The sequence below is a fragment of the Symphalangus syndactylus genome, chromosome 11 (assembly GCF_028878055.3).
Source record: "Symphalangus syndactylus isolate Jambi chromosome 11, NHGRI_mSymSyn1-v2.1_pri, whole genome shotgun sequence".
In the NCBI taxonomy this organism is placed as follows: domain Eukaryota; kingdom Metazoa; phylum Chordata; class Mammalia; order Primates; family Hylobatidae; genus Symphalangus; species Symphalangus syndactylus.
Window position 1 is genome coordinate 77,666,538 of NC_072433.2, and position 1,153,433 is coordinate 78,819,970.

A 1,153,433-nucleotide genomic window follows, 5' to 3' on the forward strand; every position below is an offset into this window, starting at 1 on the left:
GTCTGGCTGGGTATCTAACGCTTGGCTCAGACTTCTCTTCTTGAGTACAGGGCTCTACAATGTTCCGTAGGCATTAAATACTGCTTTCAAAAAGTATGATGCAGCTTAGTTTTTGTTCCTCATAACTTGGAGTTCTTGTGGAGTTATCCAGAGAATTTTTTTTATTCTTTAAAGTCCAATACTTTTATTTGTTTGTATCTTAATATTGATTCTGGATTGATTTTCTTAGGTATATGATATGTCTTTTCAAGAGATTCAAGTCTTATGTGATTTTAGGGATGTTCCTTTGAATTATGATTTAAAATATTTGTTCTGTTACTTTATTTTGTTTTTCTTCCTCAAGAACTTAAATTATATGTTTCTGGATCTCCTTTGTCCATTTTTCTGTCTAGTCTTTTTTTTTTATTTTTTACTTTTTTCCCATTTTCTTTCTCATGTCATTATTGTGTTTTTATATCTGGTGTCACTTGTGCTTTTTGTAATTTAATCTGCATTTCTGAAATAATTTTATCTTTTTGTTTCATTTCTTTCCTGAATTCTGTCAATTCTCAGTTTCACGTTCCTACTCTCTGGCCATCTCTTCTTTGAGTTCCTTTATTTCTATTCCATGATTTTTATAACTGTGCATATATATATATATAGCTTTTCTTTATAATATAAAAATGTTTGTGATTTTCTTCTAATCTTAGCAGTGTTTTTCTGGGGAGTTTTCTCCTGTTGCTGAGCTCTGATTTTTCTTGTGTTTTTACAACATCTTCATTTGAATTCAGCATTTTTACTTTTTCGTTCATAGCTGAATGAGTTTTTCCTGGCTCACCTATTATCAAAAGAACCTGGTAAATGGGAGAAAAGAGGTAAGTGTTGTGTTTTAGTTCACTTGTGCTGCTATTATAGAATACTTGAAACTTGGAAATTTATAAAGAATAGAAATTTGTTTCTCACAGTTTTGACACTTGCAAGTCCACAATCAAGGTGCTAAAAGGTTTAGTTGTCTGGCGAGGGCTACTTCCTGCTTCCAGAATAGTGCCTCAATGCTGCATCCTCCAAAGAGAAGGAAGGATGTGTTTTCACGTGGCAGAAAACAGAAGGTTAAAAGGGAGCAAACTCTCTCCATCAAGCCCTTTTAAAAGGGCACCTGATCCCATTCATGAGGATGAAATCCTCATGATTCAATCACCTCGCAAAGGCCACACTTCCCAATACTGTTGCATTGGGAATTAAGTTTCACACAAATTTTCAAGAGGACAAAAATATTCAAACCATAACAGGTTGCCTTCTCAGTTTCTTAGCTCAAGAAATCTGCCTTAGATAGCTGAGCTGTTTTTACTCAAACATTTCTGACACCATATGTGTGGGGATTTTTTCTCACACCAAACAATTCTCTCACTCTCTGGACACCAACTAGATGTCCTATAATTCAATTCAATTGTGACACTACCACGAGTTAGCACAGACCACGCAGGTGAAGGGCTCAGTCCCATAAGACTACCCCCACTTCAGATGCCAGTCACAAGTTCTGGGTTGCCACCTGTACATATGACCAAATGACTATAAATTCAGGGTATCCATGACCCTATCCATGACCCCTCCCTCAGGTTCAATAACTTGCTAGAATGGCTCACAGAACTCAGAAAAACACTTTACAAGTTTATTATAAAGGATAAGGCTCAGAAACAGCCAATTGAAAGGGATGCATAGGACAAGGTATGCATGGGTTGGGGAGTCCATAGACTTTCCTTGCCTTGCCCTCTCTGGATTATCCATTATCCCAGCACTTCAGTGTGTTCGCTAACCCAGAAGCTCTCCAAACCCTGTCACTGGGGAAGGGGGTGGTTATGATGATTTCATTATGTAGCCATAGTGATCAAATCATTGGCCATTGATACTTAGCTCAACCTCCATCTTCTCTCTCCTCCCCAGAGGTCAGGAGTTGAGGTTGAAAGTTGTGACCCTCTAATCATGCCTTGGTCTTTCTGGTTACTACCCTCCATAATGATATCTAGGGGTCCCCAGCCACCAATCATCTCATTAGCAAACAAAGACACTCTTATCACTTTTGGGATTACAGAGGTTTTAGGAGCTAGGTGCTAGGAACTAGGACAAAGACGAAATATATATCTCCTACTGTATTGCTCTGTAACCAGTATTTTCTTTAATATCGTCTCTCAATACCACCCTATTCTCTACACTGTCTACAATCGTTCACATTGCTTCTCTGAGCACTAATGCTCTCCCCTCCTTGTTCTTGGTTCTACCCACAGCAGTTCTCACAGAGGGCCCCTTCCTTTGGTGGGGTAAAAATTTGCTGGCATTGTTTGTGTTCTGCCTCTGCTAGAAAATCTCACTCCCAGTTCTTTCCTACAACACCTGCCATCATCCATCATCCAACACTGTTTGTCAACCCCTTGCTTTCTTCTTGTTTCAAATGTTCTTCCCCTAACTTATATTTTATTCAGTTTGTGGATTTTTCTTGGTCTTCTAGTTTTTTTTGAAGGCTGTGGAGAGTTGTATTGTTGTTGCTGTTGTCTCTATTGTAATCCAGAATTCCTCTAGTTCTAATTTCAAGTTATTATTTCTGTTTTCTTATCTTGTATTACCCAGGAGACTTCGGAATAGTTTCATAAAACTAAGAGCTAGATCTCTGGTAGATAGTAGAAAACTAAGGGAAGCATCTATGCCCATGCATGGGATCAAATAGAAGGTATGGAAGAACCCTTAGCAGGCTGAGGGAGATCAGCCATCTGAGACCAGAGAAAGCATTATGAGTAGAAGGAGACTAGACTCAGAAAGTTTATCTGCAGTGTGGAAACAGACAGCTGAAAACAATACAAGATGTGTTATTTATAAAACTAGTAGGCACACTCAGGCACTCACGTGAATTCTGGTGGAAGAGAATAATAACAGCAACGACAACTAACACAGAGCACCTCTATGTGCCAGGCACTGGTGTAAGTGCTTTACGTACATCCATTCATTTGTCTGTCACAACAACACTATATGATAGTTACAGTTCTTATCCCTATTTAACAGATAAGGAAACTGAGGCATAGAGCATGTGAGTAATTTACTAAAGGTGAATAGCAAGTGAACAACAGAGCTGGAATTCAAATCCAAACAATCTGCTTCAGATTCCATGCTCTTAACTAGTAAGTTATTTGTATTCACCAAATTTTTTGAAAGAGGTAAGTCATCTTTAGAAAAGCTGACTTTTAAGGTATTCTCAGTATAAGACTCTATGTTCTTTAGTCTCTTTGAATGCATGCTCAAAACCACCATAATTTGAGCAACAGTGTTAATCTGACCTCATGTGTGCCATAAGCCAATAGGTCAGGGAAATTCTGCTTTGCACATATATATTAAGAATAAGTACTGCTTTGGTACTTTAGAAATCAGTGGGTGAAAAATTCTAATCTGGAATATAGTCATTTAAGTAAGAAAATATATGGTTTACTTCAAGATGGAAGCGATTTCATGTGATCCACATTTTAAATAGAAAACCTAATATTTTAATTTTAAAATCAAATTAATATAAAAAATAAAGTGTCTACAAACTAAAAGTCATACCTGTCCTGCTTATAAAAATGGCAACTTTTATTTGTGTTCTACATAAGGTATAAAATCTTGCTTCCTTGAAAATGGCCGCATATTGAAAAATGAGATTTTTTTTTTTTTTTTGAGACGGAGTCTCACTCTGTTGCCCAGGCTGGAGTGCAGTGGTGCGATCTCAGCTCACTGCAACCTCCACCTCCCAGGATCAAGCGATTCTTCCGCTTCAGCCTCCCAAGTAGCTGGGACTACAGGCGTGCACCACCACGCCCAGCTAATTTTTATAATTTTAGTAGAGATGGGGTTTCACCATATTGGCCAGGATGGTCTCAAACTCCTGACCTTGTGATCCACCCACCTCGGCCTCCCAAAGTGCTGGGATTACAGGTGTGAGCCACCGCGCCTGGCCAAAAAAATGAGAATTTTTAAAACAACCACCAGTATGTAACAACTACCATTGAATAATCAGTGTCACAATCACTGGAGATACAGACATTGCACAGAGAACTTATGTTCCTTTTTCTTAAATTTTTAAAAACTGTTATTTTAGGTTCAGGCATACAAACGTAGGTTTGTTATATAGGTAAATTGCGTGTCATGGGGGGTTGGTGTATAGATTATTTCATTACCCAGATAATAAGCATAGTACCTGATAGGTAGTTTTTTTATCCTTTGCCTCCTCCCACCCTCTGCCCTCAAAGGAGCCCAGTGTTTGTTGTTCCCTTCTTTGTGTCCTCGTGTACTCAATGTTTAGCTCCTACCTATATGTGAGAATATGCAGTATTTGGTTTTCTGTTCCTGCATTAGTTTACTTAGGAAAATGGCCTCCAGCTCCATCCATGTTGCTATAAAGGACATGAACTTATTATTTTTTATGGCTGCATAGTATTCCATGGTGTGTTTGTACTACATTTTCCTTCTTCAGTCTACCATTGACAGGTATTTAGGTTGATTCTATGTCTTTGCTATTGTGAATAGCACTGCAATGAACATACATATGCATAAGTCCTTACGGTAGAACTATATATATATATATATATATATATATATATATATATATATATACATATATATATATTTGTTATATACCCAATAATGAGATTGCTGGGTTGAATGATACTTCCATTTTAAATTCTTTGAAGAATCACAACACTGCTTTCCACGATGGCTGAACTAGTTTGCACCCCCACCAGCAGTGCATAAATATTTCCTTTTCTACCCAACCTCACTAGCATCTATTACTTTGACTTTTTAGTAACAGCCATTCTGACTGGTATGAGATGGTGTCTCATTGTGGTTTTGATTTGCATTTCTCTAATGATCAGTGGTGTTGAGCTTTTTTCCATATGTCTTCTTTTGAGAAGTGTCTGTTCATGTTCTTTGCCCAGTTTTTAATGGGGTTGTTTGTATTTCGCTTGTTAATTTGTTTAAGTTCCTTATAGAGTCTAGATATTAGACCTTTGTCAGATGCATTGTTTGCAATAATTTTCTCCAATTCTGTAGATTGTCTGTTTACTTTGTTGATAGTTTCTATTGCTGTGCAGAAGCTCTTTAGTTTAATTAGGTCATACTCGTCAATTTTTGTTTTTGTTCCTATTACTTTTGGCATCTTAATCATGAAATATTTGCCAGGGCCTCTGTCCAGAATGGCATTCCCTAAGTTATCTTCCAGGGCTTTTACAGTTTTAGGTTTTACTTTTAAGTCTTTAATCCATCTTGAGTTTATTTTTGTATGTGATGTGAGGAAGGGTCCTGCTTCAATCTTCTAAATATAGCTAGCCAGTTATCTCATTGACATTTATTGAATGGTAAGTCTTTTGCCTTTTGCTTATTTTTGTTGACTTTAAGATCAGATGGTTGTAGATGTGCAGCTATTTTCACTCTGTTCTATTCCATTGATCTATATGTCTGTTTCTGCAGTACCATGCTGCTTTGGTTACTGTAGCCTTGTCGTATAGTTTGAAGTCAGGTAATGTGATACTTCCAGCTTTGTTTCTTGCTTTGTCTTGTTTTTGTTTGTGTTGTTGTTGTTGTTTTAGCTTAGGCTTGCCTTGTCTGTTAGAGCTCTTGTTTTTCATTCCATAAGAATTTTAAAATAATTTGTTTAATTCTGCAAAAAATACCATTGGTAGTTTTGTAGGAATAGCATTCAATCTGTAAATTTCTTTGGGCAGTATAGCCATTTTAACACTATTGATTCTTCCTATCCCTGCTCATGGAATGTTGTTCCATTTGTGTGTGTTATCTCTGATTTCTTTGAGCAGTGTTTTGTAATTCTTATTGTAGAGATCTTTCACTTCCCTGGTTAGCTGTGTGCCTAGGTTTTTATTCTTTTTCTGGCTATTGTGAATGGGATTGCATTCTTAATTTGGATCTCAGCTTGGGCATTGTTGGTGTATAGACATGCTAGTGATTTTCATACATTGATTTTGTATTCTTTAACTTTGTTGAAGTTGTTTATCAGATCTGGGAGCTTTTGGGCAGAGACTACAGGATTTTCTAGGTATGGAACCATATTGTCTGCAAATGGAAATAGTTTGACATCTTCACTTCCTATTTGAATGATTTTTATTTCTTTCACTAGCCTGATTGCTCTGGCTAGGACTTCTAGTACTGTGTTTAATCAAAGTGGTGAGAGTTGGCATCATTGTCTTATCCTGGTTTTCAAGGGGAATGCTTCCAGCTTTTGCCCACTCAGTATGATGTTGGCTATGGGTTTCTCACGGACAACTCATTATTTTGAGGTATGTTCGTTCAGTGCTTAGTTTGTTAAGGGTTTTTAACATGAAAGGATGTTGAATTTTATCAAAGTATTTTTTGCATTTATTGAGATGATCATGTGGTTTCTGATTTCAGTTCTGTTTATGTGGAGAATCACATTTTTTGATTTGCATATGTTGAAACAACCTTGCATCCCAGGGATCACGTCTACTTGATTGTAGTGAATTAGCTTTTTGATGTGCTGCTGGATTTGGTTTGCTAGTATTTTGTTGATAATTTTTGCATCTATGTTCATCAAGGATATTTTTACATCTATGCTTATTAAGGATATTGGTTTGAAGTTTTCTTTCTTTGTTGTGTCTCTGCCAGATTTTGGTATCAGAATGATCCTGGCCTCATAGAGTGAGTTAGGGGGGAGTCTCTCCTTCTCAATTTTTTGGAATAGTTTCAGCAGGAATTGTACCAGCTGTTCTTTGTACATCTGGCAGAATTCAGCTGTGAATCCCTCTGGTCCTTGGCTTTTTTTGATTGGTAGGCTATTTATTATTGATTCAATTTCAGAGCTCATTATTAGTCTGTTCAAGGATTTGATTTTTTTTTCTACTCAATATTGAGAGGTCATATGTTTCCAGAAATTTATTCATTTTTTCTAGATTTTCTAGCTTGTGTGCATAGAGGTATTCATAGTAGTCTCTGAGGGTTTTTTGTATTTCTGTGGGATCTCTGGTAATGTCCTTTTTGTCATTTCTGATTGTGTTTACTTGGATCTTCTTTTTTCAAAATTAGTCTAACTAGTGGTCTATTTCATTTATTCTTTCAAAGAATCTACTCCTGGATTTGATGATCTTTTGCATGGTTTTTGGTTTCTCAGTTCCCTTCAGTTCAGCTTTGATTGTGATTATTTCTTGTCTTCTGCTAGCCTTGGAGTTGGTTTGCTCTTGTTTCTTTAGTTCTTCTACAAGTAATATTAGGTTGTTAATTTGAGATATGTCTGACTTTTTGATGTGGGCATTTGGCACTATAAACTTCCCTCTTAACAGTGCTTTAGCTGTATCCCAGAGTTTCTTGTATGTTGTATCTTTGTTCTCATTAGTTTTGAAGAATTTCTTGATTTCTGCCTAATTTCATTGATAACTCAAAGTAAACTCATTGTTTACTCATGTAAGAGCAGGTTGTTTAATTTTCATGTAATTGTATAGTTTTGAGTGATTTAATTAATATTGATTTCTATTTGTATTGCCCTGTGGTCAGGGAGTATGGTTGATATGATTTCAGTTTTGTTGTTTTTTTTAATTTGCTAAGGATTGTTTTGTGTCCAATTTTGCAGTTGATTTTAGAATATGTGCCATATGGTGATGAGAAGAATGTATATTCTGTTGTTTGGGGAATGGAAAGTAATGTAGATGTCTATTAGTACAAGTGTTGAGTTCAGGTCTTGAATATCTTCTGCCTCAATTTTCTGCCTCGATCTGTCTAATACTGTAAGTGGCATGTTTAAGTCTCCCACTATGATGTGGAAATTTAAGTCTCTTCATAGGTCCTAAGAATTTGCTTTATAAATCTGGGTGTTCCTATGTAGGGTGCATATATATTTAGGATATTTCGTTTTTTTGTTGAATTACACCTTTTACCATTATGGAATGCCCTTCTTGTCTTTTTTTAATCTTTGTTGATTTAAAGTCTGTTTTATTTGAAATTAGAATAGCAACCCCTGCTTTTTTCTGTTTCCCCTTTGCTTTCTAGTTTTTTTCCTCCATCCCTTTACTTTGGGCTTTTAAGGGTCATTGTATATGAGATGGGTCTTGTAGAGATAGCATACCATTGGATCTTGCTTTTTATCCGGCTTGCCACTCTGTGCCTTTTAATGGGAGCATTTAGCCCAATTGCATTCAAAGTAGATATTGATATGTGTGGATTTGATCCTGTCATTGTGTTGTTAGCTGGTTATCATGCAGACTTGTTTATGTGGTTGCTTTACAGTATCAATGGTCTGTTTACTTAAGGTGTTTTTTTTTGTTTGTTTTTTTTAGGGGCTGGTAACAGTCTTTCCTTTCCATATTTACCACTCCTTTCAGGACTTCTTGAAGCAAGGTATGATGTAATGAATTCCCTCAGCATTTGTTTGTCTGAAAAGGACCTTATATTTCCTTCACTTATGACTCTTAGTTTGGCTGCACATGAAATTCTTGGTTGAATATTCCTTTTGTTAGGAATGCTGAATATAGGCCCCCATTATCTTCTGGCTTGTTGGGTTTCTGCTGAAAGATCTGCCGTTAGGCTGATGGGGTTCCCTTTGTATGGGGTTCCCTTTGTAGGTGACCTGTTCCTTCTATCTAGCTGACTTTAACAATTTTTTCTTTCATTTGACTTTGAGGAATCTGATAATTATGTGTCTTGGGGATGGCATTTTGTGTAGTATCTTGCAGGGGTTCTCTGCATTTCCTGAATTTGAATGTTGGCCTCTCTAGTGAGGCTGGGAAAGTTTTCATGATAATATCCTGAAATATGTTTTCCAGGTGGCTTGCTCTCTACCCACCTCTTCCAGGGATAACAATGATTTGTAGATTTGGTATCCTTTCAAAATTGCATAATTCTCAGAGGTTTTGTTCATTCTTTTTTATTCTTTTTTCTTTCTTTTTCTCTGGCTGAGTTAGTTCAGAGAACCAGTCTCCAAGCTCCAAGATTCTTTCCTTACCTTGGTCTATTCTGCTGTTAATAGTTGCAATTCCATTATAAAATTCTTGTAGTATCCTTGTCAACTCTGTCAGATCAATTTGGTCCTTTCTTATAATGGCCATTTCATCTATCAGCTCCTGATTCATTTTATTGTAATCCTTGGATTCCTTGAATTGGGTTTCAACTTTCTCGTGAATCTCAATAATCTTCGTTCCTATCCATATTCTGAATTCTGTTTCTGTCATTTCTGCCATTTCAGCCTGGTTAAGAACCCTTGCTGAGGAACTAGTACAGTCATTTGGAGGAAAGAAAACACTCTGTCTTTTTGAGTTGCCACAGTTCTTGTGCTGGTTCTTTCTCATCTGTGTAAGCTGATGTTCATTCACTGTAGTATAATTTGAGTACAGTCAGCTGACTTCTTTTCTGGATGTTTTCAGAGGGCTGAGGCTTTGTGCAAGATCTTTATTTGTAGCTGAGTTCTTGTCCTTGGTGTCACAGGGGATGTATATTAGCAAAGTATTTTTGGTGTTGACGTTTGGGCTGTGATCCAGCAGATGGTGCTTAAGCATAATGGCCAGTAGATAGACTCTTGCTCAGCCACATGACTCCTCTGTATTTCTTCTCAGTTGCAACCATGCTCCCTCTTAGTGCTCTGAAAGTGTGGGCTCCTCTCCCACTGGAGTGCTGGCTGTGGATCTCTGGTTGGCACTCCCGGGCTGCATACCACAGCTGTGATGCAAACTCAGGCTTTATGTCCCCTCCCCATCTTGGAGCAGCAAGGGATATGACCTTGACAGTCACTGTGACTGAGGGCCTTTCACTTGTCTCTTGAGATTCACCCCAGAGAAATGCAGAGCTCCTGTCAGTCAGCGCATTTGGCCCAGGGTGGGGCAGCTATGTTGTGGGCCCCAGTCAGGTGGCCCTGCCTGGCAAGGAGCAAGGATGGCAAGGGGCTTATCAGGGAGACAAACTGGCCTCTTATCCTTAGGGTGGCCGTGGCTTGCCGAAAGTGTGGCTAAAGTACTAGGGTCTTTGCCCCTTTCCCAGTCCAAGGGTAGTACCACTGCAGTGGCAATGGCAGAGGGGCTTTCAGTTGCTTCTGGGAGCTCCACCTCAGAGAAACACAGAGCTGCTGCTACTGAGGATGTTCAGCCAGAGGATGGGTTTGCTGCCCTGCTGGCTCAAGCTGTGGGTCCCTCTTGGTGAAGAATGGGAAGGTAAGGACTCACAGAGAGGAGAGACAGGGTTCCTCTATGTATGGTAACTGTGCTGTCCTGGCAATGAGAGTAAAGCCCTCAAGCTGTTTGTTTCTTCTCCAATCCTTAGGCAACAGGGGCAGAACCACTGCCATGGCAGTGGAAGAGGAGTTCTTGGTTGCCTCGAAGAGCCCCTCCCCAGGGAAACACAGAACTACTAACAGTGGGAATGCTCAGCCAGGGTTGGGATGGCTACCCAGCAGTCCTAAGCTGGGGGTCCTGTTCGGTGAAGAGTCAGGGATGGAGGCTTACAGGGAAGAGACACTGGGCTCCTCTCCATGTAATGGATGTGGTGTGCTGGAGGTTCCAGCATAGTGACAAGGCTCTCTGTTCCTTCCCCAGCCCCAGGGCAGTAATAAAAGTACTACTGCAGCTACAATTGCAAAGGGGTTGTGGCATGCCTCTGTGATTTCCTTCTCAGAGAAATCAGAGCGGTCATTGACTGAAGTGTTCAGCAGGGAGTAGGGTGATTGTGTTGAGGTCCCAGGTGGAGAGGGACTGCCCAGTGAAGAGTAGCAGAGGTGGGGACCCATATGGAAAACAGTCTGGCCACTTTTTCATAAAGCACCTGCACTGTGATTGGGGTTCGCATTGGTCTGCAACTGCTATGCTACCTTCCAAGCATAGAGGAGCAACGGCTGTGGGCAGCAAAAATAGCAGCCTCCCTGCTTCCTCTGGGAGCTCCATCCCAGGGAACTGCAGAGCTTAAGAGCTCAGGCAGGGGGTGGGTGGAGTCCTTCCTCTATCGGGTCCCCTTATCCAGAGAGCAGTAGCAGAAGTGATGACCCACGTGAAAAACAGTCTGGCCACTTTTCTGAAAGGCAGCTGCACCATGCTTGGGGTCCGAGATAGTTCCTAGTCACTGCGCATCCTCCTAAGCCTGCGAGCAACTGGAGTGACGACTGCAGAGCAGTAGAAATGACAGCCTGCCTCTCCCTCTGGGAGCTCCACCCCAGGGAACTGCAGAGCTGCAGTGTCCAAGAATGAAGGCAGAGCTGCAGTGGCCTCGCTAGCATCCCAGGCCAGTAGGCCTTTCCCCGTAATTCTTCTTTTAGAGATCTTTCACCTCCTTGGTTAAATATAGTTTATTTTTTGTGTGTGGCTATTGTAAATGAGATTGCTTCTTGACTTGGTTCTCAGCTAGATTGTTATTCGTGAACAGAAACATTACTGATTTCTGTATGATAATTTGTTTTCTGGAACTTTCCTAAATTCATTTTTAAAATCTAAGAGTTGTTAGTGAAGTCTTCAGGGTTTTCGAGATATAAGATCATATAATCAGCAAATAGGGATAATTTGAGTTCTTTTCCAATTTGGATGCCTTTTTTTTTTCTTTTGCCTGATTGCTCTGGTAAGGACTTTCAGTACTATAAGAGTGGTAAAACTGGGCATCCTTGTCATGTTCCAGTTCTTAGATGGAATGCTTTCAACTTTTCCCCATTAAGTATGATGTTGGCCGTGGGATTTTCATAGATGGCCTTTATTATGTTGAGGTAGGTTCTTTCTATGCCTAGTTTGTTGAGGAGTTTTATCATGAAAGTTGCTGAATTTTACGGAAGGTTCTTTCTACATCTAATGACATGATCATAGGATTTTTGTACTTAATTCTGTCTATGTAATAGTAATATATCACATTTATTGACTTGCATATATTGAACCATCCTTGCATCCCTGGGATAAATCCCAACTGGTCATGGTTTATTATCTTTTTGCTGTGTTGTTGGATTTGATTTGCTAGTATTATGTTGAGGATTTTTGCATCTGTGTTCATCAGGATATTGGTCTGTAGTGCTCTTTTTTTGTCGTGTCTTTGTCTGGTTTTGGTATCATAATGATATGGGCCTCATGGAATGAGTTAAGAATTCTCACCTCTTTGATGTTTGGAATAGTTTCAGGAAGATTGGTATTAGTTCTTTATATCTTTCTTCTTTGTATCCACAATTCAGCTGTGAATCCATCTGGTCATGGGCTTTTTCTTCTTGGAAGTTTCTTTTATTACTGATTTAAAACTATTACTCATTATTGTCCCACTCTGGAGTTCTATTTCTTCCTAGTTCAGTCTCAAGAAATTGTGTGTTCCCAGAAATTTATTCACTTCCTCTAAGTTTTCTAGTTTGTGAAAGTATAGTTTTTCAAAACAGACTCTGATGATCTTTTGTATTTCTGTGTTATCAGTTATAATGTCTCCTTTTTCATCTCTGATTATGTTTATGTTTCATCTCTGATTATGTCCTCCACAGGAAGAAGGAACACCATCAGTACTGCTAGCTTTGGCTGGGAAGAAACTTACTCTGGATTCTGGCTGTTCCCAGTTCTCACTTCTGGTACTTCTGGAGAAGCCAAGGGGCAAAAGGGAGCAAGAATAATAGTTGAGGAAGAAAAGGGAAAGAAATGAGCCAAGCCACAAGGAAAGGCTCTTCCCACAAATCCATCTCTCTTTGGAAAGTCTTAGGTTAAATCCTTGAAAGTGCCTGCATATTTATCCCATCTCTCCACTTTTTCTTCTCTGATCTTGCTCAACTGGGCTCCTTCTGTTTGTTGACAACTCAGGATTTTAAAGTTAGTACTACCACCAGGCATTCCTGCTAATGGAAGAAGTCCAAATTCTATTTGGCCACGAATACAATTACACCCACAGAAGTGTATTTTTGCTCCCAGCTTCAGTCTTCTTTTTGCCAGGTAGATAATTTATACAGAGCTAGAAAAAGATTGTTTGGGGGCAAATGACACAATACATTTGCCACAGATAGACACAGCCTCCTATGTGAAACCAAGACAATGAGCAGTTCACTTAACTTTTCAACTCCCATTTCAGCATCCTTTTTAATTTAAATGGAGTTGATATTTCTTTACCACCTACTAGCACCAGAAGGGTGTCATAAGGACACTTTTAAAATGCTTTCAACTACTCGGATGAAAGATACTTTATGAATATTATGTGATGCTGTCACTGAATCTTCATTCTCACTAGCCTATTTATGTGTCTTTCTTTTTTATTTTCCACAAACATAATCATGCAGTATACCCATTGTCTGCATATTTGGCAAATTTGCTAGCTAGGCATTCGTGTTCTCCTTCAGGTGTTTCATCCATATTTATTGATATTCATCAAATAAGCAGGGATAGTAATGTAGCCTGTTTGCTTTTTTTTTATTTTCTGCTACTTTAGTTGAAGACAAATTAAATTGTCTCTCAGATGTTATCAGCAGCTGTCAAAAAGCATCCGTTACTCAAAGATCTATTTTGTATTCAGAAAGCACAAAATCATATAACGCAGTCACTCCAGCAGCACCCTCAGTAGCTATCTAGAGCTGTTTATTGAGGGCCAACTATGTGTCAGTCATCAAATTTTTGATTGTATCTAGGGGACTTCCACAAATGTGTAACCACCATGTGACATATATGATTTCAAAGACTCCCAGCAATAGCCCCTTCCCCTTAATGTACTTTCCAAAACAGATTCCCTCTAATAACGTGAGAGGGCACATCACTGGTGCCCGAGGCTTTGAGTAGAGGCTTTGCAAGTAACATGAGCCCTAAACACTGCCATGTGAGGAGTGACTTAGGTTGGGGGGGGCGGTAAGAGTATGAAATAATAAGCATAAGAAATGCATTTGATGGAGATTACACAGACTGTCACTAGGTATGTAAGACTTCTGCCTGATAGGAAATAAAGTGCAAAAAAGCAAATACTGTATTTTAAAAAATATTTCAAGTCATTCAATTTTTTATTTTATTTTTTTTTGAAATGGAGTCTGGCTCTGTCACCCAGACTGGTATGCAGTGGCACAATCTCGGCTCACCGCAAGCTCTGCCTCCCAAGTTCAAGCGATTCTCCTGCCTCAGCCTCCTGAGTAACTGGGATTATAGGCATGCGCCACCATGCCAGGGTAATTTTTATATTTTTAGTAGAGATGGGGTTTCACCATGTTGGCCAGGCTGGTCTCTAACTCCTGACCTCAAGTGATCCACCCTCCTCGGTCTCCCTGAGTGCTGGGATTACAGGTGTGAGCCACTGTGCCCAGCCAAGTCATTCAATTTCTACAAATTTACAATTACTACCTTGGGAGAGCACCTAATCCGGCAAACATCTATTCTTTAGAAATTGATCACTGTGTGTGTTTAACATGGCAGGGTTTTTGTTGTTATTGTTCAACTCTCTTTTTCTTTTTTTTTGTTTTTCAGATTTATTGTTCTTTTTTTAAAAAAAATGAAGTAAAATATTTTACTAGAAAACAAACACACACACACATACACACACACACATGGAAACAAACCAAAAGTTTGAGTTCCTAAGCCTGGTTGTTCTACTTGAGATTCATATATCCTCTATATATTTTAATTTCCTAATCTGTGAAATGCTTGTAATATTACCAGCCCTTCCTCGTCACAGGGTTACTCCATTATATGAAATAATGTATACAAAAACACTTAGAAAAATATGTCGCTATGCAAATATTTGGTAGAAATTATTATTTTCTAGTATTTAAGCTACTAATTTTATTTCCTGTTCTGGCCATCAAAGGTTGCCCTGAAGAAACTTAGAAAAAAAAAACCTTTTGCATTTGCTTATGCAGTTGCACTCTGCCACTTCCATAGGGGAATGTGTTTATCTTTGTCCAGCCTCTGGCAAGCACATCACTCCACCCTGTGTAGCCAGAGGGAAAGAATAGTGCTGAATAAAAAATAAGGGTCAATCATCCAATTGACATTCGCTTTTTCTGGTTCAGTCATCTATTTGTCATGATGAGAAGCCACAAAACTATACTTGCATATGAAGTACAAGAAGAAATATAGACAAATAAATTAAAAAGAAAAACATGAGCAATCATCACCTATTTTTCCTTTGAGGGAATATTCCTCAGTCCGTGTTTCAAGAATAAGGTATTTTTATTAAGAATGCTTTTCGTCATTGCCCCAATATGTAACCTTTTAATGATGTAACCTGCATCTCTATAAATTATACAGCATGTGTCAGAATCAAATGCTCTTAAAATATTATCAAAAGTTGCTAAATATATTTTGCACATTCCTTCCTAACTCTATGTTACATGATAATTGATACACAGCCCACAAAACATCTAAAAATACTTTTACAGTGAAATAAATGCCTGTAATTTCTTTCTACTCTATGGTAAATGTGGACCACAGAAACCAATGTAGAAATTCATAAGTATAATTCAGGAAGTAAAGGGAAGGAAAAATAAGACAGCAGTCTCCACAACTCAACTCATCTCTCTTTATTTAGTAATTCACACATAGTTCAAAGAATTAGAACCCATTAGAATTATGCCCTTTTTTCCCCAATGATATGAAAGAGTTTTTTGGTTTCTTTATTTTCTGACTCAGGAGATGGCTTTCCATTTGAATTTAACAAATATGAAGAAACGGCAAACAACTTGGCTTCACACTGTTACTTACCACCCCCCTTCCAAAACCATTTTTCCTTTCTCCTTCCCAACAGAGTGATGATTTCCTTAGGTATCTATGCCTTTTCCCCACAATTCAGGGGAGGATATTCCGACCTCTTGCCCTCTCTAAGTGTTATCTCTCCATTGAGCAAACAAAACGTTGTGTAAGTCTTCAAACTGTTTTTGGGCCAGGGTAGGAAGTGACCTAAGTCATGCCAATCTGACTGAAAGGAACAATCTAATTTCATACTTAAGGTATAGGATCTCACTCTCTCCTGTTGGATGAGAATATGATCACACTTAGACATGGAAAATAAAAAAATCAAACTCATAGAAGTTGAGAGTAGAATGAATGATAGGCATCAGTGGCTGGGGGATGTGGGTGGATGGGGAAAGGGAAGATATTAATCAAAGGGTGCAAAGTTTTAGCTATACAGGAGGAATAAGCCTTAGTAATCTATTGCATGGAATGTAACATACTTAATAATAATGAACTATATACTTCAAAATTGCCTAAGCATTATATTTTAAATGTCCTCACCAGAAAAGTTTGATAAATATGTGAGGTGATGGATATGTTATTAGCTTAATTTAATCATTCTAGAATGTAAGCATATATCAAAACATCATCTTATACATCATAAATGTATGTAATTATTATTTGTCAATCAAAAAGAAAATACAATTTTTCCAAAAAGAAAGAAAAATATAAGAAATAAAAAGAAATCATATAGTCCTAATGGCCCTAATGATAACTCAAGGGGAAGCAGGCATAGGATGAAGCTGATGCTGAATACGGCAGAGCATAGAGGCAGAAAGAACCTCGGGCTTTAAAGACTTAGCCCCAGCTATTGTATGACAAGAAGACTGCCTTACTCCTGGCAATTATGTGAAGTGACTTTCATAATTGTTTCATCAATTTAGATTGTGTTGTCATTGTTACTTGCAGCCAATACCATCCTGACTTATCAATCATGTTCCTTACAATTTTTCTTTTATTTTCTACAGTTTAATAATGAATAGGCCTGTTCAGTAGATACAAGTAAGCTCATAGATGTAGGTTTGCTTTATTGTATTGTATACAAATGATTAGTCCATCAGTGTGTCCAAGTTGCTGTTACTAAGGGGACGTCAGCAATGAGAAAGCTTCATGCATCTCAGGGTATCAGTTTTAGTACTTCTTTCATGAAGAAGAAAAAACCCAGACAGTTTAAGAGTGTGCATGCTGTTTCATCTTCCTGGAAGAATCTTTGCACTCTTCTTCTTTACCTGATCTGGCTGACTCCTATTCACCCTTCATGGTTAAATTTCACTGTCCCTTCTCCTGAGAAGCTCTTTTTGATCTATGAAGATGACTAAACTAGATGCCCTTCCTGTGTGTTCCCACAGCACTTTCATTTTATCTCAATCCGAGCTCGTTAGCATATGGTAATTACTTTTCTGTTTGTATTCCCCACTAGCCTGTAAGTTCCCTTGGGGCTGGGATGGTTTCTATTTTGCTGTTATATCTATAGTCTTTAGCATAATACCTGTTCCTCATAGGTTCTCAATAAATATTTACAGAATGAACACAGGCACAGAATGCTTTGAATAAAGTAAGACAGAATTGCAGCAAAAAATAGCCATTACTTTTAGAAAATTTAATAGAAAATATTTTGGAAAAAGCAAAATTTCCAAAAAAAAAGACTATTTGGCATAAACTTACACACTGCAAATATTTTAATAAAGATCCTATGCAAGAAAAAGATATGCTAGAAAAGATGCTGCAAGATTTTTTAAATCCAGTAAACTATGAAAGAAAAAATAATTCAGGCTTATAGCAGAGAAATTACCCTTTGTCACACTCTGAGTATTATCACCAGTTTATAATGAGAAATAACTGAAGATCGAGACCAGAACTCATTCTGTGTCCTTTATAGTTGTTCTAAAACACGCTTCAGTCATTCTCAACACTTTTGTGGTGTTCATGAATCCCCAGATTTTGGAATCCTTTAGAGTTGTTTCATATGGGACAATCCTGCTTGACGACTTTACAGTCAAGATTCTGTTACCTGGAAATGACTATTTATATTATGTACGTGATTTTAATAATTATCTTTTTACATTTCCATCACAAGTAGCATTATTCTGGATGCATACCAATATAGAAGCCAATTACTACTTAAATTGAAAGCGGAGACTACCAAAATTATTTTATTACACCATAATTTTTGGTATCAGATAGTAAGTACAAAAACTCAAGCATCACTAGAACTTGGAAATCTCCTCAAAGCATGTTTCTAATATAAGACTTTATTAAAAATAGAACTTGCTTTATGCCATTAGAAAATGTCAAAATTTTAATAATATAAATTGTAACAGAAGGCTTTCACTTTGCCTAATTAGAACAAAGAAAGTTTTGTTTTGTTTTCAAAGTAATATTTTTATTCATGAACACCAACACCCCAAAGAGGCCATAAAGGTTGTGAAGAGCAGATTTTAAGAGAATAAAGCAGAGTCATACTACATCTCCAGAGTATTTGCATTTTGTTTTTATTTGATGCCTATTTTCATGTATTTCTAGTTTTCTGGTGATAAGATTTTTCCAATTTTATTTCTGTTGAAAGATAATGATTTCAGTTGTATACCTCAAGATGACACCCACAGAAGTTTTTAAAGCCCAGTAAAGGTACTCCTAGAAAGGAATCCCCATGTATAATTTATTAAAAGCAAACAAGCAACCCAACCAAGTTAATTGAATTTCTTTTGCAACTTTACATTCCTATCTATAAAGTTTTGTTGGAAATCTCTTGTGATTATGACTCTGCTCCTTAGGTAAAGGGTTGAGGAAGTGACAGTTAAAGATTTTCATCTTGCATCCTAGTATCTAGGGCCTTAGCTTATGCCAATAGAAAGAAAGAGCAAGAGAGATCTAAAAAGGAGAGATGACAGAGTTAATGAACAGGGGTAGCCTAGTAAAGTCCTAGACCTCTGATCCTCTCATAACTATCATGAAAAGTCTTGGTTCACCTTTATTGGCCATGTACCCACTGAAATCTGAGCTCCCTTAATTGTCATAGTCTATTCTGTTATTGTGTGGTTGGTTGATTGACTAACTGGTTGATTTTGATCGATGGCAACGGAGTAGTTCCCTTATTTTTTATGCCATTATATGGGCTACCATGCTGCCAGTTTGTTGCTTTACCAGTATTTACTCTGAAATAGTATTTTTCTATGCCACCTTAATGCTTCCTCCCATATAGATTATATTTGCCTTGCAGTCTCTTGCTCTAGCTTTCTGTCTCTCCTTTATTCTCCATAAGTAAGTCACATTGGAAGAAAATTGCTAAGCATATTAAACATGAAATGATATACCCTACAGTTATATGTAACCTATTTTAGAAGAGAGGTATGGATAGGAAAGAAATCCAAAGGCAGCCACTAGATTGTACCTACATAACAGAATAAAAAGAAGAGACTTGGGAGGCTGAGGCAGGAGAATGGCATGAATTCGGGAGGCGGAGCTTGCAGTGAGCCAAGATCGCGCCACTGCACTCCATCCTGAGCGACAGAGTGAGACTCCATCTCAGAAAAAAAAAAAACAAAAACTTAAGATTATCAAGTCTTATCCAGTCTTGAGACCGGATTATCAACTCTTATCTAGTCTTGAGAAAAAGACTAGATAAGGTTCCACGAATGATGGCATTTGGGGCCTAAATGTCCATGAAACTATATTTAATGGTGCACCACATAGATCAAAAAGTTCATGTAAGGGGAAAAAACAGAAAGATTAAAAACCTGACCTCTGAAACGGAGAAAGGTAAAAGCTGGTTACAATCCAGATATTAAATGGGAGGAAAGTAGCATTAAGAAGCATGAAATGGAAGTAGATGGTAATTGGGACCAAAAGAGAAGAATTTATCTTAGAAAAGAACAATGTTGTCATCAAATGTGGAAAGAACAATAAAGGAAAAAATTAAGTGGATTGGAAGTGCAAATTATAAGAATAATTGAATGGGATTTTGAATATTTAGATACACACACATATATGAAGTGTCTGTTTAACAAACTGAACACAGAACAACGGAGAAGAAGTTCACTTCAGAGCCCCTTTACCGAGTGGAAGTCAGTCTTAGGTTCACACCTCCATGTGCTTGCTAAGACATTAATGTCAAAACCTAATATTGATATTAAATAAGTCACTAAATCTTTGCTAAATTCTGTAATATGTAACTAGAAATAATGATCTAAAGATGTGTGGGTAATGTGAATACTCATAATAGTATGCTGTGAGTACTACCATAAGCACTTTTTCCTTTTACAATATTTCAATATCCAGCAGTGTATAATTACATAATGTCAACCTGTTATGTTTGAAAATAATACCCCCACACGGGTTGGCTTATATCACAAGATTTTTGAATATGAATATGGTTATAAGAATTCCCCTTTTGATTATACCTATGTTGAAATAGTTTGTTGCTATAGGTTGTGGTAGTAATACTTCAAATTTTATAGCCTTTCATCCAAGGATTTGGGGAGATGTTGCTAAAAATAGGAGAGCTAAAATTCAGTAACTAGAAAGCCTAATGTTGTTCTTTCTCTACTTCTTGTGAAACATTTTAAAGGTAAGGATTTGAGGGGTTTTTTATTATTTCTCAAATTCTTCTTCGCCATCACAGAGAAAAATTATGCTAATATAAATGTAGAGGCAATTACAAGATGCATACAATTGCATAATGAACCAGGTTATATATAATTGTAGAAAAATTTATATCTAGAGCAAAGAAAAAACAGCAAAGATTGCTCTGAACTCTAATGAAAACATGTTATATTTAAAAACATGACACAAATGAGCTTTTTGAATTGCCTTCTCAGAATATAGCTGGACTCATGTTTGCAAAACAGCAGGCTATGTATGGAGTACTAGGGTAACTCACGTCTTAGAAGTGAATCTACAACTAATTCACAAACATAATCCACTAAGCTCATCTATGACGCACAAAGGCAGCCTATCTGCAATACAAAGGGTAGACCAAGGAGGAGGAAGCCTTTAAAACCAGCAGAGGAAGAATATGATCTAATCCGTGAAGTAGGAAAGCTATTGTACAAATGTTGGTCAATATATTGATTTGTAATGAAAATTATAACTCTAGAGTAGTACAGGTCTTATTTTAAGAAAGAAAATATTTATCATATTTCATGTCAACTTCTGTGCATCTCAGTTTGGAATTGATAATATGTTTTCGTCTCTCCTCAGTTGTCAACCTAAAACATCTCATGTAATTCCATATGTTGATGGCTTTCTTTTAGTTGTGTTTTGTTTTGGTTTAATAATACATTTGAGTGGTAGAAAACTCAGAGAACCTCAGAATTCAAAACCTCAATTTTGAATTTATGTTTCCAATTCCATTACTTAGCTCTCTAAGTAGCTCTCAAAATAGCTCTCTAAATACTCCATAAGTATTTAGAGAGACCCAAATGTGGACCAAGCATTGGAGTAAGGGTTGGGGCAAGAGCCGTGAGTTGGACAGGTGCAGTCCCGGCCTTCATGGACCTGACAGTGGGGAGATGAAAGCAGACTCCAAGAAAACAAGTGCTGTGAGTTTCGTGAAAAGAAATGCTGGAGCCGTGAAAGCATTGCATAGGGTAGCTGGGGAAAGGGCAATGTAAAATAAACCCTGAGGGATGAGTAGGAGGTAAGGATCAGCTGGCAAAGAGGGGAGACTGAGAGAGGGACTAGCATACTTAAGGGTCCTGAACCAAGAAATAACATGTAGATTCAAGCTAGGCCAGGAGCGCTTCTACTAAGGGAGGAGACCATCCCTCATATTGTCTTATGCCCAATTTCTGCCACCCAAGAAAGAAGAAGTAAAAACTAAAAGCAGAAATGAAATCCACCAGCAGACAGCCCGGCGCCATACCCTGGGCCTGGTATTTAAAGATCGACCCCTGACCTAATCGGTTATGTTATCTATAGATTACAGACATTGTATAGAAAAGCACTGTGAAAATCCCTGCCCTGTTCTGTTCTGTTCTAATTACTGGTGCATGCAGCCCCCAGTCACTTAGCCCCTGCTTGCTCAATCGATCACGACCCTCTCACACAGAACCCCTTAGAGTTGTGAGCCCTTAAAAGGGACAGGAATTGCTCACTCAAGGAGCTCGGTTGTTGGAGACGTGAGTCTTGCCGAAGCTCCCGGGCAAATAAAGCCCTTCCTTCTCTAACTCAGTGTCTGACAGGTTTTCTCTGCAGCTTGTCCTGCTACACTACTACCCGGTCAGCACCGAGGGCAGTAGCTGTGTCAATTGCTTGGGTTCATTGACACATCATCATAGTGCCTAGCATGCAGTTGTCACCCAATAAATATTTGTTGGATGAATGTGGCTGAAGGATAGATAACTAGAAGAGTAGAACAAAATGATTCTACAGAGGTAAGCAAGGAACCAAACATGCAAAGCCTAGTAGGCATGTTAAGATGTTGAAGTTTATCTTAAAAACAATGGGAAATTATGGAAGGTTCTATGTAGGGCATTAGCATATACAGAAAGACTGTTTTTTCTATTATTGCATTTCATCAAATCTAAGATGCCATTGATTATAAAATGTACCGTTATTTTATATGTGATTAATTTAAAGCAAACACTGTTAATTAAACCAGGATACAAAATAAATTGTAAGACATATTCCAATTTTAGAAAAGTTAAAGTGGAAAATAAAAAATGCGTGTTAAAGTTGACAAAATGTAATGTATGTGGAAAGAAAATGAATTAAAAGTGAGAAAACATGGGTACAAAGTGACTAGTTAGGAGGGTATTGTTATGGCTGCCTCAGTTGCTCAATCTGTTGCAGAAGTTCAATACTGGACCAAAGCAGAGACAGCTGGGATGGAGAAAAATGGACAGAAATGAGAGATATTCAGCCAGAATCTGTAACTGGTGTGTATTATAGTGAAAAAGTCAGAGGTATTGGGTGGATGCTGGTACTGTTTATTGAGTTGGAAACGTTAGTGTGGAAGCTCTGAAGAGAAGTCTGACTAGAGATATAAATTTGTGATTTCTCAGCATACAGATGGTGAATGAGGTCATGAAAGCAAAAGAGATTTATTTCTCCCCTAGGGCAGCAGTTTTTTAACTGGGGCAATGACTCCAGCTGCATTGCAGAAGTCGCATTGGAGATGGCAATGATGGGAGACAATTAAACAAATCAAAAGGTTCTTGAAGTAGTACAAGAGAGGAAAATGAGTGCCTGACAAAGGCATCAGAAGCAGGAATAGAAAGAGGGTTCAGACTCCAGAGATATTGTAGAGGGGAAAGTTCAGGACTTAGTGACTAAGTTGGCTGTGGAGGCTGTGGGACCAAAATAATTTACAGGTTCCTGGGTAGATCATGCTGCCATTAACCATAATAGAGGTGAAAAAAAAGAAAGAGCAGCAAAAATAAAAGATTTGCAGGCAGGACAGTGAGCTCAGTTTTAGGCTCTTTAATCGCTATCACCTATGGTGCATGCAGATGAAGATGTCCACTGGGCAGGCAGAGCACTGACAGAAAAAAACAAACAAACTCTATACTATGCTACAGCAGAAGCTTGTTCATTCTATAGGCAGCAGGAGAGAAGTTCTGCCCTTATTCGCCTTGTTCAAGGAGAAGAGGTAGCATCTTATTGCCTGACAGCTCAGGCTCTACAGTTAGAAGGACTCGAATTTTAGTCTTGATTCTACTGGTTACTGGCTGGAAGACTGTGGGGTAGACACTTAACATCTTTGAGCTTTGGTTTCTTTATCAGTAAATTGAGAAAAAAATATTTAGCTACTGAAGTTAATTTACAAATTAAAGAAGATATAAAAATTCCCAGAACAGTGCTGGGCATGTGAAAATGACTTGATAAATGATAGCTATTTTTATTATCTGTTTTGGTGTGCCCATCAACTCTGGGACAACTCCTTCCAGCATTTATAATTGTATTCATTTGTTTAATTCTTTCATCAACTATTTATTGAATCCTGCTGTATGGGAGGGACTGGTGACCATTTGCTTGCACCATACCTCTCCATGTCTTATTCAATCATCTGAGTGGACTAGCTGCTATTTTAGTGTTTGATGTCTCACCCAGCAGGCTAGGCTAAAATATCAAGTCCTCACACACACCAGCAGAGGGTCTTATGAGATTTTTTCCTCACAGACCAAATGAAAGGCCATGAGGAAGACACACAAGCAAGGGAAAACAAACCCAGGCCTGAACCAAGAACATACATTTCTGCAGATCTTATGGATTTAAAAGAGAAAAGTAATTTCTACATCAGAAAGAGACAATTCCTCCAAATGATTTAAATCTCTTTTTCTGCAACCCTTAGGGAAAAATTACATCATTAATTTGTGATTCTCTTTTTCTAACATTTGTAATTTTAATCATATTTGTAGCTTCTTCCTTCAGAGATTTATTCCTGTTTGCTCCTCTTTTTTTTATCATTAAAAGGCTTTGAAACAGAGTCATTTTGAACCTATTCTTGCTTACGCTCTTATTTTTCTCCACTTGGCTTTAACACCAGTTTTTAAATTCTTACCCAGAGTTACCTGTTGGAAAGTGCCCTTATTGTAGAAGAGGTCACCATGATTTATAATACATCTATATATGTATTCTTTTGTGGTTTCTAGATTTCCCTTTGTTAACTTTCTTAGAAAATTCCTCAATATGCCTCTTTCTGCTAATTGATCACTTAATTACCTAGGATTTCACTACTCTACTTTGAAATGGCTTCTTTTTATTTAGTTAGTTTTTACCTTCTTCTGGTCTGTGTATACCAGTAAGATATCAGAGAGAATGTCCTAAATGTCACTCTTCTATTTTACAAGACTCCCGACAGACAGCCACCTGTTATCTCTTCACTCATGGCTGACCATGAGCAGACATGGGGATCTTTCATCAGTTCCTTCACTAAAGAACACACACTATAAAATTAAAACAAAAACATACATTTTCTATATCTAAGGGAACAATTTTTTTTATATTTAAGTTCTAAGATACATGTGCGGAACGTGCAGGTTTGTTACATAGGTATTCATGTACCATGGTGGTTCAGTGCACCCATCAACCTGTCATCTAGGTTTTAAGCCCTGCATGCATTAGGTATTTATCCTAATGCTCTCCTTCCCCTAGCCCTCCACCCCCCAACAGGCCCCAGAGTGTGAATGTCTGCTCCCTGTGTCCATGCGTTCTCATTGTTCAACTCTCAATTATGAGTGAGAACATGTGGTGTTTGGTTTTCTGGAGAACAATATTTTTTAAGAATATTTTTATGTGATGCCAGCTTGGCATTTTTTATTTACTTTAAGAACTTGTAACCTAGCTGGGAATACAGAACTTCATGGAACATTCAGGGATCACCACAGAAAAAAAATGAAGTGCAAGTTTATAGGAAAACTAGATAGAGCAAACTGAATACACAAATCACTCAGTAAGGATTCAGAACAAGGGAGTGTTTCTGATCTGATAGGGTGAGAGTTTCTAGGGAGCAGAAATTTGAAAAATAAGTGAAAAACTCTGCTGGACATTTAACAAAAGAAAATCATTTTTATTCCTTTAAAACAGACAATAATGCACAGGTTTCAGATCACCAAGAAACCTAAAAGACCAATGAAATAATTTGACTGAGGCCTAAGTTATTCTCAATCCAAACAATATTACACATCTGATGCTTCTACATTGGTTTCAGCTCTCTGATTATCTGGATACTTGTCCTATAAATGTTTAGCAGATATAAACCACTGTACCTCTTGAAAGTAGACAAGAGGTGGGGGAGGTCAAAGAAAGGTTTTGCCTGAAGTTGATGACACTTTCAAAGGGGGAACACATGTTTCTTTAAAACTCTCATGGGGCAAAGATGTTTGGAAGTGAAGACAGCCTATCATAACTCCATTTCCTCATGTGAAACTTTCCCATAAGCAAAGACTTCTGCATTCTTTAATAGAAATATGAAAGCATATAGCCAGGCACAGTGGTGTGTGCCTGTAATCCCAGCTACTAAGGAGGCTGAAGCAAGAAGACTGTTTGAGTCCAGGAGTTCAAGATCAGCCTGGGCAACATAATGAGACTCTCATCTCAAAAAAAAAGAAGAAATATGAAAATACAAGCCAAACAATTTTTATTTGGATATTTCTTACAGAAATTTTCCAAACATTGTATGTTCCATTTGTTGAAAAATGTATAAATTATCTTTTGAAAAAGTTCTTACTATTGTCACACAAATCTAAATTGTTTCTCATAAGAAAGAGTAAATTATTAATTCATGGTGAGTATCTGGGGAAAATTTTATCATGGATCTCCAGAAATAGGGTCAAAGATATGCTGAGAGGAAGCAAAAGGGAATTCCGGAACAGCCCAAAAGAAACAGGATAAGAAACTTTCTGTAAATTTTCGAACTTTAGCAAAGAATATGTCAAACCTCAAGCAAGGAACTTTATTCTCTGTAAAGTAAAGGAGAGGTAATCTATTGGGAAACGTAATTATGACATAGAGAAAGGCCTCAACTAGGGAATAATTTCTCCAGAGTTTGGTTTTAGTAATTTCAAGTACAAGACAAAAATCTACAATGAAAAACATATGAGTAAAATTACAATAGGTTTTCAAAAATGTATAATTCATTATACTGTGATAAGTATATAAGAATTTATACAACTAAATCAAGAAAGTAACGGCATGGTGTAAAAACACCTAAATTCATAAATCACTTGGTTTTGAAAATATTGAATTTTTTCATACTTGGAAATTGCAGTTTAAAAAAAGTCATTTCAAAATGAGGGTTTTAATGCCAGACAGTCTGATTTTTAATTCTAACTCTGTCATTTACTATGTTACTTCAGCATTTTCCTTATCTGTAATACCTGCTGTGGAAATTTTTTGTGATGTACATAAAGCACCTAAAACTTCCTGTTAAGTATGGTGAATTGAACACACCTGTTCTCTGCTTCTTCCCCTAAAATTCTAGATTTTTTTAAAAAGAAAAGGAAAAAAAATTAAATGTAAATCCACAAGGACATCAAAAATTGGAGAGAATATAGAATACAAAAGATGACAATGATTTTAAAATCTGAAAAGCAAATGGATAAAGGGTAATTGATATAACATATCAGAGAAAGCAGAAACCTAAGTCTACAATCTAGTTGTGCCACAGAACCTGGAAAGTTTCAAAAACTGACAACAGAAGTATTCCTGAAGAATGGGGTTAGAGTGGGACTGCGAACAAAATTTTAGACAGATCTCCCTCCTTCTTCTGTGCTGAAGACTGAGGTTTACTCTCTGCAGAGAATGAACCAGGAGACCTCTGCATTCAGGAACAGAAGATACAACTGAATGTATGGGCAAGGTACCCAGTTGAACACAGGTGCACAAAGTGGAAGTCTACATTCTAAATAGCCTTTCTCCCAACTCCATCCACTACTTATCTCTCAAAACAATGGTAGCCAAACTTAAGCCTCTAAGGCATAAGATTGAAAGATTCTTCTCTTAATAAACTGAATAAACTGGCTAAAGAGAAGAGACATAGAAATTGAAATCAGGGGAAAAAAACTGTTAACAAATTAAGGGATCCATCCAGGAGGTGCTGTGTCAAAATGTCAGGAATTGCAGAAAAATAAAACAAAAAATAAAAATAAAAAATTGAGAGACACAATCATTAAAAAACTAATACAAGAAGAATTTTCAAATCCCAAAAGTCACAGGTCTCCAAACTGGAAAGATCTGTTGAATTTCTCATATAATAAGTGAGAAAGGGCCTACACCAAAATACACTACCGTGAAAAGTTAGTATGCTGTCTATAAATATAAAGAAAAAATATTAAAACTTTCCAGAGAAAGGAGAAACAAAAACATCATATATGAAGTAACAATTAAGGTCCACTTCCATTATGTATCTTTCCACCTAAACCTGCCACCTAAAACAATTATAAAAGCTGGGTGAAAACAGCTATTTTAAGGCATTGGAAATAACTAAGGCAGCCAGGACTTGGAGAGCCAGGATCACAGGGAAAAGGAAAATACATTGAAAATACATTGAGGAGAGCCCCATATTCACCAGTGCTTTTCTCCTCAAGGCATTTGCTGATTTTCACATCTTCTAACTGCCTACCAGAGGAAAAAAACCCTTTCTGAAAAAGATAAAATCATCCAGAGCTTCTATAATTTTTAACTTACAATGTCCAGCATTAAGTCAAAAATTATCAGACATGCCAGGATGACAAAAAATAACTAAAAACAAAAAAATAAAAAATATAATCCCACCCGCCATGGATAGATAGTCCAGATATTAGAGGTATCAATACACATTTTAAATAGCTATAATAATATATCCAAGGGAAAAAAATGACAAGATGAAGAATTTTATCAGAACTGAAATCTATATTTAAAAGACATCAAATGAAAATTCCAGAACTGAAAAATAAAGTAACTGAGATTAAAAAATCAATAGGTGGGTGTAACAATAGATTAGACTAGCAAGAGAGAAAGGATAATGAATTGGAAAACAGCTCTTTAGAAACAAATAATTCGAACTGAAACATAAGCAGAATAAAAGAACATAAAAGCCAGAAAAAAGCATGAGCATGAAATGGAGCATATTAGAAAGGTCCAACAGGAACTAAGTGGAAATCTCAGCATGACAGCTGTGTGGCAAGCATAAAGAGAAACCAATCTGGATTAGAGCAGGAGACAGAGGGCTCTAGAAGGGATTTCTACACTGTCAGAATTCCAGTTCTATTCAAGAATTGGGATGGATTAATGATACCTATGTAGAAAAGTAAAAAGCAAAAGAAGAGGAATTTTTTAATTTTAGAGAAAGCATACTATAACCAGAAATGAAATACAGTGTATGGTTCATTATTTATACATAATAGTTATATAGTCATAACAATGTAAATAAATATTGATTTAAATAAAAATAATTATATAATTTTTGGAAGCATGAGTAAGGGGCTAAATATCTATATGTTAAAGAGATAAGGATATAAGAGAACTTAACCATATCTTCTATAGCAGGACGTACAAGAAACAATATTTAAGACTGTCAAATGAAGAAATAGCAATATAAGCTTCTATTTAGGTGTATGAAAGCAAACATTAAAATAAGCAGCTACAAATAATTTTAAATAGTAGCCATTGGAGAAAATAAGAGAGAAATAAAACAAGAGCTAGCTTTTTATGAGTCTTGAAGCATTATTTGATTTGTTAAGCATGTGTAAGTATAAATTTTGTAAGAAAAATTTACCTTAAGAATAAAAAGTAAAGAAAGTCTCTAAGAAAATGACTGATACACAGTAGGTTTTCTACAAATGTATCTTATATAAATTATATGATTTCAAGGAATGTGGTGAAAGGTAGGTGATTGATATTTGTTGGCCCAGGAGCTTTCTGAAGGAAGAAAGCATTGCCTTGTACATTCCCTGAGTGTGTCTTCCGCCTCCATTTGCTGGAGTCTCTCTGACAATTATTCAGCAGAGCAGTGCCTCCATAGTACAGAGTGGGCAGCTGCATACATAAGGCTTGTGATGACTAATATTGAGTGTCAACTTGATTGGATTGAAGGATGCAAAGTATTGTTCCTGGGTGTGTCTGTAAGGGTGTTGCCAAAGGAGATTAACATTTGAGTCAGTGGACTGGGACAGACAGACCCACCCTCAACCTAGGGGGGCACTGTCTAATCAGCTGCCAGGGCAGTTAGAATAAAGCAGGCAGAAGAAAATGGAAGAGAAGACTTGCTGAGTCTCCCAGCCTTCATCTTTCTCCTGTGCTGGATGCTTCTTGCCTTCGAACATCAGACTCCAAGTTCTTCAGCTTTGGACCCTTGGACTTAATACCAGTGGTTTGCCAGGGGCTCTTGGGCTATTGGCCACAGACCAAAGGCTGCACTGTCGGCTTCCCTACTTTTGAGGTTTGGGATTTGGACTGATCCACCACTGGCTTCCTTGCTCCTCAACTTGCAGACAGCCTATCATAGGACTTCACCTTATGATCATGTGAATCAATTCTCTTTAATAAACTCCCTTTCATATATACATGTATCCTATTAGTTCTGTCCCTCTAGAAAACCCTAACTGATACAAGACTGTTTGACAACTCTAAAATATTACTTGCCTATAAGTAATATACCCCCGATGACCTGCCATAGGCCTTATGAGCTTCTTCCAAGCTCATACTCTGGCTACTGGTCAAATAATGAGGTCTGTTGGCTTTATTTAGCTGATAACTAAATCCTAGAGAAATCTCAATCCTTGGCTGATTATGCTGAGTGATCCAGGATTATGGGGGCAGGCAAGAAACCCTCCGCAGCAAAAAGCTGAAATCATTTATCAAAAAAAAAAAAAAAATTCTAGCTGAGCACAGTGGCTCACACCTATAATCCCAACATTTTGGGAGACCAAGGCAGAAGGATTACTTAAGCCCAGGGGTTTGAGACCAGCCTGGGCAACATGGTGAAATCCCATCCCTACAAAAAATAAACAAATTAGCCAGGCATGGTGGCATGCACCTGTAGTCCCAGCTACTCAAGGGACTGTGGTGGGAGAATCACTTGAGCTCAAGAGGTCAAGGCTGCAGTAAGCCATGTTCATACCACCGCACTCTAGCTTGGGCAACAGAGTAAGACTCTGTCTCAAGAAAAAAGATCCCATAACACTCATATTTCACCTCCAAGTAACAATTAAGTTTCCCTAGGTGATCATATATCTTAGTAATGACATTTGTAGTGTGATTATTTCTAGTTTTAAATAGCATAGCAAATCGAATATGTACCTGAAGGAACAAAGCTAGTATATAATAGTGGTTGGGTGTTTGTTCTTAGGATGGATGGATAGATGGGTGAATTTATATTAGAATGAATAATGATTCAGATGACAAAATATAACATACTATAGCAGATAACAACTTAATCATAAATATATAGGGTCTGAAAACATGATAGCGAGGTAATATTTCATGTACTTCTTCCTCCACAATTTTGGGTCTTGTTAGGTCCAAATAGATATTACCGTTGGAAGGGATATTAGGAAATCATTCAGTTCTCTTTAACAGATGAGGAAAGAAAACTGTTACTGAACCAAACTTGGATCCACTCATCTGGCACAATAAAGCCAAATACCAACACCAAGGTTTGCAGGAAGAGAAAGAAGGACATTTATTGCAGGGCACTAAGTAAGAAGAACAGGTAGCTAACACTTAAGAACCAACTTCCCCAATGGCTTACAAGCAAGTGTTTTTAAAGACAGGGGTACATTTCAGGAAAACAAGTAACAGGCAAATTCATAAATCAATATGTGGAGGTTATACATTGACTTGTTCTGCAAAGGGAGGATATCTTGAAGCAGGGGCTAACAGGTCCGAGGTGGATTTAGAGATTCTCTGATTTGCAACTGGCTGAGGGAACAAGCCTTTGTCTAAAACCTTGGGGTCAGCAGAAAGGTATGTTAAGGCTTGGTGTTAACATATATTTGTTAAGATAAGGAAACCTATTAATCATCAAGTGATGCTATGCCAGAGTCAAGTCATGAGAGCAAGTCACAACAGACTGGGTCAGTGTGACCAGTCTAGCAAGATTGGTCGCCTGCAGGTGTGACTCTCTCCAGGCCCCTTGGGAAGAAATTTAAAACAGCCTGAGTTCAGTCTTCAGTTTCTTTTTGCCTGAGGTCTACCTGACAGTGGTCAGCATTCTCCATCAATGGGGATCCTGGTTTCTGAAAAACAAATCAAGAAAGTATGTTAATATGTTATCTTTTAGTTTCTATAGGGAACCAAACACCTTATGACCCTGACTTGCTTGGATGACTATTGTTTAAGTTATTATTATCTTCTTACTTGTCAGATTATTCATTTACTCCCCAGGGCTAGCTAGATGCCTGGAATTTCCCTTGAAGGGACTCAGAATTTTTCCTTTATTTCTATGCTTGGGTGGTTGCAGCAGGCCCCTAAGATTGGTCCCTTTTCCATCTCCAAAGCTTTAAGAATTCAAGGTAGGGGCAAATTCTGGGAAGACAATGGTGGCAGTTGGGTAGTATTGAATTTTCCCAAAGTTCAACATACAAACAAAAGACAATTATAATAGTAAAGCAAAAACACCCACAAATCAATGTCTAAAACAAGATAGGCAAAAGAGGCATCCCATTGAGCCCCCAGATCCAGAGGCAGAGAAAATGTCAACAGTTACAAGGCATGTGTGGGGTCAGCATTTGTGTGAAAAGAGGTGGAGGAGTGCCTGACAGACCTGAGGACAGCAAAACCTTCAAAGCATCAGAAAGTGTCACCAGCTAAAACAAGGCTTCTTCCTAATAAAAATAAAAATGCTGTTTTAGAGGTATGTGTTGACTTAATTGACATCACAAAAGATTGATGAGATATTCTTATGCCTAATCTGAAGATTAGGCCACAGAAAATTTAAATATCATTAAGTAACCAGGTAATAACTGTCTATTAGTTGTCAGTATTTTAAAATGTGATGAGAAAATAAATAGAAACCCAAAAGACATTGCTTGTGTGTATGTAACATTATCTGTACCAATTTATCAATATTTTAACATAATCTTTCTTTTAAACAATTAGTTTCATATTTTTTCTTGGCAGTAAAGCAAATGATTCCAGAAAATCACTATATTTTAACTTTGAAATTGTTTGGAACTGTAAAACTGACCTTTCAAAATACTAATCTTTCGGCTAAGTGCTAAAGTATCCTTTTAGCATCAGGAACACTTTCTGTCATCTTGGGGATATTGAAACTGCTGTTTTCCCCTCAAAATGTATGAGAAGACCCTCTAGTATACATTGATATGGTGCCCCAAGGATATCTCTATTTATAATGTGAAGTATCTCAGGAACAAATCTGTTTTCAGGCTGTAGTGCTCCAAGGCAGAACAGTGTGGTCTGTCCCAGGTGAGTTTCTTAGGTGGCCCCCTAAAATGCAAATTGAGCTGCCCTCAAGGCACTCTATAAATTTATTATAAAAATCTAAAATAAAAAACACAAAATAACAAAAAAAGTTTGCCTTACTAAAATTAAAACTATTCCCCTCACTCAATGTAACTTTAAAATAGAGTAGAGCAACAGTTACCATAAGAAACAATGGAAAGCACTCCAGCACTCCACAAAACACCTTCTTATATACAACTGACTAAATTCAACGTTCTGATTCAAGGAGATGACATGGTTACAGTGCCTTATGTGCTTTACAATGATTACATTGCTTTGTGCTTGGACAATATGCATTAAAAATTTTTATAGTTAATTGTGTCCAAACTTGTTTTAATAACCTTCTTATCAATTACTTTCCTGTCTCCAGACACATTGCTTGGCAATAATGCTGAGTAAATAGTTAAATAAAAACCTTAAACTACCTTTTAAATTCTAGTTATTTAACACGTCAGTTCTGATCATGATAGAGTAACAGGGAGACATCCTCCTTAAACAATGAGAAACTTTATAAAAATATTGGAAAGAATCATTTGCCCTAGCTTACTACCTGAAGATAGTTTCCCATCCTTAGCAAAAGGAAGCCCTGTGGTCTCATGAGTAGAAGAGACAGAGGTTGAAATTTAGGGAGGCTGAGACAGCTAGAATTTGTGATCAAAATACCAGAGAGGAGAGAGATACAAAGAAATTTCCAGAGATCTGTGGAGGATTCTCCTCAAATCTTTGGCTGACTGCTGATCTATACATGCAAGAGAAGAAAGTAACTCTGGCCACATAAGGAAGCCGCAGAAACCATTAGGCCAATCAATTCCCACAGTTCCTACAGGGCTGGAAGTAGTCCGTGTTCCTACCAGCCAGAGTGGAAAGACCACATAATTCACAAAGCATTAGGAAGGGTCTTCATGGGCTTGCTGCTTAGTAGTGAGGCCAAATTAGCCCTAGACTAAATCCTGCTCTGGATCTACCTAGCAACGTTTTAAAGCAAGCTTTGAAAGAATCTAACTGATTCCTAAGAACTTAACTGCATTCCAGGACAATATTCAACAGTATTTAAAGGAATACCAAGACTTCTGGCACCCAAAACCAAAAACACAACGTCCAGTATCCAATTATTAATTAGCAGACACAAGAAGCTGCATGCACAACAGAGATGATGGAATTAGTGACCATGAATGTAAAGAGGGGACAAATGGAAGAAATTTTTTTAAATGAAACTTTTTTGACATGAAAAATTTAGTAGCTGAGATTTAAAATATGCCTGATATGTCTTAGCAGCAGATTGAGAACCGCAGAGGAAAAAAAGAAAAATCAATGAATTTGAAGAAACAATAAAAACTATCCAAAGCAAGCACAGAGGCAAAAATAGAGACAGAAAAAAAGTATCGGTGACCTCTGGGACACTGTCAAGTTGTCTAATACATGAAGGAAAACTGAGAGAAGGGAGGAGAGAAAAAATGTTTGAAGATTGATGGCTAAAAATTTTCCAAATTCAATAAATTCTTGTTACTTTTTAACTTTATAGTATCTCGGAGGACAGTCCACTTTCCAATGATTGAGAAGCCTAAGACTTGGTTTGGGCAGGGAAAAAACCAAAAATTCAAAGCTGTTACTGAGAAATTCCATGTGACATCTTAACTATTTTACTAAAAAAAGAGAAAGAAAAAGAAAAGAAATAACAGCCCTAAGAAGTGAATTAAGGCTGAAATGTCATGTGGTATTTTAACCTTAATTCTGAATTTCCTTGTTCTAATCAATCTAAATCAGGCCCTAATGATATTTAAATGTAGCTACTTACAATTCCCATAATAGGCAAACAAAAGGGAGGTTAAAATAATTCTATTATTTCACAATGATGAAACAGACTGAATATTTCAATTATTCTACTTATTATAGTACACATAGAACAATGTTCTGTAATCTGCTTCGATATATATAGGCTCTTTAACCACACCACAGTGGGACTAATACAGTCACTTTGGTTGAGCTGCACTCGCTGATTCAATGTTGAAATAAAGTACTTCACAGATTAGCTTAGTCTGCAGCACTTAAAGGTCAGGATTTATTGTAATGTAAATCACAAAGCAATTTTATCTTGACAGAGATTACATACTGTTACAATATTTCTCGCTGAATCTAGTGATGCGTTTGCTTTTTCTTTGCAACTGCTGTGCAAATTGGACCGTAGCCCAGAAAAGAAAAAGAGATGGCAGGCTGCTTTGGCTTTTTAGAAACAACTTAATTCTCTTCATTTTTCAAAGTTCCATAAGAAAAAATAACTCTGAAAATACACATAAAATCATACATAAATACTTGTAAACCTTTATAAACTCTGAGCTCCAGTGCACACGGATATCTGTAAATGACCATCCCTCAAATATTTTGATGTGTTTTAGGAAAGGATATAATTGCTAATGACTCACTTCTGATCATTCATACCAAGTAGCTTGATACATTATTTAAATTACCTCCCCTTTTTAGCAAACAAAAACAATAAGAAGTGCTCATGTTTTTATTGACAGATACCACAAACAAAAATAAAATTGAGTGTAAACAAAGCAAGGTGATGATTAGAATGTCCACTGCTGTCATTGTCTCTATAACCAAATATGGAGAGGTGGAATAGCAAAACCTTCCCGATTTTTCTGTTTCTTCAGAGATTGCACTTAAAGTAGAAGGGATTAGGGTTAGAAATTGAGAAGAACTTTTTGATTACCACAGAATTAAATGAACTACTCAAAGAGTTTGAGAAGTCTTTATTTCTGAAATTCTCAAGACAAGGGCAGCTCATTCTCTGTTCTGGTCGTGTCTCTCAAAGAATCATGCATGCATAAAATGTCCCCACAAAGAATCAACTGGCATATGTACACAATTCTGCCCATTTTTGTCAATTCTTCATATATAGTTTACATTAATAATATACAGAAATGATGGTGAGTCCCAGGACCTACCAGGAAATGTATCCGAGGCTAATCTCAAACTGCAATTATTTCATTTCTATTTCTCTAATTTGGTCCAACCCTGGCAAAGTACTTTTCCTTGAATGAAAGTCATAGGTTATTGTGTGGTTTATTCAAATATTAAGTAGCATGTTCTTTCATTCTGGCTGTGTCTTATAAAGCAGGGCTTCCCACATAACAGTCATTCCAGGTCAACCTTTATACAGCTATAATCCATTTATAGTGTGATTTGCTCAATTTTTTTGTTTGTTTTTTGTTTTGCTTTGTTTTTGCTTTGAAAGAGACAAGGTTACCCAGAAAGGAGTGTATTGGCAGAATTATAGCTGACTGCAGCCTCTGATTCCTGGGTTCAGGTAGTCCTCCTGCCTTAGCCTCCCAAGTAAGTGGGACTATAGGTGTGCACCACCACACCTGGGTTTTGTTGTTGTTTTGCTTGTTTGTTTTTATTTATTTATTTTTTTTGGGAAGGCAGGGCCTTGCTGTGTTGCCTAGGCTAGTCTCAAACTCCTGGGCTAAAGCGATCATCCCGCCTCGGCCTCCAGGATTACAGGGGTGAGTCACTGTGCCTGGCCTGCTTAATTGTTTTCTTTAAATCAATTCAAAATTTTACCTAGGTGAATTTATTTTAAAACAAAAATTTTCACTTTCAAAATTATAGACTTGACATGATAGATTAAAAAAATTAATGTTTGCTGTCTACCACTTTAAGTGGTTTCATGTACCACCAGTTGTCCACATTATCACATTTTGGGAAATGCAAGCTATATACCGTTTTGAAAATAGGAAGTATGTATTACAGATTCCAGTGGTATGTGGAAAATAAATGATATTCATAGAATGAAAGCTTCTTAATAAATTGAATTTACTCTTACAATGCAAACATCCCTATCCACAATACCATGTACAATTAGGCACATGCACTTCCCATCCAAAGGTTTCCTGTATATGTCGGATGAGCATACATCCTGGTTTACCTAGGAATTGGTATTTATGGGAGGTTTAATGACAGTGTTCCTACAGCTATTACAGGACACAACTAGGACTCACATTCAGGTCTCTGCTCCACATCAAGTGATCTTTTCTAGGGAATTGGGAGAAGTAAGGGTATTGGAAGGAAAAAGATGGGTTTGGGAGGGAGAATTATTCTGAGAATGAGCCCATTCCCTTTCACTATGTAGATCTGGAGAGATTAAGGCAGGCAACGGCATATTTGCAATGTTCCACATTCCCATTTTATAAGAACCCCTTTTCCATTAAAACTATGTTATAAATACTGATTAGATTTCTGGGATTACAATCAACAGACCTTGTGTTTTAAATGGACTCTTTCATTCTGTCCTAAAAATCTAACCAGACTCTTAATTACTAATTAAGTTTTGTAACTCAGTTTTCACTATTGATGCCGAAAATAAAAGAATGAGGTGGAGGAATAGGAGGCACCCCCGTTTGGCCTTGGAGACATGAAGAGAAGGGGAGGACACATAACAAAATAGACAGCCTGCCTTTTCTGCACTACCCTCCTTTCCTTTTGCGCCACTGTGAGTGTTATGCCAAGCACGTCTATCCTCCCAGCTCTCATGGGGGAGGGCCAAAAGCTTTACATTACACCACTGGTTTACACCCTGAGAAACGTCTCGTGAGCTGCAAAATACACTTTGAAGCAACTTTCTAAAAGGCACATCTATATTTACCAATGTGTTCCACATGATTAAACTGTGAAATTTGTCTCCAGTTTGGCAATACCTTAGAGAGATGTTGTGAGGTTTCGAAAGAAAATGCCTGTGAAGTGCTGTAAGTTCCATAGGAGGAAAGCACTCTACATCAAAGGTGCTGTTACACTCCTTGATGCTATATTGGTGCAACAGCAAGTAAAATAGCGTAAGCCATGATGTCACAATGTTGTCATGCAACATCATCCACAGTGAGAGCAAGAAAAACCTGTTTTTAAAATGCCTCTTTCCCCCCTCCTCTTCAGCTTGTTAAAGCATATGGTATCCAAAACTAGTTCACAGTGAACTTCATTTCTGCCACTGCTGTAAATGAAGTTTCTTCTCAGGCAGATGTCAGTGCTAAAAGTTTGGTGCTCATAAATACCAAATTTACATAAAATCTATATAGCTTTTTTCAAAAGTCTTTCTTGGTTGATGTAGGCTGATTGGCTGGGATACACAGTTCACTTACTTATTCCTGTAACCATAATACATTTCTAGATTCACTAATTGGAAAAACAATGATTTCGACTGAACCACAGAAATGACATTCCTCTAGGCCTCTCTGGTTGTAAATGCCATGTGTCATATTGAAAGAAAGAGACAAATTTAGAAAGTTAACTGAGATATTCTTGGACTGTTAATTTAGGCCTATGGTTTCAAACTATAGGTTATCATTTATGCAAAATGCATCGTTTGTTGGTGGAATAAGGAATGAATCTTATAGGTATTTTACTCCCTGCAAACACCATCAAACTAACCTGTTGATAAAGCAAATCTGAGTCACTGTGCTTGCCACAGTAACAGAGGCCACCACCTTGACAAGAACCTTTATGGTATCTCAGAAGAGGAAAGAGCAAACATAGGGTATTTATGAGATTTGGGGCATCTGGTTTAAGGTGGGTGTCTTGCTGTGGGATGTGGTGGCTTGATTATGATGGGTCAAGTTTGTGATGTTTTAGTATTAGTAGACATAGAGAGAGGAGGGTTTTGAAAAAAGGGTTTTAATGCAGCCCTTGATTAGTAAACAGCTGTTTAATGCTGCTTTAATTTTAGTAGTTTAATATATGTTTAAATGGACTTCCAGGAACTTTTTGAAATGAATGATAAAGTTATCAGCAACTTTATCTCCCTGGGCAAAACTTTTCTGAAATAATAAAATCAAGCTTATAAAGATAGTGAAACAATAATACCACATTAATGAAGCAACATAATAGTAAAATCAAGTTAATGTAAATTTTAAGCTGTGTAAGTATAGACAGCTTTGGATCTCAACACATATACTACCAGTGTTCTTCAAATTCGACTGAAAAATCTCAGCTACAGAAAGCAGCTCCTTTTCTCTGAAAAAGATTCATTTTCGGCCACTGAAGCAGACAGTCTACCTCTAAGATATCCCGCCTTCTTTTTTTATTGTGATTGCTGACTACCTTTCTTAAGATCACTGTCAATTATTGGCCTAAGCATCATTCCACTTTTCTACTTGATTTAGCATATTTCTGTGTATACAATGTAGTTTAATGCTTTGAGGACAAACCTTGAGTTCCTTGGAAACACTGAATTGTCAGTCTCACAATAACAATTTTAATCATAACACTACTCAGCTTAAAACTTTTTAGTAAGCCTTTTTGACTTCTGGATGAAGTTTAAGTTTCTATACATGCTTCTTGGGTCATATTTCCTTCTGCTTCTCTCTCACTTCACCACATCTATGAGTGCATACATGAATGTTATACACCAATTACACTAAACTCTTACTAAACTCTTGACAGTTCCAGAATGTATTTGTCTCTCTCTTCCTTCACTTGAGGGTCTTGTACATGCAGAGTTGTGTGTATCTGGAAAGCTCACCAATTACTCCTTTCTTCTTTTTTCCACTGGTTAATTCTATTAAAAATCCTCTCAGAAAAAAAAAAAAAATTGCTTCCCCCAGGACGCCCCTTGCAAATAGGAGGAAACACTTCCCTTTTGTGCTTCCTTAATACTTTATACTTATTTCCATCAGCCTACTCCCTCTCAAATAATAAGGTACTTTTTACATTGTGTTATAATTCTCCAGTTATTTGCTTCCTTATCCTATCTGTTAGTAAGCTTCTTGAAGGCAAGCATATTGTATGGGAAATAGAGAGCCCTCGAATATATATTTTGAATAGTCAGTGAGTAAATTAATAGATAAAACCTTAAGATTGTGATAAAAAATAATAAAACTTGACAGAATCTCAAAGAAATTATCTGACGGATCCTAAAAAGTAAAGAATTCTCAAAGTATTTGTCTAAAAACAATAAAATTTAGAAGAATTAAACTTAAAATCTGCACAAATAATATTAGTAATATTTTAAAAGTGTGAGAATGCATTCTGCTGGTGAAGCTGTGGGGAGGTAGGCACTTTCAGACACTACTGATACAACCCTTTTGGAGAAATATTTGACAATACCTAACAAAACTAGATATGCACTTACCTACATGCACTTACCTTTTAAGCCAACAATTCAACTTTTAGGAAGTTACCCTTAAGATACACTTGCCACAAAAGAGAAACATATATGCAAAAGATTATTCATTGCAAAATTATTTATGATTTCAAAATATTGAAAGCACAGTAACCAAATCAGCGTGGTACTGGTAAAGAAACAGACACATAGACTGATGGAACAGATTAGAGAACCTAGAATTAAAGCCACACACCTACAACCATCTGATCTTCAACAAAGTCAACAATAACAAGCAACGGGGAAAGGATTCCCTATTCAATAAAATAATGATTGGATAACTGGCTAGCCATATGCAAAAGATTGAAACTGGAACCCTACCTTTCACCATATACAAAAATCAACTCAAGATGGATTCAAGACTTAAATGTAAGACCTAAAACTATAAAAACTCTAGAAGAAAACCTAGAAAATACCATTCTGGTCATTGGCTGTGGCAAATAATTTATGACTAAGCCCCAAAACCAATTGCAACAAAACCAAAAATTGACAAAAAGGGTCCTAATTAAACTAAAGAGCTTCTGCACAGCAAAAGAAGCTAGCAACAGAGTAAACAGACAACCTAAAGAATGGGAAAAAATATTTGCAAACTGTACATCCAACAAAGGTCCAATATCCAAAATCTATAAGGAATTTAAACAATTCAACAAGCAAAGAACAAACAACCTCATTAAAAAATGGGCAAAGGACCAGAACAGACGCATCTCAAAGAAGACATACTGAGAACCCAAAAGCAAATGCAACAAAAACAAAAATAAATAAATGGAACCTAATTAAACGAAAAAGCTTCTTCACAGCAAAAAAATCAGCAGAGTGAACAGCCAACCCACAGAATGGAAGGAAATATTTGCAAACTATGTATTCAACAATGGACTCATATCCAGGACCTGCAAGGAACTCAAACACATCAGCAAGAAAAAAAAATCTCATCAAAAAATTGGAAAATGGCATGAATATACGTTTCTCAAAATAAGATATACAAATGGCCAAGGAGCATGAAAAGATGCTCAACATCACTAATCATCAGGGAAATGCAAATTAAAGCCACAATGAGATACCACCTTATTCCTGCAAGAGTAGCCATAATTAAAAAGTCAAAAAACAATAGATGTTGGCATGGATGTGGTGAAAAGGAAACACTTTTACACTGCTGGTGGGAATGTAAACTAGTACAACCTCTATGGAAAACAGTATGGAGATTTCTTAAAGAACTAAAAGTAGATTTATCATTTGATCCAACAATCTCACTACTGGGTATCTACTCAAAGGGAAAGAAGTCATTATATGAAAAAGACACATGCACATGCATGTTTATAGAAGCACAATTCACAATTGCAAATATATAGAACCAGACTAAGTGCCCATCGACCAATGATAGATAAAGAAAATGTGGCGGGCATATATATATGGAGTATGACTCAGCCACAAAAAGGAGCAAAATAATGTCTTTTGCAGAAACTTGGATGGAGCGGGAGGCCATTCTAAGTGAACTAACTGAAGAATTGAAAACCAAAAACCATATGTTCTCACTTATAAGTGGGAGCTAAGCTATGAGAATGCAAAGACATACAGAGTGATATAATGGACTTTGAAGACTCAGGGAGGAGTGAGTGGGAAGGGTGAGGGATAAAGACTACATATGGGGTACAGTGTATACTGCTCAGGTGATGGGTGCACTGGAATCTCATAATTCACCACTATACAATTTATCCATGTAACCAAAAACCATCTGTACTCCAAAAACTAATTATTAAAATTCTTTTAAAAGACATAAATGTGGCCAACAAATATATGAAAAAATGCTCAACATCACAATTCATTAGAGAAATGCAAATCAAAACCACAATGAGATACCATCTCACGCCAGTCAGAATGGTTATTACTAAAAAGTCAGCCAGGTGCAGTGGCTCATATCTGTAATTCCAGCACTTTTGGAGACAGAGGCAGGTGGGTCGCTTGAGCAAAGGAGCTAGAGAACAACCTGTGCAACGTGGGAAGACTCTGACTCTACAGAAAAATACAAAAATTAGCTCGGCATGGTGGGTCAGGCCTGTAGTTCCAGCTACTCAGGAGACTGAGATGAGAGGATCATTTGAGCCTATGAGGTGAAGGCTGCAGTGGGTCATGATCACACCACTGCTCTCCAGCCTGGACAAAAGAGTGAGATCCTGTCTAAAAAATAAAAGAAAAAAAAGTAAAAAAACAAAAACAAAGCAAAATAAAAAAAAGTGTTGGCGAGGTTCTGGAGAAAAGGGAACACATACACTGCTGATGGGAATGTAAATTAATTCAGCTACTGTGAAAAGCAGTTTGGAGATTTCTCAAGGAACTTAAAACAGAACTACCATTTAACCAAGCATTCCCACTACTGGGTATATACCCAAAGAAAAATAAATCATTCTACCAAAAAGACACATACACTTTCATGTTCATCACAGCTGTGTTCATAAGAGCAAAGACATGGAATCAACCTAGATGCTCATCAGCAGTGTACTGGATAAAGAAAACGTGGTACATATATACCATGAAATACTATGCAGCCTTAAAAAAGAACAAAATCATGTCCTTTGCAGCAACATGGATGCAGCTGACAGCCATTATTCTAAGTGAACATGTCCTTCTTCTCATGGTGGCAGGAGGGAGAAGAATGAGAGTTGAACAAAGAGTCCTTATAAAACCGTCAGATCTCATGAGAACTTACTCACTATCACAAGAATAGCCTGGGGTAAACTGCCCCCATGATTCAATTACAACCCACTGGGTGTCTCCCATGACATGTTAGGACTATGGAAACTACAATTCAAGATGAGATTTGGGTGGGGACGCAGCCAAACCATATCAGTAGGATTCAGAATTAGATCCTGGACTAGAAAAAGAACATTAATGGGATAATCTGAGAGATTTTAATAAGGCCTGTAAATTAATTACTAGTATTTTGTTAATGTTAATTTTCTGATTTTGATTATTATACTATGATATTATGTAAGATTTCAGGAGTTTAGGAAGTGAGTATGAGTGAAAATGATTTGTGTGTACTCTTCAAACTTTTTATTAAAATTTAAAATTTAAATATGTACAAACCAGTTTGATACCCTAGTAAAAAAAATCTATTTTAATGAGACTACTCAATATATCTGGAATATTCTATAAACCTTAGCCTTTCATGATTTGTTTTTCAATTGCTAAGGCAAAATTTCTAAATCCCAAGGAAAATAGTTTTCCTTTCTATGATTTTCTAATATAATACCGACAATAATTACACTCTACATTTTGTAGTGCTTTAAAATTTCTAAATAATAATTACTTGTATATGAGATTATTGTGTTGCTTCCATAGATAATGTTTGGACTACCTAAGATATTGTATATGATATTTTATGTTAACCAAAATATCTTGTACACATTAAGTGCTTAATTAATTACTATTATTATTATGATTAATATTATCCTCTTCGCCTTTTGTTGTAAATCACAACTTTATAAGGTTTGTAGTACACCTATTATTTTATCCTTGGAGATTAGAAAAAAGAGTCAGGTAGGTTATAACAGGGGATCCAGCTTTGAAGCCAGATATTCTGATTTAGACTGGATGTCTGATCTCCCCATGACATCTGCAAGGCAATGACCAAGCCTTATATTTCACTTCTATAAATCTTCCTCAGAGTCTAACACATAGCCAAGGCTCAACCAAGACTGCCTTTTGAAGAGACACAATTTAAATGTGGATTAACTTCTTAGAAAGAAAAAAATATTAAACCAAGAATAGAATAGAGTTTCCCTGATTTCAATGGTTACACACCCCTTATATGTGTGACCAGCATCAGAGTAATTTAAAAGAAAAATGTTGTTGTAAAATATTATTACTAGGTTATAAAGGAGTAGGATATATTAATCAATTAACCAAAAAGTTTATTTTCTCTAAGTAGTAGCTTGTGACATAGGGTGGGAATAGCAAGTTTGAGTGAGAAAGCATAGCAAGGGTGTATAAATCAAAATGTCTTGGAGATAATTTTCAGATCATTTTCTTTTTTTTTTTTTTTTTTGAGAAGGAATCTCACTCTGACGCCCAGGCTGGAGTGCAGTGGCGCAATCTCAGCTCACTGCAAGATCCGCCTCCCAGGTTCACAGCATTCTCCCGCCTTAGCCTCCCGAGTAGCTGGGACCACAGGTGCCCGCCACCATGCCCGGCAAATTTTTTTGTTTGTTCGTTTGTTTGTTTTTTTGTATTTTTAGTAGAGACGGGGTTTCACTATTCACAGGATGGTCTCGATCTCCTGACCTTGTGATCTGCCTGCCTCGGCCTCCCAAAGTGCTGGGATTACAGGCTGAGTCACCGTGCCTGGCCAATTTTCAGATCATTTTCAAATGCATTCTCCTAGGACCTGCCACAATCTGTAAGGGGCTGGACTCTACCTTGTAAGGATGTCTACTTTAAAAAATCTCCAGTTTATTCTATGAGATTATTTTCTTTCGTTTGTTTTTGTATTCCCTTTTCTTTCACTGTTTCTTTTATTTAATTTAAAATAATTATACAAAATCTGCATCTATTTTAACATGTCAAACAAGAAAGTACCTTTTCTTAAGTTGATAATCCCCTTTCTCTCTCATCCTCCCACAAATCCCAACCCCTTGTTTGAAGTAATGTTAATATTTTAGACTTCTCTCATATTTCTTTGATCTTATATAGGTAATGTTGACATATAGTTCATACAAGCACACATATACAAATCTCACAAAACCTAAGTGAAGAAAACAAGATGAGAAATATGCAAAATAAAATAAATTACTAGTGGCAAGGTAGAACACAAAAAATTAACAGGCATATTCAAATTAAGTGACTAAAAAATTAATTAATTTAACTTTTACTTGGCTTTTGATTTTACTTTGCCTGGGTAAGCATATTCAGCTTCCTCACCCTTTTCTGAAGGGTGTTTAGTATCAAAGCATACACATTATTTTATATTATGTGCTCTAATACCGTAAGTGGAATAAAAGGAATTATTTCATCTGCTTCATTATTTAAGTCCTTTTTCTCTTTACCTAGTATGACCATTACAAATAAAGATTAAATACTGCATACTTCAATGTTATTCTCAGGAATAATTTCCAACATTAAGAAGGAAGGTACAGTTTTCTGTTTTATGACCTTGTAATAGAGATTGGTAAATAACTAGAGACAGCATTCCTTTGCCCTCCACGGGTTGCCCTGGAAACAGGAGGGAGGAATATGTAATTCTGGGCTCCAGTATCAGCTTCAGATGAATTCCTTTATTTCACACAAAGGTTGACCATTCTTTAGAGAGTCGCATTAGCAGATATTCCTGCTAATGGTGGTGTGACAATTACTCAGGTGCTACCTGGAGCAGCTCTTCTAAAGTTGCTTTGCATATTATTTAAATCCCCTGTTTTTATTTAACTTTCCATTTATTTATCATCTCCCCAGCCAGTGAATCAAAGTTACCTGAGGAAAAAGATCATATCTTATTACTCTCTTCTTTGCACCTTTGGAAGCATGTGCCACAGCACTTGCTTACAGAAGGAGATATGGTTTGAGTAAGAAGTACTCTTTACCTTGCAAATTTAATACATGTTCCCTTACAAAGGAAGATAAATCAATATTACATGCTAAAAATAGAAAGGACAACCAATTAATCAGAAAAACACCTCTTTGATTCAAACTGCCTATTAAAAAAATGTAAACGCAAATGGGAATTTGAAAATGATAAATACCTTTAGTCAAATTAATCTACACAAACTGAAATTAGTTGAAAATGTTATAAGAAAAAAAGTAAACAGGACTGTAAGCATTTATTTGTTTCATCCTTACAATTACCTTATAATATAGGCATTATTATCCCCATTTAAGAAATGAGAAAATGGTGAGGTTCAGAGAACTTACTAAATTGGCTGAGACATTTAGCTAATAAGTGGCAGAAATGGAATTCGCATTCGGGTTGATCTCAAAGCTAGTGATCTTTCTACTATACCACAAAAAGAAACACCCCTAATAAAATCTGAAAATAATAAAATCAAAGTATTTGAATGAAGTTTTAATTATATTAGAACTAAAACCCACATGAAGGCACACTCGCATAAAAAAAAAACCATAGATAGGCAAAACCAACACGAATTGCACTGTACTAAAAGTAAGGATGCCTGAGTTCTAGACTATATTGTTCACTCTATACTGTTTCACTCTTAGCATAATGCCTGGCTCATAAAAAAACAGTCATTAAATATTCATTCTCACTCACTGTATGACTAAAATGTACAAATAGAATCTTTAAAATAGAACCAATCAACCAAACATATTACAATAAAGCTTTAATTAATCAAAACAATTAGAAGATTATTTGTTTTAATATAATTTTTGGTTAACTAGTCATGAATGAGTAAGTCCTTTTTGTAGATTCAAGGTTGCCACTGGAAATCTTTCAAACTCTGTTTTACTATATAGAGCAAACTTTATTGTATACAGGAATCAATTAATGCACTTGCTACAAGACAAACTCTTAGACTCCACTTCAAGAAATTTCACTCAAATCTAGTATGTATGCCTAGGGTAGAACTCTGGAGTGATTCCAATTCAGGAGAGCCAAAGATGAAGACAAAGCTTTGAGAAGCATTAAGTAAAGAACTTACTATACTGTATTCCAACTATCTGAAGCATATACATTCTACTGTGTCAGCCTCCTTCTCTTAGAATGAATATTCCATCTCATTCAGAGATGGGTCATATCAGCCATATGTTGTTCTGTGACATGGTCACATGAGCCACTATTAATTGGATCAGGTAATTGTGCCCAAGCTTCTCTTTTCAGGAAATCAGATTCTCTTTTCAGGAAAGTGTTTTTAGAATTAAGTAATTCTAGTTTCTCTCTTATGGTGGTAAAAACTGAGGACATGAATGCAAATGCTTATAGATGTGACTATGGGATACTGTGGATGTTCTCTTCAACTTTTTCAGTAAAGTAGGATGAAAAGTCTTTAGCTGAGAAAAAAATGGAAAGTGTTAGAAGTATGATATGAGAAGAAGTGTGAAATAATCATTCATTTGTTCTCCCACTTCCTGGACTAAGGATATATAGCATGGTTACTAGGCAGCATTAGGGTTGCACTTGAGGTTTGTGATCATGAGTTAAAATGAAACCCATTAGTAAGACTGTGTGTTTTTTACTAACCACATTCAGCTTCAAGCGTGCAGGCATGGAACAAGTGGAAGGCTGGATTTAACTAGGAATGTGGCTTTGGCTTAGCAATGACAATGAATCAAGAAAGCCAAAATGGTATCAAGGGTATGTGCAAGGGAGAATTATAATTGATTTAAGCTAAGTAAGGAAGGGAGAGAGGATATGAAGATGTTGAGAAGTGAAATGGTGAAAGATCAATGGATTAAAGTTCCTAATGGGGTTAAAGAATTATAATTATTGGAGTCCAGGTACCAGAGGGAGAAAGATGGAAATATAGCATGTGGTGATCAGAGAGTGGGATGCATGAAATTGAAATTATGAGGCAGTTATAGTAATTAGTCAGGATCTAAGTTACGACTATAGGAATCAATGATTAAGGTAAGTTGGAAGGCAAAATCACTGAAGGAGACAAATTCAAAGAACTGAAATATCAAAATGTTGGAAAAGTGTGATTGACATTACCAAGAATTAAGATCAGAAATAGCATTGATGAACGGGGAAAGGTGATGTGAATTATATGTAATAAAGAACTTGGCTGGATTTTGTCCCGTTTCTAGAAGGTAGTCCTTTAAATTTCCCAAGTGATAAGAGTGTCTTTGTTATTCACGATGGGCTCTGATAGTTTATGCTAATGAGGTGACTTTGGTGGGCTTCTAGATAGTTTGTGCCAGTGAAATGACTCAGGATACAGCTGGCTACTCCAGAAAGATGAACCATGTGATTAGAGGGTTGGGGATTTGAGCCATGTGATATCACCTTGATGAGGGAGAGGATGAGCCCTGGAGACTGAGTTCAATGTTGGCCAGTGATTCAATCAGTCATGCCTACATAATATAAACTCAATAAACACTCTGAACAATGAAGCTTTGGCAAGCTTCCCTGGATGGTAACAGTCTGTGTATTGCTACACATCAATAGCAGGAGGGTGCCAGGAGGGTGATGTATTCTGACTCCATGAGGAGAAGACACCAGAAGATTTATGTCTGGGAGCCTCTTAGACCTATACATTGCTTCTTTTGGCTAATTCTGATTTGTATCCTTTTGCTACAATAAAACTATAAACATAAGGAAAAAAACAAAACTGAGGCCATATAAATTCTGGAACTTTGGAATAACTATTAATATATTGTATTAATCCATTTTCACACTGCTAATAAAGACATACCCTAGACTGGGCAATTTACAAAAGAAAGAGGTTTGATGGATTTACAGTTCCATGTGGCTGGAGGGGCCTCACAATCATGGGAGAAGGTGAAAGGCATATCTTACATGGCAGCAGAGAAGAGAGAGAGCTTGTGCAGGGAAACCCCCATTTTTAAAACCATCAGAGCTTATGAGACTCACTCACTCTCATGAAGAGCACAGGAAAGACCCACCCCATAATTCAATCACCTCCCACTAGGTTTCTCCCAAGACACATGGGAATTGTGGGAGTTACAATTCAAGATGAGATTTGGGTGGGGACACAGTCAAATCATATTATACATGGGAAAAAAATCAATCTGCAGAGAAAAAAAGTAAATCAGACATACCAAGGAAAGTGTGTCCAGTCTTAGAAAGTTGCTTCATAATTATCCTTTTTATAAGAGCATGACATTCCTTAGTGATAGATGCTTTACAAACTAATAAAGAATAGTCTTTGCAGTTTGTGACAATTTACCTGAAATACAATAGGATAGTAGGTAAACCATGAGTCACAGAATCATACTTGGAAACTTCTAATTTAACATAAATGAATTAATTCATTCAATAAAAATAAGTAAAGAAGTAATACACTAAGCATTCTCCATTCTCCAAGGTCAATGTTTCAAAGATCCTCAATGACCCTGTTTGTAGATGGCTTTTGTGACTGTGGCACCAAAGCATTCAGACTGTTCTCCACATCTCTATTGGTAGCTCTGAGTATAGAAGTTGCTGAAACAACTTCTATTGTCTTGTGAACTGCATGTGACAATAAGGCCCACAGAGAATGCTAATGTTAAAACTTAGACACTTGCTGCTGTAGAAGGGGTGGATATTGAAAGTATAAACCATTTGATGTCTGAGATTTTAAAGATTAGCATCTCTTCTTAACTCACCACTGTATGATAACCATTTGCATTAAAAAATAAATCAAACTATTCACCTGAAAGACCAACTATTCAGTGAATGATTTGTGAATGCAAGTCTGCAGTTATGATATCTAAAAATCATAATTTTTGCTTTTTTAACTTTTTGCTTTTTAATTTTTTGCTTTTTTTGATCCAACAAAATTAGACTACAATGTGATGATAAACAACCTCTAAAACATAGCACTTTAACACAACCAATTTAATTATCTCCATGCTAAATATTAAAGGTGAATTACAGGAGATTTCAATCCTAAGTCACTAAGAAATCAAGGCTATGAAAGCTCCATTTTAACACATAGATTCATGATGATCACAGCAAGGGAACTTAATAGACTACACACAGACTCTTCACACTCACTCCCACCTTTGGTTGACACACAGCACTTCTGCTCACATTTTATTAGCCAAAACATGTGACATAGTCCACCTAACTTCAGAGGAGGTGGGAGTTAAACCCTTCTGCATTCCTGGAAGAAGAATGGCATACTTGTGAATACATAATGACATGTTTTGCATTTGCGCACCTGACAATTCACATTTCTCAGTGAGAAGTAGGAAAATGCTCCTACTTTCTCTCTCTCTAGTCTTTCTCACCTAAGACTCAATTCTAGCCCAAACATATCCTGCACCTAAAACACTCTGAGCTAGATTCTTATGATATGGAAGAATCCAGTAAGGTATTCTGGCATAGGAACTCGCAACCTGTCAGAAATCAGGGGAAGACAATTTGTGTAGGCAAGGGAAATAGTGAGCCCTTGCTTTTCACAAATATCTTCTACTGCCAAAGTCTACCCATTTTACATTTTTAGACTAAAAGCACCATAAAAACATTTTTAATTTAAAAAAGCATTGTGTTCTCAGAAATTTCAGAAAAGGCAGAAAAGCAACAAGACAAAAATATTTCAGATTTCACTATCTAGAGATATCCATTTCTTATTACAGAGAGTTTCCAAATACAGTTGACCCTTGAACAGTGCAGGGGGTTTGGAGTACCTATCTCCCATGCAGTTGGAAAATTCATGTATAACTTTTGACTCCCTGTATTAGGCCCTTCTTGCATTGCTATAAAGAAATAGTTGAGACTAGGTAATTTATAAAGAAAAGAAGTTTAATTGGCTCACAGATCTGCAGGCTTTGCCGGAAGCATGATGCTGGCATCTGATCAGCTTCTGGTGAAGTCTCAGGGAGCCTTCAATTCATGGCAGAAGGTGAAGCAGGAGCAGGTATTTCACATGATAAAAGCAGGAGCAAGGGGTGGGGAGAGGTCACTTTTAAATGACCAGATCTAGCAAGAACTCACTATCATGAAGACAGCACCAAGCCATGAGAGATCGATCCTCCCCCATGATCTAAACACCTCCCACTAGGTGCCACCTCCAGCAGTGGGGAATTAAAATTCAACATGAGATTTTTGCAGGGAAAAATATCCAAACTATATCGCTCCCCAAAATCTTAACTACTGATAGCCTAATGTTGACTGGAAGCCTTCCCAATAACTTACACTCAATTGACACATGTTTTATATGTTATATGTATCATATACTGTATTCTTATGATAAAGTAAGCTAGATAAAGGAAAAAGTTATAAAGAAAATCATAAGGAAGAGAAAAATATTTACTATTCATTAAATGGAAGTGGATTGTCATCTTCACATACAGTTCACTGAGGAGGAGGAGGAGAAAGAGAAAGGTTGGTCTTACAGTCTCAGGGGTGGTAGAGGCAGAAGAGGTGGAGAAGGTGGAAGAAGAAGCAGGAGAGGCAGGCACATTTGGTATAAATGTATAGAAACACATTATAATTTCTGTCTGATGTTTTTGCTTTTTCATTTCTTTAAAAATGTTTTTATATAGTACCAATCTTTCTTCCACCATTTGCTTTAGTTTCAATGTCTATATCATTGAAGAATTCATGTCACTAAAGAAGTTAAAAGCAGTCTTGAATCATTAGTGACCTTCTGCCAAAACAAGTATCAATTTGTTTTCTGGCACTGCTTCTTCCACGTCTTCTGTCTCATCATCCGGCACTGGTTTGGAAGCACTTATCTTCATCAAATCATCTCCTGTTAATTCCTCTGATGTGGTGTCTATTAGCTCTTGAATTTCTCCAAGATCCCTATCTTAAAACCCTTCATTCTTCACCTATTTTGCCGTATCCATGATCTCTGTCATGATTTCCTTGATGGACTCTGTCATAAGTCTTGTGAAGTCATGCACAACATCTGCACACGTTTTTCTCCAGCAGGAACTTATTGTTTCAGGCTTGATGGTTTTCACAGCTTTTTCTATAGCAACAATGGCATCTTCAGTGGTGTAATCCTTCCAGACTTTCATAATGTCCTCTTTATCAGTGTTCTTTCCCAAAGCCTTGAAAATGGTTTCCACAGAATATTGCATATAATGAGCCTTACAGGTCCTTACGGCCCCCAATTTAGAGCCTGAATTAAAGACATTGTGTTTGGAGGAAAGTAGACCACTTTAGCACAGTTGATGTTGAACTCATGGGGTTCTGGGTGGCCAGGGGCATTGTCCAATATCAAAAGAACTTTAAAAGGCAGTCCCTTACTGTCAAGGTACTTCATGACTTTAGGAGCAAAGCATTGATAGAATCAGTCCTAAAAATGGAGTTCTTGTTGTTCAGGACTTCTTGTTCTACAACCAAAAGATTTGCAGCTGTTTCTTAACTTTCTCTTCAAGGCTTGGAAGTTAGCAGCATTATAACTAAGGGCAGTCCTCATCTTAAACCCAACTGCATTTACACAAGAGTAGAGTTAGTCTATCTCTCCCTGCCTTACATTTCGGTACTTGTTTCTCTTCCTTACTAATAGAGGTTGTTTATGTATTTTTCCCCTAAAATAAGGCACTTTTGTCTGTATTAAAAACTTATTCAGGCAGATAAACTTTCTCCTCAATGATTTTCTTAATGCACCTGGGAATTTGTATGCTGCCTCTTGGTCAGCAGAAGCTACGTCTCCTCTCATCTTGACATTTTTTAAGCCAAACCTCTTTCTAAATTATCAAACCATCCATTGCTGGCTTTGAATTCTGCAGTTATAGATTCTTCACTTGCCTTTTGCTTTCTGTTGTCATATAATGACCTTGCTTTCTCTCAAATCGTATTAGAGTCTATAGATGTGCCTTTCTTATAGCAATCCTGTAACCGTACAAAAGTTGCATTTTCAATACTATATAAAAAGGTATTTCACAATAAGTGAAAGGTTTTCGAATTTGCTAGCCTAGCTGTAATAACAGCTTCATGAATTTCCTTTTCTTTTATGATAGTGGTGCTTATGCTGGACTCATTTATCTTGAGATGGTACACAACTGCAGCTGCAGACCTGTCTATGGTACATTTTAAGCAATTCACCTTTCTCTTGTAATATCATGACTTTTCTTGGCTTCTTGGGAGCACTTGCAGCATCACTAGTGGTATTTCATATGGGTCCTGTGATGTTATCCAAGGTTTACAGTATTGCAGAAAACATGATGGAAAATACACAAGGATCACAGAGATCACTTTTTACTTCAATAAGCAACTTACTGGAGAGAGGTACTGCTCACGTGGAGATTATTGGTGTCACATAGCATTTTAAGCAGACACTTGCAACACTTCAGCTCACCACAACACCAAAGGATGGGGGTTAAAATATTATTAATAGTAGTACAGTATTATTACAGTTCATGTATGCAGTTATGATTTAATATTGCATCTTTATGTTTGTTTACATTTCTTTCAACTGTGAATGGCACCACATACACTCTGTGTGCATAAGTTCTGATACATTTTAACTTTCTGTAATAGATTTGTGTGTATTTTTTGGTCATAAATAATAAAATAGACTAGTGTTTACATGTATTTTATGCATTCATGGCATACCTTACTTTTTCTAATTTTTTTATATTTCTAGGTCATGTGGTTGGTCTAGGAGTTTTTTTAAACTGTCGCAAATCTCCAAAACATTTTCCAGTATATTTACTTTAAAATTCCTCATATAAGTGGACCTACAAAGTTCAAATCTACATTTTTCAAAAGTAAACTGTGCATGGAAAAATGTCTAGGCATTTGATACATGCCATTCTATTGTGCATTTAAGATTACAGTTTTTCTGGCAGAGCATGGTGGCTCATGCCTGTAATACCTGCACTTTGGGAGGCCAAGGAGAGTGGATCACCAGAGGTCTGGAGTTTGAGACCAACCTGGCCAATATGATAAAACCCCGTCTCTACTAAAACTACAAAAAATTAGCCGGGTGTGGTGGTGGGCAACCGTAATCTCAGCTACTCAGGAGGCCTGAGGCAGGAGAATCACTTGAACCCAGGAGGTGGAGGTTGCAGTGAACTGAGATCACACGACTGCACTCCAGCCTGGGCAACAGGAGCAAAACTCCATTTCAAAAAAAAAAAAAAAAAGAGATTATAGTTCTTCTTCATTATGCAAAAAAACCATAATGATACAATGGGAATTTGTGTATATCAATCTTTACATGTATTTCTAAGATTAAATTAATAAAAAATAATAAGTAAAAAAGTATGGATTTTTTTCTTTTTTTGAGACAGTCTTCCTGTGTTGCCCAGGCTGGAGTGCAGTGGCATGATCTTGGCTCACTGCGACCTCTGCCTCCCAGTTTCAAGTGATTCTCATGTCTCAGCCTCCCAAATAGCTGGGATTACAAGCATATGCCACCACTCCCAACTAATTTTTTTTTTTTTTTTCTTGTAGCAATGAGCTTTTGCTATGTTGGCCAGACTGGTCTCAAACACCTGGCCTCAAGTGATCAGCCCACCTCAGCCTCCCAAAGTGCTGGATTACAGGTGTAAGCTACCACGCCCAGCCAAGTATGGACATTTTTAAAGTTCTTAATGGATATTGCTCACTTGCAAAATCTATGAGTTTAGGAACTTTATCTTATTTGCCTCTGGGTCAGTAAAACCAGAAAAGTGATGAACATATCGTAGACACTCACTGAGAATGTATTAAATTAACGAATTAATACATCGCCCAACGACTTTCCAAAATAAATAGCACTTTCAAATACAATCATTCCCACAGGAAGTTAAGTGTATCGCTTGTCGCCATCTTGGTCTGATTCATTATTTAGCTAATTTATTTCTTCCTAATACTCACTAAAGGAATTGCTATATTTAATAGGAAACATTTGCTGGGAGGTAGCTGATGGGAGAACACAAACTTTCTTTTCCCCGCAATTCCCCAAAAGCTTTTCTTGGGACTTTAAGATTCAACAATTTATTTGATAATCTTGCAGTAAGAAAAAGAAATACATTGAATAGGCTAGAAATAATTGTAGTTTCCTAAAGCCTGGGTAGGGAATAGATGCTTATAGATAAGCATCATAAGCATCTATTATCTTTTATTTTAAGTAGTATAAGTAACTGTGTGTGTGCCCATGCATAGGAGTGTGTGCATGCCTGCTAGTGGCTACAATAACATCAACTACATTTTGTTGCAGATTAAATACTGCTCATATGCCTCAAATTAATCCACATCCGAAGTGCATATGTAGCTTCCCATTTCTACACAGGACCATAATCCCAGAACAGCCTTTGACAAATCCTTCAGCTTTCCTGGCTCACTTTTCTGTAATAATACGACAAAGTATACATGTAGTAGTTTGATACAGAGCTTCTGTATCTCAGTTCCTAAATTAAGGCCTTTCACAGAACTTTTAATAATACAGCCCCACGCTCCTGGAATTATAGGCAAAGTTAAAAATCATTCCTCCTTTGCCTTTCAACAAATTTCAGTTCTCTCCTCTATGTGCATGTAAATTCTATTAATGCTAATGGAGGTGATGTGCATGCATACAGAGTGGAGTATATTTCTAAATCACACTTTATCTTTAGCTACATAACTCTGGCACCTGTTCAAATGATACATGTGCCTCAAATACACACTGTATGTCTGTTGTTTCCGGTCTGAGTATTAAAATTTATTCATGTATTTTTAGTAGCTATTACAACATTTTGACCAACAAATTTTGTTATTATTGTTATACATGTGTTGAGTTTTAACTGGGTGCTAGATGCGACCATAAACATTCCTTATTTATTATAATGCAATTAGAATGTAAATTTGATTCCTGACCGGGTTATATTTATTTTTTAAAATGGAAATTTTCTGTTGTTTTCCACCTGGTTAAACATATGTAGTAAAAAGAAAACATAATGCTAACAAAATAAATATAAGTAACCTGGTAGCTTGTTTCCGTACTGAATCATGGTTATCTTTATATAATTAAAAAAAATTTTAATGTATGCATTTTTAAAAACCCAGTTGAATGAGGTCATATTTGGTTTATTTATACTAAAAAATATTTTATTAACTGTATTAATTTTTAGAGAAAAAGTGGTTAGCTATACAATTTTACATTATTTTTACATATTTGATGTCTCTGGACACATGTAAATCTAGCATTAGCCACTTCTCAAGAGGGCCTCCTGCACCTCCACCTTCACATTCTTTCTTTCCTTTCCCACCTTCCCACAATGTTCCCCCAAAAGTTGAAAAAGGTAGATAATACTGACATATGTACACTATAGCAAGGCCAGAAGTTGTATACTTTGAGATGAAAAAAAAGGTGATATTTTTTCTAACTGATCTCTTATTCTGGAGCCCCATACCAATAGATACAGAAACTTGCCAATTAAATGCATTCAGTCTCTTTGCACTTAAAAATGTAAATATTCAGTCAATGCAAAGTTCAAAGTCCCTCCCAGGACTATTTTCACTTTCCTTTCCCCTTTCCCATTCCTGAGAGAGTGGGGCAGGGTGTAAGCTTTGAATCCTCAGGCAGTGGCAGTAGAGACGCTCCCATGTGGTGCAGCAGATTTTGTGAATTCGTTTGAATGTAACCCAGAGAGCCCCTGGCCTCTGCCACAGCCTCCAGGCATAAAATCCACCTTCTGCAGAAACTTTGAATTATACAGAACCTGAACCCTAGGCCAGACCCATTCACCTATCCCCATCCTTCAGCCATCTTATCCCTTACACAGTGGCATGATTGGATGTAGTTTCATTCCAATTTCTGGACTTCTCTGAAAGACTTGCAACTTCCCAGGCTATGTCTCAAGAAGCTAGGACTAAGGATCCCATCACTAGAAATTCAGCTGTTTCTATCCCCCTCAATCCCTCCCTACAATGCTCCTCCCCAGGCTTAAACCTTAAGTAGGGAGCCAGGCAGGACACTCATCTCTGACCCCTCCACTTCTCTCTCTTCTCCCAGTAAAATAATTTTCTACTTTCCCTTCCTATCTCACCAGAACTGTCTCTAAAAACTTCTATTTATTCTTCCCTATTCCGTGGCATTTGCCCTTCTCCTCCACATTCTCTACTGACATAATCCTGACTTTGTTCAAGTATGGATCAGAGGTGTGTTTAGGGGAGCCTGAGCCCCTCCTCAATTTCAGAGAGAAAAATATAATTTGGATTAAGCCAAGCATGGCAATTTAAATTCTCTGGCTAGTTGGTTTAGGAATGGCATGTGATATAATTATGGCCACTGAGATAGGAGGAGAAACGTGCTGGGGGCTTCTAGCAAAGTGTTCCTTTTGTTCCAGGAAGGGGTCCTGATTCAGACACCAAGAGAGGGTTCTTGGATCTCGAGCAAGAAGGAAATTTGAGGCAAGTCCATTGAGTAAAGCTAAAGCAAATTTATTAAGAAAGTAAAAGAATAAAAGAATGGCTACTCCATAGGCAGAGCAGCCCCGAGGGCTGCTGGCTGCCCCAATTTTTTTTTTTTTTTTTTTTTGGTGAGACAGAGTCTCACCCTATAGCCCAGGCTGAAGTGCAGTGGAGTGATCTTAGCTCTTCCTGTGCCTCAGCCTCCTGAGTACCTGGGATTACAGGCACACACCACCATGCCTAGCTAACTTTTGTATTTTTGGTAGAGACAGGGTTTCACCATGTTGGCCAGGCTGGTCTTGAACTCCTGACCCCAGGTGATTCTCCCGCCTCGGTCTCCCAAACTTCTGTGGTTACAGGATTGCCCGTTTTTATGATTATTTCTTGATTATATGCTAAACAAGTTGTGGATTATTCATGCCTCCCCTTTTTAGACCATATAGGGTAACTTCCTGATATTGCCATGGCATTTGTAAACTCTCAAGGGGGTGGTGGGAGTGTAGCAGTGAGGACAACCAGAGGTCACTTTCATTGCCATCTTGGTTTTGCTGGGTTTTGGCTGCCTTCTTTACTGCCACCTGTTTTATCAGCAAGATCTTTATGACCTGAATCTTGTGCCGACCTCCTATCTCATCCCATGACTTAGAATGTCTAACCTACTGGGAATGCAGCCCAGCAGTCCCTATTCTAGATGGATTCACTCTGGTTCAAATGCATCTGACACTTTCTTAAAGAGAGACATGAAGACAAATGACCTCTTCTCCCATGCGGCCTTTGAATATTGTTTATGAGGACCATGGCCTGCAACTGCTGCAGTCATCTTGCAGCTATGAGGAGAGTAGCCAGCACCCTAAGGATGGCAGCCGAGACTTCAGAAAAACACCTGGTCCTTAATAATGTCATTGAGTCACTGAGCTAGACATCCTACCTAGAACCACCCACCTCAAGGTTTCTTTTCACATGAGATAATATTTACTTATGGGTAAACACTTCTAGTTGGCTTTCTGTGGCTTGCAGCCAAAAGTACACTAACTTCCCTGAGGTAAAAATGTTGAGAGGGCCACAGGGAGATAAAACGGAGGTCAGATAAAGGAAAATATATTGAAATATAATATAAAAATACTACTTCCATAGCAAATGTAAAATATTTCTTGTCAAATGATGTGAGAGAGGTGTGGAATTACATCACAGTTTTTTTCAGAGGTGGCTTGGCTACAAGAGTTACTGGTGAATCCAGCTTCCTGTCGATGAACAACGAGTCCCAAGGAGCTACCAGGATATTAATAAGCTAGACTAAATGTAGCCTGCATTTATAGAAAGTGCCTAATGTGCCATTAGTCCCCTATTGATGGCATCCTCTATAGAGCCCCCAAATGTCCACGGTGCTTGAGAGTCTCACCTGAAACCTCACTATCCAGATGAAAGAGACAAGAAATAATTCTTATTTATCAGACACTACCTTTTTGGTTTGTTTGTGTGTTTATCAACATTATAAATATACATAGTTTAGGCCAGGCACAGTAGCTCATGCCTGTAATCCCAGCACTTGGGGAGGCAGATGTGTGCGGATCACTTGAGCCCAAGAGTTTAAAACCAGCCCGGGCAACAAAGTAAGACCCTGTTTCTACAAATAATCGAAAAATTAGCCGGGCATAGTGGGGCGCACATGTGGTCCCAGCTACTCAGGAGGCTGAGGCGGGAGAATCATTTGAGCCCAGGAATTCAAGGTTGCAGTGAGCTGTCTTTGTGCTACTGCATTTTGGCCTGAGTGACAGAATGAGACCCTGTCTCAAAATAAATAAGTAAACAAACATAGTTTAAGGAGTCAACAAGTTTGATAAACTTTTATTTAAACAACAACAACAACAATCTCTTTCCCCGCCCTTATATTCTGTTGCCCAGAAGCAACTTGTGTTTCAGTTTTTTAAATTTAATCTTTTGGTATTCATTTCCAAATCTTTCCAGAATTTAATAATCTTTCCAGAATTCAAGAGCTGCCATAACAAAATAACATAGACTGGGTGGCTTAAACAATAGAAGTTTATTTTCTCACGGTTCTGGAAGCTGGAAGTCCAAGATCTACATGTTCGCAGGTTTGGTTTCTCCTGCAGCCTCTCCCATTGGCTTGGAGATGGTTCCCTCACTGTGTCCTCATATGGTCTTTTCTTTGTGGTCAGGCATCTGTGGTGCCTCCCTCTGTACTCATTGCAATTCAGGACTAATCTCCTTTTCTTACAAGGATACCAGTCAGATTGGATTAAGGCCCATCTTAACAGACCAGCCTTTGAATATGCGCTGTTTCTGGAGAAAGGATGTAACCTCAGGCAAGGTAGCACCTTTTAGTCACTCAGCTGTGATTCCTCCACTACAGTCTTTAACTTTTATTTTAAAAGTTTTCTTCATGGCCAGGCACGGTTGCTCATGCCTGTAATCCTAATACTTTGGAAGGCCAAGGCAGGGGGATCATTTCAGCCCAGGAGTTTGAGACCAGCCTGGCCAACATGGTGAAACCTCGTCTCTATTAAAAATACAAATATTAGCCAGCCATGGTGGTGCATGCCTGTAATCCCAGCTACTAGGGAGGCTGAGGCACAAGAATTGCTTGAACCCAGGAGGTGGAGGTTGCAGTGAGCTAAGATCACTCCACTGCACTCCAGCCTGGGCAGCAAAGCAAGACTCCATCTCAAAAAGAAAAATTTAAAATAAAGCTTTCCTCACTTACTTGGTGAGTTTTAACTTTTTGTGAAGTACTAAAAAGTTATCTGAAAGCTCTGAGTGCAACCTGGAGCCTGTCAACTGTGATCTATACTATAGGGGTTCTGGCTGGTCATTTCATTGGTTCTTCAGTTGTCTTTTCTCTTGACTGCTCAGATTTCCCAAAGAAGCATCTTTTGCCTAGACTGTATTGTGGACACTCTGAGAGCTAAGTGGAGAAAGAAAGATTAGAGAGAGGGGTCTGAATATTCAATATGCAAATGTTCAATTAATCCCTTTTTTCAGCAAGTGTTGCTCCCCCGACCTCCCCAATACCCCACCCTACCACCACTACTCTTCTTGATACATGTCAATCCAGAGAGGTTTTGTTTTATCTGGTTTGGAGACTAACCCCATCAAGTTGGGTAAAGGAAGTTGCCCACCTGTACAATTGGGGATTTATTTAATGGCCTGTAAAGGAAACTTTCAACCAATTTTCCTATTTTTAGCCCCATTTTCAATCTCATTTTCAGAGGTACCTGGAAATGCCAATTCCTGAACCTTCTGGATATTCTGCAGTGTAAAAGTTCTCAGCTTTTCCCACGTCAGCAACAAAGAATCTGGCTTTCTAAGTTTGCTGAGTCAATATTATTCATTCATCTGCCTTCTAGCTTCCAAAATTTTTGCTATTTCTTTCTCCTCCCTTCTTTTCGTCCTTGTGGGTATATACCTTTTTAAAAATATCCCTTTACTGTCATCTTAGGGAGTAAAAGTATATGTGTCTACTTAAACTCGACTTACACATTTTCTTTTTCCCTCTCTCTCATTCTCTCTCACACACACTTTTTAAAATATAGGTATTCTATCAAAAGAAAATAAGTGTCTTTCCCACCCCTGTCTGTCAGCCACCAGTTGCCTCTTTGCCTCCAATCCCGAGCAGGTAATCACTTTTATTAGTTCTCTATGTGTTCTTCACGAGTTTCCTTATGTATATAAAATGAAATATAAATATATATTCTTATTCCTCCCTTTTTACACAAATAGATTACTATAAGACTGTTCTGCATTTTGCCATTTTCATCTAATATTGCTTGAAGCTCTTTGCATATCAGTATAGACCTCTTGCTCATTCTTTTTAACAGCTGTATAGTATTCCAATTATTCAGCCTCCCATCAAGGGACATTTGATTTGTTTCCAATTTTTGCGATAAAATCCTGTAATGAATAGTCTTAAACATAAACAATTTTGCATGTGTACAAGTATATCCATAGGCTAAATTCCAAGAGATCTGTTAGATCATGTGGTATAGGTATTCGTAATGTTACCAATTGCCCTCTGTGGGAGTTGTACAAATTTGTAATGCCAGCAGTGGAAGCATTCTGGTTTATTTCCCCTCCTCCTTGCATTTAACAGAGTATATTACAAAAATAATTGAACAAGTAAAAGTGGTACCTCAGTGTACTTTAATTTTGCATTTCATTAATATGAGTGATTTCATATGTCTAATATAAATTTTTATTTCATTACGATTGAACTTTATTCAGTTCTTCATAATGTAGAGTTAATAATTTTATTTGGAGAAAAAAAGTAGTGTGTGTGTTTATGTATGTGTGTATGTGTGTGTACATGTAACCAAAAGTTCAAAGGCATCATTACAACCTTGCTTGGCCAAATGTATAATTGCAGTATATATATTTAAAAATCTCTTGCTACATCTAAAGTATTGTATTATGTATGTTGGTGTTTATTCAGGACAAGGAAAATTATCCAAATAAGTTATCTAGAACAAGGAATTTATCATGCAGAAGAACATGTCTGGGATAGAAGGCCCATTAACACTCAAATTATGAGTTCACTAATCTGGTCTAGGTTGAGGAAGTACGTCAAGAACAATAGCTTGCTCATATCTGAGATGTGTTAAAATTAACTGTGTGTTTAATAATATTGGGCTTAGAATCATATGGTAGAAAACATTACATTAACCGAGTAATGTAATCATTGTCAGCGTCAATTTTATGATCTGAAAAATGGACATGGTAATATCTGTCCCACAGTGTTGGTAAACTTTCTTCACCACTGACACCCATTAATATAAATCACTTCTAATCAATGAACTCAGAAAGGAGGTAGTCATATGAGTCAGATAAAAACATCTAGAATTTAGAAAATTATACAGCTCTCAGAAAGAGAATACTTGAACCATAAAAAATAAGGAGTATTAAGATATATATGACTATAAATAAGTAAAATAGCAATTGATGCTAAGAAAGCATGCATAATCTCAAAGCACAAAATAGAACGTCTCACAACTAGAAGTGAGGCAAAAGGATAGATTTACTAACTTAGTGATTATAGAACTTACCTTTTTTGTAATTATAAATAGTATAGCATGAAAATGTTTCATAAAAACTGTAAGCCTTTAAATCCCAGACAAAAGCCAGTGGACTAGGGAATAAGACATACTGAATTAGCAAAATTTAGAAAGATATGTTTTCATGAAAAAGAGTTTTCTCTGCTTTCTGTAGGTAATCTTGTAGATATATTAAACAGAAATTCTTCTCGAATAAAGACTGAATTTATATTTTCACTTAATAGTTTATTCTGCTATTAAAAAGCTTAACTAACAAATCAAGAAAACCTCATATTTTTATATTTTAATTACTAGATATAATGTAAAAATAAAATTATACCATGAGAAATACCATTATGTGGAATATAAAAAGCACTTTTTTTCAAACAGGTGTATACACTTAAAAAAATAAAACTATAATATCATGTAACTGTTGTGTAAAACAAATGTTCTTCCTCAGATTCATTTTTTTTGTTGCAGCAATAGGTCCCCCTGGTGGAGATTGAAAATATATTTTGTCCTATTTTTCTCTTTCCAAGTCACTATCTTAATTTGAGTAATTAAGTGCCATTCTTCCTTGAAGAAATGAATAAAGAAGTTTAGAAGGCCTGTGGATTGACTGTCATCCCTTCTGCAGGTGAATTTGTACCTAGTAACATTCATAATTGCAGGAATCAAACCCTTCTGCCCAAAAAGAACATTCCCCAAAACACAAAGTCTTAGTTGATAGAGACTAACAAAATTAAATATGCAAAGTAATGAAGCTTTTAAAAATCACATTCATAGATTATAAGAATCTAGTTAATGATTCCTCTTATTGGTCTATATATATATTCATGTATACAAGACAAATGGCTCCTTAGCTGGGAAAGAACAATCGTTGTTCATTGAAGACTCACAAGACAATTACCATATGGAAATACCAAGAGATACACCCTTCGTTGTTGGGTTACATGAGATGATACCTTAACAAGTGATATATAATGGAAGGAAAAAGTGTGTCAACTTCTATGCACGAATAAAACAGGAGTTCTTGAAGTGAAACCAGAACCACGTGTTCCCATTCGGTTCCACCAGTGAATGCCTACTCAGAAGCATAATCAACTTGGAACAATATGGAACCCAAATTTCATTCCATACTCTCTTGAAAATGAAAGTTCCAGCAGTGTCAGCCTGGGGCAAAAACTGAAATTTAGATTATACTATCTTTGTGTAACTCTTTCCCACACTGTAGAGGTCTCGGAGATCCCAGAACACCCAAGATCCGATTATAGAGCTGCAAATCACTTGAACCTATAGGTCAATAACCACTCCATAAGTCCTTTCTCTGGCCTCAGTGTCCCCACTGCCGCTCACCACAGGGATGTGACTCCCATACGTTTCCCCTACATTAGCCCTAAATCTCTGGCTTCCCTGAGGCTTAAGAACAACTAAGCAGTTATTGATATGGATGGTGTATTCCTCAACACTGAATTCATCAGAATCTTGAGCAATGTTCTTAGATGGTCAAACACTACAGCAATCTTAATCTCTTTAATTTCATGTTTCTTGATTTTTTTTCAGTAAGTAAGTAGTATATGGAGTATGTCATTGAACCAATAAAGAGTATGTGAACTAATTTACACTTCAGAAAACCGCTACATCCACACTGTAAGCTGTATTCTAAATCAAGCTCTCCTTTACCTCTAGGCCCTCATGCACCTTTTATTTCATCCTGGGTTCCTAGAACAAATTTCTCGATTATATAGGAGCAATTTGACTGATCTGTAGACTAACAATATTAAAGTATAGCAGATGTCTAGCGTTTTCCCTCCCCTATAGTGCTGGGAGGGGCTCCTTTGGGTTCTCATCCCTACTTAAACCAAACATGCTGCTCGTTAACTCAGCACTTCTCTAATCTCGTGGGAGACAAGGGGGAGAAGGTGAGAGCAAAAGTGGTAAATGGCAGCAATTACTTGATTGGGAAATGAGCCTTGTCCAGGTCTCTGCTATGTTTAATATGGTTAATCTGAACACTCCTCCATCTGACCCCAAATAACTGAAGTTGACTGCATTTGTCTCTTCTTATTTCTATATAGTTTATGTTCTACTATTTCTAATTTAATAATCTTACTGAATTTGTGTTGGAGAAGTGTGCTACAATCCTTTTTTGGAAAAAAAAAGATGTTATATAAAGTATAAATAAAATAGAAACTAAGAACTCTTTTAAAAAGATTTGCCTTTTCTATCTTTTTCACAAGAATTAACTCTTTAGACCCTAATAGCTGCTAGCAATCAAGTTTAGCTTTTTGAAAATAATTTTTAAAAACTTTGACTTTAATATAACTTAGGTAGAAATATAAACCATGATTTTTAAGCTGATTTCAACCAAATGTTAATAGCATATATTTTATCCATGCTCCCTAAGAATATATTTCCTCCAAATGGACTGAACACTGCCTTGCTCACCTGTTTATGAATACCCCAAAGAAACTAATCTGAGTTTAGAATTTACCCCCAAGCAGTATCCTAGCTACCTAGGTTTGGGTACAACCAACAGCTCCTTAGAGGTCCTCAAGACCCCAGAACTTCCAGGATCAGATTGTAGAACTATAGGCACTTGGGCCCATAGGCCAATAATTCAAACTACCGAAAAAGCGTAACTATAACAATTAATTTTAACATAACTTTGCAATTCACAAAACATTTTCACAAACATGATGTCATTTAGTTTCTCCCCAAACAACATGAAATAAAGTAGACTGTTAATTTTCTAGTTTTTAAAAATCTTTCCCAGTTTTGTTTTTTTGTATCTTTGCTACAGTAGTGAAATCAACCAATTAGATATAAACAAAGTTTTCTTTCACAAGGAAAATTCTTAGAATCCAAATCTTGCTTCTCCCTCTTTGAAAGAGTTATTTTGTTTTTATTGCCAGTGTTGAAAAACATCCCACTATCCCTTGGACTTAGATTAGCAACAATTATCTCCCAGCAAGACTGGTATAGAAAGTCTCCTAGAAAGCTCAGTTTTGGCTAGCTACTCAGATTTAATGGAACATTTTAGATCTTAATAGAAAAAGGAAAATGTAATCTTGCTTAAAGCATGGTTATATCTACCTGTTTGGTAGGAACCTTAAATGTATAAACTTTCAAAACAATCAAAATGTATATTTTTTTCAAAATAATAAGCCAACCCCAAACCTTTAACCTGCTGTTAAATTTAAGGAGGTCCTAAATGGTAGGAAATATAATTTGAAAATATTTTTGTCACTTAACATTTAGTTTATGTATATTGAGTGGTCTTTAAAAAGCTATGTATCAGAAATAGGCTTTCATCAATAAGTCTCTAGAATTTATGCTCTACAACAGTACACGTTTCCGTGCTGTCAAACGTACATGGACTTTTGGAAGACCCTGGGGATAGGCAGTCTAAGTAACAACATACAGTGAAAATGATCGCCCTTTTCAGAGAGCACAGTGGTGTGTTAGGCAAATGTTACAAACATATTAAAATCAGAAATGTTGGACTCCAGGGATTCTATTAAGTATCTCTTATTTATTTTATTATAGAATAAAGAAAACCTATTTTAAAATATCCTTAATTAAGTATAAAATGGAGGTAACCCTGCTGATGTTTGATTCTATAAAATGTCAGTAATATTCCTAAAATCATCATATAATGAAAATACATTTTACATAGTCTCAGAATAGCACAAGACATATGGGTTTCCAAAGTTCTCATGAAAGAGATAATTTGGATTTCTGTAGACAATTAGATAAAATTATTAATAAAAACACCTAGTATTTAGAGTTTACCTCACAAAGGTAACTTTTAATATACAATCATAAAGCTCAGATAAACCAGAACCTGGTTTTATTTTAGATTTTATTTGGCAATTTTTCATAGCATCTAGGATGAAGTTTTCAATGAATGGTTTAACTACATTATATTCTGAATTCAGAATCAGGAAAGGTAAACAAATTACCTATTCCAACTGAAAATCTATTCCAAGATCTCCAAGATGCAATTAAGCTCTCATCCAGTTGGCTGCCATATTTCATTCTGAGATTTCCTGCTTACAAGCCAAATTCTGCACAATTCTAATATTAAAGTGACCTTACTGACCACCCCTCCCCTCCAACCAATGCACCTCAACTGAGACCTACAAGAACTTTGCTTTAAGACTACCAGCTTGAGGTCCATAAACCTTGCTCCCTCCTCCTCTTTGGCTTAATGCCTAAGACCACCCACACAACCTTCTATCAACCACACTTCTAAATCTAAAGTTCCTTTCATTTTAAACAGTCCCTAAAATAAAATCTTCTCCACAAAAATTAAGTGGAAAAATGTTTCCCTAAATTCTACCCTCAAAATGAAAACCTTTTACAAGTCTTCACTACTCAATAATGTGTACTTTCTCAATAAGTATTTGCTTAACACTATTTTTAATGTATTTCTTTTCCAAACTGATCTACTCTTTCAATGTGTTGTCTCCATGACTATATAGTTATCTAAGATTATAAGCTTCCAGAGGTCTGACACAAAACACTAACTTACGTGGAATAGCACATAATATAATGCCATGCTAACTTAAACAAACGTTTCATGAATGTTTTTCAGCTGAGCTTCTGAAGCTCAAATTCTCTTTCATGTTTTGTGGTTTTAAAGGTCCGACGTATTACATCTTGAGGGAGTACGTAAAAGTCATTGTTAAGAAGATAGCATCAGTTATGAGTGGGCTCTAGAGTAAAACAGCTTGGGATCATATTCCAATTCAGTTACAACCTGTTACCTTCAACATGTTATTTAAACCCTCCAAATGTTTATAAAAGACAATCCTACAGTATCTACCCCAAAAGGTTATTAAGATTAAAATATGTAACTTCTCTAAAATAACAGTGGTTACCATTCCCAGAGATCAAACTTATGATTTGCCTAGGACAGTTCTGATTTACATCTGTTATCCTAGTGTAAATAATAGCTCCCCCTCTACCCTCTAGCTCCTTCCTTCTCAAAAGTAACCTGGTTCAGATAATAAAATACATAATCAGCTGTGCTAGTTATTGAACTACTTTTTTTCCCCACAACTCCAAACCACTATTCTACACTCAAACTGTGTAATACTAGGGCTGGGACTGTGAAAACTACATTTCTCCTTTGCCACCTGAATTTTTGTTAGGCTCCACTAATAGCAGGACTAGAAGATGAAGACATAAAGGCAAGAGAGGGAAATAATCTTGCTGTTTCTGTTTGCTTGTTATTCCTGCCAGCATTCCCAGAGCAACAGCTCTTCATTCCAGTAGTGACACTTGGTTTGTCTCCAGCTTTTTCTCAGTATTCCCCATACCAGCCTCATCATTCCCTATCTATACTACCACCATTTACCAGTGGCCCCTCCCCAAATGTCTGAGTCCCTGCTCTGCTGAAGCTCTCCCCAAAGTGTCTAGTAACCACAACCTCTAGCTCGGTCCCCCAGGCCTAGGGGTGGTAGCTGCCACCTGAAGTTATGTGTCCTTTCTGCTTTTGTTTTGGTTCTCCATTGTAACCTATTCCTTATATTACACTGTTAAAATTGTAATACGTTACATATTGTGGTTTTTTAAATTATTTTTTCTTTTTCACATTGGTCATCAGAACATTGTAAACAATCTTTAAAAAACACATCACTATTAAATCCCTAAGAGATTTTACTTCCAGTGACTAGCATCAAAGCTCACCAGGAAACCAGAGTAACAATGCACTAAGCAAGTTTAGTAGGTAACATAACTTTCTCATATCATGAAATGCCACTGCATAGTAAGTAGGATTATAAGGATAAATATGATGAATATCTTACCTCCCTCTTTTTACAAAAAAAAATTACTCTTTTCTTCATATAGCCACCTCCACTAACCAGTATTTTTTCCTTTCCACTCTACAGTTACTGATTATGAATACTAGAAGAAACAACAATAATTCATATCCTACTGTAAGGCAAGTCTTCCACAAACATGAAGAGCCCAGATGAGCACTCTTCTCTAACCCACAGTAAGAGAAGAAACAAAGGTGTTAGTATCCCAGGAAGAAACTATGTATATTAAGAAAAAAGACGGCCAGGCAGGGTGGCTCACACCTGTAATCCCAGCACTTTGGGAGGCCGAGGCGGGCAGATCACCTGAGGTCAAGAGTTCAAGACCAGCCTGGCCCACATGGTGAAACCCCACCTCTACTAAAAATACAAAAATTAGCTGGGCATGGTGGCAGGCGCCTGTAATCCCAGCTACCCGGGAGGCTGAGGCAGGAGAATCGTTTGAACCCAGGAGGCAGAGGTTGCAATAAGCCGAGATCATGCCACGGCACTCCAACCTGGGTGACAGAATAAGACTCTGACCCCAAAGAAAGAAAAAAGACAATATATCCGTAAAGTGGCAAAAAAAATAGCTTCACTGTTCCAGTAAAGTCATAGAAGATTCACAAAACTAGATTTACTTTTACTGTTTTATTTTTCACTTTCCTGGAAATCAATATATTTCATGATCAAGACAGAGGCAACTCATCAGTAAGTGTGATAAAAATTTTTTAATTTCAAGGTCTGTTGCCTTGAATATTATGACCGTGACCATTGAATTTGTATACAAAAGTAAGTTTTACTCTAGTTAATTTGCTGATATAGTTTGTATATCTGTCCCCACCCAAATATCATGTTGAATTGTAATCCCCAGTACTGGAGGTGAGGTCTGGTGGGAGGTGATTAGATGTTCTCACAATAGTGAGTTCTCATGAGATCTGGTGGTTTAAAAGTACTTGGCATTTCTCTCACTTGCTCACTCTGGTTTTCACCATGTGATGTGACTGCTCCTCCTTTGCCTTCTACCATGACTGTAAGCTTCCTGAGGCCTCCCCAGAAGCAGATGCTAGCACCATGCTTCCTGTAAAGCCTGCAGAACCATAAGCCAATTAAACTTCTTTTCTTTATAAAATATGCAGTCTTGGGTATTTCTTCATAGCACTACAAGAATGACCTAATATATACTTGTTTCCTAGATAACTGTTTGAAATGTCACTACTGCTATAGTATTCCCTACTGATTTTGTGTTAAATTTCTAGTGGACAACCCTTAATGTAATACTCTTAAAAGGCTCACAACATTTAAAGTGCCTCATGTGACACTATACTTTAAACTTAAAAATGTAAAACAAGAATTCTAAAGAAAGATTGCTGAAATAGACAACTTAATTCCGTTCCTGGGAGAGCCCATAACACCAAGTACTAGATTGTGAGTGAAGGATCCATATAGGTACTATTTTTTTCTATGATCCATCTCCATAACCACTTGTTTCCCCCTAACATACACTTCTACAAGGCAGAAGAGCCCACCAATACTTGGAAACTCTGTCTCTACTATTTCCTGGTGAATCACAGACTATTCCTTCATATAGGTAAAACATAGACTTAAATTATTTCTGTGGCTTACAGTTTTCTACTTTCATCACTGTTACATGTAATTGAGTGATAATTATCTTAACAAATCAAAATTCCAAAATTTAAATCTCTCAGTCAAGAAGTTAGAAAATTCAAATTGTATTCATTCAATTTGTTTAAGAAGGAAATATTCAGAAGAAAATTAATTTTCATACTTACATTGATACCAAAAGAGTTAAGAAACATAATACACAAGGATAAATGGGTCTATCTGCACAATACTTATTCCCTCTAAACTCAAAGACAGGACTCTTAAAAAAGGAATTAGGCTTATATTGAGTCAGCTTGTATTAAAACATAGAATGTCAAAATTGATGAAATGTTAGGTAATGGAAAAATGTGCCACTCTATTGCTATTTGTATTTCAATTTTTGTTTCAGAAACTAGTAAAATTATAAAGGGAAGATTTAAGAAATCCACTCTTGAGGGTTAACAGATACTAGGAATAAAAACAAATTTACCAAACTTTAAAATTCTAATAAAATAAGTATTTTATTAACGAAAGTCTGGAAAACGTGTGCACCAAAATAAAAGCGATTATTAATGTTAAATTAAAAAACCTTCAAAGAACACATATCACATATTCAATTTTTAAAAACTTTATATAAAAGCTCTATTATAAATACAAAGCTAAACTATCTGAGTACTAACAACACAGTTCATACAAAGAAACTTAACAGTAGTAAAATACAAATACACAAGATGCTTATTTTTGGTCCTTTAGGATAAAAGAACTAAGCTGGTTTTTTTCACATGGCTCCAGGCACAAAAATAGAATATAAGATGGTAACTGCAACATTCTTAGTGTTTATCCTTGTAATTCTTTAAATGTCACCAGTCATAATAGCAATGAACTCCTCTTGGTTTACTGTGGTAAGAAAGAAAATGAAATAGTCAGAAATATAAACATTTTATTTTTTCAGAGTCCACGACTACCATTTTACACTAAGTATTTAAATAATTTTACATTATGCAAAATTATTACATTAAGACATGGCTTTTTGCTTTTACTTCTTTGTTACGAAGTGGAACATGCTTATTAAATGTAACTTCTTGAATGCAAAAATACATATAATGTGATAAACATTATAAATTAGTATTCTATAATATTAACTGGGGAAAAGATAATGTTACCAAAAAAGTCAATCACAGTCATATTTGTACATACTTGCTAAAACATTTTAAATGCTTGACATTTCAAAGTTCTTTAAACAACCCTCTTTATCATCTTTATTCTACTAGTTCATTTAGCAAATCCTTCCTTTACAAGTAAGCTTGAACATATCATGCATGTAAATTAGATTTCTAAAGAATGAAAATATAATAAAATTATAAAAAGAAGTTAAATTATTATTTTTTGAACTTTTATATACTTAAAAGCCTATGTTAAAGAATAATTAAAACCAGGTCACCATACCTCAAAAGTATCAATAAAAATGGCAATTTGAAAAGATTACAGATGTAATCTTAATCACCAAGGTAATCCAGTAACTATATAGATGTAAATACAGAAAATAATCATGGATAAGGACTAATTTTTAGTTTGCCAAAATTATAAATATAGTAAGAATCTCCAATTTATAAAACATAATGTTTAAGACAGCAATCTAGAAATAATAAATCAGATAATCTTACAGAATATAATTTTGAAAACCCAATACATGCACACATATCAATTAAGAAAAATGTTCAGAAGATACTTCCGGTAAGTATTTAGCATTTAGCCCTAGGACTTAATACATACCTAAACAATGCACAAGTTATGAATGATAATTTTGATAATGCCAAAAGAAAACTACACTGAGACTTAAGACCTGGTCTCTAGTCATAGCTCTGCACAGAACAGCTCTGCATCTCATTTCCTTCATCTGAAAACACTGAACTATGAGATGATGTTTTAGATTGTTTAACTCTTATTTACCATAGAAGGTATTATATGAAAATACTCCATTGAATCAAACATTTTTAAGTGGCTAGTGAATGCCAACACCACAATAAGTGTTGTGTAATATATCAAAACAGACACCAGGCTTCCTATTCTGGAATACGTTAAAACTGAAATGAGAAAGATATTATATGATATCATAAAATTATTGTTAACTTTCTTAAGTGTAACATTGGTATCATAGCTTTATGAAAGATATATCTTTTTTCTTAGTAGATGGATATGCTAAAATATTAAAGGATCAAGTTTTTTTTTGTTTTATTATTAAAATTTAATTAATTAATTAATTAATTTAGAGACCGGGTTATGAGGCTGGCTTATTTTTGTATTTTTGGTAGAGATTAGGTTTCACCATGTTGCCAAGGCTGGTCTTGAACTCCTGGGCTCAAGCAATCCACCTGCCTCAGCCTCCCAAAGTGCTGGGATTACAGGCATGGGACATGGTGCCTGGCCTAAAAAACTGAGTTCTTGATATATGAAATTTATTTTCAAATGATTGAGAAAAAAATATACACACCACAGGTAAAGCAAATGCAGTAAAGTACTAATTACTGAATCTAGGCAGAAGGTACAATGGTGTTCATTGTACTAGTCTGACAATTTTTCTCTATGTTTGAGAATATTCATAATGAATAGTTAGAAAAAATTAACCAATTAAAAAATGTTGAGGAGATAAAACATGGTCATAGGGAATGAAAAGAATATACACTGCACTGGTTCTAGAAACCACATAGAAAACCGGTTTTGATAACTATGTTAGTCAGTTTTTATACTTGAAACAGAACAAATGTTTTATAACACAAAATACTATTTATTATTAAAACAAAGACCAAATCAGTGTTGAAAAAATATCCTTCACAATGGTAAAAATTATTACTAATAAGAAAAATTTAGGTAAAGGTAAATCATTACTTGGGCTCTAAAACAAAAATACAGAATTTGGAAAGGAAGTAGAAAGAGAGCTGGGGTGGGAGAATACCATCAGAAATACAGTCAAAGAATAGTGTATGCCTCACAGAAATAAGCTACAAGTTAGGAAAAATGCATCCTCCAGAAGCTGACAGGGAACTATGAATCCATGCAATAAGTATTTAACATCTACAAAATACTATGACAGACATGGTAAGAACATAATACAAAATCTATAATACTCCAAACTACTTTCAAGAATCTTACAAATTGATGTAGTGATCTTTAACCTTTGCAGTTAAAAAGCCATGTCTGAATATCTTAGGAAAGCTATGATCCCTCTCTCTTTCCAATAAATACAGCTCAAATATATAAAATTATTAATCAGTTTAGCCACTGTGCACCTGCACTGAAGAACTCCCGACTTAGACTGAGGCATCTAGACCAAATAGGAAGCAAGAGTATGTTCTTAAGAACTCTATTAAGAGAAAAAACATAAAACAGCCTTAGAATGATTTGATTACAAATCATTTTAACAGTGTAATACAGCCATGATTAAAATATTCAAAATCCAAAAAGTACTTGTTACTTAAAGATCCAGAACTTTTTCTTGATCTGTAAAATTTCAATATTCAAACTGCAAATTTTAAGTTTCATATAGAAGTTTGAAAACCACAAAACGCTTAATTTTTATATTGTTTATACATAAAAACTTTAAACTATAATAGCATTTCAAAAGTATTTAAAATACAGTAAGCCTTCTGTAACCACAGGTTCCTCACATCTGCAGATTCAACCAACTGCAGATGAAAAATATTTGGGAAAATAATACAATAAAAAATAATACAAATAAAGTGTAACAACAATTTACATAGCATTTACATTGTATTAGGTATTATAAGTAATCTAGAGATGATTTAAGGTATACAGGAGGATATGTGAAAGTTATATGAAAATACATGCCATTTTATACAAGGGACTTGAGCACCATAGATTTTGGCATCCTTAAGCAACTTGGAACCAATCCCCTGTGCTTATCAAGGGACAACTGAATTCCATGATTCATACCTAAAAACACACTACTTAAACCCAAGAAAGTAAAAATTAGAAAGTGGCTCAGGAAATTAAACTAGCTACTTTACTTTAATTGTCTTGTAGGCAATTAAAAGACAATCTTCTACACCTCTGTACACTTGATTTTATAACCTTCTCTATTAACAATATCTTATATCAAGTTCCTATATCTAGTAAATCTACCACAATGCCTAGCTTAAAATAAGCTTTGGTAAAACATTTATTGAATCAAGAAAATATGACACTTTGTTTCCTTTTATATTGCCTTCTTTAACAAAATTTTTCATACATCAACCATTTCATAGAGCAAATCTTATTACAAGTTGCTAACAATAAGAATTTTAGAGAACTAAGTAGATTAAGTACCTTAGAGACCATCTGGCTTTGAAGGGGAAAAGCAAATCTTAGAACTGGAAGTTCCAACCGAGTATGTTGCTAATACACTGCTTCCTATAATAGCATGTAATTTTTAAAACTCCATAAACATAGAAGTCTAGTTAATATTTTACTTGATAGCCCAAGAGGCAATACAATATTGTTTTAAAGCACATTCTTTGCCATTATGGAGATTTGATTTTGAGTTCTGGCTCTACCATGTACAGTATTAGCTTTGTGATAACCTGGGGCAGATTATTAATCTCTCAAAGCTTTAGCTTCCTCATCTCTATATACACATCTATTATACACATGTATAGGTATAATATTATATCTACTTTACAAGTTATTATGGAAATTAAGTGACATAATTCATGCTAATATCCAATATAGTAACTGCTAAATAAATGTTAACAACCATCATCATTATTTAAAAGATTATCCATTCTGGCTTTTCAAAACATTCCTTTCATTTTTTCCAAAAGATGTGCCGTGTTTTATTTTACATATGCTGTTGAGGGGGCGGGGGGAAGTGACTCTTTCTGTATCATTACCACAGCTTTATGTCTATCTTGTAGTACATCTTATTTACCTTTAACTTCACATTCACCATGTTTATTATTCTATATATCCAATATTTTTAAAATTTCATTGCTCTTAGATACTGAAAAGCATGAAAAAGTCACAAAGAGAGAAGAACACTAAATTCCACAAAAAAGACAGCAAGGTCTAATCTTTAGCAGTTTAACATACAAATAAAGTAGTTTTTATCTCAACAAAACTTAGTTTCCAGCCAAAAGTTTCCATATTAAGTGTATGAAAGTATCAAAACAATTTGTTTCTCTAAATGCTATAGGCCTTCAATGGAAGTCTCATGATTCATACAGAGAGCGTTACGGGAAGCTTTTGGGAAAAAGATGGTGTTTAATATTTACCTGAGAGAATGAATCACATTTCAGCAGACAGAAATTAACAACTAGAGCATTCTAAGATTAAGAAACAGCATGATGAAACAAATAGCATAAAAATGTGTTTTCAGGATAGAGTATGTTGACAAAATGTGTACATACAGGAGGTGAGGGTTAAAGAAGAAAAGTGAAAGGATACACTGGGAAGTAAAATTAGTTACTCAAGGTGGGACAGATCATAGAAGGCTTTGAACTTTACTCTGTAGGCACTGAAGAATTGTTTCAAGTATCTAAACATGTAAATGGCATTATCAAATGTATATTTTAGGAAAAGAATGAGACCAAGAGACTGAAGAAGAGATTAGAGACTTTTATATGCCTAAAGGGCAATTAGGAAACTACAAGAGACTGCAAAGTGAAAGCAGGAACCACATCTGCCTTATTCACTGTGTAGCACCAGTCAACACACAGGACACTGCACCCAGGAGGCAGCCAAGTTAAGAATAAATGAGGCCATTATAACATTCCTAACTAGAAATTAGGGCCTGAACTAGGACAGCCACAATGGACAAAGATAAAAACAGATTCAAAACATCTGAAGGGGAAAATCAATAGAACTTAGAACTTAGCATGTAGATTGAGGGAGAAGCCATTAAAGACTGAAATTCTATTGAAAGGCTGAAATTTTGGTGGTTTCACCTTCAGAGAAAAGCGAAGGACCTTCTTGAGGTATAATTGGTTTTAGAGATCTGCTTCATTCTAAATTGAATATGTGAATTATTTAGACAGAAGGCCCATTACAAGAAGCGGTTAAGTTTACAAAAAAGTCCTGCAAGTCATTTGGTTTTAGAAAAATGTATTCCATGTGTAGCATCAGGAAAACTTGGAAAATATGTTTCACTTAAAACTTACTTTCTCCATCACCATCTTTGTCAAATTCTTCTATCATAGCTCGAAGTTCTTCATCACTCATGTTTTCACCCAATTCTCTAGCAACACGTCGCAAATTCCTCAAGCTTATTTTACCTGAATCATCATCATCAAATAGTTTAAATGCCTTGAGTATTTCTTCATGGGGATCTCTTTCCAATATCCAGTCTGTCACTACAGTTTAAAAACATATATATTTTAATAAACCTGCATAATCACAAAGGCATTCATTTGTGAAATCAACTAAATATTAGATGAGAATTAAAGCTGGGACTGTCAACTTTTAGTTTGACAATAAAATGTCAAATGAGATCCCCAAACCCCGAGATAAACCTGAAATTAGAAAAATCAAATCCATATTTTAAATGTTAACCTTTTTTATTATGAGCAACTTGTCTTATTATAAAAGTAAGCAAAACGATATCACACAGAGGCAAAATAAAAAGGACTACATTTATACCATATTTATTTAAGATCTACTATTATCAAGAATTGTACTAGGCTCCACTGACATCAAGCACACAATGAGTGTGTCATCTACTTGTGGAGAGACATACCAACAAAATAATTGGAGCTAACTAAATAAAAGCTGCTTGCTGACTAAACGTCATACTAACACTGATTCTTCCTCAAATTTAATCCAACTTCAAAACAAGAAAAACTGCGAAAGACAAAAAGTACTGCCATCGCAGACACAGGCACAGTCTCAGACAGCAGATGAAAATTCCACTAATACCTTCGTGATTAGAAGAACCTCTTGGTTTTCCAAAATTTAGAAAGTAGTAAATAGGATCAAATCTGACTATAGCAGGAAAGCCCACCCAAAAAAGACCTCTAGAAAGAAGGTCTCCTTAAAGCTTACCCATTTTGTTTGCATCAATCACTCTCAGACAACTAACTAAAAATAAATACAGTTTCAAACCTCAATGGTAATTGTGTATTTTAATACACTAAATATAATCATAAGTAGTAACACAGTAATAAGCTTAAGTATTTTCAATTTTACCAGTCTTTAATCAATAGCCACAATAAAAATTAAAATAAAAATCTATGGCATAAAAATTGTTGTTACTAAATAAAATTCTAACAATATCTAAATAAATATCTCTGAAGTAATTATATACAGTATCTGCCACTACAAGAAAAGGTATTTATGGCCTTTACTATGCTATTAAAAATAACTCGGTCCTGTTGAAGGTTACAGAATTGTTAAAAAAAAAAAAAAAAAAAAAAAGCAACTGCTTATAGATGGAAAATACTGGAATGTTTAAGGAATCCAGAATGAAAAAAATACAATCGACGTCTCCAACAAGTTGTTTTGCTGCTGCTTCACCCGTATTTGGTTCAATAATCACCTATTCAAATGACTATTGTATCATCTACACATATTTTCAATAGTTTCCTTTTATCCATTAATTTTATCCAAAAAGGCTTCCAAGTAACTAATTGAAGTATATTACTGTAAGTATGCAAATCATCAAAGCTCATAAATATTCAGTCAAAAAGGAGCTGGCATATCTACAGCCATAACACCAAAATAAAATACCACACTTAACTCTATGGCACATACTCAACTTATTTTGAATTTAGTCCCAACAAAAAAGCAGGACAAGGAAAAAAAGTGTTAAGAAATTTTCTTCACCAATTAAATAATTTACATGACAGGTGAACCAAAAAAGCAGCTTGCTGAAAGTATTAATGTACTTAAAGAAGCAACAGGGTGATTGGGGAACAGATGGGGCTCCAAGATGTATAAATTCTTATCCCACTGGTACTTTAATTGTGTTAGTTATTTCAGAGCTATGTGTCTATATATTCTTTTATCAATATTCTTCCAAAAAAGGCAGCTTTTCTTGGGAATTATAAATGCTCATCATTTTGGACAGCAAAAACATTACCTAATATATAACTTTATAATGACTCTCCTCCATGCCTTCAGGTTCTATTCTTGTTCCACAAAGTAGAATTTAATTATAAGAAATATATTTTCAATGAAAATATTAGTAAACTGATATAGAGGCAGTTAAGTTGGGTTTCATTTATTTCACAAAACTCCAAATTTCTGTCCATGTAACTGTATTTTCAAATGATTTAATTACACATACTATCAGAAATGTACTCCATCAAAATACTTTCTTAGACCCTTAATGTGTAAAAATCACTTAAGAACACGGCAAATCCAAAAACATCACATCAAAAGTAAATTAAAAATTATTACAGGTAACGCTAGAAATATAGCTTTAACTGTATTTCTCAATGTCTTTTGGAAATTTCTATCCAAACATACCAGTTAGACATGTTGGACTCCAAACTCATTCCATTACCACCATGGTAACTGCAGCTGCCTCCCCTACCCCCACCAAAAGATAACAGCAACATTTACAGCTAGATTCCACATTTGAAAAGCATAAATCATTCTCAGTCCCACAAACTTAATCAGGTGCTATAGTATTGAGAATACTGCTTTTTTTCTAATTTATTTATTGTTTTGAAACAAGGTCTCGCTCTGTTGCCCAGACTGGAGTGCAATGGTGTGATCCCAGCTTACTGCAGCCTCAACTCCTGGGCTCAAGTAATCTTCCCACCTCAACCTCCAAAGCAGCTGGGACTACAGGCATGTGCCATCACGTCTGGCTAATTTTTTTTAAATTTTTTGTAGAGACAGGATCTCACTTTGTTGCCCCAGCTGGTCTCAAATTCCTGTGAGCAAGCAATCCTCCCGCCTTGACCTCCCAAAGTGCTGGGATTACAGGCATGAGCCACCAAGCCCAGCCTCATTTTTATTCTTAAATGTATTTTCTTTTCACCCTCGCCATCCTCAGCAAAAAAAATAGTATTTTCTGTCCACAGTCTCTCTTCTTTCCAACTCATCATCAATAATACTCTCAACAGTTTTCCTTCTCAAACGTATCATATCCCCTTCCTTTAAAAATTGTGAATGATCACTGCTGACTAGAATTCAAAATCTTTATGTTTTGCAAGACTTTACCAATCTGGCCCAATCCTACATTTCCAGTCATTTCCCTATCATCTAGCCCAGAACACTACCTAGTTTCCCAAACATGCTATACTTCTAGTACCATTCTTTGTTGTTGCTGCTTTCTAAGCCTAGAATGCTTTTTCTCTACTCTTCCTGGCAATCTTGGAATGAAATCCTACTCACATTTCCAAAGGCCTAAATTTAAAATCTCCTCTGCAAAGTCTTCAATTCCTCTAGATCAGGGATTAACAAATCTTTCCTGTAAAAGGCCAATAGTAAATATTTTAGGCTTTGTAGAGGGCCATAAAGTCTCTAACTACTCACTCTGCCATAGTAGCACACAAGCTGCATAAAAGAAGGGGTGTGGTGGTGTACAAGCAGCAGCTGAATTTGGTCCAAAGGCTATAGTTGCTGACTTCTGTCCTAGACAAAATTACAATTTACCACATAGTACTATAGCCTGTTGTCACCTATATTTACATTGTAAATTCCCTGAAAGAAGAACCTCTTAGTAACTTTTAATTAAGTCTTCTTCCCAACCCCAGTACAGTACCTAATACCAAAAAATTCAGTGTTAAATAAGCAAAATGAAGACAATAATACAGTATTATAATCTCAATCAACAATAATAAGTAGTACATGTCAAAAATAGTTTACAAATGTTTGACTTATGTTGGTCTTAAAGACAGTAATTCCTAAAACATCTATGTTACTCACTAGCCTCAGGCTGTCTTGACTCTAAACTTACGTTAAATATATTTTAAAGCTTTTTTCCAGTACTAGGAAGAGTCTATAATAGTTAACTGCCGAACTTCATCCAGATATATCTGTGGAACAGTGTCCTTGGGTAGTTCATAAAACTAGGACTCAAATGTTATGATTTAGAATCACTTGTCCCAAAGTATAAAACATATTAATCTGTGGTCAGTGATTAGTTAAAAATAATCAACAAAAGGGGAATACATAGTTCTTGACTGATTCCCAAACAGTAATATATTTTTATTTGACACCTGGTACTCTCCATAGGTAGCCTTAAGATAGCTAAGATACATGTTGACCCTGTCAAAAGGTTAATCTTTGAGTGTCAAAGCTGAAGTTTAGCCACATCTATTTATTCTAGAAGGAACCCAGTATTTCTGCTCTGTTAATAACATAGAACAGATGGGGTGTCAGGAAAAAGTGGAGGTGGCATGGGATTCTGGTCCCAACTGCCAATAAAAATCACAATTTTTATATTGTGTTCATTTAAGATGAAATAACGTATTTTGTAAAATTATTAGTGATGATATAGTGCTTACAATAGCCTTTATGAAAAAAGTCAATAAAAAATATACACAAAGTCATTTTATGTCCCAGTGATGCATATATGATTATTTCGAGCCCCTGAAACAAAGACAATTTTTTAAAGCAATAATAATAGCAAATGCTTAGTAGCACTTACAACATGCCAGGCCCTTTTCTAGGTACTTTACATATCATTAACTTAATCCTTGGAAGAATCTCATGAGAGAGTACAATGATCCCCACTTTATAGTTGAAAATGAGGCACAGGGTATTAAAAAGACCAAGCTCCAGAGCTATAAAGTGGCAAAACCAAGGTATGAACCAACGGAATCTGGTTCCAAGTGCTAAACCACTATACTGTACTAAACTACCTGGATTATAGCTCCTTCCTAATAGTATCTTTTCCACTATACACTAACACCTTGTTTCTACAAATAAACAATCTAAGGTAAAACTAGGAATACTACGATCATAAACTTCAGGAGAGTGTCCATTCTGGGAGAACAAAAGTGGCTCTCTCCCTTTCCTCAAATAATTAATTCTACAAATTAGAGGAAAAAAGGAAAATGTCCCCAACGGACAAGTTGCCTCTCTAAACAGTCATATATTAGTTCATAAGTTGAGGATCTTCTGTGCTGTGTTTTTTTTCTCTTAGGTTTATCATTTATTTTCCATCTCAAATGCTTTTGACTTGAGCTTTTGGATTTAAAAAACTGAGTAATGACATGAATCTAAATTTTCTCTGCGTCTACCAATTGCCATTTCTTTTTGCTTCCCCTATTGCTTCTTGATGAATATTTAAAATAAGGGGTTTGTGTATACAACAGAATTTGTTTCCAAATTTTTTAAATACTTATATGATGTGCTTATATCGTGACCCATTGGTTTAGAGAAAAAAAACAGAAATAAACCTGAATATTTACATATTTTGTAGATAATATTCTAGACAATACATTTAAGTTATAATAGCAACGTCCTTGCCTTCCAGACTCTTCTATTTTGAAAAAGCCTGGTCTATATATGCTATAAATAATTCACTAAAATCAACTATACAAAAATTTAGCCATATTAATCCTATGACACATTATCTTCAGTTGGTGGTACAAGGATGTTTTCTCCTGCTTCCAGTATGCCCACTGCCTCCTTTACTACTACCCTCTAAACAGATGACTTTATCCACTGAGATCAAGGTCATCCAGAGGATGTAGCCTCTCATAAACTTTGTCAGCCTGAAGTCATGCATTTCATTTACAGCCAAAGATACCAACTACTACCAGTTCCCTCTTCTCCCACTTAGCCAACAAAAATCACATACCAGAAAGGTCTTGGGAAACATTTTCCAAACAGCAGGATATCAAATTTTCTGTTTTATTAAGCAAAAATAATTTTTTGATCACCCTTCAAGTTTTATCACATAATATAAATACAAAAAACTTGGAAAAGCATCTTTCTATAAAAAGCTACACAACAGTTCCTTGGTTAGAATCTTCACAACAAAACAAAAGACAAAACTATAAATCTCAGAGCAAAGCCATATTTTTTCTTTGGAAAAAAAAAAAAAAAACTGAGTAAGAGTCACATTATACACCAGTGTTCTATAAGAAAATTCCATAACCTAGAGAATTTAAAATTTAAAAAGTGATATTAATCAGACAATTTCCTAACAGCTGCTGATTACAAAGACTATTAAAATACACACCAACTTCATTAAAATCTTCAAAGGTGATTTTCCCTGTGGCTTCTCTGTCATAATCTTTAAGAATCTTCAGTACATCAGCTTTTTTTACATCAAACCCCAAGGCTCTCATTGCCACCTTTTGGATTAAAAAGGAAAAGCAAATTATAAAGCACTCTTTACAAAAGAATTTCTAATTATTAAGTTTTTACATCCTAAGAGATGACAACACTTTAATAAAATATAACTTTTTTGCATGTTTTACCTCTTTAGAATAGCAGTGATAGTGTAATTATTCTTCACTACTGAAATTAAGTATGTATAAGTTTTTTCATTTATAAATTGCATTTTTTTATATGACAAAGTAACCAAAAAGTGTTTACAGATTTTACTATATAAAATGCACTAACTTATTGCACAGATAATTTGATTGTTATTTGTTCTGAAGGGATTAACAATCAAAATGAGAAAAAGGCATGGCATAAATATTAAACAGTTATATGATAGAAGAGATAAAACATTAAAATAAGAATTATCATCAGTCTCTCCATGATTAGTTATCAGGTAAACGACAGGGCTAAGGACCCTGAGTTTAGAGAAAAAAGAGATTTTGTTACTAGTAATAAGGAAGGAGACATATTACTGACTAGAGAAGTCTTATTTGGAAAGATTCAAACTGTTCCTTGAAGGATAGATGAAGAGGAGGAGTAGGGCATTTGGGAAGGATGACTGGTATTAAAAAAAACACTGAAACGAACAATAGGTTCGAAGGACAATGAACAGAGCGGTTTACCTCACCTGAACTTTTCTAATTCAGGTGAGGTAAACTGCTCACCTGAATTAGGAGGTGAATTCCACCTGAATTAGAAGAGTTCAGGAGGAAGAAAGCAGTTAGCAAATGAAAAAAGTAGTTGGTGGCAAAAGTGTAGAGAACATTCAGTAGAAAGCAAAGGAATCTGAACTTTAAGTAGTATACAATGAGGAGTTATGGTTTATGAGCAATGAACAATTTATGAGCAATGGTGAAAGAATTTTTAAACTATCTAAATTCAGTGGTAGTGTACAAGGTGAACTAGTAAGAAATCATTTAGGAAGCTCCAGGTATGAAATAAGGTCCCAAACCAAGAGAGTCAATGGTTACAAATGGAACAGACATTGTAAAGGAAGAATTGATCAAATCTGGGTAACCAAAAAAAAAAAAAAAAAAAAACAGCGGCAAAAGAGAGCTAAAGAGGACTGCAAGATTGAGAAAGCTAGACTTACAGGCCTATTAACTGCTTTTATACATTCTATCCTGTCACTGCATAGTTCCTATCCCTACATGGAATCCTAATGCTTAAAAATCCCTTACAAAATTACAAAAATTAAAACTACCAAATAAACACTTACATTCACCTATCCATTAAAGCTATTAAAAATCTCAAAATACTATCTTTCCCACTGTGCTGAAAGTAAGTCCCATTCTACCCTAAACCCAAATCTCTCCTTATACCCTGACAAATAATAATTTACACATCTCTCCCTACACTTTGACATTCTAGGTCTTAAAGTTGACATTTTTACCTATTAGCATGTGTCAACATCAAACAGCACTGAAGTTGTTTGCACCAGAGAAAGTGGATTGAGACTATGTTACTAACAAATCCAAATTATAAGATTAAAAGACAACATTCCCACAGTCTGAAAACAGTATGGGTCACCAAGAAACAAAAACAAAAACAAAAACAAAAAAACAGTGAAAAGAATATGGTAAGAATAAATTCCAGTTTGAAATCCTTTAATCATGTCAGCGAAAAATAAGCACCTTCCCTAGGAATGTATTTTTACATTTAAAATACTATTCGTTTTCTCATGTGAAAAAGATTTTCTAAAAACTATGTTAGTTCTGTTCAGTTTTATTATAGCACCTAACTATGAATGCTTAAAATGCCTTCATAGTTCCAAAACCAGTTTAGTTAAAATAATTATTTAGAAATGTAATGTAAAGCAACTGTTAAAATGCAAATTATTTTAACACAGAAACAAATATTTTAAAGTATACCATTACCTTTAATTCATGATAATCTATTGCTTCATCTTTGTCTGTATCAAATAGTTCAAAAGCATCTTTAATTTCTTGTTTTTGTTCCTCAGACAGTTCTCTTCTTTTTTTCCTCTTTTTGTCCACTACAAGCTCACTTCTATGAAATGGAAAGAAAAAGCCCTTAGTCCACTTTAATTCTCTTTACTAACAGAAATTAGCCAATAATTATTTTCTAAATTTCAAAAAAGAAAGTACTTTGGAGAAAGATAGGGAAACTTTCCCTTTATGAGTCAATGCCCTGTTTATTCCATAGTCTAAATTGCTATAAATCTGAACTTCGCAAAACTAAAGAGTGTTACAGATTATTAAAAGAAATGAGGACCAAACTTTTCCTTTTCCCAGCTTTTTATTTATTCCCATTAATGTTACTGTGGAAGAAACAAGAACTGTGAATAAGCAACACTTACTTTTATGTCTGAAACTCCAACCAACTCCAACCAAAAAAACAAAAACACGTTATCCTACAAGAATGTTAAATAAAAATCTCCAAATGAAACCAAAATTCATAACTGACAATCACTATATATCGGTTTACTTTTGATAGTTCTGATAATTATGTTCATAAAATTACAAAAAAAAACAAGTGAATTAACTTATACAGTATTTTAGCACTGTTGGTTCAAAATGTTTTTAGATTACACGTTTTTAACAGTTTGGCAATTTATGTGTCATTTCCTCCATTGATATTAAATAATCGAAAATATTAATGAGTCTAAACATATGACAAATATTAGATGCCAATATACAATGTTTGTGCTTCATTCTATATAAAAATGTGATGAGTCTTGTCTCACTTAACATGTAAACCGGAGGTTAAACTTCTCATAAACTCTGGAAACGCTTAAAGAAAAAAAGCAAAAATTATTTTAAAGCCAGAAATGTTTTCCTTAAGAGCTGCCCATCTAAATGTGCTCCAAATTTTCAAATGGAGCCGCAACACTGGAATAAGTTTTGAAACACAATCCGATAACACATTAACATGTCAAAACCAGTTGACTGTATTTAAAACACCTATCTAGTTGCATTTGAAAGTCGTTTTGGTCTCTGAAAGCTACAAAAAAAAGCTAGGAAGTGACCAGTAGGTGCAGTATGACAAAGCTGAGGAAGATCTTCCTTTCATGAGACCTGACTTGACACAAACTTGGGTATTCCTGGGGTCAGTCTTTTCCTTCCTGAGACTTTCAGAGGCCAAGTCCAGAACCGACCCACCCCTGACCCCATCCAAGGGTACCATGATTATCCCTTAGCAGAACATGGAATATTTTTGGAGTGTCTTAAGTGTATGGATAGTTTTACGGTACAACGTCTACACAGGGGGAGAGGGCAACACAGGGTTAGAGGTTAGAACTGAAAGATAAACAATGCAAGAAATTTAGGAAATCCAAGAGACAGACTGCCAATTAAAGTCACTAAAATGGGTCTCCAATTACACCGTAAAGCAGGGCCCTGGGAGAAGAGGAAAGAGTTTTTTCGTTATTTCCAAAATTTATAGGTGGGTGATTGCATTAGCAGCGGAGCAGCCGAGGTGGGGCCCTGGATAGGCACACGAATTGACTGAAGGGATGTCCGCGGCCTGATCTCTCAGAGAAACAAGATAGAAGCCTCGCGATATTTCATTCCCTCCTCGCTCGCAACTAAGCCCATCCTTTTGGCAGTCCAAAGCCCTACGCGCTGACAGAAATAACCTCCTTAGCAGAAATGCACTGGTCTCGTTCCCTGCAGGGCATCAGAGCCCAGAGGGTGAATGATCCGGGCAGGCTGCCCTAGGCTCCTTTCCCGCGTCCCAAACTGCATCCCCTACCTCGCCTCGGCCCCAAACGTCCTCCCTTCCACACACACCCTCCCTGGGTCCCGCTCCGGGGTGTGGAGAGCACTGCCGCTTCCTTATTACCGACCTCAGAGCTAAACTCATTATCTCTTCGCACAGAGACGTTCCTCTCAAGAACGATTTTAACCCCCTACCCAAGGCAGCAAGACTCCCACAGCCGTTCAACAGACACGAACGACCTCAGCGGCCTCAGGGAACTCCCACAACATAGACACTTTTGAGCTGGATTGGTTGAAATGTCGCTATAGTTCTGCCTATTAGGGCGGAAGCTTTACCAATTCTATTTTCATTGGGTAAGTTTTACGTCAATCAAGGAAAAAAAAAATTTTTTTTTCTGTGTCCCCCGTCCCTACGCCCCTCCCCCAATCTAGGGCCGCTCTCGCCCTTCGGATTGGCCCGATGCGTTTTTCCCCGAATCCTTTGCGGGTCCGGCCTCCTATACCTGTATGGCTGTTTGGCTGGTGGGTGCTCTGTTTCTCTCTGGTAAAGCCGTGCGGTCTGTGGGCCGCCATTCGGAAACTGGATGGACAGCTTCGGCGGTGGGAAGGGAAGGGACACGCTGCAGGCCACCCTCCGGCTAGAAGGAGGGAGTACCTGAGGAACAAGGTCTGCGAAACTTGCCTCTGCTCTGTTCTAAAACTTTGAATGGCCTCAGTACCTGGGGAATGTGTTTAAAATGCAGACTTAAGTGTCTTTCTCCATTCAAATTTCAGTAGGTATGAATCTGCGTTTTTACTCCTCACAAGCCTTCCAAGTGATTCTGAGGCAGGTGCTCTGACTATACTTGGATTATCACAGGGTTAGTTAGATTATCAGGCTATTTATGGTTTAGCTGTATCTAAACCGCCTTTCCCTCTTTTTCCTCCTTAGAACTGTTTGAAACGGATTTGTTCGCTTCTGTCTCTTATTTTACAGTGCTGTAAGCTGTTAATACACGAGACTGCCTTCACTACCAAACCAAGTCTCCTAAAGCTCACTTGAATGTCTACTTACTCGTCTCTCTTGCTAAGTTCAATTTCTTGAAGGCCATGATTATATCTATTTAACGCTTTTCCTTGTACCTAATAAAATGTCTGGTGCATAGGTGCTCGGTAAATTGAGTGGAATCTTTTGAAAATCCACAGAATACTGAGCTAAACAGCAAATCTCATAAACGTGAATAAAATAGCCTGAGGATGGGAGTTGAAGGCGGAGAATATATAAACATTATATGTTTAAGGGATGTGTATAAAATTTTAGAGAAGGGAGAGAACACAAGATAGCCTTCTTAAAGGAGGTGGCATAAACGTTAGACCTAGAAGGATGGGCTAAATTTGCACAAGGAAAGATAGTACGATAGAACAAGCTAAAAATTAGCTAAGGGATAGCACCCGTAAAAAACAAAAGTGGAACTTCTATTTTGTTCGTATTTTAAATTTTAAAGTACCTTTATAAATTACCTTTGAGTCTAAAAGGAAAGAGAAATTGTAATTACTAGAACATAATGATATTGAAAAAAACTATATGTTAAAATTTTAAGATACAGACCAAGCTATGGGAGAACATTATTTTAAATAAGAAAGAATAAAAATAGGCCAAGCATTTATTTGAAGATGTTGGAAACGAAGAACAAATTGTATAATTGAAATTAGGAAGAGGAAATTAGTACAGATAAAGTTTGAATACAATGTTTTAAAAGGAAATTGGTCAAATTGATGAAGTACTCATAATCTAGTATAAAGCTGTTTTTTGGCAATACCAGTGAAATTCAAAGACTTACAGGAAGAAAAGGAATAGTGCCACTAGTATGGTTGGTAATTTAATAAAAGAGAGGTTTAAAAATTATTAAGATATTTTATACAATTTTATACCGCCAATAAATATTAATAGAAAATGAAATAGTCACTTTTCAAGGAAAACATAACTCAAAAAAGGTGGAAAACTGAATTAAGTCAGTAACTACAGACAGGACTGGAAAAAAGATGCCAAAGTTCTGTACTCGCAGATAAAAAGCCTCCAGCCCATTCAGATTTATGGTTAAAAATCATAAGCGCTAAATCTTGTGCTTTAAACTCGTCATAGAAAATGATGGAGAGCTTCTTAGCTTAATTTTTGAAGCTGCCGTAATCTTTCACATCCTAAAAGAACATTTAAAGTCACTCGATGTAAGCTCAGTGATGATGAAGGCTATGCATGTTTCTCACCATTGTATCCCCAGTGCCTGACTCATGTTTGATGTTCATTTGTGAATTTGAGTGCAAAATTCCTAGATATTAGCAAAATCAGTTTAATACTGTCTTAAAGGAACATTTCTCTATAACTAAATTGAGTTTTTTTTGTTAAGTGCAAAGATAATTCAAAATATAAATCTGTGTTAAATAATTATAGTGTTAGGTTAAGGAAATCATCTCAGTGTCAAAAAGGCACTGAATAATAGGCAACACCTTTTCTACTAAGATATAAAGTGGGTTTAGAAAATACTTTTTTAAATATGATCGGCAGAATACTTAAACACCAGTGTTTCTCAAACCTCGTTCCTGAAACACTAGGATTTTGTGAGTTGCTTTTGGTCTCAGAGTGAGTTTTATAAGCAAATAATTTGGGCAAACAGATTTTAAAAGGTTTTCAATAGGGTATCCTTTTAAGAGAGTGACAGGGAATTTACACGCATCACTTTTATTATATTTAATTAGTGAGAACTAGTGACAACCACTTCTTGCTTCATGGGAGATTGAGACAAGAAATCTCTAGATGGAAAACTGCTCTGCGGAAACTTGGAGCCTAATCATCTTTTACTAAAGATAAGACAGGTGATTACACTAATTGTATTTTAAACCTAAATTTGATGCAGTCAGAATTCTCATATTTTTCTTGAATTGAACAAAAGTATTCCAAAGACCAGCTCAACAACAATTGAATAAAAATAATTTACTAAACTGTGAAAAAGAATAATAACACAAAAATTGCTGTATGGGACACTAAAATGTATTTGGTACAATGGTAATCAGACCAGAAATTCCAGAGTCAGCCAAATGTAAATAAAAATGTCTGCTTTGAAAAGGTGGTGACATGAATATTTGTTTAGTATGCCTCCTAAAGCGTTAATAAATCAAGAGTTCCTCTATAACCCAGCTGGAATACAGTGGCATAGCTCACTGTAACCTCAAACTCCTGGGCTCAAAGGATCCTCCTGCCTCAGCCTCCTGAAAAGTTAGGACTACAGAAGCATGCCACCATGCTCAGCTAATTTTTTAAAAATTTTACACTGTGTTGCTGTGTTGCCCAGGCTAGTCTAGAACTCCTGGTCTCAAGTGACCCTCCAGCCTCAGGCTCTCAGAGTGTTGAGATTACAGGAATTAGCTCCCATGCCTAGCCAAAAAATTAATTTCTAAAGCTGAAGTGACCTGGAGAGGGACCATCAGCAGACTAGGTATTTCAAAAATTATTGGAAAGATCAAAAGAAATATGGAAACTTGTTGACAAATGAAACAGATCACTGAAGTGGCATCCTATAATTTTCTGGAGGTGACTAATGTTTCACAGAGAGTTGATCTGCCTAGCAAAGTCCCAGAGAGACTCCAGGAATAGAGTTCCCTTGTACAGTAGAAGGTGGAAATGAGAAGGGGGCTAAAAACAAAATGTCAATTTAAAAGCTCTTTAGGAAACCACTGTACTTCAGTTCCTCCAGATTCCTCTCCACAGTGTTTTGTCTCTTTACATCTATCTAGAACTCCACTCTTTTTTTTTCTTCCGTTTTTTAGAGACGGGGGTTCTTTCCGTTGCCCCGGCTGGAGTGCAATGACATGGCCATAGATCATAGCTGACTGCAACCTCACTCAACTTCCTGGGCTCAAGCAACCTCCCACCTTGCGCCTTGGCCTCCTGAAGTGCTCGGATTACAAACGTGAGCTACAGCACGTGGCCTGAGTCTTTAAAATGAATGAAGAATGAAAAACCATCAGAGATAGGAAAATCAACAGCATGCAAGATAAAACTAAAAACTATTTCAGGAAGACTGAGTCAGCTAAGGAACCAAAATAAAATAATAAGAATAATAATAAGCTTCCTACGAAGTACTCAAGAAAATATTAGAGAACAGAATACTCTGAAAAAGGAGCATTGGAGAATAAGAAAAGACTGTTGAAAATAAACATATGAATGTAAAAATTAAAATGGCAAGATGATTTAATGAAAAAATATCACAGAACCTGCAGTATTCAAACAAAAACATGGAGAATTTTGAAAAAAAATATGGAGGACTAATTCATTATTTGACTAATAAGAATTTCTGAAAGAACAAGAGGAGGAGGAGGAGAAAAATATCAGACACTGAAAAGATATTTCAAGGAACTGAAGATAAATACAGGTCTCCAAATTGATAGAACACATTTAGTACTGAGCAAAATAATAATAAAAGAACCACACCTAGACACACAAAGAAGACATTTCAGAGCATCAAAAATAAAAAGGCCTAAAAGCTTCCACACACAAGAATCTGACCTTTTATAAAGGAATAAAAATTGAGCTAGTATCAAATTTCTCATCAGAAACTTTAGATACCAAAAGATAATACCTTCAAAATTGTAAGTGAAAATTATTTTGAACTTAGAATTCTATTTCCTGTCAGAACAAAAATCAAGTGTGAGTACATAATAAAGATTTCAGAAAGTTCAATTATCATATACTCTTTCTGAAATATGTACTCCAGAAAAGTAAGAATGAAATCCAAAAATAAGATAGATGTAAAATACAAGAGTGTGGCAGATAGAATGACCCATCAAAGATGTTCATGTCCTAATTCTTGAAATTTGTTAATGTTACATTGCATGGAAAAAGGAACTTTGTAAGTGTAATTAAGGTTATTAACCTTAAAATAGGGAGTTTATCCTGGATTATCCAGTGGGCTCAGTCTAATCATGTGAGTCCTAAAAATTGGAGAACTTCTTCCACTTAGAGGCAGAAAACATGAAGCAGGAGAGGTTAGAGAGATTTAAAGTATAAGAACTCTGGCTGAGCATGGTAACTCATGCCTGTAATCCCATCACCTGGAGAGGCTGAGGCAGGTGGATCACCTGAGGTCAGGAGTTTGAAACCAGCCTGGCCAACACGAAACCCTGTCTCTACTAAAAATCCAAAAATTAGCCAGGCATGGTGGCACATGCCTGTAGTCCCACCTACTCAGGAGGCTGAGGCGGGAGAATTGCTTGAACCTGGGAGACGGAGGTTGCAGTGAGCCAAGATCACACCATTGCACTCCAGCATGGGCAACAGAGTGAGACTCTGGCTCCAATAAATAAGTAGGTAAATAAATAAACAAAGTATAAGAACTCAATCCACAATTATAGGCTTTGAAATGAAATGAGATCATGAGTCAAAAGAATGAAGGCTGCTTCTAAAAGTTGAGATGACCCCCAGCCAAAAGCCAGCAAGAAATTGAGGACCTCAATTCTACAAAAGTATGGAACTGAATTCTGTCAACAACCTGAATAAGCTGGAAGTAGATTCACCCCCCCAAAGCCTCCTGAAGGAAGCTCAGCCCTGTTGACACCTTGGTAGACCCTAAGCGGAAGACTAAGTTGAGCCACACTGTACCTAGACTTCTGACTTACAGAACTGCAACATAATGAGTGGGTGTTGATTTTAGCCACTAAATGTGTAGTAATTTGTTATGATAGCAATAAAAAATGTATACACCTCATAAGAGGTGAAAGAGAAAAGAGGGAGATACAAGAGGCTTAGAAAGCAACTGGTCTAAAATAAATTGATAGACAACTAGGGGAATGTTTTCAAGAAAAAATTGAATGAGTTCCAAGCAGTAGATAGAAATGGATAAAGAGAACATGAACATAGTGACATGATGAAGAAAGTATTTATTATTTAAAGGAAAAAAAGGTAATTAGAAAGTCTTTGAAAAAAACTAAAATTTAATTGGAAAATTATGGCTTAAAAATGATGTAAACTAAAATAATCCATTATCAAGTTGCAGTGAATGTTATGAAGTACCACCTAGCATTCTCTTTTCAGAACCAAGGAACTTATATCCCCAGTTACCATGAGTTTTGACTGCTAAAAACTCATAATTTAGTTCCCCCCAGGAAATTGCCCTCCACCAAAGGTATGTGCCTTGCAAAAGATTACACAGCTTCCCTGGGGACAGAACACATCCAAAGACTGGTTAGTGTGGAAGAAAAAAGGTTGGGCTCCTTGCCTCGATTCAAGGGAACTCTGAAGTTCTTCTTCAACTTCACAGTTCCCCATCTAGTTGGCTGAGGCTTCTGTTTTGACTGCACCACGGTTTAACTTCTCCCTATGCCCAATTCTGCTTCAGTCAGCTCTTTGTTTCTGAGAGGCTGGAAATCTCTATCTCCTAATCTGTTTCCTAGAGAACTCACCTTAAGACAGACTGTAAGAACAAGACAAATATATTAGATCACCACAAATACAGTTAGACAGCTTAGCCTTAGAAACACAAATTTTAAAAGTGAAGTAAAAAACGTATGTTTAAAGAAAATGAACTTATTAGAAAAGAAAGATGAAATATTTGAAAGACCACAGATGTTTAAAGCAGCTTTATCATGGCCCAAACTGGGAAGCAACCAAGATGTCTTCAGTGGATTACAGGATAAACTGTGGTACATCCAGGCAATAGACTATTATTCACCTCTAGAAAGAAAAAAAAATGAGCCGGGCATGGTGGCTCACACCTGTAATCTCAGCGTTTTGGAAAGCCTAGGCAAGAGGATCACTTGAGGCCCGGAGTTCTAGACCAGCCTGAGCAACATAGCGAAACCCATCCCACCGCCCCCCTCCATATCTACCAAAGAAATAAAATTGTTTTGGGTTTTTTTTTTTTTTTTTTTTTTGAGACGGAGTCTCGCTCTGTCACCCAGGCACCCAGGCTGGAGTGCAGCGGCGCGATCTCGGCTCACTGCAAGCTCCGCCTCCCAGGTTCACGCCATTCTCCTGCCTCAGCCTCTCCGAGTAGCTGGGACTACAGGCGCCCGCCACCACGCCCAGCTAATTTTTTGTATTTTTAGTAGAGACGGGGTTTCACCGTGGTTTCGATCTCCTGACCTCGTGATCCACCCTCCTCGGCCTCCCAAAGTGCTGGGATTACAAGCGTGAGCCACCGTGCCCGGCCCGGGGGTTTTTTTTGGTTTGTTTTGTTTTGGCTTTTTTTGAGATGGAGTCTCACTCTGTCACCCATGTTGGAGTGCAATAGTGAGATCTTGGCTCACTGCAACCTCTGCCTCCCAGGCTCAAATGACTCTGGTGCCTCAGCCTCTCATGTAGCTGAGAGTACAGACATATGCCACCATACCCGGCTAGTTTTTGTATTTTTAGGAGAGATGGGGTTTCACCACGTTGCCCAGGCTGGTCTGGAACTCCTGACCTCAAGTGATCCGCCCGTCTCTGCCTGTCAAAGTTCTGGGATTACAGGTATGAGCCACCATACCCAGCCCCCAAAAATGTTTTAAATAGGCACGATGGCACACACCTGTGGTCCTAGCTGCTTGAGAAGCTAAGGCAGGAGTATTGCTTGAGCCCAGGAGGTCAGGGTTACAGTGAAGTACTGTGCTACTGCACTCTAGCCTGGGTGACAGAGTGAGACTGTCTCAAAAAAATAAAAAGAACCTGGTAAAAAGAAAAAACCTATCAAGCCATGAAAAGACATGAAGGAAACTTACATGCCTATTACTAAGTAAAAGAAGGCAAATCTGAAAGGCTACATACTGTATGATTCCAACGATGTGACATTTTGGAAAAGGCAAAAACTACGGAGGCAGCAAAAAGATCAGTGGCTGTCAGGGATCAGATAGAGGAGGCATGAACAGGCAGAGCACAGACGATGTTTAGGGCAGTGAACACTATTCTATATGATCCTATAATAATGGACAGATTTAATGATATATTTGTTAATACCCATGGAGTGTACAACACCAAAAGTGAATCTTAATGTGAGCTCTTTACTTCAGATGATAATAATGCATCAATGTGTCACCAGCAGGTCTTTGTTCTTAGAGTTCCCAAGATGATGGTGGGCCGCTCCCAAGATAGTGGCAAGCCTTTTGCTCTCTGACCTAAAGCATACCCGGGGCTCTGTGAGGGTGATGACATGGGCTGGCGCTTGCCCAAGCACCCTCAGTCCTGCTGCTGGATCATCTGGTTAGTGGCTTCTGACTCAGAGGACCTTCAACCCCTCGGGTAGTGGGCCTTCCAGTGATTCCTTCAACATAAGGGGCATGGACACGGGGATGGCTTATTTCTATTCGGACAATCTTTTTTAAAGTGTCCTTGTAGACTGCACTGGAAGCAAGACCTATTAGGCATTCGATTTGCCCAGCCTTTCCCTTTTCCAGAGCCTCCAAGGTCTGCTTGCCTGAGGGCCATAACTAAAGTGTGGCCTTTTTTTTATCCCGCTTGTCCCATTCTGCTGGCTCCTCCTGATCTCTATTATAAAAAACCGAGGTTGCCAACTTCAATAGGGTTTCTAAGTTTGCTTCATGCCTAAGGCAAACTTTTGAATTTTTTTTCTAATGTCTGCAGCTGACTGAGTGATAAACTTATCCTTTAAGATTAGTTGGCCTTCAATAGAGTCAGGTGCCAGAGAGGTATGCTTCCTCAATGCCTCCCTTAGTCTCTCCAGAAAGGCAGTAGGATTTTCTTCCTTTCCCTGTGTTATAGTGGACATCATTGAATAATTTATAGGCTTCTTCCTAGTTTTCCTTAGTCCTTCTAGCACGCAAGTTAGCAAATGTCTGCCACACCAATCTCCATGTTCTGATTCTGTGTCCCAGTGAGTGTCTACACTGGAAACTGCCTGCTGGCCTGTGGGGAATTGTTCTCTTTCCTCTGTTGTCATCCTATCATTGACCTGACTGAGATACCAGAGATCCCAAATTCTTGGGCTGCAGTTATGGCGGCACTTATCTCATTTGGGGTTAGTTTCTGATCTAGCAGTAATGTAATAGCTCTCCATGTCAGATCAAACGATTGTCCTAACCCTTGTAAAACATCAATATAGCCATCAGGGTTACCTGAGAATTTACCTAGGTCTATTTTAATTTGCTTCAAGTCTGAGAGGGAAAAAGCTACATGCACTCTGAGTGGGCCGAATTCCACAAAATACATCTTAGGGGAGTTTTTGCCTTGGGGGGAACGTTTCCCATCTGAAAAAAGAATGTAAGGATGCCAGCACCCCTAGTCATTTTCCATTGAGCATTAGTCCTAGGGCGTCCTCTATGGTCCTAATGCTTATTCCTTTCCAGGGTGCGTCACCACCCATGGACCTCTGCTTATCAGATTAGTTACGCTCACTGATATAGCAGTCCTGCACTTGTTTTCCCACCTTTCTTGACCACAAAGAAAGGGGTCCGGGCTGCTGGATTCTAGTGGTCCTTTACCAGTGTGCCCAACATTGCCTTTGAGCTCAGGGGTGAGTTCTAGAGCTGGGCTGGGTTCCTGAGTATTTTATAACGACCCAGTTGCCCCATCAAGATGCATTCCCATAAACAACAGTTCTTATGCAAATTCTTTTCAGAGAGGGTGTAGGTAACCTTTTGAGTCAGGATTGAGATAGAGTTTTTTTTTTGAAGGTGATAACCGTTTTTTCCAAAGTGAACTTCCTTTATGTCTGTAGACTACACTGTCTAAGGCCACAAGATTAGAAGTTAGGATAATACAGGTTACACTGTTAACTTTTAGCAAACTTTACTTTTGTTGAAAACCTTGTAAGTTTGGGATTTCAATTGTCCTTTGCTATTAATAAAACCTTGCTTAGTCTAAATTAACTTAGAATTGGTATAGATGGGTTTTTTGATTCTGCAAGTACTTTAAGGCTTAGCTGAGTGCAAACAGCTTGCACGTTTGAACAGACTAATTATTAGGCAATTTTCCTAACTGCTTTGACAAGAGTTACCCTGTCAATTACTGAATACCCATTGTGTTTTTTCCCTCAATCACCCAGGAAGAACCATCTATTGTCCTGTCCTGAAGGGAGTTCCTTCTTGGTCTGGTTGGACCTGTGTATGCTAATTAAGATTTAAATCCCCTGTTAGGAAATCTGCTGGGTTAAGGGAATTTTCAGTGGTTAATGTTAAATCATATTTTTCTAACAGAATAGCCCTATACTTTAAGTACTTTAAGATTTTTTAGCTAGTAAGCTACCTTTTTCCCTTTTTTTTTTTTTTTTTTTTTTGACTTAGGATACTTCTGAACTGGTGAGGTGTGCTCACAATGAGGTTTCCTCTAAAAGTTATTTTTCTACTTTCTTCTGCTAGCAAAGCAGTTGCCGCTACAGATTGGATGCATTTGGGCCATCCACAGGTTACTGGGTTAAGGATTTTTGATAGGAAGGCTACGGGTTGTGAGTAGCCTCAGTGCTTTCAGGCTGTGCCCTTGTTTGCCCTAACAAGAAGGTGGTATTGGAGTGTTATAGGGTCACGGAGAAGACCTTCAATTATCAATTATAGGTTTTAAATTTACCTTGGCTTTTAAAGGAACAGGATGCACTTTTTTCTTTACTACTTCTATCTCTCTCTTTCTCTCTCTCTCTCTCTCTGCCTTCTCTCTCTCTCTTTCCCCTCTTCTCTTTCTCTTTCTCTCTCTCTGCCTTCTCTCTTGGTAGATAGATTTTGGGAACACAGTGGAAAGATGTTCACTTGTTGCCCCCATTTGCCACTGTAGGAATATGCGTACCTCCCTGGCCAGGCGCAGTGGCTGACGCCTATAATCCCAGCACTTTGGGAGGCCGAGGCGGGTGGATCACAAAATCAAGAGATTGAGATCATCCTGGCTGACACAGTGAAACCCCGTCTCTACTAAAAAAATACAAAAAATTAGCTGGATGTGGTGGCAGTTGCCTGTAGTCCCAGCTACTCAGGAGGATGAGGCAGGAGAATGGCGTGAACCCAGGAGGCGGAGCTTGTAGTGAGCCAAGATCACTCCACTGCACTCCAGCCTGGGTGACAGAGCGAGACTCCATCTCAAAAAAAAAAAAAAGAATTAAAAAAAGGAATATGCACCTCCCTTTAATTTACCCAATTTGCTTTCATCCTGTTTATTATGTTGTTGTAGACCCAGTTCCAGTTGTTAAAGTACTGGGTCATCAGTTCTAAGGCCCTGGCCAAAGAGCCAAAGCTTGGAGATTGTATTGCAGTGGGGGTAAGCTGGGTAGAAACTGGGGGTGGAGAGCATCTTACACAATGGGAGAGCAATCCACTTAGCCATTTACAAACTTGGGGCCTTGGCAAGGGTGGTGGGAAATGGGTCCCACATAACTGCCCATATCAAGAGCTGTATACCTAGGGGCAAGACTCCTTGGGTTCATAGCCTAGGTGCCTAAGGACACAGCATAGAGCTTCCTTAGATCCCTTTGGAGATACAACTTGCTCTAATACTTGGGAGAGGAAGTGAAAGTCTGAAGCATTAGTACCTAGGAGGCAGGGATTGGAGGAAGTAGATTCAGAGGTAAGGAGAATTTTGGGGCTACACTTTCAAGAAAGTGGTGGTTGGGACCCAGGAGGTATGGGTCAGAAGGAGAAGTAGGGGCACGCACACACATGGGCGACTGTGGAGTAGAGACTTCTGGCTGCACCATCATCTCGACTGGCCAATGCTGGGAGTTCGGGACGACAGCTTTCTGCCTCCAGTCAGCTTTCAGCTTCCCCAGGAAAACTGTGAAAGCGGAAGCTGGTTCCAGGCAGACCAATGCTGCCAACCCAGAAGGGTTGGGGGTAGTTAGAAACCCTTCTCCCAGAAAGCCTCACACTTGAGTCTTAAGTGCGGTGGCAATGCTAATTGTTTTTAACCAGCCAATGCATGCCCGGTATTTTCCTCCAATTCTAAGGAAGGATAGGACAGAATAGCAAGCGAAAGTGATCCAATATTACCACTTTGGAGAATCCCTGTGTGGACCACCAAATGTTACCAGTGGGTCTTTGTTCTTAGAACCCCCAAGATGGTGGCGGGCCGCTCCTAAGATGGCAGTAAGCCTTTTGCTCTGTGACCTGGGGTTCTTGGCCTCACGGATTCCAAGGAATGGAACCTTGGGCCATGCAGTGAGTGTTACAGCTCTATTAGAAGCCGTGAGTCACAGAAGAGAACCATGGAACCCAGTGACTAGTGTTCGGCTCAGTTAGGATGAACCCGGGCACTTAGCCCTACAGGAACAATGGCTAGTCTTTAGCCCAATCGGGAGTGGCAATAGGTGCCTCGCTGGATCAGAAGCTCAGTGGACACCCTGCCAGATCCGGAGGGGTGGAAATCAGTGGCGGATCTGTAATGATGGCGATCAGCAGTGGTGGACGATGAGCAAAAACTAAGCTCAAGCCAGAACAAACACGGACCAGAAGAGTGTGCAGTTGCAAGATTTAATAGAGTGAAAACAGAGCTCCCATACAACGGGAGGGCACCCAAAGGGGGTTGCCACTGCTGGCTTGAACGCCTGGGTTTTTATTCTGATCATTATCCCTCCCCCTGTGCTCTCAGGTGATAGATGATTGATTATTTTTTTACCTCCTGCTTTTAGCCTAATTGGCATTTTAGTGAGCTGAGTTACAAGCCCTGTGTTTAAAGGTAGGTGCAGTCACTTCCCCAGCTAGGCTTAGGAATTCTTAGTCAGCCTAGGAAATCCAGCTAGTCCTGTCTCTCAAATGTAGATTCATCAGTTGTCATAAGTATACCTCTCTCATGCAAGATGTTAATAGTAGGGGAGAGGTTGCACAAGTATAGAGGCAGAGGATACATGTGAGCTCTGAAATTTCTGCTCAATTTTGCTGTGAACCTAAAATTGCTCTAAAAAATAGTCTATTTTCTTAAAAAGATGAGACTGTTGGAGTACTTAAAATGGATTACCTCTGGGAAATGGGAAATGAGACAGTGATTACCTATTCCAACTGAGACCAATTGCCCAATTGCTTTTTAGATCTGTAAAACAACAGTTGGATTTCTTGGTTAAACTCACCATTTCTCATATTTCACATCTTCATCCTGTTATTATGTTTCACTCTTACTTTGCTGGAGTGTATCTTCAGGAACTCAGAAATGGTATATGACAGGCAAATTTTCTAAATTCTTTATTTTGTCCCCACAACTGCTTTCACAGTTGAAATAGAAAATGGAAAAGAATGGGATGGGTGACTTTTACCTTTATGAAATATATTTATAAACCACCTCCATGAAGTACTTTGATAAAAATGCAGAATAGAAGGAAAAATTCATCTGGACAAAATGTATTCTACAGTCCATTGGGAAAATAAAGTTAGATCCACATTTCAGATTTTGTATCAAAATACAATCAAGACAAGTTGAAAGTTTAACTATAAAAAAAGTTAAAAGAACATATACTTAGTTTAATAATCTTAGAATTCAGAAAGACTTCCTCAGCATAATTACCAACATTAGAACCCATAAAATAATGATAGATCTGAGTACACAAATGTACTTTTTTTTTTTTGAGACAGAATCTTGCCTTGTCACCCAGGCTGGAGTCCAGCGGTGCAATCTCAGTTCACTGCAACCTCTGCCTCCCGGGTCCAAGCGATTCTCCTGCCTCAGCCTTCCAAGTAGCTGGGAGTACAAGCCCGTGCCACCAATCCTGGCTAATTTTTGTATTTTTAGTAGAGACGGGGTTTCACCGTGTTGGTCAGGCTGGTCTCGAACTCCGGCCTCAGGTGATCCACCTGCCTTGGCCTCCCAAAGTTCTGGGACTATAGGCATGAGCCACCATACCTGGCTCAAGTGCACATTTTTTTATAAATAAAATATCTTTTTATAAATAAAATACACACCAAGCTATTTAACCAGTGGTTAACTCTGAGAGAACAATGGCAGCTGGAGAAAGGGATCAGGAAAGATCTTCAGTGGAAAGCACCAAAACAACAAAACAGAAAATAATAAATTGGGCTTCACCAACAAACCAGAAAATAAATAAATTGGGCCTCACCAAAGCTAAAAACTTTTGGGCGTCAGAAGATGCTATGAAGACAGTGAAAAAGAAACTCACGTGGGAGAATGGGAGAAAATATTTGCAAATCATATATCTGAAAAAGGACTGATATTCTGAATGTATAAAAATCCTATAACTGAACAACAGAAAAACAAATTCAAAAATAGGCAAAGGACTCAAATAGACAATTTTCCAAGAAGACATAGGAATGAATAATATGAACATAAGATATTCAACATCACTAATCACTAGGGAAATGTAAATAAAAATCATGATGAGATATCACTTCATATCCAACATCTGAAAATAGTAGATATTGGCAAGGATGTGAAGAAATTGGAATCCTATGCATTGCAGGTGGGAATGTAAAATGGTAGAGGTGCTGTGGAAAACAGTATGGCAGCTCCTCAAAAAATACGTGTGATTCATGTGATTCAACAATTCCACTTCTGGGTACATACCCAAAAGAAATGAAAATAGAGACTAGAACAGATAGCTGTTTACCCGTATTTGTAGCAGCATTATTCATAATAGCCAAAAGATAGAAACAACCCAAATGTCCATTGGATAAATCAAATACAGTCTGTAAATATAGTGGAATATTATTCAGCCTTAAAAAGTAATGAAATCCTGATACATACTACAACATGTGTGAACTCTGAAAACATCGTTAAATGAAATAAGCCAGATACAAAAGGACAAATATGATTCTGCTTAATTGAGGTACCCAGAATAGGGAAATTCATAGAGATAGAAAGTAGAATGGTGATTATCAGGGATTGGAAGAAGGGGAAAATGGAGAGTTATTGTTTAATGGGCATAGAGTCTCAGTTTGAGATTATGAAAATATAGGAGACAGAGGAACCATTTAAAAAAGATTTTTTTTAAGGTGCACTGTGAGGAAACAATCAGATGAATCCAGAAAGTAAAACATTCCTTAGGAACTGGCCATTCTCTTCAATAAGCCAGTGCAAGAAAAAAGGCAGCAAATTAGATTGAAAAAGATTGAAAGGATATTACAACCAGATAAAATATCTTGTCCCAGATTAGATACTGCTCTGGACAAAGCTGCTGTAAAAGGCATCCTGGAGACAATTGAGGAAATTTGAATATGAATTAGGAATTTGGGGATATAAAGAAAATATTATTAATTTTTTTAAGGCATTATAAGAATACTTTGCCCATGTATGAAAAATGTTCTCTTTTTTTTAAGAAACACAAACTGTGTTTGGAGGTGAAATGTTCAAAATCTCTATAATTTACTTTAAAATAATCTACAAAAATACTTTAAAATTGGGATACAATGATAAATAATGTTATGTCATCTAATTCCTAATTCATATTCAAATTTCCTCAATTGTCTCCATCATACCTTTTACAGTAGTTTTGTCCAAACCAATATCTAATCTGGGACAAGACATTTTATCTAGCTGTAATATCCTTTAAGTCTCTTTTTGAGTTGGTGCAAAAGTAATTGTGGTTTTTGCCATTATAAAGAAACTAAGGAGAATTAGATAGGAGGTGACCAGGGATTGAGTACTATAGATTTGCAATCTCTGAGAAAGTGACATTTGAGCTGAGATATTAAGTGATTGCCAGCTATGTCAGTTCAGGTCCTCCAAGGTCTAGATGACAAGACAGGCTTCGTTTTAAAGTAGATCAGAAAACACCTGTGAAGGATAAAAGTGAGGTAAGCAAGAGAAGGCAGGAGAGTCTTTAAACCAAAATGCAGTTCTGGCACCTGGGAAAGGAGAGCAGGAAAGAAAGAGGATTGGATAGGAAGAGTTGCAGAGTGCAGCACAGTTGTGAGAAAATCTCAGGCCAATGGGAGCCCCAAAGTAGCAACTGCCTATCAGAGGAGTCCTGCCTTGGGCAAGAATGGCCCAGCTCTAGTGTCCCCACTGACCATCCCACTGATACTGCGCAGTCGTTGGCTGGATGCAGTTAGCCTCAGTATGAATGCTGATGTGGATCACAAGTCACGGCCACTAGAGGGTGCTAAGTCTGCTCCTCACAGCAGGTTCTCTTGAAGGGAAATCTGAGTGGCACACCTTCATAGCTGTCCTTCCAGCCTTGCAAAGATCTGGAGGGAGAGTCTATCAAGAGAAGGAAATGGCAAAGGCAAAGTCCCTAAAATATAGGAAAATTGTTGGTATATTTGAGGAAAAGAGAAAACAGTAAGTTTGCAGCATAATGAGAGTGGCAAACTGGCACAAGAAGTCAGATTGATAAGCAGAGACCTCATCATATGGAGCCGAAAAGACTATGATGAGGGGGTAAATTTTATTCCAAGTGTAATGGAAATCCATCAACCAGTTATTTTAAGCAATGACTTATTATGATCTGATCTAGGTTTTAGATTCAAACTTCCTAAAACATTAATCTGTATTTATAGCATCCATTTCTTCATATTTCATTTTCTCCCAACCCACAGCAAGTTTGATTTTCATCCTCACCTCTCTATTGAAAATGCTTTTACTAGGTTACCAAAAGCTTGTTAATTGCTAAGTTCAATTGCTTCTTTCTAATTCCCATCCTAGTTGTCTCCTGGGTCACATCTACACATTAGCCACTCACTCCTTAAAATTTCTCTCATGGCTGCTTTTCACTACTCCTTTCTAATTGCCTTCTATGGCTTTTTGGAATCCATTCCCTAAATTTTTTTATTCACAATTATATCTTTAATACTTTCATGTTATCCCAAGGCATCCTCACCTGCCAAATTTCACCTGCATGCTGATGACTCCAAAATTTCTAACTTTTTTTTTTTTTTTTTACCTCTAGCCCTCTATTCGCACTCTTCAAACCTAGATTTTCATATGTGAATCATTCATTTCCACCTCAGGGCATAATATACCAAAACAAAAATCATTACCTTCCTTAAAAATGCTTCTTATGGCCTGGTGCGGTGGCGCACGTCTATAATCACAGAATTTTGGGAGGCTAAGATGGGTGGATTGCTTGAGCTCAGGAGTGTGAGACCAGCCTGGGCAACAGGGCAAACAAAACCTTGGCTCTACAAAAAAATACAAAAATTAACCGGGCATGGTGGCACAGGCCTGTAGTCCCAGCTACTCGGGAGGCTGAGGTGGGTGAATCACTTGAGCCTGGGAGGTGGAGCTTGCAATGAGCTATGATCATGCCACTGCCCTCCAGCCTAGATGACAGAGTGAGAATTTGTATCAAAAAGAAAGAAAATTCTTCTTATATGTTCCCTTTCTTGGATAATGACATCACCAGTCACGCAGTTCACATAACTTCTTGGAATAACATTTACCTCCTCACTTATGGTCAAAGTATAATTTTCAAAATTTAAAGATATGACTGTCATATAATTATAGAATGAATAGATCTCAAATGTCTGTCTCTTTAATGAGAAAACAAGCATGATGGTAAAGCTGGCTTATAGAAAAATTAGGGAAACTGAGTATACACAGCAAGTCACAAAAGATATGTTTAAAGTTATAAGCTGAAATAAGTTTGCTAAATTACAATACCATATAAGTTAATGTTCTATAGGTCAAAATAAACTATAGCCTTTGGAGTTATGTTCTCTGCTAGATAAAAATGATTTGCATCTCTATAGGACAAAAATCTACAAGTTAACTTTTTACACAGTATTAGTTCTAATAAATGGCATATAAATCAAACAAAGGTATATCTCCTGGAGAATAAAATAATCATTGGGTAGATCTATTAAGCAATGCTCCAGTATGACACGCAGTCATTCTTTGGCCTTATTTCCAAGTTCTGGATATTTTTTTCTCATACTTTCTGTTGATCTTAAATCGCCATTATGTGGTGATGGAGCTATATTTTAAAGACAAATCTGCCTGACTTCAATGCCTATGTCTTTCCCCACAAAGAATGTGAGTTGCTGGCTAATTCAAATCCATGCATAAGATGAGATGTAAGGACTGAGAAGAGGCCTCTACTTTTCAAAATCGTAGGACACAGTGATTAAAAGAGTATGGCATTAGACAAAGAAAAATACATCAATAGATAGACCTGCTTATACAGTCCATATGATCTACTACAAAGGCACCAATACAATTCAGTGGGAAAAAAGAAGACCTTTACAATAAATGGTGCTGCAGCAACCAGATATAACACACACAAAAAGACATGAACCTTGATTCCTGCCTTGTACCATACACAGAAATTTACTTGAGATTAATCATATACCTATATGTAAAAGAAAAAGCTATAAAGATTCTGAAAGAAAGTATAGGGGAATATCTTTATGACTTTGGGACAGGCAAAATTTCTTAAACAGAACTTAAATAGCCCCAATCATGAAATTAAAACTTGAAAAATTAGACATTACCAAAACTAAACATTTCTGCTCATCAAAGACACCAGTAGAAAAAATGAAAAGGCAAGTCACAGACTGGGAGGAAAAATTTGCAATACACATACCTGACACAGCATTACAAATCAATTATAAAAAGACTAAACATCCAATAAGAATAATGGATAAAAGATTTCAACGGCACTTCACAAATGTGGCTATCTCAATAAACACATGAAAAAGTATTTAACATAATTAGTTAAATACAAGTTAAAACCACAATAAATGATGTCATGCAGGCACCAAAAGGCTAAAATCAAATTTAAAAAATTTTAGGTCAGGAGCAGGTTGCTCATGCCTGTAATTCCAGCACTTCAGGAGGCCAAGGCAGGTGGATCATTTAAGGTCAAGAGTTCAAAACCAGGCTGGGCAACATGGTGAAACCCCAACTCTACTAAAAATAAAATTTGCCGGGCGTGGTGGTGGGTGCCTGTAATCCCATCTACTCGGGAGGCTGAGGCAGGAGAATCGCTTGAGCCGGGGAGGCAAAGGTTGCAGTGAGTTGAGATGGCGCCACTGCGCTCCAGCCTAGGTGACAGAGCGAGACTCCGTCTCAAAAAAAAAAAAAAATTTAAAGACTAACGATATCAAATGGTGGCAAGAATGTGGATCAGCTCTCAAAATTGCTAGTATGAGTACAAAATGATACAACCACTTTGTAAAATTGTCTGTCTTTCTGTACTAATGTTAAACATTCACTTACCTTATGACACAGCAATTTCAGTTGTAGGTATTTACCCAAGAGAAGTGCATGTCCCCGCAAAAACTTTCACAAGACTGATCATTGCAGCTTTATTCACAATAACCCCAAACCGAAACAATTCAAATGTCCACTAACAGGCAAAAGAACAAACAAGTTGTGATATATTCCTACAATGGAATAGTATCAGTGATAAAGGAAAAAAATAAAAATAGAATACTTCTAGTGTAGTCTACAACAAGGTTGCCCCTCATGCATATTGTTTTGAGTGAAGTAAGTCAGATATAAAAGATATATAAAAGACTACACACAATGAATATGCAGTATAGGATTCCATTTATACAAAGTTCAACAACAAGCAAAAGTAAACAATGTTTATAGAAATCAGAGTAGGGGTTACCTCTGGACAGGCAGGGATGGAGGTAGTAGTGATAATATGTTCTGAAAAGAAACAGTGGAGTTTTATGGGGTGTTGGAAATGTTTTGTGTCTTGATCTGCATGGTGGTTACCTGGGTGTATACATGTAAAAATAATCTAACTGTTCATTTAAGATGAGTGCACTTCAGCAAAGGAAAATGTCAACAGAGTGAACAAACAACCTACAGAATGGGAGAAAAATTTTGCAACTATGCATTTGACAAAAGTCTAATATCAAGCATCTATAAGGAACTTAAATTTACAAGAAAAACCCCATTGAAAGTGGGGAAAGGACATAAACAGACAATTTTCAAAAGATGACATACATGCGGCCAACAAGCATATGGAAAAAAAGCTCAACATCACTAATCATTAGAGAAATGCAAATCAAAACAACAATGAGGTACCATATCTCACCAGTCAGAATGGCTACTATTAAAAAGTCAAAAACCAGCAGATGCTGGTGAGGTTGCAGAGAAAAAGGAATGCTTATACACTGTTAGTAGGAGTGTAAATTAGTTCAACCATTGTGGAAAGCAGTGTGGCAATTCCTCAAAGACCTAAAAACAAATAATATATGACCCAGCAATCCCAAGGAATATAAATCATACTATTATGAAGACACATGCACACATATGTCCGTTGCAGCACTATTCACAATACCAAAGACATAGAATCAACCCAAATGCCCATCAATGGTAGACCAGATAAAGAAAATGTGGTACACATACCCCATGAAATACTATACTATATACCCCATGAAATACTATATACCTCATGAAATACTATGCAGCTAAGAAAGAATGAGATCATGTCCTTTGCAGGGACATGAATGGAGCTGGAGGCCATTATCCTTTGCGAACTGACAGGAACTGAAAACCAAATACCACATGTACTCACTTATAAGTAGGAGCTACATGATGAAACACATGGACACATAGAGGGGAACAACACTGAGGCCTGTCAGAGGGTGGAGGTTAGAGGGGGGAGACGATTGGAAAAAATGGCTAATGGTACTAGGCTTAATACCTGGGTGATGAAATAATCTATACAACAAACTTCCATTACATAAGTTTACCTATATAATAAACCTGTACATATACCCCTTAACTTAAAAGTTAGATAAAAATAAATAAATAAGGTTTAGCACACTTTATGCATTTTACTAGATATGTTATCCATCAAAAAGTCTTAGTTTTTCATGGGGCCTTGCATTGCAAGTTTTGTAGAACCAGGGAAAATAGTCTAGATTATAAAGGATCAATGAATAATGATGTAATGAAAATTAACTTCAGTTTCAAGAAGTTTGACTTGAAGAGAAGGAGAAAATTAAGGAAGTAATAAAAGACATCAACAAGTCAAATAAAAATGTTTTTAAGATTCCTTTAGAATTGGGAATGACTATGAAGGAGAAGCCAGTGGAGAAGTATAAGTTGACGATGGGAGCGGAGAGAAGAGAAAGTTAATATCTTTGAGTCAGAAATGGAAGAGTTACCTAACAAATGAGAAGGAAGCTATCTACCTCATCAACTAGAGCAAAGGAAGAGAGTAGGTGAAGAAACATAGAGACTATGCATCTGATAAAGGTCTAATATCCAGCATCTATAAGGAACTTAAATTTGCAAGAAAAAGACAACCCCATTAAAAAGTGGGCAAAGGACATGAACAGAAGCTTTTCAAAAGAAGACACCTTTCAAAAGAAGACATAGTTTAGGGACTTTTACTGTACCTGGCCTCAACCTTCTTACTAAAATTGGAAGTAAGAACATCTACTAAAATTCAGGAGGCATAGGGAAAAGAGGACTGGAGGTAGAGAGCTTGATGAAGTCAAGTAGCTATGTCATTATCTGTGAAATCCCAGGCAAGTTACTTTGCTTTTTGAGTTTCCTGACTCATATGATGGAAATTACATTCACCTCACAGAGTTGCTATGAAGATATAATGAGCTAATGTCTACAAAGTGTCCATATAAGGCAAACAGTGAATATTAGTTCCCCTTTTAAAGGAGCAGAGATGATGAAAATTACCCTTCCTGAACAGTTTGGTGAAAACAACGAATAACCTGGAGTCAGCCTAAAAAAAGACCCAACAGAGAAGGATACAGAATCTAGTGCAAAGCACTTCCCTAACATTTGTGAGGGACAGTGCAAATGAAGGCCAAAATACCTTATGTTTAAATATTTAAAACTTATAAATCAAGCTAGCAAAGTATTCAATAAAAGATGGTCTGTCCTCCTCCTTTCATAAATATAGCTTAGAAATGACTTGAAGTCCAGTTTTGAAGTTAGAATCTCCAGATTCCTTGGGGTTTCACACTGAGTCTTGGTGATGTGAGAAGAGCCAGAACAACTCTGCCTTCTTCTGCCTCTGTCCCACACTGAAAGGGGTCTCCAGTGTATGTGTGAGGGTACTCCAGCCTGCGAATCCCAGCTCTGTTCTCACCATTGGCACCCTTGGATCATTCTTGGGCTTAGGGTTATACACTCCTATGGCATGGTCTTTGCCTTTCAAAAGCCCTAGCAGCAAGCTCAGAGCCATTTGGGCAGAAAATTCTGAGGGTCCGAGTACTTGGAGCTTTCTCTGGAAGGGAGCACTGTGGGCTTTGCGTGGGCATATCTCATTAGGTCCTGGAGGCGCCTCACCTCATAGTGGAGGGTTGCAGCTGAAGAAGGGCCAGATTGGTTCCAAAGCATGGGCCCCTGAGCAGGGGCTTCTCATGCCCAGAGTGAAGGGCTATGTAGCTAGTCATGTTTAAGTCTAAGAGTACTCATACTTCACGTCCCAACAGTAAATGCAGGGAAACTCCAGTACTACTGACTAGAAAGAGCAAAAGACTCAAGACCAGAATATGCTAAAAACTAGAATGAAGATGAAGTACAACCTATAAATCTTTATTAAGAAGCTCTTTTCTACTTAAAAAGTAAGCAATGTAGCCTTCTGAGTTATTTTGACGAATTGAAAACTTCCCTATAAAGCATTGTGTAAAACTGAAAATGGTATCTTAATCTCAGATATACTCTGCAAATCAGGATACTTTATAGCTAGCAGTGACCTGAAAATGCTTTGTGAGCCTTGGCTGGAGATAAAGAAATTTTCTACCCTCTATTCTTTGTCTGGCTTTACATTTCTTAAAATCAAGCAAGTTGTATTTATATATGCATATTTGTAGATTCATAGGATGTCTGTGAACTCAAATGGTGTTCTTATTACAACAATCAGAAACAAAAAATTTTGCATTTTTTGACAAATTCTCATTAGTAAAGAGGCACTAAACATGCTAGTGAATACAACGTAGAGGAGAATATTAATCAGGTTATTTTTAGCTGCCACCTACATACACCATCAAGGCAACATCAAGAGCAGGAGGGAAATAATGATTCTTTTAGTTTAATAAACCATGATGTTTCTGAAAATTTCCTCTTTCCTTTCCAAATCAGGGCATCTAATTATATAAATTATTACTGTGGCAACAGATTAAATACAAGGAGAAAGAGAAAGAGTTGGGGGAAGAATGAAGGAAGGAAGGGAGGGTGAAGGAGAGAAAGAGAAGGTGGGAGGGAGGGAAAACTAGGCTATGAAACAAACAAGAAATAATCATTAAAAGAAGAAAAAAAGTATTTTTACTAAGAGTAGAATGTGGGAACTGGTAACCAGAAGAAAATGGAAACACTGAAAAAATGTATTTAGGGTTCAAACCAGTCAATATCAGAATAAAGTAAAGGTAAACTTTGTGAATGTTGATAAAAGATGCCACAAATCACAGTAGTAGCTTGCAAAAGATAGGATGAGGAAATACATACATATATTTTGAAACTATGTAATAAACCCTGCAGGTAAGATTCAATAGAATATAAGATACTGTGTAAATAAGAAGATACAAAGATTACATATTTTTTATAACATATACATTATATATTGTTACACATAATATGTGTTTATATTACAACTGTTTGAAAAGACAGCTCACATAAAAAGATCTACAAATCCTTTTTGAACATAGAGCTCAAACAACATCTCTAAAAATAAGATGAAACAAACTACTATGAGATAAAAATGTTTACCCAATGAATTTGCAAAGACCTAGGTTTGGTAATACAAGTTTACTATGGAAAGTGTAGCAGGACAAAACTTTCTTAAATATTGTAGATGGTTAAATCATTTGGGGCAACTTTTTTAGAAAGCCTTGGAAACAGTATGTATCAAAATGTAAAATGCACATACTCTTTGAACTAGCATTTATACTTCTCAGAAATTATCCTTTAGATATACCTGTACTTGTACAGAGAGTATGTAAAAAGCTATTCATGTAGATCATAAGAGGAAAAGATTGGAAAAAGACTTTAATGTTCATTAATATAAGGCAGGTTAAATATATTCATTTACATTCATATTGTCCAATTATTATGCACCTGGTAAAAGGAATAAGGTAAATCTGTAGGCACTAATATGCAATATGTTTGAAATATATCATTAAGTGAAATTAAAAAAGTGAAGTGTATATAAATAATAACATACTATCATTTGAGTTAGAAAACAGTAATAAAAAGGGGTTGGGGCCACTTCATATTGTCCATGCTTTTCAGCCAAAGATCCCCAGAAGTACTTACAGTTAAACAAGTTGGGTTTAATATTTTGTGCCACAAGGGAGAAAGCAGGGAATTTGTGTGATATTTCAGCGAAAATGTGTAAAAAGAACTTAATAAGGATTTGGCTTTGGTTTGGGTTTATGGAAGTAAGGGCAATTTCGTGATTGAATATCTTAAATTTTATCTACAGGGAGGAAAGACTATAGGAGGACGAAGCTATAATTGGGTAAAGTTCAAATCTCCCCACTTGGCCTTCACTGGTATGAGTGAGGTTGGGGCCATAGTTTTGGTGCTTGGCAGCAGTAAGTTTGTTATTCTTCTACAAAGTTTTCTGTCTTGCTAGACTGCCTTTATCTTGGTCCTTTGACTCGAGGGAGCAGACTTTTGCTGGGACATTTTTTTGTCTGTGCCCATTGGCATTTCCAGGTTGCCAGCTTTGCAGTTACCATCTGTGACATGTAAAGGGAAAACAAAGAGTAAGGAACTCACTGTCATGTCATTCTTCAGATCCTGAAGTTCTCACCTCTTTTGCCTTCTCTTTACTAATCAGAATCTTCATATGTTTGTTTTATATGTTATGCCCAGGGTTTTTTGTTGTACCGGGAAAAGTATATCTATTGCATCTTCCTGGAAATGGAAGTCCTCCTGAATATACTTTTGTTTGGTTTGAATTTTTTGTCATAAGCATGAATGCCATAGATTATTACATGCTTTTCTAGGACTGATAATTGTTCAATCTTAATGAAGAGAATAATGGGATAAAGTTGGGTAAGTAAAGCTGCTTAGTTCAGGTGATCAGGAAAGGCCCCTCTACAATACTTGAGCTGAGATCAGAATCTAGGCTTGTGAAGAACTGAAGAGCAGAGGAAGGGTAAAAGCAAAAGTCCTGAAGTAAGAACAAGCAAAGCATAATCCAGGACAGAGTGCTAGTGTCAGTGAAATGCTGGAGCTAACTTGTGTCAGCTCAGAAGAGCCAATTGTTAAAACTTCAGGAATTTTGTGAAAAGGTACACAATTATTATTAAAAATTAAATTATATAAACTTATAATTAAATATTTGAAACTCAAAAGCAATAAATAATCAAAAATTTACCATTTTTGAATTATTTTACATTTTCCTATTATCTATGTTTTTGAAATTATTTATACCTAATACACACACACATTGTGGAAATACTATATAATACTATAATACCACACTGCTCTGCATCTTCAGTGACCTTATATTGATGTATTTAAGTTAGTGAGAGTATTTACACCTCAGATACTGGCAAATGCTACAAATCAGGGCTTAATTTGTGGTTTTTCCAACTGTCTAGATTTAAGAACATGATGAAGAAAATGTTAATAATACAGATTAAACTTAAAAGTATGTCAAGTTAGTAACCATTACATTATGCATAGCATGAATAAATAAGGAAATAGCCTTCCAGTATTTAAAAACTATCATTTGATTCAGCCAAGAAGTCACTCAGATCATCGATAAAGGCGTTAAGTTTCAACATATGTCTTCATTGTTTTACTTTTATCTTACTTATGGAGGAAGGAGAAAGAGGGGAGCAGGAAAGAATAAAGCAAAAATTTATAGACATTATCACTGCTTGCCTTATTTATTGTATCTGTGTCAGATGGCCACCTGTAACTGTAAGGGAGTCTGTGAAACATGCATTTTGAACATTGCTGCCTCTAAATAATGATTCTGTTAATAAGGAAGGAGAAGAAAGTAGTTGGCTAGAAAAGTAGACAAGGCAGATGGGACAAGAATGGAAGCACAGAAACCAGTAGAGGCTATTGTAGTGGCCCAGAATACAGAAGATGTAGGCCTATACTAAGGTGGGGGTCATAGGAAGGGAGAAGACTGGACAGATTCGAAGTAGTATTTGGAGACTGAATGAATAAAACAAGATTGGAGGAGGCTGGGGAAGGAAGAATGAATAACTTTCTTAGGTTTGGGGTGTAGAGCAACTAGGTGGATGGTGGTGCCATTTACAGAGATGAGAAAGACTGGAAGGAAAGTATGGGTGCAGAAATGAGGAATGAATTTGAACTTAGAGACAGCAATTTTCAGATGCCTTTTAAAAATCTATATGGGGCTGGACACCGTGGCTCACGCCTGTAATCCTAGCACTTTGGGAGGCCAAGGTGGGTGAATCACCTGAGGTCAGGAGTTTGAGAGCACCTGGCCAATATGGCAAAACCCCATCTCTCCTAAAAATACAAAAATTAGCAGGCATGGTGGTGGGTGCCTATAATCCCAGCTACTCAGGAGGCTGAAGCAGGAGAATCACTTGAACCCTGGGAGAGGAGGCTGCACTGAGCCGAGATAGCGCCACTTCACTCCAGCCTGGGCGAAAGTGTGAAACTCCGTCTTAAAAATAAGTAAATAAATATGTGGAACTGTTAAGTAGGAAGTTAATTTATAAGAACCTAGACCTTCAGAGAAAAGTGAAATCTAGGAATACATCTGAATCATCAATATTTAAATGATATTTAAAGTAATGTAACTAGATAAAATCAACTAGAAAAAGTGTGTATGTGATATATATGTGTATATATATGTGTATATATATGTCTATATATATATTATATATATAGTTCAAAACCAAAGCTAGCATATTGTAAGAGGTATGACCAATGTAGTGGAAAGAAAACCAGGAGAAAAAAAGAAAATATATATATGATGTATATACACACACACATACAGAGAGAGAAAGAGAGAGAGAGAGTTCAAGACCAAAGCTAGCATTTTGTTAAGTGGTATGACCAATGTAGTAGGAAAAAAAAAAAACAAAAAACAGGAGAAAACCAGTCATGCTGAAAACCATATAGGAGAAACTGGTCAACTCAGCTGGGCTTGGCAAAATTGGTAACCTCAACAAAAGCACATTTTGTGAAATGTTGGTATTGGCAGCCAGAATGGATTAATTAATAGTCACAGCATTTCTATTATCAACCAAGACTTACGCAGAACGTATTCTAAAATTTTTTTTCTAATTATGAAAACTCTAAGGTGGAAACCATTTTAAACTCACAAGTTTACTCTGGCAATTGGAGACCGAATTCCTTCCTTTAAACTGACTCTATTATGAGTCTATCCCTTGCTGATTGCCCCTTTCCCCATTTATTATTTGTAGCAAAGGTTGCATACTTATGGCCTGATGGCCAGATTGTGCCCACATATTTTGTTCAAGCTGTATCGTATTGGCTTATGCAGAATTTTTAAATTTTTAAATCTTGGAAAGAAAAGAACCCTCATCTTTGTAGGATACATATTACCAGTCGATCTCTCCTGCTTGCCCTCTACTTCCCCATCATCATTAATCTTTCCACAGCATAATTTTCTTTCTCACACATTCCTTAAAAAGCTGTGTAACTATTGAAGTATTTACAAGTGAGATGATGTGATGTCTTTAACAGGCTTCAAAATAATCCAGTGTCAGGGGGAATTGGTTAGTGAAGGTGTAGATGAAACCAAATCAGCCATGCATTGAAAATTGTCGAGGGGCCAGGCATGGTGGCTCACGCCTGTAATCCCAGCACTTTGGGAGGCCGAGGCGGGTGGATCACCTGAGGTCAGGAGTTCAAGAACAGCCTGACCGACATGGTGAAACCCCGTCTGTACTAAAAATACAAAAATTAGCTGGGTGTGGTGGCAGACACTTGTAGTCCCACCTACTGCGGAGGCCGAAGCAGGAGAATTGCTTGAACCCTGGAGGTGGAGGTTGCAGTGAGCCAAGATAAAGCCATTGCACTCCAGCCTGGGCAACAAGAGTGAAACTCTGTCTCAAAAAGAAAAGAAAATTGTTGAGGATGGGTCAGTATGCAAGGGTTGATTATACTATTCTCTTTACATTGTATGTGATTGAAAATTTCCAGCATAAAACCGTTTTTTAAATGGGGGAGGGGAAGAACTTGAGTAGTCTTTACTATCAAGAAATTTATACTCAACTTGAGAAGGCACATTACTCAAGAAGTTAAAACTCGGAGGCTGAGGGGAGAAGAGTGTGCGCTGGCAGAAGGAGAGATGGCACAAAGGTGTTTAAAGGTATGCCATGTTGATACAGAAAGCCAGATCACAGTATGGTTGCAGCAGAGCAGGAACAAACATTCGTGGAGTACTTTGTGTTAACTTCTATGTACTGTGTTTTACAGCATTTTTCTCATTTACTGTTTACATACATCCTATGAGGTTGATATCATAGGCAAGAAAGCTCTGATACTCAAACAAGTTAAATTATCTGCCTTGAGTCACAAAGCTCGTGTAGGATACCTTTTGGGAAAGCAATCTCACTGGAAAAGCCAGACTGCAATTTGCTGAGGAAAACTTGTGGACCAGAGACCAGGGGTCACCTACAAGCTAAATAAAATGTATGGAAAGTATGCTTAAAATATTTCATTTTGTTGCTAACATTTAAAGATCAGGAACAAAGACTTTAGATTTCCAACTTTTCTTTAAGAACTGAGAATCTATCCACATGGGTGCTGTAGCCCCTCACAGCCAAGGCACTGCTGCCCCCTTTAGGTGGGACTTATGCTCTCCTTTCTGTGGCAGTTCCTCCACTCATTATTGCAAATGTACTGCTTCACTTTGTGCATTATGGCCTACATAGGTATTTGAATTCATTTATATACTAATTACATTCATCCTGGAGTGTTATGACATGCTGGCATGGGTCTGATCAGTGAGAGAGAAAGGAGTACAGTCTTAGAAACTCAATGTGATTTGACCACCACATGTTGAGAACTACACTCCAAACCACTTCTCTGTCAATTAATCGTGTACTCTGTGCCTACTATAATGTCTCTTGCAGAGTTTTCTTGTGCTATAAATGCTAAGTGCCATATAAGTGGTGTGATAATAAATGCTTAGGGTTTCAGAGAGGGCACAATTATTTCTGCAATCATTAAGACAAAAAATTATAAAAGTTGAATTGAAATTTTATAAAAGACAAACCATTACATATGGAAGGAAAATCAAAGGAAAAAGCATAAACTTTGGAAGGTACAAATATGTGCAGAGCGTGGAAAGTGGACCACTGTACTTGAAGCTGAGGTTCCTTCATCCAGGCAACTGTAACTCAGGACTTGATAGAACCACAGAAATGTTTAAACTAGAAAAGAACTTACAGACCATCCATGCTTGAAATTATTCTTTCAGATGACAACCAAGATCTTTTCTTACAATTTTTTATAGAGGCGGGGTCTTTCTATGTTGCCCAGGCTAGTCTTGAACCCCTGGCCTTAAGAGATCCTCCTGCCTCGGCCTCTTTAAGTGTTCATATTGTAGGCATAAACCACTCTGCCCAGGCACGATCTTTAGAAGTTAGGTGATTTGCTTAATGTCACATCGCTAGTTCATGAAGGAATTGAGATTAGATCTTCCGCTTTCCATTGTTCTCCTCTGTACTTCCCTTCAACATGAATTATTTACATTATAGACAAGGAAAGAAAAGTCTGAGCTGCTGCTGGGTTCTGGACACATTTATTTTTCTTGACCTTAAGTAGCAGTTGCCCTTTTCCTTTCATCATTCAATTTCACTTGAAATTCTTAACCAGGAGCTGAACCAAGAAAGTACTGCAGGCAAATCTGACAAGTAGAAAAAAGAATTAAGAATGGTTGATGCATCATACCACTTTTTTCCATTATGTGACTACATTTGACCTTCAAAAATGACCTGGCCAGCTTCTAAATTCTATATTACTACCAGGCTCAGAAAAGGGGAAGAAACTACACAGTGAATTTTTAACCAACTAAAGTGGGCATGAGGAAAGGGAAGATGTGCTGGCAGGCAAGTCTCAGGCTCAGCATTTATAATAAGAAGAATTGAAATCTGGAAAGAGTAGTCAGTTTCAGTGCTGCCTAAAAGGCACTGAAACAGGCTTCCTCTGGCTTTCACTCCACAGCTAGTGATGCCTAGTTTTCATCTTGGAATTCAGAACTGGCAATATAGCCTAGTGTTAAGATCACAGCCTTTGGATTTGAATCCAGGTTTTAGCATTTATCAGCTAATGATAGGGATAATTGATTTAACCTCTCCAAGCATAAGTTTACACACATATAAAATGGTGACAGGAATAGTTCTTACCATCCTCATTGGGTTGTAATGAGGATCGAGTACCTTAATTTAGGTTTCCCCCAAAGCACAATCTGAGATGAAAATTTCAGTGCAAGTAGTTTATTTGGGAGGTGAGAGTGTGATGATGTGAGACAAGGAGAAAAGCCAATAATGGCTGAGTTAACAAGCACATACCCACTGTGTGAAGAGGCCAAATCCTACCAGGGATTCTTCATCACAGGGCTAAGAAGCTGGGAAGGGTGGTTATCCTTAACTTCCCTTTCCTCGCTCATTGAGAATTTCTCCTGGCCAACCATCCCAGACACTTCTGGCCTCCCCTGAGCACAGGTCAGGTATAGTCCAGAACACAGAGAAAGCCCTCTCACAGAAAATCCTTGGCTGGAAGTAGAAAGCTTTGTTTTTACAGGAACTGTCCACTAAGGCTGCAGGTGACTCCTAGATGGGGCCAAGGGGATATGGATAGGGCATTGACAGCACCTTCTAGATAATGTATTTATCATAGTAATGCCTGGAACATAGTAAGCACTCAACAAATGATACAGCTACTTAAAGTACAAAGTGCTTGGCACAAAGATGGCAAAGGGAATGTCTTCCCAATTAAAAAGAGGAAACACTATCACTAAGGAGATGAGTAGAATCTGCACTGTACTTTACCCTCAACTTCCACACCCAGACGTAAGATTTAGTGCCTGATGTATGGTACATTTTCTCATCATTCACTGCCATTGCCTGATTCCCACCTTTTTTCATCTAGAAAGCTCCTAGTTTTCATTAAGGAATTCAAATTGGTATCATCTTCTACAAAAAACTATCCCTGATATTTCCCCTTCCCTCTTGATCTGGATAGGTGATCAAATGGCCATCTTTGTATATCTTTTTTTTTTTTTTTTGAGACAGTGTCTCACTCTGTCACTCGGGCTAGAGTTTAGTGACACCATCATGGCTCACTGCAACCTCTACCTCCCAGGCTCAAGTGATCCCTCTGCCTCAGCTACCAGAATAGCTGGGACTACAGGCATGCAACACCACACTCGGCTAATTTTTGTATTTTTTTGTATAGATGGAGTTTCATCATGTTGACCACGCTGGTCTCGAACTCCTGGGCTCAAGTGATCCTCCCACCTCTGCCTTGCAAAGTGCTGGGATTACAGGTGTGAGCCACCATGCCCAGCCTGTATATCTCAAAACCTACCACTTGTATTATCAGTATTGGCTTACTTTGTGTCTTACTAATTAGACTATCATTCTTCATAATTGGATACCAAGAGTCTGCATTCATAAAAAGTATGCAAAGTGATTTTTATCCACACTGAAGTCTAAAAACAGTTTTTTACGTTAAGTGCTTCCTAAAGGGAAAGACCTTTTCTCCTTGTAATTCCAGTGCCTAACATAGCTGCTAGCATGTACCTGATGCTCAATAAATAACACTTGAATTAATAAATGAAATTGCTTGTCTGGAATATTTCCACTCTTTCACAGAGATTTTATCAGGTTGCCACATGTGGTAATAAGAATTATTAAAGAATGCTTCCCTGCACAGATGGTATTGTAATTTGGGCATCTCGTTGTTGATCTGCCAGTCTTCCAGCTAAGTGGTTATTAAATAAGACCTGTTGTTCTACTTTTTCTTTTCTTTTTTTTTTTTAATTTTTTTTTTTCCCAAATGACTTTCCTAGGATGTTCCTGAGCGTTTCTAACATCCATGGTCAGACATTTGGGAATTGCCGTGTTTTTTTTTTTGTTTTGTTTTGTTTTGTTTTTAATTTATTATACTTCAGGTTTTAGGGTACATGTGCACAATGTGCAGGTTTGTTACATATGTATCCATGTGACATGTTGATTTCCTGCACCCATTAACTCATCATTTAACATTAGGTATATCTCCTAATGCTGTCCCTCCCCCCTCCCCCCACCCCACAACAGTCCCCAGAATGTGATGTTCCCCTTCCTGTGTCCATGAGTTCTCATTGTTCAATTCCCACCTATGAGTGAGAACATGCGGTGTTTGGTTTTTTGTCCTCGCGATAGTTTACTGAGAATGATGTTTTCCAGTTTCATCCATGTCCCTACAAAGGACACGAACTCATCATTTTTTATGGCTGCATAGTATTCCATGGTGTATATGTGCCACATTTTCTTAATCCAGTCTATCGTTGTTGGACATTTGGGTTGGTTCCAAGTCTTTGCTATTGTAAATAGTGCCGCAATAAACATACGTGTGCATGTGTCTTTATAGCAGCATGATTTATAGTCCTTTGGGTATATACCCAGTAATGGGATGGCTGGGTCAAATGGTATTTCTAGTTCTAGATCCCTGAGGAATCGCCACACTGACTTCCACAATGGTTGAACTAGTTCACAGTCCCACCAACAGTGTAAAAGTGTTCCTATTTCTCCACATCCTCTCCAGCACCTGTTGTTTCCTGATTTTTTAATGATGGCCATTCTAACTGGTGTGAGATGGTATCTCACTGTGGTTTTGATTTGCATTTCTCTGATGGCCAGTGATGATGAGCATTTCTTCATGTGTTTTTTGGCTGCATAAATGTCTTCTTTTGAGAAGTGTCTGTTCATGTCCTTTGCCCACTTTTTGATGGGGTTGTTTGTTTTTTTCTTGTAAATTTGTTGGAGTTCATTGTAGATTCTGGATATTAGCCCTTTGTCAGATGAGTAGGTTGCAAAAATTTTCTCCCATTCTGTAGGTTGCCTGTTCACTCTGATGGTAGTTTCTTTTGCTGTGCAGAAGCTCTTTAGTTTAATGAGATCCTATTTGTCAATTTTGGCTTTTGTTGCCATTGCTTTTGGTGTTTTAGACATGAAGTCCTTGCCCACGCCTATGTCCTGAATGGTATTGCCTAGGTTTTCTTGTAGGATTTTAATGGTTTTAGGTCTAACATTTAAGTCTTTAATCCATCTTGAATTAATTTTTGTATAAGGTGTAAGGAAGGGATCCAGTTTCAGCTTTCTACATATGGCTAGCCAGTTTTCCCAGCACCATTTATTAAATAGGGAATCCTTTCCCCATTTCTTGTTTTTGTCAGGTTTGTCAAAGATCAGATAGTTGTAGATATGTGGCATTATTTTTGAGGGCTCTGTTCTGTTCCATTGATCTATATCTCTGTTGTAGTACCAGTACCATGCTGTTTTGGTTACTGTAGCCTTGTAGTATAGTTTGAAGTCAGGTAGCGTGATGCCTCCAGCTTTGTTCTTTTGGCTTAGGATTGACTTGGCGATGCGGGCTCTTTTTTGGTTCCATATGAACTTTAAAGTAGTTTTTTCCAATTCTGTGAAGAAAGTCATTGGTAGCTTGATGGGGATGGCATTGAATCTATAAAATACTTTGGGCAGTATGGCCATTTTCACGATATTGATTCTTCCAACCCATGAGCATGGAATGTTCTTCCATTTGTTTGTATCCTCTTTTATTTCATTGAGCAGTGGTTTGTAGTTCTCCTTGAAGAGGTCCTTCACATCCCTTGTAAGTTGGATTCCTAGGTATTTTATTCTCTTTGAAGCAATTGTGAATGGGAGTTCACTCATGATTTGGCTCTCTGTTTGTCTGTGATTGGTGTACAAGAATGCTTGTGATTTTTGTACATTGATTTTGTATCCTGAGACTTTGCCGAAGTTGCTAATCAGCTTAAGGAGATTTTGGGCTGAGACAATGGGATTTTCTAGATATACAATCATGTCATCTGCAAACAGGGACAGTTTGACTTCCTCTTTTCCTAATTGAATACCCTTTATTTCCTTCTCCTGCCTGATTGCTCTGGCCAGAACTTCCAGCACTATGTTGAATAGGAGCAGTGAGAGAGGGCATCCCTGTCTTGTGCCAGTTTTCAGAGGGAATGCTTCCAGTTTTTGCCCATTCAGTATGATATTGGCTGTGGGTTTGTCGTAGATAGCTCTTATTATTTTGAGATACGTCCCATCAATACCTAATTTATTGAAAGTTTTTAGCATGAAGCGTTGTTGAATTTTGTCAAAGGCCTTTTCTGCATCTATTGAGATAATCATGTGGTTTTTGTCTTTGGTTCTGTTTATATGCTGGATTACATTTATTGATTTGCGTATGTTGAACCAGCCTTGCATCCCAGGGATGAAGCCCACTTGATCATGGTGTATAAGCTTTTTGATGTGCTGCTGGATTTGGTTTGCCAGTATTTTATTGAGGATTTTTGCATCAATGTTCATCAAGGATATTGATCTAAAATTCTCTTTTTTGGTTGTGTCTCTGCCTGGCTTTGGTATCAGGACGATGCTGGCTTCATAAAATGTGTTAGGGAGGATTCCCTCTTTTTCTATCGATTGGAATAGTTTCAGAAGGAATGGTACCAGTTCCTTCTTGTACCTCTGGTAGAATTCAGCTGTGAATCCATCAGGTCCTGGACTCTTTTTGGTTGGTAAGCTATTGATTATTGCCACAATTTCAGAACCTGTTATTGGTCTATTCAGAGATTCCACTTCTTCCTGATTTAGTCTTAGGAGGGTGTATTTGTCGAGGAATTTATCCATTTCTTCTAGATATTCTAGTTTATTTGCATAGAGGTGTTTGTAGTATTCTCTGATGGTAGATTGTATTTCTGTGGGATCGGTGGTGATATCCCCTTTTTCATTTTTTATTGCATCTATTTGATTCTTCTCTCTTTTCTTCTTTATTAGTCTTGCTAGCGGTCTATCAATTTTGTTGATCTCAAAAAACCAGCTCCTGGATTCATTAATTTTTTGAAGGGTTTTTTGTGTCTCTTTCCTTCAGTTCTGCTCTGATTTTAGTTATTTCTAGCCTTCTACTAGCTTTTGAATGTGTTTTCTCTTGCTTTTCTAGTTCTTTTAATTGTGATGTTAGGGTGTCAATTTTGGATCTTTCCTGCTTTCTCTTGTGGGCATTTAGTGCTATAAATTTCCCTCTAGACACTGCTTTGAACGTGTCCCAGAGATTCTGGTATGTTGTGTCTTTGTTCTCGTTGGTTTCAAAGAACATCTTTATTTCTGCCTTCATTTCATTATGTGCCCAATAGTCATTCAGGAGCAGGTTGTTCAGTTTCCATGTAGTTGAGTGGTTTTGAGTGAGTTTTTTTAATCCTGAGTTCTAGTTTGATTGCACTGTGGTCTGAGAGACAGTTTGTTATAATTTCTGTTCTTTTACATTTGCTGAGGAGAGCTTTACTTCCAACTATGTGGTCAATTTTGGAATAGGTGTGGTGTGGTGCTGAAAAAAATGTATATTCTGTTGATTTGGGGTGGAGAGTTCTGTAGATGTCTATTAGGTCCACTTTGTTTAGAGCTGAGTTCAATTCCTGGATATCCTTGTTAACTTTCTGTCTCGATGATCTGTCTAATGTTGACAGTGGGGTGTTAAAATCCCACATTATTATTGTGTGGGAGTTTAAGTCCCTTTGTAGGTCCCTCAGGACTTGCTTTATGAATCTGGGTGCTCCTGTGTTGGGTGCATATATATTTAGGGTAGTTAGCTCTTCTTGTTGAATTGATCCCTTTACCATTATGTAATGGCCTTCTTTGTCTCTTTTGATCTTTGTTGGTTTAAAGTCTATTTTATCAGAGACTAGGATTGCAACCCCTGCCTTTTTTTGTTTTCCATTTGCTTGATAGATCTTCCTCCATCCCTTTATTTTGAGTCTATGTGTGTCTCTGCACGTGAGATGGGTTTCCTGAATACAGCAAACTGATGGGTCCTGACTCCTTATCCAGTTTGCCAGTCTGTGTCTTTTAATTGGAGCATTTAGCCCATTTACATTTAACGTTAATATTGTTATGTGTGAATCTGATCCTGTGATTATGATGTTAGTTGGTTATTTTGCTCATTAGTTGATGCAGTTTCTTCCTAGCCTCGATGGTCTTTACAATTTGGCATGTTTTTGCAGTGGCTGGTACCGGTTGTTCCTTTCCATGTTTAGTGCTTCCTTCAGGAGCTCTTTTAGGGCAGGCCTGGTGGTGACAAAATCACTCAGCATTTGCTTGTCTGTAAAGTATTTTATTTCTCCTTCACTTATGAAGCTTAGTTTGGCTGGATATGAAATTCTGGGTTGAAAATTCTTTTCTTTAAGAATGTTGAATATCGGCCCCCACTCTCTTCTGGCTTGTAGAGTTTCTGCCGAGAGATCAGCTGTTAGTCTGATGGGCTTCCCTTTGTGGGTAACCCGACCTTTCTCTCTGGCTGCCCTTAACATTTTTTCCTTCATTTCAACTTTGGTGAATCTGACAATTATGTGTCTTGGAGTTGCTCTTCTCGAGGAGTATCTTTGTGGCGTTCTCTGTATTTCCTGAATCTGAATGCTGGCCTGCCTTGCTAGATTGGGGAAGTTCTCCTGGATAATATCTTGCAGAGTGTTTTCCAACTTGGTTCCATTCTCCTCGTCATTTTCAGGTACACCAATCAGACGTAGGTTTGGTCATTTCACGTAGTCCCAAATTTCTTGGAGGCTTTGTTCATTTCTTTTTATTCTTTTTTCTCTGGACTTCCCTTCTCGCTTCATTTCATTCATTTCATCTTCCATCAGCGATACCCTTTCTTCCAGTTGATCGCATCTGCTACGGAGGCTTCTGCAATCTTCACGTAGTTCTCGAAACTTGGCTTTCAGCTCCATCAGCTCCTTTAAGCCCTTCTCTCCATTGGTTATTCTAGTTATCCATTCTTCTAATTTTTTTTCAAAGTTTTTAACTTCTTTGCTATTGTTTTGAATTTCCTCCCGTAGCTCAGAGTAGTTTGATCGTCTGAAGCCTTCTTCTCTCAACTCGTCAAAGTCATCCTCCATCCAGCTTTGTTCCGTTGCTGGTGAGGAACTGCGTTCCTTTGGAGGAGGAGAGGTGCTCTGCTTTTTAGAGTTTCCAGTTTTTCTGCTCTGTTTTTTCCCCATCTTTGTGGTTTTATCTACTTTTTGTCTTTGATGATGGTGATGTACAGATGGGTTTTTGGTGTGGATGTCCTTTCTGTTTGTTAGTTTTCCTTCTACCAGACAGGACCCTCAGCTGCAGGTCTGTTGGAGCTTACTAGAGGTCCACTCCAGACCCTGTTTGGCTGGGTGTCAGCAGTGGTGGCTGCAGAACAGCGGATTTTCGTGAGACCACAAATTCAGCTGTCTGATAGTTCCTCTGGAAGTTTTGTCTCAGAGGAGTACCCAGCCCAGTGAGGTGTCAGCCTTTCCCTACTGGGGGGGTGCCTCCCAGTTAGGCTGCTCAGGGGTGAGGGACCCACTTTAGGAGGCAGTCTGTCCGTTCTCAGATCTCCAGCAGTGTGCTGGGAGAACCACTACTCTCTTCAAAGCTGTCAGTCAGACAGGGACGTTTAAGTCTCTGGAGATTCCTGCTGACTTTTTGTTTGTCTGTGCCCTGCCCCCAGAGGTGGAGCCTACAGAGGCAGGCAGGCCTCCTTGAGCTGTGGTGGGCTCCACCCAGTTCGAGCTTCCTGGCTGCTTTGTTTACCTAAGCAAGCCTGGGCAATGGCGGGCGCCCCTCCCCCAGCCTCGCTGCCGCCTTGCAGCTTGATCTCAGACTGCTGTGCTAGCAATCAGCGAGACTCCGTGGGCATAGGACCCTCCGAGCCAGGTGTGGGAGGCAATCTCCTAGTGTGCCGTTTTCCAGGCCCGTTGGGAAAGCGCAGTATGAGGGTGGGACTGACCCAATTTTCCAGGTGCCGTCTGTTACCCCTTTCTTTGACTAGGAAAGGGAACTGCCTGACCCCTTGCACCTCCCGAGTGAGGCAGTGCCTCGCCCTGCTTTGGCTCGCGCACAGTGCGCTTCACCGACTGTCCTGCACCCACTGTTTGGCACTCCCTAGTGAGATGAAACAGGTACCTCAAGCAGAAATGCAGAAATCACCAGTCTTCTGTGTCGCTCGGGCTGGGAGCTGGAGACCGGAGCTGTTCCTATTCGGCCATCTTGGCTCCGACGGCCGGGAATTGCCTGTTCTACTTTTTCACCTTGATTGCCGTAAAATCTTTTTAAAGTATTTAATCTTATTGGTTTTGGTAATGAAGTCTCGAAGAGTGGTTCTTAAACTCAGACACATCAGAATGACCTGGAGAGCTTGCTAAAAATAGAGATGTTTGAACCCCATTCCCAAAGATTCAAATTCATTATTTGAGTGGGAAGGAGCAACGCTCTGTATTTTTAATGATATTTTGAAGAAGAAAGTATCCCCTGTAATAAACAGAACTACAGATTGTATAATTTAGAGAAAAGGATGGCATTTTTACAAACAGATACACCCTTATGACTTATTTCCTCTAGACAAATACCATGACCTGTTTCAAGAGAGGTTATCAGCACACTTTACAAATAGCTCTTGAAGTTTGGCAGTGTTACAATATTTTGCCTTGATTGGCTTGCCTAGTAACTTAACGTACCTAAAGAAAAATCCACTGTCTTTTCTTTTTCTTTCCTCTTGTGAATATAAAGGTAGATTGCATATTTAACCAAGAAATTGGGAGTGTGGTCATCCAACTTTGACTTGTGTGAGCTCACATGTTGCATGTTGCCTTCTTACTACATGACAAAATCAAATCTTACTCCAGACCTCGAGTCTGTTCTTACTTTCCAGAACAGGCTCTGTAGTTACCTGAACCCTGACAACAATGGAGGGGGCTGCAGGGTGAAGACAAGTATACACCTTCCTTGCTCTACCATGAACTATCCAGGGTGTCATGGCAGTCTCTGGCCCAGACTGTTTTCAGAATAAAGGGTTTTATTATTTTACACAGGAATCATAAAGTGAGCCTCTTTGTTCCTCTGTTTAGTTCATCTCCCCTTTAAACTTGTATATCTACTCTAGAAGACTACTAGAAAATCTAGATTACTCTAGAAAAGACTTGGCATCTTGTTTGTCTTATGCTGGATATATTCCACCATGGTACTCTCTAGACCAAGGATGAGAATTAAGCTCTATTCTGTTTAATTCAATTTAAGGTATTATAGTCTCTAAAGTGAAAAAAATTGCTTTAAAAGTGGTATCAGAATACTCAGGAATTGAAAAAAAAATAGTTTCCTCTTGACAATACTTGAGCTAATGGCGATCTGAAATGTCCAAGGAGAACCTGGGAAAATCTTTTTCATGGTCAGATGGAGTCCAAACATCTATGGGAGCTCTTGTCTCTCATGCCGTTATTAGAAATAAAATCGTTCTATAGAATAGAGAGATTCTGTTTTACTTAGGACTACAAAAACTTACACCCATGCAGAAAGTAAATGATACTTGTGAATTTTCTGAGTTTACCTGTAAATAAAATGTTTCTGGACTTCCAGATGTAATTTTTATAAGTATAAATGTCAAAGGTTTTTGGATTGGATAGTGTTATAGAAATACATTTTAAATTTTATAATAAAAGTCAAAGATAAATTAATATTTAATAAAATATACTTTTGTAGCCAATTTTGCTATAATAGTGTATTTAACAAAAGCAAGGGACTGTATGTAGTTTTAGACTATACTTTAGAAAACATTGCTATATAACTGTATATGACATATGCCTATTTATTTTATAAAGTTCCTTTTAAAATTTTGTTAGAACTATTAATTTCACCATTAATTTAATTTTATTATTTGGCTTTGGCTGTTTAATATCTGGCAATTTCTTCAGTGTAACATCATCTTTCATTAATATTTTCTTCAATTATGAGGTTTTTGTGTGTTTTAATTCAAATCCTACTTAATAGAGAATATAACTTGAAAAGAAAGAGATAAGTGCCCAAGTCTGAATCCTTAATTTGAAAAAGTGTATTAAGAATTGCTTTCTACAAACAAATGTTTTTATATTCAGGGCCACACAAAAATATTCATGTGAAACTTCATGGGAAAAACTTGCTTTACTGAATTTCTTGAATTAAACCACTAGATGGCAATAGCTTTGTTTCTTTGTGAATGAACTAGACAAATGGCTCTTAAAGAAAACATTTGTTTTGTTAAAAGCGCTTAGCTACCAAATTGCGATTCCTCAATTCTTAAAAAAGAAAAGGAGAATGGTGTGATCCTGGGACGCGGAGGTTGCAGTGAGCCAAGATCGCAGCCACTGCACTCCAGCCTGGGCGACGGAGCAAGACGCCGTCTCAAAAAAAAAAAAAAAAAAAAAGAAAGTCACTGGGTCACTGAGGTGGAAAAAGAATGGCTTCACTTTGGAGCCCGCAAACTTCCAAGATTTTAGGCCTGTAAAGATACTTCATACAGGAAGACACAGGTGAACCAGGGCTCATGAATCTGTCTTCATTTCTTTCCACTAATTTTTTTCCTTTCTCATCAAATTTCACCTTCTCTAAAACTTATTTTTGCTTTTTGTGGATGAAAAAACACAGCCAAGGGTAGAAGGAAGGTTTTCAGAGCAGATAACACTTCTGATGGATTTCCTCTACCACAGAAGGTGTTACACACTGCATGGAAAAACTATAGTCACTGTACCCAAAATGCATTTTCTACCTCAGAATTACTACCAAGTTTTTATGGTTCCCATACCATGTGATATATTATATCCAGCTAGATTTACTCATTTTACTTATCTGCTTTCATCTGCAAAGCATTTGAGTTTGCAAACTTTGACCTTTTTACAGTTCGCAAGATGTACTTTGTTCTCTTATTTCCAAATCTAGTCTCTGGAGAAAGTGGGACGCATTTCCGGATTTGAGAATATTAAGTGGCACCACATCCCATTTAGAATAGTGAGCCAAGTCAGAGATAATTTATTCAACCTCCCAAACAGGCAACTATGTGTCTTCCCTTGCCCTCACAAAAATCTGCCTAAGGAAGTTTTCTAGAAGTCCTCTTCCATTTAAAGTCAGTTGAAGGGGAAAGTTCTGAGAAGTAAGAGTGTAATTGGAGAAGTGGCAAGAATTGAGCAGCAGTAACGGGCAGGCAAACAGTGAGAATATATAGGCTATAGATAGAATTTAGCTATGAGCCAATTTGGAACCACCACAAACGGAGGGTCCTTTGGGAGTTGGGAATTCTCATGACTTAGGAAAAACTTGAGTATTAAAGAGTATCAATTATCAATTTTATCATTTGTTTACTGACACTCAAAAAAATTAGTATCAGTTTCATCATTTGTTATTCTCATCCTCCACTCCAATGCTGTCAGTGCTGAGCTCACTTAAGGGAACCAATAAATATTTGCTAATTGGGTTCTCATTCTTATAGTAGGTCAAGGATTAATATAACAACTTTAATTTTCTGTCAACCGTTTTATAACTCAGACATTGTACGTGTGTGTATGTGTGTGTGTGTCTTAATTTCTTAAAATCAGTGGAGAAGTAAAGGTGTGATTGAATTATTATTATTTTTTTTTTTTTTGAGACGGAGTCTCGCTCTGTCGCCCAGGCTGGAGTGCAGTGGCGCAATCTCGGCTCACTGCAAGCTCCGCCTCCCGGGTTCACGCCATTCTCCTGCCTCAGCCTCTCCGAGTAGCTGGGACTACAGGCGCCCGCCACCACGCCCAGCTAATTTTTTTGTATTTTTAGTAGAGACGGGGTTTCACTGTGGTCTCGATCTCCTGACCTCGTGATCCGCCCGCCTCGGCCTCCCAAAGTGCTGGGATTACAAGCGTGAGCCACCGCGCCCGGCCAAGTGTGATTGAATTATTAATGGTAAAATTCCAGAATGGAACTGGGAATATATTATCACCACAGTCTGCTTTACTCCTTTACTCCCTAAGAATTTCACAAAACTTTGGATAATAGAAAGTATACTTTAACTGGTCACAGTTTCTGTAAAGATGTTTACTAAAGTCTTTCCCACTGTCACTGTCTACTAGGCCACTTGGAGAACCCTGACCTAAACTGAACCAGTCAGATTCTTTTTCTTGAGATGCTGAACATGGATATTGAGCCAACGAGTCAGACAATGCTAAGTACTTGAACTGAAAGTTCAGGGCAAGACCTGACAAAGGACAGCAAATCAAAGCCAAGTACAAGATAATTTGTGAGGGCAAAGAGATGCCCAGAAGTACAGAGAGAATCAGGGCCATGCCACTCGGAGAGAGATGAAAGGAAGTATTGGGGTTTTAACACTTTTTTTTTTCATTTTCCGGGTGGACCAACTATATTTTATTTCTTCAGATGCTTTTGAAGTGACCAGTTTTGTCCTCTTGATAAACTTGTCCTTTATTGGTGCTGATTTGTGTATATTTGCTACTTACAATGACACAATGGATAATCCCTGTCTACTAGCTGCAGCACGGCCAGATGCAGGAAACTCTTCTTTGGCAGAATGGAGAGACCTCATTTTTGTGACCTGAGTACATGCTGTGGTCTCTATGGTGATTTTTACAGCTGCTTCTCAGTGCTTTTCACCATCATGATGCTGAAGGTTAAATTAAAATGTTGCTAAAAAAAAAAAGATGAAGTGGAACCTTAGGGTCAAGTTGAGTTTTCCTTGGCATTTCTGATGTAATTCTCTCCACATCATATATTTTCATTAAAAATATCAAAGTTGTGGTGGCTCCTAGGCCTACATTTAAAGGTTACAGGCTGGGCACAGTGGCTCATGCCTGTAATCCCGGCACTTTGGGAGGCTGAGACAGGCGGATCACCTGAGGTCAGAAGTTTGAGGCCAGCCTGGCCAACATGTTGAAACCCTATCTCTACTAAAAATACAAAAATTAGCTGGGCATGGTGGCAGGTGCCTGTAATCCCAGCTACTCGGGAGGCTGAGGCAGGAGAATTGCTTGAACCCGGGAGGTGGAGGTTGCAGTGAGCTGAGATCATGTCATTGCACTCTAACCTAGGCAGCAAGACCAAAACTTTGTCTCAAAAAAAAAAAAGTTGTAAGTTTTGCATTTTTAGCTATAAGAAATAGTATCATTTTAATATTTAAAAACTATCTCACTTTATTGTCTATTTAATGGTCAGATTTTTTTAAAGCTTCAAATAAGATAACTAGCTCAATGGAAACAATTTACCTCAATATAAATGTGTTTTTCTTTGATTCTTTCATCAATGATTCAGTTACCTTTTTTTCTTTTCACCATTTTGTATTTATTATAAATAAATAAGAATTTAAATTAATTATAGAAGATGCATATATAAGTATAAAATATAGTTTTTATTTTTAAAAAATCATCTTTTTTCCCACAATCTTCTACTGGCAAGTAGCTTTATAATCATATCTAATTATATCAACTACATGAACAATTATGTTACAGATCATTAAATTTCATTATATTTTGCTATGAACTTAGAGTACAACAATAAGAACAAATAGACTCCTCAACTTCTCTACCTCTAATAACAAGTTTCCTTTCACATTAGTTTTTATCATCAGTAAATGAATATATAAATGTTAAAGTATACTGAGCTGAGGAATATCTGTTAAAACTGGTATTTGAGAGAAATTATTCAAATTGTAGTATTCAGGATTAGAGAGATAGAGAGGATTCAGAGAGAGAGAGAGAAAGGATATGAAGCATAGTAGGAGGTTTCTATAGTAATCCATGTGTGAGATGATAGAATCCTGAAATAGACTGAAGGTAGAGTGATGCAAAGTAACAGACAAGCTTGACAGACGTCGGAAAGATGATAACATTTTTAATAGGAAAGAGACAGGATAACTGAGCATTCGGCTCTGGATACCTATGAGAAAAGTGGGGAAATCAAGAAAGCTATACTATAGACTGAATGTCTGAGTCCCCTCCAAAATTCTTTTGTTGAAATCTAACCTCCAGTGTGATGGTATTTGAAGATGAGGCCTTTGCATAGTGATTAGGTAATGAGGGTGGAGCCCTCATGGGTGGGATTAGTGATTTTCTACAAGGGACACCAGAGAGCTCTTTTTCTCTCTTCATCATGTGAGGTTACGGTGAGAAGATGGCAGTCTATAAACTAGGAAATAAGCTTTCATCAGACACCAAATCTGTTGGCACCTTGACTGAATTTTCCTACCACATGATTTCATTGTTGGTTCGCCCTCCTCTCCCCTCCTCTCCCCTCCTCTCCCCTCCCCTTCCTTCTTTCTTCAAATGCTCTTGAAATGACCAGGTTTTTTTTTTCTTTCTCACTCTGTTGCCCAGGCTGGAGTGCAGTGGTGCCATCTTGGCTCACTGCAACCTCCACCTCCTGGCTCAAGCAATCCTCCCATGTCAGCCTCCCAAGTAGTTGGGAGTACAGGCGTGCACCACCACACCGGCTAATTTTTTTTTTTTTTTTTTTTGTAGAGATGAGTTTTCACCATGTTGCCCAGGCTAGTCTCAAACTCCTGAGCTCAGGTGATCTGCCGGTTTCAGCCTCCCAAAATGCTGGGATTACAGGTGTGAGCCACCATGCCCAGCCTCATTGATGATTTCTACCAAACATTTAAAGAAGAATTAATACCAGTCCTTCTCAAATTCTTCCAAAAAGTTGAAAAGGAAGAAACTGGAAGAGGAGGGACCAAAATTTTCAGCCAGAGCAATTAGGCAAGAAAAAGAAGGCATCCAAATAGGAAAGGAAAAAGTAAAATTGTCTCTCTTTGCAGATGACACAATCTTATATATAGAAAACTCAAAAGACTCCACTGAAAAACTGAACTAATAAACAAATTCTGTAAAGTTGCAGGATACAAAATCAACGTACAAAAATTAGTTGCATTGCTATACACTAACAATGAACTATCAAAAAAAAGACATTAAGAAAACGATCCCATGTACAATAGCATTAAAAATAAAATACTTAGGATTAAATTTAACCAAGGAGATGAAAAATCTGTAAATTTAAAACTATAAAATATTAATGAAAGAAATTGAAGAAGACATCAATAAATAAAAAGATATTCAGCCTTCATAGACTGGAAAAATCAACATTTTAAAAATGTCCATACTACCCAAAGTAATATACAGATTCAGTGCAATCTCTATAAAAATTCCAATGGTACTTTTCACAGAAATAGAAAAAATAATCCCAAAATTCATATGGAACCACAAAAAAACCCTGAGTTGCTAAAGCAATCCTGAGCAAGAACACAACTTCCTGATTTCAGATTATATTAGAAAGCTCTAGCAAACAAAACAGTATCACACTGGCATTAAAACAGATTCACAGACCACTGGCACAAAATAAACCCATGCATATATGGCAACTAATATTTGAACAGGCTTCAAAAATACATTATGGGAAAAAAGATAATCTCTTCAGCAAATGGTCTTGAGAAAACTGGGTATCTACATGCAGAATATTAAATTAGATTCTAATTTTTTTTTCTTTTTTGAGATGGAGTCTCGCTCTGTCACCCAGGCTGGAGTGCAGTGGCATGATCTTGGCTCACTGCAACCTCCACCTCACAGGTCCAAGCAATTCTACTGTCTCTGGCTCCCAAGAAGCTGGGATTACAGGCACCCACCACCATATACGGCTAATTTTTTGTATTTGTAGTAGAGATCGGGTTTCACCATATTGGTCAGGCTGGTACAGACGGGGGTTTCACTGTGTTAGCCAGGATGGTCTCCATCTCCTGACCTCGTGATCCGCCCACCTCAGCCTCCCAAAGTTGTGGGATTACAGGTGTGAGCCACTGCGCCTGGCCACTATCTTTTTTATATGCTCAATTTTCTATGCATTTATCACTATTTCCTCATCCAAATATTCTCCAGGTATGTAAATCTCTTTTTAATATGGTTAAATAAATATATTAAGTAGTATTCTAATAGTTTCATCATCTTGAAGAAGTTTCTCCTAGAGCCATTTGATCTGCTCCAGTACAACTGGGTTGGTTTCTAGATTCCTGTGGTTTGAGAAGCTCTTTCAACATTATATTGGCAATGCCTTTGTCTTGCTTTTGTGTTGAAACCATGTGCCTTAAATCATATTTCTTCACATTTTAAAGTTTACTCTGTTGTTTCAGTAGAAGGCATTCCAGTATATAAAAAAGTTTTTGTTCTACCCTCACATTTGACTAATAGTTTGGCTGGGTATATAATTCAAAGTTGAAAAGCATTTGCCTCAAAACTTTTTTTTTTTTTTTTTTTTTGAGAGGGAGTCTCATTCTGTTGCCCAGGCTGGAGTGCAGTGGTGCAATCTCGGCTCACTGCAAGCTCCACCTCTCGGGTTCATACCATTCTCCTGCCTCAGCCTCCCGAGTAGCTGGGACTACAGGTGCCTGCCACCATGCCTGGCTAATTTTTTGTATTTTTTTTTTAGTAGAGACCAGGTTTCACCATGTTAGCCAGGATGGTCTAGATCTCCTGACCTCACGATCCACCCATCTTGGCCTCCCAGAGTGCTGGGATTACAGGTGTGAGCCATCACACCTGGCCTCAAATTTTTAATAAATAATTCCTCCATTGTCTTCTAGCATCCAGGGTAACTTTTGAGGACTCTAAAGTCATTCTAATTCTTTATCTTTTAAATAAAGTCTAACTCTACCCCCATTCCTGGCCCCCCCCCAAAAAACTGGAAGCTTGTTGAGTGTTTTCTCTGTATCTAGTATTCTTAAATTTCATGGCTTGTATCTTGGTGTGTATCCATCTTCATTTTGTAGGCAGTCCTTTCAGTCTAGAAATTCATATTTTGTACTCTCATAAATGCTTCTGAATCATTTCATTGATAATTTTTTCCCCTTTGTTTTCTCTTTTCTTACTTTTTAGGAAACTTACTATTTGAATTTTGGGCCTCCTGGACTGATACTCTGATTTATTTATCATCTCCATCCTGTTTTCCATTCCTTGGTTTACTTTCTAGAAAGTTTTTTTCAACCATATTGTCCAAAATATCTATAAAGTTTCTACTATCATCTTTTTTTAAGAGTTATGTTTTCTTCTTGTTGCTTATTTATACACCATTCTGTTCTTTTATGGATGCCAAGTTTTGTCTTACCTTTGAGGAGATTAATAATATATTTATTAAAGTATTCCTTTCTTTAAAAATTTAAATCTATACAAAAGTAGAATAGTATAATGAGCCCACATGGATCTATCATTCAGCTTCAACAATTATCAACTCACAATTTTGTTTTTTCTATACTCCCAATGCTTTCCCAACTCCCCTCCCACTTTGAATAGTTCTGAAGTAAAATCACAGACCAGACATTACATTATTGTTTTTGGTATGGTTGTCTAAAAATGCATACTGTATATTTTTATATAACCACAATATCTTTATCTTGCCTTAAAAATTAACAAGAATTCCTTTTAATCTTCATCAAAATAATACTCTATTAAAACATCAAATACTAATAACAATGGCAAGAATCAAAAACCAGCAATTCTTTGCCTTATTCCTGCCTACCCATAAATCTTACTTTCCAGAGGAAACTAGTTTAGAGTCCTTAAGACATTTCTTCACATTTTAAGATATTTACTTATCTTGCAATTTATGGTTTATGTTTTTAAAGGTTATGTGTTGATATCCTGTTGTAATAGATGTAAATTTAGCACTAATGTGACAACGCTGCCTACTATCTTCCCCAGAGTTACATAAAAATTTCTGGCTATATCAGTGTTTGATATATGCTTTTTTGCCATTTACATTTTTCAAAATTTATTATTATTGAAAATTTCAATTATATGTAAGAGAATGTAATGTAGTAAATCCCATGTGTCTATCATCCAGTTTAATATTTACAACTGCATAGCTAGTTTTTTTCATCTTTGTTACATCTTTTTTTTTTTTTTTTTTCCTGAAACAAGGACTCACTCTGGAGTGAGTGCTGGATTGCAGTGGCACAATCACAGCTCACTGCAGCCTCGACCTCTAGCCTACTAAGTAGCTAGGACCACGGGTATGTGTCATTATGCCCAGCTAATTTTTTTTTTTTTTGTAGAAATGAGGTCTTGCTATGTTGCCCAGGCTGGTGTTGAACTCCTGGGCTCAAACTATCCTCCAGCCTTGGCCTCCCAAATTGCTGGGATTACAGGCATGAGCCACGGAGCCAGCCTGTTATACCCATATTTTGTAGCAAATCTCAGAAAGATATCCTTCCATTTGTAAACAATTTAATATGTATCTCCAAAATGACATTTTTCAAAACTGTAATGGTTTAACCATGACTAAAAAAAACACACAAAAAAAATACATTTGTAATAGTCTCTAATGATCAAGTCAGCATTTGCATTTCTCCACGTTTTATTTTTTCTTTTTCCTCTGCCTCCTCCTCTTCTTCTTTTGTTGTTACACTGGTTTGTTTGAATCAGGATCTAAATACTATCCAAACCTGCAAATTTTGCATTCCATTTAAATGTTTTTTAAGCCTTTAAAACTACATAGGTTCCTTTTTCCTCTGTCCTTTTTGTCCTCTAGTTTATTTGTTGAAGAAACCATTATGTTTATCTTATAGTTTTCCACATTATGGACTTTGCTGATTACATTTTGATGATGCCATTTAACATGTTACCCTATGCTTTATGTTTTCTATAAACTGGCATTTAAGTGTCTAGACAATCTAGGTATTAACCTTTTGTGGCATAAGCTGAAAATAATCTTTTCCAGTTTGTTACTTATATTTTTGCTTTGTTTATGGTCTTTTTGTCATGCAAAATTAAAAAAATTTTTTAATGTATGCAAGTGTATCAATTTCTTATTTTATTGCTAGTATTTGGAATAAGATCAGAAAAATTTTTCATGTCCACAAGTTATACAGGAATTTCTTTCTGTTTTTTTTCTGAAACATATATGGTTTTATTATTTTACATTTAAATCTCTTGAGAAGAATGACTCTGATTTTATCTTTTTCCATTTCACTGCTATCCCAAGAGCACGTACTGAAAAATTTATGTTTTCCTTTGCTAATTTAAAGTACTACCTTTATTGTACACTAATCGATATAATAATTGTATCCATTTATAAATTTTTACATTTTGTTTGATCAGTTCTGTTCATGTGACAATACCATAATGTTTTAATTTTACAGAATTTGTAATATGATAAGACAGGACCCCTTATATTTATTCTTCCTTAGCATGGTTTTTCTGGCTATTTTGTTTGTTTGGTGTTTGTTTTTTTGAGACAGAGTTTCGCTCTAGTTGCCCAGGCTGGAGTGCAATGGCGCAATCTCAGCTCACCGCAACCTCCGCCTCACGGGTTCAAGTGATGCTCCTGTCGCAGCCTCCTGAGTAGCTGGGACTACAGGCGCACCCTGCCACGCCCAGCTAATTTTTGTATTTTTAGTAGAGACAGGGTTTCGCCATGTTGCTCAGGCTGGTCTCGAACTCCCGACCTCAGGTGCTCCACCTGCCTTGGCCTCCAAAAGTGCTGGGATTACAAGTGTGAGCCACCATGCCAGGCCTGTTTTTGTTTTGTTTTATTGAGACAGAGTCTCACTCTGTCGTCCAGGCTGGAGTGCAGTGGCGCCATTTTGGCTCACTGCAAACCTCCGCCTCCTGGGGTCAAGTGATTCTTTTGTCTTAGCCTCTCAAGTAGTTGGCATTACAGGCGCATGCCCCCACGCCCCGCTAATTTTTGTATTTTTGGTAGAGACTGGGTTTCATCATGTTGGCCAGGCTGGTCTCGAACTCCTGATCTCAAGTGATCCACTGGCCTTGGCCTCCCAAAGTGCTGGGATTACAGGCGTGAGCCACTGCACCCGGCCATTTTTCTGGCTATTTTTGCTTGTTTGTTTTTCCTAATGATCTTTATCATTGACTTGTTAAGGTCTCGAAAAAAAAAAAAGCAATTTATGGTATCATATTAAATTTATAAAGTGACTTGAAAGATTGGTATCTTTATAATACAGAATCATCCTTGTCTAAAACTATGAAGAGGACAAAATTTTGCCCTACTTACAAGCTAACTAGTAAGCCTACCATAGTTTATGGATGCTAGTAGAAAACATGAAATGTCTGGGTCGGAGACAAAGGATTTCATTACAGCAGTTAGTAGCTAGGGTATTAGAATGTTCTCGCACTGGTTTCCTGAATTCCAGTTGCCACAAGGTGATGTGAAGAGGGCAAGGTGACACTGGCACATGTAGGGAGTTGCTAAAAAGGAAAATCTATACATATAAGCTTAGGAAACCCAGTGTTTTTATACTGGATATTAAGAAAATACACCCTTTGCTCTTGAGGGAGACACCATCTCTATTTTTGAAAACTATTCACTATACAGCCATCTTTGAAAATATGAATTTTTTTCCATTCTTATTTTAGAGACAGGGTCTCACTATGTTGCCCAGACTAGCCTTGAATTCCTGGGCTAAAGGGATCCTCCTCCCCTCTACCACCTAAGTAGCTGGGACTTCAAGTGCTTTACCACCATGCCTAGCTAAAAAAGTGATTAAAACACTTTTTTTAGGCTGGGCGCAGTGGCTTATGCCTATAATCCCAGCACTTTGGGAGGCCAAGGCAGGCAGGGGTTTGGGAGGCCAAGCCTGAGCTCAGGGGTTTGAGACCATCCTGGGCAACATGGTGAAATCCTGTCTCTACTAAAATACAAAAAATTAGCCGATTGTGGTGGTATGTACCTGTAGTCCCAGCTACTCGGGAGGCTGAGGCACGAGAATTGCTTGAGCCCCGGAGGTGGAGGTTGCAGTGAGCCAAGATCACACCACTGTACTCCAGCTTGGGCGAAAGAGTGAGACTCCATCTAAAAAAAATTTTTTTTTTGAGATAGGGTCTCATTCTGTCACCCAAGCTGGAGTGCAGTGGTGTAATCACAGCTCACTGAAGCCTCAACCTCCCCCACCCTAGATGATTCTCCCGCCTCAGCCTCCCAAGTAGCTGGCACTGCAGGCATGTGCCACCACACCCAGCTAATTTTTTTGTAGAGATGGGGTTTCGCCATGTGCCCCAGGTTGGTCTCAAACTTCTGAGCTCAAGCAATCCACCCACCTTGGCCTCCCAAAGTGCTAGGATTACAGGCGTGAGCCACAATGCCCAGCCATAAAAAAACTGATTTTTGACTAGGGTATAAAGACAATAATGAGAAAGAACACTTTCAAACAAATGGAGATTGGACAACTGGATATCCTCTTGCAAAAGAAGGAAGTCAAACCCCCTACCTCGTATCATATACAAAAAATAACCCAAAATGGATCAAAAAACTAAATGTAATGGCTGGAACCATAAAACTTGCAAAAGAAAACATAGGCATGAATCTTCATGACTTTGGATTAGACAACACTTTTAGCTATGTTATCAAAAGCACAAGTAGCCCCCCAAAATCTAGATAAATTTGACTTTATCCAAATTAAAAACTTCTTTTTTTTTTTTTTTTTTTTTGAGATGGAGTCTCGTTCTGTCGCCCAGGCTGGAGTGCAGTGGCGTAATCTCGGCTCACTGCAAGCTCCGCCTCCCGGGTTCACGCCATTCTCCTGCCTCAGCCTCTCCGAGTAGCTGGGACTACAGGCGTCCGCCACCACGCCCGGCTAATTTTTTTTTTTTGTATTTTTAGTAGAGACGGGGTTTCACCGTGGTCTCAATCTCCTGACCTCATGATCCGCCCGCCTCGGCCTCCCAAAGTGCTGGGATTACAAGCATGAGCCACCGTGCCCGGCCCAAATTAAAAACTTCTGTGTTTCAAAGGACACTACCAAGAAAGTGAAAAGATAATCTGTACAATGAGAGAAAATATTTTAAATCCATATATTTGTAAAGGTCTAATATGCAGAATATGCAAGAATCTCTTAAATGCAACCAAAGACAATCCTATTAAAATTAAAATGGGCAAAAGATTTGACTAGTTGTTCCTTCAAAGGGAATATACAAATGGCCAATGAGCATATAAAAATGCTCGACATTTTTAGCCAATAGGAAAAGGCAAATCAAAACTACAATCAAAATCTCATGCTCAGTAAGATGGTGTCTGAATATATTTTTGCTGTTGTAACATAGTACCTAAGACTAGGTGATTTATAATGCACAGAAAGTTATTCACTAACAGTTCTGGAGGCTAAGAGTCCAAGGTCAAGGGGCTAGCATTTGACAAGGGTCTTCTTGCTGCATCACCTTATGGTGGAAGGTGGAAGGGCAAGACAGAGCAGAGAGGGGTGAACCCTACCTTTTATATAGGCACCAATCCTCCCCATAAGAGTTAAGCTCTCATTGCCTGATCACTTCCTAAAGGTCCCACATGTTTTTTGTTTGTTTGTTTGTTTGTTTGTTTGAGACTTCTTATTCTCTTGTTGCCCAAGTTGGAGTGCAATGGCACCATCCAGTTCAAGCAATTCTCTTGCCTCAGCCTCCCAGGTAGCTGGGACTACAGGGGCACGCCACAACGCCCAGCTAATTTTTGTATTTTTAGTAGAGACAGGGTTTCACCATGTTGCCCAGGCTGGTCTCAAACTCCTGATCTCAGGTGATCTGCCTACCTCAGCCTCCCTAAGTGCTGGGATTACAGGTGCGAGACACCTCGCCTGGACAAGTCCTACCTCTTAATACTGTTACCATGGCAATTAAATTTCAACATGAGTTTTAGAGTGGACAAATATTCACATCATAGCAGATAGTATAATAAAAAAGATGCAAAATAATGAGTGCTGGTGAGGATATGGAGAAATTGTAACCATCATGCATTGCTGGTGGGGAATATAAAATGGGACAGCCACTTTGCAAGAGTTCAGCAATTCTTCAAAAAATGAAGTTAGAGCTACCATATGACTCAACAGCTCCACTTCCAGGTATAGAACTAAGAGAATTGAAAATATATCAGTACAAAAAAATTATTCTTGAATATTCATAACAACATTATTCATAAGAGTCAAAAAGTAGAAACAACTGAAATGTCCATTAATTGATGAATGGATATTCAAAATGTGGTATATTACACAAGGAAATATTCATCAACAAAAAGAACTACTGATACATGCTGCAACATGGATGAATCTTGAAAACATTATGCTAAGTAAAAGAATCTAAACTCAAAAGACCATATGTTATATAATTCCCTTTATCTGGAATTCCCAGCATAGGCAAATCCCTAGAGACAAAAAGTAGGCGTGGTTTCCAGGAACTGAGGGTAAAGGAGAATTGGTAGCGATTACTAATAGGTACAGGGTTTCTTTGGGGGCAATAAAAATGTTCTGGAATCAGGTAATGGTGTTGGTTGCACACATCTGTGAATATACTGAAAACCACTAAATTGTACACTTTAATGGATGAATTTAATGGTGTGAGAATTATGCTTTTATAATTTTTAAAAATTTAACATATGGAACAAAAGTAGTCAGTGCTTATGTTTGCAAGATGCACAGGAATGTGAGAGACCCCACAGAGAATTCTCAATATTCCTATCCAAATATTAATACATAGTATTTGTTGTTTTTCTTAACATAGTTTTCTGTAAATAATGTTGAACATTTTTTATTTGTGCCTAGGTAGCTGAAAAATTATTATAAGTATATACTGTATTATATATTATAAATAATATTTTTGGGCCAGGCACGATGGCTCACACCTGTAATCCCAGCATTTTGGGAGGCCGAGGCAGGCAGATCGAGAGGTCAAGAGATCGAGACCATCCTGGCCATCATGGTGAAACCCTGTCTCTACTAAAAATACAAAAATTAGCCAGCCCTGGTGGCACACGCCTGTAGTCCCACCTACTCAGGAGGCTGAGAATCACTTAAATCCGGGAGGCGGAGGTTGCAGTGAGCCGAGATGGCACCACTGCACTCCAGCCTGGCGACAGAGCGAGATTCCATCTCAAAAACAAAAAATACAAACATAAATAAATAATATTTCTGAACTCATTGTATGTATAAATGAACTCTCAATTTTTAATGTTAATTTGATATCCTGTTACTTTATTCTCATAATGCTTTTAGTGTTTGTTTTCCACTTATTTACATTTTTTTTCCATAGGATATTTGCTTTTGGCATAGATACTTAAACTTATCAGTAGAAGACTTTAGAGTTTCTGTGGTAGGAGTGGGCAAGAAAGGGAGTCTCAACTGTGAGCTGCCTTACAGGGTTATCTCACTGGGCCCTTTCCTTGGGGACTCCAGATTCAATATCATGAAGTTCTTTCCCTTGAGTCAAATTTCTGCAAAAAGACTCTTTCAACCTTCTGCTGGGAGGGTGTGATCCTACCTACATGACCACCATGCCTGGCTTTTTGTTGTATATTAACCTTTGCCAAATTTCTCTTTTTTCAATATAGGGCCCGAGTCTTAATATTAAGTTTAGTCTCCTCAGAATAAGAATCCACTGTTTTACCCTTCTAACTAAAAATCCTCTAGCCTGGAGCAGATCTCAGTTTTGTGGGCTCTGAAGCATATGGAATTTGAGGGCTTTGAGAGAATGAATACAAAAATAACTTACTTTTGCAAATTAAAAAAAAAAAAAAAAGACTTACCAGGCATAGTGGCTCACGTCTATAATCCCAGCAATTTGGGAGGCCAAGGCAGACAGATTGCTTTAGCTCAGGATTTCGAGACCAGCCTGGGCAATATAGTGAAACCCCATCTCTACTAAAAATACAACAACTAGCTGGGTGTGGTGGTGCATGCCTGTAGTCCCAGCTACTTGGGAGGCTGCAGTGGGAGTATCACCTAAGTCCCGGAGGCTGAGGCTGCAGTGAGCTGTGATCGATCCACTGCACTACAGCCTGGGTGACAGATTGAGACCGTTTAAAAAAAAAAAGACCATTTTAGCACATATCTCAGGCTCCCCCTGGGTTCTTGGAAGGGGCTCATCCAAGTGCAGTGGCCTGAAACTATAGCACACTTTACTTCATGGCAAATCTATATTCAGGGACTAATCAATAGTCCCTGAAGTTGGGGAAGAAAATTGCTTAATGGTGTAAAGGAGGAATTTGGTGGTCTAAATCACAAAGTTTGTTTTTTTTGTTTTTTTTTTTTGAGACGGAGTCTTTCTCTGTCCCCAAGGCTGGAGTGCAGTGGCGCGATCTCGGCTCACCGCAACCTCCACCTCCTGGATTCACGCCATTCTCCTGCCTCAGCCTCCCGAGTAGCTGGGACTACAGGCGACCGCCAACACGCCCAGCTAATTTTTTGTATTTTTAGTAGAGACGGGGTTTCACCGTGTTAGCCAGGATGGTCTCGATCTCGTGACCTCGTGATTCGCCTGCCTCGGCCTCCCAAAGTGCTGGGATTACAGGCTTGAGCCACCGCGCCCAGCCACAAACAAAATTTGAATCAAGACCTTTAACTTCCCTCTCAGAGTCACCTAGTAATATCAGTTTCTAAGCTTTTTATGGGGTTTTGTGCTATAATAAGATCAATTCTTGGCTTTCGTCATCCCTGGCCTAGTTTTCAGCTTTCTATTAAGAGTTTTAGAAAAGAGCAGAGGGTAGTGTGTATATTCAAACTGCCCTTCTTAAGGCAAAATCTGATGGTGCCAAATTGTACTTCAAAATTGCCCCCCAAATGGTGCAGCACTTTATACTTCTGGCAGCACAGCATGAAACAGCCACTTCCTCTTAACCAGTACTCCGTATTTTAAAATTTACCAATCTGGTTAAACTATCTCATTATTTTAATTTGCATTTCCCTGATTACTAGTGAGGTTCCGTGTTACATGTCTATTGGCCCTTTGTTTTTCCTCTTCTATGAGTAACCTATTCATACAATTTACCCCCCACGCTTTTCTTTTTTTCGAGATGGAATCTCACTCTATTGCTCAGGCTGGAAGTACAGTGGCGTGATCTCGGTTCACTGCAACCTCTGCCTCCCAGGTTCAAGCGGTTCTCCTGCCTCAGCCTCCCAAGAAGCTGGAACTACTGGCATGCACCACCAGGCCTGGCTAACTTTTGTATTTTTAGTAGAAATGGGGTATCACCATGTTGGTCAGGCTGGTCTTGAACTCCTGACCTCATGATCCGCCTGCCTCGGCCTCCCAAAGTGCTGGGATTATAGGCATGAGCCACTGTGCCCGGCCCAATTTACCCATTTTTTATAGTATGTAGTGAAGGGGATCAGAAAATGCTACCCCAAAATATGCCATTTTGGTATACTGAATTTTTGAACTGAAAGTAACGGAGAAAATGCAGATGGCCCCTTACTACCCAAAAGCAGGGCATAACATTTCCCATGAGAGAGGTACCCTTCTCCACCATACCATAAAGAGAACATTCTTCTCACTGGAGATGAAGAGTTATGCCAAAATAAATCTGCATAAACAAACCTCCTAAAGTAATCCTTATCTTCCATTGGTTTCTCCCATATGTTTTCTGTTCACTTTCCCACAATTTACCACCCTTAGCCAAAACTCCCCTTTCCTTTGTCTTGTCACACCTCCGCAATTTGTCATTTTTTGTTAAAATGGTATATAAGTGCTCAGGCCAATCTGCTTCTATGGGTCTTCATGAAGGCCTGTGTGTATACCTAAAAATATTAACATTAAATAAAATTTGTATGCATATGCTTTTCTCCTGTTAATCTGTCTTTTGTCAGTTTAATTCACAGCCCCAGCTATAGAACTTAAGAGGGTAGAAGAAACGTCTTTCCTCCGTTACAGTAGTTATCTTTTTCTTACTGATTTGTAGGCACTTTATATTTGCTAAATTGTTTTATGTTATACAAATTGTGATTTTTTAATCTCTTTTTAACTTTAGTTCATCTAAATTCTAAGACATTTAAAATTTTGATGTAATTTTGCTTTTTGTGTCTATATAAGGCAGATCTTCCCCATTCCAAGGTGTTAAATATGATTTTCTTTTAATACGTGTGGTTCTGATTTTCACATTTAGGTCTTTAACCCATTTGGAATTTACTTTTATAATGGCAGGGGCCATTTTTCCCACATCAACAATTGTAACATTTATTGAATAGTCTTATCTTTTACCCATTGATTTGAATTGTCATATTTCTTAATTACAAAAGGCTTATATGAGTATTTTTCTGTTTCTGGGTTCTCTATTCTTTCTCAAAAATTTTGTATCTTATTGACCATGAGCTTCTCAAAACTGCACTTTATACAGGAAATATCCTTGCAAGAAATTAAATAGAAACTTGCTAGTGTTATAAAAATGTCAATTATAGATTGAAATAAAATGACTACTTTAATATTTATTACACAAATGCTTAGTTACACTTATCTGAAAATTATAATAGGACAATTGGTGCATGTCACATTCATATTACTATCCACATACGAACAAATACATTTAGTCAACTATATCAGGATAACACACAAGGTTTTTGTTTGTTTTAGGCTTCTCAGTTGAAAGAAAACATCAAGTAAGGAAAATGAATTTCCAATGATTAAGTATTAACAATATAAATAATAAAAATTACTTCCAAATGTCTTACATTTTGACAACTTTGAATTACACTTACACACTAATATTTCCAAAAATCATAAGTTACAAGGGTCACTGTCAGGGTGAAAATATATTTTGAGAAGCTTTTTAAAGATATGTTATTGTTATGCTTTAACATCATTTGATTTATTCTTGGCACACATGGCATCTTGGAAAGTAAAAATACACCTTGCCAATTTTCTGCTATTGTGCAGATACAAGAGAAAGAGAAGTGTGGGGCAGACAGACCTGTGTTCAGTTACCAGCTTTGTCCAAAATTGTGTTGAGGCTGGTCAATTATCTTTTGGTGCTGGGAGTAAGATTAAATTAAATAATGCATATTTTAAATGTACAGCATGGGCACTCAATAAATGATATACTTTACCCAGTTTATTCACATTGAAGTAATAGCAAAATATCACAGTTCTATGTTGTGGTACAATTTGAAAAACTGAAAAAATTGGGAAATTAAAAAATAATAATGTGTTTTGAAAAATTGCACTTTTTATAAATAAATCCTTCAGCAGGTTTAAATATTTCCTAATAAAACTTAGTGCCTACTATACCCTGATTTTTTAAAAAAAGGCCTAAAATATGATAAAAATGGTCAGTGGTTAAGGACTTTTGGTTTTCCTTTGTGCTACTGATATAAAAATAATGGCTTTATTTAAGGCTTGGTAAGTGATTATTTGTAGTTGCCCTGAACCAAATCATTATTCTCAATGTTGCACTCAGTTGAAAGAGACCTACTGCCTTGAATGACCATCACAGAGAAATGCCCATGATATTCTATTAATATAATTGAACCAATCATACCCTCCTTTTTGATTGAAGTAAAGGTTCATTTGGTGGCATGTGGCAGTTCAGCTTGTCTCCCATTAAGAATGACTCATATACACAATCACAAATCAATTTTTCTCATGCTAAATATGTGGTGTTTGGAATATACTGGGTTCCTGAAAATTAAATTTACATTTTCACAAGGAATAGACTATTCTAGACTAGCAATGCTTATATCCCTATTCTTGGATTGTTTTGTTCCCAACTCTGACCATCTAACAAGTTCATCCTTCCAAATTTGACTCAAAAACCCCTCCTCCAGTAAACTTTGCCTCACCAAAGTTCACACCCCTCCATTTATGTCCCTTACATGCATGTATAATGTACATTAACTTGCATACACTATTATTTATATTTTGTGTGCTTTCAACTTTTAGTTATAATGTTGTCTTTGACTTTTTTTAGCCTCCACAGTGTTTAGCGTTGTGCTACACATGTATATATGTGACTGTGTGTGTTTGCATGTGGGGTTGTGTTTGTGTATGTATATGTTTATGTGTGTGTGAGTTGAATGAATAAAAAACTAAAGAACCTGGGCATCTGTAGGGTAGAAAAGTTTCGTAATTTTTCAGAAACCAAAATTGCTGGATCTTCCTAACATTAAAAAATCTGATTTCCAAAGCGATTTCAGTTTGGTTTTAGATATGTCAATAATAAAAAGGCAGTCAGAAAAAACTGTTTAAAACCCTTTATGAAATATTCTAAAAGGCCTTTTAACAAATTATTATTAACAGCACCAAACTAAAACTTTTTACTAAATAGTGGTATAATCTTTTATACGACTTTACGAACATAGACTTCTCTATTCAAGACAAAGAATACTGAACAGGAATAGGTGTTGTGAATCAGGATACAAAAGGCAATTCACTGTAAGTCAATAGCTAATGCACATTTTGCAATTAATTTAAAAATCCCTCTGTAGTACATATGTATGTTAAGTAAAAGAATAGCTGCAGATCTTCATAGTTGTTTTAATACTGTAAAACATAACACAATACTGAAGTCGCTATTTAACAGGAAAAATTTTGTTTATAATAGCTGTTAATATTAAAATAGGATATAATAATAAAAAATTATTCTCAATGTGTATATTTTCAAATTTGCCTGACAGTGTCCTTTTAAGAAATCTGACAATTTGTAGTTAGATAACAGACATTTGCATTTCACTTTCATAATTGAAAATATTACTTACACAATAACAACAATATATAGTAGCTTTTTACTGAAGCACTCTGAAATTTATATTTAAAGCTTTGCAATAAAGAAAAATTCACTGTACTTTTCATAAGTTATATTACATAACATGTCATGTATGCTATAATTATACAAAGAATAAATACATGAAATGAAGCATAAAAAAATCAGGACCACAACAATGGAATGTTTTAGTTGTCATTCTCAATGTTACTTTATATGTCTGCATTAAGTTCTAATGTATTTTAAACCCAAGAACCTTTATCTTTAAATAATACACTAAAAATATCAAGTTTAAAGTATAAACATAATACTCTACATGCCTTTTTTCCTAGGTCATCAAGGAAATAAAACAAGACAAACAGAGGCAAGGGCAGTTCTTTCTCTTGCCACAAAATCTCTCTTTCCTTCCCCATAAACCTTTATGTCACTTCTAGAGCATATATTACAAGATGACAGCTTTGGCAAAGTATAAGCTTATTTAAGTGGCTTCTTTCTTGGAAGAAAGAAAACAATTTAAACTAACAATTTTCTTTTTGGCTTATTCATTCTCAATCTTTCTCTGATATGTAATAGTGGTATAAAAGCACTTCATGAAATGCTCACTATTAATCAGTTAAATAGCAAAGAATGAATTAATGTATATAATTAATCAAAATATATTATCGGTATAGATACTAGGGTGAGGTCCTAGAATTTGTTACACGTAGAGCTAAACTTGCAAGAGATCGCATGGCAAAAGTAGAAACTTTGTGACATATCCCGGCTTTTGAAATATAGTTAGAAGCCAATCGAAAAAGCCTTTCAGCACCAAAGGTATTGAAGTGCCCAGGAAGCACCTTCTCTACCAGACCTCTGTCCACTAATTCTATTAAACGTTCACAGGTTCCAACATAGTCACTTATCCTGCTGTATGGGAGCCAGTCAATCAGTGATCCATCATACACGACGTCTCCACTGAAGAGAATTTTTCGGTCTTTGTCATGTAAGCAAATACTGCCCCTGGAGTGACCTGGCATGTGCATAACAGTGAGCTGTCTGTCACCAAGGTTGATCACATCCCCTACAAATGGAAACAGAGTTTACAGATAAACATGTTGTATACTTGACTTAGCATTTAAAGCATAGAAGAGCATTATATGCTTCCAAAGAAATTGGGAAGGATAACACTTTATTTCATAAATACTGTATTTCTTAATGATGATTTAAAAATAAGCTGCCTATAGTTCATTCCTATTGTTTGCTAGACCAGTGTTTGTCAAAGCAAGTAATGTGGAACACTACTTCTACAGGCTATCATGATACATAAATGAAAAGGAGGCAGTTCTGCGGTCAAATAATTTGAGGAACTCTCACTTTAAAGAAAATTAAGCAGCTTTCTTTTCAGAAAGACTTCTTTGACCTTTTATTATATGAATGTATACTGTGGACATACACAAAGTAGATATAGTTGTACAATTTTTCAAACTTATTTGATCATGAAACTTTTACTTTTCAGAACATCTATGGTACCAGTATCCTGTTGACACAATTAATGAATGTTGCTCTAGGGAATTTTATTGTATTTTGCCTCTTGTTGTATCACCCTGTCAGAATTAGGGCTTGAGAAATTGATATAAATGATGATGCTCTAATATGTGAGTAATGATCTCCTTAATCTCCGACCCAGGTACCTCAAGTCTTCTGTCAGAATACATTAAACTCTGGCAGGCTAACTTGCAAATAGGGTAAAATTTCAGACTTCAGTTACTGACAGCAGAGAGGAAATGGAGCTACATGAGTGGAAAATTGCTCTGTTTCACTGGAATTAAATTAGTATAAACTTGAAGTAAATCATGGTAAATTAAAAGATTCATAATGTAATCTCTAGTGCAAGCACATACACAGGAAAACATTTAAAAATATATAGCTAAAAAATCAATAAAGGAATCAAAATGGTGTAATAATCAGGATTTGGTAAACATAAAAAGGCAGAGATCGTCAGACTGGATTAAAAATCAAGATATATGCAGCCTACAAGAAAGAAACTATAAGGCCAAAGACACAAATAGGTTGAAAAGCTTAACCATATTAAATATTACTGTTAAGAGAACTAGGGCAGCTAATATTAATATATTATTAATATAAGACAAAATTGATTTTTACATGAAGAATATTACTAAAAAGAAGTAATTTTACGAGAATGTACATTAAATCAATACATTGATAACTATTATAAATGTACATGCACCTAAAACATCACCAAAAACACAGGAAGCAAAAACAAACAAATAAACAATAAACAATTCAACAATTATACTTGGAGAGTTCAATATTCTTCGCTGTGTAATTCATAAAATAAGTAAATAGAAAATCAATAAGGATATTGAAGACCTGAATAACGCTATCAACCAACTGGACCTGACAAAAATAAAACACTTTACTCCAAAATAGCAAAGAACACATTCTTTTCAACTGTAGTTGAAATATTCAACAGGCTATAAAGCTAGGCCATAAAGCAAGAATCAATAAATGTAAAAGGAATAAAATCATACAAAGTATGTTCTCTGACTACAACATAATTAAATTAGAAATAACAAAATGAACAGAAAATTGATTATATGTAGTCTTTTTGTTTGTTTTTTCTGAGACAGAGTTTTGCTCTCTCGCCCCGGCTGGAGTGCAGTGGCGCAATCTTGGCTTGCTGCAACCTCTGCCTTCCAGGTTCAAACAATTCTTGTGCCTCAGCCGGCTGAGTAGCTGGAATTACACCCCCCTGGCTAATTTTTATATTTTTAGTAGAGACGGGGTTTCGCCATGTTGGCCAGGCTGGTTGCCATGTTGCCAAGGCTGGCCTCAAGCGATCCTCCCTCCCTGGCTTCTCAAAGTGCATGAGCTACTGTGCCCAACCTTATTATGTGTTTTTAATAGACAAAAAATAACAAATTAGGAAGAACAAAAATAAATATGGGCAATATTCAAATATATGTAAAGCAAACAGCAAACTTCTACAATGTTTATGGATCAAAGAATAAATCAAAGGGAAATATAAATAAATAAATAAAATATTTTGAATGAATTAAAACAAAATCAAAACATATCAAAATGTATAGAATACAGCTGAAGCAGTACTTAGAAGAAAATTTATTGCTTTAAATGCTTATTTTATAAAGGATTAAATGTTTAAAATCAATAATCAAATTACTATCCTAAGAAGTTAGGAAAAGAAGAACAAATCAAACACAAAGTAAGTGTTAATAGAAATAATAAAGGGCAGAGCAAAAATAAATGAATACAAATACCAACAGAAAAAAACAGATGAAACCAACAGTTGTTTATTTGAAAACTACAACAAAATTGATACACCTTTCGCTAGACAAATCAAGAAAAAATTAGAGAAGATACAACTTGCTAAAATAGGAATGAAAGAAGGAATACCACTACAGACCCTGAAGAAATTAAAAGGAGAATAAGGGAATATTATGAACAATTTTAAGCCAACAAATTTGATAACTTATTTGAAATGAACATATTCTTAAAAGGAGACAAATTATCAAAAGTGATCCAAGAAGAAATGAAGTCTCAATAAATGTATATCAAGCAAAGAAATTGATTAACAACTTAAAGTCTCCCCACAGAGAAAAGTCTGGGCTCAAAGAAGGCTTCATTGATCCATTCTGTCAATCATTTTAAAACGGGACAATTTCAACCCTATATATAATTTCAACCCATATAGAGACTTTCAGAATATAGAATGAGAAATCTAACTCAGTTATTACCCTCATAAAAGCCAGACAAAGACAATATATTAAAATAACAACCACATCAGGCCTGGTGCAGTGGCTCACTCCTGTAATCCCAGCACTTTGGCAACATGTGGGGCAATTGCTTGAGGCCAGGAGTTCGAGACCAGCCTCAGCAAAATAGTGAGACCTCCGTTTCTATAAAAATTAAAAATAAATAATAATAAAAAAAGTCAGGCAGGGTGTTTTGTGCCTGTAGTCCCAGTTACTCAGGAAGCTGAGGTGGAAGGATTGCTTGAGCCCAGAAATTTGAGGCTGCAGAGATCTATGATGGCGCCATTGCATTCTAGCCTGAACAACAAAGGGAGACTCTTTCAAACAAAACAAAAAAAAAGCCTACACACAAATATACCTAATGAATGCAATCTTAAAATTATTGACAAAATATTGGCAAATCAAATCCAGCAACTTATAAATAGGAAAACGACCAAGTGGAGTTTATCCCAGAAATATTGTTTGGTTTAACTTTAAATTAACGTAATATACTGTATTAATAAAGGAGAAGGCCATATGATTATCTCAATAGATACATTAAAAGCATATGACAAAATCCAATTCTCATTCATGATAAAAACTTCCACCAAACTAGGAATAGTTGGGGAAGGTCCTGAACTTGATAAAAGTCACTTATGAACATCTATAGGTAATACCTCTTTGAATAGAAAGTCTCCTAAGATAACAAGGCAAGGATGTCTGCTCTTACCATTTCTATTAAACATTATACTGAAGATCCTAGACAGTGTAATAAGCCAAGAAAAAGAGAGTGAGGTCACACAGATTAGAAAAGAAAATCTGTCTTTATTTAGACATAATCTTACATACAGAAAATCCTAAGTAGGAAAAAGCTAGAGAACTAAAAAGTTTAGCAATGTCACAGGATACAAGATCAACATACAAAGATAAACTATATATCTATATGCTTCAAATAACTATCAAAAATGAATTTTAAAACATTTGACTCAAAATAGCATCAAAAAGAATAAAATACTTGGGAAAAAATTTGACGAAAGATGTTTTGTAATATATGAACACTATATAATGAAAACTACAAAAACACTGGTCAAGAGAAATAAAAGAAGACCTAAATAAAAGGAGAGATAGGCTATGCTTACTGACTGTCTCAATATCACTAAGGCTCAATATTGCTATGATAGTAATGTAACCCAATTTTTCCAATAGCTACACTGCCTAATAAAACTTTCTGCAATGATTGAAATGTTAGTTCTCAATACTGTTCAATATGGTGTGGCTACTGGTGCTTGAAATAAAGCTATACAATTAAGTAATTAAAATTTTAATTCTAACCAATCTTAATTATTTTTTTAAAGAGATGGAATCTCTGTCACTCAGGCTGAAGTGCAGTGGCCTGCTTATAGCTCACTGTAACCCCTGAACTCCTGGGCTCAAGGGATCCTTCCAAGTAGCTGGGACTACAGGTATATGACACCAGCCCTGCTAACTTAAAAACTTTTTTTAGAGACAGGATCTTGCTTTGTTGCCTAGGCCTTAAATGATCCTCCAGCCTCAACCTCCTAAGTAGTTGGGATTACAGGTGAGCCACTGTATCTGGTAATCTTAATTTAAATTTGATAGCCATACATGGCTAGTGGCTACTGCAATTGCCAGTAAAAATTCAACATAATCTCAATCAAAATCTTGACCTTTTTTCGAAGAAACTGAAAATCTGACTCTAAATTTCACGTGGAAATGCAAATGACCTAGAATAGCCAATACAGTTATGAAAAAGAGGAACACAGTAAGAAGATGTATACTATTTCAAGAGTTAAAATAAAACATCGCTTCTCAGTCTTTTGGCTAAGATCAAGTATACAGTAAAGCTACAGTAATCAAGATATTGTGTTATTGACTAAATAGACATCATCGATATAAGAGAACAGAGAGTCTGAAAGTAGACACAATGTTGTCAATAGATATTTGACAGAGGTCAAACAAGACAATTCAATGGATAAAATGACAGTCTTTTTGACAAATTGGACTGGGATACTTTGTATATCCATTTGCAGACAAATAAGAATCAAGAATCTCTCAATCCTTACTTCACAATATTCACAGAAATTAACTGAAAATAAGTCATAAACCTAAATATGGGAGCTTCTAGAGAAAGATTAGGGGAACATTTTTGTGACCTTAGGCTAGACATAGCGCTCTTAAATATGACACAACAATCATAAAACATGAGACAAAAATTGTTAACTGGACTTCAAGTTATAAACTTTCTTGCTTAAAAAGACACCTTAAGAAAATGAAAAGGCAGGCCACACATTGGGAGAAGGTATTTGCAAAACGTATATCTGATAAAATCTTGTATTCAGAATGTATAGACAGCTTGCATAACTCAATAATAAAAAAGCTGAATTTTTAAAAAAGAGAAAAGATTTTAATATACCATTTAATAAAGCAGATATCTGATTAGCAAATAAGTACCAAAAAGATGCTCAACATCATTAGTTTTTAGTGAATGCAAATTAAATCACAATCAAGTACCACTACACACCCACTAGAATGGCTAAATTGAAAAGGATTGACAAAACCAAGTGTTGAAAAAGATGTGAGCTGGGCGCACTGGCTCATGCCTGTAATCCCAGTAGTTTGGAAGGCTGAAGCGGGCGGATCACTTGAGGTCAGGAGTTCGAGATCACCCTGGCCAAGATGGTGAGACCCCACCTCTACCAAAAACACAAAATTCGCAGGGGGTGGTGGTGCATGCCTGTAATTCCAGCTACTCAGGAGGCTGAGGCAGGAGAATTGCTTGAACTTGGGAGGCAGAGGTTGCAGTGAGATTGCACCACTGCACTTCAGCCTGGGCAACAGAGTGAGACTCCATCTCAAAAAATAAAAAATAAAAAAATGTAGCTGTTGGGTAGAATGTTCTGTAAATATCTATTAAGTCCATTTGTTCTAGGGTATAGTTTAAGTCCATTGTTTCTTTGTTGACTTTCCATCTTGATGACCTGTCTAGTGCTGTCAGTGGAGTATTAAAGGCCCCCAGTATTATTGTGTTACCATCTATCTCATTTCTTATGTCTAGTAGAAATTGTTTTATACATTTGGGAGCTCCAGTGTTAGGTGCATATATATTTAGAATTGTGATATTTTCCTGTTGGACTAGTCCTTTTATCATTATATAATGTTCCTCTTTGTCTTCTTTAACTGCTGTTGCTTTACAGTTTGTTTTGTGTGATATAAGCCTGTTTACCTTTGGCGTCCATATGCATGGAAAATCTTTCTCTACCCTTTTACCTTAAGTTCATGTGAGTCTTTATGTGTTAGGTGAGTTTCCTGAAGACAGCAGAAACTTGGTTGGTGAATTCTTATCCATTCTGCCATTCTGTATCTTTTAAGTGAGCATTTAGGCTATTTACATTCAATGTTAGTATTGAGATGTGACGTACTATCCTATTCATCACACTATTTGTTGCCTTAATACCTTGTTTTTTTGGGGGGTTTTTGTTTGTTTGTTTTTTACATTGTTATATGTTATATAGGTACTGTGAGGTTTATGTTTTAAGGAAGATTCTATTTTGTTATATTTCAAAGTTTTGTTTCATGATTTAGAGCTCCTTTTATCAGTTCTTGCAGTGCTGGCTCGGTAGCAGTGAATTCTCTCAGCATTTGTTTGTCTAGAAAAGACTGTATCTTTCTTTCATTTATGAAGTGTAGTTTCACTGGATACAAAATTATTGGCTAACAATTGTTTTGCTTAAAAAGGCTAAAAATAGGACCCCAATCCCTTCTAGCTTGTAGAGTTTCTGCTGTTTGATAGGTTTTCCTTTATAGGTTACATGATGCTTTTTTCTCACAGCTCTTAAGATTCTTTCCTTTCATCTTGACTTTAGATAACATAATGACTACGTGCCTAGGTGAAGATCTTTTTGTGATTAATTTCTCAGTTGTTCTTTGAGCTTCTTGTATTTGGATGTCTAGATCTCTAGCAAGGCTGTTAAGTTTTCCTCGATTATTCCTTCAAATAAGTTTTCCAAACTTTTAGATTTCTCTTCTTCCTTGGGAACACCAATTATTCTTAGACTTGGACATTTAACATAGCCCCGGACTTCTTGGAGGCCTTGTTCATTTTTTTTTAATTCCTTTTTCTTTGTCTTTGATGGATTGGGTTAATTCAAAAGCCACGTCTTTGAGCTCTGAGGTTCTTTATTCTGCTTGTTTGATTCTATTGCTGAGACTTTCCAGTGCATTTTGAATTTCTCTAAATGTGTCCTTGATTTCCACATGTTGTGACTGTTTTTTATTTATGCTATCTATTTCACTGAAGAATATACCTTTCATATCTTGTATCATGTTTTTGATTTCTCACATTCTATTCATCAGCACATGGAACATTCTCCAAGATAGACCATATGATAGGCCACAAAACAAGACTCAGTAAATTTAAGAAAATTGAAATTATATCAAGTATTCTCTCAGACCACAATGGAATAAAATTGGAAATCAACTCCAAAAGAAACCCTCAAAACCATGCAAATACATAGAAATTAAATAACCTGCTCTTGAATGATCATTGGGTCAACAATGAAATCAAGATGGAAATTTAAAAATTCTTTGAACTGAACACTAATAGTGACACACAACCTATCAAAACCTCTGGAATACAGCAAAAGCAGTGCTAAGAGGAAAGTTCATAGCATTAAATGCCTACATCAAAAAGTCTAAAAGAGCATAAATAGGCAATCTAAGGTCACACCTCATGGAACTGGAGAATATAAGAACAATCCAAACACAAACCCAGGAGAAAAAAAAGAAATAACTAAGATCAGAGCAGAACTAAATGAAATTGAAATTAAAAAAATACAAAAGATAAATGAAACAGAAAGCTGGTTCTTTGAAAAGAGAAATAAAATTGACAGACCATTAGTGAGATTCACCAAGAAAATAAGAATATCCAAATAAGCTCGATTAGAAATGAAACAGGAGATATTACAACTGATACCACAGAGACACAAAAAATTATTCAAGGTTAATATGAACACTTTTACGTGTATAAACTAGAAAACCTAGAGGAGATGGATAAATTCCTGGAAATATACAACCCTCCTAGATTAAACCAGGAAGATACAGAATCTCTGAACAGACCAGTAACAAGCAGCAAGATTGAAATGGTAATTTAAAAAAAAAGCTGCCAACAAAAAAACTCCAGTACCAAATAGATTCACAGTTGAATTCTATTAGACATTCAAAGAAGAACTGGTACCAATCCTGTTCCAAAAGAAAGAGAAAAAGGGAATCCTCCCTAAATCATTCTACAAAGCCACCATCACCCTAATACCAAAACCAGGGAAGGACATAACAAAAAAAGAAAACTACAGACCAATATCCCTGATGAACATAGATGCAAAAATCCTCAACAAAATACTAGCAAACTGAATCCCAACAGCATATCAAAAAGATAAACCACCATGATCAAGTGGGCTTCATACCAGGGATGCAGGGATGGTTTAGATATGCAAGTCAGTAAATGTGATACATCACCTAAATAGGACTAAAAACAAAAATCACATGGTGATCTCAATAGATGCAGAAAAAAGTATTTGACAAAATCCAGCATCCCTTTATGATTAAAACCCTCAGCAAAATCGGCATAGAAGGGACATACCTTAAGGTAATAAAAGCTACCTATGACAAACCCACAGTCAACATTATACTGAACGGGGAAAAGTTGAAAGCATTTCCCTGGAGAACTGGAACAAGACAAGGATCTCCACTTTCCCACTTCTATTCAACATAGTACTGGAAGTCCTAGCCAGAAGCATCAGACAAGAGAAAGAAATAAAGGGCATCAAATCGGTAAAGAGGAAGTCAAACTGTAACTGTTTGCTGATGATATGATCACACACCTAGGAAGCTCTAAAGTCTCATTCAAAAAGCTCATAGAACTGGTAAATGAATTCAGCAGTTTCAGGATACAAAATTAATGTATACAAATCAGTAGCTCTGCTATACACCAACAGTGACCAAGCTGAGAATCAAATCAAGAACTCAACCTCTTTCACAATAGTTGTAAAAAACAAAAAGACAATACTTAGGAGTATACCTAACCAAAGACATGAAAGACCTCTACAAGGAAAACTACACAACACTGCTGAAAGAAATCATAGATGACACAAACAAATGTAAACACATTCTATGCTCATGGATGGGTAGAATTAATGTTGTGAAAATGACCATACTGCCAAAAGCAATCTACAAATTCAATGTAATTCCACCAAAATACCACCATCAGAGAGCTAGAAAAAACAATCCTAAAATTCATATAAAACCAAAAAAGAGCCTGCCTAGCCAAAGCAAGACTAAGCAAAAGGAACAAATCTGGAGACATCACATTACCTGACTTCAAATTATACTATAAGGCCATAGTCACCAAAACAGCATGGTACCGGTATAAAAATAGGCACATAGACTAACGGAACAGAATAGAGAACCCAAAAATAAAGCCAAATACTTACAGCCAACTGACCTTTGACAAAGCAAACAAAAACATAAAGTGAGAAAAGGGCACCCTATTCAACAAATCGTGCTGGGATAATTGGTAAGCCACATGTAGAAGAATAAAACTGGATCCTCATCTCTCATCCTATACAAAAATCATCTCAAGATGGATCAAAGACTTAAATCTAAGACCTGAAACCATAAAGATTCTAGATGACAACATCGGAAAAACTCTTCTAGACATTGTCTCCCATCTTCCATTTGGCTTCTTTTGGATATTCATCCACATTGTTGCATCTATTAATAATTCATTCCTTTCTATTTCTGATAAATGTTCCATTGTATGAATATAGCATTTTATTTATCTCTTCACCTGTTAAAGGAAATTTAAATCTTTCCAGTTTGGAACTGCTATGAGTAATACTGCCATGAACATTTGCATACAAGTCTTTGTGTGGATGCATGTTTTCATTTCCCTTAGTAGACACCTAGGAACAGAATTCCTGGGTCATATGGTAAATGTATGTTAATTTTCTAAGAAAGTGCCAAACTGGTTATATATATATATATCGATTGTATTTATAGAAAATTTTCAGAAAATCTAAACTATAGCGACACAAAACAGATCAGTGAGCAGTGAGGCCAGGGGTGGCAGCAGGTGACTGAAAAAAAAAGCAGGAAGAAACTTTCAGGGGTAACAGAAGTGTTCTTGAACTAAATTGTGGTTATAGTTGCATGCATGAATACATTTCCTAAAATTCATCAAACCACTTAAAATGGGTATATTCATAGTGTGTAAATATACCTTAATAAAGCTGTTAAAAAAGATGTAATAAGTGGAAACAATCCAAATGTACATCAGTGGATAAATGGGTATTAAAATATGGTACATATTCATAAAATGAAATATTATTTGGTAATAAAAATAAATGAAGTACTGATTCACACTTCAACATGGATAAACCTTGAAATCATAATGCTAAGTGAAGGCAGTTGTGAAGGTCCACACATTGTAATTTTTCCATTTAAATGAAATGTCCAGAATAGATAAATCTGGGGTGAGGATAGGGGGCTGGGGATGTTGAGGGGGATGATGGCTAAAAGATATGGGGGCTATTTGTTTCGGAGGCAAGAAAAATATTCTCAAATTGACCGTAATGGATGTACAACCGAATATATCAAAAGCCACTGAATTATAATGTTAAATGGGTGAATTTTATGGTATATGAATTGTATCTAATTCATAAAAAGCTATTAAAAGGGATAGAATAGAACTGAATGCAAAAAAATCAATAATTTTAAAGATAAGCATAATGCTTCAAATAAATTTTCTGAATATGCTGGTACTTCTGGCTTTTGCTTTATAAGCCCAGGGATTCACATTATTTCTTTTCTGAATTTAGGAGTAAATAAATTCCTTGTTATTTGAGTATCATTAGTACTTAAAAAAATAAGATGATTTAAAACTGGGACTAAATTTTTTGCGGGGGGGTAGAAAGGACTAAAATTTTATAGTACATAGTGGGAAATGGAAAACAGTTTAGAATTTCATTTTTAAAAATTACTAAATTTAATCTCATCAGTAGAGTCTTTTTGGTAGTTTGCTAATCTACCTTGGCCACAGTTCCCAGTGAGATTAAATGTAATAATATTATGCCCTATAAAGTGCTATTTTCTTCTCATACAGAAGGTCTTTTGGGCAAAAGTCAACAGCCCTAACAATTTTCCTAAAGGCCTCTCTTAATACTTTGAATTCCCACTTATTTGCTTTTGAAGTGCCATTTGTGTCATTATCTGTATCATTTCTCCCTTCTTCCGTTGTGAACTGATCTGTCTCTACAATTCTACTGTTCAAAGCATGATCTGAGGACCAGTAGCAGCAGTAGCAGCTTTCCAGGTGTTTTTCATGCACGCAATAGTTTGAAAAACAAATCTAATCCAGACTTCTAGAATTTGCCTGTGATAATGGTATATTGGGTAGCTAGTCAGGCATTAGCAGGGCAGGAGAGGGCTCTCCGCAACCCCACACAGACATCAGGAATGTCAGGTGATGGTCAGGTGGTTGCTGAAACTATCTCTCTAAAATAAGAATCGGCTGCAGCTCATGCCAGGGTAAAGCAGTCTCCCAACAGACAGAAACACCTGAAACTGGTGATCAGCAGCTTCCCAGTAAGATTTTAAGAGGTGGGTGAGTGGGCTCAAGCATATGCATTAAGAGGCAAAATGGTGGCGTTTAACTGGTATGTGACCTTCCAGGGACATTCAACTGGTAAGCGAAGAACGCCTCAAGTGAATATGCATAAAACTCCAGTAAACACATTGTGCACGCTCACCTCCCAAGCACTGGCAGGCCGCTGCGCATGCAGAAAGCTGACCCCAAGGGAAGAATTAGGGGAGAAGGGATGCAAGACCCCAGAAGTATGAGAACATATAAAACCCCAAAGCAAAAGGTCAAACTGCGCACTCGATCTCTCAAATGCCCGCCTGGCCTTCTTCCAAGTGTACTTTACTTCCTTTCATTACTGCTCTAAAGCTTTTTAATAAGCCTTTGCTCCTGCTCTAAAACTTGCCTCGGTCTCTCCTTCTGCCTTCTGCCCCTCAGTCGAATTCTTTCTTCTGAGGAGGCAAGAAGTGAGATTGCTGCAGACCCGTATGGATTCACTGCTGTTAACAATAAGAATCACCTGTAACACATGTTAAACACACAAGTTTCTAGACCCACTCCAAAGTTTCTTAATTAATCTTTTGGGGAAGAGTCTGAAATCCGTATGCTCAACAACCAACCAAGGTGATTTTGGGAAAGCAACTTTGGGAAGCAGGGAACTATACTAGTAGTTTTCAAACTTTAGTGTGCATCAGAATTCCCTGTAGTGCTTGTTAAAACACAGACTGCTGGGCCCCACCCCCAATTACTGCACTGATGGATCTGCACTGATAGACTAGTGCCCAAGAATCTACATTTCTAACAAGTTCCCAGGCAATACTAAGGCTGTTAGTGCAGGACCATGCTTTGAGAACTACTGCTCAGGCAGCACTGCCTCTTCAGTTACGACAACATGTGAAGCAGGATGAAGTAAAATACTGCATAGCCATAATTGCACTATATGATGCTATGCAATGTAATTCTATAAAATAATATCATCTCTCTCAAATTATGGTATGCAGAACCTCTGCATCAGAATTACCTGGGGACTGTTAAAAATAAGGATTCCTTTGCCACACACAAGTCCTACAGCATCCAAACTTAGGTGTTAAAGCCCAGAACTTGCTATTTTTAACAAGCTCCTGCATACCAAAGATCTAGAACCACTATCATTATGCCTAAATGACTTTTCTTTTTTTTTTTTTTTTTTTTGAGACGGAGTCTCACTCTGTCTCCCAGGCTTGCAGTGCAGTGGCGCAATCTCTGCTCACTTCAAGCTCCGCCTCCCGGGTTCACGCCATTCTCCTGCCTCAGCCTCCCGAGTAGCTGGGACTACAGGCACCTGCCACCACGCCCGGCTAATTTATTGTATTTTTAGTTGAGACGGGGTTTCACCGTGTTAGCCAGGATGGTCTCGATCTCCTGACCTCCTGATTCGCCCACCTCGGCCTCCCAAAGTGCTGGGATTACAGGCGTGTGCCACTGCGCCCGGCTGCCTAAATGACTTCTCTAATGGATGATGCCAAGCACTGTATAACCATAGGGCTAAATTCTCTGAAAGAATTTTTGTCCTGATGGTACTCCCAGCACACAAGAACAAGAAGCCAGCTGCATCTGTCCTGGGTAGCTGACATCTATGTCAGGGCAGAGACTCGTTTGCTGCTTCATCTGCCCATTTTGTCTTGTCTGAATCCCAGTAGTGACATTAAGCTGGTTTCGGACACTCCCAGAGTTCTTCACATTCCAGTCATAAGGGACCAGAATTCCTTCATAGGATAATTAGTCCAGATTTAAGGTGCCTCTAGTAATTACAAACCACTGCCACTTCCTGTATGATTGGCAGGTAAGGCAAGGAAATTATTGCTAAGTTGATTTACTAATAGAGCTACTGGAGACCAACTGTTTAATAAACATAGAGAAAGGTTAAATGTAAGAGAAAATTGAACCTAAAAGGAAGCCACAGAGAATTACCAATTCAGGGACAGAATCTTATTGATCTTTGGTTATATCAAGGTGATACTAAAATATTTAGCAATAGATAAAATGTAAGTACCCACCCATCAAAATGGATACCAACTGTAAGCAACTAATAAGGCCATGGTTGCTGAATATCATTAGTTCTGCCATTATCCTGTGGCTTTAAACATGCTTTCAATATGCTGATAATGCTCACATATAGAGTTTCATGAGCACCTCTCTTACAAGAACCAGAAATGCCTATGAAGTGTATCATAAACACACAAGCACACACATACACAAAATCCAACTTCATCCTGATTTAATTGTCCAGATTCCAGTCATTCTAGACTTCTCTTACGCCCTTTTCCAACTTGGCATCCTCTATCTTTTAAAATTTCAGTTTATACACAAAAATACATATGTGCATATTTCAAATAAAATATTTCAGAGAGGCTTAAAATGTAAGAAAAAATTTCTTTGCCCCATTTTTGCTCTATCTCCAATCTTGCTTCCATGATGCAACCACTTTTAACAATCTCAGCTATTTCTTCTGGTAGTTACCTTTACCAGATATAGTTATCTCTAAATAACGGTTATATTCCATTTCCATATTTACCAGTTGGGTATACTCTGGTATCATTCATGTATTATCTCTTGGTTTTAACATTTTATGTTAGCCATTGACTTCCACTGTGAAATAGGATTTTTAGTTCTCTTTACTCCCCACTCTCCACATACCATCACATCTCCCTGAAAATGAATTATGATTCAACTGCTCCAATCTGGACCCTGTAAGCCTGGGGTACTATCATTATTAGAGTGTCATCTGTTGCATCTTCCTGATGCTTTCTGTTGAATTAGATTTCCTGTTTACTATATTACTTCTTTCTTGGTTCACTCCCTTATTTTGAAGGGGCATATCCTAGTAGCTTTCTAAGTAACAGTATGTGGGAAATAATTTGAGAACTTAATAGTGGGATATCAAATTCTAGATTGGAAATCATTTTCATTTTCATTCAAATTGGAAGGCAAGATTTCTTCTTTGTTAGCTCCAAAACCATTCTATTCTGAGTACACAACTCTTTTGTTTACATTTCTTAAAGCCTGTAAAATCTTCTTTGATCTCAGTGTTCTGAAATTTTACAGTAACATGCTTTAGTTTGGATGTGTTTTCATCTATTGTCCTGTGAATTCTGTGGGCCCTTTCAATCTGGAAAATTTATATCCTTTAATTGCGTGATTTATTACTGGATTACCTCTACCTCTACTATTTCTTTTTCTTTTTTTTTCTTTTTTTTTTTTGAGACAGAGTCTAGCTCTGTTGCCCAGGCTGGAGTACAATGGCATGACCTTGGCTCACTGCAAACTCTGCCTCCCGGGTTCAAGCGATTCTCCTGTCTCAGCCTCCCAAGTAGCTGGGATTACAGGCATGCACCACCACACCCAGCTAATTTTTGTATTTTTAGTAGAGACGGGGTTTCACTATGTTGGCCAGGCTGGTCTTGAACTCCTGACCTCAGGTGATCCGCCCTCCTCGGCCTTTCAAATTGTTAGGATTACAGACATGAGCCACTGTGCCCAGCCACCCTGCTATTTCTTTTCTTTCACCTTCTCTGTCCTATCTCTGCATCCATTATTCTAAGGCTGGATTTTCCAAACTGGTCCTCCTACTTATTTTAGTCTTTTTCTCTCCTAGTTTCCATTTTCCCTTACTGCTCTTTAATAAGTTTTTCAACTTTATCTTCCAGACCTACTGCAATGTAATTTCTGATGTTTTAAATTCCAAGAGCTCTTTTTTTTTGGTGAATATTGTACTGCTATTTATTTTTAAAGCATCCTTATTGACTCTTGGATATCTTGAATGCAATAGCTTGTCTTATCCCCCTGATGATATTGATAGTTCCCCACTCTCAAATTGCTTTATGCTGTTTGTTTTAATAGTTGATCTCATGTTAGAGAATTTTCTCAGATGTTTTTATAATGCTTGGTTGCCTATTTAAGAGTTGGGGGGCATGAGTAAAAAATGGCTATTGTCAAAAAGACAGAAAATAACAGATGCTGACAAGGATGTGGAGAAAGGGGAATGCTTGTACCGTTAGTGGGGATGTAAATTAGTACATCAACTATGGAAAACAGTATGGAGGTTCCTCAACAAACTGAAAATAGAACTACCATATGACCCAGCAATCCCACTGCTGGGTATATACATCCAAAAGAAAGGAAATCAGAATACTAAAGAGATAACTGCATTCCCATGTTTATTGCAGCAATATTCACAACAGCCAAGATGTGGAATCAACCTAAGTGTCCATCAACAGATGAATGGATAAAGACAATGTGGGACAATATACACAGTGCAATTATTCACTCATAAAGAATAATGAAATCCTGTCATTTGCAGCAACATGGATGGAACTGGAGGGCATTATGTTAAGTGAAATAAGCCAGGCACAAAATAACAAATATCTCATGTTTATACTCATATATGGGAGGTAGTACTAGTATGGTGGTTACCAGAGGCTGGAAAGGGTGGGTGGGGGAAGGGAATGAAGAGATTGGTTAACAGGTACAAAAATACAGTTAGATAAAAGAAATAAGTTCCAGTGTTTGATAGACTAGAGTTAACAAGGATTTATTGTATGTTTCAAAATAGCTAGAAGATTTGGAATGTTTCTAACACAAAGAAATGATAAATGTTTGAGGTAATGGATATTCTAAATAACCTGATTTGATCATTACATTGTATGCATTTATCAAAATATCACACGTACCCCATAAGTAATTACAACTATTAGGTATCAGTTAAAAAAAAGAAGAGGGGACAAGAAGGCTGCTTGCAGCACATGCATGGGGCCTGGTGACCAAGGCTTCACAGCAGAGAAAGAGGCCACCGTTTCTTAGGTATTCCTCTACATTGGTATCTTAGTCTTTCCTCTAGGAGGCAGATTCCCTAGATAACATTTTTCTAATTTCCTACCTGGATGGGGAAAGGCCTGGCTCTCATCCTTCTAGAAAACTAGTAGGACACACACACACACACACACACACACACTTTCTCCTGTTTTCCATACTGAGCCCTTAAGCTCAATAGTAATTTGGCATCCTTCGATCAAGAAACTCCTTTGTTTTACTATCCCCAGAGAATAAACTAATTGGATGGGAGAGGAGGGGCATTCACTAGAGTTTTAAGAGCTTTTAAAAGGTTTTCAAGAAATTCTACTTACTCTTCCCTTTGCCACCACTGAGGTTCTGCCTATTGCTAATTCCTGTTTTTTTAAGGCTTCGGCAGTGCAAACTGAATTGGCTCTTAATTTCCCTTTGCTGGCATAGTATAAAACTGTTAACTTAGTCACCACATCTACTTTCTAGCAACTGAAACAGTGCCCCCACCAATGGGGATTTAAATTTAAATAACGGTTTTTTCACAGTACATTAATGGTGCTTCGGAAGAGAGCCAAATTAGATGTGTCTGTTCAATCCACCACCTTCCTACAACCTGTTTTAGCCTCTGCAAATGACTTAAGTCCGCCTGAAGCCTCTCCTCTGAGATAATATCTTGGTGACACTGGGCATATGGCTTAAACAGGCATGTAATAGGGATCACAATGCCAGAACTTTGTATCACTTGACTATAGTGAAAAATGGGCAAAATGATGTATGCCCACTCAAGAGGTATGTACTATGTCAATTTAAGGTCTGCTGATATCTTAGAGGAAGATAATCATTTCACTATTAGTAGGGCAAGTTGCTTTTTCATCCAGAGTAATGCACTGGATGATATAGCTATTCTCTCCTTGTCTCTCATTTACAAGTTAGCTTTTGGGTTAGAGATACAGTGCACAGATTTATGGTTCTCCATGACAAGTGATCATCAATTCATTAAAGGAAATGTAATGATTTCAGCTCCTTGCATTCTACCAAAGCAATGAAGACTTTATGCTGTTCATGTGTGTAACTGTACACAAATTTTTAAAACAAATATTTTATGTATCCTCCCAGGCATCTGGATTATGCTAACAGCAAGTCAGCAGGCCACATCATTCAGAATATACGGGAAATTAATATTCTTGAGAAGAGAGGAAATAATTAGACACTACTTGAGAGGGTGGGGCATCCAGCTCCTAATGAAAAACTTTTGATGACACGGATAACACAGTACTATCACCTTCAAAGTGTTTGGTAAACATTAAGCTTTCTTTTCACCCTTTTAAAGGCTTAAAGCACCACACAAGTAGTTTGCAGGCCTCTTTCAGCTCCAAAAATGTTGAGATTCTACCATCAACTGGAAACCTGGGTTCTAGTCCCAGCTCTTTCCGCGATGGGCTATGTGACCTCACACATGATACTCAGGCCTGCATGGGTTCTTTCTTCATCTATAAAACAACCCCTATCATTCTTTCACCTTTGATTTCCCATTGCTGACATAGAATCAAAAGTAAATTTCAAAAGTAATTTATTCTTTTCAACAATTTAAGTATATTTTAATACTAATGTAAACATTTTTGGTCCGGGTGTCAGAATTTAGTCTGAATACCTACCAACTGCATGGAAATCTTACCTCTAAAAGTACCCATTTTTATCAAGAAATACAGTAATTAGGTGTAACTTTAATGTAAATTAAAATTTAGGTGTGACTTTAATGTAAATTAAAATTTAATGTACATGTACTTTCATCTCATATTGTCAGATAATGTAAGACTCCTATCTAAATCAGTTTTTTTAAAAAATTCACATTTAAAACTTTAATGAAGACTTTTGTTGGGTGGGGGTGAGGTACAGAATCTTGCAAATTTTTTTTAGCACCGATAAGCTGTACAATATTGCAATTTTTAAAATATCTCAAATGAGGAAGATGTCATCTGTGAGATAAACTGATTTTTGTAAAATATTTCATTATTTGCCATATTGTTTGGTCATAAAGTGAGCTTCATTATACTGCAGCAACTGAATTTTTCTACCATATAGAGGCACGTTTTAATAAACCAAATTGGTAATTAAAATGGTCTCACGCTAAAGGAAAGAAGAGGCCTTTCACATTCTACTCAAAATTGTCATCATATATTTATGAGGCAGGATTTATGTATGTTCTGCATGCCTTGATCTATTGTGCCTAGATTCATATCCTAGCTTTTATCATCATCTGGCTCAGGCAAGCCATTTAACTGGGGGGTCAGTGGCCTCACTTTAAATGTGTTGTCAAGATAAAATGAAATCAAAAGTATTTTAAAAAGAAAATAAAAAACTAATAAACCAAATATTGCTGATGTGGCGAATTAGCTCAATTATTTAAGTCCCTGCGTAGGGAGAATGGGCTGAGGCCCTAATCTATTTATTTTCATTCCATGAATTTCTCTCTGAATTCCATACTTGTCTTTCACAGAGCCAAAGAGGACCATGGCTACCTATGCATTAGTCCACATAATTTACCTCTACCGAAAATTACTTCCTTATTGATCTTTCTCAGGCTTTGCTTTCAACCGGACCAAATATCTGTTATAAAGTAAGACTCAGACATATTCTACGTTTATGATTACTATTAAGCTTTTGCAATCGTGAGGCAACATCAAGAACAGAAACCAATCTGAAAGGTTTCCAATCGCATTAGCGGATTGGAATCACTGGTATGATGACTCTCTAAGGCTACAGGTGGGAACTGCCCATACCCGGTGGTGACCAAGCTGATGAAGTCTGCAATTCTCAAAAGCACAGATCATGACATGCACTCTCCGTGAGGCGTCATTCCTTAAAAGTCTGCTCACTACGAAAGCTCCTGGAAATGTCGGGCAGGTGCTTAGGGAAAGAATGAGAAATCCCTAGTCAGTCACAAGTCTCTGTAGTGTTACTACTACAGCCGACGCACGAAACTGGCTAGGGAGAGGGTGGTGTCGGCTCAAAGGAGTACTCAGAATCTCTACACGGTGCCAGAGCTGGTCTCTGGCAGGGAAGGATGTGATGGCCTTGGCTCTGGTCAAGTGGGTTTTTACTCAGGGAAGGGTGAAAGAGAAGTGGTTCTGCGAGGTACCAAAATAATCCCCTTTATGGCCACGCAAGTCTGCAACATGCGGCACTCGGACAGTGTCTTCCCAATACCCTCCCTTAACGAGAGCGCGCGCCCGCGGGGGCCCATTACCATCCTGCAGGATGAGGGTGGGCTGCACCGCCTGTACCCGGAACTGTCTGGCCCTCCAGCCCGGGCTTGGCGCCCGCACCACCTCGCTATCGGAGAGCCAGGTCACGGTCTCAAAGTTGTCCCCGCGAGCCAGCGCCTCGGCCTCGGCGTGGTGCACGGCCACCCGGTCGAACTGGTAGAGGCCGCCGGAGTGGTCGAAGTGCACGTGGGTGGCCACGGCAAGCAGCGGCCGGCGCGCCGCGTCCTCTTTGGCCCCTCGGTCCTGCAAGAGGCCGGAGGAGTACAGGTACTCCGGAAGGCTGCGCAGCCCCAGGCCTGTATCGATCACCACGTCCTGCTCGGAGCCGCGCACCAGCCAGATGTTGGCACGGTTGCCCGACTCGTAGAAACGTTCTTGAATCCAGAAGATACCATCGCCTAGAGACTTGTGGGCGTACCACTCGAGCGCCGACATGCTGGGCAGGGGTGCAGCCAGGCGGGGTGAGTGTGGGCGTGCGAATCTCTCACAGGCTGTCCAGACACCGGGCGCTGCGGCTGTGTGAAACGGTCTGCCTGCAGCCAGGGAGGAGGCGCAGAGCGAGGCGGGGGCGGGGAATGCGGGGGTCGGAATAGGAGGAGGAAGGACGCAGACCGACGCTGCCTGTAGCGTGCGCTCCCGCACCCTTCCGCCAGGTCGGCAGCAAGCAAAGGCTGCGCCACCAACACGGGGGCGCAGGAGCTACCGCAGCCTCGGCAGCCGCACCACGAGAGAGCTTTAACGCAGGGGCCACTGCAGCAGAATGGAGACTCAGGTGGCGACCCTTCCGCCACCCCGGGAGTGTGACAGCAGAGGCCGGGAGTGTGACAGCAGAGGCCGGGAGTGAGGTTGGGAAGCGCTAGGACCGCCCACCCACTGGCTCTCCGGGGCGCGCACTCCCAGTTAGCGCGGAAAGTGTGGGGCCTAGCGGGTTGTGCGGCGACTACGGCGCCTGCCAAGGGCAAAAAAACCTCTTTGCCGAGGGGGTGGGGCCTGCCTAGGGAGTGGGCGGGGCTAGTTGGTAGGGCTCGCGCCGCGGTCCTGGGGCCGCGTGGAGGGCGGTGCGCGCTTCTCCCGAGGTGGAACTGGCGGCAGTCAGGCGCCGGCGTTCTCTGCCATCACCCTTTCCTTGCCGGCCGGCACTTCGGCTGCAGAGTTTTGCCCACGCTTCGAGACTTAGGGAGCAGGTAACCGAGGAAGCAATCGAAGACTTGGGAGGGGTGGTGAGGGTGGAGGGGAGTTTAAGGGGCACGTGGAAAAGGTGAGGGGAAGTCAGGGGTAGAGAGTCATTAAAGCGCCTCAGGGTTGAGGGGCGTTTGGAGATAGCTTGGTACCTCCCCTCCTTGTCCTGCTCCCTTCAGAATTTTTTAAGTCGAATTTCCAGATCTTACCTAGTCTCCACTCCTAGGTCTGTTTGCAGTGAGTTAGAAGGGTATTTATGCTCTTACTGATAGTAGGTTATTTTCAAAATCCAGTGACTATGATTTTTTAGGCAGTAGTCATTGCCGCAGATTGCACAGCTGAGGACCGACTGACTATTCAGTATCTGTTTTCGTAACTGTTGGCACTTTATATCGTAGGGAAGGGAGTTGTTAATATGGTTTGTCTTTTCTTATAAAAAATAAAATTCTATATCCCCTTTCTATTTATTTATTTATTTATTTATTTATTTTGGTTTGTCTGCCCTTGGAAGAGAGTAAATTGAGTTGGTAGAAAGGCTCAAATAAAGAAAAGGAGCACCTGGTGAGGACGGGAAAAGTGAATAATGACTGGGTGTGGCCCCGCCAGCCACGTAAATCATCCGCTCTGTTAACATCAGGTCACTGTCTCCACTCCCCACTTCCCAGCTATTGAAGCATCTATTTAGGTTTTTTGTTTGTTTGTTTGTTTGTTTGTTTTTTGAGACAGAGTCTCTGTTGCCCAGGCTGGAGTGCAGTGGCACGGTCTCGTCTCACTGCATCCTCCGCCTCCTAGGTTCAAGCGATTCTCCTGCCTCAGCCTCCGGAGGAGCTGAGGTTACAGGCGCCCGCCACTGCACCCGGCTAATTTTGTATTTTTAGTAGAAACGGGGTTTCACCATGTTGGCCAGGCTGGTCTTGAACTCCTGACCTCAAGTGATCCGCCTGCCTCGGCCTCCCAAAGTGCTGGGATTACAGGCGTGAGCCACTACACCCGGCCGGAAGCATCTATTTAGGCTTCCGAAATTCCCTTGAGAACTAACTAACCTCCTAACTTAGCCAGGAAAAATGATAAAGAGACTCATTATCATTACAGCATTACAAAAGAATTATGAAAACCTTTACTGTGACAACTACTAATAAGCCTTCATGGAAGGAGAGGCATACGCTCCTTTCCTACCCTCCTAAAGTCTTTGGTGGGCATGCAGCTTTTCTAAATACTTTGCTAATCTTCATAGAGATTATTCGGTTACTCAGCTGGGGGCTATCCTTATGCACAAGTCGCTGAGCTAGGTAATTCATGAACAGAGTTGTGTAAAAAGGTCATAATCTGGATTCTCAGGAGTTTGAGGGAAGATAATGTCTGTGCACAATTACTTGCAAGATAAAGCGTTACAGGGTACGTACCACAGAGGAAGTAAAAACCAGATTCAGTAAGAATACAGATGGAAGGGATTCGTGAGGAGTGGCTTTTGAGCTGGCCTTAAAAGACTACTTTTAGGGCATTCTCAGCAGAGTAATATAGGGCCCTCTGTAGTCTGGGTACTTTTTCTCTAGGCAGAAGCAAGCCACTAGTGGTGAAATGGAGTGATATCTCTACCAGGCCATGAGCTCAACAATAATTTACCCATAATCATTGGCCTTTTGCCAGGCTTTGGTTAGTAATGGGGACATAAAAAGGAGAATAAGTTTCCAAGGAGACCTTCATACTTCCAGGTTCCTCTGCCTGCATCCCACATCTCACTGGATATCCTTTTTTAATTCTCTGCATGGCTCTTTGCCTTTTGTCAGGCTTATGCTCAGATATCACCGAATAAGAGACGACTTCTTCAGCCACCCTTTCCACAATAGCATCCATGTTTCCTGTCTTTATTTGTCTTCTTACCACCTCCTGATATTTCCTATAAAATATATTTTGTCAGTTTCTTACCCTCGACTGTGAGCTTCATGAGAGGAGAAATTTTGTTTTGCTCACTACTGTATTCCCAATTCATAGAAGACGGCCTGATGATGAGGGTGCTTAATAAATACTTGATTGGATTGAAGAGCCTCTCTGGGAGACAGATAAGAGCTGACAGTTACAACATGATTGTAAAAAGCGCTTAAAAGCAGAGTAGTACTTGGGAAACACAGAGAAGGGAGAGGCCTACCTCCATGTAGGGTGGAAGAAATTATCATGGAGAAAGTGTCATTTGCATGGCATCTGAAAAGAACCTGGGGCTTAGGTGGATGTGGCAGGAAGGGCACTCCAGGCATTCAATGGTTGACTTGGCCACAGCGTGGGGTGCATGTGATGAGAGGCAGAAAGACTCCAAAGCTCTGTTAAGGAGAGTCGCATGTCAAGATTTGTATTCCAGAAAGATACCCTAGACTGCAGAGTGGATTGAAAGGGAGAGTCCGGCCACAGGAAGTTTATTTGTTCTGTTTTAGAGGTCCAGGTGAGACATGAGAGGGTCTGAAATGAAGCAGAGGTGGAAGAAATGGAACATGGGAGAGAGAACAGAGCTGGTAAACCTCTATTAGATGAAGGGTTGGAAGTAGACAGGTCAGTTATCAGATACAATCAGCTATCCTGATTGTAGCAATTTAGGGGTCAGTCATCAGGAATAGTACTGTGACTTGACTTTCACTGCCTCCTCTAGCTTCTATGTCTGCTTCTATCTGTTTGTGCATTTATTCATGGAGCTGACGTTGTTACTGGTGGAGGGTGTCCAGGTTCTTGGCGTCTTGAACAAAGAATTGGACAAAACACACAAAGCAAAGAAAGAATGAAGCAACAAAAGCAGATACTTATTGAAAATGAAAGTACACTCCAGTGAGGGAGTAGGTGGAGCATATGGGCTCAAGGGTCCCCTTACAGAATTTGTGGGGGTTTAAATACCCTCTAGGGGTTTCCATTTAGTTACTTGGTGTACACCCTATGTAAATGAAGAGGATGAAGTAAAGTTACAAAGTCATTTACTTGGCATATGCCCTATGGAGAGGATATTTCCTGTCATAGTCGAAGTATGAATCGGCCTTTTGTTCCCTGCCTCCAGACCCTATTTTCCTGCCTCAGTGTGGACAAGGAACTGTGTAAGACGTGGAGGACAAGACATTTCAGTTACATCATAACTCATAAAATGTTAGAACTAGGAGGAATTTCAGAGATTAGCTCAGCATCTGCTAGGAGGTTGTTTTTGTAGTTGATTAAAATTGACTTTTTTATTTCAGCTCTTGGATGCTTAAACTACACCCATTTTCAAACCTCTCAGAACAATTCTGAATAGGAATTTGCAGGAGACATCCTGAAATGGAAGGGGCAATGCTACTCATTTTACATTTTTAATTGAGTCTGTTTTGCAGTTATTCACTTCATTGAATAAAGACCTCCCAGGGATTAAAAAAGTCTTCTAACCAGCCTAGACCTATGCTTCCTGAAGTGTAATGCAAATGAAAGAACAGTAGAAAGGTTTTCTGAGGCCTTAAAGCAGTCCTGCTTTTGTTAGGAATTAGCTTTGCATCTTTAGGTAATCAAGTAACCGCTTAGGGTGTCACTTTCCTCTTCTGTAAAATGGGAGGTTTAATCTGCAGTGGTTCTTTTTTTTTTTTTTTGAGAGGGAGCCTCGCTCTGTCGCCCAGGCTGGAGTGCAGCGGCGCAAGCAACCTCCATCTCCCGGGTTCAAGTGATTCTCCTGCCTCAGCCTCCCGAGTAGCTGGGACTACAGGCGCGTGCCACCATGTCCAGCTAAGCCTGTAGTCCCAGGACTTTGGGAGGCCAAGGAGGGCAGATCACGAGGTCAAGAGATCAAGACCATCCTGGCCAACATGGTGAAACCCCGTCTCTACTAAAAATGCAGTGGTTCTTAATTTGGGTTGCACACTGTAATCTCCTGGGATGCTTTAAAAAGTCCTGATGCTTAAATGGTACCTCCGGAGCTTCTGATTTTATTGTTCTGGGGTGAATCCTGGGTTTTCTTTTCTTTAAAACCTCTCCCAGTGATTCCAATGTGCAGCCAGGTCTCACTCAAAGAAAGGAGGAAAAAGCCTTAATAATGGACTAACTGAATTGTCCTTCTGTGGGTAGATTTGCTCATCAAATCACAGTGCACAAATAGGGTAAGCTTGACATTAATTGTGGAGCTGTTGCTATATAGGAAGCACTATGCTAGACAGTAGGGAGGATAAAATCTCTACTTAACACAGTTAGAACCAACAAACAGCCAGGCGCGGTGGCTCATGGCTGTAATCCCAGCACTTTGGGAGGCTGAGGCAGGCACATCACCTAAGGTCAGGAGTTCAAGACCAGCCTTGCCAACATGGTGAAACCCCATCTTCACTAAAAATACAAAAATTAGCCGGGCTTGGTGGCAGGCACCAGTAATCCCAGCTACTCTGGAGGCTGAGGCAGGAGAATTGCTTGAACCCGGGAGGCGGAGGTTGCAGTGAGCCGAGGTCGCACCAATGCACTCCAGCCTAGGCAACAGAGCAAGACTCCATCTCGGGAAAAAACAAACAACAAATGAAAAACATAGGTGAAACTCCTCCCCTTTGGAAAAGATCAATTTCCCAAAAGTGGTATTCTCTCTATTTCTTTGGAAATTGACAAGTTTGGCAACATATATCACCTGAAATTTTTTTTTAAATCTATGTGTTTTAACAGGAGGATCTTTCCAAGAGCAATGTGGGATGAAGTGACTGTTGTGGTTGCTGAGGGACTTAAACTGGCTTTTTTGGTGAAAAGGGATGTAGCAAGTCAGGGAGGCAGAGGGAGTAAGTTGCAGTGGAAAGACTGGTATTCAAGACATGATTATAGACTAGTGAGTCAGGAGAATAGGGTGCAACCGTCTTAAAAGGGCTCTGAGTAAATAGGGAGTTTGGATTTAATTCAGTTAGCCAAGAGGGAAGATGAGGAGAGTAGCAGAATCAAAACTGTGCTTTAGGATGAGTAATGTGGATCCATAAATTAAACAGGAAGAACAATGGATACCACAAAGTTTGCAGTTAATCAGAAGTGTGGTGAAAAAGGACTGAGCTGGATTATGGTAGAGAAATTGCAAAGAAAGTGACATTTAGAAGTAAGATGATTGATCAGTGCTCTCTAGCTCCTAGCACAGTGCCTGGAAGGCTCAATATTGGTTGAATGGATGACTCAGTGAAATTGGGCCATATGAAGTAGAGAAAGATTTGGAGCATGAGGAAATATAGAAAGCACTAAAACTCCTTTATTCTAGAGTTTGGTGTATTGAAAAAGGAATGAGGCAGTGGTTAACTCAACCACAGTCTCACTCGTAGCTGTTTCTTTCATGATATGTTTACCAGGATCCAGGGACTCTCTCTGAGCTCTGCAGGAGAAGAAAATGAATTTATCAGCTCCTCTGTGTACAGGGGAATGGATTCATGAAAACTAACTTAAAGAGATGGGTTTGTAGGCTGGAATGCCACATAATTATTAAATGTATCAAAAGCTAGGAAGTTTTTCTGGCAAGGGTGGTACATTTGCTAATGATAGCAATTCATACACCCAAAGATTGCTTGATAAAAATGGAAATTTAGGCCGGGCGCGGTGGCTCACGCTTGTAATCCCAGCACTTTGGGAGGCCGAGGCGGGCGGATCACGAGGTCAGGAGATCGAGACCACGGTGAAACCCCGTCTCTACTAAAAATACAAAAAAAAAATTGGCCGGGCGCGGTGGCGGGCGCCTGTAGTCCCAGCTACTCGGAGAGGCTGAGGCAGGAGAATGGCGTGAACCCGGGAGGCGGAGCTTGCAGTGAGCCGAGATCGCGCCACTGCACTCTAGCCTGGGCGACAGAGCGAGACTCCGTCTCAAAAAAAAAAAAAAAAAAAAAAAAAAAAAAAAAAAAAAAAAAAGAAATTTAGAGTCAATAGAGTTTGTTATTTTTCAAGAGCTATTCCATGAAGCAGTGCTAGCTGGTATCCTCTTTTTTTAGGGTGAGTTTTCCAAACTTTTCCAGGGCCCACCTCCAAAGATTCTGGTCTAGTAGGTTTGAGGGCTTAAAGAAAGCCTAGGACTCTGTGTTTAGCAGGTCCTCCAGTTAATTCTCATGATGAGGAAAGTCTGGCAAACTTTACCTGGAATTGTTTTTAATCTTTAAGTAGTGGCAAATCCTGGACTGGAGTGCAGCCCAGTGGTTTTGAGTAGGCCTAGTGGGCTCTTGCAATTGTTTCTTAGAGTGAAAGGTGTGACCCCTTCTGTTCAGCAGTTTTGATACTTGGGAGATATGCTTTCTCTAGGCTCAGCATATGTCTTAGTGACTCAGCAATTGAAACAAGTCCATTTGGATATTTTCCTGCTTTTTAATGTAGAGAGATGTAATAAGCTTGGCTATTAAAATAAATATAGTTCCTGTATGAACTTTATTTCAAGGTAACTAAAGAATACATAAGAGAAATTTATCCCTGGTGGAATTCCAATTAATGAAACAGAAAGAATGATAAAATTTGTATACCACCATTTTGCAATTCATAATGGAAAAATTGATCTAGATTGTGATCAGTCAGTGACTGCTAAAATCATTAGGTGAAAACTGATGGATACTTTATACTTAATGAAATAGACCAACACCTGAACCCATGACCAGCTGATCAATACCACGAGGGAGACTTTATGTTCATCTTGATGTAACACAGAAGGAATGAGAGAACATCCCTTTTCAGTATTCTTGAGAAAAAAAAAAAATCAAACCCAAATCTAAGCCTCTAGTTTACCTGTTTATTGGAAATACACCCAGGGAATAGAGGAATATGTTAAATCACATCTCAGGTATAAATCAGTCAAATCCAGAGTATGGGAAATTGTATAGCTTTGCTACTTTCAAAGTATGGTTTACAAACCAGTTGATGTCTCCTGAGACCTTGATAAAAATGCAGATTCTCAGTTTCTGTCTGCAGCCAACTGATTCAAAATCTGCATTTTAACAAGATTCCTAGGTAATTCTCTTGTACCTAAAGTTTAAGAAGCATTGTATAGGGCACTGACCTAGTTTCTTAGACAAATAGAAAAAAAAAATGGGAAAACCATTACAGTTTAAAAGAAAGTTAGGCCGGGCGCGGTGGCTCACGCTTGTAATCCCAGCACTTTGGGAGGCCGAGGCCGGCAGATCACGAGGTCAGGAGATCGAGACCACGGTGAAACCCCGTCTCTACTAAAAATACAAAAAAAATTAGCCGGGCGTGGTGGCGGGCGCCTGTAGTCCCAGCTACTCGGAGAGGCTGAGGCAGGAGAATGGCGTGAACCCGGGAGGCGGAGCTTGCAGTGAGCCGAGATTGCGCCACTGCACTCCAGCCTGGGCGACAGACCGAGACTCCGTCTCAAAAAAAAAAAAAAAAAAAAGAGTTAAATGTCATGTATTTTTTATGTCTTGATTTGAACAAATTAACTGTAAAAACATTTATGTGATAACTGAGAAATATGAATGTTCTATATAAGATGATGGTATAGAGTTATTGTTAAAATTGTAGATGCAATGTTATTGTGATTTTTTTTAATAGCCCTTAACTCTCAGAGAAGATACATACTGAAGAGTTTAAAATAATCTGAAGCAGTGGGAGTAGAAAAGTATAGTTAAAGTACAATAGTCATATACTGATAATTTTGAAGCTGAGTAGTGAGTATATGGGGATTTAATATACTGACTTTTGTGTATGTAAGTATAGTAAATGTAAGTATTAGTAAACAAAAAAAGGCATAGAGTTGTAGTTTAAAATGACAACATTAAAGATGAAAAATCAACTTTTAGTGTTCAAGAAGTTATGAAGGAAAACTCAAATATGGAGGCCTGCAAGGATAAATTTACGAAATGAATAATGTAAAACTATGAAACCCAAAGGGAGGGATTGAAACCAACTTTGCAAAAGTCATAACTGAGAAAATTATGACAGTGAAAGGTATCAGACCTAATTGATCCCATCTTGCTTCTAACCTCTGAACTGTCCTTGTTCACTTTTGGGCGTGAAACCACCTTTGCAAAATTATGACTGAGACAGTGAAAGAGATCCAACCTAACTGTGACTCCATCTTGCTTCTAACCTTTAAGCTGTCCTTGTTCATTCCTGGGCATAGGCTGAACTAACTTTGGGAGGAACTTAGTTTATGATCTAAAACAAAGACATAACAGACTTTCCCAAAACAAACCTCCTCCTTGCCTGGGGACTAGACTGCCATTGTCGGACTAAGAATTATTCACAAGATTAGAAATTATAGTTTAGGAGTCATGCAGCTGGAGGCTACAAGATTCTGACCCTCTCCAAACCGCTCCAAAGATCAGTGCTTGAGATATTTTGCAGACCCTGCACTTGATGGATCAGGGGGCACTAGCCAGATCGATTAACTGACTCTTCTATCTTGTGGCCCCCACCCAGGAACTGACTCAGCAGAAGAGAACAGCTTTGACTTCCTATGATTTCATCCCCGAGCCAACCAATCTGCACTTCCAATTCACTAGCCCCCTACCCACCAAATTAACCTTAGAATCTCTGATCTCTGGCTGGGCGCAGTGGCTCACAACTATAATCCCAGCACTTTGGGAGGCCAAGGAGGGTGGATCACCTGAAGTCGGGAGTTCAAGACCAGCCTGACCAACATGGAGAAACCCCGTCTCTACTAAAAATACAATATTAGGCATGGTGGCACACGCTTGTAGTCTCAACTACTCGGGAGGCTGAGGCAGGAGAATTGCTTGAACCCGGGAGGCGGAGGTTGCAGTGAGCGGAGACCATGCCATTGCACTCCAGCCTGGGCAACAAGAGCGAAACTCCGTCTCAAAAAAAAAAAAAAAAAATCTCTGATTTCCAAGTTTTCAGGGAAACTGATTTAAGGAATAATAAAACTCCAGTCTCCCGCACAGCCAGCTCTGTGTGAATTACTCTTTCTATATTGCAGTTCCCCTGTCTTGATAAATCAGCTCTGTCCAGACAGCAGGCAGGGTGAACCCCTTGGACAGTTACAAAATCATATCTGAAAATGTTCTCAGTATCATAGCCATTATGTCAAATCAAATGCCATGCATTCTGCTTGAGTAATTCACAGAAAACAGGAAACGATGTTTCATTACAGAAAGATGTTGAATATATGATTTGCTTCCGGGGCCTTAAATATAGAAGGACATTAAAATTGGCCATCATTGGCAGAGTGTCATTGGCTGGGCACGGTGGCTCATGGCTATAATCCTAGCACTTTGGAAGGCCGAGGCGGGCAGATCACTTGAGGTCAGGAGTTTGAGACCAACCTGGCCAACGTGGTGAAACCCTATCTCTACTAAAAAAATAAGCCGGGCATGGTGGTGCGTGCCTATAATCCCAGCTACTTAGGAGGCTGAGACAGGAGAATCGCTTAAGTGAGGGAGGGAGGTTGTAGTGAAAAAAATAAATAAATAAAATATTTAAAAAATTAAATTGGCTGTCTAAAAGTGCAATGCCTTGTTACTGCTATTCCTTGCAAATGAATTAAAACTTTTATTCGCCACATCCTGTGTTACTTAGATTTACAGCAGTTACAGTTATCTCAACTTTAAGGCAAATATTTTTCAGTTGCTAAGGCTAATTTGTATAATTTTAAACCTCAAAGATGAGATCTATGAAGTCCTTGATTCTACATGTGTATTTTAACTTAACTACTCCTTAGTAGCTAAGACTTCCACCAACACAGTTCTACCAATACTCTTAACATTTGCTGTGTATTAGAATCACCTGGGAAGCTTCTAAAACTGACTCTTGCCCAATCCTCACCCCAAGAGATCTGGATTGATTGGTTCAGTTCAGTGATTCACAGAACTTAGTATACATAAGAATTATCTGGAAGGCTTCTTAAAACACCAATGCTGGGCCCACCCACAGTTTTTTTTCTTTAGTTCTGTGGTGGAACTCACAGTTTGCATTTCTACCAAGTTCTGAGTGATGCTGCTGCAGACAGCACTCTTTGAGAACCATTGCTCTAGTTTCTTAAGCTACCCAAGTCATTCTAATGGCAGCCAGGGTTGAGAACTGAGAGCCGCTTGCTTTGTAATGTTGGCCCTGTGATAAAGTAAGCTGGGAGTTTTCAGCCTTTTGGTCCAAAGTACTGCGTATATTCAAATTGTAGACAGTAAAATTGATATAAAGAGGTAGCACCTTGTTGGTTTTAGGTAGTGTTCCTTCACCATTAATGTGGCAGACTAAGAAGGGTAACATTAATGACCAGGCAAGAAACCCTGGTGAAGAGTAGAGCAGCTGTGTGAAGTACGGTGGCTTGCATAATTTTGCAAGGAGGGCAAGTGAGTAGATTCAGAAATGAGACTGAGCTGATGGGGCCAAAACCAATGCCACTCCTCTGACTTCCTCCAAGTGGTCTAGAGGACATATCATTTCTCTCTTGGGTTCACAGGGTTAAGTGAGGCTCAGTATTATCAGCAGGGAAAGAGATGTAAAGAATGTGTATTATAGTCATCACTACAGTTGAATGCAGACTTCTATTGAAAGAACTCTATCGTGGGGATCCCTGTTTATACATTGCCAGCTCAGTTCTCATAGTATAATCAGAGGATTCAAAAGTTCAATACAACTTGCATATGTGATATCACTCCTGTCTCCAAAATTGAAGAGTACAGGTTTATCATAACTTCAATGATTTTAGCTGTTTTCCTCTGAATTTTTTTTTCTTGGACAGGCCTCTTTTGAGTCTCATTGATCCCATTCCCATTTCTAGAAGGAAGACATTAGACTAGATCTCAGGGATTCTTCCAAACACTCACATGCTAAGATAAATCATTTAAAGTCTTAAAGTATGTATGACTAATGATAGTTTTTATGTTGACATGAAAAAGAAAGATTTCTTCTCCTCGTCAGCCTGGTCTTGTCTTGTGTCCACTTTTTATGTACATTACATCTGAGATCCTACTGCCAAACCACAGAAGGGTGGGTGAATTGCGTGGACTGGATGTGGGGCAGTAGTGGGTGAGGGAGTTGAAGCCATCATTATCTTACCTGCCAAAGGTGTGTGAGTGTGAGAAATTCAGCAGTCAGTTGTCATATGTTTATTTCTCTACATGTTTTGCTTTCCAAAAGTATTTTAAATCAACTATGCTACTTAAGGGGTGCAGTTTTATATTTTGCTTTAAAGTGTTGATTTCTTTTTTATATGTGATCCAGTAAATCTTAAATCATTAATAGTGCCTTTCAGAATTTGCCCACTCATCTGGTATAACTGGTTCTGATGGCTGGGAATAAAGGAAGAGGACGTGCTGCTTATACCTTTAATATTGAGGCTGTTGGATTTAGCAAAGGTGAAAAGTTACCTGATGTAGTGTTGAAACCACCCCCACTATTTCCTGTAAGTATATGAACAGTTGAATTCTCATAGTGTGTTTTTTCATTTTTCAGAGAATATTAAAATTCTATATAGGACTTGATATATGATTATAGTATCTTCAAGTATAAGAAAGTAGAGTGTGTTTCACTTACCTTTAAATATTTTCATAATCTGCTTTCTTAAAATATAGAAAACAAAACTGTATACATCTTTCCATGGATATATTTAGTACTATGTGAACCAGTAAAGAATTAGTTTTCAGTTCTTACAACTTGTATTGGTGTTATTGATGAATTCCAATATGAAAATAATAGTTTTAAAAGTCATTAGATTTTATAATGGTTCTCAGTTCGCACCCTATCACACCTTCACTTAATGATTTTCTTGTATCTATAGAATTTAAATTTGCTCCTTAGTATACCACTTGACTTTTTCCCCCACTGAACTTTTTTTGCTTATTTTAGGGTTGTTTTAAAATTTAGTGAGTATGCTGCAAGCTTAATTTCCATAATATATAATGTTTTCGCTTTATGTTTAGTTTAGAATGTATCCAGGGATCTAGATGTCTCACACAAGGAGTCTCTGCTTTTTACTCTTGGTATTTTACCTTTTTGATATTCAGCGCAGCATAAAAACAAAGACAAATGTCTCAGGTATTGGCATAATGTCACTTTACAGTGATTTTCAAAGCAAGCTCTTTTCCATGTGTGGGGAGATTACTTCTAAACACTGGGGATGTTAGTACATAGTATTTCTTTATACTTCGAATAAAATTAAAATTCCTTACTACTGGGTAAAAGGCTCTGCCCGATCTCTCCATTCTGATGTCTCTCTGACCCTTTTTCTACCACTGTCCTTCTCATTCCTCAGCTACGCAGGCCTCCTTGTGTCCTCAGGCCTTTGGTCCTGCTGGTTCCCTGCTGGAACCATCTTTGCATAGATGGCTCCCTGATTTTATCCCAATCTCTACTCAAATGTGACCTCCCCAAGAGGCCAAGCGTGCTCACCCTGTGTAGATTCCACCTCCACCCTCCATGCACTGTCAATCATTTTTCATTTACCCACCTGCATTTATATGTCATTTGTCACTATGTGAAATTGCATGTCACCTCATTTGTTTACTAATTTGTTGTGTGTTTCTCTCCTAGAATGTAAGTTCCCTGTGGGCAGGGACTTTGACTTGTTTATCATGGTATCATCTATAGTCTAACCATGTTGAGTACTCAATAAGTGTTGCAGCATGAATGTATACATTCCTAATCAAATTTTGAAAATGTACCTTATCTTTATCCTCTGAAACCAGAAATGTCTTTACTAGAGATCCACTTGTTAATGAATATATTTGTGTAAATATATACACACATAGAAACACATATTTTTGTATATTTATATGTGTGTGTATAATTTTTAAAACTTGAAATGCAACTTCAAACTCCATCTTGCCATTTATTCATTATACGGGCTTACAAATTGTTCATTTCTCAATTTCTTCACTGTGAAAGGAGAAATATTGGTAGTCCTTTCAATGAGATAATGGATGTTGGATATTGAGTATATCGTAGTCATAGTAACCACTTACTAAATGATAGCTGCTGCTTTTTTTTTCATTTATTTTTTTCCAATAACACCACCACTGGCTGAGGTTAATAAGAACCTAAAGCAGCTTCTCTCATTTGGGTACCTTAGTTTTTCTTTATTTTTGTCTTTTTTTTTGGTAATTTTTTTTTTTTTTTTTTTTTTTGTGAGACGGACTCTCGCTCTGTCACCCAGGCTGGAGTACAGTGGTGTGATCTTGGCTCACTGCAAGCTCCGCCTCCCAGGTTCATGCCATTCTCCTGCCTCAGCCTCCCGAGTAGCTGGGAATACAGGTGCCCGCCACCACGCCTGGCTAATTTTTTGTATTTTTAGTGGAGACAGGGTTTCACTGTGTTAGCCAGGATGGTCTCGATCTCCTGACCTCGTGATCCACCTGCCTCAGCCTCCCAAAGTGCTGGGATTACAGGCGTGAGCCACCATGCATGTCCTGGTACCTTAATTTTTAAAGTAGATAATCACATAGGTCAACAGACTGTATGGCAAAATGATTATTGGTGTAGTTTTCAGGGCCAAAAGGAAAATTATGCATCTTTATTACCTCTAATATAAGAGCAAAGTAGGAAATGGGTTAACAAGTTACATAGACTACAGAAGTTCATCTTTTAAGTTGATTGTAAAACTTAGTGCCTGTAAAACATAGTATTTCAATAAAACTGCTGTTTTCTATAATACAGATAAAAGGGATATTAAAATACATAATTGATTTGAAAAAACCTTTCTCTCTTAATTTAAACAGGATACAGATTATAAACCAGTGCCACTGAAAACAGGAGAAGGTGAAGAATATATGCTGGCTTTGAAACAGGAGTTGAGAGAAACAATGAAAAGAATGCCTTATTTTATTGAAACACCTGAAGAAAGACAAGGTACTGTATTGGAGTCTTTGATTATGTGGCTTAATGTATACAGATGAAACAGTGTTTAAGCACAAGATATGTAATCATTTAATGTTGATTGATTCAATTCAATCAAAAATTACCAGCTACTTTGAAAAAGCATATTTATGTTGCTTTAACAGAAAAAAATACTTTAAACTTTTTGATATTTTATTTTTAGAAATATCTTTCATAATAATTTTATATGTTCAGTGAAAATTATGAAAAACAGGAAAATTTTAAAAAGTAAAAATTACCCATGCTTATGTCTAGAGAACCACTGTTAATATTTTAGTATATATTCCAGATTTTTTCTTATGCATGTATATTCTCTTTACAAAATTAGATTCACATTACTTTGTATCTTCCTTCTTTCACTCAGTAGCATATTAGCATTTTCACATATCCTTATTATTCTTGGAAAACATGACTTTTAATGACTGGTAGTTTACTCTGTGGATTTAATATTATTAACTATAACTAATTTCCTGCTTTTGAAAGATTATTTCCAGTTTTTTGCTTGTATATATAATGCCATGATTATTATCATTATACATAAACCTTTGTCTCTGATTATTTAATATTTAGGTTAAAAAAATTTTTAAGACTTAATTTTGTTTGGTTTATCATTTAGGTATTTGATATGATGTAAAATATGTATTCACTGGTGCTGCTTAGGGAAGAAAGGAAACATTATAGTTGGAGAGGGCTCAACAGTCTCAGACTAGAAGTGGGAAGTGGTTTTCTAGGAAAGGAAACCATTCCTGAGTAGCTATTTAGCACAGCAGTACTATATTGATTTTTTGCTTTCTGCCCTTGATTGTTGAGATTAGAGAGACTGATATCATCTCTGAGTTCTCAAAACAACATCAATAAAACATGAGAAATTCATAGTGTCATCTCATTCCATTAGTATTAAAAATACATTCCATTTTTCCTCTCTCTCTAGAATAGTTTGAATTGGCTGAGTCAAAAAAGGAAGCCTTATGTAATGATCTTAGCATGTGCTTATAATTATAGGAAGCATTTTAGACAAATTCATTTAATTCTCAAAACATAGCTGCTTTAAGTTATATAATGGTTTGATAAGAGATATTTTATCTCAAAAATACTTAATTTTTTTTTTTTTTTGAAATAGAATGGAGTCTCACTCTTGTCACCCAGGCTGGAGTATAGTGGTGCAATCTTGACTCACTGCAACCTCCGCTTCCTGGGTTCAAGTGATTCTCACATCTCAGCCTCCTGAGTAGCTGGAATTACAGACGTGCAGCACCATGCCCAGCTAATTTTTGTATTTTTAGTAGAGATGTTTCACCATGTTGGCCAGGCTGGTCTTGAACTCCTGACCTCAAGTGGTCCGCCCACCTCAGCCACCCAAAGTGCTGGGATTACAGACAGACGTGAGCCACCATGCCTGGCCAAATACTGAAATTTTTAACTTTTATGATTATGTTGCATGCTTTCATCTGTTTGAGTTCTAAAATAAAACTTTTCATTTTAAAGATTTTAAAAAGTAAGACCAAATGAACTAATCAGTATTCATTCTTATTAAAAAAAATAGTAATGCAGGGTATACTTCAGCACTTTTAAAATTGATCTTTTCTCTATGGCACAGAGGCACTTAGGTGAATGTGGTTGTTATTAAAGCACATGTCTAATTTAAAAGTACATCAAATCAGACCGGGCATGGTGGCTTACTCTTGTAATCCTAGCCCATTGGGAGGCTGAGACAGGCAGATCACCTGAGGTCAGGAGTTCGAAATCAGCCTGGCCAACATGGGGAAACCCTGTCTCTATTAAAAATAAAAAATTAGCCAGGCATGGTGGTACGTTCCTGTAATCCCAGCTACTCAGGAAGCTGAAGCAGGAGAACTGCTTGATCCCGAAAGGTGGAGGTTGCAGTGAGCAGAGATTATGTCACTGCACTGCAGCCTGGGCGACAGAGTGAGACTCTGTCTCAAAAAAAAGAAAGTATGTCAAATAATTAAAGCATTTATGTGAGTGTTTTAGTCAGGGATATTAAAAACATAATTTTGTTGTTGGTCTATGGGAGTGGTTGGCTAGTACTTGGATTAAAGGGCACTTTATCTTTGATAACTATGCAATAAAGTATTTAAAAAATAAGGGTTTTTTTTTTTTTTTTTGCTTTTATTTCTTTCAGGGGAAAACTCTTGTATAGAAATTTCCTAATTGATACAAGTACATTCTCCCTGAGATCTTCATGTTTACTTCTGTCTTTTTTTTTTTTATTGTTTTATATTTTATTTTAGAGGTGAGGTCTCTCTCTGTAACCCAGGCTGGAGTGCAGTGGCACGATCATAGCTCACTGCAGCTTCCAGACTCCTGGGCTCAAGTGATCCTCCCACCTCAGCCTCTTGAGTAGCTGGGACTACAGGCACATACCACCATGCCCGGCTAATTTTTTATTTTTATTTTTTTTTGTAGAGACGTGAGTCTCGCTTTTTTGCTCACACTGGTCTCAAATTCCCGGCTTCAAGTGATCCTCCCATCTCGGCCTTCCAAAGTGCTGGAATTACAGGCATGAGCCACCGCACCCAGCTTACCTCTGTTTCCTGATATAGTGTGTTTAAAAAACACACTCGTGTTAAAAATAAAGGTTTGTCTATAAAATATATACATTTATATGTGCCTATATAGGTTTATATGTGTATATATGTGCATACATAAATTTATGTAATATCCATGCTATGAGTGAAAAAGAATTGGCCAGACTGAAGAGAACGACCCTACTGTCAGAGAGAATCATATTCCGGATAGAGATGTTACATGACTGTACCTTCGCCAGGTGCATCACTTACCACCTGTGTGCTTTAGGAAAGAGAGACTTAAGGGCTACTGTAAAGAACTAAATCACTAGACACTAGGACAGACAAATAGGGTGGGAGATCTCAAGACTTCCTGATAGTCAAGTGGCTGGTGGCTCAGGGCATTGAGATCAGTCCTCAAGAACTGATGGCATGGAATGAACATATTTCATGTTGCGATGTCTTCAAAGTTTGTTTTTAATGTTTTCAGGTAGGATTATAGAAACAATTAGTATTTTCTTTGCATTGAAATTTGTTATTTATATAATAAAGGAAAAACACCAATGAATATTATTTTAGTGAATTTTAGCTCTAAGAGATCGTCTAGTCTAGTGGTTCACAGCTCAGGTTTCTGAACCACAGGGTCCTCTGAAGTAGAAATATGATTCTGACAGTGGTGATAGTGTCATAAGTCATTTTCAGAACCTCAAAGCTTAATGGAAATTATACATTTACTTAAATATGTCCACAGGTCTGTTACTGAATAAATGGAATTTGGCTTACTAATTCTTGCTATACCATCAGTGTCCATGAGACCCAATATAAATTTTTGATGTTTTTTTTTTTTTTTGGAGCAGTTCTTATTGTTTGTATGATTGATATTCATAACTTTTATTCTTGCATAGAGGTTTTCTAAAGAAGAAATAGACATTTACTTAAAAAGGAAAACTCGTTTTATCTTAGAATACCGTATCAGCCTATTGGACCCTTTTATATATCTAAAATAATTATGGAATCTGAGTGATCTTATTTTTTCTCTATCTTGAAATACCTTGTTACTTCATCATCATAGATATTATCACTATTCATCAGACATTCCCCACTATGCTGAAAAAAAGAATAAATATAAAAAATGGGAGAATGATGAAATGGACTGTGCAATTCAAATAAATTATCACTATTATGTCATCATATAGTTTTCCTGTGGCATTGTCTAAAGCATTACATCTGTTTTTTAAGAGGATATAAAGTCTTCAGAGACCCTTATATTTTTAGTTGCTCTGTTTTAATTTTCATTTAATACGATTGAAAATTTCAAAAATTTTTAATTTTTTGCTCATGTCTAAAATTGACAGAAAAACATGTTCCACAATTCTTAGACAAATCAGAAGACAAATGCAAAGAGATAGATAGCTCTCTGGATGCTCATGATGATGATGAAATTGATTGTATAAGCAAAATCTCAGACTGTGAGTCTTCAGATGACAGTGTCTTCAATTAATTTTCTCAAATTCAAGAGTCAATGAGTAAACACTGTATCTCCAAGAATTAAAAGGGAATTATGGTGGCCTTCTACAGTCAATCTTTGAAAAAGAACTCATCATGTAATACTTTGTAACAAAAACCTGGAACATCCTGTTTGCTAAAATGAGATGATCATTTTTGTTTTGTTTTATGATATTTGTGCACCAAGATTAATTTGATGTGTTTTGTAACTGACAAATGCTGAACGTAAAGGCAAAGACAATAATGATCGAAAGGAAATTGATTATATAGACATGAAATTGTTTTCTGGATTGATTGTGTTAACTGGTGATTATAAATTTAATAATGAAAGTATTTTGCAAGTATAGAGCAAAGATGGCTGGGCCATCCTCTCTTCAATAGAAGTATGAGACATCAGCCGGGCGCGGTGGCTCACCCCGTAATCCCAGCACTTTGGGAGTCTGAGGCGGGTGGATCACGAGGTCAGGAGATCGAGACCATCCTGGCTAACATGGTGAAGCCCCGTCTCTACTAAAAATACAAAAACTTAGCTGGGCGTGGTGGAGGGCCCCTGTAGTCCCAGCTACTTGGGAGGCTAAGGCAGGAGAATGGAGTCAACCTGGGAGTGAGCGGAGATTTTGCCACTGCACTCCAGCCTGGGCGAGACTCCATCTCAAAAAAAAAAAAAGAAGAAGTATGAGACATCAAAGTTTTTTAAAGTATTGCATTTTGGATATGTAAGTACAAGAAGAAGAATTGGAAGTAGTGATAAGCTAGATTCTACTAGAAATGCATTTATAATCTGAAATTATTTAGATGATACACATATGAGAAAAAGAACCAGAGGAAATTATAAGTTAGAACCTATTAAAGATGTCTTTGGAATCTGGGATCAGGACGTATAGAAGGCATGTATTCTAGGTTTGTGTGTGGCAGCCGATGCACAGAAAACTGCATTCAAATGACTGCCCATTTTGGTTAAATTTACCTTCAAAATCAGTAAAACATGTAATATAAATTTGGATTTGCTATACTTAATTGCTTAGTAAAATCTCCAGGAGCTTTATTTATTTATTTTTATTTGAGACAGGATCTTGTTCTGTCACCCAGGCTGGAATGCAGTGGCGTAATCTCAGCTCATTGCAGCCTCCACCTCCCAGGCTCAAGTGATCCTCCCACCGTAGCCTCCCAAGTAGCTGGAACCATTGGCATGAGCTACCATGCCCGGCTAATTTTTGTATTTTTTGTAGAGATGGGATTTCACCACGTTGCTCAGGCTGGTCTCGAACTCCTGGCCTCAAGGGATCCAGCTGCCTTGGCCTCCCAAAGTGCTGGGATTACATCCTGAGCCACTGTGTTGGGCCTAGTTTTATTGAGTTTTAAGTAACAGCTTTACTGAGACATAATCCACTATGTAAAATTTACTTTTTAAAGTGTACAATTCAGTGACTTTTAATATAGCCACAGAGTTGTGCAACCAACACCACTATTTAATGTTTTTGTTTTGTTTTGTTTTGTTTGTTTTGTTTTGTTTTTTTGAGACAGAGTCTTGCTCTGTTACCCAGGCTGGAATGTAGTAGCATGATCTCGGTTCACTGCAACCTCCACCTCCTGGATTCAAGTGATTCTCTTGCCTCAGCCTCCCGAGTAGCTGGGATTACAGGCACGTGCCACCACACATGGCTAATTTTTTTGTGTTTTTAGTATAGATGGGGTTTCACCATGTTGGCCCGGCTGGTCTTGAACTCCTGACCTATTAGTAATCTACCCACCCCGGCCTCTCAAAGTGCTGGGATTACAGGTGTGTGCCACTGTGCCCAGCCACTATCTAATTTTTTAGATGCTTTTCATCATCCAGAAAAGACATTCTGTACCCTTTAGTAGTCATTCCCTACTCTCCCTCCTTCCAACCCATGGCACCAGAAATCTGCTTTCTGTCTCTAGAGATTCCGTGTCATATAAATGGAATGATGTAATATGTGTCTTTGGCTTCTTTCACTTGCCATAATGTTTTCAAGGTTCATTCATGGCTTAGTACATATGAGTGCTTCATTCCTTTTTATGGCTGAATAATATTCCACTGTATGGATATATGCCACATTTTGTTTATCCACTCATTACTTGATGGGCATTTGGGTCAGTTCACTTTTGGGATTACATGAGTTATCTTGCCATGAACATTCATGTACATGTTTTGTGTGAAGATATGTTTTCATTTATATTGGGTATATACATAGGATCATATGGTAACTCTATATTTCACATTTTGAGGAACTGCCAAACAGTTTTCTAAAGTGGCTGCACCATTTTACATTCCCATCAATAATGTATGAGAGTTCCAATTTTTCCATATCCTTGCCAACATTTCTTATTGTTTTTTGATTCTAGCCATCCTAGTGGTTGTAACACAGTATCTCATTGTGGTTTTGATTTGAATTTCCGTAATGATTAGTGATGTTGGACATCTTTTCATGCTTTTTGTCCATTTTTGTATCTTCTTTAGAGAAATGTCTATTCAAATCCTTTACCCCTTTTTAATTGGGTTCCAATAATTGGTTTTCAATATCTATTCTTTTATCTATTATCTTTTTTATTCTCTGTATTTCATTATTTGAAATTAACTTAAAAATATTTTAAAATATAAAAAATGGTCTACTGTACCCAGAGGAAAAAGGGTAAAAACTGTTTTTCTGGTATACTGAGGGTTAAAATTATTTAAAATATGGAAACTGTTTTGGAGAAAATTCTTAAAAAGAAGTCATTGTGTTACAAATTCTAGGAATCTCTCATTTGTGCTGACTTCGTTTTATAGATGAAAAACTTGGCAAGATTAGTTAAAACATTTTACCTGAAGTCAAACAGCTAAAATACCTAGAAAAACCTGATCTCTTGGTCTCTGATCTACTGCTTATTTTAGTTATCTTCTCTAATACGTGGTTGTATTATTTGGAAGCATATCCTTGACATAGAAGAAAAATCAGTACATATTTCGTCCTTGATTTTTATCCATTCATCTTTAGTATTACCTTCCCTTTTTCATGCCTAACTCCTGAACTACTTTTTATGATGAACATGGCTTCAAGCTTTTGTGTGATAATGTTGCTTTCCAACTTGTGCTGCTGGAAAAGAGTTTGTGCCCTCCTTAAGGGTGTTTCTTGTGATAAGATGGACTAGTCTGAATCAAGAGCCGCAGTTGTGGCTTTACTGGTTTTGGCAAGCTCAGAGGGTTCCTGCAGAGTTTTCAGCAATTGGCATGTAGGGCTTGCTGCTTGCTCATTTATGCCTCAGATCAGTAACCCCTCACCAAGTCCAACCTTGCCTACCCCTGCCCTTTTTCCCATTCTCTTATGTACAAAGGTAGGAAACTCCCTGTATGTGAAATTAAAAATGTTGTCTGTTGTTTTCAATAATCTTAAAGGAATGGCTTAAGTTCAGGGTTACTGTTGATTTTCCTAATGAGTTCTTTATTCTTTTTTCCCCTAGATATTGAAAGGTATAGTAAAAGATACATGAAGGTATACAAGGAAGAGTGGATACCAGGTAACTACAAAACACACAATATGAAAGCAGTTTTTAAAGGCTGTCTCTCTCACCTCATATTTTTTTTTTAGGATAAGTTTTCTATTTTTACCATAGGAAAACTGAGTCTTGTTCTTTTATTGTGATTAATTGGCAATATAAATCTGTTAGAAACTAAGGTGAAAAGATTTTTATGCTAAAACAAGGAAGAGTTGAAGTGCTTTTGTGGAAGTTCTTAAAATATATATATATGTATATTTTATTTTATTTATTTTTTTGAGACGGAGTCTCGCTCCACCTCCAGAGTTCATGCCATTCTCCTGCCTCAGTCTCCCGAGTAGCTGGGACTACAGGTGCCCACCACCATGCCCAGCTAATTTTTTGTATTTTTAGTAGAGACAGAGTTTCACCGTGTTTGCCAGGATGGTCTTGATCTCCTCACCTCGTGATCTGCCCGCCTCGGCCTCCCAAAGTGCTGGGATTACAGGCGTGAGCCAACCCCCCCCACCCCCGCCCTTAAAATATTTTTTTTATAAAAATAGGACAGACCAAACAAACCCTTTGAATTCCAGTTTAATTAGCCACAATCACAATTTTAATTTGTAGTACCAGAAAGCACAAGTACTCTGCTCCTGAGCAATTTTAGAGCATTTGAAGAGAAAGCAAAAATCTCGTTTTAAAGATATTTTAAGCCAAGCTCATGGATCTTCCTTTCTTTTAAGCAGACATAGACTAGTTTTAGCTGTTAGGTTTCTTCAGAAGAACTATATCTAAAAAGAAGCTTTACCTTGGATATGGACAAGTTAGAAGGGGCCATAAAGGAGATCTCGTCCCACTCATTCATTTTGCAAATAAAAACAGTTGTCATAGAAATAAAGTGACCTGTCAGGCCATGTAGCCAATACTGTTAGAACCCAGGTCTTCTCATTTTAATTCACATTCTTTTTATGTCTCTGTCCTTGGCCTTTTATGGAAACTCCCCTTATATAAAAACATAGATGGCATTAACAGCATTATCACTTTCACAGATTATATACTATGTTTTCAGTGTTGGTAAGGTTGGGGCACCCTGGAAACAACTTAGATCTCTCATTTCTTCCGTTTCATTAGTATTCATCTCTCAAATGATTCTCTACATATACTGTCATGATCTAAAATGAATAGTTTATAAAAACTAAAATATATTCAAAGCAAAATTTATTTTTCAGGTAAAATGACTTGAGATTTAAATGCTTTGTAAAAACGCTCCAAAATTTCTTTAAAAGCAGGCAATATTTTTAAATCAACTTTTATGTTGCTTCCATTTTCTGTTTAACTCTATGCTTAAAAATTAAAAGAAAGTGACACATTAGAGGAATTATTTAGCTAATACAAGCAAAATTATTTATTGGAGGAAATTTATTTTTGACAGCTATTTATATTTTTAATTTTAAAGTTTTCAGATATTACAATTGTTTATTTCATTCTGCATGTGTTGGGATTGTGGTAACACACTTTTGAAAAAAAAATTTTGTTGCATAAGAAATATATCAACTACAGAATATATCAACTACAGAAAACTTATGAAATATAAAGTAGTCAAATAAATAAATATAAATAATATTTAAGAAAACCTGTCATAATTCCAACACCCACAAATAATTACCATGAGATTTCCTTCCCCAAAAATTTTATAGCACTATTTCAGAGCTATTGTAATAAACTTTTCTTTATAAGAGAAAATATATCATTGTCTGTAATATTTGGATTTGGTTTTTATATGTTTCAAGCTAAATTTATAAAGTCAGATACTAAGGCACTTTATTGTCACTTTCTGGACAACTGTTGTGTCCTTCAGATAATTATGTTCAATGCCACTAATTCCTAGAGGAAACTGCAATTTTTTTTTTATTTTATGTACAGATTGGAGAAGACTTCCAAGAGAGATGATGCCAAGAAATAAATGTAAAAAAGGTACATTGACTAATATAATAGTAATTCAGGTAGGAAACGGTTATTTCTTACATTCTGTTAATATGGACTTGTCAACCCAAAGTGATACTCACTGTTCTTAATGCTTTTCTTATTTTGAGCCAGACAAGGGGGCTCATGCCTGTAATCTCAGCATTTTGGGAGGCTGAGGTGGGAGGATCACTTGAGCCCAGGAGTTTGAGACCAGCCTGGGCAACACAGTGAGAACTTGTCTCTACCAAAAGTTAAAACAAGTATTAGCCAAGTGTGGTGGTGTGCACCTGTAGTCCCAGCTACTTGGGAGTCTAAGGTGGGAGAATCACTTGAGCTGAAGAGGCAGAGGCTGCAGTTAGTCTAAACTGCACCACTGCACTTAAGCCTGGAAGACAGAGCAAGACCCTGACACCCTGTCTGAGACCCTGACTCTCTCTCTCCATCTCTCTGTCCCCCCATGTATGTGTGTGTGTATATATATATGCATTATAACTATTTTGCTAAAGCTTGTTTTTTGTTGTTTGTCTTTTGGGTGTTTTTTTTCTCAGTTGTTGCCTTTTCTTTGTGTATGTCTTATTTTTTAATTTTTAAATTTTTTATCTTTTTTTAAATTTCAGTGTTTATTTTAGATACAGGGGTACATGTGCAGGTTTGTTACGTTAGTATGTTGCACTCAGGTAGTGAGTGTACTACCTAATAGGTAGTTTGTTAACCCACTCCATCCTGTCCTCCCCTCTCGACTTTAGTAGTTCACTGTGTCTGTTGTTCCCATGTTTATGTCCATGTGTGCTCAGTATTTAGCGCCCACTTATAAGTGAGAACATGCAGTATTTGGTTTTCTGTTCCTGCATTTATTCACTTAGGATTTTCCTGTAGTTATGGAATTGTGGAGATGCTAAGAAAGACTTTTGAATTGTTGTAGACCTTTTCATTTGCGTAACTGCAGATTTTTTATTATACTGGCTACATTATAAATTATTAACTAAAGCATTTTAAAATCAGGAAACCAATAAAATACAGCTTTATGTTGTATAGAAGAATGCCAAAGTGAATGTTTACAGTTTGTTTTTCTTTAGTAATTTCATTCAGTAAATAGTTATCTATTATTGCCAGACATTGTGCTGACAGGAATAAAACTGAGCAAAGTGGTAATAATCCTTGTCCTCACGGAGCTTGTAGTCAAATGGGGTAAAATCACTAAAGAAAAACACACTGTCCTCATTGGGAAGGGTTCTTTGAGGACATGGAATTGGAGTTGAGATTGAAGGATGAGTAGGAGTTTACTGAGACATAGTTGTGGGAGAGGAAGTAAGGAAATACTAGGTTTGTGAGAGAAAATCAGAAGTTCAGTTCAAAGGTGTTACTTATGGTTCCTTTGAAATATACAAATATAAATGTTAAATATATTGTTGGAGACAGGGGAGTGAACCTCAAAATGGAGATAGTAGTCATTATCAGAGATATGATCATTGAGACCAAGAGAAAGGATGAGATGGTCTAGGGCAGAATTAGATAATTAGAATAAAGGAGAGCCTAACCCTGAGCTTACAGGAATGCCAACATTTAATGGGCTGGTAGAGGAGATTGAATGGCAAAGAAGGGAACTGGAAAGAGAGAGGGAGGAGGAGAACCAGGAGAGCAGAGTTACACCAGGTAGTCTGGTATTTCGGAAGGTGGTCAACAATGTTAAAAGATGTTAGACATTGCTGCTAAGAGGTCAAATAGGACGAAGACTGGAAAATGTTCACTCATTTTTGATATGCTGGTTATTGGTGAACTCAGTGAGAGCTTTTTGAAAGATTCGCAGAGGTAGAATCCAGATTGGAATGGCTTAACCGGTAAATGGAGCTTAGGAAATGGAGACAGCTAGCACAGATGAGTCTTAGAATTTTGCTATGAAGAATGAAGAGTGAAAAAGGAAGGTAGCCAGAGAGGTTAAGAACAGTGGGGTTGTCAATTAAGAGAAGAGAAGAGAAGGAATTCCCATTCCCCTTTTTAACACCTTGATTGAGATATAATTGACATACAATACAATGCAATATTTGAAGTACATGCACAATTTACATTTTTTGCACATGTGTATTTACGGCAGAGTATATTTTATTTTAAATATACAGTATATAATCATATTTAGCTTGCATAAAGAATATTTTGAAATACGACAATTTATCTTCTGTCTTTTATACCGTTGGTTTTTATTGGGCAAATATATTATTTTCATAATAAAATACATGTGCATGAATGATACTGGTCATGTCCTAGAGGATCACACATCTGTAGTTGACTTTAAAGCTGAGAAGAATGTGTTCATTTTGGAAGAGTTAATGTTTTCAAATATGTCATCCCTGGGATTTTATACCCACATTAATCAGTAAAAGCTCCCAATGTATCAGGATTTCCATTTGTTAATAAACGAAGAAACAATGAAACTTTGCTTCTCATTTTGCTCTAGTATTTTTTATTACATATTGTGTAATTTTTTTGTCTTGTTTCTGATAAGCTTGTACTCTCCTTTTTGTTAAGATGTCCTCCATTGATTTACATGCAAGTAAACAGTAACAGTAGAGTCAAAGGCTGAAAACAGTTGTTTCTTGAAGAACCAGCTACTGCCATGTGTTAAAGGAAACTATTCAAATATATGCAGATACTTGGCCAAAGATGGAAAAAAAAATAAGTTTACTTACCTGGCCATATTCTCTAGTATCCCTTTAACAAAGGTTTATGTTATGAAATTAAATAATTTGATAAAAAGTTCTTGGAAAAAGACTTCATGATGTAAGTAGAATACATTCTTAGCTAATGTTTTTTGGCATTAATATTATAATATTTATAGAGATCTTGTTCATATGTGATGCTATATTTTATGCGTTACAGTTCATATTAAACAGTCTTTGCCCTCAAGGGGGTTAGAGAAAGTTACCCATCATTAAATCTAACTATTACTTTTGTTTGAGAAACCTCACTAATACATATGTTTGGGAGCTCTGAGCTCAGTAATTCCCCTAGGGGCAATTCAGTATAACACAGTAAGTTGTAATTCCATCAGTTATGGGTCATCTGCCACAATCTAAAAATTTTCTTTTGTAGGTTAAATGTTAATCTTTAACAGAATTACATCTTTCTGAGCCACATTTTCCTCTTACAAAGTAATTTCTAAGTGTTTAGCTTTATTTTGGAAAAGAGCTGTAACACTCTCTGACCACAATGGGACAATTTTGTAGCCTATCATATTGCTTTGGTACTGACTGGCAGAATTTATATGTGAAATACTTCTCTAGACCCTGCACTTTCAGAATAGCCTCAAAATGCAATGTTTTTGATAGGAGTAAAAAAAAAAAAATTATGTAGCCCAAAGCCATTACAACATTTTATTTCACTTACATGCTTTTGAGTTTTCAGATTCATATGATGAGTGTATTCAGTTTAATTATTTTAATCTTTATTCCAAAGATACTTCTGTGTTGCACTGTCATCTCTTTCACCATTGGTAAATGAAGTACATACAGAATTTACATTTTTTGCACATATATATTTAAGGCAGAAGTATTTTTATTTTATTTTAAAGATACAGTATATAATCATATTTAGCTTGAATGCAGAATTTTGAGATATGGCAGTTTATCTTCTGTCTTTTATACCATTGGTTTTTACTGGGCAAATATATTATTTTGGTAATAAAATACATGTGCATGAATGATACTGGTCATGTCCTAGATGATCACAAATCTGTAGTTGACTTTAAAGCTGAAAGGAATATTTATCCTGCACTTCCTTTTTATTTTACACACCTGGTAAGATTCCTCTGGTTAAAATGAAGTACACTTACCTGTGAAGGAGAAGCCAGTGCAGGTGGATTTGTGGGAGCCTTTCACTATACTTTTGGTACTTCTCTATCTGAGGCAACATTTTAGCTGTTTTGGCCCTAATGATATTAATTGCCAATACCAGTGTTCAGAACTAGTAAAAAATATAGTTAACTTCAGTCTTAAAAAAAAATCCTAAGTGATTATCATTTATTTCTCATCATTGGAAAATTGGTGAGGTATGATTTGTTTATTCTTTGAGAAAATTAATTTACTCTGAAAACTATGTGACTGCCTAGGATGCAGTAGCACAATGCTGGACAGCATACACAAAGACAAGGAAATATAATACACAGATGCAGTTGCAGAAAAATGTGTTAACTGGTAGTTTTACTTCAGCAGGCTCAAAACCCAAAAAGGCAAAAGACGCAGGCAAAGGCACATCACTCACTCGTACTGCAGACGTGTTGAAAAAAATTGAGGTAAGGTTTTCTTCTTCTTATACAAGTCAACTGAAAAAATGTAAAAGATCCTACCTCGTTTTGCTCTGTTTCAACCTTTCAGCATTCTCTTACTTTTTAATAATGTAAATTTGGCAGAAGCAAGCCCAGCGTATAAGGTAACTGGGAAGGTTTGAACTTTGCAGGCTGAGAGATGTGGAGGGACTGTCCTGTCTTTCGTTACCACTCACCTGGCCACTTACCTCACCTTCTGTCACCTCTTTCTTTTTCACTGTATCCCCCTTTCTGCTTATATTTGAATCATGCAGGCGGAGAGAAACGTGAACAAGTTTTAAAAAGAGTTACATATGTAATTCTTTTAAAAACTTCTCATTTTTCCTCCTATTGGTTAATATGTACAGTTTTAATGCTTTTTTTTTTGGTCTTATGTTAAGTATTGAAGACTCTATTGAAGGAAAAATGTATTTTATAGAACTTATTTTTATAGCTTTCTTTATCTAAATATTTCAAAAATAAAAAAAGTAAGATTCAGAAGGTTAAAGCACTGAAAATTTTAAAAATTTAAATATTTCAAAAATAAAAAATGTAAGATTCAGAAGGTTAAAACACTGAAAATTTTCCCTCCTATTCCTGTCCCTAGTCATCCAGTTCCCTTCCTATAGACAACCAATGTTACTAGTTTCTTATATGTCTTTTTCCAGAAGTGTTTCATACATAGCAAATACGAGTTTTTTTTTCTTTTTAAAGACAGAGGTAACATATTACATTCTGCATTTTCATTTTACCACTTAACAAAATACCTTGGATATGGTTCCATATCAATCTGTGTAGAGTTACCTCATCCTTTTTTTGGGGGGGGGGACGGGGGTGCTGCACTATAAAAATGAACTGTAATTTATTTAATTAATGTCCTACATAATTGGACATACGGACATTATGTTTCATCTAGTGTTTTGCTGTTATTAACAATGCTGCAATGAATTCATGTGAAGTATGTCATTTCACATACTTAGATTTCTAGAAGTATTTGTTTGGTCAGTACTTACGTGCGCTGTATGAAATGGATAGCTGTTGTTACATTGCTCTGTATGGAGGTTATACCAATTTACTACCATTATCAGTGCATGCATTGTCTTGCCTTGATGATGATGATGATGACGACAGTAACAGCTAACACATTATTGAAACTTACTCTGTGCCTTCTTCCTTGATGAGCTCTTTACATATGTTATGTCCATAAGAGTTCATAACAACAAGGAGAGGCGGGTATTATTCCTTCTTTACAGATGTGGAAGTCAAGGCTTTAAAATTTTTACTTCCCTGGCCAAGTTGGCACAGCTACTTGGTAGTGGAAACTCATATTTTTATTTTATTATTTGACCAGTACTTGAGTTAGAGACAACATGTCTGAAAAATAAAGCCAGAGTACTGATGAAGGAGCAGTGATAACTGTCAGGTTTAACTATGGTGGAATGATGGGAATGCAGTTCCAGCCAGTTTGTATTGATTGAACTCAGGTTCCAGCTATTCTAAAAGCTTCCTGGAGAAAACTTGCTAAGATGACATGTGCTGTAAGGAAGATTGATCTGGACCTCTGGGTGTGGTTTCTCCTGGTAACAAATTGTATTTCTATTCTGTCTACATTTAAACACCTTTTTCAGGACACACTCTGGAAAAACTGGAAATTTAAATCTAGAAATACCAATGAGTTTAGTAGAGCAAAAGTTATTCCCAGATGACTCTCTTATTGCTGGTTTTTTCAGCAAAAGCAGTTCCAAGTTTCTTTATAATAGAACATTCGTGGATGGAGAGGGAGTGACATACATTCAAATCTCATGATTAATGTGTGAATAATTAGTGGTAAACTAATATCTGAGGTTTCTTATTTCTGCATAACAGGAGGCTCTGTATGGTGGCTGTAAGGCTGTATAATATTTAAATCAGAAGAACTGCTCTCTGTCCATAATTGAACAGTTTTCAATGTCTTTATATTATTCATTTTATTCTTAAATCTGTAAAGTAGTAAGGTTAGATGGTTAAATCTCAACAGGAGAGAAAATGGAGACTAGTAAGTAGAAGAGCTAAAACTAGTAGCTTAAATGCAAAAGGAATGAAGCAATGAGACTATGTGGCTTTGAGATCAGTTTTTATTAAAAAGTTGCATAAATCTGCTATTTTTAACCTATTTTATGAGTCTGATTTAGATCTATGTGGTGGAAATAAAGATGAGGATTTTTTTTGAAGATATTTCAGGTAGCAATAATAGAAATATAGACTTCCTAGTTCTTATGTGGCACTGAATGAATACTGTATTTAAAAAGTACTTTTGGCCAGGCGCCGTGGCTCACGCCTGTAATCCCAGCACTTTGGGAGGCCAAGGCAGGTGGATCACGAGGTCAGGAGATCGAGACCATCCAGGCTAACATGGTGAAACCCCATCTCTACTAAAAATTCAAACAAAATTAGCCAGGCGTGGTAGCGGGCACCTGTAGTCCCAGCTACTCAGGAGGCTGAGGCAGGAGAATGATGTGAACCCGGGAGGTGGATCTTGCAGTGAGCTGAGATCGTGCCACTGTCCTCGATCCTGGGTGACAGAGCAAGACTCCATCTCAAAAAAAAAAAAAAAAAAACTACTTTTACATAACTGGTTTAAATAACTGTGTTCTTAATTATAAAATAATAGCATGATTTTTTTAGATATAGTGTGTACCCTGCACAGAGCTAAATAAATATGGCACTACATAAATATGGCACTACAATTTCCTATTAACTACACAAACTTATTGGTTGCAGGTCTTTTTACTGTGATCTGATTAAAATATTTAAAAAATTATAATATTAACAGCATCATATATGTGTGTGTATATCTTATTATAGATGCTACAAAATATCCGTAAGCACGCTTTTCTTTACTTGCACTTTTACAAAGGGATTGCCAGTTGGAAAAATTGCACACATTATATTGTACTAATAACTCATATAAGACAACACATGAGTCACTATCAAGATAAATCATCTTATGTCTATTACCTTGGTCTCATTGGTTCTGCCTGAGTGGGTTAAGCAGACAAGAAAGGTGGAGTTTGAATTTTGATTAGAAATTGAGCCTATCTAATGTAGTCTCTCTATTGTCTTTGATTTCCTTAAATTCAAATTTGAATTTGATTAGAAGGATTTTTAAAGATAAGCATTTAAGAACCAGTAAAGGAATAGCTAAGTTGTAGTTACTCCAGATATAAAATCTGTTTTCTCTCTATATGTAATCTACAAAGCAAATACCTTATAATAGAGATGGAGTGTTTGCAGATTCATGAATTAGTATTCCAATTTCTGTTTAAGAATAATCACATTTTAGCTGAGGTGACTTATGCCTTAATTATGAGTATTAATATGTGAAATTATTGACTCCTGGAAAACTTGTGAAATTCTATCATGTGCAAATTGAGCATAGTACAATTTATTGAACAGATAGTGACAGTAATGAAAATAGGTCACTTTTTATTAAATGAAAAAAATGTTGGTAGTCATAATAGAAATACAAAGATGTAATTTTAAAGTTAATTTTGTGTACTATTCCCTGATGGTTCCACTTGTGGATAAGTGGGACTCTCATGGAGTCAAAGCTTTCCTAACTCTGCATCTCTCTTTTGTCTTCTCTTTTAGAATTTCTAATAATTGCTAGTATTGACTGTGATTTGAGTTTTAATTTCTGTCTTCTCAATCTGCCAGATATATTAAGAAACAAGAATTCCTGGCAACAGGAAGTAAATAATGAGAGAGAAAAAAGATAAAGACACAGATAAAATGCAACTAAGATAATCTAACCCAGGATGACTTGCTATTATAATAATAGTATTAAATGGTCTCATGTATAAAGTGATACATACACATTTTGAGAGAATACTATTACCTTATTTTTTCTCCTTTTATGTTAGAAGGAAAACGAAATAACATTCTAAAAGTTCTCCATAACCTAAGTCACCTCAAATATTTTAGAAGGAGGTAGGATAGACCACCAGGTACTGTGGCTCACGCCTGTAATCCCAGCACTTTGGGAGGCTAAGGTGGGCAGATTTCTTGAGACCAGGAGTTCGAGACCAGCATGGCCAACATGGAGAAACCCTGTCTCTAATAAAAAATTAGCCGGGCGTGGTGGTGTGCACCTGTAGTCCCAGCTACTCAGGAAGCTGAGGCAGGAGAATCACTTGAACCCAGGAGGAAGAGGTTGCTGTGAGCCGAGATCGTGCCACTGCACTCCAGCCTGGGTGACAGAATGAGACTTTCTCTCAAAAAAAAGAGAAGGTAGGAGAGAAATTATAAAAGTAAAGCATTGTGCATTAGAGCTGAAACCCAATTATTAGTAACAAAATCAAAGAAAATGCTGGTTTAACGGTGAGACAGTAAATTCCTTCTTTCTTGAGTTGACTCATAGTTTCCTAGGTGGTGGCCAGGAGGTGGTGGTAAGATGGGAGTAGAATAAGGTGATAGATAACTATTCCCTTAAGGCTAAGCAGGGAAGTCAGCAGTCTAGTGGTTTCCATACAAATTAATGAAACTCACTTATACCAGGAATTGGAAAAAAGAGGTGATGGTGAAAAATCAGATGAGGAAAATGAAGAGAAAGAAGGAAGCAAAGAGAAAAGTAAAGAAGGTGATGATGACGATGACGATGATGCTGCAGAACAGGAGGAATATGATGAAGAAGAGCAAGAAGAGGTAATGATTCATTTGGGGATGCTAGCAAAATTAATAAGGTTTATCTAATAAGGAATCAGATATATAGTATGTATTAAAATCAATAAACAGAAACCAAGATGATGGGAACCGGAAGCGTATTGTTATCAATGGCATCGATTCCTTGCTGTCGAGAGAACTATTATAGCATTGAAATTATAATGATGTCAAATTGAATATAGGAGATAAAAATGATTGGCAACTTTGTAAGTATAAATCTGCAAGTTAAGGAGATTGATCAGATTAGTGCAGTTAAGATTTAACAACATAAAAATTTAAGTCAGCAATTCAGGTAATGGAGGACTTAACCACATAGGTCTAGAGGAGAATCCCTGCAGTGTGTTTCAAATTCCAAAATGCATGTGGACACTGTCAGAGAAGATTGATCATTTAACCTCAGGTATCTGGCTGAGTCAGGACTCTGTGTTTTCGATTTGGGATGTCTGACTTTTAGAATGAAATGTACATAGTACATTTCAGAATTAGCTGGAGTCAATCAGGTGTTTTTAGCAGGGTAACTTTGCAGACCACAGCCTCTTCGGGACTTTGTAGACACCTCAGACAGTAACCCTAGGAGGAGAGTTTCTTCTCCATTCTGGTGACCTTTGTCTTCATTCCATTTCAGCCTCTTATACCACATTCCTAAATTTTGCTTCTCCGGAAACTGTTCCAACTATGAAATCTATACTATATTTATTTTGCATTAAATTTGGTATTCTTTTGAAATTTATATTGATATAAACAGAGAAGTTTGGATACATTTTTTTATCTGTTTCTAAGTGGCTAGCCAGCTGCTAACCTCATTTCTTAAATAATTTGCTTTCCTCATTGATTTTGAAATTCTTCCTGTGTCAGCTATTAGATTCCCATTTCTACTTCTGTTCTCTGTTCCATTGATCTATTTTGAACCAACACTAAGCTGTTCCAAGTAGTAGAAGCTTTGGATCATTTGTTAATGTTCGTAGGGTATGTCTTCCTTGCTACTCTTTTTTTTTTTTTTTTTTTTCAGTTTTCCTGAATATTCTGTCTATTCTTTCAGATAAATTTTAAGTCTAAACATTTAAAAATTAAATATGTCACATTTGTGGTAGATCACATTTGTCTCCAGCCTTCTTTTCAGATCATTCATGTTTTTATTTCCATTGCTCTCTGACATGATTGAGACTGTCAGTACTTCTGATCATCTCTTTCCCCTTTATTTGTTCTCTGTTTTAATTTTCTTTTCTAAGAAACTTAGACCCTTGCTCACCCTTCATCTTCTTTTTTGCCATTATTCTTGTCTCTTGTCCTCCTAGTGCACACTCTAGACCAAAGCCAACTTTGATCATTTCCATTCTCTACCTCTTTCCCTTTCAAATCTGACCTATTGAGCATTTCTTGGGAAGAACAGAAATTGATGCCCTTCAAAAAACACGAGCCCCATTTTGCTGGCTAACATGTTTTCTGTTTCTAAGTCAGTTCTCTACAGCAATTACTTAAGATCAACTTCTTTCTTCTTATACTACCTTTTCTTTCACTCTTATCAGGTGATAGTACCTCCATACAGGAAATGAAGTCATCAAGAGGAAACTCTATTAATTTCATGTCCTCTGCATTCAAACTCAGTGTCTTCCTTCCTCCTCTTTTTTTCTTTGATCAAGGGAGGAAATCCTCTTTATCCCATTTGGGGCTAACAGTCCTATCCTTTTTTGGAACCGTAGTCCTCCGGTCATTTCCCTTTCCATATTTTTAACCTCTTTTTCTGCCTGTCTCTTCCATTCATGAATTAAAACATGTTCATTTCCCATTGTAAAATATGTTGTCCACATTCTCCCTCATGCCATCTCTTGAAAAGCTTCTTTAGCTGTCATCACCCCTCCCCCTCCCCCACCATTAGCTCTTTTCAATCTTTGTTTCACCTCTATCCTATTCAAATTACTGCTTTTGACAAATAGAAGTAGCTTAAAGAAAGAAATTATTGCTACCACGCTCACCATAGACAAATTTTAGCCTTTATGTCACTTAACTTTTCTGCAGCATTTAACACTTCCGACAGCTCTATTATTAAAATATTATTTCCTGGCCAAGCGCAGTGGCTTACTCTGTAATCCCAGCACTTTGGGAGGCCAAGGTGGGTGGATCACAAGGTCAGGAGTTCGAGACCAGCCTGGCCAACATGATGAAACCCTGTCTGTACTAGAAATAGAAAAATTAGCCAGTCGTGGTGGCAGGTGCCTGTAATCCCAACTACTTGGGAGGCTGAGGCAGGAGAATCACTTGAACCCGGAAGGCAGAGGTTGCAGTGAGCCGAGATCGTGCCACTGCACTCCAGCCTGGGCAACAGATATATATTTATATTTATATATATATATAAAATATATATATATATAAAAATATAAATATATATAAATAAACATTTTTATTTATATATATTTATAATTTCCTTTATTTAAATTCAACAATTTATAGCAATTATATGCATCTTCTATATGTCAGGCATTGTGCTAATTGCCAAGTCATAGACAAACATGGTTGCTTCCCTTAATTTTCGTTACATAATGCTTCTCGTTTTTCTCCTATTTCTGGTACATTTTTGGGGTCTCTTGAGTTCTTTCTAGTCTTTAAATGTCAGTATTCTTCAGGGTTCTTCCCTCGGGCTTCTTTTTCTTGCCATAATCTCTCTGATTGCATCCCTCCTCATAGTTACCCTGTATAAATGTGTAACTCTTCAGTTCTTTTTCATTCAACCTATAGTAAGTGTACACTAAGTATATCCTTGGAATTGTACTAGGCAATGGGAATATGAAGATAAGATACAGTTCTTCTCTCAGGGAAATTACTAGAGAGACAAAAAAGGTAACAGTTAATATATAGTGAATAATGCTGTGATATGGTAGTACCAGATGCTATAGCAGCACATAAGAGATGCTATGGGCACACCAAAGTCTATTTTAGGTATATCAAAGATGATATTTTAAAGAAGACAATTTAGGTGATCTGAAGAGCTAATCAGATCAAGATAGGAACATGGAATGGAGTGGACACTTGCAGGGAGAAAAAAGAGCATGGAGAGAGGCTTGCAGGTGATGAGAGTGTAGCATCTTAATTTAACTGACCAGATAAATCGGTATGGCTGGACTAGAGGGTGTTAAGTGCGCTTATGTTGAGAGATGAAGCTGGAGAGATGAGCAGGTCATTAAGGACTCTGAATGTCAAGCTGAGAAATTTGACTTTATCCTGAGTACGTGGGGAGCATTGAGGGGTTTTAAACAGTGGAATGGTATAATCATGTTTATATTTTAGAAAGCTCAGTTGCTTTGAATGGAAGAGCCAAGTTTGGGTCATATTTGAAAGCTTGTTGCTGTAAACCAGTGGTTTTCAATACTCTTGAAGGGATATTTGGTAGGGTCTGGAGATATATTTGATTGTCACACTGCCATGGCGGTAGTAGGGTGGTGGTGCTATAGGTTCTAGTTTGTATGGTCAGAACTCTAGACAAGACTGGCATTTGCAATGCTCTGTTGACAATGTCTGCTTGCATAAATGTGTGTTCTGCATGTATGGCTGAGTGAGGGATGGAAAGGAGATCTTCATTAATACCTTTCTACATTTAAAATTATTATTCTCTGCTCTTTTTTAGCAATTATTAATTAAAATTTGTGGTAAATTTATCCAATGTATTGAGGATTTGATGCGCATTTTCTTTTGAAGAATGAAATGAGGCAAATTATCTATGTAACACCTATTAATAAAATCAAGAAAGTAAAGACTTTTCTTCTTCAATCTTTTGAATGTTATAATTGAAGAAAAACACAAGGGCTCAAATGAGAGCCTAGAACCATTTAAGCCACCAGTAGTTTCACTACTGAAACTACTTTATAGGTTTCACTACTTCATACCTGTATCAAGATTATTAACATTGGGGCTGGGCGTGGTGGCTCACGCCTGTAATCCCAGCACTTTGGGAGGCCGAGGCTGGCGGATCACAAGGTCAGGAGATCAAGACCATCCTGGCTAACACGGTGAAACCCCGTCTCTACTAAAAATACAAAAAATTAGCTGGGCGTGGTGGCGGACGCCTGTAGTCCCAGCTCCTCGCGAGGCTGAGGCAGGAGAATGGCGTGAACCGGGGAGGCAGAGCTTGCAGTGAGCCAAGATCGCACCACTGCACTCCAACCTGGGTGACAGAGTGAGACTGCGTCTCAAAGAAAAAAAAAAGATTACTAACGTCACACAATTACCAAATTTGAATCACTTAAACAGAACTTGGAGGAGGTACTCATGTCTAAAACACAAGTGACATATGCTTGATTTGGAATACTAGAGTATCCCTTCCTTATTCATCTCCACTTTATGTACAAATCGGCTTACTTTTATTTCTACACAAGTGTTCTTGCCAAAGGTCTCCTTTACAATGAGACCTCATTTGAACTCTCAACCATGCCACCCTCTCCTGGTACACAGGCCCCAAGCTTCACTCAGGTGTCTAAATATTGCCAAATTTTTTTGGCACCAGAAAAGCCAGGCCAACTTTCCAGAGATGGGAATGGTCTTAGCTGAATGCAGAAACTTACAGTATCTAGGGAAGAAAGTATCTAGGGAAGAAAGTATCTAGGGAAGAAAAAGTAATGAGATAACTGTCTAAAGAATGCCTGTACAGTGAATAATGCATGTTACCTTTCTTGCATTATGTGAATATATTAAAAATCCCACTATCTAGATTAAAAAAAAAAAAACTTTGGAAAAAAATTAGTAAAATTTGAGAATAGTCTGTATTTCTTACTATAGATAGTAGAGATGTGGACGTTAATTTCTTATTATAGCAGATCTCAATCATGTGCAAAAATGTAGTGACTAGTAAAAGAAACACCCATGGTCTTATCACTCAGCTTTAACAATGGTCAATTCATAGCTAATCTTTCAACCACTCATTCATCTACCCAATCCCTCCCTGTCCACCCATCCCATTCCCCGTGCCCCATGTGCCTTGGATTCCAAAGAAAATCCTAGGCATTGTATCATTTCATCCACAAGTATTTCAGTATGGATTCAAAAATAAGTGCTCTTTAACAACATCACTGTATCATTATAACATCCCATACAATGAAATATAATTCCTTAATTTCATCAAATATCTGGCCAGTATTGAATTTTCTTGGTTGTGTCAAAAAGTTTTTTTGTTTGTTTCAAACAGAATCCAACTACAATCCATACATTGCAACTGATTAATAACTCTTAGGTTTAATTTATATCCAAAGTGGATTTTTGATTGTAAGATACTGGAGGCCCAGAAAAATAAATAAGAAAGTAAGATTTTGAATTTTTGATAGAAAGCACAGATATTTTCTGAGTTATTTGCGTGGATGATAGTCTTATTCAGCCACAAGAAAAAAGAAACTAAGAAGCCTTAGATAGAATATAATATAGGCATCTTTTGGATTTGGTTTGGTATCATGAGGCCTTTTTTTTTTTTTTAATATGAAGTAAAAGTCTCTCTGGCTTATGCTCAGTTATGTTTTATGACTAAAAATCTCAGTACTGGTGTGGTCTAATGGATGTTAATGTAAACTGGCTTTTTTTCTTGAGTGTCTGTGCATTTTTTGGGTAAGTGTTTAGTGGTTTAGCTAACTAAACTATGTATCATCCCAGTAAGCTGTAATGTGTTAGTAGCTATATTATCCTATTGAGATGGTATGGGCAGCCCTTCATGTTCTCTTAGCTAGTTGGTGCCTGACAAGAGTGGAAGGTGGTGGTCTTAAGGAAGAAAGCGGCACAGGTAAACACAAGTGAAAACTGTTGTGTTTTTGAAGCAGATAAAAAAGCAGAGACTTTTAAGCCTGGAATATTTTCTTACTACTCATTCATTTTAACGTTTACAAAGGAATATATCATTTCACTTAGGAAAATGACTACATTAATTCATACTTTGAAGATGGAGATGATTTTGGCGCAGACAGTGATGACAACATGGATGAAGCAACCTATTAGGCATGAAATTTTTCAAAAAATATTTTTATGATGCAGCTTCTGAACATTTGGACAGACTTGATTTGTATTTTCTGGTAAGGAATAAGTATTTATTTTTGTTTCTGTTTTTTGTTTGTTTGTTTTGGACAAATATTTGTTACCAAAATATTCAAAACCACTTTGAGTTTACATACCAGTTACCTTACAGATTATTCCCTGACACTCTGACATTCCTTCTAAACACCTCTGCCATCTCTCTTATGTACTCTCATGGGTTTTTTTTTGTATGATTTGAAAATGAATGTGCCTAAAGAATTTTTGCTCTCTTAATCTATGTATACATACTTGAACAAATCGTTCTTGCTTAACTGCTGATCTTTTTGTAAAACTATTGCTAGTCATAATGGATTTCTATAACCTGAAAGTTGATATAATACAGCACATGGAGCACTTTAAAAACAAAGAAACTTGAAAATAATTTTATTTTTTACCTTTACATGGTGTGTTCTAGACTACTGCATTATGACTACATAAACCTACCTGAGCTCTTACAAGTACAGAATTGTGAGACAGAGGTTTTGTGATGGAAAACATACACATAGGGAAAAATACCAACCTGAGCAATATAAGTTTCACAGCTCACATCTTAGCCAGTACAAAGAAACTTTCACATGGGGTGAATATTATAAATACTTGAATTTGAGACTAACTTAATACTGTATGATATATGAATTAATCATCCCACTGTAATAACTGACATCTTCAAATAGTTGGGCTTATGAAAAATTTGACTAAGACATTTTATTTTATACTTTATGTGAATGTGAAATAAGTTCTGGTCATATAAATATGTAGAATGCATGTGTGTGAACTCTATGAAGTGAAGTGTGGTGGCCTTTTATGTTTCAGAGTACTCAAGCTGTACAATTGATTTATATAAAAATGCAAAATGAACTCAGGTCATTTTGAAATTAAGATTAATTTTTTTGTTGTTTAACTTTAAAGCTAGCTCCCCTAACTTTATATATTTTTTGGGAAAAAATACCTAAAAATCTCAGCCTACAAAGACTCTCACAAATGCCAAAGATTTTCAAGGAAATTCATATATATTTCAAAAATGATTTATCAATGTTATCTACCAAAAGAAATAATTTTATTTTTCCCCTTTGGGAAGATATTATCCTCTAATGTGAGAATCAGATCCCTAGATTCTATTTCTACCTGTACTATTAAACTCAACCTTGAACCTGAGCTTGGTTGTTTCTGTGCCTTAGTTTCTCCACTAATAAACAATTTCCTATGAAAATTGTTTAAACAACAACCAAAATTTGCCACATGTACTCATTCTCTTGCCTTAAAGATCACTTAATTTACATTTGGCTCTCACCCTCTAAAAATTTGTAATTTGGAGAATAACTGAAAGCACAATTTTAAGAAACATGTTTTCCTCACAAAATATAATCTGATTTTCCTTTCTTGTATTCATGCAGAAAATTGGAGAAAATGTGTATTGTCTTGTGCCATTTTGCAATATCAATTTCTCAGGAAAAAGATCACTTTCAATGGCAATACTTTCTTAAATAATTCAAGATGGGTGTGAGGACCTATCTTAATAGTTTAGTGCTGTGTTAACCATTTGTGAATTACTTCTTGTTTAAAGGAAGTTGTCAAAAAATTTTAAGATTCTAAATGGAATACATGAATAAAGTAAGCCTTAGAATAGAAACCTCACAAAAAGTCATTTGCAGTTGATAATTAACATAGGTGTTTTATTCTCTCAACTCCCTAGTACCAGAGCCAAATACCATTTAGTTTTCAGAAATCTTATCAATATTGTTGTTTACCTACTTATTATAAATCTGCAGATAGCCACTTGAACCAGGCAGATACACTGAAGATAAAGGTTATTTCTTTTTTTAGCTTTGAATTTGTCATAACCATTTTAGTCTTGCAGATAGCAGGGCAGCCCCTTGGGGCAAGGATTTACTCTGGGAGGTACCGTTAAGAGCCTTCTTTCCCCCTTTGAAAGATCCTTTTACAATGTTAAAGTATACTAGTTGTGAGAACAAGCAGGATTTGCAGGTTGCTTTACCAGCATGAATCTCATTTTTCTGGCTTAAAATCTGAGACTGTAAAATTATTCCATAGGAAAGTGAATGTTATTTTGCAGAATTAGCCTCTTACATAAAAGTATTTGTTGAAGTGTCTTTAAAATTGCTATCATGAGCAAAACTGTTTTGTTGCTGTAATGCTTTTTCTGTATTTATTTACACATTAAATTCTTACAAAACAAAATGTGTTCCTTTGCTTTATAGTAAGATGTTTTATTTTGAACTTATTTAAATGTTTATTTGGTAGAGAAAACTAATTTGTTAATACAGATCTTACCTAGTAACTGTCTATTAAGCAGGGATGCTTGTTCCAAATATTCTTGAATAAACAATCACCACAAACAACAAAACTCTGGTTAATGATTACTCAAAAAAGTTGTGAGATGGGCATGCTGGTCTGTGCCTATAGTCCCAGCTACTCGGGAGGCTGAGGTGGGAGGATTGTTTGAGCTCAGGAGGTCGAGGCTTCAGTGAGCCAAGATGGCAACACATACACACACACACACACACACACACACACACACACACACACACACACACAGAGTTATGATAACAAACTTGAGATTTGGCAGACAATATAATTTAGTGTGATCATTCGTGCTTGGGCTGACTTAATAGTGGATACCAGAGAATGTTAAGACATTCAGAAGATTCTTGTTAAACTTTTCACTTCACTACCTTCAAATGTACAGTGTTGACGGTTTTGCCTTTACATGGTTAAAATCTCAAGCCCATGTGGTGGCATGTGCCTGTAGTCCCAGCTACTCGGGAGGCTCACATGGGAGGATCAGTTGGCCCCAGGAGTTCGAGGCTGCAGTGAACCATCATGCCATTGCACTCCAGCCTGGGCAACAGAGCAAGAGCCTGTCTCCAAAAATTTTTTTAAAAAACCTCTGTAGTAAACAAACATTTCCATTTTATTAAAAAAATTAACACAATTTTAAGATCAAGATGCATTTGAAAATGGAAAAACAGGGTTTATACACATTCCTCCATTAAATAAATAAAAGCTCCAAAGAACTTTCTCAATTTTTCTGCTAATAATCTTTTAAACAGTATTCTTGAGGTTGTTTTATAATGAATTAAAATTACATATAAATAGAGCAGGTTATAATCTATAGATAATGACTCATCTACAACTTCATAGCAATTCCTGGACCATGCCTTACCAGATCTTACCCTGAGGAAAATCCCCCAAAGAACATTCATCTAAAATGTTTTATCTATGTCTTACAAATAATCCAGGGTATTCTGCTTCACTGTAGCAAATAAGAAATCTGAATTGTTAAACCTTTGGCAATTTGCTCTATCTTACACAATATCTCTATATTAGATAGTTTGAAAGTAGAGAAGAAAAACTTTGCTTTATTCAATTAAATTCACTGGCTTCCATTTTAGATTGAATAATAGAAACTTTATTACATGTTGCAGATCTTTCAAAATATGAAAAATAAGGGGCAAAAAATTTTAAAAACCGGTTTACAGACGTACATGCTAACATAATGTTCTACAGTTACATTTGTATAAAATACATTATACAAAAGATCTATAGATTTTGCATACATAAAAATTAAAGCATTCAGATATTTCTATGATCTAACAGTGCAATATGCACATACGTGGAAGAAAATACTGATTACCTGAGCAACATTTTTGTAATGCAAATTAAAAATGAATCCCATCAGTGCACCATTTAAATACAGACTTTAAAAAAACTCCACCTTTACCCTGCAACACTGACTAGATCCTTGCTTCATGACACTTCTAAAACTAAGCGTATCCTTCATATTTCCAACTAGGTAATTTTAGAAGTAGATACTTTAAAAAAGAACTAATTACTACGTAGTGGTTCATTTAAATAACTCTTCAGGACACTGAACCAAGCAGGTAGAGTCCAGAAAAAGAAAAGCTGTAAATAACAAGTCCTTTGGAGAAGAAAATTTAACGTGAGTCTTCTAATTTTTAATGTGGCCAGCAGTGTGTAACCATTTTTAACATATCTTTTGAAAATAGGAACCCCATAACTTCCTAGGAGTGGGATAGCAAAGAAATTTTATTTTAATCCAGACTTCATAAAACTATCAGCTTTTTCTTTACTTGCTAACTCCAAAATTTTGAGCGAACCAAATGCAATGATTCTGCTGTTACTTTTACATTGCATACAAGTGCATGCGTGCATGCATGCAGACACACACACAGACACACATGTAAAGCAGCAAATTCAAATAAGGGTGTCAACACAATTAAAATCCACAATGTTAATAACTGTGCTTGTTCATTAGTTATACAAGGTAATTTGCATTTGATATAAACTTATATTAGTACTTTTTAGAAACTAAAATTATTCCAAATGTATTAAATGCTTAGAAAATTCATTTCTTTCCTAAACAGATTAGAACTGTAATTCAATATGTAACCTTTATATAGAATTATATGTAACTCAAATTGTATTCAATTAATTCAAATATATAATTTAAATATAGAAAAAAGAAAACTACCTGATGTGTTATAAGGATGTATATTTCCTTCAAAAAAGGATACTCTGCAAGACAAATGATTTTTAATCAACAAATACGCCGCACACCTTATTCCTTTAAAAATAAGTTACATATTTTGGAAATCGAACCCATAACAATTTCAAAGTACAACTAGCAAAAAAAGTAAGGAATCACTGTGATTTCATCAATTTGATGTAAACAAAGTTCTTCAAAGGACACCTGGCCTGTTTACTCTAAAATAATCTGCATTTTCTTCCTTAAAACCTCATTTTTCAGCAGGCTTAATGAATACAATGTAAACTGACCAGTTAACACTGAGCATAAATTATATCACACTCTTCTTTTCAAGAATGTCCAAGGCACATTAAAACTATATTTTAAATGTTTAATTTACCAAGAGAATCAATTTGCAACTTCCCTATTAAACACTTTTTGGTAATTGTCTAAGGTCCTCTAATATTTGCAAGGGCTTTAATGTTTGACTTCTTTGTCCTGTCTTTTCCTGATGGTCTTCTCCTGAAAGTACATAAAACTGCATTTGCCATAAATATTTACTTATTCTGAGTGAAATTTGAAATATATAAAATGACTTATCAAAAGCCTGAAACATCAACAATTAGGAAATAATGCCCAGAAAATGAGGTGGTATTATATATCTCAAGTATATATTCTATACAAAACAGGCAATCCAGACTCCACCAAATCTCATTTCTATTGAAGAATCATTCTGGTTACATTTTTAAAACACATACTTTTAAAGATTAAATGATGGAATCAGTATGCAAATGCTTCTTACTTAGCCAGACTGTAACCGACTCAACAGATCTTAAAAAGAGGCACTATCACCCCATTTCAAGCAATGTATACACCTTTGGCCTTTGTTTCCCAATTTGATGCTATATATATAGTTCAGGAAAAAAGTCTAAATTGGGTATTTTCTCTTTGAAAAACAGAGGTTAAGGGATTACTAAATAATTTGTCTGTTACCGCTAATATAAAAGACCTCTACTCCTTTTTGCTTAATGAACCATTTTCTTCAACAGACCTCAGAGGCAGTTTTGACCCAATTATTTGTGCTTGATGGTGAAAATGGAGACAAATTTATATAGCCTATGTAACGAATCTGATTGGACCATCTGAAATAATGCTTAATTTTAATTCTGAAACTGGGATTTACTTACATAAAGCAGTAAGGCATTAAACATAATTAAGGCATGTTACTATATGTAACAGCAATGATTTATCAGAGTATGTAAGGAATTATTTCCTGAATAATGGTAATATGCACGTTTAACATATTTTTCATCATCAAAACTACGAAAGTGCTTTCAAATATCAGAGGCAAATATAATCATTTCAAAAACAGATGCACAGAGGTGAGGTTAAAGGGTCTGTCCTAAAGAAAGCACTCGACAAAAATTACTGTCAGGTCTTCACCTATTCCAGTGTTCTACCAACTTCCCAACCATAATACATTATTTTGGGGTCTTGAAAATATTTTAATCTATTTATTGGCTTCTGTTGTAGGAATTATAAATCACTTTCCCCTTTCTCTTTGTACGTATGCTTTCATAGCACATGTGCTAAATGTATTTTTTAAAAGTTTCGAAGGGGTGTGTTACGTATGCTACCATGAATAATTTTAGAATCAAACTTTCTTGCAACTATTTTGGGGGTTCATAGTAGTAAATTTTTTTCAGCTGCAGACATCTGATGCTATCATTCTGCATCATAAATTTAACATTAAACTTTTTAAAAATTACTTAAATAAAATTTAAACATACATCTTAAGAAAAATGATACATCTTCCAAGTTAAGCACTTCCTAAACACACATTTAAATTAATTTCTGCTTGAAACATTCACACACCAGATTTATGGATCAACTGCTCTCAACATCAACAACTAGTTGCTCGAAAAATTTTCAAAGTGTGAAACCCTTTTGTTAAAAACAAAAGCATCCTCAATCTCTCTAAATTCTGCCTTTGAAGCTATTATTGGATATAACTGATTCACCCCATTCCAGATGCACATGTGACCACTAACATTTGATTATGAGCTAATTGCTATGTTTCATGTTGAGCAGCAGGTGACTGAGAATCTTGACTATACAGTTTATGATCATCTTGTTGGCTGAAATGTATTCCTTTAGTTGGCACAATTCCATTTTCCATTTCTCTCTGCTGTGATGGGGGTGTGATTTTTGAATGTAAATGTGAAGAGTCCACTGTTGAATGATGACTAACATCCACCTTAGCTAAAATTTCATAATACAACAAATAAAACACTGGTGTTATTATACCTACTATCAACATTATCACTACAGCTGTCCACCACCCTATTCCCCAGTCTGCTCCATAATAGGGATCTTTACGTTGAGTGTTTTTGTTATCAGGTTCAAAACGTATTTGTTGTGCTGTTAAGGCCGATACTACCTCATTGAGGTTCTCTCTCTTATTGTCTGTACACTTTACTATTTGTTCTATGTCTCGGTCTACTTCTTTTAAAAAGCTACCAGCTGAGTCACTGTAAGCAAGGGAATCATTAGCTGGCAAAATTTCCTGTTGTTCGGAAGAGTATTGAACAGATGAGTGACGTGAAGTCTGTCTTCCTTTTGGAGGACAAAGTGTTTCGGTCAAGGAACTGAACTTTTTTACTGGAATTTTGATAGACCTAAGGGCAAAAAAGTCTTGATCACTGATGAGATTGTTAACTCTCTTGATATCTGCTACCTGTAAAAAAAAAAAAAAAAAAAAAAAAAAGAAAGAAAGCAACATACAACTGAATTCCAAATCAGAATAAAGGTAGCAATAGTCATTCATCCTAGTTACTTTTGGAGGAAAAAAAAAAGTTGAACTTAATTATTAGTAGTATTAAGTTGCACCCAGAGAAATTTTAATTTTATTTGTAGATGAGAATTCCACACCACTTTAGATCTACCAATCTCAGGAGATCACCAACTACTTTTTACTATCACCCATATAATGTTAGTAACAATAATTAATGCTATTGAAGTAGATTCTAGAATCCTTTGCTGTTTCCCTTTGTGCATCATGCATAAATACCACAGTCTTTCTGCTTGTAAACAATTTGTGAAGGAAGGATTATGGGTAGTTATGTTCTTTATTCCAATTTGGAAACTGGAATATAGACAAATGTTACCCAACTAAAACTACCATATTTTATCAAAACTAAGATGCCATAACTCTAAGATGCAGCATTATTATATGTATATCTAGGGGAAAAAATAAAACTTCACCAAAAATTGAAGATGCCACCATTCCAAAAAATGATGCTAAAATGTGCGGAAAAGTATATATTCCTTAAAATTTAAAAAATTAGTAATTTATCCCCCTTACTTCTGAAGCCATTTCCCTCCCAAACTTCTCAGTGTAAATGTATTATTCAACTACTTTCAAGATTAATCACTTTTATAAGCTTTTTCTCTATATATTATATATTCCTCAACCTGTTTGTATTATCCCATCCACTGTGAGATAACCTGTCTGTATATCCTATTCCACTGTGTTGGGGGAAGAGGGGAGTGTCTGGCAGATTACCAATTGGTATGCCAGGCTCTCCCACCATCTATTAGTCCCATTCATTTCCATCAATACTTTAAAACCTAATCATGTATCACCTGATTGATGTCAGAGAGATACAGTGGGTCTAGTATGAAGCTTAGATTTCTGGTTTGGTCAACTTGATGGATGATGGCATTCATTGAGAAATGGAACACTGTGGAGGGTAAGAAGAGGATGAATGCAGATTTTAGACATGCTAACTTGGAGCTGCTTGAGATACACAAGTGGAAGATGTTCAGGACAGAGTTGTAGATATATGTCTGAAACTAAAGAATGATCTTGGCTAGAGACACAGATTTGTAGACTATCAGCAAAAATATAATTGAAGTCGGCCAGGCGTGGTGGCTCATGCCTGTAATCCTAGCACTTTGGGAGGCCGAGGCAGGTAGATCACCTGAGGTCAGGAGTTCGAGACCAGCCTGGCCAACATGGTGAAACCCCATCTCTACTAAAAATACAAAAATTAGCCAGGCATGGTGGTGCATGCCTGTAGTCCCAGCTACTTGGGAGGCTATGGCAGCAGAATTACTGGAACGCAGGAGGTGGTGGTTGCAGTGAGCAGAGATTGTGCCACTGCACTCCAGCCTGGGCAACAGAACGAGACTCCATCTCAAAAAAAAAAAAAAAGTAATTGAAGTCAAAGAGGTCAAAGAGTAGATAGATTCACTAGAAAAAGCCTGAGAGAAAAAAGCAACAAGAAGATCCCTGAAGAACTCCAACATTTAATGGGTATGCTGAGTAACAGAAATCCACAAGGGAAATTAAGAATGGCCAGGAAGGGAATATACGATAGTGGTTAAAAGCATGGATAACTGGGTTTGAAGCATGGCTTTGACACTTTCTAGCTGTATGACCTGGGGCAAGTTGTTTAACCTCTTTGCCATTAAGGTTCCACACCTGCAATATGGCAGTAATAATACTACCTACATTATAGGGTTGAGGTGAACATTAATGATTTAAATGTTGTAGGACACTCAGAACAGTGATATACAATATGTCATATAAAAGTTAGCTATTATTAAATGTGAACAGTAGGAAAACCAGAAACCTGAAAAGTCAAGGTGGTCAAGCAGAGAGGGTCTTTAGGAGGGAGTAGTGAACAGAATCAACTGTAGATTCGTGATCAAGTACAATGAATACTAAAAGAGGTCAAGCTGGAAAAATTATCTTGCAGTGTATGTGTGGGGGGATTAGAAGGAACGGGTTGAACAATAACTAAAAGATGAAACAGTAAAGATAAAGGGTGTTGGCCAGGCGCGGTGGCTCACGCTTGTAATCCCAGCACTTTGGGAGGCCGAGGCGGGCGGATCACGAGGTCAGGAGATCGAGACCACGGTGAAACCCCGTCTCTACTAAAAATACAAAAAAAAAATTAGCCGGGCGTGGTGGCGGGCGCCTGTAGTCCCAGCTACTCGGAGGCTGAGACAGGAGAATGGTGTGAACCTGGGAGGCGGAGCTTGCAGTGAGCCGAGATTGCGCCACTGCACTCCAGCCTGGGCGACAGAGCGAGACTCCGTCTCAAAAAATAAATAAAAATAAATAAATAAAAAAGATAAAGGGTGCTTTATCATCTTACTACCTTCACACTGTTTTGTCTTATAGCAAATGAAGATTCACTGAAAAATCCCAAAGTCTGACCCCATTCTCTTTAAATGCTCTTTTGCTTGGTATTGTGTACTCTTACTAACAACTACTTAATACTCTTTTTGAATTAGGGTTCCAAAGTTTAGTATCTACCTAAGTTATCTCCCTGAATATCCCTATAATGATTTCTATGCTATGCCAGACTCCTTAGTTGCATTCAAGATTCCAGCCTTGGACTTTTTATTCTTCTCATCACAGTTGTATAACTGACAGATTTTTAATAATTCTTAAGATTATTTCTAAGTGGAATATACTACTACTTACTGTATTTTTTAAATGATAAATCCTTTTATAATGATAAATCTTTTTATAATTTTTTTGTTGCTTATGCTCTCATCAAAAAGGAGCCCTGCTTATCTTAACTAATTCCATTCATCACCTTTCCCACTATAGTGGCTGATACGTCCCCACCCAAATCTCATGTCATCTTGTAATCTCCAGTGTTGGAGGTGGGGCCTGGGGGAGGTGATTGGATCATGGAGGTAGATTTCCCCCTTGATACTGTCCTGAGTTCTTGTGAGATCTGATTGTTTAAAAGTGTGTGGAACCTCCTCCCTCACTTGCTCTTCCTCCTGTTTGAGCCATGTGAAAATGCCTGCTCTGGCTTTGCCTTCCGCCGTGAGTAAAAGCTCTCTGAGGCCTCCCCAGAAGCAGATGCTGCCTGCTTTATGTACAACCTGCAGAACCATGAGCCAATTAAATCTCTTTTCTTATAAACTACGCAGTCTCAGGTATTTCTTTATAGCAATGTGAACACAGACTAATACAGTGGCCAATGCCATCTCTCCATTTAAGTACTTTTCATCATTCTCATTTCACATAAGCATTCAGCTGATATATCCTGTGATTTCCCCCAATACATTAACACTTCTTCTCTATCCTTATCACAAATATTTTAGTCTAAGTCCTGATCATCTTTATTATTCCAGTAATCTCTTTATTGGATCCCCTTCAATTCATCAGCAGGCCCCTTTGCTATTCTGTATCACTCCCGTTAGAACCCTACAATAATTGTATTCTCTTACTATACAGATCAAACTTTTCCACTCTGTATCACTCCTGTTAAAACCTTACAATATGTGTTCTCTTACTGTATGGATCAAACTTTTCCACAGTGTCTCAAAGCATTTCATCCGAAATAGTTTGTGCCACTCATTTCTGAAATACTTATGAAAATTCCCTTTGTTGTTTACCACATTTCCTCCTTGAAACCTTCTTCACATCACTGTTGAATGCCTGAAACATCTTTGCACCTCATTGGAAATATGACCTATTTTTAACTATTCAGATGGTATGTTAAATTTCCCTAAGAGAATTTTCTAGGTTCATTAAAAGAAAGCTAATATCTTATAAAACTACTGAATGACAAACTCTCTTCTCGGATCTGTACCTTGATGTTTTTAGCCTTGTCTCTCATTTTTTTTTTTTGAGACGGAGTCTCACTCTGTCGCCCAGGCTGGAGTGCAGTGGCGCAATCTCGGCTCACTGCAAGCTCTGCCTCCCAGGTTCACGCCATTCTCCTGCCTCAGCCTCTCCGAGTAGCTGGGACTACAGGCGCCCACCACCACGCCCGGCTAATTTTTTGTATTTTTAGTAGAGACGGGGTTTCACCGTGGTCTCGATCTGCTGACCTTGTGATCCGCCCGCCTCGGCCTCCCAAAGTGCTGGGATTACAAGCGTGAGCCACCGCGCCCGGCCTTTGTCTCTCATTTTGAAGTCTATTCCACCATCTACCTTCTATGACATATTCTGTAATTTATTTATCAATGGTCTTATTTATCTACAAAACATTTACTCACGTGTTTATTTGTATTTAGAAATAAACTTAGATATTTTCTGATTTAATAATGGCAAGAATTGATGTTGTCATACATGAGCAAGGTAGGAGGAAAAAACTACCCAGCTCTTATACCACATCAAAAAATTCATTTTAATAAAATATTTTATTAAATTTTAAAATCAAAATTTGAAATATGTTTTGATGAATTGTGAATTGTAATAAGAAATGGGAATTATTGCAATAGTTGCAAATGTAGAAGAAAACAACCTCATGACCATAATTTTTTTAGAATATAAATATATATAAATACATTTACATAATATAAGCTTATAGATGTGTGTTCTTATTGCAGAGAAGTATTACAGGTAGCCAATAAAAGGTTTTTCAAGTATAAAAATACTTTACATCATGAAAAATTTGGGGGTAAGATGAAAATATTAATGAGAAAAAGGAATGATAAAATCTCATGCTATTAAAAAAAGAGCTCTCATATACACACTTTCCACTTTTTTAAAAATACAAATTTCAGGTAGCAAATCCTGGTGGAACTTAGAATTCTGTGGATGCATTTAAAGAGCACTCTAATTTTTAAATGTTTTATTTTTAAATGTTAATACAACATTCTGAAAATTATACCCTTTGTAACTATGTTAACTCATGTAACTCATGAGTTACTCAAGTTACATGTAACTATGTTAACTCATGAGGAAGAATTTAGGAAATTCACTTCAAAATGTGCAAGGAGGTACATAATACATGTATTTCAAAATTCTATTGGGAGTATGAGAACAAAAAGTTTGAAAACAAATGTTCTAACCAGTTTCCATATCAATGTGGATATAAAAATATCCTGCTAAGGCCTCAAGATGGACATAATGGCACAGACAGAAAATGGGTCCAAATACAGTATAGTATCTATTAAAATTAAAAATACACCTTTCCTCTTATCTGGCAATCCCACTTTTGGGATCTACCCCACAGAAATAAAGTCACCGCCATTTAAAGATACAGTTGTGATGATATTCGCCACACAAGGTAAAACACCAAGAAAATCCTGAGTATCAATTAATAGGGCAATGGCTTAAAAATACTGGAACATTAATACTACAGACATTATACAACCATTTAAAGTAATCAGTTAGATCTATAAGGCTTTGAGGGATGGTTATGAGAGTGTCCATGATACACTAAAGAATGAAAAGTGCAAGTTGCAGAGTAAAATGCATAATCAAAGATTGCTAACTCCCCAAATACGTATATATAAATAAATACTTATGAGCACAAAAAAAGGTATAGCATTCCTACATGCCAAAGTGTTAACACTGGTTATCTCAAGAAATTTGGGGCAGGGAAAAGCTTTTCCTTACACATTTCCGCATTTTCTTACCATTTGAATAAGAAGATAACATAGTTGAGTGTTTTTCAAGACTGAAATTCGTGGATTTGGAAATATACAGAAATTCAAGTATTTGTTAAAATTTTAAAAAGTAAACACCTACAAATGTGACACAGATTACTTCTTTTCTTTCTTTTTTTTTTTTTTGGAGATTCGCTCCATCCCCCAGGCTGGAGTGCAGTGGCGCGATCTCAGCTCCTGCAAGTTCCACCTCCTGGGTTCACGCCATTCTCCTGCCTCAGCCTCCCGAGTAGCTGGGACTACAGGCACCCCCCAACACGCCTGGCTAATTTTTTTGTATTTTTAGTAGAGACGGGGTTTCACTGTGTTAGCCAGGATGGTCTCCATCTCCTGACCTTGTGATCCACCCGCCTTGGCCTCCCAAAGTGCTGGGATTACAGGCGTGAGCCACCACGCCCAGCCCATGTGACACAGATTTCTATGCAAAAAAGAATTAAGAGCAAAAAATGGAGAAAGGAATAAACAAGGTAAAAAAGGACATGGAATTTATTTCAGTGTGGGTAAACAAATAATTTATTCTGGATTGCATTATGTAATATTAAAACTTACCGTACAACAGTACTGAAGGGCTATTGCATTTAATGTATCTCCTTCTTGTATATCTTTTGTTAATACTATAATGTCGTCAAGTCTATCTCTTGATGTACTTCTTCGGACTTTCTCTTTTCCTCTGGATCGAAGCTCATACACTTCAGCATCCTCCTCCAGCATATCACTGTCTGAACAATTTGCAAATGCATGTACTTGACCACTTGACTGAACTCCTGGAAGAGGAAAACTACGATTCTGATGCCTCCCTGCCATAATGTTAAAATCTAGAGGAAAAAAAAAAGCAGAGAAAATTTTGGAATGTAGCTGATCCAACTGACTGATTTGCATGCATCGTACATTCAGGACACAATCTTTTTGTTTTAATGGTTTTAGTTATTTAAACATTTAGGTTTAAGTTCGTTTTTTTGTTTTGTTTTGTTTTTTTGAGATGGAGTCTCACTCTGTCACCCAGGCTGGAGTGCAGTAGTGGGATCTCAGCTCACTGCAACCTTTGCCTCCCAGGTTTAAGTGATTCTCCTGTTTCAGTCTCCTGAGTAGCTGGGATTACAGGTGCCCACCACCACACCCAGCTAATTTTTTTATTTTTAGTAGAGACAGGGTTTCACTGTGTTGGCCAGGCTGGTCTCGAACTCTTGACCTCAGGTGATCCGCCCACCTCAGCCTCCCAAAGTGCTAGGATTACAGGTGTGAGCCACCACACCTGGCCTAGGTTCAGGTTTTACAACTGTTAAAGTACAACGAACATATTTGTCAGTGGAGATAAAGGTATGGGGAGAAGAGGTAATCTCTATTAGATCATATATCACTAAACACGTGGAGTAATTACACATTAACAAAGGCAAATTGCTATAATTTTTTTGGTAAAAATATAAAATTAAATACCATAAAATATTACATTAAATATAAAATCATAAATTCCCCTTATTCTGAGTATGTGAAGAAAATCAGAGAAATAATTGTGTTATGTCTTAAAAACTTGTGACTAATTTATAGCTCTGATGGAATCAAAGCATGTTTTATATACACATAATACTTTTATGAATGCAAAACTTTGCAGCTTGTTCTGCATTTTAAGTTCATTCAGGATTGGAGTATCTTTCGTATTACTTCCTCCTGGACTTTGGTATTTATATTTAGTGCAGATATGCCTGCTATATAGGGTATGATTTTGCTTCCCTGGAAGCAGGAATTTTTCTTCCTGGAAGCTTTTAAGCCAACTTAGAGTCCTCATCAAATTCAATTTATGGTCCATAAAGACTGTGAACAGATTTTAGGTCACTGTGTTCATTTATACTTTAGAAAAAGCATTGTAAGACTGACTGGGAGCTGACCTAAGTTAAAAACATGCATCAATGAATACTTTTTGTTTACTTGCATACTCACTCTCAACTCACCATCATCAAGTTGATCTACTCGCATTAATTAGGAACACAAGAACCTAAAAAACTAATTCCACATTCACAGTTTTGGCTTCGTGTTAATTATTCACATAAGAACGGGCAGACTGCTTTCCGTTCTTGTTGGGAAAGATGGAGGGAAGCAGTAAGAAGCACTCTGGAGATAAAATACTTTGCACTTAAGGTGGTTCAGACATGAAGAGCGGGAGTAAATTAAGCATCACACCAAAATTTCTGATTTGCATAACAAATTGTGGTGCCATTCTCTGAGACATGGAAGAGGAGCTGGGGGAGTAGGTGCATGGCTATGATTATGAATTCCTCTAAGATAGTAAAAAGGAATGGCAAATAGACAAATGGGCTATATAGTCAAATTCAGAGGAAAGGTCTAGATTAGAAATGAAATGTCATGACTAATCTGCACACAGATGAAAATGAATCTGTGAGTACATATATTACCTAGAGAGTATAGAAAAAGAAAAGAGGGCCCAAGACTGAGCCTTGAAGAAGTCCAACATTCAGTATCTTGGTGAAAGGAAATCAGCCTGAAAATATGGATAAGGAGCGTCCAGAAGAGGGAGAAACCATGGAAGTGTTATGCCATGGAAGCCAAAGCAAAATAACATCTCAAAGACTCACTATTTTTTGAATACTATGGATGAGTACCAAGTGAAACAGAAAAAAACAAAACAAAACAAAAAAAAACAACAGAAAAGACCAACTCCAAAAATCTGAGTATATAAAACGGATGACAATAAATTACAAAGGTTGAGGATCCCTAACCCAAAATTCCAAATCTTAAACACTCTGAAATTTGAAATATTTTGAGTGCTGACATGAAGCCACAAATGGAAAATCCACACCTGACACCTGACATTTCAGATTTCAGATTAGGAATGCTAAACCTGTACAAGTATTCTGGTGATGTGCTTAGGTACCCTGAACACATTATTTTTTCACTGTATTTATGGTATGTCTTTTTTTTTTTTTTTTTTACTGTTAAGCGCTTATGTGTGAATAAGTGTAAGAAAATGATTGCTTATTAGTAGCATATAAATTCAGAGTTAGGAATGACGGTGATGCCAAACAACCACAAATTTTCCATAAGGGTGGCTGAGATAGTGACACTTTTGCCTGCTGATGGTTCCAGGTACAAGAACTTTTGTGCACAAATTATATAAAATTACCTTCTGGCTATGTGTATAAGTTGAATATGAAACACAAATTTCATGTTCAGACGGGTCCCATCCCCAATGTATCTTATTATGTATATGCAAACATTCCAAAATCCAAAGAAATCTGAAACACTTCCGGTCTCAAGCATTTCAGGTAAGGACTACCCAACCTGTACTTTTTAGGCGTATACTTATCATAAAATGCTTTAAAACTATTTAATATAGTTGAATCCCACCCTTGAAAACCACTTTCTGACCTTGCTCTAATGGCAATATTATAATGCTTTAAAAGCTCAAGAGTTCCTATTCAGATAACACAGACAACTAATAGCTATATGTTAAGTAGATTATTTCAACTGTTCTCTGAAGTGCTACATTATTACCAACAACTAGGATTCCAAACTTGACAGCTATGAAACTAAAGAAAACTATCACATTTTATATCTCAAAAGCAGTTTTGAAGTCATGACCACATCTTTTCCTCCAAGGATAATAGTTTTATTTACACTCATTTAACCAAGTCTTTTTTTAATCTTGTCTTTAATCTAGGAAATGTCTTTGAATCCTGTAGATTCCAGGCAAATTGTATACATATGTATATTTTTCGGGGAATAATTTTTATTGCTTCATATTCTCAAAAGGCATCCACGATCAAAAAAGTTAAGACTTAATATACAGCAATTTACACGTGGCTATACCGACCTACTTATGCTGCCCCGTTAGACACTTTCACCCTAATAATTTGTTCTTAGAACTTCAAAATTGGCTGAGTAGTACAGCTAACTGAAAATCACTAAGCAATGCCCCAGCCATTTTAGATATTTGTTTCTATCAATCTCTCTCCACGATATATTTCTAAATATAATTTAAAGTTCAGAACTTCACCTGTCTCACTCTCTCTCCACTCCCCTTTATAATGAAATGCAGGCAGCTGACTATCGTGTTACCAAACTGGGTATTCTGAATGATGAAGAACCGGCTGTGTCTCCAACCGAAGTGAATAGACTGACCCCGGCAATCACGCCAGTCTACTACTCAGAGATTGGAAAGTACATAGTATTTAAGTCATCTGGCTCAATTCTATTCACCTCTCTTAATTCTCTCAGTGCAGGAAAAAGGCACGAATTCCCTTTCAGAAACCTGGAACAAGCCTGCGTGCTACATAGACTACGAGGGGCCACAAAACAGTGTTAAAGCATTCATCAGCTCAGTCTGTAACTGAAAATGGTTTCCCAAACACCTTCGTACCGTAGAACGGCTGCTGCTGGGTGTTTCGCCTTGACCTTCTTTAACTAAGCAAGGAGCAGTAAGAGGGTCACAGGGCACAAGTTAAAGCTGCAAACGGACAGAATCAAAGGCACCTTATCCGCTGCCAGGGCCAATTTTGTTTTTTAAAACTTAATTACTTCCCCTCTGTATTCCACACGTCAAGTTTTTCTTTCCTTGCTATCGTCAGCGAGGATTATGTCTCAGATTCTTCTGTCACAGCATGACATTTGAACGATGTGACACAATGCCGTCAGCTAATACATAAAGTTGTGGGAGAAATGCTGTGTTTGGGTGGGAAATTAGCTGTCCCGGTAATCCAGCAGGTAGGCGTCCTTCCTCTGAACCTCAGTTTCCCCGACAGTGTGACAAAAGGGCCTGGCACGGCTGGTCTGGAAGTTCTTCCCTGTCTCGGGGGTGTCCGCCACACGGTCCGAGCCCGGCCTGCAGCCCCCACCACACCTGTGGCCGAGGGCTCAGCACCTCCCGTGAGGACGCTGCTGGGGCTCAACCCCGCCCTCCTGGACCGGGCCACCCTCACCTCCTGCCACCATCTTTACCTGTCCCCGTTAGCAGGGAGCACTCTGCGAGGAGATGGCCAAAAGCTTCACCGCCGCCGCTGTCCCGGGTAAGTTCATGGCCGAGCCTCTGCTTTGGGATGACCCAGTCCGCCTCTGCCGCCAACGTCTCCGCCTTCCGGGCCGTACGCCGCCGCCACGTCCGCAAACCTGAGGTGCGTCATCGCGTCAAGTGGGCGGAGGTGGGAAGGGGCGGGGGAGGACGCGGAGGGCAGCCTAGAACGGGGGAGTCCAACCACCGGTCCACGCCCGGCACGCAGGCGCAGGGACTCCGCCGAGTCCCGGGGGCGGGTCCAATCCCCAGCCCCGCCCTTGACTCGTCTCCTTCCCTCCGTCTCACTCCCCGCGGAAAGGATGTGGTGGCCAAGTTAGCGGACCGAACCCGCGACCCCCAGGGACCTACTGGCTGCGTCTTTGTCCAGCGTCCACACTGCGCTGGCAGAGACTGTCGGGGGCACCCTGAGGACGAGGCGTGGCTCAGGATGTGTCGGGGAGCTGTCTTGCATTTTTTTCTTGCTGTGCATGTCGAATTTTCTTTAGGGTGGGGAAGGACACCTCAAAAGCACTGTTGACATCACGGTTTCAGAAAATTGCACCATGCTTGTTACCCTTTTCATGCTGAAGACTCCAGACTGCTTCAGAAGAGGCAAAATTCTGGAGAGAAACCCTTGGGGGACCCAGGACGAGGGTTGGAGGGGGTTGCACCCTTTGTGTTTTTAGGTGAGGAAAGTGAGCCACCTAGAGTCAGGCACCAGGAAATGTTTTCCCTGGCTCGAGGAGTCAAGGGAGTCAACAAATTGTAATCTAACTTATTTTGGTTTGAAAATTAACTGAGTCATTGGTAGTCACCATTGGACTCTATGAAATATTATCTTGTTAAATAACAAACTCATGACTTCATACATGATTTTTATCACAAATGTATTAAATGAGTATAATGTGTTTGAATTTATGTATTACGTTGGCAAAAAACCCGCAATTACTTTTGCACCAACCTAATAAATGAATGTAAAGGATTTTAATGAATCTGATGTCTCTCAGTGTTGACATTAGAGACGTTGCACTCAGACGACCATGCTAACTGTTAGGACAATATCCATTTTAGGCACAAATAGCTGGGGTGCAGGGTGCAGAGCAGTGCTTTTCAGAATGTCTGAATATTTATACATTACAAAGCCTTTGAAGCTTGGTTTTAAATTGTTTTTCAAAGGGCATGTTTTTGGTTTTCTGGTAAGTGCCTCTGCAAAGGTTAGGAGTTTTGCATTGCAATAGTTTTCTTTTATTAGCAGGGATAGGCACTGTGCTCCCCAGCGCCACAAAAAGAACTGCAGAAGAAGAAGACTTTTTAAAAAAGTTTCTCTGAGTTGTTCTGTGTGGTGTTGCCCTCATGACACCCCTGTCTGTAACCATTTATCACTGAGACATTTTCTCATCAGCAGACAAAGGATATATTCCCTACTTGATATGTAGGACTTCGGCTGCTTAGCCCTCATGAATGTTAATGGGAATACAACTTTCTTTCTGTCTATAGGTTACTTTTCTTATTTTAATGTCAATAGACAGCGGAATTAATGTGAGAGCCAAAGTGATAGATTTCAAGCACTTCTATAGGACCGATACCTGTATCCTTCATATAAATAACTTTCTCAAAGATATCTGCATGCTCTTGAATAGTTATTTGTATTTAACAAGGATGCAAATATTAAACTTTTTATAAAATGCAAGGATAGGATTATATTTTATTATTAGAATATACAAAAGAAGCGGTTAGAGTGAATTTTGGCCAAGTTCCAAAAAGTCGGCCAGTAGGAACAAGCATTTTGTCTTTGAGAGAAAGGATGTCCCCAGTGCTCAGCAGAGCCAAAAGGATTTTTAGTGTTTCAAGATCTCATCTGACACAGTTTCTGTTAAAACGCTATAGATGAAAGAATATGTCATTTCTAGGAAAATGTGTTTTAGTCACTAACGTTTAGTTTTTGTGAGTTGCCCTAGAGTAGAAGTTGCACTGAAGTGAGAGTGTAAATTGATGCAACCTGTTAGGCAATATCTATCAAAATTAGAAATGCAATTGACTGAACTATTACATTGCTAAGTAATTACCTTAGATTTACTTACAGATACATATGTGCAAGATTTAACAGATATGTTCAGGAATGTTTGCACAGTAATAGCCAAAATCTGAAAACATTTTAAATGTTTATCAGTAGTTGACTGATACTTCTGTTACATTAAAACAATATAATGTTATACTTGGGTTCAAAAGAGTGAAGTTATTCTGGCATTTGCTGATTTATTCATTCATTTACCTAAGAAGTTTTTGTTGAAGAAAAAACAGTGCTTAAAAAGACAAATTCCCCTTACTTAGGGAGCTTGAATGACTGAAGCATATAGAAAGATCTTTAAAATGTATTTTAGTCTATTTTAGGAAGAAAAAAATAGGAGGTGTGATATTATTTCTATGGAATAAAATTTTAAATAAGCATCCCTCATCCTACCCCCTGTACCCCACCGACACACATATACACATACACATACACATTCACACACATATATATGCAGAGAGATGCGCTTAATTTTTCTATCTGGAAAGTCACTCAAGGAATTTTAACAGTGGCTGAAAAGGACTAGACATGGCAGGGGAGTAGGCAGGAAATTTTGCCTTTTCCTCTTAGAACTTTCTATATAGACTGAATTTTTATTACTACATGCTTTTATTATTATATTAAGAATTAACATTTTATTTTTAAGTAACTGGGCTTGTTTATTCTGGAGCTAACCTATAGTTAACCATCCATCTCTTAGTCACTCCTGAGTCTGTTTGTACTTTGTATTCAAGTGGCAAATGTCTGGAGAAAAGAACCAGAACAATTCTCTTATAAATCAAAAAATGAAAGGGTAACAAAACATTGAATTCTTTTTACATGCGATATATAACCAAATCTGTAGTATGATCTTAAGGACAGGGTAGTAAAAGGAAAGTTAATCAAGTTTTAACTCATATAAATTGATTATTCTACAAAATAACAGATTAGATTTTAAACTGAAAAATACTCCAAAGAAAAATAAGTACTTTTCAAAATAACGAATCAAAGAAATGAGCTTCTGTATGTTTTTTACTAACAGATTGCTCATTGATCAGTATATATCATTGCCAAACACACTATTCGGCATGGAAAGGAAGGAAGCCTCCATGACCCTTGCTATATACCCCATCAAGTAAGTCAAGGAGAAGTCAGATGGAGCCAAATGGGATAGGACTCTGTCGGCCATTGCAAGGACTTGGGCTTTCACCCCGAGCAAGATGGGAAACCATTGGAGGGTTCTGAGCAGAGAAGGTCATCATCTACCTTTTAAAAGGATCCCATAGGAAAGTAAGGGCGGCAGCAAGGAGATCAGTTAGGAGGAAATTGTGGTAATTCAGGCAAGAGGGAAGATGTCTCAAATTAGGGAAAAACATCAAATGTCATATTGATGTGGATTAAAAATACTTGATTTAAGAATATTTTTCAAAGCCCCCGAATCTATGAGGATGCTCAATTTTAGTTTTAAAGATATTTTTCACCCGTTCCTTCTTGCGTACTTTGATTAGTGACTCTGTACTAGGGCCTCTTTTCCACATTAATTCTAAATAAGCCAGATTTACCACTGTAGCAGTTGTTGGATCTAAGTTTCCATTCTGCCCTCTCACCATGTTTTCTTTTATTTACAGTTAAGATTGAGCTGAATTTTTTCCCCTTCTTCCAATCCTTAATCCTATCTGGCTTCTAAATCCCTTCAGAATTATTTGAAGCAAAGAATGCCTGCTGATTTCAAAGAACATTTTACACTTGGACTTACTTGATGGGGTATATAGCAAGGGTCGTGGAGGCTTTCTTCCTTTCCATGCAGAATAGTGTGTTTGGGAATGATATATACTGATCAATGAGCAATCTGTTAGTAAGAAACATACAGAAGCTCATTTCTTTGATTCGTTATTTTGAAAAGTACTTATTTTTCTTTGGAGTATTTTTCAGTTTACAATCTAATCTGTTATTTTGTAGAATAATCAATTCATATGAGTTGAAACTTGATTAACTTTCCTTTTACTACCCTGTCCTTAAGATCATACTACAGATTTGGTTATATATCGCATAACAATGTAAATGAATATCTGTTTTATAATGATTTCTAATTCGATTGTTTCAATCATTTCATTGAAAGATAAATATTACTACACCAATCTTCTAAGGAAAATTTCTTGTGTGTTATTCCTGGCTTTGTATAAGATAATGTTTATAGGCATTGTATTTAATGCTGATGCAACAGAAGGCATTATATTTAAAAAGAATGGCTTTACTGTATACAAATATTAGGATTGCTTGTAAGGCAAAGCCATAAAAGCATTGCATAATCTATTCTAGCAAAACAGATATGCTAGCCCTTTGACTTTATTTGGTTTTAGCAACTGAACAGGATAGAGTTTCGAAATGAATATGGCGAAAATAGGCAAAAGGATTTATAGTAAATTTTTTCCTCCTGCTCTGTGTTACCTCCCATGAGCCTTGTTCACCTTTTTCTCAATATCTGCCATTACTCATTAAAATTCTGGTTTCATAAAAACTACAAGTAGAGACTGCTGTTGCTGGTTGTATGTGTGTAATGAGAGCATTCAAATGCATTGCTAAAGGACTGGAAAACACCAAAAAGGATTATGATAAGAATGGTAACAACAACCACTTTCAACATGTATAAAGTTAAGGCAGTCTGTGCAAAACTGACATTTTGATAACTATACAAGCTGTTCTCAAAGTATGATCTCAGAACCCCTGCCAATCCCCAAGACTCCTTAGTAGGGCCCTCGAGTATTTTCACAATAATTCTTAGAAGTTATTTGCCTTGTTCACTGGGTTATCACTTGCACTCGAGTTATTCCTGCACAGCCACAGGAGATGAGCCCACAGGGAGCCAAATGGGATAGGACTTTGTTAGCCATTGCAGGGACTTGGGCTTTCACTGTGAGCAAGACAGCAAACAACTGGAGGGTTCTGAGCAGAGCCGGTCATCATTTACCTTTTAACAGGATTTCATAGGAAGGTTAGGGCAGCAGCAGATCAGTTAAGAGGCAATTGCAGGCGGCGCAGTGGCTCACGCCTGTAATCCCAGCACTTTGGGAGGCCGAGGTGGGCGGATCACGAGGCCAGGAGATTTAGACCATCCTGGCTAACACGGTGAAACTCCGTCTCTACTAAAAAAAAAATGCAAAAAAAAAAATTAGTTGGGCATGGTGGCGGGTGCCTGTAGTCCCAGCTACTCAGGAGGCTGAGGCAGGAGAATGGCGTGAACCCCGGAGGCCGAGATTGCAGTGAGCCAAGATCGTGCTACTGCACTCCAGCCTGGGCGACAGAGCGAGACTCTGTCTCAAAAAAAAAAAAAAAAAAAAAGGCAATTGCAGCAACTCAGGCAAAAGGGAGGTTGACTCAAATACCACTTTAAAAATGTTCCTTGATTAAGCAATAAATATATATTTATTGTATTAAATCTCAGTCCTGGAGGCAGGATGCAGTGGCTCACACCTGTAATCTCAGCACTTTGGGAAGCTGAGGTGGGTGGATCACCTGAGGTCAGGAGTTCAAGACCAGCCTGGCTAACCTGGCAAAACCCTGTCTTTTCTAAAAATACAAAAATTAGCTGGGCTTGGCGACATACGCCTGTAGTCCCAGCTACTTGGGTGGCTGAGGCAGAAGAATCACTAGAACCCTGGAGGCGGAATTTGCAGTGAGCCAAGATCATGTCACTCCACTTCAGCCTCGGCGACAGAGTGAGAGTCTGTCTCAAAATAAATCTCAGTCCTTGAATATATGGCTTTTATTATTCTTTCTGATGAAATGGGAAATGCACATGAAGTTCCGCTGTATGTCAAAGTAATACGGTTGTCTAAGAAAAAAAAATCTGGTGGCCTTGTTTGAGTTGGGAACTGAGCAAACGGTTTTTATCAAAGGACACTATTTTTAATAGAAAGAATGACTGACAGAAAAACTATGGTTGGCTGGCACAGTGGCTCATGCCTGTAATTTCAGCACTTTAGGAGGCTGAGGTGAGAGGATCAATTGAGCCCAGGAATTTGAGACCAGCCTGAGCAACACAGGAGACTCTCATCTCTACAAAAATAAAAAATTTAAAAAATTAGCTGGTCGTGGTGGCGCATGCCTGTGGTCCCAGCTACTCGGTAGGCTAAGGCAGGAGGATTGCTTCAAGCTGGGAAGTTGATGCTGCAGTGAGCTGTGATCATGCCACTGGATCCCGGCCTGGGTGCCAGACCCTGTCTCAAAAACAACAACAAACCAAATATGATCAATAAGACTTGGATATTTGATGGACATTTTCTTGAAAATGAGCAAAGTAAGCCAGTTACTTCCAGAAAAAAAAAAGACAGTAGTTGCTACCATTGATAAAACTCAAGTTCTCAAGCAGAAATTAGAATTTTAGAAAACGTTTATTGCCTCTATGACGGTTGGCAGCTTCCCAAAACTAAAAGGATTTTGTGACGAGATTAGTGGTGATATTAATAATGTAATTTTTCAAATATCGTATATATTGAAATTTGTCAAGACTTGGAACATCTGCATGACTCAAGGAACAATATTTTCCAAATAAGTAATGTAAGATGCTAAAAAATCATGTGCAGATAAAAGATCCATTTAAAGTGTAAGGCCAAAGATTTTAATGTGACTGATTTGAAGAAAAAAAAAAACTTGCTGCTATGGTTTTATAAACCAAAAATTGACAGAGGCAAATCTAATTGAATAGAAGTTTATTTTGCCAAAATTGAGGATGTGCCTAGGAAAAAGAAACACAAGTTACAGTAAGATCTCTTACTTGTGCTTTTTCCAAAGAGGGTTTTGGAAACATCAATATTTAAAGTGAAAGTAACAAGCAGAAGGGAAAGCAAAAAAAGGAGGATGGATAGGCAGCAAGGGAAGTGGTTGCATTGTTGTAACCACTCTGATTAGCACTCGGCGAATCTATGTTTTACATACAAAAAGAAGGTGGTAGATGAAAAGTCAATTATGTATTCTTCTTGTGCTCTGTAAGTTTACATTTTACACAAGATTAAGTAAGCATGTGAAATGACAGCTCTCTGTTTGGACAAAAAAGGAAGGCAAGTTTTATGTCACTCAGTTCCCAAGCTTAACTTTCCCTTGGTCATAGCGAGTTTGGGTCCTGAAATTCATTTTTTCCTTCACAACTTCAAATGCTACATTGCAATTTACCTTTAAGAAGCTATCACTGAGTCTTGGTATAGTATCGAAGAAAAATATTCACAATTTTCTGAAAAACTATTAAAATACTTTTCCCTATTCTAACTATGTATCTGTATGAGGCCAGATTTTTTTCATCTACTTCAGCCAGAACCACATATAGCAACAGACTGAATTCAGAGCAAATACAAGAATTTACTGGTCATTATAGCTAATAAGTGACTTCAGTAAAGTTGCAAGATCTAAGATACACACACCCACACAAAATCACTAGTATTTCTGTACACTAACAATGAACAATCTGAAAAAGAATCTAAGATTGTAATAGCATCAAAAAATACTTAAGAGTACACTCTTATCAAGAGATGTAAGATTTGTACACTGAAAACTACAAAATAATGCTGTGGGAAAATAAAGAATATCTAAAGAAACGGAAAAACCTGATGTGTTGATGGATTGGAAGAATTAATATCAATAAGATGACCATGCTTCCTACAAATATCTACAATTTCAATGTAATTCCTATCAAAATCCTACTGGCCATTTTTGTAGAATTGAAAAACTGATCCTAAAACTCATATCAAATGGCAAAGATCCTGAATAGTCAAAATACTCTTGAGAAAGAAGTACAAATTTGGAGGATACACAATTTTAAATTTCAAAACCTACTACAAAACTACAATAATCAACAGTGTGATTCTGGCATAAGGATGTTCCATGGTGGCAGGTCTATGCAAGACTACCCTTAAAAGTCTGAGGAAGCTGAAAGGCCAAAGAAAGAAAAAAAGGTATCCAGTTTTTCAGAAATAAACATTTATTAAGGATTTATGAAGAGAATCAAGTCTGTGTCTCGGGTGGTGGTGAGACAAGGTGGTGGATACCAGCACCTTCACTCCTCAGGGATAATATACCATAGGGAAGGAATGTATAGGACAACTACAGAGAAAGGCAAGAATACCATAGTAATCTCTTGAAGCACAGGATTTATGGTCAAGGTTGTTTGGACCTAAGGACGGGATTTATGGTAAGTACATGCTGTTACACAGGAGCAGTAGATAAGATGAAAATACTAGAGGCATTCCTGGAACTGGGGTCAATCAGAAGTCAACATGGCAGATTAGCATCCAAGATGAAGTTGCTTTAGGCTTTACAGATATACATATAGATTAATATTGTAGAACTGAAAGTTCAAAAATAAAACTATGCATCTATGGTCAACTGCTCTTTGACAAAGATGCCAAGACCATTCTATAGAGAAAGAATAATCTCTTCAACAAATGATGATGGGACGCCTGGATATCCACACACAAAAGAACCATGTTGGACTCCTACCTCATAACATATACAAAAATTAACTCAACCTGGAAAAAGACCTAAAAATTAGAGCCAAAACTATAAAACTTTTAGAGGAAGACATAGACACAAACAGTCATAATCTTCGATTTGGCAATAGCTTTTTAAGTATGACACAAAAGAATAAACAACAAAAAGAAAAATAGATGAACTGGACTCCATCAATACTAAAAACTTTTGGAAATCAAAAACACTACCAAGAGAGTGAAAAGACACCCTATGAAATGGGAGAAAATATTTGTAAATATATATCTTGTCTGGTATTCAGAAATACAAAGAACTCTTACAACTCAACAACAAAAAGACAAATGACTCAATTAAAAAATGGGCCAGGCTAGGTGCGGTGGCTCACGCCTGTAATCCCAGCATTTGGGAGGCCAAGGAGGGTCGATCATGAGGTCAGGAGATCAAGATCATCCTGGCTAACACAGTGAAACCCCGTCTCTACTGAACATACAAAAAAATTAGCCAGGCATGGTGGCACACGCCTGTAGTCCCAGCTACTCGGGAGGCTGAGGCAGGAGAATTGCTTGAACCCAGGAGGCGGAGGTTGCAGTGAGCCAAGACCGCACTACTGCAATCCAGCCTGGGTGACAGAGCAAGACTTGGTCTCAACAACAAAAAAAAAAAAAAAAAGAAAAAAAAGAAAAAAGAAAAATGGGCCTAGAATTGAACAGGTATTTTTACAAAGAAGATATACAAATGACCAAAAAGCATTTGAAAAGATGCTTATTGTTTAGTCATTAGGAAAATGCAAATCAAAACCACAATGAGAAGCCACTTTGTATTCACTAGGCTGGCCACAATTTTTTTAAATGGAAAATGAATATTTGTAAGAATGTAGAGATTGGAACTCTCATACATTATTGGTGGGAATATAAAATGGTGCAGTTGCTGTGGAAAACAGTTTGGCAATTCTTCAAAAAGTGAAAAATAAAATTACCACATAGCAATTCTACTCCTAGGTATATGCTCAAGAGAATTGAAAACAGGTGTTCAAACAAAAACTTGTACATAAAGTTCATTACAGCACTGTTCATAATAGCCAAAAGGTAGAAACAAATCAAATGTTCATCAACAGATGAATGGGTAACAAAATGTGGTAAACACATACAATTTGAATATTAGCCATAAAACAGAATGAAGTACTGCTATATGATACAACATGGATGAACCTTGAAAATATTATGCTAAGTGAAAGAAGTGAGACATAAAAGGTCACATACATTGCATGATTCCATTTATACTGTAAAATCTAGAATAGGCAGATCCATAGAGACAGAAAGCAGATTAGTTGTTGCCAGGGTATAAGGAGGGAGGAATAGGAAGTGACTGCTTAATGGTTACAGGTTTTCCTATTGAGATGCTACAAATGTTCTGGAACTAGATAGTGATCTTAGTTGCACAATATTGTGAATGTACTAAATGCCACCAGATTTTACACTTTAAAATGATACATTTTATGTTATGTGTATTTTACCAAAATTTTTTAAAAAAGAATCCAGCTATCTTCTATTAAGTCAGACACTAAAGGGATTTTTAAATGATAAATAATGCCACTGATCTCACTAAATATTTTTGTTTTTGAAAATATATTTTTCATAAAATATGTTATTTCAATTAACATGAAATCAGTTTATTTTTAATTGAATTAATGAATAGATACATAGAAGTTGTGACTAAAAAGTTTGAGACCTACTAAGTTGTTGTTTAAGGTGTAGCCTCAAAGGTATCTAAGCCAAGTTACTGCATGGGTTTTAATGTTCAAAAGATTTTCTAATATAAGTCAATTGTGAATCAAAATGTTACAGATTAAAGCACAACTAGAAAAGATATTCTCTGATCATATTAGCTACCAAAGTGTAAGCTAGAAGGTTAGAAACTATATTTGTTGGAGGCATGCTCCGAAGAAAAGAGTGGGGAAGTTGAGGAAGGGCAAAGTTGGAGATGGAAAGCAGCAGAATAGGTTCCATCTCTACAGCTGGAATGAAGGTTGCCAGGATGATATGGTTTGGCTTTGTGTCCCCACCCAAATCTCACCTTGAATTGTAATCCCCAGGTAATGAGGAAGGGACCTGGTGTGAGGTGATTGGATCATGCAGGCAGTTTCCCCAGTCTTTTCTCATGATAGTGAGTGAGTTCTCACAAGATCTGATGGTTTTATAAGGGGGCTCTTCTCCCTTTGCTCTGTCTTCTTCTCTCATCTGCTGCCATGTAAAATGTGCCTGCTTCCCCTTCCGCCATGATTGTAAGTTTTCTGAGGCTTCTCCAGCCATGTGGAACTGTGAGTCAAGTAAGCTTTTTTTCTTTATAAATTACTCAGTCTCCAATATGTCTTTATAGCAGTGTGAAAGTATAACAATAGACAGGGACAGAATAGTTACAGGGACCAGTCAGGATGAAGGAAAAAAAGTTATAGGAGCACAGGCTGTGTCAGCCACTGAAGTCATGGAATTGGGGTGGACACTGGGAATGGCGAGTGGTGGGTAAAGAGGGTGTTGGCCTAGGAAATTCATGATTCATTGCATTAATTCAATTTGACGTTCATGTAATAGGTTTAAATGTATTTTTTCTCTGTTTTCTAGCTGTCTGTGCTAATAACACAGAGCTTACGCTTACTGATTATTGTGTCAGGTATTGTTCTAAGATTTATTATGTGGATGGCACTATTCTTTTTATTTTTAATACAATTTTTGAGGAAATATTTGAGAATAAGCTGCAGATATCATGACACTTCACCCTTAAATACTACAGCATATGTCTCCTAAGAACAAGGACATTCTTCTACATAATCACAACACAATTGTAACTGAAAAAACATAAAATTGATACGATATTATTCTCTTATATTCAGTTCATATTTAAATATCCAAGATTACCCTGATTGTGTCCTTTATCTGGTTTTCCTTTTTTTTTTTTTGAGACAGAGTCTCACTGTGTCACCCAGGCTGGAGTGCAGTGGCGCCATCTCCACTCACTGCAAGCTCCGCGTCCAGGGTTCACGCCATTCTCCTGCCTCAGCCTCCCAAGCAGCTGGGACCACAGGCGCCCGACACCATGCCTGGCTAATTTTTTGTATTTTTAGTAGAGACGGGGTTTCACTGTGTTAGCCAGGATGGTCTCAATCTCCTGACCTCGTGATCTGCCCAGCTTGGCCTCCCAAAGTGCTAGGATTATAGGCGTGAGCCACTGCGCCCAGCCCTTTATCTGGTTTTCTTTTTGTGTTTATTTGTTTTGTAAACCAGAGGTATCTGATAGAAGTCTCAATCAATTTAGAAGTGTATTTTGCCAAGGTTAAGGACATGCCCATGACACAGCCTCAGGAGGTCCTGAGAACATGTGCCCAGGATGGTTGGGTTACAGTTTGATTTTATAGATTTTAGAGGGACAGAAGTTACAAGCAGACATGAATCAACACATGTAAGGTGTACATTGGTTTGGTCTGGAAAGATGGGACAACTTGAAGTGGGGCAGGGGCTTCCAGGTCATAGGTGGATTCAAAGATTTTCTGATTGGCAATTTGTTGAGTTATTGTCGAAAGACCTAGAATCAATAAAAAGAAATATCTGGGTTACAATAAGGGGACATGGAGATCAAGGTTTTTGTTATTCAAATGAGGCCTCCAGGTAGCAGGCTTAAGAGGGAATAGATGGTAAATGTTTTTTACCAGACCTTCAAAGATGCCAGACTCAGTAAATCTCTCTTACATCAGGAAAGTACCTGGAAAGGGAATGGGATTCTCTACAGAATGTAAATTTACCCCACAAGTGACAGCTTTTCAAGGCCATTTACAAGTATGTCAAAGAAATATATTTGGGGGTAAAATACTTTGATTTCTTTCAGGGCCTGGGATCTGTCATTTTGCAATGTATCTTATTGCTGCAAAGAGTGAGTTTGGTCAGTCTGAAGATCACTGTTTTAATGTTAATGCTGGTCAGAAGTGTCTGAATTCCAAAGGGAGAAGGGTATAATGAGGCATGTCCAACCCTCCCTTCCCATAATGACCTGAACTAGTTTTTTAGGTTTACTTTGGAATGCCCTTCACCAAGGGAAGGGTGGTCCATTCCATCAGTTGAGGGGGCTTAGATTTTTGTTTTTGGCTTATAGTTAATTTTAAAATGAGGTCCATGATTTAATCGAGGATTATGCAGTGCATTTAGTTGTCATGCTCCTTTCGCTTCTTTTAATCCAGAAGTGTTTTCCAGCTTCTCTTCCCCCATCTCAATTTTTTGGTCTGACATGATGATGATATTTTTTAAAAATCTAAGCTGTAGTTGTTTTGTAGACTACACCTCAATTTAGATTTGTTTCATTGTTTCCTTATGATTAAATTCAGATCAAATGGTTTTTCGGGTGAACCCTACATTGGTGATGTTGGATACTTCTCAGGGCATCATATCACAAGGCACATAATGTCAGTTTGCCTCATGATTGGAGACTGAGCACTGTTTTATGTACTTTGTACATTTAATTTTTAAAACAAATTTATGCCGTAGCTATTGCTTTTCTTTATTATAGATTTCAGTACTTTATACATAAGGACACTGAGAAATTAAGTATCTTATCTGAGGTCCCAGAACAGTGTTCTGAACTCAGATAGTTGTTCCAGATTCTGCAAGATTAGCTAATAATTACATTGTGAAGAAAGAGACAACTGATTCTGTGATTCTTAGCTCATCACCTACCTCCAGGGTATATAAGTGGAGGCCAGAATATTGATCTTTAAGCCTTTAGTAAGAATCCTCTTAGAGAGAGTTGTCATTGTGCTGCGCAATCCACCTTTGCCACCCCTAGGTAAAAATGGTAGACAATCAGAGGATCACTTGGAGAACTTGATGTGGAGTTTGAGGGACAGGGTGACTGTTACTTGACTCATCTTGAGAAAGTCCAACAGTGAGTTTGACCCTGTCCTACAGGCAGAATAATTGTGAGAGATAGGTGTGGTGTTCTGAGGGCCGGCTGTGGGTAGGACAAATGTGTCTAAATTTCTTAAGGCACCTCATTCACAAGACCCATCAGAAGGAATGAATGAACCCCTGTGGAAAGCATCAGTGATGGACTGCCAGCAGTTAGAGACTGGGGGGTTAATTGTAAATGGCTTGCCGAGGAAGACCTAGCCCATGTTGGGGTCCCCACAGATGACAGCTCCAAAGAACTCATTAAGAAAGTACATTTTTTTATATCCCTTATGCCTTTCCCTGCTTTCCAACCCTGGAAGAGCCATAAAAGAACATAGCAAAAGGGGTTAAGTAGTACAGTTGGGAGGAATTGAAAAAAAGGATAAGCATGCTCTCTTTTCCCACTATAGGCTTTATAACCTAGGTCAGGCAACAGTCTAACTCTAAAAACTTACTGAGAGGTTCAGCTTTGCTTTGTGCTATCTGAGAAATAAGGCTACTTGTTAATTGAAAATGAATGTGACACCTGGGATCTACTCAAGGTTTCATCTTGGAACAGAAAGGAACGAATAACAATGCAAGGTGAGAAAGTGGTCAGAAGGAACATAATTTAGTTAATACAATAAATTGGCTACTGAAATATTGAACCGCTTTCTAGCATTTCTACATTGGGTTAGTCTTATACTGAACTCCGGGAAAGAACTGTTTTCTTGGTAACTGCCAGACTGTCTCTGACCTTTGACTCTAATTTAGGAAGAGTTATTAAAGTTCTTCTCTTGAGAAATTGTCCAGAGTTTTGTGCTGTGTTGCTTTTATGTGAACTGCAAATAGAACACTTCCAATTGTTGGGTGTAGTAGATTATCACTGGGAACGTGAATTTTTTTCAGTAATGCCACCGAAATTCTGCCCCTATAGTGGGAGCCAACTGCAGTTGTCCTGAGCATAGCTAAACATTTGTTTGCATATTGATTCTGCTCTAGCTGCTAAGCTCTGGAGTATGGATGACGCCTGTCTGCTCTCCATCTCCCATCCCTAGTGCTATATTTTTAAACTCACTTGTACAGGCAGCACCCAGTGGCCAAGTTCTTTTTCTTTTTCAACTCAGTCCCATTCTGCTCCTCTTCTTTACCCTTTCTTCTTCTTTCCTTCAACGCTGTTCCTAAAATAAGCCAACTTCTAATCTTTGAACTTTACCTTCATTTCCAGCACTAGATTTTCTCTCTAAACACCTAGAGGTGTTTCTGATCAGAGCTGGGATGAGCATCCACAGATAGGCTTTGCTCTTGCCCTCTAGTTCCATTAATATAAAGCTTCAATCAACCCCACTCCCACAGCTCCTAGTCCTCCCTCTCAGATCTTCCAATCCCCTCAATAAGCCAAAAATGCCTACTTCTGGGCCCCTCAAGGTACCAAAGGGAGAAAGGCTGTCACTTTGCTTACATCAGCATTTTGTAGAAGGGTATAAAAGCAGAGTTGATCCACTTCTTCAAATGGGGAAGAGCATCCTCCTTTTACCATCATCACAAATAGAGAAACGTTTCTCTTAAAGTGCCCCATGACAGCTGAGAATAGACTCAGACTGAGTAATGAGGCATTTTGGTATATGCAACTTAGAAAAAATTCTTAAAGGTAGAAAAAAGAAACATTAATTGATTCATGTGTTTATGGAATTCCATATAAGGTGGCTAAAAAAGCTAAATAACTTAAATAAATAAAATAAAATTAAGTAAATGTATTTTGTTCCATTGAGTGATGATGACAAAGAACAAAACAGGCTGCTGTTTTAAAATAGGAAGAAAATTATATATTAGGTTGAACCACGTGAAATTGCTCTTATTCAATAATTTTGGTAATATTGACCATTTTAACATAAGAAAATATCAATTTCATGTGGTTCAGCCTAATATTGATGTTTTAAAGACATTTCTGATAGTATTTCTTTGCTGTAAATACTTTTCTACTTAAATGATATATGTTAGTCAATTTTTCTTTTGTATTATTTTTAATTACTTCATACTGCCAGTAGAGAGCGTTGGCTGCGTGGTGATATCAATTAAAATTTAAGAATAAAAAAAGGCATATATGCATCTGGTTATGATTTGCCTTTCTTGCTCTCCAGTTGCATAATTCAACTTGATGCTGCATAATTCTCTTTCCTTTTATTCGATTCCATGTGGTGGCAGAACTACTACCAAAAGATGGATACTTTCAGTACCTTTCATATCAAAGCTGCAGCTTTCACATTCTGTCCTATTGATACTGCATTTTGGCAGTGGATAAAGGGACACAGTTAAAGTCTCTGCTCATAATTGGTTTTATTTGGGAAAGATTTTCTTTGAACTAGTGGCCACTCGTGCTTTTATAATTATCAGAAATTAACTAGCTCAGCATTTCTTGTAAGAAATATTCACAATTCACTTCCTTGCTTTTGGAAGAAAAGAAAAGAAAGAAAAGGAAAGAACTAAGGAGTATTAGAGAACTCCATTTTGTTTGGGAATATTCCATGTGAGATTGCTCTAATGCAATGCTAAAACTGTGTTTTTCTTCATGGTACTCTTTGAAACACAATCTTAACCTTTTTTCAGAACCCTACAAAAAAAAAAAAGAAAACTTAAAAAGAATTTTCATTTTCTGAAAAGTGAGACAATTTCAGTGTAAGTTTTCTGATATGACCTGACATTTACAAGTCACGAAGTATTAAAGCTTTGTAGAGTATGTATATGCATTTCAATATGATTTGAAAGGTAGAGCACCCCTAACTTCAAGTCTAAAACTGTTGGCAGAGATGTCTGTGTCAAGTGGAGCACGCACCCACACATAAGATGTAAACTTTGCAAGGCCTTGCACAATCCCCAGACACACCATAACCCTCTTTTCCCACTGGGCTTGATTTTCCCACCCATGAGGGAATAGATGGGAGCTTTGTTTGCCGTGTCTTTGTTTGCTTGCAGCCACTGGTAAAATAAACATTACTTCAGACTGAAGAAGTCCTTGGTTGAGCTTGGGGGCTCTGGGAGAACTTTTCCTGTATCCCAACATGGATGACTTCATCAGGTTATCTGGTGTAGACTCGCCCCACTCAGGATAACTGGATTGCAGCATCCTGTGCATATCCATGTAGGACTGGATGTTTAGTGAGAGACTCCCCACCCACGGGAAGGGATCCGAAAGAGGACTATTGAAGAGAAACTTGCCTTCTTTCACTTTAGCCTGACTCTATCTATCAATGAAGCTTCAAAGGCACTTCAGGGTCTTGTCAGGCAGCATTATAGTCTTAAAAATTTCTCATAATTTCATCTTTGGTCAGTACTGATGAGCTCTGCACTGGACATAACCCACTGATAGCTGAAAATGTACACAGTGAATGCCTGAATCGAGAAATCAGTCTCATTTTGTGACCCAATCTACTAGAAACTTATGTGATTATAAAAAAGTATTTGAAGAAATCTCAGTATTTTGCAATAGAAAGGGTCAGTTTTATAATTTTAAATTTGTTGAATGGTGAAGGCATTAATGCATGGAAGTGATTATCAATAAATAGAAAGATTTAGTAGATAACATGCTTCTTGTTACTTCTGTTTCAAGATACGTTATATACAGAAGTGGAATGTAATATGTTTTATATCAAAGATTTAAAGATTTTGTATCAAAAGATTTATACTGTCCCCTCATCTCCATCCCCCCTCTCACGTACCTCCCAGGAAATTAACTGAAATCGTCGTTGGATAAGTTTACTATGGCCCACAGAATATTTCTGGAAAATGTTAAATTCTTTTTTACTGTAGTCTCTGGAATGTAAATGCAAGCTTATTATAAGATAATTATGCAAGGAGTGGAAATCTTATATTCTACCCTTATAAGTAAAGTGTAGACAGAAATAATAATCTTGGCTCAACTGGAACTCGAAGTTAGGAATGAAGGATTTGTTTGCCTTGTCTCCTCCCAAACCTCAAGTAATAAATCTCAAAAGCTTCAATATTGATTCAACAAAATGAACGGCTGAGTCATTTCAGAAGGACTCTGACAAGTGGACAAACGCTGCCATGGCGACATTTTGATATGCAGCGTGCTTACTGAGCCTGGCTGGCTTCCTCCCCCTGCCATTAAAGCAAAACGACAAACCACGGGAAGTGCCACACACAGCGTGCCTAAACCAGAGGCAACTGGGGGTGAAAAACAGATTTAATTAGCTCTTCTCAAAAAGTTAAAAACTTGATATATATTTATGTTTGATTTATGGAGGAATACCTTTTAAAATATGAGAAAAACTGCTCTGAGACATGCTTCTTGCTAAGAAATAGAAACTATTACTGATTTAAAAAAGTCTCAGACAGCATTCTCTGTAAATGTTTTGTAAACATAGTTTTGAGGATAAAATATTTTTAGCTTGGAAAGATAGATTTAAAATATTTCCCATAGGACATAAATTCTACTCAATTCATCTTTTACTAAATAATGTAATAAAGTATTACATATGGCTAGTAAAAAAATAAAATACAATATGTGTCATCACATACTATTACTGCTGCATATAGTTAGGTTTGTAAGGAAATAAATATCAGAAAGTAATATGTATACTTGGATATTACTTTATCTTAACATTCATTTGATGGAGCTACTTAGGAATTACATATGTGTTATTTTCTTTATTAGTATAAAGTATATCAAGATATATTAAAAGCAGGTGCAATTCACATCAATGAAACGATGTTATTTTAAAACTTTTAGTGGGAAATTGCTGTTACATATGTGATTATGAATTTGTTAACTTTATGTATAATTAACACTGTAGTTTTTTCAATACTGAATTGGTTAACTGAGAAGAGAAACTGTCTCAATTGCATCTAAAATACAAATAGAGTAGGCAATAACTGTTTTGTTTTATTTTGCTGTTTTTCTGTTTGTCAGTTATTAAAATCTCACTATGTAGCAGACTTCATTATCTCATTCAATCCACACACAAGCCTGAGCAGTGAGTCCTAGGAGACTCTCTCTTTTGCAGATAAGGAAACTAAAATGTGAAAGGTTAATAAATTTATCTAAGTTCACTCCACCTGTCTACACTATATGATCTCTTGACATCAATCTGGACCTAATCATATTAAATGTCTTTATTTTTGCTATTCTATGGCTTTAGAAATAGAAATCATACTAGTGACTGATATCACAAAGTCTCAGACATCATGTTCTATAAATAGACTTCTTGAAAAAACCATTTTTAACTTAGGAGGTAAAGATTTAAAATATTTGCAGTAAAACATGAAGATCATACTTAATTTATCATTTGTATTTTACTTATTAATTTTAGAACATTTCATGAGAGTATAAAAATTTAGAAAAGAGAGAGATAAACAAGTACAAAAAAAAGTGAAGTATTAATTTCACATGAAGAAGCAAAGAGAAAAGGCTTTTTTGTTGGGTTTGTTTGTTATCACGTTTGTGGTTTAAAATTCTAAAATGCCACCTCAACTTCTGTTGTCTGTGAGGATCTGGGTTGACTGCTGGTTTATCAAACATCTCAGTCTTAAAGAGAAACTACTTTTTGTGTACTTCATCTATATAGGGAAGAAATCATTTACAGAGAAGTTTGTGTCACATCACATTAAAGATTTCAAAATAGTCACAATAAATTACGATAAATTTGTCACCACTAGATAACCCACACATAGTCTAGATAAGATCCAAAGGCCTTGGCAAGACAGGAAAATGTGGAGACCAGACTCCTAGACACACTTCAGATTCTTCCCTCTGGGTCACTCCATGAAGCTTTCTGAGAAGCAGCTTTCAGTGGGCCTACCTTGTCCAAATAGAACCAACCAAGGCTTGAGATGCTGCTCACATCTTAACTCCTTTCTGGGAAAGTGTGGCATCATGTCTCGCTGGAGCTATTTTTGAGCTCTTGAACTCTTTCTGCTGTTCTGCTTTATACCTTCCAGAAGGACTTACTCCTCTCAATTTTCCAAAATCTTCCCCAGTTTTTCTTTTCTTTCTTTTTTTTTGGTGGTGGTTGAGGGGTGGGGAGGAGATGGGATCTTGCTCTGTTGCCCAGGCTGGAGGGCAATGGTGCTGTCATGACTCACTTCAACCTTTGCCTCCTGAGCTCAAGTGATCCTCCTATCTCAGCCACCCAAGCAGCTGGCACTACAGGCCAGCACCACCACACTCTGCTAATTTTTTTTTTTTTTTGAGATGGAGTCTCGCTCTGTCACCCAGGCTGGAGTGCAGTGGTGCAATCTCGGCTCACTGCAAGCTCCACCTCCCGGGTTCACGCCATTCTCCTGCCTCAGCCTCCCGAGTAGCTGGGACTACAGGCGCCCGCCACTACGCCCAGCTAATTTTTTGTATTTTTAGTAGAGACGGGGTTTCACTGTGTTAGCCAGAATGGTCTCAATCTCCTGACCTCATGATCTGCCTGCCTAGGCCTCCCAAAGTGCTGGGATTACAGGCGTGAGCCACCGTGCCCGGCCGCTAATTTAATTTTTTTTAGAAATAAGGTCTCACTGTATTGCCCAGGCTGGTCTCAAACTATGGGGCTCAAGTGATCCTCCTGCCTCAGCTTTGCAGTGTGTTGGGATTACAGGCATGAGCTACCATGCCCGGACTTTCACCAGCTTTTCAATCTCTTCATAAAGTACATGTTTTCTTATGCAGTCCTCATTGGAGAGACAACTCCAGGAGCACCAGTCACATAGATTTCCATGTAAATGGTAATTACGTGAACAAGAGTTGCACAACTCCTGCACCCATGAAGGGACTGACATGGACAGGCATGGCCCTACGCCATAAGGATGTCAAACCCCAAGGAAACTCAGTCCCTTTCCATTAGCTGCCAAACTGGAATTCATATGACTTTGATGTTAGACCCACAGTAAGGCTTTAATACCTCTTTAAAACAGCACTTCCAAAGTGTATTTTGAATGTTAATTGGAATAAGATTGAAAAAAAGGTTTATCTCTTGCTATTTCATAAATAAATTTATGAAATAGCAAGTTAAACAAATTTAAACTGATTTTATGACAGTACTCATCTTTTAATATTTTATTAAATTATTATTTTAATGATTTTCTAAGAATGTTTCCCACATTTGTGGTTTGAGGCTTTTGCCCTTTGCAAAACTGGGGAACAGAAATTTATAGTAACTTTTTTTTTTTGAAGTGGAGTCTCGCTCTGTTGCCCAGGATGGAGTGCAGTGGCAAAATCTCAACTCACTGCAACCTGTGCCTCCAAAGTTCCAGCAATTCTCCTGCCTCAGCCTCCCGAATAGCTGGGACTACAGGGGCGTGCTACCACACCTGCCTAATTTTTGTCTTTTTAATAGAGACAACGTTTTGCCATGTTGGCCAAACTGTTCTTGAACTCTTGACTTCAGGTGATCTGCCTGCCTCCGCCTCCCAAAGTGCTGGGATTACAGGTGTGAGCCACGGCATCCCACCCCATAGTAACATTTTTAGAAATAGTGAAACAATTGGTTTACTGAGGAATTTTAATTCAGTGGGGTTCAAACATTAATCAGCATTGTGATTTCCAGTATCTTCTGTAGGTGTCCTACGTCAAATCATTCTTTCTCATTGGGTAGCAGATCCCTTGGGCAGATTTCACAACTGCAATGTAATTTAAAGCACCAATCTCAAACCATATTTAAAGCTTTCTCCTCCAAGAGACCAATTTGAAGAGAGAGAGAGAGAGAGAGAAAGAGAGACTGTGTATGGTGATTCTGGTTTTAGGAAGCCCCTTTTCTACCTGTTCCTTTTCAAAGCCTAACTCTTCTGGATACTGAGGGAAAATAGGAAAAGGACAAACATCCTTTTATTTAACCTGCTTATATAAACAGTGCCTTTCTTTAGGGTTGTGGTTGCTTCTCTTGATAACAGACTAGCTCCTGTCTGTGTGACCAGCACACTAAATTTCCCACAAGCACACAGGTAAGTTCAGTTGGCTTCTGCGAGCCTAACCCATAATATGGTTGCTTGAAGTGTGTTCTTCCTTAACTACCTCCTTCAGCTATTGCCCAGAAGTACACAGTCTCTTATTCCTGGGATCTTCCCACTGCATAGGCTGTTCTCTTGTCAGGTGTTGGCAAGATTTTGCTCATGAGCAGCTTACATAGTATCACAATTCATGGGAGATCTATACATCTTTGTACAAAGGTATGAGTGAGGCTTCTCCCTTGCCGTCCTTCTCTGGGTCCTACCGTCTTTCTTTCTTAAATTCTCTTGCCTCTTAGTGGTAGGCTTAGGGCAGATCAATAAGTTATTGACATCCAATGAGAGAATGAGTTGCTGTTTCTCACTCTCTAATACAGTCTCCAATCTCTACCACAAATTTTCCGGACAAGAGAGAAAAGCCAGAACCTCCCCACTAGGCTAACTACTTAGGACTGCCTCTTTCCTTTTTCCCTTCTCCTTGGGGTGACAATGGAGGTGAGAAGTGACAGCGTTCTGGCAGCCCTCACAGCCCTTGCTCACTCTGGGCACCTCCTCGGCCTTGGCGCCCACTCTGGCCACGCTTGAGGAGCCCTTCAGCCCACCACTGCACTGTGGGAGCCCCTTTCTGGGCTGGCCAAGGCCGGAGCCGGCTCCCTCAGCTTACAGGGAGGTTTGGAGGGAGAAGCGTGGGTGGGTACCGAGGCTGCTCAAAGCACATGCGGACCAGTGCAAGTTCCGGGTGGGCGTGGGCTCCGTGGGCCCGACTTGGAGCAGCTGGCTGGCCCACAAGCCCTGGGCAGTGAGGGGCTTAGCACCTGGGCCATTGGCGCTGAGCTCGATTTCTCACCAGGCCTTAGCTGCCTCCCCGTGGGGCAGAGCTCGGGACCTGCAACCCGCCATGCCTCAGTCTCCCCCCACCGCCGTGGGCTCCTGTGCAGCCTGAGCCTCCCAGAGGAGCGCCGCCTCCTGCTCCACGGCGCCTGGTCCCATCGACCGCCCAAGGGCTGAGGAGTGCGGGTGCACGGCGTGGGACTGGCGGGCAGCTCCACCTGTGGCCCTGGTGGGAGATCCACTGGGTGAGGCCAGCTGGGCTCCTGAGTCTAGTGGGGACTTGGAGAACCTTTGTGTCTAGCTAAGGGATTGTGAGTGCACCAATCAGCACTCTGTGTCTAACTCAAGGTTTGTGAACACAGCAATCAGCACCCTGTGTCTAGCTCCAGGTTTGTGGATGCACCAGTTGGCACTCTGTATCTAGCTAATCTGGCGGGGACTTGGAGAATCTTTATGTCTAGCTAAGGGATTGTGAATACACCAGTCAGCACTCTGTATGTAGCTCAAGGTTTGTAAACACACCAATCAGCACCTATGTCTAGCTTGGGGAGGGGGGTGGGGGAGGGTGGGGGGATGGGGGAGGGGGGTTGTGGATGCACCAATCGGCACTCTGTATCCAGCTAATCTGGTGGGGACTTGTCTAGCTAACAGATTGTGAATGCACCAATCGGCACTCTGTATCTAGCTCAGGGTTTGTAAATACACCAGTGGACACTCTGTATCTAGCTAATCTAGTGGGGAGGTGGAGAACTTTTGTGTCTAGCTCAGGGATTGTAAATGCACCAATCAGCACCCTGTCAACATGGACCAATCGGCTCTCTGTAAAATGGACCAATCAGCAGGATGTGGGTGGGGCCAGATAAGAGAATAAAAGCAGGCTGCGAAGCCAGGAGTGGCAACCCGTGTGGGTCCCCTTCCCCACAGTGGAAGCTTTGTTCTTTTGCTCTTTGCAATAAATCTTGTTGCTGCTTGCTCTTTGGGTCCACACTGACTTTATGAGCTGTAACACTCACCATGAAGTTCTGAAGTTTCACTCCCAAAGCCAGTGAGACCACGAACCCACCAGGAGGAACGGAACAACTCCAGATACGCCACCTTAAGAGCTGTAATACTCACTGCCAAGGTCTGCAGCTTCACTCCTGAGCCAGCGAGACCACCAACCCACCAGAAGGAAGAAACTCTGAACACATCCGAACATCAGAGGGAACAAACTCCGGACACGCCACCTTTAAGAACTGCCCTGTCTCTACTAAAAAGACAAAAAAAAAAAATTAGCCGGGCGTGATGGCGGGCGCCTGTAGTCCCAGCTACTCGGAGAGGCTGAGGCAGGAGAATGGCGTGAACCCGGGAGGCGGAGCTTGCAGTGAGCCGAGATTGCGCCACTGCAGTCCAGCCTGGGCGACGGAGCGAGACTCCCTCTAAAAAAAAAAAAAAAAAAGAACCGTAACACTCACCGCGAGGGTCCACGGCTTCATTCTTGAAGTCAGTGAGACCAAGAACCCACCAATTCCGGACACAGAGGCAGGTAATTGTCCTATATTCAATCCTTTCACCTCTAAGAAAGCTCTGGAAGTAGATTCTGTTCCCAATGGTTGGCAGATTTCTTTAGAAGTCATGTACTTGTTTCTTTGGTCCCAGCTTGTACCTAATCAGTTCCAGGGGAGCAGAAGATGGCTCATTTAATGCATTGGTTTATAATATCATACAATGTTCATAGCAGTTGGACACGAAGTACCAGTGGGTGCAGATGCTGAGCATACTTGCTGGAATTTTTTTAGAGGTTGAGAATGAGACATTTGGCGTAAATCTGGTAAGAGTCAGAATTTTAGATCAGATCAAGCAAGAAGTTAACCAGAATCTGGACGTATAGCAGGTTTGAGAGTCAGAATCTTGACGTATAGCAGGTTATTGATCAGAAACTAGGCAGAGAAAGAAGAAACAGAAGATTACAAAAATGAGGACCTAGAACAGAACAGTGCAGATTTTTTTTTTTTTTTTTTTTTTTTTTTGCAAAGAATCAGAGATAGAATATATTTAACATGTAACACACAGAGGAACCTTGTGGGACAAGCCAGCAAATTCTGCTACAGAAAGCTTCTTGTGGCCTGGGACCATGTCCTTATTCACCTTTGCATCTCTGAGGCATTATGCAATATTGGCACTTAGTAAATGTTTGTCGAATGAGTTAGTCAATTTAGGACAGACACCAGTATCAAAAAAGGATTTGATAATTAAGTAATTTTTGCTTCTGCATAGAGTAGGCATTGGTACACTATGACCCTTATGCCCTTTCTGACTACCACTTTTGTAGATGTTTTATTAGCACACAGCCAGGCTCATATGTTTACCTATTGTTTTTGGATCCATTCACACTACAATGAATGACAAGGCTGAGTAGTTGCCACAGAGACTATGTGGCCTATGAAACTGAACTGAAATACTTATTATCTGGCTCTTTATATTAAAGGTTTCCTGATGGCTAAGCATAGAGGTTTAAAACTGTTTTTACTTGTTTCCTGCTAACCCAGGTCCTACAGGTAGAGGTGACTAGGAGCACCTGGCTGTTCTGTCAGAAGGATAACAGTAAGTCCAGGAGCTGAAACAGAGTGGGTGTGAGAGTTCTCTCTGAGCCAAGAGGGAAGTCATCTTGATTCAAACAAGTAATCTCTTCCCTCCTTTCTTTGAACCATCTTTCCTTGTCTATCTCTGATAGAACTGTTCACATTGTACTTTGAATTTGTGTCTTCTTTCTTCTACTTGAAGTAGACTAGATGAAGGCAGAGATCATATTTTGCTCATGTTCATATTCTGAGTGTCTAATGATGCTTCTGAATAAATAGGTACTCATTTAAAATATGCATTGCAGCTAGCTGGATTATGATACTATTGGAAGAAGAGGAAAAGCAAGGTCTGGCAGCTTAGAGGCAGTAGGTTATTAAGTATTATTAAGCAAGAGATCAATTAAATGACAATCAGTTTGGAGCAGAGTGTCTGAGTAAGTGGCAGTACCAACACATAGCTCTGTGTGAAAGACTGTTTAGGAACTTCCTCAGACTTTCGGAGGTTTTTTATTTCCAAAAGGCCCAAGAATATTCATCTTTTTCTGACACTGGAGCAGATTCTCAGGCTGAAAGTAGTCTTAGTTGTTAAATGGATTCTCTGATCCCTTTGGGACAGGAAATTCTTTCCTTTGACTCACAAATTCTGAATCAGGTTCTGACAGTGGGGCCTGCTTCTCGCTTATTTGCCCAATCATATTACTCATTCAAAGAATGTTAAGAGCCTATTTATGTGCCTGACTCTTTGAGATAACTTGGATTTAAGTTCTGTTTGTTTTTTCATTATTGCTATAGTTTGGACATTTGACCCCTGCAAACCTCATGTTGAAGTCCAATCCCCAGTGTTGGAGGTGGGGCCTAATGGGAGGTATTTGGATCCACCAGGAGGTGGATCCTTCATGAATAGCTTGGTGCTGTCCATGAGTGAATTCTTGCTCTATTAGTTGCCGAGATAACTGGTTGTTAAAAAGAACCTGGTACTTCCCGGTTCTCTCTCTGGCTTCCTCTCTTGTTATATGAGTTCTGCACTTGCCAACTCTGCTTTACCTTCCACCATGAGTGGAAGCACCTGAAGCCCTCACCAGAAGCAGATTCTGGTATGATGCTTCTTGTACAGCCTGCAGAACTGTGAGCCAAATAAGCCTCTTTTCTTTATTAATTATCCAGCCTCAGGTATTCCTTTAAAGCAATGCAAAAATGGATGAAGACAATTATAGAGTTCTAAAATGATAAACACTAAAATCTATGGAGAATGTTACTATATATTAGTGTGCAAATACAGTGGGGGTGGGGGACTGTTGAGGTGACTGGGTGCCTTATTTTATCTTTAGATTCTAGGTGGGTCTGAACTTAAGAGTGGGGAGAGAAAGAGGAGTTCAAGTCCGTGGCTCCTGACAATCCCTACTTTTTCTTTTCCTATCTGGGACCTAGGGCCCAAACAGAAAAAGCCTTTGAGAGGCAGATTTGGGTACTCTCGAAGTATTACCCTACTTTTACTTTTGGGGGGTAAGAGGGAGTAGATATTGCCTAAGCTCGATTTTGCTGCTTTGGTGAAATTCCTTTACGCATGCCTAAACTTAGATATGTGAAACCTAGGATATGAAAAATACCATTTTCAAGGGAATAAAAAGATCTTTTCAGAAGATTTATAAGGTTTACTTAGTATGCAAGACTAATTAAATTGGAATAGGAAGGAAAATTGTATGACATCAGTACTTATTGGGTTTAAGGAAACCAGTTTGTCTTTACTGTGTGAAATTTGGAGCTATTGGGTTGATTTTGATGAAGATTACTCTAGGAGAAAAGCTTACATTCTACCAATGTTGCTTTTAGGCAGAATTGGGAATTGGGCTTTGTCTTTAGAACCTTCAGCGTTCCTTTCAACACCCTTATCTCTCAGTGGCACCTGACAGCTCCCACCTCCAGGTGCCTAGTAATGCTTTTCCTTTCTTTCTTTCTTTTTAAATCAAAGCCTTTGAAGAACAAAGGATCTCTAAGTTGTAATGATGGATGAGGTTTAAAGTATCTCTGATTCAGGCATATTTGTACTTTACATGGGATCAAGTCTTATGTTTTGTAAGGTTGGATTGTGAAATATAAAGAAATGAAAAATGGGCTCTGGGAAACTTTTTAATATGACAGGCTTTCAGGTCCTTCCTTCCTTCCTTCCTTCCTTCCTTCCTTCCTTCCTTCCTTCCTTCCTTCCCTTTCCTTCCTTCCTTCCCTCCCTCCTTCCTTACCTCTTCCCTCCCTCCCTTCCTCCTTTCCTTCCTTCCTTCATGTACTGAGTTTCTACTATATCCCAGAGACTATTCTAGCTACTGAGTACAGAGCAGCAAATGAGGGAGACATGCAAGCTACCCCCATGGAGCTTTCATTTTTATGTGGAGACAAAAACACCTAAATATCTTAATAAGTAAATGGGATATTTATTAGGGATAAATTATAGAAATTAAATAGAAGAGGGTAGTGGCTGAGAGTGGTGGTGAAAGTTATCAGGGCAGGTGCTTCCAAGGAAGAGATAGTTGAGCTACCCCTCAAATGAGGTCTATGATAGAAAGAGCCAGCCATATGAAGCTTTGCAGAAGCAGTGTGCCTGGCAGAGGAAAAAGCTTGTGCAAAGCCTTGGAGGCAGGAATGATTTTGCTGTGTTTGAGACAAAGAAAGAAGTGTCAGTGTGATAGGAATACAGTGAAATGGAGGGAAAGTGGTACTAGATGAGGCTGGAGAAGAAAAGAGAAATAGAATTATGTGAGGTCTCTTGGTCCAGGTTAAGAAGTTTGGATTTAAGTTCAATGAGCATTTGTTTAATAATTTCAGCATTTGAGAGCATCTACACTACTTTGTCAAGTATTTGTACCACAATTACCAACTATGTTGTTTCTCGTGGTTTTATTCTTCAAAGCAAAGCTTTTTGGAGAAACCTTCAGCATTCCATACACTCTCTTCTTCCTAGATATTTCTAGCACTTGAGTGGCTTGTTTTTTGCATGGCATATTCTGCTTTTTGGTTGATTAACTTTCACCCCAGGAAGAGTGCAAATTAATAAACTTAGGGTGGTTTTAGAGATCACTGTTTTTCCCACAGTGCCTTACAGAGTCTTCTGCTTCCTAAACACTTAGTAATAATTGTTAATTACCTAGTTCCCTGAGGTAGATTGGGTGAGGGTGTAAATTTTCATTTACTCATCACAGTGCCTAGGATAATGTCATACACAAAGTAAATATGCAAGCTGAGTTAAGTCCAGTTGTGGGGACTGTGTTTAATCATGGGACTTGGTGAAACAAAAATTAAGATGGAATATTTGGTTCGTAGACGTTGACTTTGCCAGGGTCTTAATCAATATTTAGCCACAAATAAAGCCTTTACAAATGCTAATAAAACAACACTGTGGGTTGAATATACATTTTAGTAAGACGTTTTAAATAATGAGGAAGAAAACATTTTTCTGTTACTGTTTTCTGTTTTACATGTGACTACATGGATAATTGATTCACAGTTTTCACTTTAAGTTGCTTTGAAGTTACAGTTCATATATGGCAGGATTTAGTAAGCATGTCTGTCTGTGTCTACTCTGTTAATATGCTCGTGGATTTAAAGCTTCCAGAACCAGGTCCGACCTTTGTTGTTGAGCCTCACAGGAAAGCTGTTCAATCTCCTGCATCACCTAGGTTGCTATTCTCCCCACCATTTGCAGCGCCTTGATATGTCATTTGCATTCCCACACGGTTTCTGTATAAGAATCATTTAGCCTGAACAAACTTGCCGTTTGATACCCAGCTGTTTGTTGAGGATTGCAGCTTTCAGAGGAGGTGCCTCAGCAACAGCTCATAATAACGCTGAATTAGTGCCCCTGGACGGCAGTATGTAACACAAAGTATCTAGTTATTCCTATTCCAATTAGGAAGGGTACTTGTGTGAGCTGCATTTAAAATGAGGAGGCTGAGAACTCATTTTTTTTTTTTTTCTATAAAAAGCGGTGAGTTGCTGTGGGAGTGCTAATCTTTCTCTTTGCTCCCAGTTTGAAACTTCCGTGATTCTAATAATGCTGCATTTGCTTTAAAAATCTCTGGTGCAGGCGCGGATGTGCACATGGCTGATGGTATGGTCTGACACTGGGCCTTTACTTTTGTGTACTGGGAAAGATAAGCAACATTTGCTGAGGGTTTACCACGTGCCAGGTGTACTGTAAAGAGTTGCACTTCACACACAGTCTCATTCATCTACTCCTAACGGCCTTATGAGTTAGTAATTAATAATCCTATTTTATAAATGAGGAGACAGACAATTTATCCCAGATGTTGACCTCAATCCTTGCCTTGTAAGTTCAGTTAAGGGTAGATCCTTCCTTTCTAATATTTCATCAATTTATGCTCAAATTCTTATGGGGTAAACTTAGGGAGTGATTCGGTTAACACGAAAAGAAACATTCTCTTAGGAACGGAAAAAGACCCAGTAAATGGGTTTTCTTCCCTGAAAGAAAACTAGGAATTGCTTACAGTGGAGTACCCAGGGCAGTGTGCACCGCTGTCCATGGTGAGTTCCTTGTGCCTAAAGGGGCGACTAGAAAGTTTAGCCAAAGGAGACGATTAGAAAGCGCTGACCGCGCACTTAGACTGGGACGCGCAGGCAGAAGCAAGACTCGCGCGCTCCTAAGCCCAGGCAGGTCAGCTTAGCCGCGTTGCTGCTGGAAGAGTCCATTAGGGATGGCCAAGGCAGGGTGTTCCCGACGCCGGAGCGCGGACCTGGCTGCCCGCTGCGCAGAGCAGTGTGCGCTGCCGGGGGCGGCCACCCCCGCTCCGCTGGTCAGGTGAGCGCTGCCCCGGGAGCCGTGGGTCCTATTGGAGCAGAGGGAGGAGGCAAGGGAGGGGGAGAAAGGGGAGGAGGATGGAGCCCTCCTCCTGATCGGGTAGTGGGAGTAAGAATCAGCAGCCTGGGCAAGGAGTACGGACGGGAGTCAGAGGCAGAGCGAGGGTGTGTGGGGGTCGGCGGTGACCGCCGGGAGCGCGCGGATGTCGGTGTTCCTGGGGTCAGGTAGGCTATGGCTGAGGGGTGGTGCTGCGAGCATCGCTGTGCCCCAGAGGAGCGCCTCAGCATCAGCACCTGTTGCTGCAGGTGGGCGGCGAGGGCGGCGCGGAGGGCGGGCCACAGCCGGGCGCAGGGAGGCTGGGCGCACACCCGGCGCCGCGGCCTCGGGTAATGGGGCATAGCTGCCTGCGTCGGTTCTGTCCAAGGCTGCGGCTTTGCAGGGAGCGTTAGGTTCCTGCACCCCCTACCCGCCCCTTCCAAAGATGTCTGATCTCAAAGAAGGTGAGAAGTGAATGAGCAGAGTGAAGAGTTTCCTTTCTTCTTTTTCTGCCTGTTTGAAACCGGAACCCTAGCTTTGATTTTTAAAAAGTCTAGCTGAAAAATAACCGACCAAGAACAGCGCGCCATAGGTAATAACTGATAATGGTAAGGGTGAGATAAACTGAAGGAGACTTGTTTGTGTTCCAAAATAACCACTGCGTCGAAGAATTTCAGTGAAATATATTGATTTTAGGGAGCTCGGGATTAACGTGGAGCTGTATAATAATATGTATATGTATATATATTTAAAAACTTATAAATTTTTAATTTTAAAAACTATCTCAAAATTGATTTTTTTCTTAAAACCAAGAAATTATAGCAGTGTTCGTCAGGGGAAAATTGATTTTAAGGTGTGTTAACTTATCCTATGTAACTTGTTTTAAACCAACTTTTCCCACTTCATAAAATCCACAGCCTTTAAAATGTGTGTAATATATTTATTAGTATGCTGCACACTCTTTTAGAAACTGATATCAAATTTTAAAGATGCATAATTACTGAGAATTAGGATGAAAGTCAAAAATATACCTTAACTAATACAGCATGATTAGAAATTCTTACTGAAGTTATGATTACTTTAAATTACTGAAGTGTTTTTTCTCCCTTTGTGTGTCATTTATCAAAATAATTAGATCAAACAACAACAACAACAACAACAAAAAACCCCAAAAGATCATAAGGAAGAGAAAAAATGATATCTTAGGCGGGATACAAATGAGCACCAATAATTTATTCTGGGTTAATTTCATAGAGTAAGTGGCAAACTATTCCGCCTATATAATTTGAGAAAAATGTAGCTTACAGGGAGATGTCAAATATACTCTGAACTGTGTTATAATAAAATATATTAAATATATGTGATTAGGTATAATTTTCTGGCTCTGCCATTAACACACAATGACTTTGGACTTTCACTCATCCTTCCGGGCATTAGTTTCTTCATTTATAAAATAAAGTAATTGGACTAGGTGATTGCAAAGGTTTATTTCAGCTAAAAATATTATATCTCTCAAATTATTACTTTTAGAAGAAGTAACCAAGATACACACACTTTAAAAATGTACAGCTGAAGTACGACTGAATCCTATCTCCATTTTCTCATTTCCGTGATGAATAAATATAGCAGTCACTCCTTAATGAATGCCTGCTATGTAGTGAATTCTTAGAAACCCTTTACATAGGTTATCTTATTTAACACAATACCACCATAAACTGAATGGTAGTATATCCCAAATTATAGATAATGATACTGAAGAATGAAAAGTTTAAGCTCCTTGCCCAGAGTTCCAGTTTATAAGAGCTGGGTCAAATATTTTTTCCAAATGCTCTTAGGACCTATACTACACTGAATGTGATGATTGAAAGCTAAAATTGCCTATAAACTGAAGTAATCTTGGACTAAAGTAAGAGTCCATAATGGGGCAAAGGTAAATTATGTAACACTGAGTCTTGATACCATTAAATATATAAGTGCTGTATCAGTCTCCATTTATTGTATCTTAATAAGTTACATATTTATGCTGTATATTTATTAATTGAATGCCAGTTGTATTCTCAGAAAGTGATAATATGAGATATATTTGTAACACAAATGGTTTTAGGGTAATAAATATAACTGCTAGAAAAAATGTGAGAGGGTAGAAGCTAGTATTAAGCAAATGCTAGTATTAAGTATGTCAGATCTCTTTCTACTTGAAGGTACTCATGCTTGAGACAAAAATGCTTACACCCAAGGGGAAAGGGTGTTCAGAGCAGAATTAGCTGTGACTAAACTCTTTTGTTCATATCCCATGATGAATCATAATAGTATGTCACATTTATTGAATATACATTGTATGCCAGGAATTCTCTTAAGCCCTTTATTAGTGTAATTTTATATTGGAACATGACTTAAATTGTATTCTCCTGATTTGCACATGAAGAAACTGAGGCAGAGAGATCTATGCCCTGGGAGGACCCACAAAGAAAATACTTTTTATCTTAGATTAAATGTGTGATCGTTCATTGTTCTGAAATTCTTAGGCTGTGAACATAACATGAAATCTTGAAGCACTGGAAAGAGACTTGGAGCCAAACTAAACCAACCTCTTTATTTTATATTTGAGGTAACAGACCTAGAACAGTTAAGAGACGCACTTAAGGCCACATATTTTCATCACCTATACATTCTCGTAAACTATTAGGTAAGGAGTATCCTAATGGGTAAACTTGGTCATTAATTGTTTGATTTATTGTCACTCAAACAAATGCCACCTCATGCCGTTTCTTATATTGCTGCCCTACTTTTATTTAAAATTTCAAGGTTGCCCTAATTAGGATGCAAAATCCTTGAAAACAGTGACTGTATTATATATTTCTCTTATATAGTATCTATAGGGTTTAGCATAATGGTTAATGTATTGAATAAGTTGCTTTGTTGCCTATTTGCCTTTGAAAAGTCATTATTTTATACACCAGGTCTAAAATCTATACAGTGGAAGCACAATGCCATCACCATTTTCGCTTCATGTAGAGGGCAGCTAGACAATTTACGATGCTTACAAAGTGTAATGAGCTTCTTAGATAATTGTTTAATTTGGTTATAAAATGCAGTGTGTTACCATGGAGAGATTTGGATGTGTATTTCCCTGATTTTGGGGGGACAAATCACATAGCTAAGTATCACACACAGTTCAATTTACCTCCCCACCACTCTGTTCTTTTGATTTGGAAATAACTTTTTTTCTGAATGCAAAGTCATGCAGGAAATTCAGACAGTAAAGAAATAATGAAAAAATCACCAGAACCTCCCCAGTCTAAAGGTTTTGGTGAACATCCAGCCAGAGAGGTCTTTCTTCTCTTAACTGCTGTCGAATCAGGGTGAGAGCTGAATTATTTACTGAAACCATTTGCGGTAAAGTTCTATTTAGTCTTAGTATTCCATTACTCCTGGACAGTTCAGACTTTATGTAAATAAAGATATTTGTTGAGCAATGAAGATAAATATACTACTAATAAACTAGAGTCTACTCCATGTAGAATGGAGTGGTACAGAAAGTTGATTTCCTCACGTTGTATGCCTGATTTTTTCCTTTCACAAGGTGGGTTTGGGAGCACAGGGAGCATCTTTGGCATGCATGGAGGGTTCTCCAATATGCCATGATCTTAGGCCACACATGAAGCCACAGCACCCCAGCTCTGTTGCCCTGAGTGAGGTGTGGCAGAGGAGGAGAAGGGTGGAACTGAGACACAAGCGGCTGTGGTAATACAAAGGCTATGTTTTCCGATTCTACTGTGACACACTATACACTTAAAAATGTACCAGACCAAGTCCCTCCCCCAGCTGCTGGGCAGGTGGTCATGGGGCCCTTTTCTGGTGCAGTCAGGCATAAGTCTGGCTTTACCTCAAAGCGAGGGCAAGATGCTGATAGGGCATTTCTCATTCATTTATTCAGGATTCTGAAAACCTAGAATGGACCCTCTTTTATATTAAAGGGAAACATTGGCTGCTGGAATCATTGTCCATAAATGAGTCTTGAAGTAATACTCACAAAATTATGAAGTATAAAGAAAAGTTGCGGCATCTCTTTGAGAGAGACGAAAGCTCTTTCTGTATGCATTCGGATGTAATTACATTGAAAATATTTGTTTTGAAGATTATGTTTTCTGGTTACTTTAATTTCATAAATCTATTTGTTATTCAAAACTTCTTTCCCTAGGCATATTTTCTTGGTTTATACTATACATTTGAGCATAGAGATTTTTCATGCTTCACTTTATTAGGGGCTTAACGTGGCCTTAATCCAACCATCTGTTGGCATCTTGGCACATCAGCACGTCTGAGGTGCTGGTAGGGGCCAAATAAATTTCCCACATTTTAAAGGTTAGGGAAAGAGCTATCTTTATGAATAGATTTCAAATGATTCTCAGCAAGACAATGGTATAGAAGTGGAGTAAAAATGCATTTCATTCTCAGAAGCGCAAGGTCCCCTGTCTGTCTTCAGTTTTGCTGAAAGGCAATTAGCATTTCAACTAGCCAATTTGGTTACATGCAACGAAGTACTTGGGTTTATAATTTGCTGCTCTGTCTGAGGCTGTTGAGTGCTAGGTCTTATGTAATCCTTTCCAAGTAGCCTTCTCTCCAGCATAGTTATTGTTGCTGGTCTTAAATAACTAATCAACAGAGAGTTTTCCTTGCCTTCAACTGTAGGGTGCCATAGGGCAAGGAAAATGAAATACCAAGCAAATAAGGGGATGACTGTAATTATAAATAGTCATTATTGAAATGTGGCACAGGTTGAAAGACATAGAATAGCTTCAAATAAAATGCAACTCCAAAAAGTCATTGTGTGCACCGTTAATGGTTTCTCATGCAGTATGCACAATAACCATAGGGCATACATACTGGGATTAATTCAGTTAACATGACTCAAAATTAACAAAGAAGGTGCAATTCCTTTATGCCAGAAAGAATTTTGTCAGGAGTAAGTTTAAAAGAGAAAAGATTCTTAAGTGTTACAACAAATGAATAAGTGCTCTGAGGCATATTGTGGAAATAAAGGTTTTGTACTGTGTGCTAATTGAAAATAAGATTTTTGTCAGCTTCTATAGTCTTGAATTTTGACAATTAGATAGTATTAGTATACTTCATGTATACACTCATATTCCTCTGAAGGAGCCACTGTATGGTATGGTAATCCTTTTGTTAGGATAATTAGGATGATATTGTCCTGTAATCCATGTCATGGACCAGCAGTTCGGTGTAGCTCATCTTTTAGTGCAACACTGTTTTTGCATAGCTGTACTTGTGTAATTATTTGGAAGTAAAATAATACATTTTTCATTCTTCAAGTAATGTTTAACTGAAAGAAGGCATACTAGAAAGAAGTGTTTTAGATATAAGTCTTACAAGTGATCAGTATAATTTTGAGAACATATGTGAAAGAATTGATTTTCATCTATATTTCCAATCTGCAATTATAAAGCTTTTGTTACAGTTATAGTTAGAATCATTAGTTTTATTTAAGAAAATTCAACAGTGTTGATGAGCAGGAATGAAACGAAGAGAGCTTACTGCTTCTCTGGCAGACTAGTAAGCTGAGGTTGGAGAGTGTTCTGGAAAAAGTGGGACTTGATTGGGACTTTGAAAAATGGTGGAGGAGAGGGAGTGGAAAAAGGTAGAGAGGACTGGGACTAGCTTAGATTAAAGGTGCAGAAGCATGAATAATACAAGTGTCTTGTCCCAGACACATACTAGATTAACCTGACTGGAAATGTTAAAGAGAAAGAGATAGCTGGAAGTGCAGAGAAGGTTTGATTGTTTTTTAAATTGACAGATAATTCACATATGAAAAAAAAATCACCTTTCAAAGTATACATTTCCGTGGCATTTAATATATTTAAAAAGTTGTGGCTGGGCGTGGTGGCTCACTTCTGTAATCCCAACACTTTGAAAGGCCAAGGTGGGCAGGTCGCCTGAGGTCAGGAGTTTGAGACCAGCCTGGCCAACATGGTGAAACCCTGTCTATACTAAAAATACAAAAAAATTAGCTGGGCATAGTGGCAGGCGCCTGTAGTGCCAACTACTTGGGAGGCTGAGTCAAGAGAATCATTTGAACGCGGGAGACAGAAGTTGCAGTGAGCTGAGATTGCGCCACTGCACTCCAGCCTGGGCAACAAGAGCAAAACTCCATCTCAAAAAAAAAGTTGTGCAACCATCACCACTGTCTATTCCAGAACATTTTCATCACTCCAAAAGAAGCTCTGTACCCATTAGCTTTTGCTCTCTATCCCACCTTTCTCCACCACCTTCCAATTCCTGGAAACCAGTAATCTATTTTCTGTCTCTGTAGATGTGCCTATTCTGGGCATTTTGTATAAATGGAATCATACAATATGTGGCCTTTTGTGTCTATTTTCACTTAGCATGATGTTTTAAAGATTCATCCATGTTGTAGCATGTAGCAATACTTCAATCCTTTTATAAATACCAAATAATATTCCAGAGTATGGATATGCCACCTTTCATTTATGCATTTATAAACAGATGGGTGTTTGCACTGGTTTTACTTTTTGACTATTATAAATAATGCTGCTTTAAGCATTTGTATACAAGTTTTTTTGTGCTGACATAAGTTTTTTGTTCTCGTGGATGCACATTTAGGAGTGGAATTGCTGGGTCATATTGTCACCCTGTGCTTCATTTTTTGAAGAATTTCCAACTGTTTTCTAAAGTGTGTTTACCATTTTATATGCCCACCAGCAATGTATGAGAGTTTCAATTTCTGTCTTTTTTATGTTAACCATCCTATTAGGTGTGAAGTGGTATCTCATTCGGGTTTTGATTTGTATTTCCTTGATGACTAATGATGTTGAGAACCTTTTCATATGCGTGTTGGTCATTTGTGTATCTTCTTTGGAGAAATTTCTATTCAGGTTTTTTGTCCATTTTTAAAATAGGATTTTTTTTGTTTTTGTTTTTTATTGAGTTACGAGTTCTTCGCATGCTCTAGATACTAATCCCTTATCAGAGATATCATTTGCAATTTTTTTTTCATTGTGTGGGTTGTCTTTTTACTTTCTTGATGGTGTCCTGTGAAGCAAAATGTCTTTGATTTTATTGAATTAATTTATTTAACTTTTCTTTAGTTGCTTATACTTTTGGTGTCACAGCTAAACAACTGTTGCCTGATACAAGGTCACAGGCAAGATTTATATCCATGTTTTCATCTAAGAGTTTTATAGTTTAAGCTTTTACATTTAGGTTTTTATTCCATTTTGTGTTAATTTTTAATATGATATAAGCTTCCTTCATTTGCACATAGATATCCAAGTATCCAGGTTCCATTTGCTGAATAAATCATTCTTCATTGAATTGGCTTGGCTCCACTGTCAAAAATTAATTGACTAAAAATGTATGGTTTTATTTCTGTACTCAACTCTATTTCATTGATCTAGTTGTCTTTCTGCCAGTACCTCACAGTCTTGATTATTTTACATATTTTGTTAAATTTCTTCCTAAGCATTTTATTGTTTTATTAATTATGTTGTAAATGCAATTATTTTCTTAGTTTTATTTTTGAATTCTTCATTACTAATGTATAGAAATAGCAATTGATTCTTGTATATTGATTTTGTATCCTGTAATCTTGCTGAACTCTTCTATTTTTTTATGTGTGGAGTTTTTAGGATTTCTATATCCAATATCATGTCATCTGTAGATAGAGATAGTTTAATTTATCTTTTCCAAGGATACATTTTATTATTTTTTTCTTGCCTAATTGTCCTGCCTAGAACTTCCAGTAAAGTGCTGAATAGAAATGATAAGAGCTGAGATCCTTGTCTTGTCCTGTGATCTTAGAGAGAAAACTTTTGGTCTTTCAGCATTAAGTATGATGTGGATACCCATTATAGATACTCTTTGTCAGATTGGAGAATTATCCCTTTATTCCTAATTAGTATAATAAAAAGATGTTGATTTTTTCAAGTGCTTTTTTTTGTGTCTTTTGAGATGATCATGTGATTCCCTCTGCTTTTTTTCTATTAATTTGGTACATTGCATTAACTGGTTCTTGATGGTGAACCAATGTAGCATTCCTGGATAGATCTAATTTGGTTATATAGTGTATAATTTGTTTTATATGTTACTGGATTTGGTTTGCTAGTATTTTATTAAGAGTTTTTGTGTCAATATTTATAAGGGATATTTGTCTTAGTTTTTTTCTTAGTTCTTTTTTTCTATAATGTCTTTGTCTGGTTTTGGTATCTGGGTAATATTGGCCTCATAAAATGGTTTGGGAAGTCTTGTTCTTTATATATATTTTTTTAAGTTTGTGAAGGGTTGATGTTAATTATTCCTTAAACATTTGGTAGAATTCACCAGTGAAACCATCTGGTCCTGGACTTTTCTTCATGGTAAGTTTTGCAATTACTAATTCAATCTATTTAATTGTTGTGAGCATATTCAGATTTTTAATTTCTTTTTAAGTCAATTTTGGATGTTTGTATCTTCCTAGGGATTTGTTTACTTCTAGGTTACCTAGTTTGTTGGCATATAATTGTTCATGGTCATGCTTTATATACTCAGTTTTATTTCTGTAAAGTTGGTAGCAATGACCCCTTTTGAATTTCTCATTTTAGTAATTCAAATCTTCTTCCCTTTTTTCTTAGTCTAGCCAAAGTTTTGTCAGTTTTGTTACCTTCTTTTTTTTTTTTTTTTTGACAGAATCTTGCTCTGTTACCCAGGCGGGAGTGCAGTGGTGCGATCTTGTCTCACTACAACCTCTGCCTCCTGGGTTCAAGCGATTCTCCTGCCTCAGTCTCCTGAGTAGCTGGGATTACAGGCACCTGCCACCATGCCCAGCTAATTTTTGTAATTTTAGTAGAGACAGAGTTTCACCATGTTGGCCAGCTGGTCTCAAACTCCTGACCTCAAGTAATCCACCCACCTCAGCCTCCCAAAGTATTGGTATTACAGGCGTGAGCCACCATGCCTAGTCCCTTTTATTATCTTTTCAAAGAACCAACTTTTACTTTTGTTGATTTTCTCTGTTGTATTTCTATTCTATATTTTATTTATTCCCACTCAAATATTTTTTCTTTGTTTCCTTCTGCTTGATTTGGGTTTAGTTTGTCTGTTTTTTTTCTACTTTCTTAAGGTGGCAGTTTAGGTTCTTTATTTGAGATCTTTCCTTTTTTTAAATATATGCATTTATGCCTGTAAATTCTCTTCCAAGCATTGCTTTAGGCGCATCTCATAAGTTTTGGTATGTTCTGATTTTATTTTCATTAATCTCAAATTATTTTCTAATTTACATTGTGCTTTCTTTTTTGATCCTTTGGTCATTTAGGAGTGTGCTGTTTAATTTCAACATGTTTGTACATTTTGCACTTTTTTCTGTTATTAATTTCTAATCTCATTCTCTTATGTGGAGAATATACTTTGTATGATTAAAGTTCTTTAAATTTATTGAGACTTGGTTTAGGACCTTACATATTATCTGTTCTGGAGACTGCTTCATGTGTACTTGATAAGATATGTATTCTGCTGTTGTGGGGTGAAGTGTTCTATAGATGTGTATTAGGTCTGGTTAGTTTACAGTATTTTTTTTGTTTTTTGAGATGGAGTCTTGCTCTGTTGCCCAGGCTGGAGTGCAGTGGCGCAATCTCGGCTCGCTGCAAGCTCCGCCTCCCGGGATCACGCCATTCTCCTGCCTCAGCCTCTCCGAGTAGCTGGGACTACAGGCGCCTGCCACCACGCCCGGCTAATTTTTTTTGTATTTTTAGTAGAGACGGGGTTTCGCCATGGTCTCGATCTCCTGACCTCGTGATCCACCCACCTCGGCCTCCCAAAGTGCTGGGATTACAAGCGTGAGCCACTGTGCCCGGCCAGTTTACAGTATTTTTTAACTCTTCCCTTTTCTTGTTAATCTTTTATTTAGTCATTATATTCAGTATTGAACGTGGGGTACTAAAGTCACTAACTATAATTGTTAAATTGTCTGTTTTTCCCCTCAATTTTGTCAGTTTTTAATTCATGTGTTTTGGGATTGGCTTTTTATGTGCCTGTAGGTTTACAATTGTTACATCTTTCTGATAAGTTGAGCCCTTTATCATTATAAAATATCCTTCTTTGTCTGTAGCAACATTTTCTGTCCTAATATCTATTTTTTCCAATATTTGTGTCTTAGTCCATTTTCTGAATACCAGAGATTGGGTAATTTATAAACGATAGAAGTTTATTTGACTCACAGTTTCGGAGGCTGGAAAGTCCAAGAACTTGGCTCTGGTATCTGGCAAGGGCATTTGTGCTATGTTATTCCAGGATGGAAAGTTAGAGGGCAAAGAAGCATGTGAGACAGAGAGGGGAAATTAGACCAAACTTATCCTTTTATCAGGAGGCCACACCTGTGATGACTAACCCACCCCCTAATAGCAGTATTGTTCCATTCATGAGGGCAAAGCCTTCATAATGTAATCACCTCTTAAAGGTCCTACCTCTCAACACCTGTTAGTTACAATGGCAATTAAATTTCAATATGAGTTTTGGAGAGGTCATTCAAACCATAGTAATGAATATAGTCACTTCAGCTTTCTTTTGGTTTCTGTTTGCATGATATATATATATATATATACATATATATATTCATTCTTAGTTTCAACCTATTTGTGGCTTTGAGTTTAAAGTGCATCACTTATAAAGAGCATATAGCTGGGTCATTTTTTCCAATTCATTCTAATGACTTCTGCCTTTTAATTGGAATATTTAATCCAGTAATATTTAATGTAATTACTGATAAGGTAGAATTGATGTCTACCATTTTGCTATTTGTGCTTTGCGTTTGTGTCCCTTTTCATCCCCTGTTCCTCTTTTACTGCCTTCTTTTATTTTACATAGATATTTTCTAGTGTATCATTTTAATTTTGTGGTTGTTTCTTTTATTATATTCTTTTTATTAATTTTATTATTGGTTACCCTGGGGATTACATTTAATATTCTAACCTATAATAATCTAGCTCAGATTAATAACTTAATTTCAATAGCATGCAATAATTTTGCTCCTATATAGTTTCATTTCTGCCCCTGCTTTGTGCTGTTATTGTGGTACAAATTACATTTTTATACAGTATATACTCTTCAGCACAGATCTATTATTATTGCTTTATGTAGTTGTCTTTTCAATCAGAGAGGCTAAAAGTAGTTATAATAAAAGTACATTTATGCCATCTTTTATATTTATCTGTCATGTGACCTTTTCTGGCACTTTACATTTTTTTTTTTTTTGTGGATTCAAGTTACTCTCTAGTGTTCTTTCATTTCACCCTGAAAGACTCCTTTTAGTATTTCTGGAAACGAAAGTTGCTAACCACATAGTCTCTCACTTTTTGTTTATCCAGGAAAGTCTTAATTTCTTCTTAATTTTGGAATGACAATTTTGTTGTATATAGTGTTCTTGGTTTATTGTCTTTCAGCACTTTGAATACATCACTGCCTTCTAGCCTCCTAGGCTAGAGGAGAAATCAGATATTAATCAGGATATCACTTTTATGTGATAATTTTCTTCTTCCTTCCTCTTTCATGATTCTCTCTTTGTCTTTTGCTTTGGCAGTTTTGTATATGTCTACATGTGGATCTCTTTGTGTTTATTTTACTTAGAGTTTACTGAGCTTCTTAGATATGTAGATTAATGTTTTTAAATCAAATTTTGGAAGCCTTCAGCCATTATTTCTTCAGCCATATTTCTTTAACTACTTTCTGTTGTTAGTCTTTTTCTTCTGGGACTTCCACTAGGCCTATGTTGGCATATTTGGTGGAGTCCTATAGGACTCTGAGGGTCTGTTCATCTTTCTTCCTTATTTTGTCTTTTTGTTCCTCAGCCTGGGTAATTTCAGTTATCTTCATGTTCACTGATTCACTCTTCTGGCTGCTTAAATCAGCTGTTGAGCCCCTCTAATGAATTTCTCAATGTAGTTATTTTACTGCTCAACTCCAGATTTCTATTTTTTTTTAACTAGCTTTTTGATATAATTCATTTGATGAGAAATCATTTTTGTACAGACATGATTTCCCTTAGTTTTTTTTTTTTTTTTTTTTTTTTGAGACGGAGTCTCGCTCTGTCGCCCAGGCTGGAGTGAAGTGGTGCAATCTCGGCTCACTGCAAGCTCCGCCTCCCGGGTTCACGCCATTCTCCTGCCTCAGCCTCTCCGAGTAGCTGGAACTACAGGCGCCTGCCACTACGCCCAGCTAATTTTTTTGTATTTTTAATAGAGACGGGGTTTCACCATGGTCTCGATCTCCTGACCTCGTGATCCACCCGCCTCGGCCTCCCAAAGTGCTGGGATTACAAGCGCGAGCCACCGCGCCCGGCCTAGTTCTTTGAATATATTTAAAACAGTTGATACAAAGTCTTTGTCTAGTAAGTCTAACATCTGGTATGTTCTCCAGGCACAGTATTTATCAATTACTTTTTTCCTGTGTATTGCTCATATTTTCTTGTTTCTTTCCATGCTTGGTATTTTTCTTTTTTAAGAAACTGTATGGCTTTGAAGTTCAGATTCTCCCTCTTCCTAGGGTTTGTTGTGTCACTGCTTTTATTGTTGTTTGTTTAGTGAATTTTCTGAAGTCTTTTTAAAGTATGTACTCTTTGTTATGTGTGGCCATTGCAGTCTCTGCTTGGTTAGCTTAGTGGTCAGCTAATGAACGGACAGAGATTTTCTTAAATCCTGGGAAACAGTAAGTCTCCCAGTTTTTGCTTGGGAGCTCCATGTGCATGTTGAAGAATACCTTTAGCATTCAGCCAGAAAATTTTCAACTCTGCCTAACCTTTACTTCCTCTTTGCACACAGCCTCAAAGCCAGCCACAGGTGAGAATGTAGGGCTTTTACATGTTTTTCATGAACATATGCACAGCCTTATATTTGTGTGTCATCTTCTAGGTTCTAGGAATATGTCAGAAAATTTTAAATTTGCAATAAACGTCTCATTGCCCAGTCTTTCCTTTTAAGCTTTTAGTTAGCTTATTGTTTTTCCCAGCTGTTATCTATTACCTCTGGCAGCTATTATGTTACTTAATTGTCTATAAACATTTTTGACAAGTGCCTGTAAGGAAAAGCCTTTCAAATACTGGGCAAACTTTGAGTCGGGTCAAATAAAGATACTGTGGTGAGCGAAGTCTTCAAGAAACCACTAGATAGATCAAACAATGCATGTTATAGCGTGTATTTATATTTCTTCATTTTTATTGCCAAATAATATTCCATAGTATGAAGGTATCACATTTTACTTATTTATTCATCCATTAATGGCTATTTGGGTTGTTTCCACTTTTTGGCTATTATGAATAATGCTGCTATTAATATTTCTGTACAAGCTTTTGTGTGAACACGTGCTTCAATTCTTTGGGGTGTATACCTAGGAGAGGAATTGCTGGGTCATATAGGAACTCTATGTTTAACCTTTTGAGGAGCTGCTAGACTGTTTTCCAAAGCAGCTGCATCACTTTATATTCCCACTAGCAGTGTGTGAGGATTCTGGCTTGTCCATGTCCTCACCAACACCTATTATTATCTGTCTTTTTGACTCTAGCCATCCTAGTAGGTGTGAAGGGGTATCTCATGATGACTTTGATTTGCGTTTCCATGATGATTAATAGTACTGAGTATCTCTTCATGTGCCTGTTGGCTAGCTGTATATCTTTTTTGGAGAAATGTCTGTTCAGATCCTTTGTCCATTTTTTAAATAGAATTACTTGTCTTTTTATTTATTTGTATATATTTTTTGATACAGAGTTTTGCTCTTTTTGCTGTGCTAAGTGAACAAAGCCAGATGCAAAAAGTCACATATTATATGATTCCATTTATGTGAAATTCCCAGACTAGGCAACCCTCTAGAGACAGAAGATCCATTATTTGCTGTCTAGGTCTGGGAGTGGGGCAGGGTCAGGGGAAGATGAGAGAGCGTTCATTGGCACCAGTAGGTTTTTTTGACTTGGCATGAGCAGTGGTGATGAAAAGGTTCTACAATTGATTTTGATGATGGTTGTGCAACTTTCCAAATATATTAGAAACCATTGTACACTTTGAATAGATGAATTGTATGGTGTGTAAATAATATCTCATTAAATTTATCAAAAAAGTAAAAAAAAAAAAAACAGACAATGACAACTCCGTGAATTGGGCTTTGATGGCTTTCCTACCCCATTCTTTTCCCTTCGGTGGCTGCCAGGATGCTGGTTTTAACTGTGATTGCAGGCTGTTAGTTTTTAAGGTGACTTTGAAGGCTGGGAGAGTTGTGTGGAAATAGGTCAAGTTTAAATGTAATAAAGTTCACTGATTTCCTGGAGATACAGCTGTATTTCTTTAGTAAATGCTTCTTGGAATCCGGCAAGCCCTTGGTTAATTTCCAAAGTTCTGCAAGCATTGATTCTGACAATTTTTGCTAGTGTTCTCATTATTTTTATGGAGCAGAGGATTTTAGGAGGTCCTTACCCTGACATTTGCACTGGTTTGGATTTTCAGAACAAGCATTAGGGCTTCCTCCTACCTCTTATTAGACATTATGGAATCACTGTCAGTTTTTGAACTACAGACTGATAAAAATAGTCTTTTGAAGACTATTCTCTTGGTAATGTAGAGAAGGCTGATTGGAATGGGTAGAAGAGAGCAAATTCATAAAGGCAATAACAATGGATGTATGTTAATAAGCTCTTGTTTTGGGTAGCAGCAAAACAATGTTAAATGAAGGATAAAGGAGGCATTTAAAGAGGGTGTCAGAAGTACCTGGTGACCTTTTGCATGACTTCTGTATTTAAGCAGGTTTGATGTCAATGAAATAAAGTAAAATAAAATAAAATAAAATAAAAAAGTTCTTCTGAACAATATGTCATCCATCCAGTCATCCATTCATTCAGCAAATACATGTGAATGAACTGGGACAAAAGCAGAAACAAAGACCAATGGAACAAAACAGAAAACAGAATAGAAATAAAACTGCATACCTACAACCATCTGATCTTTGACAAGGCCAATATAAACAAGCAATGGGGAAAAGACTGTCTATTCAATAAATGCTGTTGGTATAAATGTGCACACATGCTCACACGCACACATGCGCACACACACTTGAATTAACAATATCTAACAAATTATGCTTTGATGGATGTAGAGAAAAAAGAGTGAATAATTTTCAAAGGAAAAAAGTTGAGACCATAGGCTATGTGTTTTGGGACTAGCCTTGGAAAAGGGAAGGATCTCCTGTACTGTGAGAGAGGAGAAAATAAAGTAATTGGGGGAAATTGGAATTAGAATGGACTGGATAGGAGGAAGGATACGTCAGAGAATGTATTCATGCCCTTCCTCACCTACCAGGAAGGGTGGATAAAACAGACAAGTGGCATTTAAAAGGAATTTGTTCCCATTCTTCTATATATTTTGTTAAACTCAGGATCAAGTTATGGGGCAAATGCATCACAGATGGCTTGAAGGTTTCCCTTAGATCTCTCCGTGTATGGATCTACTAATTAAGTAAGGAATTTAAGGCCACCAGATTGTGAGGAAACACAATAAAGTAATGCTTTCCAATTCACAGTTTTTCCCCTCAGCACTGGGATGTAGGTTTTCCTAAGAAAGGAAGTATGGTATTGGCCAGCATAATGATTGAGCTCTCCAGGGTATTGCTAAAATCAGAAATGTGATTGAATATTACCTGATTCCCACTGAATCCATTCCCTGATGGCTTCTGTCTTTTTGGTGGAGACTTATCTAAATTACAGTCATGCATTGCTTAATGATGAGGATATCTTCTGAGAAATGTGTTGTTAGGTGATTTTGTCATTATGCAAACATCATAGAGTGTACCTACACAAACCTAGATGGTATAACCAACCACACAGCTAGGCTATATGTATATCCTATGGCTCCTAGGCTAAAAACCTGTACAGCATGCTACTGTATTGAATACTGTAGGTAATTATAACACCAAGGTAAGAATTTGTGTATCTACACATACCTAAACCTAGAAAAGGTGTAGTAAAAATACAATATTATAACCTTATGGACCACCATCATATACCTGGTCCATCGCTGACTGAAACATCATTATGCAATCTATGACTGTATGTTGGATGAACTGCCAAAATGAGAAATAAATTATTGTTTTCTTCTGAGACAAATTATTGAAGTTTTAAAATGTTTTTTTTTAATGAGGGAAATTTAATAAATCACTTGATTGAGAACTGGGCATTAAGTAAAAATTAAGTCCCATTTACCAAAGCATAATTTGTCAGATATTGTTAATTCATGTGTGTGTGCATGTGTGCATGTGAGCATGTGTGCATGTTTATACCAACACCGTTTATTGAATAGAGAGTCTTTTCCCCATTGCTTGTTTTTGTTGGCCTTGTCAAAGATCAGATGGTTGTAGGTACGCAGGTTTATTTCTATTCTGTTTTCTATTTTGTTCCATTGGTCTTTGTTTCTGCTTTTGTACCAGTAACGAGCTGTTTTGGTTACTGTGGCTTTGTAATATAGTTTGACATCTGGTAGTGTGATGCCTCCAGCATTGCTCTTTATGCTTGGGATTGCTTTGGCTATTCAGGCTTTTTTTTGTTTCCATGTTAATTTCAGAATAGTTTTTTTTTTTTAATTCTGTGAAGAATGATATTGGTAGTTTGATAGGAATAGCATTGAATCTGTAAATTGCTTTGGTCAGTATGGACATTTTTATGATATTGTTTCTTTCAATCCATGAGCATGGAATATTTTTTCATTTGTGTCATCTGATTTCTTTCAGTAATGTTTTGTAGTTCCCCTTATAGAGATCTTTTTTTTTTTTTTTTTTTGAGACAGAATCTCGCTCTTTTGCCCAGGCCGGGGTGCAGTGGCGCTATCTCAGCTCACTGCAAGCTCTGCCTCCCAGGTTCACGCCATTTTCCTGCCTCAGCCTCCCGAGTAGCTGGGACTACAGGCGCCCACCACCGCACCCGGCTAATTTTTTGTATTTTTTTTAGTAGAGACGGGGTTTCACCGTGTTAGCCAGGATGGTCTCTATCTCCTGACCTCGTGATCCACCCGCCTCGGCCTCCCAAAGTGCTGGGATTACAGGTGTGAGCCACCGTGCCCGGCCTGCTTATAGAGATCTTTCACCTCCTTGGTTAGCTGTATTCTTAGGTATTTCATTTTCTTTGTGGCTGTTATAGGTGGGATTCTGTTCTTGATTTAACTTGCAGCCTGAAGTTTGTGTATAGAAATGCTGCTGATTTTTGTACATTGATTTTATATCCTGAAAGTTTACTAGAATTGTTTATCAATTCTAGGAGCCTTTTCATGGAGTCTTTAGGATTTTCTAGGTATAGAATCATATCAGGTTGATGCCAGCTTCATAGAGTGAGTTAGGGAGAAGCCCATTCTCCTAGATTTTTGGGAATAGTTTCAGCAGGATTGGTATCAGTTCCTTGTACGTCTGGTAGAGTTCAGCTGTGAATCTATCTGGTCCAGGATATGTTTTGGTTGGTAGGTTCCTTATCACTAATTTAATTTCAGAAGTTAATATTGGTCTGTTCAGGGTTTCAAGCGCTTCCTGATTCGATCTTGGGAGATTTTGTGCTTGCAGGTATGTATCCTTTTCCTCTAGGTTTTCTAATTTGAGTGCATAGAGTTGTTCATAGTAGGCTCTGAGGATTTTTTATATTTCTCTGGAATCAGTTGTAGTATAACATGTCGTTTCAGATTGTGCTCATTTGGATTTTGTCTTTCTGTTCCTTTGTTAATCTAGCCAGGGGTTTATCAATTTTATTTATTTTTTTTCAAAAATCCAATTTTTGGTTTCATTAATCTTTTGTATGAATTTTGCATCTCGATTTTGTTAAGTTCTTTAATTTTAGTTATCTCTTTTCTATGGGTAGCTTTGGGATTGGTTTGTTCTTTTTCCTAGTTTTTTTAGGTGCAAAGTTATATTGTTGATCTGAGACCTTTCTAACTTTTTCTTAATTTTAAAAAAGACATTTTGTTTTATTTTATTTTGTTTTATTTTATTTTATTTTATTTTGTGTTATGTTATTTTATTCTTTGAGAGAGAGTCTCACTCTGTCACCCAGGCTGGAGTGCAGTGGCATGATCGCAGCTCACTGCAACCTTTGCCTCCCGGGTTCAAGCAGTTCTCGTGACTCAGCCTCCTGAGTAGCTGGGATTACAGGTGTGTGCACCACACTCAGCTAATTTTTGTATTTTTAGTAAAGATAGGGTTTCACTATGTTGGCCAGGCTGGTAAAAAGGGACATTTTAATACAAAGGAAGTAGTCAAAGAATTCTGATCTCAGATTGCAGGATGGCCCTTTTCAAACAGAGGCAGCTCACCATTTACCTTGCCTTCATTTTCCAGGGGTTTCTCCTCCCATGAATGGACAGTGAAAGCTTCATCCTAGACCAATTCTGTCTCCACGATGGCTTTGGGGACCTGCCTTGCACCAGGGTTTTGTCTACGGGCCTAGCAACTTTGACCATGAAAGGCAGACTCCCTCTAACTGGAGGCTGACAAGTGGAAACTGTTCGGATTATTCCCACAGGCCTTACATGGGGGCGGGTCATCTTGGTGAATTCTCAGGCATGATCCAAATCTGCCTCCTAGGCACAGAACACCATTCTCCAGGGTCCCAGTGCTGCCTGGACTCCAGGAAGCCAGTCTCTGCTGCTCCTGGTGTGCCCCTAGGGGTGGCCGAGGTTAGTAAGGCCTCCCCTCACTGGAGCAGAAGACAAAGTGATTCATCTTGATCCTTGTGAAATGATTGCACAACCCCAAGAGCCTGAGACTCATCAAAGAATATCCCTCTTTATTTCCTGTTCATTACATTGTCATGCATGATTCAGACAAGACATCCCGGCACTGCTTCCAGTCCTCTGCTTAAGGGTGGGATTCTATTATTATTATTATTATTATTATACTTTAAGTTCTAGGGTACATGTGCACAATGTGCAGGTTTGTTACATAGGTATACATGTGCCATGTTGGTTTGCTGCACCCATCAACCCATCATTTACATTAGGTGTTTCTCCTAATGCTATCCCTCCCCCAGCCCCCCACCCCACGACAAGCCCTGGTGTGTGATGTTCCCTGCCGTGTGTCCAGGTGTTCTCATTGTTCAGTTCCCACCTATAAGTGAAAACATGTGGTGTTTGGTTTTCTGTCCTTGTGATAGTTTGCTGAGAATGATGGTTTCCAGCTTCATCCATGTCCCTGCAAAGGACATGAACTCATCCTTTTTTATGGCTGCATACTATTCCATGGTGTATATATGCCACATTTTCTTAATCCAAGAAACATTTGGGTTGGTTCCAAGTTTTTGCTATTGTGAATAGTGCCACAATAAAAATACGTGTGCTTATAGTAGCATGATTTATAATCCTTTGGGTATATACCCAGTAATGGGATCACTGGGTCAAATGGTATTTCTAGTTCTAGATGCTTGAGGAATCGCCACACTGTCTTCCACAATGGTTGAATTAATTTACACTCCCACTGACCAACAGTCTGAAAGCGTTCCTATTTCTCCACATCCTCTCCAGCATCTGTTGTTTCCTGACTTTTTAATGATTGCCATTCTGACTGGCATGAGATGGTATCTCATTGTGGTTTTGATTTGCATTTCTCTGATGACCAGTGATGATGAGCATTTTTTCATGTGTCTATTGGCTGCATCAGTGTCTTCTTTTGAAAAGTGTCTATTCATATCCTTTTGCCCACTTTTTGATGGGGTTGTTTGTTTTTTTCTTGTGAATTTGTTTAAGTTCTTTGTAGATTCTGGATATTAGCCATTTGTCAGATGGATAGATTGCAAAAATTTTCTCTCATTCTGTAGGTTGCCTATTCATGCTGATGGTAGTTTCTTTTGCTGTACAGAAGCTCTTTAGTTTAATTAGATCCCATTTGTCAATTTTGGCTTCTGTTGCCATTGCTTTTGGTGTTTTAGTCATGAAGCCCTTGCCCATGCCTATGTCCTGAATGGTATTGCCTAAGTTTTCTTCTAGGGTTTTTATGGTTTTAGGTCTAACATTTAAGTCTTTAATCCATCTTGAATAATTTTTGTATAAGGTGCAAGGAAGGGATCTATTTTTCAGCTTTCTAAATATGGCTAGCCAGTTTTCCCAGCACCATTTATTAGATAAAGAATCCTTTCCCCATTTCTTGTTTTTGTCAAGTTTGTCAAATATCAGATGTTTGTAGATGTGTGGTGTTATTTCTGAGGCCTCTGTTCTGTTCCATTGATCTATATATCTGTTTTGGTACCAGTACCATGCTGTTTTGGTTATTGTAGCCTTGTAGTATAGTTTGAAGTCAGGTAGCGTGTTGCCTCCAGCTTTGTTGCTTTTGCTTAGGATTGTCTTGGCAATGCGGGCTTTTTTGGTTCCATATGAACTTCAAAGTAGTTTTTTCCAATTCTGTGAAGAAAGTCAGTGGTAGCATGATGGGGATAGCATTGAATCTATAAATCACTTTGGGCAGTATGGCCATTTTCATGTTATTGATTCTTCCTATCCATGAACATGTGTCCTCTTATTTTGTTGAGCAGTCATTTGTAGTTCTCCTTGAAGAGATCCTTCATATCCTTTGTAAGTTGGATTCCTAGGTATTTTATTCTCTTTGTAGTAATTGTGAATGGGAATTCACTCATTATTTGGCTCTCTATTATTGATGTATAGGAATGCTTGTGATTTTTGCACATTGATTTTGTATCCTGAGACTTTGCTGAAGTTGCTTATAAGTTTAAGGAAATTTTGGGCTGAGATGATGGGGTTTTCTAAATATACAATCATGTCATCTGCAAACAGAGACAATTTGACTTCCTCTTTTCCTAATTGAATACCTTTTATTTCTTTATCTTGCCTGATTGCCCTGGCCAGAACTTCCAACACTGTTGAATAGGAGTGGTGAGAGGGGCATCCTTGTCTTGTGCTGGTTTTCAAAGGGAATGCTTCCAGTTTTTGCCCATTCAGTATGATATTGGCTGTGGGTTTGTCATAAATAGCTCTTATTATTTTGAGATATGTCCCATCAATACCTAGTTTATTGAGAGTTTTTAGCATGAAGTGCTGTTGAATATTGTTGGCCTTTTCTGCATCTGTTGAGATAATCATGTGGTTTTTGTCTTGGTTCTGTTTATGTGATGGATTACGTTTATTGATTTGTGTATATTGAACCAGCCTTGCATCCCAGGGAAGAAGCCGACTTGATCGTGGTGGATAAGATTTTTCATGTGCTGCTGGATTCCGTTTGCCAGTATTTTATTGAGGATTTTTGCATCGGTGTTCATCAGGGATATTGGTCTGAAATTCTCTTTTTTGGTTATGTCTCGGCCAGGCTTTGTTATCAGGATGATGCTGGCCTCATAAAATGAGTTAGGGAGAATTCCCTCTTCTTCTGTTGATTGGAATAGTTGCAGAAGGAATGGTACCAGTTCCTCTTTGTACTTCTGGTAGAATTCGGCTGTGAATCCATCTGGTCCTGGACTTTTTTTTGGTTGGTAGGCTATTAATTATTGCCTCAGTTTCAGAGCCTGTTATTGGCCTATTCAGAGATTCAACTTCTTCCTGGTGTAGTCTTGGGAGAGTGTATGTGTCCAGGAATTTATCCATTTCTTCTAGATTTTCTAGTTTATTTGCATAGAAGTGTTTATAGTATTCTCTGATGGTAGTTTGTATTTCTGTGGGCTTGGTAGTGATATCCCCTTTATCATTTTTTATTGTGTCTATTTGATTCTTCTCTCTTTTCTTCTTTATTGGTCTTGCTAGTGGTCTACCTATTCTGTTGATCTTTTCAAAAAACCAGCTCCTGGATTCATTTTTTTGAAGGGTGTTTTGTGTCTCTGTCTCCTTCAGTTCTGCTCTGATCTTAGTTATTTCTTGCCTTCTGCTAGCTTTTGAATGTGTTTGCTCTTGCTTCCCTAGTTGTTTTGTGATGTTACGGTGTCGATTTTAGATCTTTCCTGCTTTCTCTTCTGGGCATTTAGTGCTATAAATTTCCCTCTACACACTGCTTTACATATGTCCCAGAGATTCTGGTACGTTGTGTCTTTGTTCTCATTGGTTTAAAAGAACATCTTTATTTCTGCCTTCATTTCGTTATTTACCCAGTAGTCATTCAGGAGCAGGTTGTTCAGTTTCCTTGTAGTTGTGTGGTTTTGAGTGAGTTTCTTAATCCTGAGTTCTAATTTGATTGCACTGTGGTCTGAGAGACAGTTTGTTGTGATTTCTGTTCTTTTACATTTGCTGAGGAGTGCTTTGGTTCCAATTATGTGGTCAATTTTAGAATAAGTGTGATGTGGTGCCGAGAAGAATGTATATTCTGTTGATTTGGGGTGGAGAGTTCTGTAGATGTCTATTAGGTCCACTTGGTGCAGAGCTGAGTGCATGTCCTGGATATCCTTGTTAATCTTCTGTCTGGTTGATCTGTCTAATGTTGACAGTGGAGTGTTAAAGTCTTCTATTACTATTGTGTGGGAGTCTAAGTCTCTTTGTAGGTCTCTAAGGACTTGCTTTATGAATCCGGGTGCTCCTGTATTGGGTGCAGATATATTTAGTATAGTTAGCTCTTCTTGTTGAATTGATCCCTTTACCGTTATGTAATGGCCTTCTTTGTCTCTTTTGCTCTTTCTTTGTTGGTTTAAAGTCTGTTTTATCAGAGACTAGGATTGCAACCCCCGCTTTTTTTTTTTTTTTGCTTTCCATTTGCTTGGTAGATCTTCCTCCATCCCTTTATTTTGAGCCTATGTGCATCTTTGCACGTGAGATGGGTCTCCTGAAAAGAGCACGCCAATGAGTCTTGACTCTATTCAATTTACTAGTCTGTGTCTTTAAATTGGGGCATTTAACCCATTTACATTTGAGGTTAATATTGTTATGTGTGAATTTGATCCTGTCATTATGATGTTAGCTAGTTATTTTGCCCATTAATTGATGCAGTTTCTTCACAGCATTGATGGCCTTTACAATTTGGCATGTTTTTGCAGTGGCTGGTACCGATTGTTCCTTTCCATGTTTAGTGGTTCCTTCAGGAGCTCTTGTAAGGCAGGCCTGGTGGTGACAAAATCTCTCAGCATTTGCTTGTCTGTAAAGGATTTTATTTCTCCTTCACATATGAAGCTTAGTTTGGCTGGATATGAGATTCTGGGTTGAAAATTCATTTCTTTAAGAATGTTGAATATTGGCTCCCACTCTCTTCTGGCTTGTAGGGTTTCTGCCGAGAGATCTGCTATTAGTCTGATGGACTTCCCTTTGTGGATAACCCAACCTTTCTCTCTGGCTGCCCTTAACATTTTTTCCTTCATTTCATCCTTGGTGAATCTGACAGTTATGTGTCTTGGGGTTGCTCTTCTGGAGGAGTATCTTTGTGGTGTTCTCTGTGTTTCCTGTTGGGGAAGTTCTCCTGGATAATATCCTGAAGAGTGTTTTCCAACTTGGTTCCATTCTCCTTGTCACTTTCAGGCACACCAGTCAAACGTAGATTTGGTCTTTTCACATAGTCCCATATTTTTTGGAGGCTTTGTTTGTTTTATTTTACTCTTTTTTCTCTAACCTTGCCTTCTCGCTTTATTTCATTAATTTGATCTTCAATCACTGATATCCTTTCTTCCTGTTGATCGAATTGGCTATTGAAGCTTGTGCATGCATCACGAAGTTCTTGTGCCATGTTTTTCAGCTCCATCAGGTCATTTAGGGTCTCCTCTACACTGTTTATTCTAGTTAGCCGTTCGTCTAACCTTTTTTCAAGGTTTTTTAGCTTCCTTGAGATGGGTTAAAACATGCTCCTTTAGCTCGGAGAAGTTTGTTATTACCGAGCTTCTGAAGCCTACTTCTGTCACCTCGTCAAAGTCATTCTCCATCCAGCTTTGTTCCGTTGCTGGTGAGGAGCTGTGATCCTTTGGAGGAGAAGAGGTGCTCTGGTTTTTAGAATTTTCAGCTTTTCTGCTCTGGTTTCTCCCCATCTTTGTGGTTTTATCTACCTTTGTGGTCTTATCTACCTTTGTGGTCTTTGATGTTGGTGACCTACAGATGGGGTTTTGGTGTGGATGTCCTTTTTGTTGATGTAGATGCTATTCCTTTCTGTTTGTGAGTTTTCCTTCTAACAGTCAGGTCCCTCATTTGCAGGTCAGTTGGAGTTTGCAGGAGGTCCACTCCAGACCCTGTTTGCCTGGGCATCACCAGTGAAATATTGCTGTCTGAGCCTTCCTCTGGAAGCTTCGTCCCAGAGGGGCACCCGCCTGTATGAGGTGTCTGTCGGCACCCACTGGGAGGTGTCTCCCAGTTAGGCCACACGGGGCTCTGGCACCCACTTAAGGAGATAGTTTGTCCATTCTCAGAGCTCAAATGCCGTGCTGGGTGAACCACTGCTCTCTTCAGAGCTGTCAGACAGGGCTCTAATTTCTTGATAAAGGTGTTTTAAGGCTATTAACTTTCTTCTTAACACTGCTTTGGCTGTATCCCAGAGATTTTGGTAAGTTGTGTCTCTACTCTCATTGGTTTCAAATAATTTTTACATTTCTACTTTAATTTCAGTGTTCACCCAGGAGTTATTTAGGAGTAAGTTGTTTAATTTCCATGTATTGTGTAATTTGGAGCGATTTTGTTGGTATTGCTTTTCATTTTTATTGCACTGTGGTCCAAGAGTGTACTTGGTATATGATTTCAGTTGTTTTTTATTTATTGAGGCTTGCTTTATGACCAAGCATGTGTTTTTTTTTTTTTTTTTTTTTTTTTTTTTTTTTTGGAATGTGTTCTGTGTGCAGATGAGAAGAATGTATATTCTGTGGTTGTTGGGTGGAGTGTTCTGTAGATGTATATTAGGTCTAATTGCTCGAGTGTTAAGCCTAATTCCAGAGTTTCTTTGTTAATTTTTTGCCTCATTGATCTAACACTGTCAGTGGAATGTTGAAATCTCCCACTATTTTTGTATGGTTGTCTAAAGTCTTTTCTTAGGCCAAGAAGAGATTGTTTTATAAATCTGGGTGCTCCAGAGTTGGGTGTGTATATATTTAGGATAGCCAAAGCTTCTTGTCAGATTGTACCCTTTGTCATTATGTAATGCCTTTCATTGTCCTTCTTAACTTTCATTGGTTTAAAGTCTGTTTTATTTGATAGAAGAATAGTGACTCCTGGTCTTTTTAATTTTCTGTTGTTGATAAATCTTACTCCACTCTTTTACTTTGAGAATTTTTTTTTAGAGATGGGATCTCACTCTGTCACCCAGGCTGGAGTATAGTGGTATCATCATCGCTCACTGCAGCCTTGAGCTCCTGGATTCAAGAGATTCTCCTGCCTCATTCTCCCAAGTAGCTGGGACTATCGATGTGCACCACTATGCCCAGCTAATTAAAAAAACATTATTTTAAGATATAGGATCTTTCTGTGTTGCCCAGGCTTGTCTCAAACTTGTCTTCAAGTGATCCTCCTGCTTCAGCTTCCCAAGTGGCTGAGATCACAGGCTCAACCCTCCATGCCTGGCTTAGTTTAAAATGAATTCACTTTGTATCTTAAATTTTCTAATATAAATAAATGTACAATCATAAATACATCTGTAATAGTTATTTTCATTGGGTAGTGTTACATTGAAAACATCACTATAATAAATATATTTCTAAAACTTATCTAGGATTTTTAATTTTTCTACCAAAAGTATAAATAATTGGAAACAATCTTTGAGTATTATTGTAAAGCAATTTGATCATTGTGTGGCAGTTTTATATAGTATTTAAGTAGTAAAGTCAGGAAACTTTGGAAATTGTTCATGCTTTCAGATGACTAGAATGCCCTAGCTTTTATAAGTCAGTAGCATACCTAGTAGTTGAGACCTTAGTACAATATATGATTAATAGACTTTCCTGAAGCTTTTTAGCTTCCAAGAGACTTTACTTCATCTCATTTTTTATTTCTCAGTAATATTCATCAGTGATATATATTAGGAATTGGTCATTAATTCATTCATTTTTTACTGAAGCACCCTAACGTGAGTTTGAAAAAAACATTGAGCTGGCAATTTCTGCTTTCACATTTTATTACAGCCTCAAAACTTGTTTTATAACGATTTTTAGTGATATTTTAACATCCTTATGATTTCGTGGCGCCATACATTTGGAAATTCCATTCCTACTCTTCTAGCTACCAAAAAGCTTTCCCTCCCTCCCCTGGCACACTTCTTTCAGCACAGGAGATGAATGTAACCATAGAATTAGGGCCCCATACTTGCATTTTTTCATTACTTTTGTTCTATTGAGGTATCATGATAGCCACAAAAAACATCTAGGCCTACAACTAATTACCTTGCAAATGGTAAATCACTGTGGGTTTGAAATTGTATATAGTATGACCATTCTTATTACATAGTTAATCACTAGGTGTAAGGGCTTTTCTATTCATTAATGTTGGAAATAACATACTGTGCTGCCCATAAGAGACTGAGTTTGATTATAGAGAGAAGAGAGTAAAATGTGCACTTTTCATTTGATGGTATTTTTAATACGATAGGTGCTATAGATATAGTGACTTTGAAAATGATCTTTCCTATGTGACTATTAGTAAGATTTCTTTTTTTTTTTTTTTTGAGATGGAGTCTCACTCTGTCACCCAGGCTAGAGTGCAGTGGCGCAATCTCGGCTCACTGCAAGCTCCGCCTCCTGGGTTTGCGCCATTCTCCTGCCTCAGCCTCCGAAGTAGCTGGGACTACAGGCACCCGCCACCACGCCCGGCTAATTTTTTGTATTTTTAGTAGAGATGGGGTTTCACCGTGTCAGCCAGGATGGTCTCGATCTCCTGACCTCGTGATCCGCCCACCTCGGCCTCCCAAAGTGCTGGGACTACAAGCGTGAGCCACTGCGCCCGGCCGACTATTAGTAGGATTTCTTTGTTAATAGAAAATGTAGAATTTTGTTAAGAGTGTAAGATCTGGACTTTGATGGCTTGGGTTTATATCCTGGCCATTTCCAAAGTATATTTTGGCAAATATATTTAATCCCTCTGTAACTCAGGTTCCTCATTTCACAATGGGCATAATAATAGTACCTATATTATACAGTATTTTAGCTGGTTATCAGGAGGATTAACTGAGTTTCATGTAAAGCAGTTAAAACATCATGTAGCGCTTGGTAAAGTTAGCTGCTATTAGCTAATACTGTGACACATACAATTCAAATTATTAATGATTTGGGTGCCTAAATGAAACTTTTTTTTCTTAGCTCCTTTTTCTTCTTCTAGAATCCCAAAAAATGTTTAAATTTACCTCGAAGCTGCTAGAGCTCAAGCTTCAGCCCCTAAGCATTTTGTTTTTAATTTTTACTTTTCTGCTTGAAGCGGAGTCCCAAATTATATGTATGTGCTTTAGACGTAACCAACTTCTCTAAACATTAATGACTTAAAATAACCACTTATTTTGCTCATGAATCTGTAATTTGGGTAGAGCTTGGTGGGGACCGCTTGTCTCTGCTATATACAGGGTTCCTGGGGCAGCTCACCTGGGCCTGGAGTATCCTTTTCCAAGATGTCTCACTCAAGTTGGCTGGCAAATTGATGCTGGCTCTTAGTTCTCCATGTGAGCCACTCTGTGGGGTGACCTTAGCTTCCTCACAGCATCATGACTAGGTGTCCTGAGCAGTCATTGAGCAAGCGGTGCAAGAGACCAGAAGTGGATGCTGCCAGTTTTTAAAGACTTGGATCTGAAAGCCAGCCTGTCTTTGCTAGAAGTAAATACAGTATTAAGTTCTACTATATTTTATTGTTCAAGTGGCCATAGAACCTACGTTTAAGAAGAGGGGATAAACACCCACCTTTTAATGGAGAAGTGTCAAAAAATTTTGGTTCCATATTATAAAACCACCACACTGCATTTGCTATTAATTAAAATAATAACAAGCAAGGTAGCTATTGTGGACTACTTTGTTGAAGTGTACCCATTTGACAGATGATGTGGTTTCTGGGTTACTTTAAAAAAGGAAAAAGCCACTTTGACCTCCTGCTGATGATATATTCATACTTTTTTTTACACTGGAATTTCAACTGAAGCACCAACAAATATATCAGATGTCAAAATGAGTTGTGAGAAATTATCCAAACACAAAATTTCAAAGAATATAACAAAACCAATTATATAACTTTTGAATTCTCTCACTTACATTGAGTATATAAAAAATTCAAGGGTAAAATCTGAGAGAGAATTTTCTGAGGAGAATTTATATTGGGAGAACTGTGGGGGTGCTGTGAGCATCCCCTGTCCCTCTGCCTCTCATGTGTATCTGTGCGTCATCCTAAGTGTGGTGAGAAGGGCTTCAACAAAACCCCTTGGAGAGTATGATTTTTTGCTTCAAGACAACGACAAAAGTCCTGATCAATTTCTGAGGGAGCTAAGGAGGCCTGGGGTTGTAGGACGGAGGGCGGAGTCTGGATAAACTGTATCACCTCCCACAGCAGGGCAAATGGAAGTGAGCCCCAGGGCTGGCGGTGAAACCTGTGGTAAAGATGTTAGCCTGAGGTCATTTTAAAGGGACCCTGCCCAGAGGGCAGCCTGTCAGGGGAAGGGGAGCCCAGGGGTACATTGCTGTGGGCATATTGTCAGAAGCCATATTGTCAGAAGCTGAAGTTGAAGGAGATCTAGATTAGTCAGCTGAAAGAAGCAATCCCTGCATATTAGGATTGAAGTTGATGGGCCCTGCAGTGAGACCTCTGCAAAGACTTAAAATTCCACTAGAATGATTCAGCCAAGGACATAGAGAACGAAGCCATCTTAAGCCAGTCCAGTCAAGTAAGAACCTTTCTAACCTCTTCTCAGTTCTGACCTTATTCAACCCTCACCTTGCTCTGTCCTTAGTGGGGATGGGAAACCAATTGGCCAGCTGAGGGAGGAAGAAAACTATCGACAAGCAAAAAGAAAAGATGGACAATAACTCTTTCTCCAGCTGTAAGCCACCAGCTTGCAGCAGTCCCTAGTTGGGGCAGAAGAGTTAATGTTAAATTTAAGTTAGAGCTTTGATTATTATGTGGAGTGTGCCATTAAATATTTTTATTATAAAAGCTTTCCAACATGCACAAAAGTAGAATAGTAAAATAAGCCCATTTTTACCCCCGACTCAGAATTAGCAATTATCAAGATTTTGCCATACTTGTTTCTTGTATGTCTACATAATATAGAGTACAGCTATAAAATGTATGGATATTTTCCTACATAACTACAGTGCTTTTATCCTACCTAACAAAACTAACAATAATTCCATAGTATTGTTCAGTAATAAGTCCACCTTCAAATTTCCTTGATTGTCTTGAAAATGTCTTTTTATAGTTAATTTCTTCTAATTAGAATATAATTAAGTTGTAGATAGTCTATCTGACAGTAGTCTTCTTGGCATCTCCTACCCACCAACCAATAGTGATTTGTAGAAGTAATGTGGCAATTTGTCCCATAGAGTGTCCAAGTTCTGAATTTGTTCTCTTTTTTGGATTACTTCACATATTTCTTTAGTCCCCATTTTTCCTGTAAACTGGAAGTTAGCTCTAAAGCCCCAATTAGATTTAGGTTCTGCTTTTTGGGCAAGAATGCTACATTGGTATGGTGCTGTGAATTTCATATTACATCACATCAGGAGGCATACCGTGTCTGGCTCTATCACTTTAGTGACATTGGGATTCAGCAGTGGGTTCAGGTGGTGACAGCTCAATCCTTTCATTGTTAAGTTTCCCATTATATTTTTATCTAATTGTTTCATCCACGCATGCTGGCTTCCTTGATTAATTATTTTACTAGGAGTTACAAATAGGTGCTTTTCTAACTCTGTCATTCTTACCTCATTAGCTGGAATTTTTCTGTAAGGAAAAACTTTTTCCTTAACAACTTGGCTATTTGGTTACCTGGAAAAGGAGTTTACCTAGGATAGACAGGATAAATGTTTAATTCTTTCCCTTTAAATGTTAATTTCAAAGTAAGTAGTTTGTGCCCTAGTTACCTTCGGTGGTGGCCATTGAACTGACTTTCTTTCCATCTTTCTTTTCATCCCTATGGACATATGGATTTATATATTCCACATGTTTCAAACAATCACATTCATTGTCACTTTAGATACTCAAAAATTTTAATCTTTAGCCAATGGGAACACTTTCATGTTTCTCTTGTGACGTGACCTCATTACTCTTACATAGTTTCCTTGCTCAAGATGTTCAGGTTTATTTTGCATATTTCTTTCCCCAGATACCAGTCATTCCTCTAAAAAGTGCTGCTTCCTTGTAGTGGGGAATGATGGTTAGAGGCAAAAGTCTGGGCCCTTATGATCCTTATTGTTATTGAGCTGTCATTACTTGGAAGTCTTTTTAGTGGACAGAGCCAGGAAATATGTATTTTTTACAAAGAAAAAAAGTCATGATGTGATACTGATATTTCCAGTTTAAGTTTAACCTTACAGAAACTTTACATGATTTCTTTGATTTTATTATCATTTCTCTTTTCTCTCTCTCTCTCTCTTTTTTTTTTTTTTAATGGAGTCTTGCCCTGTCATCCAGGCTGGAGTGCAGTGGTGCAATCTTCGCTCACTGCAACCTTTGCCTCCCAGGTTCAAGCTATTCCTCCTGCCTCAGCTTCCTGAGAAGCTGGTACTACAGACGCGTGCCACCATGTCTAGCTAATTTTTTGTATTTTTAGTAGAGATGAGGTTTCACCATGTTGGCCAGGCTGGACTTAAAACTCCTGACCTCAAGTGATCTTCCTGCCTCAGCCTTCCAAAGTGCTGGGATTACAGGCATGAGCCACTGTGCCCAGCGTGTTTTCTTTTAAGTAATTATTATTTGCTCTATCCTACAAAATGTATAGTTTCAAAATATATATCTACAGTATATAAAATATGGTTTCAAAATGTGTATTCTACAGCATAGAAATTTAATTTCACGTAATTATACTGATACTACCACTGAGAATATTTAATGAAATATAAGCTTTCTTTACAGCTGTATTTGTCCTTAGAATTTATTCTACTAGGTATAGACAGTGAAAATACTGTATTCTATAGCCACTAGAAAAATTTATGTCTGTGCTATTATCACTACTTTATATTCAGTTGCTTTACTTCAGTTATTTGCCAGTATATATGCATTTACTTATAAAAGAAACGTTGGTGACTTAAAACCTAGTAGAAATGATTATCTATAGAGGGAGGAAAAGAATGGGTAAATGGAAGTGAGCATTCTTTGAATATACTTTCTTATATAGGTTTAACTTTGGATTCATATAAATGTGTTATATATTTAGAAAATAAAAATGAGATTAAAAAATCTTCACCTGGAGATGCCAAATAGTCTGATGGAGATAATGAGTTTGGGATTTAGGGGAGAAGTTAGGCTGGAGATGTAAATTTGGGAGACGGTGTTTTAAATTACAGGTGAGTGAATGAGACCAGAGTGAGTCTGAATGTGGATGAAGCAGTCTGAGCCTGAGAAGTGATACGTCCCATCACGTAGAGGTCAGAAGGAAGGCAAGGGTTCAGCAAAGGAGGCAGAGGGGCTTCTAGTGAGGTGAGAAGGAAAACCAGAGGAGTGTGATGTCAGGAAGCCACATGAAAATGTGACTCAAGAAGGAAGAACTGACCATGTGCCCTTCCAGTCACTTTTTGTATTGCTATCCTTTCATATGTTCTAAACCACAAATGAATATCTAAAGAGTCATAAGAGGTAGCTGAAGTTAGGGAAGCGGGGGATATTCAGAGTGGGAGGGGACAACTCTGATAATGGGAAAGTGAGTCCAAGTGAGAAGTTGAAGTAAACCAATTCATTGAAAACTTTAACTCGGAGCCTAACTACCTGCTTATAACCACAGAATTCTCAACTGATTTTGCAACTTAGATGGAAATCAGGAATTAAAAGAGCATCAAACTAAAATTTTAAGTCAGAATAATAAGAAGCTAAAAAACATTGTCTTTCAAGAAACACAAAGAGAAAAATAAAGATATCTTCCATTTTTTTAAAGCTAATTGATTAGCCTAAACTTTATGACTGAAGGAAAAGACAATTATCATGATAGAAAGTGAGGGCGGAGTGGTTGGTATAACTTCAAAATGTTCTGCATGCTGGACACATTGATCAAAGGCAAAATAATAACAGAAGGAAGTCTGAGGAGTCATTACATTATTACAAAAAGACTCTCCATATTTCAATTTATGACACCAGAGTTCCTAAGGCGAAGTCAAGAGATGAAAGATACCATAGTTGATGCACTCAATGAATTCTGTTAATGGCTTCCTTTTCACTTGTGAATTTTCTTCAAAGGTAAGTTTTAGGTACAAAGGATTTCACAGAAGGATGTGAAATACATGTATGTGGAGGGAAACTGGCTTCTCTCCTCAAGCAGTGTATTATGGCTGAGAAAGAAAGTGGGGAATGGAAGAAAAGTGGGGAATGGTAAAAATACAATAGATGATCTGTTATTTGTTTCAATGTCTATATGCTTGTGTTGATTAAGTGATATTTTTGCCTTTTTTATTTTATAAAAACATTTGACATGTATGAAACATGTTAAGAAGTTCCCTGTTTGCTTATGGGTGGAGAACACATTCATCTAATTCTAACTATAAGGTCGTAATTAAGCCCTGGGTGTTTATACCCACAATTCAAGTGCTAGATTGTGGGTGTTAAATGATCTTAGTTTTAAGGTTTCGGTTCAGAGTTCTAATTTCTGGAATTTTGCTTTTCAAAAACAGCATCAGAAATGACCAAAAGTAAAATATATTAAATGTAGAGACTATGGAAAACATAGAAAAGCACAAAGAAACACCAAAATTACTGAAAAACTCTGTACCTAAAGGTTGACCACTGTTCTTCCAGTGCTTTTCTATGGATATACTCACTTATATACATAAATATATTTATAAATTTCTTCTATTTTAATGTAAAATATTCCATTTTAGATTAACATGCTTCATCATAAAACTCATTTAAAATATACCTTGATATTTTATGATATGACTTCCCTTATTATTTTAAATAGTTATAAGAATTAAAATGACACATTTTGTTGTATTTCATTTGAGGAATTAATGTGTGTTCAAACAGCAGGATCAGAAACAGAGATGTTTTGTTATCTATTGCTATGTAAGAAGCCATGTCCAAACTTAGTGGCTTAAATTAATTTATGATGATTTCTCACAGGTCTAGGGTTTGAAGGACTTAGCTGGGCTCTTCTTCCTTGGGGTGCATCATAGAGTTGCAGCCCGATAATGGCTGAGGCTGATATCATCTAACTGCTTAATCATTCATGTATCTGATGTCTGAGTTGTGATGTCATATCTGGACATGACATGTATGGATGGCTGGAGGCTAACTAGATATGTCTCTTTCCATATAGCCATTCCATGTGGCTAGCTTAGGCTTCCTGAAAGCATGGCAGTCTTAGGTAGTCAGATCCCTTATACTGTGGTGCCTTCTTCTGGGGCAGGCATTCCAAGAGGACTGGGCAGAAACTTCAAAACAACTCAATGACGTAGCTTCAGAAGACCAAGAATGTCACATTTCTACTGCATTCTTTTGGTTAAGCAAGTCACCAAAGCCCAGATTCAAGGGGAGAGGACTTAGACTCCGTTCTCAAAGTGAGGAGTACTAAAGAATTTGCAGCTACCTGTAATCTATTAAAAGTGGCCCCATCCAATTTGAAAGTATAATAATGCACTGTTATTTTAATGTTCTGTAACAACAGACGTATCAGTCATGTCATATATCATTTAGTTACTATTACTGGAAAAATGGCACTTGTGTGTTTTTTTAAATAAAAATGCTGTAATAGTATTTTTGTATTGTATTTATCCTACTTGTGACCCTTGAACACTTCCTCATGTCTGTAGTTTTCATAATTTTTTTAATTTTTAATTTTTGTGGTTACATAGTAGATGTATAATTTATGGGTTACATGAGATTTTTTGATTCAGACTTGTAATGCATAATAATCACATCAGGGTAAATGGGGTATCATCACCTCAAGCATTTATCCTTTGTCATAAAATATTTTTAATGAGGCTGAGCATGATGGCTCATGCCTGTAATCCCAGCATTTTGGGAGGCCAAGGTGGGTGGATCACTTGAGGCCAGGAGTTTGAGACTAGCCTGAGCAACATGGCGAAATCCCGTCCTTACTAAAAATACAAAAAATTAGCCAGGCCTGGTTACAAGCCATACTTGTAATCCCAGCTACTTGGGAGGCTGAGGCATGAGAATTGCTTGAATCCGGGAGGCGGAGGTTGCAGTGAGCTGAGATCACACCACTGCACCCCAGCCTGGGCAACACAGCAAGATTCTGTCTCAAAAAATATACATATATTCATATTTTTCTGATATATCACTTCGGAAATTATGTAAATATTATCTACTGGCTAGATAAAATAGTTACTATAATAATGACAAAATAATTGTTCACTTTAAATTGTAGGGGGTTAAGCAAACCAGTATACGGTATAAGCAGCTAAAATAACCAATTTACATGGTTTTGTTCATGTAAATTGGGTGAATTAATAAGAATTAATAAGAATAACACAAGTTATTGAATGGTTAACATAACTTAGGCATTGTGCTAAGTATATTACATACATTACTTCAGTGAATCCTCACAACTGCTTTTGAGGTGGATGATTTAATTTCACATTTTCAGATGAGAAAACAGGTTTAGAGACACAACTGAGATTTAGAGATGCTAAGCCACTTGCCAAACTAACACAGATAATAAAGAGTGATTCAGGATGTAACTTAGGTGATGTGAACTCAAAACAAATGTTTGGACTATGGAAAACAGTGTGGAGATACCTTAAAAGTAGATCTGCCATTTGATCCAGCAGTCCCACTCCTGGGTATCACCAGAGGAAAAGAAGTTATTATATGAAAAAGATACTTGCACATGCGTGTTTATAGCGGCACAATTCGCAATTGCAAAAATATGGAACTTACCCAAATGCCCATCAATCAACGAGTGGATAAAGAAAATGTGGTATATATGTTCCATGGAGGACTACTCAGCCATAAAAAGGAATGACATAATGGCATTTGCAGCAACCTGGATGGAATTGGAGACCGTTATTCTAAGAGAAGTAACTCAGGAATGGAAAACCAAACATTGTATGTTCTTGTTCATAAGTGGGAGCTAAGCTATGAGCACGAAAAGGCATAAGAATGATAAATGGATTTTGGGGACTCAGGGGAAAGGGTGGTAGGAGAGCGAGGGATAAAAGATTACACGTTGGTTTTAATTAGATCCCATTTGTCTATTTTGGCTTTTGTTGCCATTTGTTGCTTTTGGTGTTTTAGTCATGAAGTCTTTGCCCATGCCTGTGTCCTGAATAGTATTGTCTAGGTTTTCTTCTAGGAAAGAGCTTCTGTACAGGAAAAGAAACTACCATCAGCATGAATAGGCAACCTACAGAATGAGAGAAAATTTTTGCCATCTACCCATCTGACAAATGGCTAATATCCAGAATCTACAAAGAATTTAAACAAATTCACGGGAAAAAACCCCATCAAAAAGTGGTCAAAAGGATATGAACAGACACTTTTCAAAAGAAGACACTGATGCAGCCAACAGACACATGAAAAAGTGCTCATCATCACTGGTCATCAGAGAAATGCAAATCAAAACCACAATGAGATACCATCTCATGCCAGTTAGAATGGTGATCATTAAAAAGTCAGGAAACAACAGATGCTGGAGAGGATGTGGAGAAATAGGAACGGTTTTACAAGTTTGGTGGGAGTGTAAATTAGTTCAACCATTGTGGAAGACTGTGTGGTGATTCCTCAAGGATCTAGAACTAGAAATACCATTTGACCCAGCAATCCTGTTACTTGGTATATACCCAAAGGATTATAAAAAATCATGCTACTATAAAGACACATGCACACGTATGTTTATTGCGGCACTATTCACAATAGCAAAAACTTGGAACCAACCCAAATGTCCATCAATGATAGACTGGATTAAGAAATTGTGGCTGGGCGCAGTGGCTCACGCTTGTAATCCCAGCACTTTGGGAGGCTGAGGCAGGTGGATCACGAGGTCAGGAGATTGAGACCACAGTGAAACCCCGTCTCTACTAGAAATACAAAAAAATTAGCCGGGCGTGGTGGCAGGCGCCTGTAGTCCCAGCTACTCGGAGAGGCTGAGGCAGGAGAATGGCGTGAACCCGGGAGGTGGAGCTTGCAGTGAGCCGAGATTGCGCCACTGCACTCCAGCCTGGGCGACAGAGTGAGACTCCGTCTCAAAAAAAAAAAAAAAAAGAAAAAGAAATTGTGGCACATATATGCCACGGAATACTATGCAGCCATAAAAAAGGAAGAGTTCATGTCCTTTGCAGGGACATGGATGAAACTGGAAACCATCATTCTCAGCAAACTATCACAACGACAGAAAACCAAACAGTGCATGTTCTCACTCATAGGTGGGAATCGAACAATGAGAACACATGGACACAGGGCGGGGAACATCACACACCAGGGCCTGTCGTGGGGTGGGGGCTGGGGAAGGGGTAGCACTGGGAGAAATACCTAATGTAAACGACGAGTTGATGGGTGCAGCAGACCAACATGGCACATGTATACCTATGTAACAAACCTGCGCATTGTGCACACGTACCCTAGAACTTAAAGTATAATAATAATTTTTTAAAAAGAGTACACATTGGGTACAGTGTACACTGCTTGGGTGAGGGGTGTATCAAAATCTTAGAAATCCCACCAAAGAACTTACTCGTGTAATCAAATACCACCTGTTCTCCCGAAACCCGTTGAAATAAAAAAAAATGTAGTATTCAAAGAAAAAAATATTTTATCATTAACTATGATCTTGGTAGGAGTTTTTTTTGGTATACTCTTTTTATCAAATTAGCAAATTCTCTTGTATTCCAAGCATGCTAAGAATTTTGTGTTTTTTACGTAACTTTATTGATATGTAATTAAAATAAACTTCATATGTTTAAATTGTACAATTTGATCCACTACTACAGACGTATACATCTGCGAAAACATTACTACAATAAAAATAATGAACATTTTTATAATCCACCACTCAAACAAACACAAGTGTTTGTGAGTCTGTGTAATATGATTTCTTCTTGAAATAAAAAAGTATAGATTGGTAATTTGGAATATGATTAGGTTTAGGGTAGAAGAGGATGCAAAGGTAAATAAAATATGACACACTTTGATATGGTGTGGCTGTGTCCCCACCCAAATCTCATCTTGAATTGTAGATCTCATAATCCCCACATGTCATGGGAAGGACCAGGTGGGAGGTAATTGAATCATGGGAGCCGTTACCTCCATGCTGTTCTCATGATAGTGAGTGAGTTCTTGTGAGTTCTGATAGTTTTATAAGGGGCTCTTCCCCCTTTGCTCAGCACTTCTCTCTCCTGGGACGTGTTTGGTTCTTCTTCTGCCATAATTGTAAGTTTCCTGAGGCCTCCCCAGCCATTCAGAACTGTGTTGTCAATTAAACATCTTTCCTTTATAAATTACTCAGTCTCTGGCAGTTCTTTATAGCAGTGTAAGAACAGACTAAACACACTTCTTAAAACAAAAACAAAGAGTAATGGGTGGTCTATGTAGTTATAAGACAAAGAATAATATTACAGGTGATTTATAAGAGAGATATGATCAACTCGTCTTCACTATGCGGACACAGGACAGAGGCAGAGGGTAATTGGGAGGTGTTAACACTTAGTTTTGGCTTGATACATGTTTGAGGGACTGGTAGGACATTTGTTTGGAGATATGTAGAAGTCAGTTGAAAGTGTGAGCAAGATTGGGGATTTATTTCTTTAACAAGAATTATTGCCACTATAATCAAAATAGTTTGCCAGAAACTTCGGGGTAGCTCAGTGGAAATGTCTTGATAGCTGACAATATGAGTGTTGTTCTGCAGGATGTAAATATCAATGGGGAAAGTTGTTCTGTGGCCTTTATAGATGTTGGAAATATTGAATAAAAGTTGCATTCTTTTAGGCCTACTTAGGGTTTGTTATAGACTTTAGTAAGTATTTTGAATATTTAAGGTTAGGTAGTATCTGCACAAATGTATTTCCTAAATGTATTTCTAACAGAATTCTTTCATCTGATCAAAATGTGGGCATAGCATTGCATAGACCACACTGGGGAATATTGGTTGGAACTTAAATGAAAGGATAAGAGTTGCACTGGGAGACTTTTACAGGGAATAGGCAAAGCTGAGATTGCTCAGAGGACAGGGTTAAATCTGATATTGAAGGGAAGGAGGGAGTTGAAGTGGAAGCTTGAAGAGGAAACCAGGCTGAGAATGGGAAGTTGTTTGTAGGTAAGAAGAGTGCATTCGTGGGATGAGGAGCAAAGGAGAGAGAGAAGGAAGGAGAGAGAAGAGAAGAGAGGAAGAAGAGGAAGATAAATTAATAGAGGTAAAATCTTAAACATGAAAGAATGAGGTCAGAAGCATAGATGGTGGGTTGTCCTTAGAGAAGGGTATGCGTGTTCCATTTTTGGAGACAATCTATAGAGATAGAGATGGATAATTTTGAGGGAAGGGAAATAAAATCTTTTAAATGTTTGAACTATTACAAAAGTTTAAGGGTGGACAGTAAATATTGATGGGGAATCTGATGCAATAATGAAAGCAAGTAAGAATAAACATTCTTATTTTAAATGTATGAAGATATACTATTCATTTTTCAGTAACTATTCATGCGGTAGTGTGGAGGGCATAGTTGGGAGGCAAGAATAGATTTAAAAAGGATTTACTTTTTCTTAGGAAAAAACTCACTCAAGATGGAATCCTATTTAAATGCCTTGATTTTCGTCATGTTTACTGTGGTATACCCATGCCTTCAATTATGCCTGGCAGATAGTAGAGACTCAGTGAGTACTTTTTGAATGCCATTGAAAGATGAATGAATGTTAGACACAGCCACAGCACATCAATAGTGCCCACATGCCACACATGGCTTTCCTTTAAGCTCTTTCAAACTTGTGTCCATGAACAAAAAGACTAAGCTCTTGAAAAGACTTGGCAGTAAGCCCTGTAGCCAGAGAGAGCTGCTTAGGGACCCTGTGGGCTAAAGATAGCACTAAAGAAGTGGCATAGGCAGTGGAGCGCTTCTGCTCTGAAGAATTGTGCTGACCCGTGCCAGGAGTTGGGGCTAGTGAGGCACAAGGGACACAGCCTGAAGTAGCAGGCCTGGACAGGTGGAGGAAGACTTTCTTAAGACAGGGCATCAGGTACCAGAGCTCAGAGGCAGCTGAAGTACTGTAGCCTGGGAGACACCAGATCTCCTTTAGGAATGCATTAGCCACTGGAATTCTTAGAGCATACAAGTAGGGGAGCTCCAAGAGGTAAAAATGGATTTCCTGCCAGCGTGATGCATGGCATCTTGAGTAGGATTTAATTTAATTTGGAAAATAATGGAGTGCTGACACATTTGCACCATGGGTGCTGTGGACTAGTTCATACTTGTTACATGCTAGGGATACCAAGGAATTAATAATCTTTGTTACATCACAGTTATAAGACAATTTTAATCAAATCTATCAATCTAACCCTATTATCCCTCCAATCCCAGCAGAGTACTGAAACACAGTTTGGGCTGCATTTAAAACAAAAAACCCCACCAAATCCTTTAAGAGCGAGAAAAGAAGAGAAACATTTAATTTTGGAATATGTGTAGGTAGTAGCGCATGGCCATAAAAAACCCCCAAAGAGTAGAGGCTTAAGGTAAGAAAAGAAATGGTTAGAGTAAATGCATTGAGAAAAACACAGGTGTACTTACAAAATATGTTCATGAAAGCCAGAAAAAGTAAAGCCAATATAGTATTAGGCATTCACTTCTCTACAAAGATGAATTTAAATCAAAACTAATGAATACCTTATTTAAAATTTTAAATAAAAAATTTTACAAAATGTTTTATACAGCTCTGACCCATCTAAATGATCAGTCATTGATAAACTCTTAGGCATTCCCTAAACTGGAAAATTTTCATCCCTTGACATGGAATTTTTAAATGTTCTGATAGATGTTATTAACATTTTTATCACTAAATACATCAGTCTGAAATGAGTTTACCCTGGAGTTAGTGTCACTTCTAGAGGGTACTTAACAATCTTCAATGGATTTAGCAAAGAGTATTTTCACATTTGGTTTTTACCTGATTGATAAATGCTTTTGTAATCTTATCAAGCATTATAGAAAGTCATTAAAAATTGATCTTAGGCTTTATCATCTTTTTTTTATTTATAAACTTCTGTGTAACTGAGAAGCCAGAGAAGCCCAATCTCAGAGATTTTTCCTTAGAGATATAAACATAACGACAAAACATCGTAGCATACTGAGATGACATGAAATCTCACAAGTTCAATGTGTATGAGACAGATGGAGAAATAATACTGTAAAGTCATTGGCTTCAAACCTCCTGGGATGGAAATGTTTGTAATCCAGGCTTAGGTTTTACAAGTTTCAAATTGGTGGAGGATTGTAGAAGTTGGGGGAATAATAGAGCATGTTCAGGTACTTTGGTTGCAAATTAAGGCTCTTATTTTAATATAATTTTGTACAGTCCTCGAGGCCCTGTGGAAAATTGTTAATTGAAGGGATTGAATGTCTAAAAAATATTAAATATCTTGTTTTAGTTCGGTAAATGGCTCCTGGTAGTGACAATAGATAATATGACATGCAAATACCTTGCAAATGGGAAAGAGGTAGTACTTAGCTGGACCATAAGTGATCTTCCAGAGCTCTGCCTAATTCATTTGAGCATCACATATATATTTGTTATTATTATACTTTAAGTTCTAGGGTACATGTGCACAACGTGTAGGTTTGTTACATAGGTATACATATGCCATGTTGGTTTGCTGCACCCATTAACTCGTCATTTACATTAGGTATTTCTCCTAATGCTATCCTTACCCCTTCCCCCTACCTCACAACAGGCCTTGGGGTGTGATATTCCCCACCCTGTGTCCAGTTGTTCTCATTGTTCAGTTCCTACCTATGAGTGAGAACATGCAGTGTTTAGTTTTCTGTCGTTGTGATAGTTTGCTGAGAATGATAGTTTCCAGCTTCATCCATGTCCCTGCAAAGGACATGAATTCATCATTTTTTATGGCTGCATACTATTCCATGGTGTATATGTGCCACATTTTCTTAATCCAGTCTCTCATTGATGGACCTTTGGGTTGGTTCCAAGTTTTTGCTATTGTGAATAGTGTCGCAATAAAGATACATGTGCATGTGTCTTTATAGTGGCATGATTTATAATCCTTTGGGTATATACCCAGTAATGAGATGGCTGGGTCAAATGGTATTTCTAGTTCTAGATCCTTGAGGAATTGCCACATATTTAGCCAGAATAATAAAATGTTTATTTTTCTTCATATCATTGGTAAATTCACACAATTCCATTTTGTGTCAAAAGTAATAAATGAAAGTGAGAACCAGAAAACAGCACATTGTGAACAAAATTAAATAAAGACCTACTTCTTTTTAAAAACAAAAATCATGAGAAAGTTGTCAGACAAATCCCAACGGAGGGATATGCTACAGAATACCTGACCACATTCCTCAAAAGCGCCAACGTCATCAAAAATAAGAAAACTCTGAGGAAATGTCACAGCCAAAAGGAGCCTAAGGAAACATTGCAACCCAATGTAATGTGGTGTCCTGGATGTGATCCTGGAACAGAAAAAGAACATTAGCTAAAAACGAAGAAAACTGGAATAAAGTGTTGACTTTAATTAGTCAAATTGTATCATGCTTTATATTTCTGTTGTGTTATAGAAATGATTAATAGACATTAAAAAAATCAAGATATAAAGTCATAGTGGTGGCTCAGCAGAAGCTGGGTGGTTAAAAGATTTGTGGTGTTTAAGCCTGAAGAAAGACTGGGCACATGCAAAGTGGTGTGGCAGTGGTTTCCATTTCAAAACACTTTCAGGGCCTCTTGATCTAACTTTTGGTTTCTATCATTTCTTTTTCCTTTTTTTTTTTTTTAAACCTGGAGGAACCACAAATTATTACAGATGAAATACAAACTTTTTTTTCTAACCATGAAAAGTACTGTTCTCCTTCTCTGAGATCATACATGTAGCTGGGAGGGGAGGCATCTGCAAAGTTCCCAGACCTCTACCTGTGCTTCCCATGCCAGTTGCAGTGTGTAGAGGTGGCGGATACTGTGGTTCAAATTTTAGGGGTCATCCAGAACATCAGAAGCCCCAACATTTTGTTCTTTCACATACAGTGTTGTAATTCATTTATCTTCTGACCTTGAAGTCCATGATGAGTTTTCATTGTTCTTTTAAACTTTCCTAAATTCTCAGTGTTTCCGTCTACTTCAAACATTCCTTCACTCTAATGTTGCTACTGTGGAGGGTAGGCAGGAGCTTGTGGATGTATGGGTGGTGCTCATATAAGACAGTCCAGGATGCCCAATGCTGTTTCCTTTGGTCTCTTGACAATGTGGAGATTGAAGGTCTAGAGCCTAGAAACTGGCACTTCATGGTGCACAGAGATGGATTCCCTCCTCTGGGCCTCACGACTGCCTCAGTGCTGTAGCTGTTCATTTTGCTTCCCTTTAACAATTGAGGAAACTCAAGGCCATGTGAAGGGAAGTGACTTGTCTAAACTTCCACAGCTGGGAAGATGGCAGAGACTAGATTGGAGCCCAAAGCTGAGTGGAATCAATGCTTGCCTCGTGCTTTGGAGGTGACTCGGGGTCCAACACCCCAGGAGGCACTTGCAGTGTCCAGCTAAAGGCTTCATGGCATCTGTGGTAGGATGTCCATGGAGGCACTGCCAGGAATTCTTCCCATTGTCCTATAAAATCAAAGTCCTGGGTCACTGCATGGAGGCATTCCACAAGGTGGTGAGCGTGCATGTGTGTGTAGGCACATACACACACATGCACGCTCACCACCTTGTGAACTGGTTTTCCACCTCTGAATGACATGGAGATAAGAAATTTCTTACTTTCCTCTTTGACCCTAGTCTGAGGAGACATTAGGAGGGTATAGGAGAGCAAATTCTCTGTCTGACTGGTAGCTACTGCTTAGCTCCAGGCAAGGGATGCCATGGAGAAATGTGGACCCAGATTTGCCAATTCTGGTAATTTTTCAAAATAATCTAGAAATCCATTTTTTAAATGTGAAATTTACAAATTTTAAATCTTGGCAAAAATGATCTTTTAGTATTGTTTTGTAAACACAGTTTGGACTAAAAAACACATATCTCTAGGCATCTGGGTTTATAACATTAAATTCCCTCTTTTGCTTTCTTTCTTACTGGCAGTGAGTGCAAATAATTCATTTAGAAAGCATAAAAGCACCTAGATTCTTCAATAAAAGCAGACTGTCTTCAACGAAGAGAAAGAAACTCACAGAAAGTATCTAAAGAAACAATTTTAAAAAATTAGATAATACTACTGAATTTCAGGAGAAAAAATATTTTTGTTTGACTAGAGCTAATTAAAGCTGTTTTCAGTGAGCTCTTAATTTCAAGAAAACTGCTTTTCATGACTTTTTAAGATCTATGTAGGATTACAAAATTATGTTTGTTTGAGAAGAGTTACAGGGGGCAAAAATCTATCCTTAGATCCTGAAGACTTCGTCATAATTTGAGAAATTGTTGCTGTTGATTATTTTTGTAGATGGAGGGGTGCCATCTAATGGTGGTTTAAGAAATCTTGGTTAAACGTGTGATCCTTATTTTTTAAAGGACCTAAAAGACAAGAGGTATCTTACTATTTGACAGAGATACTGTCACATACTCAGATTTATAACCTATATGAGCAAACTTTGACTTATTTTATTGCTTCTAAATTGGCCTCAAAGGATTTAGATTAGTGAGATTTTCATTTTGTGCTTTGCAAATGTGGGAGAGAGAAAGCACAATTGAAACCCATAATCTTCTAGACCTCCACAGAGCTCTGGAATTAAAGCTTCTCTACACTGTTCTTCCTGTTTCCATGGTGGGCATATGTAGTCCAAATATAAACAGCTCGAATGGCTTTTGTGATCTGTTTCTTGATGACTCATGCAAACGGGAGTACATGAGCTCATGGAAAATGTCAAGCTTAAATATTCTAGAAAGAAGATAGAAATCAGAAGTTCAGTTACATGAGTTAAAAGACTTTATGTAACCCCAGCACTCTGGGAGGTCGAGGCGGGCAGATCATGAGGTCAAGAGATCGAGACCATCCTGGCCAACATGGTGAAACCTCTCTACTAAAAATAGAAAAATTAGCTGGGCGTGGTGGCATGTGCCTGTAGTCCCAGCTACTCAGGAGGCTGAGGCAGGAGAATTGCTTGAACCCGGGAGGCGGAGGTTGCAGTGAGCCAAGATCGTGCCACTGCACTCCACCCTGGTGATAGAGAGAGACTATGTCTCAAAAATAAATAAATAAATAGATAAATATAAAACAACTTTATGTATTAGATCAAATATTTACTTGCCGTGTTTCTGTTATATAAAATGTTACTTTTCCTGGAAGTATTTATCTATACTGCATTATTGTTCATGGAAAAGGCCATTGTGGAATCAGTCTTATGTATGTACCATGGCAATTTGTGATATCATGGTTACTTTTCTGGAAATAATTATTGTGTTTAGGTAAATTTTTTGAAAGTTTACAAGCGTAACTCTCACACAAATATAAAATGAACGTGTCAAGATTTTATTCAACCCATTAGTTAGTGAGGAAACTAATAGAGTGTTAATACTGGTGCAAAAAGCATTTTTGGAACAAAGTATTTACAAGAAAATTAATAAAGAAATGTTAAGGTAAGGTTTCTGGGTGAGATGTAAAACTGGTTAACATCCTACCGGGAAATAAAGCTGTAACCTATGGATTATATGTTTCACTGTACAAAAATTACTTGCACTTTTCAGCCAAGTAAAAGGATGATGGAAAAAAAAAAAAAGAAAAGAACTTGCACTTTTATAGGACAAATTTTTCCAAATTTACGTGTGGCTTCACTAAGTCTGAGATCTTTTATCAATGGTAAACAATTGTTGATTTAACTAAGTGTGTTTTATTGAGTGGGTCTGTGCCTTGTATGATCATTAAAAGCATAGTCCACACACTACTTTTTGGCTTGTATTCAAGTTTGGGATACCTTTTTTTAAAAAAAAATCAGACGTGAGCCTCATGTCTGTGTCTATGCCATTGTCAGAGTAAAATAACTGTGTTTGAATCTGACAAAACTAAATAAGGCAAGGGAGGATGAAGAGAGCCTCTTGCTTTCTTTTTCTATGCCATGCTTTTCCTACCTTCTCATTACTCTAAGAAGGTGGGTTAATCTATTTCTTTACTTGTTTTTTCATTAAATAAGCATGTCTTGAGGGTCATTGTATACCAGTGACTGTACTAGGTGGTGGACAGGTAAAGCTGTTCAAGATGGGCAAGGTCATTGTCCTGCAGGTGTTTTTGTTCTAAGGAGAGAAACACAATAAATGCAAATTGCGACAACTGCAAAGAAGGAAACAAAAGGGCATTGTTTAAAAGAGGAATATTAGGCTTCCAGGTAGACATTCATGTTGGGAATTTATTTATTGTCTCAGCTACACACCATAATTATTATAGAACTCATCAATAAAATGGCAGTTTCCATTGACTTTCACTACACCTATCCATTCATTCTCCAGGGAAGGGTAGACACAATTACGGTAACTTGCACTTTCCTAGACCACATGTTGTCAAACGTACATCAATCAAAAGTGGTTGCCCTCTACACCTGGGGGGCAGCAGACATGCTGGTATCCCCCTTTATATCATCCTGGATTTCCTTTGATGCTTTGGTGTGTTTGACTCTTGATTGCTGATCCTATATTTTCTTCTTTCTTAGTTTACTTGGTTTATTCCCTTGTTTAGATGGAGAACGCCCTACAGTAACATCTTGAGAAAGGGTATGTAGAGACAAAAGTTTTAGGTCTTGTGTATTAGGAATTATCATGATTATCCTTCCACTTAACTAATAGTTTCATTGGGTATAGAATTTTAACTATTAACTTCAGATAGTTACCTTTAATATAGCACTTTACAGAAAAGGGTTTTCAAACAATTAGATAAATCTGCAAGGACAAAAGGAAGGCGAGAGGAAACAATTGCAACTCAGTTTTGGAGCCAGAAGGCAGATGGGTGGGTAGTGATTCTCTTAGCAGACCCAAGAAAGCTTAGCAGTAAGGTAGGAGGCTGAGAAATAGCCAAATTTATACAGAATAGCCACTAAAGGCACAGGAAATAATAGTATCAGGTACCTTTACAAATTTGGTGGTGAGTGAGCAACTAGATGAGGAGAAAACTGCTCCAGGAGATCCATAAAATCATCATCCCTTCCATCCTGTGCTGCTACTGACCCCCTGCTTACCCCTTCAAATCTGGTGTTCGTTCTCCAGGAAAGGTAAAACAGGATCTCTTCAATGATGATGTGAACCGTGTTTGTGGGTTAGGATTCCTAAATAAAACAGGGGATTAAGTGACCATATGATGACCAAATTCAGAGACTCCAGTTTTTTACCCCCTTCTACTGGGTCACAGATGTCTTGGTAATTATATCTGTACCCTTTAGATGGGAGAATGGAAGATTCTTCTTTGGGGAAACTGATCAGTGTAAGAGTAAAGTTTTTTTCTGTGGATACTAAAATTGGGACTTTCTAATAAGTGGTTCACTCGTTCACCTAAAGTTGACAAGCCACATCCTTCTACACATGCTCAGAACTTTCAAGTATTATTTTGGTCTCTTATCCTTGATCATATGAAGATATGAAGATCCATATATTCAGAGCATCCAGTCATCAGTTTAGTCTCATAATTTTAAGTATATACAGATGATGAAGAATTACCAGATATAGAAGGTAGATTCCAGAATAAAGAACAAATTATTTTTGTTAATTTAGAAGTAATAAAGAATACAAAGAGGGAAGATTTTTTTTAAATCAGCATTTTCTAAGATATTTTACAAAATCATTGGATTAATGGAAAAATAACAGGATACTGTTAAATCCTTAGAGAAAAAGATAGCAGAAATTTAAAAATAGTAGGGTAATTGAAATTTAATGGTGAATTAAATTCTTGGAAAGCAGAGCAAAAATCAAAGAATTGGTAAATAAGATGTAAGGAATAAGTTATAAGGAAATGAGAAAACTATCCTCAGAATATCTTTGTGAAATAATAGGAGTTCTAGGAGAGAGATCAGTGAAAATGGAGTGGGGGCAGAAATCCCTGTGAAATAATAAAGGAAACTTTGTCCGTCTGAAGGATATGAGTGGCACATTGAAGGGAATTTACGGAGTGTTCAGCCAAATGGACGAGAATAAACTAATTCCAAGATACATCATTCTGAAGTTTCAGAACGTTTTGCAATGAGAAGAACCTTCCAAAGGGAGGACAACACAAACAATCAGAACGGGTCACAAACACTTCAGAATCAAAACAATTTTAGATTTTTTAGTAGCAACACTAGTAGTTTGAAAACAATGGACTGAGGCTTTCAAAATTCTGAAAGAAAATTATTTTTACCTACAATTCTATACTTAGTTAAATCTTTAGTTAAGTGGAAGGATAATATTGTGATAATTCCTAACATACAAGACCTAAAACATTTATCTTTACATATGCTTTCTCAGGATGTGACTGGAGGGTGTTCTCCGTCAAAACAAGGAAATAAACCAAATAAACTAAGGAAGAAGAAAACATGGGATTAACAAACAGAGGATGAAACACAGGAAAGGATTCAAAGAGATTCCAGGATGATAGAAACAAGGCTCCCAGGATGACTGTTGCCCATCATGTGTAGAGGGCAACCACTTTTGATTGATGTAGGTTTGACAATATGTGGTCTAGGAAAGTGCAAGTTACCATAATTGTGTCAACTATTCCCCAAGAGTGAATTGATGGGTCTAGTGAAAGTCAATGGAAACTGGCATTTTATTGATGAGATATGCAATGATGATGGTATGTATCTGAGACAATAAACATATTCCCAATACAAATGTCTACATGGAAGCCTGGTGTTCCTTTGTTAACTAACATCTTGGAAAGGTGTGCTGATTTCTATAGTCTGCCTTCTGTAGGAATACTTATATGTCTGTATATATATATACACATATAAACAATCTCTTGAGAGATATAAATGAAGTTGATAACTGGGATTGACTGTGGGTAGGAGCAGCATATGGCTGGTGGAGGGTACTGTGAGGGAGGCTTATTTTTTACTGTTTATCTTTTTGTTCCTTTTAAATATTATGCCACGTGCACATATAAGTTATTTAAAGATGACTAAAATAAAATATATTTCTTATAAATTAAAAATAAATAAAAATAAATAAAGACAACTAACTACAGTCTGAGTAAGAGACTATTCGTTCTATTTATTACTTTAAAAATGTTTAGCAGTTACTCTATTTGTAACATTAGATTACTTTGCTTTTGAGAGTTGTAAATTTAAATTCTGTTTTGGTTTGGGAGAGGGCAAAGATCATTTTTTTTTGGTGGTACTTGCCAAATACAAATAAGACAGATTAAGAATTCTTAGAAGCTGAATAATTGATGATAGGAATGATGAAGCTTCTCTTGTTCCACAGGAGTAATTCTATAGTTTTAGAATGCCCCTTAGTAGATGTAATAGAATTCAAGTAATTCTAAACTTGAAAACCTTGTTCCTTTAGGATCATATTTTCAGTATTAATTACCTGGTGGTCACACTGTGGGAAGATGCTTGCTATGGCATTGACAAGGCAAAAGATGACGCTAATAAGGTCAATGCGTTCATTCAATTCTGCACTAGTAATGTTTGTCTTTTTAGGCCCTTGTCCCATCACTCATAGATACTGTACAGTTGTTTATTCTGAAATATAAAGAGATAGAGTTAACTTTCAAATTGAGGGAAGGTTTTTTTAATCGAAGTTGATTAATGAAAAATTAATTGAATTATGATTTTCTTTCATTGTCTTCTATTGGGTCCTAATTCTCATTTATTTATTTTACTCTCTTCCTTATTCTACTCCGTTTCTACATAGTTATTGAGACATAGAAAAAAAGACTCTTTGACTCTTTCCTTTTCATCAGAATATGCTATACCTATTACATTTCCTAAGGTGCCCATCATTTATTTGAGACAAGATGGGAAGAAGGTACTGTCCTAGATAAACAGGATGTAGAATTTATTGCTTATAATGACACACTGATGAATTTTATAATATTTGATGCTCTTATGGGCTAAGTAATCCAGGTAAAAAATAAAGTAGGGAAAATAGGAGTAGGTTTTTAAACAGGAACAGTGAAGCATCCTGGGAAACAGCAATAGGAATAAATTAATGTCAGACTAATGTAAAGAAGCAAGATATTGGGGTTCCTTGGTGACAGTCAGCAGGGGCTTAGCTTTTCCAGGACACTGAGTCAATATGGTACACTCTTGTCCTGCTGTTTTCTATTCTGAAGACATCCTTAGTTTGTCTAAGTGTCTTATTAGTCATTACCAGTTTTGAGGTGGAGGGGAAAATATTAGACTGTGAGTACAGATGGCGGTAATAATTGCATGGGAACAGAAGATAGCTAGCGTGGTGTCCTTTCATGAATCCTTAGAGAAGAATAATACTGTTGAATGTTAGAGTGGGACAGAGGGGATTTTCCACTTTGTTTATCCTAATATGAGTTTGCAGTATCACAAACTGGAGATTGGCGGATAAATATTGATGTTGAAAGTGACGGAAAACCCAACCCAAGCCAGCTAGAGCACAAAATGTAGTTCATTGTCTCAGTAACTGAAAACTCTAGGATAAAGCTGGATTCAAGAGATGAAGCTTGATTATCAAAATGTGGCTCCTTTCACCTCCTTGGCTCTGTGGCTGTGTTTGTTTCATTTCCAGACTGTGGGAGAACTTGCCCCAATTATCACAATCCCAAATACAGTGGTAGAGGGAATTTCCATTCTTATGCTTAAGTGAAAGTCTCCTAATTGTGTGTTTGGTCTTCTTGGCTTTGATTGACCTGATCTGAATGGCCAACCCTATGACTCTGTTTAAGCCAAGGAACATATTTTAAGTATCTTTGTGTCCTCGATGATTGATGATCACAGGGTGTTGCATGATGTACAGGTACACAATATACAAATGTTATGTTAAACTGTAAGCTGCTTTTCTGAAAACAACCATTTTACGTTGTAAGAGCTGGTCTAATATAGTCCAGATTTTAATTCTGAAATTTTTTTGGAGCAAAATTAGGTGACTTGTTGGTGAGACTGAATATGATTACTAGAATTCAAGAATTTGAGACTTTCTGCCTGTGTGCTATCAGGACTCTATCAGAACCTCACAGTAAAATTCAGGAAATAAGAAGCAAGAAATTAAATTACGTATCATCTTAGCATGCTAAGAGATCTATTAAGAGATAAGGAATATATTGGAAGAAAGAGTTTTAATTTCTTTTGAATCATACAAAACAAAAGTGAGAGGTGGGAGGAGAACACGGATGATAGCTGGAAATGAGAGGATTTGAATATTTGAATATCATCCCATTAGAGAAGAGGAATGATGTCAGTGATGCTAAAATTATTCTTTCACAATTGCAACAGAATACAAATTATGCACATCATGATCTTAAAACATATGTTTGAAATTCATTTTATAGAGAAGTTTAAAAATAAGTGGTCTGATGGGGCATGAAAAAATTTTGTTAAATCTAGTAAGAGAAAAAAATGACCTAAAATAGATTTAAGACTTATGTGCTGTGTCAATTACTAATGCCTTGTCTTCTGAGTTTAATTTAAGAAAAGGGAATTCCAAAGACTAGACTTTTAGTGTGATAGAGGAAAGTGTACCTAGCTACTCTAAAAAATAAACTATTCAGCATTTGTGTAATTATGCCTGTCTTCTAATGGGAACTTCATTTTCAAAGCTTTTTTTAATCTTTAAATTCTATTGAATGCCAACTTTGCCCGAACAACTTTTCATACAGTGTGAAAAGATGAAAGCAAAGGAGATGCAATTATCAATGATGTCACAGAATTTGAGGCATTTCCAATCATGCCTGTGTGCTCATTTTGCATAATCTCAAAACTCACTGATGTGGACCAATTTAAAATGAATTTACTGACTTAAACACAGGATCTTGGAGCTCTAATTGCCTGGGAAACTGTAAGAATGCAGCATTTGAGCTCATTGGTCCTGACATAAAAAGATGCTGTTAAATATTTAAAGTAGTCAAGAGAGCTGTAGTGTCATTTAAATAAATGTAATGTTTATTAGAATAATAAAGTGAAACTTTCAGGAGATTCATAATTATGCAGTCTTATGGGAGTTTTGGTTATTGTGCATGAGCTTGAAATATCTGAATGCTTGGAAACGTAGCATAAATGATCTATCATATTATTCAAGGTGGTGATGTGTGATTTGTTGAAATAAAATGTAAATGGCAGTATAGTGTTGTTATTGGGTAGAGAGTTTAGAGTTAGCCTCCAAAGCCTACATAGCCACTTAACTGAATAATATTGCATATGTTGACTAACCCATCTCTGCTTTAGTTTTCTCAGCTATAAAATGGACTAATGCTATTCTCACCTTCTTCATAGAGATATTGTAAGGATTAAATGTGTTGATGTATATAAAGTACCTTAAAACAGTGCTATATAAGCATTTGCTGTTATGATCACCCTGTAAAAGTCATTACAGTTTTTCTTCAGAATGCACAAAATCTTAAAATGCAATATCAGAATATGAAAAAACATATGAGGAAGTTCGCACATATAGCATTGGAAAGTTCAGTAGCTAACTCGTAACTACAAATGTGGCCTTTTGTATCTTCACTCCAAGACACACTTCTAACACGATTCCTCACACTCTAGGACAGTAATTCTCAAAGTGAATTATACCAAGGATCAGTTGCATCAGAATTAATAGGGCTACTTGTTAAATGCATATTCCTGGCCTCACTCTAGACTTACTGGATGAGAATTTTTGAGAGTGAGAATTAGCATTTTAACAAATGCCTGAGGTGATCCTTATGCAGGACAGATTTTGAGAACTGTTCTTACTTGTTGGTGATTCCCTCTACTCATGCTGTAATGTCACTTTCACTCTGTCTCACATTGCACTTCAGATGTCTTATTTCTCTCAGTTCATGGTTCTATCACATCTCCTGTTCAAGGACTTCAGATTTTTCTTTCAAAATCACAGTAGACTGTAGTTGATCTTTTTCTTTCACATCCAAAGCCTAGGTTACTACCTTCTCCCTCTTCCATTTTGTGCTCTCTTCATTGTACCTTGTTCATTTCTTTCCCACTATTTGTCCTAAGTGGGGTGTGAAGTCATTTTGGCTTTAGAATTCCATAAAAGACCTTCAGTTGGCTTTGATTTAGCTCAGAACCGCTCCCCCTTTCCTGTCTCACACATGCTTTGCTTTTGCCCTTCCATTTCTCTCATCTTTTTCGTTTCCTTGCTATCCATGAACATTCCTAGGTTAGAAGACAGGGAAGAGTTTGCAGCTGGTCAAGGAAAACTCTTCTTCAGATTTCATTGGTCTTCTGGCAGGTTTGCCTGGAGAGAAGGGACAGGTACAAAAGAAGACCCAATCCTTCAGCATCTCTGTCCCTGTTAGCTTATATCCCTTTCCTGGACTCCATTTGAACTCGGCATCCCTGTCTGGATTTTGCAGTCAGAAGTGTGTGAGACATCATTGAGCAGTCTCAGACTGCGTTGTCTGTGTATACTTAACGGAGAACATTGCATTTAAATCCTAAAATATATCAGGAACTCATATATTTTGGTGTGTCTAAGTATAAAGCCATGTGTAGCCAAGTGGAAACACCACATACAAGAAAATTGTATTACTTCTTGGCCAAGGTAAAGATTAATAGGAAGCATTTTGGCTCATAGAGTATGTAATGCAGCTCTCCTTTAAAACACGTGAACTTTTTATGTTCGTGTGACTGATCACATAGATCTATTGGAATCTTAATGATCCCTGAGGGAAATTGTTCACGTTTTTAGAGGTACATTTACATTACAAAACAGCAGCACTTTCAGGAGACCACTGCACTGTTGTGCTTTTGAAAGCACTTGAATCCCAGAGTGCTGAAAGTAGGAACAATATTGATGACTCATAAACACGTATCGTAGTAAAAAAAAGAAAGTAGATGTCATGGAAAAAAAGGAAATATACACTTTGGCAAATTTGCTTATTTTAAAGCAACGTGGACATTTTCTTAGATGTGGTCTTAGTATTTTAGCTAGTAAAATGAAAGAAATTTAAGTCCTGGAAATTTATCCCTTCTTTGAAAGGATTAGAATTTCTTTGCAATAACTAAGAATTTAAAAAATTCTCAAAGAAGACAAGTTTAAGGAAAAAGTAGACACAAACCAAGAAATCAACTTATTGCTAAAAATTTGGCTTCGACTGTTTCAGCTTTGGCTGGTATTTCATAGTTTTGTTTGTGTAAATATGGGCTTTAATTAAATTTCCATGTTGCTGCTTAGGTTTTTCTTAAAGTGTGGATGTCAATAAATTTTTTACATGAACTAAATTTAATAAGTAAGTTTAACTTACAACTATTATCTTGGTATAGAAGCTAAAAAGCAAAAAGTGTTTCTGAATAGTAGAAAGAGAACCATAAGAATAGAATCGTGTTTTTTTAACTTCTGTCATCACATATTTGAGTTTGATGGCTTAATAGTTGATGTATTTATGTCTTAGTTGTTTGCTAACTGTTCATACTGTGTTTATATCTATAGACAATACAATCTAATGAAAATAGATTAGATATATTTTGTGAATAATACTTTTTTCTTTTTATTTTAGGGATGCCCTCTTCATCTTTATTAATAAATCTTCTTTCAGCTTTACTCATCCTATTTGTGTTTGGAGAAACAGAAATAAGATTTACTGGACAAACTGAATTTGTTGTTAATGAAACAAGTACAACAGTTATTCGTCTTATCATTGAAAGGATAGGAGAGCCAGCAAATGTTACTGCAATTGTATCGGTAAGAAATTATTATAGCTCTATTTTTACTGAAATGCATATGACATTTCTTAGTTTTAATGGCAAGGATTTTTTTTTCTGTTTGAGATTTTGAGCAGTTTCATTATGATAAGTGATAGATGATTTGCAGATAACGCTATTCCATTTTTATCTCTTACAGGTTTATAGAGTGCTCCAACATAACCATATACATTTAACAGTACTATTTTTAAAGACATAGACTCATCATTTTGTAGTGCTCATATATTTATTTTAGAACAAGAACTTTTCATTTTGGGTAATTTGGATTGTAGCTATGTGTGCTCAGATATACTATCTATTGTAAGGTGGTGTAGAGAAAACGTATGGAATATTTAAAAGTAGAAAAACGACAATAGTAAAAAAAAAACTTTAGTTATGTCCAAGAGCTCTTTTAGTGGGAAAAATTAAGTATATTAATTTAAGTAAATATTGGGTAGAATTTGTTAAACTATTGATCTATCTTGCACACAGTTTAGTTACTGGGTGGATTGTGTGTGCATGAGTACGCGTCTATTTTCAACCAGAAAGTTATGTCATGTGACCACTAAGAGTATTGCTGTATTTGAGTCTCAAAGTACTTAGACTTTTTGTTTGCAAAAATAAAATCTTAAGAAATAGGCTTAATTATCACATTATGAAATATTATAAAAAGAGATGAAGAAAAACGACCTATGAATGAATCCAATGCTATAATTTTAGTTATTTGTGACATATATCTATATATAGAAATTATTTTTAGAGTACACATTATATTAGATAATCTTTTTCATAAAATTTTGATTGAATCCTAACAATTTTTCAGGTTCCTTTATCATTTTCACAACTTTTCTTGATGGTGTTGTAATTACTTCCTGATCATTCTTCCTTTCATTGTGGTTGCTTCTAATTTTTACTGTTACGAATGTTATTCTGGTGAAACTGTTTACATATATTTTGATTTTTACCTATTTTGAATTGTTAAGTGATTTTCATAGGCTGAATTACTGTGCTTTTCTGTTTGTTTCAGTGGTTCTTGATAATTGTTTCTTAACGCTTGTGTCATTTTCTATAGTAAGGTATATTTTCCAACACCCTTCACAACTTACTTGGATTTCTCAAGTATTTAAAACTTAATTTATTGTTATGTATGAGAACAAGAAATCACTAAAATTTCCCTATACATGATTTTTACTGGTACTAAATCAAATATTTTTTCTAGTAGCTTAATTACTCATTTTTAGCTCTTTCGTGAAAGAGATCTCATTTTGATCTGCACAAGCTCATGCAGAATCTTACTAATAATACTGAGAATCTTACTAGTAATGCTGATTTCACAGAATAAGATCCTAAAAAGTTAAGGAAAAGTTTATGATGACTAAAACATTTGAAATGCTAAAATAATTAGATCTTTATTGGAGATGTGGGAGAATATAAGTACAACTTTAGGTTGAGTTTGGGAAAGAGCAGTTTCTTTGAAGCTGATAGGGAAATAATTGATTTTCCTGACACATTTTTTGGCAGGCCACATACATCCCTTTTTTTCCTTCTCTCTTTTTTGTTGATATATAATAGTTTTACATATTTTGGGGGTATATATGTGATATTTTAATATTTGTATACAATGTGTAATGATCAAATTAGGGGAATTGGGACATCCCTTACTTCAAACATTAATCTTTTCTTTGTGTTGGAAGCATTATAATTCCTCTCTTCTAGCTATTTTGATATATACAATAAATTAATGTTAACTATAATTTTCCTACTGTACTATTGAATACTAGAACCCATTCCTTCTGTTTTTGTACTCCTTAACCAGCTTCCCTTCATTAACCTCTTCCCTTCTCAGCCTTTGGTAACCACCATTCTACTCTCTACCTCCATCAGGTCCACATTTTTTAGCTGGGTAGGAACATGTGGATGAGAACATGAGATATCTCTTTCAGCACCTGGCTTATTTCACTTAACATAATGACCTCCTGTTACATCCATGTTTCTGCAGTTAAAAGGATTTCATTCTTTTTGATGGCTGAATAATATTCTGTTGTGTAGCTGTGCATATATGCAACATTTTTTGAGAATTTTAGCTATAATTTGTCTTGTTAGGTTTGCTGTTGTCTACTCAAGATCAATCAAGAGCAGAGAAAAAAATTACATCATTGCTTTCCTATATAATTCTTTTTCTGTGTAATATTTGTTTTCGTTTCACAGCATGAACAAATGATTTTGTTTAGAATCATTTCTTTTTTCTTTTTCTTTCTTTCTTTTTTTTTTTGTGGCAGAGTCTTGCACTGTCGTCCAGGCTGGAGTGCAGTGGTGTGATCTCGGCTCACCGCAACCTCCACCTCCCCAGTTCGAGTGATTCTTCTGCCTCAGCCTCCCGAGTAGCTGGGACTACAGACACACACCACCATGCCCAGCTAATTTTTGTATTTTTATTAGAGACAAGGTTTCACCATATTGGCCAGGCTGGTTTCGAACTCCTGACCTCGTGATCCGCTTGCCTCGGCCTCCCAAAGTGCTGGGATTACAGTAGTGAGCCACTGTGCCTGGCCTGGAATCATTTGTTGATTTCTGAAGATAAGTTTTTTCAGTTGTTAAATATTTATGATTTTTGTTTTTGTACACCCTGTCTATAAACATGTCACTTGATTTATGCTTTTTCTCTTGATTACTGTAATTAACATCAGTTTTACTTGTCCTAATACTGTGTTAAATAAGAATGATCTATATTTTATTTTTGATAGCTGTATGGAGAGGACGCTGGTGACTTTTTTGACACATATGCTGCAGCTTTTATACCTGCTGGAGAAACAAACAGAACTGTGTACATAGCAGTATGTGATGATGACTTACCAGAGCCTGATGAAACTTTTATTTTTCACTTAACATTACAGGTAAGTCTATGTTTCGTCCTTATAAAAATTATAAGGAGGACTTATAAAACTTATAAAAATCTTTTAGTGCTTAACAATCTATCTATCTAGAGATGAGCCAATTCAGATAACTGGTGGTGGTATTCATAGAATCCAGAACTGACAACCTCTTCAGCGCTTCCACAATCTGGTTGTTCCTTGATCTTGTTCAGAAACTCTGCAGCTAGTTTTTGGATCCATTCAGCTTACTCCGGAATTGCCATGGCAGTTACTCCAGAAAACTTTGCCTTCCCTTTGGCCCTTTTTTCTTTTATTCCTCCCCTACTACCAAATGTGCAAAGAATGACTGTGACTTCTGAGTTCAAAGGACAAGGATACAAAAAGCGGGCATGGAAGTGGGAGGTCCCTGTGACTTAAATTCAGAGTACTGCTGGGGAAAAAACCTGAATAGCCTTAGGTTTAATTGAACTTTATGGCTTGGTTTATTAGGTTGAGGCAATGACTCGCTAACACCATTCTGGTTGTTTTTTCTAAAGAGCATTAAGAATTTTTTTTTGAATAATTGTGTCACTACCATTAAAATGTTTGTGAAAATGACACTTGAAGCAGTTACGTTTTGCTCTTTTAAGTCATTCTTTAAAAAATACACTTTTTGCTGTTGTTGAATATCAGTACAAATGTTACAGAAAACTCTTCATTTTATAAACATAGTTTTAATGTTTTATCTTCAGTTTGGTTCTGTGATTCATAGAATAACTAATTCTAAAGTTCCAGTACCTTCAATAGCATAGGAAAAATTACATTGAATAGAATTTTGTACTGTGTACTTAATTCTGTTATATTAGTGATAACATAGTAATTATAACTAATTTATAATATAGTATTACTAGCCAGTGATTATTTATAATTATACTATCATATATTATTAAGAGTCAGTGACTACTGGTTTTCAAAACTTTTTTGAAAATTTTTCATTTGGAACTTCTTAACCATATTGATGTAATTGGAATGTTTACTTAATCTGTGCATTAAGATTACATATGTATGTTTATTATATTCTGAATAACTACTTGACAAATTCTACAAAAGTAAATATTTAACTTATTATTTTATTTTTAATTCATTATTTTATTTTTGGGATTTTATTTTAGAAACCTTCAGCAAATGTGAAGCTCGGATGGCCAAGGACTGTTACTGTGACAATATTATCAAATGACAACGCATTTGGAATTATTTCATTTAATATGGTATGGACATAATTTGATGATACTTGTGGTTGCTAGATAATAGTTTATTAAATTTTAAAAATTAGTTTTCATTATGTTAGCTAGTATCATGCTGTGTTTTGATATTTAAATAGAATTTGCTGTAACTTTGTCCCTGTTTCACATTCTGTAGACCATTCATTTGTTCTACCTAAGATGTTTGTGAATTGAGGAAGCTTGTATGACCGTGGTCATCTTTTGTCCTAATCTCTTTCTGCTGATTGTTCCACCTGACTCCTTTGTTACCTCTTCTGTCTTTAACTCAGATATACCACCCATTGCTTTTTCCTGATTTCTCCAAATGTCACCTAAAGAAAGTTGTTTGTTTGTCAGACTCTTCTGAAAGTTTGGAGTTAATAGGAGATGAGAAAGCATGTTGAAAGAATACTTTTCTTTTTTTAAAATTATTATTATTATACTTTAAGTTTTAGGGTACATGTGCACAACGTGCAGGTTTGTTACATATGTATACATGTGCCATGTTGGTGTGCTGCACCCATTAACTCGTCATTTAGCATTAGGTATACCTCCTAATGCTATCCCTCCCCGCTCCCCTCACCCCGCAACAGACCCTGGTGTGTGATGTTCCCCTTCCTGTGTCCATGTGTTCTCACTGTTGAATTCCCACCTATGAGTGAGAACATGCGGTGTTTGGTTTTTTGTCCTTGTGATAGTTTGCTGAGAATGATGGTTTCCAGCTTCATCCGTGTCCATACAAAGGACATGAGCTCATCATTTTTTATGGCTGCATAGTATTCCATGGTGTATATGTGCCACATTTTCTTAATCCAGTCTATCATTGTGGGACATTTGGGTTGGTTCCAAGGCTTTGCTATTGTGAATAGTGCCACAATAAACATACATGTGCATGTGTCTTTATAGCAGCATGATTTATAATCCTTTGGGTATATACCCAGTAATGGGATGGCTGGGTCAAATGGTATTTCTAGTTCTAGATCCCTGAGGAATCGCCACACTGACTTCCACAATGGTTGAACTAGTTTACAGTCCCACCAACAGTGTAAAAGTGTTCCTATTTCTCCACATCCTCTCCAACACCTGTTGTTTCCTGACTTGTTAATGATGGCCATTCTAACTGGTGTGAGATGGTATCTCATTGTGGTTTTGATTTGCATTTCTCTGATGGCCAGTGATGACGAGCATTTTTTCATGTGTTTTTTGGCTGCATAAATGTCTTCTTTTGGGCAGTGTCTGTTCATATCCTTCGCCCACTTTTTGATGGGGTTGTTTGTTTTTTTCTTGTAAATTTGTTGGAGTTCATTGTAGATTCTGGATATTAGCCCTTTGTCAGATGAGTAGGTTGCAAAAATTTTCTCCCATTCTGTAGGGTGCCTGTTCACTCTGATAGTAGTTTCTTTTGCTGTGCAGAAGCTCTTTAGTTTAATGAGATCCCATTTGTCAATTTTGGCTTTTGTTGCCATTGCTTTTGGTGTTTTAGACATGAAGTACTTGCCCATGCCTATGTCCTGAATGGTATTGCCTAGGTTTTCTTCTAGGGTTTTTATGGTTTTAAGTCTAACATGTAAGTCTTTAATCCATCTTGAATTAATTTTTGAATAAGGTGTAAGGAAGGGATCCAGTTTCAGCTTTCTACATATGGCTAGCCAGTTACTTTAAAAAAACTTACTATGAAGTTAAATTGAATAGCAGGTATTACATCTCTTCAAAATTCTGTAGTCATCCCAACTCTTAGGTTTTCCCATTAATTAATATTTTCTGAAGATTGAAACTTCATTTCATTTCGCTCACCTTTGCTCAATAGTGTATTTTCTGTTCCTTAACTGAATTCCTGTGGCTCTGGCCAATCCTATGATCAGAGAGTTTTATCTTTAGAAACAAATACACAAAATAGGGCCCTTCTTGAGATAAATTGTTTCCAGCTCTTAAAACCAAGTTTATCTCCAATACAACTGAATCTGGTCACTAAATTTTAAACTCCAGTAACATTCCTGACTTGGTGTCTCTTTGAATCACATTACTAATTATAATTAATAAAACACATTGCAATACTTCCTAGCTTTTCATTTATTTTTAGATTGCTACTACAATTGGTTGTATTGTATGTCATTTTCTTGGTACCTTAACTTATCTTTGAAAGAAGTGGGCTATAGGTAAATATGATCTTCATAGTGCAGTATCTTTGTTAAAACGGGTATTTGGCCAACCTCAGTTTAGTAGAAATTCAGTAACCTCCATTATACTGTCATTTACAGACATTAAGTTAATTAATCAACCATCTCTTTTATTTGAATGATAAAGAATTGTTAATGATGAAGCAGGCTCCCTTAATTGCTTACTTTCTCTCCATATGGCTTTCCTGCTACACTTACTCCCTGTGTATCACCTCTGACCTCATACTGATTTCTTTAAAGGTTTCTGTTGTCGTTGTTGTTATTGACATTATAAATCTTAGCCTCTGGGAATGAATCCTAGTTTCTGGCATGGGTCCCAGGTCCCTGACTGGTGGGGGTCTCAGTGCTGCCAGACAGCCTCTGACATCCTTAAAATTAAACTAAATAACCATTGAGCTCACGGTTGTGCTCAATAGGCTGGCTTTGGTTTCCAGCCCTGAGGATGATTATGTTGGTAGTGAAGATGACATTGATGATGATGATAATAATAGCAACATTTACTGAGCCCTCAGTATATGTCAGGTACTAGGATAAGCAATTGATGTGAACTATCGTGTTGAAACCTCATCACAACCCTTCAAGACGGACATTCCTCACCCCAGTTAGGATGGGGCTACTGAGTTTTGCTGTCACCCTGAGAGCTGGCAACTGCTTCTGTAGCCTGTGTGTACTTGGCTGTGTCCGTGTTCCTCCTCTCCTACCCTGAGTTTCCACCAGCCGAACCAGCATATTTCTTCTGAAGTCCTTGCTTTCACCTCCTGCAGAGATCCTGTCCTGAAAGTTATTAGCAGTGTCTGCTTTTCACTGACAAACTGGCTGATGTGGAGAGAGTGGTTGTGGACAAGGCCAAGTGGTGGTCCCAGTGACCTGCTGCCTTGGTCTGGAGGCTTAATTCATGTTTGTGACTGGGCCCCTGTGAGCATTTGAGTTTGTCACCTTTCATCTAAAAACCCTTTAAATTCCTCAGCAGAACAGCTAGTTGATGGTAGAACCAGGACGAGAAACCACATCTTTTGCCTGACTAGTTTTTATTGTTCCCTTTACACTATTCTTTTTAACTTTTTCAGCATTTTAAAGCTATAGTTCATTGATGCTAGGAAATATCACATTCTTATCATACAGTGTGGATTGATTTGTCTGTGGAAATTGAGCGATTCTGAGGTAATAGTTTTTACCACCTCATACCTCTGATTGCTCAGCTCCTGATCATCTGTGCTTGCTCTCCTCAATAGCTTCCCTCAATCGCGGTGAGTGAGCCCAAGGGCAGAAATGAGTCTGTGCCTCTTACTCTCATCAGGGAAAAGGGAACCTATGGAATGGTCATGGTGACTTTTGAGGTAAGTTTACTCTGAAGTCATTTTATTTTATTTATTTTTATTTATTTATTTATTTTTTTGAGACAGAGTCTTGCTCTGTTGCCCAAGCTGGAGTGCAGTGGTGCGATCTCAGCTCAATGCAACCTCTGCCTCCCAGGTTCCAGTGATTCTCCTGCCTCAGAGTCCCGAGTAGCTGGGATTACAGGCACATGCCACCATGCCTGGCTAATTTTTGTATTTTTAGTAGAGACAGATTGTCACCATGTTGGCCAGGCTGGTCTTGAACTCCTGGCCTCAGGTGATCCGCCCGCCTTGGCCTCCCAAAGTGTTGGGGTTACAGGCGTGAGCCACCGCACCCGGCCCTGAAATCACTTTAAATGAGAACACTGGAGTTCATACCAGATGGCTGCAATTTTGAAAATCAAAGTTCCTTGTATAATAAACATGACACAATACAATTAAAATAAAGATGAATACTTTTCTGATCTGATACATTTCATGATTAATATAAAAATGTTTTCCTTGCTGCTTGTGTATACAATGCTTACATGAAATACAAGTAACATTTTAGATATGTGGGAAAAATAAATCATAGGATAGAATAATGTTAATTCTATAAAATTCATAGAACTTCTATGATAAATGTTTTCAACAGTAGGAAATTTTAAAATACCCATGGATTACTCAGGTTTACATAAAATTATGTAATATGTTGTCTTTCTCTATTTTGTTTTATTTTATTTTTTTTGAGACAGGATCTTACTCTGATGCCCAGGCTGGAGTACAGTGGCACAGTCATGGCTCACTGCAGCCTCAGCCTCCTGGGCTCATGCAGTCCTCCTGCATCAGCCTTCTGAATAGCTGGGAGTACAGGTGCATCACCACGCCAGTTTTAATGTTTTTTGTAGAGATGAAGTCGCATTATGTTGCCCAGGCTGGTTTTGAACTCCTGAGCACAAATGATCCTCCCTCTTCAGCCTCCCAAAGAGCTGGGATTATAGTCATTAGCCACCATGCCTTCCCCCTGCCCCCCATTTTTTTTCAATACACCAGATGGATGGTGTTTGTAGCCATTGCACTCCACCATGGGAATCCATAAATGTTACAGGATGTGGCATGAATATGATAAGCTGTAGGTGAGGTGTATTTTTCAGGGGCTAGCTCTAATCATTTTATTTGATTGCTTACTGACCATGTGCCAATCATTGTGTCACCACATTGCTGTTCTATGAGATACACATTTAAATCTTCAACTAATTTTTGTGTTTTTTAGGATCCATAACATGATCATATACTATTTTCAAACATTAAGAGTGTTAGCAATTTCAGATACCAGTTTATTTCCTAATTATTAATTGTAATATCAATAAAATAGAAACTTGTAATTATTTAACACAATTCTATGGAAGCATAGAAGAGTTCTGTTCATGCTTGTGGGTGTCCACACCATATGGTAGTTATGTTAACTACACAGAACATAGAATAGCGGAAGACAATAATGCATGAAAAACACAGTAAATGCTAACTAAATATGCAGTAGTCTTGCAAGTTCTACACTGGAAGTGTTACACAATTTTTCAGGTACTTAGGATTGTGCATTTAGACAATAAATTTTTGAAAATTTTTCTGATAAATATTGGAAAAATTAGAAAATAATTGGCTGTAGAAAGGATAAATCATCCAGATTAGAGTGTTTTCAACTTATCTATGGATGTCTAAAGTTATTTTATCAGGTTTGTAGCCTGTTTTTTGTTTAAATAATTATAAGTAACATTTTTGGAGTGCTTAATATTGCCATATACTGTTGTAAGTGCTTTATATTGATTATTACTGCATACATATAGCACCCCTCCCTGGCACTTGATCTCTCTCATGCTATTCTTAATTTTTTCTCTATGATACTTAGTATCATCTAACGCATACCCATTCATTTATTTATCATTTATTCCCTTCCTTTAAATGTCAGGTCTATATGGAGGGGAATTTGCTGTGTTCACTGCTAAATCTTTAGTACCTAAAAAAGATGCGGCATGGAGTACTCAACAAATGCTTTTTTAAATGAATGATTTTATTTATTCTTCACATCTTCACATCCAGCTTGTGAAGTGGAAAATACTGGTATTACTTGAGGGAATTTACTAATCTTGAATACCCTTTCTTCCAAGAAGAAATATTTATAGAGTTTTTTTTCCCCTCAGGTTTAACATAATGGTTGAGAAAAAACAGCTCGTAGAAACCACGTAGTTTAATGCAATTATAGTCATTATCTATAATTACATTATAGGACCTATTAATTTGAAGGGCAGAATGATGTATGGGTTAGTGTAATTCTTGCAGAACATCTTTAAACTTCAGATTTTTGTCAGCTGATATCACAATGATGCTTTCTCAATCTTGTGAAGTATTTTGCATTTATTGATGGCATTTTGTGTTTCTTTGCAGGTAGAGGGTGGCCCAAATCCCCCTGATGAAGATTTGAGTCCAGTTAAAGGAAATATCACCTTTCTCCCTGGCAGAGCAACAGTAATTTATAACTTGACAGTACTCGATGATGAGGTTGGCTAATGTTACATACCCAAATGGGACAAGGATTCTGTGTTGCAGGACACAGTCCTATATAAACTTAGTGTATTGTGGCCAGTCATACCTCAGCTATAAATAACTGACTGTTTTGGAATACATCTTATTATTATTTATCTTACTTAATTCACATTAAATTGCACATCTAAAAGCTGATGAATCTGAATATAACTGGCAACCATACATCATACAAATATTTAAGCATTTTGTATACCTTGGTAATCAATTTTTGTTAGTGCTTTCAATTTTGAGCGAGAACAGTACTAACCTAGAATAAATATTTTACCATAAAAGCAAAGAAAAAATCTACTGCAGTTGGTATTCTTTTGTTTGGATTTTTTTTTTTTTTTTTTTTTTTTGAGACGGAGTCTCGCTTTTTCACCCAGACTGGAGTGCAGTGGCTCAATCTCAGCTCACTGCAAGCTCCGCCTGCCAGGTTCACGCCATTCTCCTGCCTCAGCCTCTCCGAGTAGCTGGGACTACAGGCCCCTGCCACCATGCCCGGCTAATTTTTTTGTATTTTTAGTAGAGACGGGGTTTCACCGTGGTCTCGATCTCCTGACCTCGTGATCCGCCTGCCTCGGCCTCCCAAAGTGCTGGGATTACAGGCGTGAGCCACCGCGCCTAGCTTGTTTGGATATTTTTAATGTTCACATTTATGGGAAGCTTTTTATTATTTTTATATTTCACATTGAAACTAGCAAGGATAGCAATACATGATAGAGCTAGCTTAATTGCTAAGAAAAGTATGAATCAACAATAATGTGCAAGGATGTCCCCCACATGAGCTAAACAAGAGAAAACATGGCTTTTTGTAAAAGAAACTAAGTTTTGCCAGAAAAGAAAACAAAAAGAGAATAGCTGGGAATTTGTAACCCTCCCTCTACCCTCCTACAAAAATTCTGAAACTAAATCACAAGAAAACTCAAGAGAAGGGAAAAAATGTATTAGAGTATTAGAAGACATTATTAGAAAAGAATTTTTCTCTTGAAAAAAATGAAATATTTGGAAGCATTGATATCTCCAGTTCCTCTGGTTCTGGAAGCAAGCAAAAAAAAACTTTTTGTTTTAAGATCTCCGAGCATTGAACGGGCTATAATTTGGGGAGATGATTAATTACACTTTTTGATTGTAAATTTGGAAGATCAATCGAATCATAACATTTTATTTTTAAGATAAATAGCTTTGCTATTTATATTGCTGGTGATGGAGGTAAAAGCATGCATTTTTTTCACTTTTATTTCTAAAATAGAGTTTATGGTGAATGAAAAGCTCACACAGCACAGTGGAGATTAACCCCAAGATTTCTCTGCAGCAGCATAAATAAAAAGGAGAAAGAAAAAAATGAAAAGCAAAAATTGCACTTTAACAGTGTCAACATTTTTCCTAGTAGTGACTCTTACAGATTTTTCTCCAGGGAGGCATGATATGTATCTTGAAAAGCATATATTGGTGTCACATGTTTAACTCCTGAATTAACAACGATTTGGAGAAAAGCAAGAATAATTCACAAGGGAAACTAACAATTTTTATGTAATGTTTAACGTACTTTCCAGATTCTTAGGTATTATTAGACTTTCAGTACTACTTCTAAGCATATCAAACTGATAAAACTGATAGAAATATATGATAGTTTTTTACCGTTTAATCTTTGGAGTTATCTAAGGACCAATTAAGGTTGAAAGACATTATACCTGGACTTCATTATTTGTACTATTGCTTCCTTACGTTTTATTTTCCTGTCTAAAATACATTATTTACCTGTGGAAAATATTTTATTAATTGGAGACTAAACAAGCCTATTTGGTCCCTCAGTTAAAGAATTTTTATTTCTATGTAATTGTATTGAAACATGATGACTTGTTACACTTTAGTTTCTTTGCAGGTGTTTTGGCTGTTGATGTTTTGCCTCTGTTTGTATTCCTTTAACAGGTACCAGAAAATGATGAAATATTTTTAATTCAACTGAAAAGTGTAGAAGGAGGAGCTGAGATTAACACCTCTAAGAATTCCATTGAGATCATCATTAAGAAAAATGATAGTCCCGTGAGATTCCTTCAGAGTATTTATTTGGTTCCTGAGGAAGACCACATACTCATAATTCCAGTAGTTCGTGGAAAGGATAACAATGGAAATCTGATTGGAGCTGATGAATATGAGGTTTCAATCAGTTATGCTGTCACAACTGGGAATTCCACAGCACATGCCCAGCAAAATCTGGACTTCATTGATCTTCAGCCAAACACAACTGTTGCTTTTCCACCTTTTATTCATGAATCTCACTTGAAATTTCAAATAGTTGATGACACCATACCAGAGATTGCTGAATCGTTCTACGTTATGTTGCTAAAAGATACCTTACAGGGAGATGCTGTGCTAATAAGCCCTTCTGTTGTACAAGTCACCATTAAGCCAAATGATAAACCTTACGGAGTCCTTTCATTCAGCAGTGTTTTGTTTGAAAGGACAGTTATAATTGATGAAGATAGAATATCAAGGTATGATTTATTTTAAATATATTGCTACCATTATTTTATTATATTATTCCAGATTTAAGTTTTGTGGTGTTGGACACAACAGTGAACTGTTAGAATATGTGTCATTTTTTCCCACAAAGTTTCATGACAAACTCAAAAAAGACACACACACACACACACACACACACACACACAAAAGAATATGTGTCATTTTTTCTACCATGGCTTCACTGTTTTCTTTTTTATTTGGAGTGTGATTTAATTATGCAAATGATTCATAGTATAGTAGCTCCCTAGGACACATTCACAGATCTACACCTTCATATTAAAAATACTTTTTTCCACCAGGCATGGTGACTCACACCTGTAATCCCAGCACTTTGGCGGGCTTAGGGGGAGGATTGTCTGAGGCCAGGTGTTCGAGACCAGCCTGGACAACAAAGTGAGACCCCCCGTCCACAAAATAAAATAAAATAAAATAAAATAAAATAAAATAAGATAAAATAAAATAAAAAGATTAGCTGAGTGTGGTGGTGTCCACCTGAAGTCCCAGATACTTGGGAGGCTGATGCAGGAGGATTGCCTGAGTCCATGAAGTTGAAGTTGTAGTGAGCTCTGATCACGCCACTGCACTTCGGCTTGGGCAACGGAGTGTGACCCAGTCTCAAACAAAAATAACAAATCAGTTTTTTTTTGTTATATAAATTCTGTTTTTATCAGTGTCTAATGGACAACTTGACATTGGGAAAGCTTATCTAAGGGAAATAAAGTGTACTATGTGACAATATGTATTTATTTTAACACATTTAAGATTTGAAGAAATCACAGTGGTTAGAAATGGAGGAACCCATGGGAATGTCTCTGTGAATTGGGTGTTGACACGGAACAGCAGTGATCCCTCACCAGTAACAGCAGATATCAGACCAAGCTCTGGAGTTCTCCATTTTGCACAAGGGCAGATGTTGGCAACAATTCCTCTTACTGTGGTTGATGATGATCTTCCAGAAGAGGCAGAAGCTTATCTACTTCAAATTCTGCCTCATACAATACGAGGAGGTGCAGAAGTGAGCGAGCCAGCGGAGGTATAACCCTTGTTATGCTTTATGCCTGTTAATATTTCTGTGCTGTAGAAGAACCAAAGAATTTGATCATACACATCAACTTTATGTTTCGTTTGAAGGGACAGGAAAAACACTGGCTTTGGAAATGATAGTTTTCTTACTCAGTATTCCTTCTGAAAATATTTTACCCTCTAAAAAATTCCACGAACTGTGACTTAGGAACATTTCCAAATCTGTTTTTGGTTCATTTTTTGCTCTATTATGTACAAGAAGTCATCATTTTTAGACATAAAATAGTAATAAATATTAAAATTAGAATAACATGGAAAATACAGAGTTTGTTAATCTCAGATGTGAGAATTCTGTACTTTAATATTTTATTCCTTTATCTGCAGCTTTTGTTCTACATTCAGGATAGTGATGATGTCTATGGCCTAATAACATTTTTTCCTATGGAAAACCAGAAGATTGAAAGCAGCCCAGGTGAACGATACTTATCCTTGAGTTTTACAAGACTAGGAGGGACTGAAGGAGATGTGAGGCTGCTGTATTCTGTACTTTACATTCCTGCTGGAGCTGTGGATCCCTTGCAAGCAAAAGAAGGCATCTTAAATATATCGAGGAGAAATGACCTCATTTTTCCAGAGCAAAAAACTCAAGTCACTACAAAATTACCAATAAGAAATGATGCATTCCTTCAAAATGGAGCTCACTTTCTAGTACAGGTACTTTTATGATTAAAATAATCGTAATTTTGGTTAACCTTCAAGTGTACTAATCCGTGTGAAAGAATTAACTAAACATTATTTTGACCTTGTTATTTCGCTGTCATTTATATTTTGTCACTAAAAGTTATTTAGGTAGTCGGAAGAGAGATTATGCCTGCTCCTAAGGTATATAAGTATAAATAAGACAAGAATTTTTACCAAAGTTAATATTTTAATTAGGTGACATTAAAAGTACACCAGACGTGAAATGCCAGTCATGTAAGTCAGACTGTCATGGATAACATAGTAGAGTAACTTACAAACTATTACAGGGGAGGGTGAGAGAAAGAGAGGCTAACCATGCTTTGAATTGATTTGGGAAAATATGACATAGGAATAGGATTTGTAGGATAAGTATGTTTTCATAATGAATGTTGCAAGGAAAATATTTCAGAAACACAGCAATATGAGAATTTTTTTTTCTTTTTTTTTTGAGACAGGGTCTCACTCTGTCACCCAGGCTAGAGTGCAGTGGCTCAATCTCAGTTCACTGCATCCTCCACATCCCAGGTTCAAGTGATTCTCCTGCCTCAGCCTCCCGAGTAGCTGGGAGCCTGCCACCATGCCTGGCTAATTTTTGTATTTTTAGTAGAGCAGGGGTTTTGTCATTTTGGCCAGGCTGGTCTTAAACTCCTGACCTCAGATGATCCATGCGCCTGGGCCTCCTAAAGTGCTGTGATTACAGCTGTAAGCCACCACGCCTGGCCCAAGAAAAATTTTATAAATACTTTTAATATACTCAAAAATCAATTTCTTTGTCTAGGTAGACTCTCTGGGCCTTCAGCTGTTTAGTAAAGCCCCCATAACGTATCCTTCCATTTTATACATTTCATTTCTTCTGTTAACCAAAATATTATTTTTATGGCCAAAGTGTAAAATATCTGCACTCATTTATGATACTGTTGTTTTCCATGTGTTGATTGCTTGATACTTAAAATTCAAAATCAATAAAGGGTGCTTATTAAATTATGTAAGTCAAATACAGAATCAGGTAGTGTGGATGGACTGACAAGGAAAGAGCTAAAATCTTAGGTTGCCATACATTTTGCCAACTGAAGTATATAGCAAATGAAATATTCTATTTCACTAATTTCTTTGAATCATGCTACATTTAAATATGTTTCATATTTTGCCTTGATTTTGTTTTATAATGGATTTATTATTCCTTTCTCTGGAGTTTCTGATTGTCCCTTTTCCATATGTTATCTTCACTACGTTATTGAGATCTTGCTGCTGTCTTCCTGTGCGTGTTGAATGTTGAGTTTAGCTAAACTAACTGCTTTCTATGCTTGTTTCACATCTGTTGTCTGGGATTTTTTTACTGAACTGAATTTTTTTGATCTGTTGCCTTTCTCTTTTGGGATTATGCTATAGTTTTGTTGTAGTATATCTACCCTCAAACACATGTGCTGAAAGTATATATGTAAGGTAAACTTTTTGAGTCTTTGAGCACCTGAAATGTGAAATTTTATACTCATATTGATAGTTTGGCTTGGTAGAAATTTCTAGATTAAAATAATTCCTTCTTCAGAACTTGAAAGGTATTGTTGTTAAGCTTCCAGAGTTGCAGATGAGAAATTTGAAGGGAAGGAAATGATTTATCTTTTAGATAACTCGATCTTTGTCTCTGAAAGCTTTTTACAGCTGTTCCTTGGTGTTCTGAATTTTTTGGTAGCGTGACCATTTTCATTCTGAAGACTCCCGCCTTTTTTTTAAGCTGAGCCTCCAGGCATACTTTTGCTGTTAGTGCATTTTTCGAGAACTCTTGTCCAAGGGGCTTAGTGGGTGACCTGTTACGGGGATGTAGGATTTGTCAGTATGTAGGCGACACCTTTTTGTAATATACCTACACAGAGGGAGGCATTTGCTGTCTTCCCCAGAGCCCTACTCTAATGGCAGTAGATCCTGATCTTCATCTTTATTATTATTAATTTGTGTTTTCTTGCATCTCCTCTAAGTGGGAAAATTTTCATGTGATGCGTGCTTCTGCCTTTGAGGATAACTCACTCTCTGGCGGACCCTTGGATTTTTCTTGGAGTGGAAAGATAGGGAACACGGTTCTATTCACAATTGTGTCTGGTTTGTCCTGTGGCTTGTGGATGCCAGGGAGTCTGGATCTGTGAAGTGAAATACTGCAAATGGCCACGCACATGACTTGGGCGCTTGTGAGCATTAAGTTAAAATAACTAGAATGCTGCCACCAGAACACATTTAGAGCTATATTTAGAAATTAAAAACAAAAACAAACAAAACCTCTGACTTTATACAAAAACATGACATAATTTCTTTGCTTTTAAAAATTGATTTTATTAATATGGAAATGCATATTGATTTTACCAGTTCACACTTAGAGTAGCATTTCTCAAGTTTCAAGACTGTGTGGGATACAATTTGTTGAGTTTCAGAATTTAATGGAATTTTTTTGACATTAGCACTTGTTTGTCTTCTCTGCTGTCAGTGTCCTCAGGTTTCAGGGTTTCAGAACATTCTCATAAGTATATGTTTAAGGGCTTTTTTTGGGATTTTTTGGTCTTACTCCAAAAAATCTGTTTGTCTCCAGTCTTGCATAATCTACAACTCATGCAAGAACCAGATTATTAAAACAAGTGGAATGAGGCAGAGATTTTACACAGTTGCTTTTGCTGTCATGGAAGCCTGGGCATTCTGGCTTATGTGAAGTAGTCGCAGTGATGTGACAGAAGTTTGAGAATTGACGATGCAGAAATGTTGTTTTGGAGTTGCAGAGAATGTTTTTGTTATCATTTTAGCTTTCTAATTTCTTTTCTCATAATGCCTCAAAACTAGTTTTTACTGTGGGTAAAGACAGTAAAAACTATGCTAATACGTAAAAAAATCTGTACCAATATCAGTATCCTCTATGTTAAACTTTTAATCTTTTGAAAAGGTCCAATATTTCTATCCAAGTAGCTGCAGAGAATTCTTGTATAAATACATCCTTATTAGGAACTTTGTACAAGTCAGATATTATCCTAACTACTCTGCTTCAGCATTCTATATAAACATGACAGAATTAATTTTTGATGACACTTGAAAACTGAGAAAAAAGTTGAAGAAGGATGTAATTAATATCTGATTTTTGGTGATCCTGGGTTAGAAAGTTGCACCACTAATTTCAGACTCAATTCTTTATGTATCTATTTAGTTAAAAAACAAAGGTCTTACAGTGCAGTTAATTTAACACTTGCTTAGGGTGAACAAGGCATTATTAGTCACTGACACAAGTCATTGAGGTTCAAAACAGCTGTAGGTTCTGGAAGGCTGGTTGGAATAAGAGGGTTGTGTAGTTTGCATAGTACAAAATGGATGAGCAACTCAAGAATAGGAAGCCTCAGCCTCTGCATGCAAAGTTGAATGAAACTAAAGAAAGGAGAATTCTTTAGTCGCTCCTCATTCTTTAGTAACCCTCTCAGCTAAATACATTAGTCTGAGATGCAGCTTTTGGCAAGCATGGGGTTACTAATGTGCTGTCCCAGTGGCAAACTATCTGAAAGTAAAGAACGATTCTTTATGAATGAATAGAGCAGTTTGATTTAGCAGATGGAACCCAGACAAAAAAAGGCTTATAGGCCAGGAAATAAGCCCTGTACAATTAACATTTTCTTTTCCATCAGTTCATTTCATAACTGTCTACATTTTCTTTCTATTTGTCAAAAATACTATATCTAGTATTAATTCTATAACTTTTTTGATAAGTGTAGGGAAATATGACTCACATATTTCTTTCTTTTTAGAAAGTTTTGAGTAAAAATATATTGTTTTTTTCTTGATGCTTAACACAGTATTCTCAGTTTAGCTCTTTTTGAATATACAGCAATGACAATGTTCATTCCCGAACATGTGCTTGGTCATACATGACCAGTGTATTTTAGAAATATCTTTGCCTTATAACAATGCACACCCTTATATTTATATACCATTCAAATATATGTATTTTATTTAGCTTTGTGCTATTTTGTAAGATAAATAAATATATGTGTGTATATATATATATTCCTTTTCTCTAGAAAGAATGACAGTTATGTGACTTTAATTATTTATCTTTACATTTTATCTACATTGTAAAGTAAATGCAGTATACTAAAGATCACGTTTTATTTTATGTGGCTTCAGCTATATGTCAATACTTGACAAAATTGATCAATCTAATTTTTTTCTTTTTTCAAATGAATATTTACCAAAACCAAAATTATTCATGTCTTTCTCCTGTATATGATTTTTTAAAGCAAAATGTGTGACATTTAAAAAAGACATTTACTTTTACTCATTAAAATGTACTATCCATCGCAAAGTAGGAGAGAAATCAGTACCAGTCCTGTCCACGTGTGGAAAATCAATTTAAATCACAGGTCTACTGGTGGTTCATTAGTGTCATCATTTCAATATTATAAAGCCTAACAGAGGGCTTTAAAGAGTGGGAGAGACATGTTTTATTAAGTTAAAAGTTGCATTTTATTTTAATATTTAAAATTCCTATGGTTTTTGCAGTCCTGTAATGATTACCTATTCCTGCACTCCTGAAGTGAGCACTGTGTGCAGTGAGAAGTTAGGTTTTGAAAAGTTATATTTAAGACGTTGAATGTTTGTGATTTATCAGAATTCTTATAGAGCTCAGATTGTGTAGAAGGGAGGAATTAACAAATATTTATTGTGAAGCTGCTGCAATTTCAAGTCTATGTCAAGCCTACGTCATGTATTGGGAAAATGCTGAAAAGGACACAGACCCACAAGACTTCTACAGACCTGTTGGGAAGTAAAAATCTGGAATGCATCAAATGATGATAAACCAGCAATGTGTAAAATGTGTAACTACAGAGACACTGTATTTATACATTGCAGTTCTTTAAATGTAAAGATGCGTGAAGTTATAAATGGAGTTCTGAGTGGTCTTCTGATACTGGATTTTGTCTGGAGGAGAAGGGAAATGGGGGATGATTGGAAGTGTGGGTCAGTGGAAGACAGGAAGGAGATGTGGATGACTCTCTGATATTTGGCTTTAAGGTCAAGGTAGTTGGATGTAGGTGGCAAGGAGGAAAAGCAGGTGGTGGCACTGGTGATGATACTAGTGAAGGGGCATGCAACAGGGATGGTGGTTTCTGTTTTGGATATTGTATATGTAAGGTGTTTGTGTGACATTTATATGATGTCTGGTGGCAGTTGGTTATAATGATTTGGAATTAGAGGGAGAGATGCAGAGATTATTAAAGAGCGGGCATAAAATTATAAGATAAAGCTCCAGAGGCCAGGGAAGGAGATTGAAAAGGGATGGTGAATGAGGGAGGAGGAGAATAACATTGCCAAGTTATTGGTGACATCTACCTATGCATGCTTTGTTGCCCCATGCTGTTAAGCTTTTTTAAAAAAAATTATATTCTATCAATTCTTATTACTTTTTGTGTGTTTGTTTATTATAGTTGGAAACTGTGGAGTTGGTGAACATAATTCCTCCAATCCCACCCATAAGCCCTAGATTTGGGGAAATCTGCAATATTTCTTTACTGGTTACTCCAGCCATTGCAAATGGAGAAATTGGCTTTCTTAGCAATCTTCCAATTATTTTGCATGAACCAGAAGATTTTGCTGCTGAAGTGGTAAGTAGGCTCTTTCTTACTGATGGGGGCTAATGAGTATGAAGTAATGTACAGACACTGTTTTTAAAATAGGATTAGCATATAGGGTTAACAGATCTTAAAAAGCTTCACCATGTACAAGAAGCCTTCAGTGTGTCATATGAAATAGGTAACTGATGAGTATGTGATTTTTCCATCATTGTTTACAGTATTAGATAGAATGAAATTGGAATTAGTTGCTCACAGTGAGTGTAGGATATTTGATGTGACAGCTTTCAGATAGTTCTATGACATTAGACACTACAGTGGTAGCCAAACATAAACTTTTTTTTTTTTTTTGAGAGAGGATTATTTTACTCTGTCGCCCAGGCTGGAGTGCAGTGGCGTGACCTCAGCTCAGTGCAACCTCTGCCCCGGGCTCAATAGATCCTCCCACCTCAGCCTCATGAGTAGCTGGGGCTACAGGTGTGTGCCACCACTCCTGGCTATTTTTTCTTTGTATTTTTAGTAAAGATGGGGTTTTGTCATGTTGCCCAGTGTGGTCCCCAACTCCTGAGCTCAAGTAGTCCACCTCCCTCGGCCTCCCAAAGTGATGGGATTACAGGCATGAGGCATTGTGCCTGGCCTATAAACCTTTTTTTCTTAATGGCCAAGACGTGGTACCACAGGTGTGCTTGACCTACTTCATTTCTGAGCATTCCATATGCTTGGGTTGGAGTGAGGTGGCCAGCTTGGGCCTTATGCTTGATGATGGAGATGATAGTGGTAAAGTTGTGGAATGTTAAATCTTAAGAATTTTTTACTTTATATGTACAATATATGTAAATTTTTGCATATAGACATACAAAAAATTCACATGCACAGTACCCCGTCCCTACCCTTGCCCCCACCCTCACATGCCGTGGTTGAATTTTTCTCTTAGGGATGGCTCTTCCTTCAGCCTTACCATTTCCTGAGTCATAGTTTGTCCCTGAGACCTTCTCCAAGTCCCCCACACTTAAATTTGATTTAAACCGAGTTGAGGTTTAGATCAGAAAGAAGGAGAGTTGTTTTTGTTATCAAAGCCTTATGTTAAAATATGGTGACCTCAATTTTCATTGTATATTAGCTTCTATAAATGGACAGAGAAGTTTCATTTTTCAAGATGGTTTTGATTTTTCATATTTTTCTGAATACACTCTGTTCTTCTAAAAACGGAAAAGCATTTAGTTTGCTCTTAAAGAGTGGATTGCTTTTATCTTAGATAGCTGTAAATTTACCATTTCATATTTTTCCCTTAAGAAAAATTAGCTTTTAGGAAGTTTTGGGCTCCTTAGACCTGCATTCTTCCCTTCTTGGGAAACAGCAGAAAAACTAGGAGTTTTCCTTTGTTTGTTCCAGATACAGCCTGGATGATGCCCACTCCCTCAAGGTGATTCAGGGCCCCAGCCCTCTGTTATAAGAATCTTTGCTCACTAGTCTCAGGTTATGACCATTGTTAGCTGAAGTAGCAGAATGATTAATGGAGAAAATGTCTTGTTTTTTTTCCAAGATGAGCTTAAAGGGCCAAGAAAAAGTAAAACAGGATAATCCTCTTTTAGGAGCATAAAAAGAGTAGCGTAATCTAGCATTATATTCCTTTATATTCTTCCTTTGAAAAAATTTCATCATGATATGCAGTGATCCTTTTATTATATATTTTTTAAAGTATACTGCCCTTGAGTGAAACCTCCAAATATAATTTGTTTCAGAATTATTATAATAGCTTCCATTTATTTAGCTTATACTGTAGAGAGGCACTGTCCTAGATACTTTACTTAAACAGTTCCTCATCCTCACCACAAACTTGCCAAATAGGAAATCATTAGCTTTATTTCACATGAGAAAATTAGGATCAGAGAGGTTAAGTAACTTGCTTAAGGTAACCCAGAGTCATGATAAAAATATCTGATTTTATTTCTATGGCATTTATCATATTGGTTAGACATTTTTTTTTAAATTTTACCCCCATCACTTAGGATGTATTTTATATGACATAATTTTCCAGTTTTAATCACTGGAGTTTATTTTTCAGTTTATATTGTGATAGTAAGTTCATTTTATTTTCAGAGAACCTCTAATGGAAATTTATTCTTTAGCAAGATTGCTGTATGTTTTTCACAATTCTTTGGGTTTTAAAATATTTGTCTTTTATTAAGACAAACCCAGATTAGACACATTTTTGGATGAGGGTAGTTTTGTATGTACATTTGATTAGCAAAAATTAATAAAAATACATCTAAAGTTATTTCTATGCTTAAAGGATTGTTTGGTTGTGTTTTAATGCATTTAATAGTTCATTTCTCTATATAGAATACATATGTTCACACAGTAATATATGTACAAACTAATAGAAATACTAAAGCTTATATAATTTCTGAACACATATTTTAGAAGAAATTGTTCTGTTCTTTTCTTTTTATAAGGTATACATTCCCTTACATCGGGATGGAACTGATGGCCAGGCTACTGTCTACTGGAGTTTGAAGCCCTCTGGCTTTAATTCAAAAGCAGTGACCCCGGATGATATAGGTCCCTTTAATGGCTCTGTTTTGTTTTTATCTGGGCAAAGTGACACAACAATCAACATTACTATCAAAGGTGATGACATACCGGAAATGAATGAAACTGTAACACTTTCTCTAGACAGGTAATAACCCATTTAGGTAATGTTTAGTATCATTTATGTTTGAGTTCTCTTCAATAACTTTGATTTTTTTTTACTCTTTTTTTCTATATAAAGTAAAAAAAAAATCAAGTAAATAGTGTTATACTGGCCTTCAGACTTTTCTGTTATTTGTTGATGGCTTCTGATTAGACTCTGAGTATAATTACATCTGTCAGTGAATTTTTACCGTGCTTTTCATTGTGAAGAAGCACTACAGAGAGAATTTATGGAGGGTATCAGATAAATATGAAACATAGCTAATATGTTGTTATATTAAAAAAAAATAGGCACCAGCAAATCTAAAACGTTAGGTTAAGCGAACAGTTCTGCTGGCTTTATGTTCAACAGAAGAGAGGACTAGAGCTTGTGAGTAAAAAGAAGACATTAATCTTCATGTAATAAAATTCTCTTTTTTACATGGAACTTAAACATTAATTGTGTGATTATTTTCTAAAGAATCAAAAACTGCACAAAATTAAGAGATACCTTTTCAGTAATAAATAAGAATCGACTTAGTGTTTCTCAGTGGGTAATTTAGATTAAGAAAATTTCACAATCTCTCAAAAGAGTTTTTTTTTTCAGTAGTTCAGAAAATCCTTTCTAAATATATAAAATACTGTGTTTAATGATTTAATAATTCTAAAAAATCAGAATCAGTCTTATCCCTAACACAAGTCTCTTTATATGAAAGTTGATTCATATTAGAGAAGGTTACTGTGACTTGAGGGCTTTGTGCAATTCATATTTAGAAACAATGAAATTCAGAGATAAATTCAAGGGACATTTTGTGTTACATTATTCAGGACTAAAGTAGTAAAAGTTATTTTATATAGTCCCTGGATCTCTCTATAACAGTGTCTTATAGATTTTTCTTTGTAAGTGTTTTGTCTAAACACATTTTAAAAAATCTGATGAGTAACTGATTTTTATTTTTATGTGAAAGAAAAGTATAGAATGTAGGCAACAAATTATTGAATGTCCACTGTTCCTTTTGCTGTCTTTCAAAACCACATTGTCTTTACTTCCTTTCTTACATAAAGAGTAAAACAAAACAACCAAAATATCAAGCAAACAAAAAAACCAAAAAGCAAAAAACAATTTACAACACACACACACAGAGTCTAGATGACTTATGGTTTTAATATATGTTTCAGACTCAATCTTAAGAAAAGGTATTTCATACAATGAAAAAATCAGTAAAATGTAATGAAATGTAAATTGGAAATTATTTTTTTCATTTTTGTTTTTTTCCTTAAGTAAGTTGTAAGCAATCAGTGGACAATCTTGAAAACACCTAAAGAAACAGAAACAGTGATGATAAACCAATGCTGTAGGAATCCATAGAAACTTTGTTAGCTTAGCTGACAGTTTCTACTCTCAACTAAATGTTTGAAGAGTGATTTAGACTATCCATCTGCAAATTGATAGTGACTATTCTTTATATTCTTTCAAACTATTCATTTTTAAATCTTATGTAAACATTTGAAATTAAGTATAATTTTTAAGGGTTTATTTTGTTCTTCTCTTTCCATCTCCTATGGGTAAAAATAGTACATAAGGAAGTACAAATCATGAGGTAGAAAATTTCAGAAATTATTGGTTCTTTTCAGATAGAGGAAATTAGTTCAAATATATATTAAAATATTGTAATTTGATTAGTAATTGGTGCATACTTGTATTATCTCATTTGTGTGTGAACAAGAATGAGCAAATTACATTTGAGTGTTCAGAGACATTTAGTTAAATAAAATCTAGATATCGTATTATCAAAAACTCCCTCTTAATTTTGCAAATTTTTAACAAAACTTGAGTGAAAGAATAAATGAATGATAGCAAGCATGATTACAATAAATCACAGCACAATATTGCAATAAAAATAGTTAACAGTTTATTGTGATAACAGTTTATAATTTCCTCTCAATGTCAAATCCAAGTTCAAATTCTCTATATTTCAACTCAATATAGACAAAAGTTGCTGTGGTACTAAAAAACTTGTGGTGCTTTCAAATACCATGCTGGTTAAAAACATTCTATTTAGTTTTCCTCAAATCACAAACAATGTCATTATGCCAGTTTATTTCAGAAAAATTTTGGTGTATGTGGTATATAACCCTATATTTATAAATGGTGCATTTGACTTTAAAAATGAAGCTCTAGGGCTCTACATTTGACATGTGCTTTCAAGGCTGTTTGAAATTGAAATACACTGCGGATTTGGAAAAGTGTTTTGGTTTCCTGATACAAAGTTGTATTTAAGTAATATTTGGCAGATTTAAAAGGTACAATGATATGGCTTCTTCAGTATATTCCTGTGCAAATGATATAGGTATAGATTTCTCTAGTTACACAGTTTTGTTTTTTCTAACTCAAGGAACAACTGGCTTTAGATCTGAGACTAGAGGTTTTTATTTTTTTAAAAATCTAATTAAAGCTACTAAGTAATTATAAGCAGGGCTGAATGAAATTTGTTCAGCTGCTGTGGTTTGTGAGCCTGTACAGTGCTTGGCAGGCACAAGCGCCTTGGAGGAGGCCTGGAAAGGAATGTCTTGAATGGGTCTTGACAAGCTTGCTGGCCATGGGGTCATCTTCCATAAGTGGGAAATGCCGAACCTCTTGCTAGCATTTGTCAATGGCAAAGAATCCAGGGTGCAGAGTTCCCATAAAACGAACATTACTAGCTCTTGGGAAAAAAGGAAGCCTTTCTTTTGCTTTATTTTTCCCCTGCCATTCTAAGTTTCTCGCAGTATTAGTGAGATTTTAGCAAATGGTGCCCTGCCTCCTTTTTCCCCTTCCCACGCTTCTTTCTGTGTTGACAGGGTAGAAACTGAAAGGTTTGTCGTGTATTTTGGGTAAGTGTACAAAATAATACCTTGTTTTTGGTGATTCAGTATTTTGTTTTGCAAGTGATTATTTTTAGACAAGGCTGCTGTTCTGCATGATTACAGGTCTTGGGAAATTTTGCTTGTCCACCTGGCCGTGCATGCTTTGTGTGCAGTTTCATTTTCTAATGATAAGGGGAGCTTACACAAAGTTGTTTTTATTTATTTTTGGTCCTAAGAGTTTTGCACTGTGAATGCATTTAAAATATTTTGAAATTTGAGAATTAGTGTAATGACATTTAGAAGAACTTAAAATTTTTAACTTTCCTCTTAGGTCCACATAACCTCAAGAACAATTACTGTGCTGTACTTCTGAAATTTTTAACCAACATCTTTTATGAATCTTGTAGCTTGTTTAACAGAGAATTAGCAATCAATTTTCTGAACAGTTCCATTGGTTTTCTGAGTGCATCTAAGCAATTTCTTGCTTATATCTCAGAGCCGTATACAGAACTTTTCAGAATTTGCATTTCACATAAGGGTAGCATATTTTAAGAAAGTTTAAAAATAAATTTGTTTAATGTTCAGAGTGAATTTTTATATTTTGCATTCTGACCCAGTTTTTTCTTTCCTAGCTTATGTGGATATAAGAAATTTTAATTAATGAAGATATTGATATAAATGATGGACAAATTTGCTATGAAAATTATAAGACTGTTTTAACAGTATAAAATAACTCTCCTATTATTTAGACTCTTCTGTGGCCACTAGCATGCTAGGTATTATCAGACTTCTAAAAACTAGGGAAGGATGTCAATTCAGATTCTCTGTTAAATAGGAAGTGAGCTTTTTTTCTACATATTTCTATATACGAATTGTGGTTTCATTGTGATTTGAAGTCTGAGCATGAGTGTATTTTTGGTTCAATAGGACGTGACATTTGGCAAGGTTTAGAGCAGCTTGCGGGATTGATAATCCTTAAGAGCCTGCTGGCTTTTAAACTCTCAGATCATTGCAGTCCAAGTCCCTTTGATCGTTCTAATTATGCTCTGAACGTTAAAACCAGAAATTTAAAAAACATATTGTTTTACTATGTTCTTTTGGAGATACATAGGAACTGGTATAACATGTCACGCATCTCAGATCTATTCTATTCTTTTTTTTCTTATATTCCCTACATTTTCTTTTATACTAAAAGAAAAAAAAGCGCAGGTTTAAAATTAAGGAGAATAGAAGGCATTTGAAACCACAACATATTCCTAAAATGTAATCACAATTGTGTTTATTTTTTATCAGCGTGGCTTGCTTTAGTCCATTTAGTTATCCAGCTATTATATGCTCTATTCAGTTAGCATAATCTTATGTAATGAGTTTTAAAAATAAATTCAAGTGTATGTAAAATTGACAATTTTGTTTTAAGCTATCTTCTAACTACATGTTACAAATTAAATTTTTCTAAAACTGGAATCAAATCTGCAAATTTTGATGCTTTATATAAATAAAATATATTGATGACATTTGGTTACAGTATTCTTGGTGTACATATGTAGTGTTTGGTTTTTGTCAAATAAAAAAAGATGTAATGAATTCAGAAATAGAAGTTCTTTCATAACTGTTATGAGTAAAACTGTTTTGATCTTAAATGATTTCAACACACGTGAATTCACTTAAGGTCTAATTCCTCATAGCCTTCCTTTTCATTGTCTGGAAGAGCTGTAAATATTGCCTTAAAAGCCTGCAAAATTCAGAAGTAAAACTGGAAGTAGCAGGTGCCATTTTTCCCTCTGACTTCTCTAGGGTTAACGTGGAAAACCAAGTGCTGAAATCTGGATATACTAGCCGTGACCTAATTATTTTGGAAAATGATGACCCTGGGGGAGTTTTTGAATTTTCTCCTGCTTCCAGAGGACCCTATGTTATAAAAGTAAGTATGAAAAAAAACTTCCATTTATTCTGTGCTCACAACTTTAGAAGAGTGATCTCAAAGGGTTTCAACTTTTGTGGATTTGTTTTTAAAGGAAGGAGAATCTGTAGAGCTCCACATCATCCGATCGAGGGGGTCCCTTGTTAAGCAGTTTCTACACTACCGAGTAGAGCCAAGAGATAGCAATGAATTCTATGGAAACACAGGAGTACTAGAATTTAAACCTGGAGAAAGGGAGATACTGATCACCTTGCTAGCAAGATTGGATGGGATACCAGAGGTATGGGATTTTATATTTTCTTTGTGTTTCTTTGTAAGATTGATAGTATTTGGTATATTATGAATATAAATATTTTGAATATTGGCAAAGAGACAGGAAAGAGGTGGGCAAGAAAAGATTGAGAAGTGCATAGATTTGGAAAATTTTTAACAAAAGGTTAAAAAATGAAGACTCATTCATATTAGAATGGTGTATTTTTGCCCCACATAACGGAATAACAAACAATCTTAGACTTTCAGTGTGTGATCAGTTTTCATCTCCTTTTAGCTTTATTCATGTTAGGGCTTCCTTTAGGTAATATGTATTGACTGAACTTTTAATGATGTGGTTTTAAACTGAAGAAATTTTGCTACAGAATTACTTTGTTCAAAAAAAGAAATTTGAGTTTTATATTAATGGAACCAGGTATAGTTCTATTATGCTTACTCACCAATACATGTGTAACTCTTTAATTTTATTTTATTCACTTTTGTAAGTTTAAATGACTAGATCATCAGAGATAACATCCACTTTTCTTACCATTTTAGAGTAGTATCATTGTTTCTCTTTTTCTCTTTTTGGACAATGTATATGTATTTCTGGTGTCTCTCTTAATTGATAGGAGAATGTTAATTTTTAAAGAAATAATACCACCTCTTTTGTCCTTTCAGTGAGTTATATGCTTCTGAAACTTTGAGTATATTAATATTCTTGAACATTTATGTTTTTTAATTTGTTGTGAAAATGTCAACTTTATAATTTCCATACTTTGACACATTCATTTTAGTTGGATGAACACTACTGGGTGGTCCTCAGCAGCCACGGAGAACGGGAAAGCAAGTTGGGAAGTGCCACCATTGTCAATATAACGATTCTGAAAAATGATGATCCTCATGGCATTATAGAGTTTGTTTCTGATGGTCTAATTGTGATGATAAATGAAAGCAAAGGAGATGCTATCTATAGTGGTAATTTATTCTGTGTCTTATATTGTATTTCTGTTTACTGAAGAAGAAATATATATTTTTTAGTTATTTCTTTAGTAACTAGTTATTTCTAGTTGCTCACCCTTTCTTAGAAATTACACGTAGTGCAGAAGTTTTTTTAGAATCATATTTAGGACCATGATTTTTATTTCTTACATAGTATTGTGATGATACTGATGACTTCAGTTATGTTTTGATACCATTTAAACATATGCAGTGCAACTCAAACACTCAAGAATGAGTCCATCCAAATAGCGAGAACCTTAAAACTAAGAACTACTGCTACGGAACTATTGAGGTGACAGGAAATGATAAATAGTTTATTTTTAGAGCAGTGTCTGTCTGGGTAAGGAAATCACACTTGAGCATGCAGCTTCCTGTAACTGCTTTTAGCAGATATCCTTACAGGACTTTATGATAGGTGTGCCTAATTCATCATCATTCTGTGTCCCATGCTGACTGACTTCTAAAATCCCAAACTAGAAAAGATTGAGTCCATTTATTTTATTAATTATATACCTACAGAGGGAGGAGCAGGCTAATATATTTTTATATGTACCTTAAAAGCTGTGCTAAGCAAATAGTTGGCAGTTATTAAAAAGAGGTGTTGTTTTTATTTTTGTTTATTTAACCAATTTCTTTAGTCATCATTTTAAAAGTTTTGTATGTTTTCATATATATTATGTATGTTTCCATTTCACAGCTGTTTATGATGTAGTAAGAAATCGAGGCAACTTTGGTGATGTTAGTGTATCATGGGTGGTTAGTCCAGACTTTACACAAGATGTATTTCCTGTACAAGGGACTGTTGTCTTTGGAGATCAGGAATTTTCAAAAAATATCACTATTTACTCCCTTCCAGATGAGGTAAATATTGCATATAACTTTCTGCCTTACTTGTTGTAGTTGATCAATAATTATTTTTTATTAAATAATTAAACATCTGGTAATATGTTTTGTGATAAAGGTTTGTGATAAAGAACTCAGATGTGATAGTGTCTGACTGTAAACCAAAAGAGCAGTATTATGTTTTGGTTCCCCTGAAGACATGTTGAACTCTAGAACTGAGAGTGGTCAGTGACACTGCTCATGTATCCAGTATCAGGGATTCCTAGTTGGAGAAGTGAAGCCCTCGGCTTGTATTTAGTCCCTTTGAAGGCAAGGTCATCTGTCAAGTGTACTGTGGTGCAGTCTCAGCACCAGGACACGGGGTCGCATGAGTCATGGACCAAACGTGGCATTTCTTCTTACAGATAGTAAAGAGAAAGATCTTAGTAACAACAGGAAGTGAACCTTTCCTAGGAGAGTGACACTTAGAACAGCTATGGAGGCCATTCCTCTTTCCCTCAGACCCATTCCTCAAGAGACAAAATTTGAACACCTTTCTGTTTTAGGGGGAGGGGAGCACCAGTTCACAGAGATGCTGTGAAAAAGAAACTGTCCACCTGGGGATCCATTTAGGCTAAGAAATGTGGGGAATCAAATCTTGTTAGGACATGGAGTGAGGCCTTTATGACCCATGGAGGTGAAACTTCAGTAAGATTTGTAAGAGGCCTTTGTGAGCTGGCTGAGCTTTAGTTACTATGACAAACTCTGCTCTAAATGTTCAAAAAGTTATTTTTATGTTTCATCTTAAAAAATCAACATGTTTCCCATTTTCCTGCAGAAATAATATGACCTCTGTGGTATATCTGTTTTTAGCTTATATAGGGCAAAATATCTATATTTCCATTAAATTTCATAGTTAGTCTAAATGAAGTGGCTGTTTGTATGAATGCACATGAAACTAATTTTTTGGGGGGTCTGAGTCTTACCTGAATATGTTAGGGGAAGTTCTGCCTCCGAAAAGGAAATGAATAATAGTAGTGTTAATGGTGCTTTTTTTTAAAAAAAACTGAATAATTTAAAATATATAATGTAATTTATATGTATAAGTCACCTGACTTAAAACATGTAACATTTTCCAAAGATTCCAGAAGAAATGGAAGAATTTACCGTTATCCTACTGAATGCCACTGGAGGAGCTAAAGTGGGAAATAGAACAACTGCGACTCTGAGGGTTAGAAGAAATGATGATCCCATTTATTTTGCAGGTGGTATTGCTATCTTATTTGAATGAGTTTACGTATTTCTTAAACAGTATATATAAATGTATATATGCATATATACATTTATATACATATATATTTAGCAATTTTTTTCATTGAACATTTTCAATAAAGCACAATTGATGCTTGTTTAAAGATTTTGTAATTCATTCGAGGATTGTTATTTAATTGTTCGAAGTTTTAACTAATACTTCAAAAATTTTTTGAAGCAAAAAGAAAATAAGTACTTTTTTGTTATCTTCCCCGTTTCAAATTTCTAGGTATTTTTTCTTTCTTTTGTGCAGAAAAGAACACTTCTCCATGTGATTTCTTCAAATACACAGTCTAGCTGGTTCAGGGCTAGATTATGTATTAGAAGGACTTAAGTATTGTGCCTAATGGATGGCCATATACTATAATAACTAATTTTAAGGGAAATATTAATTAAAATTTCTTAGTTTTGCCACTTTAATGCTTTCTTTAGAACTGTCTTTGGCCACCTGAGGCATCTTTCGGTTTTGTTTATGAAATGGTTGATGTGTAACTCTTTCTTGAATCCCTGTTGTCAGCTATATATGGGTTAATTTACCTAATGCAGGAATTGCAGGAATCTTGTAAGCCTTTGGCATTTTATTGATTTGTATTCTTTCTTTCTTCTTTTTTTTTTTTTTTTTTTAATTTGAGATGGAGTATTGCCCTGTCACCAGGCTGGAGTGCAGCAGCGTGATCTCGGCTCACTGCACCCTCCGCCTTCTGGGTTCAAGTGATTCTCCTGCCTCAGCCTCCTGAGTAGCTGGGACTGCAGGCGCACACCACCACGCCCAGCTAATTTTTGTATTTTTAGTAGAGACGGGTTTTCACCATGTTGGCCAGGATGGTCTTGATCTCTTGACCTCGTGATCTGCCCGCCTTGGCCTCCCAAAGTCTGGGCTTACAGGCGTGAGCCACTGCGCCCAGCCTGATTTGTATTCTTAACCTTCAGTTAATGTGTACTTAATGAATTAGCCTTATGTTCAACCTTCTGGTAACTGCTGTGACAAATATAAAACATAAGATCTCTGGGCCTGTTCTCAAGGAAGTTACATCCTCAATTTGGAAATGAGGTTTATGAAATAGTAGGCAGAAGATTTGAAATAGCATGCAATTTGCTGACAAATTCGATGTTGAAGATAATGGATTTTGTAGGATTAAGGCAAGAGGACGGCCATTGACTTGAAATAATCAGAGGGCAGTCATGTCAGAGTTGGGAACAGAGCTAATTATTTTGGCAAAGACACAGCAGAAGGCTTCTGTCTTGGACGGCAGGGAGAAGCACAATGTGATCTGAAAATATGTGATGGAATCAGAAAAGCTCATGTGTTCTTTCTTTGTGGATATTTCAGAACCTCGTGTAGTGAGGGTTCAGGAAGGTGAGACTGCCAACTTTACAGTTCTCAGAAATGGATCTGTTGATGTGACTTGCATGGTCCAGTATGCTACCAAGGATGGGGAGGCTACTGCAAGAGAGAGAGATTTCATTCCTGTTGAAAAAAAAACCCTGATTTTTGAGGTTGGAAGTAGAGAGCAGAGCATATCCATATTTGTTAATGAAGATGGTGTCCCAGAAACAGATGAGCCCTTTTATATAATCCTCTTTAATTCAACAGGTAAGTAAATTATACTTTTTTTAATGGCAGATCTGCCTCAGTGCTTTAATAAGATGAAATTAAGCACTACAGTCCAATAATGAGGACAAGTAGGGCCTAACTACATTTGTACTGTTCAAGAGTAAAATTATTTCATTGCTTTCTTGAGAAATGGGGTGAAGAATATATGTGTTGAACCTTTATGTACTTGGTATACTTTATGACATCCTTTCTAACCTTTTCTTTACAATATGGCACAAATAGAAAATTCTGATGTGTAAGTAAGTGAATTCTTACAGATAAAAGTAACAGGACTTGGGAATACGGCTTCCCTAGGTATTGCTTAGTCACCCAGCGACTTAAGTGATAGGTATCCTGTAGCATTTTCCTTGGAGCAGGGTGCTGGCACACTTGGTTGGGAAGCTTAATTCTGTAGGCAGCTAACCTCAACTGTTTGATAATTCTCTGGAGCCATGACCAAAATGAATGACAATCTGTAAGGGAAAAAGATGTGTTCGTCCTTCTTCTCCATACTATAAATGAAACAGGATGTTTTAACCCCACTCTTTGGGATTTGAGAATGTTTTGGCTCTACCTTCTGTAAATTGGAAAGGCCTATGGCTTCTCTTGATATTTATTTTATTCTTTTAACAGTACAAGGAGTTTGTTTTTTTCCTTGTTTTTTTCCTTGAACCTTTTGAGAGTAAGCTAAAGACATGATGTCCTGTCACCCTAAATACATTAGTGTGTTTTCTCCCATAGAGATGCCCTCATGAGCTCTAACGTTTGCATCGGGTCGCCATGATGCCCTGCCACCCCCAGTGGAATGCCAACATTGTGTTCCACCTTGTGCCTTTTGGACTGAAAGACTGAGGAAGAGAAAGAGATCTCTTAATTATTGTTTTAGCTGTGTCTTTCATTCTCCCTATCTCTTTGACTTTCTTCATTGCTCTCTCTCTTTCTATTCCCCTTCCTCTTTTTCTCCTTTTGTCTTTCTCTGCCTCTCATTTTTCACATAGCTTAACAAAGAAGTTAAAACTAAAAACTATTATCCTGTGAGGAAAATTTGAATTTGTAGAATAAACCCACAGGGGCAATTTCACAATTGCAAAAAACATCGTCAGATCTTACATAGACTAAAAACATTTGGTGAATCCATTCATTGTTCTAAAATTTAAATGAAAGGAGTTGCTACAGATAAAAATAATTTTAGTGAAGTAAAAGTGGAAAACGAAGTTTTACTTTGAAATACAGAAAAGCGATGAAGGAATGATAGTATTATTATTATTATTACTTTTTATGGAGTCTCACTCTATCACCAGGCTGGAGTGCAGTGGTGCAATCTTGGCTCACTGCAACCTCCGCCTCCCAGGTTCAAGTGATTCTCCTGCCTCAGCCTCCCGAGTAGCTGGGACTACAGGTGCGCACCACCATGCCCAGCTAATTTTTATATTTTTAGTAGAGACGGGTTTTCACCATGTTAGCCAGGATGGTCTTGATCTCTTGACCTTGTGATCCACCGGCCTCAGCTTCCCAAAGTGCTGGGATTACAGGCGTGAAAAATATTATCTTAATAGAATTTATTTACTCTAGAAATAAGTTCTTGATGACATTTATTAACTTAGTGTGATTCTGGTAAACATTTTTGTCTCAAAAATATCACTGTGGTTAAACTGTCATTAGGAAAAAAACGCCAATATGGTTAAATAGTGAATGAATCAAAACATCCTGAACCTTTTGTAAGGAGTAGGGGAATTGACATTTTTTTTTCTTTTTTGAGATGAAGGCCGCTCTGTTGCCCAGGCTGGAGTGCAGTGGTGTGATCTTAGCTCACTGCAACCTCTGCCTCCTAGGTTCAAGCGATTCTCCTGCCTCAGCCTCTTGAGTAGCTGGAACTACAGGCTGGCACCACCACACCCAGCTAATGTTTGTATTTTTGGTAGAGACGGGGTTTCGTTGTGTTGGCCAGGCTGGTCTAGAACTCCTGACCTCAAGCAATTCGCCCGCCTGGGCCCCCCAGGGTGCTGGGATTACAGGCTGAGCCACCGTGCCTGGCCAGAAATTGACGCTTGAAAAAGAGGTTTAGTTAGTTTATTTTGTGAAATATGTCATTGGGAAAATATATTTATTAACATTTGATTTTGAGAGAAAGAGAGAGAGAGAGGGAGAACTCAAGGTGTGATTGGGTTACTGGCCTGAGGTATGTGTGCTGCCTCATACTGCTGCTGCAATTGTCTTTAATATTTTTCCAGAAATGATGACATTTGAGAATCCAATTACTTTAGTTAAGAAGGCTCAGATGACAAAAATCTCTAGAGCTTCTGATTTTTTAATACATCCTTTCTTAGCTCTTTCCTCCTTTTCAGTGTCAAAACATCAAGGACTTGTGGGACGCATGATGGGACGCTGTAGAGGCAGCATCTCTGTCATGACCTAGTGCTGGCAGTGGCTGTTTATCCTGATACTAATCATTTAGAACGTATGCTCTGATATTGGATCAAAGGATATGGCCATCCTTCAAGCCCTTTTTAAATATTGCTAGTTCATCTTGCAGAGAAACAGAATGAATTTTCAGCACCACTGGGACATGTTTCAGTACAAATGCGCATGATAATAGAACCCTGCCAAAATTAGGTTTTATTATTTTTATTTATTTTTGTTAGATTTTATTATATGCTCTTTATTGTCAGCATTTTCTACACAATGATTTGCTATTTTTATGTCTTTTTTCCGTTGAATTATCAGGTGAAGTTGAGTACAGTTGTATATTTGTATAATTTTTATTGATGACCTGATTTGCTATATATAATTTGTTTCTATAATTTTAGCTGTAGGTGTTGTATACATCTATTTTTGAAAGTGTTAGTTGCATCAGTTCAGCAATAAATAAAGTCTGTGCACCAGTTACTGAGCATCTATTTTTCTAAGGCATGTAATTGAATAAGAATCATTTGTCCAAGAAGCTTATAGTAAAATTATGTGTATGTCTGTATGTGTATGTGCGTGTGTGTGTCCCAATATAATATGATCATTGTTATGATAGATTGACAAAGAGCAAAGTGCCATGGGAGCACACTGGAGAGGCACTTAGCTTAACCTGGGGATTCAAGGAAGAATTCCTGGAAGAGTTGTTGCTTGAGCTGGGTTCTCAGCAATAATAAGTTAGGTGAGTGAAGATGGGAAGGACTTTTGCTCCCCTGTGCAACAGCTGGAGTAAAGATGAAGAGATAGGCACCTCAGGGAAGTGATGAGAAGAGACCTAATGTGTAGGCAGTAACAGTGCCAATATACTGTGCAAAGAACTGGAGTAGAAAGGAATCAAGCCCAAACCATGGAGATTACTTTGTTCTATGTACAACCAGATCAAACTTTGCTGCCTGAAGGCAGAGATACAAAGGGAAACGCTCAAGCCAGTGATTCCAGTGAACACAGACAGTAGTATTTTTATGTTATCGGGTAATCCTTTGTTATTTTTATGAAATAAAAGAATCCACCTAAGAAATTTGAAAATAGAAGAAATTATGTTTTTAATTTCTAATTAAGCTATTGAAGGTATATTCCTTTTGTGAAGAAAAGTGTTTTTCAATAAAATAGTTCATTTGTAACTAAAAAAATGGGAACTATTTCATCTTGAAATTATGTAGGCATCTCTCTCTCTCTCTTTGTATGTTTGTACATATGTGTGTATACATAAACATCTTTGGAAATATGGAGCAGTATTTTGCATTTATTGTATGACCTTCAGTGACGAAATTCTTGCTGAAATTTTCAACTTAATTGTAAACTTTCTTAATTTAAAAATATAAATTTCACAGCAAGTTAGCTACTTCTTTGTTATTTTGTCTTTTCCACTTTTAATTTAGGTGATACAGTAGTATATCAATATGGAGTAGCTACAGTAATAATTGAAGCTAATGATGACCCAAACGGCATTTTTTCTCTGGAGCCCATAGACAAAGCAGTGGAAGAAGGAAAGACTAATGCATTTTGGTAAGCATATGTAGATAAGGCAAGTTTAAAATTGGATTAAATAAAACCATTAAGTGTGTGAAATTCTGAAATATTCCTTCAAAATTTAAAAATTGGTTAAGAATTGAGTAATTTCAAAGTTGGCAGTGTGAATGAGTAGTAAACTTTGTTTATGCTGTTGCCAGTTATCTTAAAAAAAAACAAACTTTTAGCTAATAAGCAGAAATTATTCTCCCCACCCTCCTCATTCAAACTTCAATCCTTTGTGAGACTGAGAAACTTGAATTATTCAAGATCTTCAGGAACTCTTCTCTCAGATGATATGTGACTACCCCCACCCTGTACTTTGCTTTTGGAAAACTTTTTCCAGCTGTCATTTAGTATTTTTTGATGGAGCTTAGAATTTATCTTTCAGTTTGGATTTTGAAGACAAGACTTTTATGACTGTTTCTCTTTATTAAAGTTCTACCTTATTCTTATCTTCCCATGAAATTCTTCATAGTTTGCCTCGTAGAACCAGCTGGTTTGTTTCTTTAAAGATGATAGTAAAAATATGTTTCCTTAATAACACAGGAAGCTCTCATTAGAGTAAGATTCACTACTTATAAATTTTCTTTAATTTATTTTGTAGGATTTTGAGGCACCGAGGATACTTTGGTAGTGTTTCTGTATCTTGGCAACTCTTTCAGAATGATTCTGCTTTGCAGCCTGTGCAGGAGTTCTATGAAACTTCAGGAACTGTTAACTTCATGGATGGAGAAGAAGCAAAACCAATCATTCTCCATGCTTTTCCAGATAAAATTCCTGAATTCAATGAATTTTATTTTCTAAAACTTGTAAACATTTCAGGTACTGTGTTTTTCCATGTCTTATTTTATTTCCATGTCTTATTTATACTAAATTTTATATTTTATACTTAGATAATTAGAGCCATATACAAAATACAATTGGTGAAGTATTTGTGTCGCGACTATCTGATTTTAAATGTTAAAATACCCTTCTTGATTCAAGTGTTATTCTTAACATTCACTTTTTTGATATCTTAGTTTGGTTCAGTTTTAGGGATGGAGGCCTACATCCATCCTAAAACTTGCAAATAGACTTTCTCCACACCAAGTACAGTGTCTCCAACAAGACATTAGTGGAAGGTAGGAGGTAAGGATTCATGGTGGCTTAAAACTTGGTCTTTGTGTCATAATGTAAGCAATCAATTTTCGCATCACTTTTGGTTTTAAAAAGCACAGAATTAAACCTTTCTAATTCATATACTCTTTTTAGGCTTGACTGATAATCAATAAAATTATGCTAAACCAATATTATTTCATATCCTGCCCCTAAAATGTGGTGAAAGCCACATGGTGACACTACTGTTCATTGATAATGAGTAAATTATTTAACCAGAAGTTTGTCTGCTAAACAAATTCTTTTTTCTTCACATTATACTAGAAAGTACCTGAAATTCTAGTTTCTCACTCATAAATTTTCTTGTTACAGGTGGATCCCCAGGTCCTGGGGGCCAGCTAGCAGAAACCAACCTCCAGGTGACAGTAATGATTCCATTCAATGATGATCCCTTTGGAGTTTTCATCTTGGATCCAGAGTGTTTAGAGAGAGAAGTGGCAGAGGATGTCCTGTCTGAAGATGATATGTCTTATATTACCAACTTTACCATTTTGAGGCAGCAGGGTGTATTTGGTGATGTACGACTGGGCTGGGAAATACTGTCCAGTGAGTTCCCTGCTGGTTTGCCACCAATGATAGATTTTTTACTGGTTGGAATTTTCCCCACCACTGTGCATTTACAACAGCACATGCGGCGTCACCACAGTGGAACGGATGCTTTGTACTTCACCGGACTAGAGGGTGCATTTGGGACTGTTAATCCAAAATACCATCCCTCCAGGAATAATACAGTTGCCAACTTTACATTCTCAGCTTGGGTAATGCCCAATGCCAATACGAATGGATTCATTATAGCGAAGGATGACGGTAATGGAAGCATCTACTACGGGGTAAAAATACAAACAAACGAATCCCATGTGACACTTTCCCTTCATTATAAAACCTTGGGTTCCAATGCTACATACATTGCCAAGACAACAGTCATGAAATATTTAGAAGAAAGTGTTTGGCTTCATCTACTAATTATCCTGGAGGATGGTATAATCGAATTCTACCTGGATGGAAATGCAATGCCCAGGGGAATCAAGAGTCTGAAAGGAGAAGCCATTACTGACGGTGAGGGTCATCATCACAACTAGGACACTGAAATTTGCAGTTTCTAAAATTTTTCATTAAAATTTAGATTTTTAAAAAAATGCTAACATGTATTTGAAAACTCTACTTATGCATTGGTTTAATTTCTTTAATCAAAACTATGTGCCTACCAAGATAATGAGAAATTCTATCCTGAGTGTTACAGAAATGAATCAGAGAGCTTTGCCCTTGAAGAACCTGGAATAGACACTAGCAGAGAGATGTGTGATATATCACGATGATACCTTGTAGGAAGACAGAAAAAAAATATGAAAGAGGAATGTTTGTCCTTCTGTGGGTAGTAGGAGAGATGGGGAGTGATATTCCTGCAGAGGAATGAACAAAGGAATAGAAATGTGAAACAGCATGTTGTACCTGGGGAACTGCTGCTAGTTCAGTACTGCTGGAGGTAGAGGGTGGTGGGCGTGAGGTTGAAAAGAAAGCAGGAGAGAAGAATCACAGTGAAAAGTGATTATAGGGTTTATACTATCAGCAGGTAACTTGGTGAATTCTGTGGAGTGCTTTGAAGAGATATTATTTGTTGTCTTTCAACTAGATCATATGCTGATTCCTCAAGAAGCACATTTGTGTGTGTGCGCGCACAAATACTGGTTATATGCATTATAGTCACCATTCCCTCTTAGCCCCTCCATCTTATGATTTTATTCTTTTTTATATTTAGTGAAAGATAGAGTAGAGCTTATATGGCTATAGCTTAATAGAGTATTTTCCTCTAAACCTCTTACATTAGTTATTTGGTTGTATTTTTTTTTTCCCAGAGGGGGAAAAAAAGATAGGCAAAGGAAAATGCACGTATCTACCAATTTCAATCCCATGGATTTTGCTTACAAGCACTTTGTGGTATTATCCACAAAGTGTGAATACCTACAAGTATCTGTTAGCCTTGATTCTTTTGGTGATGGTAGTGGTGGTGGAATGAGAATGGAAACGACTGGGGGAAGTGGGAGCTGGTGTTTTTTCCTCTGGCTTACTGCAAAGGAACTTGTTATTTTTGTAATTTGTAACTTGGAAAGATAATTTTTAAACTACATATAAAGTTATTGAACTGTAGTGCCCTTTATATTATAAAAATATAAAAGTATGCATATTGTAAGTGTACAGATAAGTGAAATTTTTAAAACTTAAATTCATCAGTTTCAGCACTCATGTGATCAGCCCCCAGACCAAGAAACAGAGCATTCCAGAAGCCCCCTTTGACTCTTCTCCAGTTGCTAACTCACCACCCTGCCTACTGACTATTGGCATTTTTAAGAGCTTAAGATTCACTTTTCCTATTTTTAAATTTATATGAATAGAACTGAACAATATGTACACTTGAGTGTCCAGCTTCTTTTGCTCAGTATTGTTTGTGAAGTTCATCCATATTTTTGCTTGTTGTAGATATTTCATGCTCATTACCGTGTAGAATTATCTTATGTAACTGTAACACTATTTATTTATTAGTGCTACTTTTAATTTCTGTTTTGGTTGTTTTCAGTTCTGCCTATTACATATAGTACTTCTATGGATACTCTTATACATGTTTTTTGATGAACATACGCCTGCCATATGCATTTCTGTAGAGCACATTCCTGGGGATGGAATTGCTGAATGACAGTGTGTGCAAATATTCGGTTTTAGTAGATAATGCCTATCCGTTTTCCAAAACAGTTGGACCTAATTATACTCTCACCTCTAGTGTATGAGAGTTCCACTTCATTAATGCTTAGCTTCTTCCATCTTTACTTTTGGTTTGTAGTGGTATCTCACAGTATCATAAAGGTGTATTTTTAAAAAAATTATGCTGTGTTCAATATAGAAAAATTGTAAAGTGCACATATACAACAAAAATAGAAATCATTTACAATAAAAATCATTTACAATCATTACAAGAATCACTTACAGTCAGAGATAGCCACTATAAACATTAAGCATACTGTTAACATGTTCGTGTACACACACTGTGTACATATTTCACAATTTTTCTTCTTTATTGTCAAAATGATACATGTATATTGTATGAAATTTGAAAAGCATAGAATAGTATTAAGATGCAGAGTGAAAGTTACCATATTCCCTCCGTGAACCACTGTAACATATTGGCATTTTTATAACTTTTATTTTGAATGATTTAGCATTGTAACTTAAGTAGTTAACACTACAAGTAGAGAAATAATGATCATGTTTGTTCCAGAGAATTAGTCATAGAAGCAAAGTGCTTAGAATACTCAAATTTGTATAGTGTTTTACATTTATAAGGCATTTTCCATACATTACCTAATTTGTACTTCATAATAATTCAACATATTAAATAGAGGTCAGAATCAGTAAAATAAATTCGCTAGCATCACACAGGCAAGTAATAGAGGAACCAAGACATGAAAATAAACCGTTAACTCCTAGGTCAGTATTCCTTTTAATATATCATAGAGACAAAACTAAAGGAGATGTGATCATTTCTATATCCTTGACTCCAGATAGTATCCTAACAGTGAGAACCATGACGTGGTTTTGTGAGAATCAGGGGAACTTATATCATTACAGTTGCCAGATAATTAAATAGGAGAGACAACATCATAGGACTTCCCATTGAATCTGGAGCTCCAGTGAAAAGGTGTTTCTGGTTTGCTGGGCAGGAAGGTGGTCTCTGTATTCGGTATGGGAGCAGTCATGACAGTAACATGCCAGATACGTGTGACTACCCTGAAAGACATCTGGGTGGAGATTTGTGAAACAGCCTCCGTTGAGGTTATTGACAAGAAATATTGCTTGTACTTTTTTTCCCACAATCTCTGCCAATATCTCATCTTGCCTAAAGATCTTACATAAATATCTTAGTTGAGTTATTAGAGTACGAACAAATAAAGAAAGGAGAACTAGTGAAAGCATGAAAAGCGTTGTTATTGAGATATAGTGACACAGTTGGGCTGCATGTTATTATTATTTTAAAAAGTCCCCAAGACTTACGTATAATGTTTCTGAGAAGAAATATTTCTATTTCTACATCTATTCTATTAGTTGTTTGGATAGAGAAATGTATTTGGCCTGTAGAAATACTTTTTATGAATTCTCACAACTTTAACTCAATGAGTGTCTAACATATCAAGCCTTGAAGTTCTTAAATAATAGTATAGTACTGAAGTTTAAAAATTGTGATGAGGCTAGGTGCAGTGGCCCATGCCTGTAATTGCACCTCAAGTGATCCTCCCATCTAAGCACTTTGGGAGGATCGCTTGAGGCCAGGAGTTTGAGACCAGCCTGGGCAACATAGCAAGACCCTGTCTCTACAAAAAAAAAAAAAAAAAAAAAAAAAAAAAAGCCAGGCGTGGCAGTGGACTCCTGTAGTGATGTCCTTGCTATTTGTTAGTCTCAGGTGGTTGGAGTGCTTGAACCCAGGAGTTTGAGGTCGCAGTGAGCTATTAACATGCCATTGCACTCTAGCCTGGGTAAAAGAGCAAGATCTTGTCTCTAAAGTAAATAAATAAATAAATAACTTAATTAATTAAAAATTATGATGAAATTGAATAAGTCCATTTTTAAATGTGCAAGAGTAAATTTTAAAATATCATAGAATAAATTTCTATCCAAATACATACATGCTCATACATACATGTATACGTGTGTATGTATGTGTGTGTATGTGTATGTTCAGATACTTTTTTTTCTAGAAATGTTGACTGATAGAAGTTACTTTCAAGGATATCATCTAATTTGAAGATAGTTACCAATTCTTTTAGTACAAAATATCATAAATCCTAGTGATTATGGATTCCTTTTTTAAAATCATAATAGAAGATAATATCCAATTCATTGTATACTAGTTATGCAAAAGTTTTATTTATCCAAAAATATCTTTCAGTAAAATTGTCTTACTTTCTGAATCACACTTATAATTTAGGACAAGACACTTGAAGGTATTGTAGCATTTAAACTTGTCTCTAATTTCAGGTCCTGGGATACTGAGAATTGGAGCAGGGATAGATGGCAATGACAGATTTACAGGTCTGATGCAGGATGTGAGGTCCTATGAGCGGAAACTGACGCTTGAAGAAATTTATGAACTTCATGCCATGCCCGCAAAAAGTGATTTACACCCCATTTCTGGATATCTGGAGTTCAGACAGGGAGAAACTAACAAATCATTCATTATTTCTGCAAGAAATGACAATGACGAGGAAGGAGAAGAATTATTCATTCTTAAACTAGTTTCTGTATATGGAGGAGCTCGTATTTCAGAAGAAAATACTACTGCAAGATTAACAATACAAAAAAGTGACAATGCAAATGGCTTGTTTGGTTTCACAGGAGCTTGTATACCAGAGGTAAGTAGTGAGCTTGGAGAATTTTGGAGTTAAAAAATTCATTGTAGGTGGATTTGTTTGGGACTCGGCTTTCTTTCATTTGATAAGATTGTTTGAGCATCTACTCCAAGTCCAGAAGTATGCTAGGGCCAGTGATTGCAAATATAAATTACAAAATTCTTACTCTTATGAGTTCACCCTTTGGATCAACTTAATGAGCTGATAGAAGTAATAACAAGTTACCAAATGAAATTTTAGCAAATCGCCTGAAAGTTAATGCTCTTCAAAGAACGTGTGTCTATACTCTACCTATTTATTTTTGGCTATTGTTTTGGATGTCATTAAAGTGAATGAAATAATATATATTGAAGGCTTGTATGAATAATTGTATTTGCAACTTTATTAAAATATGATTTTTTGAGGTTTTATTTTTGTACATGTGAAACATACTTGAGTAGTTAGCTATAACTTTCTTCCATGTTGGGTGTAAATACCTTTCTTATCAACCTTCTTGGCCAGATTAATTCATTAGGCTGTCTTACTGTCCTTATCAGTTCTTTCCATGTTTTCAAAGATTCATAATCATCTTGGTTTCCTGTTCAGTAATGTGAGAACTCATGAAACTACTTCCCAGGTGTTCTGTGTGACAGCAACAGCTTGGTGACCATGAAAGGATGCCAAGGAACAAGAGTCTTTCCTTTTTGCGAGTTGATTCTAGTTGGTTTAGGAGGATGTATAAATAAATTGAAATGATTTTTAAAAAATGGATGAGTAGAGTTTGAAAAAATATCTAGGTTATAGGCTCATTCTAGCTTAAACTGGGATGCCTGCCTCTGTGGAGTGTCTTTCTTGCCACTTTAGCCCTTTGGTTTGCTGACAGTCATAAGAGATCTTCAAATAGTATGGTCCTTTTTTTACATCAGAAATAGCATATCCTAGACTAGCAATAACAAATGTCATACAAATCTACAACTTGAAAAAGAAAGATGTTTACATATAGTGGATAATACCTTTAAATAGGTATTCAGCTATCAAAGAACTTTTACATATTACATTTTATGCACCTTTCTGATAATCCATAATATAGGTGCATTAACCAGTGTGATAGTGATATTAACCAGTGTGATTATCTTGTATAATATGTGTCAACATTTTGAAGATCTGTATAACTCAGTAACTAGTATTTTTCAAGTAATCAATGCATGTTTTTGCAAATCATGCCTGGGTAAAAGACTGTTCTGAAGTACAAGGTAGACCAGTGGATTTTAAAGTACTAGAGTATGTTTCCAGGTTGCAACTAAATGCTAAGAAACTGCCACTTGTCAAATTTTGGATTTTGGTATAATATCAAGGAAAAATACCCATAATTATCTGAAAAGACTAGTAAAATCCTCTTCCTTTTTCTGTTACACACATGTATATATAAGGCTGGATTTTCTTTATACACTTATTTACCAAAGTAAAAGGTAGAAACAGGCTGGGCGCAGTGGCTCACGCCTTTAATCCCAGCACTTCGGGATGCTCAGGCAGGCGGATCTCGAGGTGAGGAAATCGAGACCATCCTGGCTAACATGGTGAAACCCCATCTCTACTAAAAATACAACAAATTAGCCGGGTGTGATGGTGGGCACCTGTAGTCCCAGCTACTCGTGAAGCTGAGGCAGGAGAATGGTGTAAACCTGGGAGGCGGAGCTTGCAGTGAGCCGAGATGGTGCCACTGCACTCCAGCGTGGGCAACACAGCGAGACTCTATCTCAGAGGAAAAAAAAAAAAAGAAAAAGATAGAAACAGACAAATTGATTGCAAGAGGAGCTAGGAGAATCCAGCTGTCTTCTATTAAGCCAGACATTAAGGAGACTTTAAAAAATATAAAACAATGCCCCCTTATCACTAATTTATTTTTGAGAACTGTAGTTATTTCTCATAAGATATGTTGTTTATGTTAGCATGTAATGGGTTTATTATTGCTGTCTTAAAATGAGTTATCAATCAATATTTAAATTTTTAATTTTTCATTTGTAATATGGAAAATATCAGCAGATTTTAATGATATCAACAAAACACTCTCTGGGGTTCTCAATAGTTTTGATGTGTACAGGGGTCCTGAAACTAAAACATTTGAGAACTGCAAGTTTAGTCTGTGCTTGTAATTATCTTCCGAGTTTAAATTTTATGATCACTTGCTTCATTTTTAGAAATAAAGACTACAGCCACTTCCATAGATTCTTCTCCAATATGTTGTTGCAATGACATTGACAATTTAACTTTAAAAAAATTCCCTCAAAATTTCTGAAATGCAAGAGACCCTATAAAGACTCTGGGCTGGGCACGGTGGCTCACGCCTATAATTCCAGCACTTTGGGAGGCTGAGGTGGGAGGATCTGTTGAGCCTAGGAGTTTGAGAATGGCCTAGGCAATATAGTGAGACCCTCATGTCTATTTTAAATTGAAATAAAAATTAAAAAAATTTAAAATAGACCTTCTGAGTTATGTTATGCTTTTACCTTTTTCATAGATTAATATGACATAAAGTAATATTAAGGTTAAAATGATAGCATAATAACATCTTAAACAGATAATGAAAATATGTAGACTCTGACATAGCCTGCTATTTGGCACATTGAAAGAGAAGGTAATTATTCTGTGATTTGTTTTCTATCAACCAGGTACACTATGTCCTGGCAAAGAGCAGGTGCTTAATAAACTATAATTGAAAGAATGAATAAAACCTGTGAAGCAGTTTAGGGTCCTGGTGAGGCATGCCAGATAGTGCTTTGGATTCCAAGTGGGGTCTGTATTGAACAGAAGATGGATTTTGTTAGATCTATAGCCTAGTAACCACATTCTCATGTTTCTTCCCCTTATTTTGTTATTCTGTGTACTTCCTATGTTATTTTCTCTCTACCATATTTTAGCACTGTTTTTAAGTGTCCTGCCAAATTGTGTACCACATAATTATAAATTAATGAAGTTGCTTTCATAGTGATTCATAGAACTTGCTAGTCTTATTATTTTATTTTTTATAACTAATACTTGCATTATATTTTATATTTATAAACTATGGCTTAAGAATCAATTAAAGACAATTTGGGAAGATCTTCGTGAAAATAAGAATATCATTTCAACTTGGACTGTATTTGTTTTCAAGTGCCTACCATATGCTATGTGAATAGATTCCTTTGGATATAAGTGATATTGGTATAATCCGATATCACCAATCATCACCCATGCATGAAACAAAATTAAAAATTAATTGGATTTGTAGTTTTAATTTTCTATTGCAATAGAGAAGGCCAATTCATGGTTCAGAATACTGCATTATTTTTTCTAAGAAAATAGGTTTCAAAAACTCGTCTTACTATTTCTGTTTATTATTACTGTTCTGATGATCTGAATACTTGGCAAATTCCTGACTTAAAAGAGGAGACGGTAGTGAGTATTATTGTTTCTAGTGAGAAACTGTTTGGGGATGGTTTGATGATTATTATGGATGTTAGGCCCCTTCATATACTGGCCTAAATGTCTGTTTGTATCGTAATTCTAAACTCAATTAGATGAATATTTTAATATTAGAAAAAAGGTTTAGATATTTATTTTCTATGTCTTATGCGTTTCTGTATTAATAATTACATACCAGAGTCCAGTATTTCTGAAAGTGTTGCCCTTGGATGACCTTGTCAGAAATATCTAATGCTTATTACTGGACATTATTCCTCACTCAGGACCCCATTCCTGGATCACAATCTCTGGCTGGTGGAGAGGGGAAGTTTAAGCTGAATTAGAAAACTTTTTAAATGAAAGTTTTCTTATATAGAGTATACACAAAAATAGAGAAGATAAAGGAATGAGTCACAGTGTACTAGCTTCAATAATTATCAGCCTTTTGGCAATATTGTTTAATCATTTTTGGTTAAAGTACTTTTTTTTTTTTTTTTTTTTTTTTTTGAGACGGAGTCACGCTCTGTCGCCCACCCAGGCTGGAGTGCAGTGACACGATCATGGCTCACTGCAAGCCCCACCTCCCAGGTTCATGCCATTCTCCACCTCCCAGGTTCATGCCATTCTTCTGCCTCAGCCTCCCGAGTAGCTGGGACTACAGGCACCCACCACCACTCCCGGCTAATTTTTTGTATTTTTAGTAGAGACGAGGTTTCACTGTGTTAGCCAGGATGGTCTCGATCTCCTGACCTCATGATCCGCCTGCCTCAGCCTCCCAGAGTGCTGGGATTACAGGCGTAAGCCACCGTGCCTAGCCGGTTAAAGTACTTTTTAAAGCAAACCTCAGGCATTATGTTATTTCTCTGTAAATTCAGAAGTATTAAAGGTGGATTTGCACTGAGAGTCCTGGTAGTTTTTTTTAATGGACTCTTGACATTCTAAAGCTCCTTTATAACTTAAAAAGTTTACTTTATTGAACAAAATATTTATTAAATTTTCTATAAAATGTTGATATATAGCATATAACTGTACATTCTTTTTTTTTTCTGAAAATGAGGCTTCTACTTTATTTTTTTTTTGTTTAGTATTTTATTTCTACCTTTTTTTTATTATACTTTAGGTTTTAGGGTACATGTGCACAATGTGCAGGTTTGTTACATATGTATCCATGTGCCATGTTGATTTCCTGCGCCCATTAACTTGTCATTTAGCATTAGGTATATCTCCTAATGCTGTCCCTCCCCCCTCCCCCAACCCCACAACAGTCCCCGGAGTGTGATGTTCCCCTTCCTGTGTCCATGAGTTCTCATTGTTCAATTCCCACCTATGAGTGAGAACATGCGGTGTTTGGTTTTTTGTCCTTGCGATAGTTTACTGAGAATGATGTTTTCCAGTTTCATCCATGTCCCTACAAAGGACACGAACTCATCATTTTTTAAGGCTGCATAGTATTCCATGGTGTATATGTGCCACATTTTCTTAATCCAGTCTATCGTTGTTGGACATTTGGGTTGGTTCCAAGTCTTTGCTATTGTGAATAGTGCCGCAGTAAACATACGTGTGCATGTGTCTTTATAGCAGCATGATTTATAGTCCTTTGGGTGTATACCCAGTAATGGGATGGCTGGGTCAAATGGTATTTCTAGTTGTAGATCCCTGAGGAATCGCCACACTGACTTCCACAATAGTTGAACTAGTTTACAGTCCCACCAACAGTGTAAAAGTGTTCCTATTTCTCCACATCCTCTCCAGCACCTGTTGTTTCCTGATTTTTTAATGATGGCCATTCTTTTATTAGATATGAATAGTGATTTTTTTAAACTGAAAATATTCGGGAAGCTATAGGTTTTGATGAAGGTCTTAATAAATAAAAATATAGTTAGGTAACTTTTCCCTGTGACTTTTGCAAACAAAATCCTCATCTTAGTCCTAAATGCTATGTGGTAATGCTTACTGACTTGATAAAAATTTAAGTTTGTAAAAGAAACCATCATACATTTCTTAGTATCTCTTTGGATCTATTTAACTCATGCCTCTTGCTGAAAAGGGAAAATATTTTCTATTTGCATATTAAGATTAATGGTTTATTAATTTAACTCATGAGATGTTATGATCCCCATTTTCAGAAGACACTGCGAATGCTTGGTAAGTGGTAGAATGAGGAAGCTCAGGACTGCTTGGCCTTAAAGCCATACTCTTTCCACCACACATTTGCTCATGTATCATTCTGCTAGCATGAAAATCCTGATGTAGATCCCTAAGTGGAAATTAAATCTGATGTTGTATTGACACCTGGGTCTCAAGCTGCATCCTCCTCTTCTGTCCAACGTCTTAAGGTTGGAGTGCCCCACCTTCAGGACAGTCAGTTCTGCCATGACATGATGGATGGATTCTTAAAAATCATCACACTATGCCAGATGCATAATGAGAAACACAGAACTTACGGAAAAGATGGGGTTAGGAAAACACTGCTCAAGAACTTGGTCGTTGACACGTAAAAAAAATAGAGACCTGATAAAAATGTTGTACATATTAAATATTTAATACTTATAAACCACAATACATATGGCATATTATCTTTAAAAAACTTTAAGTTTACTTGTAGAAGTGGGCGTCAGAAGGATTGCAGCTTGTGTGTTATTGTGAAATGATAGAATAAGCATTATCTAAAATTGGAGGAAAATTATAACACTAGATGTGGTTAAGTGTGCCTAGTAACACAGGTGTTGAACTGAGTAGCTGTTAGTTGTTTGAGGTATGTGGCTTGTTTCACATGGGTACAATTTTCTGTGTTCACCAAGTTTCTTGTGGATGAAATAGCACTTATAAGCAAATGCAAGTTGAGGCTGTATTCAAATTGTTCCCCAATATATTATCAATTGCATTGGAACAATTTCATTATTTCAAAATAAGGGTTATAGCAGAATTAAATGTACTTGGTCCTCTTCTCCTCTCCATCTACACTCCCCCTGTTGTCGCAACTGGTTTTCAAATACCATTCGTATAATTATATATTTATCCACCAATTTTATATGGCTTTAAATATCATTTACATATTGATAACTTCCAAATTTATGATGTCAATCTCATCTTTTCTCTAAAATTCCAGACTCATTTCTTTAGTTACAACTTGATGCATTTCTAGGATATTTATTTCATAGACACTTCAAACTAGACATATTTTAAGCCCTTTGATTCTTACCCAAAACCTGTGACTGACTGATACAGGAGGAAAGTCAAGCCTGCTTCACAGATGCCTGGGCTTCATATGTTGCTACTTGCTGTAAGTGGGCTGATGCCTCTCTAGTGCCCTAATCAGAGGTGTTTCTGAAGGTCAGAGGGCAGAGCTGTAAACTGTCCACTTAGCCATTTATCTTTTGTGGATGGAGAAATGGCCTGAAGTATGAAGCTACTACATTCAACCCTGAGCAGTGCTCATGGTGTAGTTGATTGGTCAGGGGCTTGGAAGAATCAGGACTAGAGACAAAGATGTTTGGAGAGGAGTCATGTGAATAGATTGCCAGGGGTCAACACGAGTATGAGGGGGTGTTTCCCAAAAGGTTCTCAACAACCGTGAAATCAGAGTGAGGCTCCGTTGCATATCGGCCAGATTCTCCTTTGTCACCACAGTGCCATTAACAGCGTGATGGCAGGGATGGAGGTTATGCATAGGTTTGACAGCATGAGCTCCCTCTTACCAAGACTAATGCTGATGTAGCACCTGGTGGTTGCTGAATGTCCAAACAGCAAGCAGCAGAGACCAAAGCTAAGTACTTCTCAATAAACCATTTACTGGTACGTTGATCCCAACCAGACTTTATCACTCCAAAGGAAACAGCAATTCATTCTTATTGGAATTAATACTTTGGCTAATGTATTTACTTTAGCCTCCTAATACAAGCACCATCATCTGAAGGCATAAAGAATGCCAGCTTTAACCACATGGAGACCTGCATCACACGGCCTCAAAGGGACTAGTATGAAGGTGTAGCAATGGGTACGTAGCGATAAGACTGATTCACTGGCCTCACCATATACCACGTCACCTGAAGTAGCTGGCCTTATACAATTGAATGGCCTGTTGAAGACAGGCACGGTGCTGGCTTAAGGACAGCTTCTTAGAAGGTTGAAGTATTGTCCTCCAGGATGCAGTATGTGCATTCAATGGCTGGTATCTGTTTATGTGTCCCCAATAACTAGAATACAGAGGCTCAGGAAGCAGGAGGTAGAAGTGAGACTGACCCCTGTCTCTGCTACTTTTAGTGACCTACTGCCTGAATTTGTTTCCCACTTTAGACTCCACTGGATTAGAAGTTCTGGTTCTGGCAGTGGGGCTGGGGGAAGATTGTGCCTGCTAGGAGACAATTGAGGGCACCACTGACCTATCACCTGGTTGTTTTGGGCCTCTCATGCCCATGGACCAGCAGGCAAATGAAAGAGTTAGAATGTTGCCCCAGGTGTACTTGATCCTCTTTACAACGAGAACACCCAGGTTGCTGCTGCTCAGTGAAACTCAGAGGATTTGCTGGAACATCTCTTGGTGACTCCACACTCACTGATAACTTTCGACTATTGTCGGTTTGTAGACAAATCCCAAATCTGTCCTCTCCAAAATGTCAGCACCAAAATGACTCTATCTTATGCTGATCAGTGATGCTTATGGTTCATATGAAAAATACAGAATGGCATTCTATATATTAAAACTTGTATTTTTATCTGTATTCATTTTTGGTTCTTTTTTCTCCAAACTATATATTTGCTAACATAAAAATAAAATTGAATTGAGAGACTGAGGATTTGACAGTAGGAAGGCCTTACTCTAAATGATATTCCAACTGCTTCCACCATAGAGTTTTTAAGTATTATCTTAAAGTGTTTAGATAAAAAATTTTCCACTTGAAAAAAATGCCTCTAGGTTTATATGATAAAAACACCAACAAATATATTAAGCATGGCATAAGATACCCTCTTTGATCTGACTGTTGTTCCCACACTAGGCATCTCTCAAGGCTCTCCCCATTTGGCACTTCATGCCCCCCCCGCCAAAATGATACCACCAAATATACTATATTGCTTCTTATGTCTGTACCTAGAAAGTTCTCTCTGATGTCATGTTCCACCCTCTATCCCTAACTCCCACCCCATTCGATCTGTCTGTGTTGAGCCCATTATAAAATTGCAAGTTTGTCTTTCTCTTTGGAATTATACTTATCCAGAGAAGGGACTATGCATTAATAACTATTTTGCAACCATAGCATATGGCACAGTGGTTGAAACACAGGAGGTATCAATGAATGAATTACTTGTGCAGTTAAGACATTATAATTCTTTTTGCTTTATTTATCTGTATAAAGGAATGGGAGAAAATGAATGATTGTAAATATTTCTTAGCAGTCAAAGTTTATCTGGGGGAATGCAGAGGCCTCGTTAGTCCCTTTTAGAGAGGTAGAAAGTTGTAGAATTAAGTTTATGGTAAAAGGATTTCATGAAAGCATTGTAATTTTGTCATTGATTTGAATTGCTATGCACCTGTTAATAATTTACATTCAATTTCAGATTGCAGAGGAGGGATCAACCATTTCTTGTGTGGTTGAGAGAACCAGAGGAGCTCTGGATTATGTGCATGTTTTTTACACCATTTCACAGATTGAAACTGATGGCATTAATTACCTTGTTGATGACTTTGCTAATGCCAGTGGAACTATTACATTCCTTCCTTGGCAGAGATCAGAGGTAAACCCTACCTTTTTTGTTCCTTTGAAAGCCTCCTGGAAAGCTTTTCCTGAAGTGTTCCTTCTGTAATTTCTTTGCAGCTTTTGTTTGAAGTGTCGCTTCCCATTATTATTTACAACTGTAACTGATACATTAGAATTTGCTTCAAACATGTCTGCTGTAAAACCTTTACCAGGTAGAGTTAGTTTCTTCATCACTTTATTTTGTACAGAACTTTATCATGACATTTTCGCATTGGATTTTAAGTGATTTCCTATGGATATGTCTCCTATGATAGATCGGGACTGGGGCCATGTCTAACCTCAGCATACTGCGTATGTCAAAACATGTTTGTTTAATTAATAAGAAAGGAGAAATTGTTTTTTCACTTTAAATTTTGAACTAAATTTTGTAGAGCATAGCTCAGTTGTTCCTATTCCTTTTGTAACTTTTTTTGGATTAATTGCTTGTGCTGGACTCCTAAGGCCCATTATGAATCTACTTTCTAAAATACTGTTCCTGAGCATGTCAGGCTCTCCTTAGGCAGACACTAGCCACAGGTACATTGCCCTTGCTTCTTATCCTATCACATCTCATCATAGAACATGCAGTTTCTTAACTGGGAAGTCTCTACCTGATGTTGGTAATACCACGGTCTTTGGTACAAAAAATATGTGATATTATATTGATAAGTCAACATATCATATATGATGTAATACTGATGCATGTATAGGCTACTGTCAGAAAATGCTACTGCTCAGCACCTGCCTTCATCTGTTGGGACTGCTATAACAACATACCTTAGACTGGGTAACTTATAAACAACAGAAAGTTATTGCTCACAGTTTTGGAGGCTGGGAAGTCTGAGAGCAGGGTGCCTGTAGATTGTGTGTCTGGTGAGGGCTTACTGTGCTTCAAAGATATGGTGCCTTCTCAATATGCCCTCCTCACGGTGGAAGGGGCAAACAAGCTCCCTCAACACTAATTCCATTCATGAGGGCTCTATCCTCAAGCCCTCATTACCTCCCGAAAACCCCATCTTTTAATACCACCACTCTGGGGATTAGATTTTAACATAGGAATTTGGGGGACAGGAGGACAAGACATTCAGACTATAGCAGCATCCATTATTTTTAAGGAATTAATCTATTCAGACTTCTCTTTCTCTTTATATGTCTGTATACACACATATGCGCACACACACATACAATGTTTTAATGTTTTAATGTATGCAGAAATAAGTCTTAAGTGGTAACTTCATTTAAATATAATTTAGTTGCCTTTTGAATTTTCTTCTGGTAAGTAATTTCTAAATGCCTCATTGCTTAGTGCCTCTGGATATTTATATTTATAGGTCCTGAATATATATGTTCTTGATGATGATATTCCTGAACTTAATGAATATTTCCGTGTGACATTGGTTTCTGCAATTCCTGGAGATGGGAAGCTAGGCTCAACTCCTACCAGTGGTGCAAGCATAGATCCTGAAAAGGAAACGACTGATATCACCATCAAAGCTAGTGATCATCCATATGGTAACCTGCTCCTTTTGCAAGAAAAATCCTCTCTTCTCTGGGTGTACTTAGTTTTGTTAAGAAATGGCACATGGATACATATGTAACAAACCTGCACATTGTGCACATGTACCCTAAAACCTAAAGTATAATAATAAAAAAAAGAACTTCTTAAGGCACTTTTTGCAAATAATGGAAGTAGAATGCCTTCAGACCTCCTAATTTGTAAACTCTTTAACTTGTATGCTACTGTTCTGAGAGACATTGTTTATGAGAGAAAATATGAAGATCAGTTTCCAAACTTCAATAATATATTTTGAAAAGTTTTTGCAGGATTATTTAAAATGGAACAAAGTATTTCTGTTCATAGTTATCAAATTTCTTTAATTTAATAATTATCCTATGGTGATTTGTTAACACCTAAGTAATTGAAATACTTTGTAATTTACATTTTATTAAGCTTCAAGAAGTGAAGCTGTCACTCTATATTAATTTCTTTTTGTCTTATGCTTAATAATGACAATTGTCTCAATTGGGGAACTATCACAGATGTCTGTCCTAGTGTTTTCTGTATTGAAAAATAATATTTCTTCTATGGGAATGAATCAAGAACATCTGTTAAAAGGGTTGGGTAGAAATCTTGAGAGGCTCTTCACCTTTAGTTTTCATAGTTAGGTTTTGTTTGTTTGTTGATTTGTTTGTTTTTAAGTGTTGCAACTCCTTTAAAGTGCCATTTAACCTGTTCTACTATATGTTCTAGAATGATTTCTGGAGATTCTAAAAAAAATGAGTAAAAGTTAGAGAATATATATTTTAAAATTGTCTCAGTATTCCTGCTATTGATGCTGCTGTGGGAAGAAAAGCTTTCCTTGAGTAAAGACATGGAAAATTAACAATTTAACTTTCATTATTCTGAAAGCTTATAAACATATTCTGTGTCAAAAGCATGTTAGTTAAATCTTTGCTAAAATATTTTCTAAATAAAGGCCCTCAGAATTTTGGCCTGGTGATCAAAATAATTGTGTAAGATCACTTTAATTGAATAAGAAATTCTTGCACAGTTCGTTGGGAGAATGCCCTGGCCCCTTTGTCTCCACTAGGCTTGCTGCAGTTCTCCACAGGGCTGCCTCCTCAGCCTGAGGATGCAATGACCCTGCCTGCAAGCAGCGTTCCACATATCACTGTGGAGGAGGAAGATGGAGAGATCAGGTTATTGGTCATCCGTGCACAGGGACTTCTGGGAAGAGTGACTGCGGAATTTAGAACAGTGTCCTTGACAGCATTCAGTCCTGAGGATTACCAGGTAATTCACGCAGTCCTTTTGAAGTTGTATTTGCCCTTGTAAAACAGACATAATCCTTCTCTGGAAGGGATATACACTGTACCTGGAACATAGTGACCACGCCTGTAATCCTAGTGCTTTGGGAGGCCGAGGTGAGAGAATTGCTTGAGGCCAAGAGTTGTTGACCAGTGTGGACAATGTAGCAAGTCACTTTCTCTACAATAAAAGAAAAAAAAAATTAGCTGGGTGTGGTGGTGCACACCTGTCATCCCAGCTACTCTGGAGGCTGAGGTAGGAGGATTGCTTGAGCCTACGAGTTCAAGGCTATAGTGAGCTATGATCCCACCACTGCACTCCAGAGGTGGTGACATTGTGAGACTCTGTCTCTAAAATAAAAAAAGAAAAAAAGAAAAATAAAAAAAAAGAAAAGAAAAGAAAGAAAGAAAAAAGAAATAATCTACTTTATCTAATTAACTGGAGAATATTTACTTAGAATTTACATTGAACACTATTCATACACACTGAAGTGTTTTCAATTTTGTATTTTCCTTGTCTTCTTAGTATTTATAATAATTTGAGATATAACAAACATTCTGATTTTACAAATTCGTATACAGAATGATTGTAATCTATTCGTATACAGAATGATTGTAACCTAATGGATCAATCTTTTATATTTCAGAATATTGCTGGCACATTAGAATTTCAACCAGGAGAAAGATATAAATACATTTCCATAAACATCACTGATAATTCTATTCCTGAACTGGAAAAATCTTTTAAAGTTGAGTTGTTAAACTTGGAAGGAGGAGGTAAGGCTGGTGATTCAAAAATATTAAATATTTGCTTGTCTACTCATGCTGATGAAAGTAGATTCCTTTAGGGAAGTATGTTCCTTTGAATTAATCTTACTTAAATAAATGAATAAATTATTAGTTTTTGAAGAGAGAAGCCTGAAAGTTAATAATTGCTTAAGATATATGATAATATATACCATAATATATGTGGTAATGTAATCTATATCAATCATTTTAGATTGATAATCCCTTTCTTGGTAAAAAGAAAATTTTCCTCTTTACATAAACTTTTAGAATTAGTTTCATAAATTAATATTCAACTCATAGTTTCACACTGATATGCTTTTGCTATGAGGTTTGGTTAATTCTGAATAATATCTCTGTTTATTATATGGACAGCCTGTTTTTGCTATTTTTCCCACTTATTATTACCCACTGATATTTTTCTAGAAGAGATGTGCTTTTAAAATGAAAAGTATAAGTGTACTAAGTCACCAAATTACAGTTTTCATTCATGGTAGGTTCCCCTAAGGTCACCTCTCTCTTTTCCGTTTTTTGCTGTGGCTCTGCTAGATCTATCTGCAGATATAACGCTGTAAAATCTGGTCCTTTTGGATGATCTATAATGAGCTGATTATTAATAAAAGAAGTCAACAATACCTTAACTTCAATTCTGCTATTCAGAGAGCTCTGATTATCAAGGGTTATTGGAGTCAAACTTATTTCATGACAAAACTCATCTGTGCTAAGTGAGGCTATTGATAATATGTATCCCAGTTAGATGGAATACTTTGCAAAAGTGTTAATGTGTTTATCAGGTGCTACTGGGAGTGTTATGGAATACATACGATATGCATTGTTAATTACCTTTATAAGTATAAGAAATTGAGAGATGATATGGTGTTTAGCAGGACAGTCCCTTTCATTACAAAACCTGGTATCATTACCTCATTATTATTATTTATTATTTCGATGAAGAAAGCAATAGTACATAAGCCATCCAAAGGAAAAATTGGTAGGACTGAGATATGAAAATTGTCTTTATGTATAAAGTAGGTATTTTGGGTAAATATGCAAAAATTTTTCTTTCCTGTGTTCCCAAATCTCGAGTGAGAGCAAGGAGACCAAGCCAGTGTTTGGGAGCAGGGAAATGGTTAAACAGTGCTGAGCTTGGTTGAATGCATAAAACAGTAGAAATGTGCTGTCTAGTAGGTGGCATATAAAAATACCAGCTTTTCTTGTCTTCCAGAGACAAGTCCTTGCATCTCCAAATCACTATTTGCATTACTAAAAAGGTTACTATAAAATATTTGAAAAGTTGCCCTTTGTATCACTTAAAGCTAAAAATCCTTATGTAATAGAAAGAGAAAATGTTAGTGACCATTAGCTAATACTGATTAATAATTGTACATGAAATGTTATTCAGATGATAATACTTGTGATCGTATGACCACTTATAGTGATACTTGTTATATTATTGAGAAACTTCTCCCCATATCTCTAGAATATGCATTGTTATATATTAATTGGACTTGAATACTCACTAGAAAACCAACCTTGCAGTTTCATAGGAAGCAATAGTGGCCGAGAATCTGATTTATCCCTCAGTGAGTTGGGATTGGAGGAAAAGGAATTTATACAATGACCTCTACTCCTGGACTCATATGTAGGGACTGTCTAACGTGTCAAGTAGCTTATAGAGCTTAATTCTTTGGAGAGCCAAGGACTTATTTCATGCTTTTTGACTATAAAACTGATGAAACTGATGATTCTACATGAGGTAGCCACAACCTGAATAGATGTCGTATGCTAGCCAAAGTATATATGGTGTTGAACTTCTTTTTTGTGACTTCTGGATAATGTGGGAGCAAAGCCATGTACCAGATATTTGCTGCAAATCCATTTTGCCTTTTGGATCTGTATGATGATTTCAGGTTCCAGGTGCCATACATTCTCATGTCTGGTATATCCCCGTCCTATTGACAGGCAAAAACACAGGGCAAAAAGAGAAGAGAGGGCAGATCTTACACTAGCATGTCAATCAAGGATATTGGTAGAAGCATATGTGTATGGATGTGGCTTTGCTATTTTTACTCTCCTTTTTTTCTATTGCTATCATCACTGCCCTTCCTATCTTCTTTGTTTGCAAACATTTGGTAAAATAATGGTTGGGGTACAAGATGTATTAGAGGGGAAGGTATAACCACTTTCTCTTTATTATTGCCAAAGTACTTTATATTTTATATTTTGATGATATTATTTATTTTCCATTATTTTATTTGATCTTTACAACTCTTAGTCCATTTCTTGCTGCTATAACAGAATACCACAGACTGGGCAATTTATAAGCAATAGAAGTTTACGTGGCTCATGGTTCTCGAGGCTGGAAAGTCCAAGATTGGGGGGCTGCATCTTTTAGGGCATTCTAGATACATCATAACATAGTGGAAGGCTCCACATGGTCAGAGAATGCATATGAGAGGGCAAGAGAGGGCTGAACTTGCTTTTACAAGAAACCCATTCTTGCAATAGTGAACCCACTCCCAGGATAACAACATTAATTTATTCATGAGGGCAGAGGTGTCATGACCTGATCACCCCTTAAAGGTCCCAATTCTCAACACGGTTGCATTTGCGATTAAATTTCCAACATGTGAACTTTGGGAAATACATTCAAACCATAGCCAACAACATTTCTATAATAAAAGATAGCACCTTTCATAGGTGAGGAAACTGAGATACCAAGAAGTTTAGTGACTTGCTGAAATTTTTACAGCTGGCATCTTTCACAACCAGGAAAGCAGAATTTTTAGGTGGCTTGTCTAGGACTCTTTCCACAATGCCAGTGGCTAGAGGATGATCAAGTTTGAGAATAGTAAATAAATGTGGTGGGGATTTGAATGTGTGGATGGAAGGAAAGGTTAGATGCATTTCTCAATATTGAACTGGTTGTTGTGAATGGTAAGGTGATTATCACAGGCATATTAGGCCTAAGTGTATGATTATATAATCAGATAAATACATTTTAAATATCTAAGATATTAGAAAATAATTTATGTTGTTGTAAAAAAGTGAAAATTTAAAAATAATAGTAGATTGGCGAAATGGGAAGTAATAATTACAATCTATATTGAGTATTTCATGAAACTGTGAATGAAATTTTGATAATTTGATAGCTTGACTGGTGCTATAATTTTACTATTTAAAATGATCCATTTCTTATGGAAGAATGCATGTTATTGGGTGAATATTACTGCATTTTCCTCTTTGCTTGATATGTTTTAAGATCTCTCAATTTTCTCATTATGTCAATGTGTGTTGTGTGGGTTGTGTCTCTGTGTCTCCTTGTGAAGTAGCTGAACTCTTTAGGGTTGATGGAAGTGGTAGTGGTGATGGGGACATGGAATTCTTCCTTCCAACTATTCACAAACGTGGTAAGCAGTTTTTCTAAGGTCCTTTACTATTATACGTTTTTATTTTAACTTCTCATTTTAGAGACAATACTAACCACTTATTAACACCTATTATGTGTAGGTCCTTTACATATTTTATCTCATTAACTGTCACAGAAACTTTATGAAGGATGATTTCCTTCATGTTGTAGTCACCCAGCTAGAAAGGGATCAAGTCAGAATCACATCCCTGTCTGCTTCCAAAACCCAGACTCTCCTTCCTATATGAACCTAGTGTAGTTTCCTGATGCTAATTGTGATAGAAATTTCACTTGAATGTCATTTATAAAAATGATTTTTTGGAAACGTTTTACATAGCTTCGAATACCTAAAAAGAGGTCAATAGAAAATTTATATTTTCATTTTAAATACATCACACTTACTCTCCGTACCAAAAGAACTATGAATCCTTATATGTAAAATGTAATCAGAACAAATGGGGAGTAATCCCAGCACTTTGGGAGTCTGAGGCGGGCTGATCACCTCAGCTCAGGAGTTCGAGACCAGCCTGACCAACATAGTAAAACCCCATTTCTACTAAAGATACAAAAATTAGCCAGGCGTGGTGGCATGTGCCTGTAATACTAGCTATTCAGGAGGCTGAGGCAAGAGCCCAGGAGGCTCTTGAACCCAGGAGGCGGAGGTCGAGTGAACCAAGATTGCGTCACTGCACTCCAGACTGCGTGACTGAGCAAGACTCTGTCTCAAAGGAGAAAAAAAAAAAAGAAAGAAACAAATGGGAAAAATAAATAAGGAAGAAAATAAATGGAAGGATAGTTGGCAATTAATGAAGGTGATATTGAAAAGAGGATGCCTTTTGAAGTAGATTTATATACAAACATGATTCAGCTTTTTACCTCAAATATTTTTTTATATATGAAAAGCATACTTAGAATATTTTTTTCTTGAAGAAGAGCGTTTTCTAATCCTCAAATCCTTCTTTTTTCACAATGTCAGATTTTATATTTTAGTGTTGGAACTCATGATTTCACCGCCTTCATTCCTAACTTCCATCAATGCCTAATGCAACCTCTGTAGTTAATTACTCTATTACTTTTAGAATTGTTCATTTTCTTGTCTGCAGACATTAATGCAACATAAAATTTGAACATACTTTTTAGGAAAAACTTAAATGCTGCTTTAGATCATGGCATCTTTTTAGCTACAGAATGGGACTATTTAGGATCAGGAGAGATAGATTTATAGTATCATCACATGATGAAAAAATAGGCCTAGAATTCATGCACATTGGAAACCAAGAATCTGTTCAGCCAGAATGACTAAAATCATAGGGAAACTACTTATTATTTCATGAAGGTAAGAGTCATTTTGGCTCAAGTTCTTTTGAGGTCAGAAAGGTCGTGGGAGACCTTCCTCATATACTCTGTGTGGAAGAATGTTCTCTTTCATAGAGAAGAAAAAGAAAAACAAGTTTTCCTTATTCATCTCCAAGTGCTTACGCAGCACTTGTACATCACGTTGGTGCCAAAGTAGAGAAAGGTCATAAAAGCATGAATATGTTTGGCACCCATTTGTGTCTGCCTTCCTTTCTAAAACAAATTAGAATGTACTCAATGAATGGAAGGACTCTTTTCAAAAAGTTGTTCCTTGGCTTTTCCTTTGGTCTGTAAATTACTGATTAACATTTTTTTTTTTCTATTTGTTGGAACTTGTTCATGCAGCCAGTCTAGGAGTGGCTTCCCAAATTCTAGTGACAATTGCAGCCTCTGACCACGCTCATGGCGTATTTGAGTTTAGCCCTGAGTCACTCTTTGTCAGTGGAACTGAACCAGAAGATGGGTATAGCACTGTTATATTAAATGTGAGTACCTTTTCTTCCTTCATTCCTAGACACTTTCTGTTGTTTTAAAAACTCTACTGTGCTATGAAAGTGTGTTGTATGCTTTCCTTTTTTTGTGTAGGCCGAGGGGAATGAGCCTATTGGCACAGACAATACAAACTGGTGATCGAACAGTCATTTGGCATTTATTTTTGTCTTTAGTATTGCACATGGAGTCATTGTTTAATTCTGAGGATCCTTGACCCTTTAAGGAATATAATGGAGCTGCACTACAAGTATTTATCTTACATAGATTTTTGTGTTTGTTCAGATAGGCTGTGGTAACAAACATCTCTAAAATATCAGTGGCTGGTACAACAAAGAATTGCCTTCCTCCTTTCCTTCTTCCCTCCCTCCCTTCCTTCCTTCCTTCCTTTCTTTTTTCGAGATGGAGTTTCGCTCTTTTTGCCCAGTAGAGTGCAATGGCGTGATCTCAGCTCACCACAACCTCCGCCTCCTGGGTTCAAGCGATTCTCCTGCCTCAGCCTCCCAAGTAGCTGGGATTACAGGCATGCACCACCACCTCTGGCTAATTTTGTGTTTTTAGTAGAGACAGGGTTTCTCCACGTTGGTCAGGCTGGTCTCAAACTCCCAACCTCAGGTGATCCACCTGCCCTGGCCTCTCAAAGTGCTGGAAAAGATTTGTTTTTCATTCATAGTATGTATATGTCCAACTTAAGTTAGCAAGGGGCTCTGATTTTTAGTCACTTTAGGCACCAAGGCTATATCTCAGCAGGTGCTTTTATCTTCTTGGTGGAGGGAAATGTGGATGTGAAGAACGGCATACCAGCTCTTTTAGCTTCTTTCTGGAAGTGATTTACGTCATTTCTACTTAACTTCCTTGGTCAAAGCAGGTCTCCCAGCTGTGCCTAATGTCAGTGGGTGAAGTGCAATCCTATCCTGTCTCTGCCATAAGGAAAGAAAATCTAAAACATGGGTGAACTAGCAATAATAATAACTCTATATGATGTGTGTGTGTGTTTGTGTGCCTACTCTGCTTTGTTCCAGTAGAAATTAAGAAGGATTCATTGTTCAGTGACTCACAGGAGCTAGCTACTTGCTCAGCTTCCATACGAATAATGAAGAAATATCACTCAAACATATCCTTCTGTACTATTATGGCAGATTTTCAATAAACTGTTGTGCGATAAATTCAACAACCTTAGAAAGGATAACTAATGACTCAGGAAAGATAAAAAAAGCATTAAGGGAAACGATCAACTTTTATAAAATTACTGTCTCTAAATTTTATTTTGATGTAACCATCATATTTCAAGAATAAATAAAAATTACTCTTAGTTGGGATTTACTCGGAGAAATTTTTAAGCTTTTCATTCTTAACATATTATTGACAAAAGCATATCTTCCTTCTTAAATGTGTTTTCTTATACTTTGGGTCAAATATGTTTTTTGATGAGTTTGTTTACATAATATATTGAAGATAAAAGTAAATGTGATTTGTTTTAAAATGAGTTTTACAGCTCACTTTTCAGAAAAACACCATTTATACATTCCTTGCAATGAAATATATACCATTTTTGTAGTGATTGTGAAAACTTTTCTGAGTGTACCTGAATGTAATACATTGTTAATCACATTTGATTTATTGGGATAAAATAAAAGATACACAAAAGACAGTTATAATATAAATAGGAGCCACGTTTTTTTCATCAATTTATAGTTTCATGCAACAATCACCTTTGAAATTTTTATTATTTCAATTGTTTTTTATTTATTTTTTTTAAGAGATAGAGTCTTGCTGTGTTGCCCAGGCTGGAGTGCAGTGGCACCATCATAGCTGACTGCAGCCTTGAAGTCCTGGGCTCCAGGGACCCTTCTGTCTCAGTCTCCTGAATAACTGGGACTACAGGCATGTGCCACTGCACTCGGTATAGTCACCTTTTAAATATCCTCTATTTGTAGGACTCTCTGTGGGCCTTCAAAGATGGATAGTATATGACCCCTGCCTGCAGCAGTCTTGTAGTCTGGAGAATAACTTATATAAAATAAAATTGTGCTGCTATCATTAATGTATTTATAAGCCTCTAAGTAACTGGCTTTAATCTCTCTTTTAATAGATCTTAATATTAAATATTTTGTAGGTTATAAGACATCATGGAACTCTGTCTCCAGTGACTTTGCATTGGAACATAGACTCTGATCCTGATGGTGATCTCGCCTTCACCTCTGGCAACATCACATTTGAGATTGGGCAGACGAGCGCCAATATCACTGTGGAGATATTGCCTGATGAAGACCCAGAACTGGATAAGGCATTCTCTGTGTCAATCCTCAGTATTTCCAGTGGTTCTTTGGGAGCTCATACTAATGCCACATTAACAGTTTTGGCTAGTGATGATCCATATGGGGTATTCATTTTTTCTGAGAAAAACAGACCTGTTAAAGTTGAGGAAGCAACCCAGAACATCACATTATCAATAATAAGGTTGAAAGGCCTCATGGGAAAAGTCCTTGTCTCATATGCAACACTAGATGATATGGAAAAACCACCTTATTTTCCACCTAATTTAGCGAGAGCAACTCAAGGAAGAGACTATATACCAGCTTCTGGATTTGCTCTTTTTGGAGCTAATCAGAGTGAGGCAACAATAGCTATTTCAATTTTGGATGATGATGAGCCAGAAAGGTCCGAATCCGTCTTTATCGAACTACTGAACTCTACTTTAATAGCGAAAGTACAGAGTCGTTCAAGTAAGTATCCCTTAGTGTGTTATTATTATTATTAGCTATCAGAATCCTGAAACAATCAGTTTTAAATTTTATTTAATATAGAATTCTATAAAAAATAGTAAACTCTAACTTTGAAAGTGTCCTCTTACAACAGTTTACCTGTAAGGTAACTGGAAGCCAGACACATTTTTTTCTTAGAAATTATGTTTTAAAAGTCAGTAGAAAGTAAGATGAGAACTTTAAAATTATCTAGCACACACTATTATAACAGGGTTGACATAGTCTTGAGGCTGACTCTGATTTCTGGATGAGTGGATTCGTCCACTGGGGTTGCTGTAACAAACTGCCATAAACTGGGTGGCTTAGAAACAACAGAAATTTTTCCTTATAGTTCTGGAGGCTGGGAAGTGCCATGATTAAGATGCCAGCAGATTCAGTGTCTGGTGAGGGTCTGCTTCCTGGGTCTTGTGGAGGGTTGAGGGGTCTCTGTCTCTCTCAGGCCTCTTTTACATGGGCACTAACCCCATTTACAAGGGTCTCACCTCCTTAACCTAATCACCTTCAAAGGCTCCACCTCTTACTACTATCACCACAGAGATTAGAATTTAAATGTATGAATTTTGAGGCGGGAGGACACAAACCTTCAGACCATAGTAACAAAGTAGTTCAGTGACAGCATTAATTAAGAATGGGCAGTGCAGAACAGGTTTGTCAGGGAAGAAGGTGAAGTGGTTAAAGAGGCAGTAATTTAGAGTATGATGATTTGTAGCTGGTCTTTGAGGTCAAGGAACAAAATTAGTTTCCTACTCAATCTTGTAACTGAAGTGCTGTTTTGTTTTAATGGCACAGTGAACTAATTAGAAGAGGATCATTCTGTAGATTTCATCATTATCTGTTGTAATATTATGTAAAGTGATGATTAATTATACTCTAATGATTTTTTCCTTTTTGATAACTTTTCAACACATATTAGAATATTTCTGTAGGTAACTGTTCTTTTGTTATAAATTCTATAATAAAAATTTCTCTAGAATGTAAGATACAGTAGAGCAGGGACATTCTGTTTAGTTTATTTTTGAATCCTGAATGTCTAGATTAATGCTGGTGCATATTAAACAATACGTATTCTTAAATATAAATAGTAGGGCCGGGCGCGGTGGCTCACACCTGTAATCCTAGCTAGCACTTTGGGAGGCCGAGACAGGCAGATTGCCTGAGCTCAGGAGTTCAAGACCAGCCTGGGCAACATGGTGAAACCCCTTCTCTACTAAAATACAAAATAAATTAGCCGGGCATGGCAGTGTGTGCCTGTAGTCCCAGCTACTTGGGAGGCTGAGGCAGGAGAATAGCTTGAACTCAGGAAGCGGAGGTTGCGGTGAGCAAAGATGGTGCCACTGCACTCCAGCACTGCAGCCTGGGTGATAGAGTGAGACTCCATCTCTATAAATAAATAAATGAATAAAATAAATGGTAGAGGGAAAACCCCAAATGAGAATCCTATTTGGCTGATGGAATCTTGCTGAGGTTTCTTGATGACTCTTGGCCAGTTCTTAGAATTTTGATAGCTTTCTCTGTTCTATTTGGATCTTCTGTCTTTCAGTTCCAAATTCTCCACGTCTTGGGCCTAAGGTAGAAACTGTTGCACAACTAATTATCATTGCCAATGATGATGCATTTGGAACTCTTCAGCTCTCAGCACCAATTGTCCGAGTGGCAGAAAATCATGTTGGACCCATTATCAATGTGACTAGAACAGGAGGAGCATTTGCAGATGTCTCTGTGAAGTTTAAAGCTGTGCCAATAACTGCAATAGCTGGTAAGAAAAGACAACTAAAAAGCAGTACATACAGAGGTACATACACACAGAGGGACATGTATCCTTGATTAACAAAGCCTCTCGAAGTTGCAATTAGGATAATCAACTAGAAAGCTAGAAATACTCTTGTATCTTTTTCAAGGGACAAATCTAGAGTTTTTTTTTTTTTTTTTTTTTTGAGATGGAGTCTCGCTTGATTTTACAATTTTGTTTTGTTTTGTTTTGTTTTGAGATGGAGTCTTGCTCTGTCGCCCAGGCTGGAGTGCAGTGGTGTGATCTTGGCTCACTGCAACATCCGCCTCCCAGGTTCAAGCGATTCTCCTGCCTCAGCCTCCCGGGTAGCTGGGACTACAGGTGTGCGCCACCATGCCCAGCTAATTTTTGTATTTTTAGTAGAGATGGAGTTTTACCATGTTGGCCAGGATGGTCTTGATCTCTTGACCTCATGATCCGCCTACCTCGGCCTCCCAAAGTGCTGGTAGAGTTTTTATATATTTATGACACTGAACTTGTAGACTTTGCAAAAAGTTTTGGCCAAATTATCTATGAATTTAAAAGCTATGATGACCAAAATATGCACAAATCAATGAAAAGTAAACTGAGGAAAACACTGGTTTTCTCTGAGTGTACTCCTATTTTTGAAAGGAATTCACTTGTAAATGACTACTGAGGAATGCAGGGAAAATGGGCAGCTACATGCTTTCAGTGTTTGGCAACAGCTTTGTCTCTGGATCCCTTTATCTTACTTGCTTATTTATTTGTGAAGAGCAAGGAAGAGGCAATAGTTAGTATTAACTATTTTATATATAAGAAAATGACTTCTTTGCCAGATGTGTGTATAAGAAGACTGCCTACTTTGATAGTGCCGTCCCAGCATCCAGAGGGAGATTTGTCTGAGAACTATTCAATTAGAACCTTTCTAGCTTGCTTTCAGAGGAACAGGAATGTGAATGGATGGGACACTGTGCTTGATTTAAGAAAATAAATCATCTGGACATAATACTTGCTTGAAAAGACAATAAACCAGGCCCATCTAATACCTAACGGGTGTAGGCTGGGGTAGCTCTTAGGAATACCTGGCTGCCTGTAGAAGGCCTCACACACTGACAGATGGTGGGGATTGGTCAGTGTTCTAAGAAATTGTCCTCAGTCTTCACACGAAGGGCCCCTCCTTTCCCCACCCACCTTTTTTTAATTTTAATTTTAATTTTTTTCTCCTGCCATCCTGAGCAGTACTCAGTAGCGGCTTTCAATCTATGCAAGAAAGTCTTTTCATATCCAGCTGTATCATTGTTGATGCTAGCGTTTCCATATCTGTGCAATGGTATAATTTATCTCTCCAGTGACGTTACAATTCTAGGTCTGTTCTTTCTTCTAAAAGTACATATTTTTTTCTTGTAGTTAAGGGGGGCTATGTTGTAAGTAATTATTCTCTATTTATATAAATAGACCAAATATATGTATACATCTTTCTGAAAGTGAAGGAATGAACTTGAACACCCCTAGGAAGTCTTTTTCATTATTTTGTGACATTATCAAACCCATTTTGCTACTGAGAGGCATAAAGGTCTTCTTGCTTAGAATGAATGTAGTCAGTATCCTCAAAAAAGTATTTCCAAGTAGATCCATAAAGTTTGATACCTAATAGTTTTTCCCTAGTATATGGAATGTTTTGATCATATTTTAGAAGTCTTAGCATTTTACTTTTGGTCTTTTCAGGTGAAGATTATAGTATAGCTTCATCAGATGTGGTCTTGCTAGAAGGGGAAACCAGTAAAGCCGTGCCAATATATATCATTAATGATATCTATCCTGAACTGGAAGAATCTTTTCTTGTGCAACTGCTGAATGAAACAACAGGAGGAGCCAGACTAGGGGCTTTAACAGAGGCAGTCATTATTATTGAGGCCTCTGATGACCCCTATGGATTATTTGGTATGAAGACTAATTTGTGTCTCTCTTTGACTTGTCTGTATGTATAGATCATAGATAATGATCTTTTCTTTACTTTTAGAGACTCAGGATTGATCTGATCATGTTTTCTTTCTTAACCTGCTGTTACTGACATATAGGACATCTGTACACAGTCATTGACAGTGGTTAGTGATTGTTTAAAAAAGAAATTAAATCAGTCTCTTAGCATAGATGGAGAAGTCACAGACTATTGGCCTTAGGGTGTGACCTGGCTCCTATATGTGTTTTGTGAGTCTTAGGCATTTCTTTAGAAAAATAATTTAATTTATAGAAATTTACACCAAAATTTGGATTTCTGGGCTTTCTTGATAAATAGGAAATGTGGCAATATCAAGTTCCTTTTCCTGCATAACATCAGTCATGGGAACCAAATAGCAACTGCCCCTCTGGAGCAGGCTTGCACTGTGCAATCAGCTTCTGTGCTCACTGGACCTGTCACTCATGTCTGGTATAGACTTGAGCCCTATGGGCTTTGTGGTTTCTACTTCTATCACAGTGAAAAATAATTTGGAAATTTTGGCAGGGCAGACCAATTTGTTTCACAGCGTGTTACTCTGGTTTTTGTGGGTTATAGCTACTTAGATTGCTTAGGGGGAAAGAGAATCCACTGTAGGATGGTGCTTGGTTAACTGTTATCTCTGTTTCACTTTGTATTTGAAATGAACTCTGCTCTGTCTACCCTTCAGGTTTTCAGATTACTAAACTTATTGTAGAGGAACCTGAGTTTAACTCAGTGAAGGTAAACCTGCCAATAATTCGAAATTCTGGGACACTCGGCAATGTTACTGTTCAGTGGGTTGCCACCATTAATGGACAGCTTGCTACTGGCGACCTGCGAGTTGTCTCAGGTAATGTGACCTTTGCCCCTGGGGAAACCATTCAAACCTTGTTGTTAGAGGTCCTGGCTGACGACGTTCCGGAGATTGAAGAGGTGAGAGGACTGGCTAGTATAGAATGACACTGTAAATCATACCTTATCTATAGTGACTAGAACAGATGGCCGTTGTGACATTTTGGAGAGGATGTCAAATAAATTATTCCTGCAAGAATGTTCAAACTATGCTAGTGTGAAAGTGATCCTTACAGTTGACAAAAGCAGGAATATTCTAGAAATAGATTGCATACATATGCCAGTTTACTACTATAAGACTTTTTTGTACAATTACATTGCATTATTCAACATTTTGGTTAAAAGGTTAAATAACATATGTATATGTATACATATATATGTCATAATTTATAATACATTTGTTCTGTATAAACTCTTTTTTCTTTTTTTTTTCTTTTTTTTTTTTTGAGATGGAGTTTTGCACTTGTCACCCAGGCTGGAGGGCAGTGGCACGATCTCGGCTCACTGCAACCTATACTTCCCAGGTTTAAGGGATTCTCCTGCCTCAGCCTTCTGAGTAGCTGGGATTACAGGCGCACGCCACCATGGTTGGCTAATTTTTGTATTTTTAGTAGAGACGGAGTTTCACCGTGTTGGCTAGGCTGGTCTCGAATTCCTGACCTCAGGTGATCCACCTGCCTCAGCCTCCCAAAGTGCTGGGATTACAAGCATGAGCCAATGTGCCCGGCTTGTTCTGTATAAACTCTTAACTTATATTTATACTCCCTTTTGGCTTGGGTGTGAGCCAGTCAATCTTAAGTATTATTGTGGTTTTTCATTCATTCATTCATCCATCCACTTATTCTTCAACCATTTTTGAGAATTTACTATATGAAAAATACCATGTGAGATACATCTTCCTGATATTTCCTTTTCCTGATGAAGCAGCAAGGTAGCAAATATAAGTACAGTATCAGTGGAAAAGTTAATCACTAACATACATTGGCTGAAGATAATTTTACTGTATGAAATTCAAGTATTATTAACATTTAGATCTCATTACTTTTGATAGCATTTATTCTTTAATAGTATAAAATTTTATAGAAGTTCATAAAATTTATTTTGAATGCTAATTGTGCCATTTTTCACTTCTAAAATATTCATTAGCACATAAAAAACACTTCTGTTTTTTTCTCTCTAAATTTAGGTGGCATTACAGTATGTTTTTGTTTTAAATTTTGTCGAATAATTTTATTTAAGATAATGGGAGAAATAAACATAGTATATTAACTCTCCATTAAAATGTATATTTCAGATTTTTTTTAAAAAGGTATAGGACGTAAAAGTCCTATTGTTGAAATGGTAAACATAAACAGGGATATTAAAATTGAGTCACATGATTATATAACAATATTAAGGAGTTTAAACAGCCTGTATGTCTTATATATAACTAGGTTCTATTATTAAATGTTGATGGTGGGTTATTCTGTTACATGCTGGGTTTGTAAGTGTAATTGGGGGAGTTTCTTTTAGTCCATTTATATTTCATTCCATTTTGTTCTTGTACTTGTATGTATATGTTTGATTTTTTTCCCTTGAATCATTTTTATTCTAATTTCAGAACTGTGATGCTGTATTTTTAGGTTATCCAAGTGCAACTAACTGATGCCTCTGGTGGAGGTACTGTTGGGTTAGATCGAATTGCAAATATTATTATTCCTGCCAATGATAATCCTTATGGTACAGTAGCCTTTGCTCAGACGGTTTATCGTGTTCAAGAGCCTCTGGAAAGAAGTTCCTGTGCTAATATAACTGTCAGGCGAAGGTATATGAGATAGCTACTTGCATCTGTGGGAGTGATGAGAGTTGTGGGGTGGTGGGGAAGGATACCTTGCACAGTTAAATCATTTAGGTTTTGTGGTTTTTTCTATGCCATAAATTATTTTATAGGTTATTTTAATTTGTTAATTGAATTATGCTTATTAGTATAAAGGGCCTTTCATTTATCATACCTATTGTTAGTGAAATGGGTAATAAATTTTACATCACTGGGCTCTCTAACCACAGAAATGCATTGCTCTAATCTGTAATTTGTTACAATTAGTACTTAAATATAACTGGCTTTTAAATTAAAGAACATTTGTATGATGTATGAAGGAGTTGATTTCCAGGTCTGTTTTTTCTTGCTTTTTTTTTCTTTTTTTGTGAGGCAGCATTGGGCTCACTGAGCTCCTTCAGAAATAGAAAACAGGATCTTGGGAACTTGTGACAAGTACAGTCATCCCTCTGGTATCCACAGGGGATTGATTGCAGGGTCCTTGGATATAACAAAATCCTTGGATGCTCCTCTTTAATATAAAGTGGTGTAAAATATAAAATTTGCATATAACCTATGCACAGCCATCCGTATACTTTAAATCATCTCTAGATTACTTATAATACCTAATACAATGTAAATGCTATGTAAATAGTTGCTATACTGGACTGGTTTTTAAAGTTTGTATTTAAAAAATTTTTTTTTTCTGAATATTTTTGATCTGCGGTCTTGAATCCACAGATGTAGGACCTGTGGATAGGGAGGGCTGACTGTTACTACATTTCCTCAAAATGTAGTCAAGTTTGTTATCATTGTTACTTTGTTTCAGTTAAGTATAGCAATAAAAATTAACTTAGTAATTTTGTTTTGAAACCCTGAATTTGCATACCTTGGAAAATATTTTCATAGCTTGGTTAAAAATAAATATTGTTTGATTGAAAATTAGCAAGGTTTCCTCACAGGAGAAGACAAAATGTTGGGAGACAAGTGTAATTAAGAAACAGGATTGTGTTTGTACTACGACTTTAAACTTTTTTTAAAAAATTAAAAACCACAATCAGCATTCCTCTTCTGTATGTGTAATTACTTTGAGCGCTTAACCTATCTTTTAATTGTCACTCCACATTTTAGCGGAGGGAACTTTGGTCGGCTGTTGTTGTTCTACAGTACTTCTGACATTGATGTAGTGGCTCTGGCAATGGAGGAAGGTCAAGATTTACTGTCCTACTATGAATCACCAATTCAAGGAGTGCCTGACCCACTTTGGAGAACTTGGGTGAATGTCTCTGCCGTGGGGGAGCCCCAATATACCTGTGCCACTTTGTGCCTTAAGGAACAAGCTTGCTCAGCGTTTTCATTTTTCAGTGCTTCTGAGGGTCCCCAGTGTTTCTGGATGACATCATGGATCAGCCCAGCTGTCAACAATTCAGACTTCTGGACCTACAGGAAAAACATGACCAGGGTAGCATCTCTTTTTAGTGGTCAGGCTGTGGCTGGGAGTGACTATGAGCCTGTGACAAGGCAATGGGCCATAATGCAGGAAGGTGATGAATTTGCAAATCTCACAGTGTCTGTTCTTCCTGATGATTTCCCGGAGATGGATGAGAGTTTTCTAATTTCTCTCCTTGAAGTTCACCTCATGAACATTTCAGCCAGTTTGAAAAATCAGCCAACCATAGGACAGCCAAATACTTCTACAGTTGTCATAGCACTAAATGGTGATGCCTTTGGAGTGTTTGTGATCTACAGTATTAGTCCCAATACTTCCGAAGATGGCTTATTTGTTGAAGTTCAGGAGCAGCCCCAAACCTTGGTGGAGCTGATGATACACAGGACAGGGGGCAGCTTAGGTCAAGTGGCAGTCGAATGGCATGTTGTTGGTGGAACAGCTACTGAAGGTTTAGATTTTATAGGTGCTGGAGAGATTCTGACCTTTGCTGAAGGTGAGCAATGGTTCTAAATGAATTTCAGTTGCCCCTGGTAAAGTCATCATAGTGCATTTTTATGATAAAATTTATAAGAATTCTTACTGGGTACATTCTTGCTAATATATAAAAATGTAGTTTGGCTTTAGAAAAAATAGAAGGTAATTGGCTTGTTAATGTTTGACATGACATACATAGACTGACATGACTGTACATACATATCTTTTTAGTTTAAAAAATAGATTTTCCGGGAATGTGTGAATTTCATCCCTTTATGTTTGATAGTAGTGTCTTTAACAAAGCACAGAGGAAACTATAAGGCAAGTTCTAATTTTGTAAGGGAAATTTTAATAATGAACCATGTACCTACAACCATACATGTTGGTAAGAAGCAGTGGTAGCTAGGAAAATGAGTATTAATTGATAAACATTTTCATATGCACTAGACAAATCAGGAAATATCATCAGAGAAAATTATTTGTAAGTAAAAGTAGCATAAACTTTGGTGACTGCATTTATATTACATTAATCCTAGTGATCAATTTATAGTACTGTTCCTACACTTGCGATCACTTGTAAATTTTCATAAACAATATACTGATATTTTACATGATCAGCTAATTAGAATTAGGATCAGATTGGTTCTTTTTCAGGACTGGTTGACTCCTGTGCTATTTAAAATTGGGAAAGTTAGTATGTTTAAAATAGTTTTCTTTGGGTGTGGGAAATGTATCTTTACAGAGATTATTGATTACATCCTCATTTGGGCAATTATATATTCCACAAAATTTTTTAAAACATAGTGCTTTTCTGGTTGAAAAAGTAATGTATACTCTAAAAACCTCAGAATATACAACAAAATGCAGGAAAGAAACTTTATTCATAATTCTATATTTTAGAACAATCCATTATATTTGTTGTTTAACTTTTTAAGGCATATACTTTTTTTTGGAAACTAATTAGAGGTCATGGTACATATGTAATATGCTTTTTGAAACATATAATACTCATTATGTTTTAGAGTAAATTTTAAAAATTGTATAAAATATTTTAATTATGGTTATTTTCTAGTCAGTGATTTGAGGATTTAGTGGGATATGATATGCTTGACAGAAGATAGGAACAGGTTAGTAATTGGTAACTTTTCTATTTCAAAAGGAATAACGAAAATGTAACAAGGAGGGAGTGGAAATGAAAATATAAAGTTAGATTTTTCCAGTGGTTTTGTTAACTACAAAGAAAGTTATATATAAAGAAATAGCATTATATAAATTACTATTACCATGAATTATAACCTTAGCATCACACAAAATGGACTGTTTTATAGCTCTTGCTAACTTAGATTCTTAGATAATGCAGACTCTCTTAAAGCAATCTTGACACTGCTGTATTGATGAAAATGCAGCAGGGTCACAAAAGAGAGAACATGCATTTAATCTCCTTTCTCCTTTTCCCTGCCTTTTCTTTTCCCACTCTTTCATTCTCTCTCCAGAAAGTGGGGAGAAAATAGAATAGGGGACACCTTAGGCTGAACGGCAGAAAGTATTGGATTTAGGGACATTCTGTGGTGCCCTATCTACTAGATCAAATTGCAAAGTAGATTGCTTGGACTTTTGTTGCTGTCACTTGTCCCTTTGAGTTCCTCTTTTGTTTTCTTCCTTCATTGCACTACTTCCTGGAGACTGGTACTTGATGCTGTCATCTCATCTCATCAGTTACTCAAAGATGCATCTCATTTAGACTGGTTCTTTTGCTCAGAATTTGACATCCCTTTTTAGTTCCTCGTTTTGACCACCATTCCCTAAGTGTTCCTGGTTTTTCAGGAAGGTATTGTGTTGATATCTGATTAAAATTATCACAGTAATGCCAGAATGAGAATGAGACTCCACTTTCCTAAAGGGAGTTGTTTCTAAACAGGATACCTTTGAAGCTCTTTTCCTAGCTAGGTCACTGTTCTTGGCTAATAACCAGGAAGTAAAGCCATGATTCTTTGAAACAATTCTACCTTTTAACTTTCCCATAATTCAAAATGTCCTTCTCCACAATCTGTCTTCATTAATGAAATCTTACCGTGTTTGATATGTGAAAAGATATATATATATATAATTAAAATTTGCTTATGTTGCCCATGATATGGAACTGTTGTAATTCACTCATATTTTTACTTAACTTTTAAAAATAGAAATTATTTTGGGCCTTTCTGAGTTCTCTGTGTTGGTAATTTTGTTACTTTGGTTTTTATTCCATTGATGTTTTTATAGGTGAAACCAAAAAGACAGTTATTTTAACCATCTTGGATGACTCTGAACCAGAGGATGATGAAAGTATCATAGTTAGTTTGGTGTACACTGAAGGTGGAAGTAGAATTTTGCCAAGCTCCGACACTGTTAGAGTGAACATTTTGGCCAATGACAATGTGGCAGGAATTGTTAGCTTTCAGACAGCTTCCAGATCTGTTATAGGTCATGAAGGTGGGTTCCTTTTTTTGTTAAGCATATTCATTTTCTTTTCTATGGATGTCGTCTTTTGTCTAGTGCTTTAAAACTTCTGATATTTTTTCCCTTTCATTATTTTGTTGAACTGTGTGTATGTTAATCTGCATAGAACTTCTTTGGGAGAAGGCTTTATAATGAACTGTTTAGCCAGATTTAGGAGCCTTGCAAACCAATACTATGTTCTAGCTTGCCATTCTCTACTGGTATGATTTTAAGGAAGTTAAACCTGAAATGCTTAGTTTTACCATTTGTTAAATGATTCAAAATATTACTTAATAGGTTTCTTTGTGAGGATTAAGTGAGCTAATAAAGGTAAAGTGCTTAGCGTAGTTCCTGGCAAGTATAGTGTATGCCCAAGGGTAGCTGTTGTTATCAAACAGTGAAACATTGGCAACCGGTTAAAAACAAGTAATAGTTTGTCATCAGTGAATATTTTAGCCTGGATTTTATATTGTGTTTGTATATTTTATGAACAAATTGCCAAACCTTATAAAATGTCTTTTTTTCCTTAAAAAACAGTAATTTTCTTGAATTCTTAGTTAATATTTTACATCATATGTAGGGTTTTGCATAAAGGGGCTAATTTTTGTGTGTTTAAAACAGAACGGTGTTTTTGTCTTCGAGTAAGCCTGTTTTGGGCTAAATAGGTATTGATAGCCTGTGTTTCATTACATAGTTTATCTGGAATTAAAAAAATAATTTTACCTTGAATAGTTAATAAATGAAAAGGATATAGATTATGTACTTGGACATCTATTTAATAGATGAGAAAACAAATTGAGACATAGAGAGATTAAAAGACTTGACAGTGTCAGATGGTTAGTGGCTGTGCCAGAAACAGAATGTATTTTACTGTATTACCTTTTCCCTTACTGTACTTCCAACTTGCAAGTTTATTTATCCATGCAAATATTCGAGCCATTTTCAGTACTCTACTTTTATTGATGGTTTGGAATTGCATGTTGTCATAGCAGTAATGAGTAAAAGTGACTAATTCCATAAATCTAACCTAAAGACAGATCATCAACTATCAAAAAGTTATTTGTAACATAATACAGAGTTACTGCAGGAATAGTTAATAATAGTGACAACAGTAACACTTATGGAGTGTTTTCTGTGTGGCAGAAACTGCACCTTCATTATTTCACTTAAGTTTAACAGCAGTCCTATGAAATAGGTATAATCGTATACACCAGATTTTCATACAAGGAAACTGAATTTGAGAGAGACTAAATAGCAACAATTATTCAGTGGTAGTGCTTATGCCCAGCTGTGTCAAATCCAAAGCCCATGCTATATAGGGCACCTAGTGAGGAGAGACTTTGTTTTGCTTGAACTCGCGTCTGCTGCAGAACCTGGCAATGCAGGGACTTTTGGTAAATATTTGAAGTTATTTGAGTTGGAAGCATAATGAATTTGAGCAGCAGTGCCTGTGTGAGGGAAGGAAATTAGTGAGAGAACCTGACTCTGTCTCAGGTTAAAGGTGGACATTGGTTAAAGATGATAGCTGAAATCTGGAAAATGAATATGATGATTTTTGTGGACAGAGGGAAAAAAAGCAAATTATCGGAATGGAACCATGCAGAACATCAGACTAAGGTGCTGGGAAAGAAAAATTACCCAAGAGGAGAGAGAAGCCTTTGCTGGAGAGGCAGGGAGAAACCAGGGAGAGAGTGTGTTTTCAATCAGTTACTAACTAACATGGTCAAAAAGGGGAGTTAGATATCGAATGGGCCAAATAAAACAGTAGCAATGGTAGATGAATTTTAAAGGAGGATTGGGGATAGGAAGCAAATATCTAAGGATGACAAACGTAGAGGTCTTCAGGGGGTCCTCCTCAGTGTGGCTTTCAGGAGGCCGCCTGTTCAGTGTTTGCTTCTGGTCTGTGACAAGAGGACTGGAAACTCTTGTAACAATTTCACTTTGCTGTGATCTCCAAAAGCAGTATCTATGGGCTGGTATTTTGTATGTTTTTTTTTCGTTTGTGTTAGTTTTTTGCTATTTAACTTATCTAGTCATTTATTTTATTCTGTTTTGTAAGAGGGTCAGCCTCTGATGGATTAAGGCAAACAAAACAAAACAAAACACAAAGCCCTGTCCTTCACAGCAGGAAGTTTTGAGAAGCACTGCTTATTGGCTGTGACAGCAAGGAGAGGAGAAACATTGGATAAAACAGATGACAGGGGAGCATTTGGGATTTGTTTTGTTTTGTTGAAGAAATATGGGGAAGAAAAAGAGAATCAAAGTGTTAGTGGTATGGAAGGTACAAACAAGAGCTGAGATCAGGAAAGGATAGATGAGATTTAAGGAGGGACTTAGAGCTAGACTAGGCATGCGCTTTTCAGCAGTATGATGAAATCTCTTTTCTAAGGAATACAAAACAATTTGGATGTCTAGGATCAATTTAATTAATTTTAACTGCAGGGCCACTAATGTTGTGAAAGTGCATCCTATGAGCCTGGATGGTGGTGCTAGTGATGAGTTGGAGGGCTCTGAAGACACTGAGGCCCTCCTGCTGGGTACCACAACGTCTTGGAGAAACTGCAGACATGAACACCTGCAGTCTCTTTGGCCCAGATGAACTTCACCTGAAAACAATATTGTGGCCTCGTCAGTTTCCAACAGCTAATTATCTGCAGGAGAGGCAGAGAGGAAAGATTAGTAATTAAAATAATTAAAATAAATGGTCCAAAGGTGTTATTGGTTAAAAATCTGTTTTAGCATATCAATCTAAAACACCAAATTGCTTTTATTGCTGGCATGAGTGCTCCCTAGATTTTTTACATTTTCTACATAAAGGTTGGAGTCAATTTCTATTTTTTGCTTACTTTTTTCTCTTCATTCCTAAGCCTTTTCCTAGATTATAAATTATTTTTTCAAAAACATATTAAGCCACAATAGTTCAGTATTTTGTGTATGCTTTATATTACCATGAAAATTGCACAGAGAAATGTGTATCATGATGAGTTTATGAAAGTGAATTAATGAAAACATCATGGTGATTCTTCAGAGATAACCGCTAAACAAATGGGGTAAAAATAATTGTGCCATGTGAGCTTTTAACAGTGTTAACATTGCTTTTGGCCTAGTGTTGGAGTTTCATTTGTGTGATTAGATTTACAGTGTGGACTATGCTGAACTTCTGGCTCTAGAATGCATTTTTGATTCATGGGAGGAATTGCCATAGTCTCTAACAATGCATTGAATTCTGTAGAATCCTATTTCTACATTTTGTCCTAATGCAGCTGGAGAGCTGCCCAGTGGTAAATATTACTTTCTTTCCAATGTAATGGACAGAATTTAGAAACATGGGACAATGGATTTTACTGTGGTTGCACACTGGGTATAAATGTGCTCTTTATAAATCTGTGCTAGGTGTTTCTCTCAGTCACCCAACTGAGCAGCATCATAATCATTATGTCATGTTCGATGGATTTTAAATTTTTTCTTCTCTTAGGGACAGCGTGAATCTTTTTTACACAAAGATTTGAACAAGAAATGTGATTCTTTAAAGAAATATATAGAACTGCTCTACTGGAAACACTCAACTTTTTCTTAACTGTTCTTATTGACAATCTGTGCTTCACATTATTCATATTCCTATAATTGTTTTATCCCATTTTCTTTTTTATTATAGAGGGCAGTTTGGATAGTGTACGTATGTCATGTATACACGAATCTATTAAAATATATTTTCTGTATTTTGGTTTTCCATTAGTTTTATGTACATTGTAGTTGGTGTTTATCTTTGTAAAAAGAATTCTGGTCTTGAAAATAAGTGTCTAAAACACTTAGGTTTATTAAAATGCATTCTTCATTCATATTCTTTATCTGCATTAGGTTAGTCCTAGACACCATATAATAGATCTGCTTTAGAGTTGAAATATGTCACTAACTTTTGGTAAACTCTGGATTTCGTATCAAGATGATCGTCCGGTTATGTAGTCAGACACTTTGTTAGGTAAAGGTTCTTCTGCCTTTCATCTTGGGAAAAAACTAGAAGGCTATTGAGTATCTAGTAAAGTCTTTATCATCTAAAAATAACATACTCTCAAGACTTTTCTTCTGTCTTTTCCCTTAAATTTGGAAGGCTAAGCACTTATTTTTAAGTTTTTCATTTTCCTGTGACTGTTTGACTTTTCATCCTGGCAGAAGGTATCTTTCTGATATGTCCAGTCATTTTTTCTAGGAGGCATTTTAAATGGACCTGGCTCTTGGGAGTCTGCAATAAAGAGACAGAATACATACCTCCCTTTTGATTATTGCTTAGAAAAAATTTCACACTATTCTTGCTGTTGACATGATACATTTTCACTAGGCTTACAAGATTATATGTTTAAGAAATACTTCATTTATCTTTTATTTATGTGCTTCTCTATGTGCGTGTGTGTGCGCATGTGTTTGTGTATATGTGTGTTTGTGTGTATCATACTTCAAATTATATTTTTGCAGTATTTTCTTGCAAGTTACTTTCATAGTAACTTTTTAAATTTTCAGAGGGGATATTGATGAAGTAGTATTAGACTTTGAGTGTTTTTACATGTATTAAGTTTGTCTGAATATTTTACTTTCTTTTCTCCTAAGCATTTTATTTTTACTTTTACCTAAAAATGATGTATTTATTCCCAAATCTCTATGTCTAAACTTGCAACTGCAATTTTATTATTGTGATTATAGATTACCCTTCAACATGGAAATTTTTTGACCTGCATTTTGTTTTCTTGCCATTTGTGTTCTCTTTGCACTTTAGTACTTCATTAAACTTCCATAATTTTCTTTCTGAACCATTAACAAATTTTGTGATTTGAAAAGTTTGAAAACCACGACTCTTTTTGAAAGAGTCACCAGACAACACTCTAGGTGAAATAGCTTAATAACTTCACGGATTTTCCTATGCTTTTTAGTAATAAATTTTTGTTTTTCAATATTCCAAACTTGCTCTATTAGAAATTCTATATATTGTACAATAGAGAGACACCAGAGTTTCATAGTAGTGTCTATATTTTGTTCACAAGTTTTACAAATACAAAATTTTTAAATGGTATGCTAGCAACGGCTGACTATACGTAGTCTTTCATTTTCATCCCAATCTTTGGACAATCCGATCTAGAAATTCCTGTGCTTTTAAAAGATAAATCTAAGACATAGTCTACTAATGTAATGGTAACTAAATTTTTTTTGTATTGACACACTTAAAATGTGTTTTAAGAAGTGAGCTTGCAGTGAGCGGAGATCGCAACACTGCACTCCAGCCTGGGTGACAGAGCGAGACTCCGTGTCAAAAAAAAAAAAAAAAAAAAAGAATTCTTTCTAATGCTTTTGTTTATATTATCCACTCTCCCTAAAATATTCATTTTGTTAAAATTGTGTTTAAATTTAGTATGAAAAATTATTTTGTGTTTTTAAATTGAAATTAAGATAGTCTCTAAATTAATTAATTCATAGTATTTTAAGAAATCTTCCTATAAGAAATATTTGTTGTCTTCAGAAATAAAAAATGTGGCAGTTTAAAAAATACTGGAAAACGGTGTTTAAATTTTATTGCTTTATTTCTACTTTTTAAAAAATGTTTGAAGATATTACTTATATACACAAAAGTTACTTGGATAGCTAACTGAACTAAAGCTAACTAAAAGTGACATTTTTAGTGAATGTTTGTGGTTTTTAACTATATGTCTATGCTATACAATTTGATTAAGGATGTTGTCTTCTAAATCTTTTTAAACATCATTCTATCTTTGCATAATAATAATTTTTTAGTGATACAGTTCATTGGTATTTCTTAGCTGTGTTCATCATCATATAAAGCTAGTGAATTGAGCATACTTTCAACAAGTCATATGGCCATTAGCACGCTCCCTAACAGCTTACTTTATGCTTTTAGCAATTTGAAAGACATGTTACGATTTTCTTCACTTTTGTAAAGTATTATATGGAGATAAAAGCCAGGAATAGAAGAGATCTAAAATGTCTCCATCATCCAGGAAGGATAACTGTAACTTTGGCAAAGTTACAGATGTTGATGTACAGATTTGACATCTTTCCTTTGTATTTCTTTTTATAAAACAAAATCATTGATGGTATATGTAAGTTACAACTAAAGAAATGTGATTTTCAGGTATTTGCAAGCATTTTTATGCATGCATTGTGTAAAATCACATTGCATATTAGTGTAAGGATTTGTGCCCTTTTGAAAAGTGAAGGAAGAATTTACTTGTGTTACTATCATGAGGACTTTATTATTTTCTTTACAGAACACTTATGTTCTGGTGCATGTTTTGGAGTGTATAAAAGTTTGTGTTTCCCATTTTAGCATGTGCTTTTGTAACTTTTACATATTGAATTTCCTGAAGTTCTACTAAATTGAAGTATTCAGAAGTGGGATAATAAACAATAAGCATGTATAAAGCTTCTAGAAAATTCAAAACAAAACAGCTTTGTAATGTTCTTGGGAAAGGTGCTGTAATAGTTGCATGCTTGGGATTTGGGTTTTGTTGAGTTCAAATGTGAAGTTTATTTTCCATTAAGCATTTATCAATTTACACATTTTACTTGCAGGAGAAATTTTACAATTCCATGTGATAAGAACTTTCCCTGGTCGAGGAAATGTTACTGTTAACTGGAAAATTATTGGGCAAAATCTAGAACTCAATTTTGCTAACTTTAGTGGACAACTCTTCTTTCCTGAGGTAATACTGCAAAGAAAAGTCGATCACAAATATCTAGAAAGAATGGTATATTTTGAGGAAAATGGGATAGAAAAGCAGCACTATTGTAGTTATTATCTTTCTCTCTTCTCCAGACCTACTTCGTATGAATTCTTTGATGATGTATTTAATTGTTTTTATCTTCCTTCCCGTTGCCTCAATATTAAGCCAAGCCAATATTACCCTCTGCCTTGAGTAGTACATTGGACTTTTAATGACTAGTGTCCCTGCAGCACTTGTATTCTTTTCTCTGCTCCAGTTTTTTCTATTCACCATTGTTGTAGAAACCTCCCCAACTTTGTGCTTTGAGATTTCCAATAGTGCTACATTGCTCAGTGAATAAGATTTACGTTCATTAGCTCAGCATTCAAGATCTTCCACAATTAGCCCCTGTCTGCTTGGAGATTAGGTTCCCATGAGTCAGTGGTTTTTATTTATTTATTTTTAAGCCACAGAACTTTTGTTTCAATGAAAATATGTTTGCCTACCCAATTTATAAGGTGAATAAAAATAAAGCAGGAGATAGTTCATATTCAATAACGACAGATGGATTGATTTCTTTCTGTATGACATAGGGGTCATTGAATACAACATTGTTTGTGCATTTGTTGGATGACAACATTCCTGAGGAGAAAGAAGTATACCAAGTCATTCTGTATGATGTCAGGACACAAGGTAATTCAGAATTTAATTTTAATTTTTTTGGTATATTCTTTTTGTAAAAGAAAGAAAATTGTTGTTATCTCTGTATTCAACAATTAGATGCATACCAATTTTTAAAATGTTACTTTATTATGTGTCCCCTAGAAATGTTAGATCTAAAAAACATTAGCACCATATGGGAATACTTATCTTTATAGACTAGGGAAAAAAACCCTGAAACGTTTTGCTAAATGGTTACTTACAGAACAAAATTCATTTCCGAAGGTAGAATTTTTTTGAAATTAATTTGAGACTTACAAGCCAATTTGAATTTTGGACCAATTATATGGATAAATCAAATTTAGTCTTTTTTTTTTTGCGACAGGGTCTCACTCTGTTGCCAGGCTGGAGTGCAGTGGCACAATCTCAGTTCACTGCAGCCTCCGCCTCCCAGGTTCAAGCGATTCTCCTGCCTCAGTCTTCCGAGTAGCTGGGACTACAGGCGTGCATCACCACACCCAGCTAATTTTTGTATTTTAGTAGAGACGGGGTTTCACCATGTTGGCCAGGATGATCTCAATCTCTTGATCTTGTGATCCGCCTGCCTCGCCCTCCCAAAGTGCTGGGATTACAGGCGTGAGCCACCACACCTGGCCCAAATTGAGTCATTTTTAAGCAAATTATCTGGGTACTTTCCTCAGTTTCTATTCAATTTCTACAATTCTGATAACCAGTAATAATGACAGTAATATGTGAAGTGAAGAAATTCATGATCTTCCACCTGAAAGAAAAATGGAATGTGGCTTTTGTTAACCTGAAGATTTGTTAGAGAATAGAACACTTTTGATTACCTTAATGTTTCAGAGACTGAGGTTATGTTTCCAGTGATTAAAAGCTAATGCCAAATCACTGTTAGATTCCTCCCTGACATTTTTAGGAGTTCCACCAGCTGGAATCGCCCTGCTTGATCCTCAAGGATATGCAGCTGTCCTCACAGTAGAAGCCAGTGATGAACCACATGGAGTTTTAAATTTTGCTCTTTCATCAAGATTTGTGTTACTACAAGAGGCTAACATAACTATTCAGCTTTTCATCAACAGAGAATTTGGATCTCTAGGTTTGTGTTACTCTAGAATGAATGGGGTTTCCAGGCAAGTGCTTACTAATATTCTACTTGTGTGGATGAAAGCCATTGCTAAAATCAGGGACAGGAGAAAATATTTCTTCATTCAGGACAGAACTTTATAACTCTTTATTTTTTGAAAAGATTAAAGGAATTATCTATTTTCACAGAAATGCTAATGTAATTAATATAACATTTCAGCAGCATACAGTAATTTAGGCTGTCTGTGGGTCTACTAATCTACGCTGGGCTTGGCCATGGGTGGCTCTATTCCATATGTCTGTCACTCTTCTCCGGGAACCAATGGTAGCACGAAAAACCAAGTGAAAATGTGTCCGGAATTAGTGGGTTCTTGGTCTCCCTGACTTCAAGAATGAAGCCGCGGACCCTTGCGGTGAGTGTTACAGTTCTTAAAGGTGGCGTGTCCGGAGTTTGTTCCTTCTGATGTTCAGATGTGTTCGGAGTTTCTTCCTTCTGGTGGGTTCGTGGTCTCGCTGGCTCAGGAGTGAAGCTGCAGACCTTCACAGTGAGTGTTACAGCTCTTAAGGAGGCGCGTCTGGAGTTGTTCGTTCCTCCCGGTGGGCTTGTGGTCTCGCTGGCTTCAGGAGTGAAGCTGCAGACCTTCACAGTGAGTGTTACAGTTCATAAAGGCAGTGTGGACCCAAAGAGTGAGCAGTAGCAAGATTTATTGCAAAGAGCGAAAGAACAAAGCTGCCACAGTGTGGAAGGGGACCCGAGCGGGTTGCCATTGCTGGCTCGGGCAGCCTGCTTTTATTCTCTTATCTGGCCCACGTCCTGCTGATTGGTAGAGCCGAGTGGTCTGTTTTGACAGGGCGCTGATGTGCGTTTACCATTCCTGAGCTAGATATAAAAGTTCTCCACATCCCCATCAGATCAGTTAGATACAGAGTATCGACACAAACGTTCTCCAAGGCCCCACCAGAGCAGCTAGATACAGAGTGTCGATTGGTGCATTCACAAACCCTGAGCTAGACACAGGGTGCTGATTGGTGTATTTACAATCCCTGAGCTAGACATAAAGGTTCCCCACATCTCCACCAGACTCAGGAGCTCAGCTGGCTTCACCCAGTGGATCCCGCACGGGGGCTGCAGGTGGAGCTGCCTGCCCGTCCCGTGCTGTGCGCTCGCACTCCTCAGCCCTTGGATGATCGATGGGACTGGGGGCCGTGGAGCAGGGGGTGGTGCTCGTCTGGGAGGCTCGGGCCGCCCAGGAGCCCATGGAGGGTGTGGGAGGCTCAGGCATGGCAGGCTGCAGGTCCCGAGCCCTGCCCCGCGGGAAGGCAGCTAAGGTCCGGTGAGAAATCGAGCGCAGTGCCCATGGGTCAGCACTGCTGGGGGACCCAGTACACCCTCCGCAGCCGCTGGCCTGGGTGCTAAGCCCCTCATTGTCCTGGGCCAGCAGGGCCGGTGGGCTGCTCCGAGTGGGGGGGCCCGCCAAGCCCACGCCCACCCGGAACTCCAGCCGGCCCTCAAGCCCCGCGCACAGCCCGGGTTCCCGTTCGCGCCTCTCCCTCCACACCTCCCTGCAAGCTGAGGGAGCCGGCTCCCGCCTAGGCCAGCCCAGAAAGGAGCTCCCACAGTGCAGCGGTGGGCTGAAGGGCTCCTCAAGTGCCACCAAAGTGGGAGCCCAGGCAGAGGAGGCACCGAGAGCGAGCGACGGCTGTGAGGACTGCCAGCATGCTGTCACCTCTCAAAAATGTGTAAGGCCCTCTGAGGTCTAGGGTTAGAACCAGCACATCATCATTTTTATCTTGTTCTATTGGCCAAAACAAGTCACATATCCAAATTTAAAGTCTAGAGGCGGGGAAATACGCTTTTCCCACAATGAGACACCCATGATCCGTCACATGGTAAAGATTATGGATATAGGAAGGGGTGAGGAATTGGGACCAATAATACTAGTTACTGAAGGTGCTTTTAGGAAAGGCAAAAAACTCACAATGGGATATTATTGTAAACATTTAGATAATTATAAACATTTTTGCAACCTATTCAATTAGGAGCTATCAATGTCACATATACCACGGTTCCTGGAATCCTGAGTCTGAAGAACCAAACAGTAGGAAACCTAGCAGAGCCAGAAGTTGATTTTGTCCCTGTCATTGGCTTTCTGATTTTAGAAGAAGGGAAAACAGCGGCAGCCATCAACATTACCATTCTTGAGGTAAAACTCTTATATATTTTTCCTTATTATTGTATTGAACCCGAAGTAACTACATAGAAGGTAGAAATTGATGGAAGAGTCTATAACATATAAGAAGTAACATTTAGTAAGACACTTCTAGTAACTTTGCATTTTAAGACATCAAGTTTCATGAAAACTAAGTTTACCTGAGTTTTTTCTATTAGTAAAAAAAAAAAAAAAAAAAAATTACTCTGAATTTAATATCAGGTTTGGACACTCTACAATTATAATACCAGAAACTTGGTGAATTCTTTTCTGCTTGTTCCCCCTGCTGGTACCTTTAAATCATCTTATTTCTTTTCTTGATTTTGTTGTTGTTTGTTTTTTTAATCTGTTCTTGTTTAGATAGACAGGCCTGCTGTTACGTATTTTATTATAGACATGTCTGTGATAAAGAATTTTCTTAGGGCAGTCTCTTTTGAGATGCCATAGACCTAAGAGGTTTCAGGGAGTATTTTGATTACTCCAAAGGATTCTTTGGACCAGAAAATCCATGTATGTCAGAATCTTTGTTGGTAGTAGGACCGGTTAAATTAGAGATAGGGAGAAACTCACTAGAGGCAGATGGCACAAAATACGATTATGGTTACGTTAAGCTTAACATAATCATTAGTGATTGAAATTACATTTTAAAGAATTTTTCATATTGTGGAATCTCATGTTGTTTTGGGACTCGGTTACCTAAATACATTTCCAAGAGGTTTATAAAAATGGTACTCATGGAGGGAGTAGGAGATGGTGTGTAGGACAGGGGAAGGGAAAGAGGGAGAAAGCATGAATATTGCAGTTGAAAAAATATTTTTCAATTACTATGTATTTTGGGAGTTCTATTTTAAAATGTATTTTATTATCTTGGAGGCTTGTACTTTTACAAAATTATAAGTGGTGTAAACCATCTACCAACTGAAGTCAGTAACTTATTTTGTTGATTACTGTGGCACTGTGACCTAATATAACAGTATAAAAATTCGAAAGCTGTAAAATTAAAGGTAATATTATGTCAGTATATGGGATATAACACGAGATTTGATAAAGCTTTCAAGTAAGTTATCTTTCAAATGTATACTCTATTAATAAAAATATAAATAAATGGATTGATTATTCCTTAGATATGTTAGTTTTTAAAGCAGAGAATATACAGTTACCCTTATTTTCTCTGAGGAGTCTAGATTTTTTTGAACATGGGGTTTTTGGTTCCACCTTTATTTCATCTTAGATCTCTGCAACCTTTTCTGCTCGCTAAGTAGCACTAGATTAAGAGACTGCAGGCCTATGCATGTAGGAGCAAGCTGCCCTGGGGAGTGGTAGGGAGGAGGTATTGCATGGGGGGTGGGGGACAGTAAGAGTAGGCACAGCAGTCCTTCTATGTCACTGACCTTGTAACTCATGTTGGTCCGTCTATTACATAAGACAATCTAGAGACCATGATTTTCACTTATATTTTCACATGGAAACATGACTCCATTAAATAAAGTGAGGAGAAAAGCATATGTTAGTGAGTGTGTACTGACATTATATATGCATAAATGTACACACACATTGTGTTTCTTTGTAAATATTGATGGCTGGCTGATCACTCTTGACATGGATTTTGCTAATCCTTATGTTTTTGGTACCTGCCTTATTTTCATTGCTATTACGTGGACTGGTGATTAATAATAATAGCTATTAATTTTAAAGCATTTTCTCTAGGCCACTCTACACGTATGATTTGTAATCATTATTACAATCTCCCGCCCAAAGGAGCTATTATTGCCCCATTATAGAGATAGTAGAATTGGAGTCCTAAAATTTAAGTAACTTACTTAAAATTATAGAATTTGGTACTAGGCCTCCTTGAACTGCAGAGTCTTTTTTTTTTCATGGTATTCTATTCCTCCTTCTACACACTGGATATTAAGGTGATTTAAAATGTTTTGTTCATATTATGTTTAAAATAATTAGGCTTATATATTTATATAATTGGTTTACATGTTATATAAATCTAGATTAAAAATGTTAAAATATTTAAGTGATTTCATGTGGGTCAACCTAATTACTTCCTGTACAACCAAGTATAAGTTTAATACTTTTATGTTTATTTTTTCTAATTTACATCTCTCTACTTTATGGTTGCATTATTTTTTCTATTCTTTTTTTTTTTTAGTTTTTTTTAATTATTATACTTTAGGTTTTGGGGTACATGTGCACAATGTGCAGGTTTGTTACATATGTATCCATGTGCCATGTTGATTTCCTGCACCCATTAACTCGTCATTTAGCATTAGGTGTATCTCCTAATGCTGTCCCTCCCTCCTCCCCCAACCCCCCAACAGTCCCTGGAGTGTGATGTTCCCCTTCCTGTGTCCATGAGTTCTCATTGTTCAATTCCCACCTGTGAGTGAGAACATGTGGTGTTTGGTTTTTTGTCCTTGTGATAGTTTACTGAGAATGATGTTTTCCAGTTTCATCCATGTCCCTACAAAGGACATGAACTCATCATTTTTTGTGGCTGCATAGTATTCCATGGTGTATATGTGCCACATTTTCTTAATCCAGTCTATCGTTGTTGGACATTTGGGTTGGTTCCAACTCTTTGCTATTGTGAATAGTGCCGCAATAAACATACGTGTGCGTGTGTCTTTATAGCAGCATGATTTATAGTCCTTTGGCTATATACCCAGTAATGGGATGGCTGGGTCAAATGGTATTTCTAGTTCTAGATCCCTGAGGAATCGCCACACTGACTTCCACAATGGTTGAACTAGTTTACAGTCCCACCAACAGTGTAAAAGTGTTCCTATTTCTCCACATCCTCTCCAGCACTTGTTGTTTCCTGCTTTTTTAGTGATGGCATTCTAACTGGTGTGAGATGGTATCTTACTGTGGTTTTGATTTGCATTTCTCTGATGGCCAGTGATGATGAGCATTTCTTCATGTGTTTTTTGGCTGCATAAATGTCTTCTTTTGAGAAGTGTCTGTTTATGTCCTTTGCCCACTTTTTGATGGGGTTGTTTGTTGTTTTCTTGTAATTTGTTTGAGTTCATTGTAGATTCTGGATATTAGCCCTTTGTCAGATGAGTAGGTTGCAAAAATTTTCTCCCATTCTGTAGGTTGCCTGTTCACCCTGATGGTAGTTTCTTTTGCTGTGCAGAAGCTCTTTAGTTTAATTAGATCCCATTTGTCAATTTTGGCTTTTGTTGCCATTGCTTTTGGTGTTTTTTAGACATGAAGTCCTTGCCCACGCCTATGTCCTGAATGGTATTGCCTAGGTTTTCTTGTAGGATTTTAATGGTTTTAGGTCTAACATTTAAGTCTTTAATCCATCTTGAATTAATTTTTGTATAAGGTGTAAGGAAGGGATCCAGTTTCAGCTCTCCACATATGGCTAGCCAGTTTTCCCAGCACCATTTATTAAATAGGGAATCCTTTCCCCATTTCTTGTTTTTGTCAGGTTTGTCAAAGATCAGATAGTTGTAGATATGTGGCATCATTTCTGAGGGCTCTGTTCTGTTCCATTGATCTATGTCTCTGTTGTGGTACCAGTACCATGCTGTTTTGGTTACTGTAGCCTTGTAGTATAGTTGGAAGTCAGGTAGCGTGATGCCTCCAGCTTTGTTCTTTTGGCTTAGGATTGACTTGGCGATGCGGGCTCTTTTTTGGTTCCATATGAACTTTAAAGTAGTTTTTTCCAATTCTGTGAAGAAAGTCATTGGTAGCTTGATGGGGATGGCATTGAATCTATAAATTACCTCGGGCGGTATGGCCATTTTCACGATATTGATTCTTCCAACCCATGAGCATGGAATGTTCTTCCATTTGTTTGTATCCCCTTTTATTTCACTGAGCAGTGGTTTGTAGTTCTCCTTGAAGGGGTCCTTCACATCTCTTGTAAGTTGGATTCCTAGGTATTTTATTCTCTTTGAAGCAATTGTGAATGGGAGTTCACTCATGATTTGGCTCTCTGTTTGTCTGTGATTGGTGTACAAGAATGCTTGTGATTTTTGTACATTGATTTTGTATCCTGAGACTTTGCTGAAGTTGCTAATCAGCTTAAGGAGATTTTGGGCTGAGACAATGGGGTTTTCTAGATATACAATCATGTCATCTGCAAACAGGGACAATTTGACTTCCTCTTTTCCTAATTGAATACCCTTTATTTCCTTCTCCTGCCTGATTGCTCTGGCCAGAACTTCCAGCACTATGTTGAATAGGAGCAGTGAGAGAGGGCATCCCTGTCTTGTGCCAGTTTTCGGAGGGAATGCTTCCAGTTTTTGCCCATTCAGTATGATATTGGCTGTGGGTTTGTCGTAGATAGCTCTTATTATTTTGAGATACGTCCCATCAATACCTAATTTGTTGAGAGTTTTTAGCATGAAGAGTTGTTGAATTTTGTCAAAGGCCTTTTCTGCATCTATTGAGATAATCATGTGGTTTTTGTCTTTGGTTCTGTTTATATGCTGGATTACATTTATTGATTTGCATATGTTGAACCAGCCTTGCATCCCAGGGATGAAGCCCACTTGATTATGGTGGATAAGCTTTTTGATGTGCTGCTGGATTCGTTTTGCCAGTATTTTATTGAGGATTTTTGCATCAATGTTCATCAAGGATATTGGTCTGAAATTCTCTTTTTTGGTTATGTCTCTGCCAGGCTTTGGTATCAGGACGATGCTGGCTTCATAAAATGTGTTAGGGAGGATTCCCTCTTTTTCTATCGATTGGAATAGTTTCAGAAGGAATGGTACCAGTTCCTCCTTGTACCTCTGGTAGAATTCGGCTGTGAATCCATCAGGTCCTGGACTCTTTTTGGTTGGTAAGCTATTGATTATTGCCACAATTTCAGAACCTGTTATTGGTCTATTCAGAGATTCAGCTTCTTCCTGGTTTAGTCTTGGAAGGGTGTATTTGTCAAGGAATTTATCCATTTCTTCTAGATTTTCTAGTTTATTTGCATAGAGGTGTTTGTAGTATTCTCTGATGGTAGATTGTATTTCTGTGGGATCGGTGGTGATATCCCCTTTTTCATTTTGTATTGCATCTATTTGAGTCTTCTCTCTTTTCTTCTTTATTAGTCTTGCTAGCGGTCTATCAGTTTTGTTGATCTTTTCAAAAAACCAGCTCCTGGATTCATTAATTTTTTGAAGGGTTTTTTGTGTCTCTATTTCCTTCAGTTCTGCTCTGATTTTAGTTATTTCTAGCCTTCTGCTAGCTTTTGAATGTGTTTGCTCTTGCTTTTCTAGTTCTTTTAATTGCGATGTTAGGGTGTCAATTTTGGATCTTTCCTGCTTTCTCTTGTGGGCATTTAGTGCTATAAATTTCCCTCTACACACTGCTTTGAACGTGTCCCAGAGATTCTGGTATGTTGTGTCTTTGTTCTCGTTGGTTTCAAAGAACATCTTTATTTCTGCCTTCATTTCATTATGTACCCAATAGTCATTCAGGAGCAGGTTGTTCAGTTTCCATGTAGTTGAGCGGTTTTGAGTGAGTTTCTTCATCCTGAGTTCTAGTTTGATTGCACTGTGGTCTGAGAGACAGTTTGTTATAATTTCTGTTCTTTTACATTTGCTGAGGAGAGCTTTACTTCCAACTGTGTGGTCAATTTTGGAATAGGTGTGGTGTGGTGCTGAAAAAAATGTATATTCTGTTGATTTGGGGTGGAGAGTTCTGTAGATGTCTATTAGGTCCACTTTGTGTAGAGCTGAGTTCAATTCCTGGATATCCTTGTTAACTTTCTGTCTCTTTGATCTGTCTAATGTTGACAATGGGGTATTAAAATCTCCCATTATTATTGTGTGGGAGTTTAAGTCCCTTTGTAGGTCACTCAGGACTTGCTTTATGAATCTGGGTGCTCCTGTGTTGGTGCATATATATTTAGGATAGTTAGCTCTTCTTGTTGAATTGATCCCTTTACCATTATGAATGGCCTTCTTTGTCTCTTTTGATCTTTGTTGGTTTAAAGTCTATTTTATCAGAGACTAGGATTGCAACCCCTGCCTTTTTTTGTTTTCCATTTGCTTGATAGATCTTCCTCCATCCCTTTATTTTGAGTCTATGTGTGTCTGCACGTGAGATCGGTTTCCTTAATACAGCACACTGATGGGTCCTGACTCCTTATCCAGTTTGCCAGTCTGTGTCTTTTAATTGGAGCAGTTAGCCCATTTACATTTAACGTTAATATTGTTATGTGTGAATCTGATCCTGTCATTATGATGTTAGTTGGTTATTTTGCTCGTTAGCTGATGCAGTTTCTTCCTAGCCTCGATGGTCTTTACAATTTGGCATGTTTTTGCAGTGGCTGGTACTGGTTGTTCCTTTCCATATTTAGTGCTTCCTTCAGGAGCTCTTTTAGGGCAGGCCTGGTGGTGACAAAATCACTCAGCATTTGCTTGTCTGTAAAGTATTTTATTTCTCCTTCACTTATGAAGCTTAGTTTGGCTGGATATGAAATTCTGGGTTGAAAATTCTTTAAGAATGTTGAATATCGGCCCCCACTCTCTTCTGGCTTGTAGAGTTTCTGCCGAGAGATCAGCTGTTAGTCTGATGGGCTTCCCTTTGTGGGTAACCTGACCTTTCTCTCTGGCTGCCCTTAACATTTTTTCCTTCATTTCAACTTTGGTGAATGTGACAATTATGTGTCTTGGAGTTGCTCTTCTCGAGGAGTATCTTTGTGGCGTTCTCTGTATTTCCTGAATCTGAATGTTGGCCTGCCTTGCTAGATTGGGGAAGTTCTCCTGGATAATATCTTGCAGAGTGTTTTCCAACTTGGTTCCATTCTCCCCGTCATTTTCAGGTACACCAATCAGACGTAGGTTTGGTCTTTTCACATAGTCCCAAATTTCTTGGAGGCTTTGTTCATTTCTTTTTATTCTTTTTTCTCTAAACTTCCCTTCTCGCTTCATTTCATTCATTTCATCTTCCATCAGCGATACCCTTTCTTCCAGTTGATCGCATCTGCTACGGAGGCTTCTGCAATCTTCGCGTAGTTCTCGAAACTTGGCTTTCGGCTCCATCAGCTCCTTTAAGCCCTTCTCTCCATTGGTTATTCTAGTTATCCATTCTTCTAATTTTTTTTCAAAGTTTTTAACTTCTTTGCTATTGTTTTGAATTTCCTCCCGTAGCTCAGAGTAGTTTGATCGTCTGAAGCCTTCTTCTCTCAACTCGTCAAAGTCATCCTCCATCCAGCTTTGTTCCGTTGCTGGTGAGGAACTGCGTTCCTTTGGAGGAGGAGAGGTGCTCTGCTTTTTAGAGTTTCCAGTTTTTCTGCTCTGTTTTTTCCCCATCTTTGTGGTTTTATCTACTTTTTGTCTTTGATGATGGTGATGTACAGATGGGATTTTGGTGTGGATGTCCTTTCTGTTTGTTAGTTTTCCTTCTACCAGACAGGACCCTCAGCTGCAGGTCTGTTGGAGTTTACTAGAGGTCCACTCCAGACCCTGTTTGGCTGGGTGTCAGCAGTGATGGCTGCAGAACAGCGGATTTTCGTGAGACCACGAATTCTGCTGTCTGATAGTTGCTCTGGAAGTTTTGTCTCAGAGGAGTACCCGGCCAAGTGAGGTGTCAGTCTGTCCCTACTGGGGGAGTGCCTCCCAGTTAGGCTGCTCAGGGGTGAGGGACCCACTTTAGGAGGCAGTCTGTCCGTTCTCAGATCTCCAGCGGCATGCTGGGAGAACCACTACTCTCTTCAAAGCTGTCAGTCAGACAGGGACATTTAAGTCTGTGGAGGTTTCTGCTGAATTTTTGTTTGTCTGTGCCCTGCCCCCAGAGGTGGAGCCTACAGAGGCAGGCAGGCCTCCTTGAGCTGTGGTGGGCTCCACCCAGTTCGAGCTTCCTGGCTGCTTTGTTTACCTAAGCAAGCCTGGGCAATGGCGGGCGCCCCTCCCCCAGCCTCGCTGCGGCCTTGCAGCTTGATCTCAGACTGCTGTGCTAGCAATCAGCGAGACTCCATGGGCATAGGACCCTCCGAGCCAGGTGCGGGACACAATCTCCTGGTGTGCCATTTTCCAGGCCTGTTGGAAAAGCGCAGTATTAGGGTGGGACTGACCCGATATTCCAGGTGCCATCTGTTACCCCTTTCTTTGACTAGGAAAGGGAACTCCCTGACTCCTTGCGCTTCCCGAGTGAGGCAATGCCTCGCCCTGCTTCGGCTCGCACACAGTGCGCTTTACCAACTGTCCTGCACCCACTGTTTGGCACTCCCTAGTGAGATGAAACCGGTACCTCAAGCAGAAATGCAGAAATCACCCGTCTTCTGTGTCGCTCAGGCTGGGAGCTGGAGACCGGAGCTGTTCCTATTCGGCCATCTTGGCTCCACCTATGGTTGCATTTTTGTATCTTCTGTATACTAATTATACAGTTTAATTTAAAAACAGTTTCTGAGGGTTAATTACTTTGAGAGTATTACTAAAGGAATGTAATGAGTGTAATTTTTTCAGGATGATATACCAGAGCTGGAAGAATATTTCCTGGTGAATTTAACTTACGTTGAACTTACCATGGCTGCTTCAACTTCATTTCCTCCCAGACTAGGTATGTGGAGTTTCTTGTTTGTTTCTTTTTACTCACTTCAGATGAAATGAAGAAACTTCGTTTTTGAATCAGAAGTGATCATTGTGCTGTTTTGTTAATCTTGGCTATGTGTTAAAATATGATGGGCTTTTATATTTATTTTTGATACTCTCATATATTTCAATTTTTACAATGAACAATGTAAAGACATTAAAAATTATTGTGTGATGTTCTTTAAATTTTACAACTATTTTATAAACAAATTTGTAATCCTCAAAATAGCTCTTTGGAAGGTATTTTCCTTTCATTTTCTTTTAAAATTAGCTGTTTTCAGTAGATCTCCAAACTCTCAGATGTTTTTATTTTCTTTCAGGTTAAGCAGTGCTGATGTTTGCTTCTTTGTTGCTTTGTTGTGTTCTCTGCTTCTTTTTTGACCTTTTATCTTTTTCTTTTCATGCTTTTAGAAAAGACTCAGTTAATTCATTACAGACTGAAAGGTAAAACCTGAACCTTGGTACAAACTTATCTAGATTCCTTTGAAAAGATGTATTCCTATGTTTAAACACAAACTCCTCTTTCAGTGTGGACATTTACTACTGGGAAATTTTGTCGGAAGCCTGTAGGTGTGATGGCCCAATAGAGGGTGGTGCTGAGTTGATTAGAAGGGGTGCTGGACAGGGGAAAGTTAATTTGGATTAAAGGAAGAGAAGCATGGCCAGGAGCAGTGGCCTGGGAAACAGGCATTCCTCATTCATTTCTGAAGCTCACTGTGATAACTTTGAAAATATTGAAAGGAAATAATCAGTTTCTAACCTATTGTTTGAATAGTTTGAGTTCTTTTGCTAAAGAAATAGATGATTCCAATGAGTAGGCTGTTTACATCAAGTATTATTACAAGATATTCACACTAAGACAACTAACAAAACAATTCATATTTCTTTCATCCTCTTACTGAGATAATTTGAATAGTTAACTTCTCTTGAGTGGTTTCTAATGCTCCTATTTCAAGTGCTTTGTACCTTAGTAATGTCATTACTTACATTTTCTCATTTTACAGATGAGGTAGCTTAGGCTAAGAGAAGCTGTGTAATATGCCCCAAATCACACAGCTAGAGAGTGGTAGAGCTGACTTCAGTGGTGTGGTCTGATTTTAGAATCTCTGCTTTTTAGCCTCTTGTCTGATGGACGCAAACCCTGATTTTATATGCTTTCCTGGACAGTGTTGTTCTTTTCACTCTGCAGAGAATTACACTCTCCCTACCCTTTCCCCATCCAGGCAGCTACCATAAGTGTCCTAGACTAAGGTAGCACCTCTGAAATTTAAAAGGTAAAGAACAAAGTATTAAAAACAAAAATCAAAACCAAACCAAAAAACCAATTGGGAGCAGGATTAGTTAATATTTTAAGACTAGTCCAGGAGCAGGGTTAGTAATATTTTAAGACTGAAACCGAAAAGCCAACCAGGAGCAGAGTTAGTTAATGTTTTAAGGTATTGGTAACATACTAAGTTTGGTGGATAGAATAAAAATAAAAAGGGAAGATAAGTTTACTTTGATATTAATCTCTCTTGACTTCACCAGACTTTTTCCCCATCTTTCCCATGTGTCTCTACTTCTGTTTGTATCCATGTCTCTCTGTGTCTCTTTTGCACACCTCTCTTTTCTCTGTACCTTTCCTTGCACTTCTCTTTTCATTTATTTTTCATTTTTTTCCTCTTTCTACTCTTTCTAACTGTCCCTATTTTCCTTTCCTCCTGAAATAGTGATATTGTAGAATAGAGATGCCAAATATGTTTTAACTAATTAAAATAATAGAAACAAAATAGTAATCTCAGTTGTTTATTATTTTATACTGTTCTCAGTTGATTAAATTTCTATAAATCAGTGGCTCTTGTTAGCCAGAAGTATCCTTATTCAGATGTGATAAGCGTTGTCTCTTTATTTTCTTAAACATCTTTTGAGTAATGTTGATAATACCTGTATATTATGAATTATATAATTTCAAAGGTACTGTCTTTAAGTCCTATATCAAAAATATCTTTAATCATTTATATGTATTTTAAGATATGCTTCTATGTTTTTTTAGATTCAGAAGGTTTGACTGCACAAGTTATTATCGATGCCAATGATGGGGCCCGAGGTGTAATTGAATGGCAACAAAGCAGGTAAGGCCAAGGCTGTGTGGGAGCCCTCTTCTGGGTTTCATATTATTTACTATCTACCAAATAAAATTTTAGAAGGGAAAAATTGATTTTTTTTGGTCTTTGTTTTTTTTACTATATTATAGGTTTGAAGTAAATGAAACCCATGGAAGTTTAACATTGGTAGCCCAGAGGAGCAGAGAACCTCTTGGCCATGTTTCCTTATTTGTGTATGCTCAGAATTTGGAAGCACAAGTGGGGCTGGATTATATCTTCACCCCAATGGTGGGTTTCAAAATCTATCACAGATGACTTTTACAAATTATTTTATAATCATTATTCCTTGAGAATTACAGTGATTTAGTTCCCATATAAATTATTCTTAAAAACCATTGTATATTTCACAGTAAATTAGGACAGAAGATTTCCACATGGTAAAATAGTTCCTTTAACTATTTTAGTAAATATAAATTGAATTTTCATTACTATTCTAAATATTATTCTGTATGTATTAACTATTTCATTACAGTATTTGATACTAGAGAATACAAGCTGCAATATTAAAGAATTTATATCATTAGATAATCTTCCCAGAATGTTTCTTACACTTCTCGAAAATTTTAACTCTTTCATTTCTTTGTTTTTGCTCACTGAAACACGTTTAGTGGTTTTAAAATACTTTTACTTGGTCTCTTCATGCCTTTTATTTCTTAGCCAAATGTTTACTTTCTTCTCTTTCCCTTTAATTTTTTTGGAGACAGAGTCTCGCTCTGTCACTCAGGTTGGAGTGCAGTGGTGCGATCTCGGCTCACTGCAACCTCCACCTCCCAGGTTCAAGCAATTCTCCTGCCTCAGCCTCCCGAGTAGGTGGGATTACAGGTGGCCACCACCATGCCTGGCTAATTTTTTTTTGTATTTTTGGTGTATTTTATATTTTTAGTGTATTTCACCATGTTGGCCAGAGTGGTCTCAAACTCCTGGCCTCAAGTGATCAGCCTGCCTCGGCCTCACATAGTGCTGGGATTACAGGCGTGAGCCACTGCGCCCAGCCCCCTCATAATTTTTACTTTTTAAACTTAATATTGCCAATTTAAATAAAAAGATATAAACCAAAATATAAGGAAACAAAATTCAATGTAAAATAGCTTGTTCTTTACATTCACAACTATGTTGTATTTCTTTCCAAACATTCTATAGAAACTCACAGTGTATATAAATATAATACGTTCTGCTTTTACCTTTTTGACCAGATTCTTTATTTTGCTGATGGAGAAAGGTATAAAAATGTCAATATCATGATTCTTGATGATGACATTCCAGAAGGAGATGAAAAATTTCAGCTGATTTTAACAAATCCTTCTCCTGGACTAGAGCTAGGGAAAAATACAACAGGTAATTAATAATTTCTTATAAACAGCTTCCTCTCCTTCATGCTGGGTTCCTTAATATGGGGGAAGATGTAAAGGAATTAGAAAGTCTTGGTGGTTTTCTGTGCTTACAATGAGAATGATTTTAAGTTAGAGCATTTCAGAATTCCTGTGTCTGTGTAACAGTGCCTCTCGCTTGTGTATGTTGGTGTATATATGCATGTATGTAAAAGACAAAGTAGGTTGATACTACAGATAATATTATTTCCTCAGTTATTGTAGGATTATTTAATTTGTAGATGTCTTTCCTTTGGAATTTGAATTTTGTTCTGGTTTCCTACTCAGCAATAGAAGGAATTACAAAGTTAGTTCCTTTAGTGTCATCTACTCTGTAGTATTTTCGCATAGTGTTGAGGTATACTGATACTTCAGACAGATTATGGGAGCCATAATTCTTTGGTTGGAACAGTTTGATATTGTTGCTAAGAGTCATCCTACTCCATTGCTTGATAGGCATTTTGCTGACTGTTTAGAGAAGGTAAGAAAGAGACAAAGGAGAAAACTCGGGAACATACAGAACTTGAGGGTTGGAAGGGCTCTTAAAAAGTCACTTCCGTTCCTTCTGATGATAGACAAGCCAAATGAATTTCAAGGATTGAATGCTGACTGACCCTTCAAACTCCTGTTTTAGTCAGTGGCTGAGCTGGTTTTTTTTTTAAAAAAATTTTAGTTTGATGAATATTTGCATTCCTAAATTGTTGGCCTTTATGGAGAAATTTGATTTGTAGTTGAAAATATACAAGAATTCTGAGTAACCTGAGGATTGGTTTTTACTTTTCTTGCTGTTTTGATAAAATACATTGATATTTCTAAGTCCCCAGAAGCCTTTTTTTTTTTTTTTTTTTTTTGAGGCTGTGGCTGTTGTTTCAAGTTCAAAGAGTATATGTTTGAGATCAAATCATTTTCTTGTAGAACATAGTGGGTTGGTAAAGGGTTGTATGAATGGATACCATGTGTTGGTTGAGAATAGTCTATGTACAAATAACAGAAAACCCAATGCAAATGGATTTAAACACATACAATTTATTGGTTTATTTAACCTGAGGGTACAGCAACATATGGCTTTAGATGAGGCAGGAGCAGGACTTAATGCTGCCAGAGATCCTGAGGTTTTCTGTCTCTTTTCTTTGCCTTTTGGAATATTGGCTTCATTGCAAGGCTAACGTTATTCATTGTCATAAGATGGTGATCAGGACCATTCTTCTGCATTTCATATAACAGGAAAGAGAGAGTATTCAAATTCATGCATTCCTATAAGGTCCTCATAAAAATCTGATTGAAATTACATAGGTTACATGCCCACCTCCATAAGTAGGAGAAAGGAATGTATTATTGGACTCTCTCAAGGTTACTTTATATTTGTAATTTTCTATTTTTAAAGATTAAAAAATTCCTCAGAGCAATAACAGAGCTTTGACAGTGAGTCATTTCTTAAACCATGCCCCATTGATTGACCTTGAGACTGTTTCCAAACCCTTATAAAGTTTCAGTAAATATCCTTTTACATAAATCTCTGTATATGTGGATAATTAAGATTATCTGTTGAGTACAGTGCATGTTGAGTGAAAGGACTCATCCACTGCCTTCTGTGTTAGTTACGTTTCAATGTGTACATATACGATAGTTTCTCTATATCCTTACCAGCAATTTCTTTAGTCTTTAAATTTTTATATGCCATTTCTAATGACTGGAAAATATGTGGTTGTATTATACATTATCGTGCATTTTTTTCTTTCATTTTCCTGTTTGTTAGTGAGCTTGACACTGGTTTTTGTTTTTTTTTTTTACTTTGTGATCCTGTTTTTCATATCCCTTATGTACTTTCCTGTGGTTTTTGCTTTACTGGTTTGTAGGAATAGTTATATATTTTGAATTCAACCCTTCGCCTCTTAAATATATTGCAGATATTTCTCCCAGTCTGTCATTTATCTTTTATTATAATGTCTGTTATTATAAAATTTTTTTAAATTTAAAATATCAAATATTTTCTGATATGCTTTTAAATCCTACTTACTTAGGTCTTTTCACCCAAATGCTATAAAATATTTTACTATATTTTTCTACTATTTTCATTGTTTTGATTTATAGTTACATTATTGCACATATAAGGAATTTATTCATTGGTGGTGTGTGAGGCAAGGATACAACTTCATTTTTCTTCTAAAATGTAGAAAATAATACCCTAATATCGTACAGAGAAATATCCATTAGCCATTAATTTTCAACATGAAATATCTACCCTTCTTTTTTTCCTTTTATCTATCCATCTACCTATCATTTTCCTGGACTCTGTTTTGTTCTATTTGCCTATTTATGTGTTAATAGCATACTGTTTTATTTATCATAGCCTTGAAGTACATTTTGATAGTTTTTCAGGCCAAATATTTTTCTTTTTTTTTCTCTAAATTATCTCACCTATTCCTTAAAAAGTCTCTTTCATATGAACATTAGATTTAAGCTGAGATCTATAAAACAAACAAACAATTTTGACTGGAGTTGAATTAAAATTATGGATTAATTTGGATGGATTTGACATCACTATAATATTGAGTTTTCTGATTTAGAAATATAAAATGCCTCTCCAGGAATTTAGATCTTTTATACCATTGCCTGCCCTTGTGTTCGCTCAAAACCAAACTATAAGACAAGGATTTGGACAAGGATTTAGTTTATTTGAGAGGTGATCTCTGGAGGCCTGATGAGAAATGAGGAGGTGAGAGAGAGGAAAGCTGATAGATGATGTCCTAATGAGCAGTACTGCTGTGGGCAACTGACAGTCCTGCTGGTGTTCCTCTTAGACACTGGATTGAATGAAGCTTAGGACTGTCCCATGACAAGGAAAGAAATCTGGGCTGTTCATTCACCAGCTCCTATTTCTGATCATTTGAGAGTTGCTCTTGGGTGTTAAATTTGCAACAGTTCTGACCTTACTCCTGCATGGGCTGATGCTGTCTTCAGGTAGAAAGAGACCACTGGGCAAATAGGAACTGCTGCAGGTGACTTTAGAGTGGCTGAAAGGGAGGTGCTGACAGTGTCTGCCACAGTTATACATTAAAATTTTGTGATTTTCTTCATATAGGTTTTATAGTTTTTACATTAGGCTAATTTCTTTTTTTTTTTTTTTTTTTTGAGACAGAGTCTCGCTGTGTCACCTGGGCACCCAGGCTGGAGTGCAGTGGTGCGATCTCGGCTCACTGCAAGCTCCGCCTCCCGGGTTCACTCCATTCTCCTGCCTCAGCCTCTCCGAGTAGCTGGGACTACAGGCGCCCACCACCACACCCGGCTAATTTTTTGTATTTTTTTAGTAGAGACGGGGTTTCACCGTGGTCTCGATCTCCTGACCTCGTGATCCACCCGCCTCGGCCTCCCAAAGTGCTGGGATTACAAGCGTGAGCCACCGTGCCTGGCCTACATTAGGCTAATTTCTAAGTATTGTTGCTATTGTGAATAAGGTCTACTTTTCTTTTTTTTTTTTAAATAGCTGATCTTTAGAGATATTATAATAGTCTTTAAGAATGTATGATCTGAAGCAGACTTCTTGACTTTGTGCACCAGGTCTGCCACTTCCCAGCTTGTAAACTTCTTCAAATTACCTGAATGTGCTTCAATCATAGGTTCTGTAAAATGAGACTAATAATATAATCAATATCATAGGGTTATTGTGAGAATTAAAAGAGTTAATGTAGCTTAAGCAATTAGTAAGTTCTTAATAGTATTAGTTGTAATTGTTATTAATATAAGTGACAGTAAAAAATAGAACACTCTTGATTTGTGAAGGTTACTCAGCTTGCTGTGTTCTTACTATAGTTCTAATATTTTCTCTTACATTTTCTTCATAGACAATCATGTCATCTAGAAAATAGTGACAGTTGTGACTCTTTCCACTACTTTTACAGGTGTTATCTGGCTGATAGCCTTGGGACACTGTTAAATAGTAGCAATTATGACAGACATTATCATTTTGTTTCTGTGTCTAGTGGGAATGCTGCTAATGTTTCAATATTTGATATTTGTTGTTGACTTCTGAGAGATATTGCTTCATCAGGTTATCCCAAGATTACTGAGTATTTTTCTGTCATGAGTGAATATGTTATTTTATTAAATGCTTTAAAAAATTCTGTCATTTTTAAGATCATCTTAAGACAATCACCTTAGGTAAAGAGTTGGCCTAGTTTTCAATTAGACATCCACACTTTTTTCAGCATTTATAACCTCTTCTATTTTCATTTGTTGCTTTAATATTTTTATTTTGGCAGCCTTAATTATTGTCCTTGCTAATGATGATGGCCCTGGAGTTCTATCATTTAACAACAGTGAGCACTTTTTCCTAAGAGAGCCAACAGCTCTCTACGTCCAGGAGAGTGTTGCAGTATTGTACATTGTTCGGGAACCTGCACAAGGATTGTTTGGAACAGTGACAGTTCAGTTCATTGTGACAGAAGTGAATTCCTCAAATGAATCTAAAGATCTGACTCCTTCCAAAGGCTATATTGTTTTAGAAGAAGGTGTTCGATTCAAGGTACAGTAAGAAGCTTTAATGAGAATGGAAGTTTATCTTTAATATTTACAAAATAAATTTCTCTTAGGTGTGCACTTAAGTCCTAGAATGAAAAAAACAATACTTCCAGCTTAGGTGTTAGGTAAAGACATGATTCATTTACTATGTGACAAGTGCTATAGTTCTATTTACTCTGTATAAAGTGCAACTGGAAAAATTTACTATTAATAGGGTAAAAGAATATGCAAATAATAAAGAAAATATATCTATGGCTATTTTAAATTTTCAGCACATTTAAATTGCATATGTCACTTTATATTGTATATAAACCATATAAAAGAAAACCCAAACCAATTTTTGTAAATGTTAAGTCCCAGCCAATCATTTCCCTTTGCCACATTTTTGTTGAACAAAATGTAACTGTTTACTTCAGACTGCTTGTTTGACAACAACAATAGTTTATTGGAGAAAAAAATGCTGGATTTGGGATAAATATGATCTATACTCACAGTTTACCTTCCCAAATCTCTTTTTCTGTATATTAACAATTTTCTGTTCCTGCTACTAAACTTTATTTTTTAAAACAGTTTAAGTTTAAAATGCAGCACACCAACATGGCACATGTACACATATGTAACAAATCTGCATGGTGTGCACATGTACCCTAGAACTTAAAGTATAATAATAAAAAAAACAAGCAATTTGCAAGATTATGTTGCAAATGTGATTCTTTTTTTTTTTTTTTTTTTTTGAGGCAGAGTCTCACCCTGTCATCCAGGCTGGAGTTCAGTGGCACAATCTAGGTTTACTGCAAACTCCACCTCCCAGGTTCAAGTGATTCTGGAGTGCAGTGGCGTGATCTCAGCTCACTGCAAGCTCTGCCTCCCAGGTTCACGCCATTCTCCTGCCTTGGCCTCCCGAGTGGCTACAGGCGCCCACCACTACAGGTGCCCGCCACCATGTCTGGCTAATTTTTTGTATTTTTAGTAGAGACGGGGTTTCACCATGTTAGCCAGGATGGTCTCGATCTCCTGACCTCGCGATCTGCCCGCCTCAGCCTCCCGAGGTGCTGGGATTACAGGCATGAGCCACTGTGCCCAGCTATGCCCAGCTAATTTTTTGTATTTTTAGTAAAAATGGGGTTTCACCATATTGGCCAGTCTGGTCCCAAACTCCTGGTGCCAAGTGATCCACCTGCCTCAACCTCTCAAAGTGTTGAGATTAAAGGCATGAACCACTGCGCCGGGCCTGTGATTATTTTGACTTATTTTTTATTGTGGAAAAATATGTGTAATATAAGATTTACCATTTTCACCATTTTTAGTGAACATTTCAGTGGCATTAATTATATTCACAGCAATGTACAACCATCACCACCATCTATTTCCAAAATTTTTCATCATTCCAAGGACAAACTCTGTGCCCATTAAGTAGTAACTCCCTATTCCTCCTCCCCCTAGTAATCTCCAATCTACTTTCTGTCTCTATGAATTTGCCTATTCTAGATATTTCGCATATGTGAAATTATACAGTATTTACCCTTTTGTGTCTGACTTGCTTCACTCAGCAAAATGTTTTCAAGGTTCATCTGTGTTGTTACAGGTATCAGAACTTCATTCCCTTTTTACAGCTAGATTATATTTTATTGTATGTATATACCGTAATTTTTAAATCCAGCCATCTGTTGTGTTGTTTCCACCTTTTGACTCTTGTGAATAAAGCTACTATTATTGTGAAAATAAAATAAAATAAAATAGCTGATTATGTTAGCTTTAGGCATTTTTCAAGCCAGCTATATAAAATATAATAAATCTAAAATAATAGATTTAAAGCTATTTTGTCTAAAACATCCATCTAATAATTATTTTCCTAAATGATCATTTTATGTAACTTCAGCACATTTGCAAATGCATATTCATATTCATGGTTTTTTTTCACATTTTGGAAATTTAAAACCTTAAGATTTGTGCAAGATCACTTACATTTAAATCTTGAAATATATATATATAAATTCAAATTTGAAATATTTTATTAATTTTCTATTGCTTTATTCATGTTTTTTCATCTTTTAAAATTTTTCTTAAATTTATTTTTTATTTTTTTTTACTGTGACTTTTTTCATAAAAGACTCCTTTTTCACAGTATGGCTATATACTTTTCTTTTTATTAGGCAAATTAAATGTTAGAGCAAATTGGATTAAATAAATTTTTTAACCGACATAACTGCTTTTATTCGAAAAAGTTTTTATTTTGAGGTGTAAATAGTAAAATACACAAATCTTAAGTATATGGCTTAGTGACTGTAAAGATATATACATACACACATGTAAGTACCACTCAGATTAAAATACTTAACATTAAGGCCGGGCGTAGTGGCACACGCCTGTAATCTTCAGTGGGGGTAGGCGGGCGGATCACTTGAGGTCAGGAGTTCGAGACCAGCCTGGCCAACATAGTGAAACCCTATCTCTACTAAAAATACAAAAACTAGCTGGGTGTAGTGGTGTGTACCTGTAATGGTACTCAGGAGGCTGAGGCAGGAGAATAACTTGAACTTGGGTGGTGGAGGTTGCAGTGAACAGAGTGCCACTGCATTCCAGCCTGGGTGACAGCGCAAGACTCTGTCTCATAAATAAATAAATAAATAAATAAATGTATTTAACATTATCATCAGCCAGAAGATTCCCCCTGTCTCTTCCCCTTTCCAGAGGAAACTACTTTCTGATTTCTATCACTGAAGACTGATTTTGCTGGTTCTTGAGCTTCATATAAATAGAATCATACAGTGTGTACTCTTTTGTGTCTGGCTTCTTTCACTCAATATAATGTTTAGGTCTGTGTGGTTGCATGCATCAGTAGTTGGACTTTTTTTTTAATCACTGAGTAGCATTTTATAAAATAGACCACTAGTGGTTTGTCTGTTCTCCCACTGATGAACATTCGGGATGTTTCTAATTTGTGTCTGCTATGACTACAACTGTTTTTTCACCAGTGAACCCTAGATTAGAATGAGATTAATCAAGTTATGTAGCCAGAGCAGGGCAAAAAGTTCACAAAAATGAAGACATAGATGTAATTTTTAATCAATGTTATTTTAAAATGCACTAAATATTTTTTGGACACTTCAGTGCAATATATCACAAAGTTGGAAATCCTAAAAGTAGTAACCTGAAACAGGTGTAACCATCACATTATAGGAATCGTATTAAATCAAAGTGAGATGATATTTTTCAAAACATGCTATTTTGTTGTCAGAAATGTTTAGTAGATTTCGCTATATGTGTGTTACAAAAAATACTGTATTCTAGTAACCTTATCTTTTGATTTTGTTTTCAGGCCCTACAAATATCTGCCATATTAGACACGGAACCAGAAATGGATGAGTATTTTGTTTGCACCTTGTTTAATCCAACAGGAGGTGCTAGACTAGGGGCGCATGTTCAAACCCTGATAACAGTTTTGCAAAACCAGGCCCCTTTGGGGCTATTCAGTATCTCTGCAGTTGAAAATAGGTATAGTTTATTCATAAGGAAATTATCACTTCTGAAGCTATAAGTAGGGAATATTTTTTGACATAAGAAAATGCAGAGGGAAATTGATGTCTGATTATTTTAAAAGGGATTTTTAAAATGTACTCTAGAAAAGATAGGTCTAGAGAGACCAGTTACTCTCCTAGCTGGGAGTATCAAAAACCTAAACTCACCCTGTTTTTAGAATGGTGTTATTAGAATTCTTATTTTCTCAGAGTTCACACTTGCAGGTAAAGGTCTGTACTATTTTGTGTTTTAAAAATAATAAAAAGCAAGAAATAATATAAAGCAGACTTAACTGCTCAAACCAAGTGAATGACTCTTCAAACATATATTAACATGATTGTGGTTTTAAAATTTCTCCTAGAGGCTGACAAATATTTATTTTTTATATCACAAAAATATTTTAGTATATCTAGTTTCATTAATATATTAATTTCCTGACTCATTTTTTCCTATAAAGTGTTTTTGATACATGTGTGAAGAAACATAAGAATGACAATTTTATTTCTTTTTCAGAATATATAGTGTGAAGTTACTGAAGTAACTGATTTTCAGTATTTTCTTACCATCTCATCTTGGATTGTGTAAATTTAAAAGTGTATTAAGTATATGCTAGCAATATGATATATATTTTAAATATGTAGAATGTATATTTTTTCTGCTTCCCACAATCCATGTATTTCTTTCAGAGCCACCTCCATAGACATCGAAGAAGCCAATAGGACCGTGTATTTAAATGTATCTCGAACTAATGGCATTGATTTGGCTGTGAGTGTGCAGTGGGAGACAGTATCTGAAACAGCCTTTGGCATGAGTATGTTTCATTTCTTATGAGAACAAAATTCTGTAATGAAGAAATATTGCATGTATAAGATTTATATTTTTTCCTTTGAATTGTATGTTACTGATCATTTGAAAATGGAAAACAGATAATCTAATTCTTTAATTGCATCTATAAATATGTGTTGAGGCTGGGCACGGTGGCTCACACCTGTAATCCCAGGACTTTGGAAGGCCGAGGCGGGCGGATCACAAGGTCGGGAGATAGAGACCATCCTGGCTAACACGGTGAAACCCCATCTTTACTAAAAATACAAAAAATTAGCCGAGCGTACTGGCGGGCGCCTGTAGTCCCAGCTACTCGGGAGGCTAAGACAGGAGAATGGCGTGAACCTGGGAGGCGGAGCTTGCAGTAAGCTGAGATCGTGCCACTGCACTCCAGCCTGGGCAACAGAGCAAGACTCGCTCTAAAAAATAAAATAAAATAAAAAAATAAAATAAAATAAAATATAAAAAAATAAAAGTATTTAGTGCCTATGCCAGGCATGGCACTGAACTCGTGGATCTTAGAATTTAGGGGGTGGGGGTGACAGAAATGAATCAAGTAAGTAAAAATCAATGTATACTTTAAACTTTAATAAGTGCTTCAAAGGAGAAGTTCTAAGTGTTGAAAGAATATAGGGGAATGCTTTCAAGGGTTATTGATCTTTGAACTAAAACTGAATGATGAGTAGAGATTGATTATGCAAAGGACTGGGTTGGAAGAACATGGAGGTGAGAGTGAGAAGCTCTGAAAGCAGAAAACCGAGGCGTAAAAAGCACACATAAGCGAAGAACTTGAGTGGATAGTAGGTACAGAAATGAGGAGGAATATTGAGCTTGGATAGCTGGACAAGACCATATCATTCAAGAACTTAAGGAATATTTTATAGTTGCCAGTCTTTACAGTAGTGTTAATGGAAAGCCTTCAAGTGGTTTAGGAATGGAGGAGAGTTACCATATGTAATGTGGTATGGTATAATCATATTTGGATTTTGAAGATATTATTCACAGTGCCATGTAAATAATGGGCTGACATAGACACAGAAAAGAAGTGAAGATACAGGGAGGCAAGATGATGGTAGCTTAGACTAGGTGTTGAATATGAGGGTGAGGGAGAGGGATGTACCAAAGATGACTCAGGCTTCTAGCTTGTGCAGTTGGATGGGAGAAGGGGTTCATACTATTCACTAAGATGGAATTCCAAAAAAAGGATAGATGTATTTTAGTAAGGGGAGTAAAATAAATGTGGTTTAACACATTTTGAATTTGAGTTACTTTTGAGAATAAATTTCTCTAGACTCAAAAGAAGGTCTCTGCTGGGCCAGGCATGGTGGCTCATGCCTGTAATCCCAGTACTTTGGGAGGCCGAGATGGGCAGATCATCTGGGGTCGGGAGTTCGAGACCAGCCTGACCCAAACGGAGAAACCCCATCTCTACTAAAAATACAAAAAAAATTAGCCAGGCTTGGTGGCGCACACCTGTAATCCCAGCTGGGAAGGCTGAGGCAGGAGAATCACTTGAACCTGGGAGATGGAGGATGCTGTGAGCCGAGATCACGCCATTGCACTCCAGCCTGGGCAACAAGTGCAAAAACTCCGTCTCAAAAAAAAAAAAAAAAAAAAAAAAAAAAAAAAAAAATCTCTGCTGGAGAGATAAACATGGGAACTTTAGCTATATATATATATATATATATATGTTGTATTTGAAGTCATGGAAATTGATGTAATAATCTGGAAAGAAAGGCTGAAGATGGAGAAGGGAAGAGGACACTATAGACTGAACTATAAGAAGGTTCAAGTTGAATGGCTGAGGATATGGGATGATGACCTAGCAAAGGAGACTTAGAGGATCTTGTAAGAAACTCAGGAGAAAACAGGATGGCAGATACCAGCAGAAGAGTGCTTTAAAATGGAGGAAAAAGTGAACGGTGTCAACCCCTGGTGAGAAGTCCAGTAAAATGAGAACCTGAAAAATAACTATTATAGTTGGCAACATAGAAGGCATTAATGACCATAGAAGGGGCTGTTTGTATACAAAGATGGGGACTGAATACCATTTTGAATAGAGGTGAAAGAAGAGAGACCTCAAATATATGCAAGCATTTCAAGAAGTTTGGCAGGGAAGATAGGACCTGGAGAAGGTAGTAGTGGTGTGGTGTAGGATTCAGAAGGTTTTTTGCATGTTTAGTTTGGAGAGACCCAAGCATGTGTAGGTTGGATGGAAAAGGTAGCGAAATGTTAAATATTTAGAAGAAAAAGGAGATAATTAATAGTGGTATGGTTGTCTAGAAGACAAGTTGAGATGGGATCCAAAAAAGAAAGATTCTAGTTTCTAATTTAGATTTCTCGATTACTGCTTGGACTTTGCATGTGTGTTTTGGAAGTACTCATGAGAGCACATGTTGGAGATTCTTAATCGTTAGCAGTCATTGCTTATTCTTCATTTGTGGTCATCTTGAATTATTGTAGAGAAGGATTTGTCCATATGTCAGGACCATTTGGGACTCTAAATGAAAAATCTGCAGTATATCTTTAAAAGGGAGCAACATAAAAATTTAAAATGCTAGATTTTTAGGAAAGGAAATTGCTATTGGATATTACATGTAAGGCATTGACAAATTCTCTTGAATTGGTAATCTAAAAAGATCAATCATTTATAGGGAGCCCGGGTTTCAACCTTGATAGTTGTTCTTACTGCATCATGTTCACACCATTAACCAAAATTTAAAAAGAACTTAATGTTTTGGAGGGAAGCAGCCATGTTAAGAGATTATGCATTTTTTTTTTTTAATTTTTACTCTTCATTAGTTAGGGGATTTTTATTTTTGTCCTTTTTTTTTTTTTTTTTTGTAGTACAGAATTTTAAAACATGTACCAGTCGTAGCAGTTTGATAAAACCTTGACAGCCATTTGAAATATGTGAGTCTGCTTGGCATTCTTAAAATATATAAAATGTAAAGTGAAAAATAAGATGGGCATAATTTCAAATTAATAGCGTACATTTTTTAAACCAAATGCTTATCGTGTTTCTATAAAGGGTATTTATTATTGTAAAATTTCTCCGTTATATTTTCATCAGCTTTACAGAAGTTGATAAAAATCATGTTCTGTATATTTCCCTTTAAAATATACATTTAGTATTTATTTAGTTAGTTTTTGAGCCAGGGTCTGGCCATGTCACCCAAGCTGGAGTACAGTGGCACTATCTCGGCTCACTACAACCTCCGCCTTCCGGGTTCAAGCAATTCTCGTGCCTCAGCCATCCGAGTAGCTGGTATTACAGGGGCGTGCCACCACACCCAACTGATCTTTGTATTTTTAGTAGAGAATGGTTTTACCATGTTGGCCAGGCTGGTCTCAAACTCCTGACCTCAAGTGATCCACCTACCTTGGCCTCCCAAAATTCTGGGATTACAGGCGTGAGCCACCATGGCCAGCCACATTTAGTATTTGTTTCTAAATACACCTTGGAAAAGTATGTGTAGGTATAAAGCAGAGCATTAACAAATTTTCTTGTTTTTTAAATAATAATTTTTAAAAAATTATTATTTGCAGTACGAATTCATTATTTGTAGTTATTTTAAAGTTTTCTCACTTGTGGCTTTTCACACTCATACACACACACGTCATGAAAGGATTTTCATTTGTAGTCACAAACGCACTTGTCTCATTATTTAAACAATAAATTAGAACAGATAAGTTTTTGAAGGAATAATAAACTAGTAAACCATGATTTGTGTTTTTCAGGGGGAATGGATGTTGTGTTTTCCATATTTCAAAGTTTTTTGGATGAATCAGCTTCTGGCTGGTGTTTCTTTACTTTGGAAAATTTAATATATGGTATAATGTTAAGAAAATCATCTGTTACTGTTTACCGATGGCAGGGGATTTTTATTCCAGTTGAGGTAAACATCAGTATTTTTTTTATAGTACAAAAATAAAATGTACAGATAAATTTTAGATGTATCATGAATTACTGTATTCTTATTCCTCATTTTCTAGGATTTAAATATAGAAAATCCTAAAACTTGTGAGGCCTTTAATATTGGTTTTTCTCCCTACTTTGTGATTACTCATGAAGAAAGAAATGAAGAAAAGCCTTCTCTTAACAGTGTGTTTACATTCACATCTGGATTTAAATTATTCCTGGTAAAAAAATTTTCACTTTTAAATAGACTACTTTCTTTAAAAGAAATTAAGATTTGTAAGATTGTTCAAATTGGAAGATAATGTACGTTTTATGTTAATGTGAAAAAGGACTTTTTGTGAGTTGATATACATTTTGGCAAAGTATCTTAGTCCGGGGTTATTTTTGTCTTTTTAAAATGACAGTTATGCGTAGCTTGGTATTAAAATTTTTTAAGTCTTGCACTTCAGATAGTAACTCATGCTATTAGTGTGTTCACTGGCTTTCTTAGTTCAAGTCTTCTTCAAGTTTTCATTCCCACTCTGTCCTTGCAGGTACAAACTATCATTATTCTGGAAAGTTCTCAAGTAAGATATTTCACTTCAGACAGCCAAGATTATTTAATCATTGCAAGTCAGAGAGATGATTCCGAATTAACTCAGGTTTGATTCTTTTAAAATGAAGTGGGTTTTTTTTTGCTTTTCTTTTTAACATTATAATTGAAATTTACCAAAGGTGTGGTCTGCTGGTTTAGTATAAAAGAAAACCATAGTTTGATTGTGGTAAAGTAGAATGTAAAGACTGGTTAGTTAAAAGTTAATTTTTAAACACCAGAGTCATAAAATATTATATTATCTTCAAGAGCCAAGGATAACGTAATAATAAATATGAACATTTAATTAGAATTTAATTGAATCACAAAACATTGTGGAGAATAATCACACAGCCAGACAGAGAGTATCACTGAAAATTCATGATTAGCATTGCCACACGGGCATTCAGTATCACCTCAGAAACCCCACATTTCTTTAGTAAACTAGATCTTGTAATTCTAGTAATGCTTATTTGATAACTTTTGTCACTCCATAAACTTCCATACATGCTTCACATTTCCATTTTCAGCTAATTCTCTTGTTGAAATGAAAGCTACCAAAAGGGATATTATTCATTTTCCCAACACCAAATTCAAAAACCCACTTGAAATCCAATCTTATTCCTTATTCCTGCTACAACAGAGAAAGTGTCCCTTCTAAAAAGCCAGGCCTCTCACATAGGTGCCCATCTTGTCCTCATAACGTTTAGCTATTCCCTCCATCTCTGGCGTCTATTTCTCCCTGTTTGGTTACTACAATCAGAATAAATGTTCTAGCTTCACCCAGCTTAAAAAGAAATTCCTCCCCTGATCTCATTCCCTTCTAGTTTTCGTTTCATTTCCTTTCCCCCCTCTATATTAAGACATCCTGACAGAATTATCTACTTGTTTTGTCTTTACTTCCCCGTGCTCACTGATGACAACTGCATTGCCAGATCCAGTGGGTGTTTTTCTGCGTAATCATTATGCATTCCACCAGCATGTGACAGTCACCTCATCCTCAAATATAAATCTTATCTTGCTTTCTAAGACACTACACAAATTTTCCTTTTCCCTTTTTCTCTCTCTCTGTGTGTGTGTGTGTGTGTATGTGATCCTTCTCAGTCCCCACTGCCAGTTCCTCTTCCCTTTCGTAAACTTAGATGTCTTGGAGTTTTCCAGAAAGATTCACTTACAGTTCAAATTTCTTTTTCCTTTTCTTCATTCACTTGGATACTTTTATCAATCCTATGGTTTTAAATATCAGCAATAGGCTAGTGTATTTTAGATTATATCTGTAGCCTTTCCTCTGTATTCCAGGCCTGCATACCTAACTGCCTATTGACATGTTCACTTAAATATATTTTTGGTACATAATATTTAACATATCCCAAACTGAACCTTTGGTTTTCACTATGAAACTTGTTACTTCAGTGCTAGCTTTCATCTCAGGAAATAGCAGCCCCACGAACTCAGTTGCTTAGGACAGAATCCTGGGATATTTCTTCCTTGATTACTCCTTTTTTTAGGCGGGAGATGGGGTCTGGCTCTGTGGCCCAGGCTCGAGTGCAGTGCCGTTATCACAGGTCACTATAGCCTTGACCTCCTGGGCTCTGGTGATCCTCCTACCTTAGCCTCCCGGGTGGCTGGGTCAACAGGCGTGTGTCACCACACCTGGCTGATTTTTTGTATTTTGTAGAGATTGGGTTTCACCATGTTTCTCAAGCTGGTCTTGAACTTACTCCTTTTTATTCTTTCACATCGAGTTTATCATTAAGTATTTTTGATTACATGTGTCAGTAAGTGAAGACATTTCATCTCTACTCCTCCCTACTCCAAGTCCCCATTATTTCTCTTCCACACCATTATAGTGTCCTCCTAGCTGTTCTCTGAACTTCCTTGACCTCCTCAGATCCATTCTCCATTGAGTAACTGGAGGCATTTCTTGAAAATATTAATTGACTAATGTTATTTCTGATTTTAAAACCACTTAATGATTTACAATTATACTTAGAATAAATTTGAAATTATTTAATATGGGCTTAACATAGGATAACTATATTTCCTCATTTGCCTTGGAAAGTACTGGATTATGCCTGTTGTTCTGGTATTGTTATTAATATTGCCCCTTTCACTCTTTGAAGGATCCCTGTTTAGGTGATAAATTATATGGTCACCCTAATGGAAGTTACTCCATGATGATCTTACCTCTCCAGCCTTAACTCTCATCATTCTCCCAGCACTATCAGATTCCGTCCAGTCTTTATTCAGATAATGACAAACTTTTTCTGTCTTAAGAACTTTGTCATGCTGTTCCTTCTAACTTGATTTCCCAAATACCTTCGTAATTCTCTATCAGACCATCCTAATTGTCATCTTCAGTACTTGACTCATTTTATACTCATACATTGACTTAATTATTGATATGTTTCTTGTTTACCTTTTCCTAATAGTTAATAAGATCCATAAAGGGAAAGGCCACTGTATCCATAGTTCCTAGCATAATGTCTGTGGCTCAAAAGTTCCTAATTGTTGACTGAATAAGTATAATTTTCTGTGACACTGACCAGCTTGCCTTCAGGTGGGGTCTGAATTTTAATTTTACATTTATGAACACTTACCCTGAAACCTTGTGTGCATTGACTGCCACCATGGGGACAAAAAGGATTTAGGTGTTTCTCTGTATTCTATTGCTTGAGCAATTGATAATAATATTGCAGCATTAGAATGTTTCTTATTCAGTTCTAAATTTTCATATGTAGTTTATTTCCTGGTTTTAGCTTTCCCTTTCCTTGCTGTCACCAACCCTTACCCAGATGTACATTTGATACTGATTTCTTTTCAAATAACTTCGCTTTCATTCACTCTGTGTGTGTGTGTATGTGTACTTATGTGCATAGACATATATGTGCACACTCACAGATTAGATAAGGGAGAGAGCAGCGAGGGAGCATCAGTTTTAGTATTTTCTTATTTACAAAAGTATCTTTTTAACCAGATAAAAGGATCCAAGAGAGTAAACATATGGTATTGATTACATTCTCGCAAGTGCTAAATTCCTAGTCATAAAGGGTTTTGTATTTCAACATTTCCTTCAGGTCTTCAGGTGGAATGGAGGAAACTTCGTGTTGCATCAAAAACTCCCTGTCCGAGGTGTGCTGACGGTGGCCTTGTTCAACAAGGGAGGCTCTGTGTTCTTAGCCATTTCCCAGGCTAATGCCAGGCTAAACTCCCTTTTATTCAGATGGTCTGGCAGTGGGTTTATTAACTTTCAAGAGGTGCCTGTCAGTGGGACAACAGAAGTTGAGGCTTTGTCTTCAGCCAATGATATTTACTTAATGTTTGCCAAAAATGTCTTTCTAGGTGAGAAGATAAAGTATTTGTAGTATATATATAGTTATTCAAATCATCTAGCATTCATATGGTATATTTTATATGAAAATGCTTTTGCAATAATTTTTTACTAATCCATAGAATATTTCTTGATAGATAAGTATTAATTGTCAGCTGTAAATGGATTTTTGAGAAATATTTAAGCATTATACCCCTAATCTTGTGTTCTGACTACTACCTGAAAGTTATATGAAAACAAAATTGGAAGTAGGTAGGTAAAGTTGAAAGATACATGAATATTTTATACCCAGGATACAAACAAGTAACTTTTTATATGTATTTACTTGATGTGCCATGAATAATTTATAGTATTAATAAATAATGTTCAGAACTTTTTATAAGACTCTTTCAGAATATTCTTGGAAGGAAAATTTGCTTTTTGCTGCTGAGTAGAACTTTCATGGGTAAAATTGCAACATTCCTAAAAAAAAAATATAAAAAAAAAATTGTCCTTGTTCTTTCTTTAACATTATATCATGGTTAATGACTAATAATGTATTCACGTCATGCAGTAAATGCAAAAAGACTTTTGAAGTACTTCCTATTAACTTGTATTTTTATTAGACTAAATGGATTCTGAGGAAATTTGTTTCTTGATATTTTTATTGTAGTTTTATTATGTAATTTTGTCATTTTTTCTGTAACTTTTGCATTAAGATTTGACTTTTATTTCATTATTGTAGGAGATCAGAATTCAATTGATATTTTCATCTGGGAGATGGGACAGTCTTCCTTCAGGTATTTTCAGTCCCTAGATTTTGCTGCTGTTAACAGAATCCACTCCTTCACACCAGCCTCAGGAATAGGTAAGGACTTTTCAACTGCTCACCAATTCTAAAGGTAGTATGGAAAGCCAGAATGATTTTAATCTCATTGATTTAGATTTAGTGTCACATTGCCAGACACTGGGTATTTTTTTTTGGAGACAGGGACTCGCTCTGTCGCCCAGGCTGGAGTGCAGTGGGGCAATCTCCGCTCACTGCAAGCTCCGCCTCCCAGGTTCTGCCATTTTCCTGCCTCAGCCTCCCAAGTAGCTGGGACTACAGGCGTCCGCCACCACGTCTGGCTAAGTTTTTTGTATTTTTAGTAGAGACGGGGTTTCACCGTGTTAGCCAGGATGGTTTTGATCTCCTGACTTGTGATCCGCCCACCTCGGCCTCCCAAAGTGCTGGGATTATAGGCATGAGCCACCACCCCCAGCCGACTCTGGATATTTTAATAGGAATGTAACATCAAGATCTTTACAATACTCCTTCCAGAAATCCTAGAATTTTTTGAAATTCTTTTGAATTGCAGTTTTCCTTTTGCAGATTAATACTTTCAGAATGGACATTGGCTTGAGAATAATCAGAATAACTAAAATATAGAGGAAAACATTAGTGAAGAATAAAAATAATATATTTCTTTTGTCTAGAGAAACATGAAGAGTGACATTAAATATATATTTTTAAAATATGAAAGTATGTATATGGCAATAGCAAGTATTTGCATTTAAGAATTTTTTTTAAGTTGGAGAATGACTATGAGAATTCTTCCATCTTCATTAATTCTCCCAGCCTCCTCCACAGTCTGAAATCCTTTCTTGGTCTTCTGTACTTTAATCTACACGTCAGAAACATAAGCAATATTTTTAATCACTGTGGTTTCAGAAACAAAGTCGATTGGAGAGAACCCAAGGTATTATTGCTGTCTGCAGGTTGTAGGATTATTTTAGGGTTGGCAAGGAATCCCTTGGGTGGGCCAGTGATGATAAGGAGATGAAGCTGAGGCCAGCTGGCATGGTGAGCTTATCAAGCTGGCTCATGTGGTGGGTGTTCATAGCGTAGGGAGGAGACACAGACAGTGGGTCATCATGTCTCCTGTCGAGGTGTCTAGAGAATTTGTGAGCCAAGCCTGAGTGGCTCCACAGGTGACTCTGGATGAATCACAGTCCTGCTTTTAAATTGAGATATGGCAATTCTGTATGAATTAAATGGCACACAGTTATTAATTTGATATTATATGTAAGTCAATGCTACAATGCTATGAAGAATTCCTCTACTTAAAAGCCTTAATGTATGGTTGGAGAAGCAAGAAAAAATATTAAGATACTAATTCAAGGTATAGGACTGTATTAGTCCATTCTCACACTGCTTTAGAAAACTATCTGAAACTGGGTATTTTATGAAGAAAAAAGATTTAATTGACTCACAGTTCCACAGGCTGTATAGAAAGCATGCTTTGTGAGGCCTCAGGAAGCTTACAATCAAGGGTGAAGGGTAAGCAAGCACCTTCTTTACATGGTGGAGGGAAAAAGAGAGAGTGAAGGGGGAAGTGCTTCACACTTTTAAACAACTAGATCTTGGGAGAACTCCCCTACTATTACAAGAACAGCAAGCGGGAAATCCGCCTCTGTGATCCAGTCACCTCCCACCAGGTCCCTCCCCCAACACTGAAAATTATAATTTGACATGAGATTTGGGTTGGAACACAGAGCCAAACCATTTCAATGACCAATACCATTTGCTCTGTGAGGGGTAGAATTGGAGTAATTAAGAGAGACAAGAGAGAGCTTGAGCTATGTCTGCGTGGATTAGCAGGACACACTTTGGGCAGAGGGAAAGGTATGAGCAAAGGAAAAAGGCAGAAGTGTTTATAGCATTGAGGGCACCGTTGGTAGATGAAAGTGCCAGGGACAGAGGATTTGACCAGAACGTTGTGGTGCTGAGATTGGAGATACAACCCTGGAATCTAGAGAAGACGGCCTGGAATGGCAGGCACATGGTGTGCCTGTGCCTGAAATCATCCAGCAGTTTTCACACATTTTGGTCTTAGAATCTATTCATATTTATTGTGTAAGAGATTAAAACTGAGAAATTTTAAAGTCATTTATTTTAAAATGACAGCAATATACTCATTATGTGTAAATATAACGTTATTTTTAAAAAACACTTTCTAAAACGAACACTTTTATGAGAAGAGTGGCATTGGTTTTATTTTAATTTTTGAATATCTCTTTAATGTCTGGTTTAATACATGGTATATAGATTCTACTTTTTATTTATGTATTTAATTGATTTTTTAAAGAGACAGCATTTTGCTCATTTGTCAGGCTATAATGTAGTGATGCAATCATAGCTTACTGCAGCCTTGAACACATGAGTTCAAGCCATACTCCTGCCTCAGCCTCCTGAATAGCTTGGACTACAGGCATGCTCCATCATGCCCACATAATTAAAAATTTTTTTTTTGTAAAAGTGGAGTTTCTTTGTGTTTCCCAGGCTGGTCTTGAGCTCCAGGCTTCAAGAGATCCTCCCGCCTCAAAGTGCTGGGATTACAGTCATGAGACACTGTGCCCAACTGATTCTCTTAATTAATTAACTTTTTTTCCATCTTTATTAAGGCTTGATTGACAAATAAACATTGTATATATTTAAGATATACAATGTGATATTTTGATATACATATAATGATATGTATTTCCTCAGTTGAGCTAATTAACCCATCCATTACCTCACATATTTACCTCTTTTTGATGAAAACACTTAAAATCTAGTCTCTTAGCAATTTCAAGTATACAATACATTATTGTTAACTAGAGTTATTATGCTGTGGATTAGGTCCACAGAAATTACCCATCTTATAACTGAAAGTTGGTACTCTTTAATCAAAATCCCCCATTTCTCTCACACCCTGGCCCCTGGCAAGCACAATTCTACAATTTGCTTTTCTTTTTTTTTTTTTTTTTTTTTTTTAAAGAGTTCTTTTTTTTTTTTTTTTTTTATTATACTTTAGGGTTTTAGGGTACATGTGCACAATGTGCAGTTTTGTTACATATGTATCCATGTGCCAGGTTGATTTCCTGCACCCATTAACTCGTCATTTAGCATTAGGTGTATCTCCTAATGCTGTCCCTCCCCCCTGCCCCCACCCCACAACAGTCCCCGGAGTGTGATGTTCCCCTTCCTGTGTCCATGAGTTCTCATTGTTCAATTCCCACCTATGAGTGAGAACATGCGGTGTTTGGTTTTTTGTCCTTGCGATAGTTTACTGAGAATGATGTTTTCCAGTTTCATCCATGTCCCTACAAAGGACACGAACTCATCATTTTTTATGGCTGCATAGTATTCCATGGTGTATATGTGCCACATTTTCTTAATCCAGTCTATCGTTGTTGGACATTTGGGTTGGTTCCAACTCTTTGCTATTGTGAATAGTGCCGCAATAAACATACGTGTGCATGTGTCTTTATAGCAGCATGATTTATAGTCCTTTGGGTATATACCCAGTAATGGGATGGCTGGGTCAAATGGTATTTCTAGTTCGAGATCCCTGAGGAATCGCCACACTGACTTCCACAATGGTTGAACTAGTTTACAGTCCCACCAACAGTGTAAAAGTGTTCCTATTTCTCCACATCCTCTCCAGCACCTGTTGTTTCCTGATTTTTTAATGATGGCCATTCTAACTGGTGTGAGATGGTATCTCACTGTGGTTTTGATTTGCATTTCTCTGATGGCCAGTGATGAGGAGCATTTCTTCATGTGTTTTTTGGCTGCATAAATGTCTTCTTTTGAGAAGTGTCTGTTCATGTCCTCTGCCCACTTTTTGATGGGGTTGTTTGTTTTTTTCTTGTAAATTTGTTTGAGTTCATTGTAGATTCTGGATATTAGCCCTTTGTCAGATGAGTAGGTTGCAAAAATTTTCTCCCATTGTGTAGGTTGCCTGTTCACTCTGATGATAGTTTCTTTTGCTGTGCAGAAGCTCTTTAGTTTAATGAGATCCCATTTGTCGATTTTGGCTTTTGTTGCCATTGCTTTTGGTGTTTTAGACATGAAGTCCTTGCCCACGCCTATGACCTGAATGGTATTGCCTAGGTTTTCTTGCAGGATTTTAATGGTTTTAGGTCTAACATATAAGTCTTTAATCCATCTTGAATTAATTTTTGTATAAGTGTAAGGAAGGGATCCAGTTTCAGCTTTCTACATATGGCTAGCCAGTTTTCCCAGCACCATTTATTAAATAGGGAATCCTTTCCCCATTTCTTGTTTTTGTCAGGTTTGTCAAAGATCAGATAGTTGTAGCTATGCGGCATCATTTCTGAGGGCTCTGTTCTGTTCCATTGATCTATGTCTCTGTTGTGGTACCAGTACCATGCTGTTTTGGTTACTGTAGCCTTGTAGTATAGTTTAAAGTCAGGTAGCGTGATGCCTCCAGCTTTGTTCTTTTGGCTTAGGATTGACTTGGCGATGCGGGCTCTTTTTTGGTTCCATATGAACTTTAAAGTAGTTTTTTCCAATTCTGTGAAGAAAGTCATTGGTAGCTTGATGGGGATGGCATTGAATCTATAAATTACCTTGGGCAGTATGGCCATTTTCACGATATTGATTCTTCCAACCCATGAGCATGGAATGTTATTCCATTTGTTTGTATCCTCTTTTATTTCATTGAGCAGTGGTTTGTAGTTCTCCTTGCAAGGGATGTGAAGGACCTCTTCAAGGAGAACTACAATTTGCTTTTCTGAGTTTGACTTTTTCAGATTCCACATATAAGTGAGATCAGGCAGTACTTGTCTGAGTCTGGGTTCTCATGTCTGCATCTGAATTCTGTCTACTGCAATATTATCAGTCATTTAGCCTCTGCTAAGTTCTATACACTCATGAAAGAATGAGAGTGAAGTAGAAAAACAGCATTATTATGAAAACAACATTATTTTCATATTATTATGCAAATAGTTTTGACCTCTGAAACCCTCTAAAAGGGTTTCAATGTCTCTTAGATCCCTGGATCACACTCAGCAGGAGTGAGATAGAGAAATCCTTGAAGGCTTTTCCATGGCAAATGATGATCAAAGGCATGTTTTACAACTCCTCATAGCTTTGGTGTATAGAATATGCTGGATGAAGTAACTTGCAACTGCCTGGGCAAGAGTTGAAGAGGACCTTTAGCTGGGGTGAGAAATTAGGAGTAAAGATTCTTGTGAGAAAGAGAAATTAAAAATGAAAATCCTTGTGGGAAAGAGAAGTTAGAAATGAAGACTCAACAGCACTTGATGTCTGTTCACATGTGAGGAGCAAAAGTTATTATACCTTGGCAATTGGGAGGAGAATGGTTTTAAATTAGGAAAAGGCACAGAAAATGTCCGTAGTGGGAAATGTGATGAACTTGTTTATAGGTGTCTTTAGTTTGAGATAATGTAGAAGCATGTGTAGGTGGTTAGTAGAGATGTGGAACTAGAATCAGGAAGAAATTGGAGTTAAAGGTTTGGCTTTTGGAGACATCCATGCGTGGGGATAGTTGAACTCACAAATGTTAAAATGTACAAAGTAAATTATATTGATTGGGAAGACTAGAAGATTTAGCACAAATACAGGAGTCAGTATTTGGAATTTTTCCCTTAGGTGCCCGACTACTGCTTTCTTTATCAGGCATTTAACATTTAGGCAGTGTTACCTTAAGTCACCTCAACTACTGATCAGGAATCACAGGTTATTTATGTCTAACTTTTAAATTAGTACTATTTTTAATTTACAAGTTGTAATTATATTACACATATTGAGTGTAGTATGATGTTTTGATAAATGTATACAACGTGGAATATTAAATCAAGCTATTAACATATCCATCACTTACTTAACATTTTTGTGATGATACAGTTGAAATGTACTCTTAGTTATTTTGAAATATACTATACATTATTACTGATTATAGTCACCCTGGTGTGCAGATCTGAAAAATTCCTTCTGTCTAGCCAAAATTTTGTACCTTTTGACCGCCAACTTCCCATTCTCTTGCTTTTCCCCGCCCTGGTGACTATTGTTGTACTCCTTGCTATGAATTCAACTTTTAAAAGATTCCACAACTAGTGAGATCATGCAGTATTTGTCTTTCTGTGCCTAGCTTATTTACTTGGCATAATGTCTTCCAGATCCATCCGTGTTGTCCCAAATGACAGAATTTTATTCTTTTTTTGAAGTGGAATAGTATTCCATCACATATATATACCACATTTTCTTTATCCATTCATCTGTTGACAGATATATAGGTTGAGTTCGCATTTTGGGTATCGTGAATAGTGCTGTAATGAACATGGGAGTGCAGATATCCCTTTGACATACTGATTTCAATTTCTTTTGACATATTCCTAGACAGAAGTGGGTATTGCTGGATCATTCTGTTCATTGTTGGGGGAGCCTCCATACCATTTTCCACGGCATCTTACTAGTTTACATTTCTACCAACAGTGCGTCTGCAAGGATTTCCTTTTCTCCTCTTCTTCAACACTTATTTTTTTATAAGATGTATTTTAATAGGTGTGAGGTGATAGCTTATTTTGGTTTTAATTTTTACTTTCCTAATGATTAGTGATCAACATTTTTTTCATGAACCTGTTAGCCATATATAAGATAGCTTTTAAGAAGTGTCTTTTCAGGTCCTTAGCCTATTTTTTTTTTTTTTTTTTTTTTTGAGACAGAGTCTTGCTCTGTCGCCCAGGCTAGAGTGCAGTGGTGCAATCTTGGCTCACTGCAACCTCTGCCTCCCGGGTTCAAGTGATTCTTTTGTCTCAGCCTCCCGAGTAGCTGGGATTACAGGCATCTGCCACCATGCCCAGCTAATTTCATCATCTTGGCCAGGCTGGTCTCAAACTCCTGACCTCATGATCCACCTGCCTCAGCCTCCCAAAGTGCTGGGATTACAGACGTGAGCCCCTGGGCCCGGCCTAGCCTATTTTTTAATTGGGTTGTTTCCTTGCTATTGAGTTATTTGAGTTTCTTATATAGTTTGGATATTAACCATTTATCAGATAGCTGTATGGTTTTAAAATGTTTTTTCCCATTCTTTGGGTTGTCCCTTCATTTTGTGAATTGTTTCCTTTGCTGTGCAGAAGCTTTTTAGTTTGATGCAATCCCACTTGTCAGTTTTTGCTTTTGTCACCTGAACTTCTGGAATCAATAAAAAAATCCTTGCCCAGATTAATGTCATGGAGATATTCCCCCTGTTTTCATTGAGTAGTTTATAACTTAAGGTCTTTAATTTATTTTGAGTTGATTTATGTATTTGGTGGGAAATATGGGTCTAATTTCATTCTTCCACATGTGGATATCCAGTTTTCTCAACACCATTTATTGGATAGACTCTCTTCATTGTGTGTTCTTGACACCTTTGTCAAAAATCAATTGGTTGTAAATGTGTGAGTTAATATCTGGGCTTTTTATCCTATCCCATTTGATCAGTCACTCTGTTTTTATGCCAGTACCAAGATGTTTTGATCATAATTGCTTTATATTTTGAAGTCAAGTAGTGTGATGCATCCAGCCTTGTTCTTTTTGCTTGAGATTGTTTTGGCTATTCAGAGTGTTTTCTGGTTTCATATGAATTTAAATTTTTTTTATTTCTGTAAAAATAGAAAAATACCGGAATTTTGATAAGGACTGCATTGAATCTGTAGATCACTTTGGGTAGCATGGAACATTTTAACAATATTCATTCCTTCAATTCATGAATGTGGGATATCTTTTTATTTATTTGTGTTTTTTTCTATTTCTTTCATCGGTGTTGTACAGTTTTCAGTACACGAGTCTTTCGTCGTCTTAGTTAAATTAACTCCAAAATATTTTTTTTTATTGCTGTTGTAAATAGGCTTGTTTTCTTAACTTTTTTGGATAGCTAGTTATTAGTGTATAGAAATGCTACAGAGTTTTGTATGTTGATTTTGTATCCTGCGACTTTACTGACTTCACTTATCAGTTCTAAGAGTTTGTTTTAATGCAAACTTTAGGGTTTTCAATATATAAAACATGTTGTCAGCAAACGGAGACAATTTAATTTCTTCCATTCCTGTTTAGGTATGTCTTATTTCTTTCTCTTGCTTAATTGCTTTGGCTGGAACTTTCAGAACTATGTTGAAAGGAAGTGACAATAGTGAGCATCTTTGTCTTGGCCAGGATCTTGGAGAAAACCTTTTTCAACTTTTCACCATTGAGTATAATGTTGGTTACTTGTTTGTTATATGTGACTTTTATTGTGTTGAAGTACATTTCCTCTATACCTATTATTTTGAGAGCTTTTATCATGAAAGGATGTTGTTTTTTTTCAAATACTTATTTTGCATCGATTTAGATGATTATTTGGTTTGTATTCTTTATTTTCTTAGTGTGGTGAATCACATTTATTGATCTGCATATATTGAACCATCCATAAATTCCAAGAATAAATCCCACTTGATCATGGTGAATGATTCTTTTATTGCATTGTTGAATTCAATTTGCTATTGTCTTACTAGGGATTTTTGCATCTTTGTTCATCAGAGATATTGGCCTGTAATTTCTCTTTTTCTTATAGTGTCTTTGGCCTTTATATTAGGATAATGCTGGCCTTGTAAAATGAATTTGGAACTATCCTCTGTTCTTCAATTTTTTGGAGTAATTTAAGAAGGATTGGTATTTGCTCTTTAAATGTTTGGTAGAATTCAGCCATGAAGGCATCAGGTTCTGGGACTTTCTTTGATATGAGTCTTTTTATGACTGTTTTAATTTCCTTACTCATTATTGATCTGCTTAAGTTTTCTATCTCTTCATGATTCAGTCTTAGTAGGTGCTATGTGTCTAGACATTCATTTTTTCAAGGTTATCCAGTTTTTGGCACATAACTGTGGTAGTTTCTCTTGATCCTTTGTATTTCTGTGGTATCTGTTGTAATGTCTCCACTTTTATTTCTGATTTTGTTTGAATCTGCACTTTTTTTCTTAGTTGATGTAGCTAAGGGTTTGTCAACTTTTTCTTTTAAAAAAACAATTCTTAGTTTTATTTATTTTTTCTACTGTTTTTCTAGTCTTTTTATTTATTTTTGCTCTTTGTTATTTGCTTCCTTCTGTTAACTTTGGGCTTAGTTTGTTCTTTTTCTATTTCCTTTAGTTGTAATATTAGACCGTTTATTTGATATTTTATTTCTTTTTCAATACAGGTGTTTATTGCTGTAAATTTTCCTTTTCAGACTGTTTTTGCTGCATACCATACATTTTAGTATATTATTTTTATTTTTGTCATAAGGTATCTTTTTATTTCTTCTGCAAGTCACTTGTTGTTTAGAGTATATTTAATTTCTACATATTTGTGAATTTCCCAAGATTTCTTCTGTTATTGATTTGTAGCTTAATGCCCTTATGATCAGAAAACATACTTGCTATGCTTTCAGTGCTCTTAAATTTGTTAAGACTTGTTTTGTGGCCTAACATACAGTCTATCCTGAAGAATGTTCTGTTTGCTTGAGAAGAAAGTATATTCTATTGCTGTTGGATAGAAGATTTTGTTTATGTCTGTTAGGTCTATTTTGGTCTACAGTGTAATTTAAGTCCAGTGTTTTCTTATTGATGTGCTGTCTAGATAGTTTATTGTTGAAAGTGGGATACTGGGGTCCCCTACTATTATTGTATTGCAGTCTATATCTCCCTTCAGATCATTTAATAATTACTTTATTATTTAGGTGCTCCAATGTTGGGTGTATGTATATTTATAATTGCTATGTCTTCTTGATGAATTTACCCTTTTGTTATTATATAATGGTCTTCTTTGTCCCTTTTTATAGTTTTTTACTTAAAGTCTATTTTACCTAATATAAGTATAGCTACCCTTCTGTTTTGACTTCATTTGCAAGGAATGCCTTTTTCCATTCCTTCGTTTTCACTTTATGTGTGTCATTTTTGGTAAACAGTCTCTTGTAGGCAGCATATGATTGGATCTTTTTTTTTTTTTAAATACATTCAGCCATTCTGTGTCTTTTGATGAATTTAATCAATTTCATTCAGGATAATTATTAATAGGAACAGACTTGCTACTGCCCTTTCATTATTTGTTTTCTGTTTGTTTTGTAGATCTTTTGTTTCTTTCTTCTTCTCTTGCTGTTTTCCTTTGTGGCTTGATGGTTTCCTATGGTGGTCTGCTTTGAATCCTTTCTTTTTATAGTTTTTGCTTCCACTGTAATTTTCTGCTTTGTGGTTACAATGAGGTTTACATAAAACATCTTGTACTCAAAAGCAGCTATTTTAAGTTGATAAAAAAATACTTCATAGCAAACAAAAACTATATTTTTATGTTCTCTCCCCTAAAACTTTTATGATTTTGATCTCAGAATTTTTTTTGTAATTTGTATTTCTTAACAATGTATTATAGCTACAGTTATTTTTAATAGTTTTGTCTCAGAGTAGAGATAAATTTGCTTTATATAATCACCTTACGTTATTAGAATATCCTGAACATGACTATATTACTTATACCATTCAGTTTTTTTTAATTTTCTCATGTTTTATGTTATTAGTTAGCAGACTTTCATTTAAGCTTAAATAACTCTCTTTAGCAATTCTATAGAGCAGGCTGAGTGGTAACAAACTCTCTTAGCCTTTGTCTGGGAAAAATTTAATTCTCTCTTGTTTCTGAAGGACTGCTTTCCTGAGTAAAGTATTCTTGGTGGAATTTTTTTTTTTCCCCCTCCTTCATAACTTTGAGTTTATTATTCTACTCTTTCATGGTCTGTGGGGTTTCTGCTGAGAAATTTGCTAATTAGCCATATTGAGACTCCTTTGAATGTGACTATATTCTCTATCTCTTGCTGCTTTCAGTATTCTTTCTTTGTATTTGATTTTTGTTTGGGTAAACTCTTCATTTAGTTGAATTTGGTTGGAGAACTTTGAGCTTGCAATTTCTAGATAGTGTTGTCTTTCCCCAGATTTGGGTATTTTTCAGCCATTATTTTTAAAAATAATGATTCTCAGCATTTTTTCTTTCTCTTCTTTGGGAACTCCTGTTACGTACAGCTTAGTTCTCTTGATTGTGTCACACAATTCCTATAGGCCTTCTCTATTCTTTTTCATTCTTTTTTATTTTGCTTCTTTGACTGGATAACTTCAAGTATCCTATCTTTTAATTCACTAATTTTCTTTCTTCTGCTTGATCAAGTCTGCTGTTGAAATTTTCTGCTGAATTTTTAAAATAGTCATTGTATTCCTTATCTCTAGCAGTTCTGTTTTTTTTTGTTTGTTTTTATTTCTTTGTCAAATTTCTTATTTTGTTAATGAATTGTTTTCCAAATTACATTTACTTTTTCATCTGTATTTTCTTATAGTTCCCTGAACTTCAAGAGAATTATTCTGAATTTTTGTCATTCATTTTACAGATCTCCATTTCTTCAAGATCCATTATTGGAACTTTATTAGTTTCTTTTGGTCATATTTCCCTGATTTTTAAAAAATCCTTATGTTGGCATCTGCACATGTGAGGAAACAGCCACCATTTTCAGGCTTTTCTAGCGTTCTGTGGTGGTGATAGAACTTCACTGTTTAGTCTAGCTTGGGATTCTGGTTGGGTTAGTTGGTAGTGACCCCAGACAAGTAGACTTTGTTACCATGTTTTGTATTTGGGCTGGGCTGTTACCTGTGACCTGGGATCAAATGGAAGTGCTGGCTGTGCTCTGAGATCCAGTGAGATCTCTGGTTGGGGTCTTCAGTAAGTCAGAGCTGTTGCCTGGGCTTAGTAACTGCCTCTGATCAGACAGTGTTGTAGATTGTCTTCTCTGGCTGGCTAGTACTGTGGTTTGGGATCTATATCTGTGCAGGGCCACCTACTTGGCTGGGAGGCTGGGTGAAGTGTCTAGGTTGCTACTTAACTACTCAGGATAGGCAGGACCACAGGCTATGCTGCATAGATATGCATGGACATGGGCTTGCCTCCCATACTAGGGTATCCTTAAGCAGAGCACTGAGGTTTGGTTCAGTAGCTGTTTAGCTGCTGGAGTTGAGCAGAGGCAGATGCTTCCCTCAGAAGACATTCACATACATGCACATGACCCCTGGCCTGGCAAGGGCTTAAGGAGAGCCCCAGGATTTGGTTGGATTGATGCTCACTAGCTGAGTCTGGGGAGGACTAGATTCAGATAATTGCTGACTGCCTTTAACCTCTAGCTTGGAGCGAAGTTAAGGAAAGTACTGGGGCTTGGCTAAGTCACAGCTCTGCAGCTGGGTCTGAGTAGGGTCAGATGATCTCTTTGGATAGTCAGTGGGTCTGGGAAGGGTCAGAGGGTCCCTTTGTGGATAATGCTGACCTGCCCTTGCTTCTTGGCCTGGAAGTGGCTGTGAAGGAGACCACCAGGGCTTGGCTAGGTCACAGCTCTGTAGCTGCACCTAGGTGGGGTCAGATGCTCCCTCTGTGAATGATCACAAATGCACCCCTGCCTTCTGGCCTGAGAAAGGACTAAAGAGTACACTAGAGCTTGGTTGGGTTGCAACTCAGTCACTAGGCTTGGGTGGAGCTAGATGTTCACTCAGCAGATAATTATCAACATGCCGCTATCTCCTGGCCTGGGGAAGTTTTAAGGAGAGCACGAAGGTTGGGTGTGGAAGCTGGCCAGGGATTTTGGCCTGGGAGGCCTGTCAGCTGTGCTTCATGCAGAGCAACGCTGTTGGGTATCCTTTCTGGTGGTGTGCCTCTACTGGCCACAAGGCAGAGCCACCACCAAGATCTGCTAGTCCGTCACTGTGAGCCCTACCCCTGTTGGTTGTTTCTAAGTGACCTCAGGTGGTCTAGCCCTGTTGATAGCTAGTGTTTCCAGTGGGGCAAGACAAGGGAGTGTTACCTGAGAATGGGCCCAGAATGTTGGGGAAGCTGAATGTCTGCCTCCAACTCAAATCTTTCTTCCCTCCGTAAAAACCCACAGTTCCTGGGGAATCTCTTGTGTGCCAGATTGTGCTGGATTGGGGGAGGGGCAACATGGTCAAAGAGAAACTGTTCCTCTTACACTTCAAGTGTAGCTGTTCTTTGTCTGTGGTCCAAGGGGTTGTTTCAGCCTCACTCCCATGTTCTGGGATATTCATCAAGGCATTCTTGTCTCTGAATAGTTGCAAACTGGATTTCTGTAGAAAACGGTAGAGCCAGAGAATTCCTATTCCACCATCTTGCTGATGTCATTCTATTTACCTTTCACTTTTTATAGATTGTTTCTCACATTGTACTTTGTTTCCATGTTTTCTACTCCTTCCTCCTCAACCCTGTGGAATGCCCATACCACATTCTCCCAGTCCCCAGCCACCTGCTACCTGGACTATTACATCACTTCCTGGCCTCCACACTATCTTTACTTTGCCATCAGAGTCCTCTGCCTGTCTCTGTTCTGCTCATTCTTTCTTTAAATAACTTCTCTTTACATTGTCAACACTTTGACTAGTCATAAATCTGTTATTATCCTAAGATATACAACTTGAGTGACTTATCATTCATTCAACAAGTGATTTGTTGAGTAAATTATGTATCTTTCATCATATATTTGTTTAGTTTTTGTCTACTTGTCCTTTACTTTTTTGCCTTTATTATATTTGCTTTTCTTATTCCTCAAGTATTCAAGAGGACTAACTATGTCTCCTTGAGTCACTTATTATTATTCAAAATAGTTGCCTAAGGAATGTTTTTAAGGATGATGAGTGCTGCCTGAAGGGCCATTAATTAAAGTTATAGAATTCTCTTTAAAGATTTAAAAAATATATAATAGGCATACTTTCTAAAAGAATTTGCAAAAAATTCTGCCAGAGGCTTGTTAAAGGACCCATTGTGAGGTCTCTTTATTTCTTTTGTTTCTGTGACTTGAGGCTGTAGAAGTATGAAAAAATTGTAGGTAATTATTTAGAATGGCTTATTATAGATCTCCTGAAAGCTGAAATTATGCATTAAATAATGTTCAAGGGCTTTCTTATTTTGAATGTGTCAAATATTTTATTAAACGTATTAGATTGGAGCTATAACTATGAGGATCACATATTTATTCTGGTTAATGACTTGACAGATTATTGGGTGGTGACTGAATTCTTTAAATGGAAGAAGAAGAATGAATATGACAAAGACTACAAGGACATATAAACTTATCTTCCCTTTCACCCTTTTCTCCTTTAGTAGTTAATAGATATTTTTAAGTGCAATTATGTGCCAAGCACATTGGTAGACCCTGGGGAAACAAGGGTAAGCAAAACTACATATAAACCCTGCCCTGAAGAAGTTTTACATGTAGCAGGGAAGAGAGATATTATGTATAATCATACATATACGTTTCTAGTTATAAATGGATAACTGCTATGAAAGAATAGAATACTTTCATACTACAAAATGAGAGGACTTGCCCTGGTCTAAGAGATGCCCAGAAAACTTACTTAAGGAAGAATCATTTAATTGATAATTATGTGTTGAGTAGGAGTTGAAGAGGCAGAGTTGATGATGGATCAGGCTCTAGGCAAAGAGAGGTCAGGTGGTGGTGGTGAGCATGTGCTTTTAGGGAACTAGAAAGGGACCAATGTGGCCCAAATACAGACAGTAAGGAAACAGTGATACTGGGTTTAACTGAAGATGTAATCAGATAGGTACTTAAAGGATTATGGTCTTTATCCTAAGAGTATTGGGATGCCTTTCTTGAGGAGGTGATGGGGAGGTGGAGATAGATGGACAGAGAGAAAGAGAGCATGTGTGTGTGTGCGCACGGGTGTGCATGCATGTGTGGCTGCCATGAAGGAAAAACTGAAATGTTAGAAGAGAAGATGTCTGAGAAAGAGCTGGAGGCACATTCTTTGGAGATGTTGAATGATGAAGCTTGGAAAGTGGTAGGTGATGCAGGTTAGAGAAGTTACTTGTAGTCTCACAAGTAAAACCACAGCTGTTGGTGATAGATTAGATACAGAGGGAGACAAGAAAGAGGATGTCAAAGATGAGCCCTAATTTCTGCAACTGGTGGGTGAATGGTAGTACTGTAACTATTGTGGCGGTGATTACTTGGGAGAAGACCAGGCTTTCAGAGGCAGAGAAAATGAGTTTGGTTGGAATATGTTAAGTTTGCCATTCACATACAGAGTAAGCACTACTGATTATAGAGTTTAGAGGAGGGTCTTGGTTTGCTGATATACATTGGAAGTCCATAAGTATAGAAGGTCATTTTACTACAGGCAGAGATTATCTTGGTTGAGACTAATGAATCAGCTCATTTTAAACTTCAGAGATGTTGAGATGCCCCTGAATTAATTATTTTACTCAGTGTCTCCAGTTTTATAAAACCTTATGAAAAATATATGACCATTTAAAATGCAAGTTTATTGATAACCTTTCTTTTGACTGCCTTAACTTTTTATGCAATGTTTGCTAAAGTGTGATAGTACTTAAGTCCATTACTATAAATAAGCATGATCAGTAGTTCTTGATATATAAGAGTAAGGATATGGGGCTTCCCATTGTAACCTATGGGCTAAAATTGTAGAAGAGGCTCATGCTTTCTTATTCTTGGTGCTATTTTAATATCTAACCAATCTCATTTGATATCTTTTTTTTTTTTTTTTTTGAGATGGAGTCTTGATGTGTTGCCCAGGCTGGAGTGCAGTGCGTGATCTCGGCTCACTGCAAGCTTCGCCCCCTGGGGTCACACCATTCTCCTGCCTCAGCCTCCCAAGTAGCTGGGGCTACAGGTGCCCGCCACCATGCCCAGCTAATTTTTTTGTATTTTTTAGTAGAGACAGGGTTTCACCACGTTAGCCAGGATGGTCTCAATCTCCTGACTTCGTGATCCTCCCGCCTTGGCCTCCCAAAGTGCTGGGATTACAGGCGTGAGCCACCGTGCCCGGCCTCATTTGATATCTTTATGTTCCAATGTGTTTATCTAAGTACTGGAATTTGTGCATGTATTTCTATGATTTCTCATTTTTTCTCCCAGTTTTATTTAAGTCTGGAAATTATTTAGTATTGTATATAACATAGTAAGCCCCCTTCCTTCTTAACTTGTGTAGATATAAATATGTCCTTTGGCTATTTTTTACTTCTTTTTTAGAAGCAACCCTATTAACTGATATATATATATATATGGACAAGATCTCACTCTGTTGCCTAGGGTAGAGTGCAGTAGCATGATCATGGTTCATTGCAACCTTGACCTCCTGGGCTGAAACGATCCTGCCACCTCAGCCTCCCAAGCAGCTTGGACCACAGGTGCTTGCCACCATGCCTGGCTAATTTTTGTTTTTTGTAGAGACAGGCTCCCACTGTGTTGCCGGGTCTCGAACTCCTGGGCTCAAGCAATCTTCCTGCTTTGGCCTCCCAAAGTGCTAGGATTACAGGTGTGAGCCACTGCACCCAGCCTTGCTTTGAACTATCAAAAGTATGGTTTCCTGATAACATTTCAAAAACATTTGAAGAATATACTTTAAGAGTCAGAAATTTGTTCATATCCTTTGGCCTAATTAATTAACTTGAAGAATTTATCAAGTGAAGATAATTAACATGAAGAATTCCGTCTCTACTTAATATTTAATAATTAAATATACAATAACAAATATCAAATGTAGGGAAATTATTAAATATATTTTGATCAACCATATATATTATCTATGCACTGTAATTATAGACTTGTAATCTATGTAGAAACATAGAAAACTGTAATAGTATAGACATGGTGTAATATTGTTAATTAAGAGTTTTTTGTATTTATACTGTTTATAACTGTGTCAATTATGAATTCATATGAATGGTAACTAGAAAGGAAAATGAAACATTTCATGATGGGATTATGAGTATGTTTCACTTTTTAAAATATCCTACTATGCTATCTAATAAATATCAAGATGAATATAAAAGAGTTTAAAATTAGTTTCAGTTTTAGCAGTCAGTAATTTCTTTTTTATTAAATGGGTATGGATACCTCATCAAGCTGGCTTGGTCATTCTAAAGCACTTAAAAAATTATTATTTACATCCAGTTATTTCAGAAATTGAAGTATATTTTGTTACCTCAGAAATCACAATGGAACTTTGAGATTTTGGAAGATTTTTCTTTGGAACCGATGCAGGGAGTGTGGGAGGTGACAGTTTACATCTCACTCAAGTTGTTTTTTCTTTCCTTGCTGCAGCCCACATACTTCTTATTGGCCAAGATATGTCTGCTGTTTACTGCTGGAATTCGGAGCTTAATCAATTCTCTTTTGTTCTGGAAGTACCTTCTGCTTATGATGTGGCTTCTGTCACAGTAAAGTCCCTTAATTCAAGCAAGAATTTAATAGCTCTAGTGGGAGCTCATTCACATATATATGAGCTAGCTTACATTTCCAGCCATTCTGATTTTATTCCTAGGTAGGTTCAACATTTTATGCTAAGTATCTTTATGCTCACTGTAATTTTGTATGACAGCTCATTGCCAAGTCTTTATTTAGTGACTGAAAAATATATAAAATATAAGAGCTATTTATCAGCCTGAAATTTGGTTATTATCCATATTTCTAATATCTATTCTACCAAGTTAATCAGTATTACATGAATATTTTGGATTAAAATTTTAGTTATGAAATGTGATTCTTCCAAACCTTTAATATCAATTAATGTAATGAGTAGTCTACTCTGTGTATATCTTAAATTTGTTGTAGTTGACTTATTCTGTATATGCTTCTTATGGTAGTTCAGGTGAACTGATATTTGAACCTGGTGACAGAGAAGCTACAATAGCAGTAAATATCCTTGATGATACAGTTCCAGAAAAAGAAGAATCCTTCAAAGTTCAACTTAAAAATCCCAAAGGAGGAGCAGAGATTGGCATTAATGATTCTGTAACAATAACCATTCTGTCTAATGATGCTGCCTATGGAATTGTTGCATTTGCTCAGGTAATGATACTGATGACCCCCACGCTTGCACTGCAAAGTGTTTTATTTATTGTATTTGTGTATTAGCTATTATTAGCACTCAACAAGTCATAGCTTGAGTATCATCAGCCTCTCTCCCTTCCCTTTCCCCTGCCTCCCTTTTATGTGCATTCTAAGATGAATTCTACTGACATTTTGCAATTTATAGTCTTACACACTGGACTCTGAGTCAACTTGTCCTAATCGTTTTGTTATTTTCAGATTCCTTTTATAGGATTGACTTTGAAATGTTACAAGTTGATCTTGGTCTGAAAGTTTGGCTCTGCTGTTAGCTCTGTTACCAGAGAGAAAGGATGAAATAGATGCTAAATACAATATATACTGTGTGATATACATATCACATACAAATATATTACTCTCCTGTTATGCTTTGTTACTTCTGTGGAGAGGGGAAGAGAATGAGAGGTGGGGTAGGGGGAGGGTGGAGGAGAGAGAGAGGGCTGTAATTATATGTATGTTGGACATGTAGATGTCTTTTCCTGAGGAAAGAGAACCATGCAAATCCCATCGCTCCCGTGCCCAGACTTCATATTTCTTTATCAGCAAGCAAAAGGACATCTATTAGTTGCATCATTTAGTCCTTTTGGCAAAGTGAATCTTACTTCTTAATTCGAGTTATAGCTGCAGCTATCATGTGTCTTTCTCTGAAATGTTTTTCATATGAGGAAAACCTAACCCAAATTTGCCTACACACCAAGAGCATGTCCTCAGAGAAGGTGAGCTTCGGGGTTAGTTGGATGACTCTACCATGTCATTTTGGCTTATATTGTTTCCATCTCTCTACTTTGCCATCACAAAATTGACTTTCATTTGGTTGTTTGAAAGCTGATGTTATTGTTAAGGTTACTAGGTTCCTGTTCACGTTCATTTGGGGCAGAGAGAGATATTTTATGAGATTCTCAAAGTAAAGAAGATATTTCCCAAAAGACTCTAGAAAATGGCTTATGTCTCATTGTCCAGAACTGGGTAACAAGCCCACTCACTCATTCGTTCATTAATTCATGCAGCAGTTATTTAACAAACGCTTGTTATGTACCAGATACTGTTTCAGATGCTAGAGTCATGTTAGAAAATAAAACGGTAAAATTCTTTATTTTCATGGTCCTTAAATTCTAGAGAGGGCAAGGGGAGAAAGACAGTAAACACAGACATAAGAAAATATGTACTATGTCTGATGGTGATGAGTGTACTATGAAGAAACGTTAGGCAAGGAAGGCAGATGGAGAATGCAAGGGAGGGGAGTGGAGGTTGTATGTGGGGAAATCTAAAATAAGATGGTCAGTAAGGGCTGTTTGGAGGAAATGACAGAAGGACAAAGACCAGTGGGGGATGAGGGTGTGAGCTATGTAATATCTGGGGTAGGAACATTTAAAGCAGAAGGACCCATCAGCAAGAGCAAAGGCCCTGCAGTGCAGCCCTGCCCATGTGGAGCAACAAGGAGGCCACTGTGGCTGATGTCTGCATGTGATAGGGGATGAGGTTCAACAGGTGCAGGGCCAGGGCTCTGTGTCAGGGATCCCCATGACTACCCACAGTTTCGATGAGTCACTAAGAGGACTCACAGGACCTAGCATTTAGTCATACCCATGGCTATGATTTATTACAGCAAAGAATACAAAATAAAATCATTGAAGGGAAAAAGCTCATGGGGTGTAAAGTCCAGAGGAAGCCAGGGCAAGCTTCTAAGATTCCCCCTCCTACCTCCATCCATTGACATAGGACACACTTAATTCCCCAGCATTGAGTTGTCACAACATGTATAAAATGTTGCCAACCTGGGAAGCATACTAGGGACTCAGTGCCCAGGATTTTAACTGGGGTCTGATCATGCAGGCACCCTCTGCCTGGCACATACCAAAATTCTAGACTCTCAGAAAGAAATGAATGTTCAGCATAAACCACAATTATTACGTAGTTTAGGCACTGGGAGCCACTTAATAATTCCAGAATGATGGGAACTCTCCTGAAATCCAAGATCCCAGACACCAGCAGAAAGCCGACCTGTGAACAAGCCTTTAAGGATAGCAGTCAGGTCTGCTGTGTGAACACTTTCCTGCATAAGCCCATTAGCATTGTAATGAATTTGGGCCCTGAGGGAATTAGAGAGCCTTTGAAGGGGAGGAGTAGAAAAGTGAATGATCTGACTCATATTTTAGAAGGAACAACTCTGACCATTGTATAGAGAATAGATTGTAAGTAGGCAAGGACAGAAATAGACCAGTTAGGAATTATTACAGTAATAAATGATGGAGCTATGGGAAGCATGAATTTGCTGCTCATTGAGATAAGGATGACTATAGGAAGAGCAGGTTTAGGGGATAAGATGAGGAGTTTTGGATATGCTTAAAGTCTTGTGTCTATTGCATGCAGGAGTCAGAAGTTTGCACTGCTACTCAATCTGTTCCATTCCTGGAGCTAAGCATAGATCAGCTTCCTGTGAGGCATCTCTGCCCAATAGGGATATAATGTGTGCCTCATATGTAAATTTAAGTTTCCTAGCAGCCTACATTTTTTAAAAAGTGGAAAGAAGCAGGTCACTTGATTTTAATATATTTTATTTAACCCAATGTATCTGAAATATTTTTTCAACATACAATCAACATAAAATTATTGAGGAAATAGTTTACATTTTTCATATCTTGTCTTCAAATTTTAGTGCGCATTTTACACTTATAGACTAGCTACACTAACTACATTTCAATTGATCAATAGCCACATATGGCCAGTGGCTACTGTGAAGGAGAAGGCAACCCTAAGACATGAACTGGATCGTGAGTGGGGAGAGTTAGAAAGAAACAAGAGGACCCCTATTCTTATTAGGTACTCACTTGTTTCTTCACTTTCTTCAGATCTCTGCAAAATGACACCTTACCAGAAAGATCTTCATTGATGGAAAATTGCAGCTCCCCACCATCATTCTCTTTTTATCCTTATAAAAAGTTTCTTCTTTGTGACACTTATAATTGCCTAGTTTGTCTATCATCAAGGTTTTTTTTTGTTTGTTTGTTTGTTTTTTAACTAGAATTGAAGAGTATGAGAGCTGGGATACTGCTGTGTTCACAGCTTTATCCCTGCACCCAGAAAAGTGCCTGGCACACATTAGGGGCTTAGGATGAACCTGTCATTCTGTGGGAGAGGCAGAACACTTACAAGGCCTTCTCAAGGCCTTATACAAGTCTGTAGGGCAGAGCTGGGCTTCCTGGGGTGAGAACCGACATGCTCTGCTGTGTAGTTCCATATTCTCGCCCTGCAGCCTTGCAGCAGATGGAGAGCACATGCTGTTCCTCAATTGTTTGAGCATGGTAGATTTCCCTTTATGAAGCTTGTTCCAGAATTGTTCTGGAGACATAAAATTACTGTTATTAAATAATTGCCAATAGATACTGAATTCTTTCAATCTGTTCAGTAGAATTCTTCATTACAGGTCTTTTATGTCTGGACAATCTCATTTCAAAATGAGATATAGTAGATAATGAGAATTTCTTGAATATTTTCTGGCTGCATGAAGTGCTCATTTTATTAACCCTCATTAATGGAGGGCATGGAGCCAGAGAGAGCTGGCTTTTTAAAAGGCATTGACTTTTGTGAATAAATTATGTGCATATTTTAAAATCAAGGCATTTTATTTAGGAATGTTGGATTGCCTGAAGCAAGATTTTATTACTATGTAACATCTGTAACAATGTGTTAAAATGCTGTGTAAAATATTGCTAAAGAATAGGATCGCTACTGAAATTAGCATTCTAAGTAAAAGCTCTCATAAGTTTTAAGAAATTAATGGGGGAATCTCTTTTCAGGTTATATAGTGACCTGAACGGAAAGATTTTCAAAAATCTTTACACTCCATATTCTTGCTTTACTGCATATGGAAAATCCAGGGGTATTGTAAGAAGAGATTCTTTGAAGCATTCATTTTGAGGAACAGTTCATGAAATGGCTGACAAGAGACGTGTATGTTTGGTGAAGAATGTTGTAGTCACACAGAAATAGATAATTAGTTTGGGACAAAAGAAAGAGGCCAGGAAGCATAGATGAGAACAAGAAAGAAAGTAAGGAATTCTATCATAAGGGAAAGGGATATTTCAGGCGGGAAAAAACAGTTGTAAAGGCCATGAGCTAAGGATGAAACACCATCAATGGAGGCAGGAGAGCCCACAGAAACATTTCAGAGGATATGAATTTAAGAATAAGAGACATTTGCCAGTGATCAAGGAGAAAGCTGTAATTCTCATGACATTGTTATGCATGGATGGGATGTTGGAAACCATATAGGTCAAACTCTTCTTTTACAAATAGGACACAAAGACCTGGTGGGATTGCCAGAAGTTACACAGGGAAAAAAGGCTTCCCTGCTCTCATGACTCTGTATCCTTTCTCTTCTACAAACTTTTTACATGCTATGAATACTTTTATAAAAGTACATGCTTTCTGAGTATTAATGTAATATATGTTCACTGAACAAAATTTGAAAAATATAGAAACAGAAACATAAAATAATCCTATAATAATTAACATTTTTTGTTTACTTTCACTTAGTCTTTTACTTATTCAAACGTGTGTTTTAAATCATGGTCATTCTGTGAGACTGTTTTTTAATTGTCATTTTCACTTACTATGTCATGTTGCTTAGGACCACAAAGTTTGCAAATCCATAATAACATGAGACAAAAAAAGAAGTCTGATTAGTTAATTTCAGGTAACCCCTTGTGACTTTCTGTGTATTTTTTCAGAATTCATTATATAAGCAAGTGGAAGAAATGGAGCAAGATAGCCTAGTAACCTTGAACGTTGAACGCTTAAAAGGAACATATGGCCGTATAACCATAGCATGGGAAGCTGATGGAAGTATTAGTGATATATTTCCTACCTCAGGAGTGGTATGTAATTTACAAAGTTATAGGAGACACTTTTAAATTATGGTTACTAGTGATGTATGGGACCAAATCCTGCCTTATGGATGAAGTGTTTGAGTTTGACTATGTCAACACTGGATTCCTACTAATCATTGTAGACAGGGATACAATTTAAGGTTAGTTTTCTAGTTGTAGGTATTGTTCTTTTTCAAAAAAATATAAAGCCAAAATTGTCCTTTAAAAAGTCATTCTTTTTGAGTTTCAGTACATTCGTTGGCTACATTGTGGGTGCATTACATTGTTAGATAAAATCAACCAAATAGGATCAAAATGTGGTTTCCAGGTTTACGCACAATGGAAGTAGTAAGTAGGGAACAAGTCTGTGTAAAACAGTCGGACTTATGAAAAAGTAGATCTGAGTTGTGGAGTGATATAGGTTGGGTTTCCTGTAAATAGACTCTGAGATTGAGAGTTGTGGACAGAAGGATTTTAGGGAGATACATCTATGAGGATGTGAGGAAGGTGAGGATGTGCAGAGGGAGAAGTTGATCCACAGGCAATTGCAACTGAGGTTGATTGCAACTGAGTTCAGGAGATGAGCTGGTACTTAGGAGTTGTTCCCAGTTTAGAGCTGAGCCATTGATATCCCCATTTTAGCAGTCCTTGACTTTAGGCCACCCTCAGGGTTGGGTATAACCTTGAGTGACAATTTGCTGTAGCAAAGGGTGATTCCCAATGAGGAGCACAGAACCTGTTGTTCCTAGCAGCTGAGGGATGGGTACATCAGCCCCAAGAAGGGATCTGGGCAGATGACGAGATTATCCATTACTGGAGAATAGTATAAAGTTGGAGCTGAGGTTCAAGAATGGAATCAGAATGAGCCAAATAAGTACATGATTAACAGCAAGAGGGATCAGAGAGCCTTTTGTTCCTAGCTGGAAGATGGGTTGTCTTCTTGGCTTGCCTTTGGTTTCATAGATTAGTCCGTGTATATTGCCCAAATGCTTCTCTCAAGAGTTCTTCAGAGAAGAACTGTCTCAAAAAAAGGACAGGTATATATCATGGTTCATCATTTCTAGGTTTCTGTATTATTTCAAAGGTGATTGGAGCTTCTGTATACTAAGAATGTTATAGCAAATTCTATTGCATCTAATATTTACTTTAGGTAAGCTACCAAAACTGTAAGTTGTGTCTGTCAGGTTCTATATGTTCTGATTTATATTTCTCCAATTATCATTTATTATATAAACATGATTACAATTGTTTCTAATTTAAATATATAATGGTACCTTAAACATAGACTATATTTTGGAAGAGCTAATTATTTCATTCAGGGAGCTAGTACATCTTTTTTCTGTAAAGGGCAAGATAGTAAATATTTTAGGCTTTGTGAGCCATTTGGTCTCTTTCACTACTACTTTGCCTTTGTAGTAGAATTGTGCTAGGCAATATAAGCAATATTAGCAGACAATATAGGCAGCGATAGACAATGTGCAATTGAATGAGCTTGGTTGTGTTCCAGTAAAACTTGATTTATGACAAATGGGTTTGGCCATTGGACAGTAGTTTTCTGACCTCTGATTTTATTAATAAAGCTCTTGAATTTATTTTTTTAACCTTTATTTTAAGTTCAGGGGTACCTGTGCGAGCTTGTTACATAGGTAAACTAGTGTCATGGGGTTTTGTTGTACAGATCATTTCGTCATCCAGGTATTAAGCCTAGTACCCATTAGTTATTTTTCCTGATCCTCTCCCTTCTTCCACCTTCCACCCTCAAATAAGCCCCAGTGTGTGTTGTTTCCCTCTATGTGTCCATGTGTTCTCATCATTTAGCTCCCACTTATGAGAACATGTGGTATTTGGTTTTCTGTTCCTGTGTTAGTTTGCTAAGGATAATGGCCTCCAGCTCCATCCATGTCCCTGCAAAAGACATGATCTCATTTTTCTTTTATGGCTGCATACCTAAAGAAAGAAAGACCATTCAATACAGCAATCCCATTACTGGGTGTATACCCAAAGGTATATAAATCATTCTATGATAAATACACATGCATATGTATGTTCATTGCAACACTCTTTGCAATAGCAAAGACATGGAATCAACCTAAATGTCCATCAACGATAGACTGAATAGAGCTTTTGAATTTATATTCTCCATTGCCTTTTCCAGGTGGAAAAATGAATGTCAGCAAAGGTAGATATATCAGCCTATAATGCTAGTTTGAATAATTATAAATAGTTTGTAGCTGTATTGCTGGAGAGTGGTGTGTGAGGTGGGAATCAGTGAAAAATGACATTCAAGAAGTCCTATCAGCAAGGTCTTCAGATGCTTTTTAGCAAATTTGGATTTGATTCTTCAGACAGGAGAGACACAGAAGGAGAAGAGAGATGCTATGATTTGCATCTCTCCCTATCTTTCTCTCTCCACCTATGTTTTAGTTGATTCATTGCTTAGTGATATATCTGTTCAGTTAGTCAGAGGAAATAATCCGGGCAAAAGTTTTGTAGAGAAAAATCTTTAAGCTAGTATGCCACCTTATTTTGTTTTTATGGATCTTTGTATATGGTATCTAGAACTTAGATTCCCAGAGAGACTATATACTTTATCTTAGAATGGAATTCAGGCTCCAGGATTTGACAATTTGGCTGCATGTTTTTTTTTTTTTTTTTTTTTTTTTATTAGCTTAAAGTTTATAAACGGTTTGCTTTTTCCTTTTTCCTAACAATCTTCTGTTAATATGAGAGGCATCTGATTTGTAGAATCATATTATTATGTTGCTTAAATATCTCTTGCTATTTAAGTTATGGTTTAATAAAAGAAAATCAATTTTTTAAATATTCTTACTACATAGTGACAATTACGAAATAAATAACATCTTCTTTCTTTAAAATTCTAGATTTCATTTACTGAAGGCCAGGTACTGTCAACAATCACTCTGACCATTCTTGCTGATAATATACCAGAGTTATCAGAGGTTGTGATTGTAACCCTCACCCGTATCACTACAGAAGGGGTTGAGGACTCATACAAAGGTGCTACTATTGATCAGGACAGAAGCAAGTCTGTTATAACAACTTTGCCCAATGACTCACCTTTTGGGTTGGTGGGCTGGCATGCTGCGTCTGTCTTCATTACAGTAGCAGAGCCTAAAGGTAAATATTGTTAAATGTCTTTGAAGTTTTAATGAGAAGCTTCATTGGATAATTTAATTCTAATATTTATAAGGAATGTAAATTTCTCTTTTCATATGACTTTTTCAGTTTGACAGGTCATACTCAATCCTTTTTGTTTATTGTTGTTAAATCTGGTAATCATGTGAAATCACCTAGCAGTAATGTTATAGGAAAGGTGTCTTTTAAAAGATACATTATAATAGAAATATTAATATTTTAGTTGTGAGTACAGTAGAGGTGACTGTTTTTTATTTTACTTTTTCTTTTTCATCATTCATCTGTTCTCTTTCTTCACTCAGCTATATTTTCGATAGATTTTGAGTAGTTACAGAGAACAATGAGCAACACAATGAAATGTACATGGCACTAAAGGTATTAATTGTTTAATCCAAAATAGTAATTAGAATAATTTTATCGTGTGAAGTGTACAGTGGTCAGTTTCTCTTTTGAATACTGAAATCATCACCCAAATAATTATTCATATTAGCTGCTGGTGAAGGTTCTAAGATTTTCACATAATAACATGGACATCCAGCTTTCAAGTACCTTTCATTTGAATAGTCAATGGGAAAAATACAACATGTGGTTATGTTCCTGGGTCTTTAATATGGCAAATTAAGTTGTTAAAATCTAAACAATGAAATAAAAGTTAGGTGCTGTGAAATACTTTGAGCCTCATGATAGGCACATCACTGTAAGAACAAAATCACTCTTAATAATTAGTCGTTAAATGACTTTGTATATATAATTTTTCATTTTTTGAAGAATCTTTTGAGTGTTTATAATTATCATCTCTGTTCAACCTGCATATCTGTACTTCCCTAAGACTTTGCAGCAGTTTCCGTTAAAGTGTATGACATGTGCAACATAGGAGGGTGCTTCAGAGAATCAGAGGTGGGGGATTAGGACTGGGATATAATGCTAGGAGTGGATGGTGATTCTCTGCCCAACTTTGGGGACCAGAAAGACCAAGCCCAGAATGATCCTTGGGAGTATACATTGTCTTTGTTTTACTTATTTTTCCTTAACTGTCTCCAAGGGATAGAGTAGAGTGTTCCACTCTAGGTCCTTGAAACAGCATTGACAGCAAATAGAAAAGCCTATTTACTCATGGCATGTTTCTCTCACAGAAAACACCACCACTCTTCAGTTACAAATAGCTCGAGATAAAGGACTACTTGGGGATATTGCCATTCACTTGAGAACTCAACCCAATTTCTTACTGCATGTCGATAATCAAGCTACTGAGAATGAAGATTATGTATTGCAAGAAACAATAATAATAATGAAAGAAAACGTAAAAGAAGCTCATGCCAAAGTTTCCATTTTGCCGGTAAGTCAAGGCTGCAATGAATGTGATCTAAAATAAAGGAAAATGCTCTTAAGTAAAATTGTGATGCTCTTGTAGGTAAAAAATCTTTTTTTTTAATAAAAGGATGCTTTTAAACATAAAAATATAAGTATTCTACTGTTCCCACCCACCTGAATATTTAATAATGAATGAATATTTTATAACTGGCTGGCAAAAATGATGTCTATTACTTGTATTTATTCTTGAACTGGAATACTGTTTGAATGAATTTTGAAGCACTGAATTTAGATTAATTATATCTGATTGGATCCACTGTAATTTTGTTTTGTCAGTTTTTAAACTAATGACAACAAATGAAATGCCCAAATCGATCTGGTTGTTTTTATTATTCATTTAATAGGACAGTATTTTCCTTTCATGATATGATTACTTGAATCAAGATTAGTCTTCAGATGGTTTAGATCTGGTTTTAGCTATCTGTGTTTATCCATGTATGTATGGAGAGAGAGAGAAAAACAGAGAAAGAGAGGAGGAGAATATGTGACTATATCAGTAATGATGCACAAGAAATTTTAATAGTGGATTAGTGTTAATATTATAAAATAATAAAAAAGTTGTGTTTCATATTATATAAATAGTATTAATCTTATATATTATGTACCATAGAATATATTATGTTATTAAATAAATATGATATTATATAATGTTAGTGTTACTAATAGTGATATTAGCGGTTTTAGGTAATAATATCTCCTGAAGAGTATAATTTGGGAAAGATATAAGGGATGGGATAGAAATGAGGGTTTTTTCCCCCCTTTTTAGAGTGTTTTTTATCTCTGGAAATTTTTCATTATGCAAAAACAGTAAGAGATTTTTAAAAATGAAATATAGGCTTATATCTAGGTTTTCAAGTCTAGAGCTTTTGCTTTAAAAATGTATGTAGCATTTACCAGTGTTTCCTAAATTTTCTTTTGTGATATTAAATATGTAAAACATACAATAGAATATGGTTAAAATTTCAGGATAGATTTTTAAAAATTATTTTATTTGCTAATGAGTGTGAAGATTCCATTGAAACATCACCAGTGAGTTAGAATATTCTGTAGATTCTGAAGTGGTCAATGGGAATGTATTAAAATATAACAAGAATCTTTTTTATGTTTGATAGAGCTGCCCATTCCTGTGAACAAAGTCAATTATTTCCTTACTGAAAAATGTCAAGTATTCAATGCAGGTTAAATGTCTTAAAAAAAAAAGTGAAACACCATCTTTTTCCCCCATCCCCCAGGATGACCTTCCTGAATTGGAGGAAGGATTTATTGTCACTATCACTGAGGTGAACCTGGTGAACTCTGACTTCTCTGCAGGACAGCCAAGTGTGCGGAGGCCTGGAATGGAAATAGCTGAGATAATGATAGAAGAAAATGACGATCCCAGAGGAATTTTTATGTTTCATGTTACTAGAGTGAGATGAACTTTCATTTGTTTACAGTCATACAGAAGCCTCTCCCTGCTGATTTGGCCAGTGTTTTATAATATATTTTCTGCAAAACATTTAGCTTTGCCTGTATTTATTTTTAAATAGATAAATAACCAAATTTGTCTTATAAACTAATTCTTAGGTCTCTTTGGGCTAGACCAAAGGATTCAACAAGTTTACTTTCATTAAATTAAACATGAGTTCAGAAGACCTTTTATGCATACTTATATCTGACTATTAATTTCTACTTTAAAGGGTGAAGTATAGAAAGTTAAGTAGAAACAATAACTTTAGAAAGATGACTTATGAGAGTTACCATTTTATCTTGCCTTTCAACTTACATTCTTTACTTAAAGGGCACTGGGGAAGTTATTACTGCCTATGAGGTGCCTCCACCCTTGAACGTCCTTCAAGTTCCTGTAGTACGGCTGGCTGGAAGCTTTGGGGCAGTAAATGTTTATTGGAAAGCATCACCAGACAGTGCTGGCCTGGAAGACTTTAAACCATCTAATGGGATTCTTGAATTTGCAGATAAACAGGTATGCCAGTCATTAACATATTAGCCTTTTTGAGTTGTGCTTCAGACATTTTGTAGGCATCCACCAAATGAATGTACATTAGTGATTGCTAAATGCATTGTACTCTAAATGTTTCTATGTTAAATCAAACAAATATTATTAATTGAAATACAATTTATTAATGGGCATAGGAAGAGACTTATAAAGATACAACAATCTTACCCTTTTCTGAACCCCCTGCCCCAGTTTCATTTAAAATAAATGGAAGTTACAAAACAGGATAATAATTGACTTAGAAGTACCTAACAATGTATAGAAAACTGTCTGATGAACTAGACTCTTCCTGTGGACTTTAGTTTCTTTTATTTTGTTTCTTAATGCCAGTAAATATAGATATTTATTTAGAATTTGCACTAAAAGTGTGGACAGTTTTTACTTAATATCTAAAATGCCCTTTATAATTAAAAAAATTGACCAAAATAAGAGAAAATGAACAAAATAGTTAAAACTTGAAAAATTGAAAAACAATATTCTATATTTAGGCTAACCAGTCTTAAATATTATAAAACATTCCCCAAGAATTACAAATTTTGTAAACTTGGCATTTTGTAATATGTAAGAATAAGATGTTTTCATAGAAATTTTGTTTTATCAGTAGGTGGAAAAGGCATATGAACAACCATGAAAATGTTAGTAACTTTAACTAGCACCTCTATCTACAGGTAGCCTTATTTTGGCTAGACAAATTACCAGAGTATGCTTCAACTTATTAGTTGCTCATGGGGGGCAGTAGTAAATGCTGTTAAAAGGTAAGCATACAGATATAGATTTTCCTACACAGAAAAACCTATTATTGTTAATATTTTTGAAATCCTGAGCTTTTAAAACAGATTTAGAACTTGAAACATTTCCTAGTAAAAAGAGTGGAATGCAATCCCAGCACTTTGGGAGGCTGAGGCAGGTGGATCACGAGGTCAGGAGACGGAGACCATCCTGGCTAACACAGTGAAACCCCGTCTCTACTAAAAATACAAAAAAGTTAGCCAGGCATGGTGGCGGGCACCTGTAGTCCCAGCTATTCCAGCGGCTGAGGCAGGAGAATGGCGTGAACCTGGGAGGCAGAGCTTGCAGTGAGCCGAGATCGCACCACTGCACTCCAGCCTCAGCGACAAAGCGAGACTCTGTCTCAAAAAAAAAAAAAAAAAAAAAAAAAGCGGAATGCAAGTAAATGAGATTCTTATGTTAAAAGCAGAAACAAATACATTGATTATTCATTGAAGCAGCCTTCCAACTTTAATGACATTATCAGCACTTTATCTGTGCATGAGGTTCAAGTTCCATCATTAACTAGCATCCTTAGGATCATGCTTATTCTTAAAATTCACATCCTCTAGGGAAGGGACTCTGTATTCTACAGCACAGATTTGAGGTGCAGGCATTTTAATTAGCTTCTGTTTGAGCATTTGATTTTATTCATGTTTCTACCTGTCTGAGTGTGATATCCAGGTTTTTCACTTTTCTCTGTTGTTAAATTAAAGATTTTAGGTAGATTTAACTTCATCTTCTGATAAATGTCTGTGTCAGAAACATTGGAATATTTTTATGATCAATGGTGAAACTGCAAGCTGGATCAAGTTTTATTTATTTATAAGTTTATAAAAGCTTTTAATATAGACTCAAAAAATTGAACTAAATCCTGATTATAAACATCCAGGAATAGCAAATTTGGGTTTTCTTTCTGCCTTTCTTTTTGACTACGTTGCAAGAACAATATTTGAAACCAATGGGATTTATTTTAATTGTAGAAGACAGTGGTAATTTTTATGTAAGTTTCATATCATGTAATATTAATACCAAGCATACTGCATTTTATGTTTGTGCAATGGTGTTAGAACCTGCATGACATTAAAAAAATTTTAAGAATAAGGATTTATTGTTTTTAATCTGTAAATAATACTCTTATCACATCAATGTTTTATCTTGAAAATAATAGACTGTAAATTTCTGACCTTGAAATACCATAAATATACACAACTTTAAAATGCCATAAATATATATGCCATAAATATACACAACTTTAAAAGTATTACAAATATAATGAGCAAAAAGAACTACTTTTTAGTACTATGTTTCTGAGATTTTTGGTTTCAATTAAAAAATTAAAATATATGTAAGCAAAAACTGTGATTACATTATTTCTTTCCTCATTTCCTATCTTCCTCTTCCTTTTCCTCCCTCTCTTTCTCCCTTCCTTCCTTTCTTTCATAGGTTACTGCAATGATAGAAATCACCGTAATTGATGATGCTGAATTTGAATTGACAGAGATGTTCAGTATTTCCTTGATCACTGTTGCTGGAGGTGGCAGACTTGGTGATGATGTTGTGGTAACTGTTGTTATTCCACAAAATGATTCTCCGTTTGGAGTATTTGGATTTGAAGAAAAGACTGTAAGTTAAATATATCAGGGGAACGCCTTGTTTCAGGCTAGAGTTTCATGTAATTTTGAGTAGAAAGTGTCTTACATTTTTGTTTCGAAAGTCTTGGCCAGGCGTGGTGGCTCATGCCAGTCATCCCAGCACTTTGGGAGGTCGCGGCGGGCGGATCACGAGGTCAGGAGATTGACACCATCCTGGCCAACATGGTTGAAACCCCGTCTCTACTAAAAATACAAAAATTAACTGGGTGTGGTGGCACATGCCTGTAATCCCAGATACTTGGGAGTCTGAGGCAGGAGACTCGCTTGAACCCAGGAGGCAGAGGTCGCGGTGAGCTGAGATCACGCCGTTACACTCCAGCCTGGCGACATAGAAAGACTCCATCTCAAAAAAAATAAAAGGCCGGGCACGGTGGCTCATGCCTGTAATCCCAGCACTTTGGGAGGCCGAGGGAGGCAGATCACAAGGTCATGAGTTTGAGACCAGCTTGGCCAATATGGTGAAACCCCATCTTACTAAAAAAATACAAAAATTAGCCAGGTGTGGTGGCACATGCCTGCAGTCCCAGCTGCTTGGGAGCCTGAGGCAGGAGAATCACTTGAACTCGGGAGGCGGAGGTTGCAGTGAGCCGAGATCACACCACTGCGCTTCAGCCTGGGCAACAGAGTGAGACTTCGTCTTAAAAAAAAAGAAAGAAAGTCTTTATTACCCTTCATGTATGAGTCTCTTCTCAAGGATCTTTTGAGTGGGCTATTGAATTAAGGGCCAATCCTCCAGCCTGTGCACACAGTTTGATAGTAATGTGAGCTCTTAATATCAGGAAATTACAAAGGGGAACAGATTCCTGTTTATTGGGTGTAGTAGACCAAGATGTACTTTTCATCCATACCACCTATTCTCTGCCTGCTTTACTGCCAGACCACCAATCTGGTCACAGGCAAGATTCTGTCATGGGTCTGCATGTTACATCCCACAATGGGTTTAACTGGTGAGGGATTTATATTACCTACTGTTATGCTAGTCTGTTGTGAGTTACGTAGAACAAAACACCACAGTCACCCCCCACCCAGCTCATGTATTTCTCTAGATTTCTTCTCTCTTACTTCTCGTTGGCTGTTTACTTCCAAGACTTGAAAGAAGGAACCCAATTATTATTGATTCAGCCACAAAGAGAGAGAGAGAGGAAAAAAAGGCGAATTAATCATGAAAACTAAGTATTTGTACAGCCAGGTTTGGTACCTAGTACTAAATTATCACTACATTTTAAGTGTAAAACGCTATAAATTCCATCATAATTATTATTACGTGATAACTATGACATAATATTATGACCTTACCTTTCAAAAGAAATCCCAAGGTATGAATTAGCCATAAAAATATTTAGATAATCCCCATATACTCAGCAACTTTTCTGACCCCATATTCCCTTCATTTAATCACTTACAGGTAGTCAGTAATTCACATAGATCACTTTTAATTAATAAACCAATCGCTGAAATACCCATTGTCTACTGTCCTTTGGATGGAAGGCTAGACTGACAGCTTGCCTACAAGGGCTGGACTTCCTGATGCTCCAAAATTGAAATGTAACAAATAACTGCCTAATGATTTGGCTATTGAATTTCAACTTCATAAGAAAATGGGACCTGTAAGAGGGACAGAACAAACTTTCGCTGTAGCCCAATGAGCTCTTCCTTGGAAAAAAAAATGGGCAGCTGTGTTTGTAAGGAGTGTTGGATTGGCAAAGGAGTAACTGTGAATATCTCCCAAGCAGCAGAAAATTACACATGAATATGTAATTTATTTTTTATAAAATGTCTCTTAGCTTATAAGTTTAGATTACAAGTTCAGGGTTTAGTATTCAAATCTTCAATTGATGAAACCTCACAATAACGTTTTTCATCAAACTTTTGGACTTGGGCACTGGACAATGTGTTTATAATCTACTTTTACTGTTAGAGAAAATGAAGACCTAGACTAGTATTCATAAATAATTTTTGTTCATTTTATTGTAACTGCCGTCATAAACTCTAGTGTTTTAAACCTAGTGTTAAGCACACTTGTTCTGGGAAATAATATCGTTACAGCTACAGATTTTCAATTTGTCTTAGAGTCTAAAGGGAAGATTTAGGTTACCCAATTCCTACTGTATTGTTGAATATGTAAAGCACCATGCTTGGGCTTTAATTCATTAGATGTCGGTGTCTATTTTGATTGTTGGTGATAATAGTAGCTGCGTGATGCTCAGCCCTTTGTGACTGCATTCCGTGCTTATATCCTATCTTTCCTATCACAAAAGTTTCTTGGTAACATGAAGTTTATCTTTTAATCTTAATAAGATATACAATATTGTGCACACAATAAACATTCTATTAGCATTATTTGGTGGCACAGATTAGATTCACAGCTGAGGTACATTGAGAAAAGACTGTTAGTATAAATCCATCAAAATTAACAAGCTGTTCACAAGGGCAATGTGGTAAGTATACCAAAGCCCTGGGAATAGCAGAGAAAATCTACTTGTGATGGAAAGTAGATTTCTACTTGTGAAATAGAAAGTATAAATCTACTTGTGAAACCTAAACTAAAATGTTACATCTATGCAATCAAAGACTTACATAATGGATTTCTCTATTTTTTTGTTATTAAATATCTCTGGTCCCTGAGGAGTGGTATGAACAGTTTGGAGTCAGAATACCCTAATTAGATTCCAGGCTCCTCATCTCCAAATATATGTATATATCTGGCCCTCAGATTTCTATGAGTTTCTGTGAGGCTTAAATAAGATAAGGTATAGTAAGAACTGACACACAATAGAAGCTCATTTCAGTTTGTTCTAAATGTGTGCTCTTGGCATCAATGCAAATCTCATGAAGAAAACAAAACAAGATTGTATTGCATGTTAAGCTTCTATCCGTCTTGAAAGTGGAAAGCATTGTGTTACGTTTTCTATTTATATAGCAGATAGATGATATAGGTTCAATGAGAACTTTGCTTCACAGAGTCAACATATGTACTTCACTTAAATTAGGTCTGTTAGTAAGGACTTGTATAAAAAATAAATAGTTCTGGTAAATGAATGTATTGAATCTCCTCTCTTTATCTCAGATTAATAAAACCACTTTTAAATTTTGACTCACTAAAGTAGGTACACCACAGATAATTCAGAGGACAGTTTAGGTCTGTATTATGTGAGGAGCCTGATTGTAGTAACAAAGATCCCCCCAAGTCTCAGTTTCTTCATATAGTAAATGTGCATTTCTTCTTCATGCAGGAATCCTGCACCAGAGTGCCCAGTTGGCTGATGCTTATGGACACCTCTTATTCAACTGGCAGCTCTCAGGCCCTAGACTCTGTCCATCTTGGGGTTCTGTCCTCTTCTAGGTCCTGGGCATCCTCTCCATTCACCTGCCAAGTGGAAAAGTAGAGGATGTGGGGTCTTGTGTGGGAGTTTATGGCAAGAGTATTAGCAGCATAAATCATTTCTGCCTCTATTCTCTGAGTCAGAATTCAGTCACATGCTCTACCTAATTGCAAGAGAAGACAGGAAATGCCAACTAGTTGAGCATCTAGGAATAGAAAGTGGGATTTGGTAAAAAAATTTTTTCTGCCACATGATAATAACATGTAACATTCTAAATTTTAAAACTGCAGTCATTGTAAACAGAAATAAGATTCTACTTGTTTATCCTGCTCTTTTTGTTTGTTTGTTTGTTTTTTTGTTTGGCCTTACTGAATTTTGTTCTTTCAGGTAATGATTGATGAATCCCTTTCATCCGATGACCCTGATTCATATGTGACATTGACGGTTGTCCGGTCCCCAGGAGGAAAAGGGACCGTCCGACTTGAGTGGACCATAGATGAGAAGGCTAAACGTAATCTTAGTCCTTTGAACGGGACCCTTCATTTTGATGAGGTATAGTCAGCATTAGCACTCCTGTAATTTTTCCTTAATTTGTCTTTGATTTTCTTTTTCCTTTTTATTGTAAATTCAGGGAGCACATGTGCAGGTTTGTTACATGGGTATATTGCATAATGCTGGGGTTTGGGCTTCTAGTGAGCCCATAACCCAAATAGTGAATATAGTACCCAATAAGTAGTTTTTCAACCCACACCCCACCCCCACCCTCCCACCTCAAGTAGTCCTCAGTGTCTGTTGTTTCCATCTTTATGTCCATGTGTATCCATTGTCTAGCTCCTACTTATAAGTGAGAACACATGGTATTTGATTTTCTGTTTCTGCATTAATTCACTTAGGATAATGGCTCCTAATTGCATCTATGTTGCTTCAAAGGACATGATTTAATTATTTTATATGACTGTGTAGTATTCCATGGTGTATATCTACCACATTTTCTTTATCCAGTTCACTGTTGATGGACACTAAAGTTGATTCCATACTCTTGCTATTGGGAATAGGTTGACTGATGTCTGATGTTGAGTGGAAGCACCTACCCTAGTGTGGGCTGCAGGCAGGGAAGGATGGTAAGAAGCGATCGTGTTGGAATGTATTGGGGTCTCTTGGGGAGTGGTAAGGGGGTGCACCAGCTTCTAGTCCTGAGCCAGCAGGAATGAAGTTTGCTTCCCTCTCGTGCCCCTGTTGCAGGACTCATGACTTTCAATTCATAAAGACTTTGGCTCCACAGTGCAGCTGCAGGACACAGATATGCCCCTCTGGGAGCTGCTACCAAAATGGGCTCAGGGCAGGGCCTCTTCCCCAACTCCAGGGCAAGCAACTTCACAAATTGTCTGTCCTCCATTGCTGGGACACTGCTGCTCTGTGTAAGGAGGGGGAGTTGGGCACTGTTCTTCCTGTAAGCCCAAGTGGCATAGGTTCACTTTCAGCAAGGATTGAGCCACTGAAAAAAGCACACAAAAAAATGCTTTGTGTGTATGCACTAAATCCCAGTGGGAAGAACCACAACTGTGTCTGTGTCTGCAACAGTCTAGAGTGGGAGATATAACCCCCTCTCTACGACTGTCCCTAGGCATTGGTGCTGCCCCCTTCAGTGACTGGCCCTATGCCTGCATTTCCTTTGCCCCAAGGGGACTCTGATGGGTTGTGCTCCCCCTCCCTTATGGGCAGCCTACACTGTAGGTTAGATCTCCAGAAGTCCTTTAGCTCCCTGGGACCCACCTGTCCCCCGTGCTTCCCAACGTCAGAGCCAGTTGTGGGGTATATTTGCAGGAGATCTGGTGGTTCAGTGACTCTAGAGCAGAGAGGTCTGAGGCAGGGCAATGGCACTATGGGTACACAACCAGTACGGCACCCTCCATCTCAGTTTGGGTCTGAGGGAAACAGGCACGCCTGCACAAGCTAGCAACCTGGTTCTCTGTCCCTGGGAACTTCCTGAATCGCCACTTATAGCATTGTCTTGGGTCACTAGCACAGAGGGGCTCCTCAGAAGCTTGGCAGCTAGGACATTGTCAGAGGAGTGAGGGGAGGAGAGAAGCACTCCCACCTACTTTCTATGGGGCTCCAAGCTCCTTGGGGGTCAATCTCTGTGGACTCAAGCTGCTTCCCTTTTCTACACCCCCACTTCTTCCCACTGGCCCTCTGACAGATCCTGGCTCTCTTCCCCAGTTTTCTGTTCAGAACTTGGCCTTTCACCAGTAACTTTGATCATCTTCCTGAGGAGAACTGGCACCTGATGTTCCTGGAGAGCCATCTGCTCAAGGCACTGGGCGCTGTGCTGTCGCTGCTGAGGGGAATGGTGACTGTGGTCACCCTGTGTGGCCACACCTCGAGAGCTGTCTTTGATTTTCTTCTGCGTAGTATTACTTGTAAATTCATGTGATAATATTTACGATGTCTGGGATTTTTTTGGAAATCCATATGCATGATGGGGGGAAAAAATCACACACGACACACACACACACACACAGAAACTCTAGATATCTGAAATCAAATTCTTGTTTTTGAAGTTTTTATTGATACATAATTGATATACATATTTTCAGAGTACATGTGATAATTTGATACATTCATATAATCAAATCAGAGCAATTGAGATATCCATCACCTTATTTTTTCTTTATGCTAGGAACAGCCTAATTATTCTGCAGCTGTTTTGAAATGTACAATAGATTATTGTTACCTATGTCAAATTCTTTTTTTGTTTGTTTGTTTTGTTTGTTTTTTTTTTTTTTTTTTGGGAGACAAAGGGTCTTGTTCTGTCACCCAGGCAGTAATGCAGTGATGCGATCATAGCTCATTGAAGCTTCGACCTCCTGGCTCCAGCAGCATTTCCACCTTAGCCTTGTGAGTAACTGGGACTACAGGCCTGTGCCACCATGCCTGGCTATTTTTTTTTAATTTTTTAAAAATTTATTTTATTTTATTTTAATTAATTTATTTTTTGAGACAGAGTCTCGCTCTGTCACCCAGGCTGGAGTGCAGTGGCACGATCTCGCTCACTGCAAGCTCCACTTCCCAGATTTACGTCATTCTCCTGCCTCAGCCTCCCGTGCAGCTGGGACTACAGGCGCATACTGCCACGCCTGGCTAATTTTTTGTATTTTTAGTAGAGACAGGGTTTCACTGTGTTAGCCAGGATGGTCTCGATCTCCTGACCTCGTGATCCGCCTGCCTTGGCCTCCCAGAGTGCTGGGATTACAGGTGTGAGCCACTGTGCCTGATCTATAGTCAAATTTTAAAATTCAGATTCTGTCCCCGTTTTACCATCAAAACTACCCCTCTCTCACATTTTTCCTCTCCTGATTGAAGGCAAAGCCAATCAACCACGCTGGATGTCTGGGTGTCATCCCCAGCTGCACCCTTTCTGTAATCGTTTCATGTATTTGATTACCAAGTCTAGTCAGTTTTCCCTTCAAGTGTGCTTTCTGACTATTCTGACTGTGCAGAACTTCTATACTGACTCAAAATACTGATGGTGTAACATAATAAGACAATGTCAAACTTACAAAAACTTGTAGTTTTTAACATCCATGTACACTTTGAAAAAAAATTAAGGAAGTATTTTAGCCAATCAAAAAACTGAAACACAATAAGTAGTTTGAGAATAGCAAGCATATTACAGTCCATCTGTATGTGTCTCAGCCCCCCACAGTGATAAGAAGTGAAGGTGCAAGGTCCTATCTACTTTGAAGGAGGAACACAATCTTTTGGCCCATGGAGTTGGTTTCTGTAACTTGTAAGAATGACTCCCCTATTCAAAGTTTGGTCGGACATTTACAGATCTGTTTGTCTTCATCAGCATGAGCCTGAGAACCTTGGCTGGAGTATCAACCAACCCACTGTAGGATGTGATTTTTCTGGTTGCCTGTCTGCACTGAGTTTCTTCCTCCTCTTTCCCTTCTTTGGCTAGTTTTAATAATCAAAAGAAGGTGGGGAAGCAGCATATGGCGCCCAGTTAAGCTGAGCACAGAGTTTTTTTTAATGAATAATCCCAACCTAACCACAGGACAGCGGTATTTACCAATCAAACTCCTAAGTCTTTTTCTGGAAGGGAGGATGGGGAGGTAGAAGAGACAATCTGATTATAAAATATACGTGGAAATACAAAATGCCAAGAGTAGCCACCAACTCACAAAGAAGAATATGGAGGGTGGCCTTACTTAGCCAATGTGTCAGATAATACACAGTTAAAGTAAATAAGGCAGTGTGATATTTGCTCTGGGATGAACAAACAGGCCAAAGAGAAGAAAATAGTCCAGATTTGTCAGTCTTTTTATAGTTTTTGCTTTTAAAATCATGTTTGATTCTAAACAGCTTTCTTAATTTAATGCCTAAACAGCTTTCTTAAATTAATAAAGATGAAACCAGAATGCAGTTAGTTAAAAAAAAATCAATAAAACCTGATTCATAAATTAAAAAAACTTAGAAAATAAGAATTGACAAGAAGGAAATAATTATTAAAAGAGAGAAAATATTGAAAATTGTAAGAGACTATATAAATGTAGACAAATAAATTTTAAAAACCTATGTGAAATTAGCTCTAGCAGATATATAGCAGATATAGAAAGTCTAAATCTGTGCACTTTTGAGAATGAATAGAGAATAAACATTAAAATCATTAAAAGCTCTGTAGGTGGTTTTCCAGAGGAATTCCACCAAATATGTTTCCATGGTCCATGTCTTACTTTTTTTTTTTTTTTTTCAGTCTAGTGACTTCTTCAGAGCTTTCAACATGAGATAGCACAGAAACAAATACGTTTTTTCCCTTCAGTATTGCAATATGTGATTAAGGAAGTCATCAGTGATGCCCTCTGGCAGTCTATTTGCCATGCACATGTTCTGCCATCATTCTTGAGGTGTGATTACCCTGATGGTATTAAATCTCAAGCAAGATGTTGCAGGAATACCATCCATTTACTTCTCAGCTTCTGACACGTGATGTCTCATGAAACATCTAGGTTTGTGCCCTAGCCATAATCTGAAAACCTCTCACCTGAGGAGCATTTAGAAATTAGAAATTAGTTTCAAATGTCTATAAATATTTTCCTCAGTAATAAGAAGCAGTAATTTCGCAGTTACCAGATTCTTACTGCTAGATACACTTCCCAGGTGATTAAAAAGGTTTTCTTGTTTTGAGCATAAAATCTACACTAAAATGGCAGATAGTCTGATCTTTTCTTCCAGCGAATAATAAGTTCATCCATTTTTAGAGTACTGCATTAGGAGGGATGATGTTGTTTCTAGATTCCACTCTCTCCATCTACTTGTTTGGTCATCAGCCTGGTACATTTCATGTACAACTGTGTAACGGCTCCATTGTTTTCGTATGTCTAGTTCTGAATATATACAAAGATCTATGTCTCCCACAGGTTCTAATTTGGTTTTGAGGATGTCTTTCATCATCTCTCAGTTTTACTCATGGCTAGTGGTATCCACGCCATCAGTAATGCCCAGGTGGAAATTGTTCTCATAGCCACTTAGTATTCACATTGGCAATAAGGAAAACCTAGTCTACAGAAGCTGTTATACCTACGTACATCCCAGGTTGTACCAATGCTTACTGTATAATAGTTTTCTGGACTTTCTCAAAATGTAACAGTGACTGTGGAGTCACCATTGCCCATCTTACAGGGAAATTCTCACAATAATTCTGTTCAGTCCTACCTTGGTAACAGGGCAAAGTCCTTCTTTCCTATTTCTACTTTATGCAGGACAACTAAGCTCCATACTCTGTTTATAGAAACATACAACTCTCCAGAACTGATGAATGGTCTATAGGTGATAAGTCAGGGGGATATTGCACTTCACCTTCCTTGGGGAGAAAATTATGAGGTGGAGATTCGTTTCCAGAGGCTTTTTAGGAAGTGCTCTTGAGGTCAACACCTGTGTAAGTGAAAGAAGCAGGATTGGACAGGGATTAAAGCAAACCATGAGGCAGTTGAAACTGACGCTACAGTATACTACAATTTGTTTTGAAATGGGACTGACCCTTCAGAGCTGTCTGAGTTAGAATGATGGTGAGTTTTATAATCTTGTGTTGAGCAGTCATTGTGTATGGACCATGCCAGGAAGAACATTTGACCATGTGAGAAGGGGTTGTCTTCAGATGAGGCAATTTGCAAAGGAGCCTGACAGATGAGAGTTGTCTGCTGGAAACACTTCCAGCAGACAGGGTAATGAGTTCTTTCCAGAAGGGGAATCTTAGTGAACATCAGAGCATCCACCACTGAGATGCAGGGTAGGGCCACGTTCAAGAGAAGTTTGTTCTGAAAAGCTCTCCCTCTCTTTCCCTTGGTCTTTTATGATATACCTTATTTTTTCACTGCCCACTTTGACTCTTTGCCTTCTACCCATTCCTGCTTCCTTCCTGCCCCATCCACTGTTGTTGGTCCCAAGAGTACTCCCTATTATGTGTTTCCTCTCTTGTCTTTCTCTTAGCAGAGTAACTTCTAGAAACTTTGTTAAGTATCATTGTAGGCTGGTAAAAATAAAATGGTCCTGGGAAGATAAGAGGAAAGAAATATACAGAGAACAACTACGCCAATACTTTGAGAGAGAATCATGATGCATATCATTTTTATCTCTATCTTTTCCTCTGCATTCTAAAACAACTCGAATGTGTCCTATGCATCACTGATTAAATTTTCTGCAGTTTGAATTCTGCATTTTATTGTTTCTCATGAACATTGTAGTTTTGCAATTGCATTTTTTCTTTGAGATTTTTATTATTAAATAGTATTATTTTAATCTCCACTCAAGCTTTTGTTTCTTCATAGTTGCTTATTGTTATTTTTACAATGTATGCATTTTAAAAATTTTGTAAGGGCTTCTAGGAAAATATGTGCTCCCTGCCTGAGACCTTATTAGATGTACTTATGAAAAATCTGTAATTCTGGGATGCAGTGCATCACTCCCATTCCTTTTACTCTCTACATATTATGAATTGGAAACTCAGAATTGATATAAAGACGAAAGAGCTGATAACAATGGGAACACTAAAGCTCTGAGGTAGGTGGCAGCCAGTTATTCTTGGTTAGTGTAGTCTCTGTGGCCTGGAGTTCAAAGAAGTCAGGAAATGGGTCTTACCCCCAGTATTAGTTTGTTCTCACACTGCTAATAAAGATATACTCAAGACTGGGTAATTTATAAAGGAAAGGAGGTTTAATGGACTCACAGTTCCACATGGCTGGAGAGGCCTCACAATTATGGCAGAAGATGAAGGAGGAGCAAAGTCATGTCTTATATGGCCGCAGGCAAGAGAGCGTGTGTAGGAGAACTGCCCTTTATAAAACCATCAAATCTTGTGAGACTTACTCATTATCATGAGAACACCACTGGAAAAAACCCACCCCCATGATTCAATACCTCCCGCCAGGTCCCTCCCATGACATGTGGGGATTATAGGAGCTACAATTCAAGATGAGATTTGGGTGGGGACACAGCCAAACCTTAACACCCCCTTTGTGGTACTTCCTGTTATTTAGGTTCATGGCGTGGAATGTGTATCCTCTAGTCTACTCCAAACTGATTCCTTCATTAGTGAAATTGTACCTATATTTTAGAAACATTTTAATCTTTAGTTTCTTTCTTTCTGTTAGTCTTGGCCCTTTATGGTGTCTACGTGTGCATTTGAAGAAGGCACAACTCATGCAACCAGTCTCTGCCAGTTTAACTCAGAAGTCTCTTTCCTCCATCTTTGTTTTAATTTGCTGTAAAAATACATGTGCTCATGGAAAACAAACAAACAAAAAAAACAAAAAAACCTCAGTCAGTACAGAAGGATGTAGAAAAATAAGTATAATTCCCCTGACTCCCTCTGAATCTTGTATTCCTACTTCCCAGAGGTAACCACTATTGACAGTTTTTTATATACCCTTTGAAAAATTTTTATGCGTATCCAAACATATGTGTCTTATTCTTACACAAATGGAATTTTACACTGCAATCTGTTCAGTAACTTGCTCTTTTTACTTTATAATCTATCTTAAACATTTATTTTTCATACTAGCTAAAATCCATTGCACTAAAAAAATTGGTTACATATTTTTCATTGCATAGATTCCCCTTAGAATTTGATACTATTGACATTTCTTCATGAGCACTGTTTTACTGTGGTGTTTATAGGTTCTCTTACATTTTTTATATCTTTCTGGGATTCACATTTCTTGTTTAGTATTTAGTTCTGTCTAGTTCTCCTTTCCCAAATGTTTATATACTTTTGCAGACTTCTATCACCTATATTTGTATTATTTTCCTCTCCTCTACTATTTTTGCAATCTTGGTTCTCTTGAGATATGGGAAGTAGCCACTGAAAAGTAAAAAGGATATAGATTTTATAGCCAGCTAGACCTTACTCCAAGTCTTCACTCTACTATTTAATGCCATGTGACTTTAGGAAAATTAATTTCTCTCATATTTGGGTTCTTAGTTGCAAAATGACGATAATAAGGCTTAATCTAAACAAAGGCTCTGAGTATTGCATGAAATAATGTTTGTGAAGAAACTAACCAATTTACAGACATTTAGAAAGTGTTTTATACAACAATTGTAATTTAGAAACATTTTAATGAAATAGGTTGCTACCTCAACTTAATATCTGCATCATAGGATAAAAATTAAAGGCTTTAAATTTTTAAAACTCAACAGCTTTTCTACATCATGGGATAAAAAAAGGTTTTAAATTTTTTAAAAACAGGAAAAATTTATATTTCTATTTTCCTGAGATAGCCTATATGTAGTACCATTTCTCAAACTGTTGTCTGCACTGCTATTCAGCGGAATAGAAATAATTGTTCTGAATTTTAAAGAAAAGGGATTCCAGTTTCACATGGACTTGGGAAAACCTTGATTGAGCTAAGTAGGCTCTTTGTATGCAGGATTATTTTTAGACACTTTAATGTACTGAAGTCCATTTTGAATCTCTAATAGAAATATTCTGAATTTATTCCCCTATGAGACTTCCCCATCACCTTTTTATCCCAGAACATTTATTACTATCTTTTATAACCATTGGCTGGGATTTTCCACCTGTAATCACCCTTTTCCCCCTCTTACTGGTTGTAGATTTCTTTGAGAAATGAAGAGCATATGATATGAAGAGCTGCCTATGTATACAGTAGATAAGGTGGAGGGCAATATAAACATATAAAATATAGTTGATTCTCATGATTCACAGTAGCCAATCCTTATCATTCACAATCCCATACTTGCGAATTTCCCTACTCACTAAGGTGTATTTGCAACCTCCAAAGTCGATACTTCTGGTGTTTTCATGGTCATTCAGGGACATACAGAAAGTGTTGGAGAATTTGATTCACCTGATTTGTGCATTTCCAGCTTAGGTTGAAGAAGCCAACACCTTGACTTTTTGTTTCAGCTCTCATGTTATAAACAAATGTTCTTTTTCCAGTCCATTTATTATCACTTTTTAAAATTTTTGTTCTTTCTGTTGGTGAGTTTACTCTTTAAATTTGCCCCCAAGTATAGTGCTGAAATATGGTGTTCCTAAGCACAAGAAGGCTGTGATGTACCCTAAGGAGAAAATATGTATGTTAGATAAACTTTATTCAGGTGTGAGTCATAGTGCTTATTAAACATGAGAAATGTATTTTAATGATTCTAAGTTTTTGCCAATATGTACATGTCTGCAAATTACCACAAAAGTGCTCAATATTGATTTTGGGGTTACAAAGTTGGGTGAGTAGACAAATGTGCAAATAAGGAATCCAAGAATAGAGGAACCAACTGTATATAAAATCAGTAGCACCTTGAAGAAATTACTGTACATATAAAGAAGTATGTAAAGATGTTCATGGCAATATTATTTGTAATAGTAAATAGGCATTGTCAGATAAATCTTGCAAATAGTATAAAGGCAAACAATGGAATCCCCACAGCAATGAAAATAATACGTTGAGTCTGAGAGTGGTGACTCATGCCTGTAATCCCAGCATTTTGGGAGGCCAGAGCCTGGTGGATCATTTGAGGTCAGGAGTTTGAGACCAGCCTGGCCAAAATGGCAAACCCCCGTCTCTACTAAAAACACAGAAATAAGCCGAGCATGGTAATGCACACCTGTAATCCCAGCTATTCGGGAGACTGAGGCAGGAGAATAGTTTGAACCTGGGAGGCAGAGGTTGCGGTGAGCTGAGATTGTACCACTGCACTCCAGCCTGGGTGACAGAGTGAGACCCTGTCTCAAAAAAAAAAAAAAAAAAAAAATACATTGAATCTACATAAGAAAACATGGGTAACCTCAACAGTGTGCATTGAAGGAAAAATTAAGGAGACACAATGCATTTTAGAGTGAATAATAGGATGGGAAGAGTTTTGAAAAGGGAGATCGAAATGGGCTAATAAATAGGTCAAAAACAATAAATTATAATAAAAGACCATTTGTTGTCCAGTAGAAACAATGCTGTTGACAGGAGTAGGACTAATTCAAACTATGCACCTGAGATCCAAGAAAAAAATAAGAAAAAATAAAATCATTAACATTCTTATGAGTTACCAGTAAGGAGAAACAATGTACTATGAGAAAGAAGTATAAAATACCTAGGAATAGATTCAGCAAGAAATAAGTGGAACTGATATGAGTAAAGATAAAAACAAAATCTTAAAGGTGAAGGTAAAAGAAAACTGAAACATGGATGTAAAATACCAAGTTCCTGGATAGAAAAACTACATTTTCTTATGAATTAGGTCCTTTGCTGCTACCTTTAGATATTTTCGTTAACTAGAAGATGCCATTACTAATTTAACATCAGCAAAATATACCATGAGTTGGATATCCAGTGCTGATGAACAATGGCTGGTATCTCAGGGCTGTGGTTGCCCCTACAACTGTGATCTAATGTCATTCACACTTTGTTTTCTCCTTTGAATGGAGCTATTTCTTATAAATATAAAGTCTGTGACATTTGTCTGCTTACATCATTGTGTGATCATTTGGCTTTCTTTAAAGATTGGATTTTCAACGGTTAACATTTTTCAGTAAATTTAGGGGTTGTATTCTTTTCCCGTTTTCCCCATAAAGAACCTAAGTGGAATTTGTATTCAGAACTGATTTTTGTGGAGTAATTCTTTCTAGCTGCAACTCATAATTCTAGTGACAAAGACACCCTTAAAAATGATTATGGACGTAAACATTATTCTGCTAATGACAACATTCAAACTTTGGCTTTGTTCAATCTGGAAAATGCACTGTTTCTGTCATTGGATGTAGACTGAGTCCCAGAAGACCATTGTGTTGCACACACTTCAAGACACAGTGTTGGAGGAGGACAGGCGTTTCACCATTCAGCTGATATCAATTGATGATGTAGAAATATCTCCAGTACAAGGTAAGAGAAATTCACATTTTTGGAAATTAAAAAGTAAATTCTCAGAAAAAATGTAATAAAAATAACCCATAGTTACAAAAACGGACAGTGTTAGGTTTTATAATTCCTAAAACATAAAGATACCATTTTCCACATGTATTAAAGGTTAAGAATTTTTTAAATTAAAATTGTAATACCTAATCTTGGTAAGGTCATAGGTCAAAGATTTCATACTGCTTAGCTGTGTAATTTTTTTTAATGAAGATGTTTATTGTAGCAGTGTTTATAAAATATAAAATAAAATATGTCAGCTTCCTAAATGGTCCAGTAGTTAAATGTGTCAGAATACTATGCAGCCATTCAACGTGACATAACAGGAAAAACTCTTAATTACATTAAAAATTAAGAACACATAATTACACGGATAATTGTCATGTTAAGAAAACAGGTTTTGCGACAGCATGCTAAATGTAATCTGTTTTGTCATATGCATGTCTTACATGAGTTTGGAATTATTTATTTGAAATGTTAATAGTGGTTTTTGATTACCTATATTTTATAAACATATTTACAATTATCACACATTACCTTTGTAATAAAACATTATTTTTAAATGTGTCATATTATGTTTAGCATTATAGCCTATGTACGTCTGTTTTCATCTGAAAGTAGTTACTCAAATATTTTGACACTTCAGAAACAGGCATTTTAATTCTCATTTGCCTCCAGTTGATATGATGATTTGTTTTTGGATCCATAGAGAAAAGAGTAATGATTCTAAAATGGTTTTATTGTGCTATAAACAATAATAACCAACCATAAAAAACTGGTTCAGAAACTTTTAGCATGAAAATTTGGTGATTAATACATTTCTTTTTTGCCATCAAGAACTCCATCCTATGTGGCTAAAAGCAGATTTCATGTCCAAGGAAATTTTTAGAATTGTAGAGTATCTATCACTGTATATACTTAGGGTAGTTATATTTTCTGCATTTTCGTTTAGAATATTTTCCAGCAAGGGAATCACATCACTGCACCATATTCTTTTATAAGTCTTTAGTTAGCTTTAGTTAACTCTTTCGTAAGTCTTTAGTTATCTACATCATGTTAAAATGACAGATGTCATGTAGGCTAATTAAACATAGAAGAATATATGATTGGATCAGGATAAATCATTTACCATATTAAAAAAATTTTTTTGAGGCAGGGTCTTGCTCTGTCACCCAGGCTGGAGTGCAGTGGTGTGATCACAGATTCCTGCAGCCTTGAATTCCCAGGCTCAAACAAACCTCCCACCTCAGCCTCCTGAGTAGCTAGTACTACAGGCATGTGACACTGTGCCCAGTTAATTTATTTTTATGTTTGCAGGGATGGAGTCTCTCTATGTTGCCCAGGCTGGTCTTGAACTCCTGGGCTCCTGGGATCCTCCCACCTCAGCTTCCCAAAGTGTTGGGATTACAGGTGTGATCCGCTGCACCTAATTCTTAATATCTTTCTGTCTGACTGTGGTACTTGCTGTGACAAGCCACTCTTGATTCCATTAATCCATTGCCAAAGAAAGTGAGAGTATAGTGATCCAGCTCTTTGTGTCATGAACCCCTAATGTGTGTTTCTGGAAACAATTTTCTTTAAGTTTCTGCTAAGTTATATGGATACTCAAATACTTGATATAGTTTTCTGTTTCCATCTTAATAGAAATATTTGACACAGGTTTATAAATGCTTACAGTCAAATGATAGAGTCAGAAAATTAAAAATGAAAAAGTGCCCCCAAGAAGTCTTGCTTTTGCCACATAGCCGGTTGACATAGCTATGTAGTCAATTGCAGTGAGCTGCAAAATGGTTACTGTAGAAGCAAATTAATGCCAATGATAGAGGAGCCCTTGCTTTTCATGAGAGTGATAGGGAAATTACTGCCAATTTTTTTTCTGCCCCTTTCATTAAAATGTAATCTTGGGCAAGCAATTTGCCTCCATGTCTTCAAGACCTCAATATACTTCAGTGTCATAGGTAAAATGAGGATATTAATACCTTACTGATATGAGAGTCATGAGAATGAACTAGATTCCTGTGTGTAAAGTGCTTAGAAAGTTTCCAGGCATATACTAAGGGCTTATGTGCATCTGCTACAAAGCGGTCTGTATCATCTTGAATTTAGGTAGTGCATCAATAATTATTCGGGGTGATAAGCGATCATCAGGAGAAGTTGGGATAGCTTCGTCATCTAGGCACATCCTCATTGGGGAACCCTCAGCAAAATATAATGGTACCGCTATTATCAGGTAAGGACTTCATGATTTTTCTTTGCCTATGTGGGGGTTATGAAGTTTTATTTAAATAATTAGTCTTAAATTTATCATTCTCAATACATACATAGTCTCCAAGCGTTAACATCTTATATACTGTTAACATCCTGTAGAGAGGAGAACAAATTTTGGGCAGAAATTGAAATAATATCCTGACCTATCTTGATGTTAGATCATGAGAAGGTTTCTGACTCTTGAGTGATTTGCACAAATTACACCAAGGAAAGCACATGGAGATGAGATCAGAAAATCTATGCTTTCGCCTCTGTTCTGTTACTAAACATGTGATATAAGGGAGTTACTTCATCTCTGCAAGCTTGTGTGTCTTAGCTACAAAATCATTCCTTAGAACATCATCAGGGCCAAACATTTTGCTTTCAAGTGTTCTAAAATCAGAGTCTGTATTAGTCTGTTCTCACACTGCTATAAAGAACTGCTTGAGACTGAATAATTTATGAAGAAAAGAGGTTTAATTGGTTCAAGGTTCTGCAGGCTGTACAGGAAGCATGGCTGGGGAGGCCTCAGGAAACTTACAATCATGGCGGAAGGTGAAAGGAGAGCCGGCATGTCCTACTTGGCTGGAGCAGGAGGAAGGGGTGGAGGGGTGCTACGTACTTGTCAACAACCAGATCTTGTGAGAACTCTATCAGGAAAACAGCAAGGGGGAAGTCCGTCCCCATGATTCAGTCACCTCCCACCAGGCCCCACCTCCAACACTTAAGGTCACACTTCAACATGAGATTTATGTGGGGACACAGAGCCAAACCATATCAGGGCCTATCATATAACTAAATTAGTATGATCATAGGCAAGTTTGTTTCTCGTAAAGTTTCTTATGGGGGATGGGAAGCAACTGTCAATGGCATAGCTGGGTTTGACTTTATACTTTATCCTCATGGTAGTTATCCAGAAGTAAGACTATCCCTTCCCATCAGCATACCCTTATATGAAGGGTCTTCCAGTCTTTAGAGAACTTAGACTTTTCACATTTTGTACCTTGCATGTTAAGTGAAAAGTCTATAAATATTAATACTTCTTTTTATTTCTTTAAACCTTCTGCTTTTAGTAATCAGTTTTTGCCTATATTCCTGTCAAGATAGATTTACGCTAGCTTAATACTTTGGGTGTTACTATCTTGGAACTTTAAGACTTTCTTTGGTTTATAGTTGGTAGATGAGATTATTTAAAAGAAAACTTACTGAAGTGGATGAAAATTGATTGCTGTTAAAAGACAGAGAAAATGTTTAAGAAAAGTACCTTCAATTGAAATGTATTGGATATACATTTGTTTATTGTTGTAGCCTTGTTCGTGGCCCAGGGATTTTGGGGGAGGTCACAGTGTTCTGGAGGATATCCCCTCCTTCTGTGGGGGAATTTGCTGAAACATCAGGAAAACTGACAATGCGAGATGAACAGTCTGCAGTCATTGTAGTAATACAGGTATCAATATTAGCTGGTTTCTGTTGTGCCCTTTACTCTGTGTGCTGGTGAGTGCGCATGTGTGAGCATATGTGTATATGTGGGTGTGTTTGTGTGTGTGTGGTTAGAAGTGGGGGATGGGGAGGAGGTAAATATTACAGCATTTGTGGTTGTTGGCGTGCACGTATGTGTGTGTGGTGTGTGTGTATGGTTGACAATGGAGATTGGGGAGAAGGTTAATATAACAGCATTTGTTATTGTGGAGGTGCCTGTGTGTGGGGCTAAGAGTGGGAATGAGGAGGAGATTAATATTACAAAATCTGTTGTTATTATTTAGAGGTTAGGAGTTTTTCTTGAAACTCCACAGATTCTACTGTGGATGACTCTTTGTCTTTCTCTAGGCTTTGAATGATGACATTCCTGAGGAAAAAAGCTTCTATGAGTTTCAGCTCACTGCAATCAGTGAGGGAGGAGTTCTGAGTGAATCCAGCAGCACTGCCAACATCACGATGGTGGCCAGCGACTCTCCCTATGGCCAATTTGCCTTTTCACATGAGCAACTTCGAGTGTCAGAAGCACAGAGGGTATAGTATGAAATGCTTAAGATTTTAATATCATTTTTATTTTTAGGTATTAAAATGTTTTCTTGTTTCTATTCCAAAGTTTTCACAAACTGATTAATTTGCTCCAAACATCATTTTAGCATATAATGTATATAATTTTATAACCTTATATGTAATTTTAACACAATCCTGGTAAATAGAACCTTTAGTTACAGACAGTATTGTCTGGTGATTAAACATCCAAATCAAATAAGAAAATGCATTTTGCATAGGTTAACATCACAATCATCCGTTCCGGTGGAGATTTTGGCCGCGTGAGACTCTGGTACGAGACGATGAGTGGGACAGCGGAAGCGGGCTTGGATTTTGTTCCTGCAGCAGGGGAGCTCCTCTTTGAATCAGGGGAGATGCGAAAAAGTCTGCATGTTGAAATCCTTGATGATGACCATCCTGAAGGCCCAGAGGAATTTTCTCTAACAATTACAAACGTGGAACTCCAGGGAAGGTAAAGGAGAAAGGAAATTAGGAAAAAGAAAGCAAAGAGCAGAGAGAGAGAAAGTTCTATTGTGTAGAGATTAATACTGAGCTCTAAAGCAGTTCTTTCCCTACTCTTTCTCAGATTTGTGTGACATTAGAACAGGACATAGAAGGGAAATTGTGACAATGACTGGGTTTTTTTTTAAATTTTCTTAAATATAACTTCCCTCTGAAAATTGAAAGTATGTGTTTCTATTGTGTGGACTCGCTCTGGGTAGCCAGGAAGTTGAATATGATGTGGGCTTCTAATTGATGAAGAAACAGCCTAACAGCTCTTTAAATCACAGGTCAGCTGGTGTGGCTGAATTTGCTTCTTTTGATTTCTATACTTGTGAAAGGGCTGGAGGGAGGGATTTCTTTCATTGGTGCATCTGAAGTCTGTATTGTCTTCTCTGTGGGTGAATGACATAGATGCTTGCCCCATAGTTTTAAAGTGGGGAAAAATTTGAGTGAAAGCTAGTTGGCCATTAATGTGCACCACGTTTTCAAGAAAGATCATGAATTAACTAACCATAATGAGTCTCTTTTATTCCCTGATGTAGTGGGGCAGATTTGATGAGGTGGAAAAACATCTTTAGCATGTTTAAGTACTCACAGGTTCTGAAGCTCACAGGTTGAGAGAGACCTACCAGCACCTCTGCCCAGATAGCAGATAGGTGGGCCCTTCAACTAGAATAATGCCTGCATTTAGAAGAATCATAAAGAAATTTTTCTTGTGCATGAAAATATTTTTGCATTTGTAATGTGAATATCATGCTTTAAAAACTTTTTTAAACTAAAATATATCACTCAGTGACTTAAGTGTATATCATCCCATCTGGGAAAAAAAATGTATTGTGGGCTCACATACCCTTCAAATTTTAGATTTCCCAAAAATGCTTCTGTGCCTGGCAATGAGAGTGAATTTGTACTCCTAGTAAATATAGTAAAAAGTTTGAGCTGATCACTGACTACTTTAATTAAATAAATGCAATTTGGTAAAAGTAGCTCATTTAGTGTGAGATCATATTTGTGTTATTGACCAGCTAGAGCTTGAGGATTTTGTCTTCTTTGCTACTGTTTTTTAAAAAAGCAGTTTCTATGTAAGTTCAATTCTGGGGAAACAAGTTTTTCCTTCCAGATAAATTTCTAGGTTTTCTTTGATCTCAAAAGGTAAGTAGTACAATTAGCTAATCTATAGCCCATCTCAGACTACTGGTAACAGTTACTCTTATCATTTAATATTCCAAACCTCAATTTTCTAATTTTGCCTTTTATATAATTCACCAACTCTCAACCTTTCAACACTTGGTAGCATATAAATACCAGAATAGAATTTGGGAATTGAAGGAAGGACTAAAATGGTTTATCGGCATTTTTTAGCCGATAAGTTGAAGCTTATCGGAAGTTGAAGCTTTGTTTGATGGGAATAATATTAATCTAAAAAAAGACTTCTTTTGCAGAAGTATCGTTATAGAAGTAAACTACCATCTATATTAAGGATAGAGGAATTGCTTATTGGTTTCTGTAGAAATTGAAATACTTTTCTTTCTTTTTTATTTTTCTTTCTTTTTCTTTCTTTCCCCTTTTCTTTCTTTCCAAAGTCTTGCTGTGTCACCTGGGACAGAGTGCAGTGGCACAATCATAGCTCACTGCAACTTTGAATGCCTGGACTAAAGGGATCCTCCCACCTCAGACTTCTAAATAGCTATGACTGCAGGCATGTGCCATCATGTCTGGCTAATTTTTTAAAATTAGTTTTTAGCAGAGACAAGGTCTCACTATGTTGCTCAAGTTGGTATTGAGAGATTTTTTTTGAATCTTGATCATTTAGTTTGAAATTTAATTAGTGTCATGACACTCATTATTTCTTTAAATAAATCATCTTAACCTAACACTGTAAATCTCAAGGCCGCCTGCTTACTTACCTATTCTGAGTGCACTAGGTCTATTACTGCATATGTATTCAGCTGTGATTCCCAAATGTTCATTTTACGACAGCATCTTTCTGATTTCCTCACAGTTTATTATCTTCTCATTGCCCAAGTTTAGTAACTTTATATTAGTTTTGGCTTCGTACAGGCACCAATCATTGGGAGCAACACAGAAATCTGTTTCAAAACATCATTTCAGGAAAAAGAATATTTTAATGTTGAGGATATTTAAAAGTATTGCAGTACTTTATAGAACTAAGTTGTAGGAGCTAAGAGGACCTTTTAATTCATGCTATGCAATTATGTAATTTTGTTGTTGTTGTATTTTATTTATTTTGATTTGTATGACTTTGGAAGAGGGTATGATTTTACCATTCAAGAAAATGGACTTCAGATAGATCAACCTCCCGAAATAGGAAACATCTCCATTGTTCGAATCATAATAATGAAAAATGATAACGCAGAAGGCATCATTGAATTTGATCCGAAGTATACTGCCTTCGAAGGTAGGTTCAGTTAGCTAGCTTATAAGTAAGTTTACTACCACTTTCCAAATTACATTAGTTTGAATTTCCATGTGTAAATTGTTTTAGTTTGGTGTGGGTGTGTTTGTGTTTACACATATACACTTTTATATTTATTTACTTATTTGAAATACATTTTCAGTTACCTTTGGGTAGTCTTGAACCTTGCTGTGAATGGCAATGTTAGGAACAAGGCTATCTAGAAAAACTATGTTTAACATTAGGATTATTAAAATGTTTCTGTTTCAAACATTTTAATGAAAGCCTTTGTAATTTGTGCATATTTAATTTCCTATGTGACTAGAAATCAGTGAATATTCACTTCCTAATGAATAATCATCTTTGAAATGAATATTTTACTGGCCTAGAGATGCAGGGAGTATCTGGATCCTTGATCTTGCTTTCTCGAAACAGTCCCCAGTAGCAGCTTGCCTAATATTGCCAATTCTTTCCTCTTGTAGAAGCAGAATACAGAATATATGGTTATATTCCTTCCCAGGTAGGAAGAGATGGCTGCCTTTCTAGGAAATGATTTTATTCAAAGGCAGAATATGAATATGACTTTAAAAATAAATATCTTACTTCTGCATTTAACCTGATTGGCTTCATTGCCTCTGTCAAAATTCTTTGGTTATCTAGCCATTTTTAAAGTTCATAAAAAATTGCTTTAGGAGTTGGTTTATAATGACTTTATGGGTAAGTTATGGAATACATCACTATTTTGTGAACTTCAATCTGTACCTGGTAAAAATACTACATTTTTTCATCAAGAAATAAATGAGACTTAGAATTTTTTTAGTTCATTGTTTTCTGTTAGATTCATTATCTTTGGGGAATTTAGGTCAGTGCATATTTATATTTATAATGTACATTAAGTATTATTTAGCCATAGCTAACGTAAGCCCTATTAAATTATATTTTAATATGCAGAATTTAGCATAGCTTAAGAAATACATTTTTGAAAATAATGTTTAAGTTGAAATCAAACATTGAAGACACATTTTCACATTCACAAGTAGATTTCATAGGAACTGAAAATGTAATCAAATTGTACTTATATCTGGACTTTTAAAAAATTCATATGATACACATATCATAAACCTCATTTATTTATGTTACCATATTTATATTTCAATTGAATGTGTGGAAGCAATCCAGAGTGGTTTCCTATGAGCACAAACAACTTAAATGTTTTTTTGTGTCCATCTAACATTGTCTTAGAAAGCAAGGATCATTTGTTTGTATGTAGTACACAGAGGGAGAATGCCAATGCTACTGATTGAATACATTATTTAAATGCTAATTGTACTGTTCTCTGTAACTTTCAACATATGATAAACTATGTTCCTCCTAAAAAATCAGTCATGAGGTTTTCACTTATCCCCTTTTAAAATGATAAAAGAACTATGAAAACATAGAGTGCTTACTTTGTGCCATTATGTTTAATTGCCAGGTTTGATTTGGCTGAATCTTGTAAGTTAGTTGCTCTGTCTGGCTTACCAGTTAATTCCAAGTTCCCATTACAGTGGAGGAAGATGTTGGGCTGATCATGATTCCAGTGGTGAGGCTACATGGAACTTATGGCTATGTGACAGCTGATTTCATCTCTCAGAGCTCCTCTGCCAGTCCTGGAGGTGTTGATTACATTTTGCATGGCAGTACAGTCACCTTTCAGCATGGGCAAAACTTAAGTTTTATAAATATCTCCATCATTGATGACAATGAAAGGTTGGTATATAGAAAATATTGTGGGCACATATAAGACATAAGTATTGTGTTCAAACTCTTACATATGTTTTGCACTGACAATAGAACTTTAGATAATATGTGTCCATTGGGAAACAACAGGTGAAATACTTTTGGGGTACTAGGGATAGGGAAAGAGGGGCTAGGAGACGACGTGGTTGCATATGTCACTTCATTTCAAATAAAGGAAATAATATTTTCTGTTTCTCTAGACTTAAATAATCTAATCAGAATGTGGAAACATCCTTTAATTCACTTTGTTTATGCATTAAGCAATTAAAAAGAGGGCAGAAAAGTCCCTACAACTGCCCTAGGTCATATAATATTGATGTTAATCATTCATTCTTTTAGCTAAGCACCCACTTCTTACCACTTGATGTGTGACTACTGTGCCTTGAATATGTATGACCAATTTGGAAAATGACTGGTTATTGGGATTTTACAAGCACTTTAATATGTTTAGACTCACAGAATTGCTCCTTCTTGCCATGCAGTGAATTTGAGGAGCCCATTGAAATTCTACTCACTGGAGCTACTGGAGGAGCGGTCCTTGGGCGCCACCTAGTGAGCAGAATCATAATAGCTAAGAGTGACTCTCCCTTTGGAGTCATAAGGTTTCTCAATCAAAGCAAAATTTCTATTCCTAATCCCAATTCCACAATGATTTTATCACTGGTGCTGGAGCGGACTGGAGGACTCTTGGGAGAGATTCAGGTAGATTTATTTTCCCCATAACTTTAAATATAATTTTTGATAGACTGAGTATGGTGGTGTGTTTTCTCATTCCCCAAGTATATTTCTTTATTCACGATCAATCAATATTTATTAATTACCTTGTATGTGTACAGCAGCTTTTGAGCCAGATTAAGTACGTAAAAATGCATAAGGCATTCATCTGTCCTCAGGGAACCTTGAGGGCTTGTTAGAAATGAAGTGAATGATTCTGATAAAATTCATTAACTCAACAAGTATTTGCTGAGTGCTTCCTGTGTGTCACACCCTGTTTTAGGTACTGAGAATATACTGAGGAACTAGATAGACCTCATCTCCGTTCTTATAGCGTTTTCATTTTATTAAGCAGAGTTGAGCAATAAACAACTAAAAATAAATTGATCTGATAACAGTAAGGGCTCTGCTTGTAAAATTGGGAGACACAGTTGCGAGTGCTGTTGGTGAGGATGTGATATTTCAGCTGAAAGATGCATTATGAGAAAGAGGTTAGAAGGGTGAGCATTTGGGCAGAAGGAATAATAGCTTCTGCAGAGGCATAAGCTGGCATGTTTCAGGCATGGAGGGGTTCACGTGGTCGGGGCCTGGAGGTAAGGGGATAACAGCACAGGATAGACCAGAGGGCCCAATAGATGTTCAATCACACAGAACCTCCTAAGCCAGGTCAAAGATATCCATTGCTCAACGAAATAAAAGAGGACACAAACAAATGGAAGAACATTCCATGCTCATGGATAGGAAGAATCAATATAGTGAAAATGGCCATACTGCCTAAGGTAATTTATAGATTAAATGCCATCCCCATCAAGCTACCAATGACTTTCTTCAAGGAATTGGAAAAAACTACTTTAAACTTCATATGGAACCAAAAAAGAGCCCACATTGCCAAGACAATCCTAAGCAGAAAGAACAAAGCTGGAGGCATCATGCTACCTGACTTCAAACTATACTACAAGGCTTCAGTAACCAAAACAGCATGGTACTGGTACCAAAACAGATATATAGATCAATGGAACAGAACAGAGGCCTCAGAAATAACACCACACTTCTACAACAAACCTGACAAAAAGAAGAAATGGGGAAAGGATTCCCTATTTAATAAATGGTGTTGGGAAAACTGGCTAGCCATATGTAGAAAGCTGAAACTGGATCCCTTCCTTACACCTTATACAAAAAGTAATTCAAGATAGATTAAAGACTTAAATGTTAGACCTAAAACCGTAAAAACCCTAGGAGAAAACCTAGGCAATACCATTCAGGACATAGGCGTGGGAAAGGACTTTGTGTCTAAAACACCAAAAGCAATGGCAACAAAAGCCAAAATTGACAAATGGGATCTAATAAACTAAAGAGCTTCTGCAAGGCAAAAGAGACTACCATCAGAGTGAACAGGCAACCTACAGAATGGGAGAAAATTTTTACAATGTACCCATCTGACAAAGGGCTAATATCCAGAATCTACAAAGAACTCAAACAAATTTACAAGAGAAAAACAACCCCATCAAAAAGTGGGCAAAGGATATGAACAGACATTTCTCAAAAGAAGACATTTATGCAGCCAACAGACACCTGAAAAAATGCTATCATCACTGGTCATCAGAGAAATGCAAATCAAAACCGCAATGAGATACCATCTCACTCCAGTTAGAATGGCGATCATTAAAAAGTCAGGATACAACAGATGCTGGAGAGGTTGTAGAGAAATAGGAACACTTTTACACTGTTGGTAGGAGTGTAAATGAGTTCAACCATTGTGGAAGACAGTGTGGTGATTCCTCAAGGATCTAGAACTAGAAATACCATTTGACCCAGCCATCCCATTACTGGGGATATACCCAAAGGATTATAAATCATGCTACTGTAAAGACACATGCACACGTATTTTTATTGCGGCACTGTTCACAATAGCAAAAACTTGGAACCAACCCAAATGTCCATCAATGATAGACTGGATTAAGAAAATGTGGCACTTATACACCATGGAATACTCTGCAGCCATAAAAAGGATGAGTTCATGTCCTTTGCAGGGACATGGATGAAGCTGGAAACCATCATTCTCAGCAAATTAACACAAGGGTGGAAAACTAAGCACTGCATTTTCTCACTTATAGGTGGGAATTGAACAATGAGAACACTTGGACACAGGGCAGGGAACATCACACACTGGGGCCTGTTGGGGAGTGGGGGGCTAGGGGAGAGATAACTTTAGGAGAAATACTTAATGCAAATGACAAGTTAATGGGTGCAGCAAACCAACATGGCATATGTATGCCTATGTATCAAACCTTTACGTCGTGCACATGTACCCTTGAACTTAAAGTATAATAATAATAAAAAAAAAGGCCGGGCGCGGTGGCTCACGCTTGTAATCCCAGCACTTTGGGAGGCCGAGGCGGGCGGATCACGAGGTCAGGAGATCGAGACCACGGTGAAACCCTGTCTCTACTAAAAATACAAAAAATTAGCCGGGCGTGTTGGTGGGCGCCTGTAGTCCCAGCTACTCGGAGAGGCTGAGGCAGGAGAATGGCGTGAACCCGGGAGGCGGAGTTTGCAGTGAGCCGAGACTGCGCCACTGCACTCCAGTCTGGGTGACGGAGCGAGACTCTGTCTCAAAAAAAAAAAAAAAAAAAAAAAAAAGATTTCATTCTAAGTGCAAATAGGATGGCATTAGAAAATCGTAAGCCAGAGAACAATGTCACCAAATTGTCTTTTAAAGCAGCTCATTTAAGTCTACTGCAAGGAAAATGGATTCAAGAAGCTGGTGGGGCAGCATAGGAGCAGGAAGGATGGCTAGAAGGCTATTTATTTCCCTCTACTGTCCAAGTCAAAGCTGACGGTGGCTCAGACAAGGTGGTGGAAATAAAGATGGCGAGAAGTGTGTATACATTGATATTTGGAAGAAAAATTCATTGGGCTGGACGTAGAGGCTGAGGGAAAGACAAGAATCAAGGATAACTCCTTGAATTTAAGTTTGAGCAGCTGGATAATTTGTAGGGTTGTTTACTAAGATGCAGAAGCTCAAGGAGAAATTAAGAGTTCTGTTTTGGGCATGTTCTTCTGAGATACTACTGACATACCAGGGGAGGGTGGTCACGTAGGCAGGGCAGCATGCGAGTGTGTGTTGTGGGTTGGTCAGGGCTGCAGATGCAGGTCTGGAAGGTGTTGACACATGGGGAGGTGTTTGAACATGTGGGGCCTAAGGGGTATATCTGGAAACAGGAAGGATATGGTGCTGAGTCCTGAGCTTCCACCATTTAGAGATCAGAGGAAGGAGAGCCAGCAGAGAAGCTTGAGAAGTAAAGGAGGAGGAAAACTAGGAAAGCAGGTGGCACATAATTATCACGTAAGCCAAGACGACAGGACATGGTGTTTCAAGAAGGAAATAGTCAGCTGGAGGGCTGCTGATGAAAGATCAAGAAGCAAAAACAAGTGCCCAACGTTCTTTCTTTGTAGATTGTGTGAGAGGCATACCATTTCAAATCATAGAAATGTAGAAAACTTTGTTTCTTAAAACAATGTATGAAGGTTTCCGTGTGTTTTACACTAGGAATAAGTAGATTTAGCATTTTTCATGGTCTACAGCAGAGTTTTTCCATGGTTTTGTTGTCTTGTTTATATAGGTTTTGATTGGCACAGCCTGTGCACACAGCAGGACAGTATTGTACTTATGTATTTTTAAAATGTTTATATTTCTCTAATATGTATTTTAATATAGATTTTTATGTGTTTTTATCCTATGTGATGACAAATTATTCATGAATACTATAGGTATGTAGTTTATATTTGCAAATACCTTTTTTTCTTTTTTCTTTTTTTTTTTTTGAGATGGAGTTTCGCTCTTTGTTGCCTAGGCTGGAGTGCAGTGGTGTGATCTTGGCTCACTGCAACCTCCGCCTCCCAGGTTCAAGCAATTCTCCTGTTTCAGCCCCGAGTAGCTGGGATTACAGGCGCCTGCCACCACGCCCGGCTAATTTTTGTAATTTTAGTAGAGACGGGGTTTCACCATGTTGGCCAGGTTGGTCTCAAACTCCTGATCTCAGGTGATCTGCCTGCCTCGGCCTCCCAAAGTGTTGGGATTACAGGCGTGAGCCACCACACCCAGCTGCAAATATCATTATTTTTAACAACAAAAAACAAGTTTATGAAACAGGAATTTGATGGAATTATCCTAGAATAATTTTCCTATATGTGTATATGTTTTCTTAATACTAGATACCCTGAAATAATTCTTTGCTTGAAATTGATCTCTATTAAATAAATACCAAAACCAAAAACATCCTGCAGGTGAACTGGGAGACAGTAGGACCCAACTCTCAAGAAGCCTTACTGCCACAGAATAGAGACATTGCAGACCCAGTGAGCGGGTTCTTCTATTTTGGAGAAGGAGAAGGTGGAGTGAGAACCATAATTCTGACAATCTATCCTCATGAAGAAATTGAAGTTGAAGAGACATTCATTATTAAACTTCATCTTGTGAAAGGAGAAGCTAAATTAGACTCCAGAGCTAAAGATGTTACATTAACTGTATGTATGACTTTATTTTTCTCACAAAATGTGGATTTAATGGATTTATCAGAAAATATATTTACATTTGTTGAAACTCTATAAGCTTGTGATAAATTGGAAATTATAAAACCAAATAAAATCATAATAATTCTGAAGGGTCAAACTTTTTGGTTTTCATGTCAGCTCATTGCATAGCCTGATTATTGGTAATATTTTTTAAAAAAACATTTTAATATATGATACTTATTTTACAAGATTGGAGAAAATTTGGTGTTTGTGGAATATTTGGCAGTTTTAGAGCAGAGGTATTTGTTATAGCATAGCAAACATTGGATATCTTTGTCTTCAGAGAATGTAAAAATTATTAACTAGTTATATTCCAGATAGTTTGAAGGAAAAAATGGTACTTGTTTAGTTAAGGCAAAAAGTGCTGGGACCAAGACTACTGAAAATAATGCAGAGGGATGACCCATTTTTTTAAAGTTTGTAAAATACTCTTACTTGAGATCTATATCAGTCAGAGTTTTCCAGAGGAAAAAAACCAATAGGACAGACATGCACACACACACACACACACACACACACACACAGACACACACACACACACACACAGCAGGGTGGAGGGAGAGAGAGAGATTTGAAGGAACAGACTCACATGATTGTGAGGGCCGGCAAGTCCAAAATCCATGAAATAGGCTGGCAGGAAGGAAACTCAGGAAAGAGTTGAAGTTGCAGTTTTGTGGAGCAGAGCAGTTCAGTAAGCTAAAAACTCAAGCAGGATTCCTAAGTTACAGTCTTGAGGCAGAATTCCTTTTTCTCCAGGAAACCTCAGTTTTTGCTCTTAAGGCCTTCAGTTGTTTAGATGAGGCCCATTCACATTCTTGTGGGTGATCTCCCTTACGTACAGTCAGCTGATTGTAAGTATTCATCATATCTCCAAAATACCTTCACAGTGACATCTAGACGAGTGTTTGACCAAACAACTGGGCACCATAGTCTTGGCAAGCTGATACACAAAATTAGTCCTCACAGGGCCTGTTTGCCTCACTCCATGTATATCATAGCTAGTAGGAAGAATTTAGCTAAAATTAACTGATTAAATGTAGTAAATATGAGATGAATAAAGCAAAATTCAGGCATCAAATTACTATTCTCTTGGGATTCTACAAATGGGAGTTTTCTGAATTCTTATTCCCATCATCTTTGGGGAATAAGAACCTACTTGTTTTAGGTAACAGTCAATGTGATAAAGAAGTTTTCAAAAGTTAGGTAGCTAGGTAGAGTATATTTAAGTGTCATTTTTATGTTTCTTTCATTTCCTCAGCTTCTCTGTTAATATGTTGGATACTATAATTTCATCCCTATTGTTTTATATATTATTTCCTCTGCTCTCTGTTTATATTTTTTAGATACAAAAGTTTGGTGACCCAAACGGAGTTGTTCAGTTTGCTCCTGAGACTTTGTCTAAGAAGACTTATTCAGAGCCTCTGGCTCTGGAAGGGCCCCTGCTCATTACCTTCTTTGTCAGAAGGGTCAAGGGCACCTTTGGAGAGATTATGGTATTATTTTTCATTTGATTTTTCAAAGTACCACTTTGCCTAACAAACGTGGTTAAGAAGTACAGAGAAACTGCATGTTCTAGTTAATTAAAGTTTTTGATAAACTAAAGTTACGTGAGTTTTCAGAGAAACAGAGGCTTTATTTAAACATCTGTGGGCTCTCATCAGCATCAACCTCTAGCTATCTCTCTAAATTAAAATTGGTTACAGTTAGTTCAGAAAGATTTTCCTCACACTTAATCATAAAGAACCAAATGATTTTACATTTTATTGTTTGCTATAACTTGAAGCCTTTCCTACTTAAGCCTCTCAATGATTTGTGTAAATTCTCCAGGGCCTTATTTCTCATTAGAATTTTTCTATTTAGCAACTGTTTTTTAAGAGGTTGTCTTTGCATGTATATTTATATAGAATGTTTGGGGATGCCCTTGTAAGTTTTCATGATATTTGATTAACAGATCAAGGTAATTTGTTTGCAGGAAAAACATATTATGTGAAATTTCTCTATACACTGACCTCTCTTTCTGTATTGGATATTAACTGGTACTTCTTCAGTTGAAACTTCATAGTTTTGAGGCCAGCAATTCTTGGAAAGTAGTGATTGATTTTTGATATCTCATAGATAGTCCTTTTTTATTAAAAACAAACAAAAATTCTGATTTGAATTATCAAATTATCTACTTTTTACCTTGAAATATTGTGTGTGGTTTACTACTAAAGTTATTTGTGGAATGGAATTTTTAAGGTAGCTTGCTTCTCTGTGTCCCTTCAAATTGTGCTATTATTTTAGAAGCAGATAAAATAATGAGATTTTGTAATCTTGTCCTGCAAATAGCATTCAACAGCCTGAAAGAGTCAATATACTTTCCAAGCTAACATATATTTAGAGAGTTTGGCTTTGAATATAGTGATGCACAATTATATATTTTTTGTATATTATAGAGAAAAACATAAGGGAATTTGGTACAATATACTGAATTATATAACTTTGTTGAGTTTTTTTCTTTTATTTTAGGTTTACTGGGAATTAAGTAGTGAGTTTGACATTACTGAAGACTTTCTTTCCGCCAATGGATTTTTCACCATTACTGATGGAGAGAGTGAAGCTAGCTTTGATGTTCATTTGCTACCAGATGAGGTACCTGAGATAGAGGAAGATTATGTGATCAAGCTTGTATCTGTAGAGGGTGGAGCCGAACTGGATCCGGAGAAAAGTATCACATGGTTCTCTGTTTATGCAAATGATGACCCACATGGAGTATTTGCCCTGTATTCAGATCGCCAGTCAATACTTATTGGGCAGAACCTTATTAGATCCATCCAAATTAACATAACGCGACTTGCTGGAACATTCGGAGATGTGGCTGTTGGGCTTCGAATATCATCGGATCATAAAGAACAGCCGATTGTTACCGAAAATGCAGAGAGGCAGCTGGTGGTCAAAGATGGTGCCACATATAAAGTGGACATGGTGCCAATAAAGAATCAGGTTTGTGGCATTTCTTCAGTTTCCTGATCATTCCAATAAAACCCTTTCAGGAGTGCCCATGCTTACCTCATGATCAGTTTGAAATCTTATTCAGGTATTTAAATGGAACCACAAAAAAAAAAATGCCCTTGAAAATGTTTAGTAACTACTGGATAATACATTTGCAGATTATAGTAAGTATATTACTATTTGGATGGAGATAATAGATTTTTGTGTAGAGAGTAACAGACACTTATTTAATACTTACAGAGTTCTAGGAAGTGTTTCCAGTGGTGTGCATATACACCTGCACTCCCATGCACATGTGTACACAAACGCACACACACACACACTGATACTTGTCAAAGGGGAGAAATTTGTAGGCTTCTTTGTGCTTCTAGCAAAGAGTAGTGCAATGAAATAGATTACATGAAGAGGATTTGTGCATACAGAGACTGGTACCTGCTTCTCTCTTTGAAAAGTTGAAATGTAGGAAATTGGCTATGATATTCTCTAATGGTAATGAGGAGAAATCATAGCAGGCTGCTCTGCCAAGATCTGGGATGAGTGATCAGAATGCATGGATTTCCTGTGGCTCAAGCAGACAGCCCAGCAGTCTTTCTCAGTCTGAATCACAGAAAGTGATTGAGTGACTGTTTTTTTAATTCCTCCCAAGGGTGGTGCATGTCATATCATCCTCTGTGCATGCATTATGGCATTCATTGCCACTGGATGCATTATGGCACTGGGATTAATTATTCATGGGTAAGAAAGGCTGTCTAAGAAGTAGACAGATTGGAGTCATCTTGGGAAAAACTTGCAGGGTGAATTGTGTAGCTAGGAGAGAATGAAAAAGGAGAATATATTCTCTCTGTCGAGGAATGGTGAAGAGGGGAATTCTGAAGCCTTTGGGAACACCCAAATCAACTCCATGAAGGCTCGATTATTTGGGTGCTGCTTTCATGGAGGTGTGGTGTTCAGCCAGTGTCAGCTTAGTTTCATATAAACTTGTGATCCATAGAAAATAGGCTATAATTTCCGGATAAGCAACAAGCCTATTACACTAATCCATACAGTGCTACCTTTTGATGTGTCGTGTACCTGAGCCTTTTGTTGTTGCTTAATAAAGAAAACAAATGGGGTCTTCTTAGTGAGGCATGGGTTTCATAGTTATTCCTACATTCCTGTACAATATGTCCTCAGTTAATGTCCACAGGTTCTTGGAAACTGCAGCTTTAAGTGAAATGATGTACAATGTAACCGATTTTACCATAAGCTAATTGATACAAACAATAGTTAAGTTCCTACAGCATATTTCTGGTCACAAAAACAGCACCAGACTTATAATAAAGACCACCTACTTTGAAATTAAACATTGAAATAAATGTGAGCTATACCTGCATTTGAGAAAGAGTAATAAAAACAAAATAATTATTCACCCTATTATTCCAGTTCAAGGTTGTAGGTTGCCAGAGCCTTCCATGGTAGCTCAGGGCTCAAGGCAGGGATCAACCCTGGACAGGACTCCATCCCATCGCAGGGCACAGTCACACTCACACCCACACTCACTCAGACTGGAATCATTGACACATGCTGATTCAGCCTCACATGCACATCTTTGGAATGTGGGGGAAATTGGAACACTTGGAGAGACCCACGCAGACATGGGGAGAATGCGCAGACTCCACACGGACAGTGGCCCTGGCTGGCGATTGATTTTTTTCTCATCAACATTATATGAAACAGCATTGAGTGAAACTGTGTGATTTGAAGACCTGTTGTAGTTCCTTGGGAAACTGACTCAATGTCATGACCTTGCTTTATCAATTTCTATCCTCCATTTCCTGTATCCAACAGCGCTCAAGGCTAAACAGTACAAAAATGGAAAAAGAGAAGTGGATTAAGTTAACCAGAGTATTATTGTATCAAGTCTCACTTACAAATTAGGAAAAGTTTAAAAAATACAGTATGCCTAAATTGTGTAACTCGAAACATTTTCCCATATATTCATAGCATTACATTCTGAATATATTCAATTTATAAGCTGCTAAAGAATGCCAGGGGGCAATCCTTTAACTTTTCTAGGAATAGCTGGTAGCATTTTATAGTAAGTTTTCATTTGACAATAAGGCAGGCCAAAGAGAAGATTAGATATTGTATTGTTTTACTAAGCAAAGTGTATAGTACAAAATTGCTCTCAGGCATAAGAAAACCAAAATATGTGATATATATTACACGGACTAACACCCTTGATCTGCCTAGTTGTTAGATTGTTTTTCACAGTACCTGGAACATTTTGAACCATGTGGTAGTCCACTTTTCATTTCATTTGAAAGCTTAGCATTGCAGTTCATAAAAATACTTAACTTTCCTAATATGATAAATGAAGTATCATTTATGAATTTAATATTGTCTTTGAACCTATTTTAATTATTTTTATGATTTCTATTCTCATAAAGAGTAACAAAAGTTTACTAGTTTATGCATGCATAAAAACCCTCTTTTTTGCTCACTTTAATGTCTCTTTTTAACCTATTTCAAGCTACACAGCTTCCTTCTCTCTGGCACGTTCCAGGATTGTGGTGTAAGACTGCACATAGATTTTTAGGTGTTGGTGAGTTAGTCTTCCAAGGAAGTGTTTGGGGAAAGGTGTGACATGCACTTAAACCAAAGACAAGATTTTTTTCAATAGTTCCTTTCTTCCTTCTCACCCTATATATAACCCATTGCTCTTTGAAGATTGGGATATTAGTTACAAGAGTTTACATCCTGTCCTCCCTCTTCTACCCTCTTGGATAAAAGTTGAGACTTTGGACAGGTAAGCCACAGAGAAGAACCCCAAGGGCCATGATGTATCTAACCCCCTGTGCTGTGGCTTCTAACCTTCAAGTGTGTCTTTGGGTAGGTTTCCATTAGGCTCCAAGAACAAGAGTCTTGATGTAGATTTAACACCAGAAACTTGGAGTGTCAACTGTTAGCACCTAGTAAGTTGTTAACACCTGGTTAACAACTGGCTTTTTTTATGAGGCACAGACTGACAATAAGAATCATTGACCTGCTAAACAAACAAGTCTGGGCTTGAAATACTTTTCCAGAATGCAAGAGGAATTTTATATTTGTGGCTGGGTCATTTATTGAGCACTTATATGTGCCAATCATTGTGAGAAGCTCAGCAGATACAAAGATGACTGAGAAACAATTCCTGGTGCCATGTTGCTCCCTGTCTAGTGTATGAACAGCCAGTATAAAAGCATGTGGATAAACAGTGTTGGCATGTGCACAGGATGTTATGGTACCATAAATCGTTTCTGTTTGTGCCCAATGCCATCAAGAACAATAGGCAGGAATTGCTGGCAAGATGGCCGAATAGGACAGCTCCGGTCTGCAGTTCCCAGCGAGATTGACGCAGAAGGCAGGTGATTTCTGCATTTCCAACTTAGGTACCCGGTTCATCTCACTGGGACTGGTTGGACAGTGGGTGCAACCCATGGAGGGCAAGCCGAAGCAGGGTAGGGCATCACCTCACCTGGGAAGCACAAGGGGTTGGGGAATTTTCGCCCCTACCCAAGGGAAGCCATGAGGGACTGAGCCTGAGGAACCGTGCATTCCGGCCCAGATACTGTGCTTTCCCCGTAGTCGTCACAACCTACACACCAGCTGACTCTCTCTGGTGCCTACACCACCAGGGCCCCAGGTTTCAAGCACAGAACTGGGCAGCTGTCTGGGCAGACACCGATCTAGCTGCAGGAGTTTTGTTTTTTTTTTTTTTTTTCCCATACCTCAGTGGTGCCTGGAATGCCAGCAAGACAGAACCATTCACTCCCCTGGAGAGGGGGCTGAAGCCAGGGAGCCAAGTGGTCTTGCTCAGCAGGTCCCACCCCCAAGGAGCCCAGCAAACTAAGATCTACTGGCTTGAAGTTCTCGCTGCCAGCACAGCAGCAGTCTGAGATTGACCTGGGATGCCCCAGTTTGGTTGGGGGAGGAGCGTCCACCATGGCTGAGGCTTGAATAGGTGGTTTTACCCTCACAGTGTAAACAAAGCCAACGGAAAGTTCGAACTGGGCTGAGCCCACCACAGCGCAGCAAGGCTGCTGTGGTCAGACTGCCAGATTTCTCCTCTCTGGGCAGGGCATCTCTGAAAAAAAAGGCAGCAGCCCCAGCCAGGGACTTATAGAGAAAACCCCCATCTCCCTGGTACAGAGCACCTGGGGGAAGGGGCGGCTGAGGGAACAGCTTCAGCAGACTTAAACGTCCCTGCCTGACGGCTCTGAAGAGAGCAGTGGATCTCCCAGCACAGGGTTCGAGCTCTACTAAGGGTCAGACTGCCTCCTCAAGTGGGTCCCTGACCCACGTGTATCCTGACTGGGAGACACCTCCCAGTACAGGCTGACAGACAACTCATACAGTAGAGCTCTGGCTGGCATCTGGCAGGTGCCCCACTGGGTCGAAGCTTCCAGAGGAAAGAACAGGCAGCAATCTTTGCTGTTCTGCAGCCTCTGCTGGTGATACCCAGGCAAACAGGGTCTGGATTGGACCTCCAGCAAACTCCAGCAGACCTGCAGCAGAGGGACCTGACTGTTAGAAGGAAAACTAACAGAAAGGAGCAGCACATCCACTCAGAGACCTCATCCAAAGGTCACCAACATCAAAGACCAAAGGTAGATAAATCCGCAAAGAGGGGGAGAAACCAGAGCAAAAATGCTGAAAATTCCAAAAACAAGAACACTGCTTCTCCTCCAAAGGATCACAACTCCTCACTAGCAAGGGAACAAAACTGGACGGAAAATGAGTTTGACGATTGACAGAAGTAGGCTTCAGAAGGTGGATAATAATAAACTCCTCTGAGCTAAAGGAGCATGTTCTAACCCAATGCAAGGAAGTTAAGAACCTTGAAAAAAGGTTAGATGAATTGCTAACTAGAATAACCAGTTTAGAGAACATAAATGACCTGGTGGAGCTGAAAACACATCACAAGAACTTCGTGAAGTGTACATAAGTATCAATAGCTGAATCAATCAAGCAGAAGAAATGATATCATAGATTGAAGATCAACTTAATGAAATAAAGCAAGGAGACAAGATTAGAGAAAAAAAATAAAAAGGAATGAACAAAGCCTCCAAGAAATATGGGACTATGTGAAAAGACCAAATCTACGTTTGATTGGTGTACCTGAAAGTGACAGGGAGAATGGAACCAAGTTGGAAAGCACTCTTCAGGATATTATCCAGGAGAGCTTCCCCAACCTAGCAAGACTGGCCAACATTCAAATTCAGGAAATACAGAGAACACCAAAAAGATACCCCTTGAGAAGAGCAACCACAAGACACGTAATTGTCAGATTTACCAAGGTTGAAATAAGGAAAAAATGTTGAGGGCAGCCAGAGAGAAAGGTTGGGTTACCCACAAGGGGAAGCCCATCAGACTAACAGCAGATCTCTTGGCACAAACCCTACAAGCCAGAAGAGAGTAGGGGCCAATATTCAACATTCTTAAAAGAATTTTCAATCCAGAATTTCATATCCAGCCAAACTAAGCTTCATAAGTGAAAGAGAAATAAAATCCTTTACAGACAAGCAAATGCTGAGAGAGTTTGTCACCACCGGGCTTGCCTTATAAGAGCTCCTGAAGGAAGCACTAAACATGGAAAGTAAAACCGATACCAGCCACTGCAAAAACATACCAAATTATAAAGACCATCGACACTATGAAGAAACTGCATCAACTAATGGGCAAAATAAGCAGCTAGCATCATAATGACATGATCAAATTCACACATAACAATATTAACATTAAATGTAAATGGGCTAAATGTCCCAATTCAAAGACACAGATTGCCAAATTGGACAAAGACTCAAGACTCATCCTAATGAGACCCATCTCATGTGTAGAGACACACATAGGCTCAAAATAAAGGGATGGAGGAATATTTACCAAGCAAATGAAAAGCAAAAACAAACAAACAAAAAACAGGAGTTGCAATCCTAATCTCTGATGAAACAGACTTTAAACCAACAAAGATCAGAAGAGACAAAGAAGGCCAGTACATAATGGTAAAGGGATCAATGCATCAAGAAGAGCTAACTGTCTTAAACATATATGCACCCAATCCAGGAGCACCCAGATTCATAAAGCAAGTTCTTAGAGACCTACAAAGAGACTTAGACTCCCACACAATAATAACGAGAGACTTTAACACCCCACTGACAATATTAGACAGATTAATGAGACAGAAAATTAACAAGGATATTCAGGACTTGAACTCAGCTCTGGACCAAGTGGACCTAAGACACATCTACAGATATCTCCACCCCAAATCAACAGAATATATATTCTTCTCAGCACCTCATCACACTTATTCTAAAATTGACCACATAATTGGAAGTAAAACACGCCTCAGCAAATGTGAAAGAATGGAAATAATAACAGTCTTTCAGAGTACAGTGCAATCAAATTAGAACTCAGGATTGGGAAACTCACTCAAAACTGGGTAAATAACAAAATGAAGGCAGAAATAAAGATGTTCTTTGAAACCAATGAGAGCAAAGACACAGTGTACTAGAATCTCTGGGACACAGCTAACACAGTGTTTAGAGGGAAATTTATAGCATTAAATGCCCACAAGAGAAAGCAGGAAAGATCTAAAATCGACACCCTAACATCAAAATTAAAAGAACTGGAGTAGCAAGAGCAAGTTCAAAAGCTAGCAGAAGACAAGAAATAGCTAAGATCAGAGCAGAACTGAAGGAGATAGAGACATGAAAAATGCTTCAAAAAATCAATGAACCAATGATTTTTTGAAAATATCAATAAAATAGATTGACTGCTAGCCAGACTAATAAAGAAGAAAAGAGAGAAGAAACAAATAGACACAATAAAAAATGATATAGGGGATATCACCACTGATCCCACAGAAATACAAACTACCATCAGAGAATACTATAAACACCTCTATGCAAATAAACTAGAAAATCTAGAAGAAATGGATAAATTCCTGGACACATACACCCTCCTAAGTCTAAACCAGGAAGAAATCGAATCCCTGAATAGACCAAATAACAAGTTCTGGAATTGAGGTAGTAATTAATAGCCTACTAACCAAAAAAAGTCCAGGACAAGACGGATTCACCACCGAATTCTACCAGAGGTACAAAGAGGAGCTGGTACCCTTTATTCTGAAACGATTCCAAACAAAAGAAAAAGAGGGAATCCTCCCTGACTCATTTTATGAGGTCAGCATAATTCTGATACCAAAACCTGACAGAGACACAACAAAAAAAGAAAATTTCAGGCCAATATCCTTGATGAATATCAATGCGAAAATTGTCAATAAAATACTGGCAAACCAAATCCAGCAGCACATCAAAAAGCTTATCTACCATGATCAAGTCAGCTTCATACCTGGGATGCAAGGCTGGTTCAACATATGCAAATCATTAAAAGTAATCCATCACAGAAACAGAAGCAATGACAAAAACCACATGATTGTCTCAATAGATGCAGAAAAGGCCTTTGACAAAATTAAGCAGCGCTTCAGGCTAAATACTCTCAATAAACTAGGTATTGATTGAATGTATCTCAAAATAATAAGAGCTATTTATGACAAACCCAAAACCAATATCATACTGAATGGGCAATAACTAGAAGCATTCCCTTTGAAAACTGGCACAAGACAAGGATGCCCTCTCACCACTGCTATTTGACATAGTATTGGAAGTTCTAGCCAGGGCAGTCAGACAAGAGAAAGGAATAAAGGATATTCAAACAGGAAAAGAGGAAGTCAAATTATCTCTTTTTGCAGATGATATGATTGTAGAAAACTCCATCATCTCAGCCCCAGATCTCCTTAAGCTGATAAGCAACTTCAGCAAAGTCTCAGGATACAAAATCAGTGTGCAAAAATCACAAGCATTCTTATACACCAATAACAAACAGCCAAATCACGAGTGAACTCCCATTCACAATTGCTACTAAGAGAATAAAATACCTAGGAATCCAATTTACAAGGGATGTGAAGGACCTTTTCAAGGACAACCACAAACCACTGTTCAAGGGAATAAGAGAGGACATAAACAAATGGAAAAACATTCCATGCTCATGGATAGGAAGAATTAATATCATTAAAATGGCCATCCATACTGCCCAAAGTAATTTGTAGATTCAGTGCTATCCCCATCAAGCCACCATTGACTTTCTTCATAGAATTGGAAAAAACTACTTTAAACTTCATATGGAACCAAAAAAGAGCCCGCGTTGCCAAGACAATCCTAAGCACAAAGAACAAAGCTGGAGGCATCACGCTACCTGACTTCAAACTACACTATAAGGCTACAGTAATCAAAACAGCATAGTAGTGGTACCAAAACAGATATATAGACCAATGGAACAGAACAGAGACCTCAGAAATAACACCACACATCTACAACCATCTGCTCTTTGACAAACCTGACAAAAACAAGCAATGGGGAAAGGATTCCCTATTTAATCAATGCTGTTGGGAAAACTGGCTAGCCATATGCAGAAAACTGAAACTGGACCCCTTCCTTATACCTTATACAAAAATTAACTCAAGATGGATTAAAGACTTAAAAGTAAGACCCAAAACCATAAAAATCCTAGAAGAAAACCTAGGCAATACCATTCAGGACATAGGCATGGGCAAAGACTTCATGTCTAAAACACCAAAAGCAATGGCAACAGAAGCCAAAATTGACAAATGAGATCTAATTAAACTAAAGAGTTTCTGCGCAGCAAAAGAAACTATCATCAGAGTGAACAGGCAACCTACAGAATGGGAGAAAATTTTTGCAATCTATCCATCTGACAAAGGGCTAATATCCAGAATCTACAAAGAACTTAAACAAATTTACAAGAAAAAAACAAGCACATCAAAAAATGGGCAAAGGATATGAACAGACACTTCTCAAAAGGACACATTTATGCAGCCAACAAAGATATGAAACAATGCTCATTATCACTGGTCTTTAGAGAAATGCAAATCAAAACCACAATGAGATACCATCTCACACCAGTTAGAATGGTGATCATTAAAAAGTCAGAAAACAACAGATGCTGGAGAGGATGTGGAGAAATATGAATGCTTTTACACTGTTGTTGGGAGTGTACATTAGTTCAACCATTGTGGAACACAGTGTGACGATTCCTCAAGGATCTGGGACTAGAAATACCATTTGACCCAGCAATCCCATTATTGGGCATATACCCAAAGGATTATAAATCATTCTACTATAAATACACATGCACACATATGTTTATTGTGGAACTATTCACAATAGAAAAGACTTGGCACCCACCCAAATGTCCATCAGTGATAGACTAGATAAAGAAAATGTGACACATACACCATGGAATACTATACAGCCATAAAAATGGATGAGTTCATGTCCTTTGCAGGGACGTGGATGAAGCTGGAAACCATCATTCTCAGCAAACTAACACAAGAACAGAAAACCAGGCACCACATGTTCTCACTCATAAGTGGGAGTTGAACGATGAGAACACATGGACACAGACAGGGGAACATCACACACTGGGGCCTGTCAGGGGGTGGGCACTAGGGGAGGGGTAGCATTAGGAGAAATACCTAATATAGGTGACGGGTTGATGGGTGCAGCAAACCACCATGGCACGTGTATACCTATGTAACAAAACTGCGTATTCTGCACATGTGCCCCAGAACTTAAAATATGATAATAAAAAAAATAAAGAACGATAGGCAATATAGAAAATGGTATTGGTGATGCAGTCTTGGAGCTAGGTGGGAAGGCACAAGTGACCTGGTGCTTTAAGCTGACACCTGGCTCTTCATTCTTAGGAAAATAAAGATAAAGAAAAATCATTAGCTGCCCAGCCAGTGACCTTCATGGGGGAGGGGTACACTCTTATAGGAGAGGTGGGATGTACACGATTAAAATTTTTCTGTGATTTATTTGTTTTTTTTAGCACTTGACCCAAGATTCATGTTCAGTGAATGTCATTTTGAATGAATAAAACACCTGTTACCCTCATGTTGCCCAATATTTGAAACCACCACAGTATATATTTTGCAAATTTGAGGATGTGTTGTCTAAATTCATTATATTTAAAAGAAGAGACTTTACAGAAATGGTTGTTTTTTCCATTCAATCAAAATATGCAAAGTTTTTGGGAGTATTCCAGGTTGTGAGATAACTTGGGGGTTATCACCAAGACCAACGTTTCTATGGGAAAATGTGCTGTAAGTTTTAAAAATAACTTTTTGCATAACATCAATACATAAATTCCAGATTCCCCCTATTTTGTTGGATTCTAAAATTTTGAAAATATGTAACACACAGCATTAATTTTTATTTATCCAACATGTTCAAATAATCAGTACACTGAAATTATTCATTTTGAGTAAATATGATAATTATTAGTATTCAATGAGGAGGAGGAAATTATTCAGTGAGGAGGAGGAAATTATTCAATGAGGAGGAGGAAAGTGAGTTTTGCCAAGTTTATAGGAGCTGACACTTTCACCAGAGTGCCCCTTCTGTTTTCTTGACACTTGATTCCATCATGAACACTGCCTGTGTGGCTGCTGTCATTGGTGAAGCCATTTGGGCACATGTGAAAAATTTGAAAATTTGTATTTTTTTTGTTTTGTTTTGTTTTTTCTTTTTTGGGGGAGGGGAAGACGGAGTCTTGCACTGTTGCCAGGCTGGAGTGCAGTGGCACAATCTCAGCTCACTGCAACCTTTGCTTCCTGGGTTCAAATGATTCTCCTGCCTCAGCCTCCCAAGTAGCTGGGACCACAGGCTTGCACCACCAAGCCCATCTAATTTTTATTTTTATTTTTAATTTTTTTTTAGTGGAGACGGTTTCACCATGTTGGCCACGCTGGTCTTGAACTCCTGGTCTCAAGTGATCCACCTGCCTGGGCCTCCCAAAGTGCTGGGATTACAGGTGTGAGCCACTGTGCCCGACCAATTTGTAGTTTTTTATACTCTACATCTTCCACTCCTTATCTCACACCCTACATACTGGTGGTTTGTTTTGTGATGGGGGAAAGTGCATGTATTGATAAAACTGTTTGCTACTAAAGCAACCTCAGGCAGTATGCTAATGGCTCAAGTCAAAGAACAGCATTTTTCTCTGAAAATTATTTCTAAATCACTGACACTGTTTGTTTATAGGTCTTCCTACCACTGGGCTCTAATTTCACTTTGCAACTGGTGACTGTGATGCTTGTCGGTGGACGTTTCTATGGAATGCCAACAATTCTTCAGGAAGCAAAATCTGCTGTCCTTCCAGTCTCTGAAAAAGCTGCCAATTCTCAGGTAATTGGCCCTGGGTGTGGTTCTCTCAGCAGAACACTAGAGGGCAGCTTTTACAGGAAGGAAGGAGACTCTTAGAGCTAGAATTTCTCATGAGTAACAATTTTCTTAAATATAAATAACTCTGTGAATATCAAAGTAGATGTAACATATATATTATATAAAATAGTCTATTTTCAACATTCAGTAGGAAAAAAAGAGATATGTCCATATCTCTTCTTGATATTATGTATCTAATATTGAGGTATTTTATGTTAAATAATTAAAATTATAATGAAGCACTAATATTCCACACTTTTTCACATACTAACATTGTGAGTGTTTATCTTTAATATTCAGACTTTGGTTTACAGGGGCGAGTTTGTGCTGATGTAGATAAATGCTGATGGTCAGATCCTGTGATATGGTTGAAACTAAGTATTTGCATCTTCTGTCTGAGGTCGTTGTAGGAAAGATTATTTCCCAATCATTTCATAAACGCACATGAGAACAAAGAACAACTTGAGGGCTTTCCTTTCCTTTCAGGCGGATTCTGTCAATATAAGAAAAAGACAAGGCTGTTATCTGTGGCTATGGTAATGTGTGTATGTTTGAAGTCATTGTGTGATATAATTCTATCCTACTCCTTCAGGTGGGAGCTGAAGTGACTCGGGCAAGCCTGGCTCAAGATGCTGAGGTGGAATCTGTACAGATGAATGGGCAGGAATATGGGCAGATATAGTCTCTGGCCACTAAGGGATGCTTTTCAGCTACTCCCTCCTGAGCATCTTCTCCAAGGAGAATGAATGTGCTTTTTCTCTTAAAATGGAATACACTGGCAATTAAAATAACTGAGAGTAAAAGGTTTTTTTTTCTTTACCTCCTCTTCTTTAAGAGTGAATGAGGAAATAGAATTTATTAATGCTTTGAATTTTGTTGTCTTCTTTTTGTTCATGGGTTGTTATTAAAAAAAAGATTCAGCAAAACCATTCATTTGGAGTAAAACATTTCCTACTCCTTATCCATGCATATTGTCACAATACTGTATCACCCCAAAGGGCAAGGTTACATCATGGTACACTCATGTCTTTGGTGTATCCTCTATACTCGTATCAATGTTTGGTGTGTGTGTGTGTGTGTGTGATGTGGCTAGGGCATTTCAAAATAGCCCTCTAGTCATGTAGCAAGAATGATCTCACTCAATTGCAATTCTGCAGTTGCTAAGCAGAAGCCTCACTGGGCTGAGCATGGTGGCTCATGCTTTTAATCCCAGCAATTTGGGAGGCCCAGGTGGGTGAATCCCCTGAGGTCAGGAGTTTGAGACTAGCCTGGCCAACAAGATAAAACCTCGTCTCTACTAAAAATACAAAATTAGCTGCATGTGGTGGCATATGCCTGTAGTCCCAGCTATTGGGGAGGCTGAGGCATGAGAATCACTTGAACCTGGGAGGCAGAGGTTGGAGCAAGCCGAGATCATGCCACTGCACTCCAGCCTGGGTGACAGAGCAACGTTCTGTCTCAAAAAAAAAAAAAAAAGAAGAAGAAAAAGAGAAGCCTCACTGTAACAGAGAATCTAGGCTGGGGTCAAATTAAAGTAGTTATTGTTTCTTTTCCTCTGTGGCTCCAGAAGTTATCATGTGGAACCGTCTCATGTTTTTCTATTATTCTTCATTTCAATTTAAGAAGGGGAGAATGAGTTTTAATATATAACTCTTGATTAAATGATATCCCAAATTTATAGCTATTGAGACCAAAAGAGGTAAACTGAATTGTTCAAATCAAAATGTGAAGCCAGGAATCTGCTTTTATTCTTACTCATTGCTCAGAACTTATTTCATCTATAAATCACATACCCTGGGAACGTTGCTCATAAAACAAAATCTACTTGATGCTTGTGATAAAGATGGGTATTAAAAAAAAACTTTGAAGTTTTCTGGTCTTCAAAAAAAGATATACAATTACGTCAGAGCTGAAAAGAACCCTAATAGAAGGTCTAGTTCGTGGTGCTTACTTTATAAATGAAAAAATATACTATTATATCTTAGAAGTCAAATTTTAGTTCTACAAATGAGGTTCTGGAAAGACCCATGAGCAAGTCATATTAAATGCCATTTAACATATTTTGCTTTCATTTAACCATAATTACGCTTATCTTTTTTTGGATGTTGTTCATTCAAAAGATAACATTTTGATTAAAAAAGAGAAAGCTATCAACTATAACCTAAATAATAAAGTAAAATAAATTTTAAAATCTGAGATGTATTTCTTAAGCACTTCTCTTTAATTCAATATGAGACAAGGATATATATTGTATAAACCAAGGGAAAGTTTACATTTAACCCATTCCTCAGAAAACAGGAAGGTTTAGAGAGAAATAAAATACTCTAAGCATGATTTTCCCTCAGGTCGGATTTGAATCTACTGCTTTTCAACTCATGAACATCACTGCTGGCACAAGCCACGTTATGATTTCTAGGAGAGGCACATATGGCGCTCTCTCAGTTGCCTGGACCACTGGATACGCTCCTGGGTTAGAAATTCCTGAGTTCATTGTTGTTGGCAACATGACCCCAACACTGGGTGAGTTGTAGTTTTTCTAAGATGAGTCCTGTAGAATATTGGAAGGATATCATTGGCCACTAATTGTCTTGGGTTATCCTTATTCTGGACGCTAAACATAGTTTTCGAATACAATGCGCCCATATTTAAGTGATCAGACTAGTACAGGCTGCTTGGTGAGAAAAGGAAAGAAGCTTTTTTCAGTCAAATTAACAACTTCATGCCTTACCTGAAAAGAGTGGGGTCACTAAGCAAACTACTCTGTCTATACAATAGGAGTTTGTTGAAAGTAGTTCTAAGAATCTAATTTGGCAACTACAGTAATAAGAAAAATAAAAATACATACAGCTCTTGTATGCATTTCCATGTTCACCTGACTATTTCTGGCAGTAGGGCAGCTGTTACTTTAGATACTTTATATTTTAAAGTATACCATTAGCTCTTTGAGAGTTAGTGAGATGCAAATGTTAGATGGTTTGACCTCTACCGTGTTATAGCAAGCTCATTGCAAATTTAGATAATGAGAGTTTATAAAGAACCCTCCAGTGGGCTCTGAATCTGAGGATCTCCCTCCTTGATTCACAGACTCTTGTTGGTCACCAGGCAAATGCCATTTAAGCTCAGTAAGAAACCTAATGAATCCTGCGGAGGACTGAGATCCTCAGTCTCTCAGAGAGGAGGGAATGATTTTCATTTTCCCAAGATCTTGGCATCACTGAGAGATAAGAAGGAATGAAAGCTAAGGTCCTATAGAAGATGGGGGGTGAGGGCTAGGCCAGTGAAAATGACAACATTTTCATGCCAGCTTCCATCCTAACAGGAATCCCAGAAAACAGAAAGAGAGAAATTAGCTGCGTGATTGAGAGACACCATAGTGTGGTAACTGCCTTGGATACTGGGGTTTCTTTAGCCACTGCATAGGTGCCCCGATGTGATGTCTCAGGCATTGGCTCCTCTTGTTTTCCTTTTGGCATGTCCCCTAAGTTAAAGATATTTAATTATTTTTTCCTGTTTATTTTCTAGCCCTTTTTTTCCTGCAGAAACTCTTATCTTTTACTTCCTTACCCCTCTGTCACTTTGGGTGATACGCATAGCTTCATATAATCTAGGGTGTTTGTAAACATTTTTTATGTTAGTAACCACTTGGTACAGATGAAAAGATTTATGTGTAGAAATATTGCTTATTATGAGTGTATATGCAGCTTTGTGCTTACATATCACATTAATCTTCAAACGCTTTTGTGAGTTTATGTTAACTTGATGCAACTAAAATAACAGGAGTTCCCAAATAATAGATCTGTATCTTCAAACAGGTTCATTTAGTTTTTTGAGCCTTTGTAATAGATTTTCAAACACAATGAAAAGTACAGTGAACACCCATAAACTCACTGACTAGATTTATTTATTTATTTTATTTTTAATTTTTTTTTTTGAGACAGAATCTGGCTCTGTCACCCATGCTGGAATGCAGTGGTGCCATCTCAGCTCACTGCAACCTCCACCTCCCGGGCTCAAGGTATTCTCCTGCCTCAGCCTCCTGAGTAGCTGGGATTATAGGCTCGCGCCACCATGCCTGGCTAATTTTTGTATTTTTTGTACAGATGGGGTTTCACCATGTTGGCCAGGCTGGTCTCAAACTCCTGACCTCAAGATCTGCTCTCCTCGGCCTCCCAAAGTGTTGGGATTACAGGCGTGAGCCACTGCGCCTGGCCTTGACTGGATTTAATAGTTGTTACAGTCTGCCATATTTGTGACATTTTTTCTGAAGCATTTTAAAGTAAAATACATAGATTATGATATTTCACCCCAATCTACTTCAATATGTATCCTAAAAATATGCTGGGGCCAGAATTTAAACCAAAGCCTGACACTAAGTCTATATTAAAGCTTGCCTAACACCAGTCTCTTTTCATTACTGGATTTTGTCATTGAGCCGGGAAAGAAAAAGATGTAAAGGAGAAAAGTAAACAGGGACCAAAAGCAAGATTTGTGTGATCTCCTGTAAGTTTACCTCTCCCCGACCCCTTTTTAAAAATGTTTTACCTTTTGTGAACTATAATAGAATTTTGGAAAAGAAAATACATTACTACAGTTTTAAAAGTAAAATCCCAATTTAAAATAAGAAATAATACCCTACTTTGCTTTTCATGTTTTCTTTCAGGGAGCCTTTCATTTTCCCACGGTGAACAAAGGAAAGGAGTTTTCCTGTGGACGTTTCCCAGCCCTGGTCGGCCAGAGGCCTTTGTTCTTCACCTATCAGGAGTGCAGAGCAGCGCTCCTGGCGGAGCTCAACTCCGGTAAGACCAACCTCATTCTCACCCAAGAAATTCTCTGAGGAATAATCTGGAATTCATCCATCAAAACAGAAAAAGGCACAAGGATTATTCTCCTTGAAGCAAACACAAACATAGTTTTAGTGTAGAGCATCACATGGCGTGCATGCCGGAGAGGGAGGCGGCTCTCAGGAGCCCCACAACCCACCGCTTGCCCTAAAGAGAGTTCCTCATGCCTCACCTTGAGAATGGGGGCTGGGGTACCATCTCCACTAAGAGGCATGATGGCAGTTCTCCTCTTGTTAAAGGGAGCTATCTTCTGAGAAGCTGAAAATACCTGATTGCCCGAAGTGATTAAGAGTAAGAATAACATTAAGTAAGAATAAGACATCACAGTAGGGTGATAATATTACTTGTCTGGACCAGTGGCCCTTTGACTTTAATTTAATTTTATTGAATTTTACTATGTATCTATAATGACTCTTTCTGAAAATACAGTATATTTGCAGATAAATACGTACCTGCCAAAAGCAATTTACTTTCCTTATTTCTGGGATAGACTCGACCAGAGCAGCAGAGGGCAGACCTGCTATTCAGACTTAGGGATTTAGTCCTGGCTCTGCCACTTACTCGCTGTGTAACTTTGAGACAGTTACTTGATCTTTCTGTTCTTCAGTTTACTTGGAAAATAAAGAAAACTTGGGGGTATGAAAACTAGAGTGTATTCAAGTATGTTTGTGTACATGTTTATGTGTGGGGGATCTCCATTGGGGAAATAAAATATGACTTTAGATTATACATATGCCATTTTTAAAATGTTCATCCAGAGAACGTATTTTAGGGTTACAAATTCAAATGCTTTAACAGCAACAATAGCTATTAACAGTATTATAGTGCTTGGCCAGGCGTGGTGGCTTACGCCTGTAATCCCAGCACTTTGGGAAGCCACAGCAGGCAGATCACCTGAGGTTAGAAATTCAAGACAAGACTGGCCAACATGGCAAAACCCCATCTCTACTTAGAATACAAAACATCAGCCAGGTGTGATGGCGCGTGCCTGTAGTCCCAGCTACTTGGGAGGCTGAGGCAGGAGAATTGCTTGAGCCCGGGAGGCAGAGGTTGCAATGAACTGAGATTGCGCCACAGTGCTCCAGCCTGGGCAACAGGGTGAGTGAGACTCCGTCTCAAAAACAACAACAAGAAGTAGTATTATAAGGCTTACCCTAGGCCAGGCATAAATCTTTTTTTTTTTTTTTTGAGAAGGAGACTCACTCTTTCGCCCAGGCCGGACTGCAGTGGCGCTATCTAGGCTCACTGCAAGCTCCGCCTCCCGGGTTCACACCATTCTCCTGCCTCAGCCTCCCGAGTAGCTGGGATGACAGGCACCCGCCACTACACCCTACTAATTTTTTGTGTTTTTAGTAGAGCTGGGGTTTCACTGTGTTAGCCAGGATGGTCTTGATCTCCTGACCTCGTGATCCGCCCACTTCGGCCTGCCAAAGTACTGGGATTACAAGCGTGAGCCACCGCGGCCAGGCATAAATCTTACAGTGCTTACTCTAGGCCAGGCATAAATCACACACACACACACACACACACACACACACATACACACTGTCTCTCTCTCTTTACTCTCCCCAGCAACCTTATGAAGTAGATTATATTATTTGTCTCATTTTATAGATGACGAAAGTCATAGATAGATTATGCGATAAACCCAGAAGCACACAGTTAATACATGTTGGGGCCATGATTTCAGCCCAGGCTGAATGGCCTATGTGTGAGGTATTAACAACTGTTTTATGTACTGAGTGCTAGCTGCTTGACAAGAGAGAGTGATGGGACCTGAAGAATCCTCCCTAAAGGCATTTAAATGTATCTTAAAACCAAAAACTTGTTAGCAAAAGAAAATATACCTGTAGACAGAATTAGGCTGAGAGGCCAGCAGTTGTAACCTCTGATAATAGCTATTAACTCACAACAAAAATCTATAGGAAAAAAACTAAGGATAAATTATTCTATCATGGGTGTCTATCCTAATTCATACATAAAGTTTTAGCCACATTTGCATGAGAGGTTAGTTCCATTACTGGCAGCTGAAGAAAGCAAGGATTTTGCTGCTAGTGCCAGTAACTATTTCTATTTGGTAGATAAGAAAGCTGGCAGAGGTCCAGAATATTGTAGTAATATTGTTCCCCTTGTACTGATCCTAAGGGAGAGCCTGATTTTCAGATCCCTCAGACAGCTGCTCTGGGATGATGGAGAAATAGACCAGAGACCTATAAGCTTTTCATTTAGCTCAGATTTGTTAGTTCCTGTCCCTGCTTTTGCAGCTCCTGTTCTTACATTTCTTGTGCCCTTATTTATCAATAAATAGGGTTTGATGGAATTTGAAATGGCACGTCATCGTTAAGTTGCTGCCCCCATGAGTAGCATTTTAAATATGTGAATGATGAATCTCTGCAGTCGTATTCCTATTTTTTTAAAATCAATTTCTTCATGATTTAATTTTTTTCCCAGATCAGGTTTCATCGTTGCTGAAATTGAACCAATGGGCATCTTCCAATTTTCCACTAGCTCAAGAAATATCATAGTGTCGGAAGATACACAGATGATCAGATTACATGTACAAAGACTATTTGGGTTCCATAGCGATCTTATTAAAGTTTCTTATCAGACCACTGCAGGAAGTGCCAAGCCACTGGAAGATTTTGAGCCTGTTCAGAATGGGGAACTGTTTTTTCAAAAATTCCAAACTGAGGTTGATTTTGAAATAACCGTTATTAATGATCAGCTTTCTGAGATAGAAGAATTTTTTTACATTAACCTTACTTCAGTAGAAATTAGGGGATTACAAAAGTTTGATGTTAATTGGAGCCCACGCCTGAATCTAGATTTCAGTGTTGCAGTGATTACAATATTGGATAATGATGACCTGGCAGGAATGGATATTTTCTTCCCCATGACAACTGTGGCTGTAGCAGTTGACACAACTCTCATTCCTGTAGAAACTGAATCCACCACATACCTCAGCACAAGCAAGACGACTACCATTCTGCAGCCAACCAACGTGGTTGCCATTGTTACTGAGGCAACTGATGTATCTGCCATTCCTGAGAAACTTGTCACCCTTCATGGCACACCTGCTGTGTCTGAAAAGCCTGATGTGGCCACTATAACTGCCAATGTTTCCATTCATGGAACATTCAGCCTTGGGCCATCCATTGTTTATGTTGAAGAAGGGATGAAGAATGGCACATTCAACACTGCAGAGGTTCTTATCCGAAGAACTGGTGGGTTTACTGGCAATGTCAGCATAACAGTTAAAACTTTTGGTGAAAGACGGGCTCAGATGGAACCAAATGCATTGCCCTTTCATGGTATCTATGGGATTTCCAACCTAACATGGGCAGTTGAAGAAGAAGACTTTGAAGAACAAACTCTTACCCTTATATTCCTAGATGGAGAAAGAGAACGTAAAGTATCAGTTCAAATTTTGGATGATGATGAGCCTGAGGGGCAGGAATTCTTCTACGTGTTTCTCACAAACCCTCAAGGGGGAGCACAGATTGTGGAGGGGAAGGATGACACTGGATTTGCAGCTTTTGCCATGGTTATTATTACAGGTATATCTTTGAAATGATGGAGATAAAAATGTACCTTTGTGGTACATAATTTGTATTAAGATGAATCTAGCTTAAATTTAATGAAAGAAGATGAAGTACTGAAGTTATTCATAGGAATGCATTAAAGTGTTGTTTTTCTGTAGCATAGATCCACGACATGAACTCATGATGTGCTGTTCTGAGGGCCCTATAATTTAATGTACTATAAATGTCACTGAGATCAGAGTCAGTAATACAATCTATAAATCTATACTCTCACAATATAAAGAACGTTTAATCATCCAAACACATGATTGCCTATCCTGTTTTGAAACTTCATTCTAAATTTACCAGCTACTTTCAGTAATCCATCCTAAAGTCAAAGATCTCATTGGCAGGAAATTCTTTTTTTTTTTCTGTTACCAGAAAGATTTAAACTGTTGCTTTTTGTTTTGCTTTTGACCCAATGTAGTTGATATAGCCATCATACTGTTGTGTATATATGTTACAATAGCTTAAAATTTCAATTTTTTTTTGTTTCTCATGTATCTTGTCAATCTTTTCATGACAGTTTGCCGTTTACCTCTGAAATCATACTGTGTTTTATTTTTTGAGATGCAGTCTTGCTGTGTTGCCCAGGCTGGAATGCAATGGCATGATCGCGGCTCACTGCAACCTCTGCCTCCTGGGTTCAAGCAATTCTCTGACTCAGCGTCCCGAGTAGCTGGGATTACAGGCACCTGCCACCATGCCCGGCTAATTTTTTTGTATTTTTAGTAGAGACAGGGTTTCATCATGTTGGCCAGCTGGTCTTGAACTCCTGACCTTGTGACCCACCCACCTCAGCCTCCCAAAGTGCTGGGATTACAGGCGTGAGCCACTACACCCGGCCTGAAATCATACTGTATTTCTTTAAATGAAATACATCAGCATGTCAATACCTTATAGGAATTAGAGTAGTGACAGGCTATCTCATGATTCTTTTCTTTTTTCATTTTTATGTTTTATTGTAAAGTGACAACTTATACATATTTAGAGGGTACAAGGAATGATGTTATGATTTATAAATACAGTGTAGAATAATTTAATCAAGCTAGTTAACATGTATATTACCTCAAGTACTTAACATTTTTTATAGTGAGAATATTTCAAATTTACTATCTTAGAAACTTGGAAATGTACAGTACTCTATATTAACTATATTCACCATTCTCTGCAATAGACCTCAGAACACACTTTTGAGATTTGATGCTTCCTGGAGTTCGTATTTTATTTTAGCCACTCAGTTTTAATTCAGTCATAATTTTGCAGTCTTTTAACTTCCTTTCATATGCTCAGCATTATCTCATGTATGTTAACCTACAAATTTACATCGATTAGTATGATTTATTTCGGTTTCTACAGTTTATGAAGTGTATTATAAATTCTTATTCTATTCTACAAGTTATTTACTGATTTTGATTCAAATTGGCTTAATGCCATCTATATATTTCTATTAAAATTAATTTGGTAGCTGGGCGTGGTGGCTCACGCCTGTAATCCTAACACTTTGGGAGGCTGAGGTGGGTGGATCACTAGGTCAGGAGATCAAGACCATCCTGACTAACACGGTGAAACCCCGTCTCTACTAAAAAAATACAAAAAATTAGCTGGGCGTGGTGGCGGGCACCTGTAGTCCTAGCTACTCGGGAGGCTGAGGCAGGAGAACGGTGGGAACCCGGGAGGCAGAGCTTGCAGTGAGCCAAGATCACGCCACTGCACTCCAGCCTGGATGACAGAGTGAGACTCCGTCTAAAAAAAAAAAAAAAAGAAAAAAATTAATTTGGTAGTCAGCATCCTCCTTCTCATTCTATGACACAGATATTTTATTACAGTTATTTGAATGTGACCAGGGCTGATAGTAAAAAAACTTAACAATTAGTTTGGCACCGGCCAGGCCCATTAAAATGGTTTCTGGAGGTTCTTTGCTGTTCTAAGCCATACTCCATTAATTACTGGATCATGGGGAGGTCTTGTGGTCCTGGTTAGGGAAGTGGCAGAGGGCTCTTTGAGGGCTCAGGACAGAAGTTAGGTACCAACTGGAATGGAAGTGCTTTCCTGTTCTATCAGACAATATAGCCTACCAGTGTCTATCCCTTCATCAGCTCTGAGCTTAGTTTTAACTCAACAGGCAAATGGTAACTCACCTGAGCTCTGTGAGATTCTGTAATGTTTACTTTCCCTACATAAGACACACTCATCACACACCTGTGGCAAATGACTGATACCCTACCATAGCTACCGCTAACATCATATGATGTAATTGGCCTGACTACACCAACAGGCACATTCACATGGTCATAATACCTTAAGTTCCTTTACCTGCAAATGTTGCCCTCATCTTTTCCCTACTTGACATTTTTTTTTTTCATCTTCTTAACATAGTCTTTTTTATTATTATTATACTTTAGGTTTTAGGGTACATGTGCACAATGTGCAGTTTTGTTACATATGTATCCATGTGCCATGTTGATTTCCTGCACCCATTAACTCGTCATTTAACATTAGGTATATCTCCTAATGCTGTCCCTCCCACCTCCCCCAACCCCACAACAGTCCCCGGAGTGTGATGTTCCCCTTCCTGTGTCCATGAGTTCTCATTGTTCAATTCCCACCTATGAGTGAGAACATGCGGTGTTTGGTTTTTTGTCCTTGCGATAGTTTACTGAGAATGATGTTTTCCAGTTTCATCCATGTCCCTACAAAGGACGTGAACTCATCATTTTCTATGGCTGCATAGTATTCCATGGTATATATGTGCCACATTTTCTTAATCCAGTCTATCGTTGTTGGACATTTGGGTTGGTTCCAACTCTTTGCTATTGTGAATAGTGCCGCAATAAACATACGTGTGCATGTGTCTTTATAGCAGCATGATTTATAGTCCTTTGGGTATATACCCAGTAATGGGATGGCTGGGTCAAATGGTATTTCTAGTTCTAGATCCCTGAGGAATCGCCACACTGACTTCCACAATGGTTGAACTAGTTTACAGTCCCACCAACAGTGTAAAAGTGTTCCTATTTCTCCACATCCTCTCCAGCACCTGTTGTTTCCTGATTTTTTAATGATGGCCATTCTAACTGGTGTGAGATGGTATCTCACTGTGGTTTTGATTTGCATTTCTCTGATGGCCAGTGATGATGAGCATTTCTTCATGTGTTTTTTGGCTGCATAAATGTCTTCTTTTGAGAAGTGTCTGTTCATGTCCTTTGCCCACTTTTTGATGGAGTTGTTTTTTTCTTGTAAATTTGTTTGAGTTCATTGTAGATTCTGGATATTAGCCCTTTGTCAGATGAGTAGATTGCAAAAATTTTCTCCCATTCTGTAGGTTGCCTGTTCACTCTGATGGTAGTTTCTTTTGCTGTGCAGAAGCTCTTTAATTAGATCCCATTTGTCAATTTTGGCTTTTGTTGCCATTGCTTTTGGTGTTTTAGACATGAAGTCCTTGCCCACGCCTATGTCCTGAATGGTATTGCCTAGGTTTTCTTGTAGGATTTTAATGGTTTTAGGTCTAACATTTAAGTCTTTAATCCATCTTGAATTAATTTTTGTATAAGGTGTAAGGAAGGGATCCAGTTTCAGCTTTCTACATATGGCTAGCCAGTTTTCCCAGCACCATTTATTAAATAGGGAATCCTTTCCCCATTGCTTGTTTTTGTCAGGTTTGTCAAAGATCAGATAGTTGTAGATATGCGGCATCATTTCTGAGGGCTCTGTTCTGTTCCATTGATCTATGTCTCTGTTGTGGTACCAGTACCGTGCTGTTTTGGTTACTGTAGCCTTGTAGTATAGTTTGAAGTCAGGTAGCGTGATGCCTCCAGCTTTGTTCTTTTGGCTTAGGATTGACTTGGCGATGCGGGCTCTTTTTTGGTTCCTTATGAACTTTAAAGTAGTTTTTTCCAATTCTGTGAAGAAAGTCATTGGTAGCTTGATGGGGATGGCATTGAATCTATAAATTACCTTGGGCAGTATGGTCATTTTCACGATATTGACTCTTCCAACCCATGAGCATGGAATGTTCTTCCATTTGTTTGTATCCTCTTTTATTTCATTGAGCAGTGGTTTGTAGTTCTCCTTGAAGAGGTCCTTCACATCCCTTGTAAGTTGGATTCCTAGGTATTTTATTCTCTTTGAAGCAATTGTGAATGGGAGTTCACTCATGATTTGGCTCTCTGTTTGTCTGTGATTGGTGTACAAGAATGCTTGTGATTTTTGTACATTGATTTTGTATCCTGAGACTTTGCTGAAGTTGCTAATCAGCTTAAGGAGATTTTGGGCTGAGACAATGGGGTTTTCTAGATATACAATCATGTCATCTGCAAACAGGGACAATTTGACTTCCTCTTTTCCTAATTGAATACCCTTTATTTCCTTCTCCTGCCTGATTGCTCTGGCCAGAACTTCCAGCACTATATTGAATAGGAGCGGTGAGAGAGGGCATCCCTGTCTTGTGCCAGTTTTCAAAGGGAATGCTTCCAGTTTTTGCCCATTCAGTATGATATTGGCTGTGGGTTTGTCATAGATAGCTCTTATGTTTTTGAGATACGTCCCATCAGTACCTAATTTATTGAGAGTTTTTAGCATGAAGGGTTGTTGAATTTTGTCAAAGGCCTTTTCTGCATCTATTGAGATAATCATGTGGTTTTTGTCTTTGGTTCTGTTTATATGCTGGATTACATTTATTGATTTGCGTATGTTGAACCAGCCTTGCATCCCAGGGATGAAGCCCACTTGATTATGGTGGATAAGCTTTTTGAGGTGCTGCTGGATTCGTTTTGCCAGTATTTTATTGAGGATTTTTGCATCAATGTTCATCAAGGATATTGGTCTGAAATTCTCTTTTTTGGTTATGTCTCTGCCAGGCTTTGGTATCAGGACGATGCTGGCTTCATAAAATGTGTTAGGGAGGATTCCCTCTTTTTCTATCGATTGGAATAGTTTCAGAAGGAATGGTACCAGTTCCTCCTTGTACCTCTGGTAGAATTCGGCTGTGAATCCATCAGGTCCTGGACTCTTTTTGGTTGGTAAGCTATTGATTATTGCCACAATTTCAGAACCTGTTATTGGTCTATTCAGAGATTCAACTTCTTCCTGGTTTAGTCTTGGGAGGGTGTATTTGTCGAGGAATTTATCCATTTCTTCTAGATTTTCTAGTTTATTTGCATAGAGGTGTTTGTAGTATTCTCTGATGGTAGATTGTATTTCTGTGGGATCGGTGGTAATATCCCCTTTTTCATTTTTTATTGCATCTATTTGATTCTTCTCTCTTTTCTTCTTTATTAGTCTTGCTAGCGGTCTATCAATTTTGTTGATCTTTTCAAAAAACCAGCTCCTGGATTCATTAATTTTTTGAAGGGTTTTTTGTGTCTCTATTTCCTTCAGTTCTGCTCTGATTTTAGTTATTTCTAGCCTTCTGCTAGCTTTTGAATGTGTTTGCTCTTGCTTTTCTAGTTCTTTTAATTGTGATGTTAGAGTGTCAATTTTGGATCTTTCCTGCTTTCTCTTGTGGGCATTTAGTGCTATAAATTTCCCTCTACACACTGCTTTGAACGTGTCCCAGAGATTCTGGTATGTTGTGTCTTTGTTCTCGTTGGTTTCAAAGAACATCTTTATTTCTGCCTTCATTTCATTATGTACCCAATAGTCATTCAGGAGCAGGTTGTTCAGTTTCCATGTAGTTGAGCGGTTTTGAGTGAGTTTCTTAATCCTGAGTTCTAGTTTGATTGCACTGTGGTCTGAGAGACAGTTTGTTATAATTTCTGTTCTTTTACATTTACTGAGGAGAGCTTTACTACCAACTATGTGGTCAATTTTGGAATAGGTGTGGTGTGGTGCTGAAAAAAATGTATATTCTGTTGATCTGGGGTGGAGAGTTCTGTAGATGTCTATTAGGTCCACTTTGTGCAGAGCTGAGTTCAATTCCTGGATATCCTTGTTAACTTTCTGTCTCTTTGATCTGTCTAATGTTGACAGTGGGGTGTTAAAATCTCCCATTATTATTGTGTGGGAGTTAAGTCCCTTTGTAGGTCACTCAGGACTTTCTTTATGAATCTGGGTGCTCCTGTGTTGGGTGCATATATATTTAGGATAGTTAGCTCTTCTTGTTGAATTGATCCCTTTACCATTATGTAATGGCCTTCTTTGTCTCTTTTGATCTTTGTTGGTTTAAAGTCTATTTTATCAGAGAGTAGGATTGCAACCCCTGCCTTTTTTTGTTTTCCATTTGCTTGATAGATCTTCCTCCATCCCTTTATTTTGAGTCTATGTGTGTCCCTGCACATAAGATGGGTTTCCTGAATACAGCACACTGATGGGTCCTGACTCCTTATCCAGTTTGCCAGTCTGTGTCTTTTAATTGGAGCAGTTAGCCCATTTACATTTAACGTTAATATTGTTATGTGTGAATCTGATCCTGTCATTATGACGTTAGTTGGTTATTTTGCTCGTTAGTTGATGCAGTTTCTTCCTAGCCTCGATGGTCTTTACAATTTGGCATGTTTTTGCAGTGGCTGGTACTGGTTGTTCCTTTCCATGTTTAGTGCTTCCTTCAGGAGCTCTTTTAGGGCAGGCCTGGTGGTGGCAAAATCACTCAGCATTTGCTTGTCTGTAAAGTATTTTATTTCTCCTTCACTTATGAAGCTTAGTTTGGCTGGATATGAAATTCTGGGTTGAAAATTCTTTTCTTTAAGAATGTTGAATATCGGCCCCCACTCTCTTCTGGCTTGTAGAGTTTCTGCCAAGAGATCAGCTGTTAGTCTGATGGGCTTCCCTTTGTGGGTAACCTGACCTTTCTCTCTGGCTGCCCTTAACATTTTTTCCTTCATTTCAACTTTGGTGAATGTGACAATTATGTGTCTTGGAGTTGCTCTTCTCGAGGAGTATCTTTGTGGCGTTCTCTGTATTTCCTGAATCTGAATGTTGGCCTGCCTTGCTAGATTGGGAAAGTTCTCCTGGATAATATCTTGCAGAGTGTTTTCCAACTTGGTTCCATTCTCCCCGTCATTTTCAGGTACACCAATCAGACGTAGGTTTGGTCTTTTCACATAGTCCCAAATTTCTTGGAGGCTTTGTTCATTTCTTTTTATTCTTTTTTCTCTAAACTTCCCTTCTCGCTTCATTTCATTCATTTCATCTTTCATCAGCGATACCCTTTCTTCCAGTTGATCGCATCTGCTACGGAGGCTTCTGCAATCTTCGCGTAGTTCTCGAAACTTGGCTTTCGGCTCCATCAGCTCCTTTAAGCCCTTCTCTCCATTGGTTATTCTAGTTATCCATTCTTCTAATTTTTTTTCAAAGTTTTTAACTTCTTTGCTATTGTTTTGAATTTCCTCCCGTAGCTCAGAGTAGTTTGATCGTCTGAAGCCTTCTTCTCTCAACTCGTCAAAGTCATCCTCCATCCAGCTTTGTTCCGTTGCTGGTGAGGAACTCCATTCCTTTGGAGGAGGAGAGGTGCTCTGCTTTTTAGAGTTTCCAGTTTTTCTGCTCTGTTTTTTCCCCATCTTTGTGGTTTTATCTACTTTTGGTCTTTGATGATGGTGATGTACAGATGGGTTTTTGGTGTGGATGTCCTTTCTGTTTGTTAGTTTTCCTTCTACCAGACAGGACCCTCAGCTGCAGGTCTGTTGGAGCTTACTAGAGGTCCACTCCAGACCCTGTTTGGCTGGGTGTCAGCAGCGGTGGCTGCAGAACAGCGGATTTTCGTGAGACCACAAATTCAGCTGTCTGATAGTTCCTCTGGAAGTTTTGTCTCAGAGGACTACCCGGCCGAGTGAGGTGTCAGTCTGTCCCTACTGGGGGGGTGCCTCCCAGTTAGGCTGCTCAGGGGTGAGGGACCCACTTTAGGAGGCAGTCTGTCCGTTCTCAGATCTCCAGCTGCGTGCTGGGAGAACCACTACTCTCTTCAAAGCTGTCAGTCAGACAGGGACATTTAAGTCTGTGGAGGTTTCTGCTGAATTTTTGTTTGTCTGTGCCCTGCCCCCAGAGGTGGAGCCTACAGAGGCAGGCAGGCCTCCTTGAGCTGTGGTGGGCTCCATCCAGTTCCAGCTTCCTGGCTGCTTTGTTTACCTAAGCAAGCCTGGGCAATGGCGGGCGCCCCTCCCCCAGCCTCGCTGCCGCCTTGCAGTTTGATCTCAGACTGCTGTGCTAGCAATCAGCGAGACGCCGTGGGCATAGGACCCTCCGAGCCAGGTGCGGGACACAATCTTCTAGTGTGCCGTTTTCCAGGCCCGTTGGAAAAGCACAGTATTAGGGTGGGACTGACCCGATATTCCAGGTGCCGTCTGTTACCCCTTTCTTTGACTAGGAAAGGGAACTCCCTGACCCCTTGTGCTTCCCGAGTGAGGCAATGCCTCGCCCTGCTTCGGCTGGTACACAGTGCGCTTCACCGACTGTCCTGCACCCACTGTTTGGCACTGCCTAGTGAGATGAAACCTTTACCTCAAACAGAAATGCAGAAATCACCCGTCTTCTGTGTCGCTCAGGCTGGGAGCTGTAGACCGGAGCTGTTCCTATTCGGCCATCTTGGCTCCACCCAACCTGACATTTTTTTCTTAATAATATTTCTCACTTAACTGGATAATTAATTTTGCTGCATCCACCTACCTTTATAATCTTTTCACGTTTAGATTTTAGAACAAACTTTCTGAGTAAGTCAGGGAAAAAATAGTTTATTTAGTTTTGATTTTGATCATTGGCACATTACAAGTCTGGAATCATTTTACTAGAAATTTGAAATCAAATTTGTTATTGTAAATGTGACAAGGGAAGTGTTATTTTCATTAGAATCATGCTAGTTGCTATTGCCTTGGAAAAGGAAATGAGGATTCTGCTTTGATAGTCTTGTAATCTACTTGAAGAGCCCAAATCCTCACTTGAGGTGACAAGAAAACAATTGCTGCCAAAGATAAAAAGTCAATGTCAGATTCTGATACCAGGCTATGAAGTGATTGTAGTGATTAATTGGTGAGGATGAGGATTGGCAGTCTGAAACAAAACACACATGAGACCCTAGGACAAATGTAGCCCATCACTTGCATGTCCCTAATAAAGGGGCTCCACATTTACTTTAAGACCAGGGAAATGGTCTGGGGGCTGATGACTACTAGTTCTTCCCTATCAGGACAGTTCAGTGGTTTTCTGTTTCCTTAACCCAACCTACTCCCTAATTTCAGAAGTTCTGTCTCCTTAGAATGCCAGGAATCAGGTTTCAGGGTGATGGGTACACATGATAATATGGTTTGGCTCTGTGTCCCCACTCAGTTCTCATCTCCAATTGTAATCCCTCAAATCCCCATGTGTCAAGGGTGGGATCTGGTGGGAGATGTTTGGATCATGGGGGCAGTTTCCCCCATGCTGTTCTTGTGATAGTGAGTGAGTTCTCAGGAGATGTGATGGTTTAAAAGTAGCACTTCCTTTGCTCTCTTATCTCCTGCCACCATATATGACGTGCTTTGCTTCCCCTTCCACCGTGATTGTAAGTTTGCTGAGGCCTCCCCAGACATGCAAAACTGTGAATCAATTAAACCTCTTTTGTTTATAAATTACCTAGTCTCAGGTAGCATCTTTATAGCAGCATAAAAATGAACTAATACACATGGTTTTTGAGGCTGATTGCTTTAGGATCATTGCTTCTAGGATCAATGCAAAACTGGGCCATGGAGAATAGAAAGCAGTCAGAACTATGCACTGGTATTTCTCTAGTCTGAGAAGCTGGCTTAGTTGCTGCCTAGGATTTGAAATGATGATTTCTGTGTAGTATGAACCCTAGTTTTGTTCCAGTTTAAACTTTTTTTTTTTTAGTATAATGGTACCCGTAACCTCAAGTGTTGCTTAGGAAAGTTTCTGATACCCAGAGATGCTCAGGAGTTCCTTAATATTTCTGTTTTGTTCTGGGACAAATAGCTTCATGAATAGCATAGATGGTCTTTTAGTCAAACCTCTTATGTGAAGGTAAATCTATTGAACAGAGTTCATTTATTTGACAAGTATTTATTCAACACTTGCCATATGCTCAGTTCTGTTCTTGGAGCTGGGGATACAGTAGTGAATAAAAGTTGTTGCTCTAGAAGGGCTTACATTCTTTGGGGGATATATATCCTTAAAACAGATAAATATCTAAAATTTCAAGTACTGTCAAATGTAAAGTAGGATCTTAATAGGAAAATGAATATGTGTGTGTCGGGGAAAGAGTGGGATTTGATGTTTTATTTCTTTTCTTGTATTCCCAAACAGCCACCTTGATGTTATCACAGTTTAGTTTATTTTTAATAAAGATCTTTTAACAACTCTAGCTCCCCTCACCACCTGTGAATTTCTCACTGTTAAACCATCTGAGCTGGCAAGATTAGTGGAGCATGGGAGGTCTTTTAAATAATTCTTGAATATATTATAGCCCTCCATTCTTTTTTTCAGGGAGTGATCTTCACAATGGCATCATAGGATTCAGTGAGGAGTCCCAGAGTGGACTAGAACTCAGGGAAGGAGCTGATATGAGAAGATTGCACCTTATTGTCACAAGACAGCCAAACAGGTATGTGTATATATAGTATACGGAAGACATAACATTCTGTGTGTCTGTACAAATCTAATTTCAATTCATACAATGGTAGAGGCAGGGTAAGATAGAAGGAAGTAGTGTAGAATTTGGCACGTTTTCAGACGCTCTATTTCTTAATGTGATCATGATACTTTGTTTATGATCATAACTTAGGGTTACCTTGAGTGTTTTATACTTCATGAAGTACCATACAAATATCAGATAGGTAGGCCATCGCTTCATCATATTGCCTATTATCTGCCCACTCTACATACATACCATTTTCCTGTGAGGAAAACTTGGAGTACCAAAACTTTGTTTGCAACTTAAAACTGTATAGTAGCATCTTTGGATGCTCATCACATACATGTGCTTTGTAGGCACACATGCCCATGTGTATATATTACATGTTCCATTTTGGGCCTAAATAATCTGTGAGAATGTAGGTCTCCCTTTGCCCTGTTTTGCAATAACAACCATTATGAGTGGAAGTGTTGTTTCTTTAGAAAAATTCTTTTTAAAAGAGAAATGAGGAACATTTACTTGCTTTTAGGAACTCCCTATAATTCTCATTTTCACATTTTTTGGACATAATAGAAAAATATTATTTGTTTTTACATTCCTTACACAGAGTATCAGGATACTTATTCATTATTGAATGGAGTGTAGTCAAAGAAAACCACATAAGCCCTGAGGCTTAATTCTCTTATCTGTAGTGAGGAAAACTGGTCATTTTCAGCATCATCAGTGGTAAAGTAAGTGCTATACTTTGGATGAAGAGGTACCATTTGGCACAGTGATAATAAACTCTATTAGACATGGGGATGACACCCTCTGTTAAGGCATTGTGTGGGTTTCTTGCTCACAGGGCCTTTGAAGATGTCAAGGTCTTTTGGCGAGTCACACTTAACAAAACAGTCGTCATGCTCCAAAAGGATGGGGTAAACCTGATGGAGGAACTTCAGTCTGTGTCAGGGACCACAACCTGTACAACGGGTCAAACAAAATGCTTTATCAGCATTGAACTCAAACCAGAGAAGGTAAGAAATGAAGAGACACACTAGTGTCAACTTCTAATTATATTTCTTTAGAATTAATCATTTTAAAACCACTATTGAAACTTACACATGTTGATATGGAGATTCTTTGTGTTTTTCTTAGCCATAATGTCTAAATCTCTTTGCCGACAACAGACTTTAGACAGACTTGATTACATTATGGAATTTTGTAAATAAACTTGTCATTTTTCTATTTTATTGTTTCTTGCCATTCTAAAATAACAACCATGTAGGTTTAACTTCTTCTTTTATTTGTATTCTTGGTACAATTCTTTCCTTTTATAGAAACAAATGTCTTATTCACAATTCTTTTTGTTAACCCCTTCCTACTTACATACAAAGAAAAAGGTGTTTATCATTGCTTAATAAATGAACACATGCTTAATAAAAGATATGTCTTGATATGCTAACTCTTCTACACATGAAAATTAATAAAATATTAAGTATATACTGTTAGAATCACATTTATCTTGCATGCTATCTTCTTATATAATGATAACATTTCTTCTTTCAGTATCACTATAAATGCAAATTCAAATAATTTTTATTACTTAGTAAGTGATTTTCTTTTTGGTATTCAAATAGTCATGGCATGGCCACTGATAGTCTTATTAAGCTGGTCTTTTGTCTTTTCAATATTACTTTTAAAATATCTGGAAGCATACTTGCTTTATAGCAATAACAAGTATTCTAGAGCTGCCTTGATTTTTTCCCTAATGTAAGACAGCCAATTAACTAATGTCAAAGGACTTGATTTCTTTGATCAGAAAGGATTTTAGAGATCTACATGTATGTACTAGAGCTATATAGGAAAGTTGATGCAGGCAAATGTGTTGCTGTTGTGGCCACCTTGGTGGTGGTAGCACTAGAAAATATATTTTCCTTAAGGCCTTGAATCCTCACTCTTTTCTTCGTAGTTTAACATATCACATCATTTTTTTTTTTTGCTTTTCTTGAGCTGAGTTATCATCAGCTACTAAAACTTTCTGTAACACTGACAATGAGGAACTGAAATTTCAACATTTAAGTACTCAATACTTGATCAAATATCAAGACATTTGCTCGTATAGTATGTCCTCGCTTCAGGTCCTCAGTAGGCTCTTGGAAACTGCAACTTTATGTGAAACAATGTGCTGTACAATGAAACCAATTTTACCATAGACTAATTGATATAAGCAACAGTTGAGTTCCTAATACACACAGTATGTCCTTTCATTTAAAGTTACTGTTTCCAAGAACCTGTCATGGTTAAGTGAAGACTTACTGTATTCTACTTGAAAACATTTAAACCCTTCTTCATGCATTTCTTCCAAATATTTTTATGCTTCCATCAACCCTCTCAACCCCATATTTCTTTTTTTTTTCTTTTTTGAGACGGAGTCTTGCTCTGTCGCCCAGGCTGCAGTGCAGTGCTGCAATCTCAGCTCACTGCAACCTCCACCTCCTGAGTTCAAGTGATTCTCGTGCCTCAGCCTCCTGAGTAGCTGGGATTATAGGTGCACACCACCATGCCCGGCTAATTTTTGTATTTTTAGTACAGAAGGGGTTTCACCCTGTTGGCCTGGCTAATCTCGAACTTCTAGCCTCAAGCAGTCCACCCACCTTGACCTCCCAAAATACTGGGATTATAGGCATGAGTCACTGTGCCCAGCCTCCATGTTTCTTAACTATAGCTTTCTCTTAATCAAAATACCACTTTCTCCATGATGCCTCCCATGAAACCTCTAGTTGGAGTTGATTCTCTAAATTTATGAAACATTATCTGTACTTTTCTTATGGAAGTTATCAGTTATATGCAGTGTTACAACTTATGCATAGTTTATATAGACTATAAGACTGTTAGCTGTTCAAAAATTAGAATACGGTTTTACATTCTCCATAAATATGTTTTGCATGCATGAATTACTAAAAATTATATTATGCATTTTATCTCAAATAAGATTTTTGGTGAATTAGAATACTGATACGATCTCACTAGACTTTAAACATCTGTCTCGTACAGTAGATGTTAACCTTGTAATTCTAAGAAGAGAGAGGAGAAGAGCCATCAGGAGTGGGCTTGGGCAAGCTGAATAAAGAGAAATAGGAAAGTTAAATATAGATGGGGTTAGGGAAGACTGCTTCCTCTGAGCTTGCCCTCCTTGCAGAAGAATATATAATTAAGGGTAAGAGAATGTTGTACGCAATGCATGGGATGCTAACTGTATATATTTGTTTTCCTAACTAGAGAAATGCTACTGAGCCCATCATCAAATAGTTTCAGTTAGGTAAGAGAAAAAAATTAATCACACCTCTTCTTTCTCTTTCACATATGATATTCAAATCATAGAGTTTTCTTCTACATTCTGAGAAGCAGCTAATCTTCAAGACATTTTTTCCCTCATTATCTTTTCACCTGTTAAAAGGCAAGGTACAAGCAAGGTTAATATACATTCTAGTTTCATTAAGAGGAAATTTAAAAAGAGAGAAGATGAAAGATGATTATTTTCTCATGAAAATGAAAAAGTGTTTTTCAAAAAGTACTATGAACTTTTGATATACATTTTAACATTTTACATTTTATGAGTAGAAGGGAACTTATTACTCATCCAGTTCAAATTGTTTTTATGTCAGATAAACTGAAACCTAATGATACACACAACACATGTTCTGTGACAATATTCTTCTGTAGTGGGCTTTGAGAAATTATTTGGAGGTCCTAGTAGAGCCACCCAATTATTGCTAGACTTTTGACCTAAGCACCATCTTCTTCATTTTTTGTCAAAGGAAAGACGTCAGTTACCCTGAACTTATTCTTGGAGTCACTGGAGTCAGTATAAGAGTTAGGGTTAATGGAAGTATAAGAGTTAGGGATAATGGAAGACTTTGGTTCAAATATTAACTCTTCTACCAATTAGCTGGGTGACATTGGACAGGTTGCTTAGCCTTCCTGAGCCTCCCAGGTTTAACAGGATTAATAATAGGGCTGTGAGGCAGGTGAAGAAAATAATGAAGGAGAAGTTCTTAGCACAGCTCTTGGCAGAGTTGGCCCTTCATAAGAGATGGTGAGTATTGCGATTATTCAGAATGGATGGAGATGGAGCCCGACGGAATGCAATGACTTGAGTAATAACTACATCAACACAAGTGGTAGAAGAGTTACAGATATTGCAGACACAACAAATGCATCCACAGAATTACACCACTCATTAATGGCAGTGTCCCTCACTTCAATCCAGTCTATTGGCACTCAAAGTTTTTTGACTCTGTCCTATCTCAGATTATCATCTCTACAGTTTTTCAATACTTTCACTTTTGAATTATGAAGAATTTAAGTAACTTTCCCAATTCAATTACTGGGCCAAGATTAGAACTCATCTCTTGCATTTCAGTCCATTTCCCCTTTTCCTGATTATTTATCTTATGATTCTATATTAGTGAAATGTATAAGGTAATAATTAACTTAGGAAGCATGCTCTTAACCACAAAATCTGTTTAAATCCACTGTTTAAATATTTGTTGCAAATATTTTCAAAAATATTTAAGTAAGGTATCGTTTCATTGTTACTTTGGTTTTTCTATTGCTGAACAGTTCTGGTCCCTGGAAAAATCATCTTATACTAGTTAGGGCAAAAGATTATCCTGGGATGCTTCTGACCTAACCAGGAAAAGAACCTGCTGGAATTACACATGGAATGGGCTCTTATGAGGTCTCTGTCATGTTTAAGAGTCTAGGGAGGTTCACGTATGATCTGTGCATCTTGATTTCTCATTAGACTTCAGAAATATTGTTTCAATAGAGTATTTCTAAGACTGGAAGACTCTTTATGTTACTAGTCTAATGATATGTAGGCACCCATCTATACACTGTTCAATTTCATATGATTCTTAACTCAGATTATAACATATTATTTTGTTTGTAGGTGGCTATAAGTATGTTCTAATCATCATTACAATGAAAAAGGAATATTTTACTAGAAAATAAAAGTCTCTGTTGGAATGTAATATGCCAGAATCCTTAGTTAAAAGAAACTACTTTGAATTCAAGCTCACTTGGCCATAGTAGGTCTTGAATATAGTTACTATACTTTGATAGTGCTTTAGTTTATTGTATTTGCCAAATGTAGTTTCTCAAAAGTGGACATAGTACAATTATTTCCACATTTCAATATCAAATGACAGTTGATCAGCAACAGTAAAGAATGATATGTGCCATAGAAAAAACTAAATATTTCTTCAGAAAACAAAAGGAGATTAAGTTGATTTATGCTATGACTAAGATATAACTTACTTATAAACACTTGGATAATTCTGAAGGGTTGGTTGTATCATTTCATGATGTAATAATTGTCATTAAAATGGTCCCAAAACATAGTGGTCGTTGCTGGCAGGTAAAAATGATACATTATATCAAATTAGACAATGTCACTGCAGTTGTAAAGGCATCAGCTTAGCTCCTTTGAGTTATGCCAGATAGGTAACAATATGGCTAAGATTTGTGGATAATTTTGTTAAGAGTGAATCATTAGTAAAAACAGGTGATTGCCAATATGTTATAAAATTGAATTCAGGCTTTAGAAAATAAATTATTTGAGACTGTCGAGAAGGAACCAAGGTGAAACATGAACAAACTGTAACCAGCAGACTACATTTAGACTGTGTACTGAATTTTGGAAAATTTTGAAAAATACATAAAATTTCAGAATTGACTATTATAAATATTTGATTATATTTATTTAAAACACTTTAAAGATAAAAGAAATAAAAATAGAACCTTGCAAAATTGAAGATCCATTTTTTTCCCTCTCCTCAGTAGTATTCTCCAACTCCACTCCCTGCCCTGTCCCCACCCAAACCCTCCACCCAAGGCAACTGCCGTCAGGGTGTGATAGTTAAAAAAGAAAACTTTACTTAAATATGTATCTATTAATAAAATATAGTAAGCTTTGTGTAGTTTTAACTTTACTTTTATGGTATCGTGCTATACATATCATTATACAGCTTGATATTTTCACTTACTGTCATATTTTGAGATGCATCTGTGTTAAAAAACATTGAATTAGTTTATTCCTTTTAACTACTTTATAGTGTTTTGTGGTATGAATACATTTAATTTATTTTTTTCCTGATCATAGTGTACATAGGTTGATTCCTCTCCCAGAGAAAGTAAATGTATTTTGAAAGAAAGACCAAAAATAAATGTCATGATAATCTAAGAATTTAATTCCATAATTATACAGAATATATCTCTAGATTTATATATTTATTTCTCTAAAAATGTATATGAATTATACAATGTTTAAATATCAGAACTATCTACAGATAGAAATATGTTAGTAATAGTTCTTTTTTTTTCCTTTTTCTCATTGTCAGATACCACAGATTGAAGTGTATTTTTTTGTGGAACTATATGAAGCTACTGCTGGAGCAGCAATAAACAACAGCGCCAGATTTGCACAAATTAAAATCTTAGAAAGTGACGAATCTCAAAGCCTTGTGTATTTTTCTGTGGGTTCTCGGCTGGCAGTGGCTCACAAGAAGGCCACTTTAATCAGTCTGCAGGTGGCCAGAGATTCTGGGACAGGACTAATGATGTCTGTTAACTTTAGTACCCAGGTAAGCATGGAATATATATTCATACACGTTACGGTTTTCTTCTTTAACTACAGCAAGAGTAATGACATAGGGAATAATTGATACATTATTTTCTGAGGATAACATCGTAATTCACTTTTTATTCATTACATTAAGCTTTATCCTTGAAACAGCTCAGCTTTTCACTCATCAGTAACAGACCATGTTTTAAAACGACAGACTTTTCTTTTTTCTCTCTTTTGACAAGATTGATTATACAGTGCAAACTATCTTACATAAATCTGTTTTATAAAATCTCTAGGGAGTTAAAATTTCTTCAGAATGTAACTGTTGAAGGCCAGAAGCAGAAAGTGAGGATCTTGTTATGTTTTGTTTCCAAACGGTTGAAAATTTTCTTTTTCAGCACTTCCAACACTAGCTGATCTTTACACTTCTTCAAATCCATGTGTTCACAAAGCCTCACTGCCACTTTTTTTCACATACATCCTCTTAGGTGACATCAGATAAAAGACAGGGAGGCTATCTGGGGACTCAGAAGATCAATGCTGCATAACACTAAGTCACCAGACCGTGGGCTTGGCCCCAACAATACCATATACCTTTCAGCCTTATTTTTTGCTTTTGTTTTAGCAGTGAAACTCTAATATAGTAAAGCAAAAGTGTGTCTCTACTCTGCTTGAAGCATGATTGTTAGGATCATAGCTGACCCACCTTAGTCCTCTCTTTGTTCCCCTTACTTTATATAACTTCAGGAAACCCACTATTTGAAAACTACCATTCTGTACAGCTCTTCTATTTCCAATGTTTCAAGATTCAAAACCAGATGACTCCTTGGGCCTTAAGATTTCACAGTTTCATTAAAAGTTCCCTTTAGTACCTGCTTGGTTGTGTCATCATTGGGTGGCTCAAACAAACAGGACATTCCGTGCATAAAACAAAACATATGTGTGGCCAGTATGTTGTAGCAGTTACCTGAGTCAAGATGAGAGAATAGGCCTCAAGCTGTGGATATTAAGCTGTTTTGGAAGTTTGCCAGGCAGTAAAACTTATCTTTATGACAGAGTCCACAGCTCAGCAAACAAAAAGAAAACTCCCTATTATATGAGACCCTAGAAATAAAGTCTATTCTAAATAGCGCAAAGAGAATTATGTTGATTTACAGTAGGAAGACTTGAGTATTTTTTACTGGAGTATTTAAGATAGAAGATAAATTATAGAAGTCTGTTTCATTCTTCCTCTTCTCCCATAAAATGTATATCGTTATAACTTACTACTTTGGAGAATGGAAGAAGGGGGACTGGAGATGAAAAACCAGATGATAAAAGAGATTTGAGGCACATCTTAAGCGAGTTTATGTGCTCAGTCCGATGAGAGGGGAATTGAAGTTGCCAAAAGAAGAATCTGAAGGCCAGCAACTCTATCATATTTATTTATATCTTTTCTAGATTCTTCATAAGTGATTCTTTGCAAAATGCATGCTATCACTAGTGTATAACTCATAAAGGGCACTTATTTATGGAACAATATATTTTTAGGAATTTCCAGTTTTCCCTACTGTAATGGTTAATTTTATATGTCAACTTGACTGGACCACAGAGTACCCATATATCTGGTCAAACATTATTCTGAGTGTTTCTGTGAGGGTTATTTTTTGGAATGAGATTGGCATGTAAATCAGTAGACTGAGTAAAGCAGATTGCCTTCATAATGTGGGTGAGCCTCATTCAATCAGTCAAAGTCCTGAATAGAACAAAAAGCCTGGCCCTCCCTTAAGTAAGATAGAGCTTTTCCTGTCTGATAGGTTTTGAATTGGAATAGTGGCTTTTTCCCGTCTCTGGACTCAAAATGGAACATTGGCTTTTCCTGGGTCTCAAGCCTGCTGGCCTTCGCACTGGAACTACACCATTGGTTCTCCCAGTTCTCAGGCCATAAGGCTTGAACTGGAACTAAACCATTGACCTCCTTTGGTCTCCAGCCTGTGAAATCATCCTGCAGATCTTGAGACTTCTCAGCCTGCATAACTGCATGATCTAATTTCTTATAATATCTCTCTCTCTCTCTCTCTCTCTCTATATATATATATATATATATATACACACACACACGTATATATACACATATATATACATATATACACACACACACAGACATAAATACACACACACACACCCTATTCTGATCCTGACCAATAAACATACTACCCTGCGATTGTAGGCTTAGTAGAGAATGTTTGTATCAGTGCATTAATACCAGTTTTTTTATTTTTTTATTTTTGTAGGTACATAGTAGGTGTATATATTAATGGGATACATGAGATATTTTGATACAGGCATACAATGCATAATAATCACATCAGGATAAATGGGGTATCCACCACCTCAAGCATTTATCCTTTCTTTTTGTTACAGACAATTCAATTACACTTTTTTAGTTATTTTTAAATGTACAATAAATTATTGTTGACTATAGTCGTGCTGTTGTGCTATCAAATACTAGATTTTATTCATTCTATCTGGCTATTTTTTGTACTCATTAACCATTCTAACTTCCCTCAACCCCCTCTGCCCCACCGCCGCCACCTTCTCAGCCTTTGGTAACCATCATTCTACTCCCTATCTTCATGAGTTCAATTGTTTCAATTTGTAGTTCCCACAAATAAGTGAGAACATTTAATGTTTGTGTTTCTCTGCGTGGCCTATTTCACTTAAGATAATAACCTCCAGTTCCATCCATGTTGTTGCAAATTACAGGATCTCTTTCTTTTTAATGGCTTAATAGTACTGCATTGTGTATATGTAGCACATTTTCAATATCCATTCATCTGTTGATGGACACTTTGGTTGGTTCCTAATCTTGACTGTGGTGAATAATGTTGCAACAAACATGAGAGTGCAGGTATCTCTTTGATACACTTTCTTTTCTTTTGGGTATATCCCTAGGATTTCCTTTCTTTTGGTTATATACCTAGGAGTGGAATTACTGGATTATATGGTAGCTCTATTTTTAGTGTTTTGAGGAATCTCCAAACTTCTCCATAGTGGTTGTACTAATTTACATTCCTACCAACAATATATGAGGGTTCCATTTTCTCCACCTTCTCACTAGCATTCATTATTGCCTTTCTTTTGCATAAAAGCCATTTAACTGGGGTGAGATTATATCTCATTGTAGTTTTGATTTGCATTTCTCCCATGATCAGTGATGTTGAGCACCTTTTCTTATCCCTACTTGCCCTTTGTATGTCTTCTTTTGAGAAATGTCTATTCACATCTTTTGCCCATTTTTAAATTGGATTATTACATTTTTACTTATAGAGTTCTTTGAGCTCCTTATATATTCTAGTTATTAATCCCTTGTCACAGATGGGTAGTTTGCAGATACTTTCTCCTATTCTGTGGGTTGTCTCTTCACTTTGTTGATTGTTTGTTTGGTTGTGCAGAAACTTTTTAATTTGATGTGATTCCCTTTGTCCATTTTTGCTTTGGTTGTGGGATATTACTTAAAAAAATCTGCCAGTCGAATGTCCTAGAGAGTTTCCTTCAACGTTTTCTTGTAGTAGTTTCCTAGCTTGAGATCTTAATAAGTCTTTAATCCATTTTTATTTTGATATGATTTTCTGTATATGGTGAGAGATAGGGATCTAATTTCATTCCTCTGCATATGGATACCCAGATTTCCTGGAACCATTTATTGAAGAGACTGCCCCTTTTCCAATGTACGTTCTTGTCACCTTTGTGGAAAATGAGTTCACTGTAGAAGTACGGATTTGTTTCTGGGTTCTATTCCATTCTGTTCCATTGGTCTGTATGTCTGCTTTTATGCCAGTACCATGCTGTTTTGGTTACTGTCACTCTCTAGTATGATTTGAAATCAGGTAATGTGATTCTTCCAGTTTTGTTCTTTTTGCTCAGTATAGCTTTGGCTATTCTGAGTCTTTTGTAGTTCCATTTAATATTATTTTTCCTGTTTCTGTGAAGAATGTCATTGGCATTTTGATAAGGATTGTGTCGAATCTGTAGATTGCTTTGGGTAGTATGAACATGTTAACAATACTGATTGTTCCAATCCATGAACATTAAATATCTGCATTTTTGTGCCTTCTTCAATTTCTTGCATTCAATGTTTTTCACAGATTTGTTTTGGTTTTTGAGATAGGGGTCTTGATCTTTTGCCCAGGCTGGGGTGCTGTGGTGTGATCATGGTTTACTACAGCCTCGACCTCCTAGGCTCAAGCAATGCTCCCACCTCAGCCTCTCAAGTAGCTGTGACTATAAGTACACACCACCACACCTGGCTAATTTTTGTAGTTTTTGTAGAAATGGGATTTTACCATGATACTCAGGCTGGTCTCAAACTCCTGGGCTCAAGCAATCCACCAACTTCAGCTACCCAAAGTGCTGGGATTATAGGCATGAGCCACCATGCCTAGCTAGTTTTATAGTTTTCATTGCAGAGATCTTTCACTTGTTTGGCTAAGTTAATTCTCAGGTATTTTATTTTACTTGTGGCTATTGTAAATGGGATTTTTTTTTTATATTTTCCATATGGTTCACTGTTGGCATATAGAAATGCTACTGATTTTTGTATGTTGATTTTAAATACTGCAACTTTACTAAATTTATCAATTGTAATTTTTTTTGTTGAAGTCTAGTTTTTTCAAAATACAAAATCATATCATCTGCAAACCAGGATAATTTGACTTTTTCCTTTCCAATTTGGATGGACTTTATATCATTCTCTTGTCTGATTGCCATTAAAATAATTGTCATTATTTTAAAATGACATTACAGATTGCATAAACATACAAGTGAACTAACAAACAAGCAAAGAGAAAACTAATAAAAATTTGACACCTAAACTTTTTACCCCACTTTTTAACTTTTTGTTGTTTCTATTTATATCTTATTATACTATGTCTAGAAAAGTTGTTGTAGTTATTATTTTTTATCCATTCATTGTTTAGTCTTTCTTCTCAAGAAATGAGTAGGTTACACACCAAAATTACAGTGTTATAGTATTCTGTAATTTTCTGTGTCCTTGCTATTAACCATGAGTTTTGTACATTCAGATGATTTCTTATTGCTTATTAACATCTTTTTCTTTTAGGTTGAAGAACTTCCGTTAGCATTTCTTGTAGGATAGGACTGGTATTGATAAAATCTCTCAGCTTTGTTTGTCTGGGAAAGTCTTTGTCCTTCATGTTTGAAGGATATTTTCGCTTGATATACTACTCTGGGATAAAAGTTTCTTCAACACTTACTAAACATGTCATGCTACACTCTCCTGGCCTGTAAGGTTTCCACTGAAAAGTTTGCTACCAGATGTATTAGGGCTCCACTCTATGTTATTTGTTTCATTTTACTTGCTGCTTTTAGGATTCTTTTTTTTTTAAATCCTTGACCTTTGGGAGTTTGATTATGAAATGCCTTGAAGTAGCCTTCCTTGGATTAAATCTACTTGGTATTCTGTAAACTTCTTGTACTTGAATACTGATATCTTTCTGTATGTTTGGGAAGTTCTCTATTATTAACCCTTTGAATAAACTTTCTCCTTCTATCTCTCTCTTTACATCCCCTTTAAGGCCAATACCTCTTGGAGTTGGTCTTTGAATGATATTTATAGATCTTCTATGCATGTTTCATTCCTTTTTATTCTTTTTTGTTTCCTCTGCCTATTTTCTCCTTCCTTCCTTCCTTCCTTCCTTCCTTCCTTCCTTCCTTCCTTCCTTTCTTTCTCTTTCTTTCTTTTCTTTCCTTCTCTCTCTCTCTTTCTTTCTTTCCTACAATCCATGAACGTGAAATACCTGCATTTTGTGTCTTCTTCAATTGTTTTGCGAATGTCATGTTTTCCTGTATGGTCTTGATGCTTGTGGATATTTGTCAATATCTGGGCATTGAAGACTTAGATATTTATGGTAGTCTTCACAATCTGGGCTTATTTTTACCCATCCTTCTTGGGAAGTTTTTCCAAATGTTTGAAGAAGCTTGCTGCTGTGATCTAAATTTTTGGTTATTGCAGCCATATCTGCATTAGGGGGCACCCCAAGCCCAGTAATGCTGTTGCTCTTGCAGATTACTAGAAGTACTGCATTGGTGGTCTTGGATAAGATCTGGGAAAATTCCCTGGATTACCAGGAAGAGACTCTTGTTCTCTTCCCTTACTTTCTCCTAAACAAAAGGAGCCTCTCTGTCTGTGCTGAACTTCCTGGAGCTGCCAGAGGGTTGATTCAAGGACTCTTGCGGTCATTGCCACCGGGATTGTGCTAGATCAGACCTGAAACTAGCACAGCACTAGGGGTCTCACCCAAGGCCCATGGTGACCACTGCATAACATATATCATAGTCTAACTAATAAAAATTAAAGGCAAGAAAAATATTGAAAGAACTGAAAAAGAAAAGTACCTTATCTTTAGGGCAAAAGCAATCGGAATGACAGGAGATTTCTCATGGAAAACCATGGGTCCCAGGTGGAAATGGCACACTATTTTTCAAGTGCTGAAAGAAAAGACCCTCCAGCCCTAAGTTCTATATCCAGTGAACATATCTTTCACAAGTGAAGGGGAAATTAAGATATTCCCAGATGAAGGAAAAACTAAGAATTTGTTGCACACAGACCTACCCTGAAAGAATGGCTAAAGAAAGATCTTTAAACAGAAAAGGAATGATAAAAAGGAAAGAACTTTGGAACATCAGGAAGGAAGAAAGAACATAATAAACAAAAGTATATTTCACCAGAAAGGATGTACAGATGAAGAATAAGCATATAAAATGATGTTCAACACCATTAGCTATTAGCAAAATGAAACCACAATGGGATATCACTAGATGCCTACCAGAATGGCTAAAATAAAATCCATGACAATACCAAATGCTGGTGAGAATTCACAGAGACTGGATCACTTATTCATTGCTGATGGGATGCAAAATGGTAATCCACTCTGGAAAACAGTTTAGAAGTTTCTTCAAGAATTAAACATGAACTACCTTATGACTCAGGAGTTGCAGTCCTGGGCATTTATTCCTGATAAATGAAAACTTATGTTCACACAAAAACTTGCACATGAACATTTATAGTAGCTTATTAATAATAGCCCCAAAGTAGAAACAATTCAGGTGTCCTTCAATGGGTGAATGGTTAAACTGTGGTATATCCATGGAACACTGTGGTATATCCATGGAACACTACTCACTAATAATAAGAAACAAACTATTGATACACATAACAACCTGATCTCCATATAATCATACTAAGTAAAAAAAAGCTGATACCAAAAGATTATATACTCTATGATTCCATTTCTATACTATTGTTGAAATTACAAAATTATAGGAATGGGAAAGAAATTGGTGGTTGCCAGAGATTAAGGAGGGAATAGGCTGGGGTGACGCGAGTGTAGCTATAGAAGTTAACATGCAGAATTCTTGTGGGGATGAAAATGTTCTGTGTCTTGACTGTATCAATGACAAAATCCTGATTGTAATATTATACTACAGTTATGCAAGATGTTACTAATGAAGGAGTTTGGGTAAAGGGTGTAGGAAATCTCCTTTATTATTTCTTATAACTGCATGTAAATCTACAATTATGTCAGAATAAAAGTTTAAACAATTGGAAATGACAGTTTCACCTCTCTGGTATTATTTTATTTTCCTGTTGCTGAATTGCCCTTGTGTTGTTCTGTAAGTGCTAGGCATATTACTAGAAGACAGAGACATACAATTCTCTTTTCTGGTAGCTGGCATGGATGAGAAAATAATTATGGATCAAGTTGTTATTCTGTTATGATATTGATTTTCATTTTACTTTAAATAGATTAATGCAATTAAAACAGTCATTGTAACATAGATACCCTTTGGTAGGCCAGCATTTCCATGTACGTAAGTACTGTAGCCTTAGCATCTGTTCTCTTATATCTAAGTTTGTGATATAAAGTTAAGAAGGAATTTCTGGTCCTTCCTATTTGAGACAATGAAGACATCTATTATTCTAGTTATCTTTCAGTTAAATAGACCTATAGCTAAAAACGCATTTGAAACTCATTCCAAATACTTTCTTTTAGATATGTGTGCTAGCTGAAAGCACACAAGTTCAAGAAAGACCATGTGTTTTCCTTCTTATTTTCACATTGCCTATTCCATTCAAAGACTATTTCTATATTGATTTTCTTTCTTTCTTTTTTTTTTTTTTTTTTTGAGTTGGAGTCTCGCCCTGTCGCCCAGGCTGGAGTGCAATGGTGCAATCTTGGCTCACTGCAACCTCTGCCTCCTGGGTTCAAGCTATTCTCCCGGCTCAGCCTCCCGAGTAGCTGGGATTACAGGCACCCACCATCATGACCGGCTAATTTTTGTATTTTTGTAGAGGTGACATTTCACCATGTTGGCCAGGCTGGTCTTGAACTCCTGAACTCAAGTGATCCACCTTTCTCGGCCTCCCCATTGTCACTTTTAAATTGCATAGTGCTTCTTTGTGTTTATCATATGTATTTTATAAACACAAGAACATTTTGACTGTTTCATTTCCTTTAAATATTTGAACTATGAAATAAATCCTGCCAAAAAACAGCAGGCCAAATGTGTACATACAGTTTATGGTAATCAAATCACCACCACCTTGTTTCAGAAATTCAACTTTATCAGAATTTTATTATAAAACTTTCCATTATGAACCCCTCTGATGCCATCTTGCTTTTTCCTTGGCTATCCCCACCTTGCAGATAATTTCTATCTTGAATTTTATGTTAAATTATTCATATGCTTTTTAAGTAGTTTTATTCTTATATATTATTTGGGTTTACCTGTTTTGGAAATTGTGCAAATGAAATTAATCCAATTGTATTGTTCTGTGGTCCTTGTTTTGTTCAATCATATGTTTGTGAACTATCCATGCTGATGTGTGTAGTTGAAATCCTTTCATTTTAACTGTTATATAGTATTCCAGGGAATATTTTAATGTATCCATTCTAAAGCCATTAGATTTTTGAGTTATTTCCTTCAGTAAGGCTTTTTATTTTATCGTTACACGGCAGATGCTCTTAAAAAGCATTCATTGATTTTTTTTTCATTTTTTGACACAATCAATCACTTCCTCCTTCCTGAAGAATGCTCTTCTTTGGGCTTTTGTAATACCACACCTTCCTGCTCTTAATTCTCACCTCACTTGGAGCTCCTTCCTGTTGCCTATGTTGGTTCTTCCTAGCCAGTAAATGTTGAGATCCACCAAGAATCAATCTCCAGGCTAGACTATAAGAACTGTTTGTTAAATATCATCTGTACACTGAGGACTTCCACATTTTTATCACTAACCTCATCACCTCTCCTGATCCAGACCCATGTATCTGATTGCTCTTACTTGATGTCATCACTTGAATGTCTAAGAGGCATCTCAGACTTACTATGTGTAACAGATAACTCTTGATTTGTCCCTTAACGATATTTTCCCCAGTTTTTCATCATTCATTATCCATTTACCCATTCATCTAGGCAAGCAGCTAGGAGTTACCTTCACTTCTCCTCTTCCTTCCACCCAATATCAAATTCATCAGAAAGTTCTATTGACTCTAAGCTGGGCGTGGTGGTGCAAGCCTGTAGTCCCAGCTACTTAGGAGAATCTCTTAAGCCCAAGAGTTGGATACCAGCCTTGTTGATATAGCAAGACCCTCATCTCGAAAAAAAACCCAAAATAAAACAAACAAAAAAGTCCTGTTGACTCTACATTCAAATATATTTCTAGTCTGAGTACTTCTACTCATGTGTATTTCTAGTCTGAGTATTTCTATTCATGTGACCCTATTTATTCTACCACTGTTTCTTGCATGAACGAATGCAAAAACCTCCATGCTCATCCCCTACTATATCCTAATATACACAATAGCCAGAACACTCATGAATAATGTTAAATAAAATGTGTCACTCTCTTGCTTGAATCCTCTAGAGTCCTCCTGCCACATTTTCAATAATGAACCTACATGCCTACATGATCTGACTCCTATCCACCTCTCTGTTTTTTGTTTTTGTTTTTGTTTTCGTTTTTGTTTTGTTTTGAGATGGAGTCTCACTCTATTGCCCAGGCTGGAGTGCAGTGGCATAATCTCAGCTCACTGCAATGTCTGCCTCCTGGATTCAAGCGATTCTCCTGCCGCAATCTCCCCAGTAGTTGGAATTACAGGCGCTTGCCACCATGCCCAGCTAATTTTTTGTATTTTTAGTAGAGTTGGGGTTTCACCGTGTTAGCCAGGATGGTCTTCATCTCCTGACCTTGTGATCCGCCCACCTCAGCCTCCCAAAGTGCTGGGTTTACAGGTGTGAGTCACCACACCCAGCCTCCACCTCTCTTATATCAGCATCCAGCACTGTCCTTCTCCTAGTCACATTGGCCTTAGGTTCTTCCTTGAACAGACTAAGATGGTTCCCATCTCCAGTGCCTTTGTAATTATTCTTTCTGCCTAGAATATTTCCCAAGATCCTTATGTAGCCTATTCATTTATTTCCCTGCAGTCTCTGTTCAAATATCACAAGAGCTTCTATGTCCAGTTTTATATAAAATGGTAACCTTACCATCACCCTGCATTCCCTTACCTACTTTTATTTTTCTTCATAGAACTTGTCTTCAGGTAAAAATCTATCATTAATTCCACAACCCTTGTACAACCTGTATCCTCTGCTAGAATAGTAGGTTCTATGAGTGCAGGTATTCTGCTGTTCAAATCTACATCCATTGTATGTCACTTGGCTTGTACTAGGAGTTTAATAGTTCTTGGCTCAGTAGTAAATAAATGCACATTCCTTTGATTCTTCCTTGACTAAAGTGTTCATGCTTCACGTTCCAAAACACTTTTTCCAAGAAAACTTTTCAATAACCATAATTTGAAGAAGAGCAGAGGTATATATGTCCAGGACCCTACTCCTTAGGATATTTCCATATTTGAGTGTAAACATGAAACCAATTTCTTCTACTTCCTCTTTCCTCCCCTCTGCCTTCTCTCTACTCTCCCCAGCCTGCCCCCCCAAATTTCTATGTGACAGTGAAAATATAAATATTCCTCCTTTTCCTGCATACTTATATTTTACCACATGTGTTATTTGAAGCACGATTTTCAGTCACAGTTGGAGAAATGGAGGCAAGAGTGACATTTCTGGTCTAATTTGCTTCCTGGTCCATTTGAAGGCATCTCTTTCCTAATCTCATCACTGTATATTATGTATTTATCTCTCTAATTTATCTTAGAAGATTATGAAAAGTATAAAACCCCATATTTAGGTAGTACTGTCATCATCATTGCCCTTCAGTTTGTTTAAGAGAAATTGAATTTGTTTAAGAAACAAGAATTTGTTTAGGACAAGATCAGAGGTGTCATAGATTCACTTAAATGGTGTTGTTTAATTTCTAGGAGTTGAGGCGTGCTGAAACAATTGGTCATACCATCATATCTCCAGCTATTTCTGGGAAGGATTTTGTGATAACTGAAGGCACATTGGTCTTTGAACCTGGCCAGAGAAGCACTGTATTGGATGTCATCCTAACGCCAGAGACAGGATCTTTAAATTCATTTCCTAAACGCTTCCAGATTGTCCTTTTTGACCCAAAAGGTGGTGCCCAAATTGATAAAGTGTATGGGACTGCCAACATCACTCTTGTCTCAGATGCAGATTCACAGGCCATTTGGGGGCTTGCAGATCAGCTACATCAGCCTGTGAATGATGATATTCTCAACAGAGTGCTCCATACCATCAGCATGAAAGTGGCCACAGAAAACACAGATGAACAACTCAGTGCCGTGATGCATTTAATAGAAAAGGTAAGTTCTTGTGAATATTACTAATTTGTTTAGTGAAATTTTGTAAATTTAAAAACCCAAGTAAAACCAAAATCCCATTCTCTTTTAACATTGGTTATTATGAAATTATGATAAAGTTAGATTTCTGAACATAGGAATAGAATGCATCATATCTGACACTGTCCTCTTGCTTGGATATGACTGATGCCTCTTTGGAAGTCTCAGTCTGAGGCTTGGAGAATGACCTAGTGCAGTAGTAAAGACAGCCTAGTGCATGAAAAGAAGGTTCCAGAGGTTGGAAGCTATAGGCAGTTGGCAGCTCTCCAGAAACTGGCCAATTAACTTTGTAGTTTGAGCTTCAGTTTTTTTAGTCCATTAAGAAAAAGGACTTGAACAAGATTATCTACATAGTCCTTCCAGTTTAAATGCCATGGAATAGAAATTATCACCCTCTGCTTGTTCTTTAGTCCTCACGGGCGCTGAAAACTTTCACAGAAAAGAAAAATTAAGAAATGACTAGATAATTTCAGACATTCCATTTGGTATATACTTGTACAAAACAGATTTTATTTTAAACCTATTTACTTACACCTCTGCAAATGATGGAATTAAATGGAGATCTGAGAGCCTAAGAATATAAATTTTGAAAGATATCTATAAAGTTATTACTTAAAAAAAGCCTCCTTTGGAGGTTTACTTTGGGCTTTCTTATCAAGATATTTCTTATCAATTTATTTATATACAAGAACTGAATGTTTTGAGTACATACACATGAATGTATAATTACTACATCTCTTGCATAGTGACCTTTAAATACTTTAGATGTTTACAATGGGGTTTTAGATAGTCGTGCATACTTTCCATCCAGTGGTAACTCTTAAAATACAATGCTTGAAGAATAGAAAAGAAAATTATAAAGTACAGAGGTAAAAAGAGCAGGCCATGGCAAACATCTTATAAAGCAAAGGGAAGCGATTGCTATTCCATGCAGAGAAAATTCTGCAGTAAAAACTCACTCCACAAAATATTATTACTTGAATTTTCTAATGGCCCAATGGCATAGGACAATGCCAAGTTGTTTTTGGCCAGCGAAAGAGAAAGAATGTCCAGTAATTACATTTTAGGGAAGAAAACAGGACCTCACTTCATATGATTTAGGGAAAATATATGGAAATTCTGCTACTTTTTGTTCTCAGTAAGTTATGTGTGTTAACCAAGTTATTATTGGTTAAGAATCAACACTTATTTCAGTAGAGTTGTCAGATAGTACATCTTGATTGTTAGTTTCATGAATAATACAATGGAATTATAAAAGTAGCTCCTATGGGAAAATGTAATCAACTTTTTTTGAGTAACCATTAGCAAACAGTACAATTTTCTCATAAATAAATAACCTGGGAATAGTTGGAGGAATAAAATATATTTTAAATGTTATAAAAATATTGTAATATTGTAAAATATTGGCTGTAATCCCAGCACTTTGGGAGGCGGAGGCAGGTGGATCACTTGAGGTCAGGAGTTCAAGACCACCCTGGCCAACATGTGAAACCCTGTCTATACTAAAAATACAAAAATTAGCCGGGCATGGTGGCACATGCCTGTAGTCCCAGCTATTCAGGAGGCTGAGGCAGGAGAATCACTTGAACCCGGGAGGTGGAGGTTGCAGTGAGCTGAGATGGTGCCACTGCTCTCCAGCCTGGGCAACACAACAAGACTCCATCTCAAAAAAAAAATTGTAAAATCAAGTAGAAAACATCATTTGAATTCTTAAAAGACAATGACTAGTATTTTATTTCAGCTGAAGCCTTGTTTGCTCTGGTTATTTTCAAATCAAGTTATTGTCACTACTTTTTTAAAAATAGTATGATATAGTATATTGTACTCTCAAATTCCTTTTTTATATGTACATCAATACTGAAATCTGTTGATTTAACGGACTTATTTAATAATTATAGAAATATATATTACATATGTACATACAGAAAATATATAAAGCAAACAAAAATTCTACTAACATAGACTTCAATAAATGGAAATTCATACCTTGTTCTGCAATAAGAAGATTCAATATATGGACACAACAGTTTTCTGTAAATTAACCTATTAATGCATTGTAATTCCTATCAATATATCATTAGGTTGTTTTGGGGTTATTTTTACATTGATAAAATAATACTAAAGTTTACCTGAAAGTGTAAACATGTGAAAATGGGCAGAACTTTCCTGAAAAAGAAGAAAAAGGAGAGGGACCTTGTCCTAGCAGATATGAAAACATATTTGAAATATGATGTTACTGTGATTAAAGGGGCACTGGTGCAGACATAAACATTCACATCAATGGAATAGAACAAAAAGTTCAAAAACTGAAGCATAGATGAAAATTTTTTATGTGATAAAGGTGCTATTTAAAAATCAATGGGTCAAAAATATTATTCAGCAAATAGTGTTGAGATAGCTGATGTAACCATTTGAAAGCAAAATAGAGCTGAACCTTATCCTAAATTCTACCCCAAATAAATTCTAGACAGATCAAATATTTCAGTGTAAAACTGAAACCATGAAAGTAGCAGAAAACGTGGATCAGTCATTTCATCGTTTTAGTTTAGAATGGGGAAGATCTTTCTAAAGCCTCAGACAAAACCCAGAAGCCGCAAAGGAAATGACTGATAACTTGACCACATACAGTTTAAATAAAATTTCTCTTAGCATACACCAAAGCAAAGTGAAAACACAACTGATGAGTGTGGGGAACATTTTTGCAAATACACGTGTGATGAGAATGTTTATTTCAGCATTACTTATAACAATAAAACTGGGAAAAACGATAGCCATTATGAGGGGCCTGACTAAATGAATGCATAAAATGTATTTAAAAACGCAAGAAATACATATTTTATATTTTAAACATAGCAATAATAATGAGAATAATAAAACAAGCACTGAAAATGTAGATTATCACATAAAGATAAGTTTCAAAACTTACCAAATAAAAATAAGGAATGCTCAGTTAAGTTTGAATTTCAGATAAACAACAAATACATTTTTTAGTATAAGTATATTTCAGATACTTATTTGGGACATATTTATACCAAAAAGTTATTGTTGCCTGTCTAAAATTCAAATGAGGTCATTTGTACTTTACCTGGCAAACCATTCATTTATGCCATATGAAATTATATACACTCTTAAATAACCTCAAATTAAAAAGGACAGAATAGAACTTCCAAGTACTGGAAGGTACTTCATTCTATAAGATCTTATATTTTAAGTGAAATTGTTTTATATTTTCAAATTTTATTTTCCCCCACATTCTAAGTTCTTTGAAACAAAATCAATTATATACAATGTATTTCTTTTAAAAGATCTCAATAAATCTTAGGTAATATTATTATACATGCTAGAAGTGGCAGAAGTATTATACTAAAAAAGAGCATCAGCTTTAAATGCCTCACTATAAAGACTTTCTGTATGAAATCCAGCTGTGGGTTCAGGCAAATTTTTGCTATGACAGAATATTCTATCCCCTGATTTTCCCAGGCATAGTGAAATAAAAAATATTTTAAAATCTCTTAGTCGTCTTAATAGCAAGAACAGTCTAAAACCCCCCTGAATCTGATATGCTAACTTTGAATTTCGTCAGGTTTTGATTTTGTGGTTATCAAAGCTTGGCAAAGCCCATCAGGAGGTGTTGACTCTAATTTTTTGTTCTGAAACACTTGAAAGAGGAATAATTAGTTCTGTAGAAGTCTGATAGACTATCCCCTACCTCCAAAGGCCTCTGTCTTTGTCTTCTATCCTGACAACTTTTTAAGTTTTTCCATGGTTGATTCAGGTCTTCTACTTGTTCATAAGGCAATTTCAGTAATGTTGGGAGTTCTTTTGTTGTTTGTGTAAACTGGCCTTGTGGAGCCAGCCTATTTCTTTTCATCATATACTTTTTAATAATAGATACCTTATATTTCAAGAATTAGTTTTTACACTTGATTTATTTTTAATCGTACTAACAAAGATTTTGAATTAACTCTATTTTACTGGCTGGTTTTGCATTTCATGCTCGAGGTAATTTTGACTGACTTGTCTGTGAACTGAATCAGTTCAGGTGGTTGCTTTTGGACAAGCAAGTGGGGAATGTTGCCAGACAGTGTAGGGCAGCTGTCAGGAGCACCTCTTAGGCTTCATGGTCACCAATTGTGTGCGAACACAATTGTGTGCAAACAAAAAGGACAAGTTAGTCATCCTCCTTCTGCCTTAGTTTCCCTAAATGGAGGCAAAACAAAGACAATAGGACCTTCCTCACAGGTTGTTGTGAAGATTAGTTGCTAGAAAGTGCTGAAAACTACAAGGTCCCTGTACTAACTGAGTGTTATAGAAATGGCCTTTTTGTTTCAGTTTTGTGTGCTTTACTAAAAGAAACTTTCTATTTTTTTTTGAATATGAATGAAAGTGTGGGTAGCCATAGAATCCCTGGATCACAGCCTTTAATTCTTACAATTCTGAACTTATTGCTTTGCTGACTTCTGACATTTCATTTTTAGAAAAGTTGGAAGTTAAACTAAATTTTTGTTTTTCTGTTGGTAATATTTTTCCTATCTGGTTTCTGGTATGATTTGTTTTTTACTCTTGAAATAATATTTTTTAAAATCACCCAGATATATCTGGTGTTGTCTCTTTTTCTAATTTTCCCTAGTATAAAAGCAATCTCTACATTTTTAGACAGGAATATTTCTTCAGCATATTAAGGAGCTGTGTTATTTTTTGCCTCTGCCTGCTCTTTTATATATACAATTGTATCTTAGGGATTTGTCAAGATTTGTCCTACTAGCCTGTTATCTTTTCTCTGAGTTCTGGGAGATTTTCTTGAGCTTGTTTCCATTTATCATATTCAGTTTGCTTGTTTCAGTGTCCAGTGGTTGTGCTCCATCTCCATTTGTAATTTTTGCATTGCTAAATTTTTATTCTGTGTCTTTTATATTTCCCTGTGGGTTATTCTCCACTCTGCCTTACTATCTGGGAGATGACTAGTCTTATAAATGCCAATCTTGGGCTCTGCCGTGAGCTTGGAACTGTACTAGATTACAAAGTCATAAAAAAAAATGAGGAACATGATCCACTTTCCCAATGAGCTTGAAACAGATAAATTATTTCAAGGTTGTCATAAGTTCACTGACAAAGTTACATGCAAATTACAAAGAGAGTGATAATGTAGGTTGGTAGATGGGGCGTAGTGTAAGAATCATAGAAAATGTGATGACTTTTAGAGTTTGAGGAAGTAATAGGCACTTATCAGAAGGTAATGGAGTAAGCGGCTTCACACCGATGCTCAAACAATAAAGATGTGGTCCCCCGTCATTCTGGATTTTTCCTCCTTTTTTCCCCTGTCTCTCAAAAAAACAAATAACCCACTTTTTTTTTTTAGTAGGAAGGGTCATACTTATTGAAAAAGGCAAAAGTGACAGGAGCTCTTGACTAATCTTGAAAAGGATTTTCTCATTTGGTGCTTTAAATATTTAGTGATTGTGGTAGCTTCTGTTTACTGAAAAAAAAATTTGCCACTATTATAAACAAATATTCTTGAGATATTTATTTCCTTGTTTGTTGGTCAGAAGAATAAGAATCCCTGGGGTAGATGTAAAAGTGAGACTAATTTTAACTCATGATGTTAATTATTGTAGTTAAAATTAAATAATCTGTGCAGGCATTTAGGACTTTATCTAATGATTAAGTAGAAAATATTTTGGTGGTTATGCCTTTTCTTTATAGATGATTATTTATGCCTTTTCAACTGCAAATATATATATTTGAAATATAATTTTGATACCAATTTCTCTCAAATTTTCATAGGTTTATCCTTACTAATGTTAATAACTATTAATAAGGAACACACACACACATATATATATAGCATATAATTTAAGAAATTTCTTTTTATAGATATATTTTTATACTTAGATTCTTTTTCCAGATAACTACTGAAGGAAAAAATCAAGCTTTCAGTGTTGCCAGCCGAACTCTTTTCTATGAGATTCTTTGTTCTCTTATTAACCCAAAGCGCAAGGACACTAGGGGATTCAGTCACTTTACTGAAGTGACTGAGAATTTTGCCTTTTCTCTGCTGACTAATGTTACTTGCGGCTCTCCTGGTGAAAAGTAAGTATCTTTTAATATATTAGCAGTACCTTTTATGCATTTTTTTTCACTGTTGACAAAGCAATATGTAATGCAAAATGACATTTAGATGATGTAACGAAGAACGATACAGTCAATGCATTGTACCTCTTGGGCAGTTGAAGTTAATTATTTGAAGGAAACATAGCAGGTACATCAAAAAAATAAATGTATACTGTCAACAATATATTCCACTTATTTTGAAGTGTTTTTTGAAAGTAACAAAAGCCTTACTGTTTACTTTTAGTTATTTAATGAGTGAAAGATACATTCTGAATAGAAAAAAAAAAAGAGAGATTACAGCCTTTAGGAGTGTTTTGATGTGCTATTAATTGTGCTTTCCCCAATCACAAACAATTGTGATTGTTTTGTCCATTTGGAGACAACTCCCAGACTGTTGTTGAACTTCAGGCTAGTTGTCGGAAAGCTAGCAAGAAGAAAATGAAAAAATAAAATGTGGCTCATGTTCATTATTAACTACATAATTAATTTTATAACTATATGTTAACATACCTGTATACTATAGGTACTATACTAATTACCTCTATATTAACTATATATATATTTTTAGACGGAGTTTCGCTCTTGTCGCCCAGGCTGGAGTGCAATGGCGGGGTCTTGGCTCACTTCAACCTCCGCCTCCTAGGCTTGGGTGATTCTCTCACCTCAGCCTCTCTAATAGCTGGGACCAGAGGCGTGCACCATCACACCTGGCTAATTTTTGTATTTTTTGTAGAGATAGAATTTCACCATGTTGCTCAGGCTGGTCTTGAACTCCTGGGCTCAAGCAATCCACCTGTTTTGGCTTCCCAAAATGCTGGGATTACAAGCGTGAGCCACTGTGCCCAGCCCAATGTTAGTTCCTAGGTCACAAGACATACGGAGTTCAAAGAGATAGTCAATCCAGATAGAAAAAAGTTCTAAGAGAGAACAAGGGATAAAATAATAATAATACAGATGATATTAATTATACCTCTGCTATAGTCCTGACATTGATTTAAATTGAACAATATCGATTGCCTTTGTTAATAGGTAAAAACAGTATAATGAAATTTCCATGTGGTTCAACCTAATCCTTGCTAAAAGTTGTGCTATTATTTTGTCCTTACAGAGATCATTTTAAGTAGCTATTCAGGATTTGAGTGAGGGCTTTTAGTACCCCTATTTACAGATGTAGACACTAAGGCTAGAAATCTTACACAGCTTGCCAAGAGTCACACAATTAGTTCATGGAGAGGCCTGGACTCAACCCCAGACTTACTTGAGTCTACAGCCCCTGCTGGACACCTGTGGTCAGAATAGATTGTAACCACCTACTTCATAGCAAAATCTGCCCCCTCCAGCCCCATGGCTCTGAAGTGCCCTAGACATTCATCCCAGATCAGTGCTAGGGTGTGACTTGAGGTAAAGGTACAGAATCAACATATCCCTATACTCTACTCTTCCTTTAATTTTGATGAGTGAGTCCTGGAAATTGAGATTTTCTTAATGTGCAAAATCAGAAAAGCCTCATGTGGGGCTTTTGAAAGGATTCTCCAATCCTCACCGCTGCTCCTAAATGTCCATATGAGTCCAGTGATTAATAGTTCAGCTCCTTAGTGCCTCTTATAAATGTCTCTAATGCTGTATTCAGAAACCTCTGAAATGGATCATTTATTTGCTTCAAGTAAGTTTGCACTCACTGAGGCCACAGTATGCATTTGTGTGTGTGTGTAGTCAAGAATACCCGTTATTGTTTTCCCCTGTTGAACTATGTTCAACTATTTTGTTCAATGAAATCAAGCAGTTCATAGCTTTGCAATCCCCACAATCTCATTCATCTTTTCCATTTTCCCCATATCTCTATAAGATCACCAGCATGTTAAAATCACCAGGTTGTCTTAGATGTGAACCATCTACCTTGCTGTGCATATTGAGTCCCATATCTGTGCCTTCAAAGGCCCAGTGAGAACTCAAGAGCTTGTAAGATGCACAAAAAGAGTGGCCTTTTCTGTTTTGTTGACTGCTGTATTCCTCGGGCCTAGAATAGTGTCTGGTATGTGGTAGATTTTCAATGGTTACAATAAAATGAGGGAGTAGAATGAGTAAATGAATCAACATGTTTTCTGCCATATGCTTCCACTAAATAGACTTACCTTTCCTTTTGAGTTGTCTAGGAAGAGGAAACAGCATGTACAATGGCAGTCAGGCAAGAATTAGCATGTTATGTTTGGGGAGCTCATCAGTTTTTTACAGATTGAACATGGAGTGAGCTAGGTAGGGTGTGTGTGTGTGTGAGAGAGAGAGAGAGAGAGAAAAAGAGAGAGAGAGAGAATGAATCTGACTTTGGATTTTAGAGACATTATATCGAGAAGAGTGTTAAAGTTTAGAGAATAGGGCAAATAAAGGAATAGGAAAACCACATAGGGGATTACTGTTCAGGTAAAAGAAAATGAGGACTGAAATTAAGGCAGGGACATGGGAGGGTGTTAACCTTGAAAATAATTAGGTGGTAGAATTAATATGAAGATGACAAATTGAACACAGAAAATAAGAGAGAGGTCAAGACTAGTTTGTTTACTCAGGAAGCCCTAAAGATGCCGAACATTCTGATATGCATTATTTATACATTGTCTTGAGCAATATCAAGGGTGTCTGCTGAGAGTTAAGCATTTGGGGAGTGAGCAAGGATATTGAGGAGAATGACGGAATCTAGAACAATCACTTGGAAGCCAAGTAAAAATAATGCCAAGTGGCACTGAGGGTCCATCTGAGGTTGGTCACTGTGAATTTGCAGTGATGCCAATCTACATGTCAATGTGGGAGTTTTCCCCCTCATATCAACTTAGGTATAAAGCAGACTGTGGGATCGATCAAGGTGAGTGCATTTGAGGGACATAGGTGTCATAGGATAAGGTGTCAGGGAAATTATGGTTATCAGCAAATAGGAGGTGTCAGGAATTTGTTACGCTTGCATCAAGGTTAGGAAGAGTCACTGCATGCGGTGATGTTCTTAGTTTGCCAAGATAACAGAGTCCCTGACTGGACTGTCCCTAACTGGACTGACTCTCAGTAGATGACAAAGAGTGGAAGGGGAAAAGGGATGTGGAGTCACATGTATGAGGTTCACTGGTCTCTTCCACATTGTATCTGGTCAGGGTGTCTGCAGTGACACCTTTTAGGCTGAGAGTCACCACTGAAGATGTGGTAACTTCAGATTAAAAGATGAGATTTTGACAAGTTATGGTGGAGGTGGAGGTGTGTAAGGTCCATACAAATTGAGGTGTTTCAATAGGAGACATGGACAAAGGACCTAGAGCCCCAGGTGAATAAATGGATTCAATTCAGATATTTGAAGGCACCAATTCAAATAGGGTAGCTGAGGTTACAGAGGAGATTTTTTTAGAGGATGTATCACTACAGGAAAAAGTTGACCCTTACTCTTTCTTTTCCTGACTCAGTTTAAAATTCTGTGCTCCATTTCCTATGTCTAGGGTCTTGACAAGATATCATGTAAATCTGTGATGTAGTTATACATGCTCTACATCTATTGTGACATATATAACTTTTAGCATTTAATGCATAAATCTTACCCCAATATTCTAATATTCTCTCAACTTTTCCAGGCAGGTTTAAGATCTGATTTATCTATGTGTCTCCTGATTGTTTGCAAACGTGATGGGTCAGCCAACAGGATGCATCTGATTCTCTGGGGGACTGGTTACAAATATAAATTCCTAGAACCCCTAATCCCCTCCCTCAGTAGGGATTCTGATTTAGTAAATCTGCGATGTAATCTAGAAATCTGTACTTTAAAACAAACTTCCAAGTAATTTCAATGCACACTGAGGTTTAGAAGCAATTTCACTGAGCCCAGGCTCTTATTATGCCTAGTAGATCTTCAAAACAGATTTGTTAAGTGAAAAAAGATCACTGTTCAGTGCTGTTTCTCTTGTGAGTCAAATAAGATTATATTAGCCAGGCTCTGGTGGATTAGAAAGGCATGAGGTAAACTCTTTTTTTTTTTTTTTTTTTTTGAGACGGAGTCTCACTCTCTCACCCAGGCTGGAGTGCAGTGGCGCGATCTCGGCTCACTGCAAGCTCCGCCTCCCGGGTTCACGCCATTCTCCTACCTCAGCCTCTCCAAGTAGCTGGGACTACAGGCGTCCGCCACCACGCCCAGCTAATTTTTTGTATTTTTGGTAGAGACAGGGTTTCACCGTGGTCTCGATCTCCTGACCTCGTGATCCGCCTGCCTCGGCCTCCCAAAGTGCTGGGATTACAAGCGTGAGCCACCGCGCCCGGCCTGGCGTGAGGTAAACTCTTGTTGAAAACATGGGCCTAGATATATAAAGTTTATGATGTTCTTAAATAAAGTGAAGGGCTTTAGCTCAGTGGGGGACATGCTTTTCTCAACCTATTCGAGCAATGCTGATGTGACTAACATAGAAAAGCACACTTTTGAAGACACAGATTTCATCTTTATAGCCACAGATTTCATCTTGATATCCATAAAACAGTTTTCAAAAACCTATGTTTTAGGTCACTAGGAGGATCAAGCAAGAGGATGCAGAAAATTCTGTGCAAAAAATCATGACAATTATCCACAAAAGAACTGAAGGCACATTCTATCTACTGCTTCTGGGTTTGTTGTGTGATTGTTATACATAAAGAATAGAATCCAAGTGTAATGCACTTTAACAAACGTAAGTGGATATATGTATTCAAATACATGCCATTTTTATGGACCCTTTGCTTTTCTGTTGTAGAAGCAAAACCATCCTTGATAGTTGCCCATATTTGTCAATATTGGCTCTTCACTGGTATCCTCAGCAAATCAATGGACACAAATTTGAAGGAAAGGAAGGAGATTACATTCGAATTCCAGAGAGGCTACTGGATGTCCAGGATGCAGAAATAATGGCTGGGAAAAGTATATGTAAATTAATCCAGTTTACAGAGTATAGCAGCCAACAGTGGTTTATAAGTGGAAACAATCTTCCTACCCTGAAAAATAAGGTAATCTTTCATTTAAAACACTTATGTGGTTGGAATCTGATTTATTTCTTTAGCAGGCACACTTGGAATGCATTTGTTTGATCACAGTTTTGATAAGTGCTACACATGGTGAACTAATATGAAATGTGTTCCATCTTTATGAACTATTTGTAGAAAGTTTAGTTTCTAAATGAGTTGGAAATATTTCCTTCATGTTTTGAGTAAAATACATATTACATGTGTGGGGAAAGTAAAAAATATATAGCTTTAACTAATATACTATTACGTACTTAACTTTTAATGAAGTCATCCAGTTAGAGTCAAAGTGAGTGTTGTCAGCTGAAGACTGCTGAATGGCTAAGGCGGGGTAGAAAGGGCACAATGGAAAACCAATCGGATGTCCTGCATGCATAATTAAGCCAATACTAACAGTGAGAGAAAACAAGTGACTGTAGCTACTAGAAAAATGAAGTCAAGTTCAGGGTAAGAGACTCAGTCATTACACCAATTGTAAAACATCATTATATGTTCTGTTGTTTTTAACATTCTAGGTATTATCTTTGAGTGTGAAAGGTCAGAGTTCACAACTCCTGACCAATGACAATGAGGTTCTCTACAGGATTTATGCTGCTGAGCCTAGAATTATTCCTCAGACATCTCTGTGTCTCCTTTGGAATCAGGCTGCTGCAAGGTACTTATTAATAAGTTAAAAAAATCAGAATTTGGTCCTTCCCCATTTTGGTACCAGTGAGCTTAATGTTTTGTACTGAGCATAGATGGTGGCCCCAGATGACATTAGACTGGAAAATAACCTCCACAATAAATAAGAGGAAGCAGCATAGGAAATGGTCTAGTATTGTTCTGATGGCAAATGCAGCCCAGCATTTCAATATGTGGGTAGCACATTATTTACTTCTTCATTTTTACTACTTTCATGGGATGTAGCATGAGTTTTGCTCAGTTCTGATAACCTTGAAGTTACTAGTAAATTTATTGGGCAGGAAAGAAATTCCATCTTTTATCCTTTCCATCTGGGCTTGTGGTTCTGGAAGCTGATGCCTTGTGTTTAAGAGGAATCAGCAGGAATTTATAATTCTAGTCCACATGGCTTGGAGTACATTTTGAGATTAAATCCATGGACACAAATGGGAAGGAAAGAATCATTCTTTCTTTGAATCTCCTCGGCCTCAAGCCTCAAGTTTCTGAGCAATTACAGTCACTAGGAGCTCAGTCAATGCTGCAGGATCAGGCAGTGCTGGCCTAGAAGGGTCTAGGGTTCCTGTCAGCCACTTGATTTTGTTTATGACTGGATTTCAGCCACGCAAACTAAAATTCTAAATAGGTTTAATATAATAGCTTAGTTTGGTAACCAACTTTCCTCAAAAACACTGAAATTTCTGCTTTCTTTCTCTTAAAAAAATTCCACTTGAAATTTCTTCCTAGGTTTAAAACAGATCTTAAACCTAATAAATAGATACTCTGAAATCTTCAATATATAATTAATAATGAATGTTTCAAGCTGCATCTGGAGTTTAGGTAAGGAAGTTTTAGGTCCTTAAAAAAGTAAAGAAATTAAGACGCATTTTAAGGGAAGAGGCTCAAGCGATAGTCTGAGGAAGGCTCAGAAGGCTTGGCATCAGATGCAATGTTTGCTAAAATCATGACATGGTTTTTCTGCTAAATCAGCCAGAATTCACAAAGGAAACACTTTTAAGAACCTTAGAAAACATACACATAAGTCACTTCAAAGTAGAAAAAAATTGAGGAAGAAATCTTAGATAACAATACAAGTAATTTATGTGGTTGAAAATAAAAGGACTTGTGGAAAAAAACAAAACAAAACAAAGAAGAGTCAACACATATCACAGCCATGTTGTTCTTGTGGGAGTTTTGAATGCTAGAGAAGAGTGCCTTCTATTGAACATGTCGGGTAGATTTGCTAGATTAGGTAGGAATTTGTACTGCCCTGTTGAGAGGACAAGCTCCTTTGGTACCAGTAATGCCTTCAAAGCTTTGGTTGGTATTTAGGCTGCTTCTTAAGACATCCTGTGGAATCTGTTATGTCATGTCCTGGGCAAGATATTCCCTTCACTGTTTCTTCTTGAAAATGTGGTCTACTTAAGTCTTGAGTAAAGAACACTTAAGTTCAGTAAGCTATTTTTTCTTTAAAAACCATCTCAACACCTTAAGTATTGATGAAAGAGGAAAAATGACTATTGTGTTTTTGCCCTAGCTGGTTGTCTGACAGTCAATTTTGCAAAGTGGTTGAGGAAACTGCAGACTACGTGGAATGTGCCTGTTCACACATGTCTGTGTATGCTGTCTATGCTCAGACTGACAACTTGTCTTCATACAATGAAGCCTTCTTCACTTCTGGATTTATATGTATCTCAGGTCAGTGACAGTATTTTTGAATCAATGGTTATAAATATTTATGAAAATGAAAGTCTGTTTTCCCATAATCCTTTTATATATGCAAGATGCAGACATACCATAATTCATCAGCACTAGGAGAAAACAAACTTTTTCATTGTCTTATTCATTAATTAATTCAACAAATATTTATGGAGGGCCATCTATATACTGAGGATACAGTAAAGAATGAGACACAGTTTCACCCCATAAAGAATATGTAATACAATGTAGGATAGAAGCTAGATAATAGGTAAGGAAAGGCTATAGTTTATAGTACCATGGTTTAGAGGGCAGGTTCTGCAGTTACAATGTGAGGACTATGTAAGAGATTAAGTAATACATACAAAGAATTTTCCAAAAAATACATGCAAAGAATTTTGTATTTTTATTGTTTTTAAAGCTACCTCATGGTTAGATTTTGTATTCTACAACTTAAGAATTGTGAATATGCCAACCACTGTGTTAAAAAATAAATCATCTTTCACATTCCACATCTAGGCCTCATTTTTGGCAGTAAGAAGAAATTAAATTGTATTAATGTCTGTCAAACTATTTACCTACAACTTAACAATAGAAGTATTATTATTTGCTGTATTAATTATATGGTTGGGCATCTGAGAATTCCTTAAACTATAATTCTATGCCCCACCCTAACCCATGCTGTGCCCTGATTCTCTTCTTTCAGCCCCACAACTTTTTCTATGAACAAGGTGCTATACAGTGAATTAAATTAAGAGCTGGGCATAGGGTAATGGTTAAAAAATGCAAACTTTGGAGCCAGACTGCTTGGGTTCAAATTCTAATTACGCTGTTAGCTAGTTGTGGGACCTGGATCAAATTACTTAGTTTCTCTATACTTCATTTTTCCCACCCATGATATTTGATTATAAATTGTGTCTGTGTAACAGGGTGATAAATATATGAAGTCAGACATTTCTAACATTCTGCTTTAGTGATATTTTGTCTGTAAATGTGATTATTACTGAATGCATATCTCTTGTATTTGGTATGTAAACAGTCTAATAGTCATTATCTTTTAGGAAGTTTTTCTGGAGATAGAATCAAGTAATTAATTACTATTCTTTGTTCTGGTTGCCAGTCTTTCCAATATAACTTTATTTTATATAGTTATAAATTTTCTTTAATGTATTTTAATTCTGAACTTAACTTCAATTTAATAGCAAGATAATAACTTCTTATTCTTAATATCTTTCATAAAGGATGACATTTCTTATTTAATAGAATCTTCTAGGTCCGTATAGTTCCAAAATCAGATGGAGACATCCTATTTTACTTTTATGCTAATATATTTAAAGAGCAAAGAAATTTTATAGAATGATGAAATAAAATCAAAAGATACAATGTTGAAATACAATCTAGATGTCATTTTACATGTTTCCATACAGACATAGGTTTATGTGCTGCTATGACCCACAAAATCCCTTGCTTGTTCCCAAAGACTGAATATCAAAAAAAAAAAAAGGAGTTTTAAAAACTAAAGAGAGAATGTTATCCTGATTTTATAGAAAACTAGTAGGACTGACTATAATGAGTTTCCTGGAGAATCATTAATATATACCTGTATATCTTTTCTGCAACTTCTTCTAGAAAAGGCTACATGGATTTGCTCATATATTTGAGAATCAACACCTAAATGTTAGTATCTGCTTTTATCACTTTTGACTTGGAGTCATATTTGAAATTATTTTATTCTCTCTGTCCATGTCATATTGTTATGTAATTGCATGTTCTGTCGATAAGGAGACACAAAGTCTTGTCTTTGTACCTCAGTTTCAGCTCATCCCTCAGGGCTGGATGAATTCCTATCCCTCTGATGGATCTCCAGGAACCAGAAAAGAGAATTTTATATATCTTATATTCATATTCTTTATATATCTTATATACATATTCTATAATTTAGGTCAGGACACATCGAATATCACTCTGAACTTGATAGAACTTGGCTAGTACTTTTCCTGAAATACAGCAATATACAATTAGACAGGAATTTAACCTTTTTTTAAAAAAACAGAGTAGATCACAATGTATCGGTACCAATTCTAGTTTGCAGTTCTGTTTACTATACTAGAGCAGAACTACCCAAATGATCAAAGTGTGTGAAATAGTTGTAGAGGCCAAAAAGCTTACCACTTCTCAGCTTAGAAAGATGAAAGAAAAGGGCATATACCTGTGACTTAAAATTGTAAACTAGTTTGCCAACTATCCGAAAATTAAACTAAGATCATTCCTTGAGGTTAAAATGAAAGGACAAAGCATCCATTGCTGTGTGCATTAGAGTGCAGCATTATGGAACTCAACACAAAGATGGCTTGGGAGAAATATAACAAAATAATTACATAATAAAGCCATAATTTTGTAATGTAATTATTAAGAAACTTCAGCATGGTTTGAGATACACGTTGCTATTTTGAGGATGTCAAGGAAGCCTACTCTGCCTTCCCATAACTCTTTTGATATTGTGCTATCAAAGATAAGACTATTGGTTATGCTACTGCATTGAGTTTGACTCTGAATACAAGTCTTATAGTCTTGTAATCTTTTTTTTTTGGAGATGGAGCACCACCACACTTGACAAATTTTTGTATTTTTTATAGAGATAGGGTTTTGCCATGCTGCCCAGGCTGGTCTCAAACTCCTGGACTCAAGCGATCTTTCCACCTCACCCTCTCAAAGTGCTGGGATTGCAAGTGTGAACCACCATGCCTGGCCAATATAGACATATTATTTAGGATGAATTTGGCTACAAGTAACAGAGGACAACTCAAAGATATCTTAAACAAATAGATTTAGTTCCCAGATTAATTAATTCAGTACCTTAATGGTGTTGTCAGGAGCCCAGGCTCTTCTCTTTTTATCCTCAAGGATTTTTTTCCCTCAGCTTTGTTTGTACGTTGTCTTAAGCTGGCTGTAGCAACTCTAAGCATCACACTAGCAATGTCCAGGCTTGCCAGGGGAAAAGCTCTTATTTGGGTCCAGTTTTAAAAGCAGTGAGAACTTTCCTAAAAGCCACCCAAAATGTTTTCCCTTGCGTCTTTTTGATCAGAATTATATTCTGTGTCCTTTCATAACTAGTCTGTGTCTTGGAGAAGATCCAGATAGAAATACAGAGAGACAAGCACTGAAAGAGCAGCAAGGATTTATCTTTCTGAACGTTGACCAGCAGTCCCTGACATATACTAGTTCATTGGTTGTTTTGTAGTGATGGTGGGAGTGAGGCAAGCGGGCGCAGGAGTTCCTACTATATTGCTCAGGCTGGTCTCTAAAACTTCTGGCCTCAAGCGATCCTCCTGCCTGAATCTCCCAAAGTGCTTGAATTACAGCTGTGAGTCACCACACCAACCTGATATACAGTAGTTTTAATAGATATTTGTTAAGTAAATAAATACACAGTATTGATCTGATGATATCCTCCAATAATGAGATGTATGTTTGCCGTGTGTCAAGTTCATACTTTCAAGTGCCATACCATATTTTTCTAGCCATTTTTAATAAAAATTATTTTATTTATTTATTTTGAGATGGTGTCTCTCTCTGTTGCCCAGGGTGGAGTGCAGTGGTGTGATCTTGGCTCATTGCAACTTCCGCCTTCTGGGCTCAAGCGAGTCTCCTGCCTCAGCCTCCTGGGTAGCTGGGATTACAGGCACCGTGCCTGGATAATTTAAAAAATTATTTTAAAATATGGCATATTCTTTCTTGCCTTCACTTAGGATAGTTTAACACAACACTCTCCAATAGAGTTTTCCAGGATGATGGGGATATTTTACAGTCTAGTATGGTAGCCACTAGTCACCAGTGGTGCCTGAGCCCTTGAAATATGGCTTATACAAGTGCAAAGCTGAATTTTTAAGTCTATTTCATTTTATTAATGAAAATTTAAATTTAAGGCTGGGTGCTGTGGCTCACGCCTTTAATCTCAGCACTTTGGGAAGCCAGGAGTTCAAGACCAGCCTGGGCAACGTAGTGAGACCCTGTCTCTACATAAAGTGAAAAAAAAAAAATTAGCCAAGAATGATGGCACATGCTGTAGTCCCAGCTACTCAGGTGGCTGAGACAGGAGGATTGCTTGAGTTCAGGAGTTCAAGGCTGCAGTGAGCTATGACCATGCCACTGCACTGCAGCCTGGGAGATTGAGCAAGACCCTGTCTCTTAAAAAATAATAATAATAATGAAAATTTAAACTTTAATACCCACATGTGACTAGTGGCTAGTGTATTGAATTGTGTTAAGTTCAACCACCCTGTTTATCTGGAGTCTTGTCTCCTGGCAACCTCACCGCTCTAGAATAACTCCTTTCCCCTAATACACAGAACTTTTATACTGTAAAATGCTTCGTACTGACTTTTGTTCATACTAGAAATCTTTTTTTTTTTTTTTTTTTTTTGAGACGGAGTTTCGCTCTTGTTGCCCAGGCTGGAGTGCAATGGCATAATCTCAGTTCATTGTAACCTCCGCCTCCAGGGTTCAAGCACTTCTCCTGCCTCAGCCTCCCGAGTAGCTGGGATTACAGGTGCTGGCCACCATGCCCGGATAATTTTTGTATTTTTAGTGGAGACGGGGTTTTGTGCCTTTAGCTTATTAGTAGCAGTAACCAAAAGGCATTATGCTGAGGAGAGAGTTGCAGAAACATGGGAATCAATAGTGATAAGCAACAAAAAGTAGAAAAAGTGACAAGCACAGCAGTTAGGTTGGTGCAAAAGTAATTGCAGTTTTTGAAATTAAAATTAATTAAAATTAGTTGCCAAAACCATCATTATTTTTGCACCAACCTAATACATCAGGTGGGATAATAAAAAAAAGCCTAAGCTAAAAAGCTAATAGTAGATTTAATAATGAAATAATGATAATTCGGTTTTATTTGGATTTATTTGTAGAGAAGGCAGACAGATAAACAGATAATTTATAAATATTTTAAGGAAAATTTCATGAGAAAATGTACTAATACTTGTCTTGTGAAGGAGTAAACTTATTTGGAAAGTATCTCTCATTCTTAAGTGATGCCAAGTAATAAAGATGTTTACAAACATATGTAATGTACATATGTAATTTATGTACGAACATTTCATATGTTTATATGCATACAAACTTTCAAATATTGTATAGATAGATAAGAGAATCTGTAGTCAAGTGTGATAATAAAAGACTTTAGCTGTTCTTTACTAATTAGATGTTCTTTTAGAACCGAATCTGTAATCTACATAGTGGTGGGAAAAAAAAGAAAAGGCAAATTACTCAATTAGCTGCTTGTTTTGTCTACATCATTGCCAAGAAATCTATTTTTTTAAAAAACTGTTCAGAGTATACCTTTAAGTAATACCTGGAATTGTGATACTTTATTTTTTAAAATTTTTATTTATTTATCTTTTCTTTTTTTTGGAGACAGAGTCTCGCCCATGCTGGATTGCAGTGGTGCGATCTTGGCTCACTGCAACCTCTGCCTCCAGGATTCAAGTGATTCTCCTGCCTCAGCCTCCCAGGTAGCTGGGACTACAGGTGCATGCCACCACGCCCGGCTAATTTTTTGTATTTTTAGTAGAGACAGGGTTTCACCGTGTTAGCCAGGATGGATGTGATCTCCTGACCTCGTGATCTGTCCACCTTGGCCTCCCAAAGTGCTGGGATTACAGGCGTGAGCCACTACGCCCGACTATACTTTATTTTTTAAAAAATCATTCTATTTAGAGTTATAACACTTTATGCTTTGTAATTTGCATATTTATATTAAGGATTTTAAATCAAAAAGTTTCTGCAATTAAAAAAATGATTTCTAAGTTTAAATAGATGTTAAATATAGCTATTTAATTTCAGATGAAAAAATAAAAGATAAGTATTTAGTATGTAGTGTCTTAGAAACCTGATAATTGAAATAATTATTTCTTTAAATTTTAGGTATTCAATACCCTCACCCAAGCCAGATGAGTTTCCCTAGACTAGGACCCAGCCTGTTTGAGGTTTTTAGCAATATTCTCCCCTAGGTAAAAAATGCATCTAGATAATTATGATGCATTATAGTTATAGGCTGGTAGAATCTCACCTATCTTCCTGCCACTGGCTTTGAATCCTGAACTGCCACCAGGTGTCATGCTAGCATTTTAATTGAAGCCTAATATACTTAATTAAATATTTCTGAGCTGGTCAAATTTAGTATACTAAATGTATATCATGAAACAGGAGTATAATAGAGCATTACTAAGTTAAAGGAAAAGGCTCTAAATAAGCTCTTCTTGTTCGCTAGAAAAAACAGTTGACTTGTGTATTTCTCGTTGCTCAGCACTAATTCCTTGCCTCACATTGTTATCATCTACCACAGTCAACTTATAGCAGAGCACATATTTGTGACCATATGCCTTAAAATGAAAAAGAAAACCTTGCAAAGCTTGCTTTAAAGTCAGTATATTACACACACACACACACACACACAGACACACGCATGCACACATACGTGCACAGGCATGCACATTCACACACTCAACTTAAGACTTGAATTTAAGCTGGCTTTTATCATCCTAGGAAATTCAAAGTATACATTACTTGAGTTCTGAGCATCGGCTCCAATAGTATATAGACTACCTAAGTCAAGATGCACAATATCTGGCATGATTCTGCAGTTTCTGAAGATAACACTCTGTACTTGTGTGGGTGGATTTTGAAGCCAGCCCCAAGACCTACACACTTGTTCCAGAACACCACATGGAAGCCTTCCCAAAAAACGGATTGCTCCAGATTTCTTGGCCAAATTTCTAGGCCGAAAGCCTTGACTAATGCAAAGCTTCCCTTGTTGTGGAGAGCCTTGTCTACCTTGTTAAAATATAAAAATATAACTCAAATGGTTTATCAAAAAGAAGTTATGAGAAAATGAGTCACAAGACCCCATGTGGACCTTTTGCAGACGCCCAGTCCACTTATGCCAACGTGCAGTGTATTCTGAAAGTTTGTTCCACAACTTCAAAAGAAAACAAGATGTTAAATGAGTGCAGTGCCTCTTGTTTATTAAGGAGGCACTGATATAACTAAATGAGGTTATGCATGCAAAGCACATGGCAAAGCAGTATACATATGTCAATTGCTGTTATGTTTCAGTAAGCCTTAGACGAAATAACCCTACTGAGAATAAGAGTGGGGTAAAAGCTTAAGTGAAAAACCAAATAGGTTATCATATGCAGCACATTTAAGTCTTAAAAGGCAGAAAATATTTTTAAAATATGTGTATACTCTGCCTTTAAAAATCTAACATTAAAAGAAGCTTATATGAATTGCAAGATAAAAGATTTGTTGGATTAGTGCTAAGGTTCTAACTATCCCCTTGAAGTAGTGTAAACAGGTGAATTCAAACAAACTCAAAGATAATAAGAATAATTTTCTTCATACAACTTAGAAATTTAAAAGTTTAAGTTAAAAGTCATTGTGGAGAAAATAGCACATTTTCTTCCTGGTTTGGGAATCCAGTAGTGCAAAGTTGCCTTTAAAATTCATAACTAACACTATTGTAACTACATAACTATTTCTAATAGATAAAAAAAGGGGTAATTACCAATCCTGAGTTTTGGTAGGACCATTCAAAATTTTATGACTGAAAAATCCTATTCACATCCCTGAATATTTCTATTTCCCCAAGCCACCTGTTCTTAGAAAGTTAGATTGCAATTTGATTCTTTCTTAAACAATAAAACTTGACTTCTGTAAATATAGAAAACCAAGGGCCTAATAAAGTTATTAATCTGCCTAATTAGTAATTTCTTTTTAGTGGAGAAGTGAACATGTAGATATTTATAGTTATCCATTGGGCTTAACTGATAAGTGTGAAAATCTCACTTGTCATGGAAAATGGAGTAGATTACAATTGCCATGCCATCTTTTCCAGAGGTACTGGGCAGAGGCAGGTGGCAGACCTGACATGTCTAGCTGCCCCCAAAGATTCTTCCTATGATGCTGTTAGAATTTTCATGGATTATTAAACCATATGTGGACTTTTTTGTTCCTACAGGTCTTTGCTTGGCTGTTCTTTCCCATGTCTTCTGTGCCAGGTACTCCATGTTTGCAGCTAAACTTCTGACTCACATGATGGCAGCCAGCTTAGGTACACAGGTAGGAGAGTGCTGGTATTTATGATTTATCGTGAGATGTTTGTGTTTCTTCTTCTTTGGTTCTTGAACTGAGTGTAAAAGTAAAGTTTAATCTCAGCTTAGTTGAAATAAACTTGTTTAGTTTTGCAGTGGAAGAGAATGGGGACAGGAGAGTCATATAACGAGAATCAGGCCTAAAATGCTTCTTTCTACAGAGAAGCACCTTAATATCATCGCTTACAAAAAAAATAGCTTCTTATCACAAAGCATCTTATTGTCAGCTAATATATGCTGAATGTATTTGTAATTCATATATACATTAAAATTAACATATTTTATTAATCTGTTTGAAATATGCTGTGTTATAAATTCTTTATGTTTAGGGCATTAAGATGATATAAACTTTTAAAGCATCTGGATACTATGTATTGTTTCTTATAATAGTTTGATAGAACATTTTCTTTTGAAAAATCAGTTTTCTATGGTAGAAGAAACTGTGAAAAACAATGACTTATTAGCACACAATGTAAAGTATTTAGTTTAAAGCACCGTGTAAAGCACAGAAACTAGAATAAAAGATGAAATTAGATGCTTTTTCTATCCATATGGTGTTTATAGTCTAGAAAAGTAGATGTACATATAAATAACTATAATTCAGTGTGATGTGTGAACATAGACCATTTGCAAACTACTCTGTGAAAATAGATGAAGGCTTAATTCATTTTTTTCATTTTTCTCTGAAGGTCAAGAAAGTCTTCATAGAGGAGATGATATTGAGCTGGGACTCAAATGAGTGAAAATTCAGTTTGTTGTTAAGGACTAAAAAGGGCCTAGACATTTATATACACAAAGGAAAAAAAGCATTACCACTTCTACTTTAAGGCTGAAATTATAGATCCAGGCAGAAAGAATATTCTGTATAGTGCTCTTATTGAGATAATTTTTAATATTGTTTTATAAAATTAAAAAATCCCACTTTTCTGGATGGGGAGACACTTCTGCAATACAGACAGTACTCTATTGATTGGGTGCTGGTCATATGTGTGTATTCAATTTGTGTGTATTTATTGTGCTGTGGACATGATTTGCATAGTTTTTTAGAATGCTAAAGTGCATTTATTGAACTCTGGATAGAACTTGAAAAAAAATAGCATTTGTGGAGGAGCTGAAATATAAAATGGAAAATTATCTTAAACATTGGGATTCTGTCACCCTTTTTTGTTCTAGGAGTGAAAATGACCTGTAAATTCCATAACTCTATTTTTCAGGGAATAATTAAGTGCTGGATTCTAAGCAGAGGTCTCTGATTGGGTTTTTAAAGGCTCTATGAGCTATGAGAAGTAGCAGTGGTTACCAAAGGGGCTTGCTTTGAATTTCACAAGGCTATTTATATTGCCTTTGTAACCTGCCTTAGCTGTCTGATCTCGCCTTTGCTTCTTGAATCTAAGATCTTAGAAAACCCGCCTTCCATAATTAGAGTTTACTTGGCTTTATTCACCACCCACTCTGGTGATTTTTTGGCAGCAGAATTTGTACAAGACTTAATTATAGCACTATAGAATTACAGACAACTCTTCAGTGTCCTAGCAGACAAATTTGCTCTTGTCTAGGGATGTGAAAGACAAAACCAGGATTTCTATGTTGGAGCACTGACTTTTGATTCATATTGTACTTAACATTGATTTTGGACAAAACGGTTAGTCTTATCCATGTTTTTCAGTATATTTTTAGAATAAATGAAACAATGTGGCATGAAAAATCATGTAATGTATGACTTGTGACATGAAATAACTAAAAAAGTATTTTCATAGCTCATTTTTGGCAGGAGGAATCGGTATGTTATTGATAGAAAATAGTTTATTTCAAAATGCTTTATCTACTTAGATTTAACAATACCCTCTGAGTTAAGAAGAATAGTTATCTCCCTTAAAACCTTTTAGTTAAGGCTTTAAAAAATTCCTAGACCCCCCAAAACAAGAAGCTGACTACAGTAAGTTGGGCCCCCACCCTATCTAAATTTTAAAGTCATGTTTATAGCTCCAGTTATAGAATCTTGCCAACAGGAGTTATTACAGTTCCAGCCTTGGATCTTTCAATTGGGGTCCGCTGTAAATGTTATATTGTCATTTTTGGAGGTTAAATTAACTGTAGAGAAGTCTTAAAAAAATACAGGCTTGGCCTGTGGTTTTTTAGCTAAGAGGGAAAATTCTATAGCTGACCTAGAGTGTTTGAGTTGTGAATACTTTGCAGACAAGTCTGCCAAGACCATTCATTTTTCAAATCTTTATTAATGAACTAGGACTAAGTAGAATGGCTTTTGTGGAGAAGGAAAGAATGGAAATGTGATAGTCCTGGACTTCCTTTTGGAGCAGTGTGGTATAATGGGTCCGTGAATCAGAAAGTCAGGAAAATATGCTCGTCCAGCTCTACTTTCTACTTCTAGAAATATGTAGACTATTACAACTACAATTTATTGTGTATGTGTACATATATATATATATATGTATATTCATGATTGGAGGAATATAGATACAAATCCAAAGATTATTCCTGCTTTAAAAATCAAGATTCTGCTTTTATCTGGAATTTGTCATTATAGCACCCTTTTGAATCATTGACTATAAAATACCAGTAGGTGGCAGTAGAAGATTTATTTTTCTCCCTTAAATTTTCAGTCTCTCTTCAGCCATGATGGCGTTCAGTAAAAAACTTGAGAGATGCTTTCATAGTACTTCTTTAACTGCCCAAGAGGGTATTTGCAGCATAGCAAATACACATTTGTGGTTTCCTACCTTTTTCTTTTTATCCTCTTTATTCAGAATTTAATTAAATGCAAATGTACCATAAGAAAGATTGTACTCCACTGGCTTTGAATATATCTTTCTACTGCTTATATATGTTTAAATTCAGGGACATAAAATTACTTTCATCATTATATTTATGAGCATTAAGTGTGTTATTGATACAGAAAAATGTTTTTATTATGTCACAGAAGCTTTGAGATAAAGGTCTCTATTTTCAGTTTATCAAAAAATATACATATTTCTTCAATACTAAGTTATTTTTTCTCACTTATATAAATGAAAATGATTAAATGGCAAGAAATTGTGGGGCTCTTCAAGTATGATGTGAAAAAACAGCAAACAAATTTTCATGGTATTGGGTGATATTTCTGAGAAAAACATCTAATTATATCTTTGGGATTTTTATCTTTGAATCACATTGCCAACCCATGTGTGCCCTGATAAGGCTGGTAAACAACTAGTGACAAAGGGCAAGTTTGCAGTTCAGGGTTCTCAGTTCTAGAGGTTCTGTCAGGAAAAGCAATCCTCCAAATCTAAAAAAAGAACAGAAGTTTCCTCATAGAAAACATGATGATAAGATAGAACTGTATTTACTCTGATTAATAATACTTAACAAGGGAAAATATTTGTTTTTCTTCTCTATGGTTTGTTATTTGTACAGCATAAACACATTTTCTGAAACTAAATAGCAAATTCATCTAGAAATGTGTATAAGTCCGTACATTTACCAGCAAGACTATAGCTTAGGGGCCTATTCTCTGGAATTTAAAAAAGTTGGACTGTTACTGTCTTTCGTCCACTTTCTCATTCTGCAACATTTTGGGATGTCATTTTGCGATGTCCTGTTTCCCAGGGAGGATCCCACTCAGACAGCCTTGAGAAAAGATTCTGCTTTAATCTGGAATTATGTCATTCTCGCTTTGAGTATCTAGCATCTTTGGGAATCTTTGTGCATGACTAAAGGCAGAAGTCCAGTGTGACTTCCCAAATGCTGGCTCCTTCTGGATACTATGAATCCTGGTTTCTGTTCCAGCAGCTTGTGCTGTTTTGTTGAGATTGCCAACTCAAGAAAGTCATTGTGTGAGTAAGGCTTGAAGACACATATGTAACAAGCATATTTTAATCAACCGAAGCAGAGTAAGATAGAGATGGTAAAATGTTCATTAGTCAGAACAGAATTTTCCTTAGTTGGAAGTTTTTGTTAATCACTTACTAACCAGAATATCCTTTGTTATTTCTGCTTTTTTGCTGAATAAAAAAGTATGTAAGTGCTTAAGTACAAGGATCAAAATTAAATCTTGCTTTGAAGATTAGGAAATTGAGAAGCAGAGGGTCATTTTTCAGTAGAACATTTATGATTATATGTTAGTGGGGATATAAATGGATCAAGAAAGTAGCAAGGAAAGTGTTTCCTAAACTTCAATGCAGGCATCTTGTTAAAATTCAGATAGCGCATCAGTGAGTCTATGGTGGGTTTCCAGATCCTACTTGTTAAGGTATTAGATTAGCTATGTTATGACCCCAAAACATCTCTGGTTGTTGTTGTTGCCGCTACTGTTGCTGTTATTATTATTATTAAATCCATATAATCAAGCTATTTTTCTTAGTATGAAATTTTATTTAAGAAATCCCATTAATTAATTTTTTTAGTTTCATTTCAAATATTATTGCCTTTAAAACGACTGCACACTTGTATCTTTCCCTCATTAATGAAAGGCTGCTGCTGTGTCCTTCTGATTTTTTTAATTTCTTTTTTCTAAGAAAGGGAAAGGTCCTTAGGCAAGTGGACTAAGAGATAATTTAGAGTATGAACAAGGCCTTTATTCTAGTCATTCTCTTAGCATTTGACAATTTGTAAAACTTCTCAATGTTGTTTTGGACATAAAATAAACTACTAGAAAGAAGATATAACTAGTTCCCCTACCCCAAGTTCATTCTTTTCTACCAAGAGCTTATAGGTGCCCTCCCCCCACTACAATGGTATTGAGTATGTAAGCCTTTTTTTTTTTTTTTTGTACAATTAACTGTATTTAACTGTGTCTTTATGTAGAGACTGGGGTATTTAACTGTATCTTTTCTTCATGTAGAGATTAGTTTGGTGAATATGAATAAAGACATTCTGCACACAGATATGAATATACATTTAAGTTGAATTTATTAAACTATTTGATTCAATTTAGGTATGCTCAATAGTATGGTGAAAATATTATTACATTCATGACTGAGTGACCATTCAACATTCAATTGTGAAATTAACCAAAAAATCGAGCAAACCCTCATCTCAGGTCAAGACCACTATTCATCCAGCAGTTTGACCACTTCCATCTCATCTATCATATGCACAATATTGAGATGGTGCAATGAGAAATACCAAGCAAGATGCACACACACACACACGAAGTGTGTAAATAATACCCTAAAACACTAACCTCATAGTAAGAACCAAGTATACACAGAGAAAAAAATCTCTTCCTCTGTAGTACTACATAGGCTGAGAATAAGGGATCCCAGTTTGCAAAGTCTCTGTGGAGGAAATGGAATCTGACCTGGTTGTTGAAGAATGTATAAGATTTGAAGACTTGGAATGTGACACATTCTAGGCAAGGAAAAGAACAAGAACAAAGACATCAAAGTTATAGTGATCCTGGCTGCTTTCACTTGAGTAAGGCTTGCAGATCCCACAGAGAAATAGTTAAGTTTTGACTGCAGGTGAGGCAGCTTCCCATTGTGTGAGAACCATGAGGAGTTACAGAGTCACCAATGGAGTTAGTCCAAAAAGTCACAGTATGAAAGGAGTGTTTTTAAGGATTAATCTGGCAATGAAGGATTAAAGGAAAAATGGACTAAAGAAGGTAAGAGGCTCTAATTAGGGAGAGTAGAGAGGTTGGGTGGACCGCTTTTACCAATATCCGATTAGGATGGGTTCTGAGCTTAGACAGTGGTAATGGCAATGAGAATTCAAAGGAAGGAATAAGGACTAATAAAAATATCTTATTTTGCTTTATTAAATTTCTGCACTTTCTTGTTGTCTGTCTTTAAATCAATAAAAAAGCCACATTGCAAATTTTATTTACTAAACATTAATGTAATATTTATTACATATTACAGGAGGTAGGGATTATGAGGTAGGTATTAATATTATTCTTATTTTACAGATTAGGAAATTATGACATAAAGAGTTTAGTTACTTGCCGTAGGTCACATAGTAGTAAGTAACAGAACTAGTATTTGAACACAGCAACCAGCCTCCAGTCTTTTTTGAAACTGCTATACTAAGTTGCTTCATAAATGAGGAATTAATGAAATTTACTCTGTCACCAAATGAGAGAGAAGATTTTTAAGGTGACTGTGAAACTAGTGGTTTCATTTGACTTAAATAGGAAAGTGGAAAGGTTTAATAATTGGAGAGTGATATGTGCAATTTTGAGCATGAGGGGTTTAAGGCTTCCATAGCATGGAGATTTAGATGTTACCTACATAAGTGTAGAGCTTCTTGACACTTTAAAATAGGTTCTCTGAGATAGGTTGGGTAGAAACCTGTGTATATAGAATACGTATAGCTAATGTCATTAAGGGCTGGGCTTTGTGGCACTGAATTTAGTGATTTACACATATTGCATTATTTACTCTAACAACAACCAGATGAGGTGGGTACTGTTATCATCCCTAAAGAGACTAAGAGATATTCAGTTACCTACCCTAACCTACATAAGTAGAACATTGAAGGAGGAAGAATTTGAAGCCAGATGTTGTCTGGCTCCAAAACTCACGTATTTAGAGACCACGCTATGTGGAATGAGAAGGATCACTACAAGAGATTGGAAAATGTTAAAGTTTTTGAAGCCAAAGAAGGAAAAAGGTTTCAAATGGAAGGATTTGAGCATCATGAGGAGATTAGTCCTCAAATTTGGCAAGAACAAGGTCCCTGGAAACTTGGAGAGAGATGATGAAAATTAGAAAAGGTTAAAGAGCAAATGGATAGGAAGAAAATGGATGCGGCTATCAGACCACACCTGTGAAGTTTGTCAATGAAAGAAGAAGGCAATCAAAGCACAGGAAGTGGGGAACAATTCTGGTGGCTCTGATCATAGGTTTGCTGCAGGGAATCTGGCCCCTGGGGCTGCCACCCAAGGGGCAGGTCTCCCCCATCTCCTCCACTGGTATTTTCTTTCCTTTAAAGAGAACTTCTGTTGAAGTTTGTTGAAAGGGTAATAGGAATTAGTAAGTTTCTTTTTGATCCATGTGTTTATATGTTGTGATTAATTTGAATTTTTTAGTTCTAGGCAAGTGACTCCCTGCTAGTGTACCTAACCTAATCACCTTATATCTAGGAGAAAGTTAGAGCTCTAGTTTGAGCTTTCTTTTTCCATTTCTTGAATCCAAATTTCTGTGATGGCCTTATATTTTTGGTATTGTTACTATTGAACTTTATGTAAACTTGCAATCAATCATGAAACAAATTTATAATTAGCAATTATCAAATAATTATATAAGTCATTCTACAACCAAAAATATTACTATTATGCTATTCACAAGTGTGTGCTTTGGAGGATTACAATGATTTTGGTACTCAAAATAGAGTGAAATTTGCATATTAAGCTATTGAATTCCCCAAAAAAAGTTATTTTATTTTTGCTTTCTTTTTATTTAAGGCTACATTTTCCTTTATGTATCAAATTTGTCTTTCTTAAAGTCTCTTAATAATAAAATCGAATTCCTTTTCCTCAACAAGCTTTGAAAATTCAGCTCAAATAGACTGTTCTCACTAAATTGAAAATAAGTGGACACTGAAGATACAAAAATAGTATCATGGTCACAATACTGGGAAATTCAGACTTTCCCAAGTGCTGAAGTAGCAAAGCAACAGAAAGAGTGAGTAATATTCTGAATGAGGCTACAGTGACATTATCATGTTTGCAACATAGCTTTTGTTACTAGGAAAATTTGTGAGGCAAATCCAGACTTTACCAAAAAATACCAGTTTGGAACCTTTTATTACAGCTTCAGTAACATAAACTATCCTTGACCTTTAAAAGCCTTACTTCCTTAATGTCCCTGACTAGGCAAAAGCAACATATGAAAAAAGTTGTTTTTATGAATATTTAATGAGAGCTCTAAAGAACTGTAACAAATATGGAGCTTAGGGGGAAGTGTCTCAGTTTTGGAATTAGAGAGACTGATGGGGTAACATCTGTCAACTACAGTGGAAAAAATCACTAGGAAAATAATAAGAATGCCTGATTTGCAGCATTGTTGAGAAGATACATAGTGGATCATGTTCAAATGCCCAAGACACAAGATCCGGGGAAGGAGATTTCAGAAGAGGAGGGCAAGGAGGATTCCTGCCACCTCACAACATGCAGAGGCCCTTCAGGTTCTGCCCTGAGTTGAACACTGAATCCTGAGCCCTGAGCCTGCTTTTCTGTGCTTCAGGTTTTCTTAAATCAGCTGCAAGGGAGGGGAGAATTTGGGGCCCCATCCTTTTTCAGTAATTGGCTCTGTCAAGCCTGTAACTGTGCCTCTCATTGTACTATAGATAGTGTAGACCATGAAATTTGTTTCCATTGGTCTGCATTATCTGTAGTAGACATCATCAGTAATTTTGTTTATAGTTTTTAAGTAAGAGTTTTTGTTCCCTAATCTGAGTATTTTCTAAGTGTTTGTGTCCTCATTGCTTGTGTTGAATTGTTATAACCTTAAAAATTGGATATATATAATATGCGTGCCTATCTAGAAAATTATATATATGGTGTGAGCTTGTGTGTGTGTGTGTGTGTGTATACATTTGAAATCTGAAATAGACCTATATTTTAAAATACAGAGACACTTGGCTCCATAGCTAAAGGGCTAGAACACTGGTCTTGTGAAAATACAGAGACACTTATTTAATGAAACAATACTGCTAAGGACTATGATAAGCACTTGATAAGTTAATTCCAGCACTCTATGGCATAGTCAGTATATGTATTATTGCCTCTGCATTGTGTGTAAGAAATCTGAGACACTAAACAATTCTGTGACTTGCCCCAGGTCTCAGATCAAATAAGTCTATCTCCAAAAGGTGTTTCCATTACTCCTTCTCCACCCCTTTACAGAGGAGCCCTCAGAGACCCCGGTAGCACTTTTTCCCTCCACTTCTGTGGAGCCTAATAGCATGGTCTTCTTGCAGACAGTTTTAACATTTACTCTATTACTATACTAAACATGCTAGTAGACTTCTCTTTAGTTTCCTTTGTAACTCTGTGAAATCTTGCTTCCTTCTGTGAAACTTTTAAATGAGTGGTCCTTACAAAATTGGTTTTTAGATTTACATTGACCTCAACCCCAGGAAGTTGTGTCTCCTGAGCTTTATCTGCTTGCTGTACCAACCGAGTGCCTTTTATGTAGTTGCCTACCTGCCTAGCTGAGCTTTAAGCTCCCAAGGGAAGAAACTGTTCTTTTTTATATATCACATCCAATGCCAAAAGGTAAAAGACCAAAATAATATCAGTCATAAAGACAGAGCAGCCTTTCCTATAGGCTGGTTGTGTGCAGTCTAGAACTGCCTTTCTGGCAGAGCCCTATTTGGATACCAGCTTCCGGGAACATACACTCTGTATTCTGCCAGGAGTGGGGAGGAGCTTGGTTTCAGGCACTATGTTTTGATTGTAAGGGCGAATGTTATTGCCAAACTGAAACACATCTCAAATATCAACAACCGAGTGAGTTTTGTGGTCACGTTTCATCTGTAGATGATGGCATGTGCAAGTGATTTTATGGGGTTTGATGTGGAAACTATGAGAAATTCCACAACTCCAGAGTGCACCTGTAAGCCCCAACCCCCTATTTATTCTTGCTCTTCTGCAAGACAGAGATCAAGGTTGAATGAAAATCTTTGAGTACAAATTCTCAATTTTTGCATTTTTTAAAACTTTTAAAGTATAGATTTCTTTAAAAAAATGCTCAGAGAAAAAATTTAAAAAGCCAGGCATGGTGGTGCACACCTGTAGTCCCAGCTACTCTAGAGGTTGAGGAAGGAGAATTGCTTGAGCCTGGGAGTTGGAGGCTGCAGTGGGCTGTGATCGCACCACTGCACTCCAGCCTGGGCAATAAAGACCTTGTCTCTTAAAAAAAAGGGGAAAAAAAAAACCTTAGTTAACCATATTTGGGAATTAAATGCTTTTCTACTCTCTGTTTTTTGGGTTTATCCCATTTGTGATCCCTTCTCTCAATTGTCACCATTATCTTGCTCACCTAAGCCACCTTTCTTTTATGGACTCCAAACTCTTCCCCATGGTTTTAACCTGACCCCTTTCTCCATAATCTGTTCTCCTCTCAGCAGCAGGAGTGGTCCTTTTAAAGATCAAGTGGACTCTAATCATTTTCCCTAAAACTCTTTGGTGTCTTCCTATTGCACTTAACAGAGGGACTCTGACTTCCATCTCCCTCAGGATCAGTCTCTGCCCGTTCTCTGATCTCATCTTTTACCACCTCCCCATTCACCCAGCACAGCCACAGTGGGCACAGTTCTTTAAATATGCCCAGCTTCTTCTTGTCCTACATCTTGTGTTCTAGTTAATACCTAAACCTGGAAAGTTCTGCTCCAGTGTTTTACTCATCCGTATTTCCATTTATACAGCATTGACTCGCTCAACTCTTATGTTACCACCTCAGAGTGGCCTCCCCAAGAAGACCCACCCCTACGGTGTCTCATCACTGCTATATTTATTCATATCATATATCAATATCTAAATTTTCTTATTCATGTATTGTATTCTGTCCCCTTTTCCTCTTTCTACTTCTAGAATGTCAACTCCATTAGATCAGGAATTGCCTGTCTTGTTCATTGCTGTTTCTAGCACTCATCAAAAGCTTTTTGGCTCATACTAGATTTTCAATTTAAAAAAACTGGTTAAGGCTGGGTGCGGTGGCTTATGCCTGTAATCCCAGCACTTTGGGAGGCCGAGATGGGCGGATCACGAGGTCAGGAGATCGAGACCATCCTGGCTAACACAGTGAAACCCTGTCTCTACTAAAAATACAAAAAATTAGCCGGGCATGGTGGCATGCACCTGTAGCATCAGCTACTTGGGAGGCTGAGGCAGGCGAATGGCGTGAACCCGGATGGCGGAACTTGCAGTGAGTGGAGATCGTGCCACTGCACTCCATCCCGGGCAACAGCAAGACTGTATCAAAAAAAAAAAAAAAAAAAAAAAAAAAAAAGCTGGTTAAATAAGAAAAACAGTGAAGTTAAAAGAAATCTTAGGCTTTCTTATAAACAGCATTCTTGGCAATCTGAAACTAACCTATCACCATTTTCTCATGAAAATAAGCACTTCCTATATTCTCAATTCCTTAAAGCAAAACAAAACCAGAAATGGGTATGGGGCACATGCCTGTTATCCCAGCTACTGGGAAGGCTGAGGCTAGAGGATCCCTTGAGTCCAGGAGTTTGAGCCTGCAGTGAGCTATGATTGTGAGCTATGATTGCACCACTGCACTCTAGCCTGGGAAACAGAGCAAGACCCTGAATTTAAAGCCAGAATTTTAAAGAAGAAATTATTCATATTCTTAAATGTAATCTGTAGTGATCTACATCTTTTATAAACAAATTGTATTATAATTCTCGGTTTATAATTTAAATGTGTTCAATGCAGAATTAATTTTCCCAGAAAAAAAATGCTTATAAAGAGAAGTCAAGATCTCAAGCCAGCCACCAAAGCTTATTTGACTCTTAATCTGTCTGACTGTTCTGGATCCTAATTGAATTTGTAACTTCTCTTCATGTTAAAATGCATTCTGATTTCTAATTGGGAACTTCAAGAAAACCCATACTGCTCCCACAGCCTCTGTTATATGGCTTTTCTTCCTTCAAAAGTCTATAGAAGCAGACTACAAGGAAACCAGGTGGTGGTGGGTCAGGAAAGGTGAGATGGAGGGAAAGAGGGAGACTTCTGGAAACTAGCTTCCTGGGTCAGGTAGGTGCTTCTGCAAGTAAGTTGGATAGCAAATGGTAAGGTTTCTGAAACTTGTGGTCACAGAGCATGCAAAGAGAATTGGCTCTTAAAGCAGCTTTAGTAACTTATTAAGAAGCAAGGTTGGAGATGAGAGAACAATTATTGGAGTACAGAAAAAGTTTTCCTAAGTAATGTCTGTGTTCCAAAGGAATGAAATTTTGTGTTAAAATTTAGATACTCCAAGATAGATAATAACTAATTGTAAACCTAATTTTAATAGTGTTAACTAGTAAATGTCTATAGTGCCAAAATAATTAAAATGGGCCATTAAAATACGGCTATAAATATCAAGGTTATTATATTGTTAGTATGTCGAAATTGAGAAATGAAATACCCCAGCATACTGCAAGATGTCTAGACATAATGAGCAATCCTGTCATGTTTAGGTCATGTTTATAATTGTGATTAATCTACTCTTAGTTTCTGAGTTTATTGCATCTGATACCACACTCCAAAAGCCTTTTAACCTATGAGTAGTTGAAAGCAGTCATTACAATGCCTGGTATTTTGTAAATAAATGGATTAATAAGATATAACAATCACAAATCCTAATCCCCTTCTCAGAAATATTTAAAAAAATTAAAATCTTTGCATTTAAGGAGCATGGTTTTGTACCTGGGAAATCTTTAAATTAAATTGTTGGTTTAACTTTTGGAACACTTTTAAAGTGTTCAATTAAATATTTATTTTAGAAGGGCAATATAAGCATTTACAATTATATAAAAATATCCATGTAGGCACTGTTAACACAGTTTCTTCACTTCACAGGGGTACAAAGGCTGCAGGCATCTAAGAGATTAACCCCAGGAAGCCAGAGTAGCTGAATTGCCAGTGTTTTAACTCAGTTTTTGGTTATCATTATTGTTAACTCACTAGATACTCGTGAGACTCCATTAAAAAATGCCCTTGTATTATACAAACAATCCACACTTCAGCAACCTTTCACTCCAAGATTAGGAATTGCTCTTTGACAACCTTTGTCAGGGTTAATTATTGAAGACTTTTGTGTGAATATGGGAAAGTCAGATGAGGTCAAGCAAGTCTGTCTACCACCTCCTGTTTGAGTCTTAAAGTAGCAGAAAAATATATTTATTCTCCAGGTAATGAAAAGAAGACCTTTTCTGAAAATTTTGTTGAAGCACAATTTAAATTTATCTCATGTTTGCAGTTAATCATTCATTGTTCCCATTCTCCAACTATTTAGTGTCATATGTACTATGACACAGTAATGTCATATTATGTAATATGTAGTAATTACATCGTAAAAGACATAAGTTAGACCCTCAAGTAATTTACCATCTACCAAGAGGGTAATGAAGAAGTAAAGAGATGAATACAATAGAATGGTGTAAGCATATGATAGTCTGTACAGCATATAGTGGGAACCAAAAAAGAGTTATTAATTCTATCCAGGTTGAGGAGTGGAGTCAGGAAAATCTTATAGAGATAAAAATGCTTAGCTGCCTTGAAAGATGAGATGTCTTCACCAGGAAGAATCTACATATAATTAAAAGACAGACATTAGTGAAGGCAGAGGAATGGGCGGTATCTGGCAGGATTAGTGACGCAAAAAGGATTGCTCTACCTTGGATTATGTTCTGTTTAGTTTGCAAGGAATCTGGGTTGGTTCAACTGGTTAAGAGCTGATGGTGAGGAAAGGAGAGCTACTCCTGGGCAGACCTGTTGGAAAAGAATAGTCGCCAGACCGGAGCAGAACTGATGTATGGAGAAGCAACAGAAAATGATAATTTTTTTGGATAAGAATTTGGGTTCCACAGGTACATTTTAGTGTTTCACAAGCATTTTTTTTGAAATGTGTTAACTTGCCTAATCTGAAAAGGCTGAAGTATCTAGTTCTGTACTACTGCTTATGGAGAAATGGAAAGTTTCTGTCTGTCTGTTAGGCATCAGTAGGGTTTCAGTGTGTTTTTTTGTTTTTTTTTTTCATTTAATGTCTCTCACAAATTTCATATTTTAAAGAATAATTCCTCATAACATCCCCCAGTGAACCCTTTGTGATTAGTTTAAGTGAAGAGATAGGAAAAAATAATCAGGTATAAGGTATATTTTTTCAATGTTTTTTCTTTTTTTAATGTTATTTCAAACACAATTTACTGCTATCACATATTAAAGACTCACAAGACATAAATCAATATACCTTTACCTTTTGAAATATTTAAATTTATGTAAAAATATTAACACTACCTCTTATATGCCCTTTCATGAAATTCAGAAAAAAAAATGAAACTATTAAAACTGCAGCTGCATGACTATGGAAAATAAATCATGTGTATAGTTTCTGTGATATTACCCTTTGTGAATTTGCTATTGAATTCATATTCTTGAGGTAAAGATAGAGTTCAGACCTTAGAAAAATACAGTGAAAATGCCACAGGAAAATATTTGTGGTGTTGTTTAAAATTCAGCGTGTGTAACTCTTTTCTAGGTTATTAATAGGCTTGGGAAAAACAATATAAGCAATTTCTCCTAAATAGAAGCAAGTTTGAGAGAATAGACTTCCGTCAGAATTGGCTACTGTTAGGGAGAAGGGAAGCTGAATTCAAACAGTTTTGTGAGAAACTGGAAAAGAGGAAGCAATTGAGCTTCACAATCGGTCACTGATATTTGATTTACTTTCTTTGGAGTTTACAAGTGGCTGCCAAGTTATGTCTAACGCACACTGCCTAATCCTTGGAGGCCTCTCTTCCAGCTGATGTCTGCGTCAGTGGTGGCCATGAGAGAGGAAGCAACTTGAAGAAAATATTGTTTACCACTTAAATTTAACATGGAATTCGAAGGCTAATGTAAGTGGTTTAGAACACCACTGGAATGCTGTTTTGTATGTTTATGATTCCTGAAACAGTCACCCAGCATCTAGTCCTAAATATTAATTAAGATCTCATTCCGAAGAACACCTTCGTATCACTTCTTTGAAGGTAATTATGAAAAGTCAAAGACATACTTCTAAAAAATACCTCTATGTTCACAGTCATTTATGAGATTAAACAGATAACCAGCTGACTAACAAACTCCAACGTAGTCATGATGGTGTCCTTAAGCAGATTATAATCTCAGGAGTGCTGGGGAGATTTATACAGATATGAAAGGAGGGCAAATCAAGGAAGTATGAAGTCAGCTACATGGTGTAGTATAGCTGTCACACATAATTTGTTGTTGCACATTTACACTTTCCCCACTTACAGGTTACAATTTGCTTGAAGATTAAAAACTCGAACCATATTTGGTTGTTAATTCTCCTTCTGTGGACAGACTGGAACAAATGGCAAGAGAAACGATTGCCCAGCTACATGTGAGTCATTCTTTCCTGGGATAAGGCTACTTCAGCTTTAAGTGGAGAGTGGCTTGGGGAAGCTGTTGTGGAAGTAAGGTCCCAGGGTCTGAGACACGTTTGAAGCAAGGCTTTTGTTCCAGTTCTTCCAGTCTGCATGCAAAAGGAAGGAAGGAGAACATCCACTAGCAAAAGCTGAATGAGGACTTCAACCTCACCTCCATGGTTCCCCACACAGGAGCAGAGCCCAGCCAAGGTTCCCATCTAACACCATCTTTCCAGAAATTGTTTTGAGACACATAGGAGAGAAAGGCCCTTATATTCACAAAGAAACCCAGCAATCATATTCATTTGAAAAGCAATCCATATGCACATTTTGGAAACAAAAGAAGTATCAGTACACAGGGTGAAATAAACTTGAAAGGAGATTTGAAAAGAAAAGAACAAGCAGTATTCATTCAAAAAAAACAAGGTAGGATGTTGTGGAAGTAAAACAGTTATTTTATTTGTTTAGGTTTAAATTTTTTTAACTTTAAAATTTGTGATATAATTTTGATTATGGGAATCATAGATTCCTGTTATCAAAGGAAGAATGACCTTTTCCCACTTCCTTTTGAGTTTCTCAAAATTTCAGTTTTCTCCTTAATTATACTGTTTTGATTCGTTTGATTTTATGCTTTTTTTTCCTCCAAATGGTAAGGGACATGTTTAATTTAAAATTTTAATTTACATTATTTTGGCCAGGCACAATGGCTTGTGCCTATAATCCCAACACTTTGGGAGGTCAAGGCAGGCAAATCGCTTGAGGTCAGGAACTTGTGACCAGCCTGGCCAACATGGTGAAACCCCTGTGACTACTGAAAATACAAAATTAGCCGGGTATGGTGGTGCATGCATGTAATCCCAGCTACTTGGGAGGCTGAGGCAGCAGGATCAATCGCTTGAACCTAGGAGGCAGAGGTTGCTGTGAGCCAAGATTGTGTCACTGCACTCCAGTCTGGGCGACAGAGCAAAACTCTGTCTCAAAATAATAATAATAATTAATAATTAAATTATTTTAAGAAGCAATTTTTAGATTTCTGTTTTTTTCATTTTATTTACTTAATTCCAGAGAGGTAATGGTATTGTTAATAATATTCTTCTTGAGCTCGTGTTATATTCCAGAGACTTCAGGTATGCTACTTTATTTTATTCTCACAATAGTGCTATCAGTAGACATTGCCATCCTCATTTTATACTAAGTAAACTTAAATCTGCTCAAGATCCCATAACTATGAAGCAGGGCTAAGATTTGAACCTATGTGTGTCTGATTCTCTTTTAACCACTAAATTACAAACACAGATGTATAAAAAATGTGTGTATAACTATGTATATCATACATACATGAATGTATGTCATGTACAGTATCTGCTATTTCCTTTTCCTGAAAATTGCTAAAGGCTTTAATCAGATAGATGGAATTTGAGCAATCAGAGGTGGAGGTTGCCTGTCAGTGGGGAGAAAGCATTTTGAGCAAAGAAAACATCAGTGACACACCTTGGGTTTAAGAAAGTACAGGACATGTTTTAAAATACACCAAAGTAGGACATGACTGACATGTACTATATCTTTGAATGAGAATGTTGTGGGGAAGCTTGAAAAGCAGATTCAGATCAGCCTATGAGAGGTCATGAAAGCTTAGTTTAGTAGTTGGGGCTTTACTTTCCAGGTTTTAGATGATTTTTATCAAGAAATGATAAAAGATTTATCCTGGAGCCACCTCTCAGCTCAGCTTCTCTGAACATTGTGGAATTATTATACTAACTTGCACAAACTCATAACAATAGCAGCAACCTTTCTGGAGAATATTGTCCATATGTCAGGATATGTAAATAATTTCAAATTTCTCATCCTTAGTAGTCTCCCATCCATATAAATAAGCTTACAGTGAATAGTGGCCAGATTTTAGCAGTGAGCTTTCCTATGTAGTCTATTCCTAATCAAAGACTGCATTACAGGATTCATGGTTCTGTCTGGTATACTTAGTATTGTAACATTCTCTGCTTTCACTCTTTGAGGAAGCTTAACCTCTGTCTGATCAATGATGTATTCTTCATACCTGGATAATGTTTCGGAGTACATTTTAATAAAACCAGATCATGAGGGTAAACACCAATGTGAGAAGCTTAATTGTGCATCTCATCTTTAGTTGATAATTGATGGAATATTTTGTATTTCATTGATCCTACCTCAGTACATGGCCAAGAAACTGCTGGACTCCACCTGTGCAATTTTTGAAAAGAAATTAAATGATGCGTTCCAGGAAGGGTTTGCATTTGCTCATTATTTCTGGCTTAATCAAATTAAAGGAGAAGAATGAAAAACAGCTAACTCCAGAGCACCTGTAACCAGTGTTGCCGGAAATTATGACCCTGTTAGTTTGACATTGTGTGGTGAAGGGGTCTAATTATTGGACTGTTAATAATATTATTTAAGCCCTCATTAAATGTGCTACCATTTAATAGGATTTTCTGATCACAAATCTTCATTAAAGTCTTAGAAAGTTTTTTTTTTTAATCTTGTATTTTTCCATAAATTCATCCCATTGAGTAACTCAAGGGAGGTGAACTTTGGCTGGTGGGTCAAGCAAAGGATAAAGATTGGGTGATGTGTATCAGGGATGGTTGGAATTGGTAATAATTTCCAGCTGTCTCAGCAGTATTAATGAAAGTATTAGAAAATAAATATAGAAAGATGATTAGAGATTCAAAAGAAGAGACATCAAGTATGCAATGTGGGACTTTTTAAAAAAAATACAAGGTCTTGCTCTGTTGGTCAGGCTGGAGTGCAGTGGTATGATCATAGATTATTGCAGCCTCAAATTCCTGGGCAGTCAAGCGATCCTCCTGCCTCAGCTTCCTGAGTAGTTGGGACTATAGGCTCAACTTTTTTCTTTTTTTGTAGGGATAGGTCTTGCTTTGTTGCTCAAGCTGGTCTCCACCTCCTGGCTTCAAGCGAACTGCTGGCTTCAGCCTCCCAAAGTATTAGGGGTTACAGGTGTGAGCCACTACACTCAGCCTGCTTTTTAACTTTTGAAAACAAACCAACATTTATACCAAGGACTGAGCCAAAAGAAAAACTTCTAAATTTCATATATGGTAGAAAATTGCAGATTTCCTCACAGATGTAAAGAGATTACCTTTTATATTAATATACTCACCTTCAAACAGAAAGTTATCTATAGATTTTAAGATTGAAGTTGATATTTCGCTGTAGTATAATTATTTTAAAAGACAGACTTTTTGCCTTTCTGAAAGTAGTTTTCACAAACCTTTTCAGTACTTCTTTTTGTATCTTTCTCATTAATTTTGAAAGAGAAGAAAGGAAATATTGAATATTCTGTTGAGAAAGGAAATACTGAATATCGTCTTAAGACCCATGTCTTTTACCTTTTTAATTCCTATTTCCTGATGTGGAGAGAAACTTGCTCACAGTCTCCTGTACTGATGGAGCTGTAAATCTAATGTACATCCAGATCATTTCAAAGCCTATTTTTTCTCACTACACATATACCTATATATTTCTTCATTACAGCCTTTTAAGTACTTTTTTATGTGATAATTCCCACTTTAAAATTTTGAGAAAGCTATTGTTCTGGATGGGGAAACTCCCTTTGTGCCCTGCAGGGCCTTTGGGTACACTCACCCCCTTCCTGCTTAACCAGAATAAAGTGCTGAGTTTTCATTTCAAATCTAGAAAATAAATACCTTTTCTTTTTCTAAAGGAACTAGGACATATGGATTAAGGTAAAGGAAGATGAGAAACAACATCCAAAAATACACATATTTTAAAAAAATAGTCAACTAATAAGTTCATGTTTTATAAAAATATAAGTAATAAATTATTTTTAACATGAATGTAATTGTGATTTCAAAATTTCAAAATTATAGCAATGTCCTTAAAATAGTGTTGAATTTAAAACCTTTACTTTACAAAATGTCTGTGACTATATTATCTATTATGCTGTTAATAACTAGAGATTTTTAAGTAAAGATAGCTTTTTTGGGTAGTAATATTTTCATCAAAATTGCAGTGCAGTAAGAAAAAAAATTCAGTCTCTACCTTGAAAGTTTAGGCTTTGAACATAATCTTAGTGAGTATATCTATAAAACTGTTAGCCTCAATTATCTCTGAATTGATTTTGTTTGTTCAAAGACACAACTGTGAAGAATCATTATTCTTTCTACTGTGTTTTCAGATGAACCCTGACAGATCTTTCATGACAGATAATACTAAAAATTACATGTTCATCTGCGGGAACCAGAAGGAAGGTCATATCTTGCTTCTACCTCCTAGAATAGCTGCATGGTATTTCAGGCCATCGAAGAGGATTTTTGTGCTGGAGAGGCAGCAAATATATATTGATCCTTAAATAACTATCTAATTTCTTCTTTCTTCCTATTACTTTAGTAGGTATAAAATCCAGTATGAGGTATGCCGAAAATGGTGGTCTTTAGACTCCTGGTTAGTACTTTGAACATTTTCATTTTAAATAATGATTCTCTTGCAAACTGGTCATTCCTGTGATACATATTTCCCTTTCACAGCTTCTGAATATAACTTGGAGTGATACTGGTACAATGCTGCCTTTCTTTCCCGCCTTCCAAATGTATTTGCATATGTGCAGATTATTCCTCCTTCTAACTGCTACTTCTCTGTTTTTTGCTTCTTCGGCCTTTCACTTTCTCCCACCCCCATTTCCTAACTCCCCAAGGCCATCATTCTCACCCTGCATTTTGTAGCTAGCAGATATGTCCATGTGCATATCATCCTTCCACTCACGGGACTGTGGCATGGAGAAGTGAGTTGCAGTAAGTAGACCTCTGCATTCCTGAGTGGAATGTTACAGGGCCTCTGCAGGAGTTGATGGGAGTAGGCCCTAGTGAGCTGGAAGGTTGTAATTGGACAGTCGAGTCCTCTCCTCCTCCTTGCGTGTAGCCCTTAGTTTGTGCATCATCCATAGCATTCCTTATTCCTCATTACTTCCCTCCTCGTCTCCCTTTATTGCCCTGTGTCAAGTTAGGAATCACACGCATAGAATTAAATTACTATCATGCACATTAACATTACTGGCATTAACCAAGTGGTTTTTATAAAGGATTTATGGCCTTAGACTAGGATTTTTCAACTCAGGCACTATGGACATTTGGGACCAGATAATTTGTTGTGGGGCACTGTCTTGTGTATTGTAGGATGTTTAGCAGCATCCCTGCCCTCTACCCTTCAAATGCCAGTAGCACACTTCCCCTAAAACATTTTGCAAAAACTAAAAATGTCTCTAGACATTACCAAATGTCCCCTGGAAGCCAAAATCACCTCCAAGTGAGAACCACTACTCTAGACAACCAATCTATTCTTTTCATCATTTATTTCTGCACATTTTATGAAGTGTATCTTGTTGTTTTTAAATTACAGAACAGTTATCTCCTTTGACTTTAGGATGTTGGTTTTAACACAACGGGTCATTAAATTGCTTCTGACTTGTTTCGTGTTATGGTCTCTTCAAGAGCTGCTACATTTTTACAGTATTTTTTTGTGTGAGATATTGAAAAGACAATGTTAGTGGTATATATCAGGTGCCTATGACAATTAATTGCCTGATCACTCTAACTATTCTTTGGAGACTATCTTGGTGATGACTCTGCCCTCTTCCTTATGTGCTTTGTGACTCGAACCAAACTACTAGCTTCAACTTTTTGTAAAAACTAGACCCCACATTGTCATTATGTTTTGTTTCTCCAGCCCAAAGCATAGCACAATAATTGTCTTGATTTAAGGTGACCAGTTATCTCCACCTGCCTAAGACTGTCCTGGGTTTAGCACTGAAAGTTCTACATCTCAGTAAATCCTTCAGTCCCAAGCAATCCAGGAGAGTTGAATACCCTAATTGATAATTTCCTTTTATTTCTTTAGCAATCGAAGTAATGAATCCTGCTCTCATTCCTGTACAATGGCCTGGGGAGTTTAGTGCAGGTGCACTGAGGTCTTGTGGGTTGAGTTTGGCCCACCATCGTGGTGTGTATGTTCTTACAGTATGCTTCCCATGGAACTTGCAGCCCCACGTTGTTTTATATCTAGCTCCTCTACACATGTATGTTAATAGTTTTGTACCTGATAACCTTTGCTTTGCAACACTGCATTTAAGGACCATTTCCAGTTTTTTTTGGTGAAGAAAATCTTTAGCTCTGTGTAGATTTTTCACAAGACAGACTCATAGATGTACTTGTTGTTCAAGATATTTTTCTGCCACCACATAACAAGAAATCAGCTTTCTGAAGCAATTAATAATCTCTTGGCAGTCTTTCTAAAGGTTTTCTTGTTCCCAGGTGATTAACTCAAAGACTTCTTAAAGTCTCAGGACTTTACAGATGAAACAGATAGCAATCTGTTGGGTGATGACTAAGGATTGTTAAATTATCTTCTCCATACTTACATCTTCTCCATAATGATATGGAAATACTCCAACTTTAGCTTAACTCCTTCAAATTAAAGTTTGTCTCTACAAAAACTCCTGTTAAAGTGAAAATCTGTGGGAAATAACAAACCCATCAGCATATAGTAAGTTTATGGATCAAATGGTTATTACACAACCCTAGGTGAAATGTGATAAGCTTTGAGAGGAGATGGAAGGAAGCATTCTGAAGCTTAATTTGTCTGGCATAAGGTGAGGACTGAAAGGTGACAGTTCTAAGCAGTTAAAATACTATGGAGATAAGGAGTGCCAGGAGAGGGGTTGGAAACAGGATATTGGTTAGAGAAAGAGATAGAAATGAATCTGCCTCATAATTTGACTGGCCCTTTTATTCTTAGCCTATTGTTTTAAGGAGTTGCTTAATACTCAGGTCGTGAGGCTACTGCGTGTAACATGAGGGAGGGAGGGAGGGAGTGGTGTTACTCATTACCCACTCCCAGTATATGGAAGTGGCTTGATCAAGATCTCATTAACTCTAAAATATCGAATACTAATCCCATGATGTCCTCTCCTGATTTTAGTGTAGCAGGATTAATAGTTGTACTTAGAAGGCACCAACGATCCTGTTGCTGACATAATCCATATTGTTTTCTTATAGTGACAATGCACAAATTTATTGAGCAGCATCAAGAGCTTGCACCAACCTATTGTTCTGGAGGCTGGCTGTTGGCGCTATTTTATAGGAAATTGCTCAAAGGAACTCTGATCATATTCTTACTAGTATTTCCTAATAGTCAGGAACCTTTATTTTCCCTTTGAAGATGGTTCAAAAAATTATATAGATCACTCACTCCTGGTTGGTCTTTGGCTTCAGCTTCTCAGACTCTTCCTCTCCTGGCCAACTACCAACTGCTAGAGGTTGTCAGCTCACTAGTGGGCTCACTTATTTTCTGTCTCTATAGCAGTATTTAACAAAGTACTGGGATGAGACATGCCTGGAGAGTTTAATAAAAATGCAGATTCAAAGCCTCCACCCCAAACATACTGAATCAGAATCTCCTCAGGAATTGTATACTAAAATTATAGAAATATTACTCCATACTCTCTCCATAAATGATCTCATCATTAGCCATAGCGTTAAGCTTTAACCATTTTTGTATACTTCGTGACTCACAAACTTTTATCTCCACCATAAACCACTCTTTTAAGCTCTGGTCTTACATACTCTGTTGCTCCTTGATAGCTCTTCTTGGATGTCTCACAGGTATCTCAAACTTAACATGTCCGGATGACAAGTTTAACATCCCCTTGAAAACCATTCTTCCCAGTTTCCCATATCTTATTAATTGGGGCCATCATTCACAGAGTTTCTCAAGCATTATTCTTTCCTTCATGTATGTGTATTCAGCCTACCATCAAGACTTTTCATCTACCAGCAAGTTCTTTTAATTCTACCTTTAAATGATGCCATGAGTTCATCTCCTTTTTTCCGAATCCATCTACTACTTTTTGCCAAATGTACCACGTCTTATGTGACAACTGAAATAGTCTTTTAACTGATCTGCCTGCTTCACCTCTTCTCTCTATCAGTTTGCTCTCTAGTTAGGATCCAGTGTCATCTTTTAAAGATGCCATGCATGTCCTCTATTGATACGCTTTTACAGCTTTCCACTGCTCTTCAAGATCAATTCCACATCATAATATGGCTGTTAAGACTGCATCACCAGCTCCAGTCCATATCACCAGTCTACCACCCACACCACACGGACCTTGCCTTCGTTCCCTGAAGCTGTCGTGCCTTGGAACCTTTGTGGGTGCCATGGTCTCTGCCTGGCATGCTCTTTTCCCTGATCCTTGGCTGTTTGTATCAGAGGTTCCTTCTCTCACTTCAAGGATCAGGTTAAATGTCACCTTTTATGGAGGTCTTCATCACTCTATTTCACTCTATTTAATCCTCCCGTCTCTCCAACAGACTGTATTCTCTTAGTTCATTTTCCTGTTCTCTATAGTACTCAGCATGTTGTGGTTCTTGACTTATTCATCTCTGTTTTCTCATGGATGATACACTCCATGAAGGCAGAGACCATGGCTGTTTTCATCACTGCCATGCACTCATTTTCTGCCGCAGTGCCTGATGAATGATAAGCACTGAATGCATATTTGTTATTAATTATTAAAGTTTTATTTGTTTGTCTTTAATACAAGGCCAAGAATGTCTTCAATGTAGGGCCAAGAAGTGTTTATATGGGAAACACTTTGGGTGAGATTTTATAATAAAAAATAACAAATTTGATAGCAAAAGTGTAAACCTAAAAACTAGAACCTAACATGGAGTTGTAATAGTTCAACTCTACCTTGTCCCTCCTCTCTCATGCTGTTATGCAGATTATATGTCAATCTTTGATAACATTTACTAGCCAGTGCTTCCTTTAGCTGTATAATTCACAATAGCATTTTTGTACCACAGTTTTTTTAAGTCAGGATTCTAGACACGGTAACTAATTTTTTTTTTCTTTTATGTGGAAAAAGAACACAGGGTTGATCTCAGATACACAGATAAAGTAGGCATTTCCCTATAGAGTCTAACTCAAGGGAGATTATAAAAGCAAATAAAATGAAAAGTATTCTTTAATTCCTGTTTTTGTTGTGTGTCCCAAATTTCACTATTTTGAATATTGTCCTGTTCTGTTAAAATCATATATGCATGAAAATGTCATTACAGTATCAAACTACAACGTGTATGAGATCTGTCATATCACATTTATGTTGACGAGTGGAACAGAGTAGCATTAAATAATTTTTTCCCTCTAGAAGGAAGAGTGAGCTAAAGTGAAAACTGACTACCATATAACTCTGTGATAGCATAGTTTCATTTTTAAGCAGAAATGTTTATGTAGATTTCTGTCTCATTACTGCACTGTGAGCTCTTAAAGAGAAAAAAGTTTTTTTTTTGTTTTTGCATTTGCATCATTAGGACATAAAATCATAGGTGTTCATAAAATTGTATTAAAAATTGGTGACTAAAATATAAAATAGCAGTATCTTCTGGCTGGCAAAAGTGTTTAAAAACAAAATAATACATTCTTGGCAAAAGTTGGAATGATACATTCAAACATATAAATGTGCTTGTGGACTTTGCAGGAAAAAATGACTAATGGGCCTTTGTACTTTACAAATGGATAATGTATTTGATGTTGGATATCATATATCATTTGGTGTTTTTATCATTGTACTGCAGATTTGCTTAGTCAACTTTATATTAGTTGCCTTTGTTTTCTCCTTTCTTATCTAGCCATTTTCACCTTCTATGCTTGGCTTATTCTGGTTAAGTGGTACAAATATTGAGTAACAACTGTTGATGTTGGCATACTTTTCACAACCCCTCTGTGGCCTTTCTCCTCATTACCTTATCTGACACTCCTTTCACTGTATTTTTACTATTCCTGCAAAACATACTCTAGTGAAATATAGGAGCCATAGTGTAATCCTCTGTCTACTATTTTTCTCATAGTAGAAACTGTGGCTACATCTGGGATATCATTAGCAAGCTAAATGCTGACTATCAAATCTTGGATTGTGGCCTTCTATGAGTCATTTTGTCTGTTGAATAAGGTGTGTACAATGTTGGAAAGAAATCATAGCAAGGTCTACACTGGAGTGCCAACAAGTTTTTCAAAAAGAGTTACCACACCCAAACAAGCATTTTTTTCAAGAGCTAACATTAAGAGTAATTAACATTTAATATACCCCCACTTGTTTGTCCATTAAGTATTCTTGAAAACTAACATTTTAGCCATGTGTGTCAGTGCTCACTTTAACCCCTTGATCTTTCAAATGTTTGTCTTTATTAGGTTTGCCTTCTCTGAAAAGAGAACTTTTTAAATATCATTGCTTTTCATAAAAAGTGAACCTACTCTGTGGAGGTTGATGGTTTAGATGAATTAATATCAGCATTGTGGTCTCTTAACATGCCTCTCCTCATTATAGAGAAGACTTATTCAGGGAATGAGGAAGAGCTCTTCCTTGTACAGACCATTGTTTTCACTACTAGAATATCCCCTTAAGTATATATTCTTAAACAGGGTATTAATACATTTTTGTTGATAGTCTGTTACAGTAAGAGGGAAACTTCTGGTGAACCTATCATCTACAACAATATAAAAACTATTCAATTTTATTTTTTCATCATTTTTCACCTTTTTTGGTCAGATAAAAATAGCCAGATTTTTAAATTATTATATAATTTTCCATGAAATTTTTTTGTGCACAATTTGTTATTAATACTCTTCCATGTACTTGAGAATACCATATTTAATGTATATCAAGTTAAATGATGTTATAATACCATTTGTTAATGTTTCATATGAGGATAATTGTCCTAAGTCAAACAGATAAGCCCTATCAAAAGTGTGTACTGACACACAGGCTTTTGTGGAGTACAAAAGTGTGTATTCCACAAAAGCCTGTGGAGAAAGAGAGGGCTGATGGAGACTGAGTTTCTTTCTTGCACATAAACAGTTATTCTCTTACTTGAGAGACTTTGCACACTTGTTCTGTACAGCTACAAAACCTTGCCCATTCCAGCTGCTCACTCCTGAACCCAGTCTGGTTGATCAGTCTTGCAGCTCATTATATTGATACACTATTTTAGGTGTGATCAATCCTTAACCCCAAGGAGGGAAAAAAGGAATCCCTTTCTTTGTTCGATTCCATATTTTTTAATAATAGCCTAAGACTGCTTTAGCTATTTTAGCTGTTGAAAATAAATCATACAGGTGACTTTAGTTATTACACAGTGCAAATCTTTTTGCAACTCACCTTTTCATACCATGTTAGGTTTCTGAAATGTACACTAGCTGTGTGTAGGTCTGTTTTATGCATTTGAAAGGCTGTACTATTCTACCCTGTATGAAGGTCCTATTGTGTGTTCATTCCTTCCTGTCTGGATGAACTCTGAATGGTTTCCACCCTTTTGCTCTTATACGTGGTGTTTCAGTGAGCCATACAGCACAGCGGTTAACAACATTGACTCCAGAGCTGGATTGCTTGGGTTTGTAGTTACACCACTGCTAGTTACAGGACCTTGACAAGTCATAAAACCCAGTGCTCAGTTCACCCACCTGTTAAATGAAGCATATTTCCTATGAGGTAGGCATATTATGAAGATAGCAGAGTAAAAACACATGAAAGACTTAAACAGTACCTATCACGTAAGAAACACTATACAAGTGTTCCATTTATTAACATGACCCTTTTACACGCCTCTTTACATAAAAACGTGACACATTTTCATGTGTAAATGCCTAGAAGGGTAATTTCTGGGCCACAGCATAAGGATATATTCAGTTTTGCCCCCAAATTATTAAATTGTTCTCTAAAGACATTGTAACAACTTATATTTCTACCAGTGCCATGTAAATTACTGTTTATCCTCATCTTCTCCAACACTTCGTGTCATCAGACTTTTTACTGTTTTTTACTCTGTTGATTTTAATTAGCATTCCCTGATAAAGAGTAAAGCTGAAAATCTTTTTAAATTGGCCTTTCTTGGAGTTTTCAATTAATATACTTTGTACAAAACAAAATGTATGATAGTGGATATGAGCATATGAAATTAAAAGGAAATTCACTTTTTACCTCTAGTAAAAAGGAGCAGGAATGGAATGGGAGAGCAGGTTTATATGCATCTGTAACTTTTTTTTTTCTTTAAACAAAAAAAGTTTGAAAAAATATGGAAAATTTTTATTGTTTTAATTTGGATGATGAGTTGCTGTTTATATTTTATGTATTTTTTCTTTTCATAATATTTTCAGTTTTTCATAGTTTTTTGAAAATACATAAATTAGGTTTATTACCAAGCCAGCATTTAGACTTCCTTTTGATTAGACATACTTTTGTATTTCTCACTTTTTGTGTGTGTGTTGGAGTTAGCAATAGATGTGTGTATGGGGGTAATGATGTTATGGGGTGTTAGACAACACAAACTGAAAGGTAATATCGAAATAGCTTTTTATAAAATATCATCTTCCTATAGATGACTGATAAGTGATAGCTATATTCTAAATATAATTGAGAAAATTAGTATGTGCAGGGAAGCAAATTACTTATGGTAAAACTTTAATTATAAAAGTATAAATGGGAAGATGAAAATAATATCTAACATGGAAAGTATATTTGGAGCATAATAGCAAAAAGGAGAAATTTTTTCAGGTACTGATAATCATCTCATCAATTATGGTGTGATGATAAAACAATAAAATATCCTATAGAATATCATATTTAAAATGTTTTACTACGAAATTAATTAGATCAATAAAATTTTACTTGGCTATAGCATAAAAGTACCTTTCTTTTCACTTTTAGAAGAATTTCTGTTTTAGATAATATCATTAAAATAGGTTAAATGTTATTGACAATGAAGGAAAGCAAATATCATAAACCCACCTGCTATCATTGCTTATCCATGTAAATATGTAATATTTAATTTGGGGAAGCAGTAATATATTTGTAATTATTAACGTAGTTAATATGGAAACTTTGATTCTAACATGGACAAATTATATATGGTATAACCTCATCTAGGTAATTTTTCTTTAGTCTCTATTGAAAAGTTATGAGTTCAGAGTAGAAAATGCACCTTGTTTTATTCTTTATAATGGAAAGACTAAAGGATGGATTCTTTTGAAAAAATTGACTAGAACTCTTGATTCTAGTTTCAAGGGGAAGTGTCATAGAGTCTTTCACGGAACTAAAAAATCATTAGTGTAGATTTATCCACTTCTTTTGCTTTGAAGTGCTCACCTCTCTCAATGTTGCAAAATTTCATGTGAATGTGAGGTCACCTTTCCATCATATTTCTTAACATGTTTCATATAATAAACTTTTATTATCTTGAGAAATTTTCAAATTTGTTCTGTTCTAAGTACTTTCTGATTCAAATTGTCCAACACAGTGTTATAATAATTTATGAAACTGTTTCATTGATATAAAGATAGAATAATATGTGATAAAAGTATGGTTTTCTTAATTTCCCAAATCCCAAAGAACAAAGTCTTATGTCATTCAGGCCTGGCAATTTGAAAATCATAACCATTTGAAAATCAGGTCAGTTGTGGATCCATTAATCAAATACATTTTAAAAAACTTTAGTGAAGTAAATTGTAAAAACAAAGATACTCATTAAAAGTGTACAATTTGATAAATTTTGACGTATATATATACACATACCATTAAAAATCATCAGCACAATCAAGGTAATGAGCATACCCCAAAAGTTCTCTTACCCCTTTTAATCCTTCACCCCAACTCTTCTATCTCCAGTTAGCCAGTGATCTGTTTTCTGTTACAAAATATGAGTTTGTATATTCTTGAATTATATATTTTTGTTAATGAAGCATATTCATTATACTGCAAAAGCGAATTCCAACCCAGTTTGTAATAGAGTGATATACTAATTCTAAATGATTTTTCTATATTCATTCATGTCCTTGAGAAGTGTCCAAAACAAAATATGGCTTATTTCTATCCATAATCTTTAATCAAAGCTTACCCAATTGACTTTGGCTCTGGCCAAGATGGAGTAACAGGGGTAGATGAGTTGCAAGCGGATTTGTCTATTAGTTATCTATTGCTGTATAACAAATTATACCAAAACTTGGCAGCTTAAACAACAATCATTTATTATGTCACAAAATTTCTGAGGGTTGGGTATCTAGGAGTGGCTTTGCTAGGTAGTTTTGGCCTCTGCTGTTTCATGAGGTTGCTGTCACTATCAGCGAGGGATGAAGTTAAATGCTTGACTGAGGGTAGATAGTCTGTTTCCATGATGACTGACTAGTGTGACGATTGGCTAAAGGCTCCAGTTCCTTGCTTTAGGAAGGCTTCGGATTCTCACCTTTTGGGCTTTTTATAAGACTGTTAATGATAGTATCAGCTTCCCCCAAACTGAATACTATGAGAGAGAGAATGAGCATGACCAAGGTAAAAGCCACATTTTATTTGACAATCTACTCTTAGAAGTCGCATGCCTTCTCTTCTCCCATATTTTAGTGGTCACACACAACTACCCTAGTCCACTGTGGGAGGGGACTACGCAAGAGTATATCAGGAGGTGGGGATCACTGGGGCCATTGTGAAGGCTGGCTGCCGTGGTATGTTTGGCTATCTAAAGTCAAACTATTTGACAAGTTTTAAGACTCTTGTGTAATCAGCCCATAAAATCTATTTTAGCAGTATCCATTTGCTTATAATTTATGAGCTCACTACACAATAGTTTTACAGTTTTATTGAATAATAATTTTTAAAGCACATACGTATTTGATAATTTTGGAACAAAAGAGAACCATCTTTATAGGTTAAACCTTCAGTGTGTTGTAAAAGAATCTGAATCTTATTTACTCATAAGGATTACTCATAAGGACTAATAATAAACGTTAAAGATTAGCTAATTCAATATTTATTTTTCCCATGCTCTGCAGTGACAAAAAGTTGTTCATTTTGGAGATTATTAATGTGTTGTTCACACTGTTCAATATATTTCCAATATTTTAGGTGTAAATATATTTTAAAGATTAATGTTGCTTTAAAAACTGGTATTGGGAAACATAAAGAGGACATCATTAAATCTCACATTCAGCATACTTTCAGAAGATCATCTAAAGCTAAATTATAGCTTGTGGCTAAACCCTAATAGAGACTCAAAATATTAATGGATGTTCTCACATATTAACGGTAAGAGAGTATGTGACTCAAAATAAGCCCCCAAATGCAAACAATAAAAACCAAATTGAACACAGCATCAAAAAATCTGTCAGTAAAATCATTGTGCCCCATCCTATGGCACATGCTGTTCCCAAGGCAGAGCAGCAAGCTCCAAAGCTTAAGTTTTGGCAAAGGTTTTCATCATTCTCAAACCTTTTTCCAGCTCCAAGATCTGTGTTCATTTTCATTGTTATTTTTATGCCCATATCCCACTGCCTTATTCTCTGCTATTACTTATCACTTTATGACATTAGGATTACCTGCAGAATTGGATGTAATTTTAACTGCACCCAAAACCAGAGCAGCATATAAAATGAGTAAATAGCTTGCCTTTGCTTGGTGAGTTGTGGGGATGGCCGGCTGTGGAGTGGGAAGGACTGTATATGTCTGCTAGCTGACAAAACAGAGCAGATTAATAAATTTGACTATTCTGCTCCCATGACAACACTTTATTTAGCTGATATTTCAGTACCTTGTTAAAAGCACAGCAGTCACCAGCTCTGCAAGGCAGCACAGTGACTTCCCAGACTCCAGTGAGTTCCCTGAGCTTGACAGACACAGATTCACTCAAGCACGAACACAAGAAATCACAGAGTGCAAGACACTGGGTATCTATCTCTAAGAATGAATATGGAACCTGGTTCATTTTTCACCTTCAACTTCTTCAAGGTAATTTTTGATTAAATGAGGAATGTCTATATTAAGAAGCAATGTCTTATTTCCTAAGTCTGGTCCTTAAGTCAAAGTGCTCCAATTAGATCAATTTTAGTCATTCATTACATTAATCAGTATTTATTAAGTTTTTCTTTTCTTTCTTTCTTTCTTTTTTTTTTTATTTTTGACAGGGTCTTGCTCTGTCACCTAGGCCAGAGTGCAGTGGCATGATCACGGCTCATTGCAGCCTTGACCTTCTGAGCTCAAGCAGTCCTCCCACCTCAGCCTCCTGAGCAGCTGTGACCACAAGCGTGCACCACCATGTCTGGCTAATTTTTTTTATTTTTTATTTTTGTAGAGATGAGGTCTTGCTGTAATGCCCAGGTTGGTCTTCTGGGCTCAAGCGATCCTCATGCCTTACTGAGTTTCTAATATAGGCCAGGTAACCATGTTCACAGTGGTAAACAAAAAAGGACACAGTCTCTGCTCTCTGAAAGTAAATACTTTGGCATCTGAGACAGAATGAAGGGGTAGGTAAACACGCTTTAGCTAGTGGTAAGTGTAACAGTGAAAATCAGAGAGTAATTGAAGGGATGTGGGGTCAGAAAAGGCATCATCACTATGGGGCTGATATGTGAATTGAGAAGAAAGGAAAATATCTAAGACAATAACAATCTTGGCAGAGAAAACAACAGGTGCAAAGGCCCAGAGGCCAGAAAAAGCTTGGCATGCTTGAGCAGCAAAGCAGACATTGTAGCTGGAATTTAGGGAACAAGATGGGGAGTCTTAGAAAATGGTGTCAGGAGGTGGGTAGGGTCTTCACATAGCACATCTGTAAAACTTCACCTTTCTTTTCTCTTTTTCTCAGTTAAGTAAATACATAGAATATCTGTCTCCTTTACAGCAAATTTCAAGATAGGACACTAACTGAGCAGAATGCCATTATTTTGGCTACTTAAGAGTTGAAATAGCTTCTAATTTGTTGATAATAGTTTTAACTTGCTGTCCTCCAGTTTGGGAGATACAGTGTAACAGGGAGCATACAGCCAAAATCTGAGACATCTGTAAGCAAGCAGTCAGGAGTAGCTTGACTATACATCCAAAAGTATAGTCTTCATAACTTTGCTTTAATTGTGAACTGCTTCTGTTAATTTTTTATGAACAGTTGACCTGAAAGTTGTTTATTTATAAATTTGTGTCATTTATTAGAATAAGATGTGCTCTATTCTGTTTAGGAGTGCCAATGGGGGTGCAGATAAGTGCTTGAATTCCATTGTGTCATTGTTATTTTTTAACTATGATAAATTAGCTTAAATGCAATAGATCTGAAGTTTCTTCCTCAGAAATTTCAGTCTAAGGAAATTTATCTCTTTATGTTTATTGGTCTTACAAATTTATTCTGAAATAATCAGATTTTAAAATAAATAAATCTGATATTACAGTGACCTGGTTTTTTTGTTTGTTTGTTTGTTTGTTTGTTTGTTTTGTTTTTGAGGCAGAGTCTTGCTGTGTCTCTGGGGCTGGAGTGCAGTGGCGTGATTGCAGCTTACTGCGGCCTCAACCTCCCGGCTTAAGAGACTCCTCCCACCTCAGCCTCCCAAATAGGTGGGACTACAGGCATTTTCCACCATGCCCAGCTAATTTATTTTTGTATTATTTGTAGAGATAGGGTTTTGCCATGTTGCCCAGGCTGGTCTCGAAATCCTGGGCTCAAGGGATTGACCCCACTCAACCTCTCAAAGTGCTAGAACTATAGGTGTGAGCCACTGCACCTGGCTGATTTGTTATGTATTATGTAAGGATTGAAGTTATTTCTTGAGAAATAAGTAGATAACAATTTGCACTGTAATAGGTAATGTATCAGGCAAGTTGACACCCATTCATCTGGTTTGGCCCCTGACAGCTATGCTTTATTATATGGTTTAAATATATTTGCATTAGAAGTGAAACTACCGTAAGAAAATAAATATCTCATATAAATGAAAAAGTAAATACTGTGATCTCTCATGAAAAAGACTATAAAAATGTAGCCTTATCATGAACTCCTTGTGCCTGCACCAGCACAAGACAGCATTAATTAGGCAAGAAGGGGCCTATCAGGCTGGATGACATTCCCCTTATGGCAGGTTCTTGTTGGTGGGCTGACCCACAGAGTGTAGACCATGAAGTCCCACAAAGCAATGACCTGTATGGACAGGTTAGGAAATTTGAATCCTTGCTTTAGGGAGTGAAGTGATTCTTTCACATGTATTTGCTTCTGAAATAGCTATTTCTTATTGACTCCTTATTGTTTGTTGTTTGCACACATTTTAAAGAAGAAAATGTCTCACCTTAGAGAAACAGAATTGAATACAAAACATCACTGAGCTAGCACAAAGTTTAGCACATTGAATATATACTTACATACAAATATAAATATTATGTAAAGTTTTAATTTTATAGATTAATTTAGTTCAAATAAAAATAAACTGTTGACAGAAAGGCAGGATAATGATTCATAGTTAATATTTAAATGATTCAACATCGAATTCAAGAGGTCTAGATTTTATACCCTTACCTGCTGCTTGTTAATTTTGTCCTTGTTTCACCAGCTATAAAATTTGAATAATATAGTGTTAATTATTTAGAAGAGTAAAGTGTGGATGTAGATATATGTGTGTAATACACATATATTATAGAATTAAATTTATTATATAAGGGGTCCTTGAAGTACTGCAAACATTAGCACAGTGCTTAGCAAAACATCAGCACTCAACAAATACGAATATCATTAATAATCATATTTTCTCCTTTTTGTGCCCCCAAAGAGTAGTTGGACATTTTGCATTCTACTATTGTAATATCATTCAGGACTAAATCAACTCTAAAATAAGTTTTTATATCTATTTGTAAACCTAGATCTTCCTTTTTGAGGGCTATTGTTTTGCCTAGGAGGCCTTCTTTGGCTTGGGTTAGCTATAATTAAGAGGGCAAGAAAATATTTCCCTTCTGCTGTGCCTTTAGAGTATTTGTGGGTGGGAACAACGTGCTCATGTAGCCTAACAGCATAGGAGAGGGAATTGCAGATTCGGTGAACTTGCCAGACCCCGTAACAGTAGCAGATGGATGAGGTTTAGAGGGTGTTGTGCACTGTCACCAGACCCTGCTGACTTTAGCCTGACTTTTCCAGATTTCAGAGTCTTTGCCTTTATCCAGTTCCCTCCAGGCCCAGGAGGATCTTAAAAGTAAGATAGAGGTTTTCTAATGAACAAGATTGCTTGATGTGTCCCATAAGAAGCACTCTTCTTTTGGGTAGGCATGTGTAGTATTACTTTGGAAGGTGTTTGTTTCATTCCCATGGCACATTTATATGTATTAATCCCTGAAGGCACTATAAAGTGTAATATGAATTGCAAGTTCATTTTCTTCTGTCATGTTTGACTATTCGGTGCTGACGATCTTTTGCAAACAAAGAGAAAATAATGGATAACACTTTCTGTTCAGAACCAAAACATGAGTCTCCAATGACCTTAATTTTTATGCTTGGGCCAAAAAGTAGAGGATCCTGGCAATTTCAATCACCATTGTTTAGTCTTCAGTGCTCATACCATTTCCTTAGGTGGTTATCATATTTTAGTTTAGCACCTACATTTTAAATAGGTAGTAGAGATTCATTTTTAATGCTTGATAAGCAGCCAAGTTTCAGGCTTAATTCACTTAGTCAGTCTTGAGTCATTGCTCTATCCTCACTTTCATAGCAAATATCATCATTGGGACTTATACCGCAATGTTTTCCTTCTGAATAAACAGTTTCACAGCTTAATATAGGTTAGTATTTTCAACTTGCTTGATTTTCAAGTGTGCTTGAATAAGTTTACATGCTAAAAACTAGCTGGGTATGGGGACTCACACCTGTAATCCCAGCAATTTGGGAGGCCAAGGAGGGAGGATCACTTGATGCCAGGAGTTTGAGACCAAGCCTATGAAACATAGTGAGACCCTGTCTCTACAAAAGATTTAAAAAATTAGCCAGATGTGGTGGTGCACACCTGTAATCCCATCTATTCAGGAGGCTGAAGCTGGAGGATCTCATGTGCCCAGGGGCTCGAGGCTGCAGTGAGCCATGATCACACCACTACACTCCAGCCTGGGCAATAGAATGAGACCCTGTCTCTAATAAAATAAAATAAAATAAAATAAATGCTAGAAACTGGTTGAAAGTAACTGAACAGGAGGAACTGAGGATGTGCCACTCATTCTTGGAAATCAGTTCTGGTTAAAGATTAAAACAGACTCTGCTGCTGTCTTTCTTATGTAAATATAAAGTCCAAGGGCCACACATGACATATAAAAAATATCACTTAGCTTCTGTAAAACTTTTTAAAAATTCTTGCTTTAAATGTTTTCATGATTATACATTGTTTGCAAAGTAAATGAAACAGGTTAACTTCCTGGATGCTTACTTTTAGCAGAAATGTATCAGATAGCAAACTTGCTGACAGATGAATCACAGCTTTGCCCACCTGTAATGAGGGTACACTGCTGGATCCGAGGTCAGTCCCAGACTTTCAGGATGGTATTTCTGGCCTCCAGTCCACTTAGGGAACTGATCATTCTGCATACCTCTCCGGGGTTATGTTCTCCACCTCATCTGGCCCTTGACAGGTAAACATCCCCTACCTGGCCAAAAGTAACAAAGCTGAAAAAACTTGGCCAAATCTGGAAACTTGTTAGTCTGCCTCTTCCTGTACCAAAACTGCATTCCAGATTGCTTGCCAGGGTCTGACTTCAGGCCACTGTTCTTTGCTGGCCTTGACCTCAATACCTGTCTTATAAATGACTTTATGCTTTTCTCCCTCTGCCTCATCCCACCCTCGTTCTTTGTATCCTACCTCTAGTTTTTATCCTTCAGACACTTTTTATTTTTCTCCCTTGTTTGAATATATTTTTAGGTTTTCTCTAGGCCTTGCTTACCAACCTGTCATACCTTCCAGACTCTCATGCTCCATTCCTTCCACTCTTTCCACCTCAATCTGTTCTACCTCACCTGAAGACTCTGATAACAAGAACAAGGTCTTCCACCTGAGCCTGATGGGGTTTTGGCCAGCTGATATTCTTCCATCACCTAATGGCCTTAACTGCCTTGTGTCCTACGCACCTGAGATGACACCCCTTGCATCCAGTTGTTTGAGAGAAAGAATTCTTATTATAGATTTGTCTTAACTGATCTGTCAGGTTTCCTTTCTCTGACTCATTTAATCTTCGTTACTTTTTCTCGGCGAATTTCATGTTGGATATACAAACTAACAAAGCAGAACATACTTATTTCGTTTACAATTTTAGTAAAGTTTTATTATGACACCCCATTTTAGGTGTCACTCCCATTATCTTGTTTAATCTGTTAACATGCAATAAAGACAATAATAAATAGAAGGAAATAAATTTAATGAGCAGAAGGTAATATTTGAGAATTTTCTGTCCATTCTCCATTTAGATAGAGATTTAATAGTTCTCTTAAAGGCATTGTTTGTATGCCCAAACTTCTGCTTATAGACCATTGCCATTCTTTAAAAAAAAAAAAAAAATCTAGATCTGTGCTTCTGGTGTGTAACCATGAATATAGGTTTGTATATCAAAAGAAATAAATATGTACTTGTACTTGCATAAGCAAAATCACCCTTGAAAATCCTTTACAGTTTGCTTGATACCTCAGAGTTTGTTTTGTTTTGCTTTTTTATATGCTTAGATTTTTAAAATGTAAATAAATTGCCACAATTTAAAAATCAGAAAGTTTCAACTACAGATTTCAAGTGCCAAAAAAATTTTGAGATCTCTGAACAATGCTACCTGCATTTCTTTGCCACAGCTATATGCTTGTGCTAAGGAGCAGCTGCCTTTTGACATGGGAATGTGCTTGCTGCTTTGACACAATTCATCACTCACTTACATTAGATGCCTGGGCTTTATAGGCATGTGAGTTTGTGCTTCTTGTCTTAAGGGAGAAGCATAGTTGGAATCAAAGAGGTAAAGGCATAGACTTCCACCCAGCAATGCTTTTCTTTTAAAATAAAATAAAATATGCCCCCTACCCCAAAACACAAAGAATAAAATAACAGTCTTTCATAGTACCACCACCTAGAATAAATCATTATTAATATTTTGGCATATTTGTTTTCAGATTTTTTTCCCCCTGACTGATCCCATTTTTGTCCTGTAGAATTTTATTTCTATATGCAGGGGTGAATTTCTTCTCAAGAAGTCTCCCTCATTCTTAAAAATTTACTACCTTTTTCCTCAAGAGATATAATAATCTTGGTTTTGTAAAGTCCAGTAGTTTTGTGCCTAAGGCATTAGACTTTCCTCAAATCAGAGACTCTCATGGTTCCTAGTCAGGCCATTAGGCCCAAGTCAAAAACATGGTTATCAGTTAATTTCATAGTGATTTAAATAGGTTAAAGACACAGCTCTAAATTCTTTAGTAGGTTAGTTTGTAAGTATTCATAAATGTGGAGCATTTCAAGCCAGATTCATCTTAGTCCTGACCTTACTTCATTAGAGAGTTGTCAGGCCAACTTCAAGCCAATGGAAGTGAGATGTGAGTATAATCAAGTAAGCATCCAGACCAAAGTTGAGAAATTCAGCTGCCCTTCATGTGTGGTATCATATCCACAGTCCCAAGTCACCTCTATTGCCCCTAAACCTTTGTACCCAAGAGCCCTCCCATTAGGAATGAATGTGAATCCATTTGACTTTTGCTCCAGCTACTTACATAATTATCAACCTCTGATTTGTAATTGCCATGCATGTTAGCAATTCTGTCTCAGGTGTTTAGGATGCAAATAATTTTTTAAAAATTAGTACTTGGCCTCCTTTGCTTGCTCCCAAAGGAGAATTTAATACATAGTATGACTGTGACATATGTATATATTAAAGTATAAAATATTTTTTCAGTAAGATGAAATATAGAACTGAACAGTTGGGTATATAGTTGGTGTTCAACTGACGTCAGCTTCTTCCTTTTTAAAAATACGTACTGTTCTAGCAATATCATGGATTAAATGGGATTCTAATAGCTTCAGTTTGTGTTTTATTCTAAGTGTTCTAAGTGTGATAAGTCATTATAAAGTTTTGGTTCCTGGGTAGAGGGTAGACTGTGGTGTGAATAGCGGCCTCTGGGGATAGTGGAAGCAGAGAGGACAGTTCAGAGGCCTTTGCAGAAGTCCAGGTGAAAGAGTGCTGATTTGAACTAGGAGATAGTAGTGGGGAGAAGAGGTTTCAAGGTTGCCCTGTATTTTGAAGGTAAAGCTAACAGGACTTACTGCTAGATTGGATGTTATGTGTAAGGAAAAGAAAGGAGTCAAGGAAGAGCCCTGGGTTGAATCATTCAGGCTTTATTGATTTCTTTCCCTCAAGACACCAATTATCCACGTTATTTCTACCTTTAAGAAATCACCTTTGAACCATTTTCCGTTATTCAGTGGCTTCTCATTCCTCCTTTTCTGTCACCACCTACCTGTGGAAGGTTACAGATTATACCTGTTTTGTGAACTTTCTAACAGATTTTGAAATCCCTGTTCTTTCATCAAACTCTGCCGATTGAGGAACCAAAGACCAGACTATTTCCACATAGTTTATTCAGTTGGAAGAAAGGGTTTCCATTAGCTATTCCATTCTCGACCAAGTTACATATGTTGCCTGCTTGCTGCGGTGCACTTACCTTTTATTTGGACAATACCTGTTTCCATTTATATATTTGCTCTGCAAGTCTTAATTCCATGTTTCAAAATATGTGCATTGATACAAGTGCCCATCTTTGATTGTTAGCACCTAGAGGGCAATTGTTGCCTTACTCGTGCAATTAGGTTCTAAATAAATCATTTTTAAGTGATGATAACATTTTGATTCCAATGTAGTGGCTGTATTTGATAAGAACTTTAATCACATTTTCACCAGTAATTAGGCTCCTTTCGGCTCACATTTAAAGTGATGGAATGGTATCTTTAGAACATCTGGATTTTTCAGAAGTCAGCCTCTGCTTTTAGTTTGCAAGTGTTGGCCTCTTTACCACGCTGAGTTCACAAGTTCTCCATTTATGACAGCATCATGCCTTTGCCATTCTGCCACATGCATCACATAATGCTTGTTACTGGAAAGCCACTTTTGTGTTTGAAACTATTTGGAAAGGGATGGAAAAATCCCTTATTTTAAGAAAAATTGACATCTTATGGTAGTAATCTAAAATTTTCATTGAGTTGGCTTCAGTAATATGTTTTTATGAACCATGTGTAGCAAAAGGAATTAATTTCCTTTGAGTATCACCACACGGACTTTTAGGAACCAAGAATGATTTATTTACTTTGTGTCTAAGATTGACCAACTTAAGAATGGAAAAATCCTATTAGATCATAAGAGACTGTTCCCTTCCCCACTGCAGGATTATGTGCTACAGTGTATTTCCTAATCTTTGTTCTTTTTAATAACATTCTTCCGGTATTCATTTGAAAGTCATTACTCCAAAATATTTCCACGAAATTATAATATCATGCATGGCTTAAGATGGAGATAAATTTCTGATGTTTGTTTTATAATATCCACCAAAGTTTATTTTTTAAAAAAATTGAGCAATATTTATCTCTTTAAAATGGGACAATTATACTAGTCTCCTACAAGTTTAAATAATAGCAATATTTTCTTTTACTTTACTAACTTTATTATTTTTGGATTAGTGATATTTTGCTTGGAACATACTATGGACTGCAGATTATTTCTCAGATATGCTTTAGAAAGAAATTAGAATGGGCCTCAAGCCAGCAGGCAAGCAGATCAGGGTTTGTTTTCTTTTAAAATTTTTTTTATTTTTAATTTTTGGGGGTACCTAGTAGGTGTATTTATACAGTACATGAGATGTTTTCATACAGGCATGCAATGTATAATAATCACATCATGGAAAATGGGGTATTCATCCCCTCAAGCGTTTATCCTTCATGTTACAAACAATCCAATTATATTCTTTTAGTTATTTTAAAGTATACAATGAAATTATTACTGACTATAGTCACCCTGTTGTGCTGTCAAATACTAGGTCTTATTCATTCTATTTTTTTTTACCCACTAACCATCCTTTCCTTTCCGTCCAACCCCCAACTACCCTTCTCAGCCTCTGGTAACCATCTTTCTACTCTTTATGTCCATGAATTCAATTGTTTTGATTTTTAGATCCCACAAATCGGGAGAATATGTGATCTTTGTCTTTCTGTGCCTGGTTTATTTCACTTAACATAGTGATCTCCAGTTCTATTTTGTTGTAAATGATAGGATCTCATTCTTTTTATAGCTGAATAGTACTCCATTGTGTATGTGTGCCACATTTTATTTATCCATTCATCTGTTGATGTACACTTAGGTTACTTCCAAATCTTGGCTATTGTGAGCAGTGCTGCAACAACCATGGGAGTGCAGATATCTCTTCAGTATCCTGATTTCCTTTCTTTTGGGTATATACCCAGCAGCGGGATTGCTGGATCATTTGGTAGCTCTATTTTTAGTTTTTTGAGGAACCTCCAAACTGTTCTTTGTAGTGGTTGTACTAATTTACATTCCCAGCAACAATGTCTGAGGGTTTCCTTTTCTCCACATCCTCACCAGCATTTGTTATTGCTTGTCTTTTGGATATAAGCCAGTTTAACTGGGGTGAGCTGATATCTCACTGTAGTTTTGATTTGCATTTCTCTGGTGATCAGTGATATTGAGCACCTTTTCATATACCGTTCGTTTGTCTTCTTCGAGATATGTCTATTCAAATTTTTTGCCAATATTTTAATAGGATTATTAGATTTTTTTCTAGAGAGTTGTGTGAGCTCCTTATATATTCTGGTTATTAATCCCTTGTCAGATGGGTAATTTTCTTCCATTCTGTAGGATCTCTCTTCACTTTGTTGATTGTTTCCTTTGCTGTGCAGAAGCTTTTTAATTTGATATGATCCTGTTTGTCCATTTTTGCTTTGGTTGAATATGCTTGTAGTGTATTACTCTAGAAATTTTTGCCTAGACCAATGTCCTGGAGAGTTTCCCCAATGTTATCTTGTCAGAGCTTCATAGTTTGAGGTCTTAGGTTTAAGTCTTTAATCCATTTTGATTTGATTTTTTTATATGGTAGGAGATAGGAATCTAGTTTCACTCTTCGGCATATGGATATCCAGTTTTCCCAGCACCATTTATTAAAGAGACTGCATTTTTTCTCACTGTATATTCTTGGCCCCTTTGTTGAAAACAAGTTCACTGTAGGTGTGTGGATTTGTTTCTGGGGTCTCTATTCTGTTCCATTGGTCTGTGTGTCTCAGTTTACGCTGTACCATACTGTTTTGATTACTACAACTGTGTAGTATAATTTCAAATCAGGTAATGAGTTTTGTTCTTTTTGCTTAAGACAGCTTTGACTAAACTGGGTCTTTTCTGGCTCCATATAAATTTTAGGATTTTTTTCTATTTCTGTGAAGAATGTCATTGGTATTTTCGTAGGAATTGCATTCGGTTTTTAGATTGCTTTGAGCAGTATGGACATTTTAGCAATGTTGATTCTTCCAATCCATGAACATGGAATATCTCTAATTTTTGGTACCCCCTTCCATTTTTTCATCAGTATTTTATAGTTTTTATTATAAAGTTCATTCACTTCTTTGGTTAAAATAATTCCTAAGTATTTAATTTTATTTGTGGCTAATGTAAATGGGATTACTTTTGTATTTCTTTTCCAAACTTGTAACTGTTGGCATAAACAAATGCTACTGATTTTTGTATGATGATTTTGTACCCTTCAACTTTACTGAATTTGTTTATCAGTTCTAAGATTTTATTGTGGAGTCTCTAGATTTTTCCAAATATAAGATCACATAATCTGCAAACAAGGATAATTTGACTTCTTTTTTTCCAGTTTGGATGCCCTTTATATCTTTCCCTTGTCTGATTGCCCTAGCTGGGACTTTGAGTACTATGTTGAATAACGGTAGTGAAAGTAGGCATTTTTATTGTGTTCCAGATCTCAGATGAAAGGCTTTTGGTTTTTCCCCATTCAGTGTGATGCTAGCTGTGGGTCTGCTATATATGGCTTTATTGCATTGAGATGTTTTAATTCTACATCCAGTTTTTTGAGAGTTTTTATTATGAAGGAATGTTGATTTTTATCAAGTGATTTTTCAGCTTCGATTAAAATGATCAATTGGTTTTAGTCCTCCATTCTTCTCTTGATATGATATATCACATTGATTGATTTACCTATATTGAACCATTCTTGCATCCCCAAGATAAATCCCACTTGATCATGATGAATAATGTTTTTAATGTATTGTTGCATTCAGTTTGCTAGTATCTTATTGACGGTTTTTTCATTAATATTTGTTGAAGATATTGGCCTGTATATATATTTTTTGACAAGTTTTTGTCTGGTTTTGGCATCAGGGTAATATTGGCCTGGTAGAATGAGTTTGGAAGTATTCCCTCTTCCTCTGTTTTTTTCAGAACAATTTGCGTAGGATTGGTATTAGTTCTTCTTTAAATGGTTGGTAGAATGCAGTGAAGCCATCAGGTCCTGAGCTGTTTTTTACTGGGAGAGATTTTGTTACAGCTTTGATCTCATTACTTGTTATTGGTCAGTTCAGGGTTTGAACTTCTTCTTGGTTCAACCTTGGTAGGTTGTATGTGTCTAGGAATTTGTCCATTTCTTCTAGATTTTCCAATTTATTGGCATATAGTTTCTCATAGTAACCTCTAAAGATCCTTTGAATTTCAGTGGTATCAGTTATCAGTTGTAATGTCTCCATTTTCAACTCTGATTTTATATATTTGGATCTTCTTTCTTTTTTCTTAGTTAGTCTGGCTGAAGGTCTGTCAATTATATTTAACTTTTCAAAATACCAACTCTTTGTTTCACTGATATTTTGTATTATTTTCTTTATTTCAATTGTATTTATTGCTGCTCTCTTTATTATTTCTTCTACTAATTTTGGATTTGGTTTGCTCTGCTTTTCTAGTTTTTTAAGGTGCATCATTAGGTTGTTTATTTGAATTTTTTTGCTTTCCATTGTTTTAATGTAGGAAAAGGCAGAATTGCTAGACTCATGATCTGGACATGAATAACTTGAGTAATAATATACATAATTAATATTCTGAAGCAGTTTGGAGATGCACATCTAAACCTGCTAAGCCTCTCTGTAGGTGGCTTCTGTTTACAGTCCATGATTTCCAGAGGATAGTACACCAGCACTTAATTGCCCATCTTTTCCAAGTTAAGATACATATATGAAATATAACTTGGGAATAGTTTAAATTAATCCACATATTTGTTATTAGGAGCATTATGAATACATTACACGGTGGCACTATTGACATTTCTCTTTTTAACCTCATGGTGTACATATTTTATATTCCCAAATATAGTTTGGAAATCAAATGACTTATAAAAAACAAAATAGTTAACTTTGGAAACAAAAGAATAAGCCCTAATGTTATGTATCACTTTGGTTGGATTCACATATTGTCCTGAAGCAGTCTATAATTAAATAATCACTTAAATTAATAAATATTATTTTTTGTCCAGCAAACCAGATAAAAATCTGCTAATTTGCTACTTAAAAATTGGCAGTGGCTCTTCAGCGCCTCGAAAACGAAGTCTAAACTTCCTAACATAGTGTATGCTTTAGTACCAGGCCACATTTTAGTCCTACCTTCCCTCCTTCCCTTTCTCACACCTTCTTCCTGCCCCACCCCCCATATGTTAGTTTGTCTCATATCTTTTTCCTTGTGGATTCCGCAATCCAAATTTTGCCCTTCTGCCAACTGTGATTTCTCCCATCTTTACCTGGTGAATTGCTATTCATCCTTCATACCCAACCTCAGATGGCTGGGCATTTGAAGACTTTCTGGATTTGATTAGGTGGACCTGAAATATTTTATATTCTCTAGGGTTTTCTAAGGCAGAGATGAAACTTTCTTCATCTCTGTATTCCTTTCTTCATCTAGTACCTACCACAGTATCTGCTAGGTGTTCGATGGTAGGCATATTGTAGGAGCTTATGGAATTTGCCAAATTATTTTTTGTTTTTGAAATAGAGTCTTACTGTGTCACCCAGGCTGGAGTGCAGTGGTGCAGTCTCGGTTCACTCCAACCTCCATCTCCTGGGTTCAAGTAATTATCCTGCCTCAGCCTCCTGAGTAGCTGGGACTACAGAGGTGCACTGCCATGCCAGGTTAAGTTTTCTATTTTTAGTAGAGACAGGCTTTTACCATGTCTCTCTGGCTGGTCTCGAACTCCTGACCTCAGGTGATCCGCCCACCTCCACCTCCCAAAGTTCTGAGATTAAAGGCGGGAGCCACCACGCCAGGCCAGAATTTGCCAATAAATTAATGTTACAGTAATCCATACATGGATAGATTATACTTTTTTATATTATTTAATTTAATTTTAATTTTTAATTTTTGTGGGTACATAGTAGGTATATATATATTTATGGGTTACATGAACTATTTGACATAGGCATGCAATGCATAATAATCACATCAGGGTAAATGGGGTATCCATCACCTCAAGCATTTATCCTTTGTATTTCAGACAATTCAATTGTACTCTTAGTTATTTCAAAATGTATATTTTTTTATGATAGTCACCCTGTTATGCTAGCAAATACTAGGACATACACATTCTTTCTATTTTTATACCCATAGATTATAATGTTTTAATGACTACTTGCCAATATTTCCTATTTTGATTCTTCATATTTCACATATGTGAAGAAATCTGTGCCTATTCTATTTTGATACAGACTTTTTGCTTGCCTTTACTTTGAATTCAGTAGTAGAATTTTATTATAATAACCTAAGATAAATTACCTAATCTTATGTAATTATATACTAAATATTGTGTATATGACCTTCTGTGCATTTGTCTTGAGTGAAGAGTGATATATTATTAAAGGGACTCTTGGAAACACTTAAGAAGCATTGCCTATTAAAAAACAAAGTGTAACATGAATTCATAGCTCTCCAGGTGTTTGGAATCTCTTTGGAGGAAACTCATACATGAAACAAACAAACAAAAATGTAAACACAGTTGAGTTAAAATGCTCAGAGGAATAATCACTATAGGAATTCAGAGAATGGTGTGTTGAGATTGTTAAAGAGTAAGGGAGGAAGTAGGATTTTAGAGTGATTTTAAGGATGAGTAGGAGAGGAGTATACTGCAGGAGGTTGGGAGCATTAGAGCAGAGGCACAACCTCTGAAGAGAGTAAGAAATCTTTCCTTTCCTTGGTCCCTTCTCACGCCATCTTTTCTCTGGACACTGTTCTTTGCCTGCTGCCTTGTTGCTCAGGGTCACACTAGCCTAGTTCTGGGAAAGCATCCAGTAGGAAACGTGTAAGAAACTTCCTGGCCATAGCAGAAAATTGCTGTAGTATCAAATTGCTTTGTTGCTTGGGCCTCACATCTGTTTCCTTGCCCTTTCACCAACCCCTGTGCTACTAAAGTGGATCTCCTGATTCCTGAGTCCTTGATCTTTTGACCATTCCAAAATTTTGCCATTATGCCTTGGTACTCTCTGCCTGTTTGATTTCTCTTCTACCTTTCGTGTCTGCCCTCCTGTGACCTGTATGTTGTAACGTTTGCCTGGCTGAAGTCTGAAGACTCAGACTCTTGGCTGGTTAGTATAGCTGGCTTACTGTCAGCTAGTGCTGACCTACTCCATAGGTGATATTCCCAACCAGACAAATTGGAGTCCTGGTCTCTTGCCCAGCTTCTTGTTCTGTCATAACAACCAACTGGCTTGGTATGAAGGGCTCATTTGTGGGAATACTAAAAACTTTGTGAGAATAAAGAGAGAGAGAGAGAGACAGAGAGAGATAAGATTTTGCAAGAAAGGTTGAAGTTTATATTTCGTTCTCTAGGCCAGTGACCTTCAAACTCAAGGTTTGCACCTCAAAAGTAGGCAAGATGATACATGGGGTATGGACAGAAATTATTATAATGACTGGTTCAGTGTGTTTCTATCTTTAAAAAGTTTCTTCTAAGAAATACAGTTATTTAAAATACAGAAGAAACAAAAAACCAAACATTTAAAATATAAAATAAAAATACAAATGTTTAAACTGTGAATTGACCCAAGTCACCCCATATGTCAATTGGCCACATATCAACTTTGGTAACATGCCTCTGGAGGGAAAAGTATGAACTCCGCGTCCTGGAGGTGCTGACAGCAGGACCTTACTCATTTATTCACTTTCAGCTTGTTTGAGGTATTGCTGTTTATGCGTGCCTAGATTTGCAGATTGTGTTTTTAGCCTTAAGCAAAATAACATTTGTAAAGTGGTCAAGTGCCTTTAAAAGATTCCTGCCAAGAACCTGCAGATTGAAGCTACTACTTGTGACGCAGTCACACGGAGGAGCTGATACTTGTGCTCCTAATACTAGCTTTAGCCACACTTAGAGCAAAAATCAGTGGTATTTTAATCAGATATAACCGAACTTCTACCACCAAAAGTTGATAATTTCCAAGAAGACTGTTAGAAAAGTGAATGTATCAAAATACCTTTGACAAAAGAACCTCACCCTGTGTATATTTCACTTTGAGATAATGCACATTGTGAATATAGTATTATGATTAGCCAGTCATTTAAAAATCGTGTTTATTTCATTTTTATACTCAACCTTTAAAATGCCCACTTTTAATGGACACTTTTAGTGTCCATGTTTAGTTATGTGTATATATATATACACACACACACACACACACACACCCGCACACACCTGTATGTATTTAATTTTGAGAATAAACATATATATTATACGTAAATATTTTTATTTTGGGCACATGATCAAAAAGTTTTCAGGGGACTATTCTATGGTCATCCGATTGGAAATTTTTAGAGAATACAGGTACTCCCAGTGAGGGGTGGTTTCTTTAATAACAAGAAACTAAAAACTGACTGAAAATCTAATCTTTTATGAAAATTACTTCTTAGATGCTTTCAGAAATGTTGCTTCTTACCAGCGTGATACATAAATCTTAATCTTGTTTGACAGTGGTGATGACAAGTTTTTTAAATCAGTTTTCCTATCTATTCCTGTTACAGTTTTGGTTTTTTATCTGAACCTTGAAACACCAGAGCAAAAGGAGGATGATGTTAACCTAGTGTGATATGGTTCTTGTATTAGCTAAGTAGTAGCTATGTCTTATTTAATATTAAAAAACAGAGAGTAATTCATGTGTTTTCTGTCCATTCTACAAATAAACCTGGTAACAGAGTTTTTTCAGAGAACAATAACACCTTAAACACATTCGATGGGTTTACCAAAGAAAGTAATTATGGCTGTAAAGTCTGTGAGACTCTGTTTTTAAGTGAAGTTCTTCAGGAAAAGGGGGTACAGCATAATGAGAATTCTATTTTTAACTTAGGTCACTTTTTTCATGGACTGACAATGCTGTGACTTTTTCAGACAGACAATGAGCCATCTAGCTTTTTAACTCATTCGTATTCTGTAAACATTAGGAAGCACCAGTGTGTCTCCTAATGCAAACGCACTCATCCAGACCTCATGAGGTATATTCATGATCATTTACTTTGTTTATTCAAAGGTCATTAAAAGATGTGATTTAGATTTGTTTTCTTAATATTCCTGTGGAAACTAAAAAGCTAATCTACAATGTTGTTTTACATACAGGTTTACCTAAAAGGAAAATAAAGTTTATTTTAGCTTTTGGCAATTTTTATTAATATAAAACATATAAAGTGAGTCAAAAAAGTTGACCTTGAAACTTCTCATTTTTTATATTAGTGGTTTTAATACTATTGCATTTGAAATTTTAAACTTTTAATAAAATTGGGTTAAAATGTATCCCTCCTTTTCTTCATATATTTATTCTGCCTCTGTTATCTTTCTGTATCTTTAGAAGATTATAAGCTTTTGGAATCAGAAACAATGTCATAGACTTTTCTTTTTTTTTTGTCTTCCCAGGAAGTTGATTAAAGTAGAAACTGTCGTGGTCCCACAGTTTCCTCCAGTAGCTCAGGTTGAGGACAGATTATACATAGGACATAAGGAAACAGCTGCTAAGTCTCCTGTTGAGCAGCAGCATAAAAGCAGTGTGTCGGGTCTGCAGTACTGGGTTCAAATCTTGGCTCTGCTAATTCTAAGCTTTATGGAGTGGGCAATTGACTCAATGAGTCAATCTCATGGAGTTGTTATGAAGCATGTAAGTTTCCTAACAAGGTGCTTGGTAAGTGGAAAGTACTTCATGAATAGGAGCTGTTTTTATTATCATTATGATTATGGGGAAGAGAGAACCTTGTTAGCAGGGGTATTTAAGGAGAAAGTAACTTCTCAAAAAGACCAGTGGTGAAAGCAGAAAGGCTATTGCAGTGTGGACGCCAGTGTCCCTTCTAATGAAGCAAGCAGGAGGGAAAGGGAAAGGAGAAGCAGCTGGATAGAAGCACCTGTGTCAGCTTAAATGACAGTACCAAACATTTCTCCTGACCTTCTGCCAGCATCACCTTTCTTAAAAAATAATTTCAACTTTTATTTTAGATTCAGTGGTTGCATATGCAGATTTGTTAGTTACAGGGTATATTGCATGATGCTGAGGTTTGGGATACAAATGATCTTGTCACCCAGGTAGTAAGCATAGCACCGAGTAGTTAGTTTTTCAACACTTTCTCCCCTCCCTCCTTCCACATTCTAGTAGTCCCCAGTGTCTATTGTTGCCATCTTTATGTCCATGAGTACCTAATGTTTAGCACCCCCTTACAATGTGGTATAAGTGATATTGGTTCTCCATACCATGGAGAACATGGGTTATTTGGTTTTCTGTTCCTGTGTTAATTTGCTTAGGATAATAGCCTCCAGCAGCATCCGTGTTCCTGGAAAAGACATGACTTTGTTCTTTTTTATGGCTGCAAAGTATTCCATGGTGTAGAAGTACCACATTTTCTCTATCCAACTGACTGTTGACGGGCACGTAGGTTGATTCCATGTCTTTGCTGTTGTAAATACTCCAGCATTATCTTTTGCTCAAAGTTAATTAAGTCCACTTCTCAAGCCTATATTCTCCACATTTATTTCTCTGTAGTAGAAATTTGGGACTTTGATGTTGGGGTTCGAAACATATTTTTATTTTCCTTCATGAAATACTGCATGAGAAACAAGACTAGGCAAACATTGTAAGTTGTAAGTAGTAAGTTTCTCATTATAAAAATGTTCAATGTATAAATCATGTGCCACACTTAGCCAGGGGTTCATGTTTTCCACTGGGTAATTTGGGGCCCCAGGAAAACTGAGCATTATAGACTGTGGAAATATAGCCAGTGCCTTCTCAGTGATTAGATGTTACTGAGGGCAGGATGGAATCTGTGCACCGCATTTATCCCATTACAACTTTGGAATGAAAGTGTCACCTCTTCCCATAGCAGCAATTACACTAGCAATTAGAGAATCAACACTTTTATGAATTTCACATCTGGCCCAAAGCACAAGCCTGAGTTTCTAGACTTTTTACTATAATTATCCTGTTATATCAATATTTATCATTTTCTTGTGAGAAGCCTCTTATTTTTATAATTTGGTAGAAATTATCTAACCAATTAGTTCTAATAGAAGTTTAACATTAAAAGGTGGTAGCATAAAAATAGTTTTACATTTAATGATTCATATACACATCACATTATAAAATGTCTTTTGCAGTAAAGTTAAATAATAAAATGTTTTAAATGTCTGAGTTTTATTTTTTTTCTTGGTTGCAGGAAATTTACATTTGATGGGGAAACTAAATATCTTCCATTTAAAGTCATGGGCCTAGTTTATCATAACTCATGCCTCTCTTCCCGTTTTAGAGTGGTTTTCTAAATATAATCACAAAGTATGAAGTTTCTTCCATAAAACCTTATTCTGAAATGAGTTCCATGTGAGTGTTTACAGGGAAAACCAAGCCAACCAAGCACTTTCAAGTGCTTGCTTGAAACCAAGCACTTTCAAGATTCGTGTGTTTGCTTTATTTAAAAATATCTATAATTAATTGCTCATAGATAAATGATACTTTTGTCCTGCCTCAACATCATAAATCTTTGCAGGTGAGTATTGTGCTATAATGTTTTTTCGCCATGATATGAATTTTAAAGACTTAATAAGCCCCCCTTAGCATGGTTACTTTAACAGGGAAAATTGAATCCTTGGTTTAACATATGAAGTAGTGAGTGGGGTATAGTAATGGATCCAGAATTAGCTGAATAATACAGTTTGAATATCCCTTATCCAAAATGCTTGGGACCAGAAATATTTTGAATGTGGGGTTTTTGCACATTTTGGAATACTTGCATTGTACTTATCAGTTGAACATCCCTAATCCAGGAGCCCAAAATGCTCCAATGAACATGTCCTTTGAGCATCATGTAGGTGCTCAAAAAGTTTCAGATTATTGAGCAGTTCAGATTTCAGATTTTCAGATTAGGGATACTCAACCTGTAACACTAACCTTAATTGAAGCTTTACCTTATTCCAGACGCTGTGCTAAACCTTTCATGGAGACTTGCCTCATTTAAACCTCACAACAAATCTTTGAATGAGATACTCTTCTTGTCCCTATTTTTAAAATGATGAAACTGAGTTTAAATAAAACTGTGAATGTATTTAACTCTTCTAAGGTCACACAACTATTAAGTGGAGATAAACCTTAAGGCTAGATGAAGAGTTTTAATTTTATGTTGAGTAAAACATACCTATACAGCAAATGTACTATTAATATGTAAGTCAAAGTTTTGTAAATGTGATTATTTTATCTAATAACCTTTAATTAATAAAAGAGATGATTTCCCCATTTCTGATTGATTTTTACTTGCCAGCAGCTGCTAGATCCTTTCCATTAAGTTTATAGGTCAAGTTGTTAATAATCTTTAAACAGCAGTTTAAACCTACCAGCTAAATTTATTTATTACCAACAACAAAAACAAAAACAACCTGTTTTTCAACGTTCCTTTTCTAATAAGCAGTTGTCATAGGACCACAATGTAATATATGTTAATTGCCTTCAAGATCTCTTAAAAGACAAATTCTCTAAGTAACCACTGGAGCATTTATGAACAAAGAGATTTTATTGTCCCTGCCTACATGCTCACCTAAAAACTGGATGAGTTGTGATGTAACTTTTTCTTCTAAGAAATTTAACAGTTGCAGAAAATTCAAAGAATATAACAAATATCTCCATAATAAAATATTACTACTGTTATATTTTCCTTCAATTGTTTTGTTAAGAAATATTGCAAACATAAACTTTTAAAAAATGTTCAGTATTATTAATTTGTGGGAATTATTTATTACCTAGAAAATGCTGACTTATCCAGACAGCGTTCTAAAAGTAATCATAGAAAAGGTATTCCAATGTACTTTAGGATAATATATTCTTAATTATCATTTGTATAGGGCATTATTTATCATTTTAAAACAGCAAGTAAAAAATTTAAAATAATCAGTAATCTGGTTTAAAGGACTCTGATGCTAAAATAATTATTTTGAGATTTGTTGTGTAGAATGACTATGGATTTTGACTTAAGAATTCAGTGGCTGTTTAATCCCCCTGACTTTATTGCTTATTAATCTCTGTGTCCTTTGGTCAGGAATTTGGGGAAGAGCCACATGAACTGAGCATGACTAGGTCCACAAGCTTGTTTATTTGTTTTTCCATTGTGACTGAAGGCTAAACTCTTTTAGAAAGGCAAAAGGATTCTGCAAAAATTAACGTTGATTGTGAGATTGGTGGAAAGAGGGTGGGAACAAAGTAAAAAATACACATCAAGTTCTAAAATTAGCCACTGTGACCAATGCATACTGCCAAGGGGGTGCTGCTGGCTGACCTATGATGGGAAGACCCTCCCCCCAGCCCCTGGGGGTGCTCTAAGGAGGAGGAGTCAAGCCTCTAGATCATACTAAGTTGGCACGCTTCATCATTAAAAAAAGTACTAAGATTAATTACTTCAAAGGGGTAGATTGGTTGATTTTAACTGTAAAAATGCACATATTTAACAGTTTAGCATTTCATGATTTATGTGTATAAACACTGAGACTCTAATGGTAAGGCCTTTGGCCATACCTAACATAATTTATTTGTTCATACTTTCAAGCCCTTGAAAATTTTTGATCCCCTTATATTTAAGGTGGCAGGTTTTGGTTTAGAAGGGTATAGGCAGAGAATGTTGGCCTTTCTGTAACATTTCTAAGAGGTTTTCTTTGAGTGTGAACTAGCATCAGGGTTTAGGGAATAGGAGAGCTAGGAAGGAGGGGATATTTGAATGCAAGATGTCATTGGCCTCTCACTGAATATTCAGTGTAGGGGCAACCTAGCCTTAATTATGTTTTTATGGCTTTTTTTTTTCCAGAATCCCATCCCAGTGAGTTGTTTAGAAGCAGGATTATATTTAATAAGGCAATGGCAATTTTTTAAAACATGGATTTAATATAATAATTTTTCATTTCATTTTAAATGACAATTTAATAACTGTGACTTAACATTTAAATATATGAAGATATTTTTTAATTGGTAACATCATTACAATGTTTTGTAAATCTAAAAGAAATTTAAATTTTCAACAAATTCACCCTAATACTGGGGGACAATTCTAGATCAATTGATTAGGCCTCTTTTTTGATGAGGCCTAGGCATTGAATTTTTAGGAGCTCTGCTGGTGATTTCATGTGCACTCCAGGTAAAGAAGCAATGGTTTATATAGTTTCAACCACAGTGTACATATTATTCTATATTCAATTTATATATTGTATTTCACTTAATTTTATAGGGAATATTTTCCTTGTTTCTTCAGAGTTCACAAATTTTTAATTAGAATGTATATTTGTGTATCTCAATTTATTAAATTATTCATATAATATTGGATATTTCATTGTAAATTAGTAGAAAACAATGGTGCAGTATCATTTGATTTCTCTGTTGAATCATTTCCAGACCAAATCAAAAAGAATCAACAAACCTTGCTATTTGTAGTTGCCACGTTGCTTTCATAAGGGATGTAGCAATCACAATACTATCAGTAATGAGTGCTTGTTTCACCACAACTTTCCTGGAATTGGGAATTATCGATTACTAAACTCATTTTAAATCTTCATTGTTTTCAGGACTCCAAAAATGAAAAGAAGGGGAAAATGTCACAAATAGCTATGTTTATAAATGGAGCCATTGGTAGTTCCCTGGAAGTAGAGAGATGTATACAGTGATGTGCCTACAACTAGATCCAAGTAGGTTATTCTAATTTAAGTGACTTTTTAAGTCATTACCAATAAAAATTTTAAAGATATAAATTACCTACAACAATCAAGAATGGATAAAAATTAACTACTACAGCTTATGCCAACCATGTGCTAGCAGTGGGAATACTCAAAATAAGCAAACAAAACTTCAGTGAATCAAAACAAAATCAACAGGTGTAACCTGCTTCACATTCTTCAAGTTTATATCAAGCTCTGAAGCTGCCAAACTCCTGAGGAAGTCAGTTTCCTCTATAGTTGAGAGATAAGCTCTATTATTGAGAGAACCAACTTCTTTCCTTAAAAGAATAAACCAGCTAGAGTCTCATTTTGTATTGTTTATTATCCCTTGACTACAGAAAGCGTGTTACCAAGCAGAAAGCAGGCTTTGTCACAAATACCAAGAAATCCAGATGCTGAGAGAATCTCTCTGAGTTGTTTTTATTGTTCTCTTTCTCCTCTTCCTCTCCCTCTTCCTCTGTCATTTGTACCATAATCGTCATCATCATCATCACCATCACCACTATCATTTTTTTTAAAAGAAGCATTTGTAAAGTGCTCATTATGCTGGGTACTTTATCTGTCGTATTTTATTTAGTCTTTATTGATAGTAGCTCTTAGGGAGATATATTTCAGTATTTCATTTTTCAAATGAGGATGAGCTGCCAAAGGATGAATACCTAATTCAAGGTTACACAACCAGCAAGAGCAGAAACTGGAATTTGACTGAGGCATATTAGATCCTACGGTCTGAGTAGACTTGCTAAGGCTGTTTGGCTCTCACAGTTCAGATCAGTTCAGAGTGCTGGATCAGTCCAATCTGGTGGCTGTGGCAGGTGCTAAATCTTGTAGGAAGTAGTCCCAATGTTTGGGACCAGCTCTGGTTTTAGTGACCCCACAGAAAGCCTAATTTGACTTTCAGGAAGCCTGCAATGGTTTTATGACAGACCACATCTACTAGACTAAGTGAAAGCCCAGATCCGGAGAGAAATGATCTAAACATCTATTTCCCAGTGGCCACATCTGTTTTATTAAGAGTCACATTATTAAGTTTCAATGTTCAGGCTATTTTCAGCGATTTTATCTCTTGCATCTTCTACATCCATGAGTCACCAAGTTCGGCGTGAAAAGTAGATAGCAAAGATTAGTGGAACAATTATAGAATTTGAATGTACATATATCTGAGCTTGAATTCCAGCCCCATTAGTTAGTATTTTTATAACTTTGGATACTAAGTTTCTTAATGTCTGTGTGCCTCAGCTTTCTTGTCTTTACACTGTAAATAATAATAAGTTTCCAGGGTTGTTATGGAGATTAAATGAGAAATCTATATATAAACATGTTATGCAATGTCTTGCATATGGTAGGCTTTCTTCCTCCCATGTATATTTACTCCGCAATGATTATTGAAACCATTATTTTATATTTCCACTTCTTATGTTACTACAACCAAGGCCTCCCTCTCTTTACCTCTTAGTGGAAGAAATTTACACCAGCCATAGGGGTCTTTCTCAATTCCTCCTTTAATTGTGTCTGTCCTTGGTTTAGGAATTCACAGTGTGCATAACCCAGAGACCTAATCTATCTGGCCGTAGAACATAACCCTGCCCTACCCTGCCTGATGTATCTCATACATTTTGAGTTATATTTCTCTAAAAGCTTTGTTTTAATTTACCTACTAAAGATCATCCTCTGGTTTTCTGGCAATACATAAAACATTTCAAATTACATGCATCCTCAGATAACAAATCCAAACTTCTTTTTCTAGTTTTTAATATTTTCCAGCTGCTATTAGCTTCCTTCCTGTCACCCAGATCAAGAACCACAGAATTGTAAAGGAGCATAGAACTCGTGTAATTATTTCCTTTTAGACCAAATCTGCTGTTCCTATCTCATATATACTTCTCATCAGCATCTACATATTCCCAAACAATGGATGAAAGAGAAAGCCTTGCCCGATCATAAAAGCAATGTTTTCTAATAACTAGAGAGATGGTATTTAGATAGGATTGGAGACTTCAAAATGATGTTGATAAGAGAAAATAATATTGGGAGGTGTAGTTGATACGTGTAAAATTCTGTTATTACACCTTCTAATTCGTTCACTTTATTTTTCTGGGTCTTATAGTGATTATGACTATAAATGAGATAAAAAATAACAACTGGACTTTGAGAAATCAAAGTTATTCCTCAAAGTGATCTCTTTTCTTGCTAAAATGTACTATAATTATTAAAGGTATTTGTGATTCAGGTAAGTTTTAGTTTGAGCTTTGAGTGTAGTTTCATTAATGGAAATACAGATAATTGCTTGAGAACTCATTAAATGTATGTACTGCTAGAATAGAAAGGAAAAATATTTTGGGCTGGGCATGGTGGCTCACACCTGTAATCCCAGCACTTTGGGAGGCTGAGGTGGGCGGATCACCTGAGGTCAGGAGTTCAAGACCAGCCTGACCAATATGGAGAAACCCAGTCTCTGCTAAAAATACAAAATTAGCTGGGCGTGGTGGCACATGCCTGTAATCCCAGCTACTCGGGAGGCTGAGGCAGGAGAATCGCTTGGACCCAGGAGGTGGAGGTTGCGGTGAGCCAAGATCATGCCATTGCACTCCAACCTGGGCAAGAGTGAAACTCCATCTCAAAAAAAAAAAAAAAAAAAAAAGAAAAATATTTTTGAAGAGTAATATTTACATAACTGTCTTAGCCTGTTCAGGCTGCTATAACAAATTACCATGGGCTGTGTGGCTTATAAACAACAAACATTTATTTCTCGCACTCTGGAGACTGGGAAGCTCTAAATCAAAGTGCCAACAGGTTCAGTGTCTGGTGAGGGCCCACTTCCTGGTTTATAAACGTTTTTTCACTGTGTCCTTATGTGGCTGAAAGGGCCAGCGAGCTCTCTTGGGCCATTTTTATAAGGGCAGTAATCCTATTCATGCAAGAGGAGCCCTCATGACCTATGACTTCCCAAAGGCTCCACCTCCTAATGCCATCGCCTTACGGTTAGAGTTTCAACATATGAATTCAGGGAGACACAAATATTAGAACATAACAAATACTCTTTTGAAAATGGTTTACTGGCTTCCTAAATTAAAAAAAAATTTCTCTTCAGAGTCTTTTTACTTTTCATTATTTTACATTCAGGTGCCCACTAGAATTTATGTACATTTAACAGATTTAAGAGTTATTTCTAATATACTAGTGAGAAATGATTAATATAGCTGATTCCTATAATAAACTAACCCAATCAAAAATATTTTATTAGATGAATTAGAGCAGTTGTCATCTCATTAGTATCTTCTCCTCTAATTACTACAGAATATAAAATTTATTTATTTCTCCTCATTATAAGGCAATTTCCTAGAGTGAATAGCTCAACAAAAATATGTAATGTTTAGAATGTAAATGTGGAATTTTACACATTCCATTTTTAAAAAATCTAACTCAGTTCCCCTGTGCTTACTAAAATTCCTCTTCTAAATGTCATTAATTAACTACTGGGTGTCAAATTCAATTGTCATTTTCTATTTCTCATCTTCCTTTGTTATTGTTAACCACATCCTACTTCGTAAAATTCTCTTTCTTTTCTGCATTTTAGTTTTAAATTTTATTATCAAATCATGTGAACTATTTAAAAAGTGAGAACTTCTGTACCTGCTTCCATTTTAATAAATAAAACACTATCAACAAATTTCAAGTTCCCTATGTGTTCCTCCCAGATTGTATGTTCCTTCATGCCCAGATGGAAGTGTAACCATTATCCAAGCTTGCATGTTTACAATCACATGCATTTTAAATATTCTTTTGCTGTGTAGTATGTACCTGTACATAATGTGTCATGTCATATTTTGGTATATTTTAACTTTTATTTAAATAATTTCACACTGTGTGAATGGGTGTGTTTTTTAGCACCTATTTTTTGTTTTTTGTTTCATCATTTAACATTGTTTTTATGACAGTCTTCCTTATTTATTTATTTATTGCTTTTGGTTTCTGGGGGTCTTGTAATTGACTGCCTTCTCTTCTAGCTGCATAACCTCTCCCTATGTATTCCCTGCCGCATGTGGCTTCTATAAACCTTTCATATTTTTCTCAGATCCAGGACTGTTTGTCTAAAAACCTACTGAATATCTCCAACAGGATATCCTGCAAGTAACATAAACTTCATCCTTCAAAATGTGAGTTTATTATCATCTCCCCAGACCTGCAATTTCTTTTGCTTTTTCTTTAACTCAAATAATGGCACACTATCAACCCTGCGATCTGTGCTGTTAAATTTAGTCATTGTGAAATCCCTGGTGTTCTTTACCCTTCATGGCTACTTAAATCACTAAATCCTCTAGAGGCTAAAAGTAAAAACTAAGCTGCTGGAACAAGATATATTAATGCAGTAATGCATATATATAATAAGTAAGACCAAACCCAATAAAGTTGTGTCTTGTTTTGTTTTTTTTCTTCTACAAGAGTCTGAGGTGTCTGAGCCCCAGGTCAATGCAGCACTACAACATGTCTTCCATCTTCAACATATGACTTCCGAGGACATCCTTCCAGCCTGACTCATAAGCAGGGCCTAAGTTGTTCAATCACTTCTATTCACACTCTACTGGTTGCAAGGGGTCTAAGAAAAACAGTCCCTAAGTGGGCAGCCACCCCTTGCCCTAACTGTATCAGTATAGGAGGATAGACTTTGGTGGACAGTCCCGTATCCGTGCCACACATAGGTTCATAAATGTCTTCCGGGGCCTTTCCTTCTTTACCTCATTTCACTGCCACACTGTATGGTGTCAACATCGCTTGCTTAAACTATTTCAAATAGTCTTTTGACTGGTTATATTTTCTTCTTCCAATCCATCTCCCATGCTGATGACAGTTATCTTTCTAAAATATTGGTGTTTTGTTGTTGCCCTTCAGGAAAATTTTAAAAAGTCCAATATCTCTCTGTGGCCTCTGAAATATTTATGGGATAAACTATATGACGTGTGACAGGTATATAGGACAGTTAAAATGTGGCCTTAGGTTATTTCTCTGGCTTTTCACTCGTTCCCTATATTCTATACTTTGAACACATTTGCCAGCTCACTGTCACTTACTATGTCGTGTATTTTCATAGCTTTATGTCTTTATTTTTGGAGTCTCCTGTGTCTGGAAAGCTATTTTTCCCTTCTTCCTCTACAGTGGTCACCTCCTATCAGTAGCTTTCCTAGATAACCTTCCAACTAACCAAAGCAGAGCTCATTGCTGCTTTCCCGGTGTTATCATCTATATAAACCTTGCTACTCAGAATGTAGTCTGCAGACCAGCGGCACCGGCCTCACTTGGAAATTTGTTAGAAATGCAGAATGCTCGACCCAACCTGTCCTACTGAATTAGCATCTGCATTTGTAACTAGTTCCCATGTGATCTGATACGGCTGGTCCTCAGCCTTTAGAAATAGCATTCATCGTATTAATGACAGTTGGTTCTTGATGCGTGATCTCCTGTAGGCCTTAAGTTTCTCGTGCAGGAACTGTATCTTTTTCAATGTGGAGCCCTCAAAACCTTCCACAGAGTATCTGCTACATAGTGGCTCCTGCTAAATTTATCCTGAGGGACTTGATTTGTATTTTGTCTTATCTAATGGTCCTATAAGAAGTTATGCTTAGAATTTGGGTGTTTTCAGCACTAAACCCACCAAATTATTTATTTCTATGAGAAATAGAAGTATTTTTGCACCTTCTAAACCATATCCTTTGAAACTTGTGAGCATTACATGAATGTGCATGCATCACATAATTTGGATAGAATTTATTGCAGTTTATGATTATAATTTTTCATTATGCCTCTAAAGAAACCATTATCTAAAAGGATATTTTCATAAACAAATATTATAATAAGGGCTAGCCTAATGTATGTAAAGGATAATATATATTTTTAAAGTTAGAAATTGCCTCTGATTTTTAATATGTACTATAAAATCCACACAATTTAGAAATTTTCTTTGAAATCAATTTAAAAGAAATTGTTTTTTAAAAAGTATGTGTTTAAATATATAAAACTTAAATATATGCTAAAATATAAATCTGAAATTTAAATATTTACTAGGATATATACATAAAACAGCTTGCTGCATTGACCTGGGGCTCAGACACCTCAGACTCTTGTAGAAGAAAAAAATCAAACAAAACAATACTGTCAGTGCTGCAAGCTGCAATATGGAACAGTCCCAATCTTGCCTTAGGTTATTTGTTATAAGTGCTGACAACATCTCAGGTTAAAAGTTGTTGTCAGTGCTATTCTTTTTATGTTGCTATTAATGATTAGGCACGTTTTCTTTAAATAGCTTTTGATCATATTTTTTAGTACAGTATGGATTATACTGCATTGACTGCCTTTAAGTTGTTGACTAATATATAGATATGTTTCTTTTTTTCTGAACAATGTTAAGGAAAGTAAATGACTGTATCCTACAGAAACATTAAGAAATCATTTTTAAGAAAAGTTTCCATTTCTGCCTATATTTTAGTTTAGTTTTTTATCCATATTCTGTTTCATAGCAAATGAATTTTAAAAGGCCAGTCTATATTTAAAATAGGCATTAATTTTAGCCATGGGTGTTGGCTTTCCATTTTAACAGCCTGACCAGTAAACATCTTCTTTTTGTTGTTTCTTTTTAAAAAATATATGATTTGTCTAGCAAATCTTTGGTAAAAAAATACATTTCTTAACTACTATTTTAAGGACAGATTATGCTGTGATTTTGCTGCAACAGCCTCCTGAGTGATAGAGTCAGATGTTCTACTTTCTTATTAGAAACATCGATGCCAATATTTACTTTCAGTCCTGGTCTAACAAAATGAATATGTTGCCAGAGGCATATCATGAGTGCTTCTGGCAAACTCCAAATAAGAAACAAACAGAAATAGTGAATGAGAATGCCAACTTAAAAAAAAAATACATTTTTTTATTATAGACTTAATAGGCCAAGAACATTCCTACATACTCTAAAGTTCATAATGACCAAATGGTAATAGTTTTATTGCCTGGGTGGTTTTGTACATGGACTTTTATAACTCGGTATTGAATGTATGAATTCTTGTCAATGAAACAGTATCATTTTGTGTCTGAGTATTTATGTGGCTTTTTTAACCAAAGAAAAAAGGACCAAATATTAGTGTTAGCCAAAATTTTAATTTTTAAATACTAGAGAGTTATTTCTAAATTTACACGAGTCTAAATTTCCAGGCAGAAACTATAATCTTCCTTTGCTTACCTGATAATTTTTACTGCCCTAATCAACTTGGTCTTGCACTACTGTAAGTAACTTAAATGAGGAAATATTGTGGTTTCATGTTTGGTAACAATAATTTTACCTAGGTTTTAATGAAATGTCTCTCATAATATGAGACCCTGCATAATATAGAATATCCAATTCATTAAACATTTGCAGAGGGTCCCCTGTGGGCCATCTGGGATGACTACTGCCTAACTTTGAAGGAGAAACCTAACCAGAATATTTTAGTATGTTGCATCAGTGATAAGAAAACTTCTGAACTTGTGCCATGAGAGCTCAGAGAAGGGGCCACTTTGTTCATCCCAAGATGACTCGGAATAGATGACACCAAAATTGAAGGATTTGTAGATTTTTTTATAGGTGAAGAGAGAGAGGAGGGAGAAGGAGGTACTTGCTGGAAGTGTGTCCTGGCAAAGCAAGCAGCACTGGTAAAAGCAGGCAGATCCGACAGAATGTCGTGTGTGGATGGAGAAAGAGAATGAAACAGCAGTTTAAGATGACTGGTGGGTAATGCAAATTTGAGAAGTCATGGGGGATGAGGCTGGACTGGTAAACAAGAGCTAAGTCATCAAGGGCCAGATATCAAAGAAGTTTATACAGTGAAGATTTAGGGCAAAGGGGTGATATGGAAGGGATGAGTTTTCCAAAAAGTTAGTCACTTATCCAAGAATGGATCCAGCTCACTTATGGAGCTAGATACATTCAAATAGTTTCTATAAATCAAGTTCCTTTTCTTAGTTCAGTTCTCCTAGTGATGCCCAAATTGATAAATTTCACTAGGTAAAATGTTTGCTTTTCTTGAAGTTATATAATTCTACCTGGAAGTCAGCATATTTTTAAAAATCACAAATTGTAAGAAAAAAATCATTTTGCTTATGTGCCAAATTTTATATGTGATTATGTTGAAGTATGGAAAACAGCATGATTCAACAAACATTTTATTAAAATTGACAACACAATTTCTTAAAATAAATATTTTAATAATTGTTAATTCCTACTTGTTAGTCTATAATTAGGCATGTTTCCTAATTGATGAAAAGAAATGAAATCACTCTCTCTGGACAGGCATATACTTGAAAATCCTTTACTGTATATTGGCTTAGAGAAAAATTGATGTCAATTTGCTGTTTAAATAAATTTAAGCCCCTAAAATCTGAAAACTTAATTGAATATTTAGTGGACATAAAATGAATGGTCCATAAGAGCAGAGGCACAAAGTTGAAACAGCAAAGATAAGCATGAGGGACTCTAGCTTTAGATTTTTACTTTACTCACTTTGTTTTATTTTCCTTCTCCGCATAAATTGTTATAAATTTTCCACTTGTTAGAAGGGATTTCTCGAGCATTGCAGGGCAGCTTAGTTTATTTTCTTCGTGGGTAAATCTGTATGTAATCATTTTAGCAGGTGAGAGAATTCAAGGAAGTGGTAACTTGCTAGGAAATGAGTTTTCAGGGCTGTGAATGTTTTTTCATTAGTGGTATGATTTTCCAAATATCCCATTTCATTTTCGTGTAAAAGGTACTTTTCCATCTCATCACGTCTACATTGAGTTAGTCTGCCCACTAGGAGGCACTCTTTCCAAGCTCTATTTCCCAGGGTGTCCCGCTGACTTTCCCCAATAAAAACCTGTGGGCATTTACTCATCTTTTGTGTTTTTGTTACTAAGCTAAGTTTTGTACCTTGCTTCTGCTTGCTAGTGGAAATGGCCTTTTTTGTTGTTGTTTAAAACAAACCAACAAAAACGACTTCCAAATGTTTTGGTTGGTACTTGTTTTTCAAGGTACTAGTTTGTGGAGAGATGCTTATTAGAAAAACACAATGTGTTTGATATCAAGTGTTCACTAAAAGTTCTACTATTACCTTTAAAATAGTAATTTTCTCCCTGATATTTATTTTCAAATGTAAAAACATATAGATCTCTAAGTATAGCTCAGTTGTGAACAACTGAAAACGTTAAGTCACCATAGAATGCATTGCTGCAAAAGACAAACAGTGATTTGTGTCAGAAAAAGCTTTCAGATTAAAAAAACATCAGAGAATATAGGCTTGTCGTGAGCTGTGTGTGTGTGTGTGTGTATGTATACATACACATAGTATACACACATGCATATATGTATACATGTAAAAACACACAGATGGCAACAAGACTGTATAAAAAGGACACTTGCTCAGTGGCATGTGAAAGTCAGTCTCATCACACATTGTGCTGGTCACATATTGATATGCAAGCCCCACATATATAATTATACATATAAAATTAGAGTTATTAGTGATCCCGGAATAATCACTCTCTGAAGACTTTTAATGAACTTCAAATTGAAATTGGTTGGTTTACTTAAAAAGCATGATTTTTCAAATTTGTTAATGTCAGAGCTTGAGACCTGATCCCATCAATTCATTCACTTATTGAGTGTCTGCTCCGTGTCGGGTCTTGTTCTATATTTTGTTTACGGCAGTGAACATACAGACAAAATTTACTCATGGTATTTATGTTTGGTGATAGTGGTGGCAAGGCAGGGGTGCACACCAGAGTAGGATTAATTGCAATGACAAAGGGTAATGTTGTAAAAGGATTAAGAGTGTTAGAAGCAGAACTATTTTATATAGAGATGCCAAGGAAAATGTATCTGAGAAGATACTATTTGAGCAGAGATCTGAGGGAAATGAGGAAGAAAGCTATGCATGTAGCTGGGGGATAACATTCCAGATAAAAGGGGAAAGCAAACATAGTCCCGAGGTTTATTTTAAGGGCAGTAAGTGAGTCTGGTTCTGGAATGTGAGGGGGAGTGGTGGGAGATGAAGTTAGTGAGATGTGCCAGGACCTAGTAGAATTTTTCTCCAAATGAGATAGAAAGTCACTGGCAGGGTTTGTGCAGAAGAGTGGGTTGATGAGACTAACTTTTTAGAGAATCTCTCTAACTTTTGAGTTGATTTGGTATTCAAAAGCCTCACTATTAGGCCTCTACTTGGTTCTCCCGGGAAGTTCTCTGCCCTCCAACCCTTCTGTTTTTTGTTTAGGTTCCTTCTGCCTGGAATGCCCATTTTCTTGTAGAGGGTGTGAATCTCAGTCCACACACAGAGATATGTGAGGAATATAACTACTTGTTCGCAGCTGAATTGAGCCCTATTCTGCTGGGTGGTATGAAGAATCTGTCAATTCTGGTCTCCTTTGGCCTATTCTGTGGCTGCACGTAGGCCTTTGGGGACTCTTGTAACACTGAGTCATCTAGGGAGGTAGGCAAGGGGCCTGTCTCAGGCGCAACTGCCTAGACACAGATTGTAGCCTTTCTACTCCAGAAACTATTTCAGAAAAGTAGCCATGGCTTCTTACTGATCTCAGATCCCTAAACCTCTGCAGGAGTTTTGTCTATTCTTCTTGCTGGAAGTTGGCATAGTCTCACCTCATTTCTTCACTCTCTTTGCTTCCTCTTCATCTCTCCCCTTCTGACCCTACAGGTCTCTAGATCTGTTCTGGCCTAGCATGGGAAGTTTTGCCCTTGCTCAGTATTCTTCCAGGGCTTTGATCTCTTCCTTATCTTCATTCTGCTTATAATTGATGTCTTCCCTGGGCGCTGAATGCTGCTCAATCTTGCTGTTGCTTGAGGGGGTGGAGACTACAACAGATGAAAAGGAAAACCAGAGGGAAAAAAACCTTGGTTATTTCGGAACATTATTCTGCCACTTACCCTTCTAAGTCTAATAAAATCCTGCTTGTCTTTTCAGGCCCATCTTGTTTATCAGCTCCTCTTAGCAACCTGCCCACAGCTACTGATCTCTCTCATGGTAGGAGATAAGCACTTCCTCTCGTGCGCTCCCTGGGCATTTTGTCTGTGTCCTCCATCCTGACCCTTGTCCATGGGTATCATGTCACCTTTTGAATTGTTGTTCCAGACTTTCAATTGTTGGGTCCTTGAGATCACAGGGACCACTGCTTCTTCAGGGGTGTTTTGTTTTTGTCTCAGCTAGGGCTGCCATAACAAAATAAAACAGACTGTGTAACTTAAACAACAGAAATTTATTTCTTGCAGTTCTGGAAGCTGGCAAGTAAGAGCAGGGCACTTACAAGGTAGATTTTATTCTGAGGCCTCTTCTCTTGGCCTCTAGTTCACTGTGTGCTCACATGACCTCTTCTCTCTGTGTACTTGGAGAAGGAAAGAGAGCAAATTCTCTAGTGTGTCTTACAAGGACACTAATCCCATGATGAGGGCCCCACCTTCATAACTTCATCCAACTTCATCTAACCCTAATTACCTCCTAGAAGCCCCACCTCCAGTTACCGTCACAATGGGGGTCAAGGTTTCACATATGAATTTTGGAATGACACAAATGTTGAATCCATAACAGTTTTGTTTTGTTTTCTTTTGTTTTCATCTCTGGCATTTATGATGGCGCCAGTTATAATGGAGAACAATAAATGCTTAATCAGTGAAAGTATTAAGCATATTCACCTAGACAAGAAATCCTTCCTATTCCTGTCAATAAGATTCAAGGCTCTCCAATGAGAAATTAGATTGTTCAGCTCTAATGTTTCTCAAAACAGAAGGTAATACTTTCACATACTTCATAGTTTTGCTTTTAAGCCTTTTTGATGTCACAAGAAATATAGAAAATTATATTTGTTAACAATGAGGCTGCTAATGGCCAGGGGTGAGTAGTTCTAGAGCTTTGTATCTCTCTGCTACATTCAATCCCAGCTTCCGCACCTCCTAGACCCTGACTGGTATCAGCTGGCAGAGGGGAATAGTTGTAACCTATCTGATCATGTTTTGCTTTCTAATATAGAGAATAGAGATTGATTATGCTTTTAAAAATTATGGAAAATCATAGTTATTCAACAGAAAAAAGTCTGTAAAAAATGTGTCATGTGACTTTCTAATACTGCTTTTGTTGTCGTTGCTATTTAGTTTTTAAGTCTGTGGGCCCCACAAAATTTATGCCCTTACACCTATACACATAACTCTGGTATGTGTTCAGCACAATTAGGAAGGACAGATGTGTGTCCAAATGTCATATGACTCGAGGCAGTGTTTCTCAGAATTTGGTTTGAAGGCCACCTTGATTGCGGTAACCTGAATTGCTTGTTACAAATGAAGTTTTTCCAGCCCAGGCAGTGACACACACCTGTTGTCCCAGCTACCCAGGAGGCTAAGGCAGGAGGATTGCTCGAGCCTGGGAGTTGAAGGCTATAGTGTGTTGTGATGGTGCTTGTGAATAATCACTGCACTGCAGCCTGAGCAACACAGTGACAACCCCATCTCTAAACAAAACAACAAAAAAATGCTTTTCAAGAGTTTTAGAATAAGAGTCTTCCATGATGAGGCCTGAAAATCTGCATTTGTAATAAATTACCAGGATGCTTTTTATGTACCCTAGACTTTATGAATCATTGCTCTATGTGGTGCAGAAAGACAATAGCCATGTTCTAAAGTATTCTTCCAATCTTCTTGATTTCTTCTGGGCCAAGATATTTTGGATTATGGATCCAGTTTAGTTATTACTGGATCATTCTGTTTTTTTATTTTCTGTATATTTCTAACATTAATTATGGTGTTCTCCTCTCTCTCGCACACACACATACATGCACACACACACTCACATTCTAGCTGTATCTAAAAATATATCTATATTACTTTCAAATTTGTAAATATATTTTTGCATCTCTTTAGGATTTTTAAAAACTGACATCAATTGATTCTATAAAAATCTTCCGCTTTTTAAAATGTGTGCCTTTTTTTCTTAAGCTTTGTTCAAGTTTTATCTATTTTATTGATATTTTCAAAAACCAAGCTTAGGGTTTTGTTGACTATCTCTACTTTTATTCTAATTAATATTTTATCTTCTTATTATTTATTTTCTTCTACCTAATATGTTTATATTTTTATCTTAATTTGGCTTTTAAATTAAATTATCTTATTTTAGTTTTGTTTCATAAATACAGTTAAGTCTAAATTTACCTTTAAGTATCACCGTAGCTGCTTTCCAACAAATTTTAGCATATAGTACTTTTCACTGTCATTTAGTCCTAAACAGTTAGTAATTTCTATTTCAATTCCTTGAATTAATTTAGAACTGCATTTAAAATTTTTTAAACATATGGTTTTTTTGCTACTTTTTAATTATTGATTTCTAATTTAATAATATTGGATAAAAAATGTAGTATGTCTAAAATGTCTTTATTTTGCCTGCAATCTTGCATAATATAATAGGTTGACAGGGTATAAAATTCTAGGTTAATGCTTATACTTCCTTAACACCTTGAAAATATCATTTCATTCTTTCTTACCATCTGTTGTAACTAGTAAGAAGTGTATTGTCCGTCTATTAGTCTAATGTAGGTAATTTGTATTTTCCCCTTCTACTAGACTTTAAGATTCTCCAGTTTCATTACAATATATATTGATCTAGGTTTAACCTTATATATTCGATCCTTATTTTTTCTACTTAGTACTTTGTACTTTCAACCTAATGACTTATGTATTTCTTTAATTCTGGAAAATTCTCAGCAATACTTTTCATATACTTTTTACTATTTCCTTCATTCTCTTTTTGTGGAAGATTTGTTGGAGGTCTTTTCTGTAGCATGAATATTACATTATAATTTTAAGCCCTATCTTTCTGCACTACATTCTGGGTAGGTTCCTTAGTTTTTTTTACCCCTTCATTAATTCACCCTTTGATCCCAGTTTAAAGTTATCCCATTTATTGTATCTTTTAATTGCAGTAACTGCATTTTTTTTTTTTTTTTTTTTGAGGTGGAGTCTAGCTCTGTCGCCCAGGCTGGAGTGCAGTGGCGCGATCTCGGCTCACTGCAAGCTCCTCCTCCCACGTTCACGCCATTCTCCTGCCTCAGTCTCCCAAGTAGCTGGGACTACAGGCACCCACCACCATGCCCGGCTAATTTTTTGTATTTTTAGTAGATTTGGGGTTTCACCGTGTTAGCCAGGATAGTCTCAATCTTCTGACTCCATGATCCACCCGCCTCGGCCTCCCAAAGTGCTGGGATTACAGGCGTGAGCCACAGCGCCCAGCCAGTAACTGTATTTTTTTCAGTTTTAAGCTTTGTGTTTTTCATCTTTACCTATTCTTATTTCACTTCTGACTGTGTGTATTTTATGAATTCATTCTTTTTATTGATGGTTTTGTCTTTATTAATTTCTGGCCATTGTTAGCATATTCTTTTAATACCTTTGTCAGATTGTTTCATGAAGTTAATTTTATCTAAAGTGCGTTTATGTTCAAATTGTTGATTTTATTAATTGCCTTTTATTTGTACCTGCCCAGTGTCTTGATTTTTGTTCCATTTCTCGTTCACAAAAAATGTTTGCTTGTATTTGTCCTTGGCGTCATTTTTACTCCCCAACCTTATTTTTTTTAATCCATCATTGGTATGTATTTAGAGTGGACTTTCCTGCATGAACTCATTGTGCATCTTGAACTGAGAGTCCCAAACAGCCTGGTTGAGTAAGAGGGGAAAATAAAAAAAGAATTTTATTGGAGTTGTCTGTCATTCAATAGTTTTTAATGTCAATTAGGACAAAAGCAGCCTTTTCTTTCCTTATATCCGTGTTGGTACTCATGGCTCTGAAAAGTTTGCTTTGAATTAACTTGAAGCTATTCTTATTTAGATTGGCTTAATCTTAGAACTGTTTGACTGTTACTTATAATTTACTTCCTAATGCAATATAACCATAAACATTGAAAAGTATGGTTTTTTGGAGGGAAAAGATAACAGTGAGACTGGCAATGTTTGAGTGCCAAAAGATATTACTCAAAGACTTCCCCAGTGAATACTTCTATGAAAGCTTTCTGTGATCTAGTCTGGATATGATGGTGCTCCCTCAGCCAGAACCTCTGCTTAATTCCCCTCTCCCTTTCACTCAACACATATTTTATTGAGCACCTATTATATGCCAGGTACTGCTCTATGCACTGGATATATGACAGCAGACAGATCATATAAAATCTCTACCCTCTTGGAACCTACATTCCAGCTTATTGTTAATAATAGCTTTGCTCGGAGAGGGTTTTTATTAATCACTGAAACACTGAAGAAAGTGTAATTCTAGGATTGTTTATTTTACAAAGTATTGGTAGGAAAAGTAAAATGATAATTCTAGGATCTGCTTTTGTTATCTTTCAACCCAGGAAGTATATCCAGGGGAAGCCACTTTTATTCTTATTACATTTCTAGAAAACTGCCACAAGAAATCCTAACCACATACGTATATACTTGTGTTTCTCTATTTTCTATAGTAAATCTATGCTGGTGGAAGACTATCAGTTATTCTAATGTTATTGTTATGGATTTAAGCTAAAATAAGCACAGGAGAAGATTGATAATCTGTTTTATTTGTCTATCAATCAAAGGTGCCAGTTTTAGAAAACATGTTCACTTCTTCCAGCTTTGAAAACAAAGTTAAACTAAAGCAATGAAAGGGAAGCACATTGTCAGTTTAAACCTCAAAGTTACATTTTAAAACATAATCAAAGAAGGGGCCCATATTTAATTAGATACAAGATACAGATTAGAGTTTCATTAATTAGGTAGCTGTGTGAGGAATCACTCTTAAAAGCAGTTCGAGGGTATTAGTTTTCACTGACTTACACATTTTGTTCTGATCTGCTGCTGTGATTAATGAATTTTTGAGCAATGATGATTAGGTTAATTTGAGTTCATTATTCAAATACCAGGGCCTAACAGATGGAACACTAAACTGAAGGTCAGGAAATGTGATTCCACTCTAGGCTCATGGCTGACTTTCCATGCAATTTGAATTTCTTCTGCTTTGTGAAGATATTTGTGGATTAATGTTACTGTGAATAAAATGCTCTAAATGACAAAGATATAAAGTACTATGAAAGCAAATGTGGAAAAAATGATAATTTAGGATAAAGAGTCTCTCTTGTTCATCTGGGAATAATATTTAGAATTCATAAACAACCTTTAAGGGGAAATTTAGATGCTATACAGGTGGCAGAATTGCTTTTTTTTACTTGACTTTAAAATAATAATACCTGATAACTTGAATAGTGATTTCCAGGTTTTTAAATACTTTCTCGTCCTACTCTTATGTAAACCTTAGAAAAGCCCTGTAAGTTAGACCATTATTCTCTGTGGCCTCATGTGGAAAACAGACAATAATCTATTTTCCCGGAGAGATTAAGAGATTAGACATATATATGTTGTCCTTCAAACCTGATGCCATTTTAGAGCTCTCTATATAAGAAGATCCTGTCATTCTTACCTAGCCTCATATCTTCACATAGTTCAGAAATAACGTGTTTTCTCAAGCATATAACTTGGTCTTCTTATTTTCCTTAGGCCTTCAAAATGCATTGTCGACTTGTTTTCTTCTTAAGAACTGTTCCTGTACACAGCTCCTAGCATTTATTGCAGACTAGCAGAGCAGTAAAAGAACTGCAATTATTTCAAGGAAAGAATGGAAATAGGCTAAGAATCTACCTCCCCTCACTGACTGTCTTTTGAGGACTTGGATATAAATCTGATTCTGTCTTATCCAAAATATGAGTTGCTTTGATTTTGTGAAATACAAGAGCACACTCAGTGTTCAAACTATTCCACAAAGAGAAAATATATTATCTGTGTTACTGTCTAGTGTTCACTAAGAATCCAAGCTAAGTCAAAAGGCCAGGTATAGTTGGCATTTACTGTGAATTTATGAATCATCTATGATTTTGATGCTGCTGCTTTTTATTCCAGACTTGGCCATTGCCAGCAATGGGACTTTATACAGGTGAGTTGGCTGAGTTTCAGTACAATGCTGTGTTTAATTATAAATATATATGCACTGGGTATAAATAGGGTGGTATTTTGTACACATTGTCATGTCTACAGTCACAGTAAATTTGCTTCTAAAACAAAATTCCTAAAATAGAGAGGGAAACATGTATCAAGAGCTTGGAAGCAGGCTTTTGGATATAGCCAGCAAAGGTTTTGGTCACAGGACTCATCTTAGGCTCTGCAGTGAGGGTAGAGCCCGTTAGATTTGTTAAGAGCATATTAGCACATAAAAGAGTTCTAATTCCTGGACTGAAAGAGTCAGTGACCCTGTCACATTACCCTCATCTTTTCTCTGTTCCTCCCAACGCACGCACGCGCGCGCACACACACACACACACACACACACACAGTCACATAATGCAGGTCTAGAAATACAGACATCAGAAGCCAAAACTCCACTCACGACAGGTGTCATTTTGTTCTTCTGCACTAGAAGGCAAACTGCAGTTAATATGGTGTGGCTAAATAATGTTACCTTTTATTTCATCAAAATATAATGTTTCTATCCTTTACACTGCTTTTTTTCCCTTTGAATTTTGGTAATAACATGCTTACTCTGAAAACAAAAACTGCTTTGAAATAGTTTTTCATCTCACAGGTACTGTGACAGAAGAGGCATGAGTATTCAGTGTTCAAAATAATCGTAAAACTAGTGTACTGCTTAAAATGATGCCACTGTATCAGTAACATTTTCCAGTTTTCCCTTTGTTGGATGACTCAGGACTGTTCTGTTTACTCCTCCTTCTGTCTAGTGAAAAAAAAAAAAAAAAAAACAGAAAAAGTTAGGATATTCGAATGAACTTTCTTTGGATTGTTTTCAAATGATTTATTTCTTTAGAAACTCATAAGCAGCAAACAGAACAATTATACAGAATGACTTACAACTAGCCAAGGGATAAATGCTATTGAACTATCAGAACTAGGAAAATAAATGAAATGCAAATATATCTGATAATAAATAAAAATGCAGTTAAATTTACCTTAGATTAATATTTTTTTTCAGGTAACCAGGTAAATAATAAATTATTGAGTGAAATACTGTGATTTTTTCAATTTGTGGATTAATTTCACACACTGCATGGAAGCAAAAAGCCTTGCTCTGTTATAACTCAAACAAAAGCCCACAGAAGGAGAGAAAGGATGCTGCAAAGGCTGGAGCCAGCCAGTTTGAACCGGCACTAGTTAGTAATGACAGAGAGAAAAGAGGTGGGACCAGCGCAGGAAGGAGGAGCACTCACACTCAGAAGGGAATTACGTTCAGCCACTGCCTCATTTCTCAGATTCACTGTAAAGGCCATTTAGAGGATGGAATTTAACTGCGTGGTTATAGGCCTAATGTTTTCACAAACTTCTTATTCTTCTGTGAAGGAGACACAGAAGTAGCTGTTTGTGCTACAGCAGTGCTTTTTGCATTTCCCCTCCTGAGATTTGCTTTTTTCCCCCTCCCATTTAGAATTGAATGTAGATACTGGTAAAATAGCATCCTTAGTTTTGGACATTTTGTGAGAAAAAAGTGAAAACAAAACCAGCTTCTAGAGAATTTCTAAGATCATGGCAAGGAAAGATACTTAAAAAAAAAAAAAGTCTAAGCAGATAACACCATCCAAAGCAAATAAAACTCCTTAAAAACGATATTGGTTACAATATTGTAGAATGTGCATAAAGAAACTCCATTTGCTCTAAATAAATAGAGACAGGATATCTTTTATAACGCCTGGTGAAAATTAAAGCTACAAAAGACTTTCTTAAGTAAAGGCAATCAAATTGGTTAACATTGTATAATCAGTCTTGTGAACATTTAAAATACAAATAGCCATTTTTTAAAATGAGAATGACTTTTAAGAATGAGTTAAATTGAGTGGGCAAGAAGGTGATTATAGGGCTTCTGGTATCTTTCAAGCTCATCATTCTCAAATCAGTTCTGTCTCATTAATTTCAGGGTTTACTACTACTAGGCAGCAATCCAAAACTATTTAAAACCTGCTAGATGGTTTTCACTCTAGGAGTCACTGCCAACCCCATCCCCCAACCAAAAATACAGGGACTGGAGACAAAACTGGGAGAAATGTTTAACACAAACACTCTGCCATGCAGACATCCTTAGGAATTTGAAGATTCAGCAACTTCAGGGTAGATTCTCACCAGTTAAGTTCAGGTGCATATGAAATAAAACCCACAGCTAAGTTAGGAGTTTATGTTGATGTTGCATTTAGTAGATGCTATCCAGAATTAACTCATAATATTGTAATGACTTTGGAAGTCAAAATGTGATGATACAATTGATTTTAAATTTTCCGTGGTAATTGTAGTCATGAAAAACCTGAATAATAATCTTATTTTAGACATTGGTTTCAGTTTTTCTTCTCACAAAGCCTTATATTAGAGCAATTTGCAAGAAAACCATGTTCTTTGTTCCTCCTCACTTTTTGGTAGATACCCATGGGGTAAGGAATTGTCCAGAAATAAGAGGTTGTACAAGAAGCCTATCTTATCTAAACCAAAAGTGAATAATTTGCATTGTTAACTAGCCACTTTTTCTTAGTTGTTGACTCATTGACACCATACATTGGCCAAATATTTTATGAAAGCTAATCTGTACTGTAGCTTTGGAGTGCTAAGATGATAGCAAGTGAGTTTATGATGATCCCATAATCTTTGAAGAAACTTATGTACTAGACAATAAACTAACAATGCCAGGTAGTAATCAATTAAGAAAACTCTTAAGAGGCACACACAATAAGGAGTTAATTCTGGAAAAATAGTGGACTAGGTGTATTTGGAAAAGGCTATAACTCGAGTTATTCCCTGGAAGAGGGGTCCCATTGGCTGAAAGGAGAGAGGAGAGGGAATAGTATGAAATAGTTATGGAAGATTGGAGAGTTTCTCAGGGTTAATAGTGGGTTCTGAGTTTGACACTAGTGAGAAGCTTAAGTTTACAGATACAGTGGGGTCAGGTTAAATATTGTAAAGTTAATCTTTTTATAGATCAGGGCTTAAAAACCCAAATGCCTTCTGGGGCCAGAGAAGCTACTTCAGCAAGGCTCTAGGGACTGGCAGAAGGGGTGGTAACAGGTGAATATGTGCCCTAAGAGGAAGCCATTATTTACCTCCACCTAATCATTCCTTATGGCAAGGACTTCTTATTTTTCAAGAGAAATTGATTATCTGAACTATTGTGTGAAATACCTGGATTTTTAAAACACTAAGCAAATCAAACAAAACCCATCTTGAGGCAGATTTTAAACTGCACCCATAACTGTGTAGGAAAAGGGAGTCTTGGAGCTTTTTAGTCAGGCCAGAGATAATGATGAATACTTTAGGAAGGTTATCACAATGGTTACCTATTGGTGATTTTGGATGGAAAAGACCTGTGGACCCAAGCCATTGACTCCAGGAAGCCTTTTCTGCCCCTTCTGCAATTAAGAGGAAGACATTTAAATAAGTAATCAGCAAGATTTGATGACTGATTAAACTGGCTGTCACATGTGTTCTTTAGGGTGCTTTGGCTAGGGGGACAGATTGTAGTTCTTTAAAGCTGGCCTTCCCCTGTCTCTCATAAAAGTATTTTTTGTCCACAATATCTGCACCACCTGCCTCTAGCCGGTGGTGGTGCCTCTACAACTTCACTTGTAATTGCTCAGAAAATTGAACAGTAAAGGGTGGGTGGGTGGGTTGGTTAGTTCTTAAGGTTCTTCTGAGATATGGGATGTAGTAAGAAAAGCTTTAACCACCCATCTTACAATCAGAAGACTTGGAACCAAGTCCCAATTTTGCTACTTCCTGGCCTTATGACCTTGGACAAATCACACACCTTCTTGAACCTGGCACATTCTTCCTCACCTTGGGGCTGTGGCACATGCTGTGTTCCCTGACCTGCATAATCGATCTCTTCATCTTTACCTGTCACCTTCTTGTCCTTAAGATCAGAGCTAAAATGTCACTTCCTCAGAGAGGCCTTCCATGACCTTCCCATCTAAAGTGGAGCTTCTATCAGTTTCCTTGGGCTAATGTAACAAGTTACCATAAACTGGGTGGTTACATGTCCAAATTCAAGATGTTTCCAGCAGCATCCTCCATCTAAAAGGTAGGGAAGAATCCTTCCTGGCCTTCTTCTAGCTGCTGGTGGTTCCCGGCAATCCTTAGTGTGCCTTGGCTTGCAGCTGCAACATTCCTACCCCTTCCTTTGTGGTCACGTGGCCTTCTTCCCTGTGTGTGTCTGGGTCTCTTCATGTAGCCTTCTTATAAGAACATCAGTCATTGGATTTAGAACCCACCTCAATTCTCCAAGACCTCATTTTATCTAATGACTCCTGCAAAGATTCTATTTCCATATAAAATCAACTTCTAAGGTTCCAGGTATACATGAATTGAGGTGTAGGGGGGCACTATTCAACCCAGTACCACCCCCCTTTTTAAATTATCTTTATTGTATTTACTGTATTTGTAGTTATATATTAATTTGTTGGTTTATCTTTCTAACGGGAATTCTATGAAGGCAAGCTTTAAGTCCGTTTTATTCATTTCTATATACTCAATGCCTGGATAATTTTTGATATCTAAAAGCTAACCAAAAAGTATTCATTTAGTACATTAAGTAATCTTTTTTCCCTCTGGGCTAATTTTCTTCATTGATGATAATGGGGTTGGAATTGCTAGTCTTTAAGGTATTTTGCAGTTCCAATCGTATGTGACTCTGTTTTTTACAGATGCTCAGTGACCCCACGTTGCTCTGTGAATCAGTGCAGCGGGCATTTACATGTATAAATTTTTTTAATTATGATGATTGTATTGTACCTTCCATTTAGGTCCTACTTGAAGAAAAAGAGGAAAAAATAAACACATGACATTAAAATACCAATTGGTTTGCCTGGTTTTGAAGACAGAGTTATAAAAGAGATAACCAAGGTTATATATCCTGATTAAGTATAGTAAACACTCATTCTGTGTTATGTAGTAAATTACTGGAGATTATAAAGACTGGACCCCAAATCTAAATGTGTGTCAAGCAGTTTTCACTTTTATGCTCAGACTGGCTGATACCCAAAAGACCTTTTTACCTCAAATATTTTTTCTCCCATAGGAGTAGAATATAACTCATTTTAATTTAAGAAGAGGTAGGATGATTATTTCTCATGGAAGTTAATTTATTAGTTCGAATTATTTAATTGACAAACTGTTGGAAATATGTCATCAATTTTGACACTTTTCACAGTACAGTGTTGCTGAAACATCCTCTTTGGGACCTTTAAATGCTGTCAAGAAAAAAAATCTATTTAATTTTATTGCTGAGAAAATGGGAAGTCCTTTTGATTAAACATGCTTTTATTTGTATTTAATTCAGGAATATTTACTTTTTAAAAGTAAATTCCAAAATTTCTAAGCACTTAAAAGATGACTCTGTGGTTAAATCGAAAATAATTGACTATATTAATATAAAACAAAAAGCTTGTCTGTAAACATATTTTATCTTACTAGAAATATCACGAACACAATCATGGTTATATTGTTGATTACAGATGCCCTCTGTTCAATTCAACATATGTTTATAAATCCAGGCCCTCTTTAAATGCTGAGGTCAAAAAAGCAAAACCACAGGGCACTTCATGGCTGATGAACTGAATTTCTTCCTATTCCAAAAACAGATTTTTTTTGGTTCTTCTCTGTTCTCTTGAATATTCTAAACTGGTTACTTCAATAACGAGAGAGGAAGACTGAGCCCCCCAAAAGTAGGAGGAGGCAGGACCACTTATTTCCCACCTTCCCAATCAAGTAGGCTGTGGTTGAAGCAGGGCTTCAGAGGGTAGCAGGGCTCCTGGGCCTCTAAGGGATGCTCAGTCACATGGACTTGACCAACACTGAGGGCATTGGTGAGAGACTTCCATGGGAGGGCATTGGCCAATCCAGGGCTTGCTTTCAACACAGCAGATCGTAGCCTTGGGGCCAAAAGACTAAAATCAAACTCCACTGAAGGAGGGTACTAGATGAGAAAGGGAGCAGTGGATGATACCTAATGCCTTCATCCCGCAGATATTTATTGAACACCTACTCTGATGCAGAGCTTGTGCTGGGTGCTGAAGTTATCATAAAGAAGTATAATAGTTTCAGCCAGACATAGTGGCTCACTCCTGTAATCCCAGCACTCTGCAAGGCTGAGGCAGATGGACCACTTGAGCCCAGGAGATTGAGAAGAGCATGGCGAAACCCTGTCTCTACAAAAAATACAAAAATTTGGTGGGACATGGTGGTGTGTGCCTGTAGTCCCAGCTACACTGGAGGCTGAGATGGGAGGAGCACTTGACCCCAGAAGGTGGAGGTTGCAGTGAGACAAGATCTTGCCACTGCACTGTATCTAGCCTGAGTGACAGAGTGAGACCCTTTCTCAGAAAAAAGAAGGAAGGGAGGGAGGGAGGGACAATTAGCAGACTGCTACAATAAGAAGTAATACAAGGAGTATGATCAAGGATTGTCTTCCGAAGGAAATGCCATTTGAACTGAGACAAATAAGATGGACAAGCACCACCTAGAAGGAGAATATCCCAGGCAAAGGGAAGAGCACATGCAAAGAATCTAAAACAAGAAAGGGCTTGGTTTGTTCAAGAAAATGAAGAGACTGCAGTGCCGCAGCTGAGTGAGTAATGGGCACAGTGGTATAGATGATGAGGTGACAGAGTAGATAGGGCAAGATCATATAGGGCATTGCAAGATCATGGTAAGGCTTTTTAATTACATTGTAAGAATCACTCCATTAGTGGAGATGGACAGGTAGAACTTTGGCAAAAGATAATATAATGAATCGAGATTTGAACATAATCATTTTGCAGTATCTGTGTGGCTATACTTATTGATTGGATTTTTTTAATTTAATTTTAAGTTTCAGGATACATGTGCAGGACATGTAGGTTTGTTACATAGGTAAACGTGTGCTATGGTGGTTTGCTACACTTATCAACCCATCATCTAGGTATTAAGCCCTACATGCATTAGCTATTTATCCTGATGCTCTCCCTCTCCCCACTCCCCACACACAACAGGCCCCAGTGTGTGTTGTTCACCTCCCTGTGTCCATGTGTTCTCATTGTTCAGTTCCCATTTATAAGTGAGAACATGCGGTGTTTGGTTTTCTGTCCCTGTGTTAGTTTGCTGAGGATAATGGCTTCTAGCTACATCCATGTCCCTGAAAAGGACATGATCTCATTCGTTTTTATGGCTGCATAGTATTCCATGGTATTTATGTACCACATTTTCTTTATCCAGTCTATCATTGATGGACATTTGGGTTGACTCCATGTCTTTGCAATTGTGAATAGTGCTGCAGTGAACATATGTGTGCATGTGTCTTTATAATAGAATGATTTATATTCCTATGGATATATACCCAAAAATGGGATTGCTGGTTCAGATGGTATTTCTGGTTCTAGGTCTTTGAGGAATCACCACACTGTCTTCCACAATGGTTGAACTAATTTACATTCCCACTAACAGTGCAAAAGTGTTCCTATTTCTCCGTAGCCTTGCCAGCATTGGTTGTTTCTTGACTTTTTAATAATTGCCATTCTGACTGGCATGAGACGGTATCTCATTGTGATTTTGATTTGCATTTCTCTAACAATCAGTGATATCGAGCTTTTTCTTCATATGTTTGTTGGCCACATAAATGTCTTCTTTTGAGAAGTGTCTGTTCGTGTCCTTTGCTCACTTTTTAATGGGGTTGTTTTTTTCTCATAAATTTGTTCAAATTCCTTGTAGATTCTGGGTATTACGTCTTTGTCAGATGGATAGATTGCAAAAATTTTCTTCCATTCTGTAGGGTTTAGTTTAATTAGATCCCATTTTTCAATTTTTGCTTTTGTTCTAATTTTTTTATGTTTTCATCATGAAATCTTTGATGAGTCAATTATTTTAAATGTTGATGTAATTCTTAGGAAGAAGTTGAAACTAAAATACAGGTGTAGACGGCATTAGAGTATTGATGGATGAAAGTGGGGATATAAACGACATATGAAAGAAGGCCCAGAACACCAATATTTAAGGGAGGTAGGAGGAAGAGAAAGCAGGTCCTGAAATAGGGTGAGGAAGGTCAGTACAGGCACTGTACCTAAAAGTCTTATCAAACAAAGGTATGTTTATCCTCCAGGCACAGAGAATAATTTTTCAGAGTGAAATGAGAATCCACATGTCCTATCTTCCTATATCATCAATCATTGATGTTATTTTATGGCATAATGACGTTAATATGTAGTTTAAATAAACATGATATTGAGCAACAAGTATTATAAAATGCAGATGAGTTTTAAAAGATTCAATGTGACACACACACTCACACGTAAACACAAAAGAAGTCTTTGGCAAAGATGTAGCCCTAGACTTCCCAGGAGAACTCAAACATTCATATCCTTTCCTTACAGAAGTGCTTGAGCAGAAATGTTTGAGATATACTAAATGAATTATGACTTATTCTACACAGCTACTCCACAAGGCAGATATAATTAACTTGATTTTAAAGCTATCATTAATGAAGTTCAGAAAGTTAAGTAACTTCCCTGACATTATTCTGTTAGTTACTAGGTGATATTAGAATTTGAATCCAGGACTCTGGTTCCAAAGTCTGAAATTTTTATGTTTTATAAGGAGGTGAGCTAGGAGCAAGCAAATATACAGAAAGAGGACATGGTCAATAATATAAAATACCAAGCAGTGTGAGTAGGATGAGGACTAAAAGGTTATCTTGGCCTTAGGTGACCATGGAACCTAAGTTAAAGAACATTGAAGTATGTTGTATACCACAATGCCATACAACTGTTCACCAACTAGAATGGCTAAAATTAAGAAGAACAAACAGTGGATAACATAAGTGTCACCAATAGGAATATCTGCTAAACGGATAAACACATAGTATCCTATGACCCTTCAACTTTATTCCTGGGTAAATACCCAAGAGAAATGTCCCATAGAAAACAAGTAGGGATGGTCCTTGACTTAAAATGGGGTTACATCCCAATAAACCTGTAAGTTTAAAATGCATTAAATATACCTTACCTATCAAACATCATAGCCTAACCTAGCCTACCTTAAACAAGCTCTGACACTTACATTAGCCTACAGTTGCACAAAATCATCTAACACAAAGTCTATTTTATAATAAAGTGTTTAACATCTCAAATAATTGATTAAGTATTGTACTGAAAGTGGAAAACAGAATGGTTGTATGAGTACTCCAAGTACAGTTTCTACTGACTATGTATCACTTTTTCACCATCATGAAGTCAGAAAATTGTAAGTCAAACATCGTAAGTCAGGGGCCACCTGCGTATAAAATATTTATTGCAGCTTTATTAACACTAGCCTGAAATAGTAAACAATTCAAGTGTCCATCAGAAGTAGAATGGGTACATTTTCATGTATTCATTCAATGGAATACTATACGACAATAAAATGTGAAATATTGCTACATGCAACAGTATGGGTTAATCTCACAGATACTTGCTAAGAGAAACTGGGCACGAAATAGCACATACTACATGGTTCCATTTATATGAAGTTCATGAATAGGCAAAATTAATGATGATGATGCAAGTATACATGAATACTTTAGGTGTCAGGGTAATGAGAGAGCCTTGCAAGGTGTTAGAAAAGTTCTATACCATGATCTTGTTTGTGGTTACATGAGTCTATACTTTATATGGGTCTATGTGTAAACTTTAACTATAATTTAAGGTGAGTGCACCCTACTATGTGTATGTTAAACTTCCATCTAAAAAATTTTTAAGGTGATGATAAAGGGAAATCCCAGGTAGCAGTTGTTTTAACAACCTTTCTGTTATGACCTTATAAAACTATTCTATCTTGCAAATCATGTAGTACATGTATTCCTCTTAATGACTATAAAATTAAAAATGAATGGGAAATTAGTAAGAAACATTATAAATATAGATGTTAGAGGTAATAAATGGAAGAGCATGTTCCGGAATAAGTTACTGAAAGGACAGGCGGTGGGAAAAATAGAAAGAGGACATCACCTTCCCACTACAGGGAAATTCTCTAGGGGCTTTTTGCATAACAGGGTGCCCTTGCACATAATGGCTAGATTTGGTTAGAGTTCGATGTAAGTATTCTTAAAAAAAAAAAAAAAAAAGTATATCATTTAAAAGTATGCTTTTGAATGATAAGCCAGAAAGAAGCAAAAAAAATAAAATTGTAGAATGTTAGAGCTGTAAGACAAGGTATATTACATTTCATCCAGCCCAACCCTCTTATTTTAAAATGGACTGTGTTGCATTGACTCTTTGGAAGTGACTCAGTACAGTACAGAGTGCTCTGATGTGGTGTTTCTCTGACAAGGAAGGATGCCTTTACTGAAGTTTCGTTAATCATTTCCAGAATAATGCATTGTTAATCATGAACTTTGTATAATGGCTGGTCCATGATCCCTATCAGCATCTTAACAATTGAATGTTTCTGAATGTCAGAGAACTGGAGATACATTCATTAAAATGTGGTACCCATTTCCATGAAAAATGTAGTAATGAATACATTTTAAAGTACCTTTCATCTCCTGGATGAAAAGGAATGTCTTATTCCCACTTTAAGATATATTAGTATCTCTCTCTTAGTGTATGTATATTGCTGTATGTCAATGCAATTACACTGTTCACTGTGGAGAGGAAGTATTCCAGGTGAGAAATAATAGTGGAAAGGGGTAAGGATGGACATATTTAAGAACTATTTTATTTATTTATTTTTGAGATGGAGTCTCGCTCTGTCATCCATGCTGGAGTGCAGTGGGGTGATCTCGGCTCACTGCAACCTCTGCCTCCCCAGTTCAAGAGATTCTCGTGCCTCAGCCTCCCGAGAAGCTGGGATTACAGGTACCTGTCACCATGCCCAGCTAATTTTTGTATTTGGAGTAGAGACAGGATTTTGCCCTGTTGGTCAGGCTGGTCTCGAACTCATGACCTCAGGTGATCCACCCGCCTTGACCTCCCAAAGTGCTGGGATTACAGGCGTGAGCCACTGCGCCCAGGCTTTAAGAACTATTTTAAAAATATAACTGATAGAATTTGAGAACCAATTATACAGGATAAAGAAAAAAAGGGAGTCAAAATCTTGAGTAACTTAAACCATTGAGTGATACACAGATGCTGGAGTAAGGGGAGTACTTTAGTTGAAGAGGAACAAAATTTCAACTTGGCACCTTGTAGTGAGAGCTTAGGCTTGAGTATGTATCTCTGATCAACTTGCATAATAGTAAATGAATTATAAATAATGTTTTTCTGTTACCTGTATCTCTCTTCCTATGGATGATATGGCTAATTAAAAAAAGATGAATATTTCATATTATTGGTCTCAACAAAGATAAACCTCACTCTTCTTTTATATCCTCATTCCCACTTTGCAGAACAAGCAATTGTGTTATAAAATGTGTGGTGAAAACATAAAAACAATAGGCAAAAGGGAAGCTGGTATGTAACTCATGCCTTGATAATGGCATTTGCTCATTTTTGCATCTAGATGGTCCACTCTTTCCAAGTAGGAAACATTTCATTGCTCTGTAATGTCATCCATATAGCCCACCTCAGTGCTAGGTAGTTTCTGCCTGCTAGGGAAGAACTAGTTTAACTGGATTGTAGAGAGGCAATAAGAATTCCTGTTTTCCAAAACTGAATTGGGGACAAGTCAGCATTCTGGATTATTTTTTAAGTAATACATGTTTTGAAGTTACATGTGGTCATTTATTGAGGAAAGAGTGAATTACATTTCTGTAATTATTGTGGATTCTTGAAAATAGACAATAGGATTTTAATCATTTCCTGACATTTTTAAGTTTTAAACCTTATACCATCTGACCATGACTTAAATAGAGCATAGTAACTAAAATTTTATTTTATTTTTGTCACTGTTTACTCCTAAAAACTAGCATTTTACTTACGTTAATGCAATTTCTGTTTTATTAGGTGCCAGGGCTATTAGTAATTGACATGTACTATAGTTTATAATGTATTTGTTAAAGTAAATAACTTTTAATGGGGCTACCAATAAGTGAATGTCTCTAATTCAAACTTAAATTTTAAATCATAGATTTGTAAATATTTCTAAATAAGTTGGAATATTTCATATAACAAATGTTTATTCAACAACTATATATTAAATTATCAGATCTTAGCCAATATGCTCAGTACTAGAGATACGTCAATAAATAAGATCCCTGCCCTCAAAGTGCTTAAAATCTGAACTTAGAATTGATGAAATCCAAGTTATAAAGAGTTGATGCTATTTTTAAAATATAAATTGTACTGTATATAAAGCTATATTAATTTTTCCAGACATAGCTAAATTGCCATAATACTCTCATGCAAATCAATGGGAATGCTGATAAAGCTCAGTTATTTGTAATTATTGAAGTAAGAATTTTCTGTAAAGACTGAAGACTGGAATTTCTACACAGATGTAAAATTAATAAAAATTGTATATGGCTGTCCAAAGCTTCATTATACTATTTATATTTGCCCATAGTCTGCATTGTACTTTTTAAATTCTTTCTCTCTTTTCAGTACTGGTTGTCACCACTGCCAAGATAGTGCCTCCACTGCTAATCTCTATGACCTGCTGCTACCACCTCTACCTCCCTCTGTTTTCTCTCTGACTTTCTTTTGATTTCTGCCACTTCTCCAGAGAAAATTCACCGTCATTCAAAACAACTGATTGTGGGTGTTCTTAGGCAGTTGGCATGCTCTTTTCTTTCTGATCAGCCAATTGTGGAATATCATTAGTTATCTTTGTGCCCTTTTCATCTTTATTCCTACTTGCTGTTCAAGAGTACTACCTTTGTGTTAAAATTCATTTATGATGGAGGGAGGGGGTCATGATAAACACTGGAGTCTGTGGAAGGATGGGCTGTCTTGACGTCTGGAGCATTCTGGATACTTGAAGTTGCTGAAAGGCTCATCTATAGATATCCAGGACATGTAATATGATTAAAGTACAGTTGAGCTTCCAGAAGTCCTTGTCTTACTCCAAATATTATTTTATGACTTAGGAGAACCAAATTTTCTGTTTGGGACCTGAACTCAGGTGAGCTGTCTGTATAGACAGTAATAAGTGGAAAGTATTCAAATCTCCCCTAAAATTTCCTCCATTTAGATTTGGAAGTGAACTTTTATGTAGATCTTGACTTGTCTCTCTTGATTTGCCTTGTTTTCTTCTATACAGTACTCCTTTATTTTATTTCCTATTTGCTACTGGATTGTCTGTATCAGGACATTTTTTTTTTTCAGTTTTAATATCTTTTTTTTATTATAATTTAGGTTTTAGGGTACATGTGCACAATGTGCAGGTTTGTTACATATGTATCCATGTGCCATGTTGATTTCCTGTAGCCATTAACTTGTCATTTAGCATTAGGTATATCTCCTAATGCTGTCCCTCCCCCCTTCCCCCCACCACCCCACAACAGTACCCGGAGTGTGATGTTCCCCTTCGTGTGTCCATGAGTTCTCATTGTTCAGTTCCCACCTATGAGTGAGAACATGCGGTGTTTGGTTTTTTGTCCTTGCGATAGTTTACTGAGAATGATGTTTTCCAGTTTAGGACATGTTTTTTTAAGATAACCACTTGAATTTTCTGTTGATAATTGTTTTCTCACCTATTTTGTCAGTGAGAGAATATAAATTTTAGTGTTCACATAAATGGAAAACCAGTTTGGTAATTATTCATTGAAAAGACCACAGCTTTACTCACCAGTGAGGTTCACTGGTTAGCTAGGACCGAGTGTACGGGAACACTGGTATTAACAGAAGTTTTTTTTTTTTTTTTTTTTTTTTTTTTTTGAGACGGAGTCTCGCTCTGTCGCCCAGGCTGGAGTGCAGTGGCGCAGTCTCGGCTCACTACAAGTTCCGCCTCCCGGGTTCACGCCATTCTCCTGCCTCAGCCTCTCCGAGTAGCTGGGACTACAGGCGCCCGCCACCACGCCCTGCTAATTTTTTGTATTTTTTTTTTTTAGTAGAGACGGGGTTTCACCGTGGTCTCGATCTCCTGACCTCGTGATCCGCCCGCCTCAGCCTCCCAAAGTGCTGGGATTACAAGCGTGAGCCACCGCGCCCGGCTTAACAGAAGTATTTTTGAAAGCCATGTGAAAAAATCTCAATTGTGTCTCCATTAATTCAAAGAACTCGTGATAGCCCTTGTTTGAGTTTCAGAAGTTTTCGTAAAGCAGCATAACGGCAGCAGAGAATAGCAAAAAGAGAACTGAGCTGAGGTCGGGTAAGCCCAATGCAAGTTTGTCATTGGTTAGCTGTGAGACCTTTGTTACCTTTGCTATCACACAGGGACAATAACATTATCAGACTATTATGCCGGGCGCGGTAGCTCACGCTTGTAATCCCAGCACTTTGGGACGCCGAGGCGGGTGGATCGCGAGGTCAGGAGATGGAGACCATCCTGGCTAACACGGTGAAACCCCGTCTCTACTAAAAATACAAAAATTAGCCGGGCGTGGTCGCGGGCTCCTGTAGTCCCAGCTACTCGGAGAGGCTGAGGCAGGAGAATGGCGTGAACCTGGGAGGCGGAGCTTGCAGTGAGCCGAGACCGCGCCACTGCACTCCAGCCTGGGCGACAGAGCGAGACTCCGTCTCAAAAAAAAAAAAAAAAAAAAAAAAAAAGACTATTATGAGGATTAAAATGTTAAAATGAAATAACCTATCTGTAGAAATCACAGAAAGCCTACCACACTGTAAGAATCCAATAAATGTTGATTACTTCCCTCATTTAGTTAAGTCAAAATATTACTTCAGTGTTCCCACAGTGTTCAGTGTTTTAGGACAGTTCTGGAATTTATATGCTTATTTCTCCAATTCTGGTAATACTGGATTTTCTTGAAGGATCTAGTTAATTTTTATCAGTTTGGGAGTTTTCAAAGTTTAAAACATACAAAAATTTAGGTATTTAATTTAATTTGAAGTAAAAGTTTGAATTGAAAATAATTATAAAACTAATGTGTGCCATTTCTTTGTAATAATTGTTATAATTTTCTTGCGTAATTCTTAAAGGGGAAATGGTGCAAAGAATAGCATAAGAGAAGGGTATGGTAATGGTTGTAGGAAATTTATTTCAGTTTCATTCCTTAAAAATCTAGATAAAAGATAAGAACTGTTTTCTTTAAAAACCTGTAGGCATGTGTTTTATTTTTAAATGTTAATCAAATTTCTGCTATACTCCTTTATTTTAACTATGCCAACGGACTGATCAAATAATTACCAATAGTAATTAAAAAGTACTTTCTATATTTAAACAAATATTAAGGTAACTAAGTGGTCACTCAGCTAATGGGGCTTTTTAATGGTAACAAAATATAATAGATATCCACATGTTATGTAAAACCTTGTGTAAAATACCGGGCTGCTTTTCCCAGCCTTGCTTTTTTTTTTTTTAACCTCCTATTTATAAAGATTAAAAAGCCTGTGGGTGAGAGTGGGGGATGAAATTTAGTGTCCCTTAAAGCACTTTACTAATGCTTTGATTTGTATATATGTGCTCACTAAATGTTGGATCTGTATGGGTTAGCATATTTTCTATTATACGTTAGAAAATACTAATTCACTTTTTTAAATAGTTGAATGAGATATGAAAAGGCAGAACTGGTGAGTTAGTAGCTGCTGCTTTTTAGGCATGCCATACTATCAAACCAAGATAGAACATTTTTTTTTTTTTTTTTTTTTTTGAGACGGAGTCTCGCTCTGTCGCCCAGGCTGGAGTGCAGTGGCGCAATCTCAGCTCACTGCAAGCTCCGCCTCCCGGGTTCACGCCATTCTCCTGCCTCACCCTCTCCGAGTAGCTGGGACTACAGGCGCCCACCACCACGCCCGGCTAATTTTTTGTATTTTTAGTAGAGACGGGGTTTCACCATGGTCTCGATCTCCTGACCTCGTGATCCGCCCGCCTCGGCCTCCTAAAGTGCTGGGATTACAAGCGTGAGCCACCGCACCCGGCCAAGATAGAACACTTTAAGTAAAAACATTTGAACAAAATCCTAAAGATATATAAAGGAAGTCACTTTATGAAAAATATAACTGCCTTTCAACATATTTACCTTTTCTTGTACTTGCCCAAATTATGACTATGATGCATTATCTATAAACAAAGTCTAAAAAGTATAAACATTTGATATATTTGTGCATATGTTGCATTTTCTTTTATTATTTCTATTCCTAGTATAATTCAATTTAGGCCAAAATGTTGAGTTTAGTCATGATTTTATATTTCCATAGGTTAACTTGAGACATGTAAACAAGTAAATTATTTATGTGCTATATAATCCTCTACCTACTAGGATATCTACTTAATAGTGGTTTTGTGGTTTAGGAAGCAGAGTAATTAATTAGAGTGAATTAATGGCACACACTGGTTGCTCTGTTTCTAATTTGCTTTGAACTGAATCTTTATGTTCCTCAAACATTGTTTCTGCTGTTTAGCAGTTGCCTAACAGTGATGGTATTTGGAGATGGGGCCTTTATTTGGGAGGTAATTAGGTAATGACAGTGAAGCCCTCATGACCGAGATTTGTGCACTTAGAAGAAAAGACCAGAGAGAGCTCGCTTTTTCTCTCTCTGTTCTCTGCCATGTAAGGACATAATGAGACAATGACTGTCTGCAAACCAGGAAGCGGGTCCTCACCAGATGCCAGATCTTCTGGCACTTTGATCTTGGACTTTCCATCCTCTAGAACCATGATAAATAAATGTTTGTTGTTTAAGCTACCCAGTCACTATAATAATATTTGTCATAACAGCCCGAACTGACTCAGACACATTTCCTCCTCATTGATGAGCAAATAAACCAAAATCATAATATTTTTCTTGCTTTCTATCTGAAAATAATGCATTTCCCAATTTTGTATTCCAAAGGCCTGTATATTGTCTATACTTCTTGCCTGCTGCCCCAAAGCAGAGAGTCCTGTATATGTTTGTTTATTCAAACATCCCAGGCCTTCTCAAAATAACCCCCAACCTGAAATAGAGTGTGATTTAAAGTAACAGAACCTTGGCTCTGGAATCAGGCATGTGGCAAGCACACAGAATATATTTGTTGATGGAATGAATGAATGATTAGATAAAGGAATGAAAAGAAGAACTGATTTGTAAAATGCTCTCATATTGAAATACTTTCCCCCTCTTTTTTTTATCTTTTTATAGGTCATGCAACACTTTTATACTTGGGAAAGTGTTCTAACTAAAGCAATTACACAATAAAAGTAGGATTTGATGTTGGCTTCTCTGTCAACTTTACGTTGGATAAAATATTTGGGAATTCTGCTCTGTAGTTAAAAATATACATGTACGTAGCAGTGAAATGATAACTCTCAATAATTAAGGACAAGCAATCATATCCTCGATGTAAAATGGGAGGAATAACAATTTTTTTTAATTTATAAGAAACAGTGTCACTCCACTTAGAGAAAACATATTAATTTCTTTTATGTTGTCAGGCAGAGAAAGTATGAACTTTGGAGTTTGCACAGTAAAGTTAGGCAATGGCCTGTGAGTTAATAAACACTATTGTTAGATTTATATAGAATTTTATTAGTCTTGCTCAGTTTCTCTTCAATTCCATCTAACAAGGTTTCCTTTCCAGCTTATATGTGTGCTTACCTAAGTCCAAGGAATTCCATGAGAAAGTTGAATCAAAATATTTTCAATTGATAACTTATGAAGCAAAACCAGCAATTTCTCACTATATATTTCAAATAAATTTACTGTACAATTTTGAAGTGACTGTTGAGTCTGAATTGTATTCAGACCACGTATCAGTTGTATTCAGATTCTGGCCATGTATCCACTACCAAAATAAAATGAAAAAATGAACATGGTTTTGTCACAAGTTAATTGTTCAACAACAATAATAACAACAACAAAATTATCTAAAATTTGAATTTTCTGAGTAATGACTCAGTACCATCAGTAAAGTAGTAGAATATAAACCTTAGTGTGCTATCTATGTAAAGAATTTAATTATGTTCACTCCAGATATAGAGACTTTTTTGTTTCCACAGAATTCGTAAACTGTCATTACAGAACTAAGAAATGTGACTTTGAAAATCCAAGTCTACATGTAAAATTTAGTTCAACCTTTGTAATATTCAAATGATCTTGATGTTTCAGCTTGATATTTTAGCCAGCCTTTGCACTCGTTGGTCTTCCTTCAAATGAAAGGACTTTATATACTTCTAGAGAATCTCCTATACAAACAGGAAGTATGAGTGTGTGGCTTTAGTGATTTTTGGAGTACATGCTAGCATCAGTGATTTTAAGTGGTTATTTTAAGTATTAAAAGTGGTTAGAAGCACAGGCTTTGGAGTCAACAGACTTGGCTCAAGTCCTGAATCTGTTGTATCTTAGGCATAACTGTGTGACATCAGTGGAAAGAGCTGTAATGTTAAGATGCTATCAATAACAGCAAATGTTAAGATTTAGTATTGACAGAATATTCCTGACAATTAAATATTCTCTTAAGGGGCAGAGTAGAAACACTAGTGAAAAAGATGCTAGCCCAGAAAAAAAAAAGTAAACATGCTATGTGAGCACAAGATAATGAAGAAAATATACAGAAAATGCAAGAAACTAAGTATGGCATTATTCCAAGTGGCGCATGATCCAGGCAATCTCTGCTAAGCATAATTAAGCAGGAAAAAGTCTTTCCTTAGGTCTGTGCCCTTGGCAAATGTGTTTACTTTTATTAAGCCTCAGTTTCCTTCTCTATGAAATAAAAAAGCAGTGATCTCTAAATTGCATAGATTATTTAAATATGATGAAATAATATCTCTAGGGCCTTTAGCACAGTACCTGGCACATGAAAACCATTCATTAAATGGTAACTATTATTATTGTTGCTGTATTTCTTATAAAAATAAATTAGTACTTCTTTGGCTGTGCACCAGATGAAAAAGACTAGTCTTGGTGTTAATGACTCATAAAGATCTGTTTCTCAGAAGATGGCTTTTTAAAGAAAAGAGAAAAAATAAAAGCATATTAAAATACCTCTATAAAAATTCTGTAGTGAGGGCTAATTTTGCTTCCTTTTTTAAATTTAAACTTCTATATATATAGTTACATATAGTATATATATAACATATATGTATATATTTTAACTATGTAATATTTTACATATATATGTGTATATAAATATATGTGTATATATATTACTATATGAAGTTTTTCCTAGTATCAGTCTATTTTAAAGATAATTAACTATTGAAGAAAAAATAATAGCAAAGTAGTGTGAGGTTTGCAACATAAATAAAAGTAGAATATATGCCAGGAAATCAGGAGAGAAAATAGTAAAGTATATTATTGTGAGGTTTTCATGCTATATATGAAGTAGTATACTACTAACCAGTCTTTCATAAACATAGATGCAAATATTCTTAATACAATGTTAGCAAATCAAAATGATAATATATCACAACAGAATGATAGCTATCCCAATAATGCAAGGATGACTTAAAATTCAAAAATTAATCAATGTAATTAATAACAAACTAAAATAAAAATATTTTTTATTTGGGGGGCTGAAGCAGGTGGATCGCCCGAGCTCAGGATTGCAAGACCAGCCTAGGCAAGATGGCAAAGCCCTGACTCTACAAAAAAAGAAAAAATACAAAAATTAGCCAGGCCAGTGGTGCACACCTGTAGTCCCTAGCTACTTCTGAGGCTGAGGTGGGAGGATTGCTTGAGTCCAGGAGGTTGAGGATGCAATGAGCCAAAAATTGTGCCACTGCACTCCGTCCTGGGTGACAGAGCCAGACCTTGTCTCAGAAAAAAAGAAAAAAAGAAAAAGGGAAAAAGAAAAGAAAGAAATATTTTGGATAATTTCAGTCAGGCAATATAATTAACAAATTTAATATCAATTCTCAATAAAACTCCCAGCAAACAGCAAAGTAAGAATAGAAGGAATGTTCTTAACCTGATAAAGGTATCTATGAAACTATGTAACTAACATCATACTTCTATTAGTTTGCTAGGGCTGCCATAACAAAGTAACACAGACTGGATGGCTTTAACAACACTAATTTTCTCACAGTTTGGAGGCTAGAGTCCGAGTTGAAGGTATCTTCAGGGTTGACTTCATTCTGAGGCCTCTCTCCTTGGCTTTTAGGTGGCCATCATCTCCCTTTGTCTTCGGTCTTTCTTCTATGCATGTGCGTGTCTGTGTCCAAAATTTTCACCTCTTGTAAAGATACCAATCATAATGGATTAGGAGCCATTCTAAAGACCTCATCTTAACTTAATTACCTCTTTAAAAACCTTATCTTCAAATACAGTTACATACTGAAGTACTGGGGTTTGGGACTTCAACGTGTGAATTTGGAGAGGCAACAATTTAGCCCGTAACAATATTTAATGCTGAAAAACTGAATGCTTTCCCCCTAAAATTAGAAACAAAACAAGGATGTTCATTTTTGCCACCTCTATTTAATAGTGTGTGTGCATGTGTGTGTGCATATATTTTTCCCAGCAAGTACAATAGGCAAGATAAGACAATTAGAGCATTCTAATTAGCAAATAAGTAAAACCCTATTTATATAGAGATGACATGATCCTATATTTAAAATACAATGTTATCTACAAAACAGCTCCTCAAACTAATGTGATTCTGTAACTTTACAGGGTACAAGATCAATATATAAAAATAAATTGTATTTCTATGTGTCAGGAAGGAATGATCAGAAACTAAAATTTAATAAAAATATCAATTACAATAATATCAAACATATAAAAGAATTGGGGTAAATCTTTTTTTTAATGTGTGAAGGAGGTATATGTGGACAACTACAAAACACTGCTGAGAGAAACTAGAGAAGACCTAAATAAATGGAGAAAGACACTGTATTCATGAGATGCAAGAGTGAATATTGTTAATATGTCAGTTCTCCCCAGATTGAAATTCAGCTTTCTTTTGTAGAAATTGACTACCTCATCATGAAAGTCATATGGAAATGCAAATGACTAAGAATAACCAAAACAACTTTGGAAAAGAATAAATTAGAACCTAACACTACCCTTTTCAAGAAATATAGCTACAGTAATCTAGATGATGTAGCACTGGTGTAAACATAGACAAATAGATCAAGGGAACAGATTAGAGTCCAGAAATAGACTCCAACATAGATAGGCAAGTATCCAAAGGCAATTTACTGGAGGAAAGATGACAGTCTTTCAACAAATGGTGCTGAAAAAATATTGGTACATTATTTTGGAAAAAAAATCTCAAAATAATTATGCTGAGTGAAACTAGACACAAAAGAGCACATATGCCTATATTTATATAAAATTTAATAAATGCAAACGAATGTATTAGAAACAGATCAGTGGCCGGGTGCGGTAGCTCACACATGTAATCCCAGCACTTTGGGAGGCTGAGGTGGGCAGATCACGAGATCAGGAGATCGAGACCATCCTGGCTAACACGGTGAAACCCTGTCTCTACTAAAAATACAAAAAATTAGCCGGGCATGGTGGCAGGTGCCTGTCGTCCCAGTTACTAGGGGGGCTGAGGCAGGAGAATGGCGTGAACCCAGGAGGCGGAGCTTGCAGTGAGCAGAGATCATGCCACTGCACTCCAGCTTGGGTGACAGAGTGAGACTCATCTCAAAAATGGTGGTGGTACAGGGAGGTACTACAAAGGGCACGAGAAAACTTCTGGGGCTGATGCATGTGTTCATTATATTCATTGTGATGGTGGCTTCACAGGTGCAAAAACCTATTACATCAAATACTCTAAATATGCACCTTTTATTGTCTGTGAATCATATGTCAATAAAGCTGTTTTTTAAACAAACACCTACTATGTTCAAACTCATGATAGAATCCGTACAGGATGCTTGCCATGTTCTGTTTTTTACAAAAATGTACTTTAAAATAATTACAAGAATGGATAGGTCAAATTGTTTTTAAGAAGTTGACAGTTTTCAAAGACATTAAAATTAATTTTATTTAAAACTTGAGATTTATAAGAAAAATTCTTATAATATCTTATTTTAAAAATTCAGAGGAGGAAAAGTTTGTTTATGGTTGAAAGGAATAAACAGGTATTAAAAAGTAGGAAAGTCTAGGAATCTGCCATGATCAGAGTAAGCAGGTAGAATTTCCAGTTATTCATGACAGAGTTCTACCACGTTTTGAAAGGTAAACATGAGTTCAACCTGGGAAGATGAGAAAAAGAAATTCGAGATAAAAGGAAGAGGAAGAACAAAGGCAAGAGTCAAGACATGAAGAAATATGTTTAGGGAATAGCAGTAAATGGATTTGGATAGAATATTTGGTGTACAAAGAGTCTTATGGAAGATAAACTTAGGAAGAGAAACTGGGGCAGATGGGACTTGGGTTTTCTCTCTGAAAATTTCTTTGAATCCCCACAAGCAGCGGTAATACTCTCATTCTCCTAATACTCTGCATTCTCCTAATATTTTACTCCATACCCTGCTACAATACTTGTCACATTTTTTTGTATCATGTGTCTAGCTTCACCCTTAGGCACCCTTCTATTAAAAAGAACTACATTTGGCTCATTATAAATGCTCAATAACAAAATGCTCCCACTTTAAAGAATAGGATAGTCTGGGAATCTGCCATGATCAGAGTAAGCAGGTAGAATTTGAGCTGGTCCTTTAAAAACTGACTAGTTTTGGCCGCGCGCAGTGGTTCACGCCTGTAATCCCAGCACTTTGGGAGGCCGAAGCGGGCGGATCATGAGGTCAGGAGATCGAGACCATCCTGGCTAACACGATGAAAACCCGTCTCTACTGAAAACACAAAAAATGGTGGCACGCCCTGTAGTTCCAGCTACTCCGGAGGCTGAGGCAGGAGATTCACCTGAACCCGGGAGGCGGAGGTTGCATTGAGCCAAGATCCTGCCACTGCACTCCAGCCTGGGTGACAGAGGGAGACTCCGTCTCAAAAAAAAAAAAAAAAAGGGGTCATTTCAAGAATAATTTTATAGGAAAAGGAGTGAGAGCATCCGTAGTAAACTGAGGGAGGAGGGTGTATATATTAAGGAGCACTGAGAATTGAGGTTTATAGAAAAACTAATATTTATCATTAGTTGTTATTTAGCCCAAGCAAGCAGGGACACATGCTGTATATTTAAGTTTTCTAAAAAGTATTTAGTCTTCATTTCCTTCGTTGGCTGGCACAGTAGAGCTCTAAGCAATCAGAATAAGCAGAGAATTTTATAAGTCATTTTAAAAAGAATATCTCAAATACTTTTTGGGGGAACTATATTTATTTTTCTTTTCTCTTAAGTTGTGTATATGTTATATCAAGATGGAATTGAGAATAGTATTATATTTGCTATTGGCATTATATTTGATTGTCATTATGAGCCTGTGGTGGGCCATGGAGTAAAACGAATTGAGAAACAGTGACCTAGAATGTTAGCACTTCGAGAGGGGACTGTGCTTGATTTAGCTTTGTAGGCAGTGGCATGGTGTTCAAGAAAGAATGCTGGTCCTGCAAATCAGGATACCAGAATTTGAATCCCAATTTAAATTTAAAACTTGTTTAAGGACCTTTAAACATGTTAATTATCCTATAGTTCTTCCTTCAATATTTACTAAATTGGGATACAAACAATAATGGCTTCACATCATTAATATGTGAGTTATACACAAAAGAACGAGGGAAAACATGTAGCACCATGCTGGTATACAGCAGTTTTCTGTAATCATGTACTTCATCTTGCCCAGCACAATACTTTGTAGATAGTGGGTACTTAAGCACTCACTCATACTGAATAAATCAATGTATGAACAACTGAGAACCTTTGAAAAATTCCTTTTTTCTGTTCATGTTCAACTTAATGCTTTCAGAGAACTGACTGTGAAAATAACCTTTTTTTGTGGTAATCTCTATGTGTTTGAATAAAAGAACAATGGTGAAACTCCATCTGTTTTTAGATTATGTAGCCTTAAAAATGAGAGAGCTAAATATGCTGGGAGATTTTATTTATTTTGCTTTACTTGGTCTCATTTTATTTCTATCTTAAGTTAATGAAATTTTGGGTAGGCCTGGTCACATGTAATACCTAGTTCTCCAAGTATTTTTTGTGCATCCCTTTTATAGCAGTGTGCAATGTGACAGCTCAGTCTCCTCTTGCTGACTAATCTCCTGTACAGACAGAAGCAATTCCCATAATTCAGATAATAACCTGGAACAACTTTCATGGTTTACAAAAGTAGATTTGTAACTGATCTTCTTATAATTTAGAAAAGGAGATTAGAGTGTAGTAAAATATCAAATCGTATCTTAAGAATAGAATTTTGGATGTTAAAACTATTCTGAAAGTAAATACAGTTTTAAACAAGAACCTGTAGATGCTTCAAAGAAAACATATTGAAAAAGAAAAGAATTATTTAAGTTAGCATATACTTACAAATAGTTTCATAGAATGCTTAAAGCTAAACATATTCAATTATAATTTGTATTACGCTATTCTATTACCTAACAACCTATTTAAGTTGATTAGAACAAAACTAAGTAAACTTCAACACAATCCGTATAATAGAATCCGAATTAGAAAGGCTTGAGTTTATTGTATGTAAATTTATGAAGACTTTATGGAAACAGATGCACCTTTGTAAAAAGACAGAACATGAAATGTTAAAATGATTGCTTTTTTATCCTTTATTATTATTTTTTTTGCTAAACCATACCATACTCTTAAGTCATAGTTCCAGTGCTTAGTGCATGGAAGGTGTTCAAGGAATAATTGTGGAATTTAGGAAGGTTTAATTTCTGACCTATAATAAAGTTCAGAATAAATGGTAAAGTTAGACAAAAAAGTCAAGGAAAATCTAAGCATAATCTCTAATAATTCAAAAGCTATGTTGTGGTGCATTCTAGAAAGGTGAATTTGTAGACTGTTTTTTTTTTAAGGGAACTCATTTGTATCAGATTGTCAGGAAATAATGTTACATAAATTTCTATTTTCTGCTTTAAATGCTGGCATGTGTTCATTTTAATAGTGTGTATTACAAATGCACCAAATCCGGGGCTAAGTAAGCAGAAAGTTGAATCAAGGTTCTTCTCATTTTAAAAATTGTTCTGGAGTCTTGGAGTAGAAAGGGACTTTGGAGTTGATTTTTTCCAACTTCCTTCTATTATTGATGAGAGAAGTAGAAGGGGAAAATGACTCGTTCACTGTCTGTAGCTTGAAAAAAAAGATTTTTTTAAATTCTATACTTGATCAGGCACAGGAAGGCACTTAATGAATAATTTCCAAGAAGAAAGTGTCACTTCAGCATAAGGGATACATATTGTAGATTTATTAATTTAGTCAATATCAATTATAGTAATAAATTATTGGTAATTATTAACAATTATTAATTTTAAATTAGCATGTTGGGTCTTATGTAATTGACTGAGGAATCAGGTTAAGGTGCATCTTTCATTGTGAAATTGAGATGTTGGGAACATGCAAAACCTCACTGCAGATCCTAATGAATTTACCACAGGGATGCTTCCCTACCAATACACTTGAGTAGAAATTTTCAAGGGGAGTTGAGGGACATGTCCTTGGTAACAAGAGGATTGGGGAGGGGTATATTTCACTTGAAATTTGAACAGCATTTTGTCCCATGGTCTTATTTATTTTTGGGCACATTGTTTATTTTTTTAAATAAATTCAAATAGCATTAAAAGCATTCCTGTTTTCTTTTTAAAAGTTAAGAGGTTTTAAGGCAAAAGTCAACCAGTTTTCTCCTCTGTCCTTTTGGAATAAATCATTCATTCTTTTAATAAACACTTATTGATCACCTCTATATTCCAGGCACAGTGGTACCCTCTGAAAATATAGTCAAAAAGTTGATTCCTGTCTATAAGGGGGAGCCAGAGTTTATTCATTGAGAATTTATAGCAGAATATTATTGCTCCAAGTTTCCCCCTGCCATCTACACTCATCATTGCAATATTTGACACAGTAGTCATTTATTGGAGAAAATACAAAAAGATAGAAATCACAGAGTCTTTCACTTCACTTGCTCATTACTCAGCAAGTATTTATTGAGTACCTACCATGTGCTAGTCACTGAGCTAGGTGCTTGGGTTCCATTAGTGAGTAAAACAGTCAATGATCCTGTCTTTGCAGGGATTATATTCTAGGAGGTGCGACTAATAGCCAAAAAAAGAAATGCAAATTACAAAGCATGTTAGAAGGTGATGTGTGCTGGTTAAAAAAAGAGAGAGAGAGAGTGAGAGAGAAGTAGAGTTAGGGGAATTATGTGTGTGAGAAGGAAATTTAGTGTGTCAAGAGAGGCCTCATTGTGACTTTTGAACAAAGGCTTGAAGGCACTTGAAATAAAAATCCAAAGATTAGGATAATCATAGAATTTGAATTTTTAAACTCATTTTAAGTCTATTGTGTTATCTATGTTACTTCCTGACAAGAGGCTGCAGGTGATGGTAAAGTCAAGGATTTTATTTTTCTTTCTTTTCTCTCCCATTAGCTTTGATTTTCACAAGGAGTGGTATTTCCACTACTTTCTACTTTGCTAAAATAAATGTATTTCATGGGATTTTTGTTCATCAATAATAAGAACAAGGTTTACTTTGAGAATTTTCTCTTGAGAGCCTAGAGCAACATGTAGCATAATTTCATATCATGCATTGTTTCTTAGAAATATAAAAATCCATATATTGCCATTTTTAGAATGACTCTTAGTCATATCAGTTTGGGCAAGAAGTCAACTTACTTTCACATGGAATCACTGAGTCATAGATTTAGATAAGAAAGCAGTTTACTTTCTTAATATTCTTCATCGATTTTAGCATATTTTAAAAATAGAAGTATCTGTTTCTTACAGATTCTGTTTCTGGCGTCTGCATACGTAAGTCCCCATCTCGCTGAGGAGAGCTGTTCAGCTATGGCTGCTGTCACACATTACCTGTATCTTTGCCAGTTTAGCTGGATGCTCATTCAGGTTGGTACCTTATTCCCTCTCCCCGCCCCTTTAATCTTTTAATGAATCTGGGTGGAGTGGTCTTAATGTCTGATACTCCGTACTGAAATAGAAGTAATTCCATATATCCATCACTGCATTCTCAGGATATAAATGACAAATAAAAACACCCTATAAGCTGTATGACAGTAGAGAGCATTGTGAGTTTGAAGAAATGATGGAAATCTAGTAGGATTGGAAACAAGGGAGTGGTTAGAGATGAAGTCTGCAATGTGGGCCCTTTAAAGCACAGTTGGAAATTTGAATATTTTTCTAGGAAAAGTAATAGAATGATTTTAAACAAAGGAGTAACATGATAAGATTTAGATTTTAGAAAGATCTCCCTGTTTGTAGTGAATATGAGACAGGAAAGAGTGGATAGGCAAGCCAATTAAGTAGATTTAGCTGTATTCATGGGGAAATAATGGTAGCGTGAACTAGGGAGGTGGCAGTAGAAGCAAAGGGAAGTGGACTGCTTTGGAGATTTTTTTAAACTAGAACTATAGGATGTGAAGACTGGTTGTGGGGAATGCAGAAGTTGGAACCCAGGATGCTTCCCAAATTTCTGGCCTGGGTATCTGGTGGATAGTGGTAACTGAAATTACGATCACTGAACAATGGGGAAGAGCTGGTGAGTTTCTTTTGGGACATGCTGAATGTGAAGTGCCTGTGAGACCTCCAGTGGGAACTTGGAGGAGAGGGGGATACATTTAGAAATGCACTGGGAATCCCAGTGCTTTGGGAGGCCAAAGCAGACAGATCACCTGAGGTCAGGAGTTCAAGACCAGCCTGTCCAACATGGTGAAACCCCATCTCTACTAAAAATATAAAAAATTAGCTGGGCGTGGTGGTGGGTGCCTGTAATCCCAGCTACTAGGGAGGCTGAGGCAGGAGAATCACTTGAACCCAGGAGGCGGAGGTTGCAGTAAGCCGAGATGGCACCATTGCACTCCAGCCTGGGCAACAAAAGTGAAACTCCTCCAAAAAAGAAAAAAAAAAAATAGAAAGAAAGGAAGAAATGCACTGGAAAGCTATTGGCTTAGAGTTGGAAAATGGAGCCATTGGTTTGGAAGAGATTACTTGGCGAGAAGGTACAGAGTGAGACCAGCAGAGTCCTAGCATACTCACCTGAGGAGCTAGTAAATGTTGGGGGAGAAATTTCAATTCTCCTTTTCTCACTAAAATCCCAAATTCTCACCATATTCTATGCTGATTTGGTCGATAAAGAGGCTAAGAGAGGAGGATAGTGCGTAGTATTAACATCACTGTTAAGTGGCTCAACTAAAATGTTTCTTTGATAATGCATTCTGTGTAATGGTACTGTTAAGGTTTTCATGTGATACAGTTTCATATGCATTTCTGAGTATGCATGTAAGCTATTTTAATGAAACAGATGCATTCAGGCCCTTGCATATTCTTTCTTCTTGTTGAAGAAGAAGGTTGTAGGACTTGATGATGTAGCAACAGTGAAGTAATGGTAAAAGGAGAAAGAAAGTGAGGTGGTGATATTATGAGAGAATACCACATACCACACAGGCTCAAGGAAGGGTTGTTTTCCCCAGTATTATATTATAGTAGTGGGGGCTGAAGAAGAGAACTGAACTATTTAGCTAATAGAACCAGTTGAAACAAGTGGCGCCCTGGATCTGGGTTTGAATTCTGGCTCTGCCACTATCTGTGTAAGCTTAATCAAGCTATTGACTCTCTCCAAGATTTGTTTCTAAATCTGCATATAGGGATAATAATTCCTAACTCATAGAATTATTATTAATATTTTATAGCTCTTTGAGCAGTTTTAATCATGGAAAATTTATGGTGTTTTCAAGCTCCCCTCTCAAAAAAATTTGCAAATAAAAGTGAATTTAAACCACATAACATAAAACTTACATATCTGCTGAAATTAGAATAACATTTGCAAGATTTTCTGATTGCAAAATTCTTTAAGAGTTTATCTGAGTTAAACTTTTTTAAATGTGCCCTATTTATGTTGTTATCTGTCTGCCTGGATTGAGGTCCCCAGTGCTGTGCTAAAGGTCTTTGTCCATGCCCCTGACCTATTCAGAATTTTTGATTCATTACTTGGATGAAAACACAGGAAATTGCTTATCAGATATGTACATGGTACAGAACTGAAAGGACAGCTGCAACAGAGAGCTGCCTGCATTAAGATTACAGGTAGAGCCAATGAAGAGAAACTGTACTGTGATAAATTAAAAACTAGAGTGAAAGAGACATCATCTGATGTAAGTTAATGTAAATTACTCAAAATTATAATTTAACATAAACTCAGCAGCAATTAAATATGTGACCAGAATGCTTAACAATAACAACTACTGTAACTACAAAAACAACACACACCTAGGTTGTGTTGATAGCAGTATGGAAGCAGACATGGTTACATTTTAATTTACAAAATTCAGACTATTTTGGGACACAGCAACCACTCTCATGGGTCATGTTTCAGCAGGAACATTAATTATCCAATGAGAAGTTGGAAAACAACCCTCTAAGAAACTTTGAGGCAGCTGGACATAACTAACCTGGAAAGAATTTAGGTAGATGTGATGGCTGTCTACAAATACCGGAAGGGCTACTGCAGGAAAGGGTGGACTGTGTAGCTCCATTTGGCAGAACTCAGAGCAAATGGGTCAAAAATTAGGGAAGGAAATTTTTGATTCAGGTTAAGAGTTTTCATAGCAATAAAATGTCAAAGTTGAAGAGGCTTTTCTAAAAGTAGAGTGAATTCAATCACTGAAATATATCGAGAGGGAAATGACCAAATTTCAAACATGTTTTAGATGGATTTTATGCTTTCAGGGGCATTAGACAAAATCATATATAAGATTTCATCCAAGTTAATGAAGATTGGTAAATTCTACATCTCTTCTTCGAGTTAGGTAAATATGACTGTGGCTGATTCACATTTAGTAGACCAATTAGATTCTGGATGGCTAATGGCTTAGGAAAGCTATTTAAAGTACCAGTGAAGTTTAATGTATTTCAGATGGTACACCACATATTTTTCATGGTTTGTGGTGTGACCACAAGGGAAAAAGTCAGTAAGTTCTGAATTCTAGTTAGGTTACTTTTAATGAATTATTTTATGATCAGAGGTTGCACTTCACCAACCTACATTTTCCCATTTATAAAATAGTGACTGCTGAAATCTGTTTTTTTTTCTAAAATCCGTTTTAAAAACGTTATGTAGAAGGTTAGACTATTATTAGTTCAATCCTATTAGTCGAATTAGATTGAATAAAATTGAGAGAAGTTTTTACTTTAATGATTCTACTTCACTTTTTTAGTAATATAGGAGCGAATATGATACTACATATGTCTGTGCATAGCTTATAATGACAATAATCATTAATTTGTAATTACTGAGTTAAGCATGTCAGAATTGTTAATGTTTATTTTTAGCTGCATTATATCTTCAGTCTTAGAATAAATACATTGAAATGACTTTATCTTGAAAATTATTTTACTTTTATATCCTATGCTTTTAGTGTCATATAATAAAGTTAGATTATATTTTAGAGTAGCTTAGGGAAAATTTTATTGGTAAACAAGTTACATAACCTCTCTGAGCCTTGATTTTCTTATTTGAAAACTCAAGGTGTAATAACAGTACCTCTCTTTACAGACTGTGAAAAGATAAAATGAATTAATGTACAGAACGAGCTTGAAATGGTGTCTGGGACAGAATGCATACTCTGTACATATTTACCCATATTATTTGTTAAGATAATATGTTGTGGCTAAAATTTCATATATTTGAAAACATCTTGAATATTCTGCTTTTCCAATATAAATTATACCTTCTTTTTAACCAAAGAAAATCATCTTCGTGTAGTAGAAAGAGGTCTGACTTTGAGTGAGGCGGACACTAACTAGCTGCAAAGCCTTAACAAGCTGGAGAACCTTTAACTCCTTATTAAAGCAGATGCATGGCTCATAACAGGCTCCATAAATAGCAGCCTTGCCTCTGTTTCTTCAGGCTTCCCTTTTCTTTGACAGAGAAGTCACACAGTGCAAGGCGAGGATGGATTAACAAATTATTTTGCTTATTTTTAAAAAGGAAACAATACATAAATTCCTTTGTTGGCCACAGATATTGAATTATCCGTCTGTTTGCTCTTCATGTAAGATCACTCCTTGAAACTATTGAAATCATTTCTCCCTTAAGAAGGCAGGGTTGGGGTGGTTCCAAGATGGCCAAATAGGAACAGCTCCAGTCTACAGCTCCCAGCATGAATGACACAGAAGACGGGTGATTTCTGCATTTCCAACTGAGGTACTGGATACATCTCACTGGGGCTCATTGGACAGTGGGGGCAGGACAGTGGATGCAGCCCACCAAACATGAGCTGAAGCAGGGCGAGGCATCACCTCACCAGGGAAGTGCAAGGGATCAGGGAATTTCCTTTCCTAGCCAGGGGAAGGGGTGACAGACAGCATCTGGAAAATTGGGTCACTCCCACCATAATACTGCGCTTTTCCAATGGTCTTAGCAAACGGCACACCAGGAGATTATATCCTGCGCCTGGCTCGGAGGGTCCCATGCCCACGGACCCTCACTGATTGCTAGCAAAGCAGTCTGAGATCCAACTGCAAGGTGGCAGCAAGGCTGGGGGAGGGGCGCCCACCATTGCTAAGGCTTGGGTAGGTAAACAAAGCAGCAGGGAAGCTCGTACTGGGTGGAGCCCACCACAGCTCAAGGAGGCCTGCCTGCCTCTGTAGACTCCACCTCTGGGGGTAGGGCATAGCTGAATAAAAGGCAGCAGAAACCTCTGCAGACTTAAATGTCCCTGTCTGACAGCTTTGAAGAGAGTAGTGGTTCTCCCAGCACGGAGTTTGAGATCTGACCCCCGAGTAGCCTAACTGGAAGGCATCCCCCAGTAGGGGCAGACTGACACCTCACATGGCAGGGTACCCCTGAGACGAAGCTTCCAGAGGAACGATCATGCAGCAACATTTGCTGTTCAGCAATATTCGCTGTTCTGCAGCCTCCGCTGCTGATACCCAGGCAAACATGGTCTGGAGTGGACCTCCAGCAAACTCCAACAGACCTGCAGCTGAGGGTCCTGACTGTTAGAAGGAAAACTAACAAACAGAAAGGACATCCACATCAAAACCCCATCTGTACGTCACCATCATCAAAGACCAAAAGTAGATAAAACCACAAAGATGGGGAAAAAACACAGCAGAAAAGCTGAAAATTCTAAAAATCCGAGCACCTCTCCCCCTCCAAAGGAACACAGCTCCTCGCCAGCAACAGAACAAAGCTAGATGGAGAATGACTTTGACAAGTTCAGAGAAGAAGGCTTGAGATGATCAAACTTCTCCGAGCTAAAGGAGGAAGTTCGAACCCATCGCAAAGAAGCTAAAAACCTTGAAAAAAGATTAAACAAATGGAGAACTACAATAACCAGCGTAGAGAAGTCCTTAAATGACCTGATGGAGCTGAAAACCATGGCATGAGAACTACATGATGAATGCACAAGCCTCAGTAGCAGATTCGATCAACTGGAAGAAAGGGTATCAGTGATGGAAGATGAAATGAATGAAATGAAGCAAGAAGAGAAGTTTAGAGAAAAAAGAGTAAAAAGAAACAAACAAAGCCTCCAAGAAATATGGGACTATGTGAAAAGACCAAATCTACGTCTGATTGGTGTACCTTAAAGTGATGGGGAGAATGGAACCAAATTGGAAAACACTCTGCAGGATATTATCCAGGAGAACTTCCCCAACCTAGCAAGGCAGGCCAACATTCAAATTCAGGAAATACAGAGAATGCCACAAAGATACTCCTCGAGAAAAGCAACTCCAAAACACATAATTGTCAGATTCACCAAAGTTGAAATGAAGGAAAAAATGTTAAGGGCAGCCAGAGAGAAACGTTGGGTTACCCACAAAGGGAAGCCCATCAGACTAACAGCGGATCTCTCGGCAGAAACTCTACAAGCCAGAAAAGAGTGGGGGCCAATATTCAACATTCTTAAAGAAAAGAATTTCAACCCAGAATTTCATATCCAGCCCAGCTAAGCTTCATAAGTGAAGGAGAAATACAATCCTTTACAGACAAGCAAATGCTGAGAGATTTTGTCACCACCAGGCCTGCCCTACAAGAGGTCCTGAAGGAAGCACTAAACATGGAAAGGAACAACCAGTACCAGCCACTGCAAAAACATGCCAAATTGTAAAGACCATCGATGCTAGGAAGAAACTGCATCAGCTAACAAGCAAAATAACCAGCTAACATCATAATGACAGGATCAAATTCACACATAACAATATTAACCTTTAATGTAAATGGGCTAAATCCTCAATTAAAAGACACAGACTGGCAAATTGGATAAAGGGTCAAGACCCATCAGTGTGCTGTATTCAGGAGACCCATCTCATGGGCAGAGACACACATAGGCTAAAAATAAAGGGATGGAGGAAAATCTACCAAGCAAATGGAAAACAAAAAAAGGCAGGGGTTGCAATCCTTGTCTCTGATAAAACAGACTTTAAACCAACAAAGATCAAAAGAGACAAAGAAGGCCATTACATAATGGTAAACGGATCAATTCAACAAGAAGAGCTAACTATACTAAATATATCTGCACCCAATACAGGAGCACCTGGATTCATAAAGCAAGTGCTTAGAGACCTACAAAGAGACTTAGACTCCTACACAATAATAATGGGAGACTTTAACACCCCACTGTCAACATTAGACAGATCAGTGAGACAGAAAGTAACAAGGATATCCAGGAATTGAACTCAGCTCTGCACTAAGCAGACCTAATAGACATCTACAGAACTCTCCACCCCAAATCAACAGAATATACATTCTTCTCAGCACCACATTGCACTTATTCCAAAATTGACCACATAGTTGGAAGTAAAGCACTCCTCAGAAAATGTAAAAGAACAGAAATTATAACAAACTGTCTCTCAGACCACAGTGCAATCAAACTAGAACTCAGGATTAAGAAACTCACTCAAAAGCGCTCAACTACATGGAAACTGAACAACCTGCTCCTGAATGACTACTGGGTACATAACGAAGTGAAGGCAGAAATAAAGATGTTCTTTGAAACCAACAAGAACAAAGACACACATACCAGAATCTCTGGGACACATTTAAAGCAGTGTGTAGAGGGAAATTTATAGCACTAAATGCCCACAAGAGAAAGCAGGAAAGATCTAAAATGGACACGCTAACATCACAATTAAAGAACTAGAGAAGGAAGAGCAAACACATTCAAAAGCTAGCAGAAGGCAAGAAATAATTAAGATTAGAGCAGAACTGAAGGAGACAGAGACACAAAAAACCCTTCGAAAAATCAATGAATCCAAGAGCTGGTTTTTTGAAAAGATCAACAAAATTGATAGACTGCTAGCAAAACTAATAAAGAAGAAAAGAGGGAAGACTCAAATAGACACAGTAAAAATTAATAAAGGGGATATCACCACTGATCCCACAGAAATACAAACTACCATCAGAGAATACTATAAACACCTCTATGCAAATAAACTAGAAAATCTGGAAGAAATAGAAAAATTCCTTGACACCTACACCCTCCCAAGACTAAACCAGGAAGAAGTTGAATCCCTGAATAGACCAATAACAGGCTCTGAAATTGAGGCAATAATTAATAGCCTACCAACCAAAAAAAGTCCAGGAGCAGACGGATTCACAGCTGAATTCTACCAGAGGTACAAGGAGGAGCTAGGACCATTCCTTCTGCAACGATTCCAATCATCAGAAAAAGAGGGAATCTGCCCTAACTCATTTTATGAGGCCAGCATCATCCTGATACCAAAGCCTGGCAGAGACACAACACAAAAAGAGAATTTTAGACCAATATCCCTGATGAACATTGATGCAAAAATCCTCAATAAAATACTGACAAACCAAATCCAGCAGCACATCAAAAAGCTTATCCACCGTGATCAAGTAGGCTTCATCCCTGGGATGAAAGACTGGTTCAACATATGCAAATCAATAAACATAATCCAGCATATAAACAGAACCAAAGACAAAAACCACATGATTATCTCAATAGATGCAGAAAAGCCTTTGACAAAATTCAACAGCCCTTCATGCTAAAAACTCTCAACAAATTAGATATTGATGGGATGTATCTCAAAATAATAAGAGCTATTTATGACAAATCCACAGCCAATATCATACTGAATGGACAAAAACTGGAGGCATTCCCTTTGAAAACTGGCACAAGACAGGGATGCCCTCTCTCACCACTCCTATTCAACATAGTGTTGGAAGTTCTGGCCAGGGCAATCAGGCAGGAGAAAGAAATAAAGGGTATTCAGTTAGGAAAAGAGGAAGTCAAATTGTCTCTGTTTGCAGATGACATGATTGTATATTTAGAAAATCCCATCATCTCAGCCCCAAATCTCCTTAAGCTGATAAGCAATTTCAGCAAAGTCTCAGGATACAAAATCAATGTGCAAAAATCACAAGCATTCTTATACACCAATAACAGACAAACTGAGAGCAAAATCATGAGTGAACTCCCATTCACAATTGCTTCGAAGAGAATAAAATACCTAGGAATCCAACATACAAGGGATGTGAAGGACCTCTTCAAGGAGAACTACAAACCACTGCTCAACGAAATAAAAGAGGACACAAACAAATGGAAGAACATGCCATGCTCATGGATAGGAAGAATCAATATCATGAAAATGGCCATACTGCCCAAGGTAATTTATAGATTCAGTGCCATCCCCATCAAGCTACCAATGACTTTCTTCACAGAATTGGAAAAAACTACTTTAAAGTTCATATGGAACCAAAAAACAGCCCGCATTGCCAAGACAATCTTAAGCCAAAAGAACAAAGCTGGAGGCATCATGCTACCTGACTTCAAACTATACTACAAGGCTACAGTAACCAAAACAGCATGGTACTGGTAAGAAAACAGCGATAGAGACCAATGCAACAGAACAGAGCCCTCAGAAATAATACCACACATCTACAACCATCTAATCTTTGGCAAACCTGACAAAAACAAGCAATGGGGAACGGATTCCCTATTTAATAAATGGTGCTGGGAAAACTGGCTAGCCATATGTAGAAAGCTAAAACTGGATCCCTTCCTTACACCTTATTCAAAAATTAATTCAAGATGGATTAAAGACTTAAAGGTTAGACCTAAAACCATAAAAACCCTAGAAGAAAACCTAGGTAATACCATTCAGGACATAAGCATGGGCAAGGACTTCATGTCTAAAACACCAAAAGCAATGGCAACCAAAGCCAGAATTGACAAATGGGATCTAATTAAACTAAAGAGCTTCTGCACAGCAAAAGAAACTACCATCATAGTGAACAAGAAACCTACAGAATGGGAGAAAATTTTGCAATCTACTCATCTGACAAAGGGCTAATATCCAGAATCTACAATGAACTCAAACAAATTTACAAGAAAAAAACAAACAACCCCATCACAAAGTGGGCGAAGGATATGAACAGACACTTCTCAAAAGAAGACGTTTATGCAGCCAGAAAACACATGAAAAAATGCTCATCATCACTGGCCATCAGAGAAATGCAAATCAAAACCACAATGAGATACTATCTCACACCAGTTAGAATGGTGATCATTAAGAAGTCAGGAAACAACAGGTGCTGGAGAGGATGTGGAGAAATAGGAACACTTTTACACTGTTGGTGGGACTGTAAACTAGTTCAACCATTGTGGAGGACAGTGTGGCAATTCCTCAAGGATCTAGAACTAGAAATACCATTTGACCCAGTGATCCCATTACTGGGTATATACCCAAAGGATTATAAATCATGCAGCTATAAAGACACATGCACACGTATGTTTATTGTGGCACTATTCACAATAGCAAAGACTTGGAACCAACCCGAATGTCCATCAATGATAGACTGGATTAAGAAAATGTGGCACATATACACCATGGAATACTGTGCAGCCATAAAAAATGATGAGTTCATGTCCTTTGTAGGGACATGGATGAAACTGGAAACCATCATTCTCAGCAAACTATCGCAAGGACAAAAAACCAAACACCGCATGTTCTCACTCATAGGTGGGAATTGAACAATGAGAACACTTGGACACAGGAGGGGGAACATCACACACCGGGGCCTGTCCTGGGGTCGGGGGAGGGGGTAGGGAAAGCATTAGGAGATATACCTAATGTAAATGACGAGTTAATGGGTGCAGCACACCAACATGGCACATGTATACATATGTAACAAACCTGCACGTTGTGCATATGTACCCTAGAACTTAAAGTATAATAAAAAAAAACAAACAAAAATAAGGCAGGGTTATATGTACGTTAAGAAAAATTGACAGTGAGAATTTAAAATCTTGCAGTGTCTTTACTCTGTTTTGCTAGTTCTGTTTTTCCTTCTTTTGATTTGGTTTCATTTTAGAGATAGCATATATTAATGGTACAGAACATAATCGAATACTAAATAAAAAGTACATCTTTTTCTTACTATTTCTTGCATTCTTCATTCTCTGTTCTACCCTCAATACCAATTCCTGAAAGTAAACACTACTGTTTTCCTGTGTATCTCTCCATAAATATTCCATGCATAGACAAATATTTATATTTAAATAAGCACACATGTGTTCTTGTATGTGTGTGTGTGTATATATATACGATGTCCATATATTTATATATAGTGTATATATGTGTTATGTGTATCTGTATGTGTGTGTGTATGTATATATATATATATATGGACATCTTTAAGTTTACCATGCATGGGTATACCTTTTTCCTATGCTATAATATGGTTATTACATAAGTTTTTTTTCTGGCCTCCAGTTGATGAAATTACATTATATTTTGGGTATTGTGTTACTTTTTGCTATAGTAAACAATGTGTCCTTGAACACCCTTGCACTCTGAGTATTTGTTTACTTGAGCCATATCCATAGAATAAATTCCTAGGAATTATGCCTTTGCTATTCATGTCTACATGAAACATGTTCTCAGTTGGATTTCCAAATCATGAGGTAAATAAATTGCAATTAAATTATTTGAGATATTCATATATGATATAGGTAAGCAGACAAACAATTTTTGCCTGTATATTCATTTGGCCCAATTTTATGATCACTTCCTGTCACCAAGTTAAATGATTGTATAGCAGTCTGCATCAGTTATGAAAAATATACAAACCATGCATTGTTCTTGCAGTCTGCTCATCTCATGCCTAGAGTCACAGCTTAATTTGAAATATAATCTTTTCTTTTGAAACTACAGCTTAATTGAAGAGCACATTTTTAAAATGGTAGAATAAGGTTAGAAATCATTTTACAGTTGTACTTGAGCATTCACATCTTGTGCATTATTTTCTCAATATAACCAGGCTATGAACAAGCAAATGTACATGTTATTTATTCCTTGGTAGAAAGGCTACTTAGTGCCAGAGCATAGCAAAACAGGAAGGGAAATGCTAAAATTAGCCTTGTTTCTCTTTCATCATTGATTTAATTTTGGGGGACATCAAAGGTATTAAGGACAACAAACTGGGAATTATCAAGATAAAAATGACATATCCAGAAAATACTGAATTCTCCAGTCCTCAAAAAGTCTTGCAATTTATTTCATGCAATAAATGTTAAGAAAGAGGGAGGAGAACTGGGGCAATGACGAGGGATAACGTTTCTTAGACTCCTATCTGAAATGAATGATTAAGAGCATATGGAATAGACAGAATTAATAGCATCTGTGATCTCTGACTAAACTTGATGCTATAGTTAGTTTAAGGATTCTGGTGACACAGTTAATAATCAACTATTAGACAGCAGTCAGGATACCAATCTTTATTTCATATACCATGAAAAGTATGGAGTTCAAATAGCCTAATTTTAACTTTAAAAGGCATTTCTCCTTTATGTTTTACTCATATGCTTATATGCATTATACGAAGATTTATGAATAAGCGAATGAATGTGTGTTTATGGAACATATGAAAGCATAACTATGGCCTATGACAATCAAAACACTTAACAAGGTATGTCTTCAATTTTTCTATCTGGACATTGGGAAAAATAGTAAGGAAAAGGTTATTGTAAAAATAGGTAGATAGGTTTGTGTAGGAATGTAAGTAAATATGCCTATAGACACAGTCTTTTAGTTTACTGCTATCTATATTTGACCTAAATTACATCTGGGTATTTCAGTTGGTTGCTTGCATTTAACACAGAATCAGTTTAAATTCCAATAGCCTGAATTACTAATTCTGAAAAATATACTTCTCCCATCCTCCGTTTCCTCCGGTGTAAACAGAGCATAGTAAAACCTAGGGGAAAAGTCTTGATTAAATGATATATAGCTTTATGTTTGGTCTACATTTATTAACCAATTAATAAATATTTGTTTCGACTGGGCACGGTGGCTCATGCCTGTAATCCCAGCACTTTGGGAGGCCAAGGTGGGCAGATCAGGAGGTCAGGAGATCGAGACCATCCTGGCTAACACAGTGAAACTCCGTCTCTACTAAAATACAAAAAATTAGCTGGGCATGGTGGCGGGCGCCTGTAGTCCCAGCTACTAGGGAGGCTGAGGCAGGAGAATGGCGTGAATCCGGGAGGCGGAGCTTACAGTGAGCCGAGATGGCGCCACTGCACTCTAGCCTGGGTGACAGAGCAAGACTCCGTCTCAAAATAAATAGATAGATAGATAGATAAATAAATAAATAAATAAATAAGTAAATACACATTTGTTTCATTCTTCCCCTCTTAAACTATTACCTTCAACGTTTTTCACTTTTCACCAGTTAACTTTTGTCCTTCATTGGGAGTTCAGCCAAATCAATTAAAATTATGGAGTCTTCTAAAATTCTTTCTGGAGGGGATGGTTAACGGGTGCAAAAATATAGTTAGGATGAATAAGATCTAGTATTTGATAGCACAACAGGGTGATTGTGCTCAACAAAAATTTATTGTATATTTTAAAATAATGAAAAGAGTGGAATTAGAATGTTCCTGATGCAAAGAAATAATAACTGCTTGAGGTGATGGATACCCCAATTACCCTGATTTGATTATTACAGATTGTATGCCTGTATCAAAACATCACACTTACCCCATAAATATATACCTATTATGTACCCATTTTAATTAAAAATTTAATCACATTTAAATAAAATTATTTTTAACAAGGTGGCATATATATATGTATATAAACAAACTCAGAACTAAACCAGATAAATTGTAAAATTCTTGTTAAAGTCAATAAAATGTTTTAAATACTCAAAACAAATTGTGTACATCTTCATTTATTTCATATTTCTCAATTAAAATTATATGCAAAGCATTTCAATAGGTACTACAAGGTAAAGAAAAATTAATCCACAGTTCACAGTTGTTTTAGGTATTATGTTCTGATAAGCCTTTGTAAGTTTTCCTTAAGACTTAGGAAAAAAGTGAAGATACAGAACAGGTTATCTTTTTACTTCTAGAAATAAAGCATATCTCCACTATATAAAGTGAGTGGGGAAAAAAAATGAGGACAAGAAGTTCTCATGTAAATAAAAATATTGTCAATATTTGTGTCAATTTCTTTTTTTTTTTTCTTTTTGAGATGGGATCTTGTTCTGTCACCCCAGCTGGAGTGCAGTGGCGCAATCTCGGCTCACTGCAGCCTCCACCTCCCAGGCTCAAGCAGTCCTCCGCCTTATCCTCCTGAGTAGCTGGGACTACAGGCATGTAATCATCATGCCTGGCTAATTGTTTGTATTTTTTGTAGAGATGGGGTTTCCCTATGTTGCCCAGGCTGATCTCGATCTCCTGGGATCAAGCAATCTGCCCACCTTGGCCTCCCAAAGTACTGGGATTGCAGGTGTGAGCTACCGTGCCCAGCCTATTTGTGTCAATTTATATGGAAATAAATCTTAAATATAATCAGCCTTTACAAGGCAGTTTGGAGTATGTTGCACTCCCAGTTCTATAGGTAACAAGAAGATGAAAAAGCTATGCTGTTCTTTCATTGCCTCAGTTTCCTCGTAAGAGGGCATGATAAGATGACCTGTAAGATCTGTGTTGCTGCTAAAAAAACATAGTCTGCATACATCCATGCCTTTAGTGTTTTCACTTAAAGAATTGTAATTTCTGCAATAATCAATCACAAAGTGTTAGGAAATTATTAATAACTAAAAATTTAACCTCTCCTTTTACCACAGAAGGAAATTAAAACCCAGAGAAGCCAAGTGAAATTGGCCAAAAAGCAGTTTATCCATGCAGAACTATGTCAAAGACCCAAATCAAGTTACTAATAATCATGTCCTTTTGAATTTTGTAGATTTTTAAAAATATATAACATCTATATAACTTATTATTCACCTGGACCTTTACTTTTGGATGAATGCTTTGCAAATCTTCCTTTTATGTATTTGTATAGATTGTGTTTGTAATAGGAAATTTTCAAAAATAGCATTACATAGTTTTCTTTACATTTATTAAAATGGGCTTTTAATTAAGTACTCCCAAGTACAGTTCCCTAGGTGATCATGATATGCTGGTAATTGTGAGAAGTGTGAGAATTCAAGAGTACATCATCTTTCCTGATAAGCAACAATGAAAATAAGAAGATGGTAGTTCTAATATAATAATGTTTAGAGTTATTAAAGGTGAGACTATTTAGTCACATCACTGATTTTTAAGCTAAAAAATTTTTCATTTAATTGTCTCTTTCCAACTGACAAATTTGGTGGTTTATAATGCTGAAAATATTTTGGGATTTTTTTGGACTTGTCTTCAGAGACTATATCATATCTGTTTAAATGACCTTAATGCTAGGAAACTTTGTATTCTGAGTGTGTATGAAATGTAGAAACAGTCAAGTAGGATGAATGTAGTTGGTTAACTTTGGGCATAATAACATTTTGGCTAAGAATGACATGACTACATCGTGAGGATGGGTGGTCTTAAGATAGTTTATAAGATCCTTCTAACAACATTTTAAAAGCTTAGAAACAGAAGTGTAAATAGAGACCTACATATTGAATATTTTAGTACAATCTTTAGCAGAAAACGTATAAGATAAACAGTGAACAGTGAGCTATGTTTAGTTAGCATGAAGCATATTTAGGTGAGCGACACCCTTTGACTTGCGTTCTGTTAGTTCCACTTTGGATAAACGCATAGTTAATCAGGCACACAGATCACATTTGCTATATATCTGTTAACATAAAATTATCGTGCAAACATAATGATCTGTTAATACTTTTAAGTTAGATTATGAAGGAAGAACAGTGATTTCAAGGAAAGGAATACAACAGGTCCTCAAGTAATATAATTTCATTCAACATCGTTTTATTGTAACATTGATGAGAAAATAAATAAATTGCTAGCCTTGGCTACTCTCTGTGAGATGTGAACCCTGAAAAATTGAGACAGGTCTCAGTTAATTTAGAAAGTTTATTTTGGCAAGGTTTAGGACACACGCCCATGATACAGCCTCAGGAGGTCCTGATAACATGTACCCAAGGTGGTCAGAGCACAGTTTGGTTTTATACATTTTAGGGAGACATGAGGCATCAATCAACATATGGAAAGTGAACATTGGTTTAGTCTGGAAAGGCAGGACAACCCGAAGCAGAAGTGGGAAGACTCCAAGTGGGGAGGGGGCTTCCAGGTCATAGGTAGATAAGATACATTTTTTGAGGCATTATTTTGAGTTTCTGATTAGCTTCTCCAAACGAAGCAATCAGATACGCATTTATCTCAGTGAGCAGAGGGGTAACTTTGAATAGAATGGGAGGCCTGTTGGCCCTAAGCAGTCCCAGCTTGACTTTTCCCTTTAGCATAGTGATTTGGGGGGCCCCAAGATTTATTTTCTTTTCACAGTGGAGTTTGCATGTTCTCCCCATGTTTGCATGGGCTTTCTTTAGTACTTGGGTTTCCTCCCACATCCTAAAGCTGTGCACGTTGGCTTAATTGGTATGTCTAGATGTTCCCGCTCTGCATGTGCATGGGTGTGTATGTGTGAGTGCACCCTGCGATGGGATGACATCCTGTCCAGGGCTGGTTCCTGCCTTGTGCCCTGAGCTGCCAGAATGGGCTCTGGTCGTCCTTGACCCTGAACTGGAATAAGCAGGTTATAAAATGAATGAATAAATGAATGCAAATTATTGTAGAATAAAAATTTATAAAGTATATGAAGAAAGTAAATCATGTAAATGCAAGACAATAAACAATGCTGTACAGAAGTGCACAGGGAGCCTGCCATGTTTGTGATTGTTTTTGACATGCATAGTGGTAGAAGGTGCTCCTGACAATTTTCACTGTGCAAACATTGATTCCTTGATTTAACCCACCATCATGACAACCAGTGGCACTCATTGATTCACCAAAACCTGGATAAATAATTACTTACTCAAGAGGCTGAGGTGTCAGGATTTCTTGAGCCCAGGACTTCAAGGCTGCAGTGAGCTATGATCATGCCACTGCACTCCAGCCTGGGTGACAGAGCAAGACCTTGTCTCTAAAAAAAAATTTTGTAAAAATAATCATCTCACTTGCTTTTATCAATCTTTCTTAAAGGTATGTATAGGTCACACTTAATTCAGTGTTTAATCTGAGAAGTATTTAGGTCTTTATTTAGAAGCTTGGTCATTGTTTTGTGACCGGAAACATGCCATAGGAACTTAACTCTTTTCTGTATCAATTAATGTGTGGTAACATTGGTTTCGTGATACTTTGTTTTGCTTAAATTTGCAGTTTCCAAGAACCTATTGACGATATTAAATGGGGACATACTGTATAGTCAAATGCTCCACCATCTTCTTTTGGTTTAAAAAAAATGGCAATAACTAGAGATTTTAACACCACTGCTTTGGGAAAGCAATACATTAATACATCTCATTCAAGTTTTGGGCGGAAGAAGAAAGAAAAACTAAGTTAACTAAGTTGAGCTAATGTAAACAAACATTGAAATTGTAAAGGCATTTTGGATAACTCACTGAACCTAAGAACTGTACCTACAGTTGGACCTCACAGGGACTGTGAGCATTCCTCTCTAGTAACACACCTCTGCTTCACTGCCTTCATGGCTACCCCCTTTCTATGTCCACTTACTTTGGTCGACCAGCTTAGACAGTCATGGAACATCAAGGAATTCAGTGCAGATGAATGGCTCAGCCTAGGCCAGGCTTCTCCCCTGATCAAATCAGCTGTGGCCAGGGGAGCAACGTCAGGGAGTACACAGAGCACACTGAGCGCACTCTGCATGTGGCGGGAGGAGGGTTGGAGAGGCAGGGTTTGGAAAAGGGGTGCTCATGAGCTAGGCCTGTGTCCAAAAATGTGCCTACCACACTACATTAAAATAAAATTCAAGTAAAACTTGAAATGAGTTAGTCAACACAAATCTTACGTTTGGCCTATGTAATGTTTCTAGAATAATTAAATGTTGTTCCATTACATTCTAGTATTTCTAGTCCATAGCTTTAAAAATGATATATTATGGGAAATATTTCTCTTAGAGTATATTTCAGTGATCATATTCTTTTAAGAAGAAATTTAAATTATTTTTTTATTTATAATTGGCAAAAGCTTATGACATTTGAAGCTTGTTTTACTTAACCAAGTATTCAGTAATTCAGCCGCTCTGGGCCTTGAGCTCTTTGGGACAGAAGCACTGCATGTGTAAATCTAACAATTACATTTGTCTCAGTCTTATCTGAGCCTGTGGTCAAGGCCAGACAGCTGCTGAAAGGTTGAGTAATTCTAACTGATGGAACTAATGTCCTTCTGCGTAAAAGCAGACATTTTGAAAATGTCTCAATCTTTATCATGATGAATCAACTTAGAGTCATTTACCAATCTGTACCCTCCTCCTTGACTCTTCCACCTACTCACCACCGAGTTACGATGTTACATGGATGCACACAAGCATCTAATATAAATAATTAGTACTTTTGTTTAGAAGACAGATTAATCAATGATTCTTGCTTTGTATGAATTTTCATTCTTTAATAGGCAATATTGATTACCCCAGCAACAACACTTTACACAACCCCACTTATTTGAGCCCACATCCCTATACTAATTATAGAAAGAAAAAAAAATGTTGGATCTAGTAATTTTTAAAAATGAATTAAAACAAAGTTACATAAGCAACAATTCAAAACATGCTTCATAATTACAGATATAAGCAGATGTACATAGAGATATGGAGTGCTGGCAGGAAATAAAATTCAGAGACACAAATCTCTAAGTAACCAAACATTTTTTTCCTTCCCTGGTTTAGCCTAATACTAATCCCTCAAGGCTAATTTGGTACAGATACAATCTTACTCAGAAGCCTCAGCAAATAAGACATCTGAAAGCCTTCCCACAAACATTAGGAATGCTTCTTTTTCAGATAGAAAAGTGTTTATCTTTTGTTTTTCACACTGTCTGACCTCCTAATAAGAGATTTAAGAAGAGGCAGTCACATTTTCCAGTAATGACTATGTATGTGCCAGCACTTGACATGTAATATCTCACTTAATCTTTATAATAACCTTGTCATACACATGAAACTGAGGCTCTCAAAATATTGTCACCTGCCCTAGATTATCCACTTAAAGTATAACATTAATGAGTATGAATGAATTATATAGAGATAAAATAATATAGACATAATATATAATTCATTCATACTCACACTCTTTCTACCATACAAAATTGAGAAGGAGGATTTATCCAGGCTATAGGTATTACTGTTTGAAATATGCATGGCATGACATTCAATATTGTTACTGTACTAAATGATAATTAAATATAAGCATTCCTCATGGAAAGAAGACACTAGAAGACTTAGATCCAAGTTAGGTGTGGGATTTGGAGCCAACATAACATTTATAGGCCTCAGTTTTCTTACTCTATTTAATGTGTCCCCTCATCCCCCTTCACTCTACACACTTGTCCCATTTATACGTTTTATCTCAATAAGAAATAACAGATATAAGATGTGATGTAAATATAATATAAAAGAAATATTGCCCTTAATTATTTATGTCTCACTTATTTGGAAACTAAGGTTCAAGAAAGTAAATACCACCCCATCTCTTTCACTGCTGTATCCCCGGCGCCTACACTGGTCTGTGAAATTTAGTAAGCAATAAATATTTGTCATGTGAATGAACAAAAGGGAGAGAGTATACACTGGGAAACATGGACCACAAAACGAACCCCACTATAGTACTTTCTCTCTGTGCAATAAGCGAACATTTTCTGTTTATTTGTCTGCACCTTCCACTGGACACTGAGATCAAGGTTGTCTTCAACGTTATTTCCCCACTAGAACAGTATCTGGCCCTGCCATATGATAGGCCCTCAATAAATAAAAATTGTGAAAAAATTTGAAAATATAGGGCTCTTTCTTTCATTATCACCTGGAAGTTAATGTAGGAAGTAGGTTTGTATATCAGTGTATGTTTCTTCAAAGATACATTTATAAAACAATCATAGAAGATTGTAACTGAGAGTAAATCAGAGCAAATTAAGGCAAATAAAAATACAGAAAATCAACAAAATATCTCCCTGTGTTTCCAGACTTTTGAGGTATCCTGAATTTCTTGGATAAGAATGAAATTCTTATGAAAGAATGAATGTATGAACTAACTTAAAAAAAAATCAAAACTAATTATTAAGTAGATCCTGGCCCTTTGTTGGTCAGTAACTTATTGCCTAAGCCAGGTGAGTTTGTGTTCTGTGCCATTAAAGAAGAGCCTGTTCATTTTATGTTGTTTCCTTCCTTAGTCTGTGAATTTCTGGTACGTGCTGGTGATGAATGATGAGCATACAGAGAGGCGATATCTGCTGTTTTTCCTTCTGAGTTGGGGACTACCAGCTTTTGTGGTGATTCTTCTCATAGTTATTTTGAAAGGAATCTATCATCAGAGCATGTCACAGATCTATGGACTCATTCATGGTGACCTGTAAGTACATCCAGGCAACACATTGCCCTAGCTTTCATGTACCTAAGCAGATTTTGTTGCCATAAGAACTGTGATTGAATAAGTACCAGGAAGATCTTTGCTTTTCTGCCACAGTGTCTGAAGCTCTGCTTACTCTAATTACTCTTTTAAATAGGAAACTATGGCCTCTCAAGTTTCTTTGGTAGATGCAGTTTTCTCAAGTGAGTTGGTGTATCAAACAGTTCATGGTAATTTGTACCTTAGCATTTAGTTTATTAGATTAAAGCAAACTAATATTTAGCAAAATCAGGGCACTATGAAATTTTTGATAAAGAATTTGTGAAAACAGTTGGAGTGTGGCACATTCTCTAAGCAGTGTGTTTTTGGTGAGGGAGGGGATGGCAGTCATCATCACCCATAAGATCCCTGAATACCGAATGACTGCATCACAGTGAATGGAGAGTGTCTGCAGAAGTGCATAGGAACAAGACAAGGTCAACTTGGTCTTAGATATTCTTGTTAAAATACCCGTTTAATCTTGAAATCTTAACACTTTTTTATGTATATATGCATATATACATATGTGACTTAATCCTAAATCTGGTATCTTGTAGCTTTGAGGACCACTGAGCCCCTCTTAATAGCTCCACATGTAGGGGGTGGAAAAATACTTTGCAATAATAAAGTTCAACCAACTCTCTTGGTATAAGGAAGAGAAAAAGTAAAATTCTAAATAAGAAAAAATAGCCTATTCACAGTCTTATGGAGACAGTATTACTTATCTCACTAATTTTATGAAGATAAAATTAGTTAATAGACATGAAAAATATTGAAAGTTAAAGTACTATATCAGAGTCATTTTAATGGAATTATTGCTTCTGATCAATTATATACTTAATAAATACTTGTTATTGATGTATACAAATGTATTTCACACATAGGCAATCACAGACACATACCCCATACCACATTCAGATAAAGGAGGCTAGCTATGTAAAACACACACCCAAACACACAAACGTACACAAACATGCAAACACAATACACACACTAATACACTATACATTTTTGTAATTCTGTCTTTTTATTGAAATTCAAAAGACTCCCTAATACTGATTATTTTATAATATTATAATGTATTTTATGTATATACAAGTCTATATTCCTGTAATCTAAAAAGGAACGATGGCATCTTTCAGAATTATATTATGATTTTTTACATTTTACTATCCCTTGCGTTAATTTAAATCTTGGACCGCCAGAATTAATTTCAGAAAATTCTACATCATTCTTTGTGACATGCAAAGTAACCATGAAGCAAGCCGTGGTGGCTAGCAGACTATTCTTTTCATAAGCTCCCTGGCAAGACAAGACTTATTTAATTTTAGCATACATGTATACCCATCCAGCCTTGCTAAATGGACCCAATGAATGTAATATTAATTAGAAAAAACTATCTTGATCCTTTTAAAAGGATTTTTAAAGGGAGAAATAAACTATGATCAAAGAATGTCCAAATGAACTTATTCAAAGTATTTGCCTTCTTAAGCTTTTGGCAAATGTTCTCTATGACCAACTAAATTATAATAAGTGAAATGTAAAATATAGTTAACTTCTACCTGGTTTTAATCTTAAAGAATTGTTAGACCAGAGGCCGGGCGTGGTAGCTCATGCCTGTAATCCCAGCACTTTGGGAGGCCAAGACAGGCTGATCACAAGGTCAGGAGATCCAGACCATTCTGGCCAACGTGGTGAAACCCCGTCTCTACTAAAAATACAAAAATTAGCCAGGTGTGGTGGCGCATACCTGTAGTCCCAGCTACCTAGGAGGCTGCGGCAGGAGAATCACTTGAACCCAGGAGACAGAGGTTGCAGTGAGCCAAGATCACACCACTGCACTCCAGCCTGGGTTACAGAACAAGAGTCCGACTCAAAAAAAAAAAAAAAAAATTATTAGATCAGCGTGTCTAACCTTTGCATTACAGGTTACTTTTCTCCTTAATTCACAAAGAATATTCCTAAGTCATTCCCATATGAATTTAATTCTAGCTTGTAAAAATTCTATATCTTTAATATTTCTTCCATTTTAATATAAGGTTATATATAAACTGATACATTATTTATACTAAAATATTGTATACTTATATCATTATTTTAAAGCATGCCATTTCTCTAGAGGTCATGATAGATTTATGGTTGTATGAACTAATGGCTCATCTGTTGGGCAGTGGTTACTTTATAGTATTTTGCTTGTCTTCTAAGCTCTTCCCTAGAAGAATTTTAAAATTCTTAGCTCATTATGGAAGAGCTAAGAATTTTTAAAAATGCCTCAAGGGGAAAATCTCCAAGTGTCTTGTTCACTTCTTTCTGGAACATGTTTTCTCAAGTTCTCTTTCCTGCCAGCCCTAAAGTCTAATTTTTGTCTCCTTAGCTCTTTGAGATTGCCAGATAATTCGCTGGCTTTCCTGACTCTCAGCATCTTTCCTCGTCCTGGATTTTCAGTCTCCCTTTCTTCTCCAAGTATTAATAGGCAGATACCCTGGAGGGAAAAGTGGTATGCTGAATATAGCGCTGATTTCAATGAGCTTCTCTTCTTTACAAGCTTGGCCTCTCAATCTTGGCTGCCTCAACAGCTTTACAGTGCCTTCAAACAAATGGTTTTGTTTGGTTGATTTTGCTTTAATTTTATTTTTTCTGATTAGATGGAATTATAAATCATGTACAAGCTATTTCATTAAACATAGTTCAGTATTTTAAGATGGATTTTGTAGATAGTGTGCATGTCTACATTTTAAATAGTAATACCCTGGTTAAGTGTTACTGATTAAATATAGCCAAAGTCCAAAATTTTACCAAATTTATATAATCTAGGGTTAAATTTCTTATGGCAAGCAGTGAAAATACTTTAAATACTGGTGTTTCCTAAGTGCTGACTTTGGTCTACTTTTCCCCCTCTACATTATCTATTCTTACGGCTTGCCATTTTCTATATGATAACCCCCGAAGTTGTGTCTCTAGCCTATAAAACACTTTTCTGAGCTCCATACCCATATTATATATTCAAATGTCTTATAAACATCTTTACCAGAGTGACACACAGTTATTTCATATTTAGTATGTTTAAAATTGATATCCTAAAATGCTTTGACCCACATTCTCTATGAAATGTCCACTATCCACCCACATACATGGGCTGTGAAACCAAGTTACTTTCTACTTCTTTCACCTTACACTCAATATTCTATAATCATGAATTATTTTCTAGTCTAACTCCTAAATGTTTGTTTTCCTAATCCAGTTTCTCATTTCAACCATCATCTTATTTCATCACTATCTCTTCAGTTCAGCCTCTGTCTTCCTTGGTATGTTGGGTTGCCTCCTAACTTGTGCCCCTATCTATAATTTCTTCATTTTATAATCTATCCATTAAATTCTGAAATATGCAAATGATTGTATTACTGTAATGCTTAAAAACCAATAGTTGCCTTTCGTTACCTTCAAGGTCATAGCTTGATAGGTCATCCATGGTTTGACATTAAACTGCTGAACCAGCTTTTTAAAAATCATTCTTCCCACTCTCCTCCCTTGTTTTCCTTTGTAACTGAATTGCTTGATGTTTCCCATGATCTCTTATTTCTTTTTTTTTTTTTTTTTTTTTTTTTTTTAGACGGAGTTTCACTCTTGTTGCCCAGGCTGGAGTGCAGTGGTGCGATCTCAGCTCACCGCAACCTCCGCCTCTTGGGTTCAAGCGATTCTCCTGCCTCGGCCTCCTGAGTAGCTGGGATTACAGGCATATGCCACCACACCCGACCAATTTTTTGCATTTTTAGTAGGGACGGGGTTTCTCTATATTGGTCAGGCTGGTCTTGAACTCCCGACCTCTGGTGATCCGCCCACCTCAGTCTCCCAAAGTGCTGGGATTACAGGCGTGAACCACCATGCCCAGCCATGATCTCTTATTTGTATACCTTTGAATATATCTTTTATATCTCAAATGCCTTTCTTTCATTTGTCTACCTACAAAGTCCCTATTTTTCCTCGAAGCATCAACTTAAATATCAACTTCGTAAAGTGTCTGTTTTCAGATTAAAACGCTACCTCTTATATATAGCCTTGGTAGACTCATAACCTTTCATAAATCCTAAGATTATACTAATTATACTATATTGAAAATATTTGTTTATGCCAGCCATGTAACTTGAAATTCAGCCTGGAGAACAGTGATTACTTACAGACTCTATGGAAAGGGTTGGTAAGTTTATCCCTTAGTGGAAATATCTAAACTAGAAAAAGGAAGGCCTTAACAATCCAATGTAAATTTACACAAATGAGAGTTTAGAATAAACTTTCATGTTTCCTCTACATAATAACATACACATGCACAGTTAAGATTTCATACAACAATATGATTAGTAAAGATATCTAATATATTTAGAGGTCACCAAATGATGTGTCTCAATATTTTAAACACCACATGAAGCATGTCAAATCTTGTAAGAAAGAAATTTTCTTATATGTACATAAGAGATCAAATTCTAATTTACCAGGACAAATGTATTTTTCAACCTAGATTTAAATTGCACAACCTGATTTGGAGAAAAGCCAAAAGTACCTATAAAATTTAAAATGTACTTTTTTCTGTAAAGTAGAAAACCCAATAAAGACTTAATATTGCTGCTTTGTCACTGAACTAGATGATGCTATGGATCTATGAGGAATCATACTCTACTGAAAGTTAATAGGAGGAGTCGCCTGCACTTTCAAAGTTTTCTAAAGCAGCGTTCCCCAACCTTTTTGGCACCAGGGACCAGTTTTGTGGATGACAATTTTTTCATGGATGGGGCCTGGGGGTGGGAAGTGGTTTCGGGATGAAACTGTTCCACCTCAGATCATCAAGCATTAGTTAGATTCTCATAAAGAGCACCCAACCAGGATCCCTCACATGCACAGTTCACAAAAGGGTTCACACTCCTATGATAATCTAATGCCTCCACTGATCTGACAGGAGGCAGACCTTAGGCAGTGATGCTGGCTCTCCTGCCGCTCACCTCTTGCTGTGCGGACCTGTTCCTAATAGGCCATGGGCAGGTACCAGTCCACGGCCCTGGGTTTGGAGACCCCTGAAGGATATATTCATCGCTTTTGAAATTAGTGCTAGAAATGCTTCCAACTTCCTTTCTATCTTATAATTGAACAGTGCTTAAACTAAAACGAAGGCAAAAGTAAATGAAATCTGCCCCTGAGTGATTGCTGTTGGTTACCAGAAGTAACTCTATTGAGAGTACCTGGAAGTAGTCTCTGTTGAGTAGTTTTATATTGGATGTCTTTGGAAGTAGTCACCTAGTTTTCTTGGGACAGATTCTTAGCTACTTTAGGTAAACAAAACAAGCTAAAGGAGACCTTATCATGCAAAGTGTAGGGAGGGGAAAAGAGAATATAAGAAGAGTCAAGACCCAGGGTGGAAGTAAAGGGAATGTGGTCCTGAGGAATGTTCATACATAGAGAATATGCCTTTTATCTGGAACCCCAGTTATGTGAATATTGATAGAGTGTTTGGAATAAGTGTCAAAGACATGCCATACAGAGGTGAGAGGACAATGAAGACATTACTTTGATCTCAATATTCTAACTTCTAAGCAACCCCAACATATTAATAAATGTCAATAACAGTAAAAATGACACAATAAAGATGATAGGTTGTTTTGTACTTCCAAAATGCCTGCTTTGTTTCATCCTTGCTAATTCATATGAATTCAAACTTAAGAAAAATCAACAAATAACTTATTGAATAATGACCATATACAAAGGCTTAAGTGAATTCTCTTATGTCTAAGCCTAGAATTTGATTGTAATGAAAAAATTGCATAACTTCATAACAATTTTAAAATTGATTACAGTTTTTTAGGTTTTTTGTTGTTTGTCTTTAATTTGTAGAGACAAGGTCTTGCTGTGTTGCCCGGGCTAGTCTCAAACTCCTGGGCTCATGCAATTTTTCCACCTCCCAAAGTGCTAGGATTACAGGCATGAGCCATCATGCCCAGCCTAGTTTTTTAGTATTTCAGCATTATGTTTTACTTTAGATACACGAAACAAATCTTTATTGTAACCTACTCTGATTATCCTGCTTCTGAACTGAATTACCAGTTTTGCTAAATCCTCTGAAAACAATCTAATTTTGTAAGCTATATTAGAAGAAATTTTATTAATATAGAGGACAAATCTCTATTCTAAATTAGAACTGAGTAGAAGCAATTGTACTGTATGGGAAATATGATATCCTATGAGAGTCTTTATTTTCATTAAATTACTTTAAAAGAGAATCATGAAAAAAATGTTTGTTAGAGAGCACATTCACTTATTGTCTGAGGAGTGAAAAAAGTCGCCATACCTCTTTGAAAAGGAATGTTTTCAGGATCTCTTCATGCATTTGCTCAGGTAGGGATATATTACTGCCTATGAGTGCACATGCATGCACATACAGAGACACAAGTACATCCACATAAAAATAGCAACTTTAAACTAGCATTTTCTATCTATTCAGACCCTACAATTAAAAAATCTTGAAAGTACACTTCCCCACGAAGTCTTCTTGGAATATTGGACTCTAAGGGTTAGAAAATGTCCAACTTTAATAAAGTTTCCCACACATCCTTAAAAACATGATTCAAATTCTTGTTCAAAGGCTTGTTAGCTCCTTCAAATTTTTATTCTAAACATGCTCAGTATATCTGACTTTTTATGGTGATTAATTATACAATTTGTTCTGCTAATACCTTGTTCCCTTAGTTTGATTTTTACAGTATTATCACTCTAAACCACAACCTTAGCTTTTCTGATTACTGCTTTGTCTCTCTGAGAAAAATCCAACTAATGTTTTGAGTTATATCTCTCTTGGCTTCCCTTAGTTCCTGGATCCTCTTTGCACACAAGGTGGAACCTAGGTGTAAAAAGAACTTTATCAACCTTTTAATCCAATCTCCATGTAGTTCTTGAGTAACCTTCACAGCATTGCTGACAAACATTCTTTCACTTTATGCTTGAACTCTTCCGTGGGAAAGAACACGCTTTCTCCCAAGACTTCTTTGTGTAGAATAGGAAACTATCTCTTTTAGATTCTGGTTTAATTTTTAATTGCTGGGTTCATTGCAAACAAGCAAAATAATGTGATATTTTCCACATGATACTCCTTTAAATATTTCTCCCAGTTCTTTTTTCCAAGCTAAACATTTCTGATTGGTTTATATAGTTTTTCATGCAACATCTCTTCACTATTTTGATAGATCTGTTCTAAACTTGTTTTATGTTAATTCTTCTTTTTACCTTTTATTTTAACAATTTTAAACTTATAGAAAAATTATAAAAATTATACAGAGTTTACATATACCTTTTATCCAGTGTGCATACATACTTACATAATTATAGCACAATGATCATAACTAGGAAATTAACAATGATAAAACCCTTTAAACTGCAGACCTTGTTCAAATTTCACCAGTTTTCCCCCAATGTCTTTTTTCTACTCTGAAATCCAATGCACTATGTCCCATTATCTTTAGTGCTTGTGTGTCCTTGGTCTTCAATCTGACAATTTCTCTGTCTTTCCTTGGTTTTCACTTTTTTTTTTTTTTTTTTTTTGAGGGAGGCTGTCCTGTCGCCCAGGCTGGAGTGCAGTGGCGTGATCTTGGTTCACTGCAACCTCCGCCTCCCGGGTTCAAGTGATTCTCCTGCCTCAGCCTCCCAAGTAGCTGGGACTATAGGTATGCACCACCATTCACAGCTAATTTTTGTGTTATTAGTAGAGACGAGGTTTCACCATATTGGCCAGGCTGGTTTCGAACTCCTTACCTTGTGATCCACCTGCCTCAGCCTCCCAAAGTGCTGTCATTACAGGCATGAGCCACCATGCCTGGCCGGTTTTCACTTTTGAAGAGTACTGGTCAATTATTTTATAGAATAACTCCAAACTTGTCTAATTTTTTTTTAAGATTAGATGGAATTTACACATTTTTGGCTAGAATGACACAGAGTGTTAAAGTACAAGTTTTTTCATATGAACATATGTTTTCAATTCTCTTGAGTATATGTCTAGGAGTAGAATTTGTTGGGTCATATGATTTAACTTGCTGGTTTCAAGTATCTCGTTGTCTTTGGCTTTCAACAGTTTATATATCTAGGTGGGTCTCTCAGAGTGGAGTCTGTTAAACTTCTTGGATGTGTGGATTAATGTTTTTAATCAGTTTGGGGAGTTTTCAGCCATTGTTTTATCAAATATCCTTTCTCCTCCTCTCCTCTTTTATTATGCATATATTGGTACATTTGATGCTGTTCCACAAAAATCTAAGGCTATGTTAATTTTTTTTGTTCTATTTTTTTTTCTGTTCCTCAGACGTGGTAACCACAATTGACCTGTCTTCACATTTACCAATTTTTTTTTTCTTCTTCCTGGTTAAATCTGTTGTTCAGCATCATTAGTGAAATTTTCATTTTGGGTATTGTAGTTTTCCTTTTTCTTTTTTTTTTTTTTTTGGAGACAGAGTTTTGCTCTTGTCGTCCAGGCTGGACTGGAGAGCAATGACATGGTCTTGGCTCACTACAACCTCTGCCTCCCAGGTATGAGTGATTCTCCTGCCTCCGCCTCCCAAGTAGCTGAGATTACAGGCACCCACCACCACACCCAGCTAATTTTTCTATTTTTAGTAGAGATGGGTTTTCACCATGTTGGCCAGGCTGGTCTCGAACTCCTGACTTCAGGTGATCTGCCCACCTCTGCCTCCCAAAGTGCTGGGATTACAGGCATGAGCTGCCATGCCCAGCCTAGTTATTGTACTTTTCAATTCAAGAATTTCTATGTGGTTCTTTTTTATGATTTCTATCTCTTTATTGATATTTTCTATTTGATGTCATTCTCATATGCTCATTTAGTTATATAGACATAGTTTCTTTTATGTTTTGAACATAATTAAAATAGCTAATTTAAAGTATTCAGTAAATCTAACATCTGGGTTGCCTGAGGAATAGTTTCTATTCATTATTTTCTTATGTATACATCATACCTTCTTGGTTTTTTGCATATTTTGTAAATTTTTGTTGAAAATTGGACATTCTATGGAAAATTTAGAAATCATAAATTTTTCTCTCAGGGTTTGTTGTTTCTGTTCACAGTAGTAGTTACTGTTTATTGACTTTTCTGAATTTACAGATTTAATTTCATATATCTATATTGTTTGTCACACGTGGCCACTGACATCTGTTTCATTAATTTAGTGGTCAACTAATGATTGAACAGAGATTTCCTTAAATGCCTGTAATGAAGAAATCTAGTCTTTGCCAGAAGGCTCTATGTGCATGTTGGGGCATGACTTTTAACACTCTACCAGGAAGTTAGTAACTGCCTTAGCCTTCACATTATATATACCCTCAAAGTCAACCAGTGGTGAGAGAGCCTAGGGCCTTCTCAGGTCTTTCCTGAATGTGAGCAAAGCCTCAAGCATGCACATGGCTTTTTAAATTCCCAGGAATGTATTGGAGCTTTCCAAAGCTTATGTGTATATCTCATGCTCCAGCTTTTCTTTTAAGCTTTTGAGGTTTTTTTCTCCATCGTTGTTATCCACTGGCTCAGAGAGCCATGATGTTAAATCACTTGCTTTTAGTTGTTTTTAACAAACAACTCCCTGTCTCCTTACCCTATACCCAAGGAATAGATTTTTTGCATTGGCTGAACTCTGAGATACGAGAAATACAGAAAGCCTTGCAAGTTGGGATCTTCTTTGGGACTGAAGCTTTGAAAGAGCTCCAGCTTCATTTTGCTCCCCAAACTCCTCCCCAATGGGTGCCAGAGTGTACCTAGAATGCGGTCTATTTTTCAAGGCTATATGAGTCTAGAGAGTCTCCCCAGCCATGCCTTCTGTACAGCCTGTGGAACTGTGAGTTAACTAAACCTGATTTCTTCATAAATTACCCAGCCTCAGGTAGTTTTTTATAGGAGTGTGAGAATGGACTAGTATAGAAAATTGGTACCTGGAGTGGGGCATTTTTATGAAGATACCTGAAAAGGTGGAAGCAACTTTGAAATTGGGTAGCAGGCAGAGGTTGGAACAGTTTGGAGGGCTCAGAAGACATGAAGATGAGGGAAAGTTTGTAACTTTCTAGAGACTTGTTAAATTATTGCGACCAAAGTGCTGATAGTGATATAGACAATGAAGTCCAGGCTGAGGTGGCCTCAGATGGAGATGAGGAACTTACTGAGAACTGGAGTAAAGGTCACTCTTGCTAAGCTTTAGCAAAGAGACTGGTGGCATTGTATCCCTGCTCTAGGGATCTCTGGAACTTTGAAATTGAGAGAGATGATTTAGGGTACCTTGTAGAAGAAATTTTTAAGCAGCAAAATGTTCAAGATGTGATCTGGCTGCTTCTAAAAGCCTATGCTCATTTGCATAAAGAAATGACCTGAAATATTTAAAAGGGAAGCAAAGCATAAAAGTTTGGAAAATTTGCAGCCTGGCTATGAGGTAGAAAAGAAAAACCCATTTTCAGGGGAGAAAATCAAGCCAACTGCAGAAAATTGCATAAGTAAAGAGGAGCTGAGTCTTAATAGCTAAGACAATGGGGAAAATGCCTCCTAGGCATTTCAGAAACCTTCACAGCAGCGTATCCCATTTTGCAAGCCCAGAGGCCTAGGAGGGAAAAATGGTTCTGTGGGCCAGGCTCAGAGCCCCACTGCTCTGTGCAACCTCAGGACATGATACCCTGCATCCCAGCCCTTCCAGCTCCAGCTGTGGCGAAAAGGGCCACAGATATGTCTCAGGCCACTGCTCCAGAGGGTGCAAGCCATAAGAATCCTTGGCAACTTCCATGTGGTATTAAGCCTGCGGGTGCACAGAGTACAAGAGTTGAAGCCTGGGAGACTCCAACTAGATTTCAGAGGATGTATGGAAATGCCTGGATGTCCAGACAGAAGTCTACTGCAGGGGTGGGACCATCATGGAGAACCTTTACTAGGGCAGTACAGAGGGGAAATGTGGGGTTGGAGTCCTGACACAGAGTCCCCATTGGGACACTGCCTAGTGGAGCTGTGAGGAGAGGGCCACTGTTCTTTATTTACTGGGAAGTAAATAAAAAGTTTACTTTTTATCAGTATGTAATACCCTATATCGGTATATAATACTCATTTTCTGTGTCAGTATGTAATACCCATTACATTATAATTTATAATGTTCTATTGTGTTAATTTAATCAACCTTTTTGACAGACTTCTGAACTATTTCTAGTTTTTCTTTATATCATTGTTGTGATGAATATCCATATATAGGTATCTTTGTACACTTATGTTAATATTTTTATAGGGAAAATTCCAAGCAGTGGAATGACTCAATGATATATGTATAATTTTTTACTTTAAAAGATATTGTCAAACTGTTTTCTTAAAAAGATGCACCTGTTTATACTAAAGCAACAAATAATGGCAGTGCCTATTTCCCCACATTCTTGCCAACTCTGGGCATCATAAGTTTTTAATGTTTGCCAGTGTGATTTGCACACACCTAAATATACACATATATAGTACCTTAAGCTTGTATTTCTTTAATTGTTAGTTATGTTTTAATAGCTTCATTTATCATGTACCAGACACTATACTAAGTGCATACTCTCATTTATTCTTATACAACCCTGGGAGTTTGAATATCTTTGCATAGATTTATACAGCATTTGCTTCTTTTTTGAATTACTTGTTCATCTCCCTACATTAATTTTTCTGATTGCTTGCTCATATTTTTCAATGATTTGGAGAGTACTTTGTTCTTGCTCTTTTCTTGTTTCTTTCTTTTGGAGATGAGGTGGGCTATATTATAGCTATTAGCTTTAGTCTCTCTTGAATTTTTATTTCTCTATTAACACATCTTTCTCCTATCTATTTTTAAGGAAATTTACATCTTAATATGAGTTTTTGTATACCAAATTGTTTCAGATAATTATTTTAAATATTTTGTGTGCTAATTCAATTTTCCATCTACGATAATAGTACAGTTAACATGTTGAGAACATTTAAAGTTATGTTTAACTTTAACTCAGGGTTAAAACGGTGAAAATATATGTTGCCATAAGAACCTGTCTATATTCATCCTTATTTATTAACTAGAGGCAGAGTCAGAAAGATTAATGATTACTTTTTAATACAAAGTGCTAAGAATTTAGGCATTTGAAATATCAAGCGGAATAGAGCATTAGGAAATAGGTAATTGTAAAACTGCGGGTGGCAGAGTTGTAATGATAGAGATATTCATGAGGTCACATTTCATCTCTTTTAAAAATTCTCTTTACAAATTTTAGTGATAAAATGGAAAATTGGGCACCTTTTATTGTCAGAAGCTCTATAATACAAAATTTTTTTCAATATTTCAAAGATTTCCAGTTGGAAAACTGAAAAAGCTCATACAACCACAGATGGTCAAGTGTGTATTATTCAGGAAAGAAAACAGTTCTTTATAGAGGAAGTTCTGTTGTAGATGTCTCTAATGAAAAAGGGAATACCTGCAAACGTAAACATCTTGTCAAACAGGATACTTCATACAATTTAAGAAAAACCATTCCTGGCTCAAAAGGTTTTTCTGACAATTGATTTGAGGTTCGTATTATTTACTTTCTAGCTTCTCAGAAGCAAGGTTCTGCCTACTCTTTCTTTTTCTTATAAAATTAATCAATATTTGTTTCAGAAATTATGGAAAGCAAAAAAATACAATAAAAATAAAAATCAGAGGTATCCTCATCATTCAGATATAAACACTTGATGTGTTTCTGTTTATGTCTAGATTTATACATTTTTGTTTTGTAATGGAAAATTGAGATCTCTCAATTTTATCTTCTGCTTATTAAACTCAATGTTATATTATTAGAATTTCCCATGCCATTGAGTATACCTCAGCATTTTTTAATGGATTCACAATGTCTATCTCATGATAGATTTATCAAACATGTTTACCTTTCCTCAGCATCGAATGTTAGAATTCTCTCCATCCCCATTTTTAATATTTAAAAATCTGCAGTGAATGTGCTATGTTGTATTTCTACTTCACAGATTCCTTGAAATGAAATTACTAGATTAAGGATATAAGATTTTTAGAAATATTAGAATTACCAAACTGTCTTCCAGAAAGGTTGAAAATTTACAATCTTAACATTTTTTGAAAGTACCAGTCTCCCAACACAAGAGCTAGTCTTAATTGTTTTATTAGCAGTATGATTTTGGTAGTAAATATTCTATATTAGGTTGATGCAAAAGTAATTGTGGTTTTTGCCATTACTTTTGGTGACTCTCCAGAGAAACAGAGCTTACAGGATCTGTGTGTGTATGTGTGTTTGTAGACATTTATTATAAGGAATGGCTCACACTGTCATGGAGGCCAGCTCAAGATCTGTAGGGTGAGTTGGCAAGCTGGAACACCAGGAGGGCTGATGTTTCAGTTTGAGTACAAGGGCAGGAAAAAAAAAATGATGTCCCAGTTTGAAGGCTGTTGGGCAGGAAGAATTCTCTGTTACTCGGGGAAGGATCAGCCTTTTTTCCCCAGGCCTTCAACTAATTGGATAAGGCCCACCCACAGTAGGGAGAGCAATCTGCTTCACTCAGTCCACCAATTTTAATGTTAATCTCATCTAAAACCATTCTTACAAAAAACACCCAGAATAATGTTTAACCAAATATCTGTCAAGTTAGGTTCTCCTTTGTGTTTCCATTTTTCTTTTGTTTTTGAGACAGGGTCTCATGTTGCCCAGGCTGGAGTGCAGTGGTGCAGTAATGACTCACTACAGCCTCAACTTCCTGGACTCAAGTGATCCTCCTGCCTCAGCTTCCCTAGTAGCTGGGACTACAGGCATGTACCACCATACCTGGCTAATATTTTTATCTTTTGTAGAGACCAGGTCTCACTATGTTGCCCAGGCTGGTCTTGTACTGCTGACCTAGAGAAATCCTCCCACCATGACCTCCCAAAGTGCTGAGATTATAGGCATGAGACACTGCACCTGGCCGTTTTTCATTTTTTAAGAAGTCTGCAGTGAAAGTATTATGTCATATTTCAAGTTGACACATGAAATTAACCATCACATGTCATAATATGTTATTGTTTTTGTTGCTATTTTTTTAATGAGACCAGGGAATTTAGGCATACTCTTATTTATTCATTGGCCATTTTGTACTTATCTTATAAATTGTTTGTATTTTTTGTCCATTTTCTTGTTTTGTTATTGATTTGTGAGAACTTTGTACCTATTAAGGATATTACTTTGTAGTATTCAATGAAAATATTTGCCATACTTTGTGATTTATGTTTTTAAAATGCAGTAAAGTCTATCCAACTTTTTGCATATTTTTTATTGTATGTTTCAGAACATTTTTCTTCAATTACATCTTTCAATACCATTTTATTGCATTTCATTTTGGAGGGTTCTTTTTTTCCTGAATATCAATTAACTTACTTGGTCTTCTTTCTATCTCACGCATTTGCATTATATTTTCTCTAATTCTGTTCTCTGTGTGTCTTTTTCTCTCAATGGTTGCTAATTCAATTGCAAGCTGTGTTTCTTATGACACTAAATATTGTAACATTATTTTTGCTTGATGTTATTCACATCAGAACTCAGAAAATATGATATTATTTTTTTCTAGTGTTTTGTGTTAAAGAGATTAGCCTGATACTATTTTTCCATTTAGGTAAATTTTTTCTTCACCTTCATAAATGCTTATAGATCTTTATATTTTTATTTCTATAATGTAAAACTTTGAGCTGAGTATATATAATTGTAGCTATTTTTTCTTAAACTTGTCTGGTCTTGGGTGGGCTCCTAAGTCCACAGACGTGGTGTGTTCTGCTCAACGAAATTTTTTAATCTTACACTGTCTATTTGCTATTTTTCCATTGTTCTGGAATCAGAGACGTCAAAGTATTGTGAGTACTTTTGTCTTTCATGTTCATAATAATCGTGATTTTTAAAAACAGTTTTCAGCTCTTTGACTTTATCCCATGCATCTGTCACAGCTTCTCCAGCTTGTCTGCTATGAAAGTGATTTTGGATTCTGCAGTGTCATTTTGCTTATTATTGCTTCCAGTGCAGATGTCAGGTGTTATTTCATTTTCCACCATTTCTTTTCCTCTTTTGTTAAATCCCTCAGACAACCTTTATCTGGGCCTTATTTTGCTTCTTTTCCTTTGGGTTTGTCTTCTTGGATCCTATTTAGACTTCCAAGCCATTTTCTAAATTTTTTCTGGCCCCTTTAGTAATTTTCAAAATTATTTTTTTTTCTGAATTTGAGGGCTTTCACTTTTTCTTCTCGTGTACCCTTGTTGATATTTTTTGTAAATTTATTTACTCATTCTAGAATGAGATCCCCATGGGGCCTCATGTTGTCCAATACATGAAGTTATGACTTTAGTTCTGTTCACTTTCTTCTTAGAATCTCCATTTTCAAATATAGAGCCTAATTTTAAATGTATGTACATTATAATAGCCCAATTAACAGTGATTAGTAAGTATTCATTTACTACAGATCTATAAGATGGATGTGGTATTTACCTACTGTTACCTACGTAGCCTAGTTATCTGATACTTTAAAAACCAATGAAATATATGGAAAATGTCAGCCCCCCAGTAGACTCTACTCCTGGGATTTTTCTTGTCTCTGTACCTGTGTAATAGCTCTTTCCTTACCTCCCAGGGTACCACACTCTAACACAGTCCCCTTTACTTCAGCTACTCCTGTGGAATTGGTGAGCTGCAGCCTCTAAACAATGTGTAAAGGTAATTAGGGCTGGTTGAAGGGATGGACTGTTAGCAGAAGAAAAGGTGGTACTCAGTCTCAAAAAGAAATTATTTGAGCTGCCCAGCATTTTAGTGGATAGAAATCCTGCGCCTTTTAATTGAGTGAATACCAGGTAAACCATTAGGTAACTTGTTTCTTCTTGGGAAATTAAGGTGTAATGAGGTACAAGGGCAGAATAATTACAGGTAGCACAGCTAGAATTAAACCACGTGTATCTGACTTATCCACAGATCCATAGCTGCTCTCACACATACGCTAGAAATCCTATTCTGCTTAAAACACAGTCACTGGTGATATTTCATGTGACTATCTGACAGTTTCTCTGAAGGTAGAGGAAGCAGTGAGGCAAACGACTTGACATAATTCTGTTCAGTTCTAGAAATAGAAATGACGAGATCCCAGGAGAAAACAGTTCTCGCCTTGTGGAGCCCTTGATAAACAGGGAGGGAAATCCTGAACGTAATTAAATGTGTGTACGCACTAAAATTTAGGAAGATCCATTTTTAAACACTCAGACAAAAATTGGATATTTCGTGAACAGAGGTGCTGAAAGGAAAGAGTGCCAGAGGAATAAAAGTTTCAAAAGTTAAGTTCAAATGGAATTGTTGGGAATAATTTTAAAGAAAAATATTTACAGTCATCAAAATCAGTATGGGTACATGTATTCTTCCCAGTGGACTCAGACGTTAGAAGGACAGGTATAATGAAAGAAAGTAGGAAAGTATCATTAATGGGAAAAGAATAGCCAATGTAAGAAAAAGGGAAGCTTAAATCTAAAATGAAGTGAGGCTTGCTAAAAAATGATGAAATGGTAACTGTAGGAAAAGAGAGGCCATTTAAAGTTTACGTTCAGATTAAACATGCACTCAACAGTGGAGAAAATGTCAACTATGAGGAGATGTTACAGTATTAGAAAAAGGAAAGATGCTTAAGTCCTATTTTGCTTTAATCTTCTCTGTCAAATAGGATCTTTGGGGATGGGGAAGGCTACCTGTAAAAGACTTCAACTATCAGATAAGTGAACTGATGAAAAAGCATCTAGGTGTTCTAAGTAACATCATATTTTCTTCCTGCATGAATGATAATATTCAAATATGAGAGAACCTGATGAACTGACTTTGAGGAATGTAGCATGCGGGACAGTTTGGTAATGGAAAACAAATGAAAAATAAGCAAATATTTTTATAAATCTAATTTATAAATCTCAGCCATCTTATGAATCCTCAAAATCTAATTTATCAGTTTTATAAATTAGATTCTGAATCCTCCCGGTCCTAAAAAAAAATTTCCTAAAATATCTTATTCATCTGATTTTTGGGTAACACTTAAGAAAAGAAAGTGGTGGTAAACTAGAAGATTATGTATACTATTAGACCAATTTCCTTTGCAAGGGGTATACCAACATAGGAGAATGCTATAGACATTGTAATCTTTGACTTTGACTCTCATGACTTTCTTAAGGATGAAATGGTGAAATATAGACTGGATATAGTTGAGTTGTTTTGTGATTGCTTTAATAAATGTATCTAAGTATTGATTTAATCATTCATTGTGAATTCTAAAGCTAAAGAGAAATGCTGGAAAACACCGGGGCTTCAGGAGGAGAATGGCCATGATGGTTAGGAGGATGTCATATGCCATCATGTAGAGGGTCACAGATAGAAGCGAGGGGGAGGGCTCAAGTGTGAGAAGTCCTAGGGGAGACAGCATGGCTTTCTTCAAATGAATAACTGACATAACCAAAAAGAAGGCCTGGAGAATCGACTGGGAGAGGCAAGCATTCAGTGGAAGTTAACTGAATGAACTCTGAAGTTCTTCCCTCAATGTTTTATAATTTGGTTCTCTTTTATAAACCTAAAGTACAGACGTATTTTTTAAATTGATGTTAAATACACCACATTCAACCCTACACTAAATTTAAGTGGATATTTTGTATATTTTCTCAGAATTCATCTTAAACTTTATAGCTTCTTTATGCTGGTTTCAGAGTAAATGCTCAAAAAACTATTTGGTTGGCTGATTGAAGTTTCTTGTTGCTAAAATATCACCTAAGATATGGCTTGTAAACCAAAATTACCTTCTCTTAACAGAAAAAGACAATGTAAGATACTTATGTAAAGAAATTTAACAGAATTTTAAAATTATGTCTTAAAATTGTATCATAACTTTTTAAGGCAACAAATCCAATTTGTTTGCTATTGCTATATATATATATATATATATATATATATATATATATATATATTTTTTTTTTTTTTTTTTTTTTTTTTTTTTTGAAGTGCAGTGGCACGATCTTGGCTCACTGCAACCTTGCCTCCTGGGTTCAAGCAATTCTTCTGCCTCAGCCTCCTGAGTAGCTGGGACTACAGGCACACGCCACCATGCCCGGCTAATTTCTTTTTTGTATTTTAGTAGAGACAGGGTTTCACTGTGTTGCCCAGGCTGGTCTATTGCTATTTATGTTGTGAAAAATCTGCTTATGCTGCACTGTCCTACTTTATTATCCACAGTCTTGTTCCTCTAGGTACTCAAGCTAGATCATTCGGAGTCATCTTTGGCAGCACTGTCTCACCCATTTCTGTATCCTGTTAGTCACAGGGTTATTGATCCTTTCGATAACACTTAAAACCTGTTCTTTCCTGTCTATTCTTATTCCACAGGCCTAATTCAAGTCCTCATGATCTTGAGCAAAGTCTATTGCAATAGCCTCAAAACCAGTTATATCATTTACCCCCTTTCCAATCCTTTCCCTATACCATCACTAAAGTTCATTCCAAAACACAGATCTGGTTAAAACCCTTCAGGAATTCTTAAATCCCTGGGGGAAGAAAAATCCAAACTCTTCTACACAGTATGCAATGTCCTTAATTCATCGGACCCAACCTATATTTTCACAGCCTTTCATAGCCACTCATGCCTGCTAAGCCCTGAGTCTATGTTTTTCAAACTAGAATAGTTGTAGAGTGGCCAGAGTCACAGAGCCACAGTATAGACATTGCCCATGTTCCTGGAAGTTTAATTTTATTTAAATATCTAGTATTTTGTAAAGTAGCTCAGCTGGTAAATAAGTTAAAATGTCATTTTTATACTACACAAGTTATACCCTGTGATGTCTGAAGGGGAATACAGGTACAGAGCCTTACAGGGGCAGATACAGGTTTCAAGGAGACTGACATGTCTGTGATTTGGAGAGCCAACCATAAGAAACATGTACAAAATTGCAAATCCAAAATTAGATACAAAAATGAATATTTGTTTGTAAAGAGAAAAAGTCACAACATATTTTGTACTTAAAATTTTGACAGGCCGGGCGCAGTGGCTCATGCCTATAATCCCAGCACTTTGGGAGGCTGAGGCGGGTGGATCACGAGGTCAGGAGATCAAGACCATCCTGGTTAACACAGTGAAACCCTGTCTCTACTAAAAAAAAATACAAAAATTAGCCGGGCTTGGTGGCGGGTGCCTGTTGTCCCAGCTACTTGGGAGGCTGAGGCAGGAGAATGGCATGAACCCAGGAGGCGGAGCTTGCAGTGAGCCAAGATAGAGCCACTGCACTCCAGCCTGGGCAACAGAGCAAGACTCCATCTCAAAAAAAAAAAAAAAAAATTTTTTGACAAACACTACAAACATACAAAATCCAGAAATAACATAACTTTATTATAGTTGTCAGACATACCTCTCTAATTTTTTTCGCAAAATTTTTGTGTACTTTTTGATCACCTCTTTGCATGGTATCAATTAGTAAGATGTTCTATGGAGAAACCTCAATGATGGATAAGTACTTCCTCTAACACGGTCAATTGAAATCTGTTCCTATACTCATAGATGTTCTCACTGTTTGTAGTATTGCCACAGATTTTTCACAACAAAGACAGAATTCTCATAAATTCTACTTTATGTGATTTTTTAAATTAAAAATAAGTATATTAAGGATTTATAATTTAATATACTAGATATCTTTCTGATAAAAAGAGAAATGGGGTATGATAATTGGAAGCATTTTTCATAGATCAGCGTCTGGCTATGTACATTTTAAACTTTGTTTTTCGTCTATGTTCTTCTGTATCTGGACCCAGTTGGACATTTTCATATCATTGTATAACCTCTGACCCTGCATATCTTTGTCACTGATGCCACAGGAGGTGGTACAGTGGGTGATGGCCAATAATGACTTCATGGTAAGTGGAAGTGCCTGCAAGCCACATGAATATTTCCCACACACTCCAGCAAAATTAAATCCCATCTGAACTTCCCCTTAACCACATCCCAAATTACCAGTCATTCCAATATACCCAATGCAAGAGCGGTTAAGCCAGAAGGAAAGTTGGGATTGAAAAGACAGTGGCCTTAACTAATCGTAATTAAAATATCTTAGTTTTACAAACTTAACAAAAACTCTTGACCAGTTGAACATATTGCTGGGGCCACTTCTGGCCCTGGAAGGGGCCATGCAAGTGAGTGGCCCTGACACTTAAGCTTCGTTAGCTTCATGGTGCATCTACCTCTGGTTCATTACAAGAAAGACCACACCTTACTGGGCTCCTGATAATTAATACAAAATGTTTTTTTAACATATACTCATAGTGTAGCCTTCAGTGCTTAGACTCATTCCATTCTTTTCCTCCTTTGATCTCCCTACCTACTTCCTTTTCTCTCCCCTGGGTCCTACTCCATCCTGCTACTGCCTCTTGTGGTCACGGACGAAGATGCCCATTTCTGTCTCCATTCTGAAAGGTTACTGGTGAATCCTTATATCCTCAGAACAGAGCATATATAAGAAATACAAATGTTTTTCTTGATAATATTGATTTTTCTCTCATAGCTTTAAATATTAGTATTTTGATGTACTGAAAGACTTCCCCCTACCTTGTAGAGAGGTTGAGATGGAAAAGAGAACAGAGCCATATCACAAGTGAAAATACATAAGAAAGATAATTGAAAACTCCAATGCATTTTTAGGGTGAAACAGAAGAAATGAAAGAAACTCCATCTTAGCAGTGGGCCTTTTAAAGCTCCAACTTCAGATCACCAGAATTACCCATTCGTTCTTTGCCACTTTTCTAAGTGGAAAAATCTGAGAAACACTGCTGTGTACATATTCAATTATACTACTAATAGCATTATTTCCTATTTCTCTCTTTGCTTTTTTTAGAATAGCATTTCCCATCTCTGCCAAATGATTTTTTTTACTCAACTTTCAAAGTCTAGTTCAAAGGTTATTATTCTATGTTATTCTATGACACGTCCTCAGGACACTTCAAGCAAAATTAATTGTGTCTCTTTTTTCTTTTCTAATTCCTTTAACCCCTATTTTATCATTTAGAAGATATCTTACAGTAATATTTATCTCTCATAAATAAACATTAGGTCATAATATTTATAAAGTCAAGGTCTCATTCTTTTTTGTAATCCAGGAACCTATCCTGACAGTGTTGTGCTGGTAAATGTTCAACAGCTGACTTCCGTGGTCAGGAGACAACTGACTTGGAGCATCAGTTAATTTCTGTGTTTTAAATGCTCCCAACATGGTAGCTTCCAAACTACCAATGGAGAATCACTGACCACAGAATTGGAAAGAGATGCATACGGCACACTATTCTGGGGCATTTCTACCAGACAGATATGGTAGATGCATGAATAACAATAAAATGTAGCAAAATAATTAAGAAGTCATGAGTTTTGAGTATTTATTACCTTTGCTTCTAATCTAGTTAACTTAATTGTAAGTCTGTATAATTTTATTATTATTTTTTATTTATTTCAGACAGAGTCTCGCTCTGTCTCCCAGGCTGGAGTGCAGTGGCGTGATGTCAACTCACTGCAACCTCTGCCTCCCAGGTTCAAGTAATTCTTGTGCCTCAGCCTCCCAAGTAGCTGAGATTACAGGCATGTACCACCACGCCCGGCTAATTTTTGTGTTTTTAGTAGAGAGGGGGTGCCATGTTGTTGAGGTGGGTCATAAACTTCTGACCTCAAGATATCCTTCCGTCTCGGTCACTGAAAGTGCTGGGATTACAAGTGTTAGCCACCATGTCTGGCCTGTATAATTTTACATAATGGCTGTGTTTAATAACTGGTTTACCAAATTCTTGAAAATTTAACCGTCAGTTCTCATAGAGCTAGTACAAACCAGCCCCAGCACAATATTTTGCATGGCTCCTTGAAAGTGAATATTGACAAATCACAACAGACATTTTCAGAGGATTCTAGAAAAAATTCATATTTGTAGTGCAAGAGGAACACTAATTCTGACCCTTAAATTGATACTGATGTTATCCTCAGATAATCTGTTGCATTTATATGCAGCTTGCTATCTCTTCAATTCATAAAAATTCTCAAAATATGTTGTTCATAGAAGTAAATCACAGAGTAACACAAAAACTGTTGATCATTCCCTAAGTTCTTTCAAGCTTGACATTTTCCTTTGTATAGATATGAGGTCAAAGGGAGCAACTATAACTTTCCACTCACAGAATCTGGGCAAAATGATCTTTCATCAAGGCAGATGATAAAGAGAATAGATGTGGCATCAAGAATTGTTGGGATTTCCTCGGATAAAAACTCTTATAAACTCATTATTGCAATTCTGCCACAAGTCTCAGATTGCACTTACTGGTCCTGTTGGAGACAACTGAAACAACACAAGGCAAATAATACAGCTCTAGTGTGTTCCAAGAATAACAGAATGACTTACTGTTATCCATCCCATGAGATGAAATTAGATATTTCTGAGGGATTTCAGAATAAATTTTATTTTTTATTCTAAATGTTCATAGCTGTAATCTTTGCTCTGTCATATAGTAAATATCTGTCTATAAGAGACATTTAGAACCGGATAATGAAAAATAATTGGAAATTTTCGTTTCTAAAAGCTATAACTTTTGAATATTATTTTAATAAAAGAATTTCATGTAAGTTTTTTTATATTTTGCAGTAGCTAAAGAGAAATTAATTAGTCATGTCATGAACCAAAGTTATATGTGTTTATAAAATAGTACTAATCCACCACACTAAATTGACTGGATTTCAAAACATTCTATCACAGCCCTTCAGGTATTTAGAGTCAAGGAGAAAGAGGGACTAAAAGCATCAGAAAATTAAGGACATACAATTAAATATGTTTCAATAAATTAAGGATAGTTATATAAATTATAAGTACAAATTTCATGTGTTTCTTAAAACATCAGAAGTTGCTTTAATTTTTGAGTTCCATTAAGGCATTACAGAGCAAAAAAAAAAAAAAAAAATGTTGACTTGATCAGGGTTACCCTGGTAATTACTCTTATCATCTTAGCATTTCATTCGTAAGAATTGGCCTATGGTAGATTCCAAACATAATAGTCTTTAAACATGAGTTACTAAAAACTGGCCGGGTTAGGAAGTCTGTGTTAATAGGGGAACAAAATGAATGGGGATGCATAAAAGCTAACTGCAACATGACACACAGGCTTCCTTAGAAATAAATAATGAGCTAATTCACCATTTCTGAGAAGCAGTAGTTTCATACGCAGTTCCTGGGGTGGATCAAAAGAACCACCTAAATATGAGCACACATCTATCCATCTTCTAAAAGAAAAGGAAATGCTCAACTATACACAAAGGCTATGTTAAAACACCAGGCTTGTTCTCAGAAATCAGATGATCTTGGAGGGACTTTTCACTGACTTTTGTTTGGCTTGTGCAGGCATATTTATGAATTGTAAGAGAAGCTTAGCTATTCTCTGAGTCCTAAAATATTTGAAATAGAGATATTGAGTTCTCACTTATTTAGATGAATTTTTAGTGGACCAAAAATGAAATGAAAAGTTTTAGGCCAAAGATATTTTCATATATTAAACCCACCAGGAAATGAGTACTTTAAATGATAGTCACCCCATAATACAAAGAAATTTTGTCTGATTTATCTGAAATGCTAAATCATGTACTACTTACAGTGGAAACCTTCTGTAAATTTTCTATAAGTTAATCAAATTTGCATCCTAAGAATCACTTTTCATTCATTTAAACTGTATTGATCTTAATCTCTGAAAATGTTCTGAAATTTTTGAAATTTATTTAATAATTATTAGACAAAGTAATGTTTTCTTAGTGCTGTGTGCTGTATTGTAATAATTGATTTACCTTTCTTTCCCAGTAGAATATAAATTCCCTGAAAATAGAATTTCAATATCATTTGACTTTGGATTTTCAGCATAGTGCACTTAAACTCACTATTTGATGAGTGAATGATTTCTTAGAGAAAGATATTGAATTCAATTTATGTTATAATTGTTAATATGCATGAAAAAATATGGAACAATATATATCAATCTACTAGCAGTAGTTTTCTCTAGGAAATGGGATGGGGAAGGGTATCAGGAGTATTTTACTTTCTGCTTTAGATTTGTATGATTGTCTTCATCACAACCTTGCTTTACTACTTTCATAATAAAAATGATGAGGACATAAAAAAGTAGCACCTTAAAGTTAGTAGATGAAAAACTTGGCAACTATCCAACTTTTTGTTAATGTTTATGGTAGAGTCCTCACTAAATTGTATTACCAGTTATTTTATTTTCTGAGGAAGAAAAATTGGATTTGAATACTTCTACAGTTAAGAACATGTCATTTCTAGTTCTTTTCTGATGTTTTGGATTTGTCTTCTCTTCACAGTTCTATGTCTGTTTCTCTTTCTTCCAGAGTCGTCAGTTTCCTTATTTAGTCATCATCACCTTAATAAGTGGCAAATAAGCACTGCTGCCTCGATTCTAGGAATTTCACTCCACATTTTACCTCATCTATTTAGAACATTATGATGTTCAGAATACTTTTGTAGACACTCTATATGTATTAACATATTAACACATTGTGTACATATCCAACATCTCTAATCTATAAAACTAGAAAATGGTGAATTTAAATTTCTGTGTTCTTCCTCTAACTAGTATCATCATTATCAAGTTATATGTTTACGACATTGCCTGTATTTTCCATTCACAAAGGCTTTTCCCATTTAGATTTGATAAGGCCAGGGGTGGGAAAGCAATGCTAACAGAAATGGTTTCGTAGTTAATAAAGCCACTTTATTAGCTTGGAATTGCATTTCATGGATAGTAGTAGCAATTAACCAATTTATCCATTTACACCAAAACACTTTTCTCCCTGGGAAATTAGCTACAATCTCCTTCAATACTGAAAATTCCCCCAGGTATCTGAGCACTTCATTCCCCACCCCTCTCTTCACGGCTAATAAAATTACCCTTTCTTTTTGATTAAACCATTATAATGTATCTCACATTTAACCTTTCCTTTTCATTCCCACTATTACTGCTTAAATCCAGGACCTGAAATACAAACGACTTCAATAGCTTGCTAACCGTGTTCAGTTTTTCTTTACACTGGGGCTAGGTTGTTCTAACTTCCTCTATTGCCATTCACCTGGTAGCTGGTTTCCTACTTACTCCTAAACAAAATTTGATTTCCTTTAAACCAGTGTTCAAGGTCCCTGGATACCTTTCAGCTTGGTCTATAACTATTAGACATTCCATTTGTTCCAATCTGGTTGGAATACTTGTTATTATTCCCCATTGAACAACTTATGCTTTCCTTTCTCTGCCCATTTTCTTATACCATTTATATTAATAAGTTGCCTTCAGTTCTCCTTTATCATCTATTAAAATCATATTCTTTAGACCTTTAAATTATTTAGGGTTCCATGACCTTCTAGAAGCCTTGCTTTATTTCCATTATAGCTGGGTTCTCTCCCCTATGAATAGCTTTCTATTTATTTGAACCATCTTACGACACTTACCACATATTTTCTTGTATCATCATTTATGTAGCTCTCCTCCCATTACTTTCTTTATTTCCTATGTGTCAAGTAATGTGCTCAATGCTGAGGGAAAAGTGGAAAACAAAAAGTAGTTTGCTCGCTCTTGAGACGGGGTCCATTGTAATGTATATTCATAAACGTTTAAAATACATAATTATATGTATGTTTTTAATTCCTTTTTAAACTTTTATTTTAGGTTCAGGGGTACATGTGAATGTTTGTTATACAAGTAAATTTGTGTCATGAGGGGTTGTTTTACATATTATTTCAGGTATTAAGCCTATTACTCGATAGTTATTTTTTTCTGTTCCTCTCCCTCCTCCCACCTCCACCTTCAAGTAGATACCAATATCTTGTAGTTCCCTTCTTTGTGTTCGTGAGTTCTCATCATTTAGCTCCAATTTATAAGTGAGAATATGCAGTATTTGGTTTTCTCTTCTTGCGTTAGTTTGCTAAGGATGATAGCTTCCAGCTCCATCCTTGTTCCCACAAAAAAAAACGCATGATCTTGTTCTTTTTTATGTCTGTATAGTATTCCATGGTGTATATGTATCACATTTTCTTTATCCAATCTGTCATTGATGGCATTTAGGTTGATTCCATGTCTTTGCCATCGTGAACAGTGCTGCAATGAACATTCACATGCATGTGTCTTTATGATAGAATGATTTCTATTCCTATGGATATCATACCCAGTAATGGGATTGCTGGGTTGAATGATAGATCTGCTTTTAGCTCTTTGAGGAATCACCATACTGCTTTCCACAATGGTTGGACTAATTTACATTAGCACCAACTGTGTATAATTGTTCCCTTTTCTTAGCAACCCTGACAGCATCTGTTATTACTTTTTGCCTTTTTAATAATACCCGTTCTGACTGGTGTAAGATGGTATCTCATTGTGGTTTTGATTTGCATATCTCTAATGATCAGTGATATTGAGCTTTTTTTCATATGCCTGTTGGCCGCATGTATGTCTTCTTTTGAAAAGTGTATGTTCATGTCTTTTGCCCACTTTTTTAGTGGGGTTGTTTGTTTTCCTCTTGTAAATTTAAGTTCCTCATAGATACTGAGTATTAGACCTTTGTCAGATGCATAATTTGAATTTTTTTCTCCCATTCTACAGGTTTTCTGTTTTCTCTGTTGATAGTTTCTTTTGCTGTGCAGAAGCTCTTAAGTTTAATTAGATCCCATTTGTCAATTTTTGCTTTTGTTGAGATTGCTGTTGTTGTCTTTGTCATGTAATCTTTGCTCATTTCTATGTCTAGGGTCGTATTGCCTAGGTGATTTTCCAGGGATTTTATAGTTTCGGGTTTTACATTAAGTTTTTAATTCATCTTGAATTGATTTTTGTGTATGGTGTAAGGAAGCAGTCCAGCTTCAATCTTCTACATATGGCTAGACATTTGTCCCAGCACCATTTATTGAATAGGGAGTCTTTTCCCAATGGTATGTTTTGGTCAGCTTAGTTAAAGATCATATGATCCTAGGTATGTGGCCTTATTTCTGGGCTCTGTATTTTGTTCCATTGGTCTATGTGTCTGTTTTTATACCAGTACCATGCTGTTTTGCTTACTGTAGCCTCGTAGGCAATCCCATTCACAATTGCCACACAAACACACACACACACACACACACACACACACACACCCCTAGACATACAGCTAACCAGGGAGGTGAAAGAACTCCTGGGGCTGAAGCCTACTTGATCATGGTGGATTGGCTTTTTGATGTGCCGTTGAATATGGTTTGTAAGTATTTTGTTGAGGATTTTTGCATCGATGTTTATCAAGGATACTGTGCTGAAGTTTTTCTTTTGTTGTTTCTCTGCCAGGTTTTGGTATCAGGATGATGCTGGCCTCATAGAATGAGTTGGAGAGGAGTCCTTCCTCCTCAATTTTTTTGAATAGCTTCAATAGAAATGGTACCAGCTCTTCTTTGTACATCTGGTAGAATTTGGCTGTAAATCCATCAGGTCCTGAGCTTTTTTTTTTTTTTTTTTTTGGTTGGAAGGCTATCTATTACTGACTCAATTTTGGAGCTTTTCATTGGTCTGTTCAGGGAATTTATTTCTTCCTGATTCAGTCTTGGGAAAGTATATGTGTCCAGGAATTTATCCATCTCTTCTAGCTTTTCCAGTTTGTATGCAAAGGTGTGTTTGTAGTAGTTTCTGATGGTAATTTTTATTTCTGTGAGGGCCAGTGGTAACATCCCCTTTGTCATTTCTAATTGTGTTTATTTGGATCTTTTCTCTTCTTTATTAATCTAGCTAGTGGCCTATATATCTTACTAATTTTTTCAAAAAAACAACTCCATCTTTCAAATGGTTTTTTGTGTCTTGATATCTTTCAGTTCAGCTGGGATTTTGGTTATTTCTTGTCTTCTGCTAGCTTTGGGGTTCATTTGTTCTTGCTTCTCTAATATTTGAGTTGTGATGTTTGACTATTAATTTGAGATCTATCTAACTTTTTGATGTGGGCATTTAGTGCTATGAATTTCCCTCTTAACACTACCTTACCTGTGTCTCAGAGTTTCTGGCATTTTGTATCTTTGTTCTCGTTAGTTCCAAAGAACTTCTTGATTTCTCTGTTAATTTCATTTTGTACCCAAAAATCATTTAGGAGCATATTGTTTAATTTCCGTGTAATTGCATGGTTTTGAGCAATTGTCTTAGTCTTGACTTCTGTTTTTACTGTACTGTGGTTTGAGAGTGTGTTTGGTATGATTGTGGTTCTTTTGCATTTGCTGAGGATTGTTTTATGTCCAATTGTGTGGTAGATTTTAAAGTATGTGCCATGTGGCGATGAGAAGAATGTGTATTTTGTTGTTTTTGGGTGGAGAGTTCTGTAGAGGTCTAGAAAATCCATTTGGTCCAACTTTGAGTTCAGCTCCTGAATATCTTTGTTAATTTTCTGCCTCAATGGTCTATCTAATACTGTCAGTGGAATGTTGAAGTCTCCCACTATTGTTGTGCGGGAGTCTATGTCTGTTTGTAGGTTTCTAAGAACTTGTCTCATGAACCTGGGTGCTCCTGTGTTGGGTGCACATATATTTAGGATAGTTAGGTCCTTTAGGTGAATTAAACCCTTTACCAATATTTAATGCCCTTATTTGTGTTTTTTAGTCTTTGTTGGTTTAAAGTCTGTTTTGTCTGAAATTAGAATCGCAACTTCTGCTTTTTTCTGTTTTCCATCTTCTTGGTAGATTTTCCTCCATCCCTCTGTTTTGAGCCAACGGGTGTCATTATGTGTGAGATGGGTCTCTTGAAGACAGCGTACAATTGAGGCTTGCTTTTTTATCTGGTTTGCCACTCTGTGCCTTTTAAATGGGGCATTTAGCTTGTTTACATTCAAGGTTAGTATTGATATGTTTGGATTTGGTCCTGTCATTGTGGTGTTAGCTGGTTATTATGCTGGCTTGTTTGTGAAGCTGCTTTATAGTGTCATTGATCTGTGTATTTAAATGTGTTTTGTATTAGCTGGTAACAGTCTTTCCTTTCTCTCTTTAGTGCTCCTTTAAAGATCTCTTGTAAGGCAGCTCTGATGGTAATGAACTCCCTCAACATTTGCTTACTTGAAAAAGATCTTATTTCTCCTTTATGTAGGAAGCTTAATTTGGCTGGATATGAAATTTTAGTTGAAGATTTTTATATTTTTTAAATTATTAATCAGCCTTTAATTGGCTGATTTGGACCATGCCATGCCTTAACAATGACAAACAATATCTTGTGTTTTTTAAGGATTTATTCATTATCTGGTTTCAGGTATTGTGTGGTAGGAAGTTCTTTAGAAATTACCAGACCCTGGAGGGTCCTTGTTCTTACACACTCTAGCCCCCATCCTAGTTCTCAGTCCCTGCAAGCTTCACACACATGTGAACAAATGCAGAGAAAAATTACTTGTGACCCAGGTCATTTACTTGGTCTCTTTTTCTGTCTTAATTTCCTTAAGCTGATTACTGATTACAAAGAAAACCTCTGGACTTTGGAGGGAGGGGAAATGCTGGCCAATATTTCATGAAAACCATTCACTGTCCTCTGGATCATTAGTAGAAGAAACAGACATGCAATCCTATAAGCCTGCCAAAGGTCAGATTGATGAATTTTAGGTATCCTGTGGCAAATGGTGAAAATCAGAGATTACGTTCACCTGCTCCAGCTTGAGGATATAGACTAAGTTAAAATGGAATAAAAGATAATGCAACCAAAGAGAAGAAAGTCATTTAGTTCTTTTTTTGTTGTTCATTAATTCAATAAATATTTATTAAGCACGTTCTGTGTGCCAATTGCTCTAGTAGACACCAGAGATACAGTAATAAAAGTAGTCCCTGATATTAATCCTTGGTGTTAGTAAAAAGTGAAAGTACAGGGATGAAAAGGGAAGCTAATGAGGGAACAGAGAAACAGAGAAGAGAACTTTAACATTAATCTAGACTGTAATATGATTGGAAGACCTAGGGATATTCAGGATATATGCTGAAGAGTTCCAATGGGAGAACTGTTTATGAAACCATTGTTCCATTGCACTCAGTAGTACCAAGCAGTCCACAAGAATTGATACACATTTCAAACATGACTTACTACAAGCATGGCTTTCAAAATAGATATATGTGACTCATGAAGAGCCTTGTTCAATCTACTATTGCTAAACTTTCAATTTTGACATATTTTTCATTGAGAGGTGCCGTTCTCTCTTGTAATACTGATTGATCAGCTGCCAAACCACATGAACTACATTTGGACCACAACTGGCAGAATGTATTCTAATGTGAAAGATAATACAGCAAGTACTTCTTTGTAATTCCATGTTCAAAATGAAAGTATAAAATAGCACCAAAAGAAAAATGACAAATTTTCCATTTAAAATGTACCAGTGGATCCGTGGGGGTCTATGAAATGTCTTTTGCTTTGCTATCTGAAGGAGAGCTGAAGTTGTTTATATTGTGCTGCCACTTCAGCAGTGAGTCAGGAACACTTTATCCTCCCGTGGCATGAATACAGGGGGTGATTGCAGACAAAACAACCAGTCAGAGCAATTATTACATGCTCTTTGGAACTCTGTGCCGTGCCTCTTGGTAAATAGGATTTTATGATAAAAGCATCAAGATACAGACATGTCACCGGTGATGTGAATTGTTGTTAAGTAGATTTATAAGGTACAAATGTATGTATGCCCTTGGATGTGAATTTACCCCCAGGACAATGTTTTCCAGTGTGTGGTTTCCAGGTGACTTGTATCACTAGAAAATTCCAATTTCTAGTCTCCTACAGAGATTCTTATTTCTCAGGTCTAGTGTGGGCCCTGGGTGTCAGCACTTTGAACAAGTCTTCAGAGGATTCTAATGCAGATTGAGATTTCAAAGCTGTGGACCTAGAAGAAAAAGAATCACTCCCAATCAGTCAACATACCTAAATTGTTAACAGAAAACTATAATTTTATATATTCAGCAGTATAAAGTCTATATGATATTCTGAAAGAATGTAAAACAAACATATTATATTGAGAGTATTCATAATCTACCCTACTATGTTTTTAACAAGCACATGCTGGATCTTCTATATTCACTTAGAAAAAGAAAACGATATACAGAGACCTAATAAAGAACCTGGTTCTGAAAGGGAAAGAAATACCTTTTCTGAAAGTCTCTGAACGTCTTTTCTCTTCTGACCTTGTCTGTTATGAAAGATGAATGTCCTACAGGCAATCCTAGGTGGTCTTCCTAGACTGCAATTCTCCCTGCCCTTAAATATGTGGAGTTAACTGAAGCTCCAGACAGCTCAGCTCCAGATGAATTTCTCAAACAGTTCCTTCTGCTGTCCCGGGACCTGGCCAGAGATTCCATGGGAGATGCCTTTGGTAAACTGGATATGGGAGATTTACATAGCAGCATAGTGGGAGAGAGGTTTTGGCAGAGCCCCTTCAAGAGAGGTGTTGAAAGAAAAGCTGAGATTTATGTTACACAATATCTTGACCTCAAGTAGCGTTTGCTTTGGGTTCTTAGGTGTGAAAGGCAACTTTTGCCTTTCTAAAAAGAAGAAACTTGTATGTCTTGCATACCATGTTTGCTCTAAGTCAGCTAAAGGGGAAAATGCAGTTGGACATTCATACAAATAAATTAAGAAATTAATCTTAAATCCTTTTGTTAAATAGTCACATTTGGATTCCTTTATGAAGCTGTCTTCTAAAGCAGAGTTGTACTGATTCAATAAATAAATATCCCTATATTTGATGAAGCAAACTTAGGATTCATGCTAATACAAATGACAGAAATCCAATGTAAACTGCCATGGCTTAAGCCCTAAAGCTTAAGTAAGTTGTCGGTGAATGACTGGCTTCAATCATTACTGAATTCAGAGGTTCAAGATGTCACAGCATTCTGACTTTCACCATCTAGGTGTTGAGCTGGTGTTATAGAAATCGGTCATTTCATCACTGTAAGATGCCTCCCTCAGGGTGGCAACATAATGGCTGGTGGCTTCAGGTTCTCATCCTTTCAGCCTACCAGTCCAGAAGAAAGATAGTTTCTCTTTTCAGCAGTTCCAACAGAAGTTCTAAATAGGAGTCCTGTTGGCTGCATGGATTCAATATCCACCCCTGAACTTATCATTGTGGATAGGAGAGCAGATAACATTGATTGTCCAGGTCATCTGCCCATGGCTAGAGCAAGAGCAGGGAAGAATGAGGTCAGTTATGATTAAATCACACGGATTTCAAAGGAAATTCTAAAGTGCTGTTACCAGAAGAATGGGAAATAAATGTCATACTGGCAACTAGCATCTATGTCTGTTACACAGGTACACCATAATTAGTAAGTAGTAAGGAAAGCAGCAGTGGGCTTTTTGTGCATTCACCTTTGTGATTGTTGTCTACTTTAATCTGGTATGGATGATCATTTTAGCCAGAACACCTTTAACCATTTTTCTTACCTTAAGACTTATACTATTTGATAAGTCTGTTATACTTTAGTGCAAAGTGAAACCAACATTAAGACAGCTCTTCTTGCCCTTGGCTAACAGCAACAGATGTAATAGCTTTGAACATTGCTGTACCATTAATTTACTTGGTTATTTCTCTTCTGTGGGAAAAAATTGGATATGATGCCACTTGATCACTCTTTTTTCATAAAAGTATGATGATTTGGAAACTGTTTTGTAATTATTTTTTAATCCTTAAATTGCTGGGATTTCAGTGATAGATGTCATTCAAACAAATTGGTTGTTAGTGAAAATACTGCTATCTGAGCAAATGACCCTTAAAAAATGATTATTTTCTATTTCTCCACATCGTTAGCTCTTCAGATTCACTATGATTATTTAAATATATGTAGAGTGAAATCTAATTATTCTGGTGCAGAACATTTTTCATTCATTTGTTTAACTATTTCCTACTCTCTGTCTCTCTTCCACCCCCAGGTCTCATGCTTTCTCCCTGTATAATTATTTGACAGCTAGAATGTTAAAATTTTCACCCAATAATTGGGCCTGTCTAAGCCTTAGTGATCAAAGTATGTCATGTTTAAGAAAGTTTTAGAAGAAATATGGTGTTTCTAACTTTAATTTTTAAGGCTTATAGTTACAGCATATTGGCTATGATTTCTTCCCCATGGATGGCAAATGATGCTCCTATCCGTCTAAAGTTAACTGGTTTACATTATTTCTGAGTAAGTCCCAGCAGTTGTTCTTGTCAGGCTACCACTGGTGTATGCTTTTGTCAGCTGGCCTTGATCCTAAAGAGTAGGGCTAGGAATCCAACATTGTCCAGTTCCATTTCTCAACCCTCTAAACTATGTAACTTTCTTAGTGCTGACATACTCACTGGCCCGTATTATTTAATCAGCTGATCACAGAAAAAAGAATTTGCCAGATAGCTTCCATTTACGTATGACTTTTCATTTTAGAAAGTACTTTCACGTACATTATCTCACTCGAATCTCATAACAGATGAGGTCTTATTATCTTAAATTTGCAGGTCAAGAGTAGAACTTAGGGACCTTAATGACTTGCACCAGGTTACATAAGTAAGAAACGACAGAGTCAGGTCTTTGACTCTGGACTGTCTGTGTTCTTTCAATCACACCATTGCCTGGAATCCATTCCAGCATTCGCAGACTGTGAGACAGAGCTAAGCATGTGTGAAAGACCCACTGCTATTGTTGACATCCATCAAGATGGCTTTAAGGCTGAAGAATGTGCAGGCATCTCAGTTGGAAGGCATGGGAGCTTGCTAGAAATTGAGACACTAGGAAGACACTGGAAGAGGAATGAACCAGCAGAAGACATTTTAAAGGATATTAAGCCTACTGAACACCACTGCTTTGACATCTAAATCTTTGAAATATTATTTAAGGGGTACTGACTTTGAGTACAAGTTAGTTCTTGTGCTACCTGTACACAATTCAAATAAAAGAAGTATTTTCGTTGAATGTCATTTCATTTGAAATATGTTTAAGTTTGAATACTTTCAAGCTTATTCATTCCCAGTTTGCTAATATGTAAATGAGAGTTTACTTTTTCTCTTAAGCCCTTTTTATATATTTTCAAATTTCAGTAGGAATTTAAAGCAAATCTTCCCATATCAGAAACAGACACAAATCAATGCTTTGGATCCTAAGAGCAGTTATTTAAAGTCAGTTAACTTATTGTTGGAACTTTGAATTGCTAAAGGAAAATATTTTATCTAACCTCATTTTTGTCTTATTTCTAGAATGTCAATAACAACTGTCACAAATGATATTTTTGAAGAGCTATAATGTAAAATGGCATTAGGTTGTCAGTTTCATTTACCAGCAAGTAAGATATGACTTGAATTCTAAACGAGACCTAGCCTACTGTCTTTCCCTTGGTGGTATTATTTTTCTCTCAATTTCCTCACGATGTTGTATTTACAAAGTTAAGTACAGAAAATCCAATTTGAGAGGCTGGAAGCAGATCAAATGGTTTAATGAGCTCAGCTTTATTTATATTAGGTGGGAAAATCAAAGCTGAGACTAATAATTTCTGTGCCCGTAAAAGAATAAGAGACCTAATTAAGCCCACACAGTGAACCAGGTTAGAGACTGCTTATCTTCCACATTTCCTGTGTGAAATAGTCCTGTCCCATCTCATCAGCTTTCGTGTGAATTTTTACCAAGGAAGTGCAAATAGAGGTATCTGGGTGTCCTGAAAGGATAGCAGCATGTAGATACAGTGTGATTGCACCCCTAAATTATTGTATCTGGTGTGGCACAGACACACAGTGATCCTTGTCCTGGCTTTTGAGAAAATACCTAGGCAGATATGAATTTTATTTCAAAAGAAGAGTAGTGCCTAGATAGAAGATATCATAATGTCTGCATCTGGAACAGCTGTAACATTTGGAATTCAGATCTAGCTGCTTCGTGTGGGCAAAAATATCATACATCCAAGAAACAGCCAATGACCGTCAACTTGTAACTGATTGCCTACCTGTAAGAATGGGTCCGCACCATATTAGCATAGTCTTCAGTCAAGAAAAGCAGCAATTGAGAGTATCAATATAGTGACACAGATTTTAAAATCATACAAACAAATGATAGAGCATGCAACTTGAAAACTTTTTGAAATTGAAAAAACACAGTGGAATACCTGATATAGTTACTAATCACAGTCCTCCAAACCATTTCATTTTGAACTAGTTAAAATAGCACAATCATTATCTTTCTTCTAGCTTTATCTGCCAGATTCAATTGTAGCGGATTCTATCCAGTGTATTTATCAATGTAATCTAGGATCTATGATGACAGATCTTCATGAGTAGAATTTATAACTGAGTAAACCTAGTATTTGTGCTAAATCCGGACTTAGGCTTAGGTACATCCAACTGCTCATAGTGTCAGTGGAGCCCAAGTGGTGAAACCACTAAATTTATCATCAGGGAGAGTTTAGTATGAGCTCCAAAAATTCTCTACGGCTTTTTGCTGCCGTAAAAATAGGCAGGAAAAAATATTTCAGCAAAAGATTTGATTCAGAGGCTCAGTAGGTTACCTACTCCCTGTGCTTTAAGGTTTATGGAAAGAAAAGGGTCTAGGCAATTTTCTAAGTTCTAGATACATTTGTAGTCTTATTTGTGTAACTCCTGTAATCAAGGCTAAATGCAGACAACTAAGAGTTTGGTTTGGCCTGTATTTACTTGAAATGGCTAACACCCATTTACAGGCTCATAAATCTTTCAAGTGTTTCCACTGTGTGAGTTTATGGAACCCCACCCCCACTCATGAACAACTAAAATTGGGTCACAGATAAGCTTGATTACTTGTGGGGAAACAATTTGGGGGAAATGAATATGTAATTTAGTTTCCCTTAATGTGAGGGATGAATTTGTTCCAACAGGTTTACAGTTTACAGTTTTAGCCTGCAGCTTTCTGTGTTGTTATTTTAAAATGTCATATTTAAAGGAGACACAAGATCTACAAATAAGTAAATTTAGATGTGAAGTCCTAGGACCTTGGGGTAGGACATTTGGGATCCTATGGATCTTTCGATAACTATGAAGCCCACAATTGTCTCAGGACTTATTTTTGTGTGTGAGTTAAAATAGAAATGATTGATTTTTCCCCATTGAAGATCTCACAGATAAAAACTAATTATCTTAATGGAAAATTGATGCTTAAACAGAAACCTTTCTTTATAAACAAATGTATATTAAATTTTTACAGTTAATAAAGCTAGTGCTTATATATTAAAAACACTCTTGTGATTCAAAACACCATAATGTGTAGCTAAACAATGAGTTTTATGCAAGCGCTATGTACTTTGAGTAAGAAGATTAATCTGCAGCTATTCACAAGCTGAGTTAGGGGTAAGATATCAGAGCCCAGGTGAAAAGCAAGGAGGTCCTTGTGATAGTGTAAGGAAGTGAGGAAGGTAGGAAGGTAAGGTGATAAAGTGGGAATGGAAAGGAAAGCAAATACCTGATACCGGAGATAAAGTTATTGCTGTATATTCAAATGAAAAGGCATATATGTGCTCTCTTTTTCTTTTGTTTGGTTTTTGAGTTAGGGTTTCTTTTCCTGAATTGTTTAGTTGCCAGAATACTGGGTGAAAGATATTTGGAAATGCTCTCTGGTATCAGGTTTGGAAATACACCGTATCCCATCCATGGTTTCTATTCTAGAATGGCAAAAAGATCCTGTGCCACCCAAGCTCCAGGGCTGGCTTGGTGGGCAGGGAGCTCAGGGTCCTAGCAGTGCTTTCTCCTGAAGCCATGAGCAAGGCTGTTGGAGTTACATTTCTTTTTTTGAATATTTGAGTGGCTATACTGACAAGAGATAGATGAAAAACAGGGAGTATCACTAAAATGCTTCTAAAATATTATTTTTATTTTTGGGACCTAAATGTAATAACTAATATATAGTAACTTGTCACCTACATGTAACTGAACCTCAGTTCTCTCAAGTTCATCTTTTCGTGTTTTTCATCTTAAATAACCACTATGTCTCAAACTTGAGTACACAGTAGAATCACTTGGAAAACTTTTTAAAAGTAGTACTAATTCATAGGCCCAATCCCAAACCAATTTCTGCACCTAGGGCCTTGGGGCCAAGCATGGGTAGGTTCTGAAATCTCCCCAGCTGATTCTAACGTGCAGCAGGATTGAGTTCCTCCTCTCTAAACACTCACACCTGTAACATCTGTTTATCTCAGTTGATTCTTGTGATCTTAGCCATTTCTCCCATTGTATGGCCACCCTGTCTAGTGTTGGATGACTTTGAGGCAGAGGAGAATGTCAATGAAATTGAAGGTTTGGGCATTTTCAGCCTAAGGGAAGAAAGGAAGCATGTTAATAATATCCTGTTTTAGAAACAGAAGCAGCATCTGTATGCCTGAATCATTTTAGTAGGTTAATAAACCCTAAAGTATTGCTCTATTAACTACTCTCTTTACTCTGCCAACATTTGGGATTTGAAAACATTAAACCCTTGTTTACATCCTCTGTAAGTCAGCATTGATTTGTTTCTCTTCTGGGATTCAGTTAAAAGCAGTGCTCAGTTGCACACACATTTTACAAAACAGAACTACACAAAATGATTTAAAAATATAAAGTAAAATTCCTAATCCCTCAAAAATGCCCCTGATTATAGGCATACTTCATAATGAAGGATCCAGGGTTCCATCAAAATTTTTTTTGTTGTTAAAAAAAAGTTACTTTGTTCTCTCAGAATATAAACTATAGCATGAGCGTTCTCCATAGGGTTTAGAATGCGGCTTATTGCTTTAATGGGTTAAAGTTAAATCTTTCTTTTCAGTAGAAGGCATGCCCTTTAAATTTCTTGCCAGGCTAAGTGACACATGAGACAATTTACATCCACTAAGATTTTGGTAACTTGATGCAACAGCCTTGGCAACAAAATTCTACCAAATGAAAAGCATCAAATTGTGCAGAATGGTGTTCATAGCCAGTGGGTTTCCCCATCGACTTCCCTGGGAATTGTGTCAAGGTAAAAGGCTTTAGAGTTTCCATTGGTTATAAACTGCAGCTTTTTGAGTTCTCTTTAGACTAGGAAAGTTGATTACCTATAGCAAGCTTCTCTGACCAACACTGGCAACCTTGAAACCACTCCCAATCCATCATCACAAAAGACCTGCCACATATTAATTACAGTATAACTCCTCTTCTGCATAATTCTCCTTCTGTCTAACATTTCCCTGCTTTTCTGTTCTGTTTTCCATTCACTCTTTCTCTTATTCACAGTTTCCCACCTCCTCCCCCATGCAGAATATAACTTGCATAAAAATCACACAAGTAGTCAAGGGGCAAAGTCAGGAGCTAGCATATTACAGAAGCAATAATATTGCCTAAGGGCAAAAGGAAGATTTTTTTTTTTTTAGGCCATGTCTTATCTAAGCCAGATAGTTGAGCATTTTAATACAAATTATCAAAATAGATGCATAACTACTACCCAAAAAGCATATGGGATTTAGTATAAAAATCAATGATCTTTGTGGACATAGAGGTGAAATAACAGATATAATTACTTTTTAATACAAAAGATCATTTTTTCTGTTTGTGAGACATAAAGGAAGGGCATGCTGTCAGATAAAACAATTTGTTTCAGCTGATCTCCCAAGAGACTGCCACAGGCAAAAGACATAGCCGGTAGAGTACCCATCTCCCCACCCTTCTGCTGCACATTCAGAATGGCAGCCTGAGAACCAGGGGCATCACCAATCAGCAACAGTGAAAAGGGCTGCAAAACCCACACATTTTCATTCCCATTGCATTTATTCTAGTTACCTTCACTGATTACTGAAACAGGGAGGTGAAACAAAGCTGTTTTACTGTTGTTTCACTGTGATCAATCCAGAAACTGTGAATATACTGTTAAGAATAAGCTTGGCAGGTGAGCTTCAACACATGAAAGCATCTCAGTTCTCAACAAGGCAAGAGTGACAGACTTGAAGAGTTAGGCACAGTTTATTGCTGAGATAATAACAAGAAAATGCCATCTAATAATAATGACAGTAATACTCAAGTGCTTACTACTCAGTGCTACAGTGAAATTGATACTACTCTTATCATCACCATCCCCATTTTAAAAATGAGAAAACTGAGGTACAAAAAAATTACATACAATTAATACAAAGTCCCACAGCTAGCAATACACAGCTTAGCTGGTATTGAACCTGCTCCAAGGTCAGTGCTTTGAACCATTAGGCCATGGTTCTGTTAAGCTTTATGAAACTTCTGTGCCTTACAAACAAGATTAAATATTTGCAAATGCTTCAAAGCTGAATAACATGATGCCAAGAAAGGAAATATGAAATATTTCATTTGAGGAAGGCATAAAACAATGCCTTTCAAAAAAATAAGCCAAAGATCATTTCACTGCTTTATTGCTTTGTAAATATTAATTAAGCCTCCATTTTAAAATCCTGTGATTTAGTTATGAAATAATATTTTTCTTCTATCTCAGTACAATTCCCTTTCCTTACATTCCAACACAGTCCTGAAAAGTGAACAATTTCAAGATTAAACCTCTATTCTTGATATTGAGGAACATCAGGAATTAGGTACACACTATTAAGTAGACATGACTTTGGATTGGTACCTCCTTGGATTTCAGTTATGGAGGGAAAGTGGAAGCTCTTAGGGAGGCTTCATGACACTTTGAACATGAGCATTCCTGAACTCATAGGCGACAGAGCCATTTGTGCTGTGAGTGGATTTTGGAGGAGTGCCAAAAAGACCTGGCAGGTAACAAAAGTTGGTAACACTGAGGGCCTCAGTTAAAATGTGTAAGAAATAAGTAAGAATTAATGTCTTCATAAAGATAAGCTAACCTCAGCTTTTATACTGCAATGAGAATAGGATCCGAGACCCACAGAACCAGAAACTAGTCCCCACTGTCTAACTAGGTTGGTGCAGTGGCTCACACTTGTAATCCCAGCACTTTGGGAAACCGAGGCAGGTGGATCACTTGAGGCCAGGAGTTCGAGACCAACTGGGCTAACATGGAAAAACTCCCATCTCTACTAAAAATACAAAAATTAGCCAGGTGTGGTGGTGCATGCCTGTAGTCCCAGCTACTTGGGAGGCTGAGGCAGGAGAATTGCTTGAACCCAGGAGGCAGAGGTTGCAGTGAACCAAGACTGCGCCACTGCACTCTAGCCTGAGCAACAGAGCAAAACACAGTCTCAAAACACACAAACACACACACACACACACACACTCACTAACTAGAGGAGAGGAGCAATCTCTCTCTCAGTTCTTCATCTTCTAATCTATAAAACAAATAATGGACTAAACAATGGTTGCTAACCTCTTTGATAATCTAACAGATGGAGTCCCTGGGCCCCTCATCCCACAGGTTAAAAACTTGTAGATTAAATCCCTCAAACTCTTTACAATGCCTACAGTGGTGATTTCTGTTAATTTGCAATACTGAGAAGGTGAGATACAGTGAGTGTATTTCCTTGGTTGGCAAGATGGCAAGGCCAGCCCAGAACATTGAAAGATATGGAAACAGCATAAGAAGGAAAGTCAAAAAGGCTACTGGGCTAGTTAGGACAGGCACTCTGGAAGGAGAGCAGTCACTGAGGAGATGGCTCTGCTCTGTGCTGAAGGCAAACTGGAATGAACTGACAATTTTGCTTTCAGGGGAGAGGGTGGTGAAGAGTTCAGTTTTGTTCTCCTGCTTTAGTGTACTATGCTTTATACATTGGTCCAGACTATCTAATCAGGATCTCATTAAGGGAAAGCTTAGCATTGTTTGAGTTCTCTTTCCCATAGCAGAGCTAAAAGTAAACAGCGGCCAAAGATAAACAAGGAGCATTGCTTTTTCCTGTGTTGTACAATAGTAAGTCTAATTTATTGACAATAATTGTTGGTAGTATAAATACTGAATCTGAGATGAACTTTGCAAAGAGCCTGCTGGTTTCTAAGCTTTACCAAGCCAGCAGACTTTCTTTTGTTGCTAAGGGAATTTTTTTCCAAATCAGGATTTCTTAAATAGCGGGCTTTGTATGCTGGAAGACACAAGTGACCCACTCACTACTCAGGTCCAGCTTTTTTTTCTTTCTTTTTATTTTTTAATTCTTTAAATCAATGAATGGCTGAACTTCAACTTTTCTCTGCTGTTGTTTCTTATAAAAGAAGTAGATAAGACAGATTTATGAGTAAAGAATAGAGTTTCTGCTTCTGAATCCTCCTTTGGGGTCATCTGAGTCATGGTTTAGGAAAGAATTCCTACCAAAATCCCTGAAACAATGGACCAATTCCACTATTCCCTCTTCTCCCTCATATCCAGCTATCCCCATAAACCCAGAGAGAGGACCTGACCCCGCAGGAGCAAAGGTGCCCTGGATTATAGTCCTGGTTTGTGAAAGAAAATTGCATTTACCAAGATCTGCCTCACAGTTCTGTATTGACTGATTGCTTATTTACTCCTGGCTATATTTACAAAAGACTTTAGGCCGACTTTGGTATCCTTAAAGTTGGTCTTGATATCTTTTCATTTTGCTCTTTTTTGTCCGGCCCAATCCACACCCTGCCCTAAGCATATTTTCTCAGTAATGATGCCCATTTACACATGACCAGACTTATGTAACTTATTAGATCTATCCTAGTCATGCTGCAATATCTTGCCCTCCTCCAGTTTAAGACATCTCTACCATCAAGGACCAGCTTCTTTAAACACAATCTGTTCCAGGCAGATTTATCATGACACCCAACATATCTGAGCCAAAATCCAAGTGAAAACACTAGACTTTATTTATTTATTTATTTTTAATAGAATCTTGCTTTGTTCTGTCGCCAAGGCTTGAGTGCAGTAGTGCAATCATGTCTCAGTGCAGCCTTGAACTCCTGAGGTCAGGGAGTCCTCTTGCCTCAGCCTCTTGCATAGCTAGGACTACAGGTGCACATCACCATTTGGCTAAGTTTTTTTTTATTTTACATGGAGACAGATTTTGCTGTGTTGACCAGGCTAGTCTTGAACTCCTAAGTTAAGTGGTCCTTCCACCTGGGCTTCCCAAAGTGGTAGAATTACAGGCATGAGTCACCACACCTGGCCAAAAGCATTAGAACTTTTTTCTTTAGGGTTTTTACAAAGAAATGTATCAAATGTACAATTCCACTCCACATTCTACTCCTTCATATTATGAAAGTTGGTGTATATTTTTTCCATCTATCTTTTTATATTCTTCATGAACTACATGAAAAATTAATTGACGGGGCGAGACTCCATCCCAAAAAAAAAATTTATGCAAATGTACCTATCCTTCAGCAATTTGCCTGTTTAATCAATATAATGTTTTAGATGTGATTCCAAATGATATGCATACCTTTAGTTGACTCACTTAAACTATTTTATGTCAAGGTATGAATATGATACAATTTATTTCTCTAATTTATTAGTTATTAATAGATAGAAATGTAGATTTTCCTGAATTTTTCATTGTTATAAACAGTAGTTCAATGAACACATTTCCATATACATATGTGCAGAGTTTCTCTGGAACATGTAACTAGAAATGAAGTTGCTTGACCTCATGTAGATATATCTTAAATATTAGTAGACATTGACAAATTACTCTGAAAAATGGTTGCAACAGTTTAAACATAACCAGCCATGTTGAAACATATCCCCACAGCTTCACCAACACATGGTGTCTTGCTCTTTCAAATAGTTGTCCAACAATTTTTTCTAATAGGTTATTTTTTCTTATTGATTTGTAGAAATTTTATTTATTTCATGAATATAATCATTTGTCAATTAAATACATTGCAAATATCTGCTTCTAGTTTTCCTTGTCTTTTAAATTCTGTATATCAAATGAAGTATTCAAGTTTGATACAGTCATATTAACCAATATTTTCCTTAACTCTTGATTTTAAAAAAATCACCTACAGTATTTCAATATCATACTCTTATAGTGTTTTCTAAACTATTTAAAGTTTTATTTTTTACACTTAGATATTTTATTCATCTGGAACGCATTTTGTGAATGGTGTCAAGGAGGGATCTACTTTTTAAAAATAATAACCAATTGTCTCAAGAGCATTTATTAAGTAATATCTTTCCCCACTTGTCATATACTAAAATTACTATTCACATGTGGGTAAGCCCTCTCTTCTGTTCCATTTGCTTATCCCTGCACCAACACCATACTCTTTTAATTGTTGTATGATATTTCTCCTTTAATCTGCTGATGATAAGATTATATTGATAGATATTCAAATATTAAAGTCTTTGAAATGCTTAGATAAACTCTTTATTTTATTTAGTCCACTGTTGGATTCAAATTATTATACTTAATTCAGGTTTTTGCATGTATATTCTAAGTAAAGCAGGTTTATAATGATTCTTTCTCATATGTCTTTGGTATTTTGGTATCAAAATTATGATAACATAAAAAATGAAGTGGTGAGAAATGGTACAATTTTTTTAAGATGGGGTTCTTTGTGCATAAAGATTTGTTTAACTTTTGCTCGTAAAACTTTATTGATTTTAGAGGTGTAGGGTGAATTTTGACTAATTTCTTCAGTAATTTTTGGTCTAGCCATGTTTTCTATTTTTATTGAGTCACTTTTGAGAGTTCTTTTTATTTTTATGTTTCATCTTGTATAAAATTTAAATTTTATGATCACGTGTGGATCTTTTTACATTAACACGATGGAAATGTTCATATTTATTTTTTCCCCAAAGGAAAAATTTCTGAATCATCACTGTGTTGCACAGTAGAATAGGAATTCAGGTACTTAGTCAAGTTAAGAATGCAAATAACAGACAAGATTAACTTCCAAAGTCTGAAGTCATCAACATGATTTTGTAGTACTCTGTCTCAGGCTTTACCTAAAAATTCATTATTATTCAGATAAAGATACCCCTTAATCACATGTTTTTGAAAGGCCTCTGCCCCACCACAATTTCCTGAGATCTGTGAAGAAACTGCAGTCTTGTGATCAGAGTCCATATAGTACCGGCAGTTTTGTAATCAAAGGAGAAAACGTCGACGGGTTTTATATGTCAATCAGTTGTAGTCTGCTGATCTGATTAGAAACCTTGACAAATGCCTGGTGGCGATTGCAAATAACTGCCAATCATATAGGGATGATACAGTAGCTCAGTATTTTGGGATCAGCTCTTGTACTCGAGTAAAAGAACAAAAACATCTGTAAGTAAGGTATTAGAAAAATAATTGTCCACAACCAAAAAGGCAAGAAGAGTAATCGAGATTTCCAGGAGTTTGCCCATGTGGTTCCTTCAAGGGGCTCCTCAGGGTGCTGTTGAAAGTGTTCCAAGGCCAGCCTGTTGTAAGTCTCATTGATTTCAAACATAGTAAAATGCTGCTGCACTTGCTAACAGATACAATCCCACTCCAATCTATCTCATCCGCCAACGGAAGTTCATCATTCTCCATGCTCTGTGCAATGGTCCCGAAAACCTTCCTGTTTCCATGGCCAGCATCAAAGAGTCACTCAACTCTGAATAATCTGGTGGCTTTGGCATTTCAGAGAAAGCCACCATAAAGTAAATCCCCTGGGTCACCAGGCTTGGAGAAAGGTGAGTGCTGCCAGTCTGGAGCACCAGCTACTAGTGATTAAGAACCTTGTGACTGTGGCAGGTCACGCCCTGCTCCTGAGAGTTCTTTTTAGAAAATAGTTTATAATCTAAGTATTCAAATATGTTAGCATAAGATGAGTCATATTATTTTCTGATACCTGAGGTTATGTCTCATTGTTTTTGTGCCTTCCTTCTTCTCATGATCAATAATGCCAAAGATTATTAGTATCTTTTCAAAGAATTAGCTCTTTAAACAATTATATTTCGTTTATGTGATCAATAAATTTTATTAACTGCTATATACCAGACTGTTCTAACTAATTGAGTTTCTTTTTAAAAAGTAAAGAATAAACTAATGCTAGATCCCTGCACTTGCGGATTTTATGAGGCAGAGATAAGTTGTTCAAAAAAGAAAAAATAATTAATTATGTGATATATTAACAAGATAATAAATGCTATGAAAAAATAAAGCAGAGTGAGGAGAATCAGAAGTGCCACATGTTGGGAGCAGCATGCAGGCTGCAATTTTAAAGAAGGTGGGCAGAAATATTATTGAGAAGATGAGATTTGAGCAAAAATTTAAGGGAAGCAGGAAAGTTAGCCATGTGAGCATCCCAGAAGTAATATTCCTGGTGGCGGGAACAGCCAGTGCAAAGGCCCTAAGGCAGGAGCATGCTGGGCATGTCTGGGGATTGCAAAGAGGCCAGTGTGGCTCCAATAGAGTGAATGAGAGGGAGAAGAGAGAAGTCAGAATAGGTAAGGGTAATGACTCTGAGTTTAAGGAGGCTGTGGGAGGAATGACATAATCTGATTTATAGTTTTAAATATAAACGGAAACAGAGTAGAAAAGTTATGATGCTATTGTGATGTAAAGGCAAAAAATGATAGGCACTTGGATTAAGGTGGTAACAACTGACATGTAGTGGTGAATTTAGGGTCGTCTATCTCTGCTGCCTTCATTTGTCTTTATTTCACCAATATTGGCTTATATCATTAGTATTGTCTTCCTACTTTCTATAGTTGAGTCATTAACCACCTTGTCTTATCTGTTTTGTTCTGCTAATTATAATTATATATATATATATTTTACTAAGTCTCTTAATTATATAATTTATTCTTTCTTTGCCTTACTAAGTTTTTGTTTTTCTCAACTTAATCTGTCAGTTTCTGAAAGAAACAAAATCTCCCATTATGGTTTTGGATTTGTAAATGTTACTTTATATTAGGGTTTCAAAATATTATATATTTTGAGGCTGTTTTCTCATAGATGCATATAGATCCACATTGTTATATCTTCCAGGGGAAATCATTTTTTGAACCTTTTTAAATCTCTATGAATGTTTTAAAGCCTTACTTTGTATATGATTTCCTATTAGTATTACTACCCCAGCTTTCTGTTCTGCTGTGGCATTTCCTGGCCATTTACTTTAGACTTCAAGGGTCATTCATTATTTTAGGTAAATCTTATATAGCACAGATCTGGATTTGTTTATATCAAATCTAGAGCCCTGTTAGTTAGTGGGTTTTATACATTTACAGTTATTTTGATTGCTAATAAACTTTGAGTTATTTCTACTAACTTACTTTGTGTTTTCTATGAACTGAGCTTTTTGTTAACTTCCTTTTTTACTTTCCTTCCATTGATGTGATTAAACACTCCACTATTTGTTTACTAATTTGTATGGTTTTTAAAATACATATACTTAAAAATGCTTAAAGTTAATAATGTCTTTAACTTGTTCTTGAATGATACAAGGACCTTTATTTCCTTGTGTGGCTTATAATTTTTTTATTATAAGCATGGCTAGAGTTTTCTATAGGAATTCCTTGTGCCCTTTGACGGGGTCCTACATGATTTAAAGATTCCAGACCAGTTTTATCTTACTTTCTCAGCTTCATGTTCCTGATCAATGTGAATAGTGTGAATTTGGATGTCACATCTACATGGGACAAGGTTTGGAGTTCAAGTTTCTGATTGGTAACTATTTGCCAGTCTCCCAGGGCAGTGAGCAAAGATTTTTCTGATTCCCTGTTCATGATTTTGGCAGCCATTCATGGCTCCCAGGTCTCTGCATGTAATTCAGTCCTGGCAATGTGCAAACAGGGCCCTGACACCTCCTCACAGGCATTAAACCCTGCCCTTCCCAGTTCTGATTGCTCTGTGAGCCACAGGACTTCAGTCCTATTACCCAGTGTGACATTTTGTTGTGGCTTTATTTTTGGCACATGAGGATTTACGATTCCAAATTTTGAGTTACACTATAAATTCCAAATTGTATTTTTATTATTTATTTTTTAAGCAATTTATTTGTTTGGAGTGGGGATGGGAGATTCTTACACATCGGTACTGTCAACCATATTGACTTGAAGTTCATCTTTCACATTTTTACATTTAACAGATATTCAAATCTTAGTGATTTTTTATATTCTGAATACTGCATTATCCAGAGACATTGTTCATTTAACATTTCTTTTTCTCTTATTTAAAGTCACCAAATATTTTGATTCCTTTATGTTAGAGAAATGAAGCATGCAGAAATTCCTAACCAACTACAGTTTTGTGATAACCTGATTTTTTCTATAGATACTAAATTTTAAAAAATTTGAAGTTTGTATTTAATGTGATTGCTTTCTGTCCTCCAAATCTTCCAAAATATACCTGGAAGACCAAATCTAGTATAGGCGGGGAGGTTACCTAAGCATTTTGCTGAGGCTTGTGAAAACCAGCTATGGTTAGTCTAAGTACAAACACATTACATTTAATTTTAAGAAGGTTTGGTTTACAAACTTTAAGCAGGTTAAAGTCTACATAACACAGAACTCATGGAAAAATCTGCCTCACTGGTTAGACTGAACAAAGTTTCTTTAAAATTTGAAGAGAGATTCAAGAAGGGTAATGTGTCCTGGTAGATTATTAACATTAATAATTGTTTTATTTTAGAAAAGGATGTGTTTTTAGAAGTTTATTAAGTACTACCTCCTCCTAAAGTCATCCTTCCATATAAACGTTTTGAGAGCTTGGCCTAATTCCTTATCACAAGAAAGTCAGGGCGTACAGTGTCCTCACCAGTATCTCCATGGAAACTTGTGCTTTGAATTTCTGCTTTCCCTGTATTATCTCTCTCCACTCTTGATTCTAGCTTCTTTCAGGTGTTTTCTTCTCTCTGTCTCTTGTCCACACAGACATGAAGCACAGACTCCTTTTGTTTTTTTGTATCCTGCCAAATTCTAAAAGTACAAGTCAGAGTGACAAGCAGACAAAACAGCATAATGGGTGTTTTGGTGGACATCCTTTTTATCCCCCGTTATGTTGCCAAGGCTGGAGTGCAGTAGCATGATCATAGTGCACTGCAGCCTCAAACTCCCAGGTGCAAGCGGTCCCCCCGCTTCGGACTTCCCTGTAGGTAGGACTACAGGTATGCTAATTTTGTTATTTTTTTGTAGAGACAGGGTCTCACTATTTTGACCAGGCTATTCTCCAACTCCTGGCCTCAAGCAATCCTCCCACCTTAGCCTCCCAAAGTACTGGGATTTCAGATGTGAGCCACTGCATCCAGACTAACATCCTTATTTTTAAAGCTTCCTCTGTCATTTGTAACACAGGGACTTTTGCAATGGCTCTGTTTCTCCTTCCAGCCCTATCCTTCTTCCACCATCCAGCCTGCCACCATATGTTGTATGCCATCCACCCATTTTTATGTCCTTAATTCTCACTGCCTCCGTCTTGAGCTGTCTCTGGAAAGAAATAAAATTTTCCTCACTTTCTGCTGAAAAGCAAATCCATCTTCCCTTGGTGTCACCTTGTCTTTGTCTTGAGGCCCATGCACTTACTTCCCAATGGACTATTAAGGAGTTTTGCTGAACAGATTATTTCCCCAAGAAGAATTCTGTCTATAAGATTTTAAAATAATATTTTCCTCTTCCCCAGTATATTTTTTAGAATGATTTTACAACTCTTTGCTTAATCCCAATTTTCTGAAATGCTTTGATATTACTAACTTAGGTTTTATTAGATAATGAAAATTTTAAGAATGTAATTCTTGTGAATGGTAAACTATTAGTTTATATTTATAGTATTTACTAGGCTAATTTAGTTAGAGCAAAAGGAATCTAAAAATATCTTGAATTGAGAAGCCAGTGTAGCTTGGGTGTGAATGATATAGATGAAATCATGTATCTGCCTGCCTAGTTTCAAATCTTCTTCCATCACTTACTAGCTGGCGTGACCTTAGACAAGTTATTTAACCTCTCTGTTCTTTGGTTTCCTCATCTATAACATCAAATAATAATAATAACAATAATAATCTCTACCTCATATGGATGTTGTAAGTAATAAATGAGTGTGTATATATATATATATATATATATATCTTACAACAATGCCTAGCACCTAGTAGGCACTATATACATCTGTCAGCTAAAATTTACTTACTTACATACAGAATCTCAAGAACAGAAATATGAGATAAAGGAAGCTGACAGATGAGGGTTTTAGATTAAGTATTGTAGATATGTGATGTTAAAAATATACTTAATGAAGAAATCATTATGTTTAAATGTATTCTAATATACACTAAATGAATTCACAATATACTTCACATAAGGAGGTAAGGCATGTATCCTTAAACAGCTCTTGGTATTTTTTTCTGGCTCCTTAGAAAATCTGATAAAAGTAACAACTCATTTCAAGAGCTATGTTAAAGCTGGGTATAGTGGCTCACACCTGTAATCGCAACACTTTGGAAGGTTGAGGCAGGAGGATTGCTTGAAGCCAGACGTTCTAGACCAACCTGGGCAACAAAGCAGGAGCCTGGCGGGCAGATCACTAGGTCAGGAGATCGAGACCATCCTGGCTAACACGGTGAAACCCTGTCTCTACTAAAAATACAAAAAAAAATTAGCCAGGCGTGGTGGCAGGCACCTGTAGTCCCAGCCACTCAGGAGGTTGAGGCAGGAGAATGGCGTGAACCCCAGAGGCAGAGCTTGCAGTGAGCCGAGATTGCGCCACTGCACTCTAGCCTGGGTGACAGAGCAAAACTCCATCTAAAAAAAAAAAAACTTGGCCAGGCCTGCGGGTGAGCGCCTGTAGTCCTAGTTGCTAGAGAGGCTGAGGCAGGATCACTTGAGCCCAGGAGTTGGAGTCTGACGTGACCTATGACTGTTCAACTGCACTCAAACGTGGACGACAGAGCAAGACCCTGTCTCAAAAAATATATATATTATTAATTGTTTTTAAAAGGAACTGTGTTAAAATAGTGATTACCCAGGGGATTCACAATGCCCGTGAAGCACATTCTTATACCTCAGATTAAGAATCCCTGGCTTGCCGGGCGCGGTGGCTCATGCCTGTAATCCCAGCACTTTGGGAGGCCGAGGCGGGCGGATCACGAGATCAGGAGATCGAGACCATCCTGGCCAACATGGTGAAACCCCATCTCTACTAAAAATAGAAAAAAAATTAGCCGGGCGTGGTGGCGGGCGCCTGTAGTCCCAGCTACTTGGGAGGCTGAGGCAGGAGAATGGCGTGAACCCAGGAGGCGGAGGCTGCAGTGAGCCGAGATCGCGCCACTGCACTCCAGCCTGGGCGACAGAGTGAGACTCCGTCTCAAAAAAAAAAAAAAAAAAGAATCCCTGGCTTAAGAGTTTCTGGCAGGAAATTAAATGCAAGAAAATAAAAATAAAATATTTTTAAATGTTAAAGATTATACAACTTATATGACCTTTTTGTTGCCAGGGACTCTGATGGATCTGAAATGCTACCCTACTTGCTAGCTAATAAGTTAGCCTGCCACAGTTTCATGGATACTGACAGATATGAACATTCTGGGTCAGAGACAAAGCAATTTTATCATTCATGGCATAGCAAGCAGCACTGCTCCATGTTCGTATCAGTTCTCCTTGCCCCAAAGACCCAGGCAGGCAACACAAAAGAGCCCAGGTGGATGCTGTGCATGCAGTGGATTTGCATCACAGCTGAGGATATCCAAGTTTAGGAAAGCCCAATCTTTTATAACAGGTACAAGCAAACATGCCTTATCTTTGCAGTAGAAGGACATGTCTTTTTTGTACTAGACAGTAAGCAAATCTGCTCTCTGCTGTAGAGGAAAGCAACTGTGTCTGTCCTCCAAAGTGGATCATATATTCTTAAAAAAAAATAGTCCAGAATGAAAGCTGTCAGTGCCTTTGCTTGCAAGCCATGCAGAAACAAAGAGTTGTCTTCCAATGTTTGTCCCATCAAGTCAGGAAGGGAAAATATTAACATATATTAGTTGGGAGAGGGGGGATAAAGTTAGTTATGTGGATGGAAAGATAACTAATAATCTCTTCACTGTAATCAGGAATAAGAAAAGAACAAGATGTATGCAATGTTTGCCTTCAGGGAGCTAACAGTCTGGTGATAGTGACAGGCTTTAAACAGATAAGCCATAAAAAGATTATTTGCAATTTAGATAAGTTTCACCAGAAGAAGTGAAGATTTATGAAATATATTTGAGGGACTTGATCTAGTTTATGATATCAAAGAAAGTGTCCCTGAGGAAGTAACATTTGAAAACAAGGCCTAACAGACCAAGTTGAGCATCTCTAATCCTAAAACCCAAACACTACAAAATCCAAAGCTTTTTGACCACCAACATGACATCACAAGTGGAAAATTCCACACTTGACCTCATGTGATAGGCCACAGTCAAAATGCAGTCAAACTTTGTTTCATGCACAAAATTATTAAAATTATTTTCCAAAAATTATTGTATGTGTATAAGGTATACATGAAACATAAATGAATTTTGTGTTTAGACTTAGGTCCCATTCCTACGATATCTCATTATATGTATGCAGATATTCCAAAATCTGAAAAAAATCCAAGATCTAAAACATTTTGGGTCCCAAGCGTTTCAGATACTTCACCTGTGGTAGGAATTGTCAGGTGAAGAGTACGGAAAACAATATTCTGGGTAGAAGGAAGAACCTATTGAATGAAGGAACCCTGTATTATTAGAGAAACTACAGGAAAGCCAGGATTACTAGAGCAGTGTAAGATAAGCAGGAGCCAGATTGGGTTTTGGACTTGATTCTGATGGCAATGCAAAGGCAGTGAAGGGTTAAGAAAGAGAATCACCTCATTATATTAGCATTTTAAAATGCCCCTCCATTGTTGTATGAGGGATTTGTTGTAGGGGAAAGGGTGAATGCAGACCTTAGGGTTAAGAGCTTGTTGCTACAAGCCCAGCAAGAGGTGATAGTGCTCTGGCTACAGACAGTGGCAGTGTAGATGAAGAGAAATGAATGGATTCAAAAAATATGTTTATAAAGTGTAGTTGTCAGACCTGGGTGATTGATTTCATCTAGAGGGAGAAAAATAAAGTTGTGGATGATTCTCAGATTTCTGGCATGGGCAACTGTGCAGGCAGAGTGCCTAGAAAGAATTAACTAGCCTCTTGGGGATTTATCTCATAAATTCACTTCTATTTCAGTGACAGCAAGCATCTTAAATATATACACACAGGGAACCTGATTCTCTCCAGAGCCCTAAGAACTAACTTTGGTACAGATAAAAGATGAGCTGTAGGGAATTGAGATGTCACACTCACCTCAATATACAGGTAGTTTTTACTTGAATTCATTGAAGAAAGAATACCATTGTGCTATCAGTTGGTTAAAAATTGCACCTCAAATTTTCCTACCAGTATGATCCCTTTTAAGCTATATAATTTACACTGGGGTGTGATGCCATCATTACTGCTCCCCATGTTGATTCTAATGAGGAGTATGTCCTTTTCTCATTCTGTGCTCTTACTACCCACAGATATTCTGAATATATAGTTGATATTCAACCATATCAAATATTGAACCTGGTGCTTCCAATATGTAAGTTATTCCTTAGGATTAAGAAACTACTAAAAGCATTTCCTTGGAGTATTTAAAATGCAGCTGACAAAAATCCAACTCAAGCTAACATAAGAAAATGTGTAGCTCATATAAGTAAAAACTTTCAGAGCAGGGTAGGACTCAGGCAGCCATAGATACCCAAGATGTTATCACGCTGCTGTCTTGCTCCATGACTTCCTTTCTGGAACCCTTTGTTACCTTCGTTATTGGTTAGGCTTTCTTCATGAAGTACAAAAGGAAGTCACTGGTAGCTCCAGGCCTACATGGTCCATCTGATTTCCCAGTGGAAAAGTTGTCTTGCTTCTTGACCATCAAAACAGGGAAGACTGTTTGAGTCATGTATTCACCTCTGAACCAACGCTCTGATGGTCCAAGTTGGGTCACCTGCCTGCCTTGGCCAGTCTAAGTGGAATCATACTTGGTTCTGGTTCTAATCTGTTCTCCAAAAGAAAAGGGGATTTTATCCCAGAACATGGGGAAGTAAAGATGGATGGGCATGCAAACAAACAAATAATAAATGTCCACTTCAGATAAGTAAATTGGGAAAGAGCCGAAACATCACAGAATGATTTCAGTACAGGCCAATGTAGAATTGCAGACGTGGAAGGTTAAAACAAGGTACATTGATATAAGATGAAGAAAAGATAATTATGCAGTAATATACATTAAAAGATGGAAAGACTGTTGTATGTTGCCTGTGAATCAGCAGGTGTCAAGTTTTGAAAACAAAGATGTACAAGGATGAATAAAAAGTATGTCTAGAATATGGGAATGGTGGTTTAATTTGGCTATTTTACTACTCTTAGATTAGATCTTTGTATCTGAGGTGGAACTCCTCAGCTAAAGAAAAATGAAAACAATTGGAAAGAGCCAGAAGAGACCTATGAAGATGAGTAATGGGTAGAAAATAAAATTTAAAAATCAATAAATATATATGTAGTGTTTTGTCCATTCAAAATAAAGCCCTTTGAGGAGGATAAAATATATAAAATTATTGTAATAGCAAAAGAGAAATATAATGCTTTTACATATATGGTTTCAATTCAGAAAAAAAATGCAGCTATTTTTCTCTTTGCATCCATACTCAAAATAAAACAGAATAAATGAAGTTCAAGCAGTTTCACGAAATATTTATATTAGAGATAAATATTTTTAACTTGGAGTTAATAACTGTTAGAATGAATTTCAAGCCTTCTCTGGGATCTTTTAAGATAGAGTTCCTTCTTATATGTTTGGACCGTGGGTCACTGTACTGTTCAAAGGTAGAGTGACCAGTTAGATGACTATATGCTTCATAAGGTCAGGAATCCTGTGTTGGGTAAATTCACATCTGATAGGCTGGAGCATAATGGTCTCTAAAATATTTGCTAAGTATGTGTTGATGTTAATTTGCATTTCACTTAGTTGTTAATTATCTATGTTTGAAATCTGCTTTATGGATCTGCTTAACAAATATTACATTTATATTGGTGGTGTCATCATATATACATGGCATCATACATAGACTGCCAACTTTCTAGCTGCTGTGTTTTCAGTGAATAGAAGCTAGATGTGCTAAGTAAAAGATGATGACAACAAGATACTGATATAATTTCCAGTTATCTGCAATTTTGGATCATCTGATCCATTATCTCCATCTATTATCAACTAAGCATTCATTTCAAGAGTAATTATGGAAGATGAGGTTTGTTAATATTGTAAGTTATACTGAATACAAAGGACAATGGTCATAACACCTTTATGAATAGACTCAATATTGTATCCAGGTCATTATGGAAATGAGCAATAGAATTTAGGTTCAGTAAAGAAACTTAAGGACCATCTTCTACCCAATCTTCTCTTCTTCTCTAGTTATCTCATTATTTAAGTGATGATGTGATTGAAACCTAACTATGTTAAGAGACTTGCCCAATTACACTGTTGGTGGGAGTGTAAATTAGTTCAACCATTGTGGAAGACAGTGTGGCACTTCCTCAAGGATCTAGAACTAGAAATACCATTTGACCAAGCAATCCATTATTGGGTATATACCCAAAGGATTATAAATCATTCTGCTATAAAGACACATGCACACATATGTTTATTGCAGCACTATTCACAATAGCAAAAACTTGGAACCAACTCAAATGTCCATCAGTGATAGACTGGATAAAGAAAATGTGGCACATATACACCATGGAATACTATGCAGCCATAAAAAAGGATGAGTTCATGTCCTTTGCAGGGACATGGATGAAGCTGGAAACCATCATTCTCAGCAAACTAACACAGGAACAGAAAACCAAACACCATAGGTTCTCACTCATAAGTGGGAGTTGAACAATGAGAACACATGGACACAGGGAGGGGAACATCACACACTGGGGCCCATCAAGGGGTGGGAAGCTAGGGGAGGGATAGCATTAGGAGAAATACCTAATGTAGATGACAGGTTGATGGGTGCAGCAAACCACCATGGCACGTGTATACCTATGTAACAAAACTGCAGGTTCTGCACATGTACCCCAGAATCTAAAGTATAATTAAAAAAAAAAGAGAGAGAGAGACTTGCGCAATTTGAAATAACCTCTTTATGGCAGAAACTGAACTGAAACCTACTTGAAAGAATTTCAATTTCCTGAAGCTAGATGAGAGTTTTCCAGGGCCTAGCTTAACATCAGTATTAATTTCAATTGGTCAATATAATCTCTACCTTCATATCATCTTGAGACTCAATTGGTTGGCCATTTTCATGATGCTTTAAGAACAAACTCAACACAGACATTAAACACATGCATATTATGTTAGTTTTTCCTTATGTATATTTAAGGAAAGTATTATATTTGAGGAGAAATTAGGGGATATAGCTAAAATTAGCCCTACACTAGGAAGTATTTTTGAGGGTGAAGAAATGTGGAAGTGATTTAACTGTTTTACAGATGTTTTAAACTTGAGGCTCTTAGTTTTATTGATTTACTGTGATCTAATTACTCTAATCCATTCACCACTGACCAAGAAAGACATAGTCATTCAGTTCAGAGATCTCCCCAAGCCCTGCCTGAACTTCTCTGAAATCAGTAGTTAATACATGATGAAAAGATTGTGGTTTGCTACAGAAAATTATCTTTATCTTAAATCATAAAAATAATCAAGGAGTCATAATGGTGGGAGTCACCAGCAATGGTAATGAATTATAATAAATATCACAGTACAGTTGATATATTAAAAACAACAGCTTTCTTACAGCCACCAAGTAAACTGTTTTATATCATTTACAACTAGGCCAGAGTTGTCCCTTGGACATAAGGAGACATGCCTACCTTGGATGTTCAAACAAATGTTATATTGCCTAAGCGGGATATGTTCAGGGTTTTAGCCAATCACATTGCAGACAGCTATCTTTAAATATTAAAGGTTATTTCAAATTGCGCAAGTCTCTCTCTCTCTCTTTTTTTTATTATACTTTAAGTTCTGGGATACATGTGCCCAACCTGCGGGTTTGTTACATAGGTATACACGTGCCATGGTGGTTTGCTGCATCCATCAAATTAACCATCAGGATAATTTAATCTGAATTGAATTTCAGTATTAGAAAATAGAGCATCCTTTTAAAAATAATGCCCTCCACATTAGCAAACAATCTCTGTCCTGTTTCCTTTATGCAGTTATAAAATTATGGATGTCGGGGTTTTAACAAACTTGTGCTTGTAGACCCATAAATGGGAGGCACCCTAGAAAGCAGCCTCCATGACAGTTTTACATGTGATTCAGAGTGTTCAAAGGGTTTACTGTTTGGCTTCAACTCTTTATTGAGATCCTTAAAACTTGATTTTTGGGCGTTTTTTTTTTTCCTTCACAAGAGAACAAACAAGCTATAGTTCGAGCCAGTAGTAACCCCAAGCATTTTTATTAATGTTTGCTCAGCAACAGTCTGAGCTTTGTATGGTTGCTTTATCCCCAGTTCACTGTGTATCGGCAATTTCCTGTTCACCATCTGGGAAAGTCAGATGTAACTCAGGAGAAGAGGCACCAACGTTCCATCTCTACATCATTATTTCATATGTAATCAAAGGAGTAAATCTACAGTGTGTTCTTGGCTGTAATACAGTGGAGTTGTCCATTGTCTGAATACAAATCCATTTGTGTTCATCTTCTTCTACAGGAATCTCTTTTCCAGATATAGTTCTACTAAATACTGTATCAATACTTAATGCTTAAGGTTTGTCAGGTTCAAGCTGATAAATCCTACTTTTAAAAAATCTAATATTCTTATATCTTGATGGTGATACTCTTTGGGGCTCTAGAGGTTCTTGCTACCACTTTTGTAAGGAGACATTGCTCAGTGCCCAGCCCCAGCAGCCTTTTTGTTCAGAGAAGCAGTGTGCACAGTGGTTAGAGCACAGACTCGGGAGCCAGACCAGTGCTTGGGTTCAAACTCTGGTTCTGCCTCCTCCTAGGATTTAACCTTGAGAAGTTAAATAACCTCTCTGTGCCTCAGTTCCTCCATTTATAAAATGGGGATGATAATTCTAGTAATCACCTCTTAGGATTATTATGAGGATTAAATAAGTTATTCTAAGTAATTACTGAAAAGAGTGCTTAGCACTTAGTGGGCAATACTTAAAGGTTATATATTTGTATAGCTGCTCTTATCTCAAGGCTTTGTATTTGCTGTCTCTTCTATCTAGAATGTTCTTTCAAACTCCACATGGTATGCCCTCTCCAAATGTCACTCCTCAAATAGGCCTTTCCTGATCATCTTTTTCACTGTTCCTATTTGCTACTTTATTTTTTTAAAGTCTTGATCACCATCCAATATTAAATTTTGTATTTATTTTATATTTTGAGCTCCCTGTTTCTTCAAAAAGAAAGTAATCTTAGTGAGGTCTTTTGTATAAGACTGTATACCTAGAGTCTAGAACAGTGTCTGGAATGTACATAGTAGATGCTCAACAAATATTTGGAGAATGAATGAAGAAATTATTATAGAAAGATATTTATATTAGAATGCATTTCTGTAGATGCATGAATCTCTCTATCAGAACTCTCCAGAGCACAAAATAATCACAATTACTACAAGATAAATTAGATCTTAGTTTAGGCTGTGCTTGCAATGAATTGAACACTAAGCTCATATGAAACACTTAAGAGTGTCTGCAGTGATTCACAACATAAGCCTGATATTTTAGTTTGACTTCTCAAAGTCAGTTATATTTTCAGTATAAATGAAGTAAAACATACACTTGAAACTGAAAAAAAATAGTACAAGTTTAAAGATTTAAGACAGTTCTCTACACACAAAAATCATAATACTTTCTATCACTGGTCAAGAAAGAGTCACTTTTTTAAGTAGTAATCACTTGTGTGCAGTTTTTTCAGTATTGCTATTAAAAGAACTTTCTCATTTTCAATTTTGAGTCATTCAGCTATGAATTGTTAGAGCTGTTGCTTTGCTTTCCTACATACCACAGGGTAAAATAGCCAAAGGTTGTTTAAGCGGGTTAAGTAAAAATGGAGAATGTCAGTAAAATGGAAGACCTCCTAACCCACACCAGAATTGTGCTTACTTTGATACTGTTATTTCAATAATGTCAAACAAAAATGAATTGACTTTGCCTTTTGAAATTTTATTTAGGTACACACCGTCAGTACTTTAAAGATAAAAGAATAAATGTTTCTTCTTTCTTGAACCCTTATTATGTACCAGTATGCTTAGCATTGAGTTGGATACAAAAATGCATAAAGTTCTGTTCTTGAAAAGTTTATAGTCTGTTTAGAGCAACAAGACAAAAAACCTATAAGAAATCAGTACATATCAGTAAATCATTAGTTTCCAAAGAAGTTCAGATGTAGGAAGATTATTGTGGGTGGTTGAGAACACAAGAAGAGAGTGATGCTTTGCCAAGCATTAAAGGATGAAAAGCTTTTTATAAGGTAATTTGGAAGGAGAAAAGAACATTCCATGTATGAAACACAGCCTGAGCAAAGATAAAAATGAGCAAATTATACCAGACATTCAAAAAGGAGAATTGGTACCATTACTGTTGACACTATTCCACAAGATAGATAAAGAGGGAATCCTCCCTAAATCATTCTGTGAAGCCAGTGTCACCCTGATACCAAGACCAGGAAAAGACATAACCAAAAAAGAAAACTACAGACCAATATCCCTGATGAACATACATGCAAAAATCCTCAACAAAATACTGGCTAATGGAATCCAACAACATATCAAAAATATAATCCACCATGATCAAGTAGGTTTCATACCAGGGATGCAGGGATGGTTTAACATATGCAAGTCAATAAATGTGATATGCCACATAAGCAGAATTAAAAACAAAAATCACATGATCCCCTCAACAGATACAGAAAAAGCATTTGACAAAATCCAGCATTCCTTTATGATTAAAACTCTCAGCAAAATTGGCATACAAGGGACATACCTCAAGGTAATAAAAGCCATCTATGACAAACCCACAGCCAACATAACACTCAATGGGGAAAAGTTGAGAACCGGAACAAGACGAGGACACCCACTCTCACCACTTTTCTTCAACATAGTGCTGGAAGTCCTAGCCAGAGCAATCAGACAAGAGAAAGAAATAAGGGCATCCAAATCAGTAAAGAGGAAGTCAAACTGTTGCTGTTTGCTGATTATATGATTGTTTACCTAGAAAACCCTAAAGACTCCTCCAGAAAGTTTCTAGAACCGATAAAAGAATTCAGCAAAGTTTCTGGATACAAAATTAATGTACACAAATCAGTAGCTCTTCTATTCACCAACAGCGACCAAGCTGAGAACCAAGTCAAGAACTCAACACCTCTTACAATAGCTGTAAAAAAATAAAATAAAATACTTAGGAATACACCAAGGAGGTGAAAGACCTCTACAAGGAAAACTACAAAACACTGCTGAAAGAAATCATAGACAACACAAACAAATGGAAACACATCCCATGCTCATGGATGGGTAGAATAAATATTGTGAAAATGACCATACTGCCAAAAGCAATCTATAAATTCACCACAATTCCCAACAAAATATCATCATCATTCTTCACAGAACTAGAATAAACAATCCTAAAATTCATATGGAATCAAAAAAGAGCCTGCAGAGCCCAAGCAAGACTAAGCAAAAAGAACAAATCTGGAGGCATCACATTACCTGATTTCAAACTATGATATAAGGCCATAGTCACCAAAACAGCATGGTAGGCACATAGACCAATGGAACAGAATAGAGAACCTAGAAATAAAGTCAAATACAGCCAACTGATCTGTGACAAAGCAAGCAAAAGCATAAAGTGAGGAAAGATACCCTATTCAACAAATGGTGCTGGGATAATTGGCAAGTCACATGTAGGAGGATGAAACAGGATTCTCATCTCTCACCTTATACAAAAATAAGCTCAATGGCCGGGCGCGGTGGCTCACGCTTGTAATCCCAGCACTTTGGGAGGCCGAGGCGGGCGGATCACGAGGTCAGGAGATCGAGACCACGGTGAAACCCCGTCTCTACTAAAAATACAAAAAGTTAACCGGGCGTGGTGGCGGGCGCCTGTAGTCCCAGCTACTCGGAGAGGCTGAGGCAGGAGACTGGCGTGAACCCAGGAGGCGGAGCTTGCAGTGAGCTGAGATTGCGCCACTGCACTCCAGCCTGGGTGACAGAGCGAGACTCCGTCTCAAAAAAAAAAAAAAAAAAAAAAAAACTCAAGATGGATTAAGGACTTAAATGTAAGACTTGAAACTATAAAAATTCTAGAAGATAACTAACGTTGGAAAACCCCTTCTACACATTGGCTCAGGCAAGGATTTCTTGACCAATAACCAAAAGCAAATGCAGTAAGAACAAGACGAACAGCTGGGACTTTAATTAAACTAAAGAGCTTTTGCATGGCAGAAGGAACAATCAGCAGAGTAAACAGACATCCCACAGAGTGGGAGAAAATCTTCACAATCTATACATCTCACCAAGGACTAATATCCAAAATCTACAACAAACTCAAACAAATTAGCAAGAAAAGACAAACAATCCCATCCAAAAGTGGGCTAAGGACATGAATAGACAATTCTCAAAAGAAGTGGCCAACAAACATATGACAAAATGCTCAGCATCACTAATGATCCAGGAAATGCAAACCAAAACCACAATGCAATACCACCTTACTCCTAGAAGAATGGCCATGATCAAAAAGTCAAAAAATAATAGATACTGGCATGGATGCAGTGAACAGGAACACTTCTAAACTACTGGTGGGAATGTAAACTAGGACAACCACTATGAAAAACAATGTGGTGACTATTGTAGAATAAAATAGTACTGATCTGGGAGTTCAAAGATCTGAATTTGAGCTCTAGTTGCCATACCTAGTAACTGTGGACAAATTTCTTAGTCAAACAGTTCCCTTATTGTTATAAAAAAGATAATATCTTTTATTTTTCCATAATTTTCCTCTTTACATGTATGTATTAGTCAGAGTTCTCTAGAGGGAAGGACAGAACTATGAGGATAGATGTATATATAAAGAGAAGGTTTTTAAGGAGTATTAACTCACATGTTCACAAGATGAGGTCCCGCAATAGGCTGTATGCAAGCTGAGGAGCAACGAAGCCAGTCCAAGTCCCAAAGCTGAAGAACTTGGAGTCTGATGTTCGAGGACAGGAAGCATCCAGCATGGGAGAAAGATGTAGGCTCGGAGGCTAAGCCAGTCTAGTCTTTCCATGTTCTTCTGCCTGCTTTTATTCTGGCTATGCTGGCAGCTGATTAGATTGTGCCTACCCAGATGAAGTTTAGGGTCTGCCTTTCCCAGTCCACTGACTCAAATGTTGATCTCCTTTGGCAACACCCTCACAGACACACCCAAGGACAATACTTTGATCCTTCAAACAAGTTGACACTCAGTATTAACCATCACAGTGTGAGTAATGTGTTAGGATTCATGAGGTCTAATCATAAAGTGATACTATTTTGCCACTGGTTGTTTCTTTATAATTTATTCAATGAAAGAAAGAAGTCTTCTGCCACTGAATAAAACCTTAGAAAACTTCTTGAAACTTCTAATAATTATTTGGAAATAGAAAGCCTCGTGATTACTGTAAATCATAAAGATAGTCTTGACTCAATTATTTAAAAATCCAGTCCCATGGGATTGTCAAAGTTGCTAACTTTGTTTAGTTAAAACTACTATCCTTCCAACAGCAAGGACTTACTAAGGCATAAAGTTTATGGATAGGGAAGAGCATGTAGTTAGCCTCTTTTTCTCTGCCTCTTTACACTTCTGCTAATTAATCTTTATTTCTGTCTCTTCTGGGTTGGAACGTGGGGAGGAAGAATATGGAAGAGAGGCAGGAAAATACTGGCACATTTATCTAATTGGTACTGTCATAAGTTGGCTGCCATCCTCTGGACAGTTGCTTGTGATTTGCACAATCTCTAGCAACTCAGTACCTTCTCCCTGTCTCTGCTGAGGCCTAATGGTTCTTCCAGAACATTCTATCAGACAAGAACTAGGATCATATTATTCTAGCTCTCTCTTGTGCAATGCACCAGATAAATCTGTGCAACACATTGGCCCAATAAACTTTTGAGGTGCAAGTTTACCCAACCTAACCACCTCTTTTTCTAGCCTGCTGCTAGGGTAGCAAGCCAGCCTATCTCTCACACTGGAGATTTTCCAAAGAGGGTCAAAAACAGAACTCTTCATCCCTTCCCCTCAGCTCCAGGGGACACACAGTTTTACTTCTACAAAGCACAATTGTAGATATCTTGTTCTCTCTTTTTCCTATACAAGTGCATGCCAAAAAAAAAAATAAATAAATAAAACTAATCCTTTTCTAAACTTCCTTTCTCTCTTTCTGACTGTTTAATGCCTTTGACATGTAAAGATATCTAGCCTGTTCTCAGCCACGCAGTTTCACAAGTTGCTCTGATGCTTTCTGTCTTCCAGCTTACTTCGATATCTGATGCCTTAGGTTCTTGATCAAAACTTCCAGTTTAACAAGATCTATCAATTTTTGTAAAGTGACTTAAATAAATGAAAGTCACAAAAAAGATACAGCTTTTTTGCATCTTCAGTAGTTAGGCAACACTAACAGAAGTTTATTTTACTCTAGGTACTTTGCCTACAATTCCATTAAGTGTAGATGGGTGATGGTGACCGGATTATAACCAACTTATCTAAAAACCCGGGCCTATTGGTGTAACTTTCATATTGCAGCCTATATTTATCATGCATTCTGCTTTTCCTTAAAAAAAAAAAAAAAAAAAAAACCAAGACCACTGAACTGAACCAATTGATAATTATCCATGTTAACAAAATGTGTCTTAAAAAGTGATATGGTTTAAAGATATAAGAATAATTTCTAGGTAAACTAGTAAACCTTTCTCCTTTATGCTAGAGTTTATGTGACACAGCACTGGTTTATTCTCATAAAGCTTGTGTTTGTTTATGGATTTGTCACTGGTTTATCCCCATAAATTCACATGTTTGTTTATGGATTTGTCAGGCCAACTCTCTGTTTAAATGCATTGTCTGATGATCCAGGATGTCTCCTTCATTCTTTTGAAATAGTTAAGTCTAGGCTCAGTGGACCTTACAGTTAGGATAACAGCAGATTATTTCAGCATTTTAAAAAAAGTCTTAAAACTTTCCATATGGTGATCTACTTGGAACAACTTAGCCCATTTGGAATAAATGATTAAATACTTAACTAAATACACGAATTTTACACTAAATGGCCATACCTGGACACTTGTTGCCCTTTATATTAGTTCAAAATCAAGACAAATATTATCACTCAATGTAATTCTGGATAGCTTGTGTTTAGGCAAACACTGGGATTTAAAGGATTACTATAACCAAATGAAATGAATTTTCATAAGAAAAATGTCAATCTCAGACAAATATAAAGCTCAGATAACCAGTATATCTTGATTATTTTTGAAGGGGGAGTGCTTTAGATGAAAGAAACAACTGTATATGAAGTTTGGAAACACCTCATAAAAATTTACAGACTTATCAGTTATCTAATGCAACTGTTCCTCTGACATGAGTCATGTGCGGGCCTGCCAGGGAGAATTCCAGATGTCCTGCTCCAGATCCTGCTGGTAAAGAATTAGAAAAATAATTAACTATACCAATCTGGGTACTTATACTGACAGTGAGGGTCTACATTTTTTGGAAATAAAGCATTAGGACTCTTTTCCAGTTGGGTAAGGTATTCCTTGGGTGGTATCTTGACATTTGAGGACTAGCATTAATTTGCTTGAAACAACAGCATGTTAATAAGAACACTGCAATATTAATTCAGTATATCTTTTCCTGTTGTTCTGAAAGAGACATCAGCGGTCTAGCTCCCTGATTTGGTAGTAGGAAATCTCAAATCTCAGTTTGGCTTCTAAATAGTGTACTTTGTGCCTCTGACCCTTTCATATAAAATTAACAATTCTCAGCACTTCACAATGACCTTATCCTATTTTATTTTTCTATCATGGATTGTTGATACCATTATCAATATCAGGTATAGTATGTATTTATTTATTTGGATGCATTTTCATATTTTCTGTATTTCAGGTGTCTGTGTTGGATTCTGGCTTGGGTTTAAAAGAAAGTTTTTTGTTTTTTAAAAAAGTATTTCTAGTAACTTAGCTCTGAACAAGGTTAGACTAAAAAGAATTTGGGAGGCTGAGGTAGGAGGATTGCTTGAACCCAGGAGTTCAAGACCACCCTTAGCAACGTAGAGAGCCTGTCTCTACAAAATAAATTAAAAATTAGCCAGGCATGGTGGTGTGTGCCTGTGGTCCCAGGTACTCAGGAGCTGAGGTGGGAGGATTGCTTGAGCCCAGAAGGTTGAGGCTGCAGTGAGACACAGTTGTACTGCTGCACTCCAGCCTGGGTGATGGAGTGAGACCCTATCTTGAAAAATAAAATTAAATATTTAAAAAGGATCCAGACAAAGTGATATCCACTAGAATGTAAGCTCCAGGAGGGCAAGGACTTTTTGCAGCTGTTGTTGTTCACTGCTCTAACCCTGGAGCCTCGAACATTCTCTGACCTATAGCCAATGCTCAATAGTCAGGAAAGAATGGAGATTATAATTAATGCTTGTCTTATGGATTTCTTGTGAAGATTAAACTAAAGATTGCATATAAACTTAGCACAACATGAGATACAGAATCCAAAAACCCTAAAAGGCTCCTTATGGTACCCAGACTTTTAAATGCATGAATTTCATCCCATAAACTGAAGATACTGATTATATGCATGTTTTAAATATATTCAACTTCTAAATATTATACAGGAAGTCCCTGATTCACAATAATTCAACTAAACAGTTTTCCAACTTTAGAATGATACAAAAGCAATATATATTCAGTAGAAACTGTACTTTGAGTACCCAATCATTCTTTCACTTTCAGCATAGTATTTGATAAATTACATGAGATATAAAACACTTTATTATTAAATACGCTTGTGTTAGATTACTTTGTTCAACTGTAGGCTAACGTAAGTTTTCTGAGCATGTTTAAGGTAGGCTAGGCTAAGCTATAGTGTTCAGTAGGTTAGGGGTATTAAATGCATTTTGACTTAGGATTTTTTTTTTTTTGAGGCGGAATCTCACTCTGTCCCCCAGGCTGGAGTGCAGTGGCACGATCTCGGCTCACTGCAAGCACCGCCTGCCGGGTTCATGCCATTCTCCTGCCTCAGCCTCCCAAGTAGCTGGAACTACAGGCGCCTGCCACCATGCCCGGCTAATTTTTTTGTATTTTTAGTAGAGACGGGGTTTCACCGCGTTAGCCAGGATGGTCTTGATCGACTTATATTTTTGACTTAAAATGGGGTTACATCCCAATGAGCATCTATATTTGGCAGCCTTGTTTATGTAAGTGGACTTTTTTACAATAATGAGAACCTCACTCTGATATCATTAACAATTCACCTTATGTTTGCTATATAAAAACTTCTTTCATATAAAAGGTGGAAGAATATCCTGTTTAGGATATTCATTTTAGCTAACCATAGACTAAAGACCACTTGTGACTTCATTTGATCTGCATTTTGGCACTATTTATTTAATAATTATTACAGCCAAAACTAGAGAACAAACTTATTGGTTTTTCTTTTTTAAAATTAATCTCCTTTTCTTTTTCTTTTCAATAGTTAATCTAGAGGCAGTGCTCCACTTTGAACTTTAAGCAAATATAAGCCTTAACATTAGTGTCTCTGCAGTGAGTTTTTATAAGGATTGAAGAAAGGGAGTTACAAGAAATAAGACATCAAATCTTAGCTTGTGTGATAGCCTGATACCTTCCATGTTTTCTTGAACACTTCTCCAAAAAAAAAAAAAAAAAGGTATATTTTAGAATCTAACTTTCCAAAATTGCTTTGTAGTAGCTTTTACTGAATGGATTGTAGTGTTTTGTTAATAGCACTGTTTTGTTGATAGCACTGAAAAAAAGGAAAACCTCTGCATTTTTTTTTTTTTTTTTTTTTTTGGACAGAGTTTTGCTCTGTCGCCCAGGCTGGAGTGCAGTGGCACAGTGATCTCAGCTCACTGCAACCTCCACCTCCCGGGCTCAAATGATTATCATGCCTCAGCCTCCCAAGTAGCTGGGATTACAGGCCCCCACCACCATGCTCGGCTAATTTTTGGATTTTTAGTAGAGACGTTTCTGACCACCTTGGTCAGGCTGGTCTCGAATTCCTGACCTCAGGTGATCCACCCGCCTTGGCCTCCCAAAGTGCTGGGATTACAAGTGTGAGCCACCGCACCCAGCCTAGACCTAGCATTTTAAGTATCTTGAGGCTTGTTAAAGATGTCTATGTCACACAGTCCAGTTGTAGTTTAAGAGAAACTTTTCTATATCAATAAAGGGCAAATTTAGATTAAAAAAGACAGGGAATAAAGAGTATCAAAGGCCTCTCCTCCCCCCAGAAACATGCTTCTTTAGTATTCTTCAGTTTGCTGATTTACTCAATATTAATGCTTTCTTCAGTTGTTAAGTTTTGATTCATTATAGGCTAATAAAGGAAAGTGGAATTTTTCAGGGCGTGGTGAATTATTTTACCTCTACTACACTTCCTAAGGCCCCTCCACTCAGCTTTGATCTTATGGTTCATTCCTTGTCATTTTCATTGGGTTGAAGGGACCTCCAAAGGGAACATTGGTTTAATCACTGCTTCCTTCCTGATATAGCTCTGATTGCTAAACTGTCTGGGGTTCTTTTGAAATCCTTGTATTACAGCTCTCTTGGGCTTTCCTCTGCAATCACCCTTCACACAGTCTTGATTGGAGGGTTACAAAATTATATGTGTCACTCAGTCTCTCTAGGCCCTTTTACTAAAATTAGTAAAATGCACAGTCTTTGTATCTTTGGACCCTCAAGCCTTTATTTTAATTCTATGTGTTTATTAATTCTGGTCCCTCCCTCTCAAAATCAGAGCACATATACAAATCCTTAACCTTGAAAGTTTTATGGCCCCAGAGAAACAAAGATTAATCATAATTGTTATCTTCCTGAAAATCTCAAGCCTTGCTTCCCTTTTTAAGTGCACAGATGATTCCTGAACCAACAGGAAACAAAGTTGAGAAATGTTTGAGCATTTCTTTTCTTTGCCATTGTCCAGAAAGAGAATATAATTCTCCCAAGACTATCCAATTCATTTTCATATTGTTAAAGTAACAAATGTCCTTCTTGATTCTAATCTCATCTCGTTCTTGGCAAATAAGATTGCACTGTCTTAACTTCCCTGCCCATAATAATTCACTCCTTTCCTTGCGCTCCAGACACACTCCAGGTGGTTTTGCTATCACATTTAAAACACTGTCTAAGTTACTTCATAGTGTGAGCCTCTTCTCCATACCAAACTCTGATCTCCAGCTCAGGAAGCATGTCTTACTCATCACCGCATGTCCAGAGCATAGCAAATAGCACGCACATAGTTATTGCTTAATAAGTGCACATAAAATGAATGAATAATGAATAGCAGTCATGTAGAAGTCGGTAGTGGGTTTTCCATTAATATAAGATCAAGAATTTTGTCCATTATATGGCACAATAGCCCTGCTGCTTTCATACTGGAAAAAGTTGTGCTTCATTTCAGCTACTCTGTGTGTGTTTGTATGTGTGTGTGTGTGTGACAGAGAGAGAGAGAGAGAGACAAAGACTCTGAAACAGCTGCTAAAGAGAGCAAACTGGGATGAATGTATAACCCATTATTAGCGGATAGCATTTTGATACCCCACTCCTAGTTCAGTCTTAGTTTATTTCTTTTTTGCCTCATTTCTCTCATTTTTAATTTTTTTATGTTGAGCAACTTTGTAAGCAATTTAAAACCTTTTTTAGGCACATCAGTTAATCTTTTGTATTTTGTCGAAATAATAAAGAAGCATAAAAAAGATCTAGTCCCTCTTTGCTGAAGAGGAAAGTATGGGGAAAAAAATCATCAGGATGCAATTTACTGCTGCCTGGATATTGAAGTAACATGTTAGGAGCCTGTCTTAGTCCATTTGGGATACTATAACAAAATACCATAGACCAGGTAGCATGTAAATAATAGACACTTATTTCTCTTGGTTCTGGAGGCTGGGAAGTTCAATATCAAGGCACTGGCAGAAGGACCCCATGTTGGTTTATAGACAGCCATCTTTTTGCTATAACCTCCCGTGGCAGAAAGGCAAGGGTCTGTCTGGGGATTCTTTTATAAGAGTACTAATCCCGTTCATGAGGGCTCTGCTCTCATGACCTAATCACGCCCCCGAAGCCCTTCCTCCTAATACCATCACGTTGGGGGTTAGGATTTCAACATGTAAATTTTGGGAAGATACAAACATTCAAACCACTGCAGAACCTTTAATAGAACTGTCTCATCTTCAAAGTCACAGTAGAGGAGGCCACTGAGATTGTGTGTGCTTCCCCACCCGTCAAAACAGCAACCATAAAGAACACACCCCTGAGTAGGTAACTAATCTACATCCCAACATGAAGGCTTAATTACCATCTCCCCTTTCTGTGATTTTAAACCCAGGATTTATTTTATTATTTTATTAATTTTGAGTTACCTTGACAGAACCAAATAAAGATTTAAACACATATTATAAAAAGGTTGTAAGTTTTTCTTGCTTTCAAATGACGGAGCACCGACCCAGAGCCTTCACATTTAACTCACAGCTATGAGTGCTTTAAAGGAAATGTTTGCTCTTCTGAGAAATGGTATTAGACACTGGATTAGAGGTGATGGCAACTTGGTGGATTAAGACCTCTGATAAGCTTGCTGTTGCAAAAAAAAAAAAAAAAAAAAAATATTAACCAAACATTTGAGTAGCATGTAAAATGAAATATGAATACAGTTAAGTGTCATATATGATTTCTATACATGAGTAGACATTACAGTGTTACAGCAAAGAAATTAAACCAATTTGCATACTAAAGTTAATGATAATAATGGCTGTCCTTTACCGAGTCCTTACCACATGCTAGGTATATGCTAAGCACTTTGATTACCTCATTTATCCCTCACAACAAATTTATGGGGGAAAAAAGTAGATTTGATTTATATTTTACAAATAAGGCTAATGAGGCTCAGAGAGGTAATTTCTTTCACCCATAGCCACAAAGCTATTAAAAAGCAGTGCCAGTGCTCAAAGCCAGGGCTATCTGATTCAGAGTTCACATCGGTAAGCACTTCACTTTCTCACTGTTTTGTGAAATTATCATGTTCTTCTTTTCTTCAATTCAGAATGACCCAGACAGTGGTGAGTTTTGGTGTATTTCCACACATAATCCAACCCAGTGAGATTAGTCTGTGTTCTGGGTGACAACAGGCAACAGAATCTTTAAGCAAGTCTTTAATTTAGAGGTTGGTACAAAAGTATGAATTTTAAATCATTTTATAACTAGGCCCAAACACATCTTTATTAATCAAAATAGAATCCATTACAATCAACACATTTTTGCCAACAAGAAATAAGTTTGTTTCCTACTGTAGTGTAAAAATCTGTGCTTCAGGATATGATGAACTGTTGGAAAGCATTTTCTGCATCCTGCTGGTTGTGGAAGCATTTTCCCTGCAAAAAGTTGTCGAGATGCGTGAAGAAGTGGTAGTCGGTTGGCAAGAGGTTAGGTGAATATGGCAGATGAGGCAAAACTTCGGAGCCCAATTCATTCAACTTTTGAAGCGTTGGTTGTGTGACCTGCGGTTGGGTGTTGTCATGGAGAAGAATTGGGCCCTTTCTGTTGCCCAATGCCAGCTGTAGCGTTGCAGTTTTCAGTGCATCTCATCGATTTGCTGAGCATACTTCTCAGAGGTAATGGTTTTGCCAGGATTCAGAAAGCTGTAGTGGATCAGACCAGCAGCAAACCACCAAACAGTGACCATGACCTTTTTTTTGGTGGAAGTTTGGCTTTGGGAAGTGCTTTGGAGCTCAGTCCAACCACTGAACTGGTCATCACCAGCTGTCCTATAAAATCCACTGTTCATCGCACATCACAATCCGATTGAGAAATGGTTCATTGTTGTTGCATAGAATATGAGAAGATGACACTTCAAAACGACAATTTTTTTTTGAATTTTCTTTCAGTCAGCTCATGAGGCACCCACTTATCCAGCTTTTTCACCTTTCCAATTTGCTTCAAATGCCCAATGACAGTAGAATGGTCGTCACTGGGTTCTTTGGCAACTTCTTGTGTTGTTGTAAGAGGATCAGCTTTGATGATTGCTCTCAATTGGTCATTGTCAACTTCCGATGGCCACCCACTAGGCTTCCTATCTTCAAGGCTCTCGTCTCCTTTGCAAAACTTCTTGAACCACCGCTGCTCTGTACATATGTTAGCCACTCCTGGGCCAAAATGCATTATTGATGTTGCAAGTTGTCTCCACTGCTTTACGAGACGTTTTGAACTAGGATAAGAAAATCACTCGAATTTGCTTTTTGTCTAACATAATCTCCATAGTCTAAAATAAACATAAAACAAACAGCGAGTAATAAGTCATTAGCAAAAAAAACATAAATTGAGAAATGCCCACTAAAATGATGTATAATATAACCACATTTATTTAAGAATGTATTCCATTATCAAGTGGCAAATTCCAACAATGGAAATTCCTTTTGTACCAACCTAATATTTTCTCCTGACTCCTCTCCACACACCTAGGTAATAGGCCACTACATGAGTAAGGAAGAGCAGCCCTGACCTTTAGGAAAATTGTATTGTTTAAAAGTACATGATACCTTCCCCAATGGGATGCATATCACACTTTTGAATTTTCAGTGTGTTTTTAAATTATTTCCATTTTGTAGCATATGCAACATTTATTTGAAGAAAGAAAAAAAAATAAAGAAAAGAACAAGTAAACTATTGTACCATCATAAAGGGAAGTGTTTGAAGATATTAGCTGGCCCAGCTCCACAATTAAGAAGTTTGGCTACAGTTAAAAACTTAAGAATATCAGTCAAAAATATTTACTGTCCATTAGATCATCATTTTTTTAATGAGAAGAAATTTACAAAGTTCATAAGAAGACAGCCTTACATTGTTTAAAGCCAGTTTTAGACTATTTGGACTTTTCTTATACAAGCATGAGTAGGCTCAGAAATTCAAATTACTCTGATGTTCCTATTTTATTTCACTGCCGTGAAATCCTGTTGTTGAAACTACAAGGCTTAAAAATAACAGGAACATCCTGTTGACAAAAATAAATTCCTTATGATAAAATATTTTTCAACTGAAGCCAATTTTTTTTGGATGGGGAAAGGGCCTTGGTGGGAGAGGGGATTGTGAGTGACAGAATGTTGGTTTGGGTTCATTGCTCTTTCCTCCTAGCTTTGCTCTGTCTCCCTCTAACAGAATTAGTTGTATTATTTTACATGAATTTTTGTATTATGCAAAAATGTTGATGTGTGGTGTCTTTGAAAACTGTTTTATGGAAGAATACGTGTGTCTGTGCTGCCCAGGTATTACTAGTGAGTATTATACTTAGGAATGAGCATGTTTAGTGTGATGTTCACTAAACACTTGATTTATTCAATAGTCCCCTAACGCCTGGGAATGCATATGCAAAGAATAAAATGTTTGAGACATTTGCTTAACAAGGGATTTTAGATTATTAGCAGAATATGGTCCCTGAAAACATTTTAGGTTATTTTTCCATGGAGTCTCACTTATGCTGAGGAGCCTCCTTATAGCACTGACCAGGAGTTTAAACAGTCAGGTGCTGGGCAAACCTCAGAAGTCCTTGCACTTGGTTTCTTTACCCATCATGCTGGAGGGAGGGTGGCATGACCTCTACTATCCCTTCTAGTGCTAAGATTCTATGAAGGAACTTATTTCTTAAAGAAGGAAGTGCTGTTATCTTTCTAATGGGCAGCTCAGAATGACAGGGATATTAATAGTGGCCTGCATTCCAACAGTCAACACTGAGATCTTCCAGCAGTCACCCCATCCAGAATGCAGGCTTTGAAAGGCTAGAAACCTTCCCTCTTCCATAAAATCATTAGGTAATTGACCTTTTTTTTGGCACCTTTTGCCCTCTTTTTGGAAGCTTTGTGGGAGTGGGACAGGAGTATGGAAGATAAGAAACCCTGAGTTTAAATCCCTAGAAAAGCCCCTGAACCAACAGTCAATTTACTGCTGCTAACACCACTGGCCAGACTGGTTTGTCAGTCATTGGTGGTGTGATGGTGTCATGTTGGGCTTCCTTGAGTGTTACATGCCTCTTTTTGAATGACCCATAATTACCTTGACTTTTCAAATTGGACCAAGTTTCAACACTGATTTTGCAGAAACACACATGAGTCATGAGGAAAAGCAGCAAAGGGAAAGTTTTCCTCCTTCCCCTCATGCGGATGTGCTGTGGACACAGGCAGACAATCATAATTGCATGACTGAGTCACCTTAAACACCTGATGATCGGTAAAGAACTCAAGAGAGAAAGAGCTGGTTTCACCTCCCTCTTCCACAAAGTCTACCCTGACTACCCCAACTGAGAGACTGTTTTCTTTCACTGAACTCATACTGCACAGCACTTTTCTCTGACACATAAAGAAATGTGATGAATGTTCACACTTTCCTGTCTACTATTTGGTATCTTCTCTTTTTTAATGCAAATTAAATCTTGTGTACTGTATACATAAGAGGATTTGGGCTTAGCAATAGATGACAGTGATCATGGTTATCTTTTATTGAGTACCTACGGCATGCCAGCCTCTGATCCAAGACCTTTACATGTATTCACTCATTTGGTTCTCACTGCACTCTTGTAAGGTAGATGCCATTGTTTTCCCCATTTTATTTTTTGGAAAACTGAGGTATGGAGAAGCTACATACTGAGTATGTGGAGAAGCTACATAGTTGCAAAGTCAATAAGAGGTGTACCTGGGATCCCTCAAATATCTGGCCTCACAACCTTCATTATTACCAGTATTTTTTTTGCAAGCAGAATTATTCTAACCCATCAGTAAAAGGCTTCTCCTCACTCTGTCTTTCCCCCTACATTATACCCTCAACAGCAAGATCATTTTCTTTTGAGAAGCTTCTTTACAAAAGTCATAAAGGAGCTCTCTTGACATCTGTCTATCTAGCTCATTAGACATGTGTCTAGTTTAGGGCAGTTCAAATTGGGACTTTTAAAATGTTGCCTCTACATACATATGATCTAATTCTTACCACTTCAAAGCTTCAGGGAAAGTGAAATGTGTCATTTCCCCCTCAATATTGGGAATTCCCCATGAAGTGGATAAAATTTTAGCCTGTATTTCCTTTACTTTTAGTTTTACTTTCCTCTTCTGAAATTAATTCATGACCTGTATCTCAAGTTTTCTCCAGATTTTTGGCCCATATTTCTTTTTTAACATTATCAAATATTCCTTGCATATTGGCCTTTTACATTTCTTAAGTTTCCAGTTTTAACTGTAACATTGCAGGACACATAAAAATGATAAATAAATACTAATTAATAGTAACATCATAGACTAGCAACAATCCAATATGAGCATGTTTAGGGTTTAGATATCTTAGTACATTTTTATGTACTAACCCATTACACAGCAAACACCAACGTCCTTACATATTTATTCAATTAAAAAATTAGGATACCAGGATTGAAATGGGCTCTGCGACAGAGCTGAGTATTGGATTTGAGACATAACTAATCTACAACTTAAGATAATAACTTTAAAATGATGGACATATAACCTCATCTACTCACACTGTCACTGTTTTCTTGTTGTTTGTTTGTTGCTGGGGGGCAAGGCAGCAGTTTTGGTTCTTTTGCTTGTTTGTTTGTTTGGTTTTTTGAGACACTCTGTTGCCCAGGCTGGAGTGCAGTGGCATGATCATGGCTCCAGCCATCCTCCCACCTCAGCCTCCCAAGTAGCTGGAACTACAGGCACACTCCACCATGCCTGGTAATTTTATATATATATATATATATATTTTTTTTTAATAGAGACAAGGTTTCACCATGTTGCCAAGGCTAGTTTCAAACTCCTAGCCTCAAGAAATCCCCCAACCTGAGCCTCCCAAAGTGCTGAGGTTACAAGCATGAGCCACCACACCTGGCCACTGTTTTCTTAATAATTGAAAGTTACCTTACTATTTCCAGAATTTTATGATTAAAATTTTAATAATAGTGCAAAGAAATGTATAGTGTATTTTAAACAGAGTGTGACTAACTTTAACCGATGATTTCTTAATGATTTTAAGTTATTTAGGATCACCAGTTATTGCAATGTGCTGCAAATGTTAATGTGACTAAAGATGGCAAATATGGGTGTGACTGAATGTTCACCCCTGCAGGGAATGCTCTAGAAGTTTTTTCTTGGAGCATTTGTAACTATCACATAAAGCCACATATGGGGCTAATTTCCAGGTCAATGTAATGTGGCTACTGTTCTCTGAAATGTGGTGAATAATTAAAAGTTGAATTATCCTTCTACAAAATGATTTTTGCCCTTTTGAGGAATCAAACCATTGCTGTGAGGATTTTTTTTGCCAATCAGACATCTACAACCTCAATAGTGGCCAAGAGTGACACTCCTTGGGCATAGACCCATCCAGAATGCAGGCTCTGAAAGACTAGAAACTCTCCCTTTTCTAGAAAATCATTAGGTAACCAGCCTTTTCTTTCCAGGCACCTTTTGCCCTCTTTTTGGAGCAAGAGGTAAGAACAGGACACCTTGAATACTCTAGGACAATGACATTTTCCAGTACCAAACAATTTTGTTTTATGAGAGAACATAGAGCATTCATACATACAAAAAATAACAAGTCAGCCTGACCTTATTCTGATGAAATGCTGATGGGGCTTGATTCACTGGAACCTACCTGGAATGAAGTTGGCAAGCAGTGTCCAATGGATTTATTTCAGCAGTTTTATCAAGTTGCTTAGGGAACAGGCTGCCCAGCCTTGAGTTTCTTGGGAAAAGACTGTTTTTCATCAACTATCTTTAACCTACTAATACTTGGAGTCCATTATTCACTTTTGGAATTATATGTAAATATATTTAACTCCTTAATGAGCCAGGGATGTGGGCAGCTCTTCCTTATTCACCAAGAGCTAATTATTTACAATATAAGGTGGTATTTTAATGTAGCCAGTATATCTGACTACTTCAAAATCTTAGTTTAATATCAAATGAAATCAAATATCTGCTCCTTTCGAATTAGATGAAATAATATTGCCATAATATGTCCATTTTCCTTTCCTCAATCTTTTCAAGCAATATAAGCATATGAGTACATTTTAAGTACTTAAAAATGAGCCCAATTCTTGTTCCTTGGTCCTTTGGCATTGTCTGAGGTATTTGTCAATATGTAGAGTTAGTTAGCAATTCTCACCGTGGTGAAGAGTGTGCTCTAAAACAGGTAGACATGATAGTGATCCTGTGCATCTTCAAGAGCAATGTTGTTTAAAGAACAGTTGTGTGTTCACTCCCTTTTTCTCTCTATCACTTGCTCACTAGCTATGTTTTAACTATGGTCATTGTAGTTGCATGTAAATCCACAAAAGTTATTTCAAGTTGAAGGGGGGTGGGGGTATAGCAGTATACCACAGGCATTCCCGTGGATATTCAAAAGCGGCACAGGTGGACCTCAGGAGACCTAGAACTAGCATGCCAGAACTAGCGAGCCACATTGTTCTTCTTTTAGGGACCACAGAGTCTCTCACTTATGTGTTGTTACTTGCATCTGAACCCTCTTCTTCTCTCCCCTTCTCTCTTGCTTCCTCTTCCCGTTTCTCTATTCATTTCTTCTGAAGATTTGTTTATTTGCTCCAATATGGCCATTTGCCCTAACATCAGCTCTAGTGCCCACCAATAATGTGCAACTCTCCCTGTCAAATTCTCAAGAGCAAAAGACAGATTGGCTCAGCTCAGCTTTTAGAGCAGAGTCACCAAATTATAAGTCAAGGGCAAGCAAGAATGGTTGTCTCTGAGGCAGGTGTTCATCTCAGAACTAGTCATCTGTGGCTGTGGGAGTGGTAATGGAGGATGTAGCACAGGGATCCCCCTTTCCAGAAACTTTGAGCAGCGCAGGTCACTGTGGAATATGTCTGTTGCACTCACACAGAAACCTTATTCCTTCAACAGCTGTTTAGATGCAGCAGAACTGAATATTAACGTCCTAGCACACCCACTGCACCCCAGTACTTTCCTTCCCATCTCGTTCTGCCAGTCTGCAGATCTGCGGTATCCTCTGTCACTTTAATGCTAGCTCTCCTTTTCTGCAACATTCAGATTGCTTCTAAACATTGCATCTGAAAAGCCCAGGCTTCTAAATATCACAGATCTCTGCTTTTCTGTCCCTTTTGCTTTCAGCTGTTTTTCTTTCTCGCTGGTTCTTCAGACCACCATGTGCTGTGAAATCTCTGTCTGATTCTTTTTGGAGTTCCATAGCCCCTTGGCTCCCTACCAAAGAGATGTAAAGATTAACTAGTTAATTAGGTTAAGCTACTTTATGTCTAAAGAGCGTGCTAGAAGAGTGTTTCTCAAACTTTTTTTTTTTTTTTTTTTTTGAGACAGAGTTTCACTCTGTTACCCAGGCTGGAGTGCAGTGGCACGATCTTGGCTCACTGCAACCTCCACCTCCTGGGACCAAGTGGTCCTCCCTCTTCACCCTCCAAGAAACTGGGAACACAGGCATGGTGCCACCACACCCGGCTAATATTTGTATTTTTTGTAGAGATGGGGTTTCTCCATGTTGCTCAGGTTGGTCTTGAACTCCTGAGCTCAAGCGATCTGCCCACCTTGGCCTCTCAAAGTGCTGAGATTACAGGCATGAGCCACTGTACCAGCTGTTTTTCTCAAACTTTAAACCCTTTTCCTGTTTGCTCCGAGAATGCCCAGCAGTGGCGCTTGTGGCTACAGCATTTACCCCAAGATAACTTTGCCACGAAATACCTTGCTTTTATTATTTTCATATCTGTCTAATATAGGGATTTTGGAAACAAAAGACATAATTCTATTTATAGCATTCTATTTTTAGTAGTGGTATTTCCATTTACAATATATAGTAATTCTCTATCATTTAAATTGTCAAATCCTAGAAAATGTAGCATTCCTACGCATGATGTTAACATCATTTTGGAACAGTTGTTGGCGGAAGATTCATTTGATGAATCAGATTTTTCCAAAATAGAAGATTCTGATGATTCAGACGATTCTGATGTTAGTTCTGTTTAGAAATAACTCCAAGAACAGTTTTTGTGTTTTCTTTTCACATTGAAAATCAGTCAAATTTGCTTCAGCCTCAAAGAACATGTTTATGTAAAATTAAATGAGGCTGGCAGTGAGGTGCACTTTTTTTTCTAAACAGGATTAATAAGCATAAGAAACACCTGGGGAACTTGTGAAACTGCAGATGAGATTCAGGAGCTCCATGGGGGAACTGGTGGTGGTGGTGTTGGTGGTGATGCTGATGGAAGAACAACACAACTTCCAGTGGAAGACTAGATTCAGAAGTGCTGTGCATTTATTGTAAATATATTCTCCCTGATAGGAGGGACCATGCCTTAGGCATCTTTATATGCCCTTCCATGCCCAGCACTGTAGCTGGTATGTGATTGATATTTAAATGTTGATTGGATTATGATTGAGCTGAGGACACTTGAAATACAGGATTTTCTATGCCATATTTTTAAGTGAGAGGTTTTCAAAAACTGCCAAGAACCAGTTAAATCGATAAGCATTTCTTAAGGATCTGATTGTGCGAAGCTCTGGGAGAAATATAAAGAAAATGTTACAGTACCTGTCCTCGAAAGAACAGTGGCATATTTACCACTAACTTGAATATGTCTATACTGGAATTGTGGAAATAATTGTCAAATTGTAGAGGTACAGTGAAGGCCAGTGAACCTGTTTATGGTCCTAGCAATTTGATGTTTTATAATTTAGGTGTTATTTTCCCCATATATACATAACAATAATGGGTTCTAGTTATGTTTCAGTGGGATAATGCATGTGAGGATTGGGTTTCATACCCTGCACACAGTAAATGATTGCTAGCAGTAGTAGTAGTGGTAGTAGTAATACTTAATTAGTCTTAATTATCCAGTTTAGGAAAAACTGTTCCCCTCTCTCTCTCTAAGTCCATTTGCTTTCTTAATGTTCCATTTCACTTTGTAGAGATTATCTATAGTTTAATCTTAATGTTGTTCAAAGTATAAACTTAAACAAAAATGCATTTTAGAATTTGGTTGATTCCCCTGGATATGAAAACTGCCGTATGCTCTACAACAGAAAGACAGAAAGAGGAATATATTTTCCTGCCTTACAACTGTTTAAACCCAAGCTGTATTTCTCCTTTTCTCTGATGTTTTCATAAATTTATTCCTTTAAAAAAATTAATGTGCTTAAAGTGTTTTTCTAAGCCTTTCCAGCCATTTTGGATTGACCAGGAAATACATACATATACACACAATGCATGCATGCATAAATTCACAGGTGAATAAAAATGTATGTTAAATAAGAGCATTATCTTTGGAAAGAACGTAAATTGAGTATACAAGGAAAGGAATATTGAAATCATAAATAGTGTCTTAGACTTTATAAAGGATAAGTATCTATGGAGTTAATAACATCTGTATTCTTCAACTAATAAAACCAATAAGCAGATATACTGTACTCTTTATATAAATTAGAAACCAGTTTGTGATAAATGTTGAACAATTCTTGATTGCTAGACCATCCCACATACTCCCCAGATAAAGTAGGTCATCACTATGAATTTCCATGTAGAGAAGAAAAAGTTAGTTGAAGTGACAAATGTATCTTTTAATGTAGAGGCTATCATTGAAGAAATACTCAGGAGACCTCTGAGGGAGGCTGGCACATGAGCCTGTGAATCATGACGATTATCCTTGTCTTAGAAGTACTCACAAAGAAGACCTTGGAAACATTTATTGTCCTTTCACTACCTGGGTCCTTTTCATTACCTATGTAACCCAGATATAACCTGGCTGTCCAGCTGCCTGGATTTCTTCAGATTTTCCAGTTTGCCAGGGTCAACTTGTTCTTTAAAATATAATGTAAATGGACTCAAATCACAATCTCATGCACAGGGAGTTGCCAGCATCCATTCCAGTATTTTCAGTGGTTGTAAGCGGAGTTCATGTCTCTCCTAGACCCCTCTGCCTCTGAGTTCCTTGAATATTTCAGACAGGAATAAAGAAGTTGAAATACTCCATGCCGCCCACATAAAATGTTTTTAAATCAAGTTGGGTAACGCAAGTGAAAACATTTCAGTAAGCATAAAGCATTACCGAGGAGAGGTAATAATCTTACTAAATTAGAAAGTGAGTTAAAGCATTGTGAATGCGCCGAGGGTAGACTCAGAAGAGGAAAAACTGAAGGTAATGAAACAGCATCTACTTGTTTCATCTGGCTAAATATAGAGAAAAGGATGAAGTCCTGACAAGACTTTGAAGTGAATTAGAATTGTCTGTAGGTTCTAATAAGAAAATCTATCCATAAAAGTTTAAAAAGGAACAGTAAAAGTTAGGTGGTCGTAAGACCCCAAAAGACTATTCAACACCCAAAGAGAGAGAGATTCCTGAAGTTCTTTGAAGCTGGTTGAGCTGTAATTACAGAGAACACATTCTCCTCACCTTTTTAAGGAAGCAAATCTACATGGCCTTTGTCTCATTTTCTCTTCTCATATCTGCCAGATGTGTTCTTCAAGCAATAGCTGCACGTTAATCAGCTACTTCCACAGCCCTGGTGTGGGCATTGCCTTCTGTCTGCTTATTTCTTATGTTACATTCAGTTTTTCCAAGAATTCATTCCCAGCCTTATTTCAAAAGCTATTCTAACATGACATTCACAGTTTCCTAACACCCCTCATCACTTTATGTGCTCTAATCCTCAAACTAACTACCTGAATGTACTGTACCTCTAATTTGGGTGGACTGGAGGAAATTCTGGTTGGCGAGGCTACTTTTTTTTTTCTCTCAAAGGTAGAATATAGTTCATTTATCTTGAACATTTTTAAGTATTTGGGAGAAATTTTATTATACACCAGTAGAAATTTTATTCAGACAGTATTGCTCAGAAAATCAGAATAATACCTATCAGCTTTAAAAGAAGAGTTAAAAGATAATTTAAAACAAGAAGGTGTTAAGTGTATGGGACATAATTTGGGGATGTGGAATCATAGTTGGTCCCAGCTCCTCTCCATGGACAATCAGGGAGTGGGAGCCCATTTGTTATCTGCACCATGGGTTACCCTGGTATCCCTGCCTCCTTTGCAAATGTTAAGTGTTTCACAACAGTGTCTGACTCCCTGATCCCTAAGAGGTAGTACACAAGGCAGGCAGTTTTTGTTTGAAGGAGACTGGGATGGAGTCCTGGCTGGACAGCAGTGAGCAAGGGGATGGGCCCTGCAGTTCTGCAATGCTGTAGGTAGAGAAGAAGGCAAGAGGAGCTGCCAACGAGAACAGGCATGCTGTGGGAGCAAGCCCTCCTCCTTAACATTCTGGCCCGACATTGACCAAGTGGAGGATGAACATGGAGTAGGTACTCTCAGGGGCCTAGTACTTCTGAGAAGTCATGACTTGCGGAGCTCTGAAAAAAGGAGAAAAGGGGATGGCTTCAGGATTGGGTCGTTTTCCTGCCCCTTTTCTGAAAGGATGAGCCATCAATGTCAAGTCATCCTATAAACAGAGAGAATTGCAAAGGAGATTTTTTTTTTTTTTTGGAGACGGAGTCTCACTCTTGTTGCCCAGGCTGGAGTACAATGGCACGATCTCAGCTCACCACAACCTCCGCCTTCTGGGTTCATGTGATTCTCCTGCCTCAGCCTTCTGAGTAGCTGGGATTACAAGCATGCGCCACCACACCCAGCTAATTTTGTGCTTTTAGTAGAGAAGGGGTTTCTCCATGTTGGTCAGGCTGGTCTTGAACTCCCAACCTCAGGTGATCTGCCCACCTCGGCCTCCCAAAGTGCTGGGATTACAGGCATGAGCCACCGCGCCTGGCCACAAAGGAGATTTTTAAGATCATTAGCGCTTAGAGAGTTGCCTTCTCTTCCTGAGTGGAGCAGTGGCTATGTCTGGTTACTTCCAACCTCCCAAAGGTTCACGTTGCTTGTTTAATTTTTTAGTCAAAATGATGTGTCATCAGCTGGCAGTCACCTTTTAAAGTCTGCTGTTATAGCACTCTGTACAAAATCTTTATATTCCTAGAGTAACTCAATAATTGAGTCAGTAATTTTCCCTATTTTGCTGTCCCAAATTGAATTGTGATGACATTTTTCAAGACACAAATAAGGCAGTGAAACCTACGTATGATTCTTCATCAGTATCTGAATTTGTAAAAGCATCTTTAGGCTACTTGCTGTCAATGGAATTCATAATTCACATGAAAAAAATAAGTGACCATTTGAAGCCAATATACATAAGAATGAGTAACGAACATGACCACTATTTTTAGTGCAGGAGTATGTTCAATATTAAGACCATTAATATTTGCCCATTTTATTTAATCATGTGCCCTTCATGTGGAAGAATCAGGTCTTATTGCATACAGATGAGTGTTCAGGTAATGGTTCAGGCTTCATGCCATCAAAATTAAATTCTAAAAGCCAAGAAATTTATCATTTTTATATCCCTTTGCAGATACAGAATATGTGTAGAAATATCTCTTGAAATATGCCTTGTTTACATGAGAAATACAATAAGCAGGTTATGTTAATTAGAAATAGTATCTGAGTGGCCGGGTGCAGTGGCTCATGCCTATAATCCCAGCACTTTGGGAGGCCAGGGCAGGTGGATCACAATGTCAGGAGATCAAGACCATCCTGGCTAACATGGTGAAACCCTGTCTCTACTTTAAAAAAAACAAAAAACAAAAAAATCAGCCGGGCGTGGTGGTGGGCATCTTTAGTCCCAGCTACTTGGGAGGCTGAGACCGGAGAATGGTATGAACCCAGGAGGCGGAACTTGCAGTGAGCCGAGATCGCACCACTGCACTCGAGCCTGGGTGACAGAGCGAGACTCCATCTCAAAAAAAAAAGAACTAGTATCTGAGTTAGGCCTTTAATAATATATTTCTTTTTAATATAAAATTGAGGCACTCACCCACACACAAAAATACCTAGGAATACCTCTGGCCAAGGACAAGAAACATCTCTACAAGGAGAACTGACAAAACACTGCTGAAAGAAATAATACATGACACAAACAAATGGAAAAGCATTCCAGCTTGTGGATTAGAAAAATCAATATTGTTCAAATGGCCATACTACCCAAAGCAATCTACAGATTCAGTGGTATTCCTATCAAACTACCAACATCATTTTTCATAGAATTAGAAAAAAAGCTATTCTAAAATTCATATGAAACAAAAAAATATAGCCTGAATAGCCAAAGAAATCCTAAGCAAAAAGAACAAAGCCAGAGACATCACATTACCTGGCTTTAAAATATACTAAAAGGCTATAGTAACCAAAACAGCATGGTACTGATACAAAAACAGACACATAGACCAATAGAATAAGTTAGAAAACAGAAAAATAAGGCTACACACCTACAAACATCTGATCTTCTGCAAAGCTGACAAGAACAAATGACAGGGAAAGGACTCTCTATTCAATAAATGGTGCTGGGATAACTGGCTAGCCATATGGAAAAGATTGAAATTGGACCCCTTCCTTACACCACATACAAAAATTAACTCAGGATGGATTAAAGACTTAACTGTATAACCTAAAACTATAAAACTCCCCAAAGAAAACCTAGGAAATACCATCCTGGACATAGGCCCTGGAACAATGTCCATGGAGATTTCATGACTATGACCCCAAAAGCAATTGCAACATAAACAAAAATTGACAAAGTATCAATAGAGTAAACAGACAACTTTCAAAATGGGAGAAAATATTCACAAGCCATACATCTGACAAAGGTCTAATATACAGAATGTATGAGGAACATATACAATTGAACAAGCAAAAAACAAATAACTCCACCAAAATGTAGACAAAAAACATGAACAGATACTTCTCAAAAGAAGAATTCCAAGCAGCCAACAAACATGATAAAATGCTCTACATCATCAATCATCAGGGAAATGCAAATCAAAACCACAATGAAACACCATTTCACACCTGTCAGAATGGTCATTATTAAAAAGCCAAAAAACAACAGATATTGGCAAGGTGGTGGAGAAATGTGAATGCGTGTACACTATTGGTGTGAACATAAATTACTTCAGACCCTATCAAAAGCAGTTTGGAGATTTCTCAACGAACTTAGAACATAACTATTTGTCCCAGCAATCCCATTACTGGATATGTATCCAAATGAAAATAAATCGTTCTATCAAAAAAGACACATGTACTTGTATGTTCATCACAGCACTATTCACAATAGCAAAGACATGAAATCAACCCAGGTGTCCAACAGTGCTGGGTTGGATAAAGAAAATGTACATATAAACCATAGAATACAATGTAGCCACACAAAAAAATGAAATCATGTCCTTTGCAACAGCATGGATGGAGGCCATTATTCTAGGCAAATTAACACAGGAACAAAAAAACAAATACCACATGTTTTCACTTATAAGTGGAAGCTAAGCATTGGGTACTCTTGGATGTAAAGATGGCAACAACAGTCACTGGAAACTGATAGATGGGAAAGGGATGGAGGGGGGCAAGGATTACAAAACTAACTTGGATATTTCGTTCACTCTCTGGGTGATGTGGTCATTCATATCCCAAACCTTAGCATCATGCAATATACTCATGTAACAAACTTGCACATGGACTCCCAGAATCTAAAATAAAGGTTGAAGTTATTAAAAAAAAAATTAAAGCACTATTTTCCCAAATCAGAAGAATGAGTGTTTACCTGGTTACTTATATTTTGGATTCCTTCTAAACAGGCTATGTGTGTTTCCCCCTGAGTTGTCTTCAAAGTCTAGTATTTATGGCTGTATCATAATCTAGGTTTGTAGATATTATATTTTGGAAAAATAGAGAAAGTGGGGAAAATAAAAGAGACACTTCTTACTATTAAGGTTTCTTGTAATTAAAAGTATAGTCTTGTAACTTGGAGGTATATCCCTTATAAGAATACTTCAGAAGCAGTTTTAGATATTGAGAACCTGTTTAACATTCCTCCATTTTGAGATTTTCATGCAAGATTTTATGTAAAGTGCAAGTGGATGTTATGTTCCATAAGTAAAAATTTCTAGTTATATCTCTAAAACCATTTTGCTGATAATTTCACTATTACCAAAATAAATAAATAATCTAAGTTTGCCTTGGACCCCACTGTCCTATCTAAACTCTGGTAATAATAAATATAATTATGCAGTATAGCTTCTAAATGGAAAAATTATCTTCATTTTCAAGAGAGAATAGATGGCTCTTGGAGAAATGTATAGTTTAGGAATAAGAAAACTGTCAGTCATTCAAAAAACAAGATTGTGGAGATGACAAGAGTGGAGCCCTGGGAATCCTCAGATTTGCCTTTAAACAATACCTTCTCTCTTGTGGTTCCCAAAGGATGCTGGAGCTGGAAAAGCAAGGCAAACTCACGCTTTGTTATTAGCTCCCTAATTGTGATATGATCCCTCATCCTTTATTTCCTCTGTTAGGAAGAAAACTCCTCCCAGGAAGAAAACTCCAAATGGAGAGAGAGGGAAGAAAGGAAATAGCAAAAAGGGAGAGAAGGGAGACGGGGTGGAGGGGAGAGAGCAGGTGGCTTGGCCTCCTCCTATGCAGGAGCAACAATGGTCTCTGTGACCTTTTACCCTGAGGGGCCAGAGAGGTCAAGAGAGGTCCCTGCAGACATGATCAGTTATTGATAGGACACAGTGACTTTGTCATCAGCCCCATAGCCATAAATCCTGAAGGAATTCTTCTTCTTTTGAGGTTAAATAGAGGAAGGAAATAGAAAGGAACTTGGTACTCTCCCTGGAATCCACCAACTAATTTGAAACATAAGCTGGGCATGACTAGGTCAGTGATTCCCAAAGTGTGTTCCAGGGCACATTAGTCCTGTAGCATGACCATATGTCTGTGTATCTGTGTGTGCATGTGTGTGTGAAAAAGGAGAAGGGTTTAATTTTCTTTGAAGTCTAGAAATGATGGGTTAAACAACATTTACTAAATGCTTTATGTGAATTATTTCGGTTAATCTTGACAACTAACTTTTGTTGCAGATACTATTATAATCTTTATTTTATTTATTTATTTTTATTTTATTAATTTTTTTTGAGATGGAGTCTCACTCTGTCACCCGGGCTGGAGTGCAGTGGCATGATCTTGGATCATTGCAAACTCCGCCTCCCGGGTTCAAGCAATTCTCCCTCCTCAGCCTCCCAAGTAGCTGGGACTATAGGCACCTGCCACCACACTCAGCTAATTTTTTTGTATTTTTAGTAGAGATGGGGTTTCACCATGTTGGCCAGGCTAGTCTCGAACTCCTGATCTCAGGGGATCTGCCTGCCTCGGCCTCCCAAAGTGCTGGGATTACAGGCATGAGCCACTGCACCCCACCTATAATCCTTATTTTAAAGATGAGAGACAGTTCAGAGAAGTTAAAAAATATATCTAAAGAGACTCTTTTTTTTTAAGATGTGGTGCTGGATTTAATAGCCTGATTTCAGAGCCCAGATCTCTTGACTCCATGACTTTCTGTGGCCTTTTTAAAATGAACAGATATGTACCCTTAACTTCTATGAGATGTATATAGTGTGCATCTCTCGAATTTATTTGGCCATAACCTTTCTTGAAGTTTTCTGAACTTGACACGAGGCGAATGTTCCAGGGAACCTACTGTGTGAAGCAGTGGGCTAGATTTAATCGGATGTTGTACTCAAACAAAACTTCAGTTTGGCAAACCAAAAATGTGATGTTGCCAGCATCCAGATACAAAGAGCTAGTATAAAGTAGTGATGTGATACATTCTGCATTTAGAAATATTTGCACTGAAAGTGTCTGAGTTACCTCTTCTCATTTCTCTTCCAGGTGTTTTATTCCAAACGTCTATGCTGCTTTGTTCACTGCAGCTCTTGTTCCTTTGATGTGCCTCGTGGTGGTGTTCGTGGTGTTCATCCATGCCTACCAGGTGAAGCCACAGTGGAAAGCATATGATGATGTCTTCAGAGGAAGGACAAATGCTGCAGGTTTGAAAGGAACTATATTTGTACTTTGGAGATGGAAACGCTTTAATGGTGGGAAAATGTCACTGAATTTTTTTTATCAAAAAGAAGGAAGTTCGGCTCAGCTTTCAGCTCTGAAGCCACAAGTTAAGCTATAGCTCTCCAGTTTCTCCTGCTTCTTGGTACCTCTGATGTCTCTCTTTCTTCAGGGCTCTGTAGGTTTTATTGCTCATTCCAATTTTGTCCTTAAGATATTGATATCCAAGTAAATGAGTCACAGCCTTGGGAGCCACTTCCCAAGCTTTCATTAAGTGAAGCAATAATAACTTGTGTTCTACCTGTGAAATCTGTTCATTTCTCTCTGATTCTGAGACTTCTGCACAGTCTAACAAACCTCCACAGTGCTCATGAGTGTGCATGCATAGCTCTGGTTGTGCTGACAGATGTTTAAAAACATGTAATCAGACAGCTACATGAGTGGCTACACATGTCTGGTTACTTAAGAGTGCAAGTCTTTCTAGTTGAAATTGGCTTTCACTACAGCTCATTTTTTCCCTTTGAATCATACCTAACAGAGGTTTTTATGATCTGATTCTTTTTATTATTGTTTTTAGATTAGAGTCTCTCAAGAATTTTCTTAACTAGAAGCAATAGCCACACACCTACATACAGAAAACGCTCTGTAAAATGTTATGTGAGTGACTGGGATATTAGGGAGCAGCTTAAGAGCTGGGAGTAGAGGATCCCTTTTGGGCCAATGAGGAACAGAAGTCTTCTTTTTTCTAAAGTTTTACAAGTCTAAAGTCGAATGACAGTCTTAGAGGAATTCTTCACGTTTTAAGTGCTTGTCAAAGTTTAAGCAAGTAGCATATATGAGGTCTCTAGAATAGTGTCTAATACATTATTAAGGGCTCAATAGCTACAGGGTGTCACTCTAATGTAATGCAGTTCTAGTTCCTGAACTTGATCAGTTAATATGTGAAAGAATTTTCCTTGTAGTATAAAGAAAAGACACTCGTTTGTATTACTTTGTGGGATAGTTTGTAGGATAGCAGTATCTAGCCATCTCTTTTCTAATACTTTCTCATTTAGCATGCAATCATTGTGTTGGAAGAATTTTCTTTTTTTTCTGAGACAGGGTCTCACTCTGTCACCCAGCCTGGAGTGCAGTGGCACGATCTTGGCTCACAGCAGCCTCTGCCTGTAAGATTCAAGCAATTCTCCTTCCTCAGCCACGTGAGTAGCTGGGACTACATGCATGTGCCACCATGCCTGGCCAACTTTTGTATTTTCAGTAGAGACGGGGTTTCACCACATTGCCCAGGCTGGTCTTGAACTCCTGAGCTCAGGTGATCCACCTGCTTTAGCCTCCCAAAGTGCTAGGATTACAGGCGTGAGCCACCACGCCCAGCCAAGGAATATTGTTTAAGGTTATGATTAATCTTAACTCCTTTAATAAAAACTATTCAATGTATAAATTCTACTTTTTCGTGGGACACAGAATTTATCTAGAAGCTACACTAGTTTTTTCAGTTTTAATACTCTTTATTTTTTAAATTACTTTTTAAAAAATGTAACTTCTTTCTTTTTACATTTATTTTAGGTTGAGAGGTACATGTGCATGTTTATTATGTAGATAAATCTCATGTCACCTCATAGGGGTTTGGTGTACAGATTATTTCACCACCCAGGTAATAAGCATAGTATCCAATAGGTAGTTTTTCAGTCCTCACCCTCCTCTTTCCCTCTACCCTCAGGTAGGCCCCAGTGTCTCCTATTCCTGTCTTTGTGTCTATATGTACTCAATATTTACTCCCAATTATAAGTGAGAACATGTGGTATTTGGTTTTCTGTTCCTTTGTTAGTTCACTTAGGATAACAGCCTCCAGCTCCATCTGTGTTGCTGCAAAGGAGATGATCTCGGTTTTTTATGACTGCATAGTATTCCATGGTGTATATGTACCACATTTTCTTTATCCAGTCTACCACTGATGGGTATTTAGGTTGATTTCATGTCGTTGCTATTGTGAATAGTGCTGTGATTAACATATGTGTGCATGTGTCTTCATGGTAGAACAATTTCTGTTCCTTTGGGTACATACCCAATAATGGGATTCCTGAGTCGAGTAGTAATTCTGCTTTGAGTTCTTTGAGAAATAGCCAAACTGCATTTCACAATGGCTGAACTAATTTACATTCCTACCAGCAGTGTATAAGCATTCCCTTTTTCTCTACAGCCTTGCCAGCATCTGTTATTTTTTAACTTTTTAATGATAGCCATTCTGACTGGTGTGAAGTGGTATCTCATTGTGGTTTTGATTTGCATTTCTCTAATGATTAGCAATGTTGGGCATTTTCATATGCTTGTTGGCTTCTTCATGGCACATATGTCTTCTTTTGAAGTGTCTGTTCATGTATTTTCTCCACTTTTTAATGGGCTTGTTTGGTTTTTGCTTGTTAATTTGTTTAGGTTCCTCATAGATTCTGGATATTAGACCATTGTGAGATGCATAGTTTGCAAAAATTTCCTCCCATTCTGTAGGTTGCCTGTTTACTCTGTTGATAATTTATTTTGCTGTGCAGGAGCTCTTTAGTTTAATTAGGTCCCACTTCAGAAGCTATGCTTTTAATCAACTTGGGATTCATCTTATTAAAATGTACATTCTTTTGGGGGGAGAATGGTGGTTTGTTTTTTCCTCTAAGTGACAAGATTTGTTGTTTTATATATAATGTAAAAGTGCCAATGTTTGCATGTTTTCAATAATGCTAACATAGGGGCTTAACATAGTGAGTTAATTCTTTGAATGCCTAAATCACCCCTGCACCTCTTGAATATGCTTCATTACTGATATAGTAGAAAAAACAGGACCCTGATTATCAGACAAAGATAGCCCTCAAGCATTGAATATAAGGCAAAAGTTCTAGCACAGTTGTATCTTAATGAGGGAACCCTCTCTTGCAATAAAATGTGAATAGAAGCATTACCCTATTGTTGTGTTACAAATAAAAAAAGTATAATATTTCTAATTCCCCTATTCCTATGGCAATTCATTCTAATAGTCATTATACTTGGACTTGTGCAGCAGTTTTCTGATTAGTATCTCTGGTTCTACTCTTTTTCTTCTCCATTTCATTATCTCAGATGTCTACATTTTAAAAATATGAAGTGGATTTCCTCATTCTCCAGCATTTCAGTCAAGGTTTCTCTCATTGCCCCCAAAAAAAGTCCAGTCTCTTTAGCTTACAAGAGTTTCCACAGTCCGACCCAGTACCATCTTTCCATTCCCAAGTTAGTTACTATTATCCTGCATTCTGACATGCCAATCTATTTACTTTTTCCTAAATTTGCCTGATGTTGCCATCTTTGCTCATGTAAAGAAATCTTTACTTTGAGCTCCTCCTTATTAGTTGGTAAAACCCATGTGCTCAATAAGTGATATGGGAAAATGTAGATGAGTGAGAGACAGATGCAAGGAGCTTATCACCCTCCCATATTCTTTATTAGCTCTACAAAGCTTTCCAAAATAACTTCAGAATCTAAACAACAGTGATGTGCTTGACAATCACAAGTTAATTCTCCTGGACATCACTTTCCTTCTTTACAGAAATTCTAGAAACTTTCAATATTCTCCCTCTTTTGTGAAGCCTTAGGAATTGCCTCTTTACAGAATCACACCAAATAAGAATTACTCATTCCCTTCTCTATGCCTTTAAAGTACTTGTCCCTTTAGTCATTGTAGCACTTACCTTAGAATGGAGTGGTCACTTGTTTTGGTGTGTGTGGTTGGTGGATTTCCTTAATAAATTATTAATTCCTTGAGGGCAGGAACCATTTAATATTCATCTGTGTATTCCCAGGGCCTTGCAGAGTGCTCAGTGGATAGCAGGAGCATAATTAATATTTATTAATTAAATGAATAAATTAATAATCATCAATGTACCACAAAATTATATAATTATAAAAATGGATACCCAAGCTAAAGATAGCATTAAGAAGAAGAGAAACTGTAATATTATCAAAGTAGAAATTAAATGATTTAATTCTCTGATCTGTTTGTAAATATTCCTCAAAAGTTATTATTATTAGGACTATTTTTATAAGAAATATTTTTTAAAGTTTTACCTCTATAATTCCCAAAACTACATGTTCAGCTTTGCCCTCAACCTGATCTTTTGTGTTTTTATTTTCAACATACTATAGTATGTGCTATATTCAACCCATCTCTACTTGAATATGATCCACTTAACTCAAATTCAAAATTTCTTTTTTTTTCTTTTCCAGATAATTCTTTTTTTTTAATTATACTTTAAGTTCTAGGATACATGTGCACAACGTGCAGGTTTGTTACATAGGTATATATGTGCCATGTTGGTTTGCTGCACCCATCAACTCTTCATTTACATTAGGTATTTCTTCTGTTTACCACGGAGCACTTGACACTCTGAATCTTTTTGCTAAAATTCTCTTGTGCTGACCTGTAAAATATCCAGTGAAGTTGGTACTGTAAATTCATGTTTTGCCCTCTGCCTTACTGTATATACAGAATAGCCAAAGAATAACATATAACAAAAGAATGTTAAAAATGCCATGAGCATTTCTATAGAACAGAAATCAAGCAGAAACACCAAATGTACTGGTAGACTAGGCCAAAACCATAGACCTGGTATCTTCTGGGGTCCAGAAGCAGATAGATGCAGGACGTTTTGTTAGGCTCAAAATCTTGCATGATTTCTGTAGATCTGAGCTCCAAGCTAATCACTCTTTGTGGATTAAATGTGCCTGACAACAGAAGCAACTTTGCATCACATTTGTTCACTGGTTATAATGAATACAAGTAACTATCACTTACACCGTGTATTTTGAGTGACCTTTTTTTCCCAACATCCCTTAATTTCAAATAGAGTTCAGCTAAACTCAGTGAAACCCAAAGGAACAGGGAGAACAAAGAATAAGTGCCTCATAAATGGAATACACTCAGTGCTATAGATGCCCACCATCAACCCCTTACCTCCCTGAGCATGGCCCGGGATAGGACAACTTGGCTTTTTGTGGCCCATTGACTGTCATGAACCAAATTGTTGAAGGTCAGTGGCTCCTAATGAGAATCACTTGCCTCCTCCTCCCTTCAGTGAGTGGATGTGCAGTGAGAATGAGTTATGATAAAGGTATGTCCCTGAACTAAATTTCAATATCTCAAACAGCGTTTTAAACAAAGCCTGTAATTTTCAGGCTTGGTTTTGATCTCTGGCAGCGATAAGCTTGTCTCTCTTTTTAGGCTCATTAGAATTTACTGACTCCTTTCTGATTCATGATCCAGTTCTTATATGAGGAATGATTCATGGATCAGGAGAGGAAAATTCCTTTCAATCAAGAAAGGAAGTAGATGATTGCAGATCCCCTTCTTCTAAAAATCCCACACATAGGTTTCAATATGATATATAAAAATGGAAATGTGGCTCGATCCAGCTAGTCATGTAATGTGAACCTGAGGTATTTAGAATCTCCTAGTACTGTAATGGCCACATCTCTTACATGGGAGCATTATTTGAGGATGAATGCTTCCATTTCTTCAACCTTAGAGTGAACAACAATAGTAATATAAATCAATATTTTATTATTATTATAAAAATTATTGAAAACTTTTTTAGTGAATATTGTAAATGCTCATCCCTTACGTCCTAAAGTTGAGTGCCTTTTTTACTCTTGTCATTTTTAAAATTTCAAATAGAGTAAAGGAAATGAAATCCAAAGGAAAAAGAGAGAAAGGAAAGAGCTCCTGGTAAATAAAATAAACTGTGTTTCAGTCTCCAAAGATGGCTGCCATCAGTTACTTTTCTCTTTTTATGTAAGTGCTACTCCTCACATCAAAGGATGGAGACTACTTCTCATCCTTTTACATCTGGGCTGTCTTTGGACTTGCTTGGACCAATGTAATGTGATGGAAGTGATGCTTTTTCATACTGGGTCTAGACTTTAAGATGAATGGCAGTTTTAGATTCCTTCCTCTTGGAAGCCAGCCACCATCTAAGTTCAGTTACCCAGAGATCACCACAGTGGTAGAAACCCCAAGCTGGCCATGTGGAGCAGACATGTGCAAAGGCAGGCTCAGCCAGCCTCCAGTTGTGTCAGGCAAACCAGCTCCGATTCCAGACACGGACATGTGAGTGAAGAAGGCTTCTTGTAGGTTCCATCCCCAATGGACACCACACAGACTTGAAAACCTGCCTAGCCCAGATTGCAGAATTGGGAGAAATAGTACATTATTTTAAGTCACTAAGTTTGGTGCTAGCTTATTATGAAGCAGTCAGTAGCTGAAACATTCTGGCGTTTCAATATCCTCATTATTCTCACATCAAACTTGTAAGTATGTCATTGTCCTTTTAAATGTTACTGCTTGCAGAAACCTTCAGGATTTATAAATAAAAATGAAAAAACATGATATGATTTTTTTCCTAAAGCAGAATTGAGGCTTCTGCTAAAGTAAAGTAAAAGTGATCTTACCCAGTAACAGTACGTACTTGAATAGGATCCAGAATGACCAACATTACAGGTTTCACATGTCCTTGGCAGTTAGATGCCTGTTTGCAGTCTGCTCCAAGCTCCATTTCTGAAAATGACATTTTAAGAAAACAATGCCTTGGGGCCTAAGGAAAACCCCAGCTTCTCACTCGACCGTGAACAGACACTCCCACTCAAGCTTGAAAAAATCTTTGTGAAGCACAGTTCACTCTTCCCACATTTTGCCAATAGTGGTGGGGGAAATCCTGCATATTAAAAACACATATATATGGATGCCCATTCTCTGCTTAGGTTTTTGATCTCCGTCCTCAAAGATTCATATCAGAAATCTCTCTGCCTGGAAGATGATGTGTAGTCATTCAGTGTTTGTTTTCTTCATTATTGTTTTTGAAAACACTTAGGATTTGATATTGCTCATGAAAAACTCCTAGAACAATAACATCAGGAGTTTCCTAAGGCTTTACACATCAACAAGAAAAGTAAAAAGGAAAATCACATTTTTGAGAGAAGGCTTAAATTTCTGTTGAAACACCCGATTTACTGATTTACACATGTAGCCAAAAAGGAAAAGGGGCTGACCACTTGTGGCAGACCTGGGCCTTTCTAGAACTCAGGTTTCCTGGATTTCTTACTTTAGTGAACTGCCTTTTACCAGCTTCAATTGGAGATGGATGAGGACAAAGGTAATCCCCAACTCAGGCTATTTCAGTACTAAACTATTATGTTTAATTGACATCTTTTTTCTAGGTGGACAGAGGGCATAGAGCATGGATATGGGACTGGGGTGAGAGAAGGAGTAAAAGGCTGGCACTGCATGTTAAGTGCAGGTGTGCATCTCCCTTTGCGCCTTGGTGGTCCACATCATGGTTATTGTCATCATCATCACTGCCACCCATTAAAATTCACCATTCATCATGCACTGTCCTAAGAATTTCACATATGTTATCTCAATTTAATATGTATATATATATGTACATAATATCTGTACATATTTATGGGGTACATGTGACATTTTGTAATATACATAGAATGTGTAATGATCATGTCAGGGTATTTGGGATGTCCATCACCTTGAATATTTATCATTTCAATGTGCTGGGATCATTTCAAGTTATCTCTTCTAGCTATTTTGAAATATACAATACATGTTGTTAACTATAGTCAATTAGTTTGCTATCAAACATTTTATCTCAACTTTTACGTGAAGCCTATGAAGCAGGTATGATTTTCTCTAGTCAGACAAGAAAATCAAGGAAATGAGAGGCTTAGAAACATTTTCACATTTACAAAGCTGTTAAATTGTAGGATTAGAATCACAGGTTGATTCACAAGCTCTCCAGAGCTGCCATTGTTGTTAACATCAATACTTCTGCTCTTACCATTTTGTTTTCTAAACTCTTCTTGGTAATAGTGACATGTAAGCATTAAATATTAAACTTAGAGAACCCTAATTTCATAAAAGTAGTATTAGACTTTACACCCAGCTCTGCCCCACCCTGCAAAAAAAAAAAAAAAACTTGAAGCGATCAGGGTTGGAAAATTACTCCTTCATCTTCTACTTAATCTTCTGATTTCCAAGAAAGATTGCCCCTCTTTATGGTACCAAAACATCCCTAGTTTTCCTCACTATTCTCATATGTAATGCAAGTATAATAATACTATTTAATTTTGTACAGTTGTGTGAAAGATAAAATTATAATTCATATAAATATTTAGTATAATTCCTGAGACATACTAAGCACTCAATATGTGTTAGTATTTTTATTAGTATAAGAACCCTTTCAATATGTAATTGGTGCAGAATGCAGTCAGATATGTAACTCCTTTCTTCTCTATACTTCATCAATATCTCTCAAATGTTCCCTTCCCTTTCTTCATGATTTTGCCTGGTATATTAGCTCAGGCTGCCATGCAAAATAGACTGGGTGTCCTAAACAACAGATATTTATTTGTCACTGTTCCAGAGACTGCAAGTCCAAGATCAAGGCGTCAGCTGATTCAGGTCCTGGCGAGGCTTGCGTGGACATTTTGCTGTCTCCTCTCATGGATGAGCGAGAGCCCTCTCATGTCTCTTCTTATAAGGATACTAATTCCATCATGGGGGCTCCACCTTCATGAGATTATTACCTCCTGAAGGCCCCATCTCCAAATACCATTGCATTGGGAGTTAGGGCTTCAACATACAAATTTGGGGGATGGAGGAAACAATTCAGTCCGTAGCACCTTGGTGCTGTCTCCCATCATCTCGTCCTTAGACTATTACAGCTGTCTTGAGACCAATATTGCTCAATTCTTGTCTATCCCCATTCCACACTGAAGCATTCTAAAAAGCAAAATTGACCATGTCATAAAATCATCTAATGACAATCATTAGACTATAGAATAAAAGGAAAAAATCAAGAGCTGGGCATGGTGACTCATGCCTGTAATCCCAGCACTCTGAGAGGCCGAGGCAGGTGGATCATCTGAGGTCAGGAGTTCGAGACCAGCCTGGCCAATATAGTGTGAAACACTGTCTCTACTAAAAATGCAAAAATTAGCTGGGCATGGTGGCAGATGCCTGTAATCCCAGCTACTCGGGAGGCTGAGGCAGGAGAATGTCTTGAACCCGGGAGGCAGAGGTTGCAGTGAGCCGAGATCATGCCATTGTACTCCAGCCTGAGCAACAAGAGTGAAACTCCATCTCAAAAATAAATAATAAAAATTTAAAAAATAAACGAAATATTCACTACTTCTCCACATAGTCTTTAATGTCCTAACCATACTTAACTAGTGCTGCCACCTAAAAGTGATGTGATATGACTTCTGATAAAACTCGACTTAAATAACACAACTAAATTCACTCTTGCTTGCTGAGTTCATCACTTACGGTGATGAGAGAGGAGATGGAATAGAGTTGAAACTAATTTCCATCTTGATACCCATGATAAATAGGCTTCAGTAAGGTGTTAGAGGAAGATACGCTAATGTGATACACACTTAAAGCCAATATCTGAGAGTATCAAAGTGATGTTTTTGTTTAGGTGCATTGCACACGCTTTCACCCTTAATGTGGCTGGCATCTCTTGTTGATGTGTGCATATCACTGCCATGCCATACCATGTTTGACCCAGAGAATTAATGAAACATTCCCATTGTTTATCAGTTTTGTATTCAGGCTAAGTAAGTTTCCTATCTATTTACTTGCCATTGTTCTCCAAATTAATAATAAATTTTAATTTTCCTAGCACATCCTATTTTTTTTCTGAGACAGAGTCTTACTGTGTTGCCCAGGATGGAATGCCATGGCACAATCATAGCTCCCTGCAGCTTCAATCTCCTAGGCTCAAGGGATACTCCCACCATGGACTCCCGAGTAGCCAGGACTATAAACACATGCTACCATGACCAGCTAATTTTTTAAATTTTTTTTACTTAAGAGCACTTTTTAAAAAATGGATGACCGAAGTCTTCCATTCAACTCTTGGCTAATGAAAATACAGTTACTGATTTTTTAAAATGTATCTCTCCAAGATTTGTATTCAGAAAGAGTATACATAAAACTTGACTAGAGAGTAGACAAAATTTTTGAGGCTGTTTTATCTTGGAATAAGTACGGCATTGAAAGCACTGTGTTTCTCTCTGGACCTCGTCTATGAGCCACCTCAGTTGGTATCAACATGGTGATATTGTAACACACTATGGCTCTCTCCCAAGTTCTTACGTGTATTTCCATTCTTGGTTTGCAACTTTTTCCATGTATTATTTGTTGTTATTTTCATTATTTAAAGTTACCTCTAATTTATGATTCAGTGCCTACATAGTTCTTTAAGGAAATATATAGTCTACAATCCTTTGTATGATCATACTTTAATTACATTAATCAACTGGTACATTATTAAAGAGGAGATCTGGAAATAAAGGAAAATGGGTTTACTAGTACTAGAGAAACAGGAAGTAGGGAAAGGTAATTTGGGGAGTTAGCAATTGAATCATAGATTTCTTTAAAAATGAATGGTTAGCCATCATTCTCAGCAAACTAATCGCAAGGACAGAAAACCAAACACCGCATGTTCTCACTCGCAGATGGGAATTGAACAATGAGAACACTTGGACACGGGGAGGGGAACATCACACACGGGGGCCTGTTGTGGGGTGGGGGGAGGGGGGAGGGATAGCATTAGGAGATATACCTAATGTAAATGACGAGTTAATGGGTGCAGCACACCAACATGGCACATGTATACATATGTAACAAACCTGAACGTTGTGCACATGTACCCTAGAACTTAAAGTATAATAATAAAAAGAAAAAAAATAATGGTTAGCACAATACCCATGGTCTAATGCTATACTCAACAGTTTACATATTATAAAACTCAAGTGAATAGAAGAAAGTGACATTTTCACAATATGTTGTTTTGTTTTGTTTTGTTTTTTCAGAGAAAAGTATACCATATTAAAGGTGAAGTGTGAATATCACTGGGCCAGAGGCAGTAACAAACTTTGATCCTCACAAAAGTACTCTCAGTTGCTTTATCGTAACTGAAATAGCCTTCCTCATTAAGTATCACTTTCCTTGCAGTCAATTGCTAAAGATCACTCCTCTAACTAATAAGATGTCAGAAGTGTTTTTGTTCTTCAAATATTTTGTACTTCAAGGCCACTATGTCCCTGCTTAATAATTTCTTTTGCTGGGTACAGTGACATGCACATATAGTCCCAGCTACTCAGACGGCTGAGGTGAGATGATCACTGGAGCCCAGGAGTTCAAGACTGTAGTGCACTGTGAGTGTGCTTGTGAATAGCCATTGTATTCTGGCTTGGGCAACATGAGAGAAATAAATATTGTTTAACAAAATAATTTTTCCTATTTCTGGATCTGTTTTTTTTTGCTTATACCATCATTTTCCTATTCATGTTACTGTGGTTACCATTTCTTATGATCTTCTCCCTTCCTAGGCCACCATTTTTCTCTCCACGTCTCTCTGAAGACACCATCTTTCTGTCCCCTTCTCCCGGTTTCTTATTCCTACTTGTTCTTCATCCTCATTGTAACCTCTCTTCCTTCCACCCTTAGTTGTTCTCGAAAAACACAATCTGGAACCTGAGATTGGAGCTGTTAAGGATATTTTCACCAGCTCCCCTGATTTCCTCACTAGCTTGGCTTCCTCCTTAAGAAATTTTGCCAATCACCCAACCTACAGAATAGGAGAAAAATTTTGCAACCTGCCCTTCTGTCAAAGGGCTAATATCCAGCATCTACAAAGAATTTAAACAAATTTACAAGAAAAAAACAAACAACCCCATCAAAAAGTGGGCAAAGGATATGAACAGACATTTCTTGAAAGAAGACATTTATGTAGCCAACAGGCACATGAAAAAATGCTCATCATCACTGGTCATTAGAGAAATGCAAATCAAAACCACAATGAGATACCATCTCATGCCAGTTAGAATGGCAATCATTAAAAAGTTAGGAAACAACAGGTGCTGGAGAGGATGTGGAGAAATAGGAACACTTTTACACTGCTGGTGGGAGTGTAAATTAGTTCAACCATTGTGGAAGACAGTGTGGCCATTCTTCAAGGATCTAGAACTAGAAATACCATTTGACCCAGCGATCCCATTACTGGGTATATACCCAAAGGATTATAAATCATGCTACTATGAAGACACATGCACACGTATGTTTATTGTGGCACTATTCACAATAGCAAAGACTTGGAACCAACCCAATGATAGACTGGATTAAGAAAATGTGGCACATATACACCATGGAATACTATGCAGCCATAAAAAAGGATGAGTTCATGTCCTTTGCAGGGACATGGATGAAGCTGGAAACCATCATTCTCAGCAAACTATCACAAGGACAGAAAAGCAAACACCACATATTCTCACTCATAGGTGGGAATTGAACAATGAGAACACTTGGACACAGAGTGGGGAACATCACACACCGGGGCCTGTCATGAAGTGGAGGGCTGGGGGAGGGATAGCATTAGAAGAAATACCTAATGTAAATGACAAGTTGATGGGTGCATCAAACCAACATGGCACATGTTTACCTATGTAACCTGCACGTTGTGCACATGTACCCTAGAACTTAAAGTACATTTAAAAATATGTATGTATATATATGTGTGTGTATATATATATATACACATATATGTGTATATATATATATATATATATACACACATACACACACACATATATATAGAAAAAAAGAAATATTGCCAATCACCAACCCACTCTATGCCACACAGTTCTCTGTTATCAGCCAATTAGTGCTACTCTGTAATGGATACTCATTTATTATAAGTACTCTTAACTAAGCCATCTCTGCTTCTGAGACATCCTTTGGATTATTTTTAATTGCTAAGTCTTAAGCGATCTTTGAAACAGATTCTACTGCCCTGAAGTCTGTGTTTTATACATTCTATCCTCACTGTCTAGTCAAGACATGAAGACAACATGGTGTTATCTCACACAACTTTCCTTATGTTCTCTGATCATTTCTCTTTGCCGTCTCTCTTCTTTGCCATTTTTCATTTCATCTTAGATGAGAAAGTAAGTAGCTCATTCTCACCAAAGCCAGCTCTCCCATTGTGCCTTTCATCTATTTTTCCTACTCTTGGAACTTGTTTCATTGAATTTTCCACAACTGCCTCACATCTTAAATGTTTCTCTCTCCCGTAGGTCTTTCTTGTCCATCTAGAAATACGTATCACTTTACACTGCCTAGAAGAGCTTACTCGTAATGCTGCTACTTTATCGAATTACTGCCCTGCCTCTCCTCTTTCTTTTACCAACAACTACTCTTGAAGAGTAGTTCATACAATTTGCCTGTTCTCATCACCTTCTGTTCACTGTTAAGCCTTCAGAGTACCTTGCTTATTCTCTTTCATTCATCACTCATAACGTTGGACACCAAATCCACTGACCACTCTTCTCATCTGCGTATCCTTCAATTCTTCTGTAGAAATCAGTACTGATAACCAGCCTTCCTTGAAAAGTCCATCTCTCTTGGTTTTCACGACAGCCTATTCTTTTTACAAGTATTTTTCCTGCTAACTCCCAGGTCATAGCCCTTTCTTCTTATGCCTGAAAACTCTGAAGTATATGTATTTTCCAGGAATTGCCTTTGCATTTTTTATATCATAGTGATAATTTTCAAATCTATCAACTTGAGCCTAACTTGTCTCTCCACATATAAGCTCACATTTTCAAATGTCTTTTGGATACATTCGCTTGGGTTTCTCTCTGATCGCTTGTCCTCAAGATGTACAGACATTGTCATCAACTTTTGCTCCTCTGCCTTATCCTAATTGCTCTGATCTCAGTGTTATTCTTTCACTCCTTTCTTTTCTTCTTCCTCTTGATACTTTTTCTGGTTTTCCTAACCTAAAAGCTAGGGTAATTTCTTTCACTTCATAGTCATACTCTCAGATGAGTGGCTGTCAAAACTAACTGATCATCAAAATTGCTTATGCTTTCAGAAATTATGGTTTGATGAGTCTCACTATAGACTTACTAAATTAGAATCTCTGGTGATGAAGACCCACAATCTGTATATTTTTAAGCTCTCTTACTCTTTTCTGATTTGAGGGTACTACTAGAGATTCTATCTCTACATTTCTGTGCCTGCCCCTTCATTACATTGCAGGGGCCACTCCTATGCCATTCCCCTACCTCAGGCCTTCATTACTGAGACCACAGCAATCCTTCCCTGACTGGTGTCCCTGCCTCTAGCATTCTCTCCACCAACCTATTTTCTTTCCTGTGAGTTTAAGCTATGTGAATATGCCACACCTCTTCTCCAACATTTAAAATGGCACTCCATTTTTCAGTAAAGTAATTATGTGTTGTTTAACCTGGCCCTCAATATTCCTTCATGACCTAGTGCTACAAACGTCTCGTTACTCACCTTCATGGGGACCTTTAACACCAGCCAAAAGGAACAACTTACCCTAATTTATGTATTTGCTTTTTGCCTCTCTTTATGCTGCTCTCACTGCCTTTGCCTCAATATTTGCACGTTCAAATATGGCCCATCTTCATGGCCCAGCCAAAATTCCTTCTTCTTCCCCCAAAGTTTCCTGATAATCATCAATAGGAAGAACCTCTTGTTTTCCCTGAATTTTTATGTAACTTTTATAAATCTCTCTTATAATACTTATCTCCTACCTTTCCTTATAGGGTATATATAAATATATATATATATAATATGCACAACTATATAATCTTTTTTTTGTTGTTTTTTGTTTTTTGAGACGGAGTCTCACTCTGTCGCCCAGGCTGGAGTACAGTGCACTCGACTTGATCTTGGCTCACTGCAACCTCCGCCTCCCGAGTTCAAGTGATTCTCCTGCCTCAGCCTCCCAAGTAGCTGGGACTGCAGGCATGCACCACCATGCCCGGCTAATTTTTTTTTTTTTTTTTTTATGGTAGAGATGGTGTTTCACCATGTTGACAAGGGTTGTCTTGCACTCCTGACCTGAGGTGATCCACCTGCCTCGGCCTCCCGAAGTGAATGTATATAATCATTGAGAGCAGATCCAGATATAATTCAACTTTTTATCTATCACATTTTATCTAATACATTTTGGTGCTAAAGAAATATATTTCTTGAATAACAAACAGCAGCCAAAGTTTATCTGGAACTGTTCAAAGTGTTCCACTTTTCAACCACTAAATCCTCACAATCCACAAAACCTTATTTGGGAGGCACTAATAGTATATTCAATTTACAGATGAGGAAATTGAGCCTCAGAGCAGTTAAGTAACTAATACAAGGTCACACAGCTAGTGAAGGCCCTCAAGTAGCCTGGTTCCAGAGTCCATGCTTGTAATCATTCTGCCCTTTTTTGTGAATAAATTCCACCCAGTCATATTTTTTAACCTCAGTGCATTTTTTAACGTTTAATTGGCTGAGGGCTCATATTCAAAAGAGATCTTTTTCTTTTAGTTGAATTTGACAGAAGCAAGCTTTAAATTTTATCATAAACAACCTTCAAGCAAGCAAATAATGTGATTTACAATTAGGATTCATCGACTTCAAGGAAGAAGTAGAAATTTGCTTATAGGAAAGATTTAAACGTGTTGCATAGTTACATAAAGCTCTGTTGTACAATTTTATAAAGACTGTAAATCAGAATACTTATAAATTAATAAGTAATTGAAATGAACATTATTTGATTCTTATACCCATTTAATTATACAATCTCTAAGACATGTGATTTCCTTCTCCCCATCTTTTTCCCCCAATGCCATAGTATTTGTAAATAAATATTTAATCCATGGTATATTAAAGCTGCTTTGCTACCATGAAAAAAAACGGTTTTTTACAAACATCTTTCACAAACTTTGTAACTGGACAAACTCTACCAGGTAAAAAAATAAGTGGATGGAAACAAAACAAGAATGTAGCAGGATCTGCCTAGCTTATTAAACATGAAATTGAACAGTGGAAATAGCTCCATTTTGGAAGCTTAGGAAGCATAGTTACCAAAAAACTGTATGGCTGCTCATTCATTAGTCTTAAACTATTAATGTCAAACTCATAGTACCCAGAGTTAAATAAGATTCTAATGCTCCTACTCTTAAAAAGAAAAATGGAAGCGTGTAGTTATGAGCCTGGGGCAAAAAGAAGCTATAATATCTACCATACATTTGCTAATAATATCAGACATACCTGTGAACCAGTTTAACCATTAACAATTTAAACTCTACATTTAAAAAAGAGAAAAAAATCCTAGAATTAAAATATCACAAAAATTAAGGTCTACATGTAATATTGACAAGCAAATCCAGAAATAAAATGTGGTAGTCTATCATTGGGCACAAATCACTTTGATCAAATTACTTTGATCACTAATATACAAGTATTAGACAGCCTCTTTCTCCCTAGAGTATATGCATAGCATTCAATCCTGGAATTGCCTTTTTTTTTCCGAACACCATTGTTTCCCTTTTTTTTCTCTGTAAGGGCTTGGTCCAATGTTGCTAGTAAGAATGAGCAATAAGATATTAGTTCACTCCTTTATGCATTAAAATCCCTGCCACACCTGTGGGTATTGTGCCATTGTTTAAATGGGTGATAATAATAAGCCTTTATATAACACAGATATCAAAGAGTTTTGTGGTCAGTCATTGTTGTACATACCTAAAAACAGCTCTGTGTGAGTTTTGTATCCATTTGCTTAATTAAAAATATAATTATTTAACAACAGAGAGTAAGTAATACACATACAGCTGTTGGGAAATACCATTATTTCTAAGACAAGACAATACTTTGATAATCTTATAGCTGCTGGGAAAAGAGATGCAGTTAATCACATTGATAGAGAGTCAAAAGATTTAACTCAAGTAGACCTTTCAGAATAGTGATATGGCAAGGGAAGTACAAGAAAATCAAATCAAATTTTAAATTTGTATTACAGTTTTGTCTGTGATGGTTAGAGAACCAAATTAAAGAAACAAAGGCAGCTTTGAGGTATGTTGGCATTTATCCAGATTGAGGGTCTACCAGAAAATAGTTCTGGGAACTGACATTTATGATAACTATTAAAATATTTTCTTGCACAGTTAGGGTTATCTTTAGGGTTAATTTTCCTAAGACATCATGCCATATTTGACTCAAGATTTCAGCATTGAATTTGAGCCTATTAACTCTTAATGAGTGCTAACTGATGTCTTATCAAACTATCTATAAAAGATAACTCACTATTCATGGCCAAATACATAGTCATCTAATGTCCAAAAATTATGAGACCATCTAGCCAGATTCAAAATACAGACATAGGCAGGTTTAAAGATGAATTGTACATTTTCATTGTATTACAAAGTTAAGTGTGTTGGAAAATTGCTGTTAGCTGCCTGAGCATGCCTGTAGCTGAGTTTTGAGCTCCTTAATGGCTGAGTAACTGGTAATGTAGTTAGAAAACTAGGTTAAGCCAGTCTTCAGTCATTAGTTGGCTGACTTCATATTTGTTTTAGAATTCTAATCTTCTAAGAACTTGTTTTCATAATTCCACCTTATGAAACATTTATGAAAAGTGTAGAAAATTACTACGATAGCTGTAAACCCAAATGATAATTCTCTTTCCCATAGTTTCAATAAATTTTTTCTTCACTAGAAGAAAACAGAGCACTTAACCTTTTCCTTAAGAATCACAGATCTATTTGATCCTCCCTCAGCAAAATATTATCTGGCACTTTTGAAGTACATGGTTCAAATAGAATTACTCTAATAATAGTTCTTGCGAGGTCTGTGTGGGTATGTCTCATCTAACTTGGTTATTCTCCTTAGATTCAAAATTATAGCCTGCAAATTGAAAATTATATGTAGCTTTTGCAAGGCAAGACCATAATTCTAGGCTTGTACCATTTTTTTTCAACCCCAATAAATCACATTCAAAGTAGACCTGACACTGGACTGTCTTTTAGCATCCAGGAGAGCCCTAAGTCAGCTGTTGACAAAGTACTGCATTTTAAGTTCCCAGAAAACCTTGAGACTCCACTGAGAATTTGCTCACATTCTCCTCTTTAACCCTGGAAAATATACTCTAGGCCAATACTGATTCACTTCTCTGCCTGCAGATCCAGTATGTCACCTGCACAGATCTTTCCAAATCATGCTTATATCCTTCACATATCAGTAAGGGTCAGGGTAAATCCATATCAGAAGGTAGTCGGTGGAAGCCTCCACTATGGTTATGTTTACTGTTCCTACCTTTACCTCTAAAGTACAAGCTACTTAAATTACCTTCTAAAGCAAAAGTTTAAAAATTGTGGGTCACACAGTACATTGATGAGTCCCACTGCCAACATATTTTACATGGAATAGGATGGCATGGGAGAGAGTAGAGTGGATAAGATAGGATAGGAATGGGATGGGATAGGAGAGAGTAGAGTGGATAGGATAGGATAGGACAGGACAGGACAGGGCAGGACGGGACAGGACAGGACAGGACAGGACAGGACAGGACAGATCAAAGTGTGTCATACATTAACTTGGGTTTCATAAAAGTTTTCTTTCAAGATTGTGTAGTTCTCATGTAAAATGCATTTCTCACTGTGGTTTGTGGTCAGAGTTTGAAAGTCAGTATTATACAGTAAATTTGACTCCTCAATGGCCCTGGAATTGACATATGTCTATGGAAATCCTAGATAAGGTGGATTGTTTCTGGGAAGCATTCAATGCTTCCATCACACTTTTTCTCCCTCCCTCTCTTTTTCCCTCCCATTAAGAAACAATCCCATTGAAGTGTCTCTATGGGAATGTTACTCATAGGCAGCTTTGTTTACAAGCCACAAACTCAAATTTTTTATCAAGCCCCTGCAGCCCGAAAGCAATTCTCTCCCTGCTGTGACATCCACATTTCTCTCTGCACCTTCCCTACTCTTTAAATAAAGAGTGAAGGAGATAGTGGGGGTATGAATTCTTGTCAATTTTACTTTTAACTGTAGCATGTCTTCTTAGCCAGTCCCATAAGGCCTTTTTTTAATTCATCAAACTAGAATCAGAAATTGTCTTTCTGAATTCATTAAACTAGTGCTTGAGAATTATCTCAATGCTTTTGTGAGCTCACATTCTAGGAGAGTATTAAACAATTAAAAAATATGTAAATTGCGTTAGGATTCTCCATAGAAACAGAACCAACAAGAGATCACCTGCAGACTGGAAACTGAAGAAGCTGGTGGTGTATTTCAAAAGCCTGAGAGGCAGAGGTGAATGGTGTAGATTTCAGTTTTTGTTTGAAGGCCTGAAAACCAGGAATGCTAAGGAAAGAAGAACGAATGTTCCAGCTCAAGCAGTCAAGCAGAAGAAAGGTGAAGCTAACCTTCCTCCACCTTTTTGGTTCTATTGAGGCCCTCAAGGTGTTGGGTGATGCCCACTTACATCAGGGAGGGCCATCTGCTTACCCAGTCTGTGAATTCAAATGCAAATCTCTTTTGGAAACACTCTCACAGACACACTCAGAAATAATGTCTAATCAGATATCTGGGCTTCCTTTAGCCCAGTCAAGTTGACCCATAAAATTAACCATCACATAAATCATATAGTAAGTTAGATGTCAATAAGTGCTGTGAAGAAACTAAGTCAGAAAAGAGAGAGTGGGAGGGAAAATAGAAGATGCTGAGAGGTCTTTTTTTTTTTTTTTTTTTTTTTAGATAGAGTCTTGCTCTGTAGCCCAGGCTGGAGTGCAAATGGCACAATCTCAGCTCACTGCAACCTCTGCCTCCCAGGTTCAAGCGATTTCCTGCCTCAGCCTCCCGAATAGCTGGGATTACAGGTGCCTGCCACCATGCCTGGCTAATTTTTGTATTTTTTAGTAGAGATGGGATTTCACCATGTTGGCCAAGCTGGTCTTGAACTCCTGACCTCAGGTGATCCACCCACCTCAGCCTCCTAAAGTGCTGGGATCACAGGTGTGAGCCACCACGCCCGGCCCAAGAGGTCCATTTTAAGTTGGTTAGTCAGGAAGTTTTTGGTGACAGTTTGAATGTGATAGAACTTCAGTTCTGCATGCTGAAAACAATCCTCCTCAAAGTCTAGGCTCGCACCTGATTACATCAGGATAAACAGAAGGGTTCTATAGCTGAACAAGTATAGGAGATTCTGGTATATATATAAAAAACTTAAACATGTTTCTTTACTATGTGATATTTTAGAACTTCAAATCTACAGAGGAAGAAATAGAATGAGACAAGATGAGAAGCAGCAAGGTAATGGGAATGGAGGGAAACTTAGGGGTGGAGTAAGAAAAATAAAGTTGGAAAACTATAGAAGATGAGAGATGAAGTCAATTAAATAGGGCCATTGTTGCTTTTTGAAAAATACTACCCATATCAGAACAATACAAGCAACAATTGCAGGGTATCTATAGCCGTGTGCTCTTTTCCTTACGTGACTAAACTGATGGTGGTGAGAATGAGGATGATAGTAGCTGGTGCTTATTGAACATGTGCCTTATGCCCAGCCTTGTGCTGAGTGCTTTGTGTGCATGGTTTCCCTCGCTGGAGTGCAGATCCACACAGGTAGAGGCTGCCTCTGCCTTTGCTCATCTCTTTACTTCCAGCACTTAGCACAGTAAGTGTTCAATAGGAACATGGCATTTGTCTTATCAGCATTAACTAATACTTACCAAATTGATGCATGAATTATTAAAATTTCTACAATTATCCTTTATTTTTTATCAGGAATTACAGCACAGAGAAGTTAAGGAGTTTGGCTGAGGCCCACCCAACAGGCTCAAAAGTGATAGAATTGGAAGCCAGATGCAGATCTATCTATCCCTCGAGTTCATCCTCATTCAGAATATTGCCACAGAGCATTTATTTTCCTCCATGGATCATATCTTAAAGGACTAGTGTACCTTAGACCCACTGCTGCAAAGCAAATTAACTTTTCCCTGAAATACATTCTCTTCATTCTTATACTTTCAAAGTCCAGGGCTTCTGTAAAAAGAAATTCAAGCTTTCAGATGAAAAGAGCAGCAGTAAAAAGCAGGGTCATATCAACAAGTCACATCAACAATTCTTTTATTGAACAAACATTAAGTCACTTACTTATGCCAGACCATGTGCTAGGCACTGGGAATGTAAAGATAAATAAAGTAGACTGAGTTAGTGCACTTAATAACCTCTAATGAAAGAGATAGACACGTAACAAGTAATGACAAAGAGCTACAGGCATGAAGAAATACAGTGTGCTCAGGGTGCCTGGAAGACTAGAGAGAATTCACTGGGAAGTAGGCAGGGACTGGTGGTTTGGTTTATCTTTTATGATATGGGAGGCAGTTAAAGGATTTTTAGCCTTTAAATGGCATGATCATATATGAAAATACATATAAACATGAACTTTTATATATACATACGTGTGTATCACGTGTATACATACATAACTTTTTTTTTTTGAGACAGAGTCTCACTCTGTCACCCAGGCTGGAGTGCAGTGGTGCAATCTCTGCTCACTGCAACCTCAGCCTCCCGGGTTCAAGCAATTCTCCTGCCTCAGCCTCCCGAGTAGCTGGGATTACAGGCGTGCGCCACCACACCCAGCTAGTTTTTGTATTTTTAGTAGAGATGGGGTTTCACCATGTTGGCCAGAATGGTCTCAAGCTCCTGGCCTCCAGTGATCTGCTGGCCTCCGCCTTCCAAAGTGCTGGGATTATAGGCATGAGCCACTGCACCCAGCCATAATTTTTTAAAAGATGTTTCTCTGGGCCGGGCACAGTGGCTCACGCATGTAAACCCAGCACTTTGGGAGGCTGAGGCGGGCGGATTACCTGAGGTCAGGAGTTTGAGACCAGCCTGACCAACATGATAAAACCCCATCTCTACTAAAAACACAAAAATTAGCTGGGCGTGGTGGTGGGCACCTGTAATCCCAGCTACTCGGGAGACTGAGGCAGGAGAATTGCTTGAACCCAGGAGGCAGATGTTGCAGTGAGCAAAGATCATGTCACTGCACTCCAGCCTAGGCAACAGAGTGAGAGTCCATCTATGTAAAAAAAAAAAAAAGAAAAAAAAGGGATGTTTCTCTGGCCATAATAGGAGTAGAGGAGTAGGAGGGATGAATTGGAACAGACAGCTCTACCTACAAAGCTGTCAAAATAGGTTCACTAAAAGAGATGAAGTCCTCAGGAAAGACAATGTTCTAGGAAGGATTGTAGAGGACAAATTTCAGAGCAACTTAGAAGATAAAATAGACAAAATATGTTGACTAATTTGATGCAGCATATGAAGGAAAATGGGGCATCAGGGTAAATCGGTGCGAATGGTGATACCAGCACTCAGGAGGAGGAAAATGTGTGATGAGAAGAGGGATACTAAATTCAGCTGTGGAGGAACTCTGAAGTGGTTTGGGGATCTCCAGGCCTGGAGCTTAAGAGAAGTGAAGATGCAGATTCAGAAAGAGTTGGCCCTAATGTGCTTGGAGGAAGGTAACATGGAGATTATGAATTTAGGAAGGATATCTTAATAAAATGAAGAACCTGGCACATAATAAGTGTTGATACAGTCTAGCCTGCTGCAACAAATATTTGCAACCGTATCTGGAGACAGAGGCCAAAGGACTTAGAGTGAGTTTCTTATTATCTGAATGGGTTTTCAAGAGCTCTTTTGGAAGTGAGTTGGAGAACTGCTGAAAAGAAAAGGAAATTCTAAAATTAGATCCAAGTATAGAACTAATGACCAAGGGTTAGGAATGCCAGCTACCCAAATGAGGTGGAGGGTGTTTCTTCGAACAATTTGCAAACGCAGTATTTTTTTTTTTTTTTACAACGGGGTCTCACTCTGTCACCCAGGCTGGAGTGCAGTGGCATAGTCAGCTCACTGAAACCTCCACCTCCCAGGCTCAAGAGAGCCTCCTACCTCAGCCTCCTGAGTAGCTGAGACTACAGGCATGCACTTCCACACTTGGCTAATTTTTGTAGTTTTTGTAAAGACTGGGTTTTGCCATGTTGCCTAGGCTGACCCCAGTCTTTAACTTTGTTGTTCACTCTCCCATGCACAGTATCCTCATGATGATTTGGCAGTTCTGTGAAATATGTGCCTTATTGTCTTCCTGTATGACCCTCAGTTTATTTGCTGAGAACAGTGGTGGCTGACTGCTGCGGAACTGGTGTTAATCCTTGTCAGGAAACCTCAAGGACACCAATATTTTCTCACCAAGAAAATATTCAGATCACGGAAACATCTTTGTCTCTAAGTATCTGTGAATTTCAGAATAAAGACCTATATTTTAGAAATAAAGCTCTTTGATACCCTTTTGTTTCCATTTATCTTTCTAATTTAAAAATAATGTGTGCCTACTGTTGGAAATAGATCCATTAATTTTTTTTATGTAATTTTTTTTTTTTTTTTTTGAAATAGAGTTTCACTCTTGTTGCCCAGCCTGGAATGCAATGGTGCGATCTTGGCTCATTGCAACCTCCGCCTCCCAGGTTCGTGTGATACTCCTGCCTCAGCCTCCTGGGTAGCCACCATGCCTGGCTGATTTTTGTATTTTTAATAGAGATAGGGTTTCACCACATTGACCAGGCTCATCTGAAACTCCTGACCTCAGGTGATCCCCCCGCCTCGGCCTCCCAAAGTGCTGGAATTACAGGCGTGAGCCACTGTACTTGGCCGATATCTTAAATCCACATTTTTTCACAGTTGTGTTCCATGTTTTACATTGATGGGTTTGTTTTAGTAGCACATTCCAAATTGTTAGAATCAGAAGGTCAGTGAGGTAAAATTAAAACAAGTACTTTGGAAGATTGTAAACATAGAATAAATTCCAGCTTCATGTAAATGGAATGTGATTTCCATAATAAAGCCATTATTGTTGCCACTGGTGCATAGCAATAAAGCCAAGGCTGCAATTACAAAGAAAACAGATAATACAACACCATACTTTCTTTAAAAATGGCAGTTAAATTCATGGAAATAATATTTTTCACTAAAAATAAAGAGATGTGATGTAATCTTAATGGAATCTACTGACTCCCATGAGTAGACTTTCTTAATGATAGTAGCACTAATTGACATATCTACTTGCTGGTTTGTTGTTTGTTGTTGTTGTTTGTTTTGTTTTCTTTGCCTTTCCAGAAGTAATTCCTTTCACTAAAACCTTTTCAAACTATTTTGGTTTTCACATTCGTGACTCCTTGTTAATTTAAGTATGTAAATTAAGTATTGTGATGATTTGATTTTTTTTTTTTCTCGCTGCAGTGGAACTTCATCTTGACACAGCCTGAGTTACATGGCATAGTCTTTTTTCTTAATTGTAGTAAAATATACATAACAAAATTTAACATCTTAAACCATTTTAAGTGTACACTTCAATGTCACATAAGTACAATGACAATGTTTTGCAACTGTCATCACTATCCATGTTTCCAGAACTTTTTCATCACTCCAAACAGCAACTCTATATCCATTAAACAATAACTCACTATTCTGCACTCTTCCCAGCCCCTGGTAACTTCTGTTCTACTTTCTGCCTCTGAATTTGCCTATTCTAGGCACCTCATGTAAATGGAATTGTTATTTGTCCTTTCACATCTGGCTTGTTTCACATAACATTTTCAAGGGTCATCCATGGTGTAGCATATATTATAATTTTATTCCTTTTTAAGCTTCAGTATCTCAGTCTGTTTAGGCTATTACAGAATACCCTAGACCAGGTAGCTTACAAACAGCAAAAATGTATTTTTTACAGTTCTGGAGGCAGAGAAATCCAAGATCAAGGTGCCAGCAGATTCAGTGTCTGGCAAGGGCCCAGATTTCTGGTCCATAGATGATGACTTCTTGTTGTGTCCTCACATGGTGGAAGGGGTAGGACAGCACCCTGGGGCCTCTTTTATAGGTGCACTAATCCCATTCATGAGGGCTCTACTCTCACAACCTAATCACCTCCAAGCAGTCCAACCTTCTAATTTTATCATTGGTGATTAGGTTTCAATATATAAAGTTTGGGGGACACAAACATTCAGAACATGGCACTGAGTAATATCACATTATATGCAAATAGTATATTTTATTTATCTGTTCATCTGTTGATGGACATTTGGGTTGTTTCCACCTTTTGGCTATTGTGATACTGCCATGAATATTGGTGTGCAAATATCCATTTGAGTACCTGTGCCTTCCCTTTTTTTGAATATATACCTACAAGTAGAATTGTTGGATTGTATGGTAACTCTGTGTTTAACATCTTGAGGTTCTACCAAACTGTTTTCCACAGCAGTTGTGCCATTTTACATCTCTATCAGTCATGCACAAGGGTTCCAGTTGCTGAATATCCTCACCAACACTTACTATTTCTTGGTTTTTTGATAATAATCATCATAGTGGGTATGAAGTGGTATCACTGTGGTTTTGATCTTCGTTTCCCTAATGACTAGTGATCCTGAGCATCTTTTCATGTGATTATTGGCCATTTGTATATCTTCTCAAAAGAAATGTCCTTTGTCCATGTTTCAAATGGATTGAATGGGTATTTTGTTGTTAAGTTGTTGGAGTTCTTTACTCTGTATAGCACAGTCTTCTGTAGATACTCATTTCCTGGGTGCAACACTATGTTCTTAGGGCCTCCTTTTATTGAGAACATTGAAATGATTCTGTTTTATCTTCACTAATTCACTCCTAAACGCAAATTGTTTCCAATATTGCCAATTACAAATGCTTTCTTTGGTAAATATTGAATTATAGACAGCGGAGAAGTTATTAATAGTTCATCGAATGCAAAATGACAGCTTAGGAAATATAAAACCAAAGTGATTTTCAGTTGAATGGAGCACTGTTTTTCAGTTTGCCAAATGGAATTTATAGTCACTGTTTAACAACAACATGCCCCCCAACCAACTTTCATCACCATCACCCCCTCCCAATACCTCTTTCCTTTTGACTTAGGCCCTAAAGAGGGTTAAAGGTGCCTCCTCAGAGGTAGATTAACCATAAAGCTAATGTAGCTTAAGTTTCAGGTCCTTTCACCAGCCTTGGCCCCTTCCAAGATCCTGCACCTAATTACGGTTTTGTAATTTTCGTTTTTTAAAGAAGCCTTCCTAACATAAGCTTCAGGCCCACAAAATCCGGATGTGCCTCTGGATATGTTTCTTCTATCTGAAATCATCATCCTAATCATTGTTGTACTTCTGGAAGGCAAGCCTGGGATCTATTAAGTATGCTGAGTTATTTATGACTAGCTTTTTCCTTACAGAGTTTCTAGTCTGGGGTGCCAAACTACTATACTTTTCTGCAGAATTCCAGGAAAATATAAGCCATGGACATTCTCATGAGCCCCAGTATGCTCCCTTAGCTTCTCCACTAAGCTCTGTCAGCACACACCACTTGCTTTGCTCTAAGCACTTAGATGAACATGCAGGCCAAACTTTGAAAATTGGTTCCTAGTTGTTCATACAAAATGTGCATGTCCCTTTGTACTCTGCCCAGAGCCATAAATAAAATTTTGTTCTTATACTGTGGAAGAAAAGAATGCAGTTGCCAGACTTGATACCTAATCTTTGAAAATTTTGTGAGCACAGCTTAGGGCTTTTCTAAATATTAGGGTATCTTGTCAGAAGTAAAAATGAGCCTTCTGGCCCTTTTTCAAATTATATTATTTCATTACATAAAAATGAATTTTTCTAAAAATTAAATAAATCTTAATATATATTTTCTTGTCCTGCTGCAAAGCATTAGTGACAAAGAAATTATTCATCTATGTAAATCTTCTTATATTAGTCTTACTTTCCCTGTACAGTTATAATAATAATTTAGACAATTTGTATATATTGTGATGAAGGGCATATATCAGCATGGTCCCTTCTAAAGCCTTATTTCTCTCAAAAAAAAAAAGTGTTCATGTTCCCTCTTTCTCCTCACTACTTCCCTTCTCCCTCTTTGCCTTCTCTCCTTGTTCCTTCTTTTTCCTCCCTTTCCCGAACAATTCCATCTACAGCCACAAGTTAGTACAGAGCAAGGTGTGCATCTGCAGGAAGGGGCCCAAGCCTGGGTGTCACAAGCCAGTTGCTGTGAGGAAGGAATCCATGTGAGGGGTGCAGTGCTGCCCAGCAGGAATTGTGGGATGCTGAGTGAGTTTGGGAGGCCACCTGAGCGAGGGAATGGATAACAGCAATAGGAAGTTGGTTACATGCAGGGGAGTGGATCAAATCAGTAGATATATTAAGAAGAATAAGCAATAGCGGGGTGCGGTGGCTCACGCCTGTAATCCCAGCATTTTGAGAGGCTGAGGTGGGCAGATCGCCTGAGTCCAGGAGTTCAAGAATAACGAGAAGTAGATCTCTTAACAACACAGAAGAGTTACAAATATGGAAAGGGAGAAAACTGGAATTAACCCCGTGATGTTGGGTTGGAATTAGAAGCATTGAAATGAACTAATGAATTTCATTATGTAGAGATAGATAGAGTAAAACAGATCTAAATGTGTTTGTGTGTGCATATGCATGTGTATCCTCTATCTACTGAGAGAGCTTAGGAGCAGCAACAGCAGTGACCATACCTAGCCCCAGATCACAGTTTCTAAATACCATTCTCCCCTAAAAGAAACCAGGACTGAGGCAGAGAACATTTGAAACATCTTGGGCCAAAAAGCAAACAACTGCTAGTAGAATGATGATGATATAACCAAAGGCACAGAAACCATCTTGAAAGGGCTCCCGCTAGGGACAACTTGGCATCGAGATAAACAATGATAGTGGCCAGGTACCATGGCTTATACCTGTAATCCCAGCACTCTGGGAGGCCAAGGCACGCGGATCGCTTGAGCCCAGAAGTTCAAGACCAGCCAGGGCAACATGGCGAAACCCCATCTATACAAAAAGTACAAAAATTAGGTGGGCGTGGTGGCGTGGGCCTATAGTTTCAGCTACTTGGGAGGCTGAGAGGTGGGAGGATGGCTTGAGCCCAGGAGGTCAAGCCTGCAATGAGCTGTGACAACACCACCGCACTCCAGTCTGGGCAGTGGAGAAAGACTTTGTATGACCCTATGTGAAAGAAAATGAGAGGAAAAAGAAAAGAGAAAGAAAACAAAAAAGGAAAAAGGAAGCAGGGAGGGAGGAAGGAAGGACAGAAGGAAGGAAGGGAAGGAAAAAGAAAGAATAATGGATAATATGCTAAATAAGCAGGAATCTATTAGTCTATATTAGAAAATAAATAAGTGGATAAATCAAACATTCGATAAGGAAAAGGATATTTACGTGGTTTCAAAGAAATGCCACATATAAAACTTCTTAATTATAAAGGGGAAAATGCTAACTTTACAGTGAAGAATTTGTGCAGCCATCATCTTAGTCAAGTGACCAAAATGAACATCTTCAGTAATGGGACAAATTGAGTTCTTGTGCCATCTTATAGAATGCTGTAAGATGAACTCAGCATCCCTTCTGTGATTTCTAACAGCTTATAATCTAAATCTAATCATGAGAAAAATAAAATAAACTCAAATTTAAGGACACTCTGCAAGAAAAACTGGCTAGCAATCATCAAAAGTGTCAGGGTTACAAAAGTCAAGGACACACAGAAGACCCATTTGGGATTAAGAATCTACAGAGACATGTCAACTATACAAGACTGGATCTCTGGATCTCTCTGCTAAAAAGGAAATTACTGGTGTAATAAAATGGAATCTGAGAATGATAGTACTATATCAGTGTTAATTTCCTGATTTGATGGCATCATGTTTATGTAGGAAAATGTCTTTGTAGAAAATACAGATTATTCAGAGGGTAATGGGGGATCAGATTGACAATTTTCAGTTGATTCAGGAAAAAAAAACTTTCTCATTGTACTCTACTTGCACCTCTTCTGTATGTTTGAGATTTTTCCAAATAAAATTAAATTTGAAAATTGCTAAAGTTGTAAGCAACTGTTTAAATTTCCATAGTGCGCGAGGATTTTAGGTGTTCATTGATGGTAGTGGGTAAAGAAGGGCTTTGAGGTCTGTCATGAAAGTTGTCAGTGGTGCGGTCTACCCTGATGTCTTTCAACAGCTTGAAAATGTGTTTATTTGTGGCTGCAAAGATCTGATTCACTTTCTAAATCTTATATAACTTGTCATTTAAATATTAAAATCACCTATATATAGTTATTATTCTAAAACTCAGATAGCAAAGAAAATTCAAAACAGACAAGTGGAAAGGGTAATAAAGTCCCTTGGCCCTGAGAAAATCTATTCTGAAAACGTTTCAAACAAACTGCATTAGAACATGTGTAGAATAAGCTTAGTTGATCATTATGAATCAGTCACTTCATCTTTGCTCTTAAACTTACCAATAAATTTTGGTGTCTTCTCAGTCAGAAAAAGGATGTGAGTACAGGTTTTTCCAACACACACGCTCGCGCACGCGTGCACACACACACACACACACACAATGTTATATAATTTCTGTTCTTAAGTGCCTGGTTGGAATATGCCAATTTCGGGAGCACACTACTGCCTGCCATTTTCTGGTGGAACACTCTTTTAAGGAGATTTCTACAAATCCATTGTTGCTTTGTGGTACTTTCTGAACAGTCCAGCAGGTGGTAGTCTAGGAGAGGAACAGTTCTCATCCTCCCCCATCCATCCCTGGGCCTACCAGCAGCCTCATTCGCAAAACAGAATGTGAACTCAGCAATGTGCCTTCTCTCCTCTGGCATAAAATGGGATTTGCGAGGTTGTTCTCTCAAAATGGGCACTTAGAATACCACAGAAAGAAGCCAAAAATAACTTTGTGTATACATGTGACTGTGCAGTATTCTGAAGCTCAAAAATTCTTTTTTTTTTTTTTTATTTCTAGAAATTCCACTGATTTTGTATCTCTTTGCTCTGATTTCTGTGACATGGCTTTGGGGAGGACTACACATGGCCTACAGACATTTCTGGATGTTGGTTCTCTTTGTCATTTTCAACAGTCTGCAGGTAAGCCTTACAATTTGGTTAACAACATACATTTATCTTAATGAACACAAGGCATAGAATTTCAATATTAAAGAGTCAAGCATCCACACACAGGTGAATTTGTGTACACAATAACATCATATAGAGTTGTAAAATAAAATGATAGGAGCCTAAATCATTAACATTTGAAATATGACTGGGATTCTAACTTGCTCATTATACAGTTAGGGAAGACAAAATATTCTCCTTCATTTTGACAACATTGAAGTAACTACACAAACATATTTCTTTTTCAGTAGGATTGATGTTTATCAACTTTACAGATGGCAGCCATGTAAGATCAATGCACATATTTGGATTGTGGCTGAGTCTAGAAATTAGATCAATTGAGGAGTGAAATAGTGATGTTCAAGCAGTCCCCTCTTAAGTGTGATGCTTAGTGAAATGAGAGTGTTTGGTTCACTAAAACATGACTGACATCCCCTAAGTCCAGCAGTGCCCAGCTTAAATTAGTTTTATAAGCATGCTTGGATAACTAGAAATTATATAACTGCAGCAAAAATGAAAGCTGAGATTTTTTAGTACTTTTGTTAAATGGAAAAATGTTGCACCCTGATATTAACAAATGGAACAAATGAACACATTTTCCTTGTTTTCCAAAGTGAAAAGATCTGTCCTAGACTAAAAGAATTTCTTAAATTTATTAAATTATCTCTAAACAGTCCTCCTTTTGGCTACCATCTTGCAAGGATCATGTGTGGCAAACACACAGACATATCCACACTTTCAGAATTGTAGCATACAATTGAAGTGTGACTCCAGTCATTTTTTAGGTTTGCACCTGAGCAGACAAACTCTTTAGTTAGAGCATAGCTTACATGATGGTGCCTAATCAAGGATATTATCAACTTAGGAAGGGGAAAATACAAAATAACTAAAAGTTTAGAACCAAGTTGGTACAAGTTTCTATATGGACAACTGTCTACGGTTATAGTTACAGGTGAGCACTTACTATTGCCAGGTGGTAAAGAAGACAGCCCAGCCTCTCTGGGATCTGATGATTCAAAGAGTAAACAATTAGCTCTAAGAATCTAGTATGGCAGGTGCCATGTAAACAGAGCATTTTGAGAGTGAGTAGGGGCCTGTTGACCATCAGGGCAGAGCCATCAGGGCAGAGGCTCAGTCTTGGTCACTTTTGGATCCCTAAGGCCTAGTGGAAGTAAGAACAAGGTCCAAACCGACAGCCTGCAGGTGTGTTTTGCTTGGCAGACACACAATGTTATACAAAAGATTGTTTTAGATTTTCAAATATTTGCTGCAAATTTAAAATTGAGAATTTTCACATTAAAAACCTGAATTGTTGGCTTTTTTTTGAAGGCAGTATTTGCATGGCAGCAATTTCCAAGCCCTGAGCAGACCTGATATACTTCTTTCATTTTACTTGCCCCTGAGATTATGACACATTTAATGCTTATTAAATAATAAATGAGTGTATGGTTAGAGATGGGAATTTCAGGCCGAGAAAACTGTTAGCCAAGGCTGCAAGAAGGGAAAATGACTAATCTCGCCTAGATTAAGCAACGTGTTGAGAAGGAAAAAGAAAGGTCTTGCAATTAGAAAAGAAGTTGTGGGAGAGGAGACAGAAAGGGTAGATTGGTTTAAACGCCAGCTTTCCATGCTCGGGATGCTGAACTTCAGTCTTTAAGCAAGGGGAAGCCATCGAAGTTGTGTTTTTTTCTTTGTTTTGTTCTAATTTTTTTAATTTTGTCAATTAATTTTTTTTTCAATTTCAATGGGATGACATGTTTGTACTGGAAGGATAACTGGAAATGTTTAGGAGAGGATATTGAAAAAAAGAGCAGCTCTAAGTAGGTAGGTTATTGTCATATTTCAGACTGTAGATGTTCTGGCAGTGTGCCTGGGAATAAAAAGTAGGTGACAGGTTTGACAGTTGTTACAGAGATAAACACTGTTCATTTTATTGTTTAATTGACACGTAATAATTGTATATTTATGGGTACATAGTGACGTATTGATACGTATAACATGTAGTGATCAGATTAAAAGAATTAGCATTATCTATCATCTCAAACATTCATCATTACTTTGTGTTGGGAATATGCAATATCCTCCTTCTAGCACTTTGAAACTATAAAATATTGTTAACTGTAGTCATTCTGTAGTGCTATAGAACGCAAGAACTTATTTCTTCTATCTAGCTGTAATTTTATATCTTTTAACAAATCCCTCCCTATCCCCTCTTTCCCCCTACCCTTCTCAGCTTCTAGTACCCTCTGTTCTACTTTTTACTTCTATGAGATCAACATTTTTTAGCTTCCTCACATGAGTGAGAACATGCAATGTCTAACTTTCTGTTCTTGGGTTATTTCACTTACCATAATGTCCTCCAGTTCCATCTATGTTGCCATAAATGATATTGGGTTGATGCAAAAGTAATTGTGATTTTTGTCATTAAAAGTAATGGCAAAAACTGCAGTTACATTTGCACCAACCTTTTATTTTCTTTTCTTTTTTTTTTTTTTTTTTTTTTTTTTTTTGGTGAGACTGTCTCCCAGGCTGGAATGCAGTGGCGCGAACTCAGCTCACCGCAACCTCCACCTCAGGCTCAAGCAATCCTCCCACCTCAGCCTCCCAAGTAGTTGGGACTACATGCCTGGCTAATTTTGTTTGTTTGTTTGCTTGTTTTGTAGAGACAGGGTTTCGCCATGTTTCCCAGGCTGCTCTTGAACTCCTGGACTCAAGCAATCCACTCACCTTGGCCTCCCAAAGTGCTGCGATTATAGGCGTGAGCCAGCGCACCCGGCCATCATTCTTTTTTATGGCTGAATAGTATTCCATTGTGTGTATTTACCATTTTCCTTATCCATTCATTGGTTGTTGGACACCTACGTTGATTCCACATCTTGGCTATTGCAAATAGTGTGGCAACAAACGTGGGTGTGCAGATGTCTCTTCAATACACTGATTTTCTTTCCTTGGGATAAATGCTCAGTAGTAGGATGGCTGGATCATATGTATTTCTATTGGCAATTTTTTTTGGGAACCTCCATACAGTTCTCCATAGTGGTTGTACTAGTTTATATTTCCACCAGCAGTGTAGAAGAGTTCTGTTTTCTCCGCATCATCACTAGCATTTATTTTTTGTCTTTTTGATGATAGTCATCCTAACTGGGGTGAAATGATAATTCACTGTGGTTTTGTTTTGCATTTCCCTGATATTAGTGATGCTGAGCATTTGTTCATATATTTGTTGGCCATTTGTATAACTGTTCAGATCATTTGCCTGTTTTATTCAGATTGCTTTTGCTGTTGAAATGTTTAAGTTCCTTGTATGTTCTGCATATTAATTATCTGTCAGATGAATAGTTTACAGATATTTTCTCTCCTCTTCTAGGTTGTGTTTTTTACTTTGTTAATTGTTTCCTGCTATGCAGAGGCTTTTTAGTTTGACATAATCCCATTTGTTTATAAAATAAGCATTTTATAAATGCTTCAGAACATTGGTCTAGGGAAAGATTTTATAAATAAGAATCTTTAGATTCTTATAATTTTATAAATAGATTCTTATTATATTTATAAACCTTTTGTTTATATTTAACAGTCTGTAAAACCTTTTATTTATATTTAATATTCTTTTATATTTATAAACAAGAATATATTTATAAAATTATAAAGTGAAGCATTTCACCTTGTTTTCTTCCAGTAATTTTGTAGTTTTGGGTCTTACATTTAGGTCTTTGATCCATTTTGAGTTGGTTTTTGTATAGGGTGAGAGTTGGGGGTCTAGATTTTTTCTTTTGCATGTGGACATTCAGGTTTCCTAGCGACCTTTATTGAAGAGACTTTCCTTTCCCCAATTAATGTTCTAACTGCCTTCTGTCAAAAATCAGTTGGCTGTAGATAATGTGGATTAATTTTGTGCTTTTCTATTCTGTTCCATTGGTCCACGTGTCTTTGTTTATGCCAATACCATGCTGTTTTGGTTACTATAGCTTTGTAGTATATTTTGAATTCTGATAGTACAATGCCTTCAGCTTTGTTCTTTTGCTTAGGATTGCTTTAGTTATTTGAGGTCTTTTGTGATTCCACACAAATTTTAAGATTTTATTTTATATTTCTATTTCTGAGAAGAATGTCTTTGGTATTTTGATAGGAATTGCATCAACTCTGTAGATTGCTTTGGCTAGTATGGTTGTTTTAACAATATTAATTCTTCTGACCCATGAGGAGCATGAGATAAATATTAATGAAATTTGGTTAACCAATTAAATATAGGAAGGTAAAGTGTGAGAGAGGAACATCACTTAGAAATTCCTGGTTTGAATGAATGGCTGGGCACTGACATCTTTAGTCCAAATGGAGATCACATAAAGAGCAACGTCTAGGGAATAAGCAGTGAAGTTGGTGAGATTTAGGAGACATTGCTAAATACTGTATACCAATGTTTTAGCAACTGGGTACAGAGATAGGGCTAATGAAAGAAATTGTTAATGAGTGATCAGAGAGCTAGGAAGAGAACCTGGATAGGGTTTGCAGTTGTGGGTAGAAAAGAAAGCTCAAGAGGATACAATGCCTAACTCTGGCTAGTGTAGCAGAGAAGTTAAATAGGATGAGAACTGAGGAGCAATGCGGTCTACAGCTGTGGTTCCCAAACCGTTATGTGCAGCAGAATTCCATGGGGAGCTTGTTAAAACACAGATGATAGGCCCCACACCCAGACTTTCTGATACAGTAGGTCTGGGTGGAATCTGATCATTTGCATTTCTAATAAGTTTCCAGGTGGTACTGATTTGGCTGGTCTGGGAACTACAGTTTGAGAAAAAGAAGTGAAATAGAGACCGCAAAGAGAGAAAGAAATAGCTTAGGAAGGGAGATTGGTTGGTTCAAAGGAGATTTTTTGGTTTTGTTTTCTTGTGACAAGAACCAACAAAGGAGAAATTGACATCTGGAGGAAAGATTTGTTGTCATGGCAAGATCATGGACGAGGCAGGAAGAACAGAAGAGATAGAGGGCTTCTCTGAGGGAGGAGTAGGAATGTTTTGTTTTTGTTTTTGTTTTTCTCTAAGGCTGGGGAAAGAAAAAATGATTGGTGAACATGAAAAACTACTCTGGAGCTGAAAGTGTGGAATGTCGGCATTTGCATGTAATGCCCTCTCTTTTCTCTTAAAGGCAAGAGGCAAGGTCATTTGTTGAGAGGAATGGGTTCAAAGCATGAGATAAAAATTTTAAAAAGGTATGGAGCAGTTTCTAGACAGAACAGAAATAAACTATGTTGAAAGATCATCAAGAAATGGATTGCTTAGAGAGAAATCAGTGGGATTCAATGGAGATTAGACAACTTAAATCTGTAATTGAGCTAGTCAGAAGTAATTAAATAAATGTAAGCCTTAGGATTATAATGGTAGCCTGGGTAACCTATCAAACCACATACACAGGAAAAGTTTATTGAGCTCTTATGGAGGTTTGTAAAGAAAGGAGGACTGTGGAACATAATAGTATATTCACTGGTACATATAAGAAAAAATTTTGGTCTCTTTCTTTGAAGAACTTATTAGAAGCTAAGAATAAGTAAAAACTAAAAATATTTTAAACTCATGTTTAATGAGCTTCATTCAATCCAGGTGACATTACTGAAGCAGCAATGATTATTTGTACTACTATTGGTTGTTACCTGGTGCACTGGCACATTCCTGGTACCAGATGCTCAGTGAATCAGTCCTAAAAGTAATGCCTATTAAGAAACACTTGGAAAATGTCCTTTCTCTAGAGTTTATTTTGGTTCATTTAACTTATAAATCGCTTGAGGTATTCAATTCAGGCATTTCCATGGAATATGGCTACATAGTATTAATAGTAAGATTTTTTAAGTATGTTCCATAAACACTTGTTTGTTTTTTTACCCCTCGAATGGCTTTCATATTTCTCTACTGACTTTTGTCAACACCTGTGACCATAAAAGCATATTATGTATTTTATACTTGCTTACTACATTTTGCTCAGAGGAGATTACTGACTTACTTTTTATCTAGATTATTATGATGTCATAGGTGCTCTAAAACTGATTGAAGGGGGGTATTTTTATAGTATTCTGATCTTTTTAAGTTTTTTAAAAAGTATTTGTCAACACACATTCTAGAATCTGAGATATCAGGATCTCTAGCCACCTCTGTCCTCTTTCTCTACAGTCTTTTATTTTCCTTTGAGAGAGGATCTTGCTGTTTCTCCCAAGCTGGAGGGCAATGACGTGATCATAGCTCATTGCAGCCTTGAACTCCTGGGCTCAAGCAATCCTCCTGCCTCATCCCCACAAGTAGCTGAACTACAGGCACACACCACCATGCCTGGCTATTTTTTTATTTTTATTTTTTTGTAGAGACAAGGTTTCACTATGTTGCCTGGACTGGTCTTGAACTCCTGGCCTCAAGTGATCCTCCCACCTCAGCCTCCCAAAGTGCTGGGATTATAGGCATGAGCCACTATGTCTAGCCTAATTTTTTGATATTTAGTGTCTGATGCACTTTAAGTAAGAAAATCTTGATTACTTAAAATATTATCTAAAATATTTACCTAAAATTTATCACTTCCTAAAATTTCAAAGGTGAACTACCAAACTTACAATACATTTGCACATTTAGGAAAATGTATGTGAAGTATTTTGCAAAGCATTATGGATACAAATGCAAATGTAAGGTTTAAAAATCATCATTCTAAACGTTTACTGTTAATTTCTATTGTTGAATACTCTTCTTTAAACTATAAGGACTTCTTCTCACCCAAGAACTGAACTTTTACTCAAATTCTTATTGGTCTATCCTTATTATTTACATTTTCTTGATAGTTTAAAAAATTAAACTGTTGGATATCAAGAGTGAGCAGAACATAGAGAATAAAGGTGAAAATGCCCTTTCAGTTTTTTCAATCAGAATTGGTTCCTAATTCCAGTAGCTACTATATAACATGTGAGCATGATCATGATAATTGTTTTTGCCACCTCCCCACGATGTGAGGTTAACAAATCCTGATTTTCATTGTGCTTTATTTTATGTCAAAAGAGGGACTCTGACTTCAAGAGAGAAGAAAAGTACTTTTATACTTACATGCCTACTGAGCCCAGATTCCAAAGGCCTTGGGGTTCTATGTTTCCTTAATGCTGAATGGGCTTTCCAAGTGCATTGATCATGGTGGCTGCCATGGTGCAAGACTCACCTCCTGCCAGCTTTCCAGCCCCAGCAGGAAAGAGCTTATTCCAGATAAGAAAATCCTGTGGAAGACCAGTTGGTACCATCCTGGGTCACATCCCATGCAGGAACCAATCACAGGGTAACAGATATTCTGGCCAGGCCTGGGTCATGAACAGAGTCCAATAATGGAAAGAGTCAAGTTGGTTTCATAAAAAACCACATGGAATGGAATTCCTGCCAGAAGAAAGGATTATCTGACCAACAGAAGGGGGCAACAGTGCTAGGCAGGCCAAAGTAACAGGCATCCACTATACTTACTTTCTAAATTTGCTTGTTCATTGATATAAGTTTGGACAAGGCCAACAACAGCTTCTGCCACAAAACTAGGAAACTTTATCAATGTGATATCAGTTTATTAGAATAGTACTTGTGATCTATCATATAACCAAATGTCTCAACATTGTCCACAAGAAATTCATAAGAAACTATGTTTAATTTTTTTATTTTCCCGTTCCATTAATCCAATAACCTCTATTTTAAAAAAACTGAGTTGAGTTTGTCATTTCTAAGGGGATTCATGCTAATACTTATAGGTCGTAAGTTTCTGAAACTATTCAGGCCAAGGTATGTCCAAATTTGTATCATCATTTATTGGTAATAATCACCTGGTTGATACTCAGCTGGCAGGCCCTGGCAGAACCCTGTCAGGTAAAATATTGAAAATAGCTACTGTCCAAACCTTGCAGGTGTTCCAGGCTTCCATCCAGTGAGGTTAGAAGCACCTCTAGGCTTCCTGACAAGGATCCTCCAGGATGCTAGTGCAGCGCTAGACCTGCAGCCATTCCGATTGGGCAGTGCTTATGCACACTCATTATTAAATAGTTTGCATATCACTCCTAGCTCTAATTATGTGCTGAAATATTCTATTTTTAACCTGAACGAGTCAGATTCAGGCTGAAATACAGCATTTATTTCAGATTTTCTTCTAGGAGGTCTCTCACACTTACTATGTTAGAATTTCACTGACAATTTTCTCACATCTAGAGAGAATCCCATGTAAGATAATGAGAGTAGCCAGCAGTAATAGACATGAGCTGCTTGGAGATGCTAGAAAATACGTTTGTGGAGAAGGTCCATATGCACAGAAGCTTTCCAAAATCTGAAACACATTCTTCTTGGAATGCATAAGCTGGCAAGTGAGCAGAGCTTTGCACAGTGTTGGGATATGACACTTCTCAGTATGTCAGTTATGAGACTGCATTCTCCAGAGTACTGTTTGACTGTTTCTGTGACTGACTTGTACATGTTCGTTTGTACAAGCATCTGGTCTCGAGATGTTCCCTGGCACATTTTGAATCATTCCCTATTTCAGAGAGGGGAGTTACAACATGGAATTTGTAGCTAAAAATATATAGTCCATATTCAGACTTAAAGAGCCAGTTGGTTAAAATCATTTTCATTCCTAGCCCCATGTCTTAAGCTGCTAAATGACTGGGAAATAAGTGATTGAAAGATAGAAACAGTTTCTTCCACCTGTTTTTTAAAAATTGTTCTTTGGTGGTCACTAGAGTGTCTTAAACACATAAAACATTTTTCTTATTTAAAAAAGCAAATAGTTCTCTCTCTCGCTCTCTCACTCTCCACCCCACCCTGCCTTTTACCCTTTCTTTTCTTGCTTTCTATGTGTCTCTCGTTGCTATATGTTGAATTTCAGTTTTAAAATTAAAGCCATCTTTTATGAAGAGATTTTCCCAAATGAAAATAGTTTTTGAGGTATCATAAATGGAACATATTTCTTTGCTCATAGAAAATATAGATTCCATCCCAAATGGAATATTGGATCAAATTAATAATCCCCCTTCAATTCCCACTTAGTATCCAGAAGAGTTCAGTGCAGGTGTCTGCTTAGATACAGTACATATTTAGTCTTGGCTGCTTCCTTTTGAGGATAAACAGCTCTTGGGAAATACACATTGTTAAATAATCAGTTACAGAGGACTAATTGTTTCAAGGAACTCCCTTTGCAATTGCTTTCCAACAGCCAACAGTAATAAGAAATGTCACTTTGTTTCCATTGGAGACTAGCACATGAACTATTCATGAAGAGCGGAAAAGCAGTCTTCCCAGAAAACCCTGGAATAAACATGTAGAAGCCAAGGGAGGCTGGGACTCTATCATTGATTTGTCCCAGAGCCATGTCAAATTCAGTGAAAAAAAAAATCACTACATTTGTTTTGTAGAGTGAGAATTCAGAGAGACTAATGAATGCCTCATGTGCCCTTCAAAACATCCCCAAAGGTTTCTATAACTTCACAAATAAATATATAGAAGCTGAGACAAGGAGGTGTACTTAAATTTTCTTAATCAGGTTGTGCCTCTCTGCCCCGTGTTCAGTAGCATCTGGGCTGGTGAAACACCTCTGTGTTTTTGAGCAACAAGCTAACTCCATTTCACAATGAGTGACAGTGTCTGACATTGCCTGCTCATTAGCCTGTTGATTGGCCAGGCATAGTTCTTTAGATAGACTGCAGGATTTTCACTTTTGTTTCATCTGGGTTCTCTAAATAAAAGTGTCAAGGTCTGATCTGCCAGTAAACATCTTCCACAAATACAGTTTTAGTAATGAGGGGCTTGAACAGACTATACCTTTTCATACCTGGCTCCCTCCTTCCAAACAGGTGCCTCCATTTCTTCTGCTCTAATTTGTGCTATCTTTTAATCTTTTAGGTTTTTTTCCTGTGATTTTTCCATTTTCTGAGCATTCTATGATCACATTTATTGCATCTTAAACAATGTGTTAATAACATGCTTTTCCTGGGCTCTGTGAGCCTTTACTTTGCCTGCAGAAAGATCTAGCACACTCCAGTACTTGAAAGAGCAAACCTACAAGATTTAAACTAAACAAGATACATACGTCCTCTTTAAAAGAGTTTGAGAGAACAAAGCAAATGACATTTGGGACTCGTTTTTACCTGGTCATTCAGATTCTTTGTCTTCGTGTTAACTGATAATTTTTTCCAGAATCTAAAATTTTATTCTTCTCTCTCATATTACTCAAATGTTGGGGTGGGGAGAATACATTTTTTAAAAAATACCTTTATATGAATATTTTACACCAACATTTTGAAATGTTCAGCCATCAGATTTAGTAGAAGGTGTGTGCAGTTAAGTGTCAAGCAACCTCTATTTTACCAAGCAATGTGAGTTATCCGCTTTTCAGAGGTGCTGATTTTGCCTCTAAATTTTGTCCTAAGGATTGTGTAAAAATATGTGTATAAATAAAATCTGTAAACTATGCAATATTTTACAAATGCAAATCATTATAGATGAATAAATGAGCCAAAAGAAGTGTTTATCTCAGGATATATGTAAAGAAAACTGAGAGGCCAAAGAGCTGAGACTGTAAACCTAGTCTTTGACGCTTCTCCTATGGCATAGGCTCTCCCCATGAATGGTCTCATTCACCCACAGGTATTTCCTTCGTGCAGATCCCGTAGCTCCTCTGTAACTACCATCACATTCCTTGGTTTGCAGTGTAGATCTGTTGTATGTCATTCACCTGCTTTCAGATATGTACCAAATGCCTTTAGGCTCAAGCAGGTAACTTATATGGCTGAAATGTGCTTATGGTGAGACTATAGGGATCAGTGGGGACTGCAAAAGAACTGGAGAACTCGCACTCCTCCTAAAAGCACTCAAATGCAAATGAAAAAAGCAAACACTGTGCAGGCCAAGCAAAAGCTATTGCAGGCTAACTTTCCATGGATGGCAGTCAGTGTGCAATCTCAGGATAAGTTCAAATTTTTCCCTCTGAAGAGAATTTAATTTCTTTTGGAAGGCAAATTGAATATAGGCAGACCATCTTGATCCAGTAGAAAATGGGTTTCCACAGCTCAAAGATTACCTTCCCATTGAGGCCTTCCTTTACCTCCTCTAAGAGAGTCAGTTGTTCCACAATTATAGTCCCTCAGTTTATTGTGTATATATTCCTAATAAATCCTAGCATATTGTATCACTAAAAAAAGAAACAGGCTGGGCGCCGTGGCTCATGCCTATAATCCCAGCACTTTGGAAGACCAAGGTGGGTGGATCCCCTGAGGTCAGGAATTCGAGACCAACCTGGCCAACATGGTGAAATCCCATCTCTACTAAAAATATAAAAATTAGCTGAGCATGCTGGCACATGCCTTTAGTCCCAGCTACTTAGGGGGCTGAGGCAGGAGAATTGCTTGAACCCAGGAGGCAGAGGTTGCAGTGAGCCCGAGATCACATCACTTTACTTCAGCCTGGGCAACAGAGCGAGACTGCATCTCAAAAAAAAAAAAAAAATGCCGGGCACAGTGGCTCACGCCTGTAATCCCAGCACTTTGGGAAGCAAAGGCAGGCAGATCATGTGGTCAGGAGTTTGAGACCAGCCTGGCTGACATAGTGAAACCCCATCTCTACTAAAAATACAAAAAAATTAGCTGGGCGTGCTGGCAGGAGCTTGTAATCCCAGCTACTTGGGAGGCTGAGGCAGGAGAATCACTTGAACCTGGGAGGCAGAGGTTGCAGTGAGTTGAGATTGCACCACTGCACTCCAGCCTAGGCAACAGTGACAGACTTCGTCTCAAAAACACACAACCACACAGAAAGATGGCTGGGTGCAGTGGCTGAAGCCTATAATCCCAGCACTTTGGGAAGCTGAGGTGGGTGGATCACCTGAGGTCAGGAGTTCGAGACCAGCTTGGCCAACATGGTGAAACCCTATCTCTATACAAAAATTAGCTGGGTGTGGTGGCACACGCCTGTAATTGCAGCTACTCGGAAGGCTGAGGCAGGAGAATTGCTTGAACCCGGGAAGCGGAGGTTGCAGTGAGCCAAGATCACACCACTGCACTCCAGCCTCGGCAAGAGAGCAACTCCATCGAAAGAAAGGGAAGGAGGGAGGGAGGGAGGAAGGGAAGGAAATGGGTTTCAGGCCATGTGAAGGTTAACCAATCTATTTATAGTTTTCTCTCTCTTGAGACAAAGTGGAAATTTGTTGAGGGGACCCAGGACTCCAGTGAAAGCCTATTGTGTTTTGTAGAAACCTCCCCTCCTTTTCTCTGAACTCCATTATTTCATTCCCCAATACTATGAGACTCTTGAATTCATTACTGAGCTTCTTAGCTTCTGAGCAGCTGCTTTCTGCTTACTCCCCATAGCCTTTCTTCTCATGCACAGGCAGCTTCAGAAGTGGAACATGCCGTCATTTCCTTTTTCTTTGGAATCGAGGCCCCTCAAGTCTTGGCTGCCTTGGAGGACTTGAACTCTGTTGTTTGTCTCCCCAACCCTGTCAGATTCCTGCAAGTCCCAGGCTGCAATTTTCTGTTCAACCTCTAGGCATCTCACTGTAAACTAGAAAGTCCCTCAGAAGAAAAAAACAACGCTGAATATAGGGCTCCCCAATAAATGGGTTTTGCTTCTCTCCAGGATCTTGACCCCTCAACTACTGGCTCCTCAACTCTGATGCCTTTCAACCCCTGTTTTGTTATTTTTCTTGTTCTTGTATTATTGGTTTTGTTCATGCTCCTATTTTTGTTATTGTGTAAGTGTGTGTGAAACGTTTTTCTCCAGTTTACATAGTTGTACTCAATGAGGTTAATCTGATATGCGCTACTCCATCAGAGCCAGCAACAAAAATCTCAATACATTTATTTCAACAAATTATATCTAATAATTTTTAACATATACTGATTGCCTACTAATAAATGAAGATATTTAGAGGTGCTGAAATTCATCAGATATTTAGTGGATACCTTTTAAGGCATATACTCCTGGGCCGGCAGCCTAAGAATATCACGATGAGGAAGGCTGTACGTGCAACATCTTATGGTCAGCTGATGAACTGTACTTTTTCTCATATATCAGCAAAACTAAAACAATAAATATGGAGGTTGAGTAAGATCTTAGAATCTGTAATCCATCAATTGAAGATTGAGATTCAGAAATGATATTTCAGCTACAGAATGACCACGCCTATTTCACAAAACTGACATAAAACAATAGGAAAAAACAGACTGGCTGGGTGCAGTGGCTCATGCCCATAATCCCAGCACTTTGGGAGGCCAAGGTGGGCAGATTACTTGAGGTCAGGAGCTCGAGGCCAGTCTGGCTAACATGGTGAAACCCCATGGCTACTAAAAATACAAAAATTAGCTGGGCATGGTGGTGGGCGCCTGTAATCCCAGCTACTTGGGAGGCTGAGGCAGAAGGATCACTTGAACATGGGAGGCGGAGATGGCAGTGAGCCGAGATGATGCCAGCCTGGGTGATAGAGTGAGCCTCCATCTAAAAAAAAAAAAAAAAAAACAACAAAATAAACAGACTAATAACACAAAGGGCAACTACAACTAAAGGTACATGTGCCAAATGGATAGCACTCCAGGAAACAGATCTGCCTTCTCAGAATATGGATAGAAAAATGTCAACTACAGTTCTACTGAAAAAAATATAAAGAGCATGAATTCAAATATAAACTGAACTTTCTTTTTAAACTCTTTAGATAGGTCTGGGAAGTTTTATTTTCAGTCCTGCAGAATAAACCAATTCCATGTCACTGTTTTCCTCTGCAAATATTTTAAATAATGTTCTCTTTACCTTGAGAAATGGCATGAAATAGCAAATTGAAAATACCTTGAAATACAAATCCTGTCTTACTAATTTTTAGTTTTGTGACTGTAGGCAAATTATGTAATTTCTCTGAAATGAGGATAGCACTACTTACTTTACAAGGCACCTATGGAAATCAACCAAAGAATGTGAAATTTCCAGCACTTAACTGGTGTGTATTAACATTAACTGCCTTTCTCTTGTCCCTAATATGATACCATACATGCATATGCATTTCATGTAAGATTACTTCACATAGTTTATCATTGAAATCAGTTAGCAGTGTTTTCTCTAATTCCCTTCAGTTAGTCTGATTATTCCGTCTGTTCAGAAGCCTGATGTCACAGGCTGCATTTACTAAGCTACCAACTCAGTGATCTTATTTGGAAATAAGACCTCAGTGTATGGGTGCTATATAAATATGAGGTAGACATAAAATCTGCCTGTTACATTTTGTCCTTCGTTCCATAATTAATGTTTTGGGACATGTTGGGCCAGTACCATACTGTCAGTCTTGGAAACTCTCAGTTATAAAGTGGTGATATAGTCAGGCATTGCAAAAAGGGGGCCACTACCCTAGGTGGATAATATTTAATTTGGCATGTGATACTTGGAAGAAAATTGGTAAAATCAGGATTGGCTCATTACCTTCATAAAGAATTTTCAGGAATTTTTGTTTGCATGTTGATTGCTAGAATAGGGAGTACGCAGAGGAGTACTATGCAGCGTCACCTATCAGGAATACAATTATTAGCTAAGACTAAATAATAGTAGGTAAAAAGTAGATGAAGTGAAATGTTAAGATGGTCATTTAAAAAGGTTTGCAAGAAAAATCTAATATGTGAGCATTTGAGGAAAACAAAAGAATTTGAATTCATCAGAGTATTCCTCATAGCACAATTGATTATCAAACTTTATAGTAAAATTTTTATTTAGAAAATTTGTAATATCAAAAATATAAATTATACATAGTTTATTGTTTGAACCAGTATCATAACACTGGAAATCTTATATTTATTTATTCATTCATTCAGAAACATTAATCTATCCAGACTATGTTCATGTATGTATTTGTAGACTGGTTATTCTATGCCCTCAATATATATTATAATAAAAATCAGAACAAGAACAATAATATTGATTAAGTGTTTATTATGTGGAATTGTACTTATTTCATTAAATCTTTGCAACAACCTGAATGGTAGGGACTTTTATTCCTGCCATTTTACACGTGGAGAAACAAAGGCTTAGAGACTTTTAGGCAAGGTCACATACCCAATAACATATGAGCAGGGATTCTATAATCAGTTTCTTTATCATGCACTGCAACGCTGAAAGAAGAGTACATTTTGTATTATATTGGAAACCTCAGTTTTGCTTTTTACTAAAACCATTTACTCAAATACTACACTGAAAATATTTGAATAACTGTACAATAAATAGCAACTCAAGAGACACAAATGATCACTTCATAGTTAAATGCTAAACTGATGATACTGACAATAATTCCCTATCACTTACTCTGGGTATCACTGGGAAAGTTACTCAGTTTCTGTAAGCCTCAGGTTCCCTCTTCAAAAAGTGAGAATAATAGTAGAACCCACCTTAGGACCAGGACTGTTGAGAGGACTGAGTAGTATAAATAATACATGTGAAGCATGGCTGCGTGTGCAAAGCAGGAACAGTGCTCAGAAAATATTAGCTACTCTTATTGTCAGGGTGGTGGTTGCTATCTAGTGTTATTTGTAATTATTCTTAGCAATAATAATAATTTGATAAGTTCACAGGAATATCTAGAAAAGTCAGAGATGGCTTTTATAGCCTGGTCCTTAGCCAGGCTATAAATGTTACCAAATTTTGGATGAGTCTAGAGGCAAAGGAAGTCTCTTCAGGTTCTTCAGATAGAAGTCAGGAATGGGAAAATGTGCAAGGTGGGGAGAGCATAGTTATCCTTGTCTGGCTGGAATGAAGCTTATGTAGGAGAATAAGGGGAAATACTGTTGAAAAGGCCTTAGGGGAGGTGGATGGTCACATGAGCAAAGTCTTTGTGCCACACTATTATGGGATCTATTTAAATAGTTTAAAGTAATTGGAAAAAAAAAACTTCTAAAAAATTATTTTTTGTAAATACCGTAACCACTGCAATTATTGAATTCTGGCCTTTTGCATTCTATCTATAAAGACAAGTCCAAAGACAGCCACCAGGGAGTTTATTCCGCTGGAGGACAGAACCATTATCACGGATGCTTTTGCTTCTTCCACTGATACTGACTCTGAGAATGAGCTCAGAGCAGCATGAAAGGAATTTACCATAAATAAATAATACATAAATGCATAAAACACAAACTGTAATCCAGAGTGTGATCTTCTTGAGATCAGGGGCCATGATTTAAAAATCTCCCATGCCTCTCATAGTTGTAACACCTCTTACAGTGCTAAGAACCTACTGAATTGAATTCCTGGAGCACTTTTTTTTTTTTTAAGACACTGCACAAATGAGCACTGAAGTGAAAGAACCTTATCTGATCCTTAAGGCATAGAGAATGGCACCAGTCAGGGGCCCTCTGAACTTGGCACTGCTTGTATCTCTGTGAACTCGCAGGGGATTCTCTTTTTTCTTTTCCTGTCTCCATCTCTGCTTCATCAACTAGAACTTCTTATCATTTTCTTCTCCTTTCAACATCTGTTTTCTATTGCATCCCATTGTTTTCATTTTTCATCTATCTTGATCATTCTCATACATTCACAGCTCTGTTAGTAATCCCACAGATAACTATGTATGACTTGTTCTCTGAGAGAGCAAGCCTTTAGCATACAAGGACTCATCTCTGCTTTAAAAAAGCAAACAAAGTTTTTAAATCCACCTAATAGTGTTCAGCAGGGAATTTTTTTTTTATTTTTAGAAGACATGGTGAATTTTCCAATTCAGTAGGAACAAAAAGAAATAATAAAACAGCCAGGTTTGTGCCATTTCAGAATGCCAGTGCACATTCCTAGTGGCAGTTAATACTGGCAGGTGCTGTGAAGAATCATACATAGGCAACTGGATTCCTGAAGTCAGCCAAGAGTTGATTGCTTATGTTTTTAGAGCTGTGTGAAGAAGAAAAATGTAGGCACACCACTGCTGTGCAGTCCACGGGAGTCTCACAGCTGCAGGCCCTGAAGCACTTTGAAAATGGTCCCTAATTGTCTTTTGCCTCTGTGTTACCAACTTATCGCCTACCCCCGTGGTGGCTTTCATGCCGTGTGTCACCAAAAGCTAGCCTCTGCTATTTTCTAAGGAAGGAACTGGCAACTGTTCCAAAGATGAAATCTAAATGTAATCTCCATAGTTGCAGGTAGAAGCAAAGAAAATGTTTTAGAACTTTTCTTATCTTGACTTCAGGCATCATACCTCATATTTATCAACTTTGTAGCCAACTTTAGGGCAAACATTAAGAAATAAAAAACCACACACATCCACTTCTCCTTTGCCCCTCAAAAGTCTCTTCATTGGCATGACTTTGTATCTTTATATTGGCAAATACTTGGCTCAATTATAGAAGTTATAGATCTTCCTCACTAGCACAAGTCTTTTCCAGCCCAAACAGCTATTGGATTTGCAGACACAAGGACAGCAGAGGCTGCAGCACTTTGGCTTTGCTTGGTCTTTCGGGCCCTTTTGGCAAAGGAAAATGGTTCTTACTAGTGAGTACCTATCCAGCCTTAGGCAGCTCACAGGCAAGTAGAAAAAGTGTAGAAAAGGTGAGACTAGTAAGAACGAAATCTTGCTAGAGAGCTACTGACAAGAACATAGCACTTACACCAGGTGATCACTTGGATACTCAGGGTGATTACACCAGACACTGCAAACTCCTGTGTCTACAAAGGCTGGAAGCAGACTCGCCTGGAGCCTGTGGTCAAGTGGGAGTGTGCCTTGTAAAGGGGGATGAAGGGGGATAAAGGGGCAGCAGCTATGTGACTTCAGTTAAACATTTGCTGGACAGGAAGCAGATCCAGTGTCAGCCAGATCTTCTGATTTTTCTAGAGAAGCCGGAAACCAGATTTTTAATGTGAAACCTCCTAATTTGTGAATGGTGGCGAGTATTTAAGACAACTTTTATACACTGTGCGGGCCAGTCCAAACCTGTCAGCAGGCAGTATTCAAGCTGCCAGTTTGTGGCCTCTGGCTTACCTAATAGGCATTCCCTCATAGTCCATGTGGATCAGGAAAAAGAAATTTTTTCAGCTTTGTCTATCTTTTACAAATTTTCTACACTAAACATTTTTTTCTAATCAGAGTTGGTTTCAGAGCTGTTGGACCCCTTTTCTGAACATAGTTTGGAACAAACCCCAGCTCCCAGGGTGGCCTCAGGATGAGCCATCCCCTCGAGTGACCTCAAGTCTATAGCTGATCTGAGAAGAGAGGAGGGAGAGTCTGGACATTCGGGGCCTGTCCTAGACTAGTACAAAACACTGGGCTCCACCTGGCTCAGTACTACAGATGCAGGGGAGGCAAAAAGTCACTCATTCTAAGTCAGGCCTGAACTTCTTTAGCTGTGCTTGGCAATGTGGAGTATAGCTGTACAGAAGGGAATGAGATGCTGTGGGAGACAGAAAAGATATGAAAGTATAGAATGGGGCCAGGCACTATGGCTCACGCCTGTAATCCCAGCACTTTGGGAGGCCAAGGTGGGCCGGTCGCTTGAGGTCAGGAGTTCGAGACCAGCCTGGCCAACATAGTAAAACCCCATTTCTACTAAAAATACAAAACTTAGCCTGGCATGGTAGCAGACACCTGTAATCCCAGCTACTCAGGAGACTGAGGTAAGAGAATCGCTTCAACCCTGGAAGAGGAGGCTGCAGTGAGCCAAGATCATTCCATTGCACTCTAGCCTGGGCAACAGAATAAGACTCTGGCTCAAAAAAGAAAATAAAAAAGGAAAGTACAGAGTAGAATGGGGAGTATAGGGAAACACTATTTCTAGTCCTCAACTGTAAGTAAGAAGAATAAATCAAAAGTAGAGGTGCTAAATCATGAGACCATGGGAGATGCTCAGTGCTCCTTTCTAACTTGTTCCATGAATGCACCCGTCCTTATACCAGACTATTGGAAATCTTCACCACAACCAGAAGCCGTGCCAGGGGTGCAGTGGCTAGGATGGAGACAACAGGCTATTTTTGTTCCAAGTGAAACAATAGGCCAAGTGAACAGGTAAATACATGGGGCAGCTCAAAAGGGATGTCAGCCCTGGAGCTGATGGGTGTGTTTCTTCTTTATGGTGTCAGAGTTGGGCCAGAAGTCTGAGTAACCAAGTCAGGACCTGCAGTTTGGGCAAGATTCAAGCTGCGGTTCAGAACCACAGCATTGGAGACAAAAGCAAGTCCTGCATGTCCAGTGTCATCTGGGCCTTGTGGTTTTTTCCTTTCTTCCTTTTTATAATGGATTTTTTTTTTCCCAGAGAGGAGAAGATGACATCAGCCAAATATGAGATACAGGCTCAACTAATTAAATATTTTTTGGTTTATTTACTTGTGATTTTAAAAGAGTATGAAGCATGCTTGGGAGACATTTGTGTCTGGAAAGAGTTGAGCAACTCTAAAGCCGTAGCATGCAGCAATTGGTGAAAAATTGCTAAATTATGTTTCTTTTTTTTCCGCGAAATGTCAAATGTTGTTCTTTTGCTTCTATAAAGGTCAGTATGGTTTAAAGAGGAGAAAAAAAAACAAACTTGGACCATTAACTTGTTATTGAACTTCAAAAGTGTTGTATTTACCAGTAAAAATAAATCTAAAAATGTTTTGGTGGCTCTGAAACAAGAAAGACTAGATTGTAATCAAATTAGTGGATTTCTGGTACTTTCCTCTTCTTTCTGGGTCTTTCCGTGAAAAACAACAAGGAGAAAACTAATTCAACAGCAAAAGTTGTTTATAAATACTCTATATGTTGCTTATTTGTGGAATATGAGTTACCGCACTAGACGAGTGGGGTGTCATAATTTTTCCCTCATGCTTTTCTGCCCTTTGATGTTCTTGAACAAGAATATAGCTGTGGAAATATTATTCTTCTAACGAATACATTTCACAGTGGCATTTCCCAAATGGTAACAAGGGACTTACTCCTTCAGCAGAAAAGTCATCTCCTTTTTATAACATGATGTACTTGTATACACACAAACACACATAAAGAAAAAGAGAAAGTCCTATTTGTTCAAGTTTATTTTCTAGTAGCCATTGTTATTTATTAGCACTCTCTGCTCTAGTCATAGCACATTACTACTTCATACCTCTTTTTGGGAAAATTATTTTGGGGGAAAAAATAAAATAGCATTACTTAACAGTGTGAAACCGTAAGTTTTTATTGGATTGTATCTTACAATCTTATTTCAAAGGCAGAGGGTAGGCTGGTAAAATGTAGGCCAGGAAATGATTATTGTTGTCACTGACAGAACACATACTAGTGACATTTTCAAAATAGAATATGCAAAAGTTTATCTTTAGTAGCTCTGCACCCAACTGCCAATGTTTTTCTCCTTCTCTTGCCCCCTCCCCACTACTCTCTAGCTTGTGTTCTTTTCCTGAGCTTGTCTTACTCTCAGTTAATCCCTGCTAAAGATTTCACAGTGCTAGTGTCAGATATGCTTCCTGCCAGGATACTGGCATTTTAAGAGGGACTCCTAGACTTCATGCCTGTTTCTCCTACTCCTGGAGCAAAAGTGAACATACAAAAATCAATTTCCCCCGGTCATCCTTTTTCCATGGCATTAGGAAGCACAGCCTCTCCACCGTGCTCCTGGATTCAAATCCTGGCTCTGCTACTTGCTGGTCCTATGATCATGGGCCAGTTACTTAACATGCTTGTGTCTCAGTTTCCTTATCTGTAAAGTGAAAAAGATGGTTATCTCACAGGGTTGTTGGGAGACTGAATGAGAAAATATATGTAAAACATGTAAAAGAGTGGCTATACATAATAAATACCCAATAACTGTTCATTATTATGTTATTGCTATTATTCTATCTTAGTCCATTCAGGTTGCTCTATCAAATATAAGGGTAATTTATAAACAACAGAAACTTATAGCTCATAGTTCTGGAGCCTGGGATGTCCAAAATCAAAGTGCCAGCAGATTTGGTATCTAGTGAGGGCCTGTTTCTCGTAGATGGTGCCTTCTCTGTGTCCTTACATGGCAGAAGAGCAAAGGGAAAAGGGGGCTAACAAGCTCCCTCAGGCCATTTTATATCAGCACTAATCCCATTGATGAGGGTAGAGCCCTCATGACCTAATCATCTCCTAAGGCCCCAGCTTTTAATACCACCACAATGGGGATTAGGTTTCAACATGAATTTTGGAGGCAGTTGCCAAACCATGGCAATTCCCAACATTACCATCCTTGTTTTATAAATCTCGTTTTCTGAATTGACTTATAATTACTTCTCCATTCCCTGAGCTAAGTATTTATTGTATTAGAGCCAGAAGATGCTTCGTTTAAATTAATTAATTAATTTATCTATTCTGTTGCAGGAACTGTTGTATGTGCTTTGGCTAAATCACAAAACAGACAAAATATCTGTCTGTTAGCAAAATGTACAAAAATGCCTGCCCTTGAGAAACATATATCCTAGCAGGGAGTGGAGGGTGGGTGAGGTAGAGACAATAGATAGATAATTCAAATAAACATGACTAAATTATGTAGCATGTTAGAAGATGATAAGTTCCAAGTCCAGGAGAGCGGAGGGCAGGCCAGTGGGATACATTTTAAATAGGTGGCCAAGGAGAAGGCCTTGAAACCTTTGAGAAGGCCATTAATGAGCAGGGGTAGAAGGAAGCCAGGGAGAGTCTCAGTGTCCATCTTCAGTTGCTTTTACTTCCTTTCATGATTCAGTTATTTTTAAACTTTTTTACTGAGTAGAATTTTTTTGTATGTATTATTTGTGAGTACCATTATTAATTACAGTGAGTTCTATAACATTACTAGTACCACAAAGATAATATCTTTGAGACTAAACCTTTTGGTCTATTTTTTGGCCTTTATCCTAAAATTTTCTATTGTGTTTATTATCTGGTATACTTGAATTTCTCTCTCCAAAATCACCACAAAATAAAATTTTTAAATATTTGTCTTTTCTCTCACCACTAAGTGGGGTTAATATTAGGTTCATCAGGTAAGGTTTCATTTTAAACTGTGGCCATCTGGTATTACTACATCAGAAGTAAGTTAAAATTTGCTTGCCTAGCATCACTTACCAATGTAGTTGTACTGTGAGCAAAAATAGAACAAAAATACTTTATCTGGAGATTGAAAATTCCCAGTGTTGACTTTAGCATCACTGCAAAATCTCGTAACCCTCTAGTGAAGACCCCTGAAGTTAACATAATGAAGAATAGAAAAAAATGACAGATGGGACAAAAACAAACTTCCTGGTAAAATGTGGAAGTATTCCTCAAAAAAGGCTGTTCATAATAAACTTGGGTATTTTAGTTACAGGGTCAGAAAGAAAAATTTTAGATTGATTTATTTAGTTCAGAGAAATTACATGAAAATATAAAACTAAAATTTTCTATAATGCTGTCTTTTATTTGAGCTTGTATGATTTTTTCTAATTAATTTCTAAAGACATTTTAACTATTGAATACTAAAATGAACTATCACTTCAAAAGTGAGATTTAAGAGTCTCTAGAACTATGCTGTTTGTATTTATAAGACAGAGAAGGGATAAGAGAGAGAGCCAAAGACAGTCCCTTGGAGACTTGGGGTTTCAGCAGCTGTGCCACGGGGCAGTGCAGACCTCCGAGTGACCAGGTTTTCAGTCCAGGATCTTCAAGACTATCTGCAGTAAAGCCAGCAGAGTGGACAGAGGGGAAGTCACACACTGCTTTTCTTTCTTCTTCCTATTGCATGTATTCTCAACACTCAGGACTTGCCTCCCCTGAGTGGATGAGAGTGGAGAAGCACAGAGGTTGACATCCCCTAAACTTGTACAAGAGTCTTTTAAACTCTGCTGCTGACATGATATACAAACAGTGGTCTCTAAAAGTGCATTTCATTCACTTTGGGTAGGTCATGCATTATAATATAGTTTCCCCAAAAAGTAGCTATTACTATTACTTCCTTGAAAGGGCCAGGAATATACTTGGAAGATACAGTGAGAGCTACAGTCTGGAGCATCACAGCACAGAGCTGTTGCCTGATCCCTGAAAGTACATTGACAATCCCTAAGGTCCATAGAGAATCTAGGCAACACTAGTCTTGGGCAAATCACAGCATGGAGTTAGACTTGGAATCAGACAGGCCTAAGTTTGAATTCCAGGTGGAGTGCCATCCCTAAATCCCAGTAAATGAAATAACACATAATATGCTTAGCCCAGTGCTTGCCACGTAGTAAACACTCAATAAAGGGTAGCTTGATTTTTTTTTTCAAAGGAATAAAGAAGAGAAGAGTTGCATGGCCTTAAATAATTCTCCAAACTTATTTTGAGTGAATGCATTTTGTGCTAGAGCTTTTCATTGGTAACCGGATCAACAGAGCTTAGAAAGCACTATTTTAAGGTATATCAGATGAAATGAACACATGCAATGATTATGTTCATATTTGATACAGAGGGATTTTATTTCATTGTCATCTTCCTTCTACCATGCTATATCCATTTGTAATTCTGTTTTCCTTTTTAAAATGTTTTCAAACCCTACCTTTCTTTGGAATCCAGCTTTAAATGGACTACTTCCTTGAAGCTTTCCATGCCCACTCTAGTTTATAGTAACATCTTCTGATGCAACCCCCACCTCATTGCATTCCATATTTTCACTCATTTGGCACCTCATCATACATTGCCTGGGGCAGTTCCCTAACCAGTTCCCTGAAGACCCACTCTCTTGGTTCTTTTGTACTGCCTGTAAAGCTTAATTACAGAGCTGGCACAGAGTTCCCAGTAAATTCTTGTTGAATTAAATCTCTTATTTGAAATTTCCAGTGCCTCCACTCCCCTTCCACAAATCCTCTCAATGTAGGGAAATCTCTTTAGATGACTAACCAGTGTTAACACCTCAACCCAAACTGACACTTTCAAATTATTTAGATGCTTCATAATTTTCCAGTGTGTTCTAACAAAACAGTGTTTACATGAAAAGAACATAATTATCCAACATTTTTCCTAAGACTATGGTAAAAGCCAGCAGCATTGTCCCACTTTGAGGAGCTAAAATAGCTAAAGGTTACATGCTTTGCCTCAAATAATAGACTTAGTGAAGGGGGTAGAAGTAGAAATGAGGTCAGCCCCCCAGAGCAGGCTGGTGGCCTTGAGCAACCAGGAAGGTAAAGCCGGTACCTCAGTTAAATCACCAAGTTTACTGGAAGTGCATATTTTTCATGTGCCAAATTCAGTAAGTCATGGAGCAAATGTTTATTTTGCTATGCTTTGAAAAGTTGCTTTGCTTCTTGTAAGTTTTCTCAGTGGAAGGGTTCCAAGTTATGACTTAATCTATGTTTGCAGCATTGCACTGGAAACAGGATTCGTCTGTGAAATGGCTCTGTCATTTGTGGACCACTTCTGTAGGGAGATTGTGGGTTTAGAAAGGGCGGAAGCAACAGCAGATATGCCTGGTGTTTGAATGGATGTGCCTCTCTCGGAGGCAGCAAGCAGCATACCCATATTATAAAGTTTTTGATTTTCTAACATCTGAAGACAGGCATCCAGCCGTGCAGAACAGCCAGGTGTCTGTTCTATAGACTACAGTTCCTTGTTTCCAGAATTACGGTAACCAAATAATACACAAGGTCACCTGATTACACTTCCCAACAACCTGAACAAAGAGCACCTTTGCGCTTGCTGGTAGGTGCTGTACCAGACTCTTTGTAATCTGCCTTAGGTCAGAGAAGAACAAGCCATTACCAGTATGGGAGTCCATCCCCAGTCAGGGCTAGTTGCTATTATCCCTTGAATACTCTGCAGGCATCCCACAAGACATTTGAGACTTCATATTTGTTAAATAATAGAAATCTGGCTGGCCTAGTGGCTCATGCCTGTAATCCTAACACTTTGGGAGGCTGACGTGGGCAGATCGCTTGAGGCCAGGAGTTTGAGACCAGCCTGGGCAACATAGTCACATGTTGTCTCTACAAAAAAAAAAAAATTTAAAAATTAACTAGGCATGGTAGTGTGCCTGTAGTCCCAGCTACTCCAGAGACTGAGGCAGGAAGATCGCTTGAGCCCAGTAATTCAAGGCTACAGTTAGCTCTGATCCTGCCATTGCACTCCTGTCTTGGTAAAGGAGCTAAACCCTGTCTCACAAGAAAAAAAAAAAAAAATCTTACTAGAGATTTGGGTTATTACAAAAGGGATCACTTAAAGACTTTATGTCTTAGAGACATATTTCTTCAGCTGGATAAACAGTCCATATAATCACACAGTAGACAAAGCAAAAGGGAGATCTTAGTGACAGCTTAAATCCAGGATAAGAAATTAGGAAGCTGCCTTTATAGAGACACCAGTACTTTCCCTGAACCATTTTAATTCTCCTCTGTTTTCATAATACAAATTTGGGATGTTTTCAAATTCAACAGATCAACAGTGCTGTTGATTCATAACCTAAACAAGCTTGTTAACCCTTTCCAAAATAAAGTCCCTCTGCTTCTTGAACTCACTAGAGGTATGCTAGTTTTACAAGTCTTCAGAGTTTATTATGTTCCCTGAAAGTGTGTCTCTTTGTGTTAAATCTAATCGCTCTGGTTAGTATTTTAATTTTAAACAGTCAACAGCCTTGTCCTCAAAAGCAAACGAAAGAAAGCAAGCCTTTGGACATATTGTCTGATCTGCTTGCAATCTTTCTCCCAGTGCCCTCCCCTCCCTCTCTCTGCTTCTTGCCTAGCTTTCTGCTTGTCTTTTTAAACTCTCCAAAGGCAAATCTTTCAAGGGAGCTTCTCTCTTGGGCCCCAATTACCCCTAGATTTATTGTCTCTGAACTCCTGCAATATAATATTTTCCCCTTATCACAGCATTTATGTATAGACAGTCCCTGACTTAGAATGACTTAAGATTTTTCAACTTTATGATGGGTTTATCAAAGTAGCAAATGCATTTGGATTTACAATATTTTCAACTAAAAATGGGTTTATTGAGATGTAGCCCCATCGTAAGTCTAGAAACATCTGTAATGTAATTGTTTTTGTCTTTCCCTCACTGAACTAGCCACTTGAAGACAGGTGCTATGTGTTTAACCTCTGTGTTCCAACCCTAACAATGCTTGTTCTCAGTAAATGTTTAATGATTGAGTGGATCCCTGGATGAATAAATACTTGGATGAATGCTAAGAAGAATGAAAGGCTTATTGTACCTTTCCAACATGTTGACTTATGTTGGCACATCCTAAATTCAAATGACTTCTCTACCACTGCCATCCCCATACACACCCTGGAAAAAATAGTAATAGCATGGGTGGCGGGGGAAGGGGGTCAGGTAATTCTGCTGTCCTTGCAGCAAGCTAATAATGGCCACATTAATTCCAGAATGGTCTATCCTGTGTTCCCAATACTTAGCACTTGAATCGTCATCATTGTTCACTCTCAGGCAAATCAGGCAGGACAGGATTCACTGGGAAATAAATGCTCTTTTTAAGTTCCTGGAGGATTGTTATAGAATACAGTAAGGCAAAGATTCTTTAATGTTGGAAAATTGAAACAGTACCTCTGTAATTAAAGCCAAAAGCCGTAGTGTAAATGAGGAAAAATGGTAATCAGCTTAAGCTAGGAAAAACCTTGGTTCAAAATACTTAATTTTCTCTGTACTAAGAAATCAATGCATACTTGTGGGTGTTTTAAGATCAAAATGATTTAGAATGTTTTCCTGTGGCATTTATGAGTTAGAACAGAGAGTTAGAACTATCTCTGAAATTCATTTCCTTTCTTTCTAAACAAATGTGGTTAACATTTACTAGAGGTGTTCATTCTTCTCTAACACATATGATTTTGATGTATGTTGCAAGAACAGCAAAAATCATTATTAAACATCTACTTTTAAATTTTCTCCCCACTGTGATTATCTGTCATGCAGGCCATGAGCAGGCTAAATTAGAAAGCATTTTGGAAAAGGCAGAGTTCTCCCCTGCCTATGAGTTCTATAATTACTTGCCCTTATTGTATTCACCACTGGTTTAATGATGGGTAGGGTATGGTATTGTTTGTTGGTTTTCTCTCAAGTATATTTTAAAGTCTGCCTTTATTTTGGGCGACATCATAGATCAAAGTTTGATCCTTAGTTTTACAGGCTCAAAAACAGCTTCATTTCAACAATACTGCAGAAAGCTGACCACTATTCAAGTATTCATGATGTATTAATTTACAGTGGGATTTATGCTTGGCTGAAGAAATGGATTAGTTGTCTATAGAAAGCAAAATTCAAAGGTTGAAGCTTCTTTGTGATATGCTCCAAGAGGAGACAGAATATAAGTTCTGCAACTATGTTGTTCTTTTCAACTATTAAAAAAAATCAAATTTTAATGCTAGAAATACTTTCTTTGACATGATCCAGTCTACAGCACACCTTGATTGTGCAGAAGAGGAAATTGGAACCCAGAGTTTTTAGCACTATTTGGTGTCAGAGCTGAGACTGGAATTCAACTGAGACTAGAGTCCAAGAGTACCCAGATCTCTATTCAAGAAATACCCTTCTTATGTAGTCATAATTGTAATAAGAAAAGAAAAAAAATTTTAAGAAATACTCTTCGTAGACACTGGCCTATTCGAGAGATCTGTGTACTTCTCATAACCCTTGCTGCCTCCCTGATTTTGGAGTGGGATTGGTGGTCAGAAGTTGGAACTACAGATAATCCAAATTTTTTATTGACTATAAAACAAAATATGAAAAAAATGCTCTGTAAAATTAGAGAAAAATTAAATAGAAAAAAGGGATATTTCCATTAAGCTAAAGTCATCTGATAACACCCCTTTCTCTCCACTTTGGGAGCTAAACTGGTATATTTCTAAATTAAAAAAAGAAAAAATGAGGCCAGGCACGGTGGCTCATGCCTGTAGTCCCAGCACTTTGGGAAGCTGAGGTGGGTGGATCACTTGAGGTCAGGAGTTCAAGACTAGCCTGGCCAACTTGGTGAAACCCTGTCTCTACTAAAAATATAAAAATTAGCCGGATGTGGTGGTGGGCAGCTCTACTTGGGAGGCTGAGGCAGGAGAATTGCTTGAGCCCAGAAGGCAGAGGTTGCAGTGAGCCGAGATTGTGCCATTGCACTCCAGCCTGGGCAACAAGAGTGAAACTCCATCTCAAAAAAAAAAAGTCTTAATGTCTTGAATAGGAGACATCAAAACATAAAGTATCTGGGTTACTGGTTACTGAAGGAATCTGTGAATGACAGACTCTTTTCATTTTTTAAATTTTAGATTCAGTGGGTACATGTGCAGGTTTGTTGCATGGATTTATTGCATGATGCTGGGGTTTGGGCTTCTAATTATCCTGTCCCTCAAGTAGTGAACATAGTGCCCTATAAGCAGTTTTTCATCCTTATATGAAAGTTACCCCTTCATCCTTCCCCCTTTTGGGATCACCAGTGTTTATCCTCATTCTTGTGTCCATGTGTAGTCAAAGTTAGTTCCACTTATAAGTGAGGACATGCGGTATTTGATTCTGTTTCTCTATTAATTTGGTTAAGATAGTGGCCTCCAGCTGCACCTGTGTTGCCATAAAGGATGTGATTTCCATTTTTTATGGCTGCATAGTATTTCGTGGTATATATGTACCACATTTTTCTTATCCAATCCACCACTGATGGGAACCTGTGTTGATTCCATGTCTTTGCCGTCGTGAATAGTGCTGTGATAATAATATGAACGCAGATGTCTTTTTGGTAGAGCAATTTATTTTCCTTTGGGCTTATACCCAGTAACGGGATGGCTGGATAGAATAGTAATTCTATTTTTGGCTATTTGAGAAATCTCCAAAGTGCTTTCCACAGGGACTGAACTAATTTGCATTCTCGCCAACGTATATAAAAATTCCCTTTTCTCTACAACCTTACCAACTGCTGTTATTTTCTGACATTTTAAGACTGGTATGAGATGATATCTCATTATGGTTTTTATTTGTGTCTCTGATGAGTAATGATGTTGAGCATTGTTTCATATGTTTGTTGACTGCTTGTATGTCTTCTTTTGAAGTGTCTGGGTTTTTTTTTTTTTTTGGTTTTTCTTTTTGTTGTTGTTGTTGTTGTTTTGAGATGGAGTCTCACTCTGCTGCCCAGGCTGGAGTGCAGTGGCATGATCTCGGCTCACTGTAACCTCTGCCTTCTGGGTTCAAGCGATTCTCCTTCCACAGCCTTGCCAGTAGCTGGGATTACAGGCATAAGCCACCATGCCTGGCCTTTGTCCAATTTTTAATGGGGTTGTTTGTTTTTCTGTTGATTTGTTTAAGTTACTTATAGATTCTGGACATTAGTCCTTTGTCAGACGGATAGTTTGCAAATATTTTCTCCCATTCTGTAGGTTGTCTTTTTCTTCTATTGATAAATTCTTTTGCTATTTATATAGCCCTTTAGTTTAATTAGGTCCCAATTGTCAATTTTTGTTTTTGTTACATTTGCTTTTGAGGACTTAGTCATAAATTCCTTGAGTAGCCCAGTGTCTAAGAAGGGTATTTCCTAAGTTTTCTTCTAGGGTTTTTGTAGTTTGGGAGTCTTACATGTAAATCTTTAATCCACCTTGAGTTAACTTTTGTATATGGTGAGAGTTAGGAGTCTAGTTTCATTCTCCTGCATATGGCTATCCAATTTTCCTAGCACCATTTACTGAATAGGTGTGCTTCCCCATTGTTTATTTTTGTCAACTTTGTCAAAGGTCAGTTGATTGTAGGTGAGCAACTTTATTTTGGGGGTCTCTGTTCTATTCTATTGGCATGACAGATTCTTGACTCTCACTGGCTACCTAAATGATCATTTGTCATTGGTTTACTGGATTTTTTTCTGTATAGAACAAATTGTTGAATTTATTTTAACTATTTATATTAAAAATCAAAAATCAATGTGGCTTTGATCAGAAGGTCCTTGGAATTTTTTATAAATTTGATTTTTATTGTTATCCTCATCACTAATACATTTACAAATCACATTTTAGGTATTTCTGAAAAGATTTCAACAAGTATCTTCTCTCATCATTTATTCATTCAAAGGTATTCATTACATAGATGACCGCATTAGGTTCTGAGGGTACAATGGAGAACCAAACAGGAATGGTCCCAAACAGAATGCATAAAATCACAGAGGTTGCATTCTACTGTGGGAGGAAGATTTGAATAAAATAATCACACAAATATTGTTATAAACTGTGAAAAGTTCTACAAGAGAACAGTATGGGGTGTTGTGAATACATAATCAGAAGAAAGCCATCTAATTGGGGGAATTCCTGAGGAAGTGAAATCAGATGGCTGATGAGGTGGCACCAGGCTCAGGAGGGACTATCCATTCAAGAATAGTGTTCCAGCCAAAGGGAGCAGCATGTGAGAGAGAGAGGGCAGCACCTGCATGATAAATGTTCATGGAATTACTGAGTTAATGAACATGCAAAGGCACTGAGGTGGAGACTTGAAATCAGATGAGTGGAGCTAGATGTGGACAGTGAAGGAGGGATAATGATGACCTTGAAAAAGTGGGCAGAATTCAGGTCATGCAGAGGCCTATAAGACAAGCTAAGATTTAGGTCTTTATCTTGAAAGTAGTGGTAATCATTAAACTGTTATAGGTAGTGACGTTGCCTCTTCTATTATGGAGAATTATTGTAGGAGAGGAGGGGAAGAGACTAGGGAGTGAGCTGATAGTGAGATTTTTGTCGAGTGAAGGTGTGATATCATGGTGTTTTCTTTTTCTTAACTTTTATTTTAGGTTTAGGGGTACGTGTGCAGGTTTGTTATGTAGGTAGCAAAGACTTAAATGATTATTGTGTTTTCAACTAGCATATTAGCAATGTACTTGAAGAGAAGTTGGAGGTTCAAGAGGTAATTATGAGGTGATATTGACTAGACTTGGTGATAAATTGGACTTGGGGCTAGGGGGAGGAGAGAGAAGGAGTCACCCTAGGTGTCCTGGGCCATCCTGGTGACTCAGTATCTACAGACGATTCATCTGGCACTCTCCTGTTCCAGTAATGCCACCTCTAGTACTCACATCTCTGGTCCCACCCTGGACTTTGCCACTATCCTAAGCTACTCCACTGCTGAAATAGAAGGGAACTACAAATATCCTTGTGCTTCCAGCCACCTCACATCCAGGTTTCTGAGCTTGCTAAGGAGAACCATGTACTTGAAGAAGTTACTGACCCTCTCTGAAGGCTCCTAGGATGAAGGATGGTAATTCTTACCTTATTAGACTGTTGGAAGATGTGGACGACAATGTTACAAAGACTCTGATATAGTGTGTGGCACATATACAAATGCAATGAGATAGGAATCACCTTTCCTCTTTCGTGTGCTGGTTCTTACATCTTAAACTTTTGTGAATCCCACTAATTTTGATTTTCTACTGCCATAAGTATGTTTTTAATTCAACACTTAATTTGTCAGGATTTTATACAGAAGTTACCCCATCACACAGTGTATTAAAGAAATGTATCTATCATTAATTAGGCAATAATTGTGCTTTTAGTACCAAGAGGGTACCCTTTTCCAAAAGTGTAGCTATGCTTTAAAAAAAAAAAAAAAAAGGTAAATCCTCAGTATGCCACTGACTTCAGTTCCATAAACTAATAATTTAATAAAATGAAAATGACCCAACTACTACTATATCAAGCCTATTAATTTCACACATGTGTAAAATCTGTAAGGAAGAGGAAATAGCATGTAAACTGGAAAGATAAGTGTCTTGATTCTTCAAGGGAAGAAAAGTAGGCAAGCACAGAGAACTCTGTTTTTTCTGGGTCATATATTTTAAAGGAATGGCCTGTTGTTTCTTTTTTTTTTTTTTTTAAAGACAGAGTCACATTCTGTCACCTCGGCTGGAGTGCAGTGGCCTGATCATGGCTCACTGAAGCCTCAACCTCCCAGGCTCAAGCAATCATCCCACCTCAGCCTCCCAGGTACCTGGGATTACACCACTACGCCTGGCTAACTTTTTGTATTTTTTCTAAGACAGGGTTTCACCATGTTGCCCAGGCTGGCCTCACTACAAGGCTGAAGTGATCCTCACCCTGCCGGCCTGGGCCTCCCAAAGTGCTCAGATTATAGACATGAGCCACTGTGCCCAACTGCCTACTGCTTCTTTGTGCCCAGACTTTGCTATTACTGATAAATCATATAAAGGGTCAAAATCATCCTTTTGCCATGGGGAGGAATATATAGATTGACTATTTTTCACTAATGATCTGTAAATAAATATTAATGAATTATTTTTATTAATTGTACAAACATTTCCTCATACAAACCCAGAATGTTTCCTTATGTTAAGATTACTTTTTCAGAGAATATGAAGATTTTATTTCTTTGTCTTATAAATCCCTAAGTTTTATTTGTTCTAAAAATTACAATCCATATTAGACTAATTTTATAAAAATATGTTCTCTTATAAGAGTGGTGAAATTTAAAGTCAAGGTATAAATAACTCTCTGCGTGAAAGACTTGCAAAACTACCAAAAGAAAACCAAAATTGGAAATTTGGGATTTAATTTTTTAATTTTAGAAAATTTTCTTTTTCTTGGGAGGCCAAGGTGGGCAGATCACTTGGGGTCAGGAGCTTGAGACTAGCCTGGCCAACATGGTGAAACCCCGTCTCTACTAGAAAAACAAAAATTAGCTGGGCATTTGAAACACACATGTAATTCCAGCTACTTGGGAGGCTGAGGCAGGAGAATTGCCTGAACTGGAGGGGGAGGTTGCAGTGAACCAAGATCATGCCACTGCACTCCAGCCTGGGAAACAGAGTGAGACTCCATCTTAAAAAAAAAAAAGAAAGAAAAAAAAGGAAAATTTTATTTTTCTACATAGACATTTCCTTGTGTACTAAAATTAAAATTATTTTAACCCAATAAAATAGTAAAATTTGGCATGCTTTTACATACATTCCCAGGGGCTTTAAACATGCACACACATACATACATACACACACACAGAGTTCAGCTTTTGTTGCCTTTCCTATAACATGCCTTTCATCCCTTCCAACTATAGGTGTTTTTAGGCCCAGCCTATAAAATCTGTGATTACGTACCTTCATACCCTCACTTTCTTGGGATCTGGGTCATAGGAGCAGCTTGCAAAGAAAGCATCCCAATTTAAATATTTCAAAATTTCTGGAAAGATGTATTATGGCATAGATGATACAATTCGACCCATTTCTTAGTTAAGAGTGAGCTTTTAATTTATAGAAGCTGTTCCTGTAGGGAATCTGGTTTTTCCTGCCCTTGTTTTTCCAGGCCCCAGGCAATACAGGCTTTTCTGGAGTTCATATATTCACTCATCTACCCAACAACTATTTGTGGAAAACTTGCTATTTGCTGGGCTACGACATTGCAGAAATCCAGTTTTCTTGCTTGAAGAAGTTGATGGACGATGATGTGACATTAGGGTAGAGCATAATAAGGGCTGTGAACAGGGCATGTGCAGGGTATAGTATTGGGTTTCCTAACCCAGTATGGGGTGGTGGGGAGGCCAGAGAAGCATCTCCACACTGTGGAGTAAGTTGATACTTAATTGATAAGTAGGATTAGCAGGTGGTCAGGGAAGAGCAGCAGAGGGAACCACAAGTCCACGGGGCAAACCTGAGGAGAAGCACAGCACATCTTGAGGAATTGAAAGTATGGCTGGTTCGGTATGCCTGGAGTGGGGAATCTGAGGCAGCGGGTGGCCTTGTTTAGTATGCCTGTAGTGGAGAATCTGAGGCAGAGAGTGGTGGCAGATGAAGACCAAACCACAGAGGCTTTATTAGCCAAATTACAAAATTCTGTTCTCTATTCTGAAGATATTAGGGAACCATTGAAACATTAACACCTCCCCCATTGCCCCCTACCATTTTCTGAAATGACTCAATAAAGAATAAACCTTATTGGTGAATCAAAAGAGGTGCCAATGCCTTAAGGAAGGTGGTCAAGAATTGTATTTAGACCTACACTTAAGGCAGAACAGCAGCTTGGTTCACATTCTCTACCAGTTCTGGGAAAGAAGTGGTTCTTAGCTGTGTAAAATATTCAACCATGAAGATCCTGCTTGGCCTTGTAATGTTACGTTATTTCTCAGAAGACAGGCTTGTGGCAGGCCACCTCAACTGGTAGGAATGTGCTGTACAAAGAAATCAATCAACCAGGTTAAGGATGAGATCAACTTTGTGCAAATTCTTTTAGTAGTAAAAACAACAATATCACCTTTCTTTATAAATTTGATCTACAGCTTACAAATATATATGGTACATTTTATTTGAGACTCATAAAAATCCATGGATGTAATTGGTATTGAAATTCCTATTTCCCAGATTTAAAAAACTGAGGTTCATATAAATAAAATACAGTTACACATAATGATAATTAACAAGCAGCAGAGCTGAGATTCATTCCAAGATGTCAGACTTTAAACCACCCTGTTCTTTACAAGAGACTGGCTATTTTCAATGAAGAAAATTAAGCTTGGGACTGGACTAAAATCCTTATTTGGATTTTTTTTGTCAAATTACCGATTACAAGAATTGATCACTCCATTTCCTTTAGAAGTAGAAATAATAGTCATTTTGCTGATTTTCTTTATTATAGGCTAAGAAAAAGAAATGCTCTGTTTAAAAATATATTTTTTAAAAAAAGATTGATTTGAGGTCATGGCAATTAAAAGTGGTACTACCAGAAACTGAGCTATGAAAAATTGGCTATAGAATAAATACGTATATGAAATTCTTGTTTTCCCTTTTCTTTTATCCTTTTTTCTTTTCTTTTTTTTTTTTTTCACTGTGACCCTGAACTCCTGAGCTCAAGCAATCCTCCTGCCTCAGCCTCCCAAAATACTGAGAATACAGGCTTGAGCCACTGTACCCAGCCCTTTGTTTTCCATTTGACTTTAATCACAAGATGGGTGACACAGGACCTCACCTAAAACTTACTTGCTCTTGATAAAGCTGAAAATTTTCTGTTGGGAAAGTAATTTGGGAGTGTGGACCCACATCATGGCAGGCATTCTAGGCCACAGGACTTAACTGTATTCATATGCCTCATATTTTAACGGAGTTAGGCTTCATATGCCTCATATTTTAACTGAGGGTAGCTCTTTGAAGCAGGTACCATATATTTTACATCCTTTTATGTTTTCACAGAGTTTCCAATATAGTAGACACTCAAAAACTTTTAAAGAATAGTATACAACATTATTTTGTTGAGGAAAGATTAAAATATTTGGAAGGACTTCCCTAAATTTAGGCAAAGCCTTCACTTGGACCCATCTTCCACTTTACTGTTTTCCTGTTCAAGCAGTGGCCTGAGATTCAGGGATCAGAGGAACTCCTGGTAGAATTCCAATCATTAGACTACATGAGTGGCCATGAAACACTTTGGAGGCAAGACCAAGCCTGTTCTGTTCACTGCCTGCATGGAGCCTACAGTACATTACCAGGTGGACACTTAGCTATTAGTATTTACTCAGTGAATGAACCAAAGATGGTTAAGAGAGAACTTAAACTGCAGACCATCCTCATGTAAGAGGGCTGGTTAGAATCTGGATTTATATAAGAGTAAAGTTGCTAGTCCTGCTGTATCAAATAAGATGGCTTCTACAATGCTGGTCCCTTGGCAAGCAATTACTAGTTTGCCATATAATTCACTGTCATTGCCTGTTGAGTGAAATGGGATGATGTTAATAAAAATGCTGAGACAACAGGCTAACCCAAGAATCCCACACAAACCAGGACTGTCACAAGCAAACCAGGATCTGACATTACCCTAGTGATTGCCCAACCATAAATCCAACTTCAGCTCTTATTCCAAAAAAGTGCTTACATGTGAAAGCATCTCGTTACATAATTAACGGGTTGGAGAAAAAAAAAACTTCTGTAGAGATTGTAATTTTATAAAAGTTTATATCCTAGCTGGAGTGGTTATTTCTGAGTGCTAAAATTTGATATCAATTTTGGGGGGCTTCTCTGTATTTTCTTTCTTTCTTGTTTCTCCTCTCAATAAATATGAACTTGGTTTCCTTTTAAATTTTTATTTTTTAAATTAAAACATCTATTGAGTCTTAGCGTTTTGCTAACAAATCAATGATTCTATAGCACATCCTTAGAGAACTCCTAGGTCCATTGTTTCACTGATAAGAAAACAGCGACAAAAAGATATTAAATGATTTGTCTCTACTAAACCGTCATCAGAAAAGAGTATTCGAAAATAATAACATAATCTTTTGACAGTATATATGCTGGAATTATTACAATATTTATTTCTGTTTAGATGCTATATTATCTCAAATCCATAAATGCAAAAATTCCAAGAAGTATGATACCTCAAGCAATATTTATCTGCTAGTGAGACTTCCCAGAATTTGTCATTTTACCAATTGTATTGGTAAACTTTTTTTTTTTTTTAATGGAGACTCACTCTGTTGCCTGGGCTGAAATGCAGTGGCATCATCTCGGCTCACTGCAATCTCCACCTCCTGGGTTCAAGCAATTCTTGTGCCTCAGCTTCCCGAGTAACTGGGATTACAGGTGTGCGCCACCACGCCCAGCTAATTTTGTGTTTTTAGTAAAGACAGGGTTTTACCATGTTGGCCAGGCTGGTCACGAACTCCTGACCTCAAGTGATCCACCCCCCTCAGCCTCCCAAAGTGCTGGGATTACAGGCGTGAGCCACCTCGCCCACCGTATTGGTAAACTTCTTATCTCTTCAGGGCATAGTTTACACCTGTGTCTTTTGGTACCGCAAAGCATAGCGTGAAAAGTTGCACATTTCTGTAAGAGTCTGCATGGACTATATCATTGTCTTAGAATGGATTCACATGAGAATGTTTCTAAAACAAGGCCATTTAGGTCACCTTTGATACTAAGTTCCATTATAATGAAGTCAATAATTTATTTAAAGTTTTTGAGATTTTTTTTCCTGTTATAAGCAACATAAAAGATTTAGAAGCCCGGTATATATGTATCTTTGGCAGACTGACTCCCTTCATCTGCTTGTGGGACAAGAATAAGTCAGGAATACAAAAATCGGGTATCTCTAGAAGGCACACTGGTGTGAGATAAGGCGTCTCATTTGCAGGAAAGCACACCACACTAGTCTTGCATTGCAGAGAACGTGAAGTTTGCAGTGTGCATTCAGTATTGCTCTTCAAATGGAACACCTGATTCAGTTTGTAGTTTAAAGGAATTTAATTGTGTGCTATATAGTCTTTTGCTCCGAATAAGGAAAATAATGATTGAAGTGGATGGGTTAGAAGGAGTAACATGTAGTTATCATGTAGTTATCAAACTGGCTGATTTAATGGACTGAGTCAGATTATTCCCCTAACCTGACACCTTTTTTTGACACTAGTACATGTTACGTAGTTCAGCCTGTTCTCACCACTCTCTCTATTGTAATTGTGGGTTTTTTTCCAGAGACATCAGTTACTTCTGAAATGAACAAATGCCTCTTTCTCTTTCTCCTTGATGTCTGTTTTGACAATGTGGACCACCTCATTCTCCAGGAACAAAATCTTCCCTTGGCTTCCCTGATACAGTTGTGGCTGTCCTTAATCTGACTTGCCTGACCAGTCAGTTGTTCCTTGTTTACTTCACTGGTTCTTCTTCCTGTTCATGTCCTCCAGCTGTGTTTAATCCTGAGCACTCAGCTTTTTTTCTCTATAAAGTGTCTTCTTTAAAAAGTCATACACCCATGTGGCTTCAGCTTTCACCACTACACAGCTATTTTCTACACTCACATTCTAATCTTGCCTTCTCTTCATCTTCAGTGGGGTACTTAAAATATCTCACATATTTTCACCTCAAACATGTATGAAATTTAATTTAGCTTCTACAGCAAAGTGATCCCTTCTCCTCCCTTATTTTTATTGGAACTGGGTCATCCAATTTTCCCCTTTCATCATCATCAATACGGTTCTTTGGTCACCTATCACTGGCCAATTAAATTTATCCATACAATGAGAAGGATATCTGAATGCTAAACTCTTAAGGCCTTGTTTTCAAAAAGTTAATTAAAGGACACTGACCAAAACTATGTTTAAGACTACTTATAACAAGATTTAAATAAATAATCTTATTTATTACAGCACAGTTTGGTATTTTTATAATTTTTTTAAAAATTCCTATTGAAAGACAATACCAACTCAATTCTTTTCTCCAGTTTTTATTAAAACTTTTAAAAAAATTATCCTTGGATGCCAAACCTTTTCTATATTATTAAGTCCCACCTCAATACTGTTTGACCACTTCCAATCTTCTCTACCCCTCAATCCAACCACCCAGATTTGTACTTTGGAAAGTTTTTAAATCTAGGAACTGTCCAAGCAGGGTTAGTGGGATGAGGGAGTTTGGATTCTTGTAGTCTGTTAAAAACTTGATTTTCAGTTCCTTCTATCTTGTCAGAAATAGTCTGGCTCCTGGTAAGTCCTATCATGACTGATTAGCGTTCCATGCTTTGAAACTTGACAGAATTGTGAAGAACATTAAGAGTCTCAGAGACAAAGCGCTGTAAAATAGGCTCAAAAGGAAAGGCCGAAGAACAGGGATCATATTATCTGGAAATGAGATTACTGAAGCATGTCCTAATACTTACCTTTTGACTTATGGGTATTTACCACTAAGAGACTCTAACCTAATGTCTCTTATGTCCATAAGTGACACACAGAGAAATATGTTCTTAAATTGCAGATAGAAAGCTTGGTGTATAAAAAGAAGAATACCTTGATGTATACTGGATATTTATAATTTAAAAACTGCAAAATTGTTGTCCCTAGGAATTGCAAAATTTAGAATAGACATCTGTCCAAACCTTAAAAGTGAAGGCCTGCTGCCTAGATATTTAATGATAGACATGTCTGAATCCAGCAGACTTCTTTTATTAGCTCTACTAGTTTTGAATAATGTCCCCTAAATTATTAAGGAATTATAGAAGAATTTGAGAAACCCATGGTGAATACTAATTACTTAAACCATGCAAATATTTTAAAAAGCATTTGAGCAATAATTGCTTACATAGATTTCCAAGAATTTCAGTTGTACTAACCTATAGCTATCAAGATGAACTCACTTGTTTCCTTTTTCCATATATTTAATACACAGATTGTGGATTCTTATTATAAATAAGACCATCAACAAAAGCAATTTTAAATGAAAAAAACTGAGTAGTTTTTAAAGATGAAGCAATTAGAGATTAAATGCCTACTCTTCACATACCTGAAAAATACACAAATGCAGAAATACTGTATATATTTGTTTTTTCAATTCTGTCACTGGCACAATATCCATTATCTTTGCTGCTAAGTCATTGGTGATGCAAAACAGCAGTAGATCAGCAGCCCAAGAGCTGTTTGAAGCCAGAAACAAGAGATCACAAAGACTTCCCAGGGGTGTCTGCCAAGGGGACAGCAAAAGCAACAAGCCCTCTGAGGAGATGTAGCCACAGGAAGGAGCATGGCAGTATGCAAACCCGGTTTCAGCAGAAAAGCCAGAGACAGCCAGGATGTCACCTGAGGGCTCAGCACAAAGTGACCATACCGCCAGGAAGACACCAACCCGGAAGAGAATTGACCCGGCCAGGAAGGGATGCTTCATTCTCCCATGAAGCCGTGGCACGTTACGTGTTGCAACAGAAAGACTAAGCTGAAACAAAAGTTGTATTGAACAACTACTGAAATACCTAGCTATAGTGGTGATAGAATTAGAGGACTAAAACCAACACATCCCTCAGACCTATGACTATCTCTACCCCTTCCTACTCTGTCCCTCTGATGAAATTAAAAGCCATAATTCCTTATTTAACAAATATTTCCTAAGCTCCTCTTGCATGCCAGGGACGATACTATAAACAAAAATAAATAAATAAAACAGTGAACTGGACATGGTCTCTTACTTTCTAGGAGGTTACAGCTTAAAGGAAGGTCTTCCTTTTTTAATCCCAAATTTGTAATTTTTGAGATGAAGAGAGCATAATTTGAATGGAGATTTCATTCCTCTGAGTCCGTTTTTCCACATTGTCTCAGGGATCCACATTGATTTGGAGAGCTCATCTGAAACCTGGAGTTGTCCCTCAACTAGGAGTTGTTGAACCTTGGAGAACTTGTAAAAAGGTCTCAAAAGAGGGTAAAGCCCAGCTTAATCACTTTCCTGTTTTAACCACTTCTTCCCACCCCACCCCACTTCCTGGTTAAATTTGTGCAATGGTAATAGTGATTATTTCCTATCTCATATGGAACTGATAAAAATTTTTGAGATAATTATCCAGAATCTCCTGTACTTATTTTACTCCTTGCTGTCATCAAGAACATTTATTAACTCCTTTAGACTATTACGATTTCATCTGTGTCTCACTGAATGTTTGCTAATAAGTTTAAATTCTTGAATCAAAAGAGATACAGAATTGGTCATAGTGTTACGGGATCCTTGGGGTTTCGCCTTGCCAGCTGGAAACCTCTGTAGCCAGTGATGCCTTTGCCCGAGTTTTGCTCAGGCCCACTGGGCCTGCTCAGCCTGGCAGACTGCGCTTGGCTTATGCTACTGGCCTGGATCCCATGCCTGCCAAGGGCGAGTGGAGTGGCGAGGGGTGTGTGAATGAGCAAGTATGGGGTCCGGCCACTGCACACAGTGGTGGAGCTGGCAGCTCCAGACACCGCCACAGGCACTGGCTGTCTGTAAGACTGTGGCTGGACGAGGCATCCCGCAAGTTGCTTCCATGGCTGGCACCAGGGAACACGGTCATGCCCAGAAGCTTGGAAATGCCAAGAACTGCAGAGTCCCAAAGAGGGTGTCACTGCCTTGGCTTGGGGCACTCCTAGGTCTGGGCTCCCCAAGGAGCCACAGCTCTTCTCTCCTTGTTGCCTGCAATATGGCAAGGAAGGGGTGTGTTTCAGCCCTGTTTGTGTTACAGCTCTTTCAGCCCTGCCATTAGGCAGGTTCCAAGTTCTTGTCTCATGCCCAGGTAGAAGGAGGTATGTAGACAAGTGGAAGATGAGAAAGGTGAAGAGGAGTTTTACTGAGTGACGGAGCTCAGAGGAGACTTGCAGTGCTCCTCTCCGCAGCTGGTCATCCCTATGTCTGCTCAGCTCTCAGCAGAGAGGAGACACCAGGGGAGGTAGCTTGTCTCCACAGGCAGGTCGTCCCATCAAGTGCTCAAGTCTAGCTGAATCTGGAGTTTTTATGGGCTTCAGAGGGAGGAAGTGCATGCTGATTTGTTCATGGGTGGCCATGGGTGGGCCTAGAAAAAGCACCATAAGTTCCCACTCCAGTGTTCAGGACTGACAGCCTGGCCCCCAGGCTTCAGGCCTTCCCCAGCTTGAAGGTGGGGCCTCGACAGGGACCTTCCCCCTCTACTCCTGAGCCTGTCTGCCTCCTGCCACTGTTCATGATGCCCAGGCCTTTCGTACCGAGGGGTGCCTCCAGGCCAATGCTGAGCTGCCTTCAGCCCCCCTCAGCCTCCCTCGCATGTTCATTGGCATTCTAAGTCTGGAGGGGGTCAAGGCAGCAGAGGGCTAGTGTGTCAGTGCTGCCCTGAGTGTGTGCATACCTGGCTGGGTTGCAACAGTGCCCGGGCTTGGCCTCAACTTTGCTCTGAGATTGGAGCAGGCACTGGGAGTGTGGAGAGGCCAGGCAGTGGAAGCAGGCATTTCTGAGCCTGCAGGGGCAGCGGGGGGCTTCCTGGGCCCTTGAGAGTGCAGAGATGCCCAGGTCTGCAGCTGCAGCGTGGGTGGCTGCAGTGGCACCCAGAAGGGCAGGGCTCCTGCCTGCTGCCAGCCCCCCACCAGCTCCATGGAGTTCAAAGCCCAGCCATACCTCCCCTTCTGCAGCCAGCATCTCCACAGCAGCCACTCCAGATGGGCCATCACTACCATCAATAGCGGATATGGTCAATCCAGATATTACTGAAGACATTTTCTTGTTTGTTTTTAGAGGCAGGTTCTGGCTCTGTTACCCAGGCTGCAGTGCAATGATGCAAACATGGCTCACTGCAGCCTCAACCTCTTGGGCTCAAGCAATCCTCCTGCTTAGCATCCTGCGTAGCTGGCATGGCAGGTGTGTGCTACCATGCCTGGCTAATTTCTTCTTTATTTTTTGTAGAGATGGGGTCTCTAGGTTGCCCAGGCTAGTCTCAAACTCCTGGTCTCAAGTGATCTTCCCACTGTGGTCTCCCAAGCCGCTGGGATTACAGGCATGAGCCACCACGCCCAATCTAACTAAAGACTTTTGAAAGCCTTTTTTATGATTATAGTAGGAGAGCCAACAAAATAATCAAAATGGTAATGCTTAGAAAGAATTCCCTTCCCTGTAAGCTTTCACTAGGTAAAGAATAGGAAGAACAGATGGATTATATAGGTCCTGCTTCTAAAACAGTTAAGCTGTTATATTGTAAGATATTGTTGTATTTGTGAGTAACTTGAGATTAGGAGCCAAATATTTTATCCTTACATCTCAGTGCTTGGCAATGCACATGGCGGGTGATCAGCAATATTGGATTAAATAATTGAGAATCCAGATTCTCTCTTATAATTCTTTCACAGACTGGCATACAAAAGGGAGCCTGAGATTTAACATGCAGTGTTTGGAACGGGGACTTGTTTTTATCCTGAGGTCAGAAACCTCCACAGCTGAGTCCTTTGGATAATGAAAGTCCATTTTCTGTATTTGCCCAGCTTGGGCTGGACACAGGCAAATGTCATACAACCTGCATTTAAACATTCTTTTCTTTCCATTTTAAGCGTTTGTGTTTCCTGCAGCACATCTAAAAGATTCACAATATTTACTATATATTTCTATGCTTTTAAGAAAAAAAAAAAAAACATGCAGCTTTCACATGCAAGTTATTTTCAGCAGGCAGTTCCTTTCCTGAAGCACAAAAGGCTAGATTTAAAAACAAACAAGAGGGAGAATACACTGTTTTAACAAATGGGTCCTCAGAGATGTATTTTAAAGCATGCATTTTGTTTCCCGATCTAGCTTTTACCCTATCACTTGACAACACTGAGAGAAATCCTGAAATAAATCAGTAACGTTTGCACAATTTTTAAGGCTGACAGTTTTATTTTTTTCCTGTTTTGTCTATTGCTGTAGCCAATGTAATTAGGTCATACCCATGTGAAAAGTTTGTTATAGAAGAAAAATTTTGGATGTGTGTGAGTATTTTCAGGAAGATTTGTTTCTGCTAATGTTCATGATGTCCTTTGCACATGAAACTAATTCACTTATTATCATACACAATTTAGAATATTATTATTGTTTCCAACAAACAAACAACTCTAATTCAAAGGGAAATACATGTTTGTTTACTTTTATATCATGGTTAGAGCAGTCACACTTAAAAGTATTTTTAGCAGATAAACCACTGATTGTAAAACATTTTTTTTAACAATACAGATTAGATGCCAACCCAAGAAGGGATCATTTGAGTAGAAAGGAAGAAGGGACTAAATTATAATAGTATTCCAGAAATGGCAGCAGAAATCAAACACTAGCCTACATACCTAGAGCATTGCCCTCTAATTTCACTTTTATGAAAGTTGTTTGTAATTCTTAGGTCCTGGGTATTTTCTAATAGACTTTTTATGATTATACCAACAGATGTAAGTTTCAGGCCCACAAGAAAATTATTGCTTCTACGCTCCCAGAAATGTTAGGAACCATGGGAGAATGCCGTTTTTTGCAAAATGAAGATACTTATTCATGTTTTCTGAAAAATCTTGATGTTAACTCCTTTTCTTCTTTAATGAGCTGAATGCCTTGCTTTTATTTTTATGTATTTAATAATTTTAGTAACTATTTAATTGAGATTCTTACTTGCTTCTGAAACATCAGGATGAATAGATACAAGAGGCACAATTTAACATATTTTATTGGCTGAGCATAAAGGTCACAATTACCAAGCTGTATAGACACACCATTAGAAGTATACAGTAGATCCTTTGTAGAGACCATGAATGAGAGCCAGTGTAGGCGATGTCAGGAACAGCAATACAAATTTTGAGTTGCTGTCTGTGACGAAAGCAGAGCAATTGTCAAGAGTTTGACTGGGTCGCAAAAGAATTTAAAGGGCCAGCAGTTCTTTAAGAATGCACACTTTACCTTTATCCTTATGTAACATTTACTGTGAGGCAAGGCATGCCAAGTATTAAGCAATCTACTGAATTCCTCTGAGTCCCTACCCAGTGATTCTATTTTCAAATGAGATAAGTAGGTGAGATATACAAATGAAATCAGAGGCTTGATTAATGCTGCCCATCCAGAAATCTACAATGTGAATGGATCACTATTAGTACCCCAGTTTCGGCATTTTCCTAAGAAAAATATGGAAATAAGTGAAATAGATGGGAAAATATGGCACTTTTTTGGAAGTTAAGAAGTTTGCTTTCTAAAACAAAATGTACATAGCTAATCAGATATACTTCTGCAATTCTGTTTCCATGTATGAATAGAGCTAGATTTCAGCATCACTTAAGTTTTTACCAAGAAAAGAATTTGAAGCTGGGCATGGTGGCTTGCACCTGTAATCCCAGCCCTATGGGAGGCCAAGGTGGGCATATCTCTTGAGCTCAGGAATTCAAGACCAGCCTGGGAAACATGGCAAAACCCCATCTGTACAAAAAATAAAAATAAAAAACTAGCCAAGCATGGTGAAACACGCCTGTGGTACCAGCTACTGGGCAGGCTAAGGTGCGAGTATCGCTTGAGCCCAGGAGGCAGGTTGCACCACTGCTGTGATTGCACCACTGCACTCCAACTGAACTCCAGTCTGGGTGACACAGCAAGACCTTGTCTCAAAAAAAAAAAAAAAAAAGATTTGTTAGTGAGAGGTCAGTTTTCCTAAATTATATTGACTAAATTTTTTGTGACATTCAAAATTTGCCATGGTCTCTTGCTAGACTCCTAACATGTTCTGTAAATTCTCAGCTTTTAGTAGAATTTGAAGAATGCTTGTGGAAAATCAGCAATGCTTTCAACCATTGGTATGGTTTGGTTCTATGTCCCCATCCAAATCTCACCTTGGATTGTAATAATCCCCATGTGTCAAGGGCAGGACCAGATGGAAGCAGTTGGATCATGGGGGCAGTTTATCCCATGCTGTTCTCATGATAATGAGTGTGTCTCATTAGATCTGATGGTTTCATAAGCATCTAGCATTTCTCCTGTTTGCACGCATTCTCCCTCCTGCCTCCCTGTGAAGAGGTGCCTTCTGCCATAATTGTAAGTTTTCTGAGGCCTCTCCAGCTGTGTGGAACTGGGTCAATTAAACCTCTTTTCTTTATAAATTACCCAGTCTCGGGTATTTCTTTATAGCAGTGTGAGAACAGACTAATACAGTAAATTGGTACCTCAGAGAGTGGATTTGGATAAAGCTATCCAAAAATATGGAAGCGCCCTTGGAACTGGGTAACAGGCAGAGGTTGGAACAGTTTGGAGGGCTCAGAAGAAGACAGGAAAATGTGGAAAAGTGTGGAACTTCCTAGAGATTTGTTGAATAGCTTTGACCAAAATGCTGATAGTGATGTGGACAATGAAATCCAGGCAGAGGTGGTCTCAGATAGAGACAAGGAAGTTGTTGGGAACTGGAGTAAAGGTGACCCTTGCTATGCTTTAACAAAAAGACTGGTGTCATTTTACCCCCTCCCTAGAAATCTGTGGAACCTTTGAACTTGAGAGAGATAATTTAGGTTACCTGGCAGAAGAAATTTCTAAGCAGCAAAGCATTCAACAGGTGACAAAGCATAAACGTTTGGAAAATTTGCAGCCTGACGATGCAGTAGAAAAGAAAAACCCATTTTCTTGGGAGAAATTTGAGCTGGCTGCATAAATTTGCATAAGTAATGAGGAGCCAAATGTTAGTCGCCAAGACAATGGGGAAAATATCTCCAGGGCATGCTAGAGACCTTCACCGCAGCCCCTCCCATCACAGGCCCGGAGGCCTATGAGAGAAAAATGGTATCCTAGCCCTGGTCCAGGGCCCCGCTGCTGTGTTCCATGTGTCCAGTCATGACTATAAGGGGCCAAGGTACCGCTCAGGCCATTGCACCAGAGGGTGCAAGCCCCCACCCAGCCTTGGCAGCTTCCACATGGTGCTGGTCCTGTGGGTACGCCGAAGACAAGAACTGAGTTTGGGAACCTTTGCCTAGATTTCAGAGGGTGTATGGAAATGCCTGGACACCCAGGCAGAAGTTTGCTGCAGGGGTGGAGCTCTCATAAAGAACCTCTGGTAGGGCAATGCAGAAGGGACATTGGGGTTGGAGCCCCCACACAGAATCCCCACTGGGGCACTGCCTCAGTGAGAAGAGGCCCACCATCTTCTAGACCCCAGAATGGTTTATCCACAAACAGCATGCACTGTGCGCCTGGAAAAGCCACAGACACTCAAAGCCACCTGTGAAAGCAGCTGGGAGGGGGTCTGTAATGTGCAAAGCCACAGGGGTGGAGCTGTCCAAGGCCGTGGGAACCCACCTCTTGCATCAGCGTGAACCTGGATGTAAGATATAGAGTCAAAGATCATTTTTTAACTTTAAGGATTAATGACTGTCCTATTGGATTTTGGACTTGCATGGAGTCTGTAGCCCCTTTGTTTTGACCAATTACATTTGGAATGGGTGTGTTTACCCAATATCTGTATCCCCATCGTATCTAGGAAGCAACTAACTTGCTTTTGATTTTACAGGCTCAGAAGTGGAAGGGACTTGCCTTGTCCCAGATGAGACTTTGGAGTTGGACTTCTGGGTTAATGCTGGAATGAGTTAAGACTTTGGGGGACGGTTGGAAGGACATGACTGTGTTTTGAAATGTGAGGACATGAGATTTGGGAGTGCCTAGGGGCGGAATGATATGGTTTGGCTCTGTGTTCTCCACATCTCACCTTGAATTATAATAATCCCCATGTGTCAAGGGCAGGACCAGGTGGAAATAATTGGATCATGGGGGCAGTTTCCTCCATGCTGTTCTCATGATAATTAGTGAGTCTCATGAGATCTGATGGTTTTATAAGCGTCTGGCATTTCCCCTCCTTGCACTCATTTTTTCTCCTGCCACCCTGTGAAGAGGTGCCTTCCACCATGATTATAAGTTTCTTGAGGCCTCCCCAGCCATGCGGAACTGTGAGTCAATTAAATCTCTTTTCTTTATAAATTACCCAGTCTTGGCTGGGCACGGTGGTTCACACCTGTAATCCCAGCACTTTGTGAGGCTGAGGTGGGTGGATCACTTGAGGTCAGGAGTTCGAGATCAGCCTGGCCAACATGATGAAACCCCCGTCTCTACTAAAAATATAAAAATTAGCCAGGTGTGGTGGCACACACCCATAGTCCCAGCTACTCGGGAGACTGAGGCAGGAGAATTGCTTGAATCTGAGAGGCAGAGGTGCAGTGAGCCAAGATCATGCCACTGTATTCCAGCCTGGGTGACAGAATAAAACTCCAGCTCAAAAAAAAAAAAAAAAAAAGAAAAAGAAAAAGAAAAGAAAGAAAGAAAGCAAGAAAGCAAGAAAGCAAGAAAGCAAGAAAGAAAGAAAGAAAGAAAGAAAGAAAGAAAGAAAGAAAGAAAGAAAAACGAATTACCCAGTCTTGGGTATTTCTTCATAGCAGCATGAGAACGGACCAATACAACCACGTTTATTCTTCAGCTATGGTAGCAGGACTGCCTTTGACATGCTAATGTTCTTTTCTCTTTTTTTTTTTTGCAGGGACTTTATGTTTTCATGGTTTATTTCATTTTACACAACCAAATGTGTTGTCCTATGAAGGCCAGTTACACTGTGGAAATGAATGGGCATCCTGGACCCAGCACAGCCTTTTTCACACCCGGGAGTGGAATGCCTCCTGCTGGAGGGGATATCAGCAAGTCCACCCAGAATCTCATCAGTGCTATGGAGGAGGTGTCTGCCCTTGCCCTTTCATTCTCTGTCTCTCTCTGTCTCTCTGTCTCTGTCTCTCTCTCTGTGTCTGTCTCTCTCTCTGTGTCTGTCTGTCTCATTGACAGGCTCTCCACCTCATAAAGAGTACAAGATGAATCACACTAGGTGACTTTTAAATCTTACATACTGACAACTTCTGACCTATGGTACTTGGTTTCTTACTATAGCGTCACACCCATTATCTAATTCTTTTTCTTCCTCACCCTGTGAGCTAGACTGACCAGCAGTTTGTATTGAAAACTCAGATGGAATATAATTTGACATTTCTTTCTTCAGAATCTTTCTAATTTGACATGTCAGTGACTGGGTCTGCCAAGGAAATGGTTCTTAAGATGCTATTTTTCCTAAAAATACTTTCATAGCTCTCTTCCTCCACCCATTCCAACTCACTACTTCAATCCCAACAAACAGAGAAAAGAAATTAAGCCAAACCTCTTTTCAATTTACACACCAGAAAATATTTTAGAAAAAAAGCTCAGAAGAGTGCTTCTGCAGCACTATTGGAAAATCTAGCCAGGATTTCCTCTGTACAAATCTGCCTCCCATTGCTCTCTGCATTCTGTCCACATCATTTTTATTTCCTGTGCGTGAATCCCATTGCCACCAGCTTGTCAGTAATGCTGCCCCTAGCAGTGGGGCCACTGCTCACATTTTAAAACATTCCTCAATTCCTTTGGCCAGGAGGAGATAGTAACAAAGGCCTCTAAAAATTTCTGCAGTGTCCAAGATGTGCTTGGTTACCATTTTTTTATGAGCTCATATTGCCCTCTTTATATTAAGGAGCCAAGGAAAACAGTATTTGTGTTTACTTCCTGAAAAATGGCAGGAAATCAAGGTACATCTGTCTGAAAAGGAAACAGTTTATATTAATAGATGGATGGAGAGATAGGTAGATAGATAGATCAATAGACTGATAACTTACCTGTCCAGAGATAACTTTTGTCCTTCATAGCAATATGGAAAGGAATTTTATTTATGTTAGGTTAAAATTAAGGTAAATATTCACAATTCAAGTACTATATATATTTTTAGTTTGAATGAGAAATTTTAATACACAGAATTATTAACTGTAACAGAAACAGAGTAGAAAGGTGGTTGTCAGGTGCTGGGGGTGAAAGAAATGGAGGATTTTGATCAAAGAGTACAAAATTTGAGTTATAAAATGAATAAGTTCAAGTACAATCTTTAAAAATCAAGCTATATCTTTAGTATCCTTAAATTTTTGGAAATCTAGTACGATTTCTCTATCCCCAAAGTTCTTAAAATAGACTTATTTCATCACAGCAGGTCCAATGGAAACAGGGATTTTTTAGGATCAGGAATTCAGAAATGAATCTTAAAATTTTTTTTGAATGGTTGCTCAGTCCAGCATTTGTTTACATCTGAACTGTCCAATACAATAACCATTAGCTGCATGTGGCTATTTAAATTTAAACTAAAATTAGGCAACCTGAAAGAGTCACTTTATCATTCACCCCCGCCACATTTTAAGTGCTCAACAGCCACATGTGTTTGGTAGCTGCCATATTGGAGAACACAGATGCAACACATTTGTATCACTGCCGAAAGTTTTATTGGACACTGCTGGTCTAGATGTTCAACTTCCTAGTGAAATTTTTTAAGGTTCATCTTTTCCTCTCAAGTTCATTTCTAAAGTTCTCAGATCGCCGTTCTCAGAAACGAAGTGTCTTTGCTGTCTCTCAGAACACCTGTGTTGATAGACAGTAGCTGTAACCTGTCTCTCAGAACACCCTATGTTGGTAGGCAGTAGCTGTGACAGTCCAATTCTTGGGCCAGAGCCACCACTTGGGTGCTCACTTGGGTGTTGTGCAACAGCAGAGCCTGAAGTGTGCTCTGCATTCCTCAGAGGCGTAGAATTGGCCTTGATTCAGCTGTCAGTGAGGTGCTGTCAGAGACATTCTAAAAAGCCATGCAGAGAAAGGAAAGTGTAGGAAGGAAGGATTAAGGGGTTGTTTACCAGTAACCTAGAGGGATATATATACATTTAATCATTCCAGGATAGAGCTATCTTTTTAATCATTCAATCAAAAACAAGGAGGAATGCTATGAAAGTATTTTTCTCAACTTAGTATGTCCTTATAGATACCTACTATATTTAAAATCCTGTGTGGCATTTTAGATAAAGGATTAGGAGGATTCTTCTCCATTTCTTATATTTTTTAACAGAGTTTTCTTTGCACACATCTTACCAAAAAAATGTATTTATTGGGTTAAAAATTAGTTTTCGTTCCCCACACATGACAATATAGAAATCTACAAGTAATTCAAATAGAGACATGGTTTAGAATCACAGATTAAATTGTCTCAGGGAGAGACATAATTTTCTAAAGAATAAAGAAAAAATGAAAGTTGTTTTGTTTTGTTTTTGTTTTTGTTTTTTTAGTAGAGACAGGGTGTCCCTCTGTCACCCAGGCTGGAGCACAGTGGCATGATCATAGCCCACTACAGCCTCAAACTTCTGAGCTCAAGTGAGTCTCCCACCTCAGCCTCCTGAGTAGCTGGGAATACAGGTGCACACACCATACCCAGCTAATTTTTTACATTTTAAACATTTTCGTAGAGATGGGGGTCTCACAGTCTTGTCCAGGTGGGTCTCTAACTCCTGGGCTCAAGCAATCCTCCCACCAAAATTTAAGGCCAGGCATGGTGGTTCACACCCATAATCATAGCACTTTGAGAGGTTGAGGCAGGATCTCTTGAGCCCAGGAGTTTGAGACCAGCCTGAGCAATGTAGTGAGACTCCATCTCTACAAAAAATAAATTTATAAATAAGTAAAGGTCTAGTTTCAAAACAATGCCACTGCCGTTTAACAAGGTCTTTGTACGGAGAGGCAAGAGATCAATTGTTCATTTGGGTTTCATAGTGAATGTGTATGCATTCATATTATGGTTTCTTTTTCCCCCTATCCCAATCCAAAAAGGTGCCACCTGACTGGGAGAGAGCATCCTTCCAACAGGCCAGTCAGGCCAGCCCTGATTTAAAGCCAAGTCCACAAAATGGAGCCACGTTCCCGTCCTCTGGAGGATATGGCCAGGGGTCACTGATAGCTGATGAGGAGTCCCAGGAGTTTGATGATTTAATATTTGCATTAAAAACTGGTATGTATGAACCCATGAACCACATTAGAAGTAGGCACTCTTGCTATGTTACAATTTATATTTTCTTCCCATGAAGTTGCAAAGTACTATCAGTCACCCTTAGCACATCCTGATTCTCATGACCCATTCCTAATCCCAGGAAAACTCTAGGATATTTTGTTCTTGGCACCAAATATAAGACAACCTAAAAATAATTTACAACTTGTTTTCAAAAAAGACATACTCTAACTAAATGTAAATATCCCTGTCCTGGAATCTTGCTAGAACACCAAGATACTATTAAGTTTGCTATAGACAGTCAATAGGGATCTCACTGAGGGAGTTTTGCCTCTGGCCTGCCAAAGAGACCTTCTTATGGAGTGCCTTTGAAGCAGAAACTTTCCAAGGCAACATAATGAGCATGGTATAGTTCTATAATTTCCAAGTGCTATCACATACAATAATTCTTCGACCCTCCTATTTACTCAGTCCCACTCAACTTTGACCCCAGTGGATAGTTCTTACAGAGTGAGAGGAAAACAGTCCAAAAGGTCCTAACTCATCAGCATATGATGCTAGAAACATGCTAAGGCAATAAAAGACCATGAAACCGCCTGATTAAATGTCACACGCTCCTGGGTGAAACAGTTAGTGGATATCATTCTTCCCAGTGTGTCTAAATGATATCTGCATTCATAATATAAATATAGTGGATATTTTGTTGGTCAGAAATTCTATTTTGAACATTAAAAGAAAACCGTAAACTAATTTGAGTTGTTTTCAAATCAAATATGCAGTTTAAAAATTTTTTCCTCAGAAAAATGTTGAACTGACACTTATAAAAATTCCAGTGAATTTTAATTTCTAGATAATCACATAAGCAAGAAAATATGTCCATGCCCAGTTGAAGTTATTGAAATATTTATTCAGAAGTGCATTTTACTCTCTTATAGTTTTATTGTTTGGCTATAAAGTATATTGCTTTGCTAAAACATTTTTCTTTATTATTTTGAAGTTAAAATTTTACATTATATCTTGAAAAATACTCCAAAATTCCTAAGAATAACAGCATATTTTCATGTATCGTATTTTACAACCTTCCCAAGGTTACATAGTTAAGCGGCGGCACAAAGCACATGCAGGCCGCCTGGCCTTGAGACCGTGCTCTCAGCCACTGTGGCACAACCGCCTCTCGAGTGCTTTGTTAAGAATGGCAAATCCTATCTGTATTAGTCCATTCTCAACTGCTATGAAGAAATACTGGAAACTGGGTAATTTATAAAGGAAAGAGGTTTAATTGACTCACAGTAGCACATGGCTGGGGAGGCTTCAGGAAATGTACAATTGTAGTGGAAGGCAAAGGAGAAGCAGGCACCTTCTTCACAGGGTGGCAGGACAGAGTGAGGGCAAGCAGGGGAAATGCCAGACATTTGTAAAACCATCAGATCTCGTGAGACTCACTCACTATCACAAGAATAGCATAGGGTAAACTGCCCCCATGATCCAATTGACTCCACCTGGTCCTGCCCTCCACACGTGGAGAATATGGGGCTAGAATTACAATTATAATTGAATTGTACAATTACAATTGAATCTTACAATTCAAGATGAGATTTTGGGTGGGGACACAGCCAAATCATATTACTATGGAAAGGAATAAGAACTCAACCCTATACTCAGGTTAGTGCTTAGGATAACCTTTGCTAGATATTGTTGAATCCTGAGTGAGGGGATGAATTTAAACAATGAAGCTTAGAGTTTGCTAGGAAAAGTAGACATTCACATAAACATGACATAAGAAAGAATAAAGTAATGGAGAGCGTTAAAAATGACAGAGGAGATGAAAAGGTAACAAAAAATTCTCTATTAATTCTTGAAGGATGTATAGATTTTAAACAAGTAAAGAATGGAGGAAAGGGCATTAGGGACTGAGGGAATAGAATTAGCAGGAGCCCAGAGGCTTAATGGTATGTGGCCTGTTTTAGAACCAGTGCTGCAGTGTGGCAGAGGCAGAGAGTGAGAGAAGCCGGGCAGCAGAAGGCAGTCCTGACGGGTAGCTTGCCGGCACCATCAATAATCTACTAGGGTTCCCCAGCTGGGTTTCAGCAAACACCCTCCCTTAGCTATTCATAGTCATTCCTCAGTGGGAGGATCCCTGACCCAGTATATTTGGGAAATTGCAGAGATTCACAATTCACATTAGCATTTTAGCAGCTCTAAAATGTTCTAGACCAAGGAAACCCATTTTGCTTAATTTAACCTGGTCTTTCCAGAACACTAGCAATACATTCATTTTGGGGGAGCAGAACACTCACTGATACTTTGCATAATATTAAAATGCTATTCGGATGCCATGGTAAGGAGTGAGATTTTTATAGAGTATAGTGAGCCATGTAGGTTTTGGAGGAAAGGAATGGCATGTTCCTATTGGTTTTGAGGCAAAATAACTCTTATGAAAGTATGAAGAAATAAATTTAGAAGCAACATCAGAAAGGCTGGGAGGTTATTACAGTGTTCCAAAAGAATGAGGTTAAGGCCTCAAATCTGGAGAGTGGAAATAAAAATGAGAAGATGAGCTTCCCAACAAGAGGAATGCTGAGGAAAGACTGAGGGACAATCTTCCAAAGCTCATGCTTCTCACCGCAATGGCTGACTAAAAGAAAAATATATCGAGCATTTGTTTGTTTGTTTGCAGGAGGAAACTGATGAGTTCAGATGTAGGCCTGGTGGCTCCTAAATATTCAGATTTGGATCTTAGGTGAGGGAATGATTTGAAATACATCAGCACAGAGACGATATTTGAAGCTATGGAGATGAAAAAATGTTGATCTGGGAGACTGGAAGGAGAGAGAAGAAAGGAAAAGAGATGAGGAAGTCAGGGGAGAAGAAGGAAGGGAAACAAGAATATTATAGATAATACCAACATTTAAAGAGTGAATTAGAAGACAGTCTCACAAAGAAACTGTAGCAAGTTCAGAAAGAAAACCAAAGAGGAAGGAGTTTCAGGAAGGAAGAAATGATTGGCTGCATAAAACTTTCCTTAAAGTCAGGGCTGAAAAGGGGCTTTCAGACTACAAGTAATTCTCAGGGCAAATTATGCCCTCACTGCTACAGTGTCATCAGTTGTTGAAGTTATGACACCGGAAACATAAAGTGAATTCTTGGAACATAATTAAATTAGATCTATATTACATGACATCTTATATTTATATAACAACTATGAAGTGCATTTGGTTCTAGAATGTAAGGAATGTCTTCCTTACTTATAGATTTGGTTTAGCATTCCTTTAGAGTTCCCTGAAGTCACTAGGAAATAAATACTTTAAAAGACCAAAATAACAATCTCTAACACTTGGTTCCCTATATTTTTAGAAAAAGTACTGTTGTAATCAAGTATCAGCCACTGGACACTTTCCCTCCTAGAATACGGTCAAATAAAGGATCAATTGACATGCCATTTCATCTACAGCAGTTATAACTGACCTATAAGGCCAGATTCAGCCCAACAAAGTGCTTTGATCCATATAACATCTTAACATTTTTTGAGCCACTATTAAAAATTTAGAGCTATTTTCTAAAAATGTAAACTTTCTAGAAAAATCTAGCAACAGAGTCTTTGAAGTCGAGCTCAGCTCTGCTTGCTTGGAACTGAGTAATAGCAGCCCCTTTGGACATGAGCTCTTCCGTTGTCTAGTGCCTACTAGGCCCATGTCACTGGTTTATGCAAACCTCCTTGGCCACTAGGACATTTGAGTTTGCAAACCTTGATCTCTCTCAGGTCCACCTTCACTATGGCCCACTCCAAGTCAAGTACTAAAACAGTGGGTCTTCCATGTCTCTTTCATTTGAACCCCTAAACAACTTGTCAAAGCTATGTAGCCTTTTGCATATGTTTAAAAAGTTTTTCATAATCAGTTTAAATAGTATCAAATAATGTAATTTCCACTATATCATAAATTTTGGAGTTTGAAAATAAAACTTTTACATTATTGTTTTAAACTAACCCAAAGGCTCTTTGCTAACTACCTTAGCAATGCAATACATATTCATTTTTTAAATATGTAAACAGGCTTTTTTTTTATGTCATATATTTTATTATCTTTTCTTTGTTATTATTATACTTTAAGTTTTAGGGTACATGTGCACAATGTGCAGGTTTGTTACATATGTATACATGTGCCATGTTGGTATGCTGCACCCATTAACTCGTCATTTAGCATTAGGTATATCTCCTAATGCTATCCCTCCCCCCTCCCCCGACCCCACAACAGTCCCCAGAGTGTGATGTTCCCCTTCCTGTGTCCATGTGTTCTCATTGTTCAATTCCCACCTATGAGTGAGAACATGTGGTGTTTGGTTTTTTGTCCTTGCGATAGTTTGCTGAGAATGATGATTTCCAGTTTCATCCATGTCCCTACAAAGGACATGAACTCATCATTTTTTATGGCTGCATAGTATTCCATGGTGTATATGTGCCACATTTTCTTAATCCAGTCTATCGTAGTTGGACATTTGGGCTGGCTCCAAGTCTTTGCTATTGTGAATAGTGCCGCAATAAACATATGTGTGCATGTGTCTTTATAGCAGCATGATTTATAGTCCTTTGGGTATATCCCCAGTAATGGGATGGCTGGGTCAAATGGTATTTCTAGTTCTAGATCCCTGAGGAATCACCACACTGACTTCCACAATGGTTGAACTAGTTTACAGTCCCACCAACAGTGTTAAAGAGTTCCTATTTCTCCACATCCTCTCCAGCACCTGTTGTTTCCTGACTTTTTAATGACCACCATTCTAACTGGTGTGAGATGGTATCTCATTGTGGTTTTGATTTGCATTTCTCTGATGGCCAGTGATGATGAGCATTTTTTCATGTGTTTTTTGGCTGCATAAATGTCTTCTTTTGAGAAATGTCTGTTCATATCCTTCACCCACTTTTTGATGGGGTTGTTTGATTTTTTCTTGTAAATTTGTTTGAGTTCATTGTAGATTCTGGATATTAGCCCTTTGTCAGATGAGTAGGTTGTGAAAATTTTCTCCCATTTTGTAGGTTGCCGTGAACAGACTTTTTTTTATAATTGGAAATTTGACATCACTTTCTTTTCTCCTTGAACTTATATTTCCATTCTACTTTCTCCATAGAATTTTATCCTACTATAATATATTTTATACTTAAAATTCATTTTACTCATATTTCTTTTCAACAGAACATGTTTTTAAATTAGAACTTAATTTTTTTCTGTGGCCATAAGACTCTAAGGTGTTCAACATTTCTTTTATACTGTTACTATTACAATTATTCCTAGTGTACAGTTCAACAAATCAACATGAGTAACAAAAATATCTGTTTTGATAAATGATTGTCAAAAATGAAAAAGACTCATCAGAATAATAGATATGGAAATTCAAGATCTGGGAATGTATTCCCTTAAAGCTGTCCTTCCCATACTACCTTGTACTCCTTGAAAAGGCATCATGTACCACAAGTTAAAGGAATCCTAGCCTGAAGACTTCTACTTCAGGTGCTTTACATCCTGCAGAGGCACTGACCTGGAGCAATGTGCAACATTAGATTATGAGGAGGGACAGCCAGCTCCCACACTGACCACTGACTTTAGCCAAACCGTTAACCACCTCTTCTCACCTATAATAACTGGGCTAGCAAACTCCTATTTTCCCTTCTACTTCAAAAATCCTACATTGCAAAGATTTCCTTATTCTCAAATAACAGTTTCTACCATGTATCTGATAATTTTCTACTTGAGATTATGTGACACTGAGTCACCAATTTCTGCCCATGTCCTGGGCTTTCTGGCAGGCCTCCAATCTCTCCTTAGATCTGCAGCCAACCTTAGAGAACACTGGAAATTTAAGGCAAAAATGGGCCTTTGCATTCAACAGCCATTCTTTTTAACCTCCTCCTTTCTTAGCTATAACATCATTCATAATAAAGTTTTCTATAAACAGGTGGAAGATAAAAGCTTTTTCTGTGGTTTTTACATCTTAATAGAAAACTCTTAAAAACCAAAACCTACAAGGTGGAAAAAAGTTCATTTTTAATTGTGGGACTTCAGGGACTGTGGTAGCATCAGATGAAAGATCAAATTTGAAAATCCTTCTCAAATTGTACCTCCTGTTAATCAGGTTTGTTCTATGTACTTCCCTTCCCCTAATGTCCTGCACTAAAATATGTGTCAGAGAGCATGTAATAATCAAGACAGAAGTTAATAAGTCTCAAATGAGCAAGTAGGTCACAAGAATAGGAAGCATGGTCCATCCAATGCAAATTCCACATAGAAGCAGGAAGGGTGGCCAGATGAACAAGTAGAAATAAGAATCTGGCCTAGTCCTGGGCCAGAGTTTATGTTCTGAAAAACCAGGATTCATCTCAGTATCCCTGGAAATGTAGCAGTGCTGAGTATCTCAGTTGATGCTCCATATTGGATGGATACATGGATGGATGGATGGATGGATGGATGGATGGATGGATGGATGGATGGGATTCAGGAAGAGTGACTAGGCCTTTCAATAGCCGCTGATAACGATTTCCTGTGCCCTTTTAATCTCCCTTAGAATTCATCATCTTTCAGTTAGGAATAATGTTCAGATATTCAAGCACATACTAAAATGCTTGTATTAATTCAGTAGGTAGAATGCCTTTACTGAGTGCAATAGAGAGAATTTAATGTCAAAATGCCATTGCTCTAAGGGGCAAGCAGGAGACCTAACACTCTTTAGTTAAGACATTCTCTGTTAAATTATGTTAAGATTAACCATGAAAAAGACTGTATCTCTAAGACAGAAAGCTTAAGTAGTCAGTTTCCAGATTAAAAAACATCATCACTTCTTTACAAGCATTTACAAATGCTTGTCAGCAGGCTCCAAATTCATGTTTAACAGCTACAAATGAATTCTGATGTGAGCAAGACAGTGTTTTTGAAGCCACTGTGTTAGTGCATACTTTGTTGCATACTTCAAACTTATATTAAAGGCAAGTATATTAAAATTGTTTGATCTAAAATAGAAGCCCTGGCCCATAAACCAGTCATGGACTTCTTTTTCAATCTAATTTTAACCATACTACATTTTTAAAAATTTAGAAAAAGAAAACACTATTGACATTTAAAATTTTTAAGTTAAAATATTCGACTTTCTATGAGAAATCCACATTTCACTCTCAAAAAAGATGACATAATGTCCTTCAATTATTTGTTCTTGAAGTACATCGGCACTTCCACAGGCAAATGAGACACTGAGTTCTAGACTAGTGGTATCCTGATAATTATTAGTTTTGTTTTGTTTTTTAAATAGAGCCGTCTAATGTATCATCAGTGTCCCCAACCAGGACTTTAGGAGAATGGGAACAGTCACCCTGGGACAGCGTCCATTTTAGGGAAGAGGAGAAAGTTCAGAGCAAACCAGAACAGAGACTCAGGGTGAGGGTAGGATGGAAAGGAATGTCTCCATTTACATTCTTAACAAGGTGTGCCTTGAGTACTGGCATTTCTGTGTTGATCCCAAGTTGACAAGATTCCTGAAAATGTCAAGCTTGGAACATATTGGGCTTAGAAAAGAGTCTTTCTTCAGCGAGGGCTTCTCCCAGAATGACTAACCTGATTCCCCACCATCCCCAGCCCCCTAGCTTCCTGGTGGGTGTTATCCCAGGCCAATGACATCAGTGTCATGGTAAACATTTCCCTATCGGAAACCTAGAAATGATTCATTTTTCAGTTAGAAGAAAATAGATGACAAGTCCTTGAACACAAATGAAAACATTCAGAATCAAGGCCCAAAATACTCAAATTTCTCCAAGAACTCATCAATAAATTTCTGTTTGCAAGATATCACATCAAACCACAATGACTTACTTAACTTCAAGAACTTCTGCAGCCCAGTGTAGTAAACAAAGTTAGGTGAGAATCAAAATGGAAAGGTGGAATTTTGAAAGATTTTGAATTTTTTCCTCAGAAAAAGATGGAAGGGGTATGGTCTTTGGATCACTGTCAGATTGATGTGGGCCACTCAACTAGCACCTCTCATCCTCACTCAGTCCCTGCATCTGTAAAACAGGACTGATAATCACCCTATCCTAACCAACCAAGTATATTAAAATGTTAAGAAAAGGTGAAGCTCATGATGAATGTAAATTATTACTTTTAGTTCCTTTATAACTGCCTGTTCTATTGACCAAAGGAAAGTGTCCCTGTTATCACAGTCGCTGGATTTTTCTTAAACTTTTGGTTTGAAATTTAAGCATGGAAACATCTTTCAGAAAATCAGGATACTTACTGCAAACTACCCACCTATACCATTTAATGAATTGCAAAGGGATGGGAGACCTGGTTTGTGCTCCCAGGTCTCGGCATGTTATGCTTGTGTGTAATATATGCCTTTTCTGAGTCTCAGTGAGGGATGAGTATTTGGATATTTGTGCATTTCTTTGAACTTGGAAGAAATTGCAAAGGAGGATGATGAGGTGGGTCAGTAGATGTGGTGACTCAAGACGAGTCTAGAACTTGCTTACATATCTTGAGTTGCTAAACAAGCTCAGCATGCTTTCAATAAGGCAGAGCTTGTCTTTCTAGTGTGCCCTGCCCCAGTTGTCATCTCATGCTTTATGATGGTATTCCTAGTGGGATCTAGAGTAGGCAGACACTGAAATCACTGGGAGTTGGTACTAGTTAAGTCATTCGGCTTCAGTCTTCCCTGAGGCTAATCATGGGGTCCTCTCTATTCCTCTCTAGTGCTTCCATATTTAGCTCTTCCTTGTTACAGGCCCAGGGCCTTAGTCGCCTCCTTATAGAATGGCCACTATCTTACCAATTCGCTGAGATTCTTCCAGATAACACGGTTCTCCTGTTCCCGGCAGAGAAGCATGGGCCGTTTGTCCTTTGAAGGCCTGGAAGTAGACACAAATGTTACCTTCGGGGGCCAAGCATTATTTACGGTAGTCCATAAATGAATGAAGAGGGCTGGGTGAAAACAGAGACAAACTGAAGGACTGCCTGGTCCATGGGTTTTTTGTTGTTGTTTTTTGTTTTGTTTTGTAATGCGGAAATGCAGGCCCAGTGTTGCCTGATCTTCTGGTTGTTGTTTTTGTTTGTTTTTTGTTTTTTGTTTTTTTTCAAGAGAAACCAGAAATCTGATTTTTTTGATGTGAAATGTATTAATTGGTAAATTTTAGTAACTTAGTAGATTTTTAAAAATACATTGTCATTGGCAATATTCTGGTTCTTGAATAAAAGAATGTATGAGTGTTTGTTAAGCATTTTGCTTTATGGCTTATGTATACATTGTAGATAGGAGTATTATTAAATTTATCATTGAAACCTGGGCAGTGTGAGAGAATAAAGGGGACGTGATTAATGATTTTGTCAGGGATGAGAACTTTTCACATTTTATGTTCTCCAGCTCCCTATTTTGAGGAGATGGAAAAATAAATATCTGTAAAAAGGTATAGAGATGGGCCCTGATGGACAGGCAGGAAGACACTCAGGCTGGAATTAACATGGTGCATTCAGGGCATCAGGAGACCTGATCAGTTTCAGAGAAAGTGCTCCAAAAGGCAATGGTTGGGATACATCTATCTGATAGGCTAGAGACAGATTAAGGACTGATATGAAAGCCGAAGCAGAGGGTTCCCAACTCAGTGTAACTGGCAATAGGAACTGACACTTGTTCTTGAGAAGGAGAGGGCAGTGGAATACAGAACAGACCAGAGGAACAGAACAGGAGATGAGATGGAGCAGGCAGGTTCACGACTTAGGGTGCAGAGCACAGTTTAATACTATATTCAGCACACATTTACTGAACACCTGCAGTGTACTGAGCACTGTCCTATGAGCTAGGAGACAGAAAGATAGGAAGGACATAATCCAGTGGGGGCGTCAGAAATTTTAAAAGAGAATCATCATGTTTCAAGGGATAGCAGAGTTGATATTGGTAGGAACAGTGGAGGCAGCCAGATGAAGGAGGTGGGAAGTGAGAAGAGCACGTCAGGCAGAGGTGCCAGCATAAGAACGTGGTGTGAAAAGGCAGTGACCTGCTGCTCCGTGTCCTGAGCTTGGAAACCCTAGTGAGACATTCGGAGAGAGTGCAGGCAAGGGGATCCTGCAGGCCTTGAGACAGGGCAGAAGACAAGGCCTCCAGAAATGAGGCAGCAGGAGGAAATGTATGAGAAAGCAGAATAGGTCTAGAAAGAGCTAGCAGATCAGAGGATGAGATGGGCAAGTACCATGTCACAGAAGCAAAGAGAGGAAGTGGAGTTTCAACAGCGGCCTTTAACAGAGAGAGTGCAAAGGTCAGAGACCCAGAAGAAGGAGGGCTTGGCTAGAAGGTCACTAGCAGGCTCTGGCTTCCACCTCCAAATAGGCTAAGATTAAGCTAATTCACCATTTTCCCACAACTGTCAACTCTGCAGAATTGCCTTTTCTTCCTCTCGGACAGAGAGGGAAATCCCAGCTGCCTGAGCAACCAGTTTTTCACTTTCCTCCTTGTTTGCAGAGTCTAGTGGGGCTGGCCCTGGTAACCTCTGGTGATTCATCCAGCACGCCCTATGACCGCATCCCCATTGTGTGTGTGTAGAGAGGATGAGAGTTTATTTGTTCCTCTGAACTTTATTACAAAAGAAAGGAACATTGTTCTCTAGAAATATGAAAGAAAAAGAAAAGAACAAGGTGTTACTCTAGCATAGTTTTTTCTCAATTATCTGAGTTGTAAAAAAAAAAAAAAAGTAGTGAATAGTGGAGCTTCCTCAAAACAGATTCTGAGCACTGTCAGTAGTTAACAGTAACTACTGTGGCGGAATTCCTGTGTGGATCTATTTTGGCACTGTGTTATGTAATTATTTTTATCTTAGGATCAGATCTGAATCATTCAGAGCCAATGTCTTCAGGGCACTGATGTGACTCCAGGTGTTCTCACATGCCTGTCTTTCTTCTCAGATCACTGCCCAACACTGAATCTCAAGTGATGGACCTCAGTGCATATGAATTAGGGGCCTATATGTTTTGTAACAGCAAATCCTACCCCACTGGTGAAAAAGTCTAATAACCTGACTGATATTCTATTTTGATGAGCCCTCAATTGACAGATTATATTCTGGTAGTAGGTTACACCTGTCCACCATGTGAAAAACAAACAATAAAGATTGAGAACCCAAATGTGTGTCTTTAGAAATTAATCTGTACATTTTAAAAAACTGCCAAAGGAAATGTGAAAAATGGTTTCATAATTGTTAGGTATTAATAATATCTATTCTAAATGTATAGCTTATTTTTTACTAATATAATAGAAATAAACATGCTTGGACCTAATGTCAATTGATTCTTAAGAATTCACTGCACTAATAGTTTGGATTTCTGTGTTCATTCTATTTCTGTGGCAGGTGCTGGTCTCAGTGTCAGTGATAATGAATCTGGTCAAGGCAGCCAGGAGGGGGGCACCTTGACTGACTCCCAGATCGTGGAGCTCAGGAGGATACCCATCGCCGACACTCACCTCTAGCACCTCACTAACCGTTCGACTGAGCACACTTTCTTATTTGTATCAGCTTTTGTGCTAAAACTCTCTAAGTACATCCACCTGTATAATAAGAACCGGTGAATTGTACTGGATGATTAACACAAACGTGATTGTTGTATTTGGAGTATAAATTACTGATTGTATGTGACCTGAAAATTCACTGCTCTAAGAAAGATGGAGTCAGTTTGTATCAGTTAATAGGATGTTCATATTCCAAGAATATTAGTTGTTTTTTTAAATCATCCTATATGGCTAACATTGTTTAATGAAAGTAATAATCAATAAAGCAATAGAATCTATTTGGTATCATCCAGCTTCATTATTGATAAACAAACATTGTGCATGGGCAAAAAAAGCTAACTCTATATGTAGATGATGACAAGCACCCTGTGCCATCTTGCATGAATCCAGGTGATCCAGATTCAAGACTTCACTGCAACTAGAAGACTTTAATTCTGAAAACTGTAAAATGGTCTGTCTGTTGATGATCCTACACCTAAATGTTGATTGGAGTACTGAAGTTGGCCTAGTCTTTCAACAGTATGTATTTCTGCTCATTATAAAATTAGGGATCTGAACACTTCTCAGAATGAATGTTCTGTCCCCAGTTAAAAATAACTCCATCAAGCACTTTTTTCACGCAGTTAGAAGAGGATCTTTCAAACAATGCAGAGTTTGTTTTAGAGAAACATTTCTCAGTTTGGATTTTTCAGTCTTTCTTTGTCTTGGAATGAGACATCAGAAAGTCTATCCCAGAGCAAATGCTGTTGTGTTCGTGATGATTTCATTGACTATAGTTCCAGAAGAATCATCAGGGACAGAACAAGTTTGTCCTGAGGAAGGCATTTTGACTTTTTATTTTGGAATTCTTAAGTATGTTTGAGAAAATCAGTATCATCTCAAGAAAGGTTAAAAAGATTAGCTAAGAGAAAATTTTGTTCTGTCAATAATTTTCCTTAGAGCCATAATTAAAAGATCCAAGTGCTTTATCATCGCTATTAAGGGTGGCTTTATTTGTTGTAAAGCCTGAAGTGGCATTATTTATCTTGATAAATTATAAAATGTCTCCTTTTCCTGTGAGTCCTCCCCTTCCCCTACCCCCTTCGTCTTATATTGATTTTTGATAAGTAGACTGTCACTGTAAGTAGAAACGGGTCAGGAGCAGTGGCTCATGCCTGTAATTCCAGCACTTTGGGAGGCCAAGGCGGGAGGATCCCTTGAGTCCAGGAGTTCAAAACTAGCCTGGGTGACATGGCAAAACTCTGTCTCTACAAAAAAATACATTAGACATCTAATTATCTAACAAAGGCAATTGTTGATAGCTCTTTTCTTTTCTACATGTTGCCAAAATTTGAGAAAACCTGACCAAAAAAAAAAGGTTGCTGGGTTTCTATTGCTATTCAAATTGCCATCATGATAAAAAATCTAAAGGGCTACCTGCCACTATTCAGCTTGATTCTTTTAAATATTGGAAGGAAAACCCATGGTTTTACAAGCCACAGTGCTAAAAACAAATAAGATTCATATGCCAATAGCAACAATAGTTTGCCATTCTGTTTCCTCCAAATGTGCATTGAAGTGAGACACCTGCCATATAGTACTATGTAGGGAGAAGCAAATAAAATCAAATTCTGAAAAATGAAAACCGAAAGGCTAGGACTCTAACACTTCACCTGTGATCTTTCTCTTTCAGTAGGCTTGATCCTCTTTTTCTCCATGACATTTCCTTAACACCTTTACTGAAATATCATTCACATTCCACAAAACCTATTTAAAGTATATACTTCAATGGTATTTGGTATATTACATTATTGGAGTTTTTTAAAATTGTAGTAAAATATGTATAAAATGTATTATTTTAACCATTTTAAGGGTATAATTCAGTGGTTTAATTACATTCATGATGTTTTGCAACCATCACCTTTATCTATTTCCAGAATGTTTTCATCACTCCAAACAGAAACTCTGTATACCCCCTTGTCCATCATATTTTCTTTCCTCTGTAAGAGATACCTAACATTTCCTTGGCAATGTCTTCACTTTTCTGCATTTTTGTGATTACTTTTTTGCATTTGTCTTTGTTTTACGTTTTTAGTATTTTAGAACGTTAAAATAAAAAGGATTTTTCATAATTTGGATACAAGTACAGAGAGGTATGCACATGGGTTACAGGATGGTGATAGAACTGGTGGAATTTCAAGACAGGAAATACCAATTGAATGAAAATCTTAGGAAACAAAACACAGAAAGCATTTCACTCTGGAACTTGAGTTTTGCGTTGATTTTCAATCTCTTGAGGTACTTTAAGATTTCATCAACATTTTCCATGCCTCCCAAATCTGATCATGGAAGTTTAAACATAATGGAGGTATGAAAAAAAAATGCCATTTGGGAACTGAACTCCCAAATAATTTCACCTTGTGTTTACCAGCACTTCAGATCTAAGACCTCTGGGTAGATTTGTTTGAGGTTAAGTGTCAATCAGATAAGTAAGTGGTGTTGACCTGAAAGTGTCTGGATGCCAGAGTGGATCTCCCTTGGACACCCTGACTTTGGCAGAAACAAAGAAAGCACCAAGGCCATGCCTATGTTTCATATGGCCTTCTAATCGTTAATGTCATAGACCCAGTCCTTCCAGTGCTTCTCTAGCAGGATCCAAGTCAAAGGACCACATATTCAATGAGCAGTGTTTAAAGAATGGACCAAATGACTAAGGCTAGGAAACTCTTTCATCATCTTGCATCTCTTCTACTCTTTTTTTTTTTTTTTTGAGATGGAGTCTCACTCTGCCTCCCAGGCTAGGGTGCAGTAGCGCAATCTTGGCTCACTGCAACCTCTGCCTCCCAGGTTTGTGTGATTCTCCTGCCTCAGCCTCCCTAGTAGCTCGGATTACAAGCGCACGCCACCATGCCCAGCCAAGTTTTTGTATTTTCAGTAGGGACAGGGTTTCACCATGTTGTCCAGGCTGGTCTCAAACTCCTGACCTCAGATGATCTGCCCGCCTCAGCCTCCCAAACTGCTGGGATTACAGGCATGAGCCACCATGCCCATGCCCAGCCACTTCTAGTCTTTTTGACTGACTAGTGAAATAAAATACAACTCAGCTGAGTGATATTGATAAAATGTAGTTGGTGCATTCTGATTTTATTCTTAATTATTCTCACCTACCCAAACTTTTATTCCATAAAAATGTCAACACTGTAGTAGAAAAGCAAACTCACCTTTATAAACATTTAGAAACACCCAGATGCTTTCTTAAACTATAGTGCATACTAGCTGGCACATGTATGAATACATGCACAATATTCTTAAGGAAAACACATTATTTTCATGGTAATCTATAACTATTCCACCTTGACAAGTTACGCAACTACTTTAATTAGGAATTGACTACACTGGAGATAAAAGTGTTTAACAAAGAATTTATTCAAAACAATCCGGATACTTACCGATGCTTCAGTATCATTGATTTATGGTTAACAAACATCTTTTATAAAGTAAATTACATGGTTTCAAGAAGAAATGCAAGTGGCGAATAACCATGCTTCCTATTATTTGTGACAATGGGATACTGTTATCAAGTACTATTGTTACGGTCCTTGGGTGTACTATGGATGTTTCAGTTCAGTTCCCAGCCTGGCCCCTGCAGTGGACTCAGCAACTGGATCTAACTATGAGAACCAAGGTTGGAGCCAAAGTTTCTAAAACTGACATAGCTCTAGAAATTTATGAGCACTTTCAGTACATGAAATAGTATTTTAGGACCATGGAAAAACATAAGTAATCACTGCTTTCTAATAGATACAGTAATTCAAATTTTAGTAAGATCAAACTTTACTTTTTGCCTGTGATAAACCTTTATGAGTTTGTAAACAAATCACAAATTTGATGTTTTTTAAATTTAGGATTGTACTCTTTTTTTTTTTGAGACGGAGTCTCGCTCTGCCGCCCATTCACACGTTCTGTAATTTCAAATAACTGTTCCAAACCTGATAATGAAATTTTTTTTTCATTGAATGAAGATTGACTTCCAAGTCACTTTATTTAAATACCAAAAGCAAAGAGAAAAACCAGTCCTCTCCTGCCACTTTCTCTGGGCTCCCAGGCCCTGCATGCTTCCTAGTTAATCATACACAATCCAAACATTCTCCACATACAGTGCACAGCCTCACAGCACTCCCCAACTCAGCAAGCTCAGGGTCTAGGGCCTCTCCTATTTCTCCATATAGTGTACTTCAGCATTTTTTAAAAGTCTTGGTATATACATATGAACTTGATATTTGATATCTGATTTTTCCTATTTCATATTTTTAATAAACTTAATTTATTGTGCCTCATTTACACTTGCATAAACTAGAAGGTGGTATATCCTTTTAATTGTAGTTGTCAAAAATATGTCACTTTACTTTCATGCAAATCAGGGTACATTTAGAGGCATCCTGCTCAGTTCTAAAATTAGGTCAGTTCACCCACACAATGTTTCCTATCTCATGAGGCCCTCCATGCCCAATGCCATCTGTTTCTCCTGCTCCCTCCCCCGTCCACTAATACACTCTCCCTGAGTAATATTTTTCTGCTTCTGTATTCCTTTTTTATTCTCTTTCTGTGGCAATGTCAAAGACAATAGCAGAACCAAAGAGATACTGTATTAATCAAGATCATTGATACTAGCCACCATAATAAAACCTAGTTTTCAGTGACTTATCATAATATCAAGTTATTTCTTGCTTATGCAAAGTCCAATATCCCTCTTTTCAAAGCGATGACTTGGAATCCCTTCTCCTTTCATTCTATGGTGTCACCGTCCTTTAGGCCCTCAGAATCCTTCATTTCTATCAAGGCGGATGGAGAAAGAATGAGAGAATGGAAGCTTTTGTGGAATATGTGGTCATCGTCACTAGAAGTGCATTGACCAGCACTCAGTCACATGGTTCTGTCTAGATGCTGGACAGGCTAGGAAATGTGTGTCAGGAAAGAGCAGATGTGGGTAAATACCAACTATCTTGGCCACATACAGAGCCTCTCTCAATTCTTTCCACAATCACATCATCTCAGGTGGTCCACCCTAATCCAGCGTGTGTCTTTATGCATGAACTTCCCTTACCACTCCAGCCACCCTGCTTCCCTCTTCGCCTTATATCGCTGGCATTATCTTCTTTTTTTTTTTAAGAGACAGGGTCTCACTCTGCTGGACAGGCTGGAGTGCAGTGGCACAATCATGGCTCACTGCAGCCTTGACCTCTCAGGCACAAGCAATCCTCCTGCCTCAGCCTCCCAAGTAGCTGGGACTACAGGCATGCACCACATGCCCAACTAACTTTTTAGAATTTTTTTGTAGAGACAAGGTCTCACTAAATTGCAGACTAGTCTCAAACTCCTGAGCTCATGCGATCCTCCCACTGCAGCTTCTCAAAGTGCTGAGATGACAGGTGTGAGCCACCATACCTGGCTCTGGCATTATCATTTCAGCCTACCCAAAGCTATTCTTCCCACGAACCAAGTGTATTACTCCCTGCTCACTCACCACTCTATCTTGAGTTCCGAAAAAGATCAAATGTTTCCAAAGTTAAATACTTGCCTTAAATTGTGTTAATTTCTTCAGTCTTTGCAAGGAATAAAAACAGGGTGAAATAAGCTGATAGAATCACCACTGGCTACCATAATAAAGCATTCATACCAAGTGCAAGGCAGGACTCGGTGGCTCGTGCCTGTAATCTTAGCACTTTGGGAGGCCCAGGTCAGTGGATCGCTTGGGCTCAGGAGTTCGAGACCAGCCTGGGCAACACGGTGAAATCCCATCTCTACTAAAAATACAAAAATTAACTGGGCATGGAGGCCCACACCTGTCCCAACTATTCATGAGGCTGAGGTGGGAGGATAGCTTGAGCCTGGGAGGCAGAGGTTGCGGTGAGCTGAGATCATGCCACTGCACTCCAACCTGGTTGACAGAGTACGACCCCTTCTCAAAAAAAAAAAAAAAAAAAATTCACACCAAGTGCAAGAAACAGTACAAACGACACAATAAAGAAAATCCCAGAGGAGATAGAAGCAGAATAAGAACTTAAATTTTTCATAAAAGACTAATAAAATAATTTTGAATACTCTGATACACGTATAAAATTCTTCAAAATTTCCTGAGATGAAAAGGTAAATCCTCTGCACCAGGACAGATAGCCTGAGTTGCTAGTTTCATAACTAGAATTATGAAAGAGGAGTGCTCAAAGGAACAAGCTGCATTTGGAAACATTTTGCAATTTTCAGACCTGAGATCAGTGACCCAAAAGATGATTAAAATATTCTGAAAAACAATCTCTTACAATAGACGTCACTAAGCCAGATATGATCCTTCCGCAGAAACAAAAGGAAAAACTGATCATGAAAAGATCTTACCACTTCCTGTGGAATTCAGAATCATCTGAAACACTGCTGGAGAAGAAAATAGAGGGAAATATTGCTGGATTTCTTAGTCTTTGCTTGTACCCATTCAATTAATCTTATAGTTTTTCAAACTTATTTTTAGGTCTCTCTTATTAACTCTTTTATCTATATTTCATGTGGGTGCATGACAGTCCCTTTTATTTAAATTACCCTACCATTACTATTGAAACTTTTAAAACCAATATTATTCTAAAACTTTATTTATATCAGGTCAGACTTTTTTTCTGGCTGGATAGGGTAATAGTAGTTGTAATAATTAAAAGTGAAGAAATAACTTAGATCAGAATAAAAAAATTTTCCCTGGCTTTTTTACTTACAGGAAATTGTGGATTATTCTTTTCCAGAAGGTAAAAAAAAAATCTCGTGTGAGTAATAAGACAAATTTTCACACAAATAACCAATAACATGAGCTAGACAGATGTTGTTTATAAATTCCTTTACTTGTGCCATTTCTTTGGGAAGTTAGGAAAGAGAAAATCACTTAAAGTACAAAATAATAGATGCTTTGCCATTGGGACCCTATTATAATATGCAATAGACAAAGTTCAAGTGGTTTTTAATATTAATAGTCTAAACTGTAAAATTATGAATGGTACTGTAATTGGGTTATTTTGGTTGCAGAAAGATCTACTTGTAACCAGCTGCAGTGATAAAGGGCAATTAACAAAATAAAGTTACAGGGATATTTCATGGAAGCTATACAACTCTCTCCCCTCTCTGTCTCTCCCCTTTGTGTCTCTCAACTAGATCTCTATGCTTCCCGGTTAATATGGAAGAAAATGACTGACAACATATACCAATGTATCCTCCACTTAAGAAAGTACCTCAGGCTAGCATTGTGGCTCATGCCTGCAATCCCAGCACTTTGAGAGGGCCAGGTGGGCAGATCACTTGAGTCCAGGAGTTCAAGACCAGTTTAGGCAACATAGTGAAACCTTATTTCTACTAAAAATACAAAAATTAGCCAGGTGTGGTGGCACTCTCCTGTAATCCCAGCTACTCGGGAGGCTGAGGCACGAGGTTGCTTGAATCTGGGAGGGGGAGGTTGCAGTGAGCTGAGATTACATCACTGCACTCCAGCCTGGGTGACAGAGCAAGACCCTGAAAGGAAGGAAGGAAGGAAGGAAGGAAGGAAGGAAGGAAGGAAGGAAGGAAGGGAGGAAAGGAGGGAGGGAGGGAGGAACGGAGGGAGGGAGGGAGGGAGGGACAACTAAGTTCCAATTCTTTTTCTTTTTCTTTGAGACAGGGACTCTGTCACCCAGGCTGAAGTGCAGTGGTATAATCTCAGCTCACTGCAGCCTCAACCTCCTGGGCTCATATGATACTCCCACCTTAGCCTCCTGAGTAGCTGGGACTACAGATGTGTACCACTACACCCGACTAATTTTTTTTTTTAATGTAGAGGTGGGGTTTTGCTATTTTGCCCAGGCTGTTCTCTATCTCCTGGACTCAAGCCATCTGCTCACCTTGGCCTCCCAAAGTGCTGGGATTACAGGCGCGAGCCACCGTACCTGGCCGAAATCCTAACTCTAAATTCCTGCAAATGGATCTCAGATTGTTCCAGTTTAAATCCAAATTTCAATCTCTAATCACCTTTGACAGTGCTAAGTCATTTTGTACAAATGGTGGTCAGAGGCCCACTGCTGGTACAGTTCAAAGAAAACACAACATACAGCAATAAAAAAAATGCTAAGAACAGACTGGGTGCGGTGGCTCACACCTGTAATCCCAGCACTTTGGGTGGCCAAAGTGAGAGGATCACTTGAGGTCAGGAGTTTGAGACCAGCCTGGCCAACATGGGGAAGCCCCGTTTCTACTAGTGATACGAAAATCAACCAGGCATGGTGGCGCATGCCTGTAATCCCAGCTACTCAGGAGGCTGAGTCACGGGGATTGATTGAACCCAGGAGGCGGAGGTTGGGGGCAGTGAGCCAAGACTGTGCCACTGCACTCCAGCCTGGGTGACAGAGTGAAACTACATCTCAAAAACTAAAAAATGCCAAGAACAATGTTAACATTAAAGCCAAGAAAACTTAACTTGCACAATGATTAATTAGCTACTTCAACTGCAATTTTTTATTGATCTGACTGATTGTCTGTTTTGGTAGCATGCTGAATGCAATCTCAGTGAGCTAATTATAGATCCAGATTAATGGATCTTAATTTTTATATAGATATATGTATAATATGATGTAATGGAACTACATCATTGGCTTCAACAGACATCTCATAACTATGAGAGATTCCCAAAGACATATCTTGAGACTTGTATAGTCTTCTCACTGTGTTTACCCAAATCTTATCAATACAAACTTTTATAACTTTGATTTCTTCCTTTAAATTATTACTTGTTGTCAAGTCCACAGTGCTCCAGGACCTGCAATTCATAAAGACCGTCATGCGGATGTCATCCCCTGGAGTTCTACTCCACAGCAGTCCTGTTCATCTGATAGAACTTTTAAATTCTTTTGTAGTTTGTTATTTTTTTTGTGCCTATAACCTACTTTTCCAACTACACTGTAAATTTGTGGAGGCCAGGTATCATGCATTCCTGTATTAGTTACCTACTGCTGCATAACAAATTCCACCAAGATGTAGCAGCCTCAAACAACAAACATTTATTATTCACATAATTTCTGAGGGTCAGGAATCTGGGAATGGCTTAGCTGGATCAAACTGTCAGCCTAGGTTGCAACCTCATGAGAAATCATCTGATGGCTTGACCATGTCTACAGGATCCACTTCCAAGATGGCTCACTCAGATTGCTGTTGGCCGAAGGTCTCAGTTCATCCCAATGTGGGATTCTCCACAGGGCTACCTGAACATCCTCACAGTATGTCAGCTCTTTTCCCCAGAGTCAGTGATCAGACACACACACACACACATACAGAGAGAGAGAGAGAGAGAGAGAGAGAGAGAAAGTGAGCAATAATCACAGCATCTTTTTGTGACTTAGTCTCCGAAGTTGTTACACACCACAACTTCCACTTTATTCTATTGATTAGAAGCAAGTCATTAAATCCAGCCCTCACTCAAGGGGCAGGAAATTAGACTCCACCTCTTAAAGGGAGGAATATAAAAAAAGTTTGTGCATGCAGTTTTAGAAGTACCGCACCTTTTTGATGGCATCTTCAGAGTCTACATTTGAGCCGGTACTAAATTTTTATTTTTATTGTGATTGATCACATTGTACAATACTGAGAAAATTCACCCAAGTGAAGTATAGGAGCATATCAAACTCATATCTCAGAATATTTGCTTTTATTTCCAGCTTTCTAGAAAAAGGTTTAACTTACATGTTTATCAATTAATTAACACATCTATCCTTTCCTGTTATAACCATTATTTTGGGGGCCTTATTATACGTTAGACACTGTTATATAGTAAAGGGACACAAATAAATCTTTGTGTCTCTGCTCTTACTGTACTTTAGAATCACCCTGGAGAAATTTAAAAAGTAATTTTGCCTGACCCCAGCCCAGAAGATTAAATCAGAATATTTTGGAGAGTAGGGCTTGGTACTGGTATTTTGTACAGTTCTCCAGATGGTTCTAATATACAGCAAGGGACAAGCTCTACTGAGCTAGATAATTTTGGATGTCTTTTCCATAACTTGTTCTCTTCCCTAACAGTCTTCTGACGTTACAGCTGTTCCCTATGCAAGGCCAAGGAGGTCCAGGTGACAGTCCAGGGAGGGAAAAAAATGTGTGTTTCTTGATCCTTCGGCACATGGTGCATGTGTTTGGGTATATGAAAATTATATTTCCTATTGCTCATTCTTTTCCTAGATTGACAGAGGATGCCCTGGATGCCACTTGTGTCTCAGAACTAAGATTGTAACTAAATGGGGCATAGAATTTCTCTCAGCTTGGGTAGGAACAGGCATTCAAGAGACCAGAGAGGCCTCCTCAGAGATTCGCCAAAAGGGAGGACCTGGGATACAAACTTTCTTGCAGTTTGCTCGCTGAGCTTAAGGCTAGATGGTTGCCTGTTTCATACAAACACTGCACCCCAGGGTAAAGCTTCCTCTTTCAGCTTCCTCCTTCCTTATTTCTCTATTTGTAGAGCTTTACAAAGTGGTTTCTCTCTGACTGGCTACTGACTCCTCTCGCCTCTGGGTGGAGCTGAGTTCAGTGAAAAACCGGGTAACTTGAAAACACCACACCTATAATTGAAGAGTATTTCTTAACGTCTTTTATGATCTGTCTTTTCTAGTTATTGCCTCTCACACTATCCAAAATCAAACCAGCTGAGTCCACAATCCAGGTAACAGCTGTTCAGGCTTGGCATCAAACAACGCTTGGGACTCAGGGCATGACCCTTCAGTGAGATTAGTCGTAACCTAAGAGGCATCTCTGGCTACTTTCAAATTATTTCCATTGCAAAAGATACTGAATTATTTGTTGAATCATGTCATTTTCTTGGAAAAACCTCCCCCTCCGGGGTTCAAGGGATTCTCCTGCCTCAGCCTCCTGAGAAGCTGGGATTACAGGCAGGTGCCAAAACACCCAGCTAATTTTTTTGTATTTCAGTAGAGACAAGGTTTCACCATGTTGGCCAGGCTGGTCTCGAACTCCTGTTCTCAAGTGATCATCTGCCTGCCTCAGCCTCCCAAAGTGCTGGGATTGTTGGCGTGAGCCACCACACCTGGCTCCACTAACTTTCCTAAAAGCTATTTACTATAAAAAAAATCAATATTATCTCTGTGTTACAGAAGAGGAAACTGAAACCAAGAAAAAAATAAGACCATTGCCCAAAAGTAATTTCCACTTCAGTCTTTTCCTCTTGTTTCTTTTCTAGCTTTCTTTCTATTCCACCTTCATTTTTTTTTCTTGATTATTCTTTCCCTTTCATTTGCCTCTTTGAGTTTCAGGAATAAGAAATTCTTTCTTAGAAGCATAAATGTTGAACTCAAGAAAAGACAAGCAAAATCTGAGTGAACTTGAAGCTGCTGTTCAAAGAGGGGGAAAAAAAATCCAGAACAAGGATTTATTCCTGACCCAAACTACTGTCTTCATAAGTTGGCTGGCTCACCTGACTGTCAAAACAAGTTTGGGAAGGAGGAAGAAATGAACACATTAGCTTTGCAACAACACTTGCCCCACCGCCCACCCACTTACTTGAAGAGGAAGTTGGTAAACTTCACCTTTGGGATTCCAAAAGGCCTAGCTGCAATTCAGCCCTAAACATTGTACTATCCTGTGGCCAAGCGCCCCAAGGAATCTGAAGGATTCAGACTGGTGAAGTGATAACCATAATAATGCCTTCCATTTGTATAACCCCTTTACAAAGAATGTTTTCATGTGTCATCTCATATACTCACTCACGTCACTCATTAAAGTATATGGAAGGTCTAACATGAAAGTGATGATAGTGTTCCCCTAAATGAGCTCAAGACCATAATTTTTTTTGAAAAATCATACCTTTCTTGTCTATTCTGATAGTTTTCTAATGCAGTTTCATGGGGAAAAAAATCAGAGACGACCTGATGGTACAAACTAAAGCTATCTCTGGAGACACCTGTCTGAAGAGTCATAGGTAGTTTCTTCTTAATATTTGCAAGTTGGCAATATTCCACTGAAGTCTTGGACTCTGTTGGCTGCCTGTAAGGCCTGTCCCTGGAACACCCCAGAAGTCTCTACTGCTTTTCTAAAGAGCTCATGAATGGGAAAGAGCTTAAAGTTATAAGGACTTGGAAATATTTTTTATAGAAAATTGGGGAAGTGAATCGGGAGAATTAACCTAAGGGTTTAATTAATCTTCACAGTTGGTTTGTGACCTATGATTATATTAGTCTCTTTAGGATTTGTCAAGAGAACTTGCATGAGATTAACATTCTCCTCTTAATCCCTACTTTTAATAGAGTTTTGTTTAGCCTCATGTTCTCAGCTGCCCTGTGCCCCTGCCAGAAATCCTAGCCCTTCCCAGAGGTCAGTTAGAGGTGGTTTATCAGATGGAAAGAATGAAATGGTAATCCCTATCAAACACTAAAATTTCTAAATCCAGGCAGAATTTTTATCATTATATGTAAAAAAAAGTTGGGAAGTCCTCACACTTCCTAGAAGCAACAGTCATTTAGAAGGTTGTTTGGTTTGTTTCCAAACGAACAGGTAGTTTCAGTTAAAGCTCTACTTTTACAAATCAGACAATTTTAATTAGTCAACATATAAAACATCCTTCATCTAATTTTACGTACATAGGATGAACATTATTGTGAAGAGCAAAACGAGGCATTAAAAACAATCACAACAGGACCACACATGCAAACATGGACTATCCAGGGTAAAACAGGACGTGTGGCCAACCCGCATATACATCAATATTTGAAACAGTCCTTCTCTAGTCCTCATATTTTTTATTATATTGGAATGTGGCAAGGATATTGTTCACTTTCTTTTTTATACTGAGAGGTAAATTTATTCAAGTTTCTTGAAAAATAATCTTTCATTCTAAGTCTCCACTAATCTGTTTCGAAGCTCATCAAGTATTTTATTTCTTTTTTTTTTTTTTTTTGAGACGGAGTCTCGCTCTTTCACCCAGGCTGGAGTGCAGTGGCGCAATCTCGGCTCACTGCAAGCTCCTCCTCCCGGGTTCACGCCATTCTCCTGCCTCAGCCTCTCCGAGTAGCTGGGACTACAGGCGCCCACCACCACGCCCGGCTAATTTTTTTTTTTTTTTGTATTTTTTTTAGTAGAGATGGGGTTTCACCGTGGTCTCGATCTCCTGACCTCGTGATCCGCCCGCCTCAGCCTCCCAAAGTGCTGGGATTACAAGCTTGAGCCACCGTGCCCGGCCTCAAGTATTTTATCTCTATGAAACTGAGATGCAGGCTTTGCACATAGCTATATTTTTGTGAATCCTCCAGAAGATTATTTAAAAATACCTACAGTTTTTCCCACTACTTCAACATTTACTCAAAGACATTTAGTTTTATTTTGAAAAACTTTGAAGTTTATTTTGGAATAAAAGTGTCAGTTTTTCCCCCAAATTCTCCAAGCTTTAGTAGAACAGTGGATTTACCTTTTAGAAGAACATTGAGTATCTGAATATATCAACACTTTACTGTTGATCATCAGATGTCAAAACTGACAATCTCCGTCTCCCACCCATGAGTCAGTTGCCTGCCTAATTTATGTATAGACAGATAGAGATGTAGAAACATAGATAGAGATCAGTGATAGATAGATAGTGCTGGGGCTTAGAAAACAATATCCCAAAATACGGCGCTTTGGTATGCTGAGTAGTTGGAACTGAAGGAGACTGGAAAGGCTTCAGAAGCAAGAAGTTCTCCCTGACCTTCTCCAACCCTCCTTTCTCCTTTCGCACTTCCTCTCTGAGCAGATCACGGAAACTAGAACTCCTCATCCCAAAGCAATTCATAAAACCTACAAGTGTCACTCTTTGCCCTTTTCCCTTTTCTCCTGAAGACCCTCATGTGACAAGTATCCTGCCCTATACCCAGAGGAAAGAATGCCAAACAGAGGGGCCAAAAAGAATCTGATCAAACAGGACTTCCTAAGTTCCCCTAGTTAATGACCATTAGATCATAACCCTTTTGTCCAATTACATTTCTACATGGTTGTCCATTCTTCATTGAACCTAAACATAAAAGTACACAGTTTTCCCTGTGTCTTTAGGTCTTGATTTCTGAAGGCTTCTTATCACATAAAACTTTAATTAAATACATTTGTTATGCTTTTCTTTTGCTAACTTGTCTTCTGTATTGAAGTGTCAGCCATGACCTTAAAAGGTATTACCTTCTCACTTTCTACCCCTACAGTTTCTGGCACCCAACATGGAGTGGCTGAGGCACTTGACTCACTCCGGAGCCTGCAGTTGAGATCCTGGGACAACTGACAAAAAGCCGGAAAAAAGGTTAAAAAAAAAATGTTTTTACCAAGGTCAGTATTTCGGGATCTCTGCCCATAGTGCCCGTGAAGGGAAAGTGGAAGGTAAAAATTTATCTTTATCCTTTCCTTTCCAACTTCAGGTTAGCAGAAGAAAATATTTGTTGAATTGTAATATGTGTGTAAATTTGGTTTGGGCATACTCATTTGTTATTAATCCTTTAAATAAATGTGTTATGCTTTTCTCTTGTTAACTTGACTTTTGTTACAGGGTGTTGGGTTATCGACCTTGGAATGGGTGAGAAAGAAGGACCTTGTTGTCCCTAATTTCATAGACAGATGATGGATGCGTTTTATGGGTCTAATTCAAACACACACAGGACAAATTAGTTTGAACACTCCAGATTTTAAGAGGGCTCATTTTGCTCCATTTTTAAATTTAATTATATTTAACATGATGTTATATATTTATTTTTCTCCTGCTATACATATATTTGTAAGATGTCTGAAATTCTTTGGAAGTAGGAGAAGTACCAAAAAAATGACCACATAGAAGGTTGTGATGGGGGGAAGGAACCAGGGGGTTTAGAACTGGGAAATTCAGAGGTTTAAGCAATGGTCCCCTGGGGGCGAAGATGACACCACATTCGCAAGAAATGGAGAGGATGTCTAGCATGTGATCCTCCAGTCTGAATTATAAGGTCTTCCTGATTTATCTATTTTCCCCCTGTATTTGGGTGCAAATATTAGCTTCCCTTTCTGCTCTAGTGTACACGGTTGCTTAAGGTAAGGGCACTAAGGAATTGCTGGAATACCTGTTCTTCAATAAAGTCATCAGTCGTTTATGAACATTCTGCTTTAACTTGTTGGCATTGGAAAGTCATTCTGGATTTTTGAGTGGTTAATGACATGATACAATATGCCTTAGTAAGATTAACTCATCAGTGAGTAAAATAATAACAGCTAACATTTTATATCATGCCTGCTCTTACTGGATACTATTTTATGTCTACTCCATCACTGAATCTTCAAAAGAACCATCTGTGAAATAGATACTTTTATTATCTCCATTTTCCAGACAAAGAAATGGGAGCTATTTCTGTTGAAATAACTTGCCAAGTTCATATTACTATAAAGAGGTAGAGCTAACAGTGAAACCCACGCAGTAAAGTTCTAAAGCTTGTCTGATTATCTGCTACACGGTCAGGACTAGATTGTCTAGAAGGAGATACTGAAAGCAGGAAAACTATGTAACAGATTATTGCATAGTTCAGACATAAGAGGATGAAGCAAGGGGAAAGAAAAGGCAAGGGTGGTGCTACAAAGGAAGAGACAGTAGGATCATGAAATTCTTTGAAGTTGTCAGGTTGTAAAGAGAACAAAGACATATTTAGCTTGATTAATAGGAGTAATGTGGCTGGTAAGAAAACACTGAAAAAAGTGAGACTGTTGCCAGGCACAGTGGCTCACGCCTGTAATCCCAGCACTTTGGGAAGCTGAGACAGGTGGATCACCTGAGGTAAGGAGTTCAAGACCAGCCTGGCCAACAAGGTGAAACCCTGTCTCTACCAAAAAAAAAAAAAAAAAAAAACCTACAAAAATTAGCCTGGTGTGGTGGTGCATGCCTGTAGTCCCAGCTACTCGGATGCTGAGGCAGGAGAATTGCTTGAACCCTAGAGGTGGAGGTTGCAGTGAGTCGAGGTCGCACCACTGCACCCCAACCTGGATGACAAAAAAAAAAGTGAGACTGTTGAGTGAGGGAATAACTTCTTTCTGGGTATTTGGAATTTTAGAAAAATCTAGAATGAACAAAGAAAGTTGGTGTATTAATCTTGTTTACAAAGCAAAATGAAACACCCAAATAAATGTTAGCTGTTTCTCCATTATGTTCCACTTCACTGAGAAGAAATCACATTGGTGGAATGTATAGGATGTCTCCTCACAAGAATCATTAAAAAAAAAAAAGTATAATTTTGTTTCAGAAATGAACAGAACAGACTCTTGAAAACTTAATTTGTTCAAGGTCACACACCTTGTGAATAGCCAAATCTTTTCTATTTCCTTGATAATCAATAATTATACATCAGAATATTCATCATTAATGATGATTTTCAATCCCTTAGGCAAGGAGAGCTCAGAGTGTGAAGAAATGTGGAGAGAAGGAATGAATAAACAAACGAATAGATCTATGAATGGATAATATGTAAGTTTAAGAATAAAAAAAATCTCCACCTGAAATTCTCTTTTCCTACTTTTCCATTAAACCATGTAGGTTCTTTGGTTCAAAGCATTACTCAAAACTTATCCTTTATTAAAAAAAAAAACAACTTTCTAAATGGAAAATCACTGGTCTCTAGTTCCTTTGGATTTAGGTGTTTTGGGGTTTGTTTTTGGTTTTTTTTTTTTTTTTTAAACAACAGAAATTTATTTCTCACAGTTCTTCTGGAGTCTGGGAAGTCCAAGATCAAGACATCAGTTGGTTTGAGGGCTGCTCTCTGCTTCCAAGACGGCACCTTGTTGCTGCATCCTCTAGCGGGGAAGGACACTATGTCTTCACATGGTATTAGGAACAGAAGGGTGAACTCACCCCCTCAAGCCTTTTTAAAGGTTTGAGGCACTAATTCTTATAAGTGCCTAAGACACTAATCTCATCCATGAGGGTGGATCCTTCATGGCCTAATCATCTCCTAAATGCCCTACCTCTTAATATTGTTGCATTGGGAATTAAGTTTCAGCATAGAATTTGAAGTGGACACAAACATTCAAACCATAGAACTACCCAAAGCAATCTACAGATTCAATGTGTGATCTTTATCAAATTCCAGTGGCGTTTTTGCACAAAATGGAAAACCTTATTTTCAAATTCATAGGAATTGCAATGGACCCTGAATAGCCAAAAAAACATTCTTGAAAAAGAATAAAGTTGTTTTTTTTTTTTTAAGCGACCCTTAAAACACATTGATGTGATCTCAAGATATTTCTACTAAACACCTATATAGGGGTTGGGAATAATCTCTTTCAGGAACTACAGCTATCCCAGAGAAGTGGGCAGCAACTTTAGACCTTCAGTTTATTTGGAAATCTCTGTTAGGCCATATTTTATGATTCATTGGGCAAACATATCTTATACACTGCATGAGTCTTTGTATTTGTGTGAATATTGACTTATCCTTTAGCTTTTAAGGCAGTAGTTGCAGGAACAGAGATTTCTTTCTGCTAAATGAATCTTGACAGGTGAACTTTACATTGTTTGAAGGCATTTTAATTCCTTCGAGATATACATTAATTTATCTAGTTTATTGACTGGAAGTTATAATTGAATTGCAAAATGAGAGCAACATGTTCTTTTCCTTGACAGATTCATTTCCATCGGAGTACATCGTCTTCAACAACAGGTGACCAACCCACTAGGTAAGTGTGAAGATTAATAGGGCTTGGTCATGTTTACATAATTTTCAAATTTTTCATTAGAAAAGTGCTATGGTGACCCTAAAAAGTTGGTCTTCATCTACCTATGCTCAGGCTAAGAATCTGCTTTCATAAACCCAACTTTTTTCCAAAGATACTGAGGAGTAGTAACCAGCTGTTTTCCAAATCAAGTTAACATGTCCTTAAGACCAGTTTAAATTATAGCCGAGGTTACTAGAACAGAGGTCTTCAAATTTTAGCATGACTCAGAGTCACCTGGAGACCTGGACTCCATCCCTAGAGTTTCTGATTCAGTAGGTCTGGATGGAGCCTGAGAACGGGCATTCTAACACATTTCCAAGTGGAAGGGTTTCTCCTGGCCAGGGCATCACACTTCATGAACCACCGCCTAGGAAGGCGCTCTCTTAGCAGTGGGACTGCAAGAGCAATAGTATCAAAGAGAAATTGTAGAAACTTCTCTAGACAGATTAAGATGTGGTCATTTAAAATTAGATCTGGTTTTCTTGTTTTCTTATTGTTTATTTGTTTGGAAGGAAGTTGTGAACTAAAAAACAGAGATTGCTCCTAATACTCTTGTCTTGATCTAGAGTTACTTGATTAAATTTCTGTCGGTGTCTGCGTCTGAATCCAGTACCTCTACTCTCACATCCTCTCCCTCAACCAAAACCAAAAGTAAAACAAAACAAAACAAATATCTAAACAAAATGCTGTGGTCTCTTACCAGCACTTAAAAAGTTAACAACAGCACCAAATAGAATTGCTCAAGGCAGTGGAGGTTAAACCAGCATTTGGAAATGCTGTGAGAACACAGATAGTTTAAACTGTGGAAGAGGCCTGAGGAAATAACAGAGGAAAACTTTCCGTCCAAGGTTCCAGTTGCCAAGGAGTTTGTGTAGGTTGCTGGAGACCTCACCCCTCCGTGGCTCCTCTGTGACTCATTGTGTCCCTGGGAAGCCTTGGACTCAGCAACCAGCGAAAACTCAGAAACTCTGCCTTTGATCTCACCAGGATGAAATGCCCCAGAGAGCTTTGGTTTCTAAAACATGGATGTTTCTGATCATACAGACAGTAACAGAGCCTAGACTCCAATTCCTAGAATTCGGCCTGATTATGACCCAGGTGGAAAGGTTGAGATTAGAGAAAACCAAGTAATGGATCCCCCTGAAGGTGCGGGAGAGAGGGAGGAAGGACTCACATACCCTTAGACCCGGCTCAGATGTCGGGTGGCTTGACACTTCAAGGTCACTCCTGCTATGTTCCTGAAACACAGTTCTGTGTGCGTTGAATCACCTCCTATAGGTAGAAAATGACACACAGATGAAATGGCTTTTGGTTCTGGATACATTTTATCCTTAGCCATTTCACATTTTGCCCTTGCAGGTCAGAATCCAATTCTAACCAGAAGCAAATATGTCCATTTTCCTTTCCTCCACAAAGAAGAATCCTTCATGCTGCAGTGCTTAATCAAACTTTTACCTAGTTCAGATCAGCGCTTCTCACACTTTAATGTATGTACATATAAATAACCTGGGGATCTTGCTAAAAAGCATTGGCTAATTCTGTAGGTCTACACTGGGGCCTGAAATTCTACCTTTCTAACAAACTCCCAGGTGATACAGAGACTGCTGCTCTGAGGACCAGGCTTTGAGTATCAAGGGGATGAGTTTTCAACTTTGGCTGCCCAATAAGATCACTTTGAGAGGCTGATTGCTAGTTGCTGGTTTTTAAGACTAACATTCAGGTATCCAGAGACTGGTCTGGAGTGGGGCTTCATATTCCTTAAGAACTTCCTCGGTTATTTATGATTATGCAACCAGGATTGAGAAAACAAATCCAAATGAATGTTTTTCAAACTGTGAGTAGCAATCAGTAGTGGATCAGAATCAGAAATAACATTTAAAATACTGTTCAAATGAAACAGAATGGAGCAGAACACAGCAGAGCACATTAGAATAGTGTAAGTATTGTTTCGTGAAACTTTTTAGCTATGTACCTATGTGACTATAAAGCTCTCAATGTATATTACTAAGAATTAGAGTCAAAAAATTTTGAAAGTGTGTTGCAACTACTTAACTCTGTCATTATAGTACAAAATTAGGCATAGACAACATGTAAGTGAATGGACATGGCTGTGTGAAATTTGTATTTCATATAGTTTTTACATGTCACAAAATATTTTGTATTGATTGCTTTTCAACAGTTTAAAAATGTAAAACCATTCTTAGCTCATGGGCTCTACAGCAAAAGAGCAAATTGGCCAGCTTGGCGCTTGGGGCTTGTGTAGGTTGTTGGCCTCTTACCTAGATTGAGATATATTCTTTGTTTGGACCCTAAACTTGATTTGATCAGTTCAGTTATAACAAATTGCCTCAGGCTTGGTCCCAAATTAGTCTCCTATTCTGATTCTACTGCATCCTTTGTATTTTGATTAAAAACACCTGTATTTAGAGGCCAGGCCTTTTGTGGTTGTTAGTAATAACAATAATTGTTGCTGTTAAAACAAGACAGCATGATACTTTGGGCTTTAAAAATCCATGTCAAAATCCTGTATTAAATATGCAAAGTAGTTTTGGCTAAGAATAACTGAGTAACTGGATAAAATATGTGTCTTCCCACCGCTTTATGTAGCAGCATTTCACTTTGGTAATAAAATCTCAACACTTCCATTAATAAATTGGCAGTTTATCCTAAAGAATAGATGTTTTAAAAGGTGTGCTTTGCAAATGAACAATTGATGACATATAATGATCAAATGCAAGTAAGTTCCTTACAGGAAAATATGATTCTTTTTTATTATTGAACAGAAAACTAAACAATTTCAATGAAAGCCATGGTTAAAACATGCTTCCCTTTTCTTAGTTACTGGGCATATTATACATCTTGTAGTAACTTGTTGGAGCATTCTATTTTAAGCTTTTCAAGGGACCAGAGTTAAAAGCCTGTTGGGTAACTTTTTGGGGTGGCAGAGAGTGTCCCACTCATTTTTGGCTACAATTGTAAGTATTTATTGCGTTTCCACTGAGTACTTGGTAGTTGGCTCACCCCTTGAAGATAATGGCAGTTAAAAATGCAAACTTCCCCTGTAATCCCAGCACTTTGAGAGGCTGAGGCAGGAGGATTGCTTGAGGACAGGAGCTCGAGACCAGCCTGGGCAAAATATTGAGACCACCCCCACCAACCCGCCATCTCTGCAAGAAACAAAGCTAACAACAACAACAACAAAAAAAAAAAAAACCAACAAAAATTAGCCAGGTATGGTGGTGTATGCCTGTACACCTGTAGTCCCAGCTACTTCGTAGGCGGAGGCAGAAGGATCACTTGAGCCCAGGAGTCGGAGGTTACACTGAGCTATGATGGCACCACTGCACTTCAATCGGAGACAAAGCGAGACCATGTCTCGAAAACAAGCAAACAAAAATTTAAAAAAAAACCATGGTTTGTGAGCACACGGAGCTTACAAGATTGTAAGCAGATGATGGCAGAGGCCACCCTTAGGCAGTTACAGATAAATCCGTAATTACCAACTGTAATAAAACCAAATGTAAATGCTGTGAAGAGTGTGTTAGACGCGACTCAGTTTTTAACTAGGTGTTTCATGGGAAGCATCTTTGAAGAGTAACATTTAGCTTTTATACAGCTTTTTGTAAAAAATATAATTTTTATATAGGGTAGGTACATGAACAGATTTCCATTTTAATCTCTGAGAAGGTCAAAATTCATGTTTGGTCATCTTCAAGTACCAACAGAGTATGGGCATGTGGTAGAACTCAATAAGCTTTCACTATTGTTGTTAAATACTCAGAATTACTTTGGCTACTGTTTCAAAAACAGATAAGGAGGGATGTGCAAAAAATGAAAGTGGAAAGACCTGTGGAAAGACGTTGCAAGAAACGGTGGTATTTTGGACAAGAGTGCCATTGGTAGAGATGGGGCAAAGAAGAGAGTCATGATGTATTTTAGAGATAGAATTAACAGCATTTTGTTATTATAGGGAGGTGAGAAAGGGGGAAATTAGAAGTCATTCCCAGACTATGTGAAGAGAAACATGAAAAAAGACTCAGGTTTCTTGAGATGGATTAACCAGTTTTGAAAACTTTGCATTTGAGATGTTTATGAAGTAATCAGCTAGGGACAACCAAGTAGACAGTGGAATATACAGGCCTGGAAATCAGAGAGAGGACTAGGATAGAAGTACAAATGCGGGAGTCGTTGGGCTGTGCATAGTATTTTCTTTATTTTTTGTAATGAGTGCTAATTCAGTACCTACTCTGTATCAGGCACTGTTCTAGCTACTGGGAATATATAGAGAAAGAAAAAAACAACAAAGTTTCATATGAAGTCTTTTGAAGATGGAGTAGTCACGTTAACCAGAACATATAGTTAGAGACAACTGGGAAAAAAGGAGCATTTTAAGAAGTTGACAGGCTGGGCACGGTGGCTCACATCTGTAATCCCAGTGCTTTGGGAGGCCAAGGCAGGAGGATCACTTGAGGCCAGGAGTTTAAGACCAGCATGGGTAACATGGTGAGACTCCATCTCCACCAAAAAGAAAAAAAAATTAGCCAACCATGGGGGTGCAGCACCTGTAGCCCCAGCTACTCAGGAGGCTGAGAACAGAGGATTACGTGAGCCCAGGAGGTCGAGGTTGCAGTGAGCCATGTTCATGCCACTATATTCCAGCCTGAGCAACAGGGCTAGACCCTGCCCCAATCAATCAATCAATATCTGAAGAAGTGTGCTCCAGATAAAGGGGACAGCAACTGCAAAGGCCCTCAAGGTGAAGTGCATTTGATGTGCCTAAGGAATTCCTAGAGACTGGTATGTTAGCAGTGAAGTAAGCAAAGGAGAAACTAGAAGAAGGAAGGGTCTGAATCATGCAGACCCTTGTAGTCCATGGTATATTTTTCTAGATGTGACGGCAGTTACTGGAGGATTTGAACAAGGAAGTGATGTAATCTGGCTTATGTATCTTTAAAATTCTATCTCCACTGAGAGTAGATTGTACGGGTCTAGTGAGGAGCAGCGAGATCCACTAAGAAGTTCCTCGAGTGCTCCTATTCATATATTATGTTAGGGCTATGCACTGAGTTATGCTCCCAACATTCATATGTTGAAGACCTCAATCCCCTCATCTAATGATATTTGCACATGGGCCCTTCGGAAGATAGTTAGGTTTCAATGAGGTATTCAGGGTAAGGCCTCATGATGAGATTAGTGCCCTTAGAAACAGAGGCATCAGAGAGCTCTCTCTCTCTCTCCACCCCCATCCCTCTTGTGAGGACACAGCAAGAGGACAGCCATCTGCAAGACAAGTAGAACGTCCTCACCAGAACTTGACTATGTTGGCACCCTGATCTAAGACTTCCAGCCTCCAAAACTGAGAGAAAATAAATTTCTATTGTTTATGCCACTCAGTCTGTGATAGTTTGTGATGGCAGCCTAAACGGACTAATACAATTAGAAAGAAAAAAAAATCTCTGGAGGGTGGTAGAGACCAGAAATACCCACTTACTGTGTTAGCTCGTCTAGCATTATGCAGAGTTCCAATTCCCAATGTGAGTTGGCTTGGCTTGAAAAAAAATTACTATGAATTTGAATAAGATTCAGTTCCTGAACAGTACAGACAAAAGAACAGCTCTAAGCTCTGGCAGCTTGCTTTCCTCCTGTCAGTTTCTCTGTCTTATTCATTTATGGTCTCTGAAAAAGGCCGAGGCAAAAATGTAAAGAGAGCAGTTCCACAGGTTGTACGATTAGTCAATTCTCCAAGGAGACTCAAACTCCATCTGCTGCTATTTATTAGATCACTCTGCACCATAAAAACCTATTGATGAGTGGTAGCCAATGATATGCCATTACAACAATAGAGATAATGCAATAGCCATGTCATAAAATGGTTACCCCTCATCACAGCTATGTTTCAATTGTTCCTCAATGCACTGAGCGCATTAAAGGGCTGTATTCCACCCGCCAAACAATTCTGGTGCAGGAGCTCCATGGAGGCACCTGCTGTGAGTGAAAGGTAATATTGTGACTATTATTACTGCTTGGAGAGTGATTGCACAGACACATGCCAACTGCCTGTGCCAGTGCTGGACTACATAACAGAGTGGATCTAAATTAAACTGAAAATGAATCGGTTAACTTTAAATTGTTTAAGTTTCCCAACCATGCAAAATTGCAAGTAGGGTGACTTACCCTGTTTAATTTTGTGACTATACTTTTGGGGACCAGCTGGAATGCGACTGCATTGAGGCATATACTGTCCGCTTTTTCTTCTGAGGAGTGAAAAAGCCTGGAAAAAAATATTCCATTTGTTTTCTGGATGCTTGTACCCATCCAGTCTTATTTCTCAATCCAGATCACTGAAGAAAGGCATCTTCCCCCCACCATATTAACTGAATTACACTGATTTCAAATAACTTTCCCAGAGCTGAGTCAAACCTGCAGCCCAGACTCATTGGCCAACTGATCCTAGCTCTGGGATAGCTCAGAAGCCAACAAGTAGCCCCCAGATCTCAGATTCTACCCCAACCCTTGTAGTCCTGGCACAATGTCCACAAAACCTGAACGAGTCCTAAAATCCAGAGCCCCAGAACCCCAAATGGGATTGCTACAGTCCTAAATCTGTGATTCTACCCTCATACCACCCTATTTCTATTCTCTCCAATACCATCTGCTCAGGTAACCCACTGAGAGGGAATGTGCCCTTTCCTAATACTGCTCGGTTCTAAAGGAGCTACAGTGAGAAAGTTGCTGAGGTTTTCCCAAATACTAGTTTAAAAAAAAAAAAAAAAGACGAGGTTTGGACTAGAGGACAGAATGTCAGAATGTTCAACAAATATGCATGTGCCCTCCACATTCCCCAGCTTCCCTGAGGGTGAGATCTGGGCCATGTGACTAGTTCTGCAAATAGGATAAGAACAGAAGGAGCAGAGTCACTTCCAGCTCTGGCCTCTCAAGACACCCCAGCCTCCAAACCTTCCCCTGCCTTCCCACTTGGAGACAACTGGCCCAACTGTATAACTACAAAATGGTGGAAGCTGTCAGATCTGTATCAGACCAGAATGTGAGGAAGAAATATAGATATCTTTGTTGTATGAAACCACTGAGGCTTCAGGAGTCTGTGTTTTGTTGCTGCCAGCACTGATAATCCTGAATATAGACTGTCTTCTGGCTGCCTCACTGAATTCGTGTTCAGGTACTGTACCTTGTGGTTTGGCCAATCTGATCCATAATTTTGAAGTCCTGGAAGCAACTATCTTTACCATGTCCAAGAAGTAGTATTCTCAAAGTTTGTATTATTGGGAGAGAAAACTCCATTAAATGCTTAGTTAAATGCGTTATGCATTACTGACTATATGTCCAAAGCAGTGTGCTGAAAATTGGGGTAAACACCAGAAAAGTACAAATCATATTCAAGGAAGTGACCTGAGAGGCAAGGAGCATTTCCAGATAAAGCAGTTAAATAACAATGGTTCTCATAAGGAAATGCAGAATATGGGAAGAGCAGTGTGCGTTGGATGTACCTAAAGATTCTTCAGGTGTACAGGGTCTTGGAGGTCAGTTCTGATGGGCTGAATTGTGCTCTCCTCTCCCAGATTCGTCTGTTGAAGCCCTAACCTTTGGCATCTCAGACTGTAACTGAATTTGGAGATAGGGAATTTAAAGGGGTAGTTAGTTAAAATGAGGTCATTAGGGTGAGCTCTAATTGATATGACTAGCGTCCTAATAAGAAGAGGAAATTAGGACATAAACACACACAAGGGAAGATCATACAAAAACACAGGGAGAAGATGTCCATCAACAAGCCAAAGAGGCTGGGCCTGGTGGCTCACGCCTGTAATCCCAGCACTTTGGGAGGCTGAGGTGGGTGGATCGCTTGAGCCCATGAGTTCAAGACCGGACTGGGCAACTGGCAAAACCCAATCTCTACCAAAAACACAAAACAAAATTGGCTGGCCATGGTGGCTTGCGCCTGTTGTCCCAGCTACCTAGAAGGCTGAGGAGGGAGGATTGCTTGAGGACAAGAGGCAAAGATTGCGGTAAGCAGAGATCACATCACCGCACTCCAGCATGGGCAACAGAGTAAGACCCTGTTTTAAAAAAAAAAAAAAAAGAAAGAAAGAAAAAGAAACCCAACCTGCTGATACCTCAGTCTCAAACTTTTAGTCTTCAGAACTGTGAGAAAATAAATTCCTGTTGTTTACGACCCCCAGCCTGTGATACTGTGCTGTGTAGTAGCACTCACAAACTCATGCAGGCACAAGTTTCTCCAGAGAAAGAATGAGACAGTAGTCTATGCAATATTATTTCACTGAACTAAAGCACAGTGGGGAGAATAAACATCATAAATTTGGAAGAAAGTAGGGAGAATATCTTCCCTGGAGATATTGAGAATTATAATTGGATGGATAACTTGGAGTAATATTTGCGAGGGTCTTTATTCCCTGATTGAGAAATTTTGATATTATTCTACAAGTGATTTGAAGACTGCAGTACATAACAGTTTAAAAATATTACTTCAAAATCTCCAGGGTGGGGTCCAAACATTAGTATTTTTAACAAGCTTCCAGGTGATTCTGACAGACCATCAGTAAATTTGAGAGCCATGAGTATAAGCAGTTGGGAATTCCTAAAAGGATTGCATAGGCATTTTGCTGTATGGGTGATAGATAAAGAGATAGGGAGCATGCAGATATTCTACAGTGGAGCACTCCTTTATCTCTGATCTAGTCCTACCCAGAGTAATGGAAGCCTGCAACTAATGGGACTCAAAATATTAAATCCAGTGCCTCCTGGCATGTAAAAGTTCACCTCCACTTAGTTAACATTCATTCTTATTTCAAATAGCAAGCTTGTTTTTTTTCTAAATGGTTTTATTGTTTTTAAACGTATATACAAAAAGTACCCCAAAATAAATAATACTTGAATTATCACTATCTTGTCATAAGCATTTTGTTGAACATTCCTTCTGTGATCTATCTGTGCATCTACTTGTATTGTATAAGCATACAGTCACATAAGTGTTACGATGCTAATTGTGCTCTCTTAATCTATAACCCACTTCTCCACTCAAAAGTAGATTGCAAAAATACCTCCAAATATTTATTTTTATATCTGCATCAAAATATTCCATTGTTTAGATGTTTTCTAATTATTTAGCCAGACCTCAACTAATAAACACATAAATCACTCTGCATTTTTGACCCTTAAAAACAACACTGACTGGGGGTCACAGGGGAGAAGAGTGATAGCTAACATGTACAGGGTTTCTTTTTGAGGTGGTGAAATGTTCTAAAACTAACTATGGTGATGGTTGCACATATCTGTGAATATACTACAAACCACCGAATTATATATTTGATATGGGTAAACTGTATGACATGTGAACTATATCTCGATAAAGCTGTTTTTAAAAAAGACATCCCTTGCCCTCTCTCACCACTCCTATTCAACTTAGTATTGGAAATTCTGGACAGAGCAATCAGGCAAGAGAAAGAAATAAAGTGTATTCAAATAAAAAGAAAGGAAGTCAAATTATCTTTATTTGCAAATGACATGATCCTACATATAGAAAACCCCATTGTGTCATCCCAAATGCTTCTTAAGCTGATAAGCAACTTCAGCCAAGCCCCAGGATTCAAAATCAATGTGCAAAAAACCGCTAGCACTCCTATACACCAACAGGCAAGCAGAGAGCCAAATCATGAATTAACTGCTGTTCACAATTGCTACAAAAAGAATAAAATACCTAGGAATACAGCTAACAGGAGAAGTGAAGGACCTCTTCAAGGAGAACTATAAACCACTCCTCAAAGAAATCAGAGAGGACACCAACAAATGGAAAAACATCCCATACTTATGGACAGGAAGAATCAATATCATGAAAATGGCCATACTGCCCAAAGTAATTTATAGATTCAATGCTATTCCCATTAAACTACCATTGACATTCTTCACAGAACTGGAAAAAGCCACTTTAAAATTCATATGGAATGGAAAAAGAGCCCAAATATCCAAGACAATCCGAAGCAAAAAGAACAAAGCTGAAAGCATCATGCTACCTGACTTCAAACTACACTACAAGGCTACAGTAATCAAAACAGCATGGTATTGGTACAAGAACAGACACATAGACCAATGGAACAGAATAGAGAACTCAGAAATAAGACCACATACCTACAACCATCTGATCTTCAACAAACCTGACAAAAACAAGCAATGGGGAAAGGATTCCCTGTTTAATAAATGGTGCTGGCAGAACTGGCTGCCATATGTAGAAAACTGAAACTGGACCCCTTCCTTACACCTTATACAAAAATTTACTCAAAGTGAATTAAAGTCTTAAAGGTAAAACCCAAAACTGTAAAAACCCTAGAAGAAAATCTAGGCAATACTATTCAGGACATAGGCATGGGCAAAGTTTCATTATGAAGATGCCAAAAGCAATTGCAACGAAAGCCAAAGTTGAGAAATGGTATCTAATTAAATTAAAGAGCTCCTGCAAAGCAAAAGAAACTGTCATGAGAGTGAACAGACAACCTACAGAATGTGAGAAAATTTTTGCAATCTACCCATCTGACAAAGGTCTAATATCCAGAGTCTATAGGAAACTTAAACAAATTTACAAAAACAAAATACAAACAACCCCATTAAAAAGTGGGCAAAGGACATGAATGGACACTTCTCAAAAGAAGACATACATGTGGCCAACAAACTTATGAAAAAAACTGAACATCACTGATCATTAGAGAAATGCAAATCAAAACCACAATGGGATACTGTCTCACATCAGTCAGAATGGCTATTACTAAAAAGTCAAAAACCTGGCTGTGCGCAGTGGCTCACGACTGTAATCCCAGCACTTTGGGAAGCCAAGGTGGGCACATCACCTGAGGTTAAGAGTTCGAGACCAGCCTGGCCAACATAGTGAAACCCTGTCACTACTAATAATACAAAAATTAGCTGGGTGTGGTGGCCCATGCCTGTAATCCCAGCTATTTGGGAGGCTGAGGCAGGAGAATCACTTGAACCCAGGAGCAGAGGGTGCAGTGATCTAAGATGGTGCCATTGCACTCCAGCATGCAATGGGCAACAAGAGTGAAACTCCATCTCAAAAAAAAAAAAAAATGTCAAGAAACAACAGATGGCTGGCAAGGTTACAGAGAAAACACTTTTACACTGTTGGTGAGAGTGTAAATTTAACCACTGTGGAAGACAGTGTGGTGATTCCTCAAAGTTCTAGTGGCAGAAATACCATTTAACCCAGCAATCCCATTGAATTGCTAATGGATGCTGGGCTTAATACCGAGGTGATGGGATGATCTGTGCAGCAAACTACCATGGCACACATTTACCTATGTAACAAACCTCCACATTCTGCACATGTATCCCTGAACTTAAAAGGTGAAGATTAAAAAGAAAAAAAGACATCCTCACAACTACATCTATTCACCCTCTGCAGTTATTATCCTAATGGCAAATTTTGAAATATGTACCCATTAAGATGATTAATAATTAATTATTAATGATTAATAATTAATTATTAGTGGATTAATAATTAATACTCCAGGCAATTTCATTTTACAGATGAATACATGCTTTTAAAAAAATACACCTGAGGCCAGGCACAGTGGCTTATGATTATAATCCCAACATGGGAGGCCAAGGTGGGAGAATCACTTGAGCCCAGGAGTTCAATACCAGCCTGGGCAACATAGGGAAAGCCTATCTCTACAAAACAATTTTAAAAAATTAGCCAGGTGGGGTGATGTGCACCTGCTTTGGAGGCCAAGGTAGTAGGATGGCTTAAGCCCAGAAGTTTGAGACTAGCCTGGGCAACATAATGGGACCCTTTCTCTACAAAAACTAAAAAAATTAGCCAGGCATGGTGGTGCACTTGTGATTCTGCTACTCAGGAGGCTGAGGTGGGAGGATCACCTGAACTTGGGATGTCAAGGCTACAGTGAGCTATGATCATGCCACTGCACTCCAGCCTGGGTGACAGAGTAAGACCCTGCTCTGGAAAAAAAAAAATAATACACCGGAAATACACTAATATGAGAATATGTATTTCCCTTCATAATTACCAACACTAGGTTTTGATGACCTTTTTTTCATTTTGAAAATCTAAGTTGTAAAAGAAAATGTTTTGTTATTTTAAAAATTTGATTCGGGCCGGGCGCGGTGGCTCACGCTTGTAATCCCAGCACTGTGGGAGGCCGAGGCGGGCGGATCATGAGGTCAGGAGATAGAGACCACGGTGAAACCCCGTCTCTACTAAAAATACACAAAAAAAATTAGCCGGGCGTGGTGGTGGGCGCCTGTAGTCCCAGCTACTCGGAGAGGCTGAGGCAGGAGAATGGCGTGAACCCAGGAGGCGGAGCTTGCAGTGAGCCGAGATTGCGTCACTGCACTCCAGCCTGGGCGACAGAGCAAGACTTCGTCTCAAAAAAAAAAAAAAATTTGATTCGTATCTTTCTTTGTATTGGTTATCTATATTTCTTCTTTGTGAATTAACTACTTATTTATTTATTTATTTATTTATTTATTTTTTTTTTTGAGACGGAGTCTCCCTCTATCACCCACGCTGGAGTGCAGTGGCGCGATCTCTGCTCTCTGCTCACTGCAAGCTCCACCTCCCGGGTTCACGCCATTCTCCTGCCTCAGCCTCTCCGAGTGGCTGGGAGCCCGCCTTATTTATTTACTTTGCCTATTTTCTGTAAAAAATTTAAAATTGCTTTCTAAGATTCCTTTGAATTGTAGAGAAATTGTCCCATGTCTGAACCAATAAGGATGTGATATTTTTTAGGAATCTCTCTGTAAAACTAGTACAGTTGACCCTTGAACAACATAGACTTGTAATGCATGGATCCACTTATACAGGGATTTTCTTCAGTCTCTGCCAACCCTGAAACAGCAAGACTAAGCTCTCCTATTCCTCCTACTCCTCAACCTACCCAGTGTGAAGACAACAAGGATGAAGACCTTTATGATGCTCCACTTCCACTTAACGAACAGTAAGTATATTTTCTTTTTCTTATGATTATCTTAATAACATTTTCTTTTCTCTAGTTTACTTTATTGTAATAATACAGAATATAATACATACATGTACAAAATGTGTGTTAATCAATTGTTCATGTTATTGGTAAGGCTTCTGTTCAACAATAGGCTATTAGTAAAGTTTGTGGTTTGTGGGGAGTCAAAAGTTATACATTGGTTTTTTTGACTGTATAGGTGGTCAGTGGCCCTAATCCCCATCTTATTCAAGGGTCAGCTGCAGTTGCAAAAAGTAGCAATGTTTCATCAAATCTAAAAACTTTCATGATTTTTAAAATGCACTCATATTTTTATATTACAAAAAGAAAAAACTGCTAAGATATAAAAATTACTAAAAATTAAGCTCAAAGTAAGTAGAACTAAGGAAATAAGGAGTAAAAATCAATAAAATAAAAAATAAATTTTAAAAATCAACAAACTCAAGTTAGTTCCTTGAAAAAAAAATGTGTAAACTTGATTAACTCCCAATAAAACTGATCAAAAAAAGAAAACAGGAGAGGAAGAAGGGGGAAATTAAACTACTAATATCAGGAACAAGACAGAATATCACTACAGAGCTATAAAAATTAAAATGATAATGGGAAGACATCGTGAATAATTTTATGCCAATAAGTTAAAGAATCTATATGAAGCTAACAAATTCTTTGAAAAACACAGTGTATCAAAACTGACTCAAGGAGAAATAGAAAATTTGAATAACTTTACCTCTGTTGAAGGAATTGCATTTGTAATGAAATATTCCTAAAATCAAAATATCATGCTCATATGGCTGTTCTGGTGAATCACATTAAATATCTAAAGAAGAAATAACACCAATCTTGAATAACCTCTTTCAGAAAATAGAGGGAGAGCTTAAGCATAAAAGAAAGCAAATATGATGGACTGGACCTCATCAAAATTAAATATCTCTGTCTGCTCATTAAGAGATATCATTAAATAGATGAAAAGACAAGTCACAGATTTGGAGAAAAATCTGCTATATGATGGCACAGGACTTGTATTTAGAATATTTAAAGAACTACAAATCAATAATAGAAAGACAATAACCCAATTTCAAGTGAGCAAATGATTTCAGTACTTCACACACAAAAAAAAACATAACTACTAAGTTCAATATGGATAATACTCAATTCAGCAAAGGTAAAAAGCAACAGGAACACTTCAGCATTGTTGGTGAGAGAGTGAATGGCACAATCACTTTGGAAAACTCTTTGGCATTTTCTTATACAATTAAATATACACCTAATTCATTACCCAGCAATTTCACTCCTAGGCAGTTACTCAAGATAAATGAAAACATGCATCCATAGAAATACTTGTAAAAGAATACGCGTGGCGGCCAGGAGCAGTGGCTCATGACTGTAATCCCAGAATTTTGGGGGGCCGAGGCAGGTGGATCTCCTGAGGTCAGGAATTGCAAGACCAGCCTGGCCAACATGGTGAAATCCTCTCTCTACAAAAAATACAAAAAATTAGCCAGGTGTGGTGGTGGGCAAGTAGTCCCAGCTACTCGGGAGGCTGAGGCAGGAGAATGGCATGAACCCAGGAGGTGGAGCTTGCGGTGAGCCAAGATTGCACCACTGCACTCCAGCCTGGGTGACAGAGCTAGACTCTGTCTTAAAAAAAAAAAAAGAAAAAAAAAAAAAAGAATATGTGTGGCAACTTCATTAATAATAGCTAAAAAGTAGGAAGAGCCTAACAGGCTATTAACAGTAGAGTAGATAAATAAGTCATGGTATAACCATACGGTGGAATAGTATCCAGCAATAAAAAGAATAAACTAGTGATGCACACAAGATGGAAGAATCTCAAAAATATATTGAATGAAATAATCCAGACACAAAAGTAAACACTGCGTAATTCCATTTAAGTCATGTACAAAACTAGACAAACTAACCTATGCTGATAGAAAGCCTAACCATGGTGGCTTCTGTGTAGGCGGCCCGTGTGTGAGTGCCAGGCAGGAGAAACTTTCTAAGGTGATGAAAATATCTGTTTCTGTATCTTGATTAAGGTGTGAGTTACACGAAAATACTCATTTATCAAAGTTCATTGAACTATTGTATGTAAATTATGCCTTAATTTTAAAAATATGATACTCCAATTATTTCAAAGCATCTTGATTTTAGGGACATTAAAGTGTTTCAAACGTACAAAATGTACAAATCTTTGAAATATAGGATACATTGTAACTTTTAAAGTAAAAGTATATTCACAGTAGGCAAAAGATGGAAGCAACTCAAGTGTTCATGGACAGGTGAATGAATAAACAAAATGTGGTCTATACATATCATGGAATAGTATTCAACCTTAAAAAGTATGGAAATTCTGACTTATGCAACAACATGGATGAACTTTGAAGATGCACCAAGTGAAATAAGTCAATCACAAAAGGACAATTACTATGATTTCGCTTATATGAGATATCTAGAATAGTGAATTTCATAGAAACAGAAGACAAGAACGGTGGTTGTCAGGGGCCAGAGGGAGGGGAAAATGGGGAGTTACTGTTTAATGGTTATGGAGTTTCAGTTGGGAAAGATGAAAAAGTTCTGGAGATGAAGGATGGTGATGGTTGTACAAAGATGTGAATGTACATGGACTTAATGTCACAGAACTGTACATTTACAAGGATTGAAATGGTTTTACATTATATACATTTTGCCACAGTTTAAAAAAAGAAAAATTAAAACTAGTGCAGACAATAAGTATTTCGTATTTCAAATTCGGGTCCAAGTGAGTAATCAAAAGCATAGCGCCTAACAAAACAAAGGCAAACAAAAACAGTAAATAGCTAAGTGATTCGAAAGAAGCTATTTCTGTTTGGATCAATTAATGCTGGGCACAAACACTTCAAAGCTGATCAACAGGGCTCACTGTCTTCCCATTTGGCTTTCAGGCCTCAGAGTGGCTTACAGTTCTTCTAAAAATCAAGAGCCTATCCTCCCACCAAACAGCCTTACTTCATAATGCAACTTCTCAAAGATAAAAATATACCAACAGCACATTATTTTAACTCACAAAGAGCATAACGTTAACAATAAATCAGAAGAAACACAAACACTGTGTAAGAGACCGCTTTCAAAAAGACAAGTAGACCGGTTCAGGAAGATAAATATAACTATCACATGCCATGTGGATTGGAAAAGGTGATTACACTAATTATTGCTCCAATACAAGTCCAGCATTTTCCTCAGAAACATGAGCAAGATTTTGGAATACATAAAAGTCTGTTTTAAAAAAAAAAAAGTAAAGTACATCAGAAGTGTAGGAAAGTGTAGAAAAGCCCTGTATCAGAAATATGTGTCAGTATGAGCTCATTTTTAATTCAAGAATAGATTGTCCCAAACATAGAAAACTAAAGAGATGTCCTATAGACTGTTCTAATTTCATGTTATAATAATCATTAGAATCTTTGTTTAACTGAGGAGTGAATGTAAACTTTTCTAACAGAGCAAATAAAATTGATTGCAAGGTGTTTATTAAGGCTCTATAATACGTATCAAATTGCTTAAGACACAGATGTTGCCTTGCCCGCTGAGAAAATAAAAACACAGACTACAGGCAGTGAAAGAATAAATAGAAATTAAGTAGGTAATAAAGAGGTGAGATTGGGCATATACATTGTTTAAAGATCAAAGTTTAAGTGAACTCTGTGGCAGCCAGTGAGCTATAGTTGGGTTTATACTGTGATAAAATAAATAAAAGCAGGCTGAAAGTTAAATGATCACTTATATAAAAAATATTTATATAGGCCAGGCGTGGTAGCTCATGCTTGTAATCCCAGTACTTTGGGAGGCCAAGGTGGCCGGATCACTCCTGAGGTCAGGAGTTCGAGACCAGCCCGGCCAACATGATGAAACCTCCTCTCTACCAAAAATACAAAATTAGCCAGGGCTGGTGGCATGTGCCTGTAATCCCAGCTACTCAGGAGGCTGAGGCAGGAGTATCACTCGAACCCAGGAGGCAGAGGTTGCAGTGAGCCGATATCACACCATTGCACTTCAGCCTGGGCAACAGGAGTGAAACTCCATCTCCGAAAACAAACAAACAAACAAACAAAAAAATTGTATAAAATCATAAAAAGCCAATCCACAAAGATGCTTAATTTCTTTGGATCGATGGGTCATTTTTTTATGTTTATGTTTTAAATACTTAGTGCAGTCAATATTTCATCCTGAAGGACAGAGCTTCTTTGCCCACATCACACTTTTCTTATAAGGCTCAAATCTCAGCAGTCCCCACTGAGAATTTCAAAAGAAGTTTTCTTGAAACTCACTTAACTTTGCTGGTTGAGTTTTGTTGTTTACCTAGTGAAGTACAGTCATGTATGGCTTTATGACAGGGATACATTCAGAGAAATGCTTCATTAGGTGATTTCATCATGGTGTGAACATCGTAGAGTGTCCTTAGACCTAGATGATATAGCCTATTACACACCGAAGCTGTATGGTGTAATATATTCTGTTGCTCCCAGGCTAGAAACCTGTACATCATGTTACTGTGTTGAATACTGTAGGCCAGGGGTCCCCAATTCCTGGGTTGTGGACCGGTAGAGTTTGTGGTCTGTTAGGAACCAGGCCACACAGCAGGAGGTGAGCGAGGGACCAGGAAGCATTACCGCCTGAGTTCTGCCTCCTGTCAGATCAGCTGCCTCATTAGATTCTCATAGCAGTGCGAATGTAGTTGTGAATTGTGCATATGAGGGATCTAGGTTGTGAGCTCCTTAGGAGAATCTAAAGCCCGATGATCTGAGATAGAACAGTTCCATCCCGAAACTGTCCTCCCCATCCCAGCCCTTCCCCATCGCCCTCATCAGTGGAAAAATTGTCTTCCACAAAAGGGTCCCTGGTGCCAAAAAGGCTGGGGACCACTGCTATAGGCAATTGTAACACAATGGTATTTGCGTATCTAAACATATGTAAACATAGAAAATGTATAATGAAACATGGAATAAAAGATTTTTTTTTTTTTTTAAAAAAAGGAACACCTATATAGGGCACTCACCATGAATGGAGCTTGCAGGTCTGGAAGTTGCTCTTGGGTGAGTCATTGAGTGAGTGGTGAGTGAATGTGAAGGCCTAGGACATTACTGTACGCTATTGCAGATTATAACCACTGTACACTTATACTACATTAAATTTATTTTAAAATTTTTTCTTTAATAATAAATTAGCTTACTGTAACTTCATAAACTTTTGAATTTTTTAAACTTTTTGACTCTTTCGTAATAACATTTAGCTTAAAATGAGAATATTTAGCTTAAATTTTTAAAAATGTTTTTAAATTTAAAAATTTTTTTAATTTAAAAATTTTAAATTTTTAATCTAAATTTAAATTTAATTTAAACTTTTAAATTAAATTTAAAAAAATTTTTTTCTTTATATCCTTATCTGTAGCTACTTTCTGGTAATTTTTTTTTTTTGTACTTTTAAAACTTTTTTGTTAAAAACGAAGACAAAAACACACACATTGGTCTAGATGTACACAGAGTCAGGAATACCAATATCACTGTCCTCTACCTCCACATCTTGTCCAATGAAGACATTGGAATGTCTTCAGAGGCAGTAACACACATGGAGTTGTCATGTCCCATGATAACAATGTTTTCTTCTGGAATGCAGGCACACTTCAGAGATACTACAGTGCCAATATCAAAATAAAGTAAGTCACACACTTTTTTTGGTTTCCCAGTGCATATGAAAGTTATCTTCACACTATACTGTAGCCTATTAAGTGTGCAATAGCATTATTTCTAAAAAAAAAAGTACATACCTTAATTTAAAAATACATTGTTGCTAAAAATGCTAATGATCATCTGAGTCAGAGAATTATAATCTTTTTGCTGAAAGGTCTTGCCTCAATGTTGATTGCCGCTCACTGGTCAGGGTGGTGTTTGCTGAAGGTTGAGTTGGCTGTGGCAGTTTCCTAAAATAAGACAATAGGGTTTGCTATGTCAATTGACTCTTCCTTTCACAAAAGAGTTCTCTGTAGCATGTAATGCTGTTTGACAGCATTTTACCCGCAGTAGGACTTCTTTCAAAACTTAACTCAATCCTCTCAAAGCTATTGCTTTATCAACTAAATTTACATAATATCCTTCATTGTGATTTCAACAATGTTCACAGTCAGGAGTAGATTCCATTTCAAGAAACCCACTTTCTTTGCTCATCAACAAGAAGTAACTCCTCAGGTGTTCAAGTTTTATCATGAGATTACAGCAATTCAGTGACATCTTCAGGTATTCTAGTTCTCATCCTGTTTTCATCACATATGCAACTATTTCCTCCATTGAAGTCTTGAACTCCTCGAAGTCATCTATGAGGGTTAGAATCAACTTCTTCCAAACTCCTGTTAATGTTGATATTTTGACCTCTTCTCATGAATCACAAATGTTCTTAATAGCATTGACTTCTCTTTAGCCATGAAAGCCCTAGATGGCACCTTCTTCCAATAGAAAGCTATTTCATCTAAATTGAAAATCTATTGTTGAGTGTAGCCACCTTTATCAATTATCTTAGCTAGATCTTCTGGATAACTTGCTACAGCTTCTCCATCAGCACTTGCTTCACCTTGCATTTTTATGTTCTGGAGATGGCTACTTTCCTTAAACTTCATGAATCAACTTCTGCTAGCTTCACACTTTTCTTTTGCAGCTTCTTCACCTCTCTCAGCTTCGTAAATTGAAGAGAGTTAGGTTTTGGCTCTCAATTAGGCTTTGGTTTAAGGGAATATTGTGGCTGGTCTGATCTTTTATCCAGACCACTAAAGCTTTCTTTATATCGGTAACAGGGCTGTTTCATTTTCTTATCGTTCATGTTCACTGGAGTAGCACTTTTAATTTCCTGCAAGGAATTTTCCTTTTTTTTTTTTTTTTTTTTTTGAGACGGAGTCTTGATCAGTCACCCAGGCTGTAGTGCAGTGGCGCAATCTCGGCTCACTGCAAGCTCCACCTCCCGGGTTCACGCCATTCTCCTGCCTCAGCCTCCCAAGTAGCTGGGACTACAGGCGTCTGCCACCACGCCCAGCTAATTTTCTTGTATTTTTAGTAGAGATGGGGTTTCACCATGTTAGCCAGGATGGTCTTGATCTCCTGACCTCGTGATCCACCCGCCTTGGCCTCCCAAAGTGCTGGGATTACAGGTGTGAGCCACCACGCCCGGCGGAATTTTCCTTTGTATTCACAGTTTGTTTGGCTTAGGCCACCCAACTTTCAGACCATCTCAGCTTCTGACATGCCTTCCTTACTAAGCTTAATCATCTATAGCTTTGATTTAGAGTAAGAGATAATGAGAGGCTTCCCTTCACTTGAACATTTGGAAGCCATTGTAGGGTTACTAATTGGCCTAATTTTAATATTATTGTGTCTCAGGGAATAGGGAGGCCTGAGGAGAGGGAGAGAGACAGGGGAACAGCCAGTGAGTGGAGCAGTCAGATCAGAACACATACAACATTTATCAATTGTTTGCTGTCTTCTGTGGATGCAGTTTGTGGCACCCAGAACAATTATGACACTAACATCAAAAATAAAGAATATTATAATAATAATGAAAAAGTTTGAAATATTGCAAGAATTACCAAAATGTAACAGAGACATAAAGTGAACACATGCTATTGAAAAAATGGCACCAATAGACTTGCTCAATGCAGGGTTGACACAAATCTTCAATTCGGAAAAAATGCATTATCTTCAAAGTGCAATAAACCGAAGTGCAATAAAACAAGATGTGCAGGTACCATCTAAAGGACCTACCTGAGGCTGTTTTGTAGATTATTTTTTTGTAAGTAAGATTACACTCTAAAATAATGATTTAACGTACATTATAGTAAATACATCAACCGGTAGCATAATCATTCATTACCATTATCAAGTATTATGTACTATACAAAATCGTATGTGCTATACTTTTATATAACTGGCCACACAGGTTTGTTTACACAAGAATCACCACAAACACAGGAGTAATAAATGCAGTGTGCTATGACATTATGACAGCTATGATGGCATGGCACTAGGAGAGAGTAATGTTTCAGCTCCATTATAATCTTATGGAAGTATATGTGCTCCATTGTTGACCAAGATGTCATGATGCAGTGCATGACTATGTATTATCTGTAGAAAAGAGATTATCTGGGGTCAATTAAGGCTACTATACCATTACGTTTTTTAGAACTGTAGAAATCTAAATTAATATTTCTACAGGACTTTTTCACAGATATTTTCTCATAATAACCCAATTCTTTTAAAGAAAATAAGAAGTGGCTTGTTTTCATCACCACTAATCTACAAAACAAAGAAAGAAATAAAAATACAGTTGGTTTATACTTCTGATACGTATTTTTGGTGATTTTCATAGAGTCGAAAAAATATGTGGCCTCAAAAACAATCATTTTAACGTTAATTTTCCCAAATTAAGCTCACTTAATAATTTTTGAAATTGTGTTTATTTTGAGTTGAGTGGGGTATATTCAGTAAATCAATTTGCAATGCATTTGTTGCATCTACATCTCTCTTGCTGGTATTTCTCCTCTCACAGAATGGTTAGCACGGAAGAGACTTCCTCCATGGGACCCTGGCTTAGAAATGGGTGCATTTCAGAGCCAAAGTAGTACAAGCTGCCAAAATGATTCTGAGCAATGCAAAAAGAGTCCTCATGTGTCCCTCACAGCTCATTAAAGAGTTTGCCCCACCATTATCCCCAGGCTTTTCCATCTTCAATGTCTTACCCTTAATTGCACCCATTTCTAATCTTGATGGACATATTCAAATGTTTCTTCTTCTCGTGAGACTCTTTCCTCCATCCCTCATTTTTTGCAATCTCTAGCCATTTTGGAAAATTTCTTGAAAGAAGACATTTCCACATCTGTGCCTTCTGCTCCTTCACCATAATCTGGCCTCCACTCCCACTCTTCTACTAGACTTTTCCAAAAGGCCTCCAAAGACCCCTATAGGAGCAAGTATAGAAGCCTCTTCTGGGCCAGGTGCACCTGTAATCTCAACACTCTGGGAGGCCGAGGAGGATGGATCACCTGAGGTCAGGGGTTCGAGGCCAGCCTGGCCAACATGGTGAAACCCTGTCTCTACTAAAAATACAAAAATTAGCTGGGTATGGTGGCACACACCTGTAATCCTAGCTACTTGGGAGGCTGAGGCAGGAGAATCACTTGAATCCGGGAGGCAGAGGTTGTGGTGAGCTGATATCACACCACTGCACTCCAGCCTGGGTGACAGAGTGAGACTCCATCGCAAAAAAAAAAAAAATGCTCCATGGCAGTGTTTCAAGTGCCTGCTGTGACTGTGCTGTTCTAGACACCAAGCTTTGCTTTGGTGTTGTTTTCCTCCTGCTTTTGTCTCTCCTTTTATTTGATTGGGTGCCGAAATGTAAGAGGCCTCTAAGCTTCCTTACTTAGTGCTCCTTTTACTCCGGCTAATCTCTCTTGCTTTCATTCAGACCTCTACTGAGACTGCTATACACTGATAGCACTCCACAATTTATCCTCCTCTTTTTTGGTCTGTAAGAGTCTGAGCATTTTGTTTTTTACAAATGAAAGCTCAACATTTCCACTCACATGTGCCTCAGTCACCTCAGAATCAGCATTCCAAAAACCAAACTTTTCTTTCTTTTTATTGTAGAGACAGGGTCTTGCTCTGTCTTCACCCAGGCTAGAGTGCAATGGCAGGATCATAGCTCATGGCAGCCTTTAAACTCCTGGGCTCAAGCAATCCTCCTGCCCAGCCTCCAGAGCAGCTGGGACCATACGCATACACCGCCATGCTCAGCTAGCAACCTTTTCTTTCTTCTGCAAATTTTTCTTCTTCCTATGTCTTGGGCCCTTCTTGGGTGAGTAGCATCATCATCTCCCTACTCACACAAAATAAAGAACTGAAGTAAGCTCTGACGTTTGCTCCCACCTAAGCCCCCTCTTTAAATTGCTTAGTCTGTTTGTGAATTCATCCCGTCTTCTCTCTTTCCGCTGACTCTGCCCTTGCTCAGACTATCATCATCAATGTTCTGGACAATACTGGTAGCTCCGAACATGCCCCCTCATTTCCAATCTTTCCTAATAGAGCACATCCTGATCCATACACAATGAGACTTTTATCTCTTAGCAATGATAAGATAGAATTCTTTGGAAAACACCACAAAACACTTTTGGTAGAAAAAACCAAACACTGCTATGTTAAGAGACTACATAAACCCTAATCTGTATTCTGCATGATTTTTCACTGGAGGAATATTTCTGAAGTAAAAATATGTTCCATTACTCCTCTGCTAAAAACTCCAGAATAGCACTTTGCTGTCTTCAGAATCAAGATAGGGAGAAAAAGGGTCTGATTTTCCACTCCTACATTACCCTATCTATGCTAATTTGTGTTTAATTTCCAGAGATTTCTATGCTCTGTAATAACTCTGGGCTTGGGACGTTCAGTTTTTTCTGCCCAGAATGCCCACTGCCCGTCCTGTCAGCTGTCTGTTCATCCTTCATTATCCAGTTTCTCTTTACCTCTCAAGACTCAGTATCTCACCCTTCTCCTCAATGCTGACTCGCTCAAACTAAGTCCGCGTTGAACTCCCTCCTAAACTTCTTTTAATCTTTTGAAATTGCTCTTTCTTGCCTGGGGAGCCTTTGTACACACACTTCTCTCTGTCTCGAACACTCCTCCCTGCTTAGCTTGCCTGACACTTACCTAATCTTCAAAATTCACTTCAAATGTCATTTCCTCTGTCTCTGACTCCTCAAGCTGTCCTCTGTACTGGGACCAGAGTATGCTCGATCACTTTCAAAGCACTGTACTGTATGGTGGTTTTTTAAAATCTATTTTCCTATTTGATTTTGAGTGTGGCATGTTAATTAGGGCAAGGCTACTTATTGCAGGAGACAAACTCCTACATCTGAGTAGCTTAATATAATGGAGGTTCCTTTCTTTCCCATAGAAAGTCCAAACAGATGTTCCTAATTGTCAGGTGGCTCTACTCCAAGCATGAGTCAGGGTCCTAAATTCCATCCTGTGGCTCAGCCAGTTTCAATACATGTTCACTTTGAAAAAGAAGTTTTACGGGCCAAGCCTGCTGGTGCCTCACATGACCACTGCCCATAAGTCACATGGCCACACCCAATTATAAGAGGGACTGGAAAAAGTAGTTAAGCTGTCCACCTAGGAAGAAGAGGAAATGCTATGATGTACAGACATCTAGTCTCTGCTGGAGCTAGGCTCTGCTTTTTCTCTCTCTATCGCCAGTACCTGTCATGGACCTGACCCATATTTGTTGAACAAATGAGTGAATGAAAAGCAATAGATTTTATTTTTTAACTCAGCACTTCCAGTAGTTTTTGTCGTTGTTGTTGTGTGTGTGTGTGGTTTTTTTTTTTTGAGACAGTCTTGCTCTGTCATCCAGGCTGGAGTGCAGTGGTGTGATCTCGGCTCACTGCAAGTTCCGCCTCCCGGGTTCATGCCATTCTCCTGCCTCAGCCTCCCCAGTAGCTGGGACTACAAGCGCCCGCCACCATGCCTGGCTGATTTTTTGTATCTTTAGTAGAGACAGGGTTTCACCGTGTTAGCCAGGATGACCTCGATCTCCTGACCTCATGATCCACCCTCCTTGGCCTCCCAAAGTGCTGGGATTACAGGTGTGAGCCACCGTGCCCGGCTCCAGTAGATTTTAAAGAGCACTTAGACTTCCCAAATCCACTTAAAAAAAAAGTCTTCTCTTTTTTCTATACCCAATGAAATAAAAATATTTTTAAAGGAAGAAATATAAAACAAGTTGTAATTGGTGGCACGTACTACCATAGCAGAAGTCCTTACTCAAGTGACTGACACGGAAAAATCACCCTGATGTGGTTTGGCTCTGTGTCCCCCTCAAATTTCATTTTGAATTGTAATCCCCACATGTTGGAGGAGGGGCCTGGTGGGGGATGATTGGATCATGGAGGTGGATTTCTCCCTTGCTATTCTCATGATAATGAGTGAGTTCTCATGAGATCTGATGGTTTAAAAATGTGGCACTTCCCTTTGCTCTCTCTCCTCCTGCCACCATGTAAGATATGCCTTGCTTCCCCTTCACCTTCTGCCATGATTGTAAGTTTCCTGAGGCCTCCCCAGCCATGCAGAACTGTGAGTCAATTAAACCTCTTTTGTTTATAAAGTATGCAATCTGAGGTAGTATCTTTATAGTAGTGTGAGAACATATTAAAACACATCCCTCTGGAAATTTAATAATGATGGTAGTTGTATTTGTTTTCCAGAGCTACTGTAACAAAGTCCCACAAAGTAGGTGGCTTAAGCAGGAGAAATTCATTGTCCCACAGTTCCAAAAGCTGGAAGTCCAAGATCAAGGTGTCAGCAGGATTGGTTCCTTCAGAGAGCTGTGAGGGAGAATCTGTCCCATGCCCCTCCCCTAGCTTCTGAGGGTTTTCTGGTAATCTTTTGTGTTCCTTGGCTTCTGCAATATCACCCCAATCTCTGCCTTCATGTTCATATGGCATTCCCCCTATGGGCATATCTGTATCCAAATTTCCCCCTTTATAAGGACACCAGTCATATTGGATCTGGGCCCACTCTACTCCAGTAGGTCTTCATCTTAGCCAACTACATCTGCAACAACCCTATTTCCAAATAAGGTCACATTCTGAGATGCTAGGGATTAGGACTCCAGCATGTGAATTTTTGAGGGACAGAACTCCACCTACAGTAGGGGGGTTTATGAAGCTCAGATGTGTTAGCCTCCCTGTTTGTCCTTACTTTGAGATAAAGCTTAAAAAGAATCTTGTCATCCAAATTAGACTCTTTTCTGCCAAAGGGCAGCATTCTGACTGAAGAGGAAGGATGGGATGGAAGGCAGCCATGGCATCCAAGGCACGGGCCCCACGTGAAACAACAGTAATACTAAGAATTTACTTTCGTAACTGATAGCTCTTAGAAGAAGAGGCATATCTGTAACCCCAGTTACAGTACTTTGCTTTGACTGAAAAGTCAATTTCAACTGTTCATTAGGAGCACATTCCTTTTCCCTGAAGTTCCATCAAATTCAAATATAGACATGTGGGACATGAGGGATCTTCTTGCTTTAACAAACACATATACAAAGTGATTTCTAGCAATTAAAATGACACCTTCAATAATCATCTGATCTCTCACATCATCTGCCCCTTGAATCATAAATATCATAGTCATGAGAGAGCCTTCAAAAACATTAATTGGAGCAAATGATGTATTTTCTCATTTTCTTTAGAGTTTTCCTCAAAAACTTCATAGAAGCATCAAATTGATGAGCTTGAAACAATTGTGGGAATTGTTCAGTCTAGGGATTTTGAGGGGTGCTCAGGAAAGCCCTGAGAGTTCATTCAAGTCCAGAAGGGTAGAGGCAGGTAGGGTGGGGGGGTAGAGTAGTGGGGCAATGGGGAGGAGATTGGGAGGAAAGAGATTCTGGCCAGTTGGCCCACCTGAAGCCCAACCTGATCAGGGCACTCTCCTTTCATCTAATATACATATTGTAGCTTTGTTTGAAGAAAGTATTTCACATTTTACAAAAGTAAGAAAATTTAGGCCCAGAGAAATTGTGATTTATTGAAATTCCTGTAGCTAGCCAAGTGAGCAGCAGAGCTGAATGAGAATCAAAGTTTTCTTCTGTCCATCCATACATACTACGCTACATCTCTCCCAACTTCATACAAACGCAAGAAGGAAAACTCACACAGGTTCATTTAAGGCAAATATGCTGTCTGCCTTGATCTGGTGATTTATGACAACTCAATCCATGTCTTCATAAAAATAAACCAAGCCGGCTAGGTGCGGTGGCTCATACCTGTAATCCTAGCATTTTGGGAGGCCCAGGTGGGCAGATCATGAGGTTAGGAGGTCGAGACCTGCCTGGCCAACATGATGAAACCCCATCTCTACTAAAAATACAAAAATTAGCCAGGTGTGGTGGCAGGCACCTGTAATCCCAGCCACTCGGAGGCTCAGGCAGGAGAATCGCTTGAACTGGGGGGACGGAGGGGGCAGTGAGCAGAGATCATGCCATTGCCCTGCAGCCTGGGATCCTGAGTGATAGAGCAAGACTTCGCTCAAATTATAATAATAATAATAATAACCCAAGCCTAAATTGGGGCATTTTTAGCTTAGCCCTTTCAACATAAAATATTTTTATGATATAAAGATATAACTTTTATGTAATGACTATTATATTTCAAGTTAATCACAGATCTAGACCTTTATTCTTCACCTGCAATTCTTTTCTTTCAGCTCAATGAAGAGCATCTAATTTTTAAAGGCCCAGTTAGGGCCAGGTGTGGAGGCTCACATCTGTAATCCCAGCACTTTGGGAGGTTAAAATGGGTGGATCACTTGAGGCCAGGAGTTTGAGACCAGCCTGGCCAACATGGCAAAACTCTGTCTCTACTAAAAATACAAAAATTAGCCAGGCGTGGTGGTGCACCCCTGTAATTCCAGCTACTTGGGAGGCTGAGGCACGAGAATGATTTGAACCCAGGAAGTGGTAATGGGATGAGCAAAGATCATGCCACTGCACTCCAGCCTGGGTGACAGAGTGAGACTCTGTCTCTCAGAAAAAAGGCCCAATTAGCACAACTGAAACTGATCCAACCAGAGAAGTGTTCCATCAGGTAAAACATTACATAAGGTTAAGTTCACTGGGCATTTGTTAAATGGGCTATTTTAAATAAATATACTCTCTGTGTTACATTTTAATATGAGCAATCTCTTTCTTACATGTGCCCAAGTGGTCCTGGAAATTCCCTCCTCTTCCCTCCACATGGCAGCCACTCATTCTTATTTAGGGTAGAGATGAATAACACTTAGAGAGGAGCAGGGATGGCAAAAGGAAAGGAGGGGCCAGGAGCAGTGGCTCATGCCTGTAATCCTAGGACTTTGGGAGGCCGAGATGGGAGGATCACTTGAGGCCAGGAGTTCGAGATCAGCCTAGTCAACATAGCAAGACCTCATCTCTATTTTTAAAAAAATTGACTAATTAATAATAATAATAATTTAAAAATAATGAAAGGAAAGGAGGCTGTCTTCCTCTTTGCAAAGAAGAAGAGGAAGGAGTTAAACACAGAAAAGGAAAAGGATCAAGGATTTGAGGAGATGAAAAATCATTTTTTCATTCCCCTAACAATCTTGGTTGAGGAAATCTAGGTGGAAGGAAAGGCGGAAGAGGGAAGAGAGAATGGAGAAAGATTGGAGGGAGGAAGCAGTCACAAGAATAAGACACAGCTCATTATAGCTGTGGTTCTCCTTAACTCCTGGTTGTCCTCTCACCCAAGAACTCATTTAAATTAGCTTGAATGAGACAGAAGAGTTTATTGGACAGACACAAAAATATCTTATAGAAAGCACACTCAGACCACAGGAGGGACTGGTATCTACAACAGCAAATTGATAAGCTGTAGGGAAAATTCTTTCCCTCTGGCTTTCTCTATTCCTCCCTTCCTCCTCTATTCCTTCTCCCTCTCCCTCCCCATCTCCAACCCATGGTTCCTCATCTCTTCTCCCTGTGTGTTTTTCCTTCTTCCTCTACATGTGCTGTTCTCTGCCGGTCCATTCGTGAGATAGGCCTGGCTTCCTGTAGCTCCAGGGAATCTCTTCATTTAAAACAACCAGTAGTTAACTGGTATTCCTGTCCCAGGTCCAAACTCTCAAGTTGAAATATTTAGTTGGCCTAGCCTAGGTCAGGTGTCCACCATGGTTCCATGAGATCTGCTCAGTTAGTTCCATCTAACTGCCAAGGCATCTACTTTTGTTGGGGAGTTGGGAGAGATACCAAGTAGCAGAAAGGGGAATTACAGACTAAACAAGCAGCTTCATATAGTTCTACAACCCTTTGCAACCTTGTCCCAGGCTCTTGAGTGGTGTCCTTAGTCTCCAGCCCTTATCCTAAGAGTTTTCAACCTCTTACGATACTGTTTCTCATGGAGTTGTCCAGGTCACTTGCATCAAAGTGTGTTTATTAAAAATGTGGATACCTAAGCCCCTTACTCCAGACCTATTCCAGATGCCTTGTGTGTTAAATACACTTTGGGGACTGGTTTGAAAATCTCAGTGCTAAGAAGACTGTATTGGAAAACTTACTCTGAGTTTTAAATAAACTTTTGAAATAATAATTATAGATATAATTATGATATTAATAGATATTTATTAATTATAATAATAATCCTATAAATAATTATGTATTATATAATTATTATAGATAATATATATTATTTTATGAATAACTATTATAGATGATATTTATTATAGATAATTATTATTACAGATATTTATTATAGATAATAAATGTAAAACACTAGTTATAAAAAGTATATAGCACTCTCTAGATTAAAAGGATATTTATTTTTGAATTTCAGAAAGTAGAGAGAAGTTGCTATTATGCCAAAAGTAATATGCAGAATTTTCTTCTTTATTTACATGCCATACCATTTACTTTGTGCATCCACAATTCCTATAAGTCTGTAAGGAGCCCAAGAAATCTGCATTAGTGTTTATCGCATTTCTGCCTTTTTCACAGCCATCTTGATGATTCCATATTCTGAGTGTATTTTCTCTTCATTTCTAGCTCTATCTAGATAATCCTAACATCTTTATCTCAATACAACTATGTACTAGGTCTCAGCATCAAATGCCACTGCCACTCTCCTATGAAAGTCATCTACAACAAAACTTAGCTAGTCCTCCTTACCTACAGATTGATCATCAGTACACACTCATTTTCTCTGACTAGATTCTCTCCTTCACTATTTCTCCGAACTTGTGCTTCTCAAATTTGGATACATACATTCCTAGGGAGGCATAATTTTAGATCAGGAGCCATAAGACAATGTTTCTCACTGGAGAATTTATTTAACTGAGGATTTGGATGATTAAATAACTTAACTGGAAAGCAACTATATGAGTTATTTTTGTCTTAAATAAGACCTGGATATGTTAAATAGAAAGATACAAATTTCACGTTAAATTTTAAGAAAACAGGTGGGCCTTCAAAAAATATGTGCTATGTCCTCCAAGTTCCCAATCTTGGGCGCCTTATTTACTTGATAATATGTTATCAGTTTAGCTGATCTTCTTGAAACACACACATTCAACAACTATGCAAGTACTAGTTTAAACAATAAGAAAAGCTTACAGAAAAATGTAAGTCAGGCCCAGTATATCATCTCCCCTTTCTATCTCATTCTAACTGAATCCCAAGGGTCGCTGGTTTTCAAGGGGCTGGGTCAGAGCCAAAAGAAAGCAATTTCATTTTCAAGTAAGTGTAGCATTCAGTAGATCTTGAGCAAAGTAAATATCCTCGGAGCTGGTTTCATAATAGGTTCCTCCTGTGAAGACTGGCTCTAACCAGTTCTTGGGAAACGTGCTTACAGACAAGAATTGCCCAACTGATTTCAGTAGACAAGAAAGTACACAGGGCAGCAGAGGTCAAGCCAATGACTGTACAACCTCTACACATCTTTATGGATAAATTAATCCCCAAAACAATGGCATGTACTTACTTAGTATTAAGACTTAGATAACACAGTCTAAAGAGCTCAAGGCATTCTTCATAAAAACTTAAAAGTAAACAATGATGTTCATTCTTTTCTGGCTGACAGGGTGAAAATTACCTCCATGGGGCTTGGCCATACAGATAGCTTGAGTAGACAGCTGCCCACACAGTGTAATTTGAGGGGAGCCACAAGGTTCTGTGTGTTGGAAAATATACTCCCCTTTGATTTCTCAGAGCATAGCCTTCCCCAGATTCCTGGCTTCCATTCTCACCATTAGTCACCAGAGTTAGATACTAAGTAGAAGTAGTACATCCATAAAGTCATTGTGGAAATGTACACTTAAATGACCTGAGAGGGGCACTAGGTTTTTTCCCATTTATACAATAAACCACATTCACACATGAACATGGATTAGTTTACCTGGGTTAACTGTCAATCTGGAAAGCAAATGCTAGGATTCTGAAGGCATGTGACATAAAAGAGTAAGTTTTTGATGACAATTAAGGCATGGGTTTCATGGGAATCAGAAGACCTGGTTGGGCCCAGCAGAGGGCACTCTAGGAAACCAGCACAAGAAGATTAGACACAACATAGTAGAGATAGACTTACTAAATTTAGATTTTATTCCTTTGTAATTTTTGCTAAGCCAGCCCTGATCACCACAAAGCAAACAGGATCACTTTAAAGTTAACTGGTCATGAGCAGAGTGCCCAGGAGGCAGCAAATTGCTTCTGAATTCTGAAAGTGCCAAAACAATCGTCATCATCATCACCACTACTAAAAGCCACATACATTTCTCAATGGCTTCTGGTAGAATCAATCACTTTCATCCCTCTGGTGGGTAATATAAAGGAGCTGGCAGAAAACACAGAGAAAGAGAATTAGAAAGGCCAGAGGAAACGCACGACTGATAAGCAGAGGCTGGGGATGGTAGTAAAAAGACAGCTAAGGCTGAACACAGTGGTTCACGCCTATAATCCCAGCACTCTGAGAGGCCGAGGCAGGAGGATCGCTTGAGCTTGGGAGTTCAAGACCAGCCTGGAGCCAGGTGCGGTGGCTCACGCCTGTAATCCCAGCACTTTGGAAGGCCAAGGTGGGTGGATCACCTGAGGTCAGGAGTTTGAGAGCAGCCTGGGCAACGTGGTGAAACCCCGTCTCTACTAAAAATACAAAAATTAGCCGGGCATGGTGGTGCGTGGCTGTAATCCCAGCTACTTGGGATGCTGAGGCAGGAGAATCGCTTGAACCCAGGAGGCAGAGGTTGTAGTGAGCCGAGATTATGCCACTGCACTCCAGCCTAGGTGACACAGTGAGACTCTGTCTCCAAAAAACGAAAGAAAGAAAGAAGAAAGAAAGAAAGAAAGAAAGAAAGAAAGAAAGAAAGAAAGAAAGAAGAAAGGAAGGAAGGAAGGAAGGAAGGAAGGAAGGAAGGAAGGAAGGAAGAAAGAAAGAAAGAAAGAAAGAGAAAGAAAGAAAGAAAGAAAGAAAGAAAGAAAAAGAAAGAAAAGAAAGAAGAAAGAAAGAAAGAAAGAAAGAAGAAAGAAAGAAAGAAAGAAAGAAAGAAAGAAAGAAAGAAAGAAAGAAAGAAAGAAAGAAAGAAAAGAAAGAAAGAAAAGAAAGAAAAAAGACCAGCCTGGACAACATAGCAACACTCCATCTCTACAAAAAATACAAAAATTAGCCAAGTGTGGTGGTGCACACCTGTAGTCTCAGCTACTAGGAAGGCTGAAGTGGGAGGATTGCTTGAGCCCAGGAGGTCGAGGCTACAGTGAGCCGAAATTACACCACTGCACTTCAGCCAGGGTGACAGAGCGAGACCCTGTCAAAAAAAAAAAAAAGACAGCTAAGATAACATCCTCACTGATTGCCACGTAAAGTAGATTGCTGGAATGGCTACCAAATTCCTTTACTATCTGACACTGGTTTGTTCACATACCTGTAAAGTATTTATAGAAATTCACAGATAGATCAGATAGAGCCAGATCAGTTAACTCTTACAGAGCCAGAGGACACTTTCTCCACACAGCAAATTAAATTGTTCCTGAGGAAAAGCATGGAGTTCACTTTAGGTACACAAAGATAATCCCAACATAGACTTGACAGTGTGCTTGCTGTAAAAATGAGTTTTGAAAAATTATCAAAAAAATTAATAATCAGTGATCATGTAGAGCAAAACACAGGTATCCAACACATTAGGTTAATGCAAAAGGAATTGCGGGTTTTGCCATTTTAAAAGTAATACAGCAAAGCCAGGCGCGGTGGCTCATGCCTGTAATCCCAGCACTTTGGGAGGCCAAGGCAGGTGGATCGCTTGAGGTCAGGAGTTTGAGACCAGCCTGGCCAACATGGTGAAACCCTGTCTCTACTAAAAATACAAAAATTAGCTGGGCATGCTGGCGGGTGCCTGTAATCCCAGCTACTCGGGAGGCTGAGGCAGGAGAATCACATGAACGCGGGAGGCGGAGGTTGCAATGAGCTGAGATTGCACCACTGCACTCCAGCCTGGGTGACAGAGCGAGACTCCATCTCAAGAAAAAAAAAAAAAAAAGCCAGTGGCACCCATAATCCCAGCTACTCAGGAGGCTGAAGTGGGAGGATCGCTTGAGTCTAGGAGTTTGAGGCCAGCCTGGGGAACAAGGTGAGACCCCCATCTCCAAAGTAACAACAATAATAATAAAAATAATAATTTGTCTTTAACAATGATCCTATCTTCTGACCTAAACCAATATAAAAGTGTTAATCTTTGATGAGAAAAGAGGATATAGGGAAGGTCAAGGCCTAGAATTGTCCCTGTCACTGTATTTATTATACCTTTTGTTGTTTGTCTTCCTCCACTGTACTGTATACATTTTCTGTGTGCAGAGACAAAGTGCTTGGGTTTGGTAAATGCTCGGTAAACATTGATTGAATGAATAAACACAATACGTTACTTAGGGCTGAGGTAGAACTTGAGTGATAGCACAATTGGAGGTGATAGGAGAAAATCTAGTCAGGCTGATGGAACTTGGTGCACTGCTTACGGGCAACAGGTATCAGTGATATCCAAAAAGAAGTTCTCGACCAAGCCATTGGTCAAATGGCAGAAGCCCAAATATGGGAAATCCAGAAGTGGCAGCACACAAAGGTACATGTACATGGAGAGATAGGATTAGGGAAATCTGTCAGCCAATAGCCAAATCCCACCGTTGGATTGGTGTCAGAGGAGATTACAGTCATTGAGAAGACATCCACATCAACAGGGCAGAGGCCAGGTTCTAGAAGATAAAGTTAACAAGATAGAAATACAGATGTTTTTAGAAGTGGGAGCTTCCAAAACCAGGTTAAACGGAAGTAGTGGTTCGGTTTCATTAAGAAGGAAAGCAATAGTAGCAGTCTGGCAACAGATGTTATTGATCCATTTTACAGATCAGAAAGCTGAGGCTCAGTGAGAATATGTAAACTTCTTGAAGGCCACACAGCTAATTTAAATTCGTGATTCTGGTTTAAAAATAAAGCCTACCTATGCCCAGTGTGGTGGCTCACACCTGTAATCTCAACACTTTGGGAGACTGAGGTGGGTGGATCACTTGAGATCAGGAGTTCAAGACCAGCCTGGCCAACATGGTGAAACCCCATCTCTATTAAAAATACAAAAATTAGCCAGGTATGGTGGCACACACCTGTAATCCCAGCTACTCAGGAGGCTGAGGCAGGAGAACCGCTTGAACCCGGGAGGCAGAATTTGCAGTGAGCTGAGATCATGCCACTGCACTCCAGCCTGGGCAATAGAGTGAGACTCTGTCTCAAAAAAAGATGTACAAAATAAAATAAAATAAAGCCTAGCTAAATCCAAATCCAATTATTCGTCTTTTTCTTACTTCAGCCTGTAACTCTTAAAAATTTAGTTACTGGAACTGGTAAGTCAGACTAGCTTTGTAACTCGATTTTGAATCTTTCAGACATCTTGCAGCACTAGACTGGAACTCCTCAAATTGGCCCTTAATGGTTGCAGAGCTGGGGATGGAGCTGAAACTACAGCAATGGTTCTCAACCTTGCCTGCACATTGGAATTATCTGCAGTGCTTAAAAAATACAGATGCCTAGCTTCCACCACCAGAGATGACAATTTAATTGATCTGAGGTATGGCCTGTGCATCAGGACTTTTTTTTTTTTTTTTTTTTTTTTTTTTTTTTTTGAGAGGGGATCTCGCTTGGTCTCCAGGCTGGAGTGCAGTGGCGCAATATTGGCTTACTGCAACCTCTGCCTCCCGGGTTCAAGAGATTATCCTGCCTCAGCCTCCCGAGTAGCTGAGACTACAGGCATGCGCCACCACGTCCAGCTAATTCTTGTATTTTTAGTAAAGAAGGGGTTTCACGATGTTGGCCAGGATGGTCTCAATCTCTTGACATCGTGATCTGCCCACTTCGACCTTTCAAAGTGCTGAGATTTACAGGCATGCGCTACTGTGCCTGGCCACATCAGGATTTCTTAGGGTCCCCCTAGATGATTCTAATGTGCATCCAAGCTGGGAACTACTGGCTTAGAAGCAGAAGTCAAGAGGCCTCAGCTCTTTGCAGAGGAAAGCTATGATCGCTTGTATATTTCAATGGGATAGGAAAAATACTAGAAGACTCATGGGCTTGTATTTCTTTTTCTCGAACAAATGGACCATAACCAGTTTAACCTTAGAAAATATGCCCAAAGTCAACAGGTATACAATTAACCTTACAAGTCAAATGGTTCCATGTTCTTAGATTCTAAGTGCTAGTTGTGTGTGACCCAAGGCAAGGTTTTAGAACTGAATCTCCCAAATTGCTCATTACTATTCTATGCTTGGCTAAAACTCTTACATCACCCCACAATGGAATGTGACCCAAGTCAAGAAGAAAACAAAAACATTTGTGTTGTTTTCATGATTAGTAATGGGAATGAGGAGGGATTGAGGTATTTCAAAACAACTTGTACTTTTCCCAAACTATTTAAGACCTGATTCATGTAATACTTACTAATCTTGATGCCTACAAATGATACAGTACATGTATAATTTCTGGATGTGTAAATTCTAGACATTTAATTTGCTTGGACAAAATCCTAATCATAGAACTTGTTTATTATTTAAGGTACACACTTAATACAGCAAATACAACAGGTTTCCTATCGCCAGCTTCCATGATCAGAATTCTTGTGCACAGCTCCCTAATAGGAAACAATTAATTATACAATAAACACATATTTGTTTAGGGTCACTATACATCTTTGTGTGCCTGGAATTGTCCTGGTTTACACCTGTCCTTCCAGAATAATTATTAATAGCACCTTCTCTCACTCTCAAAAGTGTTTCACTTTTGGTGATAAATTTTCTGGGTACTCTTACACATAGCTCACCCAATCTGCCCTTCCTCTGCAACCACTATAGTGATACATCATGTTTGGAATGTGGTCTATTTCTATTTTGAACACTCCTATAGCTATTCAAGAAAATAAGGCCATTGAAACATTAATCAGCTGGTCAACGTCTTCTTTACATTTTTAAAGAAACATAGAACTGCTTGAACGAATAGGAAACAAATAATAAACTGATAGATGTAATCCTAAATATATCAGTAATTACATTTATTCCAGCATAAATGAACTGTAAGTAATTGTATTGTCAATTGATTAACAACATGATGATAAAACACAATTTCTTCAGGCACAAGGTGATAGGGTGTGTTTCTTGTGGCTGCATAGTTGTCTTTCTCCTTGAACGTGCTCCATCTGGCAATGTCACAAATATCACACAGTTCTCTGAATAATTAGACTACCTAGACAAAGTTTTGAAGCATTATTATCTAGCACTGATCAACCAAAAGTACATACTTGTCCAGCATGGAAACTCCTTGACTCAATCAGCACATCTCACCTGGATGAAATCCAAAAACTGAACAGGTTGTAGGTTTTGCTACCTCTGGCACATAGCCAAAACTTGTGGTATGATTTATTTCAAACCATGGACAATATATGCAGATAGTGGTTCAAGACTAGCGTGACCCAAATAAGGTTTTGAAAGAGAAGGGGGGCACCATAATAATTACACCAGCCCTAAATGGATAATTTGAGACTGTCTTGGGTAAACCAGACTACAGTCACTCTAGTCAAGACAAAAAAGAAAAAAGAAAAAGAAAGCAGGACATTGCATTTTATTTACTTCCAAATCTAAGGATTGCTCTTCTAACCAAATCAGGCTGCATTTAGAGAGATGGGTCACAGTTAACAAAATGATTTCTGTATTTCATGGTGTACTCCCATTTCCTTGTTTTATTTATCTTCCAAGTATGTTCTTTTGTAGAAGTATATTTTATGGCAACATCAATGAGCAAGAAAATGTCTTAGGGAAAAGCGTCCAAGATAATAAAGGTTCTGGAGAAAAAGAGTCATTTGAGAAATGGGGTACATGATTTGTATGAAATCTGACTTCAAACACTGTAAGGAGTGTCATTTTTAAGTAGGAATGGGCACGTGCTGAACTCCACGGAGCAGAGCATAAACAGATAGACTTTTTTAAAATCCAAGGAAGCAAATTTTAATTCCACATAAGGAAGAACTTTAAAACTTATTGGCAACAGAATAAGTTGCTGAATAGGATAGAAAATATATCAATATGGGAAGTATACAAGTAGAAGCTCAGTAGCCATCAGTAGTGTTACAGAGGAATTTGTTTGTTTGTTTTTGAGACAGGGTCTCACTCTGTCACCCAGGATGGAGTGCAGTGGCACAATCACAGCTCACTGCAGCCTCAGCCTCCCAGGCCCAACCAATCCTCCAATCTCAGCCTCGCAGGTAGCTGGGATGACAGGCGTGCACCACCATGCCTGGCTAATTTTTAAATCTTTTGTAGAGCTGTGTCGGGGTAGGGGGAGGGGTTGGTCTCCCTATGTTCCCCAGGCTGGGCTCGAACCCCTGGGCTCAAGCAATGCTCCTGCCTCAACCACCCAAAGTGCTGAGATTACAGGTGTGAACCACTGCGCCCGGCTTCAGAGGACTTTTGATGCACCAGGTGGCGCTGGTAATTTAAGGTTCTCTAGTGAAATTGGTCTTTTCACCTGGCCAGCATCTTATTCCTTCTTCTGGTAACAGCATCCCATTGTTCTTTGTTGAACCACCTCTCCCCCATTTCTACAAGGGATGGTAGAGCTAAAATCATCCTCAGCTTCCAGAAATGGGCATCTGTTCCTTATATAGACATTCAGTGACTTTTATCTCCTTGGCCAAGAAAGGGCACATGGTCCACGCTCGGAAAATTTGAAGCAGTCCTAAGACTTTTAAGGAAACTGTTGGGAAAAAGAAATCTTTTCCTTTACAGGTTGCTGAAAGGGTAAGAGGTAGGCCCATAACTTCTGGCAACTATCTTGCTAGCAAGTGGGGGAAGGCTTGCCTGAGAATGACACCAATACAGATGAAAGTATAGCCAAGCAGTGGAGAGAGGGAGACTGAGTCCTGGCTCTTTTTTTAGCCCATACATCTAATAATATCTGAAGCCAGATTAACCTCTGGATTTTTAAGTTCTGTGTGTCAAGACATTCCCTTTCATTTTTAAGCCAGTTTGAATTCAGTTTTTAAAAATTATTTGAAACAGAAAGAATCCTGAATAATACAGGTCCCTTCCAACAAAGTAAAACTTGATTATATTAACATGTACTCTATATATCTAGCTTGGCAGATCTCTAGTTATTTCTAGTAGATTTCTAGCATTTCTAGTAATGCTTTGATGGTAGTTAGATGCAGTTACTTGCTATAAGTGATTGGAAATAATAAAACATCATTGTTTTAAAAGTGAGTATTTCACACTGATATAGACAGTCTTTCCCGTTTCATTTGAATTAATGAGATGTTGCTGCACAATATGTACTTGGTTTATCTTATGCTGGTGATCCTCAACCTGGGGCTCCTGGAAGTGGTAATGTTAATTAATGCATTTTACTTAATATTAAAATATTTTAAAGTACGAGGTCTATGGCTGACTTTTAAGAATAAATATTTTTAAAGGGGTTGTTTAAAAAGAATTTTTAAAAAGGAATTCATAACAGTGGTAAAATATTGGGAAATGCCTCAACAAATGCTGTGATAGTTGATGTCATGGTTTCTAGCAACTCTAGCTGGAGTTCAGCAGGAAAGGAATTTATTAAAAGGATAGTGAATAATTTGTAGACACATTGGCAGGGCTGGAGAGCCCAATTTCAGGATAAAATATGAAAGTTTCACACTAAGTTTAGCTTTATTGTTTATAAGGAAGTAATATTAATAGGAGTCTTTGCCATGGTCACAAGAAAAAAGACCCTTGTTCTTGATTTCTTCCATCACTAACCCTTAAAGTCCAGTTCTGAACCTAACTAAGTCTCATGACAATAAACTGTCTTCAAAAGAGGCTGTTAAATGTCTGGCATTCTTAGCCTTGTTAGCGATAGACTCTTTTTGCCCCACATCAAGATTCATGAGTAGGAATTCTCAAATAGAGTATAGAATGGGACTTTGTTGCCATACAGCCAAAATGAATCACGAATGTCCACTATAAGCCAAACTTTTGGCAGCTCAACACCAACTTACAAGCTTCTACCTATGCTTAAAGTTCCAGGAAAAAAAAATGTTCCTACTTAAAGTAACTATTCTTCCTCTTATAAAAGGAACCAGTTGAAGTTTCATCCAGATCAAAATTCAGGCTTTCTGGAAGATGTCCAGTTCTTCTGGAATTGTGCCACGGTATTGTCTCTATATTCTGTAAACTATGGACTAATTTTCAAAAGCCACTATTAATAAAGAAATAATAGAACAGAGATACAATGTAGGAAAAACAGTTAAGATTTATACACATATACATGAAAGAAAATATGGGTAGGTGTTACAGTCTTATTTCTCTAATCCGTCTTGGTGCTATATTTGCACTGATGACTCAGCTCCTCTGTTAACAATTTCAAGTTTGTTTTCCCCTCGACCAAGGATTTACCTGTACCTTGATCCTGAGAAAGCTGCCCCTTGATCATTCTTCCCATATTGGGTTGCTGTGGATTTCCTTTAACTTTTGATGCTGGACATGGCAGTATTAAGAAGCACCCCAGAGGATTGCTGGATTTCTACCAACACCCTTCTTGATCCTATTGTGTAATAGCAACACTGTTTCCCCATTATAGCTAGAATCATCATTTCTGTCATATCATAATCTTCTTTTTGACTTTTCATCCTGTGGTTTTAGAATTGGAAATGAAAAAGTGGCAAACTCAGCTTCCAATGCAATTAAGCCAGTGTGTACTTGATACCGTGGAAGCAACCCTCCTTTGGCTACTAAGACCCCCTAAACCAGCAGAGCCCAAGGGGACTGGAGTGTGATGCAAGCTTTTGTGATTCAGCCACTATGTGATTTCATGAGAGGTATCATTCCAGTTCTGCCCCTTAATTACCAAATTCATCCTTTCAGGCCATGGAAGCATCGGTACCATAAAATTGTCACAGCTTCAGACCACATACCGTATTTCATATGCTAGCATCACAACTGCACAACATGTTAACTTCTGGCTGGCATCATAGTTGAATATTTGGTATCCCATCTCACAGTTTTATAAGGCAGACTGCTACCATGTATCATGAGATACATGATAAAGTCAGTAATCCCATCAACATTAATCCATTTTCTTATTTTTAACTTTCTCAATTAGAAGTTATACTGTATGGTACTTCTTGATGGAGAATACATTTAATAAGTCTATAAATGGTAAGGCTGACAGAAACACATGGGGAAGAAAAAGCAAATACAGTAGTCCCCCCTTATCCATTGTTTTGCTTTCCAGTTTCAGTTATCTGTAGTCAATAGTGGTCCAAAAATATTAAGTGGAAATTCTAAAAATAGACAACTAATCAGTTTTAATTTACAAACCATTCTGAGTAGCATGATGAAATGTTGCACCATCCTGCTCTGTCCTGCCCTGGACATGAATCTGGACATGAATCATCCCTTTGTCTGATATATTCACACTATACATGCTACCTGCTTGATACTGTATAGGAAAAAAACATAGTGTATGTAGTAGTCCTTTCTCATGCTGCTATAAGGACATATATTTTATAAAGAAAAGAGGTTTAATTGACTCACAGTTCCACAGGGCTGGGGAGGCCTCAGGAAATTTACAATCATGTCAGAAGGGAAAGCAAACATGTCCTTCTTCAGATGGCAGCAGGAAGGAGAAGAATGAATGCCTAGCAAAGGGGGAAACCCCTTATAAAACCATCAGATCTTGTGAGAACGAATTCACTGTCATGGGAACAAGATGGGGGAAACTACCCCCGTGATTTAACTATCTCCACCTGGTCCCTCCTACAACACATAGGGATTATGGGAACTACATTCAAGGTGAGATTTGAGTTTGAGGACACAGCCAAACCATATTATTCTGCCCCTTGCCCCTCTGAAATCTCATGTCTTCACGATTCAAAACACAATCATGCCCTTCCAACAGTCCCTCAAAGTCTTAACTCATTCCAGCATTAGCCCAAAAGTCCAAGTCCCAAGTCTCATTTGAGACAAGTCCCTTCCACCTATGAGCCTGTAAATTCAAAAGTAAGCTATTTACTTCCTAGATACAACAAGGGTACAGGCATTGGGTAAATACACCCATTCCAAATGGGAGAAATTGGCCAAAACAAAGGGGCTACAGGCCCCATCCAAGTCCAAAATCCAATAGGGCAATCATTAAACCTTAAAGTTCCAAAATGATCTCCTTTGACTCATGTCTCACATCCAGGTAACACTGATGCAAGAAGTAGGCTCCCACGGCCTTGTGCAGCTCTGCCCCTGTGGCTCTGGAGGGTACAGCCCCCCTCACAGCTGCTTTCATGGGCTGGCGTTGAGTGCCTGCAGCTTTTCCAGGTGCACTCTGCAAGCTGTCCTGTTGGTGGATCTACCATTCTGGGGTCTGGAGGACAGTGGCCCTCTTCTCACAGCTCCACTAGGCAGTGCCCCAGTGGGGACATTGTGTGAGGACTTCATCCCCACAATTCCCCTTTCACACTGCCCTAGCAGAGGTTCTCTATGAGGGCCCTGCCCCTGCAGCAAACTTCTGCCTGGACATCCAGGTGTCTCCATACATCCTCTGAAATCTAAGTGGAGGTTCCCAAACCTCAGTTCTTGACTTCTGTGCACCTGCATGCTCAACACCATGTGGAAGCTGCCAAGTCTTGGGGCTTACACCCTCTGAAGCCATGACCTGAGCTGTTCCCTGGCCTCTTTTAGCCATGACTGGAGTGGCTAGGGCACAGGGCACCAAGTCCCTAGTCTGTACACAGCAGGGGGTCACTGGGCCAGGCCCACAGAGCCATTTTTCCTCCTAAGCCTGCGGGCCTATGATAGGAGGGGCTGCGGTGAAGTTCTCTGACATGCCCTGGAGTCACTTTCCCAGTATGTTGGCCATTAACATTCAGCTCCTAATTACTTATGCAAATTTCTGCCCTGGGCTTGAATTTCTCCCCAGAAAATAAGTTTTTCTTTTCTGTTGCATTGTCAGGCTGCAAATTTTCCAAACTTTTATGCTCTGCTTCCTCTTGAATACTTTGCCACTTAGAAATTTCTTCTGCCAGATATCCTAAATCATCTCTCTCAAGTTCACAGTTCCACAGATCTCTAGGGCAGGGGCAAAATGCCTCAGTCTCTTTGCATAGCAAGAGTAACTTTACTCCAGTTCCCAACAAGTTCCCCATCTCCATCTGAGACCACCTCATCCTGGACTTCATTGTCCATATCACTATCAGCATTTTAGTCAAAGACATTCAACAAGTCTCTAGGAATTTCCAGACTTTCCTACATCCTCCAATCTTCTTCTGAGCCCTCCAAACTATTCCAACCTCTGCCTGTTACCCAGTTCCAAAGTTGCTTCCACATTTTCGGGTATCTTTGTAGTAGCACCCTACTCTGTAGTACAAATTTACTGTATTAGTTTGTTCTCATGCTTCTATAAGGACATACACAAGACTGGGTAATTTATAAGGAAAATTGATTGACTAACAGTTCCACAGGACTGGGGAGGCCTCCAGAAACTTACAATCATGGCAGAAAGGGAAGCAAACATTTCCTTTCTCACATGGCAACAAGAAGGAGAAGAATGAGTGCCCAGCAAAGGGGGAAGCCCCTTATAAAACCATCAGATCTCATGGCTGCGCACGATGACTCATGCCTGTAATCACAACACTTTGGGAGGCTGAGGCGGCAGGCAGATTACCTGATGTCAGGAGTTTGAGACCAGCTTGGCCAACATGGTGAAACCACATCTCTACTAAAAATGCAAGAATTAGCCAGATGTGGTGACAGGTGCCTGTAATCCCAGCTACTCAGGAGGCTGAGGCAGGAGACTCGTTTGAACCTGAGAGGCAGAGGTTGCAGTGAGCTGAGATCATGCCACCGCCCTCCAGCCTGGGCAACAGAGTGAGACTCCATCTAAAAATAGATAAATAAACAAATAAATAAAAGATAAAACCATCAGATCCAGTGAGAACTAACTCACTATCACTAGAACAGGATGGTGTTGAATCTCCATGATTCAATTATCTCCACCGGGTCCCTCCCACAACACATGGGGATTATGGAAGCTACAATTCAAGATGACATTTGGTTGGGGATACAGCCATTCCATATCAGTGTATATAGCATCCATTACTGTGCAGTTTCAGGCATTCACTGGGGTCTTGGAACTTATCCCCTATGGATAAGGGGGGACTACTGTACAAATGCTATCCCAACTTAAAATTATTTATTTATCATTTTACTTATTTTTTATATTTTCCCGACTGGAAGATAAACTCCCTGAGGACAAGAACCTCCTCTCTTTTGTGTGCCACTCTATTATAGACACATTCCTGTGGGAAATTATGATCTTTCAGACATTATTCATCCATAATTCAAAAAACCTTTGCACATGAAACAGCAGGCAAAGGTTTTAAAAGTACAAATTGATCAGAACAATACAAACTTTTTAGGAAAATCAATAATATTTTAAGTTAGACTCTGCTTAAAATACAACACTGCAGAGTAATAGATGGCATGGCTTTGTGAAAAAGAGAAAGACCTCGCCTTACGACTTATGATGGAAGCACCTACAAAATTCTTTTTAATGGGCTATAAAAATAGATGTTCAAATATAGCTGCCTCGAACAATTTCTTTATGTGTTTATAGCTTTAACCCAGGGCCTCATTCTAAGAATTTTTGCTACTGATAATGAAGCTGTATTTTTAAAAAAATGAAAATGGTATGTACTTGTGATCTTTTAGGATGACAGTCTAATTAAGATTAGCAACTAGAGAGAAAGAAAACCTAAGCTAAACGTTTCTGTACTTTAGTAAATTCTACCCTCTATGGTCCTAATAGCAATAGCATGGCCACTTTGAGCAGTGCTGCAAGGCAGTTGCTCACACACACACTACTTAGCCATGAATGGGTGGCTTGAAGCCACCAGGAAGACAGGTTTAAATTGGCAACATCACTTTCCTGATTCGACCCTGTGACTAAAGTGTCCTGCTTTGGGATTTGGGTCAGTAAATCAGCAGGTATTTATCCGGTGCTTACTTTGTGCCTGGACGCTGTTAACTCAGCAGAAAAAACATAAGCAAAGACAAAAAAGTTAGAGGCAAGAGAAAAAAAGCCAAAATAACAAAAACCGAGATTACAAAACACTGAAGACAGTGTTAGTACCGCTGCAAGGAAAAAGAGATAATTTAATGTTTACAGATACAAGAAGTGAAGAATTACCTCCACCTAAATCTTTTGATTTAAATCAAATATACCTGATAAACATGTGCTAAGTGCATTGGATACATATTTTTTTTTTCTGTTGAGACGGAGTCTCGCTCTGTCGCCCAGGCTGGAGTGCAGTGGCGCAATCTCGGCTCACTGCAAGCTCCGCCTCCCGGGTTCACGCCATTCTCCTGCCTCAGCCTCTCCGAGTAGCTGGGACTACAGGCGCCCGCCACCAACCCTGGCTAATTTTTTGTATTTTTAGTAGAGACGGGGTTTCACTGTGGTCTCGATCTCCTGACCTCATGATCTGCCCGCCTCTGCCTCCCAAAGTGCTGGGATTACAAGCGTGAGCCACCGCGCCCGGCCGGATACATATTTTTAAAACACATGTTTTAGTTGTTATTCCCCAGTGAGAAGTATAGGTGCAGCATGGCCTTTTATTATGATAATAGACAATTATATGCATTACCCTTCCCTAAAAGTTCTCACTCCACTTAAATAGTTATTTGACAATGTTTATTAGCTCAAATATGAGGTACAGACAAGCATTATCAGACAGACCCTAGAACTGTGACTGATTCCTAAATCACTCTACTGAAAAGAAAAAGGTGGTATCCTGGCCTGAGAGTCAGTCACTGTGAGGGTCTGACATTTACATTCAGAGAGGATCTGACCTGCTATTGCAGCTACTTTCACATCCTTGACCTTCAAATCTTCTCCTCTGGCCTTGCATCCCTATTGCTGGGCCAGGAGAGACCAGATCAGACCGTGTGCACACATCTGCAGAAATGTCACAGCCTCGAATATTTTACTTTATATGTAGGTCCAGTCCTCATAGCCATGAACCCTTGACATGTAAAACCGCTATGATTTTGTACCAACAGGTATTTCAGCTAAGTTGCTGAGATGAGGTGGCAACTTACCACAATGTCTAGCCTCTTAGCAGTGGCCACAGCTCCTACCTCACAGAGGAAAATTGCAGTCAACAGCTGTATAACCAGGCCATGACTCTTTTCTCTTTTCTACCAATCTCAGAGTTTGTTCCTCTACTAAATTCTTCTTGGTTTCAAAAGCAGATTCCCTATCCTCTCTTGCAATATTTTGTTTCATAAATTGTTTTCTCAAATATTATATTTCAATCTTACCTTCCTTCTGCCTATAAAACCATTAGCCTCATCTAATCTAAAAAATACAAATAAAACACTCTAACTCAACTCTGTACCCACTTCATAGTTCTGTACCCACTTCATGGGGGTTCACAAGAACCACTCTGTTCCTCTGCCCCCTCTCTCCTCTTTCACAGCCAAACTCCACAGAAGAATGGTGTTCAATCTCCAGCTACATTTCTTGATATTCCAGTTTCTCCCCAGTCTCCACCTATTTTCCTTACATCTCAGTTTCCCACATTTCCCTGGCAAAGCTCATCCACGACTTTCCTATTGCCAAATCCCTCAAGGTCCCTTTAGTTCTCACATTAAATTATCTATGTTTTTGCTATGGACAACTTGAAACTCTCCCCCTCCTCGCTTTCAGAGACATCAACTTTTCTGAACATTTCTTGTCTTCAGTACTGGTGCCTGCTTTTTAAATGTTGGTGTTTCTTTTTTTATTACTCTAAAATTTTTCCCTGGGAAATTGTGCTGGTAACTTTTAGATCTACATGTCCTTCTCTACCTTTTAGATAACTAGTCCATATCCTTCCCCACATACCCAACTGCCTATTCTTCTCTCCATCTTGAAGTCCCAGATAAATTAAACTCAACAGATTCTAAGCAGAGTTCATCTTTCTCTCAAAACTTCCTCCTCAGTCTGTTGTCCTTATTTTCACAAATGTCATCACTACTTTTATCTCAATGGTTTCTTGCCTTCCGTATTTTAATCTAGTCGATTCCCTCTGCTGATATTACACTTTTGTCCCACTTGTCTGCCTATGAATGCTTCCTCAACTTCAAGCTTGAGAATCACCTCCTTCATGGAGCACTCCCAGCCTGGCCAGGTAAAAGTGGCCACTGCTAGCTGCCTGCTACCATCCTTAAAGAGATACCCCAAACAGTATGTGTAGCACTGAATTATGAAGGAGGAGCATGTTTTAGGGAGAAAGAAGAGCACATGGAAAAGCCCTAGAATAAGAAAGAGTTTGGGCTTTTGAGGGACCACAAGAAGCTCTGTGGCTCGGTGGAGCACTAGGCCAAAGGGACAGTGGCATGAAACCAGCTAAGATTGTGGGAAACTTGAGGGATGGTGGAAGAATGGAGAAGGGAGGTGGGGTCCCAGTCATTCAGGACCTTGCAGGCCGTGGTAAAGCTTTTTCCATGCCATTCTAACTACCATGGGAAGCCAAGGACATTTCTAAAGCTGAGAGTGACAAAATCCAATGTAGATTTTAAAATGACCTCTCCAGCTGCAGTGTGAATAGATTTCAGAGAAGCAAGACTGTTAAAGAGGTGACTAGTTAGGAAGTCATTACAATAATCCAGCCGGAAAATGATAGTCACTTAGTGTGGAGTAGTAGTAGGGATGACAGAGAACGTAGTCAAAATTTTTGTCAAACTTTCTCGTACAAGCAAACAAATGAGACTATGTTGCTTGATTAAACTAATAATCAGTTTCAGGATGTTCCATGGTCATTACTGGCTGCATCCTGTGACCATCTGGAGACCAGAATGACCAGCCAAGCCCCTATGTCTTTGCACACACACAGAAACAACTTTTAAAGAATTAATTGGCATGCTTCACAAAGTTTGCTGTGTTCTTTGAACTCTCTTGACCTTGGGAAAATGCTTTTCCCACAGAAAACTTTTCAGCCAATTGGGCTTGGACTCTTCTTAAAGGTCACATGGACTCTTGTATTGGAAATACTATCTGTACATTTGTATTTCCTTTATTAGTTCCAGAGTCTACATTCCTCTTGTAGAGCAAACAAAGGCTAAAGGAAGATCAATGAAGAAGAGAAATGAAGGACATACTGGAAATAAACTTCCTGAAGAAACTACATGGGAAACTAATGCCACTAAAACTACCAGGTAGAAATAATATCTATATGTCAGACACAGCAATAAAAAAATTGGTAATCACATACAGACAACTTTCATGAGATCTGTGTGCCTAGGAACAGAGTAATAGGTAGTGTCAGAAGATAAAATTACAACAAATTAAGTTTAAAGATTTCAAATGGCTTAGATGTGATTCTAGAATCAGGCAACACTCCATCCCATAAAATAGAGTAAGTGTTCCAATGAGTTGGAATGAGGAGGTTGGCTTTATAGACAGAAAATGAGCTGAAGAAGGCTGACATAAAGAACAAAGAGAGACTGATCATTTCAAAGTTACTTTCCTTGTAAGACAGGGACAGGGAGACAGAATAATAAAGAGATACCTGATTGGTTAACACCAGTTTACTTCAGATCACTCCTTAATGTAAGGATTAAAACAAGGGGAACTTTATTATCATGCCAATTGAAGATTGCAACAGGCCTGTTAGAAAAATTGAGCTATTTGTCCCTCTTGATTTCTTGGAAGACCAGATAATAACTCAGTTTTAGTTTGGTGAGTGTGGGTGACTCCATTTGTGGTTTTTAGTCTAATCTGCTGGGGCCTAGTGCAGGAGTTAATGGCCTCCTATAATGTTTGTTTAACAATTTCCCTCTTTTGATGAGGTTCTCACCCAGGTGAGAGTGTGATCAAAACTAAAGGCATTGGCCAGGTGCGGTGGCTCACGCCTATAATCCCAGCACTTTGGGAGGCCAAGACAGGCAGATCACCTGATGTCAGGAGTTCGAGACCAGCCTGGCCAACATGGTGAAACTCCATCTCTACTAAAAATACAAGAAAGTAGCCAGGCATGGTGGCGCGTGCCTGTAATCTCAGCTACTTGGGAGGCTGAGGCAGGAGGAACACTTGAACCCGGGAGGCTGAGGCTGCAGTGAGCTGAGATCATGCCACTGCACTCCAGCCTGGGCAACAAGAGCGAGATTCCATCTCAAAAAAATTAAAAAAAATTTTTAAATCAAAACGAAAGGTATTGACACTACTCTTAGTTACCATCATTCTGGGTTTCCAGTCTCAACATGTCATTGGTAGGTTACAGTGTTCTCATGAAAATGCATTTCTTTGCACTGAAGGAAAACCATTTGATATTTGACAGATAGCTGTGTGCAAAAAGTTAAAACTTTTCCAGAAAAAATAATGCACCAGGCAGACTATTTGTATGACTATTAGGAAGATATTACCAAGAGTTTGGAGTACACTCCTAAGCCAGGGTCTTGATGAATTGAACCACCTAAAATTGAATAGATCAAAGAATGAATCAGATGAGGAATCTACCCATTTTAACCAAGTAGCCTGATCATTAACTTTTTGCAACTGAGTCTCCACAATACCCTATGTATTTATCTATGTGCAACAAGAAGTGTCATCAACTGCACAGATTCCTCCCTGTTCAGTAAATAGTCGGTAGCAATTCTATCATCTAGCAACACAGAAAAATGTCAAATTAAAGCAGAGAATACTAACTCTATAAAAGAGACCACTAGTACAATGTGAGCAAACATCGTGTTAGGAATGTTGCTAATGTTACCCGTTAGGTACATTCAAAGATCTCTTAAGTCCTGTAAAGGTTTAGGTTTGAGCCAGGCATGGTGGTAGACTCCTAAATTCCCAGCTACTTAGGAGGCTGAGGTGGAAGGATTGCTTCTGCCCAGTTCAAGGTTGTAATGTGCCATGATTATGCTTGTGAATAGCCACGGCACTCCAGCCTGGGCAACATAGCAAAACCCCACTTCTTTTAAAAAAAAATGGATTTGACATGACAGATCCAATGCTTTGTTAAGTTACTCACAAAAACTACTGACTGAAATTCTAAATACAGCATTATCCTGTCAAGTGAAAGAGATAAGCATAAATAACCAAAAATTAAGAAGGGTAAGAGTTGTCCGAGCTCAGGCATTTCAGACCAGCCTGGGCAACATGGTGAGGCCCCATCTCTACAAAATATAAAAGAAAAAAAATTATTAAAGAAAAATAAGAAGGGTGAGAGTCTTACTATGATACGGAGTCTTGTTCCTCTGGTTTTGTGAAAAGCTATCCACAGCATGAAGTCAGAGACTTATCCTAGTTTGCAGTTTGAATATCTTCAGTTGTGGCATCAGACATTCTGACAAACTATCTGTGTGGCTCAAACATCAGGCATGAGACTTGTCCCTTGGAATGTATATTGAATTGTCAAACTTTGGCTATAGGGTTTCAGGAACAGAGTAGTTCTCATTCTTTGTTGAAGAGTTGTACCCAGATATTAGAGAAAACTAGAAAGAATTTGAAATCCAGTTTACAGATAGATCATAAAAATTCAAGGACAATAAACAGGGCTACAATCAAATAAGACATGTACTATACTTTTCTTCTGAAACATAATTTTTCCCTCTACAGTTACCCCCATTTTTATTAAAGATAATCGTGGTAAGACCAAAATGATTGTAAAATAAGTTTAGCCTCAAACTTGGCCTGATATTTACATAAGTACAGCAAGAATAGCCACATAAGCTCACTCCTTTTAAATTTGCTTTGCTGTGAATTTTCACAAGGAAACTCAAATTGGACTTTTAAAAACCTCTTTGTGCTAGGAAATCAAACCAAGGCAGATATCAGACTTTGCCTACAGTATGTAATATCTTGAAGTTCTCTGGCCTGCCAAGAAGTGACAACTGTTTATTCACTCTCTGAAGGGTTGGGAACTCCTGAAGCCAGGCATTCTATGTACATTTTCCAATATGACATTCCAGTCAAAGCCTCAGTAATATATTCAATATTTCAACTGTATCTTGTTAAAGGATACAGTTAAATTCTTACTGAACTTATGTAAATACTCATATTTAACATAAAAATAAGAATACTCACCAATAGTTTCTGAATTTTGGAGAGATCAAGTAGGGAAGAAAAGCAAATGTTTCCATTTTTATGTACAAAAGAATATTTTATCAAATTGCTGTAAGCTGTACATAGCTGAAAAGAAAAAGAAATTCCTTAAATTCAAAAAACAAAACATGAAAAGAACCAGCATTGACTCAAATTTTTAAAAGCCATAAAACCTTTTTAAAAGACATACGTTTTCTTCATCAGTTCATTCAGTCTAATGTAATTAATTTTTGCTCTGTTTAATCTTGGTTAGCAGCTTCACAAACCCATCAGTTTTGTTGTTATTGTTGTTTTTGTTGTTTTGAGACAGAGTCTCTCTCTTTTGCCCAGGTTGGAGTGCAGTGGTGCTATCTCGGCTTACTGCAACCTTTGCCTCCTGAGTTCAAGCAATTTTTGTGCCTCAATCCCCCAAGTAGCTGGGATTACAGTGCCACCGCACCAGCCTAATTTTTGTATTTTTTCAGTAGAGATGGGGTTTTGCCATATTGTCCATCCAAGCTGGTCATGAACTCCTGACCTCAAGTGATCGGCCCACCTTAGCCTCCCAAAGTGCTGGGATTATAGGTATGAGCCACCACACCCAACCCCATCAGTTTTTTCACTTGAGTTTTAGAAATTCTTACCCAGTTTAATAATATCTCAGTTATCAGAAACCTGTACTTGTCAGAATTCGTTCCATCCTTTTCATGAACTTCCTTGAAGATACAATGCTTTAAGATTGCTAAAAGCTTTCAGAAAAGCATCAGAATAAAGCAATTAACTGCAGGCCACAAGACATAAAATGGCCATGGTTCAAAATCCGATGAGTGTCCACAGTGACCCAATTGACAAGGAAATTTGTTTTTTTCTGTGGTGTACAACACTGGAACATAATAACCAAAATTATGACTGATAACATCATAATTTTTGAAGTCTCATACAATTTTGGAGTACATATTAATAATATGTCCATACAAATATAACTCAAAGAAGGTTAAACATTTATTTGACAATATTTCTTATATAATTTAACATATCAAATAAGCCTACTTCAGTTTAATACTTCTTTTATACATCATTTGAGAAGTTCTAGAACCCTGTGGAACATCTCAAAGTTAGTTCAAGGTTAAAAAGACTTAAATTGAGAATTTGATTTGGGGAAGTCTGCAAAAATAAAGGTTTCAAATGCTTGATCAAAAATAGGATCACACGGCCAGGCATGGTGGCTCACTCCTGTAATCCCAGCATTTTGGGAGGCTGAGGTAGGCAGATCACTTGAGGTCAGGAGTTCCAGACCAGCCTGAGCAACATGGCGAAACCCCATCTCTACAAAAAATACAAAAATTAGCTGGGCATGGTGACACACACCTATGGTCCCAGCTATTCAGGAGACTGAGGCAGGAGAATCACTTAAGTCCTGGAGGCAGAGGTTTCAGTGAGCTGAGATGGCGCCACTCCACTCCAGCCTGGGGGACAGAGTGAGACTGTCTCTAAATAAATACATACATAAATAAATGAAACTTTGAATAATATTTTCCAATTCTGAATCTGACAAGTCATCCTGAACTCCATTTTCAAATTCCATGGCCTTTCTATAACTAAAACCACTTCCGTGTTTCCTTTTCTTTTTTTCTTCACCTAACATAATGGTGTGCTGATAATGTTTAACAGACAGCTCTCCAGGGTAAAACAACAACAATAACAACAACAACAACAAACCCTGATTTATTGTGTTCACCCATTTCTGTGGTATAACTACTCCTGTCTACCATGCCTGATTTCGAACTATCAATATGACGTCACTAAATGTGGAGTTGGAAAGACACGCTCATGACTGGTTCTCATTAATCAATTTACAGAAGCTCCAGCACACCACTGATATAACATACCTCTTTACATCCCACTACAAGGCATACAGAATTTGGTCTGTGAAAAATTTTTATTTAACTGTTTAAGGCAGCTTTTGGGGTTGTAGTTGAGGAGATTGGACATAAGATATTTAGATCTGGAATCTAGTTAATAAACAAGACAACTGCCAAAGTACAGTTAATAGTGTTAATAATGATAATTTTCTACCTCAAATAACTAAAATTTTATTTGAATTAAAAATTCCTAATATGTAAATTCCCCAATATATATTCTAAATTGATAATAAACTAATATTTTTCATTGAGAAGTAAAGGCCTTATGAAATTTTATTCTTGGCATTCCTGTACAGAAATACCAGCTAGTTTTCTATCAGCTGGCCAGCATATGATTAATATAAAAGTTTTATAGACATAGCAATATTTAACTATAATGACTTTGGGTTTTTTTTTTTTTGTCAAATGAGAAAATTGTGTTTTTCTCGACTATAACACAAAATAAACTATTTTAAAATTTTACACAAAATCTCCAACAATAAGAGTTTTAACAATCCTGGTAAACTAGGTTTAGAAATAGCAACATTTTAAACCTCCAAAATATTATGCAATACATTAAGTCCATCTCATGCTTATAAATTACACATGAAATTATATGAACAAACAATTTTTTTGCCATTACACAGATATGCTATGACTTTCCAATTGTAGTCCCTGTATAAGCCAGAGACAGAGTAGACAGTGGATAGTGGCCTTCGACCACACATAACTTGTTTAGTTATACATGCACACACACGCATGCGTGCAAGCTCTTTTGGGATTTTGATTAGGGTTTTATGAAATCTAGAAATCAGTTTGGAGAAAATGATATTTTTATAGTGTTGAGTCTTCCAGTTCATGAACATGACATATCCCTCTGTTGATTTAGGCCTATAAAAACTTCTCTCAATAATATTTTATATATTTATGCATAAGGATCTTGCATATGGCCAGGTGCAGTGATTCAGGCCTGTAATCCCAGCACTTTGGGAGGCCGAGGTGGATGAATCACTTGAGGTCAGGAGTTGAAGACCAGCCTGACCAACATGGTGAAACACCGTCTCCACTAAAAATACAAATGTTAGCCAGGTATGGTGGTGTGTGCCTGTAGTCCCAGCTACTCGTGAAGCTGAGACAGGAGAATCACTTGAACCCAGGAGGCAGAGGCTGCAGTAAGCCGAGATCACATCATGGCACTCCAGCCTGGACAACAGAGCAAGTCTCCATCTCAAAAATAAATAAATAAATAAAAAGACCTTGCACATCTTGATTGGCTCTGGGCATTTTAAATTTTTATGATGTTGTGAATTTTACATTTTCAAACTTGTATTTTGTAAATGCTGCTGATGTGCAAATACAACTGATGCTTGCTCTGGGTCATTTTAGATGCTTTTTGCAGATTAGGAGAGTTCTTATCCATTTCTTTTTCTTTCTTTTTTTTTGAGATGGTGTCATCTCTGTCACCCAGGTTGGAGTACAGTGGTGCGATCTCAGCTCACTGTAACCTCCACCTCCTAGGCTCAAGTGATCCTCCCACCTCAGCCTCCTAAGTAGCTGGGACCATAGGGGCATGCCACCATGCTCAGCTAATTTTTTGTATTTTTGATAGAGATGGAGTTTCACCATGTTACCCAGGCTGATCTCAAACTCTTGAGCTCGAGCAACCCACCTGCCTCAGCCTCCCAAAGTTCTGGGATTAGATAGATAGCACACCTGGTGCCTATCTATTTCTAATTTGCTAGAAGTTGAATTTAAATCATGTATGAGTATTGAAATTATTAAAAGATATTTCTGCATCTTTTGAGATGATCAAATCATTCTTCTCTTTTATTGTGCAAGTGTGATAAATTACATTTAATTTATTTTAGTTTTCAAAAGTTAAGTCAATTTACATTTCTTTAATAAACCCCACTTGAATGTAATATATATGCTTACATGGTAGTGTTGTGTATTTTAATTCTACATGAATATTTGTCAAGAACTATGAAAGATACACGATTTTACTCTACTTGCAAGCTAGCAAGTTAGCCTGCCATAATTTCAGGGATGCAGGCAGAAGCTACAATATTCCTGAGTCAAAGATGAAGGACATTATTACTCATGGCACAGGAAGAAGTGTGAGCTTTGTGTTTGTGTCAATTCTCCTCACCCCCCACAAAGCCCATTGGGGTGACATGGAGTGGTCCAGGTAGATACTAGGCACATAGTGCATTTGCATCGTAACTGAGAAATCCTGAGTGACAAACTTATTCTGCTTGGAGGGAGACACACTCTACTCCAAAGCTCCTTGCTGTACAAACATTCATTAAAAATAGCCTGAAACAAAACTTTCAGTGCCCTTGCTCACAAATCATGCTGAGAGGCCTATAAAGAATTGTCTTCCAATAATATTTAAATTACACAACATACGATCATTATTATATTTAGTCAACTTTCATTTAGATATGCCCACATACTTACCTTTCTCATTGCTTTTCTTTCTTTCTTGAATAGTAGATTTTCCATTAGGAATGATTTTCCTTCTGCCAAAAGAAGTATTTTCTTTATTGTAGGTCTGCTAGAGATCAATTATATCAGTTTTTGCTTAAAAAACAAATGTCATTATTTCGTCTTCATTCTTGGAGGATATTTTCCCTGTGTATAAACTATAGGTTATCTTCTTTGGGTTCTTTGGAAATATTATCCCATTGTTTTCTGGCTTTCATTGTTTCTTTTGAAAAGTACTATGTCAAATTGTTTTCCTTGAAAGTAATCTGTCTTTTCTCTTCTAGCTGCTTTTAAAATTTACCTTATTATTGTCATTTACATCAGTTTTACAATGATGAGCCTAGGTATGAATTTTTTTATTTATCCTTAGGAATTATTGAATATAGGCTTATTGTTCTTTATCAACTTTGGAAGATTCTTAGCCATTATTTTCTCAAATATTGTTTCTGCCCTATTTCACTCTTCTCTACTTCTTGGATTTCACATGTATATCATATTTTCTCACTGTAATCTCATCATTTCTCTTTTTTGTCTGCCATTAATTGTGATTTATGATTTTCTGCATATTTTCTTCTGTCCTACCATTCAGATCATAAATTCTCTCTTCAGTTGTGTTTAGTCTGCTGTTAAATCCATGTATTTCATTCTTAATTTTAGTTACTGCATTTGTAAATTCTAGCTTTTCTATTTGATCCCTTTTCAATTTACCATGGTTTAATATTTTTAGCTCTCAGCTATAATTCCAAATCTTGTCTTTTATCTCTTTGAATGTAAGAAAGCATAGCTTTTAAAATCAATGTTTGAGGACCCTAATTTTTAGAGTCTTTGCAAGACTGTTTTTAGTTATTTTTCATGAAGTTCTGTCTTCTTAGGGTCTTGGTTATTTTCTATTGTGCATCAGAACTTGTGTTTTAAAAATTATATGTTGACATAATTTGAGGTCTAGCATAATGTTAACTTTGCCCAGGAAAAAGTTTGCATTTGGGACATTTGGGATCTCTAGCAATCTGGAAACACTTAAGATAATTTCAGTGATAAAAGTAATTTGGAACTGGGCTACAGTCTTTGAGAGAGCCAGTTGGCTTCTACTTCACCCTTATTCCTGGCTATAGTTCTTTGGAGTTACAACCTTATGTGCAAAGAGTTTGATAAGCTTCCACTTGGGAAGGACTTTTATACCCCAGATACCTTTTCTGGAATTTTCAAATGTCTCTAGGAGAAAAGCAGCCTCAATCATAAGGCACAAGTCTCTTGATTTTTATTTTTTCCAAATCTTGAACTAATTATGCCCTACTTCTTTAGCTTTCAGATACCTTCAAATGGATTTCCCCCCATCTTTTCTATTAAAACTCAGTAGGAGGTTTGGTCTGAATTACTAGTTTGTCACTACTGGAAATGAACATCTCTATTACTTAGTTTTTGTTGCTGTTGTTGCTATTGTTGTTTTTAATCTCCAGATATTAAATTCTGATGTATAGTTATTGTTGAAGAACATGGAGTGGAAACAAGCTGTCATGTAACAACATTACTTGTCCCCCACCTAAACCACATACACATACCACCACTGTCACCACCACCACTACAACTGTAACAACAGATGTGATTACTCTTCAGGATTCTAGTTAAGGCATTCAGCAGCCGGGCCCCTACATCAGCAGTAAAAGTTGACTGAGACTGACAGGATTGGAATGGGAGGTGAAAAGGGGTGCCGAGGGAAGCAGAATAGACAGAAATTGGGTAATTTTCTGGGGCATGTGTTGGGTAAAGTGGCGGTTCCACACCTACAAACTTGTGCTGCTCTGCTAAGCTGTATCAGGAAAAAGGAAGAGAAACAAAAAACAGATGTACTTTTTCCTCTAGGAAGCTCAACTCCTCTATATGTAAAGTTGTTTCCCTGTAGTAGCTTAACTCCACCACTAGGTCTCCAAAGATGGTGATGTTCCTTGCCACTCGGCGTCATTGATAAAGAGATTAACAATTAGAATTAGAATTCCCTCATTCGGTGGAAAAATCCATGCTTAGCACCATGTTATTTCAAGCTGCATGATAGCAGAATGATATTCACTGAAAAAAAAAAAAAGGCCAATACAGTTGGCTTTTTAAATTCTTTCTGATGAGATATTAAACTCATATATGACCAAATTTCCAGCTTTCCGTTTTAGGGACTGTCTATCATGAGCAGCACTGAGGAGCTAAATGTGGTCGTGTCTGCACTCCAAGCCTGCTAAAAATGTTTTAGCTTCCAAACAGACAGAGTGACTGTTTCGTCAGCATGCAGCTGAGGGGTGAATGAGGACAGCCAGGCTGGGTACACTGCCACAGTTGCCTGTGCATGTTCACCTCACGTCATAGGTTTTCTTTTCCCCTAATGCGCTCCGCCTTTCCCTCCTTTCTGCTTAACAAGCACTCATACATTTAAATTTAATTGTAACTTCTTTGTATATCTGTGTGTATACTTGGATGTGTTTTATATCTCTTTTCTAGAGATAAAGTTTATTAAGGGTAGAGATTGTGTCTTCTTCTCTTATAATTAAAGTGATCTGACCACAGTAATGTGGATTATGGAGCGGGGCTACGATGCAGTTAGTTAATCCCGTCTGCTAGACTGAATCGAATAATTTCACCATGTGCATGGAGAACTCTGTTAAGCTAGAGTTATCACTGAGCCACAGACATTTATTGAGCACCTTCTGTGTGTCTAGAACTATCCTAGATTATGAAGAAAAAAACACAAAAAGACTCAGTCTTTACTTCCAATGTGATCACACCCTAATTATGAGTATAACTGTGTTTTAGGGAATAAGGCGGTGTGATGAAGACCACAACCATATAAATAAGTAAAACCAACAACAATATTTGAAAACACAGAGAAAACACAAGCAATTCTTTTTGGGGGACTCCAAAAAGACTTCTGAGAAAAGATTACATATAAACTTTTGGTGATTACAAGCCTAACGTGAGGGCAAACAGTAATAAAGAACTCCAAGCATGGAGAACAAGACATGTACAGATTAAAAGGTGAGAGAGAGGACTACATGTTTGGGGGTTGGGCTAATGGGTTTCATGAAAAAAGCATAGAAGAACAGTAGGGGTCAGAGTTTTAATGCTTAACAAAATCTGTGGATATCTCCCAGAAATGTAAGTCCAGAAAATTCATCTTATTTCTGTCCTGATAATTCTCAAAGCATCACCATACTGGTTCCCAAACTAGCTCACAGCATGTCATTAACATAAAACAGCCTTGGAGCAAGGATGCTTAAGGAATCTGGGAATCAATTCTCCTGGTTTGAATCAGATTTGACATATTATAAATTCAAATGCAATAGATGGGTTATAAACTATTTCACTGATTTCTGACTCATTTTTTTCATTTCATTTCGCAAATTTACATTTTCTAAATTCATTAGAGTCCCTAGAGCACGCCTTGGTGACAGAGATAATGCTATGTATTCACCAATTCCTTTTCCTCAGCACACAAGAAGACTATATTTCTTGACCTCCTATAAATTCATTATTTTATTTTATTATTTTATTTTATTATTTTATTTTATTTTATTTATTTTATTTTATTTTTGAGAAGGAATCTCGCTCTGTCGCCCAGGCTGGAGTGTAGTGGCACAATCTTGGCTCACTGCAACCTCTGCCTCCCAGGTTCAAGTGATTCTCGTGCCTCAGCCTCCTGAGTAGCTGGGACTACAGGCGTGCACCATCATACCCCGCTAATTTTCGTAATTTTAGTAGAGATGAGGTTTCGCCATGTTGCCCAGGCTGGTCTTGGATTCCTGACCTCAAGTGATCTGCCAACCTCCATCTCCCAAAGTGCTGAGATTACAGGCATGAACCACCATGCATGGCCTCTTGGCCTCATATAAATTTAGATTGGGGCAAAAATCTGGCAATAAAACATAAACAGAAGTGTTGCCTTGAAAACATCCTTCTTAGTCCTACAATTCTTCCTACAGATACTTCTGTAATGCCTTTGAAAGCCAAATGTTCCAGGTACCAGCGTTCTGCAACGTAAGCGCCCAAAATACAAGACCACTGCTTGGAAGAGAATCTCTGGGAAGACCTGACTATTCCATAAAGAACTGTGATGTGAACAAGAACTAAACGTTGCTGTGTACACCATTGAGATAGCTTACCATATCCCCACTGCCTGGAGTGAAGGTGGGATGCAGCGGATTGAAATCTACAAATTCTAGGTGGTCTAAAACTGCAGACTTAATGGTTTAGTACAAATGATAAAAGATAGGCCAGGCGTGGTGGCTTACATCTGTAATCCCAGCATTTTGGGAGTCCGAGGTGGGCAGATAAGGAGTTCAAGACCAGCCTGGCCAACGTGGTAAAACCCCCGTCTCTACTAAAAATACAAAAAACAGCCAGGTGTGGTGGTGGGCACCTGTAATCCCAGCTACTTGGGAGGTTGAGGCAGGAGAATTGCTTGAACCTGGGAGACAGAGGTTACAGTGAGCTGAGATCGCCCCACTGCACTCCAGCCTGGGCAACAAAGTGGGACTCTGTCTCAAAAAAAGAAAAAAAAAAAGATAAAGAAGAGGGCCTATTAACTATTGCAATTCTTATTTGAGACCCTCCTCCAACCAGAAACAATTTTGTTCTCTTTAATGAGGCAACTAAGAAAAAGGAAAATAGTAAAGAAACTTTCTTTCCTTGGTCTTAACTATGGATGAGGGTGAAAGGTCTCTCTCGGTAATATGTAACCTCAAGTGGCCCTCAACCTGAACTTAGGGTCAGAATTTACATTCTCTGTATGGCTCAAAGTGCCCAAACTAAAAATTTACATTAAAAAGATTCTAGGTTGGCAGTGTTTCCAAGTGGTACTGATAGAAGAACTTGTAGATGTTTTTAATCTAGGTCTCAAAGAGCTTTCACAGATAAACTTCCAAGGAACGGGAGTACAGATTGGAAAAATCTCAAAACAACAACAAAAGCCACGGAGAGCAAGAGAAACAAAAACAAAAAGAAAGCAAAATGGTAACAGAAGCAAATCTGCAAAGACATAGATTCTGAAATGATAATAAACATCTTGAATGTGTTTAAAGAGGTTATTTTTGGCCAGGCGTGGTGGCTCACACCTGTAATCCTAGCACTTTGGGAAGCCGAGGCGGGCAGATCACAAGGTCAGGAGTTCAAGACCAGCCCCAGAACATGGTGAAACCCGTCTCTACTAAAAATTACACAAAATTAGCCAGGCGTGGTGGTGCACACCTCTAGTTCCAGCTACTTAGGAGGCTGAGGTAGAAGAATCACTTGAACCCGGGAGGCAGAGGTTGCAGTGAGATGAGATTGAGCCACTGCACTCCAGCCTGGGTGACAGAGCTAGACTTCCTCTAGAAAAAAAAAAAAAAGTGGCTGATAATATTCTGGAATTGATAAAAGACACAAATCATCACATTCAGGAACATAAGGAACCCAATGCAAGGTAAACAAAACCTACACTTAAACCCATCCTAGATAAACTGCAGAACACCAAGACAAACAAAAAGGAAGATTTGTCTACAGGGACAAAAAGAATGAGAAATTTGAATAGGAATCTGAAACCAAATGGGTTCAGCATAATTCAGGAAGCCTCATACTCTACAATGACCGTAGAGGAATTAAAAAAGCAATGCAATGTATGCCTCCAAACCCACAAACAGCTCGCAGTAATCGTGTCTGGTAATTTTGGAAGTGGGAATAAAGTTGGGCCTTAAGAAGGAAGCTTGAGTCAATGTTTAAGAAGCAATTATACACCCAGAGTCTGGCAACTCCTTGTAGTCAAGGGATTACCATTTTCTTACTCCAGCACAACACTGAAGGTTCATCACCTAGAAAGAATAGAACAGTATTTCTTGACTAGAGGGCACAGGGCACAGGGCACTGTGAGAGCAGGCTACCATACTGAAAACAGATTAAATAAAATGGATACATACTAAAGATTGAGACACTACCATTTCTCCACCAGCCTTCTGACTGAAACATTAGCCACCAGTTTTTACCTGCAAGGCAGGAAAATGGAAGACTCTCTTCCAGGTCTCATAAAAATACTTATGGGCACTATAAGATATACTATAGTCAGGGCTTCCCCAATAAAATGTTGCAGGCAAAACATCTCATAATAAATCTCCTGGTCAATAAGTCCCATACATGGACATGGAGCTCTAAATTATCTTTTTTTTTTTTTTTTGAGACAGGGTTTCACTCTGTCACACAGGCTGGAGTGCAGTGGCACAATCACAGTTCACTGCAGTCTCCCCCCTTGGGGGCTAAAGTGATCCTCCCACCTCAGCCTCCCAAGTAGCTGGGACAATAGGCATGAGCCACCACACTGGCTAATTTTTGTATTTTTGGTAGAGATGGGGGTTTTACCGTGTTGCCCAGGCTGGTCTTGAACTCCTGGCCTCAAGTGATCCACCCACCTCAGCCTCCCAAAGTGTTGGCATGAGCCGCCATGCCCAACCCAAATGATCTCTTTAATGCCCCATTTTTAGTGAGAGCAGGCGGCCAAGGATCACTATGAAATACTGAGGAATATGTGATAGAGAAACCAAAACAAAGAAACGAGAAAAAAAAATGTTCTCAAGGAAACAGAGGCCGTGCAAAGAGAAGAAAAATAATTTTTAAGTTGCTTATATCTTCAGAGAGATAATATAGAGCAGCCATAAAAGAACAGGATACTTTGTTTAAAAGACAGGAATAAAGGAGCTATTAGAAATTATAAATATGGGCAGAGCATGATGGCTCACACCTGTAATTGCAGTACTTTGGGAGGTGGAAGCAGGTAGATCACTTGAAGTCAGGAGTTCAAGACCAGCCTGGGCAACATGGTAAAACCTCATCTCTACCAAAAATACAAAAATTAGCCAGCAGTGGTGTCTCATGCCTGTGGTCCCAGCTACTTGGGAGGCTGAGATGGGAGGATCACTTTTGACCCGGAAGGAGAAGGCTGCAGTGAGCCAAGATCACACTACGGCACTCCAGCCTGGGCAACAGTGCAAGACCCTGTCTCAAAAAAAAAAAAAAAAAGAAAGAAAGAATAAATATATAAATATGATAGAAATGAGAAGTTGGAAGGGCATGAAGATAAAGTTGAGAAAATCTCCCAGAAAGTAGAGCAAAAAGGCAAAGAGATAAGAGAGAAAAATGAAAGAAAGTTAGGACATCAGCCCATCGTGTCTACCCTGAAATAATAGTAGAGAACATAGAAAATGTTCTGGAGAAAAACCATCAAAAAAGTAATCTAATAACATTACGCAGGGCAGAAGCTCATGAATTTCCAGATTGAAAGGACTCATAGAGTGTGTTTGGCACGTTGATAAAAATAAATTCATGCCAAGGTACATCGTTGTGAAATGTCAGAACCCTGGGGGCAAAAGTTTCCATAGAAGGGAAAAGTAGGTTATATACAAAGGAAAAGGAATCAAAATGGCATCAAGTGCCTGAACAGCAAAATGGGAAGCCAGAAGATAATGGAACAATGTCTTTTTTTTTTTTTTTTTTTTAATAGAGACAGTCTTGTTATGTGCCAGGCTGATTTTGAGCTCCTGAGCTTAAGCAATCCTCCTGCCTCGGGCTCCCAAAGTGCTGGGATTACAGGTGTGGGCCACCACGCCTGACCAGAACAATGTCTTTAAAACTTCTGAGGTAAAATTATTTCCATCTTAGAATTCTATATTCAGTCAAACTGTCAACCATTAGAGAGGGAAACACAGAAGCCTCCTAAGATAGAAAGAATGTTCTATTTTTTAAAGTTTGCTAAAGAGTACATGCACGTTCATCTTATTCCTTAAGCTATTATAGGTATGTTCTATACACTATTAAAATTGTCTATAGGCTGGGCATGGTGGCTCACGCTTGTAATCCCAGCACTTTAGGAGGCCGAGGCAGGTGGATCACTTGAGGTCAGGAGTTTGAGACCTGCCTGGCCAACGTGGTGAAACCTGTCTCTACTAAAAATACAAAAATTAGCTGAGCATGGTGGTCAGCACCTGTAATCCCAGCTACTGGTGAGGTTGAGGCAGGAGAATCGCTTGAACCTGGGAGGTGAAGGTTGTAGTGATGCAGTGAGTGGAGATTGCGCCACTGCACTCCAGCCTAGGAGACAGAGAAACAGAGTGAGACTCCTTTTCAAAAAAAAAAAAAAAAAAAAGAGGAAAAAAATGTCTATAACATAATTTAAAAGTAATTTTTAAAAAAGTTACCAAATATGTCAAAAGGTTAAATGATGGGTACATGCAAGTTTCTTATGTTATTCTCTGTACTTTTAATATACTTAATATATACTTTAATTTTTCTTTTTGAGACAGGGTCTCACTCTATCACCTAGCCTAAAGTGCAAGGAATGATCATGGCTCACTGCAACTTCAAACTCCTTGGCTCAAGTGATCCTCCCACCACAAGTAGCTGGGACTACAGGTGCGCACCACCACGCTGGCTAATTTTTTTATTTTTAGTAGAGACAGGGTTTCACCATGTTGGCTAGGCTAATCTCGAACTCCTGACCTCAAGTGATCCGCCCGCCTCAGCCTCCCAAAGTGCTGGGATCACAGGCATGAGCTACCGCCGGGCCAAAAGATGCTTTTTTAAAGTTGCTTATGTCTTCAGAGAGGTAAGATAGTACAGCCATAAAAGAATAGAAACCATAAATTTGTATCATCTTACTTTCGATTTATGTATAAATTTCTGCCCTTTGAGCACCCATACAAATTTTTTGAATTAGCCCTAAAATCATAATACTAGGCCATTATCCTCTAGGCTTTTTGTTTTGTTTTGTTTTGTTTTTGGTAAAGACAGAGTCTTGTTGTGTTGCCCAGGCTGGTCTCAAACTCCCGAGCTCAAGCAATCCTCCTGCCTCTGCCTCCCAAAGTGCCGGGATTACAGGTGTGAGCCACCATGCCCAGCCCCCTGGGCCATTTTAAACTTGAAAAATTGAATTATATAGAGTTTCTTCCACCAAAATGCATCATTTATAGAGGTCAACATCAATAAATCTTGAATGTTAAATCTGGAATACTTTGGTTATGACCCTGATTAAATCAGAAGAACGGACTAAATGAACTCTTATCCCCTTCTAGCCTGTACAATTCTAACACCTTTTTGAGTTTGAGCTATAATATAGTTACAGATACTAACGTAAAATACATAATATTCTTCCAATCTTTTTTTGTTTGCTCAGATTCCTTCCGTCATTCTCAATCCTAAAGGCTGACATAAAACTTACACCATCCTCTGGCTAGAGTGGGACTCTGAAAAGTGAAAAGCGTAGCACATCCTCTTGGGTTAGAGATTGGTTTTCTTCCTGGAGCTATTGAGAAAAGTCTCCTTTTATCTGCTGAGGTTTCTAAACTGCTAGCATGTAAGCTTGAAGTTGCTTCTTGCCTGCTTGCTAGGAATGCCTGTCTGAGAATGAAGTGGCTCAGAAGACAGGAGAGCAGATCAAAGAAAGGAGATCATTTCTTAATGACAGTATTTGAATTGTGAGTGAAAATAGGTCGATTCTTAAACTTTCAAATTTCACAAATGAAGAAACAAGATGAAGATTAACTTAGAGGAAAGCAAAAGATTATATCGGAAACAAAAAGAGAAATTATAAAATGCTACATGTCTCAGCTGTGAACAGCTTTTATGTAGTCATAATAATATAAATTGTGAATACTGGTTTAGCCAAAATTAAAACATAATTATACGAGGTGAATGGTAAGATGAGAAGAATAGATACATAGGAAGAAAGTAATGAGTAAAATAATGCTTATCCTAAAATAGGAAGTCAATAGATGATATGGTTTGGCTCTGTATCCCCATCCAAATCTCATTTCCAGTTGTAATCCCCACGTGTTGAGGCAGGGAGGTGATTAGATCCTGGGGGCGGTTCCCTCATGCTGTTCCAGTGATAGTGAGTGAATTCTCACAATATCTATGGTTTTTAAGTGTTTGGAAGTTCCTCCTCACTCTTCTCTTTCCTGCCAATTTGTGAAGAAGATGCCTGTTTCCCCTTCCACCATGATTGTGTTTCCTGAGGTCTCTCCAGCCATGCGGAACTGTGAGTCAATTGAAACTTTTCCTTTGTAAATTACCCAGTCTCAGGGGAGTTCTTTCTAGCAGTGTGAAAATGGACTAACACAGTAGATGATGTCTAAAGCTGAAAACTCACGAAGCAGCTATATAAGCATATTATTTAGAAGTTAAGACATGGCAGATCACGGTGGCTTATGCCTGTAATCCCAACACCTTAGGGGGCTAAGGCAGGAGGATCACTTGAACCCAAGAGGTCAAAAGTAGCCTGGGCAGCACAGTGAAACCCGTCTCTACAAAAAAAAAATTTTTTTTTTTAATTAGCCAGGTGTGGTGGTGCATGCCTGTAGTCCCAGCTACTTAGCAGGCTGAAGCAGGAGGATTGCTTGAGCCTGGGAGGTCAAGGCTGCAGTGAACCATGATTGCACCACTGCACTCCAGCCTGGGCAACAAAGTGAGACCCTGTCTCAAAAAAGAAAAGAAAATATGACCAAAAAACTCTCTCCCAACCTCAAAAAAAAAAATCCCACTGAGGCCAGACGTGGTGACTTGTGCCTATAATCCCAGCACTTTGGGAGGACAGGGTGGGAGGATCATTTGAGCCCAGAAGTTCAAGACCAGCCTGGACAACTTAGTGAGACCCTGTCTCTATAAAAGCAATTTTTAAAATTCCACTGAAATAATTAGAATTACTGCATGGGGCCCTTGGTAGTCCCCTTTTAATGTAGAAATTCATATCCTTCAGTTCCGACAAATGTTCTTGATTTACTTATTTGATTATTTTCTTCTATCCATTTTCTCTTATCTCCTTTCATGAATTTTTTTTTCTTCTTCTTAAAAAAAATCTCCTCAGATTCCTTTTACCATCTGAAATACCTGTTATGCAGATATTGAACTTCTTGCACTGGTCCTTTAGTCCTCTAAATCTTTTCTCTATGTAATTATCCTTCTCATTGTCTTTTCACTCTACCTTGTGAGAGATGTCCTCAATTTATATAGTTATCTTTCTCCCTCTTTCTTTTTTTTTTTGAGCCAAAGTTTCCCTCTGTTACCCAAGCTGGAGTGTAGTGGCACAATCATAGCTTACTGCAATTTTGACCTCCCAGGCTCAGGTGATCCTCTCACCTCAGCCTCCCGAGTAGCTGGGATTGCACACACATGTGCTATCATGCCCAGCTAATTTTTGTATTTTTTTGTGGAGATGGGATTTTACCATGTTGGCCAGACTGGTCTCGAACTCCTAGCCTCAAGTGATCCACCCCCCTTGGCCTCCCGAAGTGCTGGAATTACAAGCGTGAGCCACTACGCCTGGCCTTCAACTCTTCTATTGAGTATTTTTTTAATATATATTCTCGTGATTTGAATATTAAGGATGTCTTTCTTACTCTTTTTAGAGACAGATAAATAGATGATAGATAGATGATAGATAGATAGATAGATAGATGATAGATAGATAGATAGATAGATGATAGATAGATAGATGATAGATAGATAGATCATCAAACTGTTCTCTTTTATGGATACAGCATTCTCTCTTCTCTATCAGAGATATGAAAGTATTTCTCTTTTCTCCTCCTGATTGTATCCATCCCTTCAATGTTGTTTTAATCTACTTGTTGCCCTCTCTGTCTTTCACATAAGTGGATCCTCTCAGATGTTGAATGACCTTGGATTCTCTAAGAGCAGGTGACTAGAAAGCGAATAGAGAGCTGTGAGCATCTTCTGGATGCACTACATTTAGGGGGTCCTTTGCTCTTGGTGGGTGATATGGGTGGCCCATTTCTTTGAAGGAACTCTGATATCAGGATCTTTAGGTCTTCTTGGCTCATCAGGTTCCCCAGAGATGACTTTTCCACTCTTCAGCCTAGAGAGAGTAGAGGCTGGAAGCAAACATTCTGGGAACTAAGGATAGGAAGACAAGCTGACTGCTCTTAGAATACATGTTAAAAATCGATTAATTCCACTGTTCTTTGCAGAATAGCCCCTAGCTTTGATGTTGCCTAGTGTCTTCCATTTCCAGTACCCTCTTTCGAATAAACCTGCAATATTTTGTCCTTGTTGGGCCTACACTTGATCCACTACACAGAGTAGGGGAAGAGCTCTGGGGTGAGAGGTGTCCAACTGCATCTTATAAACACTTTCAGCACAATCACCTATTTATAGACTCATGCCTGTAATTCCAGCACTTTGGGAGGCCAAGGTGGGTGGATCACCTGAGGACAGGAGTTCAAGACCAGCCTGGCCAATATGGCAAAACCCCGTCTCTACTAGAAGTACAAAAATCAGCTGGGTGTGTGGCAGGCGCCTGTAATCCTAGCTACTCAGGAGGCTGAAGCAGGAGAATTGCTTGAACCCAGGAGGCGGAGGTTGCAGTGAGCCAAGATGGTGTCACTGCACTCCAGCCTGGGCGACAAAAGCAAAACTCTGTCTCAAAAAAAAAAAAAAAAAAAGAGTTATCTCTGTTGGGTTATAAGTATCCGGACATCAAAAATAGGTTAATATTTATATTCATGTATTTCTTTCCATGTCTAATACAGTGAATTGTACCTTGACCTTGCACAATAAATGATTGTGCAATTGATATTTCAGCATAATTACCATGAGGCAAGACTAGATAAAAAAAATCTAGTAGACAAGCTTTTAAGTAATTTTTACCAAAAATTTGGCACAATAACAATGATTATTATTTTTTCCTTCTAATGAATACCACAAATAAGTGTTTTGTGCTGTGTAGGAAAAAAGAAAAATGATAGGGCAGAATGCCTAACAAGGTTGAATAATTAGTCAAATTTTATTTTTGAGCATTTTTCCTAAAATTCAATTGCATGGTTTAAACGCTTGCTCTTTGCTGCTTTGGAAATCTGTTGATAAATGACATTGCAATCCTTGATATGCACTTGCACAGGCATTCATGTGTTTCTTGCCAGTGCCAGGAGGCAGAACCAATATTGTTTTTCCTTTCTGAGGGTGAAGGAGTTCACAAAGATCACCTGACTAGTCAAGGCCTTTTCTACACTGAGATCTTTCTAACGGGTCATTGAATCATCACCAACTGAAGAAAATAAGGACTGTTTGCACTATATGTTTTCACTATCATTCATTTGCTTCTTGGTACCTTCTAAAAGAGAAGAGTGATTTTTTTCTCTCTCTTTAGCGGGGTGGGGTGTGAGTGGGGTCTCACTCTGTTGCCCAGGCTGAAGCGCAGTGGCACAATCATGGCCCACTACAGCCTTAACCTCTCCAGCTCAAGCAATCCTCCCACCTCGGCTTCCCATGTAGCTGGGACTACAGGTGCATGCCACCAAGCCCAGCTAGTTTTTTAATTCTTTTGTGGAGACAGAGTCTTGCTATATTGCCCAGGCTGGTCTTGAACTCCTGAGTTCAAGTGATCCTCCGACTTCAGCCTTCTAAAGTGTTGGGATTATAGGTGTGAGCCACGGTGCCTGATGAGTTGAGTGATTCTGACAAAATTTGGTTCTTTAAATAAAGGTATCAAGAAGTATCTAAAGCTTATATTGGCCACCCTGAAATGAAACAGGAAGAACTAGATTATAAATTCTTTGAAGGCAAAAAACGCTTAATTTTCTCTCTCATATCTCATCACCCTATTACCACTGGTGGACATAAAATACATGTTCAGGCCGGACGTGGTGGCTCACGCCTGTAATCCCAGCACTTTTGGAGGCCGAGGCAGGAGAATCACGAGGTCAGGGGTTCAAGACCAGCCTGGACAACATAGTGAAGTCCCGTCTCTACTAAAATTACAAAAAATTAGCCAGGCCTGGTGGTGGGTGCTTGTAATCCCAGCTACTTGGGAGGCTGAGGCAGGAGAGGCTGAGAGGCTGAGCCAGTTCACATTTCTGCTGGCTAGTAGGCTTCCCAAAGCCATTTACTAACATGAACATGATACTGTAACCAGCCATAAAATCTGGAAGAGTAACTAAGAAACCTTCCTTCGCTTATTAGTTTATTGATTGGTTTATTTATTCTGATGTTCCAGAATTATATGAATCTAGACTACGCTTCTTTTGAAAGCCTGGATTTTATCTGGAAAAGGTGATCTTTTCCAGTAACATTTTATTCCACTTTCAACTTACACCATATAAAATGTGCATTTGGAATCTCTCCAACAGCAAATACAGATGTAGTTTAATCCACCCTGACTAAAGAACAGTCCAGAAACAAAAATATTCTGGGGCTCACTGATCTGTAAACACAAAATTAATGAATCACGTTCTGGTACTCATTCTGCTACTAATGTGATTTAGCCTATTACACATTTAAATATTTATACCTTTGTCTGTAAAATAGAAATAGAATTGCTTATTACCTTCTGAATAGTTTTAAGAAAAAACCAATAATATAGATTTTAATACTAAAACACATGTGTGTATAGATGTCATGACATCTATTTATTAAATATTAAATAATATATGGCACATGGCTGGGCACCATGAAGGTTAAAATCACAGCTTTAGAAAGAAATAATTCACCTTTAATTTCCAAAATTTGGTTAAAAGCTTTCTTTACAAAGTTATGTAGTTATGTAGTCTGAAGTATTTAATAAAATATATTTTTATCAAGTAAATGATAAGAGTCTTGCTAGCCATCTTAGTCTGGTAAACAATGCTCCCAGAATTATTGAAAAATCTAATTGTCATTAACCTTTGCAAATACACACAGCTGTAGTCTTTAAAAAGAGTGACAAATTACGATTATGGCCTAATTACTGAGACTTACTCTAGACAACTGCAAAATATTTACTATGGAATATAAGAATGCATACAACCCAATTGCTTCAGTACAGATAAATTCTATGGCCACCTCATGCCTAAACTATCCCACATGGGGATAGCAAAAGATAGGTAGAAAAGAGAGAATAATATATCTGCACATTGTATCAGAACTATCTCAGGCAAGATTTGTGACTTTGTTGGTCTTTTGACAGAGTATATTCCCACCCTGAACGCAGCTGAGGCAGCAGAAAGCTGAAGGCTTAATGGCCTGAGGTGCCAGAGGAATGGTGGAAATTTGTGGAGAGTGAGAAGGGGTAGCTCTGAAATTAAGGGAACTACAGAGAGTGCAAGCTCCAAATTGGATTTTAAAAAGTTCCCAATCCTTGGCTAACACCTAAACTACATAGATCATAACTGGAGTCTATAGGTAGGAAGGAAGAATGCTGGAAATGGTAACTGTGTGGGTAAATAGATATGTAGTATATTGTACAAACATACATTTCCTCACTTTATTTAAAAGATACATAACTGCTGAAAGCAAATATTATAGCACGTTGTTACTAATATGAAGAAGAAAGCAGGAGTGACACTACAGATCCTACAAACATTAAAATGGGAATATTTAAACATGAAATAAGGGAATTTTTTTTTTTTTTTTTTTTTTTTGGTGACGGAGTCTTGCTCTGTCGCCCAGGCTGGAGTGCAGTGGCACGATCTCGGCTCACTGCAAGCTCCGCCTCCCAGGTTCATGCCATTCTCCTGCCTCAGCCTCCCGAGTAGCTGGGACTATAGGTGACTGCTACCATGCCCAGCTAATTTTTTGTGTTTTTTAGTAGAGACAGGGTTTCACTGTGTTAGCCAGGATGGTCTCGATCCTGGTTAACACAGTGAAACCCCGTCTCTACTAAAAACATTTAAACATCCTTATGCCAATAAATTCAATGGTTAGATAAACAAATTCCTTGAGAGACCCAAATTACTAATTTTATTAATAGAAAATAGAAAATATGAATAGTCAAATTAAATTCAAATTAAAAACTTTCACACACATATACACACACAACTCCAGGTCTAGATAGCTTTACTAGTGAACTGTATTAGACAATCAATAAAAGAGTAATACCAATTCCACAGAAACTGCATAAGAAAAACAGAAGGTGTGAACCATTTTTGACTTATTTTACAAGACCACCATTATGTCAGTACCAAAACCAGTTAAAGACATCATGAGAAAGAAAACTATAGATTAATCTCTCCTGAACATGGACAAAAGGAAAAAAATCTTTAAACTATTAGAAAATCAATCCTGCAATATATAAAGAGGATTAATATGTCATGACCATGACCATGACCATGTATTTGTAATTGCAGGATTTCAAACTTGATTTGACATTCAAAATCAGTTGATACGGCCAGACATGGTGGCTCATGTTTGTAATCCCAGCACTTTGGGAGGCCAAGGTGGGTGGATCACCTGAGGTCAGGAGTTCGAGACCAGCCTGGTCAACATGGTGAAACCCTGTCTCTATTAAAAATACAAAAATTAGCCGGGTGTGGTGGCATGCGCCTATAATCCCAGTTACTTGGGAGGCTAGGGCAGGAGAATCACTCTAACTTGGGAGGCAGACGTTGAAGTGAGCCAAGATTATGCCATTGCACTCTAGCCTGGGCAACAAAGTGAGACTCTCTCAAAAAAAAAAAAAAAAAATCAGTTGATGTAATTCACCATATTAATAGAATAAATAAGAAAAAATATATAATCATTTTAATAGATACAGAAAAGGTATTTGGCAAATTTCAACACCCTTTCATGGTAAAACTCTCAACAAATAGGATAGAAAAGAGCATCCTCAATCTGATAAAGGACACCCGTGAAAAACCTAGAGCTAACATCACACATGATATTGAAATATTGAGTATTCCCCTCCAAAGACGAAGGGATGGTCTGCATTTATCACATATATTCAACATAGTACTGGAAATCCTAGTCATTACAACAAGGCAAGAAAAAAATACAAAGCAAGATTGGAAAGGAGGAAGTAAAATCGTATTTACCCATCAATATGATTGTGCATATAGAAAAGTTTAAGGAATCCCAAATAAACTACTGAGACAAATAAGTGAATTTAGCAAAATTATAGAAAATAAGGTCAATATTAAAGAATCAATTGTATTTCTAGATACTAGCCAAGATCCCTTGGATATGAAATTAAAGAAACAATTACATTCACAACAGCACCGAAAAATATCAAATAGGGATAAATTAAACTGTTCAATGTCCTTAGTCTTGTCCTTAGTCTTCGGGAAACTGCAAGTTAAAATCACAATGATATACCTCTACAAACCCACTAAAATGACTAAAATTATATACTTAATCATACAACTCTGCCATTTTCTCCTAGATATTTGCCCAAGAGAAATGAATGCTACAGAAAGACTTACATACAAATGTCCATAGCAGCTTTACTCAAAATAGCCCTAAAGTGGATACAATCCAAATGTTCATCAACAAGAAAATGGATAAACTAATTGTGGTGTATTCATAAAATGAAATAAAACTCAGTTGGGGAAAAACAGAAAACACAACTTACACATGCATGCAACACATCGATGAATCTCCAAAAGTTTATGCTAAGTAAGAAAGCCAGGCCAAAAAAAGTACACACTGTTTACAGAATAATCTGAAAAAGGCAAAAGCAATCTGTCATGATACAAAGCAGATCAGTTGCTTGGGACTCAGGGTGGAGGCAGAATTGACTGAAAAGAGGTATTAGGGAGGCCTGTGGGTGACGGGGAGAATGCTCCATATCTTGTAGTAGTGGTTTACTCAAGCATATACGTTCATCAAGATTGTATGCTCAGAATGGGTGCATTTTATTGTATGTAAATTATAACTCACTGTAGTTCTTTAAAGGTAGCTTCATAAGGAAAAGAACTAATCCATGGCTGACAATAGTATTTTTCATTATAGAGCTTAGAAAAGAGGGGCTCTTAGGGGTACATCATTGAAAAACTTTTTTTTTCAACTGCAAACCCAATTCCACTGTGTGTTACAAATTAACATGGCTGATAAAAGCATTCTGGTTAGCCTGATAAGAAAGATAAATAAATCACACTGAAATCAAACCACTAGGATTCTTGTTAGGCTCAAGAGCTAGTAAAGAAGCCCTGTCCCTCAGGAATATAAAAAGTAGTGGTGCTGGAGATGCAACCACCACAGAAAATAAAACCCAAAGGGCTGGGGAAGAGGTGAAAAGAGGATAGTGTGAATACCAACCTGGATCCTTTGCTGGGAACTCTTGTTATCTTGTTCTGTATTTATCCAGTGCTGTATTTAGAAAAGATTAAATCAAAACTGTGAAATTAAAACATGATGAGTGACAGTTCTGAGAGACAACAGCTGTGGCACTAGATTTTCATCATGTCAGGCCTGAGATCTGTATTTCAGGTCACTTTTTTCCATTGGCACTGATCCCGAAGGACAAAAATTATCTTTCTATTGGCTCTTTTCTAAACCACCTGTTGCCTCCATGAAGTAGAAGATTAATAGGGTTTAAATGGGAAGTGAGCCATTTCAAAGGTCTGGGTTGAATGGGGTCTTCATAGAGCACTCACCTCAGGAGTTTAGGCAAAATATTATCTGGTGTCATCAGCAATAATAATCCCATGTGTTGTATTCCCCTTCTAGGTAGAGAAAACTTTTGAATCACAATACACATTTCGAATGCAAACCCACAATTAGAGAGTTGAACAAATATCTATTGTTTTCTAAGGTATATGAAAAAATATATCTTTTGAAACAGTTATTCCTAATCATTGTCAAATAAATCCCAAGTAACTAAATAATTTAAGGCATTATGAGAATGTATCTTTCTTCCTTCTTTTTTTGAGATGAAGTCTCGCTCTGTCACCCAGGCTGGAGTGCAATGGCGTGATATCAGCTCACTGCAACCTCTGCCTCCTGGGTTCAAGCGATTCTCCTGCCTCAGCCTCCTGAGTAGCTGGGATTACAGGCACCCCCCACCACGCCCAGATTTTTTTGTATTTTTAGTAGAGACGAGGTTTCACCTTGTTGGCCAGGCTGGTCTTGAACTCCTGACCTCGTGATCCACTCATGCTGGCCTTCCAAAGTGCTGGGATTACAGGCATGAGCCACCACGCCTGGCCCCTTTTTTCCTTCTTAATAAATGCATAGGCCAGGGGTGGTGGCTCATGCCTGTAATCCCAGCACTTGGGGAGGCCCAGGCGTGTGGATCACTTGAGGTCAGGAGTTGGAGACCAGCCTGGCCAACATGGTGAAACCCCATCTCTACTAAAAATACAAAAATTAGCAAGGCATGGTGGCGCACACCTATAATCTCAGCTACTCAGGAGGCTGAAGCAGGATAATCACTTGAACTCGGAAGGCGGAAGTTGCAATGAGCCGAAATGGTGCCACTGCATTCCGGCCTGGGCAACAGAATGAGACTCCATCTCAAGAAAAAAAAAATGTATAATTTCAAAAGTCATGAAACTACCCTTGTCTATAAAATAAGGTCTTGATAAATGGTTAAATATCAATATTTGGATAAGCTGATTCTGGCATATCTATATGATGGAATACTATCAGCAATAAAAAGAAACAGACTACTCATGTACTCAGGAAAACTGATAAATCTCAAATTCATTACGCTAAATGAGAAAAGGCCAAATTCAAAAGCCTACATACTCTCTGATAACATTTGCATGGAATGCTGGAAGAGGCAAAATTATATATAAAAAAACAAACAGATGAGTGATTTCCAGAGGCTGCAGGGCAGGGGTGGGTTTGACTTCAAAAGGATACGAGGTTGGGCGGAGGTAGGAGGTACTTCGAGGAGTGAAGGAACTACTTGGTATTTTGATTGCAGTGGTATTTACATGACGGTATGCATTTGTCAAAGCTTACAAAACTATGCACTAAAATGCATAAAAATTACTGTACATAAATCATATCTTTTTCAAAATAATATTTCAAAGAACTATTTTTTTAAAAATGTGTTTTAATTTGAAGGAGGTATTTATGGTCATCACAGGTATTGCAGATCTGGAAATCCTCATTACACTCTAAATGTGCAAAATGAGTCATCAGGCTGTTCTATTAATAGAAAGTGAACTGCATGAACTACAGTATTTTAGTAAGAATATAAGCCTTACGAAGAGTTGTAGATACCATTGTTGCGGGGAGTTTGCTTTTTTTTGTTTTGTTTTGTTTTGTTTTCACCTGTGTTTAGATGTAGTGAGTAAGAATGAGATGTATTGTATATTTGAAATTTGCTCTTTTACATTTAAGGAATTAGGACACTTGAGTGAAAGAAAACTAGGAATTTTTCACCAGTAGATTGCTACGTTTAGTTTTGGAATGCTCTATGTGTGTCTTTTAATTATCTTCATAAATTGTTAAAAGTGGATAGATTGTTTAGCTTGTGCCTATAAATCCTAGCTTTACAGCCTGAAAATGTATTTACACACCTATTTCTTCATCTTTTCCTCTGATAAAGCTCTAATACGTTTTTCAGAGAAATTGTATTGAAGAGCCATGAATTTTCCAACTGCAAGTTTCTGCTAAATGATGAGCAGAATAAATGGAATACCCATAAGTAAAAACAATACCCTAAAATTATAGAAAGCTAGGAATAGCTAAACTAAAAATAAAGAATAGGCTGCTCTGCCTGTGGAGTAGCCATTCGTTTATTCCTTTACTTTCCTTATAAACTTGCTTTCACTGAAAAAAAAAAATTGAATAAAGAAGGCTAGGTGCAGTGGCTCAAGCCTGTAATCTCAACATTTTGGGAGGCCAAGATAGGAGGATTGTTTGAGCCCAGGAGTTCAAGACCAGATTGGGCAGCACAGCAGGACCCCGTCTTTGAAAATAGAAGAAGAAGGAGAAGGAGAAGGAGAGGAGGAGGAGGAGGAGAAGAAGAAAGAAGAAGAAGAAGGAGGAGAAGAAGAAGAAGGAGGAGGAGGATAAGGAGGAGGAGGAGAAGGAGGAGAAGGAGAAGGAGAAGAAGAAGAAGAAATTCAAAGGTTAGAGTGCAAAAAATAAAGAATTAAAATTCAGGCTTTCACCTGACTTCTTATCGGCAATACTGTTAAGACAATGAAGCAATGCTGTCGGTTTTTGAAGGAAAATGATTTCAATCAAGAGTTCTAGACAGCTTAAATATCAATGAAATGGGCCAGGTGTGGTGGACCATGCCTGTTAATCCCAGCACTTTGGGAGGTGGAGGCTGGTGGATCACCTAAGGTCAGGAGTTCAAGACCAGCCTGACAGACATGGAGAAATCCCGTCTCTACTAAAAGTACAAAATTAGCGGGGCATGGTGGCACATGCCTGTAATCCCGGCTACTCGGGAGGCTGAGGCAGGAGAATCGCTTGAACCCGGGAGGCGGAGGTTGTGGTGAGCCAAGATTGCGCCATTGCACTCCAGTCTGGGCAACAAGAGCAAAACTCTGTCTCAAAATAAATAAATACAAATAAATTAATAAAATCAATTAAATGTAAAAACAAAATAATTTTAGATATGCAAGAATTAGTAAGTTTATCTTTCAGGCATTTTCTCTTTAAAGATACTTGAGAGTAGAGGGAGTAAGTCAAGGAATGAAGATATGGGATCTAGAAGACAGTTACTCCAACCTAATATTGCAATGTACAGAAGTCTCAAAGTAATAGCTGTTCAACAGGGCTAGAAAGCAATCAGTTCAAAGAGGCCAAGGGGATACCAGAGGCTGGAGGTCTCCTAGAAAGAAAAGTTTCCATAGACCAAGTAGTATGTTTGAGAATTTTGGAAGAAATTATGGGCAATAATAAAAATTTTTTTAAATTAGAAACTCTAGGAAAAATAATAGATTGCAGAAAAGGACATGCAATTATACTTGTGATATAATATATACATATATTGATTTTAATCCACAGTTCCTGGCTCCTAATTCCCATAGCTTTTGTTTTAATATTTTGTTATCATGTTGGGGCACTAAAGGCCTCAGAAGCAAGCCTCAGAAAACAGAATCTTTTTCTTTCATCTTCTCCTGCCCCCGCCTTTTTTTTTTTTTTTTTAGGAAAGAGTCTCACTGTATCACCCAGGCTAGAGTGCAGTGGTGCGATCTCGGCTCACTGCAACCTCCGCCTCCCAGGTTCAAGCGATTCTCCTGCCTCAGCCTCCCGAGTAGATGGCACTACAGGCATGCACCACCAAGTCCAGCTATTTTTTTTGTATTTTTAATAGAGACGGGGTTTCACCATGTTGGCCAGGCTGGTCTCAAACTCCTGGACTCAGGTGATCCACTTGCCTTGGTGTCCCAAAGTGCTGGGATTCCAGGAGTGAGCTACCACTCCCAGCCTTCTCCTGCCCTTCTTTCACCTATTCCTTTTTGTCACCAAGGAAGGACCCTAATCTTCCCCTGCCTTTCAGAAGAATTCATGCCCCATACACTGGAGGAAAAAATGCTGCACAGAAAGGCCAAGAAAAATCTAAACAGACAGGCCTTGCTGAGTTTTCCCACTCAGCCTATTATCATGAGATCATGCTTTGTGTCCAATCACATTTCTACATAGCTAGCATGTATGCTATTGGATTAGCATCATGCCAATCCAATGTAGTCTCCACAAAAGACTCAAGAGAGCAGGATTCACAGAACTTCTGGATAGCTGAACACGTGGATGTTCTACAGGGTGGTGTGCTCAGGGTGGACATGGAAGCTCTGCTCCCATTCCCCCAAGCCTTTCCCTATGCATCTCTTCATCTGTATCCTTTGTAATATCCCTCATAATAAACCAGTAAACAACATAAATGTTTCCCTGAGTTCTCTAAGCTGCTCTAGCAAATAGCTAAACCCAGGAGGAGGTTGTGGGATCCCCAGTTTATAGCTGGCTGATCAGAAACACAGGTAGAACAAGCTGGGGCTTGTGACTGGCATCCGAAGTGGGGAAGAGGGGCAGTTTTGGGGATGTAGGCCTCAGCCTGTGGGATCTGACACTATCTCCAGGTAGATAGTATCAGAATTGAATTAGAGGACACCCATCTGGTATCCACTGCAAAAATGATTGCTTGCTTGTTGTGTGGTGAAACCCCTCCCCCATACTCAGTCAGAAGTGTTGATTGTTGTGGCACAGGAAAAACAGTTTGTCGTTTCTCCACACAACACTACATTATTTTCTCTGCCATGAAGAATATTCATATAGTCTTTTTCTTTTCTTTCTTTTTTTTTTTTTTTCTTGAGACAGGATCTCACTTTGTCTCCCAGGGTGCAGTGCACTGGTGTGATCTCAGCTCACTGCAGCATCCACCTCCTGGGCTCAAACGATCCTCCCACCTCAGCCCCTAAAGTAGCCGGTTCTACAGGTGTGCTAATTTTTTGTAGAGCTGGGGTTTTGCCAGGTTGCCCAAGCTGGTCTCAAACTCCCGAGCTCAAGCAATCCACTCCCTCGGCCTCCCAAAATGCTAGGATTACAGGCATGAGCCACCAAGCCCAGACCATATAGTCTTTTTTTTTTTTTTTTTCCTTTTTAGACAGAGTCTTGCTCTGTCACCCAGGCTGGAGTACAGTAGCGCAATCTGGGCTCACTGCAACCTCTGCCTCCCAGGTTCAAGCGATCCTCCCGCCTCAGTTTCCCAAGTAGCTGGGATTACAAGTGTGTGTCACCACGCCCGGCTAATTTTTGCATTTTTTAGTAGAGATGGGATTTCATCATGTTGGCCAGGCTAGTCTTGAACCCCTGGCCTCAATTGATCCGCCCACCTCGGCCTCCCAGAGTGCTGGGATTACAGGCCTAAGCCACTGCTCTCATCCCAGTCTTAATAATACAAATGGTAAGACTTTACTTTCATTGTCAACCTATAGACAAATCTCAAAACAGTTAATTATATAAATGTCATCAACCTCAATAAGGTGAAGGGACATAGAGATGACGGAATTTAACAGGTACAAAGAGAAGAGACAGGTAAAGAGAAAGACAGGTGTGTATACCCTCTTCCAACAAAGTAGGTATTCACATTGTCATTGATTTATTTTTAATTGGTTGAGTCTTAAATATTTTACTTAAAGTCATAGGTGGTATAAGAGAGCTAAATCCTCATCTATCATATTCAGGAAATCAATGAATAATGTAGTTGCAGGCACATAATAAGCACTAAAGAATGTCATTTCCCTTACTTTGGTCAAAATCCATTAACGCATTCTGTGTAAGTGTGGAGTCCTTATCATGGCACTTATGATTCACTGTAATCTCAAAATCAGTTACCATTTTGGATTTACTTTCCTTATATGCCCCCTACACTCCAGTGAAATGAAACCATATCCACCATGCAGCCACTGATGCAAGCATGTCAAGAGAGGGAGACTTACAAGAGTAAGCAGTAAAGATTCTGAGAAGCTCATATACCTTGGTCAAATTAAATTTTATCAGGAAGCTTTGAGCAGTGACAGTATGGTAGCCAACGCAGTTTATCCAAGGTGTGATTATTATTAATTGAAAACTGTTCCCAATACTTCACTGTAATGACTTGCGATATAATCAGCATTGGCAATTTTTTGTTTGTTTGTTTAAGAAATGGTCTCACTCTATCACAGAGGCTGGAGTGCAGTGGTACAGTCACAGCTCACCACAGCCTCAACCTCCCAGGCTCAGGTGATCCTCCCACTTCAGCCTCCCACTGCACCTCCTGGGTTCAAGTGATTCTCCCACCTCAGTCTCCCAAGTAGCTGGGACTAAAGCACCTAACACCACACCCAAATAATGTTCATATTTTTTTGTGGAGATGGGGTTTACCATGTGGCCCAGGCTGGTCTTGAACTCCTGGGCTCAAGCGATCCTCCCACTTTGGCCTCCCAAAGTGCTAGGATTATAGGTGTGAGCCACTGAGCCCAGACTCCAGCATTGGCAAATTATGACCATCTCTACAGTGACTGAATAATAAATAAATAAATAAACGCTAAGTTTTATCAGGAGAACTCAAAGCACACACAATTAGTGTTAGTCAATATGAAAGCTTTAAGCTAATATTATTTCTTTGCTTGCAGAAAAAAGATCACATTTAGCCTGGCATAACGATGACTCTGTTTCTATTATGCCAATTAGACCCTTGGTAAACTACCTCTAATGAGGAATTTGGAGCACTTTTTATTAATCTTAATATTGCAATTATCACGAAAGCCATTTGGAGACAACATAAAGAAGATTATTGGGGCTGGGTGCAGTAGCTCATGCCTGTAATCCCAGCATTTGAGGAGGCCTAGATGAGAGGATCGCTTGAGCCCAGGAGTTCAAGACCAGCCTGGGCAACATGGTAAGACCCCATCTCTACAAAAGAATAAGTAAATAGGCCAGGTGAAGTGGCTCATGCCTGTAATTCCAGCACTTTGGGGCGCCTCATACAAAAATTACCCGGGTGTGGTGGCACGCACCTGAAATCCCAGCTACTCAGGTTGCTGAAGTGGGAGAATCACTTGAACCCAGGAGGCGGAGTTTGCATTGAGCCAATATTGAGCCACTGCACACCAGCCTGGGAGACAGAGCGAGACTCCATCTTAAAAAAAAAGAATAAGTAAATAAAATTAGCTGGGCATGGTGGTGTGCACCTGTGGTTCCAGCTATTTGGGAGGCTAAGGCGGGAGAATTGCTTGAGCCCAGGAGGTCAAGGCTGTGGTGAGCCATGTTTGTACCACTGCACTTCAGCCTGGGCAACAGAGCAAGACCCTGTCTCAAAAAAAAAAAAGTTTAAAAGATTAATGGTGTCTTCAAGTAGCATAATAATAAAGATTCTCTCATTTTCACCCACTGGCAATTTGGGTTGTTAGAAAGGAAAAATGACTCAGCCTGAAGTACAGGGCTAGCTGGATGCAGTGGTGCATGTCTGTAGTCCCAGCTACTAAGGAGGCTGAGGCAGGAGGCTAGCTTGAGTGCAGAAGTTCAAGGCTCTAATGTGCCATAATTGCACCTGTGAATAGCCACTGCACTCCAGCCTGGGCAACACAGTGAGACCCTCCATCTCTAAAATAAATAAATAAGTAAACAAAAATGTAAAAAATATATAGGACAGTAATGGTAAAATCCATTGAAACAAACTGAAAAGAGCATTATGTTTCAAGAGTGCATATTTTATTTATCATGAATGCAGACTACTATTTCAGGTGTCTTAGCGGGTGAGCAGTATGTGTTCTCTCCATCAGTATCTTTGTTGCTTAGGTTTCTTTGTAAGCAATAGAAATCAACTGAGGCTAGCTCTGGGCCCATCAAAAATAATTGAAAATAAATTATAATTAACTAAAAATAACAATATACAAATTAAACATTGACACTTAAATTTTTTTAATAAAATAACATTTGGAAAGATACTAGGTAGCATTTCAAAAAAAAGAAATAGCTAAACAATGGGGACTAGGTGGGTGGATCACCTGAGCTCAGGAGTTCGAGACCAGCCTGGCCAACATGGTGAAACCCCATCTCTTCTAAAAATACAAAACTTAACCGGGCATGTTGGTGGGCACCTGTAATCTCAGCTACCTGGGAGGCTGAGGCAGGAGAATTGCTTGAACCCTGGAGGCAGAGGTTGTCACTCTACCCTGGGTGACAGAGTAAGACTGTCTCAAAAAAAAAAGAAACAAAACAAAAAACCAATGGGGACTTGTGGAGGATAGCAACTAGGGTTGCTCTGGGATTCTCAGTGGGAAAACAAACAAAATATCTGGTTGGTGTCTCTGATCACTACGACTAAAATGACTCAGCTTCAACCACCTTCTTCATTTTTGAGACTATACTCCATATTTAGATGGCTAGGACATAAATAGCCCTGTGTTTCAACCTTGGGGTAAGGGACGAGGGGAAGGCAAGCACTGTGGCTGAGAGTTCTACACAGAAATGTTGGCCAGGATGACTTGAGGCTTCTCAAAGGAAAGAGGGAGAATTAATGCTGGGCAGACAAAAAGAGATTTCTACTACAAACTGTCAAGGGCTTTTAAAAAGACATTACTACCTTGAAGCTACCCCTCTGGTCCTACTCTTATCCCTTCCTGGGATTATAAGGATTCCCTTCTCTTTCTTGCTCTGGTCCTACGATATTTTTGGTTTATCTGTCAATGTGATTATAATTTTAGCTATAATTTTTTTTTTCACCTTTTTTTTTCTTGAGACAGAGTCTTGCTCTGTTACTCAGGTTGGAGTGCAGTGGCCTGATCTCAGCTCACTGCAACCTCCAGCTCCTGGGTTCAAGCAATTCCACCTGCCTTAGCCTCTCAAGTAACTGGGATTACAGGCGTGAGCCACCATGCCTGACTTTTTCCCTTTTTTTTAGAGCTTACTTTCCATGGTCAAACTAACCCTTTGTGGTAGAAGTTTGTCTTGCCTTGTACCATAGGTAGATTTAAACATGTGAGATTTTGTATGCTTGTCCAGAGGTATGCCATAGCTTTGACTATTATTATTAATAACTACTGAGTTCTTACTTTCAACTTGGCATGATGTTATAAGAGATGCTAAGTTGCCCTTGAGGCTGGGTGCAGTGGATTACACCTGTAATCCCAGCACTTTGGGAGGCCGAAACAGATGGATCACTTGAGGTCAAGAGTTCGAGATTAGCCCGGCCAACATGGTGAAACCCTGTCTCTACTAAAAATACAAAAAAAAAAAAAAAATTAGCCAGGCATGGCGGCATGCACCTGTAATCCCAGCTACTTGGGAGGCTGAAGCAGGAGAATCGCTTAAACTCAGGAGGCAGAGGTTGCAGTGAGCCGAGATCGTGCCACCGCACTCCAGCCTGGGCAACAGAGTGAGACTCTGTCTCAAAAATAAATAATAAATAAATAAAATTTAAAAATAAAATATGATCAGCTTATTTTTTAAGTTATTTTTCACATAGTGCATTTCAACTTATTGATAATAAAATCTCCACATCTCCCTATTATGGGATAAATCGTGTTCCCCCAAAGCAATTTATTGACATCCTATACCCAGGTATTTGTCCATGTGACCGTATCTGAAAATAGGACCTTTGCAGATATAATCAATTTACAATGTATTCACTGGGCCCTAATCCAACATAACTTGTGTCCTTATAAGACGACGACGTAAAAGACAGGCACTCAGGGAGAATGCCATGTGACCACAGGAGCAAAGGCTGAAGTAATACAGCTACAAACCCAGGAGCTGCAAGTATCCATGGTCACCCCTGGAAGCTAGGAAAATATAAGGAAGGATTCTACCCAGAGTTTCAGAAGGAATGTGGCTCTGCCGACTTCTTCACTTTGGACTTCTGGTTTCCAGAGAACTGTGAGAGAATAAATTTCTATTGTTTTAATCACCCAGTTTGTGGTATTTTGTTATTGCAACCCTAGGAAACTAATACATGTCCCCTCCACAACCAGACTCGCTTCTTCTTCTTTCCTCCTCCACCAGCTTTAGATTGTAACCCTTACAATTACTGTAAGACAGTGGTTCCTGAATTTTAATACACACACATCACCCGGGGATCTTGCTAACATGCACATTCTGATTCGGTAGTTATGGACGGGGTCTGAGAGTCTGTTCCCAGGTGATGCTGGACCAAGGACCAGGCTTGGAGAAGCAAGGCTATAAAAAAGTCAGCCACGACCAGTGCGGGAGCTCACGGCTGCAACCCCAGCACTTTGGGAGGCTGAGGCGGGTGGATCACTTGAGGTCAAGAGTTTGAGACAAGCCTGGCGAACATGATGAAACCCTGACTCTACTAAAAATACAAAAATTAGCTGGGCGTCCCAGCTACTTGGGAGGCTGAGGCAGGAGAATCACTTGAATCCGGGAAGGGAGGCGGAGGTTGCAGTGAGCCCAGATCACGCTACTGCACTCCAGCCTGGGCGACAGAGTGAGACTTCATCTCAAAAAATAAATACATACATACATACATACATACATACATACATACATAAAACCAAATTAAATTTTAAAAATTAGCCGGGCATTGGCCGGGCACAGTGGCTCATGCCTGTAATCCCAGCACTTTGGGAAGCTGAGGGCGGCAGATCACGAGGTGAGGAGTTCGAGACCAGCCTGGCCAACATAGTGAAACCCCGTCTCTACTAAAAGTACAAAACTTAGCAGGGCATGGCGCCTGTAGTCCCAGCTACTCGGGAGGCTGAGGGAAGAGAATCTCTTAATCCAGGAGGCGGAGGTTGTGGTGAGCCAAGATCACACCACTGCCCTCTAGCCTGGGCAGCTGAGCGAGACTACGTCTCAAAAAATAAAAATAAAAATAAAAATAAAAATAAATTAGCCTGGCGTGGTGGTATGCACCTGTAATCCCAGCTACGCTAGAGACTGAGACAAGAGAATCACTTGAACCTGGAAGGTGGAGGTTGCAGTGAGCCGAGATCACACAATTGCACTCCAGCCTGGGCAACACAGCAAGACTCTGTCTCAAAAAAAAAAAAAAAAGTCAGCAAGGCATGTTTCAGATCTAGGGTTTTTGGCTTTTTGCCACAATGCTAGTAGAGATTAAATGGAAAAACCCAGTGGAATGAAAAGAAAATAAGTATTCATGGAACTTGTGTCTTCTGCTTCTCCCCTAAAGAAGAAAGAAGAATGAAGAGAAGGAGGAGGAGAAGGAGGAGGAGAAGGGGGAGGGAGAGGGGGAGGGAAGGAAAAGAAAAGAAGTAAACCAAATATCCAAGGGGAAAACAATTACTTTTCTTTCTTTTAGAGACAGTGTCTTGCTATGTTGACCAGGCTGGTCTTGAACACCTGGGCTCAAGCAATCCTCTCTCCCGCCTTGGCCTTCCAAAGTGTTGGGATTGCAGGCATGAGCCACCACAGCCGACCTAAAAATTTCAAAATAGACTTGAAGATTATTGTCCAATCAACCACCTCTCCCCACCTACACAAAAGATTTAGAATACAAATATTTCAACCTTGTTTTCTAAATAAGTGAATTTATGAATATAATAGTGAGCTGATATTTTATGTGGTCACTTTTAATTTTTCTCCTTTTCCTTTTATCTCATCAAATTCCTTTTTAGCATAATTTTATTTTTAAAATGGTGATTTCAAAATGAAACACTGCAGACTGAGAGATGAATGAGCACCATAATGGAACAATATAGGCCAACTACCCTGGAGTTACTGATGTTACTACTTGGGAATAGTGGTGACTTTGAAAAAGTTCAAAGACTAACTTTGAAAGCATTTCAAAATGCCTATTTTTGGCTGGGTGTCGTGGCTCATGCCTGTAATTCCAGTAGTTTAAGAGGCCTAGGTGGGCGGATCACTTGAGCTCAGAAATTTGAAACCAGCCTGGGGAGCATGGAAAAACCCCATCTCTACAAGAAATACAAAAATTAGCCAGGTGTGGCACGTGCCTGTAGCCCCAGCTACTTGGAGGCCGAGGTGGGAGGATCACCTGACCCTTGGGAGGCAGAGGCTGCAGCAAGCAGTGATCATGCCACTGCACTTCAGCCTGGGCAGGAGGGTAAGATCATGTCAAAAAAAAAAAAAATGCCTATTTGGGGGGCTTCACTTTCAGAGATAGTGTCTTTAAGCCTGAGGGCTGGTCAAGGAATTAAGAGTTTTTCTATACCTCTTTGGGTAATTCTGACACAAAGTCAGATTGGAGAAATATTACTCTGAAATAAAGAAAATTTACAGAAACTTGATTTTATTTTATAAACAAAGTTCTAATTAAAAAAAAAAAAAAAGAGCCGGCCAGGTGTGGTGGTACACCCTTGTAATCCCAGCACCTTGGGAGGCCGAGGCAGACAGATCCCTTGAGCCCAGGAGTTCGAGGCCAGCCTGGGCAACATGGTGAAACCCTGTCTCTTAAAAAAATACAAAAATTATTCAGGCACGGGGGCACACACCTGTAGCCCCAGGCTGAGGTGGAACTATCACCTGATCCTGGGGAGGGTGAGGCTGAAGTGAGCCAAGATCCCACCACTTCACTTTAGCCTGGGCGAGAGTGTGAGACCATGTCTCAAAATAAGTAAATAAAAATAAAAAGGAAGAAAGAGAAAAAGAAAGAGCCGAGTGGTGGTGCACGCCTGTAGTCCTAACTACTGGAGAGGCTGAGGTGGAAGGGTTCCTTGAGCCCAGGAGTTCGAGGCCAGCCTGGGCAACACAGAAAGACTCTCTCTTTAAAGAAAAAAAAAAAAAAAAAAAAGAAATTTGTCTATATTAATATACAGTTAAAGCAAACAATATAATATATAAAACCAAATTTGGAAATATTTTTTCCTTCCATCAAAACTTAAACATCAATTTTAGAACACAGTGTTCTATATTGTAAGGAGTCCTAGAGTCTACCCAGTATAATGTCTCACATCCTCGCCCTCTTGCTAGTAGTTTTCAAACATAAATGTACCTAAGAATCACTGACAGGTAGTTGGTTAATACGATGGATTATTTCTAGGCCCCGACCTCAGACAGGTGCCTCCATGCCCCCACCCCGCCAGGACATTCCGAGTCTGTAATTTGAGGTGAGCTTCAAGAATCTGCATTTTTACCGCGGCGCTTTTGATGCAGGCAGTCCATGGTAAAGTTGGAGAAATGCTGCCCTACTGCCGCGCAGCAGATTGAACTCTGGGGAAGAATAAATGAGCACGACCGCTCCTGAATACAGGTTTTAGAAGTCCATCTAAATCTGTCTAAGGAACTTTTTTTTTTTTGAGACGGAGTCTCGCTCTGTCGCCCACGCTGTAGTGTAGTGGCGCGATCTCAGCTCACTGCAAGTTCCGCCTCCCAGGTTCACGCCATTCTCCTGCCTCAGCCTCCCGAGTAGCTGGGACTACAAGCGCCCACCACTACGCCCGGCTAATTTTTTGTATTTTTTAGTAAAGACGGTGTTTCACCGTGTTAGCCAGGATGGTCTCGATCTCCTGACCTCGTGATCCGCCCGCCTCGGCCTCCCAGAGTGCTGGGATTACAGGCGTGAGCCACCGCGCCCGGCCTGTCTCAGGAACTTTCAAAGGGGACTGGCAGACAGAAAATGAGCACGGTATCTAATCAGCAAGTAGGATGGCAAATAAGAACGCCTTTATGAAGGCCCCAGTTTTTACAGTAAGTCCCTCACTGCCCGCACACGACGATGCCAAGTTCCAACCTGATTTGCGTCACCACAATTGTGGGTTTGCGCCAAGGTTAGTTATCAAGCGTAGTGAGAGGATAAATTCACAAAATGAGGGACAAAAATAAGACGAGAGCTGGGTACAACGGAAGCGAAACCTGGGTGGAGGTCACCTCGAAGTCACAGTGGAAGGACGATGTCAGAGATTTGTCCCAACACGCTTTTGATGAATTTGATTAGTGGACTATTGCACTCTTAAAGGCAAAGAAAACAAAGCACGGCAGTGCTCCGCTCGGTCGAGATTCAAAAGCAGTGAAAGCCGGCTTGCTCTGTTTAAAGCGACAGGACTGCTCTGCTGGCAGGAAAGACTAAGGAGGCAGCGGTATCTGCGAAGTCCTGCGAGCTCCCGGCGACAGGAGTAGCGCGAGCAGCTGACGGGGGAAATCCACTGGCAGCGAGTCCGATGAGTCAGCGCTGAGTCACGCTCGGCGCTACGTGCCGGCCTGGGCGGCCGCAGCCCGGGGCCCGCAGCCGCGAAGTCAGCAGAGGTCCGCCGCTTCCTGGAAGACCCTCCCTGCGCCTGAGGGAGGGGGCGGCGTCGCCTCCTCGCGCCGCCAAGGCCCCCTGCAGTCACACACTCGCCCGCACGCACGACCTCCTCGCTCCATCCTGGGGACATCCAAGATTCACCCCCGAGGGGAAGAGTCCCATGTGACAAATGGTTAGAGCTTGGGCGGATGCTTTCATCCCATGTGTTTCCTCAAAGCTGAGATTCCAGCGCTCTTGCTTTTTTCGTGTTGTTGTTAGGTTTTTAACTTTTTTCCCCCGTTTCCTGGCAGAGGATTAACATGCTGATCTTTTTATAGTTTCCAGTATTTTAAATGAAGCACAAGAAGAATGGATTAATAAACCGTGTTGAAACTTACGCATCAAATCGTCACACTGCTCTGGGGTCTGAAATGACTAGAAAGTGGCTGCAGTAGAAGCTTTGAATGTTGGGTAACTGGGAAGGATTAACTCGGTTCTGATGCGCCCTTTGTTAATGAAAAGCAAATCTTTGCTATTTGTCCAACCACCTTTATAGTAACTAAATTTGTCTAAAGACTGGAGACATATTTGGTAATAATTAGATATGGAGTCACCAAAGAACAGGGTAGCCATGCCTTTGTGTTTTCTGTGCCTTAACTAACGTTCTGTTGTCCTGATGTGCAAATGATACATTCATTGTTGGTTTTAAAAAATATTATGGCAATGTTTATATCCATGCTGAGAGTTAATAGCAGGTATTGTGTCATGAAGTGCAGCTAGTCAGTAAGATAGTCCTGATACAGGTGGGGTAATTATTATTTAGGGACAATTTGAGGCTGTTTTTCAAGACAGACTGGGTCTTTAGAAGTTGTGCCAGCTGTTACCGGTGGTTCTGCTTCATTGGGAGAATTATTTCCCTCCTTATCCCTGTGTACGTGTGAAATGATGCAAAACAATAGAGTGTTCGTGTAGTTTGACTGCTTTTCTTGCAGGGAAGGAGACTGAAGTAATTAGAGGTTGAACTGACTCACCAAGGTTACTGGAGAAGCATGACTACCCAATTTTGTAAAGGAGAGAAAAGCCCCAAACAAATACAAATAGGAAACATGAAAATATGAGAGATGATCAGAGCCCAAGAAAGCAAAATGAATAATGTGGACCAGAAATGGAATCTCATATACTTGAACTAGTTGTAATGGGAGGTATACTTAATGTGCTAGCCTTTAAAAAAAGTCAAATTATTGCATAAAAATTTAAGATTTTAAGTAATTACATACATCATTTAATGTTTTAAAAACTGTGCCTGATTCTGATTCATTATTCTTAGAATATCCAAATGGATATTGCCTTGGCATTTCCCAAGTCAGACATCAGTTCAAAACCCAAGTTCATCTTATAACGGTGTGAACTTGGACTTGATACTTAGCTTCTCTAAGCCTATAATGGAGATTATAATCACCATTTCACCTGTTTGCAAAGCAGGCGGGATTAAATGAGATGATGCCTATAAAAGGTTTAGCACATTTCCAGGCAAAAAATTTCTCTGTAAACGAAGCTTGTATTGTGTTATCAGTATTATTGAACTTGACTAAACTATTGATCAGGTCACAAAGAGGTAGTACAGGTACTTTGTCCAGATCATAGAACTAATAAAAGCTTTGGGAATGTACATCACAAACGTGGTGGTTCAGTGACTGATATGGTTTGGCTCTGTGTCCCCACCCAAATCTCATCTTGATTTGTAATCCCCATGTGTCAAGGGAGGAACCTGTAATCCCCATGTATTGAGGGAGGGAGGTGATTGGACCATGGAGTCAGTTTCCCCCATGTTGTTCTCGTGATAGTGAGTTCTCATGAGATCTGATTGTTTTATAAGTGTTTGGTAGTTCCTCCTTCATTCTTCTCTTTCATTCCACTTTCTGAAGAAAGTCCTTGCTTCCCCTTCACTTTCTGCCATGATTGTAAGTATCCTGAGGCCCCCCACCCAGCCATGTGAAACTGCGCGTCAATTAAACCTCTTTTTTTCATATGAATTACTCAGTCTCAAGTATTTCTTTATAGAGTGTGAAAACAGACTAATACAGTGACCTTGGGCAAGATCCTTAGACAAGAGCCTAAAACACCTGAGCAAGTACTTAATGTTCTTTGATGATGAGCAGAGAGATGAAAGAAATAAAGGAAATCTAAATAAAAGGAATGCCCTACAATCATCTGTTGGCCAGAAAAGTGGTAGGTGATGCAAAACAACCAGGCAAGAACCCTTTTCTCCCATCCTCACAGAGCTCCTTGACAAAGCACCATAGCAGTCACTGGGCAGAGAGGATATACTATTGTACTATTGCCCTTTAAATTATAGATCAATCCCTTTGCCATACAGGAATGCATTATTTAGCTGAGACAGAAATTTGGTTCTGTCCAGATATAAGGCTGATGAGCTTAGCTGTTGATAGAAGTTAGTGACCAGTCTCCCATCAACTTCCCCAAGCAGCTCATAAGAGATAAGTCACTAAGTCGTTTTTTTTTTTCTTTTTTTTGAGATGAGGTCTTGCTCTGTTGTCCAGGCTGGAGTGCAGTGACATGATCTCAGCTCACTGCAACCTCTGCCTCCTGGGTTCAAGTAATTCTCCTGCTTCAGCCTCCCAAGTAGCTAGGACAGGCACACACCACCACGCCCAGCTAATTTTTTGTATTTTTAGTAGAGGTGGGGTTTCACCATGTTGGCCGGGCTGGTCTCGAACTCCTGATCTCAAGTATCTGCCTGCCTCCACCTCCCAAAGTGCTAGGATTACAGGTGTGAGCCACCGCACCCAGTGATAAGTCACTTTCTTGAAATGGTATTTGTCTGAGTCAGCTTGGGCTGCCATAACAAAGTACCACAGACTGTGTGGCTTAAGCAGTAGAAATATACTTCTCACAGTTCTGGAGACTGGAAAGATCAGGGTGCCAGCAAGGAAGGTTTTATTCTGAAGCCTCTTCTCTTTGCTTGCAGGTGGATGCTCAAATGACCTCTTCTTTGTGCACACGCAGGGTGGTGAGGAGAGAGAGAAGGGGCGGGTTTTAGGCTTCAATATATGACTTTTGACGGTGTTAAAAGACAAAATTGCAACGAATTTAAAGATCAAGCTGGCTTTTATTTGGGATTCTAGAATCAGGCAGCATTTTATTCTATAAAATAGTGAGTGCTCTACTGGGTTTAGCAAAACAGTTACTTTTTTGTTTTTTGCTTTTTTTGAGACAGGGTCTCACTCTGTTGTCCAGGCTGGAGTACAGTGGCATGATCAGCACTCACTGCAACAGTTAGTTTTTATATGAGAACAAGGAAACAAATATAGAAAAAAGCAGAATGGTTAACATCAGGTTACTTCAGGTTACTTTTCTTATAAGGTTTAAAGCAGAAGGACTTCCTTATTAGGGTGACTCAAGTTGACTGGGTCTTTTCCAAGTGATGGCTGTGAGTGAACCTCTTGTTTTCAAGAAAAACTGGTGTGTTTGGGGATTTATCTGCTTCCTTAAAGTTTTAGCTTGATTATGTGGTTTGGTCTATTGGGCCCTACTATGGGACCTCAGTCCAAAATAATGGCCTCCCACAAATTTTATTTACCAGGAGGGACATGACTCAGGACGCAGCAATTTCTTTTTATTCTTTCTCTTATTTTTTTTTTCTCTTTTCTTTTTCATTCTCTAATGTGCTTCAAAGAAAGAGATTTCAGCTGGCACGGTGGCTCATGCCTGTAATCCTAACACTTAGGAAGGCCAGGGCGGGAGAATCACCTGGGGCCAGGAGGTTGAGGCTGTAGTGAGCTGTGATAGCACCACAGCATACCAGCCTGGATGACAGAGTGAGACCCTGACTCAAAACAAGACAAAACAAAACGAAACAATACCAAAAATCCCAAAAGACAGAGAAAGATATTTGTTTCAAAATTACCCCCACCAAAAGAACGCAACTCCTTTGTAAATGAAACAACAGATTCCATATATGATGATGGTTCCGTAAGATTATGATGCAGCTGAAAATTTTCTAGTGACATCATAGTCATTGTAAGGTTGTAGCACAATGTGTTACCTTTTCTATGTTTAGATATGTTTAGAGATGCAAACACAACTGTGTTACAATTGCCTATAGTATTCAGTACAGTAACATGCTGTATAGCTTTGTAGCCTAGGAGCAATAGGCTATGTAAACCAAAAAGTGAGACAAATCTCATCAATTTAGAGGCTTATTTTGCTCAGATTGAGGACACACCAGGAAAAAGAGACACAAGTTACACTAGAATCTGTGGACTGTGTTTTTTCCAAAGAGTCTTTAGTTTTTAAAGGGGAAAGAGCAGGCAGGTGGGGAAAGAGGAACAGTCAATTATACATTCCTCTCACAAAGTAAATCTGCATTTTACAGAGTATAAACATAGAGTAGAGAAAGAAATTGTGTTAGTCCGTTTTCACGCTGCTGATAAAGACATACCTGAGACTGGGTAATTTATACAGGAAAAAGAGTTTAATGGACTTAAAGTTCCACAGTGGCTGGAGAAGCCTCACAATCGTGGCAAAAGGAAAGGAGGAGCCAGTCATGTCTTACATGGATGGCAGCAGGCATAAAAAGGAGCTTTTGCAGGAAAATTCCCTCTTCTAAAACTGTCAGATCTCATGAGACTTATTGACTATCACGAGAACAGCATGGGAAAGACCTGTCCTCATGATTCAATTACCTCTTATGGGGCCCTTCCCAGAACAGGTAGGAATTCATGATGAAATTTGGGTGGGGACACAGTCAGACCATATCAGAAGTCAAACATGCATTTGTCTCAGGGTGGGCAGAGGGATGATTTCTAATCTTGTCTTTGTCCAGTACCTGTGAAGATAAACTGTTAATTTACGTTATCATGATGTGATTCCACAGAACTCTGTTTTAGGATAAAGACTTGGGCCCACAAAGAATTTCCTTGTGAGCAATTTGTGAGGGAGGCCACGTGGGGAGCTATGTGGCCCTCTGTGCTGCAGCTGTTAAGGCTCAAAAGGAAGGCAGTTTTTGCATGACTCATTTCCCAAGCTTAACTTTTCCTTTTGGCATAGTGAGTTTAGTGTTCCAAGATTTTATTTTCCTTTCACAGCTATACTATATAGCCTAGGTGTGTTGTAGGCTATACCATCTAGGTCTGTGTAAATACTCTGTGATGTTCACACAATGACGAAATCACTACGGATTTGTTTCTCAGAATGTATCTCCATCGTTAAGCAATGCGTGACTGTATTGACAGACTCAGAATTATTTCCTTTCATAAATTCATTCAGTAATCTCTGCAATTTTCAGTACTAAATCATGGGACGCTTAACAGTGACTATCTTTACCTCTGTACTTTTGCACTAGTTCAAGGCACATGATGACTTCCCTTCTCCTGTCTCTGTATTCAAATCCAACTCAGCCTTAATGCACAGATAAAACTCCTATTTTCTCTTTGAAGACTGATCACTAACACCTCAAGCCAAATGGATCTCACCCTCTGCAGGACCTTGTGGCATACATTGCTGTTCATGTCTTATCCTTTTGACATTTGAACTTCTGCCATGTCAAGTGGCTATGTCAGTGGTTTACATGTCTCATAAGTATCTATATAAATGTCTCTCCAACTAAACTGTAAGCACTCTTGAGACAAGAGACAAATTCTTACATGCATGTTATAGCATCCACAATAGGTAGCAACATTCTCTGAACATTGGCGCTCAATAAATAGCAATGCAATCTTTGGCATTTTTAGATGGATACAGAAACTTTGTGATTATGAAGTTTAATATTTCATGTATTTAGTAAGTAGGAGAACAGATCACAAAGAGACCTATTCCAGACCATAGAGCTCATAAAAGCTTTGGGAATGTTCATCACAAGCATTGCTAATTCAGTGACTGTGGGCAAGATCCTTAGCTGCTCGAGCTCCATTTTTCCTTTTGAAAAGTAATAGGAGTCGGTGCAGGGAGGGGTAGGGACACACACACACACACACAGAAAAGTAAAAGGATTTACACTTTGTGATCCCAAAAGTTCTTCCCAGATTTTTTTTAAAAACACAGCTTAATGAATATTGTTATGAGCCAGATAGATACTAAACACTATGTCAACATTTTAAAATTTGATCCTTGTAAATACAGCTTTGTGAGGTGAGGTGGTATCATTCCTATTTTCACAGATAAGGTAACTGAGAAATAAGAAGTTTAACTTTCGCAAGGACACTCAACTAATAAGCAGCAGAAAAGAACTGGATTGGAATCCAGGCCCGTCCAACTGCAAAGCTTGAGATCTTACACTATTCTGCTTCATTTCTGCACTCTTCATTTTTATAGAGACTGTAACTGAGAAAAGTTAAAAATTTCGCCCAGAATTTCACATCTAGGAATTGGTAGGGGTAGGACTGGATTCCAAGACGAGCTCTCTTTCCCTTATCATATGCTTCAGGTATCTATTTTATCAGTAAAAATTCAGAAGGGGATTGTTTTAGTCGATTTCAGTGAGTTAATTCGTATTGAGTATAATTCAACAGTGAATGTAGTTGATTGTGTTTGTTGAATAAATAAATGAGTTTATTTTCTACTTTAGAAAACTTTTCTGTCTGGGCACAGTGGCTCATGCCTGCAATACTAGCACTAGCCGGGCGCGGTGGCTCACGCCTGTAATCCCAGCACTTTGGGAGGCTGAGGCGGGTGGATCACGAGGTCAGGAGATCGAGACCACGGTGAAACCCCGTCTCTACTAAAAATACAAAAAAATTAGCCGGGTGTGGTGGCGGGCGCCTGTAGTCCCAGCTACTCGGAGAGGCTGAGGCAGGAGAATGGCGTGAACCCGGGAGGCGGAGCTTGCAGTGAGCCGAGATTGCGCCACTGCACTCCAGCCTGGGTGACAGAGCAAGACTCCGTCTCAAAAAAAAAAAAAAAAAAATACTAGCACTATGGGAGGCTGAGGTGGCAGAATTGCTTAAGACCAGGAGTTGGAGGCCAGCCTGGGCAATATGGCAAAACCCCATCTCTACAAAAAATACAAAAATTAGCCAGGTGTGGTGGTGCATGCCTACAGTAGTTCCAGCTACTCAGGAAGCTGAGGAGCAAGGATGGCTTGAGCTCAGTAGGTCGAGGCTGCAGTGAGCCATAAATGTACCTGGGCAACAGAGTGAGACCCTGTCTTAAAAAAAAAAAAAAAAGAGAAAAGGAAAAAGAAAAAAAGAAAAATTTTCTGACGTACCTCTGTGCTTCACCAATTCTAAGCAAAAGTGGGTGAGAAGGTTTTTAGGGATTTCAATAACGTAAATATAGGAACACACCAGGATGTGAGGGGTGGCAATCACTATAATATATGAACCAGCCTTCACAGGGATGTTATTGAGAAAAGTAGAAGAATATAGAATATATTCCCTTTTAATCAAATCCAAAAGAAATAATGACACAATTCACATCATTGCTATCTCCAAGGAAGAATAAACATAGCTCCCTATCTTGAGTTCAGATTACAATTTGAATCTTCACAGAACCCAGTTTTCCTCAGGGAAGAATCTCTGAAGGTATAGACCATGAACTACGTAAAATAATTGCCACGGCCTCCTGCCTACAGGAGTTTGTTTTCCACTTTAAGGAACAAAGTCAAGAGAGAAATTCTAGGGCACTTGAGGCAATCTTTGCCTATGTTCTTTCCCTGAATAAGCCCCAGAAATGTCCTTGCGGGGTACCTTGTGGAGCCATGCAGGCCTTGACCCATTAGGTGATGAGAGCTTACCTGAGAGCCCTCTGTGGAAAAGAAAAAATATGGAAGGCCAGGATCTGCACTGGAAGGATGATGACAGTGATGACCTAATTATTTGCCCCCAACCAAGATATTCTTAGATCTACTCTGGGATTTTCTACAGCCAGACCAGAGCATAAAGCTGGCATTCATCCCAGTAGATGAAAACTTAAGCAATTCCTCAGCAATTCCATGGACCCTGAGGAAACAAGTAATAGAAAAAAAAAAAGGCCAGACTCTTTCCCATGGCTTCAAATATCAGAGAGCTGCCTTAAAATGATTATTTACAACCTTATATGTGTTTATTCCACGAGTGTGCACAATATATGTTTTTGTTAAATGTGATGGGGAGAATGATTCACTAACATTTCTAGATAAGTTTTGAAGAATACAGGAACTTTTGGGTACTCTTAATACCATATGTACTTGCCAAGGAACATTTCTTCTTATTATATTAATAACTGTAAGAAAACATAGTATGCTTATTAATACTTGCCAAATGTTGATGTACATACAGCGTTTCTTTTCAACAAGATAATCAGATTACGTAAAAGATCTGTGTGAACCAGGGCAGGCCTAATTCAGCTGACATTTGGCCATGTGCATCTGTCCTTTTTCATCTGGCTAAGCCTGCGCCTGCCTCTAAACTGCATGCCTTGTAGGAGAGAACCTCCTTTCTAATGGAAAAGGAGGATCTTTGTTTCAGGACCCAGGAATGAAAGACTCAGAGACCCAAGTGAATTAAAGACCCATCTGGAATAAAATCTAGGAGTTGCCAGCCATGGTGGAAGGCACCTGTAGTCTCATCTACTTGAGAGACTGAGGTTGGAGGATCACTTGGGCCCAGTTCTGGGCTGTAATGCCTTATGTATGCCCATCAGTGTCGATACTGGAGCTGGGGCCTACCGGGTGGCCTAAGCAGAAATGAAGCCACCCAGATTGGAAACAGCAGGTAAAAAGTCCCATGCTGATTAGAAGTGGGATCATGTCTGTGAATAACCGCTGCACTCCAGCCTAAGCAACATAGGGAGACCCATCTCTGCAAAATAAAAAATAAAAATCCAGAAGTCCACTGTCAAGATGCTGCTATCCAGACTTTACATTGATGTAGGGAATGGCTGTAGTAAACAATTCACAAAGCAGTTAATGGTTTTATTCATATGATGAATCATTGACATTCAGTTAACCATTATCTGAATAATGATAATCATAGCATTGCATAGTTTGCCCTTCAACCTGTATTTTTTTTGTTTTTGTTTTTGTTTTTTTTTTTTTTTTGTGAAGTCAAGGTCTTTCTATGTTGCCCAGGCTGGCCTTCAACTCCTGGCCTCAAGCCATCCTCCCATCTTGGCCTCTCAGGTGCTGGGATTACAGGTGTGAGCCACCATGTCTGGCCTCAACCTATAATCTTTAGCTTTATATAATACCACTTGAGGCAAACTATCACAGAATGATTATCCCCCTTATACAGATAGATGCTTTTTTTTTTTTTGGATGCTTTTTTGAGGCCACCCAGAAATCAGGAAAAGACTTTATGCCCTTATTCCAAATACAGCATAGACCACTGGAGACTACGACTGAGTTTTTTATTACCTGGGGATGAGGACTCCTGTAGGCTTTGCACCTTGTTAGTATAGAGGGTGGAACTAGGATTGCCAAACCACCATTAAGATGCTTAGGCCAGAAGCACCTTGGAGAATCAAAGGGAAGCCCCAGAGATTTTGCTGTAGATACTGCTCTTGTATCAGAAAAGTTCAAATGTAACAACTGCTTGGTTACTGTATAAGTGCTATTGCATTAATAAGCCCACCTCAGGACCAGACATCCTACAGGAGCTTTGGACGAAAGCCCTGCATGAAGCAGCGCTCTTCAATGGATGCTAGGTTAAGGACACAGTATGCAGTGCCTCTGAAGACCTTGGCAAAGAGGAAAGAAATGTCCTTGAGCCCACCCATCCTGGTTCCACCTAAGTAATGAGAAGTGGGGCTGGGGAACAGACTTTCCTCATTTAAAATTTAAGTTTCTATTCTGGCTCAAAAGAAATTTTACCTGAAATTTCCCCAAATCTAGAGGTGCATATCCTTCCCTAAGGGCAAATTCTCGAAAATAAAGAATTAAACATATAAACAAAAATATAAAAGGGGATACACCTTATACACTGACAATAAAGACCTGTCATGAATGTTCTCTTAGCCTCTGTGCATGTACAATATTGGTAGCTGAATGTGACATGCCATAAACACAACAGGTAATTATATCCTGCTAGTCAAAAGTTCAGCCTTACTGTCAAAATGAGCAAACATAAAATTATAATAATAATTATTTACTATTCTATTATTATAAATATAATAATCATGATCATGATAAATAACATATATTAATGGCTTACTATGTGCCAGGTCGTTGGGTAAACTATGTATCTCATTTAATCTTTAAAACAATCCTCTGAGGCACTATTCTTATTACCAGTTTACAAAAGCAGAATCTTGGATTAAAAAATTTGCCCAAAGCCATCCAGCTATTAAGTGGATAAGCCAAGATTCAAGCTAGGTCTGTTTGCCTCCAAGGCTTTCATTTTAAAAAGACACAGATGGCTGGGCACAGTGGCTCACGCCTGTAATCCCAGCATTTTGGGAGGCCGAGGCGGGCGGATCACAAGGTCAGGAGTTCAAGACCAGCCTGACCAATGTGGTGAAACCCCATCTCTACTAAATATACAAAAATTAGCCGGGCGTGGTGGCATGCACCTGTAATCCCAGCTACTCAGGAGGCTGAGGCAGGAGAATTGTTTGAACCTGGGAGGTGAAGATTGCAGTGAGCCCAGATTGCGCCACTGCACTCCAGCCTGGGCGACAGAGCGAGACTCCGTCTCAAAAAAAAAAAAAAAAGAAGACACAGACACATTTAGTCGTGCATGTAGCTGTGTGTGTCTACACAGCAGGTATGGAAAGTCCAGACATAGACTCAGGTATCCTAGCAGGTAGCTCTGTTTCTCTATCACCGACCTTAACCTAACTCTAGAGCCCAGTAGTTTCCACTGCCAGTGGAAAACTGCATTTTACTGATTGAAAATTCATTCTCTTTTGGGTAATTCTCACTTAACTCGAGATTACCTTTTCTCTGCCTTCTTCCATCCCCTTTTTGGGGGATGGGATGGCAGAGGGAAGAGGAGAGTGAGGATATGTATATCATTCTGATATCAGGTGGGAAGGGGCCCTTAGCCTTCTATCCTTCCCTATCCTTGCTGGTCCCTGTTGAAGTAGAACCAAATCCACTTGGCCCTACTGGCCTCCACTGCTCATGTCACAGTCCATACACTGCAGAGGTAGATGTAACCTCCTTAGTCTACCCCAAACTCCTTTGGGTCCCTTAGCTACTCCCAGCTACCCTGGTGCTCCTCTTAAGAACTGTGGGATCTGATGGATACCCTCCTGCCCTACGTAGGTGTTACTGGAAAGAGGTCCCCATCAAGACCTCAAGAGAGGGTTCTTGGACCTTGTGCAAGAAAGAATTGGGGGCAAGTCCATAGAGTAAAGTAAAAGGAAGTTCACTAAGAAAGTAAAGAAATAAAAGAATAGCTACTCCATAGCCAGGCATGGGCTGCTCAGCTGCTTATACTTACCGTAACTTTTTGATTATATGCTAAACAAGGGGTGGATTATTCATGAATTTTCTGAGTACCTGATGAGCAATTCCTGGAACTGAGGGCTCCTCCCCATTTTAGATCATACATGGTAAATGCCATGGCATTTGTAAACTGTCATGGTGCTGGTGGGAGTGTCTTTTAGCATGCTAATATATTATAGTTAATGTATAATGAGCAGTGAGGACGACCAGAGGTCACTTTTGTTGCCATCTTGGTTTTGGTGGGATTTAGCCAGCTTCTTTACCGCGTGCTGTTTTATCAACAAGGTCTGTATGACCTCCTATCTCATTCTGTGTCTTAAAATGCCTAACTTACTGGGAATGCAGCCCAGCAGCTCTCAGCCTTATTTTACCCAGCCCCTATTCAAGATGGAGTTGCTATGGTTTAAACGCCTCTGCCTCTGACACAGGGGTGAGGCTCCTCTCGGTTCCACCAGCTCAGATCTTTCCTTATCCGCTGTGTTGGACAAGGCATTTCTCTGAAAGACTTGCCATTTCCTCTGGGTATACAATGAGAATAGAGACAAAACTCCCCATATTCTCCATCTTCTTAAAGCTTTTTGGGGTTCCTGCTGCCCATCTCTGGGATGCAGGCAGCATGTAGACACTAATCAGGTCTCTTCTAATCCCTCCCTCCTTTAAGCTGGAGAAACTTTTATCTCCCTTCTTAGTGGTGAAAAAACTAGCCATTTTACCAACTCTCTGATAGAAACTCTGGTGTTCTGCCTGTTTCAGGTTCTTCTTAGTTTTATGCAGCTTTAAAACCCTTTCTTCTCTTCTAAGTGTTGAATTTCAAGTTGATTTTCTCTACCTTAGCTTCAGAAAAGCTATTGAGTGCTTTGATTTACTTCTTTAGCCTGTATCCTCTTTCTTTCTGGGGCCATATTTTCTGTTAATCTACTGGTCCATGTGGGTAACAAAAGAAATGTAGGAAAGTAAAACCTAAGACATTATCCCAAAATAGTAATTCACAATACTTCTGTACAGAGACGTGTGTATTTATGAGTATGAACTATAATTTATTATAATTGTCTTCTATGAGAGCAGTGTCTTAACCTCAACTTTCCTCATCAATATGAGTTCTAAAGTCACTTTTCACCAAAATTCAAGATACATCATCTGCTGATGAAATGGAATTAACGTGTTGGAGGATGTTATAATTTTATGACTTGCAGTTACACTTTCTTTAGCAGAAAAGCAATTAAGATGTGTGAAAACCACTTCTTTGTGTGTGTGAACAACTAATCAGCCTACCATTTTTCACACACATCATAATTACCTTTTGTGCTAACAGCAGTGCAAATGTGAATCACAAAATTTTAGCCACTGGGAAGTTTCATTGCAATTTCATCGCAGTTAAATCATTGAAATCTTCAGCTGGATCATTTATTACAAATTTATTCACTAGCTGGTTAAAAATCCATCAGACATTGGACTATGCCAGGCCCTAAACCCAAGCACCTGTGTCTTGGCTGTATGACTTGTATTTGAAAACCACAAGTTTGTTGTGTCAGTGGCCAGACCCCTGCTGCATTGCCTGAATGCCACAGAAATCTCTCCTGTCATGAGGTCACACAGAACCACAGCATGGGGCAAGCAAGCCTCAGAGGGAGGGGAGGGAGGTGAATTTACATCTGGCATCTCTTCCAACTGTCATCTGCACACACATTTTGACTGGTAAAGAGAATATTGGAATCTCATTTTTGTAAAAACAAAACAAAACCAAAAAAACCCCAAAAAACTCAGACATACCTACATACATAATATTTGCACGTATTTAGAAAAAGTCCAAAAAAACACATTAAAATGTTCACAGTAGACCAGATATGGTGGCTCACGCCTATAATCCCAGCACTTTGGGAGGCAGAGGCGGGTGGATTACTTGAGCCCAGAAGTTTGAGACCAGCCTAGGCAACTTAGTAAGCCCCTGTCTCTACAAAAATTTAAAAAATTTGCTGGGCGCAGCAGCACACGCCTGTCCCAGCTACTTGGGCAGCTGAAGTGGGAGGATCACTTAGCCGAGGAGGTCAAGGCTGCAGTGAGCCATGACCATGCCACTGCACTCCAGCCTGGGCGACAGAGCAAGACCTGGTCTCTTAAAAAACAAAAAATTCAGTGTAATATTACCTCCAGAGAGTGAAGGTGAAAACGATTGGTGAGGTGAACTTTGTCTTCATTTTTACAAGTCAGTTTTTTTCCCCCATAAGTATAGTCTAAGGTATAATATAAAATATATATGGTCAGCTGGATGCTGTAGCTCGCACCTGTAATCCCAGCACTTTGGGAGGTCCAGGCGGGTGGATCACCTGAGGTCAGAAGTTCGAGACCAGCCTGGCCAACACGGCAAAACCCCATCTGTACTAAAAATAAAAAAATTAGGTGGGTGTGGTGGCGCATGCTTGTAATCCCAGCTGCTTGGGAGGCTGAGGCAGGACAATTGCTCGAACCGGCGAGGTACAGGTTGCAGTGCGCCAAGATCACACCACTGCACTCCAGCCTGGGTGACAAAGTGAGACACCATATCAAAAACAAACAAAAAAAGAAATATACATGGTCTTTGTCTCTGATTCCTGTCACAGAGCTCCTGAAACACTTGGAATTTCTGGAGTGACAGGAGTGCCTTTTTGTTATTTGCAATATGCAGCTTTGGTAACACCTGAGTTCATGCTAATGAGCTGAATTAGGGTGGGGCCCCTCGGGCAGTCTCAGGATGGGGGTGGTCAGCAGAAAGACCTAGTGATTAGAGGTTTGGAACCTCCAACCTCCAGGAAAGTTGGGGAGAGCCTGGAGATAAAGATCTATTAATATAAAATTTTTTTTTTCTTAAGAGATGCTCAGAGGCCAGGCATGGTGGCTCGTGCCTGTAATCCCAGCACTTTGGGAGGCCAAAGCAGGTGGATCACGAGGTCAAGAGATCAAGACCATCATGGCTAACACGTTGAAACCCCGTCTCTACTAAAAATACAAAAAATTAGCCAGGCGTGGTGGTGGGCACCTGTAGTCCCAGCTACTCAGGAGGCTGAGGCAGGAGAATGGTGTGAACCCTAGAGGCAGAGTTTGCAGTGAGCTGAGATCGTGCCACTGCACTCCAGCCTGGGCAACAGAGTGAGACTCCATCTCAAAAAACAACAACAACAACAAAAGGATGCTGTGTTACCCAGGTGTTTGCATTGGCACCTCAACCTCCTGGGCTCAAGCGATCCTCTGGCCTCAGCCCCACAAGTAGCTGGGACTACCAGCATATGCCACCACACCTGGCTACTTTTCGTATTTTTTGTAGAGAGGGGGTTTCGCCATGTTGCTCAGGCTGGTCTGGAACTCCTGAGCTCAGTAATTTGCACGTCTTGGCCTCCCAAAGTGCTGGGATTACAGGTGTGTGCCACCGCGCCCGGCCAAGTTCTATAAAAATTATTGAATAACAAGATTTGGTGATCTTCTGGGTTGCTGAAGATGTGAAGGTGCTGGGATCAGTGTGCCAGAAGAGGCATGGAAGCTCCATGTCCCCCAATACCTTGCGTCCTCCATATCTTGTCCTATCCATAACTTCATCTGGCTATTCACCTATATCCTTTGTAAAATCCTTTATAATTAACCAGTAAACATAAGTAAAGTGTTTCCCTGTGTTGTCTAAATTATTGAACCCAAAGTGGGGGGTTGGGGGGACTGTGGGAACACTGATTTATAGCAGGTTGGCCAGAAGCACAGGTCACAACCTAGGACTTGTGATTGACATTTGAAATAGGGGCCAGTCTCGTGAAATGGAGACCTAAATCTGTGAGATCTGACACTATCTCCAAGTAGACAGTGTCCTAGCTGAATTAGAAGACACCCAGTTGGTATGTGCTGGAAAATTGCTTGGTGTGTGGCAAAAATCCTACATGTCTAGTCAAATAAGTATTCTTTTTTAAATTATTTATTTTGAGATGGAGTCTCGCTCTGTTGCCCAGGCTGGAGTGCCGTGGTGTAATCTTAGCTCCCTGCAAACTCTGCCTCCTGGGTTCAAGCAATTTTCCCACCTCAGCCTCCCAAGTAGCTGAGATTACAGGCGCTCACCAACATACCTGGCTAATTTTTGTATTTTTACTAGAGACGGGTTTTCACCATGTTGGCGAGGCTGGTCTCAAACTCTTGACCTCAGGATATCCGCCTGTCTCGGCCTCCCAAAGTACTGGGATTACACTGCACCTCGCCTGGTCACTTAAGTGTTCTGTGTTGAGTGTGAGAGTAGAGAGAAAAAAACTGCTTTTCTTTTCCATTTACATCTATCATTGTAGTTTTCTAAAAACTTATTTGTATTAAAGAGAACACCAAATGCCTGCATTATAAGGGGATAGGTTATATCAGAAGGGGAGATTGGGAGGTGTTTGTCTCTTTCTGATGCAGTGTGGGAACCACTGCTATGAAAGTATTTGGTTATGCGAAAGAAGCAAAGGGAGAGGCTGGGCACAGTGGCTTATGCCTGTAATCCCAGCACTTGGGGAGGGCGAGGCTGGTGGATCACTTGAGGTCAGAAGGTGGAGACCAGCCTGGCCAACATGGTAAAACCCTGTCTCTACTAAAAATACAAAAATTAGCGGGGCGTGGTGGCGCGTGCCTGTAATCCCAGCTATTCCAGAGGCTGAGGCAGGAGAATCACTTGAACTGGGGAGGTGGAAATTGCACTGAGCCAAGATTGCACCGAGCCAAGATTGCACCATTGCACTCCAGCCTGGGTGACAGAGCAAGACTCCGTTTCAAAAACAAAAAGAAAAGAAAAGAAAAGAAAAAAGAAGCAAAGGGAGAAACATGAGCTTTTTACTCTTAAGAAGTATGAAACAAAAGGGTTCATTTCCAGGTACAGTGGAGACGGGGGCCTAATTTCTGCAGGCCACAGCCTGACTTTCATTTAATATGTGCCTCCCAAAGCTGAGATAATAGACCCAGCATGTAAATCACATCTAGATTCTGTCTCAATAGTGTCTCTGCCCAGTCACCCAGAAATCCACTATACTAATGAAGTGAAGGATGTGTGGCAAGCCCAGCTTTGCAGTTGGGACATAGCCCTGGCACAGCTCCTGCTGACATGTGCCACTCCTGGAATGCTGGGCCACTCCACCCTCAAGCTAACTTCTGGCTGAACTGGGGGTAACCTGGCTTCAGCAGAGGAGAGGCGTCAGTCCTGGTTTTCACACTTGAACTTTTGGTTCAAGAGCAAAAGCCAAAAAATGCAACCTATCCCAAGTAACAGCCAGGATGTTGATGCTGCCAGGCAATTCCTGGCTCACTGGACCACCACCTCCTACTTTCTGGACCAAGAGGATACACCAGAGACCGACCTCCTGTGATTCAGACCTTGGTGACAAATCATTGATCCAGCCAGCTTTCTTCCTTTGCTCAAGTTACTACCTAGTAATGAGCTGTGCACTTTGCAAAGAGTATTAATACTTTTAGACTAGCAAGATGTAGAAGAAATATTGCAGTATTTATGAAAAATGATGGCCTTGGAGACTAGAATAACTTTAGAGGAGGTGGGATTTTATTTTTAGTACCATATCTGCTCTAATAAGTTTAACACTTCATATAATAAGATTCATCATATTGTCATCTATTGTCATCAAAATTCTATTGTGATGTTCTTTTTCTATACAGAAGTGTTAAGTGCATAGGATTAAAAATGCTGTGATAGGCTGTAACCCGAAAGGGGTATGATCCAGTCCCCAAGAGAGGGTTCTTGGATCTCACACAAAAAGAATTTGAGGCAAATCTATAGAGTAAAGTGAAAGTCAGCTTATTAAGAACGTAAAAGGCTGGGCGCGGTGGCTCGTGCCTGTAATCCCAGCAATTTGGGACGCTGAGGCGGGTGGATTACCTGATGTCAGGAGTTCAAGATTGGCCTGGCCAACACAGCGAAACCCCATCTTTACTAAAAATAAAAAAAATTAGGTGGGCGTAGTGGTGCATGCCTGTAATCCCAGCTACTCGGGAGGCTGAGGCAGGAGAATTGCCTGAACCTGGGAGGCGGAGGTTGCAGTGAGCCAAGATTGTGCCACTCCAGCCTGGGTGACAGAGTGAGACTGCATCTCAAAAAAAAAAAAAAAAAGTAAAGGAATAAAAGAATGGCTACTCCATAGAGCAGCCCTGAGGGCTGCTGGTTGCCCATTTTTATGGTTATTTCTTGATGATATGCTAAACAAGGGGTGGATTATTCATGCCTCCCCTTTTTACACCATATAGGGTAACTTCCTGACGTTGCCATGGCATTCATAAACTGTCGTGGCTCTGGTGGGAGTGTAGCAGTGAGGATGAGCAGTGCTCACTCTCATCACCATCTTGATGTTGTTGGGATTTAGCTGGCTGCTTTACTGCAACCTGTTTTATCAGCAAGGTCTTTATGACCTGTATCTTAAGCCAACCTCCTATCTCATGCTGTGACTTAGAATGCCTAACCATCTGGGAATGCAGCCCAGTAGGTTTAGCCTCATTTTATGCAGCTCCTATTCAAGATGGAGTTGCTTTGGTTCAAACTCCTCTGACAAGGCCATAGCTGTATACAAGAATAATTCATAATCTAGATCCGGTGTTGTGGTTCATACCTGTAATTGCAGCACTTAGGGAGACCAAGGCAAGAAGACTGGGCATAGATCTAGCTACTCTAGAGGCTGAGGCAGGAGGATCACTTGAGCCCAGGAGTTCCAGGCTGCAGTGAGCTAGCCAGACTTGGGGACAGAGCATGACCTGGTCCCAGAAAAAAAAAAAAAAAAAAAGGATAATTCTTAATCTATATGGAAAAGTTGACTATGACTTGAAGTAAATAAACATATTTGTTGCACCCATTAATACAACGTAGTATAGTAAAGATGAGAAAAATCTAAGAATATTGAGAGAATGCATAGTTATGGGTCCTACAATAATAAAGATTGTCTTAAAGGCTTGCCTCTGGAACCGGCAATAAAACACGTAATTTGACTTTTATTTCCATATAATATATTTATATTACTTTGTATTTAGTTGGCTAATTTACTTATTTAAATCTTTTTTTTATTTTTATTTTATTTTATTTATTCATTTATTTATTTATTTGAGACAGATCTCGCTCTTTTGCCCAGGCTGGAGTGTAGTGGTGCAATCTCGGCTCACTGCAAGCTCTGCCTCCCGGGTTCAGGCCATTCTCCTGCCTCAGCCTCCCAAGTAGCTGGGACTACAGGCGCCCGCCACCACGCCTGGCTAATTTTTTGTATTTTTTAGTAGAGATGGTGTTTCACCGTGTTAGCCAGGATGCTCTTGATCTCCTGACTTCGTGATCTGCCTGCCTTGGCCTCCCAAAGTGCTGGGATTACAGACGTGAGCCACCACACCCGGCCAGGTTTTTATTTTTAATTGCCAAATAATAATTGTACAGGTATATATTTATGGAGTAAAGTGTGATGTTTCCACACACACACACACACACACACACACACACACACACACACACGAATGATCAAGTCAGGCTAATTAGCATGTACATCACCTCAAATATTTATCATTGTCTTTGTGGTAAAAATATTTAAAATCCTCTCTTTTAGCTATTTTGAAATATACAGTACATTTTTTTTTCTTTTCTTCTTTTTTTTTAAAAAACAGAGACAGGGTCTTACTCTGTCGCCCAGGCTGGAGTGCAGTGGCGCCATCTCAGTTCACTGTAACTTCCATCTCCCAAGTTCAAGTGATTCTCTTGACTCAGCCTCCTAAGTAGGGGGGACTACAGGCATGCGCCACCACACCTGGCTAAGTTTTGTATTTTTAGTAGAGATGGGGTTTCACCATGTTTCTCAGGCTGCTCTTGAACTCCTGACCTCAAGTGATCTGCCCTCCTTGGCCTCCCAAAGTGCTGGCAATACAGGCGTGAACCACCATGCCCAGCCTATTTATTTATTTTTGGGAAAGAGTCTTGCTCTGTTGCCCAGGCTGGAGTGTAGTGCCATAATCTCGGCTCACTGAAACTCCACCTTTCTGGTTCAACTGATTCTCCTGCCTCAGCCTCCCGAGTAGCTGGGATTATAGGCACATGCCACTGCGACCAGCTAATTTTTGTATTTTTAGCAAAGACAGGGTTTTGCCATGTTGACCAGGCTGGTCTTGAACTCCTGGCTTCAAGTGATCCACCCACCATGGCCTCCCAAAGTGCTGGGATTCAGGAGTGAGCCACCACGCATATTTTATTTAAACAATCTGCCTCAGAGCCAGTCATTTCCTCTATTTTATTGCTGCTATTCTTCTTCTTTTTTTTTTTTTTTTTTTGAGAAGGAGTCTCACTCTGTTGCCCAGGCTGGAATGCAGTGGCAAAATCTTGGCTCACTTCAACTTCCGCCTCCTAGATTCAAGCAATTCTCCTGCCTCAGCCTCCTGAGTAGCTGGAACTACAGGCATGCACCACCATACCCAGCTAATTTTTGTATTTTTAGTAGAGATGGAGTTTCACCATGTTGGCCAGGCTGATCTTGAACTCCTGACTTCAGGCGATCCACCCACCTCGACCTCCCAAAATGCTGGGATTGCAGGTGTGAGCCACCATGCCTGGTCTTATTGCTGCTATTCTTAATGCCACGTCAGAACTTTATTTTCTTTTCTCCTTGACTATTATTACTTAACTATGTATACTGTACCAGAAATGCTCTCAACAGAGGGTGGGAAACATACAGAATCTTGGAGACAGTGAGTGGGCTAACTGGTAAGTACCAGCAGAGATTCTCATAGTTGCTCATCATAGGTGCTCAGACTGGTGAACATAAAAGAACAATAATCTTTTTTCTTATTCATAACTATATTGACCTTTTCATAACATGAGAGCATATACTTTATATCTGGGACTGTAAGATTAATAGCTTTACTTTTATATCTTTTCAATCTAATCCCCAGTTAATTTTTTTTTTTTTTTTTTGAGATGGGTTGTTGTTCTGTTACCCAGGTTGGAGTGCAGTGGTCCGATCTCAGCTCACTGCAACTTCTGCCTGCCCAGATCAAGCTATCCCCCCACCTCAGCCTCCCAAGCAGCTGGAAGTACAGGTGCGTGCCACCACACCTATCTATTTTTTTTATTTTGGGAGAGATGGGGTGTATTAATCCATTTTCATACTGCTATAAAGAACTGCCAGATGGCCAGGCATGGTGGCTCACACCTGTAATCCCAGCACTTTGGGAGGCTGAGGTGGGAGGACCACTTGAGGTCAGGAGTTTGAGACCAGCCTGGACAACATGATGAAACCCCGTCTCTACTAAAAATACAAAAATTAGCTGGGCGTGGTAGCACACACCTGTAGTCCCAGCTATTCGGAAGGCTAAGGCATGAGAATTGCCTGAACCCAGGAAGCGAAGGTTGCAGTGAGCTGAGATCATAGCACTGCACTCCAGCCTGGGTGACAGAGCAAGACTTTGTCTCAAAAAAAAAAAAAAAAAAAAAAGAAAGAGCTGCCCAATGGATCACTTGAGGTCAGGAGTTTGAGACAAGCTTGGCCAACATAGTTAAAACCCCATCTCTACTAAAAATACAAAAATTAGCTGGGTGTGGTGGTGCGTGCCTGTAGTCCTAGCTGCTCTGTCTCAAAAAAAAAAAGCTTACAATCTTCATGAGCACACTGACTACAAGAATGTTGAACACTGTCAAGCAAAGAAGCTCAATTTCCCTTCATTTCTTCCAACTTTGACTTTGAAGGAGAGAGAAAGTTTTCTTATTAGGCATTGTTTTTGCTCATGTGCTCAGATACAGCAAGCTAATAAATCTGTCAGAGAAAAATTTACATTTCTCAGGAGACTGAACATTCACACCAGCCAGCATTCCCATCAAGGAACATGAATACATAAATGTACATACACTTGAAGCTCTACAGTTGTTGTTTCCAGTGTTTTAAGCTTCAGTTCATGGGCTCGTTGACATATGAGAGTCTTCCCTTTTGAAATTCCAAATAGATTGAAAAACAAATTGTGAAATCACAGGACGACACTAAGGAATATTGCATCACTCCTCCCTGCCTCAACACCCCACTTCCATTTTCTGCTCAAAAGATTTCCTAACATCTGAGAGCATCATCAGTGTAAGTTGGCATTTAAAAAGGGCTGAAATGGTTTTTAAAGCTTCCAAAGCTTTTAACCTTAAAAATCATATATGGAACAAAATTTACCACTGAAAGTTAATCTCAAATATGTTTGTGTCTTTTATTTATTTATTTTTTGACATACGGTCTTGCTCTGTTGTCCAAGATGGAGGGCAATGACACAATCACAGCTCACTGCAACTTCGACCTTCTGGGCTCAAGAGATTCTCCCTCCTCAGCCTCAAAAGTAGCTGGGACCACAAGCACACACCACTACACTCAGCTAATTTTTTATTTTTTGTAGAGACACGGTCTTGCTATGTTGTGCAGGCTGGTCTCAAACTCATGACCTCAAGCAGTCCTTCCACCTTGGCCACCCAAAGGGCTGGGATTACAGGGGTGAGCCACCATACCAAGCCTGTTTGCGTCTTATCCCATTTGAAGCACAACTGAAAGGAACACTGTTTTGTCATCAAAACAATATTAAGATGGCATTATTTTATTTTACATGTTGTTTTTACTATTTTGGTAAGTAGGAAACAAAGAAGTAAAATTCGTTCTAGTAATTGAGTTGGTTCTAGTAATTTAAAACTAACAGTAAAAGAAAATCACAATGCTTTCATTTCCAGTGGCCTTTACAGGAAGAGTGATCATAAATTCATTCTCATTGGTGGATGTATCACCAACTAGAGGCAGGCCCAACAACAGCTTCTTCTGTTCGAGAAGCCCAAAGCTGGAAAATTTCAGATAGATTAGCTGTGTTATAGTCAGTGGATGCAGCCCAAAATACAATGCTGTTCACACTGAATTTTGACATTTTACTCAACAAATAATTATTAGTGCCTGCTATATTAGCTATTGTTGTTATCACTATTGTCAACTTTGGTCATTATTATATTTCCAATACAGAGATGAGTGCTCAACACATAGAAGGCAATCAGTATGTATTTATTAAATGAATGAGTAGGTGACTTAATCAAGAGATAAGAATTACTACTTAAAGAAGAGTAATTTTGCCTTTGTTTTACTGTGTAAAAACAGAGCTTGATAAAGAGCTATATTTATTTTCTTTCAGACCCTTCTTCGCTAAAACTTTAGTTTTCTTCTGTCTCTACTGCTTAGAGTCAGTGAGCCCACACACTCAGGTTCAGGTTGATTTTCTTCCTATTTGTGGATGTCATCTATGTATCTGCCTTTTCAGGCAGTGAAATCATTCCAAAAGTTCTTGTTGACTGCAAGAGCTTGAAGGCTTTTTATTTGTGAGGGGATGAGAATACTGGCATCTATTCTGTCTTATTTAGTGACTGAAATGTGTGACACTGAGCAAGGCCTTTATCCTCCAGTCGCCTCTGTTTATCCATCTGGAAAAGGAGAAGGACAATACTCACTTGTCTGGTATGGAAGTGATTGCCAAGGACTTTGTGATCCCCACAGAGAAGGTGACATTTTAGTTGCTACATATTACAAATGTTTTCCTTTCATTAATTAGGTGTTCAGATACAGATATTGAGCAAAAAATTAAAAAGCACAGATAGTCATATAGATTTTAATAATATGTACATGCCTCCTTTATGTATTAACTTTACATTTGATTATTTATTTTTCTTTTTTGGAGACAGAGTCTCACTCTGGAGCGCAGGCTGGAGCGCAGTGGCGTGATTTTGGCTCACTGCAACCTCCGCCTCCCAGGTTCAAGCAATTCTCATGCCTTAGCCTCCCGAGTAGCTGGGACAACAGACATGCACCACCACACCCAGCTAATTTTCTGTATTTTTAGTAGAGAGGGGGTTTTGCCATGTTGGCGAGGCTGGTCTCAAACTCCTGACCTCATGTGACCCACACACCTCAGCCTCCCAAAGTGCTGGAATTACAGGTGTGAGCCACCGCACCCGGCCAACACTTGATTATTCTTCAATCTACAGTCACAGATTAGAGACCATTTAGTCCAGTATTTCTTAAACAGATCGTGCCTACATTCCCCTGTGTAATTTTTAAGTCTGCGCATGCCCTGGCCCCACTTTATTTTCCCCTGGTTAAGAACCAGGGATCAGGACCAACCTCTGTTTTTTTAAGAAGTAGAACACTGAGGGACAGCTGGTAAGTGTAGCATCAGGACAAAAATCCCTATCTTCTGATATCTTCTGATGGGTTTTGTTCCTGTACAATACGAAATATCTAATTTATTTGTTGGTATTGATATATTTCAAGGTAACTTATTTTTTTTTTCTGGAGACGGAGTTTCGCTCTTGTTGCCCAGGATGGAGTGCAATGGTACGATCTCAGCTCACCGCAGCCTCTGCCTCCCGAGTTCAAGTGATTCTCCTGCCTCAGCCTCCTGAGTAGCTGGGATTACAGGCATGCTCTACCATGCTCGGCTAATTGTGTATTTTTAGTAGAGATAGGGTTTCACCACGTTGGTCAAGCTGGTCTCAAATTCCTGATCTCAGGTGATCTGCCCGCCTTGGCCTCCCAAAGTGCTGGGATTACAAGAATGAGCCACTTTGCCCAGCCAAGCTAACTTTCTATATACACATTGGCGGTAACCATTGAAAACTTGTCTGCCCTGCTTTATAGTTCATGACTATTTTTTCCCCTTTTCATTTCTTCTCTAATCTATAAAGGCTTCTGAGAGTCATCTTGCTGGAAATAAATTCAACCTTTTATAAATCTTCAAAGCACATTTAACCTGTATTATATTCAGGTGTTTATCAATCAGTCTCGTTCTGCATTAAAGAATTTTTGTCTTCCTTTCCCTAGTTCTCCAAGTCATGAACTCCTGGAAACAGAAGTCAATACACACATTGTCCTTAGAATAATAACAACAAAATAAAAGCTTATGTACCAGGCAATGTGTTAGACCAGTGGTTCTCAAACTTTAACAATCATTAGAATCAGCTGGAGTGTTTGTTAAAGTACTTAGTCCTGGGTCCCATCCCCAGAGTTTCTTATTTGGTGGGTCTGGCGTGGTAACAGGAATTTGCATTTCTATCATATTACCAGGTCATGTCATTTTGAAAAACATTCTTCTGCGTGGTCTAAATTTTAATATTTGCTACTGCTCCAGTAAGTAAGTTTTATTATTCCCATTTTCTTTTCTTTTCTCTTCTTTTCTTTCTTTTTTTTTTTGAGATGGAGTCTTGCTGTCACCCAGGCTGAAGTGCAGTAGTGCAATCTCGGCTCACTGCAACCTCTGCCTCTCAGGTTCCAGCTATTCTCCTGCCTCAGCCTCCTGAGTAGCTGGAACTACAGGCACACGCTGCCATTCCCAGCTAATTTTTGTATTTTTAGTAGAGATGGGGTTTCACCATGTTGGCTAGGCTGGTCTTGAACTTCTAACCTCAGGTGATCTGCCTGCCTCAGCCTCCCAAAGTGCTGGGATTACAAGCAGGAGCCATCGCGCCCGGCCTGTTATTCCCATTTTCAAAAGAGTCACATAACTAGTAAATAGAAGAAGTAAGATTGAATCCACCTCTTGATAGTGCTTTGGTCTTCCCCTTAGCATACCCTCCCCTGATTTTGGAGTTTCTCTTATATATCATAAGCTCTCAAGAAATGTACACAGGATAGCCGGGTGTGTTGTCAAGCCTGTAGTCCCAGCCACTCAGGAAGCTGAGGCAGGAGGATTACTTGAGCCCAGTAGTTCAAGGCTACAGAAAGCCATGATCTCCATGATCAAGCCACTGCAATCCAGCCTGGATGACACAGTGAGAGCCCTACTCTAAAAAAAGGAGAGACAGAAATGTACACAGGAGGTCACTGAATTGTTTAGGCCTGGAGATAGGCCTTTGCCTAGGTTCAATTGTGATATTGGGCAAATTACATAACCTCCCTCCCACCACATGTCTCAATTTTCTCATCTGTGAATTGGAAATTCATAGTATTTACCTATAATACACATTGTAGTTGACTCCCCAAAATTCAATCTATTCCTCTTCCACTTTATAGCAATCAGTGTGGTTCAAGGAATTGCCACAGCTCTGAGAGTAAATTCTAATTAATTCAAATCAATTCAGATAACCCTAATCCTCTGTATAAGCCTTAGTTGATTACACAATAGTATTCCTTCCCATCTCCCAATAGCTACTGTTTAGTAGCTAAGCAACTGACTAAAGTTAAGCTAACTAAAGTTATAAGGGGGAGAAGGATTTTTTTTTCACTTTTTTCATTGTTTGTAGAGGCATTCTCTCTGCTTTGCTCAACATAAATAGGGAGGTAGGGTCTGATGGCCCAACCTACAGAGAGGAGTTGATGTGAAGAGGAATCCAACACTGGATGTCAGGACAGAGGCAGAACCTGGGGACCTGGAGACGAGGCAGAGATACAGGATTCATCAGCCAAACCTGATGGTGCCTTTTCTCTAGACGCTCAGCTATGTGAGTCAAAAAATGCCCCATTGTTTTAGTCAATTGGAGTTTGTTTTTCTTCCTGTAACTTATAGTCAAACACTCTGATAACCTATGACAAAGGATTAGTATACAATTAAATGAAGTAATGCATAAAGAGGTTGGGCATATAATAAAGACTTACCTCATGTGAGCTAAAACCACTATCAAGGCAGTTTCTAGGCCCAAGAGCACAAGTGACCTTAAACGCCACTGAAAGCTCCCTTGGAGGTGTTCTCACCAGGAGGATTAGAGAAGCCAAAACAACCAGGTGAATATCTCTGTCAATGATAGACAACTTGGCTATAACAGGAAAATATTCTAGAATTTATGGGATTATGGAACAACGAATAGAGTTAACTTTAGAAAGGAGATTTACAAAATAAGTAGCGGGTATGGATATTGTTAGTCCGTAGCTGATTAAGGCTCTGATTAAGTGAATTGCCCCAAGTCTCAGAGCAGACATGGGCCTAGTCCAAACTTAGAGCTCATATTACTTGCAGTGGATGTCTGTTCTCTTGGCTGTCCAGCAGGCCACCTTTTCCTTCAGGACACTGCTCTCCCACTGCATTACACATGTGACTTGTTTGGGGCTGCCAAAATATATTTGTTATCTTTTTTTTTTCAGTAAGCTAATACAAAATTATTGTTTCTTCAATAATTACTTTGCATTTATTGTCATCATTTCACTCCCAAATGTATCAAAATTAAAGTATAAAAGGAAGGAAAAAAGGATAAGTAGAAGATCCTGATTACCTTTTAGTCATAGTTTCATTATGTTATCTTTTAGGGTCTGGAATACACTGACCAGTGTATTAGACAAAATTTTATGAGAATTGGTTAAAGATATAGGGAAGAAATGTATTTGGAAAAAAAAAAACACACCAAACCAAAACAAAACAAAAGCCATTATTTTGAGAGTAAATTCTACGGGGGAAGAAGCTTACAAGCCACCCGAGTATGGCCTGGACTCTGGCGTGTGTGTGCGTGCTGGGGAGTGTCTTGATGGTGGACTCTGGCGTGTGTGTGCATGCTGGGGAGTGTCTTGATGGTGATGTTGTGTCATTGCTTCATTTCTGGCACTCAGTCACTACTCAAGAAAACCAGATTGAAAATTTGGAATCTGTGCTTCAGTGTATTGAAACTGGCCTCCAATCACTAAGGAAAAATCAAAACAAAACACACAAGAATTTAGAGAGAATATTTTTCTGCCAAAAACTAATTTTTCCTTGATGCTATTTCTTATTTGGGTCAATACTCCAATGGAAAAAATAGATAGATTGGTCAAGAGTTCAATATAATTTTCTGTGACATTTGAACTAAAGTAACATCATAAAAACTTAAACACAGGAAATTGTATCCTCTCCTGCCGATGTATGTGTGACTATTTGTCTCTCTTAAAAGAAAAAAGTAGAAGAAAATTAATTGAATGGTATTTTGTTTTACTTGAAATGTTAAACTAATGTCAAACTAATTTATTTATTCAATAAATATTTATTAAGCACCTACTACATGCCGGTACTATATGCCAGGTATAGATACTTGGGATATATTAATGAGCAAAACAAAACCAGTAGCAAACTTGTACATGCAGATAAGGGTTTAAAATATTGTTGGCATGGGCCAGGTGCAATGGATCACACCTGTAATCCTAGCACTTTGGGAGGCTAAGGTGCGAGGATCACTTGAGGTCAGAAGTTTGAGACTAACCTGGGCAAGATAGTGAGACCCCCATCTCTATTTAAAGAAAAAAGAAAAAAAAATTATTGTTGGCACGGTCATAAAAATGGGAACAGTAGACACGGGAATACAAGAGTAGGGAAGGGAGTGAAGTAGGGTTGGAAAAAACTATCTGTTGGGTACTATACTCACTACCTGGATGACAGATTTGATTCATGCGTACTCCAAACCTCAGCATCATGCAATATACCCAGGTAACAAACCTGCACATGTATCCCCTGATTCCAAAATAAAAGTTCAAAAAATAAAAATAAAACAAAAATCATTGGGCTTCTGAGACTTATTTGTGAACCGATTTATTTTCTTGCTATTATTGCTATCATAATTCTTGGCTAAACAGCTGTTATAATTGCCTCAATTTTGAAAATATCAGGTTTGTTTGCTTGTTTGTTTGTTTGTTTTTGAGATGGAGTTTTGCTCTGTCACCCAGGCTGGGGTGCAGTTGCACGATCTTGGCTCACTGCAACCTCCTTCTCTCAGGTTTAAGTGATTCTCCTGCCTCAGCCTCTTGAGTAGCTGGGATTACAGGTACAAGCTACCAAGCCTGGCTAATTTTTTGTATTTTTAGTAGAGACGAGGTTTCACCATGTTGGCCAGGCTGGTCTTGAACTCCTGACCTCCAGTGATCTGCCCACCTCAGCCTCCCAAAGTGCTGTGATTACAGGCGTGAGCTCCCGGCCTCAAAATATCAATTAGAATCTAGCTTCCTGCCCTTTGTTGAGCCAAATGATATGATAGGTGAGGAAAACTGGGAAACTTAGAAGAGGTTACATAGATCTTTACAAAAACAGAGGGGCTGACTCTGGGATAATATGGAGGATAATGGGGAAGAAAAGTATTATTCAAGTGAGGAAGAATCTACATAAAAGAAGAGATTGGGATTTCTTCTTTTTCTTCTTCTTTTTTTTTTTTTTTTTTTTTTGAGACAGTCTCACCCAGGCTGGAGTGCAATGGCGTGATCTCGGCTTGCTGCAACCTCCGCCCTGCCAAGTTCAAGCAATTGTCCTGCCTCAGCCTCCTGAGTAGCTGGGATTACAGGCACACACCACCATGCCTGCCTAATTTTCGTATTTTGGCCAGGCTGGTCTCGAACTCCTAACCTCAAGTGATCCTCCCACCTAGGCCTCCAAAAGTGCTGGGATTACAGGTGTGAGACACTGCCCCTGGCCAACAATATCTTCTTGACAGAGGATTTCAACTGGAGGTCAGTTTAAGATTTTTACAATTGTCAAAAGAAGAGCAGGGTTTAAAAAGGCTGAGATACACTGAGCCATAGAATTATATCATTAAACATATGGCCATTGTCATACCTTGGAAAAATTGCTGACTTTATCAGGTGCAACCTAAGTTATAGTAGTAGAAGTAGTAATGGTTTCAGTGTGTCATCCAGGGTTGTTTTTTTTTTTTTTTTTTTTTAAAGTAGTAATGGTAATAATAATGAAAGAAATAGTAATAGTAATGACTTCTACTTACAAAAAGCTTACCGTTGGCCAAGTACCATTCTAGACAGTATTTCACTTCGAAAACGTCCATTATAATCTAGTTCCTGTATCCTTATGAATTATTATTACTGTTATTATTATTTTTAAGGCAAGGTCTCACTCTGTCATCCATGCTGGAGTGTAGTGGGGCAATCAAGGCTCACTGCAGCCTCAACCTCCCAGACTCAGGCAATCCTCTGGCCTCAGCCTCCTACATAGCTGGGATATAGGCAGGGTCTCCCTTTGTTGCCCAGGCTGGTCTCGAATTCCTGGACTCAAGCAATCCACCCACCTTGGCCTCTCAAAGAGCTGGGATTATATGCATGGGCCACCGTAGCTAGCCTAGTTTTCTGGGTTTTGTTAGTCAAATGATGATAGGTGAGAAGAACTGGGGAAACTTACAAGTTACATTGATCTTTATGAAAACAGGTGGGCTGACTCTGGGATAATTTAAGTCACAGCTCTTCTGTGGGGTGATTAGATTACTTGCACAACATTACACAGATCTTCATCTATTCTTGGATGAATCTGTTGGGCATGGACCACTAGAGGAATAATAGATGCTCTATCATTAGGGATTCTAATCTATTCTGAGGAGAACAAAGAGCCTTTTACTCTCAGAATCAATTCTCAGGACCTCTACCTAGTTCAGAAGAGGCCTCCTCTGGTTAAGAGACCACATGCTGGCAGGGTGTGGTGTTCACGCCTGCAATCCTAATGCATTAAGAGGCCGAGGCAGGAGAATTGCTCGAGCCCAGGATTTCAAGACCAGTCTGGCCAACAGAGTGAGACAATATCTACAAAAAAAAATTTAAAAATTTGCTGGGTGTGGTGGTGCACCCCAGTGCACTCACCTGCAGTCCCTACCTTGGGAGGTCAAGGCTGCAGTGAGCTGTGATTAAACCACCACTCTCCAGCCTGGGCAACAGAGCAAGACCCTGTCTCAAAAAAAAACCCAAACATATGTAAGCATATTCATCTGCAAAAAATTGTTTTAAAGTTAAAAAATAAAAATTAAAATAAACAACAACAACGAAAAGAAAACAACCAAGAGACCCCATGTGTCCTGAGGTCCTGAGGTACTGGAGAGTCTCCAGGCCCACCTAAGAGCAGAAACTTTTAGTCTATTTGAAAATCTAATTACAGAAGGAAACAAGTACCTTGGTGCTTTTGTCTTTGCTTGCAAATACAACAAAAAACTAATGGTAACTTCTTTTCTTTCTTTCTTTCTTTCTTTCTTTCTTTCTTTCTTTCTTTCTTCTTTCTTTCTTTCTGTCTCTGTCTTTCTCTCTTTCTTTCTTTCTTTCTCTCTCTCTTTCTTTTTCTTTCTTTCTTTCTTCCTTTCTTTCTTTTCTTTTCTTTTTTTTTTTTTTTTTGAGACGGAGTCTTTCTCTGTCCCCCAGGCTGGAGTGCACTGGCACGATCTCGGCTCACTGCAAGCTCCACCTCTCGGGTTCACGCCATTCTCCTGCCTCAGCCTCCTGAGTAGCTGGGATTACAGGCGCCCACCACCACGCCCAGCTAATTTTTTGTATTTTTAGTAGAGACGGGGTTTCACCGTGTTAGCCAGGATGGTCTCGATCTCCTGACCTCGTGATCCGCCCGCCTCGGCCTCCCAAAGTGCTGGGATTACAGGCTTGAGCCACTGCGCCCGGCCTTCTTTTTTTTTTTTTTTTGAGACAGAATCTCACTCTGTTGCCCAGACTAGAGTGCAGTGGCATGATCTCAACTCACTGCAGCCTCTGCCTCTCGGGTTCCAGCGATTCTCCTGCCTCAGCCTCCCAGGTAGCTAGGATTACAGGCATGCACCACCACGCCTTGCTGATTTTTGTATTTTTAGTAGAGATGGGGTTTCACCATGTTGGCCAGGCTGGCTTACGAACTCCTGACCTCAGGTGATCAGCCCGCTTAGGCCTCCCAAAGTGCTAGGACTACAGGCGTGAGCCACCACACTGGCCATAATTTCTTTCTCTTCCTTTCTCTGCTTCTTTCTTCTCTTCTTCCCTCTCTTCTTCCTTTCCTTCCGCCCTCCTTTCCTCCTTCCCTCCTTCTTTCTTTTCATGTATCTATTCAACAAACAAGTATTTAGAGCAGGAGTGTTCAATCTTTGGCTTCCTTGGACCACATAGAAGAATTGTCTTGGGCCACACATAAAATACACTAACAATAGCTGATGGACTAAAACACATACACACAAATCTTGTAATGTTTTAAGAAAGTTTACAAATTTGTGTTTGGCTGCATTCAAAGCCATCCTGGGCCACATGTGGCCGTGGGCCTTGGGTTGGACAAGCTCGATTTAGAGGCTCCTTTATGCAAGGCCAGGTGCTAGGAGCTGAGGTTGCATGGTAAACAGAAGAAGGCCCCTGCCCCGGGAGACAGAGCATAATTCCCTTATGGTATAGAACACCTGAACCATGAGGTCAGGAGCTGTGGGGTCTTGTTCACCACTGTACCCTCTACCCCTACCTAGCACAGCACATGGCAATAAGTACATGCTCAAAAATACTTTGAGTGAGTGAATACAAGTTGAGTGCTGCTTCACTCATTAAAGGGTGCTCTTGAAGTCCCTCAGCTGGTAAATGCCACCCTGCGGACTGCCCAAGTTCCCCTCAGGAAAAACAGAACCAGTGTACATTCAGATCTTAAGAGTGGTCATCCGGAATACGTACCTTATGAAAAAGTAAGGATATTCAGGTTCAGTAATGATACACTTGGTTTGCAAATAACACACGTTCGTTTTCATGTTGCTAAAGACTCCTTGCTAGGAAACGAAACACTTGTAATTTAATATGCAGTGTTCTCAAGAGTCTGAGGCCAAACCACCTCAAGCTGTGAATGCCTTGGCTCTGAAGAGCCAGTCAGGGTCAGGGCAGGGCAGCACTTGGCCTGATGCTCCTCCAGAATAAACCAAACAGCCACAGGAAGTGGTTTCTGTGATTCAGTAGGTGGCACACTTCCTTTTGAGTCAGAACTGAATCACAGCTGTGAGAGGCGAAAAAGACCTATTTCTTTATCCCATACTTTTTACCTATTCCCAGTGGTAAATTTATCACGGACTGTCATATAATGCATCCTGTTTAGTTTAGCGTATTTAAGCAAACAAAAAAAATTTGGCAAATCAACTATGGGGAAGCAAGAAAGGAGGGGGAAAAACACGGCCGACTGAAATTAATCCAAACGTCATTATGTCGTCACAGGGCCATATTCTCAGAGTTGATTGAAAGAATTGCCGCAGTGATTTTGCTGGGGTCATTCAGACCCCTGGTTCTCTCAACTGGAGTCTGACCCATTTCCAGTGAAAGCAGTTAGATCACACTTACATAAACCGTGTTGCTTCGAATGGGCCTGCCCTCCTCTTCACTCACTGACCCTGGCTTGCTTCTTGGCATGTCTGCTGGAAGGCCATTCTCTGTCTGCCCCAGGCATGGCCCTAGTTCAGCTGCGGGTGAAATGATCCTGTTCTGAATGTACTGAATGCTGCTGGCAATGCTGTAAATTGTTGTGAGGCTTAAGGAAAAACCCCATAGATATCAACAAGTCATAAAAACAGGCGTATTTTCTCTTCGTCTCTTTCCCACTATGTGTTTTATTCTTCAATATTAACAGTTCTGGGAATGTAAATGTATTTAACTATATTTTCCTCTGATGAACTAGATTTTAGTATATAATTTGTGACTTCCTTCCATACCAATTTGTTCATATTGATAGCATGCTTCAGAACAAAGCTTCAGAGCTCAGGCTATACATCCTGTAACACTCTTGGAAGACCAATGATCAGACTGGAACCAGAAATCTTATTGCCATGTTAATATGTCATTTTTCCTTCTGTGAAATATTCCAATAATGTAAAGAATACAAGATTCAAAGTCACATAGACCCATGTACACATTCAATCTACACAAAAGTTTGTGGAGCTTGGTGACCTTCAATAAGTCTTAACATCTCTGAGCCATAATTTCCTCAGTCTGAAAAATGGGATGCTAACATAAGGCCAACATTACAGTGAGAATTAAATAAAACTTTTACATAGTGTCTAGGACAGCTCCTAGCTCATATTTAGTGTTTAAAATAAGCCTCTGACCTTTCTTTTTATTTACAATACCTTTCCATTGGGAGATACGGACAGCACTTGGACACAACTGTACAGGCATGCTAAGTCTCATCCTTCCAAAGACGTCAGTCACATTCAGCTCCTTTAGCAGTTTCATCAACAGCACGTATAGCACATGTGATACCAAACAGCAAGTTGGGCTCCTTAATAAAGCAGTAAAGAAGGTCAGCCAGGATGTGGGCTTTAAAGCCAAGGCCAGCTCTTCTGGGCAGGACAGTTGTGGCTGAAGTATGACAGCCAAATGTAATGAGAGTCCTCATTTGACATATTGAAGGGAGCACCTCGAGGATGGGCAGGGAAAAGAACCATCAACAGTACTCACCACCAGAGCAGCAGTGAGTGCCCAGGTCAAACTGGACAAGGGCTGGCAGACAGGTGGAAATGCGAATACATCGTTAGATTTGAAAAGGACTTTGGCAGGGCGCGGTGGCTCACGCCTGTAATCCCAGCACTTTGGGAGGCCGAGGCGGGTGGATCATGAGGTCAGGAGATCGAGACCATCCTGGCTAACACGGTGAAACCCCGTCTCTACTAAAAATGCAAAAAATTACCTGGGCGTGGTGGCAGGCGCCTGTAGTCCCAGCTACTCGGGAGGCTGAGGCAGGAGAATGGTGTGAACCCGGGAGGTGGAGCTTGCAGTGAGCCGAGATCATGCCGCTGCACTCCAGCCTGGGCGACAGAGTGAAACTCTGTCTCAAAAAAAAGAAAAGAAAAGAAAAGAAAAGCCCTTTTAAAAATGTCCATCCTCCCATAACCCTTTGAAGCCTCCCACGTCCCCCCAGTTCCTCCCAAATGGCATATAAAAAGGGTGATGGCTTTTAGTCAAAGGCAGTAGTACTCCCCAAACAGTTAAGGTCCAGAACATCATCTTGTATATACCTGTCTTAGAGCTATCACATTGCGTACTGGGGTTTCCTGATTACTTGACAGACTCTTCTGCTAGACAGACTCCTGAAGACAAGGAGTGGGTCTTACTCATCCTTCAGCCAAACCTTACCTGTAGCTCAGCATGTAGCCCATGGTAGATGCTCAACCAATTTTGTTAACTTGAGAGAAATACAAGAAAGCCAAGTCAGAAATACCATTGTTGCTGTTAGAAAATTTCAAAGAGGAATTTGTGGTCTCTGGTGCCAAGGTCCCATAAGAGTTCCAGCTGGGTGAGCTTCTTATGAGGAAAGGAGCCAGAAGTCGGAACCCATAGTGTGACAATATGAGAGAAAAGAGGATGAAAGCTGTTTTTAAATTGCACCTGTCTAAGGCAATCCGAGCTTGACACATGGTGTCTGGAGGTCTGGGCATTGTCTGAGTGGAGTGTTGATTGTATGTCTCCTGGAGGCTTCTGTTTAAATAACTGCCAGAGCAGGATGACTCAGCAGCCGGAGGATGAGATGCTCTTGATCTGCCTCCCTCTTTAAGTGACAAATCACATTGCCCTGGGTGTCTGTGGCAATCTCTGTTATGATACACTCCTTCCTGCCAGCCCATCAGCCAGGGTGGCAAGTCACAGTTACTAATCTGGAGACTGATCAAAATTGCTGATAGGCATGATCCCATGCTCCAAGTGTGGAGAATGATCTTTAAAATGAACTCTTGTCAATAGATTTACTTTCTTTTTTTTTTTTTTTTTTTGAGATGGAGTCTCGCTCTGTAGCCAGGGGAGTGGTGTGATCTCGGCTCACTGCAACCTCCACCTCCCGGGTTCAAGTGATGCTCCTGCCTCAGCCTCCCTAGTAGCTGGGACTACAGGTGCATGCCACCACACCCAGCTAATTTTTGCATTTTTAGTAGAGATGGGGTTTCACCATGTTGCCTAGGCTGCTCCTGAACTCCTGACCTCAGGTGATCTGCCCACCTCAGCCTCCCAAAGTGCTGGGATTACAGGCGTGAGCTACCACGCCCAGCCTAGATTTTGTTACTGAGACTGAGTCTCACTCTGTTGCCCAGGCTGGAGTGCAATGGTGTGATCTTGGCTCAATGCAACCTCTGCCTCCTGGGTTCAAGCAATTCTCTTGCTTCAGCTTCCTGAGTACCTGGGATTGCAGACGCCTGCCACCACACCTGGCTATTTGTATTTTTAGTAGAAACGGAGTTTCACCATGTTGGCCAGGCTGGTCTCAACCTGCTGACCTCAAGTGATTCGCTCGCCTCGGCCTTCCGAATGCTGGGATTCTAGGCGTGAGCCACGGCACTCAGCCTTGTTTCTGAAATTTAGAGACTGATTTTACATTTCTAGTCTGTCTCCATATCAAAGACTCCTTATTGTCTTCAGGATAAAGTCGAAATTCAATATCCTGGCCATTAGGGTCCTATAGGAACTTATCTATACCTACCTTCCTAGCATAATAGAATCTTAACTTGTTTTGCTTTTTTTTCTACTTGATATTGGCTTACTTCTGTTTGTTTGTTTTTGTCCCTGGCAGATAAATGGTGACAGGACAAATCTTTAAGAACGTGGCCTAGAGGCCAGGTGTGGTGGCTCACTCCTATAATCCCAGTACTTGGGAGGCCGGGGCATGCAGATCACTTGAAGTCAGGAGTTGGAGACCAGCCTGACCTAATATGGCGAAACCCCGTCTGTACAAAAAATCCAAAAAATCCAGGTGTGTTGGTGCACTCCTGTAATCCCAGCTACTCGGAAGGCTGAGGCAGTAGAATCGCTTGAACTTGGGAGATGGAGGTTGCAGAGAGCCCAGATCACCCCACTGCACTCTAGCCTGGGTGACGGAGCGAGACTCCTTCTGAAAGGAGAAGAAGGGGAAGGGGAAGGGGAAAAAGGGGAAGGGGAAGAAGGGGAAAGGGAAGGGAGAAAAAAAGAAAAGAGAAAAGTGGCCTAGGAGGAAATCCTACCTAGTAGCTATTTCCTGAGAATTGCAGAAGTTACCATTATTAAAATTTAGTAGGCTGGGTATAGTGGCTCACGCCTATAATCCTAGCACTTTGGGAGGCCGAGGTGGGAGGATCTCTTGAGCTCAGGAGTTTAAGACCAGCTCAGGCAAGAGTGACACCCCTGTCCTTACAAAAATATCAAAAAATTAGCTGGACATGGTGGCATGCACCTCTGTTCCCAGCTACATGGGAGGCTGAGGCTGGAAGATGACCTAAGCCCAGGAAGGGGAGGCTGTGGTGAGCCATGATCATACCACTGCACTCCAGCCTGGGTGACAGAAAAAAAGAGACCCTGTCTCAATATAAATAAATAAATAAATATAAAATTTAGTAGCACAGTACTTTCATGTTGGTCATTAAAGAGAAGTATTCTCTGGACTTTTTTGTTTGACAAATGTTGGTCAACTTTCAAGTAGGGATTCAAGGATAGCTTAGATACAAGAATCAGAAACTATACCTGTAGGAACAGAAAACTTAAATTTGTGATTTGGACTAGCTGCTCTGTGCTACGCCCGAAATGAGCTAAATAGGTTTCTAACTTTTTTGTTTCTTTGTTTGAGATGGAGTCTCACTCTGTCACTCAGGCTGGAGTGCAGTGGCATGATCTCGGCTCACTGCTTCCCAGCTTCAAGTGATTCTCCTGCCTCAGCCTCACAAGTGGCTGGGATTACAGGCACACACTGCCACATCTGGCTAATTTTTTATTCTTTTTGGTAGCGATGGGGTTTCACCATATTGGCCAGGCTGGTCTCAAACTCCTGACCTCAAGTGATCCACCCACCTAAGCCTCCCAAAGTGCTGGGATTACAGGTATGAGCCACCACTCCCAGCTGGTTTCTAACATACTTTTAAGCATTATAAATGCTTTAACTTGTCTGCAAGGGCTGATTCAAATTTCAGATTATGTTTTTGCAACTCCTGGTTCAGATCAAAGGAGACAAAGGAGACAATCCACACCATCCACAACCCCACTATTCACCTCTACACCATCCTTCCTACTCACTGCAAACAGGAATTCCTTGGCTACATAAGTATTGTCTCTGGCGAACAAGGACTTTGGGTCACACATTTTGTGTTTCCTCAGAGTTTTAGTTCAGTGGGTCCTGTCCACACTGTGGTGCTTAACACCGTTGACTTGATTTGACTTTGAAAGAGGAGCTCTCCACTCACCTCCAACCTCTGCAGATTCCACTCAAGGATAATTGTGAATTGTGGTTTTTTATTTACCCCCCAGAGTTTAATTATTATTTGCAATATTAATTTCTTTTGGCAGGCAGTAGTAATTTTACAAATCTCTTTTGGAGCCCAGAGAGAAACGTTTCCACTTGAGATAAATGTTTGGGTAACAACAATGAAGAGAGAAAATATTCAGACTTTTTGTGATTCTAATTCACTTGCAAGTTTTACTTTTTCTGCTTTGAGATATTCTGTAGCTATGAGTCCTTAGGAAATCCACTTTGGTTTACTTATAATAATTTTAAGCAGTATTTTAAAATGAAACAAAGTAATACAACATGTTGTTTCATTAGGTTATTGTAAACATTTAAAAATACATATATAAGGCTGGGCACGGTGGCTCACGTCATTGCACTCCAGTCTGGGCAATAGAGTGAGACTCTGTCTCAAAAAAAAAAAAAAAACAAAAACAGAAAAAACACACAGAAGAAACTCTGAAATATATAATGTCACAACCAAGAAATAACAATGGTAGGTATTCTGGAGTACACACTTTACAAAGTTGTTTGTTTGTTTGCTTTTGGAGTTGGACGTGAGGGGAGGTGGGAAGGTGAAGTTGGAGGCGAGGTCTTTGTTGTTGTTTGAAGCAGTGTCTCACTCTGTCGCCCAGGCTGGAGTGCAGGCTGTGATCTGGGCTCACTGTGGTCTCGATCTCCCTGGGCTCAAGTGATCCTCCCATTTCAGCCTCCTGAGTAGCTGAGTAGCTGGGACTACAGGCGTGTGCCACTACGCCCAGCTGAATTGTTTTGTTTTTTTTTGTTTTTATTTTGTAGAGGTGGGGTTTCACTAGTTGCCTAGGCTGGTCTCGAATTCCTGAGCTCAAGCGATCTGCCTGCCTCAGCCTCCCAAAGTGCTGGCATTACAGGAGTGTGTCACTGTGCCCGGCCATCAGAGTTTTACCTTGTATAAGGAATACTGATCATGCTAGTTTGTTACCTACTTTTCAAATTTAATAATAGATGACACACCCTTTTCTATAGCGATTTAATTGCTCTAACAATTTCTTTGGCTATAACAATTTATTCTTTTATGGCTTCATAATATATTTAACCAAACCTTATATTTCCCATTACTATATAATGCTACGAAGACAGTTTTGAAAATAAATATTTATCTGAATCTCCTATTCAGCCCTACAGGTAGACTTCCTGAATTGAATGTCATGATATTTCTGAAGCTGTTTTTTTTTTTTTTCAACAGATGGTGGCCGGGCACTGTGTTTCCCACCTGTAATCCAGCACTTTAGGAGGCCAAGGGGGGCAGATCCCTTGAGGTCAGCAGTTTGAGACCAGCCTGGCCAACATGACAAAACCCCATCTCTAATAACAATATGGAAAAAAGAAAAAGATGGTTAACATTTATCTTTAGAAAATTTGTATCAACTTGGCAGAGCGCAGTGGCCCACTCTTGTAATCCCAGCACTTTGGGAGGCAGAGGCAGGCGGATCACATGAGGTCGGGAGTTCAAGACCAGCCTGACCAATATAGAGAAACCCTGTCTCTAGTAAAAATACAAAAATTAGCTAGGCGTGGTGTCACATGCCTGTAATCCCAGCTGCTTGGGAGGCTGAGGCAGAAAAATCGCTTGAACTGGGGAGGCGGAGGTTGTGGTGAGCTGAGATCGTGCCATTGTACTCCAGCCTGGGCAACAAGAGCGAAATTCCATCTCAAAAAAAAAAAAAAAGAAAGAAAATTTGGGTCAACAGATACTCCTATGAGTGCTATGGGTTTTTAGAATCACTGCGATAATCTCTTTCCGCTGCCGAATACTGTGTGTGTGTGTGTGTGTGTGTGAGAGAGAGAATTAGCAAATATTTATTGTGCACCTCCTAAGTTCTAGGCACAGGAAGGGTGAACAAGGCAAGAATTTAATTTTTAAATTTTTAATTAATTAATTACTTGTTTTTGAGACAAGTTCTGGCTCTGTCATCCAGGCTGGAGTACAACCTCTGCCTGCAAAGTTCAATCAATTCTTGGGCCTCAGTATCCCAAGTAGCTGAAATTACAGGCGCCCGCCACCACACCCAGCTAATTTTTGTATTTTTAGTAGAAATGGAGTTTCACCGTGTTGTCTAGGCTGGTCTCAAACTCCTGACCACAAGTAATCAGCACACCTTGGCCTCCCAAAGTGCTGGGATTACAGGGGTGAGCCACCGTGCCCGGCCTATCTTTATTTTTTTATTTTAACACTAATCAAGTGCACAAGTGAGAAGCGGGGAAAAGTAGAACAGAGAACTTGAATCTTATTGATGGAATTGTGCAATGAATGAATTATATAATTTCAGGCTGAGTTATATGCTATGAAGAAGAGTAAAGCAGTATGTGTATGCATTTGTGTGAAACTGGATTGGGGAGTGGGGTATCATTATTTTATTTTTTAATTTTAAAATAATGTACTATTTTTATTTTATTTTATTTTATTTCAACAGTTTTTAAGAAACAAGTGGGTTTTAGTTACATGGATAAGTTCTTTAGTGCTGATTTCTGAGATTTTGGTGCACCCATCACCCGAGTGCCGTACGCTGTACCCAATATGTAGTCTTTGTTTCTCACCTCCCTCCCACCCTTCCCCACAAGTCCCCAAAGCTCATTATATCATCCTTATGCCTTTGCATACTCATAGCTTACCTCCCACTTATGGGTGAGAACATACGATGTTTAGTTTTCCATTCCTGAGTTACTTCACTTAGAATAATCATCTACAATTCCATCCAGGTTGCTGTATGCCATTATTTTGTTCCTTTTTATGGTTGAATAGTATTTCATGGTGTATATATATCACATTTTCTTTATCCAGTCATTGGTTTATAGGTATTTTGGTTGGTTCCATATCTTTGCAATTGTGAATTATGCTGCTATAAACACATGTACGCAAGTGTCTTTTTTATATAATGACTTATTTTCCTTTGGGTAGATACCTAGTAGTGGGATTGCTGGATCAAATGGTAGTTCTACTTTTAGTTCTTTAAGGAATCTCCGTACTGCTTTCCATAGTGGCTGTACTAGTTTACATCTCCATCAGCAATGTAAAAGTGTCCTCTTTTCACCACATCCCATCCAGGTCAACATTTTTTTTTTTTTAATTTAGAGATAGGCTCTCACTTTGTGGGCCATGCTGGTCTCGAACTCCTGAGCTCAAGTGATCTGCTCACCTTAGCCTCCCAAAGTGCTGGGATTAGGGGCATGAGCCACCACACCTGGCCCAACATCTTTTTTTTTTTTATTTTTATTTATTTATTTATTTATTTATTTATTTATTTATTTATTATTTTATTTGAGATGGAGTTTTGCTCTTGTTGCCCAGTCTGGAGTGCAATGGCACCATCTTGGCTCACCACCACTTCTGCCCCCCAGGTTCAAGCGATTCTCCTGCCTCAGCCTCCCAAGTAGCTGGGATTACAAGTATGAGCCACCACGCCTGGCTAATTCTGTGTTTTCAGTAGAGATGGAATTTCTCCATGTTGGTCAGGCTAGTCTCAAACCCTTGACCTCAGGTGATCCATTCTCCTTGGCCTCCCAAAGTGCTGGGATTACAGGCATAAGCCACCACATCCGGCCTCTTATTTTTTTATTTTTAAATTGTGGCTATTTTTACAGGAATAAGGTGGTATACCATTGTGGTTTTAATTTGCATTTCTCTGTAATTAGTGAGGTTGAGCATTTTTTTTCATGTTTTTTGGCCAATTATATATCTTCTTTTTTTTTTTTCAGACGGAGTTTTGCTCTTGTTGCCCAGGCTAGAGTGCAATGGTGTGATGTCAGCTCCCCACAACGTCCACCTCCCTAGTTCAAGTAATTCTCCTGCCTCAGCCTCCCGAGTATCTGGGACTACAGGCATGCACCAACATGCCTGGCTAATTTTGTGTTTTTAGTAGAGACAGGGTTTTTCCTTGTTGGTCAGGCTGGTCTTGAACTCCTGATCTCAGTTGACCTGCTGGCCTTGGCCTCCCAAAGTGCTGGTATTACAGGCGTGAGCCACCATGCCTGGCCGGCCACTTATATATCTTCTTTTGAGAATTATCTATTCATGTCCTGTGCCCACTTTATTTGTTTTTTTCTTGCTGGTTAGTTTGAGTTCTCTATAGAGTCTGGATATTAGTCCTTGTTGGAATGCGTAGTTTGTGAAGATTTTCTCCCACTCTGGATTGTCTGTTTACTCTGCTATTTCTTTTGCTGTTAAGAAGCATTTTAGTTTAATTAGTTCTCATCTATTTATCTTTGTTTTTATTGTTGCATTTTCTTTTGGGTTCTTGGTCATGAACTCTTTGCCTAAGCCAATGTCTAGAAAAGTTTTTCTGATGTTATTTTCTAGAAATTGTATGGTTTCAGATCTTAGATTTAAGTCTTCAATCCATCTTAATTTTTGTATAAGGTGAGAAATGAGGATTCAGTTTCATTCTTCTACATGGGGCATAACAATTATCTCAGCATCACGTGTTGAATGGGATGTCCTTTCCCTGCTTTGTTTTTGTTTGCTTTGTCGAAGATAAGTTGGCTGTAAGTACTTGGCTTTATTTGTGGGTTCTCTATTCCATTCCATTGGTCTACATGCCTATTTTTAGGGTATCAGTATTTTAGATAGATGGTCAGGGAAGCCCAGTATAAGGATGCAGTATCAGAATAGAAACTGTTTCTAAAACTAAGGTCTTTTTATTTCAGAAACCTTTGAATGTGGACAAGTGTATAGAGGAAATAAAAGTTACCTAATTAACTCGTATTTAACCCTAGCAATTTGGTTTCTTTTATCTTTTAATGTGTTCAGTTTTTGTTTTCCTATACACATATCGATATATTCTTAGAATACTACTGGGCCAGGTGCAATGGTGCAATGGTGCAATGGCTCATACCTGTAATTCCAGCACTTTGAAAGGGAGGCTGAGGTGGATAGGTTGCTTGACCCTAGGAGTTTGAGACCAGCCTGGGCAACACAGTGAGATCCTATCTCTTTTTTTTTTTTTTTTTTTTTTTAAGATGGAGTCTTGCTCTGTCGCCCATGCTGGAGTGCAGTGGCTCAATCTCGGCTCACTGCAACCTCCGCCTCCCAAGTTCAAGCGATTCACCTGCCTCAGCCTCCCGGGTAGCTGAGACTACAGGCACGTGCCACCACGCCCAACTAATTTTTGTAATTTTTAGTAGAGATGGGGTTTTGCCATGGTGGCCAGGTCTGACCTGGCCATGGTCTTGAATGCCTGACCTCGGATGATCTGCCCATCTTGGCTCGCCAAAGTGCTGGGATTACAGGTGTGAGCCACCGCGCCCGGCCAAGACTCCATCTCTACTAAAAATACAAAAAATTAACCTGGCTTAGTGGCAGGCACCTGTGGTCCCACCTTCTTGTGAAGCTGAGGTGGCAGGATAGCTTGATCCCAGAAGGCGGGCGCTTTAGCGAGCTGAGATCATGGCACTGCACTCCAGTCTGGGTGACAGAGTGAGACCCCATCTCAAAAAAAAAAAAGATACTATTGAACATACTGTGCATATGGTCAGCATATGCACACCATAGTAGCCATCATCAATTTTTCCGACCAGTGGATCTAGTAAGGAGGCTCTGTGCTTGGAAACTTGAGGTTTTGTTTTATGGGCTAATATATGGGCTGAAATTGTTACAATTGCAACAGTCCTCTGTAATTTGGTTTAAAATATTCACTTTCCTCCTTCTCCTAAAGAGGCAGACTGGGATATATATGGTTTTTGGTTTTTGGTTTTTTGATATGTAGTCTTGCTCTGTCACCCAGGCTGGAGTGCAGTGGCACAATCTTAGTGCTCACTGCAACCTCCACCTCCCAGGTTCAAGCAATTCTCCTGCCTCAGCCTCCCGAGTAGCTGGGACTACAGGCACACGCAACCACGCCCAGCTAATTTTTGTATTTTTGGTAGAGAAGGGCGTTTCACCATGTTAGCCAGGCTGGTCTCAAGCGCCTGACCTCAGGTGATCTGCCTACCTCTGCCTCCCAAAGTGCTGGGTTTACAGGCATGAGCCACCAGGCCAGGCCAGTTTTGTTTTTTTTAATAAGTGGGTTAAAATGTATTCCCTTGGATGAAAATATGTGCAACATTTTAGATATCACTGGAGAAACCACAAAAGACCACAGGATAGGGACTAGGCATTAATAGTGTTGAGATGAACACTACCAGTAGCAAAAAAAAAAAAAAAACTTGCCAAAGCAATCTTGCAAATCCTTGGAGGATATCCTGCCACCTCTGGAAAAAAAGGGAAAAAAAAGCCGTAGTCAATTCTGTCTCTGTCAGACCTCTAAATAGCACCTTTCTGTTCCACAGATTTGCAAAACTAGGAGGCTTTTCTGACCTTTTTCTCTTGTGTAGTCCTTATCCCAATGCATCAGCAAGTCCTGCTGGCTCTACCTTCAGTTTAAAGCCCAACTCCAACTACCTCCCATCACTTCCGTGGTTACCACCAGGGTGCCCAGCACCTTTCTGTCACCTGATTACTGCAATAGCTTCTTAAAAAAATTTTTTTTATTAATAGATTAACATTTTGTTTATTTTTTTCTTTGTTTCTTTTTTTTTTTTTTTTTTTTCCGAGATGGAGTCTCCCTCTGTTGCCCAGGCTGGAGTGCAGTGGTGCGATCTTGGCTCACTGCAAGCTCCACCTCCCGGGTTCTTGCCATTCTCCTGCCTCAGCCTCCCAAATAGCTGGGACTACAGGTGCCCGCCACCATGCCCGGCTAATTTTTGTATTTTTAGTAGAGATGGGGGTTTCACCATATTGGCCAGGCTGGTCTTGAACTCCTGATCTTGTGATCTGCCCACCTCAGCCTCCCAAAGTGCTGGGATTACAGGCATGAGCCACTGCGCCTGGCCCATTTTGTTTAATTTTAGATTTTTTTTATAATTTATTTCTATTTGTATTGCCCTTTCCCACATATTCTTAAGATTATTGCAATGAATTTTTTTTTTTTTTGAGACTCTGGCCGCAGCACAGCCAGATTCTAATTGGCCTGCTTTTGTACTTGCCTCCTCTCTCCACCCCTCACCCTAGGCCCCACACGTCCTTCTCCCCTCAGTAATCTTGTCCTCACAAAACATCAAGAGCAACTATATCTATGTATCTGTTAGGGTATAGACAGGAAAGGGATGCTCACACAAACTGGCTAATTTCAAGACAGTTTAATAAAGGAACAATTTACAAAGGTAAGGACAGGTTTGAGGGAAATAAAAAAGGAATAGAGCAGTATCCCAGAGTGCAGGAAGTGGTTACAGGGAATGTAGACAGAGAAATAGCCAGGCCTTGGATCGGAGCTCTTTGATTTCCTTCTGACAGTCCAACCCCTCTTCCCCTCACCCCTGGCACAAGGCAAGGGGAGGAGAATAAAGAGTGGATCTGGAGGGGCAAATAGAAGAAACCCTTTTAAAATGTAAATCAGAGATTTTTATTCCCTTTTCTGAATCCCCTAATATATGCCCATCTCAGTGTTTAGAGGGATATACCTTTTTTCTTCCCATGGTTTTCTTTTTTCTTTTGAGACGGAGTCTTGCTCTTGTTGCCCAGGCTGGAGTGCTCTTGTTGCCCAGGCTGGAGTGCAGTGGTGCAATCTCGGCTCACAGCAACCTCTGCCTCTCGGGTTCAAGCGATTCTCCTGCCTCGGCACCCCCAGTAGCTGGGACTACAGGCATGTGCCACCATGCCCGGCTAATTTTTGTATTTTTAGTAGAGACAGGGTTTCTCTCCATGTTGGTCAGTCTGGTCTCGAACTCCCGCCCTCAGGTGATCAGCCCGCCTCGGCCTCCCAAAGTGCTGGGATTACAGGCGTGAGCCACCACTCCCGGCCTGGTTTTCTTAAAGAGAGATTATTCCTAAGCACCTCCTGCTCTTTCTGTCTGCAGAAAGACTCCGCTTCCGGAAAGATGACTGACTTACTAATTGATACATGTGGAATGGAACACCAGGCCTGGCAATTGACCCTCTTGGGAAGGAGTCAGCTAGCAGAAAGCAAACATTCTGTTTTGCTCTGCTGTCACGTAAGCCTTCCTCAGGTTCTTTCCGCCTAATATTGGAGGTTTAGGATTAGAAAGTCCCCTTAGCTAACAGGCTAAAGCAGCATCTAACAACTGGATCTTTATCAGTAATAAAGTTGATCTGCTGGTTTCGACCTTAGTTTGAAAGGGAACTTCATTCACTCACTCACCAAGTGCTTTTTTGAGAGCCTCCTTTGTGCCAGATACTGTTCTGCTGCTAGGGATACATTCAAGAAGGGGAGAAAAAGAAAAACAGACAAAAATCTCTTGCTTTGCTGTACTACTTATTTAAAACCTGGGTGGAGAACAAGGACACAATTTATTGCGGGATCTTGTCTGAGACCTTCAACTTTTTTCTCATTTATTTTTGAGATGGAGTCTCGCTCTGTCGCCAGGACGGAGTGCAATGACGCGACCTCGGCTTACTGCAACATCCGCCTCCCAGGTTCAAGCGATCCTCGTGCCTCAGCTGCCAGAGAAACTGTGACAACAGTTTCTTTTTTCTTTTGAGCCGGCCACCAAGCCTGGCTAATTTTTTGTGTTTCTGGTAGTGACGGGGTTTCACCATGTTGCCCAGGTTGGTCTCAAACTCCGGAGCTCAAGCGATCCGCCCGTCTCAGCCTTCCCAAAGTGCTGGGATTACAGGTGTGAGCCACCGCGCCTTGGCTGCCTTCAACTTTATTCAGAGCAATGTGCTCATTAAAATACAAAGTTCTGGCCGGGCGTGATGGCGCTACCCTTTGGTCCCAGCTACTCAGGAGGCTGAGCCATGAGGATCGCTTGAACCCGGGAGTTGGAAGTTTGCAGTGAGCGGAGATCCCATCACTGCACTCCAGTCTGGGCGACAGAGCCAGACCCTGTCTCAAAAATAAGTAAAGAAAGAAAGAAAAAATAAAATAAAATAATAAATAAAATAAAATAAAATAAAATAATAAATAAAATAAAATAATAAAATAAAAAGTACTTCTCATAGCCTACAAAGCTCTTCCTGGTATGATCCCTGCGCCTTCTGTCCTCATCTCCGCCTTGCTCCCACTCCCTTTCTGGTCGTGTTGGCCTTCGTGCTGTTTTTTGGTCATACCAGGCATACTCTCTCCCCTGTCCTTTGCACATGCCGTTCCCTCGGCCTGAATGGCTCTTCCTCTACATAGCCACATGATCTGGTCCCTCGCTTCTGTCAGGTATCTGTTTACCTTCACAGAGAGGATTTTCCCGTCCACCTACAGAAAATGAACCTATCTCTGTCTTTATCTATTTCCCTTCCCCAATTTCTTTTATCTTTTCTTTCTTTTTTTTTTTTTTTTTTTTTTTTTGAGGCAGAGTCTCGCTCTGTTGCCCAGGCTGGAACGCAGTGGTGCGATCTCAGCTCACTTCAACCTCCACCTCCCTGGTTCAAGTGATTCTTCTGCCTCAGCCTCCCGAGTAGCTGGGACTACAGGCGCCCACCACCGCGCCTGGCTAATTTTTTTTTTTATTATTTTTATTTTATTTTTAGTAGAGATGGGGCTTCACCGTGTTAGTCAGGATGGTCTCGATCTCCTGACCTTGTGATCCGCCCACCTCAGCCTCCCAAAGTGCTGGGATTACAGGCGTGAGCCACCGCGCTTGGCCCCCAGTTTCATTTTTCTTCATATCACTTATCACCACCACATATACATATAGGTGTTCCATGTTCCTCCTTGTCTAGCACAGGCGAAACACTTTATCTGCTTGCTCTGTTGACAATGACTGTGATGATGCACATATACTTGTATCATGCTTATTTGTTAGCCAGACAAAGTTCTAAATGTTTTACAATGATTACCTCATTTAATATTATATCATATCACCTCATATCAACCTTCTAAGGTAAGAACTATTATCGTCTGTACGTTCTAGATAAAGAACTGAGGCACAGAGTGATTACAAAATCTGCCCAAGGTCACAGAGCTAGTAAGGGGTGGAGCAGATATTTAAACAGAGCCAGATTGTATCCTTGATGAGAATTACAAACAGGAACAGAGCAAAGACGTGGTTTTGTTCATGTTCTGCCCTCAGGGCATGGAATAGTGCCTAGCACTTAGTATAAATAAATGAATAAATGAAAGAATGTTATCTGTTTCTTAGAATTATTTTGAAGATTAAAAATAGTCATGTAAAGAGCTTAAATCAGTCCATGGCACATAGTCAGAGCTCAATACAGGTTAAGAAAAAACAGAACTTTCTGGTTAACCTTGGGCTGTATCAATACCCTCTCTCTTTATGTTCTGAACAGTAATTAGATATTGTAATGGGTTCTCAACTTAAAATTTGAAGAATAGTTCTCAAGCTATGCTCAAATCTATCAAATGTATAATTGCTGGACTCTGAAATGGACTAATGTCTTCAGTGCTAAAATCAAATAATGGGGATTCTTAACTGTCAGAAAATATCAAACAAGTGAATATGATTTTCTAAATTTTAGGTGTTTCTCCCATGTATTTTTCTTAAAACATCAACTACTACATCTTGTCTGCTGGGTACAAGAGTGAGTGAATAAGTAGCAAATACTAACAGGAAAAGATGGAAAGAGACCTAGTTGGAAATCAGAAAGCAGCCATGGTTTATTCATAAATATAAGATCAAGGGAATGTGATTTACAACACCAACATTGAATATTCTTGAAAAAGAAATTAAATAAATGCATAAATATTTGTTTATCTGTCTAGGTATCTCCATTTAGATTTAGATCTGTAGATACTTTTTTTGTACTAAATCAGAGTTTTTGGGATTGAAATAAATACATTCATATTTTATCATAACACAAGGAACACCTTTAATTTCAGGATATTCTGCTTCCTGAACAAGTTAAATAGCCATTGAACTAGGAAAGCAAAAACAAAAAGTAAAAACCTGGCAAACTCAGTGTTAGAGATTTCCCACTGGCTCCCTCTCCACTTAAATGAGGAAACCTACAAGAATTTTAGCAGAACTGTATTTGCAGTGTAACTTTGGTCTGAAGTTTCTTCTCCACCCAAATGGAACTCAATCAAATATCTGGATTGCCAAGAAGTATAGTTCTATAATTTTATTTTATTTTATTTTTTGAGGTGGAGTCTCGCTCCGTTGTCCAGGCTGGAGTGCAGTGACATGATCTCAGCTCACAGCTACCTCCACCTCCTGGGTTCAAGCAATTCTCCTGCCTCAGCCTCCCCAGTAGCTGGGATTACAGGCACACGCCACCACACCCGGCTAATTTTTGTATTTTTAATAGAGATTGGGGTTTCACCATGTTGGCCAGGCTGGTCTCCAACTCCTGACCCTGTGATCTGCCTGCCTCGGCCTCCCAAAGTGCTGGGATTACAGGCATGAGCCACCGCACCCGGCCTAGTTCTATAATATTATTCAAAGACTGTAAAAATAACTCACATAGATCATTAATTTTTTAAGTATAACTATCAAAAAAATTATAATTTTTGTTTTTAATTTATAACAGTTATAAAAGAAAAACCAACATACATTTTTCAGAAGTTATCAGGCGCCTAGTGTTATCTTGCTTAATTATTTTTGCACAGTGATAGTTTCTTTTTTTTTTTTTTGAGACGGAGTCTCGCTCTGTCACCCAGGCTGGAGTGCAGTGGCGCGATCTCGGCTTACTGCAAGCTCCGCCTCCCAGGTTCACGCCATTCTCCTGCCTCAGCCTCTCCGAGTAGCTGGGACTACAGGCGCCCGCCACCACGCCCAGCTAATTTTTTGTATTTTTAGTAGAGACGGAGTTTCACCGTGGTCTCGATCTCCTGACCTCGTGATCTGCCCGCCTCGGCCTCCCAAAGTGCTGGGATTACAAGCGTGAGCCACCGCGCCCGGCCAAGCACAGTGATACTTTCAATCCAGGCACTGGATGGCAAGAAAAATTTGCACCTTGGCCGGGCGCGGTGGCTCAAGCCTGTAATCCCAGCACTTTGGGAGGCCGAGGCGGGTGGATCACGAGGTCAGGAGATCGAGACCATCCTGGCTAACACGGTGAAACCCCCGTCTCTACTAAAAAATACAAAAAAATTAGCCGGGCGTGTTGGCGGGCGCCTGTGGTCCCAGCTACTCAGGAGGCTGAGGCAGGAGAATGGCGTGAACCCAGGAGGTGGAGGTTGCGGTGAGTTGAGATCGCGCCACCGCACTCCAGCCTGGGGGACAGAGAAAGACTCCGTCTCAAAAAAAAAAAAAAAAAGAAAAAGAAAAATTTGCACCTTGAGTGCAAAAATGTGAAAATCACATGTCATTTGAAGGGCCTAATTATACTTTTGGAAAGGGCACTGAACTGTAGCTATTTTCATTAGTGGGCACTGACTGCAAATTCCCACTTCAATAGAGCTTTGCTATTGCCCCCAAACCATGCCCTTCGTGTAAATATTAGTGCAATTTCTACTGCAAGCAAAAATCATGGGGAAATTAACCAGATCTCCTTGAACAGTTTCACTGAGTTCTGCCTGGCTGTAATGAATCTCCCCTAGCAGTCAGCTGAAACATATTTATTTAAACTATTTAAACATTCACTTGGTGCAAGATAGAGGAGCAGCAGCAGCAGCATGTTTAATGGTAATTTTCTTAGCAAAAAAGGGAGAAATACACGTATGCATTTATAATAACTCCTTCTTACTTTACAGAAAGGTGATACATCCCAAATCTAAAAAAGGGAAAGATATAAAATTTTCCTCAAAAATCGCTTTTCTAAAAAACCAAAAAGCAAACAAATAAACAAAACCCCCAAAACTTGGAATGTCCTCGTTCACTAGTTTTCCTTTCCTCTTCAGTGTTGGAATTTCATCTCTCTTTCCATTGTATCTTTCATGTTGGTACATCCCCTTAGATTTAAAAAAAAAAAAAGTTTCTTCCTTAGGCTATGTTATTGAAACCAGTCTAGTCTCACCTGTAAGATCTAGGCAGCCATGGGAGTAATTTCTTCCTCTAACAGAATGAGTCTCTCTAGCTCAAAGAATCAGCCTGGCTTTCACAAGCAAGCCACAAAAAAAGTTATCAGGTCTATGGATCAGTCTGAGACCTGCTCTATCTTCCTAAAACAGTTTCCACATATGATAAGAAGTGCATAATATGCTTCAGAAAAATGTATATAGAGCTGGAGCTGGAGGACTCCCTGTTTAAAATGTGGATTAACGTAGAAAAAAATCGCAAGGAACCATGTATTGTGATCACAAGATACACCTGCTCCTCACAGGTGCCCAGCCTCATGAAAGACACAACTAAGCTTCTGTTGCATTTTATTTTTTTAAATATTTGTTGTTTTGTATTCTCAGTAGAATGACTATTCTGTTGCATTTTAAACACATCTGGTCACATTACACAGTAAAATAAATAATTTCCATATCTCTATTTCAGTTGTCTTGTATATTTGTGGTTCATACATCAACTAGCCCACTTTGTGGTGCTTCAACTTTGCCTAGAATGTAACACAAATGTAAACCTCAATATATCTGAAGAACTAATGCTTATATTTCATTTTTTCCTATATCTCCATTCGTTATAACCTATAATGTTTTCTATAATTATGTAAAAATAATCTTTATGTTTCTATACAGAATGTAAAAGAATGAAAGATTGCACTTTCTTTTTTTTTCTTTTGAGATGGAGTTTCGCTCTTGTCGCCCAGGCTGGAGTGCAATGGTACCATCTCAGCTCACTGCAACCTCCACCTCCCGGGTTCAAGTAATTCTCCTGCCTCAGCCTCCCAAGTAGCTGGGATTACAAGCATGTGCCACCACACCTGGCTAATTTTAGTAGAGACAAGATTTCTCCATGTTGGTCGGGCTGGTCCCGAACTCCCGACCTCAGGTGATCCTCCCGCCTCGGCCTCCCAAAGTGCTGGGATTACAGGTGCGAGCCACTGCACCTGGCCAGAAGATTGCACTTCTAAAACTAAAGTTGAAGTATTTAGTTTACCATGTAATTAAAAGCTACAAATAATTGTAGTAAGTTAGGAAATTGCACTTGTAGCATGTAATTGGTATTGACAATAAATGCAAAGGTTTATAAAATTCAATTGCTATTCTTACACTTAGACCTCATCAGCCAGTCATAAACCAACCTCTAGAAAACTTTTAATACACACTCATGTTCTGCACTTGTGCACCCTGAATCTCAGTCATAAGGTATATTTTAAATTCTAAACTCAAGAATAGTCTCAATTTATTTATTTGTTTATTTCTTTATTTATTTTGAGACGGAGTCTTGCTTTGTCACCCAGCTGCAGTGCAGTGGCAGGATCTCAGCTCACTGCAACCTCTGCCTCCCAGGTTCAAGCAATTCTCCTGCCTCAGCTGCCTGAGTAGCTGAGATTACAGGCACCCACCACCATGCCCTGCTAATTTTTGTATTTTTAGTAGGGATAGGGTTTCACCATGTTGGCCAGGCTGGTCTCGAACTCCCGACCTCGGATGATCCACCCACTACAGCCTACCAAAGTGCTGGGATTACAGGCCTGAGCCACTGAGGCCAGCCATCAATTTTTTAATGATGAAAATGAGGTTGGCCAGGACCACTAAGTCTATTTCACATTTATTTATTTATTTATTTATTTATTTATTTATTTATTTATGAGACAGGGTCTCACTCTGTTGCTCACTGCAGCCTCGACCTCCTGGGCTCAAACCATCCTCCCACCTCAGCCTCCTGAGTAGCTGGGACTGCAGGTTCACGCTATAGCACCAGCTTATTTTTTATTTTTTTAGAGACTGAGGTCTTGCTATTCTGCCCAGGCTGGTCTTGAACTCCTGGACACAAGGCATCCTCCCACCTCAGCCCCCCAGATTACAGGCTATTTCACTTTTAGAGTTTTTAGAGTTTAAGAGGGTTGCTACTGCCTTCATTATATCTCATTGACTTTATGAATCCAGTTCATAAAAATTTTGCAGTGAAGAACACAGTTTAACATATGTTCTGGTATCCTCAAGTTTATAGGTGAAAATGAGGACCAGAAAGAAAAACAAGTGTACTGAAAAATTTATAGGTGAATGAATTCTCTATTTTCACCCCCTCACAATATACCATGAAGTCCTGCCTATTCTACATTAAAGATCTACTTCTCACTTTTCTTGTTACCATCCTCCAGACCTCGTTATCATTCTCGCTCACCTGGACTAGTGCAGAACTTCCTGACTGTCTTCTCACCTTTATTGTTGCCCCTGTTAATTTATTCTGCATACAACAGCCAAAGAGGTATTTAAAAATGTAAACTAAATTATCTGACTGCTTTCTCACAAAGACATCTCTTTGCACTGAGAGTAAAATTCATACCCCTTGGCATGGCCCACATCGCACTACATATGCTGGCTCCTCTTGTTCTTCCACACTAGTTCTTTTGTTTTGTTTTGTTTTTGTTTTCTGAGACAGGGTCACACTCTGCTGCCCGGGCTGAAGTGCAGTGGCGTGATCACAGCTCACCATAACCTTGAATTCCTGAGCTCAAGCAATCCTCCTGCCTCAGCTTCCCTAGTAGCTAGGACTACAGGCACATGCCACTTCATCCAGCTAATTAAAAAAAAAAAAACTTTGTTTTGTAGAGATAGGGTCTTACTATTTTGCCCAGGCTGGTCTCCAACTCCTGGCCTCAAGAGATCCTCCTGTCCCACCTCCCAAAGTGCTAAGAGTGTAGGTGTGAGCCACTGCGTCCAACGCCTCACTGTTTCTCATTCACAAGCTATACATTGGTCTTTTTCCTGTTTCTTTGATGTGCCAAACACTTGCTTCTCCTTCTGCTGGGAACAATTGCCTCTGGTCTTTATTTTTTCATCCACACTAAATTTATTGATATTCCAATACAGATAGCATTTTCAAACAGCCAAGTTATTGTTTTTGTCATTCCCTTTTTCTCTGAGCCACTGGGGAGCTGTTGCTGGTTAATCATGCTCTGTTTTCCCTTCCTTCTTAGGCATACAGGAGACTCTACTTCTTAACCGACCATGTGGTCAGTCAAGGCCGTGTGGTCAGTGCTAAACAATGAAATGTGAGCCTAAGTAAGAGATGTCACTTCTGAGCTGAGGTTGTGGCCCCTTTGGTATTTTCATGACTCATTTCCCATTATCATTCAGGTCTTGGTTCAAATGCCACTCACTCAAGGATCCCTCTCACCTCCAACCCAGTCACTGCTCACATATTTCATAGAACAAGGACCCTTTTAAAAATTGCTTGCACTGCTTTATCTCCCGTGTCTAGTACAGTGCCTTGCACATAGCAAGTGCTCAAGAAATGTGTTAAATACACAAAGTGGAAATTAGAAACATCCATCCATTTATCATCCATCTATGCATCCGTTTACAAATTCATTCAACAACTTTTACTGAATCCCCATTATGAGTCAGGCACTGTGCTACACAATGCAAAAGTAGATAAAGTAAGATCTTAGCCCTTGAGGTGCTCATAATTGCGTACGGACAGTAAGACAAGTGAGCATATAATTATGATGCCATGTAGTATGTGGGCAATAAGAGCGAAACTCCGTCTCGAAAATAAAATAAAATAAAATAATAAAATAAAATAAAATGGTTCCCAGTGTAGTGGCAACGTGCTGTTTAGTGTTCCTAAGCACGAGACGTGTGTGATGTGTCTTACAGATAAATCCTTGTATTAGATAAGCTTCATTCAAGCATAAATTATAGTGCTGTTGGCCATAAGTATATTAAGTAATTGTCTTTCTTTTTTCTCTTTCCTTTTCTTTGGAGACAGAGTCTTGCTCTGTTGCCCAGGCTGCAGTGCAGTGGTACAATCCAGCTCACTGCAACCTCCGTCTCCTGTGTTCAAGCGATTCTTGTGCCTGAGCCTCCCAAGAATCTGGGACTACAGGCGCGTGCCACTAAACCTGGCTAATTTCTTCTGTTTTAGTAAAGACAGGGTTTCACCATCTTGTCCAGGCTGGCTTCGAACTCCTGAGCTCAGGCAATCTGCCCACCTCGGCTTCCCAAAGAGCTGGGACTGCAGGCGTGAGCTACCATTCCTGGCCAAGTAATTGTAAACCAAAAATAAAATTCTAAGGTCCCCCAAGCACCTGAACAGACCTCTCCTCTCAGCCAAGGGCATTCCAGAGTTAACCTGAAGATACAGTTCAGGCCATGATGGAAGCGGGGATTAGACATATCTCATTTTACTCCTCCAGCATCAACATCAATACAGCCCTTCAGTTTGATAAGATACATTTACAATCTATTCTCTCTGAAGCCTGCTACATGGAGGCTTCATCTGCATGATAAAACACTGGTCTCCACAACCCCTTATCTTGACCCAGACATTCCTTTCTAGTGATAATAACTCTTTCAATCAATTGCCAGTCAGAACATTTTATAATCTTCCTATGACCTGGAAGCCCCTCCTCCCTTTGAGTTTTCCCACCCTTACAGATCCAACTAATGTAAATCTTACATTTATTGATTGATGTTTTATGTGTCCCTAAAATGTATAAAAGCAAGCCATACCCCAATAACCCTGGGCACACGTCAGAACCTCCTGAGGCTGTGTGATGAATTCTTCCTTAACCTTGGCGACATAAACTTTCCAAATTGTTGAGACCTGGCTCAGATGCTTTTGGGTTCAGATCTTTAAACAGAAAAACACATAAAACAAGGTTATGTATTGATCAGTTGACAAAAACATTGTCACCAAGGGCTGTAGGAAACTAATCCTGTATTTTCCCTAGGAGCAATGCATCAGTATTGACTAATTCAGTGTTTGTGGAGACTTTACAGAACATAACTGCCATGAATAATGAGAATCAACTCACTGGAGACTTGCTTTAAAAACACTTGCAAGAAGCTAGGCATGATGGCTCACACCTGCAATCCTAGCACTTTGGGAGGCCAAGGCAGGTAAATCATTTGAGCTCAGGAGTTCAAAACCAATCTGGGCAACATGGTAGAACCTAGTCTCTACAAAAAATACAAAAATTAGCTGGGTGTGGTGGTGCACACCTATAGTCCCAGTTACTTGGGAGGCTGAGGTGGGAGGATCAGATGGCTTGAGTCTGGGAGGTGGAGGTTGCCGTGAGCAGTAATTGCACCACTGCTCTCCAGCCTGGGTGACAGAATGAGATCCTGTCTCAAAAAAAAAAAAACACAGAAAAACAAAACCAACCCACTTGCGCTTTAGTTGATTTTTTTTTTTTTTTTTTGAGATGGAGTCTCACTCTGTCACCCAGGCTGGAGTGCAGTGACATGATCTAGGCTTGCTGCAATCTCTGCCTCTTGGGTTCCAGTGATTCTCCCGCCTCAGCCTCCTGAGTAGCTGGGATTACAGATGTGCACCACCATGCCAGCTAATTTTTGTACTTTTAGTAGAGATGGGGTTTCACCATGTTGGCCAGGCTGGTCTCAAACTCCTGGCCTCATGTGATCTGCCTGCCTCAGCCTCCCAAAGTGCTGGGATTACAGGCCTGAGCCACCGCACCCAGCCTTTTTTTTTTTTTTTTTTTTTTTTGAGCCAGGGTCTCACTATGTTGCCTAGGCTGTGTTCTCCAGCTCCTGGGCTCAAGCGATCCTCCCACCTCAACCTCCCAAATAGTTAGGACTACAGGCGTACACCGCCATGGCTGGCTTCTTTAGTGGCATTCCATACAAACAAGAACATTGGGATATTCAGAGTAACTTTATTCTTATTAATACCAGAAATACCTACCTATGTCTATATTTGACCTGTAACCCAGCAAATGCTAATATAGATCCAAGGACTAATCTAATTTATGCCACTCTAACTAGGGTTTTTCTGGTTTTGTTTAAGTCAACCTGGTATGTGGTGAAATCAAATATAAACATACTGTACAAAAGCATAGATTTATTTCCAAATATATGACTTAGAAGATATTTTGGAAAAAAGATTTTTTTTTCTTTAAAGAGAGAAGCATTCTTTCTCTCAGTCAAACTCACATCCAGGACAAGACATTAAAGAAGAATTGCCTTAAAGAGAGAGAGGTTGTCACAAATGCTCTCCCCGTGAGCCTGCAGGTATATGGATAGTCCTTGCCACTGGTTACTAGTTTGTGTAAAGTTGTTGAATGCAATTATGGAGAGGAGATCTTGGGAGCAAACAGGTAAAAACATCAATAATTATTGCCTGAACATCTCTCATATGATTAACTTTGGCAAAGAACTGGGCACAAGCATGTGATAATTGGCTTTGTGTGGTGGCTCATGCCTATAATCCCAGCAGTTTGAGAGGCCGAGGCAGGTGGATTGCTTGAGCTCAGGAGTTCAAGACCAGCTTGGGCAAACGTGGTGAAACTTCATCTCTACACAATTAGGTGAATTTTTTTTTTTTTTTTTTTTTTTTTTTTTTTTGAGACGGAGTCTTGCTCTGTCACCCAGGCTGGAGTGCAGTGGCGCAATCTCGGCTCACTGCAAGCTCCGCCTCCCGGGTTCACGCCATTCTCCTGCCTCAGCCTCTCCGAGTAGCTGGGACTACAGGCGCCCGCCACCACGCCCGGCTAGTTTTTTTTTTGTATTTTTAGTAGAGACGGGGTTTCACCGTGGTCTCGATCTCCTGACCTCATGATCCGCCCGCCTCGGCCTCCCAAAGTGCTGGGATTACAAGCGTGAGCCACCGCGCCCAGCCCTTTTTTTCATATATATATGTGTGTGTGTATATATATATATTTTTGTGTGTGTGTGTGTGTGTGTCTGTGTGTATGTGTATGTGTTTTCTTACCTAAGAATTAGGTGAATTTTGATTTGGGAGAAAGGTCAGGAAAAAATCTAGACCAGAGCAGTAGTTCTTAAATGTGGAAGACATTTAAGAATCATAGGCCTGGCAAGGTGGGTCACGCCTGTAATCCCAGCATTTCGGGAGGCAGAGATGGGTGGATCACGAGGTTAGGAGATCAAGACCATCCTGGCCAACATGGTGAAACCCCGTCTCTACTAAAAAAAAAAAAGTTAGCTGGGTGTGGTGGTGAGCGCCTGTAATCCCAGCTACTCAGGAGGCTGAGGCAGGAGAATCTCTTGAACCTAGGAGGCGGAGATGGCAGTGAGCTGAGATTGCGCCACTGCACTCTAGCCTGGCAACAGAGTGAGACTCTTTTTAAAAAAAAAAAAAAATTCATGCTAGAATCAAACTAAAATGCAAATGCCCAGTCCCACCTCCAGAGATTCTCATTCAGTAAGAATAGCTGGAGTCCCAGAAATATGCATTTTTTTACAAGTGCCCCAGAAACCCTGATGTAGATTGTCCTAGACCACACTTTGAGGTGCTGATGGGATGGGCAGCCAGCTTCCAGGAGCTGGGGCACCTGCTGATAGTCCTTCCTGCCACTCACCCTGATGCAGGTCTATGCTGTGTTCTGAGGACTTTATGCATAGATGGAGTGACTCTGGGAGAAGAAAACTTGCAAGGATGTGCTGAGCAATCTGGAAGTATGACAAGTCCTGAAAACAAAATTTGTCCACGTATACATTTTCCCATAACTGTTCCTGTTCTGTTGGGAGCCTAGAGCCACTATTTTCTGAAGAAAATAAAAAGATGGTATGTTGGTTTTGTGTTGGAATGGGGCCTTTTACAATTAAAGTGGTGATAATCATTGTTTCTAAATTTATATTTTAATGTTAGTGATTCATTAACATTCCAAATATCTGCATGCCAAAGAATAAATTTGCCCAATAGTAATACATTTCATATGCTTTTGTGGAGAATTTTCTGACTTTAAAAGCCAGCCGCATTCATTTCTCAGGGTCACTATGACCACTTTTTCATTCATTCATTCAACAAATATGTATCGGCTCATGCCTGTAATCCCAGAACTTTGGGAGGCCGAGGCGGGTGGATCATCTGAATAGTCAGGAGCTCAAGACCACCCTGGTCAACGTGGCGAAACCCCATCTCTACTAAAAATAAAAAAATTAGCTGGGTGTAGAGGCACACACCTGTAATCTCAGCTACTTGGGAGGCTGAGCAGGAGAATCGCTTAAACCTGGGAGGCAGGGGTTGCAGTGAGCCAAGATGGAGCCACGGCACTCCAGCCTGGGCAACAGAGCGAGACTCGGTCTCAAAAATAAAAATAAATACATAAATAAATAAAATTAAAAAAACAACACAAATATATATGGCACTTGAGATAACTTAGTGTTCACAAACTTGAATACTAATAGAGAAGACAGAAAATAAACATAATGAATGAGAAGTAGAATAAATTACTTGCTATAAAGTGTTAATGCTATCGGAAAATATTCAAGTAGAGAGAAAGAAGAAAGAAACGAGGTTCAGTAAAGACTGGTGCAGTACCAGTTTATATATATATATATATAATATATATATATATTTTTTTGAGACAATATTTCACTCTGTCACCCAGGCTGGAGTGCAGTGACCTGATCTTGGCTCACTGCATCCTCTGCTTCCCAGGTTCAAGTGATTCTCCTGACTCAGCCTCCTGAATAGCTGGGATTACAGGCACTTGCCACCATGCCAGCTAATTTTTGTATTTTTAGTAGAGATAGGGTTTCACCATGTTGGCCAGACTGGTCTCAAATTCCTAATCTCAAGTGATCTGCCCGCCTTGGCAGTGCTGGGATTACAGGTGTGAGCCACCTCTCACAGCCCAAAATTTAAAATAGAGTTTTTAGGATAGGCCTGTCATTTGAATAAAGACTCGTAGAGAGTGAGGAGACTGGGTATGCAAAATTCCAAGTACAGGAAATGGCCAGTGCAAAAGCTCTAAGGCAGCAACCCTGCATGGAATATTTGAAAAACCGCCAGTAGTCAGGTGTAGTTAGAATGCTGTGTGCAGGGAGGAGGTCACCACAGTGATGGTGATGAGGGAGGAAGTGTAGAGAGCAGAGGGCCTCATACACCGTTGTAACAAATTTGGCTTTCACTCTGAAAAAAATGGGGGGCCACTATTGTCAGAAGACACATAATTTGATCTGGCTTTTCATTTTATTTATTTACTTACTTACTTTTTATTTTTTTTTTTTTTTGAGACGGAGTCTCGCTCTGTCGCCCAGGCTGGAGTGCAGTGGCGCAATCACGGCTCACTGCAAGCTCCGCCTCGCGGGTTCACGCCATTCTCCTGCCTCAGCCTCTCCGAGTAGCTGGGACTACAGGCGCCTGCCACCACGCCCGGCTAATTTTTTGTATTTTTAGTAGAGACGGGGTTTCACCGTAGTCTCGATCTCCTGACCTCGTGATCCGCCCGCCTCGGCCTCCCAAAGTGCTGGGATTACAAGCATGAGCCACCGCGCCCGGCCGGTACTTACTTATTTTTTTAAGACAGAGTTTTGCTCTGTCACCTAGGCTGAGTACAGTGGCACGATCTTGGCTCACTGCAACCTCTGTCTCCTGGGTTCAAGTGATTCTCCTGCCTTAGCCTCCTGAGTAACTGGGAATATAGGCATGCAACACCACGCCCGGCTGATTTTTATATTTTTAGTAGAGACGGGGTTTCACCATGTTGGCCAGGCTGGTCTCGAACTCCTGACCTCAAGTGATCCTCCCGCCTTGGCCTTCCAAAGTGCTGGGATTACAGATGTGAGCCACTGCACCTGGCCCTGGCTTTTCATTTTAAGGGATATCTCTGACTACTGTGTTGAGAAACAATTGTTAAAGGGGCAAGAGTGAAAGCAGAGATAATGTCTGGAGGTCAGTGCAATAATGCAATGTCAAGGTGACAGTGACAAAGACCAGGATGGTAGTTGTGAAGATGGTGAGAAATGGTTGGAGTCTGGGTATATCTTGAAAGCAGAGCAATTTAAGTTTCCTGACAAGTTGGATATGGGATGTAAGAGAATGATAGAATTCGAGGATGCTGGCCGGGCGCGGTGGCTCACGCTTGTAATCCCAGCACTTTGGGAGGCCGAGGCGGGTGGATCACGAGGTCAGGAGATCGAGACCACAGTGAAACCCCGTCTCTACTAAAAATACAAAAAAAATTAGTCGGGCGTGGTGGCGGGCGCCTGTAGTCCCAGCTACTCGGAGAGGCTGAGGCAGGAGAATGGCGTGAACCCGGGAGGCGGAGCTTGCAGTGAGCCGAGATCGGGCCACTGCACTCCAGCCTGGGTGATAGAGCAAGACTCCGTCTCAAAAAAAAAAAAAAAAAAAAAAAAAAAAAGAATTCGAGGATGCTTCTTTGGACTGAGCAAACCAAGTACAGACGTGGCATTCACTGAGATTGTCATCCTTTGTTTTACCTAACACTGTACTGTATTCAAAAGCCAACCAGTCAGTATGAACTTAATCACACTGAGGCATGAATGCACATTGCTTGGCCTCTGGAATGCGTAGCTTTCATAGGCAAATTGCCTGTTTTCTAATCCTGGCTCACTGCCTGCTAGCTGTGTTACTTAACCTCTTAAATTTGAGCAAGTTACTTAACTTCTCTGAGCCTCAGATTCCTTCCCTGTGAAATGGGGATAATAACAGTACTTACTACCTTGTGGAGCTGATAATGTTCAGGGAATTGATATATGAAAGCACTTAAAAACAGAACCTGGAATATATTTCAGCTAACAGTACGATTAAAATAGTAGATGAGAAGAGATTGCTAATTTTTTTCCCGTATTCCGTTAGAGCTGGTTTTCCCCTTTTCTTTCCAGAATGAGTCACTTGGTGACTTTTAATTAGGGAGTTGCAAACATTTCTGGGAACTTTAGATAAAAGGTAAGCATTATTTTCTTTTGTCTGTCAGATGAATGTTAAAGATAGCGAAGATCGTGCCACTGCACTCAGCCCAGGCGACAGAGCAAAACTCTGTCTCAAAAAAATAATTAAATAAATAAAATAAAATGAAAACAAAAGAAGAAAAACACTTGGGCATATGAGAGGAAATGTATACACATTCAACATTAAAAATTAAAAGCAATTATTCTCAGATTTATGCTTAATGGTGTTAATGATGTTAGAATGAATAAAGAAAGTATATTTCAAAAAAAAAAGAGAACTTAGATATCATGTGACTCAATCCTTTCTTTATTCATTTTACATTGTTATGTAATCTGGATACCAGTGCCTGTCACCTGTTTGGAGGCAACTAGACCTCTAATATTTAAATAACTCGTGCCCTTTTTACAATACAGTGAAAACTCAGAGTCTATCCCAGTAATCCTCGAGTGGCTAACATTTTAGTCATTCTACTCCAATTTGCTGTTATTTGTTGGCATCTCAGGCTCTGCCCTCTCTGATGCCTTTTTTCCATCCTGTTCCCAACATTTATTTATTTAGAGACAGAATCTCACTCTGTCACCCAGGCTGGTGTGTAGTGGTGCTACCTCAGCTCACTGCAATCTCTGCCTCCCAGGTTCAAACGATTCTTGTGCCTCAGCCTCCCAAGTAGCTGGAACCACAGGCATACACCACCATGCCCGGCTACTTTTTTTATTTTTAGTAGAGACAGCATGAGCCACCGCACCAGGCCTCCTGTACCCAACATTGGACACAACCTAAATTACTCCCATTTCACAAAGCACCACTAATACAAGGTCAAGGGTGTAAGTTTTACTGGAATTTGTATTAACTGTAAAGGGTTGCAGAGCTGCACAGTACTGGAAAAAAATTCAAAATCATTACTGTGACTCTACTAAAGTCTACTAATTAGTCCCTGTCATAAAGAATTTCTATATCTCCTTAACAGATCACTTCCAATTATATTTTTGCCGCAGGTGTCTCCTCCCCAGCCACCTCCCATTCCCAAGCCTTCTAATTCTTATTTTATTATGCAAAGCAGTTTAACAGTTTAAACTCTTCCTACCTATGCTTTTCAGTGTCTCATCTTTAATAGCAAACAGATTCATTAAGGTATATTGATAAATGTAAGTGACATTTACTCCAATCAATGTCACTCTGAATAGCAACTGCACTCCAGCCTGGGCAATGCAGCAAGACCCCATCTCTAAAAAAATAAATAAAATAAACAGTTTAAAAAGAAAAGCACAGAGATAAGAGAGCTTAGAGCAGACTGGCCTTATCTAGTGATGATGGGTTAAGGAAGGTTTACTGGAATTAAGATAGATGTGAATGATAAGAAAATAAAGAAGAGGCCAGGCATGGTGGCTCATGCCTGTAATCTCAGAATTTTGGGAGGCTGAGGCGGGTGGATCACTTGAGGTCAGGAGTTCGAGAACAGCCTGGCCAATATGGCGAAACCCAGTCTCTACTAAAAATACAAAAATTGACCGGACATGTTGGCGGGTGCCTCTAATCCCAGCTACTCAGGAAGCCGAGGCACCAGAATTGCCTAAACCTGGGAGGTGGAGGTTGCAGTGAGCGGCAATCACGCCACCGCACTCCAGCCTGGGTGACAAGAGCCAAACTCAGTCTCAAAAACAAAAACAAAACAAACAAAGAAGATAAAGAGGAGTCAGACAAAGCTATTGAGTAACTTAAAGAAAGCCAGTATGGCTCCAGGGTACTTGGCGTGAGGCTGCAGAGAGAGGCAGGCGCGCAATCCTGCAGAGTCTCATAAGATAGGAAGCTTATCATGATCTAGGCTAGCAATGGGAAACCCCCACTCTGGCTGCTCTAGGAGAGAAGGGACCAGAGAAGGCAGAAGTAGAAACAGGGAGGCCAGTGGAGAGGCTATTGGAGAAGTCCAGGTAAGAATTTATGGCAGCACAGTTGAGGGTTCCGGCAGTGCACATGGCAGAAAGAGTTTGTGCTGAATTATTTTCTTTCCCTGTGCACTAAATTATGTCCCAAGGCCCCTGGGGCACATTGCATATTTCAAATAAAAAGAAACAAAGCTATTGCTACATCAAGGTTTCTCAGCTTTGGCACTATTGACATTTTGGACGGGATATATCTTTGCTGTGCTGTGCATTGTAGGATGTTTAGCAGCTTCCCTGATCTCTACCCTCGGGTGCCCATAGCAGCTCCCACCCCCTATATGACAACCAAAAATGTGTTCCAGACATTACAAAATGTTCCCTGGGCCTGGGAGTAGAGAGTGAGGAGGGCAGAATTGCCCTTTTTGAGAATCACCATTCTATAGGAACATAGATATTCATTTGTTCGAAATTATCTGAGACAGCTGGGTGTGGTGGCTCAGGCCTATAATCCTAGCACTTTAGGAGGCTGAGGTGAGAGGATCACTTGCCTGGGAGTTAGAAACCAGCCCGGGCACCAGGGTGAGATGCCGTCTCTACAAAATATGTTAAAAAAAATTAGCCAGGCATGGTGGCATGTGCCTATGGTCTCAGCTAATAGGGAGGCTTAGGCAAGAAGACAGCTTCAGCCAGGACTGCCAAGTTACAATGAGCTATGAACACACCACTGAACTTCAACCTGGATGACAGAGCGAGAAACGATCTCTCTCTCTCTCTCTCTCCCTCTCTCTTTTTAAGACAGAGTCTCGCTCTGTCACCCAGGCTGGAGTGCAGTGGCCTGATCTCAGCTCACTACCAGCCTCCACTTCCCGGATTCAAGCAATTCTCCCGCCACGGTCTCCCAAGTAGCTGGTATTACAGGAACATGCCACCATGTCCAGCTAATATTTATTTATTTATTTATTTGAGACAGAGTCTCACTCTGTCACCCAGGCTGAAGTGCAGTGGCCTGATCTCCACTCACTACAGCCTCCACCTCCCGGGTACAAGTGATTCTCCCACCACAAGTAGCTGGGATTACAGATGCTTGCCATCATGCCTGGCTAATATTTATTTATTTATTTATTTGAGACAAGGTCTCACTCTGTCACCCAGGCTGGAGTGCAGTGGCATGATCTAGGCTCACTGCAACGTCTAATTCCTGGATTCTCCTGCCTCAGCCTCCCAGGTAGCTGGGAATACAGGCATGTGCCACCATACCTGGCTAATTTTTGTATTTTTTAGTAGAAACGGGGTTTCACCATGTTGCCCAAGCTGGTCTTGAACTCCTGACCTCAAGTGATCCTCCCGCCTTGGCCTCCCAAAGTACTGAGATTACAGGTGTGAGCCACCATGTCCAGCCGAGAGAGATTTTTTTTCCTCTTAAAAAAAAATTATCAGATAAATGTTAACAATTAAAATTTCTAGAATGGCTTCTCTGAAAATAATTGAGATGAAAATTAAGACAACAGGAATGTTTTTGGAAGCATTCTATAATAAAATTAAGGTTTATATGAGTAATAAGGAAAAAAGAAGCTGAATTGAAAACGGGTTTTGTCCATTTATTTAATCTTATGTTTCATTACGTCAAACTAGGTGTTCTACAAGCCTTATGTTATTATAGGAAAAAAAATACCAAAATAAACCCCTTTTTTTGGCCTCAACCTTTATAAGAAGATATTTCTCAAGGTCTTCTTCTTTCAACTCTGGCATGATATCCCAGAATGACCGAGACGTACTCCTGATTATTTACATAATATTTCCTTAAGAGGAATCAGGCACATTGCAAAAGCAGATGCAGAGAGTAACTTAGAAGAGTTTTAGTTGATAGTTGTTTTTTCCTCTTCTTGATCATAGGGTCTGAATATTTCAGATTCACACAAAAAATAATTTAGGTTTAAGGGTATTAGAGACTCCATTTAAGACTTCATTACTTAAAACTGGCAAAAAATTGTGTTGAATAAATTACCATCTGAAAATCTCTAAATTTGACTAGCTGCTGAGATCACATTGGGAAAGAAATCTGACCCTAAATTAGTTTGTTTAAATAGTCATAACTTGTTTTAAAAAGGGGAAAATTAAATCAGTGTAAGGATTTTAGTATCTTTGGTCTTATTGGAAGCAGATCTGCTAGTATTGTTATAGAATGTAAAACTTTTTCTTGTCCCTACCCCTCTGCTTTCATCCCTAAGCCCCAGCTCTCTTCCCAACTGACAGTCAGTACAACCCATAAACCGTCAGTCTGGCAGCCATTCTCAAAGGCCTCATGGCAGGAAAAGTTCTCTTGGATTTTATCCTTTCCCTTCTATAGACATGTTCATCTGAATGATCTGTGATTTAGTTTCCAAGTCATTATTTGCAGATAAGTGGAGTTTAAAATATTTATTGTTTTCAATTTAAAGCATTGTAGTCCAAAAACATTTTTGTAGGTGTGGAGACAGAGTCTTGCTATGTTGCCCAGGCTGGAGTGCAGTGGTGCCATCATAGCTCACTGCAGCTTTGAGCTCCTGGCCTTAAGCCATCTTCCCACCTCGATACCCTAAAGTATTAGGATTACAGGTGTGAGTCACTGCACCTGGTGAGAAGGCACTGCATTCTGAATGTGTAAATATAATCTTTGATAGGCTCCTTTTTTCGACTCTAAGCACTTCAGCGTGGGAACACAGGATTTTCTATATTGTTTCAGACTTTTCTTGTAGGACCTTTTTTTTTTTCTTTTTTTTTTTGAGATGGAATCTTGCTCTGTAGCCCAGGCTGGAAGGCCGTAGTGGGATCTCAGCTCACTGCAACTTCAGCCTCCCGGGTTCAAGCAATTCTCCCTGCCTAAGCCTCCTGAGTAGCTGGGATTACAGGTACTCACCACCATGCCCAGCTAATTTTTGTATTTTTAGTACAGATAGGGTTTTGCTATGTTGGCCAGGCTGGTCTCAAAGTCCCAACCTCAGGGGATCCACCCACCTTGGCCTCCCAAAGTGCTGGGATTACAAGCGTGAGACACTGTGCCTAGTCAGCACAAATTAAATACATACATACTGTACGTGCTAACAGGTCCACAACCTATCTACCTCCAATAAATGACTATTTTAACTGGCCTTAAAGGTCTTGAGATGGACAACTGATCCTGGAATGTTTTCCATATCCATTACTTCATATCCTCAGGGCATTTTAGAAGGTGACTATGTTCTTTAAAAATGTGGCTATTAGTCGGGCATGGTGGCTCATGCCTGTAATCCCTACGCTTTGGGAGGCCAAGGCAGGTGGACCACTTGAGGTCAGGAGTTTGAGACCAGCCTGGCCAACATGGTGAAACCCCATCTCTACTAAAGATACAAAAAAAAAAAAAAAAAAATTAGCCAGGCGTGGTGGCAGGCACCTGTAATTCCCCTTACTCAGGAGGCTGAGGAAGGATAATCACTTGAACCCGGGAGGCGGAGGTTGCAAAGAACTGAGATCGCACCGCTGCACTCCAGCCTGGGTGACAGAGCGAGACTCCATTTCAAATAAATAAATAAATAATAAATAAAAATGTAGCTATTGTAGTTTAGTGGATAAAGAATAGGCAACTCCCTGAGTTTGACTTTTGGAAATTTCCTATGCTTGTTTAGGCCTTACCTTCCCATCTGTAGTGAAGATGATAACCATACTTACCCGCATCCATGAGCATGCCTTTCACTTTGTTCTCTACTGGCCTCCCTCATGGTTTTCAAATGTGTGCTACCATTTCTGGCATCACATGCAGACAGAACAACATCCAGTGCAAGAAGATAGGCTGTTTCTTTCTTTTATTTTACTTTAAGTGAGAGGGAACATTTCCCAGATGTCTCATGGTTCACTGGCCAGAACTGATTCATGTCCTCTTCCTTAAGCAGTCACTGGCAAGGGGAGAGGGTTTATTTGATTGCCCTTTTTTTTCTTTTTCTCTCTTTTTTTTTTTTTTGAGACAGAGTCTCACTCTGTCACCAGGCTGGAGTGGTGCAGTGGCACGATCTCGGCTCACTGCAACCTCTGCCTCCTGGGTTCAAGCAGTTCTGCCTCAGCCTCCCAAGTAGCTGGGACTATAGGCACACGCCACCATGCTCAGCTAATTTTTGTATTTTTAGTAGAGATGGGGGGTTTCACCATGTTGGCCAGGATGGTCTCGAGCTCTTGACCTCGTCATCCACCCGCATCAGCCTCCGTAAGTGCTGGGATTTCAGGCGGGAGCCACTGTGCCCAGCCTTGGTTGCCTGTTTAACCAGGATTCACCCTCAAGTCACCTTTGAGGGATGGATGCCCTGAATAAAATAGAAATTCTGTCAGCATATAAGTGATAATTGTAAACTGGGCCATGCAATCATTTTGCTATACTATCTTATAGGATTATTAGAAAACTAAATGCTGTAACTCCTGTGAAATAGTAATGATGATCATGGCACTTGCTGTGTGCAATACATTGTCCTTTACACATACAGCTTTACATGTACAGCAATCCTTACAAAAGCCCCATTGGCTGTGTGTGTATTATTGTTGTTGTTTTTCTTTTTTAGAGACGAGGTCTCACTATGTTGCCCAGGCTGCAGTGCAGTGGTTACTCACAGGCACAATCATAGGGCACTGAAGCTTTGAACTCTGTATTAGTCCGTTTTCATGCTGCTGATGAAGATATAACCGAGACTAAGTAATTTATACAAGAAAAAGTTCGGTTTATTTGTTCGTTCGTTTGTTTGTTTGTTTGTTTTGAGAGGGAGTCTCGCTCTGTCACCAGGCTGGAGTGCAATGGTGCGATCTTGGCTCACTGCAATCTCCACCTCCTGGGTTCAAGTGATTCTCCTGCCTCAGCCTCCCGAGTAGCTGGGATTACAGGCATGCTCCCCACACCCACCTAATTGTTTTGTATTTTTAGCAGAGACGGGGTTTCACCATGTTGGCCAGGAGGGTCTTGATCTCCTGACCTTGTGATTCGCCCACCTCGGCTTCCCAAAGTGCTGGGGTTACAGGTGTGAGCCACTGTGCCCAGCCAGGAAAAAGGGTTTAATGAACTCACAGTTCCACATGGCTGAGGAGGCCTCACAATCATGGTAGAAGGCAAGAAGGAGCAAGTCACAGCTTTCGTGGATGGCAGCAGGCAAAGAGAGAGCTTTTGCAGGGAAACTCCCATATTTAAAACCATCAGATCTCGTGAGACTTATTCACTATCATAAGAACAGCACAGGAAAGACCTGTCCCTATGATTCAATCACGTCCCACTGGGTTCCTCCCACAACACATGGGAATTCAAGATGAAATTTAGGTGGGAACACAGCTAAACCAGATCATTCCACCCCTGGCCCCTCCCAAATCTCTTTTCCTCATATTTCAAAACCAATCATGTCTTCCCAATAGTCCCCCAAAGTCTTAACTCATTTCAATATTAACTCAAAAGTCCACAGTTCAAAGTCTCATCTGAGACAAGGCAAGTCTCTTCTGCCTATAAGCCTGTAAAATCAAAAGCAAGTTAGTTACTTCCTAGATATAATGGGGGTATAGGCATGGGGTAAATACAGCTGTTCCAAGTGGGAGAAATTGGCAAAAACAAAGGGGCTACAGGCCCCATGCAGTCTGAAATCTAGCAGGGTAGTCAAATCTTAAAGCTCCAAAATGATCTCCTTTGACTCCATGTCTCACATCCAGGTCACGCTGAGGCAAGAGGTAGGTTCCCATGGTCTTGGACAGCTTCACCCCTGTGACTTTGCAGGGGATAGCCTCCCTCCTGGCTGCTTTCACAGGCTGGCAATGAGTGCCTGTGGCTTTTCCAGGTACACAGTGCAAGCTGTTGGTGGACCTACCATTTTGGAGTCTGGAGGATGGTGGCCTTCTTCTCACAGCTCCACTAGGCAGTGCTCTAGTAGGTACTTTGTGTGTGGGCTCTGACCCTACATTTTTCTTCTGCACTACCCTAGCAGAGGTTCTCCATGAAGGCCCTGCCCCTGCAGCAAACTTCTGCCTGGGCATCCAGGCATTCCCATACTTCATCTGAAATCTAGATGGAGGTTCCCAAACCCCAATTTGTGACTTCTGTGCACTTGCAGGCTCAACACCACATGGAAGCTGCCAAGGCTTGGGGCTTGTACCCTCTGAAGCCACAGCCTGAGCTCTATGTTGGCCCCTTTCAGCCATGGCTGGAGTGGCTGGGATGCAGGGCACCAAGTCCCTAAGCTGCACACAGCACAAGGACCCTGGGCCTGGCCCACAAAACCACTTTTTCCTCCTAGGCCTTTGGGCCTATGATGGGAAGGGCTGCTGTGAAGGCCTCTGACATGCCTTGGAGACATTTCCCCATTGTCTTGGGGATTAACATTCAGCTCCTTGTTACTTATGCACATTTCTGCAGCCAGCTTGAATTTCTCCTCAGAAAATGGAATTTTCTTTTCTATCACATTGTCGGACTGCAAATTTTCCAGACTTTTATGCTCTGCTTCCCTTATAAAACTAAATGCCTTTAACAGCACCCAAGTCACCTCTTGAATGCTTTGCTGCTTAGAAATTTCTTCTGCCAGATACCCTAAATCATCTCTTTCAAGTTAAAAGTTCCACAAATCTCTAGGATAGGGGCAAAATGCCACCAGTCTTTTTGCTAAAACATAACAAGAGTCACTTTTGCTCCAGTTCCCAAAAAGTTCCTCATCTCCATCTGAGACCACTTCAGCCTGGACTTTATTATCCATATTCTATCAGCATTTTGGACAAAGCCATTCAACTAGTCTCTAAGAAGTTCCAAACTTTCCCAAGTTTTCCTGTCTTCTGAGCCCTCCAAACTGTTTCAACCTCTGCCTGTTACCCAGTTCCAAAATCGCTTCCACATTTTTGGGTATCTTTTCAGCAGCACACCACTCTACTCGTACCAATTTACTGTATTAGTTCACTTTCACGCTGCTGATAAAGACATACCAAAGACTGGGTAATTTATACAGCAAAAAAGGTTTAATGGACTTACAGTTCCACATGGCTGGGGAGCTGTCACAATCATGGCAGAAGGCAAGGAGGAGCAAGTCACATCTTACCTGGATGGTGGCAGGCAGAGAGCTTGTGCAGGGAAATTCTCATTTTTAAAAGCATCAGATTTCATGAGACTTATTCACTATCATGAGAACAGCACAGAAAAGACCTGTTCCCATGATTCAATCAACTCCCACTGGGTTCCTCCCACTGCACATGGGAATTCAAGATGAGATTTGGGTGGGGACACAGTCAAACCATATCAAACTGCTTGGCTCAAATGATCCTCCTGCCTCAGTCCCCCCAGTAATTGGACTACAGGTGTGCGCTGCCACACCTTTCTATGTTATTATCTTAGTTTTACAGATAAAAAAGCTGTGGCACAGACAGGTTAAGTAACTTGTCCAAGTTTTCAAGTTTGTAACTGGCTAAACTGTGGTTACAACCCTGACAATCTGCCTCTGGAAGCTACACACTTAACCCATGTTCTGGTCCTGGAGCAAATGTGCTTAACCATATTCCTAGTGTTATAGTTTGAATTTGTCCCCTGAAAAATTCAGGTGTTGAAACTTAATGAACAATGTCATCGTATTAAGAGGTAGGGCCTTTAAAGGGTGATTATGTCACAAGGGCTTCTCCCTCCTGAATGCAATTAGGCTCTTTTAAGGGAGGCTTCACACAGCATTTTCTTGTCTTGTGAAGTTTGCTTGTCCTTTCACCTCATACCATGTGAGGACATGGTGCTCCTCTCCTCTGGAGGATATGGCAACAAGGTGCCATGTTGGAAACAGAAAGCAGCCCTCACCAGACAACTGCACCTGCCAACACCTTGATCTTGAACTTCCTGAACTTCAAAATTAAACTTTTGTTCTTCAAAAATTACCCAGTCTGTGGTGTTCTGTTATAGCAGCACAAATGAACTAAGACACCTGGCAGATACTAAGTACTCGGCCCCTGTTAGCTGTTATTATAATCTCTGCTGGCCTACGTTTCTCAGGCAATGTTTAACAAGATATTTCTTCTTTTTTCTCTCTGTTCTCTGAAGACATGGAAAGACATTCACATTAAAAAAAAAAAAAAAGTGGGCTGGGTTTGTGGCTCACATATGTAACTGCAGAATTTGAGAAGCTGAGGTAGGAGGACTGATTGACGCCAAAGTCAAGACCACCCTGGGCAACATAGGGAGAACTGTCTCTACAAAAAATAAAAAAAAAATTAGCCAGGCATGGTGGTATATGCCTGTGGTCCGAGCTACTCAGGAGTCTGAGATGGGAGAATCGTCACAATTCACTTAGACAGAACCTGCCTTGTCACTGAGGCACTTAAGTTGATGACTTCTGTGCTACATCATCCCAGTTTTAAATTTTTTCTCACAGATCTTAATTAATCTGCTGGAGCCCAGGAGGTTGAAGCTGTAGTGAGCCATGATCACACTATTGCACTCCAGGCTTAGGGAACAGAGAGAGACCCTATCTCTAAAGAAAAAATTAAATTAAATTAAATAATTAAATGATAAAAAGTAATAGAAAGGGCTTGAATATAAATTTAATAGAAGTGTTTTGCAAACTCTATATCATAAGCTTTTTTTTTTTTTTTTTTTGGAGACAGAGTCTCACTTTGCTGCCCAGGCTAGAGTGCAGTGATGTGATCTTGACTCACTGCAACCTCTGTCTCCCTGGTTTAAGTGATTCTCATGCCTCAGCCTCCCGAGTAGCTGGGATTACAGGTGCAGGCCACCACACCCAGCTAATTTTTGCATTTTTGGTAGAAACAGGATTTTGCCATGTTGTCCAGGCTTGTCTATATCATAAGCTATTAATGGGCCATAACATCTATTTAGTGAGTCATGACCAACATTTACAAAATAAAATATAACATCATAGAATGGGGTAAAACAGTGGGACTGAATAAAAAACATCAGGGTACACCCATATAATGAAATAAGTTTCATGTTTTGAAATTTTTGCTTCAATTATATGTGTACATTTGTATATGTATTCTAGCTTGCCAAGTAAAATGCAGTGGTGGTCAAAAAAGTTTGAAAAATCTGCTCTAAAATCTTGCTGCTCAAATTGTGAACCAGCAGCATCATGTCTGGGAGCTGCTTGGACAATGCTAATCTCAGGCTCCACCCAGACCGGCTTGAGTGAGAAACTGCATTTGACAAAATCCTCAGGTAATTTTCCTTTGCATACTGAAGGTAGGGCTGGTCATTGCCTGTTAATTCCATGTGCCCCCACAGGGTGCTCTCCAGGTGTTGGGTGAAGAGGAGAAGTGACCATAGGTGGAAAATGATGCCCTGGTGATCCATCTGATCCTCAGGCTCCTTTAGGATGACTTCACTAAAGGAAAATTCTGAGAACATGGCTTACTGGCTCACTGACTTCCTTTTTTCTCCTTCCTTTTCTGTCCTGAAAATGATTTTTTTTTTTCTGATCTCTCTCTCTCTTTCTCAACACACACACACACACACACACATTTCCAGCTTTTGAAAAAAGTTGGAAAATCCAGTAACACAAGCTGATGTTTCCAGAGGGCACCAATCAGCTGGAGCTGAGTAGCCCCTGTGTACACTGCACAGAGCCCAAATCCCCTGTTCTACCCCCTGCACACAATTCACTTAGACAGACAGAAACTACCTCATCATTGAAGGCACTTAAGTTGGTGACCTCTGGGCTACATCATCCCAGTTTTAAACTTTTTCCTCATAGATCTTCATTAATCTGCAGTAATTAGATCTTTTTTGGATTTTCCTACTCAAAATGATTTGTTTTTTAAATTAAACTTCTCTGTAGTCCCCCCAGCTACTCAGGAGGCTGAGGCAGGAGGATTGCTCTAGCCTAGGAATTCGAGGCTGTAGTGCACTATGATCATGCCTGTGAATAGCCACTGCACTCTAACCTGGGCAACATAGAAAGATCTTATCTGTAACAAAACAAAACGAAACAAAATAAACAGATGCACTTGGTCTTGCAAGTCGTCTGCTTGGCCTTCTTCCAAGTGTACTTTCCTTCCTTTCATTACTGCTCTAAAGATTTTAATAAACTTTCATTCCTGCTCTGAAACTTGCCTTGGTCTCACCTTCTGCCTTATGCCCCTTAGTCGAATTCTTTCTTCTGAGGAGGGAAGAATTGAGGTTGCTGCAGATCCATATGTATAACTACCACTGGTAACATATTTGATGCCACGTGACTCTGGCACATTTTAGCTTTGTGATCTAGTACATTTCCTTCTTGCCTAAGCCACTTTGAGTCTTGCCTTCAGTTGCTTGCAGCCAGAAACATCCTTCTTATATAAAAAGTGGTTAAGAAATCTCTATGCCTCGCCTTCTTCACCTGGAGGCATCCGATCCCCATGCGCGGATTTTCTTCTTTTTCTCTCTCTCTCTTCTGCCTACTAACCAACCCCCAGAACAATTCCTCTTGGCCTTAAGTGACTCTGCTCCCCCTGGCTGATTTCTCAGCACACTCTGACAGGTGGGTCATGGGGGTGGGAAGGACTTTAGGGTCTGCACTGAGTAGATCAGGCACTAATGGCCCTTTTGGACAGGGTTAAAGCCTAAACTGTGCAATGTCTGGGTGTTCCTCTGCTTTTTCAACTAAAATCTGCTCTTTCCCAAAAACCTGCACCACCCATTCTCTTTTTCTCTGTTTGTGTTCAAAATTTATTTAAAAACACACACATATGGCCAGGCGCGGTGGCTCACACCTGTAATCCCAGCACTTTGGCAGGCCAAGGTGGGCGGATCACCTGAGGTCAGGAGTTCGAGACCAGCCTAACCAATATGTTGAAACCCTGTCACCACTAAAAATACAAAAATTAGCCGGCCATGGTGGCAGGCACCTGTAGTCCCAGCTACTCAGGAAGCTGAGACAGGAAAATTGCTTGAACCCAGGAGGTGGAGGTTGCAGTGAGCCGAGATAGTGCCACTGCCCTCCAGCCTTGGCGAGAGAGCAAGACTCTGTCTCAAACAAAAAAACAAAAAAACACACATACACACCCAGACGAAAACAAACAAACAAACACCTTCTGACCCTTGAGTCAACAAGCGTTTAGCTAAAGTGTATCATTCCAACTATAAAAAAAATATATCCCCCTGCGCCTCCTGTCATTTGTAATTGGCTTCCATTTATTACATAGTGAGCTCCCATTCTGCTTCTAAGGCCTTTTTTTTCAGTGATCTTACAATCATTTCTCAACTCCTTTTAGTGGAGTTTTGATCTTCTTACATATACTCCCTTGCAGTGTCTCCTCAAATGTTCATCCTGTTGTTCCATTTAGTCTATCAGAGACTTTAGTTTGTTGATCTGAGAGGATAAATTAACGTACGTTCCAGTTTAACGTGCTCCAGAGTAAAGTGCCTCAGGCTATGAGATGGACTAGCAATTAGCAGAGACATAATACTTGAGAGGACGTACAAATGTCTTTACAAAGAAGGCATTTGGGGTAGAATTGGGTCAGGTGCAGATACAAAGAGTGACAAGGTCTGAGTGTTCTCCTGTGAATAATAATTATCTCGTTGTGATGGGTTTAGCCTTCCCTTCTATCAGAAGGATGTTTCTGGCTGCAAGTAATTAAAGGTCAGACTCAAAGTGGCTTAGGCAATGAAGGAAATTTATTAGCTCACAAAGCTAAAAAGTGCAAGAGGCAGTCAGATTTCAGGTATAATCAGATCAGGGCTCCAGCTTGACTTCTATTTTGAGTCTCTCAACTCTGCTCCTGTCTGTGTCTGCTTCATTTATATCCTGGCTTTTTTCACAGTAAATAACAGCTGAGGTAACTCCACATACAACGATTTCCAGAGGAAGAGAGAACATCTGTCCTGACAACTGTTTGGCAAGAGCAAGAAAATTTCCCAGAAATCCTCCCCAAATTATTCTTGTATCCCTCTGGCGATTATTGGGTCATTTGCCCATCCTCAAACTATTCATAGTGACGAAGGTGGTAAGATTAAGCTAACCAAGGCTCACTGTTTATTAGCTCATACATACCTCAAGGCTAAAAGTTGTGGAGTAGGGAACCCTATTACCATGAAGGAGGGGTACAAAGTTGGACAGAGACACCTATGTTAGAACTTATGCAATCAGGAAGAACCTTCATTAATTTTGATAATCCTCTGAGTTGCTATTTCACGTACAGAAACAAATACTTTTAGGGTTGCCCTTCCCTTTTCTTCACAAGGTTTTTTTTTTTTTTTTTTTTTGGATGGAGTTTTGTTCTTGTTGTGCAGGCTGGAGTGCGATGGTGCAATCTTGGCTCATCACAACTTCTGCCTCCTGGGTTCAAGTGATCCTCCTGCCTCAACCTCCCAAGTAGATGGGGTTACAGGTGTGCACCATCATGCCCAACTAACTTTTTATTTTTAGTAGAGATGGGGTTTCACCATGTTGGTCAGGCTGGTCTCGAACTCCTGACCTCAAGTGATCCACTTGCCTCAGCCTCCCAAAGTGCTGGGATGACAGGTGTGAGCCACCACGCCTGGCCAAAGATGAAATTTTAATAGTAAAAGGAGAAGAAAAGCAGCACTGGTAACATGAGCATCCCCACTTTCTTGTCTTTATCAGCTTGGGCTGTCATTACAAAACACCATAGAGTAGTTGGCTTAAGCAACATGAATTTATTTTCTTCCAGTTCTGGAGGCTGGGAAGTTCTAGATCAAGGTACAGGCTGTTTGCACAGGTGGTGCTGCCATGTCTCTAGTGATCTCTGAAAAGTTCCAGCAGATTTTGAGAGTACTCAACACCAACATCGATGAGTGGTGTAAATTAGCCTTTGCCATCACTGCCATTAAGGGTGTGGGTCAAAGATATGCTCATGTGGTGTTGAGGAAAGCAGACATCGACCTCATCAGGAGGGTGGGAGAACTCACTGAGGATGAGGTAGAACGTGTGATCACCATGATGCAGAATCCACACCAGTACAAGATCCCAGGCTGGTTCTTGAACAGATAGAAGGATGTAAAGGATGGAAAATATAGCCAGGCCCTAGCCAATGGTCTGGACAACAAGCTCCGTGAAGACCTGGAGTGACCCAAGAAGATTTGGGCCCAAAGAGGGCTGTGCCACTTCTGGGGCCTTCATGTCCGAGGCCAGTACACCAAGACCACTGGTCACCGTGGCTGTACTGTGGGTGTATCCAAGAAGAAATAAGTCTGTAGGCCTTGTCTGTTAATAGTTTATATACCTTAAAACAAACAAACAAAACAAAAAAAAAACGGTGCAGGCTGACTCAGTTCCCCAGTGAGGGCCCTCTTCCTGCCTTGCAGACTGCCACTTTCTTGGTGTGTCCTCACATGCCAGATTTCCTTCTCTTTCTTCCTTTCTTTTTTTTTTTTTTTTTTTTTTTTTGAGATTGAGTCTCACTCTGTCACCCAGGCTAGAGTGCAGTGGCACGATCTCAGCTCACTGCAACCTCTGCCTCCCGGGTTCAAGCAATTCTCCTGCCCCAGCCTCCTGAGTAGAAGGGATTACAGGCATGTGCCACCACACCCGGCTAATATTTTTGTATTTTTAGTAGAGACGGGGTTTCACCATATTGGCCAAGCTGGTCCCGAACTCTTGACGTCAGGTGATCCACCTACCGTGGCCTACCTAAAGTGCTGGGATTACAGGTGTGAGCCACTGTGCCCGGCCTCTCTTCCTCTTTTTAATAAAGCCATAGTCCTACCAGATTAGGGCCTTATTGTATGAACTCATTTAACTGTAATTATCTCCTAAAGATTCTCTCTCCAGATACAATCACATTGTGGGTTAGGGCTTCAATATATAAATTTGAGGGGGACATAATTCAGTCCATATCAGTAACCGAAGTGTTAATCATTGCCCAAGTATTTTTTGAGCATCTGTCTTGTACTCAGCTTGATCCATGCATTGTGAGAGTTGAAGGGTGAGGTGTGATGAAGTACAAAAGAAGTAACGAATATGGTTCCTGTTTTCAGGAGCTTATGGTCTTGTTGGGGAGGTAAGACCAATAGATTGTAAATAAGAACAAATGCTGTGAGGTAGAGTGAATGCTGAGGGCACTCCAGAGTGACAGGAATCAATAAGGGTTGGAAGGGGCCAGGAAATTTTTATGTATTTATTTATTGAGATAGGGTCTTGCTTTGTTACCCAGGCTGATTTTGTTCGTTTTGTTTTGTTTTTTAACACAGTGTCTCACTCCATCACCCAGACTGGAGTGTAGCGGCATGATCTTGGCTCACTGCAACCTTTGCCTCCTGGGTTCAAGTAATTCTCCTGCCTCAGCCTCCTGAGTAGCTGGGATTACAGGTGCATGCCACCATGCCCAGCTAATATTTGTACTTTCAGTAGAGGCAGGGTTTCACCATGTTGGCCAGTCTGGTCTTGAACTCCTGACCTCAAGTGATCCGCCTGCCTTGGCTTCCCACAGTACTGGGATTACGGGCATGAGACACTGCGCCTGGCCCCAGGCTGGTTTTGAACCAGGCTCAAGTGATCCTCCTGTCTCTACCTCCCAAAGTGCTGAGATTATAGGCATGAGTCACCAGTGGCCGGCTGATCAAAAAAACTTCATGGAGGAGTTTGACACTTATTCTGGGTTTTTAGAATGGTTGGAAGGGAGTAAGGAGTGTGTGACAGGACAGAAACCTACACCAAGAAAGTAGCAATGGTAATGGAGGGAAAAGGGCCAAATACCATCTTGTTCTTACAGAAAACAGAGTTTCTAATTGAGGCAGTGGAGTGAACGGGTGAAGAGAGTGGTTCCTTTAACAGAAATCAGAAATTCCAGGAGGGCAAGTATAGGGATGTGGTTAGATATATGAGGAAGGATGAGGAGTTCATTTTAGAAATATTTGTTTTGAGAAACTGGAGAATTTACCAAGTAAAATAACTGTAATGATGTTAATAATAAGGGCAAAGAGATGAGTGAAAGTAGGACTGATGATAATAGATATTTAAATCATTGCAGGGTTGATAATTTAAGCTGAGGGAATGAATGATCTTTTTGAGAAAATATGAAGAGTGATGTATGTAAGAAAAGACCTTAGAAACCGTCACCATCACCAAGAAGGATCTAGCAATAGTTAATGGCATAATAGCAGGAAACTATTGAAAATGTAATGGATCCAGTTCTAATTTTCTCAGTTTATACATAGCATTTAGTGCTAAGTAAAATAAATGTTTGTTGATTGACTTGATAATTGAATGAATATTAGAAGTTTAAAATTCAAAAAGCCTAATGTGCATTAGGGATTTAAAGGAAAAAATATATACATATATGTTATATATAGGTGTGTGTGTGCGTATATTTTAAATTTAGAGATGGGATTTTGCCATGTTGCCCAGGCTGTGAACTGCTGGGTTGCTTTTTCATTTTTTTTTTTTTTTTTTTTTTCAGGGACGTTTTGAAGTCAAACCAGTTTTTCCACTTCCGTTTAATTGTTTTGAGCATTATATATTATTCATAACACTGAAGAAATGAAAAGCTGAAGAGGTTCTTCCATCACATGAAAGGATTAATTAGTTCAGTTTTCAGAGGCGTCATCTGACTGTCAGACAGTCCAGGTACATTCACTGGAGGCATTTCCAGTGGGCAAGGAGCCTGGGAGAGCACTGAGCTGCGACCTACTTTTCCCTTTGGAATCAGGTCCTCTCTCCTGCGTTTACATTGGCCTCTCCCACCTTTGGCAGGTCCACTCCCATTGACCTTTCTCTCTGTACCAGCAGCTGCTGCTGACAGTCCAGCCTTACTTACTTCTGTGAAAACAGTGTATAGTGGTCTGCCTTTAAATTTCCTATTCTCATCTGGACCTCCCTTAGGAGCTCAATGCTGCTCACAATTGAACCTGAAATTCCAGGTCTTCTAATCTCTTCTCTCCAACTGGCAATATTTACCACTCTGATGTCTAGTTCTTGTGGAGTCTTGTTGTGGGATGCATGAATTTTATGCTAATGGGGTGTTTCTGAAGACAAAGCCTTGGGTCAGATAAAAGGTTAATTGATATATGTAGGGCGACAGTAAAATGCAAGGACTTTAAATTCTGACAATCTTGGATGTGGATTAGTTTTAATTTGACAGGTGTGTGATTTGAGACAGTTGCTCAATCTTTTTGTGAACATTGTTTCCCCAACTAAAAAAAATTGACAAAATACTAATCTTTGAAAGTTGTTGTAAGGATTAATAAGATAATGTACATAAGGAGACCTTGCACAATACCTGGCATATTGTAAGAGCTTGATAGGACAATATTTATATGACAGACCAAGAAAATATGTGTGCCATTTTCGACTTCCCAAATCACTTTACATGGGTTTAGAAAGGAGATTAAGAAAGACAAACATACAAACTTTTCCCTAATTTCAGAATGTACGCTCCAAGTACTACCTGGTTAGAGCTTTTTGATTCCTATGATGTTATTTTGTAAGCTAGTGCTTCACAGTGCTAAAGAATAGTACCTTAGAGAACTTAATGCATTAATCGATTTTCTTTAAATTGGAACTTTTTTTTCTCCTTTATTGAATCAAGAAAGCTAAGTGTCAAAGAGGCATATAGATTATATTCTAAGGTAACAAAACTCTATTACGTTGTATTTCATTAGAGCTGAACCAAGGGCATTTTGGAAAGAAGTCGCACTGTGTAATAAGAGGAATTGTTAGCAGACACTTTTTGCTACCATTTTCTCCAAGCTTTTCCATTCTGTACTTGAGTAGCATTGTCCCGAACAGAAATATCCCAGGGTCCCTTTTTCCTCTTGAAAGACTCTAATGTTAAGACTAAATTGGAGATTACCATGGAAGTAAACGACATTAAGGTGAACACAGAAATATTCAATCTCCCTTAGAAGGAATGTTTCTGCTTACCTTCTGGTCTTCTTGTTTCCCTCCCTTCATTATGTAAGCCAGAGTCAGCAGTACCTTTACCATAAATAATTAGGCAAGTCGCTTTGCAGTGGCTCCTGAGTACCAGCCAACTCTTATACCAACTAAGACTCAAATGCTGTTTCTACAAATTAGTTTCCTAAGTTTTGTGTATACACACACACACACACAAGTTATAATGTATAATCAAATATATTTCCAGCCAGGTGTGGTGGCTCATACCCATAATCCCAGCACTTTAGGAGGCAGAGGCAGGCAAATCACTTGAGGCCAGGAATTCGAGACCAGCCTGGCCAACATGGCGAAATCCTGTCTCTACTAAAAATACAGAAAATTGGCCGGGTGCAGTGGCTCACGCCTGTAATCCCAGCACTTCAGGAGGCAGAGGCAGGTGGATCACCTGAGGTCAGGAGTTCAAGACCAGTCTGGCCAACATGGTGAAACCCTGTCTCCACTAAAAACACAAAAATTAGCCAGGCATGGTGGTAGGTGCCTGTAATCCCAGCTACTCGGGAGGCTGAGGCAGGAGAATCACTTGATTCTGGGAGGTGGAGGTGGCAGTGAGCCAAGATCATGCCACTGCACTCTTCCCTGGGTGACAGAATTAGACTCCGTCTCAAAAAAAAAAAAAAAAAATTAAAAAAAAAAAAACAAAAAAAAACCCAGAAAACTAGCCCGGTGTGGTGGGCCATACCTGTAGTTCCAGCTACTTGGGAGGCTGAGGCAGGAGAATTGCATGAACATAGGAGGCTGAGGTTGCAGTGAGCTGAAATCCTGACACTGCGCTACAGTCTGGGTGACAGAGTAAAACGCTGTCTGAAAAAAAAAAACAGAAAAAAGAAAAATCAAATACATTTCCTAATACATAATTATGTAGTAGTAAATACGTAATTATTTACTAAAAATTTCCTGGAGATTTTTAAATTTATATCTTGGCTTATACATTAAAATTACTTAACACTAGGCAAAAATACATATCTTCATGCTGGAATTAGGAATATTTTAGTTACCTTAAGTGGAATTATAACGAGATAACTAAACTAACCCCAAATTACATAGTATGTGGCATTATAAAAGAAAGATCTCTCCTGTATTTCATTTCCATTGAAAAGACGTAGAATATTTGGCTAGAAGAAATTTCAGAAGTCATGGAAAACTTTCACTTGTCTTGAGAGGAATGAAGAAACTAACATCCAGAGAGTTTACTGATGGGTGCCTTGCATTGTGATTGGCTGGCTATAGGAAGACTGGGAGTTAGAATAAAAAAAAATTATTAAACAAATTATTAAAATAAATAGAGTTGGGGTCTTGCTATATTTCCCAGGCAGGTCTCCGATTCCCGAACTCAAGCGATCCTACCACCTCAGCCTCCTGGAGTGCTGGGATTACAGGCATGAACCACCAAACCTGGCTAAGGATTATTAATTCTTAATTCAGTATACTTCCCAGAACACTGTGGTCACTGGATAATTTTGTGGCTAGCCTTGAAAGAATGTGGTGAGCTTCAACTGTTTTGAAATAAGGTAGTGGCCTACATAGTAGTACAAATTATTTCCTAGAGTAAAATGAAATTGTATAAGTTCTTGTTTTAATTTTTAATTTATTTTTATGTGTTTCTTTTTTACTTTTTTATTACTTATTTTATTAAAATTTTTTATTTTTTTGTCTTAACATTTTTAAATTTTTAAATTTTGATTTTTTATTCTATTCATTTATTTTTTATTTTTAAATTAACTAATTAATTAATTAATTATTATTTTTAAGCCAGTGCCTTATCCATTAGGTGACTGGAGTTAAATTGTGCAAGTTTTAAACTGCAATATTGGCCGGGCGCGTTGGCTCACGCTTGTAATCCCAGCACTGTGGGAGGCCGAGGCGGGCGGATCACGAGGTCAGGAGATCGAGACCGCGGTGAAACCCCGTCTCTACTAAAAATACAAAAAATTAGCCGGGCGTGGTGGCGGGCGCCTGTAGTCCCAGCTACTCGGAAATGCTGAGGCAGGAGAATGGCGTGAACCCGGGAGGCGCAGCTTGCAGTGAGCCGAGATTGCGCCACTGCACTCCAGCCTGGGCGACAGAGCGCGGCTCCGTCTCAAAAAAAAAAAACTGCAATATTGTTTAAAATCTAGGGAAATTATAAATGTTACAATAATATGAAATCTTAAAGCCGGGATACAAGGCTATGGTATTTTAACTCCATTATATCAGGCAGTCTAAGTAGGAAGATATTGCTGGAAGGGTCTCAAAAGATCTTTGTTTTATAGATTAGGAAACAGGAAATGGGGCCCCCAGAGAACTTAAATCACTTGTTCAAGTTCATTGGGCCACTTAGTGGATGTGGACCAGAATTTAGACTCCTTTATTTCTTTCTTTTTTAAATTTTAGACCCAGGAGGTACATGTGCAGGTTTGTTACAGGAGTACATTTCATGTTACTGAGGTTTGGGCTTCTATTGATCTCATTACCCAAAAGAAAACATAGCACCCAATAGGTGGTTTTTCAACCCTTCCCGCACTCACCTTTTGGAGTCCCCAGTGTCTGTTATTGCTATCTTTATGTCCTTTGTACCCAGTGTTTAACTCCCACCTATAAGTGAGAACATGCAGTGTTTGCTTTTCTCTTTCTGTGTCAATTCAGTTAGGATAAAGGCCTCCAACTGCGTTCATGTTGCTACAAAGGACACGATTTAATTCTTTTTTATGGCTGCACAGTATTCCATGGTGTAGATGTACCAGGTTGTCTTTATCCAATTTGCCATTGATGGGCACCTAAGTTGATATCATGTCTTTGCTATTGTGAATAGTGCTGTAATAAACATGTGAGTGCAGGTGTCTTTTTGGTAGAGTGATTTCTTTCCCTTTGGGTATATATACAGCAATAGGATTGTTGGGTTGAATGGCAATTCTATTTTCAGTTCTTTGAGAAATCTCCAATCTGCTTTCCTTAGTGGCTGAACTAATATACATTCCCACCAACAGTGTATAAGTGTTTCCTCGGCTCTGCAACCTCGCCAGCATCTGTTATTTTTTGACTTTCTAATAATAGCCTTTCTGCCTGACGTGAGATGATACCTCATTGTGGTTTTTTTTCTTTCCACAACAAAAGCCACATTCAATCTCATTGTGGTTTTGTTTTTCATTTCTCTGATGATTAATGACACAGAACTCAGGTTAGTTATCTCCCATTTTGAGTACTCACCCGCCACAGTACCAGCATCTAGAAAAAAAATAGTTTCCTTTAATTGCTATTGATTTTACAGTTCAGGATTGAATCTGCTCTATAAAGTTAGGAATAGCTAACTATATTTACTCTAAACAGGACGCTCTTCCTTATGGGTACTATACTGTTATCATGTTTCATTTTGGGGAGAGAAGGAGAATGTTATGGGTTGAATTATATCCTCCAAAAAGAAATATTGAAGCCCTAACCCCTAATACCTCAGAATGTGGCCTTATTTGGAAATAGAGTCACTGTAGATGTGATTAGTTGATATGAAGTCATGCTAGAGTAGGGTAGGCCCTTAATCCAATATGACTGATATTCTAAAAAAAGAAAGAGACACAGGGAAAAGAATGCCATATGGAGATAAGGAGATACACAGGGAGAAGATGGCTCTAAAACAGTGGAGGCAGACTTTGGAGTGATGCATCTACAAACCAAGAGATGCCAAGGATTGCCAGCTGTTAGTTCATCCACTTTGTGTTGCTATAAAGGAATGTTGGCTGGGAATGGAAGCTCATGACTGTAATCCCAGCACTTTGGGAGGCCGAGGTGAGAGGATTGCTTAAGGGCAAGAGTTCAAGGCCAGCCTGCACAGCATAGTGAGACCCCATTTCTAAAAAAATAAAAAAAAAATAGCTGGGTATGGTGGCACACATCTGGAGTTGCAGCTACTTGGAAGGCTGAGGCAGGAGGATCAGTTGAGCTCAGGAGATTGAGTCTGCACTGCTGCAGTGAGTGAGCTATGATTGTGCCAGTGCACTCCAGCCTGGATGACAGAGCCAGACTCTGTATTTTTAAAAAAGAAATAAGGTAAAGAAAGAAAAAAGATAAAAAAGGAATACCCAAGGCTGGGTAATTTACAAAGAAAAGAGGTTTATTTGACTCATGGTTCTGCAGGCTGTACAAAAGGCATGGAACCGGCATCTGTTTCTGATGAGGACCTCAGGAAGCTTTCAATCATAGTGGAAGGCAAATGGCAAGCATGGTGAGAGAAGGAGCAAGAAAGTGATGGCAGAGGGAGGTGCCAGACCCTTTTTATCAACCAGATCTCCCATGGACTAATAGAGTGAAAACTCACTTATTACCTTGGCGAAGGCACCAAGCCATTCTTGAGGGATCTGCCTCCATGACCCAAACACCTCCAGTCAGGCTCCGCTTCTAACACTAACACATTTCAGCACGAGATTTGCAGGGGATGAACATCCAAACTATAACATCAGCCACCACCAGAAGCTAGGAGAAACAAGCAAATATTTTTTTCCCTACAGGATTCAGAGGAATTATGGTCCTGCCAATACCCTGTTTTTGCTACCTCTAGTTTCCAGAACTGTGGGAGAATAAATTTCTATTTTTCTAAGCTTTGTGATTATTTGTTATAGCAGCCACAGGAAACTAACCTAGGGAGCAAGTCAATGAGAGAATTTATCGGGATTTTCCCGATCAGTCTGCTGATCAGTTTGCTCAAGACTCCTAAAAGCTCACCAGCCTGGGGCATTTGTCCATGGCTTCCCTTACACAGCATAGATTCCTATGGCTTTTCCTCACAAAAGGTTTTCTAGAATTGGCTTTCCAAATGGGAGGAAGAATGGTGAAAGAGAGGGAACATAACATTTTCTCCTCTGCTTTTGTATTTGGAATTGACAAACTGGAGAAGAAAGCATGTATTATTTTATTGCTGTAGGTTCTGTATATGCTTTTATAGGCTACCAGCATACTATTAGTTTGCATGATGCATGTGCTGTTATCTTAGTTTCCTGCTATTTTCCTTTTATTCTAACCATCTTAATACTATTCTTTGGGATTCAGACCTGTCAAGTCAAGCTGTCTGGATTATAAAAGTGTGCCTTGCACTAGAAGGTGAAAATGTGGAATTTCCCTAAAAAAAAAAAAAAAAGCAAATAAACCAGATCCTGACTGCTTATTCTAACAATTTGCCTTTCTCTTATTTAGTTGTAAATTAATTTGACAAAAATTACCTAACAAGTATAAATTCCTATATTCTATAAGAATCAAACAGCTTTTCCTTTGGCAAAAATTCACATTATCTAAAATAATTACTGCATAACACTTTGACTATTACTAGTTTTATCATCACTGTTAGATCTATGAGTTGGTGAACTTTGTTTTCTGAACTTTGTTTGTTGCCCAGGCTGGAGTGCAGTGGCATGATCATTGCTCACTGCAGCCTCCACCTCCTGGGGTTCAGGTGATTCTCCCACCTCAGAATCCCAGGTAGCTGGGACCACAAGTACACGCCACAGTTCCTGGCTAATTTTTGTATTTTTGGTAGAGACAGAGTTTCTGCGTGTTGCCCAGGGTGGTCTTGAACTCCTGGGCTCACGCAATCCTTCCTCTTCAGCCTCTTAAAATGTCGGGATTACAAGTGTGAGCCACTGCAGCCATGAGATGGTGAAATTAACATCATTTTATAAGGTTAAAAATTAAGAGAGTAAACTGGGCACAGTGGCTCATGCCTGTAATCCCAGCACTTTGGGAGGCCGAGGTGGGCGGATCGCCTGAGGTCAGGAGTTCGAGACCAGTCTGACCAACATGGTGAAACCCCATCTCTACTGAAAATACAAAAATTAGCCATGCGTGGTGGCTGGCACCTGTAGTCCCAGCTATATGGCAGGCTGAGGCAGAAGAATTGCTTGAACCTGGGAGGCGGAGGTTGCAGTGAGCTGAGATTGCGCCACTGCACTCCAGCCTGGGCGACAGAGCGAGACTCCGTCTAAAAAAAAAAAAAAAAAAAAATTAAGAGAGTACATTCTAATCTCTCATTTCCTTCTATTCACTGGTAAGACTGTTTTATGTAACTAGTAAACAGACTTCTAAATTATACAAAGTTATGTTCTAACTTACTGTCTTATTAACTTCCCCAGAGACCTACCAATGCCAGAAGTAGTAATTATTATTTGGACAGGAAATTGATGTGAGAACTTATCTAGGTCTTGAATTCAGAAGTAGCAAAAATCCATTTCTAGTTAGAATTAGCTATGCTGTATTAGAGATTCGTAATATAAACGTCGTAAACATTTGTTTTCTTGAATAACGTTAGGATATATATTTTTGACATGTAAATGCTAGAAACTATTCCAAAGCAACTTTATTGCTTTTTTGCTATGTCAAGATATACTATCTTGACATCATGTATTTAAGTTGATATTGTGAAGGTGGTTCAAAAAATTTTTTTCCTTATATGTTTAACTTTATGCTGTCCAACAGTCAAATAGAGTGATGTTGGTTCCATTTCCAGGTAGACATAACTTTGGATTTTCAAACCACTAGTTGTCTTGGATTTGCAGTGATCTTTCCATATTCATTCATTTATTTCATTTCCCCATTATTTTTCTGTTATTTTTTGTTAAAATATTGCAGATTATATTTCTCGAAAGTCAAAACAAACTATATTAATAAAGTTTTTGTCTAGTTGGAAACATTTGTCTCCCTTCTGTATTGACTTTGATATCAAAAAATGAAAAGGTAGAATTATATCATTATTTTGTAATGGAAGTTTTGAGAAATGTTGATTGCTGACATAAAAATTCCAAAGGTAAGGCTGGGTGCGGTGGCTCATGCTTGTAATCCCAGCACTTTGGGAGGCCGAGGTGGGCAGATCACTTGAGGTCAGGAATTTGAAACCAGCCTGGCCAACATGGCGAAACCCCGTCTCTACTAAAAATACAAAAATTAGCCAGGCGTGGTGGTGTGCACTTCTAATCTTAGCTACTAGGGAGGCTGAGGCAGGAGAATCACTTGAACCCAGAGGCAGAGGTTGCAGTGAGCCGAGATTGTGCCACTGCACTCCAGCCTGGTCAACAGAGTGAGACTCTGTCTCAAAAAAAAAAAAAAAAAAATTGAAGGTATAACTGCCTACTACTTCAGTAGTTACGAAGTTCTATCTCAAAAATGTCACCTGAGTCATGTGGGTCAGTGTTCTAGGGTAGATCATGATAGTCGATTTTTTTAATGAGCTTCTGCGGGATGCCATTGCTGCTGGTTTGGATATCACTTGAAATAGCAAGAATGTAGTAATCTCTTTGTCCTTTCTGGAAACAGAACTCTTTCTATTGAGAAACCCATTTTATGTGGTATAAAATGTGACCCAGGTATTGGCCAATCACAATCTCTCTTAAGAAGTGATTTTGGCACCAGGTGCGGTGGCTCATGCATGTAATCTTAACACTTTGGGAGGCCAGGAGGGAAGATTGCTTGAGGCCAGGGGTTCAGGACCAGCCTGAGCAACATGGCAAAACCCCATCTCTACCCAAAATACAAAAATTAGCTGGTGTGGTGGCGCATGCCTGTAGTCCCAGCTACTTGGGAGGCAGAGGTGGGAGGATGGTTTGAGCCTGTGAGATGGTGGAGGTTGCAATGAGCAGAAATCGCACCATTTTCCTCCAGCCTGGGTGACAGAGCCAGACCTTGACTCCAACAAAAAAAAAAAAGGTGATTTAGGACTCTAGGTGGTATGTCATCCTTCAACTATAAAAGGGGTCGTCTTTCCTGGTCCATCTAACATGAAAAAGTAAGGCTAATATGAAAGAATAAGGCCAATATAAAAAATGGTAAGATGAAGCACTAAAAGAGTATGTCCTCGGGGCATTATTTGGATTCCTGGATTCAGATGTGTTTAATATATTTTATTCCTGGAATTACAAGTTAATATATTCAGTTTTTTCTTAAGCTAGTCTGAATTTCTCCCTATCCTACAACCAAAAGTCCTGATAAATATACCAAGTTCAGCCATTCAACAAATTATAACTAATGGCAATAGGACTTTGATCGAAGTGTAGTTAATGCAAAAACAGGATATAATTCATGCTCTTATGTAACCTAAGGGACGTTGAACTCAACGTCTATAAGTATTCCAATACAGTCCTAGAAGCAATGTGGTGACTGTCCAATATGACTGATTTACAGCATTATCTTCTTACTTAAAATATGTGTAACAAAGCTTTGGGAGGCTGAAGGGGGAGGATCACCTGAGGCCAGGAGTTTGAGGCCAGTCTGGGCAACAAAGCGAGACTCTTGTCTCTATAAAACACTAGCTGGGCATGGCAGCACATGCCTGTGGTGCTAGCTAATCTGGAGGCTGAGGCAGGAGGATAGAGACCCAGTCTTGAAAAAAAAAAAAGATATATAAGCTCACACCTCCAGTGGTGAAAATGACCTTGGGTAGCTACTTTTTCACTTTGTAGATAAGAAAACCAACTTGCATTTTGTTCAATGCTCCATCTAAAGTTACTGAACCCAGAATCTAGGTCTACCCTTCTCATTCTGCAAGTCCCCTCTTCCACACTGTCATTGTTATTCCTCAATTTTTTTTTTTTGAGACAGTCTTACTCTGTCACCCAGGCTGGGGTACAGTGGCATGATCTTGGCTCACTGCAGCCTCTGCCTCCTGGGTTCAAGTGATTCTTGTGCCTCAGCCTTCTGAGTTGCTGGGATTACAGGCACATGCCACCACGACCAGCTAATTTTTGTATTTTTAGTAGAGATGGGGTTTTCCCATGTTGGAAAGGCTGATCTCGAACTCCTGACCTCAGGAGATTCACCCGCTTCGACCTCCAGAGGTGCTGGGATTATGCGCCTGGCTTGTTATTCCTTAATGTATTAAGGCATTACTATGTTATCGCTGGCTTCTGGTTGAGTGAAAAGGATGCCAGTACTTCCTAAAATTAATTAGCTATAAATGTATACAAAATGTATATATTTGTATGTCTATGCCAGGCTCTGTGGCTCTTGCCTGTAATCCCAACACTTTGGGAAGCCAGCAGGATTGCTTGAGACCAGGAATTTGAGACCAGCCTGGGCAACATAGCGAGACACCAGCTCTACAAACATTTAAAAAAAATTAGCAGGCGTAGTGGCACATGCTTCTAGTACCAGCTACTGGGGAGGCTAAAGTGGGAGGATCTCTTGAGCCTGGGAGGTCAAGGCTGTAGTGAGCTGTGATCATATCACTGTACTCCAGACTGGGCAAAAGAGCAAGACCCTGTCTCAAAAAACAAAACAAAAAACCCAAAATGTATGTCTAGATGCCTCGTTTTAACATACCTTGCATGTGAATATATATTTGGGAAGAAATATTGGGGAATCATATAGTAAGGCCAATATACAACTTGGTAATTCATGCATTAATGTATAAACACGGAAGAAAAATTCTACGTGATTCCAAAAGTACTTCTAAGGTTATCAGACACTATAAAATTAAGATTCTTTTAAGACAAAGAATATTGTTTTTAAAATTTAAAGAAATTTAGCAATATTCTTCAAAAATTAGAAATTAATGTAACTTTTAGGCCGGGTGTGGTGGTTTGTGCCTGTAATCCTAGCACTTTGGAGGCCAAGTAGGGTGGATCACTTGAGTCCAGGAGTTTGAGACCAGCCTGGGCAACAATGCAAAATCTCATCTCCACAAAAAACACAAAAATTAGCTGGGTGTGGTGGGGCATGCCTGTAGCCTCAGCTACTTGGGGGTCTGAGGCAGGAGGATTGCTTGAACCTGGGAAGTCAAGGCTGAAGTGGGCCGAGATCCTGCCACTACACTGCAGCCTGGGTGACAAAGTGAGACACTCTCTTAAAAAAAAAAATGTAACTATGTTATGTTTATGTACTCTTGAAATACTGGTAATCTGAACACAACACAATGAGAAGGAATTGGTGCTTCAAAGTGAATTATTTTACCTGGCTAAGTTTGCTTCATATTTAAGATTGAAATTTAGTCTGGACATGGTGTCTCACGCCTGTAATCCCAGTGCTTTGGGAAGCCAAGTTGGGAGGATCACTTGAGGCCAGGAGTTTGAGATCAGCTTGGGTAAAAGTGAGACCACGACTACAAAAATTTTAGAAAATTAGCTGGGTGTGGTGGTGTGCACCTGTAGTCCTAGCTACTTCGGAGGTTGAGACAGGAGGACTGCTTTAGCCTAGGAGTTGGTCAGTAATTTTCTTTAGTATAGACCTAGATACAATTCTTACCCAGAATGGCTTAAAATAGAGTTCAATTATAATAGTTTAATGTGTTTGCATGTACGGTGAGTTACTAATATGATAAAGATTCAAATAAATCTCCAAACAATTATACAAAACAGAAAAAAAACAAAACACTTTATTTTCCACAAGGAAGAGCAATAGGAAAAATTAAATCATTTCCCACATATTGTTTTCTTAAAACAGAGCCTACAAGGACATATTCAGCACCAAATAAAAAAGGAAAAAAAGAGAAATTACAAACAGCCATAGAATATAATCTATAAAGCAAACATTTAATATTGCACTTTGTTTTGCTAACATTTTGGATTTTACTTTTCCTAATTGAAAAATCAGGAATCTATCTTGAATACTGGAATACAACTGTGAACCTCACATCTTATGTCAGGAATTGACCAATATTTTTAAAAAAGTAATGCCTCTAAAGAAATACATTTTAAAGGGGAAAATAAAACTTTATTTGATAAAGTTTTATACATTTAAAGTTTTATCACATTTTGTGATCCAGTGCCAATTATCAGAATATTGGTCATTCTTGCTTCATATGTTGTTTGTAAGAGTCTATAATGACAAGTATTCCAATGCTATGCATATCAACAATTGTTCCCTAGTCAGTCAGACTTAAGAGAGAAAAGGGATTTTCTGACAATCCCCCCCAAACAAAAATAAAACCACCAAATGCCCTTTATGCCAAATACTCCATTAGCTTTTTTTGAGGGGGACATTCACAAAATGATTCAACAATAAAAAAATACTTCACCCCCATTTCCTTATTATCTAGTATTAGTTTGCTACGGGAGCCCAAACCCTTTAACCGAATCACTTAAAACGCGATTCATTTTTACACTGGGCTTTCTTCACCCTGTCAGCATTTGTCAAACATGAATTGTCTTCCATGTTTTCTTAAAGGCCACTTATGGAAAAGCCTATTTGTTTTGTATGAGCTTTAAGACAGTATTTAACCAGGTCAAGCACCAAGCCAGAGCTACCATTATTTTCAGCCACTTTATTAACTGTGGGGTTAAATGGCAGGATAGATGTAACACCCATTTTACACGTATGTTGCAACATCAGAGATGCTGGTTTTCTTTAAACACATCAGAGCTGAATTCCTTCTAAAATACAACAACAACAACAACAACAAAATAAGTACACTTGGTACCTTGGAAAATGCTGAAATGCTATCATGAATGCTGGTATATTTGTTATGAGCCAACAGAACATTACCTTTAATATAAACTATAACTTACTGATGTGATTGTTCTTCCTATGTAATCTATACATAATCAAAGTGAGTGATTTCTCATGTTTAGCAAATTGTTCTTTAGGTAGTGAAAAACAGTATTCTCATTAGAAAAACACAAAAATCCAAAAGATTTATCGCAGCAAACCTTCTAGTATTTCAAATTTTGAAGTTACTTTTGGAATAAAGTCGAGTTTTCATGCTATATCAAGCTTGAGCAAGATAGCAAAGGTACAAATTGAGCTCTCTAATCATAACCTCAATATATGTATTCCTGCTCATTAATATACTTTGCACCAGCAAAAATGATTTCCAACATATGTGTTTTGGAGGTAATTAAGTAACTCTGTATAAAAATAAATGCACTTTTCCCTCCTTTCCCCAGTGAATGGAAAACTTCCATACTTTTAAAATGATAATAATAAAAATAATTTTTAAGAGCAACAGCCCTCAACTCTTTGCTGGTGCCTGCCATACTGCCTTTCTTCATTCCATTTTTAGCTCTGCTAGTTTCTTCTTGTATGTCATGATAAAAAGGGAATGTGGGTGTGTAACTTTTGTGTTTGTCCCGTTTCCAAATTTCCCTCTCCAAAAAGCCAACCAAATAAACAAACAAACAAACGAAAAAAACAGTGCAACAAAACACAAATAGCATTCCAACAGTTTGGCAAGTGATGCGTTCACCTGAGATTAAGTGATTTTAGGCAGTCAGTAACAAAATGCTGCTTTGCTGTAATAGTAGAAAGGCAACAAATTCTTAAAAGAAACCAAGAAGGTATACAATCTTGACAGTCTCTTATTAGCTTCCTCCTCTTATCTCTTTTTTCCCCACATTATCTGTTGCGTATCTACTACAGTAGGCTGCAAAACATACAGCAAAAAGGATTGGCTTGAAGGCATTTGATGTTTGTAAATAAATCCACAATTGGATCCAAGCTGAAGAGGTGATACATGGTCAGCCTAGTAGACAATTCTGAGCATGTGCATACGCAGGTAAAGTCCAGGCTATATTAAATAAAAAAAAAATGTCAGTGCGTTTTTTCATGTTAAAGTTTTTTCAAAGCTTTGTTTTGTTCCTTGTTGTGCTGACCACAAACAAGTTTTAAGAGTATCAAGAGTCTGGCAAAAATAGAAAAAAAAAAAAAGAAGCTGTAGTGACATCGAACCGCACAATGTAAGCATTGAGCATGTGCAAATTTTCAAATCAAAAGAAGGAAATCATCCCTCTTTACAACGTGATGTCTTGACACGTACGACCATAGGCTAAGAAGACTGCTCTGAGTGTATGTGCCAGTTTTAAAAGAGAAAAGCTTAGATCTTCAAGCATGTTGGAGCAGCCCCAGAATGTTGCTGTAGGCTTCTAAAGCATCATCACTGGTTGTTTCATGTATTCGCCATTTTTCTGGGCAAAAGCAATTCCACTTCCTCTGAAATGTGTCTCCAAGATACTTCTCTGTCCTCAGCCGGAAGAGATACAGTTCGGAACCCACATCAACTTGATTCAACCAAGTGTTCCTTCAACGAGAGGGGCAGGATGGTCTATCATCTGCTGACTGATCAGGATTTGGATCAATCTAGAAAGAAATGAGAAAAAAAGTTTACAGAGTTATTTCATGAGGTCTAGGAAGAATGTAACAAATGACTACAATTCTGAGTAATAGTCAAGAAATGTAATCAGAGGAAGCAAACACAGCTTGTTAGCATATTATATCCAATTATTGTCTTTTCATACCTGAAATGCTATGTGGGGAGGAAAGGGTGCTGGTACCTATAAAGTACCTGATATTTAATTACTAGATTAATAAGATTTATAAAGGCATGTCTGAATAGTCCCGTATTTCACAAAAATTAACAGTAAAATTTTATCAGTGAATGAAGACTTTTACACAGTACTTTAGTAGTACTTAATTAAGACCTAAATATACAACATAAAATATCTTCATAGCAATCATCTCCTTTTGTTAAGTACCCCTTTTATCCTTCTACAAAAAAGTTAACTCATCGCTTCCTCTGACTTTGGAAAAATGAAACGTATAAACAATGCTCTTTGTTTATACAATGTGCAAACAATTTGTTTACTCACATAAACAATGTGCTTATGTGAGGTAATAACTCATGGGTGTAAAATCCCAGAGAGGGCCAAAAACGCAGTGTATCAGGAAATAATTTCCTCCCACCTTCTTTATCTTCAGAGTGACTTTCATATGCACATATTTTTAATGAAAAGTTGCTTCTCAGAAGTACAAAGAGAATGGTCACAGAAAAGCAAATTGTTGGGTTTAATATATTTTTTACTGAAAGAGCTTTTGGACGAGACCCATCCGCTTGCATCTAAATGTGGAACAACCCAAATTGCCTCAGAAGCTTTAGGTAAAACACACTTTTGAAGGAAAAAAGCCAAATAATTTTTAGTTAAATCACACCCTGAACATATTTTAGCGTTTTAAAAGTTGTAAATTATCTTTAGTGCTTTTTAAAAGGAGGCAGAATTTTCCCACAAATTGCTTAAAAGTGAACTATACTTAGATTGTCATTCTTTTTAAAATGCCTCCTTGGACAGCCAGGAAGCCTCAAATCAAGCCAGAAATGACTGACTTAATAAGCAAGACAGAAATGTCCAAGTAAAAATGTAATGACAAAATCTGTAACAAGTGGCAGAACACTTTTAGCATCTAATAGAAATTGTATGTATTAGAAAATAAATAGAAAAAAATTATGTCTCATCAATAATTCTGAATATTCTATAATCAATGAATGAAGAAGATCTCATATCATCACATCCAAAGGAAAACTGACCCCTCCAGTTATGGTGTTAATAAAAAAAAAAGAGAAATATGATGAATAATCCCCTAATGTTTAATTTGGGAGTAATATTTCAGAGTAAAACAGCTATGTAAATTACAGTAACCAAAAGAAAAAGCTGATTCTAGTAATTTACAGAATTTTTTGGTATCAAAACCAACTCCAAAACCCCTTAAAAATGTGTACTAGTGGCTAAAGTCACTCTGAAATATCCTGAAATTACTGGACACCCCACCTACTCACTCCTTGTCTTTTCATACACTGTTCTTCCTGCCTTTTGAGGACTACTCATTCTTCAAAATTCAGCTTAATAGTCACCTTTTCAAGAAGCCCCACCTGATGCCCAAGACCTAATAAGCTGCTCCTCAAATGAGCTGTGCATTTTATCACATTATTACGTAATATTTTGCTTCTTAGCTTGTTTTCCTCAGTAATCTGTGGGTTTCTCCTAAGGGCCATGTTTTATTTACATTTAAGTGCTTAGCTGCCATCAATATGAGATGAATGAAAATAGTATAACCATGTGGGAATGTTGTTTTAAGATGTTATTACAAATACATTATTTCTTATGACTGAGAATGTCAAAATATGCAATTGGAAAAGCATCATGAATAAGATAAATTCTACTATTTAATCAGTGTTTGCAAAATGCCAGTTCTTCCTATCGATGCTTGGATATGCAAAATTCTTCCTTCAAAAAATGTGTCTCAAGATACAAGTTTAAGAGAAAAAAAACTAGTAATTCAACATGAGGTTAGATCATTATCTTAATTCCCTAATAAGTGAACAGTCCTACCTCTGCGTCAAACTTAGTAAATATTGACGACCCTAATCTTAACTTTTAATCTGTTGTTTTAAATTATTTATTCTGTTATTATCATGATAATCAAGATCTAATAACATTAAGAAAAAAAAATGCCTGCAATGCTATTTCCCAAGATAGCCAGTTCATTTCATACTTAAGGAGTAGGTACTTACCTCTGAATAAAGAGGTGGAGGCAAGAACCGAAACTCCTGGATATATGCAAACAGTGGTCCTTGGAGCGCTCTCTCAAAGTCATCACAAGCACTCACTGGTGCAAGATTGTTCCGCCTTTGTTCCTCTGTTACCACTTCTGCATAGCTGGGTGGCGCTGAAGGAAAAAGATACACGCAATTCGAACAGCATGTTCTTATGCATGTCAAAATACACAGAATAGTAGGTATTAAAAAGCAATGTCAAGGTAAAATAATTATTGTTTGGTGATCAAAACTATGAAGACATATAATCAAAACTGAATATTAGGGGCACATCTACTTTCTTTAGGGAAAGATTACATTCATCTAGGGTCATAAAATATCAGAGGCAAAATAATTTTCTTGATAATCACAGTAAGAGATTAAGCTTAGATGTGTATTATCAAATTACCTTCAGGTCTTTCAGGAAGTGATAAACTGAGCCAGTTCATATTCATGCTACACTGACTGCTTACACTTGAGGTTCTGCTACCAAATGGATGTAGGGGAATGGTACCGATGACAAGTGGCAAATTAAGAAATAAATCCATAGCTCCAGGAATATCCACATATACCTAAACATTGCAAAGAAATATTAAGTTTAGAATGCCAAGTATGATTTCCTTTTCAAAAACTAATAACCAATTTTAATGTTATTTGAAACTCCCATTTATTTCATTTTATAACTTACATACATGAAAAGTTTCTCTTTCATGTATAATTCTGTGTAGTACATTTACATATATGGTATAATTGTAAGTCAAACTATATAAAGAGTTATGTATTTTATATGTCACTATATAGGAATTAAAAAAATCAAATCCTGGATATAAGACAAAACTATGTCATAACTTTAAGACTTAAAAACAAAACAAAACAAAACAAAACACCAAAGACCTCTTGGGCCAGGCACTGTAGCTCACGCCTATAATTCCAACACTTTGGGAGGCCATGGTGGATGGATCACTTGAGCCCAGGAGTTCAAGGCCAACCTGGGCGACATGGTGAAACTCCATCACTACAAAAAATACAAAAATTATCCAGGCATGGCTACAGGCACACCTGTAGTCCCAGCTACTTGGGAGCTGAGGTGGGAGGATCACTGGAGCCCAGAAAGCGGAGGCTGCAGCGGAGCTGAGACTGTGCCACTGCATTCCAGCCTGGGTGACAGGTGTTGCAAAAAAGAAAAAAGAAAGGAAAAAACCTCTTAAATGTGTACATACCATTAATGAATATTCCACACGGATTATACTACAGTCGAGGATAGAGGGAGAAACTGGTGGAATTTTCAGCAACTTGCCATTCCACGTCTCTGTCTTTCCAGATGATAAGGATTCCCCACGCAAGTTAGCCACAAGCTGTTTTACTTCCTTCATTTTCCCTTTGGCATAGAAGGCCTGTGTTTGGTAAATGGCTGCCTTTGGCACCACCATTCGGGAAGAGCAGTTCTCAATCTCAGCAAATATCTGAATTGATTCACCTAGAGAGAGAAAAATATACACATATTTACTGTTAGAAAAAAACAACAAAAGAAGTCAAGATTCTTAAAGCTAAAAGTAAGAAAGTGCAACTAACATACATGAAAAGGTATCCAAGGAACTGCAAATAACTTGAGTCATAGAAATGAACTAATCAGTAGCTATTTGAAAAAGGAAACTACATTCTACTGTGTGAAAAAAACAAATGGATAAGCACAATTTGTTATTTCACAAAAGAATACTATATTATGTTTATATTTAGTAGTCATATTATAAATTTATACACAAAAGCTAAGTGAAGAAAGTTTTTTTGTGGGAATCTACCTCTTACATACCTGGGGTATAGCCCTTCCTTTCAATTTTGGCACTTAAGGATATTGGGCCTGAGGTACAGAACCAGCAACAGAGTGTCTTTTCTTTTGTGCCTGCTTGGGGTGACTGTAAGAAAAAAATTAGAGAAAAAGGTCAGTGTATGGATTGGTACAATCAATACCAGAATATTTTAAAATATAACCCTAAATTTGTGGAAAATTAAAAATTAAAACTGGTTTTGCTTTTTTTTTGTATCCAGACATACTTCTTATTTTTTAACTAACCGATGGCTTTGAATTATACCATTACTTTTATTTTTATATAAATTTCCATTCAATTAGAAAAAAAAGGCAAAGGGTTTACAGCCTATCCCATAAACATAGTTTTTTAGCTCACACTATTTACAAATATAGTAATTAAAAACCAACCAAATAAAAAAAACCCTTTCCACATTCCATTTAAACTGCCTTAAAAAGGCAGCACAGAAAGCAATCTGATTATAATTCCAAATGTTAACATCTTTCTCTGAGAATATAAAAAAATCAATATGTAAAAAAGGAAAATGCCCATTTCTTACGTGCTTTAAAGATGTTATCATTTGTTTAAACCAAATAAAGTTTTAAGTCAAATTTGAATTATTTTCAGACAAATGAAATTAAAAATAGATTTCTTTAAAAAAGGAGTTAAGTTTTTTAATGAAACTAATGATTCCCCATTATTTGACAACTATCCCTCTATTGGAGTAACAAAGTATAGTTCAAATTTTAGATTATGATATTGTCAAGTAAGTGATATTGTATTATAATAAAAGATTACTACTGCTCTTCTTCCACTCAAATCATCCAAGGACCAGATCTGTTTTTTGTTATGGCTGTCATACTCTGAGTAAGAGATACTTCATATCATATACTGGTCTTAGTTTTATATTTACTTAAAGGTACTACAATGTCAAAAATATGACCATATTTTTCATTAATTTCAGTGTTCTTGACTGTATTTAAGAAAATGTGTATTTATGAAATTTTAAAAGAAAACCAGTATTTTTAAATTATAACAACTGCATAGTTTAGGTGATTGATTATTATTTAATATTTATATGCCAAAAACAAAGAATAAATACTTCAGTCAATTCTTACCAGTAATGAAGGAGTGTTGATATCTATATGCTCAAAGACTGTAAATTCCTTCTTTAATTTTACTGGTAGTAGCCAAGGCCTGTGCAATTCGGCTTTCACCCAATAGCGCACACTGCCATGTCGGCCTTCGAATGAGGTAGCAAGTGGTCTGTGCAGAATATAAAGGTCAATATATTAATTTTATACCTCTTTCTAACAATTACACAGTAGGTCAGAATAGAAGTGTTAATATATTGTATTGTTTATGTTCCAATGAGGTATCAAACATATAATTTAAAAAATTTCCAAAGGGATAAGTCATTGGGGAAAAAACTTCCTATTTCTAAGTAAGAATAAACAATAAATATCTTTAAAATTTTGCTTTAAAAAGCCAGAAGAATACAATCCATTTAAACTAAGAGGAGGCTACTTTTAATGATGGTGGCAAAATTATGAAAGTTTAATGGACATTTTTTGAAAAGGCCAAGAATTCAAACACAAAGTTGAGAATGGTTTAACTATTTCTACTGATAAATTCTAGACACTGGTTTAACATTCAGACCAAATTCCCTATAGTACTGCACTTCTCATTAGACAGGAATTATCATCTTTTTATAGCAACAAATTAAGGTCTAGAAAAGGCCTGGAATAGTCATTATAGTTTCAAAAATTTCACATTTCATAAGTTTACTGAAAAACTACTTTTGTATCTCTCAGTTTACTCATGTTCTAATTCTTGTTTGGCTGTTCTCTAACTTTGCAGGCTTCAAAAGAAAAAGAAAATAGTCCTCTTGATCTATGTCAAGAGAATAAAAAAACAAATTTTTTTTAACTGTCAGATTTTACTTGTGGAAGGTTTTATTTTAGCGAGTTCAGTATCTTTTTCATAATTTAATTAGTAAAATACTCAATGTTCACTTATTTACAAGAGTGCTAGCTTAGATTAGCATAAGAAACATTGGTGTTTTCATATTTTTCTTTTTCATTTTAGACTCCCACATTAACTTGTACAGCAGATAAATAAAATCTTAAACTGTATGCTAATAGTTATCCAAAATTTATGTTAAATGACTTTGGTTTACAGATAGAACTTTTAACATTAAATGACGCTGAAAAATACTCAGGCCCCATACTGGCCTTATTCTATCAACAGACTTTAATATTTTTCTCAGAAATTAGATGAGGGCATTATATTCCAAATAAAATTCTCAAATAATATAGTAAATAGAATTTTCTAAAAAATACCATTTATGACTTCTCTCTATATATATAACATCTCAAGCAATAGAATTAACAAATGTAGAATTATGTACATTTGTCACCTGACAAAATCTTATGTAATCTATTTATTCTCCAGAATAATCACCACAAGTGCCATTTTGCAGGTTTTAATATTTGCTAAAAGGCATTATTTTTTTAAAAAAAGTTTGTATCATCTCTTCCAACAATCTGTCATTACTTTAAGAATATACCACTTTCCTTTTTCCTTTCTTACTAGATTCCAAGTTTTATATTAATGTATCCTTGATGTATGTTTCCTTTTAAGCCTGGATCACATCTCTTGTGTGACCTTCCCAATAGTTCTTTGTACAGAAGCTATTAAGTTCATATCAGAACAACAACATTTCTAAAGTTAGGATATTCCTAATTATTTTTACTTTTGAAACTTACTGCTATTGGTTAGTATTAGCAGAAAAGGTAGAACACAGAATTTTTTATAAATTGAAGCTACTAAGACTTGATAGGGTCTATCTTTTCTCATAATTATAATTGATAATAAACTGAGTATAAAGTGGTTATTATTTGACTAGCACCTTCCAATTCACTCATGTTAAAGGAAACCCTATTCCTATTTTAAAAACCTCATAAAGTTTAGGTTAGAATACTGAAAATTGAGTATACTTTCTATAATTTTGCCACGCTAGACTAAAAATAGCTTCTTATGTTTAATATATTGTTTTCCTCTAGCAAGTTTCAGTAATGAAAAGGGTTTTTTTTCAACTAAAAATGTTTAAATTTAGAATACTTAATTTTAAAATAATGCTCTGGTCATGAGTACCTATAAAAATGCCTATTATTTATAATACTTACGTCTGTGGAAGCTCGAAGCTGAATGCATATTCATGCCTTCCTGAATGAATAGTGTGGAAGCCTTCTTCGGAATTATCATCATCTAAAACAAACATAAAAAGAAAACAAAGAATTTATTATTCAACATTTACATACTCCGCAGGGTGGCATAACTTTAAAGATGCTTACATAACAATTAAGACCACAAAACAATCTTTGAAGTCTGAGAGATCTGAGTTCTAATTCTAACTTCATCATTTCCTCAGGACAAAATAAAAATCCCGTCTTCAGCTGCCTTATCTGTAAAATGGGGATAATGAATACTCACACCCCACAGGCTTTTTTTTTTTTTTTTTTAATGGAAAATAACCCAAACTGTAAAGTATCTGTTTATAAAATAGTATATATACTCAAAAGGCTCGGGTCTCACATCATGGTAAGATAACGCTATCCTTTGTCTCCAACCGTTTGCTTAAATTTATCACATTAAGACTATAATGTATCAAATAAAAACTGTTCATGCAACCCTCTTAAAATATGTCAGTTTAGGGGGAATAATACCAGATGTGAATAGAATAGATACTCCAAAACCACTAGAAAAGTTTGTCAAATAGATGGAGTAAAAGAAAAAAAAAAGCCACACATACTGATTTTAATGTCAGTTTTATAACTAAAAATAATTATTTATTGACCTAAAATGATCACAACACTCGGTCCTAGCAACGACTAAAATTTGCATAAACTATACCTTAGATAATTACAAAGAACCGCATTTAGGAGGTACCTGCTTATAAGGAAACAATATTGTCCAACATCCTTGAAAAAAATGAAGTCTAATTATTAATAGTTTCCAGTTTCTATAAAAAGGGAATGACCTGTCATTTTACAACCAATTTTTTTGGTCAAATTTTTTTTTTAAGTGGCATGAAAATAAATAAATATAAACGAAAATATGGGAGGGGGTTCTAGATCATTAAAGTGCCTATTTAGCGTTCTAAATAATTACGGAAGTATCTTTTAGTTTTCTTGGTGTAGAAACCTTTACGATTAGCCCCCAGAGTAGGAAAAACTGGCACATTATTTAACTTTCCTTCAGCAAAGTACTGAATATACACAAAAAACGTAATGCCTCCCTGATATTAAATGAGAAAAGGGGGGGAAAAAAGCATGTATACGTCCATACTTTTATTTAAAAATCATGGTGATTCAATTATGTCTCCATACAATTTTCCTCGTCCCCTGTGCAAATCCCCTGAACGGATTTCAGAACCAAAAACTAGCTGATGAGCTGGGGGCCATTTAAATTCGCTCCCCTCGAAGGCGCCCAAAGTTCGCCTTCCTCTCCCTTTCTTCCCTCTTCGCTCCCTTTTTGTGCCAGCTCAGCAGTCTCATTGAGGCGAGCGGCGTCGGCCGCGCCGTGGTAAACAAGTGCCGAGCTGTCAATCAAGAACTAGACCGGAGCAGGAGAGGACCGGCCTAAACCGGCGCGAGCAGATCCCAGCCGGCCTGCCCGCGCGCGCCGCCGCCGCCGCCGCCGCCGCCGCCCGCGCGCCCCGCTATACATACGGCATACGTCGCGCGGCGCTCGCGCCCGTGCCCGCGCAACCTAGCCTGCTGGCCGGGGGGCGGGGAGAGCGAGCCGCGGCGCTTCCGCTTTACACGCCTCAGCCGGCGACCGGTTCGATCTGGCTCGGGCCACTCTGACACCTTTCGTTTCGGCGAGGGATATTGGGGCGGCGAAGGGGAGGCGGGGGCCCGAAGGCTTCTGAAAACGATGGTGGAGGGGGCAGAGGATACCCGTCGAAGCCCCCCCACCCACATTTCGATATTGGAATCACTTTCCTTCTTTCCCGGGCCAGCCTTTGCTCTGTCCCCTCAGGTCAACTCAAGGTAGACAGTGTGGCGACTGGAGAGGTCGGGGAACAAGCTTTGTTTCAGTTAAGGGGAAAACAAGCGTTCACAGGAGTCCCCTGACACCTCCCACCCGGAAGATAGCTAACGGGGGTCCTGCCAACCCTTCCCATCCAACTTCCATCTGAAAAGGATTTTCTGTTAAAGTTGAGTCCAAGGCCATCCGGCACCTGTAAGGCCGGCAGGAGCGTCTGCCCTCTACTCAGTTAAAGCCTGAAGTCGTTTCCTTTCGATGGCCCTTAGGAGGCCCAAAAGAGGGGCGACAGAACGTGACGTGGCACGGGCCGGGCGCCCCCAGAAGCTCGGGAACAAACGTGAGTACGGGCTGGGTGGGGGTCACTCTGGAGAAACCTTTACCGGCGCACGCCGGTTTCCTAGCCTCGCCCCAGACGCGGCGCGAGCTCACTCTCCCCACCCGCCCGCGCCCAATCCAATCAGCGCCTGCCATCGCCTTAGCAACAGGCTAACAAACCTGGCTCCGCCTATCCCGGGCGCCCGGGGCGGGGTCTCAGTTACCAGGCTAGTTTGAGAGCTCCCACTTTCAAGTCATTGAAACTATTCCAGACTGAGCTCGTCTACGCGTTGCAGGGTTTGGGGGGCATTTTGTTGGGGGTGCAGGGCATTTAGTTTTCTTTACCATGAAATCATGGTGCAACTAATGAAATTATATTGCCCTCACATCTCGTTGTTCTACTTTTCCCCCATTGCAAATCTCAACCCCTTGAAGAAAAATCTGTTTCTTTCACCCATTTCATAAAAGGCTGCAATATTCAGAAAGGTACAAACACAAAGTCATCTATCTGCTTTTCAACAAATACCAAGACTGTCATTAGGCATTTGCATCTCCTATCAGTGTTAACGCTTGGAGAGACTAATTATTTCAGGATGCAAAGTACCTGTATCTAACTACGAAAATCCTGCTAAAGAACTGAGTTCACCTTAATAGTTTCAAAAATAATGCATTAATACTGTCCCTCAAAGCATCCTTTATTTCTCACTTGCCTTAGTTCAGTCATCAGCACTTCTCCAGGATGTAGGTTTTTAATATAAAAAATAAGGTAAAATATGTCTCTAATTTTTTTCTGAAAAATCGCCAACATCTGAACTAAATACTGCATTAAAAAGGAGAGGCACAAAAATTACATAACCAGTTTTAACATTATATTCTTCTTGGGCTAGGAATTAAGTCATCGCCACCACCTGACGCGTGTAACCAATCTGCTGAGAGCAGAAGAAGCGCCCCTCCTCACCACCCCCCAGAACTGGTCCGAAACAGGATTGAACCGCTTCTAACAAAGGGTGGAAACTTAGAAAAACAAGCCTAGAGTCTCCTATATTTCCACAATGTAACCATTTAAACAATAGATTGGAAATCTGAGGACTCCTTCTCCCTTTGACAACCCTTTATCTCCCTCTTCTAACCAAAAATCAAATCCCGTGTGCCCTATACTTTTCAATTCCATTTGACTGGCATGGGTTTCATTGAATGCACGTTCCAAAGTTAGACATGATGCTCGGAAAAGAAAATTACTGATCCTAAATGGCTTCTAAAACTGACTCGATACCTATCATAATGACAGATAGTCATTCCTTTAAGGAATGCTGGGTGTAAATTTTTAAAGGAATGGGAAAGAATAGAGAAAAAACACGTGGGGTGTTGATACCATATGTCAAAATAAGCCACAGAAACCTTTTATGAAAGAACAGTTATCAATTCTTTAACGTCTTTTGCATTCCAGTATTAAAAATGAAACACACGCATTAAGCCTCTTAAAAATGTTATTACATTTCTTGATCGAAGTTCAGTTTTTACATCTTAGGTTGCAAGTAAAGGCAAAAATCTAAGACTGCAGCTTTTACCAATTCGTTTGAAAATATATTAGTAAAACGACTGAATTGGATTCAAGCAGAATTTATAAGTAAGGTGCAAATGGACTACAAGTGCGTGTGGCACAGACCGAGCCGGGTATAGAGGTAGTTGAATAAGTGTAGTTTGCAGTCACTTTGCAGATGCCTGCATGCATTACGGCTTAACACACGATGAACGTCAAGGAGAATCCAAACCTTCCAACTTTGCTAACCTTTCTCAAACTGCTTAGTTATGCTAGGAGTAGAATCACGTTAATTCAGAAAACTGAAAAGGTACGTTTCCAAAGAAAATGAATCCAATGACTTCTGAATAACATAAAAACTTACCTCTTTCGTGCCCAATTAAGACGTCTTTATGGTTGAAATATTCTACTTCTTCAGTGTAATTCTGTGTATAGGCAGTATTGGAGCCGGCGTTTCTAGATTCAGTCCAGCGTACTTTCGCATGTCCTCTTGCATGAATTTTAAGAGATTTTACTCTGATTTCCCCAGTAACTTCTAAATTTACTCTTCCTGAGACGGTATCCCCACTAGAATACACAGGGACATTGCTGTCATTAAGACAGTCAAAGCTTATTGTCAAACTCTTCACCTTTCCCAGCACCATGTTTATAACAAAATCTATAAAAATATAATGTAAGACAAAAAAGTCAAGATCGCATATAAAATGTGATCTTCACTTAACACTGATCGATATTTTTGCCGTGCAAAATGGTTGCAGGCCGGATCAGTGATTCTCTACAAATAGTTCATTGAGATTTCTTAAAAAGTCAGGGCAGCAGAGGCTGCTGCTCCGCGCTCCCGCTCGCCTCAGTGGTCTCCTTACAAAGACGGGCGGCTAAAGGCTGCCAGCTCACTTTAAGAGCAGCTTTGTGAAAAACAACCCCAGTGCGCAGGCGCAGGCCGCGGCTGCTGTCCGCCCTCCCTGCGCGCCCCCTCCCGCGCCGCTCCGCGCCGCGCCGCGCTCGCTCCCTTGCCCGCTCGCTCCCGGGTACAGTAGGTGTAGAGCTAGGGGAAGGAGATACTGGAGCTGCCGGCCGGCTGAACATGACTTCTCTTCATTGTGGGCTCCTATTGGTAGGCAGGCTACCGTATACCCTCGACGTGCTATCTGGAGTCCGTTACCGAGCGCACTCTACTAGAAAGATAATAGCAGAGTGGGGCGCGAGGGGACAAGGGCTGGGTGGGGAGTTTACAAAGCCAAGTAAGGATAAACTGCAGTGACCAGCCCGAAGCGTGCGTTACCGGCACTGCAGCGTTTTGCCAACTGCCTGGATGGGAAGAGGAAAAAGTGATGTGTGAAGAGAGATGGGGGAAGGGAGAAACCGGTTGGGCAAGCGACCGATTGTTGAGCATAATCGAATTTCTAAAGAAAGCGTAATAAAACCGGACAATAAATATTGTTCATAGACAAGAGCATACTTGGCTTGGATTTTTTTTTTTTTTTTTTTTAAACCAGTACTTTGTAGGCAGGGTGGAAACGAACGCAGTCTAGGTCAAAGGAACCTTAATCCTTTGAAGAGCGAGGTAGAGAAGCAAGTACAATGTAATCAATAGGCTTTGCTGTCTCCTCAACTTCTTTCTCCTACGTTGCTTAATTAGATAGCACCGAAAAACAACCAAGTTGTTTCCAGGATGACACGGGTGGGGGCTGGGGGGAAGCTTGACCACTTCCTCGAAGGAAGAAAAAGTCCTTTTAAGACACCACCTACGGCTAGATTTGCAGAGTAAGACATGATTACAACTCCTGTGTCCAGAGGAATAAGAATAGAGTTCGGCCTAAAAAAGTACTACCTTATAAAAGGCATATGACATAGTGGTTTAGCTGACATATTGTTTGCAACAGAATCGGAAAATCTTTGTTAGAAATTAGTGAAGCGCATAAAATTGTTTTTAAAAAGCATGATTTGGTATATAAATAGGGATTAACTGTGTGAAGCTTTAATTTTCGGCCGATAGCCTTGGACCATTTAACGTAGTAATTCTCATGATACATCTTAAATATAGGTACATTTCTCTTTTTATTGTGTATGTTTGGTAAAAAATAGCAGTGCTTTCGTCACACCACACTGGGATTCAGAGCATAACAGCATAAACTCATCTAGATTACTGGCAATCAACAGAACTGCCTTACAAGAGAAATGTAGAAAGAAAAAATATGAATCTGGTGCTGTATCTCTCTCTATATATGTATGACCAAAAATACTTTGGAAGATTTTTGGCTGTCCGTGTCTAAACATTTTAGATTCTTTTGCGTAGTGTATTTGGATAGGTTGAGCCTATGAGTCACAATAAATTAAACTTATTGGTCTTGCTGTTTTCTTTATTTCAAAAGAAACTAAGCTTTTGGGGGTTGGATTTTAGTTGACAAGGCAATATCTTGGAATCAGTAGTAATATATAAAGAGTATAAATATGCAAACTAGACAGCAGGCCATTTATTTCAGAGTTTAGATCGCTATGCGTAAAATTATAAATTTGCATATTTAAGTGGGAAAAACAGTCTAATCTTTTCCCCACCTCTTGGTTGACACCTGGTGGAAATTCTAGGTAAAGTACCTGGTGCCTTGTACTAGCTTTGATTACAGATACTACTTGTGTTTTTTCTCCACCTAGTGGTAGAAGTGGTGAATTTCCTAGAATGACAGCTTTTCCTCAGCATAAGGTCAATGATATTTAATGAGCATTCAAAAACCACTGAGCAAGGAATGGATTTAAAAGTGTAGTCCACAATGAATACATAAATTCATTGCACATTTGTGTCTACATTTATGTTAAAAATTATTAAGGGTTAGTGAAAACCTGAATTCAGATTTTTTTAGTAAAATTTATTTAATTGGAATATAACTTATTTCAGAAAAAATAAGAATTAGCTATTTAAATACACCAGAATTGCATTTAATAAAAAAGAACTCTAAGAAATTTATTTGTAGTTTGGAAAATTGTTTTAAAATATTAAATGTTTCATTCCTGTCACTGTATAGTACATTATTCTTTGTGTTTGAAGCTTTCAGGATCTTTTGAATAGTTGTCTCTATTACGTATTTTGCTATTTTTTAAATTTTCTTTTTACTGTGTCTTCTTAAATACTTAGGTAACTGGCAAATTTCCAAGAAATTCTTACCAGCTGCCATTTTCATTATATTTTTATTTTTTGAGATGGAGTCTCACTCTTGTCGCCCAGCCTGGAGTGCAGTGGCACAATCTTGGCTCTCTGCAGCCTCTGTCTCCCAGGTTCAGGCGATTCTCCTGCCTTAGCCTCCGGAGCAGCTGGGATTACAGGCATGCACCACCACCCCTGGCTAATTTTTGTATTTTTAGTAGAGACAGGGTTTCACCATGTTGGCCAGGCTGGTCTCGAACTCGTAGCCTCAAGAGATCCACCCGCCTTGGCCTCCCTGATTACAGACGTGAGCCGCTTGCTCCTGGTCTCTCTTTATCTTTTCAGTTCTTAAAACAAAAACAAAAACAAAAACGCTTGGACCAGATTTTGAGTGTTTTCTCTTGTCGCTTTCGTAACTTCCCCCTTTCAGATTTTTTGTCTAAATATCTACTCCTTAGACAGCTTGAAATGCTGTACTGTAGACATTATCTTGGGCTTCTCAGCTTGCTTCACTGGGCCATTATTGTATTTTGTATTATATTTAAACTATTCGTCTTTACCATCAAGGCTCTTTCCTACTGCTCCCCAGCCTACGTCTCATATGCCATCTCCTCCTACTCATCTGCTAACTCTCTATAATCCTGTCAAGTACATCTTCTGTCCCCTTTGTTAGCTTGTCTCACTGTTGCGAGTATGCAGTTACATGTGCTTTGGTGCCCAGAATAACATCCCACTACTATGTTATCTCCTTTGCTTTTTTCTAATCCCTCCACTGGATGCAGTTGGCACAACTGAGTAAAATTCCAGCTAGACTGAATAACTAGCTTCCCATCCCCCTTTCATTGCTTCTTCAGAGTTTAAGTAGGAATCTCTTTTTATATTAACTTTTTGGCTTTTGAGTCAAATGGCTATTTCACCTTAATATAGTCAAGTTTGAACTCAATCTCAAGAACTCTATCAAAGACTGATAAATGATCATTGCTATCAAGTTGTATGATATTAAGGAGATATGTTAAGATTACTGCCAAGTTTGGAGTTTTTTGCATATTATATCAACATGCTCAATATTTTTATTTAAAAAAAAAAAAAGGAAGCCATCTCAACTGGAAGTTTTGGTGTTTGGTTGAAAAAAAAAAAAAACCCTACCAGTAGTCAGAATCTATTTCATAAAGAAAAATATGAAATCTATGCTTAATCTATTTTAACTAGCAGCTGATAGGCTCGAGTGCTATGGGACTAAGGGGGATTTTTTTGCTTTGGTCTTAATTCTGTATTTCAAGATTTTGTAACTCTGACTTAACCTTTAATATCCTCACAGTGCAGCAAATTTGGCATGCAGACTGGATAGAAGATTTGCTATATTATTAGCAAAATGAGTAGTATTCGTTTTTTAGATTTGAGAGGTATTACAAACATAATGCATATTAAGTATGAAGAACATAACAAACATATGTTTGTTATGTTCTTCATACTTAATAGACTTTTAAATATGTTATGGATTTTGTGATAAAACTCACTATCAAATTTGGATTCTGATCTCCTTCATTAATAAATAGTATAATTTGTGTTACGTGAACACCATTTAATCTGTTATATTTTATTTCTTGATTAAAAGAAAATCACCCGTAATTCTACTGTCCATCCATTCAGAGACACCACTGTTAACATTTTGGTGTATTTCCATCCAGATGTACAACTAAAGAAAAGCATTGCCAGTGAAGCTATGACAGTGCATATTATCATGTAGAAGATGAGTTGGTAAAGTTTATTCATCTAAGCTCAAATGGTGTCTGGTCTACAGAAAGAATTAGGAATGCTAAATTTCTGAACTATTTTATAAATTTTGACTTTTGACTATGCACAACTTTATATAATGAGGGTAAAATTTTATTTGCTATAATAAAATATTTTCTGGCTGAGTGTGGTAGCTCATGCCTATAATCCCAGAACTTGAGAGGCTAAGGTGGGAGGATTGCTTGAGTCCAGTGGTTTGAGACCAGTCTGGGCAACATAGCAAGACCCCGTCTCTACAAAAAATGCAAAAATTAGCCAGTTGTGGTGGCATGCGCCTGTAGTCCCAACTGTTCAGGAGGCTGAGGTAGAAGGATCACTTGAGCCTGGAAGGTTGAATCTGCAGTTAGCTGAGCTCATGCCATTGCACTCCAGTCTAGGTGACAGAGTGAGACCCTGTCTCAAAAAAAATTAAAAAGTTTTTTTTTCAAACATTTGATTATTTTATTTTGAGACAGCTCTGTTGTGCAGCTGGAGTGCAGTGGCACAATCTCAGCTCACTGCAACCTCCTGGATTCAAGCGGGGATTACAGGCCCACGTCACTTTTTGTATTTTTAGTAGAGGCAGGGTTTTGCCACATTGGCCAGGCTGGTCTTGAACTCCTGACCTCAAGTGATCTGCTTGCCTTGGCTTCCAAAGGTGCTGGGATTACAGGTGTGGGCCACCATTCCTGGCCAACATTTTGATAATTTTATATAGCATATGTAGCTTATATAGCATATCTATTTGGAAATATTTTATTCTCCCAGGGATGAAAGGGCTGAAGAGACCCATTAAAGTCATTAAGTCAACCCCCTGCCTTTAAGCAACCTGAGAACCCATTCTATTTTTGTTTTTATTTTCTTATTTATTTAAATTTTAACTTTCATTTTAGATTCAGAGGTACATGTGCAGGATTGTTACATGCGTATACTGCATGATGCCGTGGTTTGGGGTATGATTGATCTCATAACCCAGGTAGTGAGCACAATACCCAATGGGTAGTTTTTCAACCCTTTCTACTCCTACTCCAGTAGTCCCTAGTGTCTGTTGTTCCTATCTTTATGTCCATATGTATCCGGTGTTTAGCTCCCACTTGTAAGTGAGAATATGCAGTATTTGGCTTTACGTTTCTGTGTTAATTCACTTAAGATAATGGATTCCAGCTGCACCCATGTTGCTGCAGAGGACATGATTTCATTCTTTTTTTATAGCTGCATAGTATTCCATGGTATATATGTACCACATTTTCTTTATCCAATCCACCATTGGTGGGCGTCTAGGTTGATTCCATATCTTTGCTATTGTGAGTACTGCTGTAATGAATATACAAGTGCATGGGTCTTTCAGTAAAACAATTTCTTTTCCTTTGGGTATGTACCCAGTAATGGGATTGCCAGGTCAAATGGTAGTTCAATTTTTAGTTAATTGAGAAATCTCCAAACTGCTTTCCACAGTGGCCGAACTAATTTACATTCCCACCAACAGTATATAAGCATTCCCTTTTCTCCACAGCCTGCCAACATCTGTTATTTTCTTATCTTTTTTTTTTTTTTTTTTGAGACAGAGTCAGGTTCTGTCACCCAGGCTGGAGTGCAGTGGCATGATCTTGGTTCACTCTAACCTCCACCTCCTGTGTTCAAGAAATTCTCTTGCCTCAGCCTCCCGAGTAGCTGGGACTACAGGCCACCACACCTAGCTAATTTTTGTATTTTTAGTAGAGACAGGGTTTCACCATGTTGGTCAGGCTGGTATCGAACTCCGGACCTCAGGTGATCCTCCCACCTTAGCCTCCCAAAGTGCTGAGATTACAGGTGTGAGCCACCACACCCGACTTTTTTTGTCTTTTATAATAAAATATTTTCTTGATGGATATTGAGTTTTAGTGGTAAAGTACAACAGAAAAGAACCAGTTCCCAGTTTTTAAATATCAAACTTACATATAGCTAGCTGGAATTTCATATTCAATACCTTACCTGGAGATATTGCCCTTCTAGGTATCCACATTTTCTGTGTTGATGAAGGGGATCACTATTATAGATGATTTTTTAAACCCTAAAACTTGTTATTTACTGCCACTAACTTCTCAGTACTGTTTAATGGAATATTTTTCCAACAGTTCGCCACCTAAAGTTAGTTTTATGTACTATTAATTATTATCTTTATGTTATCATAATTTAAAAATTGTAAGGGAGAATTTTTGCTTCTCGCCTATCCTTAATCAGCCCAGTTTTTATGTTACTGTCTTTCCTAGTGTTGGGGACTTTTACTTGAAGAAGTAGCTATTGCAGCACTATTCACAATAACAAAGACATGGAATCAACCCAAATGCCCATCAGTGATAGACTGGATAAAGAAAATGTGGTACAAATACACCATGGAATACTATGCAGCCATAAAAAAAGAATGAGATCATGTTTTTTACAGGGACATGGATGATGCTGGAGACCATTATCCTTAGCAAACTAACACAGAAACAGAAAACAAAATACTGCATGTTCTCACTTGTAAGTGGGAGCCAAATTATGAGAACACATGGACACATAGAGGAGAACAACACACACTGGACCTTTCAAAGGGTGGAAGAAGGGAGAGGATCAAGAAGAACAACTAATGGATACTAGGCTTAATACTTGGGTGATGAAATAGTCTGTACAACAAACCCCCGTGACATAAGTTTACCTATGTAACAAACCTGCACTTGTACCCCTAAACTTAAAATAAAAGTTTAAAAAAAGACTGGACAAGGTGGCTCATGACTGTAATCCCAGCACTTTGGGAAGCTGAGGTGGGCAGATCACTTGAGGTCAGGAGTTTGAAACCAGCTTGGGCAACATGGTGAAACCCCATCTCTACTTAAAATACAAAATTAGCTGGGCATGGTGGCAGGCGCCTGTAATCCCAGTTACTCGGGAGGCTGAAGCAAGGAGAACTGCTTGAACCTGGTGGGTGGAGGAGGTTGCAGTGAGCTGAGATCGTGCCACCACATGCCACCGTGGGCGACAGAGTGAGACTCCATATCAAAAAAATAATAATAATAATAAGTAGGTGTGATAAAGGAACTGTTTGCCAAGGGAAAGCTGTAAGGAGGAGGGGCAATTTTAGTTTGTTTGCTGAGAACTCGCTACCCTCAGAATTCTAAGTATTTTGTTTCAGGGTCAGGAAACAGGTTAGGTGACAGCTAAACCTTAAAATCACACATTTAATCTATGACCTAGCAAATTCCCTTGATAATCAGCAATTTTTTTTTTCTTTTTTTTTTTTTTTTTGAGACAGTCTGGCTGTGTCACTCAGGCTGGAGTGCAGTGGTGCGATCTTGGCTCACTGCAACCTCTACCTCCCAGGTCCAAGCGATTCTCCTGCCTCAGCCTCCTGAGTAGCTGAGATTACACCATGCCTGACTAATTTTTGTATTTTAGTAGAGACGGGGTTTTGGCATGTTGGCCAAGCTGGTCTCGAACTCCTGACCTCAGGTGATTCAGCTGCCTCGGCCTCTCAAAGAGTTGGGATTACAGGCGTGAGCCACCACACCTGGCCCAGCAATTGGTTTTATATTTATTATTTTTGTAACACAAATGTCTTTTTGGTTCAAGTATAAAGTACGTTTTTAAGCCAATACATTTTAGTGGAAACATGAGGCAACTGAAATTTCTTGCTCAAAATTGATATAATATTTTGTAGTTATGTATAAATTTCAAATTATTTTGCTGAAGAGAATGCAATAGAAAGGAATTTAATGCTTTATTAGTTTGGACTTTGAAACATATATGAAGGAATTTACGAGCATAGGGATATGCATGCTATTGTAAAGATGCATATAACAAAGTATCCAAAGTGAGGAACAGAATTAAATCATGAATAATTTACAGATGAAAATAATTTATTCAGTCCTGGTCTTTAGAAAGTGGGAGTAATGTTTAGTAAAGCCAAAATATTTTTGGAAGTTCCAAAGGAAGGGCTCATTAAAATAATAAAAAACTAATACTTTTTTTTTTGGTAAGGTACAGGTTAAAAACAAAATTTGAAAGCTAGAGTAGATATCATTTTATCTAATAGTTCCAATGTCCAAATCATCTTTTACGGTTAGAAATAAGGAATACTTTATTTGTACTGGTGGACCATTTGATTAGAAATAAGTCTTTGAGCTTTATTTTTATATTTATTATTTTGCTATTATTTGGGTCTGTTTTGGTAAAACTTGGAAGAAGCCTTCAGAAAAGTCAGTGTATAAGAATACTGGGCTGAGCCTTGCTCATCTTTTGGGTCTTTCTGCCAATGAATGAAGAAGAAGAGAAGAACCTTTAAGACTGAGTCCCTTCATGGTCAAGTGCCCAATGGGAGATTGTTGCAGGGCGAGATTGTAACGTAGATTCTTTTTTTGGGGACAAAGTCTCATCTCGTTCTGTCACTGTTGCCCAAGCTGGAGTGCAGTGGTGATCTCGGCTCACCACAACCTCTGCTACCCGAGTTCAAGACATTCTTCTGCCTCAGCCTCCCGAATAGCTAGGATTACAGGCACCTGCCACTATGCCCAGCTAATTTTTTGTATTTTTAGTAGAGATGGGTTTCACCCCATGTTGACCAAGCTGGCCTTGAACTCCTGACCTCAAGTGATCCGCCTCCCTAGGCCTCCCCAAAGTACTCGGATTACAGATGTGAGCCACCATGCCTGGCCGATTGTCACATAGATTCTTGATGCTTAAGAGGATAATATGGGAAAGAACAGAAGGTGATACTGTTAATTCTATTTATAGTAGTAACCTTTCTCATTTTCACAAGCCCTAGTGATTTTGTGTTCTAAACACTTTGCTTTTTTTTTGGTCTGTCTCTGCAGTGATTCTTGATTTTACTTTGTAAATGTTTTTGTTGTCATATGTTCATTTGCACATAATTTGAGTTATTTAAAATTTGCTGGTCACCCCAAATGAAATAAAACGTTGGCCAGTAGCTAGGAGATAGTGGTGGCGAATAACTGCAAAGATGGTTTAGTGAACTGCATAAAAATCACCAAAACATCATTAAGGAAGTCCCATCAGGGGAGCAGTATGAGAGTGAAGGGCAGACAACGATATGTCTCCTGGTAGATGTGGGGACAGAGAGGGATGAGAAGACAGTCGTATTAGATAGTCCAGAGACACCTCAGGTTGTTAGGCTCACATTAAAGAGCGAACATGAGGCAGGCATGTCTGGTAATGACAGGAAGTCAAGAAAACTTTTCAGGGGATTGGGAAGCTTGGCTGATAACAGATGATGAGAGGAGTGGGAGGAGTGGCAAGGGATGGTGGAATGAAGCAGTTTTTTTCCTTTCTAGGTGTATAGGACATGGATACATTAGCTAAGAAGTCCAAAATCCATGAGGTTATTTGTTGACTGGGATGTATGTGCGTGCGAGAGAGAAAGAGATCACATCATATTGTTAACAGCCGCAATAATGGCATATTTTATGGCAGGTACTGTGCTTTTCACTCATTATACTGTTTGGTCCTTTTAAGAGTTCAATGAGGTAAATCCATTTTATAGAGAAGAAAACAGGCTTAAGGTGATTAAGTAACGTCCCCAAACTGAAACAGCTAGTAAATGGTAGTGGTAAGATTTGAACCTTTATTTTTGATCATTAGGCTGTAGTGCAAGCAAATACTATAGCACTATTTATCAATAAGATACGGCCCTTTCGGAGAAGGCTTCTGTAACCATCCTCCCCTCCCTTAGTTTGGATATGTTTCTCTTTTGTGTTCACAGCACCTTTTAAAATCCTGTTCCTTAATAATTTTATACATAGTTTGTACATATTATCTCTTCCATAATATTCTAAGCCTCTCAAGGGCACTTTCCTTGTCTTATCTAGTGCCCAAATGTCAAACATTTTCATATCTCCAACACGTAGCATAGTGCCTGTCACATATGCACTCAATAAATGTTTATTAATATGCAATAGATTGATAGTGGAATGTTATCTTTAAGAAATTTTTCATTGTATGATTGTGGACACTGATGAGTAGTTTTTCTGGATAACCACATGAAAACCACGAGACTGATAAATTAAAAATAAGACTTAGGTTCAAACCATCATTTTCATAAATGTATGCTGATTGCCACAGGGTCACTATTGTGAAGTAAGTATCCGATTTCAGTTAAAGTAAATAAGGATTACTAGCTTTGGCTAAAGTAAAATTTTATGGTTAAAAAGCAATATTAAAAATACATATATTGGGCCAGGTGCAATGGCTCATGCCTGTAATCCCAGCATTTTGGGAGGCTGAGGCGGGCAGATCACCTGAAGTCAGGAGTTTGAGACCAGCCTGACCAACATGGAGAAACCCTGTCTCTACTAAAAATACAAAATTAGCTGGGCATGGTGGCACATGCCTGTAATCCCAGCTACTCAGGAGGCTGAGGCAGGAGAATCGCTTGAACCCAGGACTCAGAGGTTGTGGTGAGCCAAGATCGTGCCATTGCACTCCAGCCTGGGCAACAAGAGCGAAACTCTGTGTCAAAGAACAAACAAACAAAAAACATATATTATCTTTTAGCATTTTTCTGCTTATATTACACTTGATATATTACTTAAAACTGATGAACAAGGAATCTTTCAGCCTGCTTTTAATTGGACCTAAGGAAAAGTGCCATTGTGTACCACGGCAAAGAGCAAAATACCTGAGAGGAAGCTAACTGAAACTTGTAATATTGTTTATCTGTATTTTTAACATAGTATATAGCTTATATAGCTGACATTTAAAGTGTTCTGAATAGATTTGCATCTAGATAATAGAAAGGTTTATTTCAAAGGTCTTGATTACTGAATATTTTGTTATATATGTTGAGATATATATATACATGATGTCCCTCTTAGAAATTAAAATCTCTAAAAACATTTCTGTGTAGAGGCACTTCTTTATCATAAGTTTGGTAAATTCAGTAGTCAGGTATGCAAACCCCTGGTCACTAAAATATATATGATTTCAAAACAATCTTATGTACATTTTTTAATTTTTAAAATTATTATTATTTTAATTTTTTAATTTTTATTTTTTTTCCAAGGTAGATTCTTGCTCTGTTGCCCAGGCTGGAGTGCAGTGGTGCTTTCTTGGCTCACTGCAACCTCTGCCTTCTGGGTTTAGGTGATTCTCCTGCCTCAGCCTCCCGAATAGCTGGGATTATAGGCGTGCACCACTGTGCCTGGCTAATTTTGTATTTTTAGCAGAGACAGGGTTTTGCCATGTTGGACAGGCTGATCTCGAACTCCTGACCTCGTCATCTGTCCTCCTTGGCCTCCCAAAGTGCTGGGATTACAGGCGTGAGCCACCACACCTGGCCTAAAATTATTTTTTAAAATAATGAAATAATTAGGTAAAACCATCAGATCTTGGTGTGTAATTGGATATGAGTATAAAGGAATGGTGTTAATTGAATGTTAGAGGGAAGAGTAATCAAGGATGACACTGGATTTCTGGCCTAGGCAACTTGCTAAATGGTGGAGTTCCTCACTGAGATGTGGAACATGGGGAAGGAGGAGGATGATGAATTTCAGTTTTATATTTGTTCATTTTTTTATTTTTAAAATTTTGAAACAATACAAAATGTACAGAAAATTTGCAGGTACAGTACAGAAGACTTTTTTTCCTGGACCATTTGAAAGTAAGTTGCCAGTATGATGCCTCACTGCCAGTAAAGACTATGCCTTCATAGCCATAGTACAACCATGGAAATCAAGTCATTAACATTAGACATTACTACCATCTAATACTCAAATCCCAATCAAGTTTTGTCAGTTGTCCCAATACTCTCCTTTAGGGCAAAAGGATCCAGTTTAGAATCACCTGTTACATAAAGTTTTCAGGCCTTTTTAGTCTCCTTCTGTTGGGAGCAGCAATATAACTTTTCCTGGTCTTTAATGATCTTGACCCTTTTGAAGACTAGATATTTTATAGATTGTACCTCTGTGTACAGTTCAACCTGTTTTTTTTTCTCAACCATGGTTCTGGGTGAGAATTAAGGCTTAACACCCTAAGAAATCTGTATTAGTGAGTTCTCCAGAAAAAACGGAATTAATTAATTTATTTATTAAAAAATAACACATAAATGGCTCTTGACGTTACGGAGGCTGAGAAGTCCCATGATCTGCTGTCTGCAAGCTGGAAATCCAGGAAGCTTGTGGTGTAATTTAGTATGAGGTTGGTGCAAAACTAATTAGTAAAACTAATTTAATTAAAAGTAATAGCAAAAATCGCAATTAGTTTTGCACCAATCTAATACAAGTCTGAATTCAGAACAAGTCTTAAGACTCTGGAGTGCTAAGGGGAGGAATAGATCCACATACCAGCGCAAAAAATCAGAAAGCAAATTGAAACATTCTCCATCTTTTTGTTCTCTTCAGGCCCTCGGGGGATTACATAATGCCCACCTACACTGGGGAGGCCCATCCGCTTTACTCAGTCCACCAATCAAAATGCTAATCTCTTCCAGAAACACCCTCACAGACACAACCAGATAACCTTTAGCTAGATATCTGAGCATCCTGGGGCCCAGTCAAGTTGACAGATACAATTAACTACCACAGCATGTATTGGATGAAATAATTAAGTTTTAAAAACGCATTTAGAATGGCATTAATTATGTACCATTCTTGAGAGAGTTGAGCAAATAGTCACTATGTGCTAGGGTTCAGCTGAAAAAGGCTGAATGATTCGATTTTGATAGGAACACTTCAAAAGTGATGCTGTTTTCTCCTCATTGATTCCTGTCAGATAATGTACAATTTTGGTTTGTCCCATTACTAATGATCATTTGAATAAAGATGTGTCTGTCCGAATTCTCAACTACTTGGTTCCCCACCCCGACCATAGGGAATTTGTAAGTATTTTGTATGGAAGTTTTTTGAAACTTTGCAAGTATCCTATTTCTTATCAAACTTTCTATTTGTTTGTTTATTTATATGACCATTGATTCATATGAGCCTTAATTTATTATTATTTATCTTGATCTTCAAATTGTGCCCAATTTAGCTAGTAGAAATCCCTTCAAAGTGGCTTGTGACATGTCTCCATCATATTTCGACTACCTTCTTTTTTTCTGGCACATGAAACAAGCTCATCTTGTACTTCTCCTGTACTTCTTGTAATCTTGTACTTAACAAGCTCATCTTGCAATTCCTCTGCCTAGCCCTGGAATCAGCCATTTCTCCAAGTTAGCCCTGAGTCTTTGAAGGACCACTAGGTATACACCTTACTTTTAGAGTGTAGTGTACTTTGAGGCTGTCCCCAGTGGAGAGAGCTATCATATATATAGATGTACATATGAATGTATAGACACACAGTTGCAAATTGCATCTATATTTCTGTCTGTCTGTCTCTGTGTCTCTATCTCTATCTGTAAAACCATGAGTGTACACTGATACCATAAATTCTAATCAAACACCTCAGGGTTTGTTCTAATTTTCTCCCTTTCCATATAGGTAACCTTCTTTTTGACACTGAGAAACCAGGCTCCCATTGGCCTTGCCATATTGACTTATTTGATCAATCCCCCCTGCATGTGATCAATCTCCTGTTTCCACTGTCATCCTCCCTTGAATGTGGATGCCCTCTTTCCTTACCTAGGCTCTCCCACCCTGTTTCAGACTTCCCCTCTAGTGGATGTATCCTCACCCTAACCAGGCTGGACCTCTCCATGCTGGACTGGCCTTTGTGTGGTGCCTTCTGAATCAGGTGGGCTTTGCTTACACACTGCTCCCACTCCCCCTTTTCCTGTGCTCCACTGTTGTAGGAAAAATATTGGTTCTTGTCACATGACCAGGAAAGATTAGGCTCACAGATACACAGAAGGGTGAGGAATGGAATTTGTTGGGTCCTGCCAACAGGCTCTCCACCTCACTGATTGAATCCCAGGTTACCACCCAGGAACAGGAGAGGCCAGACTCCTTGTCCTAAGGCTCCACTCCATCCTCCCAATGCACAGGCCAGTCAGAGAGTCTCTGGGACTGGCAGTCCAGTTTTTCAGCCTCAGGCTGTTCTAGGCTTGAAGGTGGGGTTTTGCCGGGGGACCCTTGGCTGCCTCCTTGTCTCTATCACCATCCTTTACATGCTGGGCATATACTACTTTAATTTAGTAGAGAATGAGAAAAGAATAAAAAAAGCAGTAGCTAAAAGGAGACTCCTTCAGGAGTTTTTGATGGATGGCATTCATCATATTTACCTGTAATTGCCTTGGAGCCAATCTAGAGAGTGAGGTCAAAGATACAGAAGAGACAGAAGTAATTGATAAAGCCACTTCTCTCAGAAGGAAGAAAGGGATAGGGTCTGGTGCACAATTCTGAGGATTAATCTTAAGTGCAGGAGAAGACTGCATTCCCACTTAAATTCAGAGTGGGAGAGAAGAATGGCTTGAATACAACTTGGTTTGAGAGTCTTCTGGCCGGAAGAAGAGTGAGTTTCCATCCCATGGCTTTTACTTTCTTTGTGCAGACATTGCTGAAAAGGAGTGATCTAGTTGGAGATTAAGGAGATTGAAGAGAATTCTGAAAATCCTGTGGAGAATGAGAGGTGAAATGAGCAGGAAACCAGTAAGGCTTCTGATCACTATGGAAAACCTAACTGAGAATAGAAACTGAAAATGAATTGAGACACCAACCCTTATGACTGTCAGGTTTTCTCCAGCAGCCCTCAGGACTGGGAGTGGAAAAGGCAGTTTTTTATTAGGCAAACAGTTAAGTAGAAATACCTAGGACAAGTGAGTTGAGGGTATTGACTAGAGAGAGCTTGAATTGAAGGAAATGGATGTTGAAATGTTGAACAGTTCTGTAAACTATTAGGAAAGTAAAGAGAGATGGAATCTGGAAGAAGGACAGTAGATGGGTCATGTCCTATCCCAAAGGTTTTTGTGTGGTTTGGTCTTAAACAATCAGAAACGAACTCTAACTTAAGGGTGAAGTGGAGGTTGGAAAGTGGAATTTGTTATAAATATATCAGGTAGCTCACAGATTTATAAAACTCAGTCTGAAGAAAAAATTATGCTTCAGAGATATAGAAACTATTGCAGCTTTGGTGTCCAGGGTTTTAGAAAGTAATGGACAGCTTCAGTATCACTACTGGGAAAAATTAATTCTACTGTTTGTTCATTCTTGTTACTGCTTAGGGTTCAAATACTGAGAAGAAAGGTTAAGGTTTAAATAATCTTGCTTAGATTTTGTGCCCACCCCCTTGGGCAGGAGATCGACTATTCTATCAAGACTATATGAAATTGGCTGGGTGTGGTGGCTAACGCCTGTAATCTCAGCACTTTGGGAGGCTAAGGCGGGTGGATCACTTGGGGTCAGGAGTTGGAGACCAGCCTGGCCAACATGGTGAAACCCCGTCTCTACTAAAAAAAATACAAAAATTAGCTGGTCATATTGGTGCACACCTGTAATACCAGCCACTCGGAGGCTGAGGCATGAGAATCACTTGAACCTGGGAGGTGGAGGTTGCAGTGAGCTGAGATCGTGCCACCTGCGTTGCAGTCTGGGTGACAGGGTGAGACTCCATCTCAAAAAACAAAAACAAAAAAAACCCCAAAAAAGACTATATGAAATGGAGTTTGGGAAGTTCCTCAAAGGAAAACAGAGGTGCTGTTTACAAAAGAAGGAGAATGGAAGCAACACTGGCAAAACCAACAGATGCTCAGCATTTGTAGATTTTGTGTGTGGGTACTGAGCTTATGCAAATTAAAGCATGAGTTGGTATGAAGAGGGAGACATTGAATAAAATGCTAATTCTTTTTAAGGTTTAATTTTTCTGAATTACAAAATAATACATGTACATTGTAAAAATAATTAAAACTATCCACCTTCTCTGATCTTTAATTAATATGGATTAATGACCAAAATATTGCTATATATGATAGCAAAGGGCAGAAGTAGGTAGGAAGTGATAGATTAATTTGAAATCACTGTCTGAACATTTTCTGTGGTCTAGATTCTGTCGTGTACACGGTGGATATGAAATGAGAGTTCTCTTGCTCGTAAGTAAAAGTATGAAACGGTGCTTTGAAAACTAAGATCATATACACAGCCAAGCTTTATAGTACTAAAAATGTCTCCTTTTGAGAAAGATATAGATAAGTTTGTGTCTTCAACTTACATAATGCAATCAAATATGAATATAGTTTTAAACTTATTTTGAAATATGCTTCCATAAGCCCTATATTTGACTTTGATTTTGTTGTTGTTGTTTTTTTCCATTGTCTACTATTATGAAGGCTATATGTAACTTTTCCCCAAAAACACACCCCTTCCAGCCTGCTTTAGAAAGTCAACATTTTAGTATAACCAGTATTATTGAGTACATTCTACTTAGTAGATAGTAATACAATAATGTTTGTTTTTCCTCCAATCACAATTCTCAATAGCGCTTTGTAGGAGTCTCCCAAGACAATTTCTTGGTCACATTCCACAACTTTCTCATCGTTTTTAGTTATTAAAAACACAAAACAAAGCCAAACTAATTTCACTCCAGTGTAAAAATTCAATCTTAAGTCTGATTCAAATATAATCTCCTCAGCTCCCTTTATTAGTATCTGACTCCTTTGTCAGGGAGGAGGAATATTAGAGATGGTGGGGTTGCTTATTGGAGATGAGGCAGTGTCTTTCCCCTCAAGACTTTGCATGATTTTATTGTTGTTGGTGGTCTCATAACTTGGTGCAATTTTTAGGATTGTTTAGCTTCATCTTGATTCACTGTATCAATGAGGATGCCTGCAGAGAGAGGGGCTCATGTCTCCCTTTAGTTTTGCCTTTGGTGTACATCGCAACTCCATTAAGAAGCAGCAGTTAGTTAACCCCAGGGCTTGTGCTTTTCTCCTCCTTTCGGTTTTTTTTTTTTTTTTTTTGAGACAGAGTCTCACCCCGTCGCCCAGGCTGGAGTGCAATGGCACAGTCTCGGCTCACTGCAACCTCCACCTCCTGAGTTCAAAAGATTCTCCTGCCTCAGCCTCTGGAGTAGCTGGGATTACAGGCGCACTCCACCATGCCCAGCTAATTTTTTTTTTTTTTTTTTGTATTTTTAGTAGAGATGGGATTTCATCATGTTGGCCAGGCTGGTCTTGAACTCCTGACCTCGTGATCTGCCCACCTTGGCCTCCCAAAATGCTGGGATTATAGGTGTGAGCCTGTGCACCCGGCCTTCTCTTCCCTTGTTTATATTCCTTCAAATTGAGTCAAACTTGAAAGTCCTCCTTCTGCACCTGTTGGTAAATGAATGTTGTTTTAGTCAGTTTAGGCTGCTATAACAGAAAACCATAGACTGAGTGGCTTAAACAGCAAACGTTTATTTCTCACAGTTGTGAAGGATGGAGTTCTAAGATCAGGGTGTCTGCAGGTCCTGTGTCTGGTGGGAGTACTTTTCGTGGTTTGCAGATGGTCATCTATTTGCTGTGTCTTTAGATGTTGGACAGCAGAGAGGGCAAGCTCATGTCTCTTCTAATGAGGGTACTAATCCCATTCATGAGGACTCCACTCTCATGACTTAATTACCTCCCCAAAGTTCTGCATCCTAGTACCATCATATTGGGGATTAGGATTTCAGCATATCAATTTTTGGGGGTGGGGGGACACAAACATTCAGTCCATAAAAATAAGGAAACCTAGAATGGGTTTGACGTTTTCTCCACCTTCTTTTAAAGCGCCCCACAATATGGTCTTTTTAAAAAATTCCACTTTTCCGGGATTTGCTTGCAAGTCTTCCATCTTCAAATTCTTTAGGAAAGAATCAGGCGCAATTCTTGATACTCAGATATGCTTCCAAATTCCAAAAGACACATCAGTTTCTCCCACAGACTCTCTCACTCGGCATAGTGAACTTTGAAGGCAGACTTGGGGTGAGTCTCTAGGTTCCCAACTCTGTAAGTATTCAACTAGGTAGTAGCTGTCAGTCTTTCCTCTGTGCAAGCACTCCCACTCTGTATTCCTTTGAAACTCCCTCTTCACTTGGTTTCTAGTGGGTTGAGGGAAAATATTTTCGTGCTCACTCACTCAGGGCTGAAATGTTGATTGGGAGTAGCAGATGTGGTTCCTTTGCATCTGAATAAGCCCTTAGAGAGGTTTCTGGCCCAGTGGTTGGAGAGGCCTTTAACAGCCTAGAATCTTTATGACTTTTTGTCATCATTTTTTCAGTCATAATAACAATTCCAAGACAACAGAAAAAAATCCCTTTTAACAGTTTATTATTTATTTTATTTTATTTTATTTTTTGAGATAGAGTTTTGCTCTGTTGCCCATGCTGGAGTACAGTGGTGCAATCTCTTCTCACTGCAACTTCTGCTTCCCAGGTTCAAGTGATTCTTGTGCCTCAGCCTTCCCAGTAGCTAGGATTACAGGCACCTGCCACCACACCAGACTAATTTTTGTATTTTTAGTAGAGCTGGGGTTTCACCATGTTGGCCAGGCTGGTCTTGAATTCCTGACCTTAAGTGATCCGCCCACCTTGGCTGCCTAAAGTGCTGGGATTACAGGCGTCAGCCACCGTGCCTGGTAGCATAAAATTAAACTAAATGATATCCATTCTTATTTGATACTGTGGTCTATAATGAAAAGCAAAAAACACAAACTCTAACCCACAGGATATGGTAAACCAGATCCTTTCAATGCTTACGATTTTTAAGTTAGGAAACTTTAAAGTAGCATTAACTTTTCAAGGTCCCCAAAAGTACTATTAATGTATAATATTAGAGTTGTTTTGTTTTACATTCTGTCAGAACGTAGTAGGTAAAACATGGGTGTCAGAGTGAGGGAGAGAGGTTAAGCCTATCATGAAATCATTGGTCAAGAACATAACTCAGTAAAATGTTTAATGATCTTTATTGGAAGGCCTTCGTATATAAGCAGGTTTGAGATTAATTTTAAAAAAACAGATCTCCTTTTAAAACTTTTGATAGGCATTTTTTAATTTAAGTTAATGCTAAAATGTATTTGTTAATCTTAAGCCTCATAGTTCCCTTAAAGAGGCTTGAGTAAAGAAGTATTTTAGGTTCTGGCTTAAATATGAAAATGATTTTAAGCATACCCAATGGCTAACAAATATAACAATTATCATTCCCAGTGCAGTGCTGTCTTCAAACTTTCTCAGCTGAATTTTTTCTGAGTGACATTTTTGCTATCCATATCCTTCTTAAGAACTCAATAATGGACTAGGTTAATTAGAGATAGGTAATCTTACCTAGTGTTAATCATCCTTCTGTCAGAATAAATTAACCTTTTTAGCTCCTATTTTGTAGAATTCCCAGCCTCCACAGACAATGTTCTCGAGGCATTAGATAGCCTTATAAAATTTTAAACTCATTTGAACTTGGAAATACCCATTACTAATAGAATCATTAAACTTAATAATCATAGAGATTTACTCAGATCATTGAAGATAAGCCTAATTTAGGCACCTCGCAGACTTGCTGCTTCTTCATTGTGTGATTTGGAGAAATTCATTATCATCTGAGTCCTCATTTCTTGACTGATAGAATGGGGATAATTATATCCACCTCAAATTATGGAAATCAAATGGGACAAAGCCTATAGTAGGTTCTGAAATGGATTGCTAAAATGTGTAGGATCATTATTATTAGTATTGTTTTGAAATATCAAGTCGGAAGACTTTACTTTCTACTGTTAATGTCAACTGATCCCTAATATACTGAGATCCTTTCCCCTGGCTCTTTTGTATTATTTTAAAATTAAATTAAATTATTAAAAAATAGTGATGAAGTCTCACTATGTTGCCCATGCTGGTCTCGAACTCCTGGGCTGAAGTGATCCTCCTTGGCTTCCCAAAGTGCCAGGATTGCAGGTGTGAGCCACTGTACTTGGCCTTTTCTGTATTCTTGACAGTGAGAAAAATAAAGGTATAAGATTGTGTGAGATTGTATCCTGACCACCTCTGGTTCCCACAATTCTTTGGTACATGTGTGGCCCATGGAGCAGATTAGTTAGCCCATAGTGGAGGTTCATGACACCTCATGGCAAATAAAATGAAAAACTAGCATGCATTGAAATAAAATTATTAACTGTAAATATAAACTTGTTTGCTTTTATAAGATGAAATGATACAGTAGATTTTATCAGAGGTAATTTGGGAAATATTAAAACATTTGGCATTAATTAGAAAGGCAGGAAAATATATCAAACTAGATTCCATTTGGGCAGGGTTTGTTTATCCTTCTCATCTTGAGTTTGAGCCAAAAATCCTTAGTTTTGACTAGTTCTTAAATGTTTCTCCAAATTTGGGCAGAGCCTTTGGCCTATTTAAAGACAGATGCAGCTTAGCTCAGCATTAGTTAAGAGGGATGGTGGTACATGCAGATCAGGACCCACCAAAATGAAAAGCAGGAGGGGGTCCTAGGGTGGATAAAACTGTGTGTGTGGATAAAGGGGCACCACTCATGAGTAAATGAGTGCTTCACTGAGGTGGAACAAATCTCATTCATCAGAGTTTCTCTTTGGCAAAGATTGTATATACTGTATTTAGAAAAAAAACTTTAATAAACTGCTTGTGGGTAGTTCTCCCTTACCCCCCAACCTATCCCCAACCAATAAGGACAAATTGCCTTTCATTTAGGAGCCTGTGTTTTGTTCACTTCCCTAAAGATTAGTAAATAGGTTTGGAGGTAGAATTTGGGACAGGGCTGTGTTGCTGGATATTTATGAGGAGAATGGAATGTGAGATTCTGGGGAATACTGAGAAAAGAAATGAGGGCCAGCTTGCTGGATCATTTATGTTGGGAGGAACGGGAAGTAGCTGCTTGGTTAAAGGAAAGAATTTGGGAAACAAAAATGTCTAATGAGAGATTTTCAAAATTAATATTGTGAATAGATGATGGAGACCCATGTTAACAGAAGTATGAAAACGTGGGCCAGAAAGTCTCCTTACCATCCTGGGGCCTCACTGCTCTCACTTGTCTATCCACCAAGTAACCACTGATATTGTTTTCTTATGTACTTTTCTAGAATTTCTTTATGCAAATATAAGCAAGCATGCATATTGCTTTTTATTTTTCTCTGCTTTTTTGACACAGAATTTAGCACATTGTGTATACGTTCTGTACCTTAAATTTTTTCACTATGCTATATATTTTGGACACCTTTCCTATGACTAAATAGAGCTTTCTAATACTTTTTCATCACCCCACTCTATTCCATTTTATCAATGTATCATAATTTAACCTATTTATGAACTTTTTTCCTGATTATTTGCATTTACAACAATATTAAAATGGGTAACGTTATACAGATCTTATTTTTGATTAGTGCATGCATACCCACAGGGTAAATTCCCAGTAGTGGTATTGTTGATCAAGGACATATGCTATTGTAATATTGATAAATATTTCCCTCCTAAGGAGTTCTGCTGATTTATATCCTCCAAATAAATAAATGAGTGTTGCGCTGGGTGCTGGAACTCATGTCTATGATCCCAGCACTTTGGCAGGAGGATTGCTTCAGCCCAGGAGTTTGAGACCAGACTGGGCAACACAGAAAATTTTTAAATAATTTTAAAAAATTAGCCAGACATGGGGATACACACCTGGAATTCCAGTTCTTTGGAAGGCTGAGGTGGGAGGAGCCCTTAAACCCAGGAGTTTGAGGCTTCGATGAGCTATGATCACTGGAGTGCCACTGCACTCCAGCCTGGTTGACAGAGGGCTACCACATCTAAAAGAAAAAAAAAAAATGGGTCATTTGCCCACAGCCTTGCCAATAGAGTGCATTGTCAAACTTTTACATTTCCACAAATCTGATAGCTGACAAATATCTTAATTTTTAGTTTTTTAAGTTTAATTTTAAAAAATGTTGAAGCTACCTCAAATGTATCCAAAAGTTGCAAGTATAAAGAATATTTCCCCCATGGAACTGTTTAAGAGTAATTTGCCAACATAATATCCTTGTACACCAGAATACCTTAGGTTATATATGTTATAAACAAGTACATTCTCCTACATATTCAAACTACAGTCTTCCCTTGGTATCTGTGGGGATTGGTTCCATGATCCCCCCTCAGATGCTCAAGTCCCTTATATAAAATAGTGTCATGTTTGCATAAAACCTATGGACATCCTCCTGTATACTTTAAATCAGAGGTGTCCAATCTTTTGGCTTCCCTGGGCCACATTGGAAGAAGAATTGTCTTGGACCACACACAAAATACACTAACACTAATGATAGCTGATGAGCTAAAAAATAATTGCAAAAAAAACTCATAATATTTTAAGAAAATTTACGAATTTGTGTTGGGCTGCATTCAAGGCCATCCTGGGCTACATGTGGCCCATAGGCTGTGAGTTGGACAAGCTTGCTTTAAGCCATCTCTAGATTACTTATGATATATAATACAATGTAAATGCTGTGTAAATAGTTGTTATACTGTATTGTTTTTATATTATTTTTATTTTTTATTCAAATATTTTTCAATCCACAGTTGGTTAATTCTACAGATGTGGAACTTGTAGATATGGAGGGTCAACTGTGAAACCATCAATATCAGGACATTAGCTTTGATACGTTACTGACATCAAATGGAGTTCAGACTCCATTCACAGTTTGACTGTTGTCCCTAATATGTCCTTTATAGCAAAAGTATCCAGTCCAGAATCATGTGTTGTGCTTAGCTGTTGCCTTACCTCTTCAATCTCATTTAATCTGAAACAGTTCCTTCTGCTTTCCTTCATTTTTATGACCTTGGTACATTTAAAGATGATAAACCAGACATTTGTAAAATGTCCCTTAATTTGGGTTTACCTGACATTTCCTTGAACTCAATTCAGATTGCACATCTTTGCAAAAATATGACAGAAGAGATGCCTTTTTCTTCTTGCAACGTATCAAGTGGTTCATGATTTTGCTTTATCCCATTACTGATGATGTTCACTCTGATCATTTGACTAGGGTGGTGAGTGCCAGGATTCTCCACTCTAACTTAGTCTTTTTTTCCTTTGTAATTAGTAAGTGTTTGTGGTAGGGTACTTTGAAGTTATGTAATACATACTTTGGCATGAAAAATTCAGTTGATAAATTGGTTCTTTTGGTTACATCACTATGTACTAATAGGTTTCTATAATAATCAATACTCATAATCCATTCCTATCATTGTTTGTCTTGATGTTCAAACTGTCCCATATTTGTTTGGTGGGAGCTCCTTCAAGCTGGCTCCTGTGCTCTTTTGACTTACCTCTATCATTCTGTCAGAACTTCCTTGCTTTCTTGTCTAAAGAGATATTCTAGGCTCATCTTATACTTGTCCTACACTGGACCTGGAATTAGCCATTTCTTCAAGGAAGCTTTTAATGGAGAATGATATTTAGAAGCCTGAATGTGGCTGGGTGTGGTGGCTTACACTTATAATCCCAGCACTTTGGGAGGCTGAGGAGAGCGGATCACCTGAGGTCAGGAGTTTGAAACCAGCCTGGCAAACATGGTGAAACCCTATTTCTACAAAAATACAAAAATTAGCCGGGCATGATGGTGGGTGCCTGTAATCCCAGCTACTTGGGAGGCTGAGGTGGGAGAATCCCTTGAACCTGGGAGACGGAGGTTGCAGTGAGCCGAGATCGCACCACGGCACTCCAGCCTGGGCGACAGAGTGAGAAAAAAAAAAGAAAAAGAAAAAGAAAAAAAAGAAGCCTGAGTGCTATGTGTGTTGCTGGCTATTAGGGTGTGTCTTTTCCAAGGCCCTCTTAGTAAATAGACACATACTGACATTGGTAATTACTTATCTTCATATATAAACAACTACTAGTTGATACCTATTCCTTCAACTCCTATCCAACATCACCAGATCCATTCTAATTTTCCCCCTTTCCATATTTTTAACACTCTTCTCTCACAGTGGAAGTCCTGGCTCATGTTATTCTTAATGTACTTACATATTTCATCAACATCCCTGTAGGTAACAAGTCTCACACTGTTGCCTCCTCCCACATAAATACCTTTCTTACTTTGATATTTTATGTCAGGCACTTGGGTTTTATGCCTGGCAACTCCCTCCTCCACACTCTAATCTGTAGCAGAAGTTTTCTTCACTCCTCATAACCTCCAATACCTCAGGCTTCTTGGTGCACTTTTAATTTGCTCTCTTTTTGTTATCTATGAGGTTAAGCAATTTTTAATGAAGAGTGCCAGTATAAATCCTTTCTCCATTTCCTGTACAAAATCTTTAGTAAAATCAACATTGCCCAAAAATATTTTTGTGTGAGTGAATTATTTAATAGTTCTTGAATGAAAGCTGAGTTTTATGTTTAGCTGCACCGAGTGAATACATTATTTAAGCTATTTATTCATTTAACAAATATTTATTGACTTCACTGTATGTTCTAGCCACTTTCTATAGGCACTGAGGATCAAGTGGTAAAAAACAGACACAAATTGCCTTCCCTCATGAAATTTATACTTTTAATGGTGCAGTTAAATAATGAGCAAGCTAACTTTTAAGCTTAGAATGTAATTTCAGGTAGTGGAGAAGCTACAAAGAGACTAAAGCACAGAGACAGTGTGAGCAGTTGCAGGTGCTGGAGTAGCAGAGAAGCATCAGTAGACACCTGGGTGACAGAATGGAAATAAATGTTTGTGCATGCATCCCAAATATCAGCATTTGGGGAATCATGGCTACCTGGAAGGAACAAGCCAATGTGGGGGTCTGAAATCCTGAGTTAGAGATCCAAACTGGATAGGAGGCCAATCACTCAATCTAGCTTTTTAGACTTTTTGGTAATTAACTCTGGAGGTCACTTCTCAGACCCAGGCCTGTGCAGCACTGTCTTCTCAGCTTCAATTCTAACAACAGCAGAAATAAAACTTCATGAGTAACCAATAAAGCTCTGTCTTTTAAAAAAGATACCTACTTTTAATCTTTATACATCATCATTTTAAGTTAGAGAATATTAGTTCCATCTCACAGATAAAGGAATGGAGGCTCTAGAATAATAATAACTCACCTAGCATCATATAACTAGTAAGACACTGGGCAGTGATTGATTGATTCCAAAGCCCAGCTCTTTCTACTGTTGCCCATGGTCAATCTTCAACTTTTTATTTTGGCAAAGTGCCTTCCAGAGGAAGTTCCACTATGAGGCAGAGTAGGGCCTCATGAGCTAGCATTCCCTAGACCATGGGCCTCTTGTTAAAACAAATAAATATACTCCTGTAAAGACTGAGCAGTGATTGATTCCAAAGCCCAGCTCTTTCTCTGTTGCCCATGGTCAATCTTCAACTTTTTATTTTGGCAAAGTACATTCTAGAGGAAGCGCCTCTGTAAGGCAAACTAGGGCCTCATAAGCCAGCATTCCCTAGACCATGGGCCTCTTGTTAAATAAATATACTCCTGTAATATAGACTTTTTTCCATTTCAATCACAATAAAATATAAACTAATTTTTATTTACCTTTTTAGGCTGACACATTACCTTCTAGTGACCAGAATCCAGGGTATATTAGATGGTTAGTCATATACTTAGAGTAAACAAAAGTTATTACATCCTTGCAAGATATAGAATTGCACAATATTATTTCACAGCAAGTGCAGCTACCACCTGATACTCTTGTAACTGTGCATTTCTGAGACATCACAGATGAATTCAATCAATGAACTCAGCAAAGCCCTGATTACAGACAGTCACTTAAATAGATGTATTTGGATTAAATATGAGAACTCAGTGACTAAACTGTAGTAGTGGTTATTTTGTCTTAATTTTTAGTTCTTCAGAGATCCCTGTTCTGAATAGTAGTTGTTATTAATACACTTAAAAGCATTCTATAATTGAAAAGACAAATTTTCCATGTTTAGAGACTAAATAAAATTAAGTAATAATATTACACCCATCAAAAATAAAGTTTGAAAAATAGGAGAGGTAACAAAAGCAAAATATTTGAATCATTTTATGTATAATGAAAAGGAAATGCCAATATGTAAGAATGCAATTTGCTTCATTTGTGATTTGGCCTAAAGCTGGTATAGCATAATCTTAGACTATGTAGATATAGAGGGTCACTTGGGAGTGGTTTCCTAGAACACTATATTGAGAATACAGTGAAACCTAATCAGATCTCAGCAGTATAGAGTGCAGGGATTGATTAGCAATGTCTGCCTTGGGAGCAGGGCAGGAAAGAGTGATGACTTTCATCTTACTGTAACCCTGGAGTCACCACCAAGGCTCCATTTGACACTGAAACCAGCTCAGCTGTTCTTCACTCAAGGAAGCTGCAAAACACAATGAAAATAAGCCCCTGACTGAGAGATAATGGCTATTCAAATTTACTTTGACTTATAGTTAGTCTAACATCCACTAGCCTATGAGAAGAGCTTCTAGATACAGTAAGTCCTCACTTAATGTGGATAACTTCCTGGAAACTTCGACTTTAAGCAAAACAACATATAAGAAAACAAATTTAGGCTAGGCACCGTGGCCTTACGCCCATAATCCCAACACTTTGGGAGGCCGAGGTGGGCAGATACTTGAAGTCAGGAGTTTGAGACCAACCTAGCCAACATGGTGAAACCCTGTCTGTACTAAAAATAAAAAATTAGCCCGGCATGGAGGTGCACACCTGTAATCCCAGCTACTCAGGAGGCTGAGGCAGGAGAATTGCTTGAACCTGGGAGGTGGAGGTTGCAGTGAGTTGAGATTGTGCCACTACGCTCCAGCCTGGGTGACAGAGTGAGATTCTGTCTCAAAAAAACGACCAAAACCCCCCAATTTTACCATAGGCTAATTGATATAAACAAGAGTTAAGTTCCTACAACACATTTTTGTCACAAAAATATCACCAAACTTCTAAAGACCCAAGACACTTCTAATATTAAACACTGAAATAAATGTGAGCTATATATATATTTAAGAAAGATCAATAAAAACAAGTAAGATAATTATTTACCCAATTTTTGGTGAATCAATGAGTGATATTGATATAGTGGTGGGGAGTTAAATTAAGGAATAAAAGTTTGCAAAGTGAAAATTGTTAGGAGCAACTCCTACCACCAGGCAGTTCAAAAACAACCAATATGGCAGGCTCAATGAGTACCTTCAGATGGCATCATTTATTGTCATGCATTTGTATGATTACAGTAGACTTTAAGCATGTTTATTTTATAATCATTTGCATTCATTCGTTCATTCATTCATTCATTGCTTTTCCAGCCCACTTATTCTAGTTCAGGGTCACAGGTGGCCCAAGCCTATCCAGATAGCTCAGGGCTCATGGTGGAAACCAGCCCTGGCCAGGCCGCCATCCCAAGCTGGGACCATGTAGACATGCCAATTCACCTAACATGCACATCTTTGGAATGTGGAAGGAAACCAAGCTACCCGGAGAAAACTCATGCAGACATGGGGAGAACGTGCAAACTCCACATGGACAGTGGCCCTTCTGGGAATTGATTTTTTTTCCCTCTACCAACATTACAACAAAACGACGTGGACAAAACGATGTTATTTGAGGACCTGTTATATACACATCATGTCAACAGGAAAGAGCTGGAGTCTCTGAAGCTGCAGAAAAGGAAATGGCCTGGGAAATAGAAGCACTGCTAGGGTCTTCAGGAGTTGGGCCTTTTGCAGGGCAGAATGAGGGTGCTGGCCTGTTACAAACCACGCAAAAGAGGATATATGAATGTGGAAAGGAATTCTGCTTAGGGAAACTGTAATAAATCATGTCAGAAATAGCAGCAGTTGGTAAAAGACAAATAGTCACTTTGGGGTATCTTTTTCAATACAGGAGAATAGTAATGACTAAACACATCTCTATAAAAATATGAAAACTTGAATAGAATATTATATCAAATCTTTTCTGAATTCTGGCTCTCCTATTTGCAAAACCTTGAACCGCAGTTCCCTATCAGTAAAATGGAGATAATAATAATAATTCTTACCTCATAGAAGGTCCTTGGTACATAGTAAGTGCTATGCAAGTGTTAGCTTTCATTATTTAAAAAAAAAAATGACCGCTGGGTGGTCAGGGATATGTGAAACATATTTACTGATAATACAGAAATGGATCACTACACACAGCCATTCAAAAATATGAAATGATACCCAAGAAATATTGTTGCTTAAAAAAAAAAACCAAGGTGCAGAATAGTGTGTACTGTATGTTTGCATTTTTTAGAAGGATATTTAAATGCATATAAGGAGTGGTACTCAAGAAACTGTTATGACCTGAGAAGGAGACTGGGAAGTCTGGGCAGTAGATAAGCCTATTTCTCATTGTGTACCATTTTGTACTGCTTGAATTTGTAAGTCATGCACATGTTTTTTTTAAATGACAAGAACAAATTCAAAGTTAATAATATATAGAAATTATTATCCCTCAAGTTAGACATTTTTCCAATATGGTGTTTCACCTATTGAAATAGAAAATTTTCGTTAGCCATTTGTAGAGGTGAGCTATTGCTAACAGCATGACCTTTAACAATTCTATGAAATCTGCATAAAGTTATCTGTAGTCAATCATCACATGTAACAACTTAAGGTATCATATTATGGTGAAATATTTGTTGGATCTCATTTTAATCCTAATGTTTAATTCAGTAATTTGGTTTATAAATGTATTCGGATTCACTGAAATATAATAGTAACATTTATAATTTGAAGCATGTGACATGTTTTGGCCAATAATAAACTTAAGAGTTTTAAAAAGGTCTAAACCACCAAAAGCTTCTGGTGGCTTTAATATGAATAGTAGGACAAAACTTTCTTTTCTTTCTTTTTTTTTTTTTTTTTTTTTTGAGACATGGTCTGGCTGTCACCCAGGCTGGAGTGCAGTGGTGCGATTTTGGCTCACTGCAGCCTTGACCTCCCTGGGCTCAGGTGATCCTTCCACCTCAGCCTCCTGAGAAGCTGAGACTACAGGCACTTGCCACCACACCCAGCTAATTTTTGTATTTTTAGTGGAGATGGGGTTTTGCCATGTTGCCTAGGCTGGTCTCAAACTCCTGGGCTCAAAGCCATCCACCTATCTCGGCCTCCCAAAGTGCTGGCATTATAGGCATGAGCCACCACACCCAGCCCCAACACTTTCTTATTTATTAAAATTATATGTATTTGTTTTAGAATATTTGGAAATGATAGAAATAACAAAGCTGGCCTTCCCATAAGAATCCTACCTCGTACACTTCTGTGATTTTTTTTTTTTAAAGCATTTTTCCTTTTATTTTTTATAAATTAGAGAAAGCCATGGATCCAGGGGAGACTTTGGCCGTCTCAGGGAGAAAGTACAGGCTCAGCACAAGTATACTCAGTCTCTTTGGCCTCCAAAAAGTCAAGAAGGAGTTTAATGGGTTCGCTGAGTCTTCCCTGCTGTTGAGGCTGGGAGATCTTTGAGAGGCCAGATAACAGGGTGGCTTCCTTCAGTTGCTGCAAAAGGGCAATAGCTTTCTGCCTGCCCCTCTACTTGCCACCTTGACACGATCTTTGCCTTGCATCCTGCAAGACCACTGCCATACAGAGTTCTCTAGGAACCAGAAGTGAACCAACTGAGCCAAAAGGAAAAATAACATCCTATTTAAATGGGGTCAGGAGCCAGAGGGGCTGACCCAGCAGAACAATCACTGAAATAGAACTTCTGGGAGAAGAAAAAGGAAATCTTGAATTCAAAAATAATAAGAGCATCCAAAGAAATAAAAGTGTTGCACAAAAGAGGCTCTCTGGAGCTAAGAAAAAATTCCAAATAAATAATTTAGTAGAGGAACTGGGGGAGGAGACGCTATGCTCACTGTTGAAATCTGAAATAGTTGTCTAGAAATCAGGACCAAGACATTTCTTGAAGTACAGAGTAAAAATATAAAAAGATGGAAATCTGGGGGAGATACTTAGGAAATATGTCCAGGGGGCCTAACATGTGAGTAATAGTTCCAGAAGAAGAAAAAAGGAAGCCAATAATAAATAGGCAAGACAGTTTCCATAAGACGAAGAAAAAGGCTGGGAGTGGTGGCTCATGCCCACTCCCAATCCCAGCACATTGGGAGGCCAAGGCAGGCATATGGCTTGAGCCTAGGAGTTCAAGACCAGCCTAGGCAATGTAGTGAGACGCTGTCTCTACAAAACATACAAAAATTAACCAGGCATCGTGGTGCACACCTGTAGTCCCAGCTATTCAGGAGGCTGAGGCAGGAGGATTGCTTGAGTCCTGGAGATGGAGGTTGCAGTGAGCTGAGATTTGGCCATTGCATTCCAGCCTGGGCGACAGAGAGAGACCTTGTTTCAAAAAAAAAAAAAAAAGTGCTTGCAGTTGGTAATATCTCACCAAGTTCCAGACTGGAGACATGAAGAAAAGCATACTTAGTATATAATGATAAAATTCCTATTGCCAATTATTAATAGAAAATGTTATAAGACTTCAGGCAGAAAGAACAAGTCCTAGACAGGAAAACATTTCAGATTTGGTTATCAGTTCTCTAGTACCACCCAGGCAGCCAGAAGACAGTGGAGTAGCATCTATTGACACTTATGTTACTTCTTCGGTGCCTTAGATATATTAATTATACCAATTTATTTGTTCCTCACAGTAACCCTGTGAGGTAGGTTCATTTTTTATCTACACTTGACCACTGAGGAGACTGAGGCACAGAGATGTTATGTAAATGTCCGAGGTCTCACAGCTTGAAAATGACAGAGCCAGGACTCAATGAAACTGATGTGGCTCCGGAGATCCCATACTACATCATCACTCAGCCTCTTAAATGGGGTATCACATTTGAGGAAGACACTTTGGAAAAAGTCTAACAAACAACAGAAGAACCAGAAGACAGAAGAAATAAAGTGAGCAATGAACTCAAACTGTTGTGTGTGTTCTTTCCCCACTTGTCCCCTACTCTTCCTCAGCAGATTTTACCATTGTGGAAAAGTGTTCATTTCATTGACTGACACCCCAGGTGGAAAAGGAAAAGTAAAAAAATCTCAAATTGATTGTTTTAACCTCAAATGATCATAAGAATGTGGAACATTTCTTAGGGAATCAGAGTTTTGTATTAAAATTTATACTGATAAGTTGATGAAAATAAAGCACAGACCTATTTTATCCAGCTCATTTCTCATTCTTTTTGAAGATGTAAAGTTTCTTGTAATTTAACTTACAGAAAAATTCAGATAATGAATGATAAGAGTGAGATAAAGCTTTGCTCCTTTTAAGTTCCCTGCTGGCTGGAAAAGAATAGAGAGCTCGGAAACAGATGCTCACGTATTAGAAATGTGATATATGAAAGAGATGCTATAAAAATCAAGGAAAAGAGCATTATTCAATAAATGGTGCCAGGGCAATTCTTCACCCACATGGAAACAAATAAAATTAGATTCTTACCTAACATCATACTAAAAAAATATATTTTAGGTGTATAAAAGACTTTAGTGTGAAAGAACAGCTTTAAAAATTCTAGAAGAAAATTCTTTATGCCCTCAGAATAGTGATTTAGAAAAAAAAAAGACACAAGATATAAAAAACACCATAAAGCAAAAGAAAGCAATCTGCATATTGAGTACATACATGGGTATTCCTTTAATATTACTTCATGTGCATTAAGGGCAAGCATTAAGAAGTAAATATATGTGCCATAGATTGAGAGAGAGATTTATAGCACTTATTATTGACTTTCAAAGAAATGATATTGCAAATATATAGAGATACTTACAGCATTAGAAATAAAAGTCCCGGTGTGGTGGCTCATGCCTGTAATCCCAGCACTTTGGGAGGCCGACTGGAGGATCGCTTGAGCCTAGGAGTTTGAGACCAGCCTGGTCAACACAGTGAGACTTCACCTCTATAAAAAATTAAAAAATTAGCTGGGCAGTGGCTTGCGCCTGTGGTCCCAGCTACTCGAAAGGCTTAGGTGGGAGGACCGCTTGAGCCTGGGAAATCAAGGCTGCAGTGAGCTATGATTATGCCACTGTGCTCCAGCCTGCACAACAGAGTGAGACCTTGTCTCCAAAAACAAACAAACAAAAAAACTTAATCAACTCAATAGAGAAACAAGTAAAGAGATGAAGAGGCAAAGATGCTTAACCTCCCTGGTAATCAGAAAAAAGGAAATTAAAATCTTTATGCAACATCATTTCATACACATCAGACTGCATGAAATCAGAAAATTTCATAAAAGGATGTGTTGGTGTGGAGGAGAAGAAAGAACTTATACTGCTGGTGAGAGGCTGTACAGGGCGATGATGTGGAATTTAGAGAAAGTCTTGCATGTGCATACAAGATTGGGACAAGACAGTGATGGCAGCATTGTTCATAACACAACTATGGAAAAATATCTAATTGTTAAACAGGGGAATGATTAAGTAAATTTTATGTGATGGAAAATATGAATGAACCATAGTTATATGTATCAACCTGTGGCTAAATCTCAACGTTATGTTGAGTGAAAAAACGAACATGGGAAAGGCTATATATAAAGTTTTAAAATGTGCCAGACAGTATTGTATATTGCTTATGGATGCTTACATATGTAGCAAAGTCACAACAGCATGTGTGATAATAATGACACATCAAATTGAGATAGTATTTATCTCTGGGATGGGAAAAAAAAATCTGATTACTGTGTATGTGGAGGTGCCCAGATTATTTTATTTTCTGTTTTATGTTTAAAACTTATGGGAGGTACTTAGATTTTCTTTCTTTCTTTCTTTCTCTTTCTTTCTTTCCCTTTCTTTCTCTTTCTTTCTTTCCCTTTCTTTCTCTTTCTTTCTTTCCCTTTCTTTCTCTTTCTTTCTTTCTTTCTTTCTTTCTTTCTTTCTTTCTTTCTTTCTTTCTTTCTTTCTTTCTTTCTTCCTTTCTTTCTTTCTTCTTTCTTTCTTTCTAGAAGGAGTTTTGCTCTTGTCACCCAGGCTAGAATGCAATGGCGCAAACTTGGCTCACTGCAACCTCCACCTCCTGGGTTCAAGTGATTCTCCTGCCCCAGCCTCCTGAGTAGCTGGGATTACAGGCGCCTGCCACCATGCCCAGCTAATTTTTGTATTTTTAGTAGAGACAGAATTTTGCCATGTTAGCCAGGCTGGTCTCGAACTCCTGACCTCAGATGATCTGTCTGCCTCGGCCTCCCAAAGTGCTGGGATTACAGGCGTGAGCCACTGCTCCTGGCCTGGATATTTCTATTATTCCCTGAATGTTTTGGTGATCTTGAAATATTTTACATTTAAAACAGGGGAAATTTACTATTGTTATTGTTTAAAAACATATGGCAGTAGGCATTTTCCAAAATGATGCATAACAATATAATGAATTTGATTGGATGTTGGATTTTTAGTCATCTTAAAAAAATGATGCCATCTGTTGATTTATTTGCGGTGGAGAAGAATGCCCTGTATAAAGAAATATATTTTAAAAGTTAATTAATGCAAACGATTTTTTTCCCCAGAAAAATAAAGTATTATTTTACTACAAAGAAAAGTACTGGGATTTACTAAGGTTAAAACTACTTGCAAATAAAATATGCTCTTAGTTTAATAAATTCTTCTTCTTCTTCTTTTTTTTTTTGAGACAGAGTCTCACTCTGTCGCCCGGGTTGGAGTGCAGTGGCATGATCTTGGCTCACTGCAACCCTACCTCCTGGGTTCAAGCAATTCTCGTGCCTCAGCCTCCCGAGTAGCTGGGATTACAGGTGCCTGCCACCACGCCTGACTAATTTTCATATTTTTAGTAGAGACGGGGGTTTCACCATGTTGGCCAGGCTGGTCCCGAACTCCTGACCTCAGGTGATTTACCCACCTCAGCCTCCCAAAGTGCTGGGATTACAGGCGTGAGCCACTGTGCCTGGCCAGTTTCAATAATTCTTGATAAATACTTGCAGTCTAAGCTAAGTAATGCTTTCCTTCTTCAGAGTTGCACAGGTACAAATAACTAATCATCTCATACTTTAGTACATGACTATTCCTAAGTATTGTTTTCATATAGCTGCATGATTGAATGGGTCACGATAAAAGTAAAAACAAAAATGAGATTAGAGTTACATAAACAAGATCAGTTTGCTGCCTTCCCCAGGGGTCAGGTCTACCAGATGAAGGTTTAAGTAATAGCCCCCAACCCGCGGAAGATGTTGAAATACTTTTCTTTCTCATTACTGGATTATATCTTTGTTTATATAGCATTTTTTCAAGATCTATGGACCATTTTGATGTGTTAGACATTTAAGAACTCTGTTTGTTATACAAACCATTAAAACCAAACCAAACCAAAACAAACTAAACCTTTCCTCCAGTGGGAAAATAGGCTTATTTTTAAGGTTTCCTTTTGGTTTTCCTTCTAAAATACCCTTCTCCCTTTTCTCTGTCTGCATCCTAATCTAGGTCCCCATAACTTTCAGAGTTACATCAGGGTCATTTTGGAAGTTCTCACTTCTGCTAGATTCCTTCTTCCAGCTCCATCCCCCAATTCTAGGCAGCTCTCTACTTAAAGATGTACAGTAGTTGTTCATTGCCAACTGGATGAAATTATTAATCTCAATTTGGACTTTCCATGTCAGGTCAGCTATTCGCAGAAACTGGCTTGTGACAAAGTTTTTACTGGTCCACAGTAACATGATAAAGTTAGGGTTGTATAAAGCTAAAATTTTTCAGAATTAAAATTTCAATATTATTTTAGCTTTTTGTGATAAAATATTCTTCATAAAATTGAGTTGATAGTTGATGGAAGAATTTTAAAAAAGTCTTCCTTGGGAAAAGTGAGTTGGCAACTTTGAGGATTGATTTCTTTCCACTATCCCACCCGTCCCACTTCTTTCCAACACACACACACACACACACACACACTCTCTCTCTCTCTCTCTCTCTCTCTCCCTCTCTCTCTCTCTCTGAAAATGTTTGCTGATCTGGGAAACTTAGTAAAGATTTTGTAAAATTCTTCCTTAACAACCTCATTTATTCCTATCTATCTGTCTGTTTTTTCTAATGTCCTCCAGCTACTTCAATACAAATGCTGCACTTCTGGTGACACCCAGATAAAATCTCCTTGCTCTCAGTTAGTCTTTAACTAACACCTTGTGCTTCCTCACTCATCCGCTTTAGCACTTATGAGAATATTTGTCGAAATTTCTGGCATTGGTTGTCGCAAGAATTTTTGTTTTTCAAATATGTCTTTTCTCTCCAGTTAATATCTGTAAAAAGAACTTTTTACATTTTCTTTAATCTTTTACCCTACATAGATTGAAAATACAAAGAAGATTTGATAATGACGTAGGAATTCTTATAAAATGTTTTTTTATCATAGTAGCCCCAAAACATTGTTATATATGGGTATAATTATTTAATATTTATGAATTATAGCAACTCTTCATCATCTATTTCCAGGTTTCTACTTTCCAGGTCCACTGGTGTTTGGTGTACCCATGTAACTAATTTGTCCAAAGAGATGTGAGTGAAAGTGATGTGTCACTTCCAGATGGAAGCTTTTTGGGCAAGTATACATTTTCTAGCTCTTTTCTTCTGTGTTATAGAAACTAGGAATATTCCAGTTGGTGACTAACCCCTTAGTTGGGTTCCTAGAGTGAGTTTGATGTGGAGGAGCCCGAAATGACCTACAGTGAAGTTGGAGTGTGAGCAAGAAATAAACTTTTGTTTTTTAATTTTCTGAGGTTTTGGAAGTTGTAGATAATAACTGCATAACCTATCAATATTGATATAAGTTTCAATTCTTAATGAAAATTTCTAATATTCTTTTTGATTATTTCTAACTTATTAACTTAAAATGTCAAATATCTATAATTTCAGTATATTCTATATCCTACATTTAAAAATAAAAAATAGAATGTTGAAAACGAAATCATTTCAATGAGATGACAACTCAAAATCTTATGGTATCATCCAGAAACATGTAGAACAGATTTAAAAATACACAGTACTGAGATTGGCAGGTTGAAAAGAAGACACATATGAAGGGTAACTTCTTTGGAAAGAAACAGCTATGCACAGTACTTAAGAATGAAATTTCCATGTCCCATTAATACATCTGAAACAGTTTTACTTTCTGTCCCAAACTTTAATGATCCTAGAAAGCTGGTTTGAATCAGTTTTTACAGGGTTGTTTTGAATTTAAAATAACTAAAAGTTGAGAGCTTGGAGAAATTTTATTTAACACTTTTTTATCATTCATGGTTTAATGTTTAATGAATAAATTCCTCACTAAACTTATGTGGTGAGGGTCTGGTGGTGAAAAGTACTTTTTCAACTAGATATATTAGAATGACAACAGCAAAGCAAGAATCTGGTAGGGTCACATGAAGGAGTCGTGATCTGTGGGAAATTATTTTGTATTATTTTCCAAGATGGCTGTACATATAAGCATAAAAGTCAATAAACAAGTGCCTAACCTTTAGCTCTAAATTAACTTTTGAGCGCTTTGAATGCCTGGCACAAAAATATTTGGGGGTTTGGCGCCATCTGGTGGCCAAATATCAACTTTTCAGCTTCTCTTTTAAGACTAAGAAATGAATTACTCTGCACTTTCCAATAAACACTATTAATAAATAAAATTATTTAAAATGTTGTTCAAGAACTTGAGAAGAAAAATCAAAGACAGATTTCTGTTATGTTACCTATTGTTATATGACAGAATTTCAGTCTTGAGTAGGTTCTTTTATACTTGCATTTGATTTATTTACGAAAGCATTATAGACATAAATCTGCTGTCTTTTTCTTAATACAAGTGAAGACTCTTTCCCCAAAAGAAATCAGACTTGTTGAATAAAATCTAAATTTATTTTTTCGCAATTCTATAAAAGATTGAGCTAGGGGTGTATGTGTGTGTGTGTGAATATCAGAATTTATTTTTAAAATGCAAGAGGGAGAGGGGAAGGAGCTGGTAGTGACATTGTTAATTGTCTGCTTTGCAATAGCAAAGACTTGGAACCAACCCAAATGTCCATCAATGATAGACTGGATTAAGAAAATGTGGCACATATACACCATGGAATACTATGCAGCCATAAAAAAGGATGAGTTCATGTCCTTTGTAGGGACATGGATGAAGCTGGAAACCGTCATTCTGAGAAAACTATCGCAAGGACAGAAAACCAAACACTGCATGTTCTCACTCATAGGTGGGAATTGAACAATGAGAACACTTGGACACAGAGTGGGGAACATCACACACCGGGGCCTGTTGTGGGGTAGGGGGAGGTGGGAGGGATAGCATTAGGAGATATACCTAATGTAAATGATGAGTTAATGGGTGCAGCACACCAACATGTGCTGTTGTACACATGTACACATGTATACATATGTAACAAACCTGCACGTTGTACACATGTACCCTAGAACTTAAAGTATAATAATAATAATAAAAATTGTCTGGTTTGTACTCATGGCTGTTCTAGATGCTTTCAGTGGATGGCCTCATTGAATTTCCGCAACCATCTTTCCAGTGGGAAGTGTTGTCCCAGCTTTACTTCTGGACAAGTGTCTAAGAGGTTAAGGACATAAACGCTCAAGTTTTGTGAGAAAGCCGTTTATTTTAACAGAATGATTGCAATTGCTCATATTAAGCTATGACAGAAAAACTGGATTAACACTTTTTTTAGTCTTTTTCTTTTCAGCTTTTCAAGATAAAAGTTTCCTGTGTCTCCTGATTAAAGTGCTTCTGTGATTGTTGCTCTGCATTAAGTTGTATACTTCCTCGTTCTTTCCTTAGAGCTTGCTTTCACAATCCAGGAAGCAACTCGGTAGGGCACAGCATGGGGTAAACAAAATGCCGAGGGAGGGAAGAGTTCATATTGGTGGAATTTTTTAGTTACCTCTCTAGAAACTAGTGGAAACTTCTTTGCTTCTCTTCTTTTCACTGACAGTTTTAAAAAATAAATTATTTTATTTTAGATTCGGGGGTACATGTGTCTGTTATATGTGCATATTTTGTAGTGGTAGGGATTGGGCTTCTAGTGTACCCATTATCCAAATAGCGAGCATTGTACCTGATAGGTAACTTTTTCAATCCTTGCTCCCATCCTACCCTCCTTCCTTTTGGAGTCCCCAGTGTCTATTATTTCCATCTTTATGTCCATGTGTACCCATTGTTTAGCTCTCACTTATAAGTCAGAATATGTGGTATTTGGTTTTCTGTTTTCTGAGATCATTCTCTTAGGATAATGGCCTCCAGCTCCATCCATGCTGCTGCAAAGGACAAGATTTCATTCTTTATGGCTGCTTTTAAGTAATTTTTTTTTCTTTTGTAGTGACTCACTTTTATCATAGTTAATTAGATTAAGTGGGTCTTTGGTTTAATTCTATTTTTAGGGTAATGTAAACCACAAGATTGCTTGTGTTCTGTGCTACTACACTTTTGCTCATTGCTGTATCTTCAGTGTCCAAGAGAAGCATTACATATAGGTAGCAGGCACTCAATGGGTTTTAACAGAAAGACACATACACATACACACACACATACACACAGAGAGAGAGAGAGAGAGAAAGATAGAGAGAGAGAGAGAAAGATAGAGAGAGAAAGACAGAGAGAGAGAGAGAGTGCACAAGACAGTAACAGAAGGAAGCAAAGGAAAGGAGGGAGAAAGGCAGAAGGGGAGAGGAGCTGCTTGGTAAAGGTGCAGTAGAAAGTTTCACCTACAGCACTGGGTATTGTGGAAGTCAAGTGGAGGAAAGTTAACATCTACTGGAGGCTGTTGTGTGCCATTCACTGTTAAGCACTTTATAACTGTAATTTCATTAATCCTAAAACCAACCAAGTGAGCTGGTTATTATTGTTTCCCCTTTCACAGATGAGAAAATTGAGCTCACTGTTGTTAAGTGATTTACCGAAGGTCATACAGCTCACAAGTGGCACAGTCAAGATTTAAATTTTGTCTCTCTGACTTATGACTTACATTTTAAATGAGTTGTTCATTTATTCATTCAGCAAATATTCATCGAACAATGTAGCACTCTTCTCTGATAATCTCAGAACCTGCAATCCTATAGGCTAAATATTCCCCTAAAGTATTCCTATAGGCGAAGTACTCTCCCAAAGTATTTCTTCAGTCAAAACCTCTCCTCTGAACTCCAGATTCATATGCCTACATGCCTTTTTGACATTCCCACTAGGGCTTTTGTACATACCTCAAGCTAATATATACCAGTAAAATTTTAGATTATAGACCCAAACTTATCTTTTCCTCAGTCTCCATTTTCTCTGCAAGTTACATGTAACCATCAATCCTTTATAATCAGAAAATTGGGAGTCAGCCTCAACTCTAATTTTTTTAACTCTCTAATTGTATCTTCATGTTCTCAAGGCTTTACATGACCTGCACCCGCTTCTGTCTCTGACCCCATTTCCGTTCTGCCTTATATCTGTTGGTCATGCTGGCAGTTTTGAAAGCAGATCAAGTTCTTTCTCACAAAAGGATTTTGCACTTGCTATCATCTTTTTAATACTTTCTCTATCTTTCCTCTCAGGTCTCAGCTGAAATGAAACCTCCTCAGAAAAATTTGTTCCTGACAAATTATAACTCAAAAAATCAAAAATTTCTAAGACCTTTGTTATTCTCTTTATCATAGCATTGTACTCATTTTCTTCTTGGTACTTAGAAATGTCTATAATTGTTTTACTTCTTTGTTTACTATTAAATGTCTGTATCCTTTATATACTGTAGGTCCTATGAGTTCATCAAATTTATCTAGTGTTTGTTTGTTTTTTGCTGTAAGCCTGTGGCTGGGCACTGGGCTTGGTACATAGAAGGTATTTGAGAAATATTGGTTTAATCAACAAATATTTTTCAGCGGAATGTCTTGAAGCCTGTGTATTCAGAATGCTTGCTCTAAGGCACATAATTATATCCATTTTACAAACAGGAAGGTTTTTGTGTCTATCTCCAGCATCTAGCAAGGAGCTTTTTGCACAGTTGGTGTTCAATGACTATTCTATAAATGAACGATGATCAGAGAGGTTAGGTTGGTCCCCTACAGTATTGAGCTTAGGTTCTTTGGTACTCTGACCCTTTTACCTGCTATAATGTGGGCATAAAGGGAAGCTTTGAGGAGGAGACTTTATATTCTTCTGTAATCTACAGCATTTCTTCCTTTCATCCTGGAAACCAATTCCAAGTAAATTCCAATCACAATCTATACATTTTTTTTTTTTTTAGAGACAGGGTCCCACTCTGTTTTCTAGACTAGAGTGCAGTGGCATGATTATAGCTCACTGTAGCCTCAAACTCCTGAGCGCAAGTGGTCCTCCTGCCTCAGCCTCCTGAGTAGCTAGGACTACAGGTATGTGCCTTCATACCCGGCTAATTTTTTGTTTTGTTTTGTTTTTTTGTAGAGATGGGGACTCACTGTGTTGCCCAGGCTGGGCCTTCAAGTAATCTTCCCGCCTTGACTTCTCAAAGTGTTGGGATTACTGGCATGGTCCACCCCACCTGACCCAAGTAAATTTACAATTTAAAGAAAAGTAGTCTGGGTGCAATGGCTCCCAGTAGTCTAGGAGGCTGAGACAGGAGGATTGCTTGAAGCCAGGAGTTAGGGATCAGCCTGGGCAACATAGCAAGACCCCCATCTCAAAAATAAATAAATAAATAGAATAAGGAAAAAAATGTGTTTGTTATGCAAACAGCCCAAGACAAAGAAGCCCCAGCTTCCAACCAGTTCACTGATATCCCTTTATAAAATGACATTCTGTAGTTGCCTTTTTTTTTCACTGCTCCTTGCAGAGCAGGGCTACCCTTTAGGCAGTATGCCCAGTATAGTCTGCAGTTGCTTTTTAAGATTGCGTTACTTAAACTTCACAGTTAATTTAAGTATGCAAATTAACACAGTGCACTTGAAAAACTTTGTGATATAGTCATTCTCTTTTTTTTTTTTTTTTTTTTTGAGACTGAGTCTCGCTGTATCGCCCACGCTGGAGTGCAATAACGTGATCTTGGCTCACTGCAACCTCCACCTCGTGGGTTCAAGCGATTCTTGTGCTTCAGCCTCCTGAGTAGCTGGGATTACAGGCACATACCACCATGCCCAGCTAATTTTTTGTATTTTTAGTAGAGATGGGGTTTCACCATGTTGGCCAGGCTTGCCTTGAACTCCTGACCTCAAGTGATCCACCTGCCTCCCAAAGTGTTGGGATTACAGGTGTGAGCCACCATGCCCGGCCTCATTTTTGTTTTAGTAGTCATCAGATATAAGATTACCTTAAAAGAACAAGCTAATGAGATGAACTCTATCAGCTTTTAAATAAGTCTGAGATAATTTGTACCACTTGGATTTTTGTATACATGTTCATTTCATTTAATAATTCATTAGTAACTCCTGCATATAGCAGTGAACCAACATGAAAATAAATTATTTTTTGAAACACTAGGGCTATTTTGTATTCAATTGGTTATTAAATGTTCTCATGTGATATTCTTGCAAATTGAATGTCATCTCCCTTGAGATTTTATAAGTGTTTGGTAAATATCTTCATAGTCTAAAACAGGGATTGGCAAACTGTGGCCTGAAGGCTAAATACAGCCTGTTTTTTTGCGTGGCTGCAAACTAAGAATAGTGTTTGCATTTTTAAATGGTTGAAAAAAAAATCAAAAGAAGAATAACATTTCATAACACATGAAAATTCTATGAAATTCAAATTTGTGTCTGTAAATACAGTGTTGTTGAGACACAGCCATGCTCATTTATGTATTGTCTGTGGCTGCTTTTGTGCAACTCCACAGTTGCATAGCTGTGACAGAGACTGTAATGGCCTGCAAAGCCTAACATATTTACTCTCTTTTTCTTTATAGAAAATGTTTGCTGACCCGTGCTCTGAAATATCTCATATCAGTGACTGTCTGTATGTCCTCAGGTCCTACCCCTGTAGTGCAGTGGTTTTGCTACTGCCTTAGGGCTTTCTTCTGGGCTGAGCACCCTGCCTGTGTTCCCAGCAGGTGGGAAGGGTCCACGAATCAACACTTCTAGGGAGCAGCCCTCAAACCATGAGAGCCAATGGATAAATACCCCAGCTCCCTTGCCCCTAGGTTGGGCATGTTCTACACCAACTTCAAGTCTCCCACAGTGGTAACTGCTTTGATAAAACACACTTCACTGACTTCCCACTCTGCCAGTGTCTCCTGAGATCTCCCAAATTAACAACTTGCAGGGGAATCTTGGTTGCAGAGTATGCTGCTAGGGGAAATCCAAACTAAGACAAATGTGGATTATTCTCGTATATATTATTTATGGTGTCACTTTGATGTATAAGTTACTCAGGTGTGATGAAAAATTTATAACCAAACATTTGGGCCATTTTTTTTTATTACTACTAATGGAAAGACAGATTTTATTAATTGATAGTTTTATTTTGTATGACATTTATTGGCCAAATTTATCCTGAAAGGTGCAGTTTGATAATTTTCTGATATTCTGAACATAAATGCCTATTCCAGGAGAGTGATTCTTGAAGTATTGAATTAATCTTTCATATTGCAAAGTCTTTCTTTCATCTTTTGTAGAATTTATATTTTCTTGTTTTATACTAATAAAATTTTCTGCTACCTCCTCAGAAAACTTCTGTTCAAATTTTATTTTGCATCAATAATAGATTGAAGCAAACCTATCTAAGAGGCAGCCAAGGTAATTTTTTTCATATGATGATTAGCAATAGGTTCAGGATGTTTAAAAATAAGTATTTCAGAATCTGTGGAAATGTTCCTATTTTTTCTTTTTATATTCCTCATTTCCCCTGCCTAGTGGTTAAAATCAGTTAAATAGCATTAGACTACACCTCTGCCATTTATCCTTTGTTCAAGACTGCATAGGTGTCTATACCTTGAATATAACTTTAATATTACTACTTAAGTTACATCACATGTTTTATCCATTTGCTTAGTGAACCTAATACTTGATGTCCCTTGACCATTACAAGGAGTAGAACAGATAATTTAAGAGATTTCATTGAAAAAAACCCTGAGGAATAAAATATTTGATTTATTTTGGCCACATTGATGTTTTATTGTTTAAACAAATAAATAGACTGCCTCAAATTACTATCAGATTTCTAAGTTTTTACCTTTTTTTTGGTGTATGGGGATGTAGCATATTGTTTAAAAACTTTGGAGGACAGGTTCAGTGCCTCACACTTGTAATCCCAACACTTAGGGAGTCCAAGGTAGGAGGATCACTTGAGCCCAGGAGTTCGAGACCAGCCTGAGAAACATAGTGAGACTCCTATCTCTACAAAAAATAATAATAATAAAAAACCTTAGCCCGGTGTAGTGGTGCATGCCTGTAGTCCCAGCTATTCAGGAGGCTGGGGTGAGAGGATCACTTGAGCCTGGGAGGTTGAGGCTTCAGTGAGCCTTAATCATGCCACTGCACTCCAGCTAGGGCAACAGAGTGAGATTCTGTCTCAAAAAAATAAAATAGTATAGTTGGATTGTAACACGAAGGATAAATACTTAAGGGGATGAATACCCCATTTTCCATGATGTGATTATTACTTTTTGCATACCTATTAGTCTGTTCTCACATTGCTAATGAAGACATACCCAAGCCTGGGTAACTTATAAAGGAAAGAGGTTTAATTGACTCACAGTTCCATATGGCTGGGGATGCCTCATAATCATGGCAGGAGGTGAATGAGGAGCAAAGTCATGTCTTACATGGTGGCAGGCAAGAGAGCTTGTGCAGGGGAACTCCCTTTTATAAAACCATTAGATCCCGTGAGACTTATTTACTACCATGAGAACAGTATGGGGGAACCACCCCCATGATTCAATTATCTTCACCTGGCCCCACGCTTGACATGTCAGAATTATTACAATGTGAGGTGAGATTTGAGTGGGGACACACCGAAACCGTATGACCTATATCAAAGTATCTCATGTACCCCATACATATATACACTTTTTATGTACCCACAAAACTAAAATAATAAAAACTTTGGAGACATCTTGTAATATGAAAAACATTGAATAACTGTATTTAAAATATTACCATTTGTGTAAAAAAGGATACACATATTTGTATATGTATAGGATATATTTAGAATGATACACAGGAAACTAGCAGCAGTGCTTTTCTTTGAGAATAGGAACTGAGAGACTAGGGTCAGAGGTAGGAAGGAGCTATCCTTTTCACAGAGTATACTCTTTCGCAATATTTGTATTTTTCTTCTGGCTATATGAAGGAAGTTAAAAATAAGTAAAGAAAAGAAGAAAGTAAGTAAGCAAGAAGATGACTGGCATTAGAGGGACTCAGGGTTGAATACCAATTATGCTACTTACTAACTGTATGATTATAGTCACATTACTTAATCTCTCTGCTCTCACCTATAAAGTAGAGATAGTTGTATTTATTTCATATAATAGTTATCAAATAAAATTGTATACATATGTAAAAACACTTAGCATAGTGCTTGGCACATAGTAAGTCTTCAGTAAGTGGTTATGTGACCATAGGAAATGATTAATAATTAAAGTAAACCTCTGCCCTGACTTCTACAGAGGGTAGGTTCTTCATTTGTTGATCTGTTCCACAAATGTTTTCCAGTATCCTGTCACTGACAGGCACAATAATTGGCCCAGGAAGTCGCACTGCTTCACTTTTGCCATACATAGTTGGTCAAAACAGTCACAAGACTCAAGGGGAGGGGAAGTAGCCTCCACCTCTCACTGAGGAGACTAGCAAAAAATTTGCATTCATCTTTAATTTACCAGAGCCTTCCTTCTGTTTGCAAATTATTTACATCTCTCCCACATGCAAAATATACTCACCTCCCTTCTAAGGTCCTTTGAAATGCCAATTTATTATAGCATCAGGTCGAAATCCAGGACCTCCTCATTTGAGTCAGATCCAGATGTGGATGAGGCTTCTCATGTGTTGTTCCTTGGATACAGCTCCTAAATTCAGTTCTAGTTGTTCTGAACATGTGTACATTAAAGAGGCAGATTATCTGTCCCTCTCCCACATTGTCAGTCCTCCCCATGCCCACTCCCTGCACATAGCCTGCTAGGACAGAGATAGGAGAGCCACAACAGATGTTCCCATTTGAAGCCTGGCATGGTGGCATGGATCTGTAGTTCCAGCTTCTTAGGAGGCTGATGTAGGAGGATCATTTGAAGCCAGGAATTTGAGGATATAGTGTGTGCTATGATTGCACTTGTGAATAGCCACTGCCCTCCAGCCTGGGCATTGTAGTGAGCTCCCTCCTCTTAAAAAAATTTAAAAAGGAATTTCCATTTAAAAGGAGGACAACAGAAGGCTTATAGCAGTTAGTTATTATGACAGGAAGAAAAAGCCTCTTCAAAAATGTCCAGTCCTAACCCACAGAACCTGTGAATATGTTACCTTACATGGCAAAAGGGGCTTTGCAGATGTGATTCAGTTTAAGGACTTGAGATGGAAAGGGTATTCTGGTTTGTCTGTGGGCCAAATCTAATCACTCGACTCTGTGAAAATGCAAGAGGAAGACAGCACAGTGAGTCAGACAGAGAGGCTGCTGCTGGCTTTGAAGATGGAAAAAGGAGGCTGTGAGTTAAGGAATATCATGACATCTAGAGGCTGAAAATGACCCTCATTTTACAGTTAGCAAGAAAATGGGGAACTCAATACTATAATCTCAAGATACCGAATTCTGCCAATAATCAGAATGAGCAGGAAATGACTTCTCTCTTAGAGCCTCCAGAAAGGCAGCCCTGCCAACATCTTGATTTTAGTCTGGTAAAAAATGTATATAACTTCTAATCTAGAGAATGGTAAGATAAAGAACATATGATGTCTTACTCCACTGAATATGTGGTAATTTGGTATGGCAGCAGTTGAACTCCAGCTGGGCACAGGTTGCCAATTCCATGATCAGGTCCCAGTTCTGGCCCCTGAGTATGTTTCTATGCTTTGGGCTCTATCCTCTGGGCTCCTTGGTTCTATCCCCTGGATCATCCTTCCTTTGGTTTACCATGCTCCATGTAGGTAGTTGCATAGATTTCTCAACTTGCTTTCTATCCTCTGTAGAACATGGGTGGCCTATGGGCTCTTCTTTTTAACTTTCTTGTCTCCTTTAGTCTAAGCCAATGGTGCTTTTGTTAGTACAATTTTCCTAAAAGCTTTGTGGGTTTTCTATAAATCTTGTTGGGGTTTACTCCGTTAGATAATGCCCCACCCTCAAATCTCTTCAAGAGCAGTTCCTCTTCAGCTTGGGCTGACAGTCAAGATACTGTGAGACAAAGCCCGTACTAGACATAAAAGTCTGTTTGTCTAATGGAGAGGGTCAACAGAAAGTCTTATAGCCACATCCTTGAAATAAGTAATCTTTATCCTGAAGCTGCTTCTTATTTTGAGAGCCTTTTGTCATCTGGAGAGGCTGGGAATGAGAAAGAGTTTTATTTTCAAACCTAGCATGTGCTGGATCCTTTATCATTCCCCTGAATTTTGCTTAAAAACAGAATAGTTCCTTTCTCAGTTCATCTTTCTGTATTCATATCTTATCATACACGGCTAAAAGAAACTAGTTAGCACTTTTAACATTTTGCCTAACAAATCTTGGCCAAATCTACCTCTTCATTAGAAATATTTTCTATTTTCCATGTTTTCATAGGTGACAGTGTTGCAAACTTGCTGCTTCTGCATAACATGTCACCGTTTTCCAACCTCCAATAACAATTTCATTTCCAGTCTTGCCCAAACTCTTTGAGGCCTGTCCAGAATTTACTAACACTCTCCTTAAGGGCTTTCCAGCTTTTGCTAATGGTCACTTTAAGGGCCTATATGTTTTTGACCCCATCTGGTCCTAAAGTCAATGCCGTATGTTTTAGGTTTTGTTGTGAAAGCACCCCCACTTCCAAGTACCAAGTTCTGGTCCAGTTAGCTACTGCTGCCTGACAAACTAACCCAAACCTCAGTGGCTTGAAACAACGACCCTTATATTATAGCTTGCATTTTGAGGATCGAAATCTTGGACAGGGCTCAGCTGGGTGATTATTCTGTTTTATATAACATTGCAGGCCGGGTGTGGTGGCTCATACCTGTAATCCCAGCACTTTGGGAGGCTGAGGTGGGCAGATCACGAGGTCAGGAGATCGAGACCATCCTGGCTAACACGGTTAAATCCCATCTTTACTAAAAATACAAAAACTTAGCCAGGCACGGTGGCGGGCACCTGTAGTCCCAGCTACTCAGGAGGCTGAGGCAGGAGAATGGCGTGAACCCGGGAGGCGGAGCTTGCAGTGAGCCGAGATCACACCACTGCACTCCGGCCTGGGTGACAGAGTGAGACTCTGTCTCAAACAAAACAAAACAAAACGAAAAACATTGCAGAAGTCTCTCAATGCTACTCTATAAATGGTCTGGTCTCTGAGGTCCACATTTACTTCACAACATGTCTGAGGCCTTAGCTGGGTTGGCTAAGAGGCAGTACGTAGCTGGTATAGTCTACCTAAGTAAGTGTACCTCACCTGTCCTGCGTGGAAGCCCCAGGGTACCTGAACTTACTACATGGAGGTTCAGGGCTTGAAGAGCAAGTGTTTCAGTTATTAAGGAAGCTGCATGGCCTTTTGTGACCTACCCTCCAATGCCATGTAGCATCACTTATGCCATACACTATTGATTGAACAGTCATAGTATTCTCAGATTAAAGTGGAGGGACATCAACTCTTCCTCTCAGACAGGGCAGCAAAGAATGTATAACCATCTTTAATCTACCACAGACATACTTTTCAGTGTTTTCCAGGTATTATTACATTGCTAAGAAATCCTTGAGCCTCTTGCAGAGAACTGGATTAATTTGTGTCATGTCAGCAAACAAAACAGAGCAAATTCTTTTGGAGATTCATCCATAGATGGTTGAGGGCAGGCCTCCTGCCATGGACCTATGAATTAGCAGTTATGGAAGGGAAGGAAGGATACTCATGGAATTAGAGAACAGTTTTAAGAGCATGAACTATTAGTCACCCTGCCTAAGTCCCTATCTGGCTCTTCCATTTTCTCTGTGTGACCAGGAGCAAATGAATGACTTTTAAAATTTTTAGCCTCAGTTTACTCTTGTCTACAGATAATAATAGTAACAATAAAAATAATAAAGCCCTTATAGGATTGCCTGAACAGTTCAGTTAATATACACAAAGCAGTGTTTTTAATATTCAGCTGAGACTCACAGTAAGAAACATATTTTACAATATATATGTGTGCTAAATGAAACAAAAGTATCACAAAATAACCCTTATGCTTGCTAAGTATGACAATGATATACTCTGATATTTTCTAATATATTCTATTTTTAAAATGTATGTTGGTAAGACCCATACTACCTTGTTTTCCCAACTGACCAATAGGTCGTAATTGCAGTTTGTTAGAAATTTATATAAATGAGTTTTTCAATGTTGATTACGTGGATCCATTGCATCTTTATGTAAGGCCATTCGTAAATAAGTGATGCTGGGGCTGAGTCTAAAGATTAGTAAACATGACTTTATGGCCATAGCTTTCAGTCAGCTTGGACCTCAATTTTAAAACAATTATTTCTCATTTTGTGACTTTAAAAATTCTATCAGTGTTCTACTTTTACTTCTAGTATTTAAAAAGACTCAGCTAGGCCGGGCGCGGTGGCTCACGCTTGTAATCCCAGCACTTTGGGAGGCCGAGGCGGGCGGATCACGAGGTCAGGAGATCGAGACCACGGTGAAACCCCGTCTCTACTAAAAATACAAAAAAATTAGCCGGGCGTGGTGGCGGGCGCCTGTAGTCCCAGCTACTTGGAGAGGCTGAGGCAGGAGAATGGCGTGAACCCGGGAGGTGGAGCTTGCAGTGAGCCGAGATTGCGCCACTGCACTCCAGCCTGGGCGACAGAGCGAGACTCCGTCTTAAAAAAAAATAAAAATAAAAAAATAAAAAAAAATAAAAATAAAAATAAAAAGACTCAGCTAAAAAAGACTTTAAACAACTTTATTTTGGAAGAAAAACATATCTCCTTTCTGTAAATGGAAAAGCAACACTTGCCATAATTGTAAAATACCTGCTAAATATCTAATGAGACAATTATTAAATTCTCATTTGATACTCTGAGCCCAAGGCTGGCTCTCTCATTCAAAAGCAGTATTAGTAAGTCATGAAGACGTTCTGCAGGGACACTGGCACTGTCATCTCCTTGTGACTAGAAGAGAAAGAGAATTGAAGAGGGATTTCTTTCTCACTAGCCCCACATGTACCATCATGTGATGGATCCCACTTTGGGACACTCTTCATAGCATTTGGGCCTAGCCTACCTATGAGCTTCATTATTATAGTCAAATCACATGGTTCATTATTTCTGGAATGACTCCTTTTCCTAACTTGGGTACTTTGTACAGTTTTTCCCTTTGAATTCAATCATAGGAAATTAAAGTGCTTTCTTTTGCCCTGTCTAAAATGTATTTGTGTCTGCCAGCTGATTATAAACACACTGTAAAACAACTATTCTTAGCTTTGAACACACTTGGGAATTACTTGGGACCTTTAAAAGCACTGATACCTGAGTCTTTTTTTTTTTTTTTTTTGAGAAGGAGTTTTGCTCTGTCGCCCAGGCTGGAGTGCAGTGGCACAATCTCGGCTCACTGCAAGCTCTGCCTCCTGGGTTCATTCCATTCTCCTGCCTCAGCCTCCCGAGTATCTGAGACTACAGGCGCCCACCACCATGCCTGGCTAATTTTTTTTTTTTTTTTTGTATTTTTAGTAGAGATGGGGTTTCACTGTGTTAGCCAGGATGGTCTTGATCTCCTGACCTCATGATCCGCCTGCCTTGGCCTCCCAAAGTGCTGGGATTACAGGCTTAAGCCACTGCACCGGGCCTGCCTGCCTGGATTTTAAACAGAAATTCTTATTAATTTGTTTGAGGTGTGATCTGGAGAGTAGGACTTTCAAAAGCTCCCCAGGTGATTTTAATATGCATCCAAGATTTGCGAATAGCTGACTTTAAGTAACATTTTACTATTGTCTATAATCAAAGAGAGTTTCAAAACATTTATCTTGTCTTGAACTCCTAAACATTTTTTTTTTTTCCAAAAGAAATTTTGTAAAGGACCAAATGCATGATAAAGAAGTATTTTTAGGTCTCTGTATTTCAGTAAACTATAAAATTTAGAGTAAGAAATGCCTATAGAGCTTTTTAATTTTATAAAATCAAAGGATACAAATCAGAAACTTCATAGCCATCATAAGAATAGTGTGAATGGATGCTTTCAATTAGTTCTATGGAAATATTGTTTTTATTTATTTTATTTATTTTGTGATTGCCCAGGCTGGAGTGCAATTGCGTGATCTTGGCTCCTGCAACCTCCACCTCCCAGGTTGAAGCGATTCTCCTGTCTCAGCCTCCCGAGTAGCTGGGATTACAGGTGCACACCACCAGGCCTGGCTAATGTTTGTATTTTTAGTAGAGATGGAGTTTCACCATGTTGGTCAGGCTGGTCTCGAACTCCTGACTTTGTGATCCACCCACCTTGGCCTCCCAAAGTGCTGAGATTACAGGGGTGAGCCACCGTGCCTGGCTATTTTGTGGTTTTAAAATCTAGCTTCAATATTCTGCACTTTGGGAACTATTATCAGTTCTTTAGTAAACTGTAGTTTATTATAGAACATAAAATTTTATAAGAATAAAATAACAGGAAGGTAGAACTTCCCCTACAGCCTGCAAATGAACACATGTGCATCCGCCTACATTGCTACATGTAGTTTTAAATGTAGGATATTCTGATTCATTACTGTGTCCCCCATCCAAAATCTCATCTCGAATTGTAATCTGCACAACCCCCAAATCCCCACGTGTCAAGGGAGAGACCAGGTAGAGGTAATCGAGTCATGGGGGCAGTTTCCCCCATGCTTTTCTTGTGATAGTGAGTGAGTTCTCGCAAGATCTGATGGTTTTGTAAGTGTTTGATAGTTCCTCCTGCATTATTTCTTCTTCCTGCTGCCTTGTGAAGAAGGTGTCTTGCTTCCCCTTGGCCTTCCGGCATGATTGTAAGTTTCCTGAGGCCATCCCAGCCATGCTGAACCATGAGTCAATTAAACCTCTTTCCTTTATAATTTACACAGTCTTGGGCAGTTCTTTATAACAGTGTAAAATGGACTAATACAATTACATTCAGTCTTTCTAAGCAATGTCTTTTTAAAACTGGTTTTGCTTTATGTAAGAAGGAGTGCTTTTCTTGTTCAGCACCTGGGTATGAATTTAATTATTGAAAATAAATATGATCTAATGTTTCATTGAGCTTTATGAATAATCGGGTAATTTGGTTAGCACTGTTACCTAAAAAGGCCTGGAAGAAAGCAGAATCACAAAATCCAATGGCTCTGGTGAGGAGGAAATTAGTGGCATATTCATGTGATTTACTCTATATAGAATATGATTAAAAACATAAAAAATGATGAGTTCGTGTCCTTTGTAGGGACATGGATGAAACTGGAAAACATCATTCTCAGTAAACTATCGCAAGGACAAAAAACCAAACACCGCATGTTCTCACTCATAGGTGGGAATTGAACAATGAGAACTCATGGACACAGGAAGGGGAACATCACGCTCCGGGGACTGTTGTGGGGTGGGGGGAGGGGGGAGGGACAGCATTAGGAGATACACCTAATGCTAAATGACGAATTAATGGGTGCAGGAAATCAACATGGCACATGGATACATATGTAACAAACCTGCACATTGTGCACATGTACCCTAAAACCCTAAAGTATAATAAAAAAAAAAAAAAAAAAAAAAGTAGGTGTAGATTTATATGTTACTCTAAATGCTTCTGTATTTTGTGACTTGGTTCAGAGAAATGTTATAAAAAGAAAATAGTTACTGATGTATGTTCTACATTTAAAATGTGATTTCAAAACTGAAGGGTGTGTAGGAATGGCTTCCTGTAATGTGCCCACTCACCAGCCAGCTTGTTTTGAAGGTGTAAGACCAGAGAACATATTGTGATGTAAACCTGTCCTTGACTCTGAAAATATGTAGGCACCACAGAGAAACAGGTTGGAATTGTATAGAACCAATGTTCTATACAATTGGTTACGTATAAAAGAAACTTAGTGAGAGGTTTTCTCAAATTGGCAAACAACCCTAAAAGTTTACTTGATGTTACAAGTAAACTAAAAGATGAAACTAAAAGAAAGTTTTAGAATCTATCAGTAATAAAAAAACAAAAGTCTGTCAACCAGACTAAAGGAAGATTGGATTACTATTCTATTTTCTTTCTAGACAATATGACCAAATTATTGCCATTTGAAAAGGTGATCAAAGAATACGTAAATAAAAAAGATGGAAAAATGTATTAAAAAGGTATGTCATATATGTCAGCTTTTAAAAATTAGCAATTCGTTATTTCTTTTTTTCACACTAAATCAACATTCACTTTTATCCCCAATTTTTTTTTATTTATAACTTTACATTCCACACAAATGTGGACCTTCCCCTGCCGTTCTCATGGAAGCAGGTCACCTTACTGCACCGACTTTTAAAAATCTCCTCCCAGATTATAACTTCTTATGCCATCTCGTTTCTTCATTTCTGTCTTTAAATCTGTGATTCTGCTGATAACCGATCATATCACAGCTAAATGTCTAGGTCTATGCTATTTGCTGCTGAGTTTTTCATTCCTAGCATATGAGCCCCTAACATGTGAATGGCTATTTATGTTCTAATTTTCTAGAGCTGCCGTATTTTAAGAGTTGTTGTAGAGAGACTAGCCCTTAACCTTCTCTTATGGTTATTAGTGATGGGAATTTGGGGGGCAGTGTTAACTGTTACATAAATGAAAAAAGCACCGTAGAGGTTTTTAGCATCTCCTGAGTTACAACTATTTTATTTTCCTGTACCTTTCTATTTGGGAACTAATTTGTTGAACTGAAATTGATTGATCCAGAACACTGAAGTGGAGATATTCATAAATAGAGATGAAGGAGGGGGAAAAGGGAATGAAAAAGGGAGATTTTGATTTGTAGTTATGTAGTTGGGTGAAATAAGTATTAGCTCTGTAGCTGGTAGTGGGGATACCTGCATACTTCCTTAGGTATAGGACATTGTAATAAGGCTTCCCTGCTGACCCCACTAGTTAACTTACTTTGGGAGGTGATTTACTTTATTGGAGTGTAAAAGGTCATTCCTACTACTTGCTAATTAAGGCAGCAACCTGGCAGCATGAATTATGCCAGTTTTATGAATGATCAAATCAGTTTGGATTGTGGCTGATAAAGCTTTGGAAAACTATTGTAGCAGTTCGTCAATGGGATAAAAAAAGCAGAAACCACAAGTAAAAATCTTCGAGATATTAGGAAAAAAAGTAATGAAATTTAATTGTTCAGATTGAAGGAGAATGGAAAAGTAAATGAAAACTGTATTGATGTTTTAAAGTTTAAGCAGAAAAAGGGTTATGTTAACTCAGTGATTTAATTCTATTATCTGGCTCTAGATGATTTTTTAAATTGTGAAAGATTGGTGAATGAGAGAATACATTTATTATAAACTTGATGCTAACAATGTGACAGTGATATAAATAATAAATGCAGAATAAGTGATTTCCATAGTGGGAAATCACTGTTTTGGCACAGACAGAACTTATTTGCATATTACTGGCCCAGGGATAGAGAAACATTACTATTAAAAATGATTTTAAAATTCTTTTTTTTTCTTTTTTACTGTATCTTAAAAAGGATAAAATCTAACTCTTTATTTATTTATTTATTTTTATTTATTTTAATTTTAATTACTATACTTTAGGTTTTAGGGTACATGTGCACAATGTGCAGGTTTGTTACATATGTATCCATGTGCCATGTTGATTTCCTGCACCCATTAACTCGTCATTTAGCATTAGGTATATATCTCCTAATGCTGTCCCTCCCCCCTCCCCCAACCCCACAACAGTCCCCAGAGTGTGATGTTCCCCTTCCTGTGTCCATGAGTTCTCATTGTTCAATTCCCACCTATGAGTGAGAACATGAGGTGTTTGGTTTTTTGTCCTTGCGATAGTTTACTGAGAATGATGTTTTCCAATTTCATCCATGTCCCTACAAAGGACATGAACTCATCATTTTTTATGGCTGCATAGTATTCCATGGTGTATATGTGCCACATTTTCTTAATCCAGTCTATCGTTGTTGGACATTTGGGTTGGTTCCAACTCTTTGCTATTGTGAATAGTGCCGCAATAAACATACGTGTGCATGTGTCTTTATAGCAGCATGATTTATAGTCCTTTGGGTATATACCCAGTAATGGTATGGCTGGGTCAAATGGTATTTCTAGTTCTAGATCCCTGAGCAGTCGCCACACTGACTTCCACAATGGTTGAACTAGTTTACAGTCCCACCAACAGTGTAAAAGTGTTCCTATTTCTCCACATCCTCTCCAGCACCTGTTGTTTCCTGATTTTTTAATGATGGCCATTCTAACTGGTGTGAGCTGGTATCTCATTGTGGTTTTGATTTGCATTTCTCTGATGGCCAGTGATGATGAGCATTTCTTCATGTGTTTTTTGGCTGCATAAATGTCTTCTTTTGAGAAGTGTCTGTTCATGTCCTTTGCCCACTTTTTGATGGGGTTGTTTGTTCTTTTCTTGTAAATTTGTTTGAGTTCATTGTAGATTCTGGATATCAGCCCTTTGTCAGATGAGTAAGTTGCAAAAATTTTCTCCCATTCTGTAGGTTGCCTGTTTACTCTGATGGTAGTTTCTTTTGCTGTGCAGAAGCTCTTTAGTTTAATTAGATCCCATTTGTCAATTTTGGCTTTTGTTGCCATTGCTTTTGGTGTTTTAGACATGAAGTCCTTGCCCACACCTATGGCCTGAATGGTATTGCCTAGGTTTTCTTGTAGGATTTTAATGGTTTTAGGTCTAACATTTAAGTCTTTAATCCATCTTGAATTAATTTTTGTATAAGGTGTAAGGAAGGGATCCAGTTGCAGCTTTCTACATATGGCTAGCCAGTTTTCCCAGCACCATTTATTAAATAGGGAATCCTTTCCCCTTTTCTTGTTTTTGTCAGGTTTGTCAAAGATCAAATAGTTGTAGATATGCGGCATCATTTCTGAGGGCTCTGTTCTGTTCCATTGATCTATGTCTCTGTTGTGGTACCAGTACCATGCTGTTTTGGTTACTGTAGCCTTGTAGTATAGTTTGAAGTCAGGTAGCGTGATGCCTCCAGCTTTGTTCTTTTGGCTTAGGATTGACTTGGCGATGCGGGCTCTTTTGTGGTTCCATATGAACTTTAAAGTAGTTTTTTCCAATTCTGTGAAGAAAGTCATTGAAAAAAAAAAAAAAAGAAAAGAAAATTCAACATAACTCTGTTGTACATTGAATTTAAGGTTTTTTTTAATGCAATACACAATAGTTCAGCAAACTTTGTTATATGCTTGTCAATAATCTATGCTTTGTTGTCAATAAAAACCTTTGTATACCAAAAAAAAAAAATTCTTTTACCAAGCTATGATGTTAAGTCACATTAGTGATGAGGTAGCTTCTCTCTGTAGCAACCATCTGGTTTTGGGTTGTGATAGTTCAATAGGGTAAAGGTATCATTGCAAAACTCATGTACTCAGTCACTCTCCACCTCCACGTTAGCTGTGTGCCATAGTGCACGCAGGTACAAACTCCGACCTGCATTTCAAATTTTCCACATCCTGTTTTCTCTTGCCCTTAATTTTCCTTGTAGGTTCTGGTGGATGTGTTGCCAAAGTTTGTTCATACATTAGCATCTGTTCTTTGACCTTCCTCATCTGTGAAATAGTGTTGTTACATACCTACATTGGATAGGTGTAATGGAGAATTTTATTTTGCAAGGCATTTTCAAATATTTTTTTCTCATGGAGTCGAAGAGTATACTATTAACTCATTTATTAGGAGACTATCATGGGAGAAACCTGGCTGTACAAAATAATATGTGTATTACTAAGGTGTTTTTGGCTGTGGAACTGACACTGTCTGTAGTGAGTTTAGGCCAAAAAAGGGAATGAATTAGAAGTATGCTCCACAGGTTTAAAAGCAGAGGGAGAGTTGAAAATTCAAGGCCTTGGGAAGGTCAACAAACAGGGTCCTAAGGGATCTGCATGGTGATCAGTCATGGAGAATCTCTGTAGGGCACTAGCCTTCAAATGCCTCAGCTCAAGTTCCTTCTGTCCTATGTGACTCTACTCAGATTTCAGATTCTAAGAGACAGGCTGATTGCAAGCTTGGGCTGGGAGTCTTCTCCAGGGCCAATGTGCTCACCTTTTGTTTGAAAGACCCATCCTGACTTAAATAAAAGCTCATGGGAAGAGCAGGGTACAGCTACCAGAATACAGTGAAGATGGTGTAGGGCCAAATAACAGATATCCATTACAAGTCCACTGGAGCACACTGCCAGTTCTTAAACCTCAAAAGAATCCGGAAGTAGGATAAAATAATTTATCTACTTTATGATGATAGTTTTCTAGTGTTGCCGTAACAGGTACCACAGACTGGTGGCTTAAACAATTGAAATTTATTTTCTTTACAATTCTGGAGGCTAGAAGTCCAAGATCAAGGTATGAATAGGGTTGGTTTCTTCTAAGGCCTCTCTCCTTACCTTGTAAATGGCCATGGTTCTCTGGTGTCTTCACATGTCTTTCCTCTATGTATCTGTGTCGTGATCTCTCCTTATAAGAACACCAGTCATATTGGATGAAGGCTCACCCACATGGCCTTATTTTACCTTAATTACCACTTTAAAGGCTCTATATCCAAATAGTCACATTCTGAGGTAGTGGGGGTTGGGATTTAAAAAAATAAATTTTGGGTGGGGATACAATTCAGGTCATAACAACCACCTAATTAGTTGTTGTAGGTTCAATTACAATGTCTTTAAGTGGCTAGCCTAGTAAGTCTTTAGCCAATGATAGTTAATAAATATTGTTATATAGCTCAGGCATTTATGTTGAGGACTAGGTACCTGATACTTCACAGGGTACTCTGATCCAAAGATGGCTATGTATGGTTTGTCTTTTTAGGAAGCTTACTAATATATAACATAAACATATGTATGTATGTGTGCCGTATGTCTAGCTGTATATATTTACATTTGTAGCACTTGATAATAACATTACCTAACCTCAGAAGACAAACATCAGTTCCTGCTTTGGCAAACTGCAGCCTCTCTTTTGTTCTCAGAGAATTTGTAATCTCGTATCCATCCTTCACAATACTTACTGTTTAAGTCTATTTCTACAAATGGCCCCGAGGTGACAGCAACTCAGGCCAACCAAGAGTGAAACTTAAAGTAGGAATTATTTTGTGTTTTATCTTTCATTATCTTTTAAGGATGTTTTTCATAGATTCTCATATTTCTTGTTGAATTTTTTTTTAGGAGAGGGAGAGTTTGGTTTAAATAAGGCCACATATTTGCTTAGGGAAACCTCTGGTGTGTAAGATTTTGTTTCTTAGATTTTTGACATTCAGCAAGTTATTTTTCTGTGTATTAAAAACTTTATCTTTACCAGCCACGTGTGGTGGCTCATACCTCTAATCCTGGGGCTTTGGGAGGCTGAGCAGAAGGATCATTTGAAGTTAAGAGTGTGAGACCAGCCTGGACAATATAGTGAGACCCCTATCTCCACCAAGAAACAAAGAAACAAACTTTATCTTTATAAACACTTGCACATAATACATGAAAACATGCTTATTGTAAAAATTCAAACAATGTAGAGCAAAAAGTCACAGAAGAAACACAGAGGAGAAAGTCAACACTTCTCTTCATGTTTTCTCTCTTTAACTCCATTTGTCTCCTTCTCCTCTCTAATGACAGGCATGATTCAAGAGTGTGGTTTGTGTCTTTTCAAAAAATTATTTTCAAAATCACTGAAGCCTATACCCAGAATTTGGGAACATATTTATTTAGACAGAAATAGAATTATAATGTAATTCTCTAATGTAATTCTTAGAACATTGTTCTAAGACTTTTCTTTCCTCCCTTAAATATATTTGTAGTTTTGTTGGTTGGAATTTTAATACTAAATCCTACTGCTGACCCGCCTTTTCTCCAGGACTCTTGAATAAGAAACAACAGCCCAATAGAGGGCAAAGTACAAGTAATAATTTCTAAAACAGAATCACTAAGCAAGTGTCCCATATCTTTAAATCAGATTTACCTTAGAAGACACCTGTATAAAAGGAAGAGGTCCCTATGAAGTGGTGATGGTCCATGAGGAAGAGGCCTGGAAATCTAAGCAGAGCTTCTAGCTCCCTGCTTCCTGTCTAAGTCCAGGTACTTACCCCACCTATAGGTGAGCATGGCAACCTGCCTCAGAGGCTAGACTTTGCTCTGTGAACTGACAGTGTAGGAATAGACAGCAACAGAATAGACGAAACCTACTCTTGCCTGTAAGAAATAGTAACTCTGGTTGGGCACAGTGGCTTATACCTTTAATCCCAGCATTTTGGGAGGCCGAGGTGGGTGGGTTGCTTGAGGCCAGGAGTTCGAGACCAGCCTGGCCAACACGGCGAAACCCTGTCTCTACTGAAAAAAAAAAAAACAAAAATTAGCCGGGTGTGGTGGTGCATGCCTGTAAGCCCAGTTACTCAGGAGGCTGAAACATGAAAACTGATTGAACCTGAAAGGCAGAGGTTGCAGTGAGCTTGTTGACAGAGCGAGATTTTGTCTCAAAAAAAAAAAAAAAAAAAAGTACCTCTGCCACTAGTAAGATTTCATTAAGAATGAGGCTGATGTTAGCAATTCTTCTTCCCATAGCAGGCAGAAGAGTAGCTAGAACGTGGGTGGACACATGGCTGGGAAGCATAGGTGGTATTGAGTCCTCCCCCGGAGGCTGAGGTAGAAATACAAGGCAGAGGATAGAAATTTCTTCTCCAGCAAACATATCTTGGAGATTTTACCATTTCAATACATAGAGCTCTAAATCATTAAAAAGTGTCTTATTATATTATAGCTTACATTTATATAGGATTTTAGAGTTTTACAGACTCTTTCATAATTTTCCCTTCATTTCACTCTCACAACAACTCTGCAATAGGTCTTGTTTTATAGATATAGGAGTAAAACCTTTACATGGACAAGGGATTTGTCTATGAATTCAAGATCTATGGATGCTTGGTTCAGTTTTCTTTCCATAATAACATAACTGTTTTTTGTTAAATGCAGTTTATATTTAAATGAGATAGAAATAGTTAGCTACTGTTAAAGTTCATAAGAACTGCTTTTCTGAAAGTCCTGATTTCAGCTGTCTAATGTAAATCTGATTCAAGTATTTATTGAAAACTACCATTGACACATTTATTTTGTATTCATTTTTAGTTTCATATTTTGATTCCCAGTATCTGAATCTATTCCTACGCTGGAGATAATTCCCTCCTTATTGATGTTGTTGGGGGTAGCATTTGCTTGTCATCATAAAGCCAAAACAGACACTCATCTTTCTAGCCTCCCTTGTAGCTAAGATGGGTGTACATGATCTAGGCTCTGCTAATCTTTTGCACTCACCTTAGACTTCGACTTGGTAGCTACTGGCCTAAGAAGTAGGAGTGGAAAATCTCTCTGGTGGCAGGTGGTTGCCATGAAAGTATCAATATCTGGTCTCCAGGGGAAATAGGGAAATGGGGGTAATGAGCCCCAAGGGCAGCTTCTCACATTCCACGCCCTGGATGGTGGTGGCGGTGGTGCAATCCCTGGCACCCAGTGTCCAACAGCCTGGCCTTCTTTATTTCTGCTCAATTTCTAGGCCTAATTCTCCAAATATCACAGTGATTATGTGAGCTCTTTAGTAGCCTTTCATTTTAAAAATATACATACAATAAATTCACTCTATGAGATATGCAGTTCTATGAACTTTAACAATGTATAAAGTCATGTACCCACCACTGTCATGATATAGAACGGTTCTTTTATGTCTCAAATTCTCTCATGCTGAACCTTCGTAGTCAACTCTCATCCACCCCAATCTCTGATCTGTTTTCTATCCCTATATTTTTACATTTTCCAGAATCATATAATATTACCTAATAATTTCTTAATAACATGTTATTGTAATATTAACATTTTAAATAAATATTAATACATTTGTTTTCTGCTTAATAATAGCTAAGATTTATTGAATATTTTAACATTTGCTCTATTCTGTTCTTACCAAGTGCTTTACATGAATAAACTTACTTGACCCTCACTAGAGTTCTAATAGGTGGATCCTCTAATTATTCTCTTCTTATATATGAGAATGATATGGCACAGGAAGGGTTAAGGAGCCCATCCAAGCTCACAAGCTAATAAGTGGCAGTCAAGACCCAGGCAGCTTGATGCCAGATGTAGGATTTTGACCACTATCTATACCAGGTTATAAATCAGCTGAATTGGTTTTTGTTGCTTGCAATTGTGAGTGATAGGATTAAATGATAGTGTTGAATGAGAAGATCAGAAAGCAAAAAGTGATAGTGTTGAATGAGAAGTTCAGTAAGCAAAAAGACTCAAAAAGTCAGCAAAAAAGGATTAGTAAGCAAAAAGACTCAAGGTCCACACTCATGGATAGTATAATTGAGGAGACAGATATTATTCAAATAATTTTATCAGTGAATATAGTTACAAATGTAGGTAAGTGAAGGAAAGGATCATAATCTTTAGTGTTCATCAGAAAGGAACCTGGCCTAGACTAGGGGTTATTGAAAGCTTTTCTGAGAAAGTGATACTTTGACAGTGACGTGAATGAATGAATTAGGTCAAGAGTGTTTGTAGACCTATGGCACATGCAGTTGGAGTCTTCTGGAGGAATCCATGGGTGCCAGGACCCTGAGACAGGAGGCAAGATGCCCACTCTAATTGAAGTGTGGATGGTGAGGAGGAGCCCCATTGCTAGCTGAAGTAGATGAAGCTAGGGAGTTAAGCAGGTGACCAACTCATGCAGGGCCTTGAAAGGACACATCAAGTACTCATGAGGCTTTGCCTCTCTCTCTGGCTCTACTCACCTACACAAGGCAAGAAAATAAAACAGTGGACAGTGTGCATAGTCCTTGGTTTTGTTTTCTCATGGGCCAGGACTCATAATGGGAAGGTAATAAGTGCAGGATCTTTTGTATAGATGATTCCTGGAAGGTATTCCTAGACCACATGCCATAGCTCAAGAGGTTTCAGGGAATGTAAAGGGATCCATGTGATATGCACCAGAGCAGTATGGGGTGTGAAGTTGTTTAAGAATTTCGACACTTTGCATCTGTAAGCTGCAAGGAGTGCAATACCTTGTATTTAGTGTCCTTGAGTGATTGGTAAGTATCTCAATAAACACAACAAAATTAGTAAATGGATACCATCTTTCCTCTCTGTAGGCTTCATAGACCAAGACATCAACGAACCATGGCAATTTAAAAGTGCAGCATAATTTTACAAGTAAGGGCACCAAACACAAAAGTACAGGTTAACGTGACCAAGGTTGCACAAATAATTAATGGAAAGAATACAACTAATTCTTATATTTTCTGACCCCCAAACTACTTGATGAGTATTTTGACACACATATTTCTAAAACAGATTGACAAAATTTTTTGTTTAAATGACTTAGTATTAACAACAGCCAGTGCATTGCTATTTGATAGAAACTTTAGACATCCAAGAAACACAAAATTGAATGTTTCCTAGATACTACACATGTATTTTCAGTAAACTAATTTGAAAATCATAACAGAGGCCTGCGATAAAATATTTTTAACTTTTTTTCATAATTTCACATTTGACTAATCTTTTATAACATCTAAATGTATGGGCATTAAGTTAGTGCTGAGAGGAAAACTGTCACAACTGTATGAACTCAACAGGACCATAAAGCTTTGAGAAAATAAGTTAATATTCTGAAGCACATTAATTAATACTTCTGACTACCCTGACCAGTTAAAGATCCTTGGAGACATATACCCCAATTTCAAATCCAATTAAAATGATATCCATTACTAAATTAACCCATGTACACTCAAATCTTGATATAAAATGACATATTCTCAAGACACTGATTAATTAATCAAACATGCAAAAATATTTTAAGAAAATTATTAATCCACCTGTTTCGATGTTATATCTCAAAGGTCTTCAAGCTTCTCATATATTAGAAGTATTATGTACTACATCCATTCTTCTTCACTTCATTTAAAAGATAACACTGAAAAATATTTCACCATATGCTCGTTTAAATGCAGTGATAAATATGTTCTTTTCAAAGCATATGGTGATATTATTAGGTGTCTCTGAATATAGCAATGTTGAAACGAGACAATCTGAACTAAATGGAAATTATTTGCTGCTCTAGTGTCCATACATCATTATCATCTCTGGGTTACTATTGTTTTAATAAAGAAAATCTAACCACTTGAATATTAGAAACATCTGTTGTCACCTACCATAGGTATGGTGGGTAGAATTCCAGGACTACTTTGCCTTTGACTGTGTAAGCCTACTTGACTCTTTTTCCCATACTCTGGCACTGAGAACTTTTGCTATCAATTAATCACTGTTGACATTTGTGTAATGCTCCATAGCAAGGAGTCTACTTTCATATGTGGCTTAGCCACCTTGCTTCATGCCACGCCATGGGATTGTCTTCTACTAATGGTAAGAGGCCTTGAGACTTTTATTCTCCAATAAAAGAGTTTGTTTCCAACATTTCTTCCGTTCTGATGTACTCAATCTTTGAAGAAAAGAAAAAACTTGTAGATTCTATGTGGAATGATGATAAAGACTGATTATTTGTTATAAGAAATATAAATCTAAAAATTAATGTATTGAAATCTGGGAAACAGAGAGGTTTGGTCATGATATTCTATACAATTTTTTCTTCATTTATTCAACGAATTAGAATGTACACACATTTAACAGTGTATTAAGGACTTCTCACATTTTAAATAAGTTCATGAGTATATTTGAATAATAAACTTTTCATTTTATAACATCAGTGCCTTATAGTTCATTGATAGCCATAGTCTGGATTTTACTTTATTTTTCTTTAAAGTGTTTGACTGGAATGAATAATATATATTTATCTTAGGCATATGTTGTTTTCAGCCAACTTCATTGCTATCTGATATGGTAAGTTGCACTAATCTTAAGTCCTATTTTTATGTCAAAGTGAGTATTCTTGGTTTTTGTTAACAAGTACAACTGTCGGCAAACAAATGTGAATTGTATAGCAGTATATATAGAAGATAGATACTATTGAAAGTGATGACTTATGATCATTGAAAGGATTATTTGCCTTGCCTTTCTTGTGACGTTTTCTGTTGGCAAATATATTGGATAAATTAATCATTTTCTCTAGCTTTTTCCAGCACAGTTACCTTCTAATCAACTTGCTTTTGTTTTCACCTTTTTTCTAGGGGAATAGTACCTCCTGCAGTGAAATGCTGTAATGATCCAAATCCTATCCCCTAGTGCAATGGTTTGCAAACTTTCCTGTGAATCATAATCACCTAGAAGCTTGTTAAAATACAGACTGCTAGCCCTCATCCCCGGAGTTTTGGATTGAGTAGGTCAGGAATGGGGCTGGGTAATTTGCATATCAAATGAGTTGTCAAGTGATGATGATGTTACTGGCCTGGAAACCACATATTTTTTTTTTTTTTTTTTTTTTTTGAGATGGAGTCTCACTGTCTCCCAGGCTGGAGTGCAGTGGCGCGATCTCAGCTCACTGCAAGCTCCGCCTCCCAGGCTCAAGCCATTCTCCTGCCTCAGCCTTCTGAGTAGCTGGGACTACAGGCGCCCGCCATCACACCCGGCTAATTTTTTGTGTTTTTAGTAGAGACAGGGTTTCACCGTGTTAGCCAGGGTGGTCTCAATCTCCTGACCTCGTGATCTGCCCACCTCAGCCTCCCAAAGTGCTGGGATTACAGGTGTGAGCCACCACGCCCGGACTTTTTTTTTTTTTTTTTTTTTTTAAAAAAGGACACGGTCTCACTCTGTTGCCCAGGATGGAGTGCAGTGGGTAATAACAGCTTACTGCAGCCTCAACCTCCCAGGCTCAGGTGATCCTCCCATCTCAGCCTTCTGAGTAAGTGGGACTACAGGCACATACAGGCATGCACCATCACAGCTGGCTAATTTTTTTTGGATTTTTTGTAGACATGAGGTTTCACCATGTTGTCCGTGCTGGTCTTGAACTCCTGGGCTTAAGTGACTTGCTCACCTAGGCCTCCTAAATTCCTAGGATTACAGGCATAAGCCACTGCACCCAGCCTGGAAACCACATTTTATTATAAGTATGTGAAAGGAAAATAAATCTTGGGACCCCAAAATCACTAAGCCAAAGGAAAAAGTCAAGCTGGGCACTGCTTAGGGCAAACCAGCCTTCCAGTCTATTCCTACAAAAGATAAAAAAAGGTACATACTGCCCTCACAATTTGTACACGAGGAATTTCCTTGCGGAATTGCTTTGTTTGGAAGGGCTAATCAGAAACTCAAAAGACTGCAACTATTTGTCTCTTATCTACCTATGACATGGAAGCCCCTCCCTGCTTGGAGTTGTCCCACCTTTCCAGACTGAACCAATATACATCTTGCATATATTGATTGATGTCTCATGTCTCCTTAAATTGCATAAAACCAGGCTGTGCCCCGACCACCTTGGGCACATGTTGTCAGGATCTCTTGAGGCTGTATCATGGGCACATTCTTACCTTTGGCAAAATAAACTTCCTAAATTGACTGAGACCTGTCTCAGATATTTGGGGCTCACAAGAACCACTCTTTTACACTAAAAAGTGTAACTCTGAGTGCCTGTCCTGTGGACAATAATCAATTATCTCTGTGTCCCAGGGGAGACAGTGAATCAGTCTCCTGCTTATTGAGAAAGATCCCCCATAGCTCCCAGCACTCAAAGTTCATTCTTTCCTTCCCGCCTGCCTCCCTGCCCTGCAGGGCTTGGCCGCTTAACCACTGCAATTAAAAGTCCTCTTTATTCTCCTCATTAGGCCTGGTTGTTATCGAGAGTAACTTACTTTTTCCTTACTGTGCCCAAAGCACCCAGGCCCTTTTCTCTTTATGGGGTTTCAACTAATCATTTTAGAAAAAGGAGAAGATACACAAGATAGATACGTTTAAGAAAATTCCAAGGTTTGCAAATTCTCCCAGCAGAGATCTCTGGTTCATACTTCTGAACTCCCTTTCAGATGGTAACCGGAAGTCTCAATGGGTTTTGCTCTTGGCTTTTGACCTAGTTTTAAAGGGGTATTTCTTATTCATAGGAAGGCCATAGGAAGAAGAGTGACCCAAGGAAGGTGAGTTTCTTGGGATAATTTTCTGAGGTGTCTCTTGATAATATCATTAGTTTTCTCTACCTTTCCTAAGGATTGGGGTCTCCAAGCACAGTGGAGATGGTATTCTATGCCTAGTCCTTTTGAGACCCCTTGTGTGACAGCTGCCTTAAACAAGGGTCCATTGTCACTTTGAAGATACCTACAAAGACCAAAGTGAAGAGTTATTTCATTAACTAACACTTTTATTACCTAAGAGGTTTTTTCTGTATGGCATGGGAATGCCTCTATCCAGTTAGTGAAGATGTCTACCCATACCAGCAGGTATTGGATACTCTTTGTCTTTGGCATGTGGGCGAAGTCTATCCCCTGGATACCCTCCTATTCTTTGGGTTTGAGGAGGAAGGAGTCGCCTGTTCAGGGGATTATTTTAAAGACAGACTTCACAAGCATTAACAACTTGCGTAACTGTTTTTAGTAAGTTCTCTCCTAAAAACAATCTCTAGGCACATTGATACATCTTATCCTTTCCCAAGTGACTTTCCATTGGCTAGAGGCTGGCAAGTGGAGCTTGCCAACCTCTGACTGTAGCTATCCTGAGGGCTGAAGTGTATACCCTCCAGAAGTGGCCCATTCTACTTCTGTAGTGGAGTACTGAGGTTTAATTTCTCTTATGGAGCCTTCCCAGATTAGAGGGGTTTGAAGTGTTTTGATGTCTTGAGGTTTTCTTGCTGCTGACCTAGCTACCTGATCGGCTAATCTATTTCCTTTGGCTACCTCATCTGTTCCCTTTTGATGTCCCCTACAATGTATTTCTGTGATTTCTTGTGGAAGGAAAACTGAGGAAAGTAACCTGTTAATTTCCTGGTGATATTTTATAGGAGATCCATTGGTGGTAAGAAAATGCCTTTCTTTCCAAATGGCTGCATAAGCATGGAGAACTAGGAAAGCATACTGGGAGTCAGTGTAAATGTTAGCTACCTTTCCTTTGCTTAATTCAGTTCCTCTTGTAAGAGCTATTAGCTCAGCTAATTGAGCGCTTGTGCCTGGAGGAAGAGACACACTTTTAATGACATCATTTAGAGTGACTACTGCATATCCTGCCTTGTGGATCCCTGTTCTACAAGAGAGCTCCCATCTGTGAAGAGGGTCCATTCTGGATTCTCTAGGGGAGTTTCCTTGAAATCCTCCCTGGCTGCATAGGTCTGTACTATGACTTGTTCACAATTATGCTCAGGTTCCCTAGTTTCTTCAGGGAGGAAGGTGGCTGGATTTAGGCTAGAACAAGTCTTTAATTGGATGTTGGAACCCTCTAACAGTAGGGTGTGATATTTAAGGAGTCGGCTATCTGTTAGCCAAAGGCTTCCTCTAGAGTACAGTAGTCCTGGCACATTATGTAGGGTGTAAATAGTTAAATCATTCCCCAGGGTTAATTTGGAGGCTTCTGGGACCAGCAGAGCCACGAAGGCAATGGCTTGGAGGCATGCTGGCCACCCTTTAGCCACCAAATCAAGTTCCTTACTTAGATAACCCACTGGCTGTTGAGCTGGTCCTCCAGCCTGTGTTAAAACTCCCAGGGCTATTCCCTTCCTTTCTGATACATACAGATTGAAGGCCTTCCCTACAGGAAGGCTGAGAGCTGGTGCCTTGAGCAAGACTTGCTTTAGCTGGCTAAAGGCCTTTTGAGCTTCAGGTTCCCAGGTTAAAAGATGAGTTTTAGCTCCCTGAGTTTCTTTTATGAGGTTACATAACAGATGGGCTATTTCACCCTACCCAGATATCCATAGCCTACAGAATCCTGTAATACCCCCAAATCCTCTTAGTTGCTTGAGAGTTTTGGGGAGGGAAAAGTAGGAGATAGGCTTAATCCTCTCTTCCCCCAACTCCAGTGCTCTGGTCCCCTTTGACAGCTTATGTTGTCAGGATATGACAGTTATTATAAGTAACTTCCTCTAAGAACTTGGGAATAAATTTATTGTCTGAGAGTTAAATTTTAAAAATATTATAATAGATGACATTGCAGATATGTACATACTAACCTTGTAAGTGGTTCCAGGCCTACAAAATTGGACTCTAATCAAGAGGTTGCAAACTCATATGCTCCAGGCAGCTAGATAGTTACAAACACATAGAGAAATACTTCAAGGCCTGTATGCATATAGCAGCACAATTCTCAATTGTAAAAATGTGGAACCAGCCCAAATGCCCATCAATCAATGAGTGGATTAAAATAAACTGTGGTATGTATATATGATGGAATACTACTCAGCCATAAAAAGGAATGAATTAATGGCATTCACAGCAACCTGGGTGGGATTGGAGACTATTATCCTAAGTGAAGTAACTCAGTAGTGGAAAACCAAACAACATATGTTCTCACTCATAATTGGGAGCTAAGCTATGAAGATGCAATGGCAAAAGAATGATACAATGGACTTTGGGGACTCAGAGAGAAAGGGAGGGAAGGGGATGAGGGATAAACAGTGTATACTGCTCGGGTGATGGGTGCACCAAAAGCTCACAAATCACCACTAAGGAACTGGCTCATGTCGCCAAATACCACCTGTTCCCCAAAACCTATGAAAATAAAAAAATAAAAAAAGATAAATACTTCAAGGCCTATAAAAGGGGTAATTTTTCTTAAACACCCTTAATCAGAGTTATTATTTTGTTGAGTGTTGGTTCAAAGTCATATTGATAGTAGGAATATACTTGCCTCAGATAAACTAGATGATATTGTCAGTGTCAGAAAATTAATACCTGGTGTTGTTGTGGGTTGAATTGTGTCCCCTCAAAAGATATGTTCAAGTCCTAACCCTTAGTACAAATGAATGTGACCTTATTTGGAACTAGGGTCTTTGCAAATCTAGTCAAGTTACAATGAGGTCATACTGGATTAGGGTGGGGCCTAATCTAGTGACGGGTATCCTTATAAGAAGGAAATTAGAACATGAAAAGACAGAAGGAGAATGCCATGTAACTACGGAAACAGAAATTGGAGTAATTCATCTACAAGCCAAGGAACCCCAAAGATTGCAACCACCAGAACCTAGGAAGAAGCACAGAAAGATTCTTCCTTAGAGCTTTCAGAAAGCATGGCACTGCCAATGCCGTAATTTCAGACTGTTAGCCTCTAGAATGGTGAAATAATAAATTTCTGTTGTTTTAAACGTCCCAAGTTTGTGGTAGTTTGAAATGAAAGCTGTAGGAAACTAGTACACTCGGTGTTGGGGGTGGTGTGTTTGCTTTTAGATAATTTAAAAGGAAATGTGTTGCAACCATTGTTGGTAGAAAGATTGATATGGAATCTTGGCACATACTTTCTTCCTTGTGTTCACAGGATTAAAGTCCACTCCTTTTCTTTTGGGGAAGGCAGAAATTGGAGCAGAAAAATGAACACTAAAATCAATACTAAATTAAAAAAAAAACATTAAAAATCAGACTGAAACCAGAAACATCAATGTTTAAAAGACACAAAAAAGGACAGTGGTGTGGGACTTATCTCATTTGAGGAGAGGTAGAAATTCTTCAGAAGGGAATTGGAGCTTCTGGACCAGGGAGGGACCTAAAGAAGGCCTGAGATTTGATAATTAGAAAGCATAATGGTGGTTGAGAGGAAACAAGACAGTGTTGGAGTGGGATGCCTTTCAAAAATACACTTCTTCACCCCTTCTTTTATAGTATAAGTGCACTCTTTAGTTAGAGTATATTTACTTCGTACATTTTGGATGAAATTTGGAAGTAGTTTTCATAAATAAAAGAACTGCTTAAGCTATCACACCTCTCCCAGAGTTCATATGAGTCTGGAAGAGACAAGCATGGCTGAACTTAAGAAGGGGACTAGGCAGAATGGACATAGGTGCTCTGTCACACACTACTAGTTGGAGTGGGATCTAGACCAGCAGAGAACTTTTAAGTAGAAGGCACTTAGGCTGTTTCTCAGGCTTCTTCCCATAGAATAATGAGGAATTCAATTTCCACCCACTCCTAAGGGGCAAGAAGAATAAGTACAGCCAGCCACTAGTCCATATAGTTTTATATAATTTACCACAAAAGATACCCCTTCCTCAAGATATTTGACTTCCATCTGGTTAGATAAATGCCATAATAAATATACAAATATATGGAATTCATGTGAATGGAGATATTGTTGCCTTATATGTGGCCATTGTACATTGTACAGTTCATACAATCTATATTACTGTTCATGGTGACCTTACCTGGCAAATTTGGATTGCAAGAATATCCTGAAAAGAACATGTCAATTCAAAAAAGTTGGTCACCTTACCTAGGAAACAGAAGAAAGAGAGTCCCTGGGGAAAACATTAACATTGTCCGTGCAGTCATTCTTCTAGAAGAGTTGGATTTATAGGTCTGTCTGTCCCCATATTTTGATGATCATATCATACTAACTTACCCTGGTTCTGCTTAGCATCTGAACCATGCCATAATTCCTTTACATTGGCTGCTTACTCACCTGCTAGCTATAGTTTGACCTCCATGACTTGAGCTGACTAGGCTAAGTTACCTGCTCTGTGTGTTTATTCTGTCTCATTTAAATGCCTTCATTTTGCCTTCTGGTGCCAATATTTTTGTTATTTTTTTAATATGTGTCCCCTCCAAAACTCATGTAGAAATTTAACCCTCAATGTGGCAGTATTGACACATAGGTCTTTAAGAAGTTACTGGGTTATGAGGGCTCTGTCCTTGTGGATTAATGGATTAATGAGTTAATGGGTTCTCATGGGATTAATGAGTAATCATCTCTGTGTCCCTGGATAAATTTGTATAGCAGAGCCACTTTGCCAGCCCTGAAATGCTCACTTTTTGGATGGTTACTAGTGTGTACTAAACTTATGCTTTATTTCCCTAACAACATTTTGGAGCCTCTTCATCACAGCAACTTAACTTATACCTGACAAGTAGCAGTTCATTCTACAGATAGACTGTCTCAGCATGGTGGGTCACATGGCATTTCTTAAATCATGAGAACTTCCTATTGACCAACCTGAACTGGGGGATAGAGTGGTAGACAAAAAGCAACAAATATCTACTACAAAAGATTTAAAAAATTTTTATATTAAAAAAACCTCTGAAGCAGATACCCCCAGTTTAAAAAGAAGAAGAAGGTAGCACCTTAGTGAAATTTTTATATGAAAGAAAGACAGAACTTTATAAAAGCTGCTATAGGAAAAAAAAACCCCTAGTTTCCAATATTTACTTAATTCTCTTGGTATTTTTAAAGATTAAAAACCATTAATTATTTTTGTAGAAAACTGTTCCAGTTATCTATTGCTGTGTAACAAATTACCTCCAAACTTAGTGGCTTAAAACAAGAAGAATCATTTTATTTTTTTCTAGTCATGACTCTGGGGACAAACTGGGCTCCGCTAGGTGGTTCTTACTTGGGATCTCCATGTGGTGGTGGCCCGATGGTGGCTGGGGTGAATCGTCTCCAGGCTCACTTCCCCCCATGTCTGGAGGTTGATACTGGCTTTTGGTTGACACCTCATCTGGGACAATTGGCAAGAACACTTTCTATAGTCTCAATGAGGTCTTTCCTCTTCTTCATAACATGTGACTGGTTTCAAGAAGGAGTGTCCCATGAGGCCCAGGTAGAAACTGTATTCCCTTTTACAATCTATCCTCTGAAGTGAGATCACTCCATTTCTGCTATAATCATAGGCCTGCCCAGGCTCAAGGAGGAGGCATATGGCCTGTCTGTGGGAGAAGTGTCAAGATCACAACCCATTCTGGACTGGAAGATCTTGTGGTCATGTCGGAAAGCAACATCTGTCACGGTCCCCTCTTTGGCCATAATAATTTACATCCCTCCTCTAGGCAAAATATGTTTGTCTTTTTATCTTCTGCCAAATCTCATTTCATTATGGCATTTGCTTGAGGTCTAGGAATTGCAATCAGGCCCAGGTGCAGGTGAGGCTCCTTCATTGTGGTTCCTTGGGTACATCTCCTTGAGGACCATTGCTTTCAGTTTGAAGACATGTGAATTAAAGAAACAGGCTGTCTCTCTTCTACATCCCCAACATATAATGGTAGAATAGTTCCCAAAGGGTAGGACAAGGGCACAGAGCAGCCACTGATTGCTAGCATGTTTCTATATCCTTGATGAGGGCTCAGTCCACCTGCCTGGGAGGTGTTCATCATGGCTCTTGGCTCTACCCTCTGGGCTCTAGGTGCCCTCAGAATCATCCTTTGTTTTCAATAAGAAAACCTAAGTTTGCAATTTAGTAGTCTTCTTAGTCTACTTTCTGCCTGTAGAAGGGTGGAGGTTTAAAGTCATCTTTATTAAATATTTAGTATTTATCTGTCCTTTTCAGTCCAAGCTGACAGTGATTCCTCCAGAATATTTCTTTTGAAAGCATTGTGTGTTTAAATATATCACTTTATAATCCTGAGGCACACCCTCCTATTATTCCAGATAAACCCCTTTCTCCCTCAGGCTCATACGAGACTGCAGGACACAACATCCTTGAGATTCTTAAAGCCCAATCATTTAACTGAGAAGATCTGCAAAGCACACTCTTAAGATCCTTAAAAGGCTTTTGGTCTGACTGAAAGGTTCTATGAGCCATCACTTTAAATCTTTTTAAAATCTTGAAGAGTTTTACAGTCATGCCCTACGTTTCATTTGTAGACCACGTTTTCCCGACAGTGCACGGGATTTCATCTATGCCCAGAAGCTACTTTTAATTTTGGAATCCTTTGCTGTTGTAAGAGGTTGAGAACAAGAAATAGTTTTATTTTCAAATCCAACAAGCCTTGGATCTTCTATATTTAACAGTATATTCTTTAGCCCATCTTTTTCCTCCTGCCTTTTATCATAGGCAGTGAGAAGCCAGGTGGCAATTTCAATATTCTGCCTAAAATCTTCTTAACTAGATCTTCACATTCATTAAGAACATTTCCAATTTTTCACATTACTAGGGGTGACAGTGTTGCCAATTGCATTTCCTGTACTTTGCTTGAGCCCTGATTGACAGCCTCCTTCAGCCCTCTGGGCTTCCACTAACACTTTGCTGGAGGCTAAGTTTCTACTAACAATCTCTTCAATGTTCTCCCACTTTCTGCTCACTACCTGTTCCTAAAGATAATACTACATGTCTCAGGATTTTGTCATGGCAGTGGCCCACTTCCAGGTGCCAGAATCTTTCTTAAATATCTACTGTTATGAAACAAATAATTCAAAGGTATTATGACTTAAAACAACAGTCAGCTCATGATTATGTCTTATGGTTCTGGTATTGATTAGGCCCAGTTAGGCAGTTCTCATTTGAGACTAGTCTTGTGGTGGCAGTCAGATGGTGGCTGGGGCTGGGACCTTAGCTCCAGCTATTTGTGGTAACACCTGCTACTCATGGCCTCCCTGTCTCTGTGTGGCCTCTCTGCCTTCTCATGGCGTGATTATTGGGTTCCAAGAATGAGCATCGCAATGGTCCTAGGAGGAAGCCAGCCTCTGAAGTCACATACTGCTACTTTTGGCTTAGCCACAGGCCCACTTCAAGAAAAGGGAATGTAGATGCCATGTCTGGATGGAGGAAGGGTCATATTATAAATAGAAAATGTTGAATGGGAGATCTTTTTGTGGCCATATTAGAAATACAATCTGACACAATAGCTGTATCAGAATAGTTTAAACTATAGCACTGTAGGATGACTGTAGTTAACAATAATATATATTTTCAAATAGCTAGAAGAGAGAATATTGAGTGTTCCCAAAACAAAGAAATGATAAATGTGTGAGATGATGGATATGCTAATTACCACTCTCTGATCACTGTGCATTGTATGTATCAAAACATCACTATGTACCTCATGAATATGTACAATTATTAGGTATTTGTTAAAAATAAACAAAAAATAAATTTTAGATCCTATAAAGAGACTTTCACTGGTTTATTGAAGCAGGAACAACAAAAAGAGGGAACTTACTGGAATCAGATTGTTTAAATTATAGAACTGATGGAATGGCAGAAAACCAGCCTCAGAAAATGCAAACCAAAAAGCCAGAAGGTAAAGACAATGTTGGACTGGCTGGAGGATGGACGAGGAGAAAGATGTAATCTTCAGTGAGACAGAATCTATCTGGCTTCTTACCTGAAAATATGGAGGTGGTGGGAGGATGTACATACACTGAGGAGGGCTTGATATGTGTTGGTAACCTTGTGCTTTACTGAATTTACACTTTGATTTTGCTGCTTCTTTTATTGTAATAACCACTCTATCATCTCCCACTGTTAAAATCTATTCATCTTTAAAGAGTCAGCTCAAATGCCAATATTCTCTAATGCTTTGTGGGTTTTGTCAGTTAAAATTGCTTTCTTTCTCCACTATTCATATTACACTTTTCCCTTCTCTTATGAAACTTATTGCACAATGGTTAGTATTTAAGTATGTGTTAACCTGCCTTATCAACCCAACCAGGTGTAAGTTCCTTGAAGGCAAATTCCTTGGCTTAGTTTTATTTCGCTAGAGTATCTCAAAGCAACAGGTGCTCAGACATATTTGTTGAATAAATACCAAGTTAGAGATTCTACAAATAGTTTAGTGATAAATTCTGAATGAATATTTCCTTTTCATTTCTTTAAAATCCAATAAAGATCATTCTTTTCCCTTCACGTGTCATTAATAAAAAGCTTTTATTTGCTTATTGAAAAATAGTTCCAGATTAATGATTGATATTACCTCAGAATATTGAATGAGATGAAACAGTAAAATCTCTCTAAATAATTAGTTTCCTGATCTGTAATTTTAACCAACTACTTAAAATGATTTTAGTTTTCATTATTGGGTAAGTGCATCCAGTGGGTTACAAATAGCTGCTGCTTTTAGATCAGATACATTTTTCTTTTGCTGAGTATGGATATGTCTATAATTTTTAGGTTGATTAAATTATTACAGTTGAGAACCTCTATTTTTACTTCTATGCTACTATTTTCATTCTCAGCCTAGACAGAAAAGTGAACATATGCAAAGTCAGATTTCAACCAAATAAAAGTGTATATACAATGGAAGCCTATAAATTTGAAAATAAAATTTATTTAAGAGTGTGGTAGCCAGCCTTCAGGATGGCTCTAATGATCCTCATCTCCAACTTTCAACTTTCAAGATGGCTGTAATGATCCTCATCTCCAACTTTCCTTGTGTAGTCCCCTTCCACACTGTACCAGGTTTGGTCTGCGTGACCATGCAAGTGATGGCGTGGATCTTCTAAGGCTAGGTCATGAAAGGCAGCACAGTGCCTCTTCTACTCTGCTCCCTTGGATCAGCCACTCTGGGAGAATCCAGCAGCCATGTCATCTGGATATTCAAGGAGCTGTCTAGAGAGTTCCACATGAAAAGTACTGAGACTTCTTGCAAAAACAGCCATAAACAGCAAACTAATAACACGAGTGAGTCATCTCGGAAGCTGATTTGCAGCCACAGTAAAATCTTAAGATGACTGTGGTCCTGGCGAAATCTCATGAGAAATCCAGAGCCATAACTGCCCAGCTAAGCCACTCCTGATTCCCAGAAACCATAAGATAATAAATTGTTATTTTTAAGTCACTAAATTTTGGGGTAATTTGTTACACAGCATAGATAACTAGTACAAAGAGATGTTTGCTAAATTTGCAAAATTCAAATACAAGGCAAATAACTATGCTGAGACTGAGGACACTGTAAAGAGTTCTTTAGATAACCATAAAGCTCACAGCACAGATATTTTCCCAGTAAGTAGTATAGTTGTCAAGAACTGAGTAGAAAATGTGTTGGACATAGATTTGGCATGGAAATTATTGTTTTTTACTGTATGATGACTTGAAGATGGATACCATACCGTACATATGTTCAACTGTGACAGCTAAAGTTATTTCTCCATTAGAGACTTTTGCAACAGGTTCCACCTATATACACTAAGCATATAATTCTATTCACAAAAAAGCCAATATATCCATTTTTAGAAAAAAAATTTTAGTAAAAATATCATTCTTATTATTTTTTGAAAGTTTCGCTTCATAGTAAATGATGCATGGGTTTTGTGACATTGCCGAGTGCCTCTCCATATGGGGAGCTGAGCCTGCACACACGCGGTAATGCATGCATCACCACATACTCACTAATGAAGCAAGGTAAAGAAATAGAAAAGCTTTTCATTCCCTCAATATGCAGCTGGTGTGTGATGCCAGATGTAAAATCATTGATGTTCTTGCCAAGTTCTCAGGATCATGTCATGATTTATTTAAACTAAGACAGTCAAGAATAGGTTGATTTTTGTAAAAAATAGTCAAATACAAGGAGAACGATGAGTAGGTGGATAGGAACATATCTTCTCTAAAATATTGACTGTGTATTAAATATAAGATTATTTGTATCCTTCATTATTTCTTTGTATGTTATTGTGGTTTTCCTCTGAAGAGAGTAAATGGCTCTACTTTCTAATCCCTTAACTCCTCCAGAATTACTTTATAATGAAGCACATAAATTCACTAGAGTTGTAATTGAAAAAAAAAAACAAAAACTATGTTATTTTGAAACACATGTTACAGATGCCTATCCAAAATGGAAAGTAGATGGCATGTCTTTTTTTAATATCTCAAGCATTTCCTTTGGCAATTTGTAATTCATGATATTAGAATTGATTATAATAGAGATCAAGCTTTAATGTTTCTTCTGGTGGAGTGGGGGGGCGGTGCGGGGGCGGTTATTGCCACCATCTACAGTGTCAGGACATGAAGCATTACAAATGTTGATTCCCCCCCTCCCCATCCCCTGAAAAACATTTTTATCTGGCAATAGAAACTACAGGGGTCATTATTCATGACGGTCACCATCGGGGCAGTTGTGATTCAGAACTATTGGAAAGGCAGCTAACTTTTATTGAGCTTCTGCCATGTGCCAGGCACTTGGGTACCTTACTTGATTTTCAAAAAAATACTTGAGCAGCACAACTTTACTTTCTTCTCACTGTAGATCCTTGGCAGACATTTAAAAAACTATGGTAAAATATACATAACACAAAATTAGCCATTTTGACTATTTTTAAGTGTACAGTTTAGTGGCATTAAGTGCACTCACATTGTTATGCAACCATCACCATTAGCCTTCTCCATAACTCTACAGGGGCATTTAAAATAATGCAACACTTCTCAAAAGCCCTTTGTCTTTCAAGGAAAAATCATACAGGAAGGAACAATGATAAAATTTCATTATAATATTTTATGTTTATTTAACCTAATAGCAACTCAATACATATTCTGGTAGCTACCAGAAACAAGATATCATACTAGGCAGTTCAGAGGATATACAGCCTCATGAGATAAAAACCCTACTGTCAAGTATAGACTGGAATTCTGCAGTCTGACCTTGATTCTTTTAGTAAATGAATTCATTCAACAAGTCAAGAATACCTTCTCCACGCCCAGAGCTCTGCTAGGTGTTTGGTATATATGCAGTGGAGTCATAGCCCTCTTGGAGCTGCATTCACATAATTATCAGTGTAGCTTGTCTGCTCTTCCCTGCCTTGAGGGAAGAGAGTCAGAAAGGCAATCCTGAAATCTGTGCAGAAGTCATAAGAGCAACTTTTACTTGAATATTTATTTATTAACCTCACTGTAAATAGAATTCTTACAGTGACCCTAAAACGAGGCTATATTTATAATCTCTATTTTATAGGTGGGGAGTCTTAGGCCCACAAGTATTAAATAAAACCTATGGTCATGTAGTGGCAGAACTGGAGTTAAGCCCAGGTCATTTGATTCTAGAAGCTCCATGTTTAATCCTACCCCACATGGCCTTTGTTATGTCAATGTGTGAGTGTGGACACAGGACCTTTATGGAACTGCTTCCAAATTAGTCATCAAAGATAAATCACTCTTTAAGGGAGGATTGATTAAGAGTGAGGAGGGGCAAAGAGGGGCTTGTAGTGTTACTGTAGGAGAGCCCTCTCCATATGGAAAGAAATATCAGATTAGGGAAAAGTGTTTCCTACCATAAAGCAACACTGTTAGTCCAAATGGTCCTTTGCGAAAATCAGAAAAAGGCAAACCTTCTCTACTTCATAGTGGCAGGAAAAAAGGCAAATCTTTCTCCAGAAACTTTCTGCAGGAAAATTTTTATTAAATAATATAAAAATTTATGATAACTGCTATGTGAGTGACACATCCTATAGCCTGTGCAATGAATAACTGGCACAACCATGTGTGGCAACTATGCCCCCCAATGCCCTAAGCCTTTAACTTCCTGTCATGGGCTGAATTGTGTCCCCTACAAATTTATATGTCAAAATCCCAACCATCAGTACCTCAGAATGTAACCATGCTTTGAGATAACATTTTTAAAAGAGATGATGAAGTTAAAATGAGGCCATTAGAGTGGGACCCTAAACCAATATGATTGGTGCCCTTTTAAGAAAAGGGAGAGACACTAGGGGAGCATGTTCACAGAAGGATGACCATGTGTCATGTGAAGTGACAGCAGGGACTGCCATCTGCAAGCCAAGGAGAGGCCTCCCAGGAAGTCAACCCAGCTGGCGTCTTGATCTTGGATTTCCAGCATATGGAACTGTGAGGAAATAAACTTCCATTGTTTAAGCCACCCAGTCATTGGTATTTTGTTATGGCAGCCTTAGCAAACTAGAACACACCCCCAACAGTTTCAACTGATTGGGTTAAAGCATGGGTGTGGATATGCCACGATGGGCATTTACAAGAGAAAACACACACACACATACTCTCTGTTTATCTCTTACACACACATACAAATACATACTTACACACACGTGTGGGGGGAGAGGAAGGGAAGGTCGGGAAGAGAGAGCAAAAGAGAGAGAGGGAGAGAGAGACCACTGTCCCACAAGAGAGAACTCTCAGCATTGTAAAAGCTTGCTGCTTCTTTTTTTAAATTTATTTTAATTTAACTAATTAATTTATTTATTTTAAGACAGAGTCTCACTCTGTCACCCCGGCTGGAGCGCAGTGGTGCTATCTCAGCTCACTGCAACCTCTGCCTCCTGGGTTCAAGTGATTCTGCTGCCTCAGTTTCCTGAGTAGGTGGGATTACAGGCCACCACACCCAGCTAATTTTTGTATTTTTAGTAGAGACAGGGTTTCACCATGTTGGCCAGGCCGGTCTCGAACCCCTGACCTCAGGTGATTCACCACCTCAGCCTCCCAAAGTGCTGGGATTACAGGTGTGAGCCACTGCACCTGGCCAAAGCTTGCTGCTTCTAATTCCACATCATCCACTCCTCACTCAGAACCATGCCACCTCGCCTTTGTAACTTCAATTATAATTATATAATTATTTGTGTTCTTATTTGAATATTTTCCCCATTATGTGTCTTCACAAGAAGAGACCTTCCTTGTATCCTCAGTATCTACACAATGAATGTCACATACTGAGTGATCAATAAATATTTCTTGGGTGAATGAATGAAGGAAGGAATGAGTGAATCTCTGAACTTGTGACTATCTTCAATCAGATTATTACCTGATTAATACTGACATATATATTCCAGAAAAAATAAAAATATAATAATTATACAGAGTAACAATTTATATTTCCAGTTAAAATGACTGAAGTATACCCAGAAGAAAACCTTTCTTCATTAGAGTATCTTACTTTAAGGACTTTTTTTTAATTTGATGACATAAAAATCTGAGGTCTGGACTGTTTTCTATCATTAAAAGTCCCATGACTTTTCTTCACGCCCCAGATTCAATATGCCAGCCAAATTCTAGTAATTATGTGTTTCCTTCTTAGAATTCCCAAAGAGTATGAATTAGGAAGATAATTCTTTTCTTTCCTCTGTTGGCCATGATGGTCATTTACTGAAACTACCAATGTGTAATGCAGCTGATGGGAAATATTAGCTTGGGCCACAGCCATAGTTATGTTCTTGGGCTCAACAAACCTCCACAAGTTAGTGAAACAATGATTTGATTTAGGAGAGTTTGAACTCAAGGGTACACTAACTAAATTGTTGATGGTTAAAATGATTAAGAATAAAAGAGGAGGGGAAACTTGAAATTCCTGTACAGCTCTTGTAGCTTGTCTTTTCAAACTTCCATTTACTCATGTACCAGTGCTAAGAATTGTACATGAATTATATTATTTAATTTAATTATTACCCAACCCTAAAAGGTTGGTACAATTATAGCCCCAGATTTTTAGATGAAGTGTCTTTGGCTGAATGAGCTTAAGCAACTTGCTCAACGTGACCCAGCTATCATTAGAATCCAGACATTTTCTTTTTTTGTTCTGGTTATCAAAATATTACGTTTATTATCGATAATGTATAAAATAGACAAAGTATTAAAAACAAAATAAAATATCAGCCATAACCTCCAAGTCAGAGATGAATATAATTAACATTTTGGTGACTGTCTTACTAGTGTTTATTTTCCACGATTATATGTGTCACAAAGTGTTACAAGTATACCATGTACAGCCATGCACTGCATTAATGATGTTTGGGTCAACGACTGCATATGCAACGGTGGTCCCATAAGATTATAATACTGTATTTTTACTGTACCTTTTCTATGTTTAGATACACAAATACTTACCATTGTGTTACAACTGCCTCCATTATTCAGTACAGTAACATGCCGTACAGGTTTGTAGCCTAGGAGCAATAGGCTATACAATATAGCTAGATGTGTAGTAGGCTATACTATCTAGGTTTGTGTAAGTACACACTGTGATGTCTGCATAACAAAATCACCTAACCTCACATTTCTCAGAACATATCCCCATAGTTAAGCAGTTATATGACTTTATAGTATTTTGCAATCTGCTTCTTAAAAATTTGAATTTTATTTTAGTGAATATATTTCTATAGCATCACTTTTAGTGATTATATACTATTCTGATTTATTAAATTAATATATTTAATCAATTGTTTATACATTTAATTTATAGTTGCTTTGCTATTAAAAATTATGTGATGACACATAATGACACTCATAGGCTCAAAATAAAGTGATGGAGAAAAATCTACTAAGAAAATGGAAAACAAAAAAAGTAGGAGTTACAATACTAATTTTAGACAAAACAGATTTCAAACCAACAAAGATCAAAAAAGACAAAGAAGGGCATTACATAATGGTAAAAGGTTCAATCCAAGAAACCTAACTATCCTACATATAAGTGCACCCAACACAGAAACACCCAGATTTATAAAGCAAGTTCTTAGAGACCTACAAAGACACATATATTCCCACACAATAATAGTGGGAGACTTCAACACTCCACTAACAGCATTAGACAGATCATCGAGGCGGAAAATTAACAAAGATATTTGGGACCTAACCTCAGCATTGGACCAAATAGATCTGATAGACCTTTACAGAAATCTTCACCCCCAAACAACAGAATATACAGTCTTCTCATCACTACATGGCACATACTCTAAAATTGACCACATATTTGGACACAAAACAATCCTCAACAAATGTAAAATAACTGAAATCATACCAAATATTCTCTTGGACCACAGCACAATAAAAACAGAAGTCAAGCCAATGAAAATCTCTCAAAACCATGCTATTACATGGAAATTAAACAACATGCCCCTGAATGACTTTTGGGTAAATAATGAAATTAAGGCAGAAATCAAGAAGTTATTCGAAAATAATGAGAACAAAGATATAACATACCAGATTCTCTGGGACACAACTAAGGCAGTGTTAAATTTATAGCACTAAATGGCCACATCAAAAATAAAGATCTCAAATCAACAACCTAACTTCACAACAGAAAGAATGAGAGAAACAAGAACAAAGTCAGTGAGGTGGGTCATGCCTGCCCCAGCACTTTGGAAGGCCGAGGCAAGAGGATCATTTGAGGTCAGGAGTTCAAGACCAGCCTGGCCAACATGATGAAACTGTTTCTACTAAAAAACAAAAATTAGCCAGGTGTGGTGGTGCACACCTGTAGTCCCAGCTACTCGGGAAGCTGAAGCAGGAGAATTGCTTGAACCCAGGAGGCAGAGGTTGCAGTGGGCCGAGATCGTGCCACTGCACTCCAGCCTGGGCAACAGAGTGAGACCCTGTCTTTAAAAAAAAGAAGAAGAAGACGAAGAAGAAAAAAAGAAACAAGAACAAATCAACCCCAAAGCTAGTAGAAGATGAAAAATAACAAATATCAGAGCTGAACTGCAGGAAATTGAGACACAAAAAACCATTCAAAAGATTAATGAATGCAAGGATTTTTTTTTTTTTTTCGAAAACAGTAATAAAATATATAGGCCACTAGCTAGACTAATAAAGAAGAAAAGAGAGAATATCCAAATAAACACAATTAAAAATGATGAAGGAAATGTTACTAGTAACCCCCACATAAATAAAAACAACCATCATAAACTACTGTGAACACCTCTGTGCACACAGACTAGAAAACCTAGAAGAGACGAATAAATTTCTGGACACATACACCCTCCTAAGACTGAGCCAGGAAGAAATTTATTCCCTGAACAGGCCAATAATGAGCTCCAAAATTGAATCACTAAAAAATAGTCTACCAATCAAAAAGAGCCTAATGGATTTACAGTTAAATTCTACCAGATGTACAAAGAAGAGCTAGTACAATTCCTGCAGAAACTATTCCAAAAATCTCTCCTCCCGAAATCCTTCTATGAGGCCAGCATCATTTTGATACCAAAACCTGGCAGAGACACAACAAATAAAGAAAACTTCAGGCCAATATCCTTGATGAATATCAGTGAAAAAACCCTCAACAAAATACTGGCAAACCAAATCCAGCAGCACATCAAAAAACTAATCCACCATGATCAAGTAGGCTTCATTCCTGGGCTGCAAGGTTGGTTCAACATATCCAAATCAATAAATGTGATTCATCACATAAACAGAACTAAAGACAAAAACCACATGATTATCTCAATAGATGCAGAAAAGGCTTTTGATAAAATTCAACACGACTTCATGTTAAAAACTCTCAATAAATTAGGTATTGAACAAACATAACTCAAAATAACAAAAGCCATCTATGACAAAGCCACAGCCAACATTATATTAAATGGGCAAAAGCTGGAAGCATTCCCTCAAAAAACTGGCACAAGATAAGGATGCCCTCTCTTACTACTTCTGTTCAACATAGAATTGGAAGTCCTAACCAGAGCAATCAGGGAAGAGAAAGAAATAAAGGGCATCTGAATAGGAAGAGAGGAAGTCAAACTATCTCTGATTGCAGATGATATAATTCTATATCTAGAAAACCCCATAGCCTAGGCCCAAAAGCTCCTTCAGCTGATAAATAAATTTAGCAAAGTTTTAGGGTACAAAATCAGTGTACAAAAATCACGAGCATTCCTATACACCACCAACAGCCAAACCGAGAGCCAAATCAGAAAGGCAATCCCATTCACAATTGTCACACACACACACAAAATACCTAGGAATACAGCTAACTAGAAAGCGAAAGATCTCTACAACGAGAATTACAAAACACTTCTCAAAGAAATCGGAGAAGACACAAACAAATAAAAAAATCCCATGCTCATGGATGGGAAGAATCAATAAAATTAAAATGGCTATACTTCCCAAAGCAGTTTACAGATTCAGTGCTATTCCTATCAGACTACTGACAACATTCTTCACAAAACTAGGAAAAACTATTTTAAAATTCATATGGAACCAAAAAAGAGCCTGAATAGCCAAGACAATCCTAAGCAAAAAGAACAAAGCTGGAGGCATCACATTACCCAACTTGAAAATTACAAAGTTACAGTAACCAAAACAGCATGGTACTGGTACAAAAACAGGTACATAGACCAATGGAACGGAATAGAGAGCCCAGAAATAAGGCCTCACATCTACAACCATCTGATCTTTGACAAATCTGACAAAAATAAACAATAGGGAAAAGACTCCCTATTCAATAAATGGTGCTGGGATAACTGGCTAGCCACCTGCACAAGATTGAAGCTGGACCCCTTCCTTACACCATATACAAATATCAACTCAAGATGGATTAAAGACGTAAATATAAAACTCAAAACTATAAAAACCCTGGAAGACAACCTAGGCAGTACCATCCTGGACATAGGAATGAGCAAAGATTTCGTGACAAAGACACCAAAAGCAATAGTAACAAAAGCAAAAATTGACAATTGGGATCTAATTAAACTTAAGAGCTTCTGCACAGCAAAACAAACTAACAACAGAGTAACCAGACAACCTACAGAATCAGAGATATTCTATAGGTTGCAATCTCTGCATCTGACAAAGGTCTAATATCCAAAATCTATAAGGAACTTAAATTTACAAGAGAAAAACAACTCCATTAAAAAGTGATCAGAGTTGGCCAGGTGCGGTGGCTCACGCCTGTAATCCCAGCACTTTGGGAGGCCGAGGTGGGCGGATCACGAGGTCAGGAGATCGAGACCATCCTGGCTAACACGGTGAAACCCAGTCTCTACTAAAAATACAAAAAATTAGGTGGGCATGGTGGTGGGTGCCTGTAGTCCCAGCTACTCAGGAGGCTGAGGCAGGAGAATGGCATGAACCCAGGAGGTGGAGCTTACAGTGAGCTGAGATCATGCCACTGCACTCCAGCCTGGGCGACAGAGTGAGACTCTGTCTCAAAAAAAAAAAAAAATAAATAAATAAAAATAAAAGTGGTCAGAGTACATGAACAGACACATCTCAAAAGAAGACATACATGTGGCTAAGAAGCATATGAAAAAAAGCTCGGCTGGGCATGGTGGCTCACGCCTGTAATCCCAGCACTTTAGGAGGCCAAAGCAGGTGGATCACCTGTGGTCAGGAGTTTGAGACCAGCCTGGCCAACATGGCGAAACCCTGTCTCTACTAAAAATACAAAAATTATCCGGGCATGGTGGCACACACCTGTAGTCCCAGGTACTTGGGAGGCTGAGGCAGAAGAATCTCTTGAACCCAGGAGGCAGATGTTGCAGTGTGCCAAGATCATGCCACTATACTCCAGCCTGGGCAACAGAGTGAGACTTGGTGTCAAAAAAAAAAAAGGAAAAAAGCTCAATATTATGAATCATTAGAAAAAGGCAAATCAAAACCACAATGAGAACCCAATGAGTAGTCAGAATGGCTACTATTGAAACGTCAAAAAATAACAGATGCTGGCAAGGCATCTGTGATGGTGAAAAGGGAACACTTATACACTATTGGTGGGACTGTAAATTAGTTCAACCATTGTGGAGAGCAGTATGGTGATTCCTCAAAGAGCTAAAAGCAGAACTACATTCGACCCAACAATCTCTTTACTGAGTATATACCCAGAGAAATATAAAGCATTCTACCATAAAGACACATGCGTGTGAATTTTCACTGCAGCACTATTCACAATAACGAAGACATGGAATCAACCTAAATGCCCATCAATGACAGATAGGATAAAAAAATATGGCAGATATACACCATGGAATATTATGCAGCCATAAAAATGAATGAGATCATGTCTTTTGCAGGAACATAGATGGAGCTGGAAGCTATCATCCTTAGCAAATTAACACAGGAAGAGAAAACCAAATATCACATGTTCTCACTTATAAATGGGAGCTACATAATGAGAACTTATGAACATAAAGAAGAAAACAACAGACCCTTGGGCCTACTTGAGCCAGGAGAGTGGGAGGAGAGAGAGGAGCAGAAAAGATAACTATTGGGTACTGGGCTTAATACCTGGGTGATGAAATAATCTGTACAACAAACCCCCATGACACATTTACCCATGTAATAAACCTTCACATGTACCTCTAAACCTAAAATAAAAGTTAAACATTTTTTAAAGTAAAAAAAATTATGTGACTAGATCTTTATATATTAATCTTTTATATAGCCATGACTATTTATTTTGGCTGTGTTTATTGAACTAGAGTTAATTCCTTTTTTTTTTTTTTGAGATGGAGTTTCGCTCATTGCCCAGGCTGGAGTGCAATCACACAATCTCAGCTCACTACAACCTCTGCCTCCCTAGTTCAAGTGATTCTCCTGCCTCAGCCTCCAAAGTATCTGGGATTACAGGCATGTGCCACCATGCCTGGCTAATTTTGTATTTTTAGTAGAGGCAGGGTTTCACCATGTTGGTCAGGCTGGCCTTGAATTCCTGACCTCAGGTGATCCACCCTCCTTGGCCTCCCAAAGTGCTGGGATTACAGGTGTGAGCCACCGTGCCTGGTGAGTTAATTCTTTAAGGGTGCAAAATTATTTTTTCCTCTTAGTTGGAATGAAATTCTGTAATAAAATATAAATTGTTAAAATTTCTACAATTCATGTTGTTCATGTATAAAGTCTGAAGAGAAAATTAATTCTCTTTGAATTTATGGATTTCTTGCCTCTGTATCTATTAGACTATTAGAATATTGTTTTAAAGGCCATTTGGGAACTCATGGTAGTTTTGTTTAGGTATTGTTTGATGTAGAAAAGTGTGAAGAAAGGTAAAGATGCTATGAGATGACAAAATAGAAAGTGTAAACATCTTAGTTCAATTAAATTCTCCCTCCCTTTTTTCTTTCCTTCTCTCCTTCCTCCCTTTCTCCCTTCTTTCTCTTTCCTCTTTCTTTCTTCCTCCTTCCCTTCCTTCTCTCCCTTCATTGCAATGTACCAACACATTATCATGGTCTTTCTCTGTAAGGAATGGGACCACGTAGATGGCTTTCAGAAAAAGATTCCTGTGTACTAGATAGTCCATTGTTTAGTTTACTATAACCAAGTTACTAAAATTTTGGACCTATGAATGTCAAGTGGAACACACAAACAACTTTGTAAGCCAGAACCACTTCACTATTATGATATTTGTTGAAAAAGGTTTGACTTCACCTGTGTAATACAAACAGCATGTAAATTAGCAGAAGGAGCTATAAAATGTTTAGATAAATATTAAAGTTGACTTTATAAGGAAACAGAGAGAGCCTGATTAGATTCTGGTTCTATGCAAAAACCAGTTGTTTAGAAAAGATGGGTCTGGATAAGAAAAAAACTGATGGTGATTTCTTCCTGAAGCCACACTTGACTAATTCACCTGCATTGGTCTTTTTGAATTCCTCTAATACTTGTAGGCCATCCTATGAATCCAGTCATTTTTTTTTTTTTTTTTTTTGAGATGGAGTCTTGCTCTTGTCACCCAGGCTGGAGTGCAATGGTGTGATCTTGGCTCACTGCAACCTCCGCCTCCTGGGTTCCAGCAATTCTCCTGCTTCAGCCTCCCGAGTAGCTGGGATTATAGACTTGTGCCAACATGCCTGGCTAATTTTTGTAATTTTAGAAGACATGGGGTTTCACCATGTTGGCCAGGCTGGTCTTGAACTCCTGACCTCAGGTGATCTGCCTGCCTCGGACTCCCAAAGTGCTGGGATTACAGATGTGAGGCAATGTGCCTGGCCGAATCCAGAATTTTATATTGCCTACAAGATTTAGGTGAGTGAGAAATACAAGTAAATAGTCTACAATAGACCATGACAAATATGTTCTGAGTGCACCATTAGGGTCATGGAAAATTTTCCTCAATTTTTTTTTTCAAAGCAGAGACAGATGATTATAGAGATTCATTTTATTACCACTGCTAATATTTTCTTTCTTCTATTTGTTTTTTTTTTTTTTTTTTTTCCTGAGGGACTTTTAAATGACTTTCCTACATTCTCCTGCAAATAACCTTGCTTTTCTTCCAGCTGAACTTGGTATCTAGCTCTCCCCTTAACTCTCTATTTAAAGACTGTGTCTTTTTCACTTTTAAACTTTCACGATGTGTGCCACCTAATAGGTCAAGTGTAGATTAGGGATTAGAATGAGGTAAAATTGCAATTTTATCTGTGTTTACTTAATCTGTATTCGAAGTTCCTTGTATGGACAGTGGCTTTCCTAAGAACTAATCATGAGGCTAAAGTAGACTGACTCAGTGGTAGAGCTTCCAAGGAAAGGTGACCTTTACACAGATAGGAAATACTTGCAAAAACTCATGGTGAGACCAGAGTGCAAATAGACAAAGAAAAGGCACCATTCCAACATAAGTTAAGAAAAGTCTTTTTTTTTTTAACCTTCTATTACTTGCTGTTGTACAATAGTAAAGTATAAGTTATTTGAACTTTTAGGGTCAATAAGAAAAGTTGTATAGCAAACCAAAATCATTTCTGTAAGAAAATAGACTTATTTTTGTGCATTTTTTGATAGTGCGTTATAGTAAATATTGTAGAATTCTTTTTTGCTAGGAATGCAAATAATTTTAAACAGAAGCTGTCAACTAAAATATTTCTTTGCTTGACTTATTTGATCTAAAAGTCCTCCCAAGGATAAAATTTTGTTTTAATTAAAAAAAAATTACTTTCGTAGAGATGGGGGTCTCACCATGTTGCCCAGGCTAGTCTCATGGCTCCAAGCAATCCTCTTGCATCGGCCTCCCAAAGTCCTGGGATTATAGGTGTGAGCCACTGTGCCTAACCTAAAATATAAAATTAAACTCCAAGTGATATCCATTTATTAGTATTATTGAACATAAATTTATTATTAAACATGAATTTATTATTTAACATCAATCTATTATTATTATTGAATATTAATTGCTTTGCCAGGTTGAATTATGCAGTTTTAATAAGAGTTTTTTTTTTAAGGAAGATTATTTTGTGTGGGCTCTATCTCAACATCTTAAACTATGAGTTGAGTTGGTAACACCTTTTTCCATGGAAACTCATGGAGTTTTAGTTTAAAAAACACTTAAAATACATATTTTTCGGTCTTAGACATGAATTTTTGAATAAAAATATCTGAACAAGCATTCACAGGTGAATTTGTGGCATTAATGTTTGTGCGGGCAGCATGCTTGGAATTTCTGAAGGTGCAGAGATTGTATTTCAGAAAAAGGAAGTGGTAGGAGTTAAGGCAATAGAGTATGGTGGGGAGTAGGATGACAGCTAGTTTGGTGATGCCTAGGAAAATAGGAGAAGGTAAGACGGAAAGGCATTTGGGGGTGCATTTGGAAATAGCTTGCAACATCTTTGTTCAGCAGACAAGCAGGTATCACAGAATCTTTTTGATAAGGAGCATACCTAAACAAGGCAGAGCTCAAACTCAAAATGGAAACTACAGCCAGATGCATTGTTTGGAAGAATAATGGGCCTAATATGGGGTCAAAACCAAATTAGAGATAAAGCATGGGAAAAGAGAGCAACAGAGAGTTGCAAAAAAGTGCTGAAGAAAAAAATAGACGCAACTTGGTGTTTAATTAGATATGGTGGGGGTGGGAGAGGAATAAAGCAAGATGACTCATGTTTGGAGCCGGAGAGAACAAGTGTACCCTTAACGAACAGGAAGTCAGCAGAAACTGGTTCTTGAAGAAGTTTAATTTTAGAAATGTTAAGTTTGAGGTGCTGCCAGGACATCCAAATTTAACCCCTTTCTTGGGCCTTTTATTGTAGGGGATAAGAGGCAAGTCCATTCTTTCAGAAAAGGTCCTGCTGTTTACCAATCGCCTATCTTAATTTTCCCAGTGAGCTTCTGACCATGTGCCCCAGGGTTCTCTGTTTTTTTGTTTGTTTGTTTGTTTTTGGACGGGCAGTATGAGGTCTTTTCTGTATATTTTTGAGTTTAAGATATTGGTGAATCTACAAGATAAGACAACATTTTTCCTTTGTTAGTATGGATTATTTTTCACATTAAAGTGTCAGTGGTTATTGTAGTTCCTTTCACTAGAGCTTACCAAAGATGTCTTCATACCAGCAGTAAAGCTGTGGAGGAAGGATAGTGAGTCACGGAAAGAATATCCTATCCACCCAGTTCAGTTTTACAATCGTGTAAGTAGAACTGGAACTCCGCCCAGAGGTCAGGATTAGAGAGAGAGATGGATTGATTGATTTATCTGTGTGGAAGTGAGTTGGAAGGCAGCAGTAATTCTTCTGAGCACATGCTTGAGCATATTCTGCTTTACAACTCACATTTTGTTGGTGGCTGGCTGTGTCTTCTAAAACAGATCACACTGTTCTGGGGCACAGTGAGTCATTCCACGTTGTTTTCTTCCCCGGTTCCACTCTGCACTTGTCCCTAATCAACTTCCTCTTATCTCTAACCATTTTGCCAATGTTTCTGTCTAAGCACTTCTCCTGTCTCCACTGAGGTCAGAAAAAAGGGAAATAGACTGAAATCAACATCCCATCCACAAGGGTTTATGAAGTATCCTGCATGTGTGGAGCATCATTCTAGGTTTTTCAATCGTATTATATAAGTGACTGAGGTTAGATAAAAGAAAAGCTTACTTTTATATGACAATTACTAAAAGTTAGAATGAGTTATTGAGAGAGGCCGCCGATTCTAAGTATAGAAGAAATGACTAGGTTGGGTGCTACCTGCTAGTTGATAATGGAACATAAGATCTTATATGTTCTTGGGATAATGTGAAATTTTTAAAATTCTATTTCTTGTGACATATGGGCTGAAGACTGTTTCCCACTACTTTCTGTGCCTGTGTAAGCAGACCCTTATCATTCAGCTTGTGTCTCTCTTTATATATGATTATTTTGTATCTGCCACCTCCTCCATATTGGTTTATACGTTGGCTGATGAAAGTGGAAATTCCATTCTTTCACTTAAATCTTATTTGCAATAATGTTTTCACATGATTATTATGTATCATAATCAATTCAGAATCATGTTTTTAAAGTGAAAATCATAAATAATTGTCTTTCTATATGCAGCAGGTCATTATGCAAATGACAAAAATATTTCTTTTACATTAAATAGAGGGAATGAGGAAATAATGTCCTAATTCAGCAGGAACTATTTTTGTTTTGCGTAACTAAGATATTTCCAATTTAGGGAATGCTGGTAGGTCAAGGGTCAAGGAAGAGGTCAGCAAAAGACTAATGTAATGCATTTTCTCTTTTTCTGCAGATTTCTGTGAATAGACCAGAAGCCGACCTTTACAGTATGTTTCGGTGCAGGTGAGGCTGATTTGAGGCAAATGTGCTTTACAGATCTACAATCTTGTACCTCACTCTGGCTGAAGCACCAGTCCCCAAGTGCAGACTTCTTGCCTGTTTCCCATGTAACACTATCCAATTCTGAAGGCTCCTACCCTGACCTTGGCCCTTGCTATTTTCTTCAGTGGTTCTGATGATGGAAGAATCAGAAGTGCCTGGTGTATACTGGAAATAGGGTGGGCGGGGGGTGGCGTGTATATTTTCGGGTAGTATTTTTCCTTTTTATCATCTCTGTTCTAACTACTTTCTCTGGGCACAGCTTTGCTCTAATTATAGCAAAGGCTAAACAAGGTGAACTTCAATCTAGGAATTTTTAGTTCTATAATTTTATGAGAGAGAAGACTTTTTCAAATAATTTCCTTGCTTATTGGTTACTTTTTAACCTGCTTTGTGGGATCCATGCAGTTAATTGATTAATCATCTAATTATTACTTGCATGGTTATGGATGTTACTTACAATCTCAAGGCTTATTTTCCTGCAAGTGGGCATAAAAACACAAATTATAGGTTTGTTCTGAGGATTAAATGAGATCATGGCCAGTGCCTAGAACATATATTTGATGAAAAAATCAATTCAGTTCTATTGACAGCAACACTGAGATATGCTAAATTCAATGGTAATTCTGAGTTTCAGAGTTCTGAGAATGGCTTGAATAAGTCTATACTAACTTACAGTAGCAGCAATTGTTGAATGCTTACTATGTAGAAGGTGTAGTAAGGTGTATGTTAAATGTGTTGTATTAACTTGTTTAATTCTCACTACAGCATCAGGAGGTAGGTTCCACCATCTATATTGTTTAGCTTGGATAGAAATAACTTGCTTAGGGATAGCCTGTTAGGTCTGTCTGTCCTGAGGTCTGTACTCCAAACTATATTATACTACCTTCCTGTGACCATTTTCTAAATACAAGTATCTTATTTTGAAAGTAAGATACATAAAATTGAGCAGCTGTTCTGTGATTACTGTGAGGTAGACTGTGAGTTGGGAAATGTTACATTTGGAGTGGAAAAGATTATAATTATGGATTCAGAATTCCATGATCAGGGATGTCTGGGGACAACTTCTTTTCTAGAACATGGGTTGGGAACATGGACTCTGGACTCATATTTTCTGTGTTTGCATCTCAGCTCTGCCACTTTGTAGCTCTGTGACCTAGGACTAACTCAACTTCCTGAGTCTCAATTTTCTTGTCTATGAAATGATGAAAATGCTGCCCATCTCATAGAGTTATGAGGATTAAATGAGTGAATACATGTAGATTCCTTAGAATAGTGGCTGACACTTGGTAAGTGTCATTAGATATCATTAGCATTTCTGTATCTTTCACTTTATATATCTCTTCTGGCTGTCTTCATGTGTGCATAGTTGCACTCTTGCTAAGAAATGCATACATTTACTTAAGGATGTTGTGAAGCTTGTCCACAGAATTATAATGTGGTTTTGGAGTCTTTAGTATATTATAATAGAGGGAAAAGTTATTACTGTCAATTTTTCCCACCTTCAAAAACAATTATTGCTTAAGAATTACTGGGATTAATTATCTTTTAAATGTTTAATTCTTAATTCATATTTATAAAATTGATATCTGTTCAAAATCAATATTAGTAGAAGCCAAATATATTGAGTGACTTAGTTGTCCTTATCTTTAGTCATAATTTCAGATTGGAAGTGAAAGTGAATTTAAAAGATATAGTTGTGTAGAACCATCTCTTCTATTCTTTTTATACATGCATGTGAGTGAGGTAAGTGGTTAGACATATTCTTAGTCTTTTTGCCCAGCTCAAGGAAGAGTTAATAAAATAACGTTATGTAAAGTGCATTGAACTCCTCAAGAGAGAAGTGTTATATTAATACCTGCCTCACAGTGATGTTCTCAGACTTAATGTTTGTAAATTGCCTTGGTACTCCCAGTAACATCCTGATGAAGCATCATTTTGTTTTATTGCAAGGAGCTCTAAGTTACACAGAATACAAGTTAAGGGGGAAATAATATCCCAGTCTTTATTTTACAATCAGAAGTACATAAAATAGAGAGAAAACATTTTGTTCCAGTTGTGAACGGTAAAATTGATCATTTGTTTTTTTTCTCTCTGTTACTTTTGGGATGGGGTAGAGTTTATAATGTAGTTTAATTGAGCACTCAAGGTTAAAGTATTTAATGGCAGAATTGGTGATCATGATGCAAAGAGATCTTTAAGGAAACTGGTATTCAAATTTTTAAAGTTAAATTCCAATTTTAAGAGTCAGTTTTTTATATGATTACTATTAAGTTTGGCATTTTTGAGACATGTCTTAAATCGATATCTGTAATACTTACAAACATCAGTAGGGAGAATCATATTGTAAACACATATTCTTGCTGTAGGGTACATTTTAAATGTCTAAACACTAATCAATATAGCAAAATTAAGTATTGACTAAAATAGCTTTATAATAAGTAATTATTGGTTTGCTCTTTTAGAAATTAGACATTTTCACTTTGGGAATAAAGAGTAAATTTACTGTCATGAAATTAAAGTGTTTTTGACCTTTTTGTACAACTTTCCTCTGTCTATGAAATGATTAGGTTTAAATATGATTGCACAGCTGTATTATGTTGCAAGCATCAATTTTTAATTATTATAAGGTCAATGTTAGAACAAATGTGATTAGAACAGTACCTCTGTGCAGTTATTTACTTTCTACTCAGAAACCACTCTGTGTTTACTAAAACTAACCCAAACCTCTCTCGGTTGATATGGCTAATTAGATTCTTGCCAAATATTTTATTTTCCTCAGTGTTCATTCTATGTATGTTATTTTGTTGATTTGTTCAGTTTTTTAAAATACAAATTTCTTGATTTATTTCTTCCTTTCATAGGGGGAAATTTATTTTTCTATGTGTCTGTGTGTACACATCTCTCTGTGTGTATAACCACAGATAACAATAGCTTCACAATCCTCCTGCCTTGTATAGCACAAATATTTCTTCCCCACAATATTGTTGAGAACTGATTTGTATGAAGCACATCTAAAGAGAAAAGGAGTTTCCTTGCCAAGCCTGGGTTTTTATGATTCTATATTCACAGAGATTTGCTGCTCTTCCTGATTTTTTCCTGCCACTCTATGTGACTTTGGATTTGGCTCTTCAAATTAAAAGTTTCCTGCTACATAAAAAATGACAAAATAATACATGATCTACACATTATTCATTAAAATTCCCAAGATTTTCAGCATTAATAGTAATTCAGGTTTTAATCACAAAAGTGGTTTTCTAATTCTTAATTAGTTATTCAGATATCATTTACTGTTGATATATTGTCTACATTTTAAAAACAGCAATAATACTGGGCAAAAAAAAATTTGTTGCCTTTAGTAAATGAAGCAGCCTAAGATTTCCTGCACAGAACACACAGGCCGAATAGTCCATCTTCGTGGCCTGGGGAATGAATGGTCAAATGTTGGCTGGGCTCCACTGGGAGTCTTAAGATGCAGCAGTAAAGGGAGGAAATCACTTGGCTATGGCAAATGGAAGAAGGGCTGGTGGAGTGGTGATTCATTAGTAGGAATAAGCAGAATGTGCTACTAAGAAGATAAATCTTACTTTTGATTCATTAATAATTCTTCAGTCGATTTCATAGGGGTATAAAGGAACACTTAAAAGAACTTACTCCTATGTTAGATGATGCAGCTTTCACCCCATACTCCCTTCTCATCTGTTACATTATTTTTGAGTCATGTATTCTGAAAATAGTTGCTTTTGAAAAATAAATATGTAGGGTCCTCTTGTCGAATGCTGTCAAGTTCTATGTAGGGTGTAATGACAGAATTCTCCACATTGTAACAATGAGTGAGAAGATATTTTGGAATTGGATGGTTCTTCCCCAAATTTCTTAAATTATATTACCCAAGAGGAAGCTATTTCTGAGTGGTGTTGTGGAAGCCTAGTTATGGTAGTCAATGCTGAGAGCCTCTTGGAAACATCTTGACATAAATGTCTCCAGAACCTCTGACTGTAGAGGTTCATGTAAAACATAAGCCTGTGACAGGCTTGCATTTCAAAATTTC

At 37.9% G+C, this 1,153,433-nt stretch overlaps 6 protein-coding genes, 2 long non-coding RNA genes, 1 other non-coding gene and 3 pseudogenes across 41 annotated transcripts; 5 read left to right on the plus strand and 7 right to left on the minus strand.

Moving 5' to 3' along the window:
* Window positions 1-30,738: 30,738 nt before the first annotated feature.
* Window positions 30,739-49,431, minus strand: LOC134731795 (uncharacterized). Its single transcript, XR_010114383.1, has 3 exons — window positions 49,355-49,431; window positions 48,412-48,539; window positions 30,739-31,309 (listed from the first exon to the last, which is right to left on the minus strand). It is a non-coding gene; the product is annotated as an uncharacterized lncRNA (long non-coding RNA).
* A 20,147-nt stretch (window positions 49,432-69,578) lies between these two features.
* On the minus strand, window positions 69,579-85,396 carry CETN3 (centrin 3). 3 transcript variants are annotated; one of them, XM_055298959.1, is made up of 6 exons: window positions 85,171-85,332; window positions 83,240-83,372; window positions 81,217-81,331; window positions 75,350-75,427; window positions 72,371-72,442; window positions 69,579-69,980 (listed from the first exon to the last, which is right to left on the minus strand). In XM_055298959.1, the coding sequence occupies exons 1-6, from the start codon at window positions 85,185-85,187 to the stop codon at window positions 69,937-69,939; spliced, it is 459 nt and encodes a 152-aa protein (XP_055154934.1). In that variant the 5' UTR covers window positions 85,188-85,332; the 3' UTR covers window positions 69,579-69,936. The 3 variants fall into 3 exon arrangements, with proteins under 3 accessions (XP_055154934.1, XP_055154932.1, XP_055154933.1); XM_055298957.1 differs by having other exon boundaries at window positions 75,236-75,427; XM_055298958.2 differs by lacking the exon at window positions 72,371-72,442 and having other exon boundaries at window positions 75,236-75,427; window positions 85,171-85,396.
* Window positions 85,397-142,002: 56,606 nt separating this feature from the next.
* MBLAC2 (metallo-beta-lactamase domain containing 2) lies at window positions 142,003-165,351 on the minus strand. The gene is made up of 2 exons (XM_055298017.2): window positions 164,772-165,351; window positions 142,003-145,358 (listed from the first exon to the last, which is right to left on the minus strand). Exons 1-2 carry the CDS (start codon window positions 165,223-165,225, stop codon window positions 144,973-144,975), a joined length of 840 nt encoding a protein of 279 aa, XP_055153992.1. The 5' UTR covers window positions 165,226-165,351; the 3' UTR covers window positions 142,003-144,972.
* POLR3G (RNA polymerase III subunit G) lies at window positions 164,798-206,620 on the plus strand. 21 transcript variants are annotated; one of them, XM_063612265.1, is made up of 8 exons: window positions 164,798-165,251; window positions 177,112-177,271; window positions 179,583-179,712; window positions 187,236-187,292; window positions 189,174-189,224; window positions 193,418-193,500; window positions 198,049-198,195; window positions 204,094-206,620. In XM_063612265.1, exons 2-8 carry the CDS (start codon window positions 177,155-177,157, stop codon window positions 204,178-204,180), a joined length of 672 nt encoding a protein of 223 aa, XP_063468335.1. In that variant the 5' UTR covers window positions 164,798-165,251; window positions 177,112-177,154; the 3' UTR covers window positions 204,181-206,620. The 21 variants fall into 21 exon arrangements, with proteins under 21 accessions (XP_063468335.1, XP_063468338.1, XP_063468350.1 ...); XM_063612268.1 differs by having other exon boundaries at window positions 164,805-165,251; window positions 193,421-193,500; XM_063612266.1 differs by lacking the exon at window positions 164,798-165,251 and adding an exon at window positions 165,368-165,562.
* A 1,042-nt stretch (window positions 206,621-207,662) lies between these two features.
* Window positions 207,663-222,385, minus strand: LYSMD3 (LysM domain containing 3). 2 transcript variants are annotated; one of them, XM_055298675.2, is made up of 3 exons: window positions 222,143-222,385; window positions 217,742-218,007; window positions 207,663-211,440 (listed from the first exon to the last, which is right to left on the minus strand). In XM_055298675.2, the coding sequence occupies exons 2-3, from the start codon at window positions 217,994-217,996 to the stop codon at window positions 211,312-211,314; spliced, it is 384 nt and encodes a 127-aa protein (XP_055154650.1). In that variant the 5' UTR covers window positions 217,997-218,007; window positions 222,143-222,385; the 3' UTR covers window positions 207,663-211,311. The 2 variants fall into 2 exon arrangements, with proteins under 2 accessions (XP_055154650.1, XP_055154648.1); XM_055298673.2 differs by having other exon boundaries at window positions 207,663-211,499; window positions 222,143-222,376.
* Window positions 222,386-251,878: 29,493 nt separating this feature from the next.
* ADGRV1 (adhesion G protein-coupled receptor V1) lies at window positions 251,879-850,574 on the plus strand. 6 transcript variants are annotated; one of them, XM_055297968.2, is made up of 90 exons: window positions 251,879-251,998; window positions 305,576-305,760; window positions 308,504-308,653; window positions 309,784-309,879; window positions 313,283-313,387; window positions 315,809-315,922; window positions 317,879-318,444; window positions 319,235-319,505; window positions 319,880-320,209; window positions 325,684-325,860; window positions 328,284-328,507; window positions 333,142-333,268; window positions 333,363-333,548; window positions 334,315-334,495; window positions 335,217-335,380; window positions 336,483-336,606; window positions 337,983-338,246; window positions 342,089-342,215; window positions 342,826-343,043; window positions 343,689-344,432; window positions 348,399-348,772; window positions 357,746-357,922; window positions 359,256-359,436; window positions 360,516-360,718; window positions 361,380-361,509; window positions 364,848-364,928; window positions 366,629-366,768; window positions 368,889-369,498; window positions 371,078-371,293; window positions 373,013-373,228; window positions 373,954-374,198; window positions 375,740-375,921; window positions 377,044-377,855; window positions 380,099-380,308; window positions 386,891-387,021; window positions 387,615-387,714; window positions 388,619-388,798; window positions 390,826-390,989; window positions 399,425-399,518; window positions 401,583-401,661; window positions 401,784-401,922; window positions 402,888-403,029; window positions 407,321-407,583; window positions 410,899-411,074; window positions 411,785-411,909; window positions 415,665-415,822; window positions 415,920-416,066; window positions 416,379-416,486; window positions 419,494-419,758; window positions 420,472-420,594; window positions 437,681-437,900; window positions 438,223-438,427; window positions 443,197-443,343; window positions 446,217-446,472; window positions 447,624-447,826; window positions 449,094-449,270; window positions 449,642-449,824; window positions 452,072-452,251; window positions 455,991-456,155; window positions 466,882-466,999; window positions 469,136-469,259; window positions 470,585-470,723; window positions 471,104-471,286; window positions 471,538-471,770; window positions 474,073-474,221; window positions 475,766-475,967; window positions 476,480-476,699; window positions 480,999-481,238; window positions 482,630-482,779; window positions 483,795-484,268; window positions 495,422-495,565; window positions 497,947-498,121; window positions 500,262-500,397; window positions 502,894-503,999; window positions 514,431-514,548; window positions 515,423-515,594; window positions 520,965-521,207; window positions 532,573-532,980; window positions 538,922-539,106; window positions 543,873-544,122; window positions 544,653-544,792; window positions 546,335-546,495; window positions 554,519-554,619; window positions 651,735-651,851; window positions 671,627-671,805; window positions 757,768-757,925; window positions 787,701-787,822; window positions 835,423-835,614; window positions 838,596-838,773; window positions 850,139-850,574. In XM_055297968.2, the coding sequence occupies exons 1-90, from the start codon at window positions 251,977-251,979 to the stop codon at window positions 850,255-850,257; spliced, it is 18,918 nt and encodes a 6,305-aa protein (XP_055153943.1). In that variant the 5' UTR covers window positions 251,879-251,976; the 3' UTR covers window positions 850,258-850,574. The 6 variants fall into 6 exon arrangements, with proteins under 6 accessions (XP_055153943.1, XP_063468283.1, XP_063468284.1 ...); XM_063612213.1 differs by having other exon boundaries at window positions 251,894-251,998; window positions 364,851-364,928; XM_055297969.2 differs by lacking the exon at window positions 251,879-251,998 and adding an exon at window positions 300,572-300,593.
* Window positions 715,883-716,390, minus strand: LOC129457627 (lysosomal enzyme trafficking factor-like; annotated as a pseudogene).
* Window positions 850,575-946,735: 96,161 nt separating the features above from the next.
* On the plus strand, window positions 946,736-946,876 carry LOC129457975 (U4 spliceosomal RNA). The gene has a single exon (XR_008649490.1). It is a non-coding gene; the product is annotated as a U4 spliceosomal RNA (small nuclear RNA).
* Window positions 946,877-977,093: 30,217 nt separating this feature from the next.
* On the minus strand, window positions 977,094-989,369 carry LOC129457475 (uncharacterized). The gene is made up of 5 exons (XR_008649262.1): window positions 989,047-989,369; window positions 988,601-988,738; window positions 988,041-988,192; window positions 978,391-978,489; window positions 977,094-977,693 (listed from the first exon to the last, which is right to left on the minus strand). It is a non-coding gene; the product is annotated as an uncharacterized lncRNA (long non-coding RNA).
* Window positions 989,370-1,030,307: 40,938 nt separating this feature from the next.
* Window positions 1,030,308-1,030,771, plus strand: LOC129457609 (small ribosomal subunit protein uS13-like; annotated as a pseudogene).
* A 13,988-nt stretch (window positions 1,030,772-1,044,759) lies between these two features.
* Window positions 1,044,760-1,059,348, minus strand: ARRDC3 (arrestin domain containing 3). Of its 5 annotated transcripts, none has more exons than XM_055233275.2 (8): window positions 1,058,795-1,059,348; window positions 1,054,709-1,054,790; window positions 1,052,639-1,052,786; window positions 1,051,526-1,051,628; window positions 1,050,936-1,051,192; window positions 1,050,125-1,050,287; window positions 1,049,695-1,049,849; window positions 1,044,760-1,047,488 (listed from the first exon to the last, which is right to left on the minus strand). In XM_055233275.2, the coding sequence occupies exons 1-8, from the start codon at window positions 1,059,072-1,059,074 to the stop codon at window positions 1,047,432-1,047,434; spliced, it is 1,245 nt and encodes a 414-aa protein (XP_055089250.1). In that variant the 5' UTR covers window positions 1,059,075-1,059,348; the 3' UTR covers window positions 1,044,760-1,047,431. The 5 variants fall into 5 exon arrangements, with proteins under 5 accessions (XP_055089250.1, XP_055089254.1, XP_055089251.1 ...); XM_055233279.2 differs by lacking the exon at window positions 1,058,795-1,059,348 and adding an exon at window positions 1,056,769-1,056,906; XM_055233276.2 differs by lacking the exon at window positions 1,058,795-1,059,348 and adding an exon at window positions 1,055,871-1,056,192.
* An 89,876-nt stretch (window positions 1,059,349-1,149,224) lies between these two features.
* Window positions 1,149,225-1,153,433, plus strand: part of LOC129492662 (ras-related protein Rab-5C-like) — a 6,556-nt pseudogene continuing 2,347 nt past the window's right edge.

What these genes read in the sequence shown, in the direction of transcription:
- LYSMD3 (XM_055298673.2), bottom strand. Translation starts at nt 217,996, where the DNA reads ATGGCAGGGAGGCATCAGAATCGTAGTTTTCCTCTTCCAGGAGTTCAG. An exon ending in CCCTTCAGTACTGTTGTACG is followed by an intron (nt 211,500 to 217,741) that starts GTAAGTTTTAAT and finishes TTTTTTTTACAG; the next exon opens with GTAGCAGATATCAAGAGAGT.
- ARRDC3 (XM_055233275.2), bottom strand. Translation starts at nt 1,059,074, where the DNA reads ATGGTGCTGGGAAAGGTGAAGAGTTTGACAATAAGCTTTGACTGTCTT. An exon ending in AAGGAAGGGCTATACCCCAG is followed by an intron (nt 1,051,193 to 1,051,525) that starts GTATGTAAGAGG and finishes TTCTCTCTCTAG; the next exon opens with GTGAATCAATTCAGATATTT. An exon ending in GTGTGGAATATTCATTAATG is followed by an intron (nt 1,050,288 to 1,050,935) that starts GTATGTACACAT and finishes TGCAATGTTTAG; the next exon opens with GTATATGTGGATATTCCTGG.
- MBLAC2 (XM_055298017.2), bottom strand. Translation starts at nt 165,225, where the DNA reads ATGTCGGCGCTCGAGTGGTACGCCCACAAGTCTCTAGGCGATGGTATC. An exon ending in CACCCTCATCCTGCAGGATG is followed by an intron (nt 145,359 to 164,771) that starts GTAATGGGCCCC and finishes TTCCATTTGTAG; the next exon opens with GGGATGTGATCAACCTTGGT.
- ADGRV1 (XM_055297968.2), top strand. Translation starts at nt 251,977, where the DNA reads ATGTCGGTGTTCCTGGGGTCAG. An exon ending in TCCAACTATTCACAAACGTG is followed by an intron (nt 364,929 to 366,628) that starts GTAAGCAGTTTT and finishes TTGTTCATGCAG; the next exon opens with CCAGTCTAGGAGTGGCTTCC. An exon ending in ACGTTCCGGAGATTGAAGAG is followed by an intron (nt 374,199 to 375,739) that starts GTGAGAGGACTG and finishes CTGTATTTTTAG; the next exon opens with GTTATCCAAGTGCAACTAAC.
- CETN3 (XM_055298957.1), bottom strand. An exon ending in CAAAGATGGTGATGGAGAAA is followed by an intron (nt 72,443 to 75,235) that starts GTAAGTTTTAAG and finishes CTCTTAATAGAG; the next exon opens with TTCTTAAGAACATACTCTTG. An exon ending in TCGGGAGTTCTTCAGTGCAG is followed by an intron (nt 69,981 to 72,370) that starts GTGCACAGTGGC and finishes TTCTTACCACAG; the next exon opens with TAAACCAAGAGGAGTTCATT.
- POLR3G (XM_063612265.1), top strand. Translation starts at nt 177,155, where the DNA reads ATGGCTGGGAATAAAGGAAGAGGACGTGCTGCTTATACCTTTAATATT. An exon ending in AACCACCCCCACTATTTCCT is followed by an intron (nt 177,272 to 179,582) that starts GTAAGTATATGA and finishes TAATTTAAACAG; the next exon opens with GATACAGATTATAAACCAGT. An exon ending in AAGAAATAAATGTAAAAAAG is followed by an intron (nt 189,225 to 193,417) that starts GTACATTGACTA and finishes GTTTTACTTCAG; the next exon opens with CAGGCTCAAAACCCAAAAAG.